At 37.3% G+C, this 1,153,433-nt stretch overlaps 6 protein-coding genes, 1 long non-coding RNA gene, 1 other non-coding gene and 3 pseudogenes across 38 annotated transcripts; 6 read left to right on the plus strand and 5 right to left on the minus strand.

Annotated features, from left to right (window-relative positions):
- Positions 1–109,808: 109,808 nt before the first annotated feature.
- Positions 109,809–115,543, minus strand: LOC138413905 (uncharacterized). Its single transcript, XR_011246288.1, has 3 exons — positions 115,407–115,543; positions 114,940–115,227; positions 109,809–110,872 (listed from the first exon to the last, which is right to left on the minus strand). It is a non-coding gene; the product is annotated as an uncharacterized lncRNA (long non-coding RNA).
- A 15,430-nt stretch (positions 115,544–130,973) lies between these two features.
- On the minus strand, positions 130,974–545,215 carry KCNT2 (potassium sodium-activated channel subfamily T member 2). 30 transcript variants are annotated; one of them, XM_059998592.1, is made up of 30 exons: positions 539,734–545,215; positions 476,763–476,820; positions 456,347–456,425; positions 396,859–396,938; positions 394,521–394,620; positions 370,827–370,875; positions 368,354–368,413; positions 358,755–358,829; positions 357,444–357,527; positions 354,560–354,654; positions 313,598–313,778; positions 312,019–312,183; positions 310,069–310,205; positions 306,299–306,362; positions 285,900–286,008; positions 259,762–259,870; positions 241,056–241,205; positions 239,448–239,677; positions 232,038–232,251; positions 229,539–229,644; positions 225,473–225,645; positions 213,832–213,966; positions 202,417–202,528; positions 187,640–187,741; positions 183,143–183,226; positions 182,117–182,245; positions 174,085–174,105; positions 157,373–157,673; positions 138,560–138,644; positions 130,976–133,955 (listed from the first exon to the last, which is right to left on the minus strand). In XM_059998592.1, exons 4-30 carry the CDS (start codon positions 396,917–396,919, stop codon positions 133,844–133,846), a joined length of 3,243 nt encoding a protein of 1,080 aa, XP_059854575.1. In that variant the 5' UTR covers positions 396,920–396,938; positions 456,347–456,425; positions 476,763–476,820; positions 539,734–545,215; the 3' UTR covers positions 130,976–133,843. The 30 variants fall into 30 exon arrangements, 22 of the variants coding, with proteins under 22 accessions (XP_059854750.1, XP_059854575.1, XP_059854557.1 ...); XM_059998574.1 differs by lacking the exons at positions 456,347–456,425; positions 476,763–476,820 and adding exons at positions 507,762–507,898; positions 510,107–510,163; XM_059998627.1 differs by lacking the exon at positions 456,347–456,425.
- On the plus strand, positions 433,778–433,882 carry LOC132416282 (U6 spliceosomal RNA). Its single transcript, XR_009517532.1, has one exon. It is a non-coding gene; the product is annotated as a U6 spliceosomal RNA (small nuclear RNA).
- On the plus strand, positions 459,940–487,324 carry LOC132425743 (large ribosomal subunit protein uL11m pseudogene; annotated as a pseudogene).
- LOC132415270 (complement factor H-like) lies at positions 537,134–629,877 on the plus strand. The gene is made up of 23 exons (XM_059998535.1): positions 537,134–537,250; positions 537,338–537,565; positions 545,239–545,424; positions 545,862–545,967; positions 549,508–549,584; positions 551,114–551,305; positions 553,555–553,725; positions 559,319–559,492; positions 563,012–563,191; positions 563,631–563,807; positions 593,546–593,728; positions 595,570–595,746; positions 599,685–599,861; positions 600,869–601,051; positions 601,159–601,338; positions 603,699–603,878; positions 608,534–608,716; positions 622,520–622,729; positions 623,454–623,627; positions 624,329–624,505; positions 625,560–625,733; positions 628,818–629,000; positions 629,460–629,877. Exons 2-23 carry the CDS (start codon positions 537,508–537,510, stop codon positions 629,666–629,668), a joined length of 3,711 nt encoding a protein of 1,236 aa, XP_059854518.1. The 5' UTR covers positions 537,134–537,250; positions 537,338–537,507; the 3' UTR covers positions 629,669–629,877.
- Positions 629,878–644,816: 14,939 nt separating this feature from the next.
- On the plus strand, positions 644,817–650,361 carry LOC132432784 (abnormal spindle-like microcephaly-associated protein homolog; annotated as a pseudogene).
- A 7,564-nt stretch (positions 650,362–657,925) lies between these two features.
- Positions 657,926–696,772, plus strand: F13B (coagulation factor XIII B chain). The gene is made up of 12 exons (XM_059998784.1): positions 657,926–658,032; positions 664,989–665,189; positions 673,363–673,548; positions 674,671–674,847; positions 675,217–675,393; positions 678,069–678,248; positions 678,341–678,526; positions 679,631–679,813; positions 683,302–683,502; positions 684,232–684,414; positions 695,082–695,292; positions 696,463–696,772. Exons 1-12 carry the CDS (start codon positions 657,969–657,971, stop codon positions 696,494–696,496), a joined length of 1,983 nt encoding a protein of 660 aa, XP_059854767.1. The 5' UTR covers positions 657,926–657,968; the 3' UTR covers positions 696,497–696,772.
- Positions 696,773–703,298: 6,526 nt separating this feature from the next.
- Positions 703,299–770,498, minus strand: ASPM (assembly factor for spindle microtubules). Its single transcript, XM_059998785.1, is given in 28 exon segments — positions 703,299–703,517; positions 706,101–706,267; positions 707,522–707,698; positions 709,543–709,697; positions 709,828–710,020; positions 710,655–710,843; positions 711,683–711,835; positions 713,141–713,350; positions 714,643–714,739; positions 716,228–716,394; positions 719,750–724,459; positions 732,453–732,647; positions 737,652–737,780; positions 737,900–738,042; positions 738,147–738,354; positions 739,400–739,621; positions 740,063–740,148; positions 740,238–740,383; positions 742,426–742,601; positions 743,114–743,244; positions 743,796–743,937; positions 746,261–746,328; positions 746,607–746,852; positions 748,554–748,700; positions 749,103–749,198; positions 757,978–759,481; positions 759,636–759,779; positions 770,179–770,498. Coding segments are annotated over 28 exon segments (10,389 nt in total). The 5' UTR covers positions 770,464–770,498; the 3' UTR covers positions 703,299–703,414.
- A 9,000-nt stretch (positions 770,499–779,498) lies between these two features.
- On the minus strand, positions 779,499–826,693 carry ZBTB41 (zinc finger and BTB domain containing 41). Of its 2 annotated transcripts, XM_059998786.1 has the most exons (12): positions 826,598–826,693; positions 824,746–825,985; positions 816,519–816,551; positions 815,545–815,614; positions 805,432–805,642; positions 804,554–804,701; positions 802,331–802,460; positions 798,607–798,702; positions 797,091–797,197; positions 795,319–795,424; positions 790,173–790,261; positions 779,499–781,852 (listed from the first exon to the last, which is right to left on the minus strand). In XM_059998786.1, exons 2-12 carry the CDS (start codon positions 825,866–825,868, stop codon positions 781,197–781,199), a joined length of 2,769 nt encoding a protein of 922 aa, XP_059854769.1. In that variant the 5' UTR covers positions 825,869–825,985; positions 826,598–826,693; the 3' UTR covers positions 779,499–781,196. The 2 variants fall into 2 exon arrangements, with proteins under 2 accessions (XP_059854769.1, XP_069396246.1); XM_069540145.1 differs by lacking the exon at positions 805,432–805,642 and having other exon boundaries at positions 816,344–816,551.
- Positions 826,694–827,008: 315 nt separating this feature from the next.
- CRB1 (crumbs cell polarity complex component 1) lies at positions 827,009–1,089,237 on the plus strand. Its single transcript, XM_059998788.1, has 13 exons — positions 827,009–827,514; positions 867,541–867,678; positions 943,648–944,229; positions 966,668–966,863; positions 969,472–969,611; positions 974,988–975,170; positions 1,036,489–1,037,445; positions 1,042,663–1,043,210; positions 1,044,596–1,044,761; positions 1,050,486–1,051,392; positions 1,054,205–1,054,333; positions 1,057,780–1,057,906; positions 1,088,469–1,089,237. Exons 1-13 carry the CDS (start codon positions 827,430–827,432, stop codon positions 1,088,682–1,088,684), a joined length of 4,374 nt encoding a protein of 1,457 aa, XP_059854771.1. The 5' UTR covers positions 827,009–827,429; the 3' UTR covers positions 1,088,685–1,089,237.
- Positions 882,259–882,377, minus strand: LOC132415989 (5S ribosomal RNA; annotated as a pseudogene).
- Positions 1,089,238–1,153,433: the final 64,196 nt, after the last annotated feature.

Raw genomic sequence — 1,153,433 nt, forward strand, 5'->3', positions numbered from 1 at the left:
TGGGAGTTCACACCAGGACAAAAAAATGACTCTTTTTCACTTTGCAAACAGTTTCTATTTTTTTTAGTAACCTTTATTTACAAAATTTGCAGATGCTTTATACCCAAAAGATGGTTATTTTAAAACTACTTTTGTGGAACTATGTACAATGAAAGCTATAGAAGTTATTTTATATAGGAAAAGAAAGCCAGAAAAGACTGTAGCCAATAATGATTGTGTGATCAGTTTCATCCACTCTCAAAGGAAGAGTGGATAAAATGACTATGAAGATGATCAAGATGGTAAAATGTGCTATAAAAAGTGATAGAGGGCTTCCCTGGTGGCACAGTGGTTGAGAGTCCGCCTGCAGATGCACGGGACACGGGTTCGTGCGCGGGTCTGGGAAGATCCCACATGCCGCGGAGCGGCTGCGCCTGTGAGCCATGGCCGCTGAGCCTGCGCGTCCGGAGCCTGTGCTCCGCAGCGGGAGAGGCCACAACAGTGAGAGGCCCGCGTACCGCAAAAAAAAAAAAAAAAAAAAAAAAAAAGTGATAGAATATACTTTTATCATTATTAAATTTTATCAAATTTAGGACCCTACAGTCACATATCCAATGCTTAGAAATGTCAGGTTTAATTATATGATATTATTTGCTCTTTTTAAAAAATAATTCTAGTCCTTATTAAGAAAATATAATTTGCTGAGCACCTATGTTTCAATGACAGAGCAAAAGAGACTATGTGGACACATTTTTGCACTTCGACTCTATGATTCTTATAAATTAAACCCAAGTCTGTCTTACTAAAGGAATAACAGTCTCAAACGGATTCCAAAACTGTCCACACTTACATATTGTTGCAGGCTATCTAGAAACACTTTCCAGGCCCCAAAGATAAAAGGCAAAGACATAGAACAACAGTGAGGGAAGAAAAGAGGTTCCCCTTGGTTTTCCTTCCTCCCAGAAGAGAAGGGAAAACTTAGCAGATGTAGTGGAAGCTGACTGAGATCAGGAAAACCAGGCAAGTAGGAGACTCTCAGATCCCTCTCTGCCTAAATACATGGTGTGTTATTTCCATTTCATAGCCACTAGGACTGCTTCCAGGTTGACATTGGCGAGAGTCCCAACCAGAAGTTCAGCACAGGCATCACTGCTCTGGAAATCCCAGACAAATCTAAGGGGCTTTATCTCTCTCTAAGAAGGGTTTTGACCCCAGGAGAGGGCAAGATGCAGACAGGAATCATCTGAGCACCCAGCCACGACTACACACAAGTCCTACTAAATGCACCAAGCCTTCCACCTGCCATTTGCAATCTGAGATGGATTGTGTGACAAAGAACCTTTGGGTCTACTCTACCATTTGTAGTCTGAGTCCTCTGAGTTGTCAACTTTGAGCTTAACAAATATTTTTATTTTCCAAAAGGCAGACTTCTGCATAAAGCAGTAGCTCTCAAGACTAACTTTTCCCAATGGGCCTGGAAAAGTCTCATTTGAAATTCAAAACTGATCTGTGACATTTTTTTCCTATGCTATATGTGTTTCCCCTGAGGCAACATTTGCTACTGACTTTGTAAATCAAGGGATAGTAAGTATATAAAGAAATCCAGAAAGAAGCATGTCTGTTAAACATTTTCACATGCTATTTGGTTCCAGTAGTCTCTGCATTTGTAAATAACAAAGGCAAGATATACACGGTATCCTTAAATAATTTTTAGTACAAAGTAAAAATATTGACAGACATCAACAAAAGTTTAGCTCAATAATTTTGTGACCTTAGTATAAAACAATTTCAGTATTTTATTTCATATATACGTTGTACAGATTTAAAACAAAAACCTGGAATTCGACCTCCAGAACTAGAATCTTAATTCAGTTCTATTTCTAGAATTTAAATTTAAGATTTTTATTACTTTCAAACAAATACATTACTATAAGAAAGATACTGTGCCAGGCACTATATGTCTAGAGAGATGACACTCTTTGAAGATAAATAAGCATGTGAATATATATAATTCAACATACAAAATGATTTAGAAATTAATTTTTTTAAAAATCTATATCACTGTAGACAAAGCAACATTTGGTATAGTGGGTCTCTTTCTAAACCAGACCCTAATACAGGAGATGCCATTTTCACAGGCTGGTGTACTGTGACTTAACCGTCCCTGGACTGACGTGCCTTTGAAATCCGAAGGAGTCCTTGAGCATTTTTTGTAAGACCAAGATCTTCCCTAGTTCCTTTCTAAGATGGTGGGGTGGCAGTGCAGTTTTCCCAGTTCTTCTGGGGCCTTTCCAATACTGCACAAAAACAAATCTCACTAAGAGAATGTTAAGGAAACCCATGCTTTAAAATGTCTCGGCAGAATACAATAATTTTTAATCAAAGAATACGTCAAACATACAAAGTTAGCACTAGCACGGGGCATATTCCATATCTCTAAAATTATTATGCATTTCTACTATTAAGGTGAATCATTAAATCCTGATTCATTCTCTGTGCTGCTAAACCATGGTCTTCTCAATGAAAAGAACCATCCTTTACTTTAACCTCTCTGTCTAACAGCCCTTAACATTATCTCCATCATGTAGACTTCCCCTATGGTAAAAATCCCAAAGAACCTATAAAAACCTATTTAACTTATAAATATAAAAAAACTAGGCATTCTCAGGTAAAATATAAAAAGTAATGCAGCAAAAGCAAGAAATAAAACAAGAAACAAAGGGAAAAAGGAATTTTAAAGTAAATTTGTATTAATTTGCTAGTATTTGATTATCTGCATATTTATTAAAAATGACATAGTTCTGATTGGCATTTTCATTTTCTACAAGACTATTATTAATGCTACTGCCTTTATAGCATTTAAGCTTATTTTAAAGCTTAGTGTTTTCCTTTTATTTTTTTCCTGGCTATTGGTATATCATTGACAATATTAAACCGTATAGATTATGATTAAGATAATACTGTGCCTTTACTTTGAGAATACAGAGAAAAGAGTAAGGGTTAAAGGGATCTTCAGGTATAATTAAGGAATGATATACCTATTAGTCTTCTAAATCATTTTAAGGGGACTGAAGCAACTTAAAAGAAAAAAAGAAATATTTAGACTACACATTTCCTTAGGCCCGCGGTCCTCCAGTTTTCACTGCTAACGGAAATCATCGTAGATATTTACCAGAGTAAGACACAGACAGGGAGGATGACAGAGCAGCGGAGATTACCCAGTTGGCTAGGAACATTCCTGATAACATGGCACCTAGAGAAAGTGACTTTTCCATATATGACCCACCAAACATTTTGTATATCTGACACTTTTTAGTTTCAGTATTTTAAAAGTAACAAAGTGTATCTTAAAAATTTTGAATAACTTATACATGTTCTATGTTCTATTTAACACCTTTCACTTAAATTTCAATGTCATTGCATGAGTTAAATGCACTGATGATAAGAACTAAGTTCCATGAAGACAGAAACATTTTTGCCTTGATCAGCAGAGTACATCCAGTACCCACACATGGTTTATAGCACATAACAATCCATAGTCCCCCAATGAATATTTTTTTTAATATTAGGGACTATTAAGACATGAGTAAGTTAAGATTCCTAAAGGCTTTGAAAAATATTGGATCAACATTCTTGTAAAAATATAGTTTATAATTTTTGCACTAAGTAAATAAAATGGGGCTTCCCTGGTGGCACAGTGGTTGAGAGTCTGCCTACTGATGCAGGGGACACGGGTTCGTGCCCCGGTTCGGGAAGATCCCACATGCCGCGGAGCGGCTGGGCCCGTGAGCCATGGCCGCTGAGCCTGCGTGTCCGGAGGCTGTGCTCTGCAACGGGAGAGGCCACAACAGTGAAAGGCCCGCGTACCGCAAAAAAAAAAAAAAAAAAAAAAAAAGGCCCGCAAAAATAAATAAAAATAAATAAAATAAATAAATAAAATGCCTTAAAATATGATAAAATAATGTATCCTAATATCCTAATCAATATAAATTTCCTTATGGTATATATCCTATTACTAACAATGAATGTCTTAATGATTATGTATTTCTTCCAGCAATTTGTTCTAAATTGTATTCTGAATAAAAATCCAGCTTCAAAGAATGGTGGTTAGTTAACTAACTTCTGAAATTCTTAAAGATCTCAATTAGCATATTCCCTTATTCCAAAGTAAATACATAGAGATAGGCATTTAAAACCTAATGTAGAAAAAAATAATTTCTTGACATATATAAAATCAGGGAATGCATCCAAAGCAGTCTATTTCATTCTGCTACAAATTGATGAAAAGCAAACTGGCATAAACAGTAATTACATTTCAGGCACTGTTCTGCAAGGCATGTTCAGCTTCTGAAGAATAGAGCAGCTGCTTGTAAAATGTGACAATCTCTTCCTCTTAAGAGAGGAGCAGAAAAGTCTCATAAAAGCAGAAAATCACATGAATGGAATAAGTGTTTTTTTCTTTTAAATCTACGGATGGGTAATAAACTATAACTTGAACAAGCAGGAAAAAAAATGTAATACTGGTTTCTACATGAATATTATAGAATGTTAGTATTTTCATTATTTCTTACAAATTTTCAGATATAGCACAAATCATTCAAATATTTTAAAAACTGTAAACTCTATGTTTTATGCTATCTGTCACAAAATGTAATCTCAGAGTAGATAATATTCAACATAAAACCTGAAACCATTCCTGATACAGCTCCGTAGGTAATGCTCACAAGTCGTTAAACTGATTTTCAGATTAAATCTGCTGCAACAGTTTCAAAATTAAGTACCATATCTGAAATCTTAGCACATCTTTTATTTGAACTCAAACTACTTCAAACTGAGTCACTTTTCTCTGATTAAAGCCTTGGCAACCACCACTGAGAGCTTGCTTTTAACATGTCAATTCACAGACTTCAAGAATTCTACTTTTTCTAAAGTTCACTCAGGATTTAGCAAATAATTTTCAGATTTCAATTCAGGGGAGAAATGGTACCAAGAGGACCTATTTAAGGATGACAACTTTTCCCCCTATTCACTACTGTCTGTTGAAAAACTTGTAAATATAAAAATTACAAACAAGTATGATCCAGAGGAGTTTATCAAACTGGATTTGACTAACCCATCTAGTCTTCTGATGCCAAGATAAAGTAAGGATGCCACCACCAAAATAAAGTAGCCTAGCATAAGTTTCTCATATTTTCTGGTATTTTCCCTTTTTGCAGAAACAACAGTAATTTCCAACACCATTTTAAAGTGCAGCTAACAGAGTGAGGAAACTTGCTTAAAATTCAGCATCGGAATCTAAACACTTGACTCTAAGGAGGATTCCCCATGGTGGTTATTCAGAATTTATTTCCTTTTTACTTATAAAGCATGAATAACTTCTTTCTTGTAAGGCAGAAAACACAAAAAACAAATTTAAATAGGAAGTTTTGTAAAATCAGAGAAAACTACAAGGATGGAAATGGGCAAGTACAGTTTTTCAGTATAACAATGTCAGGTCAAAACGATAGCCTCATTTATCAAAAGGGTGCCACTTCTACATTTTATTTAAGAAAACAAGGAGGCACGCACTAAATGATTTAGAAATATTTCAAAAATTGCTAATTTTTAGATTGTTATCAGTGGGAAATAGGCAGAAGTATTTACAAAAGCAACAAACATAAAAGAACAAGCAATCCTTATGGTTGCTTTTTAAATGAGCAGTGATTCCCTGTGGGAGATATCTTATTGGAAAAGGTTGTTTTCTTAAGTAACCTATGGGATATTTAGGTCATAAAGAGCATTGCTCTAGTGCATTTGAACCAGACTAATAATAAGAAATAATATCAATAGCATATTACCCCCTTAGATCATTAATTTAGTCACTAGTCAACTGTAAATTGGGTTGATTTCTCCCACTGTGTAGAAGTACTTGAACCAAGAGATGAATAATTTCCTGGAATGGATTAAGTTTATGAAAATATCTCTTTTGGGGGACTTCCCTGGTGGTCCAGTGGTTAAGAATCCACCTTCCAATGCAGGGCACTCGGGTTCAATCCCTGGTCTGGGAAATAAGATCCCACATGCCGCGGGGCAATTAAGCTTGCACGGCGCAACTACTGAGCCCATGCACCACAACTAGAAAGAAGCCTGCGCACCGCAACGAAGAGCCCACGTGCCGCAACTAATACCTGATGCAGCCAAATAAATAAATAAATATTTTAAAAAATCTCTTTTTGGTAATTTGGCATTTAAAATATAAAGCAGTGAAATTCAAACAAGTAGAACTCAAATTGTGAGTAAGATACCCAATATATTTTCCAGTTTAAATAGGTTTAGTCATAGTAGAAAGAGAAAAAAAATGTCCTTTTTCCTACTTCCTTTCTCTACCTGCCATTACAACTGCTGGTCCCCAGTTTGGATCCAAAATAAGCTGCCAGTTCACAGTGGCAAGTTAAACAAGGCAATTTGATGAATATATAAACACAGAACACAAGTGTACCTTTGTACCACTAGCCAGTGCTTTAACTTTTAAGCACCTTGTGGATAAATTTAAGAATGCCTGATTTTCAAAACTTAGAACCCAGGAAGGCAGAATCAGTGACTCAACACTTTAGTAGCATTCATCACCCCATATAGTTACAAAAGTTTTTTTTCTTATGATGAGAACTTATTTATTTATAAAATTATGATCTCCTGATATCTCAAAACAGAGGAGTCATAATATCAAGATTAATAACTGTCTCAGGGTATATTCTGTGTTCATCAAAAGAAGAATATTTGTAGCTACATGTTCTTCTTTTGGAAGCAAATGTTCCAAGTGAGATTCTTTTTTTAAATTAATTTTTACTGGCGTATAGTTGATTTACAATGTTGTGTTAGTTTCTACTGTACAGCAAAGTGAATCAGTTATACATATACATATATCCACTCTTTTAGTCTATTCCCATATAGGTCATTACAGAGTATTGAGTAGAGTGAGATTCATGCTTTGTACATACTGAAGAAAAGAAGATTCTGCATTGCTTTAAAAATTCAGTGAAACCTAAGTAACAATAACTTTAAGAAATACACATTCTAAAGTGAAAATAGTTTTTGACCTTCTACAACGTTGTCAGATTTTCTGTATCAGGAAGAGATCATTCTTCTTAGGGTACCGTATGTATTGCAAAGTGCAGTGTCCAAAGAATTTTTTAGAAAACACTTTTGTCAAATTATGTGCTTAGCCCTCAAATTAGCCCTTTGAGATGGAAAAAACTTTGGCTTATGAGTTAACTCTTGGTTCACTTGGATTCTAAATCAAAACTGAATGTGGAAAAGAGTGAGAATAATGTAACTTCATAAAATTCTGAGGAGCCAAATGAATTTCTTCAGTGTGGAAAGTATCTTGAAAAGAACAAAGCACTACAAAATAGCTTCACTTTGTGACGATGATCACTAATAATGATAACAAAAGTGTTTTCTTCATGATTTTTACTATTGCAAGACATGGCAAATTTTCAGAAATTTAACAGTTACAAGACTATCTGAAAATATCAAGATGTTTAAAAGGAACAACTCACTTCACTACAGCCATCACGTAATGATCAGACTCCCAAGAATCGGCATTGTGAATTAAATAATATTTAACACAAAATAAAGGTAACAAGAGATACATCAAGTAAGATAAAAAAAAACTTTCAAGATTTTTTTTTTCATATTGCAGTAACATAAGCAATTAAAAATTTTAGGAACTATATATAAATTTACATATGCAATAACAAAATGATTCATTGCAATGTTGTATTTAAACTCTGATGGTATTAAGAACATAATATCCCAATTTATCTAGACTTATAGAGGCTTTTAAGAAAAAATGTTTTCTTTCATCCATGATGTCCCAGAATTCATACTCTCTTTGACCTAGTAGACATTCTTATATTTTATTAAGTGTATATTACTTAAGCAGTCATCAGTTTTCTTTTGAATGTGTTTAACTTAATGTACATATTTATGTGGCAGGCAGCCTCTAAGTTGATCCCTGATGATCCCAGGCACCTGGTATGGTATGGGTTGGTTGTACTGACTTGCTTCTAAAGAACAGAAAAGAATAGAATATGGTGCAAGCGATGGGGTGTCACTTCTGAGATTATGTTACAAAAAGACTGTAGTTTCTCAATCCTGTGTTTCTCTTATTTTGCCTTCTTGTGGGTTACTTAAACATTTTTTAATAAGTCCATTTTAACTTAATTCATTTATAATCATTTGTGTATACTGTTTGTATAGTTTTCTTAGTGGTTGCTTTTGGCATTACAGTATACATATGTAACTTATCATAGCCTACTGGAATCAGTGTTTTATTACTTCAAGTGTAGTTTCAAAATTTTACTTCCATTTAGTTCTCTTAATATTCCCCAGTTTTAAAGTATGATTTTCTGTAGTATTTCCTTTCTCTACATTGAGAACCCCATCAGATGGTGTCATCATTTTTGCTTTGACCATCATGTAGAATTTAAGAAACTCACGAGGCTAATGATAGTCTCTTATATTTACCCCATTTGTTTTCACCCATTCCATTGTACCCCTTTTCTTTCTGAAGTTCCCAGTCTTCTGTTATTGTTTTTTTATGTTTTCATAACAGTAGGTGATATCTGGGCTTTCCAGTGCCATTGGATATGAGTTTCAGGAAACACTGAGCCTGGCTCACTTAATGCTACTGAGTTGGAGGGTTTGTATATGTTGGGCCTGTTGGCACAGCAGATGCTAGCAGATTAGACTAATGTTGATGGGACTAGTGCCACAGGAGGATGGGTTCCCATTCAGGCTATGCTGCTGCTACAGTAGATCAAGTCCCCCTCTACCCCACGTGTGGGGCAGTGACCTGCTGCTGTCACTGCTTTGTATTAGGCTGCTTTTGCCTCAGGTGTGTGGTGGGATCCCTTGGAAGCTGCTGCTGCTGCTGCTGTCAATCACAAGGTTAAATTCATTTCAGAAATACTTAAGTATAAATATATAGCCTGGCCCTTGTAGGACCTCTGTATTTTTTTTTATTGCTTTCATACAAATTATCCCAAATTTAGTGACTCCAAACAACGTAAATTTATTACCTTACAAGTCTGACATTGGTCTCAATTGAGTAAAGTAAAAGTGTTGGCAGGATCGGCAGATGAATGGATAAAGATGTGGCACATATATACAATGGAATATTACTCAGCCATAAAAAGAAATGAAATTGAGTTATTTGTAGTGAGGTGGATTGACCTAGAGACTGTCATACAGAGTGAAGTAAGTCAGAAAGAGAAAAACAAATACCACATGCTAACACATATATATGGAATCTAAAAAAAAAGAAAAAATGGTTATGAAGAACCTAGTGGCAGGGCAGGAATAAAGACACAGCCATAGAGAGCGGACTTGAGGACACAGGGAGGGGGAAGAGTAATCTGGGATGAAGTGAGAGAGTGGCATGGACATATACACACTACCAAATGTAAAATAGATAGCTAGTGGGAAGAAGCCGCATAGCACAGGGAGATCAGCTCGGTGCTTTGTGTCCACCTAGAGGGGTGGGATAGGGAAGGGAGGGTGGTAGGGAGACGCAAGAGGGAGGAGATATGGGGATATATGTATATGTATAGCTGATTCATTTTGTTATGAAGCAGAAACTAACACACCATTGTAAAGCAATTATACTCCAATAAAGATGGTTAAAAAAGAAAAAAAAAAAAGACTGTAGCTTCTGCCTTGGGTGATCTCTCTTACTCTCTTCCTTGCTCTGAAGGAAGTCAGCTGCCATGCTGTGAGTTGCCCTGCTGAGTAGCTGCCCCGGCTGAGTACAGGGTTGGAGTGCTGATCAAAGACAAGACAGTCAAACACTTGACTAGTATGCTCCCAAAGGTACTTCATCAAGGTCGTGGAAAGCAAGAAAAGACTTAGAAATCATCACCGAGGAGCCTGAGAAGACATGGTGACTAAATGCCATGTGATATCCTGGATCTGATACTAGAACAGAAAAAGGGCTTTAGCGGAAAAACTGCTGAAATCCAAAGAAAGTGTACAGCGTAGTTTAGAGTAATAGGCCAATGTTCCCACTTGAGTTTGGACAAAGGTACCATGGTTAGGGAAAACAATAGCATTTAGGGAAATTTGGTAAAGTGTAAATAGGAACACTGTACATATTGTCTTTGCTACTTCCCTGTAAATCTGAGTATATATTATGTGTTATACATATAATACATATTGCATATAACATAAAATTAGAAAGAGAGAACACTTGGACAATTAAGGTTTATTAAACGTCAGCTACTTATCAATTTTAATAGAATGCTATAACTGTCCTTAATAAAATGTACTTTATGTCTCTTAAAGATTAATTCGTGAAATATTCTTCCATGGGGATTTCTCCATTTTAATTTGAAGTATGATAACTGATTTTAGTCCTGGGATAAATCTGCTTCAACTCTCTATATTTTTAAACAGTTTTTATATGTAGAAACTCATTTTATCTTAAAAGCACCTTGTTATATCAACAGTAGATGTTTTAATAGGTCCATTTTAAATATAATAAAACTGAGGCCAAGAGATTTATCAGAAACCTTTATGTGCATCCTCCGATTTCAGTATTCTGTCCTCTATGGCAGTGACTTAGGAGTTCTGTTCTTTAAAGCCTAGGGCTATACATGGGGTACAGAGACACTGATAAGCATGTTTTGTGTCTCTGATTACCCCTGATTATAATGTAGATGTATCATGAAACTTTGCTTTTAGATGATTGATGCATTTCAAGATGACTAGGATTAAAAGAGTTTGTTTAGTATTTTACTGAAATTTAAAATAAATACACGTTTAATTAACTTCTGTCAGCTACAGGATTGGAACTGTAAGTATATTTTGTGTAAGTATTCATAAAGATTTTTGACAGAGGACTATCCCTTTGAGTCCTACCCTACCTAACTTTCAGCACAGACTTAAATGATGATATTGTTTATTCAAGTTTCATTCATTCTTTGTACTTCACTGCCTTTAAATATGCAGGGGATCACAGAGTTGAATTGTCTTGATAGACTTATACTAATCGCCCTATTGCAGATTAGTTGAGTATGGATACGTATACAAATAGGATGCTTTTGGGGAGTTTAACTATAATTAACAGTGGGTTATTATACTATATGGCATATAAATAGAGAAAATACGTGAAATATTATGTTATAATATATTAAATAATCCTTATATGCATATATATATATCTGAAATGCAAATATATCCATATATATTATACATAGTGTATATGAAATTGATAATTGATACTGATAAATATCAATTGATATAGCTTGCTGTAGATTTGTATAGTAAAATATAAATTTCCATAAAATGTGTGCTCTTATACTCATTACTTTGGAATAAATTTCACATTTTCTTTTATGCTCAGAGGTAAAGGAAAAATATTGATACAAAAATCTAAAGATATTTCATTTTGTTTGAAATCATATTATCTTACTCAAGAAAATATCATAGATAAAAGATAAGCAAATTTTTACGGTCCTTAGTATTCTAACAAAAAGAAAGGTAAGTAAGGCTCCTTGATACTCAATAGTGAATAGATTCAGAAGAATGAAAATACTGAACAGGTCATGAGGCGTGACTTGGGATCTAACCTATACATAGTACTGACTCCTAACTACAGTATCCATGAAAGATTTTGTATATGTCATGATCAGGTTCAGACAGAGACCCCTTTGTCACTCATAATTCAAGGATTATTTAGGATTGTGTTGGGAGAGCCCTGGGACAGAAGACTTTTGATATGCATGGTGGTTAAAGTAGTTTTGAAAAAGGTGTGTGGGAAAGGAAATAACAAAGAAGTTAAAGAATATTTTTTATAAAAAATTTTAAGCATACCACTTCATTTCAGATTTCAGAATTAGAGAATATAATTAGAATAAAACTGAAATCCCAAACAACTAAAAGCAGTATAAAAAGGTCATAAAAAGAATGTTTTGATCAATAAATCAAAAGTTTTTAGTGTATATGAGAGAATAACTTTGAAGCATAATTGGTCAAATTGCAATAGGCAAGTTTTTTTGGTCTGTTTTCAAGCTCAGATACAAAGTTCTGAATAATTCCAAATGAATTAACCAGTTAGTTAGGAACTATAAGAATCAGCATGAATGCTTCACATGTTTCCTGTACAAATATAGTTCAGAAGCTTGGATGAGAGAGATTCAGAGAGAAATAAAATAATTACCTTTCTTTATGATACTACTGACAAGGATATAAAGCTTTATGTACTTATAAATAATTTGCCCAAAGCCCAAAACATTATAATTGCTAAAGTCACTTCAAGAAAAATAAGGTACTCTAAATCATTTAACTTTCAAAAAATATAGGTCATCTAAGTAAGAGTAAAAGGCAGTGTGATATAATAAAACAAATGTGAGAGAGTCGGTGGGGTGGGGAGGGGTGTGAATTTCAGACTGAAATTTGATTTTTAGAGTTTGATTTTTAGTTTCTGTACTTATTTATGTGGCACTAGGAAAATTATTTAATTTCTTTGGGACACAGCTTTTTCCTCTCTAAAATAGTATTGAGAATACTACCTTGTAATATTGCTGTAGGCATTCACTTTAGATGTAAAGTCCCTTGCTCAGTGCTTTCTCACATAGAAAGACTTGATAAATGCTATCAATTATTTTGAACATAGAAAACTACTGGAAAAAAACTAAATAGTAAACTTAGGAGATTTTCAATTCTTAAACACTCAATTATGTAATCATTTGCACTTAGGAAAATCTTGCTTATGATTGACTCATCTCCTCAGTGATCAGGGAGGTAATCTAGAAAGCCATAAATAATATTCTTTTGTCAAATATTTTCTGAATGTTTCATACCCATAGGAAATATAAATACTAAGGCAAGATAACGTACAAGACGTGTCACATAGCAAAACTGCATATGGTTACTATCTACCCTTAGGTACTCATAAATTCCATAGTAATTTAGAATTTTTAAAGATGGTTTCACTATATGTGTAGAATGATCACATAATACAGTTCTGATATGCTTCTATTCCTTCCTTTTGCTTCCCTCACCCACATATACTCTATTCCAGTCTTATAAATAATGCTTTACTCTGAACACCCCAAGTTATTTCACAACTTGTGCCTTTAATTATGCTCTTCCCTCGGCCAGGAATGCCTGTCTTTACTATAGACTGTAAGCTACAAATGCACCAGAATTGTCCTCTCCTTTGTAGGGCTCTATGTTCACTAAATGTCTAATAGTTGTAGCAAAAAATGAATGTCCCTCCAGAGAATCCCTCCTTATTTCTCAAGACTCGTCTCAAGACAAATTTAAACTTCTTCACTGCCAAATCCTTCTCTCCTACATTTTTACAGCTCACTGTAGAATTATATACCTCATCCTTTGAGCTTTTAAAACATCCCATGTTTGCAACTAGTATAAAATTTAAGATCAACAGAATATATTCAGAAGTGAGGATAGAAAGGGAGAAACATCATTAACCTCTTAGAACTCTTTCTCAAATAATTTTTAATGATACACACAGCAGTTCTCAGATTCATAATTCTGTAGCCCTGAAGATGTAGTACTGTGTTGTTGACCTATCTTTAATAAATCATGACCCTCCTTGAATTAAAGCCCATGTAAGGTAAATTATAAAAATATATGTTTCTACATAGCTTTTGATGAAACCACACTTTTTTAATAAATTGTAATAATTTAAATAGACCAGTTACTGTAGAATCCAAACAATAAAAACAGAATTATTACCCATGGATTTTGACCACTGCCATCTCCAGGTATCACAGATTTTCATGATTTTTTTAAAAAAGAAAATACAACCTAAGTGTCCATCAACAGATGAATGGATAAAGAAGATGTGGCACATATATGCAATATTACTCAGCCATAAAAAGAAATGAAATTGAGTTATTTGCAGTGAGGTGGATGGACCTAGAGTCTGTCATACAGAGTGAAGTAAGTCAGAAAGAGAAAAACAAATACTGTATGCTAACACATATATATGGAATCCAAAAAACAAACAAAAAAAACTGGTCATGAAGAACCTAGGGGCAAGACAGGAATAAAGACGCAGACCTACTAGAAAATAGACTTGAGGATACGGGGAGGGGGAAGGGTAAGCTGGGACAAAGTGAGAGAGTGGCATGGACATATATACACTACCAAATGTAAAATAGATAGCTAGTGGGAAGCAGTCGCATAGCACAGGGAGATCAGCTTGGTGCTTTGTGACCCCCTAGAGGGGTGGGATAGGGAGGGTAGGAGGGAGGGAGATGCCAGAGGGAAGAGATACACGGATATGTGTATATGTATAACTGATTCACTTTGTTATAAAGCAGAAACTAACTCACCATTGTAAAGCAATTATACTCCAATAAAGATGTTAAAAAAAATTAAAAAGAAAAAGAAAAGAAAATACATAGCCAGTTAATGATTGCAAGTTGAGTTATTAGTAGGAAAAAGAAAATCCAGAGATTATAGAAATTCAACTAGTGAAAGGAAAATAGCAAAATAACGAAATTAACTAAATTACTATGTAATAGCAAACTGCTTAAAGTTTATTTTAAGCAGAATTTAAAACAAAACAACAAATCTCAATGTTTCCTGTTTTTCTAGAAGTGTCATAAAAAAATAATGCTTTTCTAGGTATTGAAAATGGGTCAAAAGTAGTTCTTTTGAAATTTATGGGCATCACACATTTTGCAAATAGACCTACTATTCCCCACTTGAGAGTAGAAAAGGGAAGTAAAAATTCCTGGCTCTTGAAATCCTCTCATTCATTCTCTTTGGTTTTGTTCTTGACTGCATTAGCAACACGTCCCAGTTTATTATCGTCAGCTTCTGTTTTTAAGATCATGTTGGTCAGAGTTTGTCATCGTTGGTCTCAGGGTTTTCTAAAGTGGTTTACATCATGTTTGCTTCCCTCCTCTGACTTTTATGGTTGTCTCACTCTCTCACTGTGACTTTTCCAGACTGTGTAGGAAACAGTCTCAAAATAGTTTGAGAAGTTGTACTTCTAGAGGATTAGCATAGCCATGTTTTCTTTCTTTGCCTGAAATTATATTTTTGACGGTAAACCTGTGGACATGGTGATAGGGATGACAGGAGAGAAGAGCCAATATTTATCAAAAACTGTCTGTGACAGACACGACTTTTCCTTGGAGCCTCTCCTGATTTTCCATGTGAAAACAGCTTTTCTTTTATGGAAGTGAATATTATAGTTTGAAAATTGTAGCAAATCCCAGATCTGTTCAATTCAATAGGGTCCTAAGCTTGGCTCTTCCTGAATAATTTTTTATTTAGTCCACTAGTGCACAAACTTTACACCATTCACAGCAATTTCCCTTACTGTTTAACACACTAAAGTTTAACTATCAGCTACTGTCCTATACCTTATATATTTTCTATAATTGATGCTATATGCTGTAAGTATTAAAATATAGAGTTAGCTAATTGGATAACAGTATTACATTAGTTTAGTATTTCTTTTTTTACTTCAGTTTTGATTTTTTTTGTTTTTGCTTTTTCTTTCCATCTCAAAATTTCTGTTTGTTTTTTTTTTTTGTTTTGTTTGTGATGGGTATCATGGCTTTGAAGCTAATAGATAAACTGGAATGGACTTGATATTGATAACTGCAAATGATTTTATGCTTGCCATGAGCTAAATTTAGCCAAGCTGATTGATCATGGATATTAACTAATTACAAGAAGACAACAATTGGTAAACACAAATAACTTTTAAATCAAGTCCTAAATTATTATACCACTGTCATCGTTAGCAAAAGACTATGTTCCCCAAGTCAATCATTCATTCATTTATTCATTCATTTTTTCATTGAATAAACATGCTTTGAGTGATTTTACCAGTCACTGTGTCTTTGAGTAATGGCCTGAAAAGAATTTTATTTCACTCATTTATCTCTACCCTAAATTTAGTATTTTAATATGTGCAAAGTTTAGAATAGCAATTTCTTATTTTTATATGAAATGCTTAAATACTTAGGGTTGCATTAAGTAAGGGTTTATTACAATACATGATAGGCATTCCTAGTTTACATCACTTTTTTTTTTTTTTAAAGAAGTTGTTGGGGGTAGGAGTTTATTAATTAATTTATTTATTTTTGCTGTGTTGGGTCTTCGTTTCTGTGTGAGGGCTTTCTTTAGTTGTGGCAAGCGGGGGCCACTCTTCATCGCGGTGCGTGGGCCTCTCACTATCGCGGCCTCTCGTTGCGGAGCACAGGCTCCAGACACGCAGGCTCAGTAGTTGTGGCTCACGGGCCTAGTTGCTCCACGGCATGTGGGATCCTCCCAGACCAGGGCTCGAACCCGTGTCCCCTGCATTAGCAGGCAGATTCTCAACTACTGCGCCACCAGGGAAGCCCGTTTACATCACTTTTGTGTTGCCATAGTATTAACCTAATAATCTAGAAGTTTTTAAACTCATTATACTTAAATTAAGTCCCCAAAACTAATCAGCTATTTATTTGTACTCATAGCTTATATTCAGGCGGTCTTTCACTTTATATCCATTAATCTAATTTTTCTTTAATGATATTTTTATTCTTGATTTTTAACTCTGAAATTTTCTTATAAATACAGAAGTTTTGACAGAAAACCAGAAGAAAATTTAAATATCTGCAATCTCACATACTAGACATAAAACACATATGTATAGATGCCCAGCACATGTTAGTATTTTGCTTACTCATAAAAATTTATTCTGCCAGGCAAAACAGTAAACATTTAGATGCATCCCTTTATGAGACTTTCACTACCCATAAATAAGCATATATATATATATAAAATTAAAAATTGGCATCCTCTTACATGTAGATAATCTGATGTCTACATCTTAGTATTAACATAATAATATAATTAATATATATAATGTTATTATAATATATAGTATATATAATATAATAATATAATGATTGTGAGCACTTTCCAATATCACTAAACAGTCTTTGAAAAGATTTCATTGTCACCATAATACTAGTGTCCTGTACTCTAAGTGCATCTGTCCAAATTTTATTACAATTTTTATATAAAAACCTTTGTACCTACCTTTGTCCACAGTTCTGATTATTTCCTAGTTTTGTCTAAGATAATATATTGGGTTAAAAGTGTAACTTTAAAGGCTTTGGTAGGTATTGTAAGAATAATTTCAAGTTATTCCTATTGTTTGTGCCGCACTGAACACTGTTTCCTTTCTCACATTTCATGATACAACAGTAAAAGGCTTATAAGTTTCCCATATGTCTTGCTATGTTTTTTCTTTGGATTTTTCCCTCCTTTAATTTTATTCAATAATCAAAATTTGATTCAAGAGTTACTCCAGAAAACTTTACTTAACTTCCCCAGGCTGGGTGAGATGGCCTTTATTGACTCTCATAATAGTCTGTGCATATCCCAAAGTAAGACTTGTGTATCTGTGCGTATTTGTGTCTCACTCACGAATGATGATTATATCTCTCTTTGTAACGCCTGTGACCAGCACAATGCCTGGCCCATGGTTGACATCAAATAATTTTTTTAATTAAGTAATCATCCGACTGATATACTATTCAATCAGTAAATTTGATTCTCACAACAAACTCTTCATGTGGGCAAGTACTATTTTCCACTTCATACTGAGCAAAGAAATATAAAATGGATTACTTTCCTGGAGTCAGACAGCTAGAAAATGTATGCAGTGTGTTTCTGGAGCCAGAAACAGACCTTATGAACCCTATTATACTATTATATTAATTTTCTCAAACTTGACACAGGAAATCTATGATGGAAATAGCCAAAAGAACTGGAAAATCAGCTTGGCAGTTAGGAAGTGTTAGGTTACAATAAATATCATTATTTTTGCCCATATGATATTAATAGTGGATTTATATTACCTTTTCCATCGTTTTTTATTTCCACATTTTTAATTTCTTTGTAATCAAAAAATAATATGAACTGACTGTCATTAAATAATGTATGACATGATAAATCATTCTTAGTAATTATTCATAGAGGAATCTATTTAAAGACAGAGGATGTGAGACTTACAGTGTGATTGATAAATGTGCATCATTAAAATACTTGAAATATGTTTTTTCAGAAACATCTGGTAAGCATTTTATGTAAAATTGTCCTTTTTCTTTTAACTTGGCCTCAGCTAGAGGAGTATATCTAGGGAGTCCATTTTTTCCCACCACAATAACTTACATTGCTTTAAAATGGCATTCTTTATCGGTAAAATGGCAGAGTAGAAATAGCATGAGCTTTGGAATCAAACAGACCATATGTTTGAGCCCCAGGTCACCCCACTTCAGGATGTATGATGTTAGGAAACTTATTACATTTTCTGATCCTCATTGTAAAATGGAGATAGAAATAAATGCCCTGATAATAAACACCAGAGTCTTATATACTGTGAATATTCAGTAAATGAAAGTTTCACTTTGTTTCCATCTCTCTAGGAGGAAAGATGGTGTTGCTGGACAAAAGGCTGGGGAAATAAATGTTGGGTCTTTTATACCCCATATAATGAGTTTTCCTTCAGATGGTTATCAGATTTACAATAGAAGATTCTAGGGCCTTAATTTTGCTATGAATATGTAAGGTTGGTTTGACCTTTGAATAAGTGTGATTGATTGGTTGTGATATAAAGCAGTGAATTAGCTTGGCCTGTTTAGTAGCAGTTGATAAAATCCACAGCTTTACCGAGTTCGCCTCACAAAGTTGCATGTCTTCAAAACTGGCCACTGGCCGAAAAGTTCTCTCTCTTCTGACTAGGGAAAGAGTAGTTCTTGGCACCTGAAGTGAGCTGCAGGCTGCTAAAATGAGTTCCAATTATTCTATAGTTTGTTGAGATTTCATGGGGCCAAAAAATAATATCATATAGGCTTACCGAAGCCCAAACCCACTGAGATAAACACAACAGTAAACTAAATATCAGTGTTATTACTCAAAAACAGGATTGGAGGATGTGGTGAAGATAAGGCATCCCAATGGGCTTCTGCATCCTTCTCTCAGAATTAGCAGACTTCCTCACGGAGTCACTGGCAGTCCTGGGAAATCACTGACCACTTCTCACAGAGGCAAACCCCTGACTGCAAGGCCATGAGCAGACCAGAATGTTCCCAGTCTGCAGGCTGGCAGAGCCACAGGAATGAGAGCAGAGAAGGGCCTTAGAAAGGCCAATTCCTTCTACCAATTTCCGTAACCAGATAAGTTATTTTTCTTTCTTTAGGAAGGAATTTCCAAGAGGTGTGAACTGAGGCAAAGAGTATTACAGTAAAGCAATAGTTCTCGAAATGTGGTCCCCAGATCAGTATCATCAACATCACTGGGAACTGAATGGAAAGGGAATTTCTCAGGTCCTGCCTCAAACTTATGGAATTAGAGACTCAGGATACAGAACCCAGCAATCTGTTTTTTAACAAGCTAGACAGGTGATTCTGAGATGTTAAAATTTGAGAACCATTGAACAGAGGAAATCTCCTGTGCTAATTTCCTATTTATTTCTCTATAACAAATTACCACCAATTTAACAGCTTATAACAACACCTATTCAATATCTGATGCTCCACAGGTCAGAAGTCTAGGTGGACTTAACTGTTTTCTTTTCTATGGGATTCAAAAGGCCAAAATGAAGGTGTTAACCAGGCCGGCATCTTATGTGGAGGATCTGGGGGTTGGGGGCAGGTATCTGATTCCAAATTCAGTTGGGTTTTTAACAAAATCCAATTCCTTGAGGTCCTCATTCTGTTGCAGGCTGTTGGCTGAGGGTTCCTCTATGCTCATAGGACCAGCTCTCAGGTCCTTCCCATCTTGCCTCTTCCATCTTAAAAGCCGACAATGGAATATCCTCTCATGCCAAAATTTTCTCACACTTCCAATCTCTTTGATTTCTCCTTCTGTTACCAGCCAAAGGAAACTCCTTGCTTTTAAAGAGCCCATGTGATTAGATTACATCAACCTGGATATCTGGTACCTTTTATTTCTGCATTTTAAAATAATTTTCTATATTTCTCAAACTTTCTATAATCGACATATTTATCTTATAATAAAAAAACCCACAAATTCTTGTTTTGGAACAGTTTGGTCTTACCTTGTATAATTTTTAATTGGGCATTTAAGTGAACAAAACCTTATTATTCCTGTGTAGCAGGAGAAAATTGATAATTTTGTAGACGCCCAGCATATGAACTACTACTTAGATGCATGAAAATGTCCCACTATCCAGGGCTTGTTGAGAGACAAATATTTCAGATACTTAATTTCTTAGCACCCACCTGGAGGTAGACAGTTGCACCAAACTTAGGCTCACCTTATCAGATGCCCTGCCCTAGATATTATATCCAAATATCTAACATTTTTAGAGCTAATTATGCAGAGATAGAATAGATATTTCACTCTGGCAACACAGTATTAACAGCAACATCTAGTCTCCAAATAATCAGGTGTAACAGCAACTCCCCAATTTTCTCCCCAAATTGTGACAGTTTTAGAAAAGTAATATCAAAGAATTTCTGTAGAACCAGTTCAACGAACAGGGATTTTACTACCATTATGACTATGTGAAAATCATTTCTCCAAATATAACACCTAAAAACTCTTCACAAGATTTTAAAAAATTGCCTGAAAACACTTTACAGTAACCATAGCCATTCTAGTGAAGAGTGGAAATTCTGGAAAACAGAAAGGACAAGATGGTGAAACCCAAAATACATCAAACTCTGATGATACTAACATCCATATTAGCAAATCAGTCCCTATAGAGTAATTTCAGATGCTTATTAAAGAACGGAGTTTATTTAATATCACAATTTTTATTTAAAATAGGATATTAAAGATTAGAATTATTCAAATGAGCCTGTAATTATTGAATTAAAGTCTAACTTCAAAAGTCACAAGCAATCAGAGTATTTCTATAGCTAGTTCTCACATTTTTTCTTTTTTCCCTGTTAATGGTAACTTTTATGTTTTATTTTTCACTGAACTCTCTGTCTCCCCAGTTGGAAGCCACTGACTCTGTCCTATCTCTTCTCCTGCAAGTACAATTTGGTCTAAAAATGCCTTGAGTATTTGTTGATGTAAAGTCAACTTTACTGAAAGTTCCTCTTAATATGAAGTAAATGAAATTTGGAAAAAAATATCCTGGATTTAGGTTTTCTTTGTCTTCACAATGAGCAGTGTAACATTAATTAGGGTGCCTTACCTGTCAAATTTTACTCCGTCATAAAATGGGAATTAAACTAGCCATTCCACAAGCTCACTGTGAGTAATATTAAATGTATATGTCAAATGTTTTTGTACAATAAAACAATTTTTGCCTACAACAGACTCTTATTTGCCATTGTGTTATTTGATTTTAAATGACTTTGACTAACCAAGTGGACAGCAATTGCTTATTTAAACCTGGGTAATAATCCTAAGGCTTAAATATTGTGCTGTCCTATATAGGAGTGAATGATGGAGAACCACACTAGTTTATCAGGATTCAACTCACAGGGTTCATTTACCTTACAGTTTTAAAATTGCAGTCTTTTCGCCATACTGAACACCAAATAGGAAATGTTCTTAAATAAATTATTTAGATCTCTAAAGAAGTTTCATGTCAATTCTTAGAATATTTGTAAAAGAAAAGAACCGATTATCTGAACTGAATTGTTCACTTCCTGATATGTCTTTATGAATAGGTTAAATCTTCATTTTTAACCTTCTTAGAGATATCTTTACCTCTGTTTAATATTAAATAGATGTAAGATGTATTATTCCTACAATTTTCGCATGGTTACAGTTTTTAAAGCAAAACTATAATTCTCTGATCTGGAAACATGAATAAATTGTGAAAACACTTCTTTAACATGACCATAGTTACATTCAAGAAGTTAGCTTTATATATATATTTTTAAAATTTTTGCTTCATTCATCATAATTGTTTTAACAAGTAATATTATTTGACAAATATATATTTCCTATGAGGTGACTACAGGTTGCAGTATTAGCTGACCTAATAGCATTTTGAACTCAGAGAGTTATCCCATATTATTCTAGATCAAGTGAAATCATATTTCTAAGTATCCACACACCACTCCTAGACGAAAAGCACATTACCACAGTTCTATCTACGAGTGAACAGGATTCTGTTCCTACTGTTTGGAATAGACTTCCTGCAGTTAATGATTCTACACAGGCATTAATCACATCCTCTATCAAGTAGCCTAATGTTGCTGAGGAGGTGGAATCATTATGATGCTAAATTATATTTTGCCTGACAGGGAATGAAAGTTCTCTTTTAGTAATTATTAAAGAGATAGGTAAAAAGAACAAGAAAATGACATGTCAGAAGTATTATTTTAATTTTTCTTTAGAGAAAAAGAAATTATTTGCAAAAAGCGAGCTGTCCTTTTTGTCACTTTTCCCTTATTTCTTGTCAAGTTATTACATTGTCTACGTTACCAAAGTTACCTGTCCTGTTTGGAATATGTTGGAGTATTATACTTTTCTTACACTAAGCATCACTTGTAAAACTTAACTGGATCATATCCTGGTAACAAAGGAATATTTTACTGTTTTATATATGTGAAAAGGCTTTCAGAGCTACAAAGCCCTGTATAAATGGTCTGGAACTCACTGCCAATTTAAAATTTTACCTCACAAGTAACTGAAGCCTGGTTATAAAAAAATAACAACCAAGAGAAATAAATTAACTAAAATAGACTTCAGAAGAATGCTATTCAGAAGAGGATGAATACTGCAGATTAAGAGTTCTGGGAGATAATTATAAGTGGGAATTAGCAGTAGGTTGTCTTTGCTTTAAGGTGAAAGAATATTAATGCTTCTATTTTAAAATCCAATTAATTATGTGAGGATGGTAGAGTTTTACGTCTTCCTTTTCTCCCCCTACATCCAATATACAATCATTTACCAACCCTTGTTAATCTCTGCTTCGAAAACCACCCACATAATCCTCTCCATCAAAACAAGAACAACCCAGTTTATCTTTATCATCTCTGATCTTTATTCATGCATCATCCTCCTAGTGACATGTCCACCTTCATCCGTGCTCTCTTCCCGATGTCCTTCCATTCCCCAAAGTTATCTTCTGAAACACAGGACTCATCTTGCCACTCTCCTGATTAGAAATTCAACATCACGGTTAATTTTATATGTGAGCCTTCTAGGCTATAGTGCTCAACTCTTTAGTCAAACAATAATCTAGATCTTGCTGTGAATGCCTTCTTAAAGATGTGGTTAACATCCAAATCAGGAGACTTTGAGTAAAGCAGTTTATCCTCCACAGCCTGTGTGGGATTCATCCCATCAGTTGAAGGCAAAGACAGATTTCCTGAAAAAATGCAATTCTCAAGACTTTAATATAGAAAACTTGCCTGCCTGAGGGTCGAGCTTTCTCTCTCTTTATATGTATATGTGTGTGTGTGTGTGTGTGTGTATGTGTGTATATATATGTATTTCTATTTATGTATATATAATGTATATGTGGATCTATATATATATTTTTTTTCTGTTTCTCTGGAGAATTCTGACTAATATATCTACACATAACCTTCAGTTAAAGTGTAAACTGAATACCAGATGCTCTGTGGCCACCTTCCATATTCAGCTTCATCTCTTGAATCACCTAGCACAGCACTCTGGTCCTGTTGAATTTTCTGTATCTCTTTCTCATCTTCTGTCTGCATACTTGGCCTTGGTACGTTTTGCCCTGTTCAATACCTGGTTACTGTCCTTCAGAACTCAGCCACCCATCATCTGCTTTTGATCCTCCATCCTCCATTCCTGCAAAAACTGGACTAAGAAGTTGCTGCCCTTAGAGCATCCTTTGTGCACCATTACAATACCATTTATCACACAATAATCATGGATTTATTGTCTAGCTCACCACTGTAATTTTCCCAAGGGCAAAGCCAACATTGTATTTTTCTTTGCGTCCCCAGACTCTTTTGCTATTCTAGGCACATATTAATTGTTGAATAAATCAATTTGTAATCAATTCATTGGACCATGTCATTCTACCAAGTAAAGCCTACCAGATAGGTGACTCCTTTCTCTTTTCTGTTTACTTTATTCATTTGAAAATATACTTAAAATAGCTGTAACATTTTATTCTTTGAAAGGAATCTGAAGCTACTATAGACTTATTAAGAATAGAGGAGAAAGGAGTGACATCAAAGTGTTTTATTCTGTAAATCAAAGGAAACTCTGTGTCGAATGCACAAAATAAAGAAGAAAATATACTCTAATGATAAGAGTGTTTACTGTGTGTCAAGCACTGGTCTAAATACGTTATGAACTCAGAGATATGAGAACCTTATGAGGTACACATCTGCATCGTGCATTGTATAGGCAAAAACCAAGATACAGAGAGTTTGAGCAGTTTGCCAAAGGTCACAAAGATAGAAAATGACATAGGTGGAAAGATGAACCCATAAAGTTTAGACCTAGCATGTATGTGCTTAGCCACTTTATAATGTCCATTAGAGACACACATTTGGGGAAACATAAATATGTGTAACTAACTAGCCTTCTGTTACTTCTAGTTCAGCCTTAGATTATTTGTGCAATAGCTTCCTGTTAAATTTAGCCAATTTAAGTGAAGAAACAAATAATGGTAATTTTTAATTAATGACCATAAACTACTTGTTATTCTTTCATATGTTTATTTGCTTTCAATATGTACTTCCCCAGACTTCTAAAGTCACTCCAAATACATTGTAACCAGAGGCAGGTTTTAAAAACCAAACCAAACAAAGAAAAACAAAAACAAACAGGTAAACAAAAACCTTTATCATGGCGGTACCTTACTGAATATGACGGTCTCATCTGGGTGTTAATTGCCAGAAAGGAAGATGTGCTATTTTAAAAAAAAAAAAAGTTTCTTATACATTTTGGAATTTGTATTTAATAATGGTGATACAATATGGTTTTCTAGCTTCACTTTAGAAATAGAAAGAACATGTTTCTTAGTTATTTTAACACTGAGTTCAAGCAGATAAGAATCTATGTTTAACATTAGCAATAATCTGTGTGGAGTAACTTTAGCATTTGCTTCTTTAAGAATCCATTTCCAATTACCATGTGTACTCAGATTGCTGAAAATTGACAATCTTAGTGTTATAACAGTTGTGATTATTGAATTCTATCCCTGTGTCATAGACAGAGAAAAGAATTAAAAAAAGGGGTCTAAATTCTTTTTTGTCATGTTCTTTAAAGATCAATCTGACATCTTTTATTTATTAAAGAAAATAGACAATTGAATTGTTTCACTTATACTGTACTACTAAGTTACAATATTTTCCTAAAATAAAATATGTATTTTTGATCATTATAAAAACAATATAGGATACAGACCAGAACCAAGTTTCAAGACTCAGCAGTGCCCTTTGATAGCTGTTTGATCTTGGCCCCATATCACTTGTCCTAGTGTATCTACCTATCTGGTCTTTATAAAAATTAACCAATACATGGTACAGAGAGGAACATTCAGTTTTTGTTTGTTGTTTCTACTTTTGCTAGAATAACCGTTTCTAGGCTGGTATATTTTTTTTTAACATTGATTAACAAAGAGAACGCACTTTGTTCTCAAGCTGTGTAATCACAAGCAGTAGAAATAATAAAGAAGTTAACAGTTACATAGATATTTGTCGTTGTCTGTCTGGCTTACTTCACGTAGTATGATAATCTCTAGGTCCATCCATGTTGCTACAAATGGCATTATTTCATTTGTTTATGGCTAATATTCCATTGTATATACATATACCACATCTTCTTTATCCATTCATCTGCTGATGGGCATTTAGGTTGCTTCCATGTCTTGACTATTGTAAATAGTGCTGCTATGAACATTGGGGTGCATGTATCTTTCTGAATTATGGTTTTCTCCAGATATAGGCCCAGGAGTAGGATTGTAGGATCATATGGTAGCTCTATTTTTAGTTTTCTAAGGTGCCTCCATAGTGGCTGCACCAATTTATATTCCCACCAACCCACAGACATAGAAAACAAACTTATGGTTACCAAAGGGGAAAGGGGGGGAGGGATAAATTAGGAGTTTGGGTAACATATACACACTACTATATATAAAATAGATAAACAACTAGGACCTACCATTTAACAAAGTATTTTGTAATAACCTATAAGGGAAAAAAGTCTGAAAAATAATATATATGTATAACTGAATCATTTTGCTGTAGACCTGAAACTAACACAACATTGTAAATCAACTATATTTCAATTAAAAAATAAGGTTAGCCATTTTAGCTTCCTAAAATTTCCATTTTCTCCCTACAGATCTTCTTCCTGGAGAGATTATTTCTTGATCTTCATGGTGAGTGTTTCTGTATTTCAGGTCATTCCTCTCCCCACTAATGAAGAGCCAGTTTCACCTGTGTCCTAAGTGACCAGTTTTCCAATTCCAGGTGGCTGAACAACTTGAGCCCAGTAAGCTTAAGGAAGGTTCACGCCCTGAACAATTATTTATTGTTTCCCTTTTAAATATTTCAAAAACTTTGAGTCAGGGGTCAGAAATCAAAGGTGATCACAGAGAAGCAATCATAGGATTAAAAAGAACAACTTCTCTTTAAAAAAGAACTTTTACAATTTCTTAAATCTATGTTTTAAATGACAAAGGAACCACATGTTCATTGTAATAAGTCTGAAAATGTAGACTATATATATATATGTAAAATACAAATAGCATCCCCGTCTCCTGCAACAAAGTTATACATGTTAGTAGTGTGTTCTGCAGGGTTCCATACCTTTCCTCTAGTACATTTTCAATGTTGCAGTTTGTAATTAGATTTGTGATTGTCCAGATTGTGACTGGTAGATCATTTCCAGATCATATGCTACATTTTTACAGCAATCAATACTCGCAGAATTAGTACTTGTACAGTAGTATTCATGATAGTCAAAATATTTCTAAGATGATAATTTTCTAAGAGGATGGTGTTCATAAGTAGTAGCAATGATCACAGGTCCATAGGTCCTATTGAGCAGAAATTTTCTGCTGCCAACAACAATCGTCCAAGACTGTGGCTAAGTATGTCATGTGGTGCCTTTGTGCAACTAGAAACTGAACCGGCAGATGATCCAGAAGAATACTTGGAATCTTTCCTATATAATAAATGATAACTTCTTGAAAAAGCCCTGTCATTCTCTTCTGAAATGGAGTAATATAATTTTTAAAAATTATTAACTCAAGAAAATACTTTGGACACTCAATAAATTATCCATTTAGCCAAGTGATTTTTGAAACTCTATCACAAATGAGAAGGTTTGGACTACTAGAGAAATCAAAGATGAGATTTAGAATAAAATATATATTAGATGCTCAGTAAATGAATTTTGATGTCATGAGTAAATGTATATGGACCAGAATAATGAGTAAAGATTTTAGCTATCATGTCATCAAAATCATAACTTTTATTTTGAAGGTATAAGCAAGAAACAAATACTTGCTAGCTTAAAAAAAATCAGAGATGGAGGCAAAATGGGAAACGCATTAGTTAGGGTTTAGTTTCGTGATTTATATCAAAATAAAAATGACTGTTGGGTTGAATTTTTACCAAGTATATTAATTTCTAGGGTGGCTGTAACAAAATGCCACAAATGACAGAAATTTTATTCCCTCATGATCTGGAGCCTAGGAGTCTGAAATCAAGGTGTCAGCAGGGCCATGCTTCTTCTGAAGGCTCTAGGGACAATCTGTTCTATGCCTCTCTTCCAGCTTCTGGTTGTTGCTGACAATTCTTGGCATTTCTATCTGTATCGCTCCAGTCACTGCCTCTGACATCACATGGCCTATTTGCCTCTGTTTGTGTCTGTATCTCTGGGTTCAAATTTCCCTCTTCTTATAAAGACACCAGCCATTAGACTTAGGGCCCATGCTAATTCAGTCTGACCTCATCTTAACTAATCACATCTGCGAAGACCCTTCCAAACAAGGTCACATTCACAGATCCTGCACGGACATGAATTTTGGGGGCACACTGTTCAGTGCAGCACCCCAAGTCTACCTTGTAAATAGACAGTGGTTTTCAACTGGACTCTGTCACCAAAGTTCCTCTTAGGAGCATTTTGTTGTCAATAGCGTTTCTTTACAATATAAACTAGGTATATTTTAAAACTGTTGAAACTCTTTTTCTGTTTCTTATGTTTAAATGCTTTCCTCTGTTAATTCAAGTGAGGTTTATTCATCACAAGTAAATTGAAGACATATTATTTTTTAATTTTAAGTTACTAGTTATATAAGGATTATGTGTGTGTGTGTGTGTGTGTGTGTGTATATTTTTTCTTTTTAGTGTCTTTATGGTAACTCTTAGACAATAACTAATGTCCTCCTTTCTTTGTAAGTGGATAGTTTTGTTCAAATTGCAGCCTCATTTTCCCCCAAAGCTTTTTAATACTACATCATCTTCAGATGATTTGAGTACTTTTCTTCTTTTATATTGATTCATCTCTAAAATAATGCGCTCTTCAGAGTGCTGGACACCATGACTTCTACCGCAGCCCTGCATTTTCTATGGCTGATAATGGATGTGCAATTGGGAATAACTTTTTTAAAAAGATTTGAAGCTACTGTCTCTTATTATTATTGCTCTTTTTCTCATTCTATTTCTAGAGAGAGGAAGCTGAAATGTGTTAACACTAACTTATTTTTACTGATGTTAGTAAGATGATAGAAGTAGTACTTAGAGAGTCTCATAGTCTTGTCTGTGGCATTTTTAACAAAATGTTCCATAGTAATACATTAATTTCTTTGGGAAAATGTAAAGGCTTTTAAATGTATAAATGATCTTAAACTAAAATTCTTATTTCATTATTACTGTATGAAAATAAAAGACCCTTTTTCATTTTAGGTATTTTTCTGTATACCCAGTAGTTATTTTAATTTTTTTAAATGTCTTAAAATGCATGTCTTTTTATGGCTTGATAGCTTATTTCCCTTTAGTACTGAACAATATTCCATTGTTTAGATATACCACAGTTTATTTATCTAGTCACATACTGAAGGACATCTTGGCTGCTTTCAAATTTTAGCTATTATGAAGAAAGTTACTATAAATATCTGTGTGCAGGTTTTTGTGTGGACATACATTTTCATCTCCTTTGGATAAATACCAAGTAGTGCAATTGCAGGATTTAATGGTAAGAATATGTTTAGTGTTGTCAGAAAAAACAATTTTGCAAAAGTTTTAATTTTAATGAAGTCCATGGATTGTGCCTTTGGTGCTATATCTAAAAGGTCATCACCATACCCAAGGTCATCTAAGTTTTCTCCTATTCATATTCTAGAAGTTTAATGGTTTTGCATTTCATATTTAGGTCTATGATCTACTTTGGGTTGTTTTGTGAAGGGTGTAAGCTTTGTGTCTATATTCATTTTCTTGCATGAGAATGTCCAGTTGCTGCAACATCATTTGTTGAAAAGATACACTACTGTTTTAAGTGGAGAAAAATTATTTTAGTTATAAATATAATTGTAAGCATTCAATGTTTATTTGTGATTCGGTAAAAATATTTCTCTTAACTAGTTCACAGGTTCTAACTATGCTGCTTACAGTGAAACCTTTCTACTTACCCTATTTTCCACCTCTGTGTTTATAATGAATTAGATAATCTCCAAGCTCCTGAGGATTTTTGTCTCTAAAATTCTTTGAACATGAAGTATCAGATTTGAATTGATTCATACAAGTACTTGGGAAGAGTCAATTATTGGAACCTTAAAATATCTTTTAGCATAGTGTAGACACAATCTTAGAATCAGTGGGACGTATTTTAGGGAAAAGTGAAGAAGCCCTCAGTGAAAAGACGGTTCATTTAGTTCTACTTCTGCCTTTTTCCTGCATTTTCCTATTGTATTTCAGTTTATTCCCCTCTGTCAATATTCTAATTTGAAAATTATCTTAGCAATGGTGAAATACAAATCACCACAGTTTTTATTACTTACAAGGACTATTTGACACATCTATGTAAAATATTCAGGTAATTAACATAGAATTTTGAGGCTCATAAAAAAATCACTACACTCAACAGAACTTCCTGACACCATATAATAGATTGATTTTTAATGTAGCGTAATGTTTAGTCTCAGTGAGTAGAGATTTCTGACTATAATTAGATTTGATGACTTAGAAAAAATATTATCTATGGTGATTGATGATACTCTAGCTATGTATGTGAGAGTCAATAATTAAATTACATTCAGAGCATAGAGGTATTTATGTCATTTTATTTGTGCATCATGAATTTACTGTCCTTATCTCAGAATTCTTCAGTAATGTTTTGGCCACTCCGATTTTATTTCCATGGATTTATATAAAATTTTTACTTGCTATTAATTATTTGGAAAATTTCAAGTGTGAGGTGCAGTGCTGCTTTACATATACATTTTTGCTAGAATATTTCCAAATGATTATTCTGATAAAGGGCTATTTTACAAAACATTTTCAATTGCAAACAATCTTGTGGGTTTTTTTTCTCTGAGACTGTGATAATGTCAGTGCTAATTGAATAAACTAGTAACTTGATCCGTCTAATTTCCTTGATTTATGCTGTAGAACCTCTGCCAAATAGAGAAAATCATACAATTTGTTATCTAAGGATCTTAGATGCATGTGTGTGAAGATGAGTCTCCATCAGCCTAGATCCTAAGTGTCTACAACGGGCAGAGCTTCTGCGTCAGTCAGGCTTCTGGCAGGAAAGAGAATTCCACTCCCTTGGTTCAAAGAGGATAATGTAATGAAGGTATGACTTGGAGAAGTGGGGCCAGGGTTAAGGGGAATCACCATAAATGTCAAAGCCCCCAGAGGTAAGGGGGAGAAAAGAACATTCCAAGTAGAGGAGGTAGCAGGTACAAATGAAGGGGGCACTGAGCGTGGGTTTTCAGCACTAAAATTAAAAAACTACAGAGATTGAGAGTGAGATAATCATGAAATGAGAAAGAAAGGTAATACTAATACTATGATAAATTCATGTCTAATTGAGTGAAAGCCACTGCTCAAAGTACTTTACCTGTGTTAGCTTATTCGAGTTTTTAAATGATTATATGAAGTAGTTCTCAGTTTTCTGAGAACTGAGGCTCAGAGAAGGAAACGTCTTGTATAGTTCATCCAGTTAAAGTGTGAAGGTGTTTAGGTTTGAACCCAGGCAGTGTAGCTCCCCAACTTTTGTCTATAACAACTACACTAAACCCGCTCACACAGCTGGGTGAAAAATCGTGCAAGACTTGTGTGGCAAATGAAGGATTTCTTTTTCTCTTCCTCCTAAGCGAAATAAGAATCCACTGAAGGGTTTTAAAGGATAACCTGAACATATGTGATTTCTAAAATGGTTCTTCTTTTTGTAGTGTGGAGAACTGGATGGAGAGCAAAAGGTACAGGTTAGCGAAACTAATTCGATAGAATCAGTATTAGTCTAAGCGAGAAATGGTGGTATTTGGCTTAGAGTGAAAGTGGTACTGATGTTGAAAAATATGAATGACTTTGAGACAGATTTAGAAAGTAAACTTGAAAAATCTCAATGTGAATTATATAGAGAAGAGAGGATTAAGGAGCATTAAGGACAATGCCTATGTTACTGTCTTATTCAACTGGATTTACTAGGGGGTTGTTCATTAAAATGAAAATAGTGGAGGGAAAAAACAGCAAAAGAGAGAGATGAGTTTGGTTTAGGACTGGCTGACTTTGAGTTGACTTTTATTTATCCATATGTAGATACTGATTAAGCAACTTTTGGTGATGTCTGATTCTCACTAGAGCTACTAATTTGGAGCCTATTTTCTAGAGATGACATTTACAACAATAAACATGGATCAGATTACCAGGACAGAGAATGCAGAATGAAAAAAATGGGGTCTCAGACCAGGTCTTAATTGCTTCGACATTTAACAGCTCAGGAGAAGAGGTAGGATTTTAGCAAAGAAGAGGTAGATCCCCAGCAAAGAAGAATATGAGAAAACACTATAAATAGTGCTAAGAAGAGTACAAAGATAAACATAACCAGATACTTAGAATAGAAAGCAGAATGAAGAGCTGTCAGTGAAACCAAGAAGAGTTTGAAAAGAAAGGCCACAGTGTTGAAAGCTGCTAACAGTTCAAGCAGTTAGAAAAATAAACGAACGGCTCTTGGTGTCAGATATGACCTTAAAAACCAGTTATTCCAAATTTATTATTGTTAGTATATGAAACTGAGATCCAAAGAAATTGAGGAATATGAAATATGTATTTTATACCATGTTATACATAGCGTCCATCATTATTTTCTCATTTAATTATCTAAAACAGTCAAAGTGCTCTACATAATCACATCAGGAGGCATATATTGTCATTTATTAGGAAAAGTTATCCAAAATTTGCAAGTAAGACAAAGGGAATGTGGTATGTCCTTTCAATGTCATGCAGGGACATTGCTTAAAAGAATCACCCAAAGATTCTGTAATTCTCCAGGAAAATGTACCTGAGTTAGATTTGGCTTTTTACTATTTGATTAGTGCCCAGACACCACTGTAAAGTCACATCTTAGTTTACAGGTTTCTCACCAGTAAAAAAGAAAAGAAAAAGAACAACATAAACCCAAATTTATGATTTTATTGTCCCAGAGAATTTTAATTAGTGTCATGTCTTTCATGGTATTATTTTTATTATTTCTTATTCTACTATTTATAAATGCCTTAAAATGTTCTTTGAACCAGCTTTACTATCTCTCTGCCCCCTCTCAATAATGAAATAATTTTAGTTACATTTTTATTTGTATAAGATAATTTTTAAGTTATACTTTCGCATAATCAATCGGTTTACTAGATTAAATCACTGTTTTACCATAGCAAATAGCCCAGTGGTAGCCTGAAAATTATTGGTTCACTACAGATTATGTGATGAAATATCAAAAAAGGCTTACCTGAAAGTATTTTTCTAGAAGTTACATTTTATCATACATAGTAGGATAACAAAATTGAACCATTTCCTTCTCAGACTGAGATGGTAGCACAATAAATGCCAACTGTTCCCACATCCCAAGTTGAATTGTGATTCGATATTTGAAATGCAGTAAAAAGCAAGCTTGCTTTTTTTTTTTTTTTTAATTTAAAGCTTCTCAACTACGTAGAGACAACAAAAGTGTCAGGATTTAGAGATTAAGAGAAGATTTTAAGGGAGAGTTCTTGAAGTGCTGTGAGTCCCAATCGCAGTCCCGAAGGAAACAAAGTGGAAGGTACTTCCCTCTTCATATCATGTGAAAAAATAACAAGTTTAAGAAGACCACTCAGATAGCTTACTATGGCCCCCCCTTCAGCTTGAGGCGCACAGTGTATTCTCATCTGACTCATATCCTCCTAAGGAACAAAAGACTGGATAGCTAGGTGGTATTAGGTCAGATCAAGGACAGAGGCGTCTGAGTTGAAATCAGCCTTCTGACAGTTTCTTCACACGGCCACTCGGGAGGCTAGAGGCTTCCAACGATTAGAGGAACGTGAACGCTGTAAATATCCTCTCTCAGAATCCCACAGCCAGGTGAGATGTTACAGTGAAAGCAAGGCTTAGACCAAATTCTATCACTCATAGAAAAATGAATTGACAAACAGATCCCAGACAGTCCTGAGTTGTACTGTTGCAGCCATATTCAGTCCTATGTCCCATAAGTTCATCGGTATTCAGTTCTACATTTAGTACCTTTTCCTCTAGTACGATGACAGATTCTTCCATATCACGGTGGCACCGAAGGAATAAACACCTGGGCCAAACCCCCCACTTGGGAAAATGTAACACCTTGAGTTCTCTAGAACTTGTCCAAAGGCCAAGTATCTGTAAAAATTTGCTAGTCAATAAACATATCTCAACCACTACCCGTTTAGCAAATACATACATATTTGTAAATTCCCTTAGGCTGTTTAACAAATCCTCTATTGCAGATTGAGATAATGATAGTTCAATCGTTTTTAGTTGAAATCTACCTCTTTATGATTTTTCCAGGGGTTCCTTATTTCTCTCAGCAGAAATCGAAAGTTCCTAATTTTCAAATGCTGACTCACTACCCCTAGGGTGAATATTCCTGATTAAAATATTTCAGGTGTCAACCAAATACCTAGAGGGTATAATACGAATACATATTCCATACATGTCACACATGTGATGATGAGTTATTTTTAAATAAATTACTGACAATATAAGACCTAAAGTTCTATAGGGTTTCCTGGCAATGGATTGGGTAGGTTGTTTGCATAGGAAAAGATATAGGCAATAGCTGGGCTTCCCTGGTGGTGCAGTGGTTGAGGGTCTGCCTGCCGATGCAGGGTTCGTGCCCCGGTCCGGGAGGATCCCACGTGCCACAGAGCGGCTGGGCCCGTGAGCCATGGCCGCTGAGCCTGCGCGTCCGGAGCCTGTGCTCCGCAACGGGAGAGGCCACAGCAGTGAGAGGCCCGCGTACCGAAAAAAAAAAAAAAAAAGATATAGGCAATGGCTAAAACTAACCATCCAGAATAGAGTTGCTCTTGGTAACCCTAAAGGGAACCACGTGTGAGAGATTCCCAGTGATGGGGCAGTGGGCTCCGAAGAATCCACACACCATGAGAGAAAGTGTCAGCTTTAAGCATCTACCAGGCACACACAACATTATTAATATAGTAAGAGTTTTCATGCCACACTCCAAGAACTAGTGTGGATTGAAAACTTCTCCCTTGATGGGGGGTTGGTGGAATTTCAACTTTAAATGAAATTCATAATGTTGAAATTAATACAGTGGATTGAACAAAATAATTATTGAACTGCGACTGTGTGTGGAACTGGAAGTTACTGGTGGATTCTTGTTATCTGAAAGTGACCATGGCAGGTACGGGATGTGCACTGCTTTTCACCCAAGGAAGCAAAGGCAAAACAAGTCTCACAGCACAGGGGGAATGGACAGTGGAGGATAAAAATAAGGCTCCTTTATATATGCTCTCAGTGGGTCCCATTCTTCAGTATAGTGATTCATGTCATTCAGATGATTCAGAGTGAGGCACCTTTGAAATAAACTTATTTTTTTTATCACTCAGTCTTTTATAGCATAACTATAATGAGTTAAAGGGAGATTCTCTTCCTGTAAGAGTGAGAAAAGGAAAGAAAGATAAAGTAAGTGAGGGAAACTGAAGACACCATCCTGCTTCATATGTTTTAGGACATTTTATCTGCAGTTGTTCAAAATTTCAGATTTAAGATGATGTATCAACTTGTTGGCTAAATAATGTCATTCAATAAGCCTGCCCCTAGCTACCTGTTACATATAGGTTTTCTCTGGGCTATAATTCCTCTCTAATAATCTCTAAAATGACCATTCTAAGTGCTTTTGGCTTAAAAGACTATATTCCAGAAAAAGTATAATTTCTATATATTTAATTACCTTTTCTTTTTGCATCAGCTCCAATCTTCCACTATTTAACTTAATTATGTTCACTTATCATGTACATTTCTGTGCAAATTATCAAATGTGCCAATAAAATTATGGAAAAAAATTGTCAACTAATTTTAGAGTAAAATAAATGATTTATAAAATATTATACTTAACATATGATCCTTGATAAATTAAAATTAGTTTTTACCATCCTCAGTGATTGTTTTGTTCACATAACATAGAACTACCTAGAGTGACCTGATTCTGCCATGGAACTAAGAGCATCATTAGATTTTAGAGGAAGAATGATGGCTGTAGGGAGACACAGTTGATTGGCTATGTTTCTCAGATGATCACACTACCTCCCAATAGCTGAATAATTGTGCCCTGGAGTTATCACGTCAGAGCTGCCGAATGCCATCCTGACGTTATCATAAACCAGTGTCATCAATGATCAAGTTTCCCTCAGTTAAGTATAAAACCCCCAGCTCCCCTCCATAAGCTAACTGAGTCTCACTGTACTCTCTCACTTTGATATCTGTGATGAATTTAAAACCTTATAATCAGTAGAAAAGTGTGGTTTTGGTTGGGTAAAACAAGTTATAACTAGAGCTGAGTATAAATGCTGTTATACTCAGGATAGCTATCAGTAATACATGAACTATAAATGCACACCTGTTTCCTTTGAGATCAACTCAAGGAAGAAATGAAAAATGTAAATAACCAGACGATATAGTCTCCAAACAGTGCATCCTCAATTAAAATGAATATAGCACATAGCTTACCTTCAGTATAAAAGAATAATCAAGTTTCCTTAAGGAGGACTGCATGTCAACAAAAGCAAAAATTAAAATTGCAAACAGAATGAGCTTTCTCGTGAATTTGTAAGATATAAAGGGAATGTGTGTGTGAGCGTGTGGTTGAGAAATATTAAAGGAAAAAGAAGAATCTGTGACCTCCCTGTTTTCCTTTCTAAAAAGAATATATTCAGAAAGTTCTGAAGGTTCTGCACTTTAAATATATATTGATAGAAAGAACTAGTAATACTCCCAGTTATAGGAAATGTAATTTTTAGGAACTGCCCAGCAGGAACATAATAAGTAGGTGAAAACTTGCAAAAAATACAGAGAGTCAATCTTGAGGATTAGTAATCCTCAAGTGATTTTTCCATGAAGACTTTGAGCTGCTGAAATGAGAAGGTTGGTATTTGTTGTAAATAAAACAAGTAAGTGCTTATATTAAAACTTGAGAGAAAAATCACTTTTTCTTACAGCCTAGTAAGTTGCAGTCAATAGTGTCTGCTTGCCTAGTTGAAATATTTTTATTAATTTATCTGCAATTACCAAAGAAATATCATGTAGAGGTAATTATGTGCTGTTCTCACTTTTTGAAAAATAGTGTTTTATCAGATAGTGTTTGTATGTATCTATTGACCCTGCACAAATTCAAAGGGAATCTGGAGAAACTACTGAGGGAAATGCACTGTACTTTGCAGCTCCATTTCAAAGTTATAGAGAGTTAAGGATCCAACTGCTAGTTATAAAACAGTTATGTGCATCTATTGGTCTGACATTTATTATTTTAGCAATATTTCTGTGTAGAAGCAATATCTCTATATTTAAAAGATACATTATTTTACTTTTATTAACTAAGGTCTTTACTCCTTTTTTTTTTTTTTTTTTTGGTTAATTATAAGCCTTGTCCTTTAGATCCATATAGTTTCATAGTTCATTAGCAAGCACAGAAGACAATATTATTATGGATAATATCTATTGAGCACTTACCATTTGCCAGGTGCTATGTGAAGGACTTTACATGAACTAGCTTATTTAATCTACGGAACAAATCTTGGAAGTAGATATTTTGTTATCATCTTAGTTTTTCCAATGAAAAGAAATAAAGCACAGAGAGGTTAAGGCATGCTGTTGGATGCAGAGCAGGCTGGGAGCAGAGCTAGACTTTGAAGTTAGTAGTTATCTCTGAAGCCTGATGCCTGACCACAGTGCCATGTTTCCTCTGTTACAAAATACTCAGCCAAATAATAGGAGAAGAATGTTTCTTATAAACAGTCAGCCTTTCAGGCAAAATCACCAGTGGCTTACAAAAGGTGATATTGTTTAACATAAATAAGTAAAAATTACTACAAAGCAGAATGATTCAAGTACCTTAGGGAAAAAAAAAAAGGACAAGTATAAATAAAAAATTTCTGTAGATGTACCATATACTGAGATAATGCCGAAAGCTCACTAATGATGTGCTCATAAAGCATTGTTTTAAAACACAATGCATGGAGAACTTAACACATTATTGTTCCTTTGACATGATGGCTGAGGGTAGAGGGAGAGGGTGACTTTATCCACAGGCAAACCATTGTTTTCCAAAGACTACAGAATTATTTGTTTCCATGTTATGGCATATAATTATTTTTAAACAAAAATACTCTATTTTTAATCCTGTGTTTGAAAAATGTTGGCACATTTTAGGACTTGAATGCTTTGCAAATGTTGGAGAAGTAAGCGTGAGAGCACCTCTCTGTGGTGGGAAGTTGTTACTGTTTTAAAAAGAGAAAAACGTTTTTAAAAAAGACTTTTTCAGGAGCTAACAATTATTTTGTGTCTTTTCCAAGCCATTTGTCTTTCTCCTGACTGCAAAGTTTTTCCTCTTTTTTTCTGTTAAGTATTGCTAGCAAATAAGTAATGTTTAGGGTGTTATGTTACTCCTGACTTTCAAAGAAAAAGGCACAGTGTAATTCCAGATCTTTAGGAAAGTTAAGGATAAGTTAATGACGTCATATTTCTTTCCTCTATATTTCTAAGAAAGAATGTATTAATATTCATTTCCAGAATACAAAGGGAATATTTCAGTATACGTTCCACAAAAGAAGCAGAACTACTAAGAAATGATGCCCATCTGTCCATCTTCTCTCCCTGACTTCACGTCCTGTGGACTCCAAGCTCCAGTATCAGACACAAGGCAACAGTCTGACCTAGACAACTGTGTAAGGTCGAATTCTTAGGACTGTGTCTGATGCTGGAGCTTGGGGGTCACAAAGTAGGCTGTGAGGGAGAGAATATGGATGTAAAGTAAAGTAGCAACAATCCAGAACCCATACACCAAAAAAAAAAAAGCTAGAGACCACGAAAACAGAATGAAACCTATGTGAGCCCTTATTGCCCCTGACCTTGACCGTGTAGTTTTCCTGAAGAAGTCAAGCCCCTTCCTCATGGAACTAAATACCCACACTGGTCCCAGAGTAGAAGAATCTGAAGGAAGGCCCAGTGGAAGGTGGGCAATGGCAGACCTGGCCACTGTCTCTCACCAATGAGATGAGCCAGCAGATCAGTGAGGACATAAAATGACTGCTTCTTCATTTCCCCTCCAGTCCCCTGTAAGAAACTCTGCTATACTCCACCCTAACCAGAAACACACAGAAAAGAAATACTGGAAAGTGTGGTAAGTCCTAGCCAAGTGACCACATCACAAGGCCACCGTAGCTCACCCCTTGTCAACCCATGCAAATCTCCTTAAACTGTATTGATCTCCAAATATTGAAAACAGCCAAGTCATGCTTCCAACTAACATGGTACAACTATCCCAGGTCCAACTGAAAACAGATGAATCTCTTCCTCGGCAGGGATACAAAGTCCCTTTTTTGTCTTTGCGTGATAGTCATTTTCTATTAGTTCATTCATACTCTCTCATTGATATCCTGCAGCTTAAATATGGAGATATACAGTTAGATTTTTTTTTTTTTTTTTTGCGGAACGCGGGCCTCTCACTGTTGTGGCGTCTCCCGTTGCGGAGCACAGGCTCCGGACGCGCAGGCTCAGCGGCCATGGCTCCCGGGCCCAGCTGCTCCGCGGCATGTGGGATCCTCCCAGACCGGGGCACGAACCCGTGTGCCCTCCATCGGCAGGCGGGCTCTCAACCACTGCGCCACCGGGGAAGCCCCAGTTAGATATTATTAACGTATCTTATTTTACATGGTTAGAGTATGAGAAAGAGGAGAACAAAAAGAAAAAAATTCTGTGATGTGATGTGTGTATGTGGGGTGGGGAGATTTATCACACACACATACACACAAACATATTCATATCAAAATAAGGAAGAAGTACTCATAACTATTACAGTCTGTGTTTCTCCTGTTGATCACATGATCATAGCTGGTATGTATAACAAGCTTCTTCCACTACCATCCCGTACACCCTATACCCTCAGCAAGCACTCCTGTTGGTCATAGATTCTTGCCTGCTAAACTTACCCAAACCTTTATTCCTGAAGAAACTGGACCATAGCAGCCCAACTTGAATTGAGTTATGTTAGTTTTCCACTGACTTTAATCATAGGAAATGAAAGTATTAAAAGGCACCCTGGAGGATCTCCTGCATTCCATACAGACCCTCCTTTACCCACATTATTTGGTAGCAATCCAATTTCACCTTGATAGAAGAATCTCTCCAACTAGTGCAGAAACCCCATTCTTTGCCTGTTAATTCAGAAGTCCCATCTGGCTAGGTCAAACTCTCAACTTCTACTTCAATGAAATTATTGTCAGGTTCCCTGGCAGAAGCATTATTTTCTTTGGTACTAAGATCTCACAGGACTTAACGTCATGGAGATGAGAAGCAAATATTTTGCTAGTGGCTCACTTGCAGTGATAGTGGAGGAGCCTCTTCCATTTTCCTCCCTTGATTCCCTGACCCAGGAACTCTGACTATGGGAGATATAGCACTATATGTGAAGGAATGGTGATCATACAGAACACCCTGGAGATATTACCTCAGCCCTGAAAGGTATTGCCATCTAGCTGGCACCGTAACTGAGTCTCCCTTAGACCATTCCACCATTACATCTGTGGTTCTGTAAGGAAAACCAAGGTTGGACTAATTAATTCCATGAGAATGGACCCATTGCCACATTTCATTTGCTGTGAAATAAATCCTTTGGTCAATGATGGCACATTCGGCGCATTGGGGAAGAGCATGATGATGAATAAGGCATTCTGTACATACATAAGGTAGTCTTGTGGGCAGACTGGGCACTTGGCAGTGCCTGTAGCCAGTAAACCTTCACTTGGGACACAAATATGTTCAAACTGTGTGTCCATTTGGAGGATTTTTGTCACCAGTTGACCATCCAAGCAAACAGCTGGCCATAGACCATGTATCACTATAGACCTGAACCTCTGGTTATTTCTCATTCTAAGCAAAATGAACAACAGGGTGCACTTTTCCCATTCTGCCCATTGGGAAGGTTTCTTTTCATCACTGTCCTTCAGGGCTATCCCATAGTGGAGCTGGAGAGCTGCCACTGTCCTCTTTGAGAGGTACCTAAATATTGTGCAAGACCACAGATAACAGACCTGAGGGTTTTTCTTCCCCTCATTCAATTGATTGTAGGGAGCTTTCCATGACACCATAGACGTGGACTGGGAGAGAGATGTCTATATAACAGGAGTCCATGGGCAGTGGGACCATCTCCTTGAGCAACTCACTTGTGTCTTCAGGGCTAGCCCAGCTCCATCTCATATATACCACTGCCATCTGATGGTGGAGCACTGCTGTGACTGCCCCGTTTTATGACTTGGTGGGTCAGACACACCCAGTTTATGATGGGCAGTTCCCTGTTGCATGGTAACTTGGTGGTCCATGCTCAAGTTTTCAGTCTCTACTTAAGCCCAGTAGCAAGCCAAAAGCTGTTTCTCTAAGAGTGTAGTCATCCACAGGGCTTTGTTCCAAAATCCTAATAGTCTGTGTAGTGATTTACCTATGACAGGCTTCCCAAGCCTTCAACAGCATCACCATCAAATGTGCTGAGCCATGTGGCCCAGGGTTCAGAGCAGACTGTTATACAGCAGCCTGAACCTGTGGCAAAGGCTCCTTTTATTCCACGCCTGACTCAAAACTGCCGTTTTTTACTCATTTGGTAAATGGCTTGGAGTAGCACACCAAAATATGAAATTCCATTAATTCCTAAAGTCTGTGGAGTAATCGAAACAATTTCTTGGAGACATTCAAATTTAACATCATATAAGTATACTCTGATTCCCAAACCATAAACAGAAGTTCAAATCAGATTTGGAGACATTTATAAAGATACATAATCGGGGAATTTCAAAATGTCCCTCTGTCACTATTTAAAGATTTGATTGTTTCCCAATCAAAAATAAAGTGTATTTCAATCAATGTGTCCATTTGTGGTCCATGGGGTAATGTGTGCCTATGATTCCATTTATGTGATAATTTCTTTGGTTCAAATGCTGGAAATATTGATGTAGTAGCTCATTAGTTTCAGTAAACTCAGTTCATGCTGTTTTCTAGAGGTGAGATATTAAGGTAGAACACAAAGAGCTATAAATGAGAATCCATAAAAATTAGCATTATATTGGCAAATATAAATGATGAAGAAAATTGAATGTTGACGATTTAGCCTATAAAAGAGAAAGCTAAAGGAACTATGTTTTGAAGAAGATGTAAAATTTCTTCTAAAGTGAATTTAAAAGAAAAAAAAAGAAATAGAAAGGAAGTATGGGAAGGAGGAAGGAAGGAAGGAAGGAAGGAAGGGAAAAAGGAAGGGGGAAAAGTATAGATTCTCTGCACTGGAAGTGTACTACATAGAACCAAAAATGACACAAGAGAGAGATGTGTTTAGACTTCCTCTAGTTTCATTTTTCTAACTCATGTTTACAATCTAGAAATTATAAACATTTATACTCAACCCTAATATTTAATAGAAAGGTGAAGCCTGAATTTTGAGTAAACAGATGGCATCTACTACAGAAAAACGTGCTCGGCCCCACTTCTTGTTTGCCTACATCTGCTTCCAACTTGGATCATTTGTTTGGCTTCCTTCTGCGCTGCATGTACACAGATTAAACAGGTTTATTCAATATGCTGTTTATTCAATATCTTATTGAGATAGAGTAATTCACTAATTTGCTATATTTAAGACTAATACCTTACTGTACGGCAGGTTTTAGTCCATGTTTTCAAAAGAGGTGCTGATGCAAACACGGAGCTACCAAGGTAACTGTCAATAAACCCTTCCATCTTTTGTTGAAGGGCCAGTTCCCATTTCTTCTGCTGTGACTTTTTTTTTTTTAAATCTTTATTGGAGTATAATTGCTTTACAATGGTGTGTTAGTTTCTGCTTTATAACAAAGTGAATCAGTTATACATATACATATGTTCCCATATCTCTTCCCTCTTGCGTCTCCCTTCCTCCCACCCTCCTTATCCCACCCCTCTAGGTGATCACAAATCACCGAGCTGAGCTCCCTGTGCTATGCGGCTGCTTCCCACTAGCTATCTATTTTATATTTGGTAGTGTATATATGTCCATGCCACTCTCTCACTTCGTCCCAGCTTACCTGTGTTTTCCATAGAGACGGCATGGCGTATTACCCTTCAGGAAGCCCTCCTTAGTAACTCAGGTTGGTGAGCCGGGCTCCTTGCAGGAGAGCAGAGGATTAAATGCAGACTCTCCTGCTGTTCTCAAGCAGCAACCAGGTAGATCACTGGTTCAAACAGATGTTTCTCTTGTAGATCTTTAAGAACTATAATTGGGTGGAAAAATAGCATGTTTCACTTAATTCAATTTACTAGTTGCATTCATTTGTTGGAAACTCATTTAAAATCCACATAAATATGTTGTTTTGAATAAATGAAGGTAGTCTGAGGTGTATGATTCTGTCCAGACGTCAATAAAATATATTACACAATGGTTGACACTAATAAATGGCAGCTTAACTCTGAGAGAATTCTCTGTGAACATATGCCTAACTCACTTGATAACAAGGGTCTTGACGTAGTGTCTAAAGTTCTCTAGGTCTAGCAACTTCGCTATCTGGGTTACTGCAATATATTTATCTTCTGGCCTTGACAATTAAATACCCAGTAAAACTTAAGTTAATATCATATTTAAATATAGGGTATACATTTATACATATTAAATACATATTGTACTATTATATTTATTTAGCTATATGATGTGATATACAAGAGAATAATTAAAGGAAAAAGATAAAAATATAATTGCATGATTATGTCGTATGTATACAATACCTTTGTTATTTGCAAATATCAGTAAGTTCTTTTAATTTACTTTGTATTTTATTAGACACTAAAACCAATGGAAATGGAAATATAGGGAAAACCCAACATATTTTATTTATTTATTTAAATCAATTTTTATTGGAGTATAGTTGATTTACAATGTTGCATTAGTTTCTGCTGTAGAGCAAAGTGAATCAGTTATACATATACATATATCCGCTCCTTTTTAGATTCTTTTCCCATATAGGTCATTACAGAGTATTGAGTTTCCTGTGCTATACAGTATGTTCATATTAGTTATCTATTTTATATATAGTAGTGTGTAATGTCAATCCCAGTCTCCCAATTTATCCCTCCCCCATTTCCCCTTTGGTATCCATAAGTTTGTTTCCTACATCTGTGACTCTATTTCTGTTTTGAAAATAGGTTCATTTGTACCATTTTTTTAGATCCCACATATTTTAAATAGTTATTAATTTATGGGAAAGAATCTAAAGAAATTATAAGCTTGAGAGATGGAGTATTTTTTAAATGTGATCTGTAATTTTGAAATTTTTATTGACAGATGAGAGTGGAGGAACCAATGTAGCAAAGTGCCCAGCTGATCACACAGAATTTTATATTTTTTTGCTGTGTTACATAATTTTTTAACATTCATCTCAATTTGAAGCAATATGGCACATTAATTCATCAGAATACTGCATAATTATATTTATGGGTTAGTTGGCCATTTTGAACAGTAGGACTCAATAAGAATTTTCTTCTGGATTTTTTTTTTTTTTCATTAGACCCATATTCAAGATCATTCACTGTGGTTTACATATTTTTAATATGAAGTGGAAGACTTCAACTTAGATTTTGTTTTAGGACACATTAGGAAATTCTGTGGAGCCATAGTTTTGGAGGTGGCCCTGGAGTTAACATCCAATGTTTAAATAGTTTAATAATTTAATATTAGGGTTTTACTTCATGCAACTGTGGTGTTTCTAAACATTTTCTCTGTATTATTTCTGGGATAACTTACACTCAAGTTAGTTCTTAAGAAGCTCATTTTGAGAGTTAACTATGAATTCAGGGGCTCACTCAATTTTAATTTGTTTCACCATTGCATGGGAGATATCAACAAAGTTATCTTTCTTACTGAATGAAGGATAGCTTTATATAAGGCATGTGATTTTTTTGTTTAGTAAACACCTTGTCATATAAACAAGTTTGTAGGACATACTAACAAGTTCAGAACACCTGAGAAAGCTATTTTCTATCTCTTAATAAAGCCATAAAAAATCTTTCACTGGACCAATGGAAGTCACATAGCGACAACCTAAATAATTATAAATATTAATCTTTATTGAAGTCATACCATCTTTCAAATTCAGCAGGCAATTCAAGTCATATCATCTTTCAAAGTCAGCATTCCTAAAATACTTAATCAGAAATGTGGCACACAAAATTTTTCATAGCAAAGCATCATACAATCCACCAACAAAATACTAAGAAAAACATTAATTATAAATCTAAAAAAATTCATTCATCAGAATCATAATCTGTGCCATAGGTGTGATCCTCTAAAGAGTATAGTCATCATTTTGTCAAGTCTATTTCAGCTAAACTCCTCAGTCTAGTCCCCTAATCCTCCAAAACATGCCCAGTTCGGCTATGAATACGTTTTCTTCCATTCATATCTTCCTTTCGATCTCTCACCCTATCTTCCATTTCACAAATTTATTATAGAGTCTTGGGCCATCTACCTACACCCTTCCATATACTCTCAACATTATCAGAGAATTCTGACAATTTTGAAAGTCAAACGCTATTAAAATCTTCTTTCTCATTAATAAGGATGGTCACTTTGAGACAATTATATCTCTCTTCCCCTTTTCTCACCACAGCACTTAACGCCATATGTATTCAGGTTAAAGAATAAAATAAAGTCTTTAAGGAAAAGAAAAAGCACAGTATAACAACCTAAAAGCCAGCCAACTTACGGAGAAGAAAGTTGAATAATAGAAACCTAGATTCTTAATATGAGAAAGAGTCCTTTCCCTTAATGCAGAAAGCTCCTGTGTAATAACCAGAAAAAAAGATTAATAGTCTTTGCTTGAACAATTATAGCATTGGGAAATTCACTACTTTATTGGGGAGTTCATTGTATTGCTGGACAGCTTTAAAATTGGAAAGTTCCACCTGATATTTGTTCGTTTTTCCATATAGATCGTGAGCAAAGTGTAAAGCTAATGCAGCTGACCTCATCCAGACTCTGAACAGGGATGACCTCCCTGGATTTGTGTGCTTTGTACTGCAGATAATTTGACAGTAAAGGGCCACGTAGTGTTCACCGTTCAAAATGTTCACGTGTAAAAATATCTACACAGATTCTTTTATTTAAAATTTTGTACAGATGATAAAATACTTTCTTGATAACTGAACTCACACTCTGAAATGAGAGCCTGACCACACAATGAGTTACCAATCTCCTTTTCCTGCTCACCGAGGATATGGTGAAACTCTTCACCCATGTGCCTGAAATAATAATTCTGGTTTGGTCTGGATCTTACACAGTGTGCCCTTTATAGTTTTTGCCCTATTCAACGTGATCTAAAAATACAGTTGCTTCTTTTAAACCAAGTCTGCTAGTCTATTGATTTTGCCCTTGTTTAAAGCATAATCTTTTATACTAAGCATTGTGTGTTTAAGAAATAGCTTTGCCTCCGTCCAGTGTACCTGGCTGGATGCCAGCTGGGAATGTGTAGGGCTTCCCACCTGTCTGAGCTTTAGAGGCTCTGAAGATGGAGGGAGATTAGCATTGAAGACTGTGGGCATTAAAACCTTTTTATAAGGCAAATCCAAACCTGCTTAGTGTTTGAACTCAAAAAAGTGTAGCACATCTCTTCAACATTGGGTCAGTGTAGCAATAACGATCCCCAAGTATGATTAGCTTAGGACATGACGGTGTTTGAGTTTTACAAAGAAGTTTTAATTTTAAACATTTTCATATACACACCATCCTGTATACCTTCCAACCAGGACACCAACTACCAACTTGAAGTATAAACTAAGTGTCTAAAACGAAAAAGCCTACCCCTAATTTTAAGTGACAAAGGCTCAGGCATTTATCTAAAATATCACAGTGGTATCAGTACTGGTTCTTTGTTTACATTTATGCTTGGACGCCCTTACTAGTTTTTAGCTACAGATAATACAAACTAATACTTCTCTATATATCCAGATAATCAGAAGCAAGACATCAAACTACTATAAAGATACAATATTTCTAAAGATGTGTTTTAATTAATTTGCTCAGAAAGACTGCAATACAATAAAAATAGAATACATGAACTGATGTTTGACACAAAACTAAGTTGAATTGATATTTGACACTAAGTTGTGTTAGTTTTGACACAAAACTAAGTTTGACACAAAACTAAATTGAATCTTGAAAAGTTACATTCAGGGAAGTATTTAGATGTTTTATTTAGAGAACATTCTTAAAATGGTTTCAAATGCTTGAGAACAACTAAATGAGTCACTTTTCTTTCCCAGTGATGTTTCACTTATTTGTTATTTGAGAAATCTTTCCAGACAATTATGCAAAAAAGTGTGAAAAATAAGGACAGGATTTTCTGAAAATGATAAAAAGAGATTATTTTTACTAGCTATGTCTTTGTAAAAGAGAAGCCACGTATTAAAGATTTAAAAAGTAGAAAAATTAACATTCATGAACTGTATTAAATTCAGACAGAAGTTTCACTAAGGTGAAATAATAAACATATGGAGCATGTCACCAAGGAGACCAATTAAAAATGTCATCAATCAAAAGTACTGACGGGCTTCCCTGGTGGCGCAGTGGTTGAGAGTCCGCCTGCCGATGCAGGGGATGCGGGTTCGTGCCCCGGTCCGGGAAGATCCCGCATGCCGCGGAGCGGCTGGGCCCGTGAGCCATGGCCGCTGAGCCTGCGCATCCGGAGCCTGTGCTCCGCAACGGGAGAGGCCACAACAGTGAGAGGCCCGCGTACCGCAAAAAAAAAAAAAAAAGTACTGTCATCATCCTGGTGGAACAGAAGTAAAGGGAAAAACACAAGAGAAAACAACTAAATGTTTTCTATATTGACAAAGGTCAGCCATTATTATTTTTTATCTTAATATATATACAAAGTAGACTCTCAGTTGGTATAAATTCCTAACAGAAATCTCACCCCTGCATATAAAATTTTTAAATTAACATTTTTCCCATCAGAATTCTATTCTAAAATACCCAGTCTTGTATTTTTATTCTCCCATTATCTTAATTATTCATTTTAGAATGACTACATAAAATTCTGAATTTTGTTAAAGCACACTGAGATTTACTTTTTCATATTTAGGATTATTATAATTGATCAAGATACAGCCACATCTATATACTGAGATAATCTTTCATACATAGTAGATACACATATCATTCTTCATTTTCTAAATGTCTTTACCATTTCTCCAAATATTGTTTAAACAACTAAACATTTAATATTTCTGGTTAAGTCATCCTGCTCTTTCTGTTAAGATGCAAATTCCTCTACATAGATTCCCCAGTCATAATCAGGTGTATCCTCTAATAGGGTCCATTTATTGAACATCACTATTCCAACATCACCATTGACTGAGAGAAACTGTAACCTGGGTTAAAGTAACGTCATTGTGTAGAGAGCGTCGAGGATGCTGCAAAGTGCAGAGTTTTGCTCATCTCTAGGCAAATACAGTCTCCAGGCAAGTAAGGAACCAGAAAGGAAAGACATAGACCTCTGGGAACAGAAAATGGTTGGAAGAAAAAGTTGGGACAGCAGAAGCAAAATGCAGACAATTTAAAAAACAAAAAAAACAAACCTATTTCACAATGTAACCTCTACATTTGGATTAGCCAATGTGTTTTCTTACTTTAGTTCTATGTATCATTAATGTCTATACATCATTACGAAAATAAAAAGTGTAAATCAGCTTATCAAAATTAGGGTGTCAAAGTTTTAAAATTAATGTTTATAAAACATTTTAGTAGAAAACGATGAGATAGACCTGATATCTGTTCATTTACTCTGCAAATAATTCTCAAACTGACTACTCACAATGAACTGTGCTTACACATAACTTACAATGAGGCAGAGGGTATGAATGACATTTCTTTAGTGCTACAATTGGCTCTTGCATATATTTTCATACTTTAACTTGTTTAATCTTATGAGCTTTAAAATTTTGAGCGGGACTCAGGGATTACACTATTAGAAGGTAAGTTTATTTATAAGAACCATTCAGAAGGAGAGAAACGATATTGCATCAGAATGATTTAGAGAGTTACATTTTTAAAAATTATGATTGTACTTAATTGAGAGAAGATTTAGAGCACGTATTCTTGGAAAAACTATGTGTCCATGATATTTTCAATTTTTGTTTATAACCCTGGAAAGGAAAATATTATTATCCATAATTATGGATTGATACGTCTGGGTATCAAGCTTCTTTGGAAAGAAATGATGGCTTGTTGATATGTTCTCTAAATCATTTCACAGTCTAAGATAAAATTTTACTGGTTGATGAAATCTTCGAGAGTTACCCTTTAGGTAAATTATTTTACATTTCATTTAGTTTTCTATTTAACTTTATATAAAATTGGAGCTGGATACTTCTGGAAAATAATTTTAATGCTAACATGTTATCAAAATGCATAACAGTATGGCACACTATAAATTATAATAAAATTATAGTATTTTCTAATTTAATATTATGATTAAAATAAGTTATAATCATATAATAAAAGATAACCAGCTTACTAAATATTGGAATACAAGCTTCTCCTTGTGTGTGTGTGTGTGTGTGTGTGTGTGTGTATATATATATATATATATATATATATATATATATATACACACAGTACACAAAATAGTGCCAATCACATAGTAAGGAACTTAATGAATATTTGTTAAGTGAATAAATGAATTTAAGTTTAAGTGGACAAAGTGACTGCTGACTTGAGTCAGTCATGTTGTACTCAAATCAATGCATTTCTTGAAAACACTGTGTTCAAAGTTCTATGTTAAGCAAACAAGTAAATCCTAGTTGAGACAAAAAAAAATGGAAATAAAGAAAGAGAAGGGCGGGCTTCCCTGGTGGCACAGTGGTTGAGAGTCCGCCTGCCGATGCAGGGGACACGGGTTCGTGCCCCGGTCCGGGAAGATCCCACATGCCGCGGAGTGGCTGGGCCCGTGAGCCACGGCCGCTGAGCCTGCGCGTCCGGAGCCCGTGCTCCGCAGCGGGAGAGGCCACAACAGTGAGAGGGCCGCGTACCGCAAAAAAAAAATAAATAAATAAATAAAATAAAGACAAGGAGGATTTAGGTCAGGAAGAGGAGGAGGGAGAAGAGGAGAAGACAAAGGAGAGCATTTACCAGTTACCTTTACCTCTGGCATCCTTCCCCCCCTCTTAGCAGCTTTTATCCCCACCTTGTGCATCCTTCCCCAATTCCTACTAAGGGACTCAGAGCTACGGCAGTATCTCTGGGATGTCTTTGAAGCTGCAGCGGCCCATCAGTGGCTTGTCCTGGGAATCATCAATGCCATGAATCTCCCTCAAAATACTTACAAAATGTTCTCTTCACACATATTCTTCAACAGCATTCTATATTGCAAATTACCTAATAAGATCATGGATAACTTTCTAGTTGGTAATTAAGGGCAATTGCGTCATGAGATATTCCTTGATGACCAAAACAAACAAACAAAAAAGCAACCACAAAAAGGCCCTAAACAAAACATGCAAACCAACAAAAGATCATGTCTCTTATCCTACATCTAAGGCGCCCAGCACTGCCAGGGAAAATTACACACCCTGCATATCTATACTTCGATAACTTAATGTCTTAATTTCTCCTCAGGACATTTGACTCTGCTTCTTAGTCTGTCTCCTCAACTGCTCATTGAAACTTTACCTCAAATCCCCATCTGGTAATCATCCCCTGGGTAATTTTCAAATGATTATTCCTAATTCATAAATTTTCTCAACTTTTTATACCCACAGAGAAATGCCCTCACCTTTCCCTCCAGTCTCAGAAATAATAAAAACATAATAACACCCTGGGCTAATGTACACGAAGAATAGTGTTTAACAGAGTCATGATCAATAATTGTTTTTCAATAATGACAACAATGCTCTGAAATAAATACTAAAATTGTTACCATTTTTTTTAATAATAAAACTGAAGTTTAGAGAAGTTAGGTAATATTACCATTTTCATGTAGTTAGTAAGTAGCAGATCCAGTATTTTAACCCTCCTGTTTGGAGATCTCCTTCTCACCTTCACTTAAATTGAAAGAGAATAAGCATTCTCCTCTGGATCCAATTTAATCCTCAGTCTACCACGAATAATCCCTCCAAAATTATCCTTTGGGGATGTAAACAGAAAAGAGTTGAAGAAGAGAAGATGGTCAATAGTTTTGTTCCTTAAGTTCCCAGCCTCTTTTCTTACCTCTACTAATGATCCTTGTTCTATGGGTATCTAGAATATCTGCTGGAATGGATGTGTGTGGTTGATACTCAATAAAGATACACTGAATGGATAAATCTCAGTTTCTCCTCATAGCCAAGAAAAGACATCATCTTCAGGGTATTTGCTAAACTCTGTGCTAATTCCTCTGGTCCTTAAAGACGGGTGAAACCCAGAATTTTATCCTTACTCATCTTATTTCACCCTATCCCCTTTCTTTGGGAAATTTATTCAACATCCAACGCTCAGTTTCCACTTGTAATATGCTAATTTATTTCAAATCAATCCATATCTTATGCTCAGGGCTCTTATTTTCTTTGTCTCACACACTCAACTTCTATTTATACGTGAATGCCCAGTATGCATCATGAATAAAAATAAACTTACTTCCCCCCATAATGAGTGTGTCCTGCATTCTCTGCCCATACAAGTCAGCAACAATTACCTAATTCCTTAGGTGAAAAGCCTGGGAGGTATAAAAGATAGCTCTTCTTTCTTGCTCATGTATAACTTTTCCACATTAAAATAGAATTTATTTTCCCCTTTTGGCCATCTCCACTGCAACAGGTTATACTCTATCATTTTCTTTGTGTAATAATTTCTAACTGAGAATTATCCATATTTCACAATGCATCAAAAGTGAATTTTCAAAAATACAATTCCAGTGCTGTAATACTCTTATTTAAAATTCTTTACTGGTTCCTATTATCTTCAGAATGAAAATCCAACCTCCTCTATGTGGCATATCTTCTCTCTATATCTATCCTTCATGTTCTGGATATATATATAGCACTTTCTTTACCAAATTCTTCTTCCACGAAGTCTATACCCTTACTCTAGGTTCTAACCATTCTGAATGAATTGATTTTCTGAAAATGAGATGTATTTTATTTTGCTCATGGCTAACAATCTGGGTCTCAAGATGCATTCCAAGTAGCAACTCCTCTGAGACATTTTTCCCATGACCTCAAGAAAATGTCCCCAGGTTGTGACAACGTAGCATTATTTACAAAATTCTATCATAATGGATTTTCCATCTCCCTCTTTAGTCCCAAAGTATCATGTTCACATTAATGTAATTGCATATATTTTATTATCTTTAAAATAAAGGTCATTATTAGACAGGACTTGGGGAATAGAGACAGCTGTAATATTACAGGCCCCCCATACCAAAATGCATCACTAATTTATACATTTGCTTTAAAAAGTGGGATTGCCTCTCCATTATTTTTTGCATAGATAGACATACAAGTTTTCCACTTTATTCATAGCCAAAAATATGTGTAAAATATTTGTTAACCAAATTGAACAGCTGCTTTTTTTATGCAGTTGAGTGTTAGCTATAACAAAGGCAAAATATAGGCCATTTCTTTTTCTCTCAACTGGTACATTTATTCAATTCAGATATATAGCTGGGAATTTTTTCAGTGTTTTTCCTATTCTGTTAGTCAAAACAGCACATCTAAGATTGCAAATGAACAGATCAATTTCAGAAATATTGTGAGTGTCATTTAGACAGCAGGTTCTGTCCTAGGGACTCTGTTAGAATTCCTTTCCCTGAAGACACAGTTCTTTATTATATTCTCTCTATCACACAACAAATTGTTAGTGTCCTGCAGACACAAAGTCTGAAGTCAGGTTTAAACCTCATGTTAAATATATTCACTGTCTTAAGCAGAAACACATAGAAATAAGGAAATTAAAAATCATATTATCTCCTGCTATGATGTTTTCTATTTCCTCCCACAGGAAAAAAAAAAAAGAAATCTTGAAGGATACTAGTATAGGACTATTCAATCCTGTGACGTTGAATTTTTCACCCTTGTTGTTTAATTTTAGCTCTAATTTATTACTTGAATTTAGAGCATAAACTTTGTCTGTAGGCTCCAGCAGCATTATTTTTATTTCCGACTTGTATTCTTTTTTGATATTAAAGCTTTATACTTCTAAAAATTAAATATAGATCACATTTTAACAAAAAGCCCATTTTCAATGAAAATTTAGTTTCTAATCTTCTGATTAGCCAACCTGAAAGTGTACAACTTGCTTTTTGTAAATGGTCTTTGCCCTAAAATACCTGACATCTCTTGCTGGTATTCTTCTGTATTCTGTGTGTTCTTCCTACACATTTTTGGGTTGTTTTTCCAGCAATTATTTCAAACCCTGATTATTTTGATTCACCGTTGAATTCAGGTGACATTTATTGAAATTCTGCCCCCAAAAATCTTAGTTTTAAAGGATACAAATATGAAGCAAGCACAAACCCTATCCTTTAGCTTTCAGAAAAAATTGAGAAATCTGACATTTATTGTACATCTAATATGCACCAGATTGCCTCTGATACATATTATTAGCTCAACTGCTGATTCACAAACAACTACCCCACAAAGATATTAATATTGATTATTTATTAATATGAAGGGCTCAGAAACATTAGATAAAAATGTCTTAAATATTAGGGCCAAGATTTGATGTAAGAGCATATAATGCCAAGCACATATATATACTACCATGTGTAAAACGGATAGCTATTGGGAACCTGCTGTATAGCATAGGGAGCTAAGCTCAGAGCCCTGTGATGACCTACATGGGTGGGATGGGGAGGAGGGAGGTCCAAGAGGGAGAGGATATATGTATACATATAGCTGATTCACTTCGTTGTACAACAGAACCTAACACAACATTGTAAAGCAACCAAACTCCAATAAAAAAATAATAAAAATTTTAAAAAACCATGCTCTTACCATATGACCCAGAAAAAAAATACAACATGCAGTTTAAAATATTTTTTTTGGTATCAGTGTATGTTCGACATTATATTCCTTGATGAGAATTTTAAATTCACTTCTCATTCAGTATCATAGGACTCCAGGTATTTTCTTAAAGTTGTTCTTCCTAACATGACCCAATCAATGTTCTCTGGTATTTTTTATTTACGGGTTTATTTGGCATACAATAAATGGATATATTTTTTCTCAGGACACTAATACCACGCACTCCAGTTTACTGGCCTTGGGCTGTCTTTCAAAGATAGTATTAATCCTCCAACTCTCTTCTTTTACAAAGTTATTTTCATTGTTCTATGTCTTTTGCATTTCCACGTGTATTTTTAGAATCAGTTTGTCAGTCTTTACTAAAAATCCTCCTGGGTTTTTTTTTTTTTATTATTTTTTTGCGGTATGCGGGCCTCTCACTGTTGTGGCCTCTCCCATTGCGGAGCACAGGCTCCGGACGCGCAGGCTCAGCGGCCATGGCTCACGGGCCCAGCCGCTCCGCGGCATGTGGGATCTTCCCGTACCGGCGCACGAACCCGTGTCCCCTGCATCGGCAGGCGGACTCTCAACCACTGCGCCACCAGGGAAGCCCCCCTCTTGGGATTTGGATTTGGCTATGTTGAATCCATAGATAAATTTGGGGAGAACTGATGTTTTAATAATATAGTGTCTTTCTTTCTTTTTTTTTTTTTTTTTGTTTTAATTTTTTGGCCATGTCACGCAGCTTGTGGGACCTTAATTCCCTGACCAGGCATCGAACCCAGGTTCCCCGGCATGGGAAGCTCAGAGTCCTAACCACAGGACCACCAGGGAATTCCCAATACTGTGTCTTCTGATCCATGCATATGGTATATCTCTCTATGTATTTAAGTTTCTTCAATTATTTCTAGTCATAATTTGGAGTTTTCAGTATGAGACTTCTGTACTTCTGTCAGATCTGTCCCTGTATTTTGTATTATTTGTTACTGTCATGGCATAAGACCGTCTAGAGCCTATGACATGGAAGGAGAGGAGGGGCAGGGAAAGAGGGGGCTAGAGAGGGGTGTACATGTCCAGGTGAGCACAGCCAGGGACCTCTGGGTCAGAAAACACCCAGGGCTGTGGCAGCTTGGGCTCTGTTTGTAGCCGCAGGGCTTATTTTATCTATGGCTAGCACAAGGTGCAGATTTGCAGGGTACAGAAAGCCCCTAAATGGCTAAAAATCTGCTTATATTTTAAGACAACCGGATGTGCAAAAATTTTGAGTTTGGTGCCAGTGGGCTTTTGAGCTAATGGGCCCCAGCTTTCTATGAAGAAGTAAACAACATAGGCTCACTATACAGAGGCCACCTTTAGCTCATTTATATAACAATCCATCCCTTGGCCCCATGGTGCTTTACAATCGAAGTTGCACATTATAACACTTGAATCTGAAGAAAGGGATAAAGCATCTTCAAGACTCAGAATCCTTAAGGGTCATAATCTTGGATTTCAAAGTCCTTTTGCAGCTAATCTGACCACATAGTGGAGGAAAACCCTGGGGAATAGATGAGAAAGGAGATTCTGACTTGGTCAATCTGTTTAGTTAGTAAAGTGATATTATGGCCCCTTGGCAGTGTGTCCCTGGCTACCTGTAAAGCAGACTTGGCCAGTGTCATCTACCCACAAGCAGCAAGATGCTCATCAGGTGTACAGACCCCTCCTTCAGTAGCCAATAAATAATCTAGGATCATGTGATTATCTACCACCATGACCGGTAAAGCTTGGTGAGAGCTCCAGCCCTCGGGCCGTTTGTTTAATTTGTGTGAATGACTCCTTAGATATGGCTCTCTATGTTGTGTGCTGTCCTGTACATGGGAAGTCCCTATTGCCTCCAAAATTAGCGACCTGAGGGTGATGAGTTCCAGGTGGACTCTTCTCAAAGTTCATTTGCAGTGTTGGAAAGTTGCAGCAGTGTAGTTTGTAGGAACAAGAACTTTCATGGGGGAGGATGTTCATCTACTGAGTAAAAATCTACTGGAATTTTGAGCCAAACCCACGTGCAGGGAAATATTGGCCAGGGTTGGATGAGAAGCTTAGGGGAAGCTGTTTGATTCCCTCACTGGTCCACGAGGCTCCCTCTGCTACCTGTATTCTCTGTGTTCTATGAAATAAGTTTGCATTAACAAACTTTAAGTTTGCATTAACACCATTCCAGCTGGTGTTACTGGGAGCATAGAAAGGTATCATGAAATAAGCTTGCATGTCATCTGTCTTGCATTCAGCACACGGGTCAGTTAAATTGGTTATGGGTTCAGCCTATTATTGTCCACATATCAGCAAAACAAAACACACAATTAACTGGTGCCCTCAGGCAAACAGAGCAACGGGGCCACCACCTATGAAGTCTCATTTCTGTAATTCCTAGAGATTGTATTCAGCCACTGTTACTACCAGAATTCTCGTGATCGGTGCAATCCAATTAAAGCTGCTGTAACCCATAGGCAATGCTGTCAGATTCTACAGCATTACAGAGATAAACTTACAGCTCTTGCTATAATCCTCATCTTACCCTGGGATGATGATAAATGTAACCCCTGCCAACAATGTACACCCCTACAACTACTGGCTTCTCTTCCTATTAATTGTGATAATCTCTCCCCCCCTCCCGTACAAGCCCTATTTATCGGTGTGGAAAGAAATTGCACTAGCCCAGTGGCTAAGGGCACCTTAACACAGGTCTCCTCCTCAGCTGCTAGGCACTAAAACAAGGGAGACAAAGTATACAAAATAATATGTATACAAAAAAGGCACGTTTTACATAACACTCCATGACAGCCGGCTCTCCAATAATTGCTGAATCAGGTGCCTACAGTACATAGTCATAGCTCTTGGTAAGTTAACCTCAGAACTTAGATGTTAGCCACGTCTAAGACGCCAAACCATTTACCCATGTTATTGCGAATGTCACCTGTGGAGGTAACTATACCTGGTAGAGGGAACAGCCTTGCTTAATTCTCTATAGTCTCTACTTAGCCTCTAGGCATTAGCAGCTGGCTTTAAGCACAGACCATGCCTGGGAACTGAAAGGTGAACTAGTAGGAATTAGCACCCCTTCTTTAAGCGAAGACACTGCAACCCTTCAGTGCTTTGCCTTGGGGGCACTGTGGCATGTCACCACGCACATCAGTAGGGGAATGTTTCCTGGTTCCCACTGGGCAGCCCTCAGCAGCAGCATAAAAGCTCAGGCTTGTTCTGTGAGTAACCTGCTGACAGAGGACATACCTTCCAATAATGAGAAAAAAGACAGCCTGGGGCAGAGGGATGCGGTGAGGAACAACCGGGACAGAAGCATCTTTCAGCAAACCTGGGCCAATTTTAACAGTAGGCTGTGTAATGACCCCTCTATTTAGTCCTCCCAGGAAGCCAGCACTTCCTGAAGCCAGGTCAGGGGAGAGCAGGATCTCATAAAGCATGAGGTCTTCCTGGGATGTGAGATTTGGGCACCAGGATCCCAGAGAGCCAGCCAGTGTTGTTTATTTTTTGGAGCGCAAACTACAGTTAATGTGGTAAAGGGGAGATTGTCTAGAATCTCACAGGAGGGGACTGCTGGATCGCTCTGTGGGGCAGGTTTCTACCACTCCCTGAGATGCGGGCAGGAATGGAAGTGTAGGGGAGCAAACCTTGTCACCCTGAAATGTTTCTTTGGCATGGGGATTATTTCCAGATGAAAAAAAATCAGGGCTCAAAAGACTCAGGAAGAAATTTTGACCACCCCCCCAACTATGAATTCTTCATCCACACCACCTTCCCAGCCCAATTCCAAGTCCTACTGTACACTTCCCCTACACTAGCCTTTTTTCAAATTCCTACTCTTGTTTCAAATCTCAGATAGCTAACGATTTTTCAGGGAACCTTCTCTTGAAAAAGATACATAAGCCCCGCACCACTTTCTACCATGTGTTTTCATAGAAACACATATCTCTCTCTGTACAACTCATCCCAGTAACATGTATTCAAGTGAATATATTTTTCATCCATATGTGTCCCACAGTTGACTCTAAGCTTATTGAATTCTAAACACTAAGTTCACTTCCTGGCACATGCAGTGAGCCAATGCATATTTGGTGAGAGGAAATAAATGAATTAAAACATGTATTGGGCTTCCCTCGTGGCGCAGTGGTTGAGAATCTGCCTGTTAATGCAGGGGACACGGGTTCGAGCCCTGGTCTGGCAGCGTCCCACATGCCGCGGAGCAACTAGGCCTGTGAGCCACAACTACTGAGCCTGTGTGTCCGGAGCCTGTGCTCCGCAACAAGAGAGGCCGTGATAGTGAGAGGCCCGCGCACTGCGATGAAGAGTGGCCCCCACTTGCCACAACTAGAGAAAGCCCTCGCACAGAAACGAAGACTCAACACAGCAAAAATAAATAAATAAATAAATAAACTCCTACCCCCAACATCAAAAAAAAACCCAAACAAACAAACAAAAAAAAAACATGTATTGATTACTTCTTCTGGGCCAGATAGAGTACCTTATATAGAAACAGCCACATTTGTAGGGGTCTTAACCTAAATTTGTAACTTTAATGCTTAATTGCCAATTATCAGAATTTAGAGTTTAAGGTATTAATGTAATTGTTCTGATCCTTAATTTTCTGGCACACACGAGTTCAATTACTGACTACTGTGCATTTCAAATGCTTCTTACCAACAAGGTAGAGAACTGAAAAATAGGTTAAAAAATAATAAAATGAGATTCTACTCAGGGAGTGATATGTACCACCATATATCTATGGAAAAAATAATAATCTAAAATACAAATTGAAAGGGCAAGAGTTACCTGGAAGTGTGTAAAGCCATACAAAGCATTGCATGAGGGTAGATAGCAAATTGTATACAGTAAGTCCCCTACATACAAATGAGTTCCATTCCGAGAGTGAGTTCGTAAGTCCAACTATTCGTTAAGTCCAACAAAGTTAGCCTAGGTGCCCAACTAACACAAGTAACTATATATTACTGTACTGTAATAGTTTTATAATATTTTCACACAAATTATACATAAAAAACAAACAAACACAACAAATAAAGAAAATATTTTCAATCTTCTAGTGTAGTACCTTGAAAAGTACAGTAGTACAGCACAACAGCTGGCACACAGGGGCTGGCATCGGGTGAACAGGCAAGAAGAGTTACTGACTGGAGGAGGGAGAGGAGGTGGGAGATGGTAGAGCTGAAGGATCGACAGCAATAGGAGACAGAGGGCAAGCTGCTGTTTCACTCTCACCTGACCCTGGGCATGCGCATTCGCATCTTTGAAAGTTCGCAACTTTCAAAATGTTCGTATGTTGGGGACTTACAGTATTAAAAATAAATAGACATCCAAAGGTCAGTTATTCCCTGTGCTTCATATCAAACTGCTGTCAGCAATGAGATTATGGTCTCCAGGTATTAAAATAAAAACAGCACATGATAATCCACCTGCTTCTGTTGGGCAATATGTCATGGGATATATAGGAAACTGGTGAGTAAAAATGAATTTAGCACCTGTTTCAGATGTTGGTAACACATGATCAGAGCTATTGCAAGGATGGAAGAGTAGGTGATGATGCTAAACTATTTACCATCAAACTGTAGTCCTGCCATGAACTGACGACAAATAGATTTCAAATCTTTTCTCAGAAATTCTCCTTTGCTCTTCATTTTCTTCTTTACAGAACCCCTGTTGCATCTGTACCATTTCGTCTTTTCTTCATCAACAGCCCTGATCCATACATACATCCTAATGGACAGTTTCTCAAGTTCCATTTTCTTTTCATTGTAGAGATATTGATTAATCCTGAATTTATGATTATAACTTTATTCTCATTTATAGTTCCTTAACTTCAGGAAAGCATAATAAGGATGGAAAAGCCATACACACTCTTTGGAGCCTTAAAAAATCCCTGTTTAATCTTGTTCAATCATTTGTTACCACTTTGATTTGGGAAAACCATTTAAACCATGAGAGATTTCTTATCTAAAATGGAGAAAATAAAAAAGTCTGGAAACAAGTGTTTATAAAAACTACTGGAAACTCTTTAAATGTTAGTTCTCTTCTTCCCCTTAAAATAAATGATATTTAGTAAAAAAGAAAAAAAAGTGTGGGAATGAGCACCATGAACTTCATCTGGCATTTTCTCCTCCATCATCTTTGTGCACTTGGAGTCAAAAGTGTTCTCCTATTTTCTGAAATACAGTTTTATTAATTAAAGCAATATCTTATAGTGCACATCATGATCTCTAAAATTAATCAGATTAAAATTTTCATTTCATATCTAATATTTACCATTATGCTAACAATAAGATTGGATTCATAATGTTTCATCACTTGGCTCACAACTAAAATGTGAGACTTAAAATGATGCGCATGGCTTCGCATATGAATCATCTTGGAAAGACATTAACGTTAACATCAATATGAGGTTGAAGGCAGATGAAAGTCCACAAATCATTGAATCAACAACCTCATTACTATCCTACATTGTTATACTGTAAATAATATGAGACATATCACAAAGCAATCTCTAACTTCAAGGGCCTTTTTTTTTTTTTTTGGCGGTACGCCGGCCTCTCACTGTTGTGGCCTCTCCCGTTGCGGAGCACAGGCTCCGGACGTGCAGGCTCAGCAGTCATGGCTAACGGACCCAGCCGCTCCGCGGCATGTGGGATCTTCCCAGGCTGGGGCACGAACCCGTGTCCCCTGCATCGGCAGGCGGACTCTCAACAATTGTGCCACCAGGGAAGCCCGAGGGCTTTTTCTTCTTAAAGTAACTATTTATCTTCTAAAAACTGGCTTATTTTTGTCATTTATGAAAAACATAAGAATGGAAAAAGAAAGATTAATGGATTAATTTTTAAAGAAAAGATAAAACACATATTCACTGAAATTAACAAAGTCTGTTTTGGGTACAAGATGTCAACTACTCTGTGATGGTCACTGGGAATCAAACATGAACTCCCTTTTTATATTTAAGGATAAATATCATTTCAAAAAGAGGTTTGGCAAAGTTTTGTTTTGTTTTAAAAATCAAGTGTCAATCTGATTTCATTCGGTAATTTCAATGTAGGAGTTAAATGTTAACCTAAACTCTATTGTGCAGAAAACTGAAAGTGATTCTTTTATATTACATTCCATTGTTATAAAAGGGAAACAAAAGTTTCTCTACAAAGAGCCATCAAAGAAAAGAAAAGAAATGTAGTGAAACATCATATTCAGAAAACAAGCATCTTGTACACACACAACCCTTTCAGGCAAGCCCTTGAGCAGGGTCATTTCAAGATGAATCTCACCCAGCTTGAGTTCACTGTACCCCCTGACCATGCATTGATATGGATGGAAAAGCAACTTGCTTTCACTCCCACCCAGGGTATCAGGGCAACCTCAGTTATTTTTTTAATCTTGACATCTTTATGCACATTGGACACCAGATTTTTACCTTTCAAACTCTAAGGGATACTCATCAATACTTCTAAGGTTTCTCATTCTCAGGTGATCCATGATGGCACTGACCCTCCACTGGTCTTGGGTTTGACATGTGGACATTAACATCCTTCTCCCCTCTCCTATGGCTAAGGGAAGAAAAGTGTTCCCCACCACACAAACAGCTGTTTGCAAGGAAATCCAGACTTTGATCAAGCTCCTTTACAGCCCTCCAGGTTTCTCCTATCCAGAGGCTGGAAGGAGGCGATGGGTTGGGGAGTCCAGAAGATACTTTGGGCCACTTTTTAGAGAGTCCTGCCAGGATGTGTCCAGCATCTTTCTTTTGAATGTGTGGGTCTTTCACACCCATTGTCATCAACATGGGGGCACCAGTTAAAACTCTGGAAGAGAATGGAAAAGTCAGTTTAACATCCTTCTAAACGAATACCATTAAATCCCCACAACCTGTCTACACAAGCATTATTTTATTTTACAGGACAATACGCTAAGCAGATTAAGTAATTGGCCTGATAACACACAGCTAGAAGGAAGAATGGCAGGAATTCCAATGCAAATAGCTTGAACCCACTATAGTTCTACAAGGTGGAATCTTAGTAGGCACTTGAGTTTACTGACCTGTGTTTGCCAAGGACCCTCCTCAAGTTTAGGGCAGCAAGTCTGATTTCCAGCTTCACTCACTGGAGAAAATGGGGCCACTAGTATACTGTCAGGCTTCTTAATGACTGGTTCTAACAGAGAACAGAGGCAAGTCCACATGGTGAAGGACTCCAGGTCTTGTATTAATTAAATGAAAGTAAGACAGTGTAGGGCAAATGGCCAATGAGGCAGTGCATAATGGGGAAAAAAAGAAACTTATTACTCTCAGATTATTTTAAGCGGGTAGACCATTATGTTTCATGTATCTTTTTAAGAACAGGAGTACTTTACAGATTACTTTGCCATTCCCTAGAGTATCCTCATCATTGTCAAGGCCAAAGCTAGGCTGATACGTGCAGATTCTAGACAGAGAGAAGGGAAAAGTGTTTGTGAGGCATAATTACCATCCAAAGGCACCATAAGGGACGTGCACATTTCCACCAAGTCCATGGGTGAGGACTTACTCATGTAGTCACACCTAACTACAAAGGAGGTTGGGTAATCAAGTTGATAAATCGAATATTTCCTGCCTTATCAGTTAACAAAGGATGTCACAGTCATCAGCGACTGAGCTGGTGAGCTCTGAGGGAACTCAGAAAGGAAGAGAATACCTGCCATCTGACAGCCATCAGACTGCAGCCACTCCCCACGATGAGCCCTGAAGAGACTCAGGAGGAGAAAACACAGGATGCTGGCCCCAGCGAGCTGAGGTTCATATCAAAGGAATGATTTCGGTGAGCCCAGACTCTTGCATCTTCCCATACATAGAAAAAACCTATATTCCTTAACTTGAGGTTTCTAGTTTTCTTGAATTAACAGTAATCTTTTGTTCCTACTACCTGCTCTTTGTGGCAAAACTCTCTCATGGTCACTTGAGATGCTGCCTCCCGGGCTTGAAGTCCTAAAACTTCCCACTGAATAAAACATAACTCTTAACTTTTAGGTTGTGAATAATTTTTTAGTCGACAAAGTACAGCGGGGTAACCAAGTACCTGACTACAATTCCAGCATTAGGTAAGAAGGGAAGAAAAAATTACTGTGGGAGACTAGTAATATCTGGCATTGGCCTCCAGTAAGACACAATTGCAGAATGAAAAACTGAGTAGATGGAGAGAAAAGACAATGGAGTTTGGAGAAGAGATACAACACAGAAAAGCAACAGGTGTCCACAAAATATGATTGCCACACCATGTGAGAACCATGGTTGGCAATGACATTTACAACACACACATGACAGAGCTGAATGCCTGAGAGCAAAGATCAGTAATGCTGGGTGGATACGAAAGAGCCAGATTTGCAGAGGAATTGTGGGAGGGCAAGAAGAAGCTGTAATGGAAACTATGTGGTTTAGTAAAAAAAAAAAAAAAACCACACAATCGAAAACAAAACTTGAACAAAAAGCCAGACACCTGGATTCCAAGAAGGCATTTACCATTGATTTTCTGGGCAACATAAGGTAAGTCAGTCTTTCTACACCTCAAACTTCTAGAACTACACTCTGTAATTCAGTAGCCACTAGCGACATGTGGCTATATTTTCTTTTATTATAAGATCTTTATTGAGGTATAATTGACATACAGTAAACTGCATATGTTTAAAGTACACAAATTCATAAGTTTTGTCACCACAATCAAGGTAATACACATCACCCCTAAAGTTCCCCTGGGTCCCTTTGTAAACCCTTCCTGCCAACCTCATCTTTCCCTTCCATTCCCAGGAACCAATGAACTGTTCTCTGTCAGTAAAGGTAAATTTGCATTATTAAGAATTTTATATGAATGAACCCCACAATATGTTTTATTTTAAACCAAGCTTCTGTTACTTGACACAATTATTTTGAGATTCATCCATGTTGTTTACATTAATAATTCATTCCTTCATGTCGCTGAGTAGCATTACATGGTGTGAATGTACCACAGTCTGTTTATTCACTTGTTGGACTTCTAGGTTGTTTCTAGTTTGGGGCTATTTACAACTAAAGTTGTTATCAACATTTTTGCGCAAGTCTTGCTTTTGTTTCCTTTGGGTAAAAACTTAGTTGCAGAATAGCTGGATCATGTAGTAAGTAAATGTTTACCTCTTTTAGAAACTACTAGGCTGTCTTTTAAAGTGATTACACCATTTTACATTTCCAGCAAACATGTGCAGGAGTTCCAGTTAATCCACACTTTGGTCAACACGTGTCAGTCTTTTTAATCTTAGCTTTTCCAATAGGTTTGTAGTGGTATCTTGTGATTTTAATTTACATTTTCCCCATAAATACTGATGTTGAATATCTTTCCATGTTTTTTATTTGCCATCAGTATATCTTCCTTAAAGTAGCTTTTCAAATACTTTGCCTATTTCTTAAACTAGATTGTGTGTTCTCTTATTAAGTTTTGAGATTTCATAAGATATCCTGAATCCATGTCTTTCATCAGGGACGTCACTAGCAAATAATTTTTCCCAGTTTGTGACTTCCTTTTCCATCCTCTTAACACTGACTCTGATAGAGTCAAATTAGTTAATGTGTTATTTTATGGATTTATGTTATTTTTATTTTGTTGTCATGTCTAAGAAGTCAGTGGCTAATCCAAAGCCACAACAAATTTCTCCTGTTTTCTTCTGAAGATTTGACTGCCTTAGGTTTTATATTTAGGTCTGCAATCCTTTTTGAAATTTAATTTTTGCATATAGTGGATGGTATGAACCAAAGTTCATTAGTTTGCAGATGGATAAATAATTGTTCCAGATCCATTTGTTAAAAAGACTATAATCCTCCAATACATTGCCTTTGCAACTTTCTCATAAACCATTTGACTCAATATGTGTCTATATATGTGTCTTCCATATTCTTTCTTCTGAATTTGTCTATCTTAAGGCCAATACCACACAGCCTTGATTACTATAGCTTTATAAAAGGTCTTGTATTCAGGTAATATAACTTTTCCAAATTTACATCTCCATATAAATTTTAGAATCAGCTTACCACCTTTTACAAAGCAACAACAAAACACCACTAGCTATATAATGGAAAATAAGCACTTGACAGTATTGAGTCTTACAATCCATGAACACAGGTCTCTCTCCATTTATTTATATCTCTTTAATTTCTCTCAACAATGTCTTGTAGTTTTAAGTGTATAGGTCTTGCACGTCTTTTTCCAGATTTATCCCTTAATATCTCATAGATTTGATGCTACTGTATGGAGACATGATAAGTGGATGTTTTTCTAAGCAGAAGGTATATTGCAGTACTAACCATATGAAACATACATGATGCAACGTTTTGTCAATTTAGTCTTCTCAGAGGTCTCTTCCATTTTGTTAAAAGTATATGTTTTAAAATATTGAAAGTGTTTCTTGTATGAATAGTCAAGATGCCTTGTCATCATTCTCAAGCCACTGAGAGTTATGATTAATAAGAAAATGGCTCTAAATACATCAATCCCTTATTTAATGATTCTGAAAATTTTTCACATCATGGCTGCCATAGACTGAATGTGTCCACCCAAATTCATACGTTGAAACCTAGTCTCCAGTGTGAAACCTAGTCCCCAGTAATTAGAAATGAGACCTTTGGGAGGTGATTAGGTCATGAGAGTAGAGTCCTCATGAATGGGATTAATGGCCTTGTAAAAGAGACGTCAGAGGGCTTCCATGGTGGCGCAGTGGTTGAGGGTCCGCCTGCTGATGCAGGGGACGCGGGTTCGTGCCCCGGTCTGGGAAGATCCCACATGCCGCGGAGCGGCTGGGCCCGTGAGCCATGGCCGCTGAGCCTGCGCGTCCGGAGCCTGTGCTCCACAACGGGAGAGGCCACAACAGTGAGAAGCCCGCGTACCGCAAAAAAAAAAAAAAAAAAAAAATTGTATGGTTAATTAGAACTTTAGGAAAAATCACATTGAAAAACTGCCTAGTTGCCTAAAAGCATTGATGTTAGAAACAAATTAGCCGGGGAGGGAATCGTATGGCATGTTGCGTTAGACATGGAGTGCCGGGGGCATTCTAAACATCAACAAGTACAATTTTTGTCACGCTTGCGTTCCCTTTCACTGTAGTTGAGACATCTGACAAGCAGTCTCCACGCTACAACAGACAACCTCCCCAGACACCAGGAGCTTTCAACAATCTTAATCCAGCTGGTTGCATTTCAAAAGAGTTTCAGTAAGTCTGAAAAACCAAGGGGCTTCTCTTCTCCATACGCACTGCACAAACAAGAACCATATTATTGCAAAGTTGAAGAGGATTAGTGATTATGCCACCTGGCTTCATTTTATTATTGTTATCATTATTATTATTTGAACACCATTTTTATTCTCAAGTGTAATAAATTTGGCGATTCTTAATTCAGTATGAAAGTTGGATTATATCACAACAGAAACAAATCAGCTTTTCATTTGTTTTGATGTAATGCACATGACAATAGCCTAGAAAAAGTGTGACTTGGTTACATTAGAGGTTAAAGCCTATACTTTTCCTCTGATACAATTTAGGAAGCAATAGAACTTTGAATAATATTTTTTACAACAATTCTCCCTCATCTCTCAGTGGGCACATTGTTACCAATACCCTCATCCAGGTTAGCATCACCTTTTGCTTGGACTAACAAAGTAGCCACATCATCGGTCTTCCCACAAATCTCCTCTAATCAATATTCCATCCATAGGTGTCATTGGAAAATCCAAATGTGATCAAGTTCCTCCCCTCCTTGAAACCTACAATAGTTTCCCTTTGCTTTTCCACCGGGATCATTTAAATCCTTACAATCTCTATACCAACAGCTTCAAAGCCCTCTTTTTGTTGTTAGAATGCCCACACTTAGTTCCAACATGAATCTTCATGTAGCAAATACTACTATTCTCTTTGCTTGAACAAGGCTCTGCTCTCATTCACCCAACACCACTTTCGACTCATTCCTTACCTTAGTTCCTTACCTCAAAAGTCCCATGTTCAAGGAGGTCTTTCCTAACCTCTGAGACTCTACAATTTCCCCATTTAATGATCTCACAGGAACCTATATTTCTCTTTTGCAACAACTGTAAACAAATAACTAATTGTGTATTTAGTCAGTTGATGTCTGCATTCCTTGCTAGAATTTAATTTTCATGAGGGCAGTTCTAGGGAACTATCATCACCCTGCATAGTAGAAGACCATTAAATATTTATTGAATATGCAAATTAGTATTGTTCATTGACAGAAAATAAAATACTAAACTAATTTGTAATTATCATTATAATGTACCCAAAGAGAAGTATGTTAGAGAAGTTGTCATAGAGAAGTTAGGTGGCCCACAAACAATCAAATCCTTAATACTCAAAGTAGATTGGTGTCTATAATACTATTGGTATTACTCCAACATTACTAAATACAACTTAAAATAAAATTTCAGTCAGTTTAAAGCAAATAGAAAACACTGGTAATTTTACACCCTTTGTGTGTATATATATATATATATATATATATATATATATATATGTTATAATGCTGAACCACTTAATTTTTCTAAACATTTTTTCATAGCTGACACAAAAATAAAGCTTATTACATAAAAAAGATTTCAACTTAGAATGATAAAATAAATTGTCAGTTCCAGACTAACAGACAGGCTACAGAACTAGAATTTCTTTTCTTGGAAAAGTAAAGCCAGAATGAAATTTAAAATATGGCATAAATATTAACTAAAATGAGTTATAGACAAATAAAAAAGCTCTGTATTATAAGTATTATTTAAAATATTATAATATTTATATATGTAATTTAAATTGAAAATAACATTGAACTCTGTAAGAATGTTTATTAAAAAGTTTAAGAAAGAAAAGATAAACAATAAAACTAGAAAATAGTCCTAATTTTTTCACTTAACAGGTATTTATTAACATAAACAATGTTCCAGACATTATGTATTTTGAGCACTGGGAGATAAAAGGTGGGCAAAAGTTGATATTGTCCCTATCTTCACTGAACTTTATATTCGTCAGAGATCCAGGCATTAATCAAATTATCACAAAATTAATGGAAAAAGTTAATTGTTATGAATACATTAAGGCGGGGACGTGATGGGGTGAGGCATATTACAAAGACACGACCTTTTCTGTGGATTTTGGAATGGCTTATAGTATTTGAGGATGAATATTTAACTAAGAGCTGACTCGGGGAAGGTTTAGGGGAACAGAAAATGGATACCTGGCAAAGGAAATAATGATGGATTCAACAACCAAAAAATTTCAAAAGCCAGTTTAACAGTATTACAAATTATTTTTCTGTCCTTCTCTGTGTGATACAGAGTCACTCAGTTGGAGAATGGAGGGTGTTTAGACACACACACTCACAATACACACATATAGATAGTAATACACGCATACACACTTATATATGAATGACAGAGCAAAGGGAATAATTCAAGAACTTAGGAGGAAAAATTTTAAAAAGGCATAAACGAGCTCTGCAGCCTTAGTAGGGAATAATGGCCCTGACTAGTGGCCAAGAAAGATTTTAGCCTTTGTTATATTTTCTTTTCTTTTTGGTTTGTTTTCATTTTCCTCTCTTTGTCACTTTTCAGAAATAATCTATTAATCAATTAGCTGTGTAGTTTAAAGTTAATGTTATTAACTTTGCAATCCCCAAAATGCATTCATGGCTAAATATTTTTAAATCCATTTTAGTGAAAACATTATTGAATTATACTTAGAGTAATACATTTGGTTACTTATTAAATATTGATTACTTAATGTTTTAATGACATTTTATGGTGCATATAAAGTAATAAACAAAGTTTCACCTTGTTAATATCAAATTAGTAATTATTACATTAATATTTTATATGTTCCTATAAATGTCTATCCATCCCCCAAGTATGTGACTGGCTCTGCTCACAAACCAGGTTTAATTTAAAAATTCCAGACTTGCTTACAGGGTCATGCAATTTCTAATTTTATAGGATTCTAACTCTCTAATGAGCACTCTACTACAGAAAACTAGTACAATATAGCATCTGCAACCCAAGACACATACAGATTTCTGACCACCACTAATTGCATGAGTAAATCATTTTACTTATCCCAGCTACAGGTTTGCATCTGAAAAACAGACATTCTAAAATTAAACTTCAGAATTGTTTTAAGGATGAAGATAATGGTTTTAAATTACCTGCCACCCTTGGTGCTCTTCCAAACTATGACACAACAAATGCAATATGGTGGAAATAAAATTAGACTGGGGACAATATGATTTGGTTTTTTGTCCTGGCAAAAACAATTAACTATCTGATTCTTGCATGTGACACAACTCCTGAGCATCTGTTTTCTTATAGATGTAAGATAGAAAGAATAAAAGCTGACCTGCCGTTCTATGAACGTACAATGAGATAACATACGACGAAAGGCAGCAGAACTGAACTGATGCCACCAATGCTTTTGAAATAGACCTCTGAGAGTTCTTCCCACGGTGTTTGTCTAGGTGGCATTTCTTTGACCAAGGAAAGAGCCAAAAAGAAATAGGTAAGCTGGGGCCACTCAATGCACTCCAAATAACTAGGGAAAAATAAACTTTCACTGCTTCCTATTCCATCATCCACCCCCTCGTCATCCTTGCTTAAAATAAGACCCCTGTAGGAAAAAGAAAGCAAGTAACGTCCAAAGAGATCTAGGCTGGATTTTGCATCAGAGCCAATTTTTACTAGTTATTCTACTGATGTGAGAGTGCTGTATTCATGAGCTATGATTTTTTTCTTACAGGTCCAATTGCTGTACGTTAAAAAACAAAAAAAACAAGAGAAGTTCTATCCTAACACCGTGACAATGTGATGGTAATTTTACTTGAATCTTTATCTTTTAATCTAATTTTAAAGACATAGGATGAATGTAAATGTGTTTTATTTTTTAAAACAAAAGACTTTAGCACAGTAGACATATTACACAAAAGAGTAAAGTCTTACGTTTATGTTATTTGGAGCTATGTAACTTTTTCGATGATATTTGAGATCTGTATGAAAAGCTCAGGGGAAAACTGATGAAAGTAAATGAAAATAACCCCATTGTTCTAAATTTTTGCCTTTTAAATTCACATAATTCCCCTGATTATTTTCATTTCTTATATACCCGTACGATGGAGAATATATTTAAATGATAATAGAATACCTCTTTGTCCCATCTTATGTAACACCACTGTTTCAATACATACACACTTGTGTGTCTATGTACATATCACAATATACACACAATATCAAATATTCTCATAGGCATTATATATAATGAAACTTACTGGCAACACTGCTTTATTGAAGACTGCATTTTTAAAGAAAGCATATAACCTTTATTTTTCTTTCTCTGAGAATTAATATGTGGCTTGAACTATGCCAGAAATTTCAATTTTATGTAAAACTATATTTTTGTAAAGAAAAAGTGGAAAAGATAGAAATTCGGAAGGCAAGGGATTTAACTGGAAAAGAAATGGTGAATTTCTCTCTGACTCCATCATATGTGCTAAAAATCCTGTTGTGCATACTTTAGACACTGAGGTTTATTAATATTCAGGAAGCCTAAATGAAAGTAGATATGCATATTCAAATTTAAAAATAGGAGATTTATGAAAGGAAAATCCTCCAGTGACCAGACACAGGCTCACATTTTTCCTTTGACCAAATGAATGAACATCATTTTGCCTGAGCATTAAAATCGATTAATCCTGGATCAATTGCAGCAAGATGCATTTCAGATGGTATAAGGATAATTATTAGGAAAGTGTCCTTTCAGATAAATGGTTTATGATATCCATTATCCTATGTTTTGCTAGGATGAGTTTTTAAAATAGTATTTTATTGAAGATTAGGAGAGAACAAAAGACTGAAAAATTGAACTATCTCAACGATTTAAAATAAATTTCATATCTGTCAGAGCTCATACGTGAGAAATCAAGTAATACATGTTTACACTGCAGTAGAATCCCAAACAAATTATATTAGCCATCTGCTTTGTATTATTCATATATACCCTTGTGAATTTGATTTCTTTCCAGGAAATTTCCCTCATTTTTAAAGCTGCAGCTAAAATGCAATGCCTGGTTTCTGCTGGATGTTTTTATATATATATATATATATATATATATATATATATATATATATATATATATATATATATATATATCTCCCTCTCTAATAATATTTTATGGATCGCTGTGGAATTATTTTTTAATTTAATTAGATAAAAAGATAAATACTGTTATATTATAACAATAAATTTCAAATCTTCATAAATTATCTATTAAAACAAGAATCATAACATTTGAGGATTCCATAAATATTTCCTGTGAATTTCTCTGTGACTTTTTGGGATTTTTGGCCCTGAGTATAACAAAAACAAAAACATAATGGCCTCCATGATTTCATAATCTATTAAAAGAATTACACACTCCTATAAGCAATTATCCAAGAGATCGGAACTATTAATTCAGCATTATGAACTATGAAGAACATTCTCAGCAGAGATGAAGAAGCAATAAAGTGTATTGTTTATGGAAAGTGAGATGAGGCTGTTACAGAGGGAAATATTGAGGAAAAGTTTGGATGGGAACCCAAACATTCTAGGGAAATAAGAATAGGCTATGGTGTCAGAAATACCTGTAAACTGGCTAAGACATTGTGACTTGGGGTTTAATTCACCCATTCTTATATACTTCATGCACTCATGAAGGCAAGAATGCATTTTTTACAGAAATAATGTATCAGATGTGGAATTGTATGCATACTGCCTGACACATACAGAAAGCCAGTAATTTCTAAGTATTAATTTTAATTACAAAGAAAGTAATATTTTTTAATTATTTATTTATTTATTGGCCACGTTGGGTCTTTGTTTCTGTGCACGGGCTTTCTCTAGTTGCTGAGAGCAGGGGCTAATCTTCGTTGCGGTGCACGGGTTTCTCATTGCAGTGGCTTCTCTTGTTGCAGAGCATGGACTCTAGGAACGCAGGCTTCAGTAGCTGTGGCTTGCGGGCTCTAGGGCACAGGCTCAGTAGTTGTGGCGCATAGGCTTAGTTGCTCTGCAGCATGTGGGATCTTCCCTGATCAGGGATCGAACCTGTGTCCCCTGCACTGGCAGGAGGATTCTTAACCACTGCACCACCAGGGAAGTCCAACAAAGAAAGTAATATTTGAACTCACCCTAGAAAATGACAACTACTTCTTCAGATAGAGCATGAAGAATGTTAGTTTCAATTTGAAAGAAAACATAAACAATAGATGGAAATGTAGCACATGTAAGGGAAACATTAAATATTCTCTTTTGAGTAGAAGTTGTACAGAGATAGTGGTGGGAGATGATGCTGGGGAAGGAGACTGGATTCTGATAATAAAAATTTAAATACCTTACTCATAAGTGTGGACTCCATATTGTAGACAATGGGAACCAGGAATAAGTGATAGAGAGCTCAAGTGGGTAGTGGTATATTATCTGTAGATAAAACTTATTTTTGATTAACTGATAATATGAGCAATACTATCACATTATGATCTATTTGCCTATATTATATAGAAATAGAAAACAATCCTAAAATTACTTTGGAACCACAAAAGACCCCAAAGAGCCAAAAACACTTTGAGCAAAAGAACAAAACACCTGGAGATATCATACTTCCTGCTTTCAAAATATTTTACAAAGCTGCAATAAGCAAAACAGTATTGTACTGACATAAAAACAGACATATAGACCAATGGAACAAAATAGAGAGGTTGTAAATAAATTCACCCATATATGGTCTCCTAATCTTCAACAACGGTGTCAAGAATACACAATGGGGAAAATATGGTCTCTTCCACAAATGGCGGTAGGAAAACTAGATATCCACAAGCACAAGAATATAAGTGGACCCTTATCTCTCCCCATAGAAAAAAATCAACTCAAAGTAGATTAAAGAGTTGAGCATTAAGACCTGAAACCATAGAATGCATAGAAAAAAACATAGGGATAAATAAACAAGTGGGACTACATCAAACTAAAAAGTTTCTGCACAGTGAAGAAAACAATCAATGAAATCAACCTATGGAATGGGAGAAAATATTTATATACCATACATCTGATAAGGGGGTAATAAAAAAATATATAAGGAACTCCCATAACTCAGTAGCAAAAAGAACAAATAATCTGATTTCAAAATGGGCAAAGGACCTGAATATTTTTCCAAAGAAAGATATACGAATGGCCCACGAGTATGTGAAAAGATGTTCAACATTGTTATTCATCGGGGAAATGCAAGTCTATGAAAACAGTGTTTAGGTTCCTCAAAAGTTTTAAATAGAATTACCATTTGATCCAGCAATTCCGAAGGAATCAAAGTCAGGATTTCGCAGAGATATCTGTATTCCCACATTCCCCGTAGTACTGTTCACAATAGCCAAGGTATAGAAACAACCAAAATGTCCATCGCTGGAGTAATGCATAAAGAAAATGTGGTATATACATATAGCAGAATAGCATTCAGCCTTCAGAAAAAAAGGAATCATTGTTATTTTTGACAAAATGAAAGCACTTGGAGGCTTTTATGCCAAATGAAATAAGCCAGACACAATAAGACAGACATGGTTTGACCCCTGCATTATAAGGAATCCAAAATAGTCAGATACATAGAACCTAAAAGTAGAAGAGTGGTTACCAGGGGTCGCGGTAGGGGTGGGCGGGAGGTATTGGTCAAAGGACGCAAAATTTCAGTAATGTACATACTACTCTAGATATCTGCTTAACACTTATGTTAAGTGTTCTTACCACAAAAGAAAAAACAATATAAAAAAGGCAGAGAAGGGGAATGGGAGAAAACTTCTGGAGATGAATGATACATTTGTGGCCTCATCATAATGACGGTTTCCTGGATGTATCCTTATCTCCAAATTCATCAGTTGTATGCATTAAATATCCATAGCTTTTCATGTGTCAATTATAACCCAATAAAGTGAGTTTTTTGCAAAGGGATATGTCTCATTTATTTGTAAAGCACACAGGGGAAAGGAGGAATGGATTACAAAGTTACAACAGGAAGTTTTTAGGTGTGGTGGTTACATTCATTATCTTGCTTGTGATGATGTTTCCATAGGTGTATACATATGTCAAATCTAATCAGATTTTAAATTTGATACATTTTATATGTCAAGCACATCTCAATAAAGCTGTTTTTTAAAGAAAGAAAAAAATACCTTGAAAATCAATATCCGAAACACCTAAAGAAAATATACGCTACACAAGTCTGTTGCTTCTAAAACAACATTAGGGAAGAAAATTGATAATTGAAAAATAAATTTATTCCATGCCCTATCTTGTAGACCAAATTGTTGCCAGAGCTGTGACCTTTGAAATCTTCAATTACTTATTAGTAACTGAATCTTACCTCTGAGTTTCTTTACAGAGCTTGCCCAAGAACTCATATCAGTCTCTGAGCAAAAGGTCAGAATGTTTTGCCATGTAATATGAGCTTTCATTATTTCCTTATAAACTATGACATTTTCAAAATGTCTGCAGCAGAGAAAACTTTAGGGTTTTTCATTCTTTCTTCTTGATATGTACTACGAAACATATTACATGGAATTCATATGAAATACGTTTATATTGTGACGAGTAATAATTGGTGATACATAATAGTAATATAGAGGGCTTTTAAACAACTTTTCTTAAAGAATTTAAAGGCAAGTTGAGGTGTGTTTCTAAGTCACCTAAGAATACGGAGGACGTGTGTTAACAACCACACTTTCCACTTAAAATCTCTCACACTTAATTTTCTTGTGGAGTCTGAAGTCACATAACAAATCAGTGAAACTCAAATGTGGCCTTCAAGTGAAGCAAATCGAAATCAGTAAGATGTGCTGTGTAAATTTGGACTAATTAAATAAGCATAAATAATTTTCCCATCAAAGTGAAAATGATTTTAAATAGATCCTTTAAAAAATGAAAATTTTATTAATTTAGTAGTTAAAGTTCTTAATATACTCTATTTTAAAGTATGTTATTCTAATCTCTGCTCAGTATAATACTTAAAAGGCAATTTCTTTGAATCAATTGCATATACACTCCAAAAACAACTAGTACAAATATACCACATACTTTTTCATTTAAACTGGCATTAACATTTTCTAAGACCTCTGAGTTCCGGTAGGCTCCCATAATTTAATATTTGCTACATTATATCCTATTTGGTTTAATTTGTTCATTATTAACTCTGGATTTTTGGAAGTATAGAGTGAAAATCAAAATCATGCTCTGTTATTTTCAACAGCTTTTTCAGGCTACTAGAGGAGGAGATTGTGTGTGAATTTGAGAAGGCGCTGCTCCCCAGTCGTCATTTATTTCCCACCGGATCTGACCTATGGAAGGTACTGTGTGAAAATACACTTCTGAAGGACACATGTTATTTTCAGAAAAAGAAAGGTCTGACTAGGTTTTCACTAAGTTGTAGTCCTCATTTTATTGTTTTTTTTTTCTTTTTTAATAACTAACTGAAGCAGTTGCTGTGGTTAAGTGTCTACTGAAGAAGTAGCATCTGGAAGATGAATTAGTATTGTGTGTTGAATTTTATTCTTCTAAAAGTGAGATGGGGAGATTCCCATCAATATATTAATCATAGGCTGGAGAATACATAGAAAATTAGCAGCCATGGCCCTGCATTGTATCCATACACTAATATTACATGAACTATATACAATGTTAAAAAATATTACAAAACATGAATATGAGGGGAAACAAACTTTGGTATCTATTAACCATGGATCACCAGAGTTGATTCTGCTGGAATTTCTCTTTCTGAATGGAGAGATGGCTACAGGACATGCCTCCATCTGGAAACTATGAAGCTGGAAAATTTCAAGGCAACAAAAATTCCAATGAAAGAATGTAACCATTAAAAGAAGGAAAACACAGAATTGTAGACCCATGTTCGGACTGGATTCCTGCCTAAGGGCACTTTTCACTGCCCGGTGGAGGGAGGTTGAGCCCAAACAAAACCCAACAGTCTCACTACATCAAGGATGCAAAGGTCAAGCCTGGAGAAGAGGCAGGACTCTCAGAAACAAGTGGGGACAGAGCAGCACAGAAGAAGGGCATCCGATATTTGCATGGGGATCCTCTGTGGTGTCTTAGGTAAGGGCTGGGCTAAAATGTACAAGGCAAGACTCCGTGAGGACGGACCACCTGTGCGTTTGAAAGCCAAACAAGTACCAGAGATCACTCAACACAGGGATGGGTTAGAGCTGCAGTCCAGCCAGAGTTGAGAGATTCTTGTGAACCTGAAAGAACAAAGTCCATTCCTTATTACTACAGACAAAACTAAAATAGATTTGCCCTAACAAAGAAATGAAAATAAGGCTTGCAGAATCAGTCAAGAGAATTCTCCAGTAGCCGAACTGCCTGCCATAACAAAACACAAATATGAAATAGCAGCAAGTACCCAGATCTGAACACCAATTGAGCAAATTGACATTTACCAATTTTATCCCCAACGACATAAAAGGTAACTGAATAGTTTCATAGCTGTTTTTTAAAAATTAATTAATTAATTTATTTTTGGCTGTGTTGGGTCTTCGTTGCTGCGTGTGGGAGCTACTCTTCGTTGCGGTGCGCAGGCTTCTCATTGCGGTGGCTTCTCTTGTTGCGGAGCATGGGCTCTAGGCGCACGGGCTTCAGTAGTTGTGGCGCACGGGCTTAGGTGCTCCGCGGCATGTGGGATCTTCCCGGACCAGGGCTCGAACCCGTGTCCCCCGCATTGGCAGGCAGATTCTTAACCACTGCACCCGCAGGGAAGTCCCTCATAGCTGTTTTTAAAAAACTAAGTTTGTCTGTAGAAACTTTAAAAAAGTACTCAAGGTCCGGATGGTTTCACTGGTAATTTATATCAAATTATATCAAAGTTATAGAATTACATTAAACCCCTTATCTGCATTTTGCTTTCAGTGGTTTCAGTTACCTAAAGTCAATTGCAGTCTGAAAATATTAAATAGAAAATTCCAGCAATAAACAATTCATAATTTTTAAACTGGGCACCATTCTGTGCAAAGTGATGAAATCTCTCACCTTCCTGCTCTTTCCCGCCCAGAACAGGAATCATATCTTTGTCCAGCATCTATGCTGGACATGCTACCCACCGGTTAGTATAGGAATAAACATACTATAAACAGGATTCGCTATTATTGGTAAGTGTCCCAGTTTCAGGCATTCACTGGGGGTCTTGGAAAGTATCCCCTACAGATAAGAGGAAACTACTGTTTCCAGATTCAAGAGGGTGGAGAAAAGCACTGCAACTCTTGGATGAGGAATAGCCAACGTGACGGTGCAAAGAGCACATGTAGTGGCAGTTAGTGCTGCAGATATCCTTGGAAAACATAATCTGTCACATAAACATTTATTGAATTTCCAGCATGTGAAATTGTCGGATGCTTTAGGGTACGTAGTCCTGGAATCGGCTAGCCATCAGGAGTGGAGCTCGGCAACAAAACTTCAGATAACAGAATACAAGGTAGAAGGTGCCAAAGCAAAGAACAGAGTGCTGTGGAACTTCCAAGGAAATAATCGACGTTCTAGCGGGGAGAAATTGAAAGAATAATGCACACAAGAGTTGGAGTGCAAGGTGGCCCTTGAAGGAAAGATAAGCTTTTTTACAGATGAGGAAATGGGAAGCAACATATAATTAGTGAATATTCTATTTGTGGAAACAAAGAAGAAGAGGAAGGAAAATGGGGCAAAGCTTCTGGAATCTTTGTAGGAAATAAGAAAGAACAGTGTGTATAAAAGAAACACTAGAAGTTTTTTTTAAAAAAACCAAAAAACAGGCAGGTATGTGGATATTATAAGGCAGAGAGAAGGACCATGATTTGAGTGTCAGCAATGCAACAGGAAGGATCCTGGGTATGTTATGTAATTTAACTCATGTTATCTTCATAGCCATCTTGTAGGTTTTAGTATCGTTAAAGGAAGTGAGGCTTTCAGAGTTTCAAAAACTTGCTCAAAGCAGAATAGAGAGTCACTTCATGTTCTGTTCTGGAGCCCATATGTTATACACTTCACCAAGTGCCTCCCCTTGAATGAAACTGATTTGGTATTTAGAAGAGATTCATAGAAGGGTGTGGACAATTTTAACTGTGTTTTAGAAAGATTCTGGTGGCTTGAAAAGAGAACTAAAAGAACTTAGGGAGAGCATTCAACAGGCCACAACAAATTTCCATTACAAAAGATGTGAGACCTTAAGTTATGACCAGGCAGGGGCATATGTCCAGACAAACCTATAATTCAAAAAGATACAGGCACCCCTATGTTCACAGCAGGACTATGAACTATTGTCAAATAGCCAAGACATGGAAACAACCTAAATGCCCACTGACAGATGAATGGATAAAGAAGACGTGGTACATATATACAGTGAAATACTACTCAGCCATAAAAAAGAATGAAATAATGCCATTTGCAGCAACTTGGATGGACCTAGAGATTATCATACTAAGTGAAGTTAAGTCAGACAGAGAAAGACAAATGCCATATGATATCACTTACATGTGGACTCTAAAATATGACACAAATGAACCTATCTATGAAACAGAAACAGAATCACTGACATAGAGAACAGACTGGGGGTTTCCAAGGGGGAAGGGGGAGGGGGAGAGATGGAGGGGGGGTTTGAGGTCAGCAGATGTAAGCTTTCATATATACAATGGATAAACAGCAAGGTCCTACTGTATAGCACAGAGAACTATATTCAATATCCTATGATAAAAACTATAATGGAAAAGAATATTTTAAAAAAGAATGTATATATATGTATAACTGAATCACTTTGCCATACAGTAGAAATTAACACAACATTGTAAATCAACTATACTTCAATAATAAATAAAATAAATGTCAGGCAGAAAAAAATAGAAAACAGATTTAAAGGAACTTGCAGACTTAGCCTAGGACTTGACAATCAATTGTACATGTACATCTGAGACATTTGGGCAGCAATGGGTCAACAGTGAAGCCAAAGTAAGAGATTGATTGGTACAGATTTAGTCAGAGAAGATGCTTGAAGGTATATTTGGTCTTTGATGAGATACTGATGATTTTTTTAAAAAGATAAAGTGTAAAAATAGTAACTGACATTATCAAAAGAGAGATGTAATGGCATCACAGAAAAGGCATTAACAATGGCCTTGAATATTAATGGAAGGATAAAAATTCTCTGAAATCTCTGTGAGCTTAGCTACCAAAAATATATGACAGGCAGGTGGAGTTTACAACCAACCTGGCATGCAGTTTTATTACGTGCAGAGTTTTGAGTATTTAGAAATGAGCCAGCTATAAAACCTGCAGCAATATCTTACTGTTTGTTATCCAGGCAGAGGTCTGAAATATTGAATATATATTCAAGTGAGAAATATTGAAAATAACTGAAATATTAAAAAGTGAATGTGTCACAATTCCAAAGTTTTACTTGTCTATTTCTCTCAAAGAATGATCCAATATTTTTATGGTAGGCAGATGGTCTTTTTTCGGTGAAACACTCACCTCTACTTACTGAGAAACCAAATGAATGGGGGTCACATTTCTTCCAGATTTATCGGCATGGTCTCTTCCCTTGTAAACTATTGATTCATAAAGTAATACTGTGTTTCTATAGTAATTTTAATTAAAGTCCATATTATATATTAGCTTAATTTTATCCATACAGCTCCCCAAGGGGAAGAAAATTATGATATTGTAGTCTCTGGTCTCCATTAAATAATGGTGGAAAGTGTTACGTAGAAGAATTAATTAACTTACCCAAAGTCTTAGAGTAATTGTAAACTTGGCACAGATATTAGAACCCAAGGAGCCCAACACCCAAAAATGATACTATTTCTCCTAAATTGAAATATTTTTTTGTCCATAATGAAAAAAAAAAAAGATCACATTTACCTAAATAATATTCTATTCCATGCCTATGCTCAACATACTTACAGGCCTTAAAATTGTCCACTTCTATGAAATACACATACTCAAAAATTATATATATATATATATATATATATATATATATATATATACACACACATATATACACACACATATTTATACAATTGCAAATGTGTGTATTTACAATTCACATATGTGTATATATTCACCATGTGTATATATTAATTTACAATTCACATATGTGTATATATTCACCATGTGTATATATTAATACACATTAACCATATATTTATATACTATATGTACGGTATTATATGTAGTATTTATATACAGTGAATTAAAACAGTGTATATATACAAAAATACTGATTATTTCCAAATATGATCTTTAGGAAACCAAATGAAAGAAGTTCAATGTTAAATCAAAACTAAAATTATGCCAATATTGGACTTCCTGATTCATACGACTCTAATTTATCGTCCACTTTTTGTGGGAAGGGGGCATGCTGCTCCCTCTGGAATACCAGTAAGACACCTTGAGCCCTGACTGACATCCTGCCCTTCCTGATATGATTGATTCCCTGAGGGGAAAGCAGGGTGCCGCTGTGACAGTCCCGTCAAACTGCATCCGTTGTTGATCGAATCATGAGGAAACACCGCACAAATGCAAATAAAAAGACTTTTTACAAAATGGCCTGGGATCTTCCAAAAAGTCAAGTCATGAAAGCCCAGGAAACAATAAGGACCGGATTTGGAGTAAGGAGACTACGGAGAATCGCAGTTAAATGTATTAGATCCTGATTCAGTGAATTTTTTTCTCTTTCTAAAGAAATTAATGGAACGATTACAACATTTGAATGTCTATAGATAGGTAATAATATTGTATCAGTATTACTTTTCTGATTTTGAAAATTGAACTGAAATGATATAATAGAATTCCTTGCTTTTAGGAAATACATATGAAATTACTTTTGAGATAAGGCATCAGGTTTGCAACTTACTGTCAAATGTTACAGAGAAAAGCACACATACATGAATACACATGGAGAGGAGAGAAAGAAAGATGTAAAGCAAATTAGATGACATCTTAACTTTGGGGTCATCTCAGCAATTATATGGGAATTCTTTGTATTATTTTTGCAACTTTTCAGTGTCTGAAATTTTTCAAAATAAAATGTTAAGAAAGATTATAAATTCTCTTTCATTCTTATTTTGCTCGTTTGAATTTTCTGAAGCCAAGACAAGTGAAATTACACACATTTTAAAAAGAGAGAACTATACCAAACAAACAAGATAAGAGCAATTGCTATGTAAGATTATAAATTACAAAACTATACCCCAGAAAATGGAATGCTGAGTGGTTTGCATTTAGTTTCTAAATATCACTTTGAAAGTTTTTGTTAATGTTGATGAATATATGAGGATGGATATTAAGTTACAATCAGAAGATTTCAAGTTAGATATACTCCAAGCACCACGCACCTGTTAACACTATAAAATTTTGTTGAATCCTATTTCTCGTCCCTTCAGGGACAAAGCCATATTGCAATATTTAGTATCTTTTTGTGTATCTGTTTCTTATAGATAGGAATACATAATTCCTTCTTTGAACTTCTTAATCAAAAAAATGATCCATAAATGAATATTATTCTTGTGAGTAGTATATATAATAACACAGTTGGGGAAGGGTCCTCAGCAGTTCTGCCCCAGAACTACTTTACTTCCTGAAAACCCTATACTCTCTCATCCCTAGAATAATCTTTCCCCCTCAACTTCAACTCTGAATTATCCCTTTCTTTATTACTCCATAGTTGTTTATACTTCTTGTAGAGACTATCACATCTCAGTATAAATAATCACTCTCTTTTCTGCATTGTAATGTCTTAAAAGACAGGTACTAGCTCATACTTTTCTTCGAATTTGGCAGTTAGCCCATTCCTGTCACATAGTAGACACTCATTAGTGACGCGGAAGCGCTGAAAAACAATGGGGACTTTGGTGTCAGGCATGCCTGTGTGAACTCCAGCAAATGACTTAACCTCTTTTGGATTCAGTGTCCTCATATGTCAAGTGAGAAGACTAATTTTATCTCACAGAGTAATATTCAAGCTAGTCAGCTAACGTCTTTAAAAACTAACCTGTTCTCAACATGCAATGAATGTTAAAAAAAAAAAAAAAAAGACTTCCTAAAGGTAACACTGAATTCAATGAATCTTTAAAAAGTTAATAGGGCTTCCCTGGTGGCGCAGTGGTTGAGAGTCCACACGGATTTGTGCCCTGATCCGGGAAGATCCCACATGCCACGGAGCGGCTGGGCCCGTGAGCCATGGCCGCTGAGCCTGCGCGTCCGGAGCCTGTGCTCTGCAACGGGAGAGGCCACAACAGTGAGAGGCCCGCGTACCGCAAAAAAAAAAAAAAAAAAAAAAAAGTCAACAGAACACATAATATGAAAAGTACAGTGAAAAGATGAGCCTATCTTCACTTACCACGAATAATCTGTACTTTGAAATATTAAGTGATTATACCGAAATTGCTCCACATTCCTTTCAGAAGGGTGTTTATTACTGTCGTGTAGGAAGTAGAAGGGTATTAAAAACAGCATTGTCTTATAGTTCCTACTTCAAAAAAGAACATGCCCAGCTCCTAACACAATGCCAGGCATATCCAGGCACTAAAAAACCAGGTACTGAATGGATTATTGAGTGAATACATACCCACTAGTGAATAAATGAGTAAATACCCATTCTCTCTTTCAATTGTAATCTCATCAATTGTTACCTGGGCATAAATTGCCACCCAGAATTGAGACCACCTTTCTCAGCCTCAGGTGGACCTCATAGGACTTCACAGAAAAAAATCCCAAGGGACATGAACTCATAAATATATACTTTTACACTCCGAAACATGGAAACAAGGCAACATGGGCAAAGGCAAAAATCATGAACAATTGAATCAAATCACAAAGGCACCACACATTGTAATCAAATTGTATATTTATTAAATGTTTATGATAGACTCAAACAGAATTTTGGAAATATAAACAAGAAACAAGAAATTATCTTAAAATAATAAGGCATATTTTAAAAAGGACCAAACAGAACTTCCCAATATTGAAAATATAATGGTTGAAACAAATAATTAAAATGTGGTACCTATTTCAAACAGAAATTCTGAGCGCTATGGAATCTTCAATAGAGAGGGATGCAGTAATGTGTATGTTATCTTACTGGCTTTTCTATTTGCAGTAACAGCATTGGAAACAAGATCAATTTTAAACATTAAATCAGCACGATACCTTAACAGAATGTTTTGCTATAGTTAGCATGTTTTCAAGTGCATTTTTTGAAGTTAAAGTACAATATAATGTCAACTGACTTAGTACATTTGACATTCAGAGTGAATTATTTATTAGCGCTGCCTCAACAACAAAATCATTTCCAATAATAATCATGCAATAATCAGTAATAATCATTTCTCAATTTGTTTTAAAACAAAATGTCAACAATCAATATCAAATTTAAATGCATTATTCAAAATCATTTTCAAAAAAATGCGTTATTCAAAATGAGTAAAATATTTCATGTGCATATTATTTAATATTATTTATTAATTTATTTTTAAAAATGTTTGCTGCATTGGGTCTTCGTTGCTGCACGCAGGCCTTTCTCTAGTTGCAGTGCACGGGCTTGTCATTGCAGTGGCTTCTTTTGTTGCAGAGCACGGGCTCTAGGCACACGGGCTTCAGTAGCTGTGGCTTGCAGGCTTAGTTGCTCCATGGCATATGGGATCTTTCTGGACCAGGGCTTGAACCCATGTCCCCTGCATTGGCAGGCGGATTCCTAACCACTGCGCCACCAGGGAAGTGCTCATGTGCATATTTAAATATGCACATACTAAGCAAAAACACTATATCTCTTTATCTCACTTTGTTTCACTCTTTTAATTTTAAACACATACCAAAATAAACTGCAAGTGCGCATATAGAAAAATGGAAATGAAAGAAATCAAGTTCTGTTTCTTTCCCTTTATAATCATTATGAAATCATCTTTAAACATCAACAAGTAGGGTTTCTCAACCAGGGTTCCGTGGAATGCTAGTTTTTGGCAAGAGGCCACTAGGGTCTCTGAGCGACTATGGTTAAACAAGAGCAGTTATTTCCACTTTACGTGCCACGTGACATGAGTGCTCCCAGAGATAGAGAGCAGCCCCTTTACCAACTGCACTGAGGGATGTTCTGGCCCACTTGGCACCATACAGAAGAACGGTCCCTTTGGCTGAGTCCAGTCTGCGTTTCCGATGTGCAGGGACAGAGGCTATTGATGATTGGAGGGTGTCCAATGGCTTAGAGGGGCCTGAAGCTGATGATGTCATTCTCTCACTCTTCAGTCGGCTCTCTTCCCAGCTCCCCTCGCTGGAGCTGACATACCTGATAGTGAGAACATGCTTTACTCTTAGGATTAAAAATCACAGGGGAATCTCCATCCTAAAGAAGGAATTTATTGTGACCCAGCTACCCCAGTCATCTTGCTATTATGTTAAGGGCTACGAAATGTGGATTATGCAGATTAGAAGTAAATTGTTGTGTGAAGTTTTCATGTTTTTCATCTTGTCACTCATCTATTAAGCTCTTCCGTTTTATCTTTTATTAGTGTTTACATTTTGCAAACTTGTCTGATAGTGTTGCTGAAACTCAGCCTCTGTTCACTGGTGCCAAACAGAAAGGTGGAGACAGAGTTTTGGATGAAATAAAAATCAATAGCTTTATTGTTTGCCAGGCAAAGGGGGCCACAGTGGGCTGCTGCCCTCAAGACTGTGTGTCCCGCCCTGGAGGGGGTGGTGGAGAGTCTTTATAGTATTCAAGGAGCAGGGTGTGATCAGCTCGTGGACACTCTTCTGATTGGTTGGTGGTGAGGTCAACAGGAGTTGGCATCATCAACCTTCTGATTCCAACCAGTCTGGGGTCTCCGTGCTTGTGGGCAGCAGACCTTTAACTTCTCCCACTGGTAGGGGTCTCAGTATCTGCAAAACAGCTCAAAGGACATGGCTCAGAATATTATCTATAGTCCTCGAGGAGGAACCAAACGTCCTTGACTTTGTTTACTGGCTAAAGTATTATTATTTTGTCTTGCTTGACTCTTTTCCTTTCTGCATTTTCTCACTTCTCCGATTAAATTTATTCTTTGGCTAAAGTTTTTCTACAGACAAAAGGCAGGTGGAGGACATGGGTGGTGTCTATTCTGGGAAGGCCTTGTAGGGTCCTGCTTGGTTACAATAGTCTAATGTGATTATTTTTGAAGATGATGTATGGGATGGAAGAAAAGGATTCTGGGTCTACAATGATGAATAAATTGGTAACGGTGGTGATAAAGGATGAAAATCTCCACTGCACTAGTGCAACAGAGGACACAAAATAAATCCTTTGTTGCAAGGAAAACTACTTATCCCTGGGTCTTACACAGGCTGCTGGTCCAAGCTGTCCTATTGCACTGTGCATCGTCTGTGGCAAATGAGTCAGATATGCTGCAATGGCTCTGGCCAAGTTGTAAAGCTGCTTCACTAAATATCAAGGCATTTGAGAAGTAAAGGTGCTGATTATTTAAGACAAGTATTGGAATCTCAAAACAGAGTATGACTTTAAAAAAAAACAGTTAGTGAAAAGGTTCAAGAAGAAGTTATTGCCCCGAGAAGAAAAATTACACAGATGGTGAAAATCTATAAGACATTTATGGAAGTAAATGGTAGGTCAAGGTGTAGTATGAAAAGTTGGAAAGATTCCACTCTCATAAAGTATAATGAGTTGACATACTGATAATATGTCACATGATGCTGAAGAGGCTTTGTGTAATAAACCGATAAACAATAGCTTCTATGCCCAGGTGGCTGAGTCAGCAAATTTTACCACAGTGTAGCTGTTTTAGATTTGTAAATGATAAAGAAACTTAAGAAAACTTTTCTGCTGCAAAGAGTAACCTAAAACAAGCAAAGGTCAAGATCAATTTAATGTTTTGTCTTCATAACAGGAAGCAAAAGCTGTGTCTTGGAGAAACTATGTTGATACCTTTACTGATGGTTTTCCATGGTTAAATCTACCTCCAGCCTATAGATCATCAAAACTGATGAAATATGCATATTCTTCATAATATGCTGTGAAATAATTGACTACCTTTTATAAGAAAGACTCCAAACAAAGTATTTGAATGTCAATTTAGACATAGTATGTGGCCTCAGTGAGCTGAAAAATCTATCGAGGGAGCAGCCCACACACATTAAGGCCTTTTAAACAATGGTATAAAGTTTGGGGGAAACAATAAGCAGCAGAATTCCTGTGATGATCAATGTCTACGAAGACAGTCAGGAAGTGAAATATAAGTTGACTTTCATCTCTAACAATAGACCTTAACCAAGGGGAAAGTATAGAAGCTTCAGCAACTGTTAGCCAACATGCATACACATTAAAGGAAAAAGGTTGAGCGTTTTGTTTGCATTTTCTCATAAATCCAGACATTATTATTTGAGTCAGACTCACACTCAAGAATACTAATGAAACACTCATTGACTGTTTTCGTTACCCAGGACTAACGGCCACGGCGGATGGAAAATATTATAACTGGTTCATAATCTCTGAATGTTCATATTATATCTTGAATCTAGTTTTAAAAGGAGAATAGAACATTTTGTCCATATTGTGGATTGGTTTATAAAGAACAAGTTCAGGTACATTTTGATCATACACAGTTAACTTCAGGGTTATTTATAGCAAACTTTTACCATCATTTCCTTAATACTTAATAGTGTCATACAAACTAATATATTTTGTATTTTCTTAAAAATGAAATATCTGGATGTCCCCGTAGAGCGGAAAAGTGTGAGAAAATGGACAACAGTTGAAAGTGTCAATTCTGTTTCTCATTACCTAGAAAGATAACTTATGTTGTAACAAATGCCCAAATATTACACACATATACTCATGTTTAAATATATGCTGAAATATTTATTTTGAGCTCAATAATGTCTAAATATCACTATTTTATACTATATAAATATAATCCATCGTTACTCGTGTATCATGAAATTGACTACATTCTTATATATGCATGCAAAGTTTTCAATTAAAATCACAATAAAAAAACATCACTTTGTACAATGAAAAATAGACCTCTAATGAGTTGTTTGACAGGCATCGGATTTCTAGAATCATACTATTATTTCTTCTCTCCGCATCATTGCATGGGACCTGCCATGTGGCCACAGTTGATTGTTCCAGGGGTAGACATGGATCCAGGTTGTACAAATAGGTTCTTTTACTGAGAACTTTAGATCAGCACGTTAGGGAGAGAAACAATTTTCTCCACAGTGTTGGATGTCCTTTAAAGTTTTACTAGGGGATTATCAGAAGAAATTTTTCTTGCTATATTGAGAAAGCTAAAAAAGAATAAAGCTACAAAGAATAAAGCAGGTGAGTGAGAATAAACAGAATAAAGCAGATGTAAGAGTGCAGAGAGGACAAGAGCTCACTGGCCAGTGCCCAGGGCTTCTGCAACCATTGCCCACCCAGCTTCACCCTTGCTCAGGATCCACAGACGTTTCCTCACGTAACCCTCACAAATTTATGAAATAGCATTAAAAATACCAAGTTAAAAACTCGGGACAGGGGCTTCCCTGGTGGCGCAGTGGTTGAGAGTCCGCCTGCCGATGCAGGGGACACGGGTTCGTGCCCCGGTCTGGGAAGATCCCACATGACGCGGAGCGGCTAGGCACGTGAGCCATGGCCGCTGAGCCTGCGCGTCCGGAGCCTGTGCTCCGCAACGGGAGAAGCCACAACAGTGACAGGCCCGCGTACCGCAAAAAAAAAAAAAGAAAAAAAAGAAAAAGAAAAAAGAAACAATACTGTCTGTAGCCTTACATATTAGTAAACTAGGCATTTTACACCTGAAAGACTTTATCTATAGAATAGGTCTCTAGCAATTGAATAACTTAGCAAAATGAGTGTGTGCATTTGTAGTTTTTATAGATATTGCAAAAATGTTACCATAAAGGTTGTACCAATTTATACTCCCAGCAGAAATGTGTGAACATACTTGTTACCCATATTTTTGGTCCGCAAAATTTAATCTAACTTTCTGAACATTTTCAGTATGATAAATAAAAAGTAATGTTTCAATGTGCTTTAAATAAATAAATGTGGCTAAACATCTCTTCCTGTATTTAAGAACTATGTACTTTCATTCACAGCCTTTGGGTATTCCTTGGTTTTTTGTTAGCTAGTGCCAGTGACTGAATATGAATTTTTATAAATACAAATGCTTGTAGTCTTCATAGCTGTTTGGAAATTCCTATGAAGGTGTTCATCCTGATTCTTGCATATGTGCTCAAAATAGCCTAACTTATATACTTAATTTGATCATTCTTCATGTTTTGCATTTTTATTAACATATATCAGTCTTTTTATTGGCCCCTGGACACTGGAGGTATACATTTGAATAAGACTCTTACTCATAAAGATATTATATTATAGTTTTGAGGAAAGACAATTAAAACAGAATGATAAATCCTACAAAGTTATACCCAACCATATATAGGAATATGGGGAAATTGCCTAATCCAAAATTGGGGAAACAGGAAAGTTTTACTAAGGGTCCATCCTGACTGTTAAATAAAACATAACTAGTAAAATAACGGAGGGAGGGCATTCATTAAAGTAGGAGGAACATTTTTTGTTCCTCAAAGTCAAGAAAACACACCTTTAATGTGAAACAAAAATACTCTTTTAATTCAGAAGTTGAAGTCATCTTGGAGCTAGATTTCCACATCGATTGTGAAGGTAGGTTTTGTGACATATGAGGCTGGAGAGATAAATGAAAGTTTAGGGGCTGAAGTTTACACTGAGAGCCCCTAAAGGATTGTGAGCATCCAGGTGACACGGAGTCACGCACTTTAGGAAGAAAATATTAACTCAGCAAAGACTGAAGAATGAATTGGAGCAGTGATAACGGTGGCAGAAATAGTGCAGGAAAGACATCGTGCAAGAATCAATGTGGGAAGTCAATGAGAGGTCTTTGGAAGACCTTGCAAGCTAGACAGGGTTCACCTGCAGTGCATGATTTTGAAAGTCTGGAGTTGTCTGGAAGTAGCTTTTAGAAACAAGGAAAATATAAAACTGTCCCAAACTTGAAGGTGCATAAGATACGCAGTTATGTATAACAGTATATAGGAGTGCATGGGAAGTTAGCTAATCTAGAACTGGGGACACAGGGAAGCATCTCAACACGGACGACCCCTCCCCAGTTTAGAGATCTGTATGAAGTGGCATCGTTAGGGATAGCACTGATTTTTTTTTAAAGGCAAGAAGGTAGAGTGGGCATTTTGTAAACAGATTAAAGATATATTTTGCTTATCATACAGTGAAATTTGCAGAGGTCACAATCCAAAGATGATGGAGAGTAGTGTACAGTGAGAGATTGGATCCTGGGAAAAGAATCACAGAGTATTTTAAGAAAGAGAATTAAGGGAAACAAAGTAATAGATGACCTGAAGGGGACAGTATAAGAGCAAAGAGCCCAAGGAGGTAAATGATGGAAGTAGAACTAGCCTCAAACATTTAGAAAAATTTTGAGGCAAAATTGCCAAGGGAGGGGCTTCCCTGGGGGTGCAGTGATTGAGAACCTGCCTGCTAATGCAGAGGACACGGGTTCGAGCCCTGGTCTGGGAGGATCCCGCATGCCGCGGAGCAACTAGGCCTGTGAGCCACAACTATTGAGCCTGCGCGTCTGGAGCCTGTGCTCCGCAACAAGAGAGGCCGCCATAGTGAGAGGCCCGCGCTCCGCGATGAAGAGTGGCCCCCGCTTGCCACAACTAGAGAAAGCCCTCGCACAGAAACGAAGACGCAACACAGCAAAAATAAATTAATTAATTAATAAACTCCTACCCCCAACATCTAAAAAAACATCCTCCCATTCTACAAATTGTTAAAAAAAAAAAAATGCCAAGGGAGGTGTCAGTAGAGGACTCATTTGGAGGTTAGAGGTTTGGCAATGCCATCAGGAAGTCTGGACTTGTGTATGTTCATTTTAAAGGAGTGCTTGGGGATTAATGCAGACCACCCTCACCTGGAAACCTTTGTTTCATTGATAATACCTTTTCTATCTTTATTAATAAAATAGCTAGATCATCTCAGATAACGGTTGAGCTTTCAGAAAGTTTCATTTTCTGTATATGCACCAACGGAACTGCATTTTCCAACCTTCGATTGAAGTAATAATGCTATGAAATTTCTGAGTTTTCCACATAATACCTGTATCAGAGTCCAGTCAGGAGAGAGAAATGATATTGGTTTATTTTAACAGAGAGAAAATATTCTTTAATGTTTTAGCTCGGTGTAAGCTTATTAACTTGGCGACTGAAAAAGGAAAATGAAATTATCTTGGAAGGAGCAAATGCAGGAAGCAGCTATGACATCTACGTCTGGACGAGAAGATGTAGAGGCTGGAGTTACTGAGCCTAGAAGCCTGGGGAGAGGGCCGTGGGCTGCTGAGACGCAGACCCCAGGGAAGGGCATGGTGCTTGGCTCCGCTGGCATCTCTGAGTTTGGGGAAGGAAACCTGGGGAGGGGGACTCAGACCTCTGAGCGGATGTACGAAGAGAGCTTGCATTGAGATTGGTCCTGCTGTGTTAGAAAAGCCGCAAGCTGGACTTAGATGCTGCCAGGAGAGGGCGCTGTTGATGCAGTGGCTGCAGGTGCCGCTGCTCTGAAGAGGGGATTCCCCCAGGAGCCTGAGCCCCAGGAAAGAAGGTGGAAGGAAGGAATCCCGAGCCTCCCAGTCTCCCTCTAGCAGCTTCTTTTGGTGAAGTTTATCAGGGAAAGAGCTGGTAAAGCAGAAACGTGGTTTGCCGAGTTCCAGCCCCAGTATCACAAAGCCGAGTGTAGAAGGATGGAGTTAGACCCAGAGCCCAGAGTGAAAACTCAGCAACCGTATTCATGACTCACAGTGTATAAATTATACCTGAATATCTGACCCAGAAAAAGTGCTTACCTCTAATTATATGTGTATGCACGTGTGTATGTGTGTTTGGTGTGTAATGTATATATAATATACACCTGAATATATATATTATTAGTATATATCTTTATATCATTTATATGTATATAGATGATTATATTTATATATATATATATATATATATATATATATATATATATATATATATATTTGTAAAATGTATCTACTACAAAGCTTCCCCCCAGGGTGTAATTGAAAAGTTTCCATCCTTAGTGGGTAAACAAGGTCTTACAGTATAGCGTAGGGAACTGTATTCAATATCCTGTGATAAACCATAATGGAAAAGAACATAAAAAAGGATGTATATATATATAAAACGGAATCACTTTGCTGTATAGCAGAAATTAACACAACATTGTAAATCGACTATACTTCAATAAAGAAAGAAAAGCCTTCATCCTTTAACTAGTTTTGACATGCACTTTCTCTAAATGTTGTACTGTGAATTTATTTTCATTCTGTTTTTCTTGAACTGTTTCTTTACCTTTAGTAATTTCATTTAATATTTGAGTAAATTGTCTGCTGTCTTACAGCAGCTAGAAACATTACCCATTGCAGCCATAAAATCTTATGGGCCTTAGTAAGTGAAAAATGCATTAGTGTCTGGCTTGCAGCTCCTGCTTCATTATGAGAGAAAGGAATATGCAGGTCTGCCAAATGTCAGCAGTTTCCCTGGTACAGACTCTTCTTTCCCCTGCTACTTGACCTGTGAGCTAATACTCATAAACATAGCTTTCCAGGATGGTGGTATTATGCTCGGCGTCTCTGGCACCAGAGTTTGGAAATCCATTTGTCTGACTCCCTTAAATCATGCAGATTTTTAAAATGTCTTCTACTGTGCACTGGTCATCAAGCCTAAATAAGCATCTGTTTTTTTTTTTACATTATATTTTCATTCACTGAAATAGAAATAAAATACAAATATTTATGTGCATACAATAAAGCCATGAGTAGAGTTCCAGAGGAAAATGAATATTCATTTAAGTAATTTGAGCGCTATTACTTCACAGAAGCTTAAGCCTTTATAGGGAAAACACTGTTTGAATTCTCATAAAAGTTTACTCAAGGAAAGGAGAAAACAAAAAATGCCTTAATATAAGTAAATCATTAGAAAGAATAATATATTTTTTCAATTTATATTTTTATGAACTAAAACACTTGTAGAACATAGATTACTCATTAGGTCTTTTTATGAGAAAACTGACCAACTACAAAAGGTAAAATTAAAATATACGTACTTCATATTTCATTGTTTCACTAAAATATTTAGTAAATATTTCTCATAACATTTCAGAAACTCAAACATACATTAGTTCACATCACTTTATTTTTTAAAAATATTGGGGGTATTATAAGATTGGGGGTTCATGTTCTCATAACCTGAATAGTCTGTATTATTCTTTAACAAGTCCCGTAATAAGGCTGTGAAGCTGTATAGAAAATTTTAAATCATATGAATAAGGATTAGTTCTGTGATAGAAGGATCATGCATTCAAAGTATTTGAAGCACAAATTTAAATGATAATATTGAATGATAATATTCATTCAATATTATCATTCAATTATAATATTCATTCTCAGTAAGAGAATGTGCTTACTGTATTATTTAAAGTAGAAGATGATAATTTGGTTTTTCACTTGGAAAAGAAGACCGAGTTGTTGGGGAGAGAGACTAATTTGTCTAAACTGAAGTCTAATAATAACCATTTTTAGAATGTTTATTCCGAGTACGATTTGAGAAATGCGAGACTGTGCTAACACGACAATAAAGACAACCAATTAAAGTTGGAAAATCAAACCTTTTAATTTGGTAAATTTCAGTTATATCACAAATAGTATAAATTGGCCTTACTTTTCCTCCAAGTAATTCAGGCATACTGTAATATTATTGATCGACAGATATATTCTTTAAATTTTTTCCCCAGTATTTTAGTGAGAATCTTTAAAGGACTCTAAGCCCTTGTATATGTGTGGTAGCCACCCCTCAAAAGGGCCCCCGATGATTCTTGTGTCTTGGCACTCAGGCCTCCTGTAATCCCTTCCCCTATTGAATAGGTCTGACCTGTGTAAGCAATAGGATATTGAAGAAATGATGGGTGTCACTTCTGAGGGTAGATCATAAAAAACCGGGTGTTTCACATTTGCAAGCTCTTAAATCACTGCTCTGTGGAAGCAGGTTGCCAAGTCATGACACTTGAGAAGACTGATGGAGGGGTCCAAGTGGTAGGAACTGAGGTCTTCCATCAATAGCTGGGAAGAAACTAAGGCCTCCGACCAAATGCCCCGTAAGAAGCCATCTTGGAAGTGGTACCCACAGCCCCAGTCAAGCCTGGAGTTGACAGAAGCAGTATCTTGACTGCCATCTCATTAGACACTCTGAGCCTGGACCACCCACCTAAACTGCTCCTAGAATCCTAATCCCAGTCTACAGAATAAGATAATAAATGTTTACTCTTGTTTTAAATCACTATATTTAAATTTGTTGGGCATCGGTAGGTAACTAATAAAAATGTGTTTAATATTAAACTTGAATTCTTTGTTAGGGTGACTTTTTAGACATCAATAGGTAGTTAATAAATTTATGTTCAATGCTAACCTGAAATCTCATGAGAGAAGAAACTCAGAATTCTACTTAAGATTACTCTAAATCAGTCATAAAAGTTCCTTATGTCTTTGAAGACTAGCTTGGAGATTGTTATAAGGCTGTTCAGTAATTAAACATTGACAAATGGGCCTGAACTTGGAAAGCTTTCTTTTTAACCACAGGGCCCACGCACACAGAATATTGAAGGAAAGAGGGGTAATTGCATAGACACAAAATGATGACAGGAGTCATAGGTAATCATTAAAGATAGAAGATGTAGCAGCAAGATCACTCTGGCTCCAATAGCCAATGTGAATAAAATCTAAAGATTCAAGGACGGTCTTGACACAAATTTGAAAATGAAACTTTCCTTGAGAGGTAATCTGGTAAAATATCATGGACTCTGGGTGTGATTAATCACTTGAGCAGCTAACCTAAAGGCTGAGTCTACACTAATGACTGAAGATTTGGGGGTAACATGCAATTTAAATCAAGGTGACTTGAGTATTATCTCAAAGAAAAAATAACTGTAATGTGGTTGTATTGCATACAGAAACCTAGGCTGTTTATTTTGTCCCTGTTTGTAGGAAAAATAATAAACTTAATGTAATGCCAATTAAAAAAAAAGTCATACAACTTTTTTAGAGAACTTGAAAAGTTGATGCAAAGTTTCATATGGAAAAATAAAAGGCAAAAATTGGCAGAAAAGTATGAAGAATGAGTATGGGGGATGAATTCATCCTACCGAATATCTTTCTAAATTCGGTGGGAATATACAAAACAATAGAGAGCTGATAAAAAAGATATGTTGATATATGACAGAAGGGTATTACAGATAAGTAAGGAAGAGATAGGCTAGTCAAATAGACATATATAAATGTATTATTATATATATTTCAGTTATCCATATGAAAAAAAATGAAATTGTATCCCTACTTCAAATCATACACAAAATCAAAATGCAGATGGATAAATGTCAGTTGTGAAAACTCAAACCATAAGAGTAAGCATGGAGTCTATCTTTAAGACATCAGGATCAAACAAGGCTTCTTAAACTAGTCACAAAACGCATGGACTGTAAATGAAAAGATAGACAAATAGGCCACATCAACATGTATTTTAAAATTCTTTGAGTACAAACACAACACAAAAACATAGGAGATTGGAGAGGATCTTTGCAATGCATATTATTAGCAAAGGATTCATTTCTGGAATGTATAAATCATTCCTACATTAACAAAATATAAAAATAATAATAACCCAATAGAAAATAATTGCAAAGGAATAATAACATATCTGAAGTGCCAGTAAATATATGGAAAGATTTGCAGACTTATTAGTAATCAGTAATGCATTGAAACATTAAAATACTACTTTTTCACCAAGATTGACAAAATATAATTAATCTACTAATATTAAATGTTGTCAAGGATGTAAAAAAATAAGAACTCTTGTGCATTGCTGCTAGAAGGGTAAATTGGTTTAACCATTACAGAGGGTAATTTGACAAATTTCATTATATTAGAATATGTATTCACCCTAACACACAAAATGCTATTTATAAAGATCTACCCTAAAAATTTTTATCTTCTGCACAAGGATGTTTGTTGTAACATGGTTCCTAATGACAAAGCTGGAAACAACTAAACTGTCCCTCATTATGGGAAAAGTAAATAAATAAAACCTGTTAATTTATACAAAAGAATAGTATACTTAATATGAGTGAGTGAAATCTCAGTGTGGCACCATAGATAAATCACATAACTCAAACCAAGGAAAGAAGCAAGTTGAAAACATATACACAGAGTAAGAGATTTACGTAAAAAACGTAAAAACATATAAGAGATTTACGTAAAAAACATATACACAGAGTAAGAGATTTACGTAAAAATTCAAAGCACCTATAGTTAGATACTGTATGCACAGAAATGAAATAAACCAAATTTCTATGAGGAGGGAGGAATAAGTGGGAAAATGGGACAGGACCAGTGAAATAATTAAATCTGCATCTGGCTTATTAAAATCGGCAAAATATTGACACCTTTTTAATTGTGGGGTAGGTATATAAAATTGTATTCAGTGATGAATTTCAAGAAATTACTTAAAGGAGAAGAAGACTGCTGCTGGAATATTCTAAAATAAAATAAACATGGATAGTCAAAAGAAAAAAGGAGCCCCAGGCCTTAGTGTTTGCTTTGTCACTAATTTCTGCTGTGATCAGGAAACTTATGCATTCCCTCTGCACCTCAAATTATCACTGACTGCCAGCCAGCTTTGACATCCTGGGAATCCCGGGTCTGTGGCTGTGAAACACCGAGGAATATCCTCACAACAGTGGAGGAAAGTAAAAAAAAACACATGTTATTTAGCAGAAGAATATCATTGTAAACTTTGAATTTAGTCTCCTTCAATCCGGAGTTTGGTTTTCAAAGTCTTAGTTGAAATGTTACATCTTGGGGTCTTGAGGGAACCCCTTCTAACAGCCCTTTAAACGATCTGCTAAAAACAGATATGACGAACTATGACGTCATAGTGGGCTGGAATGAAAAAGATGGAACTTCATCCTGGAGAAATAGGGCAACTGGAGAATACTTCTGTGTTCTATAAATGCTCTCCCAATCTGTGTCCCAGTTCACAGGTATAAAAATATATATGTGAATTCGGACTAAAGCAGAATCAGAGGAAGCATTTATTTTGCCAACATGTGACTCCTCTTAGAAAACAGGGTTCTCCTTACTAACGTCAAAGCTGGACTTACCTTAAGTTCACACTTCCCCAGCCCTCCAGGTTTAGTATGAACCTAGATTTCATAAAGAATTTACAAGCAGCTCATGCAGCTCAATAACAAAAAAACAAACAACCCAATCCAAAAATGGGCAGAAGACCTAAATAGACATTTCTCCAAAGAAGATATACAGACTGCCAACAAACACATGAAAGAATGTTCAACATCATTAATCATTAGAGAAATGCAAATCAAAACTACAATGAGATATCATCTCACACCGGTCAGAATGGCCATCATCAAAATATCTAGAAACAATAAATGCTGGAGAGAGTGTGGAGAAAAGGGAAACCTCTTGCACTGTTGGTGGGAATGTAAATTGATAGTCACTATGGAGAACAGTATGGAGGTTCCTTAAAAAACTACAAATAGAACTACCATACGACCCAGCAATCCCACTACTGGACATATACCCTGAGAAAACCATAATTCAAAAAGAGTCATGTACCAAAATGTTCATTGCAGCTCTATTTACAATAGCCAGGACATGGAAGCAACCTAAGTGTCCATCAACAGATGAATGGATAAGGAAGCTGTGACACATATATACAATGGAATATTACTCAGCCATAAAAAGAAATGAAATTGAGTTATTTGTAGTGAGGTGGATGGACCTAGAGTCTGTCATACGGAGTGAAGTAAGTCAGAAAGAGAAAGACAAATACCGTATGCTAACACATATATATGGAATCTAAGAAAAAAAAAATGTCATGAAGAACCTAGGGGTAAGACGGGAATAAAGACACAGACCTCCTAGAGAATGGACTTGAGGATATGGGGAGGGGAAAAGGGAAGCTGGGACGAAGTGAGAGAGTGGCATGGACATATATGCACTACCAAACATAAAATAGATAACTAGTGGGAAGCAGCTGCATAGCACAGGGAGATCAGCTCGGTGCTTTGTGACCACCTAGAGGGGTGGGATAGGGAGGGTGGGAGGGAGGGAGACGCAAGAGGGAAGAGATATGGGAACATATGTATATGTATAGCTGATTCACTTTGTTATAAAGCAGAAACTAACACACCATTGTAAAGCCATTATACTCCAATAAAGATGTAAAAAAAAAAGAATTACAAAATTAGACTGATAAAATTGGATGTGTATTACATTTTAATATAGAATCAGATGAGAAGCATAAATAGGCATTTAGGGGTCACAGAGATGGCACCAAACACACCTGGTTCCCTCTACAACTTTGTTTCAGTTCACGCACATATCCGTGTTTTGTGTACCTAATACACAGCAGGCACTGAGATGGTATATATGGTAAGAAAACAGATATGTCTACTCCAGATGAGTACACATATTAATGGGAAAGGTGGGTAACAAATAAAGTTACAGGTATAGCAGGATGCTCAATGAAACCATTTTTATCTCATTTTCAGCCGAGGCACCAACACAAATGAAGCAAGCCACAGTCAAAGTAAGGTGAGACCCTGCCATGAATGACTTCCTTGGAGGATGCAATACAATCTGCTCTGTCCAGAAAAGACAGATGCTGAATGATCACTAGGGTACCAATTGATTAGGACTTTTCCAGTCCTTTGTCCCCTCTCCTATCCTGCAGCTCAGTCCCTAGAAGGAGACAAGAGCTTCTGGGTAATAAGTTAGGAGAGAAATGGCAAAAACACTAGATGGGAAAGAGAGGAGAAATTGACTGTGGTCCCTCCTTCTCCAGGGACCCAAACAGGGTCAGAGAAAAGTCTTAGCTCTAAATGAAATTTGATTTTTTAAAATTACCATTAAACTAGAGTAGATATAGTAATTGCTAAACTGAGAGTTTTATGACTAGAAGTAACCAAAGAGATTTTACTATTTAAAGATGATTCAGACTATCACAAATTATAAATCAACTATACTCCAATATAAAATTAAAAATTTTTTAAAGAGATACAAATTGCTATGTATAAAATAGATATGCAACAAGGATATACTCTATAGCATGGGCAATTACAGCCATTATGTTGTAATAACTTTTAATGAAGCATAATCTGTTAACATACTGAATTACTATGCTGTATACCTAAAACTAATATAATATTTTAAATCAACTACACTTCAATTTAAAAATTATGATGAAAAATATAAAAAATAAATCTCTTACTAAAAAAAAAATTAAAATGATGAAGAAAGTCCTGGGAGTTACCCTGAAATTCATCAAAGTTTCAAAGGGAAAACCCCATGGAGTGATTATGAAAACACAGAGAGGGAAACAAAAAATGTTTAAAAAAAATTAAATGTTGCTCACTCAATGTAATATGATGAGCTATAAGAAGAGAAGTAGAGTGTGCTATGAAATTCTATAAAAAGAAGGATCTAAACTTTTCTGGAGATCAGCAAAACCTTTCCAGGAGACAGAATTTAAGCTCATACCAGAGGGATGAGTAGAAATTAGTTAACTAACATGTATTGTGTGCATCGTCTATATCAGACACTGCATGATTTAAGCATGTAGATACTATTATTATTTCTATTTCACAGACAAGGAATTTGAATGGCAGAAAGTTTGAAAAACTTGCCTGAATGATTTAACAAGCGATTGGTGGTACCAGGATTCAAACTGATACCTGTGGGGTTTGAGAGCATTAAATCTTAACCAGATGCAAAATTGACACACAAAGTTTGGTTCAGTCTAGACTCAATAGGCAATTTAAGCAGACAGAATGCTGGTCCTAAGAGATATTAGATACTTCTGGAGAATCAACACCGCTACACATAAAGGAGAAATACAGCTTCTACTACAGGAAGGGGATTGGTGTCAGGATGGTCCTGAGGTGGGTAACGTAGGCAGTTATCTACACATCATGTTTCAAAGGGCATTAAAAAGACCCCTGACTCCAGTATATTTCCGTCAGTAGCCTCAGCTTTACACCTGAAATTCTAATAGACGCTCTCACGATTTAATGTGTTGCAATGCCTAATCAAACATATATTTATTTTCTCCACCCAGGCAGATGCTACTGCCTTAGGGGGAAAAGATAGATAGATAGATAGATAGATAGATAGATAGATAGATAGATAGATAGATAAATAGATAGATAGACAGATAGATCAGGTTAATTTCTGAATAATAGAGCCTAAAGGAATAAGTGAAAGAGTGTTATGTTCTGAAGAAAGAATAAAGTTTCAGAGTGCAGTATCTCTTCTGGAGACATATAACTAGAATTTCATCAGAACTGGAAATGTTATGAAATAATCCTAAGACAGAATTAGAGAGGGGTAGTAAAAACTATGGCAGTAAAAATGCAGAAAATATATGTGTAAAAGACAGAAATGAACCAGTTGAGACATTACCTTGACAGGCTAGTCCCAAGGCTAAAACTAGGTTAAGCCTAGATGTAAACGTGATACCATTACATGATGGCATTTATGGGTTTTGACGTATGGTGTGATTAGGAACCTTACTAGAGTAAACTGTGGCAATTTAAACTTGTCTGCACCATTTGTCAAAGAAAATGAGTTTTTGTAGATGTAACTAGTGTAAAATACATTATATTGTAATGAAGTGTAAGCAGGTAGGAAATAAAATTTAAAAACTGATGCTGCGACACGACACAGAATTTCCACGGGATGGAAAGAATTTCCCCAGGATGGTCCTGAGGTAGTGCCATAGCCCGTTACCTACATGCTGTGTCTTAAAGGGCATTAAAAGGACCCCTGACTCTAGTATATTTCACTCACTAGCCTGTCTTTATACTGAAATTCTAATATCATCCAACATCATTCTAATATTGAATGCTGGTAAGAACATCAGCCCTATTAATAGGTATTTACTGAGAAGACTATAATATGTAAGTAGTATAAGGTAATCCACCAAATGAAGCTGCTTCTTTCATTGACAGGAGGATTATTTTTCATAAGGAGGGGTAAAAGGGAAATTGACAATTTAAAATCTTGTATATAATTTAAACCTAGAATGGCAATTAAAGGACCCATAATGTAAGGAGAGTCATCCTTTTCATCTCATTCTTTTCTGGAAGGCTAGAAAATAGAAATTTCTGCCTTCTTGGAAGAATTAAACAAGTGGATTCTACCCTTCTCTGTCTCACGCGCTCTTCACCAGGAATGAGTTGTCCAATTGTCTGATTGGAGAGATTGTCGAAAGTTTGAAGGACACATGCGTCACCAAGTCTGAGGTCTTTTTTGTAAGGGAGAGCCCTTCCACTGCTTCAGTTTGACTCCCTGTGTTTCGTCACTAAGGAAGGCTTCATCCCTGGGACTTTGCATTTCCAAGCTACACTTCCTGGCACCATGAGAGTCAGTGCAAACCTTATTCCCCCCTTGGTTAGATCCTAAGGTCTGGACTTGGAAAAAGCAGAGAATCCCAAATTCTGAATTCCAAGTCCAGTCTCAATCTATGTCCCCCAGTGCAGCTCTACTGGAAATAAATCTTATTTTTTTATCTCCTTCTGGTCCCAGGTCTATTTCTACTAAATCCAGAGTGCTAAGATTAGCTAATTCGATACGTTTGATTATGATCTTCAGAAACTAAATATATAAGAATTTTTTAATACTTCCATTCATTTACATCCAAAAGTTTGGACTGTCTTGACCTCTATTACTTTGAATGAATAAACTATGTAACACTGTGTGACACACTAACTTTGTAATAATTTGTTTAAATATTTGTCTGCCTCTGGTAAACTGTAAGCTGAGTGAGGGCAGCAATCCTGTCTGTTTAGTTCACTCTCACAACCAGGGTCTAATGCTGTGTCTGGTACATCGATGGTTCTCAGAAAACACTTTAGTAAGTGAATTCAGCAATTATTTATTGAATTCACATCATCCTAGCTCCCCAGAATCCTATACTAAACACTATAGCTATGATTTCAGCCTTCAAAGAACTTTACTTTTTCTATCCTCTCTCTTAAAATCTCTCTCATGGTGACCCGAATGGTAGCACCTCTCACGAATAAAATGTTCACAGAATAAAAATTGAGAAGGTGCTTGTGATGTTATCAGAACCATCTAGGGGCTGAGGAAGTAAAAGCTTGGAAAATTTAACTTGCAAAATTTTTACTTTTCTTCCTTTTATCACAGCACCAATACGCTCACATACTTCCAAGTTACTCTTGCTTGTTTATTCTCTATTTTTATTCTACCGGGAAATGAGTTGGTAACATCCACACTTCAGCCTGGCCTTTTGGACTTCAAAGCAGAGATTTTTCATAAGACAAACTTTTCGACTAAGATGCTTTCCTCCCATGAATAATTCATTCTGTGCCCACAGTGCTCTTATTTCTAGAAATAATTCATTCCTTAGATGTAGTAATGGATGTTGTTGGGGGAAAAAAAGCTGAGAAAGGGGGTGAAATGGCTGATGGGGTGGGGGGTGTGGTTTGATATATGAAGTACGTCTCTGATTGGGTGATATGTGAGCAGGACTCTGGAATAAAGGAGGGATAAAGTTATGCCAAACTACAGATGGAAAATATTCCCAGCACAAAAAACAAACGGTGTAACGAATAACCAAGGGCCAGTGTGGAACGTGTCATACTGGCTGTTGAAATAAAATACAGCCCATCTCTCTCTGCCTTCTCTCTCTCTCTTTCTCTATGACCTTAGTTCCCCCCGGGTTTTGCCGAGACCCTCCTATAACTTTTTCTTTTCCTCTCCTTTTTTTTTTTTGATGGTTGTAATGCATTTTTAAAAATTGAAGTATAATTGACCCACACTCTTCCTTTTCTTAACAAAAGCCTCAGATGCTGTTATCAGGCCATAGTAGGATTTAATCCACTTTTCAAGCTGTGACTGTTCATTGTTTTGCAGAAAACTACAGGGCAGGCTTATATTCAATACAAAAGAAATCCTCCCACTCCGAAGGCAAGTTGATTGTCTCAAACAACTCAGATATGTTATGTCTAGTTCCCCCCTTTTTGCTAGTCATATTCAAGAATTTACAAATTTAAATTCAAAACAGACTAAAACACATCCTGAGTCTTTATATTGAAACGAAGTAGAAAGCTTAAATCCTCTCCATCAACAGTCCAGCCAATCAGCCAATCTGAAATATTTACCTTCCTAAATATCTCCCTTATTTAGCCTCTTGGCAAATGATCCAGACACTATGGTAGCTTCTGGGAGAATTAAGACAAGAGGCCCAGACATCATCAAGAGATGCCTATGCTATTACAAGCATATTCTTTTTCCCCAGCCTCATACCATTCTCTATTTTTTTTCTGAAAACACTGATTTGATCACATTGTGATCTTGCATAAAACCTTCTTTCACCTTACCTGGTTTGGAAGATAAAGTCCCAACTCCTCAGTACAGGCTGAAAGCTCTTTAACTCTGGCCTTGACCTGTGGCCTCCAGACTTGTTATCAAGCTCATCCTCCCTAACCTTGCTTAGGTTCTAGCACGATGGTTCTCAACTCTTGCTACCCATTGGACTCAAAATGGGGAGCAAAAATGCCAATGTCCAGGTACCACCCCAGAAAAATTAAACCAGACTCACTGTGAATGCAGGCTGGGCGGCATATCTATTAGAAGTTCTCTGTATGGATCTAAGATGCATGTGCTGAAAATGGTTGAAAAGTACTCCCACGGCATGTTGCTGTTTCTGTTAGCAATTTAGCCTAATTTCCAGATGTACTAATTCAAAATCCAAGAAAGGGGTGATGTAAAATAACCACACTGAGCTTATTTCTCAAACATCCATAGGTTTCTATGTTCACAAATGCTTTCAGTCAACTTAGAACAATCTTATGCACCTTCTCAATCTGGCAGCCTCCTATTTATATTTCAAAAGGTAGTTTAAGCACAGATATGGAGAACAGATCTGTGCTTGTCAAGGGGGAGGGGTTTGGGAGAGGGATGGATCGGGAGTTCGGGGTTAACAGATGCAAACTGGTATGCAAACTAGAAAATGGGTAGACAACAATGTCCTACGGTATAGCACAGGGAACTGTATTCAATATCCTGTAATAAACCATAATGGAAAAGAATCTGAAAAATTATATATATAACTGAATCATTGTGCTGTACACTAGAAACTAACACAACATTGTAAATCAACTATACTTCAGTTTTTTTTAAATGTAGCTTGAGTACCACTCCTTGAAAATGCTCACAGCTCCACAGGACAGTTAGTAACTTCTGGTTCTAAACACCACAGAACTTTGAATTTATCTCTCTTAGGATGTTGTAGAAAGATTACTGGCTCACCAGCTTACCTCCTGCATAACGAAATATCACAGCCTTAAGGACAAGGAACCAGACATGTTTTATGTGTTTATCTGCCTTATTCCTCTTGAAAACTGTAACCAATGAGGTAGAAGGAAAATCAGGGGGATGTGGAGTCCCAAAGCCAATGGAAGACAGATTTTTGAAAAGGAAGAAATAATCAACTTGTTAAATGCTGCTGATAGGTTAGAGACGACTAGGACCAATACTTGATAATTATATTTAGAATATGGTGATTACTGGTGAGTGAGAGAAGTGATAGAATGTAGATGGACCTCAGAGGTGTCTGCCTGGATTTTAATCCCACCTCCACTTCTTACCAGCTACCTCGCAGGCTGCTCTGAGGATTAGATAAACAACTAAACAGTCTTATAAAGCACTTGGAATGTAGTAAGTAGTATATTGGCATGAGCTGTTATTAGCAATATTTTTACATAAGCAGTTTCACTAGAGCAGAGAGGATAAAACAGTACTTGGAATACGTTTAAGAGAGATTTGGAGGAGAGAAACGAGTATGTGTATTTTTTTGAGGAATATTACCATTAAACACAGAGGAGAAGTGAGTTAATAGCTGGAGGGCAATATTAAAACAAGAGAGAGCTTTTATTTTTAAGAGAAGAGAAATAACACTGTGCTTGTTTGCTAATGGGAATGGTTCAGTGCTGGAGAAAATTTAGCAGAATTACTGAAATGATATCCTTTAGGAGATGAAAAAAAAAAAAAACCTGGGTATCGGTGCATACGTGGGAAGATTAGACTTGCAAGTGCTAACAGTTTATCATCGGTAAAAGAAGGCAAAGAAGAGATCATGATTCCTGAAACTTTGGGGCACAAGAATGGTAAGTGGCTAGATGTGGGGGAAGACGGTAGAAGTTCTTTTCCAGTTCTTTTGATTTTCATAGTGAGGTAGAAGGTAGAATTATTAGCTGATGAAGGACGAGTTGGTGGGGATTTGTGGAGAGTGCTGGAGATGCGAAATTCTGGCCCAGAAGAGTGGAAGAGTAATTGGATGATGGGACTATCTTAGAATTGCCAGGTGGCATTACGATTATCCATCACACTTTTCATAACAGTCTTGACTCTAAGCTACCGGAGGGCAAAATCTGTGCTTACCGCATGGCACAGTAGCTGGTAGGAAGTCAGTATTCAAAAAATGTTTTGGTAGGCTACGAAAATATCTATAACACAGTCAATAATCAAGCCCCTTGTGGCAGACAGAGTAATAGCCTCCAAAGATGTACAAATTCTAATCCCCAGAATTAGTGATTATGTTACCTTACATGGCAAAAGGGACATTGCACATTTGATTAAATTTGAGATAGTGAGGTTATCCTGAATTATCTGGAAGGTTCCATACACAGATCTTCCTGGATTCATGATGGCGTGATGTCCTGATACACCCATTGTAAGTTGCAAATATTGTAGGTCAAAAATGCAGGTAAGGGGCTTCCCTGGTGGCGCAGTGGGTCCATGAGCCGTGGCCGCTGAGCCTGCGCGTCTGCGGCTTGTGCTCCGCAACGGGAGAGGCCACAGCAGTGAGAGGCCTGCGTGCCGCAAAAAAAAAAAAAAAATGCAGGTAAAACACCTAATCAATTGAACATCTCAGCTTAGCCTCGTCTACCTAAACGTTCCAAGAACACTTCCATTAACCTACAGTTGGGCAAAATCATCTAACACAAAGCCTATTTTATTTATAATGAAGTGTTGACTATCTCATTGAATTCATTAACTACTGTATCAAAAATGAGAAGAATTGGGAGATTAGGATTGATTCGTATTACACTAACATGTGTAGAATAGATAGCTAGTGGGAACCTGCTGTATAGCACAGGGAGCTCAGTTCAGCACGCTGTGAAGACCTAGATGGGTGGGATGGGGTGGGGGTGGGGTCCAAGAGGGAGGGGATATGCACACATATAGCTGATTCACTTCATTGTACAGCAGAAACTAACACAACATTGTAAAGCAACTATACTCCAATAAGAAAAAAATTTTTTAATTAAAAAAAAAAAACATGAAGAACAGAATGGTTGAGTGGGTACAGAATGGGTTGTTCACCCTCATGATCGTGTGGCTAATTGCTGCGGCCCAGCATCACAAGGGAGTATATTAATTCATATCCCTAGCTCAGGAAAAGATCTAAATTCACAATTCAAAGTATGGTTTCTATCGCATGCCTATTGCTTCAGCACCATCGTAAAGCTGAGAAGTTCTAAGCAGAACCATCGTAAGTTGGGGAACGTCTGTAACCATGAGGGTCCTCACCAGAGGGAGGCAGAGGTGCTGGGGGATGGGAGCAGAGGTTGGATGATACACTTGACAATGGAGGATAAATGCCAGGAGTCAAGAAGTGCGCGCAGGGCTTCCCTGGTGGCACAGTGGTTGAGAGTCCGTCTGCCGATGCAGGGGACACGGGTTCGTGCCCCGGTCCGGGAAGGTCCCACATGCCGCAGAGTGGCTGGGCCCGTGAGCCATGGCTGCCAAGCCTGCGCGTCCGGAGCCTGTGCTCCGCAACGGGAGAGGCCACAACAGTGAGAGGCCCGCGTACCGCAAAAAAAAAAAAAAAAAAAAAAAAAAAAAGAAGTGCGGGCAGCTCCCCGCAACTAGGAAAGGCAAGGGAACGGATTCTCCTCCGGAGCCTAGCAAAGGGACACACACCGTGATGTTAGCCTCTGAAGACTCTGTTTGAACCTCTGGCTTCCAGAACTACCAGGTAATAAATTTGTGCTGCTTTAAGCCAATAAGCTTGTGGTAATGTGTTGTAGCACCAGTAGGAAACTAACAGACATGGTAATTAAACTGATTATTTCCTTGGACTGTAAACGGAACACTCCCTACCTCTGTAAAGGGGCTGATACAATCCCTAGTAGATATCCTAGTCCTGAGGGCTGAATTTCTATCTCACTTCCACATAAACACTGAGATAGCTTCCCTCTGCCTTCTATTAACCCATCCTTTGACCTTCAAGATGGAGAATAAATACTATATTTAAAATGGATAACCAACAAGAACCTACTGGATAGCACAGGGAACTCTGCTCCATATTCTGTAACAACTTAATTGGGAAAAGAAATGAAAAAGAATAGACACACACAAAATAAAGAAATACATAAATTCCCTTTTCGCTCAAAAAAAAAGATGGAAAATAAATGAATTTCATTATGATGATAGGTAAGTGTGACACAGTTATATCTCCATGCCGTGTGTGGCTATAATATGATAACAAAAGCCCCAGCACTATGGGCCTATTTCATTTTAGTTGTAAATAACATTAGATGTATTTTCATTTTTATATACATTATAGCAATTCCTTACGTGATTTAGGCTCAGAAATTTTCTGGCAAATGCCGTACAGGTGGATTCAAATTTGAGAAAATATTGGCAACCAGCTAATAACTTCTTGCACAGTCAGTTGTGAAAGTGACTTACAGTGACAAAATATATTATACACACTAAAATATTTAAGTTTTCTGGACATATCATGAATCATAAGGCAATGGTATTTTATTTTTGATGCAGCTAAATGCAACTGCAGCTTGATGGCCCTCATAAGTAATAATCTGAATTGCCTATCAGAAGAGAGTGCTGGAGTTATTTACAAAGAAAAAACCAACCCAATAACCCAAGGTGTCACCATTTTATGCAGAAATAAAGTGAATCTGGCAGCAAGAATAATGAAATGAGATAAGCTACACACTTGAAATGTTATGTTTCACATTAAAAAAGTCATGAAAACTATTTATAGACATCTATAGGTTTACTGAAATAGAATTCATAGAAAATGCATGGAAGATCAGCTAAAGAGATGACTCTGAAATTCCTTGTAATGACTCCAATCACTGCTCCCCCAAATGTCTGCACAATTCAGGTCTTCTAGGAGTCATGCCTCAGGCTGATTACCTCTGGGTTTCTCCTTTCCCTCAATTCTCCCAAGACAGCCTATTTATTCCACAGACTGTGTCCACGTCTGCCATTTCTCTGTTACTAATGCAACCACCCAGCCCAGAAGATGCTCTCCATAATAAGCCTTAATTTTATTCAGTAGATCCCAGCATTTTGGTTATAATTATTGTCATGCAGATTAAACAAAAATCTGTTTTCCTTACGTTTGGCCTATGACATCTGTTCGTTTGTAACCTCCTCACAAACTAACTTTTTTCAAGTCCTTTTATTTTTTTTAATTTGTACTATGTTCACAACTGACCTTCATTTTCCCATGATTCCTAATTATCACTGTATTTTATAATTATCAGTTAAGGGGAGAGAATGAATGTTATGGGAAGAACATATAGCCTTGGGAAACAACCTCTGCTATTACTTAGTTGTGCAGGACAAGTAAAGTTATTTATAGTTCTGAACTTCAGTATCCTCCTTTGTGAAAATTTCTGTTAGGAAGAAGAATTCAGAATGCTGAGAGGAAATAAATAAGCTGAAATACATGAAAGTCTCTAATACGAAAGTTGGCCCATTTGGTGTACGATGTGTTTTCTCTTCTTTCAGTGTTTAAAGATATTGGTATCCAGACAGGGAAAGCCCTCGCCCAGAGAGTGAGGGACGCCATATTTACCTCTGGAAACATGCCATCCAGCAGCAAGAGAAGCAGCAGAAGATACAACCATCCTTCCCAAACATCTGATTCCTTAGCCCTGCAGCTCTCAAACTGTGGTTCGGGGACCATGGAGGTCCTTTACAGAGGATCCATGAGGTCAAAAATATTTTCAGAATAACCCTGAGACAGTACTTGCCTTTTTCTCTCTCGTTCTCTTTCAAGTGTTCATTGGAGTTTTCCAGAGGCTGTGTGATGCCTTTATTGCAACAGAGTAAAGGGAGAAGCAAACATAAGAATCTGGCTGTCTTCTGTTAAGACTTTATCCAAGAGATTTGCAAAAATGTAAAGCAAGGCTATTCTTCTCATTATGATTTTGAAAAATGCAGTTATTTGCCATAAAATATATTATTTATGTTAAAACCTAGTGGGTGTGTTAATTTTAACTAAATTATTTAATATTCTTAAATGTCTCAGCTTTAATTTCTAATTACATTTAATTAGATTAATTTCTAATTGAAGTAACCGAGATAATCTGCAAACACAAAAACTTCTCAGGGTTGGTCCTGAATAATTATCACTAGTGTAAGGAGGCCCTGAGAGGAAGGCTTTGGAGCTGCTACTCTAGATTTTCTTCTCCTGGTGGATCATACACTGTCACCCTCATTCCAATTGAGTCACTTTACTACCCCACTGTTTTCTATTGTAACATGTCCCGCTATAGTTCCCTGTGAGTATTAATTCATAATACTGCCCTTTGGGCTTGAATGTGCTCAACCACAGCAGATGTATGCAAAGTCGTGTCTTACTGGAAGAGACCCAGTGCTCCAATCTACATTTGTTAATTCCATGGAGGACAACTGCTCAGAACAGGGTCTATGGTGTCTTCTTAGTTTCACTGGATATGAAGGCACTCTTCCCTAATATCCAGTCTGAATCCTGGAACATTCATCTCCCTGCATGTCCTTGGATCCCATCTCAAAGTCTGTCCCTCCAACCAAGAGGAGCTCTAGACAATGAAGCCTGCTTTTCTGCTCAGATGTTGCATCTTCCTTCTTCCCTACAATTTTGACAAGGACTCTGTAGCATCTTACTCGAAAGAATCCTGGCATATGCTAATTCCTTCATGTCAATTAACAAGTCCGTAGGGGAAGGCTTATTGTCTTATGCTGATGGACTGATAGAGTCTCTGGAAGAAAATTGGTTGTAAAAATAGCTGTGCCTAACCTTGTTAATGAAGCCGGAAGTGATCTAAATTTTTAGATTATCATACTCTTAACAGAGAGTTTGGTTTTTGTGATTGCTCATTGTTTGTCTGGGAAAGTGGTGTTTCTAGAGCGTATCAAGTCCCATATTCTAGAACCATGCAGTCCAGTGTGGCTGTTGAGCTCTTGAATTGAGATGTGTTGCAAAATACACACCAGGTTTTGAAGACTTAGTACAAGCGGAGACTGTCTATCCCTGTACTTCCAATCACATTGCTCTGCTCTTCCCACTTTCACCCTTCTGTTCCTATAATCCATTCTCCAGGTACTAACCAGAATGAAAACAATAAGTCATTCCTCAAGACTGTCAAGGTCACGAAAAACAAAGAAAGTAACAGACCAGAGGAGTCTAAAGACACCTGACCATTAGACAGAGGAGACAAAGGAGCATGACAGCTAAATGCAGTGGAAAATTCATTAAAATCCAAATAAAATCTGGAGTTTAGTTAATAATAATGTACTGATGCTACTTAGTTTCTCCAAAGTACCATGGTAACATACGACATCAACAATGAGAGAAACTGGGTGAGAGGCACACAGGGACTTTCTGTAGCATCTTTGCAACTTTTCTGTAAATCTAAAATTATGCCCCCAAAACGGGCATCAACATTAAATCAGATTATGTTATCCCTTTCCTTTGATTCTTCAATGTCTTTCTACTTGTCATACAGTGAAACCTAAGCTCCCCGCATAGTTCACGAGACCCCTGGCCACATCTCTATTCCCATCTCAAATGCTACCCCCTTAAATATGTCGACGTAATTCCTATCTAAGGTTCTTTATATTTACTGTTCCTTCTGTCTAGAACCTTCAGGATATTACATGGTTGGCTACTTTCATCATTCATATCTCAGTTATTTTTTTCAGAAATTTTTGTCACGATCTTCCTACCTTAAATTACCACCTCCCCTTGAGGCACTGAATATCACATGAACTTATGATACACATTACCTTTGTTTATGTACGTATGCATGTGTGTATTATTTTATAGAACTCATCACGATATGAAACTAAAATTTTCTCGTTACTACTACGCTTTTAATTTTTCTGTTTCTCCTAACTCAAATGTGGGCAGAATGATGTTTATTTTATTTACTGTTGTATATGCAACACCAAGAAAATTACTGGTAGATAATAGGAATGTCCTGGCTATTTATTGCTGCATGACATTCCAAAAGTTAGTGACAAGCCCATAGTTTTGTAGTTCAACAATTCAAATAGAGCCTAGGAGGGATGTTTGGAGCTTCTGTTGGAACAGAGCAAACGGCTGGGCTGGAATACTCAGTATGTCTCCATCAGTCACATGGTGGTCCAGCAACATCACTTTTTCTGCATGTGGTCTTATCCAAGTTCTCCTCACAGCATAGAGTGGGTTCCAAGAGAAAGCAAGCAGAGACGGCCAGTCCAGTAGACTTCTTCTACTTTATTTCATTGGTCCAAGCTCTCATGGACCAGAATCAAGGAGGTAGAAAGAAAAAGACTTCACCTCTTGATGAAGCAGTGGCAGGATCACAATGTAGAGTGGCATGTGGGATGGGAGATAGCGTTGGCCACCACGATTCACATGCAAAACGTACTGACACCCTACCTGATATCCTGATATTCCCAAAGTATCATCCAATCATGGCACCATGAACATCTGCCACATGCTATCTGGGGCCTCAGCTGAGATAACTCAAACAACCAGGGTTGAAGGATGAAAAATGGTTTTTTTACAGACATGTTGAGCAAGTTGGTACCGATGCGAGCTCAGCTGGATGGACGGCTGGGAACTGTGGCTCCTATCTGCTTGGGTCTTTCCAGGGTTCTCTCAAAGCTGGCTTCCTAGAGGAATGGAAAGAAGCACCCAACCAAATAAGGCCTATGGTTGTATTTAATCAAAGCACTCATAGGGCCAACCCAAATCAAAGGGGTGGAGAAATAGTGTACAATCAAGAGATGCTGGGAAAGCAAGGATCCAGTATTTTCAGCATCGATGGACAATTTCTTCCACCCAGATATATAGGTTGTGAGATCCCCTAAATACAGAGACAAGATTCAGATTCAAAGTACAAAAAAAGAAAAAGAAAAATGCCCATGACAGAAACTTTTATGATTATTCCAAAATTCAGTGGAAAATAATAGTATAAGTTAACTATAAATTCATTGTACAGTTTTAAAATATGCACTGATTGCCCTGGTATAGTGCAGGATCTGTTTTTAAGGTCAGAGAAATGTTTTTCACTTTTCTAATTATAAATAAAATATGTCTTTAGGGATATGGTGAGGTAATACTAGAAATTCCATTTTGGTTCCATGTGTGGGGTTGAAAATGAAAATTTCTGTCATATTATTGTTAATAGATTACAATTTATCTAAATTAGCTACTAGGGTGGTAAAAATAAACTAAGACTAAGTTCTCAGCATCTTACCTTCAAAATCTGTGTATGTGTGTATGTCTCTGTTTCAAACTTTGTTGTTTAAATCAGTGGTCTAGGGCTTCCCTGGTGGCGCAGTGGTTGAGAATCTGCCTGCCAAAGCAGGGGACACGGGTTTGAGCCATGGTCTGGTAAGGTCCCACATGCCGCGGAGCAACTAGGCCCATGAGCCACAACTACTGAGCCTGCGCGTCTGGAGCCTGTGCTCCGTGACCAGAGGCTGCGACAGTGAGAGGCCCGCGCACCGTGATAAAGAGTGGACCCCGCTCGCCGCAACTAGAGAAAGCCCTCGCATAAAAACAAAGACCCAACACAGCCATAAATAAATAAATAAATAAATAAATAAATAAATAAATAAGCTTTCATTTAAAAAAAAAAAAAAACAGTGGTCTATCCTGAGTTTGGACATAGACTGAAATCAAAGGGTAGCTTCTAATAATATGTTCTAGTTGCTCATTGCAGTCCAATGTAAAATGCATCTTGTTTCATCTCCCATCCAGCTTATAAAACACACATGAAATTAAAAAAATAAAATGTTAAAAAAGAAACTAATGAGGTGTGGATTCAAGCTTAATACAATAAAAACAACACGTTGGAAAAGGATAAAATATTCTGTTCATGATGTGCACATTTCGAATTTGAATCTCTATAAAACTGTTTTAGGAGGAAGCCTTAAGGAAAAATCTCTATTTCTTTCCACTCATCTCTATTTTATTTCTTTATAAAACACTGACTATATGGCATTACTGAAATGGATCTTAAATTATGGTAAAAAAAAATTTACAAAGAGGAAGAAGAAAAAATGAGCATGAATTTTAAGAAATGGTGATGAACAGTGCACACCTGACATTAAATTATGAAACTATTTGGCTGGGGAAGAAATGTGTTCTGCCCTGCAAGTTCCTTCAGGGTCCCCTGAGGGAAGTTTATGCACAGAGAATGAAGCAAGGAAAATAACACTTTGTCATTAACAGGGACTTTAGTATCACATTCCCAGAGCTGAAATCCAGTGAGTTAATCAGCCCCCAAGTATTTTATATATTTCTAAGCACCGTATTCATTGCTAGGGCAACAAAATAAGCAATCAACACAGTACCTGCCCTCTTGGAGCTTATAGTTTAGTGGGAAACATACAAATCAGACACATAATCTCAATTAATTGAATAATTCGGCCAGTGCCAAGTGCTGCAAACAAGGCATATGAGAGTGTCTGATAATGGTAACTAATTCATTGTGGAGAGCTGAGAAGGGCTTGAGGCTGAGTTTAGGCTGAGATTTGGAGGGTAAAGAAGAGGTAGGAAGACGGAGAGAAGAAAAAAGAGGAGCGGCATATTTGACGTCCTGGAGGTGAAAAAAAAAAAAACATGAGAAATTTGAATTTACAGAAATCCAGCATACCGAATGAAAGCGGGAGGGCATAGGATAAGTCTTCAGAGGGAGGCAAGGGTGAAATCTCTCTGACCTTGTAAAGCCCTTTATGGTTTTTAACTTTGTCTAAATTTTTTAACTTTGTCTAAATTCCCTATTGCTCTAGGGAATTATATGGTATAATTTGCATTTTACAAATGGTTTTCTATATCTAATGAGGAGAAAGTGTTGGTTGAAAAAAATGCATGGAAGAGGGGTGAGTGGTTAGGCAGCTCCTATGGTGGTTTGAGCCAAAGGCTGGATCCAGTGAAATTCCTCCTCTAAACCAGATTGGCCGGAAGCAAAGAAGCTCACATTGTCAACCTTCCCTATTTCCCTAAAGCCTAAACTCAGAGCAAGTTCACGTGGAAGCATTTAGTGGCAAGTCGTAAGAGTGTACTTGCCTGTATTGTTGAAATTGTCTGGGTTTTGTGTTCTGTGAAATATGTGTAGCCAGATGCAAGAAGGACTTTAAGTTGGCATCACTGGAAATGCAAGCAGCCCATCACAGACTGAAAACCCAACTCTAACATCTGGCTCTGATATCAGGATAGACTGGCACTAAGTCTGCCCTCTAAAATTACAGAACTTTGGGGTTTTCACAAAAACAATTAGCCTATTTTGTAAAGCTTTCCCATTTTCAACAACAATGAGGAGGACATTACTCAGTCAAATTAAATGAATTCCAAATTCTGTGATTCTGTTTCCGTTCAGATGAAATGTGTGTGCGTGTGTGTGTGTGTGTGTGTGTATCTGTGTAAATGTGTTGGAATCAAAAGATTGGGGATAGTTGATTATCAGGCTTAGGGCCTGATAATCAACTAACAAATGCCAGATTATGAACACATTGGCTGAATTTCATGTTCTTTTTTCTCTTTTTTCTTTTTTTGCAATACGCGGGCCTCTCACTGCTGTGGCCTCTCCCACTGCGGAGCACAGGCTCCCGACGCGCAGGCTCAGTGGCCATGGCTCACGGGCCCAGCTGCTCCGCAGCATGTGGGATCTTCCTGGACTGGGGCACGAACCCGCGTCCCCTGCATCGGCAGGCGGACTCTCAACCACTGCGCCACCAGGGAAGCCCCATGTTCTTTTAATATCTGTATGTCTGCGTGTGTGCTACCCTGTACCTTAGCAATCACACTGAATAGTGAATAATGGAGATTAATGAGATTCACCTGAGTGGTCACACGACGAGCCGAACTAACCAAGCTTTGGTAACAAAATACCGCGACTGGGGGAGTTCTGAAACGGCCCTCCACTCAGGTGGCATCCTCTGAAACTTTGAAATCTCTGAGCAGAATTGTGGGATCGAAAACTTGCAATCCTGAGTGATTTGACAGCGTTGCTAATCACTCTGCCCTAAGCGCCACGGGCACCGACTTCCTTCTATATCCCTTAAACAGTCCCCCTTGCTTGATTTACTGAAGTGTGTCTGAGGCTGCTCGTTTCATCAGTCTGAACAAACTGTTGACAAGATAGCTGTGCACTTTCCTGCCAGAGGTCTGACTATCTGGATTCGGAAAGCATCAGAGCCTCCTTGGGGATGCACACTTGGGGTCTCTACACCAGCGAGCACATTCAAAAGTGTGTTTTCAAACAAACAGAAGAGCCGCAGCAGGCCCTGACTGAGAGATTCAAAATGACTGAAGCCCAGTCCTTTTCCCTGGGGCCTTGAGAGAACCCTGGTCCTCTGATGTTGCAAAGGGGGATGCAGAGACCCATGCCAAGCGGAGCCTGGGGCAGAGTCAGGGGGTCCTACAGCATCAGTCACGGGCCTTTCGGACTAGACATCTGTCCAATGCAGCTGCTTAGTACCCACCCTTTAAAAGACACTTATGAGCCTCCTCCTGGGCACTGCTTTTTGCTATATGTGCTGCTGAAGACCGCAAGTAACTCTGAGACCAGATATGATGAAGACTACATATTTTGCAAAGAAAACGTTTTAAATAGGGAAGGAGCAGATTTTTGAAAATTCACTCATTTAATGATAAAAGCAACTAACCCCATCTCTCTGGAGAGAGACAGCACCTACAGGCACCTAGAAACGACCCCCAAGCATTTGCTTACCTGGGACAGATGCCAGAATGTCACGCGGAAGTTGGTTGGCAGGTGGAGCTAGAACGTTTGATTGACAGTTTGGGGCCGCGTGAGAGTGTGACCCCCTGGGCTGCAGACACTGGGGGGTTCCTTCTCTTTTGTAGGCTTTTCCTCCATGTCCATCGCCCGGCATCCGAGGGGAAGCTTGGGGGGGTCCTGGAAAATGTTTACCTGTTTTGCCACCTGGGGAATGCAAATAGCCGCCTCCTGCAAGAACGGACGCTACTCGAATCCATCTCCTCCAAGGGAAGCTTTCATCTGTACGGAAAAGGACCACACACATTTTCCCCTGAAGGCATGCAGGGGAAAATGCAGCTCTTGGGGTATGAGAATAGAGGAAAACCTCTATCCCTGGAGAAGGAGCAGGGAGGCGTATTAGGCTCAAAGTTATATCTACAGGGGAGGCAGGAAGCCCCGTGAAAGCCTCATCCCCAAACCTGGGTTCCCAGTGGTGCCTAAGATCGAGGCCAAATCAGAACACCAGAGAAGATCCCATTCTCCACTCCGCCCCTGGCACTGACAGACACGAAATGAAAGTAAAAGTGGGTACACGGGGACAGCTGCCCTAGGCAGATTTTCTTGAGGCACAGCACAAAGCGGGGGCCCAGAGACAAGCAGGGAAAAGACATTCAAGGATAAAAACACCAGTGATTAACTCACAACAAACACAAGGTGTCAGTAATTTGACATCTCCTGTGCTGTGAGAGCCACCATAGCACAAAACAACTATAAACTCAGTCCAGCTCCTGAAGAGATGAACACAAATCCCCACTCTAAAGCCTGAAGGAAGGAAAGGTGGACTCACCTCCAAGCAAAAAAGATATTTACCTTAGTATCAACTGTCTTATATGACATGTCATACACGCACACACGTACATATGAGGCAGAGAAAAGTGATTAGTATGTGAAAGGTACCAAAGGAAAATGTAAAGACAAAGTGACTCAAAGGATGGGAAGGAGAAATTGGGAATATACTATATATTATCCAGGATCAGATAGGTATTTTCGTCAGAGAGACAGACACTGTAGAAACCCAATGGAAATTGGTGACCCACAAGATAGATTGATAAAAGCTATGAAAAACTGAAATGAAAAGAGAGAGGGGGGTGGGTAAAAGAAAACAAAATGACCAGAGCATCCAAGAGCTATGAAACAACATCAGTGGTCTCATATATAATTGGAATTCCAGATGAAGAAGACAGAGAGAAGGGGGTAGAAAAATATCTGAATAAGTAATGGTGGAGAAATAGACAAGAAACTACAGATCCAAAGCTCAGAGAACTACAAACAGTATGAATAATAAATTTTTAAAACCTTAGCATATTATATTCAAACTGGTAAAACAAACATAAAAAAGAAAAGAGGATATCTTGAAGGCAAAGAAAAAAGACACGTGAGCTACAGTAGGGAAAGAATAAGAATTTTAGCAGATTTGTCACAATCCATGCAAGCAAGAAGAAATGGAGTAACATCCTTAAAGTGACAAAACAAAGAAACAAACTACCAGAATTCTATACACAGAGAAAATATTCTACAAAAGAAATGGAAAATTAAGATTTTTCTCAGTAAAACAGGAGCTGAAAGAATTTCTTGCTAGCAATCCTGCTTTATAAGAAGTATTAAAGAAAGTCTTTGGTAAGAAAGAACATGATATGGGTCAGAAATCTGGATGTACAGAAAAAATAAGTTTTCAGAAATCAAATAATTTAAAGTAAAATATATTTTTATCTTTAAAAAGATAACTGTTTAAATGAAAACTAGTTATAATATACTGTGTGTTTGTAGCACAGGTAATAGAGAAATGTACAACAAAGTGACTCAAAGGATAGGAAGGAGAAATTGGGAATATGCTATATATTATATAAGGTCCTCATGCTACATAAGAAGTGGTTTACTATTCTATGAACATAGACTCAGATTACTTAAAAGTGAATATTGCAAAGCTTATGAAACTATTGAATTAGTAAAAAGAGACATAAATAATGTCAGCAGAAGAGATAAAATAGAATCATAATGAAGACACAAACTCAGAGAAAGCAGGAAATGAGGGGAAAATAAAAGCAAAGAAAAACAAGTGGAAAAAAACGTCTAGCAGACTTAGATTAATAAAACCATATTAACAGCCACTTTCCACGTGAATGGTTTAAACACATCAGTTCAATGAGAGAGATTGTTAAATTGGGATTTAAAAGCTAGACCCGATCCTATGCTATCTACAAGAAAAAGTGCTTTGGAAGGAGTGTTTCACTTTCGGGGTATGAATTTCCTCCTTGGCAAACAGAAGGGTTTGCACTTGTGACACCTACATTGCCCTTCAGATTAAAGACTCTGCGTTCTCTTTCTTGTCATCAATACTTTGCACCTATAAGCAGACAGATGGGATATGATCCTTCCTGGAATAATCTCACAATCTAAATTAAATGGTCACGGGAAATACATCCTAGGGGAGAAGACCGAAATGGGGCCATACTCCTTACAATGAGCTACAGTCGATAATTAGAAATTGTGCATTATGAAGAAAAATTAACATTAGATTTATAGTGTTGGCAATGGTTTGGAATAAAACACGGTGAGATGGTTCCCAAGAAAAACGAAATTGGTTGAAATGGCCCCTCATTCCAGCATAAGGAGTGGAAGGCAGGCAATCTAAACCTGGAGTCGTTTGGTTACACTCACTATTAACACCTAATATGAATAACACAAATTTTGATGGCCTTTTCTCTATTACACTTTTCATACTTACGACACATTTCCTATGGATTAGAGACTGTTATCTTTATCTTGTCGAGCCCTTAGATTCTAAAATATTTTAAAGCTTAATGATAATAGAATTTCTTCAACTTTTTTCTAGAATGTTTAACAAGTAAGTTCATAACTGGAAATATTTCTGATTTTAAATGAATTCCTCTATATAATGTATGGTAGACAGGATTTTTCTTTGTTCAAATATAACCTTGGTTTTAAAAAGTATTAAATACTTTTTGGAGTATTAAATTCGCCTTAAAGATTACAATAAGATCTTTCTCAATAATTCACATGATGATAACCTTTTTGAATCTTAGATAACACAAAACCAGGTCTTAAAATTACAGTAAAATCACTAAAAAAAAAAGACAGTGTTGTATAAGTTTAATACCATAGAATATTCATAGGCAGCTTTATATTGGAATAAACCCAGCCTTGATTAGTTTGCAATGAAAACTATTTTAAGTTTGGCCACGAGATGGTGCTATCACAAAACAATTCCAAAGAAGCCAAATCATATTCCAAAGTATTTGTACTTTACTTGTGCTTATTTCCAAGGTAAGTCTTTAAATATAAAAATTCTCATCAGCCAGTGTCTTCTCCCAACTTATTTTGTATTTCTTGATCTGTTCCATGTCTGCATTTTGGGTTGTTTTTTTTTTTTGGTGCCTCATATCTATTGCCTCAAAGGAGATCAACTAAGTCTATTGTTTTGAAATCTATACGCAATGTTAGCAATATAATATTTCAAAAATATAAAATAATATACTTCTATTTGTATTCATGATTGTTGTTTATTTGTTTCTTGTTATTTAACAGAAAAGAGATTTCCTGCTCCTGGACCAGTGTCAACGTAATGATGACAGAGCAAGCACTTGGGAAAATAATAAACTCAATAACAGGCTGAAAGAATATTTTCGTTAAGTTGGCCAGGTGGTCCCTCTTTTTCCTCACCATCTGGATCTCCATGTGTTGAAAGTTTTGCCTAGCCAGCAGAGAAAACAAACAATTAAGAAACTTCTCCAAGATACACAGAAATTGAGAGCAAACCTTAACAAAGCATCATTCCCAGATGATTTGACATCCTTCACACTGCATTCGATGGTCTTGTGTCCAAAGGGTGCGGTTACTAATTATTACTGCTTCATGAGGCTCAGAAAAATTTCAGGACTGTAATGCTGCAACTTGTTTAGAACCTAAGTGTAACATCGAAGGTCCTGAAGACCCTCAGTGTGTCAGAGGATAGTGATTTTAGGGTTTGTTGAAGCAGAGAATGAATTGTACTAGAAATTGCAGAAGCTAATGGTCCAAAGTTGAAAAATGAGACAGTCTACGCATGGTAGGTATAGATTTTTGGAACTTTCTTGGACCATCTCAGAGTTAGCACCACGTTGGCACTTTGTGCGTGTACATATTTGGTAACTGCCCTTCATTAACTGAGTGATTTTCTCACACCCCGATTGAATAATAGATGTTGAAACTGATCGTGTGTATACAAGATCTCACAAACGACGCTAGATCCCCCCTTCGTTATAACCGAGTACCTCATTTTATTGTGTTTTGCTTGCTTGTGTTTTTTACAAATTGAAAGTTTGTGGCAACCCTGTGTCAAACATTTCCAATAGCATTTGCTCACTTCGTGTCTTTGTGTCCCATTTTGGTAATTCTCCCAATATTTCAAACTTTTTCATTATTATTATATTTGTTATGGTGATATATGCTCAGTGATCTTCGATGTGACTATTGCAAAGAGATTATGACTCGCCAAAGGCTCAGATGATGGTTAGCAATTTTTAGCAATAAAGTATTTTTAAAATTAAGGTCTATACATTTTTTAGACATAACGCTTTTGCACGCAACAGACTACAGTATAGTGTAAACATAACTTGCACTGGGAAACTAAAAAACTCGTGTGACTTGCTTTATTGCGATATTCCCTTTACTGTAGTGGTCTGGAACTGATCCTGCAATATCTCTGTGTAAAAATCGGTCATTTCTACAAAATAACAATAATTAATATTTATTGAGTGATTATTAAATATATTAGCACATGTAAATCCCATAACAACCATATGAAGTACAGAGACTTATACCCATGTCTTACCATGACAATACCCATATTGAAGAAACTGAAACACCAAGTTAAGTAACTTGTCTGATGGTCTGTAAATACTGAATTGGGGGCCTGGAGACTGACCCAGCATCTCTGATTTCAGAGACAACACTCTTAATCACTTTGCCACGATGCCAGCTTAGGTCCCGCTAAACAAAATCAATCTTAATACATCAAAGCAAAATACATTCCTGGCACCTGCATAGAGTTGCAGTTCCATTGGAGCTGATTCTTGGCTACTGAGAACAATCCTGACAGAAATTACATACTTTTATCAATGGGAGAATTGAACTTTTCCACTGGAATTAGATTTCTGTTCTTTTTCACTATGTTGCAGATTGTGTAACTTCTCAAGGGCTGTTTCTTAGTTTGAAAGGCAGGTAATAAAACCTACCTCATATGATTGACCCTTAGGAATGTAAACTGATGGAACCAATGCAAAAGTGCCTGGTATAGAACTCGACAGTTTACATCTGCCAAGAATGCTGTGTCACAGATTGTCTCAAAATACAGCGGCCTGAAATTAAAAGCATTTATTATTAATTTCTGTGGGCCACCTGGGGGTCAGCTGAGCCAGGGTGAACATGGCTGGGCTGGACTCCACGCTGCAGGTTGGTCCAAGTCTGCCTTGATGCCTCTTATCTTCCCCAGACCTGCGGGCTGATTAGGGCACATTCTTCTTATTGTAGTGATACAAGAACAAAAGAGCAAGTCCAACCCCACCAGCTCATCTCAAGATTCTGCTTGCATTGTGTATGCTTACGTGCCATTGACCAAAGTCAAGTGGGAGAACATGAAGTCAGGGGATAGAAGAGCACCCTGTCTCTGGGGGAAGGAACTGCAAGTTCCCAAGGCAAAGAGTATGTAGGGAACATAGAGCAAAACTTCAACCCTGACTCCTAAGTCTTTGCACACATCAAATCAAGCAAACCATCATCTAGAGAAGCCAAAATGAGAGAAGCTCTTTTCCCAATATCCATAGTAATAAGTTAAGTGATGATTTTAAAACACTAAATAAATGATCTATAATTTCACCCATCAAAATGTCATAGTAAAATAATAATAATATTTAGTTTAGTCAGGGTGCTGTGGAGATTTAAAGCTGGCGTTACCTTGCTTGACAATATATTCTAAAGCCCTGACGTTATTCAGAAACTCTGATAGAGAATTCCTGTAAACAGCCACCTTTTTCTCTGCCCAAGAACTCAACAGCTGATAGAGGTTAAGAGAACATGGCTTAGTTTTGTGGCAACATGATGCTTCTAATACTGAAGCCCAAAGTCAAAGACTTGCCCATATGATCTCAGTCTGCCCTGAAGGCCCGCAGGCCCCCTGCCAGGACAGAGCCCTTATCGATAAACCTTAGGCACAAACGCCCACCAGGCTCTCTGCCGGCTTATAGGGCCCCAAATGAGGCGGGGGACAGGGGACTGGGCTCTGAATGGTCTTAGCTCTTGTTACTAACTTGTCATTCCGAGAGGCTTAGAATGCTGCTCTAATGACTGTTTCCACCTTTCAGGAAACATCAAGAATAAATTAGGAAAGCATTAACGTGTCTGAAGATGAATCTTTGGCTATAATCCAAGGTACAAACATATAGAACCCATGTGTCAAATAAGAAAAAGGACCTAAATATATATATTTATTTATATAAATATTATGATGTAAATATCCATTATATAATATATCAGTCAGGAGTCGTGAAGCAGAAGAAAAGGGTGGGTTTGGAGCTGGGGACAATAGCTTAATAACCATATGAAAATGGTTACATTTGGGTGTATATAAATGATGGGACAGTATACAGTCATAAAGATGTTTTCAAGAATGCTTCAAACTTTGAAAAGTCCCACAGTAGAATATTAAGTTCAAAAATCAAGATATAGGGCTTCCCTGATGGCACAGTGGTTAAGAATCCGCCTGCCAATGCAGGGGACACAGGTTCAATCCCCTGTCCGGGACGATCCCACATGCCGTGGAGCAACTAAGCCCACATGCCACAACTACTGAGCCTGTGCTCTAGAGTCCTTGAGCCACAACTACTGAGCCCACGTACCACAACTACTGAAGCCTGGGCGCCTAGAGCCCATGCTCCGCAACAAAGAGAAGCCACCACAATGAGAAGCCCAAGCACCGCAACAAAGTGTAGCCCCTGCTCGCCACAACTGGAGAAAGCCCGCATGCAGCAACAAAGACCCAATGCAGCGAAAAATAAATAAATAAATTAATTTTTAGAAATAGAGAAAAGAATCAAAATTAAATTAAATTAAAATTTAAAAAAATCAAGATATAATACTGCAGATGCATCTAATACAATATTCGATATACATACTACATTGAGAAAGTTATGTAGAAAGAAGAAAAACACAAATATATTAATAGAAAATATGTTTGGGAGCCGGTATTGTAAATTATAATGATTGTCTTTTTCATATTTTATGTATATTCCAAAATCTCTATAAGCATATATATAACTAATTAATAATAGCACAAATTATTTAGATACATTGTATATATTTACCTTATTCAAGCAAAAGCATTGTTGAGATAAGCCTTAGTTACAAACAGAGTGCTTTTTTTTTTAATGTCCCTTCATTGTGGATATAAAGTCATTGATGTTGGGCAATTTCTCTTCACAGATTGGACTAAATTATGCATTTATAACTTTATATTCTGAAAAATCGAGTACTACACTTGTGGAAAAGCTTTTATTGATCATTCTTACTGTAGGGAATCCCAAGTTTTCATACCCTTGGTGAAAGCTACAGAGTACTTCCTTCTCAGGTTAAAGTAAATTCTTGACCATACTTAAGATCATAAAATCGAACTATGATAAACTAAGTATATTTTTCTTACACTGGCACACAGTACATACAGTTTGCAAATCTATTCCATAAACCAAAACCACTGAAGACAGGTAGAACAGAACAATTCTTATTGGTTTCAAAACTATGTACTTTTTTTAAAACATCTTTATTGGAGTATAATTGCTTTACAATGGTGTGTTAGTTTCTGCTTTATAACAAAGTGAATCAGCTATATATGTATTTAGATATACACACATAAACATTTTCAATAATGTTCTAGGCAGTGCATTATAATACACAATAATTGCTGCCTAATCTAATGGAAAAAAGATATTAAGCAAATAATAACAACACAACTAGTATGTAACACAAATGGCAAACGTTGAAAAATGATGCAGTGAGTAAGTATAATAGGGGAGGGAGGCATTGTGGGTTGGGAGATTCTGAATAATAGACATTGATGCTGTGACCTGATATATTTAAATTTGGGGAGTCATCTGCGTGAAGATTGCATATATTCATTAGTTTATTGCAGAAGTAAATTAAATTACCTTGAGAAAGAATGTAGGTTGTGAAGAGGATTAGAACTCGGTGATATGAAAACCCTCAGAACTATTTATTGATGTCCTTTGCTTCTAGTAGAATCGTTACATTTTCTTTATTTTTATATCCTATTTATCTAGAGGCTTTTTGGTTTATTTTTCCTTGAACTATTTCCCTTTGATTTTAGTCCAACCCTGACACTAGCCTGAATGGCAACTTTGGGCAAAGTACCTCTTCTTTAAGATATTTACTTCCATCTGACTTAAAATCATTTGTTATATGGATTTTCCAGGTGCAAGGCATTTTACTGCTATCTGGAGAAAATTGTCCTCAGAAATCTAAAAATCTTCAATGTGCACATTAGGAAAGTCACCCCCTTTAGATTTAGAACCATACAGGGTAGCTCCATCTTGGTTTATTTATTTATCATAAGATTGATTTTATTGGGCCCATGGAGCTCCCCATCCACTTTCTACAATATGGTAAATAGTTTCCCTCTAATCCTGCATCCCATCCTTCATTGTTCTTTCCTTTTGCTTGTGTCTATTGACAAAAAAACCTCATGAAGAAATAAAAAAGATGAATGGGAGATAGATTATCTGAGTCCTTCCATATCTCAAAAATAACTTTTTTTCTACCCTCAGAAGACACTGATAATTTTATTTGGTACAGAATCAAAATGGAAAACAATTTCCTTGAAACTTTAAAAGTGTAGCTCCATTATGTGCTAGACAGAGCATGTTAAAGAGAAATCAGTTGCAGATCTGAAATTCATTTATTTCTAGATGGCTTGTTTTATTTGTGTGTCTGTTTGTTTTTCTTTGTTTCTCTAGGAGCTTTCACGTTGTTATTTCTATCACTCATGTCCTAAATCTCATGGTGTGCCTAGGTGTATGTGGCAGCCATTGGTTATGCTCTAAATATTGCCAGCTCTCTCTTCTGAGCCCTTGAGATAGGTTGGACCATGTGACCAGCTATGCACAGTAAGGGTGAGTGAAAGTGTTCTCAGTCTCTCTCTATCTCCACAGACGTGGAAAGAGACAATCTAAGGAGAGTAAGATAGTCAGGTTTAAGGGCTATATTCAAATTTCAGATCTCACTACTTGACCAGAGAATGGATGAAAGATGAACTGAAATCAGGTTATCACTTCATAATTATGAATGCAAGAAAGTAAAAAAAGAAGGGTACATATATGCAAGATAGCTTAAACAAACTACTCCTGTCATTAGTAAAAATGGACCAAACAGTGTCCTGGACTTTGGAAAAGTAGATTAGATTTTCTACTACTTGAAATGAAGTAGAAAGATGAAAAGAGTAGATTACTCACCACAGAAATCATTATTATATCCTCATTTAAGGAAATGTGGTTTGGTTTTCTGCCAAATGTGGTTTGGATTTCAGCATTTGGTTTTCTGTTGATATACATGATATTAGTGTCTACTATGCTGTCAGCTATGTATTGTTTCTGCTCCTGCGGTCAGAATATTCTTGTTCAAAATCAAAATGAGCTGACAACATTAAAATATTTTTTGCTTGTTATACATTTTCAGCATCATTTGTATCAACTATATGAAACCAAAGGTATAACATTATTTTCAGATCCAAATTTCACTTCATTTTACCTATAATGTCAAAGGATCAAGATAAATGAGAAAAGAAAGACACATATTTACTAAATAGGGAAGATCAGCACTTTAGAGCTGGATATACTTTCTCTATTGCAATATATCAGCTCCCGAAAACACTTGAAAAAGTTACAAAACATGAGTCACATAAAAACAGCAATTATCTGTTCTCTGCATTTCATAAAATTGCCTTTCTTAATCTGTACCATCTACTTACAAATGAGCTACTTACTTTTTCATACCTTCTGGTGCCCAAACCCAATACTCTTTTAGCTCCAATTGTAACAGGAAGATAATCTGATTTTAATTTTCAAAATTTTTCTGAAAGCAGAAACTTTATCCCTTAAGGAAATCAAAGCAACAAAAACCCTCACAATGAAATGCTTCTACCAGAAATCTGTTCACTATGAAAAAAAAAGTTTAATGGCAATAGATGAACTTTTAAAACTAATGAGAAAAACATGTATTCATAGGCATACGAATTTTTTTAGTCAATGAAATACACAAGTGTAAAGACTAAACATCATTTTTGGTATTTTTTAATCTATTCCTAACCATATAAGAAGTCAGATGGAGACAGTATCAGGAAAACCTGGGGAAATGAAACTGTGGTACAGGGTTATCCTGTGGTTCCCGTATTTAAGCGAAGTGTTGGGAAAGACAATTCCACTGAAGATGTAAGGAAAGAAAGTAGAAAAGGTCATGATATTATTCAACAGAACTTTTAGGATACATAAGAAAACTTGACCCATAAAGTTCTAATGGGTATAAAATGGGTTACTATTTATGACTCCAGTGTCCATTTTTTCATGAAAACAGACTCTGACGTGTGTGTTAGAAGAGAGATCCTGATACAAAAACTATTAGCAACAATTTCACCATCAAAGCTTTATTTCAGTGGCTTCCTATGAGAAGAATTTTGCTTATATGAGATTCTGCTAAAAGATGGTACATGCTAATGGGTGTTGATCTTCAAGTACAATACTCAGATTTTCTTTCTGGAACTGGATATGTGCTTTTAGTATCTTTGGCCTCAAAAAATCTACACTGCACCTTTCAGCATTAGCTATACACATTTAGAAGTTGTGCACATAGGTTTAGGTTTTTAGAGTTTAGGATTCTCGATAAAATTGCCACCCAGAATATCGTTCTTTAATTTATATAAACTTAAGTTTTCTTTCTGTCTTTATAATAACCTTATTACTGCACATCATTTTTTTTCTACTGAAATGATTATACTCTGGAGACTTTTTCAAACAGGTAAACTTCCTTGTTCTGAATAAAGAAGAATTGATTCTATCACAATCTGGGCTTTTGTGACCTTTTGTGTTCGCTCTATGAAATTCAAGCTATACCACAATTATGAGATTCAAATTTGACTCCATCATAATTTGAATATCAAAAGAAAAACATACAACTAAAAATTTAAAGATGATTTGATTATCTGAAGTTATTGATTCCCTACTGATATTTATTATGTGTGTAACTTTGAGAATTAGTTGGGTGAAAATGCAGTAAATTCAAATCAAGAAGTTTTAAATGATTATAGAGAGCATAAGAGTTACTCTGTGGGAATGCAATAATGAATAATAAATGATTTGTTATGGTTTTGCACATGTACAATTTTCTCCTACCAAAGTCATTTCCAATTTCATCACCCAGGTACCAAGGCCGGTGGTTTACATTCCTCAGAGCCTCAGACAGAGATTACCAGGTTGGTAAGAAATATCATAGAAACAACAGCCATGTTACAATATTGGGGAGTTGATACTGGGTGACAAAGCACCTTTCCACACAGCCAAAATTTCCCACTATTGAGCTTCTGCACACCCAGCACTAAGTAGCTGCCTCTGTAAGTTGGTGCGGTAAACCATACCAGGATGCAAGATGTAGCAATTGCAACACAGGTAAGTCCAGAGACATGACCAATATTGTATACACAAAACAAATTACTTACCCTTGATCATCACCTGTATCCTGTAGTTTATCCTGTGAAGATATGAAGATATTGGAAGAGTTACAAAGAAACAATTGATTTTGGACTCAGATGAAAATTGTCTTCTATCCATGATACAAAAAGACATTAAGTTACTTCACTAAGTTACTTCAAGGTTACATGAATTTAGTAATTGCTTTGGTAGCTATTTTATATCAAAAGGTAGACAAAAGGAAGGTGTTGAGGAATATTGAAATATATCAGGGAAGTCTGATTCTTTTAATACAGAAAAATGGCTCTGTAAGTCCAAATAATTATGAGGCAGCACAGATCTTGTCAATATTTTAAAATAGTTTCTATTTAAGAAAACATTTACAAATATTACAGGAACTCTTGTGAAATGCTAAGCTTTTGTTCTTGCAGATTCTTTTTTTTTTTTTTTTTTTTTTTTGGCTGCATTACAGAGCATGAGGGATCTTAGTTCCTGGACCAGGGATCGAACCCGAGCCCCCTGAAGTGGAAGCGTGGAGTCTTAACCACTGGACCACCAGGGAGGTCCCCTTGCAGATTCTTAATAATACACGTTTAATAGTTTATTTACAGGATGTAGTTTTGTTGATCCAAATGAAAATGTAAAATGAGGCAAGCTCAAAATTGTCAAAAAGATGAGTTTATTCAGGAATAGCAGAGGAATTGCTATTTGGGACGTGCAAACAGTAGTAAACTACAGTACAGGCAAGTCTGTTGAGGGTTTGGGGTCGGCTGTATTTATGGGCAGGAATGTAAAGAGGGGAGAGTTCAGTTAGAGTCTTTTAAAATAAAAAAAAAAACGGAGACCACCTTTGAAAATTCCCCATGCAGACAAAACCAGCATTGCCATACAAACAAAGCTCAATTCAATTTATTTTGTGAGACCAACCTGACCTGGATCAATTTTTGTTCATCCCTCTAGAAACCATGAAAAAATTTCCTCAGGTTGATATGAGGTAACACCAGACCAACCCCCTATCATTTAAGAAATTCTAATACTATCAGTTTTCTATAAATCAGGCATTTATAGGAAGTCAGTTTCTCAGTCTTTAAGTTTTTGTCTTCCTGAAGGCACATGTGTGAGATTTTTCCATTTTATATCCCCTGATCCATTTTAGATGAAATTCTTTCACAATATCAATATTTCAGCAAATAAGAAAAAAAAATGATAGCATGCCCCCAAAATGACAAAATAAAATTATTTTATTAAGTGATTTTTAATGTATAGGACCATCTAATAAATATCACAGCCATGTTGTTAAATAGAAATTTTTCAACAGATTTTTTTAAATGTGCCCTGAATTATTTATATTCCAGAGTGATCAAGGAACTATCTTCACTCCTGCTAACACAGGTTCTTGAGTTTGTAACAGTGACTTGGAAGTAACTGATTACTCTCCATTTTGCTTCAAATTGGATTTCAATTTGTTTCCTAGTGGAAGGATAAATTTTAATTTCACTCGAGTGAAAAATGAGGATTGCCCACACTAACTTGGAGGCCGTTGAGTACTTCAAAATAAATGATTTTTCTCCTTTAGTTAGAGATAACAAATCAAGCACAGCTACTTAATTATTTTTAGTAACGTTTTCCACTGAAAATGTTCGTCATTTTATAGTCATTTCACAGCATGCTTTTTGCCATAAACATTAAAAATCAATTAGTTTTTATTAAAAGGCAATCATAAGATAGTCTCTTTTCAAAATCAAATCATTTGCAGCTTAGTTGGCCCAAAATATCTAAAATTGAAGTATTTTTCAAGTAGTTAGTGTTTTCTCAACATTTTCCATCTAAGTTTGAATTCTAAGATAGTAAATAATTCCATTATATTTATACTACTCCAATGATTTGAATATTTATATTATTCTAGTAATTGTGTTTACAAACATCAAGTTCAGTACTTACCTCAGGCATAGTAATAAGAGTATCTCATAGGTCCTATCTTTTGTAAGTTGAGAATATTCCAAGACCTACATAAGCTTTCTTATTCTATATAAATATTAATAACACACAGATCGGGGAAAGACAGTCTGTAAATTCAGGAATGTTTCCTTTTGGAATTGTATTTAACTTTCAAGTGCAAAGTTATCTAGCCTGGTAGCACATGAAATGAAACATATTTTGTATGTGATAGATGGAAAACATAAACCTCTGTGTAGAACTATATATTTCTTTGGAGTGTGACTAAATAATAGTGCAGTTTCTTATATTTCTGCTATGACTTATACTTAGGAAGACAGACTATTATTTTATCTCTATTGAAACATTTTAGATATAAGCAATAGAATAAAATTCTGTTGAATACTATGATAGCACATAAGTTTCAATTATAAGCCAAGTAACTGCTTCTTTAGAACCAGTTGCTATAATCTTAGATTGATCTACCATAGTTAAAACTGACCTGTCCCTCCAAATTATATAGACTAGAGAGAAGTCCTATAAAAAATCAGGGAAGATCAAAATGAAATAGAAGTTGTCTTATGCTCCCAGGAATAAGCATTGTCTGTCTTAAAAATTTCCCAGCAGACACTATTTAATTTGCTGAATTTTCCCAATATCTGTCCTTCAGATTCCAGTCCTTGGAATTTGATATCACCATTATCTCAGATTTATTCAGATGGAGAACTCATTTATGCATCCAGTCTCAGCCAGCATTCAATCTGGAGAAATAAACTACACAGTGATTTGGACAGAGAAAGTTTAAGGTAGATAATTATAAACTGTAGCAGAGCTTTGGAGTAATGACAGATTGGTTAGTAACAAGTAGTAAGAACTTGAAAATAATATAGCAATAGCAGATACAAGGAGCATGCATTGTCTTCAGACCTGAGATACAGCATCCCATGAAGAGACCCCAGGGCTGAAACCCAGACTCTGCTGGCACTGCTGTGGCCCAAAGGCTTGCAGAAAAGTCACTGGGGTTCTCCCTTGTTGTAAATCGCTGGAGCGTCTTCATGGGGAAGGGTCTCACTGGAGGCACTTGACTACACCACCAACCGAGGGGATGCTGAGGGAAGCTCCTAGCCACTGGGTGTGTTGACCACCATATATTTTAGGAGACATTCTCTGAACAAGCCAATCACACTGCAGGATCATCAGAAGGCTGGTGCTATGACAGTTGCATATGCTGTAAAGTCAGCCCCTTGGAAGTACAGAGCATGTTTTTCTTGGTAATTTTGTCTGTGTTCATTAGTATTTCCCTATATCCAGAGCAAGCTCCACAGAACGCAAAAAGAAAACCCAGAGAACTCACCACCATGCTGCTCCTCAAGCTCCAGTTTCCTACTCCATCTTCCTTCTCTTTACCTTTCAGTCTTCTTATGCTGGATTGATGTATAATATCTGTTACTCAACCAAACTTGGGTCTTCTTGCCCAACGTGCAGCAAAGCCAATTTTCTGACACTTGGTTGTGGTGAAGGAAAGTACAGCATTTACTGCAGGGTGCCAAGCAAGGAGAACAGTCAGCTACTGGTCAAAAGACCCAAACTCTCCAGTGGCTTTCGAAGAAGGGATTTTAAAGGCAAGGTGAGGGAGAGGGTCCTGTGTAATCAGTTCATGTACATCCTTATGATTGGTTGGTGATGAGGTAACAGGATGTTATTTCAGGAATCTCAATTTTCAATTTTCTGGTTCCACCTGGTGTGGGATCTATGTGCTGGTGGGCAGCACACAGTCAGCTTCTTCCCTCTTGCAGGGGTTTCAGTATCTGTAAAACAGCTCCAGGATATGGCTCAGAATTTATAGCTCTTGAGGAACTAAGGGTCCTTGACTGTTTTATGGCTGAACTATTATTATTTTGTCTTGCTTCACTGCTTTCCTGAGACACGGTGCAGGAGGTGTCTGTCCCTGGGAAGGCCCCACAAGGTCCTGCTCAGTTTCATATCTAGGGTTTTTACCTGTATTTAGGAGAAGGAATGGGGAGAAAAGTTTCTATTCCATTTTCCTTAGATCAAAAGTCTAGTTTTGCATTTAAACTTATTTTTATTTTCTCTAACCAGTGCTTTTCTGGCCTTTAAATGACTGTATTGAGACATTATCTTCCATTTTGTTAAAAAAAAAATTCTCTTCTGGCACCTACATTGTTTTCATTTTGCCTTCTTTTTCTTCCCTCTTCTTCCCTTTCCTTTTCCCTCCCTCCCTTTGTTCACTTCCTCTTCTCTCGTTCCACCCTCCCTGTCCTTCCTTCCTTCCTTCCTTCCCTTTTCCTGTGACATAGTTATTCAGGAGCTATTATGTTAAGAAGTAATTCAACGAGTTTATTTATGGCTATCTTTTCCAACGAGATCACCTTCATGTTTATATTGGTTTTGAAAAATTAAAGTGACAAGTGAAAATATAATTGTGACAATTCAAAATATAATTTGTCTAAATATCTCAAGTTTTGGCAAAAAAAATCAAGGGTTTTCATCATCAGAAATAATTTTATTATTTATTTTAAAGCAATTCAGTGTAACTGGTAGCAAAATGGTACACAGACAATAAACAGAACCAAATCCCATAGGGTTACAAGGACTAATGTTGACTTCATTTTTTATTTTCATATGCAAGTGTAAGTATTTAAAAAGGCAACTGTTTGTTAAAAGGCTTTTATAAGTATGTTTTTATTCTTTAAATAACAGAAAGGCTAATAAACTATCATTATTATAGCAAGCTAATATGAATTGTGTCAAATATTAAATTTGGACTAATGTTCATAATCAAAAATAATTATTGTAAAATTTATGAAACAAATTTTATAGTGTTATAGGAAATATAGTCAGGTCCTAGCTTAAAATCCTAGTCTTGACAACTGTCATAATGCAAAAATACTCAACTTGAGATCTTGTGGGGAAATAGAAGATTCATAAAATCTTACATTTATTCCTAAACATAACTGTAATGGAGTAAAGAAAAGGCAACTCAAAGAAACATCATACTTAAATATCAATGTGCAAATATAAAACAAGTTCATTAAATTTATTATTGTGCTCCATTACATGTATTTGTTCAATTCCACCTTTAGTTTGAAATTTTACATGTGAATATGTATTTGTCTGATATATTTCAGCTGTGTTTATAACATATACACATACATATGCATACAATCTTTGTTTTAAGATATGTTTCCAATTTTAAGTAACCTGCTATAAATTCTACTTCCCTGTATAGTTAAAGAAAATTAAATACAGGCTCTCCCTATTTTAGGGGAAATTCTTGATGTTCTTGTCATTCTAAAATGAGAGTAATGTAAAATACTAAACAAATAGGCATTTCATATTCTCAAAGCCAAATATACAATGGCTATATAATCTATAATTTCACATTTTATGTTTTATATTTTATATCCATAGAATTATTGGGGAAATATTAGGCTTTCTTTATTTTTCTTTATTTTCTTTCTTTATTTTTTTGCGGTACACGGGCCTCTCACTGTTGTGGCCTCTCCCATTGCGGAGCACCGGCTTCGGACGCTCAGGCTCAACGGCCATGGCTCACGGGCCCAGCCGCTCCGCGGCATGTGGGATCTTCCCGGACCAGGGCACGAACCCGTGTCCCCTTCATCGGCAGGCGGACTCTCAACCACCGTGCCACCAGGGAAGCCTTCTTTATTATTTTGAATGCTTCTATTTTCCTTTCAATTTATCTGCTTCTTTGTGAAAAGAAATGATAACATGTCTCTTTCTAGTCTTATGTGTCCTATTTTCTGTTGAATTAAAATTTAATGTCAAATTCAGAAATAAAAACATACAAAATTGGAAGAAAAATATCTTTTTAAATTTGTCAATGTCTCTTTCATGGGAATGACAGTGCATTTCAACTACCTGGCAAACTGTGCTCTGTGCTTTTCAACCTGTTTCTGAAAGGGAATAATGCAATGTAGGTAAAAGCACTGGTGTTGCCAAAAGTCAGCGTTTCTCTATTTATAACTGTCAAATTATGTATGGTTTACCTTACATTTAAACAGCAAAACCTACTTATTTTTATTTTATGCTTTTTCCTCACAATGTTAAAACATAGCTCCTATAGATAACTTTCCAAAATTAGATCAAAATTTTTGATATACCAATTTTTGGTGTATTATTATTTCAATACTAAAGGTATAAAGGAGGACTTTTAATGTTTGAAATTTCTTTGTATTCTATAAAAAGTATAATTTTGCTTCTTTTAATTTTAAACTATCTTTCTAATGAAATATACTGTATAGATATATAAAAAATGTTAAAGCTCAAGAGTCTAATGAAAATCATTACTGAATATTTCAATTAATGCTTCAATTCTTAGATTAGATTTAAGTCAACAAATGTGTTTTAAGTATTCTCTATGTTAGGATTCTTTTAGGAAAACAATAAATATTTGCTTTCACATACTGTTCTTGGCATACAACGTGTGTTAAACATAAAGTTAGGGAAAAGTTCATGTAGTTGATATTTCTTTTTGTTTGTTTTGGTTTCTTCAGAGTAATAAAACATACTATGAACAGCTCAAATTCTAAAATGAATATATCATGTGAAAAGTCAACAAAAAGGGTAAAATGACTTAAAGATTCATATTCTAAAGCAAACTATGATTCTTACACAAAAGTCAGCCACACAAGTTTGTCTGTTAATCTGTGTAGAGAAGGCCGGACACTTGTGATGAGCTCATTTTTATAAAATGGCAAGTTTAAAGAATATAATAGGACACATTTAATTTTAAGTGGAGCAACAATCTTCTATGTCCATTGGGATGCACCAGATATAACTGGACTTCTAGTTTACTTTCATAAACCTTAATACTTTTTAAAAATTGGCTTCATACAGTTTGTATTATTGTCAAACAATGAAACATCAGGTTCAAATTTTTGCGTTTCAATTTAGGTGTTCAAAATCATTCCATTGATGTCTTTCAAATATTAATGGGAGGAGTACCAACAAAGCAGTACTTTAAATTTCAAAATTATCTAAACTTCTAGGAGAATAGATTTTTTTTTAATATGAGAGAATTGGATATACTCCAATCTAGTTTATTTCATGCCAGCAACACTCTTGTTTTTCTAAGATTTAGAGTTGTTTCAAGCAAGATCCTTGTAGGAGAAAAAAGTCTCTTATTTTCTTTTTTATCAAAGCTGAGTTTCCTCCCGAGAATCTTGGCCTGTGGTGTTGCAGATGCTGTTTTTTCGACTGGGTTCACCATTTGGTAGGTAGGCCAGTGGATCGGGTCGGATTAAGTATCTAAGAAAAGAAAACAAGGCAAATAACTGTAATCAAAAAAACTAGTTCACATTGACACTTTAGATTGTTACTTTAAATTTATTTGTTCAGTGTTTAAAGTTATCGAAACTTGTCTCTATATAACGTTGGTAGAAGGACTTGCTGTTTATTTGGCAAGGGCTTGTAATAATTCTACACCTAAGAAAATTATCAAGATGAATGTGGATGAATGAAGAATCATTATCTTTCAGTTAGGATACATTTCACCACCTCCATCTTTTCAAAAGTTTATGTTTTATTTTAGTATTTTGTTGATTTATTATTCTTTTCTTTGGCTATTTTTCTATCAAGGATACCTAAATCCTAGCCATGATTATATTAATCAACTGCTCTTAGTGTTATTTTTATCATTCATAAATAAATTTGACCTACATTATTCTATAGGCTTTTTAATTTAAATATTCTATGATTCTATAAAATTAATGATTTCATAAACGCTCTGGAGGATATTATACCTAGATAATATTTTAATTATTGGGAAATTTATTAACCTAAAATTCAGGTTATGCTATAGTAAGAAATTGGACAAAGAAAATAATTCTCAATTCATTCTAATAGTAAATAGGAAAATGTTCACCTGCCAAACTCACACATTTCAATAATGTTAGAATTTGTTTCAAGAGAGATGTTTTACTTCAGACCGTCAAGTGACATGAGCGTCCGTTTCTTGAACGTGTCTGGACTACTGGGCTAGGTCCTGGGAATACAAAAAACCATACACTTCTGACCCCTGCAGAGGATTAACAGAGCATAATTTATGAAACAGATAGAAAGATTAAAAAGAAATTCCAAACATCACAGAAAGACAAAAAGAGCAACAGTGAATGAGGGAATAGTTTATTGAGGAGGTTGGATTGATGGCTTTCCAGGCTTAAGTGGAGACAAATGGAGAGGAAATGGGACACAGAAAAGGATGCTCCCAACACGTTTAGAAAGTGAGTTTGACTTTAGAGGACCGGTTAGACCAGGAGATGATGGTAGGTAAATTCAGGAAGAAACATAGAAAGCAGCTAATAAAGGACTTTAAGTTTCAGGATAAGTAGTTTCTATTTCTGTTCCAAAGGCTTCCCACTGGAAGCCACTGAGGTTTTGGAAGGGAGAGAAGGAAAGTAAATATATGTAATACAGCGTTCTAAAAGTCTTGTTCAGGTGCAAATGCAATTAGTATTTCATAGTTTTATAATAATGTTCGGAGTTACAAAATAAATGGAGAAACTATTTTAAAAGTGGGGACTCTAATGAAGATTTGTACTTCTCCTCTTAAAAACCAAAGGAAAAATATTCATAAAATATGTCCCTTAAAAGAGCAATTTCAAGCACTACAGTCTATTTTCTTGGATCAAATGAAAGTTGAGATTAGCGTCCTTGGATCTATTTATTAACTAGATTTTGTTATCCAACCACCTGCTTTATAATTACTCTGAATATCAATAGCATAGTAGATCAATGAAGAAAACTAATAGTGTACATTAAGCTTTTTAACCCCATATCACCTAGTGATTTATTGTTCTTCAAATCAAATTATTGTTACACCTTCATTTAAAATGAACTTTTGAAAGTGATATTTTAGAAAAACATAAAAGGTATGAGTATAATCCATTATCCCCTAAATTCATTGATGTAGCTGCAAAATTTCCTTTCCCTATTATAATCACTACTAAAAGTATGAGTCTAATAAAATAAGTTTCTTAAATGCATTTTTTGTACTGCTTGTCATGGTAGCATATTTTCTTGCTCCAGTTATACTAAAATTTAATTATCTCGATGCAAAAAAACAGATCATGGAAAAAAAGAGTTCTTTTTTTTTTTTTAATAGCAGTCAAGTTGATGTTTTAGCTTAAAACTAATAAAAAATAATAGCACCCAAAGGCAGAATATTCCATGCTTATTTTACCTGTATATATTGTAACATCATATATTTTATTTTTATGTTTCAGTTTTTAAAAGTTTCAGGAATTATTTTGAATTATAAAATCTATCTGATGGAAGGATTTGTATTGATACATAGACTCAAAAGGTTAACACTATCTTCCCATGCCATCAAAAATAATCATGGCAAAGAATTATATTAGGCTCAAGAAATTTACGATTTGTTATGAAATAAAAATAAGGTAATCCCAACTTTTTTAAAAAAAACATATATAGTTGATAATTTGAAAAAGAGACATATGAAAGTTGGGACTACAAGGGCAGATTTTTTAAAAATTGCCTGATTTTATGGGTTAAAGGAAGAAAGACATGTGTAAATATGGACACAAGAAAAATGGAGCAGTTTTGTTGTATTACAGTCATATGCTAAGTAAAGTCTCCAGAATGGGCAGTTGAAAGCCAGGTGCATCACAAATAAGATATTTTCATCTAGCTTAAAGTGCTCCAAAAATTCAGCATCCCCACTGGATATAAAGTTTGACAGCCGCCTTAAGAACTCTAGCAGCTGGAATCACCATTCATCAGATTCCCCCAAGTTCCTATACTCTAACCAGTATCATCAGATGGCAAAATAAAGCATTATTAAACTTGCTAGTTGTATCTTAGGTGACTTACAAAAATCTTTTCACACCGATCTTGGGTCAAAGTTACCCCTGCTGATGTATTTTCCTAAGAAGCTTTTGAAGCACATTCATCTTTTTGCCCTAAAACTGAGCAGTACTCAGCAGGCCAATATTCATTCTTCTACTTTTACTTCTTTATGTATCGCTTTTTTTCAAAAAATCATTCTCTTCTCGGTTTTATTCATTTAGAAGGTGAAAAGTAACTAGTTTCTATATAGAACTAGCTTCTTTCCAAAGCTTGGTACTTTATCTCTATATGCTTTCTAGACATTTCCACTTAGCACACTGAACAAGGTACCTAAACTCCAGCTCATCATCTCTCATTTCTCCATACCCAACGACTGCTCTTTCCTGCTTGAAAAAGTGCCTCCCTCTACTGACTTGTTTCAGTGAGGCAGTAATTTCTTTTGCAATCACATAGATTTGAAATCTGAAAGCCATGTGAGAGCCCTTATTTTCCAATTCCCAGACCAATGAACAAGTCTCACTCTTTGTCTCCATAAATTTACCTCCATAGGATCTTGTCTTTACAATCCATCACCCAGATGTTATGAGTGATTCTTATCTCCATCCTGCCAATCAGTTCTATTGCTTTTTACAGAGCTCTTCTTTAAAAAATTGAACCCTCCAACCCCAGCCAAAATCTCCTACGAAACTGACAGCATCTAATTGCTGGCATATTACTAGCTTTAGTTCTAAATCACTTGCATGGATCCACTTCATGCTCTGCATCACATAATGTTCTCACTCTTCTTAGTCACTGACCTTATTATTTCCAGGTTATAGATACAAACACATCCTGTGGACCTAACACCCACCAAGACTTTTGAATCTTTGGCATTTGTTTTATGTCACCAATACAACCTGGAGTTAACTACCCTGTGTAAGCAGGCCTTGGTGCAGCTCAGCCTTAGGACCATGAACCTCAAGCTCAGACTCATGAGGAATTTCTCACCTAGGCTTACACCTACAACTGTCAAAATGCCTTTGCTAAAATCCTGCTACTTTCTCGCTCATATATCCAAGTGCTGCCCATTGTCTATAAGGTTGAATATCAATTCCTTATTTTGTCATCTAAGGTCCTTCCAAAGCCAGGTTTAATATGTTGCCAATATTATGTTTAACTAATTAACAACAGAGATGTTAATACAAAGCTTTTACTCTGGTCAAACTAGGCTCTGTAGTATTGCCAGCCGGCACACGTTATGCGATGCCCAGGCAGTGCATTTTCTCAAGCCATCTTCCTGTTCTGGAACAAATGTTCTGCATTTGTCCCCTCCTTTCTCTCCACCTGCACAAATTCCATCTACCCTGAGTGTCTAGTTCAAGTCCGTCGTCCTTCGTAATCCCTGTAGCTCACAATAATGGCTTCTCTCCTGAATTTTGAAAACCACCATCTCACTTAATCAATGCTTAAGTCATGTGACAAACTCATATATATACTGCTATTAAAAGTTTCTGTTTAAATTGTAGTTTTGTTAATTAGAATGTAAACACTTTGAAATCAGGGAAAATGCCTTATTTGTTTCTATAGAGCACATTTTTAAGGCAACACTAGTACAACTAAACATGCATAATACATAGTTTTTGATGAATCAAATTACTACCATAGATCCTTTCCTAATAAGGGTTTTGACCAATTTTACCTTGGCTTTGAGAAACTCTCAGGTATTTCAAACTAGCTAGTGTGGGATATTTTAGGTTTTCCTTTGAGCTGATCTCTTCTTGTTCCACATATTTTCTATTATTTGTCCAAATGTATATTTGCTCACAAAATACAAAATTCATACTGCTTTTTCCTTCTTTTTTAGCTCTACCATCCTACAATGCTTTTATATAGTATTACACACAGCAATATACAAAATGCATTTGTTTATTGAACACAAAAATTAGACTTTGATTTCCTAAGCATTTGTATCACAAGAAAGATAAGGGGCTATTATGGTGGAAATAAAAATATAAAATAAATCAGTGGTTTTCTGAAAATACATGCCTTATGTGAGATCAACTTACACAACATCATTCAGCTCTAGTCTGGTATCTGGAGATGGGTTTATCAGGATGTAGGAGAGGGTACTTTGATGATCGTTCATTTCATCTAGAAGATAAATAAATGCCAAGTGTGTTATACCACTTACAGAAAATTACAGGAATTATTGTAGAGTGTCTTATCTTCAAACCATAGAGCTATCAACAATAACTTGCTACAGCTTTGTCCACAGCAGGATTGTGTATATAACTTTGGCTATTTTCAAATTACTGCCACTGGAAATATCTGACAGGTGCTCACTTTTTGTTCCAATAGATGTTAAAAACAAAGTATCTAATTCTGTTCAGAACAACCACAGTTATAATCTACCTTGTAAGCTATTACACTGAAAAAGTATTCCTGTTAATGAAATAGCTAGACAGGATGTTCACTTAATTTATTATGCTTTAATAATTATTAAAAAAAATTGTGGTTATAAATGGCCATCCCAGATAGGAACATTCATATGGGAATTCTGCAAAAAATCATCTAATGTCATCGTGTCTAAAAAACACAACAGAAATGTACCTAAAAAGCATGAAGGCCCTAAATACTTTTGACTTCCTTCCATGATATATCTGATATAAGACATGGTAATGTTCTTGCCAAATGCAAAGAATCCTGTGGAACAGAATTTAATTGTAAGTTTTAAGGGAAGTGTACCACGGGATCCTTTATTTTTCTCTAAAACAATACATATTTTAAAAATAAAAAGCTGTGCCCTTTAAGTTTGTCAGTTCACTCTGAAAACATCATCAGACTTCAAGTATGGAGAACTGAACTGGCACTGAAAATGAAAATAGCTTTAGGATTGAGATTTTTTAGCTGCTAAGGCTATGAGAAGGTGTAAATATAAAGCCATGTGGACACATACTCAATAAATATTAATCTTCCCAAGGGTAAAGTTTTTAGGCTGGGAGGGCACTGTTTCAAATCCTGCTCTAGAGCCATAGTACTCATCTAGCCACTTCAGTTGCAGACAAGCTTGGTTCCTAAAAGTAGTACTAAATTTTGCAGTTTGATCCAAAATCTAAGAATATATTTCATACTAATAGAGATATATCAATATATATCAAGGATATATCAAGATATATACTCAAGTAACTGCCTAAAATTAAAGATCTTTTTTAGGCCAACATAGCTGATCCTGATAATTTCCTACACTGGAAAATATATATTATTTTTATAAAATAACATCCACCACTAGGTTTGACTAGAAACCTGTCACTTGACTGTGAAAGACAGTAATTTCGGTTATGATCTTTCAAGTTGATATCCAGATGTGCCTTATTCTTAAGTCTATAAATGAACATCCTTATCTTACAAGGCAGATAAACTGCAGTATAATCGAACCCACCATAAGTTTGCCAGTAAAGCTATTATAATCATAAGATTGTCAAATTAATACTCAAATAAAGGAATATATTCGGTTGCATATCCCAGGGGCAGACACAAGGAATTGTATCCTGTCGTGGGGATAAGATTGCCAGGCAAAATAGAGAATGCCCTGTGAAATCTGAATTTCAAATTAAAAATTAACAATTTTTAGCATATATATATATATATATATATATATATATATATACACACCCCAACTATTATAGGTAACACGCTTATACTAAAAATCATTTGTTGTTTATCTGAAATTTAAATTTAACTGGGAATCCTGTATTTTTACTAGCTAAATCTGCCAATCATACCTGGGGGAGGGGGTGGACGGCTAATTCAATCAGCTGGAGCTTGGAATTCCAATGAATATATAGCGATGAGCTTACTCCAAATAAGGTGCAATTTCAACTCAATGCATATTGTACTGGCAGAAGATGACCAGAATCATCTTTCTACATAAAAAGCAATTTTGACTTATGTATTCTTTCTGAGAAATTTCCCCCTTGTGTGAATTTCCACAATAGCTAAACAAAAGAACAGAGGTTAATGGTGCATTCTGGAGACTAAAGCAGGATGCCCTGAAATGTGATAGGTCATTAGAAAATCTCCACCTATTTGGCTACGTATAACTCAATTTCTCATGTAAACCATGGCACTGTTGAAGTCTCTTATGTAAAGCAGTGAACATTATTGAACAGTGGCACTAGAGGGAAAACAATTTTAACAGATACCTTCTCAGTTAATATTGATATTCAACCCTTTTCCTTGATTATTAACATGATGTTGTACTCATTTTTGGTTCTGGGATGAGGTCAAAATCTTATTGGTGACTTGGTATGCCTGTTACAAATGTAAAAACTGTCTAGATAACTGAGAACTTTACAGAACTAGGTATAACTATCGTGTCTGTTCAAGTAGATAGTTGGATTTTATCTTTCTGAAGATTTTTGTTTTTCCATGGACTCCAGGAATTGGAGCAAACATTTTGCTGATGTGCTCAATTCAATGATCCCATAAGGTTTATATGGAAACACGGGTAACATCGCAGTCAGAACTCATCACTCCTGGTCTTTCCTCACCCACCCCTCACTGACCTCCTCAGTGTTAAATTAACAGAATTAAAATAAATTGCTGAGCTCAAAGCTGTTCTCTCTTTCCTTCTGATGCCTGCCTTGCTGTAGGGTTCACCTTGTCTGCTTGTTCTCTGCCGTGCTGCTCTGTCTGGAAGTCCTACAGTTCACTCTTTCACTTTGTGACTTTAAGAATTAGACAGTGAGCTTTTAAAAGCCCATTGTAGTCATCTATCAAAATCACATTCAACAATTTAGTTGTATCAGCCCTAAGTCTGGTATTTTTGTCTCTACCAGTTATTCCCTACATATTTTTTAGTTATTTCTGAATTCTGGAGGGGGAAATATGGTAGGTTTCCTGTATTTTTAAGACCCTATCATAGTAATCACCATTGGTGGTGGCAAAAACATGAATGGATTAAATCTCTTGGGACTTCCCTGGCGGTCCAGTGGTTAAGACTCCACGCTTCCAAAGCAGGGGGCGCAGGTTCGATCCCTGGTCGGGGAACTAAGATCCCACATGCTGTTCAGGCAGCCAAAAAAAAAAAAAAAATTGCAGATTGACCTTCCATATCTGTGGGCTCCATATCTGCAGATTCAACCAACTGAAGATCAAAAGGCTCTTTACCACAAATATAATAACATATTTAGCGAAGAAAATAAATTTACTTAGGAAAATTTGGCTCATGAATTTATCTCCTACCCAGCAAAAATATCTACTAAGGAAATCTATTGTGAGGACATTCAATGTGTTCTTAATAAGCAATCTCTGACCTTGGTAAAATAAAAAGCACTATATCATTTAAAGTGTCTTATAGAAATTATTGTTCATCATTGACATACTTATCTTAATAAAACTATTCTTCTTTGAAAAGTTGAAATAAATGAAGTAGAATACTGAAAACTTTAAAAGAAATTTGAGTCAAGTTAAACAACTACTAGTAGTGTTTACCAAGAAACTTCTTTTGTTGTATTAATTAGCATATGTAATTATTCAATCGAAATCTTCATATAGGAAATACTCTGCATAGAGTGCTTCAGGTAAATAGATCATAACAGAAAGGATATAGATGTATATTCCTATTGTTCTTACATAATAATTGATTGAGTCCCATTCCACACACATGAGTTTCATATTTTTGTTTTGTTTCAGTTTCTAAAATGTCCCTTTTGAAGTATTTTAAAAGCAGTTTTAAAAGAGGAGAATAAAATTTGATAAAATAAATTTAAATCTTACATGTATTTGTGTAGGTTTTGTTAAATAAGACTGCCAAAAACACACATCCATTGTGTATTGTTATCAGAGAAGCATTTCAAAGAATACAAAGGTATCAATGAAAAGCTCTGTTAAGAACAAAGACCCTGAAACCAGAGGGCTTGCATTGAAATCCTGGTTTCCCAATTATGCCGAGACCTTAGGCACATTACTTAATTTCTTAATCTTTCTCTGTTCAGTTTCCTCACCTGTAAAATGGGGTAGCAATAGTTTTTTGTCTTAAAGCTTATTATTAGAATTAAATGATAAATGAATAATAAGTATAATTTAACGTTAATATATCAGAATAAATATACAGTTCTTAGAATCAATTCTGATCCAGAATATCAAGTGCTGTATAAAGGTTTCCTATTATCAGAGCAGGCAAATTCAATCCATAACTTGTAAATAATAATTGTACCTATATTGTGATATGAAGGTGTTGGCATGCAAAGATGGGGAAGAAAAGTTTACAAAGAACCCCAAATGGGAAAGGCTGAAATGATTGAGTTTAAGTTGCAGAAAACAGGTCCTTGAGAATGGACTAAACAAGAAGGAGTTAGTTGGAGACAATGTCAAAAGGGCAAGCTGGGTCCAGACCCTGGAGAGCTTTAGAGACCTTGATCAGAAGTTTGAATTTTAGTCTAAAGGCACAGGGAAGCCATTGAAAAGTTGTAAGGATGAGAGGTTTGGCGGCATGATCTGATTTCGTGTGGAGTATAACACTTTGGCTGCTCTGTGGGAAATGGACTTTGTGGGGGCTCAAATTTGCCCTCAGGGATAGTAGGCGAATAGTACAGAAGCCCAGGGGAGAGACGATGGTGGCTTGGGAGCAATGGAAATGCAGGAAATTTGGGAGGAGGGAGGGAAAGATAGACGGAGAGCTTGAGAGAGCAAGAGAGCCATATAGAGAGAAAGGGGGGGAGGGGAGAGCAGAGTGAAGGAGGGAGGAAGGGAGGGAAGAAGAGATGGAGATGTTTTAGGATGGACACCACAGCACATCTGAATGCTGATGGAAAAGGCAAGTAATTAAAAAGGAAGAAATTGGTCTGTACCAGCGTGAGAGCATATTTTTTCTTCAGTGACACAAGAAATACCAGAGAAAATACTCTCCATTGCACAGTGCTTATCTCCCCAACAGGGTACAGTCCAAATAACTGGTAATAGCACAACCTAGAGATGATTTCCCTTTCCCCTCACCTGAATTTCCATCTACATTATGTGTTATCCACCTATGAAACGGGTTAGTTTTTTAGTGCTGATTTAACTGGCTCATGTATTCCAGTTTAGTATCAAACTGTGTTTATGAGTACAACTATTTTGTTCATTTTACTGAACTTGCCAGTGTATTTTCAGGGAAGAAAAGGTGGCTAGAGGTATGGATAAAAGAATAAATATATTTAACCACCTCTACTTAAAATGATTTTCATTACCTTTCGATAATTTGGAACTACTTTATGATACACAAGATAAAAGCAAGAAATATACTCTCTTAACCTCCCTTCATATAAACATCCAGAAATCAAGATGAGATGAAACAATTAGCCAAACAAGAAGAATGATATAAAGCAAAGCTTCAGAAATCACTCATTTTCAACTGTCATGAGCCTCCCCATCACTTACTAGCTTCATACACAAAACTAGTTACTTTAGACTCAATTTTCCTTTAAAATGGAGTATTTGATATTTCTTAACATTTAAAAATCTGTATTACTACGTTGTATAAATGGTAAAAGACCAAAACCCCCTTGCCATTTTTTAATGTGATAGAGAATTCAAAAAAAGTGAATAATGTGTCTAAAAACGTACTATTTCTTCAATGGTTCAGGTTCAGTTTTGTTTTTTTAAAATGCTTTCTCCACTGCCCACCCTCCCCTAAACAAGTATTGACCTTTAGAGCTATTATGTGTCCCTAGTGAATGGAAACTGCTCAATAAATGCTAGTTTCTTTGAAAATACTATTACAATACTTTACATTAAGTGATGTGGGCTGAAACAGTACAGATTGTCTGCAAAGTAACAAACACAGGTACACTTTAAAAAATAGAACATTAATTATATTCGCAAATAACGGGTTCAATATATTTTCAGGTGAATATTTCTAAATTTAAAACTATGATCTACCTGATAATCTGAAAAAGTAAAATAAATACACTTCTACACAGAAAGTCCAAAAGGTTTTGGAAAGACCTTATTTATTTTCATTTTAGTAGTTGGATACACTACTTTAAACTTAAAGGTACTTCACCTGAAATAGTATCTGAGATTGAAGAAAAATGTATTGAACATATTATCTGAACAATTTAAAAATAAGTATATAGCATGTTTTTCAGTTTTGCAGCTAACCTGTAGTGCCACCGTATGTCTTACCAGAGGCATTTTTATGATTAGTTGATAATCATAATTTATCACATGATATTCATTATTTTATTCTCCAATTTAGTCATTTAATATGTTAACTGGGCATGATTATAGTCACAAATAATTCTAAATCTGGGGACAGCAATGAACAAGATAGGCAAAGTCTATAGGTTTACCTTTAACAAGTTAACTGTAAACTTCCTATATGATTTTAAGCATATAATTTAAGTTATCTTTGGATAATCATCATTGTTCTGTTTATCTCATAGACTTATTGGTAAACAAAATAAGAAATTTACTAATTCAAAATGCACATTCAATGAGTTTTGATATATGCATAGAATAGTGCAACCTCTACCATAATTACAACATAGAACATTTCTATAATGACAAAAAGATCCCTCTTACCCTTTTGCAGTCAATTCCCATCTTTCACCTCCAACCCTTAGAATCACTAATTTCTAGGAACAATAACTCTGCTAAGATCTTACAGTGTGTTTCTGTGTGGCTTTTTTTTCCCTTTGTGTAATGTTTTTGTCAGGCATCCAAGTTATTGTATGGACCTACTTTAATATTAATATAGCCACTCCAGTTTTCTATGGATTTGTGATTATATGAAATATAATTGTATGCTTTTTCTTTTGATCTATTTCTTTGTTCACATTTTAAGTGGGCTTCTTTTAGGCAACACAGAGCTGGATATTGCTTCTTTTAATCCCATCTGATGCCTTCTGCCTTTAATCAAAATGTTTAGTCCATTTATATTTAATATAAATATAGTTGAGTTTAAATCTACCATCTTGCTAGCTGTGTTTCACTTGTCCCAGATGTTCTTTGCTCCTCTTTTCTTCTTTCCCTGCCTTCTTTGGATTTAATGAGTTTTTAAAAAGCTCCTCATATGATCATTCCATTTTATTTGCACTATTAGTTTTTAGTTATATCTCTTTGATTTAGTTGTGTTGTAGTTTCTCTAGATCATGGGTTGGCAAATGTTTTTTTTTTCTGTAAAGAATGAAATAATAAACATTTCAGACTTTTCAGACCATATGAGCTCTGTTTTACTTATTAAACTTTTTAAACTGTAAAGTGAAAGCAGCCATAAAAAATACAAAAACTAGCAAGAATGTTTGCTTTTCTCCAAAAACTGGTGTGCCGCAGTTTGCTGTCCCCTGCTCTAGGGTCTGAAATATACAGCTTTAACTTTTCGGTATCTACTCTTAAATAATACACCACTTCACATGTAATATAACAAGCTTACTACATTATACTTCTATTTCTTCCTTATTATCTGAGTTATTACTGCCATACTTCTTTGCTTCTATATATGCTATAAACCTTACAATGTTTGTTATAAACAGTAAATTATCTTTGAACAAAATTTTAAAAATAGAAATGTATATTTTACATGTGCCCACATACTTACTTATTTTGTTTAGATCTAACTTTCCACCTGGCATCATTTTCCTTCTATCTTAAGAACTTCTTTGAACATTTTTTTTAGACAGTAGAGCTGCTGTTGACAAATTTTCTCAGTTTTTTTTCCTAAAACTGTCCTTACTTGCTTTTAGTTTAGAAAGATATTTTTATAGAGTATTAGGTAGACTATTTTTTCCAGTACTCTAAAGAAGTTTCCCAACTGTGATTTGGTTTGAGAAGTTTCTGACAAGAAGTTCGCTATTGTCCTTTTATTTGTCTCTCATTCAAGAAAAAAAAAATGACTTCTTCCTCCGGCTTCTTTTTTTTTGTTGTTGTTGTTTTTGTTTCCAAAATGCTCTTCTGCCTACATGGAAACACAATAAGAGGTAAGTATACTGTGTTGTCCAGCTTCTTTTGAGGCATTTTATCATTGGCTTTTGGCAACTTTTTATATTGTGTCTTGGCATTATTTTATTTGTTATATTTATATTGCTTGAGTTTCACTGAGCTTCTTAGATCTTGAATAGAGTCCCCATCAAATTTAGAAAAAAAATGTTAGTCATTATTTCTTCAAATATCCATTCTCTTCCTCCTTCTGGTACCAATTACATGATTATCTGATACTGTCCCACAAGTAACTAACACTATTTTTTCAAGGTGTTTTTCTTTTCTTCTCTATTTTGCATTTTGGATAGTCTATTGCTATGGATTTATGTTCATTGATATTTTCTTCTGTGGTAGCTATTCTTATGTACATCCCATCCAGTACACATTTTATTTTGAATACTGCATTACAAATTCTAAACTCTAATAAGAGTTTCATATCTTCAATTCCTCTCCTTATTCTCCTGTTTCCCTCTACCACCTTAAACATATAGATAGTATTGTAATAACTATGTAATATTTGTGTTTTTTGAGTCTGTTTCTGTTGATTGATCTTTTTCTACTGGTACAGGTCATATTTTCTAATTTGGGGTCCACTTACATGACTTCCAGCCTGTAAAAAGCTTAACTCATTTGTTAACCTTTTCTCGGGTAAAAAAGTTATATGCTAATTTTTTCCAACATCTGCACACACTGATTTATATTTTTCTAGTTATTTAAATTGAGAGCATAAACAGTCATCATAATTGGAAATTTCTTCTTACTGTTTTAATGTATTTAGAAAGCTCATTCTTTTCTCTCATTGACTATTTATACTCAACTCATAATAAAATGTTGGAAGTAAAAAGTTCACTCAACCAATTAAATTTTTTTCTCAATGACAAAAAAAAAAATTTATTTTATTCAAATGGCCACATTTTTCTTACACTTATGCCAAAACACAATACTTGAATTTCCAGTTGTAAAAATAAAATATATGTATATTTAAGTGCAATTAAGTTAACCATGGTGTTAAATTATGTAAAAATGTTGATATCATTGAGAAATTAATGTTCTGGGAAGGATATGATACAACTCCATGAAACAAAACTTTATAGTTTTACTTTAGGGATATATGGAAAATTCATTGCAGAAATAATTTCATTTACCATAAATCATTATCAGCTCAGCAATTACCTCCTTTGAAAGCTTCATTACTTTATCTATTAAGAAAACCATTGAGTTTGTTTCTTTCTAGTAACATTCTATATACAAAATGAGATTAACATAAAAACCATGGATTTATCCTTCTGTGTCTGCCTGCCACCTTGTGAGAATGGGTCAGTTCTGGAAACATTAAATCGTCCATTTTCTAGAAATCTATACTGGCAGTATATACTGATTGTACATGTCAACACTATTGTACTAATTTATATTGGGAGATGGAAAATGATATATTTCAAAAATCAATAAAAATCCAGTGTCAATTTCTTTTGAAATAATAAATTGTTATTGAAGTCATTACAGTGATCTCAGATACTTATATTATTCCTCCTAAATACTAAATGTTGTAAAACACGCTAGAAAAATACCTAGCTTTGATGCCTTTTCCCTCTTTGGTAATTTGTTTTAGGATAAATTTGTAAGTAATCTTTTACTAGAAAAAGGTACCTAACCTATTGTTTAGAATTTGGAGGAATTTTTTATTAAAAGCCTATATGAAAATGGTCAATGATTTATAAAAGAGTCTAAAAATAGAAGTTGATGGTTTTACTATTACTATTACTGCTACTATTACTACTACTGCCATCACCATATATATCATACATTTGGGTGGGAATAACAATCCTTTCTTGTTATTTTTGCTTGCTTCTATCCCATAAGAAAGAGGATGATTAAGAATTAAGTCACCATATTAACTATAAAAAAAGCTCTTGGTTAAGCCATCCGTTATTTCAGGCAAATTATGAATTTGACAAATTTTAACAAATTTGAATTTTAACAAAGAAACTAAGGCTTCCTGGTGGATGTAATGAAAGCCATGTCTAACTGGAAGTTACTCTTTGTCACTTAAAAGGATTTCATTTTTTCCCCCCATGGCATTCCCTCATTTACTAACAGTATGAAACGTAAAATAAACCATGTCAAAATCAGCTAGAATCTGTAGCAGCGGTCACACCAGGAACACTTACTTGCCGATTTATAATATGAAAATATATTCTATTTTATATAATACAAAATCTTATAATATAAATATTGAATATTAAAAATATGCATCATTCTAAGTGCTAATCATTAACAGTCTGTTAACAGTGTTTAAGAATAGTTCTTAGTGACTATGAAAGCCAAATAGATTGTTGAAGAATAATGCCAGTTATTAACAGAAAGAAAATAATAACTATATATTTGCAGCACAGTTTATAGACTGAAAAATCTTTTGTCACATGCATTCTATTATTTCATATCTCACCCTTTCGGAAGACCTGATTACCCTTATTTGATGGTTGAAGAACATGAAATTCAGGGACACAGTGACTTTCCAAAGGACACATGGCCAGTTAGTATATAATGCCATGATCTTTGAAGTCAGTAAATTTTTAAAGTTATATCGAAGATGTTTTCAAACAAATTTCAATGAAAAGCAGGCAGAATTTGTAGATTCTCATGTTATTTAATTTCCCAAGACAGGCAGGTCCTCAAATTCTGTCTCCCAAACCCCTGGGGCCAGATGTGTACCAGAACTGAATATTTTAGATTTAGAAAGTAATATTGGGCACATAATGTAGTTCATGTAATACACTCAGTTGGGCCTGAAGCAACAGACAATTTCATATTTCTGTAGCAAACATATGAATATTCACAATAAATCTGATAAAGGATACAAAGAGTTTCAAGAAGTTTGGATAAGGTTCAGCATTTATACAAGTTTTAGTGTCAAACCTGCTTAAAAATTCAGTCTTCAGAAATTTTGGATTTTAAAATTGCAAGTGAGGGATTATATACCTGTTATCTCATTAATGTCTTTTGGGGGATAGGTATATGTTCATCTTAGTTAATACATGCACAAGCATTTATAGTATTTCAACCTAATCTGTAGAGATAGGCATGTCAGGAAATATTAAAAATGTTATCCCCTGGTTTTTAAGAATTACCTTTCTTTTGGAATTGAATACTATAAAAAACAAGTGAGAGGTAATCCATGCCTTCAGCAAGCATGGTTAATTATCAAATATTGTTAGTGACTTTTTAGATTTTAAGCATTTTTTTCAGTGTTTCTTTATGATTTCCTACTATTTGAGATATAATTAAGTTTTTCTTTAAATAGTATAAAAATAACTTTTCTAATCTATCACTTATAAAGCAGCATTGTTCTACAAGTTTGATCATTTGAAGTGATTTTCATGCAAACACTTAGTTGAAAGCTAAATTCAGAAAGAGGACAGAGAAAGAGGATCCAGGAAAGGATATTGCCGTAGATAGAGCAGGGAAAATAAGAATCCTTTGTATGTGACAGTGTTCTCAGAAAAGGGGTAGAGAAGGAGAAATGTGTGGAGAGTAAATGTGAGGTAATAATGCACAGACATGGAATGTAATTAGTAGATAAAAGAAAACACAAGAGAAAAGGTGAAGACTAAAGGGTGTATGTGTGTGCACGTGTGTGTGCATGCACGTGTGTGTGCATGTGTGTTTCTGTTGGGATTATGGGAAGGAGACCTGATTTCCTTGGAAGAGGAACTAAGAGAAAGGAAAGGGAGAAACATGAAAGATTAGGAAAGAGTGGGATTAGATGACAGAATCTGGATATGAAGGAGCCAGGAAGAAGTAGGATTAAAAGCATGGGAAAAGAATCCTTTCTTTTCATCTGAAGCAAACAAGTTAATTATAAAATTAATTCAGAAGAAGCAGCATCCAAATATAGCTAGGCAAATATTGAAAAAGAAGAGTGCAGTGCTCCTAGCCCTACCAGATATCAAAGACTCCAATTAAAACAGTAGGTGTTTTTGTCAGAAGAGGCAGACAGACCATTGTAACATGACAGAAAGTATAGAAATAGACCCAATAACAAGTACAAATTTAGGATCTGCTAAAACAGGATCTAAAAAACAATAGAATGGGGTGTGCATTTTAATAAGTGGTATTGTATAACTAAATATGAAAAAATATCTTAGATAATACAAAACTGTGTTCCCTTGCTCACCATATATACCAGGATAAATTCCAAACAGATGGGATATTTAGATGCAAAATGTGAAACCAAATAAGTAATGAAAAAAAAAATAGAAGAATTTCTCTCTAAACTGGAAGAGAGAAATATGTTCCTATTACTTAAAATTGATCAGTAATCATGCAAATAATTTAAAAATTGGATGAAAATATAAAATAATAAAAGTAAAGGAAAAAGACTAAGATGAGAAAGGAATATTTGCCATTAATATCCATAGTTCTAATTTACCTAATACATAAGCACCTCTAAAAATATTAAGAACAAAAAATAAATCTATAAAAATTGGCTAGATATGAATAATTCCCTAAAAATGACTCTTAACCACATGAAAGGATGTTTGACCTCATCAGAATAAGAAGGCATGCTGAGAAACCACTTAAAAAAAATCTATTAGATTGGCAAAACATGCAAAAGTCTAACAACACATTCTGTTGGCAAGGTTTTGAGAAAATGGTCTCTCATACTTTTCTGGCAGAAACGCAAAATCATACATATTTAAGGAGGAAAATTTTTCCAATAGCAAAATTTTATATATATATATACACATTTAATCTTTAATCCAGTAATCTCACTTTTAGATATCCATCCCAAAGACACACTGAGAAAAAACACAGAAAGATGTAGGCATATGCCTATTAATTGCAAGACTTTGTAATTAGAAAAGACAGAAAGGACTAGCTTAATAGACTAAGATACATTTATACAATGGAGCATTAGGCAGCTATAAAAAGAAATAACTATTTCTATATTCTACTAAATCAGTGATCTCCAGGATGTACTGTTAAGTGAAAGAAGTAATGTGGGGAAAAAAAGAAAGGAACATATCATGCTACCATATATATTTTTAAATTTATAATTAAAAATGGAAGGATAAACCATAAAGTTAAAAAAGGTTACTCACGGAGGAGAAGGAGATTGTGTGGCAGTGACAGGGACAGATGTTAAATTTCTTTGAATATAACTTGTATTAAATATTTCTCTTTGGACTGTGTACATAGTTTACATAACTAAAAAACAAAATTAAATTTTAGAAAAAGCAATTCTTAAACACTGAAAACAGAAATGAGTCTAAATTTATATCCAATTGATAGTATAACCACATCAAGAAGAACTTTTCCAAGACTTAGAATAGTTTTACTAAACATCGCTATTGGGCTAGTCTATAAAGTAAAGAATGCATAAAAATGCATTTTTAGCAATTATAGTGTTAATATTCACATTATATTATATTCTGAGACTGTTTTATATATACTGTGAAAATATACCATATGATTTTTTATAATTCAATCATTTCTATTGTTATTGACAAGCAGTAATCTAGGTGTAGGAAAAAGAAAGTACAGATATAGGACAGGAAAAGTTAAATAAAATCCCTATAGCCTGCATTTTAATTGTAAGTATCCATATGAACTGGTGAAATAGTTTACCTATCTATCTATCATCTATCTATCTATCAACTGTCTATCTATCATCTATCTATCTATCTATCATCTATCTACCTAATCTTTTAGCTCTTGACTGAAAAACTCAGATAAAGTGACAAACACAGTAAAAATGAACATCTCTGAAACTTGGTTATAATCTTGAAATACCATTTCCCACTAAAAGAGACAGGATCCTTGGAGGGATGGCTTATTTTAGGTGGGGAGCATTTAGTCCTACAGAGAGCAAGGGAAGTCGATCACAGACAGTTGATGTCATGACAAAAGGACCCAGGAGGCTATCTGAAGAAGCTCCCACTGGCCATATTTAGAACAACATGATGAATAATCTAATAACATACGGATTAAAACATATAAAATACATTTAAATCTAGGAGTTCATAGTAATAACAAAAAATGGTTAAAAAAAGAAAAGGCAGGATATAGAATAGGCCAACTTAGAGTGGAAATTCAGAGTCTAGGAAACTGCAGGACAGAGAGTGAGTTTCTTCAAGAAATAGATTGCAGTAGGAAAAATACAAAATGAGGGAAATTAAAAATGATTTAACAAACTTGTCACCCATCTCCATGCACAGACCTTCATTAATCCTAATTTAAATAAAGTCTAAAAAATTTATGACATTTGTGAGGTCACTGGAAATTTGAACAAGTGAACACTCGATGATATTAAAATTATTTTTAAGTGTGAAAATTGTAGGTGGCTATATTTTTTAAACTAGTACTTAAATGATAGATCTACTATCTATATATTTCAGTATCTACTGAAATATATGAGGTCTGAAATTTACCTGAAATCAATATGAGACATGAAGGAAATTGGTGGGCATATACATGGAAGAAAATAGGCCATGAGTTGATAATTGTTGAAGCAGTAAAATGAGTATACGTGGGTTCATTATACTTTTCTTTCTACATTTATTCATGCTTGAAATTTTCTATATTAAAATTTTTTTTAATCAAGAATAAGACAGAAAGGTTAGTCTCAGGCAGAAAGGACACCTTTTCCTCTGAAGCTGCAAACATTCTGGCTTATTTTTAAAACACTCACCCTTCCACTCTTGCCATCATTCTCAACAGATGATTATACCTCTTAACTATCACATGAAATATTACTCAACTTCCTGTCAAAATACCTACCTGTTTATGCATTTTAAAATAGTCATCTTTTCCTCACTTCCAAATATCTAAGCAAGGGCTCCGACTGTGATATCTTTCCTATATTTTCTTTCAACTTCTCCACTGGTGGCTTAATGTTATTTAAACATGCTCTTACCTCTCTGACCTTAAAAAAAAAAATAAAAGAAAAATAGTCCCTCTTCCCTCTCTACTTTCTCATCCAGATTCTTCCAGATTTTTCACCTCTCCTTCACAATGACATTTCTTAAAAAACATCCACTGAGTCAGAGAATAGTTGTCTTTCAAAAGACATTTGCCTTGTCTTCCTAAATATTAGATTCAGGCCACTGAAAATGAAACACACTTGCTTGCCAACGGGACATAGTGGAAATGGTGTACACAACTACTTAGTAACATCTTTTAATTGAGGAGACAACACTTTCTTCTCTGGTCTCTGCCTCCTTCCTCCTGGATGGAATTTCAACATACGTCTTGTACCGTGATATGACTTTGGCAATGGAAACAATAGATCATGGAGCAATAAGACAGAAGACTAAATTTTCAATATCTTGAGGTCCCTAATATATGAAATCCACTATATCTAGATCTTAATTCATCCTAACGCTACTCAAATCTGGCTTTCACACATGCTATCCAACTGATACTATCCTCACCAAGGTCAGCAATGACATATCACTATACTTTCTGCACTATTAATCATTCCCTCCCATTCTCTACTGCAAAATTTCAACATTTTTTTCATACCATAAAACACATAGGACATACAACTTTATATTACATTGGGGTAGCAGACAAACCTGCTTATGACTAGAAGTGACCAGCTTCTGACCAACCCAGGCCCCACCTGGCCTTTGAAAGGTATAAAGAATCAATGTAACAATAAAACATGTAACCGACTGATAGCATATTATTGTGCTATGACACATCTTTTGGGTAATTCAGTTCTAGACACTTCAGCCTCTTGTTTTATAAAGAAAATAATTCTTCCCTTAACATTCCAGGAATGTATTTTCTAGAGTTCTCTTGTAGTCCTTCACCTGGGGTTATTCCATCTACTTCTATGACCTTACTCAAAATCGATAGGCTGGTGACTCCCAAGTCTATATACACATCTCATTTGCTCTTCTTGAGCACCGGACAGCAGAAATCTAGCCTCTTATGGATCATTATCCATTTGAAGTCTTCCAGGCACTCAAATTAAATGTATTATCTTCACCCCAAAGTATTCCTCTTCTTCTAAGCTCAGTGAATGTCACCACCATGCACTTACTTGCTCCAGCTAGAACCCTCAAAAGTCATCTTTTGATTCCCTTTTCTCTCCTTTCTGTCTCATATCCAATAGGTCAAAAGAAATCTATTCATTCTCTTGAATCAGGCGACACCTACTCAAGAAAAATCAGATTATGACTCGTGGTTAAATCAATCATCATGCATTGTGTATAAAGCACTTAAAAATATTTCAAATCTGTAAAGTGCTACAAAATATTGACACTAATGTAGGAAAAATAAGTGGTCCAGTGGACACACAAAAATATATGGAGTCAAAGGTCACAAGTTAAAGGACTGACTTGAGTGTATACTAGGTTGGGAGATCCAAGTAAGTCGTTTATATTTGAGACCCAGTTTTCTCATCTGTAATCACTCCATTTGTTCATGCAATCAACATGCAGCTACTGGGTTCCTATGTGTCAGGAAATGTGTAATTGGTTTAGGGATACAAAGATTAAAGAATGAGTAAGACATTTCCTTTTTCCCCAAAAAAGAAAGGCAAACATGTAAAACAATAATTGTCTCATAGCATGTATTCTGCTTGAAGACAACATTGCTCCCAAGGGTGCAAAATGTGTTTGTTTATTTGTTTTTTGAGGTGGGCAAAAAAAAATTACTTTTTTTATGTATAAAGCACAGACAGACACACAGTACTTAGACAGATACATGGTAGATCTGTGGGATTAGCTGAATGCCAGTTCTGGGCTAAGCACATTATTATTCATTATCCCATTTGTCCTTCACAACAAAACCTACAACATAGGTATTATTATTTCTATTTCAGAAATCAGAAAATGGCCTTGAGAAGTTAAATAATACAACAAATCTACCAGCTGACACTAGAATATAAATTCCATAAATGCAGAGGTCTTGTCTGAATAGGTCATTGGTCTATTCCGAGTACCTGGAACAGTGCCTGACACTAAGAAGGCAACCTAATAATATCTGTTGAATGGATGAATTATTGTGAGTTAGGAATAAATGGAGAAGTTCAGAGGCCCATGATGCATTAGATTCCAAATCCTGTTTTCATAATCGCTATGTTGTTGGAGGGTCCCAATACAGGACTTAGAACGGATTGATGGATCTATGGGTAGATAGATGGATAGAATGGATGGAGAGAGAAAGAAGGAAAGAAAAGAGAAAAAACGGTGGACAGTGTCTGTTCTTCCTTCCTGTAAGAATTAGCATGAGAATTAAATTAATAAATTTACATTAAAAAAAGAGAATGGCTAAATGTAAGGTAACTGATAGAAATTTTATTAGCAATAACATAATATGCTTTCCTGATGATTCTCCCATGCAGTCAGTTCACGCATCTTGTGTCTCTCAGAGTCAAACTATTATTTGCCACACTGCCTTCAGGACCAGCCTGGGGTTATAATGGTCATGAAACACAGCTGGAACTTGGATGGATAATCACATACTAGAACTTTAAAAAAAAAAAATACCTGAATAACTAGAAAAAGTACATGTAATTATAGGACTAAGAAGTACAATCATACTTCACGTCATTAAATTGGCAAAGAGCTCCTAACATAATTTTTAAATTAAGACTTTTTTCTCTTAATTTGCCTCAATATAAGACCTTTTGTGCTTATATTAAAATTACTCGTCATGAATGAGTCTGTACTACATTTTAAGTAAGTGAAATATAATTATGAATTTCAAGTACCTATGGAATCCTGACTTCAACATATTTCAAGTTTATGTCCTCGAGCAAGATCTTTACCTCTCAAACTTCAACTTCTTGAAGGGCAAAATGGGACACACATCTAATCAGTGTTTATAAGGAGTAATAAGAAAATATACATAAAGCATCTAACACAATTCCTGGCATAGATTAGGTACTCAGTAAATATGCTTCGTCTTCTTGTTCAAAGAAACACAGATAACTTCTTTTAAACTCCATCCAGTTCAATGATTAAAATTTCTCCCTATGTACACTGTTTCAAGTTGAGACTTTAATAATAAAGATGAGATGGGGGCAAATACGGCATTTATTCTATGTTACCCTTAAAACCTACATGATACTGACATCTTAGCTCCTGATTTACCCAAGTTATGTATATATATATACATATATATGTATATATATATAACAAACTAAAACGCCTTATTTATTATTTGATTTTCTCATATGTTGACTAAATTTCCTTTAAATAAAATTCTTATAGTGATAAATGACATTTTAAAATTGTCTTTGCATTATTTATTTAAGCTGTGCTATATGCAATATATATATATTACGATCATATATCAACATAAGAGCATAACAATCATTGGGACATATCTGCACTGTATGAGGTTAAGCACTATTTGAGCTTCAGATGAAAGCTTTTGAAGATTCTTTGTTTCTGGATCACAACAAACTGAACAAATTTTATAGAAACATTTTGGTTCATCTGTGGCTCATCCATTTAGTTACTTGCCAATGCCACAAATTTATTTTATCCCAGGCCCTAAAATAAAATGTGGTGTGTGTGTGTGTGTGTGTAAAACAGACTTTGGAGCCAGACAGAACTGGATACAAATCTCAGTCAGGCTATTAACAAGCTAATTAGCAAGTTACTTGACTTAGTTTCCTTATCTCTAAAATGGAAGATTTTTTGTGAAAATTAAAATTAAGATAATTCTTGTAATGGGTTCAACACAGTATCTAGAGACCTGAGCAAATACTTAAAAATTTCAGCGCTCTCTTTTTAACATTATAATTGTCTCTAGGAGATTAGACATGTGTTACTAGTCCCTTCAAACTGACCTGTGAAACAAAAATGTGATTCTTAAGTTACTAAATTAGAGCCAACTCTGTTACAACTAACGGCAAGAAATCACAAGTCCACATCATACAATACTTGTAAAGAGCATACCATATCCCACTGTAGAAAGACCCAAGTGTTTCATTCTATTTTTCACAAGTTCAGCAAGCTCTTGTCTTTCTGACCTCCTGTAGAGGTTCAGGCGCTGCTGGGTTATTTTCTCAGCTGTTTTACCGGAGTGTTTGGGACCTTTTCTGCTCAGTCTTCGGGCCCACTGCATGCTCTTCCTCCTTAGCAGGGGATGGTCGGACTGGTCACTGGATGTTGAGTTGCGGTGGTTACTTCGGTGGTGACCTTGCTCTTTGGCATCTTTGGTGTCTTCCCACTCTTCCACACTGATGGATATTTGAGACTTTAAAAGAAATGCATATTGGTAATTAGATATTTTAGGAATCATGTAGCCTGGAGTTATATTCTTATTTTTTGCTAATATCTTAATATAATTATATATCTCATGAGAGTTTTTACAGAAAGAGCAAAATCATAATCATTGATACTAATTTTCTGCTACTAAAAAATTAGAAAATATGTTTTTTGAACTTATATTTGAACCAGATAAAATATCCTTGCATCCTCCAATATAAGTTTCTTTATAAAAATAATTTAATTTTTTATGTATCAGAGTTATCTTATCAAATGACTACTAGCATAGAGTTGTTTGAAACCACAAGCAAAAGAACTAGATATTTTATAACTTTATTCAAATAAAGTCAATGTAATGGACTTTTCTCAATTTGCTCCTAGTATTTCACATGAAATTTAAATAAGGATTATAAAAGTTGTTTTATTTTCGGAATTAATAATATTTTTTAAGGTTTTAAATTTACTGCTCTTTCTAAAGAAGGCATTGGCCTGAACTTTATAAAATGTGAAATTTTTTATTTGCTCATATGACCCAGAGGAAAACAAAAAGTACATTTTATTTAATTCATGCATTAATTATTCACCACATAAAATGTTTTCTGATGGAAATATTACAATATATTTCAGGAAATGTTCTCAGTTCTAAGTGAAACTGTGTTGTAAATATTAGTATTTCACAAATGTATTCTAGAATCACAAAGAAAACTTAAATCAGGCTATTCTCCATAGGAGGGAAAAACAATGAACATATTCATAAAGTCTATTTTGATCTGCTCTTTTACTACTAAATCTGATTTTAAAGTAAGAAGCTTTCCTTTGATTATAGGTCCTTAGGAGCCCAAAGTTTCCTGTTTCAAAATTGTTGCTTTTCATACCAGGAAATCATATGAACTGAAACACGGTTCAAAGCAGAAAGCCTTACTTTCTAAAGCATGCACATGCAAAGGGACAGTTTCCTGCATTTTATTCTGCATAAGAGCCATGTTTAGGAATCCTGCTGTGTTTCCTGTCTGTGAATGGAAGTTTGAGCTTCAGCTACAACATGCATGTGTCGCTGGCTTCCAAACTAATAGAATTTAAATTACCAAGTTAAGTAAGGTCAGGAGTCAGATCCAACAAGATCCTTTAAAAGTGAATATAAATTATGGAGGCGCAGTCAATGCCTTACACACAATTCTGAGTGCCAAGCTATGCAATCATCTCACACTTAAATTCAATAAAAAATGTAAATATTCATTCAACATTTGTTCCAAAACAGTACTGTAGAAGAGTGATATCAAAACAATTTGTTTAACCTTCATAGCTTCATGATAAGAGACTATTTCTCTCTTGTTTAGATTGAATTATTTATATATGTATATAACTAAATCACTGTGCTGTACACCTGAAACTATTGATAACACGACATTGTAAATTAACTATACTCTAATTTTTTTTAAAAAAAGAAATAATTCAATCTAAACAAGAGAGAAATAGTCTCTTATCATGAAGCTATGAAGGTTAACAAATTATATATATTATACATATAATTTTTCAGGTTCTTTTCCCTTATAGGTTATTACAAGATATTGAATATAGTTCCCTGTGCTATACAGCAGGCCCTTGTTGGGTATCTATTTTATATATAGTAGTGGGTATATGTTAATCCCATTGGGATAAGAGAACATTTCACCCAAAATATAGAAACCTCATTTTAGCTATAGAAATTTAGGTTGGAAGTATTAAAAATTTTAATACAATGGTTTTGCAGTAATGGATACCTTTATAAGTCTTAACTTATTCTAGTTTTATCTGGTTGATAATATACTGAAAATCCTCTTCTCTGAAAGTAAAATACATAAACCCTTGAGTAATATCTACCATCAGTAAAGAATATCAGTCTTTGTTCAGTAATTTCAGTTTATGTGTACTTTGTGGCAAAAATGAAAACATGTTAGTTCATTCATATTTAGATACTTGGCTTGTAGAGATTCACGAATCACAATATTAAGTTTATTTGAAGTAATCTTTCTAGGCATAAGTCCCTGTAATAGTTTGATTCCTACAAATATGTGGAAATAGTAATCTTGCCAGACCAAATACTCAAGATATGCCCATATAATGTCACTGACAATTAAAGTCATGGAACCGTAAGTTAATAAATATTTTAAGGGAGAGACTGGAGATTCGCTTCTCTTCCAGGTAGACGATACAACAATATTTGTCTTTGTGAATGCTTCCTCTTAGTTATGTGTACCAGGAATTATATCAAGTATATATTAGCTAAATAATACTGGATCTCTTATTCACCATTATTTTGAATTCCCTAGGGAAATGATATCATGATTTATACAAAAAATCCATAGGACTCACAAGGCATTTTTATCATTATTTCAATAAAAGTAACATCTCTTTTTATATACCAGTTTAACTAAAGAGAAAAGAATTAGAAGGATTAGGGGATCAATTTTAAGAAATCTAAACTGACAATACATAGATTGTTCTCTACATGTTTGGAATTTGTATGCCTTTCTCCCAGCCTTCCAGTATGACATAATAAAAAGTACTTTGAATTTTTCTGCATTACGATACACAAACTTGATTGATATTTTGGATATTTCCTAGCTCTGTGCCTATAATAAACTGTGTAACCATTATGTAACATGAGAATAATGATACCCATCTTCTACCTCATAGAAATGTGCAAATTCATATAACACATTAATATATAAAGAAAACATGTCACCTGTATCCTTCCACACATAATAATAATATTAATATATCCTAGAAGAATGATGATCCATAATATCAGTTACTTTGGTAATAAACTGAGTTATTCTATTGCTGGGTACTGAACGTGTGTAGGCACACATGTGTGTGCCTCTGTGTTTTAAAAGAAGGTCAACTTATAAATACATTTTCCTGGTGCCATTTCATCACCTGGTTGTAACTCTACTGTGTTCCTAACATGACATCATGACCTACTGGAAATAGAGTAGTGCTAGGATACACGAACGTGCCTTCATCGTAGGACCTTTTCCTGAACGTAGAGTCAGGGTTATAGAGTGGTTAAAAGCAAGTATTCTGGCATCAGATAGAGCTCGGTTTAAATACAAGTTCTACCCCTTACCGGTTCTGTATTCCTGGTTATGTAACTTAAAAGATTATCCCCAGTTCCCTATCTGAAAAATGATAATTATATTATTACTTTGCTCAAAGTGTTTTTCCAAGCAAATCTAAAAGATGACTCATGAAGAGTGCATAATATAGTGACTGTCTCAGCAAGTGCTAAGTAAATATTAGTAAATATTATGGTTCATAATCTTATATGAAAATACCATAAAAGGGAGAAAAGAAAAATAAATAATTATGAGGTGCTATATAAAAGTAAAGCATAAGTATGAAAAAGGAATGACTCATATTTTGGTGCAGTTCCTCTACCAGTGACTATATTTCATAAGAAATCAAGGTGCTATAATCAAATTCTTGGAGGTGAAGTTTCCTCGGTTAAAGTTTTGTGAAATCTGAAAAACAAAATAGGTATTTAAGCCAAAGGGGAGATTTATTATTCTGTACTGCTTCTATGAATTATTTTTCACTATTTCTATGAATAATGGGAGAACTCTGGCTTGACTTTTGGTACTTTTATTGTCAGAAGCCTAACATAATTATTAACCTAAAAAACCAAAGTTTAACGCTAATGTTTGTGAGAATGAAAAAATATATTTACATATTGCCATGGTCTGATCTGAATGTTTGTGTCCCCTCAAAATTCATATGTTGAAATCCTAATTCCCAAGGGTATTTGTAGGTGGGGCCTTTGGGACGTGATTAGGTCATGAGGGTGGAGCCCTCATCAGTGGGATTAGTGCCCTTATAAAGGAGATCCCACACTGCTTCCTGGCCCCTTCTACCATGTGAGGATGCAAGGAGAAGTGTGTGACCAGAACAGGACCCTCACTGGACAGTGCTGCTACCCTGATCTTAGGCTTCTAGCCTCCACAGCTATGAGAGATAGGTTTTGGTTGTTTATAAATTACCCAGCCTGTGGTGTTTTGTTACAGAAGCTTAAATGGACCAAGACACATATTGTACATGAAATGATTCTAGAAACATATTTATATAGTTCAGTAAGGAAATGAAAAATTCATATGGCTACTCCAACAATTTTCATATACATTTAAAACTTCATCTTTTTAAAATTTATATTAATATAAGTTATATATATAATATATTAATTATATATTATATATTAATTAATTAATATATTATTAATTAATTATAATAATAATTATATATTATAATATAATATATAATATATATATTATATATAATTATATATATATTTATATATAAATATTATATATAATTATATATATAAAAATATAAATATAAATATAAATATAAATATAATATATAATATTATATATATAATATATATTATAATATTATATATATTATAATATATTATATATTATATATATTATATATATATTATATATATTATATATATTATAATATAATATATATAATATAAAATATAATATATATATTATAATTATAATATATATTATATATTAATTATATATTACATATTAATTAATTAATATATTATTAATTAATTATAATAATAATTATATAATTATATATATTATAATATATATATTATATATATATTATATATAATTATAATATATTTATATATATATAAATATAATATATATAAATATAAATATAAATATAAATATAATATATAATATTATATATATAATATATATATAATATTATATATATTATAATATATTATATATTATATATTATATATATATTATATATATATTATATATATATTATAATAATATAATATATAATATAATATAATATATATTATAATTATATAATTAATTAATTAATATATTATATATTAATTAAATATTAATATAAGTTATATTAATATAAGTTATATATATTATATATAATATATATATTAATATAAGTTATATATATATTATATATAATATAACTTTTTTAAAGTTATATTATTTTCCAAATATTTATCAAACAATATGGTTGAAAAAAGCTAAAAGTGTATCTTCATAATAGTAAGACTGGAAAACTTTATAAAGAAGAAAATGTATCTTATGCTTAAAACAGCGTAAGTACCTTAATTTTCAGAAAGGTAGAAAGTGTCAGATTGATAAGATATATGAGACATTCTTTTCCATACTTCACATGCACACAGACACACACACACAGCTGACTCTATTCAACTTCTCTCAATTTTTTATTGAACAGTTATTCATGTCATAGGTTATTGAGCATCTGTGGAACAAAGTGGTATTTTAAAATAAATCAATTCACCCAGCAGTTTGAAAGTGTTTGTAATCTGGATTAGTGGCTCCCTTAAGAATAGTTTTACAGCCTTAATAATAGACTTAAACTGTGCTAGCTGATTTATGTCTGAAGACATTCTGGACTGTTGCTAAAGAAAACAGAGGAAAATGAAATCACTGGAGATGTGTTAGTTGAATCTTATAGGAAAGAATTCCTATAAAATGTTTTCCATTAAAATAGGTTAAATTATAATAATATTTGAAAGATCATCTAAATTTAAATCTAGAAGCAACATGGCTAGTAACTCTGGGTCCCCTGGAAATTTCTTTTTATCGGTACAAATTCACAGAAAGACGTTTCTCCATTTTCAATAAAGACTCAGTTTAATAAGTTCATTTAGTCTGTGGTCTAAGAAGAGATATAAAATAACTAGTTACATTGTATTTAGATGTATTTTCAGAATCACAGAGATAATTAAAGAACAAACAATATTATGGTCTAAAAAATGCTGGATTTGGAATCAAATGCTAAGTTGTATTTTTAATCACATCAGGTAAATGCTTCATGACTTTGAGCAAATCAACTGAGCTTCTTGAAAAATAGTGATCATAATGCTTATCCTGGTTTTCATAGCAAAAATAAACAAAACTTACAAGAAAATAGTAGTAAAAATCTCACCAAAATTCTAAAACCAAATAATTTCACAAGAATTCAGGCTCAAATAATCGATTTTCTAAAGCTAATAATTTGATAGAATAATTAACATTATTCCAATCTCTTGGCTTCATCCATATCTAAAAATAAGATAATTCATCTACATGTTCTCTTAGGCACCTTTCAATTTTACCGTTATTCTATGAATATAAGGTTTACTAGTAGTAGGTAGAATCTCCATTAACTATTAACTCACCATTTCAATCCAATAACTTCAAAAGTCAATGTGTAATTTTATGTCCAAGCGAAAAAAAAATTTCAGATTCTCTAAAGATAATGTTGAATAATCTACAAATTTATGTTACTTATTTTCCACTATGGTCAGACCACATCTTTTCCTCCTCCTTCCCCTCCCCCCCTTCTTTTCTTTCTCCCTCTGTCATATGTAAGACCTATCTTTCTGTTGTTATCTGTAAGAGAAAATCAAACCTAGTCAGTTACTTTTCTATTTATGAGTTAAATCTCATTTTTGATTATTTGTTCTAAATGTACAATTAAGTTATATATTCACACATCTTTGGTTTTCCGTGTGTGTGTGTGTGTGTGTGTTGTATGTGTGTTTAATTAAATCTCTGCTTTCTTTGCTGTCTGTGAAATTTGAAACTTGGCTAATTTATTATCTCGATATTATTTCTCACATTGGTCATTAATTTTTTTCCTTTGAGCCTTCAAAACTGTCATTCAGAAACAACAAATGTACAAGGGTTTCAATTATCTAATGCCTTTCCTAGTGCTTTAAGCCCAGAAAATCTTACTTTTTTCTTCTTTGTTTAGGATCTTGAATACTATTATCATGAACTTGCTAACTACATGGTGGATGTTTTCCCTTAAAATTTAATTAATTCATCTTGGTTCATAAGAAAAAATTGAGAAATAATTTTGACCTAATTTTAGTTGTTTGTTTGTGTTCTTTTACTAGGAGTCTTGTAAAGTGTTTATAAATATGTAGGTGTTAGTTGGCATATATGTTACTCATTTTGTTTTTTATCACATGCTTAGGAAGTTACACTCCAAAAGAACTAGCTCAGTTTTTAACAGACCAAAGTCTGAGAAGCATGTTTGGAAATGGATATTAAGGGTACGGGGTAATGGTGGAAGAAACATAAAGTTGGATCGGGCAAGATTTATTGGGCTCACTAAGTGTTTAACGTTACAGCCTGGGGAGTCAGAAAGAGTTCTTAAAGTTGTAACAATTGGTACAGGAAGCAGGGTATCTAGGCCACGACTGCCAGCTACACAGTTTTATGTTGCATTTATTCAGTCCTCCCACGCTTCTGTTTGGATTTAACCAACCTAAGTTAGATGTTTCAATAATTGGCATTTAAGGACAAGAGTATGGAATTGGGGCTCTTGTTAAAGTGGTCCTGTGTCATATGTCTCAGACTTATCTGAGTGTTTCATATTGAATTGTGTGCCTAGATTCCAGTAAGGAGCACGACTGACATTAAGCTCAGAGAATCATCCTTATCCTGTGACCAGCGTTTGTGTGTCTAAAGCAGGCATCAATCCCCATTGCATAGAGCGTTCAGGGAAAATGCTGATACCTTGAGCATCCTACAGCTGGATTACGTGGTTGCTTGTGTGAAGGAAGAGTAGTTGCCATGCTGAGATCCACAATTCTGAACACAGCTCATTGGGACCCTACAAAATGCTTCTGCTGCTGTCGCCTATGCTTCTGGAACAATAGAGTTGCTGATCCCCATAGCAATAAGGAGAAGTACCCACAGGTCCCTGTGGCACTGCCTGGGGGTGAATTCAAAACTGAGTTAAGCCTCAGGTCCTTAAAATCTGACAAAGCAATGACAGACCCATAACTCTGAAGATACTGACTTCAGATTCCCTGGAGCAGGCCGACTTATACATATGAACAGGGTAGAAAAGAGCTCCCAGAGTGTCTGCCAACCAAAGACAACAGCAGCAACAAAACTGGAGGAAATAAACAACTGCAACAGAAGTCCACAATTAGTCCAACTAGAAAATTCTTAATTCACCAACAGAGTTTATTAAGACCAAGAAAAATACAATAAAAAGGGAGCTGATTGGCTTTGTGCCTCTACAACATAGGTCCCAAATTAACTTTAACATCTCCTGAGATGTACCGATTGGCAAACCTTTAGGGCCTTCTTTTCTGTTTGAGTTGGAGCTCAAATTATAGTTACGACTGAAGATCTCACTACTTTTAAACAAAGACCCTAAATATGGAGATTGCTCTAAAATTAAGGTAATTTCTATACTCTTAGCAGAGTTATCAAATATAAAATAGAGGACAAAGAGGTATGCCTCATCTTAACCATTAGAGCTATTTATCGCCTTGCCTAAATTTCCCATGGTCATAACACCCATGGCCCCAAAACATCCCCTAGTAGACATGAACACTCTTCCAATGAGTAATACATTAAAATTAAATGAAATAAAACCTTTGGTGCTTACAATCAGTTGGACAAAATGGGACCCTATGAACCTTCTGTCTGCCCAATATAGTTAATAAAATCTCTAAGGATTGTACAGAGCTTTCAAGGATTGAAACCCATTATAAGAACTATTTAGAGAACAGATGATAATCACCGCTGCTTCTCCGTTTAACAGCCAAACTGACCTGTTCTTAAACCTGTTCTTAAACCTGGGAAGAATGAATGGTGCCCCACAGTAGACGGTCCCAACCTTACTGCCCCACTCCCACATATTAAGGCACCATGCCCAATATTGTTGAAATTACTGAATCTATTCAGTTGGCAACTGATAAATACTTTGCAGTCATAAATTTCACTAATATGATTTGTTTGGTGCCTGTTTTGACGGACTCAGCCAGTTTCCCTTCACCTTCGAAGGGACACAGTACTCCACTTAACTATACATGGGGCACCTCAACAGCCCTGCAATCACACACAGCCTTCGCAGGCAAGATCAACACTGCATCCAACTTTCTCTGCAATACAGGTATGTCATGACATTGATGACTTATCATTCAAGGAGAGTCATTTGACACCCTCATTCAGGACACAGAAACATTCACAAAGGAGCTCACGAACAGGGATGGGCCACTGTCTCACACAAAATACAAGATCCCCTCAACTTAGGAATATTTCTAGACATTATTTGCTCAGTCAAGGGGTTCTCTATCCCTGTCACTGTCGAGAAATAATTATTGATCTGTGAGTACCGACAATACTAAGACAAATCTAATACTTTTAGGCCTTTGGGTTCTGGAGACAACGTATTTCTCATTTACAATTTTTTTAAAGCTCATTTATGCTGCTACTCACAAATTGGCCTACACTGAATGAGGTCCATTACAAGAAAAGACTCTAAATTCTCTCCAAATTGCAATACAACAGACAACTGCATTAGTTTCACCTTTCCCTCTTCTGCCTCTACCCCCAGATTCCTTCACTGCAGAGGCCTCCTCTAGGACCTCCTGGAGACTCACAACAGCTCACAACAGCTAAGTTGTCCACAGGCTTCCAGTGCAAGAAACTGTCCTCCTTGGTCTCATGCTCACACCATCGGAGCAGCAATTACAAGGCATGTATCCATAAATATTTACATAAAATTAAGGGTAATATGATAATTAAGGCCCAAAATTTATGACAGATGTGGTACAAAGAAAATTATATAAATTTGAGTAGATTTGAAAGGATGACTCCATGTTGAGAAGGAGATCTGTGTCTGATTTCAAGAAACATATACTGAACACTTGTGCAAGGCACCGTCCAAGGCACGTGGGATACAATAACGAAAAGATAGATGTGGTTTAGCGATAATTCCCTAATTTCAAATTTTATACCTCAATATCCTCAGTTGGAGAGTATGACGTAGAAGAGAAGTGAGAAATTAAGAATATGAGAGAAGGTAGAAAAATGGATTATCTTGGAGTCCAGGAAGATGTATTTTTCATGGAATGGAAGGGGTGATGAATATTGTCAAATAGTTCCTACTGTAGCTTTTCTTCCCTCTAACACAGGGGTCCCCAACCCCCGCACTGTGGACTGGTACTGGTCTAAGGAACCGGGCCGCACAGCAGGAGGTGAGCGGCGGGTAAGCCTGAAGCTTCATTTGCCACCCCCATTGCGCACATTACCGCCTGACCCATCTCCCCACCACGACCCGTCCATGGAAAAATTGTCTTCTACGAAACCGGTCCCTGGTGCCCAAAAGGTTGGGGACCGCTGCTCTAACATACATGTCATAAATAATATCTATCATTACAGAGATATGAGGAAGAGGAAGAAAAGTTATAAAAGGTCATTACTTTATCTAGAACCATAGCATTGCCCAATGATGGAAGTTTGTTTGTTTGTTTCTTTTAATAAAGGTTAGGCATCTTCCACTCATATAAATATGTTACAGAAATTATTGGTGATCTTGAGAAGTGAATTTTCTAAATAGCAAGTTGAAATATTTACTAGTTAATATGTCTAACATAATGTTTTTTTGAGTTGTGGTGTTCAGAAATACATTTTAAGTGTTCCATGAAATTGCCTTAATTATGTCATGTTTCTATATCATATAGCTCTATCAATGCGGCAGCACTACTTTCTTTCATTGTTTTTCTTATGAACTCAGGTGACCTTTCACTGTGCAACAGTGGAATGTTTTTATCTTTTCTGAAGCTATAACATTTATTTTCTCCTCAAAATAATGTATTTTTAAGGTGAAGTAATAATATTATCAGCATCAAAATTATCATTACTGTACATTTTGTAACTACGTTTTTTGTAGGTCTCAAGGCATCTCTTCACTCTTCTAATGGTTATTTAATATTGACTGTTGTATTTCATGTTGATATGTGTCTGGTAGGTTAGAATCAAAGTCTGGCTCAAATCTAGACTAATTTCATCCTCATTAACCTTTAGTTCATTAAGGAAACTAAAAAGCAGTTTTCTTTAACCAAATGACTCATTTTATATCTAGAAATAACCAAATGTGTCAACATATTTTCTTTGTACATAAAATGTCCTTTTGGGGTACATATGATTTGGTTTTTATGTATTGTACATACTTATATATGTGTGTATAGAGAATTTTCTTATACACCCGAATAGTTTTAAACTCCAAATTTGACTTATAAACAAAAAATCAATAAATGGAAGAGTACTTATTAAGCACACAGGTTCAACACAGCAAGAAAGGAAGGCATTCAGTTAGTTTACATGATCAGAATCATAGTTTCATTGCCAGTTCTGTCATCTTCACAGTACAATTCTCACTCATCATTTTCTAGAATTTTCTAGAATTACAGGAATACATAGGCTAAAGCAATGGTTTCAACCACATGTATATGTGTGTGTGTAGACCCTACTTACTGTAGGGTAGGTGAAGGGGGCTATCATTCTATCACCTCCAGAATCTTACAGTACAGAAGAAAACACCTAAGCATATAAAGTTATGAAAAACTATTATAGTCAGTTCAATATGAGTACAGCATCAATTCCACCATACCCAAACATTTTACACACACACACACACACACACACAGACGCACACACACACACAGAATCCTCTTCTCTTTTTCAGCATTTGAGAACCACCACCCTAAAGCATATAACAGTTATGAATAAATGAGACTGTGGAAAGAAAATTTCTATGATATATGTAATGTCTTAACTAAGGAAGAGATTCAATGGTATAAGACTTGGTAGATATGAATATTTATATTCTTATGTAAAGAATCTATATAAAATGGTATTATTGATCCAAGTATACTGTTGCTGAGCGATCATCACTCCCTTATTAAGACCTAGATGGCTTAGATCAACCTTATAACTTTCTATTCAGTTCTGATTTTGTAGACTCCAGCACCCATGCAACAAGAAGTTGTGACTAAAGGCTTACTTTACTTCCTGTGGCAGGGTAAAGTGAAAGAATGATGTCATGCAGTTTAAGATATTAAGTGAACAGAAAGCCATGACTATGTAGTTAAAATAAAACAAACAGATTGGATGCATTTAAATAGCTTCTTGCTAATAAGTGTGCCAGTGAGACTGTTTTTTCTCTTTCTCCCTCCCCCAAGCCACACAGCATGCAGGATCTTAGTTCCCCAACCAGGGGTGGAACCCACACCACCCCGTGCAGTGCAAGCTCGGAGTCTTAACCTCTGGACCGCCAGAGAAGTCCCGTGCCAGTAAGAGTCTTAAGTTAAGGTACATAAATAATGCAAGTAAGAAATGCTTTCCTGACATTGAAAATAAGATAAGAATTAGTAGAGCTAGGAAATATTATAAAAAAGAATAATAAAATGGACTAAAAATATTCGAGTCAAATTTTTATAAGAGAAAAGTGAAAGAAAATTACAGGTGAGCTGAGACCCATGGTGTGTGTGTATGTGTGTGTGCCTGTGTGCGTATGAATTAGAATGCACTTGAGGTTTGTGAATATATTTACTTTTTATAATATTACAAGGTATTTATCCAAATCACAGGAATACTTCCTATTATTTCATTTATAAATTTAACTGTATTGACACAGACATTTTCTGAAGCAGTGTTATCCACTCAAAAACGAAGAAGCAGTGAAAACTGATGAGATGAGATCTATATTACTCTATGTACGTTGGCACAGAATTGTTTGCCATTAACTATGAACGATTTGCTTAACACATTTCTGCCTTTTTTCTAACTGATGAAGTGATAATAATAAACCTCCCTACTTAACCTCCACTCTGCTATGTGTTGAGAATTGCCCAAGTTCACACACAGCTAGTAAAAGTAGGAGCCAACTTTTAAACATAGATTATCTGGCTCCATGTCTAGTGCTTTTACCGTCAGACAAAATAATTGAATAAATGAATCTTCCCAGGAACAGGGACAGAGGAGAATAAAGAATGGCTAGAATATAGGAACTTAAAATTAGGTCACAAGCAATTGACTTGGTATGACAGGCATCAAACATCCATGATTAGGCATTGTTAATCTGTGTGTATTACACAAGACACTGAAGGGGAGAGAATTTGGATATCGTAAATCCACCCAGAAGTAATTAAATCCAAGAATAGGCATGAAATGTTCATGTCCACTTTCTGGTATGTTTACTGACTCATTCCAAGCACCTAGATGAGAACATCTGGACCTTGGTGGTGCTCAGTAAATATCTGTAATTCTGGAAGGTTATAAGACAGAAAGTATCTGGCAGATAATGAGTTTGTTATTCACGTTTAGGAATTAGAACAGGGAGGGCAGAGAACAAAAATTTGCCATCCCTCAACCCCGAAGTAATCATTGAAACCACAAGATACATTGAGTGCTACAAAGCTATGTGTTGAAAAGAGGAAAAGTCTTTTCCAAATCCCCAGTTTTGGTTCAAGTGGCAATTCCCACATTGATTCCCAAACAAAGCACTTTGGGATCTCAAAGCAGATGGTGGAAAAGAGAGAGGTGGCCAGAAATTGGTAGAAGCTCCTACAGCGAAACCTAGTGATTAAGAAAAACAGGCTCTGATGTCAGAAAGTGATAAAGTTCAAATCCAGGTCTGCTACTTCCTAAGTTTTTATTTTATCAAGTTAATGTGTCTAAGTCTCTGCTCATTTACAAGTGGGAATAATATCATGCGCCGTATTACCCTGCTGGGCAGATTAAATAAAACAAGAAAGCGCTTAGCATTGTTCAGGGATCGAGAGTAATGCTCTGGGAGAGATGACCTGCAGTGAACTTTAGCCCACCCTCAGGTAGATAATGAAGTACTTTCTGGAATCTAAAGATGAAGCCCCATCCTAGGGGAGGAGGTGAAGGTGATCGCTGCCTCTCCTTGGGGTCCTGCGTTCTAGAGCCAATCCCGAGACAGGAGATTAAACGAACCTTCAGATGGAAGATCAAAGTAGCAGCATCTAAAATGAGCTGTTATAGGCAGAAACTGAACAGCAAAAAAGGGGAAAAAGAAATAAACCAGTGCAAACAGGGAAAATAGGAGTAATTCATGATATGAAAACTAAGGATAAGAGAATTTTAAGATGTAAGAGATAATGAACCCTGTTGAAGGTTCTACAGTGCTTAAACAAATTACAACTAATTTAAAAGGCCAATGATTTTGGCTAAAAGAGATTTTTAATAATTGAAGAACAGTACTGATAAAGTAGTGGGGGAAAAACTGGGAGATAAGGAATAGAATGGACAGCATGTATGAAGTCTTCTGAGAGTTTAACAGCAAGAGTAAAATAAGAAAAAAACAGAAAAAAAGGAGAAAAATTTCTTGAGATTTGGGGAAACCTGAACATATTTGAAGGGAGAGAGAAAAAACCAAAACAAAACAAAACTAGAGGTGGAAAGGACGGAAATTGTATCAGAAAAAACTGGAATTACAAGGATAAGCATATTTTAATATCTAAAGTACAATTAGAGCTTTTTCTTCATAAAAAGGATTGTGAGAAGGATACTGATATTGGAAGACTCAAACTTCCCAGCAAATTAAAGGGAAGACACTTTATTTATATAGGGAATTGACTGGAGGATTTTGAGACCTCGAATAGTAACTATGAGAAAGAAAGCAATCAGAGGAAAAAAGTTATGAGTCAACTTGTAATTGGCTACGAAAAGTCAGAAATGAGCAAACCTTTGATTTTCTGCATCTGAAATGGTAAGTTAGAGAAAAGAGGAGATAGTGAAGCTTGACATCTGAGTAAAAAGTGAAGAACAACACTCTGAATCAACATGGAAAACTACAATAGAGCCAAAACCTACATTTAAAAATTAACTTTACTTTCAAACATGAAGCTATAAAGTTTTTTCACAGATGAAAACTTTGTTCTTACTGGGACATGGTGTGACCACTAACTAGTGTTTCTACCACTGTGAAGCAGATCTGGACTCACACCCTAGAAAGCCTTCAGTAGAGGCAAAGTGAAGCAACTTGGCTTGTGACATGTTCCTAAAATACTTCCTAAAATAATGTCTGCCAGTTCATTATAAATAAAATTAAATTTTATTTGTGAATCAGGTCAGGTCAAATGCTGGTATAAATTTAAAATTTTAGAAATATATGTTTGATCTCATTTGAGCTCAAAGAACTACAAAACATATTCTAATAAAGCAACTGTAAGAACCCTAAGACGAGCTCCCCAAACCTTGCATGTGCCAGAGCTGTGTTCTGCATTGAACTAGAACTTTAATTTGCACCACCTCTGGTGGTAGCTGGAAGCCCTGAGCAGCTTCATGCTAAACAAACGTTCCTATTTTCTATGTACCATCATGTGAAAAAGGTCGGAAAGCATCTAAAACATTTTTCTTACATCCCAAAGTGAAGCCTCCTTAGTAAATATTTAGTAAATTCCAAAGGAATACATATATGGGAAAACAAAATTAGAATATTTAAAAATATAATAAAGCTAGAGATTATTAAACCTTAAATAATTTAGGATGCTCAAAATAATTTAATAAACAGAATTTGCATTTATTACATGGATTCAAATCTATGATGTAGAGAAAACAACAGTCACTCTGTCAAAATGTTGGGTATTATGATAATATAGAACTTCTCTCCAAAATTCAACAAGCTCAAAAGTAGACTCGTACCTTTGGTTGGTAATTTTGGCACACAACTTTTACACTTGTGACTGTGTTCTCCCAGTGGGCTGAATGGTACCACTGCTTTGACATTCAAAATGCAATTTTTAAAGTTGAAAATGTTTATATTTGTAATAGTTTCTTTAATTCTACTTAATGCTTGGGAGTTTGTGTTAAGTACTAAGGCCATAATGACAATTATTTATCGTGATTTAGATGAAGCAAATGGAAAATAAAATTAAAAAATGCAAATCACATGAAGATAACATCAAGGGTTCAGGAATATAAGAAGTGTATGTAAACATACATAATGTGTTATTAAGAATTTTTTTATTGTAGTAAATCAATGATTATCACAGGTTAATATTATCAAACATTAAAGTGATGGCTTCTTCATGACAATAAATTAAAGCTATTAAAGAAAAAATTCAGCATTAAAAAGTGTTCCAGAGGAATCCATCACAGGTCCTATTGTTCCCATAACCATTTCTAGGGGGTCCAGCCTACATAAGAAGCAAACTAAAGGTATGTTTTATATCAAGACCCCCATTCCCTTTCAGTACCAGCTGACTGCATTGAAGGTGGCACCTCCCTTGAGGACAATCTACAGCCAGTAAGTGACTAGCTGGTAATGACACCACACAGTAAAATATGTGATTGGATTAATACATAAACATAATTTGAAGACAAACAGGTAAGATTTGGAATATTAGGGAAATATAAATACACTAACTTGAAAATAGAGCATTTAAAAGCATTTCACCTTACTTGTTTTCTTTTAAAATCTGAAATATTGAATTCAATCTTTAATATTCTTTTCATTTAATAACTGAATTAAAACATTAGACAATTTGAGGAAAGGGAAACAAACAAAATACTTACTTGTGATGCTATTTCTCGACACTGACACAAAGCGAGGGAAAAAGAAACACACAAAATACAGTTTAAACAATGACTAAACAATACATACACAAACCAATCAGTAACAGGACAATATATGACAGATACCACAGAACACATCATCTAATTATGTGTTTGATTATTATCATAGCACTTTTGAATACAATTAGGTAAATAATAAGCTAATATTTTAAAAATTTGCTAGAAAGTTGTTCTTGTTAGATTTTTTTTTCTAAAATCGTCTAAGATTTGACAGAAAGTTAATGAGGTGCTAATAGAAAATAAAACAATTGATAAGAGCTTATGAAAGTACTATATTCATGAGAGGATATTGACATAATCATTGATATTCAATAATCACTATTGGTATTACTAGCTGTACTATTTAAAAAACTTTAGACCTTATAATAAGATTGTTTTTTCACCTCTATGTATACATTTAAGTAACTTTATAGAAATAGATTTAGTCACCACATAGGTTATAGAGGATAAAAATTGATCTGCCCAGTCAACATATAAACCCTAAATATTTAGGGGTTATACAAATCATGCTATCTTTTTCTTAGGAATACTATTTTCATTCCTCAAGGTAGAAGTGAAATTTTCAATTATATTCTTTGGTGTAATATAACTGAAGTCTAACCCATTATCTAGCATTCTCACTATTGTTACAAATATAAAAAATGCATAATAAATATATGAATATAGGCTCCTTGAAATTATTTGTCTGCAGATTCTTAACAATTGGCCCAATGAGTGAGTGAATAAATGCAGAGAATGGGCAGTTCGAGTTTCAAAACTATTTTATCTAAATCCTTACTAAAATCATTGTATTAATGTAATTTTATAAAATGAAGACTTTGGTTTTTGGGGTTTTTTTTGCGATATGCGGACCTCTCACTGTTGTGGCCTCTCCCGTTGCGGAGCACAGGCTCCGGACGCGCAGGCTCAGCGGCCATGGCTCACGGGCCCAGCCGCTCCGCAGCATGTGGGATCTTCCCGGACCGGGGCACGAACCCGTGTCCCCTGCATCGGCAGGCGGACTCTCAACCACTGCGCCACCAGGGAAGCCCGAAAACTTTAATCTTAATAATATATTTAAAATATTACTTTCCAACTTAAGGGAACCCTCCCTTACTGTTGGTGGGAATGTAAATTGGTGCAGCCACTATGGAGAACAGTATGGAGATTCCTTAAAAACTAAAAATAGAGCTACCATATGACCCAGCAATCCCACTCCTGGGGATACATCTGGAGAAAACCATAATTCAAAGATACGTGCATCCAATTTAATTGTAAAAAGTTAACGGTTGGTAGATGGTTAACTATTACCTATGCACATTTTTTAAAAATATAGGATTTATTGATGATGAAAGTGAACAACAGAGTAACATATTCCACAAATTTATTGGTTATACTGTAAAGCTGTTGGTATTTTAATATGCTTTAAAATGACCTCTTTCTAATTTCTAGTAAAATCTTCACTGGTTATGGTTCACTTCAAGAAAATGTGATTTTCACTACACTGGAAAACTGAAGGCAAATACAATTTCACATTTTCTTACCAAAAAATGAGAATAAATATTTTTATTAATTCAGAAGTTTTCAGATTTTGGAAAGTATCATATACTGAATAGTAGGTAATACCTTCAGAGGGTCTTGGGTAGCATTTTATAATAAAAACACTTCTGTAATGAAAAACATGAATATTCATTTTAAGGGGAATAAGTAAGTATTATGAAAAATCTCAGAACAGTTAAAGTGAGGTTTTGCCACCAAATCAGTTTAGTAAGCTTTCTGAATTTGAGAATTATGGAGAAAATACTGTGGACAGAAATACTGTTCTCCTTTGTCCCCAAGAGAAGCACGAGTCCTTGTTGATTCTCTATTTAGTTTTTGAACCAGAAAAGTATGGTATTTGTAAAACTTCCCTGAAATAGACATGTAGAGAGTGGTCTATTCTAGCTTGGTGTTGTACAATTAGGTGAAAAGGGGCTGACCCAGCTGTACCCTACTCTCCATGGACTGATTTTCCAGTCCCTGTACGCACTCCCACTGTATGTTTGTATGAATCCTCCTTCCACCAATTTATAGCCCACAAGGAAAAAACTGAGTAAGTGTGCCAGGGCTTTTATAAATTTCATGATTTTAACTATGTGTATTTTTTTATCATCACGTGTCTTTGAAAAGACATCTGCAAAGGGATTTAGTGCTTCCCCTCCTCCCACAGCCAAAGCAGTGACATAATTTAACTTTTTTCTCTATACACCAAATATGGGAAGATATTGAAGTCAGATTAGGAAACAATGTGGCATGAAAACCTGCATCTGCCTTTAAAATGTATTTTTTTCAACTCCATGAAAAAACAAGGAAGCAAGACCTAGATTTTTTATGTTAGCTTATCCTTCCTACATTCTTATATGAAATGTTGGCATTAAATTTAAAATATTTCATATATTTTGAATAGAATTGAATAGAATAGAATTGGATATTTAAAAGCATAAATTGAAGAAAGGATCGATGAGTGAGTCTGAAAATGAAAGTTTACAGCTGGAAATGTATTAGTTGTTTTTATTAGTTATACATACATAGTTTAAATAGTCAGAAAATGTTACGGTTTGTTTTGAAAAACAGCAGCTCCCACCATGATCTCTTCTATTTTCCTCTGGTAGGACCCAGCTACTTTTACTCTTTTAGCTAGACATGTAGGTCCTTATCTTTGTGTCTCTATATAGCATGCTTGACTGTCATTTCTTAATTTTTTTGTCAGTTTCTACTTTTATCTATTGACTTCTCACTCTGGAAGAAGAGAGAGTAACTATCTTTTCCACCCACCATTGCCATATCCCGTCATTTCAAAATGGTTGAAGTATAATTTTGGTTAGATCAAAATTCAGGGCATATTATGACTACAATTTACAGGTGAAATACATGGGAAATGTGGTTACTATTCATTGCCTGCATACTTTTTTGATGTTGGTGGCGGTGATATTGTATTCCTAGAGTTAATTAATTAATTTCATTAATTGCTTCATTAGATTTGTACTTGGTAATCCACCCTGAACTCTTTGGCAATTGTCTAATCTTTCTTTAAGACAGTGAGATGCATCATGTATCCTACGGCTTCCATTTTCCAGAAGAAAAATTTTCGGAAGCTTTCTGACCTGCTCCAGGTTTCACTTCTTGCCTGGTGGTCCTTTCATCACCTTCTTGACTTTTGCCTTGGCCTCATACTTGTTGCCAGGTTTCCATAAAATGTCTGGTTTCTTTGCATTACTTCCTCAGTTTACTCATTACTTCCTCAGTTTACTCATTCATTTTGGTGGAAGTAATTTCCTTAGAAAGCAGGCATGGGAGCATATGTTTGGAGAAAATTTTGAAATGTGATTAATTCTACCCTAACACAAGTTTGGTAGTTTTGTCTGAATATGGAATTCTAGTTTGGAAATAATATTCCCTCAAAATCTCGAGGGCATTGCTCCATTGTCTTTTGGCTTGTAGTGTTGCTGGTTGAGAAATCCAAAGAAATACTTTGAATGTGACCTACCCTTTGGTTTTCTCTCCCATCTCTTTTAAGATCTTCTCTTTTCCTTCAGTGTTCTGAAATTTTATGATGCTGTGCCTTAGTGTGAGCCTATTTTATTCACTGTGGTGGGCCTCTGGTGACCCTTCCCGTTTGGAACATGTTCTGTTCTAGGATTATTATTAAATTATTAAACTGATATTTCTTCAATTTGCTTTCATTTCCTCTTTAGGGAAGTCTTAAAATTCAGATCTTAGACTCTTAGACCCCCTGGACTAGTTCTCTAATTTTATCTTATCTTTACTATTTTCCATGTTTGAATTTTTGCTCTAGTTTCTCGGTGGTTTCCTCAGCTTTATGGTACAAACTTTTTCACTTCTGCTCACGTACTATCAATCCCCAAGAGTTCTTTTTTATTCTAAATGTTCCTTTAAAAATACAGCTTCCTATTCATCTTTTATCCTTATAATATCTTATCTTTCTAATAATATTAATTACAGCTTTTCAATATAGAACTTCCCTAATACATATTTGACATATCCTATAATTCACCCACTTCAAGTGTAAAATTCAAGGATATTTTAGTAAATTTACCAAGTTGTACAACAAACACCATAAAAAGATTTTAGAATATTTCCATCACCCCAGTAAGTCCCATCATGTTCATTAACTGTTACTCTCCATTCCCTCCACCTCACCCTGTCTTAGGCAATCACTAACCTACTATCTGTCTGCATACATTCACCTTTTTTGACATTTCACATACTTGGAATTATACAATATGTGGTCTCGAGTCTATTCTCTCACTTGACATAATGTTTTTGAGGTTTATCCAAGTCACAACACATATAAGCATTTTGTTTCTTTTTATTGCTAAATGGTACTCCATTGTATGGCTGTACCGCATTTTGACTATCTGTTCGCTAGCTGAAGGACTTTTAGGTTGTTTCTAATTTTTGGCTATTATGAATAATGCTGCTGAGAACATTCATGTGCAAGTCTTTGTATGGATATATTTTCATTTCTCTTGGGTAAACAGGAGTAGAAGTCTTTATTATATTTTATGTTTTATATTTCCTTTTCCCTCAGTGATCTGTCTTTCTTACAAGTTCAGTTTTTTCTTTCTGTTTGTTTATTTTGGTATCTCTATTTCATTCTATTCCCTGAAATAGGGAATTTTGAGTTGTCTTCTTATATTAAGAGTATAGGGCTAATAAATTGATTGAAAGCTCTGGGTGGGGTGTTTTTAGTGTGAGTTTCAGGGTCCCCTGACTAGATCATTGACCTGGAGACTCTCCTGTGTCTGTATCATTAGGCTGTTCACGTGGCTTGGTCAGATTCCCTGGGGAAGACTCTTCAATCTGCTGTTGAAGGGTAAAGTACACAGAATGTACCTTTGCACTTAGCTCTGTGAATTCACTGTGGTACTACTGCCTGCAAACGTGCCGTGTCTCCCAGTCCACAGACCATCTGTGTACCCTCTTCATAGAGTCACCTTTCAAACTGCTCCTGCAGGGTGAGGGACAGTAACACAGCTCTGTGAGCTGTTAGGGAGAATGAGGACCTGTGAACTATCTAAGAAAGAAGATGCCAGATGTTTCAATTCTAAGTTGTTGCTGTTGTTGTTGTTTTTGCTGTACGTGGGCCTCTCACTGTTGTGGCCTCTCCCCTTGCGGAGCACAGGCTCCGGATGCACAGGCTCAGTGGCCATGGCTCATGGTCCCAGCTGCTCCGTGGCATGTGGGATCTTCCCGGACCGGCCCGTGTCCCCTGCATCGGCAGGCGGACTCTCAACCACTGCGCCACCAGGGAAGCCCCCAATTCTAATTATTGAATGGAGTTTCTACCTCCTGAAATCTGGTGTCCTCTTTTCTTTTCTTATTTGTTTTCTTTTTATTTATTTATTTTTGGCTGCGTTGGGTCTTCGCCACTGCACGCAGGCTTCTTCTAGTTGCGGCGAGCGAGGGCTACTCTTCTCTGCAGTGCGCGGGCTTCTCATTGCGGTGCCTTCTCGTGTTGCAGAGCACGGGCTCTAGGCACGCGGGCTTCAGTGGTTGTGGCACGCGGGCTTCAGTAGTTGTGGCACACGGGCTTAGTTGCTCCGCGGCATGTGGGAACTTCCCGGACCAGGGCTTAAACCCATGTACCCTGCATTGGCAGGCGGACTCTCAACCACTGTGCCACCAGGGAAGCCCTGGTGTCCTTCTTTAATTAAAGTAAGAGAAAAATTGGCATTTTGGACAACGATAAATTATTTGAATTCTAACACTTGAGTATTCTCGAACCATTTGAAATCTGAGAGAGATGGTGGAATGTATGAGCCACTCTTTCATTTCCTTAGATCCACTAAGCTCTTATTCTGTGTTTTTATATAATCAGGAAAAAGAGAATGTTTTCCCCTTTGCACAAAACCCGATGTCTTTACTGAGTTAATACTGAATTGATGTTCCCCTCTTTAAAAAAAAAAAAATAGAACATCGACTTAAGGGATATTCACCTTATTGGTACTTTTGCATCTTGCAAAACTATAATTAAAGATAGATAATGTTCATCATGTTATCTCTCTCTTAAATATCTCTAAATATTCAATGTCTTAAATAAGGAAGCACATAATATACTCATTCTTTTAACAGTGATCAGGAAAAACAAATCTTTCTCTAGATGAACTTACATCCTTTTGTGTATCAAACTACAATTATTATAAAACTCAACAGTTCTATTTTTGATTATTTGCCAGGAAAATAAACGTAGAACTCCTTTTCAACTGTAGCAGTCACTTCATTTTAAATGTAAAGTAGCATTAATTTCTCTGCCTCTATTAATATATTTTGCTGTAAAAGTGCTTGAAGGTCCTATTTTTATCTTTAATTATTTAAATTGCCTTTTTTTCTATAATAGGCAGAATATAAAATCTAAATAAAAATATGTGTTCCAGAAGATGAACTGAATTCAGTATAGGAAGACAACAGGTATTATCCTCATTTAACCCAGTATCCTTTTATTTTTCCAAGGATGTGTGCTTTTAATATAAGCTAAAGGGTTGGGGGTTTATAAACATTTTGCTGGTTTGTGATAGGAAGAAATGACCAAAATGTAACATTAAATACTCCTTGATGACAGTACAAATACTCAATTACTCTTTCCCTATCTGTACTGTAAACAACATACAACAACATCCCTTAATAATACATAATGACTGAACATGGATACGAACTTGACCAAGGGCAGAATTTACCATGTTCAAATTCACAAAGTACATATTGTAAGATAAAAACAGGATAGTATTCTGCTGTGTGAAAATATTCTTTGTTCTTATGAAGTTCAAATAAGAAATGGTTAATTGCTTAGGTGTGAAAGCACTTTTTTTCTCTTAACCTTTCATCAAATAATAATTTTTTGGATGCAATGTTCTTTAAATTTTAGGTGTATCTGGCTAAGCTGTCTTACACATTTAACTTTCTGGTATGTTTCTCCCATCAATCATTCCTGATTTTCTCTGATTTTGTCTTGCTCTTTGTGGTGTGAACCACGGAGACCACAGCCAATGACAAACTCAGATTCAGTAGCAGAGCTGGCAATAAAGCTTCTTTTAGCACCTCTGAAGCTGCAGTGAAACCACTAAAGAGCATCTCAGAAAAACTGAACTATTTTCTTCTGGCCTCAATATCACTTACTTAAATGTCAAACTATAAATTATATCAAGAAAATAAAAATCTACTCCATTACTCTTATGCTTCTTATAAAGCTCTTCTTTTCTACACATGGATACACTGATTTTAATCACAAGCTGGTATAATGATTACATGACTATTAAAATGCATGTAATTAATCTGAGCCTCATAGTTGAGGTTCTATTTTGCACAAGACCAAAGAAAGAAATGGTTAACCAAAATTTTGAATAACTTTGAGGTACCTGAAGAAGTAAAAATCTTTCAAGAATATAAACCGTAAGTTGGAACCACATAGTGTGACCAAATTAAAATGTGAATATGTTTTTGGTCACACGCAGGCATCAGAAATTCTGTTCCATTTTCATAGGCTCTAGTTTGTTTTTATAATTACTGAGCTTTCCTCTGGGAGGGTCTGGCACTGATCCTAGAGTTTTTTCTTAGCTTCAAAGTAGTCCTCAACCTAGAGCTTGAAAAATGTGAGTTTCATGCTTCCTAACTTATCTTTGTTTTCCCTCTTTCCAAATGCTAATATGTGGAGTTGAAGATTATATTAGAAAACTAGTTTGCTTGCCCTGAGAACTTTTCTTATGTATCCAAAGGTTACTTAGAATTAACTTACTTCCTGAAAACCTACAAAAGACATTCAGAGCCCAAAGTCCACAAACTCTAAAACAGTCCTTTAGCCAACATTATTTTATGAAATTCCTGACACAATTTACATAATTTAATGACATATTTCAGAAATAAGTTTATAGGCTTAGGAATGGCAGTATTCAATAAGATTAAACATTAAGACAGGAATATTTTGATATTTCCAAACCTCAGATGTAGTAAGTTTTTGAGATTCAGTCCTGTAGATTCCAATGGGAACATCTCCAGTAGAAGAACATAACTTCTGATACAGTCTGGCATAAGTCCTGATCCATAAGTCATCCTCAGTGATTTTCATCTACAATCATATGAATTATTTACATATCAAGTTTTTAAGAAATAACCCAGTGGTAATTTTTCACTCTTTAAAGGTAGATTTTATTGATATTTTGAAATCTCAAAGTGACATTCATAAGTGCTTATACATGTATTAAAGCTTTTTATTACATTCCATCTCAGCCTTATCCCTGGGTTCACCCAAACTTAAGAAACCAACTGCTCCATTTGTGGCAGCATGGCACTGTATTAGTCCCATATACTTGCAATATCACTGGTAATTGATTGGGAATTGTTGGAAAACCTGTAAAGGCTTGTTTGAATGTTGCAATAACCTTAGTGGACAGGGTCTGCTGATGTTACAAATCTTGAAGTGCAAAGGACACTCCAGCACAAAAACGAATTGTCCATCCAAAGTTCTACTAGTACCCATACTGAGGAAGATGTGTAAAAGTATGGAGCACAGGACTCACAGACAGGAGGCATAAGTGCTGGTCTCTCTTTGCTAAACATGAATTTGAATTTGTTAGCAAGATACTTCATTAAATACACTTAGGCATAGTATACTTATTTATAAAACAGAGAGGTTAAATGTCATGATCGCTGTTTACCTTGGCAGTGTAGCATCCTGTGTCAGAAACTCAGTCTCAAATACCTGCTAGAATTTTGTACAGAACGGCTACCTTCAGGATCATTTTTGTTCTGAATTTTGTACAGAATGGCTATCTTCGGGATTATTAGTTTAAATAATGTTTTCCCTAAACATTGTTTAAGGGATTAAAAAAAACTAGGATGCTATTCTTTGAGCACATATTAGAAAAAAATAAATAAATGACATAGAAGAGTTAGCCTAAGTACATTATAGATGGCTTTCAGAATTGCCTGTCAGAATAATCTACACCAGAGATTAGTAACTTACAGAGCAAAGAAACCCCGATCCTGGTGTAGTGTCCAATCCCAACAGAAGTCTGGTGATAGAAATCATGTAGTCCTTCACAAATGACTGCAATATAAACAAAATACGTATTTATTGTGTGTAGGAAATACATAGAATAGCTTAGAGCATGAACATCTTATCACATCTTAAAGGTTATTTCTTGTAACACATCATTAAGCCCCCATAAAAAAGGAAATAAAAATCTATCTTGCCAGTGTCCTCAATACACATGTACAGTTAAGCTGTCCTTAAAGAAATATGGGAAATGATTATTTTCTAGAATATCCGGATATGCTTAAATTTTATGGATGTTATTGGATGTGATGAAAACATTTTTAGATTTTTAATAACAAAAACTATAAGCTGAAATATAATAGAGAATGTTTTAAAAAATCTAAAATGACTAAAATTTACAATGAAATATTTCAACCAGTATTTGGTTTTTTGTTAGGATTAAACTTGATGCTAGTAGAATACATTTCTATATAATATTTAAGTAAATCTAAATATTAGTGAATTAATAGGTTAGTATTTTTTTTTTAAATAAATTTATTTATTTATTTATTTTTGGCTGTGTAGGGTCTTCGTTTCTGTGCAAGGGCTTTCTCTAGTTGCGGCGAGCGGGGGCCACTCTTCATCGTGGTGCGCAGGCCTCTCACTATCGTGGCCTCTCGTTGTGGAGCACAGGCTCCAGACGCACAGGCTCAGTAGTTGTGGCTCACGGGCCCAGTTGCTCCACGGCATGTGGCATCTTCCCAGACCAGGGCTCGAACCCGTGTCCCCTGCATTGGCAGGCAGATTCTCAACCACTGCGCCACCAGGGAAGCCCAATAGGTTAGTATTAAATACCATCATGAGACTATTTTGTTTGCTAACATATATTTTGACACGTTGTTAGAACACTACTCAATAGTTCAAATATTAACTGAAAAATGCTTCTAGTTTCTTCAGTTTATTTTTTGGTCTGAGTGAAAAGATAGACTTTCAACCCATACAAGCAAATTTCACCATGATATGTAACAATTACTTCATAAATCGTATGAAATTATTGCCTTGAGTTTGATCGTCAGGTGTTAACAAGTGAAACATTTAAATAATCATCTAGGTATTTTGCACCCTTGTTGCTGCAAATGGCATTATTTTGTGTTTTTTTTATGGCTGAGTAGTATTCCATTGTATATATGTACCACATCTTCTTTATCCATTCATATAGAGATTATCATACTAAGTGAAGTAAGTCAGAAAGAGAAAGACAAATACCATATGACATTGCTTATATGTGGAATCTAAAATATGGCACAAATGAACCTATCTACAAAACAGAAACAGACTCTTAGACATAGAGAACAGACTTGTGGTTGCCAAGGGGGAGGGATGGGCTAGTAGATGCAAACTATTACATTTAAAATGAATAAACAACAAGGTCCTACTGTATAGCACAGGGAACTATACCCAATCTCCTGGGATAAACCATAATGGAAAAGAATATTAGAAAAAAGAATGTATATATGTTTATAACTGAGTCACTTTGCTATACAGCAGACATTAGCCCAACATTGTAAATCAACTATACTTCAATAAAAAATAATAACAATAAATCATCTAGTTATTTTGTATAGCAAAGACTTTAAAAGTTATAACACCTTTTTTTTTTTTTTGCGGTATGCGGGCCTCCCACCGCTGTGGCCTCTCCCGTTGCAGAGTACAGGCTCCGGACGCGCAGGCTCAGCGGCCATGGCTCACGGGCCCAGCCGCTCCGCGGCATGTGGGATCCCCCCGGACCGGAGGACGAACCCGTGTCCCCTGCATCGGCAGGCGGACTCAAACACTGCGCCACCAGGGAAGCCCTATAACACCTTTTAAACAAATCATCTAGACTTTGTCGATTGCTAATTTACCAAGAGCTAGTTTCAAAAAAATAAACCCATCTAAAAAAGAACATAAGGAAACACATCTATTCCATTTTTTTCAGGCCATTTATTTAAATGGCTCTTTGGTTTTCAAGGCGTATTAACCTCCTAGTAATTAGGACATGAACATATTGGGGCCACCAAGAGGAGCTGTGACACACACCCCTGTTAGCATCATTCAATTTCATTTGTAACTCAGTGTGTGCTAAAGAAAAATTTTAAACAAATTCTTGGGCACTTAAAACTATTATTTCCAAAATAAAAAACAGAAAGCACTCATGGAAGAGAAATTAAACTGAAGATTTGGCAAATGATTATTTGAAATTATTTTAGAGCCAGATGTGGTAATATAGCTAATGTTTACTGTATTCTTCATCAACACATTCTTTGTCCAGAGGTCATCTGTCCTGTAACTTCATCAGGGCATAGACTAGAGTTAGATGTGAGCCAAAAATGTGGATAGCCCCATTTAATATCACCAAATCCATGCATTATGTCTTATGTGATACAATCATAAAACATTTTTCATAGAAGATTTTTTTAATATCTATTTAATGTTATTTTAGGTAATAACTTTTTTAATAATTGGTTTTCCTGATCTACACAGATGAGAATTAATAAAAATGATTAAAAATATGAAAGCGATCTGTGTTTCAAGTGGGATATAATAAAAACCAACGAAACAAGCAAACAAACTCAAGCATTATACAAATGCAGAGTCATTTACCACAGGAAAAGGGTCGGGATTAATCTAATGAGGTATGCATGGCTTGAAGATGAGTATTCCCACTAAACACTGGACAGTTGACCTTCCTGAGCCCTTGTCTCATCCATATATTATGATTGATAATACTGCTTATATTATAGTTTTCCTTGGGGAAGCAAATAAAATGAGGTCTAGAATAGAATTACATTAATAGTAAATCACTATAAAATTGTAGTCATCTATAATAGTTCTTGAATATATAAGCATTTATCTTTAAGAAGATGGGTTTAAATCATTAACCAAAAGAATTAGATTGTATATTTTAAGAATAGAAGAATGCATGTTATATAATTTTAGAGAATAAAATATTTTAAATTTCTAATCTCTTTTTAACCTGTAAATAAATACTCTTTACCTGTCTGAAAAACCTACCATTAAAATATCTCATTTGACATCAGAAGGTAAATGGGCAATTACTACTTTGAAAATTATTGTTCTAGTTCATTCTTTCTGCAGCTGCTAGCTTTGGAAAAAACACAATTTCCTGTATTTCTATGTGTAACAAAAAAAGTGAAACAAAAATGAAAGGAAAGTAATAACTACTGCACTCCAATTCTACAGAGTGGTTTTCCTTCTACTTAGCTTATATATCAAAGACTTTCTCATGAGATTTCGTTTAAACATAAGGTACTGTGGCTAAAATATCTGCAAATCACTGGTGCATAATGACAGCAAGCATTTGACTGCTATGGATATAAATCCCCTCAGAGGCAACACTGCTCTTCAAACAATCCCTCCCTTGAACCCCCTCTTTGAGAGATCAGAATTACGTGTGCCTGGCAATGGGGTCTGGGGTAGAAGCCTGGCTTCCGGAGTACCCAGATAATGTGTCTGGAAACTTTCGGGAGAACAGGAGTGTTTATGGTTCTTTGCTGTATTGTTCCCGCACTCATCTGGCATAAGCAGATGGTTTGAAACACGTCCAGAGACATAGTCATAGGCATAATTAGCCCAGAGGCCAGTAGAAAAGCCTTAACCCTCTTTGGATTAGTTTATTCCTTCAAGCATGGAGGATGAGGGTACATAAAATACATGATCAAAAAAGACAACACAATGCTTGAATGCTTAATTTGAGATTAAAGTTATCAAATAACTTAAAGCCTTATGAATATCTTTTTTCTCTTAATGGATATATTTTAAAAGTATCTGATTACTTGATTCAGAGAATACGAAATATTGCTTTTGTTCAGTTTCTGACAGAGTTAAAAAAAGATTAAAATATATTAGTGTAAAATAAAATCTCTATGAACTTCTTAGCTAAAGTTAAGAATGATAAAATGACAATGTAAAACTGGCATTCAGGAACAAACCGAATGGTTCTTAGTGGTTGTAAAATCTTCCTTACGTTTTTCTGAAGTAGGCAATAATTAGCAGATGTTTAAAATGTCCTTGGTTTATCAGTTTATTGACATCATTTGCTATTACTTACTAAAAAAATATGTATTAGAAAGAAAGTTGTCTTTTTTTTAACCTAGTAATTCTTTCTTAGCTTTTATTGTCTAGTAATGTGCTTAGAGGAATATGCAAAATGTATTAAAATGTCACATTAAACATTGTAGGACACTGGTGTCATAGAATGCCTGATATCACTTCATAGATTATTCTGAGAAATAATTTTTTCTTACAGTGTGTTTCATAGGCACATTTATGTCATTAAATACATGAAGTAAAATATTGGATTACTTCCAGAGCCAATTTTAAGTTAACGGCTCCAAGAGAAACACTAGTTGTATTATGCGTTTGATAGAATCTAAAGAAAATAGAAAATAAACATTTTAGAGAGAAACAAGAAACGCTGCATACCTGGTAAAGAAGCGTGTCCAACATGCTGATACTGAACACCCTCCCGGCAGCAAAAGGCAGTCGGAACATAAAGGCCAAATTAGAACCTCGCTCTCTTTCTTTCTGTTCAGAAATTTGAAAAAGAAAAATTTGTGAGCATTCTCTATTTTATGCTTTTCTATTTACTTAAATTTTCCTAACATATGTGAAGAAAGCCATTTTTATCACGTGGTTCTTAGCTATGAATGTGTCATGACTTCACTTTTAATTGTATTTTTAATGTCCCTTTACTTTTCATAACCAAGTTTTCCTGGTTAAAATACCCAGTAGTAAAGAAAGCTTAATCCTTTCATACATTAAACATTTATTTACTCTTAGTACCTATTTCTGAACAGGATTTGAAGTGACATTAATAAAAGGAACACACATAATAACATTATTTCATCAAATATAAAAAAACCTAAAGCCACATAATGTATCCTAACATCTAGAATATCTGCTTTTGAATATTCTCATATGTGAGGACAAAAAACATAGGCAAGTAAGGGCGATCACAACCAGTGGTTCCTAGCTTTCTGTCATTCGAGTTTTAATTTACCCATCTGCCTTTAAAGTTGTGCCAACCATACCAATCTGCAGCTAAGCTTCTGTAAGTGACAAAAAAGGTGTGTGTGTTTGCGTGTGTATTACGGTGGATGAGGGTTTCTTTTGAAAAATTCTGTTGCTATTAGTGCCTGCTAATAAATGAAGGCCTATGACCAGATGTTTGTGTAAGATTGGAAGGAATTTCTTAACCTTGTACTTAAGTGGTAACCCCAAAAATGTTCGTTTCTTTTGCTGCCAACTTCCATTTAACAAGAAATACAAGACACAGCCAAGCCAATAAAAAAATCACCCCTCGCTCTCAGAGGCAATGGGAGGAAGCCCCTGTTTCTAATGTAGCAGATTTGGGAGATCTCAAGGGACGGGACGTCTCTGGGTCCCCCTTTTTAAGAATGGAGGGGAGGGAGCATTGCTGAAGGAAGGGGTCTTGGAGAGGACGGGGGCCACTGCTGCTGCTTGCTGTCATGATGGTACTAGAGAGACTTGACCCCTGGGCTTCCCCTGGACAGACAGATGAGGCTGGTGCTCAGAATCAAACCTTTCAGGGAGAAACAGGAGTTATTCCATCACATCTAGGCCCATCCAGACTATAAGGACATCCTCACTTGAGATGTAGACAGAAGGAGGGATGCGCAAGTGGTGCCCCCTTGGTGTCCGTGTCCATTACATCACAACGCGGTCTCTGATTTACTAGGCTTGGTGTCAAAAATGCTTCATTTAACCGCCTCGGTGGTTAGGAGATGCCTGGAATGAGCTGTCTTCTTGCAGGGATAGGCAGGCTTTCCTGTGAATTGGGGGCCACATCTGGTTCTTAAGGTGTACTGCCAAAACCACAGATCTTCAGCCCATGTTAAAGCAAGTAGCCAAAATAAAGTGCCGAGACCCTAAGAATCTGAAGTCCAGCATCTGTCACGAGGTCAGGTGGGAAACAGCAAGACTGCTGGGCTCTGCACACGGCTCATTCAGGGTCTTCTTTCCCAGAACTTGGCGATGGATCTCTGTTACCTGCCTGGGATCTTCTAAGCCAAGGACCATCATCTCTGTTCATTGTTCACTCCTCTAGCTAACAAGGGGCTTGGGACACATGGCAAAGCACGATTTTATGCTTTTGCATGTTTTCTCATCCCTTAAAATTTTTAAATCAAGTTTTGTTCTTTTTTTTTTTTTTTTTTTCTTTGATGCAGACTTAGCTGCAGTAGAACTAGACAGGGAATTAATTTGTTCATGGTTAGACTCAGAGAGTCGTGGTGGTCGGGTGGTGGCGATGGAGAGGCACAGGAGAATGTTCCCAAGGTGATCATACGTGGGGCTGGGGTGGGTGGGAGGCAGGGAGTGCGCAGTGGCTGCACAGACGGAGATCCGAGGAGCCGGACACACTGAGCACGTTCCAGCTGTAGAGGAAGATGTGGTCTCAAATACTGTTCAAAAATCAAGTCGGAGGAAGACTGAGAAAAGCCATAATTTAGTGACTAGAACATGATTCCAACTCCGGCCTCTCCTCTGCTCTCAGTGTGAAACCGTCTAGTTTTTGGCTTTAAATATCTCATCTTAGGACTTCTAAACCCATACATTAGCGTTCACATCTTTCCCAAAGTTCAGTTACAGCTATCAGCCTGAATAGTTTTTTTTTTTCCAATTAGACAACTTTTACTAAATGAGAAAACTACATTTAAAATGTGTTTTAAAACAAAATGGAATTAGAAAAAAAGACATATGCATTTGAAAGAAGGTTGCACTGTGCTGAAAATCAAATCTCTTGCAGTAATACAATATGCCAATTCTTAAAACGTAAGTTAACGAATTCTCAATTTAACATTTTCAAAGACGTTATTAAGGTCAAGAATTTCACATCTATGGTAGCACTCATAGAAGGGCATTTATAAATATGCTGTCCATCCCTGTGAAGCTTACACATTTGACAACGCTCAGTAAAAGCTTTTAGAATCACATCCAAAAGTGCTGCATTCAAAGCATCACAAATCTGTGTCCTGTAAGTTCTCCTTCTAACATCTGTATGTTGACTTTTCTACTCCTGTCATTGGTTAATACTACCCTTAAAAAAAAGAGAGCAGGAAAAGAAATGCTGCAATAAACCCTTGGTCATGTACAGAAATTACTGCTACTATAGTTCACTACAAAGCATGTCTATACAATACCATATGAACTTTGATCATGAATATCTTTCTGTAAACATAATCTCATGCTTTACTAAAATGAATTTCTCATCATGCTGAATAATCGCCTAACTAGTTAATCAAAGGTACTGACTAGTCAATCAGAGAATCTCTGACCACCATCTCCGCATCCCTCTCCCCAGTCCATCCATTAAATTTCCAAACTCCAGCATTTATCCTTAGAATTATCTTAGAATTATTCCCTCTCTGCATCCTACTGCTACAGTACTTGCTGGGGCTTAAACTGACTATTAATTTGCCAACCTCTAGTCTTTTGTAACACCCAGTCATCCAACACGATGCTGCCAATTCGTATACAAACAATTGCAATAGTGTAAATTTTTGTTCATAAATCTAAAATCAGTTTACTCTAAGATTCAGACTTTCTTGCGGAATACATGCCTGGAGAACTCAAAGGCAAGATTTCTGTGAAAAAGCAACATATCCTCATGAAAAGAGCTTGTCCTAAGAATTTCCTGACAAAAACTTGAGTCTGTGGTAAGCTCAGTGGATCAGAGGCAGGGTGATCCTTGGCATATAGCGGTTCCTTTCACTCACATTATCCCTGCTCAATGATTTACTGATGGAGAAGATACATTGCCTAAATCCAGTGGGTTGTTCTCTAATTTTAATAAAGGTTTAACCAATATTTCAAATGTTCTCTTTTATTATATACCTACATTTACATAGATGCTTCAGTTAAATTACATTACATAGCACATTTAATGAAAAAAAATTTGGTTCAGTTACATTTTCCAGTTCATACACTGTATTTTCCAAATACAGAAATATTCTTTTACCTTCAGGGCTTACACTGAAGGAAAGGTACTCACTTCCTTTTTCCACACATCTGAATCCTATCGATAAGTATCATTTTATAAATCATTCATTATTAAAGGTTCCAATCAAACACTAACTCATTCATTTATTTACTAAATTAGTCAGTTAACAAATAACAAATACGTGTTGACAAGTCTACTCTACATAGGGCATTATCCTTAGTGCTAGGCATACAGAATTCCTGTTAGAACTCATAAATTCTGTTAATATAGAATTATTATGCATTGAATATGGACCAGGCACTAGTAAACAAATATAGATACCTTCCTTGCCTACAAGAACTCACAAACTGTGAGTGATACCAAAAACAAACAGGGAAGACACCAGGGTGAGAACATGCAGCAAAACAGGGGTAGATGCTTGGGTAGCACGTAGGAAGGGCGTCTACCGTAGTCTTCTGGTGGAAAAGTCGAGAGACTGAATTAGAAGTGATGTCTAAGTGGAGACGCAAATATGAGTAGAAATTAGCCAGTAAATTTGGGAAGGGCAGGTGTTAAGCAGAAAGTTATAAACAAAAGGTTCAGCATATGCTAGAAGCTGGATGGGAATAAAGCTTAAAAGACTTGAGGAGCTATAAGCAATTGTTTGAATACAGCATTGAGTGTGAGTGTACGGGCTAGATGGAGAGGTCAGAGGTGAGACTGGAACAGAAGCCAGGAATTAGATGTTAAAGTTCCAGGACACTTGAGAGGAAAAAGGATGTTATCAAGAATTACACTGAAAAACAAGGGTGAAAATTGGGACAGTTCCAGGAAAAACAGGACATACGATGAACCCATTTTGAAATTATGTTAACAATTTTGAATTGTATCTTAAGTGTAATGAGAAAAAACTTACATATTTTTTAAGAGAAGGAGTGATATGGCCACATTTCTAGAATGGTCATTCTGGTGACAATATGGAAAATGGACTGGAAATGGGGAGGTGGCATGGGGAGACCAAGCAAGTTAAACGAGGGTGTTAAGGCAGCAATTCTAGTGAGAAATGAAGGTTTACAGAAACAGATCTTCTTCAAATATATTTAGACATCAGACATTAAATTTGAGGGGATTTTTGACTGAATTGGGTAGTAGAGAGAAGATGAGGATGATATCCCACTTTCTGGATAACTGGGTGGATAAGTGTGCCCTTCTGTAAAAAAAGGAAAGGTGGAAGAAGAGAAGACTATAAGTTAATTTGGACTTGAGTTTCAAGGTTAGTAGAGAAGTCCAATTGCTAAAAATATGGATCCAACAGACAGTATAACACACAGTGGTTTGGAGCTTGGATTCTACAGACAGACAAGGTGACCAGTCAAGTATTGCCACTTCTGGTTGGACGATCTCGTACAAGTTACTTAAGCTCCTTCTTCCTCTGTTTCATCACCTGTGAAATGGGGTTCATATTGGTGATGACATTGCATTGTCATTCTAATAAATAAACAAGATAAAACATCTAAAAGTATTATGTATAGTAAGCACTTACTGTCTTCTATTACTAGTAATTCTTCAAACACATCAAGTGATGCATCACATTGTGGACTTGATATTGCTTGCTTTCTTCCTGTACTGATACTTCCAAGTTTTGACTGGACTAGTCTGGCGTTATCATTATAGCTCAAATATCACCTCCCCAAAGAGACCTTACTTTATCACCTTATTTAAAGTAGGCGTTCCCCAGTTACTTTTGAATATAACCCTGTTATGACTTTCAGAGCTCTTCTGAAATCTATAATTCCTTGTTTATTTTTTTATTAGTTTTCTGTTGGTCTGAGGTAGCTCAGTGAGTCCCAGGACAATGCCTAACACAATGCCTGGCATACAGTCAATGAAATTTTATTGAACAAATGAATAAATCCTTTCCACTTATAGTAGTTGCCTACATCTAGGGAAAGTTTGTTGCATAAAGTTTATAACATTTATATTAAGAGGGAGGAAGGAAACCCTTTGCGGTTTACTCAATACCCTTTCTTTTCACTTTGGTTCTTTAGGTTTGAAGATGGAAAAACTGCAATGTTTGTGTTATATAAATTTCTCTGACTTTAGTATTTCTTTTGACTATTGTGTTTTATAAAATACAATAGTAAATATTTCTATGATTGCTTCTAGTATAAATATATAATACCTTTTTATCAGACATATCGTATTTGCTTCCTTAGTAGAATTCTAGATTCAACTGAAGCTTCCATGATGATTTTGTGTTTTCCTAACAACCACTTATCTAAAAATACCTAAAAGAAATCTGAGAAATCCAAATCAGTATTAAAAGACCCCAGACACTTTAATACCCTTGGTCTTACCTATTTCTTTCATTTGGTTTGTTATCATGAACATATGCTTTTGTTGGAAGAAGGGATCTGTTTCTGGCAGAAACTGTGTTTTTTTTAAACTGTGTCCATCCAGTACCATATGGAATAGATGATAAAATTGTTGGACTTAGCAGAACGGTGTGGGAGGTGAAGAAAAGTCAAGAATTTTATTGGCATAAATTAATGGTTTCTATCCGTATTTTCTCAGCGATTGGCTTTTCTCACCATTCATCCTACTTGACCTTCTTTACACTGTTTGACATAACGTCTTCTTTTTTTTCCCTCTTTTCCTCCCTCTTTCTCCCTGTCCCTACCCTAGTTCACCAACAACCCTCAAATCCTATTTCCAAATTCTCAGGTCCTGGGCAAACTAACTGTGCCTTTCCTCTCACAAAACTGCTTGCCCAGGGAGTGGCCTTTCGAATGCAAATACAGAAAATCCTTATATTAAAATACCAAAGCCTTCAATGAGTTGCTAGGGTTTTATGTATCCTGTTTACAGAGCCTTCCCCAGAAAGAGGCTCGTCTCTACAGAAGGTACCCCATCACAGGGGCTCTGCACAGCAGCTCTGAGATGCGCTGGCTCTTCCAGAACAGGTTTCCTATCAGAGCCTCTCACTGGAGTGTGTGCTTGGGAACTGAGGAACTGAGGAGAGAGAGGACCCTGGGCCATCGGTGGCTTTAAATCAATCTCTCTTTCTCTTTCTTTCATTTTTCCTCTCTTTATATTGCCAACAGAAAGAGGAGGCGATTCTAGTAATAAAGAGCATTTCTCTCTGCATGTCCACTTTTCTTCTTACTGGAAAGAGTAGGTTCCCACTACACCCATGCACACATGCACATACACAAACACACACACACACACACACACGCACACGCACATCTGTTCCAGTCTAAGTGGCAGCTTAGAGGGGGTGCATTTGATGGACACTCAGGGAGTCCACCTTGTTTATGAGGACTCAAGGCTAACTCAGACTCACGTCCCAAAAAACCCTTGAGTCAACCCAAGGCAAGTTCATGCTGAAGGAGTTTGGGGTGTGCGGGACCCTCTTCCTTATCTTAGAGAGGAATGCAGGGTCTTCTAAGCAATGTTATTATCCTCCTACACTAAAATACAAGTGGTCCTTGCCTTATAAATAGGGTGATTATGTAGTTAACCATCCAAATCAGGACATCTTGACAGGAGCTCCTAGTAATTATACTGAGACAATAGCCATACACTAGGAGTGATGGGCAAAACTGGACTTCAACCACGCCACTTATATGTTAGAAATATGTGTTTTACAAACAATACACACAAATGGCTTCCTGCACCCTGTTCTCCCGTGAAGGCCCTGATGCTCCTGAGAATTGAGAAATTTGGAAAAGTGGAAGCTTCTGAAAGACTTGTGGGTTCAGAAATAAAGAAAGAAAGGATGTTGAAGGATTAAACATGTGAATTTTGGTGTGTGTGGGGGGCATAAACATTCAGCCTGTGACAACTTTGAAACTATTGTGTGAAATCATAATACTATGCACACTCTTCTTTTTTTCTTTTTCTTTTTTTTTTTTGGCTGTGCTGCGCAGCTTGCAGGATCTTACTTCCTGGGCCAGGTACTGAACCCAGGCCCCATCAGTGAAAGTGCCGAGTGCTAACCACTGGACTTCACTATGCACATTCTTAATAGATACATTTGTACATTAAAATAGTTATCCATATATAAATTACATATCATCACTCCTCTAGAGTAGATCAGGCTGTGCTTTACTACATTTAAAAGCAATAGAAACTAATTAGCATTCTCAAATTCTTCCTGGACCCATATGGGGGAAGGTAAATATTTTCTTAAAAATTGGATAAGAAATTTTCCTAATGAATCTGGAAGATAGCACCAAACCCTCCCTCAGCCACGATAGCACTTAGATTATGAATAAAAAGTAGTCCAAGTTGTTTGGACAGAAAAAAAAAGAATACGGCAATGTGTTTTTGTTTGTTCCGATATATCTGTCTCCCGTCAAATTACAAATTCTATGTGTTTTATTCAATTTCATAACTTCTAGCATTAAGGAAGGCATATGGCTCACAGTAGGTGCTCAGAGAATATTTAGTGGCTTGAATTTAAATTGAGAATATGTAAAATTTTGCCTTCTGGCTTTAAGACGGTGAATATGTTAAAAAGTAAATGATATTCTTGCCTATTTCTCCCAGAATATATCTCCAATGTGTATTATTTTGCTCTACCGCTGACTACATAGCAATATATGATTTATAGACATGACTGTTTCTATTCTGACACTCATTCTCTAACACCAACAGGGTGTCCTATAATTCAATCCTGACGCTCACTACTCAGAGTTGGCTCAGACCCCCAAGACTGCTCTCATTTCAGCCACCATCTCCAAGTCCTTGGTGTCTCCAAACCAACAGCACTTCTTCTCCATCCAGCTACAAATCTGGGGCTTCCCATAACAGCCTCAGTTTCAATAATTTTCCAGAATGGTCACAGAACATGTGAAAGTGCTATACTTAATGATTATCATCTTAATATAAAGAATGCAAATGAACAACAGATGAAAAGGCACACAGGGCAAGTCTGGGAGGGTCCTGAGCACAGCAGCTTCTGTCTCCATGGAGTCTGAGGGCACCACCCTCCTGGTACATCAATATGTTCACCAATCAGGAAGCTCTCAAGCCTCATTCTTCAGAGTTGTATCAAAGTTTCATGATGTAGGCATGATTAATTAACTCATTAACCACATGATTAAACCCAATCTCCAGCCCCTTTCCCCTCCCTGGAAGCAGGGAGGTGAGGAGGTACTGAAAGTTTCAATCTTCAAGGCCCCTCCATGAGTTGCCTTGTTAACATAAAATCAGGCATGGTTGAAAGGTATGAATAACAGAAGACACTCCTATCACTTAGAAAATTCCAAGAGTTTTTGAAGTGCTGTGTCAGGAACTACAGACAGAGACCAATTATTATTTTTTTATTATACCCTATTATTCATCTCACTTTTTCATTACCTTGCTTCTTACATCAATGTGTAATTACCATATGATTGCTAAAGTGTAATTATAATCATCACAGGAGAAGGTTCGAAAGCAATTTTTAAAAAGCAGTCTTGAAGCAAATTGTAGCATAAGCATGAATAAAATTCATTTTTATGAAATGCATCAAAATAAGAGAAATGAAATAAATCTTTAGAGGGAGAGGAGACAAAAAATTTCTCTTTTTTTTCTATTGTTGTTTTCCTCTCTTCGGGTTCCTTGTTACCCGTCACATTTCCCATCTCTGCTTAGCTCTCATACTGCGTTTCAGCTGCCCGCTACATCAGATTTTTAGGAGGAGTGTCAATGACCCAATGACCAATGACTGAACATGGGAAGTACAGTTGGTCCTCTGTATCTGCAGGTTCCACACCTGCCAATTCCACCAACCACAGACTGAAAATACTGGAGAAAAAAAATTCCAGAAAGTTCCTAAAAGCAAAACCTGAATTTGCCCCCTACTGGCAACTATTTACATAGAACTTACATTGTATTAGGTATTATAAGTAATCTAGAGATGATTGAAAGTACACAGTAGGATGTGCGTAAGTGATACGCAGACACTACACCACCCTTTTATATAAGGGACTTGAGCATCCTCAGATTTTGGTCCCTGCTGGGGTGGGGGGGGGTGAGAAGGGAGGGGTCCTAAAACCAATCCCCCATGGATACCGAGGGACGACTCTACTTTTGAGTAAACAGTAGCAGTAAGGTAATGTCAATATCCAAGACAAGAAAGATAATGTAATAGAAAATAAAACGACTCAGCAACGATGAAAGAATGATCAGATGAAAAAAATACAAACTAAAGCATGATGGTCTGGTCCATTAGGAAGTTATTATTGTGGATATTCTTCAGTGAGTTGTCGCTTCCAGAGAAACCTTGAAGAGTATTCCTTCTATTAGCAATGGCAACGACATATCTACGAGAATGCAAGGTCTACCAAGAACACATCAGCTACCAGGATGAATGCAGGCTAACCTTCCATACTCATTCTTGCAAATCCTATCACTTCTTCAATTTGAATGACAACCACTTCATGACAAAAAAAAGTGTCTTAAGCAGCCAAGCTGGTGTCTGTTTTAAATTCAAAACCTTGATTGTGTTTCTAAAGGTGAAGGCCCCATCCGTGAAGGTGCAGGTGCATCTAATTATAGGTAGAATAAAACGATATTCATAATTGTGTTCAAAAGAATAAAAATCCACCACTTCCTCAGCCAACAGTAACTCTAGAAAATATTATTGGGAATGTATTTGAATATTGGAAACAAAGATCAGTTTCCTAATACTAAAACTACCTCCCTGTGCTTAGAATACAAATATAGGAAGATAATTACTTTAAACAGTAAACTAGCTGTATACGTATAAGTGATAAGAAGCACTGATTAGAAATGAACAGTTATCATTATCACTGATGGCATGTGTGTGAGATTGCCAGGGCTGCCATAAGGAAGTATCATAAACTGAGTGGCTTAAACAACAGAAATTTATTGCCTCTCGGTTCTGCATGCTCAAAGTCTGAAATCAAGGTGTTGGTATTTTTTGGTTCCTTCTGAGGACGGTAAGTGAAGGGTCTCTTCCAGGCCTCTCTCCTTGGCTTGTGGATGGCTGTCTTCCCTTTAAGTGTGTGTGTCTCTGTGTCCAACTTTACCCTTTTTATAAGGATGCCAGTCATTTTGGATTGGGGTCCACCCCAATGGCTTTCTTTAACTTGCTTATCTCTGTAAAAACTCTATCTTCAAATAATGTCACCTTCTGAGGTAGTGGAGGTTAGGACACTAACACATCTTTTTTGGTGGGGAGAGGGACATAATTCAACCCACAATAGCACAACAGTCTAAAACATTTCTATGTGACGATCCTATTTCAATGGCTAAAAATGATAATAAGTAAATTAAAAAAGGATTTTCCATGGTTTTACAGCATTCAAACCATTGGTTTCAATTCCACTTCTCCTAACTCCTCTGTTCCTAATAATTAGGTAATGTATTGATTTTTTTGTATTCTTCTTGGGAAATATCTAGAAGATGCAAGGGTAAATATAAGTCTAAAAAAAATGAATTTCCCTGATGCCAAAAAAGGAAGAAAACTCCCCTCTCCCACTTCTTTTTCCTAGAGAGTTTCCTTAAAAATAACTTGGAATTGTAAATCCTTTCCATGTCTCTTTGAGATGGATACAAAGTCTGAATAACTTCTAGCTAGCTTTGTATCCCGGGAATGCCTTTCTTGCGGGGGGGGGGGGGGGGGGGGGGGGGGGGCTTGGAACTATCTTTTTGAAATGTGGAAGTAATGTATCCTGTCTCTCTCTTTGGGAGCTTAGGCTAGGTGCCTGGCTCCAAGTTGTAACTTTTTGCTTGCTGCAAAGTTAGAAGACATTTTATTTTTCCTTGGGATCAAGACAGTTATCATGTATGTAAATGACTGTATCTGCCTGGCTATATAAAAGGATAAGATGCCTTTCTGTCTTCGCAATGTCTTTAGTGGATTGCTGAGATGCGTATCACAGTCTGGTTTAATGCTTATTCAAACAAAACTTTTCTACATTTCTGAAGAGGACTTCTAGGTTGGATGAAGATTTTATTTTTATTTATTTATTTTTATTTATTTTTTTTTTGCGGTACGCGGGCCTCTCACTGCTGTGGCCTCTCCCATTGCGGAGCACAGGCTCCGGACGCGCAGGCTCAGCGGCCATGGCTCACGGGCCCAGCCGCTCCGCGGCATGAGGGATCTTCCCGGACCGGGGCACGAACCCATGTCCCCTGCATCGGCAGGCGGACTCTCAACCACTGCGCCACCAGAGAAGCCCTGAAGATTTTATTTTTAATTAATTCCCCCAAAGAGATAAAAATCTCATTTTGTTCTTCTTTTTCCCTCATGCAGTAGATACACAATAATATAGACACACACATTTACCAATATGAAAATCTCTTCCACAATTATGACCTTACTACATCAACTGATCTGGAATAAAACTGAATACACACAATAGAATATTTATTAGTGATGATGTCGACAATAGTAATTTATAATTATGAGTTTAGGGCTAGTTATTTGAGTACTGATTATATGCCAAAACTGGGCTAAATATTGTGACTAGACTGTGTGGTGTGATCTTGGCAATGACCCTATCATTTGGCTATTACCACTATTTTCCAGAGACAAATCCCAAGGCTACAAACGTGTCATAGATTTATCCAGGCTCCAATCCTACAAAGTAGTAGAGCCTGTCTTCTTCATCATGGGCTGAGCCTCCCTCACTTGTCATGGAGGAGACTGTACCACACCAGGCCAGCATGGGTTCCACTGGATTCCCATCCGTGGGTTTGCCTTTGGATTCTGAGCCATTCAGCTGTGATTCCCACCCTTTCCATGCTGTTAAAGCAGTTTGACATAAGGGATGCTTTCTAAACAAGAATGGCTTTAAGTTTCTCTTACTGCACTCACTCAATGAAACTGAGCAGGATACTGCCTTTTGTTTTTCAGTCTCCTAGACCTTCCCTGAGTTCCAAAGGGCAGATTCACTTACTAATTAGGGGAGTGAGGGAATGCAGAAAGAAGCAATTGTGCTCCATTTATAGCTATTATAAAATACTGGCTATATTCCCCCTGATATCCATATATCTTTATAGCTTATTTTATACCTATAGTTTCTCTTAATCCCCTAACCCTATATAGCCCCTCCCTCCTTCCCTCTCCCCACTGGCAACCACTAGCTTGTTCTCTATATCTGTAAGTCTGCTTCTTTTTATGTTATATTCACTAGTTTGTATAACCTTTAAAAATTGTGAATCACTGTATTGTATATCAAGTATACTTCAAAAGAAAGGAAAAGAAAAGAAAAAAGGCAAGGAAAGAAAAGAAAAGGATAGTACAGCAATGGGGCCTGGTCGTGGTTCCTCCTTGGGGGACGTACAAAATATTTACATACATATCTCTGAGTTCTGTGGGAACTAAGGCTCCCACCCTGGTGGAGGATGGTAACTTCAGACACAGCATAAACTCGTGGACCCAGACAGGTTGGAACGAGAAGGTTGATGATTGAGATTCCTGGAATACCACCTCCAACCAATCAGAGGAGGGTAACACACCCTGCAGCCCCCTCCCCAAATTTTGCCTATAAAATATCTTCCCCCAAAACCATCAGAGAGTTCAGGTCTTTAGAGCACTTGTTGCCCCGTTCTCCTTGCTTGGCCCTTCAATAAACCTTTCTCTGCTCCAAACTCTGACCTTTCAGTGTATTTGGCCTCACTGTGTGTTGGGCACAACAGTTATTTAATCTGTCTTAAACTCTGTTTCCTCATCTGGAAGCAGTGCCTAGCAACAAGGTAACTATGCCTATAAAGGGGCAGTGGCAAGGCTCTACCAACACAATGTATGTGACCAGCGTTGAAGATGGAAACCAACAGACAAGAGTACCTCACTCTGTGAGTACCTCACAGACAAGAAGTGACCTCACTCAACAGTACGTCACCCAGGAATCAGGACAGTGCCCGACATAACAGGTAATCAAAATAAAATGAAGTGAAAGAAAAAAACTAAGCAAAAAAAAAAAAAGTAAGCCATCCTTATCTCTATTTTATAAATATTATTACAAACAATAAAGATGGCATAGATTTAACACATTTTCTCACATATAAGATTGGATCTTATTTTTTTCTCTTACATCGAACTCTCCCAGTACACTAGTATCAAGTACACCTGGAATGCAAAATCCATTTATCCCCACACTCAGCCTGGATACTGAGAAGAAAACCACACCTTTCTGTGCCCATAACATGACTTTGCGATAACGCCACTGTCTTCCTTAGCGTTATTCTCATCTCTTCCTAATCCTAGTAAGTCCCCACATGAAAAGAGCCTCATTAAATACAATTCCCAACTCTTGATAAACTTTGACCTTCCTTTCCCCACTCCAAGACATTGACAAAGCTCTCTTGAGTCTTAATTAGCTCTATCTGATTGCAGGCATCTTTGGCTGCATCTTTGGCTATTATATTCATCTTTGGCTATTATAAAACCACTCTTATTTCTTAGGTGGACTTGAGTCTTTGACATGTCCAGGCCAACTTTTTTTGGATCCCAGGTATATGTTTTTATTCATGGATGGCTCACTTGGTGTACAAATTTTGGAGAACTTTTATATAAAGTTGTGAAGAGCGGTGTTGGCTAGGAAGGCAAGGAACAAGGAGTTTTAAGCAAAGGCAGATGTTCTGTTATCCTGAAGATTCCAAAGGCATTTATGACAGCAGTCATGCATCTTAACAGGTGACAGGCAGGTGGATGGATGCTCATGGGATAGAAGAGCAAACAACTTTCAATTTTAATAAATATTTATAAACCAAAAAAAAAAAAAGCTCTCTTGAGGTGACAGCCTCCCTTACATAAGCAATAAACTTGGCTTTGTCTCAGATTGTGAGCTTGTGTCTCATATTATCTCCTTTGGGAACTGACTTTCAACAAAGCCTACAAGTTTTCTAGGACTTTAAGGATTTATGAAAACTGCAAATTCCTATGTAAATGTAGATGTCTTGACATAGTACTCGTGATATTATCAATAATGGACATTATAAGTGAGTATATATACTCCTGTTGAGTTTAACTCTTTCATATATCATGCTTTCAATTTATGATTACCGATGATGGAACGAGATACCTCCATCATGTTCACTTGTGATATAAATGGTTCAAATCCATCAATCCATACTTTTAAAAAATTATAAATTAAGATTTTAGCCCCCATATAGGAATTCAAAACAGCATTTTTATTTTTACTATTTCATGGCATTTCTCTCTACATGTAGAAATTTTAGAGTTCGTCTTTCAACCCAAAAGGTTAAATGCAACTTACTTCATGATGTGAATTCTTACCTTTTCGAGCTTGGAAAGAGCAAGGGAGTAACAGTCTTTGGCTCTGAATTGCATGAATCTCATGTTGGCTGGGTGGGTGAGCTCTGTGATAATACTGAGACTGGAAAACAACCTGCATTTCAAAGAAACATTTGCATTACGCTAACAATCCAATATGGTATTTTTTAGAACAACATATTTATGAGTGAGTAATACCTAGCTGTAGGCATAAAACTACATGCCATTATAAGAGCAGGCCATGCCACATCACCTGTTCTGTGCAGTGCAAGAAAAATGAAACCCTCTTTCCCAAAGAATATTTTAACCAACATTTTAGCACCATAAGAAAAATAAATTCAGTAATTTGGCTTTTATTAGGCATTTTCTCGCCACACATTCATAAAGCTGATGGAAGAAGTTACCTCATGGATAATATTGAAATAGAAATTTGTAAGATGAATATCCGGATTGGCAAAATTTTCCTATGATGAGCTTATTGTTCATAATTGAGTTCTTTGATCTTCTATGGTTCCCTGTCCTCATAGTATGTGCCTTTAAATGCCAAATCCTGCTACAATGAACTTCTGAGAAGAGCAACTATTTTAACTGAAATAACAACTCATTGTAATGAATTGAGGCCATGGCTCAATTGATGGCGTTGTTCTAGAAGGATCCTGAGACTGCCCACTTGCCCAGAGTTTTGCATTAGCGTTCTTTCCATTTACCTCCTCTCCCTCAAAAACACACACGTGTGCAAGTGCACACATACCCATGCACACGCATGATTTCTCCCCCCCCCCCCGAAAAACCGGGCAAAATAAAACCACAGCAAACACCTTCTTATTGTCGCTGTGCTTGATGATCTGATCTCTGATCTGATGATCTGATGTCCGTGATCACTGGTAGCTGTCCTGGCTCAAATATTTTGAGATTCGCTGTGGCGGCCACATCATGGGATAATCAGCTTTGCTCTCCATACAATATGTCTTCAAACCCAGTTATGGCCACTTCAAATTCCTACCAGTAGCTGAACCCATGCCTTGAACTCAGGCACTAGAACTGACTGAAATATGCTGGCCAGAAACATCTGACTCGTGGCTCAGAAACAAATCAGCATCTCCAGCTGATCTCGCATTATCTGCGGGGTCCAGGAGTGAGGGCACTGTTACTCCATCTGCCTGAGCGCTTGGCTTGGTGTCTTAGAGAGGAAGCTGGGAGCCCTGACTCTGAACTCCAGAATGACGGATGTGATTACCCCTTTCCTCGGCTCTAACTCCCTAAAGCTGATGGATGGTTTGCTAGACCCTCTCCCTCCTCCCAGGGAGTGAGGGTCTGCCTGCAGGCTTGCTGGGCCTTCCCTGAGGGGCCCTCAGGTCAATTTCCAGGGGGCTTAGTCACCCTATCAGTTAAGACCTAAAAAATGCTTAAAAATGCTATATTTCAGAGTTATCTGTGAAAACTACATGTGCCCTCTTGGTTACATTGCTGGACCGGTATCGAGGCTTACCTAATCAAAGCCTTTGCAAACTACAGTATCATCAGGTGTTTCATGAGATCTACTCTTCGGAGGAACAGATATAGCCACACGGCCTCATCTCCATTTTGAGAGCAAATATTATTGTACTTTAAGTACAACAGGTAACTTGTAATAAGTTGGACTGAAATAATATCAGCAAAAGAACAATCAGAACATAATTTCTTTTGTCGACTTTTAATGTTAAAAGTATAATTTTATTGGGCTTCCCTGGTGGCGCAGTGGTTGAGAGTCCGCCTGCCGATGCAGGGGACACGGGTTCATGCCCCGGTCCGGGAGGATCCCACATGCCGCTGAGCGGCTGGGCCCGTAAGCCATGGCTGCTGAGCCTGCGCGTCCGGAGCCTGTGCTCCGCAGCGGGAGAGGCCACAACAGTGAAAAGCCCGCATACCACAAAAAAAAAAAAAAAAAAAAGAAATATCTTAAAAGAACAATGTCTCTAAAGATATTTACCATGATATAGTGTGTCAATTGGCTGTCAAAATAGAAACTAAAATGAATAAATAAGAGCAACATGGACGAATGAAGATAAAGCATGTAGTCTCATTTAGAGAATAAATGCCATATTCATGATCTGAGCTTCTAAAAAGGAAAATTAACTGACCTGAGGTTTTTCTCTTTGTCTTTTCACTTTTTTTTTTTTTTTTTTATCTTTTGGAAGGTTAAAGGTCCAAAACCCGATAATATCTAAAATTTACAGAGCATTATTCTTAGAGCTTTCCATGTATTGATTCATGTAATCTTCAGAACATCAGGTTAAGGACCTCCTTCTTTGGGGCTTCCATCTGCACCCCCTGTTCCCTGGGAGGAGTTGGGGACATATGGCTCACTTCTGACTCTGCCTTTTCAGTATCTCTGGGTGTGTGCTGGTCTGAGCCAGGCCATGAAGTGAGCCCAGCCCTACAGGGCAGGCCCAGTGGTTGTCTAGCAGGGCTCCTGATCAGGGTTCTCCACTACTGCCAGGCACCAACGCTACACAGTTCTGCCTAGCATGGGATCCCCAACTGCCTGACTTCTTTGGGTCTCGATAGTTTCCAACTTGTTTAGGAAATCGAGAGAGTCACTTACCATTTCTTCAAATTCCAAAAACTACTCTATGATTTACTTACAATTATGTTTACAGTCGAAGAAACTGAGGCCCAGAAAAACCAAATAAAACGTTCAAGGTAACATTCTAGTAGGTAGCAGAGCCTGGTTCACACACAAACAGTCAGGGTCTAGAACACGAACCTGCCCCCCTCCCTATTTTAATAAATAGGTAGGTAGGAAAGGAAACTCAGATGACCCAAATAAAATAGTAAGTTATTAAGAATATCTAGTAACATGTTGGAGTTTCAGATATTACAAGTCAACTCTATTTTAAACTTTTGTAATCTCTACTTCTGTATCTATCCGGAAATAGGAGCTGTTAGATCATAACTTCATTATAGTTGTTTCAATTTACTGAGCACAATATTTAGTATCTAATTTAGCAAATAAATATCAAGTGTTTGCTGTTAGAGAGCTCTGGTCTCCAGGAGATAAAAAAGAAGTGGAACATGAAATTCCTGCCTTTATATTAGACTCTTATGATCTAATAAAGGAAACTACAAAAAATTCATAAATTATAAGGTTGTACATATTTTTCTAAGGATGATAAATGTGGATGACTGAAATCTGTGGTTCAAAATTAAATAGCTTTAAGATGCTAGTGAATGGATAGCTTGTGAGGAACATCTTGGAAGGTACTGAGATATATGGCCAGAGAAGGAATTTCTGAGGAAACAAAGAGTAAACAAATGAAAAATGTATCTCAACTTTTGGAAATTTTTATTTTCTTTGAGAAATATGGCTTTTATCTTTCACACATATTATTTTTCTAACTTTAGACAAATTTGTGACCACTTGAAATCTTTTGTTTATAATCCTTTTCTAACACATTACATCAAACAGAAATATATATATATGTAGCCAGATGTATTTGAGGTCTTAGTAAGAGTCAGTAATAAAATGACTGAGTGATCTAGTCATTGTATTTACGTGACTTCTAGAGTTGAAATTAGATAGGACAACAAAATTTACGTGATGTGTCATTTCTGTTCTATATAATTGAACCTACACCATTTATGTTAGTTTAAACTGCACCATTTATGTTAGTTTAAACTGAGAAACTGCACTAAGTCTGCCACCTAGTGAAAATCTAGAACTGAATAATACTTAAATAATGAAACATTTTATTGTAGTGCCCTTCGTATCTATAAAATATTACTTGTATTCAATTATAATACTTTATATTTGCAAATTTGGTTGTCTAATAGATTTAATTATATATCTTTAAAATACTAATATTGTAATCCATTTCTGAGCCTTAATATGACCTAAATACATTTTGAATATATAACATTTTAGAATTAAATGACCTCATAAGTCTCTTTTCCCTAGGTACTAGGATCATCATAAAGCAATATAGTAATTGAAAATAATGTAGTTTGTTCTATTTTAAATTGTTCTACAATTACTTCTCTAGTTTAAGTTTTAAATGACTTGTTTAATACTTTCCTTGTACATTGGAGCAAAACTTGCTATCCCAAAATGTCTTTGGCAGTTGAAATGGTTGTTTTTTATTCAAGACACATTTTGATGGGCCAATTTACTCGGTGACGTAAGTATAATTGTGTAAAATATCTATGGAATTGTCATCTGCTTGAATTAATTCATTTAATAAATAATTTTGACATGCCCAGGTACGTTAACCAACACAAAGATGAAAACCATACCATATACTTCATTTCACAGACTGGGAGAACTCTGAGACTAGCTGCCTGTATATATTAAAGCAAAACAAACAAACATCAGAACATACAAATCTGAAAATTATCTACAATATTTTAATAAAAATATTACTTAGTGAGCTAGTGTGTTACACTATAAATTTTGATCTGTGGTGGCTGGGAATGATGTTTCTGAATAACAAAGGGTATATATTATTATGAAAGGTATAGAAACACACTTAGATGCATGAGCCCCCAGTTTTAGACTATGGTTGAATATTGGCACTAAAACAAACATGAACATATTTTTTCACAAATGTTTTTAAAACACTTTAGATCTGAGTCTGGGGTAGTAGTAATAAATGACAGTATAATAAATATCAGATATCTCCTGCATTTAAAATTTTAATCCATGTAAACCGAACAAAATATTAAAATTTTTGCACTGTATAAAAAAAATCACTCTTGCATTGATATGTATTCGGTATCAATGTTTTGAATTACATCATTTCCCAAGTGCCTATGTGTGTTATTTCTTCAGGAAGATTATGACTATTTTGCCAAGCTAGAGACGATATTCCTTTTTTATTTTTAACTTGACATTTATGCTCTTATAGTCCTTGCAATTCAAAAGTCTTCTAACTGGTCGGTTTTCACCCACTCTCACTTTTCCCCAAACCATTCTTCACACTGTAGCTAAAATAATATTTTAAACTTTCCTATCTTTCAATGATTTCCTGTTATTCTTAAAATAAAGGGCAACTTACTAAAGTGTTCTTCAAAGCCATGAATAGTCTGGCTTCTGGTTTCCATCTCAGCCTCTGGCGTACCTTCCTCTGGCTCTGCTCCAAGTCCTTGGACGTTTAGTACCTAGCGCCTTGGTATTTGCTGCCCCCCTGTGGAATGCTCTGTTCAGCTTTTAAGCCCACTTACTGCCTTTATCTTTTTAGTAAAAGACCAGCTCCTCACGGAGAGGCATTCCTTCACCCACTGGACTAGATCACATATATTCTTCTATTTTCTTTCAGTAGTTGCCAAATTTATAATCCTCTAGCTAAGTCCTTAAATGACTTGCTTAATACTTTCCTTGGATAGTACAGCAAAACTTCCTACCCCAAAATGTCTTGGGCATTTGAAGTGGTTGCTTTTCATTCAAAGCACATTTTGATGTGCTTATTTAAATTTAATTTAGATACTAATACTCGTTCATAAAAATGTGAAAACGTTCAATATTTTCCGAATGTATCGAGCGCCTTGTTAGGTAAAACTTTAGCAAGAGAAACTTAAATTTGAAAGTGAGGACCTGCTTTTCTTATTTTATTTTATTATTATTATTTTTTTTTTCGGTACGCGGGCCTCTCACTGTTGTGGCCTCTCCCGTTGCGGAGCACAGGCTCCGGACGTGCAGGCTCAGCGGCCATGGCTCACGGGCCCAGCGGCTCCGCGGCATGTGGGATCTTCCCGGACCGGGGCACGAACCCGTGTCCCCTGCATCGGCAGGTGGACTCTCAACCACTGCACCACCAGGGAAGCCCCCTGCTTTTCTTTTAATTTGGAAATCAGACAGGGGATCTTTGTGCTAGGGAGACTCACTTGAGTGTTTCTCTTAGAAATGTAAGGAAAGGTGCTTAGACAGGTAGGAGAGAAAGTTTAACAGGCTCTAACCTGACAAAGACCTTATCTGCCAATGTCTTCTGTGCTCTGAAATGCTCTCTGGGGGAGGCGGTGGGCCAGCTGCAAAGGATTCACAGTCTCTTCTGAGCAAAGTAGTGGAGCCATTCCCTTCCTCAGGGGGTCTGGAACCTCTGGGCTAGAGGTCATCCCAGAGGAAGTTTGCTGCTTTATGGGGCCACTAAGAACCCATAAAGGAAAACTCACCTTGCGAGAAAGAACACATCTGGGTAAGGACCCACTTAGGTCCTTCTGGAGAGGCAGCTCAAGCTGGCACAAAGCACGGCTGGATGTTCCTCTTGGTCCAGCCATCCTAGCACACACTTCAGAGTGCTCACTAAATGAGCATTAAAGCTCTGGACACCATGCTCTGGGCTTTGGATGTTAAAGATGAATCACTTCCTGGGTAGTTCTCTGGGGCCAAACCAGCAAACAGGTAATTGCCACACAAGGTGGATGAAGACACATTAAACTGTGTTTTCCAGCTTTCAATCACAAAACTATGTCACAGATGCAATTGCAGACGGAAAGGAATTCTCCCCATGCCCCCAAGGCTCCCCTAACTTCTCCTCCCCTTTCCACCTCCCATGCACATAAACACTGCCAGTGAATTAAGGAGCTTCTGTTTGCCTTTGGTCTTTGGGGACTAACTTTTAAGGTCCTTGAACAATCCGGGGAGAAGAGAGCCCTGTTGAGTAAAGCTGTGAGTCCTAGTACGCTGGGCAGGTAGGGGCTTAAACGATCAATCTGAGCTTCTGAATAACAAATTTAACCTTATTTCAGACTGGTCATACCAGTTACATCAATAGGTTGTGAAGGAGAGCACTCTTACTTTCATTTCATACTTGAATTCCATCTCATTCTTGTCTCCTGGGCTCTAATATAAGCACAGATTGAAGACTTCTCTAACACATTCCTTCACAGTTTCAGAAGCAAAAAATGTAAAAGTCAAAAAACCCCACGTCCAAACAGAATGTCAAAATAATCAAGTTAAAATGGCATGGCCCAAACAGCTAAACAGTCAGAAATGCTAGCATAAAATGTAGCATCACCCCATATAAAGTAACAGTATACAGTACTCTTTATTTGCCTAGTACCATCCAGATACTATGGAGATCACAAGATTTGATTGTCTCCTAGAAATAAATAAGCCAAAGAAAATATTGCATCTAAATTCTTACCCCAATTTTCTAACTAGTAAAGTAACCATGATGTCTGCTTACACACTTTCATGACCACGATATTTTAGAAACTGCAACTTGAGGACACTGCCAATTATTATCTGCCTATTATGTGCCTGGCGCTGCTGAGTGCTTCTCAGAAATCATCTCACTTAGTCCTTTCAGCAACCTTGCTTGGCAGGATGATGCAATAGTGTGGGCACATTCAGGCTGCCTAGATTAAAATGAACTTAATGTTAGACTTTGGGACACTTCTGATTTAAATCCTAAGCTCCATCAATACCAGCTGCATGACTCTTAAGATAGTTCTCACTTTACGTTAAAATGCTTCAGCATAAACAGTGTGATAGGTTCAAGGTTTGGTTTAAGAGAAACTCCAGGTGCAGCTAAGCATTCTATTTCACCACCCAGGGTGGCACAGTTTGTTTTTGTAATCAGAGTACACATCCCAGAATTGAAATGGCTTCTGTTAGCCAGACTTCTATCAACACCCCAGCCTTACTAGTTAGCCAGTAAGAAATTGGCTCTCGTTTGAGGAATGAATGATGGTCATAAAGATGCAAGGATTGGCTGAGATCTTTTAGACCTACTATTGTTGAAATAATTTCTAGGCCCAAGATGGAGTGGCTCCTGCCCTGGGTGCCACATCAGCAAACCAAAACCTAAACCTTCCTGTTCCTGTAAATGTCCCACTTGACCAGATATAGATTATAGTCAAGTCAGCCAACCCCCAAATGCCAAGCCAACTCTGGGCTCTGTACTTATATCCTTGTTCCTTATTCATTTCCTATTTTTTTTCTCTTCCTTGTTTCTTATTCTTTAAGTTATAAAAACTTTCTGCCTCTCACCCCAGTTTGGAGTTCTCTGTACCCTTGGGAATGCAGACTGTCCACTTCATGAAGTGTTAAAGTTTGTTTGTATTACCTAAGTTGTGTTCTTTAATCATGTTTAACACTATTTACTCTTGCATACTCGATGTGTAAGAATCTAGTTGCCTTGGAGATGGGGCCCTAGGCTTTTCTCCTGAATAAATAGTCTGCTATCCACCCACTGTGACTGGACTTCTGGGTGCCTGACGCTTACTTATAAGAGTAACTGGATCCTCTCTCTGGAGTGCTGTCATCTGCCTCTAGGAAATTTCATGCAAGCTGGTGGGTAGAAAATCTGAAAGGACAGAAAACTGGGAGTAGGAGGAAGACAGAAAAAGGAAACAGAGTTGAGATCTGTGTTAGCCCATAGTAGATAATCAGTAATTGGCTGTTTAGGGTTTCAGCACAGGACTGTTTGTCATGACTGATCTTGGAGTTTAATCCAGGTAAAGAGGGAAGAGAGCCCTCAGGTGACTAAGGACAGTAGAATCAGTGGACAGTAGATTCCAGCAGAAAAGGACTGTTCGGAGTGGGGGATATGGGAAGCAATGAGGTGGAAAATAAGTAGTAGTGCTCAGAGAGTTGAATGAAATTCAGAATATGGCGGGGAGGAATTATTGGTATTCTAATGACCACGAGAATAGGTGGCTACGGTCAGACATCGAAAGGACCATCTAGGTAGGATTTTTGAAAACATCAAGAATTATGGTAGAAGCAGGGTTGTCAAGAGTCACAGTGAATCAAGAAATGAAACCTTCAAGAAATGTGGCAGAGTGACCTCAAGGGTGATATCTGACTGACTGCACCGATAAAATGAAACTACCAAGTCTGTACGATTTGGGTCATTTATCTACATAAATGGTATTCCATATACCATAGGGACCCACTTGTATCTGACTCTTTTATTATGTAAGACTAGCCTAGTTTAGCATGCCTAGATTAACGGCTGATGAATTACTCCATAAAAAAGTTTCATAGATTTTTTTAAAGTTTATTTTAAATATTACCATATTTTTAAAAATAGAAGTATAGTTGATTCACAATGTTGTGTTAGTTTCAGGTGTACAGCACAGTGATTCAGTTACACATACATATATATATATATATATATATATTCTTTTTCAGACTCTTTTCCCTTATAGGTTATTACGAAATATTGAGTAGAGTTCCCTGTGCTATACAGTAAGTCCTTGTTGGTTATCTATTTTATATATAGTTGTGTGTATATGTTAATCCCAATCTCATAGTTTATCCCTCCCCTCCTTTTCCCCTTTGGTAACCATAAGTTTGTTTTCTGTGTCTGTGGGTCTATCATAATTTTTTTTTCCTGAAAAATATTGTTATATACTTAGAAAAATGATAATGCCTTTACAGACACAGGAAAAGAGAGAACAAAATCTGGGTATTTCATAGTTCTTCTCAAATTTCTGCTTGAAACTATTCAGTCTAGATGTTTTTATGAGCCATACAAATTGCATAATTTCTAAAATGTTCTGCTGAAGATAGGTAACCTTAATAGTGAAAAGATCCCAAATCACTCATTCACTCATCCAGTCATTCTTTCAATATGTGATGCCTCCTCCACCAGGTACTCAGGGAAGGCGGCCTTCCCACCACCAGCAACCACATGTGCAGCTGCCCTTAGTTATTCTGGTCATCTAGTTCATTGAAAAAGATTAATTAGAGCCTTTGCACCTCTCAGTAAGATGGGAGTTTATTATTCTCTTGAAATAAAAATAATTCATTCAGAGAATATGTCAAACCAATAGAACTGTCACCATAAGAGAAATAAACTCACAATAAGCTGAAAATTAAAATGGCACGTTTAATCAAAAAGACCAGGATCCTCTCCTGTTAAAACTATAATTAGCTTTTGCCAAGCATGGAATCAAAAAGTATGATTTTACTTTATTCATTGGCTATAAATCTCATCTATCTGAATTCATTTTCCACCCTGTGGTTTCCTTTTTCATTCTCTAGAGAAAAAAGAATGCTTATATATATGTCATATTTTCAACATGTGCTATGCTACCTTTAAATGTACTATTTACATAGCTCAATGACTAGTTAGCTATATTCTAAATGAACTGCCCATTACAGTAACTTTAGAGGGTGTATTACTCCTTCTGGAACAGGAGGAGATTCTAATGCAAGTTAGGGTAGATTTTTCCAATTGCTGTGACAGATTCTTTACATACCTGATTTCCTGTCCTCACACTGATACTGTAAGAAGGGTTAATTATTCTCCACATGCATTTTATAGATGAGGGAAACTGAATTTCAATGAGGTTAAGAAACATACTCAAAGTCACAGTAATTTTCTGCGGGAACCTCTGGGATAGAGATCATGTCAGATGAAGTTTGTTGCTATATTGTTCCAAGGTCTGTAGCTTTTCCACTCTGCCCCACGTAAGTGATGAGTCTATGGCTAATAATTATAGTAGCTAACATTTATTGAGAAATTGAAAATGACCAGGCAGTTACTAAGGCATTATATGTCCTTAAATCTCCAACAACCTTGTGATTAAGACATCAAGGTTTAGAGAAGGAAAGTAATTTGCCTAAGATCATATAATAAACAGTCAACTTAAGTGAGACACACAACTTGGCTCTCTCTCCTGAATTCTGACCTCAAACTATTAACAGGTAACTATCCTCAATATATGGTTTACTACAATACAAAGGTATGAAGTGAGGGGAGATAAAGATAGAGTTCAGATTGCTTTATTCACTTTCATAATTTGGTAGCTCAGATATTTCCTTTAGACTTCTGCAAAATTCATAAAACTGAAATAATGATCTTCTAGTTATTTAAATTTTAAGATGATTTTAGGAAGAATCATTCCAAGTGACACCGATGTCTTGATTTATTGGCAATTTTGACTTTGCTCACAGCATGAACTTTTCTCTGGTCAGTATTGCTCATTCTTACGCAAAGATGACCCTAACGGGAATTCCTACCAGGATGGGTTTAATTATTGAAAGACAGGAAGTGTCTTTCATGAGGAAGTGAAGATAACATTGTGATTTGGCTCCTAACATGGGTATGTTAGCCTTGCGATCTTTTCTTCCTGGTTATTCAGTATGTAAATGCATACCTTTGGCTACTGCTGGGCATACAACCAAAATTAAACATGCGTGGTTTGGCAAAAATCATGACTGCTACTGCACACAGCTTTTTAGGATTTCTTAAACTATACGAAAAAAAAATGCATTATTCTTTTTATTTTTAAAAGAACTGCTGACCTGATGTTAAAAATTAAACTTCACACAGTACCAGCCATACATTAGGTCCTAAATAAGTATTTGTTTTATGATGAAAGGAATAAACATAACTGCAGTATAAATGTCTCATGTTCATTCTTTATACACAGAGTCACAGAGTCATATATCTCACAGATGTTTAAGGGCTGGGTTATCCAGACACTTACCTGAAAAGGGTCTGCACGTTTACAATCGTTTTGGCGTCTGCCATGTAGTCTTCCTCGGCACTCATGGTGCTTTCTTTGTCCACAACCACCATGTTGGCAGCGAAAGTCACTCCACACCTGAGTAAATCGTCTAGACTTTGATAAAAACCAACAGAGAAAAATGAACTTTCAATAAATCTCAGTACTAGGATGGTGCTAAAACTTGCTTACACCCCTGCGCTTATAGGCGTATAGGTTGCCCTTATACGTGGCTTTCACAGAGTGGACACTGGTAGATGTTATGGGAACTAATATAAGACAATATTCTCTACTGATATGAAGTAAATTGTATTTGGGGTTTCTTTATGTTTCATTAGATCTCAACCATTTCAAAGCACGCGTTAAGGATCTTTATTTAATAATACTTATTAATTTTGTAAATAAAACATGGGAACACCCATTTTACAATCAAATAGAATTAGAACATGTTAGAACCTTGTTTTTACAATTAGCACATTATTTCAAAGACACGACATTCACACTTTTTATCCCTGAGGCACTTTTGGTAAGAATAGAAATGAACACATATTAATTTAGATGGTCAAGCCTAATAAAGAAATATATTTATTAAAAATACTTATTTTTAAATGTCTATTATTTATTTGTGTAAAGCTATGTGTTATAGATTGGTCTACACAGCCAAGAGCACGTAAAATATATAAATATCGGATGCATTCAAGCCTACCTTCTAGCCACTTTTGAGCAAGTGATTGAAAGAAGTAATTTTGTTGGTTGCAGGAAATAATTGCTAAACTAGGACACAAGTTCCTATGAGTTACCACAGAGTCAGTCTTCTCCCCTATCACTGATAAAAATTTTACCTAACACTGAATTTAAAAACAATGTTACCATAAAAGCTGAATTAAGAAAACCATTATCTCATTGCCTTTGCTTCATACAAACTATAAAAATAGGACTGAACTGGATAAGGGAGATTGTATCAAAACTTGAATGAGTGCAAGAGTATTCTAGGTTCAGAACTGATTGAAGATAGATAAGAAGAATTGGGCTAATTGATTTCTACATCTTTTGATTTAAAATGAGAAGTGTAAAACTTAAAGAACAGTAGCTCTTTTTAGCTTCTTAAATGGAAGAATCAGTTCCCCAAGGATCTTCTCCAAGTGCATGATCACTTGAATTAGTCATCTCACTAATTCACTAGAAGGAATTTTCCTTTTATGGGAAGGCAAGAGGCAGGATTTCTTACTCTTTTATATGGCGAGAGAGTATTACCAAAGCTTTGAGTCAAAGATCCCCAGGAGTAGTCCAGAAAAAAATATTTCGCTTGAATCAGGCACAGGGTTCTGTGGCAGGGATTTTATGGCTAAAACTGTGGAAACAGAATGTTACTCCAAATAAATTTCCTATGGTGAGAGGGGCCAGGACCATAACATCCAATCAATATGATGACCAAGTTTAAATCTCTAGGAACACTTTACTAGGGTATTCCTTTTAGCTAGGAAATTCATAATTATTCTTACATCTATTAAAATACATTTTTTAAAAAGAAAAAAGTAGGTGGAAAATGAATGTGATATGGTCCCTTATGTATCATAAAAATGATGCCTAAATCTTATGTCTTCACCAACCTTATTTTAGTGGTAATGCACTTTCTCATATTTCATTTCTTACAATCTTTACTTCCCTGATTAAAAAATTATAATTTTCTATATAGGAAAAGGGAAAGATAAGGTGGTAGAAGGTAAGCTTGACTGAAAAAAGATACACAAATAGAAGTGATAATAAAATATGAATATTTCATCAGCAATAAATCAATGAAGTTGAGACTTAACAAAAAACTTAGCTATGAGAATTCCTTTACTAATTAGTCACTAACTACCTAAACCTGTATATATCAGTTAATTCCATACTCAAAATATTGGTCGTTGTAGTTGACACATAACTTTGGCAAATGATTTTAGTAATTATTATTAAATATGAGTTTAAATCTAAAGAAATCTATAGAATCTATAGAAAATATATAAAATTGGAATGGCATTTCTGAACCACGTAGAAACTTTTTTGTTCTTCATGTTTTAACTTTAAATTATTTATATTCATTTAATATTGTATTGTATTCTTTCTTTCCTTTTTTTATTTGGCTACCGATTTATTCTTATAATTCTGTGTCTACCATAATTTCTCCCCACTATCTTATCTACAAAGCCACTGCCCATTTTTTCTTTAGCACTATTGCTTTACGCAGTTTGGTCACCAGATGGTGGCCCAAGAAAAAAGTCAACATGGATGAAAAACAGTTACAGATAATCTAACTGACATTGCCCCTCTTTCTACCTTTCTCTGACTTCCTTTTCGAAGAGAACTAGAATGTAAAGGAATGAATATAGGTGAATGTTTGTGAGTGTGTTCTAATTCATTCATGGTTTTCTTTGCTTATTTATGTTTAAGGAAAATTTCAAACATAAGCAGAAGAGAATACTATATACTGAACCTCCTGTACCAATCACCCAGCTTCAATAATTAGCAACTTGTAGCCAATCCTGTTTCATCTCTAATCCTAGGGATTTGATCCTTTCCATTCTTCTTTTCCTCCCTGTAAATACTTTTATAGACGGAGAATTCATTATATACTTTACATCAAAAAAGACAGAAGAGAGGTTTATTTTATATCTTTTAAATATAATGTTCTAATGAATTTTAATAGAATACTCTCACAACAAAGAAACATTACTATTGATAAAATATGGATTGATTTCATTTTCATGGATTTAAATAATAGTTTTAGTACATCTACACTTTAGTTAGTTGGTTAGTATTATGCAACTGATAACATAAATTATATTAATGTAGAATGGAAGCTAAATATATGTTAATCTGTTTGGCCTTTAATGTGTCCACAGCCAATAAACACTGTCAAAGTTACAAAGCTTTGTTTTTCAGCATCTACAAGATGAAATGTAAGCATGAAAGTTCTCAGTGGATAACTTTTAGCATTTTATTTGGAATGTTTTGGGCTGATTTTTTTTAGAATGGAAAATTAACACATTTTATAAGCATACTAGTTTTCTGATCTTTTAGTTTTTGTATTTGTTATAATGTCATCTTTATGCATATAACAATTTGTATTTTAAAACTGAAGCATTGCACACATTTGACCTTTAATTAACAAATTTGGAAGGCTCTGATATGTTACCAGAATAGACTGTCAAGGAAATGCTCCAATTAATAAATCTGATTTAAAATGAGCATTTCCAAATTATTTTGAAGGTTTCCAGAAGTTATGATAATGATACCAATGCATCACAATGTTGAAATTCTAGGTTTTCTCTACAAAGATGTTAACAGTAATAAAGTTACTGCTATAGATGACACAAAACTGGAATAGCTTTAGAAAGGGAACAAAATTGACATGCAACAAGATTTGTTTTAATTCAACAACAGATTACTGCTTAGGAAGTTTGAATGCAAGATGTATAACACGAGAACATAAGCTCCACATGCAATAAACATATTTTCAACACTGAAATGGCAAATTACACTCATCATGCAACACAGGGGTGCAGCACATGACAAACCACAGGACACCACACTAGTTAGTGTGCCAAAGATTTTGTCACCTACTTGTCAATAGAGCCCACCATGTAGTAAACCATTGGAAACCAACAGATTGCATCCAGAAAATGCATATCTGGCCTAAGTAGCAGATGGGTTACAAAATGAAACACAATGTCACAACAGTGGCAGCACTTCTAGGGAAAGGAAGTAAGTTGACTTAGTTTTCATTTCCAAAACTAAACATTGTTGACAAGATTAATTTTAAGTGCCTTTTCTCTTAACATTAATTTTAAAATGTCATTTGCACTTGTTATGAATAATACAATGCGCTCAACAATGATAAAAACAAGTTGTATTTCTGCTTTCTAAATCAGAAACATTATGGCATTATTCTACAAAAACACTGAATTGATACTCTTAATTTATAACTAAAAAGTCTTGTCAGTGAGTTTAAAATTATTCATGATGAGAGAGTCTTATAAAATGGGGAACTGATGATTTTATTAAAACATAAGGAACTAAATTATCATGCCTATTAAGAGTAATTTTCTCTAAGGGATATACAGAATCACAACATGTCCCTTAATATATCAACATATCAATAAATAAATATGTACCCATCAATATATATATATATTATATAAAATTAAAATTAAAGTAATTCACCTTTTACATTACTGATTTCCTCAATATATATTGTTAAGCAAATGTGTATTGCAACTGAAATCTTTACTCTTTTTGCATATTTGGGGAAAGAATCATGAACCTGGAAGCTTCCTTAGAAATTACCTAATCTACTTATTCATTTTGTAATTCTTTGAATTTGTATTCATTTTGAATTATTAATTCTTTCATGCATCTATTCCCTCAGCATATATGTATCCAAAAAGTTTTATCTAACAGACATTTTGGTATATGCAGGTGTATGCAAAAAGAATATGTTGTTAACTTGTATTGTAAGAAATAGAGCTTTTGGAACACATAAGTAAAAGCACAAAATTACAATACATTGTAATCTGAAAAAATAAGGAATAGGTTGCACTCAAGAGACAGAGTTCAGGATCATTTCACAGAGGAAATACTTAATTTGGATTTGAAGAACGAGTAGGATTTGGCTCAGTAAAGGAGAGGCAAAGGGAACCTCTAGGCAAAGGGAAGTACAGCCCCTGCAATATCCCAGGTGCTTCGCCTAGCCTGAAGAAGTCTTGTCCTCCCTGATTTATTTTCTTCCTGTTGATCTTACTCATCTTTTTCCACTCTAAAGAAAAATAATGCTCAGTGCAGTGAAGCATTAAAAGAAAACTTCCAAAGACTATCCCTGTTGATCACATTCCTACCATCAATAAATTACTTCCTAACCATTTTAAGTGGCCCCATATTACTACATATTATAAATGTACCACAATTCATTTTAAAAATCCTCAATTATTTCATTTATGTTATTTTCACTTTCATGCTATTAATTACTGGAGTTTCAAGCTATTTCCAATATCCTGCTATTATAAATGTTACTCGTCTGGACATTTTTGGATGACTCTTTTTCTAGCATTTGTTTTTATCACTGACCCCAAAACATTCATAAAACTTTTCACATTAGTGAATCACAGGTTACAAATATTTTTAAAGCTCATGCTGTAGGTTGTTTTCAACAAACATAATCATATACAGTCCCAGTAGTGGTCATGGCTAGTGCCTGCCAGTTCTTCTCTTTCTGGGTACTGCTCAGAGGGGGTATTCTCACTGCTGACTCAAGACCCTCCATGTCTCTTACCCACCTCGTGATTATAGAATAATACGTCAGGATACAAGTGGCACAAGACAGGGACAGCACTGAGATTCTGCGGTGCTTTCAAAGATCCTTTTGACTGTGTCATTTGGGGGGTTATTATTTTGTTTTATCTCTCTTTGCTCCAACATAGTTCCAGTCAGATAAAGTGAGTAGCTCAATAACTTGTGCAGCAGAGTTGGGTTCATAATTCCTCATTATTAATTGCAGAGCTATACCCTGTCTGGAATAACCTCCTCATTTTTCTAAAATTCAGATTATTTCAATTATTTACACTATCTTCGCTGACCATCTGTCCACTGTAACATATCTGTCTTCCAAAGTCTTGCAACAGTAGTTAATGTTATTGAATAATTCAACTTAATAAAGATACCAAAAATTTTCCATGTGATAAGAAGTACCGGGGTCACTAGTCCTTACGTTATGCCAACTCTTCTGTTAGAGCTAAAACTGAAGATGTGGCCTTTGTATTTTTTTGTTTTGTCCAGTAGAAATCATTCAAAGTACGTAGACATCAAAATTATTGCCTTATATATTCCTAAAACTCATGAATCTTACTGACATGAAATTCTGCCACAAACATGTATTTACAATGCACAAACAATCTTTCAAATCCTTAGAAATTAATGTCTGTATTGTGGTAGCACAATTCATCCTTACATGAATCTAGCTATGTTACAAGGCAAGGCAAGTCACCTGAAACCTGGTAGACATATAATCCTGATGAAGCATATCTAATACCCTGCAAAATTTAACTTGTAGAACAAACAGATCCATCCACTACTTTTACTGATAAAGGCGGTTTAAAAGGAAACCTGAAATATAAAGAATATATCAACTATACGTTCATATGCATTATGTTGGCTCATTTAAGTAAATCGGTAAAGGTTCTGATGGCACTAAACTGCTTAGGAAAAAAAAAATGAGCACATCATTCATCAGAGTCCTAACTGTAATTCTATTAAGAAACATGACTAGTTATGAGTCTAAATATCTTCATTATATTTAAAATAGCTTCATTATTATATAAAAATTTTCATTATATGCAAATATGAATTAGCTAGCTATTGATAGGAAGTTAAAAGTTCTGGGAAATTGCACGGATTTGCAAGTTGAAGATCATTTTTTCCCATTTAAGTAATAACTATAATGAACTTAATTTTTTTGTTTCAAATTCGAGAAAAGAATGCAGTGAGAGTTTATTTTGCTAGCATTTCATAATTCCACTTTTAAGAAGTTTATCTCTCCCTTAAAAATACAGTAGTAGCTTAATTTCAACAACTTGAAATAAATTTCCCTTTTTTTGTTAATTGGGTTTTCACAGAAATTCTCCCATCAGTTTAAATAGTGACAATGTCCTTCTCTTGATTGGTAGAAGGGGGGAAACTGACATTTCCTCACTGCCTTTTATGAGTCAGATATGGTACTAGTCCTTCATATACATTATTTTATAGACTTGCAAAATAACTTAAGATAAATGTTCTACTCATTTTATAAATGAGAAAATTGAGGCTTACAGAAATTCCGTAATACGCAACAGGCCTATCAAGAGGGTAAACTTAGATCTTATTTCAGATCCGTGTGGGTCTAAGGTCTGAACGTCTTTAATAAGGACCCTGACATATCAGACAGTTTATCTTTATTCTTGAAATAAGCTGAACTGGAGCTTACTTTTAGCTCTATGTGGAAAGAAGATTGATTTAGTAAAGGGACAGTTTAAACAAGATGTTGTAAAAATTAAGAAGATAAGCCTGGATCTTGTACTTTAACCTTGTGTAGCTTTGGGTAATGTATTCCAAAGTGTTTGACTCTCTTTTCCATGTCCCATATGAAATGGTATCAGGAGATGACTAGACGATCTTTAAGGGTGAGATGGTAATCAAAATATTTAAAATCAGTGTGGCCCAACAACAGGCCAAAGAGAACAGATGGCCAATCAATCAGAACTGAGACCAGCTCTAATGAACCAGTACCAAGTGTAAGATGTTTTCCAATGTACCCAGGTTTTATGTAGTTACCATATAAAATGGAGAAGCCTTTCTATCTGGAAACATTGTGAAGACTTATTTTGACATATTATGTATGTGAATATCATAAATTTAATTTACATTTTTAAATCCCATATTTGTGGCATCTGTTATTTGTTTCTGGTATATTGAATAAATTGGTCTTCAACTAAATTTCCTAAGTAGCCATGTATTGATATTATTTTCAGCAATGCTCATGTGCATTTAAAATAAAGTCAAACCCCACTAAGCTAATAATTGTAGAAGTGTGTACAATTATTAGTGTGCAAATTCTTATAACCCAGAAATATTTTAAAGAAAACATCATATTTCTTTGTAATACTATAGGATAGACTGAAAAATACTAGCCACAGCAGAGAAACAAGTATCTCATTGTTTAAAAAAAAAAGAGGAGGATTGCATAAAATTTCCTGGAACGTTATTTACTGGTGTTTAGTTTTTGCTTCCTCATTCTCAATCAAAGGAACAGAGAACAACAAATAAAAATGTTAGATACTGCTTTCGGGAAATGCACAGGAAGCTGATAAATTTTATAGCCCGAGCTTTCATCTCAACGCTTTGAAAAAAAGTCAAACCCCATTAAAATCATTTAACAAACAACATCATGTGAATAGCTAGATTCCAAACTGTAAGTCCTTAGGAAAGCAAAGAAAAAATTTAATGCAAAATATTCTAAAGTTAAAATATTCTTGTTTCTAAAAACAATTGACAAACAACGTATTTCTAAAAACAATTGACAAACAACAATTGATTAAAAACAATTGCATATATCAAAAACCTGTAAGTAAAGTAAGGTCACATAGTTGAAAGATCAATGAACTATGAATTGCAGAGAAGGTTCTAATTCTAGAATTGACCTTGGAAAAAATCATTTAACTTCTTTGGCCTGTTTTTTCCTTTCTATGAAATAAGAGGCAGTGGTGTAATCAAGTCACACAGACTGAATTCTTTAAATGTAATCATTGTAATTTGCAAGCTTTGAGATCTTAAGCTGCTTGGTACATCTTTCTGAGGATAACTCATCACTATATGACATGGATATATTTTTTATGGAAATACAATGTGAAATAAAGGTTAGGTATCTACTATGATGATTGCCATGTAGTAAATGCTCAACAATTATTACTATAATAAGCAGAGGGTGGTGGCAAAGAATATTAATTTTATTAAATAGTCACTATGGTATTATTCAGATAAAATATTCTCTGATAAAAGCTACATCTATATTTATATTGAAATACTGACCAGTTTGCCAGTAACTAAGAGAAACAGAGTCTTCAGATTTTTCTGTGATTGATCAGATTCAGGAATTAAGACTCTAGAAATAACCACTTGATTTTTTATAATTCTAATATACAAACCAATCAATCAATCATTCAGTAACTGGGCAGTTTGGTAACCTGTTAATTCAAAACCAAACAGAAAGAGGCTGATTTAGTTATGGCAATTCCAAAGTCTACACCAGGTACACAGGTTAAGAAATCCTAGCTCCTGCCACCTGTTTATTGGAATAATAAGGGGGAGAAAGGGGGATTAGTGACTCTGAGATAAGATTACTTAGCAAGACTGGATATGGAAAAGGAGTGGAGCCCATCTCCACTTCATGGAGTAAACTCCACTCCCAAATTTGGCAAGACTGAATCTTTTATTGTGTTTTATAAGGAATGTATATTTGGTATTCACATTCAGATTTCTCACATATATTTGGTCTTCACCACATTTTCTAGCTCACAGCTCCCAAAACCCTTGCAATTTCCTGAGTGATAACAGCAATGGGAGCATCTTTTGTCATAATATTTGGTCTCTAATCCTAGTTCCTGAAATCACTTCAGAGCCAAAAAAGGTGAAATGGGTTTCTTGTTCTTCATAACAAGCCCCTTTCCAGGAACACTGGGTTTAAATTAATGAGGTGCCGTTTGGAAAGTACCTAAGGATGAGGCTGTTTGCCAGGGAAACTGAAGTTCCAACCTGAATAGAAGGTTGGAACTTCAGTCCCACCCCGTGATTTTTGAGGAAGGGGGAGGGGCAGGAGATTGAGTTCAATCACCAATGGCCAATGATTTAATCAATCGTGCCTATGTAATGAAGCCTCTATTAAAAACCCAAAAGGATGGAGTCTGGAGAACTTCTGTGCTGGTGAACAGGTAGAGATTTGGTGATAGTGGTGGCCACATAGAGGGCATGGAAGCTCCATGCTCTTTCCCCATACCTTGCCCTGTGCATCTCTTCCATCCAGTTGTTCCCAAGTTATATGCTTTTATAATAAGGTGGCAATCTCGTAAGTAAAATGTTTCTCTGAATTCTGTGAGCTGCTCTAGCAAATAACTTGACCTTGAGTAGGTGGTTGTAGGAACCCCCGATCTACAGCCATTCAGTCAGAAGTACAGGTAACAATCTAGACATGCAACTGGCATCTGAAGTCCAAGGAGGGGGTCACTGAAATTTCCAATCTATAGCTGATCAGTTATGGGGTGATAACCTGGCTTGTGATTGGCTTCTGAAGTGGGAGTAGGACAGTTTTGTAAGACTGAACTTTCAACCTGTGGAATCCAATGCTATTTCTGGGTACACGGTGTCAGAAGTGAGTTGAATTCCCCCAGAACTGAGCTGGTGTCCTGCGCATTGCTTGCTGGAGGTGTGGAGAAACCCTCTGACACACACATACACATTGAAATCGGGTCCAAGAACCCAATTAGGAGATTTACACATCAGGACAAGAAATTATACCTTGAAATAATATAAATAAGGTGAAAGGATAGTTTTTCCCCTTTGCTTTATCACAGGGCTGCTGTAGGCACAGTGCCACTTCTTTCTTTCTAAGCCTCTTCCTATCTGCTTCTCTGTATTCTGGGGCCTGAGTTGATCCACTTTGATCCAAGCCAGCCGAGATGGAAATGCTCTAAGTCAATCAACTTGTAAATACCCCTGTCTTAAATTTATCTTTAAGGCAGTGGACACATTACACCATAAGCAAAAAGAGCCAAAATTGGACACTTCTGAATTCACATAGTTGATGAGCATCTCTTATGTGCCAGATCTTCGCCAGTTTCTTAGAGCCTCCTACCAGAAAACTTCCAGAATAAGAGATATATCCCAAGGCCTTGGAGGTGCTTTGCCACCATACTCTATCACCCTAGCCATCCAGTAGTTCAATTTTTATTCTCCTAAGGTTTGTTTTATTAAGCTTTTATTTCTTCTGAGATTGGGTCCAAGTTTTTGTTCCCCTACACCTGCCCTAAATTTATCTCACCTTTCCTTGGATGCTAAAGTGGTATCAAAGAAGTCATTGAGTCATCAGACCTGAAAATTCTTCAACTGAAACCTCCGGAGGTGTGCTCAAGTTTTAGAGTTGATTACCATTGAGATACTGACTCTAAAACAAGATGCATCAATCAGTATCTTGATATTCATATATTCAGAATAAATAATGTCATGAAGTTACAATATATTGGGGAGATACCTCTGTTTTGAAAAAATTCTTTTGATAAATTTTAAAAGCAGAGACAAGGCAGAAGATTTTGGCCTCATTTGGTTTACCCTGAAATCTGCATCACTTTAGAGTTTAAGAGGAGAGTTGGAGGATTCTAAAACATGGTATTGATTTAAGGACCATCTGCTACTAATCTGAGTCAGAGAGAGAAATATTGCAATTTTAGTATACAATGGATTTGACCACAGCATTTAGTGATGTATATTTACATTCATATAAGGATTTTGAAATGTTTAAGTAGTCTTATTTCACAAGAGTATATCAATCAAACATTTTCAAAAGAAATGAACATTGTAAAGCACAAACTATTTATGTTATGTTACAGAATATATGTTTTAACAGTGGAAGAATCGTAGGAACTTATGATGATGTGTAATGGTATGATATAAAATAGATCATTAATATGCTCCTCTGATAATTAATGGTTCTTCACAAAGACAATGAAATTGTCCAGTTTTGGCAGAGATTTTCTAGGCTCGTTGATTAATTTAATGAAAATAACTATAATTATTTCAGTGGCATGTTTCCCACTGGTAGAGAGCAATGACCACTTGCAAAAATAGTTTTAAATAAAAGGCTCAGAGTACTCCAGTGACGTTTTAAGTTGTACTTGTGAAACACAATCATATACAATGATTGTTTTCTACCACAGCACAGAATATATCTCTCAATGAATCATGTGCCATAATGTATCTGATTTAAAATATTCTAAGTAAATTAAATTATTTTTGATAAAATATTAACAAATTTTTGTCTTGTTTGTGCATTTAAAAATATACTTACGGGTTATCCAATAGCAGTATTACGGGATTAAGTTCTTTCTTTGGTCTATAATATGCCCTGAGAGGAACAATAAAATTATACAATCCATTTCCAGCTGTTTCAGCTGCAACTATAATTAGCTTATTTTTGAATCCATAGGCTTTTGCGTCCTCATAGTAGTTATGCTGGCAACTCTAGAGAAGAAAAATTATACAAAGAAAGGCCATTTTTATACTCCACTAATATTGGGTAAAAATATTTAGAAGATCTGGAAATGTGAAATTAATCTAACCTAGTAAATCCTTTGTTTTCTAACAAATTTGAAAATAGTTACATTTTTCTATGCCAAGTTCTCCAGCCTGAAGGTGTGCATGGACGAGACAAATGAACTGCAGGTATGCAGCTTGATCTGGGGAAGGAAAAGGCAGCAACACGGTGTACACATGTTCCACTGCAAACTGAAACTTGCTGCCAGATGACGTCTGGGTATCAATATTAAGGAATCGTCACAAGGTGTATGTATATCAAAGCATCATGTTATATACCTCAAATATAGACAATTTGTATTTCTCAATCATACCTCAATAAAGCTGGAAAAAAATAAATCATCTGCCTCTGACTTTATTTCCAGAAATAGAGTAATATTAAAATTAAATAACCTTGGAACATTCCAAGTATGGAATACCAAAAGGATGGATATCAATATCGAAAGGGATTTTTTTTTTTTGGTTAAAAAACAAAAATTAAAAGAAAAAAACCCTAATTGTCTAAATGTATACCTGAGCTGGCAAGATAACGATGCAAATACTGAAATGTAAAATACTAATGTTAACAATAATAACAACAAATTACCAAAATGTGTTTCCTGAGGATATTTTGCTACCTCCTAGGGAGCTAGAATTTACTGGACTTAGCATTATTAAATCAAGATGCTTTTACACAAAATTATCTGCCTGGATAATTGCTTTAGTGTTCTGGGTTTTTAATCTTTATACGTCTTTATGAGGGTTTCTTTTTATTTGGGTTGAGATTTGTTGATTCTCTGTGGATTCATCATCAACTCTGGAATGTTCTCTGCCTTCATTCTTTAATAAAAAGTTACAGAACATTGTTGGGAACAAGGTACTTTGAGTCAGCAGAAGCAATAAACACCAGAATTAGAATCACAAAGATTACAGATTTCACTGTTATAAGATTCAGAATAGAAAATGAGCGTGTTTACTATGTTTAAAGAAATAAAAGAGAACATTCAAAGCAAGAGCAAAGAACAAGAGGGTATTTAAAATATTCACTTAGATGTTTAAAGAAATTGCATATACTCTATTCTGGAACTAAAAATATAACAATTAAAAACAGAAGCTCAAAAGATGATTTAAATTGCCCATTTGATGCATCTGAAGGGATCAACTGCATGATTGAGTTGAAGTAATTACTCAGAATACAGAAAGAAAAGAGAAAGTAGTATGGAAAAATTAAGATACTTGGAAGATAGTGTGAGAATGTCTAATACACATTTAAAAAGAATACCTGAAAAAGAGATGCAAGAATCAGCAAGAAGCACTATTCACATAAATATTGACTGAGGATTTTCTAGAATTAATGAAATATCCAAATCCTCAGGTTCTGGAAACCCAATGAATCCTAATCCAAATAAATAAAGAGAAATCCAGTGTCATACACATTGTCATAGTGCAGAACAGCCAAGACAAGAAGAAGATCTTAAAAGCAGCCAGAGAGAAAAGAGAGCTTTAACTACCAGAAACACAAATTAGAACGATGGCCGACCTCTCATCAGCAGTGTGGAGCACAGAAAGTAGTAAATAGAATCCTAACAGGCTAAAAGAAAAAGAAAATTCAGAGCCTGGAATTGGACACCCAGCAAAACTATTCTTCAAGAAGGAGGACAAAATAAGGACACATCTAGGGAAAGTGAAATTGAAAGAGTTTACCACTAACAGGACCTCATTAGTAGAATTTCTAAAAGTAGATTTCTAATCATGGAAGTAGGAAGATCAATCCAGCAGGAAGGATTAAGGCATAAGAAAGAATGGAGAAATGGGGAGTGGTAAAGAAGAAGGACAGGCAGTCTTCACTGGAAGTATGATTGGAGAATTACTACTATAGACAGGATCTGAAGCCACATGAAATTAGGTCACTTACAAAGAGATTGTGGAAGGAGAGGATGACAGGCTGAGGCTGAGATTATTAAGAACTTCATTTTTATGAGATCAAATGAGGTAAAAGAACTAATTTAGAAGATTTAGAAGTAGCTCAACTAGTAAGAAAAAAAAAGAAATAGAACAAGGACAAAACAGGGAATTTAGTATTGATAAACCTTGACCAAAAGGAGCCTGCTGATACTAATGCAAAACGGACTGGGCAACAAAATACCTGCTCACAGACTTCATGGACACAGTAGGATTGGCTGCATAACCCCATCTGCTAATCGCAAAATGGGCACTCATTTACAGAGCAGACCACCACCTCCAGCCAGACTAATGCCACCTAAAGAATGGATAACCCCAGATGTTATCGGCCAATCAACAATACTCGGAAACATCGCTTTTTTACTTTGGTGAAGAGACAACTTGTCTTTTGGCTTTAAAAGACTGTTTCTCCTCCAGCAAGCCTCATCTCTGAAAGCTTAACTTTTCCTGTATCAGGTTCCCTTCTTGGGAATCTGTGGAATCATTTTGACTCTTTGGTTTCCCAACATTACTTTCATCTTTGTGTGTTAAAAAGTAAAATGCCACCAGATGTGGCATTTTAAATAAAAGGCTCAGAGAACATGATATTATTTTGGAAATCCTCTTTAAGGAAAAAAACACAAAAGTCATACATAAAAAATCAGTCACAGGTTCTTGGAAGGGGCCAATACAGGAGAAGGGCTCTGAAGCTTAAGATGCATCAAGGTTACCAAAGATGCAGAGCGAGCCAGTGCTAGAAATGCTGTGAAGCAGGAAAGCAAAACAAGGACTGACAAAAAATAAGGCATCGAGAGACGGAACTGTCCACCTTAATGGACCCAGATGAACATCTGGGAGCAGGGGTAAGGGTTCACAAAAAATCTTTAGGAAGATAGAGGCAGAAATTTTCTAATGATCTGCTAATCTTCCTCAAGAGTGACAGCTACAGCCAAGATTCATAATGTTTATCACATGGAAAAACTAATAGTAGTAAAAATATTAACAAAATGTATTAAGTGCCTATACATTTATTACGTTCCTGGCACTGTGAAAAGCTTTCTCCATGCACGAATTTATATCATCTTCACAAGAACCCTATAAGGTTCATATTAAAATTACAAGCATTTTGGAGATATGGAAACTGAAGTTTAATGATAATGTTATTTGCCCAACTGGCTGAGCCTGGAAGCAGAGAGCTGGGATTTTAACTCCAGCTAACTCCAAAATATAGAATAAAAGAAGAAATTCCTGGTTAGAATTAGTGGCACGTTTTAATTTCTGAGAGATTGGGGGTTTGAGAGTCTTCTCTTTATCTGCTCTCTGACTCATCATGAAAACAAATTCTTACCCAGGTCATGTCCAATGGCCATACTGTGAAAGAGAAAGATTCCTGTTTTCTTGGAATCTTTCTGTTTCGGATGGTTTCTCCTGAATATCAAGGCAGGAACCAAGAACTACTATAAAATCTTTAAGAAAGGGGACATTAAGCAAGACACTTCCAGTCTAATAATTCAATAATGAATTATGACTAGCTAATTTCACCATGTCAAGCGATTCCACTTTGAGATTTGAGGCAAAAATGTCTAGTAAAATAAATAGAGCGCATCTGGCCAAAATGATCTGGGGAGACTCTGGTTTGAGGCTCTGGCATCTTTGTTTTTCTCTTTGAAACAATGACTGACCAACTCATTGGCTACATTAGTAGAGGGTAAAGCACTTGGGTAACCTTTAGTGCAGTTAAGAAAGTAAAATTCACCACTTTATGTATTACATTTACATTTGAAAGATAATATTCTTTTAACATATTTCAGTCAAATGACTATACAAAATTATTTAAATACATGTAATTACACAATGCCATCATTTTAGTTTTACAGAAAATAACAGCAGTAAGTGCTTACCTTGTCTAGTCTTAAGCAGCAAAATGGCACTTTTTCATGAAGGAGATGACAAAAAGTGGGTGAACTTCCTATATATGGAGAGTAAGGTGGGTAGCCTTTAGCATATCTGTAAAACAATAGGAAATACTGAATTGCCTTGAATTAAGGCAGGCAAAGTCAGACAATCAAGTTATAGCCATGTTCCTCTACTTTGATAAAGTTAGATGCAGTAATTCTTTATTTTGATATGGACATAGTTTAGAACAGGGCCCATGGACCTAATCTGGCTCATCACATGGTTTTGTGAACTAAAGTAGTTTTAATATTTTTAAATGGTTGGAAAAACAAGTCAAAAGAAGAATAATATTTCAGCTCGTGAAATTATATGAAATTTAAACTTCAGTGTCCAGAAGTGAGTTTTGTCAGAACACTGTCATGCTCACTCATTTTATGAAGCTTTCACGCTTCAGAAACAGAGTTGAGTAGTTGGGGCAAAGACCACATGGTCCATAAAGCTGGAAATATTTACTAGCTGGTTCTTTCCAGAAAAAGTTTGCCAATCCTCAGTTTAAAAGATTTAGACACATTTTAGAAAATAGTAATGTTAATCTTTACAAAATACATTAAAGCAAAATGCATTATTATGATTCACTCTATCACTATTCATCAGTCATGGATGCATAACCAAAAAAGAGTAAATCATTTTAGACTGAGTAAATTATTCCATCAGACCCACACAAAAGCCAGAGTTTTTGCTGGAATCACGCTTACATATTATCAAAGATGCTCAGTTTATTTGCTGACTTTATAAATATAGTCACATTATGGTTGTAAAATTTTCAAAATGAAACTATCAAAAAGTAGCAGCACAAATGAAAATTAAGAAATAAAAGAGAATTTAGTAGAGGCAAAGTTATTTTATCCAATATGAAAGCTCTTTTTTGATAAAGAAAATTTATCTTTCAAACCAAGAAATTTCAAATCTAGTTATTCCAGACATCATTAGCTAGGACGGTAAAATGGAGAACACTTTGCAAATTTAGAAGTTGATAGTCTCCCACTATTACTTCGACATCTTTTTCATTTTTCTAGATATAAAAAAAAATTCCACCTCAGTTTTTTCAGTACATGTAAAGAAAGAATTTGTATCACACCACACAACACCATTTCTAGAAATATACTGGTGGTCCAATCTCTTCTTCTTCCTGTCAAATATTTCATAAATCTATTTGAGTATTATTAATTTCTTGGAGAGTGGACTTGTCTTCTGTGGGTATGTGTAAGTTTCTTGTAATAAATATTTAAAAGTGTGAAGGAATAACAGAAGGATTTTTCTAAGTTTCAATTATATTTCAGTTCATTTTAGTTCAGTTCAACATTGATTGAACTTCTATTATATGAAAAATATTAGAAGTGTTTGAATGATGTTACCTTTGCCACTACGACCAATACTACACCAAATAGTATTTAATACTCATTGAATGCTTACTCTGCACAAACCATTGTCCTAAGCACATTACTCTATTACCTCAATTAATCTTCATATGAACACTATTTACAGATAAAGCATCGTGGGTCAGAAGATTTAATCAAAGTCACTGGCACACAACCAGTATAAGGTAGAACTGCCATGGGACACAAATTCCTTCAGACTCCACTGTCAAGACTGTTGAACACTGTGCTTTCCTCATGACATGCCAACAGGGCTTCACTGGTGGCTCAGTGGTTGAGAGTCCACCTGCCGATGCAGGGGACACGGGTTCGTGCCCCCGTCCGGGAAGATCCCACATGCCGCGGAGCGGCTGGGCCCGTGAGCCATGGCCGCTGAGCCTGCGCGTCCGGAGCCTGTGCTCCGCAACGGGGGAGGCCACAACAGTGAGAGGCCCGTGTACCGCAAAAAAAAAAAAGAAATGCCAACATAATATACGACAAGTAAACAAACTCTACTGTAGGCTAAAATGTGATTAATAGCTTAAACATTGATAATATCTGTTATGGAATCTTAGTAAAGAGAACTAGTACTTCCTTTATTCATTCATTCAAAATATTATTGATGTGTCCTGAATAAAAATGATTGCTGAATGCTGAAATAAGAGAAGCTTAATGGAAGAAGCTGCATTACATGTCATTGAATAATTGATTGAACTTCAATATGGAAGTGAAAAAATAAATTAGAGGTAGAAGGTACATTATAATTCAACAAAATCATATAATTATGAAAATACAAACTGTATCCTTAAAGAAAAATATGTAAAATATGATATAGGTTATATCATGGAAATGCTGATTTACCTATTTTTTTCTTTAAGGATAAAGGATAATATAGAGAAAAATGAGGCTGTCAATAGCTGTTGAAGCCAGAAATTTGAGGACTTAGGTTACTTTATCATCAAGAGAGATACTGGCTAATAGGAAGGGTGTTTTGGTAGAAGCATGTAGGATTGATTCTAGGATGTCCAGAAGGGAAGGATATTAGTTTTTCATGGCAAGCACAAATCCCAGTAAATCTTACAAACATACTCCACATTTGAGGACATTTCTTCATCTGGTGTAGTTTCATCTTCTGATTGATCACTTAGAAGATCGCATGTTTGAAGTGATGACGTATCTGCAACCTCTAAAACGGGAGCAATGCTGGGTCTTCTGACTTCTTTGTTTCCTTCTGAAGGAAGAGACAGGGTAGGGCCACTTGCTGACCTACAGCTTGTGTCTTGCAAGTCTATGGCCACAGTACCTGGAACAATGAGACATGAAAATCCATCAAAGCATTTGCCACCTAACCTATAGGACCTGTCAATCATTTAATGATCAAAGTGAGATGAAATACAGCCAGAATAACCAGGAAATATATGATATACTGTTTATCCTTTAATCTCAAAGGTTATTTATTTCTTTTTAATATGGGTATTTTTGCCCACATGGATAAAAAAATTTCTGTATTTGTGCAAAAGTGTATTTGCTGCAACCAGCTCTATAGTATGAAACATAAGATTTGTGAAATCCTGAAATACTTAGAAATTTCAGTTAAAAAAATACCTTGTTTCCATTTATATTTATTTAAAATTAATGAAAAAAATTTAGGCCATTTGCATTTTGTGGGTTTCTCATTATATCTTTTTCCCCCATTTTTTTATCTTTCTCTTACTGATTTATAACCGCTTTTTTACATTAGAACCATTAATGTTTATGTTTATTCAGCAAATATTTATTAAGTACTCTGTGTGGCAAGCACTAGTCTAGGCACTTGAGATATGCAAGGAACAAGGCAGACAAGGTTTCTACACATACGGATTTATCTTTAAGATAATCAAGTGGACAGAGAAGTGAAAAAAGTAATTCCTGATAACGCTAAATACCATGCAGAAAATAAAACAGAATTATGTGATACGGAATAGTGGGGATGGGAAGCGGGAGGAGGGATGAGCTTTTCACTAGGCGATGACAAGGGCTACTCTGAAATCATGACATTTGATTTTTTTGACCTAAAAGAAAATCATGAGCACAGGAGCCACGGAAATACCTTGGGGCAATAAGAAGAGCGAATCCAAATAGCTTAAGGCTTTTGAATTCTTGGGATACTCAAGGAATAGTAAGCGGAAGAAACGACTTCCTTTGAGATTTTAAATTAACATTTAAAAAATAGTCTAAACATCAGTATATGGAAAGTGGATGTCTCTCCCCTTCTGGTAGAAATAATCCAATCTAACGGATGACTGCCTCCATATTTTACGATAACTCACTTCATGTATGCTTTTATGGATAGCCGGTCATCCTTCTGAAAGCCCTTAGTCCTCATTTCGTCTCATTCTTCGAAGCAACTATTAAAACACTCTCCACTTCCTTCAGACTTCTGTCTGACCTTGCCACCTTCTTCACTATAACAGCCTGAGTTTGTAAAGGGGGGGAAAAACTCATGGGTTTTGGCATCTCAATGTTTCTGAGTGTGAAAGTTGATAGAAACAAGAGACTGGGGAGAATATCTGGGTATTCCTCAACATTGAAATGTGGGAGGTCAGGTTTTAGAGGCTAGTACCTCTTCATATACTATACACAACACTCAGATTAGAGGGAGGGGTGGGCTGGTGTGTCTACAGTCAACAGGGAAGACTCCTGCGAGGGGCCTGTAAGAATATGTCTAGAGCTGCTGTGCCCGAGGAAAGGACGTGATGACCAGCAGTCAGCAATTCCAGTATCTGAGCAGAGACAAAGGCGGTTGGCATCAGAAGCTGTACACTTGGCCACTGTTTTAGCACCATAAATAAGGATTAATTTATAATTCAATCTATCTTAGAGGTGAGATGGGGATCTTAGAAAAACTGAGATTGACTTTTCCACTAATCAGGTGACTGGATCTGATCAAACATGAAATTTTATAAGGTTGATTTATCGAAATAAAGCCATATGATATGATTTGCATCTTAATACTATTAATCCAAATCCGTATTTATGACGTTTATCCCCTGCAGATGACCACGTCGTCTAATTCAGAGAGAAAAAAGAAGTTACGGCAGAAGAAATCCTTCAACTTCTTCAAGCAAATGAACATGAGAGTTTCACCAGACATTTTTTTTCCCCCTCATTTACGTTTGGAATGAAACAGACATACCTCCATTTATGTAAAACTAAGCCCTACTCTTGCGGTGGGGATAAGTCCCCACCTGCTTCCTAAGGAACCATGTTCTCTGAATTCCACCCCCTCCCAAATATGTCTCCACATCACCTCCAGTTACCTCTTCACCATCTTCCTGACCAACACAGGAAATGTGGTCTCTCCCTGACAATTCTGCCAACACTGATATCTGGCACTAAGCTGGGCTTGGGGGATATGACCAAGAGAAAGTCAGAATTTAGCAGAGGGAAGACACAATTTTAGAAAGCAGTCACAGTTACAGAAACAAGCTCTTCTTTGAATCCTTCCTTCCCCTAACAAAACCTGGCTCTTCTCCGATATCTTTCCCTGCAGTTCTGAAGGCTGCAACACCTAAAGAGATGTCTGTGTTTTAGAAGTGGGGAGATACCCTCAATGTTCTCACTGCCTCTTTCAGACCATTTTCCTTTCATCCCCTATAATACACCAGCTCTGTACCCAGTATCTTTCACTATTTTCTTTGTTCAGTCCTGTGTCTGTCATCCCACATAGTGTTGTTTTTTTTTTAATTGAAGTACTGCTAACAACATTATATTAGTTTTATATTAGTTTCAGGTGTACACATAGTGATTCCATGTTTTTTTTATAGATTATACTCCACTAATGGCCTTTTCTCCCATCATTCCTTAGCCATTCACTTTCACGGTCATACCCTAGATTTTATAATTACTATTGATTACACATAAGCTCTATTTCTGGCATCTCATTCTTTGATACTTATTGTCACCTCTTCTCTTGCCAGCTCCCTCCTTTTTGATTCCCACTGGAACTATAATCTATTCAATTCACTAGATTTTCAGTCTCCTTCAACCAACAGATGTCTTTTCACTTCCTTACCTAAGTTAAGTTCCATGGTCCATCACTGTACTCATTCTCTTACCTATACTCCTGATTAACTTGCCCTTCTCACTTTCTTGCACATCTACCATTGCCACCAAGTCTTTTCTTTGCACTCTTTTTCAGCACAACTTTTTCAGAGTCATCTAGACCTAGTTTCTCTACATTGTCTTCTGCCATTCTGTCATAAACCCCTCTGACCTGGCATTCTCCACTACCACGTCATTGAAAGGGCTGTTATCGAGGCAAAGAACACTGTTTTGCTAAATTCAATGGCCAGTTCTCAGTTCTCATGTTATTTGACCTACTAGCAGCATCAGACATGGCTGGTGACTCCACCCTCTGCATACACTTGATTCATTTGGGACCCAGGACAGGACACTCATCTGGTTTCCCTGCTACCTTGTAGTAGCTCCTTCTTCGTCTCCTTTGCTGGTTTCTTCCCATCATCCTGATATTAATATTGACGTGCTGCAGGATTTGGTCCTTTGTCTTTATCCCTTTTCTGTCCACAATCGTTTTCTCAATGATCTTGTTCAGTCTCATGGCTTTAAATATAATACATAAGCTCAGGAATCCAAAATTTACTTTTTCAGCATACACCTCTCTCCTGAACTCTAGACTCTTACCTCTTTTTTTTTTTTTTTTTTTTTTTTTTTTTTTGCGGTACGTGGGCCTGTCACTGTTGTGGCCTCTCCCGTTGCGGAGCACAGGCTCCGGATGCGCAGGCTCAGCGGCCATGGCTCACGGGCCCAGCCGCTCCGCGGCACATGGGATCCTCCCGGACCGGGGCACGAACCCGCGTCCCCTGCACTGGCAGGCGGACTCTCAACCACTGCGCCACCAGGGAAGCCCCTAATCTCTTGTTTGACATCTTCCTCTCAATGTCTAACAGATATTTGAAATTCACTGTGTCCCAAACTGAACTCTGTATCTCCCCTGGCTCCCACTAAACCTTTACTCCCCCACCCTCATTGATGGCCATTCCCTTTTTCCTGCTGCTTATATGAAAAACCTTGAGTTCTTTACACTTCTCTTTTTCTTACAGTTCACTTCCCATTCAGCAGCAAATCCTGGCTCCTCTACCTTCACAGTATACACAGAATTTTTTTTTCTTTTTTACCAATGCCGCTTGAAAATACACTGGATCCTTGACCTAAAGCATTTATTCTCAACAGCAGCCAAAGTGATTGTGTTAAAACGGAGTTCAGCACAGGTGAGATCACGCTGTTCCTCTGCTTAGAACTTTATCGTGACTCCCACTTCACTGAGTAGAAGCTACAACTCTTACATTGACTTAAAAAGCCCAACATGATCTGACCTCTTTTTACCTTTTCCCTCTCATCTCCTGTACTCTTACCATCAAATCATCATGTTTGAGTCACGAAGGCCTCTTCTATGTTTTCAAATTAATTTTTATTGGTGTATAGTTGCTTTACAATGTGTGTTAGTTTCTGCTGTACAGCAAAGTGAATCAGCTGTACGTATACATATATCTCCTAGTTTTTAGACTTCCTTCCCACTTAGGTCACCACAGAGCACTGAACAGAGTTCCCTGTGCTATACAGTAGGTTCTCATTAGTTATCTGTTTTATACATAGTATCAATAGTGTATATATGTCAATCCCAATCTCCCAATTCTTCCCACCCACCCCCCTTCCCCCTTGGTATCCATATGTTTGTTCTCTACGTCTGTGTCTCTGTTTCTGCTTTGCAAATAAGATCATCTGCATCATTTTTCTAGATTCCACATGTATGCGATAATATACGACATCTGTTTTTCTCTTTCTGACTTACTTCACTCTGTATGACACTCTCTAGGTCCATCCACGTCTCTACATATGACCCAATTTTGTTCCATTTTATGGCTGAGTAATATTCCATTGTATACGAGGGCCTCCTTACTGTTCCTGGAGCACATCGGTCAGGCTCCTACTCCTACTTTAGGGCCTTTGTACTGGCTATTATCCCTGAAGGAATGTTCTTCTTTCAGACAATCACAGGGATAATTCCCTCATTTTCTTCAAGTATTTTCTCAAATGTCACCTTTTCCATGAGGCCTACAATCCACTCAAAAATCCAGTTCTCCCAAAATTCATACGCACTTTTACTAGCTCTGTTTTCTTCTCTCTTTTATCTTATTACTCATCACCTTCTAACATACTAAATAATTTACTTTTTGTTTTTTTATATATGTTATTTATTGCAAGTCTTCCCCATGATAGAATGTTAGCTCTGGGAGCTAGGGATCTCTGTCTGCTTGTTCTCTAATCACAAATACTTATAAGAGTTCCTCGCACACACTAGGTACTCAATAAGTAATTCTTGAATACGTGAAAGAAATGAATAGAACTGCTATGGAAGAGAAATAATCATGTTATATCAATGACAATCAGATTTACTTAACAAAGTCCAAGCAGGGCCAGGAAATATGCCTCAGAGGGGGTGATATTGGGCCTGAGATGCAAAGGATTAGAAGTAGTTACATAGGCAAAGTTGGGGGCTGAGGAGTAAATGCCGTCCGAAGAAACAAAGCATTAAGGTCCACTGGTGAAAAACCATTAGGGAAGATTGAAATGAATTAATATGATGGGGGCTTGAAGAGATGATGAAAAACCATTAGTGAAGACTGAAAGAAATTTAGTATGATTGGGACTTAAGAAAGCAATTGAAGGGATGGTAAAATGTGGGACTAAAAATATAAGAAAGAATCATTAAAGAAAAAAACTTTAAGTGACAGTGTAATTTATCTTCTAAATTAAGATATTCCTGAGAGTCAAAGTAGAGTTCTGTTAATAACGACACCAGGAAAATGTATATAAAGCGGTACTGTCCTGGGAAAACTGGGATTACCTCATGTAAAAAAGAGGTTTTGATCATCCAATTATAAGCCATGTTATAAAATTTAGACTTTTTTTCCAATGGCTCATAGGAAGCAATTAAAAAGATTAATGCAGGAGAATGACTATAACATTATGTAAACATTATTACTCTGGTTGCAAGGTGGAGGACAGTGTAGGGCAGCAAGGCCGGAGGCGTGCAGAAAAGATTGGGGGGATGATGCTGCAGTGGAGAGAAAGGATGAGAGAGGTTCAGACTGACCACACTGATAGCACTGAGAATGGACACAGAAATGAATGACATTAGGGGCTACTCAATGATCAGATTTCGTAGAATTCAGTGAATTATGAAGTATAAGAGGAGAGGAATCGTAAAAGTCAGACTTGTGGCATTACCAATCAGAGGATGATGATGTCCCATTTGTTTTTAGCAAAAAAAAAAAGGAGGTGGAAATGGTTTTGAATGAGGGGGGAAAGATTAGTTCAATTTGAATATGCCGCGTCGGTTTTTCCTGTAGGCACTCAGATAGAAATAACCCACGGACAGTTGAATATATTGTTGTGAAGAGAGGTTTAAGGTAATGATTTAGGTAAGGGAAGCATCAATTTATGGAGGACAGTTGAATCTCTGAGATCAGATGTGACTATTTAGGGAAAATGAATGTACAGGATGCAGAGGAAAAGCACTAGAGCATTTTAAGAACTGTCACACGCTGCGAAGATGTCCACTGGATTTAGCGACAAAGAGGAGAGTGGTGGCCTTGCCAGAGGAGTTGCAGTAATATAATGATTGCAGATTTCAGACTAAACTGGTAGAGACGTGAGGGAACGATAAGATTTCAAGCTGTCAACCGCAGACAGCTCTTTAGAGGAATTTACATGTGAAAATGATGTCGTAACATGAGGTCCAGAAGTGTGTGTGTGTGTGTGTGTGTGTGTGTGTGTGTAGAGAGGTGAAGTCAGAGAGAGAGACAGAGGGAGGGAGGAGAGAATGAACCAGGGATTTTGAAAAAAAAAAAAAAAATTAGGTAATGAGTTTGAATAAAAGACTGAAGTCCCTAAGGGGGAAATGGAGAAGGGTCCATGGCATAAGTGAATGCATTTATACTAAAATATTAGAAGTTAAAAGAAGAAACTCATTTTCCTTGTGATAGAAACTAAATGCTTATAGGTGTGTAGGTGGTTTGGTGGCAAAATTTAAAGGAAATTCTTATTTGTCTGAATTTTTTTTTTTTTAATTTCTGTGTCACAGAAGCCAAGTTCTATGATGAGAATTAGACGGATAGGAGAGTTTTGAGAAAAATGGAGAGTATTTGAAAGAACCACTACTGATAACTGAATAGAGAACTGACAAATATAGAAGTGTCAGGTGCTTATATACTAATCAGATATATGAAATCATCGTTAGAAGTTTTGAATTAGCTTAATTTCTTACCAATTTAACAGATTAGAAATTTTGTTCTGTAATACTTAGCTATACCAAGTTTGTAATACACACAAGTATGTTTTAAATTTGGCTTTGGAATTTTAAGAAAAATTAAAGTATATTTATTATTCTTTTCAAAGAAAGAGACTAATGATGTTTCCAAATGTATTTATACTTACCCATGCTGGCAATTATGCTATGTACAGGTAATCTAGATGGTCCATGATAAAATGACCTTGATACATTGCTTTTTTTCTGATGGTCGTGGTTTTTAAATGCTGAATTCTCTTCTTTGGTAATATTAATATAGAAACATATATCTGTAGCACTCATAATATATCGAGGACCTGGATTCAGCAAAATGTTTTTATTATCCTCCCTCCTAATACCAATCAAGCAGACACCAAACCTTAATTTAAAAAAGAAAATAAAAGAGTTTAAGGGTTAAATTCAGCAATTAGTTGTTTTTTTTTAAAGTTCACATATGTAAGAAAATAATTAAACTATTATAAGGCAGAGAAAAATTAAAACCTCAAATAAGAACATCTGAAAGCTTGAAAAGATCCTAAAAGTTCAAGGCTCTTGTTTTTAAAGGAAAAAAAAAAAACAACTATGTCCTTAGTGTGTTGTGAAATCAATTTAGTTAATTAAGACTATATATGTTTTTTAATAAAAAAGAATGGAATAAAAGATAATAGAAATATCAGAGTACATATCATTTAGTAAGGGTAAGAGTTTTATTGTAAATTTTGTGTGTGTGTACTGGGTCTTACCATAAAATGTATACCTTAATTTGGTCAAAAAAGATAAAACAGTATTTCTTACTTTGGTCAAAAAGGTTTGACAGCCATTGGCTTAGGGGAGAGGAAGAAACTTACTCAAGGTCACAAGAGAAAGAATTAGGGTCCCTAAATTTATTTTTGTTCTGTCATGAATTTTAGAAAAAAATTTAGAAAAAAAAAATTAAATAGCATTGAATAGATACACAACTTAATTAGGAGAAATAATAACCACTAAATGTAACAGGTGTTACTTAAAATTTCTTATATACTTTTTCAGGTTATGTTCCAAACACAAAACCTTCTGAATATTTTTATCTCAATATGTCTTACAGTGTTACAAATAAATCAAACTTAAAAATATTTTTTAAATATAAAAAAGTATATAAACAGAATCATGTTGGGAATTAAAGTAGAATACTTTAGATATTAGATTACTGGAATATACTAGATTATTACAAATCTTAAAAATGTTATATTAATATTTTATAATACTAATAATATATTATTTTCATGTTACACATACTTTTTATTTCTTAAGTAAAGAATTTCTCTCAAAAAGAACAAAAATAATAATGTTCTATGTTTGAATTGGAAGGTACTATCATTTATTTTTTAACTTATTTTTCTGGACAAAGCAAGTTTTAAAAAAATGTCTAGCTTTTATAAACGTCATTTTTACTTTGTTTAAATTTTTCATCGCCACTTTAAAATTTAGATTTATAAAGGAGATTCATTTTCATGTGAATTTTTACAGGATTAAAATATTTTTAAAGATAAATTAAAAGATACTAAAGTCAATGTTCTTACTAAGTTATATGATACACCCAAGAATCTTAACTCGTAGAGACCATACCAAAGGCCAGAATTCAAATGTCTCAATAATTATGTCAAAAATTCAAGAATAATTGCAACTTATGAGCACCAATATGGGTTATATTATGGAAAACTGTGTTTAAAGGTATGACTGATTAATATTTTAATTCCACTCTGGAAGCAGAAACATACTTTTTGTGTGCATGGAAAGAAGCATAGGTGAAGCTCTTTCCTTCATATTCAGCAAAAAATGTACTTTCTTCCAAAACGATGTGGTACACTTCATTCCCAGAGCATCTGCCGTACATCTTCTGCCATTGTTCTGGTGATTGCTGGCCTTCTCTGCAACAAAAGCATACACACATACACACAGAGAGAGACAAACAGTGAATGTGGTTCAAAAAACAGTCCTTGTCATACATAATCTGGAGTTTTCCAACTGTAAGAATGGACAAGCACAGTTCAAAGAAGTTATCTGTGTGGTGCTCAAAATGATGACACGATTTACAAAGAGTTGCTATAAAAATTTCGAAACTAACACAACATAGAAGCTTGAGAGATGGCAAATATTTAAAAAGTAGAAGGTTTCCACAATCCAGTTAATAAAAGCATTTATTGCGATCATGAACCAGTGAGCTATAGCATCTGATTTTTAGTCTTTGTTTATGTATATCATGTCATGCACGACCTATATATAATACTTGTCTTATAGTCTCAGTAATACAGCCCACTTCATCCCCTTTATGATACCTGCTTGGCTCCTGTATGTAACTGATTTCGCTTTGTATTTAAAATTATGAATACATGCATCTCAAATTATCAGTTTGATTTTATAGAAAACATACTCTTAATTTCTATCCATATCATAGCAATGGATTTCTTCCAATTGTGTATCAGTTAAGAAAAGATACTTCTTTGTGATAAAAGTAAGAATCTCCAAAAGAGATTACCAGAAGTATTTTTTAAAAGAATATAAGTTTATCACAGAAAGTGCAGTTTCCTTTTTATTCTAGAATATTCTGCTCAGTGAGTTTGGAAATTTATTAAAAACTCAACTTATGACAAAATTTATTGTGAATATACAATAATGATTTTTCCCATTTTGTACAATAAATTCCATTTACTTTTGGTGAATAAAGTTTATGAACTCTGTAAGTACAACAAATGAACCTTCTAGAAGAAAAGAGATGAATTTATAAAAATCAAAATATTTCATCATAACCTCTGTAGCTTCTGGATGGATTAAAGCAGACAAGTCATATTTATCATATTTTAAACTCTGAGTTTTGTCTGAAAACATTATAAAACATTTATAAACATTTTCAAAGTGTCAATAAATTTTTAAAAACCCATATATTTTCCAGGTATGTTTCACTTGCACTTCATTCCTTCTTAAGGATGTTTAAGGGTTAAGAGTCTGAGCCTTGGAGTCTGACTGCCTGATGTGAACCCTAACTCTGCAATCTTGGGTGAGTTATTTAACTTCTCTGTGATACTTTACTTCTGTAAAAAACATTATCAGTCTCACTGGGTTGGAGAAAATGCTGTAAATCAAGTAAATCATTTAGCAGATGTTGGGAACACAGTAATCTTCAGTAAATGTTAGCATCCATTATTATTTTGCTGTTATATCTTCCTCATTGCTGATTCGGGAGCCACTTTCAACATTCCTAGTCACAATATGAACAATATTGCTCTTAAAATCTTCACCCTTTCTTCTGTAACGTTAACATATTTTTGAAACTAGGAAAATAAAACAAAACACATTTGACTATTGACTATATATGGCTACACCTAACTACTACTTCCTAAGAATGATTGTTCTTGGTGGAGAAAACTCTTCCTTTGGCCAACAGAAATAAAACTATTTTTGGTAGGTAACATATTGCTACTTGGCAAGATAGTACCTGGCAAAGATAGAATTCATTTAAAGGGCTGAAAATGTAAGAGAAGGTGCCAGTAATTCATCAGGGTTTGTTTGTCATCCAAAAGGCCTCATGGGGTCAAATAATTGTCACATAAGGGCACTAAATGCTATTCAAGAGAATCACAAATCTAATTCCAGCAGCTGAAATGGAAACACAATATGGTAACTTGGAAGGAAACAGAGAAGGACGGGGTCAGACAAGGACAGCTCTGATGACTTTCCTTAAATCACTTGCTGGTTCCATGCTATTTTATACTGGCACCTTTTTACCAAACATCTTTAATGAATCTCTAAATTCAGCTAATTGTAAATATATAATCCTTTTTGCTTTCACTTCATGTTAATTACTTGAGAAATGTTGGAAATGAGCAACTCCATCTACTACTAATGGGTATGTCCAAGTCTCACTTATTAATTCCTACATGAAATATTTATTGAGCACGTGGGAGGCGGCAAGAAAAGTTCTAGATTTCTAGGCGATGACAGTTGACAAAAAGGGCAGACGTACTTTCTTTCTTGAATCCTTTAGTGGAGGAAAACTGACAATACAGCAAATTATGTGTTGGAAGTGATAAGTGGTGGGGGGAAAAATAAAGCAGAGAGGGAAATCGTTTTCAGGGGTGGATTGGAGTATAAATAGTATGACTGAGGAAGACCTCGCTGAGAGAATGACATTTAAGTAAAAATCTTGAAATGGATGAGAGAGGTAGTCACCGGGGAGAAGACTGTTTCTGGCAGAAGCAGCAGCAAGTGCTTCCCTGAGGCAGGGGGATGCCTGGTATGGCTGAGGAGAAGCAAGGAAGCCAGTTTGGCTGAGGTTGAGGAAGGAGGAGAAAATGAGGCCAGAGAAGTAACTGGCAGGGAGACAGGTCATGAAGGGATTTCTAAAATCTTACTACTTTGACCTTTATAGGGAAAATCTGCAAAAGATTCTGACTTATACTTCGCAAAAATCCCTCTGGTCATTGTCCTGAGAATAGACTGAAGCAGCAGCAATGAGCAGTGAGGACTTTATTGCAATGATTTAGCAAGAAGATGATGGCTTGGACCAGGTGAGATCCTGGGTGTGTTCTGCAAGTGGACCTGAAAGTATCTGCTGATGGAAGAGAAAAATAAAAATAAACACCTTAAGTGCCCATGGCCATCAGAAATATGAAAATTAAATGAATAAATATCCATACAGATAAAAGTGAAAATGTAAGTACTAATGCTTATAAAGCACCATGGGGAAATCGCAAATACGAAATGTTAAAAGGATTAAGCAGCGCTAGGTGGCTCATTTAGTTAACCAGGTCCTAGGGAAGAAGACACATAAATCAGAGATAGTATATGTGGGCTTCACAAACATGTGGAATGTTTATTTTTTCTAAATTTGGAATGCTAGGTTCATGGATGCTCATAATAATATTCTTATACCTTTGAATAGCTGAAATATTTTCTAACAAATAAAAAATAAAATGCATCACCAAAGTGAAAACACAAACCAGGGCCAGTAGTAAGGATTTTAAGCTTTTTGTTGTTATATTTTTCACTGCTACCTTTCAAGGCAGCATTACAGGCTGCCCTATACAAGGCCTCCCTGCTTACCAACATTTTGAGACTAACTTTTATTTAGGCAGAAAGTAATATTTTCCCCTCTTACTATGAGGAATGTATCAACAATTTTTTTTCCAAAAAGCTACCCAGTTATTCAATTTATTGAATAGTCCATCTTTTCACACCCTGGTTTAAAATAACTCCCCTATCAAACACCAAATTCCTGTTGCCTATGGGCCTCGATCTCAACTTTCTAGTCGGTCAAATTGATTTGCCTCTACCCATTACCTAACACTACCTATGTCGACTATTGTAGCTATAAAATTGTTTCAAAATACATCAGGATAATCCCTCTCGTTATTATTCTCCTTCAAAAATTTTCTTGCTATTCTTGTCTCTTCATTTTTCCATACGAACTTAAAATCAGCTGGTTTACTTCAAAAAGAATACCTTTGATATGATTATTGGGATGATTAATAAATTTGGATGAAATTGACAGCCTTGTGATATTGACAATCTTCATTTGTATGTTTATTACTTGTCTATTTCTGCCACCATCTCTCACTCATCCTGCAGCAGAATGTAAGCACCAGAACTTCTCAGTCCATTGTCTATCCTGATCTCTGTGGGATCTCCAGTAAATAGAACATCTTCTAGAATACAGTGAATGTTCAAAAAATGTTTGTTTAATGACAGCATTTAATTCTTCTGACAATCTGTGAGATGCATGCTAGTATTATGCCCATCACACAGATAAAGAAACTGAGGCTCAATGGTTTCAAGTCTTTGGTCTTGCCAGCATGGACAGACCAAAGAATTCAACCCAGGCAGTCTGGCTACAAACACTGCCCCTTACTCCGAAGCTTCAGTTCTGAGTAACTCCAATATTTAGTGTGAATGTGTAGCTGTTCTATTTCTTTTCTTCAGGATACTAGAATGTGAGAGCCAAATTTTCCTTTTACCCTTATTAATAATACAAGGCATTTTATAGCCTGTAGATTTGTAAAAAACAAAATAAAAAACTTCTGATTTGTCTTCAACTTACCATTCTACCCGAATTTTCCTTTGTCTTTTCCCACTTTATGTATCTGGGGAGACTTAATTCAAGATTATTTTTGAATGAGAGGAAATGTATCATATAAATAATATATTTCCAAATATTTTATACAAGCGAATTCTTTAATTCTACCACTTAAGTAGCTCTTAAGTGGCACTTACTTATTTCTCCACCATCCACTCTTCCACTCCTAAAAACTGTGCTAACCCATCTCCTAGCTTCCTTGCTTCCTGTGTTGATTGGTGCTACATTAGGAGTGAATTTCAAAATCTCAAACCACTTCATGTCACTCTCCTGCTGAAAATAGTTAAAGGGCTTCCTCCTTCCATTTGAAAAAGGTGAACTTTCTTACCATCATTACAAAGCCCTCCTGACCTATGCCATGCCTGTCTTCCAAATTTCAAATATCATTCCTGTGTCGTTTCTCTTGAGTTCTCCAGCCATGAGCAGTCTTTAATTTCCCCTGAAGAAGAGACTCTCTTATCTTGGTCTTCTCACAATGCTGTTCTTTCTTCCTCCTACGCCTTCCTCGTTCCTGGACCCACAGCTCAGGCATTACTCTCTCAGCTGTGCGGTGGTGTACTTCCTTCATGATATTATAACACTAAATTGTATTAACTAATCCTTAATGTCTTGCTTCCCTGTGAAATAGGCCCCGTGAGGAAAGGGATCATGTCCTGTTTACCACTGTATCTCTGAGACAAGACATCTGTTCTGACACAGAGTAACTGCTTAATAAATGTTTTAAGTGAACAAAGAATAACCTAACAATGTTCTTCATGCTCAGTTACTAAATGTTCTGCTTTTCTAATCATATAATTCCTTTCTCCTTCACCAGAATCATGTTTTAGGTCTCACCAATTACCTTCCCCATGATGAATTTGCTGTTAGAATGTGAGGAGGACCTTCACTGAGTTTCATAATCATAAATGGATATGAAATGAACTTAACCTCAGCAGCAGTAAACAACACAAAAGATATTAAGGCTAAAAAAGCAAAGAATGGAAAGCTCCGTGAAAAGCCCTTTTAAAAAGACTTACTATGTGTTTATACTAATCAAATGAACATTTAGGGAAAATAGTTGGCTTGTGCATTTAATTCCTGTTAACCTCGAAGTAAACCCCAACCTGTAAAGTAGGATAGCCCGTAGTCTATTTCATACACTTTCGAGGCTGCTCTACCATATTGACTGGTAATTAAATAGTAATCAATTCTTCCTAGGCAGGTTTAGGTACACCTTTATTTTCAAAATAATGGCTGCTCCAGCTGTTTGTAAAGGTGTTAGTAGAAAAAGAAAGAAGGAAGAAGAGGAATATGAAAAGAAAATATTCTACTAAGAAAGTAAAGGAAGTACAGAACGAACGTGTATGCTCAGTACTTGAATCTCTTTAGATCTCTATTTGCCCTGAATAAAGGGTAATGCTGTGAAATCCATGCATCCAATACCATAGTCATGAGAGCCTTAGAAAAATGTCAGTGGGCAGCTTAGAAGGAAAAGAAGCTTGTGCCTGCTCTTGTCTGCATTTTAAACCCTTAACAAAGGTCTTAGTGAGAAAAATATTTGGGAAAAAAAAAAAGGAAAGTGTAAGGACAGGTGATAGAGAATTGTTTATGAGAAAACAAACAAACAAACAAATGTCCGTTGAAGTAAATTACAACTTCCATGTTAAAATCTTCACGACCTTGTAGCCTTCAGCCATGCTCTGTCAAATTTCCATCCCTGTCCTATAATAATAATGTCTTGGGCAGATTCCACTTCTTTCAAATCATGTTCAGTTATTAAAAAACCCAATCCCATCTGATTTGAAACTCCAATCTTCCCAGGTCAGGCTAATTCTCCCTGGAATGCTGATGCTTAGAAGTGACTCTAACTGGTCAGCAATGGCCTCTGTGAAGGTGTCTTGTAGAGACATGTGAACATACTTTGTGGGGTATGAGGGGTGGGCCTCTGGGCACCATCACTGGGAAGCAAGAAACTCTCTTTCACTCTATCTCACCTACTTCCCAGCAACACATCCCATCCACCCTATGGCTGCTTGGGTTTCCTCACCTTGTAGGCAGAACCCTTAGATGGGGTACCACAGAGAGAGAGTGCAAATCTTTTTAAGCCATCAGCTGTGCTGCTGGAAACCCAAGCATGGGAGGGAAGGTTCTGCCATCTCTCTCTCTCAAATTCTTTTTTCTTCATGTTCAAATAATCACAGAAAACTACATAGGCAGATGTCCAACTAGGGAACGAATTGCTAGTTCCCACTTCCTGCAGATACTCCAAGAGTATTAGGTCATTTTTTGGACTTCACTTCATGAGGCAGGGGGTAGGTGCAAAAACACTGCGCTGCACTACTGTTCCCTCTCTGATCTTCTCTTTCTACAGAAAGGTGGGGAGATTAGAAAATGGGACACTTGACTCTTTTTCCTCCTTGGTTTTAGGTTATGGTCACCAATCCTGGGACAACATGAAAAGTCCCTCTCATGACCATAAAAGGCCAAACAGTGGGTAGTGACCCAATTCCTGGAAATCTCTGCCCCTTCCCCAAAATAGCTGTAATAATTCTCCCACTAATGAGCCTATGAAATTACCCAGCCCATAAAGAACCAACCACCCCATATTTCAGGGCCTCTTTTACTCTCTGAGATGGACCACATTCTGTCTATGGAATTCTGTCTCTAAATAAACCTGCTTTCACTTTTAAAAAAATAAATAAATAAAAATAAAATAAAAATTTAAGAAAAGGTATGTTCGTTCTATCCTGTTTATTGTTCCCAAGTTAGAAATATCATTTGCTCCAGTTAACTTTTCAATGGTGCATAAATTAAATTTGACAACTGATTTTATTTTTCTTTCAAATGCAAGTTGCACATCCCTTGTTAACCCACGATAACACTTTCAAGGCAAATGGGTTTTATTGCCGGAGAGCAAATTAACTCCCATACAGTCTCCTGTGCTTCAACACGACCAACTAGTTGGAACAGGACTGTCAGCTAATAAGTGCTTGGGTCTGCAATTTGCAGAAACGTGCTTCATACAGGCCTCTGAATGCAGTAAAAGAATCTGACATGTTTGTGGTTTTCAAAATTTCCCTACATCAGGGCTTCCCTGGTGGCGCGGTGGTTGAGAGTCCCCCTGCCGATGCAGGGGACACGGGTTCGTGCCCTGGTCCGGGAAGATCCCACATGCCACGGAGCGGCTGGACCCGTGAGCCATGGCCGCTGAGCCTGCGCGTCCTGAGCCTGTGCTCCGCAACGGGAGAGGCCACAACAGTGAGAGGCCCGCGTACCGCAAAAAAAAAAAAAAAAAATTCCCCCACATCAAATTTTCCCAAAAGGAGAAAATAAGAATCTAACTGGAATTTCCTGTTCCAGATACAATACCTTGAAGTCTTATTATACTGCACTCTCTGTTCCTATTTCAGGAATGTACTGAATGACCCTGCTCAGTAATGTGGTTTGCATTTTTTTAAAAACAGCATACAACCTTATTTGATGGACAATGCCCTATTTTTATGAAGATGTATGTTTTTGTAAAACTCAAACTAATAACTTTTAGAAAGTAAAATTTGAATTTTACTTTCATATTTTCTTTGTGTATTTAAAGATGCCACCAAACTAAAGGTAAACTCAAGAAGTGTAGGCAGGCATTACTGCCTTCAAGATTGTACAATGAAATTATTAGTGCAAATCCATCTCTTCTCCAATATTATATCTGTCATTTTAAACACCTCTGCATCGTAATTATTGGATTTAGTTTTGCTAGTACATTTTGTTCTCTTCAATCCTAAATAAGGCATTTAAATATACAAAAAATGGTTAGTTTCAGATTCACCAAAATTGACACAGATTGCCAAATTAGTTGCTTTTATATACTTATTTTTATTACCAAACTAAATTATTTTCACATCAATGGGAATAAAGAACATATTGTCACAAGGTATCTTTGGTATAAAATCCATTCTTCAAAATGTAATAAAAGGCTTTACATATAACTGGAGGAAATCTTTGCCTTAGGAAAAGGTGTCATTTAAATTTATACTTGCAGAGTTACATAAGATAAAATTTCCTTATGATGTTTTATTTTAAACACAAGAAAATCTATTTATTACCTCATTATACTAGATTGAAAGTAGATGTAAAAAGTCTAAAACAAGTGACCCAAAGGTTTTAATATAACTGAAATTAACATATTTTATTTAATTCCATACTCTAGTAGTTCACCAATTTAATGTCAGCTTGGTTCCAGATAATTGTTTATATTCTTTACAGGATCCTCTCTGAAAACATACATGAATTACATTAATTCACAATTGTCCCAAGCTTTTACTTTATTTAAAAATTAAGATATTTAAATGGTATTCCAATTCCCTTTACTATTAATGTCAGGAATCTACAGTGAACACTGCAAGTAAAAGAAATGATTTTAACAAATTGTAGCCTGTGTCATTGAAAACATAATTGTAATTTATGGAATGGAAAGGGCATATTAGAGTAGACGGAAACTTCCACTACAGGTGAGGCTACAAAAGAGAGAGCTAACACAGAACTTTGGATGAATGTTTATTCTTGCTGGTCTGGGGATCGATCTGACACACAAATTGGATTATCTTACCTAGAAAGAAAAGTAGTCAAGAACTCTAAGTAGAGGAGGTAATAAAACTCAAGATTAAGTAATAAAACTCAAGATTAAGCTGAACTTCCCCAGCTTTTTATGGTATCAGACATCAAAATAAAAACCTGAGTCCTAACATTAAAACCATGTAGAGGATGATAATCAATTTTCAGCCACTAGATGGAACCAGAAAGCTGTTTGCCATTCTCAGGATAAGAAAAATTGCTGTGAAAGTGAGGAGAGTAGAGAAATGCTATACAACTTTCAAGCATTCTTAATAGTGAACATAAACAGTGAACACCCTTTTGAAAGAGATTTCAAAGAGAAATGAAATAAAGCTCCACCGTTAAATTTGAAAGGCTGATTGCACATGAAAGTGGCCCAAACTCACTACCCTTAAAGTTTGTTCTTCAAAAATTCTAGTGTGGTTTTCTGAAGTGCTCACTTAACTCAAGAAGCCACCTAATTATCACACACACAAATACTAAAATTCTGTGAAGACTTTTCACCTGCTTCTTAAACTGTCAGGTGAAAAATAAATTCATCTCTCATAATGACACTGAATTCTCAGCTCTTTAATTCCATTATTAAATAAGTCATATCTCACTGATTTTAAACTGTTCTCCTTTAGCATTAATAAAAATCCATAGCGAAGGTGTACCTTCCCCCTCTCTCTCTCAGAACACAGCCTGCTTGCTTATGAATAAGTACCATACACTTAGCTTATGGTCGAGTGCTCCGTGCTCTTGTGCATTTGCATTGCTCTGCTGTATCTGTCACTTTAGTTGAGAACATCATAGTGAAGTCTTTGGGAAAGTTGTATTCTATAAATATTAATATTTAGGGATATAGCAGTTTCATAAGCTCCTATTGTTGTTATTCACATTTTATCATTTTGAGTATGTTTTCTGCTCTTTTAAAATTATGTGTAACTGGCAAGTTTCTTCACTGGCTGTCCATGTTGTCATTTGGTTTATTCTCAAGGTATGCAAACTAATCTTACCATAGCTAAAAGGAACTACATTAATAAAATAAATCTACTAGGGAAAACTTATAATACATTGCAAACATACATAAGCCATGTTTACATTGTGTTCTGCCTTGTGGTTTTATTAGTTTTTGTGACCAGAATGGAACGTTTTCATTTTTGTATTTCCCGAACTCCTAACACAGTGCCTTACACTGTATGAATGCATGTGATTGTTATCGTGGGATGAATGAATGAATGACCAAAGCATAACAATATTTTAACTCTATTCAGTGCTATTTTTAGCATGGGACTTCATTCATAACTTAAATTGACCAAAAAAAAAAAAATGCTTCCAGATTCTGGGCTTCATTTAAAGAATTTTGAGGTATCTCAATAAAAATGTGTTATCAAATTTTATTACTATGTCATTGTAGGCATTTTCTATTGACCACCATCTCTGAGGTGTGAGAGAAAATAATTATCTCACAATAGATTCCCCATAGGGCTGTAAGTATAGAGTAGCGTGACTATAGATACAGGTCTCTTGATTTTCCATTTTGTAGGCTGAGGATATTAGCTACTCTCCCTTCTACATCTCCTCCCTACTTTTCTCTAAAATATCATTTGCTGCACCTTTTTACATTGTTGAAAATGCAAATATCTGTATTTTGTTCCCTGGCTATAAATAAATCAATGGTTTCAGATAAAAGTGGAGAACCCGTTGTACATCTCAAACTTATACGTTACATGTCAGTTATAATAAAGCTGGAAAAAAAAAGTACAGAGAACCTGAGTTCTCTGCAACATAGTTGCAACATAGTTTTTATTGCAACATAGTTCATTTTTGCAACATAGTTCATTTAAGATTATTGCAACATAGTTCATTTAAGAGTTCAGTGGAATGCTATAATTATATAAACTTCTCTGTATTCCCTGAGCAATTCAAGAGAGAATACAAAAAAAAAAAAAAAATTCCTTACTGACAACCTATTGTTCAGTATTATGGCACATTTTAATTTGATTTATTATAGTTTCTTTTTCATTTTCTTGGAGTTTATGACCATCTTTTTTTTTTTCCAGTTGGGAGAGAAAACAGAAACTTCCTTTGCCACATCCCATTGTATATGTTGCTTTTAATCTAGTCCAGTCTCTTGTTGAAACTTGTCTGGCTTTTCCTATCTTGACCATAGCTTTTAGAAATCTTTGGTTTTAGCTATGGTACAGACATGTGACCTAGGTTCTACCAATTGGACACAAATGCGAGAGTTTATTCTGGAAGTGAGCTAAATGAGGAAACAGGCAGGCGAGGGGGCATCTATATTGTTGAGATGTCTGGCTGCAGAGGTAGCTGGCTCCCAGGATGTTCAGAGGTCAAAGTTCCTTATTGGGTTAGCTGTGAGGTGGGGTAGTGGGAACTGTTCGTGCATGTTGAGCCTAAATAAAGGCTAACTTTCCTGTTCTATGAGTTATCTATATTCCTCCATACACCTCTTTATAATCAGACTAGCTCAATGAATATCCTTGCCTAAAGTTAAGAATCCTAGTCAATATTGAGATTTCTCTTCCTTTCTACAACTTTAAGAGAATTCTTCTTCATCATTACTGCTTTATAATTTGGCAGTGTTATGTCTCTAGGTGTGGTTCTCTTTCATTCATTGTCATTCACAAGCAAGAAACCCGGTCTATTTAAAGATTTAAATCTCCCTTCTTCTGTTATAATTTCTTGCATTCTATTCTCTCCATCCTTTCTGGAATTCCCACCAAATCAGATATTACCTCTTTAAGATTGATCTCGTGTACTGTGAATTATTTTTCCTACATATTCTATCTCTTTCTCTTTTTTTAAATCTGAAATCCTCAAGATTTCTATGATGTTATCTTTCAAGGTTTTTATAATCACTCTGTTAATTTCAAAAGGTCTTTACTTTCTATTTCTCTACTATAACTCCTTTTCGTATCTTCCTGGGAGTAATAATTACAATTATTTTTAGCTATTCTGGATTTGTGTATTTATGTATTATGGCTTTTCCCATTATTATTGAAGAGAAAATCATATACTCCAGAATCATAATCAACAAATTTAAGTTAAATATTCTGAAAATTTTAAACTCTACAAATAAAGAAATTCCTCAGCATTTTATTCCTTTGAACAATCATTATTACCCTTTCATAATCCTTCAGTATTCTTGTGAACTATTATTTATACTTCTTTACTGTTCAAAAATACATTTGAATTTCTTTTTAATGTATTTTTGTTCTCATTTACTGTGACTCTCCTTGCTTCCAAACATTTGACTCTCCTTTCAAATGTTATAGTTTTTTGACCTTAGAAAAAATTGTTTCCTAGTGAGTAGAAGACCCAACATCCCTATTACACCAAAACAATTCCAGTGTGAATACAGATATTGTTCTCTTCTAGCTGGATTTGTTCCCTTCATTTCAACCTGCATGCTGGCTGTCAGCAAATGACAGGAGCCATATTTCAAAGTTCTGAGTATAATATATAGGGATATTAAATAGATTTCCTTGTCTGTGAATATGATTTGTTAATTCATATTACACAGGTTACATCTTATATTAAGCAAGAAGGGCTCAAACTATCTAGTCTGGGGTCTCTAAATGCCAGATTAAGAGGGTTGAACCCCAACCCCAAACTATATGCTGGCTTATAACTCAGACTAATTCATTCAGGAAAAATCTGATTTTTCCCAGTGGTAAATGTCTGACTAAACTTAATTATAGAGAAATGGTACTGTGGTGGATGAAATAGGGGTAACTTGTTCTGTATACAGAAATTCAATCAAAATGTGTCCTCTTCTTTCTAGGTATCTTGCACCCCAGAGCCTCACTGGGGGCTGGGATTTTGTCCTGCTGTATCACCTTCTAAACATATGCTGGGATGGAGGTTTCATCAAGTTTATTTATCCACTTTCCATCTTCTAGAAATTCACTGAAATCTCTTCTTTTTCACTGATAAAAGTTTATGACTTTCATTTATTTGGTATCATTTCAATGGAGCAGATGAGGAAGAGCAGATGAAGACAGTGGATCATAAACTACTTTGAACCAGGGGCCTCAATGAATCATCTTTAGTATATCCTTTACTTCATTTACTTAACTAGTGTTTTTTGAGCATTCATGCTGTGAAACACTATAGAAGGTATAAGAATGAGTAAGACATGTTCTCCACCTTAAACGAAATTATACCCTATTATGTAGGAAAAAATAAAAGGACCATAACACATGCTCTGGCAGAACGTCATAAAATTCTATGTGAGTTTGTAGAAGGGAAAGATCACATTAAATTGGGGAGTTTAAAAATATTCTTGAGGAGATAGAATTTTCGAATTCTAGCAAAACCCTCTAGGAAGGCAGAAAAAATTCAAGGCAGAGGGAACAACGTTAAAAAAAGATGTAGAAGGCGGAAACCGCAAAGTATATTTAGGATCATGTTATTTGGAGAACACGATACATATGAGTATCATGAGAAATAAGGATATAAAAATAAATTAGTACTAGAGCATACAGGGCTTTAAATAAATAAAATGGATATACTTAAATCTAATTTGATAATGAAAGATGAGCTATTAAAGCCTTTCCAAGCAGAGGACTGTCAGACTGAGCAGGACCTGTATTTCTCAAGATATGTTTAATAGAATAATGTTCCAGTTAATCTTTTTTTTTTTTTGCGGTACGCGGGCCTCTCACCGTTGTGGCCCCTCCAGTTGCGGAGCACAGGCTCTGGACGTGCAGGCTCAGCGGCCATGGCTCACGGGCCCAGCCGCTCCACAGCATGTGGGATCTTCCCAGACCGGGGCACGAACCCGTGTCCCCTGCATCGGCAGGCGGACTCTCAACCACTGCGCCACCAGGGAAGCCCTCTAGTTAATCTTTTAATAGGCGTGATTAGGAAAAACATTTCTCGGGTAATCAAACAGATTTTGGATACACCTAATAAAATGTAGTTCTGTGGAGATTTTCAGCCCATGTTAGTTTATATAAAAGAAAAATGAGTAACCTTCAGAGGTATATCGTTTCCCTTTCTTGCAATTACCCCATTCAGACCTCCAGTCTTGAAGTGTGTGTGTGTGTGCGTGTGTGTGCGTGTGTGTGCGTGTGTGTGTGTGTGTGTGTGTGATGGGAGAAATGGAGACAGGACCACCAGGGATATACAGACAATCTTTCTTAATTACCCTGATCAAAGAAGCAGCTTTCTGTGGAACCAGCAGAACTATCTGCTGTGCAATAGAGCTTTCATTATTTTTCTTTCTTATCTTCCTGGACAAACTTAATGAAGTGGCGGCCTTCGACCAGGCTTCACTTTCTTATCATCTCCTTATTTGTTCACACTATCTCAAAATGAGAAAGTCTCCATCGTCCAAAATTGTTTTCTCAGAACTTCCCAGAGACCAGTGACCTACTAATTCTGTTTGTCTTCTCCATCTTAAATCGTCTGTATTGTCAACCATCCAGTTCTTTCTAGAAATCCTTGCTCCTTTTTGTTCTGTTAGGCTATACTATAGTTGCTGTCCTTTTCTTCCATCTGTTTCCTAAGGAAAAGCCTTAAGTGGTCATTTTCCCCAAATCCCCACCATTTCTGCTTTCACCTCTGTGGCCCTGAATAACCCTGATCTCTCCTCCGGAACCAAGAGTAGCAGTAATTTCCACGAGCAATGATACCCGCATCAGAAAGCAAATAGATCCAATACCAAACTCCTTTCTCCTGCACAAACCACACATTTTATAGTTCTCTACTGTCAAACCTCAGTGTGTAAAGGGATTTTTTTCTTTTTTTCTCTTTTCTACATCCATAACTCATCAGTGGCCAAGTTGTGTAAATTCTAACTTTGTAATATTTTTCTTATCAATTCTCTCTTTCCTTCCCATTGAGGATCACTAAGAGCAAAAATATTACCTCTTGGATGGGATTAATGAAATAAATAAATATTTTCATGGAAGTAAATGGAAAGGAAAAGAAAAAATTAAATTTTGATAGAGACAAAATGTCATCAAGATGGGCCAATTGAAGGTCTACTAACTGTTCTGATAATTTGGCATCTCCTTGCTAAAATCATCACCTGTTTGACAGCCTACAGTGATATCGATCCAAAGAATAAACTTCTGTTCCTCTTTCTAATGCATTTGCCAAATAATTCAAAATGTTAATTTAATTGACAATAAGAAATACCTCTGCCAAGAGCACTGAGTCCTCAAATGTAAATGAAGTGAGTGAGAGGGGAAAACTATGAAGGGCTAAAATACAGAGTAAACTTGAATGAACAAAAGGAGCACAGTTATTCAAAGTCACCTAAAGTTAGCATCATCTAGTTGACTCACAGATCAAATAGAACAAGATGAGTCCATTAACATCTAGGAAAAGAAAATGTAAGATCATGACAGCATTAATGAGCCTTGGGAGATATTGTTCAGGGTCCCAGCTAAGTTGCTCCAGAGACTCCAAAATATTTTTAAAATTAATATTCCCCATAGAAAAGTACAGAGGTAGGCAATTCGTACTTAATATATGGTTTCCATCTTTCTCCCCATTATCACGGGCTAGAGGAAGAGAACTAAGAAAAGGACGAAGGTGTTTTTTAAGTGAGCAAATCTAATTCTAAGGCTGAATTAGGAACTCCATTCTCAGACCTAAGGCAGGTCTGTCACTAAAAGAGCTGACCTTTCTATCTCTAACTCCTGTTTCCTTTGTCTATTTTATTTGTTCCAGAACTCATATTTATTATTTTCCTTAAATACCCATAATCTACAGAGCACTTAATTTTAAAATATATTTTTAAGTTAGACTATTTTAGGTTTTGTATTATATTTATGTCTGTGTTTGTTGGGTCTTAATGTGTTTAGCTTGTCAATATCAACTATTTTTAGTCAAAAATCACCATTAAAAGTTCATTTATGATATGATGAACTTCTAATAATATTATTCTCTCTCCTTTTTTAATGGGGAAATTTGAGTATTATCGTAAGCTTTTTTTTCAACTAGTGGTTTGATAATCTTTGCATAAAGCATTTCCTAGACTATTCAACATTTTCCCCATTATACTACTTAATTCAGCTCCCGAGTTTGTTCTCTTATTATTAAATCAATATGTTTGAGCTCTCTGATTTCTGCTGATGCTCAAAGGCAAAATTTCAAACATATTCTGTTAATAAGTGAATCTTCACTACACCTTCATTTAACTCATAATACAGAAGACAATACAAATTACGTTAGTCATACAATATTCTTAATAAAATATATTAGATATTTTAAATTAAGTGATCTGTTTGGATGACTATTTATATTCAAGTGATGGTATTTATCTGTTTAAAGATCTGAATAGGTTTTTCTTCAAAGGTGATATGAAAGTGGTCAATAAACACATGAACTAATGCTCACCATTATTAGTAATCAGCAAAATGCAAATCAAAACCACGAGACAGCACTTTACATGCACTAGGACAGTTATGATGCAAAAGGCAGATGATAACAAGCATTGATGAGGACATGAAGAAATTGGAACCATGATACACTGCTGGTGTCAATGTAAGATGCTATAATCCCTTCAGAAAACATTCTGACAGTTCCTAAAAAAGGCTAAATCGAGTTACCCGATGACCTGGCAATTCCACTCCTAGATATAGACTCAAAGAAATTAAAGCACATGTCCACACAAGAATCTTTACATTAATATTAAGACCTGCCTTATTCACAATGTCGTAAACAGCCCAAATATCCATCCGCTGATGAATAGGAAAGTAAAATGAAATACACCCATACAATGGAAAATTATTCAGTTATAAAAAGGAATGAAGTAGTGATGCATATTACAATATGGATGAACTTTAAAAACATTATGCCAAGTGAAAGAAGCCAGTCCAAAAAACAAAAAAGCACATATTGTATGATTCCATTTATATGCAATATGCATTGTCCAGAATAGGAAAATCTATAGAGACAGGGTAAGATTAGCCTATGGTTGAAAGAGTTTGGATACAATGTGGGCGGTTGCAAAAAGGTAAAGAATTTCTTTATGGGATGATGAAAATATTAGGAGTTAGCAGCGATAGTTGCACAGTTCTATGAATATACTAAAAATATTACATTGTATACTTTAATGTGTTAATTATATGGTATGTGAACTATATCTCAATAAAGCTGCTATAAAGAGGGTTATTTTGGTAGACTAAGGCATTTATTGTATCACTTAACTGGAAAATAATTTTGCAGGTCAATCTTACTTACGGGAAATCCTTAATTATGTGGTAACAATGTATTCAACAACATCACTTTCATTTTTAATATGACAAAATTCATTAGAGTATATCAGGAAAAGTCCTATTTTAAGTGTCGCTGAAATTCTTTTTAAATTTATGTTAAGTGCAATTTGTTCACCAGGCAATATTGTGTGCCAATAAATAATATTTACTAGGAGTTGGAAAATGTAATTTAACCGATCTATAAATACTAATGTGTGTTAGTGGTGATGGGCCTCATTTTATCATTTGTGCAAGAGAGACGCTGGGCTAGATATTCAGCTCTAAAGCTGTATGATTCTATGACAAAGATGGATGACAAAATAATGAAGCCATATGATAAGTTCTATGAACATTCAATTAGTTGGTGACAAAACAGCTTTCAGTATTTTATTTAATTCCATCAAAATGCTAAGTATGTCCATCAAAGAAAATCAATTTCATCCATGATCCTGTTACATCCTTTCCACTGCAAATCTTAAAGGCTTATAAATTTATAGAATAGAAACATTTATATTCAGAACTTTGAGAAAATTGCTCCTGGGAAAATCTTTCTGTCTCAATAGAACAGAGACGTAACTAGAGGTAAGAGAGTAAAATCCACTTAAAATACCAGAGGGCATTTACTATTTTTCAATTAGCACTTTCCTCCGTCCAGTACTAAATCCCAGGAAAGAATTTTCCTTTTCCTTGACTTATCTGATTTGGCACTTCACTTAAATAACTATTAATTAACTCACTAAATTTAAATTTTCATAACTACAAGCACCATGGTGGAATTTACTTAGAAAATCAACATTTTGTCTAAAATATCAAGTAAGGAATATGAAAAGTACGAAATTCAGTGCAACATTTGTCTTTAAATAAGGGCAGTGACTATGTTTGCTGATTGTATTTTACTCGATTATGCAAGTCAAAAACAACCTCTATATTTTATGAAACTCTATCAAAATAAACAAATAGGAAAAAATGTTTTGATGATATTTCCCTCAATACCCTGAAATTCATATTAAACATTATTTCTTTTATACTACATTAGCTGATTTTATCAACTACTTTGTTATCATTCCATAATAATTATAAAATTTTAATTTTGAGCTCATTTGTGCACATGTAGCTTTCAGATAAAAACTTACCTCAGAAACAGAAAAAAACCAGCTTTAAGGCCATACAGTAATGACTGCTGTCATCCTGTTTTTACAAGTTTTATTTGAGAATTACTAATCTTGAAAATAGAAACAATGCCCTAATGCTAGGCCTGACAAGTGATGAAGACATAAAATTTAGGATGAAACAAACTATATCAAGATTAGTTAGAAAAGACAGCAAATCACTGTCAATTTCCTATATGGCTTGGACCCTATAACAGTTTTGTATCTGTCTGTCTGTCTCTCTACCTATCTATCTGTCAGATGATGATAACTCACACAAATACAAGTATAGGTACATATCTAGCTGTATACCTAGGCTTACTACTGTATTTCTAAATCACATAACTGCACTTATATGTTTTATAATTTAAAATGCATTATCTTAAAGAAAAAATATACTTACTGCCCTCTAGAGGTATGAACCAGTAGTGTAATAAGTGTAGATGTTGCTGGGCATATACAGTTTAAAGCTAACATGGCGTATTTAAACTCTTCTTCACAAACAACATGATCTGTTTGAAATAAAATAGGTAAATTAGAATAATTTACCTTGGGATAGTAGTATTTTAAAATAATATGAAAAATAAAACAATGAATAAAATTACAAAACTTTCCATATAAACACACTTGTTTTAGAGAGGTTTTTACATGTGCAAATTTATCCCCAGGAGAAATGATTCATAAGAGAGAGTACTAGACTATGAGGTAAGTTATTGAGGTATGGAGGATCTGGCCCCAGACCTGTCTTTACTAAAATTGACAGCCTTTGGCAAAATGCTTATTTTTCCTGTGCCTCATCTGTACAAGGAGGTAACATGTAGGTAGGTTAGAGGTACAGTCTGGAAAATAAACCAAAGACTATATAAAGTCTCCTTTACTTCTGATAATTCTATGGTATGAAATACAATAGTACTGATTTATAGCATAATTGATTTATCAACTTCATAGTCAACATAAAGACTCAGAAAGTGATTATTAAAAAATGTGGCAGATAATATTTGCACAACATACAAGTAATAGATTTTTATAATCAAAACAACCATAATTGCCAATCAATAAAAATTAATCCTGAAATAAATATAAATTTAAATTATACTTTAACCTCAGGACCTAGGTCAAAAATTCAAAAGATGATAGAGTCCAGTCAGAAAAGATAATAAATGGCATAAAAAGAAATCCAATGACATAAAAACAATAAAGAGTGTTACAAAAGATGGCACGTAAGGGGGCGCAGTCATATTAAAGGGGGGTGATGCTACTCAGCCCAAGTATATTATTTTCATGCAAGAATGAGGGCCCGGATGCCATACACTTAATTTTCCACAGAAATCATATTTTAGAGAAGCAATTAAAGTTTGTTTGGGAAAAAAGCTGTTTGTTTTGGGGAAAAAAACTTCCCTTACAAGTAAACTATTATAGCTGGTATTGGAAATAAAGACTGTTTTAAAGTTCTAATTAAATAAATATTCTTAGGCAGAAAATAGCAGTTTTAGCTAAATTAAGAAATAGAAGGTTGAATAGGTGAGTCGGATCTATAAAATGAATACATATACCATACAATTTATGAAGAAACAAGATTACTTGGGAAATTGTTCATCAAATGCTCCAGACAGATAAATAATAACATTACTCCAATTTGTATAACATGAGTTAGCATATGAAAGAGCCCATTATTTTTTTCTTTTTCCTTCATTTCTTTATTCATTTTTTTTCTTTCACCTTTTATGGAAGAAATTCTATGCTATGGTTACATATCAGGATTTACTCTTAAAAAAATCAAGAATCTGCTAACAATGTCTCTTTCTTTGTTTCTCTTTCCTCTTTTTTTGCTTGTCAAATATATTATAATGATAATTTTTAAGGAAAATCTCAAAAATACATAACCATGATACTTAATATATTGCAGGAAGGCAGGTAGATTCAAAATCCAATTTTGAATGTGGAAAAGTATACAAAAATATTTGCAAAATAACAGTGACTTAAACCACTATTTCGATATTTCTCAAAATAATTTTTGAGTGTGTATGACCTATCTATGAAAATAAAGTAACAAAACTGCTAAATGAAGAGTGTTATTACTTTAGAATCATATGATAGCCATACATATGGGGTCCATAAATCTTAAACCAAAAATTGAACATATGATTTAAGAAAAATGTTTACACGTATTATGACATGAGATAGACTACCAGAAAATTTAGAAGGTAAGTTTACCATATATGCAAAACCACATGCAATTATTAACTTTCCCTTGGTTTAATGTACAAACCGTATTTCTTCTAGTAGGGGACCATGAGAAAATGTGATAGCTCTGTGATAGCTGAAAAATATTCCATCTTATTTCCCTTCAGTGGTTAAAAAGTAAAAAATTGGGTCCCCTTCCTTTCCTTTTCCTCACTTAATGTGTTCATCTGTGTTTGGTTGGGAATGGTTGATGGAAGATCATGTTGCACTCGCTAATTTTTCAAAAACTATACTAATCTGTGGGAAGTGGAAAGAAGGGAAAGATTAGTAAGTTTTAGGTACTAATTTTTATTTCTGTATATGCTTTTTTCTACAAGTAAGTAAAGTTTTTACAGTGTCTATTAGCCTATCCAGCACTGTACATATTACTGGAGGCTACTTTACACATAAATACAAAGTAGGTTCTGCACTATTTTAGTAAATACTGAATTATTTAGAAAGACAACCACTGTATGAATTAAGAGAAAGTTTATTTTGTTTAGTATTGTATGTGAGTCATTAATACAAATTTAAGATATGATCATTAATAATAAGTACGTGCCCACTACTGTCAGTGTCAGTAGTGGGCACGTACTAATGGGTGCAAGCAATTGTCTCTCTTGCGTTGTCCCTCTTTGGTTATTCATACCTGGGCATTTACATATTGAAATATACACTTCCTTACTATTATTTCCCTCTCTTTCTCCTTCATATTACAATTAGGACATTATATTAACTATTTAAAATGTATTCATATAGATGTTTACATTTACTCTGAATTTCACTCCAGGATAGTAAAGGAAGTGTTACAAAATATTTATCATAAAAAAGAGGTATTGGATCAGATACGTTGAAAACAATCGTCTTAGATTAATGAGTTAATTGTATATAATGTTGGGATTCCTTGTTAGATAATAAGAAAAATCAGTACTCTTTTTATAAAGAAAACATCTATGTAATCAATAAGGATGATTGTATAATCTCCAAAATATACAAACAGCTCAGGCAGCTCAATATCAAAAAAATAAACAACCCAATCAAAAAATGGGTGGAAGACCTAAATAGACATTTCTCCAAAGAAGACATACAGATGGCCAGCAAACACATGAAAAGATGTTCAACATCACTAATTATTAGAGAAATGCAAATCAAAACTACAATAAGGTATCACCTCACACCGGTCAGAATTGCCATCATCAAAAAATCTACAAAAAATAATTTCTGGAGAGGGTGTTGAGAAAAGGGAACCCTCATGAATTTTTGGTGGGAATGTAAATTGATACAGCCACTATGGAGATTCCTTAAAAAACTTAAAATAGAACTACCATATGACCCAGCAATCCCACTACTGGGCATATACCCAGAGAAAACCATAATTCAAAAAGACACATGCACCTCAATGTTCACTGCAGCACTGTTTACAATAAGCAGGACATGGAAGCAACCTAAGTGCCCATCAACAGATGAATGGATAAAGAAGATGTGGCACATATATACAATGGAATATTACTCAGCCATAAAAAGAAACGAAATTGAGTTACTTGTAGTGAGATGCATGGACCTAGAGTCTGTCATACAGAGTGAAGTAAGTCAGAAAGAGAAAAAAATACTGTAGGCCAACACATATATATGGAATCTAAAAAAAAAAAAAAAAAGGTTCTGAAGAACCTAGGGTCAGGACAGGAATAAAGACGCAGACATAGAGAATGGACTTGAGGACATGGGGAGGGGGAAGGGTAAGCTGGGATGAAGTGAGAGAGTGGCATGGACATATATACACTACCAAATGTAAAATAGATAGCTAGTGGGAAGCAGCCTCATAGCACAGGGAGGTCAGCTCAGTGCTTTGCGACCACCTAGAGGGGTGGGATAGGGAGAATGGGAGGGAGATGCAAGAGGAAGGAGATATGGGGATATATGTATATGTATAGCTGATTCACTTTGTTATAAAGCAGAAACTAACACACCATTGTAAAGCAATTATACTCCAATAAAGATGTTAAAAAATAAATAATTAAAATTAAAAAAAAAGAAAATGTGGTACATATATACAATGGAATCCATAAAAAGGAACAAAACTGGGTCATTTGTAGAGACATGGCTGGACCCAGAGGCTGTCATACAGAGGTAAGTAAGTCAGAAACAGAAAAATGAATATCGTATATTAATGCATATATGTGGAATCTGAAAAAATTGGTATAGACAATCTTGTTTACAAAGCAGACATAGAGACACAGACGTAGAGAACAAATGTATGGATACCAAGGGGGAAAGGGGGGAGTGGGATGAATTGTGAGATTGGGATTGACATATATACACTATTGATACTATGTATATAATAGATAACTAATGAGAACCTACTGTATAGCACAAGGAACTCTATTCAGTTCTCTGTGGTGACCTAAATAAGAAGGAAATCCAAAAAAGAGGGGATATATGTATACATACAGCTGATTCACTTTGCTGTACAGTATAAACTAACACAATATTGTAAAGCAACTATACCCCAATAAAAATTTTAAAAAAAATTAAGTTCAGTGCGGGGATTGCTACCAAATAATTCAGGTCAGGTCAGATTTTAACACCAACACAAATACTAAAATGTTTTCTTTTTTCAGAATTTTCTGGATTGGGGATTACAGCTAAGGGATGCTGGACCTTTATTCAAACTCTGATAATCTCTCACCGGGGGTAACAAAACAGCTTCTGAATTGCTCTTCCTGTTCTCCAATTCTTCAGCATCCCACCTATCACCCTTCTAAAACTGTGTTGGCCAATACAGTTGCCTCAGCCATAGAAAGGAATGAAATAATGCCATTTACAGCAACATGGATAGACCCAGAGATTACCATACTAATAAGAATGACACAAATGAACTTACATACAAAACTGAAGTAGACCCACAGACATAAAAAACAAACATGATAATCCAAGGGGAAAGCAGGGGGAGGGATAAATTAGGAGTTTAGGGATTAACCTATACACACTACTATATATAAAACAGATAACCAACAAGGACCCACTGTATAGCACAGGGAACTCTACTCAATATTTTCCAGTAACCTATAAGAGAAAAGAATCTGAGAAAAAATAGATATATATGTATGAATAACTGAATCACTTTGCTGTACACCTGAAATGAACACATTGCAAATCAACTATACTTCGATAAAATAATTAATTAACTAATTAATTACATAAAATAAAAATGAAACTGTGCTGGCCAATACAGTTGCCTCTGCTACATGTGGCTATTTACATTTAAATAAACTAAAATTAAACAGAAATAAAAGTTCAATAACAATTAAGTTCTCAATAATACTTGTGACTACTGGCTAGGTATTAGACAAGGCAAATACAGAACATTTCCATTATCAACAATAACTAGAGAGTGCTGTTTGATCTGCCAAATGGATTAATGACCTTTCATAAATCCTAAAGCTTATAGACTATATTTCGAATTCCTTAAAATGTCATTCCTAGATTGTCAGAATTTGGGTAATCTTACTAACATATCACTCTTTTCATGCCTCTTCCCAGCCATATTGCTACTAAAATTGTTCATCTATAATAACAGGAAAAAAGGTAGAATATATGGGCATTCTACCTTCAGATTGGTGGGTAGATGTGTAGACAGACGTTTACGAAAATTTTGTTCTTCTTCCAATTGTTCTACTTTCTTAGTAAAATAGGTGGAAATGATGATTGGGGAAGAGGTTGGAGGTGAGAGAGAAAATATGGTATCACTGTTTAAGAGCGTGGGAGAAGAAACAGAATTGAGGGACAGAATGATCGTTTGGCAGCTTCTAGACCCCGAAAAATTAGTGATCATGAATTTAATGGAGGAATAGCCTGCAGGTCGTCTTTTGTTTGGTTTCCTCTGGCCACAGTCAAATGCATGGAAGTAAACACCTAGAAGACAGAGAGTTGTTCACTAGAGTTGGTTTCTGACAAACAAGTCTAACTAATGGAAGGTCAACGAACTAGGCTGAATTGAAATTATGGGTTCTAAAGGTGTGCTATGGGGTACAAACAGGTTAAGAAGGGAAGACAGGACCAACAGGTGAAAACTTGGTCGAATCAACAAATTGCAAGTCCCAGTGTAGTCAAAAGATTGTTGGAGTTCTGTATTAGAGGACATGAACTAGAAAGATAGGGGGTGGTGGTCACAGAGGAGGGGGCTAGGAATAGCCATGATAGAAGGCTCACATTTACATGATCTAGGGAATATGTCTCTGGAAGTGGGTGCAGAGATAAGACGTGGGCAAAAACACTGAAAGAAGGGAAATCACCGAAACACAAGCCTAGGGCACTGAAAGAAGCATTTTCCTGGCTATCCATACCATTAACTATTATGACCAAGCAGTGTGGAAAAGAGGGACAGTGAGTTAGGAGATTGGGCAGTTTTTCAGCTCATTTTTTTTCATCAGCTACTTACATTTCCTTTTGGGGACATTTCAAGCCACAAACTGCCAATTTTTATCAAGTGATTTTCTAATTAAAAACTGGCCATCATCAAAAAATCTACAAACAATAAATGCTGGAGAGAGTGTGGAGAAAAGGGAACCTTCCTACACTACTGATGGGAATTTAAATTGGTGCAGCCACTGTGAAGAATAGTATGGAGATTCCTTAAAAAACTAAAAATAGAGCTACCATATGATTGATCCAGCAAACCCACTCCTGGGCATATATCCGGAGCAAACCGTAATTCAAAAAGATACATGCAACCCAATGTTCATTGCAGCACTATTTACAATAGCCAGGTCATGGAAGCAACTTAAGTGTCCATTGATGGAGGAATGGATAAAGAAGATGTGGCACATATATACAATGGAATATTACTCAGCCATAAAAAAGAACAAAAATGGGTCATTTGTAGAGACATGGATGGACCTAGAGACTGTCATACTGAGTGAAGTAAGTCAGACACAGGAAGACAAATATCATATATCACTTGTATGTGGAATCTAAAAAAAAAAGGGTACAAGTGAACTTATTTACAAAACAGAAGTAGAGGCACAGATGCAGAAAACAAACTTATAGTTACCACAGGATAAGGAGGGGGGGATAAACTGGGAGATTGGGATTGACATATACACACTACTATATATAAAATAGATAACTAATAAGAACCTGCTGTATAGCACAGGGAACTCTACTCAATACTCTGTAGTGACCTATATGGGAAAAGAATCTAAAAAAAAAAAAAAACAAGAGTGGATATATGTATAACTGATTCACTTTGCTGTACACCTGAAACTAACAACCCTGTAAATCAACTACACTCCAATAAAATTTTTTTAAAAAGAAGATTAAGTTATATAAAATTTAAGTACTATAGAGATGCATAATGTAGAATTATATCTGTGACAGAAATTGCTATCTTTCCCTATTACCCATTTTCCCTTCTGAATGCAGAAACTACCTGTCGATGGAGACACGTATGGGAGAGGTATCAGAAAGGGCAAGAATACTAACGTGGGTGACAGCACCTTGCTGATTTTAGTAAGGTGACAGATGATCTGGGGCAAAAATCGATCACTCTGCAAGCGGAGAGAAAAGGGAAAATTGCTTGAAGCCAGAAACCTAGGAGTCCAGGAATCCGGACAGTTGCAGAACCAAAACAGTGAACTGTACCCTAAATCATGGGAGATGACACTGTCTTTCAGAATCTTTATCAGTGACCTCCTTTTAAGACTTTTCATCTAGATCAATAAAGCTGGACCTAATGTGGGGATCAGATAAAGGTGCTGTGCTGCCTTCCCACCCAATAAACCTATTGTTTCAGATGGTGCCGAGGTAGTTGCCATGACAACCAAGAGGGTGATACAGACACGGCAACAAAAGCCAGTAAATATGGCAAGTGCAAGAAAGTTCTTAGAAAAGAATTTTGAGCACAATTATTGACACATAGAAAGGACTGGAGGAAATCTGTTCTAATTTCAACGTTCTCTGTAGCCACAGAAGATAGTGACCAAGGATCTATGCTTATGAATAGACAAAGGAGTTATTTTCTAAGAGCAGGATGGGTGTCTAATCAAAAAAATTACTGCAAGGTCTCTGCAATTCATGTCCCACAGGATTTCACCATTCCTATGGAACAATGTCTGCTGTGTGTCTCCCTTTCTTTTTCCAAAACCCACTATTTTATCACAGCTATCTTGCTCTGCTATTACATATGCATATGGGGTGGGGGAGAGGTAACTAACTCACTTATTGGTGTGTTCATTGCCAGACTATCAGGATCCACAGCTAGCAATGACTTTGTATTATCGAGATATCCTGCACTTTGAGTTGGATTCAGCAATTGAGGCAACTTTGGGGTATTTTTCGTAATAATGAATGAGTATCTTAATGTATAAGGGAAAAACACTGTACATGGATACTTGGGTGGACAAAAAGATTTGAACTGTGGCTGAAACTACTCTCACCCCATATTCATTCTCTCCTTCTTCCTTTTAGTAAGAGGCTTCATTTTCCCTCACCCATCCCCAAGGTTTAGCTGGGTGCGTGCCTGTCCAGGGAGAAATGACATGTCTCAACTCCTCTTTTAGTTAAATATGGTTACTAGACTAGGTTTTGTAAACTTCTGGATTAATATTTTGTAGACACATCCACTTCCCCTACACACTGTCCCTCTTTGCTGGTGAGACCACATAAGTGGCAAAAGTCCAGTTTTGATTATGCAGACAGAGATGACTCCTTAGCAATGATCAAATCTGTCCATGTTTTCTTTCTAATTTCCTTCCCTTGTTGAAGAAAGCATTTCCTCTTTCAAAATCTTGTATTTTCTTCTCGTCCCTGTAAAGTTGCTGTTTTGACTCAGCTCTTTCTCTTGGGTTGCTTGCCATCAGAGCATAAGCACACGAGAGCAAATGGTGTCGCCCCCAAGTGTGCCAGGTCACCGGCAAGGTCCTGATCCCTCAGAGCCTAACTTGCCTTATCTTTAAAACTGTAAATCATAATAATATTTACCTCATAGGGTTTTCTGCGGAGAAAAGTAGATAATGAATATAAAATGCTCATCAGAATTCTAAACAGGTACTATTTATCACCACAATCCTACATTATTAAAAATAAAAAGATAGATTTCAATAAACCATCTTGAAAGAACGTCAATAATAGTTTTAAAATTTAAGTAGCAAAACGATACAATATAACTCCATTGATAAAAAAGCTGACTTCTGCATATATGTTCATGTGTGCATACGTATGTCTGAATAAGCATGAAAAATTGTAAGAATGGGAATCAAAATGTTAATAGTAACTCTCTTAAGGAATGGGAAACAGTTTTCAAGGGCTACGACTTTTAAAATAGCAGGATTATGTGAGATTTGTGGTTTCTGTTTTATGGCTATTTTTATTATTTTTGATTTAAAAGCTCTTCAGATAAGCAATTGCAATTAAAGCTACAAATTTATAGATAGATACGATCAAATCTATTTTCAAGGCCCTTTTGCTTTATGGAAAATCAATTTGTTAATTACATTTTAACAAGTCAGAATATTTTTTTAAAAGTCTGCCTCACAGTATTTTTTGAGCTTGTCTATGATTTAAAGTACTGGAAGCTTCTTCCATGCAGTTGCTAGGTAACAGCTCTTCAGAAAGCAGTAAGCAACAGTGGACAGTGCATGAAACCAATCTAGTCCTGGATTTTGATTTACAGAAATCAAATATCCTTTGGAGAAAGAGCTTTTAAAGAGAAACACGAAACAGGGTAAATTTTAAAAATTGAATGTTATTTGTTTTTATTTTATAGGGAAAGAGTTTATTACATAGACCGACTGAACAAATTGCATTATAAACCTCTCACATAGCCTTCGCTTATTAGACTCTGTTTATAAGCATGAGTGGGTTGATTGCCATGAAAATTGCTTCTTTTTCTTCAAGGAGAGTAATCTCTAACAATCGAGTTTTATTTTGATCCTGTTGCTTTAATCAATAAAATACCAGTCGGAGTGTGTGTGTTTGTGTGTGTACATGAGCAGACATCATACTTCTGCCAATTCTAGGACTGTGAACCATTCAATGGCTAAGAATAGGTTTAAGTAAAGCTTTAAAAGTCATTTAGTTTCACAAGATCTAAATACAAGATGCTTATTAAATATACAGAATTCAACCCAGTTTGACGCTGGCAACGTTCTATAAACAGACGTATTTCACTTCAGTAATATTGAGTATAAAACACATTTTTGTGTGTTTCTAATTGCTTGAATCCTTATGTTAATGCTGTAATTTTTTTAATGTATCATACTAATTAAGTGCTCAAAGGGGAATCATTTCCTGTATCCTAGAGCAAAACAGTTTAAATTTTAATAACCTCCTTTATTTTAAAACATGTCACAGAAACAGCAGTCTTAATATTTTTTGAAAAATTGCTGACCTCAAAACTCCATTTATTTAGGTACTAACCGAAAGTATTCATTTCTCACTAGCTCATGATAGTAATTGATGTCATGAGAGTTAAGGATATAGTTATTGAATTGCCTTAACATATTATAATAATACTAATCCCAAATAGGATTTCAAGTTTTATGCTAAATGGTACATATATATGTATGTATGCATGTGTGTTATTAAACCTCACAAAAGTTTTATGATATATATTGTGTTAAACAGTTTTCAGATAAGCAATTAGATGTTCAGAGAGGTCAAGTTACTTGCCTAAATCCATTATTAACTTAAATTCACACAGCCTATAAAGAACTCTACAAAAGCTATACAAGTCTAAAATTGATTAAGGAAGCACATTACAATAAGTGAATCTTCTAGTGGTTTTTCTCTCCCCTGAACTTACTTTAAAGCTTACTACTTGCTACCAGACGGACAAGTGGTTCAAACAACCTCTTAATTGAACTGAAAAAATACAAACACCACGTTTCCCAAAACCCCATCACTTAATGAGGGAGTTTGGAAGGAATGTGGCCAAATCTGACCTTGAAATCAATTCCATTGCTTTTCAATCACACACACCCCAAAATCATAGCTGGACTAAAATGATTTGAGTCACTGATTCAAAGGGATTTTGAAAGATCTCTAGAAAATTTATTAGTAGCAAATATACTGCGATAAATTTTATAAAGGACATAAATGCAAGTGCTCTAAGAAGATACAAAAGGATACCTTTCCTGCTCTGCAGGAATCAGAAATAGTATCCCCAAAGAAGTGATGTTTAAACTAAGATTTTTAAGGATAATTAACAGTAGTTAGTTGAAAGGTGAAGAAAGCATGCAGAGGTGATTTTCTTAAAAGTAAATCAGAGAGGCAGGAGGATATTTAAATTTTTATGGAGATAAATTAACAAAGAAAGAGGTTTGAAGATTAAGGAGAGAAAACTATCACAAGGTTGCTGACAAGGTACAACGTGATGGGGTCCAGCCTGGAGATAAGGAAATCCTATTGTAACAGGAGAAAAGCAGGAAATGGTAAGTGAAAAGGAAGTAACACTAGGAAAATTCGGTAGCAAAAATCTGAGGAAATTTTCACTCATTGGCTTCCCCTACCTAAGAATTAAGAGGTGAACTAAAGATTGAAATGGTAACTGCAAGAGTAAGAGTGTGTTTTGATAAGGAAAAAAAAATCCACACTGTTAAGGGCCTGTGAGCTGCCAGAACATGAGTTCACAGTGATACAAGTCTGATCCACGGTGTGATTTTTTTTTTTCCTAGCAAGGCTCAGTCAAGGAGCAGGAAAAAAGAATCCATCTGATAAGAATTTTGTTTGTTTGTATGTTTGTTATTGTCAATCAGGAGGCATAAAAAGTTAAAACAAAGGAAAGCAGTATATACAGATATGAGGTTGGCTGAATGACAGACCACAGAGTTCAGGTGGTTTAAAGAGGACAGGACAGAAAAAAGGAAGGTGAGGCACAGAAGACTCTAGACCGATAAGGCATCAGAGCTATGCTTCTCAGCTGTTCGTGATGAAGGACAGATGTTTCTTTTCTTTTTAATTTCCAATGCATTGCAGACACATATGCAGTTCTAACGTGCATGCCTGTATAGAACTCAAGCCATACGTGACTCACCTATGAATATGATATGATCCAAACCAGTCTACTCGCTTATCAAAGAGACAACACACTGTGGTGCACTAGGGTGTCACAGCAATGGCAGATTGCTATCAAAGTTTCTAAATGCTCACTGTCAATTTGGTATTTAGTTTATAGCCTAGTAAAAGTCTGTAGACTGAAACTGGTTTTTGGCCCACACTTTGAGTAGCACTGCGTTAAAAGCTAATTGATTTACAATGTTGGGCCAATCTCTGCTGTACAGCAAAGTGAAAAAATAAAATAAAATAAATTAAATAGGTCTCACATCAAAAAAAATAAAAAAAGCTAATTGAAAAGCATTGCATCAATGAAGTGGAGGGGAAGGCTTTAGATAGCACTAGATGGTTGAATTAGCAAAACGGAAGATTGAGTTTGGGTATTGTGAGGTCTGAATAGTGTAAATAGGCCTGAAATCACTTGGGAGGACGTCAGGGGACAGGTATACACTCCACTACATATCTTTTTCACTCTAAATCTCTGGAAATCATTGTCAATTAAACTGGAAAACAAACTTTCTGAACCACACATTCTATGAAGACTAAAATATAATCCCAGCATTTGTAGAAATACATTATAAAGTAGGAAAATGTTGCAAAGGTGCTCCTGTACTTGACTGAAAGAATCACTACATTTGGAGCCACAAGGCATAAGTTCGAATTCCACGTCTTTAAGCACGTTAAGGCTTTGAGCAACTATGCCTAGTATCATATTAGACAAGTTGGTATAGTTATTTATCTCTGTCTTACACAAATGTAAACTTCAGATTGAAATAACACAGAAGAGCATACAGCAAACTACAGCAAACTCCCATGATAAGTAAAGTTTTTTCTTTCATAAAAATAGACAATAAGTGGAAATATGCACTTCTGTGAGTACACACCTTTTCCTTACCAAAGACAGAAGATGCTACGATCTGCCTGATCTACCCACGCAAACGACAACCTATAGCCATATTTATAGTTGTCACGTATAACCTGAGACAGCTGTTTTCAGCCATGTCATTACTCTGGACAAAACTGCAAAGGAAACTCTCACCTCATCTCTTCTATTGGGTATTTAGGATACACTCATTGGCCACTGCCAATGAGTGTATCCTAAATACTGTTTTTCAGCAGTCTCCCATAATAATCAAATCTTTTCCTTTCCCTCCAAAATGTCCATGCTTACAGAAATAAACAGGTAGATAGACGCTACTATCAATTAGATATTCATCTAACAATCTTAATAAAGAGACGTACAAAAGATGATTGAAATTTCAATTTTACCAGGAGGCATATTCAATTTAAAAGGAGTTTCTTAATGCAAAGTGAGGTTGACTTAATGGGATAATTGAGGCATGTGTCTTGTCTTGCTGAGTCCTTGCCTACTATGGACTATTCTTCCACCAACCAGCCCCTACAATTTTTCAACATGATGTTCACATCAACAGATTCCAAAAAAATGAAGTAAGTTAGGCATTTCAGTCCTTCACGATCCACACATTCTTTTTGATCTTAGGAGATAATTCTAGGGGTTGCCAAAAACTCTGTCTTAAGAAAAGTAACTATTGGAAAAATAAACTGATTTGAACTATTACATGATGGATCCTTGGATAATCCAGAGGCAAAAATCATAAAGAAAACATTGATGATTGTGCAAGAAGGAGACAAAAATTCTGTTAGTTAAAAACACCATGAACACAACCGAAAGACAATTGGCAAACTGAAAAAAAAAAATGCAACTTTCAAAAAGTCAAAATGTTAGTAATTTTAGAATACAAAAAATCTCTACAATTCACTAAGAGAAAAATAGTCACCTCTGTAGAAAATAACGGTAAAGCGATGTTTTATACACAAATGCACACACAAATTAAATGTACAATAGATACATGGAAATGTGCAACTGTTAGTAATCAAAACTTTAAAATTAAAACAAACTATTAGTGGCAACACCACATGTCTCTTAACAGCACACATTCTGGAGACAGAAAACGTGCATTTAAGGTCCAGCTGTACCACTAAGTTATGGTACCATCAGCATTTTACTTAACATCTTCCTGTCTCAGTTTTCTCATCTGTAAAAGGGGAATAATACTGGAATCTACCTGTGGCAGCTAGCCTTCCAGACAGCCTCTATGACAGGCTTTAGATCCTGTGTCATTCCCACCTACACAGAATAGGACTGATCTTGTGACCAGTAAGATATTGTGGAAATGACAGAGTGTGATGGCCAAGGCAAGGACATTCTGGCTTCTGCCTTAAGGAAAAGTCTAAGAGGTAAGGAACTGAGGCCTCCTGCCAACAGCCAGCACTAACTTGCCAACCATGTCAGTGAAAAGGGGACCACCCTGGATGCAGATCTTCCAGCCCAAGTCAAGCCTTCAGATAACGTAGCCCCAACTGACATCTTTACTGCAACATCACACATAACCTGATTATTACTCCTCCCAAATTCCTGACCCACAGAAACTGTGAGACAATGAGTGTTTACTGGTTATACTGTGAAGATGTGAAGTCATTAACTCAGTATCAGCAATAGATAACTAATCTACTATCTTAACAAGGTTGTGATGAAAATTCATTGAGCTACAATACTCTGTAATGACCTATATGGGAAAAGAATCTAAAAAAGAATGGATATATGTATGTGTAGAACTGATTCCCTTTGCTGTACAGCAGAAACTAACACAACATTGTAAATCCACTATACTCCAATAAAAAGTTAATTAAAAAAAGAAAATTCATTGAGTTAATCTATAAAAAGTAGTCATTGCATATAGTAAGCATTAAATAAATGTCAACTGCCACAATAATAATAATATAGTTCTTATATTATTTTTCATTCAGCCAAGGGGCAAAAGTTAAAAGGAATATTGCTCACTCCTGTAATGATAAGTTATTCATTTCTGGAGAGCAAATTGGCATTGTGTATTAAAAACCATAAAAGTACACATACCATTTAACCTAGGAATTAAACTAGATAATCATCTTAAGGCTATGATAACACAAGTTCACAAAAACCTCTTTTATGATAATCGAGCTTTTATTTTACTTTTTTTAGTTCCAGACAAAACTGAATCTTAAGAAGCTGAAAACCTAATAATGAATAACAAATCGAAAAACAAACTGATTTTGTCAAAATTACTAATTTACAATTTCAACATATTACAGATTTCTTTTTCTTATTTTTAAACATGTAAACTTCCAAAATTTTTTGGAAATAACTTATCTCAGCTAATTACATTCACCTTGGTGGTTTTAAAAATAGCTACCCCTTTTTAAATTGACTTATTTTTCATTCCTTATTGGAAGGTGAATTTAACATTCTCAAGGAGGAACTAGGTATTGGCTAATTCATCAGATTTAGTCCTTATGATTTACTACACAGAATAGCTTGATGGTTTAAATGAGAACTGGGCACCAATGAAAGTTGTCATTATATCAATATATTAAATGAGAGTTGGTTGTGGGTTATATAACAATATGCTAATTGCACAGATCTGTAAGTTCACATACATTATCTTTTACCCACATAATAGTGATATTTCAGGTCTATACAAACATATTATAGCCTATACAAACATAACCCCTTGTTGTAATTAAGTTAACATCTTCCCTGCTTAGATATAACTATTTGCAAAGTTTTTCATGGCATTAATTACACTTGATAATTTGGATCTCGTGGGAAAAATGTGAAAATGTAAACTCCATAAATAAATTAAAAACAACCATCTTCAACAAACTTACCTTCTAGCTAGTATTACATTTCCATATAAAATACAATTTAATGTACATAAATAGTATTAATAAAATTGTTACCCTACTTTAAGGAATTTCCTATCTTGCTTATTTCATCTGTACTACTCTTCATTTTAATATAATTTCTAACAATGGCTTATAGGTGCATAATTTATATACACACCACATCTTGTATATCTTATGTATGTGTTCTCATATGAGACACTTTACTTCTTTCTACGTCTATTCTTACAATAAAAACTGTAATGGATGTCTTTTTATTTAAATGTTGTGTGCAGGTCATATTATTTCCTCATGAAAGCTTCACGTAATTGTATAAACCGATACTAGCTGATGTATCCATCCTTTTTGGATTTCTGCACGTGCATCCTTTTACTACTTTATACAGTACTCTCATACCAAGCATTTCCCAATACTTCCAGAGTAGCATTCTACGGACACATATTTTAATGACACTGCTAGAAAAAACGAATGATGCAGAAAAAGTTACGGGGTCTGTACCTAGATTTCTGGTGTTCTTTTCCTGTGTCACTCCTTCTCCTGTAGAATTCCTTGTTACCACATCATGGTGGAAGATTACTTACTTATTTGAAAGCTTTTTGTGAGATAATAGAAAGGATATATATTGATTTCTATCCCCAGTTTTCCTGACACAGAACTCCTGAAACCATTGTAATATCCTGGTTGATAAGAGCACTCAGAACATCTCTTGTTATTATATTTGGCTTCAACCCAGTCGCTGACACAGAGCTCTTAAAACTGTTGTAAATTCCTAAGTGATAAGAGTACTCGGAGCATGTTTTGTCCTAATGAGGTGGCTCTGGGTGGGCTTCTGGATGGCTCCAGGATGGGACTGGTCACCAGAAAGACCAAGTTGTGATTAGAAGCTTGGAATTTTCAGTTCCAACCCCATCTTCCAGAGAGGGTAGAGGGGCTGGAAGTGGAGTTAATAAATGGTCATGCTTATGTGAGGAAATCTCCATAAAATACCAGTAGTCAGGGGTCTGGAGGGCTTCCAGGTTGGTGAACACATCTACCCTGGGAGGCTGATGCACCCCAAATCCACAGGGACAGAGGCTCCTGTGCTCAGGACCCTCCCAGGCCTTGCTCTATTTACCTCATCATCTGGGGGAGTTTTGCAGGCCTGGTCCCTTAACCTGTGGGATCTGATGCTATCTTTGAATAGACAGTGTCAGAATTGAGTTGAATTGTAGGACACCCAGCTGGTGTTGCACAGAATTGCTTGGTGTGGGGAAAAAAAAAAAAACCACACATTTGGTGACCAGAAGTGTCAGAAGCGAAGTGCTTGGTGTGAGAAGTAAAGGTCACAGCAGAGAAACAGGAGGAAAGACCTGGGGTTTCCCCGACACAGGTGGAAAACTGTACTTTTTTTTTTTTTCCTTTTCACTATTTCATACATTTTTGCATATTTTCCTTTTCACTATTTCATACATTTTTGCATTCTCCTGAGTTACAGTATTACTTTTCAACATTCTTAACAGATCATTTAAGTTTTTAAATCATATGAGTTAAATGAACATCTAAGCAACTACAAATAGATTCGTTAACTGTTATAGTATAATTCATATTAAATATGAGAATACACAAACAAGAGATGGAAAGTTGCAAAGATAAAATTATTTCTCACTCTTCTGTGGCCCTCACAGTCAACTTATTATGAAGTCTAGAGAAAATCTGAAATGATTCGTGAATCCGTTCTCACCCTGAACGACCATTAGCTTCAATCTCTCAGTATCGCTCACCTGAACAAATATAATAACTTCCTAAATAATCACCCCATGAGGTCCTTTTTGTCCTCTTCCCTGCGCTCCATATTTCCCCTGGAGTCACTCTGTTAACTAGTTAAAAATTTACACCTTTACCTAAAACCTTCATTAGCCTCTCATTGCTTCTCCAACAACATTCCAATTCTTTAGTAAAGCCTAATTCACAATCGCACACACACACACAACACCCACACATGCGTATGTTTACAATATGTCCTTACGCAGTATGATTTGAGGCAATGTTAGATTAAATAAACATCCCATTATAATATTTGCTCTCTCCACTTGTTGGCTGTCCTAGTATTAGGATCTCATTCTTTTGGGGTTAAAAATTGTGTTTTAAGAGACTCTTTTCAATACAGAAGTAACTATTCCAGGAACAGGGATATTATATCAAATCATGAAAACTTTACTAAATTAGAACATAATTGGGATCATGAGTTTTGATATAAAGGAGGGTGGCAAGGGTTGAGGAGGAGAATTCTAAGGTTACAAATGAAGTTCTCTGTAGAAAGAAAAAGCTCAGTTGAAATGCTATTCTTGGGATGAACGTAAAGGTGCACTCCCTGGTTATTAAAGGGTTAGAGGTAAAGAAAATTAGAAAATCTGCCATTGGAATAGATAGCTACTCCATCTTCATCTTCATTATACCACTAGTGCCTAGGACAATTTATTGCTCACAGTAGGACTCAATAAAAATGTCTTGAATGAGTAAGCAAGAATAAAAGAGGATATACCGGTTTTCTTTATGAAACATTCATATCAAGAAACTACTTTACAGACTGAAAATCATAGGCCTGGGTTGTGATAGAATATGTCTGGCACTTTCCTAAGACAGAAGAAGAAACACGCTTCTCTGGTTTCCAGAATCATGAAAATGAATCTTTGAGAAATATACAACCATAAGAAAATTAATGGAGAAAAACATAAAGATGCTTTGAGTTAATTAAATTATAAGCGGTCCTCAAGAAAATGGCTTTAAAAACCTAATGGTCAGCAGCAATTAATCAAGTGTCAAAGAGAAAAGGCAGGAAATATGGTTTGGCCCATATTTTAAACTTGTAAAAGTCACAGAAAGGAAAAACAAATACAAGATTGATATTTTATTAGGAGGAGCAAAATACAGGAATGCATTTAACTTAAAAATAATCCACAGCAATGTTAATTTTTAAATTTTTGATTAAATGGGCCATGGCTATATAAGAAGTTAACATTCCAGGAAGGGTGTTATGTGAAAGGCTACATAGAAGCACTCTGTTCTATATATACCATTCTTCTGTTGATCTAAAATTACTTCTACAAAAAAACTTAAAAAGCAAATGCAATTAAAAATAAAATGTTGATTTTCATCTCTTAGGGGTGAAAATGTTATCTTGGCTATGTAGCAGAATGTCATTCTTAGGAAAAACATGCTTATGTAAAAATGTGTGTGTTTGTGTGTGTGTGTGTCTGTGTGTGTGTAATACACAGAAGATGAAACAAATGTGGAAATGTTCACTGTTGAATGTAAATGGGGGTAATACACATTTTCATTGTATAATTTTAAAACTGTATGTTTGATTTTTTTGCAAAGTGAAAAATAGTGGGAAAAAAAAGTAAAAACTCCAAATTGTGCTGGGTCTAAAGATGGCCTTATGTTAAGTGGTTTCTGATAATCTTCACAATAAGACAAAAATCAAAAAGAAAATATTTCCATCTAAAAATGGAGAATTTTCAAAGTTTTGGTAATTTATCTTTGAAAATATAAGAATTCAAAGCATTATGTTTTTAAGTAGGTTGAAAGAATGAAGTTTAACATGGTGTCTATGTGGGTGTATATGGGAAATGAAGAAATTATTCAGCATGAAGAACTCACACATCACCATTTGGTAAAAGCCAAACCTTGTGCATACATATGTTATCTAGAAACAGCTAAGATAATTTCCAATATTTATATTGCTTAGAAATATTTTTCCACTCTCTTTTTGGGGAGGAAAAATTGAGGCATTGGAGTGTCTGGTGCGCCAGTAAAAACCGATGGCTAAACTTTTAGTCAAATCATTTCTCCAATATGTGCGTATGTGTGTGTGTGTGTGTGTGATTTTAAACAATATTGTTTTTATAACGGTAGCCATCCATGACTATATACTATAAGAAAAACATATGTTTATAGAGTATTGTCAATGATATTGTTAGAAAGTATTTCCTTTTGCCCATTTTAACTTTTTTTGCAATTAAGATCTTTTTTTGTTTCTTTTTTTAAGTTGCCAGAACTCACTCCTATAGTTCTAGTATCATGAATCATTCTTCTCGGCACACTTTAGTGGTGAAGGAGAAAGAATTTTATTCATTCAGCACTTTACTATTGTGGTCTGATTCTTCCATTCATTCATGAACTTTAATTCAAATCTGTTACTTAGGAAATATCATCATCGAAGCATGGGAAATAAAATTCATAGAAAATTCACAAATCACTTACAAATTGATTTTATGTTCCTCACTCCTACAAATTTATTTACAGACATATGTTTACATTCTTTACTCTTACTTGTGGGTGAAAATTTATCAATTTGATTTTTATGCCTTCCTATATTTGTTAAAATGAAGTGGGAAATTTCCAGAGAACGCAGTAGTTGAAAGAAAATTAGTCGATAAAGAAAAGGGAATTGAATAGTCACAGATGACCTAACACTTTATTTGGCAGGGGGAGTATAGAGTGGGAACCTAAATTTAGCAATTAATTTACTCAGATAATAGGGGTTCACCCTCTCACAGATTTTCTGAGTAATTTCATCTGATTAGGAGACAAACAGCAAAGATTTTCCATTCAAGTGACAAACTGGAGAGTACAGTTCATTCTTTAAGTTCATTCAAGGCTTTGCAGTAAAGGAGTTCTTTTCCTAGTCAGGTACATATTTTTCTTGTCCATTTGTTTTGTTTTGTTTTGTGTATTTTTTTTAAAGAATTTCGGAATGTACAGTGAAGAAAAAGATATGGGTTTGGTTTTATTCTGATTAAAACGTGGGTTACAGAAACACATCTAAAAACTGAACTACTATAATGTTTTGCCTTTTTCATCACAGTTTTGTCACTAAGGAGAGACAATTTATGAACAGTTCAGCAATGTGGAGGCGAATCTTTTTTCCAGGTAATTTCAGGTCAAATATTTGACCTGGAGAGGCTTTACTGGAATTGCTAGTCCCACAAGAGGCTGACAAAGAGTACAAGATGTTATAAAACCACATTTTTCTATTAGTCATAGCTAGGGAACACTGCCATTACCTCTTCCTATGTTCAGTACCAATTCCCACTTCTAAAAAAGAAGTGCATTGACAAAATTATTTCTCACAGGAAAAAAGATTTAACATAACCAAAGCTATATTACCATTCAATTTTTCATCTACAGAGGTTGACAAAAAATAATCCACTAGAGTCATTTAAAAATAATGATGTTGGGACTTCCCTGATGAAGCAGTGGTTAAGAATCCACCTGCCAATGCAGGGGACACGGGTTCGAGCCCTTGTCCGGGAAGGTCCCACATGCTGTGGGGCAACTAAGCCCATGCGCCACAACTGCTGAGACCACGCGCCTAGAGCCCGTGCTCCGTAAGAAGAGAAGCCACCGCAATGAGAGGCCCACGCAGCACAACAAAGAGTAGCCCCCACTCGCCGCAACTACAGAAAGCCCACGCGCAGCAACGAAGACCCAACACAGCCAAAAATAAATTTAAAAAAACATATAAAAAAATAAAAACAAAGCTGTGAAAGAATGCTGGCATCCATATACTGAAAGGAGGAAACAGTGAGTTTAGGCTGACATCGATGGTATGAAGATGTAACTGTCTCCTACAATACACAAATGACATTCATTATTGAAAATATGATGGGAATATGAGAGCAGCAATAAGTTTATAGATACAATTTGTAAATACTCAGGAGAAAAAGGAAAGGGAGTGTTTTGAAACAGCCTAAGTAAAACCTGATTATGGCATGGACAAGGGTTGTGTCTGTGGATAAGCCTGAGATATTCAGGGAGTGGAACCATATACCACTTGATGGACTGGATACAAACAATGGAATAATGAAAGACTCATGGGTTTTGGGCTTGAGTTCTAAGTATTAATAGATGCTGCTGGGAAGAATGGGGGTGAAACAGATTTTAGGTCAGGGAAAATCAGTAACTATCTCTAGATATCTTAATTTTGAGACAGCTATTAGAAACCTAACAGGAGACACTGACTATTTATTTAGAGGAACAAGACAGGAGTTCATAGTGGATATTTGAGGGAGAGACTCAATTTTGGAAATCAAATAAATGGATGAGCTCCCATAAGGAAAAGGTATTCTAGGAAAAAAAGAAAATTCTTTTGAATTTTCTTCGTAGAATATCTTATGATATGTGGATAATGGCAATTTTATTTCTCTTTTTCCAATACTTATTCCTTTTATTTATTTTTGTAGTCTTAACGCATGCCTTAGGATTTCCAGGACAATGCTGAGTAAAAGTGGTTTTAGTAGGCATCCTTGTTTGTACATAATCTTAAAGACAGACTCTCAATATGTGACCACTAAATATTTGTTTTCCTCTAGGTTATTCTGTAGATAACCTGCCTTAGGTTAAGAAGTTCCTTACTTGTAGCTTCCTAGCATTTTATATTTTTCTGTTTTTAAAATTTTGAAGGGATGTTGAATTCTCTCTCAAATGCTTTTTTGTATCCATTGAAATAATAATAATATTTTCTTCTTTGAAATGATGATCTACTTCTAGAATAATTCCAACTTGGTGATGATACATTATTTTTTAAATACATTACTTTGCTAATATATTTTCTATAATTTTTCAACCATGTTAATCAACTAAATTGGTCTCTAATTATCATTTCCCATACTATGCTTAATGAGTTTTGTATCAAGGCCATAATCCCATACAATGAGTTAGGGAGACATCTTTCTTTTTCTGTTCTCTGGAAAACATGTGCAAACTGAAAATTATGTGCTCTTTGAATGTCTATAATAAGCTCTTTGTAAAGCTTCATGGGAAACCCTCAGTTACTTTTCCTGGAGACAAAGATAATACAGACTATTAGGAGGGTGAGACATAGGTATTCAAGATTCATGACAATCATCAATTTGATAGGTACTAATTACTAGTGGCTGATGTTCTTTTGAGTAACTTTTTTAATCATAACAACCCTATGGGATAGTTTCTCTTATTACCCTCACTGTACATATTGAAGAACTCAACCTTGAGAGATCAAGAAGCCTGAGATCATGCAGTCATTACATAATAGAACAAAGATTTGACTGAGGTCAGCCTCATTCCAGAATTTGCAATATATATCTATTCACTTTGACAAATTTATTATAAAAAAGGGCAAACTGCTGAAAATAAATACTGTTTTTCTATGAACCAATTTGTGTTTATTTTCTTCTTGAAAATTGTGATTAAAATAATCAAATTATCTGTGAAGGATATTTTTATTTTACTTGAATCATTACAATTTATACTTGGGCTCATATTCAGAAATCTTTTATTGTAACTATTATTTTCCTGAGGATTTTGTTCTTTCTAACTCTAGGCTCACTATGTTAACTTTCTCTCTTGTTGACATGAGTAAGAGCATATCTTTTCTATTGCTGAAATCATGTCCATATGGACTTTTCTTCTGTGAATCTGATCAAAATGTAGAAAATAATTGTATTTATAATTAATACTATAATAATTCATATAATAATTGTTTTTATAATTAATACTATAATAATTCATTCAAATAATAGTGTAACAATTCCATAATTTACTTTAATGAATGCCTACAGTCTTTTTGTTCAGGAGAAAATGATCCATAAATTATATAAATGGTATATCTGCATAAAGTAATAGTTACTAGGTTGCTACATATGTTTTTGCTTTCTAATATTTTCCATACATATCAGTTGACTTTTGAAGTTCTCCCTTTCATATTTTAAAAACGTGGATTTACTTTAAAAAAATACATCAATGATAGTCATGCTAGGAATTCTATAATTTAGGGGATGTGAAGAAAGTAATTAAATAAATGGAAATAAAAATATATTTTATATCTTGTGATAATTGGAATCATGCTGTTTAATACTCATGAGACTACAAGGACAAAAATATAATATTACCAAGTAAATATGATTTAAGATTAAAGCAATTATTATTTTATTACAAACAGTATTCATTATCTATTGCTGTATAACAAATGACTCCAAAATTTAGTGGCTTAAAATAATCATTTCATTTCTCAACATTCTGTGGGTCAGCATGGATTTTTGGGTTGGTTGATGGGTGAGTTGGGAGCTAGGGAGGTGGGGTGCCAGGGATGGATGAGCCTCACTTTCCATGTGATTTTTCATCCTTGGAAAGACTAAATCGGGATTCTTCACAAGCAGTCTCTGGGTGGTGTTCCTATGAAAGGCAAGCAAAGGCTGGATGGCCTTTTAAGGCTTAGTTTCTAAAGTCACACAATGCCGCTTTTGTCACAGTGCATTGGTCAAAGCCAAGTGACAGGACAACCCATACTCAAAGGGTGGAGAAATAGATTACACCTCCTCATGGAAGAAGCCGCAACGTGGAATCACAACAGGACACAGACACAGGGAGCATGGCTCATTGAAAGCCATTATTTTAACAACCTACCACACCAACGAAATGACAGCTTGATATACTGCCTTTTGAAAGGTTAAGTCCATAATCTTTTTAACCTCATGCTGAGATATAAAGCACATTATATTGGTTTGAGAGTCTCATACATCACCCCAAACTGTTTCTTATGACATTTTAATGAAACCAGGGTGCTTTCATCTTTTCATATTATAAAAAGAGTTCCTCTGAGATGTTTTAATCTCAGCCATAAAAGAATACAGACATTATTAAAACGAATTTCAGCAGATGCCATAAATGAGAAATAATGAGATAAACTATCGGGATAGAATTTTAAAACTGTTCATTTTGATGGATTTATCGAAATAACAGCAAAATAAGAATGTGAAAGAATCAATTCAAATCATTTTGTAAAATGATTTGTTTGTAAAATAGACAATTCCAGTGAGTTTGGTCTGTTGTGAGCACATCAATGGCTTGCTAAAGGGAGAAAAACTAAAATCTGCTCTGAATTTTAGTTATAGCACATTCAAAAGTAAAAATTGTTTTCCCAAACGACATATTGTTTTAAGATCCACATTCAATATTCATTTATTGAAGACCTAATATGTTTCAGATATTATTTATTTAATCCTTACTGCTAATTCTAAACAATGGAATAGAGACATTATATTATTATGGTCATTTAACAAGAGAAAAATATAGGAGCAAAAATACTAATATGCTGAGCTAAATCTTAAATGTTGGCACTCAAAGTTAAATATATTTTTAAGAACTTTAGTGCTGTGCCATTACTATCTTCCTAAAAATTTTATCATAGCAAGTCATTATGAGGTATGAAGATTTCGCAAAAATATTCCTTTTCCTAAATAATATTAAAAATAAGGCAGCTTAGTTACAAACTTTTTTTAGATAAATAATTGGCACTTCTTGAATGTTAATAACAAATGTAACTGTCCAAGAATGGAATACTTTACATGTATTTTTCCATTCAATTTCAAAAGATTGTCTACAAAGGAGGTACTGTTACTTTTAATTTTCGGTTTAGGAAACAGGCTTAAAGAAACCCTGGCACCATCTAAACCATTTAAATTCACAGAGACCATTTAAATTCTCAGAATCTTTGGTTAGTACTTTAAAAAAATCTTCAAAACAGATTGTAAAATGCTGCCAAAGTTGAGAGTCATTGCTTTAAGTTGTTTCCTATACTTTTTTAGAAAAAAGTGATGTCATTAGCAGCAAGGTTAAAAGATAAGAGTCAGAGAAAATTGAATAGCAATAATTTCATGATTCTCATCATTATTTTAAAATTTCTTAGTGTTTATAATGTTTCTTTTAAATATCATATGCTAATAGGTAAGCATTTTAAGGTATGTGAATACATCTTCTGAAGGACATACATTTTGCAAATGCATACTTAAAATGATTTACATTTTAACGATTTTTGAAGGTTTAGACCATTAAGGTGAAATTTTATAAAAATGGTTCTTATATTTGAAAAAAATGTATATAAATTACTGCCTGGATCAAAATCAATTCCTACAGAAGCACTTAAGAAAAAAATAAAGTGCCATTTTACTGTTCAATTTTCTAACAGTTTAAAGTATAATGTCTTGTGGATAATTATTTTAAAAGCAGCGCCTGAATGAAAAATTCACATGTACCTTGTTCTTGAATTGTTTTCAAAATCCACCCCCAAATTAAGTCTATTTAAAATCCTTGAATATATTATATTATTCTATTCCGTGGTAAGTTTATATATTTATAAAATGATCTATAGCAAAGTATTGTCTATCTATATGTAAACATAAGTATAAATTAGTACGTATAACATTTGAAACCTGTGTCTATATTATGTACTCAACTAATCACGGCTAATCTATTCAAGCTTACTAACGTATCCAGCAAGTTCGGTTACTAAAATCACCAAATTATATAAAAAAGTAAAAATTCACCACAAAAATTCACATTTTAAAGTGAATAAATCCTCATAACAAGTAGATGATAAAAAGGAAATTCTTCTGTTCTACAGAAACATGAATGTAATAAGTTACCACTAACTACAGAGACATAACACTTACAATCAAAATGGGAATTTGAGGCAATTCAAAGGATCTCATTCAAGGCCAAACTTACCAGCAAATTTGATATGGAATTTATTTTCAGGCTTTAAGATCTGGACATACAAAGGGCAATTTGGAGCAAAATCTTTTACAGCCCATGCTCTCAAAATTGTTTGGTGGTCCTGAAATGATAAAAATCAAAATATCATGAGATAAATTGAAAATTTTATAATATATTAAGTAAAAATCATCAGTCAGTGTGTGAAATGGTCATATCTACAGTTTAAAATTAAGCATATGAAATCATTCTTTGTGAGGTCTTACTATTAAAGATAGTTATTATTTCTATAAAAGAGATCAACAATACCTAATTCAATCAGCAGTAATTATCAACACTTAGGAAATTAGCAGAGATTAAGAGGGAAGTCTCTTGACAAGCTTAAAAGTAATTTTCCCAGAAAATACTGGAGGGGCAGAAACCTTCAGAAATGCAGCACAACTGTTAGTTTGTAATAACAGTTTCCATGGAAAAAAATATGGACATAGAATAATTTTAACATAGTTAGAAAGATTGGTAAAAGGGGAATGACTGCAGTGACTATTTGTGAGGAGAACACATTAGTTTACTTTTTATATGACAGTAAAGATAAAAGGATTTTGACTGTGTGTGTGTGTTGGAAGACCAATAACGTTCAGATATTAAAAAAATAACAGAAAAAAGATCTTTTAAAAAAGATGCTAAGACTGAGAACGACAGTGAAAATCATGCTTACCATGAAATTTTACACATAGTGTCACGCTATAAATTATTACTTAATTAACTGAATAAATCAAAGCAAATTACAGCTGTCCCTCAGTTTCCTGGACTCTCCGTGGACAATAAAATACAAGGATGCTCAAGTCCCTCATATAAAATGGCATAGTACTGGGGGCTTCCCTGACGGCACAGTGCTTAAGAATCTGCCTGCCAATGCAGGGGACACAGGTTCAATCCCTGTTCTGGGAAGATCCCACAGGCTGCGGAGCAACTAAGCCTGCGAGCCACAACTACTGAGCCCATGTGCCACAACTACTGAAGCCCATTTGCCTAGAGCCCGTGCTCTGCAACAAGAGAAGGCACCACAATGAGAAGCCCGCGCACCGCAATGAAGAGTAACCCCTGCTCACCGCAACTAGAGACAGCCTGCAGGCAGCAACAGACCCAACGCAGCCAAAAATAAATAAATACAATAAATAAATTTATTAAAAAAATAAAATGGCATAGTATTTGCATATAACCTATGTACCTCCTCCCATATACTTTGAATCATCTCTAGATTATTATAATATTTAATACAATGTAAATATGATGTTAATAGTTGCTGGCAGGCAGTAAATTCAAGTTTTACTGTTTGAAAATTTCTGGCATTTTTTTTCAAATATTTTTGATCCACAGTTGGTTGAATCTGAGGATGCAAAACCCTCAGATACAAAGGGACAACTGTATTGGAGAAATTTGCTACTCAGCTACATTTATTTTATTTATTTACTTTTTTATCAAAGTATAGTTGATATACAACATTATATAAGTTACAAGCGTGCAATATAGTGATTCACAATTTTTAAAGGTTATACTCCATCTATAGTTATTATAAAACATTGGCTATATTCCCTGTGTTGTACAGCTTATCTGTACATAATAGTTTGTACCTCTTAATCCCCTACCCCAATATTGCCCTCCCTCTCCCCCTCTCCCCACTGGTAACCACTAGGTTTGTTCTCAATAAATGGTAGTCTGTTTCTTTTTTGTTATATTCACTAGTTTGTTGTATTATTTAGATTCCACATATAATGATACCATACAGCATTTGTCTTTGTCTGACTTATTTCACTGAGTATAATACCCTCCAAGTCCATCCATGTTGCTGCAAATGGCAAATTTTCATTATTTTTTATGGCTGAGTAATATTCCATCGTATATATGTACCACATCTTCTTTATCTTTTCATCTGTTGATGGACACTTAGGTTGCTTCTATATCTTTGCAATTGTAAATAATGCTCCTATGAACAGTGGGGTGCATGTATCATTTTGAATTAGTGTTTTAGGTTTTTTTTCAGATACATAAGCAGGAGTGGAACTGCTGGGTCATACGGTAGTTCTATTTTTAGTTTTTTGAGAAACTTCCATACTGTTTTCCACAGTGGCTGCACCAATTTACTTTCCCACCAAGAGTGTACGAGCATTCCCTTTTTTCCACATCCTCACCAACATTTATTATTTTTGTTCTCTTTGATAACAGCTATTCTGACAGGTGTGGGTGATATCTCATTGTGGTTTTGATTTGCATTTCCCTGATGATTAGTGATACTGAGCATATTTTCATGTTCCTGATGGCTATCTGCATGTCCTCTAGCCACAAAAATCAGAGAAGAAAACAAAATAAAAGAACTCCAGATTGCAAAGGAAGAAGTAAAACTGTCACTGTTTGCAGATAACATGATACTATACATAGAAAATCCTAAAGATGCCACCAGAAAACTACTAGCGTTCATTGGTGAATTTGGTAAAATTGCAGGATACAAAATTAATATACAGAAATCTGTTGCTTTTCTATACACTAACAACAAAATTTCAGGGAGAGAAATTAAGGAAATAATCCCATTTACCATCGCATCAAAAGGAATAAAATATCTAGGGATGAGGAGGTAAAAGACCTGTACTCTGAAAACTATAAGACATTGATGAAAGAAACTGAAGACCACACAAACGGATGGAAAGATATATTGTGTTCTTGGACTGGAAGAATTAATATTGTTAAAATGACCATACTCACCAAAGTAATCTACAGATTCACTGCAATCCTTATCAAAATACCAATGGCATTTTTAACATATCTAGAATAAATAACCTTAATATTTGTATGGAAACACAAATGACCCCAAATGTCCAAAACTGTCTTGAGAAAGAAGAATAGAACTGGAGGAATCACACTCCCTGACTTCAGACTATACTACAAAGCTAATCAAAACAGTATGGTACTGGCACAAAAACAGACACATAGATCAATGGAACAGAATAGAGAGCCCAGAAATAAACTCACATATGTATGGTCAATTAATCTACAACAGAGGAGACAAGAATATACAATGGATAAAAGACAGTCTCTTCAATAAGTGGTGCTGGGAAAACTGGACAGTTACATGTAAAAGAATGAAATTAGAACACTCCCTAACACCATACACAAAAATAAGCTCAAAATGGATTAAAGACCTAACTGTAAGACCAGAAACCATAACACTCCTAGAGGAAAACATAGGCAGAGTACTCTTTGACATAAATTGTAGCAATATTTTTTTGGATCCATCTCCTAAAGCAAAGGAAATAAAAGCAAAGATAAACAAATGGGACCTAGTTAAACTTAAAAGATTTTGCACAGCAAAGGAAACCATCAGCAAAGCGAAAAGACAATATACAGAAAGGGAGAAAATATTTGCAAATGATATGACCCAAAAGGGTTAATATCCAAAATATATAAGCAGTTCACTCAACATCAAAACCAAACAACCTGAATAAAAAATGGACAGAAGACCTGAATAGGTATTTTTCCAAAGAGGACATGCAGATAACTAATACATTTCAACAAAGAAAGCAAAAATATGTTCTACTGTAGCACTGTCCATGCAATAGCCACTAGCCAGATGTGACTGTTAATCTTAAATTTAATAAAATTAATTAAAATTAAGAATTCAATTCTTTATCACACTAGCTACATGTCAAGAGTTCAAAGCAACATGCAGCAAATTCAAAACTGTATTGGATAGTGGAGATATAGAATATAGAGCATTTTCATCATCACAGAAAGTTTTATCTGACAATACTATTAAGGAAAAGGAGGATTAAAAATATAGGTAGATCTGAGGGACTACAGTGCAGAAAGAAGAAACTGTTGTCAATGGTTTGTAACTTTAAGTTGCATGAAAGTTAATGAAGAGTAAACCAGAATTCTTTACGTGAACAGTGTGTGTCTTCCAAAACATAACAACGAGCCTAATATGGTGTGATAGTTAATTTTATGTATCAACTTGACCAGGTCACAGGGCGCCCAGGTATTTGCTTAAACATTGCTCTGGCTGACTGGGAAATACCAGAACATGGAGAGGTAGAGAAGAGAAACCACAGACTGTGTGTAAAAATTTACACAACATTGGCTGACCCCTGAACCGTACATGCATGGGGCTGAATAAAAGCAATCTGAACTAAGACTTGAATCACTGCCAACTGCAAGGGTGATACTGAGTTGGATCAAATTAACTGCTTTCTAAAACAAGAACATCAATACTCTTGGAGGAATACAAGAGAATCCAAGGCTTCGCCACAAAGCACTATAAACAGAAAACAAAGCAAAATTACTGAATATATGAAGTGGCAGAAAAATGTGACCTATTTTCATTGGAAACAAACAAATAAAACAATACCCAATAGCTGCTAGCCTCTAGCTGATCTAGATGTTAAAATTATCAGACAAGGATTAAAGCAGCTCCTATAACTAAGATCAGCGAGGTAAAGGAAAATAATGTTTGTAATAAACAGAGAAAAAAAAATCAGTAGAGTACTAGAAAATACTTTAAAAATTAAATAGAAAACTAAAATATCTGAAAAATATTCACTGGATGGACTTTGAGATAGAATGGAAATGACAGAGGAAAGAGTCAGTGAACTTGATCACAGATCAATAGAATTTATCCAATTTGAAAAACAAAGAAAATAGGAATGGAAAAAGGAACAGAGTTCAGGGACTTTTGGAGCAAATGTGAAAACATCTTAAGTAATGTAATTGGACTCCCAGGAAAGAAACAAAAGATAAATTAAAGCAGAAAATTATCTGAAGAAATAATGGTCAGAAACCTCCCAGTTTTATGAAAGACACAAATTTACAAGTTTAAGGAGTTCAGCAAATCCCAACTTATGTACACAAAATGATAACCACACCTAAGCACATTGTAGTCAAACTGTTGAAAACCGAAGATAAAGATACTATCTCAAAAGCAGCCAAAGAAAAACAGTCATAAGACCAAGGACTCTCATCGAAATCATGGAAACCGGGTAACAATGAAACAATAGCCTGAAGTTCAGAATGATGAGGAAACAAAACAAAAACTTGTGAAACCAGCATTTTATATATAGAGAAAAATCCTTCAAAGAGGTGAAATAAAGGACTTTTTCAATAATAAAATCTAACAAAATGTGCTGCCATCAAAATCATACTACAAGAAAAGTGTAAGAAACTCCTTCAACAGGGAAAGTTAGAACTTCAGAAACCAAAGAAGAGTATTAGAAATGGTTACCATTAGAATGAATAGAAAAGACTATTTTCCTCTTAATTTCTTAAAAATATATGTCTGTCTAAAGCAAAATTTATAGAATTGTCTGTGGGGTTTCAAATTTATAAAGATAACTGACATCTGACAATTACAGCATAAAGGAGAGCAGAAGAGGAATAAAAGCAAAGTATCTCATTTTAAAAAGTGGTATAATATTAACATGAATTAGACTATAAAAAGTTAGTGAAGTGTATTGTAGTCCCTAGAACAGTCACTAAAAAATATTCAAAAGGTATTTCTAAAAAGCCAATAAGTATATTAAACTCAAATTTCAAAAAAAATTCAAATAATTTTTAAAAAGTAGAAAAGAGGAAACAGAGGAACAAAAATCAGTGGGAAAAAATAGAAAACAATTTAGAGTTACAACCAACCACAAGAATGATTATATTAAACGTTAATGGACTAAACATACTGAAACATAAAGATATCAAAAGGACAAAAGAAGTAAGACCCAACTATGAGCTATTAAGAAGAGATGCATTTTAAATATAAAGTTACTGATAGGATAAATGAAGTAGATAATAACAAGAAAACAAACGACACAATTTAAAAATGGGCAAAAGATCTGAACAGACATCTCATCAAAAGCATGCACAGATGACACACAAGCATATGGAAAGATGCTCAACATATTATGTTGTTAGGAATTGCAAGTTAAAACAACAATGAAATACCACAACACACCTACTAGAATGACTAAAATCTAGAACAGTGACAACACCAAATACTGGTGAGGCTGTGGAGCAGTAGAAGTCTCATTCATTGCTGGTGGGAATGCAAGATGGCACAGGCACTCTGGAAGAGAGTCTGTAGTTCGCAGCAGCACTATTTACAAAAGCCAAGGTGTGGAAGCAACCTAAATGTCCACTGACAGATGAATGTATAAGGAAGATAGGGCATTTTTTATATATAACCACAAGTCTATTCTCTATGTCATCAAGTCTGTATACGTATATGTATATATATATATATATATATATATATATATATATATAAGTTCCCACTATATATAGTGGGAATTTGGGGTTAGCAGATGCAAACTACTATATATAGAATGGATAAACAAAGCAATATATAGCACAGGGAACTATATTCTATATCCTGTGATAAACCATAATGGAAAAGAATATAAAAAAGAATGTATATATATATATGTGTAACTGAATCACTTTGCTGTACAGCAGAAATTAACACAACATTGTGAATCAATAAATACCTCAATAAAAAAAGATGTGGTATATATATACACAATACAGTATTACTCAGCCATAAAAATGAATGAAATAATGCCATTTGAAGCAACATGGATGGGCCTAGATATTATCAGACTAAGTGAAGTAAGTCAGACAGAGAAAGACAAATATCATATGACGTCACTTATAGGTGCAATCTAAAAGTATCATACAAATGAACTTATTTACAAAACAGAAATAGACTCACAGACATAGGAAACAAACTTATGGTTAACAAAGGGCATAGCAGGGGGAGGGGAGAGAGAAATTAGGAGTTTGGGATTAACATATACACACTATTATATATAAGCTAGATAAACAGCAAGGACCTACTGCATAGCACAGAGAACTATATTCATTATCTTGTAATAACCTACAATGAAAAAGAATCTGAAAAAGAATATATATATGTATATGTGTATATACATATATGTGCATATATATGTATGTATGTATAACTGAATCACTTTGCTGTATGCCTGAAACATTGGCTTTCATTACTCTCAGCATCAAGTCCAAACTTCTTAACAAGACGTGCAAGACCGTTTACTCAACTGTCCCCAAACTACTTCCCCAGCCTTTGGACTCTTTATTCCAGTGAGAAGGCATTCTCCCCTCCTGAGACTCCAGGATTTCCCACATGGAACAATTTACCTGGAACCATTTGTCATTCACTCTAGGAAGTCCTTTCTTCGGACTGAAGTCCACGGTACTTGTTCCCACTGTATTCCGTCTCTGCCTGATCATACCATTAACCCCACATATTTTTTTTCGAGTTTATCCCCACTAAACTATGAGTGCCATGAAGTCAAGGGCCATGTCTATATTTTACTCACCCTAAGCACAACCCTAGCACCTAGCTTTCATTTGTATTTCACAGATGAATAAGAAAAACAATATTTATTTCATAGGGATATTGTGAGCATTCAGTGAAATAATATAAAGACCAGCAGACACATAGAAAGCATTTAGCAAATATTTCAGTTCAGCAGATAGATGGGATGAAGTACCTATCGTAAAGGCCCAGAAGCCTTCTTTATTTTATTCATGCACAGTGCCCTACCAAGATATAAGCAACATCTATGATCCTGTGAGCGATGCATTAAGTGAGAAAAAGATCAGTACACTACGGCAGAAATTTCACATAAGGAACAGAAAATAAATATTTTCCTACTACAGGTAATAAAATTGGAACAGAAACAAGATTTTTAATTCATTCTTCTAAAAGAAGAGGATGATATTAATTTTTTTTAACTTTCCTTGCTGACAAACTAATCTTCAGAAAAGATACTCTATTTAATTTTAACCAAAAAGTAAAAGTGCCAACTGTACCAACTTTGGAGTAAGCAACCTATGATAATAAAGGAAGGTAGCATAGGGTATGTTTAGGGCACCCTAGTGTCCATTGCTACTGTGAAAACAGAACATTTCACCTATATTCAGTTCACCTAAAAATCAAATTGACTAAAATGTCTTCATAAAATTCAACTTTAATAATTTGAAGCATGTAAAAATTATCATTGGTATGTTAAGGACCTAAAACAAATCACTATATATACTGCAGGTATTTTTTTTTAATGGAACTCCAAATGACCATCAAGGAATTGAGACATTTCAAGTGAAATTTTATACATGGATTGTTTCCCTCTCCTCCATAAGAATTTGTAATTTTCATTACAGTCTCAAACAGAGTCTGTGACCCAGAGAATGGTAAGACATTGGTCTGCTCAAAGGTCAAAGGTCACTTTCAACCCAATTTTCAATTTATAAAATACATCTGTAGCCCTTAGAAATGATAGACTTATTTTTTTACATTCTGAGTATGTTTTGCTAATTTATCTATTGGATACTTTGGTAAGATGACACTAATTTATAAATTAAAACTGAATTATGAAACTTAATATTTGAAAATAAATATTTATAGACAACTGAACAAAGACAAAACATTTATACAAGAGAGAGTAAAAAGTCTTGCCACAGACTGGATAACAAATCTTTCCTAGAAACACTCAAATGTGTTGTTTTATAAAAAATTCTGGTTAAATATAATCCTTGCCCAGAGAACAATTTACACACAGAAAAGCTTGTAAAGAGTTTGCATTAGATTAGACTCAAAAGCACCTGAGTACATAGATCTGTTTTATTCACATTTAGGTTGTCATAAATTATAAGGTTAGATTACATATATAGATATCTATAATGTAAGGGATGAAATGCAATTCTGATACAAAGTACCTATAACATGTATCATCTATAATTAGTTGGTCTAACTTTATGACTGAATTTAAAAACTACAAGATTTCATTGTAGTTAATTATAATTTATATCTTTGGAGAAGCAGGCTTCAAATTTGATATATACTTATTATAAATACAAAAGTAATTCAGAATGTTCTGAAATAAAATACTTGAAAACAGAACATATAACCAAAACCCTTAAGATACAAAAACATTAAAATACATTGCTGCCTTTTAGACTAAGAAACTATTAGAAAGCAAATGATCAGGCCATCTAGTTTTAGTCAAACACCTGTAGGCTCAGCAGTAACTCGGTCTTCAAAAATCATCTGCACCACAGGCAAGAATAATTAAAGAAGCTTTAGTCTTGCATTCTGGACCTTGGTATCAAAAGTCATAGAGCTGTTAGCATAATTTTATCTCCCTGCCATGTTTAAACAGAACAGTTTTTACATTATGTCTGGGACCTGCTAAAGAGAAAAACCCCAGGCCCAAAATGGCATCACTTGTGCTAAAGGCCATGATACCAACCTTAGATTTAATACCTAACCTGCACTTTTGACCTTTACCAGAAGTGTAATCTTAATCAGTTTGGAAATTTCTGGTCAGCACCAGTGAGGTAAGATGTCATGTGGGCCCTTCTCCAACCCCACCAGAGGAAGAAGAGGTAATCTGCAAGGTAAGCCCCTTGCTGATCTCCTGGCCCCAAATATCCCTTTCTTTCTTTTGTAATGACTTCCTGGATCCATCCTCCTTTCTATAAAATCCTTCCATTTTCTACCACTCCTCAGAGCTCCCTTCTACTTGTTAGATGGGATGCTGCCTGATTCATGGATCACCTATTAAAGCCAATTAGATCTTCAAATGTACTGGGTTGTATTTTGCTTTTTGACAGACTGAAAAATTATCTTGGATTCCAGTTTTAAGATTACTTGTACTCCCTTGCTCTTGACAATGACTTCTCAGGGATTGTAATCCTACCTTTGATTTCTGAGAGTATACTAATTCTCACAGATATGTACTGGCAAAAACCTGACTACCTGTCTGAATTTCTAGATATAACATATTCTTAGAATGTTACTGGACATTTTGGGACTGAGAAGCAAGTCAACTATAGTCAGTTCACATGATTACTTTCTCTTTCCTATACAGAATCTATTTTGGACTGTGCTTCTCAGAGCTGAAATCCTATACTGTTTTCTAGTGCTTGTTGGTCTGAGTTCCAGCCACTTATTCAAAGCCCTACATAGTGCCTCTGGCTTATTTAAATCATCTCCCAGGTTCTGGAGGAATCCACCCTGAACACCAAATCCAACTCCAGACTGTAACTGAAGTCCAGTGATGATCTGTCAAGAATTTACCAAAAGGTATTTCTGGACAGATTAAAACACAAATAGCCACAGTTTAAAACTCTGTGCTTTTATGAATTGGTAAGAAAGGTCTTTTTGAGAACAGGTTAACCATTAGATTGAATAAAAAGCAAAATAAAATTGCAAAACCTCTCTAAAGAATTTAAGGTACGTTTAAATAGGGAATAAAATAATAGAATGATTACGTACTACAGTGTTGTTTTGTTTTGTTTTTTTGCGGTATGCGGGCCTCTCACTGTTGTGGCCCCTCCCGTTGCGGAGCACAGGCTCCGGACACGCAGGCTCAGCGGCCATGGCTCACCGGCCCCAGCCGCTCCGCGGCATGTGGGATCTTCCTGGACCGGGGCACGAACCCGTGTCCCCTGCATCGGCAGGTGGACTCTCAACCACTGCGCCACCAGGGAAACCCCTATTACAGTGTTTTAATGCCCCAAATGGATCTGCTTAAAACAAAACAAACTTAAAAAAAAAAAAGTTTAAATTGTGAACGGTAGCAGAATATGCTAACCAAAATACGCCTCTTTAGCATAAGGATTATTTTGAGCTGATTATTTTTGAGAAAAAGCAGACACAGGAGGAGTTCTTAAATCAGAGTAGAATTTATCCTTTTGTAAGGACAATTTATATTCAAAAGGGAAATCTCCATTTTTAAGGATATCTCTCTCTTTGTACCAGGAAGGATGACTATAAATCACAAGAAACTCTATATCAGTAAGGAAGGCAACAGACTTAAATCTGCATGACAACCTTATGGTACCTTTCCTGATAACCTCCCATAACTAGCCTCCCCTCTCCCAGCTCCTTTCTTTTGTCTTTAGTTGAAGATAGTATTTGAGGTGGTGGCTTGGACCCTTTGGGGGAGTTTTACTCAGTCTTCCTAGGTATCGCCCAGGTACACGTGAGTTATACATGTTACTAAGCTTCGGTTTGTTTTGCTCTCCTTAAGCAGTCTTCTATTACAGGGGTTCTCAGCCACGGAAGGTATTGAGAGAATGTTAAGGGAAGATTATTTTTCTTCCCCTGCAATTGCACACATTTTATTTCAGTTCTTTTCTCGTGCTCTCTGAAAGGGTCATCCAGGGAAATTACTGTCTGAGCGCTCAATGATTGTTTGCATTCTACTCTAAGATCCCATATATTCCAAAATGCATGTAATAATCAGAAAAAAAAAAATCTTTGACATTTAAGAGGTAAGCTAGGGCTTCCCTGGTGGCGCAGTGGTTAAGAATCTGCCTGCCAATGCAGGGGACATGGGCTCAAGCCCTGGTCCCGGAAGATCCCACATGCTGTGGAGCAACTAAGCCCATGAGCCACAACTACTGAGCCTGCGCTCTAGAGCCCGTGAGCCACAACTACTGAAGCCCGCGCGCCTAGAGCCCGTGCTCCGCAACAAGAGAAGCCACCGCAATGAGAAGCCCGCGCACCGCAGCGAAGGGTAGCCCCTGCTCACTGCAACGAGAGAAAGCCCGCGCCCAGCAATGAAGACCCAACACGGCAAAAAAAATATTTTTAATAAAATTAATTATTTTTTTTTAAAAAAGAGGAAAGCTAACCATATGGTCTTAGATACAACTTTTTCTGAGACTTAGAATACCAAGTCTTTGGAGTTGGATGACCAAGCTGGCCTTAAAGTTCCTCAGGCTTGACTTTCTGACAGGTTTCTTCAAAACCATAGGCCCCTTGCCTCCCTTTTCTTAGAGCATTTACTTTAGAAAACTTTCAATTATAAATTCTTTCTCTGTGCCTTTGAGATGTAAATCTTCTCCTAGCCTCTCAGCAGATTTACAAGAGAGAAAAGTCTTTCTCAAGGGCCTGGAGGTCATCTCTTTGAAATGTGACCTTCAGAGGTGAAATCTTCCTGATCTCCAGTCTCTGTGGCCAGAAGACAGCTGGACTTTCATACACAGCAGTCAGCAAATGATGGCCTAATCACACTGACCAAGCTCCCCAACCCAGGACTTTTCCACTAGCTCACCCCAGAGGGTAAAAATCCTCCAGCCTTTTGCTTCAGAAGAGTTGAGTTCAATCTCTCTCCCCGAGGCAACAGCCTTTAGTAGTCTTTCCTGCCTGTTTAACTCTGTCTGGTACGGCTTTTCTTTGACACAGAGTAGGGTATAAATATAAGGTCTGTGAGCTACTAACCCTATATCCCTAGAAGATTAAATAAAATAGCTAACCTGAGCCTTGGTTTGTTAATATACCAATTGGAGCTAGTAAGAACTTCCTTGCAGGATTGTCGTGAGAAATACATCACATGCATAATATGTATAAATATATATAAGTAGTCTCTAGCCTGTAACTGATATTTAGTGATGGCTAATAAATGAGGGTGTTATTGTGTATTTCTTGTCTCTCTTTTTTTTTTTTTTTTTTGCGGTATGCGGGCCTCTCACTGTTGTGGCCTCTCCTGTTGTGGAGAACAGGCTCTGGACGCGCAGGCTCAGCGGCCATGGCTCACGGGTCCAGCTGCTCCGCGACATGTGGGATCTTCCTGGACCGGGGTACGAACCCACGTCCCCTGCATCGGCAGGCAGACTCTCAACCATTGCACCACCAGGGAAGCCCTCTTGTCTCTTTTTATTCCCAAGAAGCAAGAAGTCTAAAAATCAGTAGTGCCAAAAAAGCTAAAAGAGAAAAGCAGACGCTATTGGTTTTTTCAGAACCAGATCACTTTAAGTAAAAATTCATATGCCTAGTTCAGCTAAGAAAATCAAATTCTTTCACCACTGCCAAGAAAGGCTATTTAGAAGGTAAATCAGTTATGCTTCCTGCATTATAATGACTCAGAGAAGAGACTTAGCTTTGAACAAATCTTTAAATTGAGCACATCTACTGATAGATTGAGTGAACAAGATGTTCAAAAGTAAAGTGTCTGAACCTTGGAAAACATATCACAATATAAGACACCCTCCTTCCGTCCTCTCACTGTCCCTTACTTCCCAGCTCACTGTCTAGGACGGTGATTCCAATGAGTGTCTGACATCATAAACAAATTCAATCTATTGACACTACCAATTTTCATTCCCTGTTACCTCTATACCCTCATCTTCGTTTTGCTTCTTATCAGCTTACATTAAACGTTTCACCAAAATAACCAAACCCTTGTATAAACAGTCCGTTTGCTTGCCTCCCTCACCCAGGCCTACTCTATAGGCAAAATTACAACCTTGATGAATCCAACGATCCATCTACTGCAAAGAACAAAGAACGGTTGGTTGGGCGTAAACACAAATAGATGATAAATAGGTCCTTCTTTAAATTCATAGTCCATAATATCATCCAGGAGGTGAGTATTGTCCAGGAATTCCACATCTGTCCAGTCCATCCCCTCTCCCACTGTTTTAGAGAACTATTTCATATCTTCTTCTCTCACCTCAAACCTCTACCATCTGACGATTTCAACTGCTATAAAAATAATAATAATAATAAAAACCGGGCTTCCCTGGTGGCGCAGTGGTTGAGAGTTTGCCTGCCGATGCAGGGGACACGGGTTCATGCCCTGGTCCGGGAAGATCCCACATGCCGCGAAGCGACTGGGCCCGTGAGCCATGGCTGCTGAGCCTGCGTGTCCGTAGCCTGTGCTCCGCAACGGGAGAGGCCACAACAGTGAGAGGCCAGCATACCACCAAAATAAATAAATAAATAAATAATAATAATAACCAACATAGAAACGGTAAGAGAAGGACTTCCATAGCTCTCTCATATCATATTTGACCATATACTTGTCTCTGGATCTATATAGCTTGTCTTCCCAGTTTTCAAAATACATGAGCATTTTACTCATTTATTTATCAAAGGAAAATCTTCCAATTTTCCTTCTCCTGCATCATTCATTTTACTCTCTCTGGTAGGTCACTTCCTTTAGCATATAAGACTGGCTAAAAATTTTCCCACTTAGGAATAAAAAATATGACACAAATGAATCTGTCTGTGAAACAGAAACAGAATCAGGGACGTAGAGAATAGATTGGTGGTTGCCAAGGGGAAGGGGGTGGGAGAGGGAAGGATTGGGAGTTTGGGATTAGCAGATGCAAACTATTATGTATAGGATGGATAAACCACAAGGTCCTACTGTAGAGCACAGGGAACTGTATTCAATATCCTGTGATAAACCATAATGGAAAAGAATATGAAAAACAATCTATATATATATGTATAACTGAATCACTTTGCTGTACAGCAGTAATGAACACAACATTGTAATTCAACTATACGTCGATAAAAAATAAATTAAAAAAAAAAAGAAATGGAAAAAAATTTTCCCACTTAAACAAATGGGCAAATATTACCCATCAGTTGCTGCCTTATTTCTCTGCTCCCACTTACAGAAAGCACTTCTAAAGACTGTAATTGTCTCCACTTCCTCTTTGCTATTCAATTTTTAAACTTCTTTTCTAATACAAGAATTTAAAACTATGAATCCCTCTTTAGGCACTACTTGAGCTGCATCCTACAAATTTTGAAATGTTGCATTTTTCATCACAATTCAATTAAAATATTTCTAATTCTCCTTGTTATTTCATATTTTACCCATGGGTTAAAAATGTATAATCTAATTTTTTAATATGTGGGTATTTTCCTGCTATAGTTTTAGTATTGGTTTCTTATTAAATTCTATTATGATCCGAGAACATACTCTGCATGTTTTTTAATTCTTTTATCTTTTCTGTCATTGCTTTTATGGCCCAGCACATGGTCCATCTTTGTGAATGTTCCATATGCACTAGAAAAGAACGTGTATTCTGCAGTTGAGTGTAATGTTCCATATGTCAGTTGATCTAATTGATGAAAATGAGTTCAAGTTTTTAATAACCTGAATGATTTTCTTTCTATTTGTTCTATTGACTGAGAAATACTGAAATTTCTAACAATAATTGCACCTTTTTATGTTTCCTTTCTGTTCTGTTGTTTCATACTTCATAAATTTTGAGATTTTATTATAAGGTGCATACACACTTAGGAGAGTTATGTCTTCTTCATGAATTAATCCTTTAATAAATATAAAATATTTCTCTTTATCTCTGTTAAAAGTTCCTGCCTTTGAGGTCTTCTTTATCTATTTCATATGGCCATTCCAGCTTTTGTATGACTAGTGTGCACACAGTATATCTTTTTCCATCCTCTTACTTTTAACCTAATTGTACGTTTTCCTTTTGAGTGAAATTTCTGTGGATAGTACTTCATTTGGTCTTTCTTTTACTTATCCAGTATGAAGACCCCTACCATTCAATACTGAATTTAGTCAATTCATATAATTCACAGAGTCATTGATATGGTTTAAGTTTAAGTTTACTATCTTGTTGTTTTCTACTTGTCTTATTTGTTTTTTGTTCTTTTTCTGTCTTTTTTCAGATTAAGTAAATATTTTTAGTATACCATTTTGTCTTCTGTTTTATCTTAGATATCATGGTCATTCTGTTTTATAACATAAATCTCTATCAAACTCTTCATTCAAATAATATGTAAAGCGCAAGAATCTTATTACAGTGTATTTCCACCGTCCCTTTCCAATCTTTGTCATATTATTACCATTAATTTCACTTCTACATTTCTTACAAGTTCCACGACTATTATTTTTTTTGCCTTAAACAATAATTTATATTTTAAAAATTAAGGTCATTTATATTTACCTACATATTTACCATTTTTGCTCTCTTTATTTCTTCATATAAATCTAAGTTCTCAGAAGACATCATTTCTTTTTGTTGAAGAACTTTAACTTTTTAAAAAATGTAGTCTGCTGGCAATAAATGCTCATAGGTTTTGTTTGTATAAAAATGTTTTTATCATGGCTTCCTTTTTGTGAGATATTTTTACAAGAAATGAAATAGTATATTGACAATTGTTCAAAGCACTCTAAAACAGTTGTCCCATTGTCTTCTGATTAAAATTGTTTTTTCCTCTGTATGTAATGCATCTTATAGCTACATAAGTTTATCTTATTGATTTTCAGAAATTTGATTATTACAAGTTCCAGTGCAGTCTTTTAAGTAATCATACTTCAGATTTGTTTTATGAATCCGTGGTTTTATAATTTTTGTCATAGTTGCAATAATTTCAGCCATTATTTCTTTATTTGTTTTCTGCCCAGAAGCGGAAACTTCCTCTCCATATATTCAACCACATCAGGGAACGTTGATTTCATCTTTTTCCAGAGGCAGACCTCCCTTCTTGCACTCCCTTCTTGCTTTTGTCCCAGAATCTGCTTTGACCGTAACCTTGGGAATTCCCATTCCCTCCCCTGAGTTGTATTCTGTCTTCACTCGCTCCCTAGTTTTGGTAAAACACATCTCCCAGCAGCCTCCTGAAAACTGTGCATTTTTGCAACTTTTTAATATCTGTAAATATCTTTCTATCTTCTTACTTGTGGAGCCCTACATCAAGGACACAGGACAAAAATTCTGGAATTAACCAAGCCCCCATAGCAACTGTTGCCATGCGCTCTCCTAATCTAAACTGGACAGCCCCCCAACTCCATATTAGGTAAAATAATCACCATGTAGTAACCTTGTAGCATCCTGACCAATCACCTAATGCCATCCTGCCAGCAGGAATTTTCTTTATCTTGAGGCTATAAAAGTTGGCCACTAGCCCATAAAGGAGGTCGGCTCTCCCTGGTCTATCAGGAAGTTGGCCCACTGTATTTGCAGCGTCCCTCACTAACTCTGCTCTTTCTTCTCAATAAACTCTCTTTTCTAAAATACTTCCGGCCTGGAAAGTCTTCTTCCAACCCATGCTCGGACCACAACATTACTGAAGTTTTGCCAGGATACAGAATTCCAAGTGGAAAAGTACTTTCCCTCAGAATTCTGAAAGCCTTGACCCACTGTCTTCTGGCTTCTGGTATTACTGCTAAGTCTGAAAACATTCTAATTCTCCATCCTTGGTTTTGAGTGTTTTCTTCTACTTTACCTTCTCTTCGTTTTCATTCTTTTCTTCCTCTTGGTCCTTCTCGTATCTCAATTTCTCTGGCAAGCATAACATTTTTTAGTCATTAATCTCTAATAAGTGGCCCCTCTCGATCTGACAACTTCAGTCTGAGAAATTTGTTTTAATTTCTGGGGTTTTTTAAATTTTTTATTTTGTTTTATATTTTTGCTAATAATTTCCCCCATTTTCTAGACCTTGTTCCTTAAATTCTTACGATATGGATATTGTTTCTTCCTGACTACTCCTTTCATTTTCTCTTGTTTTGACTCCCCTTTTCCATTATTTGGTTTTATTGTTCATTTTATTACTCTTCATTCTTTCAATGTCCTTAGATTTATCTTCTAAATATTTTATTTAATTTTTCATTTGTTACCTATATTTAATTTCCAGAAGCTCTTTTTGGTTCACTGAATGTTCTTGTTTTGTTTTGATTTGTCTTGTTCTATAGCCTACTATTCTTGTTTTATATATGTATACTCTTCTCATCTTCTCAATTACTAAATGACTAAAAATAGGATATTTATTACATATTTTGAAATTTATTTATTCTCCCAGAATTCTATGGTGGTATTTGTGTTTTCCTTTAATTCCTCTTTTCTATATGCTTTTTGTATGTCCGTTACTTGGTTCCTTCTTTTTCTTGTTAGGAAATTCCTTAAATGTCTAGTGATCACTGTTGTTTGAACATATGTAAGAGTGAAGTACTCAAAAGCTGTTTGGGGCCTGAGTGAATGCAGGAAGCTTATTTTCACATCCTATGTACACACACACACACACACACACACGCTTGACCAAGAATGCTTCCAGTCCTAATGTGTGTCTACCAACCAGTCTTGCACCAACCAGCCCAATACCAGGGGAGCCCTTCTGGGTGTTCCTGGAGGGTCCCCACCCCACCATCTGGATCACGCAGTAGCCTGAGCTGTCTCCACCATAAGTAGGCAGAGGAAACAGTCTCCTGCGTCTCCTGTCCCCCAACTGCTTCAGTAACTCACACTGACCTTCTCTGAAACTGCACAGAATCAGAGGATTTCGCTTCCAATGCTTCATTCCCAGGGGGCATCAGTGGGTCAGGAGTCTCTGCCACAGGCTAATTTCCCACTCTTTCTTCCTGGGCAGCCAGAAAGTGTTTATTTTGGCCAAATTCGCCAAACAGTAAACCTATTTTCCAAGGATGGGGAGAGGGACCAGCCATGGATGTGTGGAGGGGTTCAGGGAATCTAACTGCTTCTCCTCCAGACTTTTAATCACTGTTCATATATTTAGTACCACGTAAAACCCTACTTGCAGAGGCATCTGGTGCCTCTATTTCCTGCAACTTTTGAGGCTCCATTGCAGAAAAGAGCCTGCTTCTGATTTGTTTCCTCTCTCAACTTAAATGTTACCTTCCTTCTGTCTGTTAAGTCAGTTACCACCCAGCCATCTGCTTTCTAGCTTCCAAACTTGTATTAATGTCTCCTCATCTACCATCTCCTTTGTCTTGATGAGTGAAGTCTTTTTATGCATTTCTTATAAATTTTCTAGAGCATCAGAAGGAAATGGAATGCATTTGTTTAATGGAAAGCTTCCGAATTCACCTTGTAAAGGGTACTCTAAAAGACATTAGGTAATTATTTCCTAATGTTTACATAGATATTATTTCCCCTTGTTACATAGATACTGGAAGACTGGAAGTCTTCTGAAACTAAGCTGCCACTGGAGAGGCCCAAGATTCACAATTACATAAGTTAAATAATTATAGAAACATAAGGTAGAGGATGTTCAATTCCAGTTCACTTATTCAATAAATATGTTTGGAGCATCTAATGTGTGGAAACAATTAAGAAACCATTGCAATAGTGCGTAAGTGGACCGAGGAGAATCTGGTCTGAATTAAGACAGTAACTGTGGAGAAGGAGGGGAGCAAGTGAATTTTAAAATATATAGTTTTTAAAAAGAAATATTTTACAAAGTTTGCAATCATTTGTTTGGTCTATGGCCTTACATTAGTTTGCTAGGGCTGCAATAACAAAATACCACAAACTGGGTGGCTTAACGAAAATTTATTGTCTCATCGTCCTGGAGGCCAGAGTCCAAAATCAAGGTGTTGGTAAGGTTGGTTCCTCCTGAGGGCTGTGAGGGGAGTATGTGTCCCAGGCCTCTCTCCTGGCTTAGAGAAGACTGTCTTAATGTGCATGTGGCATTCTCCCTGTTATCTGTCGGTCACCACATTTCCCTTTTTTACAAGGACACGGCTCATATGGGACTAAGACCCACTCTAATAAACTCATTATAAGTTGATTATCTCTATTAGGACCTTATCGCCAAGTAAGTTCACATTATGAGGTACTGGAGGTTTGGAACACACGAGTTTTTGAGGGACACAATTCAACACATAATAGTCCTCTTCAAATGAAGGATGAGTAAGTTGGTTTAAAAATGAGTAAAAATTTCAGTTAAATTAGAGTGAGAACAACACAAAGCCTGTCACATTCAGGACTTGCAATTCTAAAGTAATGTACCAGAGCACGCCTATTAGATGCTCCAGAAAAGTGCAAATCATGTCCCTAAAAGACCCAGACATATTTTGCCTTTTCCCCAATCACTACAGAAGCCAACAAGGTTCTCATCTGTCTGTGTACCACAGGTATGACTACCGATGAACTTACTGGCTTAGAAACACAGGAGTTAACAGTACATCCTCAACATAGAATAATAAAGCACTTTTTAAAAGTAATAAAATTAAAATGTATTTAAAAAATAGAAGTTATAATTTGGTAAATTGTAAGATTTAATTTAATTGTGAGTTTATAGAACTTTAGACCTAAAAAATGTATCATGGAGATCATATAAGCCAGAGATTTCCAAATTGGGAGGTGCTTCAAAATCACCTGGAGATCTTTTAAAAATACACAGCTTCCCAATTCCCACCCTGCATATCCTGAATAGAACTTTCACAAATGCATATTTTTTTAGAAACTCTCCAACTGATTTTATGCAGAGTGCCTGATCCATCTGCCTTGTTTTTAAGTTGAGGAAATTGAGATCTTTTGAACAAAATCACATCGCATAGGATATATTTAATTAAAAATGATCTAGTTCTGTTTATATATGACTCATTTCATTTTGATCAACTGAAAACCCAAGGATTAGTGATAACTACTTCAAGAATACTTTCGTTGATACAGTCAATGATGCAACTATTCTTATATTTTGGCAAGATAGTTTAGAGATATTCACTTCCATGTAGCAAAATTTTTAAGGTCATCAGTATTTAATGTTGGCAGATTAAAAAATAAATAAATTAAAAATCTTCTAAGTAAAAAAGAACAATTTACAAAAAGAGATTTTAGAAACTTACAGAGGATGTCCTATCTACTTCACAACGGCTGCTCAGAATAAAACAGGCCTCAGCATCATCCATCCTAAATGCAGATGGAAAAATAAGATAATCACACACTGACATATCTGTGTATATCTATGCATTATCTGCAAAATAGAATTCCAGTGCATATAAAGTACGTGTAAACTACGGACATCCTTAGGTTTAAATGAAAGTAGGATTTCTAGGATCGTGACTATATTTGACTGTAAACAAAATAATTGTTGTAGATTGGCTATATAACTCAAGAGCTTATAATGACAGAAGTTAAAAAAAGTCAACTTTTATTTTCTCTTTTATCATTGTATATTTTTTTCATATATATACTTTGTGTAAATTGAGGGAGTTGTATTAGCCTTTAGTTTAGATGGATTACATTTTGGCTTCAGTATGTCAACAAAACTAAGAGAGAGGAAACAAAGCTGCTTAGTATTTGTAAGCCAAACTCTACCGTACATTTATATTTCCTGGAGATGAATCATCAACTGTTCGAAAACCTTTCCTTTCATGCTAAAGTTCTATATTTCTTAAATGTAGTGATAAACAGTAATTACGCTTCAGTGCTTGATAAGTAATGTTCTAAAAACATAAAACTGTGTATTTTCAAAATAAGGAATTATTTATCTTTCTGGTTCATTATGATAAAAGAAATTTTCTCCAAAATATTTTCTATGAAAAATCCATGGAATTAGACCAAACCAAACAGTTTTGGAAAAATGTGAAGTAGTCATGGTTATTAAGACACTATGAGCATTGTATAACATTTTCTAAATGTCATCTTCAACAGAGCAATTCAAAACTCATACAACTGACCTTTGGAACTGGTTTGGAGAATCCTACTCCTTGTTTCTTGCATGGGGAATTGTACTGAAGAATGTATTAGTTAACATTAAATCCCAAATCTTCATGTGACATAGGATAAGAAATGAACATAGAAATGGTGCCTTCTTTCTTAATTCAGCTTTTTGAGAATTACCACCCTGCTACCTCTCACTCATCCACACTTTTCTTTTTTATTCTTATGGAGGAATGCTTCTTGCAAATGTGACTGATTTTGCTAAGAAACCATTATTAACACTATTAATACTAAATGAGTGTGTTAATCCTAGGTAGTATCGAGCTAAGATACTAACAGCCAATCTTAATGGCTTAGATTAATTTATTAGGTAGTCAAAAGACTTCATTTATCACAGAAATTCATACTGACCATAATATGTGCATGACTCATTCTTACCATATGAAGAACTTAACTCATTATAATAAATTAAGCATATTGATTACCTATGCAGATGAATATAAAGATCCAAGTTATATTACTGTCTAAGCAACTATTTCTTTACGGTTCCCAAATAATGAGTATAGATAGCAAATAGCAAACACCTGTGTTTTACTTGAGGTAATGGGAGAATCTGACTTATTCTAGAACTGTCATGTATAGTGACAACATATATGAAGTATGTAATCCACAACAAATACTAATATTGGGTGGGCCAAAAGTTTCGTTCAGTCTTTTGGGTAAGATGGCTCTAGTATGGAGAAGGTGCTGCGACTGATTGAACGTGGCAAAAGTTTGCGAAGTTTCGTGCTGGAGATTTCTTGCTGGACGATGCTCCACAGTCGGGTAGACCAGTTGAAGTTGATAAGGATCAAATTGAAACAATAACTGAGAACAATCAACATTATACCACGCGGGAGATAGCCGACATAACCAAATCAAGCGTTGAAAATCATCTGCACCAGCTTAGTTATGCGAATCGCTTTGATGTTTGGGTTCCACATAAGTTCAGCGAAAAAAACCTTCTTGACCATGTTTCCACGTGCGATTCTCTACTGAGACGTAATGAAAATGTTCCATTTTTAAAACAAATTGTGATGGGCAAAGAAAAGTGGATACTGTACAACAATGTGGAATGGAAGAGATCATGGGGTAAGTGAAATGAAGCACCACCAACCACACCAAAGGCTGGTCTTCATCCAAAGAAGGTGATGCTGTGTATATGGTGTGATTGGAAGGGAATCTTCTATGATGAGCTCCTTCCAGAAAACCAAACAATTAATTCCAACAAGTACTGCTCCCAATTAGACCAACTGAAAGTAGCACTCGATGAAAAGCGTCCAGAATTAGTTAATATAAAACGTATAACCTTCCATCAGGATAACATAAGACCTCATCTTTCTTTGATGACCAGGCAAAAACTGTTACAGGTTGGCTGGGAAGTTATGATTCATCCACCGTATTCCAGACATTGCCCCTTCGGATTTCCATTTATTTCAGTCTTTAAAAATTCTCTTAATGGAAAAAATTTGAGTTTCCTGGAAGACTGTAAAAGGCACCTGGAACAGTTCTTTGCTCAAAAAGATAAAAAGTTTTGGGAAGATGGAATTACGAAGTTGCCTGAAAAATGGCAGAAGGTAGTGGAACAAAAAGGTGAATACGTTGTTCAATAAAGTTCTTGGTGAAAATGAAAAATGTGTCTTTTATTTTTACTTAAAAAACTGAAGACACTTTTTGGCTCATCCAATATATTCTCAAAGAAGCTTAGTTTTACAATTATGTACCATTCATTATATCCTGACAGTTTCTACTGACTTTTTTGTTTCAGAAGTTATTAAATCTTTGGAAAAATCTCAGTTAAACTGACCTATTATATATAAATCAAAACTAATGTCAGAGTTCCTGTTATGAGCTATCTAGTCATCTTTTGCAGGAGTAAGCAGCAAAAATGAGTTTGGAAATTTTCTTCTGTTCTTTTCCATCACCCACACACCCCCTCCCCCATACACACACAAACACACAGAAAACATGCATAAAGAAACACAGAACATACACAAACACATGGAGAACATGCACCAGTACACACACACTAACACACATACTCAAGCGATCTGGAAAAAAACCAAAACAACAACAAAGAAAAAAACAGTTATGTTATGAAATTGAGGGAAGATACTTTTAAACCTAAAAGAGTTTGTAGGACAACTCAAGGATAAACATGAAGATATGTTTAAAACTTGTAAAACAAGAGAAAACATTGAGCAAAGCTACTTGTGCTAAGGATCTCTTCTGGCTTCTGAAACTAAGGATGCTGTTTTGCAGATGCCCAGATTCCCCAGTGTCTACAGCCTAACCAACCGTCCTCTCACTCTGCCCCCATGAAATGACCCTCATGACCTGTGACAAATGTGTAAGACTATGTCACCTTTAAGCTTGGTGGGCTGGCACCTACACAACAAGAAGAGAGAAACTAAGACCCCTGTCACCTTTCTGATTCTTCCAGTTCCCAAGGACTCTTTCATCTCAGACACCACCGGGCAACACAAGTGTTACCCGACCCGTATATGATACAAGCTCCTTAAATTTAAACCCTGACACGAACTGCTTTGGCATCTCACACAATGTTTAGCCCAAGATTTTTATCTGGGAATAAAAACAGTATCCAGGGATTTGGAGATGACTCTCCTTGAGTCTGGATAACTCAGCTCACCTCCCAGAAGCCTGAGATAATTATGTGACACCACACTTCTCACCGTGTTGTGTGGACACCGTCTGCCAAACATCCCTGCCCTGAGAAAGAGGAGCAAATACGCGGATTTTATATTTTTAACCTTCCAATTTGACCAGCAGTGGGATGAAAGCAAAAGCCTGTATTCAAAAACACACCTTGCAACACTGAAAACTGCTAAAATTTGGAGGAGAGAAAAGATATTAAAACAGTACAAGATGGAAAATATTGAAGAGATATACTCACTTTGCTCGCAACAGATCCTGATCTTTAAGGGCTGAACCTTGAAGGTAGATGACTCTTTGTGACCACATCGGAATCTGTAGGACCCTTCGGACCTGCACATCCATTTCAGTAGGACACAAAATCACCACATAATAATCCTACTCAAAACAAAGGGGGCCATGGGTTAGAGACAATAATGCTTTGTTTTATACTACATAGGTAAATAGAATATCTAAGAACATTTCGAAATATGATAAAGTAGAAATTAACTCTTATAACAAATAAAAGTTTGCATTTAAAACCTAGCGTTAAATAAAATGATTCAGTAATAAACATAACAGACATATAAAAATCTCATAAATCAATATATTCATCCTGATCTTTTTCAATTTTATTAGTACCAGGAAGGGAAGGTAATCGGTGCTTATACTCAGCACACATTTCCAGTCTACGAAGTTTTCAGTTTTCAGTTTTCAGTTACGAAATCAGGCTGATTACGAAATCAGTTTTCAGTTATGAAATCAGGCTGATTCTAAAAGATAAATTGCATACCAGCCAGAAGTCCTAAGGATCAATTCATACTTCGAATTGTTACTTTTAGAATAAAAACTGTGATGGTGATTTGTATTATTTGGTAATATTATTATGAACTGATAATATTGAAAATATTCTGATGAATATCTGAATGGAAAAAGATTCACAAAAATATTGATAATACTGACAAAGTAACTTAAATTTAAAAGTTTGAGATCAAAATATTTCAAAATAATGGTCTTTTGGAGAAAATAAAAAACAATCTGTAAGAATTTAAAATCTATAAGAATTTAAAATAATTTATAAGAATTCAAATTCTCTGGTAAACACTCACCATTTTATCACTTTATAATATATCTAGTAGGAATTTTTGGAGTTCTAAGAATTCTCCATATTGATATTAGACAAAATAAATTACTAGGGATCAAAATTTGGAAGGATCGAATTTTCTCCCAAATAGATTTTCTTTGTGGGTTATAATAAGCATCTGAAATTATTTAATATGAATAATAAAAAACCTAACCATTAAATTTGGAATTCCTGCAAAAAAGGAAAAATAATTTATGCAAAAACAGAAGAATATATTATATAAGTATCACTTCTAAATTAGATTTTTTTTAATCCAAAAAAATAGTATTTTAAAAGTTCTCTAAAATATTCAAGAAAAAAGCTCTTTATTTAAGGGAGAGATAATTGATGTACTCAGCACTGTCTTGACCTCAGGATTATCCAAACTCTTGCCACTAATTTATTGGGGAAACACAAGAAATTCAAGTAGCTCTTTGCTGTTTGGACTAGATTAAGTGCCTTGAGCAGCAAAGGAGATGACCTAAGTCTACAATGACCCAGAACCATGGCAAGTGGAAGAAGTATCTGAGGAGTTCGTCTGCATAGACAGAAGAAGAGATTTTTCTGAATTTATGATCTCAATCAGCAAGTTATTTCCCAAATTTTGGTCACTTATTGTTACTATAAATAAGACCTAGTTTCACTCCAGGAAACAAAAGGAAAAATGGAACTTCCAGACTTCCACATTTCTATCAGCAACACTTGATAAAATTCTGAAATATTCAAGTGAGCAGATGATATTGCAATGATTCTTTCATTGTTTTATTATATTTTATGTTAAATTTCACTGTTTCATAAAAATATCATTTATGCATTACCCAAGGGAGAAAAAAGCAATCATTTTAATCAGAGGAAACCTTTCTTTGTAGCAGTAACATAATTCCATCTGTCTTTCAGTATAGATACAGAAGGAAACTTAACATACTGTGTATTCCTCCAGCATTTTTTTCTATGTTCCTGGTTATATTTGTAGTTCTTCATTTTCTCATTCTAAATTTGAGTGTATAAATAAAAATCCTCCAGAACACAGGCTGTACTATGATTAACTGACCTTGACAATGTTAGTAGGTATGATCTGTTTAAAGGTACCTGGAGTCTTGGATGAGCATAGAATTCATTCAAAAAGTCCATGAGTAAGTCAATCTTCAGTGAGCTGACACACAGAACAACGTGCTTTTCAGTTTGAGCTCTGTGTCGACTGTAGTTTCCACCTGACTTTTGTCTCTCCATCCACAAATAGGCCAGCTGTTCAAACTGTAATGCATTTTCCACATGTGAATGAAAGACACGGGACATAAAAATAAAAATAAATGCAATACATCTGTTGTTTATTAAGTATACTCAATTTCTTAGATGAAAGTCTTTGAGATTCAAATGATCAGTGTTCCCTTCAATAAGAGGCTCTTCACAGGATGGCTGCAGAGCTTGCTAATGCCTCCCAGGGCCTTCAGGTCTTCAGGAAACACAGTAATATGATTTTCCTATTAAGAGGTCAGGGCACTAAGAGGTCCGTGCCTCTGCTCTGTCCAGTAGGGTATGCAGCTATATATGTCATGCACTGAGTCAAAGAGAAAAGCCTCACTTTTTTCTCCCACATTCTTATATCAACTTCAGCCCACATCTCCTGCAAGGGGAGATACCCTTACCACCAACAAAAGGCCACATTCTAGTTATTTAGTAGCTGGTATCTAACGGTTGTGGAGTGTATAGGGGAGGGGTGTCATTAAGGATGACATGTATGATTGGATAGGAACGGGAAGATCTTTTTTTTTTTTTTTTGCGGTACGCGGGCCTCTCACTGTTGTGGCCTCTCCCGTTGCGGAGCACAGGCTCTGGACGCGCAGGCTCAGCGGCCATGGCTCACGGGACCAGCCACTCCCCGGCATGCGGGATCTTCCCGGATCGGGGCACGAACCCGTGTCCCCTGCATCAGCAGGCGGCCTCTCAACCACTGCGCCACCAGGGAAGCCCGAAGATCATTTTTATACCTATGTAAAGTATATTTCAATACACTGTGTCCAATGGTTCTGTAACGGAACATGCAAGATTTATTTGTATTGGCCACATCCTGTTTCTGACCTGCCCACCCATGGACACCCAGAGTTCACTGCAGGAAAAAGTTGAAGATTGCCTCTACGTACCTTTAGTCTCATTTTATATCTCTGTCCCTTTGCTATCTCCTTATCCATTCTCCAAAATGCTGCATGATAGCTATGTATCATCTTCAGATTTTTAGTTGACCATCATATGGAAACAATTTTTATTCATTACAACATATGGCTTTTACATGTATTTTCAAGACTCAAGAGAAATCAACCCTTCACAAGTATATTTCCTTGAGCTATCATTCTATAATTTAAAAATATACTATCCTACAATCCTAAAATTAACATAAGTACTCTACATTTGAAAGAAAGCACCTTGAAGAATTGAAATGAAATGTGAGCTATCAATTGTGACTGGAGGGAAAAAAAAACTCAGTGTTTCTAATACAATGCAAAAAGGCATTTCTGATACAATTGTAATTAATTGACTGGATGGAACAATAGCAGGTGTTAATATATTATTGTTAGATTAACAAGCCACCCTGCAATTTTTATTAAATGTGGAAGATTTGATTTCATAAGATTTTGCAGGTTCCTATAAAATTTAACATGGTTGTGTTTACCTGTATGGGGAGAACCACGAGAGCAACACAGATCATGGCAACAACGAAAAGCTTGGACGACCATGTTTCTGGAGTGACATCCCCAAAGCCCACAGTAGAAAACGTCACAATGCAGAAATAAAGGGAGTCAAAGAGATTCAGCTTCTTTCCTATTCGTTCCAGATGTTGGATTCCACAAATGCTAAAGAAACACATGTGTATTACAATTAAAACTTTCAAATTAGGCACACTGTTTCTCACGACTCTCTTGAAAACCAAAGTGCATTTCATAAATCCACTTAGTAGTTAGGAACTTATATGGAACAGTATTTTGATTGAGGAAATATAATTTTTAAGCTTTTTTTCCTACGTCAAACAGATATAGTCTTATTTTCATTAGTAGCCAAAAATTGTAGCCAAAGTATCACAAAGTATACTTGAATAGCATGTAAAATAAATAGACTGAATTTCATGGGTGACTTACACAAACATTTTGAATGTGTGTCAAGGAAACACAGACACCAGAATTCACTAGATTTCTTCCCCATCAAAATAGCAATTGTCAGGGGGTGGTGGTGGGATGAATTGGGAGATTGGGATTGACATGTATACACTAACATGTTTAAAATAGATAACTAATAAGAACCTGCTGTATAAAAAAAGTAAATAAAATAAAATTCAAAAGAAAATAGCAATAGTCGGTAGTCTTTTTTTTTTTTAACAGAGAGACATTTTTCAGTATATACATGTGGTATAGATATACGTGTATATATTCCATGTGTGTGTGTTCCATACACAGTCATCCTTCAGTATCCCCTGGGGTCTCGTTCCAGGATCCCCACAGATACCAAAATCCACAGATGCTCAAGTTCCTTATATAAAATGGCATAGTATTGATATTTGCGTATAACCTATACACATCCTTCTGTATATTTTAAATCATCTCTAGATTACTTATAGTACCTAATACAATGTAAATGCTATAAAAATAGCTATAAATAAGTTGCAAAGTCTATGTAAATAGTTGCTTGTGTGCGGCAAATTCAAGTTTTGTTCTTTGGAACTTTCCGGAAATTTTTTCCCAAATATTTTCAATCTGTGATTGGTTGAATCCACAAATGTGGAACTTGTGGATACAGAGGGACAACTGTATACAGGAAAGGCTTGAGGAGTTAACCATTGCAAGGTGCCCCTAAAAATGAGTCTCTAAGTAGATCGATTATCTGTACAAAGCTTTCGATGATATGAAAGTAAGGGAACAGCATAGAAATTGTTATAAGATGTTCCCAAAGTAGAATTCCTAAAATAGCATTAGAAATAGCACTGCTACTAGCTAAAAAAAAAAAAAAAGGCTATGAAACATGCATATATGTGCAATGTTGGAGGGAAATGAGATTTGCAACATAAAAAATCAGCAATAAAAAGGAATCTAGTACTGATGCATGTTAAAATATGAACAAGCCAAAAAAAGAGTGAAAGAAGCCCGATGTAAAGGACTACATATTGTATGATTCTGTTTACATGAAATGTCCAGAAAAGACACAGAAAGCATATTAAGGGTTGCTTGGGACTGATGGTAGGAATGGGGTGATGAAAATGTTCTAAAACTGGACTGTGGTGATGATTGCAGAGCCTTGTAAATATATTAAAAATGGTTGATTTTTACACTTAACATGAGTGAATTTTATGGTATGTAAATTACACCTTTATAAAGCTGTCAAAAAAAATCCCTGTATGCTTCTGGATACTCCTTGTAACTTCTATACAGAAGCAGACACAGCTTGATTATGATGACCAAGAAGATGTGCTATTCAATGTTTAAACCACAGAAATTCCTTTTCCAGCCTTTTAAGATATCTATGTATTTGTCTAAGTTACATATCATAAATATTCAATTATCTTAAATCTTTTTAAGGCAGAGTATATAAGCCACTGGATAGTTAGGAAGACGGGTAGGCACACAGGTAGATAAACCAAGGGATAGAAGAGAAACAGTAGGGTACGTGTCATCATTTTGCTTCTGAGGCAGGAACTGTTCTGTTCTTTTTCTGTTTTCTTAACTCCAGGTCTCCAGAACATTTCAACAAAATTTCACTTGTTCTATGTTCAGAAATTTTGTGTAAGCTGCCAGGTCATAATAGTTGACTCATGTCAGTTTATTTTCTCAGCTCTATGCAATATACCAGCCAAGTTAATTCTAAGACTATTCAGATGGAGCCTTCGTACAACCAAAGAGAACAACTGTTTGATAACAATAGACCTTTCTGTGGAATATGTTTTTTACTTTATTTAAAATAATTTATATTTGAGAAGGTAAACAACTTCGCATCACTTTTACACTTCAGTAGGAAATAGAATGAGGAAAAATATAATTTATATACTTTTAAGAATTCAAATGTTACTGAAGGGCTTACTATATTTTGCATCACTACACATTAAAAGCAAATCTTTGTTTATAGATAAAATGTACATTTCCTAATTCAGACAGGTGTTACCGTGACCAGAACTACCAGAAAAAAATCTCCTGCTCTGCTTCCTGGTCTTCAGTTTGTCCTTCTTTTAATGCGACCCACTCATAAAGGCCATATTCATATTCTTTAAACACAGCTTGGATATATCAATCTCAGGTTCAAAAAAGCAACTAGATTCTCACTGTTGAAGAACACTTTCTTTTTTTTTGTTTGTTTGTTTGTTTGTTTTTTTCGGTACGCGGGCCTCTCACTGCTGTGGCCTCTCCCGTTGCGGAGCACAGGCTCTGGATGCACAGGTTCAGTGGCCATGGCTCACGGGCCCAGCCGCTCCGCGGCATGTGGGATCTTCCTGGACCAGGGCACAAACCCGCGTCCCCTCCATCAGCAGGCGGACTCTCAACCACTGCGCCACCAGGGAAGCCCGAGAACACTTTCTAATTTGTGGTGTGACATACTATTATAATAGCTGCCAATAAATCAATTCTTATGTTCATTCTCCTTTGCAACATGATATTGCTGTACTTCCCACTAAGGCGTACAGTGTGTCTCTCCTTGACCTTGAATTTAAGCTGGCCTATTGACTTGTTTTGACCAATAGAGTATTGTGGAAGTGATGCTGTGTGAGTTGCATAAGCCTAGACCTTAGGGGACACTGAAGTTCTTGTTCTCACTTTCTTGGAAGTCTAAGACCAAGACTTCCAAGTCTTGGAAGTTCTGAAGACACTGAAGTTCTTGTTCTCACTCATGGTGCTGTGCAGCAGCCCCATATAGTCAACTGGAGGATGAGGGGCCATGCGGAGAAAAAACAGCATGTCCCAGCTGCCAGCCAGCACAAACAGCTGCACAGCAGAAAGACGCCGTCTTAGACTCACCAGCACCTGTGAGGCCGTCACGTGACTGAAGCCAAAAGAGTAATCACAGGTGAGAACAGCAGAAAAACTGCCCCAGTCACCCATCACACAACTGTGAGAAACTACAAAGTTTGGGGTTTGGCAGTGGCTTGTTATTCAGCAATAGATACGTGGTGCATATAGAATTAACTAGAATCCAAGGGCTTCCCTGGTGGCGCAGTGGTTAAGAATCTGCCTGCCAATGCAGGAGACATGGGTTCAAGCCCTGGTCTGGGAAGATCCCACATGCCGCAGAGCAATTAAGCCCGCGAGCCACTACTTCTGAGCCCACGTGCCACAACTACTGAAGCCCGCGCGCCTAGAGCCCATGCTCCGCAACAAAAGAAGCCACCGCAATGAGGAGCCCGCCCACGGCAACACAGAGTGGCCCTGCTCACCGCAATGAGAGAAAGCCCACACGCAGCAATGAAGAGCCAACCCAGCCAAAAATAAAGAAAGAAAATAAATGAAAATGAAATAAAATAAGGTGTCTCTAATAAAGAGAAATAAGGTGGAAAATAAGGTGAAAAAGTAGCAGATAATTAATAATCATTTGATAAATCTTTGCAAAGCTTTGTAAGAAAAAAGAATTAACTAGAATCCAAAACCTGGATCTAACCTGTTTTTTCTTCGTTTGTCTCACTTATCTCCCTTTTACATGTTATTTGGACTGTTTGCTTATCATAATATATATAACCTATGGCCCAATGTATACCTTTTGCCCAATCTGTTTCTTTCAATTGAAAATCCTCTTTCTCCAATACCTACAAGAATTCCCATTTTTTGAAACCCTAGCTCAGATATGACCTCCCTCATGAAGACTTCTTTGTATCCCAAGCTACAGTGTTTCTGATGAATTTCTAAAGTATATATGAGTTCATGTCTTAGATAGCTATACTTTTACAAATATGTATATATATATATAATTAGTGTTAAATATTTATCAATGCTACTCAACTATTATCAACCTCAATGACAGTATTTATACTTTATAATTTTCCTACAACACTTAGAACAAAGTGCATAGCAGCTATCCAGTAGCTAACTGCTAAATGAACAAAATAACATTTAATTAAACCCTGCTCAAATAATATATACAAACAAACTCCAAAAAATAGTTCATGCATGTTTCAGTTTTTTATTACTGCATAACAAACTCCCCCAAACTTATTGGTTTAAAAAAGTAACAATTTATCATCTCACATAGTTCGGTGGGAAGCTCCTTTGGTTTTCTTGGGCTCACACTTGCAGCTGTGTTCAGCTAGAAGTCTGGCTGAATGGAAGGCTCAGGATGGTCCCACCACTGGGGTCTATGGTCAGGTTTCATTGTTGGCTGTGGCGCCTAGTTTCTCTCCATGAGACCTCTCAGCCTCCAATCAATCAACCAGCTTCCTTTTTGGCATGGCAGCTGCAAGCCCTCTGAAGACCTAGCTTTGATCTGCCCATTCTATTTGCCAAAGAAAGTCACAAGATCATCCCAGATTGAAGGAGTGTGGAAACAGACTCCATTTCTTCATGAGAGGAGCCACAAAATATTATGGCTATGCTTTTCAATCTACCAAACTGTATACATGATAATACCTATCACAACCTATGTAAATCTTAATAAATTTTGCTGAATAAACCATATTGCAAGGTATTTAATTTCCTTGATATGGTTGTAGTTAAATCTATACTTACAAGCATTTTTTAATAATCCTTATGCAACATTCCATTTACTTGACCTGGGAAAATCATGTGAGCCTTTCACTTATTTGTTAATATTACACTTACACTTGAAGGACTTGGTATACCTTAATGCTCTCTAAATTTATATGAAAATGAAGACCCCTAAAATGATAAGAAAATGAAACAGTTGTTGCATATTTGGTATAATTATACAAAAGCAAAGTCAACTTTTTAAAAGAAGACTAATAAAGATGAATACACTGAATTACTTTTAGAGTTTTCCTCTGATTTTGAATAGGCTCGTCTGCTGGTTTCTCTTAGGGGCTCATTAAATGGGCCACTGCTTAGGTTCATGAGTAACAATGTCCCTACAGTTTTTAAAACATTGATGTCAACATATGATCTTCTAAGTCAATAAATATTTTTGTAATAAATAAATGACTTTTGTTCCTTCTCCCCAAGAGAAAATGATGCAGAGGATACTTAAATATCTAGCCCGAGAACACAATAATCCTTTTAAATTATAGGTCAAATCTTGTTCCCTCTCTGTTTCTAACTCTCAGTGCCACATTCAGAATAAAATCCCAAACACCTGGCTCTTCTCTGACCTCATCTTCCGAGAACACCCCGAATTCACTGTCCTCTAGTCCCTCAGCCTCACTGCAGTCAAGCATCAACCAGCTTCTCTCAATGCCTTCCCTTTATTTCCAATAGACATCTCAAAGTTAACATGTCCAAATGGAATCCTAAACTTCCTCTCAAACTCTTCATCATTGGATGGTGGCAAAGAGAGCTTTCTTGAACCAAAATCCTGGAATCATCCTGGACTTTTTTTTTTCTTTTTTTATAACAACCCATATCCAATCTTTTAGCAAACTCCACTGCTTCTAACTTCAAAATATAACCAGACTCCACAATCACTACTCACCATTTATACTGCCACCACAATGATCCCTGCCATCAGGTTTTTTTCCCTCCACTGCAGTAAACATCCCCACCCTTTTTCCAACAGCTTATAGTCGACCCGTCTGCCAGAGCTGCCCTATGACAACATGAGTCAAGCCATGCTATTCCTCTACTTAAAGCCCTGAGAGGGCTCCCTCTTTCGCTTAGACTAAAAAGCTAACAATCTTTCACTTGTCTCCAGCATGCTCCTCTATCCGACCCTTCCCTATGCCTTTTGGATTAATTTTCTACTTTCCTCCCTGTGGTTTGCTCTGCCCCAGCTACACTGGCATTCTTGCTTTCTGACCAACATGACAGGCATGGTCCGGACTCAGGGTCCTGTCATGGACTGCTCTCTCTGGCTGGACCCTATTGCCGAGATATTGCCATGGCTATCTCCTCACATCCTTCAAGTCTTTACTTCTATCCTGACCATCATATATACTCCAAGTCTTTCTTATACTGCTTAATTAAAAAAATATATAATAGTTTTAGTCATTTGCTGGGTTTGATGCCCATTATCCATAAACCTCTATAAGAATGGAGGCTATTAGGACAGAGTCACATGGTGTCTTCATCTATGTTGCCTGAGCACCTATATTACTGCCAAGAACATAATGATGTGCATTAATATTTCCTGAATGAATGAGGGTCTGAATGTAAAATACACAGATCTCTGTTGCCCACATTTAAATCACCTAGCTATTTAGCCTGTTTAGATAGATATAAACTAAATACATTTCATTAAAGAAAGAGCACACAAAAATGTTTATCTCACCACTGTCTTAATGGTGGAATCTAATACAACTAAGAGGCAAGGCTAAATACTTCTTTGTCAAAACAGGCAAATGACTTTCCCACCACCTTTTGAAATATTCGAGTACTTATAAACAAGTAAATTAGGTTTTATTTTCCTTAGTAATTCGCTTTTGTAACCCCATCATTTGTTTAGTTAGCATTACTTAATATGATAAATACAAAATTTGGAAATTTAAAATGCATTGACTTACTTATTGAAACCCATTCTGCTTGGGTAATAGGCGAGCAAATTGTATAACTAAAACTTTGTCTTTTTATAAAATCAAATTTAATATTCAAATATAAAACTTGTATTTATTTAGTCTTGTTAACATTCTAAACTTTCTGTCACTAACATATTTAAAAACGGTTTGAATTACTGAATTAAACTGATTATATTTCACGATTTACTAATCAAAAGTTTTACCCAAAATCCCATTCATGTTAGTGAGTGAATCTTGCATACATTAATACTAAGTTCAGTCAATCAGGTTAGTTACATAGCTATCATAATAACAAAAGTATCCAGCTTATGTTTTATGGAAGAAACAAATTACTCTCCAACATTAGAGAGAGATTTGCCTACAATAACTTTACGATCTTGACTTCGTTGTTGGGATTCACTTTCACATGAACTTCTGCAACTATTTCCCTTATGTTCTATTGTAAAGAATCACATTATTCGAAGGGTAGAAACACTTTAGAAGGGAATTCTGCAGAATTTGCACTAACATCAAATTCTAAGATAGGATCTTCACATTATTTAAACAAAAAAGTCTTTCAAACCTCCTCTAGAATTATAAAAATTAGATTTTAAAAGTATTTTGAAAATTACTTGTTGCATGTTTTTATTTTACAAAAGTAAATACTAACACATGGGGAAGCTTAATAAAAAGGCAGAGACCAGACTACTCTGATCACATTATATGGACACAGCATCACTTTCTGATACTAGTTATAGAGCATCTACATGCAACACGTGGAGAATGTTAAGAATATCTGCCAACTTATTACATACCATTTTGGTTATAGGTGACACAACTAGGAATGTTTTAAAGAAATATGAAAACTTGTATTACTCTTCTATGTCAATCATTCAAATAAAAATACTTTAATATTGTTCATATAAATTATCTTTCTAAACAATAATTCAGCTACTTTTATGAAGGAACGTAAAAAGTGCACTTTCAGGAGAGATAGATACACAGATAGTTTACTGTTACTTTATTATATAATTCTTGAGGCTAAGACAGTTTTAGCATTGAAATACCATTTTATTTTACTATGCATAAACATTAATATTTCATTTATACGTTAGCTATTTTTCCTTGCACTGTGAATGCTACAATGTGCTGCATAAGGATTTGAAGCTATTCAGTGATTATAATCCATTTTAATATAGATTGTTATCTTATTTCATTCACAGATGTCTTTCGAGCCATTATTAAATGAAAACTGCCGCTTCTCCCTGATCATAATTGATGAAGTTCAGTTAATTATTATTTTGTCTCTGTACCCAGAAGTGATTTTAATGATGGCACAGATTTTCTGATAAACTAAATCCAAGAATGTGCTCAAATACAGCACATTCATAATCAAAATATCCTATTTTGCCTTCTTATAAAAGAGATACATCTGTTCAGTCAGTCAAAGCCCAAGGTAAACTATTCAAGTTATATCCTGAAATGAAAGTAGCAGTAGGATTTAATAATATAGAATTAAAAAATAAATAATCATAGCTGGTGGATATTAGTAAACACTCTGTTACCTTCAAATTTCCTAGTAATCAAATTTAATGTTGTTTTGTGACTGGGCCATGATATTTAAGAAAAAAAGCTCACTTAAATGCTTAATTTTAACGGATACCTAATTGTAACCAAATTTTTGTTTATTATCACGTATCCCCTGCCTAAACATTTGAAATTAAATAATTTACTACAATCTAAGATATAAAAATAGACCAATATCACACCATGTTCTATTTGCCTTTTTGTTTCTTTAATTTGCATACAAGTTACTCAGATTCATTTGTAGTGAGTGACTTTGAAATGAAAAGTTGCAAATGAATATATTTTTCTTATAATTTCTCTACTGTAAAAATACCTATCAATTTTAAATTTAAAAATGATTTCTATAAAACCAGTAAGTGCTATAATATTTTAATCAAATGTTTAAAATGGAAAAAGGGTGAACTAGTATCATAAAGGTAAGTCATGTTTATTCATACAAATACACTTATTGATGGCTTACTAGTGCCAGGCACTGCACTGTATGTTAGAGATGCAGATACATGACATCTTAGTCTACACAAAAACAGTTTCTAAAATCTAAAGTGAATGATTCTGACCTCAACTTTATAACACTAATTACTACTAGCAATAACACCATAAATTAATAATCAAACATTTAATTCATAACTTGATTAATACTAACTTAGGGAAACTACTTAAGCTTTTTAAACATCATGCTCCTCAACTGAAAAGTAAACGTAATCATGTTAACTTCTTCATTTGGTTATTATGAGAATTAAGCGGCCTAATGCTCAGTGAAATGCCTGACACCTAAGAACCTTCAATGAATTCATTAGTAATTTTGTTATTTATATGACAGCCCCAGCATAAAAGAAAAAGAAACACAAAAATGAGTCAAATATAAGGATCCAATATCTCCACATAAGTGTTAAAAAGCCCTCTCCACTTGACAAAAAGCTAAATGCAAGAGAGTCAGGGACTGTGGAGGAAGAAACTGGCAATGAGAAAATAGCCTGTCTGTTCTCTTTGCTGTGGATTAGCTAACAGAGTTGTTAGCAGCAGAAAACCACTCATGGATTAATGAATATCTGTAATCGTGTCCAATCTTTTCTCCGCCCTGTAACTCTTAACTGCTAGGGGAAGTGGAAACATGGGCAAGTGTGGAAGGCTCTAAAAAGAAAAGTTAGGCGCTTCCCTGGTGGCACAGTGGTTGAGAGTCCGTCTGCCGATGCAGGGGACATGGGTTCGTGCCCTGGTCCTGGAGGATCCCACATGCCGCTGAGCGGCTGGGCCCGTGAGCCATGGCCGCTGAGCCTGCGCGTCCAGAGCCTGTGCTCCGCAACGGGAGAGGCCACAACAGTGAGAGGCCCCCGTACCGCAAAAAAAACAAAACAAACAAAAAAAAAAAAACAAGAGTTAGGCAATTTGCAAGGTAAACCTATAATCTTTAACTATTTAGAAAGATGGTCATGCTGATATTAGTTGACCTTTGGAGGGTTCACTGTCGTCATTTACAGAAAGGGACAACTAATTCTTGGTAATGCAGTAAGGGAAAAAAAAAAAAAAGTTAGGTGTTATTTCTGGGCCAAAATGTCAATATCAGGCTAGTGACTTGTTCTAAAAAGGAATACTTATTTTAAAAAAAGGACTACTTATCCCTGAGATTGCTTAAATGAAAGAATTCCTATTGTGATTATATAAAAGACTGTACATATGTATATTATATATGTATCTATTTTTAAAATTCACTGACAGGTAGCTACTAAGCATATCATTATATGGTAATATTTTAAGATTTAAATGTTAAAATCATAATATTTTGAAAAAAACAGTACAATTTTCTCTTTTTATATTATTTAACATATTAACTCATGCTCAAGGGTATCATTTAAATATGTATTTAATTTTATATAACTTATGAATTTTCTATCTTATGAAGATTAAATATACCTAGTTTTTGAAATTCTATGCATTTTGAGAAGCAGAGTATTCCTGCCATAGAGTATTCCTGCCATTCACATATTTATATTTTTTTCATAATTGTAGTCAGTATTCACAATACTGGGCTTAAACTGGAATTTCAAAAATCTTTCACATAGCCATTTCTGCCTTAATGCAATTTAGTTTTATATGAATACTCACTTGTGACAATGTCTATTTTAAAGACCATTGTCACAGAATAAAAAACCATTGAGGAATTTTATAGCAAGCACTTTGGAAAGTTTTTTGTTTTTTTTTTAAATCAAGTGGACATGCATTTAAACTATGCAGATTGGAGGATGAAATGCCAACTAGTCAAATATGTCTTTAAATACCAACTCAGAACTTGATTACCACCAACATGCACCAAAAACAGAGAAATGCCCTCGAGATTTCATATCATCCAATACTTCCACGATCAATAAGGACAAAGACTGACTATATGACTAGAACCATATGAACAAACACAGCTCATGAACGATACAATGTTTTGCTTGGTTTTCAACCAATATTTGTTGTTTTTCAATATGACCTATAGATATCAAGGAATAAAGGCAACAGATAATATCAGCATAAGAAAAGAAACAGTAGGAAAAATTCTGCAGATGGAGAGGGATATAAATTATTTAATTTTGGGATATGTTGAATTTATCATTCCTGTAAAATATTATGTCCAATTCATTGCAATAAAGTAGTTTATTAATATATACCTATAAGAAGCCATACCTACACTCCTTGGGTAAATCTTACCTGATGGTAATTTTTTTACAGTTCTAATATTTTCAATTCCAAAAAACAGTAATATGCACTTGTTATTACAAGACAAATAACAAAGATATAAATAAGAATTAATATCATTCCACCTCTTTCTATCCATGAGGTAATAATATTTAGTATATACCCTTTTGCTTGTTTGGCATTTTGTTTTGTTTGCTTTTGTCCTTAATGTAAATGCACTTTTGATCTGAGTTTGGCAATTTATTACTATAGGATTTTTATATCTATCTTTTTAAAGTGATCTTGGGTTACAGTTTTATATCCCAACCCATGTTCCCTGAAAAGCCAGTTTGCTGACCAGACATAGGGGTCTACAGTCAAATACATCTGGCAACTCTGAGTTAAGTATATTTTATTTAGCAAAGGATTTTTCAGATCCCTTTAATGAGTTAATGTTGATCATGAATCTCTGAGAATAGAATACTTTTCATAGGATTAACCAAACATATCTGCCAAAGTTCTTACTTTTGATAGAGTATCTTGAAGTAGGAGCATTTTATGAACTAAAATATGAGAACATCAGCCCATAATTTGTGCTCTGAGTATTTTAGAATAACTGTTTAGCTTAATCATTAAATGATTTGGGTAACTTTGTACCTTTGTCCATGTCCTGAATTACACCACCCTGGATTTACTGTTCCTTGAAGAAGTTTAACAATGAAACATTCAGTCCCTGGAGTTTTTTGCTTTGTTTTGTTTTTTGTCTTTTTAATTGAGATCAAAAGATATTATTTTTAAATGCAACATTTTAAAGGTGTTCCATCTCTACCCTTAATCTCAATTTATTTAATACTACTTAAAAATCCATAAATATGCATTTTGGAATGACCTACCATTCCTTCCATAGATCCACAAAAATCAATATGCCTCGCTCATAATTCCTTGGTCTTTACCGACTTCCTACAAAACTGAACTTTGAGCACATATGACAAAGGACAGTTTATAAATACAGGCCCACAGCAGCTGTACTGAGTGCTGGATATACATAGAAGAGTCCTCTCTTTCTTCCTGCTCACAAAGAAGTTAAGAGAATAGGACAAATTTTTTCATAAGCACTGTAATTATTTAGATGTGGATCGCCAAATTGAGCATGTTATATGAAAAAGAAGACTCCAAATTTTATCTCATTAAAAAATTTATAAATTCTCCTTTTTTGTTAACTGAAATAGTGTTAAATCTTAGGATAATTTTTTCAAAAGTATTCAAACACATACAAAAATCATAATCACATTAATTAAAAAAGGATTAGGCTCCATTTTACACTAAATATATAAAGCGATGATATATAGTATACCACACATTTAATTTCTAGTTAAACTTAGGAAAAAATAAGGCTAATGTAAAGTATTTATTTCTTAAGTCTCACTTTCACTAAATACTCCTCCATTTAGAAACGCTAACATCTTAATTTATATATTTTAAAATCTACTTTGTTTCTCTTTCACTCACTTAGTGAAAGAAGGAAATTATGTAAGGCTATACGCTACACTAACCATAACAAAATGGTAAGTGTTCTTTCTTATATTACATATTTCAATTAAAGAGATTCCACATTGTCCCTTGCCAGTCCTACAGAATACATTTATTTTCACAAAATTACATTAAATTTCAGTTTATGACATTTCCTCTCTTTTCATCAATAATGACCTAAACAAAATAAAAGCATCTACTCGATAGTCTATGTAAATTACTCATAGGCTCATCAGCCTATAGGCCATTACTAGTGTATTGCACACAGATGGAAGTAGGATTTTTTGCTCATGGTAGGAAAGACGGAATTTATAATCATGTAGTGTTTTTTTTCTATGTTCCTCAGGTTATATGTTGAGCATGTATTCATATTCATCCATAATTATTTATTAAAAGAATGGGTACTGTGTGTCGATGTAAAATGTATTTTCTACTATAAACTGTGAAGGAAGTAGGCAAATAAAGAAACAAGGCAGTGGGATAAGAAAGATGATTAAACAGATTAAACTAGGTGAAAACAAGGAGACAAAATCATCATGGTTAAAGGTAATAAATAACATGGTATAGGCAAGAATCAAGTAAAATCAGGATGATGTTCTTGAAAATCTCACTTTAGGAGACTCCAAAATTCAGAGATTAAGCCCTTACTGGAAAAAATGGGGAAATGTATCACTAGCAGAAAGCTATTAAAATTATGTTCATCTTTTTAAAACAAAATAACATGGATAAGACAGTAAATAAAGATGTGATACTTATCTTATATTCTTGTTAATAAGTGAAAGCATTTTTTACTTACTACTCCTTGCTTTCTGGAAAACTTTTAGGATTTTTCTCTCCTGAAGCTTCAATAAAGGGCTTGTAATTTCATTTCCACTGTGTTGTAGATCATAAGCATTTGAAAAGTTTTTACACTTATTTGTTCTCCTATTTAGTGAGTGTTACTAAGTGTTTGTCTCAGTACCAGGTCCTGGGGGAGAAAATGGTATAGAAAAACTTGCAAGACTACTTCCTCAATGGGAGTTAGAGTGCAGTGGAAGAGATAGAAAATGATGACTAATGTAAATATATACAAATAACAAAGGAGAGCCCTCTAGTGCTATGATTTCCTGTAATAATGGAATCCAACCTACTCAGGAGAGTCAGGATTCAATAAAAAAGTGATGTTTACATAAAAAGGTGAGTCTGACCTTAGTCTGCAGAGAAGACAGAGCATTTTAGGAAGGAGGGGGGGGTTAATCTGAAAGAGGAATCAGGGAAAAAAAAAGAAAGGCAGAGTTTCTGCTTGAGAAAGAAAAGATGGGGGGGAAATCCCGATGGTCCAGGAAATTTAGAACTTATTAAGGAGTTTTGTATTCATCCCACAACACATGGAAAATCTTTAACAAGCATTAAGCAAGTGGTGACACAATTGTATTTACATTTCCCAGTGCTCACTGTGGTGGACACGAGATGAATGGTTTGGAAGGGAACCAGAGTGGACAACAGGAAAACCAGTTATAGGGCTGTTGCCATAAAAAGGTTATGACAGTTTAGATGAGTGAGGTGAGACTGAGAGGGACAGAAGTGGGAAGATTTCCAGGATATATTGGAGGTAAAGTGTATGGGATTTGTTTTATCATGTACTGTGTAACAGAACAGGAGGTGTGAGGAATGACTCCATTCTTTGGGATTGTCCAAAAATGGACAGTAGCTGCTATTTCAGAGTTACGGACAATTTGGGGGAAGAAATAGCATAAGTTTGCTTTTGAACATATTTTGTTTGAGGAATCTAAGAGGAAATGGCACAGAAACGGCTAACTATAAAGGACATAATTAAAACCATAGAAACTGGCCCAAGACAATTTGGTCACAATTATTGGGTTCTTTCTGTCGCACACTTGTAACCTCCAATGAAAAGAGGAAAAGTTGTGGTGTCAGAATCTCTCCCTAACAACCTTGCTGCCAATCATGACACGATGAGAGCAAGTCATAGACTGAATTCTGCCACATAAAACACTCACGAATCCCTGTTCTGCAAGATCCAAGAGCTTCCTGTTCTCTTGTCTTTCTGTGCATAACAACAAATACATTGAAAGAAATGATCATACCAAAGAAAACCTGAAAACGTACTGAGAGCAGTTTCTGCTAATGGTCTGTGGGATCAGATGACAAAATGCTCTAAGTAGGAACAGGTTTGAAAGGGTCTCTAGACCTAAGGCACAACTTCCTTAAAGGGTTAGGCTGCTGTGCTCACCAAATTCTTATAGTCCAGTTATGCAGGGGCAGAAATAACCAAACCACACTTTCTTGACAACTATATGTCTAGAAAACTATTTTTAATTCCCTTTATGTTAATTTGTAAAAATTCTGACACAGATATTGATGCTTTAATCTGTTGATACCTGATAATGAGTCCCTGATGAGACTCCTTCACACACTTATTAACCATCCTTAGATTTTAACTTGTCTGGACACACGTATACCATGCTGTCCTGTGGTATGTATGTGATATTTACGGGATTACAGAAAATATAACTAAAATATATGATACATTCCTAGAAGAAAAATAAAAATAAAAAGGCTGAGCACTGACTGCTGAGAAAACACATCATTTAATGAAATGTTATAGAAGAGAATGAAGACATAAAAAGAGTGTGAATGCACATATGGGGTGTGTGTATGTGTGTCTCACATGCCCAATGCATTCTCATAATCCCCATGTACATGTAAATTATTCTTCATGTAAATTTTTCTGACTTTAATACTGGGAAATATTAAATAATATTTAATATTAAAATATTGGAAATATTAAAGTCAGTGACTTACGCTGGCTTTCTGAGTCCTACTGTGATATCAGAGATTCCTTCAAATATATTTTTGCTCCATTTCTAGTAATAGAATAACAGAATAAAGTCAATAGCTCTAAGGATCATATTTCATTTTTTCCTCATTTTTAAGGCTTAAATTTCAAAAACAAAAAGTATGATACCTATTCTTCTTTCCTCTTGATTTACACTTTTTATTTCTAACCATAAGTTTACTTTAAAAGAGAAAATAAAAGGTATTCTTGATAGGAAAAGCTTCACAATCAAGTCACGAACAGTTCAAAGTAACTTCTACTGGTTGCAAAGAAGATAAAATGGAATCTTGCATAAAAACCTCAACTGTGAAAAGCATTGCTATAGTGCAATTGCCTACAGTATAGCCTTCAGACTAAGACAAATAAGGGAAGATAAAGCCGGTGATGTAAGACAGGAAAAATTGTAAATTGCTTTCTATACAACACCAAAGAATTTATACTATACTGAAGACTCCAAAGACACGAATGAAGAATTTTAAGCAAGAGAATGAATGATGTGACCAAATCAAATAGTGTCGAGCTCATTAATAAAGTCTGCTGATACTCTGAGTGGTTACTACTGCTCCAAGCAGTAACATTTACACTAGACTCTCAGTCTCCAGGCTGACAAATCACCTTTAAGACACTGCCCATGCAAATCACCCAAGTGAAGTTCCATCTGTGAGCAGAGGAAATAATGGCTACTACATTCAGTCCTAAAGTTTCTTCTAGGTTTGAGCTCTTGCCTCTCTGCAATATACTTTTTTTTTTTTTGCTTGATTTTTTAAAAATTAGCTTATTCAGTTCTCAAAAGTGAAGTATATAACCAATAAAATATTAGTTTTACACACCATTAATTCTCATTATATATGTAAGATAGGTTTATAAAAATATGTATACATCCAGAATCTTTTCAGAAAATATTTGATTTACAATGCATTTCTATTTTACTATCAGGAAGCTAGTAAGATAAACACTAATTCGTATGTTTCTGTACATATGAAATATGTAACAGTGCCAAATAAATATCAGCTAATTTAGGCTGATTTATACTCATTTAACGTGTTCCCACAGGAATGTCTTGCTAGTTACTGTCACATAACAAGACCAATCCCAAATATTTAGTCACTAGTCAACAGTTTCTGGAAATCAACTAAGGCACAAAACAAGGCTTATTTTATTCTACCTGAAATGATCCAAATTTAATTAGCCATTAGAAATAAAAGAAAACATAGACCCTCACATGTTACTTTATATTGTAAGGAGTGGGAATTACTCCCATAGAGAAAGTGACTCTTACTTTTATGTAATAATTTACTTGAATCCAATTTTTAAAATGTAATATTGTTATCATGTTCATTGACAGAAAAGCTCTGTCATACTGATAACACTTTTACATTCATAACACTTAATCTCTGCTTAAAAGCAATTGAAAACTCTCCCCTAACAGACAGTGAGGTGAACCTATAACCATTTCATAGACTCTATGAAAGCTAATATTTCAGAAAACTCTGTAATATAAAATATTTCTATATGTGAGTCAGAATACTCGTGAGAAGTATCTGACTGGCTCATTTGAGCATTCGACTAATTGATGGTGTATTTACTGCTTCTAAGTTAATGCCAAATATATCAGTATCTACGTAGAATTGTCTCCTAGGTAAATAATTATTTTTCGTTTTCACTGGAAATTACAACTGTTTTCCTGATAGATAATATCTGTTCAAAGAGCAGTTTCAGGAGGTCAATCACACATTCTAAACTAAAGAAATTTACTGGAAACGTGGTTTGCATTAACATTTACCTAAAGCACATTTTGCTCCAATGGCTTCAATTTTTTAAAAATTTGTACCAGTTTTCCCATATCAGATTATATGTACTCAAAGAGATTAAGCTAGGGATTAATATTGCAATTAAGGTACTACCATTCAAAAAAATCTTTGATTTTTTATTTTTTGGCATCCAAAAGAAATTCACTAAGCAAAACAATAGCATTTTTAGGGTCAAACCTATACAATAAATATGGCATTTCCTTTACTTTTTACTCATCATGAGACTCATTCAGTTCAAAATTTCATTTAACATACATCATCCTAATAGAATTTATCCTCATTCTTAGCAATTATGAATGTCATAGAATGATATAACTTCAATAACCCTGCTGGGAAAGTTCTGGGACACCCAGGGTACTATAGCACACTGGATTGAGAACAACTGATCTAGTCCAACTCCTTTCTCTTCCGAGGCAGCATCTCAGGGAGAAAAGAGTCCAACACTTGACCAAGGCTATCTATACTCTTAAGAGGGAACACCAGGAATATAACAAAGTTTCTTTTCCCCTACCCACAACTGTGTAGAGATTAAATAACACAAGCTTTCTTTAATAAAACTGTGAAATTAGACATGTTTTTGTTTGAGAGAATAATTAGAAAGGAAACCAATTGCCTCAAAGCAATTTGTTAATTTAAGCTGTAGGTTCTAAATCCTTCCTGTACCAAAATGACTAATGATTTATTTAGTTACTGATTAACTAGGGTGAATGTCCCAAATAAGATGAAATTTGACTGAGCTATGTTGTCTTTCTTGAGTGACAAATTTGTGTACAATATCTTCCACGTAGGTAAGGAGAAGAGGAAAAGACTCGTGTAACATCAATCCTTTTACTACATTCTGTCTTTAACCATCTGAAATGTAAACCTATAAAACATTGTGATACATGTTTTAGTACTTGTGTCAAAGTGTAAAATAGGGCTAAGATAAGAGGGAATAATAAACTATAAAGTGATCTTTAGTATTAGCATCTTTAGATATGACTGAACTTAAAATCAGTTTTATATTTTACATCTTCAATCAAGTATTTTATCCCAGACTTACAGTACAAACTCAGTATCATTCCATAACCTATTTTATATAAGAAAAAGAAAATAAGTCTAATTTCTGATAAAGACAGATGATTAAGATAACAGAAGGCTAGTGCACTGCAGAACCACTGTTTGTGGATGATACAGCAGAGCTGTCAGGACCCTTGACTGAGTTGTTAAGAAAGGTTCCATTAAGGCTTTAACATATGAGCTGAGACCTTAAGGACGACAAAAGCTAAGTGGAGATTATACAAAGCAAAGAGAACACTGTTAAGAAAACCCGGAGGGACCTTCAAGATGGTGGAGAAGTAAGACATGGAGATCACCTTCCTCCCCACAAATACATCAGAAATACATCTACATGTGGCACAACAACAATATGTGGAACAACTCCTACAAAACAACTGTCTACTGAACGCTGGCAGAAGACCTCAGACTTCATAAAAGGCAAGAAACTCCCCACGTACCTGGGAAGGGCAAAAGAGAAAAGAAAAAACAAGGAAAAAAGAATAGGGACGGGACCTGCACCAGTGGGAGGGAGCTGTGAAGGAGGAAAGGTTTCCACACACTAGGAAGCCCCTTCGGGGGCGGAGACTGTGGGTGGCCGAGGGGGAAAGCTTCGGATCCGCAGAGGAGAGCGCAGCAACAGGGGTGCGGAGGGCAAAGCGGAGAGATTCCTGCACAGAGGATCGGTGCCGACCGGCACTCACCAGCCCGAGAGGCTTGTCTGCTCACCCGCCGGGGTGGGCGGGGGCTGGGAGCTGAGGCTAGGGCTTCGGTGGGATCCCGGGAAGAGGACTGGGGTTGGCTGCGTGAACACAGCCTGAAGGGGCTAGTGTGCCACGGCTGGCCGGGAGGGAGTCCAGGAAAAGGTCTGGACCTGCCGAAGAGGCAAGAGACTTTTGCTTGCCTCTTTGTTTCCTGGTGCGCGAGGAGAGGGGATTAAGAGTGCTGCTTAAAGGAGCTCCAGAGATGGTTGCGAGCTGCAGCTAACAGCGCGGACCCCAGAGACGGGCATGAGACGCTAAGGCTGCTGCTGCCGCCACCAAGGAGCCTGTGTGTGAGCACAGGTCACTATCCACACCTCCCTTCCCGGGAGCCTGTGCGGCCCACCACTGCCAGGGTCCCGTGATCCAGGGACAACTTCCCTGGGAGAACGCACGGTGTGCCTCAGGCTGGTGCAACGTCACACTGGCCTCTGCCACCGCAGGCTCGCCCTGCACCCTGCATCCGTACCCCTCCTCCTCCCCGCCTGAGTGACCCAGAGCCCCCGAATCAGCTGCTCCTTTAATCCCATCCTGTCTGAGCTAAGAACAGACACCCTCAGGTGACCTACACACAGAGGCGGGCCAAATCCAAAGCTGAACCCCAGGAGCTGTGTGAACAAAGAAGAGAAAGGGAAATCTCTCCCAGCAGCCTCAGGAGCAGTGGATTAAATCTCCACAATCAACTTCATGTACCCTGCATCTGTGGAATACCTGAATAGACAACAAGTCATCCCAAAAATGAGGCGGTGAACTTTGGGAGCAACTGTAGACTTGGGGTTTGCTTTCTGAATCTGTTTCTGGTTTTATGTTTATCTTAGTTTTATTATCATTGGTAGATTTCTTTATTGATTTGGTTGCTCTCTTCCTTTGTATTTTGATTTTTATAATACATATATATTTTTCCTTTTTCTCTTTTTGGAAGTGTGTATGTGCATTATTCTTTGTGTGATCTGACTGTATAGCTTTGCTTTTACCATTGGTCCTAGGGTTCTATCTGTTTTTTGTTTTGTTTATTTTGTTTTTAGTATAGTTTTTAGCACTTGTTATCACTGGTGGATTTGTTTTTTGGTTTGGTTGCTCTCTTCTTTCTTTCATTACCTTTTTATTTTTTTATTATGAATAATTTTCTTAAATGCTTTATTTTAATAATTTCATTTAAAATTTTTATTTTATATATTTTTTATTTATTTCATTTTTTTTCTCTTTTTTTCTGAGGCGTGTGGCTGACAGGGTCTTTGTGCTCTGACCGGGTGTCAGGTATGAGCATCTGAGGTGGAAGAGCTGAGTTCAGGATACTTGTCCAACAGAGACCTCCCAGCTCCATGTAATATCAATTGGTGAGAGCTCTCCCAGAGATCTCCATGTCAACACTAAGACCCAGTTCCACTCAATGACCATGAAGCTACAGTGCTGGAAACCTTATGCCAAACAACTAGCAAGACAGGAACACAACCCCACCCATTATCAGAGAGGCTGCCTAAAATCATAATAAGTTCACAGACACCCCAAAACACACCACTAGACATTGTCCTGCCCAGCAGAAAGACAAGATCCAGCCTAATCCACCAGAACACAGGCGCCAGTCCCCTCCACGAGAAAGCATATGCAGCCCATTGAACCAATCTTAGCTACTGGGGGCAGACACCAAAAAACACTGGGAACTATGAACCTGCAGCCTGAAAAAGGAGACCCCAAACACAGTAAGTTAAGCAAAATGGGAAGACTGAGAAATATACAGCAGATGAAGGAGCAAGGTAAAAACCCACCAGACCTAACAAATGAAGAAGAAATAGGCAGTCTACCTGAAAAAGAATTCAGGGTAATGATAGTAAAGGTGATCCAAAATCTTGGAAATAGAATGGAGAAAATAAAAGAAATGTCTAACAAGGACCTAGAAGAAGTAAAGAGCAAACAAACAATGATGAACAACACAATAAAAGAAATTAAAAATACTCTAGAAGGGGTCAATAACAAAATAACTAAGGCAGAAGAACGGATACATGACCTGGAAGATAAAATAGTGGAAATAACTACTGCAGAGCAGAATAAAGAGAAAAGAATGAAAAGAACTGAGGACACTCTCAGAGACCTCTGGGACAATATTAAATGCACCAACATTCGAATTATAGGGGTCCCAGAAGAAGAAGAGAAAAGGAAAGGGACTGAGAATATATTTGAAGAGATTATAGTTGAAAACTTCCCTAATATGGGAAAGGAAATAGTTAATCAAGTCCAGGAAGCACAGAGAGTCCCATACAGGATAAATGCAAGGAGAAGCACGCCAAGACACATATTAATCAAACTATCAAAAATTAAATACAAAGAAAACGTATTAAAAGCACCAAGGGAAAAACAACAACTAACACAAAGGGAATCCCCATAAGGTTAACAGCTGATCTTTCAGCAGAAACTCTGCAAGCCAGAAGGGAGTGGCAGGACATATTTAAAGGGATGAAGGAGAAAAACCTACAACAAAGATTACTCTACCCAGCAAGGATCTCATTCAGATATGATTGAGAAAATAAAATCTTCACAGACAAGCAAAAGTTGAGAGAGTTCAGCACCACCAAACCAGCTTTACAACAAATGCTAAAGGAACTTCTCTAGACAGGACACACAAGAGAAGGAAAAGACCTACAATAACAAACCCAAAACAATTAAGAAAATGGGAATAGGAACATGCATATCGATAATTACCTTAAATGTAAATCAATTAAATGCTCCCACCAAAAGACACAGACTGGCCAAATGGATACAAAAACAAGACCCATATATATGCTGTCTACAAGAGACCCATTTCAGACCTAGGGACACATACAGACTGAAAGTGAGGGGATGGAAAAAGATATTCCATGCAAATGGAAATCAAAAGAAAGCTGCAGTAGCAATTCTCATATCAGACAAAATAGACTTTAAAATAACGACTAGGGCTTCCCTGGTGGCGCAGTGGTTGAGAGTCTGCCTGCCGATGCAGGGGACACGGGTTTGTGCCCTGGTCCGGGATGAGCCCACATGCCACGGAGAGGCTGGGCCCGTGAGCCATGGCCACTGAGCCTGCGCGTCCGGAGCCTGTGCTCCACAACGAGAGAGGCCATAACAGTGAGAGGCCCGAATACCGCAAAAAATAAATAAATAAATAAATAAAATAAAATAACGACTATTACAAGAGACAAAGAAGGACACTGCATAATGATCAAGGGATCGATCCAAGAAGAAGATATAACAATTGTAAATATTTATGCACCCAACATAGGAGCACCTTGATACATAAGGCAAATACTAACAGCCATAAAAGGGGAAATCGACAGTAACACAATCATAGTAGGGGACTTTAACACCCCACTTTCACCAATGGACAGATCATCCAAAATGAAAATAATAAGGAAACAAAAGCTTTATATGATACATTAAAAAAGATGGACTTAATTGACATTTATAGGACATTCCATCCAAAAACAACAGAATACACTTTCTTCTCAAGTGCTCATGGAACATTCCCCAGGCTACATCATTTCACAAGTCACAAATCAAGCCTTGGTAAATTTAAGAAAATTGAAATTGTATCAAGTATCTTTTCTGACCACAATGCTATGAGACTAGATACCAATTACAAGAAAAAATATGTAAAAAATACAAACACATGGAGACTAAACAATACACTACTAAATAACAAAGAGATCACTGAAGAAATCAAAGAGGAAATCAAAAAATACCTGCAAGCAAATGACAAGGATAACACAATGACCCAAAATCTATGGGATGCAGCAAAAGCAGTTCTAAGAGGGAAGTTTATAGCAATACAATCCTACCTCAAGAAACAAGAAACATCTCAAATGAACAAACTAAAGTTACATTTAAAGCAATTAGAAAAAGAAAAGCAAAAAAACCCCAAAGTTAGCAGAAGGAAAGAAATCATAAAGATCAGATCAGAAATAAATGAAAAAGAAATGAAGCAAATGATAGCAAAGATCAATAAAACTAAAACCTGTTTCTTTAGAAGATAAACAAAATTGATAAACCATTAGCCTGACTCAGCAAGAAAAAGGAGAAAACTCAAATCAACAGAATTAGAAATGAAAAAGGAGGAGTAACAACTGGCACTGCACAAATACAAAGGATGATGAGAGATTACTACAAGCAGAAATATGCCAATAAAATGGACAACCTGGAAGAAATGGACAAATTCTTAGAAAAACATAACCTTCTGAGACTGAACCAGGAAGAAATCGAAAATATGAACAGATCAACCACAAGCCCTGAAATTGAAACTGTGATTAAAAATCTTCCAACAAACAAAAGCCCAGGACCAGATAGCTTCACAGGCAAATTCTATCAAACATTTAGAGAAGAGCTAACACCTATTCTTCTCAAACTCTTGCAAAATATAGCAGAGGGAGGAACACTCCCAAACTCATTCTACGAGGCCACCATCACCCTGATACCAAAACCGGACAAATAGGTCACAAAAAAAGAAAACTACAGGCCAATAACTCTGATGAATATAGATGCAAAAATTCTCAAGAAATTACTAGCAAACAGAATGCAACAGCACATTAAAAGTCTCATACACCATGATCAAGTAGGGTTTACCCCAGGAATGCAAGGATTCTTCAATATATGCAAGTCAATCAATGTGATAAACCATATTAACAAACTGAAGGAGAAAAACCACATGATCATCTCAATAGATGCAGAAAAAACTTTCGACAAAATCAACACACATTTATGATAAAAACCCTCCAGAAAGTAGGCACAGAGGGAATTTGCCTCAACATAATAAGGGCCATATATGACAAACCCACAGCCAACATCATTCTCAATGGTGAAAAACTGAAAGCATTTCCACTAAGATCAGGAACAAGACAAGGTTGCCCACTCTCACCACTATTATTCAACATAGTTTTGGAAGTTTTAGCCACAGAAATCAGGGAAGAAAAATAAATAAAAGGAATCCAAATCAGAAAACAAGTAACACTGTCACTGTTTGCAGATAACATGATACTAATCATAGAGAATCCTAAAGATGCCACCAGAAAACTACTAGAGCTAATCAATGGATTTGGTAAAGTAGCAGGATACAAAATTAATGCACAGAAATCTCTTGCATTCCTACACACTAATGATTAAAAATCTGAAAGAGAAATTTAGGAAACACTCCCATTTACCACTTCAACAAAAAGAAAAAAATACCTAAGAATAAACCTACTTAAGGAGACAAAAGAACTGTATGCAGAAAATGATAAGACACTGATGAAAGAAATTAAAGATGATACAAATAGATGGAGAGATAGACCATGTTCTTGGATTGGAAGAATCAACATTGTGAAAATGACTATAATATACAAAGCCATCTACAGATTCAATGCAATCCCTATCAACCTACCAATGGTATTTTTTACAGAACTAGAACAAAATATTTCACAATTTGTATGGAAACACAAAAGATCCCAAATAGCCAAAGCAATCTTGAGAAAGAAAAATGGAGCTCGAGAAATAAGGCTCCCTGACTTCAGACTGTACTACAAAGCTACAGTAATCAAGACAGTAAGGTACTGGCACAAAAACAGAAATATAGATCAATGGAACAGGATAGAAAGCCCATTGGCTTTCTATGGTCACCTGATGTTTGATAAAGGAGGCAAGAATATACAATGGAGAAAAGACAGCCTCTTCAATAACTGGTGCTGGGAAAACTGGACAGGTACATGTAAAAGAATGGAATTAGAACACTCCCTAACACCATACACAAAGATAAACTCAAAACGGATTAAAGACCTAAATGTAAGGCCAGACAGTATAAAACTCTTAGAGGAAAACATAGGCAGAACACTCTTTGACATAAATCACAGCAAGATCCTTTTTGACCCACCTCCTAGAGAAATAGAAATAAAAACAAAAATAAACAAATGGGATCTAATGAAACTTAAAAGCTTTTGCACAGCAAAGGAAACTATAAACAAGATGAAAAGACAACCCTCAGAATGGGAGAAAATATTTGCAAACGAAGCTACTGACAAAGGATTAATCTCCAAAATAAACAAGCAGCTCATGCAGCTCAATATCAAAAGAACAAACAGCCCAATCCAAAAATGGGCAGAAGACCTAAATAGACATTTCTCCAAAGAAGATATACAGATTGCCAACAAACACATGATAGGATGCTCAATATCACTAATCATTAGAGAAATGCAAATCAAAACTACAATGAGGTATCACCTCACACCAGTCAGAATGGCCAACATCAAAAAATCTACAAACAGTAAATGCTGGAGAGGGTGTGGATAAAAGTGAACCCTCTTGCAATGTTGCTGGGAATGTAAATTGATACAGCCACTATGGAGAACTGTATAGAGGTTCCTTAGAAAACTAGAAATCGAACTACCATATGACCCAACAATCCCACTACTGGGCATATACCCTGAGAAAACCATAATTCAAAAAGAGTCATGTACCACATTGTTCATTGCAGCTCTATGTACAATAGCCAGGACATGGAAGCAACCTAAGTGTCCATCAACAGACGAATGGATAAAGAAGATGTGGCACATACATACAATGGAATATTACTCAGCCATAAAAAGGAACAAAACTGAGTTATTTGTATTGAGGTGGATGGACCTAGAATCTGTCATACAGAGTGAAGTAAGTCAGAAAGAGAAAAACAAATACTGTATGCTAACACATATATATGGAATCTAAAAAAAAAAATTGGTTCTGAAGAACCTAGGAGCAGGGGAGGAGTAAAGATGCGGACACAGAGAATGGACTTGAGGATATGCGGAGGGGGAAGGGTAAGCTGGGACGAAGTGAGAGTTTGGCATGAACATATATACACTACAACTGTAAAATAGCTAGCTAGTGTGAAACAGCTGCATCGCACAGGGATATCAGCTCGGTGCTTTGTGTCCAGCTAGAGGGGTGGGTTAGGGAGTGTGGGAGGGTGACGCAAGAGGGAGGGGATATGGGGATATATGCATACGTATAGCTCATTCACTTTGTTATACAGCAGAAACTAACACAGCATTGTAAGGCAATTATACTCCAATAAAGATGTTAAAAAAAAGAAAGAAAAGAAAACCCAAGTCAGGAATCGTCATAATATCATCAAGGAACAGAAAGAAACCAGTCGTGTGGCAGCCCAGTGGTTCAGAGGAAATACAATATAAGTTGAGGTCAAAGAGGTAAGCATGGGCCAGACCGTGGACAGCCTCATAATTATTTTTGGTGTTTTGATCCAAGTGCATTGCAGGGGAAGATGGAGGTTCTTAAACTTGTAAGAATATTCTTACTGCTCTGTGGAAATAGATTGTAAGAAAGCAAGGGTGTCAGCAGACAGACCAGATATCCAAGCAAGAGACAATGGCTGTTTGAGGGGTAGAGACAGTGCAGATAGAGGGGGATGGTGCCTGGAGGGATCTTGGCCCTTAAGCCAGTAGGCTTGCTGATAGATTGGTTGTTCTGCCTGAGAAAAAAGGAGCGGGCCAGATGACTCCAGGTACTTTGCTTTTTTTTAAGGGATGGATCAACAGTGGGATAATTGAGAACACATAGGTGAAAACTGCCTGGAAACAGAGAAGAATTAAAAATGTTTTGGGCTGCTGAAGCTGTCCGCTTACAGATGGTTTTGGAAGCCATAGGCATCAATGAGCTCACCTAGGCAGATAGAGTAGCCAGGTCGTGGAAATCAAGAAAAGCCTTGATAACTTTCTCTGCCAATTCTTAGCAAACGTCTGGAAAAAAAAATTTATGTTGGAGAAAGTTAGGTGAAAGTACAAATGATCTTTCCACTCTCTATGTGTTCTAATTGATCTCCTAGAATAAAGTTGAACCCTGCCAAGCACCATAATTTGTACCACCACACATTGTCTCCTGAAAGAATTGCTTTCACGCACCTGTTAAGGCCTCATATGCATAGAAAAGATGACAGGTCATGATCAAACAAATCTGAGCTCACTCCTGGAGCCCCACTTACTTCCAAAACTCCTTAACTCTTTCCTCTGCCCTTATTGGTCTCCTCTCCAAACTAGGGATATAATGCATACCTCAGAGTGTCATAAGGCTGTCATGGGGGCTTAGTAGAACACTAAGCCAATAAGCAGAAAACCAATGCTATCTTTCCATTATGTAAATTTTTGTAAAAATAATATACATTGTGCATCTATCCTTATATATTGTCTCTGTATCATTCTGCCTACAGAATGAGTTCCTGAGTTCTGCAGGAAACAGGGAAAGAGGACATTAATTACATTGAGGGATGTGTGTGCTTTCTTTTTTCTGATAATGAGAGCTCAGTATAATTCATTTCTCTCCCCACCTCAGCTGTCTTAAAACTTAATATCAGGTTTATACTTCATCCCTACTATGTTGATTTGTTGTTTCTTCTACTTCTGTTATAATGACCCAATTTCATGTCTGTTTTGAAAACTGCCTCCAACTTTTGTTGAAGATTATACAGTGTTTTTCTGTCTCCATTTGACAAATGAATAAATCAAGCCTCAGAGAAGCTATAATTTAACTGAAGTCACAGCAAAAAAGTGACACAACCAAGAAACCTTCAAATCCAAAGAATTTGTTTTTACCTAAAGCCCCTCCAGAGAGCTGCATATGTCCCTGTGAGAAATAAAGCCTAAGAAGAACGATTTCTTTGTTAAACTAAAAATCTGTCCCCTAAATTATGGCAATGAAAATTACTACTTTACATTTACATGTACTTTACAAAACGCTTTTATATAAATGATCTTGATCTTTGTGTTTATTCAGCACTGGGTCTTGCTTGACTTTATAATTAGAAAATAGAGAAGATTTAGTGAAAGGCAAACGAACAAACCAAAAAAGTCCTGTAGAGAAAAATTAAAGCACTTGGGGGATATTTGACTTGAAGAAAAGAAGACTGTGCTTCAATTGTCAATATAAAAGCTAATTATAAAGCAGGGGATTGAAAGTGGTTTTTCACCTTCCCAGCTGGCACACTAGAGGGAAGAAGCTCATATGAAATTCAAATGAGGTATTTAGAACATCCTAAAATCAATTTGCTAGCAAATGAGAAGCCTAAAAATAAATACCAGAAACTTAAATATAAAGGTAGAACAAGGGCCTATAATAAATATAATTCAGTGGGCTAATAGACAGGAATGAGAAAGAATTTTAAGTAGTTGAATCAGCCTGAATTATTAGGGATAATCAGAAATATTCTGTATACCATTTGCATAGCAAAATGTTGGTGAAAGTTATTATAACCTTGGGGCAGGAGATACCACCAGAATAAGCAATGGGTCTAGAGAAAGGAGACAGTGCTGAAATGAGGCTCTCAACACTGAATCAAAATACTCAAAAGCACAGAAAGAGGGTAAATTACAATACCCTCTATCTATTTAAATAAAATATAAATGTAAAATATTATATATTTTATAACATGAAATAATTTAGAGAATTTACTAACAGGAAATTGTGAGAAGAACAGCAATGATACATGACCCTGCTAAAAGTCAGTTGAAACACACAAGTGTCTAAGCAATTTAAGGAGTTCAGTAACTGAAAAGGAATTAATGAGAAGGGAAAGAGAAGATGAAAAAATGAGGAGGAACTTTGAAAGAGAAAAAAAAAGATTTTATGGTGTTTTAAAAAGATGTATGAATTTTGCATAGGCTTTGTTGCTTGATGGTAAGAAATGCTTTTATTATAATGAAAATGTACTATAAAAGCTCTGACATTGACTATGGTTTGAAATAGGCAGCCATCTGGTTGGATGGTATAGAGAGGGCTATGTTTGGAGAAGTGAAAAATAAGAAGTATTCTGGGATCCACTTGAGTATGATTCTTTATTAAAGTCGTCTGCTGCTATTATATTTTTATCAAGTTCTCCTAGCATTTTCACTAGTTTTTACTTTATATATTTAACTGCCACTTCTTTTGGATACAGAGGTAAATGAAGATCCCGTCTCCTTGTAAATTGTGCCATTTATCCTCTCTTCCTACTCTGTTAAGGTTTTTGTTTTGCTTTGTTTTTAATCAGAATTTCTACTGTGTTCTTCCCTAGGTGCTCTTTTTTTTTTTTTCGGTACCTAGGTGCTCTTTTCTAATCCATTGCCTTTAATGCTGATCCATATGTTGACGGTTACCAAATTCACCACCTGGTCCCCACCCTTCTCCTAAACTCTGAGCTCCTACAGACACATGGCTACTCGACACCTTACCTTAGGTTTCTAAAATGTGTCTCAACTAGAATGGACTCTTTTTCTTCCTCTTCATGTTCCTTTCCAGATTTCCTTATCCTCACATATGGCATGACATTCAGTCAGTTTCCCAAAATGTAAATCTCAAAGCCATCTTCAATTTTCCTTTCTCTCTCACCTTACGTCCAATTTGTCATCAAAACTGTGTTACTTCTGTTAAAAAAAGAAACCATGGGCTCCAAATGGAGTCACTTGTGCTGAGCCCCACATCAGCAAACCAAAACTTAACTGCAATTTTAGTCTCTCCCAAGAATGTACTCTTTAACCAGTCAGTCTGGAATCACCTGGTCAGCACTAGTGAGGTCATCTGCTGGATAGACCCCTGCCTTCCCCCATGGGAAAGTGACCTTGCCTGAAACAATCTACTCTTTGCTAATAAACTTCCTTTCCCCACCCTCTTTCTGCCTTTGAAAACCTTTCCTTTTCTACAGCTCTTCAGAGCTCCTTTCTATTTGCTAGATGGGCTGGCGCCCGATTCATGAACTGTTGAAGAAAGCCAATTTGATCTTCAGATTTACTCAGTTGGATTTCAGTTTTTAACCCTTCTAAATATTGGAGTAAAACACTTAACATGAGATCTACCCTCTTAACAAATCTATAAGTGTACAATAAATGATCTAAAGGTATAGTCATGGAATTAATCAATGGAAAAGGCATAACATGAACCCAGGATTGTATTGCTCCAATTTATGATTTTTACCATTATACCAAAGAGCAAGCACACCTCAGAGCTCACCAAAAAAAAGCAACTCTGTAGTCACTCTGGTATGACAACAGCTGTCATTAAGATAGAAATTAAAGAAGTTCTTAATAAGTGACGGAAAATAACTGTGTTTAAGACCAACCTGAGCGAAAGGCACACAGAAAATGAAAAAGTTTCAGCACAGATTGAACCAGAATGGAGCATTTCTTAATTGTTGTAACGCTCTCTATTTTGGCCAAGGTCTCACACACCATTCTTACGGAGGAGCCAGCAGGTAACATAAATCAGTATGTGGCTTGTCCTGACCTTGAGGGGAATGCACTCACAGTTTGAGAATACAGGTAAGACAGTACAGGTGAGTCATGGCCTCAAATTGCACCATTCACAGCAGTGATGGACCTGGGCTCTTAACAATGATAAGAACTAGAATTAGAAGACAAGGCCCTGGGCACTTGGAAGGCTTATGCAGCAGTTCAAGACAAAGCTCCCAGTGCACATATGGTTGGAGCTACAGAGATGCAGCATCAGACTTACCAAGTATCTCAGCCCCAACCTGCAAGGAGGTCAACCTACCTTATTAAAATGACATATATAGAGTTTTGTTAATATGTGGCTGCTTCATTAAAAAACCAATACTGAAAAATAGTATAGGCACTGAAAACTTATACTTCATTTACATTCACATGAATTAAATACATTTTTTAAGTTTCACTGTTAGCTTATTATTATTTGCCTTTTAGAAAAATGTTTATTTTTGAAATGATTCATGAAGAGTGCTGGATTTAAGAGTCTACTGTGAGCTTTGCTTCTTTACAAAACATTCTTATGTGCTGTCTTTGACACAGATCCATGCAAAATAAGTTTAGTGTTATACAATTCTAAAACAAAATGTGAACAACATTTATTTAGGATTTAAAATACAGACTCTCATGCTACCCTCTTTAAAACGACTGAAAAATCGTAATTGATTTGCTTACTTAAATAGGTTATAAATATAATAACAAAAGCACCTTAATTTCTAATCACTTGTAATTGGTGCTTTTTAAAATGTGCTTCTTTTAATATGTTACCTATACATTGAGTTATACAAGCTTTTTAAGCTTTGGCAAGGTTTATAAGGAAAACATTAATTTGAATGAAAGGAAATATTGAGACTGTAAACTTTTTCACCACAAATTTCACCTGGTAAATGTCAATTTGTACAACGAAATGTTTTCAGAGGGAAAAAAAATTCACATAGCAGAAATAAATAAATATCAACACACTCCCTATGAATCCCATTGCTGTGCAGAGTTAACTGGAAAAATTTAATTATCAATGGCATTCTGTGCTGAAAGCATCTAACACTTTGATTTCATGCTTGTAATTCAGACATTAGCATTCAGATCAACCCACAACTTGCAATTTGGTATTTACTGAATGAATACCAATTAAATTGTTCCAAATAATCATTTTCATTTCCTGTAGCATGTCTGCCTAAAACCTAAGATTCCCATTGGATTTAAGATCATTTGAGATGTTAGGATTTTACATTTTCTAGAGAGAATTGTTGCTTTTGAAGTAATAATAAATCTCATTTTTCTATTGTTAAAAGCAAGTTCTCACTCTGCTGGTCATTGTCTTCATGTCTATACAAAAAAAGGTTAGTAACTGATACCACAGGCCACAGATCTGAAGTCAACATACACTGCAATTTAGTAGTTCGTGAAAAGTGACCACACCCCACCCTATGCCCTGATGCACAAACATGCATTTTCTTTATTTCAAAATAATAGATAAACAGACTTTTCAGGAAAGGATTGGGATTTAGATCAGACGGGAGAAACAAAAGTGAGATTTCAGGAACCAAAGAAATCAAGGAAAGAAGTAGAAGAAAAAACAAACAAACAAAAATCCTAAGAGATGATGGGAAGAGAAAAGCATGATAGATAGTACATGTATCCCAATGCTCTCTAGTATCACATAGGAGGTGATAATTTCAGTAATTTTATTACATTGTTCTTCTCTCTCAAATTTTAACATTAAAAGAAAAATTCTCAAGATGTAAATTCTGAAGTTATATGGAGACAAAATTAACAGCCAAAATTTGACTTATCTGGAAGCTCCTATTTATGAGGTATGTGTATGCAATTTATAAAAATTATTTCAGAGAGCATCTCTTTTTAACTAAAAAAGTTGTAGAAGTTTTACTATCCAGTTATATCTCTTTGACAAGTGAACAGGTCTAGAATGTCTTCATAAAACCATAGTGGCATAGAAGGTTAAATTATAAAGATTCTTTCCATCACCTGACACCAAAAATGAAAAGAAGGCATTTAAAAGAACATTCTCAGAATATATGGTTTGAATATGCTTAGCTTACAATATATTTAAGTATCTTCAGTTGATAAGGATATTGTCCTGGGATTTTTAACCCCGGAATGTTATTTTCTATCAATCACAAACATTTGTTAAGCATCTTATATTTTCCAACCACAAGAGATACTGGACATAAAATGGTAAGAAAGGAAAATTGAAACTTTGTTATATACGATAAAAATTTGGCAGGAAACACTGATAATTAAAGAAGCATTATATATTTTATAATTTTTTCCATCACTGAGAAACATAAAGCTTGGGCATCTCCCATTAATTCAGATAAACTTCAAGAAAACGTCATAAAAGAGCTTCAATCTAAAAGTCGAGACTCAAAGGATAAGCAGGAGAGAAAGGTGAGGAATTTAGATTAAAAAAAAACTTAACATGAGAATCATTTTACAAATGTAAAGAAATTAATCATACAAGTCATATTGAATGTGATCCTTACATTTTGCATTTTGTGTTAAATTTTTTTGCCTCTTTTTAAATTCCTTAATTTTTGTGACTTTCGTTTTAAAAACTTACACACATTCATTTTGAAAATTTAAACCATAGCAGAAAGTATAAGAAAGTTAAAAGAAAAATCCTATATCCTTATAGAATCACTTGATGTATTCTTATCTATATCTCTATAGAAACATAGAAGTATAGAAAGACAGATGAACAGGTAAGTGGAAATAATCTGAACAGATTTTAATCATGTATATATGTGGTAATTTTATCTAAATGTATCATATTTGTTGTTGATAAAACTAAAAAAATAAAGATTAGAAACTTGCTAAATTTAAAGTAACCATTCACACAAAAGAGAAAGTAATGGCTAAAATATTTTTCTATAGTTAATCCAAAATATCTTTACAAATGAAGAAAGTGTCATCTTAATGTCTTATTAAACTATTATCCTACTTCAAACAGTAATTTAAAATTCACAATAGAAATGAGCAAATTATCATAATTCTATTTGAGTTTTTAGTTTGATTACAATTTTTATATATCTAGGTTAATGACTTCTAGAACTTCATACAAATAATATTACAAAGGTTAAGGATGTGGGCTCTGGAACCAACCAATTTGCCTAGGTCCAGATCTGAGCTCTGCTTCTTACTAATCGTAGACTTTGGATAAACTAAGGCTTATCTTTCCATCTAACCTTTCTGTGCCTCAGTTTCTTTTAACATTAAAAGAATGTTATATTTATTCTCTGTAAAATGAGAATAATACCTACCATAGAAGGTTGTTGTGCAAAATTAAACAATTTATTACACATAAAGCAATAAAAAAATTGGCTGGCAAAGAAGGTAAACATTAAATAAGTATTAACTGTAATTACTATTATGATGACATTTTAGGATCTCTTTGGGAACAGAGCATTCATGTCTGCTGCCACAAGTAAACTGATTTATCTCTTACCTCAAATCTTTTATCAAGACTTCTTTATTTTCCTTAATTTTATTTCTTAATTTTGTAGATTTTGTCCTAAGGTAATTTTTTCAAGGAGACCTCACATGTGTCACACTCCCTATGTGTATTCATTTTTGAGGTTATCAGTTGATGGCTTTCATACATAACTGACCATCTTGAGTGGTATAAAACCAATGTCACAGAGCCTTTCCTGCAGAACTATTATTGTCCTAAAGACCATCAGAAGTCGTTGATTCTCAATTAGTGCAGTATGACAACTGGCTTTCTCTCACACCTTTACCCCAGCTTCTAAGTGGAAACCTCCCTTGGCTAGGTGTCTTCACCACGAACAATAAAAATGAGGTCTCTGCCTCTGCTTGGATAAATCTTCAACTACACTTCTGATAAAATGAAGTGTGAGATGGGGTTTCCCAGAGCCAGATCCAATGAGAAGCTGTTGCATATACCACTGCTTCTCATAACGTATTTTTTTTTCCTTTACCTTTTTTTTTCTTATTTTTGTAATACATGTTTAATACTACATAGGTAGCATACTTTCTAAGTTCTTGTATATCTGAAAATAACTACATTATCCTCATAATTCAGTGAGGGCTTAAATTCTATTAAAGTTTAGGTTCTAAATCAATTTTTCTTGGAAACTTGTGAACTGTGTTTTAGAAACTTTTAACTCAGATGAGAACATGGATATCAGATTGATTCTTATTCATTTGTAGGTAATGCCTTTATTTTTTCCTGAAGTTTTAGCACAGCTTACAGTAGATAAGTGGATATTTAAGATAGATATACTTAGCTGTTTTACTTTTTTTGCAAATTCCTTAACTACTTTGTGCCTCAAAGTTTCTTCATCTATAAAATAAGGACAATAGAACTTATCTTATAAGCTGTTAAAGGTTAAATTAGTTAATACATGTGCTCAGAAAAGTGCCTAACACATAGGAAACCCTTGAAATGTTAGCCATTATTCTCAGTATTTGATGTTTGAAAATAACTGTACATTATTGTCATATTTCAAAAATTGCTTATTTGTTGCAGAATTTTAATTCAAAACCATGTTTCTTAGATTTTTATATTAATAATAATTACATAATTATTATTTATATATATTCAATAACCATATTCTGCTTTTCCTCAATTTGAATTCAGCTTACTTGGTTAATTAACTGCCTAAAACTTGGCTGCTCACGTATGCAAAATTGAGTTGGGACAAATAGTTTTCTATTTGTTCTAGTGTGAAACAAGCCTGGGGACTGTTAGTCAGTTGCCAGATCTTTAGACAAATGCACTTTCTGTCGTTCATTTGTAATATAAGCAAAACAAATGTGACCAAACAAAATTAGTAATCAAATATCATGATGGTGCTATACTGTTAGACCATATGTTATAATACTTTCTCCAAACTACAGTACTTAGCTTCTCACTGTCCACTTCCCAAGTAGTTCTTTGCCTTAAGAGTCAATTCAGTAAATTGAGTTCAAGAACTTAAGCATCCAGTATTCAATAAGTATTAATCAAAGATGCACAAGAAAATCCCAAGTACTTTTGAATTAAGCATGCTAATAATGTTTAACTAGATCATATTTTAAACAATAAATAAATAGGTTCGTTTTCTCCTTAAATAAGACTGAGGAGGTAAAATAAATTTTTTTACACTGGACTAAAACACAAAATATCCACTAACCTAATATAGCTCTTTGCTTTACAACTCTACAAAATAATATGAAAATACGTAATACATATTCAAATAAAAAATTTGAATCAAAGTAGGTGCAAAAAAAATCTACTAGTGTAAAATTAGAAACACCAAATGCATTATAAATTAGAGTACTTACTATTGGTTAGAATATGCTGATAATTAAGCTAAAGTCATGCACTTAATTACCAGATGGACCAGTTGTCTCTGCTTTGTTCCAGAGACACAGGCTGAATCACAATTTCCAGCTGTCTTGGAACTGTGCACTACTGAGCTGGAGGGGCACACAGCCGACATGTGGGAAGATTAGTCCAATTCCATTACAATGACAGGAAAAGCAATTCTGAGCACATTCCCTACAGGAAGGGGTCAGTAGCCTCATTTTTATTTCAGTTTGGCACTGAGCACGGTGTCTTTTATAGACGAATGCTTAATGACAGTCCTTTTTAATATTCATAATGTTGAAGACAAGATACATTTTAAAACCATACAACAGCTTTCCAAACAGGTAATATTAAGATTGTGAGATCCATGAACAACAGAGCCATTTCATCAAATATTAGTTCCTGAATCATTTGGGGCTTAAAATTTAATGTATGTATTAAAAGTTCTGATTTGGTAAAGCAATGATAGACTTGCTCTATGAAACAACTTAACAGCAATTAATTATGACTAATTTCACCACAATGGAATATATATATATGTGTGTATATATACATATATACCATTATACATACATAGATACAAATATATACACATATTTACAAATATACATATAAAAATATGTACATATATACACACACATATATATACATACATATATATACATATATATATATAATGGAATATCACTCAGTCATAAAAAAGAATGAAATCTTGCCATTTGTGGCAACATGGCTGAACCCAGAGGGTACTAAGTTAAGTGCGACAGAGAAAGACAAATAATGTATGATTTCACTTATATGTGGAATCGAAAAAAACAAAACAAATATATGAAAACAAACAGGTGGTTGCCAGAGGGGAGGGGATCTGGGGACTGTACGAAATAGATGAGGAGAATTAAGAGGTACAAACTTACAGTTGCAAAATAAATGAGTCATGGGAATGAAATGTACAGCATGGGGAATATAGTCAATAATAATGCAGTATCTTTGTAGGATGATGATGGCGGTCAAAAGGTACAAACTTGCAGTTATAAGATGAATAAGTACCACGGATGTAATGTAAATCAGGATTAATATCAATATAATTAACACTGCTCTGTTATATATGAAAACTGTTAAGAGAATAAACCCTGAGTTCCCATCACAAGGAAATTTTTTCTTTTATTTTATATTTATATGAGATGATAGTCACTAAACTTATCATGGCAATTATTTCATGATGTATATAAGCAAATCATTATCCTATACACCTTACATTTGTATAATGCTGTATGTCAATTATTCCCCAATAAAACTGGAAGGAAAAAAAAAAGTAGTCAGTCCCCTGTCTGCTGCCTAGAATCATTTTTAGGCATCCTGATTCAGTTTCATAGTATTATTAACAAATTACTATGCTTAAACATTTTAGAGTAAATCTCTTTTTGCAGGTTCACGTGATAATTCAATCATCTTGTATAAAGAGGACTTCTGAAATTAAAATTTTTGGAGTGTTCACACCATATGCCATGCCCTCTGCTAGATAGACATTTTATAAACATATCCAATTTAATCCTCATTTGAAAAAACACAAACAACAAAAATCTTATAGGGTGATTAATATTGTACTCATTTAATGATGTGGAAAACAAGGCTAGATAAATAAGTAATTTGCCCAAGGCCTCCAAATTAGTATAGCCTTGAGTTTTAAACAAACAGTGTACATGTAAACGTTCATGACTTATCATTGCCAGAGACTGCTTATTGTTCCACAGCATCGCATTTTTCTTTTTCTTGATAGTATAATATTCAACTGGGTATTTGTTGCCCTGACAGACTACATTTTTTGCAGATTCCCTGCAGCTATTGTGTGGGTATATGACCAAATCTAGCCTAAGTTATGCACACAATTTCTGGGTTGTGCCTTATATTCTTCTTTCCTAAGGATGGAGTTAGGATGTAATGGCAAGAGCAAAGCAGCCATACTAAACCACAGAAACCCTGTTTTGAGAATGGCTGAAAACAAGATATAAGCAAACTTTGTCTCCAACAGTATTAAGCTGATGGAACAATCTTGGAACAATCTTGAACAATCTTGGGGCTTAAAATTTAATGTATGTATTAAAAGTTCTGATTTGGTAAAGCAATGATAGACTTGCTCTATGAAACAACTTAACAGCAATTAATTATGACTAATTTCACCACAATGGAATATATATGTGTTTCTATTTGTGTAAGTTCTTGTATCTTTGTGTATATTTGTCTTTTATAATATGTGTAGTGTAACTCTTTGGTAAAATAGCCTGATGATACAGCATAAGTAATGTATCATTGTTCATATTTTTCTTGTAGGTAACCCAACCATCAATGGTGAATTTGAATAAGACTTATTCTACCTTACTATGATTATCATGATTTATGAAGACATTTTGCTTGTAATGCTAGAGAAGAATACACAAAGAAATCAAACTTCAGTTTTTCCATCCTTGATATTATAATTTTAAAACATATTAATGTAAATGTATTGAGTACGTGTGATTAAAAACAATAACATTTTATGTACCTAAACTAACTCTATATTATAATTGCACGTTAAAAGGTAGACTCATATCCACGTATTGGTGACAGTTTTAACATTAGATAGTATCTGTCAAAACTACCACTCAAATGTCTAAAGTTTAAACATACATACACACAACAACAACAAAGTAACTATAATTGCAAATAAAACAAAAAGTGAAACACAAATGATTAAAGTGACAAATAAACTGCATAATAGAAATTACATATAGATCATGAAAGCCCTTTATCTAGCACAGCACTGTGGCATAAGAAAGTGGCAAAATTTGTGTAGTTGTTTCCTTTGAAAATAAAAATTACTCAAGAAATAGATGTATAGGCAGAAAGTAATAGCAAATAGAGAGCCCATTGTGGGTAGTTCACTGTGATGAGGATGCCTCCAGAACCAAAGTACTGGACTAAGTGTTATCATACAAAAATAATCTGTCCTTACTTTTGCATTAAAATTTCGATTACCTCTTTAGCAAATTTACTTTAACAGACTCCCATATTATTTAGACTCATTTATTTTACTTTTTGTAATTTTCCAGTAATTGAGAAAGTAGCATGTGCATAGGTATATAAAAATTTTAATTTTAAATAATACTTTTCCTTAAGTAAAATGAGAAAATTCCTAAATTATCTAAATTATGTATCTTAAAATTAAGAACTTTTTGTGACATTAGAAGAGAAGGCATTACTGTTAGTATTTCAAATTTATGCAGTTAGATATTTACTAGGTAAATAATAAAAACAATTTGTGAAGAGTAAAAAAAAATTAAATGATAAGATGGCATTGTGTCCATTTTAAAGGGGTATTTTATGTTTAAAGGCATGGAATATCCTAAAATGTTTGCTTTTTAAATATAAAAGTATGGAATAAAACATATTTCAAATCCATTTAAAAGAGGTATTAATTGCATACTACTTAGGTGTAATAGTTGTTATATTGCTGTACCTACAACTATATTTACATACATATATCTATAGCTATACTTTAATCTAAAAATAGTATTGTACTAGTGATGAAGGCATTCTTCCTATTGCAGTACTTCCTAATTAGCTTTTTCTCTTTCTCAGTAGGTCGAATCCAGGTCAGAGCACAAATACACATAATTAAGTTGAAAAACAGACATATCATTCTACATCATTTTTTGATTTTCACATTTTTTTTTTCTCTAGTAAGGCTCTGCATGAATCCATATGGGCAGTGCATCATTTCTCATTCCAAAAGAAGAAATACTGCTCAACATCACTAATCATTAGACAAATGCAAATCAAAACTACAATGAGGTATCACCTCACACCAGTCAGAATGGCCACCATCAAAAAATCTACAAACGATAAACGCTGGAGAGGGTGTGGAGAAAAGGGAACCCTCTTGCACTCTTGGTGGGAATGTAAATTGATACAGCCACTATGGAGAACAGTATGGAGGTTCCTTAAAAAACTAAAAATAGAACTACCATACGACCCAGCAATCCCACTACTGGGCATATACCCTGAGAAAACCATAATTCCAAAAGAGTCATGTACCACAATGTTCATTGCAGCTCTATTTACAAAATAGTCAGGACATGGAAGCAACCTAAGTGTTCATCGACAGAGGAATGGATAAAGAAGATGTGGCACATATATACAATGGAATATTACTCAGCCATAAAAAGAAATGAAATTGAGTTACTTGTAGTGAGATGGATGGACCTAGAGTCTGTCATACAGAGTGAAGTCAGAAAGAGAAAAACAAATACCGTATGCTAACACATATATATGGTATCTAAAAAAAAAAAATGGTTATGAAGAACCCAGGGGCAGGACAGGAATAAAGACGCAGATGTAGAGAATGGACTTGAGGACACGGGGAGGGGGAAGGGTAAGCTGTGACAAAGTGAGAGAGTGGCATGGACATATATACACTACCAAATGTAAAATAGCTAGCTAGTGGGAAGCAGCTGCATGGCACAGGGAGATCAGCTCGGTGTTTTGTGACCACCTACAATGGTAGGATAGGGAGGGTGGGAGGGAGATGGGAGAGGGAGGAGATATGGGAACATATGTATATGTATAGCTGATTCACTTTGTTATACAGCAGAAACTAACACACCATTGTAAAGCAATTATACTCCAATAAAGATGTCTAAAAGAAATAAAAAACTAGTTCATAAAAAAAAAAAAACTGTTTTCTATAATAAAGCAACGTACCAGTTGCCTCCCACTGTCCTGTCTGCCCTCGCTTTCTGCCTGGATGCCTGAGAGAACATCGGGGGAGGAGGGGCAGGCAGACAGGGACGGGCAGGGACAGTGTTCTCAACAGCAGTTCTGCTTTGAAGATTATGGAAAGATGAGGGCACCCCCATGCCAGCAGTTTGAAGGAAAAATTATTGTTTGACAACTGTGGCCTGCAGTACAAATTCTTGTGATCTGGTTGTTTACAGCATTTAGGAAAACCTCAGAGCTGCAGTAAATATCAATACCAAATGGTTGACGTGCTTTCTTGTTTTTTTCCTTAAGACTGAAGTAAGGATTTTACTTCTATTTCTATAGGTGACCATTACTTTTTATAGTGAATATTTATCTATTCATTTACTGTAGCCAAATCTTAATTAAAGTGGTTTATTATATGTTTTTGTAGAACTATAATTAAAACAAAACATAATAAAACTGCTGATATGTATGATCTTACCAGGTGAAGATAAGGCATAGTAATGTAGATATTAAAATCAAAACTTGATTAAACATTGCAGACTGTGTACGCTGAATGGCTCTGTGTAGATCATTCTGAAATAATACAGAACAAGCATATTTTAAATTTTGATAGATACTACATATTCATGAGTTTTGTTACATTTATTACTATGTATTACATTTCAACTATCTTGTGCATACTCAACACACATACTTTAAATGGATATAGCAGCATATTTTCGTTTTTGCCTTGGTCTATATAACCTTACTGTAACATTCATATTACCAAGATAATACTATGGGAGACCACCAAAGCACCAAATTTTAGTTTACTCGCCTTACAAACATCTGTAGAGTTGTTACACTGACTCCCCAAAAGCCCTCCACGGTGAGTATGCTCTCTTGTGGAAAATTCTAATTTTAAAAGATCAGAAAATAATATGTTCAATTAAGGGGAAAGTAATAGATGGATCAAACTACAACCATATCTCATTCTCTGAATCAGGAAAAATAACATGAATTATGCCAGGTGATTTATCATAAAAATAAAAAATTATATAGCCAATGAACATTTTTAGATTAATTTCATTCATATTAAGAGAAATGTGAATTCAAGATATAATTTTATTTTCCAATTGAAAAACATTGAAAATAATAATACCCACTGCTATTTAATATGCAAAAAACAAGCACTCATATATAATACTGCTCATGTAATTTGTTATAAATTTCTTGAAAGTAATTTGGTAATACAAGTCAAAATTCACAAAGGTATGCCCTTTCTACTTCATGGTTTCATTCATTTAATTAGTATTTACCCCATAACATAATTTCTAAAAGCTAACCACATGAAAATTATGAGATGGAAATCAAATACTTATGTATGTTCATCTTTATTACAAAATTATAAGATTTATTACGTGAAATAATGAATGTCCATTACTATTAAAGTAACTAAAAATGCAATAGAAAAATGGTTAAATAAATTGATCAAAACTAGATAGCAGATTTAATGCATCCATTAAAAATGGTTTGAACAGGAATATTTAATGACATAGGAACCTGTCCACCACATACTATTATATGACAAAAAATTTAAATTATAAAATTAAACATACTATTTTGTGTGTGTGTGTTTTCATAGAAAATATTAGAAGAATATAAGTTATTACTAGTGCTTAGTCTGTGTGGAAGGTTTGTAGTTTTGCATAATGTTTTATTTTATGGTTTCCTGTTGTATAAATTTTTTATAGTAACATTTTAACAGTCTGCATATCAGGACTGCGTGAGATAGATAACTTCATCAATACAAGCAAAGTCTCAATGAGTCATAGTTTATCTTTCTCTACCACACATTTAACCAAAACTGTAACAAAAACAAACTAAGTTGACTAGAATTTCACCTCGCATCTCTTACTTTCTTCTAACAGAGGTGTTAATGAACAGAAAAATAAATTAAAATTTAGCAACCAGGAAGAGGAGAAGTAAAATATAGAGCTATGATGGAAAATGAATCCTAAATTAACAATGCAAGCACTACTTCTACTCTCAACGATTGACTAATAATTCCTCTCTTGGTTAGGTTACTTTTTCCAACAGCTAATAAATGCAAATTAGCAAAGACGTTTATTTTTTTTTCCTGGGGTATTTTTTTTTCATTAGGAATTTAGGCAATCTATATTTAGTGAAATAGTATTTTTTTGGACAGTTAAGACAGACTGATGTTTCCACAAACCATCCACAGGCTACAGTCTCCCCTTCTTAGTCATGAACTTTCATGAGGCTCCAGTGGTTACTTAACACAGATGTTTAGAAATATTCATCTGGTTGTGAATATTCAAATGTTATCCAGATATTCCTTTTGGCCACAACTGGTGTCATAATTTCTGTTAAAAAGCTATTTACATTGTAAAGCAATTATACTCTAATAAAGATGTTAAAAAAAAAAAGCTATTTAAGAGAAAAGCAAGTTTGCCTCCAAACAAATTTAATTTCTGTGTGATAAAATTAATAATATTGAGCCCTTACTATGTTTATGCCAGATACAAGATTTTACACATACATATATATGCATGTATATATAATTTCATTTAATTCTCACAGCAAGCCTGTATGTAGGTACTTTTATTCTCTTGTGAAGATGAAGACATTAGCAAAGAAGTTGAATCATTTGCTTATCTTATCAGAGCACTTAACATAGAGTGGACTCCTATTAACACCTGTAGAATAAATGACCAAGCAGCAAGCTCACTCATAAGTGTCCAAGTCTATTATAGCAAAGAGATTTTGGTCATAGTTATAAATCAGTCCTTCTGAACAGGGTCAGCCTTGGGCAAAATGCAACTGTGGCACATCTCTTCTTTCCTGCTTCCCCTTCTCCCTCCTAATATCCTACTCCCAACCCAACCCAGCCTAAAAAGGTGACTTTACATGAGGGCCTTCTGGCTGCAATATAGGGTCTTACAAAAGCCTATAGATTTTTATGGACTGTGAGACTACCTACAGTTAAGAACAGTTTAACAATGTTACCTCCTGAAGCCTTAAAACCAGGGGTCCCGTTATACATCAAGAGATTGCCTTAGAAGGGAAGGCTGTTTGTCTTCAGGAAATTGGCTAACTAGTTGGACCAGTCCGAACAGCAGTTAGCTTTGGTTTGGTGATATTTGGAATATCTGAACTATTTTTGTTTACCAGCTCATAGGGCCTTATGAAGGAAGGGACTTGGCAATATGGGCATTTTATGACTTTTCATTCTCATTAGGGTATAAGCAGACTTGGGATCTATTAGCTTAGACAGTTATGCAACACATCACTTTAATGAGGTAAGAAATAATGGAGTGTTGAAAAATATTTTTGTCTTTACACTTGTCTTTTATACTTACAATCATATTTTCCAAGGCATGTTTGGCAAGCCAACAGTTTAGAAAGACTGGGACAAATAGATTTCTTAAGGAAGGCCAGAATATCTGGAAAACAAATCAAAACTAAACTTTTATCTCAAAGCAAGAAATCGATATGATTGAGAAGAAATGTGAAACAGAAATAAGTTATTAAAAACAATAGAATGATCTAAAACATGTGGCAAATACTTTAAACTCATATGACTATTGAAATGCAAGGAGCAGACAGGATCTTTTCATTCATTCTCTAAGTCTTACTTAAGGAAAAATTCTTCGGAAAATTATTGTAGAAGCAGAATGAAAATAATCAGCCCTCACTGGATGTCAGCTATAATGTGCTAATTAGATCACTAAATCTTTTAGTGTGACAGTTTATAATAGACATCACCTCTTTCTTTCCTGCAGCTGGAAGTAAAAAGTAGATGTAAGGAGACAGAGCTTTAGTTTTTCATAGCATTACCACTTAGTCTCTGCAGATGCAAACATTCTTACTGACTTTGGGGAACTGTACTCCACTGGAATTATGTTGAATTAGCCATTCAATCTGGGGCCAGTTGTTCCTCTAGATAAATCACTCAAATTAAAATAATTGTCAGAACTGAGCAACAGCCTCAGATCATATTGACTTCTTTTCATAATTTTCCAAATAAAATTCAAACAAATAAGGTTTAGAAAGCCTATTACCAACAGATATTACTGTAACTTTATCAAATAGAGATTAAGACCTAATTTTGCAATGGGAAAGTGCTAGTTACATACTTTGTAGTTAAAACAGGATCACTGTGGAATTGGTCCTCCACAGACTTTGATAAAGAAGCAAATTACTAGTTGTCTGGCTGACGGCAACTTTCTTAGTAAAAAGAGAACTGGACTTAGGAAATCCTATGGTTAAGCTCGAGATAAACATATTCTTAGCATGAGAAATCTTTATAAATACTTGGTTTTACTTGGTTTCTATTTTTTTTTTAATTCCACAATATACACAAGAAATGGAATGATTAATTCCTGGTCTGTTTAGACAATATTGACACTTGTTAAAATGGCACCTCTAGAGCATATATTTCTAAAAGCATTTCATTTTGCAATTGTACTAAATCTCATTAATTTTCACTTAATTTCACAATCCAGTTACCCAACTGATTTTACTATTTATTTTTTAATACCATGATTTAAAACAATAACAAAGTCTAAATTCATCCATCTGAGCTAATATGTTATCTATTACTATTTAGATTTAAAGACTTTATGTCTAATTAAAAACTTATTTCTTTTAAAGATTCTTTTAGGACTTACTGAGATAATGAAGGGAACCGCATTAATTACTTCCAAGATGAAGGGTATTCGTAAAATCTGTTCCCAGATGTTTCCCTTCCAAGAAAGAATGAGTAAAAATGAAAGTCAATTATAACTGAATCCCATTAAAGGGGGAAAAAGACAGCATCAGAATTTCTCTAGCAATAAGGATGTTTATATTAATAGAATACCAAATTATTATTTAGAAATGTAGCAATGACTTTTAGAGATTATTTTGCTGAATGTAATTGTGCCCTCTCAATTTTGTAGTCAGTGTAAGAAGTAAAACAAATGTTTGTAGTAATCCTTGAATATTGCATATAACACATTTTAATCATAACATATTTCATGGAAGAAAAGTTACTAGTAAAAATAAAACACATTAAAAAACCTTACAGAATCAATGAAAAAGCGACTCAATCTTAATTTTTTTACTATAATAATTACATTCACAAACTTTAAAGCATATCAAATAGTTCGCAAACACAAACATATAACAATGTTCCTTGGAATTAACATTGTTTTTAGATTAATAAAATTTAAAGGGAGGATTTTCTCAATCTTCTGGATTCTAATTTTCCAACCCACATAGTGCAACAATATTAATCAGGCCTGGCTACCTAATTTGTGGGGCTAAGGGCAAAATGAAAATGCAGGGCCTCTTAGCAGGGCCTCTTATTAACAAATTATGAAGAATTTCAAGAAGGTGACATCAGAGCATTAAAACAAGCACAGGCCCTTCTAATTGTGCAGCTCTGGGCAACTGCACTGGCTAACAGGTCATTCCTGAAACTTTCTTGAACGGTGTCTAGCAAAAAAGAACTCAGAACTTCCTAAAGCAGTTTATTCGTCTATGAAAACAAGAACTACCCATTAGTAAGGCAATTTGAAATCTGACTCCCTGTAATGTCTAATTATTTTGTGACACCGGCTATAATATTGGGATTCTTTATTTTTCTTGAGGTCCCAAAGCCTTAAAACATTACAATGATATAAAACACCTCCACTTCACAAGGCAAGTTCTAGATCAGCAATCATCTGTGTGCTAAAGAGGTTTTGTTATCATTAGTTCATCACCCGTCTGCAAGCTGTATAAAGAGTGGAGGAGGGAGCAGGTGGAAGAAACAGAAGCAATGAGACCTCCTCTGTGTAGAGATACAAGGGTGCTGTGTTACTTCCCTCACCACATCCAGCTCAGTGAGGAGAGCTCGGGTGAACGACCCAGACAGCTGTGCTCAGACATGGGGGCTGCATTTGGCCAATGCTTAAAACATCATCAAAAAACAGCAGAGCAAAGACAAAGAGAGTTGAGATGAGAACAGGCCATACTTATGCCAATCCTAAGAGGTACTTATTTTCTGCGGATGAGATATAGACCCTAAAGAATGAAACTTATGGCCATTCTAAGTTCACACTCAGGAGGGCTGTGTTCCTAAGGGGACATGGAACCGTGACAGACGGTGGCCCTCAGGACCCCAGGGCCTGGGTCAGAGCCCTAATGGCCAGCCTGAGGCTTGAGGCATCAAGGAGCTTTGGCCAAAGGCCTCAGGAGAACTACAAAAGCCCCGTTTGGACCTGCCATCAGAGCAACCCAACCGCAGACTGTTCTTGTGCCAGTAAGGCAACTTTGTCCCAGAAGCTGACCTCACTCCTCCCCATGCCTCCTCAGCCCTGAGGGACCAAAATCAGCTGGTGTCAAATAAGGGAGGAGGGGAAAAGAGGAGATGGCCCCCAAGATGATCCCCTGCCCCATGTGGTTCCAGGCCAAGAAAAAGTTAAAACTGGATAAGAATTTTAAATTTTTACATACTGATCATAATTTCTTAAGTACTAAACTGAGATTTGCATTGCGATTGAAAAGTCTAAAAAAGCTAAGATACCTGCCCAAGACTTCATCTGATGAGCATGGCTCATAAGGAAAATGACTGGATTTGAAGGAGAAATGCAGGAAGACTAAAGCCTTTTCCTACTTGCACTGAGTCAGGCCTACCTATTCAACAAACCATTTATAATTGATTTTAATTATGTGAAGCTCCTATTTTTTATTGTGCAGGTTAACATTACCATTTCTTTCATCAGTTTTTTATATGACTCAGTTTCCAGAATGTTTAACACTTGGCTTACTCTTTCCCTACTGTGTTTTTACTTGTCATTGTACATCGTTCCTTGATGTCAATGATTCTGCACAGGAAAAGAGACCGATGTGACCAGAAGAAGACGGCAGGGTGGAGTGGGGAGGGGTATGAGTACAGTTACCACTGGTCATACGGCAGGATCTTTCTACGAATACACAGCAAGATTAGTTGGTTTTCTTAGCTGTGGCACACTGGAAAGTTTAGCTCGTAGTAAACCAAAAGTCTTTCTATCTCTAATGTCCCTCTTCATTTCCATTTATAACACACCAATTTGATTTTTATGATTTTTTCTCAAACCAGTAAAAGAGTCTCATGACTGGTATGTGACTTGGTTGGGTTCCCTTCCGATTTACCTTCCATATTAAAGCCAGAGAATTCTTTCTAAAATGCCAAATTTCCATTGCCATCATATTAACATCCAAACTCCTCATTACATCATATGAAGCTTCATAACTTGGACTCTGGCTACTGGTTTGGTTTGTACCTACTACATTCCTAGCCCACCTTGAATTCAGCTACAGATACATCACATGTAAAACTGATTTTGAGGCAGTTCTCTGAACACACTACGCTATTTCATACTTTTACAACTTTGCTCACATACTTCTCCCTCTGCTTGGAATGTCTCAGTCCCCATACCTTCACCACTAACTACCTGGATATATCTTTGTAACATTTTATAAAACTTATTTGTTTATATGACATTTGGACTCAATAAGCATGTGAATGAATAGATGAAACTTTCAAATATCTTATACATATTCTTCCCTTCTTGGTATAATTAATTTTTGACCTTAAACATTTATATTTCTTTCTATTGGATCCAAATGGAAACCCCTGAAAGAACATTATTGTTTAAACCCTTCCTGGTGCAATTATAAATAAGTTGTTAAACTTATGGCCACAAAGCTCAACAGGTTTTCTGGAAGAAAGCATTTCAAGAGTACTTGGCTATATACCCATCTTAGGTAATCTCATCTATGTGTCAACTTCAACATATCGTCAATAATAAACCAATGACTTCCAATGTTGTATCTCTAGCTGAGATCAATATTCTATCTGAGAATCTCTTTCAGATCTCCACTGCCTAATCCACTGCTTCACACAGATGCCTCAAAGGCACCCTGTGGGTAATATGTCTAAAAGTAAAATTTAAACGACAATGAAAACAAGACAATCCGAAACCTATGGGATGCAGAAAAAGCACTTCTAAGAGGGAAGTTTATAGCAATACAATCCTACCTCAAGAAACAAGAAAAATCTCAAAAAACAACCTATCCTTATACCTAAAGCAACCAGAGAAAGAACAAACAAAACCCAAAGATAGTAGAAGGAAAGAAATCATAAAGATCGAAATAAATGAAATAGAGACGACTCATCTTGATGACTCAGATTCATCAAGAAAAAAAGGGAGAGGATTCAAATCAATAAAATTAGAAATGAAAAAAGAGAAGTTACAACAGACACCACAGAAATACAAAGGATCATAAGAGACTAACAAGCAACTCTATGCCAATAAAATAGACTACCTAAAAGTAAAATTTATGATGTTTGCCCTGACTGGTTCTCCAGTAACAGAAACCAAAAGTTCTGGAGAAACTCTTTACACCTTCCTTTCACATGCTAAACAAGAATAATTTGACAATAAGACTTCCTGATTCATATATGGACCTTGAGTCCTCTGGTTCTCATTCTAATGCTAATCCCACTCCAGCCTCCTAACCGGTCTCCTCCCCTTCCTTCTTGCCCCATTCCCATCCACCTCCCACAATGTTACCAGGAATATGTTTCTAAGGCACATCTCATGTGCCAATCCCTACCCCTCACCCCACGCCACCCCCACTCACTTTGTAACTCTTGAACAATTCAGACACTTGCACAGCGAAACACAGATTCTATTACAACCTACAAAAGGCAACAAATCGTTTAGCTCTCCTTGTCCTCTCCCCGTGAATTTTAAAGATCATTCTTTCCTAAGACCTTCCACTTCTTATATATGCCAGGGCCTTGGCACGTGCTTTTTAAGAGACTTGGAAAATCTCCACCTTCCTTTCCAATTTCCCTTTGTCTAGTTAATTCACACACATCTTTCAGCTCTTAACTCAAAATCTTTTGAGTGTTTTGAGGCTTTCCTTGCCCCCTCATTGCACACACACCAGACAAGATCAGATTCCCACACTAGGTTTTTCTATCTTCATCAACATCCTTCTCATTCCTTTTTTTGTTTGTTTTTATATATCTAATCAACACTTGATTTTAATGTCATGAGGTCCAGGTGAGAGCATCTGTTTAGTTCGGGATTCTTTGCTCTGTTCCTAGCACAGTCCTTGACAGCCTGAAGCTCCTCAATAAAAACTAGAACTGCATTATGTCAAACACGCTCCTGTGGATTCATAGCTAATGTGTGTGTATTTGTGTGTTGTAGCAAAAAAGGAATTTCCCCCTGAGGACTAATTTTCACAATATAAAATTATACAGGGAGGCAATGTACTCATTGCTAAAAATAAGCGAATAACTTTTCGATTATATTCATTAGGTTTAATTCTAAGATCTCAGGTTGTCTTCTGAACATTCATAAATTATCTCCCCTAAGATAAGCTGACGAAAAATAGATAGAAAAATTATCCAAAAGTTGCATTGGCTATTAGAGAGTCCCCATCGGCCTGCATCATATAAATCCACATGATAAACGTAATTATAGTGGAAAAAGAAAGCCTAAATCTGGAGAATGCGGCTACATAGAGAAGCATGAAATAAGATCCAAAAGGCAGGCACATGCCTTTCAAAATTAAGTTAAATACCTGTTTCACTTAATCTTATTTCCCTGAACGAGATGAAAGGCATTAGTCTCCTTCCAAATGGTAACCTAAAGAAAAAAAGTTTCTAAAAAGTAGATTTTTCTGTTCTAAGCGTGTAGAGCTCTCTGTGTTCCTCTCCTTATTGACAGAATTCAGTAAAATATAAATAAAACCTAATCTAACCATTCTACAACATTTGGTATGGATGTAACCTTCCTTAACCAATAAAAATGCAGGACAACAGGTGATTTTCTAAGATGTACCAGGCTTTTATTTTTATCATAAAAGAAAGTGCAAGTTTGGAACTATTATCTAGGTAACTCTAAAAAGCACTTTAAAAATTATAAGATTTATGGTAATTTAGTTGTTAGCCCAGGATGGAACATGGGACTTTTAAAAAGCATTTTCTTCTATAATATTAAGAATACCTATATTTAAAATATTTAACCAAAAAGACTAATAACTTACTTTCCTTCAATGAGTTTAAATTATGGAGTAACCCTATGGCAGTCTTTTGTATTTCTGAATGTAAACTCAACAACATTTAGATTTACCATTTCCATGGCATGGTAAGCAGAATCACCAGGATCTAGGCGTCCTAGTCCAAATCCTTTGTTCTTTCCAGAAATAAGCCCATCATGATGTTAACATTTCAAAACTGTTGCTTTTTCATAAAGCGATTACTGTATAGAAAAAAGAATTGTAGATTTAACCAAAGCCTTCTAGGTGTGCTGAACTTTTGTTTTCAGAGATTTGGAAATTATGCCAGGGTGTGTTTTTGTTTCCTTTTGAGTTAATGAATGTATGTGTATAAATAGAGTTCTATTTTGAAAGCAGCTGATAAAGACATAGAGGGTATCTATCTGACAGAAGGATAAGAACTTCCCTGTTGGGCAATCCCTGTGACTATTTTGACAAACAGCGATAAATAAACATGAATTGAATGATGATTTAACTTCAGACCTGCAATTCTGTATGACAGAGGACAAAATAAGTGGATGTCAGGGATTTGTAAGTTATTATCTGCTAACCTCAACATACACTTTTAAGAGTTTTTGCTCATTTTGCTTTTACTCATTAGTCTTTTGATTTAAAAAAAACTATAGTCTCCATGATAGTTAAAACTTTTTTAATTGTTAAGGATTAAGTCATGCTTATTTTAGAAAGTCTAATTTTAAGAACTATAAAGTACTTACAAATAAAGTATTAAATTTATTTTAAAATATCACATATATACATATATGTTGTATATGTAAATATATACATTATCTGTATATATATATGCAGATGTAAACAAATATGAGAAAATTGTATGTTGATTTGCTATTGATATTTCAGAACTAGAAATATCAAAGAGCAATATTAGAAATGGATTTCATTACTAATACAATATCCATTTCTGCATACCTATCTATAATTTTTCTTAAAAGTCTAATTTGAGAGAAGGACCTCATTTGAAGTTCTGCTGTATGGATTTGCATTATATATATGCCATAAATAGTTATCAATTATTTAATTTTTTCATTCCAAAAAATGTATCCAACAGTTTATTGAAAGGGTCAGAAGAGTTCATGAATTTGACTGAATATATGAAAGGAAAGAAGGTAATTAACAGCAACCTGTCCTTCCAATGTCACATAACTCCTTTTTATCTTTTGTGTTGTAACACACAGGACTCTCACCATGAACCTCTCCTCCATCTAGACATTAATGTTTATGAAGGTCAGAATGAAAATATTATATGTCATCTAGCTCTACCTGCTAGGTCTTTGCTCTCATTTTATAAATGGCAGGAATTAATTGATTACGAATGTCAGCACCACGTAATTACAATGGAAAATTATAATTCCACCTTGAATCTCTTCGTGCTTTTTAAATGACTACTATTAGCAAAGCACCAAAGTTAATTTCATATTACTTTTTAGTTTGAATTTGGAGCACATACATTCACCAATGCAGATTAATATTTTGGCCAGTTTATGCATTTGTACATACTCTTGTACTAGCGGAAGAGATTTCATTAAATTACAAAAAAACACCCACATGCCTAATTTTTTAGTATGTCACTTTTTGCGTATCATATTCAACATTTATCACATACTTGAATACTAAAGACCTTAGAAGATAACATCTTGGATGTTAATTTACTTGATTTTTATTTTATTCTTTTAGGTATCCAAAATCCAGATTTGTCAGTCAGAACATATTTATAGAGCACCTATTCTGACAAGAAGATATACTAATAAGCCATTAAAAGATGCCTCCTCAACATCTTATTCTATAGTGTCCATCACTACGCTAGTATTTTCTAAGTAATTTAGGATTAAGTGACCAGCTATGTGCAAGATCTTTGAGCTTCGTCCTCTAACTTCAAAATATTCTTTCAGGCACCGTTTTCCATCTCCTGTGCTCTCAGAAAAGAACAGAATGTATCCAAAGCTACTTAGTAGTTCTCAACTTCCTGTTCTAGCTTATTCTTACTTTTTATAAACCTTGCTTCATCCATCATTTTTTCCTGTCCCCTCTACTTGCTCTCTTTAAAAGATGCATATTTTTATCATCGTGAGGCAATCTTCCACCTCATTATATTGCCTCTAGGGAGCTCCTGTACCAGTCAATCAACATTCTTCATTTGACAGTTTTACTCTCAACTGTATTCCATTGAAATTGGGCTCTTAAGGATGAATAACAAATGATCTCCCAAATTGTAAACCCAAAAGCCTTTCTCAAGCTTCTTACTAAACTTTCCAAGGTTCCCATGCTTCCATTTAACACTTTCCTTCCCTAGACATTTCTAACATCCTATTTTTCTCATAAATATTAAATCAATCCATCTGTATTATTTTTGGAAGGCACTCACTCTTTTCTTTCTACACTTTCTAATTCATCAATCTCACCTTATTAGACACTGGCCTTATGTTCTTTAGGCAGAGTTAATGAGAGTTTTAAAAAGGAAGCCAGCGGAAAAGGTGAAAGAGTTTGTAAAGACTTCTTGCCCTGAATTTTGGATTAAAAAGTAGTCTAGGGAATGTTATCTTCAAAACCTTACGTTATGAAGTGAGAAAGAAATTTATATGGTAGATAAGAATTCCCCCAAAACAGAACCTTGAGTGCACTTGTTGACGTCGTACATGCAGAAACTGCGAACTGGAAATCCGTGATGACTATGACAACCATTCTGATGACTTTCCACGCTTCTATTCCTCTGTCTGTCCTCATTGCTTGGTTCTTCCTATGGACACACTATAAGCATCTTCATTAACGTGGGCCTTCTCTTCTCCATTGGCTACTATCCCATCCTTAATGGACTTGCATGCTTCCTTCATCATCTCTATGGAAATGACTGTCAATTCTTAATAAATCTCTCCTGCAAGTCCCAGATCCTCCTTTTCAATTGCCTGCATGTCACAGCTATTTGTCCAAAAATACCTCAGATTCATCATTTCCAAAACCATTTCCATTATTCCACCTATCTCGACCCCGGTCTGATTTTTTTCTTGATGTAACTTTTCTTGGTTTTACTGCCTTGTTCCCAGTCATTTGGATTTAGGAAATCTTAAAATGATTTTTGACATTTTCTTCTCCTCATCTATTTCAACTAATCAGTTGATGATTTCTTTAGTTTCTACCTTCATGACTTATCTTGCATTGAATGTATTCCTTTCACCCAGCCAAAGCTTCACTCGAAGTTTTCCTTTCATACTGCAAATGCATCTTAACTGAGCATGTAGTTTTCAGTGTCATGTCTCTTTGACCTGTGCTGCACAGATGTTCTGAACTAATACTCCTAAAACTTAGTTACAATTATAGAACTCTCGTGTTCAACATCCTGCATCAACTTCCCACTGTAAGTTGCCGTACAAGGCCCTCACTATATTGTCCCATCTTTTTCCACCAATATTTTCCTACATATGCCATACTCTGCCCAAACCTAAGTAGTTATTCATTCTTCCAATTTTATATGCACATTCCTTCTTTTATGCCTTTGCTGATTCTATAAATCCCTGATGTTCTGCCTTTTCATCTTTCTTTAGTGAAGTTACTGATTCAAGGATTCTGCTTAAATCAGTCTTTTCACCTCTCTCTATGAAGCCCCACAGGACTTTATTTGCACCTCATAGGAAGTACCTATTATTCAGCCTTGTATTATTATTGTCTATATAATTTTCTCCTGCCCACCCCCCTTTCTAGATTGTAAATTCACTGAGAAAAAAACAATGCACAGTGTGGTGCTCTTCATCAAATAAGAACTTAATAAACATTTGTTAAATTGGGTTAGCCAAGCAAACCTTCGCCAAAAATGAAGGGAATTCATTAAAATAATTCCTAACAGACATGTTTTTCTCCCTCAGTGTTTCCTGTACAGATCAGGAGAAGAGATGGAGAACAATAAAAAGCCAAACCATTCCATCTGCTTGTCTCATATGAGCATGCACGTAATGGGTAAATTAGCCCATGGGAATTAGCGAAGTATGTTTAAGCCACCAAGGAAAACATTACTATGTTACCACAGCTTTTTATCACATACTGGAGAGGTTCAAAATAGTTAAAGGGGTTTAAGAAGAGCTTGCTTTATCCCCAGAGTATGAATTATAAATAGAGGAATACTGGGTCAATGCTAGTAATGTGTTCTACCAGCAGAAAACTTCTAATTAAAATAACTTACCTTATAACTGAGATAACCAAGTAGTATTGTTTCAAAGAGACTTATCAATGCCACTGAAACCTAAAATATAAATTATACCTTAATGAGAAAATCCAACAAAATCAAAATATATATTCTGATTACAATACTTTTAACTTTATAAATATGTGCATATATGTGTGTATATGCATATATACTTATATATATATATCATATATGATATGTATATATATATATATATATATATATATATATATATATATGTATGATATAGGAGGTGCTATGTGGCACTTTAATTTCTATATACAGGTGGTAGGCAGCAGGCTGTTCCAGGCACTACAGCTTAGTTTTTATAATTTCTAATACTCCTCAATAAATCTTTTTAAGTTTATTACCACAAATGTAAATGTGGGATTGGAACAGTCAGATGGCTGGAATCTTCACCATATGTAAAGAATAGGTTTTGTTTGTGTGTGTATTCTTAATACACACAATCACACACAACTGTCCCATCACAAATAATGCTCTCCCCCAGCCACACCACCACCATCTCAGTACACCCACCAAAAATGGCAGTTCCCTTCAGAAAATAAAAGAATACAAGCTTGGAGTTAAAGGATACTTTCCATCCTATCACCCACTTCAAACAAAATGAAACATCCTCAAACACTAAACAAAATAGTCCATGTCAGCACTTCAAGATACTTTCAGATTTTATTTGAATGGACTTCGCAGCCAATTCCCCTTCTGCCGCTGGACATGGGCATCCTGCAGCCCCCTAGACAAGCTTCCACTTTTCTCTCTATTCTCTACTCTTTATACAGTTTCCTCTGCTCAGCTACCAAAGAGCTATGATTGCAACAGAAAAAGTAACCAGTAAAGACATCCAAATTATTTTGTGTTAAAGACCCTAAGCACTTCAGGAGACAGGAATATAATCAAAATAAGCAAGCATCAACATGAAATAACTGAGGTAACAAATGTATTTGTTCATAGATTTGTGAGAGTACAGTCAATCTGCATGGGAAGGGCAGATACCATAGAGTTTTAGATTCTGACTCCTGTTGGAATGAAAACTTTGATTTAGGTAAAATATAAGGAGAATTTTAAAACATATGAATGCATGACAATCTAAGTAAAAAATCTAAGTAAAATAAGTCCAGAAGTACATACAGTAGACAGACAGTAAAATAGAAATTTTTCACTTTTTCAATTTTCTCCACAAATTCTCTAAATCATAATCTCTTACTTTTTCTAGAGGTACACATTGTTAGATGATCTTGAGACCACTTTTAGCATGAATTGCCCAAAATCCTATGTGAAAATGAGTGTTTTTATTATTTTAGAATATCACTATCAGATAAAAAGCAATTTGAACAGATCAAAATATATTTCAAGGTCATATATAACTATTCATAAAAATATTAACTTACTTTACAAGTGTGTACGGCACTGAAATGAAAGTCAGTAAAAAAAAAAACATAAAACACAACTTGACTTCAATAAAATACAAAATATGCAGACATAGTAAAGACTTGATTCATAGTTATAATCACAATGCATACACAATTAAAATAATTCATTGTCACATATAAAATGTACAGACCTCACAATCAACCTGACTTTAAAAGACAACCCAAACATTTGATTTTAAAGTATTTCAAAGGTTGTTTATACACAGTGAAACTTGAGTCCTTCCATTTCTTCCAGACTCAACTGTTTTTAATCTTAGAGACTCTACTCTTTGAATGATTTTTGCTTTTGAAAAACAATAGAAACTAAAAAGTATCTGCAGGAAAGAGACACGAGTAGAGGAGATGGGAAGTTGTAAAAAGTTTGCCTGGCATGAAATTCAACAAAAAAAGGAACAAAGATAGATCCAGAGGACTCCAGGGAACACCCCAACAATGTAGGTCAGACACACTGTGCTCCACAGGTTCCCTTACTCCTTCTTCAAGACTCCTTTTATGCCAGGGCACACTTTTTGTTTCATTTACAAAATTATCTGCTTAGGGACCAAGCTCTTCCTATTGGTAATGCGAACTGTTTGTTCATTTGTTTATTCATTTAACAATTATTTATTGAGATTCTACCATGTTCCCAACATTGAGCACAAAAGGTAAAAAATGCAAACATGGTTATGGGCTTTTGATTAATTTTTCAAAGATGATATAACCTAAGACTTTAGGAATGCCTAAAGTAGTTTGAGGAACTTGTTGTGCCTTCAAACAAGGTTGGGTTTACTTTAGTTTCCTTCAGATCCTCAAAAGCTTTCTGAAGTCTAAACCTGATCATGAGGAAATTCTCAAAAGGTAGAATGGAGGGCTCACGTAGACATGAAGAAAGGAATAAAAATTTTAAGATGTGCATCAAGATTAATTAAACAATAAACGAAAACTCATTTTTAATGTCAAAACTTTTCTCCCCAGTAGTATTGCTCAGTAAAATATAAATAAATCCAGAAATATAGGAATACAACAAAATTGTACATAACCTGTAAGCCCCATAAAGGTAGACTTCTGTTCACCCAAAAGATATGAGACCTATGAAAAGAATAATAAGACATTAGTTTTTTTTTAATGAAAAAAGCATTCATTTTTACATTTTCACTAAAGTTGGAAATATTTAAATGTTGTTACCATAAAAAAACAATAAAATACCATAACTAAAATTAGAAAAAAGATCTTACATTGCTTCAATTTTCTTTTTGGTAATACTCGTCTCTGTTCCAGGAAAAAAAAAACCCTTTTTAATTTTGTTTTCGGTCTCATGTTAATCATGTAAGAAAAGACAATGGGCCCTTATTTAAGGAGTGAGGATGGCCAGGGTAGAAAAACTCAAACCACCTGCTAATCAACTCTCTATTGAAAAGCCACTTAAGACTCTTCCATAAACTCTAGGACTTTGTTATTATTTTTTTTTTTTAAATATTTACCAATCCCATTTTATTTTTTATTTATTTATTTTTTGCGGTACATGGGCCTCTCACTGTTGTGCCCTCTCCCGTTGCGGAGCACAGGCTCCGGATGCGCAGGCTCAGCGGCCATGACTCACGGGCCCAGCCGCTCCGCGGCATGTGGGATCTTCCCGGACCGGGGCACGAACCCGTGTCCCCTGCATCAGCAGGCGGACTCTCAACCACTGCACCACCAGGGAAGCCCCGGACTTTGTTATTTTTAACACAATGTATCGGCAACACACATTCAACAGTTGAAATAATCAGAAGAAAGTCAGTGACTCAGATTGCAGAGCACATTTATATTCAGATTTGAATCTTTATAAAATATTTAATATATCACCCAAAAACCTGTGACTGAGGTTAGCATAAAACATTATGCAGGGGCTTCCCTGGTGGCGCAGTGGTTGAGGGTCCGCCTGCCGATGCAGGGGACATGGGTTCGTGCCCCGGTCCGGGAAGATCCCACATGCCGCGGAGCGGCTGGGCCCGTGAGCCATGGCCGCTGAGCCTGCGCGTCCGGAGCCTGTGCTCCTCAACGAGAGAGGCCACAACAGTGAGAGGCCCGCGTACCGCAAAAAAAAAAAAACAAAAAACGAAAAAAAAAAAACCATTATGCAGGACAAGGAGTAATTGTCCTTAAATGTCTCTTAAAAATCCTATTATCTCTGACGTTAAAAATTGTTTATAGTCTGCAAAGAACACCATACATTCTAATGTCCTAGTAGTTATAATTTCTCACTGTTTATACCTCACCCTTACCTACATCATTTGGTGTACAGTTGATTTAAATACTAGTCATTCACAGCAATACACTCTACTTAGGAAAAGATGGAAATAGCTGTATTACACTGCCCAAAATATGCAAATAAAAAACATACAAAGCAGAACAAAGCCTACTCACTAGAGTTAGGAAGTATTCGAGGAATCCCATAAAAGACTGTGTATTTTTAAATCTTTGAATCATTTTCTTTTTCATAATATGTTAAACAAAAATAAAGGGCAAGAAACTCTTTAAAATTCTTGTTTTAAAGAGAATTGCAAACTTTAGAAAACTATTCAAAGAAATTACCAAGCATATTAGACTAAAGTACTCTTTGTGATTCTAGAATGTAACATCTACCTGGGTGATTAACATCTTCAGTTGCTCCAAAACAAACCCGTAACCTTTCTCACCAAAACAGGTCCTCTCAGGTTTTCGCATCTCAGTAAATGGACCCAAATTCCATTGTGTTTGGTTAGCCGAAGACTTAGGCATCGTCTTAGATGCTTTCCTCTCCTCTATTTGTAAACACTTAATACATGAGTCACCAAACCTTTTCAATTCTTCCCACCAAATATCTGTAGAATGTATCTACCTCTCTTCATCTCCACTACCACAGCCACCTTAACCTAAATTAATCATTTTTTGCAACTGGACTCTTGCAAAAGCCTGCAACTGGAACCCTAAACCTCCTTTTGCCTTCTACAGTTTTTCTCCAAATTACAACTACAGAGATTCTTTCTAAATGCACATCATCACATCACTCCACTGTGTATTTTTTTAAAGCATTTCCTTTTTTAAAAAAAATAGTTATGTATTTGTTTTTGGCTGCTTTGGGTCTTAGTTGCAGCATGCGGGATTGAACCCACATCCCCTGCATTGGAAGGCAGATTCTTAACCACTGGACCACCAGGGAAGTCCCTCCACTGTGTACTGACACTTCACTTTTGTCAAGATAAGGACCAAAACCCTTGACCTGGCATTCTGAGACTTTGTCAACTGTGACATGGTCCTTCCTATCACAGCCCTTTTCACATGTTCTTCCCTTATCCGAGAGCTCTCAGCTCAACCCTCTCTCAGGGAAACCTTCCTGAAGGCTTCCCCTTGATCAATGTAGCCAATGAATCTCCATGTGTAGCCATGTCACTCACCATACCTCCCCTGCCACTCATCTAGGTTGTAACCTTGTATTTGTTTGTAAATGTATTTCTTGAATAGTTGGCGCCTCACTAAACTGCAAGTTCCACAGGATGAAATAGTATGTCTATTTCACCCACCATTATGGTCCTAATGTCTTCCCAAGTACGTGCCTATACTAGGCTAGGCATTCAAAACAAACAAATGGATGGTGCCAGTAAAAGCAAATTGTGAGTGATGAACTCAGCAACACTGTCATTTCCAGAACACATCTCACATATGTTCTCAGTAACATTTGAGAAATCAGGCCAAAATACAGTATGCAGGAGCAAAGAGGGATAATACATATGTTTTTTTGCAGATAGAAATGGTATGCTACAAAAACTATGAAATAATTAAGGAGATAGCAATCTCTGTAAAATCATAAAATAAATTGCAAATAAGATGTTTGAGAACATTTTCAAAAAGAGATTGGTAATTAGCATAGATTTACTAAAAGCTAGTTATCAAACTAATGGCCTTTTCTTTGATCTGACATTGTTTTAATAGGTCTTGAAAGATCAGATACTTAAATTTAAATAAGACTTTGAAAAAAAGATTTTTTTGGACAAGACTGTGCCATGTGGAATACGTTTCATGATCCTTAAAAAAAGTTTCTACAAGACTGTAATATGTAAAGTTTGATAAAAAGTAAGCTCTCCGATGGAAAGTCATCTTTTACATCCATTTACCAGGGACTAAACTGAATAAATGCATAGAAGGAAAATGTACACATTCTAATAAAAAGCTAGTGCCCAAACTCTCCTGCATAAAATAAATTTATCAAGAAAAAAGAATGTGGGATCTGATCTGCACAGTCCTAGAGAACCATCAAAACAAACAAGAGTTGAAACTGAAACTAGCAGACAGACTAATTCCAAACGAGGCTTCAATCCCATTGACAAAAAAGCACTTGGAGGAAAGAAATCCTGTACAGAAATATTTATTGCAATATTATTTAGAGCAGGAAAGTAACTGGAGTCTACCCGACCAACAAAAAGAGAATAGTAGTAAGTAGGCTCCTCATCATTAACAACAGCAAAAATACCATCCCTGAGAAAAAACTCACTGAAAAAAATGATGTAGATAATATTGTCATAATTGTATCCGTGTGAGTGTGTTACGCGTATACGTGTATAGATAGAATTTACAAAAGATTGGTGGTCAAAATACTAAAAATACTTATTTCTAGGTATTGAGATTTTAGGTAACTTTTACTTCCTTTTCCCTGCCCTATGTATTTATATGGCAATAATCATGAACCATTTATAAAGTCATAAAAATAAATTTCACTTTTTAAAATTATAACAATAAAATAACAAAAGCAAACATAAAAATGAAATTTATATCACTCAGTTATTCTAAATTAAAGTAGGCCTATAAAAAAAAAAAGTAGGCCTATAGATAAAATCATGTTGAAGCATCATTATGAAAACTGGAAGAACCATATCAAACAATGGAAATAATGAAGTTAAATATGGAAAATTAATAATATGCAGCCCCAGCCACTCTTCACAGCGCGCTTATTTATGGTGAATAAATACCTCTCCTAAAGGTAAGAAAAGAGCTGCTGAAAATGTCAGAACTGCTTTGGCCACAGAGGTGGAGGTCAGGCGGTGAATATGTTAACCGGAAGAATCAAGCACCTGGTAAACATGCGAAAGTAACAGGGTCACCACACGGGGCAGAATTCATATGAAAGACTTGTGGGTCACAGCTCAAGGTGAACTCGGGTTGCCAGAGCTCCAAACACAGAAGGCAAGCTAGTAGTGTATTAACAAAAGTGTAAGATCCTAAACCAGGGAGGAAAATTATGACACTCGCCTAACCATAACAAACACTAAGCAATGAGTACTACCTGTGGTTCTGGGTCCACGTTTTGAAAGACAGACAAAATTTAGCATGTGACCAGGATACTGAAGCATAGGAGAGTCTTGACAATATATTAGGAACATTTTCCAATAGCCAAATCCTTTCAAAACTCAGGTATACTTTACACTAACTGTCGGGGTGTGGACGAGAGAACTAAATGTTGAGCCTTTGAGAGAATGGAAGTTAAGAGCCTTTCCATCTGACACACACGGGCTGAGGCAGAAGTGGCTTTCCGTCTATCAACATTCGTTCTCCCCTTCCACGGTACAGAGCTGGGTGCAAAAAGCGACTCTTCATCAAAAGGCCACATTTCTCAGGCTTTGTGTCAAGGTATGACATGTGACCGATTCTCAAATGAGATCTGAGTATGAAATACAAGTAAGAGTGACGCTCCTCATTTGTCGGCCAATAATTTTAACAACTGTATGTGCCTTCTCCAATGCTCTCTTCATCTTTCTGAAAGCTGACTGCGAAGGATTCTAGGGTCTTAGGACAGCACATAGCCACAGAATGAAAGTGGCTTGCATATATAATATTGAACTTACCATGTTATAGTGTGTGTGTGTGTGTGTGTGTGTGTGTGTGTGAGTGTGTGTGTCACCATATGGAGAAGTATACTGACTAAGAGCACCAGCATTAGACTCTAGTAAACAAAGAAATTCTTTTGAATTTTTGGGTTTACATGTTACAATACTTGGAGATGCTTTAATCTATACTATAACCAATGTATATGAGAGAAGAAAAGGTCTACATTATGATATTCAATCTTATTGGTCATCAGATATTTAAAAATACTGTGAAAATTATATTCCTTCTTTGAATAGTTGTTACCCTAAAGAAGAAATACCCTTTAAAATTGGAATGTCATCTCAACACACTTGTTGCTCTATTAGGCACTGATTTTAAATGTAAATCCAAGTACCATAAAATATAAGACATTTACATGCTTCTTACTTTTGTCTTTATCATTTGATGTTGAAAATTAATAATCACTTCAACAACTTTTAAAGTGGGAAAGGATGCGTGAGTTTTGACCCATTGAAGAGCCACCATAAGCACCAGCAGGCAATGAGTCAATGCTGATGATTCAGCTCTCAATGAAATTCATGAACTACATGCTGGATGTGTTTCCTTTGCTAATGCCTTTAAATCATTTACTACAAACTGGGTGTACATGAGAGCTTGTCATTTGCACAATTCCATATATTAAGAGTAAAATTCTTTTCATATCCTTCAGTTTGTCCACACCTGCAACATTTTCATATCAGTTTGGACTCCTAGGGCTTAAAAATAAAGCAAAGCGGCACAAAATATCTTCAGCTTTATTATGTCAGAAGCTCTAATTAAATAAATCTCTTTGCTGAATTAGCCTGATTATTTTAAAATAGAGCCTGTGCTCATAAGGGCCACTGCTGTTTTTCATTAACCAATATTACATTGACAATGGGAACCAAACAGAACATTGTATTCAAAATAGAGCCCTGAGTTTTTTTGTTATATTTTTTCATTGCGGTAATCTGATTTTTCAAGTGTATATCCTCTGTAATTACAGTTGAATATTCTTGCTAATATGGCATAGAAGTTAATTATGGGAAACTTTGTTCCTCTTAATGTTTTCAAATAATATTATCTCACTTTTTATCACCTGCCAATGCCCTTTTACTCTTAGAAGGATTCTATCATGCCTCATTTTATGATTCCCAGGTCTCTCTAAAGTACATTTTATTTATAAATCACCAAGTTTTAAAAACAATGCTGGAGGGTTTCTGGAAGGGTTTGAAATGTGATCCATTTTTAATAACACATAGACAGAAAATGTAATAAATGTAATACTGACTGACATCTCTAGGCAGTGATCTTCAATCATCTGGATTGTGCAACATTATCAGTAAAACCATTGAGCATAATTCCATTAATTCAGCAACATTCACTGACCCACCAAGTCCTATGCTAAATATGAAAGCTACAAAGGCAAATACAACATGGCCCTTGACCTCGGTGAATGTATAGAGAGAAGAGAAGTAAACGGTGAAATCAAGGGCAACATGTTAACTGTGGTGACAGAAATATGTGGGGGACACTCGCAGAATCCCCAGAAACCACTCCTAACCCAGAGTGGCACTGGGTTATAGGGCATGATGTCAAGTGAGAGTGTCAGATTAAGTTTTATCCAATAAATTGTGGTCCTGAAGGTCCAAAGGTCCTGAGGTATGTTGAAAAAGAGTGAATGAGGAGGGACAGGAGTGGAAATCATGGGCCCAAGAACTGGGAGCAAATGTTCAAAGGCCCAGAGACAGTGGAGAGCAGAGTATAGGTAAGTAGCTTCAAGTAGGTCAGCATGGCCAGACTAAGAGGCTGGTGAGGTGAAGTAAACAAAGGATCTTCATTTATTCATGCTCACCCATTACTCAATCAGTACTCACTTGTTTAATAACTACTAGTGCCATATGGTGCCAGCCTCTTTGGATTCAGACAACAATCTGTGCCCTTGTGAAATTTCTATTGCAATCTACATGGAACACACAGAAAACAAAATAAACAAGTAACAGACATACCCTATGTGAAAGAGATAAAGGCAATGGAGAAAAATGTAAAAAGAAAGGAAAAAAGAGTATTCAAGAGAGTCTTGTGAGGTGAATACAATTTTAAAAAGGATGTTTGGGTAAGGCTTCACTAAAAATTTGATTTTGAGTAAATATCTGAGGAAATGTGCCAGAGTTACCTGATGCAACTCCAGACAGAGGGAACAGCAGGTATGAAGGCCCTGAGCTGGCAGGGTGTCTGGTGTGACCCAGGACCAGAGAAGAGGCCAACGTGACTGGAGCAAAGTGGGTGGGTGGGGGGTTGAGTAACAAGGAGGGAGATGCAGGGAAAATGGGGGTTCTTATAGCCATGGCAGGTACTTTGGCATTCAGAGCACAGCTGTGCCAAGATCTGACTTATACTTTAAAGGAATACTGGCTGCTTCACTAAGAATAAACCAAAAGGGAGAAAAGGCAGAATTAGCAGGACTAATTAGGAAGGGTCCTGAAGTGATCCAGAGGAGAGAAGATGGCTTGGCCAGGATGGTAGCATTGAGAAGTGATCGTATGCTGAACTATCTTGAAGGTAGAAATGATGGAACTTTCTGCGCATTTTGCACATGCTGCAGAATGTGAGGAAAAAAGAGAAGTGAAGACTTACTGACTCCAAAACATTTGGCCTGAACAGCTGTTCGGATGAAGTTGCTATCAACCGAAATGTAGGAGGCTGTGGGTTGAGCAGGGTTTGGGGAAGGATGGGGTTGCCATTCACTGAGATGTAGAAAAGCACAAAAGTCGACTGGAACATGGCAAGTTTGCAATGCCTATTTGACCTCCAAGTAGAGAAGGTGAACGTGTAGTTAGAATTTGGGGAGTGGCAGGGAGGTGCTGGCTTCCTGCAGACAACAAGTTAATCAGGGATAAAAAAAATTACTGCTGAGGTTCTCAAAGTGGAGGTCAAATAGGAGAGAACTTCTGCTTCTTTATATGTAAGGTAGGAATAATAACATTAAGTGTGTATTGAAGGAAATAACATATATAAAACAACTAGCCCAGAGCCAGAAAATACAAGAACTCTAAAATATAAAACCTTTTAAAGGGCTGAAAATTTCCTGAGGGTAGTTAATGTTCCTTTTCGTACCTATGTCTTCATTTACAGCAATATGAATACATACTAAGTATTCAAAACAGATATAGTGAAATATCCATAATTATATTCATTGAATAAATTATATCATAAAGGATCATCATGTAAATTATTACACAATGAAATTTCACTTTTTAATCTTTATCTCCAAACCCTTTAACACATATGAAATCATTTTCACTATCTAAACAAGCTGAAGAGTAACCAATTCATTTAAATGCATATTATGACTTCATTTTCCACTTAACTTTGATCTTTTTTTTTCTTTACTTTTCTTAGGGCGAGCCTCCACATGAAAAAATAATTGTACAGAAGTTAGTCATCAAATTCGTTTTCTGCTTTGAAAATTATTTTCAATTTTGTAGGCTGGACAGAGACCCACAGTAGTTTTGAGATAATAATTATTTAGGCCATTACACACCCAGTCCCCCTCCCTACTGCTTCTAGCAAAAGACAGAAACTAAAAGGAAAACCCATAAATGAATAGAAATGCAATTTAATAAAAGCAACATGATAACGAAGGGAAAAGTAAGTTAAAATAAATCAATGTCATTTAACTCAAATTAGATAAAGAACTACACAAGCTAAATCTGCGACTTGAATCAGGCATCCCAATAAATGCTGATATGTTTCTATTCAAGAATAAATAACCAGTTTTGTTTTTGTTTTGTTTTGTTTTGTTTTAAGATTCCACATGTGAGATCATACAGTATTTATCTTTTTCTGTCTGACTTATTTCACTTAGAATAATGCCCTCAAGGAACCTTAAAAAAAAGTAATGTCTAGACTATAACTGAAAATACTTACATAACTGGTATACAGTAGAGTAAACCTTTTTGGAGTATATGTGAATCAAGAACAGAAAAGTATTTGGGTCTTTAAAGAGACTGATTCATTTCAAACAATTAAATAGAGTACTTTGACTAGCAATAAAAATTGTATGGGTAGGTGTCAAGTATTAGCATTAGACAAATAGATAAACGAAATAAGAGATGTTTTCAAAGAAACTACAAATACTACATTGATGTATTAACTGAAAACCAGATCAATTTAATTGTGACAAACACCTAAAATGTCCTTGAAGAAATAAATTCTATACAACATTCTTTAAAATTATACTACAATTCAGGAGGTGATTCAAAATGGCAGTGTAGAAAGATCCTGAACACATCTCCTCCCACGGACACACCAAATCTATTGCTACATATGGATCAATTCCCTCTGAAAAAGACCTGAAAACTAGCAGAAGTGTTCCTCCACAACAAGGGATAAAAGGGCCACAATGAGACACGTAGGAGAGGCAGAGATGCAGTCTCATCAAAAACCCCACCTCTGACGCAGTGACCCATGGATGGGAGGAATCTCACAATACAGCACTTCTCCCTGAGAAACGGGGAGTCTGTGCCCCACACAGACATCCAACCCTTGAGACCTGGAGAAATGAGCCCAGAAAACCACCAGCTTTGAACACCAGTAGGACTTAGGTTCAGGAGACCCAAAAGGCTGTGGGGTACTAGAAGTCTGCTCTTAAAGGTCTCACATGCAGACTAACTCACCCTAAGACTCAGAGAAAAGGCAGCAGTTTAAAAAGCACCTAGACCACATATGTAGGAGATTCATTAGCCAATCTTAAAGCAACTGCCAAGGGCACAGGGCTCTCTTTGGACATCATCAGGAAATAGAGGCACTGGTGGGTGCCATTTTTGTGTTTCCTCTCCTTGCTAGCATCACCCACACTATCTTGTGGCCCCAATGAAGCCCGCGGGTGCAGAGCGTCAATACAGGTGATGCCCCTTGAGTACCTGGCCCTGGTGGCCAGGGAGGCCTGCATTTCTGGGCCTCAGGAGATTGAAATAATTAGGCATCACAGCTACCACCCCAATGACATAGCAGACTGAAACACACCCCCAGTTTTCTACTAAAAAAGGCCCATTTTCTTGTCCTAGAGCCTCAGTGCAAGGAGTAGCTTCAGGCTTTCCACACATCTAGGGGTTACAGAGGAGCTCTCAGGGAACCTAGGCTAGGGGAATGCCATCTTTGCACCCTCCCAGGCCTTGCTACAGCTCACCAGTACCTCCCAGAAAAGAGCATATACACTCGTCTACAGCCCTGACTTTTGCAACTGTCACCTCCAAATTACCTCGTTTGAAGGTCAGTAAAGATAACAACAGTGGTCCCACCAGACTATATATATTTGCATATTTTAAAGCTGCTGCCTGAGAGTCTGGCTTCAAATCAGTCTGAAACTAGGGGCTGACTGAGATCCCTACCTTTGAACACTGATAGGGCTTAGCACAACCTCAAAATCTGGAACTTATCAAGAATAAACCACACTGCTTAAACAATCACAAAGATCTGAGAGACCACCAAGAGCTAGGGCAAGGTCAAACAATAATGTTCACTGCTTACACAATAGAACTCCTTCGAGACTGGGTGAGGTATCCTCTTTTGCCTAATACATAGAAACACAGAGAGGCAAGCAAAATGAGGAAACCAAGGAATATGTTTCAAAAGAAAGCAAGATTAAAAAAAAAATCCTTAATGAAATGGAGATAAGTAATTTACCTGATACAGAGTTCAAAATAATAGTCATGAAAATGCTCACCAAACTTGAGAGAAGAACAGATGAATACAGTGAGGACTTCAACAAAGAGATAGAAAATATAAGAAAGTACCAAAACAAAAGTCATAGAGCTGAAGAATACAATAACTGAACTGAAAAAATGCAGTAAAGGGGTTCACTAGATCAAGCAGAAGAAAAAAAAAAAACCAAACTCAAAGATAGGATAATGGAATTCATTCAGTAAGAGCAGCAAAAAGAAAAAAAGTGACTAAGAGTGAAGCCAGCTTAAGAGATTTACAGTACACCATCAAACAGACTAATATACACATGATAGGGATGACAAAAAAGGAAGGGAGAAAGAAAAGGGGCAGAAAGTTTATGCCAGGAAATAATGGCTGAAATTTTTCCTAAGCTAGGGAAGGAAACAGACATCTAGGTCCAGGAAGACAAGAGAGTTACAAATAAGACAAACCCAGAGAGAGACACATTACAATAAAAATGTCAAAAGTTAAAGAGAGAATATTAAAAGCAGCAAGAGGAAAACAACTTTTTATGTACAAGGGAACCTCCACAAGACTACCAGCTTATTTTCAAGAGGAAGCTTTGCAGAGCAGAAGAGAGTGGCATGATAGATTCAAATTGCTGAAAAGAAAAATCTTCCAACCAAGAATACTCTGCTTGGCAAGGTTGTCATTCAGAATCCAAGGGGAGATAAAGAATTTTCCAGACAAGCAAAAGCTAAAGGATTTTATCATCCCTAAACCACCCTTAAAAGAAAAATAAAGGGACTTCTTTAAGCTGAAAAGAAAAGGCACTAACAAGTAACAAGAAAACAAAAGAAAGTAAAAATTTCACTGGTAAAGGTAAATACACAATAAAACTAGTGGACTGACCATTTATTAAGCTATTATTAAGGTTAAAAGAAAAAAGTAGTAAAAGTAACTGTAACTACAATAATTAGTTATGACATACATAAAATTTTTTAAATGAAAAATATGCTATCAAAAACATAAAACGTGGATGGCAGTGATAAAAATGTAGAGTTTTTAGAATATGTTCAAACCTAACTTGCTCTCAATTTAAAAGAGACTGCTATATGTATATGCTGTTATATGTGAACATCATGTTAATCACAAAGCAAAAACCTTCAGTAGGTATACAAAAACAATAAAGAAGAAATCTAAACATAACAAAAAAGAAAGTCATCAAAGCACAAGGGAAAGGAGCAAGAGAAGAAGAAAGGAACAGAGACAAACTACAAAAATAGCCAGAAAATAAGTAATGAAATGGTAATAAGTACACACCTATCAATAATTACTTTAAATGTAAATAGAATAACTTCTCTAATCAAAATACATACAGTGGTTGAATGGATTTAAAAAAAACTCATCTATATGTTGCCTCAAGAGACTTACTTCAGATGTAAGGACACATACAGACAAAGTAAAGGAGTGGAAAAATATATTCCATGAAAATTAAAATAAAAAGGAAGCTGGTGTAGCTATATTTATATCAAACAAGATAGACTTTAAAACAAAGACTGTAGTAAAAGACAAAGAAGGGTATTAGATAATGATAAAAAGGTCAACCCAGCAGGATGATATAACATTTGTAAATATATATACACCCAACTTAGGAGCATCTAAATATATAAAGCAAATATCAAGACACCTAAAGGGAGAAATTGACTGCAACACCATACTTCCATCAATGGATTGATCATTCAGAGAGAAAATAAAGAAACATTAGTCTTAAATGACACATTAGATCAGATGTATTTAATACACACATACAGGACATTCCATCCAAATTCAGCAGAACATACATGTTCAAATGCACATGAACATTCTCCAAGATAGGACACATGTTAGATCACAAAACATATCAGAAGACTGAAACTATACCAAGTACCTTTTCTGACCACATGGTATGAAACTAAAAATCAATTTTAGGAAGAAAACTGGATAAATCACGAATACATCAAAATAAAAAAACATGCTACCAAATAACCAATGGGTCAAAAAAGAAATCAAAGAGGAAATAAAAAATTATTGTGAGACGAAAATGTCAACACAGCATTCCAAAACCTATGGAATGCAGCAAAAGCTGTTCTAAGAGGGAAGTTCATACAGATACAGGGCTACCTCAAGGAACAAGAAAAAATCCAAATACACAATCTAACTTTATACCTAAAAGAACCAGAAAAAAAGAACAAATGAAGGGAAACAGTAAAAAAAAAAAAAAGGGAAATGATAAAGATCAGAGTAGAAATAAATGAAATAAAGACTTAGAAAACATTAGGAAAGATGAATAAAACCAACAGCTGGTGCTTTGAAAAGATAAAAAAAAATGACAAACCTTTCACTAGACTTACCAAGAAAAAAAGGGAGCAGGCTCAAATAAATAAAACCTAAAATGAGAGAGGTATTACAAATGATACCACAGAAATACAAAAGATCGTAAGAGATTATTATGAACAATTATGTGCCAAACTGGACAACTTAGAAGAAATGAAAAAATTCTTTGAAATATGCAAGCTTCTAAGACTGAATCATATAGAAATAAAAAATCTGAATAGACTGACTACTAGTAAGGAGATCTAATTAGTAATTTAAAAATTCCTAACAAACAAAAGTCTACCACCAGCTGGCTATACTGATGAATTCTTCCAAATATTCAAAGAAGGTTTGAAACCTAGCTGCCTAAAATTCTTCCAAAAATTGAAGAGGAGGGAATGTTTCCAAACTCAATTTTAGAGGCCTGAAACCCGGATAATGAAACCAGACAAGAAAACCACACAAAAAGAAAATTACAGGTCAATAACCCTGATAAATATTGATGCAAAAACCCTCAACAAAATATTAGAAAACGAAATTCGACAATACATTAAAAAGGATCACACATCATGATCAAGTGGGATTTATTCCAGAGATGCAGAGTGGATCAACATCTCATTAACATTAACCACATCAGGAGAGACCTTCAAGATGGCGGAGGAGTAAGATGTGGAGATCACCTTCCTCCCCACAGATACATCAGAAATATATCTACATGTGGAACAACTCCTACAGAATACCTATTGAACGCTGGCAGAAGACCTCAGACTTCCCAAAATGCAGGAAACTCCCCACGTACCTGGGTAGGGCATAAGAAAAAAGAAAAAACACAGACAAAAGAATAGGGACAGGACCTGCACTTCTGGGAGGGAGATGTGAAGGAGGAAAAGTTTCCACACACTAGGAAGCCCCTTCACTGGCGGAGACGAGGGGTGGCAGAGGGGAAGCTTCGGAGCCACGGAGGAGAGCACAGCTACAGGGGTGCAAAGGGCAAGGGGGAGAGATTTCCACACAGAGGATCTGTGCCGACCAGCACTCACCAGCCTGAGAGGCTTGTCTGCTCACCCGCCGGGATGGGCAGGGGCTGGGAGCTGAGGCTCGGGCTTCGGAGGTCGGATCCCAGGGAGAGGACTGGGGTTGGCGGTGTGAACACAGCCTGAAGGGGGCTAGTGTGCCACAGCTAGCTGGGAGGGAGTCCGGGAAAAATTCTGAAACTGCCTAAGAGGCAAGAGACCATTGTTCCAGGTTGTGCGAGGAGAGGAGATTCAGAGCACTGCCTAAAGGAGTTCCAGAGACAGTCACAAGCTGCGGCTATCAGCTCAGACACCAGAGATGGGCATGAGATGCTAAGGCTGCTACTGCAGCCACCAAAAAACCTGTGTGCAAGCACAGGTCACTATCCACACCTCCCCTCCCCGGAGCCTGTGCAGCCCACCACTGCCAGGATCCCGTGATCCAGGGACAAATTCTCCTGGAGAACACACAGTGTGCCTCAGGCTGTTGCAACGTCACGCCAGCCTCTGTCGCCACAGGCTTGCCCCGCATTCCGTACCCCTCCCTCCCCCAGCCTGAGTGAGCCAGAGCCCCCAAATCACCCGCTCCTTTAACCCCATCCTGTCTGAGCGAAGAAGAGACGCCCTCCGGCGACCTACATGCAGAGGCGGGGCCAAATCCAAAGCTGAACCCCACGAGCTGTGCGAACAAAGAAGAGAAAGGGAAATCTCTCCCAGCAGCCTCAGGAGCAGTGGATTAAATTTCCACAATCAACTTGATGTACCCTGCATCTCTGGAATACCTGAATAGACAACAAATCATTCCAAAATTGAGACGGTGGAATTTGGGAGCAACTGTAGACTTGGGGTTTGCTTTCTGCATCTAATTTCTTTCGGGTTTTATGTTTATCTTAGTTTAGTTTTTAGAGTTTATTATCATTGGTAGATTTGCTTAATAATTTGGTTGCTCTCTTCCTTTTTTTGTTTATATATATATATATGTATATATATTTTTTTCCTTTTTCTCTTTTGGTGAGGGCGTATGTGTATGCTTCTTTGTGTGATTGTGCCTGTATAGCTTTGTTTTACCATTTATCCTAGGTTTCTATCTGTCCATTTTTTTGTTTGTTGGTTGGTTTTACTATAGTTTTTAGTGTTCTTATCATTGGTGAATTTGTTTTTTAGTTTCGTGGCTCTCTTCTTTTTTCTTTCTTTTCCTTTTTTAATACTTTTTAATTTTTTAATTTTTAATTTTTTTTTGCTTTTTTATTTTAATAACATTATTTTATTTTATTCTATTTTATTTTTTACTTTCTTTATTATTTTCTCACTTTTCTTCTGAGGCATGTGGCTGACAGGGTCTGATGCTCCGGCCAGGTGTCAGGCCTGTGCCTCGAAGGTGGGAGAGCAGAGTTCAGGACATTGATCCACCAGAGACCTCCACATAATCTCAAACAGCAAAAGCTCTCCCACAGAACTCCATCTCAACACTAAGACCAAGAAACACTCAACCACCAGCAATCTACAGTGTTGGACACGCTAGGTCAAACAATTAGCAGTAAAGGAACACAACCTCACCCATTAGCAGAGAGGCTGCCTAAAATCATAATAAGGTCACAGAAACCTCAAAACACTCTAGCGGAAGTGGTCCTGCCCACAGGAAAGACAAGATCCAGCCTCATCCACCAGAACACAGGCACCAGTCCCCTCCACCAGAAAGCCTACACAACACAATGAACCAACCTTAGCCACTGGGGGCACACACCAAAAACAAGGGGAACTACGAACCTGCAGCCTGCAAAAAGGAGACCCCAAACACAGTAAGTTAAGCAAAATGAGAAAAAACAGAAACACACAGCAGACGAAGGAGCAAGGTTAAAAACCCACCAGACCTAATAAATGAAGAGGAAATAGGCAGTCTACCTCAAAAAGAATTCAGAGTTATGATAATAAAGATGATCCAAAGTCTTGGAAATAGAATGGAGAAAATACAAGAAACGTTTAACAAGGACCTAGAAGAACTAAAGAGCAAACAAACAATGATGAACAACACAATAAATGAAATTAAAAATTCTCTAGAAGAAGTCAACAGCAGAAGAATGGATAAGGGACCTGGAAGATAAAATAGTAGAAATAACTACTGCAGAGCAGAATAAAGAAAAAAGAATGAAAAGAATTGAGGACAATCTCAAAGACCTCTGGGACAACATTAAATGTACCAACATTCGAATTATAGGCATCACAGAAGAAGAGAAAAAGACAGGAACTGAGAAAATATTTGAAGGGATTATAGTTGAAAACTTCCCTAATATGAGAAAGGAAATAGTCAATCAAGTCCACGAACCACAGACTCCCATACAGGATAAATCCAAGGAGAAACACGCCAAGACACATATTAATCCAACTATCAAATATTAAACACAAAGAAAACATATTAAAAGCAGCAAGGTGAAAACAACAAATAACATACAAGAGAATCCCCATAAGGTTAACAGCTGATCTTTCAGCAGAAACTCTGCAAGCCAGAAGGGAGTGGCAGGACATATTTAAAGTGATGAAGGAGAAAAACCTACAACCAAGATTACTCTACCCAGCAAGGATCTCATTCAGATTTGATGGAGAAAATAAAACCTTCACAGACAAGCAAAATCTGAGAGAGTTCAGCACCACCAAACCAGCTTTACAACAAATGCTAAAGGAACTTCTCTAGGCAAGAAACACAAGAGAAGGAAAAGACCTACAATGACGAACCCAAAACAATTAAGAAAATGGGAATAGGAATATACATATCGATAATTACCTTAAATGTAAAAGGATTAAATGCTCCCACCAAAAGACACACACTGTCTGAATGGATACAAAAACAAGACCCGTATATATGCTGTCTACAAGAGACCCACTTCAGACCTACAGACCCATACAGACTGAGTGCGAGGGGATGGAAAATGATATTCAATGCAAATGGAAATCAAAAGAAAGCTGGAGTAGCAATTGTCATATTAGACAAAATAGACTTTAAAATAAACGCTATTGCAAGAGACAAATAAGGACACTACATAATGATCAAGGGATTATTCCAAGAAGATATAACAATTTTAAATATTTATGCACCCAACATAGCAGCACCTCAATACATAAGGCAAATACTAACAGCCATAAAAGGGGAAATCGACAGTAACACAGTCATAGTAGGGGACTTTAACACCCCACTTTCACCAATGGACAGATCATCCAAAATGAAAATAAATAAGGAAAAACAAGCTTTAAATGATACATTAAACAACAGGACTTAATTGACATTTATAGGACATTCCATCCAAAAACAACAGAATACACATTCTTCTCAAGTGCTCATGGAACATTCTCCAGGATAGATCATATCTTGGGTCACAAATCAAGCCTTGGTAAATTTAAGAAAACTGAAATCATATCAAGTATCTTTTCTGACCACAATGCTGTGAGACTGGATATAAATTACAGGAAAAAATATGTAAAAAATACAAGCACATGGAGGCTAAACAATACACTACTTAATAACCAAAATATCACTGAAGAAATCACAGAGGAAATCAAAAAATACCTAGAAACAAATGACAATAAAAACACAATGACCCAAAACCTATGGGATGCAGCAAAAGCAGTTCTAATAGGGAAGTTTATAGCAATACAATCCTACCTTAAGAAACAAGAAATATCTCAAATAAACAACCTAACCTTACACCTAAAGCAATTAGAGAAAGAACAAAAAAAACACAAAGTTAGCAGAAGGAAAGAAATCATAAAGATCAGATCAGAAATAAACGAAAAAGAAATGAAGGAAATGATAGCAAAGATCAATAAAACTAAAAGCTGGTTCTACGAGAAGATAAACTAAATTGATAAAGCATTACCCAGACTCACCAAGAAAAAAAGGGAGAAGACTCAAATCCACAGAATAAGAAATGAAAAAGTAGAAGTAACAACTGACCCTGCAGAAATACAAAGGCTCATGAGCGATTAATACAAGCAACTACATGCCAATAAAATGGACAACCTGGAAGAAATGGACAAATTCTTAGAAGAGTACAACCTTCCAAGACTGAATCAGGAAGAAATAGAAAATATAATCAGACCAATCACAAGCACTGAATTTGAAACTATAATTAAAACTCTTCCAACAAACAAAAGCCCAGGATCAGATGGCTTCACAGGTGATTTCTATCAAATATTTAGAGAATACCTAACGTCTATCCTTCTCAAACTCTTCCAAAATATAGCAGAGGAGGAACACTCCAAAATTAATTCTACGAGGCCACCATTACCCTAATACCAAAACCAGACAAAGATGTCACAAAGAAAGAAAACTACAGGCCGATATCACTGATGAACATAGATGCAAAAATCCTCAACAAAATACTAACAAACAGAATCCAACAGCACATTAAAAGGATCATACACCATGATCAAGTGGGGTTTACCCCAGGAATGCAAGGATTCTTCAATATATGCAAATCAACCAATGTGATAAACCATAGCAACAAATTGAAGGAGAAAAACCATAAGATCATCTCAATAGATGCAGAAAAATCTTTTGACAAAATTCAACACCTATTTATGATAAAAAAAACCCTAAAGAAAGTAGGCATAGAGGGAACTTACCTCAACATAACAAAGGCCATATATGACAAACCAATAACCAACATCATTCTCCATGGTGAAAAACTGAAAGCATTTCCTCTAAGATCAGGAACAAGACAAGGTTGTCCACTCTCACCACTATTGTTCAACATAGATTTGGAAGTTTTAGCCACAGCAATCGGAGCAGAAAAAGAAATAAAAGGAATCGAAATGGAAAATAAAAAGGAAAGCAGTCACTGTTTGCAGATAATATGATACTATATAGAGAGAATCCTAAAGATGCTACCAGAAAACTACTAGAACTAATCAATGAATTTGGTAAAGTAGCAGGATAGAAAATTAATGCACAAAATTTCTTGCATTCCTATACACTAATGACGAAAAATCTGAAAGAGAAATAAAGGAAACACTCGCATTTACCATTGCAACAAAAACAATAAAATACCCAGGAATAAAACTACCTAAGGCGACAAAAGACCTGTATGCAGAAAACTACAGGACACTGATGAAAGAAATTAAAGATGATACAAACAGATGGAGAGATATACCATGTTCTTGGATTGGAAGAATCAACATTTTGTAAATGACTACACTACACAAAGTAATCTATAGATTCAATGCAATCCATATCAAACTACCAATGGCATTTTTCACAGAACGAGAACAGAAAATATCACAATTTATATGGAAACACAAAAGACCCTGAATAACCAAAGGAATCTTGAGAAAGAAAAACGGAGCTGGAAGAATCGGGCTCCTTGGCTTCAGACTATACTACAAAGCGACAACAATCAAGACAGTATGGTACTGGCACAAAAACAGAAATATAGATCAATGGAACAGGATACAAAGCCCAGAGATAAACCCACACACATATGGTCACCTTATTTTTGATAAAGGAGGCAATAATATACAATGGAGAAAAGACAGCCACTTCAATAAGTGGTGCTGGGAAAACTGGACAGCTACATGTAAAGAATGAAATTACAACACTCTCTAACACCATACACAAAAATAAACTCAAAATGGATTAACGACCTAATTGTAAGGCCAGACACTATAAAAATCTTAGAGGTAAACATAGGAAGAACACTGTATGACATAAATCACAGCAAGCTCCTTTTTGACCCACCTCCTAGAGAATTGGAAATAAAAACAAACAAATGGGACCTAATGAAACTTAAAAGCTTTTGCACAGCAAAGGAAACCATAAAGAAGACGAAAAGGCAACCCTCAGGATGGGAGATAATATTTGCAGACGAAACAACTGACAAAGGATTAATCTCCAAAATATACCGGCAGCTCATGCATCTCAATGTCAATAAAACAAACAACACAATCCAAAAATGGGCAGAAGACCTAAACAGATATTTCTCCAAAGAAGATATACAGATTGCCAACAAACACATGAAAGAATGCTCAACATCACTGACATTAGAGAAATGCAAATCAAAACTACCATGAGGTATCACCTCACAGCAGTCAGAATGGCCATCATCAAAAAATCTACAAACAGTAAATGCTGGAGAGGGTGTGGAGAAAAGGGAACACTCTTGCACTGTTCGTGGGAACGTAAACTGATACAGCCAATGTGGAGAACAGTATGAAGGTTCCTCAAAAAACTAAAAATAGAACTACCATACGACCCAGTAATCCCACTACTGGGCATATACCCTGAGAAAACTATAATTCAAAAAGACTCATGTACCTCAATGTTCATTGCAGCTCTATTTACAATAGCCAGGACATGGAAGCAACCTAAGTATCCATTGACAGATGAATGGATAAAGAAGATGTGGCACATATATACAATGGAATATTACTCAGCCATAAAAGGAAACAAAATTGAGTTATTTGTAGTGAGGTGCATGAACCTAGAGTCTGTCATACAGAGTGAAGTAAGTCGGAAAGAGAAAAAGCAAATACCTTAAGCTAACACATGTATATATGGAATCTAAAAAAAAAAAAAAGGTTATGAAGAACATAGGGGCAGGACAGGAATAAAGATGCAGATGTAGAGAATGGACTTGAGGACACGGGGAGGGGGAAGGGTAAGCTGGGACGAAGTGAGAGAGTGGCATGGACATATATACACTACTAAATGTAAAATAGCTAGCTAGTGGGAAGCAGCTGCATCGCAGAGGGAGATCAGCTCGGTGCTTTGTATCCATCTCGAGGGGTGGGATAGGAAGGGTGGGAGGGAGATGCAAGTTGAGGGGATTTGGAGATATATGTATACGTATAGCTGATTCACTTTGTTATACAGCAGAAACTAACACACCATTGTAAAGCAATTACACTTCAATAAAGATGTTTAAAAAAAAACATTAACCGCATTAACAAAATAGATGAAAATTATATAATCATCTCAATAGATGCAAAAAAGGCATTGTTTAATTTTGATTCAACATCCACTTATGATTAAAAACTCTCAACTAAGTAGGTATAGAAGGAATGTACCTCAACATCATGAAGGTCATATACACCAACCTACAGCTAACAACATACTCAATGAAAATTTGAAAGCTTTCCCTCTAAGATCAGGAACAAGACAAGGATGCCTACTCTTGCCTCTTTTATAAACATAGTATTGGAAGTCCTAGGCACAGCAGTTAGGCAAGGAAAAGAAACAAAATCATCCAAATTGGAAAGAAAGAAGTAAAACTGGAATTATTTGCAGATGACATAAGACTACATATAGCAAACCCTAAAAACTACACAAAAAAAATATTAGAACTAATAAATGAATTCAGCAAAGTTGCAGGATAGAAAATCAATGTACAGTCAACCCTCCTTATCCATGGGTTTTACATCTGTTGATTCAATCAACCATGGATCAAAAGTATTTGAGGGGCTTCCCTGGTGGTGCAGTGGTTGAGAGTCCGCCTGTCGATGCAGGGGACGCGGGTTCATGCCCCGGTCTGGGAAGATCCCACATGCCGTGGAGCAGCTGGGCCCGTGAGCCATGGCTGCTGAGCCTGTGCGTCCGGAGCCTGTGCTCTGCAATGGGAGAGGCCACAACAGTGAGAGGCCCACATACCGCAAAAAAATAAATAAATAAATAAAAAGTATTTGAAAAAAATTCCAGAAATTTCCAAAAATCAAAACTTGAATTTGCCACATGCTGGCAGCTATTTACATAGCATTTATACTATATTCAGTATTGTAAGCAATTTAGAGATGATATAAAGTATATGGAAGGATGTTCATGGGTTATACGCAAATACTATGCCATTTCCTAAAAGGGACTTGAGCATCCATGGATTTTGGTATCTGTGCAGGGGTCCTGGCAGCAACTCCCTTTGGATACCTAGAATGACTGTACAGAAATCTGTGCATTTCTATAAATTATAATGAAATATCAAAAAGAGAAATTAAGAAAACAACCCCATTTACAATTGCATCAGAAAGAGTAAAATACTTAGAAGTAAATTTAGCCAAGGAAGTGAAAGACCTGTACACTGAAAGCTCTAAGACATTGATAAAAGGTATTGAATAAGACACAAAGAAATGGAAAGCTATTCTGTACTCATGGAGTGGAAGAATTAATATTGTTTAAATGTCCATACTACCCAAAGTGATCTACAGATTCAATTCAATCTCTATCAAAATTCCAATGACATTTTTCACAGTACTAAAACAACCAATTTACACATTTCTATGGAACTACAAAAGACTCTGAATAGCCGAGCATCTTGAGAAAGAAGAACAAACCTGGAGGAATCATGCTCCTTGATTTCAAACTATACTACAAAGCTATAGTAACCAAAATAGCATGGTATTGGCATAAAAAAGATACACAGATCAATGAAACAGAATATAGAGCCCAGAAATAAATGCACACATATATGGTCAATTAATTAATGACAAAGGAGCCATGAATATACAATGGGTAAAAGACAATCTCTTCAATAAACTGTGTTCAGGAAACAGGACACACATAAAAAATGAAAGTAGACCACTCTCTTACACAATACATAAAAATTAATCCAAAATGGATTAAAGACTTGAATGTAAGACCTGAAACCTTAAGACTCCTAGCAGAAAACATAGGTGGTAAGTCCCTTGACCTAGGCCTTGGTGATGATTTTTTGAATCTGACACCAAAAGCAAAGGCAACAAAAGCAAAAATTAAAAAGTGGGACTATTTCAAACTAAAAAGCTTCTGCACAGGAAAGGATACCATCAATAAAATGAAAAGGCAACCTAAAATCGGAAAAATATTTGCAAATCATATATCTGATAAGGAGTTAATACCCCAAATATTAAAGAACTCATTCAACTCAACAGCAAAAAAAAAAAAAAAAAAAAAAATTGGAATAAAAATGGTCATAGGATCCAGATAGACATTTTTCCAAAGAAGACATACAGATGTCCAACTGGTACATGAAAATGTTCTCAACATTACTAATTATTAGGAAAATGCAAATCAAAATCACAATGAGATATCACCTCCCACCTGTTAGAATGGCCATTATTAAAAAGAAAAGAAATAAAAAATGTTGAAGAGGTTTCAGAGAAAAGGAAATCCTCTTACACTATTGGTGAGAAAGTAAGTTGGTGCAACCACTATGGAAAACAGTATGGTGGTTCCTCAAAAAATTAAAAATAAAACTACCATATAATCCAGCTATTCTACTTCTGGGTATTTATCCCCTAAAAATCCCCCAAAACACTAATTCAAAAAGATAACCACACACCCCTATGTTCATTGCAGTAGTGTTTACAATAGCTAAGATATGGAAACAACCTAAGTGTTTATTGATGGATATATGAATAAAGAAGATGTGGTGTGTATGTATATATACACACCCACAATGAAATGTGTTATTCAGCCATAAAAAGAAGGAAATCTTGACATTTGTGACAACATGGTTGGACCTAGAGGGCATTATGCTAAGTAAAATAAGTCAGATAGAGAAAGACAAATACCATATGATTTCACTTATATGTAGAACATAAAAAAAACAAAACATGCTAACAAAACAAAACTCATTGATTGCTGGTTATCAGAGGAAAAGGAAGAGAATGGGGTAAAATGGGTAAAGGGGATGGATTGTATGGTGACGTATGGTAACTAGACTTATGGTGGTGATCGCTTTCTCATGTACACAAAGATCAAATTATTACGTTGTACACCTGAAACTAATATAATGTTATTTTTACCAGTTTTACCTCAAAACTTATAATACAATTTAAACTAATCAAAAGAATATTGTAGAAAATCAGACAAAGATACCTTACCATTCATTTCCTTGTGAAGGGTTTTCTAGTAGCACTCGGATTATGTACAAAAAGCAGCTTAATAATTTGAGAGAAAAATTGAACAGACGTATTCTTAGACCTTTAAACAAACAACAAAAATTGGATTTTCATTTGAACTCAGTCCACAAAAGATTAAAAAGAATTGTCAAAAATATCAGCTTTAAGTACAGCACTCAAATTGTGTTTAGAATCTACAATACCATAATTGCTTACCCACTCTGAAGTTCTAGGTGGCTAAATATTGAAACAAAAAATGAGAATGACAGAATGTATGAACCGCAAATGACAGTGAATATTATACACTAAGAGTAAATCTACATTTGAGCATTCAGAAGCCACAAAAATCATGTCCGATCAAGATTGGTTCAAGTATGCTTAGAAGTTTAAGCATTTTATAGATCCATGAATTTTGGAATAAATTTTAACTAGCCAGAAAATCTAGCTGTTTACAAATTCACAGGGTAAGTTATAAATCTTGTATCTTCTGAGCACCTTGTAGGTTTGATTGTAGAGAAATTATAATCATGTAAAGAATTATGTATTATACATTTAATTAGTAATTATATAATTATAGAGAAATCCTAATAGCATATGCTGGGAAATACACAAGCACACACACACACACACACACACACACGCACACACACACACACACACGCAGACACATTTTTGAGACTCCACCAACTTTTTACTTTAGGTTTAAATACCAATGAAATCTTAAAAAAAAATTTGTGGGAATTAAGACTGCCATGTATGTATCTTTAAAACTGTGTCGCTCACAGTTATGCAGCCTATAATACTTGATGATGAAGAAGAGTAATTAATATTAAGCAAAACATGTTTAAAGTCTGATTAATAGAAGCATTACCTTTCCTGCAATTATCAGGTGGTAACTGATTCACAGACTGTGAATAAAATTTTGAGGTCTTCCTATAATTAATTCTCAATAAAATCTGGAAATAAAATGCCATTTTGTTTTTACTCTGCTATAAGTGAGTGTACCTGAGGTAATATTTCTTAACAGTAAAAGGTTAATGCTTATTAATTGTGCAATTTTTCCTGGGTTTTCCTACTAAAATGCTAGGTACTTATGGTTTAGCTTCTTTATAAAGTCTTCTAAACTGTTAATGAAATTGCCCTGGTTTTATAGAACTGATCTCTTCAAATGACAGCTTAGTCAAAGCTGGCTGTTGTTAAAGTATTCAAATAATACATCTATTCCTTCTGGCCTGGAGAAAGAAAATTTTTAGTAAAATTTTTAAAATAAAGGAAACCTTCTATGCAAATGATGTGGCCTCTCCAGGTAACATCTATTGGTGGGATTCCACCTTGGGAATTCAAAACAACTGGATTAGAGAAGCATTAGTTATTATTAGCCTAATCCTAAAATTAACCAGCCATTAAGATTCTCTAACCTGTGTGCCTTACAGACTGAAATATTCCCTGTAGTCAGTATTTGGGTAACTGCTCACAACTCAAGTTTCTCTCTATGAACTCTAAAGAAGCACAACTTACTTTAGACCACCCCAGGAGGTCAAAATTCAAAAAGAGCAAAGTCTACACCAGTCTAATGTAGACCTCTCAATGCTTCTTGACATCTTAAGCAACAATCACATGAAAAAACTGCATATTGGTTCATTGTTTATGGCTTTTTCAAAGTACATGGTACTAGGGGGAGGCAAGTATGACTGGCACTTCAAGCCTGAACAGGCTTAGGAGGTCAGTGACTATGCTGATTTCATGCCTCCTTGAAGTTCCAACGTTTCCCAAGGTTTTTTGATGATAAGGATCACTGAGATGTTATATGCTGAGCTTAGCTCTATACTTTCTGATTTTAAATCTCCAGGGGAGGATGCTAGTAATCTGTACCTTTCGGAACAGCCTACATGTTTCTTGTTATTAGGTGTGATGGGGAAACTCTTCCCTACTAAATCACTAAACCAGAAAATTATTCCCCGTTATGGTCACTTGGAATCACCAGAGTCTTCTCAAAACAAGTTTTGGTATCCCTCACAGTTAAAATATGGGGAACCCTCACTTAAATGATTTTCCTCAATGTTCCTAGCAATCCAAATGGTCCACTCAGAAGTCTACTTACTGATGTGGGATTTCGAGAAGTAAAATAGTCAAGAAACCTTGACTTGACACCACCAGATGTAACATCTATTGTTTTCTAAACTTTAATGCCCGGCAGATAAGACTATCAATTTTACTTCTCTCTATAAAAGATATTTTGCAAAAGGATTGCAAAGCTGGAATTTTTTAAGGCAAACATATATACAAATATATACACAGGGGAATAAAATTAAAGACTTACTTGATCTCTGGTTTTTGATAAAAAATAACTTTAGTCTCTCTTTAAATGTGTTTTCATTCATATAAAATTCAACTTGCACCCTGCAAACAAAAAATAAAAACATAATTAATCTAAAGACTAATATATAAGAAAATAAAAATAAATTATTTGATGTGATACATTGTATACTTTGAGTGAATCCCCACCACAGAAAAGGAGAATTGAGTAAAATGCTAATTTTTTATTTTTGAGAGAAGCAGTTACTTTCCAATTTTAAAGATATAGTCAGTTCAAATATCATATGTAGTTGATTTGATTATTTGTATCAGTGGATATGATGAGTGGTATGGGTGATTCCAAACAGCAATAATGCAAAAGTCTTTCATATGTGTTTTTGGAATAATTTTTCATGAGCGTTTTCCTAATTCTTTTCCCTGTCATCAGAATCAACTGCATGCTTAAAAAATTCAGGTTGAACTAACCACTCCAGATCTACTGTATCTGAAACTTAAGGGACTGGGCCTGAAAATCTATTTCTAGCAAGTCTTCACTTTATCTTGAGACTATTTGGGACACCACGTATGGAACACTTTACCTTTTTATTTATCTAGCTCATATTAAAATATATATGGATCAACAAAGGAGTGGTAGTGCAAGTGGCATGTTAAAGTCACCATAGAGAAGTTACAAACCAGACAAATCAGTTAAGGGACTGAATATTCTACATTTAATCTACTATAAACTGATACCAACACTCTAAAACATAATAGCGTTCTAATAAATGCATTTGCTTTCTCCCTAAATTCTAGCAAACTTCTCTTATGTGATAGGGCTTAAATAATATTTTCAAAATACTGAGTGAAAAGAAACATTGTGTTCAGTGCATGGTAACTTGTGAATAATCATCTGAAATTTTCTTAGTTAAATAGTCTCAAACATATTTATTATAGGCTAGGATTCTAAAAAAATTAAGAAAATATTTTAATGCTTACACAAACAACAAAGACATAATTTCATTTTTCCTTATGTGACAGAATTTTGATAAGGTAATCTATATAAACGAGATAGTTTTTTGTTTGTTTTTTGTTTTGCAGGAGTACACAAAAGAGATAAAACTGGAGAAAAAATAATTGACATGTACTACAGAAATATTTCATTCCTAAATTCTAAGCTGCATGTTCAAGAAGATCTATGAATGTTTTAAAAGCAATATCTCTTAGGCCATAAAAACAAAAGGGCTTTTGTTATCAATTGCAAAACAAGTTTTATCTGTTACACCTTCCAGAAGACTTGAATTGCTCTTTTTCTCTTATTCCTAAAGAAAATATCCTCACCCATACACATTTTTTCTCTTCTTTGCATCATTTTGTCATTTACTGTCCTCTTTTTTACTTTATATGTAAAATCACAAAAATCAACACATAAATCATGATTCTCTTTACTTGTTAATTTCTTTAGCAAGAAGCCATGAAAAAACAATATCTTCTAGCAGAACACCTCTATATGCATGCCTGTGTGCACGCACATACCACTTCACATATATGCAAACCTTCACACTCACATGCTATAAAAGTACATGTACACACATGCAGTCCCACAACTCCACTAGTATCTTGGAAAGCCATGATTGGCTCTATTTCCCTTGTTTATCAAATGAAAAGGACTTTATTTTAAATAAAGCAACTGTAACACTGATATCAATCTAAATTAGTTCATATTTGCTATGGATACAAAAGCAAATTTGAGAGGACATATGGCTAATACACAAGTAATAAAGCAAAGGTCATGTAGATTTGCTTCCTAGAATTATCCAATTTATAAAAATATGAGTCCATTCTTCAGTTAATATCAGGAGTGCAGTACTGGGTATATAATAGAGGTGCATTTTTCAACTAAAATGAGATCATCTAAAGCCTGAAGCAAAAAATGAGGGATCTGGAAAGTATTTCATTGGATGACAAGTTTAAGGAACTGGAAGTGTTTAACCTAAATATGAAGAATATGCACTAACAAAATGGCTGTCTTTAAATACTGAAGTGACCATCACTACTAAAATGAGATGATTCATAATATGATGCTCTATTGTATAGGATTAATTATACAAAAATATGAGATTATGAATGATATTACCCGATTTTGAAATGGCCATCATTATAAAGTGGAGAGCTCGCCAATCCATATAAATGTGCCAAAGACTAGATAAGAGCTTGCAAGTGACTGGATTTTTTTCCTGAGGTAAAAACAATTTTGCATGGTGTGAGGTCTCTCATTAAATGACTTCGAAATTCCATTTTAAGTATAATATCGTGTGAAGTAAAATTCCTTCTTTTTTTAATTAATTTATGTTATTTTATTTTATATTTTTGGCTGTGTTGGATCTTTGTTGCTGCATGCTGGCTTTCTCTACTTGCGGCGAGCAGGGGCTAATCTTCATTGTGGTGCATGGGCTTCTCATTGTGGCGGCTTCTCTTTTTGCGGAGCACGGGCTCTAGGCACGTGGGCTCAGTAGTTGTGGCACATGGGCTCAGCAGTTGTGACTTACGGTCTCTAGAGCACAGGTTCGGTAGTTGTGGTGCACGGGCTTAGTTGCCCCACTGCATGTGGGATCTTCCCGGACTAGGGCTCGAACCCTTGTCCCCTGTATTGGCAGGCGGATTCTTAACCACTGGGCCACCAGGGAAGCCCAAAACTCTTAATTAATCTAGCGATCTCTCCAAGTCAATATCACTGAGGACCATGGATGATATTAAAGCATAAATTTATACAAATGCTTTTCAAAGCTAAAATGAAAAAAAACAAACAAAAAACAAACAAAATGCTTTTTGACCCATGTCTTCTAACAGGTACAAAAAAATGTCCTTTGGGTTTACTATTTATAATATGGAGTGGATTTTTCTTTTATTTGATCCAACGGCAACTCTTTGGGAATCAACGCCACTTAGTGTACTGTACACTTTCAGGAACTCTCCAGCACCATAAAGTTCTCTAGTACTCAGAGATTTAGGACAGAGTTTACTTTTTATCTTTCCCCATTTTTTTCATGATTTTAGTTGATTTTCAACATCCTCCTAGTATTTCCCTTTCCAGATTTAAATGTGCTTTTCCTTCCTTCCTTCCTCCTTTTCTTCCCTCCTTCCTTCCTTCCTCTCTTCTGCTCTCCCTCTGTCCTTCTTCTCTTCCTTCCTTCCTTCCTCTTTTATGGCCTGCCTCCTCCCATCTAACTTTATCTGAACTTACCTCCATCCAGGAGGTCATTTTAGTGGACTCAAACTATATGGTTTTGAACAATACACCAGGGCAAATCTGCCTTCATCAATCCTTAAAATGTGATTTTTCCACATGTTTATACTCAAAATAAAATTAAGATCATTTTGTCACATTTATCCTAATATAATAGTGGAAATGGGTGTATTTAATAAAAAATAAAGTGGAGTTGCAATCCTTATTAGGCCATATCTGTTCTTACTGACATATGTTACCATTGGTTAATAACATTATTTTTATGTTGGTCAACAATGTTTTATTTGGGCAGATCCTATTATATTGTTTGCTATTCTAAAAGTGTTTTGTTCCAACCTTTAACTTTTGTTTTTGATATTGTAACTGACTACCATGTTGAACTCTCTCATAGGTAGTGATATTTTTCAGGTTTATTTTCTGAGTTTTCTAGGCAATCATGTCATCTGGAAATCTCCAATATTTGTATTCCCATTTTATTGTTCTTGTCTTATTACGTTGACTAGAACCTTTTGATGAAAAAAAAATAATCAAATAACCATGGTGTGCATTCTTCGAAGGCTTCTAGTGCTATAGCAGTAATTATATTGTTGACTATGAGATTGCAATAAATACTTATGTTTTACTAAAACTCATAACAGGAATGAATGAATGTTGATGTTAAAAAAAACCTGTCTTGAATCTATTAGTTGATGGTACATTTTTGTTTTTCTCTTGATTTATTGATTTGGTAAACTATTTTAATAGTTTTTCTATTAGGCAATTATTTTTTTCAGTTGTGGAATAAGTTGTTTTTGTAATAGTGAACTATTCATGTAATTTACTGCTGGATTCATTTTCCTATATTTTAGGAGATTTTCTTCTATGCTCATAACTAAGATTGATGTGCTATTACCTTTAGATTATTCTAATATCTTCAAATACAGACTGAAAAACTCTCCAGATATTTTATTCTCTGGAACAATTTTAAGTATATAGAGATTTTTTTGTATAACCATCATCAATTTGTCTTAACAATATCAACTGCCTTAATACTGATTTAAATGTTTTATTTTTTTCCCATTTTCCATTGCTCTGGTTACTTGAATTTAGCATAAAAATTATGCAGGATCTTGTTAAAAGGCAATTTCCTTGTTTCAGTCTTAAAATTCTTGTTTACTTTCTTTAAAATACCAAAAATAATTCTGACCCAGGTTGTCAGTGCACCATTCTTTCAGAAACACTTTTTTTTTTTTGCTCTAATAATGCCTTGGACTCTGTTTAGGATGCCAAAGTTTTGCAGATATTCTCTTTTGGAAATTATGCTACATACAGATCATTACCAAAGGAAAATTCTTCCTCTGTGTCCACTTGGTGCTTTTCCCTTCCTGCTTTCCTCTGATGCTGTGATATTGGTCATGGAGTCCAGGTACCAGTTTTTCTATTACTACACTCATTCAAACAAGGCAATATCTACCTGGACTTTCTGGTCTAACTGTTGTTCTTCCCTTCCAATCATTCTCTATGATGGTGACGGTAGCACTTCTTAGTCATATGAAGTAAGTCCATTAGATTGTAAGCTCCATGAGGGTGGGGACCATATTGTTCATGTTTATGTCTTAAGTATCTCTTAAGTTACTTGAGACCTATTAGGGACCTATTCCTGTTCAATGCCTGAATGAAGGTCCCCAGTTCTTTCTTTGGTACAAACCTTAAGGACTCTGAGTCGATAGTGTAGTGGAATAGATAAAGTCATCTTCCTTTCCTTAGGTTATAACTATTTTGAGGATGCAAAACTTGGGTTTGTGGTGAGCTGAATCCTCGTAAGCTCTTATTCCAACTTGGTCTACCTTGTAATTAATGATCATTCCCTGCAGCGTTTTTTTTTTTTTTTTCAGTTTTATTAATTTGGATGTGTTTGTTTATTTGCACCATCTCCCCATGATTTAATGAACATTTAGAAAAAAATCCACTACTGTTGATTGATTTAATTTTTACAGTGTTGCTATGACTTGGGTAAGGCCACCATCAACTTTATTTTATAGAGAAAAAACTTCAATTCAAATAATTTTAGCGACTTGCCCAAATTTATAGCTAGTACTGAGACAGAATTGGGACACTGGTCCTTCTGTTACTACTTCTTGCTTCCTGCCTCCTCATCAAGTTAGTTCTTCATTATTAGGAGAGTTCTAGGTCACCTGCAAAGTCTTACAAAAGAGGACTGCAAACACCAAACCCACACAGGGGCACTGAGAAGTGTTTGTTTAATACTGCCCTTTGATTATTGACTCTAAACCAGGTTCCTGTCCATTTCCAAATATTCACTCTTAACTTCAGGTAACTAAATTATTTAACAGAGCTACCATTCAAGTGGAACCTTGTAAAACAATAAATTAAAAAATAAGCCTACCATTAATTTCTCATTTAAAAAAATTAGTTTCACCAGTTCATGCTCAAGTGCTTCCAAAGGCCTTCTACCTGGCTTCCAATCTTTACTACATGCACAAAAAATAACCTCACTTTAAATACTTTGGAGTCCTTCCTAAAGCATTTCCCAACATCTTTTTGCCCATCTTATTCTTTTCATAATTATGCAAGCCTAACTTTCCCACCTCTTTTAGTTGGTAACATCTTATAAGGAGGCAGAGATTAATTCTGGAAACTTTCAATAGCATTCTCTGCATCTTAAAAATAAAATTTTAAATAATGTCATTTTCAGAAAGGGAAACCAGCTACTATTATATGCATATGTATATATATATACATATATATATATACACATATATGTGTTTAAATAGATATATGTTTATATATAGTACATGTACATATATATATGTTTAAATAGATATATATTTTTATATAGTGATGATAGATAAATAGATAGACAGATAGATGTAATGGTAATGAGGAAAGAACCTGGGGTGCTAATCACTCATCAATTTTCTTTCATTCTGGATAATGCTGATACCCCTCAATAATAGCATTTATGCTTTTGTCACTCCTTGGTAATCACAGCTTGCTGGTAGCTGGAAATACACAGATTTGTGGTTTCCATGGGAAAACAATTTACAAGTCCACCCAGGAGTACTTTTTTATTCAAGTCTCTCTTCAGTTTGAAAACTCATGTCCTCATGTCAATGTTCATTTTCAGGACCTACTCTCTGTACTTCCCCATTTTTCTAAAAATAATTAAATTTAAGCAATCCCAATTTAACTTAAACCTATGCACAGGAAGCAAAACATAAAGAAAGCTAGAAGAAGTATTTAGCTTTATTTAGGTATAAAGATACACTTTTTTCACCCTTAAATTGCAAAACGATTTTGCTTCTTCATACCTTGGCCCAACTGCATGGTGGCGGGCAGGTCTGGATCAAGTAGGTATATATACATACTCATACAGGGTATAAAGATATATATATACACAAATATATGAACATGCATAAATGTAAACATACGTTCGTAAAGTATAAAGCTGTTAGCCACAGGAAGGCGGATAAACTTACATAATAACGACTACAGGTAGCATGGCCTCACCACAAGCCTAACGGCCTCCCAATCAAAACTCATAACAACTACAACATGTAAACCCTCTTTGCTTTTTCTGTATGCATATAAGATAAGAAGAGGATAGAAGACATCATGTAATTTCTAACTCAGATTGGACTCTTGCACCAGTCATTTTAAAGCCTTGAAGGAAAAACATAACAATGCTCCCACAGCCCAGGATTGCTAGGAATGGGCGGCATGATTAAATAGCAAAGTCCAGTTTGGGAAGAAATGTGTGTGTTTTGGGGGAGGAAGCTATTGGGTCTCAAATAGTCAGGGCATGATCAACAGATGCTAGTTGTTAGTATGAAACTGGAAATTACACAAAGACTTCCATATGCAATGAAAGAAGCACCTTTTAGTTTTATTGAATTCTTTGCACCAATGTCATAAGATTTTAAATCAGTTCTGCAAGCCCTCTCCCATTCTGCACCTCAAAAGTCATAGATCAGTAATAGGCACAGCTCACTGGGGACACACATTTCTTTAGGATTTATTTTATTACTTAATATTCTTACTTAAGTAACATATATGATTTTAATAGATAAATCATATTGGGTTGAATACAGTTAAAGACATGGTCCCACAATTTGGAGAAACAGGGGGAAACAGTCACAAATAGAATTTCACTCAATAAATATTACAATAAATCTAATGGGTTTTCTAGAGAAACTGAATTTTTTTCCACAATAGTTTGTTGGTATGTTCATTTATTTGTTTATTTTGTAGTGAAGTATAACAGCTAAGAGGGATAAGAGCACAGACTTTGGAATCAGATGATATGCATCTGATTATCAGATTTCCTAACATTTATTCTCTGTAAAATGTGGATATTATTTCCATTAACAGGTTATGAAAATTAAAGAAGATACTTTCTACGTGAGACAAACAACTGGACAATGGCAAATAACTTTTTTCTGGTATGTTGGTAGCTTAAAAATATTCCTAGAATAAACACTTATAAAGGGAAAAACAAAAACTGTGGATCACTGATGCCAATTTGATGTAGTTGATTCCTCCAAGATATTTGCTTAGGAAAAATGAGGATATAAGGCAATAAATAACTTCACTGTTTACCCCAGAAAACTCCTACAGATCAGTTTATTGGGGACAACAGTCCATTTACCTAGGCAAACACATCACTTATTTATAAGACATTAAGACTTGCATTGTCTTTTTACTTATTACTCATTAAGAGTTCAAAACCCTCACTTTGCTGTGTCCGCCAATGCTAAGTGACATCCTTTTTCACCATGAAAGATCCCTCTTACACCACTTGAGCCCTTATTCCAAAGCCTAATAAATATCTCACTTCTAACATCATCTTCTGAAGCATTGCTAATGCTTACTCACTAACTTCAGGGAGTTTAAATAAACTTAGTTTTGCTTCATTTACAAGCATCTGGTGACATGTCAATTATTTAAACAACAGTATAAAGGAAATTATCCTACATCTGCTGATTTATAACGTAATTATTTTTACTCAATCATAGAAGATGCAGGCCTAGATTGTCATTTTTAACACTGCATGGTATTCTTCTATATATTCCTCTATGTTAACAATGCACCATTTTTTCACAATTCTCTTACATACATAAATGGATTTTTAGGTTTTGTTGGTTTATTATGAAAAAATAAGAAAAAAATCATACACTTTTCTAATAAATAATAAATATATTGTCTATATTTTTACTAAATAACATAAAATCTAAATGTCAAATCAATTTAAACCTATGTATATGACAAACAACATAGCAGTAATCTAAAAATCTGGTTATTATCTTATTTTAACAGTCAAATAAGTTTCTCTCAGAGTACTTTCCCAATACTTTTTTCCCAAACTGTCCAAGAAGGTAGAAAATGATACAGTTAAAACATGAAACTGTTACACTACAGAAATATTTGCTGTCAGTTTTGTCAGGAAAATTATCCAAAAGTTGGAAGTAAGCAAAAGAGATTACTAGATGTTCTTTTAATAAAATGCTGACTTTGTATTTTCTGTGCATTTTTACCACCATGGAGGAACAGACCTTAGTAAGCAAAGTTGTGTCAAGTAGACATGCAAAGAATCTCCACCCAACAAAAGAGAAAGCTCCAAAGGTTAATGCACATGGACCCGTAGGACTTCTGGAGGTGGGGCTGCTAACCCAACCACCTTATTTTGACATTGCCTGGAAATACCTAGCTTCTTCAATACTCTACCAGTTTTAAATTAGTACTGTTTCCCTCCTTAATCAATGAGTTGAATATAAGTTTTGACAAGTTTTCATTTCGTATTTGGATGAGGGACATGATCTTTTAACCTTTTGAAAATTGTACTCTAACAGTTCCTCCTCTAATAAGGGCTTCTTATTAATTATCAGCATAATTTAAGTTGTCCCAAATGCTTTGGAAAACAATTTGGTATTTATATTATAAAATAAACCAAAGGTTCTATAAAATTCCAATCAAAATCACATGGGCAATGTTGTGGAACTTGATAAGCTGATTCTATAGAGGGTGAAAGATTAAACTAAATAAGACATTTGTGAAGAAGAATAAAGAGTAGATATTTTCCCTACCTGATATCAAGACTTATGATCCTACAGTAATTAAAAGATTATAAGTATAGCACCGAGAAAGAAAAATTGATTCGTGGAATAAAACAGTCAAGAAATTGACTCATGCATATATTGAATATTATTATGTAACAAAAAGAGTATGACAGGTCAATAGTAAAAAGAGGAACTTTCAATAAATTGATTTTTTAAACAGTTATCCAAATAGGAAAAAAAAGTGAAATTGGACCCCTATCTCACACCATATGGATTAAATCACCTTTACATAGATTAAGGAAACTTTTAAACTCTTATTAAAAAATAATGGTGAGGGCTCCCCTGGTGGTGCAGTGGTTGAGAGTCCGCCTGCCGATGCAGGGGACACGGGTTCGTGCCCCCATCTGGGAAGATCCCACATGCCGCGGAGCGGCTGCACCCGTGAGCCATGGCCGCTGAGCCTGCGCGTCCGGAGCCTGTGCTCCGCAATGGGAGAGGCCACAACAGTGAGAGGCCCGTGTACCGCAAAAAAAAAAAAAAAAAAAAAAGTAGAAGAAATGGCAGGTACAAAGGGAAAAAAAATGTGAGAAAAAGTATAGTACACTTATGGAATTAAAAGAAGTTAAAATGGCTAGAGCACAGGAAGTGTATCAGGTAATAGCAATATGGGAAAGCAGAGAGGTAGAGAAGAAGCCAGATAATTAAAAGAACTTGAATAGAAGCCAAGAAATGTGTTAATAAACAGTGACAGTACCATGGAGGAGCTACTTATTGAAAATACACAAGCACTCCACTGAACATACAGATGTATTACCTCATTTAATTCTGAAGACATACCCTTAATGGTACTATTACTATTTCCATTTTACAGATTAGGAGACAGAAGCATTTGCCCAAAATCACACAAATCCTACATGGTGGACCTAGCATTCACAACCAGGCAGTCTAACTCCCATACGCCTAAGCCTGATGATATATGAGCTTTAACCAAGAAAGAAACATCATGGTATATAAATCAAATTTACTTTTCTTTTTGCTATTTTTTACTGAGATAAAGGATGGATTTTAAGGACAGAAGGGAATGAATGAGCTAAGGATACCCAGGAGGAGTAAACTGTGATGAGAAATTTTAAGATCTACTATCTTAGCAACTTTTTTTAAGATCTACTGTCTTAGCAACTTTCAAATATGCTATACAGTATTTTAAACTACAGTTACCATGTTGTACATTACATGCCCAGGACATTTATTTTATAGCTGGAGGTCTGTACTTTGACCATCTCCACCCCAAATTTACTTTTTATTTTTTAAGTTATTGTATTTTTTTTCTGATTACAAAATATAGTAAAACGGATTATAAAATATACAACCATAGCTGATAGACATTTTTGGAATTTATTGGATTAAATTTTATTTACACAAGAAATACTGCCTAACAATTTCACCTTCAACTATTTTAGTTTAGTAAATAAATATTATTCCTAAGACTGTACCATGATTAAGTACCATATAACTGAATTTGGTAGACATGGAATTTTGGCACCCAGACTGCTCTCCTTCAATGATAGCTGGATAATTGCTAGCTCTAAGCTGCTACAGGCTCTGCCTCGGTTGCAATGAGCCAGCCTACCTGAGATCACACCTTTCACAACCCAAACTCTTATCAAGAGTTTGTTCTTATCAAACTCTTACCAAACTCTTATCTTCTCTGCTTCCAGAGAATCCGATAAGAGACACTGGAAATTACTTTAGATAGATTGTCTATGAGTTTAACGGTAACTCAACTTGATCAAAAAGCAAGGAACTGATTGTGATTACATTGGCAACGTATAGATAACAGCAAACTGCTTTATCACAAAAAAAAGACTTCAAAGTAACTCAGGATTTTGCTTCTGACAATATGGTAAAACATATTCCATAAACTCTTCCCAAATGAAATACCTTGAGAAGCTAAATAAATTATTAAACGCACACGCACACACACACCACACCACTTTTTTAATGTGTATATCTTAGTTAGTAGGAAAGTAAGGGAAATCCTTAGAAGCCAGAAAAGACAAGAAATTAAGAAACCAGAGATATAAGTTAGCATTAAATCTGCTGTTCACCCTGGTGCTTTCTGCCAATTTTTGATGATATGGAGTTTCTATTTTGACAGACAGGAGACCTGGCAAAGAAATCTCCCACAGAAATCCCCTAGAAAGAACCAGGGTTATTGAAAAGGCAATGTACATCATCAGTGCATGAACTAAGGAAAATCTCTTATAGCAGAAGAGGATGTGAATGCACTTAGCCGTCTTGGCCATGCATTGATCCGTACTGAAAGAAATAAAGAGACACTGAGACTTGCTGTATTCATTTTCTAGAGCTGCCATTACAAAATACTTGGGTGACTTAAACAACAGAAATTTATTTTCTCATAGTTCTGGAGGCTGGAAGTCTAAGATCAAGGTGCCAGCAGGTTGATTTCTCCTGAGGCCTTTCTCCTTGGCTGGCAGAGGGCACCTTCTGACTGTGTCCTCACGGGATCTTCCCTCTGAGTTCAAGCATCCGTGCTGCCTCTGTGTGAGCAAATTTCCCCTTTTTACAAGGACACCAGTCAGACTGGATTAGGGCCCATCCTGATGGCCTCATTTTAACTTAATTACCCCTTTAAAGGCCCTGTCTCCAAATACAGTCACGTTCTGAAGTACTGAGGATTAGGGCTTCAACATAACGAATGTTGTAGGGCACAATTCAGCCCATAACACTTACAAACAATAAACCTAAAATCATTGGCTTCAATTCCTCACCTCTTCTTCTTTCTTAAGCCTATTCCACTTCTCCACCAAATCTGCAATCATCAAGGTCACCAGTGACCTCTACGTGGCACGATGCAGAAATCAGGTCATCTAACCTATTCTATCAGCATTGGGCATAGTCGATCACTTCCTCATCCTTGAATCCCTTTCTTCACTCTATTCTCTTGGTTTTCTTCCACCTTACAGTTTACTCCTCCTGGGTATCCTTGGCTCATTCATTCCCTTCTGTCCTTAAAATCCATCCTTTTGCAGCTATACTCAAAGAGTAATGAATCTCTATGCCCAAGTTTGCCAAATTTATATATCCCACCCACTCCTCTCTCCTAAACTCATACATTCAAATTCAACTGCCTACTCAACTTTTCTACCGGGATCTCTAGTGGATGTCTCCAACTTGGCATAACCAAGACCTAAATTTCTGATTTTTTCCCCTGGAATCTTCTCCCAATCTGAGCTGATGTTAAATCCATGCTTCTGGTGGTACACACACAAGTCATGTAGTTATACCCGAATCCTCTTTTCACTTGAGCATATATTAATATTATTCTCCAGAGTTCTTCGAGCAGTACAAATCTTTTAGCAGAATAAGAAAGAAGAAACTTTTAAAAAAAAATGCTTATAATCAACATGTTTGGTCAACACCAGCTTGCAAGAATGACCTAAAGATATTTAAACCTGCCTGCAGGTTAAAATTGATTTTCAAGGCAAGGTATGGAAAAACAAAGTGAAACAAAACTTCAAGTGATAAATATAAATATTGAACCCAACTGGAAACTTCATCCATGTATCAATCTAGAAAAATAGGTGCAAAATATTTCACATCACTGAAAGAACTGTGATGTGCAAAGTCTTCTATCCTGAGCCATGACCTTTAATTAGATACCACTGCAAATACTGCCAGATTAGATACCTAGGGATGTATAGTGAGACAGAGGGAAGTATTGGAAAGGAAATAACCACCCACTTTCTTCTTCCCATCACCTTATTGTGTCTGAGAAAGGAGATACTCTGATCTACCTGCTAATTTTCCCTATGCTATCCCCTCGCTCCCCCCAATTAATTCCAATTCTATCATCCAGAGTTCTACAAAAATTCAGGATTGGTTTGAGGATAAAATTTGTCATCGCACAGTTTCTTAAAGCCTCACTAAATCGCAAGCTCCACTAGAGCGATACTTATCAGCTTTTGCTTATAACTGTTTGCCCAGGGCCTAGAATAGAGTGGATGTTCACTAATATATATGGAGTGAAAAATTATTTGGCAGTAGTTGCTGCTGACACCACGTTAGCATCCAAAGTTGACAACTATCAGCATGCAGTGGCTGGCAATCTGTGGCTACTGCCATCTGGCATCTATGCTGGGCAACAAGAACTCCCAAGTTACCTTGCTCCAAAAGGAAGAACACATTTGTCAGTTTGCAAATGCATGCTTCTGATTTGCTGTGGATAATATGGATACTCTAGCATGCCATAGTCCCTCTTTACTTTCTCAACCAGACTTAATTATCATACGAGTTACTGGGCTTTTAAATTTGTGGGTCCACTACTTTTCAATAAAAAATATTCAGCTGGATCTTAAGAAAAATGAACAGCTCAAACTAATTAAGCTTTCTTTTGCCTTCCTTCTCCACCTTGCTCTGCTTCCTTCAGGTCTCATTTCAGATGCCACCCCAACCTCCTTTCTCACCAAAGTCTTTAAGTGACACACATGTATTTTTGCTTAGCGCACTCGATTCCTTTGACCATAGTGCTTATTATAATGTATCAGAATGATCTTTTGAAAGGTGTCTATCCATCAAATAAACCTTACAGAGCACAAACCTAGTTCTATGGCATAGAACACAGAAATGTAAAAGAAGGAAAAAGTTAACTTTTAAACAATATTTACATAATTAGAAATTGGGTCCATTTACATTTTGAAAATGTATACCCTCCTTGAGCAAAGCAGAAACCGCTTAGCTTAGTGCTTTGCAAGAATAAAGAACAAAAATAGACTGAAATAGACAGGAAGCTACCAAGTACCAGATGGAATGCATCATTAATAACATCGAACTATAAGCCTCATCAAGAGTTGATTTGAGGGCATGTTTCTTGCTGTGTGTCCCTCCAAAGCTGCTAGTAATGGCTTTGCTTGGCTCTAAAATTGTGAGCGCAGGAACTATGTCTATTTTGCTCATTTTGATTGTGTTCTCAGAAGCTAACACAGTGCCAGGTATACATAATAGGTACTCAATATATTTGCTGAGTGTTGAATGAATTTTGCTATAAAAGTTTGCTTTTTGCTCATTATTATTTACATTCTTATCTGCCAAATCATATTGTCAATTTAAAATCTCTTCTGAAGATGTTTCTAATTTTCCATCTTCCTTCCTTTACACATTCTGATGTGGAGGCATATTTGAAATTTCCACCCAGTATTTCCTTCAACCTTCACTCCTCAACATTTTCTTCTCTGTGGGAGAAGTACTATTGAAAATACATATATTTTTCTTTCTGATACTTTCAGAATAACTATTGCACTTCACAAAAATTACTGATAAAATGTGGCTAAAAATGTGTACCATGTGAATATTGACTTATATATTTACTTAAATATTTAAATAAGTACATGTACAGTATTTGAATAGTAATTTACATATTTAACTAATCAGTGGCATCTCTATATTTATATAAAAATATAAGATAGTCGATTTCCATTTATTCATTTCTGTTGGATATTTTTCTTTTACATATTAATAAATCATTAAATTCCAAAAGTATCACTTTGGTAATTCTGCCAAAACATGGCTTTTAGAATCGTGAAACTATTTGCCCCTGAAATGAAACATGTAAGATATCTCTCAGATCAAATAAGTCTGAATTACAATCATCAGTTTTTAAGAGGGAAACAAAAATGAATAGAGCTCATCTCAAAGAACAAATGAAACAAAGCCACAATAGATGACAGAATCCATCCCAGATGGATGGATTGAACCTCTTGTCAGAACCCAAGTCTCTGGTCCAGGGAAATTGAAAAATATGTTTTAAAGTACTAAAAAAAAAAAAATTGGGGAAAATTCTGGGTCCTGGCTCACCATCATTGACAATATTCATGGAAAGGAACTATGAGGATGGTTGTAAAGCATTTGTAGCATTTTTTAGATGAAAGCAATTTTACTAGCAACCACAGCTATGGGTATAACTACAGCATGACCCTTTCAAGGATCCTGAGGTTTGTCACCAAAACTCAGAAAGCTGCCACCTCACATTCTAATCCCTATTAAGAAGGCTTCCAACTCTAAATATCAATACAAGGCTTTCAGTTTTCTGTTAAAAGATAGTCATTCTACACTATAAAATAGATGATAAGCTCAAGAATACTAATACCATGCAAACTTGCTTACCACTCTAGTATTTATGAAAATATGAATATTTCATTTTTACATTTATAAAAGTTGAGCAAGCACTGGTTCGCCATTAGCAAGGAAGGTGTTCCTTAGAATTAGAAAAAAGTTGAAGTGAAATTAAAGCCTGATTATAGATACATCTTGTGAAAATAACTGAGATTCAATTGTAATGGAATTTTTCTTCTTAATGATGAAATCATATTTTCCCTCATTTAAAGAAAAAATGGAAATGCCAAGAATATGTGTAGTTTTATCTAACAACCAAAGAATATAAAGATCTCTATAATTATATTTAACAATATGTTTATGCAGAAAGAATCTCTACTTGGCAATTCCATTTCAAACCAGCTTTCACTTTCTCCATGCATATCCAACAATTCTACCCTTTTTTTCTTATTAAACTTGTTTGTAAATGTACTTGGTATTAATTCATGTTAACAAAAGTTAAAATTAAAGTGAAAAAATTAATTTTGTTGTCCATAAATGTTATAGGTCTCTTATATACAAATGCTGAGAGATACTACATATGCAAAAAGTATTATTAATAGAGATGCCAGCAGTTTCTGATGAAGAACAGATTTACATATACCAAAAGAATGTTATAATTTATACAAAGAGTCAGTAAAATCTGCAGTAATGAAGTTACTAAATCTTACATATTTATGCTTTGACTAAAAAAACTTGCAGATGCCTGAATTGACTATATTATTTGATATGTGTTATATCACTTAAGACTTCAGTTTGCAATTGAGGAAACAAACCTATTCAAACTATCTTAAATTAAAAAGGAATTTAAACTCATTCATAATTGAAAAGTGCCAGCCTGGGATTGACTGACGGAATGGCTTGAAGCAGGAGCTCATCAATTTCACTGACTTTATTTTTCTCCATCTCCCAGGCTTCATTTCCCTTACTTTATCCTGAAACGGATTTTCCTTTATGGTAATTAGATCTCTACAACTGCTTCAGAAATTGCATCTGTTCATGTGAAGTGCAGAGAAGAAGAAGCAAGTCTTTACCAGAATCTCATTGACCACAGGGTGTCAATGGATCTGATTGTGCCATATATCCATCCCTAAATTAAACACTGAGTTCAGGGGATGAAGTTCTCTGATTGGCTTAGCCTTGGCCATATTATTCGGTCTCAAATCTGGAGCTTAATTAGGGGTGGGGTGGAGGGAGGAAGGCACTAAAGCCCATGGACTGAGATGGAGGAATAGGTGGTTTTCCAGAGAGCAATCAAGAATCAAGATCAAAAATGAGCAACTGGGGCTTCCCTGATGGCGCAGTGGTTGAGAGTCCTCCTGCCGATGCAGGGGACACGGGTTCGTGCCCCGGTCTGGGAGGATCCCACACGCCGCGGAGCGGCTGGGCCCGTGGGCCATGGCCGCTGAGCCTGCGCGTCCGGAGCCTGTGCTCTGCAACGGGAGAGGCCACAACAGTGAGAGGCCCGCGTACCGCAAAAAAGAAAAAAAAAAGGGCAACTGGATGCCAGTGGCAATACGATGTATGATATGATGCAAATTATACGATGTAAAACAATACAGTTCACATTAAAATCACACATAATCAGATTTATTTTCAGTGCTAAGCAAGATCTTCATGTTCCTATATCTTAAATATCGTTATCATAAATAATATTGAAAAATGACATTAGAAGTGCATTAGGACATTTCTATCTTGATTTAATATTTGGGGTGTCAGCTTATTACGGCAGTTCCTAGCTATCAAAATTTCATTTTGCATACATCTCTAGCTACAAATAGGAAAATCAAATTAGATATAATTTTGTGTTAAACTGTCCCCTAGCTTAGAGAAAATTAAGTTAAATAAAATGCCAGGTTTCAACTTTTATAAATACAGGGAGTGTTTTGTTATATAATCTTCAGTTTTTACATCTATTTTATATTGTTATGACTGGAGTAGAGAAAGCAAAGGAAGGTGATCATGGAAAGGTGTCAGCGTTTCATAAGCCACATTAAGGAGTTTGAAATTGGACTTTAAAGGTAACGGGGAGCCATTTACATAGAGATTATTTGTTATGTCTGTGGTTTTTGATAGTTCTAATCAGTATAGACATTGCATTTAAAGGGTCAAGGTTAAATATGAGGAAACTCCAGTAGTCCAGGAAAAAGGTGATGTTAAGTAAATTTAAAAACGAACACTTATTTAGGGCTAGAAATAAGACAATTTGGTGATTTATTGTATATCAAGGTCCCTGTGGAGAAAAGAAGTCAAATTTGACTCCCAGATTTCTAGCTCAAGCATCTGATTAGATGTGGGTGTCATTTAACAGGAAATCAAATATCAGAAAAGTGATATTTCAGTGATTTTTAGTTGTTGGAGAATAGCTAGTGAAGAGATAGAAAATGACAAAACCAACATTCTCAGTAGTTTCACGGTCATTTGTGGATTTTCACAAAGCAGCAAAAAAATATGAGTCTTTAGGGCGAGTTTTCAGCTGAGGTTGAACAAGATGCTCTAACTTCTTTTATATATATATATTTTAATATTTTATATATATATATATATATATATATATATATATATATATAAAACTTCTCATACTTTGAACAAGTGCCTTTTCTATGGTCTATTTAGTGTCACGTTTTTTGCATTTTGTGTGCTTTTTGTTGGTGATTTCGCTGTTCAAAATAACCCTCAAGCCACAATGCTGAAGTACTGTCTGGGTTCCTAGATGCCAGGCTGGGATGTACCTTATGGAGAAAATATGCTTGTTAGATAAGCTTCATTCAGGAATAAATTAGTGTTATTGGCTGTGAGTTCAATGTTCCTTCAGAAAAAGGAGTTCACTGATCTGTATGTGAGCCTGCTCTGGAAAATGTCTAATTGAGATCTATAGTGTATGATGAAGCTATGGAAAAGTTGGAAAACTGGCTAAATGTGTGGATTCATGAGATGTGAACAACGAGATGTTCACACATGCATACCTGTATACAAATCATATATACAGTCAACCCTTAAACAATGCAGGGGTTAGAGATCGGTCAAAAATTCACTGGTAACTTTACAGTCGGCCCTCTGTATCCTCGAACTTAACCAACCACAGACCACGTACTACTGTAATTTTTACCATTTAAAAAAATCCACATACAAGTGGACCCACGCAGTTCAATCCTGTGTTGTTCAAGGGTCAACTGTATATATATTATATAAACATAGTTATAATATGAAGTTATCACTTGTACTAATCCTTGATCAGGACCTATCTTGTAGTTATACTTGGATAGTATAATGTATTCTTGTCTGTTCTTTAAATGTTACCAACACAAAGGCACTAACAGCCTTATACATTTTTACATTCCCCACAGTGTGTTGGTTCTACAGTATACCCCTCAAAATTTCCTGTTGAAGAAACAAAGGGTTTTTTGAAATGGCAAATTATCTTTTATTCATTTTAATGGGAATGGAAAAGGTAGACCTCAGAGCATTTATGAGCCATTTATTAGCTTCAGTAATTTGTCTTTTGTTATCAAAGTATAAGGTTTTACTACCACAAAGGCTGAAAGTACACACATAGAAATCTATCACACGAAAATAAAGTTGGTTAAAATTAACTGAAATGTGTTCCAAATTATTCACACATAATGACACTTTACTAGCAAAAGAGGGTGACCTAAAATCAATGGTATTAATAATCTAACAAATTTCCCCAAAATGAGGCCGTTATCTTTACAGTTTCAAGTACTTTAAAAGCTGCTTGAATTTCTTTCACAGGGAAGAATATTAATAGGAAACCATTATTCCGCTTATAAATCACCATGTGTCCTTTGAAAGCAGCATATATTTCTAGCATATGAAGGATGTATGCTTAATAACGCAGAATCTTTCATTTAAATAAAAAAATAAAGTTGCAATTTGAAAAGTTTCCATTACTTTAAATAATTGAATGTGAAACAAAGTTCCTGATGCACATGAAGGAACATAATTCATATAAAGAAATACATGAAGCTTCAAGTTGAATTCATTTCTCACTGTAATCTGCAGATGTTCAAATGATTTTTTAATTTGTTTAGTTCAGCAGTTGCCATGAAAAGATCCAATCTGTAGGTCAAGAAACTATTCAAGAAACCTGTTTTTACACTTATGCATCTTCAACAATTACATAGCTCAAGCACTTTGTCCTAAGTATGTGCAAGGCAAGTTGACAAATATGGGTAAAAGGAAACAGAAGGAAAAAACAATCCCAAATGACTAATAGGAAAAAATTTTCATCACCAATAAAAATTTTCATCTCCAAAATGTACTTGTATTAGATTAGTCATAAATACCATCTTAATATATGTCTGCTATATGCTAAGAATGTATTTTTTATTTTTTTATTGTTGTATACAACTAATGTACAACATTAAGCTAGTTCAGGTGTACTACATAATGATTTGACATTTGCATACATTAAGAAATGATCACCAGGATAGGTATAGGAACCATCTTTCACCGCACAATGTTATTACAATATATGACCATATTCCTTATGCTATATATTATATCCCTGTGACTTACTTATTATAAAACTGGAGGTTTGTACCTTCTAACCCCTTCACCTATTTTGCCCACCACTCTCCATTCTGGCACCCACTGGTTTCTTCTCTGCATCTATGAGTCTGTTTTCACTTTGTTTTGCTTATTCCTTTTGGTTTTTAGATTCCACATATAAGCGAGTTTGTGTGTTGTCTTTCACTGTCTGACTTATCTCATTCAGCATAATACCCTAGTCACAAAAAGATTTCTCCTTTTTTATGGCTGAGTTACATTTTATTGTGTGTGTATATATATATGTATATATATATATACATACACACACACACACACACACACACACACACACACATATATATACACACACATACATTTAGGGCTAGAAATAAGACAATTTGGTGATTTGTTGTATATCAAGGTCCTTGATTTGTTGTATTTCAATCACCTCTTCTTTATCCATTCATCTATCAATGGACACTTAGGTTGCTTCCATATCTTGCCCATTGTGAATAATGCTGCAATGAACATTAGAGTGTATACATCTTTTTAAATTAGTTTTTTATTTTCTTCAGGTAAATACCCAGAATTGAAAGTGCTGGATCATAGGGCATTTCTATTTTTAATTTTTTGAGGACTCTCCGTACTTCTTTCCATAGTGGCTTCACAAATTCACATGCTCACCAATAGTACACTAGTGTTCCCTTTTCTCCACATTTTCATCAACATTTGTTATTGGTAGTCTTTTTGACGATAGCCATTCTGTCAGATGTGAGGTGGTATCTCATTGTGGTTTTGATTTGTATTTCCCCGATTAGTGATGTTGAGCATCTTTTCAGTTACCTGTTGGCCATTTGTAAGTCTTCTTTGAAAAAATGTCTATTTAGGTCTTCTGCCCATTTTTTAATCAGGTTATTTGCATTTTTGTATGAGTTCTTTGTATATTTTAGATATTAACCCCTTTACTGGATATATGGTTTGCAAATATCTTCTATTCAGCAGGCAGCCTTTCTGTCTTGTTGATAGTTTCCTTCCCTGTCCCAAAGCTTTTCAGTTTGATGTAGTCTCATTTGTTTATTTTTGTTTCCTTTGCCTGAGGAGACAGATCCAAAAAATATTCCTAAGACTGAGGTCAGAGTGCACTGCCTGTGTTTTCTTCTAGAAGCTTTATGATTTCAAGTCTTACATTTAAGTATTTAATCGGTTTTGAATTAATTTTTTATATAGTGTGAGAAAGTATTGTGTTGGCCAAAAAGTTTGTTCGGGTTTTCTGTAACATCTTATGGAAAACCCAAACAAACTTTTTGGCCAACCCAATAGTTCAGCTTGATTCTTCACTGTAGCTGTCTAGTTTTCTCAACACCATTTACTGAAGAGGCTCTCTTTTTCTCATTGTATATTCTTGCCTCCTTTGTTATGGGTCAATTGAACACATAAGTGTGGTTTTATTTCTGGGCTCTCCACTCTGTTCTACAGATTTATGTGTCTGTTTTTGTGACAGCACCACACTACTTTGATTACTGTAGCTTTGTAGTACAGTTTAAAATCAGGGAGTGTGATACCTCCAGCTTTGTTCTTTTCTCTCAAGATCGTTTTGGATATTCAGGGTCTTGTGTATTTCTATACAAACTTTAGAATTATTTGTTCAAGTTCTGTGAAAAACACCGTTGGTATTTTGATAGGGAATGCACTGAATATGTCTTGGGTAGTATAGTCATATTAACAATACTAATTCTTCCAATCCATGAGTATGTATATCCGTTTGTATTGTCTTCAATGTCTTTCAATAGCATCTCACAGTTTTGCAAGTACAGATGTTTTACCTCCTTGGTTAGATTTAGTTCTAGGCATTTTATTCTTTCTGGTGCAACTGTAGATGGGATTTTCTTAATTTTTTTCTGATAGTTTGTCATTAGCATATAGAAACTCAACAGATTTCTGTATACTAACTTTGTATCCTGCAAATTTACTGAATTCATCAATGAGCTCTAATAATTTTGCGTGGAGTCTTTAGCTCTTTAGGAATTTCTACATATAGAATCAAGTCATCTGCAAAGACAGTTTTACTTCTTCCGTTCCAATTTGGATTCCTTTTATTTCTTTTTTTCTTGACTGATTGCTGTGGTTAGGACTTCTAAAACTATATTGAGTAAAAGTGGTGAGAGTGGGCATCCATGTCTTGTTCCTGATCTTAGAGAAAATGCTTTCAGCTTTTCACCATTAAGTATGATGTTAACTGTGGGTTTGTCATATATGGCCCTTATTATGTTGAAGCCTATTCTCTCTGTACCCTCTATACTTTGTTGAGAATTTTTATCATAAATAGACATTGAATGTTATCAAAAGCTTTTCTTCATCTATAAAGATGATCATATAATTTTTATACTTCAGTTTGTTAGTGTAGTGTATTAGGTTGATTGACTTGCAGATATTGAAACATTCTTACATCAAGAGAGGAAATCTCACGTGGTGAGAGTTTATGATCCTTTTAATGTATTGTTGAATTTGGTTTGCTAATATTGGTTGAGGATTTTTGCATCTATGTCTATCAGAGACATTGGGCTATAATTTTCTCTTTTTGTGGTGTCTTTTCTGGTTTTGGTATCAGGGTGGAGCTGACCTTGTAAAATGAGCTTGGAAGTCCTCTTTCCACTTCAATTTTTTGGAACAGTTTGAGAAGGATAGGTGTTAACTCTTGTTTAAATGTTTGGTAGAATTCACCTGTGAAGCCATCTGGTCCTGGACTTATGTTTGTTGGGAGTTTTTAAATTACTGACTCAATTCCATTCCTGGTAATATCTGTTCAAATTTTCTATCTGTTCATGACTCAGTTTTGGAAGATTGTATGTTTCTAGGAATTTATCCATTTCTTCTAAATTGTCCATTTTATTAGTATATAATTGTTCATAGTAATTTCTTAGGATCCTCTGTATTTCTGTGGTGTCAGTCATAACTTGTCTTCTTTCATTTATGATTTTATAAATTTGGACCATGTCTCCTTTTTTCTTGATGAGTCTGGCTAAAAGTTTATCAAGTTTATCTCTTCAAAGACTAAGTTTTCTACTTTTTTTTTTTTAACTCTCTATTTCATTTACTTCTGCTCTGATCTTTAGTCTGCCTTTCTACTAACTCTGGGTTTAGTTTGTTCTTCTATTTCCAGTTTGTTTAAGGTTGGATTATTTATTTGAGGTTTTTCTTGTTTCCTGAGGTAGGCTTGTATCACTATAAACTTCCCTCTTAGAACTGCTTTTGCTTCATGCCATAGATTTTGAACCAGTGTATTTCTGTTTCTGTTTGTCTCCAGGTATTTTTTAAATTTCCTCTTTGATTTCTTCGGTGAACCACAGGTTGTTTAGTAGCATATTGCTGACCCTCTATGTGTTTGTATTTTTTCCAGTTTTTCTAGTAGTTGATTTCTAGTCTTAGACTATTGTGGTTGCCAAAGATATTTGATATGATTTCAATCTTAATAATTTTATCAATACTTGTTTTGTGTCCCAGTATGTGATCTATCCTAGAGAATGTTCCATGTGTACTTGAAAAGAGTGTGTATTCTGCTGCTTTTGGATAGAATGTTCTATAAAAACCTATTAAGTCCAACTGGTCTAACATGTCATTTACTGCCAGTGTTTCCTTATTAATTCTGTCTGGATAATCTGTCCATTGATGTAAGTAGGGTGTTAAAGTTCCCTACTATTATTGTGTCACTGTAAATTTCTCCCTTCATGTTTGGTCCCAGAGGTCTCGTAAATTATCCTCATTTTTAAAAATTCTATTTTCTTTTTTCTGTTCAGCATAGGTGATTTCCATTACTCTTTTAATTCTCTGATCCATTCCTCTGTATCATCTAATCTACCATTGATCCCCTCTAATGTATTTTTTATTTCAATTGTTTATTTTTCAGCTCTGTTTAGCTATTCTTTATATTCTCTAACTCTTTGTTAAAATTCTCACTGTGCTCATCTATTCTTCTGCAGAGTTCATTGAGCACCTTTATGATCATTACTTTAAATTCTTTATTGGATAGATTGCTTTCCTCCACCTCATTTAGTTATTTTTCTGAAGTTTAATTTTGTCCCCTCATTTGGAACATATTCCTCTATCTCTTTGTTTTGCCAAATTATCTGTATTTATTTCTATGCATTAGGTAGGTTGGTTACATTTCCTGATCTTGGAGAAATGGCCTTATGTAGGAGATGTCCTATGAGGCCCAGCAACACTCTCCCATCTGGTCACCAGAGCTGTAAGATCTAGGGGTGCCCCCTATGTGGACTGTGTGGGCCCACCCATTGCAGCAGGTCCAACTTCTCTGGGTGCACTGTAGGCAGGGCTGGCCCCTGGCCTGGTTGGCTGCCAGGTTCTGCCCTTTACTGTGGTCACAGGCCAGCTGGTGGGCAGGACCAGTTCCTAGTGCAGCTGGCTGTGGGGCCCAGGAGATCTTGGGGCTGTGTTGGCCCATTATTTGGTGTGGCCAGGTCTGAGGGCAGCTGGCTATGGGGGCCAGGGACCCCCTGGCTGGTGCTGGCCCACCGATGAGCAGGGTTGGGTCCTGGTCACTGGCTGTAGGGCCCAGGTTGAGCCTGGGGCTGGTGCTGACCTGCTGGTGAGGGGGTAAGCCCCCAGCACTAATAAGATAGAGGGAGAATTCCCAAAATGGTGCTTGCCAGCCCCAGTGTCCTTGTGGTAGAATGAGCTCCACAAAATGACTGCTGCCAGTATCTACATCCCCAAGGGGAGTTCAAGTTGCTTCCTGCATCTCTGGGAGGACTGCCAAGATGAGCAAGCGGTCTGACCCAGGCTTCTTTCAAATACTGCCTGTGCACTGAAACTCTGAGCATGTGAGATTTTGTGCATGCAAAGAGCAAAGTCTGTTTCCTACAGCCCTCTGGCTCTCCCATAGGTAAGCCCTGCTGGCCTCAAAGCCAGACATTCTGGGGACTTGTCTCCTAAGTGCAGGATTTCCAGGCTGGAGAGCCCAATGTGAGGCTCAGATCCCTTGCTCCTTGAACCTCTGCAATTGTGATTATCCCCTCACTCATGGGTTGCCTACTGTGGGGTGTGGGTGTTAACTATAGCACGTCTCATTATGGTTGGTTCCTTCTTTATAACTTTAATTGTGGAAAATGTTTTCTGCTCGTCTTCAGGTCTTTCTCATCAATATTTGCACTATAAATACTTGTAATTTTGGTGTGTCTCTGGGAGGGGGTGAGCTCAGGGTCTTCCTGCTCCACCATTTTAGCCACACACTTGGTATTTTTTTTCTAATATTACAAAATAACTAAGAATTATTATTCTTATTATACAAATGAGGCAGATGGGGCTCAGGAAGTTCAGTATTTACCCAAGGTCACACTGCTAGTAAGTCATGAAGCTGGAATCTAAAAGAAGTGCAACTTTGCAATGAAAATAAAATGAATCTTGAAGACTTACCCCCATATTCCTTACAATTTATCTCATAAAATCACTACATGTAAAGGGCCATAAGTCCTTCTGCACAAAAGTTCTTCGGAATTAGACTTATAGTTAGAAACTGAAGCCCAGAATAGATAAGCAATGTGACTAAGGTGCATCCCTTTCACACATAGTGTCAGAGCAAAAACCGAACACAAGTCTGATTCTCAGATCACGGCTCTCGCTGATGTATTAGATTTCTTCTGCCATATCTCCCCTACTTTTAACTTACCAACTTTCTCAGCTTCAAATCAATTTTGATTAACTACCTCTAATAAACATTTTTAAAGAAAAAATAACACGATAATGATCAATAATGGATTGACAGCCATCCTGTCACTAGTCTTATACTCTCGGTAATCATCTCTATGGGAAAATGACCACTTGCAGGTAAAAAATTAAAAGGTTATGCTTTGTCAGTCAAAATAGCCTGTCTCATTTTTAAACAATGCTTTAATTTCTTTAGTACGTCAGTGCTGTGATCATTGTAAACACATGATCATTGAAAACAAGTCCTTTTGATTTTGCATAAGATAATACCTTCTGGAAAGTGAATAAGATGTGGAATTACTCTGAACAAACATTTTACCCCCAATATTACAACCCTGGGTGGCCCCAAGCATTTACAAATGCTGAAAAATATCTTCAGATACAACTAATTTTATTATTCTTTGTTTTCCTCTGAGCGCAACAGGAAATTCTTAAGCTGCCATTTCAATTGCAAAAACAAATTATGTGTGATCCTTTCCTCACTTCTCTCAGAGTGACTCTTTTTGTTCAAGCAAGGATCAAATAGAAATGGCATATATTAACTTCTAATTTTCTAATGATATCCAAGCCAAAGAAGGTATTATTGACCTAAGAGCCAATAATAAATGCAATAAATCTTTATTCACTATGGGTTATCGCCCAAACTTTTACTTGACTACAGTCCATTTAAGGAAGAAGCATTTTAGTTTTAAGTGTTGATCATAAAATACATAATCATTAATGGAGTAGAGATATATCTTTTATGGGAGTTTCCTTTTTACTGCCTCAGACTGCTCGTCAGTAATAAAAATTGGTTAGAATTTCGCTTTCCCATTAGGTAGAATTATTCCCTTGACTGGTGACATCAGTGTATCTGAAACAACCCATCTGCAAGGCTGACAGCCTGGCCTAAAATGCACCAATAAAAGGAGCAGAAGCAGGAGTTGGCATTTGAGAGAAAGCTATTGTAGTCAGTCAAAAGCAGGAAAAGTCAGGCAAGACGTATCTATGCATTAGATTGCCCCATACCTGTCATACTTACAGTTATGCTATACATAAATATTTAACTCTTGAATATGTATCTTAAAATAAATAATGTGATTGAATGATTTTTTTTAGAACAAACGTTGGGCTTAACATATTCAAAATACCTTCCATTTAAATAAAAATGTTAGAAACAGAATATTATGTTGAATCAGAGCAATTTGATAATGATTTAAAGTGGGAGCATATGTTATATACTCAATTATGCTACGGTATCTCAAAAATAAATTACTAAATTAAATATTACTAAATGCTAAAAGAATTTTCTTAAATGTATCTCTCTTTTTGATCATTAAAATAAATATATTAAAACATGCAATATAAGTTCACTGAAATCACGAATTATTAAAAGTACTCTGGGATATTAGTAAATTAGTAAAGAACAAATACTGATAGCTCTATCCATGTCAACAAAAGCACTTGAACATTGTTTTCATTTTTTCAGCCCCTTGATGTTGTAGCTTACCCTACAGTACCTTTCTCGTGAGTCAGATATTGATGGCTGAAGTCATGGAAAAGGCACAAAAGTGGAGCCACAAGGAACTAGCTGTGGAGACATTATGATCTTCTGCTCAGATATTTGTTCAAGAGAAAGAAATGTGTTTACAGCCACAAACTCCTTTCATCCAGTTGCAAGATCAAAGGAATTAAGACTTCTGTTTTTACCATGACTTTAGAAAGATTTGATAGGGTGTCAACATTTCAGCTCCAGCAGCTAATTCTAATTTCTTTAATGCTATCTGTAATTCTGCGTTGCTTGACAGACGATTAAGGAAATGTCAATGATGCAGGAAGACCAGTGTACGTTAACATAATTATTCCACAGAACACTGCATAGTGAATAAGTTGTCACACATTCCTCTCTATTTCTTTCTAAGAATCTTCTATTTATCTGTATTTAGTCTTGGGATGTTTGATGTTCAAAATATAGAAATATCACTTGTTTCAGAAAATACATAAACTTTTCTCTGGTAAATTACGAAGAATTTCAAAAAAATAGATTTGTAAAAGAAAAGAATCTGAAAGGAATAGATACGTATATGTATAACTGAATCACTTTGCTGTACAACTGAAATGAACACAACATTGTAAATCAACTATACTTCAATAATAAAAAAAAAAAGAAAGTATCACACTATCCTCAAGAAAAAGGTCTTTGTTATAAATTCAGACTTTTCATGCTGAAAACAAAACAAATTCAGATGCTAATTTTCAGAAAAGTCCATGGTACTGAGACCATGCTACCAAACACACAAGCCTTACAACTCAGAACAATATGAGTGATCATATTTCAAACAGCAAGGGCTTTCTGCAACTAAAAAATATACACACACTAAATGTTAAATTCCAAGAGGACATTATTGTTTAGCATGGCCCTTTAAAATGCCTGACATATTGAGGGACACAGTAAATGAGGAGAAGGTTCTTCTAGGCATAACTGGAATGGCAGAGTATATGAAAGAAAAAAAAATATATATGTATGAATTAATAAAAATACAGACATACATAAAATGTACAAGTCTCATTAAAAGGCAGTGATAATGTTAGGAAGATATTAGCAATTTATATGATAACAATGGTGCACAGAAGTATATAAACTTTTTTCTTTTGTAGCCTCACTCATTATAATCTTGCTTGGATTGTGAAAAATCAAAGCAATGTAACTGCCCAATAATAGAAAATCAGATAAAAATATTTTTGGTACATCAATAATATGGAATAGTAAGCCATCACAAATAATGATGGAAAGCTAATCATAATATATTATTAAGTGGAAAACCAATAAATAAACAAACAAAAATAGGTTACCAAATACCATTGTCGTTTGATTCTGTTTAGATAAAGCCCATACATTTCAAAATAGAAAAAAAAAAAATCTGGATTATTATACACCAAGTTATTAGCATTGATGAAATTATGCTTTTGTGGGTTTTTTGAAGTTTCTGGTGGTTGTTGTTAATCAATTATTTTCCACCTTTCCCGTAGTGACCACGTACTACTTATGTAATAAAAATAAAGCACTGGGCTTCCCTGGTGGCGCAGTGGTTGAGAGTCCGCCTGCCAATGCAGGGGACACGGGTTCGTGCCCCGGTCCGAGAAGATCCCACATGCCGCGGAGCGGCTGGGCCCGTGAGCCATGGCCGCTAAGCCTGCGCGTCCAGAGCGTGTGCTCCGCAACGGGAGAGGCCACGGCAGTGAAAGGCCCGTGTACCGCAAAAAATTTAAAAAAAATAAATTAATAAATAAATAAAGCACTAACTAAAGAAAATGAACCAGTTGTACCAAGTGACATCACTATCACAAAGTTTGACCACGATTTTACTTCCTAAAATGTGTATCCCTTCAAAATCATTTTCTGGATGTCATTTACAAAGATCCAAATAATTGCTCTCTGGTGACATGAGGTCATTTTAAAGTACGTCACGCTGGAAATCACATGACATCCAGAGTCAGAATTGAGAGCTCCTCATCCTAAATGCTACTTACTAGTTAGTTCAGCTAATTAGACTTCAGGCCCTACCAGCTTCCCAGGGTTATTTGCTAAGCTCAGAAAAGAAGTTTAGAAGAATAAATCAAAGGCCAAATATTTACTGTAGATAGCAATTTTACAAAACGTAAGTTCTTGACCTTATCACTATAGATCAAGCACTGTATTACCTAATATCCTTATTTACCTTATTAATACCCTTATTACCTAATATCCTTATTAAGTTATCCTATAACTTATATCCTTCTGCAGAGTCTCTGGAGGTTGCTTCTGTCATTCCTTCTAGTACAATGTATGCGCTTTGCTGTTCAGAGCTTAGGAGGCATTTTCTTCAACTCAACGGAGCTGGACCCATACTTTTCCACCAGTCCCATCAGGGAGTCCCACAGTTCTCAGAGCAGAATCCCCAAGCAGACTTCCTAGAGAACAGGTTACCATCTGAGGATTATAATGTTGAGGGAAATGGACAAAATTCAGAGCCACAGGACTTGCATAGACTGGCTAGTCCCATAGGACTTTGAACAAACCAAGGTTACCTAACTGTTCTGAGACTCACAGTTTCCTCGAAGTGGTGAAATGGGGGTAGTAATTCTTACTTCCTAATGTTAACGAGAACGAAATGAGAATGCGTGTGCAATACCTAATATAGAAACTGACCTAGTAGCCTCTCGATTTTCTTTCTCATATCCTTATTAGCCTGGTATTCTTAAGATAACCGTCATTATCACACAAGGCTAATAAAATTTTACCCCACAGCAAATAGACATTTTAGTAAGGCGTCCCAGTATTATCACTAAGAAATGTAGATTTGTGGTAAGTTTATTGAAACAACAAAAATAACTCAAGGGTTCCGAGATGATTATAGCAGCATCTCTAGTCAGGCTGTACTACAGTCTCTCTCCATGAAGTAATCAGAGATGCCTTTATTCCAGCAATTTAATGTAATTAGACCATATGGCTGCTGGTGGAAGTGCAGAAGCACAGCTGAAGCAGTATTTCCTAGCATTTAGAAGTTTTATAAAGTGATGGCAGAGAGTACCTAGGTAGGCTTATCTGTGAACTAACTTTTTTGCTCTGCCCATGCATAAGCCATCAAAATCCTCAAACTGGTGATTTAGCTTCCTTTGCTCAATACTACAGTAAAGTGGGTTTTCTTAGTAAACAAAGCCTTCATTAGTCTTTTCTCCCTCTTAGGAAAGAAATGCCTTATCACATGCTCACATTCATTTATTTCACAGTGACTGCAAATGAGGATTAACAGAAATAATATTCTGACTTAAACCTTTAGTCCATGAAATATCTTTTCAAAACATCAGAGTTTGGGCTAACAGTGCACGCTGCCAGGAACAACTCATTCTGACTCTGAATAGTATCATCAACACCAACAGTAGCCAAGCAAGAAGCAGGGAAAAGTAGGTGATTTGTACCATTTCCATGTAATGTATTTGGACATCATTTGAGTTTCCAGAACTAAATCAACAGAGCCATTCAACAGCTAAGTTCATTTTTAAACTTCATATGCTGGAGCCCTTTAACATTTCTGAGCTCAAACTTGGAACATGAGTCTTACTAACCAGAAAGGAAGGAAAATGTGGAGATAAACAAACGAGAAGACAGACAGAATCCTTGAGACCACCATATGTTTCTTATTTCATACTAGAATGTTCAGTATACCTAGCAGGATTCTGTGTGCATAATATTTATTAAATGAAATAAAAAGAAAAAGTCAAAAAATTGTAACTATATTGCAACCTCCAATAATTTATCAGAACACACTTTTCAATATATTTAACGATTCCCTGCGGCTGAGCCAAAATCAATTACCTCTGCTTTCTATTTGAACTTTTGCATGTAAAAAGGGATGTTTATAGGATAATATCCCGCTCTATTAATATGCTTTGATAAATAATCAAGTTGATGAGCTCTTCTTATGGAGAAAAGGAAACCCTCCTACACTGTTGGTGAGAATGCAAATTGGTACAGCCACTACAGAGAACAGTATGGAGATTCCTTAAAAATGAGTTGCCATATGGTCTAGCAATCCCACTTCTATGCATATATCTGGAGAACACTATAATTTGAAAAGATACATGCACCTCAATGTTCATAGAAGCACTATTCACAATAGCCAAGGCATGGAAGCAACCTAAGTATCCATCGACAGATGAATGGATAAAGAAGATGTGGTATATATACACAAAGAAATCTTAGCCATAGAAAAGAATGAAATAATGCCATTTGCAGCAACATAAATGGACCTAGAGATTATCATACTAATATGTGTAATCTAAAAACAAAAAATGATACACATGAACTTATTTACAAAACGGAAACAGACTCACAGATTTAGAGAACAAACTTACGGTTACCAAAGGGAAAAGGTGGGGGGAGGGATAAATTAGGAGTTTGGGATTAACAGATGCACACTACTATATATAAAATAGATAAGCAACAAGGACCAACTGTATGGCACAGGGAACAATATTCAATATCTTGTAATAATCTATAATGGAAAAGAATCTGAAAAAGAATGTGTGTGTGTGTGTGTATAAATATATATACATGTACATATGTATATATATATCTCACTTTGCTGTACACCTGACACTAACACAACATTGTAAATCAACTATACTTCAATTAAAAAAAATAATAAAGGCAGTATCAGTAGCATATAGGAAGTGGGAAATCCAAACCACCTGAATCAGTTAATGACAACTCCAATGAAAAAAGACAACTGAAAACAACTCTAATAAGTATTTCAGAAAATGTAGTAAAATTGGGCTCTTTAAAAACAGTCCAAAAAATGTTTTTGAGTCATGCTCATTTTCTTCGTACATTTTTATAACCTTGGTTTTGTAGCATCATGACCTGATAGGAGAAGGATATTATATGTAACACAAGTTATAGGTAATTATGTTCATAGGGAACCCTAATCTGAAGTATCTACAACTGTATATAATGTCAAACCATATTAAAATGAGATTTTACTAAATTGTAAGACTCTGTTTTCAATATACCATTTGACTATCTTGATTCATTAGTCTCAAAATTTTCTAACTTCTGCTTACTATCCTAGCACCACCCAGCTGAAAAATTAACTTTAAAATGTATTCAGAGGATTAGAGCTTCAGAAATGAAATATGCACTTCCATGAAATGTATCTCTATTTGAATGAAAAATAAATAAATGGCTTTAACTCCCTCTTCATGTTTTATTATGTTACAGTTTTATATTTTGTTGAAGTGAGGGCATTTCATGTATTTCCTGCAAAGTGTTGTTAAATAACTTCCTGAAGACAGAAATGAGAAATGAATACAAAGAATAATTTTAAATAACTAATATATTTCAAGAAATTATCCATTATAAACTAACGGAGCTTCTTCAGTTATTAAAAAAAATAATAGGACTGTTTACTGAGGATTGACAAAAGGATATGAGAAAAAAAGATTGGGGGGGGATAAAACAAAGTAGATAGAGTATCAGTGCCATTAATTCATTCATCCAATAAACATTTGAGTACTCCATATGTACTGGGCACTGTATGGCCTGCTGAGAATACTATGCCCTCCCTCACAGGGCTTTCCGAAATCATTATTATGCATACATAAAGTATAATCATTGGTATATTTAATAATTTTCAACATGCTTATCATGTTTTAACTATAAATTTCTGACTTCTGTGAATAAATATCAAAATATTAATATCTTACACTCTGTAAAAAAGTTTAAAAATAAGAACAGCTAATGTTTTTAAGGGTATTAGTGTCTCTTACATAGAACAGCATTATTCCACATTCTTGACAAATATTTTCAATTTCATCACACACAATATTTAGTTTTTATTTTAAATAAACTACTCTTCTTACAAAGAGGGGATTTTCCTCCTCCTTTATAGTCATTAAGTAATGACTGCAACTCTTATCAATAGAATAAAAGGCAATGGCATGATCTTAGTAGTAGTTTCTGCTTTAAATTGTGGAAGCAGATATGAAATAAATTTTTTCTCTGACATCTACAGGTCAGTAAGTGAACCTTCTAATTATTAGCCTTTAAATGATCATTAAAATTAAAGAAATTGTCTGATCTCTAAAGCCCTATGATTTGGAATCAATAATTTAATTATTTAATTACAGAATGCTCTGGTACACCGGAGATAAACCCACAAATCTCTAAAAGGATTTTAAAATGTATATTTGCCAGGGCTAAAGAGAGAATGTCTTAACAGCATGGCAGATGACTGTTGAAGGTCATAATCATCCAATTGGTTAGCATATTTCAAGCTATTAGTGCAAGATTTTAACGCAAAATGAAAATTTAACCTTTTCCAAACAAGTGATAATATTAATTATAATGGCGTGCTACTAGTTTTTGCTTTTACTGAAACAATCCTGTTTAAATAATTTAATAAACTCGTAAAATACTCTGAAATAATCTCTATGCAATAAATCAGTATCTATTCAACAAAGGTTTGTTTAAATTTAAATAGTAATAAAGTAAAATGCATTTCCTATGTTGAAGTCCCTTTTTAAGGGTAGCTGAATTTTACTCTCAACATTATAGCTATAATTCAATGCTGTTGTTGGGATGAAAGGATCACACTCTTAATTATCTTAAGTCCCAGAGAAAGAGCGCATGCTTTAACAAATGTTATAATCCCTCCAGAAAAACACTTCATTCTCCCTCTAACCACTGCGAAAAACAATCCCCTGATATCGGGTGTCATCCAATGTTCTGAACATCTGAGGATGCAAGAGGAAACAGACTGAAATTGCAGAAAGAAAAATTAAATTATACATATAACTGCAAGTCAGGGACCATATTTGGGAAAAAAAAAAAAACCTCTATTTTAAACTCCATTTGCCAATTTTCCAATCCAATTCCCCTTAAAAGGGAAGCTAGATAAAGTAAAATCACTCAAGTGAAAATTACGTAATGAAAGTCACTATGAATTCAATTTTCCTGTTTATATGTTTGTGAAAATAGCAGCACTGAACATCAACCTACCAACAGACAGCAACAAAACTTTGAACACCTAAGTTCCATGAGCATAGAATGGTGCCAAGTGGAAGCAGCATATTTATGTGACTGAATAGTAGTTGTTGTTGTTCAGTTCTATAACCATGGAGTATGATCACCTCTGTTAAAAATTACAGTCCAGGGATTCCCTGGTGGCGCAGTGGTTGAGAGTCCGCCTGCCGACGCAGGGGACGTGGGTTCGTGCCCCGGTCCGGGAGGATCCCACATGCCGCGGAGCGGCTGGGCCCGTGGGCCGTGGCCGCTGGGCCTGCGTGTCCAGAGCCTGTGCTCCGCAACGGGAGAGGCCACAGCAGTGAGAGGCCCACATGCCACAAAAGAAAAAACAAAACACTACAGTCCATCCCCTAGCTAGTACATAGGGGAAATGTTGCTAATCCTCTTCTTCATTACTTCGTCTATAAAATAGAAATAATATCTACTTCATAGTGTTGGTAACTGGATTAAGTGAGATAAAGTACCAAGTGTCTAGCATCTAATCATCACTCGAAAGTGTTATGTCTTCTTCCCTAAGTAATATATTGAATTGAACATATAAGACAAAAAAAAATTAAGATATTTAATAATCAGTATTTTGAATACACTAAAGCAAAAAACATCAGTTAAAAATGAAATGAATTGTGTTCAGAACCCAACAACATATTCTGCTGTACTTCAGGGGTCAGCAAACAATAGCTCAGAAGCCAAATCTCGCCCACTGCCTGTTTTTTTTTATAACCTGTGAACAAAGCATGTTTTTTATATTTTTAAATGTCTGGAATAAATTCAAAGAAGAAGAATATTTCATGGCATATGAAACTCAAATTTCAATGTCCATAAATAAAGTTTTATTTCAGCTCAAACATGTTCATTCATCTACATATTGTGTACAGATGCTCTTTAAGTTACAACAGCAGAGTTGACTACTTGTAAAAGAGTCCTTACGGCCTACAGGGCCTAGACTAATTACGGTAATATCTGGTCCTTTCCATAGGAAAAATTTGCTGATTCCTGTTCTAGCAAGCAGAATATCCTATCTTCTGCCATAACCTATTTTGTTACATTTTAGCAAGACCTTTAAGAGACTCACTTTTTGATTATAGAGGATTTGTTTTAATTATCTGATAATACACCCTGGACTTTTAACTAATCCATATCCTATGAGATGAGATGATGTCAGGACACTAAAAAAAATGATTATTGAGGGCTTCCCTGGTGGCGCTATGGTTGAGAGTCCACCTGCCGATGCAGGGGACACGGGTTCGTGCCCCGTTCCGGGGGGATCCCACACGCCGCGGAGCGGCTGGGCCTGTGAGCCATGGCCGCTGAGCCTGCGCGTCTGGAGCCTGTGCTCCGCAACAGGAGAGGCCGCAACAGTGAGAGGCCCGCGTACCGCAAAAAAAGAAAAAAATGCTCATTGAATGGAGATAAGGATGAAAATTGGGTAGAGGACAAAGCCCGGAGAAAGACTTTTCACAACATTCTTGTACAGTCATTGATTATTAATATATGTAAATATGTTACCTATTCAAAGTATATGCTTATTTTTTAAGAGAGGAGATGATCAAACCCTTTAAGCACAATGATTTCCTCTGTCAAATTAAGAAAAAATTGTGTATAGTTTTTATAAAAGGAAGAAATATAACATTTATAATTTTAAAAATCAAGATTTAAAAGGCTTAAATAACTAACTCACTTACACTGAGTTAAAATCTACCTAACGTATTCTATTAAAAAAATATAGTTTCTAAGGTGCACTTTTTAATCTAATTAGAATTTCTTAATTACCATCTATGAATTGAACCAAATATGCATTACCCTTCCAAAGACATAGCCACAAAGTGATATTGTCTTTTCAAGACAAGGAAAAGGAGCAACTTCCATTTGATTTTGTATATAAAACTTCATAACATCTGATTTATGTATGTAAAACTTCAGAGATCATTGATTTGGAGTAAACATGTAGGCATTTTCATAGAACTCTGCCTAACATATAGAATACTGGATACAGGAGTCAGAGGTCTAACATAAGTCTGGAATATCTGGAAGTGGTTGGAGGAGACTAAATTCCAGGCAACTTTCTAGGGTTCTCCCTTCTTCTTACATAATCTTCCTTCTGAGTTATCAACCTGCTCAGCCTCAAAGAAATGGGAATTAGGAACAAATAACTTAGTTGAGAAAGAATCATGAACATGTCCATGGAACTTAGAAGTTGGGAGGTATTTTCAAGTCCGTTATTTCATTCCCTCAACCATTCAACGAAAATACATAAATTTATTGAGTGCCTACGATGGGTAAGGCACCCAGCTTGAGAGTGGAGAGAAAACAATGAACAAGAGAGACATGGTCCTCCTCCTGAAGACAATGAACAAGAGGTTCTGTTAAAGGATGATGGATACTGGGCTTCCCTGGTGGCGCAGTGGTTGAGAGTCCGCCTGCCGATGCAGGGGACACGGGTTCGTGCCCTGGTCCGGGAAGATCCCACATGCCCCAGAGCGGCTGGGCCCGTGAGCCATGGCTGTCGGGCCGGCGAGTCCGGAGCCTGTGCTCCGCAACGGGAGAGGCCACAGCAGTGAGAGGCCCGCGTACCGCAAAAAAAAAAAAAAAAAAGAAAAAGGATGATGGATACTGAAGATGCTGGCATATGTGTTATAAGAGGAGAGTTAAGGAAACATATAGAAGGAGGATTTAACCTGGTCCAGAGTTCAGAATGCTCACTTAGGCATCAGATCTACCAGAATTGGAACCATGCAGAGAAGATAAGCATGGTCCCTGTGCAAAGATGACAGAGTTCCACAAAGCCGAGAAAATAACCAAGGAATAGAGATCCGAAGGGTCAGAAAGAAAAAAGCTGGTAGAACACCAAGGAACAAAGTGAAAACAGAAATAAATACTGTGAGATATTTTGTATTGTTATAAATTGATAATATAACTATTTAGCTAACATGTAAGCAAACCATTCATTTAAAATATAGTGGTAGTGGTCTTGAAAGCTATTGACTTACAATTCTTCAAGGGAATTCACTAGAGTTAAGCTTCATGCATAAGAAATTTGGTTCATGATTTAATTTGTAACTTCCAAACAATTATATTTGATATGTAGATAATTATCCCATCTGTCTCTCAGCAATATCTTAGAGAATTAACATTTTAACATACTGCAATTGTGAGGATTCTGAAATCAGAAGACTAAAGTTTAATCTCAGCAAAATGTCTTGTGTACATCTCACAAGGGATTATCAATCAGAAGTTTCTTCTGGTATAACCACAGAAAGATAAATTTTGTCAGATTGAATAGCAATTAAAACATCACACTACCATCTTAATACTCTCAAAGGTAAATCTGTGAAAGTAAGAATATAATGAAAAAGAAAATATTGCGAGACAAAAGGAGTCCAGACAAAAACGAAACTTAATTTTTAAAAACTGTAAAGTACATTTAACTTACGTTTTTTTAATCTTTTTTTTTTGCGGTACGCGGGCCTCTCACTGTTGTGGCTTCCCCCGCTGCGGAGCACAGGCTCCGGACGCGCAGGCCCAGCGGCCATGGCCCACGGGCCCAGACGCTCCATGGCATGTGAGATCCTCCCGGACCGGGGCACGAACCCGTGTCCCCTGCATCGGCAGGCAGACTCTCAACCACTGTGCCACCAGGGAAGCCCTGTTTTTTTAATCTTTAAGGAACCATTCCATAGTGGAAAAATGGACATCTCCAAGACTTCGTATAAAGTGAGAAAAAGAAATGTACAAAATAGACTATATAATCACTAGCATTTGTATAAAGATGAAAAAAAGAAATATGTATATATATATATCCTTCCAAATTTGTAGAATGTTTCTTGAACCATATACCAGAAACAAAGGACCAGCTAAACTGCTTGTCTTTGGAAATGCAAACTGGGAGGGGGTGGGGGGGAGGAGGGAGAATTTTCATTCTATTTCTTCTATTCCTGTTTGCACAGTTTTAAAATGTTAAACCATGTGAATGTATTACATATTAAAAATTATTTTTGAAAAATTATATAAATTTTTATAATTATATATAATATATATTATATAATTTTAATTATAACATATAATATATATTATACAACTTTAATTATGTACAAATATTTATACATATATATTTCAAGTTCTAATAACCCTCTTCCCAAACTAACAGAAGTGTTTTAATTATAAATGGGGTTACAATTATAAACGTAAAAGGGCATCTTGGGGAATTTTAGATTTAGAATTTTAGATTTCCAAATTTATTTGGAAATAAATTTGCCTAATACATCTCTAGTCTGGAAGTGAACTGCTGGATGTCAGAAACTCTCTGATGGTTTGAACACTTTTTTGATATGATTCCATATTCTCACTGAGTAGTCTTTTCTTCCTAATTTGTTTTCAGACATAAAATTCACTGGAAAAAGAATGCCCTAAGCAGTGTTAAAACACATCAGCAGGCCTGGCACTTTTATGTCTCATTATACATGATCAAATTTGTTTTGTAATACAAATAATGTCTCCTGTGAGATTAAACAGTGAAATTTTTCTCAGGATGTGAGCAGTTGAGGAAAAAACTTTGGAATAAAAACTGACCACAAAATAAGAAGAGTGGGTTTAACTCTGAAATTTATGAAATGTTTTCCTGGACAAGAGGAAGAGAAAAAAATCAATCCTCATTTCATTCTTAGCAAAAGATTAAAAAAAAAAAAAGCCCAGTGGACTTCTCAAAGAAGCCTAGCAGGCTTGGAAAACATGATTTGGTTCAAATATATTTCTGTTTTCTCCAAACATGCCAAAAGTTACTAGCAGGAATTACAATTCCTGTGAATTATGAGATATTTCCCACAATCCTAATCCCAAAAACAACCATTAAAAAAATTGTCTAGGTTTGGATTTTTACTTTCACCAGAGGTTTTTGGAAAGCAAAAAAGGCGGCTTTGGGAGACAAGCAGGGTATAATGATGCAGTGACTGTAATATTAAAAAGAAAGCAAGGGAAGAATAAAGCCACCTCCATATGTTAGCTCTGATCTTCACCAGGACCATGAGAGGAACCACCTGGACTGAGGGGAAGAGGGACAGAAAAGTGGTACCAGAGTATAAGCAGAGCCATGACCTTGGGGAAACAGTCTGACTGGGAAGCTGCTAATATCATGAGGGACCAAAGAGAAACCTGGGAGCAAGACTGCACTCCACTTGGCTTTTTTCTTTTAGTGATTGTATTGTGATATAATTCTCATAGCACAAAATTTACCTACTTAAAGTATACAATTCAGTGGTTTCTAGTATATTAGCAGAGTTCTGCAATCATCACCAAACCTAATTTTAGAATATTTTCAGCCCCCCGAAGAAACCCTATACCCATCCACCATGAGCAATGTCTCTACATCCCACTCCCAACCCACCCCAGACCCTGGCAAAGACTAATCTATCGATACTTTGTGTTTTTATAGATTTGCCTATTCTGAATATTTCATATGAATGGGCCACACAATATGCAATCTTTTGTGACTGGCTCCTTTCATTTAGCATAATATTTTCAAGGTTCATCCATGTTGTACCTTGTACAAGTACTTAATACCTTCATATTGCTGAACAGTATTCTTTGGGTAGATATATCACATTGCACTTACCCATTCATCTATTAATGGGCACATAGCTTGTTTCTATTTGGGGGCTATTATGAATAAAGCTACTATAAACACCCACGTACAAGTTTTTGCATGAACGCATGTTCCCATTTCTCTTGAGTGTACACCTAGGATTCCTGGGTCATACGGTAAATCTGTGTTTCACCTTTTCAGAAATTGCCAGACTGCTTTCCAACGCAGCTGCACAAGTTTACACGCCCACCAGCAATATATGAGGGCACTGATGTAGGTGGAAAGGAGGTTCTCACTGTGGTTTTGATTTCCATGCCCATGATGGCTGTAATGCTATCTTTTCTTATGCTTCTTGGCCAATTTGTATACATTCTTTGCAGAAATGCCTATTCAGATCCTTTGCCCATTTTTAAAAACTGGGTTATTTGTCCTTTGATTATTGAGTTGTAAAAGTTGTGCATATATTGTAGATTATAAATATCTAGAATATCTGATATATGTTTTGGGAATATTTTCTTCTATTCCATGGATTATCTTTTCACTTTATCGATGGTGACCTTTGAAACACACAATTATTTAATTTACTAAGGTAAATTTATTTTTTTTTCTTTTGTCGCTTGTACTCCTGATATCATACCATGTGTCGTTATTATAGAGGAAACTATATATCTTCTGAGAGGGGAGCCTAATGAGCTACTTGCCATCTCTGGGCCATATGGGCCTTCCAGTGATAGCAGCCAACAATGTGACATTTATATTATCAACAGATGGACATCTTCCCATAACTCTGAGTGTTTTCCAAGTCACCTCTGCTTGTACCCTGTGGCCACAGTTCAGAACATTCATCAGTCTCTGAAATAGAACATTGGTGATAATTCCTAAGGGTCATGACATAGTACAGAAGGAAAACTCTATACATCAGGGTCGAGTGAGTGATGAAATCTCCCATTCGTAACAAAGCTGGTTATTACTATGTTGAAACAGAAGAAAAACAAACAAATCTGAACACACAGATAGAGTTCCCAAGAAACGGAACAAGTAAAATGGAGAAAAAAATTTTAAACTTTATCAAAGAAAACTGTACTGAAGTAAAGGAAACTCAAATCTATGGCAACTTACGGCACACTGTGCACCACAAAAATATTGATAGTAAAGCTAAGATATTCTGGTAAAGTTACTAAACTTCATAGAAAAAGAGTTGTATATATACTCCCTAAGTACAAGAAGGGGGAGATAGGTGTATTAAACTGTTCTGAGATTTCTTCCAGAAAATAATCTCTGAAAGCACAGCAGTATCACCAGTATTAAGCATCAAAGAATAACAAAGTATATATCCACGCACTTTGGCCTTCCAGGAGAAGGACAACATGCCTTCTCAAGCATGCAAGAAGCTAAAGAAAACAATACTCGTTGGACTGTCTTGGGAAGAGAATAGTAATATTTAATGAAATCTTTGCATTTAAGAGATGAATCAAAATAAAAATTCAGGATGGGAGATGCTGTAAGTACTACTGATAAGATAATTGTACCCCTAAATAAAGTAGTAAGCTTAAACAATTATTAAAATCATGATGGTAGAATGGAACGTGAATATTAGAAACCTTGACATTGCAAAAAAAATTGTTTTGAAGAAACAAAATCGGGAGGTGAAAGTGCAAAGCAGTGCAATGATATTTATTTCCTCATCCTTCATTGGACAGACAACAGATGTGCAAACTTGAAACACAATGTTATTACATTTTAGAAGACATTTAAAATCTAATACCTCTTCTTGTAAAGAAAGGTTTGCTTCAAGTTCAGCAATACCTTCAATTTCACTTAAATTTCTTCGTATTTATAAATTCTCAATAATTCTGATTTCAGAAAAAAATAACTTAGTATCTTTCATTTTAAAATGTTTTATAGATAGCATGATTTCACTTCAGTAAAATTTTCTCTCGTCCTTTCCCCATCCATCCATCCATCCATCTTTCTACCTATAGCTACATCTATATCTGTATATAGAAATGTCTAAAATTATCATATGATAATGTTATTTCTGAGTGGTTGAGTGAGTTTCCTTATTTCCATTTCTCTGTATTATCTTTATATCTTAAATAAACATGTATAATTTATACAAAAACAATACAGCTATTTTTTTAAAACATTATTATTAAAAATTTGTCATTTCATAATGTAACATATTAAAAGTAAACTCCAGTCTGGTAGAGCCCAAGGAAAAGTATTTTAAGGTAGCACTTCTCAAATTTTAAAACAGATACAAATCAACTAGGAATCTCATAAAATGCAGGTTCTAATTCAGTAGGTCTGGACTGGGTCCAAATTTTCAGCATTTCTAGTAACGGCCCAAGGCCATCCACTGAGCAATAGATTTTAAGGAATTTCATGGAGTTGCTCATTAAATAAGCAGAACTTTTATATGCCATGAAAATGAGTATATGAGGGGAATTAGAGAAAACAATAGTAACTAATAAATAAAAATACTAAAAACCTATTCTTGGCATTGAACTTCTACAGTAAGTCACTTAAGGAAGATCTGTTTTCATAGTTTTTTAAAATATTATTTTACCCAATCAAATGAGCAGAAGATCTAAATAGACATTTCTCCAAAGAAGACATACAGATGGCTAAAAAGGACATAAAAAGATGCTCAACATCACTAATTGTTAATGAAATGTAAATCAAAACTGCAGTGAGGTACCACCTCACACATGTCAGAATAGCCATCATCAAAAAATCTACAAACAATAAATGCTGGAGAGGGTGTGGAGAAAGGGAACCCTTTTGCACTGTTGGTGGGAATGTAAATTGGTACAGCCACTATGGAGAACAGTATGGAGGTTCCTTAAAAACCTAGAAATAGAACTACCATATGATCCAGCAATTCCACTCCTGGGCATATACCCAGAGAAAACCATAATTCTAAAGGATACATGTACCCCAATGTTCATTGCGGCACTATTTACAATAGCCAGGTCATGGAAGCAACCTAAATGTCCATCAACAGATGAATGAATAAAGAAGATGTGGTACATATATACAATGGAATATTACCCATAAAAAAGAACAAAATAATGCCATTTGCAGCAACATGGATGGACCTGGAGACTGTCATGCTGAGTGAAGTCGGACACAGAAAGACAAATATCATATGATATCGCTGCTATGTGGAACCTACAAAAGGGGACAAATGAACTTATCTACAAAACAGAAACAGAGTTACGGATGTAGAAGGCAAGCTTGTGGTTGCCAGGGGGTGGGTGAGGGGAGGGATAAATTGTTACTACTATATATAGAATAGATGACTAATTTGTAATTTTGAAAGTTCATTTTCTTCCATTTTTCTCAATTGTGACTCCATTTTTTTACACATGAACTCTAGGTGAAATACTATATGGGAAAATTCATTGGAGAAAAGAAATAATTATTCTGCAGGAAATAGGCCCCATGCCAGAGAGTGAGAACTGTCTAAGGAGTAAAACCTATAAAAATTATACACAATTTTATTATGTGACTTGAAGCATCATGTCACAAACCCCAAATATTCTATCTATAATTTGAAATAAATCCTTCTAAATCTCTGGCAATATACAAAAATCCTAGACCTATGTTTCCCAAATAGCCTCCAAATCTGTTAGGGAATTTGTTTAAAATGGACATTCAGGGGCTGGGGCACCAGGCACCAAATATGGGCTTTCAACAAGTGATGCATACTAAAAACTGAGAACATGAACATGTAAGTCTACTACTTAGATTCATTCGAGTATTTATTTTTTATTGCTAGCTGAAAGCAGAGTTTAATTGGATAAGGCCTGGGTATTCTGGTAGAGGTTAAGCTAAACAGCAAGTTATAAAAGTCATCATAGGGCTTCCCTGGTGGCGCAGTGTTTGAGAGTCTGCCTGCCGATGCAGGGGACACGGGTTCGTGCCCTGGTCCGGGAAGATCCCACATGCCGCGGAGCTGCTGGGTCTGTGATCCATGGCCGCTAAGCCTGCGCGTCCGGAGCCTGTGCTCCGCAACAGGAGAGGCCACAACAGTGAGAGGCCCACGTACCACAAAAAAAAAAAAAAAAAAATAGTCATCATAAACCTTTGCAAGAAGGAAGAAGTTCAGTAGGAAACCTCGTGGGCCCTGACACCTGAATATTCTTAGCAGAAAGCAGATGAGCCAGAAAGAGGACAAAGTGGCAAAGAAATATAGATGAGAAGGCCCCAAAGACAGACCTCATGTTCTCACAGATGTTCTAAGACTAGCCTGGTTCTTTCTTTAGTCAAACAAACTAGAGCTAGAAATGGTCTTCCGTTCCGTCCCACTGGTTTACAAATGAAGAGACTGAGAACCCACAAAGTTAAATGGTTGTGCTAATCTAGTGTCATAAAGATGTAAACAAAACCCAGGTCTCCATCTCCTTTTAGCTATACCTCTAAGATATACCACTTGATTTCTCAGAAGTCTATTTTCTCAATAGATACAGAAGAAAATATATTTATAAGTATATCCTTTAAAATCAGTTAATGCCTCTAGTGTATATTCTCTATCTGTTCAAAATCTTTCTTAGGAGTATAGGACTATATATATATTATAATATATTATACTGTCATATAATATATGTTTATATATGTTATATATATATTATGACATATATATACTATCATATAACATACATGTTATTTTATAATTATATAATAGAACATATTATATATATGTATGTTATTTCTAAATACATGGTTCCGAAAATAAGAGATAACAAAAGAATGGTGATAGGATAGGCATAATAATAATAATATTCTTGCTGCCGCTATGTGAATTTCAGTATCCCTCTCTGCTCCTTAATTCTCTTCCTTGAAAACCATAACTTTATAACTCTAAGGACTAAGCAAAATAATCACAACCCCAATTATGAAATATACTCCAACCATATGTTTCTTCCTATAAGCTCCACATCAGGATGATTTTTTACTGAACTTTTAATACATTTTAGCCTATCACTGGATAGTTATAAAAAAATTTTGATACCTTACATTTTTTGAGTATTCAATAGAAATCAACAGCTTGTCTCAAATTCAATCCCACTCCCATATGCTTATTATCATCTTAAAGGGGAATAAAAGCATTGCTCAAATAGACTAAATTTCAAAATGTATGTACTTTCTCAGCAGGAGTGAGAGAAAAAAAATTTTAACTCAAAGATTCTGGCAAAATCATTTGGAAAATCAAACATTTGGATTGTCTAGATTCCTCTTAAGTGTTTTGCTTCCAGTACCATGTGTAAGAAAAAACACAAAATGAAGATTGGTTATTTTAAACATCACACATTTTGTGATCACTCTGTCAGAAAAATGTGGATTTTTATATTATATATAATTTCTGTTAGATATACTATTATACTAAAAGATTCAAAATCAAGGAAATAACTTCAGCCTTGTAGTCTTTCGACATCACCACTTATGTTAACATATAGGACCTCATTTAGGATTTTGAATGTAGACCACATTTATATTTTATCCAAGTACACAGGCTTAAAAACAAACACAAGATCACGTGTACAAGTTCTAAAATAAATCAGCCAGCAGACACCAGATCTGCTCTGTTTCTCACTTCTATTCCCTTTCCCCTTAGTTATCATGGAAACCTCTGTTTGCTTCAGGTAGATACTTCTGTTCTCAGAACCAGAGGCTTGGGGACAGTAAAAGGAAAAACAACCAAAACCAAAACCAAAAAACATGTTAGGAAGAAGAGGGATTGTTGAGAGTAAATTCAAGTTGACCTCATGGGACAACTATGTTCCTAATGAAATTTTTTTTTCCTACATACAAACAACTGTTCACATTCACATATTTATCATTCGTGAGTTCAGATACTTGCAGAAGTTATGCCAGACCATGCTCTCTCAGTTCAAGGTGTGTGTTTTTACAGCACTGCCCCTTGGGGCGGGAGTCACTGAAAAAAGTGGGTGGGCTCATCAGGGCCTCCAGGAGACATGTCGAGCTTAGAAGTTCCCTGTTCTTACCTCTTCCAGGACTGAACACTTAGATATTGATGGGGATGTACTCATGCTTAAACACCCTCTGAGATCATTCCATTTATTTTAAATCCATAACTTCTGTTGAATTATTTTCACCAGATTGTAACACAAAAGCACTGAGCAATAAGGGCTGTTTTTGTTTGGATTTGAGGGACAGAACAGATGTTCAATTGTTTGCATAAACAGTGGAACTAGAGGGAACAGGAGAGCTGGTACATGACAGGTACACGTGGGGCTTTGGAGATTTTGAAGATGGGAGAACAATTTTAAAAGGAGAGGGATTCTGAAGTGCAGAGAGAGAATTACAGAATTGAACTCTGACTACTTTGCTATTTCAGTTAGATCGTGGTGACTGCAGTATTTTGTAAGCTAAGGACATGAAAGTTAGAATCATGTAAAATTAAAATGCAGGCGTTCTTTAAAAGGTACTTTCTTCTATGCCCCAGAGAGATATCTTCTAAATCATCCATGAAAGATGAACACCAGCATTGGAAGTCAGACTTAGTGTTAGGGAACCCAATTCCTTCATAAGGATGAAGTCCATTCCTAAATACGAGATAATTCTTCCTCTATGTGTTTTCCTGCAACTTTTTACTCTCTTAGTGTTGCCCTGAATCATGACCAAAAAAAAAAAGTTTCCTGGGCTTCTCTGGTGGCGCAGTGGTTGAGAGTCTGCCTGCCGATGCAGGGGACACGGGTTCGTGCCCTGGTCCGGGAAGATCCCACATGCCCCAGAGCGGCTGGGCCCGTGAGCCATGGCCGCTAAGCCCGCGCGTCCAGAGCCTGTTGCTCCGCAATGGGAGAGGCCACAACAGTGAGAGGCCCGCGCACCGCAAAAAAAAAAAAAAAACAAAACAGAAATAAGTTTCCTTCTTCAATTACATTCATTTAAAGAACATCCACTGTAAGCTACATTTAGTGCTAGGTAAAAAGGCTACCACATCAAGTTAAATAAACATGGTGGTCACTTCCCTGAGAAGCTTAAATATCTCCAGGCATCTGAACATAGATAGATCTCATACACACTCTCCACCCTTGCATTTTAATTCAGAGAGTGTCACCCTTCTACCTGCCCTGGTTGGTATCCTTTGTGAATTGGTGCACCTATAACTAACCACAACATGTGAGACGAATTTTGAGGAGTCCATAATGCAGTAGGAATCCAGGCACTATTACTAGATTAAAAGTCATGTGATTTGGGATTCAGAAGTATTTATAAACACGATGAACCTCAAACTCTTGCCAATTCTTCTGTTCTTCCTATCCTTGTCTATCAAGTCACCACAGTACTTGCCTACCCAATTCCAACCCCACCCTAGAATCAGAATAAAATAGGTTAAAAAAAAAAAAGAGAAAGCAAGATAGATATTTTTATGCCAATGAGAAACAAAGATACCATACACTAATTCTAAAACAACACTCCCCAATTCTCTCCACAGCTGTGCCCACCCCTACATTATATTTGTTCCTAAAAACAGGAATTACTGACTGTTCTATCATTAAAATCATGAGTTTTTTCACTTTCTGGGTGTCTCTGTATTAGATCATAAATACTTCATAGTACTGTTTTAGAAAGACAAATAAAGATGACATAAAAAATCTTTTTTCTACAAAATTCTAACAGTATTTGCATCATAATTTTGATTATGATTTAACCAAAACATAGCAAATATCACCCTACACCATTTCTTACGGAATATAATGATCTCGGTGTACATTCCCACCAAACTTTATCACCTGTAGCAGGCAGCTTGGTGTTAATTAACAGTCATGACGTAATTTTTCATGGTCCCTGTGGATATTCTCCTCTCACAAAGTTTATGATTCAACATTATCTCTGTGTAGAAAAAAAAAATGGTAGGCTGATAAGAAAAATGACAATCTGACCCAGTACATACAGGGAATGTATTAATTAAAAGCAAAGTAATTCCATTCTGCTTAGCAGAGCCCCACCTAATCACATCAAAGTGATGAGAAATACACAAAAAGAAAAAAAAACTTTTTAAAAATTATAAAATCACTCAAAAGTGAGGAGTGGGTAAAAAAAAGTTCTTATTTGTGAACAAGAGCAGGTAATTTACTTAAGAAAATCAGTTTTCTGGTTATCTACCTTCTTTTAAATGAAAACATACATCATTCACTATTTTAAAGCACATCTTTTGTTCCCTAGGAAATCAAACTTCTTTATCAAAGAATACGTTTCAGGACTGGTTCAAGATGGTGGAGTAGAAGGACATGCTCTCACTCCCTCTTTAGAGAACACCAGAATCACAACTAACTGCTGAATAATCATCAATAGGAAGACACTGGAATTCACCAAAAAAGATACCCCACATGCAAAGACAAAGGAGAAGCTGCAATGAGATGGTAGGAGGGGCACAATCACAATAAAATCAAATCCCATAACTGCTGGGTGGGTGACACACAAACTGGAGAAGTTCATCCACTGGAGTGAAGGTTCTGAGCCCCAGGTCAGGCTTCTCAACCTGGGGGTCTGGCAACGGGAGGAGGAATTCCTAGAGAATCAGACTATGAAGGTTAGCAGGATTTGATTGCAGGACTTCGACAGGACTGAAGGAAACAGAGACTCCACTCTTGGAGGGCACACACAAAGTAGTGTGCACATTGGGACCCAGAGGAAGGAGCAATGACCCCACAGGAGACTGAACCAGACCTACCTGCTAGTGTTAGAGGGTTTCCAGCAGAGGTGGGGGGCAGCTGTGCCTCACCGTGAGAACAAGGACACTGGCAGCAGAAGTTCTGAGAAGTACTCCTTGGCGTCAGCCCTCCCAGAGGCCACCATTAGCCCCACCAAAGAGCCCAGGTAGGCTCCTGTGTCGGGTCACCTCAAGCCAAACAACCAAAAGGGAGGGAACCCAGCCCCACCCATCAGTAGACAAGTGTATTAAAGTTTTACTGAGCTCTGCCCACCAGATCAAAAGCCAGCCCTACACACCACCAGTCCCTCCGATCAGGAAACTTCCACAAACCTCTTAGATAGCCTCATCCACCAGAGGGCAGACAGCAGAAGCAAGAACTACAATCCTGCAGCCTGTGGAGCAAAAACCACATTCACAGAAAGACAGACAAGATGAAAAGGTAGAGAGCTATGTACCAGATGAAGGAACAAGATAAAACCCAAGAAAAAAAACTAAATGAAATGGAGATAGGCAACCTTCCAGAAAAAGAATTCAGAATAATGATAGTGAAGATGATCCAGGACGTCGGAAAAAGAATGGAGGCAAAGATCAAGAAGATGCAAGAAATATTTAACAAAGATCTAGAAGATTTAAAGAACAAACAGAGATGAACAATACAATAACTGAAATGAAAAATACACTAGAAGGAATCAATAGCAGAATAACTGAGGCAGAAGAACGGATAAGTGATCTGGAAGACAGAATGGTGGAATTCACTGCTGTGGAACAGAATAAAGAAAAATGAATGAAAAGAAATGAAGACAGCCTAAGAGACCTCTGGAACAATATTAAACTCAACAACATTCGTATAATAGGGGACCCAGAAGGAGAAGAGAGAGAGAAAGGACCCAAGAAAATAGTTGATGAGATTATAGTCGAAAACTTCCCTAACATGGGAAAGGAAATAGCCACCCAAATCCAGGAAGCTCAGAGAGTCTCATACAGGATAAACCCAAGGAGAAACACACCAAGACACATAGTAATCAAATTGGCAAAAATTAAAGACAAATAAAAATTATTGAAAGCAGCAAGGGAAAAACGACAGATTACATACAAGGGAACTCCCATAAGGTTAACAGCTGATTTCTCAGCAGAAACTACAAGCCAGAAGGGAATGGCATGATATACTTAAAGTGATGAAAGGTTAGAAGCTACAATCAAGATTACTCTACCAGGCAAGGATCTCATTCAGATTCGACAGAGAAATAAAAAGCTTTACAGACAAGCAAAAGCTAAGAGAATTTAGCACCAACAAATCAGCTCTACAACAAATACTAAAGTAACTTCTCTAAATGGGAAACACAAGAAAAGAAAAGGACCTACAAAAACAAACCCAAAACAATTAAGAAAACGGTAATAGGAACACACGTATTGATAATTGCCTTAAATGTGAATGGAGTAAATGCTCCAAGCAAAAGACACAGGCTTGCTGAATGGATACAAAAACAAGACCCATATATATGCTGTCTACAAGAGACCCACTTCACACCTAGGGACACATACAGACTGAAAGTGAGCAGATGGAAAAAGATATTCCATGCAAATGGAAATCAAAAGAAAGCTGGAGTAGCAATACTCATATCAGATAAAATAGACTTTAAAATAAAGAATGTTACAAGAGACAAGGAAGGACACTACATAATCCAAGAAGAAGACATAACAATTATAAATATATATGCAACCAACATAGGAGCACCTCAATACATAAGGCAACTGCTAACAGCTCAAAAAGAGGAAATCGACAGTAACACAACAATAGTGGGGGACTTCACAACTCACTTACACCAATGAACAGATCATCGAAACAGAAAATTAATAAGGAAACACAAGCTTTAAACGACACAACAGACCAGATAGATTTGATTGATATTTATAGGACATTCCATCCAAAAACAGCAGATTACACTTTCTTCTCAAGTGCGCATGGAATATTCTCCAGGATACATCACATCTTGGATCACAAAACAAGTCTCAGTCAATTTAAGAAAATTGAAATCATATCAAGCATCTTTTCTTATCACAATGTTATGAGAGTAAAAATCAATTACAGGAAAAAAAACATAAGAAACACAAACACATGGAGGCTAAACAATATGTTACTAAATAACCAAGAGAACACTGAAGAAATCAAAGAGCATATCAAAGAATACCTAGAGACAAATGACAATGGAAACACGATGATCCAAAACCTATGGGATGCAGCAAAAGCAGTTCTAAGAAGGAAGTTTATAGCTATACAAGCCTACCTCAGGAAACAAGAAAAATCTCAAATAAACAATCTAACCTTACACCTAAAGGAACTAGAGAAAGAAGAACAAACAAAACCCAAAGTTAGCAGAAGGAAAGAAATCATAAAGATCAGAGCAGAAATAAATGAAATAGAAACAAAGAAAACAATAGCACAGATCAATAAAACTAAAAGCTGGTTCTTTGAGAAGATAAACAAAATTGATAAACCATTAGCCGGACTCATCAAGAAAAAGAGGGAGAGGACTCAAATCAATAAAATTAGAAATGAAAAAGGAGAAGTTACAACAGACAGCACAGAAATATAAAGCATCCTAAGAGACTACTACACACAACTCTATGCAATAAAATGGACAACCTGGAAGAAATGGACAAATTCTTAGAAAGGTATAACCTTCCAAGACTGAACCAGGAAGAAATAGAAAATATGAACAGACCAATCACAAGTAATGAAATTGAAACTGTGACTGAAAATCTTCCAACAAACAAAAGTCCAGGACCAGATGGCTTCACAGGTGAATTCTATCAAACATTTAAAGAAGAGCTAACACCCATCCTTCTCAAACTCTTCCAAACAATTGCAGGGGAAGGAAAACTCCCAAACTCATTCTATGAGGCCACCATCAACCTGATACCAAAACCAGACAAAGATACTACAAAAAAAAGAAAATTACAAGCCAGTATCACTGATGAATATAGATGCAAAATTCCTCAACAAAAGACTAGCAAACAGAATTCAACAACACATTAAAAGGATCATACACCATGATCCAGTGGGATTTATCCCAGGGATGCAAGGATTCTTCAGTATATGCAAATTAACCAATGTGATACACCATATTAACAAATTAAAGAATAAAAACCATATGATCATCTCACTAGATGCAGAAAAGGCTTCTGACAAAATTCAACACCGATTTATGATAAAAACTCTCCAGAAAGTGGGAAAAGAGGGAACCTACTTCAACATAATAAAGGCCATATACAAAAAACCCACAGCAAACACCATTCTCAATGGTGAAAAACTGAGAGCATTTCCTCTAAGATCAGGAACAATACAAGGATGTCCACACTCACCACTATTATTCAACATAGTTTTGGAAGTCCTAGCCACAGCAATCAGAGAAGAAAAAGGAATACAATTTGGAAAAGAAGAAGTAAAACTGTCACTGTTTGCAGATGACATGATACTATACATAGAGAATCCTAAAGATGCCACCAGAATACTAGAGCTAATCAATGAATTTGGTAAAGTTGCAGGATACAAAATTAATGCACAGAAATCTCTTGCATTCCTATACACTAGTAAACAAATGGGACCTAATGAAACTTCAAAGCTTTTGCACAGAAAAGGAAACCAAAAACAAGACGAAAAGACAGCCTTCAGAATGGGAGAAAATATTTGCAAACATATCATCAGACAAAGAATTAATCTCCAAAATATATAAACAGCTCATGCAGCTCAATATTAAAGAAACAAACAATCCAATCAAAAATGGGCAGAAGACATAAATAGACAATTCTCCAAAGAAGACATACAGATGGCCAAGAAGCACATGAAAAGCTGCTCAACATCACGAATTACTAAAGAAATGCAAATCAAAACTACAATGAGGTATCACCTCACACCAGTTAGAATGGGCATCATTAAGAAATCTACAGGGCTTCCCTGGTGGCACAGTGGTTGAGAGTCCGCCTGCCGATGCAGAGGACATGGGTTTGTGCCCCAGTCCAGGAGCATCCCACATACCATGGAGCGGCTAGGCCCGTGAGCCATGGACGCTGAGCCTGTGCATCCGGAGCCTGTGCTCCACAACAGGAGAGGCCACAACAGCAAGAGGCCAGTGTAAAAAAGGGAACCCTCTTGCACTGTTGGTAGGAATGTAAATTGATACAGCCACTATGGAGAACAGTATGGAGGTTCCTTAAAAAACTAAAAACAGAATTACCATATGACCCAGCAATCCCACTGCTGGGCATATAGCCAGAGAAAACTATAATTCAAAAAGACACATGCACCCCAATGTTCACTGCAGCACTATTTACAATAGCCAGGTCATGGAAGCAACTTAAATGCCCATCAACAGATGAATGGATAAAGAAGATATGGTACATATATACAATGGACTATTACTCAGCCATAAAAAGGAACAAAATTGTGTCATTTGTAGAGATGTGGATGCATCTAGAGACTGTCATACAGAGTGAAGTAAGTCAGAAAGAGAAAAACAAATATCGCATATTAACGCATATATGTGGAACCTAGAAAATGGTACAGATGAACCAGTTTGCAGAGTAGAAATTGAGACACTGAAGTAGAGAAAAAACCTATGGACACCAAGGGGGGAAAGCGTCGGGGGGAGTGGTGGTGTGATTAATTGGGAGATTGTGATTGACATGTATACATTGATGTGTATAAAATGGATGACTAATAAGAACCTGCTGTATAAAAAAATAAATAAAATTAAATGAAAAAAAAAAAGAATACCTTTCAGAATTATTAAGAAAAAGCAATGAGATCTAATTATTCTTACCTGGAGAGATGTGAGAGATTGCACACTCTGACAGGGAATGCTCTATAATATGTTACCTCACTGTTTTCAGCAAAATGTTACAAATTAGCATCCTGGTAAAGTGGGGGATGTCTAATACTTTCCACAAAGCACTCTTTAACCGCAAGCTGATATTGTAATAGAGTGAGTGATTAACTTTTATTTCTAATTAGAAAATAACATGATACAATGAAACCGAAGACATTTCTTCAGTAACTGTAGTCTCCTATGCATTGCCAAAGAAATTATATATGCAACTCTCATATACCATAGGAAAATGTGCATAAAGGTCAAATTGAATCAAATGGTGAAATCTATTAAAAATCGACCTCCAATTTAACAAGGAAGATCATAAAGTAAGGATATTATATCTGTATTATTATTTTATAATTTTTAAATTTGCCTTAACTTGTGTGGGGTTTTTTTCTTTCTTTTTTTCTCCTTCTTCTCCCTTCCTTTTTTTTTTTTTTTTTGGTTTTTGTTTTGCCCTGCAGCTGTTGCAGGAAAATGGGAGCAATTCTATTCCCACAACCAGTGCAACAAGCCAAGTAATATGTACTTACCAGAATCTCTAATGTCTTTGGGGACCTGGTCAATGATTTTCCAGGAAATAGAACGAAAACAAATAGGCTATGAACTAAGAGGAAGAAGACAAAATGCTGAATTAAATAAGCTCACAACCAATCTCTTATCCTTGCCTTTTGTTCAAGTATTTTTCTCATGGTTTTCTATTTGCTTCTCTTTTTACACAGTCAAAATGTGTTTTCTTTCAGAGTCGAAATTTATTTTTAATTATTTTGTGAAAATCCAGTAAAACTGAAATATATTCACCGAATCAAATGTACCAGCTTCTGAATTTCTTTTTAGTATGCATAGAAAATTTAGTTATAAATCTCTAATTCTAACACACAGGTTTATATACAGTTTTATGAAAAGGTGATAATACATGGTTATTCTTCTTAATGCAAATAATATCTTCAGAGGGACATTTATTTGAAATACACATAAAGAAAAGCCATGCCTAAATAAAAACTAAAGATGTAAACAATAGTTGTTTTACTTGGGGAAAAAAATTCACTGAATATTCTCCTTAAATTGATCACATCTAAAGAAGAGCTTTTTAAGATCACCTGAAGGTGAAGTGTCTTTTCAACAATTCTTATTTACATATAAAATCTAATTTTAATATAGGTCATAGTAAATAAGTGGAATGTTTTTGTGATTTAATATTATTATATATGTGTGTGCGTGTGTGTATATATATTTGTTAAACTTGGCAATAAATACAAAAGGACATATTTCCATGCTGTTAAAAACTACCTGAAAACATCATATTTTGTGCCTGCACAGAAATTCATCCCATAAATATACATATTCTATAAATTAGTAAACCATTCCTCCAATTTTGAATAGTTAGCTTGTTTCCAGTATCACACTATTAAAACAAACTGTGAATAATAAGCATCTTTATGTGCTAGGTTCTTGCTGCATTCCAGAGGACATTCCCAGAAGTGGATTTACTTGTTCAAAAAGTATCAACATTTCAAGGCTCTTCATAAATATTACCAAGTCATTTTGCAAAGAGTTGTACAAATCTACATTCCCACTAGGAATGTAAGAAAGTTTTACTACATCCTCTTCCATATTAAATAGTATAATTGTAAAAAGCACTGCTAAACATGACATCTAACTTTAATGTGCATTTCTCAGCTTAGTGGTGATGTATTTTTTTCTGTGGTTGGTATTTATTTAGATATCATCTTTTCTGGATTTTATTACCTAATTCTTTGTAAAATATCCTCCCCCGAAAATTATAATACAGTACTTAATTCATTGCTGTATTTTTCCAGTGTATTATTTGCCTTTTGATTTGTGTGCGTGTGTGTGTGTGTGTGTGTGTGTGTGTGTGTGTGTGTGTGTGTGTGTGTGTTTACACATGGGACACTTTAAATCAAATTTATCATTTTTTTTCTTAAAGAAACTGGTTCTACCGTCTTTTTTTAACCATTAAGAAGCTTTCCTCCATTCAAATATTTGGTAAGTATTTAATCAATTTCTCTTTTACTTTTTTTACTAACTTTTTAATGTTACTCTTTTTTATTAATTCCTTTAAAAATATTAGGTGCTGGACTTCCCTGATGGCTCAGTGGTTGAGAGTCCGCCTGCCGATTCAGGGGACACGGGTTCGTGCCCCGGTCCGGGAAAATCCCACATGCCGTGGAGCGGCTAGGCCCGTGAGCCATGGCCGCTGGGCCTGTGCATCTGGAGCCTGTGCTCCGCAACGGGAGAGGCCACGACAGTGAGAGGCCCGCATACCGCAAAAAAAAAAAAAAAAAAAAAAAAATATATATATATATATATATATATATATATATATATATATATATATATATATATATATAAATAGCTGCTTACTATGCATAAAGAAAACACAGTTTCAACTTGGCATAAAGCAATACTGAACAAAATCTGATACAGCCCCTGGGCTCATGCAGCTTAAAATCTCACTCAAGAGGCAGCTATTACTGAAAGGAAGGCTCGAGCTGAGATGTAAAAGATCTGACCATGGCTAAATTTGTTGAGGGGATGGTGAAGCAGAAAAATTATCTTATGCTAAAGCAATGTGGTGTGAATTCTGATACAATAAAATAAGAACAATGTAGCTGAACATGGGTGTGAGGAGAGAATGGAGTCAGAGATAAAGCTGGAGAGAGAGGTAAGGCAGCATTACAAGCCTGTTAAGATTTCTGGTCTTTATCCTAAGAAGAATGGAAAGAATGGAAACATTTTTAGTGTTGTAAAGACAAATACAAATTAAAAATAAGAGGCTTAATTCTCCCTGTTGAAAATAAAGAGATTTCCCCAACCTCCTTTTCCTTTGAGCATTTCCTTAAAAAAATCTGTACTTGTAAATACTTTGCTCTTCTGAAGTGATAGAAATCCTTTCGAAAACTAGGTCAGCCTCTTGTGGGCTTTACAGACCTCGGACTGTCATTCTTTCTCAAGGACCTGGGAGCAATCTCTCTGAGATGTGAACATCAAGGGAGATAGCCCCTGTCTCTCAGTTTCTGTAGTAGGACAGCAGTCTATCTTCAGGACTTCAAGTTGCAAAACAACTTCCTGTAATAAAGACCTGGGAAGTTAGTTTGGCTGTCCTCTGGGTAAAGCCATTTAGTTAACACAGATGGTCACTCCAATTACCAAGTAAAGTTAAGATGAACTGTGTGTGACAAATGGTGCTGTCAAGTCCTTTTACTTGAGGATGAGTTATTGTTTATCTTGAGAACATGTAAGTGATGGGTTGTATCTGCTTGGCTATATCAGAGGATGAGGTTTCTCTTTTTTCTGTCACCTAGTGGGGTGCCTGTGATGTGTCTCAAGTTCCAGTCTCAGGCTTACTCAATGATAAAAGTGTTTTCTTTCTCTCCTCCCTTCATGGAGAAATTTTCTGAACTGGAAGAAGACTGTGTTTTTAATCATTTTCCCCCAACAGTATGAAGGGAGGGAAAATACACTTAGTTTTTATATTTCAAAATGATCTCTTTGGCTGTAAAGAAGAAAATGGGATAGAGGAAAGGAAGTCTAACCCAAATAATAAACATTGTGGAGGAGAAATGGGAGAAGCTTGGAATAAGATGGGGATGGTAAAGGAGAGAAGTGGATGTATTCACAGATATCTCACATACAAGAGCAATAGGATCTGATAATGAATATGATATAATGGTTAGAGGAGTAAAGATAACTCCTAAATTATTTTATAACAATATAGATAGTGCAAGAAATATGGCCACAGATACATGGGCATTTCCCTTGGTTGGGGAAATACTGAATTTGAGGTGACTAAAAAAATGTCAAATGAAAATATAAAGTTAACCATTGCATAATTTATTTTGAATTATATTTTAGTGAGTGAAGTAAGGTTCTAATTACTTTTTATTCCTTTTTTCTTTTTTTCTGAATAGCTAATTACCTCCAGGGCAAGTTCTATTTTAGCTTGGTCCCATGCACAAAGTCCTCTCTTGACAAATGCAAACAAATAAAACAAAACCAAGAACCTGAGAACCCAAGAAGAATATTATTTCCTTCACACCAGGTATTCTTCCTTTCAATTTAACTAGACTCCACCACCTAAATCTAATGCAGAATCTTTGCTTCAAACTCATTCATGCTCTCCACCTACCATCAGTGTAGAGAATTAATATAAAAGGGTAGGCATTTGATTCTTTAAGACACCGTCCCAGTATTTGAGCTTTCCAACCTCTAGGACTTAGGCTTCAAACCATGATTATTCTTTGCCTTCAGCGTTGGGCCCTTCCCAACAGTTGACAAGAATCTAAGGACTTTAACCTATATCCTATTCATCAGCCTCCCAATTGCCCAGGAAATTAAGGCGGCGTTAGGAATATGAGGAAAAGAGAAAGCATTTTTTGTTAGCATTATTCTTTCTGAGGGAACAATTTTCCTCCCAGTGCCCCCCAACCTGGCCCCCACCATTCCTTTTCTAATCACAGCCAGTGAAGGAAAAGATAATTTGGGTCAAGAGATCACTAAAGACCCTTACCGCCAAGGGGAGTGGGACGGCTGCCTGTGGGTCCAATTTCATTGGGTTCAAACAAAGGAAGAAATGACCTTCCAGAAAGAGAAAATTAATCAAATAGCAAAGGACACATTTACCTGAATAGAGCAGCTTGAATGATTTCATAGGTAATCTGGTATCAAAATTGGTGGCCTTTAAATGTTAAATTGCAGAGTTTAGACTGTGTCCTTTGGACTATAAAAAAGTCATGGGGGTGAACAATAAAAGTTGTCTTGATGAGACATGACACGATCCAAGAAATTTTTATGAGCAGGAGTATGGCAACAGTGTGCAAGATTAATCAAATGGGATGGAGCAGGAAACCAATGTCTTAAGAGGCTTATTTCAAGACCAGATGTGAAGTCGTAAAGAGGCAGGTTAACATGGTGAAAGTAGGAATGGAAAAAAGAAAAATTGTACAAAATCTACATGGAAACTCACCTACAGTTTCACAGTGAAAAAGCTATTTTTATGGTTTCATCCTCTTCTAGTCCCAAAGGACAAATAGCTATCTACAGGACATTTCCTTAAAGATAAGAAGTAAATCTTATACCGTTACCATAGCTAAATGTGGTCGGTGAATGCCACACAGAGAAGTCAACTTAATAGGGTACCTCTTACAGGAAAAGTAGAAGATGTACGTAAATAATCAGATTTAGCACTTTGTTCTATTAAAAGATATATTTTAAAGTGAGAAAAATTTTATAGGTTTTGAATATATATTTAAAATGTATGAGACAATACTTTGCAACATGAATAAATATACGTAAGGTCTACAGGCAAAAATACACACTAAAATGTATAAATAAACACATAAATAAGTAGTACATAAAAATAGCCTCGGGGTTCATATAACATCTAATTAAGAAAGGTAGTGATTAATCAATACACTTAAGCAAAAACTTACTGGCTGAATATTAACTGCAAAATTAAATATGAATTCCTCAATTTAGAGTAAATCAATCATAAAACAGTTCAGTCTACTCATTCATATCTCTCACTCCTCCTCTCCATGAACATCAGTGTTTTAATTAAGCTACTCTAGACTAAGCACCATTTCTGGAACATAACTCACTTTTGCATGCCCTCTTCCATCCACCTGGAATGCCTTCTTTTCTTTAATTTTCTTTTTTAAATTTTTATTTTATACTGCAGTATAGTTGATTTACAACGCTGTGTCAGTTTCAGGTGTACAGCAAAGTGATTTAGTTATACGTATACATATATCCACTCTTTTTCAGGTTCTTTTCCCATATAGGTTATTACAGAATACTGAGTAGAGTTCCCTGTGCCTTCTTGACAGTGTAACCTCCTGGAAATCCCCTTATCTGTCAAAAGCAAAACTCAAATGTCCCCTCTCCCCTGACATCTTATCTTGTGATGACATAGTTTGTAAGTCTCTGCGTGATGAGATCGAATCTTTAATGCTACTGGCATAAACCTAGGACTTTCCACGTTTTTCTACAATCTTTACAAAGAGGATTGATGATGCTTGAGATTCACCGGGAAGGGAGAGCAGACGGGTCCAGGGAAGGTAGACTGCACACCCCTGGAAAGATATGTCTTCTTGTGTCATGAGGTGTACTCACCAGGGCCAGGTCTAAGAACCTGAGGAACTCTCTTGTGTGATGGCTTCTACCTTATCCCTGAAGTGGGAAGCTAGGCCTTCTGTCAAGAAAAAAAAGAATGTAGTGAAGAAGCACTCCTGAGCAGAGTGGAGAGCATCTCACTGAGCCTGCATGGGAACGGGACATCAGGGAACAGCACAGGAACCGCAGGGCAGCACAAATCTCCGACTCTCCCCCAGTACTTGAGCCTTCCTCCCCCCAGAACTTTGATCTCATTTAGGAAAACTCGATGCCTTGAGCCTTGGGTTCCAGTTTATCGGATCATGGTTTTCTTCACAATCCTCAGCAGTTCTGATATTCGAGCATTGAAGGCATCGCCTCTCAAAACAAAAACAACCACCTTGAAACTTGCTCCCTCCTTAGACTAGGTTAAGAAGTCCTTCTCTGTTCTCTCTTAATACCCAGGACTAATTTCGATCTGCATTTACCACAAATTAAAATGCCTGCTTTATGTTGTAGCATGACGGGCTTCTTTTCTTTCCTCTCCAGAGTCTGACACAACTGAAGCAAGTAGTAAATGTTGGTTGAATGCAGGCCAGAAAGACCCTATGCTAGGAATGTAAAGACAGAGTTCTGGGCTCAAAGAGCTCATAGCATGTAGAGTCAAATCTATGGATGTGTTCCCTTGTGATAATTTTCTATCCATTTAAAGAAATGATAATCCAGGGCAAAGGGGCAGAAATCACTGAGTAGATTAAGAAGCTAAGTATAAAACAAAAGTCCAGCTTCCCTGGTGCCGCAGTGGTTGAGGGTCCGCCTGCTGATGCAGGGGACGCGGGTTCGTGCCCGGTCCGGAAGGATCCCACAGGCCGCGGAGCGGCTGGGCCCGTGAGCCATGGCCGCTGAGCCTGCGCGTCCGGAGCCTGGGCTCCGCAACGGGAGAGGCCACAGCGGTGAGAGGCCCGCGTACCACAAAAAAAAAAAAAAAAAAAAAAAAAGTCCTTTCATTAATGTAGAAATTAATTTGAGGATATCAATGAAAGGATGGAAACTTATTAGGAGTAAGTCAGTGTTATTATAATTTTATTCCTAATAAGTTTCCATGCCTTCATTTAAATCCTAAAATTAATTTCTACTTTCTCTTAGTTTGTCTAGCACTTTTGTTTTATGCTTAGCTTCTTAATCTACTGAAATATTTGTAAACTGGTTTGATTTTTATAGGCAACTACATCTCTAAATTTCTTTAATTTTTTTATTTTTTTAAATCAATTTTTGGCTGCGTTGGGTCTTTGTTGCTGCGCGTGGGCACTGCGCGTGGGCTTTTCTCTAGGTGCAGCGAGTGGGGAGCTACTCTTCGTTGCGGTGCGCGGGCTTCTCATTGCAGTGCATGGGCTTCTCATTGTGGTGGCTTCTTTTGTTGGGGAGCATGGGCTCTAGGCACGCGGGCTTCAGTATTTGTGGCACATGGGCTCAGTACTTGTGGCTCGCGGGCTCTAGAGCGCAGGCTCACTAGTTGTAGCGCACAGGCTTAATTGCTCCACAGTATGTGGGATCCTCCCGGACCAGGGATTGAACCCGAGTCCCCTGCACTGGCAGGTGGATTCTTAACCACTGCACCACCAGGGAAGTCCCAAATTTTTTCTTTAAAAGTTAATTGATGACTTTCTATCATGTCAGGACTATCAAAACTGTTTCATTGATCTCTACAACTATTGTGAATGAATATTCGGTAGTATCTGTCTCTATTTTTTCAAAATGACCTCTTGTATTCTCAACATTTATTTTTAAGATTATTTTGATGGTGATATGTTGATTTTTCAATAAAGGATATATTTTAAAACTTTTATTGGAATTGTAATAAAGCTATAAATGTATCTGATATTTGGTGACCTCCTTAGGATAAAGCTACAGCCTTACATTTGTAAGTCTCTATTTATATATCCCAATTAAATTTTATAGTTTTCTTCAGGATCATCTGGAAGAATTTACTGCTCTGCTATTTATGGAGAAACATGAATGAAGGAGTTCAGACTTCTGGAGAGACCCAAAGAGCCCCTGAATTCTTAATTCAAAAGGATAACAACAGGGAAGTAATACTGGCTGCCCACAGGGAAGGAAAAGAATAGCAGACATGGGGCTACAGATCCCTATTCAGATCTGAGCGACTGGGGTTCATGTTCATCCAAATTGGCCAGACTGGGGAGAAAAGTAAAAGACTGCTATTCACTACACCGTGAGAAATTTCTATTAAAAATAAAGTCATGCTTTTGTTTTGATTACAGGGCCAATGGACAATCTGGGGGGAGGGGTGATGGGCAGAGGTAGAACGAAATCTATAGCCAACTTGGTCATCTCCAAAGTCACTCAAGGATTACAGGGTCTTCTGCTCATGCAGGAGAAGTTCTGACCAACAAGTCTCCAGGGTCCAAGAAGTCTGAGCCAGAATAGAAAAAGCCCTTTTAGTAAAAGGATTTCGTGTAATGGTAGGCTATGAAGTTCAAAACAACACCTCATTCTGCTAAAAAGAGAAAAGAGAGAGAGAACCTGTTCTTAGGGTAAAATTTAGTGACTGTGAAAGGAAGAGTCTCATTTTGAGGAACTGCTGGAATATGATAATTCTTATTGATAAAAGCCTATTAAGTGTTTGTGTTGGCAGATTTTTACAAGGTGTTTGTATTATATAATTTTGATGGGGCCTAAATAAACCTGACTTTAAAACAATCAGATAAACTTTTCTGCACTATAAAGAAAGGAATCTGAAGCTTTGCTGACTTGGAGAGTTCCTATTTGTGGGCACCTCCTCTCAACACTTTCATATACCATGCTGGTGTCACACTCTTCCTCAATACCAAGCCAACTGAAAAGTTTTGAGTTTTGAGTAGAGAATACCACTTGCAGTAGTGTTCTCAAGGCAAGAACATACTTTACACATCTTATAAGCCGGCAGATGCAATGGTACACAAGTTGTCTGCGGCAGATTAGGGTGCTATAAAGAATGTGTGTCAAGCTCTCACAGGAAGAACCAAACAGGGATGTCTAGGATTCTGAAGCAAAAATAAATCTTCCTTGAATGAGTAACTACCGTCCTTTTTTCAGAAACAGCAAGATTCTGGCTTGCTTCTAGATCTTGGTGAGGACAAAATGTCTAACCATTAAACATCAGAGAATTCATCTTGAAGGTGCCCCATAAATAACTGGTTGCATCCCATCCATTCGGCCAAAAAATCAAGCATTCATCCTTTCCTCTAAAGGAAGTGCCTGGAAGGCAAAAGTCAGTTACAGGAGCAGACAGCTCACTCCCCTAGCCTACTCCTGCCACACTGCTCTGATCTGGTCCCATACAACCAACCTCCTATATTAATTTGTCTTCCCCTCCCCTTTCATTGTCCCATGAGGGCAGAAATGTTTGCCTATTTTATTCACCTGCACAACCTCAATACTTTGAATAATGACTGTTACCTAGGAGATGCTCAACACATATTGGTTGAAATAATAAATGCTTTAAGATTAGATATTTTTGCAGAGATGGACAGGATGTTGCTATTAAACAGAAAAGGTAGAAATAAGTTCAATATAGATCCATTTACAGTATCTGTTGGAAGAACTTGGGCAACATGGGAAAAGACACGAAAAACTCCCCCGACTCGCCCCTGCTCAAGCTATTAATTTTGGAGGAGAAAGAACGAGAGATGACATGGCTATTTTGGAGGAACATCCCAGAATACAGTAGCACTGGGACTCAGTTCAGACAGACAGCTGAAAGAAATGTAGAAATGAATAAAATAAGCCCCTTGACGTAGAATTTTTGGTACTCGAGGGACTGGAGTTAAGGTAGTTTTTCAACACAAGACAAAAGTGTCCTCAAAAGAGATCCCAGTTCCTCGTTATTAACCATGCTGATGAGTTTGCCTCCACCGTAGAATTCTTGTCTATAAACAAGATACTTATGATCAATAGGTCAATCAGGCCCTGATACCTAGCAAATAAGAGTCCCAGGGGTACAAATCCAGAAGGCATAGGACGGCAGAGACACGTATTTCCAGACATGCAGTAAATTTCATTATTGCCCCAGAGATGCAGAAATCTCTTTCCATGGAAAGGGTCCGGAATGGCTTGGAATGAGGGCTGAAGTGTGTTTTGGGGATGTCACAAAGCAGAGATATCAATTCTTTTGTTTTAGTAATGGATATAATGTGTATTTGGGGGAATGTATATCCATGCTAAAAGTCTGACGCTGATTGTGTGATTATGCAGATGCTAAAACTTGCCTAAAGGAGATTTTAAAACTGAGAAGCAGGACCTGAGAGGTAATGTATTCCAACACCATGAATGAAACAATCCAACTGACTCCATAAGGCTCAGATCCTGTAGAAAGGGGCTAATGAGCTTTAAAAAGTGCTCACCTTTTAATCTCTTTCTCTGGTGGATTGGCAAATGACAACAAAACTTGACTGTAAAAGAAGAGAATATGGTAGTGACATATTTTGAGAGTTTACTCGTCCTCTTGCAAAAATTAAACCCTGCAAATTGAAGTTTTAGATCTGATACAAAGATCCACTAGGGGCTTGGGATTTCTCCCAATGCAGGGAAAACTCTGCCTGACACAGGATCCTCCAGATGCAGAGAAGCCTAAGCTTGGGTGGTAGAAGTTGGTATGATGACCTAGTGACTGGGCAAGTGAATGAGGGTGTCTCCCAGCATCTAAAAAGGAAGGCAGATCTAGATATCAACAAACAAAAGGGATCTTAGGGGGATTAATCTTGGCCTTCTAGAAGTAAAGAGAGTGAGAGAGTGCCATGAAGTGAATTAGAGAAGGCTGAGGAAGAAGTATCCAACTGACAAAAATAAATATGCTTCGTCACCTTGTTAGCAAATCAGAGCCGCCATCACCGCGTTTGGTGGGATCATCAGTAAGGCACCATCGCTATGGCATCCAGATGCTTTCTAATGAGTGTAGCTATTATCATTAAAAAGCTGTTTTATTTTATTGAGCACCATGATGCATTTGGATAGGTGAACGTAGGCTTTCAAGAAAAGCTGATGACAAAGGAAAAGAGAAATTTCCTGAGATGCTGGAAGGCCAGACACTTTGTAAAATGAAGTAACACATGGGAACCACCAACAAAAGAGTTGCTGCAAAGGCTTTAGGAGTAAGAAGGTCTAGCATATGATTTTCAATTGTTTCTGGATGCATGCTGACTCTTTAGTGCTTCTCAGAAAACGTTAGGCATAAGTTCTACTCCATATAAATGGGGCTATAAATGGAAAGGGGCTCTAGTGCCTCACGTTTAGATGGATGCTAGGATGAAATAAAAGAACCCATGTACATCAGAAAGGAAAGAATCTCCAGGATTTTTTAACCACAGCAGGCCTTGTCTTTTCAGAATTTTGAAAAAGTTGAGTGTAGGTTTTTAACTTCCGCAAGGCACACAGTGGATATTTGACCAAATCTTCTAATTCGAAGATTAGGAAACAACTGTCACAAAGACTTCGTCCACTGCATTTAACTTCAAAGATATACCTTAACTGTCTTCATGGAAAATGTGAGAGTTATGACTAATGTGAAGTTTTAAGAATAAAATAAAGCTGACAGAGAGAGAGAAAGAGAGAGAGAGCAAGAGAGAGAGAATTCTGAGAGGTATATTTAAAATTCTATGAACGTAGAGAATATAATTCCTGAACATACATGTGTGTGTTTAATCACTTCATGGCTTACTCAGATCCAAAATCAATTGCACTTTTTGTGGTTGGAATGAGTAGACACAGTGCTTTGGATTCGGTTATACATACAGCATTACATTTCATCGCTTAATTATCTTTTTTAAAAAGTTACTCAGGGACAGTCTTTTTTTTTTAACATCTTTATTGGAGTATAATTGCTTTACAATGGTGTGTTAGCTTTCTGCTTTATAACAAAGTGAATCAGTTATATATATACATATGTTCCCATATCCCCTCCCTCTTGCGTCTCCCTCCTCGCACCCTCCCTATCCCACAGCTCTAGGTGGTCACAAACCACCGAGCTGATCTCCCTGTGCTACGTGGCTACTTCCTGCTAGCTATCTATTTTACGTTTGGTAGTGTATATATGTCCATGCCACTCTCTCGCTTTGTCACAGCTTACCCTTCCCCCTCCGTATATCCTCAAGCCCATTCTCTTAGTAGGTCTGTCTCTTTATTCCTGTCTTACCCTTAGATTCTTCATGACATTTTTTTTTCTTAAATTCCATATATATGTGTTAGCATACGGTATTTGTCTTTCTCTTTCTGACTTACTTCACTCTGTATGACAGACTCTAGGTCCATCCGCTTCATTACAAATAGCTCAATTTCGTTTCTTTTTATGGCTGAGTAATATTCCATTGTATATATGTGCCACATCTTCTTTATCTATTCATCCAATCATGGACACTTAGGTTGTTTCCATCTCCTGGCTATCGTAAATAGAGCTGCAATGGACATTTTGGTACATGACTCTCTTTGAATTATGGTTTTCTCAGGGTATATGCCCAGCAGTGGGATTGCTGGGTCATATGGTAGCTCCATTTGTAGATTTTTAAGGAACCTCCATACTGTTCTCCATAGTGGCTGTACCAATTCACATTCCCACAAGCAGTGCAAGAGGGTTCCCTTTTCTCCAGACCCTCTCCAGCATTTATTGTTTGTAGATTTTTTGATGATGGCCATTCTGACTGGTGTGAGATGATATCTCATTGTAGTTTTGATTTGCATTTCCCTAATGATTAATGATGTTGAGCATTCTTTCATGTTTTTGTTGTCATTCCGTATATCTTCTTTGGAGAAATGTCTATTTAGGTCTTCTGCCCATTTTTGGATTGGGTTGTTTGTTTTTTTTGTTATTGAGCTGCATGAGCTGCATGTAAATTTTGTAGATTAATCCTTCATCAGTTGCTTCATTTGCAAATATTTTCTCCCATTCTGAGGGTTGTCTTTTGGTCTTGTTTATGGTTTCCTTTGCTGTGCAAAAGCTTTGCAGTTTCATTAGGTCCCATTTGTTTATTTTTGTTTTTATTTCCATTTCTCTAGGAGGTGGGTCAAAAAGGATCTTGCTGTGATTTATGTCATAGAGTGTTCTGCCTATGTTTTCCTCTAAGAGTTTGATAGTTTCTGGCCTTACATTTAGGTCTTTAATCCATTTTGAGCTTATTTTTGTGTATGGTGTTAGGGAGTGATCTAATCTCATACTTTTACATGTACCTGTCCAGTTTTCCCAGCACCACTTATTGAAGAGGCTGTCCTTTCTCCACTGTACAGTCCTGCCTCCTTTATCAAAGATAAGGTGACCAAATGTGCATGGGTTTATCTCTGGGCTTTCTATCCTGTTCCATTGATCTACCTTTCTGTTTTTGTGCCAGTACCATACTGTCTTAATTACTGTAGCTTTGTAGTATAGTCTGAAGTCAGGGAGCCTGATTCCTCCAGATCCATTTTTCATTCTCAAGATTGCTTTGGCTATTCGGGGTCTTTGGTATTTCCATACAAATTGTGAAATTTTTTGTTCTAATTCTGTGAAATATGCCAGTGGTAGTTTGATAGGGATTGCATTGAATCTGTAGATTGCTTTGGGTAGTAGAGTCATTTTCACAATGTTGATTCTTCCAATCCAAGAACATGGTATATCTCTCCATCTATTTGTATCATCTTTAATTTCTTTCATCAGTGTCTTATAATTTTCTGCATACAGGTCTTTTGTCTCCTTAGGTAGGTTTATTCCTAGATATTTTATTCTTTGTGTTGCAATGGTAAATGGGAGTGTTTTCTTGATGTCACTTTCAGATTTTTCATCATTAGTGTATAGGAATGCCAGAGATTTCTGTGCATTAATTTTGTATCCTGCTAGTTTACCAAATTCATTGCTTAGCTCTAGTAGTTTTCTGGTAGCACCTTTAGGATTCTCTATGTATAGTATCATGTCATCTGCAAACAGTGACAGCTTTACTTCTTCTTTTCCGATTTGGATTCCTTTTATTTCCTTTTCTTCTCTGATTGCTGTGGCTAAAACTTCCAAAACTATGTTGAGTAAGAGTGGTGAGAATGGGCAACCTTTTCTTCTTCCTGATCTTAGTGGAAATGCTTTCAGTTTTTCACCATTGAGGACGATGTTGGCTGTGGGTTTGTCATATATGGCCTTTATTATGTTGAGGAAAGTTCCCTCTGTGCCTACTTTCTGGAGGGTTTTTGTCATAAATGGGTGTTGAATTTTGTCGAAAGCTTTCTCTGCATCTATTGAGATGACCATACGGTTTTTCTCTTTCAATTTGTTAATATGGTGTATCACATTGATTGATTTGTGTATATTGAAGAATCCTTGCATTCCTGGAATAAACCTCACTTGATCATGGTGTATGATCCTTTTAATGTGCTGTTGGATTCTGTTTGCTAGTATTTTGTTGAGGATTTTTGCATCTATGTTCATCAGTGATATTGGCCTGTAGTTTTCTTTCTTTGTGACATCCTTGTCTGGTTTTGGTATCAGGGTGATGGTGGCCTCGTAGAATGAGTTTGGGAGTCTTCTTCCCTCTGCTATATTTTGGAAGAGTTTGAGAAGGATAGGTGTTAGCTGTTCCCTAAATGTTTTACAGAATTTGCCTGTGAAGCCATCTGGTCCTGAGTTTTTGTTTGTTGGAAGATTTTTCATCACAGTTTCAATTTCAGTGCTTGTGATTGGTCTGTTCTTATTTTCTATTTCTTCCTGATTCAGTCTTGGCAGGTTGTGCATTTCTAAGAATTTGTCCATTTCTTCCAGGTTGTCCATTTTATTCGCATAGAGTTGCTTGTAGTAATCTCTCATGATCTTTTGTATTTCTCCAGTGTCAGTTGTTATTTCTCCTTTTTCATTTCTAATTCTATTGATTTGAGTATTCTCCTTTTTTTTCTTGATGAGTCCGGCTAATGGTTTATCAATTTTGTTTATCTTCTCATAGAATCAGCTTTTAGTTTTACTGATCAGGGACAGTCTTGCTTTCTAATCAGACCAGGTGAAAATGATCTTAACTTAAGTTGATGAGTCACTCTGTAGAACTCAGTTAGACTGAAGATTTGATACATGATATTCATATTTCCTTCTACATGTTTATGCAGTATCCTTCAAGGTGTTTTGAGCACTAAATAACTGATGACTAAAAGAAAAAAAGGGAGGGAGGCACAGAGAGGAGAAGAAGAGGGAGGGTGGAGCGTCTGAATGTGCTAATACATAGAAAACTGGCTAAAATATTCATAAGATTTGGTCATTTTATTTCTAACAATTTTCAGTGCTAATGGAGGAGACATGAAAACTGTTCTCCCCCAGGAGGCATTTATTTTATTTATGTTTATCACTTGCTTTTTTTTTTTAAGTCTTTTATCTTGAGATGATATAAATTCACAGAAGGGCAAAGATGTTCAGAGATGTTCTGTGCACCCTTCACCCAGGCTCCCTCGATGTTAACATATGACATAACTATAGCACAATAGTAACACCAGAAAAATTGAAATTGGTGCAATTCAAAAAGCTTATTCAGATTTCACCAGTTGTAAATGCACTCACTGGTATGTGTGTGTTGTATGTGTAGCCCTGCAAAGCTTTATCATCCATGTAGCTGCCTGTAACTACCACACAATCAAGATATTTAATTGTATCATCACAAGACTCCCGCCTGCCATCTGCTTAGAGTCTCTCCACCAACCGGCATCACTTATACCTCACTACCACTAATCTGCTCTCCATTCCTATAATCACATTATTTCATGAATGTTAAATACATGTAATCATGTCATATATATTCTTTTGAGGTTGGCTTTTTTTTCTTCAGCATAATTTCTTTGAGTTTCATCCAAGTTGTCGAATTTATAAATCAGTTTTCCTTTTTACTGCTGACTAGTATTCCATCGTATGGATGTACCACTGTTTATATAACTAGGGACTGGCTGCTGTGAATATCTGTGTACAAGTTTCTGTATGAAAATCTAAGACTGCCTTAGATTGAAATTGCTGGGTCATATGGTAAATCTATTTTCAGTTTTAAAAGGAACTACCAAACTATTTTCCAGTGTGGCTGTACCATTTTACATTTCCACCAGCAATGCATGAGTGCTCCAGTTTTTCCACAACCATACCAGCATTTGATGGCAAGGATCACTTTTTTTTTTTTCCCATTCTGAGAGGTATGTAATGATAGCTCCTTGTGGTCTTAATATGCATTTCTCTAATGGCTAACAATATTGAACATCTTTTTATACACTTACCTGCCATCTGTATATATTCTTTGGTGAAATGTCTGTGCGTATCTTTTGCTCATTTCCTAGCTGGATTGTTTTTGCTTCTTTTTCAATGCTGAGTTTTGAGAGTTCTCCATATATTCCAGAAACACGTCCTTTATTGAAATGTGGATTGCAAATATCTTCTCCCAGTTTGTAATTTGTCACTTCATCCTCCCGACAAAAGCTTTGAATTTTGATGAAGCACAATTTGGGCAGGGGGGCAGGGGGTTGTTTTTAGTGTTGGTCTGAGGACCATTTGCCTATTCTTGGTCCCAAAGATTTTCTCCTATGTCTTCTCCTAGAAATGTTAGTTTATGTTTTACGTGTAATTCCATGAACCATTTTGAGTTGTTTTGTGTTAAGTGTGAGACTTAGGTCCAGGTTCATTTTTTTAGCTACGGAGGTCCAATTGCTCCAGCAGTGTTTTTTGAAAAGGTTATTCTTCCTCCATTGAACTGCTTGTGCTCCTTTGTTAAAAATTAATTGGACGTATTTGTATGGGTGCACTTCTGGGTTCTCTATCCAGTTCTGTCCAGCTCTGTGCGTCCTTCCTCTAGGACCACAGCATCTTGAATACTGTGCCTATACAGTAAGCCTTAACATTGAGAAGACCGATTATTTCCACATTATTATTCCTCCCACAAAACTGTTTTGGCTATTCTAGAGACTTTACCGTTCCATAAAAATTTTGGAATTCATCTATGTCTACAAAAAAACCTTGCTGAAATGATGATAGAAATTGTCTTAACCCAACAGATAAATTTAGGGAGAAATGACATCTTTACTATATTGAGTCTTCTGATCCATGAACGTGTAAACTGTTTCTTGAACCTCACTATTTCCAAATTCATTTTTTACAGGACACTGACACCTCTGTGAGGCACTAAGGTGGAGGTGTCATGTTTGAGTATTACATAATTAAGCCAGTGCTTTTGGTAATTTCTATTATCTACACCAATTTGATACTTTGACAAGCTTATCCCGGTCTGAATAACTTCCTTTATATACAAATTTTATCACAACATTTATCATAATTACAGCTGCTGAAATACATGTTAATCCCACTTGAGAGGGCTAGGGACTATATCATTCATCACTGTATCCACAGTCCTGACTTGAGTGCCTGCCACATCGTGAAGACTCAACAATGTTCACTGAATGAGTGAAACCATTCTTTAATCAATGAGGGAATATCTATATGTACTTATGTCAGATTTTTAAAGATCTGGGGTGTCTGAATCTTCAACACAAACTAGGAATGCTCTCCCCTAGGAAGCTCCTCTCTTTTGCTTTGTTTTGCCATACATCATACTTCTAATGATAACATATATAATACAGCATAAAACCATATACATAAATACACGTGTATGTGCACACACATCCACCTACATACACACTCTTACCAGGGCAAAAAATTACCCATTAAAATCTCAAAATGTAATGACACAGTTAGGCAATGTGCTTTTATCTCTAAGAAATAATTCGTTGACTGTAAAGAACTTTCCCAACAGAAATTTGAACCAGAAACTATATCCATTTTGCATATATCTTGTGTCACCGCCAGACTTAATCATCCAAATCTTCGCTAAAGCAAAGCTAACCTTTAGTACACGCAGAGGAGAAAGATCCAAAACTGGATTCCCAGCAGGTCACTTCGTGGTTTAAAATTATTCAGTAGTCTCCCTCCTCCATCAGTCAAAAAACTCTAGAAATTTGAGAGAGGCATGGAGTGCTTTCATGATCAGAAAGCTCCCTACCTTCACAATGTTATCTCCTGGCATTCTCCAGCCCCTGGCTCGCCAGTTCCTTATGTTCTCCATGCTCTCTCGTGGTTCTGCACCTTTGCACATTTTATTCCTTCTGCAGGTTCCTACCACACTGACCTGTTGGACTCACTCAAGCAACTGGTCCACTTCAGATCCTCCCCTGGTCCTTCCTTTCCTTGTGCTCTCACGACACCTGCAAGTTGATCACACCATGCTACATGGAACTCTTATTTACTTTCCCAGCTACTGTAAATGCCTTTATAGCATGGTTTCCTTTATAATAGTACCTGACAGGCAGGTACTTGAAATTTCTTGAGATAAAGAGAGAAAGAAATAGACTGACATTTCTAAGATAAAGAAAACTCGACTAAGTACACAAAATTGGGTAGCGATAGAATAGTACGGTAGAGTGGGCCTGGGTTTGAATCCCAGCTCTATCATAGTTACATGGTCCTGAGAAAATCATTTAGTTTTGCTGAGAATCAGTTATTAATAGTTTTGTTATCTAATCTGGAGAAAAGAGAAAATAATACCTAATTTTTATTTTATGAAATACAGCAGGGCTTCCCTGGTGGTGCAGTGGTTGAGAGTCCGCCTGCCGATGCAGGGGATGCAGGTTCGTGCCCCGGTGCGGGAAGATCCCACATGCTGCGGAGCGGCTGGGCCCGTGAGCCATGGCCGTTGAGCCTGCGCGTCCGGAGCCTGTGCTCCGTGACGGGAGAGGTCACAACAGTGAGAGGCCCGCGTACCGCAAAAAAAAAAAAACAAAAACAACAAAAAAAACAACATCTATCCTGTAGCTTCTACTGGCCTAGATATAGTAACAGACACCAGATCCACACACACACACCCCAGAAACAACAAAAAGACTGACCACACACACACACACACACACGCAAAATTTCAAGGCAATGAACCTCAGGCAACAGAGGATGGTATTCCCGGAAAGATGAGAAACAAACGAGGTGAGCCCTACAGTTGCTTCGGTTTACTGTAACTGCTTTGAGAAAGTTGCTCACAGACAGTAAGATCCAGATGGAGCCTGGCAGCCTCTGAACTGAGAAGACAGAGCTAAGTGTCTGGAAAAACCAAGGCAGCGAGAAATCACAGGATTCAGTACCAGAGAGGAGAGGGCTGCACAGGGAAAAAACTCTGGAGATAAGCAGACATTCTCCAGTACTCAGCTGACTGCTGATTATCACATGCATGCCAGGAAACTAAGGCTGGGAAAGAACCAGCAGTAACAGTGCCTGGCAAAGAACACAGGCTCAGGAACTGTACCCAGGCTTACACCAAATAGCCTGCAGAAACTCAGGATGCCCAGGGCTAGAGGACTCAAAGGGTCTTGCCTCAGTAGTGGGAAATAATAAACCTTAGTCTGAGCACTGCTCTGGGGCTGCCTGACAAATTTCAAAAGCAAGACCTGAAAGGATCAAACAGTTTCCAAATAACAACATTCCAAAATAAAGCTCGGAATATTTACAGAAATATAAAATATCTGTCTCAAAGGACAGAATTCACAATGTTTGGAATACAATACAAAATCACTAGGTGGGCTTCCCTGGTGGCGCAGTGGTTGAGAGTCCCCCTGCCGATGCAGGGGACATGGGTTCGTGCCCCGGTCCGGGAGGATCCCACATGCCGCGGAGCGGCTGGGCCCGTGAGCCATGGCCGCTGAGCCTGCGCGTCCAGAGCCTGTGCTCCGCAACGGGAGAGGCCACAACAGTGAGAGGCCCGCGTACCGCAAAAAAAATGCAAAGAAACCAGAAAATACAATCCTTTGAAATTCAAGTTCTTTGTTTCCTTCTCACATGTGCTATTTTACCGTTTGTGGATACTTTTCTCACTAGGAAAAAAGGACAACAAGCCATGAGGAATGTAATCTGCAGTGCTTTCAGGATGTTGTAAGATTTTACTTAATGCTATATATTACTTATTTGCTGTCCTAGATCACTGATGGAAGAGAACCGAGCTCAAGGCACAGAGATTGATATTAGAAAAAGTTTTCATTTGTAAGCAAAATTTAGAAATGAGTAGTCATTACAGACTCCATCATTAGCAGAAAAACGAGTAAACTGAAACTGCTCCAGAATTGACACAGATGTTAGATAACACAGAAGGACAAGAAGCACCTTTGTACCTGGAAAGACCAAGTTATTGGGAAGTGGGAACCTTGGGAGTAGAGGAAGGGCTGGTGAGAAAACAGAGTGGATAAAAGGTCTATTAGTACCAACATCCCCTGTTCCATCACACACAATTAGGCAAATATCATTCCCTGACCCCCAGAACACCGGACGATGAAAGAGGTTACACCAGGGTGGACCAGGGTAGACCAGGGAGAACAGAAAGTGGGGAGGGAGGTGGCACTGTCCAAGACAGGGGGCTTATGCTAAAGGCTGCTATTGTAAGTTAATGTATAAATGACTTCTTTTCCAAGATTTAGAGGATTCAAATCTGGACAAACTAGCCCAAGAGGTAAGAACTACAGATGGGGGCAGGGGGTGGGGGCGGGGGAAGGGGAAAATGACAAAGAAACAGTCAGCTCCTCTTCGTATCATCCCCAGTAAAGTCCACAGGCAACAAATCCCATCCATTCATAGAGCTTCCAGTTAATTTTTGGTCATTCACTACTAAATTAATGAAATGTAATAATAAAAAGACCTGCACCGAGGTACATCATCATGAACTATCAGAAGAATGGAGATGAAAGTTTTCAATACCTAGAAGCGAGTCACTCAAATGATCATGGGGTTCTCAGCAGCAGCACAGGAAAATAACAGACAGTGGAACAGTTCCTTCCAAATTCTAAAAGGAAATAATTTTCCAAAATAAATTTTGTATTTAGTCACATGTAATGGTAGAATAGCAATATTTTTAGACATGTCCCAGCTCAAAAATCTTTCCTTTTAAAAACCCTTTCTCAGGAAGCTTCTGGAAGATGTATTCCACCAACAGAAAGGAGTAAACAAACTTAGAAAATAGGAGACTCCAATATGAGAAAATGAGGACAATCCCCAAGATGATGGAGTAATGATGAACTGAGGTCCCAGATCAACAGAGAGAAAAGAAGCCGAAAGAGTTGAGTCCAGAATGAAGCATGAAGATGGTTCAGTGGGAGGGCAAGGGGTACCTGAGTAGCTCCACAGAGAACAAGTGAGGATTTGAGGCTGTTTCTGACCTTAGCACAACCTGAACCATCCTGACTGATACAATCTCTGATGTGTCTGACCACACTGAGAAAGCCTTTATATATAGTTCTGTTAGAGTATTGCGGGAAAGCTAGGCAAACAAACCAACAAACCCAAAAAATGAAACTGATTAAATTCCTAAAGAGCAAAAAATCTGAATAAGAAAAAGTTAATCGTAATACATTACTACATTACTCAGCTCTGAGCAATATTTCAGTAGTCGTAAAATATACATCCTTGGCATCCCCTAAGCAAGCAGGACTATAGTGGGGAGATGGGGAACGGAAGGTGTGTGTGGTGGTGGTGTAATCGGACTTCTAACTCCTCATCTTCTACAGAAGGAAGTCAACAAATACTGCCAGAGACTAAAAAACTAAGAAATATACTACAGTGAGTTAAAAACTCTATAGAAGAAACAGGTAAAAGACTGAAAAGTGTTTCTGTCTGAAAGGTAAACCATGTTGTTTTAACATGTTGATAACATGTTGGCAGGAGCCAAATGTTTGGTTTTAATAAATTTATTTATTTATTTATGGCTGCGTTGGGCCTTTGTTGCTTCCCGCGGGCTTTCTCTAGTTGCGGCCAGTGGGGGCTACTCTTCATTGTGGTGCGCAGGTTCTAGGCGCGCGGGCTTCTCATTGTGGTGGCGTCTCTTGCTGCGGACAGAGCATGGGTTCTGGGTGCGCAGGCTCAGTAGTTGTGGCTCGTGGGCTCTAGAACGCAGGCTCAGTAGCTGTGGCGCACGGGCTTAGTTGCTCCGTGGCATGTGGGATCTTCCTGGACCAGGACTCGAACCCGTGTCCCCTGCATTGGCAAGCGGATTCTTAACCACTGCGCCACCAGGGAAGTCTCGGGCCAACTGTTTCTGTTGGTCTTGTTTTCTTATTCTAAGCCTTAGGATAACTGCTGACTTTTTGAACAATGTACATGTATTTTGATAAAAACACTTTTTCAAAACCAGGTCATTTATTCTCAAGGAATTACAGCAACTACAGCTATTTACAAAACAAGCAAGATTTTACAACAAATTAAACTTTAAACATCAGTCTATATGGAATACAATCTTTTTAGCATTTTTAGCTATTAATATCACAAAGGCTTAGTATAAGATCACATAAATGGGGCTTCCCTGGTGGCGCAGTGGTTGAGAGTCTGCCTGACGATGCAGGGGGCACGGGTTCGTGCCCCGGTCCAGGAAGATCCCACATGCCGCGGAGCGGCTGGGCCCATGAGCCATGGCCGCTGAGCCTGCGCGTCCGGAGCCTGTGCTCCACAACGGGAGAGGCCACAACAGTGAGAGGCCCGCGTACCGAAAAAAAAAAAAAAAAGATCACATAAATGCTAATCTGTGGCAAGAAAATATAGATTAGGTTGCAGTGCTTCACTTTTTTATATAATAGAAAAATTGTTTTTACATATTTAGGGAGTGGGAAGCAGGAGATATTTTTCCTAAGTATTTCATTTTTGTAACTTCCCAAATCCATATGCTCACAAAGGCACTACATTCTTTTATCTATTTATTACTTTAAATTTGTATGTTACCTTAAACTTTTAAAAATGTGAGGGAGGAAATCTGGTGGGAAAACGCAAGGAAAAGGCACATCACCCTATCTGACATTTTAAGCTCTCTCTTTAGACTCAATATGGTAAGGAATAAATTATAACTTCTGATAATGTATAATTATTGTCATGGGTTAAAAATGCAAGGTCTTACACCCCAATGTTCATAGCAGCACTATATACAATAGCCAAGACAGAAACAACCCAAGTGACCATCAACAGACAACTGGTTTAAGAAGATGTGGCATATATACAATGGAATATTATTGAGTCATAAAAAGGAACAAAATAATGCTATTTGCAGCTACATGAATGGACCTAGAGATTGCCATACTGAGTGAAGTAAGTCAGACAAGGAGAGACAAATATTACATGATATCACTTATATGTGGAATCTAAAAAAGAATACAAATGAATCTATTTACAAAACAAACAGACTCACAGACATAGAAAACAAATTTATGGTTACCAAAGGGGAGAGGGAGAGAGGCAGAGACACATTAGGAGTATGGGATTAACAGACACTACTATAACATAAAATAGGTAAGTAACAAGGATCTACAATATAGTACAGGGAGCTACATTCAATATTTTGTAATGACCTGAAAATTATAACTAAGTCACTTTAATGTACACCTGAAACTAGCACAAAATTGTAAATCAACTATACTTCACTTTAATAAAAACCACCAACAACAACAAAAATGCAATCGCTAATGTGGGCACCTTCGGTATTAAACAAAAAGAGTTCCTTTCCTTTTTATGCAAACAGGCAAAGTGAATTTGCAAAAGTGAAGCTGAGATTTGAGAGGATTTGGGGAATTAGGTAGAAGGACAGAGGGCAAACTGTGCAAGCTGCCTTACCAAAAAAGGTTTAGTTAGAATTTCATGCTCCTGGTTTGGGCAACTGGTTGTGTGTTGCTACCATTCCCCTAAAACAAAATACCAGAGAAGAGATAGTTGTAAAGAGATAAAATTAATTTTGTACATTCTACACTGAGGCATCTCTTGAACGTCAGCTATGCAAAGATGCTCAGTGGGAAAAGGTAAATATAATTTTAGGTATATATAAATTTACATAGAGGAGCAAGACAAATATAGAGATTTGGAAATCATCAATACATCATTACAGTTACTAAAATTTGAGTGAAATGGACTAGAAAGAGGTAAGAAGTGAAGAGAGCAAAACACCAAGAAAGGGCCCTTGGTAAACCATAATTTTTAGGAGTAAGTAAAAGAAAGGAAAACCTATAAAGGAGAACTAAGAAGGAACGTACAGGACATAAACTAAAGGAGAATGATGTTGTAGAAATCAAGAGAAGGAGGTTTTGGGAATTCCCTGGCGGTCCAGTGGTTAGGATACTGTGCTTTCACTGCCAGGGCCCAGGTTCAATCCCTGGTCAGGGAACTAAGATCCCACAAGTCGCGGCGTGGTGCTGCCCCCAAAAAAAAATTTAAAAAAAAAAGAGAGAGAGAGAGAGAGAAAGAGGTATCAAGAAAGAAGAAGAGGAGAATCAGAGAAAACTGTTCATTGGATCTGGCATAATAAAGATGATCAGAAACTCTAACAGAAGTGTCAGTGGAGCAGTAAGACAACAAGAAGTACAGGAAGTGGAGGGTAAATAAGAGGCAGAAAAGAAAACCAGAGGCTAGAAATGAATGGCGAGAATCCTGGAAGTAAAGTGGAAAGGGACTGAAGCTCTTGCTGACAGGTGAAAGTGAATCAGTTTGGTGCCAGTGAAGACATGAGGGCTGCAAGGTCAAGAAGTCATACAGTGGGAGGTTGCAGGGTATGTTCTCAGAAGTAAAGCAATTCTGGTCACAGGAGGGTCCAGACTTATAAGAGGATGCTGAAGAAAGCTGGACGTGAAAGTCATCAAAATAAAGGAACCATAGAGGCAAGATCCAGAAAGGGTCGTTCACTAAGGTAAGGAACCTGAAAAGGGGAATAGCAGAATCTGGGATGAGAAGAAAATATGGAAGCTGTACCCATACCCTCCATCACTATGAAAGAACCACTAAAAAGTTGGGAGAACACAGCGACAAGGAAAAAACAAAGGTCATAATAAAAAAAATGCACCTCAAAGATATGGAGATGTAACGGTCTATAATTTATAAGGTCAGCAACACACCCCCAGACCTGTGGTATGTGGAGAACAGCGTGAAAATGGGCAGTTTTCATGGAAAAGATGTTCACATTACAGCTTGGTTCCTATTAAAATAAGCAGATGCAGTGGACTCTCTTCCCTGGTGGCACAGTGGTTAAGAATCCGCCTGCCAATGCAAGGGGACACAGGTTCGAGCCCTGGTCTGGGAAGATCCCACATGCCGGGAAGCAAGTAAGCCTGTACACCACAGCTACTGAGCCCGTGCTCTAGAGCCCGCAAGTCACAACTACTGAGCCCACGTGCCACAACTACTGAAGCCCGCGAGCCTAAAGCCCGTGCTCTGCAACAAGAGAAGCCATCGCAATGAGAAGCCTGCGCACCGCAATGAAGCAGCCCCCACTTGCTGCAACTAGAGAAAGCCCGCATGCAACAACGAAGACCCAACGCAGCCAATAAATAAATAAATTTATTTTTTTAGAAAAAGATTTAAAATAAGCAGATGCAGCATCATGGATGGACCTAGATATTGAGTGAAGTAAGACACAAAAAGACAAATATCATATGATATCGATTATATGTAGAATCTAAAACAAAGGGTACAAATGAATTACTTACAAAACAGAAGTAGAGTCACGGATGTAGAAAACAAACTTATGGTTACCAGGGGATAAGAGGGGGGAGGGATAAACTGGGAGACTGGGATTGACATATACACACTACTATATATAAAATGGATAACTAATAAGAAGCTGCTGTATAGCACAGGGAACTCTTCTCAATACTCTGTAATGGCCTATTTGGGAAAAGAACCTAAGAAAGAGTGGATATATGTATACGTATAACTGATTCACTTTGCTGTACATGGGAAACTAACAAAACGTTGTAAATCAACTGCACTCCAATAAAAATTTTTAAAAATAAAATAAAATAAGCAGATGCAGTGGACTCTCTTTGAAAAGTACTGAGTGTGTAAGAAAATGTATTTATGATGGTGCAGGAATTCCAGAAGATTCCAAAGAAAGTAGGGTTAGCAGAGAGGACAGTGTCTGCACAGTTAAATCAGCAGAGTGTGGGGATAAGATAAAGAGAATACAGATGAATGAACATATTCCCAGGAAAGGATATCACCAAACATTGCCGTGACTAGAAATACTGTTGTCAAAAGGAAAATCCTGCCTTTTTTCCCTAACTGAATTTTTTGTTAATAGTAAATTGATAGGCTTTGCTAGAATAGGAACCTTGGGACTTAGGGTGAAATTACTTGGCTTCAAGATTCTATAATGGAATTCTGCTTAAGTTTCTAGGAAGACAAGTGGAGAGAAATATACAGCCAGAGGAAAATAGTCAAGACAGCTACTAAAATAAAAATTGAGAAAAAAAAATTTTTAACCAGTAAGTAGTACAGTTTACAATTTCTTCCACTATATCTCACCATAACAAACGATATAGTTTTCACAGGTCCTTCCCTTGATCTCTTAACTGCAATATTTAATAAGTGCTCATGGAAGAACAAAAGTCTCGTCGTCTGTGACTAATGAAAGAAAGAATTCCTCACCTTGGAGCTTGACTCTCCAAAGCACAATCACCATATTTTGTTAAAATAGACTCAAAACCTAGGAAACAAAAAACAGCAATAAACTTTCACTATCAAGATTCAACTTTTTTCAAAGCTACTTTATCTCACTCCCAAAGGCAGTAAGATTACTACCCTCATTTTATAGTTGAGGACTCTAAGACTACAGAGATTAAATAATTGCCCAAGACCACACAGTTACTAAGTACTATTTCAAGACTGAGTGGCTTTTTTGTTCTTTTCTTGGCCATGCCACGAGGCATGCGGGATCTTAGATCCCCAACCAGGGATTGAACCAGGGCCACTGGCAGTGGAAGCATGGAGTCCTAACCACTGGACCGCCAGGGAATTCCCAAGAGTGAGTGGCTTTTGAATATCTCAGCTTTTATAGTTCAATGTGAATGTGAATTAAATAGTATTTGAATGGGGATGAAATATGCAGGAAAACAAAAAACAGGAAAAAAAATAAAACATTTAAAACAAAAAGCTGCTGCCCTATTGTCTTGGGAGTAGTATGCCATAAATGTGATGATTTACTTGAAATAATAAAAACCTGACTATTATTCATTTACCTCATTAGCTTTTCCTAGCAGTCAAGGTCTATGTGTGATTTGTTCATCTTTTTCCTTTCTTTTTGTTGCTACCAGCACAGAGCAAAATAGAGATTTTACTAGCAAGCAAAAGCATTATCTTATTGTAAGCATTCTGAAATTTCATAAAAGCAGTAGCTTTTATTGTTATTGCTAAAACATGCACTGACGTGTCAATTTCCTTGCTTTTTCTTCTTTGCTTTTGTTTTGCCAATGATATGCATGTATAATGATATAAGGAAAATACATAAGGAAAGTAAATATATATGATGAGACAAGGATGATACCCAAGGAATGTAGAAAAGACTAATATAGCACTCCCTAGGCAACCATGTTATAAACTTCTTTTTTACAATGATCTAAAATCTGCATAGTTATGGGCACCAATTAATAATTACTGTATCTAGAAACTGAAACATATTTCTAGAGTACAGTATGGAAATACACGTTAAAAGCTTTAAAATTGACATGGTAATACCACATTTAGGAATTTATTTTAGGAAAATCATCAGCAAGGCCTTAGAAATGCTTACAAATATTTAGAGACAAGAATGTGAAATAGCATGAAAGCAACCTACAGCCTAATAACAATATGAATTAGATAAATATGATCACTCATATCATGGAATATTACACAATCATAAATAATCTCATTTCAGGAATCTACTTAAAGATACACTTCACTTAACAGATTTAATTAGATCTACTTAACAATATGTTAAGTGAAAATAGCAGTTGACAAAACTGTTTCTTTGAGAGGACAGACGGCAGAAGTAAGAAGAACTACAATCCTGCAGCCTGTGGAACAAAAACCACATTCACAGAAAGACAGACAAGATGAAAAGGCAGGGGCTATGTACCAGATGAAGGAACAAGATAAAACCCCAGAAAAAAAAACTAAATGAAGTGGAGATAGGCAACCTTCAAGAAAAGGAATGCAGAATAATGATAGTGAAGATGATCCAGGACCTCAGAAAAAGAATGGAGGCAAAGATCAAAAAGATGCAAGAAATGTTTAATAAAGACCTAGAAGAATTAAAGAACAAACAGAGATGAACAATACAAAAACAGAGATGAACAATACAATATCTGAAATGAAAAATACACTAGAAAAATCAATAGCAGAATAACTGAGGCAGAAGAACGTATAAGTGATGTGGAAGACAGAATGGTGGAATTCACTGCTGCGGAACAGAATAAAGAAAAAAGAATGAAAAGAAAAGAAGACAGCCTAAGAGACCTCTGGGAAAACATTAAATGCAACAACATTTGCATTATAGGGGTCACAGAAGGAGAAGAGAGGGAGAAAGGAACCAAGAAAATACTTGAAGAGATAATAGTCGAAAACTTCCCTAACATGGGAAGGGAAATAGCCACCCAAGTCCAGGAAGTGCAGAGTCCCAGGCAGGATAAACCCAAGGAGAAACACACCAAGACACATAGTAATCAAATTGACAAAAAATAAGGACAAAGAAAACTTATTGAAAGCAACAAGGAAAAAACAACAAATAATATAGAAGGGAACTCCCATAAGGTTAACAGCTGATTTCTCAGCAGAAACTCTAAAGCCAGAAGGGAGTGGCATGATATATTTAAAGTGATGAAAGGGAAAAACCTACAACCAATATTACTCTACCCAGCAAGGGTCTCATTCAGATTTGACGGAGAAACCAAACGCTCTACAGACAAGCAAAAGCTAAGAGAATTCAGCACCACCAAACCACTCTACAACAAACGCTAAAGGGACTTCTCTAAGTGGGAAACACAAGAGAAGAAAAGGACCTACAAAAACAAACCCAAAACAATTAAGAAAATGGTAATAGGAACATACGTATCAATAATTACCTTAAACATGAATGGATTAAATGCTCCAACCAAAAGACACAGGCTTGCTGAATGGATACAAAAACAAGACCCATCTATATGCTGTCTACAAGAGACCCACTTCACACCTAGGGACACATACAGACTGAAAGTGAAGGGATGGAAAAAGATATTCCATGTAAATGGAAATCAAAAGAAAGCTGGAGTAGCAATACTCATATCAGATAAAATAGACTTTAAAATAAAGAATGTTACAAGAGACAAGGAAGGACACTACATAATGAAAATGAATCAATTCAAGAAGAAGATATAACAATTATAAATATATATGCACCCAACATAGGAGCACATCAATACATAAGGCAACTGCTAACAGCTATAAAAGTGGAAATCGACAGTAACACACTAATAGTGGGGGAATTTAACACCTCACTTACACCAATGGACAGATCACCCAAACAGAAAATTACTAAGGAAACACAAGCTTTAAATGACACAACAGACTAGATAGATTTAATTGATATTTATAGGACATTCCATCCAAAAACAGCAGATTACACTTTCTTCTCAAGTGCGCACGGAACATTCTCCAGGATAGATCACATCGTGGGACACAAATCAAGCCTCAGTGAATTTAAGAAAATTGAAATCATATCAAGCATCTTTTCTGATCACAACTCAATGAGATTAAAAATCAATTACAGGAAAAAAAACATAAAAACACAAACACATGGAGGCTAAACAATACGTTACGAAATAACCAAGAGAACACTGAAGAAATCAAAGAGGAAACCAAAGAATACCTAGAGACAAATGACAATGGAAACACGATGATCCAAAACCTATGGGATGCAGCAAAAGCAGTTCTAAGAAGGAAGTTTATAGCTATACAAGTCTACCTCAAGAAACAAGAAAAATCTCAAATAAACAACCTAAACTTACACCTAAAGGAACTAGAGAAAGAAGAACAAACAAAACCCAAAGTTAGCAGAAGGAAAGAAATCATAAAGATCAGAGCAGAAATAAATGAAATAGAAACAAAGAAAACAATAGCACAGATCAATAAAACTAAAAGCTGGTTCTTTGAGAAGATAAACAAAATTGATAAACCATTAGCCAGACTCATCAAGAAAAAGAGGGAGAGGACTCAAATCAATAAAATTAGAAATGAAAAAGGAGAAGTTAAATCAGACAGCACAGAAATACAAAGCATCCTAAGAGACTACTACAAGCAACTCTATGCCAATAAAATGGACAACCTGGAAGAAATGGACAAATTCTTAGAAAGGTATAACCTTCCAAGACTGAACCAGGAAGAAATAGAAAATATGAACAGACCAATCACAAGTAATGAAATTGAAACTGTGATTAAAAATCTTCCAACAAACAAAAGTCCAGGACCAGATGGCTTCACAGGTGAATTCTACCAAACATTTAAAGAAGAGCTAACACCCATCCTTCTCAAACTCTTCCAAAAAGTTGCAGGGGAAGGAAAACTCCCAAACTCATTCTATGAGGCCACCATCACCCTGATACCAAAAGCAGACAAAGATACTACAAAAAACAGAAAATTACAGCCCAATATCACTGATGAATATAGATGCGAAATTCCTCAACAAAAGACTAGCAAGCAGAATCCAACAACACATCAAAAGGATCATACACCATGATCAAGTGGGATTTACCCCAGGGATGCAAGGATTCTTCAATATACGCAAAGCAATGTGATACACCGTATTAACAAATTAAAGAATAAAAACCATATGGTCATCTTAATAGATGCAGAAAAAGCTTTTGACAAAATTCAACACCGATTTATGATGAAAACTCTCCAGAAAGTGGAATAGAGGGAATCTTCTTCAACATAATAGAGGCCATATACAACAAACCCACAGCAAACATCATTCTCAATGGTGAATAACTGAAAGCATTTCCTCTAAGATCAGGAACAAGACAAGGATTTCCACTCTCACCACTATTGTTCAAAATAGTTTTGGAAGTCCAGGCCATGACAATCAGAGAAGAAAAAGAAATAAAAGGAATATAAATTGGAAAAGAAGAAGTAAAACTGTCACTCTTTGCAAATGATATGATACTATACATAGAGCATCCTAAAGATGCTACCAGAAAACTACTAGAGCTAATAAATGAATTTGGTAAAGCTGCAGGATACAAAATTAATGCACAGAAATCCCGTGCATTCCTGTATACTAATGATGAAAAATCTGAGAGAGAAATTAAGGAAATGCTCCCATATACCATTGCAACAAAATAATAAAATACCTAGGAATAAATCTTCCTAAGGAGACAAAAGACCTGTCTGCAGAGAACTATAAGACACTGATGAAAGAAATTAATGATGATACCAACAGATGGAGAGACATACCATGTTCTTCAACTGGAAGAATCAATATTGTGAAAATGACTATAGTACCCAAAGCAATCTACAGATTCAATGCACTCCCTATCAAATTACCAGTGGCATTTTTTACAGAACTAGAACAAAAAAATCTTAAAATTTGTATGGAGACACAAAAGACCCTGAACAGCCAAAGCAGTTTTGAGGAAAAAAACAGAGCTGGATGAATCAGACTCCCCGACTTCAGAGTATACTATAAAGTTACAGTAATCAAGACAATATGGTACTGGCACAAAAAGAGAAATATAGATAAATGAAACAGGATAGAAAGCCCAGAGATAAACCCATGCACCTATGGTCAACTAATCTATGACAAAGGAGGCAAGTATATACAATGGAGACAAGACACTCTATTCAATAAGTGGTGCTGGGAAAACTGGACAGCTACATGTAAAAGAATGAAATTAGAACACCATACACAAAAATAAACTCAAAATGAGTTAAAGACCTAAATGTAAGGCCAGAAACTATCAAACTCTTAGAGGACAACATACGCAGAACACTTTATGACATAAATCACAGCAAGATCCTTTTTGACCCACCTCCTAGAGAAATGGAAATAAAAAAAAAATAAACAAATGGGACCTAATGAAACTTCAAAGCTTTTGCACAGCAAAGGAAACCATAAACAAGACTAAAAGACAACCCTCAGAATGTGAGAAAATATTTGCAAATGAAGCAACTGACAAAGGATTAATCTCCAAAATTTACAAGCGGCTCATTCAGCTCAATATCAAAAAAACAAACAACCGAATCCAAAAATGGGCAGAAGACCTAAATAGACATTTCTCCAAAGAAGATATACAGACTGCCAACAACCAAGGGAAAGAATGCTCAACATCACTAATCATTAGAGAAATGCAAATCAAAACTACAATGAGATATCATCTCACACCAGTCAGAATGGCCATTATCTACAAACAAATCTACAAACAATAAATGCTGGAGAGAGTGTGGAGAAAAGGGAACCCCCTTGCACTGTTGGTGGGAATGTACATTGATACAGCCACTATGGAGAACAGTATGGAAGTTACTTAAAAAACTAAAAATAGAACTACCATATGACCCAGCAATCCCACTACTGGGCATACACCCTGAGAAAACCATAATTCAAAAAGAGGCATGTACCAAAATGTTTATTGCAGCTCTATTTACAATAGTCAGGACATGGAAGCCACCTACGTGTCCATCGACAGATGAATGGATAAAGAAGATGTGGCACATATATACAGTGGAATATTACTCAGCCATAAAAAGAAACAAAACTGAGTTATTTGTAGTGAGGTGGATGGACCTAGAGTCTGTCATACAGAGTGAAGTATGTCAGAAAGAGAAAAACAAATACCTTATGCTAACACATATATATGGAATCTAAAAAAAAAAAAAAAATGGTCATGAAGAACCTCGGGGCAAGACGGGAATAAACACACAGACCTACTAGAGAATGGACTTGAGGATATGGGGAGGGGGAAGGGTAAGCTGGGACAAAGTGAGAGAGTGGCATGGACATATATACACTACCAATTGTAAAATAGATAGCTAGTGGGAAGCAGCCGCATAGCCCAGGGAGATCAGCTCGGTGCTCTGTGACCACCTAGAGGTGTGGGATAGGGAGGGTGGGAGGGAGGGAGATGCAAGAGGGAAGAGATATGGGGACATATGTATATGTATAACCGATTCACTTCGTTATAAAGCAGAAACTGACACGCCATTGTAAAGCAATTATACTCCAATAAAGATGTTAAAAAAAAAAAGATTGAAATTAGAACACTCCCTAACACCATACACAAAAATAAACTCAAAATGGGTTAGAGACCTGAATGTAAGACTGCACACTATAAAACTCTTAGAGGAAAACATAGGAAGAACACTCTTTGACATAAATCACAGCAAGATGTTTTTTGATCCACCTCCCAGAGTGATGGAAATTAAAACAAAAATAAACAAATGGGACCTAATGAAACTTAAGAGCTTTTGCAAAGCAAAGGAAACTACAAACAAGACGAAAAGACAACCCTCAGAATGGGAGAAAATATTTGCAAACGAATCAGCGGACAAAGAATTAATCTCCAAAATACATAAACAGCTCATGCAGCTCAATATCAAGAAAACAAACAACCCAATCCAAAAATGGTCCAAAGACCTAAATAGACATTTCTCCAAAGAAGATATACAGATGGCCAAGAAGCACATGAAAAGCTGCTCAGCATCATTAATTATTAAAGAAATGCAAATCAAAACTACAATGAGGTATCACCTAACACAAGTTAGAATGGGCATCATCAGAAAATCTACAAACAACAAATGCTGGATAGGGTGTGGAGAAAAGGGAACCTCCTTGCACTGATGGTGTGAATGTAAACTGATACAGCCACTATGCAGAACAATATGGAGGTTCCTTAAAAAACTAAAACTAGAATTACCATATGACCCAGCAATCGCACTACTGGGCATATACCCAGAGAAAACCGTAATTCATAAAGGCACATGCACCCCAAAGTTCATTGCAGCACTGTTTACAATAGCCAGTTCATGGAAGCAACCTAAATGCCCATCAACAGATGAATGGATAAAGAAGTGGTACATATATACAATGGAATATTACTCAGCCATAAAAAGGAACGAAATTGGATCACTGTAGAGATGTGATGGATCTAGAGACTGTCATACAGAGTGAAGTAAGTCAGAAAGGGAAAAACAAATATCGTATATTAACGCATCTATGTGGAACCTAGAAAAATGGTATAGATGAACCACTTTGCAGGACAGAAATAGAGACACAGATGTAGAGAACTAATGTATGGACACCAAGGGGGGAAAGTGGCGGGGTAGGGGTGGTGGTGTGATGAATTGGGAGGTTGGGATAGACATATATACACTAATACGTATAAAAGGGATAACTAATAAGAACCTGCTGTATAAAAAATAAATTAAATTAAAAAAACAAAAAAAACTATCTTCTCTGGTAAAACTCCATTCATGTAGACAACATCCATTAAAGTCACTACAAATAAAATAAACAATATGTATACATAGATATGCAAATAGTCAAAGTATTTTATGTATTCCTTGAACAATTTTACACATTAAAATGTACCAACTATATTAAAAAATGTTATAAAAAATACTATTTAGCATAGTATTTGTAGTCCAGAAATTATTGGGACTAAAGACCAAAGTTTGATTTTTTAAATAAAAGAATAAAATTATTTGAATGATCTATTATCAACTGAGTTTTCTAATAAGTTTAAACATAATAGTTTGCCTCATTTTTCTGTTCTAAAACTAAAACTAGCTATCACTGGGGTGTCTACACAATCCAAAGACAACCTCTCTGAAAACAGCCACATCTTCTCAATCTAAGAAGTTGCCCCTCCCTTATAAAAGTATGAATAGGTATGTTTGTGACATTTATTATATTCATTGACACATTATATTTCGCTATCACTGCATATCCCTGATATTCTTGGATCTCTATGGGTGTTTTGAAAATATCTAACTTTCCCTTTCATTGTGTCAGTTATTGAATTGATAGCGTATCATATTCATGTCATTTCATTAAAAGAAGGCTTTAGGCATATAAATAGTTAAATCAATTTTTACTAAGCATTACCTAGGATGTGCTCCTACAAACCTTCTAAAAGACATTTTTTAAATAAAAGAAATGGCTTTCCTCTGGCTTTCCTCATTCCTATACCAGAGAAAACATTTTTGTAGCCACTGTTGTTTTAAAAACAGCATGGCCCGCTAGACTTTGGGAAATCACCAAAATGTTAAAGAAGATATTAAAAGGAATAAGGCTAAGTGCACTACTACTTTTCAAGCATTACCTGATCAGTTATGGTCCCTCCTTCTCATAATTCATCTTAAATATGCCAGATCAGCAAAATTATAAAAGGAACTATATAAAAATTCCACACCTGTCATACGTGATCAAGAGATGCCTGCTACTGCCAGACCCCAGATTTATTAATGAGCAGAACATATTATAATTGTCAGATGACTTGTTACAAGAAAGAGATAAAGTGCTGTAGTCACTGGGATGCAGGCCAGGTTTTAGAAGATGTCCCTGTCCCCCTCCTCCCCCCATCTCCTTGCTGTAGACCTGAAATGAACTAAGGCCGGGAACTCCTCATCATGTCAAGGCTAAGCCAGGCCACTCAGGCCCTCAGGCCCTCAGGAAGCCCGAGGTCAGCGGCATGATCCGGACCATCGGCCCGGGTCCCCGCCAGGCCCCGTCCTGGGTCAGCAAGGCATTTCTGTCAACCAGTTCTGTAAGGAGTTCAACGAGAAGACCAAGGACAACAAAGAAGGCGTTTCTCTGCCTACCAAGATTTTTGTGAAGCCTGACAGGGCATTTGAAATCAAAACTGGCCAACCCACTGTTTCCTACTTCCTGAAGGCAGCTTCTGGGATTGAGAAGGGGGCCCCACACACAGAGAAAGAAGTGGCAGGCCTGGTGCCACTGAAGCACGTGTAGGAGATCGCCGGCGTCAAAGCTCAGGATAACACCTTTGCCCTGCAGGACGTGCCCCATCCTCTGTTGTCCACTCTGTCATTGGATCTGCCGGTTCCCTGGGCATTTATGTGGTGAAGGACCTCCGTTCTGAAGAGCTGGCAGCTTTCCAGAAGGAGCGAGCCCTGTTCCTGGCTGCTCAGAAAGAGGCAGATTTGGCAGCCCAGGCAGAAGCTGTCAAGAAGTGACCCCTGTCCCCCACCCTCCAGGATTTTGAAGGGGGCCAGTTGGGAAGGTGGGGCCAGTGGGGAGGAAGGGAGGTCACATCAACCTGACCTCTCCCTGGCAGAGTTCAGCCCACCTGTTTCCCCATAACCTGGCAGGACCTTCAGTCTCTCCACTGCTCTTCCAGATAATGTAGGATGTGCTTTTTCAGGTAAAGAATGACTTTTCAGTGAGGGGGGTTGGTGTGGCTGGTCTACATTAAAATTTTAGATAAAACAAACTTCCTGCTTCTAAATTGATATTTTGAGTAATAACACCTGGCAGTAAGGAAGCATTCACCTCAGCTACACCTCATTTATCTATATTATAGATATAGATATAGATCTATCCATATATCTGTATGCCCTTCCTTATTATCTACTATCAGCACCAAAAATACCAAAACTTCCTCAACACCTATATGATTAAATGTTGATTCTGTGAAAAGAAGCTTTGCACTCTCAAGACCTGTTAACTACCATAACATAGGGATGATTTACAGTGGCTCGGAATTTTCCAAAGGGTCCAGTTACAAGTTAGTGCAGTGTTTATAACATTATAATTGTTTTGTTTGTTTTGTTTTGTTCTTTTGGCCGCACTGCGCAGCGTGCAGTATCTTAATTCGGGACCAGGGATCGAACCCGTACCCCCTGTAGTGGAAGTGCAGAGTCTTAACCCTGGACCGCCAGGGAAGTGCTTATAACGTTATAATTTTCATAAGGGAATTTAAGAACCTTCCCATATTGGACCTTTCTGTTTATTAAGAGAAGACTTAGGATACCTGCTGAGATTACGATTTCCTCTGAGAACTGCTCAGAAATGAAGGCAAACAATCAAACAGTTAAAGAATTACACTTAGGGCTTCCCTGGTGGCGCAGTGGTTGAGAGTCTGCCTGACGATGCAGGGGACGCGGGTTCGTGCCCCGGTCCGGGAAGGTCCCACATGCCGCAGAGCGGCTGGGCCTGTGAGCCATGGCTGCTGAGCCTGCGTGTCCGGAGCCTGTGCTCCGCAACGGGAGAGGCCACAACAGTGAGAGGCCCGCGTACCGCAAAAAAAAAAAAAAAAAAAGAATTAGAGTTAGAATTACACTTAGAATTGGAATTATGGGTTCCCTACCCCAATAGCCATATCACTTGCCTAACCTCCATCCCTCCTCACCCACCCACCAACACACACATAGATTTTTTTTTTTCCCCATAAACAAACCTGATTTTTGCACACCTTGAAGTGGCAAAGTTCTTCAGAGGAGGCTGGGTCCGCCTCCAGCCCCCGAGGTCTCATTGCTCTGGCCATGGTTTGGTTTGGGCACAGCACAAAGCAACTCCAGCCAACAGCACATGAGAGCATATCTGTCAGGATGCCTCTGGCAACGCTTTTCTCACTTTAAAGAAGGGCTTAATACAAGGACAATTCTTTTCTCTACCTCTTGACTTTGTCACTGGAACCAGAGGAGCCATTCAGGGACCAAGGGGACAAGCTCCAGGACACAGAGATAAGAGTAACACATGTCAATGGAAGCCATGGAGAAAACAGATATATCCTGGAGTCTAAAGTCAACCCTGAAACTATAGTAGTTCCAGACATCTTGTTTTATTGAGTGTATCTTAGCTGGGATTTTTAGGATTTGCCACAGAGAGAATAGAGACTTTCTGCTATTGTGTCAGGCATTTAAATTCTCTTTAGTTGAAGAAACAGACTCACAGACATAGAAAACAAACCTATGGTTCCCAAAGGGGAGAGTGGGGTGGGGGAGGGATAAATTAAGAGGTTGGGATTAACATATACACACTACTATATATAAAATATGTAACCAACAAGGACCTACTATAGCACAGGGAACTCTACTTAATATCTTGTAATAACCTATAATGGAAGAGAATCTGAAGAAGAATAGATATATACATATGTATAACTGAATTGCTATGCTGTACACATGAAACTAACATGATAGAGTAAATGAAATATACTTCAATAAAAAAATAGAAGAAAAAAATAAAAAAATAAATTATCTTTAGTTGAGTTTCTGCCTATAAAATGCAACATGAGATTGGTTTACCTTTCCATACATGTTGTGAAGAATACAAAACCAATAAATTTTAAAAGGATTAAATACAATATAATAGCTGTTATGTATTAATGCACATAATATTGTCACATAATTCTTTTTCCCCTGTGCTAGCTCCACAATTTGCTCACACTTATTTTTATGTAGTATGATATATAATAATTGCTTGTTTATTTGTCCTTCTCTCCTTTCTAAGACATATGAAGGTGGGAACACCTTATTCTTTGTTTTCAGAGGCTTAGCACAGACCACAATTCACGGTCAGGCCTTAACTATCCCTTGTTGAATTGAATTCAATTTTATCAATAATGAAAATGAATATGTTAAAGAGTACCTTCCTTGGATGTTCTGCAAGGCATAGTTAGATACTAGAGATTTTGCTACCTAGAATTTATAACCCCAGTGAATAATATCAAGTTGCATTGCACAAACATGACAAAGTATTTTATTGAATTTTTTTTTTTTGGCCATTTTCACTATCACTGCTCTACCTCTTTTATCCCATTAAACTAGCTTAATGAATTTCCTACTCTTCCAGTAGTTTCTAAAGCTACAATTTTAATCACACAACTTCCTTATTCAAAACCTTTCAACAATTCCCCACAGTCTACAGAAAAAAAAAAAAAAATCACACTCTTCAACTTGGCAATATAAGTTCTCCTACAGTCTTCCCCCAAACTACTGATATCCATTATTGATCCACAAGTATCTTATACTATGTCCCATCTAGTCTACTTACTGCATCTTTTCCTAGAACATGCCCCATGGAAGACCCACCATACCTTTGGGCTAGCCATTACTACTTTATGTCTAATACATGAATCCTAATATATAAAATTTACTTTCTAAAACTCTCCAAGAAGCTCTTTCTAATACTCCCATAATACTGTCCCTTGTACCATGTTCTACTTTATGGGAGTTATTTTGCATGTCTTATATCTCCCACATAATATAAGCTCAAGGATGGTATGAGCGTGGGATTGTATCATTCAAGTACCTCATATACATCATCCTAACTCATATGGTAGCAGGCATAAGTTTAATGTGAACACAATTTGAGATGCACAGAGGAACTTCCCCTCACTTTATTATACGGGTTTACTAAAAGGAGATATTTCTTGGAATATGTAGTAGAAGTTACAGAATCAGCAAGTCAGAGCAACTTTATAATGAACATTTTAACTAGTCTTTTTTCTAAAAACACATTTAATTATATATTTCTGTAAGTGACTAGAGTATGTTTCTCTCCTACCTGCCATGTGGTAAAGAGATGTATTATAAGCTTCTTTCTGATACTGAAGAGGAGAATGAAGTGAAATCAAAAGTGTTCATTCCATTGGACAAAAACAGCAGGTAAAGATCTGACTCGGTAAATAGAATAATAATTGGAATATACACGTTTTGGAAGAATGCGCCTCCTTCTATTCAAAGACTTGGAACATGTTTAGATAACTGTCACTGATATATTTCACATAGTTTTTATTCCTCTAGAAAATCATTCTATTCACACTAACACTGCAAAATTTAACATACTCAACTATTATAAGCACCGTTCCTCAATTAAAAAAAAAACCCTGTTTTTTACAGTATTTAAGACCAAAAGAATTCCTTCTGTTCATCCCAATTATATAAGTATTACTACCACCACTACCTATCTGATCTTTTCAACACCTCCACAAGTCTCTTGGACAAAGGCACTGCTGGCTGTCAAGCAGACTGATGGCTTTCACTGAGCAGCCCTATATGTAAAATTCAGAATTCACTTTAACAGTCATTTGAACTGTCACTGTATGAATTATGGACTGAAGCACATTCTGCTTTGCCATTTCAAAAGGAAAGCTTCTTGTGAATATTAAACTAGAAGTGGGAACGGCAATTTCAAGTCAAATGATTTAAACTACATACCTGGGTTTAGAAGGAGCTTTAAAAAACTATTTTGTTTCCATGGAGAAAAACATCTCAAATTCAAATGATCTTGTACTTTTATTATAATAATGTATATATGTATGTATGTGGTGCACATATATATTCATAGCTGTGACTTTTTTTCTTTTAAAAATATCTTCCTTATATTACAGAATTAAAATTCTTGGAACCTTTGTGTAAACCACGTGTGTTAAATAATATAGGAAGATCCAAAATGAATTGAAGACATGACTTTTTCCCTAGAAAGTTATATGTTATACCTGAAATAACATGTCAGTAATTATAAAACAACATCATGATATGTAAAATATATTGAATAGCCTGAGTGATTTCAAAGATTTCATTAGTAACTCTGGCTCTGTGTTTGATTTTGGGTCCAATCATGAAGCAGGGGGATGACGTGAACAGGAAGAGATGCCAGGAAGCCTCAGAACGTGGTGTGATACCAGCAAAGGCAATGAAGTGGATATCAGCATGGGAGGTGGGGAGTGATTTCTGTAACTACAATGACTAAATTTCAAAAAGCAGTTTAGGAAAAATTAATGAAGATATTATGTGCTCATAGACTGGAAGAATTAATATTGTTAAAATGTCCATACTACCCAAGGTAATCTAGAGATTCAATGCAATCCCTATCAAGATTCCAATGGTTTTTTTTCACAGAAATAGAACAAACAACCCTAAAATGTATATGGAATCATAAAAGACCCCAAATAGGCAAAGCAATCTTGAGAAATAAGAACAAAGCTGGAGGCAACATGCTTTCTGATGCCAAACTATATTACAAAGCTATAGTAATCAAAGCAGTAAGGTATTAGTATAAAAACAGACACTAGATCGATGGAACAGAATAGGGAACCCAAAAATAAATCCATGCATATATGTTCGATTAGTTTACAACAAAGGAGGCAAGAATATACAATTAGGGCAAGGACAGTCTCTTCAATAAATGGTGTTGGGAAAATTAGGCAGCCACGTTGAAAAGAATGAAACTGGACAACGATATTACACCACGCAAAAAATTAACTCAAAGTGGATTAAAGACTTAAACATAAGACCTGAAACTCCTAGAAGAAACCATAGGCAGTAAGGTCTTGACATAGGCCTTGGTGATCATTTTGAATCTGACACCAAAAGCAAAAGCAACAAAAGCAAAACTAAACAAGTGGGACTACTTCAAACTAAAAAGCTACACAGGAAAGGAAACCATCAACAAAAAGGCTGCCTACCAAATAGGAGAAAATATTTGCAACTGATAAATCTGATAAGGGGCTGATATCCAAAATATATAAAGAATTCATACAACTCAATAGCAAAAAAGCAAGCAATCTGATTTTAAAAATGGGCAGAAAATCTGAATAGACTTTTTTTTTTTTTTTTTGCGGTACGCGGGCCTCTCACTGTTGTGGCCTCTCCCGTTGTAGAGCACAGGCTCCGGACGCGCAGGCTCAGCGGCCATGGCTCATGGGCCCAGCCGCTCCGCAGCATGTGGGATCTTCCCGGACCAGGGCACAAACCCATGTCCCCTGCATCGGCAGGCGGACTCTCAACCACTGCGCCACCAGGGAAGCCCTGAATAGACATTTTTTTCAAAAAGACATACAGACGGCCAAAAGGCCAAGGAAAAATGCTTAGCATCATTAATCATTAGGAAAAAGTTAAACAAAACCACAGTGAGTGGGGTGGTGGTGGTGGTGGTGGGATGAATTGGGAGATGGGATTGACATGTATATACTAATATGTATAAAATAGATAACTAATAAGGACCTGCTGTATAAAAAATAAAATAAAATAAAATTCAAAAAAAAATCAAACCACAGTGAGATATCACTTCACACCTGTCAGAATGGCTATTATCAAAATAACAAATAACAACTGTTGGAGAGGTTTTGAAGAAAAGGGAACCCTCGTGCACTGCTGATGGGAATGTAAATTGGTGCAGTCCCATGGAAAACACTATAAAATTCTTCAAAAAATTAAAAATAGAACTATGATATGATCCAGCATTTCCACTTGTGGGTATTTATCTGAAAACAAGAAAACACTAACTCAAAGGATATATGCCACCCTATGTTCATAGCAATATTATTTATAATAGCCAAGATATAGAAACAACCTAGGAGTCCCCTGATGGATGAATGAATAAAGAAAGTGCAATAAATATATATGTGTGTGTGTGTGTATATACATATATATTTCAGCTAAAAAAAAAAAATGAAATCTTGCCATTTGTTACAAATGGTGTTGGGAAAATTGGGGAGCCACACTGAAAAGAATGAAAATGGACAACGATATTACACCATGCAAAAAGTTAACTCAAAGTGGATTAAAGACTTAAACATAAGACCTAAAACTATAAAACTCCTAGAAGAAAACATAGGCGGTAAGGTCCTTGACATAGGTGTTGGTGATCATTTTGAATCTGACACCAAAATGGTGTCAGATGGACCTTGAGGGCATTCTGCTAAGTGAAATAAGTCAGACAGAGAAAGACAAATAAAATATGATCTCTCTTTCATGTGAAATCTAAAAAAATAATAAGTTTTTTAAAAAAGAAAAAGCTCATAGATACAAAGAATAGATTGGTGGTTGCAGAGGGTGGGAGAGGGAGTAGGAGAAATGGGTGAATTGTTTGTTTTAGTTTAAATAAATTGATTTATTTAAAAGAAAAAACTGGGCCTGCAGTTTGAAGACATTGAAAATGTGTTTCCAGGAAAAAAAAAATTAATGGAGGAGTCAGTTAATGAAGAACATTGAATACTGGGCTGAGCATTTTAAATTTTACATAATAAGCATCAGTGACATGAATATTATGTTAAAATTATGTTAAGGAGATTCTGATGAGAATGCTTAAGTTGAATGAGACTTGAGCTGGCCATGGAGATTATTGGAGGTGGGGTGCAAAGAACAGGCTTAGAACAATGAAGCATGCTAGCAAGAGCTATATTAATTTAAATAAGAAGGAATGAAATGCTACCGATAAAGAATAGATGGAGATCAAGAACTAACTAAAAAAAAAAAAAAGAACTAACTAAAAAAGCAAGCTGAAAAATAATACAAAACTATGGTGAGTTTTGAAATGCAGAATTCTGGAGGATTATAATGATATTGGTGATGGTGGATAAACTGAAAAAATATTCTAGTTTGAGGTTATTTGTATCAATTAATTAGCAACCAGAAGTCTGCTATAAAAACTATGTGCTTAATATATATTTCTATGTATATGAAGATATATAGGGCTATATAAATAACTAAATTCAGGATATTTACAAAGTCTTTATATAATGTTAAATTGTATGATATTTACTTTAGGTATTTGTGGGAAAATAAATGAATTAATCTAACCTTCGTGAGGAGGTGAGAATAACTACAATTCAGTCTTGTGTTTTGGTTAGAATCTTCGTAGATTCTCCATGAAGTGAGTCATCCTACCTACTATTGAGTACATTTATACTTCCGGTTCACAACGAAGAATATAACCCTAAACTCTTTGCATTCTTAATTACTAATCAAAACCATCTATATAAAAAACATTTTTAAGGAAGATTACATGACAGACTCAGTAACCTCAGGAGTTTCTCTTTTTTTTTTGTCCTAAAATATGTATCTGAAATACATGTATGTGTGTCCTGTAGATCTACTTTAAGTGAATAATTCTTTCTAGTTATATCAGCACCTGACAGTGAGATGTCACAAAAGTCTTATGAAATTTGCTCTTCTTTTATGACAGGAAAGTGGGTGAGGATATTGTACACTAACCAAGATCTACGGGACCAATGTCCTTTCAATTTGAACACCAAGAAAAGCTGTATTTCTCCTGAACTGCTGGTTTATTTCTCATCTTATGTGACCAATCATGTCTTTGCTCTAACTCTGTGGTCCATCTCTGGTAACTACATAGGAACTCATGGAATTCATATCGTGTACCAACTCTACACCTGATTCATTTTCACCCCCTTATTATATTTTTCTTCAGCTGTTTTTTTTCTATTTATGCTATTGCACATAGTTATGTGAACCACTGCAAATCTTTTTTGGAACAGGTGAAACATACTAATAGGTACACCTAAATGTTAAGGCCTCCATCAAGTAATTTGACATTACCACATTTAGATGTCATAACATCTCTGCAAGAGGATTTTCATGATCACCAACACAATTACTGAGAAAAATGAATTTCAGGTGGGTACAAATACCTTAAGGAGTAGAAGTATAAGTAGAAAATCCCAAAGTTCTACTGAGAAACATAAAAAAAAAAACCTAGCCATATCAAAAGAAAGGTAATTGTTGTGAATTGTTGTGACTCCTGGGATATCGATTACCTTTAGCCTATTTCTACTATAAATAAATAAATATTTAAATAAACAAAATCTCTGCTTTGTTTGTTTCACTAATTTCCTATTTCAATCCACTTTATTTAGACTGTCAAAAGAACAATGCTCTATACGGAGAGAGGAAAAATTACTTTCTCCCAGAAAATATTACCAACTTCAAAAATTCCATAACTTTTCTCGAGTTACTCATTGTGATGCTAGCTTAAAGGGATGCAGATGCTATGTGATTCTTTTACCCTTCCAAAGCATTCACATTTCTTTGTGTTTTGTTCCTTCTGTTATTTCACAGCATTAAATCACATCTGTTTAGTTGTAAACATAGGGGGTAGGCATAATAATTAGATTCTGGTTCTAGCTCTTAGGATTATGTAATTTGGAACAAGTCATGAATTTCTGTACCTCAGGACATTCATCCTGTAAGAAGGGGAGGATACCAGATTCCTCAGAGCTGGTGTGAAGACTCAGTGAAATAATACATGGGACATGCATAGAACAATGTGTGACGTTCTATACCTTCTTCAATATCATCACCTATTTTCACTTCATCTTCTGTATTTTCAGTAAAGAGGTGGAAGAGCACAGGAACTCTTGTGGAGAGATAGGCAAGAAATAGAAACATCATACAAAAGCTTCCATCTACAATTTGCCAGTGTCATCATCCCATGGTGTGGTCGTGACTAAAGTCATTGCCATCACTCCTGACTGGAACTTGTGCAGCTTACTAATCACCAGATCCAATTCCTAGCGGATGGAGTGGTATTTCAATTTTTGACAGACCTGACACAGCAGGCTGTCCATTATTAAACCACACATCTGGTCCCTCTTGTTAATAACTGGTTGTTTGCAAAATGTGGACAATCTGCAAGTCTTCCCACAGGGAGTTAAATGAGGTTGAAATGTGTTAACCCACTTTTATCCCTATTCACACAGTGATTTACAAGATGGGCTAAGTGTGCCCCCATAATAATTCATCATTCTGTTTCTGTGCAAGGTCCACTGCAAGACAGCCAAGAACAAGCTGTCCTTTAGTCCTTAGATTCACTGGTTTTTGGCTTTGTGTGCAAAGTCCATTTCTTGCACATACACAGTGTGAAAAGTAGAAATAATACAACTCTGAGTTTAAGAAAGGCGCACACAGAGGGAAATGATTCTCACTCTTTAAAGCCGTGGCGTAATTGCAGCAGTGCTGAGAAGACTAAAGCACAGTCCAAAGAGAGGCCCGGTTACGAGTCTGAACAGGAAAGGGGTCCAAGAGTTGAGACTTGCTGTCAGGCAACAGTGCCCTACAGACCAGCCAAGCTTCGCAGCCTGGGTTTCTGTTTCTACTTCCCTTCACTGCTTCTATTTGTCGAAAAAAGACAAAGATAAATATGATCAATCCAAGACAAAATCGGGGAGAGAAATCTCACTGCCCCCAGTCACCCTTTTCCGCGGATCCTCTTCTCAGTTTCCGCAGGAGTATTTCCCCCCCTACTCCTTTCAGGTGACTAGGACTTTCCAGCCTCTACCGAATCCCTTTCCCAACTCCAAACCCATCCCCACTTCCCAGCCAAAGAGGACAGGTAAATCTAATACCACGGGAGCACTCAGCTTACACAAATGATTTACTCTTCTGAGTATGTGCAGTGGTTCTTCCTTCCCTTGAAATTATACTACATCTCAGATTCTCCTTAAGAGAATCTAGTTCTGATTATTGAGGAATCAAGGTCAGATATTTTGAATTCACTCTTCTGCTTCCAGATGATCAGATATGAAGGACCCAATGCCATTCTTACAGCGCTTTCTTGACTTCACAACACCTGGGTTTTTATTTATCTTCTGCAAGCACGTACATGGTCACTCTTGCACATGAGAGATATGCAATCAAATATCACAGTGGCTCAGGGTCATGCAATACCCAGACACTGTAACAAATTATGAGGCCAAACATACATGAACAAAGATTTGGGTTGGAGCAATGGAGGGACCTAAGGAACCACAGCCTATGCTCTGTAATACATGAGTGTATAACAAAACAACAGTGACATAATACAGAATATTAGAAAAGTTATCAATATTAATGATTGTTTTAGGCAAAAGAAAACTAATAATGTGATTTGGCTGGCAAAGTAAAGCTCATGATTGCAAAATGTGGCAAATTTAGTGCTCGCTTCCGCAGCACATATACTAAAATGTGGCAAATTTCTTCGTTTCTACGTTAATTAGAATCGAAGTACAATAATCATTATAAATGTGTATTAGGTATAAATATTTAATATGGATTATATTAAATGTTTGACAGATTAACAATGTTCTATATTTTATTGAATTGCAAGGGTAAAATATCTATGCTCAGTCTTTATAATTTGTTCATAAAGTTTGGTCATTTGCTTACAGCTTTAAAAACCTTACATACCACCACCATGACTACCAGAAAGAAGTTTCTGGCTCAGCTTAACTTTATCCACTCTACTTGGGCGGTACACTCAGTATGAAAGGGGACTCCCGCCCACCACCCGCTTCACTCACATCCTAGTTTTTACTACTCCACACAGCCAGTTTGAATTTGTACTGAGGTTGAGATTTTCTCAGTGCTACAGATGCACCTTTTTCTTTTTACTCTGTTCTCCAAGTAGTTTTCTCTTAAATTGCAACTTGATTGCTGTCTAATGATTAAGATACTTGTGAAAAAAAAAAATCATGACCTATTAAAAAAAAATCCCATATCCAGTCAAAAATTGTCAAAGAGTAAAAGTAATTGTCCTTCTGGATTATTACCTATTGTTTTGATTACTTTTACAGAGAAATTTTAAATTAGCAACTTAAGACTCAGGAAAAGCATTAGTTTAAAGACATCTTGATTGAAGGTATTAAATACAGCTCAGAAAAGGCCACCCTTATTAAATTTCAAACTATAAATATACAAAGCTACTGGTTAAATTTCACTGTAAAAAGTATTTCTTCTTGTTTCATTTTCTAAAGGCAACTTAGACAAGCATGGCACATAAGTAAGACAACGTTGGCAACACATAAATACACTAATAAAAACAGATGAACCATCAATGACAAAATGATATATAAACATATAAACGATAAACAAGAGCATGATTTTTTTTGCTTTTTTGGGGGGGGTATAGTTCTTTTACAATGTTGTGTTAGTTTCTACTGTCCAGCAAAGTGAAGTAGAGTTCCCTGTGTTATACAGCAGGTTCTCATTATTTACCTATTTTATACATATTAGTGCATACATGTATAATCTCCCGATTCATCCCCCCCCCCACTTTCCCCCCTTGGTGTCCATACGTTTGTTCTCTACATCTGTGTCTCTATTTCTGCCTTGCAAACCGGTTCATCTGTACCATTTTTCTAGATTCCACATATATGGGTTAATATACGATATTTGTTTTTCTCTTTTTGACTTACTTCACTTTGTATGACAGTCTCTAGGTCCACCCACATCTCTACAAGAGCATGATTTGAAAAAGCCAATAAAAGTATCGCATTCACTATTAACCTAGCTACAGGTACACGTGATGACTAAAGATATTGTTAATTTTTATTTGGTACCAATAATGAAGACCAAAATAAGCTTTCATTTGTATTACTTCTCTTACTACCTTTCAAATCTATTTTTGCAGAAGTTGAGTTACATTACTAACAGAGAAGGAAAAAAGTATGCTAATTCTGATAAAACAATAAGTTAGCTGAAATCATTTTCTTGGTCATCCATCTGGATTTATGTCTTTCTACCCATCCTCTAGACTAACTTGAAGCTGTAGTGGAGAAGCTGTTTAGTAGCAAGTTTAATCTCCTTAAAATGTCACATACCTTATGTGGAAAATGAAATTGCTACATTCCAACTTCCTTCACCCAAGATTTATTATACATAGAGGTATCTTGAGAAAAGTGTAATACTCACAGAAGAGGTATTACAAATAAGTAACCATATACAAAAAGTGGATATATAAGAGTGGTTAAATGGAATCAAACTTTAAATTCCAATAAATTTGAAACGCCGTATTTCAATTTTATTAATAAGAGTAGGTAAAAAGAAAAAATCACATGTTTTTATATAAAATATGAATGTCTGAATTATTGGTAACTATTGAAAAATAATAATTATTACACTATCTTTTTCTCTGCATTTTATATATTTTATATATATATATATATATATATATATATGTATGTAAAGTCAATTTTTGCACCATTACCTACTTCACCAGTAGGTAATTTTTTATTGCCTTATTCAAGGAGATTTCTCTTAATATAATAGTGCTAAAAGACACCGAATAGTCTGGGTTTTCTGATAATAAGTGCTTAAATCATTTTTATAGATATTGCATATGCATGGTTGGTTCCACTATATAATTAAACAGTAAAAATAACATTTCGTTCTTTTTAATAACAATTAAAATATTTTAAAAGTATATTTACTGACCTGAACATAAAAACTTAGAATAAGAACTTTATATTAAATGGCTACTTTTCAAGATAATATATAATTTAATAAGAAAGATAAAATTGGTAACACATAAATGTGCCAGATGCCAATCCAAAACCCATTTTCCCAATTCAATTTGATTATATAAAGTCATATTACATATTTTCATTGTATGATATCTAAACTTACACATACTCCAAAAGCTATCCAACATCCTCCCCATTTTATAAATACTTCTTAAACTATTAATTGATTGAACTGTACCCTTTGTTCAATCTCTTTTATGTTTTCAATTACTACAATGCACTAGGTGACTTGCTTGCATTACTTTTAAATTCCACCTACAAAATATGAAAGATATACTTAAAATTACTGGAGTTGCAACACCTGACCAAATATCTGAAAACTAGAATAATGTTAATTTAATAAATGGCCTGCTCCGATATGACTGCAACTGAGAATTGTCCATTAACAGTAATTTATCCACAGCTGTGATAATTTATCCACATCAAGTGCATTGTGTTCCAAACTTTAAAATTACTGAGTCATGATGAAGGATGAGAAGGGCTTGTCCTAACTGCCTAAAGGCATTTAAAACCTGAAATTTACCAATCTTTAACTGTAAGAGGATATTCTAAATTTTTATTGCTTTATGAATCTTAGAAACATTAAAATAGAAAAAAAAAAGTATTTTAACACTACAACAATTTTACATATTACAGAATGGCTCCCATATAAGATCAGTTAAATTCTGTCTCTACTCATATTGGTTTCAATCATAGAGTAACTTTGATGATATTAAGTATTCTAAATATTAAATTCAAAGTATATTAAGATTTTGAGCCATCTCTAATATATTGATTTTAGCTACTGTATTTTCAAGCCAACACTGAATATCCTATCTACAAATGCTGGATGCTCTTCTTGACAGTCTTAAAACAGAAATTCTGCAAGGATATCATCATAACATAAGCAATACTTTCAACATTCTGGGGGAAAATTCACCTCTAATTATATCTGTGAACACCTCCTGATCAAGCCCTGTTTCATTTTCTTTCTTATATTCTTCCCAAAGCCTAACTTAGTGAGTCCCTCAGATGTAGCATGTATTCAAATATTAGCTGATTGGATAAATGACCATTAAAGAAATATTATACAAACCATTTAAATTAGATTTTTGTGTTCTATTCAGGAGGCCAAAAAAGTAAACACGCATTATATATACAACAGACATCCCTAAGGCATAAGCAGTGTTGTCATTTAGCAACTCTCAAACTTATTCATGGCCTCCCAGAACTAACGTTATTCCTGTGCTAAATTATCTTCACTGCTCTAACTCTTTTCCCTTCCGTGCTACTTAGAACAGGATACCAAAATGCAAATAAGGGAGAGGTAATTATGTAAGGACGCACTGACCTATACGTTACATAGTCATTCCATATATTTCACATAGAATACAGATCTATCACATATACATTATACATATACATACATATTGCATGTATTTTAAGTGTGTGTCTGTTTCCCTACCAAAAGGTGATACAACATAAACACAAGTGAATTATCCAAGGCTAGTTCACAGACAATCTACGGTGTGGAGTACACACTTCCTGTATCCTGATAGACCCACCAATATTCCCTCTGTAACAATACCCCTTCACACATCAGTGATATGCCTCACTAATTTTCACATGCCAGTCCAACATATCCTACTAAGATTGAATTTAAAATTCTTAAAATGAAGGGCAGGGTAGAAAGTGTCTACTTTCCTATCATCTAATTCCCCCGTCATTTCTAGGATGTGACTCTAGATGGGGAAGGTACCCAGCCTGATCCAGATTCCACCAGAAGAAGATCTTGAGTTAAGGATCAAAGCCTAAATAGTGTATTTGGGAAATGATACAGAAAATACCAGTTAGGGAGAGGGGGAAGGAAGCCAATAAACTCGCAATACCGAGCCAGTTATCACCGTGAGCCAACTAGAGCTGAGTCCCATTGGACACAGTGTAGAGAACATGCTCCAGAATGGTCCCAACCAAGGAACTAGGAGGCTAAGGTATTTGTCTAACAAATCCGTATTTACTCAGTGGCCTTGCTCTCCAAGAGACCCTGGTGTGCACCTGAGGCCAGGAGAAAACAAACAAAAAACCTCAGACAGGCAGAGAGTGTTCATAGAAAATATCCAGAGAACATGGGCAGAGCGCTAGATGCATCTGTTGTTAGAAACTGTCTACTTATTCCTGTATGAAAGACTGCTTCCTCCTCGACTCTGCAGGAATTGAGTCCACAAGATAACTGAGCAGAATAAAATTGCTATTCAGCCTTAATCGCAAAGAGGAATTTGTGACAATACTAAAGACAAAAGAGATGACTTTACTTATTGCATATTAATTTAAGATTCTGAAGAAAATTTTAAAAGTTGCAAACTTCAAGTCGTAGGTGAAGAAGGGAACTAACATTAAGAGCACCTCACCTATGCTAGATGCTATAAAATTATTCTTATAAGTTCAAATTTAATTAAGTGGAGGGAACTTCAGAGCTTCTTGAGTAATTTCAGTCCAAAGTCATCTTTACAGTTGTAAGATATATCACCAACACAAGTATTTAATTTCTCAGAAACTGAGTTTCCTAGTCCTTAAAATAATTACCTACAATTCAGGGACTATGTGAGGATCGACTGAGATAACACATATCATAAGTTAACATATACATGTGTTTATATATATATAGAGAGAGAGAGAAATAGATAGATATATAGATATAGATATGTTACCCACACACATACATATAGGCATATAACATATAGCATAGTTAACATATAGCACTCGCCAAGTACTTAGTACCAACTAAGTGTTAGTTTTACAGAAATATCTTACAGAAATAAGATTACTGAATTTCATAATGGCTGAATGACTTGCCCAAGGCCACTCAGGTAGTGAAGAAATAAGCATAGGATTGAAACCTGGGTCCCTATTAATCAAAGGCTCTTGTCTTCGAAGATGGACAACTAATAGAACCAAAACAAAGTTTTCACGGAGCCACAAAATTACCTTTAAAGTGGACCCACGTTTGGTTCAGTAACAATACCTCATTTTAACAGTACGTATGGCCTAATTTTAAAGCTAAAGTTGGTCTAGCATAAACTTTCATTATAATACGTATTTTAAATAAACGTGCAAAACTTTTTTTAACATAGCAACGACTCATTTAGGAAGCAGTCAACTAACCAAAATTCTTAATTCCTGAAATATAACTGCAGCACCCCTAGAAAAGTGAAGGCAACCACATGGACAATTAGCATCTTGGATACGATGCTAAAAAAACAAACAAACAGTGTTACCACCACCAAGTCCAAAATGTGTACTTCATGTGCTCAGCCCAACTCACACTTTTCCAATTAGGATTTCTATTCTACACGATGATCCTGACCTCCTGAAGTAACAAATACAGATCCAATTACTATGAACACTTCACTGTACTTGATGAGCCACTGAGCTAAGTTAATATAGTTTATCTAAATGTCAATTAGCATTGAAATTTGTTTAAATATTCTTTTCTTCATCTTCAGTCAACCAGAACACCTTACATTCCAAGCATACTCGTAAACTGGTATTTGTTCTTTAATTTTTTTACCAATATATATGTTTTTGCCTAAAAAGAAGAGATTGAACTGAAATATTATCCTCTACAAAACATCCATACCCCTTTAAATTACTAACATGAGACCAAAGAAGAAGTCCACAATTGATGCTCAAGATAAAATCCCCTGTGTGTAGGGTAGGGGTTGGTATTGAGAGCTGAGATGGGAAGGAAAAGAAGGAAGGTATTTCCCAGTGGTTGAACAAGGAGATTCTGAATGGGACCAATAATGGATATTTTATGCAATTAAAATAGAACATCAATACCAAACTGAACTTTAAGGAAACATTTCAGTTGAGTTGAAAGACTACTTAGTATACACATATTATTTTTAAACAAGGAAATGTGGCATGTGATACCTAAATGATTATTCTGGAAAATACTAAATTCAATGAAACATAAACTGTGCTTTTTAAATAATAATAAGACATAGCAAGAGGAATTCCAGAAGTTTAACTAGGCAAAACAGTGATGCTATAGATAAAACACATGAGCAACATTTTGCTAATAATAATATTTTAGTTTTGAGACTTAGTTTTAATTTTGTGACATATACACTATTTAGGTTAAGTACGTTATTTATGAAAAGGTTGGATCATACTATACGAACACCATTATTAGTAATAGTCATAGTTACCCGTTCAAAGTGAGTATTTTCCACTGCCAACGCTGTCATTTTCACTAACTACCTGTTACATATTTAAACCAATTGTCTACCTGCGTCTTCAAATGTTTAAAAAGCATAAAATTCCCAGTGGCAGGAGTCTTGACACCTAATCAAGACAAGACTGACACGGAGTAAGTAAACAGGTGGGTGCAGGTGATTTTAAGTTTCTAACGTGCTTTTTCAATCAACTTGGATGCATTTTCGAATTTGGTTAACAACACCTAAGAAAAAAAAATGAAAATTGACTGGCACTGATATTGCGTGCCATTTGGATGTAATTGTACCTCTCACGCCAGCCTCATACACACCCTAAGAAAGCACAGATAGACAAAAGAATAAGCACAAATAAATGCAACAAATACATTGCAGGGATCAGAAAGTGAAAAGGCAAAGAGTTCCTTGCCTACAGCAATTGCTCTAGAGAGTCAAAATGGAGAGACACGTCAAAGAGTCCCTTTTCCTCCCTCCCCCAGCCTCTGGCTCCTTTCCCTCCTCTCCCTCCTTTTCCCCTTCCAGCCTTCCCATCCCTCCCTTTTCCAGCTGCATCTACGGAACCACACTGCAGCACACCACTCACCTGTCGTCGTTCTGCCATCCTTGGTCCCCTAGCAGCAAATCCCGAAACCTGTACCTGGGAGGCAGAGGGGGCACTTCGCTCTCCAAATCAACCATCCTTTCTCAAAGAGTGGGAAACGTAAAACAACGAATGGAGGCGAGGAGGACAAGAGAAAGAAAATATTGCGGAGTAGAGGGCGAGGACTAACGAAATGCGGGAGATGGGCTGGAGCAGGGGAAGGGGCTTGGGATGGGGGAGGGGGGTCTGCTCCCAGCCGGAAGCTGAGGCTGAAAGGGGCCGGCTCCTCTCTCCTGAGGGTGTGATGGGGATGATGCAAACCCAGCCCAAGAGCAAAAGTCTGGCTCTGACAAGAACCAGCGCTGCCAAGGAACCGCCCCCAGGATCGGCGCCGCCTCTGGTCCCCAGGACTCGGGGGAGGCGGGAATGCAAAAGTTACTTCGCCCGAAAGAAAAAAGAGAAAAAACGCGCGGTGCCTAGAAAGAGGGGAGAGGGGTGGGCGTGCGCTCAGCGTTAGGGTGAAGCACTTTCCCTCACGGCGGGCGGCGAGAGCCTCCTCAGAGGACAGCTCCGGGTAGCAGGTTTCCTCAGGCGGACGCCCCGCACGGCCGCGCAGGCGCCGGGGGTCCCGGGGTTGGAGTCCCCGCGCGGCGGACGGGCTCTCCCCGTGGGCGGGGCCGCCGCGGAGGCCCCGCCAATGAGACGCCCCTCATTAGCATGACGGTGACGGCGGTGCCTGGGGAAGACCAATGGGGGCGAGCCTAATTAGCGGCTTCCAGGGCTCCAACCCCCTCTCTGGAGGAGGAAGAGGACACGCGCGCGTGGAGTGTCCCCAGGTCCCCCAGCTCCTTCTCCTTGGCCGTCTCCAGCCAGGTAGGCGGGGTAGAAATGGCACGTTCCGGGAGAGGGAATTCCCGCTCCCAGCCCCAGGAAAGTCTTAGTCTTTTTTCTCACTGACTGAAAGCAAGGGAGGTGTTTCCCTGATTCTGGAAGAGAATGAAGGGCCACTTTAGGCCGCTGCAGAGAAACGATTAATGCAAGGAGGATGACATACTAGGAAATGAGCGCTGCTGCTACTCGTGGTGCTGTGGGCTTCCAAGTGGCCTTCACCTTGCCAGGTGTGCTCTTGTTAGTGGCCCACGCGGTCAGAGGAAGGATGAAACACACAGCCTGTTTTTGAGTATGGACCGCAGCTTATGGGAACCTGCTGTGTATACAAGCCCTAGTCCTATTTGCCTATAGTGTTTTTCCACCAAGAACCGATTCCATCAGGGTACGTACAGACACCAAATATTTCCCCCTCTGAGAGACTCGGGCCTGAGGATACAAGACTGTATCACGGCCCGTGCCCTCAGGATCTCATCGTTTGCTTGCAGGAACAAGCTTATAAATGAAGTGATACAATATGAGACACAGTAATCAAGCAACATATAAAGAGTTTTGGAAATACCTGTGAGATAACACACTTTTTCATGCAGGGAAGGGTCAAGACATAGAAAGTGAACTAAGACTTCTATGCTAGTTTGCAACTTACTCAAGGGAAGGGAAGAAAGCAATGGAGTGAGGAAAGAGAAGCCTATGAGTAGAGGCAAAGGGATATTTTTAAATGTTTGGTTTATTCGGGAGACAGTGATTAATCTGGTATGATTAAATTCTCAGTGACGTCATGTAGTGGAGGGCTTAATACAGAACGTTAGAAATTCAAGAAGAAATCAGCAAAAAGGTAATAGCAGATAAAATAGAATGAGTACCTACCTAAATCTGAAGAATCAGTGGAAATAGATGTCTCTGTCGTCCAGATCCAACCCATTCTTCCAGACCCATCTCAAATGACATCTCCTCTATTAGATTTCCTGATGCGTCCAGCTGGTTAAAATGCCTTCTTCCTTTGAACCCTTCATACCCTCTGTGAGTATTTTGCTTGTAGTGCTTATTATATTATGGCCTGCTGTGCATTTTTCTACATCTTATCCCCCTTCCTGTGGCTTATCTCTCCAGGACAGTGCATTCAAAATGAGTAAAATCTTAACAATGTTGAGATGCATTAAAAGCTTTTAAAGATAGTAAATTAATCTTTTTTCACATTTGCTTTAGCTCGAAAGTTGTGTATTTATGTTTTTTTGCATAAACTTTTGTCATCCCTTTGCCAAATGAGAAAGTTATATCACTACATTGCTAGTTGGGGGGAGATGGGGCCAGAAGAGAGAGAGAGAATATCTGTTTTATATTTTGGACCTTATCATCTGCTATAAAGATAGCTCTATGAAGTTTGCTTTTTTTTAATGTTCCAGGCTAATATTTATATTTTTATTTATATTATTATAGTCTGCCTTTATATATTTGGCAGAAATCTGAAATATTTATGTATCAGTAACAGACTCAGAAGCAAGGCGCTAAAAACAGGAAAAAAATAGCTGTTGAGTGTTAGACTCCTGCAATGCTAGAGATTAGAGAGTAAAGCAATAGCATTTGACTTAAAAGAAAGTTGTGCTATGCAGCAGCTTCCCACTAGCTATTTTACATTCGGTAGTGTATATATGTCGATGCTACTCACACTTTGCCCCAGCTTACCCCTCCCCCCACATCCTCAAGTCTATGTCTACCTCATTCTATGTCTACCTCATTATTCCTGTCCTGCCCCTAAGTTCATCAGTACCTTTTTTTTTTTTAGATTCTATATATATGTGTTAGCATACAATATTTGTTTTTCTCTTTCTGACTTACTTCACTCTGTATGACAGACTCTAGGTCCATCCACCTCACTACAAATAACTCAATTTCATTTCTTTTTCTGGCTGAGTAATATTCCATTGTATATCTGTGCCACATCTTTATCCATTCATCTGTCGATGGACACTTAGGTTGCTTCCATGTCCTGGCTATTGTAAATAGTGCTGCAATGAACACTGGGGTACATGACTCTTTTTGAACTAGGGTTTTCTCAGGCTATATGCCGCTAGTGCAGTATTGTGAAGCAGTTATACTCCAATAAAGATATATTTAAAAAAGAAAAGAAAGCTGTACACCTTATTTTGGTGTCACTTTTATGGCAGTCTTAATTATTTGGCTTCCAAGTGCCCAGAAAACATTTTAAGAGGGAGCAAGTACCTCAGAAAGAAAGAAAAAAAATATAGAATAAGTAAAAACTTGCTCAGCTAGTAGTGTCATAGCCCAGCTGTTAAGGATACAAAGGGTACAAAGGACCGTACTGTGTCAAAGCAGGTGGAGACCACTATGTGCCTTAAAATTGTCACAGTGAAGAATCTTATCTTTCTAAGTTTAAGAAAATAAAAAGAATAATGCAATCTAACAAATACTATCCTGACTTCTTAAAATATAGCAATATTTGGACATTGAAACTTAAATTTAGAATTGGAAGATCCTTTGCTCTCCATTCTATTTTTTTGTCAGTTTTCTGAAGGCAGACTTTTCATTTTTTGTCATTAATTTTGACTTTTAGCTCTCCCACCTGTCTTTCTATACTTTTTTCTCTTTTTTGTCATGTCAGTTCCTGCTGTTAAAATATATTTTACTCTTTCACTCTTTTTATCTTGGTTTCCTTTTTTCATTGTGCTCTTTTAGTGTTCCATTTCATAGACTCTTTTTCTCTGTGTGTGTGTGTGAAAGCTTTCATCCTACTATAACATGAAATTCGATTTTTAGAAACATTTTTAAACTTGGTTCTGTACATTACAATTTTGCACCTTACTCACTGGTGTTCTTAAGCACCCTAATCAACATCTAGTGTAGATTAGAGCAATAGACTAATTTGGTCCCATACTACTAAGAGAGTACTCACCAAAAATCTTCTGAATTACAATGGTGATGGAGTAGAGCATGTTAAGAATGAGAATTAGGGAGAAGATTCATTCCCTAGTTTAAGAATTTTTCTTTCCAGAAAACACATTTGAGAATATCTTCTAATTTCTTCCTTTTCTTTAAAAGAAAAAAAATTGTTTTTTTTAAATTTTTGATTTCCAGTACACTGATTGATTATATTAATATTTAAATATAAAAAGAAATGAGTCATTCCCATGATTGAAGAATGATTTTACTTACAAAAAAACAGTTTCTTGATCATTATCTTGTGAATAATGAACATAGTTGTGAGTATAGAATATGATGGATTTTTTTACCCAAAAAATATGTGCATATTACATGTTATTTTTATGACAACATTTTCAAAACTGTCAATGATTATGTCTACCTAGACCTGTAAAAGCTATTTGAAAATGAATTTTAAATAGAAAAAAGTAACTTTCTATGTGTTAGACTACCTACTTCATAGATGCTTCATCTGTGTAGGCAGAAAAAGACAGGATAATCCACATCTATTCAGCATCATTAAGCTACATAGCAACATCTCAGTGTAATGGAGAGAGATGTGTTCAATTAATTTTTTTAAACAAAGATTCATGGAGTAGTTACTATGAATTGAACCTCTCATAGTCTTAATGGGGGAGAGGAAGACCATACAATAGTTACACTAGAATGTGGCAGATCACACTCATTAGCACTGGCAGCCCTGTTGCTGAGGAGCTCAGAGGGACATATTCTGGTTTTGGAAAATCAGGGAAGGCTTTGTGGAGGAGCTCACATCTATACTGAGGGATGAAAAAAGTGAGTGAGTAAGAGAAGAATCAGCAAGTATACAGGTACAGATAATGGATATAAGAAAGCAATGGTAATTTGAGCTCAGGGTCTGTATTTAGATGGGGAGGGGGCAGAGAGGAGGGAGGAAAATTGGCAGGAAGGTTAGTAGCCAGGAGCTGCCTTCATTTATCATCTGGAGAGGCCAGGCAGGTCATGCCAACAAGTTTGGGTTTCAACTTGTAGACAGTGATGAATCTCTTGAGGATTTTTAAGTAAGTAAGTGACAAAGCCCAGTTTATGTTTGGAAAGACCGCCACGGTTAGCAGTGCAGATGATTGATTGGTGGGGAGGACAGGAAGGGAAGAAAGGGGACCATTTATGAGCCATACAGTATGTCAGGAGAGATATGCCAGTTGTCTGAAATGAGGCAGTGGTTACAATGCAGATGTAAAGGAGAGGACAGATTTGTAGGAAATTAGGAAGATGGTACTGGCAGGACTGGATAAGTGAGAGAGAGACTATGAAATTTAATGGGGAGTGAAGAATCGATGATACTTTCTAGGCTTCTGGGATGAGTAAGCACGTGAAGAGTTTACTGTTGGGTGAGATAGGAATATAGAAATAGGTTTGAGTGAGAAAATGAGTTCACTGTGAGCCATCTGCAAAAGGGAGAGGTCAAGAAGGTTTGAATCTGTGGGTCTGAATATAAGAAGCAAATTCTTATCCAGACAGAAAAAATCAGGAAGCATCATATAGAGGGGTAAATGCACCTGACTCGAGGCACTGGGAGAGCACAGCAGGGCAGACACTGAGCCTGTAAAGGTTCCCGGGAAAGGGGATGGGCTGGAGAGGTGGGAGGGATGACAGAAGGGAATTCAGCTTCTACCCGCAGCGTAGAGACGGGCATTTCTCTATTTTCTTAATTAGTTTTATTCTGTGACCCTTGATTCAAGCTAAAATAGATTCTATCTGCAGGAAGAAAAATGTAACAAACCCTGCCCTATATTCTAAGCATGTCCAGCCACATGAGCAGAATAATTTTTATTTCAGCAACACTGAAAAGAGGAAGCAGTAGAGAGAAAAGGAAAAGGCAGACCATCACAACTGATTCACCAATTCCACCTGAAAAGCACAGGTAAGTAGTTTAGAGGAAGGCCATCTGGAGATTTATGAAGATATTGTGGTAAGTAGCATGATTTACCCAACACTTCTAGTGGTTTTTGTCATTCTAAAATTAAGACTTGCCCGAGAGGCAAATCTGTGTGTGTGCTTTACGGTGGAAGCTTGTCAGGAGTTATATTAATTTAATATATTAATATAGTCTTTTATTATGAATATATTAAGAGCAATGTCCTCTGTGAGCTTCCTCCTTGCTTCCTTCCCTTTTCTCAAAGCTCTCCCTCAACACACATCTTATTCAGCATCACTCTTAATGATAACACACATCATCTCCCTTTACCTGCTTCTAAACTCTCTTCCTTTGACTGATTTTTTGGAGGAAAAACACAGAGCCAAAGGGGGAATTATTTAGTATCAAATGTGATTCAATACCTTCGAAGCATTTTATCCGACAGTAATCCAGGAATCACACCCACATGAGTCTTCTACCTACAAAACAAATATATTTTCTGCAGGGAAAAAAATCTCCAGCATGTTTGGAAAACTCCAGTTCTCATCTTTGATCTACCCATCCTTATGTTGCTAGGGTCCCAAATCCAGCTCACGGGTAGATCAGACAAAGCACCCTGTTCATGTTCGTTCCTCCACCTTCACCCTTGTCATCTCCAAACCTTCTAAAACAAGTAATGGCAGCTACGACTTGGCCTTTTTCACAAGGGTTGTCAATTAGCGGGTGATCAACAACTGTCTAGTGAGTGGGTGAGAAGCTACATATGTGAATGGGTTAGGTTGTATCCTTCCTTGTCATTCTTCAAGCACAATAACGCACAAATGCTAAAAAATTAATAGCTGCAGTGTAACTGTTATGTGCCAGATATTATGTAGGAGATTCACAACAATTATGAAAACCAAATAATTTTGTCCAGTTTTGAAAGGTAGGAAAACTTAGGCTCAGATAATGTTACCCAGATAGAAGGTGCTAGGCCAAGATTCAGAACCTTGATTTTCTGACTCCAAAGTGCATGTTCTTCCCAATAGAGCTGAGAAAGAAGGTTTATGGTCAATAACTAGTAGATATCTGTGTTTCCCGATTGGTCATCTAAATTAAAATTATGATTGCCCAGTCAAAGTCCTACTGATCCACCATCATTTGCCTCCTTTTCCCCCTGAGGGACTTCCCATCACTTGTTTGTTTTCCCTGAACTGTAATTCCCCCTTCTTGCCACGGATGCCTCATAACTTCCTTGTCACGTCATCAGAGCAGACTCTTCTAATCATCCAACATGGGGATGCTCTGTGTGTTTGTGTTTCCCTAGTCCTTCACTCCCACTGTGATCAATATAAGCTCTATGAGGGCAGGGGCCTTGTTGATCTTGTCAGCATGCAGAACAGTGCCTGGTATATAGTATGGACCCCAGAACAGAGTTTGCTCAATGATAGAAAGGAAAGTAAGGCGGAGTAAAGGAAGAGAAAATGATTCAATAATCTTGTTGAATAATTGCCTAGATTTTTCAATTCCAATATGGGAAAATTGCATTGCCCATATAGATATTATTTTTCTGTGTGTGTGTACACATGCATGTGCATGTGCCATGCTTAACTAAGTAAGGCATGCCAATTTAAAAAGTGTTTCATCACAGCCTTTTATTAGGTGTAATAGGGCCTCTCTCATGAGGGTGTGATTTGAGAAATAGAGTAATGCTTGCTTGCAAGAAAGAAAAAGTATATGGGGTATGATTTTTGCAATTAAAATGGTTTTACTTGTATTGAAACATTGTCATTAATTTTTTTATTGATTCCTCCTATTAGAAATTTAATTTACAAGGAGGAAAACTTTTGGTGATTTCTGTGTTATTTCTAGAATATATTAACAACTTACACAGTTACTGCATGTCCATTCCAGTGTTAAAAATGACCCCAGACTCATTTGTTTAAAATTTATAATAATTTGACAATATTTTATATTAAGAGAATAGATATTCTTCTCATTCTGAAGATGATTAGATAGAGGAAATGGAAAGCTAAAATAAATCACTCAATACCCATTTCACTATAAATGATATGGAAGTCCAATTTTCCTGATTATTATGCAGTGTTCCTAGGCTATGAGCTAATAGTAGTAATTTTCATTGCAAATAACATGATGGTGTAAACACAGCACATAATAAAGAAATCAAAGAAATTAGAAAAATCTCACACTTTTTTTCCACAAATAATAGTGTTAGATACATTGAGGTTACTGGTGTTTATGAATACATAAGACTCTGGACACTCATGTATTTTCTTTAGCTATAAAGTTATGTTGTAAATATTAATTATATTGCTTTCATACACCAAATTTTGATCTTATTTTCAGATAGCTCTCCACTTTAAGGTATTAAATGGTAGCTCTGCGTCCATTGCCATCTTGATTTGTACCATTTGAGTATACAAATTATAAAATGTGTATTTACTGTACATTTTTCTATTGTCATAAAAATAAGAATGAAACAAAACTACATATACTGATACTAATGACAAGATGTTGAATACTCGTTCTAGGGATTGAGAAAAGAGAGGGAATCATTAGGCATGGCCATTAGCAGCAACTTCTCAGCCTCAATTGAGCCTTCTATATTCAGTCTTCAGGAAAAGAACAAAATTATAGAAAATTAGACATATCTTTGAAGAGGTTGCCGTTTAAAAGGTGATATATTATTAGTGATTTCACACTTGGTAGGTATCTGAAAAGCTATTATTTGAAAGTAGTGAGTCAGTATGTATCTCATTTTCAATGTAAATGCTACCTTTTTTACTCCTAGGTCACTCCAACCCGAGGGGTACAAAAGTTGTGTCCTATCTTTTACACAGACACACACACACACAAATAAAATCTTAGTAAATCCTTTCCTGCAGTTCCATCATTTAGGCTCTGAATTCCAGAAGTGGGCATAGTTTGGCACAAAATCTACCCTTTCGCTTGACCTCCCCGCGTACCTGGTCCCATTGCCCACCAGCCCATCCACCCAACTACCTGAAAAGCAATATTCTTTGGTGATCATGTATACATGTTCTGAGTCTGGACTGCTTGGATTTACACCCTGACACTGGCATTTATCAGTTGCTTGACCTTGGGCAACTTAACCACTGTGCTTCAGTTTCCCCATCTATGAAATGGAATAATTAGAGCACTTATTTTTTGAGGATCAAATACATTAACACATCTAAATATTTTAGAAGGGTGTTCACCACATACTATGCCATTCTTATTACAAGTGTTTTTCAAAATGTAGGCATCCACATTTTTAGGAGTCTTTTCCTTAATATAAACTCGTCTTTGCTGTTTAGCAACTAATGAATTTAATTACGCGTTTCCAATTTCACACAACTGGTTGAACAGCTTTGATTACCTTTTAAGAGATAAGCTATGTACCCTCAGAGCAATTGAAGCAATGTAAAAATATACTAAAATTAAAAAGAAAAAAATATCCGGCTGCTCAGTGATTCTTCTGAACTCCCATGGAAATAATAAATATGGATAATCAGAAAGTACCTTAAATATTCTCTAGTTAGAAGCCAGATCATGGAGGCTTTTAAAATTAAAACAAGCATCTTGAATTATTTTCACATGCAAAGCAGAAAAAAATACACACCATACTGAGTTCAGATGCAATAAGCTGTACATGTGCTACAGAGCTCCATGAGAAATGCAGTTTTTACGCTGGCTTCACGCAAACTTTACAGTTGCAGAAAATAAGGATATGGCAAAAAGCAATCTGGAGATGTCACAGCCAAATCAATAATTAGGAGGAAAGGTGACCACCTCCTACTCAAATATCAATACAAAATATATTGAAATACTGATTAGTGTGAAGAAATGCAATATGTATTTCAGAATATTACAATGAACATTTTTAACAAGGCATTCACCCAGATTTAGGAAACATGAATAAGAAACAACTTTAGGGCTTCCCTGGTGGCGCAGTGGTTGAGAGTCCGCCTGCCGATGCAGGGGACACGGGTTCGTGCCCCGCTCCGGGAAGATCCCACATGCTGCGGAGCGGCTAGGCCCGTGAGCCATGGCCGCTGAGCCTGCACATCCGGAGCCTGTGCTCCGCAACGGGAGAGGCCACAGCAGTGAGAGGCCCGCGTACCGCAAAAAAAAAAAAATTAAAAAAAAAAAAAAAGAAACAACTTTAATTTGCACTTCTATTTCTTTTTGTTTTGCCTATAAGCCTATACACTCACTTGGATTTAAGCCCTGAGAAAATCACCATGTTGCACAGGGTAGTACAGAAAACCTGAATGCTATTATACGTTAATGACCTGACAGCCAAAGTGAGTTTTCAACTAATTTCTTGAAACATTAGTAGATAATTTTCCTAGGAGTTGACTACCAAATTCTCTAAGATCATGATTTCTCCGTGACTTACCTGTTTTACTCAGATAGTCTTTCCAAAACAATTTATCCAGTTTAATTATACTAGAACATGGTTCAGATAGGACCAAGACTATAAAAATAATAAATCAAATAGCTTTGTTTTGAAATTTCCCACCTTCTCATTTTCTTTCAATGCTTTTTTGCTTTGCTAAGCCTCAGCTCCCTGATCACAGATGGAAGACCGATTCCAAATTCCTAGGTGAAATTCAGTTGTTAGAAAGAGCAAACTAGAAGCTAGGTCTTTTATGCTAGAGTCATGTGAGAGCTAGTGAGTAGGAATGAATCAAAGAGGAAAGAAAATAAAGTTGCCAAAATCGTAACTTAGTAGTAATAAAGAGACCATGTTAGAGATTCTGCAAAAGCTGAATTGGATTCTAAAGAAGATCCAAGTCAGTAGATCAAGTCAAAAGTGAAATGAGGATGCTCAATACAGAGGAAATATTCTAGGTACTGGGTCTAGTTAGATAGAGCAAGAGGAGTTGTTATAGGAAGAGGGACATCAGAGAACATTAAGGTGAATATGACATATCCAGATTAGCAGATTATTAATTCTCATGAAAGGAGATTCTGACACTTAGTCAAGGCTAAGGGCCAAAATAAGCTGGAGTATCACTTAGGATGTTTTGATTATTCGTAACAGAATACCTGATCTACTACACCATAAAACATTAAAGAAGTGTATTGTCTCATATATGGAAAAATCGAGAAGTAGAACGTCTTTAGCCAACGCTTGATGTGGTGACCTAATGGTATCACAGAAGACTTAGTTCCTCTGCATTTACTTGTCCTGCCTTCTATATTCCTTCCTATGATTTCAAGATGCTGGAAGAAATTCAGAGGACTAGTTCATTCACTTCCGACAGAAACAAGAGAACATCTTGAAACCTAGGATTCCAAGCAAAACTTGAAACTGCCAGAGTAAATATCCTGGTGTTTGGTTTTCCAATCTGCAGCTAAAGAATAAAGATCACTGAAATAGCCTAGTCTTGTGGTTTGTTCTTTCCTCCAGTCCTCTTCAAAACAAAACAGAAGAGGCTTCAGGGACTCTGCACATACTTAAAGCAGAGATGCAAATCCTTTCCCAAGATTATATCGCAATCAGGATATTGAAAGAGTACAGCCCAGCTAATTATATTGGACTTAAGTTTTGCTCTACCAACATCCTGTTGTTGTACATAAAAGTTCTACTCTTCTCATTTGATCACAGTGGAATTCAACACACATTCTTACATAGCTGCATGATCCAGGTTGGGTCAAAGAGTATGGACGATGGGAAAGGGGAATCTTTCATGTATGGGTATTGTGAGTGAGCAATTCTCTTTCTGCTGGGGTTTCTAAGAAGTTATGTGTGTCCTTCTTGTAAATAACTTGGAACTGACCGGACTTTTGCAGCAATACAAGATATTTTTTAAGCTTCTGGGGCTGGCCATGACTAAAGTAAACATCATTCTTAGAACACTCAGTCATAGGAATCAATAAGCTCTCCTTTTTTCCTTAAGATGGTTTGAATTTCTATCATTTGCACCTGAAAAAAAAGTCCTAACCAATAAATAAACTTATGTCACATATGACAATCTCCTCAATAGTGCTATGAATAATTACCAGTCCTTTTTTGGTCCCATACCAGAATCATTTCCTAATAAAACTAAGTAGTACAACAACTTTACATTTTCTTTCTCAGCAAATTTCACTGCTGTTTGGATGCTAATTTTCACATCATTGGCATGGACCAGCATTCCATAGGCGAGTCCCAAATTTTACATTCTGCAGTATTCACATAACCACCACAAAGCAGCAGACCACCTGATCCTACAGAGAAATGTAAAATTGCATAATAATAACAGACTTTAAAAGATGAGCAAATTAGAAAATATTTTTACTGACCGAAGTTTTACCCAATTTCAGAGAATTAAACATTGTTCCCTTCTGTAATTTTATCTATTTTATATTGTAATGCCAACTGAAAGAACAACCAAATGTAAAAAATAGGGGCTGCTGTATCTTCCACGGGAACAGGAGATAGTCACAGTCCAAATCACAACCTCCAAAAAGAAATTAAAGAAAAATATTATTGGGACCAAAATGGCAAAAGGTGACAAGAACAAATGCAAACTCCTAGAGACACTTTAAATAATTCAGAGGTCCTTCAAAGTAGGGAGAACAGCTCTAAAAGGATCAAAGATACCTGGAATGGAGGTGTGAGCAGAGTACAGGTGTCTAAAGCAAGCCTGAGCAGTGAGGGAAGGCTAAATAAGAAGATTCATACATACATCATCTTTTCAGGAAGCAAACAAGAAGACAGAGAATACACCACAGTCATTGTGGTGACAGCTAATCAAAGTCCATGAAAATAAATTAATAATGGTGAGATATATCATAGACACCTGAAACATAGGGCTTTACTGTGAAAACTCAAGATTTTCTGCTTACCAGACGTGGGAAAGGTAATAATGAGTGGAAACATTTACGAAGGAGACGACAAAACAGAGGTGATGAAGATGTGTCCTAAGCTTCCACTGCTTTAGTTTATACCTCTCAGCTTTAATATATTTCAGCAGATACTTCAACCAGATATATGTGCCCCATTCAAACTTAGTAAAAGTCACAAAGAAATAAGCGTGGATGACATACTCATAGGTAAAAAAAATTAAACATGTAGGAAAAGAGCAATGTAAGAAGGGCGAGAAAACCATCAACAAAGTGAAAAGGCAACCCATTGAGTGGGAAGAACCTATTTGCAAATGATATGTCTGTTAAAGGTTTAATATCCAAAATATACAAAGAACTCATACAGCACAATAGCAAAGAAAAACAAGTTGAGTTAAAAATGGGCAGAAGACCTGAATAGGCATTTTTTCAAAGAAGTCATACAGATGGCCAACAGGCACATGAAAAGATCTCAACATCACTAATCATCAGGGAAATGAAAATCACCTGGTCAAAGTTAATAGACCAATGACAGAATGGGAATCTGACATTTACAATACCTAAAATCAATGAGGGGTAACTTTAGAATATATTAGAAATATATGATACAAGAAATTTCTGCATATTTACAATGAAATGTATGATTTCTCATTAAAAACATAAAAAGGATATGAACAGGAATTTTGTTGGAAGGGAAAGGAAAAAAGCTAATAAGTATATGAAGTATAGAAAGAGATGTTTACACACATTAATAACTAGAGCAATGCAAATTAAAACAATAGTGAGATATGAGGATACAGGGAACTACATGTGCTGTCTGGGAAGAGAGACGGGTATAGCCATTCTGGAGAGCAGGTAAAGTGACTTTGGACTAGAGAGTAAGACTGTCTCCACTGCTTCTGGACTTCAATTTTAAAAAATACATAATAAGCTTAAAGTAATGATTACATAGCAAAAAAAAGCGCAAACCAATGTTTTTGAAAATATTGATTTTCAAAGATGGATAAGGAATTTTACAAAGATAATGTTCTATTTCTTAAGCAAGGGTAGGTTTTTTTCATAGTTATTCTTCATTATATGTTATAAATAACAATGCATATGTTTTAAATGTTGAATACAAATTTTAGGGGGAAATGGGAAAATCTGCATATCTTTGTATAGCAGTATAGAAAAAAAAACTGTTGAGTAGTATAAAACTGTTAAATAAGTTACCTTAAAGTAACTTAAACAGTGCATTATCATTACAAACCCACAGAAAATCACTAAAATGAAAAATTCACACAACATTGAGAAGGATTTAGAGAAACCAGAACTCTCATTTTTTGCTGACAGAAATGGACATTGATGCAACTACTTTAGACAACCCTTTGGCATAATTGACTAAATCTGAACACATGTATATCCCACAATCTAACCGTTCCATTCCTAGGTATATATTTTTATGGGAAATGTACAAAAATGCCCAAGGCAACACTATTTATAATGGTCAAAAAATACCCAAATGCCTATTAACAGCTGAATGGATAAATAAATTGTTGTTTAGTCACCAATTGAATATGATACAGCACTGAGAAAGAACAAAGTACAACTACCCAGAACAAGGAAAAGGAATCTCACAAACATAAAGTTGAGGGAAAGAAGCTACAAAAGAGTGTATGGTATATGATACCGTTTATATAATGTACAAAAACACTAGTTTTAGAAGTCAGGATATTGAAGAGGGACTTCTAGAATGTTGGTGGTTTTCTGTTTAACGATCTTGTGTCATGTACAGTTATGACCCATGATCATTTATATATAATTCTTCAATAAGACATTTTATCAAAAAGACCTTGCTAAATAGACTTATAATCACTAACTTAAGATTTTTTTAAGAAGCATCATTAAACACACGGCAATGAGTCAAAACTCTACCATCCTTCCCACATAAGTACAATCATTGACACCTGAAGGTATGGAAATTTAGTCTTCTTTCAAACTGCTCACAAAATGTAGTTCAGATATGATTATTCAAACTATGCATGCCTCTTTTCATTTGATATGGCACTCTGTAAGCAAATGCTTTTATTAATAAAAAGTATAAACTTCGTGTCACGTTCCATCTGTCTTTGTTCCTATGTGAAATTTCATTTACCAAAGAACTTCTTTGTTTTCAGTCCTTTAAAGAATAAGCAAAACTATTTTAGCTGTTAGAATAGTGGTTACTTCTTGGGGAAGGAATGGAGCATGAGGGGGCTCCTAGAATGCTGGTGTGGTACTGTTTTCTTATCTATATGCTGCTCACATTGGTGTATTCACATTTATAAACTTTATTTGCTTTATATATATATGATTTGCACATTTTCTGTATCTGTGTTATAATTTAATAAATATTTATATTTTTAGAAAAACAAGCTTAGGAGAGGAGATTGGTGGAGGATATAAAGGCTATTGACATTTTCTCTGTCTCTGTGCTATATGAATGATTAAAATACCACATCTTATTTTGTAACTTAAAAAGGTAAATAAAATTACATTTAAGTTAGTTAAAAAATAAAAAGCATCCTATGGGCATCCTGGGGACAAATCATGCAAATGAGAAAATAAGAATAATATTAAAGTCTTGCACATAATCATGCGTTTAAAATGAGTGAAATAATGTTTATGAAGTCCTTATGAAAAAGAAGTGCAATTCAAGACTTTTTTAAGACTTTTTATATTCAGTCAAGTTGACATTTTAGTATAAAAGAAATAAATTTATGAATATGCAAGAAATCAAGGAATAGAGTCCAAAAGCCTGTTTTTAAAATTTGATTATGAACTTCAACGAAAAAAATCAAAATTAAGATCTCGATAACAGAGAAGCCACAGTTGGAAAGTACCAGTGATTAAAAAAAAATACACTCAGATATAAAACTAAGATTTGCAGAAAATAGAAAAATTAGTTATGAAATTGAGCATAAATGTTAGAACCACAGAATACATGTTAAACCGCAGACAACCAGGAAGTGATGAAAGGAGGGTGTTGGCACAGCAGAACTGACACAGTTTTTATATTAAAAACATGCCTGGAACCTGACTTGGATGATGAAACGAGAGCTGAGGTGACTTGTGTGATCTCAAGGCAGAAGCTTTAAGAAATTGTATGCAATTTGCATCTCTTTCCATCTGTCCTAGTGACTGGTAGTCCCACATGGCCTGGACCCTGGGGCTAGAACAACATGTACTGTCAATCCATGGGTTGCCCATTAAAAACAAGTAGCATGAATGAGAGATAATACAAACAAGTGTAAACTATTGTTACAGAAACATGTTTATAAAACATAATATTCATTTAAATGTTTTGCACTTTGTATATGGTATGCACAATTACAGTATTTTGTATATGTTTGCATTTTTACATATAAAAACAAATAGAAATATCATCTTCAGCCATTGAGATTCTAGGATTATCTATTGCTGCCACTTTATCTAGCTGCTTGGGGCTCTAAAATGTTCCAAGGCACAGTGCTGACTTCTGGAACCTGGCAGAAAAATAGGCCTTCAGTATTCCTGCATATCAAGAAAATATTAGTTGACAATCAAAAATCATCAAACATACACAGATTCTTGCCTTCAAGAGTGAGAATGATCAAAAACCGAAACCAAAATATTGACAATCACGTGGACTTTAGATACTGAAATTATCAATCAAAGAATATAAAATGTGTAACTGTGAATAACGCAAAATGCATGTGAAAGAGAAATAGAGGAAATAAAGAGAAGGCATAATGTATCTCTAATCTGAGTCTGAAAAAGAATATATAAAAGGAAAAAGAGAGAGCTCTTGAAGAGATCATGGCTGAGAATTTTTCAGAACAAATGAAGATAGGAAGCCAGGAACACAGAAGGCATGTAAATGACTAAATATACATCTACACCTTGGCATATATTCATAAAACTTAAGGACACCGAAGACAAAGAGAAAATTTTAAAGCAGGCAAAGATAAATGACAAATCACCAGCAAAATGAAGACGACTAGACTTAAGGTGCCTTTTAAGCAAAGATGGAAACTGTTAAGGTGGTGGAATGCTCTCCTTATATAGCTAAGAGTAAATAAAATCAGCCTCTAATTGAGAACGTAGAAATACTATGTTTGAAGAAAAAATATTAAAAAATTATTTTTAGATAAAAAACTAAGAATTTACTAAAAATAACCAATTCAAGTAATAAGCTCACCCAGATATAAAGGTGTCAAACTGTGTCAGTCACCGTCACTGACACACCCAGATATAAAGTCTAGCTAAATATTTGTGTTCCTGTGACCCTGTCAATAAATAAATATAATTAACAATGAATGTTTCTATAAAATAACAACAGAAGGATAGCCTAAGGTGCTGTTAAGTTGGTAAATCTATAGATATATTTAAATAAATATTGCTTTTTTAAATTTATATAATTTTTAAATAGCAGTGTTGAAGGAAAGTTGTTCAATTATTGAACAATAATAGCATGTAAATTGGGAAAGGCATAAACAGATATATTAAGTATTAAAATGCTCCCTTGTTGAAAGGTGAGTAAAATATGGATTAACTTTATAAAATTTAAAGGTAATCATTTAAATAATAAAAATAGAGGTAGAAAATTGAATAAGAAAAGGAAACTGAAAAATGAAATCTTGCTATTTGCGACAACATGGATGGATCTAGAGAATATTATGCTAAGTGAAATAAGCCAGACAGAAAGACAAATACCTCATGAACTCATTTATATGTGGAATCTAAAAAACAAAACAAAAGGAAAACAGACTCATATATACAAAAAACAAATGGGTGGTTGCCAGAAGGGATGGTGGAGGGAAGGGTGAGCAAAATAGGTGAAGAGGATTTACAGGTACAATCCTCCAGTTAGATAACAAATAAGCATAAGGAATATGGTCAATAATATTGTAATAACTTTGTATGGAGACAGATGGTTACTAGACTTGTCATGGTGATCATTTCATAATGTATGCAAATGTCAAAGCATTATTTAGTACACCTGAAACTCACATAATATTATACGTCAACTATATTTCAATTAAAAAAAAAAAAGTAGTTTCCAACCACCCTTGCCCTTCTCCTGTGAACTGTTGTTAGTGACAACCATCATGTTGTACTGCCCTATATAAGTTGAGTTCCACACCAGACACTCTTTTTAGACTTTAGTACTTGGATAAATTTTCTCTCAAAAAAAAAAAAAATCAATGTACTTCCATTTCTTAGAAAAGGCATTTTCATCTATTTTCACACTGAATTTGCAGTTGTTAAGGAGAAATATGTGAACCAATGTTTCCCTTTGTGTCCTGGTTGTTAGGAAGCTCAGTGCCAAATTTAATATTAAATTATTGTACTATGGTAATAAAGTTTTTGCTTCCTATAAAAAGAAAGAAAAGAACACTGAAAAATTCAGAAAATGAGAGAAATAGAAAATTATAGAAATAGGGAATAATTATTATAAGATGGCAGGAAAAAAAATAGAGACAATTGAAAATCACAATTACACTAATTGGGCTGAACTCAGCAGTGAAAAGCCAGAGTTGTTGAATTGAACAGAAAAAACTCCATTACACTGCAAAACATTAGCAGAGGTAAAGAGGATCAGCACGTAATGGCAAAATGTGTATTTAACAATTTATAAAAACTTTTAAATTTTATCTAACAACATACGAGGGAGGAAGAAAGGGAGGGAAAAAAAGAGAGAGGAAGAGAGATTGAGAGGGAGAGAAGAGAGAGCAAGTAAAATTGACAAAAGTATCATCATTCATGTTACTTTATTATATCTATTTTAAAAATAAGCAATTTGAAGGCTCTGATCACACCATTGCCAAATTAGAACTAATAATATATACAGAATATTGTACCTTCACACTTGAAAAATATACATTTTTTCACGCACATATAGAATATTTATGAAAAGTGATGGTGTGCCATGTCATAAAAGTAGTTTTTAAAACTTTCAAATATTTGCTAATATTGGAACTTGTCTGATGACGTTGCAATTAAGGAAGATAATGATAACAAAGGATGACTAGAATAAAACTACATTTGGAAATATAAAAATTAACACATGCAACTCGTGGTTTATAGAAGAAATCACTGTGGAACTTAGGCAATTTTTAGACATTTAAAATAGAGGAAATACTAGGTATCATAACTTGGAGTGTTGGGTAAATGGACAGACTAAAATTCTTGCATTAGGAAAGAAGTGTAAAAATTAATGAGCTAAATATCTATCTTATGATATTAAAAATAAAAAAACAGACTAAAAAACAGACTAAATAAAAGGAAAATAATAAAGATAAGAACAGGTCATAATGAAGTTGGAAAAACAGATGACAAATAAAGTCAAAAATTAATTTCTGGGCTTCCCTGGTGGCGCGGTGGTTGGGAGTCCACCTGCCGATGCAGAGGACACGGGTTCGTGCCCCGGTCTGGGAAGATCCCACATGCTGCAGAGCGGCTGGGCCCGTGAGCCATGGCCGCTGAGCCTGCGCGTCCGGAGCCTGTGCGCCACAGCGGGAGAGGCCACAGCAGTGAGAGGCCCGCGTACCCCAAAAAATAAAAAAATTAATTTCTTTGAAATGACTAGTAAAGTAAATAAACCTTTGATAAGATTAAGATTAATCAGAACTGAAAGGAGAATGGGTAGAATTAAACACTATTAAGAATGAAGTATTGTACATAAATAATGCTACAGAGGTTAAACAAATAATGAGGCTATTATGAACAAATGTATGCCAATATATTTGAAAATACGTGAAATAAATTCCTAGAGTTCCTAGAATTATTATTTAAGTAGAAGTTGATAAAAACTGATTTAAAAAGAAAGAGAAAATCTGAACAGTCATAAAACCATTAAAGACATTCAGTCTTCATTTGAAATTCACGTGCTGACTGTAAGCAGTCCCGAGAATTCTCATTATTTCACAGCATGGACGAGGCATGCATGGACTCTGTGGACCACAGCCAGGAGCCTGGGCAAGACGAGAGTCTCCAGAAGGGAGAATAAGCCCTGTCTCCACTTCATGTCACATATATTTGAGTTAGTTTAAGGGATGCTTGCGAATGCATAACGTAATTAACAAAAAATGTTTCAAGAAATCCCCAAAAGAACAGTACAGGGAGGTCATTCTAAGACCAAAATCTGCAAACCAAGTGCTATAGGGAAAACCTTGAACGCCAGGAATGCTGTCATCAGTCAATGGTTTTGTTCCACTTAAGCTAGTCAGATCTTTGCTTTGCTATCAAAAGGGGCACGGACATGAGCCTCCAAACCATCCTGATGTGTCTCTCATACCCTGGGGAGACTCAGTAATTGTAAGTCATTCTATTGGTTCTGATTGACACAAGCTCCTAGTGGGTTTCACGGTGTGTCTGGGAGTTGAGATGTTTGCCCACTATTTTCTGAGAGTGGAGCATCAGTGAGAAGCCATGCAGCTGGATCAAGTGGGATGTGGCATAGCCACACTTAGGAGGGATTCAGATTTATAAGGCATTGCCTAAAAGCTTTGTAGAAAGATATTTCAGGCTGTTTGTATATGTCTGTAATAGAAAGAGGAAATATTTTATTTACTTTCTTCCCCCTACTCATCTCCCAGGGTCAGGGATTTTTATATCCAACCAGCTAAAGTCTGAATGCCCTCTTGGGAATGAGACAGACTGATTGTCCTGTGTCCAGAATAATGAATGGAGTAGGGACATAAAGCCATCATGTGGTTCTCATAAGCAATCTATGGGGCTGAGTAGGGGGTCCATAAAACCACTTGAGGCAAACTCAGTGTCCAAGGTCATGTCTGCTCAGGTGTCCTTGTCTGAGCAATACAATCTTTGCCTCCACCTACTGAGGTTAAAGCAAGCATTTAAAAATTTTTCCTTGTATCTTCAGAGATCAGAAAAAGCACACACACGCACACACACGCAGTAGATGTTACACATGTTTAACAACACTGCTATGAAAAGGAGGAAGACGTACTGTTTCTTCTCAAAATTTTTTTCATTCTCCACTTCCTGATTCATGGGTTTCTAGGAGTACTGCCAAGGCAGAAGGGGTATGGCCATGTGAAACTTACAAGAATTTGAAGACAATCAGATCATTTGTCCTTGCTTGTATAATCACAAATAATAAAGGCTTTGAAAATAACACTGGCATTCTTATCTGGTTTCATTTTCTTGGTACCTTTGAGTGTACTATGTGGGCTACACCAGAAGTAATAGCTCTATGTTCTTGATTGGGCTTTGTTGGAAAATACTTTGACTGAAACATAGTCCCTTTACTTGGACATACATGTGTGTGATGTCAAGATTTAAGTTCATGAACAAGTTATTATATCCGGTTTCATATAGATGTATTTTTAGTATTATAGCCCTAAGTTCATATCCAATAGCCTGACAATTTTTAGGCTTTTAGTGTTGGCCCACGAGTCTGTGTAAAGATGAATTTCAGTTAGTGTTGAGATGATGTGCTCTGTGTCTAGAACACTTTTGACGTTCAGCCCACTTTGCAGAGCCTCACTGCTGTGGGCTATTGGGGGGTCCATCATTATGTTGGAAGGCTGCATTAGTCCACTAAATGCATCCTCTTTGTGTCTAAAGGTGGATTTGTTAGGGAGGCCAAGGATGCAAGGCCCTGTTTGGCTCTTATTTGGAGGTTCCATTAGAGAGTCATGACTTGTAGTGAGACAATCTCTGAATCTACTGGGCAAGCTATAGGCCCTTTCATGCAGAATCCTGGAGGCTGAGGGGTACTGATGGTCTATTGCCAAAGGTTCCAATCAAAAAGCTGTGAGGCCATACACAGATATGTGTAATATCGTGGATTCCGAAGGAGGTATGGGCTTCAGGACAGCACTTGAGGTATTAATGTTTGGATTGATTTCAAGGCCTCTACCTCAAGAGATTAGGCTTTCTGTCTATTGGCATGGTGCAGAGGCCGCAGCAAAATTTCCACTTGTGTTATATGCTATCTGCAACATCCAAAGAAATCGGTCAGGTGTTGGACCTAACTTCTTTATACCTGCTGGCTGAAGAACCAACAGTTCATCTCTACCAGTTGTATGAGTCACTTAGGGCTGCCATAGCAAGATACATAAACTGGGTAACTTAAACAACATGCATCATCTTCTCACAGTTCTGGAGGCTGGGAGTCCAACATCAAGGTGCCAGGGTTGGCTTCTAGTGACACCCCTCCTCCTGGCTGGCAGATGGTGGCCTTTCCTCTGTGCATGTGTGGAGGGAAGAGGATCTCTGCTGCCTCTTCCTTTTCTTACGAGGACACCAGTCCTATCGGATTAGGATCCACTCTTATGACCTCACTCAATCTTAATTACTTTCTATAAGACCCTATCTCCAAATACAGTCACATTTTGGGTAAGGGTTTTGAGGTCTGAATTTGGGGAGGTACAATTCAGTCTATAACATAACTATAAATTACAGTCCAGAAAGTTCCCAGGATGGTAACTTGGTGGTACCGTGGACTTTGGCTTCATTCAAGGTTGATCCATTTTGTCACTTGTGCTAGGATGGCGCATGATGTGATGTAAGGAGTTTTCTCAGAATTGTTACATTCAAAAATCATCATTATAAGAAAATCTGAACATACACTGAGTCAGTATTGTTTTACTATTTGTCCAACTTATTAATGATTTGTCATTCACATGACTTAGTTTCTTTCTTCAGAGTCACTGTTATTTCAGTGTGGAAACGATAACCACTATAGGCCTCTACAGTGTGGAGTGGCTCCATTGTCTGGTCAGGGCTGTTAAAATCAGATATAACTTGAGACAGTGTTTCCACTTCCACTAATCCCTCTGTGAAAAGACCAAATACTGTTTCTTCTAGTCTGAGACATTGTCTCAATTGTTCAAGCTAGGCAAGCATCCCAGTGACCATTCTCAGTCATGCATTACTCTGACAGAGGTCACCAATAACTATATCCAATCAAGATATTTTTGCATTTAAGCAGCTGGAACATTTGTATCAACAATATAGAGAACCTTTTGGAAATTCCCTGGCAGTCCAGTGGTTAGGAATCTGTGCTTCCATTGCAGGGGGCATGGGTTCAATCCCTGGTTGGGGAACTAAGATCCCTCAAGCTGTGTGGCAGGGCCAAAAGCAAAACAAAACAAAAAAGAACAACAACAAAAAAAACCCAAAACAAACAAAAACCAAAAACAATATAGAGAACTTTTAGTTCCAGCAAGTCTTCACTGCTGTCCTTACAAGAAGAAAATCTGGATAAATTGAAAATCAACAATTTTTCTTGAACCCGAAAAAGAATTGAGTTTGCAGACAAACCACTACCCTGAAATCTGGAAAGAGAGGTAAATCCAGAGAATCACAACCAAGATCTGCTTATCTGGAGCACAAGTCACTTGAACCATGAACTGGTAAGATTTAATTGATAATGTTGACAATTGTTGGAGACTAAGTATGGACTAGAGTAAGATGAGAAGCTCCTGGGGGCTTTAGCCTTGTAGGAGACCCCCACACTTTTGTGGGCTTTACTTCCCGGAACCCCATCAGGTTCTCAAAATGAAGATCTGAGAATTATTCCCCTCCTGAATCTGCAGGGACAGAGGGAGAGTAATCCTTGCAAAATATGCCCAGACCTTCTCCATAACAAAGCCCTTCCCTCCAAGAGCAAAAACTTGACCTGAGCCTTATCCCAGAATCATAGGAAGGACATTCCTCTCACTCCAGCCCCCTCTGTCCTTCCTGTCTTACATTGAGAGGAGGGATTTTTCTAAAGGCTATACAAGAAAAAAAAAAAAAAAATCACTTGTGAAAGTCACCAGCCAAAGATTAAGGCTCACTATAAGAATGAGACTTAAATGGAAAATTACAGAACATTCACCCCCCACACACACACTTTGCCACCACACCAACAGGGTTCCTGTTGATCACAGATGAAACTGCTATAAGACACATTCTTTCCGTAGACGGGTATGTAGGAAAGCCTGAAGTCCAGAAGGGAGACAAAACCAAGGATGCTAGAGAAATTTGAAATCCCTGGCACCTATAGCTTGATTAAATATGAAACAAAGCTCAGATCCTGATAAGATCATAAATTCTCATGGTAGAGGCCTGTTTACCTCAATTCTTATTACCTGATATAACATGTCTAGAATTCAACAAAAAAATTACTAGCTGCACCAAAAGGCAACAACAACAAAAAGTCTGAAAAGACAAAGCAAACATTAGAACCACACTCAGATGTTGGTATTATCAGGCAGAATATCTTAAATAACAGTGATTAATATGCTAAGAGCTCTAATGGGATAAAATAGACATGCAAAAACAGAGGGGTAATGTAAACAGAGATAGAAATTCTGAGAAAGAATCAGAAGGAAATGCTAGAAATCAAAAACACTGTAACAAATTTAGAAATGCCTTTGGTGGGCTCATCAGTAGACTGAATAAGGCCAAGGAGAGAATTGGTGAGCTTGTAGATTGGTCAATAAAAACTTTCCAAACAAAAATTCAAAGATAAAAAAATGAATAATTTGAAAAAACCACAGAACTACTAAGAACTCTGGGACAAAACAAAAAGGAATAACGTATGTATAATTAGAATACCAGAAGGAGAAGAAACATAGACGAGAGCAGAAAAAATAATTGAAGAAACACTGGTCAAGAATTTTCAAAAATGAATGACAAACTCCAAACCACAGATAAAGGAAGCTTAGACAATAGCAAGCAGAATAAATACCAAAAACTACTCCTAAGCATACCACATTCAAACTTAAAAAAAAAAAGACAAAGTAAAGAGAAAATTTTAGAGTCTAGGGAAAAACAAAACAAAACTGATTTCTCATCAGAAAACACAGAAGAAGAGAGTGGAGTGAAATATTTAAAGTGTTGAAAGAACAATCTACCAACCTAGAATTTTATACCCAGCAAACTTAGCCTTCAAAAACGAAGAAGTAAAGACATTGTCAGACAAACAAAAGCTGAGGGATTTTATAATTGATAGACCTGCCCTATGAGAAATGTTAAAAGATTTTCCTTAGGCAGAGGAAAATAATATAGGCCAAAAGCTTGGGTCTATATAAACAAAGAAGAGCATCAGAGAAGAAAGAAATGAAGGTGAGATAAGATCTGTTTTTCTTTTTTTTTTTTTTTAACATCTTTATTGGGGTATAATTGCTTTACAATGGTGTGTTAGTTTCTGCTTTATAACAACGTGAATCAGTCATACATAAACATATGTTCCCATATGTCTTCCCTCTTGCAGATCTGTTTTTCTTATTTTTAATTGATCAGCTATGTAGCATGGCCGAAGAACTGCAAGTACAGTCCAGACACAAAATACAAAATAAAAGCCATATAAAATCTGGTCTCTGGCAAGTTCAAGAATGTTTGAAGTCTTCCACCTGCGAGGCAAGTGGGGGACCAGATCATATACCTAATCTTTATTCCTGATCCCATCTCTGTAATTTTTTTGAAGTTCAGTCCAGGTTTTTGTATCGACATGCTGAGGATAAAGTAGACTTTCTTGGGATGGAGTTGGTGAATCAAGAACTTTGTTTTATACATGTTAGGCTTAAGATGTCTATTAAGTAGTCATTGGTGCTTCAATTCAGGGAGTCTCTTGACATAACTATATTAATAAAGCAAAATTCAAGACACCACTGATAGTGCCATAGATCATAACAGATATTTGGCAAACTTCAGTTATTTGGTTTTTTAATGAAACAATTAAATAAGAATAGATGGAAATTTGATGTTTAATGATGAAACACTGCAAGAATATATATTAATGTCAGGATATGACACTATAGCCACAATTATGACAAGCTTTAGCAAACAAATTAAGGTAAATAATGTGTATAAAATATGGATATGGTGAAAAATTCATTAAATCTTGTTGTAGCCAGATTTGGTTCATTGAATAGCTCCATTGATGCATTAAGAAATATAACTCAAAAGAAAGTAGTTTTTCAGAGCTGGAATTCCTTATATGTTAGCAAAGTGAATGTTTCAATATTATACTCCCGTTCTCTCCCAGCCTTCATTATAATAATTCAGAGGAGAGACAATTTAAGACTTTAGCCAAGACAATAAGAGATTTACTGGAGAACAAGGGAGCCAGATAATAAAAATTAGTAAGTTAAAAATTCACAATTTGATTAGGTGAAACACAGGGGATTTTTTAGGGCAGTGAAACTATTATGTATGGTACTGTAGTGATAGATGATGACATGCATTTGTCAAAAGCTCATAAAACTTTATATCACAAGGAGTAAACATTAATATATCCAAATTCAAAAAAATTACAAGGTTGAGGGAGCTCAGAATGAAATGCAGAATGTAAAAGTTATTAAGTATATTACAAATGTGTGACCGAACCTCACTGTGGGGGGGGGTGGCAGGGAAGAAAAGCTGCTGACCTAAGTAACTTTAGAAATTATTGGACCTGTAAGACTAAAGGCAAAGGAACTGTGTGTAAGCTCTACTCTAGTTGGTAAAATTATTTCTCATGTGGACATGGGTTAATAATTCTGAAAATGCTATGCATGTATACTGGAATTAAATAAAACTAAACAGATGTTAGATGTGGGAACCAGGCTTCTCACCATTGGAAAGGGAGATTATAGATAAGCAAGAAGGAAGGCTAGAATAAACCTTGTAGAACAGGGTTATAGTCAGAGCCATTAGCCTGAATTCATGTTTGGCTTAATACATAGATGGGTAGATTTAGAAGTTATTATAGGTATATGTATAAACATAGACTGGGATACACACGTATATTTCCTAGCTCTGCCGGCTGAAAGATCCTAGAAGAAATAACACTCCAGTAAAACAAGCACAGTTAGTATCCAGATCTTTGTTTCTAATACTATTTTCCAATAAAAGGAACCAGGGCTCCTCAGAGAAATCACTGATTCTAGGGCTGGGGCAGAAATCTACAAGATGATCCTGAGTTCAAGATCGTCTTTTAGTACTAGAAAGTAAGGAAGTGCTCAAAAACCAAGATGATGGGGGCATGCCAAAAGTACACTGGAGTCAACCTAAAAGAACTCTCGATGGCCAAAGTTGGAACAATTTGAGAAAATATATAAATATGTAGTACTGGATTATCACCTAAAGAATAAACTAAATATCCACAAATCCATGCTGATGTATGTAAATGATCGAATAAATAAATAAAGGGGAGTGAAGAACACATTTTCAGTATGGACGAATTCCAAATAATTTATGTAAAGACTCTCCCATCAAGAGGTGGGGCTTCATTCCCCACCTCTTGAACATGAGCTGTGCTTAGTAACTAGTTTCCAATGAATACAATATAGGAAGGGGGGAAAATAGCTTTGTGTGGAAACCTTACAAACATCACTTCAGCTTAATTGAAGTTAGCATCATCAATGATGTCATGATGATAGCATGTACCTTTGATATGATGTAATGAGAATGACACTTCCTTTTTTAATCTTCCTCCCCAAACCCATAACCTCCATACAGTCATGAGAAAAACAGCAGACAAACTCCAACTGTGGGACATTCTTCAAAACAGCTGATCATTCCCCCTCAAAATTGTCAAGGAAATACGTCTAAAAATCTGTCAGTCCAGATGAGCCTAAAAAGACATGATGACTAAATATAATGTGATATTTATATTTAATATAATTTGGATGGGATTCTGGAAAAGAAAGAGGACATTAGGTAACAACTAAGGAAATCCGAATAAAGCATGGAGGTTAGTTAAATACAATGTATCCATATTGGTTCATTAGTTGTAACAAAAGTACCATGGTAATGTAAGATGCTAACAATGGGGGAAACAATAGAAGTATACAGGGGTTCTTGGCACTGTCTTTGCAATATTTCTATGAATTTAAAACTATTCTATAAAAAGTTATTAAAAAGTTAACACAAAGAGAAATAGTAATATGAACATTCCTATATCTATTAAAGAAATATTCTACATCATTAAAACCTGTCCATCAAGAAATAGTGTAATAGAAATTCATGAAAATTAGCCTGGTAAACACTTTTTCATTTTTTTCAAAATTCAGTTTCAGTGTCTTCTCAATTCTGTAGGCTTTCTTAATGTATTATTTATGTCCCTTTTCTATTCAGTTTTATACTTATTGATATATCTACCTATGTCCCAGTTTTACTGTAAGTTCCCAAGCAGGGACTATGATTAATTTTCTCTACATAGCCAGTGTCCAGCAAACATAAGTACGTGTAGTTACCGGTATGTGCTTATTAAATGTATGGAGATTCAGATTATGGAAGAAAAAGAACTAAAGCCAAAGTTACTGGAATAGAGGAAACAAGAAGATAAAACAAGAAGACAGAGCCAAACAAGGTTAGAGAAGATTAAGAACAGAAAACTCAGTATCACAGAAAACAAGAAGGGGGAGTTTCAAGAGAAAAGGTCAGTAGTTTCAAATGCATCAAAGAGAAGATGGGGAATTTTTATTAAGATTGAGTGTTGTGGTTGAACCATGTCACCCAAAATAGTACGATCAAGTCCTAACCCCATACCAGTGAATGTAACCTCATTTGGAAATAGGGACTTTGCAGATGTAATCAAGTTAAGATTAGGTTAAACTAGAGTAGGGTCCCTAATCCAGTGCTTTGTGTTATAAGAGAAAGAAGAGGAAGGTTTATTCACGTAAACACAGAGACAGCACACAGGGAAGACAGCCACATGGTGATGGAAGTAGAGATTGGGGTGATACCACTGCAAACCAGGGAATCACAAGGATTGACGGCAACTACCAGAAGCTAGAAAAAATCACTGAAGGATTCTTCCCCAGTGGCTCTGGTGGTGGTCTGGCTCTGCTGACACCTTGACTTCAGATTTTTGACCTCCAGAATTGTGAGAAAATAAATTTCTGTTGTTTTAAACTACCCAGTTTGTGATCATTTATTATAGTAGCCCCAGGAAACCAATACCTTGAAAGGGACTAAATGATTAGAGAGTACTAGGAGTGTTCCAGATAATTGTTTTTGAGGGAAGACAAAAGCCAAAATTATGAATAGCTGGGAAATGTATGACAGGTAAAGAAAATAATTACGTGATCATAAACCAGTACTGCAAAAATTTTTAAGTGGTCAATCCAAAAATAATTTATGTTAACTACACATCATAGGCAAGACTCACTTTATTTTCCCCAAGAAATTATTATTTCCATCTTGAAGTACATAACTTATTAGATATTTTTAGGATAACTTTCAATAAAATTACAGTCTACCAAAATGCAGCTTAATATCATTATACAAAATACTGTGTTGAATCTCTATGAGTCCTCATTAGAGACTGGAAAAAGACCGATTCTAAGAGTTTCCTCTGTCCAGAGGAAAAATTGATGATGAAGCTTTTGGAATAATACACACTTGGAGTCAAAAAGGTGGTGAGTCCAGTGTTTAAATATTCAACTGTGGGATCAGACAGTTTGGGTTCTAATATAATTAAATAAGTTGCTTAACCCTCTCTGAAATTCAGCCACCCTATGTGTAAAAAGGGAATGATAGAACTATCTCATAAGGTTTCTGAGGGAGTTAAAGTACGTAATACAGTACACACAAAATACACACAAAAATTAATCATTATTAATTATTAACAGATTAATAGTGTCTGGAAGGTTGAAGCAGTGTTAGTGCAGGGGCAATCAAGTGACTTTGCTCACAGATTTCTAGAAAAGCCTCATAAATGTGCAACTACGTTGTGTGTTGTACCCTATGGTGAATGCCTGGAAAAAGGACATTAGGGAAGGGACAACCAGTTTTCTCTGAAGGCTTTTGGAGCTTTCTGCACGTGCTCCATATGCTTGAATAAGTTGCCAAGGAGACAGCAACTTGTTTTTTCTTCTTCCTCTAAAGGGTTGAAACATTTGGAAGAGCTTGCAATCTAGTTTTAGAAATGCACCTAATAAAATAAATGCAATAATTAGGAATTGAGGCCATATGTGTTTTCACTTCCTTACAACTAGAATTAAACAAATCCAGAGTCACTGTTCTTCACTTCTATGCAAATTATTAAATTGGATTATGCTGGCGGTGTCCCCATAGGAAGAAGTAAAGGTACTAGCCTCCTAAGGAGTGGGAAAGGGAACTCTGGAATGTTTAGGGCTTCTCCATGCAAGTGAGGAGATATTCTAAAATAAATCTGAAGGATGATCTTTATCTAAGGCCGTGCTTGTATAGTGCAACTTGTACATTGTTTTTCAGGATATCAAGGAGGAAAGATGACAAGGAAATGTGTCAGGATGTTTTAAGCTCTTTCCTAAAGGAGATCATTACACACCTGAGTAGGTAAGGGGAGGAAAAGTTAACCTCACATCAGGAACAGTGATAGAAAATGACAAGCTGTTCCTGGTTTAAATTAATTAGAGAAAGGATAATGAACTCTTCACAATTTCTTTTCCTATTTTTTGCAACTCTAATTTGTATTTGCAATAGTAGTGGTGCTCTCAAAATGGTTGTATGAAAAAGAAGGCAACATTTTCTATAGGCTGACATTGATATATACTCAAAAGAGGAAGACGTGAGACAACAATTACCAAATTATATACAATTGTGAATGCAGAATATACCTCACTCATCTCCAACTACATGTATTCTCTCCTTGACTTCTTGGTTGAGTCCTCCAAAGCCTGTAATGCCAACTAACTCAGTGGAAATATGATGAAGGGGGAAATTAGAGTAGAAAAAGACAATAGTTTATTCTCTTGCAATTAAGACATCTTTCCAATTTTTACAAAAATATACGACCTCGAAACAACATCACTAGGGTCCCTCTCAGGTCCTTGATGGTGTCTGTGCAAACGATAAGCTCTGAAGTGTAAACTCCACCAGCCTCAAAGGAAATCAAGCTCTTAACTGTTTCCATCAGTTTTTCCCTTTTTCCATCCATTGAGCTTCTGTATAATTGTTGCATGTTGAATTCATCCAGTTATCTGCTTAATTTGTTCTCCTACGTCCTTTTCTCTCCGTCCATCCTAACACAACGGCCAAAGCAATGCTACTTAAACTGCATTTCCTACATTCCTTTTCCTTAATTAGATCTATCAATGATTACATGTTGCTTATAAAATAATTTACAAATGTTTTATCTGGAATTCAAACCTTTCCTCATTCAAAGCCCCTCTTACTTCTTCCACAGCTTCCTTGTGCAAAACCACTGCTCTGCTGTCGATAATCTCATTAATTCTAGAATACTCTCTACACTTTTCCATACCTCAGAGTCTTTGCTTGGATGTCCTCTTCCCCTAAATTAGAATTTAATAAGTAAATATTCTTGAGACCCTCCCAAATCAAGTCTTTGGAAGAAATTTCTCTTTCCTTCAACTCCTGTGGTACATATTGACCATAATAGTCATTTGTTACTTAGTACGGATATTACTTACTTATAATTTTAAAATAGGAGAATTTTTAAAGTCTCTTAAGTCTTATAAATTTTTCCTAACTTTCTGCCCTACAAATACATAGAACACATTTGTTGAGAATGTGGCAACATGGATATTGAGAATAAATACAAGTGTTTGGGGCTTAAATTTAGTACTAACGGTTAACTATTTGCAGTCTGTTCTTGCTAATGGTAATCTAATATGGTTAAGTTCCCTACATAGGAACCTTCAAGTTGCGAACTTTCAAAGATGCGAACGTGCCCCTGTATGCCAGCTGTTGTACTGCACTACTGTACTTTTCAAGGTACTGTACTGTAAGATTAAAAATGTTTTCTTTACTTTTGTGTTTGTTTGTCTTTTATGTATTATTTGTGTGAAAAGTGTTATAAACCTATTACAGTACAGTACAGTACTATATAGCTGATTGTGTTGGGTACCTAGAATAACTTTGTTGGACTTACGAACAAGTTGGACTTACAAATGCGCTCTCGAAATGGAACTCGTTAGGGGACTTACTGTACCATATAACAACTTTGTGTTATGAAATAATAACATGTTGGTAATTTTCTTATGTTCTTCTAAATATCTTTGAAATAAATACTTGGTTTTAAAAATATTGATGAAAATAAAAAGGAAACAAAAGCACTCAACTGATGACTTGGCCATCAGTCTTTGAAATCAAATAGAAGAGAAAAAACAGTAAAAATAACACATCTAAAAGATATTGTTGAAATTAATTTGAAGCCATTATTTTCACTTGAACAGTGGAGTGGCATCTTAAATGTTCAACAACTGCAAATAAAGTGAAAATCTGTAAAGTAAAATCACTTCTGAAAATACTTTAAATTCTCCATAAACATATATGTGTTTGTGTACGTACATTAAAAGCCTGTATGGTAATATGTTTACATAATTATAAAATAAACACATAAATGTAAAGGTATTTACTAAAATACATTTGCAAATATTTATAGCATTTTAAATTATATAAAGGAGTTATTGACAATTTAATTTATATGCATTTAATAGTATGGGAAGCAAATCATTTGAAAGGCAGATCTGTATGGGTTAAAAGTAAGATTCAGGGAATCTGATGGCTGGGTTCCATTGTGGTTGTAGCACAATGTCTTTTGACTTTGAGGAAGTTGCTTAAATGGCCTGCGGCTCAGCTAAATGACCGATTGTGGCATGAAAGTCACTCAACTTCATTCCTTATCAGTAAATGCATATTAAAACCTCAGAGAATTACTGCTCCCTGCTCACCAGAATGTCTAAAACTACAAAGATGGAAAACATCAGTGTGTTGAGGGTGTGGAGCAACTTACACACTTGCTAATGGGAATGTCAATCGATATAGACCTTTTGGAAAAGTGTCTGATGGTCCCTATCACACCTAGAGATATGCATACATTATGTCCTAATATTCCACTCCTAGGTATGTACTCATCAGAAATGAGAACACGTGTTTCCCCAAAACCTCATAATTTGATGTTCACAGCAGAACTATGTGCATTGTCTCCAAACTAGAAGCTACCCAGATGCCCACTGACAGACACACAGATAAATAAAATGTGGCATATTCGAAGAATTGAATATCATACAGCAATAAGGGTTAATAATCTACAGCAACACCCAACAGTGTGCTGGAATAATCTAAACATAGTTTTTAATGGAAGGCTCCAAGCACAAAAGAATAAATGTCTTATTCTCTGATGTATACAAAGTACAAAACCAGGCAAATCTGTCCCCTGTTCACAGAGATCAGGAGAGTGTGTCATGGGGCAGGGGGGAGGGGGGACTGAAGTGGAGGCTGGGCCTTTCCTCAGAGACTGCTGTTCTTCAACCTCTGTGCTCTTAGCACGTGTGTCTTCACTTTCTCCGTATTCAGCAAACCATTTGCTTACATTCTCTTTACGCATATTATATTTCAGTACAAAGTTTAAAAAATTCAGCATTTCAGTTTCTTGATTTTTGAATTATTAAACTCATTCATACCTAAGGAGAGTGAGCCTGTTGCTTTATACACACATTTATAACAAGTCCTTAAAAGACTAATTTCATGGACTGCAGGTGAAGCAGTCTCCCCAAATCAACCAGCACTGCCTTCCTGCCAAAGTTTAGTTCTGTTGTCTGGGTCTTGATTGTGAAAGCATTGCCTAACCTCAAGTTCTGTAAATGATTTCCGAAAGAGCTTTTATTTATTTATTTATTTAAATCTTCTGAGGTCTACCAACGGTAGATCTGAATGGGGTCTAAATAATTGGAGGGTTTATGAAATGCAGAGAATATCACCAGTTATGCACATTCCAAGAACCTGAACGTTTCCAGTGAAGAACATGCCTGGGTTTTATAAAAACAAAGCAAGGGCAGGTCAGGACATTAGCTTTCAGTGGGAGTGCAGGCTCAAACTCTGGCACTGCTGGGGCTCCTGGCTGATTGTTTTCTTTTACTTTGCAGAAGTTTCTGATGGGCGGGACATCTAGCAATGGCTTTAATCCCTAAGCTGGGTTTGGACTTCCTTTTGGAGCAAGTAGTTTCCTGCACTTTCCATAGTTTTTAACAGAGGAGAGCCTGACACAGTGTTAAGCACTGTCAACTACTAGATGTGCCCCTGAAGGGTCCCCAACATGAGATTTCCAGCAACAGTTGTGTGGTTTATGTTATGGACTGTTTGTGTCGCAAAAGGTAAGATTAAAAAAGGAAGGCTTTTTTTTTTCTATATTGCAAAACATTTGCTTACCTGCTTTTTACGGTGGTAATGAAAATTTGGTCTAGAAAATGTGTTTAATTACTGTGCTGTAGCCTAGTATGTGAGATGCTTTTGACACTGTTCAGTTTAAAAAATATAAGCAGCTTATTTGAATGGCACATCTAATTATTCATCATAATTTTATTTAATGTAGAAGTTCAGAAAATGTTTTAATAATTATCTTCAAAAAATGTGACATGTCATGATCATTTCCCTTGTGATTATCATAAAATGTAATTTAATTTTTTTGCCTAGAATTTTCACCAAAATGCCTATGTGAATGTATTAAGAAGTAGGTGAACATAGAACAAGAAAATGAATTAGACAATAAAAGCCTTCAAGCTGCAATGATTGGACTTATTTCAGATAGAGATGTGAACTCTTGCTAAAGAAAAATTGATTTATCATTTACAATTGATATTGCCATGGCTTTAAAAGTCTTGGAGACAGCCATCACTTGTATCGTTTGAATGAAAATGTATAAATTTGAAAAAAAATTGAATATGCAACCTTTGTAAAAGTTACTCAATAGGATTTTCTTCCCCTATGGTTGATATAAGATATGCTAGTAGGAAAGCCTTTAGGAGTAGTGAATCTGAGTGCAGGAGTTTTTTGCTGATACCAGTAAGAATTTATGGATAATTAAATTTACTTCTATCACTTTTCCTTGATAGATGAAAAAGTTTCTTCTTGGAGCAAATTTGGTTTCCTAGTTCATGATAGGTAACCAATAATGTGATACATGTTTGACTGACATTTTTTAAAGTTATTCATAAATTCCCAACATTCTTCACTAGGTCAACAAATTTCAATTGAATGCTTATTTCAAGTCAACCTCTAGGCAGTGAGGAATATTAGCAAATAAAACAAAACCCCTGTCCTTGAGGGTCTTTCAATCTAGAAAATAAATCTTTTGTAAGTTGTATCCTTTAGTAATTTTTTTCAGGCTTTTCTCAAATGTGTTTAAGCGTTTTTGAAAGATAGTCTTTTTCTCAGTTATACACACTAATATGCTATTGCTTGATTTTTAGCTTGTAAACCTTATATCCAGCCACTTTTTAAACTAGGTGTACAATCATTTCCCTGTCCATAAGAACATCACAACTAATAATAACTAATATTACAACACAATATACCCAAATATGATTATATTGGCAAAGAGTTCTGGAGCAATGTTAATGTTACCAATAGCAAACATCTTTTTCTTTACACAAGTGTTTTTGTCTTTTCTTTAATAGGAATACTCTTAGTGCTTCACAATTTCCATATTGTTTACTGAGGTTTTACGTAGATTGCATTTGTCATGCACGGAAGACTTGTTTGGTTCCTAGCTCAGGTTTAAAGCTAAGAACCCATGCTAAATTTAATGAAACTGTTTCAGTGATGACAAAGTGGAATTTGAAATATTATTAAAATTGGGTGCTACAAAGTGTAAGTGATAAAAAGTAAATAATAGTGATTTTAAAACTCCCTGCGTCCCTAATTGATTCCAGCTGATTCATTTCACTTGTATTTTATATTTCATGAACGTATGTTGGAATGTGACAGCAGTTTCTGCTGGTGAATTGAGCTTTAGCACTACACGCATTACAGTGAGAGTGGCTGTAAATCTGGCCACTTCCCAGATAAAGTACAGCTTTGGTATTTAAAGTAACACTTACATTAGCCTCATGGCTTTCCCAAAAGCACACACAACGCACAACCAATTCCATCAGTCTAGCCCTAACAGAAGTTTTACTCAACAGAGTGGCCTTGATCATTAAAACTATCCACATCTCCTTCAACATTTGCCTCTGTTTTTGTCTCCCACGTAGAAATGACGATGGAATACAAATTGAGAAACTGAGAAATACTAAACTGAATACTGAATGCTAAGTTGAGAAAGTGAGAAAAGACGGTTGTGTATACTCTCACGATCTGCTTTACTCAACTAGAAACTACATTTCAGCCTTTCCTAAGTGGTCTCCATCCTGTTAAGAGTGAACATTCCTCAAAAATACTGATCACTACTAAAGAGGAGTAGTAACCAACAGCAAGAATTTATAAGCTCAACTTTCTATTTTTTCCCCCTTTTTAGAAAAGGATATTGGAGACCAAGCAGTACCTTTTTAACGCAATGGGTGGTCTGCGTCTTCATCCCTAGCTGTACAGGAACGTCCGCTGCTTGCGGGGTAGTTCACCCCAGGCTACTAAGAGCCGGGTCAGATTTAGAGTTCAGAGTAACCGTTCCTGAGTTATACCACATTGTTTCTGCCTTCTGGAATATCTTGTGACCAAGCTTTTCAAGAACTTTTAGATTTAAGATCCAAAAAGCGTATACTCTTTGAAATTAGCCACGGCTCCAAAATTCCAGGCTGCTTAAAGTAAATAAATCAAAACACAATTGAAATATGTCCAAGTGCATGCTGGCTATGTTGTTTGGAGAGATGTGTTTCCTAATTCTGGAGGTTTAAAGGGCAAAAATGTTCTTTCAGGACCTGAAATATGTTACATATCAGAGAGCTTCTATTCCAACAGAGAGAGGAGAATTTATTTCTTTTTACTATATTGTTTCAAGTACAAGATGGTTTTGAATTTGAATTAACTAATACAAAAAATCAATATTATGATCATAAGAATTAATTATAAATTCATAAAAGTTACTCTTTTTTAAGGATAGATGTGAATATTATGTATATTCATCTAATCCAGAAAACTTGTGATAGCCGTTTATAATCCTAAATTCTATGTTTCAGTTCCAGTGTGATAAATAAGAATTCCCCGTCTCCAAAAAAATCCCACATTTTCAGAGGTAGTAGTGTGGGTATTTACCTATACGGTGGGATCTAAAGTGGAGCAATGGCCCAATTGTCTTCAACATCTTCCCTTCTCCTAAAATGTTTTGCCTATTAATAATACCATAAACTCAACCAGTCTGAAACTTATGTGGAGTGACAATACTCTGAGTAAGAGTTGGGACAGTTAAATTTAGTATTATGCACCACAATTATGTGAATTATTATCCACAGTAAGTTTTCTGCCTGATAATTTTTCTGCAACAATTTTAATGGGCAGAGGTAGAAATGAATGAGGATGAGGTAAGAACAGGACCCAGCAATCCTGGAAGATGAGGTTTTCTCAGGAAGGAAGATCTGATAGGGGAAGCAGTCTCGTGGGTACTTTGACCAGGGGTAGAGGAAACACCCCCAGGAATGTCACGAGAGCGAGAGCCTTGCTGACTTTAAGTTTAGGCACAGCCTGGGGATGCACTTGCTACTCTTCTGCCTGCACGTAATTTCAAATTAGAACTAAATTATTTAAGTATTGCTAACAGTATTCTTAGCTAGAAGTAAGTTTTCAAATATACATGGAAGCACAGTTTAGGGAGCATTCTTTATTTGGGGCCTTTGGGTGCTAGGGCTGGAGCCTCGGTCCGAGTTGGCCCACTTGTTTATCCCCTCCATCCCTGACGGTTTCACAGCCTTGGGCATGTTTCCTTCTTCCCAGCTCTGTTTCCTTCTCCTCACCCCACACACCATCCCCACCTGCCTGCCTGTGAGAGTCTGCCAACCAGCCTACCCCGTGCTCACTTAACTAATATGCACTTTGCCCACTTCTTAACAGCTTTAACCAGTCTCAGAACACAGTGTACAAAACGGACGCGATGCCCCTGAAAAACTAAAGTGTTACGTTCTAGCTTAAGGTTATAAGGAAACACTATAAAAAATGGTTCAGAGGGAGTAAAGTAATGGGACAGAGAAAAAAATCACAAAACTAATAAAAAGAAAGGGAAAGAAAAAGAAGTGACAGAGCACTTTTATTTGTTTTGACATTTTGACCGAGAGAGCCAAGTTTCTCCTAACCCTTGTTAAACAGAACTGTAATAGATAGAAAAGTGATTATAGAAATGCTCCTTCAAAGGTTCCCCGAAGTTTTTTGAGCTAAATTAAAATGATTCCTGACTTCAAAAAGTATAACATACATTCAAACATAGGACACATAGGATGTAGAATGGAATTTTACAGATGTTAGATTTCTTGGGTTCATGCAACAGAGGTTTAAGTGCACTAAACATTTGTTCCCTTATCTTATCTTTTGTGTTTGTTGCCGTCTACAATGCCTTTTCCCCAGGTTATCCATAATCTACAGATAAAATTGAAAGTCTTCGGGATAGCTTCACATTCACTCATCCATTCATTCATCTATTTATTTGCTCATTCAATGATGATCTTTTTTCTTTTGAGTGACTGCTAAGTAAGTACCAGGCACCGTGACAAGCACTTTCCGACAGGAGGTCACTTAGGAGGCAAAACAGAAGGGACGATTATTGTATTTTATCATATAAAGTATTTTGATGGAGATAACTGAAAACACTGTAGGGTCACGTAGGGAAGGCAAGATGCTCAAATTGGAATGAAAGGATGGAGTAGGGTGGTGCTAAGAAGTTGGTTTGTAAGAGGTGCAATAAAGAGAGAGAAATATATCAGGGTTGTGATGACATCATGGGTAGGTTTTGACAGATTGTGGTGATGGTCCTTATTCTTGGGGAAGTTACATTCTGATGCAAGGATAGATACATAAACATAACTATGAACCATGAATTATGTTGTGAAGGAAGTAAAGTAGGGGCTGAGGGGAAATAACAGAGATGGGGTAGTGGGGTGTCTTGCCTACCTTGCCTAGAGGTAAGTGGACCACTTGGAGGAAGTGGCTGAAAGCTCCGTGAGCTGTTTGTATATTTGGAGATTAATCCTTTGTCCATTGCTTCATTATACAGCAGAAGCTAACACAACATTGTAAAGCAATTTTACTCCAATAAAAAAATAAAGAAAAATACACCAAAATAAATAAATAAATAAAGTTTGTGGAAAAAGCACCAGAGTTTTAAAATATCATTTGAAGTAAAAAATGTAATGAATATGAGAGCTCTTTATATGTAGTAAATATGTATACACAGAGTAAATATTGTGAGAATCTGGTAGAAAGACGGTATGAAAGAGGTGTATCCGTGTCTTTTATGTCTGAGTGTTAAAAGCAAGTAACACACATGATTACTCTTTGGGTAAATGCATTGCTTTAATAAAAATCATTTAAATTGAGTAAGTTAATTGATAAGAAAATTTTATTACTTTTTTCCTTGCATGAGCTTAATAAAAGGATAGGAACTAAGTTTATCAAAATGTTAATATATTAGTGAAAAGTGGTTCAACTCCACTCACAATGTTGGCATCTACATTTGAAATTTAACTAATTAATTTTTCCAGTAACCTAAACGCCGTGAAATGGATCTGAATTTAGAAAGTGGAAAACACACATATTATCCTGTAGTTAAACACAAAATTTCCATGTAAAAACATGATCCTTAAGTTGAAAAAACAAACCCAAAAACTCGGGCTTTTTTGGGGAAAGACAGCTGCTGGTAGGAAGAGGCGCAGGCGGTTTGTGTTGTTTTATGGTAGGGTGTTAGCACCATCTAGTGGAGTAAAAGTATGTTTACTTAAATTTTAGAAATCAAAACTAATGTGGAATCATCGATTACAAAGTTTCCTAACAAATGTGCTAAACATTTGCAAAAAAGTCAGAGAACAATTAGTGCATATGAAAGCCCACACAAGTGTTATTTATTACACAAAAATGAAGTTTCATATGGAGTTTCTGTTCTACGAAATGTAGAATGTGTTTGTAATGGGATCCAGCTCCGTTGATTATTTTTTCCCCTTGCCTTTACAAAAAGAAATTCTAGAATAGAATGTTAAACCATTCTTATAAAACCAAGTAAGAAAAGGAGTTTAACAATGAAAATTATATCAATAAATATATATATGGTGAGAAGTATCTGAATTTGCCAATTTAAAAGTAATATGTTAAAAGTCAACTAATGAAATCACCCTAATATCAAGGGTAGTTGTATCTAAACTAACCAGCAAGAAGTATTAAAAAGATTAGCAATTATAATCAGTAGGCATGAGCTTCATTACTAATTTTATGTATTCCCTTCTTTATATGTCATTTTGTTAAGGAATTACTTTTTTGGAAAAAAAGAATCATACTGTACATGCAGATTCTATTACTTTAGTATCTTTATTGTGAAGTATATGAGTGAATAAAATATGAATGTACTGTAGTTTAAAATAGTTATAATTACCCATGTCAAGAAGTAGAGCATTCCCAGCATCCCCCAAATACCCTTGCATTTCTTCTAGATTAATACCCCTTCCTTTCTTCTAGAAGAAAACATTACCTTAATATTTATGGTAATTATATTTTTGCTCTTCTTTAATACTTTTTAACCGTCTGTATACACGTACCTATTATATATGTCTGTTCATAACTACAATTTTCTGAAAAAAGTAAGGATTCAATTTTATTCCATTTCACCTCCACTGGTTTCTAATTGCTAACCTGCCAGAGTGGGTTTCAATTTGAGATTGTCAATCACATTTACACAATACACTTGACCTCTCCAGTTCCAAGGTTACTGAGCTCAAAGAGATAATACAGAATAGGAGTATAGCAGCCGGTACAAGAGCTTGATGAAGATTTCGGAAACCCGGACACATTATCTCTTTGAATTTGTAGTTAATAACTAACCTCCTTACTAGAGTGAAAACACTTTGAGAGCAGATATTTTCTCTCTTTATCCATTTTTTTTTTCCTTCAGAGCTTATATTAGTGCCCAATATTTCCTGAATTTAAGAAAGAATAGTATTAGAGAATGTGGTGCAGCAGTTAAGAATAATATAGTAAAGTATAATTATTTATCTGGAAAGTTATTCTTACAAATCTATGTAGATTTAATTTCTGTACAGTAAAATATATATCTTATATATATTAAGACTTACATTTGCAGATAAATGAAGGCTAACAGTGATATTATGATTAATAATAAGAAATATACATTTTGGCCTTAATCCATGGTTCCTGGCACACAGCTCCAAAACTCTTATAATTTCCTAATGAATACAGAGCAAAGGAAGTATCTTTTGTTGATAATTTTTGGTCTTTTGTTCTCAGTCCTGAAATAGCTCCAGAGGATCAGAGGTGAAAGTAGTGTCTTTTGTTATTCACAACAAGCCTCTTTCAACCACACCTAAGTTTATGTTAATGAGGTGATTTTTGGAAAGGCCCTAGAGAACCAAATGATGGGGGCTGGTTGCCAGGAGGAACCAACCACTTGATTAGAAGGTTGGAACTTTTAGCCCCACCCTCCCCACCCTCCCCCAGTCCCCAGTCTCAGGGGTTCTGGGAAGGGAGGCAGAGCTGGAGGTTTAGTCAGTCACCAAGGGCCAGTGATTTGATCAATCGTGGCTATGTAATGAAGCCTCCATAAAAATCTCTAAAGAATGGCATTTGGAAGCTTCCAGGTTGGTGAACACAGAGAGGTGCTGGGAGAGTGACACACCTGGCCCTCCACACCCCTTCCTCCAAGTCTTGCCCTATGCATCTCTTCTCTCTGGCTGTTCCTGAGTTGTATCCTTTCATAACAAACTAGTAAACTAGTAAATTAAAAAAAAGAAAAGACTTACATTTGGATGGACCTGTATAGTTTCTTTTTTAATAAAAAATAACCTAAACCTACTGCATTTTTAATAGTTATTTAAACACCTATTGTGTTTTAATTTTTTTGTAGATTGTCAAGAACCCCCTCCAAGAAGAGAAAGAGAAATTCTGTCAGGTTCTTGGACTGAACAAACATATCCAGAGGGCACTCAGGCTACGTATAAATGCCGCCCTGGATACAGAACTCTTGGGAGTATTGTAATGGTATGCAAGGATGGAAAGTGGCAATCTCTTCATCCTTCGAGGATATGTCAGAGTAAGTCGTTCCTACATTTGTGAAATCTGTGAAAACTTTTAGTTGTGAAAATACTGGGTGCTACTATGGAAACGCTGGCTGAATTCTATCACTATTGTCATTTAAATACAAAATGATGCATCCTCATTATTTTCTTTTTAACTTTTCATTTTATATTGGAGTATAGTTTATTCACAATGTTGTGTTAGTTTCAGGTGTACAGCAAAGTGATTCATTTATACATACACAAGTATCCATTCTTTTTCAAATTCTTGTCATTATTCTTAACAAGGTGTTGTCATCTTCCAAAAGGTACAGATAACTTTGCCATTTTTCACTTTTCCATATTTTCAATTCTGTCCTCTAATACAATATCAAATATCCCTGTCCTCGAACTCATGTAAATTGTTACTCCCCGTGCTGCATACTAACATTACATCCTTTTTTTTTAATTTTAGAAAAGCCCTGCGGACACCCTGGAGACACTCCATTTGGTTCTTTCCATCTTGCAGTAGGAACTCGGTTTGAATATGGTGCAAAGATTGTTTATACCTGTGATGAGGGGTATGTAGCCAATAGAAAAAGAGGCTTCTAATTCAGATAATTCATAATGGAAATAGTAAATAGAAACTGTACTAATTTATGTGTTTAAGGTTACTATATTTTTCTATGAACATATTTATAAGTAACATACAAGCAACCTGAAAATTTAAACTATAATGGAAATGATTATATATTGATACAATTATCATCTCCTCAACACTGAAAAATTAAAATGAATTATGATTACTCTGGGAGAGTGTAGTTATAGGAGAGTGGGAAAATAGCATGCATATAAATAAAAATTCACTGCAGTGAGTCCTCACTACATTCTATTATGTGCAGAGTATTATAGGAGTTTGATATGTCAGGGGGATCAAGAAATTACACATGGAATCATTATTCTCTTTCCATTTATTTCTTGAATTGAGGCAGTAAAATAAAATATTTTAAAGCTTAGGCTTTGGAGTAAGCCTATATTCCAAAACTCTACCACTTAATAACTATATGTATATTTTAAAAATATCTCTTTACTCCCATGTCCTCACTTATAAAAGCAGAAACATATCAAGTGCATCACAGGATTGGTGGGAGAAATAAATACGACACACGCTTGTGGCCCTTAGAAGAGTTCCTGGGATATTGTAAACACCCAATAAGTATTAGTTCTTATAACTTAGTCTCTCCTTGGTCACTACCAGAGGGAGATTCTTCAAAGAGTTTTTGCCCCAATCTCTGAAATATCCCTTTCCAATCCAGGCTAATCTTGTCCCTTTAAGTTCCACCCTTGACCTAGCAAAAGGGGTCAAAACTCATAAACTTCTCCTACTAGATTCCCTGAATCTCAGTAATAAATAATATTTATAAAATCTCAGTAATAAATATATTTATAATTATAATATCTATAATAAAGAGGTTAGTGACATACATGCTTTGACTCTGGCTCTGTTCAACTCATCTTTGCCACGTCCGTCTTGTATTAACTATGGATAAACTGTCACAGACCCTGTAAGAGCAACTCTTTCCACCACCCAGCTTGGGCTTTCAACAGGACTATATAATTGTCAGTGAAATAAAAGTCCTTGGACTGTTGTAAGGTCAGCATCAGAGGGGATATAAGTCTTCTGACCCAATAGTGGAATCTGAACATAGACTGGGTTTACAGTACCCACGGTTTCTGCCAGCAAACCCACCCTGTGTGTCCCCTTGTCCCATCCCCCTTTTGTCTGCTGTGTACCCATTTAGCTGAATACTAGCCACTTACCAGAATACTCAATATGGAAGACCAGTTTGATCCTCCTACAGGGAGGGAGTCTTATAAGAGGCCCTCTGCACAGTGTTTCTTGTATTTTGCCAGCTTGGGGTTGCAGAAACACAAGCCCTTACTTTTCTCCAAACCAACATTTGGACAATCTCTCTATCTTTCTCTCTCCCTCGATGTACATGGGCCCTAGCATTACTGACCTTTTCGAGTCGTCTGAACAAGGGTCCTTCTGCCCGGTGTTCTTTCAGCCAATAGAATGAGACTGAGTTGGGTTCAGAAGCAAAGGAAAGCTTCATTTTTAAAAAAATTATTTTTTATTGGAGTATAGTTGATTTACAATGTTGTGTTAGTTTCTGCTGTACAGCAAAGTGAATCAGTTATACATATACATATATCCCCTCTTTTAGATTCTATTCACATATAGGTCAGATTGTCATACTGAGTGAAGTAAGTCAGACAGAGAAGGAAAAACATCATATGATATTGTTTTTATATGGAATCTTAAAAAAGGGTATCAAATGAACCTATTTACAAAACAGAAATAGAGTCACAGATGTAGAAAACAATCTTATGGTTACTCGGGGCGGGGGGGGGGGGAAGGGGAGTGGGGAGGGATAAATTGGGAGATTGGGATTGACATATGCACACTACTATATATAAAATAGATAATTAATAAGGACCTACTGTATAGCACAGGAATGCTTCATTCTCCCAACAGGTTGCAAGTGAGCAGGGCTGCTTTATAGGGTCTTGTCAGCTGGGAGGGGGCAGGGCAGCCGCTCTGCTCAGGATCCAGACCACAGTGCTGGGTGCAGCATCTCTGCACACGGCCTGATGCCGCCATCTCGGATGGAGTGTCGTGTGCAGGGTCTGCACATGGCCCTAAGCTGAAGTTTAGGGGCAGCCATTTTGAAGGAGGAACTCTAGTTTGAAGAGCCAGGTGCAATTCCTCTGCAGGTGCGACCCTGTGAGCCAGTGAAACTAGACTAAGCACAGCGGGGGTGGGGGAGGGGGAAAGGTTAGATTTATTCCCCAGATTCTAGTTTTATTCCCCAGGAATTGTGAATGGGCTTTGCTGGTGACGCTAGGCGGTTTTGTGTAGAATTTTGCAGAACTCCTGAGAGAGATTTGGGCGAGTGGATGAGTCCCTGGTGTAGATGGAAAATATTCACCAGGAAATCATCTTTCTCCGTTATAAGGTAGAGCCAAGAGAGGAACCAGAGAAGAACCTTTAATAACCAATTATTTTGTTCCTTCGTGTGACAGAGGCACAGAGTAAAAGTTTGACTTCAAGTTCTGTGACTCCCATTTACTCTGTTGAAATGTTTTCTTCCTGTAGAGAATTAGGAACAAATCAATCCCAATCCAAGAAAGACACAGTGTTTTTTGAAGGAGAAAATTTCTTTTACTTGTGTAATTTGCAGAACAACTCTTATTTGCAGACAAAGGAAACATTTGTCCACGTAGAATTCTTTAGAAGTTCATGAAAGACCATTTTTCAAAATTCTCTTTTGTGGTTATCAAAATGCCTTCCATTATTTATTTTTTGAGAAAGAGGTTTTGTTTGTTTTGTTTTTTGCCTCCAACCGTCCAATGTAATAAATATTGAGAAGGATGTTTTGCCTTCATCTGAAGCATCTGGGGATGACTGGACACTGTACACCTGCCCAAGGACCTTGCGTTAAAGTACAGCATCTTTGGTTTTAAGATCAGACTTGATGAGTTACTATAATTCGACATTGAATGACTTCTGTAAGCCAACTTGACTCAGTGACTGCACTCTGGAAAGCATCTCGGATCTCGGGGATGGAGATAGGGAGATGGAGACCAGTGCTGAAAATAAGCCACACTAAGACATTTTTGTTAGCACTATCCTTGATCATGTAAAAAGCCCAAAGCATCCAGAAAATATCACAATCATGGAGGGTAGGAGTATGGATAGAAATATGGAAAAAGAGTGGACGGGGGTGACATACAGTGACCTGCTGTTTACTATCATGTTTTTATCTTCTGTTTTTGGTGATTGTTCGTGGAGCTTATTACATTGTTAAATGTACCTCATTAGTGAAAAAATAAATTAATGAAGGAATAAAAGTGCATTGTGCATGAAACAGTAATGAGTTTGTGTCATGAACCAAGGGTTATGATTATTCCAAGTCCGTACACCTGAGGGTTTGAGGGCCTTTCTTAAGAAAGGAAGGAGGGAAGTATATGCTGTTAATTTTCCATGAAATGGTATCAAACTTAAAACTGGGCATAAACACGCATTAGCTCACAACTCCGTTATTGTTGGTTTTCAGGTATCAGATGCTGGGCGAGGTGAATTTCCGTGAATGTGAATCAAATGGATGGACCAATAATATTCCCATATGTGAAGGTAGATGTAAAACTGATTTACAAGTATATTAAAACATATACTTAAAATATTAGGATTTTTTGAAATGTCTTACATCAAATATTCATAAAGTCTATAATTAAATATTTCTTACTCAAATTATTTTTGTGGATTCTGCTGTAGTACAGAGTGGATATCTAGTCCTTTTATTGCTACAGTATTATGTGTTTCAATAACCAAATATAAATACAGGCTCATCTGATCTAATGGTTAATGTATTACAGATTAGAAAAATCTATTTTTTTTTCCTTTTGGATTCTAACCACTAGAAATAACACAAGTATCACATCAAAATGAAGCTGAGAATTTCAACTTTATTCATGAAGAGGCACTCCCCCAAATAACGACCCCAGTGCAGGGATCTCTGGTAGCGGCTGAAGTGGAGAACATTATTTAGCCACCTCCTCCCTCTTGCCTGGCAAGGGGAGTTTTCCTCTGGTCTTAGTTGTACTGAAAAGAGGCAGGAACTAAGGAAGACCTCTGTCCTTTCTTACTGATCCATAAAGCAAACAATGAGAATGAGAAAATGTATATCCTGTTCCCAAATTTTGAACTAGTAATTCCAGTCTCTAGTCATCATGAAAATAAGAGATCAATCAGAATTGTTTTTCAAAGTTCCATGGTGAGGAGTAAGGAGAGAGGGAGAAGAAGAGAGAAGGAAAGGGAGACAGAGAAAGAGAGAGAAAAACAAGGAGGAAGCGGAAGAGGGAGAAGGGGAGGGGGGAGGGGGAGGAGAAAAAACATGATGACTCAAAAATCCCTTGTGTGAAAAAGAGAGTGGATTTTTCATCTGCGGAAATGAGGGGGAGGACATCAATGTTCTAAGGAACATCCACATTGGAATCACCTGGGGTGCTTCTTAGAAACTGAAGTTTTTGGTTAGTAAAGATGTATGGAATCAGTATCCCTGGGGTGATAGGGCAGCCATAGAATTTCCATTTAACAAGCATCCTGGGTGATCATTGTAAAATAAAGATTGAATATCATAAGCTAAGGGATACTGGAAAATATTAAGGAAAATCAAAAAAGTGCTCAAGTTATTTTGATATGGAAAAAGGAAAATTAAAGACTATTTATTTATTGAGATAAACATAATCAGAAAGTTTGCTTTTACACCTTTTAGGGATACAGTTTTGTATTATTGTGGGACGTAAATGGAAATTTTGTATTTAATTATCCCAAACTTTATATTTCTCAATTATTTAAGAAACACTTGTTTGCTACTACAAAATATATAAACTGTCATTCAAAAATTCAAAGTAGTAATTTCTTTGTTCACTCTCATAGAAAAGAATCAGAGATAAACTTACAGTTTTCTTTTGTTTGTTTTTTGGGGTTTTTTTTACTTAGTAGAATTTATTTCTGGCTAACAGGTATATCAAATACATCTTTAAAAAATTTAATTTTCTCCAATCTTGCTATTGGTTATATATATGTTATATTTCTATATACTCATTTTCCATAATAAAATTTTCCAATTCTGTTAGAAAAATTTGTATTTATTTTTCCAGTTGTTAAGTGTTTACCAGTAACAGAACCAGAGAATGGGAAAATTTTCAGTGGTGCCCTGGACCCAGACCAAGTATATGTTTTTGGACAAGCAATACAGTTTGAATGTAATTCAGGCTACATGCTTGATGGACCTAAACAAATACATTGCTCAACAGATGGTATTTGGAGTGAAGAAAAACCGAAATGTGTAGGTACGATACACTTACTGTTTGATTATTTGAATGAGTTTAGTTTTTTTCATGAAAATATGCCTTTCAAAACACTGTGCATCCTACAGAATCTGAGAAATACTAACTCACTAGCATTTATTCAGCACTTACTATTTCCCAGTAAGTGATCTAAGTTCTTTACACGTGTCATCTATTTTACCTTCCAAATGACTATGTGATTCATGTACTGTTTTCACCACTATTTTATAATTGAGGAATTCATGGTGCAAAGAAATTAAATCACATGTACAAAATTATCATGGCATATATGGTAGAGGTTAAGATTTAAACGTAGGTTATCTGACACTAAAGTCCATGCTCTTAACTATAATTAAATTGTAATTGACTCTTATGACTAACATAAAATCTTAAGCATTTCTTCTACAAGTTTAATATTAAAACTCCAGAATAGGTCGTTTTTTTATTTGAAAAACTATCATTATTTATTTCTATTGATGTGTCATGATAACATTGTGTTTTTGAATAACACTTCTAGGAAGTGCCCCTGTTTTATACTTGCACTGGGAGTTTAGCATAAATATTGCTGAACTGAATTGAATCCACTAAATAAATCTTTGTCTTTAAAAAAAAGTTCCATAGTTAGCTAGAAGTTAGCATTTCTAGAAGTTAGCATTTCTTTAGTTTCAATACTACTGACCTGTGCCTGATGGCCAATATGATGATTCTGGCTTTTGTAATAATATATTTTGGTCAATTTATTTAAAAGTACCATACTTCGTTTGACCAGTATTTCTTTGGCAGAAATTTCTGCCGTATTTGTTTTTTAACATTATCTAAAATCCCCAAATTATTTACACTTTCTTAGTCTAGTCTGTCCTACAGTGAGATGAAGAGAGAAGCGTCCCTCTTCCTAGGAAGTCTTTTTTACAAAACTAGTTCTTCGAGTTAATAATGGCAAACGTATTTATATTCAGTGTAGCAATTACTGTATACTGTAGAGGTTCATGGATGGGACTTATTTCTTGCAACTAAATTTCTGTGGTTAGTTAAACCTTTCTGGAATGACTGATGCAGAAGATAAGTCTTAAAGGAAGAATGAGAATCTTTCAGATGAAGTTGAGGAGGGCAAAAGCAAACCAGTCAGAAGAAGTTAGTGGAGAGGAAGGGACAATGGCCTTGAGGCCTCTTTGAGCATGAAGCTCCCCTATTCCCACTGTTCTCAGGGGCCTTAACTTAGAATGCAGGAAGGGAAGAAGTTAGTGATGGAGTGAAGATTGGCAGTCCAAGGTTCTGCGGGGCTACATACACCATGCTGAAGAATTAGGCTTTTATACAGACTGAATTGGGAATCAATGAAGCATTTTAAATGGAACAATAAAGTGACAAGAAGAAAAGATCATTAAGTTACAAACAGGAAAAAAAGATTAAGATGAAGGGAGAATAAGATCTGGGAAATTAGTCACTGTTGCTGGAGTCCCAGAGAAAAATTTTGGAGTGACGATAGTGTGAAAGATGATGGCCAGCTCTTTATTTTTTTTTTTGGACGGAAAACTTGGATGGATAGCAAAACCACACAAGCTGATCAGTTGCTTTTTGGAGATGTAATAACGATGAGATATCTTAATTTCTTTGACAAAGTGTTTTGTCAATAATTACTCTATTATCAATAACTAAAAAAATATGTAATTTTTACAGGTCACTCAGTGAAAATACATATCACATTAAACCTATTTCATTTTTTCTTTTTTTTTTTTTTTTTTTGCGGTACTCGGGCCTCTCACTGCTGTGGTCTCTCCCATTGCGGAGCACAGGCTCCGGACGCGCAGGCTCAGCGGCCATGGCTCACGGGCCCAGCCGCTCCGTGGCACGTGGGATCTTCCCAGACCGGGGCACGCACCCGTGTCCCCTGCATTGGAAGGCGGACTCTCAACCACTGCGCCACCAGGGAAGCCCTAAACCTATTTCTGTATTCAATTTTATATATACAGTTGATGAATGTTACTGGCCACTATTTATTTCAAGAGGACTAATTTATCCCCAAACTAAATAAATTAGCAACATGATTTAAATCAGAATTTTTACTTACTTCAAAAATGAATGTTAAGAACAACCGATAAATTATTCACCAAGCATTCAAGTCAAAACAGGACTTTTGTTTAGTTGTCTGATTTACCTAATGGAAACAAGAGTTGTATCTTTATATAATTATGTTTGGGACACAGTCCTTTAATATATAACAAACCTGTTGGAATTTAATCCCTTTTCTTTAGAAACTTCCTGCAAACAACCAACCATTTTAAATGGCTATCCTATATCTCAGAAGGAAATTTATAAGGTAAATGAACGAGTTCAATATAAATGTGCAAGAGGTTTCGGATATGGGGAAAGAGGAGATGCCGTATGCACTGAATTTGGATGGACCCCAGTTCCTTCATGTAAAGGTAATGCTAAGTTTCTCTTCTATATCTTTTGCTGTATATTTTTACCAGTTGTTTTAATTCATATACTCCTGGTTAAGCAGTTTATTTTTTCTCACAATGGAGTATTAATGTTTATAGGAATCAACTATTACAGAGACATAACATTTTATGTGTGCAAGGCCTGTTTTGAGATCAATTGGTGTGATTCTCTCACTCTGAAGATACACATAAACAGGACCAGAAAAGTTCAATAGCTCATTCAATCTTTGGTCTATGGTCACAAAGCAAATCTAGAGCAGAGCCAGGACTGTAACAGGTTTTCCAATCCCCAGGTATATATACCTCTCAAATAATTAGAGTCCTCTCATAAAGCCCAACATTTCACTTTAAAAAGTAAATTCTATTAATACCAGATGAGGTAATCCTCCATGGATAATGGAGTTAAGTAGAAGAAACTGGAGATTTCCTTAAGCACAGGCTTCATATGAATCAACTGTGGTGATGGCGCTGAAAACAGCTCCTCTTTTCGGCTTCGTAAGGGAAGGATGTTACCCAGACTCAAAGAGTTCATTTCAACTGTGCTCTTTGCCCACCAGAAATTATGTCTGCTTTTTTGTCTTCTGCTTAGCCTACCTCATTTAGAAAGGGATAGTTTCAACTATCATGGCTTAGAAGAGAAAAATATATCAATAAATAGTTGAGGAATGTAAGAAGTCATAAGAAGAGCAGGCAGATACAGCTATAGCATGGTAATAACAGTGTTGAGTTACTTGCAAACACTTGTGAAAAGGAAGGAGTTAGCTTTTGATGAGGGCTGCTTCACCGAGTAAAACAAGTAACAGTATCGTCACACATGACATCCGAGACAAGTGACTTCCTAAGAGGGTGACTTTTACAGGTATTGCCACACTGTGATCTTCACCTCTTAAGAGCCCTCTGAACTTTAAATCATGCTATTCGTAATAACATATATAAACCTTGCTTTGGTGATCCTCTTTTACAAAAACTACAGATAGCTTTTGAGCTGATTTTATTCTTAAAAAAATTTAGTTGAGCCCACAAGCAGCTCCTTGGAAAATACATCCTCCTGAATGACCTTCACTTTCAAGCATTGTTAAGAAAATATTTAGAAAGAAGTTAATGAACACAAGACAGCGATAACTGTTACCGAACCAAAACTTGGGTCTGCTCCCCTGCACACAGTAGAGCTAATCTACTGACACCAGGCTGTGATGAAGGGAAGTGCAGCATTTATTGTAAGGCACCCAGCAAGGGTTCCAGGGCAGCTAGTGCTCAAAAAGCCCAGCCTCCCCGATGGGTTTCAGCAAAGCATTTTTAAAGGCCGGGTGAGGGAGAGGTGTCTCAGGGTATGTGATCAGCTCCTACTGATCAATCAGCAGAATTGCTGATCATAACCAATCAGTTATCTGATTGGTTGATGGTGAGGTAACAGGGCAGTGTCACAGGGGTTAACATCATCAGTCCTCAGACTCCAGTAGGTCTGGGGACTACATGCTCATGGTCATCAAATAGTTAACATCTTCCATTTGGTGGGGTTTTCAAATGTGGAAAACAACTCAGGAAATGTGCATCAGATACTATTATCTAGGAAGTTCAGAGAGGAACTACAGCAGAGGATATGGGGGAGGGCTCTGTCCCAGGAAGGCCCCACAGGGTCCTGCTCGGTTACACAACCATATGAGATCTGTGTGAGGCTGATGCTGTGTGGAGTCCAGCTGTTTATCTCCATGGCATTCGTGGCTCCTGAGCAAAGAAGGTGGATGCACAAGTTCTCTGGTGTCAAACTCTGCCATATATGCTACTTCCAGAGCCCCTCTTCTATCCATCCAATCACCAAAATAGAGCTTATAAACCACTTATTTTATATCAGGACTCTTGTCCTGTATTGAGGATAAACATTAGAATAAAGTTTCAATGAATTCCAGGTTTCGATGAATTCAAAGTAAAGCTTCAGGAATTCAATTTTACTTGGACATAGGACTCAGGATAACATGACGTAGAAGTTATTGAATTATTCCTTTTTCTTGGTCACTTACCTACCTACTTAAAACTCCTCCTTAGAACAGATCCGTTTTAGTAGTGGGAAATCTCTTTTTTTTCCCACAGTGTTACTACAATTTCTAGGCTTACTTCTCTTAAAACTAGACTCCTTTACACACACACATTAAAGAATCCACATTTATAAGACATTTTCCTTTTAAAAGTTCATTTTCCCAGTCACAAGTCGTAACCTAAAAATTCAAGACTGTATGCTTTAAGGTCCTGCTTTCTTTAGCGAGAGAGATACCAGGATTAGGATTGGTACTCTCTCTTTTACAAGATAATTTGCTAAAGATCAATATAAGTAAAGAGTGGTTCACCCCAAATTAGATAAGCATGCTCTGTCTCTTAAAGATGCTTCATTTTATTAAAATGCAGTTTACATTAACTAGATATAGAGAAGTCTTTTATTAAAAGAAACTCCACTCTCTTACCTCAGCTAATGACACAAATACCTCTCCCTATTTTCATGGTACATTGGAAGGATCTACCTGCTGATAACGATAAATTCCAGATCTACATATCTTATTTTGTAGAACTCTACAAGAAATTTGGAATTAAGTCATAAAAGTAAATTTAAATAAAATAGTCTAGGATAAAACACTTAAATTGTCTTCTATCTGGTCTATGATTTGTACGTGTCAGGGGTTTTATTTGAGGGTGATTTGTCCAAACTTTGGTCTCTGTATCCAATAAGGGATAGTCTCTGACAACAAGTCACTCACAGGAATAAATAAAAGTACCAAGACCTGTTAAATAAAAGCCACCTTTGATGCAAATCTCTCTGTTCCCTGTACAGACTGGATTTTTTACGATTCACAACAGAGTGTTAACCTTGAATTAATTATTCTTATTTCAAGTGCTTAATGGTTGCTTCTAAAAGTAGAAAAAATTTGGCCTTACATATTCAGACAGCCTCAAATATTATTATTATTATTATTTTAATAGAAGCACCTACCTAGGCTAACTTCTCTTAAACATTGCCCTGGCAATGTTTTAATAACATTATTTATTTTAATGGAGATCATGATTATTTTAATGGAGATCCCTAGAAGTTCTTCTACTCTTAATTAATTTAACAAAATCTCCCAATATTATTTAGTAGGTATCTTAGTGAAACACGTTTATTTATATATTGTGACTTTTGAGTTCAAACTTTGGTACTAAGTTCAGCTGTAGCATGAAGTAAAAACTAAGACATGGGGCTTCCCTGGTGGCGCAGTGGTTGAGAGTCTGCCTGCCGATGCAGGGGACACGGGTTCGTGCCCCGGTCCGGGAGGATCCCACATGCCGCGGAGCGGCTGGGCCCGTGAGCCATGGCCACTGAGCCTGCGCGTCCGGAGCCTGTGCTCCGCAACAGGAGAGGTCACAACAGTGAGAGGCCCACGTACCGCAAAAAAAAGAAAACAAACAAAACTAAGACATGTAAACTGGACTTCACTGCGTATATGAAAATATGATAGATATAGCAGAATGAAGTGAAAGAGAAAAAACAGAAAAGAATAAATGAACACATTTAAGGTTCATTTGAAGTTAGTGTTAATTAGTGAAGATCTGTTTCACATAAAACTTGTGTTTAGGTGATCACATGTAATTTCTATTATTTCTAATATAATTGTTGCTAATAAATATATTATCATGTTAGCAACAGAGGCATACTGAAGCTTATCTGGCAGAATGGAATATAAATTTAAGACCAATTAGGAGACTACTGTACTACCTCTAAGAGCTGACCATACACAGTGGAGGTGTCTTATGAAAGGGAGGAGATATATAAGCAATAATACCAACTTTATAGAATATGGTGTTTGACTGAATTTTGAAGTGATGTGGAGGAAGGAATAAAGGGGTAAATTTCCAGGCTTCTGTCATGAGGCTCTTGTGTCACAAATTCCAATGTTATATACAGGAAGAAAAGCATATACTGAAAGAAGGATGATGATTAAGTTTGATATATGATAAGCTGAGTATGCTTTTGAGTTTTACATATGGACCTGTCCAATGTGAGCTGCAACTGGATATATAGACTGAAGAATTTATTAGCATAACAGGGAAGCTTTTTGTCATGGACAAGTCTTGAATTACACAGAGAATATGTTGAGGAAAACAACAAAATCAAGGACAAATACTCATGTAGATCCAAGTACAAGGCATCTCTCTTCATTCATACAACACTTACAGGGTCTTCAGGGAAGATGTTTCTGGCGTGGTGATAAGCATCGCTATGAAGATTTAGAGGAGAATCGTTCAAGACACAAGGAGCAGAAAGTGCAAATGATAGGCATAAGCTTGGCATGTGTGAAAACCAGACCGAAGGCTAGTGTGGTGGTAGCACAGAAAATAAGTAGGAAAGTGGTAGGGGATGCGATTGGAAAAGTAGGCTGGGCCTAAGAATTAAGTGGAGTGGTGGAAGAAGAGGAGTAACTATAAGTAAACTAAACAAAATTAAATCGTGTTGTTCAGACAAAGGTAAGGAGAAGTAGGACATACAAAGGTAATGCACTGGGGAACTTCAAGAAGTCGGTGATCAGCAGTGTCAAATATTACAGAGTTTAGCTAATAATATACACCAGACACTGTAATATGTGGAATACAAAGATTTTTGAATTTGGAAATTGGAGGATATTGGTGACTTCTGTCAGAGCAATGTCAGCACAATGGTGGTGTGAGAAGCCAGATGGAAACAGGTTGAAGAATAAATGGGAGGAGGAATAGAATACCTTAGTGTAGTGTAAGTGTCTGCGACATTAAACTTTTGATTGCCAAGGCATACTTTTTTTTTTTTTTTTTTTTTGCGGTACGCGGGCCTCTCACTATTGTGGCCTCTCCTGTTGGGAGCACAGGCTCCGGACGTGCAGGCTCAGCGGCCATGGCTCACGGGCCCAGCTGCTCCGCGGCATGTGGGATCTTCCCGGACCGGGGCACGAACCCGTGTCCCCTGCATCGGCAGGCGGACTCTCAACCACTGCGCCACCAGGGAAGCCCTCTATGTTCTTCCTTTAATCACTGCAGCTGTGGGGAAGAGAACATAAAAATTCACACAATGACTGTTACAGTCACAATGACTGTTCCTCCCTAAAGGAAAACATATTACTTCCATATTCATTTCGTTGTCCTATGCAAGCCATGTGTTTATGTCTACTTCAAAGGGGCAGGGGTATACTATCCAACCAAGCGTCTGGAGGGAGGAGACTCAGAATATTTGTAAATAGTACTTGTGAGAATGACAGAAGCTGAGGAACTTGCAGAAAGTAGAAAGAATAGCTGAAGTGATATACCAAGAATCCATTGCCAGGTATGGAATATCATGAAGCATGTGTTGGCTTTGGAGAAAGAGGATTCAAGAATCCAGGGGGCACAGATACATTAGATGAGAAATACAATGGAGGGAAATATGAGTGATACAGCAGGAAGGGTATGAGGCTGTGCTCATTTTAATGACATTTTGTGCTGTACTAAGAACAAATAACATCCACTTTTACATTTTTATATGCTTGATTATTCTTAATGGATAGTTATTTCTATATTGTACACATATCTTTTTTCTTTTCAGAAATAACATGTGATCCTCCTTATATTCCAAATGGTATTTACACACCTCAATTAGCCAAATACAGAGGTGAATATAAAATCACTTATGAGTGTAAAAGTGGCTTTGCTCCTGCGATCCAGGGAAATGTTGCAACATGCACCAGCCAGGGCTGGTCACCTGCTCCAAGATGTTCCTGTAAGTTTCACTCACATCTTGACCTACTTCTTAATTCTGAAGTTTCTTTCTCTTAAACACACAAAAATGGGGACAGAATAAATCCAAGTATTTGCCCTACTTTGTTTGCAAAGTAGAGGTTTTAGAGGCATTCTTCGGTTTTCAAAGTAGACAGTTCTAAGGAGGAATAAAAACATTTTTGTAAACTAAAAACTCTTTAAATTTTTTGCTACTCAAAGTTAAATATATGTCTGTGTGTATGAATATATAATTCTCGAATATAATTCTAATATCTGAACTAAAACATTGAGTAAGACTTACATCACCTAACACCTAGTATATTAGTTATCTAGTGCTGTGTAAAAATATTCTCCCAAAACATATGGGCTTAAAACAACACACCTTTATATTCTTAGAGCTCCTATGGGTCAGGAATTAGGAAGTGGCTTAGTTGGCTAGCTCTGAATCACACTTCTTGGGTTGCAGTCGGGGTGCTGGCCTGGGCTGCAAGTCACCTGATGGCTCATTTGCTTCCTAGGCTCTCTCACGTGGCTTTGGGCGGGAAGCCTCAATACCTTACCACATGGGCATCTCCGCAGATTGCTTGAGAGGAAGCTATCTTTCCCCAGAGCTAGTGATCCCAGAGAGAGCAGGAAGTTTCCATACCATTTATGACCTGGTCACACACTGTCACCGTCACTTCAGCCATATGTATTCTTTAGAAGTGAGTCACTAAGTCCAGCACATTCAAGTGTGGGGAATTAGGCTCTAATTTTGGGAGGGAGGAATGTACAAGACATTGTGGAATTTTCTAAAACTATCACATTTAGAAAAATGTCACTCAACTGAACAGAGTATTTTATTTCTAGGGATGCTTCCTTTACCTTTTTTCAAGTGTTTTCTGTCTCTACAATCATATTCTTTTTCTTTATACATCACAGTTTATTGTAAAGATGCACTACAGTTAAACTCGATCTTGCATGAAAGAAAAATGTAATGATACAAATAATAGATCAGTGACCTCAATATTAATTCCAGGCATAAGTCCAAAATGATTTTTCAAAGTATGAGTCCCTTAAAAAGGAAGCTATTATCAGTATGAAACAGATTTCAATGTGCATAAGAAATATAAGAGAAATATTTAATCATGTTAAAGTTTGGTTTATGAATATGGCAGATGAGCCTGACTGTACCTCAACAAGTTTATCCCACAAGGGAACTTCCGAAGTTCTTGCGGACAAGATGGGGAAATTGACCAATTAGATGGTTTATCAGATATTCATAATTTCATTAAATAAGCCTATCTGATTATCAGATTCAGGACTGTGTTCTCAGGCCTGCTCCATTCCTCTAGTTTAATGGTGTAGAGGAGATGCAGTACAAGTTCACCGCTGGAATGATACAGGGGTGCTGAAAGAGAATCTGCATTAGGACAGATTCATCACTCAGAAAGACTCCCATGTGTGAGGTTGGATCTAATAACATGAAATTTAACAGTGATAACTGTAAGATCCTGGGTTTGGGCCATAGGAGTCAGCTGCACAAGTACAGAAAGACTAGAAACACTTTTAAAAATTAAAAGTGAATATTAAATATTAAATTAAATTAATATTAAAAAAGTGAATATTTTAATCAGTTTTGAGATCAGTCTGAGCCAACACTGTGATGGCACAGCCAAAGCTGCTCATGAGACCAGAGCTCGTGTTGGTAGAAGTGTGAGAGGGTAGTGAGGCTGTTGTAAGTCCTGCCAATGTTAGTGCTGATTTGAGCACAGTGGAATAGTACACGTGCTTCAGGAAATGATCTGGTTAGAGAGATACAAACACATTCACCTGTGACCGAATGAAAGACAAGAATAGGAACAGGGCTCGGGCCAGTGATAGTAATAATACTTACTTTCAATTATGCCCTCTGTGTGTACCTTTTGGAAACGAATCTCAATGGATTATTTAACTGTATTCCTATTGTATGAAGAAACATAATGAAGTGGATAAACATACTAGTTCTGAAATCAGATCATCAGGATTCAAATCTCTGCTCTACAATTTAATGGCAAAGTTAATTGAGTTCTTTAAGATTTGGTTCTTGCAAATACAAAGACCCAAGCTTGCCCAATGTAGAATTATTGTTAAATATACATATCTTGACATAACATGATGGAATTTGTAAAATCCATGGATGAGGGGGAAATCTTCTGAATCTCCAAAAAGTAGTGTGAAAAAAACTAGTCTGTTACTTAAAAAGAATGAGAGTAAATAAGCATTTCAATCTTAAAAGAGTGGGAAGCTTCACACAAGTGGGGGAAATCTATCAATGATGAGAGATACAGACTACAGGACAAGAATCTATACCAAGAGAAGGTACTATTCACAAGTCTTTGTAAAGAAAGACATTAGGATATGCAAAGATTCAAAGTTTTTAATTCACATAGCAAGTCTGTAAAAACAGCTTGAGAGATTTCTGTAATCATACAAAAAAGAAAACGGATCATTGATCTTAAGGAAGATATAAATGGTAATGAATATTGTGTGTGCATGTTGTACATTTCTTCAATGTGTTGCATATGTGTTCTTTTAATATCATATTTCATGATGTAAAATAAATACTAGTGTAGTATTAAAAGTATTAGATTATCTCCAAACCATCCAATAAAAAGGGTAAATTTTTCTGAAAAATATTATATATAAAACTGTTATAAACAACATAACACTTAAGAATACATGTGAAAATCACTCAATATATAAGAATAACAATAAATGTAATTATATTATACCTCATTTAAAATATTTATAAGAAACAGTGAAAAAACATCATTCTCCAATTAAAATTAGAAATAAGCATTCAAGTGTTTCCCTTAATCGTAACCATTTGGATATTAAGAATTATTCATTCATTGTTCATTTCTCTGATTAGATAAAGAAGGGAAAATATGCCTTAATGTCTAGCTTGAGAGTTAAGTAAGAATGTTTTTTTTCTGTGTAATGTGATCAATGGATCAATGGATCAACTGTTGTGCTTCTCTACACTTATCATACATTTCCAATAAATAGAAAAGTAAACTAATGAGTGTTAATCTAAAAACAAAAACTGTTTTCCTACATTGACTTGGTCTGAGAATAAAAGCCAGGATCCTGATTTTTGATGAGAATGAAAGAGAAAGAAAAAGAAGACAGATGAGCTGCATGATAAAATTTGTACTTTCATCTCTCGATTAAGATGCTAATTTAGTCAACCAAGGCTAGGACTTATGTACTTAAGGATAATTAAATCAATAGCTCTGTATAGTTTTCTACCAAGAGAGCTCACATATAAATTTTATGTAATATGACCCACAAGACATAATTTAATCTTCATTAGCAAGGACCTCCTTACATACCTCAGTCATCTGAGTTTTCTATAACTTTTCTTTTCCTAGAAACTCTAATGCAATGAGGGTAATTAAGCTAATAGGAATATAATTCATAGATGAAACATCTGATCTCTAATTTGATTGCTTACTAAGGTAAAACATTATTCATACCGTTTTTTTTTTATTCCAAGTTAAACCTTGCGATTTTCCAGTAATAAAACATGGAAGCATTTATGGACATAGGGGATACTTTCCAGTAAGGTTAGGTGATTGGATCAACTTTGACTGTGATCAGTATTTTGTGCCACAAGATCGCCGGCCTTACCTTACATGCACACGAAATGGATGGTCTCCAGAAGTACCGTGCCTCAGTAAGTAAACCTCTTAATTTTATGTGTATAAATCTTCCAAAGAGTGGAGAAACAATAGTACATAAGTGAGTACAATTAAGTCTTACACGACAAAAATAAGGCCAAGGGTCAAGTTCTGTGAGCAAAAAGACCCAAATAAGCCTTCTTTTTATGAGGAGCTCTCCATGGAAATCACATGAGAAATATAGAGACTTTATAAGAATATCTGCATCATTTACACATATTGTAATTATAAAAACTAAAGATAAATAACATGGTATATTGATTTTTTTCTCTTTTTTAACAAACACTTGGTAGTAGCTTTCATTTTCATTAAGTTATTTGTTCTTTTTGAATACTAATGCATTGTCAGGTAAATACCATAAAGTTAATTTTTAATGTGCTATTTTACCAAATATATGTTATTTTTTTTCTTTTCTCTTGTCTTTATGATCCTTAGGACAATGTATTTTCAATTACTTGCAAAATGGACATTACCCATATCACGAAGAAAAAGTGTTACAAGGTGAAACTGTGAGAGTTCGCTGCTATGATGGCTACAGTCTTCAGAATAACCAGAACACAATGACCTGTACAGAGAATGGCTGGTCTCCTCCTCCCAGATGCATCCGTGTCAGTGAGTAAACTGGTCCAAGATCCCAGTATATTTATAATTTTCTAAGACTCCGCTATATTATCCACTGCAAAGTGTTTTTATCAACTTTTTCTTGTTTTGCCAAAGGACTTATTTAGTTTTATTTTTTACAAGTGTGTGTGAGTGTATGTACAGACTTCTTGATAAGTATATAACAAAATAAATGTGCCTATTGATAGACATCAGTCAAGAATACAGGGGGAAAAAAAAAAACACAAAGAAGAAACCTATAATAACAGAGAGATGTCAGCAAGGTGGCCGAATAGGAGTTTTACTGTCTCTCCTGATACAAACTTTGACAATCATGAATCGATAAGAATATCTTTGTGGGATTCTAGGAGTCTAGCAGAGAAATTATAGCACACTGTTGGAGCACAGAGATTCAAGACTGAATGCATCAAAGAAGGTTAGAGGAACAGTTTCACTTTACCTGTGTCACCTCTCCCCTAAAGTAGCACAGCTTAGTGCCCAGAGAGACCCCCTCAGCACAGGATTTCACCTGTGGGGGAAAACAAGAGCATGTGAGTAAGGGCCAGCTTCCTCAACTTGCAATACTGATCAAAAGGCCCACTTCTCTTTCACCCCGTCCGGAATAATGAGGTAATCTGCATGACTGAGGGGTGGGGAGAGGCCAGGAGTACAGCATCCAGGGCTAGAATTCATCAAGAGACAAGGATCCTACTGACCATTTTGTAGACACCACCAGCTGGCTGAGGTAGAGGTGAAGAAGTTCAAGAAGATGACAGAGGGCCTGGGGCCCAGCATCATCAGGGACCTCGCTGTGGCAGGACTGGAGATGCAGGTAAAACTGCTCCAGAGCCTGGGCCTAAAATCAACCCTCATCACCGATGGCTCCACTCCCATCAACCTCTTCAACAAAGCTTTGGGTCTTCTGGGGCTCAGGTCTGAGGCCCAGCCCCCAGACAAGAAGGCAGCCTCGGGGCCCAGAGCCCAAGAGGGCTTGCTTCTCCCCTCCACTGCTGGCTCTCTAACTCTTAGAAGCAACATGTCATGCCTTAGCCCCCTACTGCACTGACAAATAAAATTGACACTTCTGGGCATTTAAAAAAAAAGGAAGCCCACCCTCTAACCATTGCAGACACCTAGTTTGTGAATCCTTCTCACCCATGGGCACCCTCAACACATCCACATCCCCCTGCCCCATGGCCAGCTCCCTGTGTATGTCCCCAAGGTGGCGATGCAAACTTTTGCAGATGACTAGTGAGACATCTAGAAGCCAGCCTGACCCTGTGGGATTGTGAGAAAATACACAAACATGAGCATTTGTCATTGCCCCAGGGAAAGCAACCAGGAAGCTGTCAGCACACAGACTGGCTTTGCCAGATAGAGGGAAGCATACAATCTTCAAAATTCTCTCCCACAGGGATCAAGATGTGTGGAACTGGTGTGTCCTTAAAAAAGGTCTGGAAAAGCCTGTAGCAGTGTGACAGAATGTATTTTCCTCCCCGGTCAGTCTGTAAAGACTGGAGGAAGCAATTGCTTCTTTAAGTGTGAAGACAGCAACAGGCGACTTCAAGAAACAAAAAAATCAAAGGACTACAATACAGACAAAGGAGCATATTAGTTTTCTGTTAACTGACCTCAAATAATGGATATGTACAATTTATCTGATAGATGCTTCAATATAGTTACTTTAAAGAACTTCACTGAGATGCAAGAAAACACAGGCAATTCAAAGAAGTCAGATAAACAATAATTGAACAAAACAAGAAGTTTAACAGCGAGATAGAAAACATAAAAAAACAAAACAGTAATTCTGAAAGTGAAGAATACAATGAATGAAGTGATAAATACAATGGAGAGCATCAACCACAAACTATCAAGCAGAAAAAAAAACTCATTTGAAAGTATCCTGTCAGAGTGAAGAAAGCCTACAGGAATGATTGGAGACCATCAAGAGAAACATTGTAGAGATTATGGGTGTCCCAGGAGAAGAATGGGAGAAAGAGCAGAATGTTTATCTAAAGAAATAATGGCTGGGAAGACATGGACATTCAAGATCATGCATTTCATAAGTCGCCAAACAGATTCAAACAAGAGGTATTCTATATACAAGACACATTGTAAAAAACTGTCTAAAATCAAAGGCAAAGAGAATTTTTGAAGCTGAGAGAAAAACCTCCACAAACAAAAGGGATTCCCCATAAAGATATAAGCAGGTTAATAAAACTGCAGAAACACTGCACACCAGGAGAGAGAGGGATGAAATATTCAAATTACTGAAAGAAAAAGACCTGCAACTGAAGAATTATTTGCCTGGAAAAGCAGTCTTGTAGCAATGAACAGAATATAAAGACTTTCCCAGACGAATAAAAACTGAAGGAATTCATTAGTACTAGATCTGTCTTACAAGAAATGCTGAAAGGAGTTCTTCAAGCTGAAAGAAAAGGATATTAATTAGTAATGTGAACCCATGAAAATATACAACACATACAAAATAATGTAAATTGTGATATCAAAAACAAAATAGGTGGGGAGGAAAGTGAAAGGGTAAAGTGTGTATGCAATCAAAGTGAATTTGTTGTCAGTTACAAATAGACTGTTAAACCTATAAGCTATTTTGTGTAAGCCTTGTGGTAACCACAAAACAAAACCTATTTTAGATACACTAAAGATAAAGGAATCAAAGTGTACCACTACAGAAAATCATGAATTCTCATGAATTCTCTAAGAAAGGGTGCAAGAGAAAGACCAAGGAACAATATTTACTATATAGTGGCCAGAAAACAGTTAATGAGATTGTATTAGTAAGTCCTTACCTATCAATAATAACATTAAAAGTAAATGCATTCTATTCTCCAATCAAAAGGCATAGAGAGTGCATTAAAAAAAAAAGGGAGAACAAACAGAAGATCCAACTATAAACTACCTAGAGGTAAAACTAAACTGAAACTCACTTCAGCATTTAGGACACCCAAAGGCTAAAGTGAATGAAAAGACAATATTCCATGCAAATGGACATCAAAAAAGAGCAGGGATAGCAATAGTTATTTCAGAAAAATAGACTTTTAGTCAAAACTGTAAACAAGAGACAAGGAGGGATCAAATCAAGAGGATTTAACAACTGTAAATATATATGTATCCAGCATGGGAGCACCTAAGTACATTAAGCAAATTCTAACAGATCTAAACAGAGAAATAGCAGTATAATAATAGTAGGGGAGTTCAATACTCTACTTTCAAAAATGGGTAGATCGTTCACCCAGAAAATCAATAAAGAGCAATTCGACTGGAACCAAACTTAAACAAATGTACCTAACAGACATATCAGAACATTCCATTCAACAGCAGAATATATATTCATCCTAAGCATACAAAGAACATTCTCCAGGAGAGATAACATGCTAGGTCACAAAACAAGCCTTAAAAACCTTAAGATGATTGAAAGTATACCAAACATTTTTTGGACCACAATTGTATGAAACTAAACAATCAGTAACAGGAAGAAAAGTAGAAAACTGACAGTATGTGGAAACAAAACATTTCTCAACAATGGGTCAAAATAGATATCAGGGAGAAATAAAAATAAATTCTAAAGGAAATGAAAATTTAAGCACAACAAAAGCAGTCCTATGAGGAGAATTTATAGTGATAAAATCATACATTAAGAAAAAAGGAAGATCTGCAAAAAACAAGCCAATTTTATACTCAAAGAAAAAGAACAAACTAAGCATGAAGTTAGCAGAAAGAAGGAAATAACAAAGATCAGAACAGAAATATATGAAATAGAGGCCAGAAAATACAACAGAAAAGATCACAACATACCTGCTTTTGCAAAAAGATAAACAAAATGAACAAACCTAAAGCTAGATTAAGGGAAAAAAAGAGATAAAACTCATATAAGTTAAATCAGAAATGAAAGATGAGACATTACAATTGATGCCACAGCAATGCCAAGGATCATAAAAGACAACTATGAACTATCATATGCCAACAAATTGGATAACCTAGAAGAAATGGATAAGTTCCTAGAAACTTATAATTCAACAATACTAACTCATTTAACAATAGAAAATCTGAACAGAATAAAATTAGAAATAAAATTGAATCAGAAATTTAAAATCTTCCAATGAAGTAAAGCTCAGGACCAGATGATCTTATTGGTAAATTATACCAAGGATTTAAATAAATGCCAAACCTTCTCAAACCATTCAACAAAACCCAATGGCATATTTTACATAAGTAAAATAAATAATCCTAAAATTCATATGGAAACACAAAATACCCCCTTTTCTTGAGAAAGAACAACAAAGCTGGAGGCATTACACTTCCTGATTTCAAACTATAGTTTGAGAGCAATAGTAATCAAAATAGTATGATTCTGGCATAAATAATAGACACATAGCCAATGGAATAGAATTGAAACCCAGAAATAAGCCCATGTGTCACCTAATATTTAACAAGGCAATCAAAAATACACAATGGGGGCTTCCCTGGTGGCGCAGTGGTTGAGAGTCCGCCTGCCGATGCAGGGGACACGGGTTCGTGCCCCATTCCGGGAAGATCCCACATGCCGCGGAGCGGCTGGGCTTGTGAGCCATGGCCACTGAGCCTGCGCGTCCGGAGCCTGTGCTCCACAATGGGAGCAACGGGAGAGGCCACAACAGTGAGAGGCCCGCGTACCGTAAAAAACAAAAACAAAAAACAAACAAACAAACAAAAAAATACACAATGGGGAAATGATGGTGACTTTAGTAAATGGTGCTGGGAAAACTGGATATGTACAAATAAGAATGAAATTGGACCCCTATATGGAAACACCAACAAAAATTAACTCTAAATGAATTAGAGACTTAAATATAAGCCCTGAAACCATAAATGTCATAAAAGAAAACTTGGGGAACTAGTTTCTTGATATTGGTTTGGGCAATGATATTTTTTGATATGTCACCAAAAGCACAAGTAACAAAAACAAAATTTAAGTGGGACTGTATTAAACTAAAATTTCTGTTCAGCAAATCAACAAATGAAAAGGTAAACTATGGAATTGAAAACCATATATCTAATAAGAGGGTAATATTTTAAAAAAAGGACTTTTACAACTCAATAGCAGAAAAATCAAATAATCTGATTTAAAAATGAGCAAAGGATCTGAGTGGACATTTTTCTGAAGAATACACGCAAATGGCCAACAAATACATGAGTAGATAGTAAAACAATTACTAATCTTCAGGGAAATACAAATCAAAACCACAATGAGTTATTACCTCACACCTTTTAGAATGTCTTTTATCAAAAAATATAAGTGTTGGGCTTCCCTGGTGGCACAGTGGTTGAGAGTCTGCCTGGTGATGCAGGGGACGCGAGTTCGTGACCCGGTCCAGGAAGATCCCACATGCCTCAGAGCAGCTGGGCCCGTGAGCCATGGCCGCTGAGCCTGCGTGTCCGGAGCCTGTGCTCTGCGACGGGAGAGGCCACAACACTGAGAGGGCCGCGTACCACAAAAAAAAAAAAAAAAGTATATATATATATATATATATATATATATATATATATATATATATATAAGTGTTGGCAAGGATGTGGAGAAAAGGGAATCCTTGTACACTTCGGTTGGAATTTAATTTGTTACAACTCTATGGAAATCAGTGTGGAATTTCCTCAAAAAAATTAATAGAACTTTCACATGACCCAGCAATCTCATTCCTAGGTATGTATCCAACAGAAATAAAATCAATATCTCAAAGACATATCTGCAGTCCCATGTTCATTTTAGCATTATTCACAGAATCCAAGCTTTGGAAACAACTTAGGGGTCAGCAAATAAATAAATAAATAAAAGAATAAATAAAGATGTGATCTATATATGTAAAATGGAATATTACTCAGCCACAAGAAAGAAAAGAAGTCCTGCCATTTGATACAACATGGACGAACATAGAGGACATTATGCTAAGTGAAATAAGAAAGAAAGAAAGAAGGAAGGAAGGAAGGAAGGGGGGAAAGAGAGAGAGAGAAAGAAAGGGAAAGAAAAGATTGAATTCATAGAAACAAAGAGAAGGAAGGAAGAAAAGGAAGGGAGAAAGGAAGGAAGGAAGGGAGAAAGAAAGAGAGAAAGAAGAAAGAAAGAGAGAAAGAGAAAGAAGAAAGAAAGAAAGAAAGAAAGAAAAAGAAAGAAAGGAAGGAAAGAAAGAAAGAAAGAAAAGAAAGAAAGGGTGGAATGGTAGTTACAAGGACATGAAGGTGAGGGAAATGGGGAGATGCTGGTCCAAAGGTGTAAGGTTTCATTTATAATATGAATAATTCTGGGGATGTACAGCTTGGTGATATAGTTAATAATACTATACTGTATGCTTGAAATTTGCTAAGAGAGTAGATTTACAGCATTCCAAGCACACATACAAAGAAAAGGTAATATGTGAGGTGATAGATGTATTAATTAACCCTATTGTGATAAATGTATATGTATATCAAATCATCTCATTGTATACACTATACATATAAAGTTTTAATTGTTAACTATACATCAATTAAGCTAGGGGGATACCTACAACATACACAAAAGATAAAAAGAAAGTAAAAAATTACAAAACAATCAAATAACAATGAAAGGTAGAAAGACATTGAAAAAGCAATTGCAGAGTAAGCTAGTTAACAAAATATCAATAGTAAGTGCTCACTTATAATGATTAATTTAAATTTAAATGGACTACACTCACCTATCAAAAGGAATAGAACACCTGAATGGTTAAAAAAACAAGACTTAATAATTTGCTGTCTATAAAAGGCTTATTTTAGAATTAAAGACACAGATGGGCTAAACATGAACATACGGAAAATGATATTCATGCAAATAAAAGCCAAAAGACAGCAGGAGGGGCTGTCAGAAAAAATTGACTTTTTGTCTAAACTGTTTCTTGCAACAAAGAAGGTTGTTATATAATAATAAAAGTGTCAAATCAACAGGAAAATGGATTATAAACATATAAACACCCACCATTAGAACTCCTAAATATATAAACCCAATATTCACAGGTCTGATTAGAAGAAATTGAGAGCAATACAATAATAGTAGGAGATTTTAATACTCCATTTTCAATATTGGATAGAATGTCCAGACAGAATTTTAATAAAGAAAAAGCAGACTTGAACAACACTGTAAACTAAATGAACCTAACAGATATGTACAAAACTTTCCACTCAACAACAGAAGAATACACATTCTTCCCAAGTCCACATGGAATAATCTCTGGAAGGATATGACCTGTTTGGTCACAAAACAAGTCCTGACAAATTTTAGAAGAGAGAAATCGTGCCAAGTATCTTTTTTAACCACATTGAAATAAAACAAGAATACAGTAACAGAAAAAAAGAAGAAAAGAGAAAATCTACAGATATGTGCAAACTAAACAACAAACTCTTCAACAACAGTTTGATCAGAGAGGAAATCATAAGGAATTTTTTAAAAATCTTAAGACAAATGAGAACAAAATAGGACATACCAACAATAACGAGATACTGTAAAAGCAGTACTGAGGGAAGTTTTTATTATAAATGCATACATTAAAACAAAAGAAAGATCTTATGTAAACAACCTAAATTTATACTTTAAAGCACTAGAAAAAGAACAAACTAAGACCAAAGTTAGAGAAAGGAGGAAATAATGAAGATAAGAACAGAAATAAATCAAATGAAGAATAATAAAAAAAAATCAACGAAATGAAAGGTTGGATTTTTGAAAAAATAAACAAAATTGATAAAAGCTTAGCTAGACTAAAAAAGATAGACCACTCAAATTTATGACAAGTAAAATGAGAAATGAAAGAGGAGACATTATACAGGATGACTCAAGAATAAAGATAACCATAGGGACTAATGAACAAAAATATGCCAACAAATTTTATAACCTAGAAGAAATGGACAAATTCTGAGATACATATAACCTACCAAAACTGAGTCAAGAAAAATTTATATAAAGTCTAAAATGTCCAACAACAAATAAGGAGATTGAAGCAAGTCTCCACCAAAAAAAAAACCTCCCGAAAGAGAAAATACTGGGAACAGATGGCTTCATGGGTGAATTCTTTGAAGCATTTAATAAGAATTGGTAACAATCCTACTAAAAACTCCTTAAAAATCAAAGAAAATTTACATTCCCACCAACAGTGTTCCCTTTTCTCCACACCCTCTCCAGCATTTATTGTTTGTAGATTTTTTGATGATGGCCATTCTGACTGGTGTGAGATGATATCTCATTGTAGTTTTGATTTGTATTTCTCTAATGATTAATGATGTTGAGCATTCTTTCATGTGTTTGTTGGCAATCTGTATATCTTCTTTGGAGAATGTCTATTTAGGTCTTCTGCCCATTTTTGGACTGGGTTGTTTGTTTTTTTGTTATTGAGCTGCATGAGCCGCTTGTAAATTTTGGAGATTAATCCTTTGTCAGTTGCTTCATTTGCAAATATTTCCCCCCATTCTGAGGGTTGTCTTTTGGTCTTGTTTATGGTTTCCTTTGCTGTGCAAAAGCTTTGCAGTTTCATTAGGTCCCATTTGTTTATTTTTGATTTTATTTCCATTTCTCTAGGAGGTGGGTCAAAAAGGATCTTGCTGTGATTTATGTCATAGAGTGTTCTGCCTATGTTTTCCTCTAAGAGTTTGATCGTTTCTGGCCTTACATTTAGGTCTTTAATCCATTTTGAGCTTATTTTTGTGTATGGTGTTAGGGAGTGTTCTAATCTCATACTTTACAATGGAATATTACTCAGCCCTAAAAAGAAACGAAATTGAGTTATTTGTAGTGAGGTGGATGGACCTAGAGTCTGTCATACAGAGTGAAGTTAAGTCAGAAAGAGAAAAACAAATACCGTATGCTAAAACATATATATGGAATCTAAGAAAAAAAAAAAAAAGGTCATGAAGAACCTAGGGGTAAGACAGGAATAAAGACACAGACCTACTAGAGAATGGACTTGAGGATATGGGGAGGGGGAAGGGTAAGCTGTGACAAAGTGAGAGAGTGGCATGGACATTATACACTACCAAATGTAAGGTAGATAGCTAGTGGGAAGCAGCCGCATAGCACAGGGAGATCAGCTCAGTGCTTTGTGACCACCTAGAGGGGTGGGATAGGGAGGGTGGGAGGGAGGGAGATGCAAGAGGGAAGAGATATGGGAACATATGTATATGTATAACTGATTCACTTTGTTATAAAGCAGAAACTAACACACCATTGTAAAGCAGTTATACTCCAATAAAGATGTTAAAAAAATAAACTTGGTTAGACTATGACTGTCCCAGATTAAAACAAAAAAAAAATCAAAGAAAAGAGAATACTTCCAAACTCATTTTATGAGCTCAGCATCAGTCTGATAGCAAAGCTAAAGATACCATAAGCAGAGAAAACTATAGGCTTATAGAAAACTACAAGCAGAGAAAACTATAGATTAAAAAAAAAAATCAAAGAAAAGAGAATACTTCCAAACTCATTTTGTGAGCCCAGCATCAGTCTGATAGCAAAGCTAAAGATACCATAAGCAGAGAAAACTATAGCTAAAGATACCATAAGCAGAGAAAACTATCTGAACACAGATGCAAAAAATTGTACTACAATGATAAAAGAAATTAGACATAGATAAATGGAAACATATCCAGTGCTAGTGCATCAGAAGCTTGAGTGTTGTTAAAATATCCCTACTACCCAAAGTGATGGACAGATGCAATTCAGTCCCTACCAAAATCCCACTGGTGTTCTTTATAGAAATGGAAAAAAATCATAAAATTTGTATGGAACCACCAAAGGCCTGAATAGCCAAAGCAATCTTGAGCAAGAAAAAAAAGCTGAGGACATCATGCTTCCAGATTTCAAATATATTACAAAAATTACTGTAATCAAAATAGTATGCTACTGGCATAAAAACAAATATACAGTCCAATGGAAGAGAATACAAAGCCCAGAAATAAATCCATGCATTTATTAATAATACATAATTGAGACACAATCAACTTATCTATGACAAGGGTGCCTAGAATACACGACTGGGAAAGGATAGTCTCTTCAAATAGTTTTACTGAAACTGGATATCCACAGGCATAAGAAAAAAACTGGGACCTTATTTCACACCACATACAAAAATCGACTCAAAATATATTAAAGATTATATGTAAAGTCCCTTTATCATTATATAATGCCCTTCTTTGTCTTTTTGTTATAGACTTTGACTCTGGCTACCCCACCTTTCTTGGCATTTCCATTTGCAGGAAATATCTTTTTTCATCACCTCAATTTTAGTCTGTGTGTATCTTTTTTTTTTGCGGTACACGGGCCTCTCACTGTTGTGGCCTCTCCCGTTGCGGAGCACAGGCTCCGGACACACAGGCTCAGCGGCCATGGCTCACGGGCCCAGCTGCTCTGAGGCATGTGGGATCTTCCCGGACCGGGGCACAAACCTGTGTCCCCTGCATCGGCAGGCGAACTCTCAACCACTGCGCCACCAGGGAAGCCCTAGTCTGTGTGTATCTTTAGCAGGCAGCATATAATTGGGTCTTGTTTTTCTATCCAATCAGCCACCCTATGTCTTTTGATTGGAGCATTTAGTACATTGACATTTAGAGTGATTATTGTTAGGTACGTACATATTGCCATTTTCTTACATGTTTTTTCGTTGTTTTTGTAGTACTCTCTGTTTTGTTTTTTGTTTTTTTTTTTTATTTTTATTGGAGTATAGTGGATTTACAATGCTGTGTTAGTTTCAGGTGTACAGCAAAGTGAATCGATTATATATATACATATATATGTATGTATGTATATATATATCCATTCTTTTTCATATTCTTTTCCGTATATGTTATTACAGAATATTGAGTAGAGTTCCCTGGGCCATACAGTAGGTCCTTATTAGTTGTCTATTTTTATATATACTAGTGTGTATGTGTATACATTAACCCCAATCTCCTAATTTATCACTTCTCCCTGTATTTCCCCTTTGGTAACCATAAGTTTGATTTTGAGATCTGTGAGTCTGTTTCTGTTTTGTGAATAAGTTCATTTGTATCATTTTTTTAGATTCCGCATATAAGTGATATCATACAATATTTCTCTTTCTCTGTCTGACTTACTTCACTCAGTATAACAATCTCTAGGTCCATCCATGTTGCTGCAAATAGCATTATTTCATTCTTTTTTATAGCTGAGTAATATTCATATATATATATAAAATACCATTATATATATATGGTGTGTGTATATATATATATGGTGTGTGTGTATATATATATATAATATATATGTATTATATATATATACCACATCTTTATCCATTCATCTGTCAACAGATATTTAGGTTGCTTCCATGTCTTGGCTGATGTAAATAGTGCTTTAATGAGCATTGGGGGTGCATTCGAATTATACTTTTCTCCAGATATATGCCCTGGAGTGGGATTGCTGCATCATATGGTAGCTCATATTCAGTTTTTTAAGGAACCACCATACTGTTGTCCATAATGGTTGTACCAGTTTACATTCACACCAACAGTGTAGGAGGGTACCCTTTTCTCCGCACCCTCTCCAGCATTTATACTTTGTAGATTTTTTGATGATGGCCATTTTGACTGGTGTGATGTGTTACCTCATTGCAGTTTTGATTTGCTTTTCTCTAATAATTGGTGATGTTGAGCATCTTTTCATGTGCCTCTTGGCCATCTGTATGTCTTCTTTGAAGAAATGTCTATTTAGATCTCTTGCTGATTTTTTTTATTGGGTTGGGTTTTTTTTTTTTGATATTAAGCTGCATGAGCTGGTTCTATATTTTGGAGCTTAATCCCTTGTCGGTCACTTTGTTTGCAAATATTTTCTCCCATTCTGTGTGTTGTCTTTTCATTTTGTTTATGGTTTCCTTTGCTGTGCAAAAGCTTTTAAGTTTAATTAGGTCCCATTTCTTTATTTTTGTTTTTATTTTCATTACTCTAGGAGGTGGGTCAAAAAAGATATTGCTGTGATTTATGTGAGAGAATGTTCTGCCTGTGTTTTTCTTCAAGAGTTTTATAGTATCTGATCTTACATTTAAGTCTTTTATCCATTTTGAGTTTATTTTTCCGTAAGGTGTTAGGGAGTGTTCTAATTTCATTAGTTTACATGTAGCCATCCAGTTTTCCCAGCACCACTTATTGAAGAGACTGTCTTTTCTCCATTGTATATTCTTGCCTCCTTTGTTATAGATTAGTTGAACATATGTGCATGGTTCTTTCTCTGGACTTCTTATCCTGTTCCATTGATCTATATTTCTGTTTTTGTGCCAGTACCATACTGTCTTGATTACTGTGGCTTTGTAGTATATTCTAAAGTCCAGGAGCCTGATTCCTCCAGCTCCATTTTTCTTTCTCAAGATTGCTTTAGCTATGCATGGTCTTTTGTGTTTCCATACAAATTGTAAAATTTTTTATTCTAATTCTGTGAAAAATGCCATTGGTAATTTGATAAGGATTGCATTGAATCTGTAGATTGCTTTGGGTAGTATAGTCATTTTCACAATATTCATTCTTCCAATGCAAGAACATCATATATCTCTCCATCTCTTTTTGTCATCTTTGATTTCTTTCATCAGTGTCTTATAGTTTTCTGCATACAGGTCTTTTGTTTCCTTAGGTAGGCTTATTCCTAGGTATTTTATTCTTTTGCTTACAGTGGTAAATGGGATTGCTTCCTTAATTTATCTTTCTGATCTTTCATTGTTAGTGTATAGGAATGCCACAGATTTCTGTTCTTTAATTTTGTATCCTGCAAATTCACCATATTCATTGATTAGTTCTAGTAGTTTTCTGGTGGCATCCTTAGGATTTTCTGTGTATAGTATCATGTCTTCTGTGAACACTGACAGTTTTACTTCTTTTCAAAAGTGTATTCCTTTTATTTCTTTTTCTTCTCTGATTGCCATGGCTAGGACTTCCAATACTATGTTGAATAATAGTGGTGAGAGTGAACATCCTTGTCTTGTTCCTGATCTTAGAGGAAATGCTTTCAGTTTTTCACCATTGAGAATGATGTTTTCTGTGGGTTTGTTGTATATGGCCTTTATTATGTTGAAGCACGATCCCTTTATGCCCACTTTCTGGAGATTTTTTATCATAAATAGGTGTTGAATTTTGTCAAAAGCTTTTCCTGCATCTATTGAGATGATCAAATGGTTTTTCTTTTTCAATTTGTTAATATCGTGTATCACATTGATTGATTTTCATATATTGAAGAATCCTTGCATCCCTGGTATAAATCCCACTTGATCTTGGTGTATGATCCTTTTAATGTGCTGTTGGATTCTGTTTGCTAGTATTCTGTTGAGGATTTTTGCATCTATGTTCATCAGTGATATTGGCCTGTAACTTTCTTTTTCTGTGATATCTTTGTCTGGTTTTGTTATCAGGGCGATGGTGGCTTCATAGAATGAGCTTGGGTGTGTACCTTTCTCTGCAACTTTTTGGGAGCGTTTGAGAAGGATGGGTGTTAGCTCTTCCCTAAAAGTTTGATAGAATTTTCCCATGAAGCCAGCTGCCCTGGACTTTTGTTTGTTGGAAGATTTTTAATTACAATTTCAATTCCATTACTTGTGGTTGTTCTGTTTATATTTTCTATTTCTTCCTGGTTCAGTCTTGGAAGGTTGCACCTTTCCAAGAATTTGTCCATTTCTTCGTGTTTGTCCATTTTATCGGCATATAGTTGTTTGTAGTAGTCTCTTATAATCCTTTGTATTTCTGCAGTGTCAGTTTTGATTTCTCCTCTTTCATTTCTAATTTTATTGATTTGAGTCTTCTCCCTTTTTTTCTTGATAAGTATGGCTAAAGGTTTATCAATTTTGTTTATCTTCTCAAAGAACTAGCTTTTAGTTTCATTGATTTTTGCTATTGGTTTCTTCATTTCTATATCATTTATTTCTGCTTTGATTTCTTTCTTCATACTAACTTTGGATTTTGTTTGTTCTTTTTTCTCTAGTTGCTTGAGGTGTAAGGTTAGATTGTTTATTTGAAATTTTTCTTGTTTCCCAAGGTAGGATTGAATTGCTATAAAATTCCCTGCTAGAACTGTTTTTTGCTGCATCTGATAGGTTTTGGGTCGTCATGTTTTTGTTGTCATTTGTTTCTATTTAATATTTTGATTTCCTCTTTTATTTCTTCAGTGATTTCTTGGTTATTTAGTTGTGTATTGTTTAGCCTCCATGTGTTTGTATTTTTTAGTTTTTTCCTGTAATTGATTTCTAATTTCATAGCATTGTTTTTGGAAAAGATGCTTGAAAGGATTTCAATTTTCTTGAATTTACTGAGACTTGATTTGTGACTCCAGATGTGATCTATCCTGGAATTTTCTGTGTGCACTTGAGAACAAAGTGTATTCTGCTGCTTTTGGGTGGAATGTCTTAGAAATATCAGTTAAGTCTGTTTGGTCTATTGTGTCATTTAAAGCTTGTGTTTCCTTATTTATTTTCTGTCTGGATGATCTGTCCATTGGTGTAAGTGGGGTGTTAAGCCCCCCACTATTATTGTGTTACTGTCGACTTCCCCTTTTATGGCTGTTAGCATTTGCCTTATGTATTGAAGTGCTCCTATGTTGGGTGCACAAATATTTATAATTGTTAAATCTTCTTCTTGGATTGACCCCCTGATCATTAGGTAGTGTCCTTTAATGTCTCTTGCAACAGTCTTTATTTTAAAGTCTATTTTATCTGATATGAATATTGCTACTCCAGGTTTCTTTTGATTTTCATTTGCATGGAATAACTTTTTCTCTCCCCTCACTTTCAGTCTGTATGTGTCCCTAGATCTGAAGTGGGTGTCTTTTAGGCAGCATATATATGGGTCTCGTTTTTGTATCCATTCGGCCAGTTTGTGACTTTTGGTGGGCATTTAATTCATTTACATTCAACGTTATTATCAATATGTATTTTCCTACTACCATTTTCTTAATTTTTTGGGTTTGTTTTTGTGGGCCTTTTTCTTCTCTTGTGTTTCCCACCTAGAGAATTTCCTTCAGCATTTGTTGTAAAGCTGGTTTGGTGGTGCCGAATTCTCTTAGCTTTTGCTTGTCTGACAAGCTTTTGATTTCCATGTTGAATCTGAATGAGATCCTTGCTTGGTATTATAGTCTTGGTTGTAGGTTTTTCCCTTTCATCATTTTAAATATATCCTGTCAATTCCTTCTGGCCTGCAGAGTTTCTGATGAAAAATCAGCTGATAACCTTATGGGGATTCCCTTGAACATTATTTGTTGCTTTTCCCTTGCTGCTTTTTGTATTTTTTTCTTTGAATTTAATTTTTGTTAGTTTGATTAATGTGTGTCTTGGCATGTTTCTCTATGGGTTTATCCTGTATGGGACTCTCTGTGCTTCCTGGACTTGTAGTTTAGTTTTATAAACTAAAACTAAAACTTACAGTTTTTGCCTATGATCTCTTCAAATATTTTCTCAGACCCTTTCTGTTTCTCTTATTCTTCTGAGACCCCTACAGTTTGAATGTTGGTTTCTTTAATGTTGTCCCAGAAGTCTCTGAGACTGTCCTCATTTCTTTTCATTCTTTATTCTGCTCCTTGACAGTTATTTCCACCATTCTATCTTCAAGCTCACTTATTTTTTCTTTTGCCTCAGTTACTTTGCTATTGATTCCTTATAGTGTATTTTCCATTTTCCATTATTTTGTTTTTCACCACTGTTTGTTTATTCTTTAGTTCTTCTAGGTCCTTATTAAACATTTCTTGTATTTTCTTAATCCATTCTTCCATTCTATTTCTGAGATTTTGGATCATCTTTACTATCATTACTCTGAATTGATTTTCAGGTAGGTTGCCTTTTTTCCTCTTCATTTATTTGGTCTTTTAGGTTTTTACCTTGCTCCTTCATCTGTGACATATTTTTTGTCATCTCATTTTTTATTTTGATGGGTAGGGCTGTGTTCATGTCTTGCTGGTTGTTTGGCCTGCTGTGTCCAGCACTGGAGTTTGTAGGCAGTTGGGTGGAGCCAGATCTTGGTGCCGAGATGAGGACCTCTGCGAGATCTCATACCGATTAATATTCCCTGGGTCCTGAAATTCACCGTTAGTCCAGTGGTTTGGACTTGTCACTCTCACCACAGGAGCTCAGACCCAATCCCTGGCCTGGGAATGAAGACCCCACAAGCCATGCAGCATGGCAAAAAAAAAAAAAAGAGAAAAGAAAAAAAGGCCAGAAAAGGCCTTGGGGGTGGCGGGGATTAGGCTCAGGGCCTGTGCTGCCAGAGGGGGCCCAGGAGTGCAGAGTTTCAGGCCCAGGCCTCCAGCAGGTTTGCGGGGTCAGAGTGGGCAGGGGAGACACTGGCCATGTTCCCTTCTTATCTCCTGATCCCCTGAAGGTCTCTCCCCATTCCCACTGATTCCCTCACTGTGAGTTGGCCCCTCCAAGCATGGTAATGCCTCCCCTCCCCCAGCTGCCCCTCAGGCATGCCTGTCCCATCCCGCCTCCACTTTTCCTCTCCTCCTCCTCACCCCCTCCACGTCCTACCTTGTCACATAGGGGTTCCTCCCTTCCCCTTAGGTGTCCAAAGTTCCCCACCAGCGCCTCCTAGGTGCCCTAGTTATGAGGAGACACGAACTCTGCGTCCTCCTACTCCTCCATCTTATCCATCCTATGCCTTTTTATTGAAGAATGTAATCCATTTTTATTTAGAGTAATTATTGATAGGTAATGACTTACTAATACCATCTCTTTTTTTAAGACTCTTTTGTAGTTTCCTAATTCCTTTCTTCCTCTCTGACTGCCTTCCTTTGTGAATTAATGATTTTTATAGTGGTATGCTTTTAATAAACTTCTCTTTACCTTTTGTGAACCTAGTGTGGTTTCTTGCTTTGTGTTTACCATGAGACTGAAATAAAACATCTTACAGAGTCAGCGGTCTATTTTATACTGATGAAACATGAGCATCAACCACATACAAAAACTCTTTCCTTTTACCCTCCACCCTTTTGTATATATATATATTTAAAATATATTTATTTATTTGGCTGCACCGGCTCTTAGTGGTGGCATGTGGGATCTTAAGTTTCAGTGTGCAGACTTCTTGCGGCCTGCATGTGGGATCCAGTTCCCTGACCAGGAATCGAACCCGGGCCCCCTATATTGGGAGCACGGAGCCTTACCCACTGGACCACCAGGGAAGTCCCACCCTTTTATATTTTTGATGTCATGATTTGCCTCTTTTTATAGTGGGTACTTATTAGCCAATAGTTGTTGCTATCATTTTTATATTCTTGTCCTTTAACTTTAATATGTTAAGTGTTTAACATTCCATATCAAAGTACTATAGTATTCTGAATGTGACTGTATACATAAATTTACCAGTGTATTGTGTATTTTCATGTTATTAATTAGCATTGTTTTACTTTACCTTGAATAACTCCTTTCAGTGTTTCTAGTAAGACAGGACTACTGGTGTTCAATTCCCTCAGTATTTGTTGGTCTGGGGAAGTCTTTATCTTCCATTCATTTCCAAATGACATTTTCCAAATAAAGTATCCTTGGTTGGCAATTTTCTCTTTCAGCACTTGGCTTTCTCCTGGCCCACTAGGTTTCTGCTGGGAAATCTACTTAGAGCCATATGAGGGTTCTGTTGTAAGTTCCAAGGTCTCTTTCTCATGATACCTTTAAGACTTCTCTTTTTTCTTTGATTTTTTCTGTTTTATTATAACATGTGTTGTAGAGGACCTTTTTATGTTGAATTTTATTTGGTCACCTAAAAATGTCATGAACTTAGATATTCAAATCTCACCCTTGATTTGGGAAGTTTTCAGCCATTATTTCTTTAAATAAGCTTTCTGCCCCCATCTCCACCTTTTCTCCTCTGGAACTTCAATAATTCACAGATTGGTTCTGTTGATGACATACCATATATCATGTAGCCTTTCTTAATTCTTTTTCATGCTTTTTTCTTTGTTCTCCTCTGACTGGATAACTTCATTATATCTGTCATCTATCTTACAGATTCCTTCTTCTGCTTGTTTCATTCTGTTGTTGATGCTACTCTATTGCATTTTCATTTCATCATTGGAATTTTCAGCACCAGAATTTCTCTTTGGTTCTTTTTTTGGATTTCTATCTTTTTGGTAAACTGCTCATTTTGTTCATGTATTGTTTTCCTGATGTTTTTCAGTTGTCTTCCTGTATTTTCTGGTAGCACATTGAGTTATTTAAAACAGCTATTTTGAATTCTCCATTGGGTAAATCACAGATCTCCAATCTTTGAGTTTGAATACTGAAGATTGTTGTGATACTTTGTTGATGCCATATTACTTGATTTCACGCTCCTTGAAGTTTAGTGTTGTTGTGTTTGCTTTGGAAGTACCAGTCTCCTTTGGGGGTGAGAAAACTTCCTTCAGCCCTGCTACAGACTTTTAGACTATCTCAGATCTTCTATGGGAACACCAGCTCACACTTCTTCTCCCTCTAGTGGCAGAACTTCTGTGCTTGTGTGCCTTGTCTAGATCCTACAATGCACCAGGATGGGTGCTGACAGCCTGTCTTTTGTTTCCCCAAAGATGGCACTACATCTTAATCTTGTATTCTCTCCCTGGCCCACAGATTTGAGCCAGATTTCTGTGTGTGCTCACTAGCTGTCTATCAAAGCTTGCTTTTACCTCCAATGTCAGTTGTGCCCACAGGGGCTGGCCACAAGATGGGAGGGTGTGTGAGTGAGGCAGACAGAGCCCTGAAGGGGCCAGTGGGCCAGTTGAGTGAATAAGAAGGTGAGGCATTCCCAGCAGCTTTTGAGTGAGTTCTTCGATGGAGTTTGCAATGCAGTTAGTAGGATCAGCCTCCCTTTAATGCTCTGTAAGTGTCCTGTCTTCTGCTTTCATAGCCTCTTCCTGACTCCCAGACATATAGCTCATTATTAGTACTCTGGACGGAATGAAAGAGAAATGAGCCTTTTGGCAGATCCCATACAGATGAGGAAGCTGCAAAATCATACACACACTCCCCCTTTCCCCTGTGGGAGAAATCAGGGGCCCAGGAAGTTTTCTATTAGCCTTAATCTGTGCCTCCTTTGGGGGAGGGGTGATGAAGGTAAAGTTGAGCTGTTCCTCTTACCCAGTCCAATGAATCCAAACTTATATATTTTTTTCTCCAGTGTGTGCTGCAGCTCCTCCTGTGAAAACCTGGACTTTCACATAAGTACTCTCCTCCATGTGTGACTGTTTAAGGTAGTGTTTCCAGTGACTACTGGACTGAGGCTGAGAGAGGATAGAGCTGGTTCATGGGCCACTGCAGACACCACAGTCAGGACAGAGATCTTTCTGCCTTTTATTTCATGCGTATGTGGGTGAGACACCTCCTGGGTCCCTTGGAATATTGTGTTGAGTCCCACACCTCCCTCAAAGACAGGTTTGTTTGTGGATGGATGTCAAATTTCTGTTGTCAGATCAGGAACAAAAACAATGAATGTCTTGTGCCACCATGATCCCATGTTTTCTGGTAAGGGTTTAAAGTCTATTTTATCTAACACAAATATCACTTACCCTGCTTTCTTTTGGTTACCATTTTCATGGAATATCATTTTTCATCCTTATATTTTCAGCCTGTGTTTTTCCTTAAAGTTAGTTTCTTATAGAAAACATAAAGGTGGATCTTGTATTTTTATCCATGCATCCAGTTTATGTCTTTTAGTGTTGCATTTAATATATTTACATTTAAAATATTTTTGTTGATAATTTTTTTCTTTTTTTTTTTTTTTTTTTTTGTGGTACGTGGGCCTCTCACTGTTGTGGCCTCTCCCATTGTGGAGCACAGGCTCAGCAGCCATGATTCATGGGCCCAGCCGCTCCGCGGCACGTGGGATCTTCCCGGACTGGGGCACGAACCCATGTCCCCTGCATTGGCAGGCGGACTCTCAACCACTGCGCCACCAGGGAAGCCCAATAATTTTTTACTTTTATCATTTTATTACTTATTTTCTGTTTGTCTTGTAGTTCTTTTGTCTCTCTTTTGCTTTCTTGCTATCTTCCTTTGTTTCATTGGGTTTGTTTCCTTATTTGTTTGTTTGTCAGTTTAAGTAGGCTTTGATTCCTTTCTCTTTTCCTTGATGTAATGTATAGGTATACTCTTGTTGGAGCTTACATAAAATATCTAATTTTTACAGTTGTAAACTTTTATCGCTCTCCCCTTCCATGTTAAGTTGTTGACACCACAATTTACATCCAATTTTGTTTGCAACCATTTATATAATTTTTTATATTTATTCATAATACTTTTGCCTTTTAACTTTTATACTAGCATTAAAAGTGATGTGGGGGGCAGTGTCAAGGTGGTGTTGTGTGGAGACGTGGAAATAGCATCTCCCCACCACTAGGGTGCCTGCTGGCTGCTGGTGGGGGACTCTGACCCCCCAGGAGACAGGAGGAACCCCCAAGTGAACGTTTAGGATGTGGGGGGATGGAAGGGGGAGGAGAAGTTGAGGCCAGACAGGATTGGCACTCCAGAGGTCAGGGAGATCAGGAGAGGCAGGTGGGAGGGACACTTGCGAGGAGCAGGAGAGGAGCAGAGGACAATGACCCCACCCACTCGAGCCCAGGAAGCCTGCTGGGCTCCCAGGTGAGGTCCCCTGCCCTCTGAGACCAGGGATGGGGGGCACGCCTGTGCCCCTTCTGTTCCTTGAGCCTAAGCACCACCCCCCACAGCTCCCAGGGCCTTTTCTAGCCCTGTGGGTCCTAAGCATAGGCCCTGCCCACCACCCAAACTTCGCCCTTGCTTAGGCCCCACCCTCCACAGCCAAGGCTTTCCTCCTCCTTTTTTTTTCCTCTCTCTTTTCTTTTTCTTCTTTTCCCTCCTCTGCTTTTGTACTATTGTGGTACTGAGGTACCTCCCGGTTGTTGATTCATCTGTATTTTTATTTTTATATTCTTTCTAATATATCTGTTAGTTTCCTAGTCTAATTTTATTTTTTACTTTGTTAATGTTCTCTTTTTATTTACCACCCCACGTGGCTTGGGGGATCTTGGATGCCCCATGAGGCAGGGGTTGGGCAAATCTTCTTCCGTGGGAGCTCCAAGTCCAAACCATGGGACTAAAAGAGAACCTAAGACCGCAGGGAATATTCATCAGAGTGAGGTCTCAGGGAGGTCCTCATCTCAGCATCAAGACCCAGGTCTACCCAACATCCTATAAACTCCAGTATTGGAAGCCTCAGGCCAAACAACAGTAAGATAGGAACACAGTCCCACTCATTAAAAAAATTAAAAAAACAGACAGCAAAAAAATATGTCACAGATGAAGGAGCAAGGTAAAAAAGTACAAGACCAAATAAATGAAGAGGAAATAGGCAATCTACCTGAAAAATAATACAGAGTAACGATAGTAAAGATGATCTAGAATCTCGGGAATAGAATGGAGGCACAGATTGAGACGATACAAGAAATGTTTAACAAAGATCTAGAAGAACTAAAGAACAAACAAAAAGAGATGAACAACACAAAAACTGAAATGAAAAATACACAAGAAGGAATCAGTAACAAAACAAATGAGGCAGAAGAAGAAATAAGTGAGCTGAAAGACAAAATGGTGCAAATAACTGCTGAGGAGCAGAATAAAGAAAAAAGAATGAAAACAATGAAGACAATCTCAGAGACCTCTGGGACAATGCTAAACACACCACATTCGAATTATAGGAGTCCCAGAAGAGGAATAGAAAAAGAAAGGGTCTGAGAAAATATTTGAAGAGATTATAGTGGAAAACTTCCCTAACATGGGAAAGAAAATAGTCACTCAATCCCAGGAAGCACAGAGAGTCCCATACAGGATAAACCCATGGAGAAACACACTAAGACATATATTAATCAAAGTATCAAAAATTAAATTCAAAGAAAAACACTAAAAGCAGAAAGGGAAAAGCAACAAATAACGTTCAACGGAATCCCCATAAGGGTATCAGCTGATTTTTTCAGCAGAAACTCTACAGGCCACAAGGGATTGGCAGGATATACTTAAAGTGATGAAAGAGAAAAACCTACAACCAAGATTACTCTACCTGCAAAGATCTCATTCAGATTCGATGGAGAAATCAAAAGCTTTTTCTGACAAGCAAAAGCTAAGAAAATTCAGCACCACCAAACCAGCTTTACAACAAATGCTAAAGAAACTTCTCTAGGTGGGAAACACAAGTGAAGAAAAAGACCCACAAAAACAAACCCAAAATAATTGAGAAAATGGTAATAGGAGCATACATATCAATAATAACCTTGAATGTAAATGGGTTAAGTGCCCCAATCAAAAGACACAGACAGGCTGAATGGATACAAAAACAAGACTCATATATATGCTGTCTACAAGAGACCCACTTCAGACCTAGGGACACATACAGATTGAAAGTGAACAGATGGAAAAAGATATTCCATGAAAATGGAAATCAGAAGAAAGCTGGAGTAGCGTTACTTGTATCAGATAAAATAGACTTTAAAATAAAGCCTTATAAGAGATAAGGAGGGACACTGCATAATGATCAAAGGATCAATCCAAGAAGAAGATATAACAATTATAAATGTTTATGCACTCAACATAGGAGCACTTCAATACATAAGGCAAATGTTAACCACCATAAAAAGAGAAATTGACAGTAACAAAATAATAGTAGGGGACTTTAACACCCCACTTACACCAATGGACAGATCATCCAGACAGAAAATAAATAAGGAAACACAAACTTTAAATGACACAATAGGCCAGATAGATTTAATTGATATTTATAGAACATTCCACCCAAAAGTGGCAGAATACACTTTCTTCTCAAGTGCACACAGAACATTCTCCAGGATAGATCACATCTGGGGTCACAAATCAAGCCCTGGAAAATTTAAGAAAATTGAAATTGTATCAAGCATCTTTTCTGACCACAACGCTATAGGATTGGAAATAAATTACAGGAAAAAAACTGTAAAAAACACAAATACATGGAGGCTAAACAGTGCACTACTAAATAACCAAGAGATCACTGAAGAAATCAAAAAATACCTAGAAACAAATGACAACAAAAACATGATGACCCAAAACCTATGGGACACAGCAAAAGCCATCTAAGAGGAAGGAAAGTTTATAGCAATTCAATCTCACCTCAAGAAACAAGAAAAATCTCAAGTAAACAATCTAACCCTACACTTAAAACAACTAGAGAAAGAAGAACAAAGAAAACCCAAACTCAGTAGAAGGAAAGAAATAAAGATCAGAGCAGAAATAAATGAAATAGAAACAAAGAAAACAATAGCAAAAATCAATAAAACTAAAAGCTTGTTCTTTGAGAAGATAAACAAAATTGATAAACCTTTAGCCAAACTTATCAAGAAAAAAAGGGAGAAGACTCAAATCAATAAAATTAGAAATGAAAAAGAAATCAAAACTGACACTGCAGAAATACAAAGGATTATAAGAGACTACTACAAACAACTATATGCCGATAAAATGGACAAACACAAAGAAATGGACAAATTCTTAGAAAGATACAACCTTCCAAGACTGAACCAGGAAGAAATAGAAAATATAAACAGAACAATCACAAATAATGGAATTGAAATTGTAATTAAAAATCTTCCAACAAACAAAAGTCCAGGGCAGTTGGCTTCATGGGAAAATTCTATCAAACTTTTAGGGAAGAGCTAACACCCATCCTTCTCAAATGCTCCCAAAAAATTGAAGAGAAAGATACACACCCAAGCTCATTCTGTGAAGTCACCATTGCCCTGATACCAAAACCAGCCAAAGATATCACAGAGAAAGAAAGTTACAGGCCAATATCACTGATGAACATAGATGCAAAAATCCTCAACAGAATACTAGCAAACAGAATCCAACAGCACATTTAAAGGATCATACACCATGATCAAGTGGGATTTATCCCAGGGATGAAAGTATTCTTCAATATACGCAGATCAAGCAGTGTGATACACCACATTCACAAATTAAGGAATAAAAACCATTTGATCATCTCAATAGATGCAGAAAACTCTTTTGACAAAATTCAACAGCAATTTATGATAAAAACTCTCCAGAAAATGGGCATAGAAGGAACTTACTTCAATATAATAAAGGCCATATATGACAAACCCACAGCAAGCATCATAATTATGAAAAACTGAAAGCATTTCCACTAAGATCAGGAGCAAGACAAGGATGTTCACTCTTGCCACTCTTCTTCAACATAGTTTTGGAAGTCCTAGCCATGGCAATCAGAGAAGAAAAAGAAATAAAAGGAATATACATTGGAAAAGAAGAAGTAAAACTGTCAGTTTTCACAAATGACATGGTACTATACATAGAAAATCCTAAAGATGACACCAGAAAACTACTAGAACTAATAAAGGAATTTGGTAAACTTGCAGGATACAAAGTTAATGCACAGAAATCTCTGGCATTCCTATACACCAACAATGAAAAATCTGAAAGAGAAGTTAAGGAAACACTCCCATTTACCATTGCAACAAAAAGAATAAAATATCTAGGAATAAACCTGCCTAAGGAGGCAAAAGACTTGTACTCAGAAAACTATAAAACACTAATGAAAGAAATCAAAGATGACATAAACAGATGGAGAAATATATCATGTTCTTGGATTGGAAGAATCAATATTGTGATAATGACTACATTACCCAAAGCAATCTACAGATTCAATGCAATCCCTATCAAACTACCAATGGCATTCTTCACAGAATTAGAACAAAAAATTTTACAATTTGTAGGGAAACACAAAAGACCCCAAATAGCCAAAACAATCTTGAGAAAGAAAAACGGAGTTGGAGGAATCAGGCTCCCCGACTTCAAACTATACCACAAAGCTACAGTAATCAAGACAGTATGGTACTGGCATAAAAACAGAAATATAGATCAATGCCACAGCACAGAATGCCCAGAGATAAACCCACACACATATGGGCAACTAAGTTATGACAAAGGAGGCAAGAACATTCAATAGAGAAAAGACAGCCTCTTTAATAAATGGTGCTGGGAAAACGGTACAGCTACATGTAAAAGAATGAAATTAGAACACACCTTAGCACCATACACAAAAATAAACTCGAAATGGATTAAAGACTTAAATGTAAGACCAGACACTATAAACTCTTAGAGGAAAAACACTCTTTGATATAAACCACAACAAGATCTTTTTTCACCCACCTATTAGAGTAACAGAAATAAAAACAAAAATAAACAAATGGTACATAATTAAACTTAAAAGCTTTTGCACAGCAAAGGAAACCATAAACAGGACAAAAAGACAACCCTCAGAATGGGAGAAAATATTTGCAAAGAAACAACAGAGAAAGGATTAATCTCCAAAATATACAAACAGCTCATGGAGCTCAATATCAAAACAACAAAAAATCCAGTTAAAAAATGAGCAGAAGACCTAAATAGACATTTCAACAACGAAAACATACAGATGGCCAAGAGGCACATAAAAAGATGCTCAACATCACTAATTATTAGAGAAATGCAAATCAAAACTGCAATGAGGTATCACCTCACACCAGTCAGAATGGCCATTATCAAAAAGTCTAGAAACAATAAATGCTGGAAAAGGTGTGGTGAAAAGGGAACCCTCTTGCACTGTTGGTGGGAATGTAAATTGATACAACCACTATGGAAAATAGTAAGGAGGTTCCTTCAAAAACTAAAAATAGAACTACCATATGACCCAGAAATCCCACTACTAGGCATATACCCTGAGAAAACCATAATTCTAAAAGAGACATGTACCACACAATGTTCATTGCAACACTATTTACAATAGCCAGGAGATGGAAGCAACCTCAATGTCCATCGACAGATGAATGGATAAAGAAGATGTGGCACATATATACAATGGAATATTACTCAACCATAAAAAGAAACGAAATTGAGTTATTTTTAGTGAGGTGGATGGACCTAAGAGTCTGTCATACAGAGTGAAATAAGTCAGAAAGAGAAAAAACAATACTGTATGCTAACACATATATATGGAATCTATATTAAAAAAAAGGGTACTGATGAACCTAGTTGCAGGGCAGGAATAAAGATGTAGACATAGAGAATGGACTTTGAGGACACGGGGTGGGAGGGGGAGCTAGGCCAAAGTAAGGGTAGCATCGACATATATACACTACCAAATGTAAAATAGCTAGTGGGAAGCAGCAGCATAGCACAGGGAGATCAGCTCGGTGCTTTGCAGTGACCTAGAGGGGTGGGATAGAGATGGTGGGAGGGAGGCTCAGGAGGGAGGGGATATGGGGTCATATGTATGCATATGGCTGATTCACTTTGTTGTACAACAGAAACTAACACAGTATTGTGAAGCAATTATACTCCAATAAAGACCTATTTTTAAAAAAACTTATTTACCCATCACTGTATTCTATATTTGTCTCTATATTTACCATTACCAGTGAGTGTCATACTTTCTTATGCTATTGTGCTGGTGTTTAGCACCCTTCTTTTTCGACTTGAAGAACTGCCTTTAACATTTCTTGGTATGCACATCTAGTGGCGATAAACTCCCTAAGCATTTGTGTGTCTGGTCATATTTGTACCTCCCCTTTATTTGTGATGGTCCAATTTGCTGGTATAGTATTCTTAGCAGTTTTTTCTTTTAGCACTTTGAGTGTATCATCCCACTCCCTTCTGGCCTTCAGTGTTTCTGCTGTAAAGTCACCTGGTGGTTTTACGGTTCCCTTCTTTGTGATGTTTCCTATTGCTGATTCAATATTTTACTTTGTCTTTGACTCTAGACAATCTGATTATGTGTATCAGTCGGGGTGGGGGGTTGTATTTTTTTGCAGTTCATCTCACTTCATTCGGGCTTAGTGGATCTGAATGTCTGTTTCCTTTCCCAGATTTAGTGCATTTTCAGTTGTTTTAATATGTTTGATTCAGTTTTCTGCCCCTTTCCCTCTCTATTGTCCTTCTCAGTCTTCTGTAACATATATAGTGATCATTTTGGCAGTGTCCCATAAGTGCCGTAACCTATGATCACTTTTTTACTGTTTTTTTCTTTTTGCTTTTCTGAGTCAATTACTTTTAGTGACCTCTGCGTCCACTGATCCTTTTTTCTGCTTGTTCTAGTCCGTTGTTGAACCCCTTTATTTAATTTTTCAGTTTATTTATCACATTTAAATAGAATTGGTAGAACATTTCCCAGTTCTACCATTTCTCTTTTGGTAATTTTTATATTTTCTATCTCTCTGTTGAAATTCTTACTTTGTACATGTATTGCTCTCCTGTCCTTGGTAAGCATGTTTATGATGGCTATTTTGTGGGGTTTGGGGTTTCTGTTTGTTTTGGGGGTTTTTTGCCACTGAAAAATGTATTTTATTTCTAAATATTCCCTAGTAATAAACCCACAAGCTTTAGTTACAAGAGGGCGAACATCAGAAGCAAGGGAAGAAGCTGAGTACTTAGGCTTGGACATGGGAGCTGCCCGTGACACTCACCTGGGACATATGTCAGGCCCAAACCACCTCTGCTTTACTCTTTTGTCAAATTTTTTGCTCTCTGACTGCTATTTTGAATTTCTGTTGGGGAAATCACTGTAAATGTAAATCACCTGTCAGGTGATTTACATTTAGTTAGTGTTGGTTTATAGATACTTATCTTGTTCTTCTGACTGGAACGTATTTCTCTATTATTATTTTTCTCGAATCTCTGTGTTGATATCTGTGCATTAGATGAAACACCCACACCTCCTAGTCTTCACAGACTGGACTCATAAGTAGAAAGCCTTCATCAGTCAGCCTGGCCAGAGATTCTGGATGCCTCTCTAACCTCTATGCTCATCCAAACTGCTGTCTTTGTACCTAGCATCTTCCAGGGGTCTGGAGTATGCCAACTCCCATCTATGTCCTGAGACAGGTGACCTAGAAGCCAGAAAAGCTGCTGAAGCTGGGAGCTGGACTTTATCCCCTCACTCACTCTGCACTGAGCTGGGGAGAAGGGCTGTGGAAATGCCTGCATGCTCCTTCAAACCCTGTGCTCTTCCAAACCATGCTTTTGCTCTCTGTAGTCCCCAGGCATCAACAAATTCTGGGCTTCATCAGCTCTCAGAGAGAGGTTAGTTAGGAGCCAGTTCCTTAGGCAGCAGCCAGAAAAGACGAGGGTCTAGGGCTTCCCTGGTGGCGCAGTGGTTGAGAGTCTGCCTGCCGATGCAGGGGACACGGGTTCGTGCCCCGGTCCGGGAGGATCCCACATGCCGCGGAGCGGCTGGGCCCGTGAGCCATGGCCGCTGAGCCTGCGCGTCTGGAGCCTGTGCTCCGCAACGGGAGAGGCCACAACAGTGAGAGGCCTGCGTACCGCCAAAAAAAAAAAAAAGGATGAGGGTCTAGATGTGTAGTCTAACTCCTTCCATGGAGAAACTGGGAGCTGCTCCCTTTGCACTAAGGTAGGGGATGGCCTGTGAGCAGTGCTGGCACAGCCATTCCACTTTGTCCTCAGTAGTCCCAGGAGACTGGAAATGCTGGGCCCTCCCAGAGGCAGGTGAGTTAGAAGCCAGACCCTGGACTAGCAGTTGGAAAACTGGAGCCCTAGATTGTGGTTCAAACTCTTTGCTCCTCCAGGAGAAGCTGGGAGTTGAGGGTTCCCTCCCAATTATATGGTGCTGTGCCTAGGTGGGATTTATTGTGAGAGTGTGTCTCAGTTTTTCCTAACAGTTAGGATTTTAGCATTTTCTCACTTGCCTTGAACGCAGGAGCCTCTCAATCAGTGTTTTGAATAAGGGGAGCTGATACGTGCATAGCTGTTAATTCAGTGTGTCTGTGGGGAGAGGTCGAGGCATCCTATTCCACCATCTTACTAATGTCACTCTATTCTTTCAAATTTATATATGTTGTGTTTGTTTGCTTTTCTTTTTATAGTTTTTAAGTAAAAAGAATTATTGATTTTCAATCATTGTTTTCTATTACAGATTTTCAATCTTTATTATTTTCTATTATTGCTATTTAATGTTAAAATTCCCCTCTCAGCACACTTTCGTGTCATTTCATAAATCTCATAAAATTTTACTTATCATGTTTTTATTTTCATTCAATTCAAAATATTCAAAGTTTTCTCTTTTGATTTCTTCTTTATCCACGAGTTATTTAATAAATGAAGCTGAGCTCTGTGAAGAGACCTAGTAAGTGACAGAAATGTACTTTACTATTTCAAGTTTAGTTATACATAGTTTGACGAAGCATCATTTAGTCCTTTGTAGACTGAATACATGTGTTGATCATTGTCATCTCCATTGAACTCCATATATTGACATGGCTTTAAGCACCCAGTTTTGATGACAAACATTTCAAATTCTCAGATACAAAGGCTATGGTAACTGTGGTGGAAGATTCCGAGATCATCACCTGATCTGAGATACCCCAATTTGTTAACTGTGTTCTGGGTTGCTTAAGAGATCCAGACTAAGCAATGTTTTGAACAAGTCCCAGGAAAGGAAACCCATTGTTACTAGAGTTCTGACATGCTGTAGGATTCCAGATCCATTAGACAAACAGATTACTAATAATTTCCTAGTAAGGATTCTGAGTACTTTAAATCTTGCTTTGTTCTAAAAACATGAATAAAGTGTCTTGATTTAATATCTTTGGAAACTCGTAGATTTTTTTCTCTCACACAAGAACTTAAATGATTAGAATTTTTCTAGGTTTACATTTATAAATGACTCCCCATTTTTCTATAGTTATATTATTTGCATCCTTATAAAATGTTTATCAAATATATGCTTATCTTTTCTTTATGCTTTCTCCCTTTTAGAAACATGTTCAAAATCAGATATACAAATTAAGAACGGATTTTTTTCTGAAGCTGCCTTTACATATCCTTTAAATAAACAAACAAAGTATACGTGTAAACCAGGATATGTAACAGCAGATGGTAATACATCAGGATTAATTACATGTCTGCAAAGTGGATGGTCAGTGCAACCTGTATGCATTAGTAAGTAATTGATTATTTTGTATTCATTATCCTAATGATCACTCTAGAGAAGTTTTCTTTAACTTCATTCTTTTTACCCTTTTTTTTTTTTTTTGCTGGGGTGGGGTGGTATGAGGTGTTGATGTGGTCCCATGGCTGTATTTGAAAAGATAAATTTTAAAATGTGTATCATTTTTTACCTTTTATGATTAATTACTAGTAGGGTAGAATATCATTGCATCCTTCACTTCAAGGTTTTTTCACTTTAACACATCCCGTGATTATAAACTAATTTAGCTAGGAGACATACCTATATTCTGGTATAAACTCATTTATTTTAACCTGAATCCTTTATGCCGATTGCATCTGATTTTATTTTTTGAGACTTTTATGTCAGAATCTTTCCTCCTAAGCCTAAAGGTTATGTTTTTAAGTGAAGATATGAGTCCATAGTGCATAATCTTCAAATAATATAACTTGTAAAATTTATATGTTTGAAACTGTAGGGTAGATCCACTTGAGAAAAATTCTCTCTGTTAGGAAATCTTTATAAACATCTAGTAAGTGGAGACACAGAAACACTTCTAGATAGGACCAAATTCTGCTGTGCTGAGAGGTTTTTCTGTCCCACCACACAGATGTTTACGACGATTTTCTAAGGAAAATTTGCTGAGTTTATCTTATTCACCCCAAAGCTGCACAATGATATTTTTGAAGTGATATTTTACATAGTCACTTCAAGTGAAGTGGATATTCAAAATATCGCTTTCTACTGTTTACATTTTATTTCTTTTTCTTTCCAATGTCTATGCTTAATATGGGCACTAGCCAAAGAGAAAATGATAAAACTTGCCCCCATATCAAACTCACTTCATACTAATATGCGACCAATTTTCCATTCTAACACTCTTTTCATGGAAGAGAAAACTTCTCTATTACTTTTGTTTTTACTAGTATAGTTTTGCTTTAATTTTTTAAAGTTTTAAGCTGGCTGGCTACATAACACATTATGAAATTTGAGATTAATTATTTAAACCTTTATTAACATCACTCTATTACAGTGTTAGTGAAAATTGATACTGTTCAATTTTACTTTCTTGTAAAGAAACATTTTACTTTCTTGTAAATTGTTATAAATAATAGAACTACTTCTGCATTCAACCTTGATAAACATAAAAGAATACACAACCATTAGAAATATATTTGGGAAAGCAAAATCAGCATGTGACTTTAAATATTAGTGTGTTTTAAAGTAGAATTCTATAGAATGTTTAAAAATTTACTTACCTTGTTGAAAATTACTCTTTTTTTCAATTAATCGATTTTTCTCTGGCATATATATCACAACTGCTAATAAGTTCAGCATATTAATTCAGAAAATGCTGTTACAAAAATAGTACAATACATCTGTAATGGCTTATTTTATTACTAGCCTGGGAAAAATGCATAAGTATAATTAAATTGAGAAAAATGTTCATAAAAGAAATATTTCAGAGACATTAAGTGTTGAGAAAAATGTTGTGTAGAAACATATTTTTTCAGGAATTCCCTGGCTATCCAGTGGTTAGGGCTCTGCACTCCCACTACAGGGGGCACAGTTTCGATCCCTGGTCAGGGAATTAAGATCCCGCAAGCCGTGTGTTGCAGACAAAAAAAAAACAATAACAGAAACATACTTTTTTCATTTTGAGTAACTATTCCAGGACAGTGATCTATCACTGGTATTCTTGGATTATTTTTGCATCATAATTTATTAGCACATACTAATTGGTAAAGCCCCCTTTCCCCTTGAGATGAAACTTAATCAGATTGCCCACTAAATAATATTAGAAATGAAATCTTTTTATTCCATTATCCCTTAGAATCCTGTGATATGCCAGTATTTGAGAATGCCAGAGCCAGAAGTGATGGCACATGGTTTAAGCTCAATGATAGCCTGGACTACGAATGCCTTGATGGGCATGAGAGCCGAGATGGACACACCACAGGCTCCATAGTGTGTGGTGAAAATGGCTGGTCTGATAGACCTGCATGTTATGGTAAGAACTCCTTTACAGCTGTTATTCTTTTCAAGATGAACATAATTAACAATAATCATCAAAAATGTTTTATTTTTACCAAATTTGACTGATCTAGAGTCATTATTAAGGCATGATGATTAAAATCAAGATGTCTCCTTCTGCTTTAATGTAAACTGGGTGGAGGGGAAATTTTGAAGTCCAAAGACTCACTCATTACCAAAGTGACAGTGTCTTACAACCTCTTCAACTGTTTTGCTCCTGAGTTTCTGCTCTATACCTCCTAGCTTGAGTATTAATTTCTGCAGGTACTGAGAGGAGCTCTTTATTTTCCCACCGTGACAAGTTCTGAGGACAGTGACATGAATCTCTTTTATGTTTGCCAATCAGCGGTCTTTTCTCCAGGGCTAGAAACAGGGCTTCAATCTCTGGCCAACTGAATGGATGTTGAATGTTCCAAGCCAAAGGAACAGTATATGCAAAGCTTTGGCAACAAAACAATATTTGGGAAATACCGAGGTTAATGGATTCTACTCAAGGTGTGGGAGAATTTTATGAGCTGAGGCTGGATAGGAGGCAAAGGAAAGATTATCCAGGTTACTTCAGGGCATGTTCACATTTGGATTAATTTTATGATTAATGAAAAGTCATAAGGAATTTTAAGGAAAGGAATGATATAATTTTATTTGGATTCTTGAAAGTTTTTTTTTTTCAGGAAGCCATGTAGGGTGAGAAAGAGTGGGGATTAGATAAGGTTATGGCTGAAGAGATGCACAGCAGAGGGTAGATTTGAGATATATTTCGTTGGCAGAAAACACAGATAATGTCACTAAATGGTGGATGTCAAAAAGAGCAAAAAGTCAAGGGACTCGCGTGCTTGCTCTCCATTGCTTCATAAGCAAGCAGGTAAATGGGAATGACTTTGTCAGGTGCTACTGGCAGGAGAGAGAACACTTTGGGAAGAACATGGCAACTTTTGACTTGAACACATTGTGATTGGGCTGCCCATGGACCATAAGAATTGGATATATCCACTACAGAGTTGAATACACGGATCTAACCAGGAGACACACCTGTGAGATCATCACCCTATAAATAATGATATCACATTGGGAAAGAATGTAGAATGAAAACAGAAGAGAGATCAAGACTGAGCCCTGAAGCATTCCAGCATTTAGGTGTCAGACAAAGAGGAATAGATGGCAAAGTAGATAGGAAAAAGGAGAACCCAGAGAATTTAGGGGAAAAACTTAGAAATGAATGTTTCATAGATGTGGAGAGAAGAAAATGTGTAAAGGTAAAGCAAGTATAATAGATCAACTAATGGTGAATCCTGTGGAGTCAGCCTGGATGGGTTCTAACTCCAGTTCTACAGTTTGCTAGGCATGTATCTTAGGGCAACAACCAAGCCTATTTGAAGCTTTGTTCACACTTCCTAATCTGGAAAATGGATTAGTAATTACAAATGTTCTAATATTTCAAAGGATTTTGGACTAAATTATTCATATAAAGTTCTTGCCATAATGCCTGCCATACAATAAAATCAAGGAAATTGTCATCTAATTACATTATTATGATTGTTAGAGTGGTGAATATTTCTAATTCAGTAGATATGTCCCGTTAGAAGACTGTAAAAATGTGGTGGATTTGGCTACATAGAGGGCAACAAAAACTGCAACAGAGATGGTTTTGGATGGAGTAGACAGGGAAAAACCTACATAGAACCTGCTGAAAAAATGATTAATAAGAAACTTATCACAGCATGTGGACATAATTCTTTCAAAAGATTTGCTTGTGGCAGAGAAGAGGAGGTTCAGGATATATTGCTAGGGAAATTACGCACTGAATAAAGAATTGTTTTAATGGGAAAGATGAGAGTGTGTTGAACGCTGAAGAGGATATGCTAGAGAGGGGAGCAGGCAGAGACTGAACACAGGAAGTTCCCTGTGAAGGAGAAGGGAAAGGAGCCCGCGCTGCTGAGAAAATCCTGGGCTTTGGTGGCAACAGCTCTACTTCCAACTTCCTATCAGGAGGAAGGAAGGAAAATGGATGTGTAAATCTAATGCTGAAAAGAAGCAGTCGCTGATGGTTTCTATTTTCCTTTGAGGTAGGAGACAGAGTCATGTGAGATTAAGTGGTGCACAGGGGAAGGAGGAGAAAGAACACTAGGCAGAGTAGAAAAGATTAAAAATAGAGATTTCAGACAGACACACAGAGTGAATTTATAACGGAAAAGAGACAGGCTTGTTCAACAGTGTTCTGGGCACAAATTTTCACTTTTCAGGCTGTCAACAAACACCTAATATGTCCTAGAAGTAGGCTAAGAGAAAAATGGTGAAAGATACAAACAGGGGACCTGCCTTTCAAGAGCTTTCATTCCACTATGAAAAAACAACAAATGATTAAGGTAAATAATGAACCAAAAGGTAAAATATTTCTAGTATATTTTCCAAGTAATTGTATTCGAAGAACAAAAGAATCCAAGCGCTTAGAAAATAGGAGGGGACTGAAGGCTCTAGTTCCTACAGGAAGACATCTATGCAAAGAAAAGTTGGAAACCATTCATTCAGCATAGAGATAAGGGTCTGTGCAACAGCCGAGGCAGCAAAGAAATTGACCTATTTTAAAAATTCTGTATTGACTCCAACTCCAGGGGCAGATAGATGACATTGGAAGTGTAGGCAAGGAATGGATTGTAAAGTGTTTGGAGCTTACTCTAAGTAAAAGGGGAGGCTCTTAACACGATCATGGCATTCTTAAAGTCACTGTCTTTATGTGAAGACAGCAGTTGGAAAATAGCCTACAACCGATGTTATTGTTAATGCAGCATTTTTCACAATATGATAAAATAGGAATTGTATATACGCACAACATATATAAACAGACACATACCAATAAAAGTATTGCTATGTGGAAATTTGGAGTAGAATTTTCGGAAAGGAATCTCAATTGTTCTCATCAAGCATGACCTTCTCAACTAAGCTACAAAACTCAATATTAACACAAAACGAAAACTATTTTTTGAGTTATTTTTTGTGACATTACTTTTAAAAATAGTTAACTTACATCTAACTTTATGACTGTGTGTTAAGACTTGACTTTCAGATGGTTTGAATTTTCATTTTGGTGAAATTCTAATTTTCAAATTCCAGTTTTGAATTTTATAAATTAATTAACAAGATAGGAAGACTCCAAATAAGAAAAATGCAATTTTTCATAATTTGTAGCAATGTCACAAATTTCATACATTTTATAAATTTTGGGGTATAATTTTACACATTTCTAAATTGAGTCAGAATAATTATAAATATATTAATAGTAAGATCATTTACAGGTACAACAAGAATAGATACTTGTATATCCTATACATAATCGTGACACCTAGAATATGCCTATCTCTATGGCCTTGAACATGTTCCTCATTTTGTTTCATGTTTCAATTTGATCATGTTTCAGTTTGATTTCCACACTTGTAAAATTAAGGGATTTTTAATGTTCCTGTAACTCAGATACATGAGAAATGTCTCCCTTGTGTGTTCTGGTTTCCCAATTATATTTTTAAAAATACCATTTTTCATTTGTGTGCAATTTAAAAATTGTAGCATTCGTTTTCTTTAACATGAGAGAATCATTTTACGTTTTGAGCCAGAAAAAGTAACATTAAATTTTATAAATGTCAGTGATAAAATCATATCCAGTTCAAACAAGCTGACTTAACAAATAAATTATCAGGACACATACGTTGCTGTTCAATACCTTAAATTTCTCAAAGAGCCCCATATGAATGGAGAGGGTGTATAAAACCTAATATGTAATGTTTTTCAAGGAAGAGCATTTATGTGCTGCCCCTCTGTATATGCATGCAGTACCCAGCACCTCATTTTTACATGACACATATAATATTTATTTGGCAATGATTAGTTGTATATTCTCACTAAATTATTTGTCTCTTTCTATAGAAAGAGAATGCAGTATTCCACAAATGGAAAACAATTTAGATGCTAATCCCAAGAAAGACAGATATAGATGTGGAGATGTGTTGAAATTCTCCTGCATACAAGGCCTTATTATGGTTGGAGCAGTTTCAATTCAGTGCTACCACTTTGGATGGTCCCCTAATCTTCCAACATGTAAAGGTAAATATTTATCTTGCAGCTGCTGAACAAGAGTTAAAACCTTAGACATCAACCATTTCTTTCCTCTCTTAATTTTCTGTCTGCTTCCAGTGCATCTATAATCTAATGCATTAAGCCAGAGGTGTACCCACCATGGACAAGTGTTGGGTTGTAGATAAAACAGTTTTCCTTATTTAAGAAATTAATCTCCAGTTGCTTCTTGAAGTGTGTGGTGGAAGTATCCACAGATATGTATAAGGAACCTGACACTGGCAGGATTTCTTGTTAGGTTTCCTTTTGCCTACAATTCCACCATTAATATTGGACATTTTATATAATGTGGGACTTACCTTAAGTGTCATCAAGTGTGTCTAAACAATGTTCAAGTAGCTTATAGTCAATTCAATCATATGTATGGCTGGAATAAAAGTTAAAACTTGATCAAGGGGCTTCCCTGGTGGCGCAGTGGTTGAGGGTCCGCCTGCCGATGCAGGGAATGCGGGTTCGTGCCCCGGTCCGGGAAGATCCCGCATGCCGCGGAGCGGCTGGGCCCGTGAGCCATGGCCGCTGAGCCTGCGCGTCCGGAGTCTGTGCTCCGCAACGGGAGAGGCCGCGACGGTGAGAGGCCCGCGTACTGAAAAAAAAAAAAAAAAAAACTTGATCAAATGCTTGTTTCAAAGGATAATATTTTTTCCAAAAGTTTTGATACAATGTTTCCATGGAATAAGAATATTGTTATAATTTTACACACCCACATTTATGAATTGGTTTGCATACCTGTTTAGGGTATCTGGATTATTGAACATGTTTTCTGGGCTTACATAGACTTCCAGTATGTTAGCTCAGGATGAGTAATAGAACTAGGAAACAGAGTCTGGTGTAAACACCATTGTTTTTTCATTGTTTAAGAATGCTAAAATAAATTATGTAATAAATAATAAACTAACAAAAAAATCTCTGCATTAGCTGGATTTTTAAGCTGTAAAATAGACCATGTGACCATTATTTACACAGCATGTCTACTGTAGGGCAAGTAAAATCGTGTGCTCCACCTCCTCAACTGCTCAGTGGGGAAGTTAAAGACACACAGAGAGAAGAATATAGACACAGTGAGGTGGTGGAATATGTCTGCAATCCTGGATTTCTGATGAAGGGCTCTCATAAAATTCAGTGTGTTGATGGACAATGGACAGCTTTGCCCGTGTGTATTGGTAAAGTATTAAAAATAGTAATATTTAAAGGTAAGTCAACACTTTTATTTGTATTCTTATACAAACTTAAATGATAAAGACGAACATATTTTTGTGAAATTTTCCAGAGGAGAAGAGTACCTGTGGAGATATACCGGAACTTGATCACGGCTATGTCAAGCATTCTGCCCCTCTCTATCACCATGGAGACTTGGTAGAGTTCAGTTGCAGAGAAGCATTTACAATGATTGGACCCAGATCAGTCACATGTATTAGTGGAAAGTGGACCCAACCTCCTCAGTGCATTGGTGAGAATGCACTTCTCAAATTGACATTTAACATTTGCAGCCATATTGTTGAAATTTAGAGTTATCCTTGAAAATGTCAGCTTAAATTATAATGATTCCCAACATTTGTTGTTTATAATTCAATATATGTCTGAAGAGGAAAAGTATAAACTAGAAGAGAATTTTATGAATCTTTCTGTCCTGATATTAACATTGTTTATCTCTACAAGTGTGAAGCTAAATCTTACTGATATTCACATGATTAAAATATGAGTACTAGTTACCAGGAAAATACAACTATCTCTGCAGAAATACCAGTTTTGTTTTTATATGATACTCTTTCTTTTAGGACCTTTAAAACAAGGAAATATAGCTAAGAAAATACCCATTTCATGCATTTCTTTAGGAATCTTGCCTCTCTCAAAACTTCTAACAATGATGATTTCTCAGTCAGTTTCAAATGCAGCAAGAAGAAGTTAATGTGCTGGAGGGAAGGTGGGCTCAGGCCCTCCCAGTCAGTAGGTAACTCAGTCACAGGAGGCCCTTGGGCTGGGGCCAGGAACCTGCCCTGACTGATGCATTTCACTGTAAGTGAATCATCCTGACCTTTGGATGACCAAGTCTTTGATGACTGACCGGGAGAATCTTAGCTATCTTCCTTCATTTTTCCCTTAGATGACTTCTTTCCTGGAGTTTTCCTGGGCCCTCAAAGAGAGCCCTGGTTGCCCGGTCTTATTTATTCATCAGATTTCTAGTCATTAATTATTCCAAGAAGAAGGTAGAGCTTAGGCTCAGGCTCCATGAGAGCAGGGATTCATACCTGTTTTGTTCACTGATATATTGCCAATACCAAAAGACTGGCTGACAGATGGGAGATATTCAATAGGAGCTTATTAAGTTAATCAGTAAATTTCATTGTTTATTACTCCCTACATTTTTACTAAACACAGTCTGGTCCAAGGTATTGCCAGTTCTTCACCAAACCTCATCTTTATCCTCTTCCATCTCCACAAATGACCTCGCCTCATTAACTTTTCATTCTACCTTACACCAAAACGTGTGCTTCAATTATTACTCCCCTGATCTCAGAGCTTTCCTTGCAAAGGTTAATCCTCTACCTGTATTCAGTTTAACATAATCCCTCTCAGCTATAATAGACCTTATTCCAATTTTCTCCTCTCAGTGTTTATTTTGTAACTCTGTCTAGTCTAGCTTTTCATTCTTCTTACTATATTTATTTTCTCCTAATAAATAAGTTTGCTTTCCTTTCAGAAACCAGTCAATCATAGGATGATGACAGCAGCCACCACTGCTCCTTTTGAGTATACATCTTCCTTCGGTTACCATTCCCTGAAGAATACTATCGGCTTTGTCTCCCTCAACACTCTGAACAAATCCTAAAAATAGGGCTGATTCTCAAGCCTCTAGTGTGTTTTGAATTCGTCTCCTTATTTCATGTTATTTTTTCAGGGTTGCATTTTCAAATCATTACTTTTCGATAGCCAACTACTTGACTTTTATTTATTCTGTTATCCTCACTTGACTCTTATCACTAACAAATCATAACAAATACTACCAAAGACCTATACTGATATTTTGTCATATTCAAAAAGGACTTCCACCTGCATTGATTTTTTGAAATAGGTAGCTATATAAAAAGCTTTTTTAGTCCATATTTAACTTTTTTTATGGAGCCAGAAAAAAAATTGTTATTATGGCATTATATTGGATCATAGAATGACCTGGTGTATAATATAGCTTCTCAAAGACTCTACGTGTATATACAGAAAACAAGTTTTAACTTTAAGTACCCACTTTCTTATTCCAAGTATTTGTTATTTTTTGGTGATCATTCAAAAGATCTTAAAAATTAAGATTCTATTAAAAAACCCTTAAATGTACTTTTCTTATTATGTTTCATTACTTTTCTTGAAAAAATATATATAAACTAGCAACTTGATATTCTATATCCACACATAATTGTTTTTATTTTAATGTTTTAAGATTGTGAATTAAAAGCAATGCAGAGATGCTTGAGATCTAAAAACAAATGAATATGAACATTTGCACATGTTTCAAGTTTGGGACCAGATTATTCATGCAATGACTATTCACTATGTAGATCATGCAAAAATGTTCCAATCCAAAATGCAGAATGTCTTTAGGATGGATATTTTCTCTGAAATTTCAAAAACTGGATGCAGGACTCAGGTTCATATATAATAGTCCATTTCATGCAATTTGATCAGTAATAACTTTGTTGGTGGAACTTGTAGGCATAAATTGTAAGTTCATTATATTACTGACTTCATAGCTATTTATTGTATTTGTTATTTGGTTCTTAGAATTAGTCTTTTCAAGGGAATATTTTCATTTTATAGCGACAGAGGAACTTAAGAAGTGTAAATGGTCAAAAGTATTTCCATCTGAGGGAAATCCATCGAATAAGATTGAATTTGACCATAACGCCAACATAAGTTACAGATGTCGAGGAAAATCAGAATACAAACACTCAATCTGTATAAATGGAAGATGGGATCCTGAAGCAACCTGCAAAGAAGGTAAACTCTTCTTTATAATGTTTTCAAAAATGTATTCTATTTCTTTCTAACTTGTAAAAGTAGTATCTTTGTGTCTTTCAAGGAAATTTAGTTATTTATCATTACAAATAATTTTCAATCTGAAAGGTAATTTAGAAACAAACCAAAACACTGTTTCTAAATATTAATTGTATCGTGTGCATTAGTCAGCTATATGACACAACACCCAGAGCCTTGGTGGCTTTAAATTAACATCTGGGCAGTAGGTGTGCTCATTAGCATGGGAAAACCATTGCTTTTGATTTCTTACATTACACATAAATGTGTTTATGTCTATGCTGAACTATTATGTATTTATTCATGTATCTATTTATGTATCAATCTATGTATCTATTTATATATATTTATGTATCTATCAAGTCATCTATTTATCTGTTTGTGTATCTATAGCTATCTTAAAAAGTCTTGAATCATATTGACACCACCAATTCCAATTGAATAGGGTCATTTCAGTTTTTTACTTTCACATCTGTTATCTCTCTTCTCTAACTGTAGGACACCTTGACTCACTATCCTCAATATTTTTACCAATTTCTACAAGCCTATAATATACAGAAAGTAGCTTCAAACCAATATAAAAACAAATCTACTATCTAGTGTTCAACATCTTGTAGTTCTTTCTTATATGAAGTTCTCTATGTAAAAATCATACCACACTAAAGCTGTTAAAGGAGAATAAATTATTTAGAAAAACATAAATATTGGGAATTAAACAACAAACTTCTAAACAACTGCCATGGCAATATACAATGTGTACTGTATATTATACATGATAGATTTATGATTGCTTAGTCCTTGTGAATTAACTCTTTTATAATTATAAAATATTTATTTATAGTTTTTGTAACACATTTTGTCTGCAAGTCTATATTAGCTTATTTAAATATAGTTAATTTATTTAAAACAATTTATTACTTTATATGATAAAGGAATGCCCAACAAATTTCAAGTAATCAATGTCCTCAAAGCAAATATAAAATTAAAAGAGAACTTGCTACACAACTGCATCTTTAAGGAAACAAATAATATTTAGAGGCAGTGAAGTACATGTGTTCTTCTACATTTTCTCTAGAAGCTTTATAGTTTTAGTATGTATATTTAAGTATATTATCCATCTTATATTAACATTTAAGTATTGCATAAAATAGGAGTTGATTTTTTTATGTATGGATAGCCAATTGTTTTAGCAATATGTGTGGAAAAGACTTTGAAATGAAAATCAATTGACTATGGAAGTGTTGATTTATTTCTGGACTTGCTATTCAGTACATTTATCTATTTATCTGTCTTTATTCCTGCCAAATTGCCTTTGTAACTAGGTTTTTAGTAGACTTGAAGTCTGTGAAGTCTGATATGTAGTCTCCAAGTATGTTCCTCCTACTCAAAATTGTTTTAGTTATTCTGGTCTTTACATTAACATAGAAATTTCAGGGAAAGCTTATTAATTGTTATAAAATATTTTTTTGTATATGGAAAGGGATGGCTTTATAATGAGAGATAAATTAGGGAGAATTGACGTCTTTACCATATTGAATATTCACATCATAAACATGGTATGTCTCTTTGTTTATTTATGCTTCTATTTTTCCAGTAATGTCTTAAGTGTAAAACACTTATAGTTCTAAAAAATTTTGAATTTACATGTGAAGTCATCTGATATGTAGTTTTCTTTTTTGGAAGTTTCCCTTGATGAAGAATTCAATTTCAATAGGAAGTGTGCTATTCACATTTTCGATATTGTCTTTTGTCAAGGTGTGAAAGTTGTATTTTTCAAGAAATGTCTCCATTTTACCCAATTTATGAAATTGATTGATGTAAAATTCTTTCTAATAGTCACTTAACATTCTATTTTTCTTAACTCTACAGTATATTTGGTGATATCACTTCTTTCGTTCTTGGTATTGATAGTTGTTTCTCTCCTTTATTTTGATCTTCTCCCAAGAGTTTTGTTTTTCAATATTATTATTTTCAAATAACCAATTTTAACACTCTTAATTTTCTCCATTTCCTCTCTTCTCTAATTTTTAGCTCTGTTAATTTTCTCTGTTTTCTCTTTTCTATTCATCTTTCTCAATTTTCTCTCTTTTGTGGACTTAATTCTCCTTCCTTATACTTTCTTGATTTTAATTTTACTCTCTCATTTCTTAAGATAGAAAATTAAAACATTGATTTAAGCCATCCTACTTTCTAAATGTAAACCTGTAAAACTACCTTTTTCCCTTCTAAGTGCTGCTTTAGCTGTGTCTCAAAAAATTATAAATACATCCAATTTACTTTCATTTAGTTCTATGTGGAATATTTTCTAATATTCCTAATGACTTCTTCTTTGACATGGCAATTGTTTAGAAGTTTGTTGTTTAATTCCCAAATATTTATGTTTTTCTAAATAATTTATTCTCCATTTAAGAGCTTTATTGTGGTATAATTTTTATATAGAGAGCTGAATATATTTAATGTATACAGTTTGATGAGTATCATGGGTGTTTGCATAGAAAATTTATTCTTATTGATTTCTAATCTAATTCAATTGTCACAGAACACACTGTGTAATTTTTCAGTATTTTGAAATTTGTTGTTTCTTTATTGCACAGCATATTGCCTATCATTGTGGTATTTCCTTTTTCATATAAAGCATATGTATAATCTAGTTGCTAGATCAGGTTAAAGTGGTTCCTAGTGTTCTAAAAATTTATCTATGTCTTAAAATGTTTTTTTTCTAGTTGTTCTATCAGTCAGAGTAAGAAGGCTATCAGTATTGTTAACTAGGATTATGGATTTGTCTATTTCTTCTTTTAGCTCTGTCCATCTTTGCTTCATTTATTTGATATATTTTTAGATACATTATACATTTATGATTGCTTAGTCCTTGTGAATTAACTTTTTTATAATTATAAACTGTTTCTTTATAGCTCTTGAATACACCTTGCCTGGAAATCTATATTAGCTTATTTAAATATAGTTAATTAATTTAAAACAATATATTACTTTCATACAATAAAGGAATTCCCAACAAATTTCAAGTAATCAATGTCCTCAAGTTATTCTCTCTAAAGTAAAAGCAAATATAAAATTAAAAGAGAGCTAGCTACACATCTTATTCACACATGTCAAAAATCCCTAAACTAAAAAACCCCATTTTCGGTGGTTTACTAACAGAAAATACGTTAAATTAAGTAAAATGAAAAGGAAAACAGTATACTTTGAAATCTATGGGATACAGCAAAAACAAAGATATTTGTAGTTTAAAGCATGCATTACAAAACAAGGAACAAACTTAAAGTAATAGGAAGTACAATCTAGAATCTAGAAAAGAACATACACCCAAAGAACATAGAAGGAAAGAATAATTAAAATTAAAATACCAATTATTATAATAAGCTAAAAAATCATAAATTGCTGATTTACAGAATATTAATTCAGTTTATAGGGAAATGTAGTGGATAGACCAACTTCTGCAAGACTTATTAAGAAGTACAGATTAATATTATTAGGACAAAAGTGGTTAAACATCAGACACAAAAGAAAATAAATTCTTGAAAATACATTGAAAAAAATGTCAAGATAGTTAAAACAGAAATAAGAAAAATATTTTGGATGAAATATAAAATACTTCTGTTGATGTAGAGCAAAATAGAAAATCTGATGATATTAGTTAGCATGAATGAAGTGTATTCAGTCAAATATTTCCCTGAATTTAATACAAAATATTGAACGATTGAAAAGATTTACAAGACTTTCCAGTATATACTTGCATATGGCTTCTAATGAAATAAAAATGCAGTATGGCAGGAGAAAACAAAATCAAGAAGTCACAGAGAGGTCCAAAATCTTCCAGGTATAGTCATGCAGAGTCTTCCCTCAGTTAAGCAGGACAGGCTTTGTCTTCAAATTATGAACTGCCAATATATATCTGAGGTATCTCAATTTTATGGGACTCAGACACAGTTTACAGAGGGGTCTTTTATACCCTGCTGGTCACGTAACTAAAGCCAGGTTGGCTAATCCGTTAAACCAGGTGTATTTCATCAATCTGTATATCTCTTAACAGCACAGGAAAGCTAGTAAATTGTACCTCCAGAAGAGTTCTGAACTGTAAACAGTATACTATAAATCCCAGTGAACATATCTAATTCTTACCTTGGCCAAGACTCTGCAACAAATTAATCGATCATTAACTAAGTGTAATTTTTCCTCTGGCTAATCTGCTTCCACTGGGAGAAAATCTTGTGGGGATTTTAAGCTGATTCCAATACATCTGATCACCAATATGTGTAAAAAAAAAATACCCTGATGTCAGTTTTTACTTAGTGCCTGTAATTGAGTGAGCAATTCACTTAGAACATTCTAAAGGTTAGAAGTAATTAAAATCGATTTTTTGTAAATTATGCAAGATTGACCACAGAAATAACAGAAGGAAGAACCTGCAAGGAAGACCATGACACTGTAAACCAAGTGTGATATATTAAAGTGCTTAACAAGCTTAAGAGTATAATTGAGTCTAATATTGTTTAATCAGTTATGATATATTATTAGAGCTTTCTATTTATTGAAAATTATTTCTTTAATATTTTTAACTTATGGTTTTTAATCAAGAAATCTAATTTTAATATTTTCAGAAGCACAAATACAATCATGCCCACCCCCACCTCAGATTCCCAATTCTCGAAATATGACAACTACAGTGACATATCAGGATGGAGAAAAAATATCTATTCTCTGTCAAGAAAATTATCTAATTGAAGATGAAGAAGAACTTGTGTGCAAGGATGGGAGATGGCAGTCAATCCCACGCTGTATTGGTCAGTAGTGCATAACGTGCTTTATAAGATTCTTTTAAATAAGAATAATACTCCTCTAAGCTTTGTATGGATCAGCAAGGTCAAGATCTCTCTATTCCACTTTATCTTGAAACGGTAAATCACAATTAAGAATATAAATTCTTTCACTTCAAGTGAGAAGTAAATACAGACAAAATCTTTGGCCTACTATGTAAATACAAGATAAAATTTATGTTTATGCATATTTTATTTCTAATGATCAAAAGGACAAGAATGAAGGGGCAGTTGGGCTGCCCAGCCTGGGAGTCACAGACTTGGAAGATAATTCCCCCAGCATGTCTGACTTAGAAGTCCAGTGTAGCTTGTGTACAGGAAAGCCAGAGGGCTGTAGGAAACAGAGATTCTGTTCTTAAAAGGCACACAAAAATTCTCACTTGCTCCATGTCCCAGTGCAGAGGCAGCAATTAGAAAGAAGTCTGGGTTAGACTGACTTGCTGATCTTTGTGAACCTCTCAGAGAGGCAGGAGGCAACTGGGGACATGGATACTGGTGCCAGCCATTATAAGAGACAAGTGCCACTTTGGAGTTCTCCCTATAGCTTATTAGCACCAGAAGCTTACCAACCCACGACAGCACCAACCCCAGGCCCCACCAGGCCCCACAGCTCCTACAATGGGACCTGGCCCTGTTCCTGGGTGGGACAGCACCAGCGCAGGTACCCTTGGGCCCTGCAGCCAGCTGCCCCAGGACTTGGTCCTGCCCACCAGTGGCTGACAGCCTCTGCATGAGGCAGAGTCTGGTAGCCAACCAGGTGGGGGGCCAGCCCCACCTACCAGTGCACCCACAGTAATTGGCCTTGCTACAACAGATGGGCACCCTTATAGCATAAAGATCTGGTGTATAAATCCTACAGAGGGGAGCATGCTGCTGGGTCCCATAGACTTTTCCTACATAAGGTCACTCCTCCAAGATCAGGAACATGCCTCACACATATTAATAAACACAGAGAATTAGGCAAAATGAGGAGACAGAGAAATACATTCCAAATGAAGGAGCAAGACAAAATCTCAGAAAAAACTCTAAACAAAGTGAAGATAAGCAGTATGCCCAATAGAGTTCAAGGTAATGACCATAACAATGCTCAGTGAACTCTGGAGAAGAATGTATGAAAACAGTGAGAATTTTAAGAAAAAGGTAGAAAATATAAGGAAGAACTAAACAGAACTGAAGAATACAGCAGCTGAAATGAAAAATTACACCAGAGGAAGTCAACAGCAGATTAGAGGATTTAGAAGAATGGATCAGTGATCTGCAAGACAGGGTAGTGGAAACCACCCAATAGCACAGGAAAGAGAAAAAAAAAATTAAAAAAACATGAGGATAGCCTAAGGGACATCTGCAACAACATCAACTATAGTAACATTCTCATTATAGGGATCCCAAATAAAGAGAGACAGAGAGAAACAGAGAACGTATTTGAAGAAATAATAGCTGAAACATTCTAACAAGAAATATACAGATTTCCAGGTCTGGAAATCAGAAAGTCCCAAACATTTACCCAAAGAGGGCCACACCAAGACACATTATCATTTAAATGGCAAAAATTAAAAATAAAGAGAGAATCTTAAAAGTAGTAGGAAAAAGCCATTAGGTACATACAAGAGGACTCCTCTAAGACTATTAGCATATTTTTCTGCAGAAACTTTGCGTGCCACAAGGGAGTGGCACAACATATACAACGTGATGAAAGGAAAAAACTTACAACCAAGATGACTGTATCCAGCAAGGCTATCAAAGGATGGATCAACAGCTTTACAGATAAGCAGATGATAAAAGAGTTCAGCAGCAATAAAATGACTTTACAAGAAATGCTAAAGGGACTTTAAGAGGAAAAGTAAAGACCACAACTAGAAATAAGAAAATTACAAAAGAAAAAAATCTTAATGGTAAAAGCAAACATACAGTAAAGGTAGTAGGTGCTAGTAGGAAGGTTAAAAGACAAAAATAGTAAAATCCTCTGTATACACAATAAGTAGTTAATATAGAAACACAAAACAAAAGGATGTAAAATATGAGGTGGGGAATAGAAATGCAGAGTTGTTAGAATGTGTTTGAACTTAAGAGACTATCAACTTATAACCCATATGAATATATGTTGTTATATATGAATTTAATAGTAACAACAAAACAAAAAATCTATAATAGATCCATACACACAAAAGAAAGTAATCCAAACATAACACTAAATATAGTCAGTAAATCACAAAGGAAGAGAGAACAAAAGGAACAAAAATGAATTACAAACACAACCAAAAAACAATTAACGAAATGGCAAAAGGTACTTACCTATCTATAATTACTTTAAATATAAATGAACCAAAATGCTCCAATCAAAAGACATAGAGTGGCCGAATTGATTTAAAAAAACCAAAAAGATGCATATATATGCTGCCTATAATCACTCACTTCAGATCTAAAGAAACACTCAGACTGAAAGTGAGGGAATGGAAAAAAGCATTTCATGAAAATAGAAATAAACACAAATCTGAGGTAGCAAAATTTATATCAGACAAAATAGACTTTAAAACAGAGACTGAAACAAGAGACAAAGAAGACATTATATAGTGAGAAAGGGACCAATCCAACAAGATTATGCAACAATTTAAAATATATATGCACCCAAACTAGAAGCACCTAAGTACATAAAGAAAATACTAACAAACACATACAGAGAAATAGACAGTAACAAAACAATAGTAGAGGACTTTAACTTCCCACTTACATTAAAGGACAGGTCATCCAGACAGAAAATCAAGTTTAAATCCAGTGAAGAACATTGGACTTAAACTATAAGTCAGATGGACTTACTAAACATATATAGAACATTCCATCCAAAATCATCAGATACACATTCTTTTCAAGTGCACATAGAACATTCTCCAGGATAGATTATGTCTTGGCCACAAAAGAAAGTTGAGAACATTGAAATCATAGCCAGCATCTTTTCTGACCACAAATGTATGAGACTAGACTTCAACTACAGGAAAAAAAAAACCCAAAACTGCCAAAAGTGCAAACAGTTAGAGGTTAAACAATATGCTACAAAACAACCAAGGGGTCACTGAAGAAATCAAAGAGGATATTAAGAAAAATACTTGAAGACAAATGAAAATGGAAAAACAATGGTCCAACATCTATGGGACTCAGCAAAAGCAATTCTAAGAGGGAAGTTTATAGTGATACAGGCCTACCTCAGGAAAGAAGAAAAATCCCAAGTAAATAGTCTAACCTTAGACCTAAAGAAACTAGAAAACGAAGAGTAAACAGAACCCAAAGTTAGTAGAAGGAAAGAAATAATAAATACAGAGGAGAAATGAATGGAATAGAGACTTAAAAAAAAACAATAGAAAATATCAATGAGACTAAGAGCTAGTCATTTGAAAAGATAAGCACAAGTGATAAACCTTTAGAAAGACTCATCAAGAAAAAGAGATGAGGGTCTGACTCAATAAAATCAGGAATGAAAGAGGAGAAGCTACAACTGATACCACAGAAATATAAAGAACCATAAGAGATTACTATGAAAAATTACACACCAATAAAATGCACAACCAAGAAGAAATTGATAAATTCCATGTAATGCACAATTTCTCAAATATAAATCAGGAGAAATATAGAAAATATGAACAGACTGATTACCAATATTAAAATTGAATCGGTAATTTTAAAACCCAAGAAACAAAAATCCAGGACCAGACAGATTCACAGGTGAATTCTACCATTTACAAAAGAGTTAACACCTATTCTTCTCAAAATATTCCCAAAAAATTGAAGAGGAAGAACACTTCTGAACTTATTCTGCAAGTTCAGCATCACCCTGAGGCCAAAAACAAAGAGGGTGCAAAAAAAGAAAATTACAGGCCAATATCATTGATGAACGTAGGTGTAAAAATCTTCAATCAAATATTAGCAAACCAAATTCAACAATACGTTAAAAGGATCATGCATCATGATCAAGTGGGACTTTTCAGAGGGATTCAAGTATGTTTCAATATCTGCAAATCAATGTGATATACATCCACAAATTGAAGAATAAAAATGATATGATTATCTCAATAGATGCAGAAAAAGCTCTTGACAAAACAATATCTATTTATGTTAAATCTCTCAGTGAAGTGGGTAGAGGGGAAACATACCTAAACATAATAAAGGCCATATATGACAAACGTCCAGCCAATGTCATACTCAACGGTGAAAAGCTGAAATCATTTCCTCTGAACCAGGAACAAGACAAGGATGCCCACTCTCTCCACTTTTACTCAACATAGTATTGGAAGTCCTAGACACAGCAATCAAACAAGAAAAGAAATAAAAGAAATTCAAATTGGAAAGGAAGAAGTAAAGCTATCACTATCTGTAGATAACATGATACTATACATAGAAAAACACCACCAAAAACTATTAGAACTAATAAATGAATTCATTAAAGTTGCAGGATATAAAATTAATATATAGAAATATGTTGCATTTCTGTGCCTGAACAACAAAGTTTTAGAGGGAGAAATCAAGAAAGCAATCCCATTTACAATTGCATCAAAAAGAATAAAATAGCTAGGAATAAATCTAACCAAGGAGGTAAAAGACTTGTACTCTGAAAACTGTAAGAAATTGATGAAATAAATTGAAGATGACAAAACAAATGGAAAGATATCATGTTCACAAATTGGAAGAATTTATATTGTTAAAATGACCATGCTACTGAAAGCAATCTACAGATTCAATGCAATCCTTATTAAATTACCAATGGCATTTTTCACAGAATTAGAACAATTTTTTTTTTATTTGTAAGGAAACACAAAAGACCACAAATAGCCAAAGCAATCTTGAGAAAGAAAAGTGGAGCTGGAGGAATCAGGCTCCCTGACTTCAGACTATACTACAAAGTTAGAGTAATCAAAATAGAATGGCACTGGCACAAAAACAGACACATAGATCTAGGGAACAGATTAGAGAGCCCAGTAGTATACCCACATTTATGTGGTCAATTAATCTATGACAAAGGAGGCAAGAACATCATGGGGAAATGATTGCCTCTGTAAATGGTGTTGGGGAAACAGGAAAGTTACATGCAAAAGAAGCAAGCTGGACTACTTTCTCACACAATATACAAAAATAAAATGAAAATGAATTAAAGACTTAATTGTAACTCTTGAATCCATAAAACTTCTAGAAGAAAACAAAGGCAGTATGCTCTTTGACATCAGTTTTAGCAGTATTTTGGGTTTTTGGGCGTTTTTTGGATATGTCTCCTCAGGCAAGGGAAACAAAAGCAAAAATAAGCAAATGGGACTCAAAAATGAGAAAGCTTTTCCACAGCAAAGAAAACGATCAATAAAATGAAAAAGGTAGCCTACTGAATGTGGGAAGATATTTGCAAAGGATATATCTATTAAGGGGTTAATATTCAAACTATACAAAGAATTAATGCAACCAACATCAGAAAAACAAATAACTAGAAAATAGGCAGAGGACCTGAATAGACATTTTTTCCAAAGAAGACATACAGATGGCCAAAAGACACACGAAGAGAAGCTCAACATCATTAAAAGGCAGGCAAATGCATGTCACAACCACAGTGAAATGTCCCTTCACACCTGTCTTAATGGCTGTCATCAAAAAGACAACATCCAGTGTTGGCGAGGATGTGGAGAAAAGGAAATCTTTGTGCACTGTTGGTGCAACTGTAGATTGGTGCAGCCACTATGGAAAAGAGTATGGAGTTTCCTTAAAAACTAAAAATAGAACTGCCATATGATCTGGCAATTCCACTGCTGGGTATTTATTCAAAGGAACCAGAAACATTTGAAAAGATATATGCACTCCAATGTTCATTGCAGCATCACTTACAATAGCCAAGGTTTGGAATCAACCTAAGTGTCCATTGATAGAGGAGTGGATTAAGAAGATGTTTTATATATACACACAAAATGAACTATTACTGAGCCATAAAAATTACACATTTCCATTTGCAAAAACATGGATGGATCTAGGGTGTATTATGGTTAAGTAAAATAAGTTAGATAGAAAAAGACAAATGCCACATGATCTCACATATACGTAGACTCTAAAGAAGCCAGGGGGATGTGTATTCAGCATAAGGAATATGGTCAATGATATTATAATAACTTTGTATAGGGACAGATTGCTATTAGACATCCTGCTGGTCATTTCATAATATATGTAAAAGTCGAATCATTATGTAGTAGACCTGAAACTAACACAATATTTTTTTTATTTATTTTTTTCACACCTTTATTGGAGTATAAATGCTTTACAATGTTGTGCTAGTTTCTGCCATACAACAAAGTGAACCAGCCACATGTATACACGCATCCCCATATCCCCTACCTCCCAAGCCTTCCTCCCATCTTCCCTATCCCACCCCTCTAGGTTGTCACAAAACACCAAGCTGATCTCCCTGTGCTATGCAGCTGCTTCCCACTAGCAATCTATTTTACATTTGGTAGTGTATATATGTCCATGCCACTCTCTCACTTCATCTCAACCTCCCCCCACCCCCATGCTCTCAAGTCCATTCTCTACTTGTGCATCCTTGTTCCTGCCCTGCCACTAGGTTCATCAGTACCGCTTCTTTAAATTCCATATATATACATTAACATACGGTATTTGTTTTTCTCTTTCTGACTTACTTCACTCTGTATGACAGATTCTAGGGCCATCCACCTCACTACAAATAACTCAATTTGTGTCACATCTTTCTCCATTCATCTGTTGATGGATATTTAGGTTGGTTCCGTGTCCTGGCTTTTGTAAATAGTGCTGCAGTGAACATTGTGGTAAACGTATCTCTTTGAATTATGGTTTTCTCGGGATATGTGCCCAGTAGTGGGTCATATGGTAGTTCTATTTTTAGTTTTCTAAGGAACCTCCATACTCTTTTCCATAGTGGCTGTATCAATTTACATTCCCACCAACAGTGCAGAAGTGTTCCCTTTTCTCCACACACTCTCCAGCATTTATTGTTTTTTTGTTTTGTTTTAAATTTATTTATTTATTTTTGGCTGCATTGGGTCTTCGTTGCTGTGTGCAGGCTTTCACTAGTTGCGGCGAGTGGGGGCTACTCTTCATTGCAGTGTGCAGGCTTCTCATTGCAGTGGCTTCTCTTGTTGTGGAACATGGGCTCTAGGCATGCGGACTTCAGTAGTGTGGCTCATGGGCTCTAGAGCACAGGCTCAGTAGTTATGGCACACAGACTTAGTTGCTCCGCGGCATGTGGGATCCTCCGGGACCAGAGATTGAACCTGTGTCCCCTGCATTGGCAGGCAGATTCCTAGCCACTGTGCCACCAGGGAAGCCCCTTATGTTTCTAGAGTTTTTGATGATGGTCATTCTGACTGGTGTGAGGTGACACCTCACCATGGTTTTGATTTGCATCTCTCCAACAATTAGTAATATTGAGTATCTTTTCATGTATTTGTTGGCCATCTGCATGTCTTCTATAGAGAAATGTCTATTTAGGTCTTCTGCCCATTTTTGGACTGGGTGGTTTGTTTTTGTGATACTGAGCTGCATGAGCTGCTTGTATATTTTGGAGATCAATCCCTTGTCAGTTGCTTCACTTGCAAATATCTTCTCCCATTCTGAGGATTGTCTTCTTGTCTTGTTTATGGTTTCCTTTGCCATGCAAAAGTTTCTAAGTTTCATTAGGTCCCATTTGTTTATTTTTGCTTTTATTTCCCTTACTCTAGGAGGTGGCTCAAAAAGGACCTTGCTGTGATTTATGTCATAGGGTGCTCTGCCTATGTCTTCCTCTAAGAGTTTTATAGTGTCTGGCTTTACATTTAGGTCCTTAAAACATTTTGAGTTTATTTTTGTGTATGGTGTTAGGATGTGTTCTAATTTAATTATTTTACATGCAGCTGTCCATTTTCCCCAGCACCACTTATTGAAGAGGCCATCTTTTCTCCATTGTTTATTCTTGTCTCCTTTGTCAAAGATAAGGTGACCATATGTGCGTGGGTTTATCTCTGGACTTTCTCTCCTGTTCCATTGATCTATATTTATGTTTTTGTGCCACTACCATACCATCTTGATTACTGTAGCTTTGTAGTATAGTCTGAAGTCAGGGAGCCTGATGCCTCCAGCTCCGTTTCTCTTTCCTAAGACTGCTTTGGCCACTCAGGGTCTTTTGTGTTTCTGTACAAATTGTAAAATTTCTTTCTTTAGTTCTATGAAAAATGCCATTGGTAATTTGATAGGGATTGCACTGAACCTGCAGATTGCTTTGAGTAATATAGTCGTTTTCACAATATTGATTCTTCCAATCCAGGAGCATGGTATATCTCTCTATCTGTTTATGTTATCTTTGATTTATTTCATCAGTGTTTTATAGTTTTCTGAGTACAGGTCTTTTGACTCCTTAGGTAGGTTTATTCCTAGATATATTATTCTTTTTGTTGCAATGGTAAATAGGATTGTTTCCTTAATTTCACTTTCTGATCTTTCGTTGATAGCGTATAGGAAGGTCAGAGATTTCTGTGCATTAATTTCATATCCTGAAACCTTACCAAATTCATTGATTAGTTCTAGTTGTTTTCTGGTGGCATCTTTAGTATTTTCTATGTACAGTATCCTGTCATCTGCAAACAGTGACAGTTTTAGTTCTTCTTTTCCAATTTGTATTCCTTTTATTTCTTTTTCTTCTCTGATTGCTGTGGCTAGGACTTCCAATACTATGTTGAATAATAGTGGCAAGAGTGGACATCCTTGTCTTGTTCCTGATCTTAGAGGAAATGCTTTCATTTTTTCACCGTTGAGAGTGATGTTTGCTATAGGTTTTCTTACATGGCCTTCACTATGTTGAGGTAGGTTCCCTCTATGTCCACTCTCTGTACAGTTTTTATCATAAATTGGTGTTGTATTTTGTCAAAACTCTGTCTGCATCTATTGAGATGATCATATGGTTTTTATTCTTTAGCTTGTTAATATGGTGTATCACATTGATTGTTTTGCATATATTGAAGAATCTTTGCATCCCTGGGATAAATCCCAGTTGATCATGGTGTATGATCCTTTTAATGTGTTGTTGGATTCTGTTTGCTAGTATTTTGTTGAGGATTTTTGCATCCATGTTCATCAGTGATATTGGTCTATAATTTTTGTGTGTGTGATATCTTTGTCTGGTTTTGGTATCAGGGTGCTGCTGGCCTTGTAGAACGAGTTTGGGATTGTTCCTCCCTCTACAATTTTTTGGAAGAGTTTGAGAAGGATAGGTGTTAACTCTTCTCCAAATGTTTGATGGAATTTGCCTGTGAAACCATCTGGTCCTGGGCTTTTGTTTGTTGGAAATTATCAGTGTCAGTTTCAATTTCATTACCTGTGATTGGTGTGTTTATATTTTCTAATTCTTTCTGGTTCAGTCTTGGAGGGTTTTACTTTTCCAAGAAATTTGTCCACTTCTTCCAGGTTGTCCATTTTATTGGCATAGTGTTGCTTGTAGTAGTCTCTTAGGATACTTTGTATTTCTGCAGTGTCTGTTGTAACTTCCCCTTTTTCATTTCTAATTTTATTGATTTGAGTCCTCTCCCTTTTTTTCGTGATAAGTCTGGCTAACGGTTTATCAATTTTGTTTATCTTCTCAAAGAACCAGCTTTTAGTTTTATTCATCTTTGCCATTATTTTCTTTGTTTCTATTTCATTTATTTCTGCTCTGATCTTTATGATTTCTTTCCTTCTACTATCTTTGGGTTTTCTTTGTTCTTTTTCTAGTTGCTTTAGGTGTAAGGTTAGATTTTTCATTTGAGATTTTTCTTGTTTCTTGAGGTGAGCTTGAATTGTTATGATCTTCCCTCTTAAAACTGCTTTTGCTGAGTCCCATAGGTTTTGGATCCTCGTGTTTTCATTGTCATTTGTTTCTAGGTAATTTTTGATTTCCTCTTTGATTTCTTCAGTGATCTTTTGATTATTTAGCAGTGCATTGTTTAGCCTCCATGTATTTGTGTTTTTTACTGTTTTTTTTCCTGTAATTGATTTCTAATCTCATGGCATTGTGGTCGTAAAAGATGCTTGATATAATTTCAATTTTCTTAAATTTTCCAAGGCTTGATTTGTGACCCAAGATGTGAACTATTCTGGAGAATGTTCCATATGCACTTGAGAAGAAAGTGTATTCTTCTGCTTTCAGGTGGAATGTACTAAAAGTATTAATTCTGCCTGATCTATTGTGTCATTTAAAGCTTGTGTTTCCTTATTTATTTTCTGTCTGGATGATCTGTCCATTGGTGTAAGTGGGGTGTTAAGTCCCCCACTATTATTGTGTTACTGTCAATTTCTCCTTTTATGGCTGTTAGTGTTTGCCTTATGTATTGAGGTGCTCCTATGTTGGGTGCATAAATATTTATAATTGTTATGTTTTCTTCTTGGATTGATCCCTTGATCATTAGGCAGTGTCCTTTAATGTCTCTTGCAACAGTCTTTATTTTAAAGTCTATTTTATCTGTTATGAATATTGCTACTCCAGCTTTCTTTTGATTTCTATTTGCATGGAATATCTTTTTCCATCCCCTCACTTTCACTCTGTATGTGTCTCTAGGTCTGAAGTGGGTTTCTTGTGGACAGCATATATGCAGGTCTTGTTTTTGTATCCATTCTGTGTTTTTTGGTTGGAGCATTTAATCCATTTATATTCAAGATGACTATTGATATATATGTTCCTATTACCATTTTCTTAATTGATTTGGGTTTGTTTCTGTGGGTCTTTTTCTTCTCTTGTGTTTCCTGCTTAAAGAAGTTCCTTTAGCATTTGTTGTAAAGCTGGTTGTAAAGCTGGTGGTGCTGAATTCTCTTAGCGTTTGCTTGTCTGTAAAGCTTTTTATTTCTCCATTGAATCTGAATGAGATCCCTGACAGGTAATCTTGGTTGTAGGTTTTTCCCTTTCATCATTTTAAATATGTCCTGCCACTCCCTTCTGGCTTGAAGAGTTTCTGCTGAAAGATCAGCTGTTAACCTTATGGGGATTCCCTTGTACGTTATTTGTTGTTTTTCCCTTGCTGCTTTTAATGTTTTTTTCTTTGTATTTAATTTTTGACAGTTTGATTAATATGTGTCTCAGTGTGTTTCTCTTTGGGTTTATACTGTATGGGATTCTCTGTGCTTCCTGGACTTGATTGACTATTCCCTTTTCCATGTTAGGGAATTTTTTGACTATAGTCTCTTCAAATATTTTCTCGGACCCTTTCTTTTTCTCTTCTTCTTCTGGGATCCCTATAATTCAAATATTGGTGTGTTTAATGCTGCCCCAGAGATCTCTGAGACTATCCACAATTCTTTTCATTCTTTTGTCTTTATTCTGCTCTGCTGTAGTTATTTCCACCATTTTATCTTTCCAGGTCCCTTATCTGTTCTTCTGCTTCAGTTGTTCTGCTATTGCTTCCTTCTAGAATATTTTTAATTTCAGTTATTGTGTTGTTCATCATTGTTTGTTTGCTCTTTAGTTCCTCTAGATCCTTGTTAAATGTTTCTTATATTTTCTCCATTCTGTGTCCGAGATTTTGGATCATCTTTACTATCATTACTCTGAACTCTTTTTCAGGTAGGTTGCCTCTTTCGTCTTCATTTATTTGGTCTTGTGGGTTTTTACCTTCTCCTTCATCTGTAACATAACTTTTTGTCGTTTCTTTTTTTTTTTTTTTGATGGGTGGGGCTGTATTCCTGTCTAACTGGCTATTTGACCTGAGGCATCCAGCACTGGAGTTTGCAGGTAGTTGGATAGAGCCAGGTCTTGGTGCCAAGATGAGGACCTCTGGGAGGCTTCATTCCTATTAATATTCCCTGGGGTCTGAGGTTCTCTGTTATCCAGAGTTTTGGACTTGGAGCTCCCACCACAGGAGCTTGGGCCCGACCTCTGGCCTGGGAACCAAGATCCTGCAAGCCACATGGTAAGGCAAAAAAAATAAAAAAAATAAAAAAAATAAAAGATAAAAGAAAGGAGCTGTACAATAACAAAGACTAAAAGACAAAATAAAATTAGAAAGATAAAAACTATATTAGGAAAAATAAAAATATAATTGAAACAACTGCAATAAAGTAGAACAAAACCACAACAGAAAAAAAGGGGGTGGGGGAACAAGCCAGAAGGAGCAGAACAATGACAAAGTATAAGGAATAAAATAAAATTAGAAAAGTAAAAGATTTATTAGAAAAAATAAAAATATAAATGGATCAACAACAAGGTAAAACAGAACCCCAATCTAAAAGAAGAAAAAAGAAAAAAAGATAAAAAAAGAAAGGAAGAAAAAAAGAAAAAACCTTGGCTATGGGGAGTAGGTGTTTAGGCAGAGATGGAACTTAGGCAGAGGCGGAGTTTAAGGTGGAGTGGGACCTAGGCAGGGAGGCTGACATTTGAGCATGAGGCAGAGCCTAGGCCCAGGACCCACGCAGCCAGAAAAGGCCTTGGGGGTGGGGTCTAGGTGGGGCATCATTCAAGTGGAAGCAGAGAGACAGCAAGTCTAAAGGACTGCCTATGGAGTGTGGAGTTCCAGAGTTTGGAGGTAAGGCCCTGGTTGAGGGTGTGTGGGTGGGATTTAGGCCCAGCGTGGTTAGAGTGGGTCTCAGAGGGGGTCTCCAATTATAGAGGTAGGGCCCTTGATGGGGTGTAGGGGTGGGGCTTGGGCTCTGAGCCGCAGGAGGGAGGCTCCAAGGGCAGTGGATTAGGCCCAGGAGCCCAACAGGCTCCTCAGTGCCTAAGTGGACAGGGAAAGTTCTGGCTGCATTCCCTTCCATTCCTCTGTGTTCCCCCACGTCTCCCCCAGGGTCTCCCCCATTCCTGCTGGACCCCTGACTGTTGGTGGGTCTTGCTGGGTGTAGGAACTCCTCCTCTCCCCCAGCCGCCCTTCAAGGGTGCCAGTCCCAGAGGTCCAGGCTTTACTTTTGCTCTCCCTTCCCACCCTCCCACTCGCTCAGGACCTCCGCAGCTGGAGGGGGCCTAGGTTGCCAGAGGATCAGTCCCGGGATCTCAGTAGCCTCCTGGAGGCCCAAGAGGGCAGGAGAAACCTGGCCACGCTCTCTTTTGATCCTCTGCCCTCCCAATGGTTCCCCAATTTCCCCCTTTGGGCAAGGGATCCCTTCCCCTCCCCCAGCCACCCCTCAGGGGCGCCAGTCCCATCCCACCTCCACTTCTCCTCCCCCCTCATTCCCCCCATGACCCACGTCCTACCTGGTTGCTGGGGGTTCCTCCTGTCCCGTTAGGTGTCCGTGGTCCCCCAATGGTGCCTGGTAGGTGCCCTAATTGTGCGGAGACATGAATTCCACGTCCTCCTAGTCCACCATATTGACTCCTCTCCCTAACATACTGTTATACATCAAATATATTTCAATAAAGATAAATTTAAAAAAAGGATGAAGGGGTATACTGAACAAGTGGATAGCAGCATAGTGTTTATGGAGACAAATACCTTCAAGTTTCAAATATTTTTCAGCTTTAAAATTCTTTAACTTGTTCAGATTATTTTTTATTTATTTATTTTTTTTTTTTGCGGTACGCGGGCCTCTCACTGCTGTGGCCTCTCCCGTTGCGGAGCACAGGCTCCGGACGCGCAGGCTCAGCAGCCATGGCTCACGGGCCCAGCCAGTCCACGGCATGTGGGATCTTCCCAGACCGGGGCACAAACCCGCGTCTCCTGCATCGGCAGGCGGACTCTCAACCACTGCGCCACCAGGGAAGCCACAAATTATTCTTATTTTAATGTATTTTTAATTTAAACATTACACTTATACTTTACCCTTTGATCTCTGTTCTTCATGTAGAAAAACTTCCATGTTCTCAACCACCTCAAATAGACCATGGAACGATTAATTCATCTAGCTCTGCAAAAGAAAGGAGAGAAACATTTGAGCCCAAGCTTTATGCACATGGCACCAAGTTAAGTTATACCTGTGAAGATGGTTTCAGTATATCTGAAGAAAATGTGATAACATGCCACATGGGAAAGTGGAGTTCTCCACCTCGTTGTGTAGGTGAGGACAGCATGCAAACCAAAATTCTATTTTCAGTACCATTCTTTACTAATCAATTATCATCAAAGTCATGGAACAGAATCCTTTAGATTCCTAAATATATCAATTAGTTATATATTTATAGGTCATTTATGTATTAATATATAATTTATATTTTTATACATTTAATCGATTTTTGTATATTCATTTTCTGTTAATTTCATCAGTTCAGTATAGAATCACTTTTAAATCTGGCACTTTCTTTTGTATTAACGCTGTATGTGTAAAAAAAGTAAACCTACCTATTCATATACTTAAACCTATTTATATTCCTATTTATTCATATAAGTTGCAATGTATGCGTTGCCACCAAGTTTTTTCAAAAAAAACTTACGTTCTTCCTACAATGTCTCTTTTAATGTCTTACAATATATAGTACTTTTCTTAAGGTGATGAAGTCTCAGTGTGTTCTCTTTTATTAATCATAATTGCTTAGAGATGCACTGACAGTCTCATTCATAAATATATTGGTATTTTTAGTTTCAAGTTCTTGTTCAAGTGGACAGCTGGAAACACACCAGAATGGTGATTTTTGGGTGCATTTGTGTATTTCTCTGCAATGTGATGGAAGTTCCTGTAAAATCATTTATTATTTTCAAGTAAAACTATCAAATATGGCAAGCAGTACATCAAATTAAATTTCAGAGTTAGTGAAACATGAAATCGTTCTTTCATTTATTCCTAGGACTTCCTTGTGGACTTCCACCTTTGATTCAGAATGGTGTTGTACCTAATGAGAAAGGCAGTTACCAAGATGGAGAAGAAGTTACATACGACTGTGATGAAGGTTTTGGGATCGATGGACCTGCATCTATAAGATGTTTAGGAGGAAAATGGTCCCTTCCACCGGAATGCATAAGTATAATATATTTTATTTTATTCTGAGGCTGATAAATATCTTTAATTCAGGACATAAATGGCACAAGTATGAAACTAAGCTGTAATTCTAGAATTAAACAAGGTGTCTTTGGAAAGTTCTGGATTCTGGTAGAGAATTAATAACCCTAGTAATAATAAAAGTTTGATTCATGAACTAAATTATCTCACTATCACATCATCTTGTGTACACTTTGGACATCCTCTGATACACATTCTCAGACTTCTGGTCTCTGTTCCTATAACACAGCTGACCCCTGCTCATCAGTTTTATCAGCACTCAGTTTACTGTTAATTTATCAGTTATTTCTTTATGATATACAATTTTCTAAGATATTTGACATAATTCAAGGGAACAGACTTTGACAGAAGCAAAAAAAAGAAACACATCCATAATGTAGGTGACCTGTGATGGGGAAAAATAATTTAAATGTGAGAAGTGTGGTCTCAAACATCAAAGGCATCCCTGTCTCTTTGAGTATCACCATTCCCATGTTATAGTTTTGATGAATATAGACACAATCAATGTAACTAAGTCAAGATATCTAACATTTTAAGTTGTAAGAGAAATATTGTACAGTATTCATTGGTTTGATATGTGTATATCTATTTTTCTAGAATATAATTATTGGCCACTATTATTTTTAAAGATGTACTAAAGAAATACTTTTTTCTTTTTTTCAGGCACAGATTGTTTTAACGTACCCAGCTTTGATGATGCTATACTCATAGACCGGAAGAAGAAATCGTATAGGTCAGGAGAACAGGTGGTTTTTAAATGTCTACCATCTTATCGATTGGAAGGAGCCAATACCATACAGTGTATTAAGAGCAAATGGATAGGAAGGCCAGCATGCAGAGGTACTTTGGTAAATTTTAAAACTTTACTTATTAAAGTATCTTAAGTAACATAATACAGAAAAGTGCCTCTACCATCATAAAATGGACACAGATTATTTTCAGGTCAAGTCAAAGAAGGTTTATGCCTGAACATAAAAAGGGATGGAATTGTGTACTCAGTGCTCAGTCTTGTAGCCCAATAATTCTCAAAGCACAGCCCCTGACACAGCAGTCTTAGCATATTCTGGAAGATTATTAGACATGCAAGCACAGATTCACAGGCTCACTCACACCTGTTGTATCAAAAACTCTGGAGATGGAACCCTGAAACTGTTTTAAAGATTCCCAAGGGATTCTATGCACATTTCAGTTTAGGAACCATAGCTACAGTGTATTGTACTTTATATCCACCTGAATCTCATTGATGAATTACACATTACTCATTGTTGTATACTGAAGCATTTGCAAAAGTATATTATTAAAGAGCATTTTAATAAATACATACATTTATTTTTCTGTTAGTTTTCCAGATCTTTGTTTGTATCTTTTAATTAATCATCTTCTTTCAATTACGGTATTCTTAAAAGTATGCTAACTCTTGATCAAGTCTTTAAAGAATTACCTAATGTGTTTATTTTTCTAAGGGCCTAAAGTTACAGTTCATAAACAGGATGACTATAAACCGAATCCTGATGTCAAATGATCTTTTATTATGATTTTCTTATGGTTCATAAATTCATTTTGAATTTATATAATTTATAACACTTAATTTACTAAACTCAGAAAGAGATGTCCAGAAAAGCTTTCATTTTCACTGGCCTAAAAAATGTGTATCAACCTTCTAGTGAAGGATGGGGGAGAGATTTAAGATACAGAAGCTTAATTTGTACTAAAAAATATTGCTTTATCTCCTTATCCTCAAACTTACATGTGAGTTTATTAAAATTAGCAGTCTTTCATGACAGATTAACTCTTGATTTTAAATGACCATATGGAATATATGTGACATCCCACTTGGTAGCTTGCTGTTCATAATGATCATTATATTAGAGATACTATTTTTCTTTCTATCTAGATGCTTCCTGTGTGAATCCACCCCAAGTGGAAAATGCTATTATACAAAATAGGAAGTCTAGATATCAAAATGGTGAGAGAGTATATTATGAATGCATCCGGCCTTACTACCCTTTTGGGGAGGTAGATGTGATATGTTTAAATGGAACTTGGACAAAAGCACCTCAGTGCAAAGGTAGAGTATCTTACACCGCCACCCCCCCCCCAATTTTAGAGAATATATTAGGGACAAAATATGTTGATATAAATGTATAATGAAGTAGTTCTTATGGAATTCTTTTTTGATGCAAATAAAATGAAGGTGCTTAAAATCCAGTTCTTTTGTGGACTGAATAAGTGATCTGACATACTTATTGTTTGAAAGAGTTGACCAGATTTGAACAGTTGGAATCTTGGAACACTTCTTATCTTAAATATTAAGACATTCAGTTACTTCCTGGTGAATAAATGTGTTAACGATACCATAAGTACATTTGACAGCCCAAGAAATTCCACTTTGAGACATGGAATATAGGCAGCCAGGGCCTGATCACAGAATGTGACTTAAATTTGGGCATCTTCAGCATATGGGTGATATTTAAAGGTATGTTACTAACTGAACTCATTCAGGGAATTAGTATACACATAAAAAAAGTAAGTCTGAGAACTTGGTCCTGGGACACTTCAGTGTTTAGAGTTCAGGAAGTAAGGGAATCCAAACCAAGAAATATATTAGCCACTTCTAGTTTTTCAAGTTAACTTTTTCCTGGTATGTATTTTTTGCAGTCTTCCACTTGAACATGTTTTCATGTTTAGAGTGATTTTCTTGTAGACAGCATAAAGATGAATCTTGTTTATGTGTCCACCCTGCCATTTTCAGTCTTTCCACTGATATATTAAGGCTATTTACATTGAAAATATCTATTAACATAATAGGGACAATGTCAGCAATTTTATTCTTTGTTTTCTGTGTGTTTCCTCGGTTTCTCATACCCATTTCCTTTTCTTGTCTTCCCTGTGGGTTTTTGAACATTATAAATAACTTAATTTTTATACATCTGCATTGCTTTGGAGTATATGTCTTGTCATGTTTTTATTAGCGGTTGCTCCAAGTATTAAGATCCACATAAGCGGCTTATCACTCCCTACTTGTATTGACATTTTACCACTTCAGGTGAAATGTGGAAACCTTACTTCCATTTAGATTCTTTTTATCTCCCCACATTTCAACATAAGTGTCTTTAGTATTCTCTCTATATACATTGAGCAACATTTCAAATGACATAATTTTACACCTAATTTAACAAAATCATTAGGGAAAAGATATTCTTATTATATTTACCCTTATTTTAAAAAATCAATTCCATTGTTTTTTCTTCCTTCCTAAAGTCTCAATCCCTTTTCTAGTTTCCTTTATATTTGAAGAATTGCTTTAGCAATTCTTTAGGTATAGATCTGCTAGAGACAAGTTCTCTCAGTTTTCCTTTGTCTGGAAAGATTTTTCTTTCTCCCTTTAATCCTAAAATATATTTCACTCAATATAGAATTTGGGGTTGACAATTCTTTTCTTCCAGCACTGAAAAAATGATGTCACTTCTTTCTGGTTCTATGTTCATGGATGAAAATCCTACCAGTTTTTGAATCCCTTTTCCATATAAGTATTGCATAATATCTATCTAGCTCTTTTAAGATTTTTTTCTTTTTCTTTAATTTCCAGCAATTTGATTTTGATGTATCTTGACATTGATTTCTTTGGATTTATCCTGTTTGGAATTCACTTAGCTGTTTTATTATGTAGATTTGTGCCTTATGCCCTATTTCAGAAATTTTCAGCCATTATTTTTACATTTTTTTTTTCATCTCATCCCCTTCCTTTTCATTTTCTGGGTCTCCAATCTTTTTCTATTTTCCCATGGGTTCCTGAAGCTCTGTCCATTTTCTTTTCAGTCTATTTTCAAAGTTAGTCTATAGTCAAGTTTATTTATCCTTCTGCCATCTGCAATGTATTATTGAGCCCATCCAGTGTGTTTTTTTAAAAAGTTATATTACTCTATTTTCCAGTTCTATCAATTTGACTGGATTTTTAAAAACCATTGCCCAATAATTTCAATATGTATGTCATCTCAGTGTTGTCTTCTTTTGATTGTTTTTTCTCTTTTGAGGTTTTCCTCATCCTTGGTATGATGAGTGATGATCAACTGTATTCTGGACATTTTGGGTATTATGTATTGAGATTAAGGACGTTATTGAAATCTTTTATTTATCAGACCTCCCTAACTGCCATGCAGGGTGCAAGTCCAGGGTTCCCACCTGGCCTCCACTGGCTCCTGGAGAAAGGGGAGAGGTGTCTTCTTCCCTCTCCATGTGGGTGGAAGTCTGGACTCCTCACTTGGCCCCTGCTGATCAAGGTGGGGATGGGTTGGTCTTAGGTTCTATGGTGTATTTCTAGAGAAAGTCAAGATTGTAAAAACTGTTTCTGTCTTACTATGCTGATCCTTTCCTGGGACTTTGCTTAAAGAGACCAAGTGCTTCTTGGGACTGTTTTTTTTTTAAATTTTCTTTCTGAACTTGCTATCATTTCTGGGTTGCAGTCTCAGTGGTCCATCCAGGATACAAAGAAGGGAAAAGGAAAACCCAAACAAGTCTCTGGAGTGTAATTCCTTGAATCCCAATGTCTCTAACCAGATATCTTCTCTACATCTTTCACAGTCTCCTGAGTTGGTTTATTATAATATGTCCAGGATTTTTAGGTAGCAGAAATAATACAGAGCAGATGCAATAAGCAGAAATATTTCTACCTCATCTTGTCCAGAAAAGGAAGAAAGCATTCCCTCTCCCACTATTGAGATCTGTAATTCTTTGACTTTTATAAAAGCAGCTGTTGGGGCTGATGTTCATTTTGTAATAAAACTGAAAATCAATAAATATGACTAGAGATTCAATAGACACTGCTGTATGTTGTATACAAGGATATTTTTTTATCTTAGTTATCCATCTGTCCAGCATATATTCACTAAGAAAACATGTTTTAATACCAGAACACTGCAAAGCAGACATATTTGTTAATGTATTATGTGTACTTTCTTGTGGGGTAAAAGTAGGGACTTAAAAATGTGCCTTTTCGTTTAAGTGTTTCAAATTTCTTCAATAAATCATTTCTGTCATCAGAAATCAAAAGCCTGATTATTACATACTAGGCTACATTTTTATCTTTTTATTTTAAACTGTGGGGTTTCCTTTTCTGTTTTTTCTCTTTCAATAAATCAAACATATTTTTTAGACTCTCAAGGAAAATGTGGGCCTCCCCCACCAATAGACAATGGAGACATTACCTCATTCCCGGCACCAGTATATCCTCCAGGATCGAGAATTGAGTACCAATGCCAGTCCTACTATAAACTTCAGGGAGAAGAACACATAGTATGTCAGAATGGAGAGTGGTCAGAACCACCAAAGTGCTTAGGTAAATATTTCAATCTTCCTGTGGATCCTGGGAAAATAGGTGTACTGAGTATGATGTTTAGCTGTTTATAATAGAATTTTCATGGATTAACTACCAACCATTCTGTTGCATGCTTGACTACCAACTAATAATATGTGTGGAAATAAATTTTGAAAATTTCCTGTTCAAGCAACAATAGCAACAAAAGATTCCTTAATGAAAGCTCTTCATATGATAACTGACATTATGAATCTTTGATTATAACATTTAATTATTACACTAAAAATAGTACCTCATTCTTACAACATTAACTGTTTAAAATGATGGAAACTACATACTGGATTTTCAATGAATTGGTTTGTAAAAGGTTTTGAGAAGGAATTTTTGGACCAGAGCAAGAGATTCTACTTGAAAGCCTGAAATTCTGTGGAAAATATTTGTATACTACTTAACAGTTTATGTTTATTTTTTTAACTTCAGATGCATGTGTAATTTCAGAAGAAATGATGGAAAAACATAACATAGAATTAAAATGGAGAACAGATAAAAAACTTTATTCTAAAACAAATGACACTGTTGAATTTAGGTGTAAAAGAGGATATTGTACAAAGGCACCTAGCTCTGCACTTCGAAGAACCTGTCGGGAGGGAAAACTGGCATATCCTACTTGTCACCGAAACTGTCGTTAAAGTGCAGTTGTAAAACTGAAATATGTACATGTATTCAGAATTTTTCATTATTATTCCAGTTCTCAGTTTCTTTTTATCAAGTATTGTTTAACTCATCTCTATTCATAAATCAGCTTCATGTTAAACATTATAGGGATGATGTAATTATAATCTTGGAGACCAACTAATCACTTCTTAAAAGCACCTCATTAAAACTTGGCAAACCAAAATGCTACGTGTCCTGTTGATAAAACATCTACGGCAAGAAATTAGATGCAATCACTTCAGTACCTCCTTTCATCCATCAGTTTCCTAACTTTCTAAAGATTTCTCCATAACTTCTGAGGTTTCCTAAGATTCTGTTTCAGAAGAAATGGGAAGAAATACTTGTCTCCATTTTCAAAATAACATCACTTTACAAACATGTAAAATGCAAACTATGTAATACCTATATTAGTAATTACATGTAAGTAGTTATTTCTTACTTTTGCTCATCCGTCAATAGATAAATATACCAAACAATAATGAAATACATGATCTTTTACAAGACGCCTATCTAGCACACATAAAGAGGAATTAGAGGACTTCCCTGGTGGCACAGTGGTTAAGAATCTGCCTGCCAATGCAGGGGACATGGATTCATGACCTGGTCCAGGAAGATCCCACATGCCGCGGAGCAACTAAGCCCGTGCGCCACAACTAGTGAGCCTGCGCTCTAGGGCCCACCAGCCACAACTACTGAGCCCACGTGCCACAACTACTGAAGCCCGTAAGCCTAGAGCCCGTGCTCCGCAACAAGAAAAGCCACCGCCATGAGAAGCCCGTGCACCACGACGAAGAGCAGGCCCCGTTCGCCGCAACTAGAGAAATCCCGCACGCAGCAACGAAGACCAAACACAGCCAAAAATAATAACTAAATATATTTAAAGATACTACACTAAAATCAATAAAATAATAATATATTAAAAAAAGATGAATTAGAATCAAATTGGTTGCATAACTATCGTTATGATAGTTATGCAACCAATCACATGACATATAAGTGATTTAAAAAATCCAACATCAAGTATAAACACACATACACATATAAACACACTATGCCTTGAACACTGAATACATTTTTATAGAACAAATATTGGCAACAAGTACAATAGAATATTAGAATATTTAGAATATTCTACAATAGAATATTTAGAATAACTATAGTTGAATTTAGAGACAATAGGGGTAAAACGTGGTGTTTAAGTCCGTTTTACTTACCACTATTGTAAAATTTTCATTGTATATCACCTTTGAACCATAGCGTGTTATTTTAAAATAAAGATGTATACAAGGTAAGACAACATATAGTACATACAGTGTTGAGAACTGTAGAGACCTCTTTGGTAAAGATCTGCAGATCTAATAACATTTTCATGATTTTGCTGGTATAGAGAGTTTTGGAAACTTTCAACCACAAGAGTCTGAAGTGTGATCTTTAGGTTCATACATTTCAAACAGCATAGTTAGTTTAAATCAGTTGACTAGAAACATTATAAATTTCTAAAAATCATGAAAATTTTCACATGAAAATAGGGATATAAATAATTGAGCTAAAATATTTTAAGGTGATATCTTGTTACTCCATGTTGCGTCAAATCAAGTGGCCTTCTTAGAATAAGAAGCATGGCTGTCACCATTGGAGCTAATTGATCTAAATCTGAATCACTGGTGACAGCTGCTTTTCTCATCCTTAAATTAAATTGTTACAATTGGAAAGTTATCTTTGCTGTTAATGTTAACATTTGTGTATATACTATTTCTCCAAAATCTTCACCTCATGGTTGTAGAATCTATTTATGACACATGGCTACAATCGGTTATTTCACTGTTGATAAGAAAATCGTGATTTTAATGATAAATCTTCTCATTTTTCTGCATTCATTCATTGTCATTCTGTATACAGATGAGTGTTAATTTACAGACTCTGTTCACATTCAACTTTTACCTAAAAAGTTTTGGAAATCTTTATTTTTGCCCATTAATTTCCAATTTTTGGAGGAAGGACTTGATGTAATTGTAACCTTCCATGGTGGCTTTAAGACTTTTTGCCTCTAAAAAAAATTGTTGTTTGTATCAGCATGGATTCCTACATTTTTATTTATTCAATTTATCACAATCAATTATACTCATTCTTTGAAGATAAAATGATCCAAATTTTGGCTAGTGAGTGCCTCTTGAAACTGGTTCTGATTGCTCCTGATCTAGCCCCGTTGGTCTTTGAGCATTTCTCTTCTTTTTAGCCCAACACCGATAATCCAGTCTCACTATATACCTCCCATGCCCAACACCAGTAATCATCTATATTTCCAAAACGTCTGATTCTTTTTATTGAAGAGTTGTTTTAAGAACCCAAGAATTGTGTTACTCGTGCTAGATGGGAGTTTTCAATACTGCTGAAATGTCTTTTCTTCCAGGGTCTCTTGGTTGTCAGACCTTTGAAACAGAAATGAAATTTTTTCCCATAGTTGGATTTTTAAATATTTTTTGATTGAGGTATAATTGATTTACAGTAGTTTCAGGTGCACAACATAGTGATTCACAATTTTTAACTGTACTCTATTTATAGTTATCATAAAATATTGGCTATACTCCCTGTGTTGTACGATATGTCCTTGTAGCTTATATATTTTGTAGCTTATATATTTTATACATAATAGCTTAGCTTATATATTTTACACATACTTAACTTATATAGTTTATACATAATATATTTTATACATAATACTTTGTACCTCTTGATCCCCTACCCCTATCTTGTCCCTCCCCCTTTCCCTCTCCCCGCTGGTAACCACTTGTTTGTTCTCTATACCTGTGAATCTCTTTCTGCTATGTTACTATTCACTAGTTTGCTATATTTTTTAGATTCCACACATAAGTGATATCATACTTTGTCTTTCTCTGTACGACAAATTTCACTCAGAATAGTACCCCCCCAAGTCCATCCATGTTGTTGCAAATGGCAAAATTTTATACTTTTTTATGGCTGACTTGTTCCAATGTGTGTGTGTGTTTATATGTGTCTATATATACACATATATACATATGCAGTGTGGTGGGTTTGGGTAAACCTAGTTGGGTATAAAGATAAGAAAACAATCATACTGGGTTTTTCTTTCAGTGTCATCCTGGTTATTGCAGGTAAGCTAGGGAAGAGAAGATTTAACTTTGGGTCACATTCATCTAATTCATCTGTTTACATTGAGGGAGGAGTATTCATTTCCAAGCTGAGATGGCTTTTGAATAATCTTATTTGAAGGATGTATTTCTAAAGAAGTAGAAGAAGAGCTGTGCAGTATAACTTGTTTCCCATGTATCTAGTGTGCAGGGGTGGGAGGTATAAAAGTGGAATTGTTTTACAATTGCACCAATATTTCAGAAAGAACAAGAACAATAAGAACACAAAGTATTTTTTTTAATTTCAGTGAAATGTCATAATTTTCTAAGGTAAATATTAACTAGAGACTTTACAGTTACAAATAAAAGTCACTAAAAATTTCTTTAGTCTTTTCCCAATTGTACTGAGATGTCTAGCACTTTTGGAAAACACATATTTAATAATATATGTATCTATAGATACGTAGTTCTAGAAGATGAAAACGATAAAAAGAAAATATTATTAGTTGAGGTACTAGAGAATAGACTGTGTATCTGGCAAGTTAAATAAGTGAGAGAGGAGAATCTAGTTATATTTCGTGAGTCTGCAATGTGAAACACCCCGGGAAAAATGACTCCATGGAAGATGGCAAATCTGGAACAAAGAGTAAAGAAAGAATGTAAGGAAGGAACCAGAACAATAAGAACACAAAGTATTTTTTTTTAAGTTTCAGTGAAAGGTCATAATTTTCTAAGCTGAATATTAACTAGGGACTTACCTGGTGGTCCACTGGTTAAGACTCAGCACTTCCACTGCAGGGGGTGCCAGTTGGAGCCCTGGTCTGGGAACTAATATCCTACATGTTGGGTGGCCAAAACAAAAATACAAAAATTTTAAAAATTAAAAATAAAGAAAGCATTTTCTGCTAAGGTATATTATAAAAAAACTAGACTAATTTATAGATTAATCTCATTCCATGCAAATGTGACAATCTTTCTCAACAAACCTCAGACTGGATAATGAACACATCCTACAGAAATTCAATTCTCTTGGGGGAAAAGTCCCCTTATCCTTATATAAAAATGTGAATGATGAATGATATATCCCAAGTCTAACAGCTATAAATCAATTTAGATATATACTAATGCTTTATGAGATATCAAACTATATTAAAACTATTAAATCAAACTATATTAAAATTAATATAGGGTCATTTATTAATTATGAAGACCTATAGAATAAAAATAAAATGGTTTCACAATCACTCTTAAAAATAAATTTTAATTGAGTAATTCACAAACATGAAATTAGAAAACAAAACTCAGAATACCATATTTTAAGAGGTTGATATAAAATTTGTATAAAAAATGTAGTACACAGATTGACAGAAGAAACTCCAAGTGCAGGTTTTTAAATTTTGAGGTTTGGTATATGTAGTTTTTCTATAATAAAAATAGATTACTTTAAGGGTTACATAATTATTTTAATTTAAATAGAAATCATAGCGCTAAGAGGTATATATTCAACATCTGAAAAAACAAATCTGATACTACTCAGGTATAATTTACATACAATGAAGCTTACACTTTTCTTTTTTTAACATCTTTATTGGAGTATAATTGCTTTACAATGGTGGGTTAGTTTCTGCTTTATAACAAAGTGAATCAGCTATACATACACATATATCCCGAAATCTCTTCCCTCTTGCGTCTCCCTCCCTCCCACCCTCCCTATCCCACCTCTCTAGGTGGTCACAAAGCACCAAGTTGATCTCCCTGTGCTATGAGGCTGCTTCCCACTAGCTATCTATTTTACATTTGGCAGTGTATAAATGTCCATGCCACTCTCTCACTTTGTCCCAGCTTACCCTTCCCCCTCCCCATGTCCTCAAGTCCATTCTCTAGTAGGTCTGCGCCTTTATTCCTGTCTTGCCCCTAGGTTCTTCATGACCATTTTTTTCTTTTTTTTTTTAGATTTCATATATATGTGTTAGCACACAGTATTTTTCTCCTTCTGACTTACTTCACTCTGTATGACAGACTCTAGATCCATCCACCTCACTACAAATAATTCAATTTCTTTTCTTTTTATGGCTGAGGAATATTCCATTGTATATATGTGCCACATCTTCCTTATCCATTCATCTGTTGATGGACACTTAGGTTGCTTCCATGTCCTAGCTATTGTAAATAGAGCTGCAATGAACATTGTGGTACATGACTCTTTTTGAATTATGGTTTTCTCAGGGTATATACCCAGTAGTGGGATTGCTGGGTCTTATGGTAGTTCTATTTTTAGTTTTTTAAGGAACCTCCATACCGTTCTCCATAGTGGCTGTATCCATTTACATTCCCACCAACAGTGCAAGAGAGTTCCCTTTTCTCCACACCCTCTCCAGCATTTATTGTTTGTAGATTTTTTGATGATGGCCATTCTGACTGGTGTGAGATGATATCTCATTGTAGTTTTTATTTGCATTTCTCTAATGATTAATGATGTTGAGCATCCTATCATTTGTTTGTTGGCAATCTGTATATCTTCTTTGGAGAAATGTCTATTTATGTCTTCTGCTCATTTTTGGATTGGGTTGTTTATTGATATTGAGCTGCATGTGCTGCTTGTAAATTTTGGAGATTAATCCTTTGTCAGTTGCTTCATTTGCGAATTTTTTCTCCCATTTAGAGTGTTGTCTTTTCATATTCTTTACGGTTTCCTTTGCTGTGCAAAAGCTTTGAAGTTTCATTAGGTCCCATTTGTTTATTTTTGTTTTTATTTCCATTTCTCGGGGAGGTGGGTAAAAAAGATCTTGCTGTGATTTATGTCAAAGAGTGTTCTGCCTATGTTTTCCTCTAAGAGTTTGATAGTATCTGATCTTACATTTAGGTCTTTAATCCATTTTGAGTTTATTTTTGTGTATGGTGTTAGGATGTGTTCTAATTTCATTCCTTTACATGTAGCTTTCCAGTTTTCCCAGCACCACTTATTGAAGAGGCTGTCTTTTCTCCATTGTATACTCTTGCCTCCTTTAAAAAATTAAGGTGACCATATGTGCATGGATTTATCTCTGGGCTTTCTATCCTGTTCCATTGATCTATATTTCTGTTTTTGTGCCAGTACCATACTGTCTTGATTACTGTAGCTTTGTAGTATCATCTGAACTCAGTGAGCCTGATTCCTCCAGCTCCATTTTTCATTCTCAAGATTGCTTTGGCTATTCGGGGTCTTTTCTGTTTCCATACAAATTGTGAAATTTTTTGTCCTAGTTCTGTGAAAAATAACAGTGGGAGTTTTTTTGTTTGTTTGTTTCTTGTTTTGTTTTGTTTTTTGCGGTATGTGGGCCTCTCACTCTTGTGGCCTCCCCATTGCGGAGCACAGGCTCCGGATGCCCAGGCTCAGCGGCCATGGCTCACAGGCCCAGCCTCTCCACGGCATGTGGGATCTTCCGGGACCAGGGCATGAACCCATGTCCCCTGCCTCGGCAGGCGGACTCTCAACCACTGCACCACCAGGGAAGCCTGCCAGTGGTAGTTTGATAGGGATTGCATTGAATCTGTAGATTGCTTTGGGTAGTAGAGTCATTTTCACAATGTTGATTCTTCCAATCCAAGGACATGGTCTATCTCTCCACTGTTTGTATCATTTTTAATTTCTTTCATCAGTGTCTTATAGTTTTCTGCCTACACATCTTTTGTCTCCTTAGATAGGTTTATTCCTAGGTATTTTATTCTTTTTGTTGCAATGGTAAATTGGAGTGCTTTCTTAATTTCACTTTCAGATTTTTCGTCATTAGTGTGTAGGAATGAAAGAGATTTCTGCGCATTCATTTTGTATCCTGCTACCTTACCAAATTCATTGATTAGCTCTGGTAGCTTTTTGGTGGCATCTTTAGGATTGTCTATATATAGTACCATGTCACTTGCAAACCATGACAGTTTTACTTCTTCTTTTCCGATTTGGATTCCTTTTATTTCTTTTCCTTCTCTGATTGCTGTGGCTAAAACTTCCAAAACAATGTTGAATAATAGTGGTGAGAGTTGGCAACCTTGTGTTGTTCCTGATTTTATTTGAAATGGTTTCAGTTTTTCAACATTGAGGACGATATTGGCTGTGGGTTTGTCATAATGTCCTTTATTTTGTTGAGGTAAGTTCCCTCTATGCCTACTTTCTGTAGGGTTTTTATCATAAGTGTGTGTTGAATTTTGTCGAAAGCTTTTTTCTGCATCTATTGTGATGATCATATGGTTTTTCTCCTTCAATTTGTTAATATGGTGTATCACATTGATTGATTAGCGTATACTGAAGAATCCTTGCATTCCTCGGATAAACCCCACTTGATCATGGTGTGTGATCCTTTTAATGTGCTGTTGCATTCTGTTTGCTAGTATTTTGTTGAGGATTTTTGCATCTATGTTCATCAGTGATATTGGCCTGTAGTTTTCTTTCTTTGTGACATTTTTGTCTGGTTTTGGTATCAGGGTGATGGTGGCCTCGTAGAATGAGTTTGGGAGTGTTCCTCCCTCTGCTATATTATAGAAAAGTTTGAGAAGGGTAGGTGTTAGCTCTTCTCTAAATGTTGGATAGAATTCTCCTCTGAAGCCATCTGGTCCTGGGCTTTTGTTTGTTGGAAGATTTTTAATCACAGTTTCAATTTCATTGCTTGTGATTGGTCTGTTTGTATTTTCATTTCTTCCTGGTTCAGTCTCAGAAGGCTGTGCTTTTCTAAGAATTTGTGCATTTCTTCCAGGTTGTCCATTTTATTGGCATATGGTTGCTTGTAGTAATCTCTCAGGATCCTTTGTATTTCTGCAGTGTCAGTTGTTATTTCTCCTTTTTCATTTCTACTTCTGTTGATTTGTGTCTTCCTTTTTTTCTTGATGAGTCTGGTTAATGGTTTATCAATTTTGTTTATCTTCTCACAGAACCAGGTTTTAGTTTAATCAATCTTTGCTATCACTTGCTTAATTTCTTTTTCATTTATTTCCACTCTGATATTTATGATTTCTTTCCTTCTGCTAACTTAGGGGTTTTTGTTCTTCTTTCTCTAATTGCTATAGGTGTAAGGTTAGGTTGTTTATTTGAGATGTTTCTTGATTCTTAAGGTACGATCGTATTGCCATAACCTTCCCTCTTAGGACTGCTCTTGCTGGATCACATAGGTTTTGGGTCGTCATGCTTTCATTGTCATTTGTTTCTAGGTATTTTTTGATATCCTCTTTGATTTCTTCAATGATCTCTTGGTTATGAAATAGTGTATTGTTTAGCCCCCATGTGTTTGTATTTTTTACAGATTTTTTCCTGTAATTGATATCTAGTCTCATAGCATTCTGGTTGGAAAAGATACTTGATATGATTTCAATTTTCTTAAATGTACCAAGGCTTGATATGTGACCCAGGATATGATCTATCCTGGAGAATGTTCCATGAGCACTTGAGAAGAAAGTGTATTGTATTGTTTTTGCATGGAATGTCCTATAAATATCAATTAAGTCCATCTTGTTTAATGTATCATTTAAAGCTTGTGTTTCCTTATTTATTTTCATTTTGGATGATCTGTCCATTGGTGAAAGTGGGTTGTTAAAGTACCCTACTATGATTCTGTTACTGTCGATTTCCCCTTTTATGGCTGTTAGTATTTGCCTTATGTATTGAGGTGCTCCTATGTTAGGTGTGTAAATATTTACAATTGCTGTATCTTCTTCTTGGATTGATCCCTTGATCATTATGTAGTGTTCTTCTTTGTCTCTTGTAATTGTCTTTGTTTTAAAGTCTATTTTGTCTGATATGAGAATTGCTACTCCAGCTTTCTTTTGATTTCAATTTGCATGGAATATCTTTTTCCATCCCCTCACTTTCAGTCTATATGTGTCCCTAGGTATGAAGTGGGTCTCTTGTAGACAGCATATATATGGGTCTTGTTTTTGTATCCATTCAGCAAGCCTGTGTCTTTTGTTTGGATCATTTAATCCATTCACGTTTAAGGTAATTATCGATATGTATGTTCTTATTACCATTTTCTTAATTGGTTTGGGTTTGTTATTGTAGGTTTTTTCCTTCTCTTGTGTTTCCTGCCTAGAGAAGTTCCTTTAGCATTTGTTGTAAAGCTGGTTTGGTGGTGCTGAATTCTCTTAGCTTTTGCTTGTCTGTAAAGGTTTTAATTTCTCCGTCAATTCTGAATGAGATCTTTGCTGGGTAGAGTAATCTTGGTTGTAGGTTTTTCCCCTTTCCTCACTTTAAATATATCCTGCCATTCCCTTCTGTCTTGCAGAGTGTCTGCTGAAAGATTAGCTGTTAACTTTATGGGGATTCCCTTCTATGTTATTTGTTGTTTTTCCCTTGCTGCTTTTAGTATGTTTTCTTTGTACTGAATTTTTGATAGTTTTAGTAATATGCCTTAGCATGTTTCTCCTTGGATTTATCCTGTATGGGACACTCTGTGCTTCCTGGACTTGATTAACTATTTCCTTTCCCATATTAGGGAAGTTTTCAACTATAATCTCTTCAAATATTTTCTCAGTCCCTTTCTTTTTCTCTTCATCTTCTGGGATCCCTACAATTCGAATGTTGGTGCATTTAATGTTGTCCCAGAGGTCTCTGAGACTGTCCTCAATTCTTTTCATTCTTTTTTCTTTACTCTGCCCTGCAGTTGTTATTTCAACTATTTTATCTTCCAGGACACTTATCTGTTCTTCTGCCTCAGTTATTGTGCTATTGATTCCTTCTAGAGAATTTATAATTTCATTTATTTTGTTGTTCATCATTTTTTGTTTGCTCTTTAGTTCTTCTAGATCCTTCTTAAACGTTTCTTGTATTTTCTCCTTTGTATTTCCCAGATTTTTGTTCATCTTTACTGTCATTATTCTGAATTCTTTTTCAGGTAGACTCCCTTTTTCCTCTTCATTTGTTAGGTCTGGTGGGTTTTTACCTTGCTCCTTCATCTGTTGTGTGCTTCTCTGTCTTCTCATTTTGCTTAACTTACTGTGTTCAGGGTCTCCTTTTCGCAGGCTGCAGGTTTGTAGCTCCCTTTGTTTTTGGTGTCTGTTCCCAGTGGGTAAGGTTGGTTCAGTGGGTTGTGTAGCCTTCCTGGTGGAGGGGACTGGTGCCTGTGTTCTGGTGGATGAGGCTGGATTTTTTCTTTCTGGTGGGCAGGTCTGCGTCTGGTGGTGTTTGGGGTGTCTGTGACCTTATGCTTTTAGGCAGCCTCCCTGCTAATGGGTGGGGTTGTGCTCCTGTCTTGCTAGTTGTTTGGCATAGGGTGTCCAGCACTGTAGCTTCCTGGTCATTTAGTGAAGCTTGGTCTTAGCGTTGAGATGCAGATCTCTGGGAGATTTTCACCATTTTATATTACGTGGAGCTGGGAGGTCTCTGGTGGACCAATGTCCTGAATTTGGCTCTCCCACCTCATAGGCACAGCCCTGACACCAGCCAGAGCACCAAGAGCCTGTCATAGCTGCAATATTTTATAACCTAATCTAGGAAGTGATATCACATCACGTCTGCCACTGCGAGTCCCTAAGTCCACACCACTCAAGGGACACAAATTAAGATTCCCCTCTTGAAGGGAGAAGTGACCAAGAATTTTTAGACACACTTTGAAAACCTCCACAGATTCATTGGTTCTAGAGAAAGCATTCTGTATGTCTGTGCATGGATAGTGGGGGCAGGTACAGCAATCTATACTCAGCAAATGCATCTACTCCAGAGAGGAAATACCACCTCTTCTGTGGTAGAAAGGGTTTAATGTAACCCACATGCCACAGGTAACTGGTTGGTCCCTGGGGAGTGGAGTCACATTGGGGGTTCTGCTTGGCCTCTGTTCGCAGGTCAGGCTCTCAGCGGTGGGATATCCGATCAGCCTTGGAAAGAGGGAGACTGTTTAAGCTCTTTCATAGCCCGCATATCTGCGGCCATGGCCAGTGTATACATGGGTTCACCAAATAAGAATGGGGTCTCTGAGGAAAGAGGTTCTGACACCTAAGCAGGACAGGTTGTCTTGTTTGCCTGATTTTTGAGCTCTTCCTTTGCCTTGGATATTCTCTGATGGCATTTACTAGGGACACAAATTTCTTAATTTCCTGTCCCTATTTTTCTTTTAAATTAATTAATTTATTTTTGGCTGCGTTGGGTCTTTGTTGTGGTGCGCGGGCTCCTTACTGTGGTGGCTTCTCTTGTTGCATAGCACGGGCTCTAGGCGTGCAGGCTTCAGTAGTTGGGGCACATGGGCTCAGTACTTGTGGCTCACGGGCTCCAGAGCACAGGCTCAGCAGTTGTGGCACACGGACTTAGTTGCTCCGCAGCATGTGGGATCTTCCCCGACTAGGGCTCAAACCCATGTCCCCTGCATTGGCAGGCGGATTCCTAACCATTGTGCCACCAGGGAAGTCCCCCTGTCCCTATCTTGAGATGTCATTTTACATACCTCTCCTCCCCAGACTTAACTTGTCACCAAGTTTTCATTTTGCTTTTTCCAAACCCTTGACCTGCTGCCCAATCTGTTGACTGTGCCCTTGAGTCAGCAGAGAGCAGAGACGTGTCTTCTCCCCTTGGAAGTGGATTAGATGCACCATCCAAACTTCTGCTCCCTGAGTGTTCTCATCTACCCTGAGGGGAGGCTATAGCGCAGCTCTGCTCACATCTGGCCTACCATACACAACCGTCCATAAACCAGGCTTTGTCTTCCTTTATGAAATGGTCAAGGAGATCCCCGATTTCCCCGAGGTACAGCCTGAGAGAGACAGTGTAGGAGGAGGAGATATTACAGGACCCGTGTCGTCTGTGCAGCTTGTGAACTTGGGGCCTGCTCAGCCCTGGGCTGGTGTTCACAACTTTGACTTGATAATGGAATGTTGCTTGTCACATCCAGTTGTTTGGTTCCTTGGATTAGATCCCAGGTCAGCAAACTTCTTTGTAAAGGGCCAGATACTAAGTAGTACAGGCTTTGCAGGCAATATGATTTCTCCTGGAACTATTCGACTCCACCTTTGTAGTGTGAAAGCGGCCATAGATAACATGTAAAGGAATGGGTGTCTCTGTGTTCCAGTAAAGCTTCAGCGGGGTAAGTCTCAGACCCTCCCAGCTCCTGACAGCTGTTTCTTGCTCATCAGATTTAATTAGCAAATGTCATCAATATAAAGGACCGGTGGAGGGGCTGCCTCTGCTGGTGAGGGAGGTTTGTGGGAATAGGGAGAAATACAAGCTCTCAGCCTTTAAAATTTTGCCCAAATACCGTACTCCTTCCCAGGGTCCCCCTCCCTCCCCTTAGCTAGGAGGGCTGGTAGGGTCGAGCATTTCATCAGTGCTGCCACATTTACCAGCAGCCTCGGGATTAGTCCTCGGCCATGTGTTCCCTGAGACCACAGGAAGTGAGGGGCTTCTTCAGGCCTTCCGTCCACACATTCTTGTTCTCAAGGTATGTTCTTAGTGGTACCCTTGGATGTTCAACAGAGTTTCATTTTCTTTTTCCCTATGTATGCTCTCCAGGGTGGTCAGGTGAAACCAGGTGACACTCTAAGCTTTATAATCATTTATAAAGTGTTGGCATAGCCACTGTGTGCCCCGGCCACCTGATCTTTGAATAAATTGCCCTTCGTATGCACTTCATCTCATGCTGCCGCCACAGATAGATGATTTGAGGACTCAGGATGCTACCGCATCCCGTGGATTATCATGATGTTTCTCGCTAGCAGGAGTTTATCCCTGTGCTCCTCAGATAGGAGCAACTCAATTCAGAATTCGATCTTAAGAGGCAATTTCCTAAGGCCACTATTGCATCAGCCAGGGACACTAAGGAAATAGTTGGCCCTCTCCAATGTAGTGGAATTCAAGGAAGTTTAATAAAGGGACCATTTGCAAAGATGTGACAGGGATGCAGGGAAACAAGCAATAGTGCCATATCCTGGGACTAGTAACACCATGGTATCCCCACACCCAGATCCCCAGAGACCCATGAGGAGAGGGCACCTCTCCAGCTACTTGTGATTTTAATGTTGAGATGGAGCCAGCCCAAGGGGGGCAGGAAAGGGGGAAGTACCCTTACCTCTCTCTTTGAGTAAAACAGAAGCTACAGAGTAAAAAAACTATGGATGTAGCAAATACAGAACACAGGCCAGCATCCCACAGCAAAGAGCAGGCTGGAAAAGGGTGGAGGATGGAAGTGGAGGGCAAATAAAAAATAATCCATACAGTTCATTCTGGATTTTCTAAAATTGTGCGTCAACAGCTTTGCTTTATGAAGAGAAGCTGTGAGGGGAGAGCATAGATAAACAAGATGTGTTACTATCATGTTAAAAAGGGTTGAAACAAACATTTCAGTGACTTAAGCTTAAGGGCTTATATGCGTAATGTTAATTTGATGAACAACATTCACAGTATGAAATAATAAATATAAATTAAGTGTATATGAAGGTTATTGTCGTTCACATTAACATTTTGCTAAAAAATTATGGAGTAGTGGTCTCATTGTGCATCAATCCTAAATTAGGATTTTAAGAAACCTCCATGAACACTTTTGATTCAGTATCGTTAAGATAACCGGGTTTAACATCAGGTCAAAATGGGTGTCAGTGAATATAATTTCAGATCCCACCTTCCTCATTTTGGTTTTCCACCCAGGGAGATTTCTTTTGATATATTTCGTGCACGCGTACACACATCTACAATTTATTTTTTAAAGTCTCCTCCTGATATATTTCATGCACGCGTACACACATCCACACCTTATTTTTTAAAGTCTTCTCCTGTCTTTAGAGGCAGTAGGTGCAGGGGTGAGAGCAAGACCAGCCGAGCTGCCTGTGTCCGTCTCTTGGCTTTGCCACTTCCTGGCTGGCTGGACGCCGGCCTCACTCATCTGTGAAGCACGAATCATGGCACCTCCCTCACAGGGTTGAAATGAAGGTTGAGATAAATATGTGCAGGGCTTAAAACAATGCCTGGCAAAGAGTAACATATAAGCGATAACCATTATTATCAGATGTCTACAATTAAAATGAAAACCGGAAGTTATTTGTCAAGGGCAATGCCAGTCAAGACCATCGCTTATGAATTTCTGGGAATCTCAGGTTTTGTTTGTTTACCTAGTTTTGCTCCCAGTATCACTGAGGCCCTGCTGGGGTCAGGCACTGACATCAGCACGTTCACACTAACTATTGTAAGGTCGGATCTTAACAAATGGCACCACGAAACAGAGGAAAGCTTCAAGTGAGCTTTATTAAGGAGCGCTCCCGGGCGAGGTTCACTGGTCCGAGAGAAAGGGGCCAGAGAAGTCACACCCAGGCGAGGATTGGGCAAAACTTTATAGGGGAAGAAGGGAAAGGGGTGTGGTGAATCTGGGAGGGCGCAGGGTATTCCTTATTTGGTGGTCTTTTCGGGTATCCTGGGGGACCGTTAGTCCCGCCCCTCGAAAGGCGGGAAGGCTGGGCTGGTTTCAAAGTCCCCAGGTCAGTTCCTGGAACTGGGTGGTCCGGAATGTCTCCAGGACAGTTTCTGGAACTGGGTGGTCCGGAGAATTTCGTTCTGATGCAACCTGTGAATCTGATTGTGTTCCCCTGCCTCGGGCCAGTTGGCCTTACAACTATACATTTAATTTTCCTCATTTTCTCCCATTTGGGCCCAGGAAGCCTCTGCGGGGAGCTCAGGGTTGTGACCCTGGGCGGGGATACTGGGGGAGGGAAATCACTGTCCCAGCAAGGCAATGACTGCTGCATTTACGGTGGAAGTGCTGTGAACCTCTTTCTTTCAAGCAACCTGTTCACAAAACCGAAAGGCGAATTCCGAGTCTGAGCCCCGGGCCTCGGGGCCCACTGAGACCCCGACGCCACTGCCGCCTCCGCGCGCAGAGCGACGGGCCGCCGCCGATACGTTTAAATAAGGCGCCTTCTTCTCATTGGCCGGGGCTGCTGCCGGGAAAGGTGATTGGCCCCGCATGGAGGCGGGCGGGGCCTGGGGATCCCATTAGTGGAGGCGGGAAGTTTAAACAGCAAAGAATCTGCGCTGTTTGCTCCTGTTTCTAGTTTGCGAGTCTGTGCCACGCTTATTTGCCGGGTCCCGGCGATTGCACGAGAAGGGGGGCGAATTCGCTCCAATTCCCGCAGCTTCCCGAGAGGACACGTTGGGCGTTCCTCCACGGGCGGCTCGGAGCAGCCTGTTGGGCCCAGAGGCCGCCATGGCGACCAGGCGTCGGGGGCGCGACTGCTGTGAGCGGAGCCCCCGGAACCGAGGCCGCGGGCGGGGCCGCGGGGCCCCCGGGCCGAGGAGGAGGCGGCCTCCCCGCCGGTCCTGTCCCTTAGCCACTTCTGCAGGTCGTCCTTCCTCTGCTTCGGCGAAGTGCTCCTGGGAGCCTCGCGGACGCTGCCCCTGGCCCTGGACAACCCCAACGAGGAGGCGACCGCCGTGAGGTTGTCCCGTGGCCCGGCCGCCGAGTGCGGCTTCACCGTCTGGCCGAGCGCCTTCGTGCTGCAGGTAGGAGGGGAGTGGGCCCTCCGCGGTCACCCCGCCGCGCTCCGGGAGGGGCCTCGGAACGAGCAGCAGCGGACCTGAGGCCTGGAGATAAAGCCAGGTCCTTCCCTCTAACTCTGAGTGAGCCCTGGTCCCCGGGGCAGAGGAGCCGGGTCGGCGGGGACTCGGCGGTGACAGCGCGTCCACGCGCCTGCGCGGAGCATCCTTAGGAGCACTTTCCTAGCTTTCTGTTACAGAGAAGCGTTTTTCATAGGCTTCGGCCCTCGAGAAGACTTGCGGTTCTAGAGTAATGGATGGCACTTTTAAAATTAATATTCTTTCATCTGTCTCTCTATCCATCCATCTATCCATCCATCCATCTGTCTGTATTTAAAACTGCCAGGAGTACTTTGGTTAGAGCAGGGTTTTTTAATTGCTTTTCATCAGTCATCTTAAATATCCACTTTAGTTTCCATAGGGAAACTGATTCCACAGAGTGAGGGTAACTCTAATACTTATCATAGAGAAAGAGTGAGCTCCTTTTTAGCTGAATGTCTATAGCAACAAAGCCAAAAACACCTCTTCAGGGTTGTTTTCAACAAGTATGAACACTTCAGTGTTTTACTCTTTTGTTTCCTTTGCTGTAGTGTAGTTTTTTTGTTTTTGTTTTTTTTTTTCTAAAGAAATGGGGAAATAAAGATATATGTATCAACAGAATAATTTTCATTGCAGTGCTTTTGTGATAATAGTAATCTGTAATAATGCAATAGTTAAATAATACATCCATTAATTGTATCTATCAAAATTATTTTAAAGAGTTCTTTATGCTGCAGTGTACTTTTTATTTTTTAATTTTTGGCTGCATTGGGGTCTTCGTTGCTGCGTGCGGGCTTCCTCTAGTTGCGGCGAGCGGGGCCTACTCTTCGTTGTGGTGCGCGGGCTTCTCATTGCAGTGGCTTCTATTGTGGCAGAGGACGGGCTCTAGGCCTGCGGGCTTCAGTAGTTGTGGCACTTGGGCTCAGTAGTCGTGGCTCGCAGGCTCTAGAGCTCAGGCTCCGTAGTTGTGCCGCACGGGCTTAGTTGCTCCGCGGCATGTGGGATCTTCCTGGACCAGGGCTTGAACCAGTGTGCCATGCACTGGCAGGCGGATTCTTAACCACTGCGCCACCAGGGAAGCCCTGCAGTGTAATTTTAATGGCGATTCAAATTTTGTGACTTTTGTTTCAGAACTTCCTGGGTAGCTTTTCTGCATTGCATTGACCAGAGCAATGCTCCCATTCCTGTCACCAAAATCCAAAGAATTTACATCCTTATTTTGACTGCTCTGGTCTTTCCATTGATTAGAACCTCTGAAAGTGTGAAAAGGAAAAAAAAAAAAAAAAAAAAGCTGAGGGAGTCTTACTCCTTGTCTAAATAACAGCTTCCTAAGGCAGTGAGAAGAGGCTCTAATCTGAGGTCCATGGGCTTGTATCTAAGCAGTGGTTCAGCTACACTTAAGAACCTGCCCTTCCCCTTTAGTTTATAAATGCTTGCTTTACATGGAAAGGTATATATTTTTTCTATCTACGTAATACTTTTTTACTTATTCTTTTTTGTTATGTGGAACTAAAGGTTTGCTGTGTTATTTTTTTTTGGTTTTGTTCTTTTGTTTTAGAATTTACTCTTTTATAGTGTAAAAGCTCACTGTTCTTTTTAAAAACCAATTGTTTATGATGTGTTATGGTTTCTGCTTTAAAACAAAACTTGTCTTTTATTAGCTGTTGATTTCCCTCAGCTTCAGGTCTGAGTGTGCTGATTCCACTTAACCCACCAAGCCACTAAGATAATACATACAAACATAATGTTCACCGTTTACAAATTCTTTTAAACTCTGTTGCCTTATTTAATCCTTACATCAAACTCATGGAGTCCTTATCCACATTTGTAGATAAGGCAACACTGTCAAAGGGTTTGTGTCCAGTGGATCAGGGTAGGCAGCTCAGTTCACTCTTCTGAGTCTTCCGTGTCTATTTTCTCATCCATTGGTTGGAAGTAATGCCAGCTGCAGTTGTGCATGGTGCTCAAATGAGAGAAAGCTTCAAGCAAAAGTCTGGACTCTGTGTCCTGAATAAATGTTCTCTTCCTGATTTTTAATGAGGAAATATGCTCAGCGGGTGGAAATATTTATGCATGGTTTTATTCATAGCAATTGACAGAGCTGGGATTCCCATCCAGGTCTTATAATTTTAAATCCCATGCGCTTTCCCTTATATTGATTTATAGACGTGAGACATGGTTCCTCCCTAAAGACATATGTTAGGAGGTTGAGGGAAAAATTCTAAGAACAAGAAGAAGCTACATCAAACAGCTATCAAGGAGGTTGGGATGTTTTGAGGAGACCGGTGGTTCTCACATTTAAGAATGCATCAGAATCACCTGGAGGGCTGGTTAAAGTACTTTTGGGTCCCCACCTTCAGAGTTTCTGATTCCATATGTGTAGAATAGGACTAGAACTTGCATTTCTAAGAAGTTCCCAGGTGATGCCTCTGCTACTGGTCCAGGGACCACATTTTGGAAAGCACTGTAGTAGAAAATAAATATTAGAACATCCCTTAACTACAACACACCCCACACCTTCAGTGAATTAGCGTGTCACGGTATGACTAAGCAGCGTTTCTCTGAGATGCCTCAACCACGTGCGTCAGATTTGTCTGGATTGCTTGTTAAATGAGGGAGATTTCTACTCACCACTCCACACTCACTAATGTGAATTTCTGGGGGTAAATGCAGAAAACTCGATGTACGCAGATGGCATCTAACGAACCACTAGGTAAAGTGTTATACTTGCCAAATAGTGACAGAAATTCACAATTAGTATAAAAATAGGTCTACAGTACAATGTATCTAGGCCTAATAAGGAGTGAGGACCAGAAGACTGTCATTTGGGATATTTTTGTAGAGCAGATTTACTGGGGCCAATCCAAGGAAAACTTTTTTAAATGATCTTTTGGGTTTCTTTTAATCTCCTAGTCATTCTTTTTAAAACTTCAATAATACTGGTGTGTTAGAATCTGCATAGGACTGCTGTAATGTAGGGGGTTTGTCATTTGGGTCTGAGTCTTCAAAATAACATTCAGTTAAAATCACCAGCCATCCTATTGAATGGGATTAAGCTACGTGGTGTTTCCATCCTGACTGCACGGTACCTCAGTGGTGAGCTTTAAAAAAACCACCGGTACCAGGACCCCGCTTCAGCATCACTCCTGGGGAGGACATAGAGGAGGGTCGGGGCATTTTTACTTTTTACAAACCCCTCAAATGATCTCTGTATCCAGGGTTATGAACAACTCAACTGGATGGTTTAACAGACTCATTGGTGCCAGTTCTGGAAATAGGAGCTTTTGCTCTGCAAACGAGTAGAGGCCAACATGAGGCAGCTCGCACTTCTTCAAGAAAATAAGCCACCCGTCTATTGTGCAATGAGTTTGATTCTAATTTGATGTGACTGGGAGACTTGGATGAACTGACTGGCAAGGCAGCCCCAAACCTGACTCTTCCCTCCTTCACAGGCAGGCTTCTCAAACAGTCATGGTCATTGCACTTATGGCCACAAGGGGGCGGGCCAGATCCATTTAATAACAAGGCAGCTTCAGTTGTCACTGGCTGCAACTACCATTTTCTGATTTGTCACTAATAAAAAGTTTGTAAACAAAGACCACAGAATCTTAGAACTAGATGGAATTATGAGAGATCATCTTGTTTATTGATTGACAATATTTTTTTAATCTTTTCCCAAAGGAGGGAGATGCAGCCCACTTTTTTAATTGTAATTCTGACTTTCTGCTGTCTTTCAGAATCTAGATAAAATAGTAAGATTCTTATCTCAGACACATGGCAATGCTTCTGTTCAAAAAATTAACAGTGATGCATATCCAAGAATGCCATTACTGAAGGTAATAGAGGCATATTTAAAAGAAAGTAGTATAATAGATCTGTTCCCTCATTTGTTTGGTTACCTAAGAAATTTTTTTAAAGGGTGGAGTTGGGGGGTGGGGGAGACCAAATAAAGATTTACAAAAGGGAAAAGGTAAAATGCTTTATGTTTTATTTCTGTTTTTAGACCTCTGAGGGTATTTGTCTCCATAAAAGCTGAAGTTTTATAGCTAGACTATCACTGCAGTCTGAAAAGCAGGTATCAGTCATAAATCCGTTTGTGTCTCTCAGAACTGACTCGCTCTCTGTGCCTTAGTCTATATAGATTGTTACAAATGATGGAAGGGCTTCCTCATGGGAAGTTGGATGGAAGCGGAGAAGGCAGAGAAAAGAAAGATGGAGTGAACACTTTGAGCATCTTTTTTGCTCATGTGCTCTCCTCCTGGATTAGCCGATTAACCTTTCAATTAAGGATAAAAAGACTAGCACTTCATTTTGTTATGCCTTAAGAAAGGCCTTAAGAAAGAAGGCCTTTCTTTCTTATGCCTTAAGAAAGAAAATAGACAAACTAAAAATCAAAAGCCTTTGCAGCCACAAAACATACACCTAAGTAATGTTTATAATTCAAATCTACTAAATAAATTACATATATACAACCATCCCCAACATTTTGAAAGATATAATTTTAATGAGAAAGTCATAACTGAAACTTCCTTTGACCCCATAGATAATGTTAATGGCCAAAGCGAAGAGAATAGTAAACTTATTCTTACCCCCAAACTGTTTTTCAACTTTGAACATCACACAAAGCCAAGGAAATTTTCTAAGTCCAGATTTTTTTGTGAATAATAGCTGTGTAGCTAATAATGAACCAGAATTAGTGGAATGTCTTTCACCAGATATGTTTGTAAAGATTATTCAAAGCCTATGCATTTGGAATCAAAACGTGTGCATGAGATTTTCTGCACAATTTTAAGTCCAGATTCTTTCATAAATGATAATTACAGACTAAATTAGGATCTAGAATCGGAGTCAATTAGTCCAATTCTACCCCCAAGTCAATGTGTAAAAGATAACATGGCGTATATATCTCAGCATATATGTGAATTATCACCATCATCAAATGAAAATTCTCACAACCTCCTCAAGATGAGAGAAGAAATGAAGTTTTACCTTGATTCCTGAATGTCAGGGTTCAAAATCTCCAAAAGCTATTTTTGAAAAATCCAAGCTTTAGAAATGAAGTCAAATTATTACACTTTTAAGAAACCATAACCAGCCTAAATTTTCTGCAGTTCAGGATATTTCTAATCACAGCCATAATAAACAACTTAAGTGATGACTGCATGAGGTAACCTAAATTACAAGACTCTGATAGTGCCTGGCACAAAGTATTCGACTGTTAGCTGTCACTGTTATTTTTCATAGTATTGAATTCTTTTCTACCTCTTCCAACCTCTTTTTTGTCTTGTTTTTCTTATCTGTGTTCTTGGCTCCGGGCACTTGGCAGTTCAGTGGAAGGCCCCGTTCCTGGTGTGTCACGTCCACTGCAGGGTCAGCTCAGGGTCACCCCTGCCAGGAGGCTGGCCTGCCGTTTAGGTGACTTAGCTCTCCCTCCCCTTGTCCCATGACTCCTCATGTGTACTTCTCCTTATGCAGTGTATTGTGATTCTTTCTACACTTCTGTGCTAGACCGAGAACTTCCTAAGGGAAGAAAATGTTTTATAAAAATTCAAATTGCATTTCAGAATTTAATTTTAACAAATCAAATTCTTTAAGGGCTTAGCTTTCTAATTTATAAAGGGGGTGGAAGCAGAGAAACCAGTTAGGAGGCTCTCCCATTAGTCTGGGTTAGAGGTGATCATGTTGGAACCTGGACAATAGAGGTTGTGAGGAGTGGTTCGACTTGGGATACAGTTTGCAGGTGTAAGTGTCCTGAGAGCTCCTACCAAGGATGAAGTGTCTCTCAGAGCTTACAAGTTAAATAGATTACGTTGTGCTGCATGTCATTTATTTACTTCTGAAAAAATGGTTAAAGCTATGAAAAATCTTGAAATTGACATTGAAGTTAAGCGGTTAATTCTTGGAAGAAAGATGTGGGTAAGAACATTACAGAAATCTTGAGATTAATTCTTTAAACTTTAAATTCTTCAAATATACTCTAGAAATGTTGTATTTCACAGTTTGGCTTTGCTGTCTAAAAATCTCACAAACTTAAATGTGGTCATGTATGTTAAAGAGTGGAAGTATACTTTATTTAAATTATTTCATGTATGCGACTTTCCTTTTTTGCCACTGAATTCTCCATGAAATTTTATTTACTGTCTCTATTTGATTAGTGATCTGAGCTTACTTGCTTTTCACTTGCATTTCAGGAGAATGACAGAAAGTCCTGAACTGGCTGTTGTCATATAATCCTTTGTGGCTACAAATCAGCCTAAAGGTAAGTCACCATTTGATTTTTGAAAAAAAAGATAATTTTTTTAGTATATACTTTTAATAGATTCTTTAATAAAATATGGTTTCACTTATAAAGACATTTGGTTAGCTTAATTGACCTCTCAGTATGAAATTTAAAGTCCTTTAATAAATGCTCATTAGGTTAATAGACCCTGTCATTATATATTATTGCCATTTTGTTATACAGCAATTTTCCTGTTAGTTTCTTGAATATATAAGATGTGGTACTAGATGTAACAACAAGTATAATAAACTCCTTTCTCAGCATTTACAAATGACAATACTAGGATGTTTTAAATACATTTTCTAGTTTAAATTTTTATAAAACCCAGTGAGGTATGTATTATTATTTCTACTTCACTGACGAAACAGAAGCTCAGATGTTAAGTGACTCGCTGAATGACAATGACTGGTTGGGACTGGAATCTACAGCAATCTGATGCCATTGGAACCATTTTGATGGAACATTGCTCATAAAAAGTTCATCGGAATTTGAGTTTTTCACATGGTGCATGGTTCAATAATATTTAGAATGTTAAAACGAACTGAATTAGAAAACCACTCGGGGGACTTCCCTGGTGGTTCAGTGGTAAGGAGTCCTCCCTGCAATGCAGGGGACATGGATTCCATCCCTGGTCAGGCCACTAAGATCCCACATGCCACAAGGCAACTAAGCATGCGTGCCACAACTACTGAGCTCACGCGCCTCAACAAGAGAGCCTGCGTGCTGCAAACTACAGAGCCCACATGCCCTGGAGGCTGCGCACCACAACTAGAGAAGAGAAAACCCGCACGCCACAACTAGAGAGAAGCCCGCGCACCGCAATGAAGAGATCCCGCGTGCCGCAACTAAGACCCAAAGCAGCCAAAAATAAATAAGTAATAAATGAATAAAAATATATTTCAAAAAAGAAAACCGGGGACTTCCCTGGTGGCACAGTGGTTGGCAGTCTGCCTGCCGATGCAGGGGACACGGGTTGGTGCCCCGGTCCGGGAGGATCCCACATGCCGCAAAGCGGCTGAGCCTGCGCGTCTGGAGCCTGTGCTCCGCAGTGAGAGACCCGCGTACAGCAAAAAAAAAAAAAAAAAAAAAAAAAAGAAAACCACTAGGAGTTGACTGTTTTAAAAAATTAATCTTTTATTAAAATCCTCAATGTTTTCATTTCCTTTAGTCTTTAACTGGTGCATTCTTCTATTTTCTTTAGTTTTTTTTTTTTACCATTATCATGTCGGAAAATCTGATGGTCCTCAGAGAGATGCATGCCCTCAGGATTCTGCAGCAGGATGGGCACAAAACCCAGGGTGTACCTGTGGTAGCCAAGTCTGTATATCAAAGAATACTGCTTGTTGGTTTTTCCTTTAAATAGTTGCTATGCTTAACTTGTATGGTTTGTTTGTTGGTGTATTCTCCATTACTGAACTTCAGCTGTGACTTTACATTTTGTTCAGGCAGTTAAATTTTATTTAAAAATGATTAATTGATTTTAGCTTATTAACAAAAAGATTTAATTGATTTTGATGAACTAGATTAACTCATGATGTTAATTTTCTTCCTTCCCTCTCCCTCCCTCCCTCCCTCCCTCTCTCTCCCTCTTTCCCTACTTCCTTTCTACAACTCATCAGTTCTCTACTTAGTGCAAATCCAACAGTGTTGACAGTGACCTATTTCTTGGCCTGGGTTATATAGCAGTTAGCTTTATAATTACTCATAATTATAAACTGTATAATAGTTGTAAATTGGTTTTGTGCCTGCATGTTTCACAGTATAAGGTAAAAATAGTCTACTTGCATGAAATTTATTAGTGGGAACCATCACTACATATGATTTTTATTTAAGGACCGGGTACATTTTAATACTAATTATCTTGTAAAAACTATTAACATATGAATGAATAGGTTCTTTTTTTTTTTCTTTTGACATAAGCAAGTTTTCTGAGGTAAAACTCCCAACAGTATAAATGTACCCTTTATTTAGGTATGCAATTCAATGAGTTTTGACAAACGTATACAGTTGTGAAACCACTACCACTGAGATAAAATATTTCTGTCACAACAAAGTTCCCTTGTGCCCCCTTGCAGTCAGTTCTCTCCCATTTAACCCCTAGGTTCTGGAACCTGCTGATGTGAGTTCAGTACCTTTAGTTTTGCCTTTTCTGCTTTGTCCCATAAATGGAATCACACAGAGGTAGCTCCTTGTGACGGGACTCTTTTACTTAGCGTAATGCTCTTGAGGTTCATCCATGTCGATGCATGGCTTAGATTGCATCTCTTTCTCCACAGACTGCTGTTCCACGGTAGGGGGATATATACCCGCTCTGTTTGACCACCCCCCAATTCATAGATGTTCGGAATTTTCACTGGAAAGAACAGGAAGATGGAAGTGCATATAGTGGTAGGGATTCATGTGAGGAAGGTGGCTGTGATGCCATTTCCTCAGTGAAGAAGGAGATCATAAACATTAGCTCAGAAGCAGATGGGGGACGGTGTGGAGGGGACATTTGGAAAGAAGAAAACAGTCACCTTGGGGAAAGAGAAAGGAAGCAATTTCTAGGTAATTTCAATCATTGGCATAAAATCAGCCAGCCTGGTTGTGCAGGTTTTCTTTAGCAACGTCCAGCTGTGCAGGAATGGAGAAGGCAGATACCTGGATTCAACTTGGAATCCACATAGAGCTTTCCAGTTGCATTCAATAGGGAAGAGCAACAATGGCGTTAACGGCATTTGCAATGGAGATTATACTGAGGGACCCAAGCTAGACGGGAGGGAAAGGAGACCAGCATTGTGCTGGGTGACAGGCACGGGCTGAGGTCCCCTGAAGTGGACACCACAGTGGGAGGAAGCTGTGAGCCGTGGAAGTATTAAGTCAAAGGGCGTGGATGAACCCCAAGGGGTGGTTCGGGCTGGAAGGCTCAGGCTGAGCAGTCGGTGGCCGGGCACTTTCTGAGGGTGACAGCGGCTGTCTTGTGATTGTGTGACGGGGGGTGTGCTGAGTGGACCCAAAGGAAAGGGGGCAGAAACGGAGAGGTGAGGGGTCGGCTCTTTAGCTACAAGGCTGCTGAAGTTCTGAGATGGGGCAGGAGTTGAGGGAAGACCAGGAACCAGGTTTACAGACAAAACGCTGGGGTTTGGTAGCTGAATAGCCTGAGCTTCAAAGGATCCAGGCAGGATCATCCTTCAGGGAAGATGGAGAGAAATAGTCTAAAGTCATAAACGGCCATAACATGAAGCCTCCCACCTGTGTGAGGGCCTGTGAGGGAGGTGATGTGTCTAGGAGGGACCACATTTCAGTTAAGACAAAGCGATGGATGTGAGTCTTCTAAGAGAGGAACTGGGTTAATGCAAGGTTTCTATTCTTCTCACAGACTTAAACCGGATTGGGTGTTGAGAAGAGATAACTTGGATGAAATCGTGAATCCTCTGAAAGCTATTCAAATGGTGATGGACACACTTGGCATTCCTTATTAGCAAAGGCAAACGTCTCAGTATGTACAGGAAAAGAAATAGGAAAGCTGATCACATGTATGGAAAGTGCTTTTTGCTTTCCTTGTACAATTTTTAAAATCTGACTTTGTGTTAAAGTTAAAAAGGTATAGGTAACAAACAAACTTTTTCTATTCTTCGTTTCTTTTATCTAAAATTTAAAATTCTTTTTAAAATTCATTTAAAAATCTTTGCTGATTAAGAAAATACTGTCTTTTGGATTGCTTGTTGCTAGTAGCTAGGCTTCCTAACAGGCTTCCTTTTAATTTTTATATTGTTCACTCAGTCCAGAAAGAGTGATAATTAATCTACTATAGTTCTACTTTCACCAAAAAGAGAGAATTCCGGGCTTCCCTGGTGGCGCAGTGGTTGAGAGTCCGACTGCCGATGCAGGGGACATGGGTTCGTGCCCCGGTCAGGGAAGATCCCACATGCCGCAGAGCGGCTGGGCCCATGAGCCATGGCCGCTGAGCCTGCGCGTCCGGAGCCTGTGCTCTGCAACGGGAGAGGCCACAACAGTGAAAGGCCCGCGTACCGCAAAAAAAAAAAAAAAAAAAAAAGGAGAATTCCGATGGAAATATTTATAGCTTCTTTATCAGAGGTAAATATAATGCAGATAAATATTTACTTACAATTTTCATTTGAGGGCGTGTGTATTTGTTGGTATGTGTAAAAAATTCCAACCTATATAGAGGAAGAAGGAAATAGTCCAAAAACCTGCTTATTTCTAGGAATACTTAAGGGGGGTCTACATAAAGCAGTGCTTCTGCATCTTGCATAAATTATGGACCCTTTTTTTCTCCAATTATACAGAAGCCTATTTCAGAAACCAGTCTTAGAGAGTAGAGTTTTATTCTATGAATAATATTCCATTATTACTGCAGATAACTTTTGTATTTGGAATAGTGATGGTTTATTTTGAATTATCTAAATGAGACCAAAATGAAACTTGATCTAAACTTTGCCCTTGCTTTGCCAAAGCATCATTAATTTTCATACCTGCTGAACATTGTTGGAGTATTAGAAACAGGCTCTTCCTGCCATCAGTAATTGTGATGGATCTTTATTGAGGTACATTTGAAGAACATTCCGGTGACATTTATATTCACCTTAACAACGTTATTAAAGACATAGGTTACTCAGTGTCTTCCTTCTACTGTTACTGTCTGTCTGAGGCTGTCTGGGTTCCATGGCCACTTTCCTACAAGATCTTTCAATTCCATGTGTGTTCCTATCTGCTCTAAAATAAGTGCTGACCTACTGGACAGGTAGCAGTGATCTGCTTCCATCACACCCAGGCAGTTTTCGAGTGAAAATCCATCCTGATTTGTAGCCTCGCTGTCAGCGTGCAGGTGTTTGCTCTTCAGCAACTTCTGTGCTCCACGTTTAGAGATGCTGTTTACGTCAGCGGTTTGAAGTATCCCGTTGTATGCCTTGCTCAAGGCTCAGAATGTACACTTAAAAATTCTGCATTTCTTTGTAAATTTCATGGCAAAAGAATCTTTAAAATTACTGGGTTAAGGATATATTTGCTTTAGTTTTTAGAGGAGCACACACAAATACCTACCACTTACTTTGAAATGCGTCAAAAAAGGACAGATGGATAGATGAATAAGTACATGATTTTAAAAAGTATAATAAAATGTGAACAGTAGAATCCAGGGAGAGGTTATGTTTGAAAATTTTCAAATTAAAAAATAATCTTTGAAAATAAGCAGAGGCCACCTTATATTCCTTAACTGGAAGTCACCCAAATGTCCACGAAGAGTAGAATGGGTGGGTAATTCGCGCCATATTAGCAGAGTGGAAAACTGCAGGGAAGGAGTTACCTTCTACAGCCCAAGACCAGAACGAATCTCACAAGCAAAATTTTAAACAAAAGAAGCCAGATATTTTAAAAAAAACCAAAAAACTCTAGGATTTCATTTATGTAGAATAAAACCAGGCAAAATTGACCTATGCTGTCAGAAGCCAAGATTGTATTTATACTGGGAGTAGACCTTGCCAATGACCCGGAGCGGGGACTCTGGGAACTAGTGTATCCTCTTGTTCTGGGTGCTGGTTCACAGATGTGTTCAGTTAGTGAGAATCCATTGATCTGTGCACTAATTGTACATGCACTTTTCTCTTAATATGTTGCATTTTAATAAAAAGTTCCTGAACTGAAATAATAATAGTTCCCACCTCACAGTATTATTTTGTAGTTTAAACTAAAACCCATTAGAATGTAAACTCCATGAGGACAGTCATTGGAATCTATTTTTTCACTGCCATAAACCCAAGACTAGAGCATGTCCTGATATAAATATGAATATGAATGATCATTCAAATATGAATGATAATTCAGCACAGTGCTTCTCTAATCACCTGCCACAGCATACAACCTCTCTCAACATTAGACTTTACAATCAATAACATTATTCTATCACTGCTCGAGACAATTAAGGCCACTTTTCCCTTTAGCAGTGCAGTCTAGACAACACTGTTTTCATATCAGGGATCCATTAATTCATGTACCTAAGTTCATCCCTTCATTTGATCTACAGTGGTAAAGAAATCAATGGCCACCAATGAACTTTACTCCATGGACTTACATTGGGAAATTAACATTGAAAATTTACCCTGTTTTTTATGCAGCCTGAGTTAATTATTTTGCTGCTGTTATCGTTGACCTCATCGGTGGTCATGTTCTTATTGGACTGTGGCGTGAAAAGTACTGTCAATTAATGTAGTTGTGTATTTTTAGTGTTTTTCTAAACTGTTTTAAATCAAATATAAGGCTTGTTACAAAGGGACTTAGATGTTGTAAATAATTAACTTTTTTCAGGAGACGTATTGTGTACTTAATGAGGAGTCCCTAGTACTTTAGAATGGTTAAACCCTTTATTAAGCACACCATAGAAGATGAGGTCGAAAGGCTTGGCTCTGATTATCATATTAATCATCTCAGGAGAACTCAGTGCAGAAGGTAAAGTTAACTTTAAATATTCTTTATTCTTTAATAATTATAAAGGGAAATTCTAACATTATTTCTCTTGAGCTTTTAATATAGTCTTTCATTTTTATGTACCAATTTTATAAAAAAGATACTTATAAATATAATTTGTTATAATATTTAGACAGACTTTTTCCTTTGAGAAAAACTACTAAACTATTCTTAGAGTAACATAGCTTAGAAAACCAAAACAAGACAAAAAAAAAAAAACCTTTTACATCTTTAGTTTTGAGGGTATAGGAAACCAGGATCTAAAGACTTCAAAGTGTTTTCAGGCTAACAGGCTAACGGTACCACCATTTGAAGCTGTAAGTTAACCTTAATTCTAATTTCAGACCAGAATTCATTCCTAACACTGCACAGCTTGTACAATTTTAATTCTTTGCTCTTAAAGAGAGAGCTTTCATGTGGGAAATTTTAAAAAGAACCATAAATCATCAGCAAGATCTTTGACTGTTGACACCTTGATTTTTATCCTAATTTTTATTCTTTGGTTGAAGACGGTAAGTAATGATTAGTAGGAGGACCATATGATTCTTTATGTAAATGAGGACATGCCTCAGGGTGAAAGCAGGTTTTATTAATACTCAAATGGGACAGCAGGGGTAAATCAGTACTGTCCAGACAAGCAATACCTGTGGACTCCCTAACTGTTAGAAATCTTTCTACCCAGACTGCCTCATGTGTGAGGTGAATGTGAGTGTGCAAGTGTGGGTTATTTAGGAAGAGTTAACGATGTTCTTGGGCTGTAGGGATAAGAAGCCAGCCAAGTCATTAAGTATCAGTAAGAGTAGTAGACAAAGTAGGAAACCACAGCCATAAGCCTCTTTTAAAACACCTTAGGAAATTTCTTGAAATAAAATATCCGACAGATTATATATAATTGCCTTAGTTGAATAGTTTACTACAAATTTTCTGCCAGAAGAGGCTCTGCAATTAAAATTATGAAAGTGAAATTAATAGAATTCATCTTACACATTTAATTCTACAATAAGATAATTTTTGCATGAAGTTTCCTTTTATTTTTCTGTCTAAGTAGGGAAAAAACAGCTGATATAATTGTCTATTATCTATACCATGAAAACACTGCAATATTCTAGCTAATTTTCTAATTATTGTGTAATTATAATCTTCTTTCACACAAACAAAGAAATGTCAGCTGCCTGAAGACAGGGACCATGACCTCATATTCCCATGCTTCCCCCACCCCCATCCGGAATCTTGGGGGCAAGATCAAGTTAACTATGCTCCTCATTTCATGTGACCATCACTGGCCTATGAGAAGTGTCACTTTTGTTTTATTTATACATTTTCCCTCTTCATTCCTGACCCTGAATTACATTTCCCATTCAACCAAACTGTTGAAAACCCAACTGTTGAAAACCCAACTGTTGGTACGCACTATAATGTTTGATATATCCTTAAATATGCAAATATCTTTGTAAACTATGTCTGGTTTTGTGTGTTTTATATTCATATAAATGTAAGCTTGCCATAGATTTTATCTCCTTATTGTTTCATTTTACTTGCTACTGTTTAAACGTATTTCCTTGTTGCTGAATCTAGTTTGTTGCCCTTTAGTGCTACCTACCTTCATATATTTACTTATCCACTCTCCTAAGGATGGACACATAGTTTCCTCCTAACCTCAAGTAACTCTGAAATGAGTGCTTTCATGTAATCACCTTATTTCTCTGTGACGATTTCTCTTGCCTGTATATATCCCCCATGTGGGGCTATGGGCTCAATTCCTTTTCTTTGTTTCCTGATTTATAACAGATTAGCATTTCCCTCTGCTTTCTGCCTTTTAAAGAGCTGATTTGTGGGAGCTCTTTGCAGACGATACATTTTAACTTCTTGTCACTTTTAGACATTGCAAATTCCTTCTTCCAAAATGTGATGTGTGTGTTTTGTCAACAATACTTTTCATGGAAAGACATTCTCAATTTTCATATAATCAGATTCATGAAATTTTGCCTATAGTTTCTGCTAGTTCTAAAGAGTCTTCTTTGTAAATCCCTGGTGGTATGGGTGTGGAAAATTATGAGAATCCTCAGGGGACGGGACCTCCCCTGCGCATGTTTTTATCTGCTCCTTCCTCCCATCAGACTCTGGAAAGTTTCTTTTACTCATAATTCCTTGCCCACTTCCCTCAGCCCTGGGAGGGCACTGCTATTATTTTATGTCTCAGGGTAGCAAGAGGGTTGACTGTCGTCCCCAAGGCATTGAAGGCAAAATAATCCCATCCGCCTGGGTCTTCTACACACCTGCCACTTCCTCCCAACACAAACCCTAGGGGCTGCTCAATAACTGCTTTCTTTTAAGTGTATTTATGATTTTAAAGTCTCCAACATAAGGACAGATTTTTAAAAATAAATGTTTTCTTTGGAGTATAATGTATGCAGAAAAATGCAAAAAATCATAGGATGCCCCTCTATAAATGTTTACTAAATTTTACTGCACCCGGATCAACATATAGAACATTGATCAGCACTCAGAAGCCTCCTAAATGTCCCTTTTTTTTGCGGTACACGGGCCTCTCACTGTTGTGGCCTCTCCCATTGCGGAGCACAGGCTCCGGACGCGCAGGCTCAGCGGCCATGGCTCACGGGCCCAGCTGCTCCGCGGCATGTGGGATCTTCCCGGACTGGGGCACGAACCCGCGTCCCCTGCCTCGGCAGGCGGACTCTCAACCACTGCGCCACCAGGGGAGCCCCCTAAATGTCCCTTTTTAAAGGACTAAACCTCAGGTAACCATCCTGACTTCTCTGACCATGGTTTATCTGGCATGAGGGTGACGTGCCAGAGGTGGGTGGAAGAGGCTTCCAAAGGGATGCTCTCCAGAGCCATCCTGGAACAGGAGCCAGTGCTGCCAAGCTCCAACTCCCCAGAGACAAAGGAGGAGCCTTCACCCACCCCCTGAGCTTGAACACATCCCCAGAAAAAGCACAGGAGCCCCAGTAGAGCTGTGGGACTGGCCTGGGCCACCAGCTTCCCTGTGGCACCCTCTTCTCCATCCTTCTCTCCCCCGTGGCACCCTCCTCCCATCCTCCTCTCCCCTGTGGCACCTTCCTCTCCATCCTCCTCTCCCCCGTGGCACCTTCCTCTCCATCCTCCTCTCCCCCGTGGCACCTTCCTCTCCATCCTCCTCTCCCCCGTGGCACCCTCCTCCCATCCTCCTCTCCCCTGTGGCACCTTCCTCTCCATCCTCTCCCCCATGGCACCCTCCTCCCATCCTCCTCTCCCCCGTGGCACCCTCCTCCCATCCTCCTCTCCCCCGTGGCACCCTCCTCCCATCCTCCTCTCCCCCGTGGCACCCTCCTCCCATCCTCCTCTCCCCTGTGGCACCTTCCTCTCCATCCTCCTCTCCCCCGTGGCACCTTCCTCTCCATCCTCCTCTCCCCCGTGGCACCCTCCTCCCATCCTCCTCTCCCCCGTGGCACCCTCCTCCCATCGTCCTCTCCCCCGTGGCACCCTCCTCCCCTCCTCCTCTCCCCCGTGGCACTCTCCTCCCATCCTCACCACAGGGAAGCAGGAGAGGACCATCTGCAGAGGTTGAAAACTGCCAATCATGCGGCAACAGCATTGCCGAAGATGAGAGCCAGGGTCTGGGCCTCCCAACATGCATCTCCGGAGGTGGCACTCTCCCCTGAACGACTGACATGGTCCCAGACTGTAGAGTTCTTTGGGTTTGGCCTCAGTTCTGGTCCTTGCCTCAGGTCCAAGGAGGGCATGTGAAGCCCAGGCTGTTGCCAGCCCCACCCTCTCCAGAAGCCATCCAAAGGTAAATAATGTTAGTTATTTGGTGGGAGGCTTGGTGAAGGGGCATGAGAACTGCTGAGGCAGAGGATCAAGCAGAGGCTGGTGGATGGGGGTGAACTGCCCCCAGCCCAGCCATAGACCCTGGGACAGAACCACACATCAAAGCGACAAGCACCCAAAAGAAGAATCTGGGGGGACCCTCTTATATCCAGGGGGCCTCCTGCCTTCCCACCACAAAAAGAAAAAGTCCTTCAGACATCGGAACTGCTCCTGCGGCTGAGGGCCGTCATCTTTGGCTCTTTCCCTCTGACCTCTGCCACTTGCTCCCAAAGCCTGACTCTCCCCTTGTGGGAGCGAGGGCTGGAGATGAAAGAACAGGGAGGCCCTGCGGTGTAGACCGTTTCTCACTCTGCGAGCACCCATCCTTCCTGGCCCAGGACTGCTTCTCCCATCACGGCCCCCTGGGCTGTCCAGACGGGAGGCCCTGGGATCAGGAGCAAGGGACCAACCTCGGAGGCTGCCTCCAGGCCTCCCTCTCCGGGTCTCACAGCGGGGTGTGTGCACCTTGTCTGACGGCTCCCGGCGAGGCCGGCTCTGGGTGAAGCCCAGTCCTGGTGGGAGAGGTTCCTTTCCCTGCACGGATGCCCTCGGCTGCCTGACTTGACCTCCTGCACGATGAGCCAGGGACCCGGGTGCGCAGCCTGGCCTCCTCGCCTCGCGCGCTGTGTCTTTGGAAGCTCCGGGCAGGCTCTTCTCCTCACGGTCACACTGCTCTCTGGACCTCAAGACTGTCCTCTGGCCTTTCTCAGGTTGGCAGGTGGCCTGAGAAACCGAGTTACCATTCAAGCTCTGCAAACTGATGGAGATGCAGACGGCCCCCACCTGTGGCCGCTGGTGGAGCCGAGGCAAGAGCGGTGCAGTCCGCCCAGCACTGCCGGAGGACCCACCCGGCCTCGTGCGAAGAAAGGATGCTCAGGGCACCTGGGTGCTCACCAAGCAGGAGCGCAGCACGACCATCCAGGCACTGGCTCTCCTGAATGTCCACGAGTCAACCTTCCGCCCCCACACACCTGGCACCGCCAACGGGTCTCAGGTTCTCCACGTGCTCCGTCCCCGCGGCATCTCACCCACGGCAGCTGGGTGGTGGCGCCTTTCAGAAGACGGGAAGGCAGGTGGGAGGAGGTGGTGCCTGTGATGATAGTGGCCTCTGCTCTGGGAAGGCGCCTCTGGCCTGCGTGTCCGAGCTTGATGCCACCAGGATCTCTGAGCCTAGGGGTAGTGGCCTGGGTCAGGACCCACGGACGCCAGGCTGCCATTGGCTACAACCACCGCTTTGGGTAAAGGTCTGTGTTTCATCAGTGCCTGTTGGGATTGAGGGCAGAACGCCTGGGCCTGATTTTTCTCGGCCATCTCTGCTGAGTTCCTGGTTGACCCTCGCCCCTCACCCTGATGGTCGGAGGTCTGATGGGACAGGAGGCGGACGCTGGGCTCATCCTCTGAGCTGCCACCACACGATACTCTTGAGAAGATAAAGCGCCAACCACCCTAGGACCTCAAGTCTGAGTGTAGGGTCGCTTGATGTGTCTGCAACAGCACCTCCCATCATGCAGTCTGAGAACCTGAGAACAACCATCCATCCCTCACATTCTGCCACCGGCACCGATCCCTGCCTTCAACCTTTTGTTGCAGTGGGGCCAGTTCTTCACTTCCCGTTTTACTACATTTCTCCTGGCTCTCTCTGCCTGACAGCCGTGGCAACTTCCAGAACGGACTGGTCCTCCTGAGGGGTAAGAACCCAGCTGGCACCTGATGGAGGGGTTCCAGGCACGTGTACCCACAGGCAGCCTGCATATCTGATGAGAGATGGGCATTGGACCTGGAGCAGGTCCATGACTGAGCTCTCCAGTGAGGTGACAAGGGCCCAGGCGGAGTGGCTGGGGGCTTGGTTGAATGAGTGGGGGAGGGGCTCCTTCTTCCAGGAGTGGCACAAGTGGGGAAGGTGGGAGGTGGTGAGGTTGGCAGAAAGAAAAAGGAGGGGACTCAGTAGGAAATTAGGTGGCACGGCGGAGACAATCATAGGTCTGTGAGGTTCACCATGAGCATCAACACTCATGTTGCTGTGTAATATCCCTTGTGTGGATAGTCAGGCGTGTGTTTGTCTTTTCTGCTGTCAGTGGGCACTTGGTTGCTTCCAGTTGGTACCACATGCAGAGACTTGCCAGGAACACTCTCTTACACATGTGGCTGCACAGAGATGTGCTTTCAACGTGGTTTGTACACATTCTGTCGTACTGTTTTCTCAGGAGAGGTCGTACCTGTTTACACTCTTACTTGCAGTGGTCTTGAGCTCCCTTTTCTCCATGTCCGCCCCAACCACTGGGGTAGTCAGTCTCTTCCAGGTCAGTCATTCCTCTGGATGTATGGTTCTATCTCACAGTGATTTAAATTTGCCTTTCCCTGGTGACTGATGAAGCTGAGTCCTCTTTGCTAGACCTCGCACCGTTTAATGTAAGGTTCTCACTCAAGTCTTTTATTTTTTCAGTTGGTTGTCTGTCTTTTTCTTAAAAAACAAAACAAGACAAAAGCCATTCATATGAAAACTTGTAACTGCGTATCTTAAGGAGAACCTCATCTATTCTAGAACTTTCCCATCCAATAATACAGTGGCCAGTAATCGCATGTGGCTTTTGAAATGAGACTAGTCCATATTGGGGTGTGGCATGAGTGTAGATACACACTGGAGTTCAGACTTAGTAGGAAAAAATAATAATGCTTTTAGTATATTGGGTTAAATAAAATCTGTTATTAAAATTAACTTCAACTGTTCCTTTTATTAATGTGCCTGCTAGAAATTTAAATATACATATATGGCTTGTGTTCCTATTAGAACGTACTGTTTGACAAAGTTAGGAAAGGCTTCTCTGAGGAACTGGCCTGCCCAGATTTGTTCTGACTCTTGGGTGTTGTTGCTAGCAGATTACTTCCTGATTGAAAAGGATTGGCAAAAAATACCCTAAAATGTTAAGTAATAAAAATAAGTACTGGGTACTTATGGGTACAAAGTGTCTGCAAACACTTTGAATTTAAAAAGCTATTGTCACTTCATCACAAATTGTATGGTTTTAAATATATTTTTCAGTGTTCAGCTTGATATTTTCTCATTTCAGAGAAACCCTGTGGTCTTCCAAGTGTGGAAAATGGAAGGATTGCCCAATATTACTATACTTTTGAAAGTTATTACTTTCCAATGAGCATAAACCAAAATCTGTCATTTTCCTGCTTGGCTGGTTATACAACTGAAACTGGGAAACAAGAGGCCCAGACCACGTGTACGGCAGCAGGATGGTCCCCAGAACCACGGTGCTTCAGTAAGTCAGTGGTGGGGTCAACATCACGTGATAACACGGAAATAAATGAGCTTGTAAAACTAGCATCCCCTAAAATATGGCAGGTGTCTAAACCTTTTGGTAGATAAGAACAAAATTGCTGGCCAACTGTCTTTTTTACAAAATGAAAGCATATACTGTAATTCTGTAAATCACGTCTTTCATTAAAATGTTATCTTCTTTATCTGTTTGTAATATTACCCTGTGAAGAGAATACTGATAGTTATTGAAATTGTTATTATCACATTGCAAAGAAGAGAGGCACCACTGCATGAACACAACCTGAAGGGGCTAGTGCGCCACAGCTGGCTGGGAGGGATTCTGGGAAAAGGTCTGGAGCTGCCGAAGAGGCAAGAGACCTCCAAGAAGCCTGTGTGTGAGCACAGGTCACAATCCACACCTCCTCTCCCGGGAGCCTGTGCAGCCCGCCACCGCCGGGTCCCAGGATCCAGGGACAACTTCCCCGGGAGAACGCACGGCGCGCCTCAGGCTGCTGCAACGTCACACTGGCCTCTGCCACCGCAGGCTCGCCCCACACTCCATGCCCCTCCCACCCCCCGGCCTGAGTGAGCCAGAGCCCCCGAATCAGCGGCTTCTTTAACCCCATCCTGTCTGAGCGAACAAAAGACGCCCTCAGGCGACCTACACGCAGAGGCGGGGCCAAATCCAAAGCTGAACCCCAGGAGCTGTGCGAACAAATAAGAGAAAGGGAAATCTCTCCCCGCAGCCTCAGGAGCAGCGAATTAAATCTCCACAATCAACTTGATGTACCCTGCATCTGTGGAATACCTGAATATACAACGAATCATCCCAAATTGAGGAGGTGGACTTTGGGAGCAATGATATGTATATATATTTTTTCCCTTTTTTCTCTTTTTCTGACTGGGTATGTCATGCTTCTGTGTGAGATGTTCTCTGTATAGTTTTGCTTTTACCATTTGTCCTAGGGTTCTGTCTGTCCTTTTTTTGTTTGTTTGTTTGTTTGTTTTTTAGTATAGTTTTTAGCGCTTGTTACCATTGGTGGATTTGTTTTTTGCATTGGTTACTCTCTTCTTTCTTTCTTTTTTTATTACTTTTAAGTAACTTTTTTAAATAATTATTTTTTATTTTAATAACTATTTTATTTTATCTTCTTTCGTTCTTTCTTTCTTTCTTTCTTTTCTCCCTTTTATTCTGAGCTGTGTGGATGACAGGCTATTGGTGCTCCAGCCAGGCATCAGGGCTGTGCCTCTGAGGTGGGAGAGCCAAGTTCAGGACATTGGACCACCAGAGACCTCCTGGCCTCACATAATATCAATCGGTGAGAGCTCTCACAGAGATCTCCATCTCAATGCTAAGACCCAGCTCCACTCAACGACCAGCAACCTACAGTGCGGGATACCCTATGCCAAACAGCTAGCAAGACAGGAACACAACCCCACCCATTAGCAGAGAGGCTGCCTAAAAGCATAATAAGGTCACAGACACCCCAAACCACACCACCAGACGTGGACCTGCCCACCAGAAAGACAAGATCAAGCCTCACCCACTAGTATACAGGCACTAGTCCCCTAGCCAGGAAGGCTACACAACGCACTGAACCAACCTTACCCACTGGGGACAGACACGAAAAACAACAGGAACTATGAACCAGCAGCCTGCAAAAAGGAGACCCTGAACACAGTAAGTTAAGCAAAATGAGAGGACAAAGAAACACACAGCAGATGAAGGAGCAAGGTAAAAACCCAGCAGACCTAAAAAATTAAGAGGAAATAGACTGTCTACCTGAAAGAGAATTCAGAATAATGATAGTAAAGATGAACAAAAATCTGGGAAATAGAATGGAGAAAATACAAGAAACATTTAACAAGGACATAGAAGAACTAAAGAGTAAACAAACAATGAGGAATAACACAGTAAATGAAATTAAAAATTCTCTAGAAGGAATCAATAGCAGAATAACTGAGGCAGAGGAACGGATAAGTGACCTGGAAGATAAAATAGGGGAACTAACTACTGCAGGGCAGAATAAAGAAAAAAGAATGAAAAGAACTGAGGACAGTCTCAGACACCTCTGGGACAACATTAAAGGCACCAACATTCTAATTATAGGGATCCCAAAAGAAGAAGAGAAAAGGAAAGGGACTGAGAAAATATTTGAAGAGATTATAGTTGAAAACTTCCTTAATATGGGAAAGGAAATAGTTAATCAAGTCCAGGAAGCACAGAGAGTCCAATACAAGATAAATGCAAGGAGAACCATGGCAAGACACATATTAATCAAACTGTCAAAAATTAAATACAAAGAAAAAATATTCAAAGCAGCAAGGGAAAAACAACAAATAACATACAAAGGAATCCCCATAAGGTTAACAGCTGATTGTTCAGCAAAAACTCTGTAAGCCAGAAGGGAGTGGCAGGATATATTTAAAGTGATGAAAGGGAAAAACCTACAACCAAGATTACTCTACCCAGCAAGGTTCTCATTCAGAATTGACGGATAAGTTAAAACATTTACAGACAAGCAAAAGCTAAGAGAATTCAGCACAACCAAAAGAGCTTTACAACAAATGCTAAAGGAACTTCTCTAGGCGGGAAACACAAGAGAAGGAAAAGACCTACAATAACAAACCCCAAACAGTTAAGAAAATGGTAATAGGAATATACATATCGATAATTACCTTAAGTGTAAATGGATTAAATGCTCCAAACAAAACATAGAGACTGGATGAATGGATACAAAAACAAGACCCATATATATGCTGTCTACAAGATGCCCACTTCTGACCTAGGGACACATACAGACTGAAAATGAGGGGATGGAAGAAGATATTCCATGCAAATGGAAATCAAAAGAAAGCTGAAGTAGCAATTCTCATATCACAAAATATAGACCTTAAAACAAAGACTATTACAAGAGAAAAGGAAGGACACTACATAATGATCAAGGGATCAATCAAAGAAGGGGATATAACAATTGTAAATATTTATGCACCCAACATAGGAGCACCTCAATATATAAGGCAAATACTAACAGCCATAAAAAGGGAAATTGACAGTAACACAATCATAGTAGGGGACTTTAACACCCCACTTTCACCAATGGACAGATCATCCAAAATTAAAATAAATAAGGAAACACAAGCTTTAAATGATACATTAAATAAGATGGACTTAATTGGCATTTATAGGACATTCCATCCAAAGACAACAGAATACACTTTCTTCTCAAGTGCTCATGGAACGTTCTCCAGGATAAATCGTATCTTGGGTAACAAATCAAGCCTTGGTAAATTTAAGAAAATTGAAGTCGTATCAAATATCTTTTCCGACCACAATGTTATGAGATTAGATGTCAATTACAGGAAAAAAATCTGTAAAAAATACAAACACATGGAGGCTAAACAATACACTATTTAATAACCAAGAGATCACTGAAAATATCAAAGAGGAAATCAAAAATACCTAGAAACAAATGACAATGAAAACACAACGGCCCAAAACCTGTGGGATGCAGCAAAAGCAGTTCTAAGAGAGAAGTTTATAGCAATACAATCCTGCCTTAAGAAACAAGAAACATCTGAAATGTAAAACCTAACCTGACACCTAAAACAATTAGAGAAAGAAGAACAAAAAAAACCCAAAGTTAGCAGAAGGAAAGAAATCATAAAGATCAAATCAGAAATAAATGAAAAAGAAATGAAGGAAACAATAGCAAAGATCAATAAATTTAAAAGCTGGTTCTTTAAGAAGATAAACAAAATTGATAAACCATTAGGCAGACTCATCAAGAGAAAAAGGGAGAAGACTCAAATCAATAGAATTAGAAATGAAAAAGGAGAAGTAACAACTGACACTGCAGAAATACAAAGGATCTTGAGAGATTACTACAAGCAACTATATGCCAATAAAATGGACAACCTGGAATAAATAGACAAATTCTTAGAAATGCACAACCTTCCGAGACTGAACCAGGAAGAAATAGAAACTATAAACAGACCAATCACAAGCAAAGAATTTGAAACTATGATTAAAAATCTTCCAACAAACAAAAGCCCAGGACCAGATGGCTTCACAGGAGAATTCTATCAAGCATTTAGAGAAGAGCTAATACCTACCCTTCTCAAACTCTTCCAAAATATAGCAGAGGGTGGAAAACTCCCAAGCTCATTCCACACGGCCACCATCACCCTGATACCAAAACCAGACAAAGATGTCACAAAGAAAACTACAGGCCAATATCACTGATGAACATAGATGCAAAAATCCTCAATAAAATACCAACAAACAGAATCCAGCAGCACACTAAAAGGGTCATACACCATGATCAAGGGGGGTTTATCCCAGGAATGCAAGGATTCTTCAATATACGCAAGCCAATCAACGTGATACACCATATTAACAAATTGAATGAGAAAAACCATATGATCATCTCCATAGACGCAGAGAAAGCTTTTGACAAAATTCAACACCCATTTATGATAAAAAAAACCCTCCAGAAAGTAGGCATAGAGGGAACTTACCTCAACATAATAAAGGCCATATATGACAAACCCACAGCCAACATCGTCCTTAATGGTGAAAAACTGAAACCATTTCCACTAAGATCAGGAATAAGACAAGGTTGCCCACCCTCACCACTGTTATTCAACATACTTTTGTAGGTTTTAGCCACAGCAATCAGAGAAGAAAAAGAAATAAAAGGAATCCAAATCAGAAAAGAAGAAGTAAAGCTGTCACTGTTTGCAGATGACATGATACTATACATAGAGAATCCTAAAGATGCTACCAGAAAACTACTAGAGCTAATCAATCAATTTGGTAAAGTAGCAGGATAGAAAATGAATGCACAGAACTCTCTTGCATTCCTATACACTAAAGATGAAAAACCTGAAAGTGAAATTAAGAAAACACTCCCATTACCATTGCAACAAACAGAAAGAAATATCTAGGAATAAACCTACGTAAGGAGACAAAAGACCTGTATGCAGAAAATTATATGACACTTGAAAGAAATTAATGATGATACAAATAGATGGAGAGATATACCATGTTCTTGGATTGGAAGAATCAACATTGTGAAAATGACTCTACTACCCAAAGCAATCTGCAGATTCAATGCAATCCCTATCAAACTACCACTGGCATTTTTCACAGAACTAGAACAAAATAATTCCACAATTTGTATGGAAACACAAAAGACCCCGAATAGCCAAAGCAGTCTTGAGAAAGAAAAACAGAGCTGGAGCAGTCAGGCTCCCTGACTTCAGACTATACTACAAAGCTACTGTAATCAAAACAGGGTGGTACTGGCACAAAAACAGAAATATAGATCAGTGGAACAGGATGGAAAGCCCAGAGATAAACCCACGCACATATGGTCACCTTATCTTTGATAAAGGAGGCAAGAATATACAGTGGAGAAAAGACAGCCTCTTCAGTAAGTGGTGCTGGGAAAACTGGACAGCTACATGTAAAAGAATGAAATCACTACAGTCCCTAACACCATACACAAAAATAAACTCAAAATGGATTAAAGACCTAAATGTAAGGCCAGACACTATTAAACTCTTAGAGGAAAATATAGGCAGAACACTCTATGACATAAATCACAGGAAGATTCTTTTTGACTCACCTCCTAGAGAAATGGAATTAAAAACAGAAACAAATGGGACCTAATGAAACTTCAAAGCTTTTGCACAGCAAAGGAAACCATAAAAAAGACAAAAAGACAACCCTCTGAATGGGAGATTTGCAAATGAAGCAACTGACAAAGGATTAATCTCTTAAAATTTGCAAGCAGCTCGTGCAGCTCAATATCAAAAGAACAAACAGCCCAATCCAAAAATGGGCAGAAGAACTAAATAGACATTTCTCCAAAGAAGATGTACAGATTGCCAACAAACACATGAAAGGATGCTCAACATCATTAATCATTAGAGAAATGCAAATCAAAACTATAATGAGATATCATCTCACACCAGTCAGAATGGCCATGATCAATAAATCTACAAACCATACATGCTGGAGAGGGTGTGGAGAAAAGGGAACCCTCTTGCACTGTTGGTGGTAATGTAAATGGATACAGCCACTATGGAGAACAGTATGGAGGTTCCTTAAAAAACTACACATAGAACTACCATATGACCCAGCAATCCCACTACTGGGCATATACCCTGAAAAAACCACAATTCAAAAGAGTCGTGTACCACAATATTCATTGCAGCTCTATTTACAATAGCCAGGACATGGAAACAACCTAAGTGTCCATCAACAGATGAATGGATAAAGAAGATGTGGCACATATGTAAAATGGAATATTCCTCAGCCATAAAAAGAAATGAAACTGAGTTATTTGTAGTGAGGTGGATGGACCTAGAGTCTGTCATACAGAGTGAAGTAAGTCTGAAAGAGAAAAATAACATATGCTAACACATATATATGGAATCTAAAAGAAAAAGAAAAAAGGTCATGAAGAACATAGGGGCAAGACGGGAATAAAGACGCAGACCTACTAGGGAATGGACTTGAGGATACAGGGAGGGGGAAGCGTAAGCTGGGACAAAGTGAGAGAGTGGCATGGACACATATAGACTACCAAATGTAAAATAGATAGCTAGTGGGAAGCAGCCGCATAGCACAGGGAGATCAACTCGTGCTCTGTGACCACCTAGAGAGGTTGGATAGGGAGGGTGGGAGGGAGGGAGACGCAAGAGGGAAGAGATTTGGGGATATATGTATATGTATAACTGATTCACTTTGTTATAAAGCAGAAAGTAATCCACCATTGTAGAGCAATTATACTCCAATAAAGGTGTTAAAAAAAAAAAAAGAATGAGGGGCTTTTACAGAGAGTTCTGCAGGAGACCGAAAAATGCTTGACATTGGCCTTAGGAAGCATATATAGGGTTGTTACTCTAGTATTTTATCATTTGAAAGACTCTCCTTTGTATGACAACTTTTTCTCACATAATATCCATTGAAAAATGTGTTTTTTTGAGTTCAAATTTGTGAAAAGGAAATCTGATCGGCTCATCTCAATATTTCATGTGAGGCTACACTAGAGTCAAACTATCAGCTGGCTTCCATGGAGTCAGGTTACCTCTCTTGATTGACACATTCCCCAGGCTCTGTTTTGCAGAGTAAGGCGCTTTGGTTGAGTCAGTTTCATTCAGAAGAAGTGGGTATGTTGCTTATGGTGGTCGATATGTCCAGTGAATATATCTATTTGGGATAATTATCCACTCCATGACTTGTGGACGGAGCATCAATTTAAGCATTGCACTTTTAGTATTAACATGGACCACAGATTAACTGTAATAAATACATCTCACTCATAACTAGAGCATAAAAGTAAATTAAACATCTTAGATGAGATGATGTGAGAGCAGTGAAGTAGGACCCAGAAAAGGATGTTGCAGGGTTAGCATTGCAGTGTCAGGATTGAGACACCCTCTGTGGCCAGACTGCCGCCTGTGAATACTGCTCCAACACTGAAAAGTGGCTTAAACATTCCGAGCTGGACTTTCTCACCTATAAAATGCAAATCATACAGCTTCGATGAGATCATCTTTATAAAGGGCTCGCCACACAGCAAGTACAACATATATTTAAACTAATATTAACCTTGGACAAGTCTCTTCGCCTTTCTGAATTGGTTTGTTATGAGGGTCCGTTAATGAGGCTTAAAAAATGATTAAACTCCATACAATGCTAAGGTAAATGTACTGTCCAACACATCACAGTTCCAAGTATTTAGTAAAAATTAGCTCTGTGAACTCCAAGGTTTTGAGTAGCCTGTCTGTGACTCAGTCACAGTTTACATGGACTGACTATGGAGTCTTACTGTGCAGGTAGGTGATCAGAGGCTTAAAAAATAAATGAACACAGTTTTCACATTAAATTGTCTGCATGATTCTTTAAGGATGCATAGAGTAGGTATATGTGCTTTAGTTACATCATGTTAAAAATTATCAAATGCAGTGGCCTCAAAAGTATTAGGAAGTAAACCCAAAAGAAATTCTTTCTATTTTCCATTAATGACAATTAGTTAGAAGAAGATCCCTGGATATATTTTCTAACGTAAATGAGGTAGGGGTGGGATGACTGTGAGAACCGAAGTTAGTACATCCAAGAATTTTATTGTCAAATTGAATCAACTATTTTTTCCCCACAGAAAAATGCCCTAAGCCTGACCTGAGGAACGGTTACGTCTTTGACACAAAATTATTTTACAAAATTCAAGAGAACATGCGTTATCGTTGTGCATCAGGGTACAAAACCACAACAGGGCAGGATGAAGGAGTGGTTCAATGCCTCCCTGTTGGATGGTCTTCTCAGCCAACCTGTAGGAAGGAACATGGTATGTGTTTAAGAATTATCTCCTAAATCTGAAGGTAAGAGCTTGTGAGTTCAATGCTTTCTTATATGGGTAGGCATTCTTGTTTAAATATAATTGTTATTTTATTATGTCTCTCGATGCAGGAAGTTATTATATTGTTTCCCTCTAATGCTGGGTGTTTCCTTAATCCAAGGATTCCCAACCTCTACCACACACCTACTCCAGCAGTTCCTATTTTTTACTAGTAAACAAAGAATTGGAGTGGAATAAAAGGAAAGACCCTTAATGAAACTTTCTGTCACAACATACATAAATTAGTATTTCCTTCATTAGAGAAGAGTTTGAAATAATGCACATTATTTTATACCTCAAACCAATATCAGATAAACTTAAAAATAACCCAATCAGGGACTTCCCTGGTGGCGCAGTGGTTGCGAATCCACCTGCCAATGCAGGGGACATGGGTTCGAGCCCTGGTCCGGGAAGATTCCACATGCTGCGGAGCAACTAAGCCTGTGCGCCACAGCTACTGAGCCTGCGCTCTAGAGCCTGCAAGCCACAACTACTGAGCCCGCATGCCACAGCTACGGAAGCCCACGCTCCTAGAGCCTATGCTCTGCAGCAAGACAAGTCACCACAATGAGAAGCCTGTGCACAGCAACGAAGAGTAGCCCCAGCTCACCACAACTAGAGAAAGCCCACGTGCAGCAGCAAAGACCCAACGCAGCCAAAAATAAATAAATAATAAATTTATTTTAAAAATAACCCACTTATTTGTATATATATATATGTATATATATAGTTAGTGTGGTGTTTATCTATTTAAATTATACAAATCCACAGATGGGACATCATCAAAAAATCGCTACTGCACAAGTTTTCTATTGAATTGTGACCTTTGGCCAAATACACTAGAGTAGAATTTTAAAGACTGAAGACAGGTAGAGTTAGGATTCAGGGTGCATGAAGAAAGGGAATCCAGAGACAAAGGCAAACTTTGATTATTTTTCAATTTTGCCAAGAGCTGATTCTGTCATATATTGTTAAAATTCATAGAAAATACTTTTTGAGATTTCCTTTTAATATTCTAGGTTTAGGGATGGAGTTCATAAAACAAATGACTTTAATTTCTTTTTTTTTTAGAAACATGTTTGGCCCCTGAATTACATCACGGAAATTATTCCACAACACAGAAGATGTTCAAAGTGAAGGACAAAATACGATATGAGTGTGCCTCTGGGTACCACACAGCTTCCGGGAAGAGGACAGAGGAGGTGGAGTGTCACCCGTATGGATGGGCCCTCACCCCACGATGTGCCAGTAGGTTCTCACTTTGAAGACGACTACTTTCACTTTGAAAACTCCCTCTCAGAAATGGGTACAAGTTGTTATGCGAATTATGTTCCTTTTTTCATATTTTTTTGCTTCTGGTTTTAATGATGTTGACAGTAGGCTTTCATCATTTCAAGCTCTCAAAGAGGGAAAAATCCTTTTAGCTCAGATACTTAAATTAAAATAAGTTTAATGATATTCAATAAATATATAAATTGGCAAGCTTTTACTAGGAATAACAAAATTTGGCAAAGTTGCTGATTTCTAATTCAGATATGGCAGGTAAGTAGTGGGTGAATTTTGTTCTAGCAGGAAAAATAACACTTCTTTGTTTTTTATTTGTTCTTTCATTTTTAGAATTAATATGTTCTTCTTTAAGATCAATAGAAAATGGTTATTTTCATCCTGTGAAGCAAACCTATGAAGAAGGAGACGTAGTTCAGTTTTTCTGTCATAAAAATTATTATCTAAGTGGATCTGATTTAATTCAGTGCTATAACTTTGGTTGGTACCCAGAATCTCCTGTCTGTGAAGGTAATTTTTAAAATTTCATACTCACACAAATAAAATATCATGTCTGAATCAGCTTTAATTTCTATGGAAAAAAGTCTCTGATGATATCTAATTCTTCTCCAGAGTGCTATTTTTTTAAATAAATATTGTCTTTTAAATCAGTGCTATTTTCAAGAGTCTTTAATACATTTAATCTGAAGAAATCTTAATTTTTACGTTAGTTTGTAGAGTGGATATATCTTTTAAATATATTTTTAAAAATCTATTATAAATTGTAAATCTCTCATTATAATGAATAATTGTTGTTGTTGGGAATTAACTAGATCCAGTTGTCCCAAGTTGGCAGCTTTGTGGAGGTACTTTCTTATTACTTAGCCACATATTCCCTGATGTGAAAATACAGTCTTCAGAACAGTGGGGTAAAGAGCAGGAAAAGCAGCAGAATGTTACCCAGATTGAAAATGAAAACTGAGGTCATCCAGTAAGAGCCACTGTCAAATGGGACGTCTGTGGTTCCATTTATATCACTGGCTGTGTTCAAGCAGGTGGTATGATTATCTGTTAAGAGACATCAATTCAATAGTCATATAATCACACCTGCAGTGTTATATGAAGGAGGTCCTGGTCTAGCAGAGGAAACAGATACAAATCATTGGTACAATGTGACAACTGGTGTAATAAAGTCAGGTATAAGGTGTTTGAACAAACACTGAAGGTTCTGATTGATATGGTGTGGGACAGTGTTTACAGAGGTGATGGATAATGTCTGAACTGGGCCTTAAAAGATAAATAGGACTTGGAGGATTGGGAAGGATGGGGAGAGGTAAAGGGCTTGATAGCCTCTATTGTCTCTGTAATGTAGGAAATAGTGTCATTATTAACAGGCAGGAGAAAGACAGGAAAGGAAAACTTGGAAGAGAGTAGTGAAGATTTGAAACAGTTGCTGGGAGGAACGAAAGAGAGGTCACCAGGGTTATGCAGTGGGGTTTCCCAGAACTGCCATCATTCTCTAAATGCTGCCATCATTCTCTAAATGCTCATCCTCTAAATTCTCTAAACAATGACTTTAATTTTTTTTGTTAGAAATATTCTTTTTAAAACTTTCCAGTGGTGCCCAACAGCCTTGCTCTAACAGCAGAGAGGAAGATTGTTAGCAAATTACCTGTAGCATATTATTTCAAAATGAAATGGCAGACCCCTACCTACTTATCACCTGTTCGCCCCACTCCCACCAAATTAAGTCAGGTGCCAACATTCCTGCTATCGTTTTCTAGCAAACAGTCCTTAGATGTAGGATGGGCAGTGTAGTCGTCTGAGTAATGCCTCCCTCCCTCCCAAAAGAAAATATTCATATTCAAGTCCCTGGAACCAGTGAATGTTACCCTATAGGGCAAAAGGGACTTTGCAGATGTGATGAAATTAAGGATCTGGAGAGAGGAATAATATCTGGGATTATCCATGTGGGCCCCAAATGTAATCATAAGCATCATAATTATATAAGAGGGAGGCAGAGGGAGATTTGACTACAGAAGATCAAGTATGAGATGTGATGATGGAAGCAAAGGTTGGAGTGAAAAAGGAAGGGGTCATAAGCCAAGGAGGGCACGCAGCCCCCAGAAGCTTGCAGAGGCAAAGAAGCTGCTTGTCTCCTAAAGGCTCCAGAAGGAACACAGCTCTCCTGATACCTTGATTTCAGCCCAGTGAAACCGATTCTGGACTTTGGCTTCCAGAAATGTAAGAGAATAAAGGTGTGCTATTTTTTAAGCCTCTCCATTGTGGTAATTGGTCACGGCAGCCATGGGAAATTAATATAGTCAGTATTTTAGAATAGTTAAGAGCAGGAGATTTTAATTCAGATAGACACGGGTTTAGGAACAGATCCACCACTTACTAATAATTTATTTACTTCATAAGTTTTAGTTTCTTTGTCTGTAATATGGGAGATGTAATAGTCCCCACTTAAAGTTATTTTAAGATTAAAGGAGATAATGAATGTAACGTGCTGGCTCTTTTAGTTTTCTATTGGCACGAACTTAACAGCTTGAAACCACACACCTGTGTCTCACAGTTTCTGTGGGTCAGGATTCTGGGTGGAGCTGACCTGGCTCTGTGTCCATGTCTAACAAAGCTGCAGTCAAGGTGTCAGGTGGGACTGCGGTGTCATCTGGGGCTGGGCTCGGGAAGAACCTGCTTTCAAGTTCACTGTGGTTTGTGGCAGCATTTGGAGCTTGGCAGGCTGCGGAGCAGAGGGCTTCAGTCTCCTCCTGGATGCCCCTGCAAGCAGCCCTGTGCCCCCTGCCCTCTGACCCACCCCATTCGGAAGCTCGCGATGAAGCAGCTTGCTTCTCTTCCAGATCAGCTGCGAAAGAGCTCGGCAAGAACGGCCTTACCATACTGTGCTGCGAGAGTATGTGTGCATGGTCACACGCATCCATCCTTGTGGCTGTGTTTAAACAGGTCACATGCATCCCATCATCTTGGCTGTGTTCATTGCTTAGAAGCAAGTCCCAGTTCCTGTTCTTGGGGAGGGGCATGACTCAAGGAAGTCAGCCTCAGGATGTGGGGATCCAGGGGGTGGCCCCAGTCTGTCTGCCATACTTCTTAGGGTCCTTGGCACAATGAATGTGCTTATGAAATCTTAACTATTATTTTTTGGTAATTATATGACTAAATATACTGATGTTTCTCCATAAAAGGAAGAAGAAATCGATGTCCTCCTCCCCCTGTGCCTCTGACCTCCAGAATCCAAAAGTACTCAACCACTTATCGTCACGGAGAAACAGTGCGTATAGAGTGTGGACTTAACTTTGAGAGGCAGGGATCAGAAGAGATACGCTGTGAAAATGGAAAATGGACAGAACCTCCCAAATGCATTGGTTAGCAGCACCTCAAATGAGCTTTCCCTAAAATGAAACCTGCGTGCATGTGGAGCTAAATGGTCTCTTCTGTTTCAATTTTCCCTTTTCAGAAGAAAAGCAGAGGATGGGCTGTGAGGAGCCGCCCTTGGTTGAGAATGCTGCAGCAAACCTATCCTCCAAGGTCTATTATAATGGGGATAAAGTGACATATATGTGTGAAAGAGGGTATCACCTCCGGGGACCAGAAGAAATAACTTGTAAACGTGGAAAATGGACCCTTCCCCCTGAGTGTGTTGGTATGTGTGCTGCGTTTCACATCCAGAGCTAAGCCTAGTGTGTAACATTTTCCTTTGTTTAATTCACACACTTACAGCAACGGTCCATTGCTTAGAAGAGTTTGAAACACACAGAGAGAGCACTTACTCTGCTATTTTTCCTGAGCATATGGAGCTCTCTGTAGAATTTAACTGGATATAAAGAATTGGGAAACAAGTTTTTAACATCTTGATGATAGTACTTTTGCATCTGGCCATTCTGAGCCCTCCACCCTCTGAGCCATATACCTGCTGTTTCATCTCACTGAAGGGCACAACCAGGGTACCACTCCTTGGTGCTACCCATCCTGCCATCCTTCTCATTTCTTTTTTTTCTTTTTTTTTTTTTTTTTTGTGGTACGCGGGCCTCTCAGTGTTGTGGCCTCTCCTGTTGCGGAGCGCAGGCTCAGCGGCCATGGCTCACGGGCCCAGCCGCTCCGCGGCATGTGGGATCTTCCCGGACTGGGGCACGAACCCGCGTCCCCTGCATCGGCAGGGGGACTCTCAACCACTGCGCCACCAGGGAAGCCCTCTCCTCATTTCTTGATCAGGTCCTGGAGAGACCTCCACAGACATGTTTACCGAGGATATCTGTTGTGTAAGAGAAAAGCTATTAAAGATGCTAGAGAAATTAGCCGAGTAGGAGAAAGACTCTGAAGACAGAGAGAAAAATGGAAATTTTCATCCATGTGTTGATTGAGATCTGAGATGAAGAGAGATGAGAAGGAAAAAATAAAAATGGATGATAACAAAGGTCAGTTTTTAAATGGACCATAATCGTTAGGTTAAAGAACACTGTTTATCTTTCTGTACATTTTAAGAATATCTATAGCAAGAGTCCTTCAGAAGCAAGAAAAGTGAAAAATCCGCTGCATACTTGTCCTTCAGCAAAACATTTGCTCTTTAGTTTGGCTTAGTAAATTTTAACAATACTTAGCTGAATAAAGTTTCTCTGATTCTGGTACACTGAGAGATCAATTGTCCTAAATTACATAGTGAAATATTAAAGTACTATTGTATGCGCAACTGTATTATATCATTATGTTGTTATGTTTGTATTAATTTAAAAATAACTTCTTTTCTTAGGAAATACTGAGAATTGTAATTCTCCACCTGATATAATAAATGGAGCTGTTATTGGTGGATTATTAGCAAGCTACCCAACAGGATCCTCAGTGGAATATAGATGCAATGAATATTACTTATTGAGAGGAGCAAAAATATCTCATTGTGAACAAGGAAAATGGTCATCCCCACCTGTTTGCTTAGGTAAGATAGAGAACACATTGAATTAAAAAAATTTTTCCCAGCCTTATTGAGATACAATTGACATATAACCTTGTGTATGTTTAAGGTGTATAATGTGATGATTTGATACACAAATACATTGTGAAATTATTACCACAATAAGGTTAGTTTATTTATCCTTCACCTCATGTAATTTTGGGGGTTGTTGTTATGATGAGAGCATTCAAGATCCACCTTAGCAACTTTTAAGTGCACAACATTGGGGTGGTTTTTTTTTAATTTTTTACTTTTATCTTATTTATTTTTTTATATATTGTTTTGTACATTAGGTCCCTGGAACTTATTCTGCTTATAGCAGGACACAATGAATTTGTTTTACCCTTATGTTTGTATTCTTACGTGATTTTCATATAATGTTTTATAGCATGGAAAAGAGAATTTTGTATATATCTTTCATTCTTCAAGTTTTTTACCTTATCGTTTCTGTCAGCAGAAAAACATCCCTAGTATCTTAGGGTTTAGGCTATACTCGTTCTTACCCCACTGCATTTTTTTTTTAATGTGGTAACATAAGAACAACAAAACCTTACCATTTTAACCATGTTTAAGTGTCCACTTCAGTGGCATTAAACATAATCACATTTGTGTGTCTGATTACATTTGTGTTGTCTTTCTCCTAACTGGAATTTCCCCTGGTTGTTTATATTCCTCGTTGTCTCTCTTATTGTCCTCAGAATGTCATTTGGACAGAAGAATAATCAATCCAATTCTTTCCTTGGTAGAGCATGTCATTTATAGCTTTCTTTGCCACTGCTTCCTCACTTTTGTTTTATCTTGTTGAGCAGATAAAAACGTTTGTAGTTACTCTATATTTTGGATTAAGGCATGGATTAATTAATGTTAATGTCTTCAAGTAGAAAACTGAGGCAGCTATCTAAATAATTACCTAAATTGAAATTACTTTGGGAAAACAATATTCACCTCTCATTTCAAGCCTATAGATTTGCCTCATTTTTTAACTTTGCTAGTCAGAGTTACATTTAAAAGTAACGTACCTGGTCACTACAGTTGCAAAGAACTTCTTACATTGTGACTTCTACAAGTAGAAAATTGCATGATAAACTCCCTATAAGTTAAAAAAGACGTTTAGTTAAAAATATTAGCTCTTTAAACTACAAAAGCAAATCATTGTTATCTACAAGAAAATTAATAAACATACAGAATAAACTAGAAGAAAACAGAAAATATCAGTAACCTTGCCGGAAACGTCAGTGACTTAGATAATGGTCTTTTACACCTTTTTCTACACCAGCTTCCAACATACATATTCACAAAACTGTATGATATCATGAAGAGGCTATGAATCTTGTTTCTTTCACTTAAACTATATTATGAACATGGTTTGATATATTTCTACATTATATTTTAATGGCTATACAGTTTTCCTTAATGCAGATATGCCATAATTTAATTATTTTTTGATGGACATTTAGTGTGTTTTCAACATTTTTATATTCCACACAGTACATCTTGTACTAAATATTTGTACATGTAAATAATCTTTATTTTTTAATAAAATAAAATTAATTCTATTTATTTCACATGTTTTGTTTTTGTTTTCAGATTATCTGAAGAGGAATTTCTGGATCAAAGAGATCTGGAATTTTAATTAAATTTCTGATAATTGCCAAACTGCCCTTCATAAAGTTTATTCTGATTTATGATCCTAGCATCAGTGAATTAATGAAGTAGTTTCTTAATCTTTGTGAACTTGAATATCTTAATCTTTACATATTGTTAATTAAGCAATTAAAATTACTTTAATTGGATTTATTTGGGTATTAAACAGTTGACATTTTTCAATTTTCTAATGGCCATAGGTGGTTTTTCAATGAACTGATTGTTCATAGTTTAGCGATTTTTCCATACCCATAAGAGCTTTATCTATATAAATTACATTATCCATTTGACAGTCATGTATATTGCAGCTATTTTTTGTTTTCCTCTTCCTTTTATTTATAGTGTTTTTAATATACATAAATTTAAGTTTTAAGTCAGCTCTTTCAGCATCTCCTTTGTGGTTTCTCTCCTTCAAGTCATTCTTAGTTTGCTGTTCACATTCACATTCAGATATATCTTCACCTGTAGTTTTTCTATTGCTCTCATATTTTCATAAATGATTTTGATGTTAAGCTTTTGATGATGTGATTGATATTGCATTGAATGGAAGTACAGTCATCTCTGAGGATAGAGACTGGACCGAAATTGTAAAGGAAAAGCTAGTAATGGAACAATCCCATAGGGAACAATAAGGTTTAAGGAAACCTATCATTTTCTGTCTGGAGCAATTGCCTCATGACATTTAGGCTTGGTGCCCACAGCCTAAAGCAAATACTGAGTGAAGATCATTTATTGTCATCAGGGCAAGAGGAGAGAGCTTTGTGCATCTTACTTGTCCTGTGGGACTGAAAATACTCTCACTACGAATGGGAAAGATGGTGCTATAATTCCCATCTGTGAATTATTCCAGATGTTATGAACTTCTCAACCTCCCCCCTGCTGGTCTTCCCTGCCCTTATCCTACTTCAGCCAGTCTAGTCTCATTACTCCTCCCCAAGTAAGCCAGGTGTGCTCTCACCTCAAGGTAGTTCCCTGTGCCTGGAATGCCCTTCCCTCAAAAAATGACTTGGTTCAGGGGCTTCCCTGGTGGCGCAGTGGTTGAGAGTCCGCCTGCCGATGCAGGGGACATGGGTTCGTGCCCTGGCCCGGGAAGATCCCACATGCCGCGGAGCGGCTGGGCCCGTGAGCCATGACCGCTGAGCCTGCACGTCCGGAGCCTGTGCTCCGCAACGGGAGAGGCCACAACAATGAGAGGAAATGACTTGGTTCACTCCTTAGCCTTCTGCAAGTCTGTTCAAAGATTACTTATTTAAGCCTGTCCCAACCACCTTACCTAGAAGCACAGCCCCCCTTCCCCCACGCCTCCACTATTAATTTTCCTATCGCACTTATTATATGTAGTTTAAAGATGGCCCCAAATTATAAGATCCATATATTTATTACATTTATTGTTGATTGTGTGTGTGTGTCTCCCAGTTAGAAGGTAATCTCCATGAGGGCAGGGATCTTTGTTTTATTCACCGACGAATATCAAGTGGTAAGTGTCCCACAAATATTACACAGTTAATACATTTTCTATTTGAAGATTTTATTTTATAGGAAGGAAATCAGGATGAACCTAAGTGGTTGTTGCCTTAAACAATATTTTTAATGTTTCAAATTAAGTGGTTTTAATTTATGATATATTGAAGATAATACAAAATATATAAATTCATTTGACAGCAATAAAGTGTATCCTTTATCATGTATATGTGTGAAGAGCTTTAATAATGATAAATGGTAAATATAAAATACTGCTTTTGATGCCTGTCATAATTTTCTTTGTAAAAATATATCACTTTCATACTTGTGAGATGAGTAAAGAATTGAAAAGACCCTTTGTTTTACAGAGCCGTGTACAGTTAACATGGATGACATGAGAAGAAATAACCTAGAGATGAAATGGAATTATGAAGGAAAGATCCTACATGGAGATTTAATAGATTTTGTATGTAAACAGGGGTATGACTTGTCTCCATCAACTGCACCCTCTGAATTATCGGTGCAGTGCAACAGAGGTGAAGTGAAATATCCTTCATGTATTAGAAAAGGTAAAACAGTAGTGCTTCCTGACAATTTCTTGGGTGACCAGTATCACAGGTGATCAGTATGAGTTCAAAGGATAAGACCCTAAGCAATCCACCACCCTCATCATCTAATCTATAAAATTGGGAATGACCTGATCAATTTCCAATCAGCACATACCCTTAAATAGGATCTATGCTGACATCTTTTAATTCTGTAAGTCAGTTTTATAAAGAGAGAAATCATGAGATTTTGTACATATCACCAGACTTTCAGAGGATGGATCACCCTCTTGTGAGCAGTCAACAACCCTGTAAAGCATTGCTCTCCTCAGGGTTTGCAGGGGAGCATTGTCTCAGAAGAGGGCTTAAGGTAGAGTGAGAGACTTTGTGTACTCCTTGGGCATGGGACTGTCACTTTTAATAAGGAAACAGGAAGAGAATGCATACAGAAAGCATGGCCTCAAGACGGATCTTATATGCTTTCACTTTTGGCAAAGAGAAAGGGGAAAAGTAAAATCACAATAATTAATACTTCGCTAGTTTTAAACCTGTATTTAATATTATGATATTCTAATTGCAATCATAAATTTTATGTATGAAGTTATTGCAGAAATGCTTTTGATATTTAAAAATTACTTGAGAGATGTCTTAAAAATGCTTTTACATGAAATATATTGTTTTATTTCTGTAGAAATTATAAAAACACTGGCTGCCTATTGTAGCAATTCATTGCAGACTTTATTATTTTTGCAGAATCTAAAAGAACATGTGCATCTCCCCCATTTATTAAAAATGGAGTTATTAAGAGTTCAACAGTCAGGACCTATGAAAATGGTTCCTCAGTGGAATACAGATGTTTCGAGCACCATTTCCTACAAGGGTCTAAGGAGTCCTATTGTTTAGAGGGAGTGTGGACTACACCACCATTGTGTTTGGGTAAGTACTGCCACATATGTCTCTATTTATTAAAATAAAACCATATTTTTCACTTCCTCTTCTCTTCGAGTTGATATAGCACTAATGTAAAATTTAAATTTTGCATTTTTGTTATTTTATTAGTGTGCTTGTTGAATTACTGGTTTCTACTCTTTCCTCTAGATCATAAATAACTAGAATCCAGCTCATTCTAACAAGTACTTTTTAAGTACAAACCATACATGAGGTACTGGGTTGGTAGGACCTATAGGATGGTTAAGCTGTGTGCTGTGGGTAACCAGTCTAACAGTGGTCATTCAGTGTTATTGGTGCTGTGCTAGAAAACACGAGGACAGCGGGAAACAGATACAGGAATGGTCCCCTCAATCTGAAAGATGATAATGCCTTGTTGATGAGGCATCCTAATAAAAGTAACACTATCTCCCAAAATTCTCAGGAGTCATAAAATAGCATATTTTTAAATAAAAAGAAAATATTTCTTTGTGTTTATATCTGACTTTCATTTATTTTCTTATTTCACTGTCTTGGACTTCAGTATAATGCTGAGTATAAGTGGTGGGTATCTGTGTTCTGATCTCATAACTAAATCTTTCAGTAATTCATCTTTAAATATGGTGTTACAAATACGTTAAAAAAAATCAAAATAAAGATATAGAAACCACCTATTTCTATTTTGCTAAGAGTTTAAGAAAACCTTCAGTGAGTTTAATTTTAGCAATATCTGTTGAAACAATCATATGATTATTACATTTATTTTTTTTTCCCTGGAATTACATTGCTTCTTTTTTGAATGTTAAAGCAGGATTGTATTTCTGTAATAAATCCCACATGGTTGTGATGAATTATGCTTTTTATGTATTGTTGAATTTTATTTGCTAATACTCTACGTAGGATTTTTGCAACTATTTTCTTGAGGGAGATTGGTTTGTTATTTTCCTTTTGGGTTTTGTATCAAGTTTCTGCTAACTTCATACAATGGGTTGGGAAGTATTCCCTTTTTATCAATTCTCTAGATTTTGTCTAAGACTGGTACTATTTCTTCTTTAATAATTGTAAGAAATCACAGAGATGCCACCTGGGCCTTGAGGTTTTTTTTGAGGAAAGGTTTTAATGACAACTTCAATTTGTTTAATAGATATTAGGTTATTATTCTCTTCTCTCCGTTTCAGTAGGAAGTGGTTTGTAAGAATGTGTCCATTATATCTAAATTGTCAAGTTTGTTGACATAATGTTCATGACATCCTCTTAATGGTCTTTTTAATGCCTTTAGTGATGTGTCTTTTGTTATACTACTGTGAAGAAGTATGTCTTTCTGATATATCTTGCTGAGGGTCTGTAAATTTTATTGGTCCTTATAAGCAATCAGTATCTGCATTTTTTGATCCTTTCATCAAATGTTGCTATTTCATTAATTTATATTCTTGTCTTTATTATTTCCTCTCTTCTACTTTATTGGATTTATTTTATTATACTTTTCCTAGCTTGTTTAGATGTATACTTAGAGTACTAATTTTCATCCTTTATGTTTTTCCCTAAAAATGAATTTAAGGATATAAATTTCCCACTGAGCATAACTTCAGCTTCATCCCACACATTTTTATATTTTTGATTTTTACTATCATTCAGCTAAAACTTTATAATACCCATTTTGATATCTTCTATGCACTCTGAGTTATGTAGAAGTTTATTTTTTAAATTCTAAACATTGGAGGATTTTCTAGTTTTCTTTTGGTTGTTGATTTCTAGTCTAAATCCATTGAGACATACTTTGAATTATATCTGTTCTTTGAAATTCACTGATACTTAGTCTATTACAAGCATATACTTGTTTCAGGTAAACCTTTTTACTGGAAATAAATTAATTTTGTCCTTGTTGGGTTCACTGTTGTTACATACATATCAATTGAATTGAATTTTGTTTCTCATGTTACTAAGTTCATTCTTATCTGTCCAGATTTATGTTTGTTTGTTTATTTTTCTACCAATTATCAAAAGAAGTGTGTTAAATTCTCTCACATGGTACATTTAAAAATATTTATCATTTTAGTTCTGTCAAATTTTGGTTATGTATTTTGATGCTATTTTATTAGGTGCACACAGATTGAAACATGTTGAATCTGTATAATTTGAGTCTTTCTTTACCTATAGTAATGCTTTGTTTTTGTTTGGTTTTGCCGTAAAATCTACTTTAGCTGTACCAACTGGCGTTTGCCAAGTATTTACAAGGTGTACAATTTTTCATCCTTTAACTTTCAACTTTCTGGATTCTTACTTGTAATGTGTATGTCTTACAAGCAATATATAGTTAGTGTATGTAAAATTATACTTATTCAGTCTGACAATCATTTCCTTTACAATGGATTATTTAGTCCATTTACACATTAATGTGATTACTGATATGTTTGGGTTTATAGCTACTACCTTACTATACTAGATATATATCCTATCTGTTCTATGTTCTGTTTTCTCTCTCTTTTTTTTTTTATTGTTTTCTCATGGGCAAATCAAATTTTTTGTTATACCATTTTACTCTCTCATAGCTTGTGGATTATACGTTCCTCCAGACTTCCTTTAGCTGTTATCATAGAGATTTCATAATGTAAAATTGCCTTATTACAATTGAGTACAAATTCGTAGTTTTACCATTTCTCTAGGACACAGAACACTTTATTTACTCTTCCCACTTTTTGTATTATTATGTCATGCATTTTCATTGTACATATATTAATATTATGTTGTCCAACAATATTCTTTTAGATTTACCCATATATTTATCAGTAATTTGTTCCTCATCTTTTTTTTTTAATTTATTATTTTTTTAAATTTATTTTTAATTTATTTTTTGATACAGCAGGTTCTTATTAGTCATCCATTTTATACACATTAGTGTATACATGTCAATCCCAATCTCCCAATTCATCCCATCACTACCCCCCCCAACCGCTTTTCCCTCTTTGTGTCCATACGTTTGCTCTCTACATCTGTGTCTCAATTTCTGCCCTGCAAACTGGTTCATCTGTACCATTTTTCTAGGTTCCACATATAGGCATTAATATGCAGTATTTGTTTTTCTCTTTCTGACTTACTTCACTCAGTATGACAGTCTCTAGATTCATCCACGTCTCTACAAGTGACCAATTTTCCTTTTTATGGATGAGTAATATTCCATTGTATATATGTACCACATCTTCTTTACCCATTCGTCTGTCGATGGGCATTTAGGTTGCTTCCATGACCTTGCTATTGTAAATAGTGCTGCAATGAACATTGGGGGTGCATGTGTCTTTTTCAATTATGGTTTTCTCTAGGTATATGCCCAGGAGTGGGATTGCTGACTCATATTGTAATTCTACTTTTAGTTGTTTAAGGAACCTCCATATTATTCTCCATAGTGGCTGTATCAATTTACATTCCTACCAATGGTGCAAGAGGGTTCCCTTTTCTCCACACCCTCTCCAGCATTTGTTGTTTGTAGATTTTCTGATGATGCCCATTCTAAATGGTGTGAGGTGATACCTCATTGTAGTTTTGATTTGCATTTCTCTAATAATTAGTGATGTTGAGCAGCATTTTATATGCTTCTCGGCCATCTGTATGTCCTCTTTGGAGAAATGTCTGTTTAGGTCTTCTGCCCATTTTTTGAATGGGTTGTTTGTTTTTTTTAATATTGAGCTGCATACGCTGTTTATATATTTTGGAGATTAATCCTTTGTCTGTTGATTCGTTTGCAAATACTTTTTTCCCATTCTGAGGGTTGTATTTTCATCTTGTTTTTAGTTTCCTTTGCTTTGCAAAAGCTTTTAAATTTCATTAGGTGCCATTTGTTTATTTTTGTTTTTATTTCCATTACTCTAGGAGGTAGATCAAAAAAGATCTTGCTGTGATTTATGTCAAAGACTGTTCTTCCTATGTTTCCCTCTAAGAGTTTTATGGTGTCCGGTCTTACATTTAGGTGTCTAATCCATTTTGAGTTTATTTTTGTGTATAGTGTTAGGGAGTGTTCTAATTTCATTCTTTTACATGTAGTTGTCCAGTTTTCCCAGCACCACTTATTGAAGAGACTGTCTTTTCTACATTGTATATGCTTGCCTCCTTTCTCATAAATTAGTTGACCATAGGTACGTGGGTTCATCTCTGGACTTTCTATCCTGTTCCATTGATCTATATTTCTGTTTTTGTGCCGGTACCATATTGTCTTGATTACTGTAGCTTTGTAGTATAGTCTGAAGTCAGGGAGTCTGATTCCTCCAGCTCCATTTTTTCCCTCATGAGTGCTTTGGCTATTTGGGGTCTTTTGTGTCTCCATACAAATTTTAAGACTTTTTGTTCTAGTTCTGTAAAAAATGCCATTGGTAATTTGATAGAGATTACATTGAATCTGTAGATTGCTTTGGGTAGTATAGTCATTTTCACAATGTTGATTCTTCCAATCCAAGAACATGGTATATCTCTTCATCTGTTGGTATCATCTTTAATTTCTTTCAACAGTGTCTTATAGTTTTCTGCATACAGGTCTTTTGTCTCCCTAGGTAGGTTTATTCTTAGGTATTTTATTCTTTTTGTTGCAATGGTAAATGGGAGTGTTTCCTTAATTTCTCTTTCAGATTTTTCAGCATTAGTGTATAGGAATGCAAGAGATTTCTGTTCACAAATTTTGTACCCTGCAACTTTATCAAATTCATTGATTAGCTCTAGTAGTTTTCTGGTGGCATCTTTAGGATTCTGTATGTATAGTATCATGTAATCTGCAAACAGTGACAGTTTTACTTCTTTTCCAATATGTATTCCTTTTTCTCATTTTCTTCTGTGATTGCCGTGGCTAGGACTTCCAAAACTATGTTGAATAATAGTGGCGAGAGTGGACATCCTTGTCTTGTTCCTGATCTTAGAGGAAATGCTTTCAGTTTTTCACCATTGAGAATGATGTTTGCTGTGGGTTTATCGTATATGGCCTTTATTTTGTTGAGGTAGTTTCCCTCTATGCCCACTTTCTGGAGCGTTTTTATCATAAATGGGTGTTGGGTTTTGTCAAAACCTTTTTCTGCATCTATTGAGATGGTCATATGGTTTTTCTTCTTCAATTTTTTAATATCGTGTATCACACTGATTGATTTTCATATATTGAAGAATCCTTGCCTCCCTGGTATGAATCCCACTTGATCATGGTGTGTGATCCTTTTAATGTGTTGTTGGATTCTGTTTGCTAGTATTTTGTTGAGGATTTTTGCATCTATATTCATCAGTGATATTGGGCTGTAATTTTCTTTTTTCGTAGTATCTTTGTCTGGTTTTGGTATCAGGGTGATGGTGGCCTCATAGAATGAGTTTGGGAGTGTTCCTCCCTCTGCTATATTTTGGAAGAGTTTGAGAAGGATAGGTCTTAACTCTTCTCTAAATGTTTGATAGAATTCACCTGTGAAACTTTATTATAACAGAATATCTTTATTCTGTTCCACAGCCGTGAATTCCATCATTCTGTCTTCCAGGTCACTTATCCGTTCATCTGGTCCTGGACTTTTATTTGTTGGAAGATTTTTAATCACAGTTTCAATTTCATTACTTGTGATTGGTCTATTCATATTTTCTATTTCTTCCTAGTTCAGTCTTGGAAGGTTATACCTTTCTAATAATTTGTCCATTTCTTCCAGGTTGTCCATTTTATTGGCACAGAATTGCTTTTCGTAGTCTCTTAGGATGCTTTGTATTTCTGCGCTGCCTGTTGTAACTTCTCCTTTTTCATTTCTAGTTTTATTGATTTGAGCCCTCGCCCTCTTTTTCTTGATGAGTCTGGTTAATGGTTATCAATTTCGTTGATCTTCTCAAAGAACAAGCTTATAGTTTTATTGATCTGTGCTATTGTTTTCTTTGTTTCTATTTCATTTATTTCTGCTCTGATCTTTATGATTTCTTTCCTTCTGCTAACTTTGGGTTTTGTTTGCTCTTCTTTCTCTAGTTCCTTTAGGTGAATGGTTAGATTGTTTATTTGAGATTTTTCTTATTTCTTGAGGTAGGCGTTTATAGCTATAAACTTCCCTCTTAGAACTGCTTTTGCTGCATCCCATAGGTTTTGGATTGTCGTGTTTTCATTATTATTTGTCTCTAGGTATTTTTTGCTTTCCTCTTTGATTTCTTCAGTGATCTCTTGGTTATTTAGTAACATATTGCTTAGCCTCCATGTGTTTGTGTTTTTTTTTTTGCTTTTTTCCCTGTAATTGATTTCTAACCTCATAGTGTTGTGGTCAGAAAAGATGCTTGATGTGATTTTAATTTTCTTAAATTTACTGAGGCTTGATTTGTGACCCAAGATGTGATCTATCCTGGAGAATGTTCCGTGCGCACTTGAGAAGAAAGTGTAATCTTCTGTTTTTGGGTGGAATGTCCTATAAATATCAATTAAATCTGCCTGGTCTATTGTGTCATTTAAAGCTTGTGTTTCCTTGTTAATTTTCTGTTTGGATGATCTTTCCATTGGTGTAAGTGAGGTGTTAAAGTCCCCACTATTATTCTGTTACTGTTGATTTCCTCTTTTATAGCTGTTAGCCATTGCCTTATGTATTGAGGTGCTCCTATGTTGGGTGCATATATATTTATAATTGTTATATCTTCTTCTTGGATTGATCCCTTGATCATTATGTAGTGTCCTTCCTTGTCTCTTGTAACATTCTTTATTTTAAAGTCTATTTTATCTGATATGAGTATTGCTACTCCAGCTTTCTTTTGATTTCCATTTGCATGGAATATATTTTTCCATCCCCTCACTTTTAGTCTGAATGTGTCCCTAGGTCTGAAGTGGGTCTCTTGTAGACAGCATATAGATGAGTCTTGTATTTGTATCCATTCAGCAAGCCTGTGTCTTTTGGTTGGAGCATTTAATCCATTCACGTTTAAGGTAATTATCGATATGTATGTTTCTATGACCATTTTCTTAATTGTTTTGGGTTTGTTTTTGTAGGTCCTTTTCTTCTCTTGTGTTTCCCACTTAGAGAAGTTCCTTTAGCATTTGTTGTAGAGCTGGTTTGGTGGTGCTGAGTTCTCTTAGCTTTTGCTTGTCTGTAAAGCTTTTGATTTCTCCATCAAATCTGAATGAGATCCTTGCCAGGAAGATTAATCTTGGTTGTAGGTTCTTCCCTTTCATCACTTTAAGTATATCATGTCACTCCCTTCTGGCTTGTAGAGTTTCTGCTGAGTAATCAGCTGTTAACCTTATGGGGGTTCCCTTGTATGTTATTTGTTGTTTTTCCCTTGCTGCTTTCAATAATTTTTCTTTTTTTTTAATTTTTGCCAATTTGATTACTATGTGTCTCGGCATGTTTCTCCTTGGGTTTATCCTGTATGGGACTCTCTGACCTTCCTGGATTTGGTTGACTATTCCTTTCCCATGTTAGGGAAGTCTTCGACTATAATCTCTTCAAATATTTTCTCAGGTCCTTTCTCTTTCTCTTCTCCTTCTGGGACCCCTGTAATGTGGATGTTGTTGTGTTTAATGTTGTCCCAGAGGTCTCATAGGCTGTCTTTATTTCTTTTCATTCTTTTTTCTTTATTCTGTTCCACAGCCGTGAATTCCATCATTCTGTCTTCCAGGTCATTTATTCGTTCTTCTGCCTCAGTTATTCTGCTATTGATTCCTTCTAGTGTAGTTTTCATTTCAGTTATTGTATTGTTCATCTCTGTTTATTTGTTCTTTAATTCTTGTAGATCTTTGTTAAACATTTCTTTCGTCTTCTAGATCTTTGCCTCCATTCTTTTTCCGACGTCCTGGATCATCTTCACTATCATTATTCTGAATTCTTTTTCTGGAAAGTTGCCTATCTCCACTTCATTTAGTTGTTTTTCTGGGGTTTTATCTTGCTCCTTCATCTGGTACATAGCCCTCTGCCTTTTCATCTTGTCTGTCTTTCTGTGAATGTGGTTTTTGTTCCAGACTGCAGGATTGTAGTTCTTCTTGCGTCTGCTGTCTGCCCTCTGGTGGATGAGGCTATCTACCTCATCTTTTCTTGTTTTTCTCTGTTTCTCATTTTTTGTATGCCTGAAAAAATTAGTTCTTTATTATTTTCTCAGTTTGTGTTTGTCTGCAAATCTCTTTATTTTTTTTCTCCTTTGAGGAATATTTTTGCCTGATATAGAATTCTAGCTTGTCCATTATTTTCTTTCAATGCTTTAAGGATGTCATTTCATCCTTTTCTGTTTTTGTACTTTTTGTTAAATAGTCAAAGATCATTTTAATAGTACTTTTTTGAAAGTAAGCATCTTTTACTCTGCTGCCTTTGAGATTCTCTTTGCCTTCTCAGTAGGTTATTTTGGTTCGACATAGATGTTGGTTTCTTTGTGCACTTTATTCTCCTAGTTGGTAGGACTTCTTGAATCTGTGACTTGATATCTTTCATAGGTTTTGGAAATGTTTGGCTAATGTCTTTTCAAATATTTTTAACATTTTCTCTTTTCACTCTTTCTGTGATTCCATAAAACACATGTTACATCTTTTTCCAGTGTCCCCTGTCTCTTAAAATCAATCTTTTCTTTCCTTTTATCTTCTCATTGTTTCAGTTTGGTAATTCTCTGCTGATATATTTTCCAGTTCATGAATCCTCTCTTTAGATGTGTACAGTCTGCTTTAAACTTGTATACTGAGTTCTCAATTTCAACTATTATCTTTGCATTTGTAGAATATCCATTTCATATTTTTTTGTAGATTTGAGTTGTCTGATGAAAGACTTCATCTTAACATCTATTTCTTGACCATATTAGTCGCAATTATTTATTTTTAACTCCTTGTCTGCAAATTCCAATATCTGGATCATCTGTAAGCTATATCTATTTTCTAGATCCATTTCTTGCTATTTCTGTTAATGGTTGATTGAATATCAAATATTTATGTGTGGATAAAATTTTAGGATCTTGAGACAATGATGTCATCTTATTCCAGACAATACTCATCCCATCTTCTGGCTGATAGTGTAGGGAAATTTATTCTCTATTCAGTGAGAGACAAAGCTTTCTCTAAGCTTTTTTTCAGAACTTTGTTTGCTCCTGCTCATAGAATGTACCCTGCAGGGTTCTTCACTAGAGTTTGGTGTGTATACCAAGGTCCCCCTTCCTGCCTGGCTCTGATATTCCTGGGAGATGGCCACTGCTCACTGTAGCTTTCCGTTCACTTCAAGTTGAGCTCCTCATTCTCTCTCTGCACGATCAAGAATAGGCAGATGCCCCCCTGGCAAAGCCAGGGCAGAGTATCAAGCTCATTTCATCACACCTCCCATCTCTCTGGGCTCTGACACGTCAAGTCCTGGCTGTCTTGGCTGACCCACTTTTCTATCCTCAACCCCGTGGGATTTCCAGCAGCTCTTCTGGCTCTGTGTTTGTCGCTGGCCCATCTGTATCTAGTCTCTCAGCTTGCGCTGAAAATCAACAAAGCCCCAAGAGAAAAATGGCACAGAGTGTGGAACTCATCTGAATGGGCTTTTACCAGACCCTTAGCCTCTGGAGTACTGCCTGCCTTGAAAATTCTCTGATCCCTTGAAATACTTGCTTTGGGTCTGTTTTCAGAGTTTCTAGTTCTTAGTAGAAGTGCTGGTCTGATATAGGTTACTCTGTCATGGTTGAGAGCAGAAGTTCCGTGAAAAAATTTTGAACTCGTTTTAATTTAAATTGCATGTTTTGTAGAACATTCTAAACAATAGTACCATTTGACCTCATTTTCAAAAGTATTTTTCAGTGACTATAAAGATCCTGTTAGACTCTTTCTAATCATTCCTGTCATTTGTTTTCTATCTATAGCGTTTCTAGGATGACATCTGACACACAGGCCTTCACTTGAGAACGACTGAATAAAGAAGTATTTTAGCGTGTCAGTTGTATGATTCATTTGCTCTGTTAGCAACTCTGGACCTTTTTATTTATCTCAGAAGCAACTGCTTGGTGCTCAGTCATCCAGGAGGCAAATATGAACACAAGCAGCCCTATTTTCTGACCCGATTTGACATTTGGTATTTTAAAAATACCAATGTTTTTATCAAGGAAAAGAAACCAGAGGAGTTTGTTGGGTATCCTAGTTCTTATCTTAAGTTTTTATTTTGTTTTGTTTTAATGCATAAGGAGAAGGACACAATAATACTGTCAATGCTTAAAATTTAAAGCATCTCAATCCAATCTTAATAATCCTTAATAACTGAAATTTAAAAGAGAAGAAAATTACTTTGGACATACTTTATACATCAGGTCATAAATTCTGAGTCAGTGTCGAGACTCTAGCTTGTTTCTACATTTCCATAAAATATTATCTATCCAACCATCAATGGTTTGTCTCATGGGTGTTTTATCTGCACTTTCTGAAGAAGAAAAAAGAAAAAGAACACTATTTCAATGACTATTATTGACTATCAATGTTTTTTAAAAAACACCTTTTTTGCCTTCTGTCTTTGCAAATCTTAATGGCAAAAAGCTCAGTAACTGGCAGGACATACCCTTTTTCCAAATTCAGGGCAACAGAGATAAATGGCAGGCTGTTTTCTGTGAGCTTTGAACATATTTTCTGACTTGAATATGAATTCTAACTTACTTGCTGCTCTAATGCCTGGGAATTTTAAGGTTATTATGAGAAAGCAACACAATGGTTCCTGTTAATACTGAGAGGTATCAAGATAGTTTTCTTTGTTTTTTATTTTTTTCAGAGCCTTGCACATTATCTTTTGATACAATGGAAAGTAATAATTTGCTCCTGAAATGGAGTTTTGACAATAGGCCATATATTTTGCACGGCGAGTATATTGAGTTTCTTTGTAAGAGAGATACTTACATTGAGTTTCCTATTATCGGATCGGAATTGAGAGTGCAATGTGACAGAGGGCAGTTAAAATATCCAAGATGTATTCAAAGAGAAAGGTAAGGAGAGGCTTGTACCTGCAACTATTTTTTTTTCTGTTCAGGTTGTTATTCATGAGATTCATTGTGTTATAATCTCAGAAACATTAGGTTCTACAACAGTCCTACTTTATGGTCATTATAAAGGGAAAAAAACCACGTTGTCTTTATTTTTTTAAACCAAGCCAACTCCTAGACGTATTAACTAATTCAACAAGCTTTCTGAGTGGTCTAAAGTCAAAGCACTGTTTGCTATTTGATATTTGTGACTCTGGCAATTGGGTAAATAAATCAATTTGAGCAATATTTAAATGTGGAAAAATTAACCTACATGTTCTGAGATAAGAGAAAATCACATTTTCTCCCATTTCTCATTAGAGGTTCGTAATAATGATGGGAAACACAGTTTTACAAACTTGATACTGAGGGAAGAGCATATCAATAACAAAGATTAAAATTATGATATTTGTTTTCAGGAACATGGTTCTATATAAGAATTTGGAAGTTATTTCTGAAGTGTTTTCTCATATATATAGCAATTTTTAAAATATATTTTCTACTACTTGATCAATGGAAAACAATCCTGTTCTTTTCTTAGAGAAATGTTAAAAGAATGCAATAAAATAATGTAATTCATTTTATTGGGTCAGAGTTTTGCCCCCTTTGAAGATACATTATAAAATGGGAATTATACTCTAGGTTCAACTAAGAACATTTTTAAATGACTTAAAAGTGCATGTGGTACTCTTCTAATGGTTATAAAGAATGAGCTGTATGAACTACATAAGGACAGTTTTTTAGATACTTGGAACATCCTAGAAAAAAAATTCATAAGACACACACAAGTGGAAAACTTTTTTATTTTTAATTGCAGTGAAAATCAGAGTAGAAAAATGTATGTGCTATTTAAATTTTTTATTATATCTTGCATTTCCTATTTCTAAGAGAAAAAGGAATAAGTAACTTAGGAAAAAAAAATGTAGAAAATGGTGTTAGTGTAGTTACCGACATTGAGTTTTTAAAAAGAAATTGGTGGTATAATTTACCAGGGATGGTTACTTGCTTTTATCAGTACCTCATTAAAACAAGGACCAGTTATATGAAATATTGAAGGGCTAAGACTGTAATAAATACTTGACCAGAAATGATGCTTATTTCAACCCCCACCTTCTCTCTTTTTTTCTTATCAAGGATGTTGTCTTATCAAGAACGCTTAAGAACATGAAAATGAATGGCAAAAAGAAGAATAACATTTTGACACATCATAAAATCCTTTATAAAACATAATTGTTAGAAGAAAAATGTTGAATTAAAAACCTCTGATTTTTTACTTGCATGAAGATTTGAATCTAAACTGTTTATGCTGGACATTTTCTTTATTTATAAATAAAAGCTACACATGCTATTGTTTCACTTCTGGTTTGGATGACTTGACATGTGACCTCATCTTTGCTGCATGTCTTTCATCTATTAAAACATCAATCTGCACATCAAAATATTTCTGGTTCCTAATGCCAGTTCACTGGACTATATTGTCTTCAATATATGTGCAAAAATTCACACGTCTTTAATCGTCTTTGTTAATATCAGGGTTTTCTGTTACTTTGAGTTCAATATTTATTCAAAAGAACCAGCCACACTAGAGCTGAGAAACTATACATCATGTTAGAGGATTTACTTTATTAAATGAGCCGAGACTGCCCTTCAGACTTCCTAAGTGTAAAGAACTTTTAAAATTAACTGTACTGTTAGCTACCATTTGTTAATAATCAAATGGTTTGTGAATTAGTGAACCTTCCACATGTTTAAATGTTGCCCAAAGAACACAGCTATAAAAAAGAACAACCCTTACTATTTTTATATTATACACCGTCAATTTTTTTCTTAGATCGGGTAATTAATGGAATCATGCAGATTCTGAAAAATAAAACCTGAAGTCAGAGAGACCTTCAAGCACCAAAAAAAGGGTGTGTCAATAATACTAGGGCCTGTCAGAGGCCTGAAATACTGCGTTGTCACTTTTCAGTGTGAAAGAGTTACTCACCCAGTTGTTATTACGGCTCATTCATAAGCACTACCTGGTTCTAGTACCCTTGTTAGGACCGGTTGTTGTTCCCAGAACAGCACATTTTTCCTCCCTAGAAGGTCTTCAGTTCTTCTAACTCAAGACCTTATTTTCCCAGTATGATGGCATTCTTCAAACCCCAACGTACAATTCCTGCTCCTGGGCTATGAGAGTTTCTCTGGAAATGAAGCCACACCTGGACTTAGCTCTGTGGATTAAACATGAATTCATTTAATGTTCAAGCATGTATGTTTTAGAACTGTCCTTCCTTGAGTTCATATGCATTATTTCAATTAATCTCCAAGAGTAGTTTTTCACAGTGGCTCTCATAAAATTGAAATTTGACTGAAATATCAATAGGAAAGTATTAATCCTTTCCAATTAATTCGACCAATCCATTAAGAAATGATACTGATCAGGTGTGGTGTCCCAGGAAACATGTTAGGTAATGCAGGATTCAGAGATGAATAAAATTCAGCTCATTATTTCAAGGAACTCACAATAATGAACTACTCAGTTTAGGAAAAGAGTTAAACTTGTATTATTGGTCATAAACTCTGATGCCTGGGGACAGGCACAACACGTGGATGGGTGAAGCAGGTCTAGTGGTATTTCTGGGGAACTGCTCACGGCATGCTCTCTTTAACCTGGGTAGCTTGCTAGCTTCCTGATTTTAGTTTTTAAATGTGGGTTTCTGCATTTTAAAAGTAATTTAGCAATGGTATGTAAAGTTTTGTAAGTTGAAAAAAGGTATTAATCTTTTTCCATTAATTCATCAATGAATCCACTTATAAATGATGTTGAGTACCTGCTTTATCCCAGGAAACAGAGAAGTTTCGCTCAGGGAGGATAACTGTCATGTGGGAATGTTGTATCCAGCATTGCCGTATCTTCTGGTTTGTTAATTGTGAAATCTACTGATTTTTATATGGGGAGGGGGTGCATAAAAAATCTGTGACTCATCGTGGCTCATTAGCAGCCAATTTTTAAACTCCAAATGCTAAAGCAATAAAAGTGTGAAAAGTGCAGCGATGGAGCATGTAAAAGGAGTGGCATTGAGGAAGCAGTAATTAACTTTTTTGGTATTAACTGGGCTGTAGGAAGATTCCTGGAAAAAGTTAAGTTTACAAGACTAGGGAAGACATTCCAAGTAGAAGGAATGGCACACACAGAATCAAATACTGAGCACACGCTATGTGCCAGGCCTGAGGCTCCACACTGGAGGTAAAGCACTGAATAGGACACGTTATTTCTGCTGTTAGGAGCTTGTGCTCCAGGTAGATAAAAAAGATATTAAACAAATCATTACAAGATGCGGTGTGTCAGGAAAGATCCTGTCTTAGGCAGCAAGGACCAGGAGGGACAACCTAGCCCTGGATGCCCAAGAAAGGCTCCTCTGAGGAGGTAATACGGAGGCTGAGATTTGAAGGGAGAAAAGAAAGCATTTCAGGTAGAGGAAAGAACACGTAGAAAACAGCAAAGAGCATGGTGTTTCCAAGAAGCTAATAAAAATGCATACTGGATTGAGCGGAAAGGAGGGAAGGCGAGAGTAGAGGAAGGCCTTTGTCCGCCAAATTAAAGATGTCGGAAGTCAGTGACTGAAATGAGATGTTTACAGTGTTTTTTTTTTTTTAAAAAAGAAAAAAAATGGTTCTGAGAAACCTAGGGGCAGGACAGGAGTAAAGACGCAGACGTACAGAATGGACTTGAGGACACGGGGAGGGGGAAGGGAAAGCTGGGACAAAGTGAGAGAGTGGCATGGACATATATACACTACCAAATGTAAAATAGATAGCTAGTGGGAAGCAGCCGCATAGCACAGGGAGATCAGCTCGGTGCTTTGTGACCACTTAGAGGAGTGGGATAGGGAGGGTGGGAGGGAGACGCAAGAGGGAGGAGATATGGGGATATATGTGTATGTATAACTGATTCTCTTTGTTATAAAGCAGAAACTAACAACACATCACTGTAAAGCAATTATGCTCCAATAAAGATGTAAAAAAAAAAAAGAAGAATAAGATGAGCAGAGCTATCAACAGACCCTGGGGTTTAGAAAACCAAACAGTGGTTTTCAGAGTCTGTAAGAGAACAGGAAACTCTAGGGCCTTGAAAAATAAGAGTAGGTGAGAAGTAGACATAGACTAGCCTGCCTAGGGACCGAAATCCATCTCGAAACTGTCTCAACCTAAATTGGATAAAGGTGATGTGAGGTAGCTGGTGTTTCTAGCCTAGTTGTCAGCTGGGAGCACAATAAACTCTCTGGAGAAGATGACATCATTCACAACCTTGCATTGTACCTGAGTTTTCACATTTAATGTCCTCAATTAATTTTTTAAAAGTAAAATTGTATTTTTTTTGAAGGAGAATACAACAGATGATAAACAACCTCTTCAACTTCTGCTATGAATACGCACAAGTAAAATTCTAAGAGATAACAACTATAAGCTCTGAACAAAAGCCAAACTAACCCCCAACCCCAAACAGAAGACCAAATACATGGATGCACAGCAGAATGGAAAATAGCAGATTGTGGACGGGAGGATTCAGCTGAAAGAAGGTAATGGAGCTAGTTCTCTCAGGCAGTAACCCATTTTTACAGGTTACTGCCTGAGAGAGCTCTGCAATCAACACGTTTGCAATGGAGTTAAACCTTGGACTAAAAGAAAAAGCCCACAGCATTCTAGCCAGAGGTACCAGTGAAGTGGGTGTGGGGCAGTCACATCCACTGAGAAAGGAGGCGGACGGGTAGATCAGACTAGTGAGAGCAAAGAGAGGGCCCCAAATTTCGTGTGTAAATTCTACATAAATCTCCAAATGACTCTTGGATATCTATATATTGGGCAAATTCAAAGTAACTCAGATAAGAATAAAAAACAATTGAAATAAGATTTGAGCTGCCACCCCAAAATCAGTGTTCAGCTTGAGCCGACCAAGTTGTTAAAAACATTATTTTTTGGAGGACTAGAAGAGAATCCAGAGTCTCCACAATATAACATTCAATATGTCTAGGATACAAGACAAAATTATGTGATATACGAATAGAAGAATATGGTCCAGACACACCTCACGGAGGTTGTTGAAGAGCAAACACCTACATGCTGAGAGCGAGGCTACAAATCAGGATGGATTTTCACTTGAAAGCTGACTGGGTGTGAGGGAAGCAGATCACTGCTACCTGTCCAGTAGGTCAGCACTTATTTTAGAGCAGATAGAAACATACATGGAATTGAATGGTCTTGTAGGAAAGTGGCCATGGAACCCAGACAGCCTCAGAGAGAGAGTAACAATAGAAGGAAGACACTGAGTAACCTATGTCTTTAATAACGTTGTTAAGGTGAATACAAATGTCACCGGACTGTTCTTCAAATGTACCTCAGTGAAGATCCATCACAATTACTGACGGCAGGAAGAGCCTGTTTCTAATACTCCAACAATGTTCAGCAGGTATGAAAATTAATGATGCTTTGGCAAAGCAAGGGCAAAGTTCAGATCAAGTTTCATTTTGGTCTCATTTAGATAATTCAAAATAAACCATCACTGTTCCAAATACAAAAGTTATCTGCAGTAATAATGGAATATTATTCATAGAATAAAACTCTACTCTCTAAGACTGGTTTCTGAAATAGGCTTCTGTGTAATTGGAGAAAAAAAGAGTCCATAATTTATGCAAAATGCAGAAGGACTGCTTTATGTAGACCCCCCTTAAGTATTCCTAGAAATAAGCAGGTTTTTGGACTATTTCCTTCTTCCTTTACATAGGTTGGAATTTTTTACACACACTCACAAATACACACGCCCTCAAATGTAAATTGTAAATAAATGTTCATCTGCATTACTCTTACCGCTTGTGAAGAGGTTATAAGCAAAGTATTTTCATTGGACTTCTTCCTTTGTTGAAAGCAGAACTACAATAGTTTATCACTCTTTCTTTATACCAAGAAACAGTGGCAGCTGAACAATATTAAAATTAAAAGCAAGCCTGTTAGCAAGCTTAGCTACTAGCAAAAAGTAATCCAAAAGACAGTATTTTCTTAATCCGCAAAGATTTTTAAATGTACTAGGCTTTCATTGCTACAATGAAAAATTAGAAGTTATAAAGATAATAAAACCTGGAAAAAAATCACCTATTGAGAAAAATTCAACAATTTTGCATAACAGATTGCACAGTGTGAATTTCTTCCTCTCAAGCATTAAGCCAAAATACGGTATGGGTAAGAAGCTATATTAGGGATAGATAAATTTTCCAAGGTTGTAAAAGTATGGATTTTTTTTTTTTTTTCTGCGAAAATCATAACTATGTAACTTTATATATGTATACATTTAAAACTAAATTAGGTACTTTCCTGGTGGTCCAGTGGTTAAGACTCTGCGCTTCCACTGCAGGGGGCACAGGTTCGATCCCACGTGGCTTGCAACACGGCCAAAAAAACCAAAACCAAAACAAAACAACCAAAAAACCCCACTAAATTAAAAATGACACTCTATGGTTATAATGACATCTACTGGAAATCTGGGTTAATTACAGACAAGAAGGTGAATAAAATTCACCTAACTTCACCAGTAATAAACTCACCTAACACAGAACTAGATTGGAGTTAACGTATTTATATTCCTTCTTTAATACAATGTAATCTCTCTGTAGGAAACAGCAACTTCTAAAGAAAAAGGCTTAATTACCCCTCAACCATTCCTTCCAACCACACACACACACACACAAGCCTTCCAGCCTTCAGGAAGCCTTGGAATCCTGATATGGATTTATCACATACATTTAAGAGGAATATCCTTCACATGAAAATAGAATATTATGTAAAATTTAAAAACTTTTAGTCTGAGTTCCAACAATAGAAAAACTGGACATCTAGAACTCACCTTTCACGTATAACTTCATAGAAATATTTCTTGTGCAAATACTAATTGGTTATAACCATCTTAGAGGAAATTAACACCAATAACATTTTATGTTGATTATATCCTAGTGGTATAATTTACCAAGTAAATAAATTGCTTACACTAAAATTCTGTTAAATGAAAGAGAAAAACAAACCATTTGGGAGAGTCAACAAAAACTATAGTATTTGGCATATTCTAAGTAACAAGAGTTCTCCAAACTCCAAACACTTCATTGGAAGAAAAAAAAAATTCTAAAAATTTCTAGTTACTTTCAATATATTCTTTAATATGTCAATATGGTCTTTATTCTAACCAAATCTCAACAGTCTCTGACTAGGTTTAATCCTCATTCCAACAAAATAATAAAGTTAAGTAGTTAAATGGTCTCTCCATTTCTAGCTACTACTGATTTATTTCAAGCACTTTAAAACTGTCCTGGCCCCCATAGCTAGACAGTCTTTGGGACCCGATCAGACTGCAGACAGCCACTGGAATTAGCCTTCTGTGGCTCTGGAATCACACTGGCTCAGTATTGGTAACAGTGACCCAAAGCTACTGAAAATAACAAGTGAATCATCTTCAGGTCTGTGCTCAGTGACTAGACAATGAGTTTCTACTACAAGCAATACCTTGCTCTTCCCAGGTCAAATTACAGCCCCACTCAGTTCAAAGTCAGGAGTTTTTAATATATGAAGGGGTAGGCTGAATTTGTCTAATTTCCTCAGAGCGGCTCATTTGCCCATCTTGATGGTCCCGTCAGTCAGGAAACAGGGGTGCTGTCTATGGCATTTGTGGGATTATTTTATCCTCACTTCTACGTGAGTTGGCAGAATCTTAAATTTTCAACATTTGTTTTAGATAAATGCCTCAATTTACCTATAAAACAGGAATAATAAGCTAATCTTTTCCCTTTAGGAATATGATTATATTCAAACTAATATAATATTTTAAGACAACAGACATAGATAACAGTGTTGGAATCATGTTATGACATTAGTTTGTTATCTGCATAAAGCTATTAAATAAAAGAAATGAAGAATATAAAAAGTTTATTTGTTACATACCTCTTTTGAACTTTAATACAAAGTCAGATTTTAAAAGTACAAGGAAAGCAAAAAGCACTTTCCATACATGTGATCAGCTTTCCTATTTCTTTTCCTGTACATACTGAGACGTTTGCCTTTGCTAATAAGGAATGCCAAGTGTGTCCATCACCATTTGAATAGCTTTCAGAGGATTCATGATTTCTTCCAAGTTATCTCTTCTCAACACCCAATCCGGTTTAAGTCTGTGAGAAGAATAAAAACCTTGCATTAACCCAGTTCCTCTCTTAGAAGACTCACATCCATCGCTTTGTCTTAACTGAAATGTGGTCCCTCCTGGACGCATCACCTCCCTCACAGGCCCTCACGCAGGTGGGAGGCTTCATGTTATGGCCGTTTACGACTTTAGACTATTTCTCCCCATCTTCCCTGAAGGATGATCCTGGCTCCTTTGAAGCTCAGGCTATTCAGCTACCAAACCCCAGCGTTTTGTCTGTAAACCTGGTTCCTGGTCTTCCCTCAACTCCTGCCCCATCTCAGAACTTCAGCAGCCTTGTAGCTAAAGAGCCGACCCCTCACCTCTCCGTTTCTGCCCCCTTTCCTTTGGGTCCACTCAGCACACCCCCCGTCACACAATCACAAGACAGCCGCTGTCACCCTCAGAAAGTGCCCGGCCACCGACTGCTCAGCCTGAGCCTTCCAGCCCGAACCACCCCTTGGGGTTCATCCACGCCCTTTGACTTAATACTTCCACGGCTCACAGCTTCCTCCCACTGTGGTGTCCACTTCAGGGGACCTCAGCACGTGCCTGTCACCCAGCACAATGCTGGTCTCCTTTCCCTCCCGTCTAGCTTGGGTCCCTCAGTATAATCTCCATTGCAAATGCCGTTAACGCCATTGGTGCTCTTCCCTATTGAATGCAACTGGAAAGCTCTATGTGGATTCCAAGTTGAATCCAGGTATCTGCCTTCTCCATTCCTGCACAGCTGGACGTTGCTAAAGAAAACCTGCACAACCAGGCTGGCTGATTTTATGCCCATGATTGAAATTACCTAGAAATTGCTTCCTTTCTCTTTCCCCAAGGTGACTGTTTTCTTCTTTCCAAATGTCCCCTCCACACCGTCCCCCATCTGCTTCTGAGCTAATGTTTATGATCTCCTTCTTCACTGAGGAAACGATATCACAGCCACCTTCCTCACATGAATCCCTACCACTATATGCACTTCCATCTTCCTGTTCTTTCCAGTGAAAATTCCGAACATCTATGAATTGGGGGGTGGTCAAACAGAGCGGGTATATATCCCCCTACCGTGGAACAGCAGTCTGTGGAGAAAGAGATGCAATCTAAGCCATGCATCGATATGGATGAACCTCAAGAGCATTACGCTAAGTAAAAGAGTCCCGTCACAAGGAGCTACCTCTGTGTGATTCCATTTATGGGACAAAGCAGAAAAGGCAAAACTAAAGGTACTGAACTCACATCAGCAGGTTCCAGAACCTAGGGGTTAATGGGAGAGAACTGACTGCAAGGGGGCACAAGGGAACTTTGTTGTGACAGAAATATTTTATCTCAGTGGTAGTGGTTTCACAACTGTATACGTTTGTCAAAACTCATTGAATTGCATACCTAAATAAAGGGTACATTTATACTGTTGGGAGTTTTACCTCAGAAAACCCCCGACAGTGTCAAAAGGGGAGAAAAAAAAAAAAAAGAATCTACTCATTCATATGTTAATAGTTTTACAATGTAATTCATATTATAATATGCCAAGTCCTTAAATAAAAACCGTATGTAGAAATCGTTCCCATTAATAAATTTTAAGCAGACTATTTTTATGTTATACTGTAAAACATGCAAGAATAAAACCAATTTACAACTATTATACAGTTTATAATTATGAGTAATTATAAAGCTAACTGCTGTATAACCCAGGTCAAGAAATAGTGCATTGTCAGTGGTGCAGGATTTACACCTAGTAGACAATTGTCCAGTCATAGAAAGGAAGGAGAGAGAGGGAGAGAGAGGGAGGGGTTCTAATGATTCCTGCATCTAATTTATATCTCTAGACCATTTCCCTAATTTATATCTCTAGACTGTTTCTTCTGCCCAGAACCAGAGAGCAACAACAAATGTCCTTACAAGAAACACAGAGGAGGGAGAGGGAGAAGAAGCCCTGTGAAGACTTAGGCGGAGGACAGAGCTATCGAGCAACAAGCCAAGGACACTTAGCCACCAGAAACTGGACGAGCCAGGGAAGGATTACACCCCAGAGCCTCAGACCAGGTGAGGCCCTGCTGACAACCTTCATTTCAAACTTCCAGTTTCAAGAACTGTGAGAGAATAAGTTACTGGTGTTTAAGGCCACTAAGTTTGTGCTAGGTAACTAATACAAGGTCAAAAAGAACTTCTCTAGGAGGAGAAATTTCAGGCATCGGGGTGATTATGCAAGGAGTTGGAGGTTGATGTTTTGGCCATCAGAGACCTTTGCCACCTCCCCAGTAGTGCAGCTTGTCCTACATGGAAGGGAAAAAATGATACGGCAAAGCTTATTGAGAGCTAATTATCAGCCTTAGCACGTACCTTGTTAGAACCAGGAATTTACCCAATAACTACTAAATACTCTTGGCTGCAGTGTTATTACTTCATTAACTGCTGAGATCGTCTCCTTTAGATTTACCAAAGATTTTCTTCTTGTTCACATGCTGTTTCGCCATTGTCAAGCACAGTCTCTTGCTCATAGTAGGTGCTCAATAAATGTTTGCTAAGTGGATGAATGAATGAATGAATGAATGGTGACACAAAACTATAGGGTACATTTACTGCTCACCTTGAAACCATTCTGGTTCTTACAGGTGTTTCTGGAATAAAGGAAATGCTCATAGATTTCTTCTTTTGTTTACAAAGGATTCTTTCAGTATTCACTTTATGTTTATGAGCTGTAAGTTTATAGAGACTATAAATACGGTCAACAACTTTGGACCTACTTCGAACATCCTACAAAAGAAAATGTGCATTTATTAAACTAATAAGAATTCTATATCCCTTCTATGCTAGCAAAATCAATCACAGTATACAAACACTATGCAGTAAATTAAGAGCTTTTAACAATAAAAAAGCCGAGCTCTCCAAGTTCAGCAGTTAGATTGGTTTAAATTATGAATTTATAAGACAATTATGAAGAAGGCAAATATTCAAAAATTGTACACTTAACTCCATACTAAATAAAAAAGCAAACATTTAAGTAAATATACCTATTATACATGGTTACCAAGTCCTGTGAATTTTACCTTCTTTTTTTTTTTTTTTTTTAAGATGTTGGGGGGTAGGAGTTTATTAATTAATTAATTTATTTTTGGCTGTGTTGGGTCTTCGTTTCTGTGCGAGGGCTTCCTCTAGTTGTGGCAAGCGGGGGCCACTCTTCATCGCAGTGCGTGGGCCTCTCACTATCGCGGCCTCTCTTGTTGCAGAGCACAGGCTCCAGACATGCAGGCTCAGTAGTTGTGGTTCACGGGCCTAGCTGCTCCGCGGCATGTGGGGTCCTCCCAGACCAGGGCTCGAACCCGTGTCCCCTGCATTGGCAGGCAGATTCTCAACCAGTGCGCCACCAGGGAAGCCCCGAATTTTACCTTCTTAAAGTTTCCAGCGTTACCCACTTACCTCTGCCTGATGCGACCCCAGGTCAAGTACAGTCTCTTGCCCAGACCACTGTGTGTCTACACTTGCCTCTTTCCTTAATGGTCTCCCTATACCCACACGATCTCCCAAATCCATTCTTCGACCAGCAGCCAAAGTGATGTTAAAACTTAAACTGGAACATATCTCCTTGCTTAAAATCCTCCAGTGGTTTCCCACTGTTCTCAGGATAAAGGCCACAGTACTATCATGGCCTGCAGTCACCCCTGCTGACTGTAACTCCTGGAGAGGATGCTCAGAGGCCTCACCGGAGAAATGCTTGTCACGTCTTTATGTCACAGCAGGGGGTGAGGAGTTGTGCACATCTGGATTTCTACCTTGCTGGGACAGCTGTTGCTTCTCTCAAGTACATGGGAGCTGGTTGCTCCTAGGGCTGTGACAAATTCTACTTCTAGAATTCAGCTTCTCTGACACATAAGAAACAACTCATATCAGCACAAAGAGCAGGTGTGAACACACGCAAAGCCCTATTTAAGTTGTGATAACTGCTTAAAAGTCTTGGACTTAAGAACATGTAAAGATAACCTCAAAGGAAAAAAACTGATGAATACTTACAGAAGCTCGATTTGTCCTCTTCAGTAAAACAGCTAACAAACAACAAGTTTTTGTGAAAATGCTTCTACTCTTGTCTGCAACTTTGTCACCGGGCTTTTCTTGGTACATTTGCAGAAGCTCCAGCAGTGTATCTACACAGTTTTCTACATCGTAAACTGCTGAAGTCGTTTTCTCATACTGGAAGAGAACAGAACCAAGTTACAAATTATAATAAACACAGATACTGGGCTGGCCAAAAGGTTCGTTCGGTTTTTTCCGTAAGATGGATCTAGTAGCATCAGTTTTCTTTAACTTCATTCAAAACAATTTTGTTAGATTGTATATGGCAGCTGTCATATCAGCGTGCATTTAAAAAAAGACTAATCAAAATTGATGAAGTTTTGTGTAGTTATTTTAATACTGAAGATGGAAGGAAAAAAGCAACATTTTCAGCATATTCTGCTTTATTATTTCAAGAAAGGTAAAAATGTAACCGAAATGCAAAAAAAAGATTTGTGCAGTGCATGGAGAAGGTGCTGTGACTGATCAAACGTGTCAAAAGTAGTTTGTGAAGTTTCGTGCTGGAGATTTCTTGCTGGACGATGCTCCACGGTCGGGTAGACCAGTAGAAGTTGAGAGCGATCAAATCGAGACATTAACTGAGAACAATCAGTGTTACAACACGTGGGAGATAGCTGACATACTCAAAATATCCAAATGAAGCGCTGAAAATCATTTGCACCAGCTTGGTTATGTTCATCACTTTAGGTCTACGTTAAGTTAAGCGAAGAAAACCTTCTTGACCCTATTTCCGCATGCAATTCTCTACTTAAATGTAATGAAAACGTTCCACTTTTAAAACAAATTGTGATGGGTGATGAAAAGTGGATACTGTACAATAATGTGGAATGGGAGAGATCGTGGGGCAAGTGAAATGAACCACCACCAACCACACCAAAGGCCAGTCTTCATCCAAAGAAGACAATGTTGTGTATAGGATGGGATTGGAAGGGAGTCCTCTATTATGAGCTCCTTCCAGAAAAGCAAACGATTAATTCCAAGAAGTACTGCTCCCAATTAGACCAACTGAAAGCAGCACTTGACGAAAAGCATCTAGAATTAGTCAACAGAAAACACATAATCTTCCATGAAGATAACACAAGACCACATGTTTCTTTGGTGACCAGGCAAAAACTGTCAGAGCTTGGCTGGGAAGTTCTGATTCATCCGCCGTGTTCACCAGACGTTGCACCTTCGGATTTCCATTTATTTCTGTCTTTACAAAATTCTCTTAATGGAAAAAATTTCAATTCCCTGGAAGACTGTAAAAGGCACCCGGAACAGTCCTTTGCTCAAAAGGATAAAAAGTTTTGGGAAGATAGAATTATGAAGTTGCCTGAAAAATGGCAGAAGGTAGTGGAACAAAAGGGTGAATACGTTGTTCGATAAAGCTCTTGGTGAAAATGAAAAATGTGTCTTTTATTTTCACTTAAAAACCAAAGGCACATTTTGGCCAACCCAGTACTTTAGAAACACCAACCAAAAAGGAAGCCAGACGTGATCAGAAGAGGTTCTGCTGTTCTGATATAGCGCAGTGTACAGGCTGTCAGCTCCGGAGGGAGATGGACATGAACCCTCCACCACTGACCACACGCTGGTCCTCGGGCGAGGACCTTACCTCCTGTAAAAATGATTATCCCTTCACTACAAAATGGGAAAGATAATACCATAAGAACCATCTTAGAGGATGAATGGGAGCACTAAATTAAATGATGCATGAAAAGAACTAGCACATAGTTAGCAAGGCCTTAACTAACTTGCTGTTATTAATATTATAAAAACAGGAGAAATAAATCATAAATAATTATAGTTTCTATGTACAGTTATGTTAACAGAGTAAACATTCCCCCCCGAAGACTCTGGCACATAGTAAATGAACTTTAACCCGGGGATCTGAGTTCTAGTGATGAGCAAGCATAAACCCAACTTGCTAGGGGAGGTTTCTTGACCAAGGAACTCTTCATTATCAAGACGGAAACTACCTTGGCGACGTTAAGCAAGACCTGCACAGCGTATCCGATGACCTCCATACAAGGGACACTACGGTTACAGCTTCGGATCAAGACAAATATTTTAGAAATTGCTCCACTCTGGGCCATATTCTCACAGCAAAGTGAAGACAGTCCAGTAACTACCTCTGAAAGGGGGAAAAAAAAGAGATACATTCACAGCAACAAAATCAGTATCGTATTATTATATTCTTTGTACGACTCAAGGGTAAAAACGCATTTCTAACCTTATACAAGATATTGTTAAAACAAACTAACCCAGGTGCTTTAGAGCCTCAAGAATAGCGGAAAGGTACTTGTATGTCAGGAGATAGTGCAGGGCAAGTGCGGTTCTGTGGTAGAGCTTGTTTTCTTCTCGAATCTCCCGGTTAACACACTGAAGTCTCTGTCGAATGGCTTTAATTTTTGAACAATCATTTTTCTTCCTCCAAGAATATCCTCTCCATAACGCCTTAAAGAGACAAACCAGTAACTTTAAGATTACAACCTCTGATGTTGTGGACTTAACATCTACATCTACTTCCACAAAGTAAATGTTTTCAGTAAAATTATATGATGTGATCTTTGCAACTTTGCAACTACAACTTCAATTCAGGTTCTAATAAATAGCAAAAGCAATTTTTCTAGGAAGAAATACATACAATATTCCTGTATATAAGCTAAAGCATCATTCACTGGCCAAAGACGGCTAAATCGATTCAAAAGGCAAAAATGCTTTTGCATCTTTCAGTCATCAACTTCCTCTCTGGAATGTGAAAATAAAGGGCTTAACAATGAAATTATGGTAGCATAGTGCATATGAATTATTCTATTGGCCAATCACAGCTTTTTAAAATGAGTATGACTGTGCTTTTTAAAATGTTAGATGTTGGGGATTCCCTGGCGGTCCAGTGGTTGGGACTCGCCGCTTTCACTGCCGTGGCCCGGGTTCAATCCCTGGTTGGGGAACTAAGATCCCGCAAGCAGTGAGGCGCAGCCAAGAAATAAAATACATAAATAAAAATAAAATTCAATAAAATGTTGTATATCGTGTAGATGAATTGCAAACCAAAGTCTTGAACTAAAATCATAATATTTTCAGTTACCTGGATTTTAGTGACTCTATTATCAAGCTTTTCCTGCTTTTTACGGAGGAGGAAACGGCGTACGGCTTTCTGTATTACTGATGCAGCCCTATTTTGCTGGCTTATACGTTCTTGAGCTTCATTCTGAATTTTCATGAAGCGATGTTTCTGAAGAAACCTCTTATGCTGTAATCTTGCTCGAAACCATCTCTGTTTAAAACATATGAATAGTTTTTTTACTTCAGGTTTCTTAATGAAATAAATAGAACATTTATTGAAATATCTTTCAACCCTCCCCAGTGGCATTACACTTCCACTCTAGTTGGTGCAGAAAATTCCAGGCCACAGTGGGTTTAAGTGTGTGTGTGTGTGTGTGTGTGTGTGTGTGTGTGTGTCTGAGAATTTAACCCTGCACAACATGTTCCTCATTTCATAATTGATATAAATCTTATCAAGCTGTATATTATTCTTCAATTTCTTTACTCAATATTTTATATGTAAGTATATTAACATATACTGTACAAACAGGATTCTTATCCAGAATACATAAAGAACTCCTATAATCATTAAGAAAAATAAAACACTCAACAGAAAAATGAGCAAAGTATGTGGAAAAAAAAAATTTAAAAAGCATACCGTACACAGATAAAAATTTGAATAACCAACACAGAGGAAAGATTTTTTAGAATTGCTAGCAATCATAGGAAATCCAAACCAAATATGAGATGTAATTTGCCATTCATCAAAATGACAAAATCACAAAGTCTTGTAATGTCACGGGTTGGCAAGGAGGTCGAGAGAGAGACAGGAGCCCTGGGTGTCGCTACATGAGGGGTGAATGTGTACAATGCGCCAGAGGATAACCCACAGCCTTAGTCCTGAGCCATAAAACGCAACTCACCTCTAAGCCAGCCAACCACCCTGATGGCCACATGGCAAAAGCTAAATACTACATAACTTTAGCAGGGGTATTTGGAAATTGTTTACGAAATATTAAAAAGTTTCAAACAAAAATTAGGTCATAGTTTTACTGCAAAGGAAAAGCTAACCTGAATACGGATGGCTGAGTTAACCTGTTTATCATCAGCATTCTTCAGAGCCCTGTGAAGTCTGTAGGCTCTTTGAATTCTAAGAGCAGACAGGTGATAAAAGGCAGCTGCTGTGAAGTGAAGAAGCCTAATTTTGGCTCTCTGTTCTAAAATCTAAAGGAGAAAAAAAGATTAACAACCAAATAGTTGACTCTTAAGACAATCAACCAATGTTTATTTTTGTATATCCTTAATACCAAATTATATAAATTAGCAACAATAAACTAACTTGTAACTATTAAAATTATCTACATTGTAACCTGAAGTAATTATACTCCTTTACTATACAACACTTTCAATGGTGTAACCCCTAACTGAGGATATAGAAAGCACAATTATATTTGGGCACTTCACTCCAGAATTTAACTAGACTACCCAAGGGCAGCTAGATAAGGCTTTGAAGGTACTAATTATAATGGGAGAAGTCTAGGAATAGTAAACTGAGAAAGGGTTAGAGAGCTCCAAGCAGAACCGTTGAAGATGGTGACGTTAAATCGGGCAAACATTTGACCTGACTTCTCCAGTAGTGGTCTCGCCACATCCAGCACAAGACTTCTGCAGCAGAAGCTCCCTCCAGGGAGGGGCCTTTGGCCTTCAGAGTTTCAATTTATACTCAGTGAACAAAACACAAAAGATTTCTCCTTTAATTTAATTATTTTCTGTTTACCACTGCTTCATGTACTGGATGCTCAGAACGTCAAGAATTCCCTAGGGAGGATTCTCTCCTGCTGAAGGTGTGGAAGTTATCAACGGAATGGTCCTACAACCCCTGAGAGAGTTGCTTGGTGGTAGCAAAAGGTGACTTGAATAACAACCTCCTTCACGTGTGGGGAGGGGGAAGGGGAAGCTGGGACAAAGTGAGAGAGTGGCATGGACTTATATACACTACCAAAAGTAAAACAGATAGCTAGTGGGAAGAAGCAGCATAGCACAGGGAGATCAGCTGGGTGCTTTGTGACCCCCTAGAGGGGTGGGATAGGGAGGGTGGGAGGGAGACGCAAGAGGGAGGAGATATGGGGATGTATGTATGTGTATAGCTGATTCACTTTGTTATAAAGCAGAAACTAACACACCATTGTAAAGCAATTATACTCCAATAAAGATGTTAAAAACTTAAAAAAAAAAAACTCCTTCACATGTGGAGCCCTCCTCATACTTCAGTTCCTTTGTTAAGATTTATTACACGAGAAAAGTTATTTTGCATTTTTGGTGAGCATCTATGGGAAATAGGATCACAGAACAAAAATCTATGGCAACCAGTGATCTTGTTACATGGGGCTCTTCAGAAGCTGAATAAATTCTAGTTAATGGCTATATCAGTTCTGAAATTATTCTCCAAAATCTCAAATTTCTTAACACAATTTAACATCAGGTATTTCCACTTCATAAGACTGAGATATCCTACTTAAAAATACTTACCCTTTTTCTTACTAACCAACCACGCACCAGTGCTTGTAGAACAACTGTAGATTTTTTTAATTCAACATATTTTCTCCTTTCAGACTTCTCAGTCTTCCTGGCTCGTATGTATCTTTGTATGGTCAAAGCAGCTGATTTCTGCTGGAGAAAGACCTGCCTTCCTTTATATCCTCTGAAATTTGCTTGGATCAAACAAGCAGCTTGAAATCTCTATAAGGAAAAATTTGCAAGTGACACTAATAGATAGAAATAATAGTTCAACCCACTGGAGGTTCTGGAATTTCTCAATGAAAAATAAGATGGTATAATTATGATTTTTTTTTTTTTTACATTTTTAAGAATGTCATATTTCACAGATTTTGAAACCCACAGAGGGCTACAGCTGAAAATGAAGCTTTTATGAAGGCGCAAACCAGGGACCATAGATACCTGGTGTTTTTTCCCTCCCTTCCTCTTGATACTTTTCATTGTGAATGAGCAAAGAACTAGTATTACTACAGGACAAATGCATTTAATACAAAAGCTAGCTACACTCTAGAGAACAGAATGGGCATTGTAAGCAGCTGTGAGGGAAGCTGTCTGCTGCTTCGAGAACCAGTGTACTCCCAGCACATCTTAGATTCCTCAATTCTAGAACATCCTGATAATCAAATTCCAAGACACATAAAGCATCTGGATTGAAACGAAAACTAGGTTTGTTTTACAACATAGACCCCCCCACCTACTAGCTGAGTGACTTTGAGCAAACCCCTTTATCTCTCCAGACCTCAGTTTACTCATTTGTAAAATGGGAATGCTGATAATAGCTACCTCACAGAGTTATCATGAGGATCTGATTAGTTAGTAAATATATAATAGAAGGTGTAATAATAATAGTGTGTATATAATCATACATAGTGAATATGAACATCAAAATTTACAAGTAAAATTTTGATTTCCTTAATAAAAGACCATAGGTACCACCATTGTTCTAGAACCGATGTTAAATATTTTAAATAGATTACCAAATGTGGCTTAAAGAGTATGTGTTGACTCATACAGACAGGATATGCTACATCTATTACGATTTTCTTCAAATAAATCACTTCAAATTGGGTTTGAGAATATGTTATAAAAACAGATACACAAACAAAAATACAAATAGTATGTTTATGAGTGAATAAAATTTTTTTTTTTTTGCGGTATGCGGGCCTCTCACTGTTGTGGCCTCTTCCATTGTGGAGCACAGGCTCCTGACGCGCAGGCTCAGCGGCCATGGCTCACGGGCCCAGCCGCTCCGCGGCATGTGGGATCCTCCCAGACCGGGGCACGAACCCGTGTCCCCTGCATCGGCAGGCGGACTCTCAACCACTGTGCCACCAGGGAAGCCCGAGTGAATATAATTTTTAATTGACTGCAATGATCTGTTTAAAGCAAATGTATAGCTAGATCTTTATATCATTTTTTGTTTTCTGTTTTTTAAAGTAGTTCTTTACATATGAACTGTTTTTTTTAACACCTACTTTTGTCGTTAAGAATTGCTCATGAGCTGTTCTTCCAGAAAGTACAGCTCTCCATTTTCTCTGAATGATGATTGTTGATGCTCTCACGTTCAAAAACCTAAAAAGTGATTATTGGAAAGCAATTTCAAATTAACTCATTTAGTAAGTATTCATTGCCCACCCCCTATAAATACTAGAGGAGAAAGAAAATATAAGAAAGGCAATGAGAGAATAAAAAAAAGTAGAAAAGGATAATTCATACTTAGGTTCTAGCAATCAGAACTTTACAAACACAAACACACACACACACACACACACGGTAACACAATGCAAAACAAGTTTTACAATTGGCAATATTTCAGTGGTCAAGAAATATTAAGTTCTAGAATGACAAAAAATTCTGAACGGGATCAGAAGAAAGTAGGATTAGCCAGATCTAGACAAAGCCTAGATAAAGGGGAGGTGGTAGAAAAAATGGTAGAGAATAAAGTCTGAGTCCACACTGTGAGTGAGTCTTTGAGCAGACAGGTGTGGCTGAGAAGACAGCCTGGGAGGGTGGAGTGGCATCAGGCAAATGAGAAACAAACACTTGTTTGAAAGGAAAGATGGCATCATCAAAAGATTTAAAAAGGAATATTCTGTAAACAGAACTGGAGAAAAATTCTAAATGTGAGGGCTAGAGATTAAACTTCAGGCGTCAACATAGCAGTGACAACAATCGAGAATCGGCAGGCTCTTTCATCTGTTCATGGTCCTGTGGAAAAGGGAGAGAGATTAACCTATGTCATGTGGCCACCTTTCCTAGAAAGTAAGGCTGAATATCAATGGGAAAAACTGGACACTGGTCCTTAATAGCTGAGAGCAGCAATTATATTTTTATTTGTTAAGCCCTGACTCTGCCCATGGAATTGATCAAGAAACGCCTGTAACACTAGTGTGCTCTCCCAAAATGATCTTTAAAACCATCACTGATATAATAACTCATCAATTCTGGGAACTGATGAAAAAATTCTTACACTATGAAATAAAAAAATAATATAGACTATCTGGTAAGAGCTTCTGAAAATGTGTTTAAAAGAAATGAACTAGGAATAGGGAAATACGAGTAACATAGATAAGTTGGTAATTAGGTCTTCGTCATTAAGGATAAAGAGTACAGGGGTTAATACAAAGAAAAAAAAAAAGCATAAGAAAACAAATGTTGCCAGTAGCTAAATCAACAGACAAAATGGACCCGTGCACTAACAAGGAAAACAAGACTTACTAGATCATTTTATTAACTTCCCATCCTCAGTCCCTACTGAGTCCCTCAGTCCCTTATCCTTATGAACCTGAGTTAATCAAGTTTAATATTTTCTCCTGGATTATACCATCAAGGCTGTATCTCAAAAAATAAGACAGTCTCAGAGATAATTTTGTTACATTATTGCAGGAAACACCAGCAAACCATACAAATTAAGCATAGCAACTATTTAAAAGAAAACCCAACAAGCAGTATTACTTGACACACAGACTTGGTTACGGCACATGCGCGCGTGCATGCACAACCCCGCTCCCCCCCCCCCCCCCACACACACGCTCTCGCCCACGCAGCTGACACATTTACCGTCTTCTCTGCAGTTTGGTACGGAAGCAACCCTGAATGATTCTAACAGCTCTTAACACAGCCAGATACTCTTTACGTGCTTTCCAACACCTGTACCAGGCTTGAATCTTGCAGGCAGCTTTCACTTCACGTAAATATTTCCTGGCTTTATGTCTCCTCCACGCAGTCTATTAAACATATAAACATAACAAATATGCAATGAGATGTCTAATTATTTTTTTGTAAACTGGAAGACTCAGTATTGATAACAGTTAATATAAGGTCAAGCAGACAGGATCAACTGCAGAAATGCAGTCACACCCCAGCTCCACTGTGGGACTCGCTCACTCCGGACACATGAGCCCCCTGAGAACAGCGGGCTGACCTGTGACCTCCTACTACCTGCTTCAGCACATACCCTGCGGCTGGCTGCTGGCTAAGCCCAATACAACCCTGGAAAGTATTTAAATTGTAAGCTGCACGCAAAGCCTGGGAAGCCAGGTGTGTGCACTGCCCTCACCTTCTCAGTCCATGTGAAGGAATGAAAGGAAATGAACACACTGATGCCTCCAATTCCAGGGAAGGGACGGGAATTCTTCCCACTGCCCTCCCCACACACTGCAGACACATCCTGGGTTCTGGGTCCATCCTGCTGCAGAATCCTGAGGGCATCCATCTATCTGAGGACCACCAGATTTTCCGACTTTGGCAACCTTGTGGCTGACTAAAAGCTTAAGTAACAGCTACAACTTCTTAAGTGCTTAGCGCTATACTAAGCACTATAATTCTTTACAGTAACATAGGTAGGTAATACTATTATCTCTAATTTAGAGATGAAAACAATGAAGGCCCAGAGGAACTGACACCAGTAAAATTACTTGTTGATGTCACAGGTAATAAGTGACAGACATATCTTATTTAATCCTTATAAATATCTTGTGAGATGATTATTAAGATCTCTATACAAAACAGAAATTAACGTCAAGAGACTTGTTACCACATAGCCAGTAAGTGATAGAGTCAAGATTTGAACCTGAGTCTATCTGACTTCAAAACACCTACAGCAAATACAATAGCTCCACCTAACATGGGGATCAGGCTCTAAATTCAGTTGACAGGCGAGAATGATATGTATGGTCAAACTGAACTCTTGTGATGTCCTTAACTCAGAGTATTTCTATATGGTTTTTATGTAAACAAAACCGAATACCAACATAGTAGTATTCATAGTGGAAGCCAGGTATCAGTACTTTTAAAGATTCCAAAGTGATTCCAATGTGTGCTAAAGTTTAAGACCACTGGTTGGTATGTGTTAAAAACTAGATGTGCAACATGCACTTTTATAATTTAGTTATATAAAAGAAAAAACAGGGCTTCCCTGGTGGCGCAGTGGTTAAGAATCCGCCTGCCAATGCAGGGGACATGGGTTCGAGCCCTGGTCCGGGAAGATCCCACATGCCACGGAGCAACTAAGCCCGTGTGCCACAGCTACTGAGCCTGCGCTCTAGAGCCCACAAGCCACAACTACTGAGCCCGCGAGCCACCGTTACTGAAGCCCGCACGCCTAGAGCCCGTGCTCTGCAACAAGAGAAGCCAGCGCAATGAGAAGCCCGCGCACCGCAACGAAGAGTGGCCCCTGCTCGCAGCAACTAGAGAAAGCCCCTGTGCAACAACAAAGACCCAATGTAGCCAAAAATAAATAATTTTTAAAAACCCCCCAAAAAACAACAACTAATTACTAAAAAGAAAAAAAAAAAAGAAAGAAATAACAGTTGAATTTCCCTAAGATTGTTATTTTGGCTTTTCTAACATAACCCCATCTAACACACGCGCTTGACACCCACCAGTCCTTGACTCCTGGCAGCGTCTGGAACTTGGGCACTCCTTTCTTCCTCCCTCAACCCTTGGTTTCTTCATACCACAATCTTTAGCTTTCTTCATTCCCTCTTAATACCATATGTTGGCTTCTCCTCTCAGCACCCCTGAATTTTGATGCTCTTTAGGGCTCCAGTCCTGGGCCCTCTTCTTTTGCCCACTTCATGCATTCTCCCTAAGTGATCCCCTATCTCCCACAAGTTCAGTTATCACTGTATGCCAACAATGTAGAAGTCAAATTCCAAAATCCGTACTGCTGTCCGAATTACAGCAAACATAGCAGCTGGACGCGTGGTGGTCACGTCAGCTTCACGTACCCCAGGCCGAGCTCATCGGGCTCCAGACCGTCTCCTCCCGTTGTTCCCACGTCAGTGAAGGGTACAATCTACTGAGTCACCTCAGCCATAAAGATGGCTTGGCTCCTTGTTTACGCTCTATACAAGGCCAATCCCATCCTCCACTCACACTGACCCTGACAACCCTGCTGTCAAACGGTGGTTCACTTTCCCTGACCTACTGCCTGCAGTCTCCTGGCTAGCCGCCCAGCATTCAGTTCAGTCCATCTTCCACATCCCTGCCTGAGTAATTTTTTTTTTTTTTTTCGGTTGCACCACATGGCTTGGGGGATCTTAGTTCTGTGACCGGGGATTAAACCCGGGCCATGGCAATGAAAGGGCTGAGTCCTAACCACTGGCCTGCCAGGGAAATCCCATCTGAGTAATTTTTAAAAAAATAAACTATGATTCTGCTCTTCTCCTACTTAAACTCCTCTAGAACTTCTTTTAGTCCAGAGGATAAAGACTAAACTTTTTTTCTCTTACACAGCTGCCCACATCTCACTCCTTGGATCGCATCCTGGTCGCCGGTCACCCTTTATTGCACACCTGTTCTCTCTCATTTTTGAACTCCGTGTTACCTCCTACAGCTGGAATACTCCTTGCATACATTTTACTTGGCTGTTTCCAGTTCATCCTTCAGCTTAACATCTCAACTTAAATCACTGTGACTAGCTTAGGTTTCTCTTCTCTGCATTCCCAGCAACATACATTTCTCGTTCTGTATTATCATGAAGAAATTTCCATACACTGAGGTTATGGGCAAGTCATTCTGGCTAATACAGGATTTAATTTGAACTTTATGTTAACTAGAACAGCCTCTTTTGTGGCCTATTAAACATATACTGTGTATCTGCTTTAACCATTAAAGAAAAGAATGCATTTAAAAATCAAAATGGATTAACTGTGGTTCAGGCATCCACAGTGGAGCCGGGTGGCCATTGTGGATGTGGTTTCAGACATGCTCCTACATCACTGAGAACGTGAAGTGTATCAGACTCAAGGACACCACCAGCTGTTCTCAAAAACAATATCTGCTCACAGCTGCCAGCTGCAACCTGATGGTCTCAAGGTCTCTGCTTTTAACTGTGCAACCATAGTTGCAACAAGCTTAGGGTGTCACACTCAGAACAATCCCAGTTCTGTGCCGTCTTCGGTGAATTATTTTTGGTATCCTTTGCCCAACCTCAAAAATGTTCCATTTTGGAAGGTAAATGAAAAGGCCACGTAAACTAAGTATTAATCTTTACAACCTGCTTAAGCTCATTTTATAAATTCTAAGAAATACTGGTCAAAGAAAGAATGAAAGCTTTATATTTCAATATATAAATACCTGGATTTTTATGGTGCTATCTTTAATTTTCTGAAACTTCCGTGTCTGTATAAATCCTTCCATTCTAGCCTGAATAACGATAACACTGCTTCTTATTTGTAAATAAACTTCTCTTTGATGTTTTGCAGACAAAAAGGCTCTGTGGTGATTTTGTAAAACGACTGCTGCTTCTCCATACAATAAAAACTGTTTTCTGGTTTGCCTTTTCCTGAAATACCGCTGTAAAGTGATAGCTGCCCTTTTCTGCTGAATGAATCTTCTTCGATACACAGCCATCTGAAGGAAGGACTGAATTCGCACAGCAGCACGCTTGTGCTTTTCCAATCTTCTTGTGACCATTTTACGAAAAGCTTTTTGAATTGTTACTGCAGCCTTTCTTTCAGAATGATACTCTGCTTCCTGTAAGGGACCAACCAGAGAAGCTTTACACCGCCTTTGAACCGTAAGTGCTGGGCTTTGGCCAGCTTCATACTGAGTTTCAGTTCTGTGACAGCAGAATGCAGTTTGGGCAGCAGGGACTGCCATTTCTTCTTCGGGCATGTTTTTAAATTTCTGTCTAAGTTTCATGCCGCTAAGCGCGGCCTGAATAGGTCTTACAGATTTGTGAATGGCTAAAAATTTTTTTCTTTCCATTTTTACTCTGGCGTATGACCTGTAATAATTCTGTATAACAACAATTGCCATTCTCTTTGCCTGATAATCCACTCTGGCCCTGTACATTCGGTAGAATGACTGAATTCGGGTGGCAGCCAGGTGCATGAGTTGGATACCCCTTCGTGCCTTAAAGCCTCTGTAGTAAGACTGTATACAAATGACTGCCTGGGTTTGCACTGCAACTAGTGTTCTGTACCTTCTTTGAACAAAATCTACCTTTGCTCTAAAGTGGAGATGGTGCCTCCTTGTTTTAAAGGCTCTAAAATGCTTCTGAAGAGTAATGGCAGCCTGATGCTGCTTTTCCTGAATCTCTCTCCTTATAATCATATCCTGAAAGTCTGCTTGGACACAGGGTGCTGCTTTCTTGAGTGCATTGTGTTGAAGAGCTTTCTTTTTATTGGCTCTATATCTTTCTTGTATTACTTTTGTAGCCCACTGAAGCTTTTGGTAGAAAAAATACTGCCTGTACATTCTGTATGTGCTTTGTATTATGACAGCAGCTCTGTGCTTTTCCCTTAAAAGCTGTCTTGCTTTCATCCCCTTATAGGCAGCCTGAATGACCACTGCAGAATGCCTTTGTTGGACATAATGCTCTCTTTGCAATTTTGCAGCTCTGTATGCTCGGTAATGTTGCTGAATGAGAATCGAGGCGTGTTTCCAGGTCTGAAAGGTAAGGTGTGTTCTGTGCATTCTGAAAGTTGCCTGGATGAGGGCTGCGGCCCTGTGCATCTCCTGTAACTTCTTCTTTGCCACCAGCCTTCGGTAAGATGGTTGGATTGTAATGACTGCCTTCTGTAACTCCAAGAATTGGTGCAAGTGATGTTTGGCACAAATGGTGGCTCGATATTTCCTCTGAACAAAAATAGCTGCTTTCTTGAGGGAAAGGAACCTTTTCCTCATCACTAAAGATCTAAACCTGCTCTGAATCAGGGTTGCAGAGGCATGCATCCTTTTCAATTGTCTTCTGGTTTGCATACCCCTGAATGCAGCCTGGAGGACCACAGCAGAGTGTCTTTGCTGGAGGTAGAGCTGCCTCTGCAGCAGTTTGGCCCTGCTTGCCCGGTATTGCTGCTGGATGACCCGCGAGGCGTGCCTCCAGGCCTGGTATCTCACACGTGCACGGTGCCTTCTGAAAGCCGCCTGGAGAACGGTAGCAGCCCGGTGCATCTCTTGCACCTTCTTCCTCACCACCCACCCTCTGTACCAGGACTGGATTTTGAGGGCTGCCTTTTGTAACCGTAGTAACTGTTGTAAGCGATGCTTTGCGCAAACATTTGCACGATATTTTCTCTGAATCCACACAGCGGTATTCCTGAGAGACAGGAATCTCCTTCTCATCATCAGAGTCCTAAATCTCCTCTGAATCATAGCCGCGGCTGAGTGCATGACTTTTAAGTGTCTTCTAGCTTCCATCCCCCTAAAAGCAGCCTGAATGCAGATTACGGAATGTCTCAGTTTGTTATACCTTTGTAATTGTATGTTCCTTTCCCTCACTGCCCGGTACTTTTGCTGCACCATTCTTGTCACCTTCTTCAACTTATTAAAATAAGCTTGTTGTCTGTGTCTTCTGTAGTGGGACTGGATGAGTGTTGCTGCGGTCTGCATCCTTCTCAGGGTCTGTCTAACTCGTCCTCCTCTGAAACTGGCCTGGAGAATGGTAACAGCTTTCAAAGTTGTCAGGTACTTTGCACGTTGAGTTCTACCCTGATGATATGCTCTGTACCTTACCTGAATTATGACGGCTGCTGTTCTCATTTGATGATATCGCCTCCTTGATTGCTGCATTTTAAACACGGCTTTAATAAGAGTGGCTGCTGCGTGCAGGTGCTGAGTCTGTCTTCTTACTGTAACACCTCTATAAACAGCTTGGATTTTCACAGCCGCCTTCTTTAACGTAAGATATTCCTTACGCTGACGGTCTGCAATTTTAATATCTCGATACCACCTCTGAATTATAACAGCTGACGCTCTGTAGGTGGCATACTTCTTTTTGGTTTGGTAAGCTCTGTAACTAGATTGTATAGTGGCTGCCGCCTTGTGGTGCTCCTTTATTTTTTTCCTCACTCTCATACCTCGGTAAGCTGACTGTAGGATTACTACTGCTGCTTTGGTTTTCAAATACAAATGATGCTGTTTTCTCCCAGTACTGTAAGCCCGATAGTACATTTGAATCAGACAAGCCGCTTTTTTCATGATTTTCCACTTCTTTCGCTGCACGTACATTCGGTAGCACGACTGTATGAGGACAGCACATTTGTGTTGCTTCTGAACCTGTCTTCTCGCTGCTCTGCCCCTCCACGTGGACTGGAGCATCACTGCTGCAAGGCGGAGCACAGTGTACTCCATCCGTTCCCTCCTCCCTGCAGCCCGCGCTCTCAGATGTTGCTGGATGACGGATGCTGCCGTTTTTACCAACCCGAACTCTTTCTGGGCCTTGGCCATTCTGAAAGCAGACTGAATCTTCACTGCAGCTTGATGTTCCCTTCTGATCTGCTTCCGAACTTTCCAGCCACGGTAAGCGGACTGTAGAGAAATCACAGCTGCCCTTGTCTTTAAAAATTGTGTCCTTATGTCAGAAGCAGTCTTGTGTGTCCTGTACCATCTCTGAATCTTGAGAGTAGACTGAAGCACAGATCGATATTTCATCCTCTTACTGTAGCCTCTAAAAGCAGTTTGAATTTTAAGAGCAGCTGTAGATTGTTGTTTGATTAGCTGGCGTACCTTATAACCTCTGTAAGTGGCCTGCAAGCAGATAACTGCTCTTTTGACTTGCAAGAAGTTCTTCCTCTGATTGACCTGCGCTTTGTATGCACGATAGTAACTCTGAATGACAACAGTTGCTTTATAGATTTTCAGGTAGTACAGGCGCATCTTTCTCATCCTGAAATGAGACTGTAGTGAAACAGCAGCTTTTCTCTGCAACCTCACTTGCTTTCGAACCAGGTACCCTCTGACAAAAGCTTGCAGTTTGATGCAAGATGCCCGCATGTGTTCTTCTCTCTTTAGTGCAGCTGCTCTTAAATGTAAATATTGTTTACGAGTTTGCTTCATCTTGACGATGGATTGTAACTTCACTGCAGCATTTTTTAGCCTCAGAAATTTTTTTCTGGAAACATAAGCCCTGTAATATGATTGAATCCTTATAACAGATGTGAGGATGTGAATAAACTTTTTCCTGGCCTGCATCCCTCTAAATGCAGACTGCAGAACAATGACAGCAGATCGTGTCTTCTGGTAAGAAGCTAGAACTTTCTTGGCTGAAATGTAAGCTCGAAAATGAATCTGAATTACAAGGGCAGCTTTCTTCATCTTCTTATATTTCTGTAGTTGTTGATGCTTCCTTATGTGTGCCTGCAATCTGATAATATTTTTCTTAAGGTTTAGAAATCGAAGTCTGTCCTGTCTCATTCTCCAGTATGACTGAAAGACACAAGCAGCGGTGATCTGTTTGCGTAAATTACGAGCTTTCATTCCCCTGAAAGCGGCCTGTAGTCGGATGGCTGCAGCCCGTTTCTGCAAATAGCTGGTGCGCTCAACCTTTCCTTTCAGATATGCTTTGTAGTACTTCTGGAGAGAGAGGATAGACTCTTTTTTCCTTTTATATAACTTTTGGGCTTGAAAGCACCGAAATCTTGTCTGAATGATGACAACACAAGATCTAATATGAATGTATTTCCGTAATTCTCTCTGCATCCTGTACCAGGATTGTATGACCATGGCAGCTTTCTCTTCTTTAACCTGTTTCCTGACACACCGTTCTCTAAAAGCTCTTTGCAGTGTTATTGCAGCTTCTGTTTGTAGCTGCATTTTACGTTGCCTCCATCTTCTGAACGCAGACTGGATTATAAGGGCTGATGATCTTAGCATTTCATATCTCTGTTGATCCTGCTTTCTTCTTAAACAAGCACGCCAATGCCTCTGAATTGTAACTGCAGCCCAAAGGTATCGTTTGTAAGAAGCAACAGCAATGATCATTCTTATCCTAGATTGCAGGATGATTGAATAATATTTCAGCTTCAGAAACTGTTTTCTAGTGGAATATCTTCTCCAATATCTCTGAAAAAGGTAAGAAAGGACACAAAGTAAAATAGACACATCTTTCTATACTTAACACCCTTGAAAGTATTAACGTTTCTAACATTTTGCTTAAAAACAAAGACATTAATTTTAAAAGCAATATATTTTTAAAGAAGATACTTATCTCTTTTGTTTATAGTTTAGTTTCTGTGTTGATACAACTGTAGCCAATCCAAACTAATGATATTTATATGGCATTTGTATTCAGGAGACATAAGAAATATAAACAAGTTTATGCTGTATTAGAATAATATATTAGAAGATTTAAAATGAAACTATAGTAATATTCTGCTATCTATTGATTCTAAGTAATTTCCTATGAATGTATCTCTGGATCTTATATTTTCCCCTTTTATCAAGGTTGCTAAGCTATCTTATAATGATTGAAAACTGTTTATAGGAGGGACCCTGTGTTACAGGCCTGGTAACATCAACACAGGATTTTGAGAAATATCACTGAGTCACAGCACTCTCTGAGTCAGTATTTTCATTAAGAATAAAATTTAGGAATTATAGATACATGGTTAAAAAGTAGGATTCTGGAAAGACTTGAGAAGTAATAAAGCTTTTTCCTCTTGCTTCCTTCCCAACCACCCCACATTCCCTAACTCCTTAGTTATCCCAGCAACATGCGAGCTACAAAGTCTCAAGCGGATCCTGGCTACTGGTTATCAAGCTCTGGACGTTCTTCTCGCAATAAGACCATTCCTTTGTCCAAAACACTCCAAATATTGCTGAGATGTGGCAGGGACTAATGGAAGGATTAAAAGTCTCAGAAAAAACCCATCAAAGATACAACTAAGAACCAAATGGGAATATTAGAACTGAAAACACAATAACCAAGACAACAGCAACAAAAAACCTCACTGGCATGGCTCAGTAGCAGAATGGAGATGACAGAAGAATCAATGAACTTGGAGATCAATACAAATTCTCTAGGCTGAACAAGAAAGAAAAAAAATGACTGGGGAAAAAAAGAGAAAGAAATGTCTCAACAAACTAAGAGTAGAGGGGTATAATAAGAACATTTACACAAACCTACAGCTATCATCAGATTTAACGGTGAGAAACTAAATGCTTTCCCTCTTAGACCAGGAATAATACAAGGATGTATCCTCTCACCAAGCCTATTTAGCATCTACTAGAGGTCCTGCCTAATGCAATAAGAAAAGGACATAAAAGCTATGCAGACAGAGAAGAAATAAACCTTTTTTTTGTTCATAGATGACATGATCATTTATGTAGAAAATTCAAAGAAATGACAAAAAAACCTCCTGGAATAAGCAATTATAGCAAATTTGTAGAATATGGAAACATTAACATTATTAGCAAAAAAAAAGAGAAATACTTAAGAATATATCTAACAAAATATGCACAAGATCTGTCAGAGCTACAAAACTGTGCTGAAAGATAACACAGAATATCTAAATAAATAGAGATATATCATATTCATAGATAGGAAGGCTGGATTTTGTTAAGATGCCAGTTCTTCCCACCTGGATCTATCAATTCAATGTCGTCTCAATCAAAATCTCATCCAGTTACTTTGTGAACACTGGCAGACTGCTTCTAAAGTACATAAGGTGACGCAAAATACCCAGAATAGCAAATACAATAGTGAGGAAAAACAAAGTTGGAGGACTAACATCATACAACTTCAAAAGTTATTATAAAGCCACAGTAACTGAGACAGTGTGATACTGGCAAAATAATAGAAAAATAGATCAATGGAACAGAATAAGGAGCCCAGAAATAGACCCATGCAACATAGTCAACTGATGTTTGATAAACAAACAACACAACTGAATGGATAAAAGATAGTTTTGTCAGGCTTCCCTGGTGGTGCAGTGGTTGAGATTCTGCCTGCCAGTGCAGGGGACACGGGTTCGTGCCCCGGTCCGGGAGGATCCCACATGCCGCGGAGCGGCTGGGCCCGTGAGCCATGGCCGCTGAGCCTGCACGTCCGGAGCCTGTGCTCCGCAATGGGAGAGGCCACAGCAGTGAGAGGCCCACGTACTGTAAAAAAAAAAAAAAAAAAAAAGATAGTTTTGTCAACAAGTGGTACTGGAAGAAGTAGACATCCATATGAAAGAAAAGTGAGTCAAGCACTAACTCTTAACCTTTCACAAAAATTAACTCAAATAGATCATAGATCTGAATGTAAAATGCAAAACTATAGAACTTCTGAGAGATAACAATAGAATATCTAAGTAACTTTGGGTTTGGCAATGGCTTTTTAGATATAATGTCAAAAGTATAATCCATGAAAGAAAAAAAATTGATGTCAGAGTTTATTAAAATCAAAAAAAAAAGTCTGCCCTGTGAAAGACTGTTAACAGAACAAAAAGATAAGCCATAAACTAGGAGGAAATATTTATAAAATATAAATCTGATAAAGGGTTTGTATCCAGTTATACAGAGAACCCTTAAAACTCAACAATAAAGAATTCAAAAATGGGCAATAAGAATTTTAAAATGGGGAAAATATCTGAATGCTTCACCAAAGAAGATATACAGATTGTAAATGGCATATGAAAAGATGCTTAACATCAAATGCACTAGAGAATTGCAAATTGAAACAGCAATGTGATGCCTATACACATCTATTTTTAATGGTAAAGTCTAAAACAGTGACAACACCAAATGTTGGCCAGGAAGTGGAGCAACAGGAACTCTCACTCATTGCTGGTGGGAATGCAAAATGGTACAGCCACTTTGGAAGACAGTTTGGCAGTTTCTCACAAACCTAAATATAGTTTTGTCATATGATCAAGCAATCCCATTCCTAGGTACCTACCCAAAGAAGTTGAAAACCAAGTCCACAGAAAAACCTGCACACAGGTGTTTATAGCACCTTTATTCATAATGGCCCCAAATTAGAAGCAACCAATACGTCCTTCAATAGGTAGGATAAAAACGACTGTGGTACATCAATATGATAGAATGTTATTCAGCAATAAAAAGAAGCAAACTATCAAGGCAGGAAAAGACATAAAAGAAACTTAAATGCATATTGTGAAGTGAGAGAACCTATCTGAAAAGGCTACATATTGATGAGTTCAAATTATAGGACATCCTGGAAAAAGCAAAAGTATAGAGACAGTAAAAAGATCAATGGCTGCCCAGGATTTTGCAGAGGGATAAGAGATGAATACGTAAAGCAGAAAGGATTTTTAGGGCAGGATTTTTGTCAAAGCACAACTATACCACATAAAGAGTGAAACCTATGGAAACTAAGGACTTTAGTTAATTAAAATGTTCATAAATTGCAAAAAGTGTACTATAAAAAAAGAAAGCAAAGCTACAGAAATGAAAAGTATCTGCATTAACAGGATATTATCCTCATGTACTCTTTAAAATATTTATTATGATTGAAAGCAAAACTTATAACATTACCTGATGTGATTTTATTTGTATGTAGGTTTAATAAATAAGACCGCTAAAACATAAAAGTGGGAGGAGCAAAGGGACCTAGATAGTGGTAAGTTTTCTACATTCCATTTAAAGGGATAAAATATTGATTCTAAGTAGATTAAAAGTTTTGTATACTGAAATGCCTATAGCAACCAAAAAAAGGCAAAAAACCAACCAACCAACCAAACAAACAAACCCCAAATAACCAAACCCCTGTACAAGGGGATAAAATAATAACTAAAAAGAAAAATGATAAACTAAAATGTAACACTAAAATGTATTCAAATAATTGAAAAGACAGGAAAGGGGAAAGAGAAGAATGAAAGAAAGTGAACATTCAGAAAACGAAACAATAAAATGATAGACCCAAATCCAAGCATATTGATAAATATCTGAAATATAAATCGTATAAATCATCAATTAAAAGATAGAGATTTTCAAAACATAAAAACTATATGTCAAGACTTTAAGCCATATATAATGATGTAAGCAAATAATAAGTAAAAGAAAGGAAAAAAATATACCCTGCGAATGATAATCAAGTGAAAGCTAGAGTGGTTATAGTAAGAGCATGCAAGGTTGACTTCAGAGCAAAGAAAATTTTGAAGGATAAAAAAGGAACATTACACAATGATAAAAAATGATTTAAAAAAATTCAACTCACCAATGATAAAAAATGATGATAAAAAACAAAACTCAACTCACCAAGAGGACATAAAAATTCCAAATGTGTATGCACCTAACAAAACATCTTCAAAATACAGGTGGATAAAACCAAAGGGAGAAAGATATATCCACAATTATAGTTAGAGACTTAAATACTGCTCTCTTGGTGTAAGACTAAATAAACAGAACACCAGTCAGGATATAAAAGAACTGTTAAATATCGTCACCCAAGTAGATCTAATTGACATTTATAGAACACTCCACCCAACAACAGAATACACATTCTTTTCAAGTACACAGAACATTCACCAAGATCAAAGGCCAGCAAACTCTGTCTGTAAAAGGCCTATTAAGAGAAAATAGTTGCAAATCACTGACAAACAACTTGTACCCAGAATATAGAAAAAGTCTCAAAACTCAATAAGATAAGCTCTCAATTATAAAAATGGGCAAAAGATTTCAAGAGACACTTCATAAAGAAGATAATCTAAAGGCAATTAAGGATTTGAAGACATATACATAGCCATTAGGAAAATAGAAACTAAAACCAAGACACCACTACACATCCATCAGAACGACTGAAAAACATGGAAATCCGTGTTGCTAAGGATATGGAGCAATTAGCATCCTTACACTTTGGGGGTGGGCAGCAAAGTGGGTTAAGCCACTCTAGATACAGTTTGGTGATATCTTATGGAGCTAAACATACACTTACCAAATGACCCAGCAATCTCATTCCCAGCTGTTTACCCTAATGGAATGAAATCACCTAAAACTGGAAACAATGCAAATACCTCTCAACAGATTAATGTATAATCAAATTGTGGTACATCCATACAATGGAATACTATTCAGCAATGAAGGAGAATAAACCACTGATACATGCAACAACTTGGATGAGACTCAAAGGCACCCTGCAGAGAGGGAAAAAAAACAGTCTCAAAACTTACCTACCGCATGGCTCCCTTATGCGACATTCTCAAAAAGGCAAAACTATGGGAATAGAGAGCAGAGCTTGGGTGCCTGGGGCTGGGTGAGGAGGGAGAAAGGACCGCAAAGAAATAGAATGCAACAGTTCTTCTGGGAGATGGAACTGTTCTGTATCCTGATTGAGGTGATGATTTCACAACTGCGTTTAAACACATGTGTATGTGTGTTTAAATCTGTGGAACCACACACCAAAAAAAGAAAAGCACATTTTACTGAGGGTTAATTTAAAAATTTTAATTTTAATCAACGTAAAGTTAAAATTTATTAAATTTAAATTTAAAAAAATTTATAATATACCTAGGAACAAATGAAGATATTTAAGACCTCTTGCATCAGATCATAAAACCATTTTAGGAGACTTTTAAAGAAGGCCTAAATAAATAGGAAATAAATACCACGTTTAGTAGCTAAAGATATCAATTCTAACTAAACTGACCTATTCAATTAAATCTCAATCAAATTCCAATATTTTTTAAACTTCAGATTCAAAACGTGTGAACATGCAGAGGACTTTAGAATAGCCAAAAACTTCTTAAAGAAAACAAAGAAAGTTTTATCTACCAGACATCCAGATTTCTTGTAAAACTAGAGTACATGGCTCACTGGTAGACAAAAAGAACAATGAAATAGAAAAAACTCTAGAAACAGAACCACACATATAAGAATATTTTATGTATGCTAAAGATAGCACAGCAGGGCTTCCCTGGTGGGGCAGTGGTTAAGAATCCGCCTGCCAATGCAGGGGACACAGGTTCGAGTCCTGGTCCGGGAAGATCCCACATGCCGCGGAGCAACTAAGCCTGTGAGCCACAACTACTGAGCCCACGCGCCTAGAGCCTGTGCTCCACAACAAGAGAAGCCAACGCAATGAGAAGCCTGCGCACCACAACAAAGAGTAGCCCCCGATCACTGCAACAAGAGAAAGCTCGCACGCAGCAACGAAGACCCAACACAGCCAAAAATAAAAAAAAAATAAAAAATAATTAAAGATAGCACAGCAATGAGGCAAGTGTGGTCATTTCAGTAAATTGTAACTGAAACAATGGCTATCCATATATACAAAAAGAAAAATGGTCCCTAACACAAATCATATGCAAAAATTAATTTCAAGAGAGATCTAAATGTGAAAGACAACACATTAAAGGATTCAGAATATAATACAGGAGAATATCTTCAAGGCCTTAGGTTGAAAAAACACTCCTTAAATGGTTCAAAAAAAAAAAAAAACAAAACCCACTAACCATAAAAGAAAATTAAGATCTTTCACTGAAGACATAAAACTATAAACCACGGTCTGGGAGAAGACATTTAAAACCCACATATCCAACAAAGGTCTGATAACCAGAATGGATAAAGATCTCTTACAAATCCACAAGAAAGCAAACAATCAAAATAAGAAACGGAAAAAAAGATCCTTGAAGAAACACTTCATGAAAGAAGACTTTCAATATGAAAATGTGTTCAATGTCATTCATTATCAAGGGAATGCAAATTAAATCTATTCTAAGATACCACCACACAACGACCAGAATGGTGACCAGGATGGCTAAAATTAAAGAGATAACTTCCAAGTATTATAAACAGCTGGTGGTGCTATAACCACCTTAGAAAAGTCCTTGGCAGTATGTACTAAAACTGAAATATATATACTCTAAGACAAACAGTTGTACTCGTAGGTATATGCCAAACAGAGGGAATATATTTCACACCAAAAGGCACGTTCATAAAAGCTTTAGTCATAACAACTCAAAACCAGAAAGCCAGATGTCCATCAACAACAGAACAGACAAATAAATTGCAGGATATTATAAAATAAAAGTTAAATCACAGTTACACTCAACAACACTGATAAATCTCCACAAATTTCATGTTCAATAAAAGAATTCGCACTGTCTGAACCCCTCTATGTAAAATTCAAAAAACAGGCAAGACAATATTAGAGCATTTAAGAAAGATGTATAGGAAAAAGGCATGATTAGCATACATTAGAATAATGGTTACCTTCGGCTGGGCTGGGGGATTAACTGATTGAGAAATGCCTTCTGAGAGGCTAGCAATATTCTATTTCTTGACCTAGGGTGTGGTTACGTAAGTATTCACTTAGTGAAAAACCATTAGGCTCTACATTTGTGTTTTGTGCAATTTTTTATGTGTAATATTCCACATTAAAAAAAAGGTTCAGAGAAAGAGAATTTATTAAATCAGAATCTCTCACTTTCAGTAGTAGTAGCCAGAAACAAATCTCCAAGTTTATAAAATAGATAAAATTCAATGGCATTTACATAGGGTAAATTTAAATAGTACACCTCTCTGATGTTATTAAAATAGAATGTAATATCAAAGACTAACATTTGGATGTAAGGAATATGTCCATTAAGTAAAGTAGATAAGTTAATTTTTTTTTTTTTTACTCAGTAGAAAAATTACATAGGCATTCTATAAACTGATGATAAGTAGTATTTCCAGCACTTGCCAACTAAGTGGGTTGGAGAGGAAGATGTACACTGTTATCCCCAAAGAAAAATTTCCAGGACTCATAGTAAAGATGCAAAAGAGAGTGTGGCTGGGTTTATGGATATACAAGGTAGAAGGATACAGTGTGCCAGCATGACCCACAGTGGAAGATTGCAAACTTCTAATGTAAAGCAAAGAAGACAGCACGGGGTACAGAATTAGACTGTTCCCTCCTTCAGAGCAAAGGAGGTGTTTCGATTTGTTTGACCTTTATGCTGAACACAGCCAAGAGTTTTACATGTAGCAGGGAGGTATCAAATATTTGTTAAGCTTAAGTACTACATAAAATATAGAAGCCTAAAATATAATAATTTAAAACTTTATCATATTTTACTTTCTTAAAAATGTCATTAAACCCTTTTAAATTCAAAAATTCAGAATACTATACCTGAATAACAGATGCTGATTTATTTTGAACTTTTTCTAGTTTTTCCTTTTTTAACATTAATAATTTTCTCTTCGCTAAGAGTCTTCGCCAATATTTCTGAATGACCAATGCTGCGTTGACCTCCTTTTTGAATTGTCGTTTAGTTAGAAAATTGATTACAGCTGACTGAATAATTCTTGCAGCTTTGTCTCTCTTCTAGAAAAAAAAAAAAAAGCACTTACTCACTTAAGACCCTAAACCATTATTTGTAAGAAAATCACCTGTTAAATATTAATCAAATCGATCCTGGAAATAAAATGTCCCCCAGACTTATTGTAAAATATGCTCATCACTTCTGGGCATGTTGAAATAGCTGATATATTGTTGAACATATTGAATAGACGTGCAGATATATTTATATGATAAAACAAAGATTCCTAGGAAATATCATCCTAAAATAATGATCACAGACATGTTTGATTTATCACAGATCATCGGTAGTCAATATAAAGTCAATTTAAATGTGGTATGTGTCTCATTATGGTGCAGTGAATTCATGTTTGATTTGAGAAAGGGATGGATTGTAGGAGAAAAAAAGAGACTCTAAAACAAATGCTTTACAGTATAAGGTGGTACTGTTCTGCTACAATTTGAAGAAAGGAATTCACAAAAAATGAAAGGCAAAATACCCTCCTTTATCCCCAGAATACATGGTGGCTTTAAGCCATACAGGCTGAAGAGAACAGAGTACTGGGTTGTGATAACTGATGCCAGCATTGCCCTGCAGCATCGGTGGCCAGAGAGGAGCTGGCTGCCCCGGGAGCGCTAGAGGCCAGTGCCCTGCACATCTCTACTTCTTACTTCTAATCATGAATTAGTATGAATAATAAAAGATTAAATACCAGGTGTCAGGCACCATTCTAAACACTGCAGGAATGATTCACCCAACCTCACAACAACCATTAAGAACAGATGAACAGGCACTACTCTCATGGCCATGAGGAAACTGGGGCTGAGCGCTCAGGTAGATAGTCAGTCCACCAGGAGGATGGCCAGGATTGGACATAGGTAGTCTGGCTTCAGAGTTCGTGCTCTTAATCATTTTGCTATACTCTTCAAGGCTAGATCTATCACTTCAGTTCACCTGAATTAGAAACTGGAATATAAATTATTCATCTAGTGAAAAGGAACAACTTAGAGATCGTCTGATAACCCTTTGAATTGCTGTCTGGGACCATGCACTACACAAGAGTGGGCTCTACACAGAGATTAGCAGTTTCCTAGGGAAGGGATCAAACTGCTATTCTGACAGAGGAAAAAGGGAACTAATGGACTGAAACATATACTAAGGAATGGCGGGGGCCATATATTGGATCACACCCTTGAGTGAGGAAAGACTAGAAAGTTCTAAAATTAGGCTGAGGAATTATGTCCAACAAGTGGATTAAGCCATCTAACGTCATTGTCAGTGCCCTGTGAAGCCTGTGGCCTTTAAGGCTACAAAGATCCAAGTTAAAAGCACACCCCCCTTCACCAACACCCACAATTTCAAAACATATCACAAAGCTACAATAATCAAACAGTGTGGAACCAGCATAAAGACAGATATATAGAACAATGTAATAGAATAGACTGCCCAGAAATAAACCCCCATGTAACTGGGTAATTGATCTTTAACAAGGGTGCCGAGACCACTCAATGGGAAAGGGACAGTCTCTTCAATGAATGGTGTTGTGAAAACTGGTGTTTGGATACCAACATATCAGAGAGTGAAGCTGGACCCTTATCTCACACACTATGCATTTATTAACACAAACTGGATGAAAGTCCTAAACATTCAACCCAAAGGTATAAAACTCTTAGTAGAAAACATAGGGTAAAATTTCATAACATTGGATTTAGCAATGATTTATAAGATATGACACCAAAAGCACAGGCACAAAAGCAAAAATTAGACAAAATGGGATTACATCAAACAAAAAATTTTGTTCATCAAAGGGCACAATCAACAGAGTGAAAAGGAAACCTACATACTGAAAAAAAATTTTGCAAATCATATATCTAATAAGGAACTTGTATCTAGAGTATATAAGGAATTGTTACAACTCAACAATAAAAAATCAAATAACCCAATTAAAATATGGGCAAACGAAGATATTTCACCAAAGATGACATACAAATGGGCAACAAGCATATGAAAAGATGCTCAACAACACTAATCATCAGAGAAATGCATATCAAAATCACAATGAGATATCTCTAAACTACTACAAACAAACAACCAGAAAACAACAACTGCTGGCAGGGATCATGGAGTAGCTGGAATCTTTGTTCACTATTGGTGGGATTGTAAAATGCAACCCACAGTGACTACTATTGGAAAACAGTATAGTGGTTCTTCAAAAAAATTCAAAAATAGAATTACCATATGATCCAGCAATACCACTTGTAGGTAGATCTCCAAAAGAACTGAAAACGGGGTCGAAAAGAGGGATTTGTACACTCCTGTTCATAGCAGCATTATTCACAATAGCCCAGAGGTGGAAGTAACCCAAATGCCCATTGAATGGATAAACAAAATGTGGTATATACACACAATGGAGTACTATGCAGCCTTTAAAATGAAGGAAATTCTGCTGCAGGCTACAACATGGGTGAACCTTGAGGGCATATGTTAAGTGAAAGAAGCCAGTCACACAGGGATGAATATACTGTATGATTCCACTTATATTAGGTGTCTAAAGTAGTCAAAATAGGAAGTAGAAAGGTAGTTACCAGGGATAAGTGGGGGAGGAAATGGGGAATGGTTAATGAGTACAAAGTTGCAGTTCTCCAAATTGAAAAACTTCTGGAGATCTGTTTCACAACAATGAAAATATACTTAACACTACAAATGGTAGTGATCTGTAAACTTTAAAACTAGGAATAACCTAAAACACAGTTAAGATGGTATATTTTATGATATGTGTTCTTTACCACAGTTTAAAAGAAAAATATTTCAGGGGAATAAAAAGCACCCAACTATTAGCTTAATAAAGAATACAATGCAGTTCAAAAGTAGCTTTTGAGTCAAAAGCTCTAAGGACCAGGGGCATTTTTGGATGCAATAAGTTGATGTAAAATGAAACTGAATTCAGCTTGTAGATCATCTCAATCTCAAGCAAACTAATGTGGAACAATTGTATGTGACATTAGAAAAGCTACAGAAGGAAAGTAGATAAGTTCAAAGAGCCAAATATATTACAAAAACTAGCAACTATTTGAAAACTTACATAAACCAATGGCAAAAGTTCCCATACCCGCAGTCACTGACCACATGTCATCATTTTTAATTCTACCGTGTGGCTGAGCCAACGTGTTACCAGTTTATTTTTATTTTGCTTTGTATATGTAAAGAATTTACTTTGCTTTGGAACTGGTGCCTATTCACTCAGGAAGAACTAAGAGGTAGAATGTGTCGGGGACCCTTGGATAACCCTGCTTCATTCGTCAGGGAATTTGGGCTGTTTAGCCAACGCTTCTCCATCACAACAAGAGCTTGAACCATTCTATTCTCAATAAATAGTTTATCTAAATTATAATAATGACTAAAGGAAAATATAGAACCTGGAAAATAGCTACCTCAAGGTAATGTTTATGTGCTTACTACCTTGTGATATTCCTACAGGAATATGAAGGGAACCTGCTGCTTAATGTTCCCAATAGCAAATGAAGAGGTATACTTGGATCTCAGTGTAATTGTATAAGAAAAGGAGTATTGTCACCTGGAGAAAGGAGAGAAGCAGTGGTTTTCAAAAAAAAAAAAAGGGAAATTTCCAATACTTGGACAAAGGAAATAAATCAAGAAAAGGAATCTTGTGAGGAAAAAGCTAAGAAATTTCTGCAATTGATATGTGTGATTAATACAAGACTACCTTGAGCAGAAAACTAAGATTTCATTACCAAAAAAAAAAAAAAAAAAACTAATTGATACCTGTTTCTTAAAATCTTAACTGTCTCATTTATTGCCATATAAAAAGAATTAATGAACTAATTTGAGGACTGGCCAGGAGGGTGCCCTCCCTGAAAACTTTGCTAAAACAATTCTCCGATAAGCCTCCAGAAGTGCAAGTTATCCTCCAAGGATATGTGGGCAAGGAGGCGGACCCTGGGAAGATAAGGGGTGAAAGAAGGCACAGAGAATACGTGGCAACAGAGAACACCCCTTGCGAGTGTAAGCCACTGCCTACTTCCCAAAAGTTACTACCAAGACTTAGTGGGGCCAGAGCAGATTATTTCAATTAGTGTTATTTCCAGGTCTGATATGGTGTGAGAGAAAACATGGTATGTTTATGATTCACCAAAATTTAGCTACTTTACAGCTACTAAGAACTTTATTGTAAGTGCATTGTAATTCAAAACCGAGGCGCAATCCTGGGTGAAATGTATTTCTGAAACAGATCTGATAAAATTTCTTAAGCATGGCTGCTTCTTTGATTTCTCCAAATAAATACAGCATCATTAGTGGAAAGAGTACTGAGATAAAAGGATTAAAATAGTTTTTTCAATTTGATCAAGGAGACCATTTCTCAGATTGTTAAAAATGATATTTTTCTCAGAACTCAAGAAAACTCTTATTTTATGTTAATGCAAAATTCATACTACTGGGGTTGCAAAGGAAAACAGTAAATAACATCCTTCTCCCTGTGCTCAGGTCCTAAACATTTTGAGAAATAAAACGATGGAAACCAAAATGCTGCTTTTAAACTAACAAAGGATAACCTAGAAGACAGTTCCATGGCAGACAAAATGAGCTGGCTAATTGAACTGCAGAATCAGGCAGGCGACACCCAGGCCCGAATGGCACTGGTTGGGGTCAAGCCTTCCAGAGCACAGCATGAAAAATTAAAGGAAAACTCCTGTTTCCCGGAGGCAAGTCAGAGTCCAGGAGGAAGGAGGGAAGAGCTGAGTCAGACCTCCCCAGTTAACTTTTCACCAATTTACAACGTGGTTAAGGTACTCCATGTCCCTTGGGGCAGAGGCTGGAAGAAATATTGAATGAAGGAAACATGAGGAGTTAGGGGAAAATGTTCATCCCCAACTCGAAACACACACAATTATGAAAATTACCTCAGTAATTTCCTACCTCGGTAAAACGTAAGAACAGTATCAAGAATCAATCAGCTGACATCTTATGAACTACAGTTTAGGTTATAGTGTTTTTTCATTTTTGAGGAGTACCTGATGGCGTTTTAGATCCTTTTTTAGCTTATATTTTCTCCAAGTTGTTTGTATAAGTCGAGCGGCTCTCGTTTCTTTACGAAGATCCAAAAGCCTCGCACAAAGAAATGACAAATAGGTAATAACCACCTAAGAGATAACATAAAAGATGAAAACAGAAGTTTCCATGAGACAGAGAATATAAAACTTCCTGTCGTCTGAGACTCTGATTATTAAGAGGTATTATTGGTTAAGAAACTTTTACTTACCTTCTCGTCGGGAATTGTATTTGACATATCTGAGTGATGGATCATAGCAGGTATTCCACCGAGGTCTCTAGCTGCAGACCTGACCAACTGAAAATTCTTCTTTTCATTTTCTAGGAGTTCTTTGTATAGTTCCGAAGTATTTTCTGCAATGCAAGTAAAAGAGAGAGATCAGATTAGACTGCTCTTGCCAGAAATCAGACAGGCCAATGAAAAAACTGGAAAAGTTAATCAACCAAAAGGGACTAACCCTGATCAAATGCTTTAAGAGACAAATCCAGGGAACTTTCATCAGATTCAGATGATGAGTTTAACACCACAGAACCAGTTTGCGTACACTCTACGGTTTGGGTGGTACGCTGACATATGGCAGCAAAAGGCACATAGCAAGGATGGTAGTGGTGGATCAGGTAACATAACACCCGGCCATCTGAGAAAGACACTGTAAAATTCTCCACCTGATTGGAAATATCAGAAAAAGAATGAACTGTATTTAGATAGGAATATAGATTCTAATGGTTTTGTAGTCCGTATTTCCTTTGAATAGCTGACTATCACGTTAATTTCTAGTAGCGCCTAGTATAATACCACATGCACGGCCAAATCCTCACCTATAAAATATCAGTCATATTGTTGTTCTGGGTTGGACAGTGTTCATCAAAAATTCATGTCCTTCCCAGAATCTCCGGATGTGACCTTATTTGGATACAGGGTCACTGCAGGTTTAACTAGTTAAGGTGAGATCACACTGGAGTAAGACGAGTTCTTAATCAGACGTGACTGGTGTCTTTATAAGAAAAGGAGAGACGCAGAGACAGACACACAGGGAAAATGCCGTGTGAAGATGGGCAGTGATGGGAGTGATGTGTCTACACAGCAAGGAAGGCCAAGGGTTGCCAGCAGGACTGGAAGTTAAGAGAAAGGCATGGGACACATTCTCCCCTAGAGCCTCAGCACTAGGGTCTTCAGGGCTCTCTAGTGCTTAATTAAAACATAGACGATTACCCATATATTTGATGGTTTTTCTGTTTTATATTCCTTACCAGATATTTTATTCATGTGTGTCAGGACCATTTATTTTCATGTATTTATACTTAAACGTACATTTCATACAGAAATACAGGATCGATCTAACAAATGATTATAAAAGACACAGCTTAGACTCATCTCCTCCTCTCTAACGTCCCTCTGTGGTTTATTTGCATTCCCTCTTGTAATGAGGGTGTGATCCTTTGGCCCACAGTTCAATGCAAGCATCTCCTATTAAGACTCCCAACTAGGACATTTTTTTTTCTTGGTGATACATAAAATAATCGTGCATTATACAATTGGTGACAGATTAGAAGACACTAGGTATGTGACAGTACCCTTACTCATTAGAGGAAAAGTTTGCTTATACATATCAACTAAATTATTTAAGAAATTAAAGAAAATATTTCACATGCTAAGTTTGACTTTAACCAAAATTTACTTAAAGAAACTGGGCTAAAACAAAGAACTTACTTTTTTATTATAGAAGTCACAGACAGCATTTACCCAATCCATCAGTAGCTTTACGCTTTCACTATATTGTTCAAAGTGACCACTATGCCTTTTGTCTTTTTTCTTACTGATAACAGCATCAGAATGGCATGACAGTGCAGACATTGTTCTCTTCATACTCTGTGTGTGCTTTAAAAAGTCAATTTCTTCCTTTAACTGATCTAAATTAAGGGAAATATCCACCTGAAATACGAAAAGAGGATACATATCTTTATATTTTTCATATATTATTTTTGACCCACAGAAGCTAAAGTCTTCTATTATCATGATTTTTTTTTTTAAGGCAAATACAATCTACGTGGAAGTGATGGAATGTGTAAGTGGTTAAGTGCATGGGATCTGCGGCCACGCAAGCCTGGGTTCTAATCTCTCTGCTTCTGTTCAATGCTGAACCCTAACTCCAGTCTCCTCCTTTCCCTATGAAGTAATGACAATTAGCTACCTTATAGGGGCATTGAGAAGATTAGACTGGAATATACTTAAAGCAGTTACCACAGTTCCTGGGACAGAAGAAAGTCTAGTTAGTAATAACTACTACTGTTAGTCTTTATTTGATGAAAAATGCTTTTATAAATCAATATTGAAAATTGATAAAAAGTACAAAATGTACCAAATGTACAATACCTGAAAAGCCAATACTATCTTCCAAAGCAAAGCCAGAGTTTTTTCTTTGTGCCTATCCACAATATCCTTAGAGAGGATTGTATTTCCTGCAAATGGAAAGATAGTCCGTTAGCACAATATGTGTACACATCAATTTTTAGTGAGAAGAAAAGTTTTATAGTTACTCAATTTTTACCATGCTCATCATTCAACTGAATTCCTCGTGATTTAAGAACTTCAACAACAATGTCAACATTGTGCATCTTTTGAAGACGACTTATTGCAGGAATCCTGAGTTTCTTTGAGAGATTCCAGTTTCGTGTGAGAAGTTCCATGGTTCGCCTAACAATAGAGGAATTTTCAGATGAAATTGTTAGATAAAAACATACATGAAAAATGAACTTCATTTAAATAAAGTAATCACCCACATCAATCTTCCCGATTTAAAGGGTTTTAGGTTAGAAAGACCCCAAAATACTATCTCAAAACTCTGGTTGCTCCACAGTTAGCAAATAGAGTTATTTCTCATTTAAGTCGGGGGGTTAAGGTCTGTGAACAGAATGTAAGAATGAAAAATAAGATGCACACACACAAATGCACACAGGAACAGAACAACAAGGTTCTATAGGGAAAGGAAAGGAAAATGGACATTTATTGAGGGGCTACTGTATTCTACACATCAAGTAAGTGCTTTCTTTTATTTTAGTCCCCATGGCAAATCCCGCAATCAGGCATTATTATCCCATTTTTGGCAGATGAAGAAACCAAAGCCCAGAAAAGTAAAGTAAATTGCCTGTGATCATACAGCTAGTAATGACAGGACTAGCTGTATCAGAGCTAACACCCAGTTTTACAGTTTCCAAAGCCATGCTCTTATACCTATACCAGATAAGATAAAAATGCTTGAGTGCCTACCTTAAGAAGTCATTTATACCACAGTTTAAATCAAACTCTTAGTATCATGTAGTGTTTTACACTAGACAAAGATCCCTGTTTCCACAGAAAAATCAAGCCCCAACTGATTACCATATATAGTTAAAATTTCGCAGAATTGTTTACAGAACCGTATTTCTAAAGGTTAGGAAGCAATGTACGATCATTGTAGGCCAACCACTCAGTCAATGTCTGAAGCGTTTCTGCAACACTAGACTGACTGCCACCTACAGCATCAGTGGATTAACCGTTCCCAAGTATCCTCAAATGACCTTGAAGACCTATGGCCATTTTGCTGACACTGAAGAAAACAGAAACTTGGTATGCAAGATCGAGTCTCTTAACTAGCAAGAGTTCCTGACCAATGACAAAGCATCAACACCCAACACTGGGAAATCCTCAGTAACTCCTATAAAAGCACAAAAATGTCCTTCATTGTCAAAAATAGCACTGAACATAAAGCCAATCACTGCTCCTCCTGGACAGTGGAAAAAGTCTAAAATCATGAATTCCTACTGGCCAGAAAACAGATGTGGTGGCTTGGATTTATGAAATGAAAAATTAAATATAAAAATAATATGGAAAACATTATCAGCAAACGCTCTGGCCTATATGGAAATTACTCAAGTGAGAGGAAGCTACAATAAAGTTCAAAAGACTGTTACCTTGCCATGAGAATATATGATCAGAAAAGAAAAGAAAGTTCATGGAGACTTAATTTAGAAGGCAACAAGGGACATGCATGCTGTTTTTGAAGAACTGGGGATTCACAGAGATATAGGGATCCCTTCCTCACAAATGTCAAACGTAATATAAATTAGAGAGTTTCCTAGAAACAAGACGGATGTCTTCAATCCACCTGTCCTAAAGAAGCCAACCAAGGCACAGTGTAAAGGCCACTCCTTCCAGAGCAGGCCCTGGTAACTGTTGTCACACCAAAGCCAATGTTGAGGATTCCAGTTTGTTACTGAGGAAACAGCGTGGGATCTGAAGCCAGACATCCGGAGCTGATTTCCACCACCACTGTATAAAACCTGGGCAAGCCACTTTATGTCTTCATCTCACATGTCCTCACGTGTAAAACAAGGTTAACACGACTAAAACTGGTCTCAAACGATGCACTCATGAACCCACTGCAGACGTAAAGCATCATTTAAATGTCTGCTAATTTAATTAGTTCCATGCTTTCCCCAACTCCTATTCTGGGGTATCAGTGGTTCCTACTCAGACACTGTCACATGCCAGCAGGGAGAAAAAAATGTGGATAGGAGACAAGGTTTCTGGGCCTAAAATTGACAACATTTTCCCAAACTTATCCCAACTTTTTTAAACCCTAGATTTATCCCATTACGTAAAGGAGCAAGAAAGATTGTGTATGTACAGAAAAAAGTGTTTTCCAGAAAATTTTAGTCTATTCTAGTGAGCAAAATAATTCCATTTCTTATACTTACACAAGACGCACCCCACACTGCAAGTCTACAGCAAGATTTGTAACAGCAAAATCAAATTCATCGAAAGGTGTTTGAACATGGTTCACAGGTAACCCCAGGAAGCTCAGGTGACGGGAAAGGTCACCTTCACCACCTAGGAAGTTTCGTGAAAAAGCCAGAAGAATTTCTTTACTAGCCTATGGAAAAACAAGTGGCAGCTATTATATTCTAGAATTATAATTTTATTTACAATGAAAACAAATTCTTCAAATCATTCTGTGCATATAGAAATAAAATTAATAGTAGTATAAAAAGACGGTCAGTTTCATATCCCGTAGTAACAATGCGAAACTCATATATTTCCAATTTAAGACCTTTAAAGAAAGTGCTCATAATTAATAATACACTCTAAAAATTAGCATTAATTTGATAACATACTAAATTAGGAAAGAAATTTTCTCCCAAATTAATTCCTCAGAAGCATAGTGACATTCATTCTCAAATCAAAGTTAAGAACAGGGTGATATGCTGGTGAAATGTCAACCAATAAAAAGTTAGGCAGGGTTAGAACTACTGGGTAGGCATTCTTATTCTACTCCAGAGTCCTGTTCTTTGGGAAACTCACTTTTTCTAAGGAGGAAATATATAATAAAAACAGGCAAAAGTCTTAACTGTGAAATATAAACCAAATATAAACTGAAAACTATACCTTGAACTCAGCATCTTTACAGAAGAGACAAGGATCGTGATCAATAAGTCTGGAGATTTTAGCATAATCAAGGAAACAAACCAGCAGCAATAGCTTTTTCAATGTAAACTTAGACAAAGCTTCTTCATGACCTGAAATAAAATACAAAAAAGCCTAGCAAGTTAACCTGTACCCAAGTTGTTTTTTTTTTTTTTTTTTGGTTCTGAATCTAGTTTTCTATATTTATTTATTCTGTCGTGCTTTTAGTCTATATATCCCTACTAAGGATTCTTGAGATGTGTTTTATATTTTAAAGTCAAATTATCTTGGAATTCTTTATAACATTATAAAACTTCTTATATTTAGCTTTTTTTCTGGCTGGGTTGGTTGCTTTGTTTTGGCAGGGGGAACGTAAATTGGTGCAGCCTCTATGGAAAACAGCATGGAGGTGCCTCAAAAAACTAAGACTAGAACTACATGTGATCCAGCAACCCCACTGCTGGGTATACATCCAAAGAAAACAAAAATGCTAATTCAAAAAAATACATGCACCCCAATGTTCATAGCAGCATCATTTACAATAGCCAAGAGATGGAAGCAACAACCTAAGAGTCCATCAACAGACGAATGGATAAAGAAGATGTGGTATGTACATAACATATAGACATATAGATATATCTGCAGTTGAGGCAGAACCACTTACCATCTCCATATAGATGAGGAACGGTTGGGTGCCGGTACTCGGCTGCAATATCAGGATTCCAAAGCAAGCGATTCAGAATAAACATTGCCAACCCTGTGACGTCACTGTTGTCTTCCAAAGGGATGAGTTCTCCATATATTGTCTAAAAAGAAATTCATGCTAGAGTTGGGACTGTGTCAGCTCTAAGGGGCAGTGGGATGCAAAAGGGGAAAGACAGACAATGACGGTCTAAGGAACTGGCGCTGTTCTACGTCCTAGATAGCATGGGAATAATAGGAATATTTGCTACAACTCTTTGGACTGAACATATAAGTTTTGTGCAATTTTTAGTGCATATAGTATATTTCACAATGAAAAAGAGATGAAAGCTCATGACTAAGACAAATTCTTAAAAATCATGTGACAAGTAATATTTACATTTTAATTTTTTCCTTTAAGAACTATCAAATGTAGGCCTGTTGCTCAAATTTAATTATAACTGTCCCACAGAGTATATCATGAAGGTACAACAGACACGTAAATAATTCTAAACTTTCGAATAGTTAACAAATGGAAAACCATCTGTAAACCATGGTTCTAAACTATCTGGGACGCTCAGATCTGTATATAATCAATGACTAAAATATGTCATTAATTTAACATCAATATGATTAGTATTAACGATTTTTAAAGCAATTAGAAAAAACTAAAAATATATCAAATTATATTTTATAATCTTACACTGACAAAACTAGACAAAAGCATGGGAAAGTATTAATATCTGCCAAAATACAGAAATTTTATCTTTATTTACTTTTTTTTTTTTTTTTTTGGCCTGTGATGCTTTTTTAAGATCCTCAAAGGTCACACCCACTAGCAGAACCCTAAGGTGTGGTGTAAAGTAGAATGTTTTGTCCACAATTATTCATCCCTTCCTTCCCTTTAAAAGGTCTTATTCCCGAGCTTCCCTGGTGGCGCAGTGGTTGAGAATCCGCCTGCCAACGCAGGGGACACAGGTTCGAGCCCTGGTTTGGGAAGATCCCACATGCCGTGGAGCAACTAGGCCCATGAGCCACAACTACTGAGCCTGCGGGTTTGGAGCCTGTGCTCTGCAACAAGAGAGGCCGCGATAGTGAGAGGCCCGCGCACCGTGATGAAGAGTGGCCCCCACTCGCCGCAACTAGAGAAAGCCCTGGCACGGAAACAAAGACCCAACATAGCCAAAAATAAATAAATAAATTAAAAAAAAAAAAAAAAAGGTCTTATTCCCAATAAATGGCATAGACTTGCTGTGTCTCTTGCAAGAGAACAAATATTTCTGCCTCATTTGTGTCTGGATAGATAATGCACTTTGGCCAGAAATACGGTTGGTAGTGATGCACACTACATGTAAGCAGAAGTTTTCAAAGGCATTGCATGTTTCCACCGAACTCTCCTATGTTTTACTTCTGCCACAAAAAAGCTATGCCCCAAATAGACAGGTTCTACTTTAATTGAGGTTCTGGAACTATTTGACATGTGAAAGCACAGCCAGGTGATATATAATTTTCTAATTAATCTTTCACTGAAAGAAATAAGAAATTGAATTGAATTTCAAATCAATTGAAATAAGAATTAAAGTAAGAAGTCTTAGCAAGGACACTATCGAGCTGAGTGACCAGAGTAGGCTTCTTATTCATTGCCTCAATTCCTTGATAAATAGCCAGATTATTGTAAAGATTCCTTTCAGTACCAAAGTTTTTTAATTCAAAAGCCTAGAAGTAATTGAAGCAAGAATGAGATATCCCACATGACAAAAGTAAAAAGCCTGAACAAAATATGAGTACACCAGTAAAAGACTGAAGGAAATGGAAACACTGAGGATTGTAATAAAAGAATATTTTTAAGAGTCAACTCCTAGTGTCTTTCAAATTCAGTTAGTTTTAACATTCTAAATATTATTGAACCATGCCCCACGTAAAAAACTCAAATTCCGATGACGTTTCCATGAGAGGTGTTCCATCAAAATGGTTCCAAAGGCATCAGACTGGTGTAGATTCCAGTCCCGACCAGTCATTGGCATTCAGCGAGTCACTTAACATCTGAGCTTCTGTTTTGTCAGTGAAGTTGAAATAATAATACATACCTCACTGGGTTTTATAGAGATTTAAATATGGAAATGTATTTACAACACCCTGGCATTGTCATTGGTAAATGCTCAGAAAGGAGCTAACTATACTTGTTATTACATCTGGTACCAAATTATATATTGTATATATTTAAGAAACTAACAGGAAAATTGCTGTATAACAAAATGGCAATAATATATAATGATGGGGTCTATTAACCTAATGAGCATTTATTAAGGGACCTTAAATTTCATACTGAAAGATCAATTAAGCTAACCAAATGACTTTATAAGTGAAACCATCATTTTATTCAAGAGTCTGTTAAAAGTATATAATAAAAAGATGTTCCTTTTTTCAAAAACTGAAAGGTGTACTTACCTCTAGGCCGATTCGTAGCCACAAAGGATTATATGACAACAGCCAATTCAAGACTTTCTGTCGTTCTCCTGGAATACATGTGAAAAGCAAGTAAGCTTAGATCACTAATCAAATAGAGACAGTAAATAAAATTTCATGGAGAGAAATCAGTGGCCAAAATGGCAAATCACATATATGAAATAAGTTAAAGTATACTTCCACTCTTTAATATACGTACATGATCACATTTAAGTTTGTGAAAGTTTAGGCCACAAAGTGAAACCATGTACATATATTTGACTCTGAAATAAAAAATTTCTAGAGTATTTTTAAACAATTAATGTCAAGATTTCTATAATCTTCTTACCCACATCTTTCCAGAGGTGTCTGTCTTTTCGAACAATTAACCGTCTAGCTTCAATTTCAATTTCAAGCTTTTTCATAGCTTTAACCATTTTTTCAGAAGTAAATAAGCAACACGCAGCACGACGTAATCTATTCAAACTGCAGCGAGCGGTATAAGCTCTGAGAGACACTTCATCCTTGGTAGGAGCTCTCGGGACACTTATTTTATGTTGACTCTCCAGTCCCAAAAGAAGAGTGGAAGCATTTACTGGGTAAAAACGAAAGAAAGAATGTTTTTGGTTAAACAATATTTATATACATTTTAAAACCCTGCAATAAATGCAATTGAAGATGGCCAAGACAGAACCTATTCCCCGCCCCTTCCAGCCTGCTTCTTCTCTTTCCCACCTCAAAATAAAGGTGTCGCCATTCACTCAGAACCTTAGGCCATGCTATCATTGCAACATCTTGGCTCTTGCCTTCAAACTGTACCCCAAGTCTAACCATTTCTCACAACCACTATTGTCCAGGTTCCAACATGATCACCTCTAACCCAGACTAATGGGAGAGCCTCCCTGACTGGTTTCGCTGCTTCCACCCTCTTTATAAATTAGAAAGCTAAGCTGCTAAAGAATGTGATTTGTTAAAATCAGTTAAATTTTGAAATGTAATTTGAATTTTTATAAAACACATTTTCTCTCAAAAAGAGAACTAAAAATCATGCTTTGTTTACTTTTGGAAAATAAAGAAAAGTACCTCAGAGATCATCTAATCAAAGGGCCTTTTAATGTAAAATTCCCATACACACTTCTCTGACACTTACAGACCAGTGTCTGCTGGAACACTGCAGCAATGGAGAAAGCATCTCCCTAAAGTCAGCCTGGGTGTTGCTTTGGCAAGTTAAATATTTTAAAGGGTTTTTCCTTAACTTGAGTAGAACTGATCCCTATACCAACTTCCATGGGAGAGCAGCCCAAGTGAAGCTTCCTTCTCTCAGGAGAAAACTCTTTAAATATTTGAAGGATATCATGTTTCCATCCTGTTCTATACTTGAGTTTCTCTCTTTTCCAGAACAAACACTGAAATATTTTTAAAATTCCCCATATCAACTGGTTTTCAGAGCCCTCATAATTATATACTTGTCTACAAACTTCTTAAACTAAGGTACAGTGGAGACAACATCCCTAATCAGGCCACATAAGACTTAAATTGATTCACCAGGACATTACACTTTATTAATGCAGCTAAGACTGAACTGGATTTCTAGGCAGCCATGTCTCACTGTTAGTGCAGATTGAATCTATACTAAAGTAAAACCCATTCACTGCAAAGGCTAGAAATTGAACTGGCTGAGGAGCAGGAAGATAAAGCAAAAAGAAAAAGTAAAGTTCGGAACTTTCAGCACAAAATTCTCACCCGCACGATCTTGAGTATTTGTGTTAATGATCTAGCGAGCCATGCCATTAACTACAATATAATGTATAACTAAAGAATGAAGAATCACGTTAAAAAACTACCTGTTAAGGGACTTCCCTGGTGGCGCGGTGGTTAAGAATCCACCTGCCAGTGCAGGGCACACGGGTTCGAGCCCTGGTCCGGGAAGATCCCACATGCTGCAGAGCAACTAAGCCCGTGGGCCACAACTACTGAGCCTGCACTCTAGAGCCCATGAGCCACAACTACTGAGCCCACGTGCTGCAACTACTGAAGCCTGCATGCCTAGAGCCAGTGCTCCGCAACAAGAAAAGCCACCACAATGAGAAGCCCACGCACTGCAATGAAGAGTAGCCCCCGCTCGCCACAACTAGAGAAAGCCCACATGTGGCAACAAAGACCCAACACGGCCAAAAATAAATATAAAATAAATAAATTAATTAAAAAATATATATTAAAATAAAAATAAGTATTTTTAAAAACTACCTGTTAAAACAAAAGTATTATTTAATTTAAACATTAACTAAATGTTTACCTTCAGAAATATTTGTTTTTACAGTGAAGTCATCAGGAGTTAATATAAAATTTAGCCACCAAGTAAAGCCCTGTTCCTGCTTTTCCTTCCAGCGTTCATCATAAAACATGTTTTTTGCAGCAAACGGCATTGGGTGTCTAGGAATACCTAAGAATACAATTAGGTTATGGCATAAGAAATTTTCCTTTAAATTATTATACAATCTATAGCAAAAGACCATTTTTACCAGCAAAACCACCTTTAAAACACTGAACAATGTTTGCTTTTTCACTACTTCCTAGAAATAGTTGAAAGCATTTTGAGTATAAAATGTAGCCAAAGTAAAAGAGAAAAGGTATGGCCATACCTCCTGGTTTTTTAAAAATCCCAAGTAAAGTGGGTCAATTTCATTGAACTCTGAGAAAATATCCTGTTATTTGAATACACACTTTAACAATTTTTCAAAGCCTTTATTTGACAAAAAAGTATCAATTCATTTCCATTTGAAATGCAATTAATGCTTCATTCCATGTCAGTTTTTCATAGACTTTAAAGATATTAAACACTTGCCTGTTTTTAGTGGTTTTATGAAGGTCAAATTAGATTGTGCCACAGGAACAATGGGTTTTGTCTTTTTGTTTTTTTTAAAATTAGGAGTTCTGTGTCCTAAAGACTCTAAAATATATGAGAAAACAGAACAATAGCATTAAAAAAATGAAATAAATTCTGTGAATGAACTGCTGTCAAGTTAAGGTTTGGGCTCTCCAAAATCATATCCGTTTAGAAAATGCTGAATAAACACTATGTGCCAGGGTATGAACTCGGGTAATAAAACTTATGTCTGAAGTTACAGACCAGAAACTACAGTATATTTTGTGTCTACAGAAGCTAGGGTTCAGATTCAACCAGTTCACTGTGTGTGTGTATACAGCAGACTCCGTGCCAGGTGCTGAGAACGCAGAATGGAAAGATGTGGTCCCGGCCCTCAGGAAGCTCTCGGTCTAGCACAGAAGTGTAGAAAGAATCACAATACACTGCATAAGGAGAAGTACACATGAGGAGTCATGGGACAAGGGGAGGGAGAGCTAAGTCACCTAAACGGCAGGCCAGCCTCCTGGCAGGGGTGACCCTGAGCTGACCCTGCAGTGGACGTGACACACCAGGAACGGGGCCTTCCACTGAACTGCCAAGTGCCCGGAGCCAAGAACACAGATAAGAAAAACAAGACAAAAAAGAGGTTGGAAGAGGTAGAAAAGAATTCAATACTATGAAAAATAACAGTGACAGCTAACAGTCGAATACTTTGTGCCAGGCACTATCAGAGTCTTGTAATTTAGGTTACCTCATGCAGTCATCACCAGAAACCTATGAGAAGCGCGCTTTTATTCTCTACATTTTATGGAATCAGGATACTGGAGCTTAGAGCAACTAAGCCACTTGGTCAAAGTCACGCATGCTAGTAGGTGGCAGAGCTGGACAGTATAGCTCCAGAGCCTGCACTATTATTCAGTTAGAAGTACCTGGTGGGCCAGTGAAGGATTAAAGTCCAAGCAGTAACACCATCATATATATTTCAGAAGACAGAATGGACAATGGACTGAAAGGAGTCAAGAGTAGAGATGGAAGCCAAAAGGAAGCTATCCCAGGGGCCTAAGTTAGCTATGAGGAGAACTTAAAGGAACACGGAAGCAGTGGAGACAGATTAGAGAAGAGTTGTTTTCACAGCAGAACTAACAAGGCTTAATGTCAACTGACTAGGCAAGTGATGGAGAATGAGAGCCCTGATGGGTCCCCGTGCCTCACCCCGGTGATGAGGGAGACAGTGGGTGGTCCCTACAAGTAACCTGTCCGAACGCAGTTCACTCCCTCAAAGGCAGGTTTCACACCAGCTCGTGCTGCTGCTCAGTACAAACAAGAAGCCAATAAAGACAGAGGAGGGAAAGCTAAGGCCCAGGGCAGAATCCAGCCCATGGCTGTTTGTGTACAGTCTGCAAGCTAAGAAGAATTTTCACATTTATAAATACTAGTTGGAAAAAAAAAAAAACCCTCCAAACAATTATATTTCATGACACATGAAGATGGTATGAAACAGTCACACCTGTTCATTTACACATTGTCCATGGCTGTTTTCCCTTCCACAATGGCAGAGCTCAGCAGCTGTAACAGAGATCGTATGTCCTGCAAAACCTAAATATTTACTATCTGGACCTTTAGAGAAAAAGTTTGCTCAGCTTTGATTTAGAAGAGTTGGAAATCTACTCCAATTGTCAAAATAAGGAGTATGACCAAATTGTTACACAATAGTTATTAGGTTATAAGGGTCTTTGCACTGTAACATATTTAAAAATAAAAATATGAGGAAAAGTTCCTCATTCTGAAGGCTTGCAAAAGCTGGCCCCTCCGCCTAGAACCATTTTATTCTGTGGGAACCTTCTTTGGACAGGTCTCACAGCTTCTTGTCAGTCACGTAAAGCCAAGTAAAGTGCCCCCACTTCTGTGCTTTCGTGATTCCCTGTGCATAACTCAAAGGACTGGGAACAACTTGAGGACAGGAATGATACCTTTTCTCCTTGTAGCCACAGAGCCTAGAACAATGCACAGGACATAGTAGGTACCTTATCAAGGTTGAATAAATGCATCTTGAAAAACTGACTTCTTTTTCTGCTCTCCTGGGTTTGTCAGAATAGAAAGAAGGCAGACACTCTTAGTGAGTTACCATGCTCATAAATCAGATATCCAGTGTGTGCAATTCTCTTTAAACCTTGCAAAGAGGCTCAGCTCAGCTAGGCGGCCACCTCAAACAAACTGCAGGTTCAAGTGTCAACACATCAGTGGTTTATTTGCTCATTCATTCATTTACTGTGTCATTCATTCATCATTTAGTGTACACCTTGTAGGAGGTCAAAACAGATATGTTCCTTACATTCAAAGAATTTGTTATCTGGTCAGAATATTTCCATAGGAAATAAAATGATGCGAGCAAAGAAATGGAGTTAACAGGTAGATACGAGATGTCTCGTATGCTGCATTCAAATTTGCTAAGGGAATATACATAGAGGAAAAAGTCATCAGGGAATAAAGTACTAGAAATCAGTGAAAGATTTGAGTTAGTGAGAAAACAACATATATGAAAGTTAATAAGAGGATACATGGTCAGGAACAAGATAAGGATGCCCACTCTCATTACTTTTATTCAACATAATCTTGAAAATCTTAGCCACAACAATTAGGCAAGAAAAAGAAAGAAAAGCCATCTAAATTGGAAAGTAAGAAGTAAAAACTGTCACTATTTGCAGATGACATGATGCTATATATATAGAAAACCCTAAAGACACCACCAAAGTACTGTTAGAACAATAAACAAATTCAATGAAGTTGCAGGATATAAAATCAATGTCCAAAAGTCTGCTGCATTTCTGTACACTAATAACAAACTATCGGAAAGATTCTTACCACATCAAAAAGACTAAAATACCTAGGAATAAATTTAACCAAGGAGGTGACAGGCTTGTACACTGAAAACTATAAAACATTGTTGAAAGAAATTGAAGAAGACACAAATAAATGGAAAGATATTCCTATGTTCATGGATTTGAAGAATTAACACTGTTCAAATGACTATACTATCCGAAATCTACAGATTCAATGCAATCCCTATCAAAATTCCAATGGCATTTTTCACAGAATGAAAACAAACAATCCTAAAATTTGTACGGAACCATCAAGAAAGACCTCAAATAGCCAGAGCAATCTTGAGAAAGAACAAAGCTGGAGGCATCATGCTCCCTGATTTCAAACTAGACTCAAAAGCTACAGTAATCAAAACAGTATGATATTGGCATAAAAACAGACACACAGATCAGTGGAACAGCATAGAGCCCAGAAAAAAACCCATGCACATATAGCGAATTAATTAATGACAAAGGAGCCAAGAATATACAATGGGGAAAGAAGAGACTCTTCAATAAATGGTGTTGGGAAAATTGAACAGCCACATGCAAAAATATGAAACTAGACCACTATCTTATACCATACATACAAAAAATAACTCAAAATGGATTAAAGACTTAAATGCAAGATGTGAAGCCATAAAACTCTTAGAAGAAAACATAGGGGGTAAGATCCTTGACATCAGTCTTGGCAATGATTTTTTTGATCCCACACCCAAAGAAAAGGCAACAACAGTAAAAATAAACAAGTGGGACTACATCAAAATAAAAAGCTTCTGCACAGCAAAGGACATCACCAACCAAATGAAATGGCAGCCTACTGAATGGGAGAAAATATTTGTAAATCATATATCTGATAAGGGGTTAATATCCAAACTATATAAAGAACCCATACAATTCAATAGCAAAAAGCAAACCATCTAATTAAAAAATGGACAGAAGAGCTGAATAGACATTTTTCCAAAGAAAACATACAGATGACTAACAGATACATGAAACCATGCTTACATCACTAACCATCAGGGAAAGGCAAATCAAAAGCACATTGAGCAAATCACCTCACACCTGTCAGACGGCTGTTATTAAAAAGACAACAAATAACAAGTCTGGAAGGGTGTGGAGAAAAGGGAACCCTTGTTGGTGCAGCCACTATGGAAAACATTATGGAGATTTATCAAAAAATTTAAAACAGAACTACCAAATGATCCAGTACTTCCACTCCTGGGTACTTTCTGAAGAAATGAAAACACTACCTTGGAAAGACACATGTTCACAGCAGCATCATTTACAACAGCCAAGGTGAAAACAACCTAAGTGGTCATTGATGTTGTATACATATGCCATGAAATATTAATTAGCCATAAGAAAGAAAGAAATCTTGCCATTTTCAACAACATGGATGGATCCTGAGGGCATTATGCTGACTGAAATAAGTCAGAGAAAGACAAATACCATATGATCTCACTTACATGTGGCATCTGATGGAAACACAAAAACAAACTCACAGGGCTTCCCTGGTGGTGCAGTGGTTGAGAATCTGCCTGCCAATGCAGGGGACAAGGGTTCGAGCCCTGGTCTGGGAAGGTTCCACATGCCGCGGAGCAACTAGGCCCGTGAGCCACACTACTGAGCCTGCGTGTCTGGAGCCTGTGCTCCGCAAGAAGAGAGGCCGCAACAATGAGAGGCCCGTGCACGGCGATGAAGAGTGGCCCCCGCTCACCGCAACTAGAGAAAGCCCTCGCACAGAAACGAAGACCCAACACAGCCAAAAATAAATAAAATTTAAAAAAAAGAAAATAAACTTGTTTAAAAAAAAAAACAAATAGATACAGAGAACAGATTGGTGGTTGCCAGAGATGGGGCTGGGGGTGGTGGTGAAATGGGTGAGGGGGGTCAAAAGTTACAAACTTCCAGTTATAAAGTAAGTCCTGGGGGTGTGATGTCCAGTGGGGCGGCTGGATAAGACTGCGCTGTGTATTTGAAAGTTGTCGTGAGAGCAAATCTGAAAAGCTCCCACATAATAAGAAACAATTTTTTATTATAATTATGTATGCTGAGAGATGTTAAGAACAACAACAAAAGAGGATACCTGGACGGAATGGCAAGAGTAGCATGGCGAGAATGTTGTTGAATAATAAGACAGCAGGCTGGATAAGGGGAGGTCACATGAAGAGAATCTTAAATGACAGAATAAGGAGCTTGGAAATCATCTGGTGACAGCAGAGGGCCGCTGAAGGTTCTGAGGAAGGAAGCAGGTAAAGCCACGTCCTGGACACCAAGTGCCTCGAGCTAACTGGCACATCACAAGTTTGAGGTTGGTGGATCTCCAAAACTGTCATCCTTGGTCAGTGCCCAAAATAAAAACCTCATGTCTACCCGCTCTCTCTCTTTCTCAAATCACAGTAGGATAGAAAGATGTGGTAGAACATGCACGTTGCAGACAGGGAGACCTGAGTTTAAACCGTGGCTCTGTTTTAGGAGATTTTGTGACCTTGGGCAAGTTACTGGCCCTTTTGAGGCTGATATAAGGGACTTAGAGAAGGAAGTCATTCTATACAGAGGGGACAATTAACAGCAAATACCCTGAGGGAAGAGAATGTTGAAGGGTCAAGGATAACAAGGAAGCCAGGGTGACAGAAGCAAGAAGGACAGAGAGGAACGACGGAGGTTGGGAGGAGATTGGGGCAACACAGACCTTACAGGGCCTTGTGCATCATCATTGTAAGAACTTGGTTTCCAGTGAGACGAAAGGTCATCAGGGGCATAGTAACGGACAATGTTAGCATCCACTTAACAAATATTTGAAAAGTATGGCCCTGGTTGCTACGTGGAAAATAGACTCCAGAGAAGGCAAGGGTGAAAGCAAGATCTGTTAGGGGGCTTGCAGAGTCACAGACAGGCTCAGATGGTGCCATCAGAAATGGTGAGAAGTGATCCAATCCTGAATGTATTGATACTTGGAAGGAACAGAAGATAGGATTTGTCAATGGACTGAATTTGGAATCAGGCAGACCGTGTGCATTTATAGAGAAAGGGTAGGAGAGAAACACACTTAGGGACAATCCCAAGCTTTGGGGCCTGAAATGAGAGGAGGTCATAACAGAAGTGCTGTGTCGGGAGTGATACACCAGGGTACACGTGTCACGGGAGTGGGGATAGCAAAGGGCTGGTTTTGGACAAATTAAAGATGCTCACTTGGCAGTCAAGTAGAAATATTAGATGTTGGATAAATGAGTCTACAGATTAGCGGTCCATCCCAAAGATATAAAATTGTGAGGCCTCCATGTACAGATAGTATTGAAAGCTGTGAGATGGCCTGAGATCGTTAAGGGAATGAGTGAAACTATAAACAAGGTTCAGTGACTAAGTCTTCGTGTACTCCAAGGTTGGGAGGCTGGAGAGACACAGTGCTCCAAAGAGAAACCTGAGAAGCAGCCAGTGCCGCGGGAAAAGAACCAGGAGGAAGTGCAGCTGGCAGGATAAAGCATTTCGAGAAGAAGGAGATTCAAAGCATCAGTCTGCCTAAGAGTTCAAGATGAAGACTGAGAAATAACCACTGGACTCAAAGTGTGGATGTGTTCATGACCTTGACAGGAAAAGTTTTAGTAGAGTCGTCAAAATCTGGTTGAAGCGGTTTCAGCCAATAGGTGAGGAATTGGAAACAGCTAACATAAGCAACCTTCAAAGTGATTTTTTTTTTACACTAGAAAGCACCTTTTAATTCAAGCACGATGTTTACCTGGAAAAGTATACAGAACTCAGTGAACTATCACAAAGTGGATACCTAGGTTCTTTCAAAGAGTTTTGCTTAAAAGAAATCAGAAGAAAGGAGCAGGGCCTGAACGGGTAAGTGGTATCAGCAAAAAGTCTTTGTTTCTTTAGGAGCTGGAGGTAAGAACGGCACATCTGTGTGTCAATCAGAAATGACCCAGTAGGGAGTAAAACACTGGAGATGTGGGAGAGAGAAGGCAGCTGCTAAAGCAACGTCCGTGTAGAGGGCGTCGGGCTTTTGGTGCCGGTAGAGCCCGGCCTCACTGGGCGTGCAGACCTTTCAGGCTGTAATAGGAGGGAAGGGAGCCGTGCATGAAAACACAGCGGGGTGGTGGATGCTGCGGAAGTTTCCCTCAGTGAGGCAGGAAGCAGGTTGGGGAAGGAGCAGAGCGCCAGCTCCGGAGCCCTCCTGACCAGGTGGTACCCCAGCCCAACCACTTACCACCCGTGACCTTAGGCAAATTACTCAGCGTCTGGATGCGTACATTCCCTCATCTTCAACATGTATTCATGACAACATCTACTCGGTATGATTGCTGCAGGTAGGTATGAGAGGAGGAAATAGCAAAGCACTTACAACCGGGGCCGCGGAGAACGCAGTCAGTAAATGTTCACTGCTGTTATCCATCCTGAGCGGAGGGAGGGGGTGCTCGAGAAGAAGGGAGGGATGAGATAGGCTGCAGCAAAGTGATAAAGTCAATAAGCCAGGAGGATAGAGCCAAGAGGAGCTACGGTTAGTGGTCAGGAATTTGAAGACCAACCAGCAAGGTCCAGGCACAGAGCAGGCAGACTTGGGCTGGGATTGGAATTTGCCGGACAAGCACAATGAACGTAAGAGAGGTGAACAAAGGGATTATGAGGAACTGTGGAATCCAAGCTGAATAAGTAAGAAAGTGAGGATATAATGAGGTGAGGGCTGGGGAAATGGGGCTGGATTAGCTGGGTTCTAGAGAAAATGCTGAGATCATAGCGAGGGAGACGCCTTTAGGACAGTGTGGCCTAAGTACGCTGGAGCTAACACGCCAGGATATTGGAAGGCTCTCCTACAAGAATCTTGAGATCATAAAGAATCATCGTAAAGTAGTAGTTTTGGAGAAGCTCTCGTGAGCCAAATGTAAAAATCTCGAGTTATCTCTCACTGTAACAAGGAGAACTCTGGGTGGGATAGTATGAAAAACGAACTTCAAGCTGTTTGTTGCAGTTTGCTTTCTTTTCGTTTGTTTTTAAGGAAGAAAGGAGAAGCAATAGTCTGGAAGCAGATATGAGACGGCGGGCGGTCCATTGTCCCGCCGAGATACTCAAGGCCAGAGGAGCGGGAGAGAAGACAGCCAGTGCTGGAGAGGGTTGCATGAGGGTAGTGTTCTCGGGGGAGGGCCAGGCTCAGCGTGGGAACAGGAGGGAGTATCCAGAAGACAGGTGCTAAGGAAGGGCAGTGAGTCCACAGGGCACAGACCCTGTAAAGAGCTGCGGAGAAGGAGTGGAAGATGGTCCCAGTTAGGCGGTGTGCAAAGAAAAATGAGATAAAATACAGAGGGGGATATTTCCTAGGAGTCCTAGAACTCTTTTAAAATTACCTGTTAAATAACCTGTGTGGTTTGTTTTCCTGTGGGGACCTTGATTGGCGTCTGAGGGAACTGGGGTTAAAAGGTCATGATGGGATTGGCCCTAACAGTTTTCAAGGCAGACAGCGGTAGTACGGCTGTGAGCGCTAGGGAAGGAATGGTGAAGTTTTCCCCAAAGGAATGAGGAGCTCAGGTGCCCTGTCTTCATTCCTAAATAACGGCCAAGTGAAGGCTGAGCAGAATGATGTCCCCGGAGCACGGGGAGTGTAAAGGCCTCCTCTGCATCCCCCCAGGTGGTGTGATGGGGCCAGGCATTCACTGGGTCCTCCCATCAGGGCCTGGACTAAGGTGAGGCACGTAAAGTACAACACTAGAGGCGGGGGCCAAAAAACTCAGTCATCAAGTATTTTAATGCAAAATTTTTTAAAAATCAAAGTTAATGCAGAAAAATCACGATGAACAAAACGTTAAAAGTTTAAAAAAGAACAAGATCACAGTGACTGCAGAATTCAGCCCTGCGCTACGTTTGCTCCATCTTCCACTAAGCAAATTGGTAAATGAAAAGTACACGTAAATTCAAGCTTATCGATAGTAATTTACTAAACCAAAAGAAACAGAAAATATGCCCTGCATAGCTATACTTTCATTAAAGATTTTATTAACAAGACTCACCAGTTTTCTTCTTCAGCTTTAATTTCTGTCTGTTGCTAATACGATTCGAGGTGGAGGTTATCACTTTCTTTGTGTTTTTAACAGTTGATGTTTTGGACTCCACAGGAGAATAATGGATCCTTTTGATTTCTTGTACTTCTGTGTATTCTGTAACTGTAACCTTCAAATTTGCATCTTCTGTGTTTCCCTCACTCTTTCTTTTACGAGCAACTAAAGCTACCTTTGAGGGAGGAGTTATCACATTTTTACAACTCTTAGGTCTACTCAGTATTAAATCTCTAGCTGGAAGAAAAGAATGAAAATCACCTTTCTCTTTGTGATCATCTGTTTCTTTTTCACACTCACCCACTACAATACTGAGACATCTTTTTGCCTTCGGTTTATCAGCCTCCGTTTGGTTTTCTCTGGCACAGGTGGGCTTTCTTTTAGTAACAGTGGCAGAAAGTATTGGGCGTCTCTTAAGAGGTTTATCGTGGCTGTGACTAGAAATATCCTGAACTGCAGAAAATTTAGGCTGGTTCCGTTTCTTAAAAGTATAACAATTTGACTTCATTTCTAAAGCTTTGGATTCTTCAAAAGTAGCTTTTGGAGATTTTGAACCCTGACATTCAGGAATACAAGGTAAAACTTCATTTTTTCTCTCATCCTGAGAAGGTTGTGAGGCCTGAGAATTTACATTTGATAATGGTGACAATTTACATGTTTGCTGAGATACACATATGTATGCCATATTATCTTTTAAAAATTGATTTGGGGATAGAATTGGATTAATTGACTCTGATTCTAGATCCTGATTTAGTCCATAATTATCATTTATGAAAGAATCTGGACTTAAAATTGTCCGATAAATTTCACATACACTTTTTGACTCCAAAATCACAGGCCTTGAATTACCTTTCACACACATGCCTGGTGAAAGACACATCACTAATTCTCGTTCATTATTAGCTGCACGGCTGTTATTCACAAAGGACTCCGGACTTAGAAAATTTCCTTGGCTTTGTGTGATGTTCAACGTTGAAGAATAGTTTGGGGTAAGAGTAAGTTTACTGTTCTCTTCAATTTGGCCACTAAGATTATTTATGGAGTCAAAGGAAGTTTCAGTTATGACTGTCTCATTAAAATGAAAATCGTTTACAATGTTGGCACCTTCTACTTTTAATACTTCCCCATTTTCAGATGCAGGAAGGGATGTGTAGGTAGTAGACTGATGGACAGAAACTGGCAAGCAGGTCTCCCCATGGCACTCTTGGAAAGTGGGACTGATAGGTGATATGGGTATTTTATTTTCTTCAAGGATTAAAGAATTGTTTTCTGTTGGGGAACAGCTTTCGTTCGTAGCCAGATTCTCACATGCTTGTAGTGGGCTCCTAACTCTGTCAAATTTTGAGGAAACATTAAATGTTTTATTTACATTTTGAATATTTGAAATATTCTGGTTATGACCTGAAGAGGCTGATACTTTCTTTTTATTAATGGTACCCCAAAGACTCCTCTGCAAAAATAAGAAAACATACAGATTAAGTTGATAACTATTGAATAGTACCTTTAAGCAAAATTATGTATGCTACCTCAAGACTGTTAACAAAATAATTTTTACATATTATTATTTTCCTAGAGTAAATTACAGAATGATGAAAACTTAGTACCTTTTTCTTTTTCGGCTCTTCTGCATTTCCTAGTAATATAGCTTGGTGTTTCAGAACATCATTTACAAGAAATGTCACGATCTCTCTTACTCGGCCTCCTTTTAACGGTGTCCAGGTAATAGAAATAACAATTTTTTCTTTAGGCTATAATCAAAAGAATACATTTTAAATGACTATAACAGTAGTGATGTATAATAACCAAAATATATTATATGCAACTTAGAATACAGTAGATGATTAATAATTGTTACTCACCAATACTCTATACCCTAACAACATTTAGAAATCAAATATATTTTCCTACCCTATCTCATTTCATTATAAGGAAAAAAGTTACTAGCAATAACAAGCGTAACAACAAAATAAAATTATAATAATCACTCAGTGGTTTTTAAAAATTTAATCACATATTTCCACTTCTTTAGAATATGTACAGAACCTCTATTTCAAATATAATGACCTTACATTAGAAAGAATTTTTCAAAAAGCAATGTAAAGATGATCAGCTAAATTCCTTGCTCTCCACTTCTCTAAAGTCCATATTATCATTATTGATATTTGTTAAATACTTACTTTGTTCCAGGCATAGTTTCAGGTATCTAATATAACTAGTCAAATCCTCACATCCCTAGGAAGCAGATACTGTGATGATGCACGTTTTACAGATGAAGTAATCAAGGTCCAGAATGCTTTAAGTATTTTGCCAAAGTCATACCGCTAGTAATTAGAACCCAGGCAGTCTGAGTCCAGAGTTTAAACCTTAACCGCTACACCCTACAGCCTGGCAGGAATTTGCAAAATGCAAAACTCTCACATGACAAAACAAACTCTGTCTTTGTTGTTTTTCAGGGGAAAAAAAAGACAAGTTTTGTTTGTTTGTATGTATGTATGCATGTATTTAGACAAATTAAAATAGAAGTTTTACTGCAGAAGTTGTATTACGGTAATGCCGGAAGGGAGGAGAGATGGTAGACCAACTACCAACATTAGGACCCACGATCACACAACCCGAAAGACAAGAAATGGTAGAGCTGAACTGGTATCAGCCTCACAGAGGAGGTCAGACCTTTACAGCTTTTCCCCTGGACAGAAAAAGCAATTCTCCTGTCCTCTTCACAGTACCTGGGCTTCTCAGAACTCATACTCCTAGAGTTTAGTTATACAGGTGCCTGTTTTTAGTACCAAGCTTGCCTGCCATATAATAAAAGTCCTTACTTTGATATCTGTCTTTTATTCCCTTCCCTATGCTTGGCCATGGGCCCAATAGAAGCATACTCCAGTTTCATGATACTGAATGAATATCTTTGGATCTTTCTTGTTGAATTATGCTAACTCAGTTAAGTGACCAGCTACAGCAAAAACAACAAGAATAAAATCATAAGAAAAACTCTGGTGAAGGCTAGCCTCCCCCTCGTCTGGCCTTGCAGAATTCCTGAGCTTCTCAACAACTTAGTATCCATAATTAGGTGAGTGTCCGAGACTCACTTTCAGAGCTCTGAAGGCCTCAGTAGATGGATAAACTGGAAAAATCTCAGTCCCAGAGACCACACACACCATCTTCAACCCACCTGTTGTTATCCTAGGTCAGATCAGACTCACACAACTCTAATAAAAGGAAGGGGGATTATAAGCAAAGGTTAGGGTTGGAAGATCCCCCGAATTTAGAGCTTAAATGGGCTTTGTCTCATTTCACTAAATATCAACTCATCACTTTGTTAAATTAATGTTTAACAGCACATCTGTGGTAGGCTAGATCATTTTGGTTCCAGGCTAGGATGTTTCTGGTTCTGTGATGTGTGCTCCCCATATAGAAATCATTAGGTCAGTGAATGTTCTTCCTTTTTTTGTCATATACAGACATACCTTGTTTTATTTTTCTTTATTTCGCTTCATAGATACTGCATTTTTTTTTTTTTTAATAAATTGAAGGTTTGTGGCAACCCTTCATTGAGCAAGTCTACTGGTGCCATTTTTCCCACAGCATTTGCTCACTTTGTATCTCTGTGTCACATTTTGGTAATTCTTGCAATATTTCAAACTTTTTCATTATAATATTTGTTCTGGTGCTCTGTGATCTTTGATGTTAGTATTGTAATCATTTGGGGTCCAGGAACTGAGCCCATAGAAGACAGCAGCCTTCACTGAGAAATGCTGTGTGTGTTCTGACTGCTCCACTGACCAGCTGTTCCCCCGCGTCTCTCCCTCTTCCTCGGCCTCCCTGTTCCCTGGTTCCCTGAGACACAACAACATTGAAATTAGGCCAATGAACAACCCTGCGACAGTCTCTAAGTGTTCCAGTGAAAGAAAGAGTCGCATGTTTCTCACTTTGAATCAAAAGCTAGAAATGATTAAGCTGAGAGAGGAAGGCACGTCGGAAGCGTTGACAGGAGGAAAGGTGGGCCTCCTGCGTCCAGCTGTGAAGGAAAAGGAAACGTTCTTAAAGGTGATGACCTATTTAAGATCATTTAAAACTCAAAATGGAGCAACTGTTGTTCAGGCATCCAAAATGGAACCTGGTGGTCATCGTGGATGTGGTTTTAGACACATTCCTGCATCAGTAAGAACCTGAATTTTCTGAACGGTATCAGACTCAAGGATACTGAGGTAGGAGATAGACGGGCCCTTGGGCTGGACAGCTGGTGTTTGTAAGCGGAGGAAAATCTGTTCTCCCTGGACACTCCAAGGACAAAGTTAATGGCAGGAGCTGAGCTCTGCTGGAGTAACAAGATAAGATGACCACTCCTGACTCCTTGGGGGTCAAAAAGGAGGGGGCACCACCCCATAATAGGTGATGCCAAGCCTCTCACAGCCCCTGTGATGGAACCCATCTTGGAAAAAAGATGCACGCACATGTTGGGGAGGGTCCTAGAACAGGTCATTTGTGGGAAAAGAAGTGAGATAATTGGCCAAAGGTGAACAAAGACCCGGAAGGACTGTCCTATATAAAGGGTTTAAATCGCCTCTTCACTGCACTCCTCTTCGTTAGGAAGGACACCCACACCCTTTCTCCCCAGGTGTGTATTGCTTCAGTCTTAAATAAACAAACTGCTTCTCTGTGTGCTCTCCCACTTGTTGTGCTGTGTCTCTAATAATAAACTTTGTACCTGTTTTTACAGTTTTTGCCTCCTTGAAACATTCTCGCTTTCAAACGGGGGTAAGAGCCAGGGCCACTCTGCTTCTAGTCTCTGGCCCCTGGTGGTCTGGCAGCTAGGATTCCTGGTTTTCATCCAGGTGACCCAGGTTCAATTCCTGGGCAGGGAACTAAGATCTCGCTTCAAGCCACGGCTCACTTCTGTCTCTCTGAAATCACTACTACCAGCCGTTCTCAAAACAGTATCTGCTAGAACTGCCAGCTGTAACATTATGGTCTCAAGGCCTCCCCTTGTAACTCTGCAACCCTTTTGGACCCCAAAAAATCCTGGCTTAACAAGCACCCTTACTTCTTGCCAGCTCCAATCCTAATCCTTGATGAACAACTTACGTCACCTTCCTGTTTTTTGCCTTAATAAGCTTTCCTCATTTTGTAGTCTGATGGAACACAATTCAAGTACTTTTTGGATCTGTGTCTCCTGGGCTGGAGTCCTAACAAACCCAAATAAACACCTCTTTATTTCAATCAGTTCTTGGAATTCTTGGTTAACAAAGGAAATTAAAAGTGCTACTCCAGTGAACACAAGAATGATAAGAAAGCAAAACAGCCTTATTGCTGACATGGAGAAAGTATTAACGGTCCGGATAGAAGACCAAACCAGCCACAACATTCGCTTAAGCCAAAGCCTCATCCAGAGTTAAGATCCTAACTCTCTGCAATTCTATGAAGGCTGAGAGAATTAAAGAAACTGTAGACGAGTTTGAAGCTGGCAGAGCTTGGTTCATGAGGTTTAAGGAAAGAAGTCATCTTCACAACATTAAAAGTGCAAGGTGAAGCACTAAGTGCTGATGTAGAAGCTGCAGCAAGTTATCCAGGAGATCTCCTAAGATAATTAATGAAGGTGATTGCACTAAACAAGAGGTTTTCAGTGTAGAGGAAACAGCCTTCTACAGGATGAAGATGCAATCTAGGACTTTCATAGCTGGAGAGGAAAAGTCAATGCCTGGCTTCAAAGCTTCAAATGACAGGCTGACTCTCTCCTTAGGGACTAATGCAACTGGTGACTTCAAGTTGAAGTTAATGCTCGCTTACTATTCTGAAAGTCCTACGGCCCTTAAGAATTATGCTGAATCTACTCTGCCTGTGTTCTGTAAATGGAACAACTAAATCTGGACGATGGCACATGTCTTTACAACATGGTTTACCAATATTTCAAGCCCACTGTTGAGACATACTGCTCAGAAAAAAAGACTAAATTCCTTTCAAAATATTATTGCTCACTGACAATGCACCTGGTCACCCAAGAGCTCTGATGTAGCAGTGAGATTAATGTTATTTTCATGCCTGCTAGAACAACATCTATTCTGCAGCCCATAGATCAAGGAGTAATTTCGACTTTCAAATCTTATTAAGAAATACATTTCATAAGGCTATAGTTGCCATAGATAGTGATTCCTCGGATGGATCTGGGAAAAGTAAATTGAAAACCTTCTGAAAGGGATTCAGCATTCTGGATGCCATTAAGAACATTCATGATTCATGGGAAGAGGTCAAAATATCAACATTAACAGGAGTCTGGAAGAAGTTGATTCTAGTCCTCATGAATGACTTTGAGGGTTTCAGTTACTTCCTGGAAGTAACTGAAGATATGGTAGAAATAGCAAGAGAACTAGAATTGTAATAGGGAAGAACAAATCTGACTCCATATTAGATCTGTTTCTTTTACTTTAAACTTTGTACTCCATTGCTTTTGCTACAAGTTAAGAATGTTGCCTATAGCCTGAAATATACAGGATAGCCCATTCTCAAGGCTCTGACCTTTAAAGGCATAACACTTTTCCATTCATATAGAGATTCAAAAGCTGCAGAACAGAGAATAACATTTGTCTTGTTGGAGGTTTATAGGAACATCATGACCTGACCTACAGGGACAGCTGCGAGAGCAAAGGATTCTGACACCAAGAAGTTTGCAACAACTAACAAGAGACCCTCCCCTTTTAATATAAAAGAAGCCTGAATTCTAACTCAGGTAAGATGGTTCTTTGGAACACTAGTCCGCCATCTTCTTGGTCAGCTGGCTTTCCAAATAAAGTCACTATTCCTTGCCCTAACGACTTGTCTCTAGATTTATTGTCCCGTTGTGTGGTGAGTAGTACGAGCTTGGACTCAGACAACAGATTTAAAAGTGGTGCTTGCAGATGTGACTGAATTGCTGCAATTTCATGATAAAACTTGAATGGATGAGAAGTTGCTTCTTATGGATGAACAAAGAGAATGGTTTCTTGAGATGGAATCTACTCCTGGTGAAGATGCTGTGAAGATTACCGAAATGACAACAAAGGATTTAGAATATTACATAAACTTAGTTGATAAAAAAAGGCAGGGTTTGAGAGGATTGACTTTAATTTTGAAAGACGTTCTACTGTGGTTAAAATGCTATCAAACAGCACCGCAGGCTACAGAGAAATTGTTCATGAAAGGAAGAGTCAATCAATGCAGCAAACTTCACTGTTGTCTTGTTTGAAGAAATTGCCACGGCAACTCCACCCTTCAGCAGCTACCACCCTGATCAGTCAGCAGCATCAACATCGAGGCAAACCCTCCAATGAGCAAAAAGATTACAGTTTACTGAAGGCTCAGATTGTTCGCATCTTTTAGTAGTAGTCTTTTTAACTTAAGATATGTATATTGTCTTTTTAGACATGATGCTATTGTACACTTAATAATTACAGTATAGTGTAAACATAACTTTTATATGCACTGGGAAACCAAAACATTCTTATGACTCGCTTTACTGTGATTTTCACTCTATTGCAGTGGTCTGAAACTGAACCCACAATATCTCCAAGGTCTGCCTGTACAACTGACTTAATGGGCATATCTATCAAATTTTGTTCTTATTGAGATTCAAATGAAATTATCTGTTTAGGATAAATTCAAGAGTGTGAACTCTTACTACTTGCTTCTCAATTTATATATAGAAAATTTTAAAAGGGGGTGTCCCTTCTAAAGAGTTAGTTATTTAACAAACAGTTATTGAATGCCTAATGGCATACATAGTGCCTGACACAGGGTAGGCATACATTAAATATTTAACTGACAAAATTATTGAATGAATGAAAAGTAGACATGGTCTCTGGCCTCATGGACACTATATTCTTCTCAATAAAAGAAATTACAAAATCTAAGTGAAAAGATAAATACAAAAATACAAGTCCCCAATACTGTTATCAATAAAACAAAAAAAAAGGTTTGAGAGAGCCAGAGTGAAGGGACCTATAATCTCTAACTGGGTGATCAGAGAGTATACTACTAATTTTTAAGCTAAGACAAAGTATATGAATGAGCTGGACAGACAGAGCTAAGGGAGGAGCAATTCAGCAGAACGTGCCAGCATGTACACAGCCCTGAAACAAGAAACTGCTTAGTGTATCCCTAGAAACAAATACAGGACCAGTGTGGCTTCATGTCAGCGGGAAGGCAAATGACCTGCGATACATGAGGTTGGAGAGAGAAGCAGAGGACTATGGTATATACGTAATCTCTTTAACAGATTTGGATATTATAAACAGCATTACTTAGGTGTACATTTTGTGGCTGCAGAGGCTTTGTTTTGTTTTGTTTTGTTTGCCTATTTTCTTTAAGGCATACCAAAATGAAGTGCTAGTCTTTTTATCCTTAACTGAAAGGTTAATCAGCTAACTCAGGAGGAGAGCACATTGGGAAGATGCTCAGAGCGCTCATCCCCTTTTCCTTTTCCATGCCCCCTCCTCCATCCACCTTCCCATGAGGAAGCCCTTCGTTAATCTGTAACAATCCATAGACTGAGACAGTGAGAGCGACTCAGTTCTGAAAAATATGTCAAGGGATTTATAACTGATACATGCTTTTTGGACTGCAGTGATAGTCTAGCTACAAAACTTCACCTTTTATGGAGACAAATACCCTCAGAGGTGTAAAAACAGAAATAAAACATAAATCATTTTACTTTTTCCCTTTTGTAAATCTTTATTTGGTCTCCCCTGCCCCCCAACTCCACCCTTTAAAAAAATTTCTTAGGTAACTCAAACAAATGAAGGAACAGATCTGTTATACTACTTTCTTTTAAATATGCCTCTATTACCTTCAGTAATGGCATTCTTGGATATGCATCACTGTTAATTTTTTGAACAGAAGCATTGTCATGTGTCTGAGATAAGAATCTTACTATTTTATCTAGATTCTGAAAGACAGCATAAAGTCAGAATTACAATAAAAAAAGTGGGCTGCATCTCCCTCCATTGGGAGAAGATTAAAAAAATGTTATCAATAAACAAGATGATCTCTCATAATTCCATCTGGTCCTAAGATTCTGTGGTCTTTGTTTACAAACTTTTTATTAGTGACAAATCAGAAAATGGTAGTTGCAGCCAGTGACAACTGAAGCTGTCTTGTTATTAAATGGATCTGGCCCGCCCCCTTGTGGCCATAAGTGCAATGACCATAACTGTCTGAGAAGCCTGGCTGTGAAGGAGGAGGGAAGAGTCAGGTTTGGGGCTGCCCTGCCAGTCAGTTCATCCAAGTCTCCCAGTCACATCAAATTAGCATCAAACTCATTGCACAATAGACGGGTGGCTTATTTTCTTGAAGAAGTAAGAGCTGCCTCATGTTAGCCTCTACTCGTTTGCAGAGCAAAAGCTCCTATTTCCAAAACTGGCACCAATGAGTCTGTTAAACCATCCAGTTGAGTTGTTCATAACCCTGGTTACAGAGATCATTTGAGGGGTTTGTAAAAAGTAAAAATGCCCCGACCCTCCTCTATGTCCTCCCCAGGAGTGATGCTGTAGCGGGGTCTTGGTACCGGTGGTTTTTTTAAAGCTCACCACTGAGGTAACGTGCAGTCAGGATGGAAACACCACGTAGCTTAATCCCATTCAGTAGGATGGCTGGTGATTTTAACTGAATGTCATTATGAAGACTCAGACCCAAATGACAAACTCCCTACATTAGAGCAGTCCTATGCAGATTCTAACACAGCAGTATTATTGAAGTTTTAAAAAGAATGACTAGGAGATTAAAAGAAACTGAAAATAACATTTAAAAATGTTCCTTGGATTGGCCCCAGTAAATCTGCTCTACAAAAATATCCCAAATGACGGTCTTCTGGTCCTCACTCCTTATTAGGCCTAGATACATTGTACTGTAGACCTATTTTTATACTAATTGTGAATTTCTGTCACTATTTGGCAAGTATAACACTTTACCTAGTGGTTCGTTAGATGCCATCTGCGTACATCTAGTTTTCTGTATTTACCCCCAGAAATTCACATTAGTGAGTGTGGAGTGGTGAGTAGAAATCTCCCTCACTTAACAAGCAATCCAGACAAATCTGACGCACGTGGTTGAGGCATCTCAGAGAAACGCTGTTTAGTCATACCGTGACACGCTAATTCACTGAAGGTGTGTTGTAGTTAAGGGATGTTCTAATATTTATTTTCTACTACAGTGCTTTCTAAAATGTGGTCCCTGGACCAGTAGCAGAGGCATCACCTGGGAACTTCTTAGAAATGCAAGTTCTAGTCCTATTCTACACATATGGAATCAGAAACTCTGAAGGTGGGGACCCAAAAGTATTTTAACCAGCCCTCCAGGTGATTCTGATGCATTCTTAAATGTGAGAACCACGGGTCTCCTCAAAACATCCCAACCTCCTTGATAGCTGTTTGATGTAGCTTCTTCTTGTTCTTAGAATTTTCCCTCAAACTCCTAACATATGTCTTTAGGGAGGAACCATGTCTCACGTCTATAAATCAATATAAGGGACAGTGCATGGGATTTAAAATTATAAGACCTGGATGGGAATCCCAGCTCTGTCAATTGCTATGAATAAAACCATGCATAAATATTTCCACCCGCTGAGCATATTTCCTCATTAAAAATTAGGAAGAGAACATTTATTCAGGACACAGAGTCCAGACTTTTGCTTGAAGCTTTCTCTCATTTGAGCACCATGCACAACTGCAGCTGGCATTACTTCCAACCGATGGATGAGAAAATAGACACGGAAGACTCAGAAGAGTGAACTGAGCTGCCTACCCTGATCCACTGGACACAAACCCTTTGACAGTGTTGCCTTATCTACAAATGTGGATAAGGACTCCATGAGTTTGATGTAAGGATTAAATAAGGCAACAGAGTTTAAAAGAATTTGTAAACGGTGAACATTATGTTTGTATGTATTATCTTAGTGGCTTGGTGGGTTAAGTGGAATCAGCACACTCAGACCTGAAGCTGAGGGAAATCAACAGCTAATAAAAGACAAGTTTTGTTTTAAAGCAGAAACCATAAAACATCATAAAACAGATGGTTTAAAATATAAGAACAGTTAACTTTTACAGTATAAAAAGTATAATTCTAAAAAAACAAAACCCAAAAACTTTAGTTCCACAAAACAAAAAAGAACAAGTAGAAGCATTATGTAGATAGAAAAATGTATATATCTTTTCACGAAAAGAAAAGCAAACATTTATAAACTAGAGAGAAGGGGCAGGTTCTTAAGTGTAGCTGAACCACTGCTTAGCACAAGTCAACAGACCTCAGATTAAAGCTTCTTCTCACTGCCTTAGGAAGCGGTTATTTACATAAGGAGTGAGACTCCCTAGCTAATTTTTGTTTTCTTTTCACCCTTTCAGAGATTCTAATCAATGGAAAGACCACAGAAATCAAAATAAGAAAGTAAATTCTCTAGATTTTGGTGACAGGAATGGGAGCAGTACTCTGGCCAATGCAATGAAGAAAAGCTACCCACGAAGTTCTTGAAACAACATAAAATTAAATTTCAATCACCGTTAAAACTACACTACAGCAAACAAACAAAAATAAGATTAAAATAATAAGGTGTTCATACTGGTTGAAAACAACACTGAGAAAGTGTTTTTGGTTTTGTTGCTATAGACGTTTGGCCAAAACAAAGCTCACCGGAATAGTAGTTACCCTGACCCTGTGGAATCAGTTTCCCTATGGAAACTGAAGTGGATATTTAAGGTGACTGATGGAAAGCAATTAAAAAACCCTGCTCTAACCAAAGTACTCCTGGCAGTTTTAAATACAGACAGATGGATGGATGGATGGATGGATGGAGAGACAGATGAAAGATAAGAATATTGATTTTAAAAGTGCCATCCATTACTCTAGAACCGCAAGTCTTCTCGAGGCCTGAAGTCTATGAAAAACGCTTCTCTGCAACAGAAAACTAGGAAAGGGCTTCTAAGGATGCTCCGCGCAGGCGCGTGGACGCGATGTCACCGCCCGAGTCCCCGATGACCAGGCTCCTCTGCCCCGGGGACCAAGGCTCACCCAGCGTTAGAGGGAAGGACCTGGCTTTATCTCCAGGCCTCAGGTCCGCTGCTGCTCGTTCCGAGGCCCCTCCCGGAGCGCGGCGGGGAGACCGCGGAGGGCCCACTCCCCTCCTACCTGCAGCACGAAGGCGCTCGGCCAGACGGTGAAGCCGCACTCGGCGGCCGGGCCACGGGACAGCCTCACGGTGGTCGCCTCCTCGTTGGGGTTGTCCAGGGCCAGGGGCAGCGTCCGCGAGGCTCCCAGGCGCACGTCGCCGAAGCAGAGGAAGGGCGACCTGCAGAAGTGGCTGAGGGACAGGACCGGCGGGGAGGCCGCCTCCTCCTCGGCCCGGGAGCCCCGCGGCCTCGGTTCCGGGGGGCTCCGTTCCCAGCGGTCGCGCCCCCGACGCCTGGTCGCCATGGCGGCCTCTGGGCCGAACGGGCTGCTCCGAGCCGCCGTGCAGGAACGCCCACCGTGGCCTCTCGGGAAGCTGGCGGAATTGGAGCGAATTCGCCCCCCTTCTCGTGCGATCGCCGGGACCCGGTAAATAAGCCGGACACACAGACTCGCAAACTGGAAACAGGAGCAAACAGCGCAGGTTCTTTGCTCTGTTTAAACTTCCCGCCGCCACCAATGGGGGAGCCCGGACCCGCCCACCTCCCCGCGGGGCCAATCATCGGGCAGCAGTCCCGGCCAATGAGAAGAGGGCGCCTTATTTAAACGTGATGACGGGAGCGCCTGGCTCTGCGCGCGGAGGCGACAGTGGCTTCGAGGTCTCTGTGGCCCCTGAGGCCCGGGGCTCAGACTCGGAATTCGCCTTTCGGTTTTGTGAACAGGCTGCTTGAAAGAGAGTCACAGCACTTCCACCGTAAATGCAGCAGTCATTGCCTTGCTGGGACAGTGATTTCCCTCCCCCAGTATACCCGCGCAGGGTCACAACCCTGAGCTCCGCGCAGAGGCTTCCTGGGCCCAAATGGGAGAAAATGAGGAAAATTAAATGTATAGTTAGTGTGAACGTGCTGATGTCAGTGCCTGACCCCAGCAGGGGCTCAGTGATACAGGGAGCAAAACTAGGTAAACAAACAAAACCTGAGAGTCCCAGAAATTCATAAGTGATGGTCTTGACTGGCATTGCCCTTGACAAATAACTTCTCGGTTTTCATTTTAATTGTAGACATCTGATAATAATGGTTATCGCTTACATGTTACTCTTTGCCAGGCATTGTTTTAAGCCCTGCTCATCTCAACCTTCACTTCAACCCTGTGAGGGAGGTGCCATGATTCGTGCTTCACAGATGAGCGAGGCCGGCGTCCAGCCAGCCAGGAAGTGGCAAAGCCAGGAGACGGACACAGGCAGCTCGGCTGGTCTTGCTGTCACCCCTGCACCTACTGCCTCTAAAGACAGGAGGAGACTTTAAAAAATAACGTGTGGATGTGTGTACGAGTGCACGAAATATATCAGGAGGAGACTTTAAAAAATAAATTGTGGATGTGTGTACGCGTGCACGAAATATATCAAAAGAAAACTCCCTGGGTGGAAAACCAAAATGAGGAAGGTGGGATCTGAAATTATATATTCACTGACACCCATTTTGACCTGATGTTAAACCCGGTTATCTTAACGATACTGAATCAAAAGTGTTCATGGAGGTTTCTTAAAATCCTAATTTAGGATTGATGCACAATGAGACCACTACTCCATAATTTTTTAGCAAAATGTTAATGTGAACGACAATAACCTTCATATACACTTAATTTATATTTATTATTTCATACTGTGAATGTTGTTCATCAAATTAACATTACGCATATAAGCCCTTAAGCTTAAGTCACTGAAATGTTTGTTTCAACCCTTTTTAACATGATAGTAACACATCTTGTTTATCTATGCTCTCCCCTCACAGCTTCTCTTCATAAAGCAAAGCTGTTGACGCACAATTTTAGAAAATCCAGAATGAACTGTATGGATTATTTTTTATTTGCCCTCCACTTCCATCCTCCACCCTTTTCCAGCCTGCTCTTTGCTGTGGGATGCTGGCCTGTGTTCTGTATTTGCTACATCCATAGTTTTTTTACTCTGTAGCTTCTGTTTTACTCAAAGAGAGAGGTAAGGGTACTTCCCCCATTCCTGCCCCCCTTGGGCTGGCTCCATCTCAACATTAAAATCACAAGTAGCTGGAGAGGTGCCCTCTCCTCATGGGTCTCTGGGGATCTGGGTGTGGGGATACCATGGTGTTACTAGTCCCAGGATATGGCACTATTGCTTGTTTCCCTGCATCCCTGTCACATCTTTGCAAATGGTCCCTTTATTAAACTTCCTTGAATTCCACTAAATTGGAGAGGGCCAACTATTTCCTTAGTGTCCCTGGCTGATGCAATAGTGGCCTTAGGAAATTGCCTCTTAAGATCGAATTCTGAATTGAGTTGCTCCTATCTGAGGAGCACAGGGATAAACTCCTGCTAGCGAGAAACATCATGATAATCCACGGGATGCGGTAGCATCCTGAGTCCTCAAATCATCTATCTGTGGCGGCAGCATGAGATGAAGTGCATACGAAGGGCAATTTATTCAAAGATCAGGTGGCCGGGGCACACAGTGGCTATGCCAACACTTTATAAATGATTATAAAGCTTAGAGTGTCACCTGGTTTCACCTGACCACCCTGGAGAGCATACATAGGGAAAAAGAAAATGAAACTCTGTTGAACATCCAAGGGTACCACTAAGAACATACCTTGAGAACAAGAATGTGTGGACGGAAGGCCTGAAGAAGCCCCTCACTTCCTGTGGTCTCAGGGAACACATGGCCGAGGACTAATCCCGAGGCTGCTGGTAAATGTGGCAGCACTGATGAAATGCTCGACCCTACCAGCCCTCCTAGCTAAGGGGAGGGAGGGGGACCCTGGGAAGGAGTACGGTATTTGGGCAAAATTTTAAAGGCTGAGAGCTTGTATTTCTCCCTATTCCCACAAACCTCCCTCACCAGCAGAGGCAGCCCCTCCACCGGTCCTTTATATTGATGACATTTGCTAATTAAATCTGATGAGCAAGAAACAGCTGTCAGGAGCTGGGAGGGTCTGAGACTTACCCCGCTGAAGCTTTACTGGAACACAGAGACACCCATTCCTTTACATGTTATCTATGGCCGCTTTCACACTACAAAGGTGGAGTCAAATAGTTCCAGGAGAAATCATATTGCCTGCAAAGCCTGTACTACTTAGTATCTGGCCCTTTACAAAGAAGTTTGCTGACCTGGGATCTAATCCAAGGAACCAAACAACTGGATGTGACAAGCAACATTCCATTATCAAGTCAAAGTGGTGAACACCAGCCCAGGGCTGAGCAGGCCCCAAGTTCACAAGCTGCACAGACGACACGGGTCCTGTAATATCTCCTCCTCCTACACTGTCTCTCTCAGGCTGTACCTCGGGGAAATCGGGGATCTCCTTGACCATTTCATAAAGGAAGACAAAGCCTGGTTTATGGACGGTTGTGTATGGTAGGCCAGATGTGAGCAGAGCTGCGCTATAGCCTCCCCTCAGGGTAGATGAGAACACTCAGGGAGCAGAAGTTTGGATGGTGCATCTAATCCACTTCCAAGGGGAGAAGACACGTCTCTGCTCTCTGCTGACTCAAGGGCACAGTCAACAGATTGGGCAGCAGGTCAAGGGTTTGGAAAAAGCAAAATGAAAACTTGGTGACAAGTTAAGTCTGGGGAGGAGAGGTATGTAAAATGACATCTCAAGATAGGGACAGGGGGACTTCCCTGGTGGCACAATGGTTAGGAATCCGCCTGCCAATGCAGGGGACATGGGTTTGAGCCCTAGTCGGGGAAGATCCCACATGCTGCGGAGCAACTAAGTCCGTGTGCCACAACTGCTGAGCCTGTGCTCTGGAGCCCGTGAGCCACAACTACTGAGCCCATGTGTCACAACTACTGAAGCCTGCACGCCTAGAGCCCGTGCTATGCAACAAGAGAAGCCACCGCAGTAAGAAGCCCGTGCACCACAACAAAGACCCAATGCAGCCAAAAATAAATTAATTAATTTAAAAGAAAAATAGGGACAGGAAATTAAGAAATTTGTGTCCCTAGTAAATGCCATCAGAGAATATCCAAGGTAAAGGAAGAGCTCAAAAATCAGGCACACAAGACAACGTGTCCTGCTTAGGTGTTAGAACCTCTTTCCTCAGAGACCCCATTCCTCCTTGGTGAACCCATGTATACAATGGCCATAGCCGCAGATATGGGGGCTATGAAAGAGCTTAAACAGTCTCCGTCCTTCCAAGGCTGATTGGATGTGCCACCGCTGAGAGCCTGACCTGTGAACAGAGGCCAAGCAGAACCCCCAGTGTGACTCCACTCCCCAGGGACCAACCAGTTACCTGTGGCATGTCGGTTACATTAAACCCTTTCTACCACAGAAGAGGTGGTATTTTCCTCTCTGGAGTAGATGCATTTTCTGAGTATAGATTGCTGTACCTGCCCCCACTATCCATGCACAGACGTACAGAATGCTTTCTCTAGAACCAATGAATCTGTGGAGGTTTTCAAAATGTGTCTAAAAATTCTTGGTCATTTCTCCCTTCAAGAGGGGAATCTTAATTTGTGTCCCTTGAGTGGTGTGGACTTAGGGACTCACAGTGGCAGATGTGATGTGCTATCACTTCCTAGATTAGGTTATAAAAGACTGCAACTTAAATCCTGCCTGTGTTCTCTTTCATTTTTTCAGCTGGGGGCAGCCAGCTGTGTATCTATCACCAGGCAGCCCTGTAGAGAGAGGCTGTGTTGGGAGGAACTATGGCCAGAAGTGGGCTTGGAGGTGAAGTCTGCTCCAGGATGGCCTCTAGAGACTGCAGGTCCCATGAAGTTTGACTTCAACCTCTGGCCCTGAGCCAGAGCCACCTAGCTCAGCCAGTCGATTCCTGACCCACAGGACCTGTGAGATAATGTCTGTTGTTTCAAGCCACTACATTTGGTCTAATGTGTTACACAGCAATAGAGAATTAGGTGTCCCACACAACACCACCTCCAGTGGGAAGGCTTGGAATTCACTAGTCTTCTACCAGCTGCCTGTGGAGGCTCAGTTATGGTGCCAGATGCAGATGACAGCTGGCCAGGTCGGGTGTGTCCTGTCACTCAGCTCTTGCCTTAGACCAGCAGTGGTCCCTCCTGTGGCCAGAGTGTACAGTTCTGGGAATGAGAGGTAGTGGCGAGAGTGTCCCCTCTCACTGTCGCAGGCAACAGCCCTTTCATGGGATTTTCTACACTTCAGACTCCTTGGGGAAAAACAGCACATGACTACTTCAAGCATAATAGTCCACTATTAATATTTAAACATATTAATTAGCCACTTAAAAACCATTAAATAATGATTTATACATTTAACATATAAAATATTTCATAATGATACCTAGCTTATGAAAAATAAAGAAAATTTTAATAACTGTGCCCCAAGACACTGGTTTTCTATGTGTTCATGATCTTTTTATTCAATTTTTCAGGAGGCAGGCAGAGCACTGCATTGTCATGTTGTGAAAATGTGTTCAATAAAACCTAGATATGCTTTATTAGGACCAAAGAACTTTATTTTAAATATCAAAACAACACAAAGAACTAGTTCAATATACAATACACTTCCTAGTCTTCACAGAGAACTGAATTTTTCTATAAAGACATTGGTACTCAGGATACACGAGACAGTCAAAATATCTATAAAACTCACAAGATACTTTACACACAGTTGACAAAATAATGAATCTTGATATTTTAGATTTTTCTTTGCAATCGTTTTTTAAAAGAGTTCTCATGATTAAAAAGAAAACTTAGGATTGGAGACTGAAAACTAGGTTCATAGGCATTTCCACTTTAGTGTACATCATAAATCCCGTAATCAGAACACTTCCTACACAACACGGAGCAGCCAAGTGCCCACCTCTGTGCTCATGTTTTGGCAGCCGCACGCATCGGTTGTAAAACAGTTTTGTCCACAGGGATAAGAAAAGTCCGATTGTTACAAGGAATAAAAATTTTGTAATTACAAAGCAGGAATACCAAGCAACGAGGCGAAATAACAATGAGAAGTGTGCATGCTCTTCTTTCAAGAAATGTTTTAAAATCGCCAGCAGTAATGCAAGCACCGAAATTACTTCTTTACCTAAGAATTTGGAAAAAAGCAGAACAAAAGACGTATATCCATCTTTGTATAACCTCTAGTCTCTGAATATAATTCTTATTTTCTCTCTATATAAATGGCTACAGAGGCTAAATTTAAATTGGGGATTTTTCAACACAGACTCAAGATCAATGCACAGCAAGTTGAAAAGTGAAGAGTAAACACAGTACAGACGCTCTCTCTACCAGACCTTTCCCTCATCCTCCACATGACCTAATGCTGTAACTTCTACCTTATTAAGGCCACTTCCAAAGAGGAAGCTCAGAAAACATGCAACTATTGCAGGAAAAAAGTACCTTGAAGTAGAAATAATTTTAGAGGAAATAAGGGAACGATCCCCCCTTCCTAAACCACTACAGACTTTACTGAGAGGAATGTGCAAAAGAAAGGGGGGGACCTAAAAAGAACTGTCTATGGTTCCTAGAAATTATCAAAAAATTATTCTCACATTATCCATTATTCAATCTAATAGTAACATTTACTGTAACACTATTAGAAGTTTTAGAAATGCTACTTTTGTTTCTTATTAAAAAATACATTTCGAGTCATTTTAAATTTGGCAATGAATCTTAGAATAATCCAACATGACTTTAAAAGTCCCAATTTTTCCTGAGTTCATCAACTCAATTTGTTTGTTGGTTGGGATCTTGCTGCTTTTTATGAGACCCATCTCAAACCATCACCTCTGGCTCAGTTTTAGGCAAACTGAAAAAAGAAGTGGTTCAGTGTAGAGCTGGGTGGTTTGGTAACTGATTATTAACAAGAAAAGGTGGGGGATGGGAGGAGGAGAGGCAGACACACTGCTCTTTTTACTTTATTTGTCAGATTCCTCTAATGAGCATCTAGAGACAGGCCCAGGAGTGGCTTCACAGTAACTAGAAAGGCCACAGTAGTAGAGATTAAAAAAAAAAAAAAAAAAAAAAAATCACACTAGTACTTGGTGCCAATTTTCCTACAAAAACATAAAGCAACCTAAAAACAACTGTTGCCTGACCAGCAGGCAACACACACATAAGACCCATAACAACAACAAAACCACAATCATTTTTTAACCAAAACAATCTAGCCAGCAGAGTCAACTCCAAGCAAGTATAGCGCACTGAAAAGGCACAAAGCATTCAATCCAGAGAAGACTGGGCATATATAAAAGGACACTGTCAAAGAGCTGATGCTCCCCGTCTGACTTTCCACCAATGATACAGCAGAGTGATCTGCTAGGAAGAGAACGCAAACAAACTTACACACACACACCAGTTAATGGTGTTTTTAATTCGTTTGCAATTATAGAGTGAAAAGCAATGAATGACATTTAAATACTTGTTAGCCCTTAACTAATAGCTTATAGTCACTCCTCAAAGATGTTTTGACAATTTTAAGGTTGACAGAAAATTATTTATGTACCTACTTCATGATCTACCATCACTTTAAAGAAAGTCACTTAATAAAGCACCAGTTTAAAACCCTATTTTTGCTACTCCTCTTCAACAGATGACTAAGTTACTTACTTAAAAGTATGCAAAGATCACTGCCTTCACAGTCGTTGGTGAAATCTTGCTGGCATGAAGAACAAACCCTAATCTTAAATAGCATTTTAGGCTGCAAAAAATAGGTGGGGTTTCTTACAAAAAAATCTTCAGCTTGTCTTAAAAAAAATTCTAAGGCAAAATTAATTAATAGTGTAGTGTAAAAAGTAAGCTTATTTTTAGCATTTAATAGTGTCCACTTAAAAGATAACATTCAATTAATTAAACTGAGGAAAACTGAGTATTTTTATTTGTAACTGGTTTGTCAGTATGACTATTCCCAGAGTATTTTCTTCTGTTCTCATTTTTATACATATAAACACAAACATTTAATCTTAGTATTCAAACGATTTTTTAAAAAAATCCATAATCCTAGGACTTCAACTGTGCTTCTTTGGACACATATTTATTCAAACAACAAAGAATTTAAATTCTTTTAAACTATTTTAATACCTACTAAAAATCTTTGGTACATTTAAGTAAAAATGGATTAGGTTAACAAATTCCTACATTTGATAAATTATTCAATTTACATAATAAGTGCTAACTGCTATCAACTACAAAATTAATTTAAAACAATAAATTATGCTCATAAAATAAAAAATTCTGCATGAGGCTAAACTTAGTTGCAAGATTCAAAATTTTAAGTATAAAATTTACAGAATTAATGGGTTTTAGAGTTAATGGAGCATTTGTTCAAAATGCTCCAAATCACAATGTGACAAAAGGTTAACTGAAAAGAGCAGGCCTCATTTCATATTTTTTTGTGCCAACTTCAAAAACTTATATACATTCAGTTTGCTCAAATCCATGAGGTTTTCACAATTGTAAAATTTCGTATATTCTAATTTGGAAATTAGAGGCAGATTTGTTTGTCTGTTCACCCGCTGAGGTTATTTCTTCATAAGAATTATACTACCTACCTCCCAGACTGTTTTCAAGATTACATGAGAAAACGCAGTGCCCGGCACCTTGTAAGCATTCATTAATGCTCCATTTCTTTCCCTATTAGTAGCTCTGCCACTTATTAATGATGTAGGCTTAACCTCAGATTCTTTATCTCTAACATGGGAATACAGTATGTCATTTCTATTTCAGAGCTGGTTATGAGGTTTAAATGAGATAACTGTGAAAGCATTGTATAAAACAGTAAACTATTCAAGTTTGTTATCTACAATAATAACTAAATATAATTATGTTTCACTTTATATAAGAGATGTATTCCAGAAAAGTTCTATACTGTAAACCAATTCCTACAATCAAATCATATATTTAAAGCATTAGGAGATTATTATTAAAAGAACCCTAAAGTCAATACCTTCAAAAAGCAAGGTATTCTTTTGAATGTTGAAAATGCAACACCGCAACACCCTCTTTTTCTGCTACCAAACATATAATATACCACACACATATACATATATACCATTTGCCTTTCTGTAAGTCCAAACTTTTCTACATTGGTTTATATGCAAGGCAGGGTACACTTTTAGATATGATTTCTTTTCATCATACTAAGTTTTTTAGTTAAGTCTTGCAGGTCTTTATGATAAAAATCATAAAGATATGTATTTTTTAAAGTCATTTTGAAAGACAGAATAATAGTACCTCATATAGTCAAGTTCTATCATGTAAGTACTCCAGACATAACATTTCCACACGAAAGTAAGAATGCTTTATAAAGAATTAATACATAAGTAGTATCTATCGGTCCTAGGATAATTATAACCAAACTTTAATAAATGAGGCAAAACTCAGGTTGGTTTTATTACTTATATGCGCTACTTTGGTTAACTGCCCTAATTCTCAACTTTTTTTTTCTTGTGTTTTATTTCCATTAGTGTGGTGAGTATTCCTGTAAAGTACCTTCATTTCTTAAGTGCTTCAGGAAACAAGTTTCCACATTATTAAGTGGTTAAATTTTATTCACTAAAACTTCATTATTTTATTTGTGATTTTTTTCACAAGGGCTGGGCCAGACTTTACACAAAAAAAGTGCTTAAAGCAATTAGGAGTGTAAACAAAACTGAAGTAGAAAACTCTTAAAATTGCTATTTTCCAGTAGTTTACATACAAATGACATGCTAATAATAAATCAACCCTGCCTATTCTCTAACTCTTTAAGCAGCTCTACTAGGAAACATCCTAGTTTAAGTTTAAACTGACGTGAAAATATGGAAAGTGCACATCTTTAAAGGTTATTTTACAATTCTGACTGACTTTTTCCTCATTTAATTTTAATCAGTGAGGCTTTGCTCCAACTGCTATTTACTTTTACCAAGTCCTCAACTTTTGTCTCATACAAAAATAAAAATCAAGGATAATTACAGACATTAGGCTTATTGTAAAGCAAAAATAAAGATCTAGATTACATGTAAATCTGTATACAAATAATGGTTCCCTTTAATTAAAAAACATTAAGTTCAATTAGACACAAATTTTATGTTTGTTTGGCACCTTTTCTAACAATCATATATGAAATCTGTAGGTTCTATTTCCCAGAGTTTCAGTTAGCAAAGGTAAATGAGACCAAAAGTAGCTTGTTAAATTTTCACTAATTAGTTATAACTGCCCTTCCCATAGTAAGATGAAGATATATGTTGTGATATATTATTGTTTCTGAAATAAATGGCAAAATACATAAGGTGAACTTACCTTGAAAAATATCAGTTAAAACTGTCATATTTTGCTTTTAACACATTTTCAACTTGTGTAATTTAATGCCTAGACCTGTATTTGCATTTCTTATTCACAATAATTGAAGCACAGGCAAAAACCTACCATCTGGGTAATTATTTCAATTCTACATTTCCTTCAATGAGCTAATCCTGCATTAGTTAGCTTTCTGGCTTTGAGTTTGTCAAAAGACCAAAGGATAGTCATAAACTGAAATTATGGCCGGATGAAAAAAGAACACCCAACTATCCAAGACTTTCTTATAAATTCAAATTCCTGATTTCAATTTTTAAAAATCTGGAAGAAATAATCATGACACTTAAGTTAGGATAAGGAACAGTTGCAATTATCAGTTCTATATATACTCTTGTATTCTTTCTTAAAAGCTACATCATCCTTAACACTTGTTTGGAAGATGGGGAAGGGAGAAATGAGGAATGAGACTAAAGAAGAATAAAAATGTCCATTGATGACTAAAAACAAATACCCTCATAATGTTAACAGCTAATAGTTTTGAAAAGTTAAAGAAACCATTAAAAATTAGCATTAGCCTTTAAAAAAATCATAAAAATGTCCATTTCAAATATTATACCTCAAAATATGTCCAAATATTCATATGTTCAGTAAACAGAGATACATATTTTTCTTGATTTGAAATGGTTCTGAGGACTTGAGAAACTAGAGAAAATGAAAAAATAGCAGCCCCACTAAGTTAAAAGCTGTCAGCTCTAGGCTACCATTAACACGTAACCACAGAAAAAGTCTGTGGAATGCTTAGATTTACTCATGAATGATGCTCACGATTAGAAATATTTTGTACAGCAGTGGCATTATCAAGGCCCAATAACGTTCCAAGATAAGACTGTTCTCTAGGATCTAGCATTTGTTCAGGTCGGACTGGATGAACTATATTTGCAGGCTGAGGAGTAAGAGTGTATTTCTCCAGGAAAGCTAAGTCAGCTGCTCGTGGGTAATCAGTGGATGGCTGCTGTGGCGACAAGATCTCGTGAGAAGGTGGAGGGAGAGTAGTGGTGTGACGCACCAGGTCACTCTGAGTGTCAGGCATCTGGACTGGAACCAGCGTTACAGGGACACACACTTCAGCAGACACACTCTGCAACATAGTCTTGGCTTCTGACGGGTAAACTTTGGGCTGGTCCATATATTGTTTTGTTTCTGTTTGAAAGATTTTATCATCGGACGAGTACTCTACTGGCAAGGATACAAGCTTCTCCTCAGAAGCACTGAGAGGATCGTCAGGTGACTTTATGCCATGAACGTGGTCAATGTGGTATTTCAGCTTGTCTTTCCGCTTAAATGTTGCATTACAGTGCTGACAGTTGAAAGGCCGGGCATCAGAATGAATGACCAAGTGTTTTGTTAAAGTTTTCTTAATTCTAAAAGATTGATTGCAAATTTGACACTTGTATGGTTTTTCACCTGTATGAACACAAATGAAATTAACTGTAAAACGCAGTCACTTGGTAAGACAATGATTTTAATTAAGTAGCAAATTTTCCATGGGAATTCTTACACGCAGTTAATAAAAGCAGTAATGCATGCTATCACAAAGTGGAGACAGTATAGTAACTGGTAAAGAGAATGAACTCAAACATCCAAAAGATCTTAGTTTGAATTCTAGCTACACCATTTACCAGGCAAACCTGGAGCAAGCTCCCCAACTTCTAAGCACAGTTTCCTCACCTGTTATAGGGAATAATAACAGTACCTACCTCACAGACTTGGTGAAAGGACTGAATGAGAAAATGAAATAATAGTGCTTAGCATTACACTGGCACGTGGTAAGTACTTGATAAACCTAGGCTGCTTGCTTGCTATTATTCCCACTATAGCCCCTAAAAGAGTTGTAAACTAGAGCATTTGATTTCCTCCCACCCAAGAAGGATAAAAGCTAAAACAGCAACTCGATTAACCTGGTTCTTTGGATCTGAATGAGAAGTAGTAACACCAATGTCTAGCCTGATGTTAGAATAAGGAGAGTTGATGAGGATCAAGAATAAGGAAGCTTGGGCTTCCCTGGTGGCGCAGTGGTTGAGAGTCCACCTGCCGATGCAGGGGACACGGGTTCGTGCCCCGGTCCGGGAAGATCCCATATGCTGCGGAGCAGCTGGGCCCGTGAGCCATGGCCGCTGAGCCTGCGCGTCCAGAGCCTGTGCTCCGCAACAGGAGAGGCCACAACAGTGAGAGGCCCGCATACCGCAAAAAAAAAAAAAAAAAAAAAAAAAAGAATAAGGAAGCTTGGCCAGTTTTCAATCCTTCCTGAGTCAGGTTCTCACACAGCAGTTTTTGGTTTTTGTTTTTTTCCCATGAAACATAAATTCCTACAGTAGCCAGGGTGGTTGGCTAATCCCCGAAAGTTATCATTTTGTTACCTTACATGGTGAAACGGTCTCTGCAGATATGATTAAGGTTAAAGACCCTGAAGTGGGGAGATTAACCAGGTAGGCCCAATGTAATCACGTGGGTCTTTAAAAGCAGTGATAACTGAAGATGAAAAGGTCAGAGAGCTGTGACAAGAGAACTCAATCCCGAACTGCTCGTTCTGAAAATGGAAGGAGGAGGCTAGGACCCACGGAATGTGGCAGCCTCTAGAAGCTGAGAAAGCTCTCAGCTTACAACCAGTTAAAAAACTAGAACCTGGGCCCTGGTCCTGCAACTCAAAGAATCGATTCTACCAATAACCCAAATAAGCAGGAAACAGATTCTCCTCTAGAGCCTCCAGAAAGAAATGAAGCCCTACCAACACCGAGGTTTTAGCTTGGGTCACACTTCTCACCTACAGATTTGTTACATCATAAACTTGTATTGTAAGCCATTTGCAAGAGAGGGGTACATAAGACAAAGTGATCAGTCTAACATACATATAATTGGAGTCCCAGAAAGAAAATAAGAGTATAGGTCAAAAACAGTATTTGAAAGAAAAATTGACTGAGAATCTTCCTAAATGAAAGACAAGTCATAGATGCAATAAGTTCTACACATCTTACAAAATACAAAAAGAAAGAAAAAAAAAAAAACAACCCCCAAAACACATCTGGGCACACTATAATAAAACTACTGAAAATCAAAGACAGAAAAATCTTAAAAAGCAGTGAATTAAAGAGAGATTTCTTTTAAATGAGCAACAATAAGACTGCCAGTATGTTTTTCAACAAACACTAGAGAAGGTCAAAGAGGAAAAAAATGACACATTTAAAATATTGAAAGAAAAATAACTGCTAATGTAAATTCTATAGTCAGCCAAATAGTCTCCATAAAGTAAAATAACATTTTCAGACAATCAAAACCTAAGAGAATTTGGTGCCAGCAGATATGCACAAAAGGGAATCCTACATGAAGAAGGAAAATGGTCATGAAGGAAGGAGTGGAGAGTAAAGGGTAAATATGGTTAAAAATAAATGAGTTATTTAAAGCAAACAAACAAAATAATAATGTTTTACATGGTTTAAAGTATATGTAAAATTAAAATACATATAACACGTAAAGGCTGAGAGAGATGAGGTGTCGTAAGGTCTTCGAATTGTCTAGAAAAGAGATCAAGAACTAATTTAAGATAGACTCTAATAATTTAAGAAGAACACATGTTGTGATCTTCAAGGTGACCACTAAAAGAATACTGAAAGAACATACAATTAACAAGTAAACTGAGGGAAAATGGGTTATAAAAATACTTCATAATTACAAGGAAATGAAGACAAGAAAAAGAAAGCATCAAGAAACAGACGGGACAAATAGCATGATGACAGATTTGAACCCAAATAAATGAGAAATCATGTGACATTTAAATGAACTAAACATCCTGATTAAAAGAGGTTACCATAATAAAATAATACTCCAAAGACACACATCTTAAATACAGGCCCATATAAGGACTGAAAGTAAAAAGAAAAAAATACCACATAAATATTATCCAAAAGAGAGCTGGTCCTTTATACCAGCATAAAAAGGGACATTTTACAATGATATAAAGGACCATCAACAGTAAGATATAACCATCTGTACATAGCTAATAACACAGCCTCAAAATATATAAGGCAAAAAACTGAAGAACTCAAAATGAAAAATAGATAATTTATAATCAACAGTTAGGTTAGAGATTTTAACATATAGCTCTCAGTAACTTATAGAATAAGTAGACAAAAATATCATATTAGAATGCAGAATATTTGAATAAAATACATTCTCTGACAAAAGTGGAATTAAGCTAGACATTAGTAACATAAAAATACTTAGAAATCCCCAAATATTTAGGAATTGGGCAATACAGTACAATTTAAAATAAAGCACAAATGAGAGAATAAATCAGAAGACATTAAAAACTATTTTTAACTGAATTCTAATGAAAACATAAAATATAAAATGAGTTGTGAACTGTAACTAAAGCAGTATTTAAAGTGTTTAGAACTTTAAAATATGTATAATAAAAAATAAGAAATGCCAAATTTAATGAAGTTAGGCATCTATATAAAGAAGATAGGGAAAGACAGAAATTAAATCCAAATAAAATAGAAAGAATAAAAAAGAGAAAAGCAGAAAAGAAATATACAACAAATATAAAAGAGAAAAAAAAATCAACAAAATCTAGTAGTTTTTTGAAAGATTAATAAAATCAACAAATTTCTAGAAAGAAAAAACAAATTACCAATAGGAATAAAATAAGGTTATCACTAAAGATCCTATAATCATTAAAAGATAAATAATACTCTGAATTTTGCCAATAGATTTTATATTTTAGATTAAATAAAATTCCTTAAAAATGAAACAAGAATTGAAAATCTGACAGCTCTGAAACTATTAAGGAATCTTTAATTGAAACCTTTCTCCAAAGAAAACAAGTTCAGTGGAATTTATCAGTGAATTCTTCCAAATAGTAATGAGGAAATAATGCCAATATTATATAAACTCCTCCAGTTAACTGAAAAAAGATGTATTATTTCCCAAATTTATTTTTTGATGCCAGCATAGTCATAATAAAACCTGTTAGGGACATAACAAGGAAAAAAAATAGACAGTATGTCTCATGACCATAGACCAAAAAAAAAAAAAAAAAAAACCCCAAACAAAAATCAATGTATTTTATCACAATAATAAAGAACAAATATATAATCACCTCAATAAAAGCAGGGAAAAATCTGATAAAATTCAACACCTATTCATGACAAATACTCTAACTAAACTAGGAACAGATGATAATTTCTTTATCTGAAAAACAGTATCTACAAAAATCTATAAAAACCATACTCAGTAATGAAATATTGAAAGCTTTTCCCTGGAGACAAGTATTTCCACTATCAATATACCACTGATGATATGAACCAAAGCAATAAGGTAGAGAGAGAGAGAGAGAGAGAGAGAGAGAGAGATGCAAGGACTTAAAAAGGGAGAAATAAACTGTGATTATTCACTGATGGCCAGTTTGTATGCTTTAGAAAATCCAAAAGTAGCTAGAAGGTATTTGTGTTTGGAAATTTATAAGCTGTTTCTAAATTCAGATGAAAACATAGAGGAAAAAGAATAAGAAAGACAATGAAAAAGAACAAAGTTGGAGTATTTACACTACAAGATATCGAAAGCCACAGTACTTTATATGGTATAGTAATGGTGAAAGAATATACACATAGTCCAATGAACAGAAGAGAGTCCAGAAACAAACCACACATATATGATCACTTAACTTAAAACAAATAGGCCATTGAAATGCTCTGAGGCAAGGATGGTCTTTCCAATAAACGGTGCTAGGGCCACTAGATAACCACATGTCAAAAAAACAAAGAACTTTGACCTTACCTAATAATAAACACAAAAATAAGATAAAGTTCATAATCTAAATATGTAAATCAAAATAAATCGTCAGAAGGCAAAAGAAAAAATATTAATGACCCTGGGGTAGGCAAAAGTTTCTTAAAGGGGATACAATAAACCTAACTAGAAAGAAGAAACCTGATACAAGACTTCTTTAAAATTTGGGACCTTCAGTCATTGAAAGATATCATTACTAGAGTGGAAAAGCCAGCCACAGACTAGAAGACACCTGTAATTTAGATATCCAACAATGAACTCATACCCAGAATATAGAAGGAATTCCCATAAATCAATTTGAAAAAGATGGACAATCCAATTTAAGAAAATCAGCAGAAGAATGAATCATGTGTTCCATAAAAGTGAATATCCAATGACCAATAAGTGTATGGAAAGGTGCTCAATATCATTACTCATCACAGATATGCAAATTAAATCCACTTTGAGACAGTGCAACATATCCAACAGAATGGCTAAAAAAAGAGACACTATCAAGTATTGGTGAAAATGTGGAGCAACTGGAATTCTCATACACCATACACTACTGGTAGGAGGTAAATTGTCACAATTACCTTGGAAAACTGGTTAGTAGTGTCTACCAAAGTAAAACATATGCATATCCTATAAGCCAGCAATCCCAGGGCTAGGCATGTACACAAGAGAAATGAATTCAGTGTGTATGAAAAATCATAGACAAGAATATTTAGAGCAGCTTTATTTATAATAGACCCAAGTAAACACAAACCAAGTGTCTATCAAAGTAAAACGGATAAATAAATTTTGATATATTCATATGAAAATGAAACAAACTACTTTCATGGATGAATCTCATAGACATATGACTGAAAGAAACCAGACAAAAGAGCGCATACTGTATGATTCCATTTATATGAAGTTCAAACAGACAGACTAATTAATGGTGATATAAGTCAAAATAATGATTATTTTGCAAGGAGGTTACTGATTGGGAGGGGCCAGGGAGGGTGCTTCTGGAGTTCTGAATGTCCTACATCCTGATCTGAATGGTGGTTACATAGAAGCACTCATTTATAAAAATTCATTTGTGTACTTTATGTGTTATACTTCAATAAAAAACAGCTTAAAAATTCTGCCAAGTCTAAAATCAAGCCCTAAATTTATCAGCTTTATACCCATTTTAACTGAATGTATTACATCTCAACAAGACTACTGCTGAATAGACATAATTACTACTCTGAGGATTACACAAGCAAAGCACATAAGAGATGAGAATAAGACATTTGTAGAAAAAAATCTTATATCCATTTTCCAATGAATTTCTCTAACTGTGTGGTTTGAAAACATACATGAGTTTAGAGGGTAGTTGTAGGAAAACATGATAAATTCATTCCTTGAATAAATATTTATTAAGCACCTACTATTTACAAGTCCTGGGCTAGGCGCTGATCATATCTATTCATTTGAAGCACTTAAGGGTACTGACCTGGCCAAAACTAAAACCGATCACTTATTTGTACCTCTTCTAAAGAAGGAACAATGGAAGAGAAGAAGTTTGTAGGGACTCCGGCAAGGGTATTCCAAAAAACAAGAATCTAACAGTACAGACAATGCAGTAAGGGTACCTGCACTAGAGAAAAGGAATCTGGGGAACACAATTATTCTCATCACCAGAGAGGTGCACTGTTACAACAGGAAAGATGGCTCAGCATCCTTCACCATTTCCTCAGTAAATGATTCCATACAATTATTACCTAATTTTATTCTATAACTACATTTAGCAATTCTCCTTCTGATGAATAAATTTAGCAACTCTACTTCCTTGATAAGAGAAAAGGACACCTTGGCCAGCACACATTAATATCTCATTCTCTAGAAGGTTAATAGTAAGCTGACACTCTGGTGATTCTACTTCCAGTGGTTATTGAAGAACTCCTTAGAATACTTATAACTATTAGTGCACAGATATAAAATTGAGTTTCTGGACCTGTAAATCTCAGGAGTGGACTTGGGAGCATAGCACCCAGTTCTTGGAACAGCTGCTCTGTGAAGTCCTGTCTGGGTAGCCTGCTGATCACTTTAGATCAAGAGGTGGCAAACTATAGCCTGAAAGCCAAATACAGTCTCTTGCCAGTTTTGGTACATAACATTTTCTTGGAATGTGGTCACATTCATTTATTTATACCCTTCTATGGCTGCTTTCATGTTACCACAGAAAGTTGAGTGGTTGAGACGGAGACTGTCTGGCCCACAAAAACTTAAATATTTACTATCCAGCCCTTTACCAAAAAAGTGGGCTGACCCCTGCTTCAAATGATTTCTCCCTCTCATTTCATAACAGCCATAAACTTTATCTTATTCTGTAACAGAGCTCATTTCCTTAATTTTCAATGGACAGAGGGACTTGCCCCTAGTTTCAACTAACTTTGAGATATCCAGAATTGAGAATTCCACGGTCATTGGTCATCAACGAATTACTACAAATCAGTGTTTTCAAAAAACTTAATGCAGTTAGAAAGCCAGCTCTTATTAACTTTCTCCTCTAGATAATTCCTGTAGTTTTACAATTCTTAAATCATCAGTGGTTTCAAATTAACTTTTCGTAAGTTCACCAACTTTTTCAAATCATGAGTTTATTAGGCATATTACTTACAACTAGTGTGGAGACTAGCATTAATATAGTTTCCTCATTTTTTACATTTTTATATATTTATATACCCCCCAAATTATGACTTTCTCATTTTGAGAGAGGTGTAATTTTATTTTTAACAGCAGTACTATATCAGTAATAAATTCTTTACTGAAATTCTTTGCTATTGAAATTGCCCAAATCCAGTTATTTCCAATTTTGATATTTATGAAATCAATTATTTTTCCCTACCAGAACAGCAGCTTGACAAAATCCAAAGTAAATATAAAGCAAGGCAGCCATAAATGCATTAATGGGTTTCTTTCTTAAAAAGAAGGAAAGAAAGCTTTAAAAATTGTTAATTTACATGAGAAGTCAAACAAGAACTATGACAACATATATGAAAAAATCCAAAAATCTATGTTTCAATATATGGTAGCACTGCCAAGGGAAAAAAGGAAAGATTAAAAAAAAATAACTTCCGGAAACCAGCTGAAGCAAATCATTCTACTAAAACTACCTATAAATCACAACAAATCATTCTACTATAAATCACAACTGACTATGTAAAAAGGAAAGCTACCCAACAGTAACTTGGGGGCTTTCCTGGTGGCACAGTGGTTAAGAATCCACCTGCCAATGCAGGGGACACAGGTTCAAGCCCTGGTCTGGGAGGATCCCACATGCCACGGAGCAACTAAGACCGTGTACCACAACTACTGAGCCTGTACTCTAGAGCCTGCGAGCCACAACTGCTGAGCCCATGTGCCACAACTACTGAAGCATGCGCACCTAGAGCCCGTGCTCTGCAACAAGAAAAGCCACGACGAGAAGCCTGTGCACTGCAACGAAGAGTAGCCCCTGCTTGCCGCAACTAGAGAAAGCCTTCACACAGCAACGAAGACCCAATGCAGCCAAAAATAAATAAATAAATAAATATAAAACAGTAATTGGTAAACAGGACAATGAGGTCATATTTTAATTACTCTTTTAAAAGAGAAGAAAATAAAAGAAATGTCTTCAGAGCATCTCATAGATATAGAGGAACCAAAAACAACCAGAAAAGGGGACGATGAGAACTAAAAGTTGAATAAATTCCCTAAGGAAAAAAATTTTCCCAAATTCTACAAAATGATATTCAAAAGTATTGAAGCTTACATAATAATGGAATAGTAGATCAGAATATTGTCTGTTCATGACATCAATTCTAATAAGTAAAAATCTTACTGGGGGAAAAACAAAACAATTTCACCAAGAACAACAAAGTATAAATGTCCATATTTCACTTCTGAATAATTACACAAAAATATATACAAAATACCCATTAGGTTTTACCTGAATGTGTCCGAAAATGCATTTCCAGACTTGATTTGCCTTTAAAAATTTTCTTACAAACATCACACTGATGAAAGGTTGCTTTATATCTAAGAAAATAAAATGGTTTGAGCTTTTCAATATAATTTTAATAAATAACATAATGAAAATACGTTACAACTCATTTACAACTTCATATATAATTCTCACATTAGTAAAGCATAGAACTCCAAATGAACATGGAAATACTTTTTAAGTATCAACCTTATCTCTGATTCTTCCTTCTCCAGTTATATTCAACAAATAAATCTATAAAAGATGTCCTTAGATTTTCAACTTTAAACTGCTTAATTTTAAGCTTTAAATCAGCAAACTTTTGTATTATTATTTTCTGTTAAAAAATACCAAAGGAAAAATTGTAGGGACAGAAAAAAAAAAATCAATGAGAGGGGTAAAAGGGGGTTGACTACAAAGGTACAAAGGTGGACATTTCAGGGGTGATATAGATCTATTCTGTGTCTCAACTTACGGTAATGATTACATGACTGCATGCATTTGTCAAAACCTGCAGAACTACACACTAAAAAGAGTGAATTTCTCCGTATATAAATTGTACCTTAGTTAAAATAGATGCAAAAATGAAACTGCAGCAGTCTCAAAATCTGCATTCATCAAAAGGGGACACTTTTCCTCGGTAGGTACGCTTTATAACAAATAAATATTATAAACTTAAAATAAATTTTACACCTAAGTAAAAAAGAATGAGATACCAGTCTTTTATTTTTATTGTAGATTAATAGACATAAAAAGCTATAAATTACTCAGAAGTTAACTTAGAAGCAAAGTGTAGTGCCTAAGAGTATGTACTTGTGAGTTAAACAATCCTAAACTCAAAATTTAGTTGTTAGGATTAATATATTTGTAAAATGATTAGCATTTAAGTGATAGTTACTAGGAAAGCCATATCATCTCACCTTGGAAGCAATTCACTTCTAATGAGTACATGGAAAAACAAATCAAACACAGGCTACCATAATGTTCTAGAAGACAGCTGGCCTTAACATATCCACTGAGTGTTACTGGAATGTTTAGCATGTTGTTACTAATATTAAATAGCAATAGTATGCCTAGGGTTTCAAATGCCATTCTCACTTTTCAATTCATCCAACTCTACATTTACAAAGTAGCTACAGAGACACCAGGCAAGGCCCTGTCTTCTAGGAACTTACTTCTACTTGATGAAATGGACATTTAAAAAGATAATGTGGATTTAGTGAACTGGGAGTGTCATTGATAAACTTAGCAAAAGACTTGCAACCTGTATGCCTGGCTTATCTTATTCCATGTATATCCATGTTAAATACAGAGATACAAACAGGGTTCCCACGGGCACATAGAGAAAGCAGCAGTGGTAACTCAACTAGGGGCAGTTTTGACCCCCCTGGGACATGTGGCAATGCCTGAAGACATTTTTGGTTCTCACAACTAGGGGTAGGTAGGTGCTATTGGCCACTGCCATCTAGTGGGTGGAGGCCAGGGATGCTGATAAACATCCCACAATGCACAGGACGACCCCACAACAAAGAATGACCAGGCCCCAATGTCAGTAGTATTGTGGCTAAGAAATCTTGGTCTGTACTATGGACAGAGTGACATTTTAAACACGGATATGCTCAAAACACAAACTGTCTCACAGTGTATGTAGGAAAAAGATAAAATCTACAAGGACCTGCATGGGTCAGGCTCTATGTATATATCTCTCCATTCTCACACAGATGCTGAAGAGCAGAGATTTTCAGGGCAGGAGTGATACACAGTTCCACATGGAGCAGAGATGCCTAGTATGAAAGGGATTTAAACAGGTCTACTGGATTTGGCAATAAGAGACTCCTACTGATAGCAACTGGAGAGGGATAGTAAGGTCAGAGGTCACATCCCAACAGCTTACAACAGTGAACAGAAAGTGAAGGAGAGGATAGTGAAGGAGTCACCATTTAAAAACATTCAGAAGAAGAGACATTTGAAAATGACTGGTTGGGGAGCGGGTGCTAGTCTTCATCACTCTCCACGTTCTCTCCTTGAATAATCTGCACATAAAGTGCTCACATGTAATTCTTTATACACAGCCCAGACTTCACTTCTGAGAGGTAGACTACTATCCACCTATCGGATTTTATGTTTCAGTGTGCACTGAGCATCTCAAAGTCAATATACACCAAACTCATCATCTCCCTATGTTATATTCTCTAACTCAGTGGCTGGTATCAATCAACCACTCACTTGGAAACAGGAATTCCTCGGAAAGAGGAATCACCTGTGACTGCTCCCATTCCCTCAATAAAGGCCTAAATATTGGTCAAATAAGTACCTTCCACTGTTCATTATTAAGGCTACTGCCTAGTTTAGGTCCTCACCATCTTTTTCCTAGATTATAACAGCCTTCTAACTGGTTGATCTACTTGCCTCCAGATTTATCCACCACTAATCCAGCTTCCATACATCAATAAGAGTGATGTACCTAAAATACAAATCCAATTATGTCATCCTCTTGTTTAAAATCTTCAGTGGCTTTTTATCTCTTAGAAGTAAGTGTTGGTTCCACGAAATGATCGTAAGGCTCCATATTCTAGATCCACCCTTAGCAGCCCTTGCAGAGCATGGAGAATACAGATTCTGGTTCCACAAGTATCTAGGCCAGCAGATAGGTCACAGGCCCTGCTGGCGGGGAGAGGATCCCAAAGGTCTTTCATGGGGTCTACGAGATCAAAATTATTTTCAAAATCATACTTTAAACATGACTTGCTTTTCTCACGATGTTGACATTTACACTAAAGAGCAAAAGGAACAGTGGGTAAAAGTGGTGGTGCCTCAGCTCTAAACAAGGTAGTGATACCAAAATGTACTAATGGTCACTGTACATTTTCATCACGATGTACTCACAGAAAGAAAAACAACTGTGATAAAGCAGTAAAATTACTAACTTTATTAAAGTTCACCCTTTGCACTGTGGCCTTTCCGCTAACCTCGTGATGAGGTGGGAAGCATGAAGCTCTACTGCACGCTGGGTACTCTGTGTGCTCGAGGCGCCTGCGAGACCCGCTGTGAGCCCAGGGATCCCTCCCCTCACGGAGCACCATTCCACTTGAGGAAACGGAAGTCAGAGTACAGCTGGACTTGAGTAGGTGGCAGACATTTTCTTGAAAATTCAATGAAGTAAGCCTGTCACTTCAAGGGAAAAAGCTGACAGTATTTGTTATCAGTGATAAAATTTGAGCTTTCAAGCTAATTAAGAATTTTGGAAAACTTGCATCTGCCCCTGTGATCTTGACAGCTTCCCAGTTCTCCTTCTGAGAGACTGGAAGCAATGTTAACAAGTGTGATTTGTTGTTCCTGTACTGTGAAATGTGGTAACATTGGGAAAATCTGCATAACTCAGTGAACCCTTATTTTCCAAATGACAAATGCATATTACAGTAGGTTAAAAATCCACTTCAGAGCACAAGATAGACCAATGGACTGAATGGAAGAGTATGAAAGCTTCATGAATCTTGTTTCAGATTCCTCTTTGCAACTACCTTGAAGAAACTACCACTGGTTTAGTTTTGGTGTGGCAGCAAAGGGTAACAACCACAATTTTCTAAGAAGGCTTAATATTCCTCTACTCCTAGTTTTACCAACTATGTATCTGAGTGAGCTAGATTTTCTTCATTTACTTCAAACAAAATAACACATAAGAGCACATGTGACAATCCAACTGTCTTCTATGAAGCCATTAAAGAGACTTACAAAAATGTGAAACAATGCCACTCTTGGGACTTCCCTGGTGGTCCAGCGGGTAAGAGTCCGCACTCCCAATGCAGGGAGCCGGGTTCGATCCCTGCTCAGGGAACAAGATCCGCATGCATGTCGCAACTAAGAAGTCCACATGCCACAACTAAGACTCGGCACGGCCAAAAATAAATAAATATTTTAAAAATGCCACTCTTTAGTATTTGTTTTTGTTCTGTAAAGTAGTTATTTTCCATAAAATGGCTATTCATGTTAGCATGATGGGTATATTATTACTTTAAATGAATTAATAAGTACTTAATTTTTAATCATTTTAATTTCTAATATGATTATATAATTTATTTAGACAATAATGTTATTTTTATATTATATAATTTCTATAAACAAAAGCCCCCGAAGTACTAAATAATTTTTAAGGGTATAAAGGAGTTGAGAAAAACAGTTATAGAATCTGTGGAGCAAGTGAGTTTCCAGTTCTATTTTCCACCCACTCATACGATATGTTGAAGTTTTTATTTTCTACTCCAGACAGCATCATGTATATCTTTATATCCCAACACTTAGCAGCATTCCTTGTATCTAGTGAATACAAGAGTTCAATGACTACAGTGAATACATTGATTCAATGAGTGTATCACTGAACAAAATCAATGAAAGAAACAATAAACCAATACATGAAAATGGAAAAAAGAAATACAAATCAACACTCCTTACTCTTCTTCAAATTGGCCTATCATTTACTACATTTACATATACTATGTGTATTTTGTTGATCATATCATTACACTAAGTTTCTTGACACCCTAGACCAAGTCTATTACTTACCATTTGCTCCAAGTACCTAGTCCAAGAACAGAACTTCTTTGAACATTTTAAACTCAACAACTAATCTCAGTTAAGCCTGGATATCTAAACTGTGCTAAAAAGTTGATGTTCAAAGACAGTACATACCTCCTTCAAATAAAATACCATTTTAAATGTTTAGTGTGAATAAAAAGAGGTTTAAATTCTGACAACAAATATTTTCCAGTAACTGCTGTCACATTAATGACAATATATGTAGGCAGTATGTTTATTTATATTTAGTTCTCCAAGAGCCCCTGAAACCAAACATAAATGAAATCCCCAAAGAAAGCCAAGATTTTATACTAGTCATTCACTTCAATGTCTAGCTCCTCCTAGCCATTGAATCAACCGAAAACAAGTATGAAAAATATGCTACATTCAATTCCTTTAGGTCTGCAGAAAAGCTATAGAAGCTAGAGAAAAATCACTGATTAACCCAACATCAATTACATAAAATGAACTATGAGACAACTTTCCTCCAACCCAGACTTATCAAGGTAATGATGATGAGAAACTCTGCCTTTTCACTTACTTTTGCCACACTTTCTCTCCAAGGTGTACACTTTTGTAATGGACAGTGAGATGATCCCTACGACCAAAGCATTTTCCACATTCTTCACACTGATGAGCCTTCTCACCTTAAAGACCCAAATATTTTCGTTATAAGGTGCATTTCAATTTTTTTTTTATCCCCAGAAACAAATTATCCAACAGTAAGATAACACGGTAGAAAACATATACCAGGAAGGTAAAGCCACCCTTTATCTGGGCTGTTTGCCTTATATTCTTACTCAAATATCTTCCTTCAATGACTCTGTACTTATTTTTATGGGTGTGAAGCCTCCTCCCCACTTGGAGAAGGAATCAGTAGCCTTTTGCCGTACACTTCAAACCCTGACGTTCAGTGTAACAGAGTAAGATAAATGAAAGGACCTCAAAACTCAGGATGTGTTTTAGGAATATGTAAGTCTGGATATCAAACACCTCAAATGAATGTACACTTAAGATGAGGCTGTCTTATGTTTATAAAAAGGACCTGAACATTTTCAGATCTTTGTGCTTTACTTTTAAAAGATTTTTCATCTGTGGGGATTTCTTACATTTGCAATGAGCCAAAATACAAATATAAAGGAAAATTCTAGATGAGTCCAATTTGTCATCTCTATTCTTTTTTTTTTTTTTTTTTTTTTTGCGGTATGCGGGCCTCTCACTGTTGTGGCCTCTCCCACCGCGGAGCACAGGCTCCGGAGGCGCAGGCCCAGCGGCCATGGCTCACCGGCCCAGCCGCTCTGCGGCACGTGGGATCCTCCCGGACCGGGGCACGAACCCGTGTCCCCTGCATCGGCAGGCGGACTCTCAACCACTGCACCACCAGGGAAGCCCCATGTCATCTCTATTCTTATATCCAGTTACAAAGGCTTGGCCTTTAAAAACCAGCCTCAACTTAACACCCGTGTGCAATTAAACCATGTGACCTCTAGGATTAGGAATTTAGAATTCTCCTGAAAATGGAAATGCGCAATTCCAGTGAGAAAGTCATCAGACCTTCAACATCTCTTAAAAGTGGCTATAACAACCGCAACCTGCCTCATTGGGGTCATTTAAGAAAATGTTATATCTGTTGCATACTTTATATTTTAATTATGTTTAAAATAATAATAATAATCACCTGTTCTACTGGGCTCATAGAGATGGCTCTTTCCCATTATTGTGCTCATATAGGTGGCTCTTTTAGCACTTCCTGAACATCAATCTGAGAGGAAAATACGAAATGAATCCCCAGAGTATAAAAATTATAAATACAGAATAAAGATCTGAAATTGATCAGGATTATTAAGGTACTCTTCCAAAGATAGGGCTTCAAAAATTCACTAGTACTCAACTTTAACACCCCAATTATAATAACTCTCTTCAAGCATCCAAGTTTTGCTAACTTCTTTCAAATCCAATCAAAATGAGAACTATTATCTTGGCTTCTTCCTTCAAAGAAGTGCCAATAGTAATTACTGCACATATCTACATAATATGCAAAATGCAAACCTTGAGAATTTGATTAAAACAAATTTCAAAATACGGTTTGTGGTCATAAAGGGTAACCAAATGATTAAAATTACAGTGACCAAAAAACATGTCACAAAATTATGTCTCTTTCAGATGCTTTTTAAAAAAGGTTTTTACAACCAGCGTTACAAAGAGGTGACCAAATATACCAAATCACTTAAATTACAGCCAAAATAAACATGATGTGGTTTTCAGGTGTTTTTGAAAAGGATCTTGGAAACATCATTACAAAACGCGCCTCACCTGAATGTATTTTCTTGTGCTTTGTAAGGTGATCGTGACGGATGAACGTTTTCCCACATTCATCGCACTCATATCTTTTATCGTCGTGATGTACTCGTAAGTGAAGTCTATAAAGAAAAAAAATTGAAGCCCATTGACACTAGTGACACAGAAGGAAAAAAAAAATTGAAGCCCATTGACACTAGTGACACAGAAGGAAAAAACTTGGTTAACTCTAAATAACAAGAGCTGGCTGCTTACTCAACCACGCTCACCCACTATTTGCTCCATTTCTGACTTTCAGGGTCCTTCCCACTTTCACCACCTGACTCCAGGGCTCCCACTCACCAGTTTCAAAGCAGCACTTCAACATCTGCACAGGCTCCCACGACCTCTGGATGATACTCCTTCCTGCCTTTAAGATCCTAAATCTGCTTCTGGGAACCTACCAAATGTCTAGGGGCGTCAGCCGATGTTGCAGAGGGAGCAAAAGGAGGACTGAATCAGATGGAATTAGAATCGGACACAGGGGGTAAGTGCACAAGTGACTTAAACATATGATGATAGCAAATTACTAAGGATTAATCCTATTCTGGACAACTGACACCACTTATACACTGACAGTTGAGAACTTAGCAAATTTAATAAGTAATCAACTTTCTGACAATCACATTTTACTACTTTTCTTCACACTAAACAAATAAAGTGTGGCTCATTTCATAGTCACCCAAAAACAGATTATAAAAGGTTATTATAATAGGTTATTAAAATTCATTTAATTTGAATTACTTTTATCCCCACAATCCTCCAACTATATATCAATACATGCTAGTGAAATGAACAGCCTTCCCATTCAAGTTGTCCAAACAGGTATTGATTCCCCTATGACTAAAACCAGTAAATGGACTGGACTACATCTAAAGGGGAAACATTCTGTTTAAACTTAAAAAGAGGTAAGTAAGAAATGATAGTGTAAAAACTAGATTCTTAAGAATATTAACAAAATTTGAAATTGTATACATATCTCACAGTAAGTAATCTATTATTTATTCATTAAAAAACTTTTCATAAATTGCAAATGTAGTCAGCACTCAGCTATACAAGTATTACGTAAGTTACAACTATTACTCAGAAGACATTCTAAAACTGAGAATCCTGGAGTTTTCAATTTTGTCATATTTTCACATCAAAATATTCTTTGATAATTAGTACTGAAAAAACACACCAACTTTAGAACACCAGAGTTTTCACGAATTTTGATTCAAAGAAAAATAATGAAATATTTAAATGACAATGACTTAGTAAAGCATTCACCAAACTTAGTGATGAGGAAATATTTTAAAATATTTTATACTACAAAATGAATATTAAAAGGTAGGGGCAAAAGTCTACAGTTTTCTGCACAACTTTGCTTATCACAAGCGCTAAAACATGTTTTAATTCATCAAACGACTAACGCAATGATAAGAAAAGAGAGTTAAAGTGGAGATATAATTTTATTGTACCTAATATTGGGGAAAAAAATGGCTTGACCTACCTGTATGAGCTTCCATGACGAAAACTTTGCCCACAAATACTACAAAGATGAGGCTTTTCTCCACTATGGATTCTCAAATGTTCTTTCAAAGTAGTTCTGCATTAAAAAAAAAATATATATATATTTAGCTACGGATTTTTTAATGCCAATGTATGTATTAAACACAGATTTCTAGAAAGCTTACTAGAACAGTGTTCAAGCTAACAGATAACGATGTCAATTATTCCCTTTTTCATACAATATGTTTGCTCTTTATTGGATTAGTAGCACCAGCACAATAAACATGTTTATTATGTCTCTCTCCTTAAAAAAAGCAAATAATTTAACTTTGGACTCCTTTGCCATTGGTTTGCTCTAAGATTTAATATATAGCTTATGTAAACTTCCAAGAAATACAAATGAAAAATGCTCAATTGTCACTACTGATTAGGTAAAACTGACGTTAGTTTTAGTGGACAGTGTTTAATAATATGTAAGAAATCCAGTTTATCAGTACTATTCCTTTCCAATATGTGCTCAAAACTTGTTAGAAGAATGTTTTAAGGCAAAGAAAACTTTACAGGCACTTGTAATTTCCAGATGCCAACGTTATAAAGGGAAACCAAATAAAGGACGCAACTCTTGCTAGTCCTACCGACCCTGGATGGGCCACTGTGTAACCACTGCTGCATTTCCGACAGTTCTAACATTCGGAGATTTCCCTCGTACATACACTGCTGAGTAAGGATGGACAAAGTTATTCTGGGGGGGGAAGAAAGGAAAACACATGGAAAGGTTTTCTTTTTTGGTTTGTTTGCTTTTTGTTTTTATAGGAAGACCTTTAAGGGAAAAAAATTTATAATGTATAAGATAAACTATAATTTACCAATCTGTAAATACAAGTTTTCATATAAATATAGCACATTGATTTTCCTGCCATCATACCCATTTGTTTTCTTTTTAGGAAAGTGGCATTTCTAATCTTTTTAAAATAATGAACTTCTATATACTGAAGAATATAAATATACACATATTGTTTAAAGAATAGTACCAAACGCTGATATGCAGGATAAGACAGAGAACACTCCCATCCCTTACAACTCCCCACATGCTCCTCCCTGGTCCTATCCCCCACCACATCCCTCTCTCAGAAATAACCATTTATGTAAGTATGCCCTTTCTTTGCTTTACTACCTATATAGTACAAATCACTAAACTATGTATCATATGTTTTTGAAAAACTGAGTAGCAAGCACAAACCTAACAATATGGCCACTACTGGATAAAGGGCCCACAAGGTAATAGCAGCAGGGTCTCCATGTCGGCTTGGCTGCTCAGCTTCCCTGAGCATTGGCACCAGCCCTTTCCAGCCTGTCAGCAGTAAAGTCACGACCAAATACTGCAAAGCACAGGGTTCATCCCAACCAGAGCATCTGGCTGGCTGGAGGGGACCTGGTACTGTAATCTGGCAGAGACACGGACAAAGTGAGTAGGCTGCTGTGTATATCTGGCTCCTAGGCGTACCATGACCTACATCTAGTTCTCATGGACAGGTCACAAAAGAACATTTCTGTGAAATGAAATGAGTATCCTCAGTTAAATCAAGCAGCCAGGCAAACAGACAACAGCAGGAGCCTCTTAAGCATACAGGTACTATACAGCCAGCAGAATACAGATGAAAATTTGGGTCAGCGAGGGGGACATGGGGAGTTGCTGTTCATGGGTATGAGGTTTCAGTTACACAAGATGAGTAAGTTCTAGAGACCCAGTGTACAGCATTGTGCCTGTGGTTATCAACACCACATTGTACACCCAAACATGTGCTAAGAGGGTAGATCTCGTGTTAAATGTTCTTAACACAGTAAAACAATAAAGCCTTGGGGTCAGACCTACTCCAGCGTTCTGTCCACTAGTTAACAGAGGAAACATGTCAGCAGGGATCTTAGCACTGACTACCCTCAACATGTCATGGGTCACAGCCACTATGAGTGTGGACTCAGTACCCATCACATAATCACATGTGACATCCTGGGATCTTCATTCACCATCCTGCACATGTGACATCCTGGGATCTTCATTCACCATCCTGCACATGTGACACCCTGGGATCTTCATTCACCATCCTCCCGTGAACTCCCTTTGCCTCTTTACCATATTAAAAGTCCGGTTTCCTGGTCTTCCTCTTCATCAGTTTACTTTCTCATTCTGGTGAAGCACACCTTCTAGGGGCTTCATGAGAAAGATTACAGTGAAAGCTAATTTTTTGACATCATGAAGAGTATCCTTATTATCCTCAGACTTGTTGACAGTTTAAGAACAGAATTCTAGGTTGGAATTTCTTTTTTTTCCAAATTTTGAAGGTACAACTGGACCACCTTACTTCCAGGGCTGCTGCTCAGAGGGAAGTCCGAGTAACTCTCATTCTTAATTCCATGTGTGTGACTTTCTCCCTAGAAAAAACAGAAGCACAGACAGGCTTCTCCTTGTCCCCAGTGTTCTGAAACATCATAGTGCTGCACCTTGGAGTAGGTTTATTTTCACCTAATGTCCTAAGCATTTAATGTGTCATTTCTGTCTGGCAACTCATATCTTTCAGTTCTGGGAAATCATCTTGAACTATTTCAGTGCTGATTTTATTCCCTTCCATCTTCTCTGTTCTTTCCTTCTGGACCTCTTGCCTGGTTTCCAAATGTTCTAATCTTTACTTTTCAGTTCTGTATTTTTTTGCTCTACTTTTTTGGAGATCCCTTAACTTTGTCCTGCAATCCATCTGTTAAGGTCTTTACTTTGTGGATCATGCTTTGAATTTCTGGGAGTTCTGATTTGTCATGTCAGTGACTCATTTGTATAACATCCTGTTCTTGTTTAATGGATTCTATATCTTCAACTGAGGATATTAGTAATTGTTTACTTCTTTTTTTGCAAGTTTTCTTCTTCCTGCATAATGTTTCCTTCAAGTTTTTGTTTCGTTTTCTGTTGGAATAAATCTCCCATGTTAAAGGTTCTCCTTCTGCGTCTTGTAATTCTTCACTGTTTGCTCATGATTAAGTGTGATAGGCTAAACACAAATGGGAGGATCAGGGAGCATGGGTAGGCCTTGATGACTCTGTGTTTCACTGTAGGTGGTCTGGGTGTATTATTTACCAGGGAATATATTTGTCCTTTGGTTGCTCATGTTTTCAGGGAATTGTTTTCTAATCTACTGTCTGAAGGGTAAAATCTAAAAGCCAAGATGTCCAGCAGCAACGGCCTGTGTGGGTGACAGAAGAGAAGCCAATGATCTAACTTAACTTCTAGAGCAGTTCTGACTCTAGTGCTCCTTACTCCGCCTGTCCTTCACCCTAGTTCCAGAGGCATCTGAGACTGCCAGTTCCCATACCTTTCGTGGCTTCTGGGATGTAAGCTAGGTTCTCAATTTCTCCATTGCCACTTTGGGATCTGTCTTCCTCAGATCTGCTAAGTCAGTTACCACTGATACATCTGCTTTCTAGCTTCCAAACCTGTGTTGCTCTTGTCATTTTTCTGTCTCACTGTCTTTGTAGCTTATGTCTTTAAAATAAATAAATGAATGAATAAACAACCTTCTACAACATATTACATAATTTCTTTTATCCTTAAATTTCAAATTAAAGCATAATTCAGGTATCTTGTGTCTTGTGTTACCCTAATCCTTATAAAATACATTCATTAATTATTTCTACATAACAGTACCAGGATGTTTCTGGGTATTTAGATAATTCCTCACCTTTCTCGTACTGATTTCCCACAGATAAAGCAAGTCCATTTTCTCTTTCCACCATGGGTACACTCTATATGGCGTTTCAAATTTCCAGTGTCGTTAAACTGGCGACCGCATATATCACATGGAAAAGGACCTAAAAAGGAAAAAATAGTGTGCATCTAAACTTTAAGAATAGATACTATGTTAAATTTAATACGTATGTTATAAATTCATGCCTACCACTACTAACGTATATATCATAACACAATCTATTATTATTTTTTACACAATTATTATTATTTTACACAATCAATTATTTATTTATAGTTTTCTCTTCCCTTCTAGAGTGTTTATTTTATTCCCAGCAGACAGGATACAATCATCTCTATATTCCCAAAGCTGAGTATGGCACCAGGCATCTAATATAACAAAAGCTGAATAAACTAATGAGTTTATTATAAACTGAAACAGCCAGTTCCTAGTTTGAAATCAGACCGGGTCAAACTAAAAAATGTTACATACCAAATTTCTGGGGAAAGGAGGTAATGAGAAGCCTTAAAGAACCAACAGAACACTAAGAGAGCTCATGGTTTGGAAAGGCACTGCTGCTCCTTAGAGCCAAAAGATCTTAGTGACACTGCCTCTACCGAAAAGACTGTGGCACATTTCTGTTTAGTCGTACAAAATTAAATACACATTTCTTACAGTAATATTGACCTTAGCTGGATTCAAAATTTCACCATGATTTTACCAAATCACTGGAGAGAAGACAGAGTTCTACCGAAGGGCAAACTGAAAAGATGACAAAGGATGTGTGAAAAAGAAGTATAACTCAGCTTGCTTCACCCTCCCCACCCCGATATCTGTGGATTCAACCAACTCCAGATAGAAAATATTTGAAAAAAATTCCAGAAAGTTCCAAAAAGCAAAACTTGAATTTGCCAGGCACTGGCAACCATTTACATAGCATTTATATTGTATTTACAACTATTGAAATAGTATTTACATTGTATTAGGTATTATAAGTAATCTAAAGATGATTTAAAGTATACAGGAGGATGTGCACAGGTCATATGCAAATGCTACACCATTTTATACAAGGGACTGGGGCATCCTTGGATTTGGGTATCTGGAGAGGTCCTGGAACCAACCTCCATGGATACTGAGGGGCAACTGTATTCCTCATTGTGCAATACAGCCTTGAAAATATCTGAAGATGGCTGTCCTGTCTCCCTTTCCCAAACAAAATATTTCAAGGTCCTTCAAAAGTTTTTCAGATGACATGATTTTAAAGCCCTATGTTGCCATAATTACCCACCTCTAGAATATATGTCAGTATCCATTTTGAATGTGTTATCCATAAATGAATGCAATATTCCAGATCAATTTAAAATCAGCCAGATGATTACCTTCCTAATTCTGAACATTTTTATTAATGTAGTTTAAAACTACAGTTGTTTTTGTCAGTCATATGACGTTACTGGTTCAGACTGTGCCTCTGCTATTAATAAGCCCATCTGAAAAGTGAGGCATTTGGATTCTGTACTATTTTAAAGCTCTGCAACTCCTAATGATTAAAAAAAGTCAGATCATTCCCATGTGTACAACTTTGTATTTATTCTTAATTAATTTTAACTTTTTTTTTAAAGCAGAGAGTTTTTTTTTTTTACTTCTTTATTTTCTGCTGTATCAACTACCCCTGCCAGCTTTATGTCATGTAGCATATGGATAAATCATGAAATATATTATTTTTATCCAAGTTGTCAATAAAAACATTGAATAGGATAGGGAAAAGGCTACTTGAAAGATAATAATTCATTATTGGGAGTAACTGTCATAAATGTACCTAACTGTACTACCATCTGGAACACAAGTCTCCACCTTGGCCATAAGCATGAGGGAGAGAATTCATCAAATACAATATTGAATTTCAAATATACTAAGTTTACTACACTCTCTGAAAAATGAGTTTTTTCCAAGACAAAAATGCCTACCCCCAGGCACTCACAAACCTATCCAACAATCAACAATAAATAAATGCAGTTATGACCATGAACACATCTGCCACCAGAAAACAAAACAAAACAAACCCCATATTTACTCATCTCCAAGAACAGCAGCAAATCCAGTACCCCTCCCCACATACATGACCTCCTTCTCCTAGTGATTCAACAGCAGCGGCCTCCTCCAGCACGACGTGACCACCAACAGTTGCTATGCTGCTCCTAGGAAAATTAATCTACTTACCCAGATGGAACTTCTCTTGATGCTTTAACCGTGCAAATCGTGATTTAAAATGTTCTTCACAATAGGTACACTTAAAAGGTTTATCTTGAGAATGGAGAATCATATGTTCCTCCAAGTGTGGTCTTCGAGTAAAAGATTTCTTACAAATCTAAAAGAAAATGCACATAAAATGTAAGGGAACCTGAATTTAAAATAAAAATACAAAGCTCATGATGAGAAATAAACACATATATTCAGGTAGCTAAAGAGAAATTTCTCCTAAAAGAAAAAACTTACCAGAAGTATAATCAACTATTGTGCAGAAAAAATACCTTGGAGGAATTACAGTAAGAATTTATTTTAAATTAGTACTAAAGTTAGCTAAATTTCAACACCTTACATTTCTAATAGGCTAATTCCTAAGATCATACAGTAATCACACTATCTTAATCCTGGTCAACATTTCTAAATACATTAAATTTATATTTTAAATCGAGGGCTTCCGGGAAGATGGCGGAGGAGTACGATGCGGAGATTGCCTTCCTCCCCATAGATACACCAGAAATACATCTACACGTGGAGCAACTCCGGCAGAGCACCTACTGAACGCTGGCAGAACACCTCAGACCTCTCTAAAGGCAAGAAACCCCTCACGTACCTGGGTAGTGCAAAAGAAAAAAGAATAAACAGAGACAAAAGGATAGAGACAGGACCTGCACCAGTGGGAGGGAGCTGTGAAGGAGGAAAGGTTTCCACACACTAGAAGCCCCATCGCGGGCGGAGACTGCAGGTGGCGGAGGGTGCAGCTTCGAAGCCGCGGAGGAGAGCACAGCAACAGGGGTGCGGGGGGCAAAGCGGGGAGATTCCCGCACAGTGGATCAGGGCCGACTGGCACTCACCAGCCCTAGAGGCTTGTCTGCTCGCCCGCTGGGGCGGGCGGGGCTGCAAGCTGAGGCTCGGGCTTTGGTCGGAGCGCCGGGAGAGGACTGGGGTTGGCGGTATGAGCACAGTCTGCAGGGGGTTGGTGCACCACGGCTGGCCGGGAGGGAGTCCGGGGAAGAGTCTGGACCTGCCGAAGAGGCAAGAGACTTCTTCTTGCCTCTTTGTTTCCTGGTGTGCGAGGAGAGGGGATTAAGAACGCTGATTAAATGAGCTCCAGAGACGGGCGCGAGCCGCGGCTGACAGCGCGGACCCCAGAGACGGGCATGAGACGCTAAGGCTGCTGCTGCCGCCACCAAGAAGCCTGTGTGCGAGCACAGGTCACTCTCCACACCCCCCTTCCAGGGAGTCTGTGCAGCCCACCACTGCCAGGGTCCCGTGATCCAGGGACAACTTCCCCGGGAAAACGCACGGAGCGCCTCAGGCTGGTGCATCGTCATGCCGGCCTCTGCCGCCACAGGCCCGCCCCGCACTCCGTACCTCTCCCTCCCCCCTGCCTGAGTGAGCCAAAGCCCCCGAATCAGCGGCTCCTTTAAGCCCGTCCTGTCTGAGCGGAAAAACAGACGCCCTCCAGCGACCTACACGCAGAGGCGGGGCCAAATCCAAAGGTGAGCCCCGGGAGCTGTGCGAACAAAGAAGAGAAAGGGAAATCTCTCCCAGCAGCCTCAGAAGCAGCGGATTAAAGCTCCACAATCAACTTGATGTACCCTGCATGTGTGGAATACATGAATAGACAGCAAATCATCCCAAATTGAGGAGATGGACTTTGAGAGCAAGATTTATGGTTTTTTCTCCTCTTCCTCTTTTTGTGTGTATGTATATGCTTCTGTGTGCGATTTTGTCTGTATAGCTTTGCTTCCACCATTTGTCCGAGGGTTCTATCCGTCCGTTTTTTTAAAAAATTGTTTTCTTAATAATTACTTTTCATTTTAATAACTTTATTTAATTTTACTTTATCTTCGTTCTTTCCTTCCTTCCTTCCCTCCTTTAGACAATGAATCATCCCAAATTGAGGAGGTGGACTTTGAGAGCAAGATTTATGATTTTTTTCCCCTTTTCCTCTTTTTGTGAGTGTGTATGTGTATGCTTCTGTGTGAGATTTTGTCTGTGTAGCTTTGCTTCCACCATTTGTCCGAGGGTTCTATCCGTCCATTTTTTTTTCTTTTTTTCCTTAATACTTTTCATTTTAATAACTTTATTTTATTTTACTTTATCTTCGTTCTTTGCTTTGCTTCCACCATTTGTCTGAGGGTTCTATCCATCCGTTTGTTTCTCTTAATAATTATTTTTTTATTTTAATAACTTTATTATATTTTATCTTATTTTATTTTACTTTATCTTCTTTCTTTTTTCCTTCCTTCCTTCCTCTCTCCCTCCCTCCCTCCCTTCTTTCTTTCTTTCTACTTCTACTAATTCTTTCTTTCTACTTTTTCTCCCTTTTATTCTGAGCCGTGTGGATGAAAGGCTCTTGGTGCTGCAGCCAGGAGTCAGTGCTGTGCCTCTGAGATGGGAGAGCCAACTTCAGGACACTGGTCCACTAGAGACCTCCCAGCTCCACATGATATCAAATGGTGAAAATCTCCAAGAGATCTCCATCTCAACACCAGTACCCAGCTTCACTCAACGACCAGAAAGCTACAGTGCTGGACACCCTATGCCAAACAACTAGCAAGACAGGAACACAACCCCACCCAGGAGCAGACAGGCTGCCTAAAATCATAATAAGTCCACAGACACCCCAAAACACACCACCATATGTGGACCTGCCCACCAGAAAGACAAGATCGAGCCTCATCCACCTGAACACAGGCACTAGTCCCCTGCACCAGGAAGCCTACAGAACCCACTGAACCAATCTTAGCCACTGGGGACAGATAGCAAAAACAACGGGAACTACGAACCTGCGGCCTGCAAAAAGGAGACCCCAAACACAGTAAGATAAGCAAAATGAGAAGATAGAAACACAGCAGATGAAGGAGCAAGATAAAAACCCACCAGACCTAATGAATGAAGAGGAAATAGGCAGTCTACCTGAAATAGAATCCAGAATAATGATAGTAAAGATGATCCAAAATCTTGGAAATAGAGTAGACAAAATGCAAGAAACATTTAACAAAGACCTAGAAGAACTAAAGATGAAAGAAACAATGATTATCAACACAATAAATAAAATGAAAAATACTCTAGATGGGGTCAATAGCAGAGGTAGAGGAACGGATAAGTGACCTGGAAGATAAAACAGTGGAAATAACTACTGCAGAGCAGAATAAAGAAAAAAGAATCAAAAGAACTGAGGACAGTCTCAGAGACCTCTGGGACAACATTAAACGCACCAACATTCGAATTGTAGGGATCCCAGAAGATGAAGAGAAAAAGAAAGGGACTGAGAAAATATTTGAAGAGATTATAGTTGAAAACTTCCCTAATATGGGAAAGGAAATAGTCAAGTTCAGGAAGCACAGAGAGTCCCATACAGGATAAATCCAAGGTGAAATACGCCAAGACACATATTAGTCAAACTGTCAAAAATTAAATACAAGAAAACATATTAAAAGCAGCAAGGGAAAAACAACAAATAACACAGAAGGGAATCCCCATAAGGTTAACAGCTGATCTTTCAGCAGAAACTCTGCAAGCCAGAAGGGACTGGCAGGACATATTTAAAGTGATGAATGAGAAAAACCTGCAACCAAGATTACTCTACCCAGCAAGGATCTCATTCAGATTTGACGGAGAAATTAAAACCTTCACAGACAAGCAAAAGCTGAGAGAGTTCAACACCACCAAACCAGCTCTAAAACAACTGCTAAAGGAACTTCTCTAGGCAAGAAAGACAAGAGAAGGAAAAGACCTACAATAACGAACCAAAACAATTAAGAAAATGGGAATAGGAACATACATATCGATAATTACCTTAAATGTAAATGGACTAAATGCTCCCACCAAAAGACACAGATTGGCTGAATGGATACAAAAACAAGACCCATGTATTTGCTGTCTACAAGAGACCCACTTCAGACCTAGAGACACATACAGACTGAAAGTAAGGGGATAGAAAAAGATATTTCATGCAAATGGAAACCAAAAGAAAGCTGAAGTAGCAATTCTCATATCAGACAAAATAGACTTTAAAATAAAGACTATTAGAAGAGACAAAGAAGGACACTACATAATGACCAAGGGGTTGATCCAAGAAGAAGATATAACAATTGTAAATATTTATGCACCCAACATAGAAGCACCTCAATACATAAGGCAAATACTAAGAGCCATAAAAGGGGAAATCGACAGTAACATATTAATAGTAGGGGACTTTAAAACCCCACTTTCACCAATGGACAGATCATCCAAAATGAAAATAAATAAGGAAACACAAGCTTTAAATGATACATTAAACAAGATGGACTTAATTGATATTTATAGGACATTCCATCCAAAAACAACAGAATACACATTTTTCTCAAGTGCTCATGGAACATTCTCCAGGATAGATCACATCTTGGGTCACAAATCAAGCCTTGGTAAATTTAAGAATATTGAAATTGTACCAAGTATCTTTTCCGACCACAACGCTATGGGACTAGATATCAATTACAGGAAAAGATCTGTAAAAAATACAAACACACAGAGGCTAAACAATACACTACTTAATAACGAAGTGATCACTGAAGAAATCAAAGAGGAAATAAAAAAATACCTAGAAACAGATGACAATGGAGACACAACGACCCAAAATCTATGGGATGCAGCAAAAGCAGTTCTATGACGGAAGTTTATAGCAATACAATCCTACCTTAAGAAACAGTAAACATCTCGAATAAACAACCTAACCTTGCACCTAAAGCAATTAGAGAAAGAAGAACAAAAAAAACCCAAAGTTAGCAGAAGGAAAGAAATCATAAAGATCAGATCAGAAGTAAATGAAAAAGAAATGAAGGAAACGATAGCAAAGATCAATAAAACTAAAAGCTGGTTCTTTGAGAAGATAAACAAAATTGATAAACCATTAGCCAGACTCATCAAGAAAAAAAGGGAGAAGAGTCAAATCAATAGAATTAGAAATGAAAAAGGAGAAGTAACAACTGATACTGCAGAAATGCAAGAGATCATGAGAGATTACTACAAGCAACTCTATGTGAATAAAATGGACAACCTGGAAGAAATGGACAAATTCTTAGAAATGCACAACCTGCCAAGACTGAATCAGGAAGAAATAGAAAATATGAACAGATCAATCACAAGCACTGAAATTGAAACTGTGATTAAAAATCTTCCAACAAACAAAAGCCCAGGACCAGATGGCTTCACAGGCGAATTCTGTCAAACATTTAGAGAAGAGCTAACACCTATCCTTCTCAAACTCTTCCAAAATATAGTAGAGGGAGGAACACTCCAAAACTCATTCTACGAGGCCACCATCACCCTGATACCAAAACCAGACAAGGATGTCACAAAGAAAGAAAACTACAGGCCAATATCACTGATGAACATAGATGCAAAAATCCTCAACAAAATACTAGCAAACAGAATCCAACAGCACATTAAAAGAATCATACACCATGATTAAGTGGGGTTTATTCCAGGAATGCAAGGATCCTTCAATATATGCAAATCAATCAACATGATACACCATATTAACAAATTGAAGGAGAAAAACCATATGGTCATCTCAATAGATGCAGAGAAAGCTTTCGACAAAATTCAACACCCATTTATGATAAAAACCCTGCAGAAAGTAGGCACAGAGGGAACTTTCCTCAACATAATAAAGGCCATATATGACAAACTCACAGCCAACATTGTCCTCAATGGTGAAAAACTGAAACCATTTCCACTAAGATCAGGAACAAGACAAGGTTGCCCTCTCACCACTCTTATTCAACATAGTTTTGGAAATTTTAGCCACAGCAATCAGAGAAGAAAAGGAAATAAAAGGAATCCAAATCAGAAAAGAAGAAGTAAAGCTGTCACTGTTTGCAGATGACATGATAGTATACATAGAGAATCAAAAAGATGCTACCAGAAAACTACTAGAGCTAATCAATGAATTGGTAAAGTAGCAGGATAAAAAATTAATGCACAGAAATCTCTGACATTCCTATACACTAATGATGAAAAAATCTGAAAGTGAAATCAAGAAAACACTCCCGTTTACCACTGCAACAAAAAGAATGAAATATCTAGGAATAAACCTACCTAAGGAGACAAAAGACCTATATGCAAAAAATTATAAGACACTGATGAAAGAAATTAAAGATGATAAAAATAGATGGGGAGACATACCATGTTCTTGGATTGAAAGAATCAACATTGTCAAAATGACTCTACTACCCAAAGCAATCTACAGATTCAATGCAATCCCTATCAAACTACCACTGGTATTTTTCACAGAATTAGAACAAAAAATTTCCCAATTTGTATGGAAACACAAAAGACCCTGAATAGCCAAAGCAATCTTGAGAACGAAAAATGGAGCTGGAGGAATCAGGCTTCCTGACTTCAGACTATACTACAAAGCTACAATAATCAAGACAGTATGGTACTGGCACAAAAACAGAAAGATAGATCAATGGAACAGGATAGAAAGCCCGGAGATAAACTCACGCACATATGGTCACCTTATCTTTGATAAAGGAGGCAGGAATGTACAGTGGAGAAAGGACAGCCTCTTCAATAAGTGGTGCTGGGAAAACTGGGCAGGTACATGTAAAAGTATGAGATTAGATCACTCCCTAACACCATACACAAAAATAAACTCAAAATGGATTAAAGACCTAAACTCAAAATGGATTAAAGTAAGGCCAGAAACTATCAAACTCTTAGAGGAAAACATAGGCAGGACACTCTATGACATAAATCACAGCAAGATCCTTTTTGACCCACCTCCTAGAGAAATGGAAATAAAAACAAAAATAAACAAATGGGACCTAATGAAACTGCAAAGCTTTTGCACAGCAAAGGAGACCATAAAGAAGACAAAAAGACAACCCTCAGAATGGGAGAAAATATTTGCAAATGAAGCAACTGACAAAGGATTAATCTCCAAAATTTACAAGCAGCTCATGCAGCTTAATAACAAAAAAAACAAACAACCCAATCCAGAAGTGGGCAGAAGACCTAAATAGACATTTCTCCAAAGAAGATATACAGACTGCCAACAAACACATGAAAGAATGCTCAACATCACTAAGAATTAGAGAAATGCAAATCAAAACTACAATGAGATATCATCTCACACCAGTCAGAATGGCCATCATCAAGAAATCCAGAAACAATAAATGCTGGAGAGGGTGTGGAAAAAAGGGAACCCTCTTGCACTGTTGGTGGGAATGTAAACTGATACAGCCACTGTGGAGAACAGTATGGAGGTTCCTTAAAAAACTACACATAGAACTACTATATGACCCAGCAATCCCACTACTGGGCATATACCCTGAGAAAACCATAATTCAAAAAGTGTCATGTACCAAAATGTTCATTGCAGCTCTATTTACAACAGCCCGGAGATGGAAACAACCTAAGTGTCCATCATTGGATGAATGGATAAAGAAGATGTGGCGCATATATACAATGGACTATTACTCAGCCATAAAAAGAAACGAAATTGAGCTATTTGTAATGAGGTGGATAGACCTAGAGTCTGTCATACAGAGTGAAGTAAGTCAGAAAGAGAGAGACAAATACCGTATGCTAACACATATGTATGGAATTTAAGAAAAAAAAACTGTCATGAAGAACCTAGGGGTAAGACAGGAATAAAGACTGTGTCCTACTAGACCTACTAGAGAATGGACTTCAGGATATGGGGAGGGGGAAGGGTAAGGTGTGACAAAGTGAGAGAGTGGCATGGACATATATACACTACCAAACGTAAGGTAGATAGCTAGTGGGAAGCAGCCGCATAGCACAGGGAGATCAGCTCGGTGCTTTGTGGCCGCCTGGAGGGGTGGGAGGGAGGGAGACACAAGAGGGAAGAGATATGGGAACATATGTATATGTATAACTGATTCACTTTGTTATAAAGCAGAAACTAACACACCATTGTAAAGCAATTATACTCCAATAAAGATGTTAAAAAAATTTATATTTTAAATCAATGATATGAATAAAGGTTTTATCATGCTTGCCATATATTTGATTAGGAATAGGAGTAAGAAACTTCAGAAAAATTACTTTAAAAAGTTTATCTCTTGAGGTGGTCAGAAAGAATAGACACAACATTTTAAATAAATTTGGCAGACATCAGATTTAGAAAAGGGGAAGAGGAACTGCTGTACCAATATAACATGTCCTAAACACCAAGCATAACAACCACCACAATACAGCATGTACTATACACCAGGTATAACAACACAGCATCTACTGTACGCCACGTATGTAACAACATAGCATGTACTATACACCAGGTATAACAACACAGCATGTACTATACACCATGTATAACACAGCGTGTACTATACACCAGGTATAACATAGCATGTACTATAAACCAGGTATAACACAGCGTGTACTATACACCAGGTATAACACAGCGTGTACTATACACCAGGTATAACAACATAGCATGTATTATACTCCAGGTACAACAACAGCACAGCATGTACTATATAACAGGCACAATGCTAAGTAATTCATGGATTATTTTACTTAATTCTCACAATAAACCTAAGAGGTAGATATAATTGTTATCATTTTGCAGCTGAGGATGATGAAACTTAGTAAGGAGAAGAAACCATCTTATAAAGATCCAAATAATTAATAATTAACTTCAATTCCTAGAAGCTGAAATCAGAGAAATGGTGAGAATCTTGTCATGTATTGGGTTGGCCAAAAGGTTCGTTTGGTTTTTTGCGTCAGATGGCTCTAGTAGCACTTAGTTGTCTTTAACTTCATTCAAAATAATTTTGTTAACCGCAAAAAAACAAAACAAAACAAAAAATTTTGTTAGATTGTATTGTGACAGCTGTCATATCAGTGTGCATTTTTTTTAAAAAGTATCAAAGTTGGTGAATTTTTGTGTGGCCATTTTAATATTGAAGATGGAAGAAAAAAGCAACATTTTTGGCATATTACGCTTTATTATTTCAAGAAAGGTAAAAACACAGCTGAAACGCAAAGATTTGTGCAGTGTGTGGAGAAGGTGTTGTGACTGATCAAACGTGTCAAAAGTAGTTTGTGAAGTTTCGTGCTGGAGATTTCTCGCTGGACGATGCTGCACGTTGGGGTAGACCAGTTGAAGTTGATAGCGATCAAATCGAGACATTCACTAGAACAATCAATGTTATACCACGTGGGAGATAGCCGACATACTCAAAATATCCAAATCAAAGGCTGAAAATCATTTGCACCAGCTTGGTTACGCTAATTGCTTTGATGTTTGGGTTCCACATAAGTTAAGCAAAAAAAACCTTCGACCCTATTTCTGCATGCGATTCTCTACTTAAACATAACAAAAACGTTCTGTTTTTAAAACAAGTTGTGGTGGGTGATGAATAGTGGATACTGTACAATAATGCGGAACAGAAGAGATCATGGGGCAAGTGAAATGAACCACCACCAACCACACCAAAGGCCAGTCTTCATACAAAGAAGGTGATGTTGTGTATATGGTGGGTTTAGAAGCGAGTCCTCTATTATGAGCTCCTTCTGGAAAACCAAACAATTCCAAGTAGTGCTCCCAATTAGACCAACTAAAAGCAGCACTTGATGAAAAGTGTCCAGAATTAGTCAACAGAAAACACATAATCTTCCATCAGGATACCACAAGACCGCATGTTTCTTTGGTGACCAGGCAAAAAACTGTTAGAGCTTGGCTGCGAAGTTCTGATTCATCTGCTGTATTCACCAGACATTGCACCTTCGGATTTCCATTTATTTTGGTCTTTACAAAACTCTTCTAATTGAAAAAATTTCAATTCCCTGGAAGACTGTAAAAGGCACCTGGTACAGTTCTTTGCTTAAAAAGATAAAAAGTTTTGGGAAGATGGAATTATGAAGTTGCCAGAAAAATGGCTGAAGGTAGTGGAACAAAACAATGGATACATTGTTCAATAAAGTTCTTGGTGAAAATGAAAAATGCGTCTTTTATTTTTATTTAAAAACTGAAGGAACTTTTTGGCCAACCCAATATATAAGTTGAAGCCTAGGAGTAAACAAAATGATATCTGATTACTCCTTTAAACAATATTTACCTAAATAATGAAAAAGTACTTTAGGAGTTGCGGTAGAATAAAAATACGTACAAATTCTTTGCTACTCCTATCATTGTAAAATGGAGATTAATTCCACTCCCCTTATATCTTCCTAGGCTGTAGTGCCTTGTGTGACCAACAGAACATGTTAGAAGTGGTGCTCTGAGACTTCCGAGGTGAGGCCATAAGAAGCCTGAGAGCATTTACCTCGGCTTCCTGGAACAAACACACACTCACTCCTGGAGCCCAGCTGCCATGCCAGAAGGCAGTTCAAGTAGCCCCAGGAAAAGCCAGCTGTCCTTGCTGAGCTTCTAGCTGTTGACCAACACCAGGTTTCCAGCCATGTGAGTGAGGCACTTTGGAAGCAGCCCCAAACCAGACCAGATCATACAGACCATCCATCAGCTGAAAACAACTGAGTGACTTCAGCTGACACCATGTAGAACAGAAGAATTGCCTAGCAAAATCCTGCCCCCATTTACATTACTGACCCCCAAAATGATGAGATACAATGAAATGGTAATTCAAGGCCACTAAGTTTTGAGGTGGTTTGATATATAGCAACAGACAACCAGAAATGGAAGGAAAATTCTAACATTTTATATTCTGTGCAACAGTAACATCACAGTTTCAGACAACTGTAAAAACATGGTATAGTGATTACAATAAAAATAAAAACTAGGATTTCTATTTTTCAGGTCCATCATTCAAAAACTAACTCATACCAGGCTTAATTTACAAAAATATTAGGATAACACTGTATAAAAGAGAGATTCTAAAAGTGATATAAGCTAAGTTTATATTACTTTAAAATTTAATTACTTTCCCAAAAGGTCACAATACATTTAATTTGGTTTTCTACAACAAATTAAAATCTCTTACATCACATTTCCAACTTTCACTCTTAGTCTTCTTAATGGAAGTAAATTCTTGTGCATTTTCAGGATGAAATCTATAAGAAAAAAATTAAAAGGCTGTCAGGAAAAGATTATATTAGTTAAGTCAATATTCTATCTAATATGTTGACAGTGATTACAAGAATCAGGCACTGATTCCTTTCTTAAAGAGACAGGCACATTTGAGTACTTCAAGAATACAGGTATCGCTATTATTTTAATATATGAATATGTGTGCTTAAAGTTATGCAGAAATAGTCAAAGTGAAGCATAATCATACTTTACATATATTCAGGAACCTATCTATTCACAGATAATCTTCAATGCCATTCACTTGACTTGTTTTAGTCTGTATTTCAGTAAATTTAATTTCTCAAAGTTAAATATGCAATACTATACTAAATATTCTTTCTCCCACAAATTTGCATACACTAAAGACAAAGTTGAGCATGCAGAATAAGTTTCCTACAGTTCTAAAATCATATAGGTTGAAAACATACTTGCCAAAACCCAAGACAGAAAACCCAGGATAACAAAAATTCTGTATCTTAAACTTCTATAGCATAGACTATAGTTTTTGTTTCAGTATCAAAAAACTTCATCTCAATAGCAATAGTAAAAAATATGAACTAACATTTGCTGTTCTTTTCTTAATAAATTTGTAGTCTAGAAAATGTAAGCAATGAAAAAATTGGAGACAAGCACCCCATAGATGTTTTTAGCTCACTACGTATTTAAATTAGAAGGCACACTAAAGTATATTACGGAAGCAAGATAATACTTGCCTCTTAACATGCTTGGCTAAAGTCTTCTTGCTTGCATGAAGTTTATTACAATAAGGGCACTTGTGCTCCTTCTTATGAAATTCTGTTTCATTACTGTGCTTCTTTCTGTGAACAGTTAGGTTAGACTTTGTCGAATAGCGCTGGTGACAAATATCACACTCAAAGGGCTTCTCACCTGTGTGAACACGTGTGTGGCTCTCATATTTTCCTATAAAAAGACAGAAATTAAAATTAAATTCAGTACATTTACTACATAGTGACTGAAATTTGACAGTGGAATAAAATCTCCTGATTAACAGTTTATTTAGAAGCCATGAATTGAAAGGAATTTTCAGATTTGGCAGACCTTTTAAAAATATTGTAAAAGGAAATATAATATGTTATGTATCTTATATATTTTCATCTCTCTTCACAAAGAAGGTAATCTGGAAAGGGCACTACAAATCTAGTATACTCAGGAAAATTTATACTTCACTACAGTCCATTCCTACAAGACCTCTCCAACTTATAAGACATTAAGACACAAGTAAATCACCTGTACTTGACTGCATGCTTAACACTAAGCTACTAAGGCCAATATATATGGGCAGTATCAAGGGAAGTAAGAAAAGGAAAAAATGAACAGGTATGATGTACAGACATATTAATGTGAGATTTGTATTATATTCTGAATGCATATCTGAGTTCCAAACAAATGTTACAGGTATTTGCAATAGAAAGAATCAAAAAATTTTAACCCTCCTACACTGTTGGGAATGTAAATTGGTGCAGCCACTATGGAAAACAGTATGGAGGTTCCTTAAAAAAAGTAAAAATAGAGTTACCATATGATCCAGAAATCTCACTCCTGGGCATATATCCAGAAAAGACAAAAACTAATTCAAAAAGTTTCATGCACACCAATGTTCACAGCAGCACTATTTACAATAGCCAAGACCTGGAAGCAACCTAAATGTCCACTGACAGATGAATGGATAAAGAAGATGTGGTATATATATATATATATATATATATATATATATATATATATACACACACACAATGAAATATTACCCACTCATAAAAATAATGAAATATTGACATTTGCAGCAACATGGATGGACCTAGAGATTATCATAACAAGTGAAGTAAGCCAAAGACTAATATTATTCTCATTTATATGTGGAATCTAAAAAAATACAAATGAACTTATTTACAAACACAAACAGACTCACAGATATAACAAATCTATCATGGAAGAGAATCTAAAAAAAAAAAATATATATATATATATATATATCTGAATAACTTTGCTGCACACTTGAAACTAATGCAATATTATATATCAACTATAGTTCAATAAAAAGATAAAATAAAAAAAATAGAAATTTTAACACAACCTGTCCAAAGAGAAAAGTGACAATAAAAAATGAAATACAAGGATACATTTTGGCTTAAATCTTACCTATATTCCTACTTATACTAAAATTCTTTTACATCATTATTTAGAATATAAATTTCCACATTACAGAGGCAGAACAGCATCATAGGTAGGGGCACAGACCCTGGATCCAGCCACCTGGAAATGAATCCCAATTCTTTAAATTGCAGGCTATGTGACCTTGGACAAGTAACCTTTCTAAGCCTCAAATCTTTCTCATCTGAAAAAATAATAATGGAATAATAGATTTACCTCAGAGGACTGTTGTAATAATACATAAATACACATAAAACATTTATAACTGTGTCAACCCATTATAAGCTATCAATTAATGTTGGCCATTATTATTAACCTGTAATCAAGTTGTGAATGTGCACATCTACTAGCTTAAAATAGAAATCTCAATTAAGGATACCTCTGAGTGAAAGGCAACAAAAATAAGAAAAAAATACTATCAATATGAAGAGTAATTTTCAATGAAAAGCTTAGCTTTGCTTTGTCCTAAAAAAAAAAAAAGTATAAATTTTTCTTCAGGCTAAAGCTAACATGAAAGTACAGCATTTCATCCATATACTTTTAAAAAATATATAAAACATAAATATATCATGGAGATTACATAAAACCCAAAATATTCAAAGGCCACTAAGGACAAAAGATAATCATAATTATTCGTCTACTTAGTAAATACATTCATCAATTTATTACATGTATCTAAATATGATTATATTTAATAAACACAGTATATTATCTAAAAGTTAACTGCACTGCACTTACATAAGCATATTGAGGAAAGGGAACCAAGGTATTTTTTTTAAGGTGGGGGGAAGGATGACAATCATAAGCAAAGTAAAACAAAAGTATGATAAAAATCCAGTAGGTATTTAGGTACTGACCATATGATGATGATCTATGCATCTTTTACATGCATGTAGTCAGGAAACTCAGCCAATGTTTGGGCACCTACTAAATTAGCTGTGTGATCTTAATCAAGCCAGTAATTTAACCTCTGTCTACTTGCGTTATTAACACTTCATGGGGCTGTGGGAAGTAAACAAATTAATATATACGCGACACTTAAAACATCCTAGCACATAGTAAGCATTAGTAACTATTAGTCATCATCATCATTATTATTATTATTATTAGGATTACTGGCCACAGGACGGGCACATAGATCTATCTCAAGTATAAATATGCATACACCTGGTTTATGAATATGTTATAACAGATCAAACTGGAGTTTCAGCTCTCTGAAAATACTGTAAGAACTTGACTTTGTCCCCTGGCCATTGCTAAAAACGCCTAGTATCTCCTCAGTTCTCCCTCTGCCACTGCCGGGGCATGACCGCATTGATACATGTATACACACCGGAGCACCACCGGTTCCCCTGCTGTGGTCAAGGGATCAGAGCTAATATGGGGCTTGCCTGGGGGAGAGGCGTGCTTGTGTGTCCCAAGGCGAAATCTTTCCACAGACATCACAAATAACAGGTAGGTTCTCAAAAACAAGAGTTGAGCTACATTATGGCTTAGATCAGTGTTTCACAAACTAAAAATCATGTGTCAATAAAATCAATTCTGTGGGTTATGATGATTAGCACTGGGGGGAAAAAAGGAACAGAACAAAGCAGAAAATATCAGAGTGCATTCACTCTAGATTCAAGCAATTATTTTGCTTCAGTGCATGTATGAGCACATATATATATATATACATATATATGTATTAGCATAATAATATATGTATTTCTGATCTTGAACCATCCCCCCCAAAAAAGTTGGAAAAGCACTGATTTTTATTACTTTTTGCAGGGTATAACCAGACCAATACTGCTATAACATAACTTCTTTGGGGAAATGTTTTCTGAGTTGATTTTAATCTTTCTCTATTATAATATGGCATGCTTGTATTGGATTCCTTAATATTTGTTACACATCTACTGGATATGAGAAAAGGTACAGAATCCAAACATCAGTATGTACTAATAACCCACAATTCTAATTTGGCAAAGGTAGGGGTCATTTTATGGAATTAAAAAAAAATGTTTTCCTTGATTGTGAAAGTGTTCACATTTTTCATAAACTTGCTTTTTAAATTATGGAAATGAATCAAGAGTACACAGTATGAGTTTAAGTGACTAAGTTACAAGTGATTTTTGGAACAGGACCATTCTTACCTGGGGATTGACTGCTTGCTTAGCACTGACTCTCAGGACTGAAGGCTAACTTATCAACCCCCTACCACTCAAGTCTCCTGATTTTTTACACCCAAGTGAACAGGAAGAGCAACTTAATAAAAATCTTAAATTATAAGAAAACTCTTAACCAAAACTTTTATTTTCTATGAAAATGCCTTTGCTGGAAAGATCAATTAGTAGAATTTTCCGTTTATTTGTAGTCAAGAAATTCTTGCTTGCAAATAAAAATTAAGTTATATGTAGTTGAATATTAAAGAAATCAAGTGGCAGTTAAATTAAAAATCAAAACCACTTTTGATTGTTAAACTTCCATTTGCCTACAGACCAGTAGACTTAACCAAAACACAAAAAGAAACAAATAAAATCATTTAAAAATAAATTCAGCAAAGTCCAAAGAGACCAACAAAAATACATAAATTTGAATAATTCATTATAACATTTAGAACCTCTAAAGTAAAAACACATTTTTGTTATGTTATTAATTCAAATTTAATGCACAGAGGCATTGCAGGACCTGTTATCTGCATGGATTTGAATTTCTGACCAACAGAAGAGACAGAACTTCTGAGGGAACGCTGAACTCCAAAGTCAGATAAATGTTCAAAGAAATCCCATGCTTAAATCAATTGGTAGGGATGTGTGGGGGTTCTCCTCAGCATAAACACAATCTACACATATATCTGTTTATTTTCTTATGGGGTGGGGGGAATTCAATAATAATGTATAAATCAAATGTTCACTTCAAAGTTATCAAATAAAAAAAAAACCCTCAGTATTCTTTCACAGAACACTAAACTATGCCCCACCATTCTTAATCACCAACAGAAAACAAATAATATTAAGAAATTTCATCCACAGCATTTTTCTGACTGAATCCCAGTATGAATTGTGTCCCAAATCAGGACACACAAAATAAAGATATTTTCACATAACAAAACCTGACCCTGTGCTTCACTCCATATGGGTCATGCAAAATTATTATCAGATTTCGTATGGAGGTTTTACAAAGAGAAACATCACCAAATTAGCTCATTATATCTCATATGCCAAATCTTAAATTAACCTTGAATTTATTCATTTGGCATACCCTAAAAAATATTTAACTAAAATATTTAACATTAAGGTAGAGAATTATGCTACTGTCATTACTCTTTTCTATTCAGAACCAAGCAGAATCTGTCAGGATGGTCTACACAGTCACATTTTTTTTTTTTAAGTTTTTAAACATTTTCTACCTCTAGAAAAGATTAAATTTAATCTAAGGAAAGATTTTAGTTCCCAGTAGGAACGACAAAAAAGATAAATTATCCAAATTTTTTCTCTCACCCCCATCTGTCATCTTCTCACCATTTTTGCCTTTTCACCAGCTAGGTTTTCGGTACAAGGGGAAAGGTCAAAGGACTCTTATTTTGCATGAGAATAGGCTGAAAGGAGGACAGCTGGGAGCCTAAGGAAAAAATACAACTGGATCAGTCTGAGCAACTATTAAGCACGTCAAAAAAGATAAAAGATCCAAAGTGCTGGAATCAAATTACTAAACTACATACTGTGGAGCTAACGGTTCCAGCAGAACATCTCAGAGCTTATTAATTCTCTCTCCTAAACCCACTCTGAGACAGCAAGTTAAAGACTTCTTACAAGTCCAAAGTCAGAGTCAACCTTTCACCTTAGTTCCATTAAACAAGAGCTTACTGAAAACTTATTATCTGAAATAACCTGGGGTATCATGAAGGATACTAATCAAAAGTAACATACAAAACCTTCACGCTCACAATCTAATGATATAGGGAAATAACAATCAAAATTCTAGGTGGAATCCTATGAAAGGATTAAAATCCTATGAAAGGAATGTGGGTGATATGAGGATTACTGGAAAGTAGCCCTTGAACTGTTTTATTTTAAGAATAAAGAGGACTTCTGATAGGGATGATAAAGGAGGACATTTAAGAAACACAGGTCTTCTCCATCTGCATATTCTTTTCACTCTATCCATCACCAGTCCACTGAAGCCTATATTCAGGGCACCTCTGATCTACTCCTGTCCCACATCCAGTTCCCAATGCTGCTCATCTGCCTGGTCCAAGCCTGCAACACCTCCAACTTCCTTCTCATCACTGAAGCCAGAGTATCTTTCTAAAACTCCTATGGCCGTCATTTCCTTTGTCAAAGTTTTCTCAACTTTCTATCACTTATTGGATAAAAACTCCTCTGTACTGCATACAAACCACTCAAAACTTGACCTCTGCTTACTTGCCAATCCTCACCTCTTGTCATTTTCATTATGCCTCCTTGCCCACCCCGAAATCACCCTGCCTTTAGCAATTTCCAGAAACAGCTACCTCCATGTCTTTGCAGCTGTGGTCCTTCTGCCTTGTAAGTTCCTCCCTATTCTTTAGGTCTGAGCTCAAATGCTACCTGCTCCGTGAAATCTTTCCTAATTCCTATAAGCCTCTGTATTTGTCCTGATAAGATGATCTTATTGTAATATAATTGTATTTGTGCATGTACTCATTAACCTCTAAGATTCTTAAGGACAGAGAATATATCATTTCATATTTATTTGGCATAGTAGAGACACTCAAAAACTGCATTAATGATCAATAAGAGAAGCTAGCATTCCCTCCACACCTAAATTTCACACGATATTTTAAGTGATTCACAAGGACTATCCCATTTAATCCTCATAGTAACCCCCATGAGAAGGTACCATTAGCATCAGCCCACTCTATCTGTGAGGAAACAAAAGTACACACACAGGTTAAGCAACTCACATAAGACCTGGATTCAAAAATGCAGGCAGTCTGACATCACCACAGCTCATACTTTGTAACCAATATGATAAAATCACAATCTCAATCTCTTGCTTGCTCTCTTTCTCTGTACTGGGGAAAAGCCAGCAAGCCCCAACGAAGCTAAGCAAGAGAGGGGCTCAATAAGAGGGGTATAATGTAAAATACATCCAGGAAGGAGGCTGGAAATAAGCTGACAATGTGCCTTACTGATTCCCACAATTATCTGATTATCTGAACTGAATTTGGTTAAAAAAGCTGCAAAACGCCTTCTTCTTAGTACATTAGGACCTTGACCTTGAGCACTCTTTCCCCAAATAGTGTGCACAGAACTCTACTTTCCTGGGAGTTTCCAAGGAAAACTCCAAAAGTGTCTAGTGGTAAAATTATTTGAGGAAATGCCAGGTTAAGTAAAATGAACGGGTTTCTTTACTAAAGAATTTGAGAGCATTAATACAGATAGATGAGTATAGTTATCCCCGTCTTACCTGAACACAGAACCCCTTGCTCATAACATATCTCACGGGCCTAGTTAGTGTTCGATAGGACAGTTTGAGGTCTACAATGCCATTTGCAAACTGACCCCTGCCCACACACCTCAAGTCAAATTAGGTCAAATTAAGGTGTAATACAGGAAGCATGTGCTAAGAATACAAAGTCTAAAAAAGAGACTCAACTGGAAAGATGAAATGTTGTCAGGTATCTCAATCCAAAAATGTTGTTCTCGTCTCTATACCCCTCACAGCATCTGTTCACAGCTCTTCAAGAGCATTTACCAACCTGAGTTTAACACGCTACTTGTATCCGCACACTTTTCCAACTGACCTACTCAAAAAAAGTTGTTTTATTCATTTGTATAGAAACTTAAACACAGTAAAAATAACAATAAATAATTATTAAATTGGATTGTCAAAAGCATTCTGATTTAGAAAAAAATATTCAAAGGCATAAGAAAAAGCAAAAAGAGGTTACCACTGCTATGCCATAGTTTATACTATCGAATATTTTGAGAGCAAATAATTACCAATGCCTATGTAAATGCAAATGTAACCAATTTTCACCTATGCCAATAACAAGTAACTCAACACTCCAAGACACATTGGGATATATTAAACTGTATAAGTAATTTTACAAGGTCAAATTACGCTTATCTCTTCTTTTTATCATTCTATGCAGTTGAACATATTTCCCAATTTCATAACTTTGATTTATATGTAAATAGCTGAACTGCTGCAATTTAAAATTTCACATTAGAAAGTCCATATAAGACACCTCCAAAAATTATTTTACTAGCAAATATTAGATCTCTTGAAAGTAAATATTCACTGATAAAATTTTAACTTAAGGTTAGAGACATTTCCTATATAGGCTTTTTTAATAAAGAAAAAGTTGATATATTCATTATTATAATAACCCAAGAATACTATTAGGATACTTCCTGAAGTCTCTGTCTACAGAATGAAATTACATTTAGCACAGTTTTATTCCTAACTATGTATTAGAATAATCTGAAACATCCCAATTCTAAACAGTACTGGATACTGGAAAAGTGACTGTATTTATGACTCACATTATTACCATGCTCAAGGGGAAATAGTATACAAATTATTAAATTACATCTAACATAACCTAACTCAATTTTCTATAATGACTCAAAAATATCAGTTACCTATGAAATTAAATTAGCATATAAATCAAAGCTCTACATTCGTAATTATTGATACTCTGGAATTTTTCACACTAAATACAGGAACTAATGATCTGTCACCTACTGCCACGACATGAGGAAGAGAAAATAAAGGGTAATATAAATACTTAATTCCTGAATCACAACAAACCCATAATAACAGGATAAAATATGTATCAAAAATCAAATATCCTCCCTACTTAAGTTTTCTTTTTAAAAGTTACTTTCAAAGTTTAGCTTCCAACTATCACCTTTAAAATACCCATGAAAAGTAAGTTATGAGAGACAGGAAACAAGCTTTCTTTTCTTACCTATGCGGTCAAATGTCTTATCGCATTTGGGACATTGCAATATTTTTTTGTTACTGTTCTGAATGACTACAGGGGTTAATCCCTCATGAATGCTTCCGACAGAATCACCAGCCTCAGCCTCCTCTTCTGCATCATTGGGATCCTTTTCACTGTGCTCTTCAATGTCAGAGTATTCATCTGACATTTCCTCCTCTAGCTCATCCTCTTCAGCATTACATTCACTGCCGGGATCCTCAGAATCATTTCTATCTGACTTTTCCTTATCAAAACTGTCTTGATTCAAATTGTCTGACCCATCACCACTTTCTTGTTCATCATCACTAGTGTCATCAAACTTAACAGGGCACTTCCGATTCCGTTTTGATCTCCTTGTGGAAAAACTTCTCTCCAGCATTTTTAACCCATGCTTTTTCCCTAATAAAAGGGATCTATGGGTTTTCGCCAAATGATTCTCTAAAGACTTCTTATAACAAAAATGTCTGCTACAGAATTTACACTGATGATTACTCGACAGTCTTCCAGTTAACTCACTTAGTGTTTCTTCTGGTGACGATTTTTCAGTTAGCTCAGACTGAAAAGTGGCAACATTTTCGTTATTTAGCAGCTTAACTGCATCTATAATATCCAGGAATTTTGCAGCCTCTAAAACAAGTGGGATTTCATATTTGTACACAAAAAATTCTGATGTGTAAAGAAATTCAAGCAAATGCTGAAAAACGGAGTGAGTTACGTGATCCAGGGTGACAACATCCGTGCTTGGATTTTTGCTCAAACACGCATGAAAATAACTACTGCCAACAGCAACGACGACTTTGTGCGCGCTAAATTCTTTTCCTTCTACTATGATAAGTAAGTCACAGAAAGATGGCTGCTTCTGCCTATCATCATTTAAATACTTCAGCAAGTTCTTATTGTACTGCAAAGAACTCAGAAGTTTTCTCTGATCCGGAGAGGGAGGAAGTTCCTGGTAACAGCGAAGAGCTTCGGGAGCTGGTCTTTCCGTGGAATGAGTGTAGGTTACTTGCTCACACTCCACTGCAACATTTCCTTCCGAAGAATCTTTACGGTAGCCTAGATGGATCTTCTCGTCAAGATGTGAAGTAACCTTTCTCCTTTTCTTCATTGCAGTACAACGGTATCAGAACAAGAAACTTCATAAGTGTCTTGAGGGATTTATAAAGGAAAACTAGATTGTCTTGGATCACAGCTTCTGGAGGGGCGTGCCCGAGGGTTGCATGGTCTGCGAAAAGAGTTATGAACCATGAAAAATAACTGCATGGCCAAGCGATCCTAAATCCTTCGCGGCATTGTAAACAAATCCTTCCTAAACGAAAACTAAATTATGATAAAGTCACCGCTTCCACTCATTTGTGGCTGAGATTTTAGGGCGGAGAACAAGGAGGGCCGGGTTAGAAAACACAGCCAACAAAAGAATTTTAAAGGAGGCAGAGCACACCTTGCAGGCCCGATTCCCGAACCGGGTAGGGGAAAGTGGGGCAGAAGGGGAGGCTCCGCGGAGCGCGCCGTGGGTGCAGGTCGAGGCGGCCACCTTCGCGGTGCAGGGGCGCCGGGACAGTGACAACCAGGCCGTCGCGGCCGCGGAACCCACGTCCCCCATTAATACGCTTCCCAGGGGCGGCTAGGCGCACCTCCTCGGGGCCGGCGAGCGTCCAAATGCTGGAGGCGCCCGGCGGGACGGCCCCGGGAGGCGCGGAGAGGAGAGCGGGTCACCCGGGGGACGGCCGCCGGAGCAGAGCCTCCTCAGGCCCCGCCGGGTGGAGATCGCGCCGCCGAGGGCGCCCCCGCCGCCCGCCAACCCGCTCCCCGCGCAGACGCCCCGCGCGTCCATTACCGGGAACCCAGGGCTACCCGTTGGCTCCCGGCCGCTGAGCTCCACTCCGGGCGCGCTCGCTCTGGCGCCGACCCACTTCCGGGTTCAGCCCCCGGCCCCGCCCGCCCTTCCCCTCTTGACGCCCTGCCGCCGCCGCCGCAGCCACCGAGCACGTCAACCGCGCGCGCAGCCTCTCGGCCGCCAGACACCCCAGCGCGCGACCCTGCGCCGGCAATGCGCATGTGCGCGCACCCTCCCTACGCATGCTCCGTGAGGCCCCCAGCCACCCTCGCGGCGACCCCAGCGACTTCAGGAGTCCGTTAGTCCGGGTTTTCGCGGCAGTCCGGTGGCCGCTGTGACTGAGCCAGTCGGGGTCTCGCCGGCAGCCAGGCGGGGACCGGCGGAGGGGAAGATGAGGCGGAGTTTCGTAGGGGTGGGCGGAGGCAGCATGCCGCGAGCGGACCGCGTCCTCATGGCTTGTGGCCGGTTGCGGCAGCCCCTCAGCGGAGGGCGAAGCCGTCTCCACAAACGCTGCCCTGCGTCTGAAGAACCCAGCCGGACGCAGCTAACGCAGTTGCACCTAGAATTCATTTTTAACTTTTTATTGTCCACAGAAAACACTGAAAAATGTACATACAAGTATACAGCTGGCAGGACAGGAAAGAAAGCCGAAACAAAAAGAAAAGAAAAAGGTCCACAAGGATAACTTTTGGAGCCAAGATTGTGCGTTTCTAACACAGTCGCAGGTGGTGCTGGTATTGCTGCTCTGAGGACCACATGTTTAGTAGCGAGGTCCTAGGCTTGTGACTTTACAGACACGAGGAAAATAAGGCAGAGGCTGAAGCCAAATAGGATGGGTGACCAGGTTGGTGAACCCATGTCCGAGTCCCCTGTGGATGGAAGAGTTACAGAAAAGTTATCGCTGACACTTGTTAACGGTAAGGCAAACTTTATTCAGGGCGTCTACTACAGTGGGGTTTTGTACTAGGTCAGAGAGATTGGGCGCAATTCCAGACAAGGGAAGGTGGGAATTTGTAGCCCAGGAGCCGGCTGGGCGTGGCTGGCATGTCCGTGAACAGAAAACGGCTAAGAGAAAACAAGAGGGGTAAGGGGGGCGGAGTGGGGGCCGGATTCTGGCTAAACTGACCTGACAAGGGTTCTTGCGGGAGGCAGGTGGGATGATCAGACAGGGCTCGAGGAGGAGGAGGAACCAGATGTCAGATATTAAGGGTGGGAGATTCTGGCTAAACTGAGGAATGCAGGAACCTTGCTAAAACTGAGGAATGCATAGACAAATAACAGAAGTTCAAAAGTCAGAGGAGCCTAATTGAGAAAGGAGTTTAGGGCCACCTGATTAAAATTTGGTGAAGGAGAGAATCTTTGTTAGACCTAATCCAATCAGTTGAACGTCTTTACCGAGGAAGCTATTCGCCTCGAGAGCATAGAAACTCAGCCTGATTCCCTGAAGTATTTGGACTCAAGGCTGGAACAGCAATTCTTACCCGAGTTTCCAGCCTGCAGTCCTGCCCTATGGATTTTAGACTTATAAGCCCTCAGAATCAATCATGCAAGCCAGTTCCTTAGAATATCTGTCTATCCTCTATCTATCTATCCAGATAGATAGAACCAAACAAATGTTGGTTCTGTTTCTCTGGAGAACCCTCGCTCATACACCAGCAATGAACAGGAAGAAAATAAAATTGAAAAAATCATGCCTTTATGTTTTCCTCGATCGTATAGCACCAACATCCATGCCCCTAAGGTGTCAGAGGTCTTTGTCAGAGGAAGTAGCAGTGGGGCGGGGGGGGCCGAAAAGGAAAGCGCAGGGGCAGAAAGCCAAGACAGAAAGGAAATCTACACTCTTCAGAATCTCTTTCCTGTGTCTTCCTTTTGCTGATCTGTCATGGTCTTAATTCAGCATCCTTTAGCAGGCTGTTTCACAAATTTATTTCTGAAAATGAAAATGTTTTTCTTCATTTATTTGTTGAATATCCATTAAACAACCACTCTGTACCAGGCATGTAACATTTTAAATAAACTTAGTCATAAAAGATGTTACTTGATGGCATCAGAGGTATAAAATACCTGGGAATGAATCTAATGAGTTATGTTCAAGACCTCTACACACAATTCTCTACAACAGGGCTGACAAAATTTTCTGTAAAGGACCAGATATGAAATATTTTAGGTTTGTGAGCTACGGGTAGTATCTTTTCCATTTTATTCTTCATTTTTATGACAACCCTTTAAAATGTAAAAATTATTCTTATCTCATGGACCATACAAAAAACAAGCCATGAGCTGATTTTGGCCTGTGGGCCATTGTTTTCTGAGAACTCCCCCTAAAACCCAACTCAGGGAAATTAAAGAAAACATTGAAGAAATATGTCATATTCATAGATTGGAAGAATCAATATTGTAAAGATGTCAGTTGTCCTCAAATTGATCTGTAGATTTAAAGACATCAATGTATTGGACTTAATCAGTATTGAAAACTTCTGTTTTTCAAAACCAATTAGGAAAATCAAAAGGCAAGCCAAAGATTAGGAGAAGATATTTGAGAAACATATGCCCCCAAAATAAAACGGACTCTTGCAACTAATGAGAAGGAAAAAAATATGTAAAATGAGCAAAATATTAGAACAGACATTTCATGAAAGAAGTACATGAAAGATCTTATCTTTAAATTGCATCTTAAAGGAGATGCTAATTAAAACCACACTGAGATACATCCCTGAGCATAACTAAACTTATAAAGACTGACAGTGTCAAGTGTTGATAAAGATGCAGATCAACTGGAAATCTCATTCACTTCTTTTTTTTTTTTAATTTTTATTTATTTATTTATTATTGGCTGCTTTGGGTCTTTGTTGCTGCACGCGCGCTTTCTCTAGTTGCGGCGAGCGGGGGCTACTCTTCGTTGCGGTGTGCCAGCTTCTAATTGCGGTGGCTTCTCTTGTTGTGGAGCATGGACTCTAGGTGCTCAAGCTCCAGTAATTGTGGCACACGGGCTTCAGGAGTTGTGGCATGCAGGCTCAGTAGTTGTGGCTCGCAGGCTCTAGAGCGCAGGCTCAGTAGGTGTGGTGCACGGGCTTAGTTGCTCCGCGGCATGTGAGATGTTCCCGGACCAGGGATCGAACCTGTGTCCTCTGCATTGGCAGGCGGATTCTTAACCATCACGCCACCAGGGAAGTCCCTCATTCACTTCTTATTGGAATACAAGCACTTTAGAAAATAGTTGAGCAATTTCATAAAATTACACATATACAAGCTAGCCATTCCATTTTTTTAATAATAAATTATTTATTTATTTTTGGCTGTGTTGGGTCTTCGTTGCTGTGCGCAGCTTTCGCTAGTTGCGGCGAGCGGGGGCTACTCTTTGTTGTGGTGCGTGGGCTTCTTATTGCATTGGCTTGTTGCAGAGCACGGGCTCTAGGCATGTGGGCTTCAGTAGTTGTGGCATGCGGGCTCGGTAGCTGTGGCTCGTGGACTCTAGAGCGCAGGCTCAGTAGCTGTGGCGCTCAGGCTTAGTTGCTCCGTGGCATGTGGGATCTTCCCGGACAAGAGCACAAACCCGTGTCCCCTGCATTGGCAGGCAGATTCTTAACCACTGCACCACCAGGGAAGCCGTAGCCATTCCGTCATTATTCAAGAGAAACCAAAGCATTATATCCACACAGTCTTATATACAAAATTTTATAGCAGCTTTCCTTGTGATAGCCCAAAATTGGGATCAACCTAAATGTCCAACAACAGGTGAATGGAAAAACAAATATATAGAATACTATTACTTAACAATAAGAAGGAACAAACTAATGCCAAAGGCAACAACATAGATGAGTCTCAAAATAACTTGAATAAAAAACAAAATGAGTATATTCTACATGATTCCATTTATCAAATGTCTAGAAACTGCAGATTAAAATGACAGTTTGTTGCTTAGTCACAATGGGTGGCATCAGAGTTTGTGATAAATTAAAAAAGGGCACAAGAAAATTTTAATTATTTTGATTGTAGTGATGGTTTCACTAGTGTATACATACATCATAACTGATCAAATTATTTACTTGAAATGCATGCAGAATATTGCATGACAGTCAATCTTAAAGTCATAAAAAAAAGAATGTCACACAGACACTTGAACAGGTACATACAATGAAACAATAGAAAAATCGAAATTCCAGAGCTTCAAATTCACAGGTTAATTTACTATATAAAAAGGTAAAATTTCAAGTCTGTGACATAAAGATATAATATCCAATAAATGAAGATAGATAAAGAGGTGGCATCAGAAATAAAAGTAAGTTGTATATAACCTCAGTGAATCAAGATAAATCCCAAATGGATCAAAAATTTAAATGTAAAAACTGAAACCATAAAAGAACTATAACAAAACACAAACTTCTAAATAACAGTAAAATGGTGAAGGTCTCTCTCACCACGAATCAAAATTCAGAAGCAATTAGGGAAACAAATTGTTAAATCAACCATATAAACTTAAAAATTTTTTTGCATGGAGGAATTCCAGTATCAGCAATGGTGAATTAAGTAGCTGGAACCAATTCTGCTGTGAACAGCTAGGACAAAATGTTTTTTTAACAAAAGCTACTGTTTTGGATGCATGGCATAGCTACCAGGGTTATGTGTGAGGAATTGTGAGGGCCTGGTCTGCAAGAAAAAGAGGCTCAAAGAGGTGATCTGGCTTTGGGAGGCGGGGGCTTCTCCCTAAAGGCAGTTACTGACTGGAAAGAAGCAACTGAGAGGCTGATAAAATGATTAGATCCTTGACAGACTCATGAGGCAGGGAGACAAACATTGAAATTTAAGGACCCGGAGAAAGGAAGGGCCCTAATAAACACCCTGTGTTTTCAGCTGGGACTCTGAAAGGCCTAACCTATGAGTAAGAACGTACTAGAAATAGACCACCCATCACAGCGCTGAAGCCCTTACATTTTTACTCCTTTGAGAAAGACAATCAGGAATTGCTTCTTCTCTTAGTCTCTCTGCCTGCCAGGAGCAAAACCAAATGCTGTCTTGATTAAGGTGATGTCATCCAGACTCTTAACTTGTTAATTTTTAATATAAAATAGCCAGCATTGAATCAAACACCCACACACACAGAGGATATTTCCAAAAAAGTAAAAGACAGACAAAACAGATCCAGAGGAGATCAAGAAAATGAAGTTATTGGACCAATACAACAACAAATAAACTATGAGTAATATGTTCAAGGAATTGACAGAATATTGAAAATGGAAATGAAATAGAAATTCTAGAACAGGAAAATATGATAGGTGAAATTAAAAAGAATGGATGTGTGTAAACTAAGATTAGAAAGAGCTGAAGAGAAACTATTGAACTAAAAGATAAATCAGAAGAAATATCCAAAATAAAACACAGAAAGCAGGTATGGGTAATACAGAAAAGAGGAAAAAGAAATATGTAGAACACATAAAACACCAAGCACAAATCTTAATAGAACTGCAGCAGCAGGAGAGGAGAATGACAATGAGGAAGAGGCAGTATTTTAAAAGACAATAGCTGAGAATTTCCCATCGATGAGAGACATCAAGCCAGAGATTCAAGAAATACTAGGAACTCCAAAAGCAGGATGAGTTCAAAGAAAAGTAAAATTGGGCATGTCATAGTAAAACTGCTGAAAATTGGAGATAGGAAAAAATTTTTAAAAGCATGCATAGGGAAAAAAAGTATTGGCATTAGAGGAGCAAAATTAGACCAAGAGCTGACTACCCAATGGAAGCCTAGGAGGCCAAAAGACATCTTAATGATATCTTAATGACGCTCAAAAAAGGTAACTGCTGAGCTAGAACAAATCCTTCAAATGAGAGCAAGATAAAAAGTAGTTGAAATAAGCCAATCTTGAGAGAATTCACTAACTACAGACTCAGAGTTCCAGAAATACCAAATGGAGACTTTTAGGCAAAGGGAAAAATCACAGATGGAAGCAGTGTAGTGAAGGAAAGAGTAAAGAATAACATGAATAAATGCAAATTGACTGTGAAAATAATAATAAAATGACTGTGGGATTAACAAAATAATAACATAAAACACAAGATATATTGAATTAAGAATTTCTAAGGTCCTGTGCTGTCCAGCATGTGTTAAAAGTTCTAATTTATATATAACTTTATTAACTCAAGGATGTTTGTTACAACCTCTGGAGTAACTACTAAAATCAAAATTAAACAAATGTTTAATAAATAGGCTCATAGAGGTGGGGAAATTGAACACTGAAGAATCAAGATGAAGAAAAGAAAGTAGAGAAAAAGAAACAGCATTTGAAACAAATAGAAAAATATAATAAGATGGTAGATTTAAAACCAAATGTAATAATTAATTACTTAACTGTAAATTGACCAAACTATTCCATTAAAAGGACAGTCATTGATAGACTGAATGAAAAAAAAGACAAAAACTTGCTACTACAGACTTGATTACTACAAAAACTTGATTATTACAGACAAAACAAAGTTAAAAGGACATGTTTGGAAAATGATACACTATGCAAATACTAACCAAAGGTAGGTTGATGTATGTATATTAATATCAGACAAAGTAGACTTTAACATAAATGAGTTATTTGAGATAGGACATATCATAATAATATAATTTGCAATCCATGCAGAAGATATAACAATTTCAAACATGTATGCCTGTACTAAATTATCTACATATTTTATAATATATACTTATGAATTTCTATCTATCCATGTGTATACATATTATGTACTATTTTATTTACTTATATAAAAAGATAAGTATACTATTCCATAATATTTTATATACTAATTATATATATAACATTATTATATATACATATTAGTACAAAAAAAGATAACTTGAAAACCCCAAATGTTTGGAAATTCATTAATACATGGGTAGCCCATAGGTAAATAGCCCAAAGAAAAAGAAAATAATCTCAATAAAATTTAGAAAATATTTTGAACTGAATAATAATAAAAATATATCAAAACAAATGTGACAGCTAAAATCATGTTTAGAGGGCAATTTTAACTTTAAATGCTCACACTAGAAGAAAAAGTGAAAATCCTTGACCTATGCATTCATTTTAAGAAATCAGCACACACACACACACACACACACACACACACACACACACACACACACACACACACACACACACACACACACACACACACACCAAATTCCAAAGAGGTTATAAGGCTGGAAACAACAAAGAACAGATATCAATGAAATGGAAACAGTCACTTAAAAGAGAGGGTCAACAGTATCAAAGTTTTCTTTTGTTGTAAAAAAAAAAAAAACAATTTATAATTGATAAGGAACTCTTACCTTCCTGTGTGCCATTTATTAAGTTATTGTCTTAACTTCAAGTCCACCCTTCAAAATTCTGCATTGTGATGCTGGGCTGGAATTCAGTTTTGCAGGCTGGCTACTTGTTAGTTTCTGCAAGGAACAATAGAGATTTTTAAAAAGTAAGAAAAACATGGTTGCAAAGTGACATTCAAGCAAGTGACATTTTCACTCAGGAAAGTGAAAAGACAACCTGAAAATGGGAGAAAGTATTTGCATATAATAAATTTGATGAGGTTCTAGTATCCAGAATATATTTTAAAATCTTATGAGTAAAAAAAAATAAAACAAAATAACCCAGTTTTTAAAATGGACATTGGATTTGAATAGACATTTCTCCCGAGAAGATATATGAAGGCCAATAAACACATGAAAAGTTGCTCAACATCATAGTCAGTATAGAAATGCAAATCAAAACCACAAGTACATACCTACCACTTCACACCAACTAGGATGGTCATAATTAAAAAGATAACAAGCATTGGCAAGGCTGTGGAAGTTGGAATCCTCATACACTGCTGGTGGAAACATAAAATGGGGCACCCACTTTGGAAAATATTTTGTCAGTTTCTCAAAAAGTTAAGCACACGGGTTACCATATGACCCAGCAGTTCCACTTCTAGGTATATACCCAAGAGAACTGAAAACATATGTTCACACAAAAACTTGTAAACAGATGTTTATGGCAGTATTATTCATTTTAACCAAAAGGTGGAAAAAACCCAAATGTCCATCAGCTGATGAACAAATAAACAAAATCTGGTATATTCATACAATTTAATATTATTCTGCCATGAAAGGGATTAAAGTACTGATACATACTACAACATGGATGAATCTTGAAAAACTGTGCTAAGTGAAAGATGTGAAACATAAATGACCACATATTGTGTGATTCCAGTTATATAAAATGGATAGCGAAATTCACAAAGACATAAAGTAGATTAGTAGTTGTAAGGGTCTATAGAAAAAGGGAGTAGGGGAATGAGTGCTGACGGGTACAGGTTTCTTTTGGGGTAATGAAACTGTTCTAAAATTAGATTGTGGTAATAGTTGTACAACTTTGTGGATACACTAAAAACCACTGAATTGTATCCTTTAAAAGGGTAAACTTTGGGACTTCCCTGGTGGTGCAGTGGTTAAGAATCTGCCTGCTGATGCAGGGGACACGGGTTCGAGCCCTAGTCTGGGAAGATCCCACATGCCGCGGAGCAACTAAGCCTGTGCACCACAACTACTGAGCCTGCGCTCTAGAGCCCGCGAGCCACAACTACTGAGCCCGCGTGCCACAGCTACTGAGCCAGCATGCCCTAGAGCCCGTGCTCCACAACAAGAGAAGCCACAACTAGAGAAAGCCCGCACGCAGCAACAGAGACCAAAGCAGCCAAAAGTAAAATTAAATAAAAAAAAAAACCTAAAAAACAAAATTAAACAAAGGGTAGACTTTATATTATATGAATTATATATATATATATATATGTGTGTAGTGACTGCCCCATTGTGTGTACCCAACAGCAATGTATGAGGATTGTGAATTCCAGTTTCTCCACATCCTTGCCTTATTGTCTTGTCTTTTTTTTAATCACAGCCATCTTAATGGAAGTGAAGTGGTGGCTCAATGTAGTTTTTTTTTTTTTTTTAACATCTTTATTGGAGTATAATTGCTTTACAATGGTGTGTTAGTTTCTGCTTTATAACAAAGTGAATCAGCTATACATATACATATATCCCCATATCGCTTCCTTCTGCGTCTCCCTCCCTCCCACCCTCCCTATCCCATTCCTCTAGGTGGTCACAAAGCACTGAGCTGATCACTCAATAAAAATGATATATTCATTTTTGTAACTGTAATAGCATAGAAGATGCTTACATAATAATTTTTATGTGTAAAAGAGTACTTTTTGTTCATATGGTATGGTCACATGTATAAAAAAGTTATACTGAGTAAAGATTGGAAAACGTTGCACCAAAATATTAATAGGAAGTCTCTCTAGGTTGTGGGGTGACATAAGATTTTCTTTTCTTCAATTTTTTAAAAAAAATTTCAACTTTTCTATTATAAACATGTATTTTTATAATGAGAAAAAAATATATATTTTTAAAGTACCATAAAGAAAAGATGTCAGGGGCTTCCCTGGTGGCGCAGTGGTTGAGAGTCCGCCTGCCGATGCAGGGGACACGGGTTTGTGCCCCGGTCCGGGAAGATCGCACGTGCCGCGGAGTGGCTAGGCCCGTGAGCCGTGGCCGCTGAGCCTGCGCGTCCGGAGCGGAGCCTGTGCTCCGCAACGGGAGAGACTACAACAGTGAGAGGCCCGCGTACCGCAAAAAAAAAAAAAAGTGGAGTAAATAAAGAACTTTGAAGAAGTAGAAATTAAACCTAAAACCAGCAACATTAAAACATTGAATTAGGTTGAGGAAGGTATTCAAGAAGGGTGAGAACAAATCTTAACTTGACAGCTCAATGCCTAGGCTGGTTCCAGAAGGGTTTCTGATAAGAGACAAGACCAAAGGAGCAGAGGGGAAACAGAGGGTGTCAGAATTTGACCCTGGGCTGTCAGAGCTTCAGGTAACAAAGATAAAAATTGTGTTTGCTTTCTTTTGTGAGAAAGCTTTAAGTTGATTTGTCAAGTACAGCAGATGTTTGTTTGGCAAAGGGGCAGCATGGAGAGAAAATTGTATTTCTTAGTATGACCATCTGCAAGGAAGAGGTTTGGAAATCCTCTAATGAGCGTGCTAGGATAGAAGGCACTCAAGTTGGATTATCAGGCTTTCATTTTGCCTGGTGTGTATGGTGTGTAAGGCAAGGCTAGAGAAGAATTGGGAAAATAGAGGGGATTTTTGAGGTCAGATTGAGCGGAGAGAGGAAAGCAAAGAAGGGAGGAATTTCAAGGAGAGATGACAGCTAAGAAAAGAACCTCAGTTTTAGGTGGTACCTGCTCCTGATTTTGATAGTGTGGTGTTGATTCATGAGAAGCAGAAGAAGATTGAGCAAGGGTTCAGTAACCATAGGATTAGCATAGAATATTGTGGAATGAGTTCAGTTTTGGAGTCAAACTGATCTGTGTTCAAAACATACCTCTTACATCCTGTTGGTGGCAGCTTGTACGCTTCTCAGACTATAGTGAAAAACATAGAGACGTGCTTAGCCTTTCAGTTCTTTCTGAAAAATAATAATTTGACAAGCAGTAATTCATATTTTTCCAATTGAAAAAATCATATACATTTTAAAGAAGAATGAAACACTTGCCTGATGATGTGGTATAATATATCTAAACTATTTCTACATGAAATACAGAGTAAAGGATATTCTTTTAGAAAATATTCAATTTATGCCTGTGCATGTCCAATTTTATCTTTTACTTTTTCTTTTTAATTTTTTCATTTAAAGCTCTTTTACTTTCCCAGCATTTAATGGCCTGTTTACACAGTAGATTCTGAAACTCAGAGCAACTCTCTGGAGACCCAGAGGAAATGAATAGTGGTAGATATACATTAGTGCAGGTTATAAAACATAATTACATTAAAATTTTTAGGTGAAAGCACATTTTAATGCATTAAGCCTGCATTGCAGAAGCATACTAAGTTTTTATGGATAAATTTTTTTCCCACTGGAGGGTGCAATTCATCAGTGTATCAAGATTTCTACAGTTCCTTTAATGAATATACTTTATAAATAATATCAAAGAACTGATTATTTCCAAGACACTAATGTAGAATGCTGAGTAGATTTTATAAAACTTTAAATAGATAGAATTTCACTAATAGGAATCTGGGCTTTATTCTACAATATACTTGTGACTTAATTAGGATCAAATGATTTTTAAGCCAAGTGTATTCTTTTATTCTCTCTTTTGGATACTATGTATGACTTTCTTGGTTATTAATACTGCAAAAATGTATGCTAAAAATTCATAATAAAGAGAAATACAGTCCTAGTTATTATGAAGTTTTTGCAGTTGTTTTCTTTAGCAGTCTATGTATTTAATTAAAATTCTCTGTGAAATATAGATTATTAGACTCTACACACAGTAATAATGTGTGGTCTAAAATTAAATGTAAATTTATTAAGCATAAAACTAATATATACATTTAATTGAATTTTTTGTTTTCATTATATATCTTTATGTAGTATGAAGGCTTTTAGATAATGTGTGCCTTCAGTATAACACTAATAAAATATAAATTTTAATAACAGCCAATATTTATTGAACACCAACCAACTGGGTCTCAGCAGAGTTCTGTACTGATTAACTTTACATTTTTAACTTATTTAATTCTCACAACAACCTCAACAAATAAGTAACATTTTCCTCACTTCACAGATGAGGAATCTCAGGTGTCACGTGACTTACCCAAGTGCATACAGTTGGTATGAACTGCTGCTCAACCTGGGTGACCTGACTTCATGGCCCAGACTTAATCACTGTTTAATAGCTATGTTAGATGTGTTGGTGCCAACCCTGCTACCCAAACAGTAATGTGTTGATTTTTATTTTAGACACCTGAAGACGGGCACTTTGCATTGTGGTTAATGTCTCAAAGATCTCCATCAAATATTGTGGCTTTTGCTTGCCTGGAACTGATAGAACTGCTTTAATTATGACTTAGATGAATGGTGGCTCAGACTCTTCTTTTAAATCGTCTGCCCCAGCAGCTCTCCTCTCCTTCCCTACCCATAGCAGAACACCAAGACTGCCACTCAGAGGAAAAGACTGCATTGTCCCATCTCATGCCGTCTCAGAGATGCACAGTTACATAACCAAGTGGGCAGTGAAATGTTAAGTGTAAGTGTTGGGTGGGACTTCCAGGAAGTCTCCTTAAGAAATAAGGTCTGTGGCCTGTGACATTACTCCAACTTACCCTCTCCCACTGCCCACAGTGCCGGCATGAAGAGCAGCTGGGGCTCAAGCAGCCAGGATGACAGAACACGAGAGGGAAGGAACATCTATCTCCTGTAAGCCTCTATTTTGAGTTTTTCTGATATAGGCAGCTCTTTAATCATATTAACAGTTAAGGAGTTTTCTAAGGTTTAAAAACCCATGTTGTCTATCTTTTGATCCTCAGTCAACACCAGACTACAGCCTTTCTCAACAGATGTGACCCTACCATGAGGCCACCAAATATCCTTTCTATATTAATTTTGAATATGTTATTGGGCTAGTGATATGTGTTTGCTTAATTCTACAACATCATTTCTTTAAAGATCATTTCTATCCATAGTTTAAAATTAATTGCAAAACTTGTTCTACTCAGGGTAAAAACTTGCAGCTTGCTTTTACTGTTGTCAATGATTTAAAATATTTTAATTCATGCCAGGTGTTATTTCCCTTTTTGTAACCAGGAGGAGTACTATGGTGTATTCTTCTTGAGGTCAAATAAGTTATAAAGTATTTTTATGAGATTAGTAACATGATTTGGCAGTAAAGAATATGCATGACACATTTTGTATAAAAAAACTGACAAACTTCCTGGATTCCCAGCATTTCCTCTTTGCTCAGACATAAACCTAGATTATGCTGACCTCTCTTTAAACTTGCCACCTACGTCTAAGGAAAAGAATAAAGAAGTTTGCTTTAAAGCCCTTTCCTTGAAGTTTAATCAATATTTGAGAAAAAAAAAATTCATGAAATGTCTTAGATTAGAAGATGACCAAAGGTGTATGAGAGGTAGAATATCATAGAGGTTTTAAGGTTTTTGCCAGATGTAATAGTAACAGTAGCAACATAACATGGTTATTAATAGTACTGTCTTTCACTTATGCAGCACTCATGGTGTACTTGGCACAGTACTTAATGATTTGTATGTATTAAGCCATTTAAGTCATTCAGTTCTCTCCATTCTAACAGAGGTACTGTTTTACAGCTCAGGGAACTGAACCATAACAACGTTAAACAATTTGCTCAAGGTCACTCAGCTAAAATGGAGAAATCAGGACTTGAACCCATGCTTTTTGACCTTGCAATAGTACAATATTACACAATAGTCCTCCATTCAGAGAATTGTTATAATTATTGTATTAAATTAGCTGAATGAAAGATATAATTAGAGAACTATTTAGAAAGCTATACTGAATATAGCTTCTTTCCTTTTTTTTTTTTTTTTTTTTTGTGCCGTGGGTCATGTGGGATCGTAGTTCCTCAACCAGGGATCGAACCCATGCCCCCTGCATTGGGAGCATGGAGTCTTAACCACTGGACTGTGAGGGAAGTCCTGAATGTAGTTTCTTGCTCTATGCTTCTCAGACCCTCTTTCTTGGGATTGAAATGTAAATTTGTACAAACCACTGTCTGAATACTTAATAGTTGAATATTTAGTAATTTTTTTTTATCTCCTACCCCTATCTTGCCCCTTCCCCCTTCCCTCTTCCCACTGGTAACCACTAGAATCTCTATATCTGTGAGTCTGCTACTCTTTTGTTATATTTACTAGTTTGTTGTAATTTTTAGATTCCGCATATAAGTGATATCATATGATATTTGTCTTTCTCTTTCTGACTTACTTCACTTAGTATGATCATCTCTAGGTCCGTCCATGTTGCTGCAAATGGCAAAATTTCATTCTTTTTTGTGGCTGAGTAGTATTCCATTGTGTATATACATATATCACATCTTCTTTATCCATTCATCTGTTGATGGACACAGGTTACTTCCATATCTTGGCAATTGTGAATAGTGCTGCTATGAACATAGGGGTGCATTCTGAATTAGTGTTAGAATAATTTAATATTGAATAAGATTTTTAATTCATTTTTCACCAAGTTAATTTCCAAAGGAAACATTCATGATAGTTATCCAAATTTTTCTTTTTATTTCTATTTTTCTATGGCCTCACCAGATATAGGTATTAGGATAGACATTGTAATCAGGTTTAGATTAAGTCTTGGGAAAGAATCACCATGTGGCAAATTAACTCTATCTGATAAGGGGTTGATTATATCTAGTTCCCTTATGGTTGGTCCTGTAGGTAGAAAAATAAAATAAATTATCCACTTTCATGTCTGCCAAGAGTATGCAAAAGAAAATGATATATAGGGCTGAAAATATCCTTTATAATCTATTAAATACTGCCTGTATTTTGCAGAGAAAGATAAAGTCCATATTGATCAAAACACTTGACCAAGATAATTTACGCAAGCAAAAGGTAGCAGTAAAATATACAGAGCATGTACTCTAGTGTCAGAAGATGTAGGTCGAATCGTGGTTCTGTAATTGATTAATCAAGAAAACTTGGAGTGTTACTTAACCTCTGGGAGGATAAAGATTTTGACTAGTAAAATTAGCTAATGATACAATAATATTGCCTATAAAATTGTCTTGAGGATCAAATGAGAAGATATATGTGGCAGTGTTTTGCAAACTATTAAGTGTTATATAAATGTTAGCTACTATTAATTAGATTTTGTTTTCCATTATAGAGAGGAGGTACTATAAAATCTACATATCATCAACAACTTAGAAATTGTTCCCATACCAAGGCAAAGGCAGGAGATACTATAGCTTCTTTATAAAATATTTTTATAAAAAGTTTCAGATGTTATTGAAAGTACTGAATAATTAGATTACAATTCCTAGCTTATCATTTTAAAATCATACATTTATAAACTCATAAAATAGCCTTCAGTTTTGTTTTAGTCTGTTACAAAAAATTACAAAGGATTTTGCAAGATCTGCAAGAGAATAAATCTGTGTAGTTTTAAGCCACTGCTTTTGGTAATGTGTTACAACAGCTATAGGGAAAGACTTCACTTTTAAAGAACTGGACTAACTAATGGGGATGACCCCCTAAAACAGTGGAGACCAAATGGCCATGCTTCACAGTTAGGAGTCAGGTGGGTGCACTTATGGTAAAGAGGAGAAAGGTCTGAGTGGCATTCAGCAGAGCTGACTAATGGAGAGGCTGTGGCTCCCAGAACATAGTGCCCCAAAGAGGCAAGACAGATGGGCAGCCCACACAGACACTACTCAGTCTACACAGTGAGAAGAGATCAAGGATGGATGACCAGGAGGCTGTAGCCAGTTGCTTCAAAAAAACTCATGATTCCTTTTCCAATTTTAGGATTTGAATCACTTTTCAAACCCACTGAGTGAAGAAGAGGTCAGGTATCCAATGGCAAGCACTCTTGAAAAGTGTATATGGCAATAATTTACCTAATGCTACCACAATAGAACCTGTGACCAATTCTTTGGGTAACAGGACAAAGGTGAATACCCAGACACTTTAAGGACTGCTTAAAGTCAGAATCTGAGTTGACTTTGTTACTCAGAAACCCCAAATCTCATCACAGCCCTCCTATTAGACTGAAGTCATATGAGGCCAAGTAATAGAATCCTGGCCCAGATCCAGTTCACAGGGGGTCCACTGGTTCCACAAGTATACCCATTGTTTATTTCCCTTCCTTGAAAGTATAATTGAAGAGGACATACTTGATAGTTGACACAACCCTCACTTTGATTCTTTGGCCTGAGGGTGGGTGGGTGAGGAAGGTCAAGTGGAAGTTTTTGAAATTACTTGCCATTGTGGCCAAGACAGTGAATACAAAACACTATTCAGTGTCAAGGAGGAATGGCAGAAATTACTACCACTCTTAAAGGATGCAGAGATGGTGGTCCCCCCTGTATTTCTATTTGATCCACCAGTTTGTTTTCTACAAAAGGCGATGGTCCTTGGAAAATTACAGTAGATACCATAAATTCTGTCAAGTACTAGCCCCAATTGCAGTTGCCATGACATAAAAGAATACCTTAAAAAAGAATGCTAATCATACTGGATGAGCAAGAAATGATAAGTATCAAGGATGCATTGATAAGATACATTTACTTGAGAGGGAAGGAGATTAATGCTATGAGATTTCAGGGACCTGCTACATCAGTAATATTTTAGAGGTCCAGTCGTCTGAAGCATGTTAGGCTATCCTCTTCACAGTGAAGGAGAAATTCTTGCATCTTGTAACTTCCATCATGAAGAATGAAGCAAAAGGCTTGGGAGGCCTCCTTGGGCTCTGGAGACAGACTATTCCACACTTGGAAATACTGCTCCAGCCCAAATATTAAGTGATATGAAAGGCTGACAGTTTTGAGTGAGGCCTGGGGCAGAAAGGGGTTCTGATGCAAGACCAGCAGATGATGCAACCTCCGCTTGGACAATACAACTCAACAGACCGTATTATTTTAGATGTATCTGTGAGATAAGATGCAGTGTGGAATCTATGGTCAAATTCCAGAATCTCATTGCAAGCCTTTGGAGTTGTGAAGCAAGGCCATGCCATCTGCAGTGGAGAACTATCTAGCTTTTGGAAAACAAATCCAGATGGGCTACTAGGCCCTGGTAGAGATGGAATGCCTGGCTATGAATCATGAGATGGCCCTGCTGCCAGGGCTGCTCAGCATGAGAAAGATTCCATCGAACACACCAAGTCATAACGTCAGGGTCCCAGCAGCAACCCAGTTTGAAATGGAAATGTTACACTGTGGATTAGATGTAAGTGGGGACAGAGGGCACAGATACTTCAAAAGCCCCATGGCATCTACGTTCCACCCTTCATGGGACCTGGATCCACTTCTGCATATTCATTCCAGGAGCCATTCCTTCAGGATTCTAGAGGGCCTCTTTTCCTGGGAGAATCTTTAAGGAGAACATAAGTGGCACTAACCACAGCACCCTCCATTGCAACTAATCAAAGGGGTATAACTGGTCTTCTGAATCTTTCTTCTCTACTAAGAATTCTAGATGACGCTCACCCTCAGCTGTTCTAGGTGGATTAATGGTGGTTTGACCTAGACCCCAATATGTGATGGGTCTGAGCCCTTGGCTCTCCAGGCCTTTCTTAGGGCATAGCTGTTACACTTGCCCATTAGCCATCAAGATTGGTCAAGGGTGTATCAAGGGCCACCTAGTTGGGAGCCAAACATATTTCTCCTGATGCAACTAGGGTATGGTTGGCTAACAATCTGTAGCTGTTTTCTTATTCGATATCTACCTAACGTTTGAGCCAAGGTCATGGTCTTCTCAGGGAAGCCAGTGAATAAGATGGCAGTACATGGGCCTAGCCATTTCTGCCCAGTGTGAGATCCCTCTTATGGACTCTTCTAATGAGTTCTTTGCTCCAGAACTCCCCACTGAGCTGGCAGACAACTTGTCCATCCTGCATCATGATTTGATTGATCCCCTGCCAAATTGTTTCCTCCTTTTGTCTTTCATGGGTGTTACCTCCCCTCCTCCAACAGATTAATTTCTTCTCCTAACTCCATCTCTGTGTCTGCTTCTCAGAGAACCTGAATGACCTTCACAAAGAAGTAGGGTAGGGTAGAGACATGTGGATGACCTTTGGGAGTGGGCACACAGTCTGAAGATCTTTGTACCATTTGTGGTAGTGGTTTTAAGTGTCCCCACATTCTTTGATACTCCTCTCTTCAAGAGGTGGAGCGTAGTTTCCCTCCCCTCAACTTTGGGCTAGACTTTCTTCTAATGAAGAAAGTTTACAAAGTTTACACTAGTTTACAAAGTTTACACTAGTTTACAAAGGGCACTGTAGCTTCCTGCTCCTTCTCTCATATCACTTCCTATGGAGGAAGCCAGCTGCCATATCATGAGGAACCCAGGGGACACAGGAGAGCCCCATGTGATGAGCAACAGAGGCTTTCTGCCAACAGCCATGTGAGTGGCCTTGGAAATGGACCCTTTAGTTCCCAGGCTGCAACCCTAGGCAGCAGCTTGACTGCAACCTCCTGAGGGACCCTGAACCAGAACCAGCTGCTTCTGGATTCCTGAGTGGAAGTCGATGCAGATAAATGTTTGTTGTTTCAAACTGCCAAGTGTCAGAGGATTTTGTCACACAGCAGTGGATGACCATATACTTGTAAATGACCATCTGAAAGTATCCACTATTGAAGAAGCACTAAACAGACAAAGTGACTCACCCAGTTGTCATCAGCCAGCCTCTGTCATCAGCCCCTCCTGTGCTGGTAAAATGGTTGCAAGAATAGAGAAACCATGGGGACAGGGATGAAAGCTATTCGTGGTCCCAACAACTTGGGCTCCCATTCACCAAGGCTTATCTGTCTAGTTCTGCAGCTCCTGGAAGCCTGAACTGGCGGCAATGGAGGCCAGCACTGAAACATTCTACGAGGAAACTCACCTGCCAGTTGGTGGCAACATAGCTGCATTGGACCCTTCTGTGAGGCAGGAGTGGGCGTGTGCCCTTGGAATCCACAGGTTGTGTCAGTTATATCCCATGTCACTGAACAGCTGCTGGCCTGACAGAATGATGGAAAAGTCTGTCAAAAGCACAATTAAGAAGTCAGCTCACATCATCCTCCAGGACGTAATGTATGTTCCAAATCAGTGACAATGTGTGGCTCTGTGTCCTGTGGGCAAATATGTGGGAACCAAGGGTGGAAGCAGGAGTGGCCCAACCTGTCCTCCTTTTGGGGGCCCAGTTGGGGAGCTTGTACTTTCTGTCCCTGCAACTCTGAGACACTGAAGTGTGTTTTGAGGACCTGATTTCATAGGGGAAATAATTTCATTTGGGTCCCACTAACTCTAAGCTACAGTTGCTAGCTGGGCACTTTGGGTTCCTCATGCTAACGGGCAAGCAGGCAGGGAGAGTCGTCAGCATCCTGATGGGGATAATTCGACCTGATCATCAAGCAAAGGCAGGACTTCAGAGATTTGACATATGCAGAGCTCTGTGGCTGGCTCCCCTGCTGCTCCTGGAATCCTGTGAGCACCATGTGGTACAGCCTGTGTTAAACTGCTGTGATGACAGACATGTGGCCCAGGTACCCATGCTGCCAAATATCCATCATGTGAGTGAGACCATCTTAGTCACCTACACACCAGCCAAACCACCAGCCGAGTGTGCTGGAGGCATGAGCAAGCCAGAAGAGACAGCTGGGTGGTTCAGACCACAGACTCACAATTAAATAAATGATCAGATTTCTAAGTACCTAAATGCTAGAGTAGTTTGTTATAGAGCCAGAGTATAGACAAATAACTCACAAGGAGAAGGGTTGTAGGAACCAGGTTACTGGGCCATCTTTCTTCTCAAACACTGTGTGATCCAAAGGTCTTTCCAAGAAAAATGGACATTTACTAATGACTAGAGTTTCTGAATTAAATCCTTTTCTCATCTATCCTTCTGGTGACTTGATTGAAGCCATGCGTGAATCTTGGGGCTGTTCTTTCCTATTTTGTGTTAGGCTTATCCTGAAGCCATGCTCTTGTGGCCTATCCCCTGGTTCTAGCTTTGGTTCAGGTTGGAATTCTCAACCTTATCACATAGTTGTGCTCTTATGAGCTCTAGTACAAACACATTATGGACAGAAGTAAGGCTGTGTGATTGTAGCCTTATGTATTATGGAGTGAACTTGAGAAGTAGCCCCGTACACACTGTGTAAGTATGACCTGTAAGGCTTTTATTTTCTTTTTTTGCCTTATTGCACTGGCTAGAACTTTCAGCACTATGTTGAATAAGAGAAGCTAAGAATGGACATCCTCGACTTGTTCCTGATCTTAGGGTGAAAGCATTCCATCCTTCACTATTTAGCTGTGGAGTTTTTGGTAGAAGCTCTTTATCAAGTTGAAGAAGTTTCCCTCCATTCCTATTTTTCTAAGCGTTTCTGTCATGCATGGGAGTTAAATTTTGTCAAAGGCTTTTTCTGCTTCTAATTATATGCTCATATGATTTTTTTTCTTTAAAGCTTTTAATGTGGTTGATTACATTGATTTTCAAATGTTGAACCAGCCTTGCCTATGAGGAATCAATCCCTTTTGGGCATAGTGTATAATTCTTTTCATATATTTTTTGGATTCAATTCACTAGTATTTTACTGAGGTTTTTTTGCATCTATGTTCATGAGATATACAGACCTGAAGTTTTCCTTTCTTCTAATGTCTTTACCTGTTTTAGGCATTAGTGTAATGTTGGCCTCGTAGAATGAATTAGGAAGTAGTCTCTCTTCTACTTTCTGGCAGAGACTGTAGAGAGTTGGTCTCATTTCTTCATTGAATGTTTGGTAGAATTTACCAGTAAAACAGTCTGGGCATAGTGCTTTTATTTTTTGAAGATTATTATTTGAAGATTATTGACTCAATTTCTTCAATAGATATAGGCCTCTTCAGATTATTTATTATTTCTTGTATGGATTTTGTATTTTCTGTCTCTAAAGAAAATGGTCCATTTTATCTAAGTTACCAGATTGGTGGGCACAGAGTTGTTCATAGTACTTCCTTTTATTGTCCATCTGATCAGTAGTGACATGTCTGTCTTGCTAGGTTCCCTATTTTCTGGTCCTTTGGCTAAAGAGTGCAGGCTTTTGCTCGACGTTTATTTGTCTACATCTGTTGGCATTTTTGAATTTCTAGCTTCTTCAGATCCAAGTGTGGGATACACAAGGCCAAAAAACCCCAAAAAAGAGCTTATCATCATATCATTTCTTGAGCCTCGAGTCCACTAGCCAGTCTGCTTTACTCTATCTTTTAGAGTCTCTCATGTTTGCTTTACATGTATAATGTATAGGGTTTTTAGTTGTAATTAGCAGAAGGAATAGGAAAAAAATATGTATATTGCATTTTCCTGGAAGAGGTCCCAAGAATATTTTTAGATTGTTAAGTGCTTGAAAAAAGAGCAAAAGAAGAATAAAATTTCATGACACATGAGAACTATATGAAATTCAAAATTCAGTGTCTATAAGTAAAGTTTTAATTGTCCATGGCTGCTTTTGTGCTACAATGGCTGAGGATGAGCAGTTGCATCAGAGACTGTATGGTTCAAAACACTAAAATACTTACTATCTGATCCTTTATAAAAATTTGCTGACCCCTGGATCACATGACAGAATGAATTACTAGAACTTTATTAGCAGAGCTGAGTAGAGTACCTCCTCAATCAAAATTAAAAGAATAAAGAATGTGTAAATTCAGATAGACTCTATTTAGGTTTAGGCCCTGGTGAATACAGATTTGGTTGAAATGTTGGTTAGGAAAGGTGATACTTCTACAGAAGGTTTCCTGCACTCCTACCCCTAGTATCCATATTTTTTACATATTAGTTTACAATACTTATTTCATCAATTCTAAGAAGTATCTTTCCCTATATTTTAACATCTCTGATGTGACTTGCAATCAATACCTTGTCATAGTTTAATTGGCAGCATTTTTTCCTTCTTAGTAATATAAAAAATAATGATGCATCTTATAGTTGATGACATCCTCGATTAGATGAGATATGCAATTGATCTGAAGCCGTCACAAACACATCCTTGAGCAGTTAAGAATGTATACATTTTTGAGTTTAGGCCAGAAGCTACTCAGGTTATATTAACTTTTCCTTAAACATTGACCTCAAGGTCACCCTTTTAAAAAATAAATTCTTTTTAGTGCAAAACCTTTTTCACTTATAATTTTTTCAATTAAATGTTTTTCTAGCAAAGTCCGGTACGGATACTCTTAAATATTTTTTCTACTCTCAAAATGTTCCCCTCAAAACGTGAATGTTTCCAAAAAATTTTCTCATTTTGATTATACATAATTGTTGTGTGTTTGTAACTTTCATTTGCATATTGGAATTGTATAACCAAGGTTGTCACTGTCATAATGTCGACCAATTCTAATTATGAGTCCTAAAAGCAAAGCACCAAACTAACTTTGAAAGGCATATTGCAAGAAAAAAAAAAAACCAAACCAAACCAATGGTACTATTTTCCACTTATCTAACCTTTCAAGGGCACTTAGCAGTTAGAAGATTATGATAAGTACAGACAGGTTTCATGATTAGAAGGTTCATTAGTAAGAAGGTACAGAATACTAATCACAAGACTTTCATTTGCACTGACAAGGTCTGACCTAGCTAGCATTCATCAGTGACAATGGAATTGCTCCCTGGTGGTATCAACCCCAGGCAAGGCGGAGAAAACATGTTCTTCATGGAGGAATTCATCAAAAGTAAGCAGCGCTGTACCACACACCACTGCTTTCAGGTGCTCCCCAGAGGGTAGCCAGCATCTTCTCCGAACTGGTTTGTTTGGTCTGTAAAATGCAAAATGCTTAGGGGAAGTTTGCATGTTAAAGAAACAGAGCTTAAACTTTGGAACTTGGGAAAAACAATCATCACACAAATTTGCACCTTAAATAATCTAGGTGACCATGAGTAGGTGCTTTGGTAAATGTTAAACCTATAAGCCCAAGAGAATATTATTAACTATGAATATTATTAACTATTAACTATGTAGTAGTTATACATGTTATAAATTCTTGTAAATATTGCCATTTTAAAATATTGTGACACCGAAAGATTACTACATTAATATCACTCAAAATTGCATATTTGAAGCCTGGAAAGATATTTGTACATTTTAATTATTCATGTATATTAAATGGCTCTTTTTACAAACATCACAATTTTCAACAAAATATACCCTCATCATGTAAAAGCATTTTAGGAAGAATAATTAAGTTCCCAGAGTTTGGTCTGTGAAGGACAAAACTGAGCACTGCCAATCTGCAGAAATTTTCCCATCTGCAGAAATCTTACTGCTAATTTGTTACAGAATTAGCAAATGAAATAATTAGAAATTATACAAAACAAAATATGCCTGAGTGGGAAGCATCCAGTCTCTGGAGTCAGACAAACCTGATTTTGAATTATTTTGATTACTTAAGGACTCTGGGCCTCAGTTTTCTTATCTGTAAAGTAGGACAATACTACCTAAAATACAGGGTGGGGGATAAGTGTTAGATAAATGGTGATTATTGTAGCCAACTCTAAATTGTGTAGTAAATATTTTAAATACAAAAAAACTCCAAAAGAGAAAAAGGAGCTCAGTGAAACAGGTGAGAGTCTCCTGGAGGTGAGACTTGGGCTAAGCCTTAAAAATTCTCTATTTCTTACAATAATAACATTATTATTATCTTACATTTTAATGTTTCTGAAATTGATGTTAAGTGGTAAAAAAAAAAGCAGGTAAGGATTAAATTATGATACAGTTAGCATTGCCTACATATTTGCCAATTCATGAGATCCCCACAGATGGGTAAATTTTAGTTTTAATTTGGATCTTTATTATTGATTGCAGTGTCTTCACAATAATTAAACTCTGGTACAGCATTAAAACAAAATGTTACTTTTTTTTTTTTTTGCGGTTCGCGGGCCTCTCCCTGTTGTGGCCTCTCCCGTTGCGGAGCACAGGCTCCGGACGCGCAGGCTCAGCGGCCATGGCTCACGGGCCCAGCCAATCCGCGGCATGTGGGGTCTTCTCGGACCGGGGCACGAACCCGTGTCCCCTGCATTGGCAGGCGGACTCTCAACCACTGGGCCACCAGGGAAGCCCCAAAATGTTATTTTTTTAAACAAGGTGTGATTAAAGGCCACAGACAAAACTGGTTTCTCAGAATGAATCATGAAAGTTTTTGTTAATCTAATTTTTAAATAAGTACTATAATTATAAATTTCAAAATTAAGAAAGATAAGTATAAGCAGGCATGCTATGAAAAATCTCCAACTCACTTGTGTCTCCGACCATCCAGGTGTCTTATCCAAAGTGAAATAAAGTTACTGGTTTTTCTTTTTAATTCTTCTACTGATATTTTATGCATATATAAGCGGACACAGGTAATTATAATCCCTTCTTTTTGTAACACAAATGTTACATACTTACTATACACACCATTTTTCACATTGCTTTTTTACAATGTCTTTTGGAATACTTTATTATCATGTTCATAAATAACTTTTATTTTTTTTAAAACAGCTGTTTAGTATTTCATTAAATACTCAGATCATACATTTTAACCAGTCCCCTCCCTATATGTCCCTTTTGGTAAGAGGGAAATTTCTCAATATTTTATAGTTACAATGAAGCCATGAATAATCTTGTACATAGAACATGAAATTTTCAAATTAGGAAAGGCTGATACAAAGCTATTTATTTTGTGAATGGTGTGTGTACAGATTTCTGAACATTTCTGAATGGAGAGGAGGAAATATGATTAGATAGCAGAGGGCTGTAAACTACAGATTCTCTGAATGCAGTGGATGATAATTAATGATGTGATAGAAAGTAGTATGGAACTATTGAAAGTAATGAGTAGTGTTTAAGGAAGATGAATGTTCTGAGTGTGAGGTCTTATTTCCTGCGTTCTGGAGTGTTGGGAGCGTTCAGAAAGGGCGTTAGGAGATTTTCCAGATAGAATAAAACTAGCGGTCTGATAGGTGTAGGCAGTCAAAATGGCGAGGTCAGAGAAGACAAATGTTGCAGGAGGGAACAGGAAGGAAGCCAGAATCTAAATTCTGGGAGGTCAACTCAGGTGAGAGAAGCAAGTTAACACTGACATTCTAAATAGCAGGCAAAGTCCAGAGTGGAAAAATCCATCAAGAGTGGAGTTAGTAAAAAAAGTATTGACACTTAGATTGCTTCCATGTCCTGGCTATTGTAAATAGAGCTGCAATGAACATTGTGGTACATGACTCTTTTTGAATTATGGTTTTCTCAGGGTATATGCCCAGTAGTGGGAGTGCTGGGTCATATGGTAGTTCTATTTTTAGTTTTTTAAGGAACCTCCATAGTGGCTATATCAATTTACATTCCCACCAACAGTATATGAGGGTTCCCTTTTCTCCACACCCTCTACAGCATTTATTGTTTGTAGATTTTTTGATGATGGCCATTCTGACTGGTGTGAGATGATATCTCATTGTAGTTTTGATTTCATTTCTCTAATGATTAATGATGTTGAGCATTCTTTCATGTGTTTGTTGGCAATCTGTATATCTTTGGAGAAATGTCTGTTTAGGTCTTCTGCCCATTTTTGGATTGAGTTGTTTGTTTTATTGATATTGAGCTGCATGAGCTGCTTGTAAATTTTGGAGATTAATCCTTTGTCAGTTGCTTCCTTTGCAAATATTTTCTCCCATTCTGAGGGTTGTCTTTTGGTCTTGTTTATGGTTTCCTTTGCTGTGCAAAAGCTTTGAAGTTTCATTAGGTCCCATTTGTTTATTTTTGTTTTAATTTCCATTTCTCTAGGAGGTGGGTCAAAAAGGATCTTGCTGTGATTTATGTTATAGGGTGTTCTGACTTGCATGCTGCTGTATACTTGACACCTTGCCCAGGGCATTCATTGCACAGAGAAACTATCCGTTGAGTGGACAAATGAATGATGTTCCATTTGTCATTGAAGTAATTTCAGCTTTGATTGTGCTTACAGTTTTGTGGAGAATATTGATATTAATAAAATAATAACACAAACAATTGTAAAAGTATATCTCTAATTCATGGGACAAAGGAAAGGAATATTTTCCTGGTATTTGAAGAATGAATATAAAAAGGAGGCTTGGATTTAGGTAGGTGTTCTGGGTTGAACTGTGTTCTCCCAAATTCATATGTTGATGTTCTAACCCCCAGTACCTCAGAACTTGACCTTACTTGGAAATAGGGTCATTGTGGATGTAATTATTTAAAATGAGGACATACTGGAGTAGATCGGGCCCCTAATCGAATACAACTTGGTATCCTGATAAAGAGGGGAAATTTGGAGCCAGACATGCACCCAGGGAGAAAGCTGTGTAGAGATGAAGGTGGAAATTTGGGGTAGAGCAGCAGGGCCCAAGGAGTGTCAACTATTGCCAGCAAAACACCAGAGGCTGGAGAGAGGCCTGGAACAGATCCCTCCCTCACAGCCCTCAGAAGGAACTAACCCTGCCAGCACCATCATCCCATACTTGTAGCCTCCAGAGCTGTGAGGAAACACAGCCCTGTTGTTTAGCCCCCCAGTTATAATACCTTGTTATGTCAGCCCCAGGAAATGAGCACACTAGGCCATGAATGCCTGCCTGAGGAAATGACAGTTAGTGATGACACCAGGCACTGAAGGATGAATTAGGGGAGCATTTACACAAAGAGAGAATAGCATGTGCAGAGGCCCTGTGATGGGAGGAAGCCCACCTGGAATTATCTTGCCATTGTTTTTCTCAGTTTTTCATCTGCTTTGCAACCAGATCAAATATATTAATAATTTTTCCTTAAAGGGCTTGTTTTGGTATTAAAAACAGTTTTCCCCATCCCAAAATTACATAGTTGCATCTATATTATGCATTATTTATTGTCTTATATTTTTCATTTAAATCATTCATCCATCAGAAATTTATCTTGATGAATAGCATTAGGCAAAGAAAAATCTTTTGAAAATGATTTTCAATTCTTCTTCCCATCCTTTGTGGGACCACAGCTTTTCGCATCAGGGAAGAGCCCCACCTTAGTTACAAGTGCCTCCTCGCCATGTTGTTTTCTGTGTGATAGGTTTTTCTTTCCCTTGATTTTCCTGGTGAGCGTCTCTCAATGCCCTTGATATAAAGGTTTTCAAGCAAAGTGATTTCCATCTATCCTCCATTCTGTCCACTTGGTAGCCTTCACTTCTGTATCAGTGATTAAAGCAATTCCATAAAATATGGAAATAACCACCATTTACTAAACAATCAAAACATAGACATTGTGCAGCTTTTCATATTTTATTTGATTTGAAGAAATAGTGCAGCGCAGTGGTTGAGAACATGGGCCCTGTACGCAGACCATCTGATTTCCAATCACGGTTCTGCTTGCATAGCTGTGAAACCTCGTGTAATTTACATAACTTCGTTTACTACCGTTTCCTTATGTATAAAATGGTGTCGTAAGGATTTAAATAAATGAACACATAAGGTGCTTAGAATAATGCTGAGCACATAGGAAGCTCTATAGAAGTGTTTGTAGTTGTCCTTGTTGTAGAATGTTGGAGGTGGCTGTTATTTGATTTTCAGAGCAGACCTATAAGGTGCCTTTTAAGAAACAGGTTCAGCGATGTTAAGCTTGTGCAATATCATGTAATTGCCTGGTATGCAGTCAATACTCATTAAATACACATTTAGTGAATGAAGTTATAGACAGGACTGGCTGACATTGAGTCTTGTGCTTTTAATCACTGTTCCTCAAAATATCTCTTTTACTTATTTCCTGCCAAATAAGATCACTTTCTCCAGAATGGAAGCTGTGTGCTTGACTCTCCCTGGCTTCTTTAGTCTTGTCTTAAAAACATTCTGTTAGAAATTCCTTGAAATTTGTCCCATAGAGCTAGCTTCCTCCCCAAGTCTTCAGTGCAATATGGGGTTTTCCAATATTTTAATGTTTTAAAAAAATCATTTCAGTTGGTATTGTGGTGTTAGGAAGAAGGAGAGTTAGATTATCTGCTTAGTGCCAGCTTACCCAATATTCTCTTGTAGTGATATTTTTCTGTATTCAGGATTTTTATCAGTTACCAGAACTTGAACTAGGTTAATATCTAGAACGATGAATAGTTTTCGGTGATGCTGTTACTTTACTACTGGTGGTAGAATCTTTCTGAATATAACTCATTTTGGACCTAGCTATCCAGTTTGTTTATACCCTAGATCAGACATTAGCAAACTTTTTCGGTAAAAAGCTAGGTCATAAATAGTTTCGGTTTTGTAGACCACGTGGTCTTTGTTGTAATGCTTAGCTCTGCTGCTGTATTGTGAGTGCAGCCAGCTGTAGACAACATGGATGTGAATACATGGCTGTGCTCAAATACAACTTTATTTATGGACACAGAAATTTGAATGTTATATAATTTTTACATTTTATGTGTTAGATATTATTCTATTAAAAACCTGAAACTGTTTAAAAATGTAAAATCCCATTCTTAGCTTGCAGGTAATATAAAAATAGGCAGCTGTTTAGAGTTGTTCCACAGACCGTAGCTTGTACCCCCCCCTTTTCCTGCATCAAATGGCCACAGTCCCTATCATCCAGATGATTCCACTTTATTCATCACACTGCAGCTGGGATTATCATCCTTAACTTTAAACCACTCATCTAATTATATTACTCCCTTCCTTATGACCCTTTGTTGACCCTCCAAACTCCTTGGCATGACATTCCAGGTCACAAAACCTGCTGAGTCCACCTCGTCCAGACATCTTTCAATACTTCCCTCTGAGCATCCCCTGGTCAAGCTAATCCCAGTTATTTGCTGATTCCATAAATACATTCATATATTCTGCTGTCTCCTGGGTCTTGAATACTTTTATCACACATTATTTCTTGGCATAGTTTTACTTATTCTTAAAAAGTCCATTTAAAATGACATCTCTTCCAGGAAATTGTCTCTGAATTTTCAGGCAGAATTAATCACTTTTGCATTCATGCTTTCATAGCACTTTGAACATGTTTTAAAACATTTATCTTATTATGTTACAATTCATTGTATTCGTGGTTGTCTACACTGATTTTAATATGAGCTCTTAATGTAAATAACTGGGTTAATTTATGTGTGTTTTCTCCAAACCTGTATATATTTGGGACTTAACAAATGATTTTGAATGTTGCAACAATAGAATTAGATTTGAGTGCTCATATCTGCCATACTGCACACAAAATGTGTTTTATAAAGAAGGAAAAAACCCCAACACTTTTGGAAGGAAAATAGTGTATGGGTTTATCCTTTACAAAGCAAAGATTCACTTGGTAAACTAACAAAACTCTTAAATTTGTTTGTTTTGAATTTTTAAGGCTATAGTTTCATTTGCTAAAACTATCAAGGTTTTAAAGAATTAACAGCTCTTTGTGCTGATACCTTCCTCTGCCACTGCCAGTGAGGTCGAAATTATAAATCTGAGATTTGGGGAGTTTTTTCAGTACTGAGCACTTGGGTGCTGAAATAGTCTCAGAGTTCATCCCAAATGTCCTGGGGATGGAAATGGTGATAAAGCTTCGGGTAGCTATGCATCCAGACTCTGAGCTTCCACTCTGTTCTCTTCAGCCTCCCAATTCATACATCTTTTCTCCTCCTCCACAGAGAGGTAGATACATTTATTTACAGATATAAGAATAATAATTGGGAAGAAATCCACAGCCCTAGTATTTGATAAAAAGCTTCCTGGAGATTCTGCAGGCTCGTGGACCTTACAGTTTTTCACCTGGTGTAGTACCCGGGCCCCCTGAAGACCAGGGTCAGCACATGAATCCCTCTGTACTCCTTTGCCCTCCCTTGTCCTGAGTGATGCACAAAAAATTCTATGTAATCATTATTTATAGCAAAATAGAAGAAAAAAGTACTATAGGGTGCTGAAAGTTTTAGTCCACTAAGGATTTTAGAAATTAATATTGATGTCAGTGGTGACAACTTGTCAGAATTGTTCATGTTTTTTCTTAGTAGTGTCACAATGATTTATGATATGAATAGAATGTATTTTTTTATATTGTCTCTCCTACTCAAATCCCAGCTCTGTTGCTATTTCTGCTTTTCTGTGGTGGTGATAATTGAATGAGGAGAAGGAGCAAAAGAGCCTCATCTGTTTTAATTTCTGAGTAGGGACATAGATTAACTAGAATCAGGACTGCCCCCTGAACTCAGGAAGTCAGTTTTTACAAAGACACTTGTGTGTGTGTGTGTATATATATATATATATATATATATATATATGTATATATATATATTAAGATATATTCATATATATATATATATCTGAATCACTTTGCTGTACACCAGAAACTAACACAACATTGTAAATCAACTATACTTCAATAAAAAGGTGTCTATATATATCTTTATGAAAGATAATAATTTCAAAGGCAATTGTAGGGTTTGAATAAAGTAAGTTCATATATGCCAATAAATTAATTGAATCATTGCCTTTATCTTATTATATGACTTCACAAATTTATATTTGTGTTCTCTCTACAATTCTAGAAAATATCTCTCAGTTAAACTTTTGCAGAACTCTGTAACACAAATAAGTACATTTTAATATATCTAGTAATTTTGTGGTGGGCATTCTCTTCAATGGGGAGTAATTTTTATGTGACAATGTACAGTGATTTATTCATTGGATTTTGTCGTTGTTTAAATTTAAAAACCTCTTAAGGATACTCAGCCTTGTCATGGATTCTTCATTAATTTTTTTTTTTGCGGTATGGGGGCCTCTCACTGTTGTGGCCTCTCCCGTTGCGGAGCACAGGCTCCGGACGCGTAGGCTCAGCGGCCATGGCTCACGGGCCTAGCATCTCCGCAGCATGTAGTATCTTCCCGGACCAGGGTACGAACCTGTGTCCTCTGCATGGCAGGCGTACTCTCAACCACTGCGCCACCAGGGAAGCCCCTCTCTTTAGGTTTATAATGGGCATTCGCTCCTTTTGGTTGCCAGCATCCATTTCCCCGTCATTTGACAGCAGCATCCTAAATTCCTTTGGGGGAGTTCTTGCTTTTTCATTTGGTGTAGCTTGGTAGCACTGCATGGCAAATCAAGGTGCACAGCCCTGCCTTACTTAGGTAGGCCACTCTGGTTCCCTCTTCCTCGACTTTGACAGAATGGGGGAGATTATTCAAATTCATTCATGTGAGTGGTATTATCCTCACAGAATTATGCGATTCTTATTGTCCTGACTCAGCACCACCATGGTTTCGCTCTATTCAAACTTGTTCTCCTAAATTCTCATCTTCCTGTGAGGCATTGAGTATTCTGCCAATAAATTCTTTATTTTCTTAAGGTTACCTGTTACTTATAATCTAAGTATTCTAAGCTCTTAGATGTGGGTCTAGCCAAGAAAAATATTTATCAAGAATCAATACCTGTTGGGACTTCCCTGGCGGTCCAGTGGTTAAAACTTCACCTTCCAATGCAAGGGGGTGTGGGTTCGATCCCTGGTCAGGGAGCTAAGATCCCACATGCCTTGTGGCCAAAAAACCAAAACATAAAGCAGAAGCAATATTGTAACAAATTCAATAAAGAATAAAAATGGTCCACATCCAAAAAAAAAAAGTCTTAAAAAGAATCAATACCTGTCATGGTTCAGATCCTGGTTGGAAATGAGCATTAATAATTGTAAGAAGGCACCCACATCCAGTGCATCTGGATTACTGGCACCTATGCCGATTTTGGAGAAACAAGGACTCTTCCACCTGTCGGTCGATTGCTTTGGTCTGGCTGTCTCATCTATTCGCTAGGGAACTTCAAAGTGCAGACTTAGCCCCTTAGAGCCGCAGACATTTTTGCCAAAGCAGTACAAGTTGGGAACCAGAGTTAGTCCTATTGTCCTTAGCATGTTTTCTCACATGACTATCAGGCTTATTCTTTCACCTTAATTCCTCTCACACTTTTTCAGCACATTGAGCTTCTGCCTGGACTTGCTGATTTGTCTCCCTTTCTCACTCTGGGCCTAAGTCCCTGTTTTGAACCCAGTCCATGGTCTTGGAACACTGAATATCCTAAGTATATCATGTCAGAACTCTCCCCGTTGTGGTCTAGCCCAGTGCCTCATGGCATGACCACTGGCTGAGTTTCTGTTCTGAATGGACCAACTTGGAACCTCCTGAGGTTCTGAATCTGCTCTGAGTCCTTTTGTGGTTGCCAAAACTATAAACATGAAAACACACACACACACAATGTAAGAGCTGTGAGCTTAGTTTATTCAGTGTCTTATGAGGACTATAGCCTGGGAGAAGCCTCTCATACAGCTCTGAGAAACTGCTTCAAAGAGGTAGGGGAAGAGGCTGGTATATATGTGATTTTAGAAAAGGGGTACATGTAATCAGCATATATCTTGGTAGAAGGTTACTGCTAATCACAAGGAACAGATATCTCTGTTAATGATCTTAGTACTTTTCTTAATATGAGGAGATACAAGAGTCCAGTTTCATTAAAAAAATTTTCCTGAAGTATTTCTAACTATCTGAGGGCCTATTCGGCCTATTTCCCCAGAGCACAGAGTGCCTCATTCCTGATCTTCACCCTGAATTTCTTTCAGGGTGTTCCGTAGGTCAGTAAATGCAGTGGCTAATGAGTCAATCCTTGTAGACCAGATGGTGAGTGACAATTTGCACTATCTATCATCTATCTATCATGTTTCTATTTATTGTCTATCTAACTGTAACTACTATATAACTACATAGTTATATATTCTACAGAAAATATATCCTTCACAAACTTTCTACACAGAACTTGGAGATTTCAACTTCATCCACTGTTTTGGATGTTACTGAGTGTCTGAACTCACCATACCTTTTCATTTTCTGTATTTTCAATGCTTTGACATCTTTTTCTGACCTTGGAGAGACTGAGAAAGTGCCCCTCCTAGGACTAGCCAATTCCTAGAAATAGTAAGTCTCCTCTGCAAGCATGCCTTTCAGATGCAAACTAACCAATTCAGAGCCCACACCCCACCACTTCCTTTATCAGACTCATACTCCAGACCACTATTCTCCTGCCCAGATCACTCCAGAATCAGGGACCAGACCACTAAAGACAACCTCTACACCCCAGAGCCTGCTGCAATTATCCAGCTAGCCTGCTTACCCTGCCTCACCCATTCCTTTTATATCTTCTAAACGAAACCTGCTTACCCTGCCTCACCTGTTCCTTCCTGCAGAAACAGGAAGGAACACATTTTCCTACTGTTCCTTCTGCCTCCTGGATGACCATGGTGCTTCCTGTGTGGCCCTGCCTAGCATGAGGTGTCCCCTCCTCTTGGGAACTGTGAATAACAAACAAACCATCTTTTCAGTGGCAATCATCTTCTGATCTGCTGGCCTCAATATACCTGAATAATAATAAAACCTACATTTTAAAACAGAGTCTCTTTAACAGGTTATCAGGTTGTGTGCCTTTGCTTGGATTTCCTGGAATGAAGCAAGGCTTAAGTGCTAATGTTTTATTGAGAGGTTTAATTCCAGAGCAGGAGTGTGGGAATTGGTGAATGAGAGAGAGAGGAGTATGGGAGAAAATATAAAGTGGTACTTTCCTTAACTGGTCCTTGCTTGATAAATCACACACACACAAAAACATTATTTAGTTCTGTCTCTAAGGGATTCAGTTTTGGTAATATGTATTTTTCTAAGAAATTATGCACTGAATCTAGATTTCCATATTTATTTACATAGAATTGTAAAAAGTGATCTCTTAGAGTTTAAAAAACGTCCTCTGAGTTAAATCACTGTATCTCCCTTGTCATGTATAATTTTGTCATTTTTCATTTTTTTCTTAATTTATATATATATATTTATATCTGTAGTATGTTGGACACTCTAAAATATGGGACTCAGCATCCACCCCAGAGGAGATTAGATGAAGGTCATCTGATCTGGAGGCGTAGAGAGAGGGTAATAGGGCTTGGAACTGGAGAGGCAGTGACAGGAGACAAAAGGGCAAGTTAGACCTGGTTGAGGGTGGGAGGCATGGGAATCGATTAGAAAGAGATGAGAGAGTCAGCTTAACTATGAGAGAGCCATGGGGATGTTAAACCAACGTCTAAAACCATGCCTGTCCATCCCTGTGTGCATATATTATCCATTACTTATGTGAAAGAGTTGGTCAGCTATTCTCCAGGCTATTCTAGAAGACTTTCCTTTGAAAACTGTCTGTGGCCTGTTGATTATGTAACAGAAAATTCTGTTTCATGCCCAGTGACTCTGGTCTATACTTGGCCCCAACTGTCCCATGTGTCCTTAACTCCTTGTTGTTAAAAAACCAGGACACTTGGAAGGTTCCATGAAACAGAGGGTGGAGTCCTTGACTCCTTGTGGGGCTATGGTGTTGTGAAAGAGAAAGCCTTAGTGTTGGTATTGGGTACACTCTGTTGTAGTAATCAATAGAGTGTTTTCTCTCCTTTTATATCATTTCTCTTGTACTTGTAAGGAAGCCGAGACCTACTTATCTATAAATCTGTAGAGTCTGTATTATCTATACAGACTATAGATAATGCTCATATTAAATTAATGTTTATTTTATTTAGTTGAATAAGAGATTGTACCAGCAACTAAAATCCATTCATGAAATCTAGCTTTCTTTTTTGTTTTTATAGTCTATAATTTTTCAAAATCTAAAACAAAGCAATCACAAATGGAAAGCTCTCTAACTCAGTAAATGCTACTGGAAAATGGATAACATTATAAACATCAGTGATATATAATCAGAAAACAAAAAGATGAATAAAAAAGAATAAAGGTTAAAAGACTTTTCAGGATTCAAAAATAGCTCTTACTCTTTGAATAAATAGATTTTAAACTTGATATGAAATTTATTTTTGGATATAATTTACAAATAACCTTTACTTATGAAAATAATCAGAGTTTGGGAGGAAGATTACTGAAATCATCATTAATAATAGAGATCATTTGCATAAACAAAAATAATGCCAAATGGAAATATTAGATTGTAGGAATCCAAAATAGAATAATAACCACAGGGTCAAAATGAATTAAATACAAGAATCTCCTGACAGTATTTTATCAAAACCCAGTGTTAAGATGATCCTTAAGCTTTATTTATATCTTGTTACAATTTATGATATTGAAATTATTTAGAGGATTACATCTAAAATTGCCCTATGAAATTTGCCATATTTATCAGCCCTCTGTAAGAAATATTGACCACTTAAATTTATATTAGTAAAGATAATTTTTGACATTCATTTCTTTTCTTTTTTTTTTTTTGATGTGAACCATTCTTAAAGTCTTTATTGAATTTTTTACAATATTGCTTCTGTTCTGTGCCTTGGCCTTTTGGCCACGAGGCATGTGGGACCCTAGTTCCCCGACCAGGGATCAAATCCCCACCCCCTGCACTGGAAGGCGACGTCCCAACCACTGTACTGCGAGGGAAGTCCCTGACATTATTTTCAAAAGACAAGATCTTATCAGATCCAGCAAAAGGGAATTCATATAAAGTAGAAATTTGTGTGTTAGGAAATACCTAGACATACTCTAAAACCTAAAATTACTGCTTTTATGCATTTGCCCTAGAGAAACTCTTGTGCATTTGCACAAGAGAGGTGTATAAAATGATTATTGTTAAATTATTGTTTGCATAGAGAAAATTGGAAACAACACTGACACCCAGAAAAAGAAATAGTTAAACTATGGTACATCCATCCTGTGGAATGCCATGTGGCGTTAAAAAGTGTGAGCTGGAGGGCTGCCTTGGTGGCGCAGTGGTTGAGAGTCCATCTGCTGATGCACGAGACACGGGTACGTGCCCCGGTCCAGGAAGATCCCACATGCCGCGGAGCAGCTAGGCCCGTGAGCCATGGCCGCTGGGCCTTACGTCCGGAGCCTGTGCTCCTCAACGGGAGAGGCCACAGTGGTGAGAGGCCCGCGTACTGCAAAAAAAAAAAAAAAGTGTGAGCTGGAGAGCTGGACACCACCTACTTCTCGGCCCCTGCCCTCCCTGGCCAGGTCCTGGTCCTTTGTGACCCTTGGCCGCTGTGGTCTGGAGATGGAGCCACTGCTCCTGGTCTGGAGCTATTTTAGGCGCAGGAGTTTCCAGCTCTGCGCAGATCTGTGCAGACAGATGCTGGAGAAGTCCCTTATGACCAGGTACCGGCTGGACCCTGTCAGCCCTGTGGATCCTGGAGATAAGGCTGAGGGCCCTGGGGGGGGCGGTCTCTAGGTCCCTGGGAAGTGGGTCCAGGGAGGAGGGCCCGGGGTGGGGAGGAGGTTGACTGTGTGGTCAGCATAGACACCTGGAGCGGGACCCCCTGGAGACACACACACAAAAAAGTGTGAGCTAGGTAGATTTAATAATGTGCGGAAATACCCAAGACATATTGCTGAGTGAGAAAAGAAAGTTGCATAATAATACACATACTATAATATTATTTAAAAAGAAAAAAATGAAAAGAAGCCAAATAATTTGTCTGTCAGTCTATCAATCAGTCATCTATATATCTGTCAACCTGTAGTCTAGAATGGTATAAAACAATCTTCACAAACAATAACAATGGTTATTTCTGAGGAGGAGTGTGAGATTGGTATTCATCAAAGATTCTTTAGAGTACTTTTACAAGAATACATTTATAATTTACTTATATAATTAAAAATAAGTACCATCATGACAAGAATTAAGAACAATAGATTAGTAGAACTGAGTTTGAATCTGAACTCTATCATTTATTATATGTTTGACCTGGCTGGCTCAGCCTCTCTTTTGTCGAATCGAGATAACTTCATATACTTTATGGAGATTCGATTCTGTGGGTATTAAACGAGAGAGCGTCCAGGAAAGAATCTGCAGTCCAGAGCAGGTAATCAGCTGAAGATAACCAGCGCTCTTTGCACTCTATTAAGTCAATTTTAAACCTCAAGTAACTGAATGATGAAGTATTTTTTCTCACTAGGTTGCATCTGCTCACTAGAGTGTAGATCCATAAGGGCAATGAGCCTGTCTTAACATATATATATGAATTACTGATGTTTACTCTGGTGTCTGGTATACAACAGGCACTCAGCAAATGTTTGTACATTAATATGATACCTATCTATTCCACCAAGAAGAACTGCTGTCCTGAATTCTGGAGTTGTATTTCCAGATCCTATCACATATCCTCATCTTGCTTTTGAACAGGCACTCAAACTGAACATATTTTATAACTGTACTTATCATTTATATCTACACACCTTCATCTCCTCCTATATTCTTTGTTTTATGACATCTAGCTTATTGATGAAAAGTCTTCAGTACTTTTTACTGTCATTCCACCGTAGACTTTTTAACTTTAAAGACAAATATTGACCTTTAAGATTTTATTTTGTTCACTTTGTCTTATTTCACTTATTTTTGATGCACTTTAAATATGGTATCTTCTAGGGACTCAGTGGGCTTTTTTAAATTCAAGAAGTCATATTTTTTTACTCATATTTAAAAAATATATACCATTAGGAATTACATCCTCCCCATTTTCTTCCTTCGTTCTTCTGGAATAGAGCTTTCTACCTCTCTTCGTTGTTCATTCTTTTGGACCATCTCCTTATCTCATACCGCTCTATTCTGGATGAATTCTTCGGAACCATCCGCTAGTTAGCTGAGTGTAGTGTTGTCTACCATTTAAGCCATCAGTTGAGTTTTTTTATTTCACTGACTACTTCTCATTTTTAGAATTTATATTTGGTTCACTTTCTAATAGGCCTAATTGTTTTTCATGCATTCTTTTATCTCTTTAAAAATTTTAAACAGACATTTTATAGTGTTATTTTAAAGTCTCTTCTGATAGCTCCATTTTCTTTGAGTCTTTTGAGTGTGAATGTTTCCGTTTGTCATGTCTTCTGTCTCTTATGGCAGCGGGTTTCTAGTTTGATCCATAGTTTTAGACTGTGAGCTTATCTTCAGTAGAGGCTGCCTTCCACAGGAACCCTGTGTGAACAGTGGGTTACAGCATTCCCACACAATGGTTCCTATCAGGCTCCTCTCACTGGACCATTGATTTTCCTATTTCCAAACAAGTACTTCTTTCTTTCCTTTTTATATTTAATAAGATTTTTGGCTTAGAATTTTGCACCCCATGTTCAGTGCAAGTTGAGACCTCCACATGGTGTAGGTTCACACATGGGGCAGGTCTGGGTTCCTGTTTCTCACAGGGAGCCATCTATCCACGTTCAAGAGTAGGAGTCCTGCTTCCAATCTGCATTCCAAAGCCAATGGGAAGAATTGGAATTCGTCCCCTGCATGAAGCCAAAAGGCAAGCGATTTCTGTCCCAATTGGATATTCCCCTCCCCCCCTTTTTAGAGCTAACCTATGTATTTTTACAAAAGTTATAGTTTGTCCAAATGCATGTATTTCAGTGTGTTTGACTTGCAGGAGAGTGCTTGCTCCTTCTTGTTTGGAAGCCCTTGTCTATATTATTTATTTCTGTGAGTGCATTACTATTATCCCAAGTGCCCAAGCTGGAAAAATTATAGCTTTTCTGCAGCCTTATTCTCTACCTCAGTCCTTTCGATCTATCTAGTTTACTTTTACTCTTTTTTTTTCATTTGCTCTGCCCACTGTCTGATTTAGTTTGGGCCCCATCGCTCTCTTGTGGGCTATGACAACATCCTTTTCACTGGTTTCCATGCTTCTCATCTGCCCTCTGCCAGTCATTGCCACGTGACCAAGGGAGTTATCTTTCCAAATGCAAATCTAATTAAATTATGCCAATCCACTGTTTAAAACCTGTTGATTGTTTCCTTTCTTCATATTAGAAGTTAAACTACCTTGATTTTGTGGTTTACTGAGTTTTATGTGCTGACATTGCCCTGTTCATACTTGTATTTCTGCAATATCAGAATATGTTCAGTTCCTTGATCTGCCCATACACTGTATGCCTCTATTCCTATACACGTGCCCTTTTCCTGAAAAGCCATTAAACACCACTTTCCCTCTATTTATTTGTTTCACCCACACTTGAAAATTCAGCTTAAATATTACTTCTTTTGTAAAGATTTCCTAACTTGCCCCAAATCTGACGCATAGTAGCCATTCACTCTTTTGTTTAATAGCTATATCTGATTATTTTCCTATATTCAAGCTCAACGTATACAATTTCTTCACACATTCTTTGTGTAATATGTTTCCCCAACCACTTATTATCTTTGATAATTTTGTCTTTTGAAAAACCCAAATTTTCTTTGCCTCTTTAATTGTGACACTCATAACACAACTTTACAGAAAGTTTTCTAGTACCGTCAGATTCTATGCCTGGAGCCCTTCATTTCCTCTCCAGTCTATCAAGTGGTCTTGTACATTGTCACTCGCTTAGCCTTGAGGTCCATGAGGTCCATGGTGGAACCCAGTTTTATTTTTTTATTTATTTTAAAAAATTTTTATTTATTTACTTATTTTTGGCTGCATTGGGTCTTCGTTGCTGTGCGCGGGCTTTCTCTAGTTGTGGTGAGCGGGGGCTGCTCTTTGCTGTGGTGCGCGGGCTTCTCATTGCTGTGCCTTCTCTTGTTGCGCAGCACGGGCTCTAGGTGCGCGGGCTTCAGTAGTTGCAGCACTTGGGCTCAGTAGTTGTGGCTCATGGGCTTAGTTGCTCCGCGGCATGTGAGATCTTCCCGGACCAGGGCTCGAACCCGTGTCCCCTGCATTGGCAGGCAGATTCTTAACCACTGTGCCAGCAGGGTTTCCAATAAAATTGAGAGTTAGGTATAGAGATTTCCCATATACGCCCTGCCCCGACACATGGAGAGTCTTCCCCATTGTCAGCATCACCTACCAGATGGTACATTTTTTATTAAATAAACTTACATTGACAAATCATAATCACCCAAAGTCCATTACCTTAGGGCTTGCTCTTGGTGTTATACAGTCTGTGGGTTTGGACAAAAGTATAATGACATGTATCCATCATTATAATATAATACAGAGCATTTTTCACTGCCCTAAAAATGCTCTGTGCTCTGCCTATTCATCTCTCCCTGGAGGCCTTTTTAGGACAGATGGAAGATTTGATTGTTCTAGTATGTGGATTTCCCAGAGTCCACATTGCAAAAAGCATAAAGGGATATGTAAGAATAAAGATGAAAATGGAAACCATAGGGTTTATTGAAGGCATAATGTTCTAGAAATCAATGGGGAGACTCTAGTCCTAACTCTGCCATATCTTTCTAGATGACTCTGGGCAGACAGTATAATTGCTCTGCATTTTCATTCTCTAACTGATAAAATACAGGGATTAGAATAGAGGATTAATACTGCCTCTATAATCTGTAATTATTTTACTCTAATTGTTAAATTGCTCAAGCTAAATTATTTGTATTATAGGGAAAGATCTTTAAAAACAATAACTATCATGAACTCTGTAAGAAATAAAAAACTAAAATGGATAAGCCCCACTATAGCAAGTAAAATCCTCTGGGAGTGGGTCAGCATATAACATTAGTAGGAAACATTAAGCCATCAAAATATTATTCCCTATTTAGATACACAAGCAGGAAATATAGAGACTTTAAAATACATAAACTTCTGACAGAGCTCTCAAGTTTTACACAAAATTTGAAATGTAAATTGCGTTTTGAGTGTAACAAGTAGCCAGTTTTAACAAGGGAGCAAGGCCATGTACTAGCACTAACCTTAGAGAATAAGACATCTGACTTTAACTATAGATGTTTCTGTGAAGTGTCCAAGGAAAATACAGTCTTAAGGACTTGAACAATTTAATCTGAAGAAAAATACCACAGTACTTAGCATAAGTATATATAAAAAATAAGCAAATATATTTGCATTCAACAATTATGGTAAAGCAAAAATTCAAGAAACCCCAGAGGTTATAAATATCATGAACAGGATTAGGAATGGGCTCTAGGTTTATGGAAGAAAAACTGCTTCTAAATAGTCTCCAGAACTCTGTCCATTTTATCAACAACCGTAATCTGACTGAGTTGTGAGAGTATGTTTATGAAAAGGTGACGTGTCTGTGAATTGTGTTCTGAAGATGAAGGTAAATATACAGAAATACAGGGTGTTCCTTTAATAGTTGTCAGATCATAATGATTGTGTGCCAAGACGGTCATCAAAAATTAATTCCTCTTTTAAGAATGATTCAGGACACTCACCTAAAGCAGGCCCTTTTCAGGCAGCATTGTTAAAGGAAGGAAAGTAGTACACAAGGTCTGAGGGGGGATGACTCCAGTCCAGCTTGAGGAAAGTCTGCACCAGGTTTGAAAAATCACCCCATCCTCCTGTGTAAGTAAGATGCTAAGAATCACAACTGCTTTCCAAATCTAAGTCCCCAGTCTTCTGTGAGGGAGCTGTAGGAGGGGAAGGGGCAGAGGTGGCACCCAGGGGCTCTGAGACTCTGGCTTCTTTCTGAGTCAGGCAGAGCTCGGGAGCTGGACAGGGACCAGACCACCACCAGCACGTCGGAGCATGTCCTCCACGAGACCATGGCGCTTCAGACAGTTACCCACCTTCTCATCTTCTGCCTCAGTCTCTCACTGCTCATATCCATAAAAAGTAAGCCTCTTCCATTTGTTGAATTTCTGACATTTCCTGACTTTTAAGTATTTCATGGGAAAAGTGTGTAGTGTTGCATGTTCTACAAAATGAAAGGCTTTAAAAAAAAGTAAAAAGAATTTGGTGTGAGCAAGCGTCCTGTGTTAAACAAATCAGTGGGACCAGTCAGTGTGAACAATTTTCTGATTCTATGATTTCCAGTAAGTATTCTAATAGAAAATGTTCTTTTTCAGTCTTTTGAGTGGTGAGCAGGAGGTTGAAATGGCCACATAGAGAAGGTTTTTTGATGTATTTATACTTTTATGGAATAGATCTGGCACTTTGTAATTGATATCCTTTAAAAGGAAATTAATCATAAGCTATAAAGCATTTTATTCCAATACTGTGTATGTATCTTCACTTTTAAAGAACTTGGTGTCCCAACATTTGCTCTCACAATCAAGGAGATAGAGTCTCAATTTTCCCCAAAGGATGATGGTTCAAAGCATTTCTTTTGCCAGAGAGAAATGGGCTTCCTTTCTATTGTATGTGCTTCTGTTTTATAAATGGAGTTGTCATATTCCACAAACTTCCCCAAATTGAAACAAGAATAATGTTTCTGAGATAATCTTGTTGGATGTTCGGCAGTGTGGAAAATCAGAGGAGACCAACAGCCTCAGCTGTGTGTTTATGAAGGACAGTAGCTATTGAACATGCTTAAAACAAAGACAGGCAGAGTGTGTGCTTGTCAAAGGGGCCATGTGATTTGTGTCTGTCGAATCTGAATATCAATAAGGCAAGGCATAGATCAGCTGCTGTTGAACAAGACTCCTTGGTGTTAGAACACAGAGTTGTGTAATCTGGGTCACCTGCTGTGGCTGCACCAGCGAGAGCGTTACTTGTATGGTTTATAGCTGAGCGTATATCAGAGGTTAGGTGAAAACAGGAATAGATGCTATAGCTAAGGCAGCTGAAGGCAAGTGGAGAAAGACCAAGTCAAACTAAAAGAAGGAACAGTAAATTCACAACACATACCACATACTCAGGACTTTTTTCAGAGTGGTACTTATTGAAAAGAGTTGTCATTTAAATAGTATTCATCCCCCTTGAAACTTAAAGTGGGCCCCATGCAATCGGAAGTGAGGCATAGAAGTGATATGTTGAGACGTGGGGGGAGAAATGGAGCAAAAGAAATGACAAGACACGGAAAACGCAAGATGAAGTCAGGTTACAGTACATTTTATGGCAAAGACCTTTGTAATTCCAATGCAGGGTATACTCTAATTCCTAGTGTTTGCTGCACTTAGCTTTTAAGGAGATGAATATGTAACCTCTAGAGTACCATCTCTTTTTTTAGGGGCTCAACTGTGCAAATGAAATTACATACAAATAATTTGTCTTCTTTCTCTTTGAGTGGGGGATTATTTATTGATAGTCTTTAAATAAATACTTTGTAATTACTTGATATATTCTCTAGCACAATATTTTTATTAGTTAAAAAAAATTGAAGCTTCATTTTGTTTAATTTTTAGGCAGGCAGACTCTTATCTGTGTTAATATATTTGCCGGCAAGTTGTGATGATATTGCCTTCCTCGTCAAAACACTTAGTTTAGACTCTTATTTTTAACTGACTTGAAAACTTTCACAACCTCAGCCTTCTTTTCCACCCTTGCCTCTTAGTACTCATGACACAGATCCTATATTCCAGCCATATTAATAAAATAATAGCTAATAGTAAAAGTTGCTGACATTGCTAAGCATTTTATATATGTTATATTTCATTTAATCCTTACAACTCCACCATAAGATAGATATGATAATGATCATCCGTATTGTATAGAATCAGATGGCTATCCCAGGTATCTCAGCCTTTGGTACATAGCAGAGAGCTGGTATGTTTAAGACGCAGCCTCTCAAGTCCAGCCCCAGATATTTCATATGTCTGGGTAGGTCCCATGAGTATGTCGTTCAACAAGCTCTCTGTTTCAAATGCAGGTGATCACAAGTTCTACACTACCCAATATATCTTTCTTGAGAACTTTAGTCATCAGAGTTGTAAGATATAAACATCTCTCTCTCTCCTCGGAAGGATTATTTAGGAGAGAAAATAAGCAGTATGAGCTTTACAAGCATTATTTCCATTTAACTTGCATGACAAGTAGAACTTGTCATTAATTCCATTTTATAGCTGAAGAAACAGTGGCACAGCGAGGTTATTTACTTTCCCGAGGCCACGCTGCAGGGAACGGTGGACCTGGGACTAGGACCCAGAGGTCCGACTCTGGATTCTGTGCTCTTAGCTTACATGTACAGACTCTGTTGAAGGGATAGTGTGGAGGGATTAGCGTGCTGCTCAGAACACAATAAAAGCACACAGAAAATTTTAGTTCTTTGGATCATATGCGTTCAATGAATCAATGATTTTTCTTTGAACTTTGAAATACATTCTTTTAAAATTAAGAGAAAAGAGTCACCCTTGACTCCATACTATACTTTTTCATGAAAGTGGTGCCTTGCTGTCCTTCAAGGGGCATGCTGTGACCTTGATGCATGAATCTGTGGTGAAAGGCTTTAAAGAAACTACCTTATTAGAGCTACCATGCATTAGGAAAGTGATTGACAGCGGTATTTCATGAGTCCTTTATGCATCTGGAGGTAAATTGAATATTTGTCAATGTAAATTCCACATCTAGTTTAATTTAAAATTAATTGTTTTAACCCATATTCAAAGTGTGGTCATAGTATACAAGTGAAATGTGGTTTGATAAAATTATTATTTAAGTTATTTGAATAATTTCAAAGACTTTGGGATAGCTGAATTTGAATAGCTGAATTTGAATAGAGTTATTTTAAAGAATGCTTTCTTTTCAATCTACCTAAAGTATAAAGAAATAGAATCTATAAAGACAAAATATGGTCGTATTTATTCAGTCTTAATGCCGCTATCAAGAAATAATTGAGTTTGCTCAATAGGTCAGAGAAGGTTGATGTTATTCATTAGGGAGTAATCGTCTAATTTTCTTTAAAATGTTACTTATGTAGAAACATTTGAAACTTTTATATTCACCATTCCAGTTAACATCTTTGCATGTTGTAAAGCGCTTACAGAATTATCAGAGTGAGAAAAAGGTATCTTTGCTTCTTCATAAATTAAACAATTATCTCATCAGTTTACAGTAGAAGTCTCTACTTCATGAAGGTTACTCACTGTTCCCTGAATCATGCAGCAGAATTAATTTTAGCTTGTAATTTTTGATGCTTATTTTATGTGAATCAGATTTTTCAGGAGAACTGCATTATTTTTCACCTTTGGTGATTTTCAAAAATTACCATTAATGGTATTACAATATAAAATTTTGAAATTCGAGAGGACAACAACAATCAGGGTTTTTAGTTCTCTTTTATATTTTACTGCTGGTTTATTGGAAATCCCTGAGAAGCCCAAATTTCTCCTTTTAGAAAATGAAAATGAGAGTATCCATCTTCCCCATTCACACCATCCCTGTTCACATTAGATTAAACTTCACTATACATACTTTCATTACAATTTGCATTTCTTTTCATAGTATGTGCCAAAATTTGAAAATATTACTTTTGCGTTGACTTATGTTTTACCTATGAGGTTGTAAGACATGGGTGTTTTGCTAACTGATATATCCTTAGTCAGTGGGTAGCTACTGTCCAGCTCAGGGTAGTCACTCAAGGAATAGTTATTAAATGAGTAAATGAATGATGGAACTTTTATAGCATTTGCTATAAGAATTGAATATCTTCTTTACTCATGACATTTTGGCATTATTTTTTAACTCTTACATTGTTTTACTTTTTATAAAAGACTTTATTATTTTAGAATAATTTTACGTTTACAGAAAAATTGAGAGGATGGTACAGGAGGGCCACCTATATCTCATACTCAGTTTCCTCTATTATTAACATCTTACCTCAGTATGGTAGATTTGTTACAATTAATGAACCAATATTGATACGTTATTATTAACTAAAGTTAATAGTTTATTCAGATTTCCTTAGATTTTTTTACCTGATATTTTTTTTCCTATTCCGGAATTCCATTCAGAATACCATGTTATATTTGGTTCTCAAGTATCCTTAGGTTCTTTTTGGCTGTGGCAGTTCCTCTGGCATTGTTTTTGATGACCTTGACAATTCTGAGGAGTACTGTTTAGGTATTTTATAGGATCCTCTAGTGGAATTTGTGGGATGCTTTTCTCATGGTAAGACTGGAGTTATGGGTTATTGGGAGGAAGACCACAGAGGTAAAATGTCATTCTCAAGATATCACATCAAGGATCTGTGCAATCAACATGATTTATGACTTCTCTCTCCTTTTTTCTTTTTTTTTTGATTTATGACTTCTGATGTTGACCTTAATCACTTGGGACGTGGTATTTGTCAGGATTCTCCACTGTAAACTTCTTTTTGTTCCCTTTCTGTACTTTCTTCTTAGGAAGGAAGTCACTATGCACTGCCCACACCTAAGGAGAGGAGAATTATGCCCACCTCTGGGAGAGCAGAGCATCTACATAAATTACCTGGGATTCTTCCGCATGGGAGATTTGGCTTTTCTCCATTGTTTATTAATTTATTCGAGTATTTATGTCACTATGGAGTCATGGATATTTATTTTGTACTCTGGTTTATACTACTAATACTGCTACTACTTTACTGTTTAATACTTACTGTCTAATACTACTTTACTGTTTTGTTTCTCAAGTTGTTCTAGCTTTGGCCACTGGGAGTTCCTTCACTCGGTCCTGTTCTCTTTTATCCTACTCCCTATCAACGTGAGGTGCTTTACTTCCTGACTTTCTGGCTCTGCAAGATGTTCCAGACTTGTCTTGTGTATTTCCTGCCCCAGTCCTACCATAAGCCATTGCTCCCGTGAGCCCTGGTTCCTTTTCACTAGAGAATGGCAATAGAAACCAATTATCTGAATGTAAGGTGTGCTTGGTGCCACTGGGGTATCATTTCTTTCAGGCCATCTCAGCTGATAGAGCACAGAAATATATGTGTGTATATACACATTTCCTTACATATATCTATAGGTACCTTGGTACATATATTAAGCTAAACATGAGTTTATGTTGATGCCTCTAACTTCATTACCACATGGACCATTCTAGCTTCTTCCCCTTCCTGGTCTGTAAATTCCCACTCTAACAGTGAGAAACCTGCCATCTGCCATTCATTTACTTAATTGTTTAAATTCAGTAAATATAATTTAAAAAGTATGTAAAGTATATAGGAGTGTCAAATTCTTAACCCATAATCCTGTAGAAATACCTTTATCAATTTGAGTACACTACTTATGTGCATTTCCTTTTGTCTTTAGTCTTAACACTTTGCTTGTTTCCTTAGGACAGCACCTTTTTCCCCACCCCCTTCTGTGTGATTGTATTATACATTTTTTTGTGTGTCACAATCAACATTCTTTCCTGGGATCTTTGCATACAAAAAAATTCACTCTTTGTGCTCTAAGGTTCTATAGGTTTTGACAAATGCTCCACTACAATAGTATACAAAATAGTTTTACTACCCTAAAAGCCCCCTGTGATATACCTTTTTCACCCTCCTTTCTTGTCCCCAACCCCTGGGCAATCACCGATCATTTTATTGTCTCTATGGTTTTGTCTTTTACAGGATGGCATATAATTGGAATGATAAAATATGTAGCATTTTCAGACTAGCTTCTTTCAAGTAGCAATATTCATTTAAGTGTTCTTCATGACATTTTGTGACTTGACAGCTCATTTCTTTTTATCACTGGATAATATTCCATTGTATAGATGTACCACAGTTTGTTTATTCAACTATTGGACGTCATCTTGGTTGCTTCCAATTTGGGGCTATGGTATTAGTTTCCTAAGGCAGCTGTAACCAAGTGCCATAAACTGTGTAGCTTAAACAGAAATTCATTCTCTCATAGTTCTGGAGGCTAGAAGTCTGAAATCAAGGTGTCAGCAGGGCCCTGCTCCCTCTAAAATCCTTCCTTGCCTCTTCCCAGCATCTGGTGGTGGTCTTCAATCCCTGGCATTCCTTGCCTTGCAGCTGCATCACTCCAAGCTCTGCCTATATAATTACATGGTGTTCTCCCTTCATCTGTCTATAGCTCTTCTCTTCTTTTTACAAAGACATCAGTCATATTGGGTTAGGACCCATCCTAATAACCACATCTGAACTTGATTACATTTACAAAGACCGTGTTTACAAATAAAGTAAACAGGGCACAGGTACCAGGGTTTAGGACTTCAACATATCTTCTTGGGAGACACAGTTCAACCCATGATATCTATTATAATAAACCTCTGATTTATGATGAAACTGCTTAATTAATACCACTTTTATTGGGCAAAATTAACTTTACATGCAAATGAATTATAAAAGGATTTTTTAAAACTTGATAAGTGCTCAGTGTCATATGTCCATATTTTTCTGTTATTTTTCCTCATTCTTTACACTATCCCCACCTTCCACACATTAAACCTTTGGTTTTGAATTGAGGGCTCAGACATTTCCTCCCACATAGATTTTCCTCATGACATTAGAGTCTGGTTAATATAGAGAGTGGCACCAGAATTGGGCATAAATGTGTTTTCACATTTTCTTGGGACAAATAGCTTAGCACTCTTCCCCTACATGAATGTTCAATACTTTAACCTACTTTTCTTTCACAAACTGTGTTTGTTACTTGGGGCACCAAAAGATTACTATCTTTCATTATCAATTCAAAACAATGGTTATAAATTACTTTGTTGTAAATGTATTATTTGTTGTGTTTATTAATATAATATCATTCTTTATTTTCTTCTTATGATTTTGCCATAACAGTGAAATTGGAGGCAGGAATGTACTTAGTCACCTAGAACTAGGTTGTTGATATTAACACCCTTTATCAGTCTTCTAGGGTTTCCTTCCCAATTTAATAAAAAGCAGTGACTCCTCTGAAGTTTTCCAGCAATATGTTAGGTAAGTTGTCATATATTCCCATGCCTTCTTTTTGTTCTCAGAAAAGTTCTACTACAAGGGAAACTGAAGCCAGTGTACTTAGAATAATAACAGTATGGGACCAAAAAATAAGAAAAAGCATGGTAGTAGGTATGGGCATGACTATTCAGAGCCAAAATGTTTTGGCTGGAGCAGAAAGTTTATTGGTTCTAGAGGGAAATCAAGTAAGATTAGTTGTCCCTAGCCTCAAGATAGGATAATTAATACATATTTAAAAGTTTACTGTTTACTCACTCATTTCTTCATTGACTCCTTTATTCAACTATTAAGTCTACATGCTTGCCACTGCTCAGAGGATACAGTAGTAAACAAAGAGACCACAATCCTTGCTATTGTGAAGTTTATATTTTAATGGGGTGAGACCAGATAAGTCTCAAAAACCAAATAAGTACAGTATGTAATTATAAGCTGGCAGTAAGTGCTTTGGAGAAAAGCAAAGGATGAGAGACAGAGAGCAGTTGAGCCATGAGGATATCTGGGTGAATACCATTTTGGCAAAGAAAATAGGGGCAACTAGTCCTGAGGGAGGAGTGTGCCCAGAGTGTCTGAGATATTGCAAGGTGTCCAACGTTGCTGGACTGGATTAAACAAAAAAAGAGCAAAGTAGGAGAGGTCTCAGGGGTTTTGTTATCCATATCTCAAGTCCTACAAAGTAGCTATTATTAAGCCAATTAAGACACCTGAGACCATGGTAGCTTACGTGATATACCTAAAACACAGCTACAAGGTGATACAACTGAGATTTAATCCCAGACCTGTCAGGTTCTAAGCCTCATACCAGCTCACAAAAGCCAAGACATGTTAAAACATTCAGGAATTTTGCAAGCCAGTTATTAAACTGCTGGTGGCTTCAATGAGCAACAGTGGAAGTAACTGCATCACAGAAATTGGCAAACACTACAAATCAGGGTGCTATTTTTTTCTTTTTGAAAAAAATTAGTGCTAGATAACTGAGTGTCCACTTCATCTTTAAAACTTTTCCAAATTAAAAATGTTTACAGTTTCAACTGCTCTTCCACTCCTTTGACTAATATCTGCAGAGGCAAAACTTGCTCCTATGTAACCTAGATTAAACTTTCTGTGGTCTTTTTCGTTCTTCACATAATTGTGCTGATAATTCCCAAATGAATGATTCTTTTCTCTGAATCCAAAATTCTTTTATCCTTAAAATAAGTCCACTGTAGGCAAATTAGTGAGAGCAGAGTGCTAATGAGGCTGGGTTTATTGTTCAATCTCAGTATGGTTCTGTTTGCTTCGCACAGAGACCAAGTGTATACAACGAGTACTGGTCAGTCTGATCTGCTGGTCTCAAATTTGTCGCGTTGAACAGAAGGAGAGAGAATGGAAATAGCTCTTAGCAAATCAAGCATCACTACTGGAAAAATCAGTTGTGAGTTAGCAGCAATAACTTTTTCATACAGGGAATTCATTATTTTGATTTCATATCTGTCTATAATTTTAGTGATCCTTCCTTTTAATATAAAGAACAAATATTTATATTCAGCATTAATTTTTAAATAAGTAGAGTCAGGACATTCAGATTTGGGCCCTGGCCCATCATTAGTTAATTGCATATCCATGAATGCATCTTTTACGCTAATTTCTCACTTGTAGAATGAGGGGGGTAGATTATATAATTTCCAGGTTCCTGTGAGATCCACGTTTTTTGATTCCATGATTATTCTAAGTAATGGAATCATAGGCTTGGATAAGTAAAGAGTGTTTCTTTTTAAATTAATTTTTTTATTGGAGTATAGTTGATTTACAATGTTGTGTTAGTTTCTGCTATACAGAAAAGTGAGTAAGTTATACCATATACATATATACATCCACTCTTTTTCAGATTCTATTTCCATATAGGTCATTACAGAGTACTGAATAAGAGTTCCCTATGCTATACAGTAGGTTCTTATTAGTTATCTATTTTATATATAGTAGTGTATATATGTCAATCCCAATCTCCCAGTTTATCACCCCCTCCTTTTCCCCTTTGGTAACCATAAGTTTGTTTTCTATATCTGTGATTCAATTTCTGTTTTATAAATAGGTTTATTGGTACCATTTTTTAGATTCCACATAAAAGTGATATTGTATGATATTTGTCTTTCTCTGTTTGACTTACTTCACTCAGTATGACAATCTCGAAGGTCAATTCCTTTAGCTGCAAATAGCATCATTTTGTTCTTTTTTATGGCTGAGTAATATTCCACTGTATATATGCACCACATCTCCTTTATCCATTCCTCCATCAATGGACATTTAGGTTGCTTCCTTGACCTGGCGATTGTAAATAGTGCTGCAATGAATATTGGGGTGATTGTATCCTTTCGAATTATGGTTGCCTCCAGATACTTGCCCAGGAATGGGATTGCTGGATCATATGGTAGTTCTATTTTTATTAGTTTTTAAAGAAATCTCCATACTGTTCTCCACAGTGGCTGTACCAATTTACATTCCCACCAACAGTGTAGGAGGGTTCCCTTTTCTCCACACTCTCTCCAGCATTTATTGTTGTAGATTTTTTTTTAAAATTATTTATTTATTTATTTATTATTTTTGGCTGTGTTGGGTCTTCGTTTCTGTGCGAGGGCTTTCTCTAGTTGTGGCAAGCGGGGGCCACTCTTCATCACGGTGCGTGGGCCTCTCACTATCGCGGCCTCTCTTGTTGTGGAGCACAGGCTCCAGAGGCGCAGGCTCAGTAGTAGTGGCTCATGGGCCTAGTTGCTCCATGGCATGTGGGATCTTCCCAGACCAGGGTTCGAACCCGTGTCCCCTGCATTGGCAGGCAGATTCTCAACCACTGCGCCACCAGGGAAGCCCCTGTTGTAGATTTTTTCATAATGGCCATTCTGACCGGTGTGAAGTGATACCTCATTGTAGTTTTGATTTGCATTTCTCTAATAATTAGAGTTGTTGAGCATCTTTTAATGTACCTCTTGGCCATCTGTATGTCTTCTTTGAGAAATGTCTATTTAGATCTTCCACCCATGTTTTGATTCAGTTGTTTGTTGTTGTTTTTTTTTTATATTGAGCTGCATGAACTGTTTGTATATTTTGGAGATTAATCCCTTATAAGTTGCTTTGTTTGCAAATATTTACTCCCATTCTGTGGGTTTTCTTTTCATTTTGTTGATGGTTTCCTTTGCTGTGCAAAAGCATTTAAGTTTAATGAGGCTCCATTTGTTTATTTTAGTTTTTATTTTCATTACTCTCAGAGATGGATGAAAAAAGATATTGCTGCAATTTATGTCAGAAATTGTTCTGCTGATGTTTTCCTCTGAGAGTTTTATAGTATCCCGTCTTATATTTAGGTCTTTAATCCATTTTGAGTTTGTTTCTGTGTATGGTGTTAGAGAATGTTCTAATTTCATTCTTTTACATGTAGCTGTCCAGTTTTCCCAGCACCACTTATTGAAGAGACTGTCTTTTCCCCATTGTATATTCTTGCCTCCTTTGTCATAGATTAGTTGACTATTGGTGTGTGGGTTTATCTCTGGACTTTCTATCCTGTTCCATATCATTTTTCACAGAATTAGAACAAAAAATTTTATAATTTGTATGGAAACACAAAAGACCCTGAATAGCCAAGGCAATCTTGAGAAAGAAAAATAGCTGGAGGAATGAGGCTCCCTGACTTCAGACTATAGTACAAAGCTACAGTAATCCAAACAGTATGGTACTGGCACAAAAACAGGAATAAAGATGAAGAGTGTTTTTGTAATTCACCCTGTATTACGCAGCTTTCATTAGATTATGCTGCAACAATCAAACTCAACATCTTAGCAGTTTACAACAACAAAGGTTTATATTTTGTTCCCACCGCATATTGCGGGCAGGTTGACTGTAACTCTACTTCATGTATCTTCATCCGGAGACACAGGTTGAAGAGGTAATCCCTTTTTAGAACTGGTGTTTTCACAGCAGAGGGAAAGTGCATTGGTAGAACCATGTCATGGCTTCAGTGCGTATGTGACCTATGTCAGTCTGGCTCACATTTAATTCATCAAAGCAGGTTATGTGGCTAAGCCTGATGTCTTTGAACCAGGTATATATTAAGGCAGAAAATATTTGAAACAAATAGTATGGTCTGCTTAACTTTTCCCTTGTTTCCAACTTCCAGAGGGCAATTTCTATACAAATTTATTTAAATAAACATTAAGGATGAATATTAAAAATGTACTGACATTGACAAACATTTCAACAAATATTTATTAAGTAGTTAATATGAGCAAGGTAATGACTATAGAAAATACCATTGTTCTCCAGGCAAATTTACATTGTAGTGGGCTGGACAGATGTATAAAGGCTGTTCACACATTGTTGTCAAAGAGAATAATCACGCTTTAAAGTATTGTCAGAGATCTGTGCATGTATCTAGGCATTCTTTTCCGATGTAGATAGAGAAAATTTAGTCCAAAAAATCAAACTAGTCTTGTGATACGAAGAAATGTTTTCTGAAAATAAATATAATCAAGCTTGCTTTGAAATCATTAACCCTACTAAAATTAATTATATTTTGAGGTTAAGTTCAACTCAGAATTTAGGCAATAGCATATCCGGTTTGTATATTATAAATTCCTAGTTATCTCCATCCTCATTTCATTTACTGATATCATTAGAAACTTGAAAGGAAAAACTGTTTCTCCCTCTATTCACCAGTCTTCTCACACCCAACACAGTCAACACTCTGGTCACCAACTGTGGGGTAGTTTTGCCCTCACCAAGCAATTCTCCAATTCTCTGTGCACACCAACTGGGTGTCCTACATTTCAGCTAAATTCTGACGCTGTCTACCTGGGGCTAGCTCAGACCTCACAGGTTAAGGGCTCTGTCCCACTCCCATCTCCCCCACTTCAGACACCAATTGCAAGTCTAGGTTGTCACCTGTGCTTCTGACTCGCTGGCTATAAATAAGAGGTTCCCACAACCACTTCCTCAGGTTTGATAATTTGCTAGAGTGGCTAACAGAACTCAGTGCGAAAACAAGTTTACTTACTAGTTTACTGGTTTATTATAAAAGGATACAACTCTGGAACAGCCAGATGGAAGAGATGCCCAGGGTAAGGTGTGGAGGCAGGAGGGACGGACTCGGAGCTTCCACGCCCTCTCCAGGCGAGCCACCCTCCCAGCCCCTCCATGGGTTCATCAACCCAGAAGGTCTCCAAATCCCCACAGTTGGGTGTTTTTATGGATGCTTCATTACGTAGGCATGGTGATCAAATCATTGATCACAGGTGATTACCTCAACTTCCTGTCCCTGTCTCCTCCCCAGAGGTCAGAGGATGGGGACGAAAGTTCCAACCCTCTAATCCCTTGGTTGGTTACCCTGGCAACTAGGTCCCATCAGGTGTTTATCTAGGGGTTTTCCAAAATCACCTCGTTAACATAAACACTGGTGTGCTTGAAAGGGCTGTTGTGAATGACAAGGCACTGCTTTCACCTTTATCACAGGAACTATTGATATTTCAGGAACCAAGGACAAAGACCAAATAATATAAAAATGATGCTCCCAGGGCTCTTAAGAAATTACAAGAATTTGAAGAGCTATGTGCCAGGAACCATGGATGAAAACTTAAAAAAAATATTTCTTATTATATCACAATGTCACACACCTCTGTGAGAGGCTGGGTAAGGAAAGAGAAGAGAAATAAAATGCAAAGCTTTACATTTTAAGTATCAATGCCTGAGAATTGCATCAAACTCACTATTATAAGAAGCTATTATTAAAAGATAAACTGAGCCATATTAAAATTTTAAGAGTTTATCTGAGTAAAAATAGATTTGAATGCCAAATTGCACAGTCAGAATTTGGAAATACTGATTGCACTATTTATGAGACCTTCTAAATTTTGGTACACTGGACAGTTTAAAACTTTTGGTGCCCTGAATTATATAGCCTTTGGGTAGAAACAGCATCAGAGTCTGCCTCCAGACTTTGGGCTTGATGAAGAAAAACATTAATGCAAATATAATGGGCAATGAGAAATCAAAAAGTATAATCAAAGGAGAGAGATGCAGTGGGAACCTCATCAATCCAGCCTGTGAATAGGTTCCACCTGTGAATAATGACCTATTGCTTAAACCATAAGAAATAAAGGTATTAAAGACTGTGTATCACCAGTGCATGTGCTACAAGTATAATTTCAAATATCAACATACTGTATATTCTCAAAGGGAATTTGTTGTGAGACGGGTGAATTTCAAAGAGCCATGAACTTTGGGAATAAACTGACTTCCAAAAAATCTAAATATCATACTGACCATGTATGCTATTAAGCACATTTCTCTAAGGCTTTTTTTTCCCTCAATAGGTAATCATGAACACTGGAATTGTTTAGAGTGAAGATTGTCACAAAGATATATCTCATTAATTCTTAGGGTCAATTGTGTGCCTACCATCAATATAATTGTTTATTTTTTAGGTGAAGGGTAGTTTTTATTATGTCCTTTTCCTGGGAAATATTTCACTGTTTATTGATCAAAGCTGATGAATTCATATTTATGAAGGCAACATTTTCTTATGTAACTCTATTTTCTTTTGCTATTTTATGGAATATATGTAACCATATTTTGCAAACTAAATTGGTCAGTGAGATTGTGTGTACAGCAATGGTTTACACAATTTAAAGTGTAAAATAAAGACATGGGGGGTCATTTAAATAATGGGTTTTTTGTATGGGTTCTAAATCCAGATGTTGTGATTCAGTTATTCCTGGTGGGACCCAGGAATCAGGTTTTTTCTTTTCCTTAAAAACAAACCCCACATGACTGTGATGCATGTCTTTTACAGATTAGACTTTGAGACACTAATCCATAGTTTAACAAAGTAGGAGTTGGTAAATGATTGATTCTTAAAGTGTGGTGAAAACTGGCATGAGGGAAGAAGCAGGGAGAGTAGGGGAGTAACAGGGGTAAGAAAAAGGCGAGAAGCAGCCAAGGGCACAGCGCATTTGGGACCTATTAATAGAAAAAGGGAACGGGGGAGTGACGTGAGATGAGGGGCTGCGGGCAGGGTGCACATGAGAAAAGGCTTTAAGTGCCGCAATGGACAGTGATTAGATAGTCACAGGTGCCCAAATGTTTTCACACCGTGGTCCAAAGAGAAAGGATAATATATGCACACCACACTTACCACGTAGTCAGGACTGTTGGCAGCAAGGGTGACCACCTGGTGGCCTGCGGCTCTGGCACCCCTGTAACCTACTCTGGGCACACGTTTGGGAAGTGCCAGGAAGGACATGGGAAGCCACTGAGGGACTTGAAACAGGAACACTGACATGGCCACAATGAGGAGGTTCTGGAGGGCAAGGCTGTTAGGTAGGAGACCTCGAATGAAATGATGGGGACCTGAACGGTGTGGTTATAGTAAGGAGGAAGAAACAAGGGTGGCTTAAAATATTTCGGGGGGAAATCAGCTTCATGTTTGATGAGAAATGAGAGAGGGAAAGGGAGTATTGTGAAGGATGACTTCCAGGCCTCCAGCATGCCCACCTTAAATAATGCTATGATGTCATCGACTGAAATCATAAAGGCAAAGAAGAAAGTAGGGTGCATACTTACACTTTTTTTTTTTTTAATGCCTACAGCACCAGGTATTCCCAGACGGTCTCCCACCCAAGTACTAACCAGGCCCGACCCTGCTTAGCTTCCAATATCAGACGAGATCCCGCGCGTTCAGAGTAGTATGGCCATAGTTGCATACTTACACTTTAAACCTGTCTATTTTGAAACGTAATTGAGACATTCAGGTGAAGATGTCCATCAGGCAGTTAGAGACGCCCCTCCAAAGTTTAAGGGAGAAACTCAATTACGGATAAAGAGTCGAATCCTCACTTGCTAATTCAGTAACTACCATTGAGCCCACACTGGACTATTTTCCATGACAGGAACAGGGCACACAAATATCTGAGAGAAGTTCTATAAAATATTTTCACATTGTGTATCAAAAGCCTTAAATAAGAATGTTCATACCTAACAACCTAGAAACTCTTTGAGAAAAATAATAATTGAAAATTAGGGCAAAGATTAACATGCCAAGGTAGCCATAACATTTGCATATAGTGGGAAATTAGAAATAACTTTAATGAAATCAATCAAGCACATTTGTACTAAGAAAATGTTTGAAATATAAATTGTGTTGCTTTATGCTCTGGTATCTAGAGATGCTTTCAAAGACAAACAAAATCCAGTAACCAAAATGAAATTAAAATAATTCAAATGTTTCCTGGGCTCTCTTAAGAAAAAAAAAAAACAGAATATAATACACAGAAAAACTGCAAAAAATACTTTCTCCATTTTTATGTTCTCAATATCTCTGACTACTTCCCAAAGTCCAGTCTCTCAGCCTCCCCAAAGCTCCTTTCTTTTGAAGTCCTCATAGACCCCCCTTTCTTGCCTCTTGGAAATAAATCTCTATCTCATAAAAATTCCCTGTCCTAGATTTTCAAGTTCCATTTCTCTCTTTTTCCATTATATTAATTTTGCATCACAAAAACCCAGGAACAAAGCTGGCGAGGATCAAATGTTTCATAGTGGTTAGGAGAGGGGTAAGGAGGATGAGCAAACAAAGCCAAATTTCCTCTAGTGAATAAGGAAAGAGGGAAAGAATGTCAACACTTATTCAGAAATTAACTTTTGCCTCTCAAAAAATTGTAAGTGATAAAAAACCCATGCGGGATGTCAAATTGTATAGCATGTACAACACACAGTATGTGATGTAAAAAATAGGCAAAATTTTTAATCACCATAGAATAGTATTTGTACTAAAATAAATCTTATTTCAAAATAGTATAGGTATTCCAACAATTGTGGGCTTAAATTTTAAGTCACAGAGCTTCTGCTAACAGAAGGAGCTATATAGGGAAAAAAATATTAAGTAAATATTTGCTGTTTTTAAGATGCTAAAAATATATACTTACTAGAGAGAAATCAGTTTCAAAAATATGTAAGAAATGAGAAATAGTTTATTTCAATTGTAAGGTGAGTGACCTTGAACCATTTTACTTAAACTCTGCATTTTCCATCCCTGCAAAATGGAAATGGTGATTATGTCCAACTGCATTGCAGTATTGCGAGGACTGAATAAATTCATGTATGCGCGACATCCACTCTGCTCTACCAGTAGCTGAGGTCTTAACTTCAGATTGACAATCAAACTCAAAATTCACCATAGGCTTCAGCAAGCACCAGTTTTGGTTATCTTTAAGAAGGTTTGCAGAACAAGCATCATGGCACACAAAACAACTTGGCAGTAGTCCCATATTTCCTAGGTACAGCTCTCAATGTCCTGGCCATCCTGCACACTGGGTGTGTGGCATCACCAGGGGCAAAGTTGACTAGACACAGCTTCAGCCCAGGGTAGCCATCGGCTCTGAGGTCCTTTCAGCTTTTATAATGAGTCCTGTGCCTATACCCTCTGTGGGTCACATCTCCCCAGGTTGATGTGAATAGCCCCCGTGCTCCAGGACAGCTCCATTCCATTAGTTCCCAGTTACTCATAGACAGCCTTAACGATGATTACAAGTGCTTAGTCTGGGACATGGGATTCTCACTTATCTTGCATCTGATTTAGATGCAACTATTCCTCATTTGCTGCTGCAAGACTAAAGGTCGAATCTTCAGGCCTGCTTTACACAGACACATAGTAAGCACATAAAAATCTTACAATCATTGCATTTGTCTTTCAAAAATGGATAAATCAAGTGTTCATTATAATACTATAATTATTTTAAAAAGAGAACAAGGAAATCCACTGCTTGGTTGACATATCTTTTCTTCCTTGATTTTTTTTTTTAAATGATCATTGCTGAAATTAGGTGTTCACCCTATGCTCTGTCACAATCCTTTCATTTCTAGTAAAATTTAAACCTACTCTGTCCTTGAAAGCAGTTTGTGTTGCAGGTCAATAATTATCATATCATGTAACAATTCAGTGTAGCGGGAGTGAGGGATTTTGACAAGTTGTGGTCTTGAGTGTAAGTGGCTGAAATAGGTCGGGAGTGAAGGCTACTGTAGTGTGAGATTGGTCGTTAACCTGTGAAGGATGATTCTGATCAACACTGAAGTCCCTCTGGCTGGGAAGTGACCTGGATGGTAGTTGGGATAATTGGTTGGAGGGAGTGGAAAGGCGAGGCTCCATGTGCTCCAAGGGCATGGCTTCTAAGAAGATTGTGCAAGGAAATGATGGCTAAACTACTTTGAATGATAAGTGACCATGGATTTGGGGGTCAGAGAGTAAAAAGAGAGAATTTGGAAAGAAATGGAGGAGTGGGGAGAGCTTGGTCAACTTGGCAGAGGCCACAGCTTCCGGAGAAAAATAGCCAGTGAAACGTTCCTCTCTGTGGGGTGTACAAAGGGTGAGGAATGAGAATGTTAGAGTCTCAATTTTAACTCCTCTGTATTACCGCATTTTAAAGCCTCTCTGTCCCTCCAAACTTTCGGTAAGATTTTATTACCTTTCTAGCCTTGGGGAGTGGAATTGTGAAGAATGGTAATAATGGTGGAACTGAGCTATGAACAGTATATTGTGACTCCCATTTGCCTCCCTGCTGAGGCCAAAGTGATGGGAACAAGGGTTTTTGAGAGATCACAGTCCAGAAGTTTTGAGAGGTGATGCTGGCTCAGGAGGCAACCTCTTCCCATTTTCACCAGAGGACGAGCCTGCCAGGGAAACACACATGCTGATTAAATAGTGAAGAGAATCATCTACATAGAATTAAAGCTGTCTCAATAAATCTTACTTTTAAGGAATTACTAATTTATTTATTCTCTGAATTAGAAAAGAATCTACTTTTTATAAAGTTTTCCTGGCCTGTGTGAGTGTCTAGGACTTCTTAGCCAGCACAGTAAAGTCACAGTGTTTTTCTAGAATTAATCTTCAGGTTCTCAGTACCGAAGGACCCCTGGGTGCCGTGGATGCCCTCTTAATGCACCACCCAGCCCTGTGATTTTATAAAGAAATCACTAACACAGGTATCATTTTTTGCATTATAATTTTATAAAAATTTTGTTTATATCTGTAATTTAAAGGAAAACCTTATGGTCATCAGAGATAATGAATATTTGATTTGATTATTTAACTGAGTCATTTTGTCTCTGGTTCACGGGTAAAAGGAAAACTGTTTTGAATTCTATTAATTTTTTACTTCATTGAGTATTGGACATTTATGAATAAAAGTTCATAAAGATCAGAGAATTCTCAAATTAAACTTAGGTTGATAGATTCATTTATTGTGTAATATTTATATGCTTTTGAAATTCCAAAAATTCACATTGTATCATATATTCAGAGGTCACAGGACAGGTAAAAAGAATTTCTGGAATATAAACTGAATAAATAGGAGTCAATTAAGAAAGAAATGTCCATCGACAGATGAATGGATAAAGAAGATGTGGCACATATATACAATGGAATATTACTCAGCCATAAAAAGAAATGAAATTGAGTTATTTGTAGTGAGGTGGATGGACCTAGAGACTGTCATGCAGAGTGAAGTAAGTCAGAAAGAGAAAAACAAATACCATATGCTAACACATATATATGGAATCTAAAAAAATAAATAAATGGTACTGATGAACCTAGTTGCGGGGCAGGAATAAAGAGGTAGACATAGAAAATGGACTTGATGACATGGGGTGGGAGGGCGAAGCTGGGGCAAAGTGAGAGTAGTAGCATCGACATATATAAACTATGGAATGTAAAATAGTTGTCTGGTGGGAAGCAGCAGTGTAGCACAGGGAAATCAGCTTGGTGCTTTGCGATGACCTAGAGGGGTGGGATAGGGAGGGTGGGAGGGAGGCTCAAGAGGGAGGGGATATGGGGGCAGGTGTATGCATATGGCTGATTCGCTTTGTTGTGCAACAGAAACTAACACAGTATTGTGAAGCAATTATACTCCAATAAAAACCTATTAAAAAAAAAAAGAAAGAAAGGTAGAACTTGATGATAAAGAGACTGACTTTGGTAAACACTAAGTTGGGAAGATATAATAAAGTTGGTCCTAGCCCTTTGAACAGTAGAGTAACTTTAACCTACTGTAACCAACCTGGTATCTTCTCCAAATCTCCTGATGCAATACCTGACATTTCTCCTCATTGTTTGTTGCTTTTGCTAGTTCAAACTCTCCAGAAGGTTCATTTATGAAAAGACAATTCCACGTTAATTCATCAATCCATCAACATAGATTTACTTTCAGTTTCTTAACTTAGAGACTTGAAACAACAAGACCTAAAGTAGATTACCTGTGGAGAGCTTGGAAAAGATTGTAAGCATAAGAAACTGGTTATCGTGACCCCTATAGTGGGGACCCTGACTGACCCCAGTGCAGCATGGGGATACTGACTTCTCATTGTGAGAAAGACAGATGCTAAAGAAAGATGCTGGAGGCAGTAATAAGGCAAAATTCACTCATGCTTAATTTATCTAAGTCTTGTCTGAAAATTCTAATTTTCACTCTACTCGTGAAGGAAAAAGAAATACAACTAATCAAATGATCCACCAGGAATTGCCTTCCTTCTTAGTTATACAAACTTGGGTAAAAACAAAAAAAGGGGATTAAGAGGTACAAACTTCCAGTTATAAAATAAATAAGCCATGGGGATGTAATGTACAGCAGAGGGAATATAGTCAATAATATAGTAATAACATTGTATGGTGATGGATGGTAACTAGGTTTATTATGGTAATCATTTCATAACGTATGAAAATATTGAATCGCTATGTTGTACAACTGAAACTAATATAAAATTCTAAATCAGTTAAACTTCAGTAAGAAAACCAAGTGCAAAAAAATAGAAATTCGTTACATTTAAAGATTATGTTGCATTTAAAGGTTATATTCTATTCTTAATTTTTTGAGGAATCTCCAAACTGTTCTTCATAGTGGCTGCACCAGTTTACATTCTCATCAACAGTGCAGTAGGGGTCCCTTTTCTCCACATGCTCTCCAGCACTTGTTATTTTTTACCCTTTTGATAATAGCCATTGTAATGGGCGTGAGGTGGTATCTCATTATGGTTTCAATTTGCATTTCCCTGATGATTAGTGATATTGAGCATCTTATCACGTGTCTGTTGGCCACTGTATGTCTTCTTTGGAAAAGTGTCTATTTAGGTCCTCTGCTCATTTTTTAATTGGGTGGTTTGTTTTTCTGATGTTGAAATGGATGAGTTCTTTGTATATTTTTAGATATTAACCCCTTATCAGATATATTACCATATGAGCTAGCTATTCCACTTCTGGGTATTTACTTGAAGAATACAAAAGCACTAATTCAAAAAGGTATATGCACCCCTATGTTCACCACAGTATTATTTTCAATAGCCAAGATATGGAAACAACCCAAGTGCCTAGTGATGGATGAATGGATAAAGAAGATGTGGTATATATACATATGATGGAATATTACTCAACTATAAAAAGAAATACAGTCTTGCCATTTGTGACAATGTGGATGGAACTTGATGGTATTATACTAAGTGAAATAAGTTAGATGGAGAAAGACAAATACCATATGATTTCATGCATTTGAGGAATAAATAAAACACATAAATACAGAGAAAAGAATAGTGGTTACCAGAGAGGAAGGGGATAGAGGGAGAGCAAAATGGGTAAAGGGGGTCAACTGTATGGCGATGGATGGAAACTAGACTTTTGTTGATGGGCACACTGTGGTGTATACAGAAGTCAAAATATTGTTGTTCACGTGAAACTTATATACTGTTATAAACCAACGTTACGTCAGTATAAATAAATAAATAAATAAACATTTTTAAAAATTAAAAAAATAAATAACGGTCATATTCTGAAGGGCACTTCCACTTCTGAGCAAGATGGAATAACAGGGACTGGAATTACCCTCTTGTCTGAAGCAATTAAAAACTTGACAATATATATAAAATAATGGTTTTTAAGACATGGCTATCAGGTAATAAGGGACAGTCATCTCCAAGTAATGAGAAACAAACAAGAGAGCCCTAATTTCTTGAGCTAACGACCTTGAGAGAGTTTCCAGGAAACAGCATTGGGTGGGGGGACCCAAGCTGAGCTCAGCAAATCACTGAACTGAGGGGGCAAAGCTGAATGTTTGAGGAGACTCTGCCAGAAAGTATTCTCAGTATAAAGTTCTTGAGAGGAGATTGCTGCCCAGAGACAGAGGACCAGAGACATATGCAGAGGCTTCCTCTTGCATATTCAGCTGAGTTCGGATCAGCTCATGCATGTGAGGAAACTACCCAAGACCCAGAAAAGAATATGACCTGAAATGATGGAAGATAATAGCACCCAGCACTCACAGAGGACTGAGAAGAGTACCTGTCCCCACCTGCCGGACTAGATAACTTCATGATTGATGGGACATTGGGTAAACAGAGGAACCTGCCTCAGTAGTGGTATAATTAGCTCTGGACTCCGCCTACTCTTGTCCTACTCAACAAATCTTAAAAGCAAACCTGAAAGGATTAAACTACTTCCAAATAACTGCATCACAGGACAAAGTTCAAGAATATATACAGGAGGACAAAAATAACCAGTACCTAACAGGGGTAAAGTTCACAAATAAAAGAGGCATGCAAAGAAACAAGAAAGTAAGACCCAAATGAAGAGAAAAATCAATTGAAACTGATCATAAACTGACACAGATGTTAGAATTAGCAGATAAGGACATTAAAACAGTTACCACTGTATTCCAGATGTTCAAAAAGTTAAGTAGAAATGTGGACAGTATGAGAAAAGATTTAAGTCAAACTTAAAGAGATTAAAACAACAATGTATGAGATGAACAGTACCCTGGATGGGGTTAGTGGCAAATTAGACATTGAAGGAAAGATTAGTGACACAGAAATAGAAACTATCCAAAATTAAACAGAGAGAAAGAGCATTTAAAAAGAAAGCAAAGCAAAACAAACAGAAAACAGAGCATCAGTGAGCTGTTCTACAACTTCAAGAGGTCTAATATATGTATAATTTGAGTCCCTGCAGAAGGGGATGAGGAAAAAAAATACTTGAAGAAATAATGGCCAAAGTTCTCCATGGGCCAAACTTTTCTAGTGGATGAAAACTGTAAACCTACAGATCAAACAACAACCATCCCCCCCCAAAAAACAAAAAAAAACCACCCAACAAACTCAAAATTCCCAAGCACAAGAAACATAAAGAAAACTATACAAAGGCACATCATAATCTCTTTGCTCAAATAAGTGATAAAGAGAAAAATCTTAAAAGTAGCCAGAGGAAAAAAAGACATGTCATACAGAGGAACAAAGACAAGACTGTCAGCAGATTCCCCCTGGGTGAATAGGTAACTAGTGAGGTACTGATGGCAGGTTGATTATATTTTACCACTTCTGAGGTGGAGGGGCGGTAATTTACTCCCACTGACATGACATTATTCTGTTCTTGGGTTTTGTTCCTCCTACCCACCATATCTATCAAAGCAACACAGTCTCCATAGTCACCATCATGCTATTCTATCCAAAACTGTATCCTTCTTTCCTCATTTCTATTCTATTTTGTATCGGGAATGTTGTTTAGGGTTAATATAGTTTAGATCATGGGTTACAAAAGGTCAGGATAGAATTTTCACTGGATGAGGAGAGAAATGGCCATCAACCAGTATGGTAGGCAACCCTAAGATGGCCCACAGTGACCCCCCGGCAATATTCATCATTGTGAAATCCCTTCTTATTGAAGGGACTGAACCTGTCTCCTAAGGAATAAAACAACACAAAAACAATGGATGTCACTTTTGAGATTAGATTACAAAGAACTGTGGCTTCTACCTTGGGTGCTTTCTCCCTTTCTCTTGCCTGCTTGCTCTCAGGGAAGCCAGCTGTCATACTGTGAGCTCTTCTGTGGAGGGGATCACATGGCAGAGAATTGAGGCCCCAGGATAAAAGCCAGTGAGGAACTGAGGCCCCAGGATAAAAGCCAGTGAGGAACTGAGGCCCTCAATCCAATAGCATGCAAGGGACTAAATAAACTCTGACAAAACCACACAAGTGAGTTTGGAAATGGATCCTCCCCTCATTAAGCGTTCAGATGAGACTGCAGCCCCAACCTAATGAAAGACCTTGAGTCAGAGGTTTCCAGCTAAGCTTTGCCTAGAGTCCTGACACAAAGAAACTGTAAATTAAAAAATGTTTGTTGTTTTGGAGGTGATTTGTTATGCAAAAAAGGATAACCACTACACTCATAGATCCTGGAAATGGAGGATGCTGTGAATGACGAGAATATGAGGAGAGAGCATTCTGGTGTTTTCTTTTATAGGAGAAATAACTTCATTCTGTTAGGTGGGAGTATATTGTTTTTTATTTTATTTTTTGAAGTTTAGGCATGGAACAGTGATGCGTGTTGATGGCCAATAGGCATGCATATTATTACACGAGTTTTGCTGAACAACAGTATTTGAAAACCCTTTTTCTATGTAGGCAATTTCCCACTTTATAAGTTATCTCTTCCCAAGATAAGAGTCAGACTGCTTGGTGGCTAGAACACAAGGCAGGAAATCTAGACTCTGCCAATCAGACATAATATATGCATGAAACTTGGATTTGGAAGTGAACAGATGAAATGGCAGCTCTGCCCAATGGAATTGGTGTAACATATTCAGGCAAGCATGATGTGATGATGATGGAGCTGTTTGTTTTTTCTTCAAACACAAGTGGGCGGAATTCTGGCATCCAATACTGAAAGTTACCAAGACGCAGAGAAAATGGAGTTTCCCTTAAAGCATTCCTTGTGGGATGGCTGCACACTTCAGAGCCAAGACCTCTGACTTTCAAGAGAGGCCCCAGGCTACCCAATATTCTTTAATAAAATTCTTTTCTGCTTAAAGTAGTCAGAGAAGACTCTGTGGTAGGCAACTAAAATCCTTTTCCTGGTACATTATAACTTATGGAATGGTCCATTATTTTCCCACTGACTTGTCATTATACCTCTGTATATACGCATGGTTCTAAATGAACCTGTACTACTACCATATCATATTAATTCTTAGAAAGTTTGGTATGCTCTACCTATCTGTTTCTGAAATTACTGAGCTAAAAATCTTTCACATGGTTGGCAAAAGGACGTGGAAAATTATCTTTGTCATTTCATCTATTTTTGATCTTTTTAAGCTTTGTTTTGTGTGCTACTAGTTCATAATTTTATCTTTCTGGTGAATTATTTTATTTATAATTATTCTCTTATTCCTAATAATGCTTTTTTTTAATTTATTTATTTGATTTATTTTTATTTTTGGCTGTGTTGGGTCTTCATTGCTGTGTGCAGGCTTTCTCTAGTTGCAGTGAGCGGGGGCTACTCTTCGTTGCGGTGTGTGGGCTTCTCATTGCAGTGGCTTCTCTTGTTGTGGAGCACGGGCTCTAGGCATGCGGGCTTCAGTGGTTGCAGCACTTGGGCTCAGTAGTTGTGACTCGCAAACTCTAGAGCTCAGGCTTAGTAGTTGTGGCACACAGGCTTAGTTGCTCCGTGGCATATGGGATCTTCCTGGACCAGGGCTCAAATCCCTGTCCCCTGCATTGACAGGCGGCTTCTTAACCACTGCGCCACGAGGGAAGCCCCCTAATAATGCTTTTTATACAAAATCTGTTTGGTATTAATTTAGGTACACCAATTTTATTTTAGTTCATAATTTTCTGAGATAACTTTTTTATTCTTTCATTTCAACCTTTCTGTATCACCATGTTTTTAGGTTAATTTCTTGCACAGAAACTACAGTTAAATTTTGATTTCATATTTAATTTGAAACTTCCTATCATCTAACTGATGATCTGAGCTCATTTATATGTACTGTGATTATTAATATATTTGGGTTTGTTTATGTCATCCTATTTTGTGCTTTCTGTTTACCATGTTTTTTCAGAGTCTCATTTTCCTTCCCCTCCTTTTATGCACTATTTTGGGTTGATGCAGTTTCTTTTATTCCTTCCCCACCCCCACCTTCTGATTTGACAATATTATTTTGTTTCTATTCTTTTAGTGTTGTCCTTACAATTTAAAAGGCACAATCTGATTTTTTTAAGTCTGAAGTTAATAAATATCCCTGCACTCCTATTGAATAATATGAGCATCTTATTTTCTTTACCTCTGACCACAATGCTAATATATTGTATGTTACTGTGTATTTTCCTTGCATCTCCTTCATCTACACCCATCAATTTACTATTTTGTTATTATTTTTAATCCAGTTAGTATTTATGTATTAACAATTTCTTTGCTTATCGAAGCTTTTGACATATTACCTCTTCCATCTGATTTCAGTTTTCTTCTTCCTTCTGTAGTTGGGCCAATAAATGGGAAACATCCTTCTGAAATGTCATTATTTTCTCCTTAACTCTTGAATGGTATTTTATCTTTGACGCTATCATGTCTCTGTCTTCAGGTCACAGTTTTTTTCTGTGGAGAGTTTTGCTCTCACCCTGATTTTGGTTCCTTTGGAGGTTCTTTTTTCTTTTTCTGGTTGCTTAACACATTCTGTTCATCTTTGGTATATTATGATGTTCCTTGGTTGGGCATTTTCTTTAAATATTTATTTTATTTGTCATGCTCAAGACTTTTTGGGCTTCTTGAATCTGAATTTTTACACCTCTTATGGGTTTTGAGGAAATCTGAGCCTTTTATCACTTTAAATACTATCTCGCATTCTCTCTTCTCTCTCTGTACCCCTTTTAAATGAATACTGGAGCTTTTTCTTCTATCTTTGGAACCTGCTAACCTCACTAATATATTTTTTCTTTTTCTTTTCAGCTCTGTTTAATTTATTGATTTAAATGTTAGTGGCTACATTTTCCTGCCCAAGAGATCTATTTGCCTTTTAAAAATGTACCTATTTTTTAACACAATATATGATTTTTTTTGTATTGCAATTTCAATTTCTTTTAAGATATATAATATATATTATATACAACTGTATATGTGTATGTATAAAATACATGTACAAATGAAAAGACAAATAAAATACAAATATGTATGTATTTATACATACATGTATAGTTATTTTTATCGAGTTATGTGAAAGTTATATATGTTGGTCTGTTATCTCAAGAGTTGGGAATTTAGTCTCCTGTTTATTGCTTCTGTAAACTCATTGCTTTTTTTTTTAAATAACTCATGATTGTTTTTGTGTGTGAGACTCTTTGAGAGGTTTTTAAAATTTCTTTTATTCAGTTTTATGTATTTGATGAGAACATTTTGTGACCTGAGTTAGGGGAACTTCACTCTGAATACTCTTTTATTTGCTTTTGCCAAGTGGCCAAGTGTACCACTGGCTTAGAACCAGTTTTTTTTGCTCTCTTTCTTGTCTGTGTGTGTGTGTGTGTGTGTGTGTGTGTGTGTGTGTGTGTGTGTGTGTATTGGGGGGAAGGGGATTGAAGATCATATGGCTACTGTAACTGGGCCAGGTGCACAGTCCTGGGGTTTGATTTCTTGGAGAGCAAGTGTGCAAGGACCCTGACATCCTTAGCTTCAGTGTTGCCCCCCAACACCCACAAACCAACAGTGGGGAAGATTATTTGCTAGGCCTTCTTTTCACAGAACACCTTGGTTCCAAATCCCCAGCTGCTTTCCTTGGACATTAAAAACCAAGCTCCTGATGTGCAGGATCCACTTTCCCTCTTCCTCGCTCCCTCCTGTCATCCACCAGGACAGACACAGTGTCAGTGTACATAATACTCCTGCTGGTTTGCAGCTCCTCCTGCCTTTGTGTCACCTGGTGATCCCCCTTTCCTTCACTTACACATTTAAATAACTTTTGTTTGATTGGATTCAGTGTTTCTGAGTATTTATAATGGAGGGGGGATTTTAAGTTTATTTACATTTGACACGTGCAGAAAGTAGGAGTTAATTATCCATTTATTGAAGTAAAATTATCTGTTAAAATGACATGCTATCACAGGAAACTGTGTTTCTTGTGCCTGGCTCCCTGGCAGTAAATGTAAGTACATTTTTAATTGTAATGGACTCTAATGAAGAAAGAATCCTTCTTTAAAATAAATACTTTTCAAAATAAGGGATGAAACTAAATACACTGTAAACATTAATCATCTTTTTTTATATATATGCCAGTCTCACAGGCAATTCAAAATTGGCAACTTCTGTAAGTTCGCATTTAATAGGTCCTAAGTAAAAGCAATAATTTCAAGAACCAGAATGACAATATCTTAAACCTTAATCAGTAATATTTAAATACCCATGTAAGATAATACATTTCTTGAACAATATACTCTTTAAAAACTCCATTTGAATGCAGATATTAATAATGAAAAAGTTGAAATATGTACGAGAGTAGACATATATGTCTTTTTCTTCGATTCTAATGATTGAGTTTTACTTTCCTTATCACTGTGGGCTAACAAACAGAAGACATTTTTTTTTTTTAACATCTTTATTGGGGTATAATTGCTTTAAATGGTGTGTTAGTTTCTGCTTTATAACAAAGTGAATCCGTTATACATATACATATGTTCCCATATCTCTTCCCTCTTGCGTCTCCCTCCCTCCCACCCTCCCTATCCCACCCATCCAAGCAGTCACAAAGCACAGAGCTGATATCCCTGTGCTATGTGGCTGCTTCCCACTAGCTATCTACCTTATGTTTGGTAGTGTATATATGTCTATGCCTCTCTCTCGCTTTGTCACAGCTCACCCTTCCCCCTCCCCATATCCTCAAGTCCATTCTCCAGTAGGTCTGTATCTTTATTCCTGTCTTACCCCTAGGTTCTTCATGACATTTTTTCCCCCTAAATTCCATATATATGTGTTAGCATACGGTATTTGTCTTTCTCTTTCTGACTTACTTCACTCTGTATGACAGACTCTAGGTCTATCTACCTCATTACAAATAGCTCAATTTCGTTTCTTTTTATGGCTGACTAATATTCCATTGTATATATGTGCCACATCTTCTTTATCCATTCGTCTGATGATGGGCACTTAGGTTGTTTCCATCTCCGGGCTGTTGTAAATAGAGCTGCAATGAACATTTTGGTACATGACTCTTTTTGAATTATGGTTTTCTCAGGGTATATGCCCAGTAGTGGGATTGCTGGGTCGTATGGTAGTTCTATGTGTAGTTTTTTAAGGAACCTCCATACTGTTCTCCACAGTGGCTGTACCAATTCACATTCCCAACAGCAGTGCAGGAGTGTTCCCTTTTCTCCACACCCTCTCCAGCATTTATTGTTTCTAGATTTTTTGATGATGGCCATTCTGACTGGTGTGAGATGATATCTCATTGTAGTTTTGATTTGCATTTCCCTAATGATTAATGATGTTGAGCATTCTTTCATGTGTTTGTTGGCAGTCTGTATATCTTCTTTGGAGAAATGTCTAGTTAGGTCCAGAAGACATTTCTGAGTAGTTTATTCTAGCTTGTAATTACATTAGGGAATTTAATATCTCAATATTTCCTTAATTTTCCAATATTATTTGGTTATCTGTCTTTTCAAATTAATGTTCTTGATTATTGAAAATATCTCACATTCAAAATAGCCTCAAATTACATGATAAAATTCCATTCAATTGACTTTTGTATCAATTCAGTCATCAAAAATTTATGACTTTGTTGGATATTAGTTCATGCTATTATCTTTCTATAGTAAGAGCAGAATTAGTCAGAGAGTTCATATCTATTTATATTGGTCTTTTCTGTTCCCAGAGTTTTTGGTTAACATGGTTAGTGCTAACTAGAGCACATTCCCAGACAATTTGTCTTTATTTATTTAACTTTTAGATTACATATATATGTATAATGCATAATATTATATATGCAACCATGTTTTATTACATACCAGTCTTTCCTATCCTATCTTCTCCTGGGAAGTCTGTGTGAGATCAAGACCTAAGACTGTTTTACTTGACTGTTTGGGTGGGGAGAGTAACTTTTCCCTAAATGGTATGAGTGATATACTCCAAATTCTTACAAAACCACAAACTTCTTTCAACCTATTGGCAGGATGTAGGAGTCTTGATTCCAGTCCTTTTTTCAGTGTCTGTAGATGCTGTTCAGCTGCCCCCTGGCCTCCAGCCAGTCCAAGACCTGAGTGAGGGTGGCACTGGGTGGTGTCATCCGGGTTCTGAATGTCTGACTCCCACAGGACTGAAGTTGGAAGCCAAGGAAATGTGTTAAGTCCCATTAGGCAGACAAGAGCAAGGGTCAGACAGAGAGTAGGGAAGACTGAGAGCAATTGGGATAGCCAGAAGGTGAGAGCAGCTGAACCTGGGGTCACAGGGGGCAGGGGGGAGGATCTTGCCATAGGATAGAATGTCGTAGGATGCAGAATCTTTGAGGCGAATCATGGGACCAGACACTCAAGGACTTTACAGTCTCACTGAGTTTGTGCCTCATCATGTTAAGTGCTGTCGGTTGTATTTTACTGCTAATGGCCCAATTCCAAGCCTCCATACCTGTGGCAGTGCGCCATGTAATAACTGTTATGTATTTCAGCAACTTTGTTTTAGTCACCTTCCCTTCTTCCACCTCCATGATTAAGACTTGTTAATGGAAATATCTGTTGGATAGAACAAGATTGTGAATTAGATTTTCTTTTTTTTTTTTTTTTTTGCTGCACGTGGGCCTCTCATTGTTGTGGCCTCTTCCGTTGCAGAGCACAGGCTCCGGACACACAGGCTCAGCGGCCATGGCTCACGGGCCTAGCCGCTCTGCCGCATGTGGGATCTTCCCGGACCGGGGCACGAACCCATGTCCCCGCATCAGCAGGCAGACTCTCAACCACTGCGCCACCAGGGAAGCCCTAGATTTTCTTTTAAGTGCAACATATGTCTGAGATCTAATCTTAGTTCTGCTTGAGACCAGATGTACCTAGGATGCTCCTAGTAAATACTGTGTCTTCATAAAGCAAAGCCAGCCTTACTGTGAAGCAAGGCATTGCATAGCTGGAAAGGGGTTTCTTTTGTCTCTGCCGCTGGCTCTAAGAAAGATGGCATCTGAACTCTTTTGAGATTTTTGGTTTTCTCCTCAGACAAGATAAGATATAGACCTTCATTAATGCATGGAAGAATGGGGCTTTAAGAGTATGAACACCCGACTGGGGAATCTGAGTCCCAGAACTGCTTAAGTTATAAAACGGGTCCCCAACCCCCGGGCCACAGACCAGTACCAGGCCACACAGCAGGAGGTGATCAGTGGGCCAGCAAGTGAAGCTTCATCTGCCGCTCCCCACCGCTCCCCATCACTCGCATTACCGCCTGAACCATCCCCCACGACCCTGGTCCGTGGAAAAATTGTCTTCCATGAAACCGGTCCCTGGTGCCAAAAAGGTTGGGGACCGCTGCTATAAAATACAAATTGCTTCATCTTCTTGGATTGTTTTTTCACATGCAAAATGGAGGCATGAATAACGTTCTTAGGAGTAGTAACAAGAAACACTTTTCATAGAAGGTAAGAGCAGAGGGTTTTCAGCCAGGCTGCTGGGGCTGAAGCTTGTCTCCACCACTTACCAGATGTTTAGCTTGAGAAAATTACCTTTCCAAGCCTCAATTTCCTCATCTGTAAAATGAGACTAATAATGATACTTACATTAAATTGTTTATTGTTTTTATGAAGTTTAACTGACATAAGAGTAAATGATTTAGGACAGTGCCAAACAATGCCTGGCACATATTAACCAGTAAATTTTAATTTCTGCTTTTATTATCCAATGAGATCACTGAATTTCTTTTATATTTTATTCTGTCGAAACTGCATTGCCACAGATTCTGAAGTCTCCAGGTAAGAGGAGAGTGGTAGACCTCGGGAACACAGCAAAGTGGTTTAATTTTGAGACCCCGCTTATCTGAGCTTGAAACGCAGGGTTCAAGGACCGACTTCTCCCAGTAAACAAGTCTCTTCCTTAATTGACTTCCCTTCTTTGCTCTCCATTCCTAATAGGTGAATTTGGTTCTGTCTGACCTGGTAGCCTCAGTATTTGGATTTTCTAATCCTGTAACATCGAGTTTCTCCATGATTGGGTCACTGAATCCTGTGGCTTGATTCTCTACTGTGAACACTTGGGCACATGAAACCTCACTGATTACTTTCCATGATCTCAGCTCTGTCCTCTGTCCTCTCTTTGGACCTTGTCTAACAGTCCTGATATTCAAGCGGTATGATTTCCTTAAAGTTGATAACCTGATCCTAACTATCCCTTTCCGGACCAAGAGAATACCAGGTGTGCTTTTACATAGGTATGAATTAGAGTCTACAAGGTCTGATGAATCACTGAGTGTGTTGAATAACAGAGAGGAAAGAGCCAGGGATGACAGTCAGGATTCTGTTTTGGTCAGTTGTATGGCCAGCGCTTCCATCAACTTTCTAGCTGAGCTATGGAATATGGCAGGAGGAGAAGTGTTGGGTGGGGAGTGCAGGGGTAGGTGATGACTAGAGGAGTCTCATGCTTGTAAGTTGAGTTAGAATGGAGCTGTCAGATAGGGAGTTAGACTCATAAGCCTCAAGTGGAGGAAAGAGAGGTGCCCTGGAAATTCAGATTTGAGAGACATCAGCCTACAGGTGGCAAGTGAAGATGTGATGGTTAAAGATTGCCTAGGGCGACAGTTTACAGGGAGAAGAGAAATGGGCCCCTGAGGAATACTCATTTAAGTGACAGGTTGAGAAAAAAAGAATCCACAAAAGAGCCTGAAGAGCTTAAAGGGGATAAGAGAGAAGTCAGAAAAGTGTGGAATTATGAAATACTTGAGAGGGTAATTTGCAAGAGGGAGAGACCAGAGAATTTGAGTAAAAAGATTTCAAGTCAGAAAATGACTCCACGAGTTTTACCAGTGTCCTTGGCTTGGGTAGGTTCTTGGGGTGGTGAAGCAGTAATCAGATGACAGCTGACTGGGTACTAAGTAGAAGCTGAGTAAGAGTCAATGGTCAGCATGGACAAGTGTTTCGAGAGGCTTGGTTGTTAGGAGGGGAAGACAGATGCTGCAGTGGCAACAGGGAAATGGGTAGAAAAGAGGGCTATCCTATGGATTTTACTTCTTTGGTTGTGTTTTATTTTTAACAAAGATTTGAACATGCTTCATGCTTATAGAGAGAAGTTGTAGACAGAGAGGCAAAACTCAGGTTCTTTAACCTGATTCTGAGCACTGTAGTGTTTTCTCCTTGGACAAGGAGAGGAGAGCTGATAAACTGGTAACAGGAAGGAAAGGGGAGTACAGGGACATGGATGTAGATTACTTTGTGCAGTTGGTGCGGAGAAGTTGAAGAAGGTCTCTCACAGGTTCTCTTTTCTCTGCAAAGAAGGACACTAGGCAATTCCTGAGGGTGAAAAAAGAGGGATGAGGAGATTAAATGCTTCGGGAGACAGGAAGCTTAAAATATTAGTTGGGTTTCTCCACAAAATGATCTATAAATGCAACGTGAGTCTAATAATTTTCCTGATTGAGTGTTTTGGATGAACTTAATGAGTTGATTCTAAAATGTAGTGGAATAACAAAGGCCTAAGACTAGCTAAAACACCCCCAAGGAAGAATAATGAGGTGGTAGGAATATGTCCTACCAGATAATATAGCAAATCTTATAACACTACAACTGAGAAAGTGTGAAATTGGCTCAGGGGTGAATAAATAAAGCAGAGGCTCAGAAAGACCCATATGGAGATGGAAAATGGTACATGACAGAAGTGGTCTTGCCAATTACTGGGAATAGAATAAACTGTATTTAAATGATGTTGCCCAATTATTTGTTCATATAGAAAATTTAGATTTGGTTTCTGTCTTATTCATACACAAAAGACAGTTTCAAATAAATTAAATAATTAAACATGAAAGCAAAATTTTTAAGCTTTTTTAAAAAAACAAAAGAACATCTTCTTACCTCAGTGTAGGAATACATTTGTTAAAGACACAAAAGTTCTAATTATGAAGCAAATTAGGGATTAGATTCAACTATGTTAAATTAAAAACTGTAATTATCAAAAATACCACAATGGATGTGAGAAAAACAATCAACAAACTAGAAGAAATTTGCAGCGTATATAGTCAACAAAAAATTACTATGTAAAGCACTTCTATTAATTAATAAGAAAATGACAATCAACCCAATAACAAAATGGGTCAAAGACGTGAAGAGTTGTTTCACAGAAGAGGAACCATGGGTGGCTAAAAATATAAGAAAATACGGTCTATCTCACTAGTACTCAGGGAAATGCAAGTTAATGTCACAAAAATACCATTTTGCTTCCAGATGGGTAAAAATTAGTAAGTTTTACAAAGCCAACTAGATGGGACTGTGGGACCACATGAGGGCAACTCTTGCATATTATTAAAGGAAGTATCAGTTGGCACAAGCATTCTGGAAAGCAGTTTGACATTATTTTACAAATTGACCATAAATATGCTCTAAGACCTAGTAATTCCACCCAGTACATGCTAGAGGAGAAATCTTCAGTGTGTATGTGCAATAGGAAATGTGTACAAAAATGTTCATACAGTGTTCCTAATAGCAAAAATCTAGGAAAAAAAATCTGCCTTGACCAGAAAACGAATAAATAAACTATGATATATTTATACAACAGATTATTAGAGAATGTTGAAAATGAATGAACTACTGTTAATGCAACTACATGCATGAATCCTGAAAACCTATACTGAATAAAAGAAGTGGGACTCCATAGACTGCAACCATGATCTAGTTATAAAGCTCATAATTAACCAAAAACTAAGAAATATAAAGGCCTAAAAAGGGTCTAAAACACACAAGATGAGGGTAAAATGTGGCCAAGTGTGAGCTAAGTGTCAGGAGTGAAGGTGGAGTCTGCTGGTCTGCCTCAGACTGACGAATGGACAGTAGTAGGAAGTAGAAAATCCAAGGTGGGGTCGGAGGCCAGGGTAAAAGAACACCAGACAAGATCTCAGGACAGATGTAGGGCACTATCAACACAGGGCACAAGAGCCTCTTTAGGCCAGCTTGAGCTAAAATCTGTCAGTGTTAGAAATCACATCAAATTAAAATCAGAAGAACCGAACACACTCTTGAAATTAAACACCCCTTTAGGCTACAGGAGCCAAGTGGGAAGGGATGTCAAGTTCTTCCTGATAATTAAAGATCCATCCTCAAGGCTTACCTAAAACACACACATTTCCAAATTTCTCACCTCTCATGAAGCTACACTAAATACAAGCATTCTGTGTGTCTTGGTCTCTAGCATCCTACTTTCTCATTATCAGGTTTTTTGTTAAAATGAAGCCTAAATCCAAATGAGTTATTCCTAATGAAGAGGAGATCTTGGTCATTTTTTTCTGTTTATTTTTACTCTGAAGCAAAAGACTTATTACTCCTAACAGGGAAAAGTAAAATAACACATAATAGTACCATGTTGTATTTACATATAGCTTTGGACATTGTTTATAAGTATTTATTATCTAGCTTTACTCTCTCCAACACCTCTGTTGTGGCCAGTCGGATAGGTGTTATCATCTCGAGGTTAAATATGATGAAATTCAGACCTTGAGAAAATAAGTCACTTGCCCTAGCTAGGTTAATGATAGAACCCAAACTAAAATTCAGCTATTTTGATTCATGCTATCCATGGATAAATTCTAAATAAGTCTCTTTAGATTTCCCATATCTATTTACCTTTTTCTAATAGCTCAACTTATTGTAACATTAAAAGAGATTATCATATACTTGGGAAAAACACTGTTCAAAAAATATTATTTAAACTTAGATGTGTTTCAGAAGAATAAAAAGGCAATACTCTAACGATCTTTCAACAAATCTTCAGCATGCCTTTACTAAGTAGAAGAAAATACATGTTGACGTGTGATAGTCCTGTTGGTGGATAAGGACATATCAGGTAATTCTAGGTCATTATGATACTAAGACCATCCTTTCCTAAAACCTTCCCAATACAGATCTCAAAAATTGAATTTAATATACCCTTTTGAATTGAATTATATTGAATATAATATACCCTTTAATAATTTTATCTAATTTTTAAAAAGTAATTCAAATGCAATTTGATACCTGCTTTTCTAATGACCACATTTAAAAATATATTGATGTTAATTTTAAATGACATTAAATGTTTAACCGCGTTTGGGAGAGATTGATCTGTGAATGGCAGTGGGGTGTAGTAAGAAAGAACGTTGGATTTAGTCAATAAAGGCGATTTATGTTTCGGCCCCATGTTCTGGCTTAACCTCTATGATCCTCATATTCACCTTCTGTGAGTTAGAGGCGTTTATCCAGGTGACCTCTGTGTAGGTACTGTGGCCTGACTTGCTCATCCTTCATCCCACCCTCCTCCTCTGTGCTTTTCTGCATTGTGGAAGCTGGAAAGTTAAAATCTGCCTTTTCTGTTTCCTTGCAGGTAGGGTTCTATATGTAAATTAGGTTCCACCAATTAAAAGCACTTGGAAGGCAGAAGTGAACCCTCTTCCTCTTTCGGGCTGTGTGTACAGGCTTGCCCAGCTGTGATGATAGAAGGATTTGGGCAACAGCATTCTGTTGCCCACTACCTAGGTGTCAAGAGGCATTTGTGGCATAGACTGTGACGATGGTGGCAGTGACAGCCAGGCAGTCCTAATCCCTGGATCATTGCTCTGGCTCTGTGTTTGGCACTTAGCAATTCCAGTGGCAGAGTCAAGGATAGTTCTGTAGAGTTCTGGAAGTCATTTGAAGCCCAGTTGGAGCCCACTCTTGATCCCCTCCAGTGGTGTTGCTTGCATCTCATTCCCTGTTACTAAGTCTGTCTGTACTGAAAATATTTAGTGTTTTTTAATGTTCTATACTGAACCCTAATGCGGTATCTACATTTGCTTTGGGCTCTAATGTTCTTTAAGTCTGTTATCTTCACAGGGGCACTTTCCTCATGTGGTTTCTAATACACAGTGTCTAATTTTTACGGTTATTTTCTTAAATAATTTTAGTTTCTCTCTATGTGGAGTCTGTATATGGTGTAATTTTAATACCATCCAATAATTATCTTCATTTGTTTTGAGTATATGGGAGTCAAGTGTATAAACATGTTTGTTAATGAATCAGTAGCTTTGGGGTGTTAATAAAAATGAAGAGTGTGTATATGTGTTTAAAATTTTTTGTGTAATAATACAGCAAATTAAAATGTCTGAAGTGATTTAAAAATATGTAATTGTGTTTTCTAAAAGGATTTTTGGAGGTTAGGATGATGACAAGATATTTTATATATGTATATAATATGTATATAAAATATATATAATGTGAGAGGGAGAGAGGAATAGTAATTACATGGATGACTGCTAATAATCTACACGTTTTCACCAGGGTCCTTTTATAAGTTTTATTTTGGATAAACTATTATACCACCTGAAGAATTATCTGACTTTTATAATCAGCTTCTTGGTGTCTTTGATAATCAGTATTAACTGCACCTGAACACTTTAGTCTTGAACTTAAAAACATTCAAACACCTTCAATCATTGTAAATATTTCCCCCAAATTGCAATTTTTTGTATTTTAAAGAATATGATATAGAAAAATCTATCTAATGCAGGTGATGAATTATTCATTTTACAAACTGATATTTGGGATCTAATTAAAAAACTAAAATAAGAACTGACCAAGCCTCCACATTTTCAGGCTCAATTCTGGGAAGAGCTCTGTTACTGAACTATAGCGAGTGAAACCAAAGAGGATTAGAGGCAAAACAAGCAGTACAGGATTCAGCCTCAGCCTCAGTAAAGAGTGTCTGATAACGCGCAGCCTCAGGGAGCTGAGCAGAGGAACCGCTCTGACCCAGGAAAGTGACCGAGACGGGCACACACAAGGTCATCAGGCTTCAGAGGAGGCACCTGGCCCCGAGCCTCTGTACAGTGCTAGACACGGAGATTCAAACTGGTGTAAAGTCCAAGATATAGGAGAATAATAGGTCCCAGGGGGTCGGAGGGAAATTAAATGGTCAAAGAAGGAAAGCTGTGAAAAAATTCCGACCTATAATCAGGAGAAACTAGGAGAAAACACAGCATATTTGAACTATCAAGAATGGGAATCATCGCGATAACTGTGGCAGAGATTTCTTGTCTGAGATGTAGGGTTTTTCTAAACCCTAGGGGAGAACTTATCCCATGGTGGACGGTCCAGGCTGGCCAGGAAATCGAAAATACTGCCCTGAGAGACAGAGGCAAAGAGGCTGGCACATGCGGTGAGTGGCAGGGTAGGTTTGGGTGGGTGTTGGGTGGAACAGTGAGACAGTGGGAAGAGAATTCTTTGCTGAGGGCGGGACTTGGGCACAGATGTCTCAAGAGCCAAGGATCAAAGAAGAAAGAGAAATCGGTCCATTGCTGACAATTTAGTTGCAGCAAAAGGAAAATGGCACAGAAAATAATGATGTAAACCCCCAAAGTCAAGTACACGGAGGGCTCACTGTGTGCTTCCTTGTCATCCAGTCATTTTCACTGCTAATGAAAGCTCACAGGTGCTCTTTTCTAAAGCAGGGCGAACGGAAATAGCCATTACAACAGAACATTCCCTATTCTACTCATGTCATGTTGTCAGTTGTGCTCTTAGCAACACACTGAAAAAGAAACTTGATTTGTGTAGCCTGACAATTTTCCCCCCATAACTGTGAAAATAACCCTTAGGTGTAAAATGGAGGCCCATTTACTTTTATTTGTTCCGTTTGAATTTCTTTTGAATACATGTGCTACCTGGAGGCCAGTACAACAATAACTAACATTTATTAACCACGTTTTATTTGCCTTGCACTTTACCTACAATATTTTACACAAGTCTTCAGAGAACTTAGTAAGTGCTTGTGGAGCTGAGAAGTAGTGAAAGCTTTAGACCCACTGTCAGGATTGCCCGGTTCAAGTTTCAGACCTATTTCTAAGTGGCAGAAACCTTCAGCAGATTATTTCCCCAGTCATCAGTTTTCACAACTGTGAATGAGAATGATAAAAACTGTTTTGCAAATGGAAAGGATTAAAGGGCTTTACATGTGCAACTCAGTCCGTTTAATGGATGTTTATTAACAAAATAATGTGTGCCAAACAGCAGGCAAGGCCCTGGGGATGCAAAGGAAAGAAGCTATGGTTTCTGCCATTTAGGTCTTGAGTCTAAAAGAGGAGAGAGAAATACACACAAAAGGAAAAAAATGGCAGGAACTACGAAGGCAGAGAGAAGCCTGGCAGGAGGGTGACTAAATCATAGTCACACGCAGACCACAGTTGGTGGTGCTCAATAAATGCTGATTTTTTGTTTAATTATTTTAAAATTTAAAAACGATGAGCAGAAATGTCCAAAAACTGTCACTGATGTGTAGATGACCTACACTAGTGGATGGCGGGTTGCTCATTAATCTAATGGTACTAGAGCTTGAAGGTGCAGTGGGCAAGAGCCCCAAGGCTGTGTCAGGCTCTGGCCCGTCCTAGCTTAACCTGATGACCCTGGCAATATTCCTGACTCTCCCTCTACCTGGCCCTTCTGCTTACTAGCTACGTAATCTTTTGCAAATTACTTAAATGCTGTCCTATTATGGGAATAACAATCACTTCTACATCATAAAATTACTGTGAAGCTAATCTAATTAGCTAATGAGCTAATCTATATAAAGTGCTTAGAAAACTAGCAAACAGTTTGGACTCAATCAAAGTTATCTATTGTTGCTCATGTTATTTTTAGTATGATGCCAGTGATAGCGCTTGATGTATTTCTTTGTAAAATAGGGAGAAGAATGAGATTTATCTCTTAACTGTGTTATGAGGGTTAAATTTTAAAATGCCTTATTTAACAAATTCTCAATAAATGTTAACTATTGTGATGATAGAGATTTTTAAGAGAAATAATTCCTTACATATGTTTAACATTTCACAATATATCAGATGCTTTTTATAAATATATAAAATATAAAAATAAAAAATGTAAACATATAAATCCAAAAATGTATGAATATATAAATGTATAAAAAATATATGTATGTAGATGTGTGTGTGTGCAATGTGCAAATGTATATCCACTGATGCTCAAAGAGAGAAATAGGACAGATTTTTCTGTTCCCAGTATTACTCACATTTTGTAGTTCACTATTAGGGTAGTTTGGACTTCTGTGAAGATCTTTGAACGTCCTGTTGTGTCTTTCTGACACACACACAAGATTTCCTAGTTGGTACCTAGGCTGGCATAGGTTTTCTGTTTAGTGGATTTTTCCTTCTGCTACTTCTATTGCTTCCTACCTCCAAAAGAATATTTGGAGTCAAGTATTTAGAGAAATTTACTTCTTGACTGTAGTGGTTCAAAGTGAGGGTTCAGGAAGCTTAGAACACAGAGCACGATAGTATAAGCATACTTGCATTAATATAGGCTCTTGAATGTAGTATACAGCACTTCTAGCAAGTGGACATCTGCTGGTCTAACAACATATTTAAAAAAGGAAACTGAAAAAAACCCACACTTGCCCACTGGCTGATAAAATTAAAATAGGTTCAATGAGTGATTTTCGCTGCATAGCTTTCTTCTTTTAACTTTTTCATTTGGGATGAGCAGCGTCAGTTAGATGGCATGGTGTTTATATGTATGTGATTGATACAGTTCCCTGTCCACAGAGGTTACCCTGCAGGGTGGGATTACAAGAAGTCACCATACTGTTGAAAACAAAATAATTAAAATTTCTAGGTCAAACTTCAAGGAAGGTCCTTCTCTTGAGACTCTCCTTGTTGCCTCAAGGAATGACCGAAGCCCAGCTGGTTTGGCAATTTTCAGAATAGAAAAATATAAAAGAAAATCTGAGCATTTGGGGACAAAGAAGAAAACATTCTCTTCCCCTTGCCTTCCCCATTATCAGGCCTTAGTAGGAGGTTGTGGTATCTAAATCCTTCTTCCTTTACTAAGTTGGAAACTGGGAGCATCTCCTCCTGGAAGTTGTTGGACCCCTGGATGTGCAGACTGCTGCTTTGGTGCAAGACTACAGGCTATAGGGAAAAGCAATTCCCAAGATGACGTGAAGGGAAATCTCAGAGTAACAGCCATGTAATTAGCTTGTTGAGCAGATAGTCTAAAAGGGAATGGACTTATAAATTTTTTAAATGTGTTTTTACCATATTGAGAGTAACTTTAGAATTTTGTCACAAACCTCCTAGATCAATGAGAACTAGTTATACAGAAAACTCTGTAAATAAAAATGAAAGAATATACTAATGGATATATAATTAGAGTGTTCTCTGTGAACCATAGAATTACTAGAGTATTCACCTGAAAACCATGTTTGCATAATTATACTAATTATGTAATGACTTTTATTTTAACAAAAAATCAATACATAAGGCAATGTGGGGTGGTAGGAAACACTATGTGCTTTTGTTTGCATTATATCTATTGATGCCCCTTTGGTCAAAGCAAGTCACACAGCCAAACCCAACATCCAAGTAGTGGGGAAGTGTATTCTACTATGGAGGTGAGGAAAGGAACGAATACTTTGCTGAACAATAATTTCATCCACAGCGCCTGCCTTCCATCGAGCCTAGAAATAAATTTCAATTTCAGAAGATTAAAGATCTAAACCTGAAAAGCTAAGCTACAAAATAATTTTTTCACCTTAATATTTTTATTTTGACATAATTTCAGATTTCTAAGGTAATAGCAAGAATGGTAAAAACTATAAAATATTTGAATGACATATAACAGAACTTTTTTTATAATCTTGGAAAAAAAAAGATTTTCTTAAGCAAGACAAAAACCTCTGAACGAAACGGGTTACATACTCATTTGGTTTCTATGGTGTTTTGTGGTGTGTTTTGTTTAATAGCAACTAATGAATAGTTAGTATGTAGTTATCCTTCCATCCTACAGTTTATTTTCATATTTTTATTTTCTAGTTTCAGGGATGTTAAAATTTTTTTTTCATCTTATCCAATATGGAGCAGCATGCCTAAGTTATATAATTTATGGGAAATCGAGGACATGATAATTGAGCTGTCATTTACAGAAAAGAAAGCAGAAAATATGAGAAAACCCTTATCTTTTACTCAGACATGCACAGAACACAGCTACAGAAATGATTTTTAACTGAAGAAGATTTCATTGGGAAAGAACCTTCTATCTCTGGCAGAATTAACAACAAAATCTCTTTAAAGTTTCCAGTAATTAAAGCAAATTGAAAACAACCCCAAGTATTTAAAGATTTATTCTTTTTCTAAACAACTATTTGTACTTATTTTTATATGATATCATAATCTGTCACTGAAACTGGTGTGAGAGATTAAAGATACTTTGGTAATCCAGTTAAAGTGTTGAAAAACAAAGGTTGACATCTTACTTACAACTAACTGTACATCCTAAACAATACAACTAAGGCTTCCCACTTAAGGAGAACCAAAAACTACCTGAATAATATTTGTTTCATAACTGTTTGAAAAGAAGGAAATTTGCTCCTTGCCTGAAATTTGTTCCTTGTCTGAAATTAGTCAAGGCACGCCACTGGGTATCATTTGAGTCATTTCATAGGTGTTTACTAAGTTGAATAGCCAATACTGTAATCAAATGCTGGATAGTGTAGGGATTTTAAGACAAATCTGCATTTGAACCCTTGCCTCTGTAAATGACAGTTAAATTACCATTCATAAAACCACATTAGGGCAGGAAAAACAGCGTATGGCTACAAAATAGGGGCCATTATCCATTCAAATAAAAGAGAGTGCTTTTATACTGTTTCTCCAGAAATTACACATAACAACATTTAATATTATCCTTGTATTTTTCACTTTCTTTAATATATTAAGTACATGAATGCTTTTCCACAATATTTTGTCTGGTTCCATTTCAAGAAGGTAATAGATTCATTAAATAGCACAGCCAAAATTAGTGAAAGAACAGAAAATGTAATTTGAAGAAATATTATACATATATATACCAATGTAAAATCAGGATCCAGTATGTTTATAAATTCAGATCAAATTTCAAAAACTATTAAAAATCTCAGAAAAGAGGCTCTTTGTAAAACAGATGAATTATGTCTATAAGAACAACTATTTTTTGTGCTTTTATCTTGTAGTATGAAGCCAAATAAATTGTTTACTGACAAAATATTGACGTAAATTGATGCAGATTCTGGAAGGCTTCTCCTGAAGGAATTATTATATTATGCTATCCATAATTTCAGAATAATAAGCAATGTAAATGTTCCAGGGTTAGAGCAGAAACAACTCTGGGGAGGTAGCTGTAATACATTATGTAACTCCAATAACAGGCCTAGACTTGTCTTCCCTCATCAAACATATTTAAGCCCCTTTATACGCCAGGTTCTACGACAGGTAGGGCAACCACACAAAAGACTAAGGCACTTTCTCTACTCTGTTGGGGCACATATCCTAGTAGAGAAAGTAGGGTAAGGGGAGGAAAGAAGCTATATACTATTAATTGAATTTCTAGGAAGTGTCACGTTTTACGATAAGAGTGTTTTACCAATTTTTCATTTAATTTAGAGGACAACTCTGCAAGGTTTTTATTACTCTCACTTGATATATGAAGAGATTAAAATAAAAGGGGATTAAGCAACTTGTCCTATAGGTATACAGCTAGTAATAGAAAGCGAGCCTGATATTGAGGAAAGAGGATGGAACTTGGAGTCAGAAAGACCAGGGGAATAATAGAAAAGATTCATGATGGTGTTAAATTTAGAATTTTTCTGTAACAATTACCTAAGAAAATAAAAATACACCACCTGTAATTATCACAATAAATACAGATACCACAATAAATGGTGGTTGGAAAAACCACAGTGCTTAGTACATTCCTAACTCAGAGTAAATAAACAAACAAACAAAAATCTTTCTGGCAAGTGTATTAATTTTTTTGGCTATTCTTCTACCTACTATGGAAATAGTGAAAGAAAGAATGAATGAATTCAAATCACATTAGATTCCTGGAAAGCTACCGTTTTATTTCTTTCTTTCCAGCTTTATTAAGATATAATCGATATATAATACTGTGTAAGTTTAAGGTGTCCAATGTGCTGATTTGACATGCAAATGTATTGCAAAATGATTACAGCCATAGTGTTAGCTAACACCTGCATCACATCAAATAATTACCATTTATTTTTGTGGTAAGGACATTTAAGATCTACACTCTTAGCAACATTCAGGTATATAATATAGTATTATTAACTATAATCACCATGCAGTACATTAGATCCCCACACCTTATTCACCTTACAACTGGAAATTTGTACTCTTTGACCAACATCTCCTGTCCTCCCTCACCCCCCAGTCCCTGGTAACAATTCTTTTCTCTGTTTCTACACGTTTGACTTTTCTAGATTACACATATGAGTGACATCATACAATATTTGTCTTTCTCTGACTTATTTCACATAGCATATGCCCTCAAGTTCCATTCATAGAGTCACACATCGCAAGATTTCCTTCTTTCTTATGGCTGAAATTTAATATTCCATTGTATATATTTACCCCATTTTCTATATCCATTCATCCATTAACAAACTCTTAGATTGTTTCCATATCTTGGCTATTGTGAATAATGCTGCAATGAACATGGAAGTAGAGATATGTCCTAGAGATACTATTTTCATTTCCGTTAGAAATATACCCAGAAGTGGGATTGCTGGATTGTACGATAGCTCTATTTTTAAATTTTTGAGGAACCTCTGTACTGTTTTCCATAGAGGCTGTACCAGTTTACATTCCCAGCAACAGTACACTAGGATTCCCTTTCCTCCACATTCCCCTCCCCCGCCAAACTTGCTCTGTTTCATCTTTTACATGATAGCCATTCTGCCTGGTATGGGGTAATCTTATTGTGGTTTTGATTCCCCTGTTTAGTGGTGTTCAGTACCTTTTAATAGACTTGCTGACCATTTGTATGTCTTATTTGGAAAGATGTCTGTTCAGTTCCTCTGCCCATTTGTAAATCAAATTGTTTGCTTGTTTTCATTACTGAGTTGTACGAGTTCTTTTTTTTAATAGGCAGGTTTTTTAAATTTTTATTTATTTATTTTTGGCTGTGTTGGGTCTTCCTTGCTGTGTGCAGGCTTTCTCTAGTTGCAGCAAGCGGGGTCTACTCTTCCTTGCGGTGCACATGCTTCTCATTGTGGTGGCTTCTCTTGTTGCAGAGCATGGGCTGTAGGCCCACGGGCTTCAGTAGTTGCAGCACGTGGGCTCAGTATTTGTGGCTCGCGGGCTCTAGAGCACAGTCTCAGTAGTTGTGGTGCAGGGGCTTAGTTGCTCTGCGGCATGTGGAATCTTCCTGGACCAGGACTCGACCTGTGTCCCCTGCATTGGCCGGCAGATTCTTAACCACTGCGCCATCAGGGAAGCCCACCAGTTCTTTATATAATATATATTTTGGATATTAACCCTCTATCAGATATATGATTTGCAAATATTTTCTGCCATTCTGTAGGTTCATTTTTCATTTTGCTAATGATTTCCTTTGCTCTGAAGAAGCATTTTAGTTTGATGTAGTCCCACTTGTTTGATTTTGTTTTTGTTGCCTTTGCTTTTGGTGTCAAATCCAAGAAATCATTGCCAAGACCACTGTCAAGGAGCTTACTCTCTATGGAGTTTTATGGTTTCAGGTCTTACATTTAAGACTTTAATCCATTTTGTGTTAATTTTTGTACATGATATAAGATAGTGGTCCAATTCATTGTTTTGCACATGACTACCCAGTTTTCCCACCACAATGTATTGAAGAGACTGTCCTCTATTCATTGTATATTCTTGGCCCCTTTGTCATAAATTAATTGACCATACATGCATGTGTTTCCATGTGTCTTTTCTGTTACATTCATTTATGTATCTGTTTTTATTCTAATATCATACTTCTTTGATTACTATAGCTTTGGAATATAGTTTGAAATCAAGAAGTGAAATGCCTCCTGCTTTGTTCTTTTCTCTTAAGATTGCTTTGACTATTCAGGGTCTTTCATGATTCCATACAAATTTTAAGGTTGTTTTTCCTATTCTGGTGAAAAATGCCCTTGGAAATTTGATAGAGATTGCATTGAATCTATAGATCACTTTGGGTAGCATGGACATTTAAAAAATATTAATTTTTCTAATCATAGACACAGAATTTCTTTCCATTTATTTCTGTCTTCTTCAATTTATTTTATCAATAATCTTTTTGTTACCGGTATACAGATCTACTTGGTTAAATTTACTCCTAAGTGTTCTATCCTTTTTGATGCAATTGTAAATGAGATTGTTTTCTTATTTTATCTTTTTGATACTTCATTGTTAATATATAGAAATGCAAGACTTTTGTATATTGATTTTGTATCCTGAAACTTTACTGATTTTTTTATTAGCTCTAACACTTTTTTTTGATGGAGTTTTGTGGGTTTCCTATATATAATATCATGTCATCTACAAATAGAGATAATTTTAATTCTTTTTAATTTTGGGTGCCTTTATTTCTTCTTTTTTCCCCCCTAATTGCTGTGGCTAAGACTTCAGTACCACACTGAATTAAAGTGGTTAAAATGGGCATCCTTGTCTTGTTCCTAATCTTAAAGGAAAAGATTTCAGCTTTTCACCACTGAGTATGATGTTAGCTATGGGCTTGTCACATATAGCCTGTATCATGTTGAAGTATCTTCCCTGGAAACCCAACTTGTTGAGAGTTATCATGAATGGATATTGAATTTCATTAAATGCTTTTTCTGCATCTATTGAGATGATCATATGATTTTTTATCCTTCATTTTGTTAATCACATTTATTTGTTGACAGCTGTTGAACCATCCTTGCATCCCTACATAAATCAGCTTGATCATGGTGTGTGATCATTTAATGTACTCTTGAATTGTTAATATTTTGTTGAGGATTTTTGCATCTACGTTCATCAGGGTTATTGGCCTGTCGTTTTCTTTTCTTGTAGTATCTTTGTATGGCTCTAATGTCAGGGTAATCCTGGCCTTGTGAAATAAGTTTGGAAGTGTTTCCTCCACTTCTAGTTTTTGGAAGCATTTGAGAAGGGTTGGTTATTATTCAATATTTAAATGTTTGATAGAATTCACCAGTGAAGTCATCCAGTCCTGTACTTTTCTTTATTGGAAGATTTTTGATTACTGAATTAATCACCTTACTAGTAATTGATCTGCTCAGATTTTCTATTTCTTCATAATTCATTCTTGGTAGGTTGTATGTTTCTAGAAATTCATTCATTTCTTCTAAGTAGTTCAATTTGTTGGTGTATAATTGTTCATAGTAGTCTCTTATGACCTTTTGTATTTGTGTGGTATCAGTTGTAATATATTTTCTTTCATATATATTTTTATTTCTTTGAGTCCTTTTTCTTTTTTTTCCTGGTTAGTCTAGCTAAAGATTTCTCTATTTTGTTTATCATTTTGCAAAAAATAGCTTCTAGTTTCACTGGTCTTTTCTGTTGTCTTTTTGTTCTCTATTTCATTTATTTCCATTCTGATCTTTTAAACTTCCATCCTTCCACTAACTTTGGGCTTACTTTGTTCTCCTTTTTCTAGTTCCTTGAGATGTAAAGTTAGGTTGTTTATTTGAGATCTTTCTTTTTTCTTAATGTAGATGTTTATCACTATAAACTTCTGCCTTAGAACTGCTATTGCTGCATCCCATAAATTTTAGTATGCTCTGTTTCCATTTTAATTTGTCTCAAGATATTTTTTGATTTCTTTTTTGATTTCTTCTTTGACTCATTGGTTGTTCAAGAGCTTGTTGTTTAACCTACATGCACAATATTTATGGATTTTTTTAGTTTTCTGCTTATAATTCAGTTCTAGTTTTATATCATTGTGGTCAGAAAAGTTGCTGGATATGATTTCAGTCATCTTAAATTAAGACTTGTTTTGTGGTCTAACATATGCTCTATCCTGGAGAACGTCCCATGTGCACTTGAGAAGAATGTGAATTCTACTGCTGTTGGATGGAATGTTCTGTAAATGGCTGGTTTGTGTGGTCTAAAGTATAGGTCAAGTCCAACATTTCCTTCTTGATTTTGGCTGGATGATCTATCCATTGATGAAAGTAGGGTATTGAAGTCCTCTAGTATTATTTTATTGCTGTTTATTTCTCCTTTCATTTCCATTCATATTTCCTTTATGAATTTAGGTGCTCCTTGTGGGATGCATAAATATTTACAAATGTTATATCCTCTTGATGAATTGTACCCTTTATCATTATATACTAACCTTCTTTGACTCTTGTTTATAGTCTTTGGCTCAAAGTCTATTTCTCTGATATGAGTATAGCTGCCCTTGCTTTCTTTTGGCTTCCGTTTACATGGAATATTTTTCTTCCATCCCTTCACTTTCAGTGTGTGTGTCCTTAAAGCTGAAGTGAGTCTCTTATAGGTAGCATATAGTTGGGTCTTGTTTTTGTTTGTTTGTTTGTTTTTAATCCATTCAGCCTCTCTGTCTTTTGATTGGAGAATTTAGTACACTTATATTTAATGAGTAATGATTGATAGGTATGGACTAATTATTGCCATTTTGTTAATTGTTTTCTGGTTCTTTAGATTCCTTTGTCCCTCTTTCTCGCTTGTTCTCATCCTTTGTGATTTGACCTGCATCTGTATCCACAGGGCATGGGGAGTTCTCCTTCGACCGTTAAGAGCTGCTTGTTTGTTTGCTCCAATCTGTGGAACTGATTAATGCAAGCCTCATTGGCTATCAGAGCCAGGCAATCCAGAGCCCCATGCCTTGGGCAGTGGCCACAAAAGCTGGAGTGCCAGATATTTGTATAAGCTCCCCCCAGAGAGATACTGACAACCTGGAGCAGGCTAGAGAGAGAGGGGAGGGAAGATGTCCATAGGCTTGCTTCCTTGGTTTCCAGGGAAGAGCTCAGTCATCCCATAGATGCTTGCTAAATTAGAAGCCTGACTTGCAGGCAGCAGCTTTTAGTGTATAAAAATAGATGCTTCTCAGGGAAAGAAAGGGAGGTGGGTATTTTTTTGTCTGTTCCCTTCATACTGAATCCTGGGGGGATATCCATGGTGAGTTTTTTGGAGCTCATTAAGAACTGTTTCTTTGTTTCCTATAGTTTTGTGAGTCTCATGAATGCAAGTCCCATTGGTTTTCAGGGCTAGGTGTCTGGAGGCAGCCCATCCCTCAGATGGGGGTCTTAAATGTTGGGTGCTAGATGTAGGGTCCAAACACTTTGCTCCTCAGAAAGAAGCCGAGAATTTAGAGTTCCCTCCTGATTGTATGGTGCTGTGCTGGCAGTGAGGTTTATGGTGAGAGTGTGTCTCAGTCTTTCCTATCTGTTTTAATGTGGATATTTTCTCATTCACCCAATTTGTAGGAATCACTCAACTATTTTCTGGATTTCTCTCAGAGGGAATTGCTCCATGTGTATCTATACACTCAGTATGTCCATGGGAGAAGGGGGAGTTCAGGAGCCACCTATGTCATCATCTTGGACCAGAACTCTTATCTGTCAAATTGAATGTAGAATCACAAAAATTTTTGAGTACTATATTTACATATTCTGAACATGTATTATTATTTGCATATATCAAATATTATATAAAAATTAAATACTAAATTTTATATTAATTTTATCTTAAATACTGTAAAATGTTTGTTTAAAAAGTAAAAAAATCAATATTGTATGAAAAAGGCCTTGAAGAGAGATCTAATTTGACTCTAAAACACTAAGCAGTTTTAAGAAAATGCTCATTAATATTAATACCACTTCTTTTATAAACTCTAGAAGTCATTTGTCATCTATGGCTTAAACTGAGAAAATTAAATTATTTAGAGAAGAAAATATTGTATTTCAACTTAATATTGACTATCAAATAGAAATATAGTAAATTAATAGCATTTCTTCAAATGACTCATGTCTTCCTTGGTCTATTTTTAGATGTATTATATTTTTCATTTTTTTTTAATGAGTTAAATGCACTTTCAGTGAAGTACACAGATATTAACTGTATCATTAGATAAATTTTTATAAACATATACCTTCGTATAAGCAGCACCACAATAGAGATAATAAATCTTCTATCACTCCAAAAATATACCACATACCACGTTCCAGTCATTTCCTACATCCCATAGGTAATCATTGTTATGATTAGTTTTGTCTGCATGTAAATTTTTAGGACAAATAACACTGCAGGGTGAAAAGAAAAATAATGTGTTAATTATAGTATGAAAATAACTTTTACCTCACGAATTCCATATAAAAGGTCTCCCTACCCCAGAGGTCCATGTACCACACTTTGAGAATTTCAGCTCTTACCACAACAGTATGTATCCTTAACTTACCGTTGTCAACTTAGAGTTAGTATTTTTCCACTTCACATAAAGTGTGATAACCTTACAACAGTAAAAAAAAACTCTTTACCATCTCTGTCCTTTGTGCTATTCTTGACATATATTTTACCTTTATGTATGAATAAACCCCACAATGTAATGATTATTTTTGGTTCAAACCATAAGTTTTCTTTCAAGAAATTAGGAAAAAAGCATCTGAAGCCTTTTGTATATGCTGAAATATGTACTAATTCCAGTGCTCTTCATTCCTTCCTATAGATACAAGTTTCTTCTGATGTCATTCAGTCCCTTCAGCCTGAAGAATCAGATATGCTTGTGACTTTCAGCTTTTGTTATCTGAATATACTTTTATTTAACCTGAAAATTTTAAAGGACGTTTTCACCAGTATACAACTCTAGCTTGACAGTTGTTTTTCTTTAAACACTTTAAAGATTCCATTCCATTGTTTACTTTTGACCTCCATATTTTTCTAATGAGAGATTAGTCGTCAATCCCTTCATCTGTAGGCAGTGTGTTTTTGATTCTTTTCCTATACTCAATCCTTAGGCATCTTATAGATTTTTCACTATATATTTATTCTAAGTAGTTTTATTATAATGTGCGTAGGTATGATTTTCCTTGTATTAAGCTTGATTAGGGTTTGCTAAGATTCTTGGATTCTTGGCTTTCTTTTTTTTTTGTTTGTTTAACATCTTTATTGGAGTATAATTGCTTTACGATGTTGTGTTAGTTTCTGCTGTATAACAAAGTGAATCAGCTATATGCATACATATATCCCCATATCCCCTTCCTCTTGTGTCTCCCTCCCACCCTCCTTATCTCACCCCTCTAGGTGGTCACAAAGCACCCAGCTGATCTCCTTGTGCTATGCAGCTGCTTCCCACTAGCTATCTATTTTACATTTGGTAGTGTATATCCGTCAGTGTTACTCTCTCACTTTGTCCCACCTTACCCTTCCCCCTCCCAGTGTCCTCAAATCCATTCTCTGCATCTGTGTCTTTATTCCTGTCCTGCCCCTAGGTTCATCAGAACCATTTTTTCTTTTTTAGATTCCATATATATGTGTTACCATACGGTATTTGTTTTTCTCTTTCTGACTTACTTCACTCTGTATGAGAGACTCTAGGTCCATCACCTCACTACAAATAACTCAATTTCATTTCTTTTTATGTCTGAGTAATATTCCATTGTATATATGTGCCACATCTTCTTTATCCATTCATCTGTCGTTGGACACTTAGGTTGCTTCCATGTCCTGGCTATTGTAAATAGTGCTGCCATGAATATTGTGGTACATATCTCTTTTTGAATTATGGTTTTCTCAGGGTATATGCCCAGTAGTGGGATTGCTGGGTCATATGGTAGTTCTATTTTTGGTTTTTTAAAGAACCTCCATACTGTTCTCCATAGTGGCTGTATCAATTTACATTCCCACCAACAGTGCACTAACCTTACACCTAAAGCAATTAGAGAAAGAAGAACAAAAACCCCCAAAAGTTAGCAGAAGGAAAGAAGTCATAAAGATCAGATCAGAAATAAATGAAAAAGAAATGAAGGAAACAATAGCAAAGATCAATAAAACTAAAAGGTGGTTCTTTGAGAAGATAAACAAAGTTGATAAACCATTAGCCAGACTCATCAAGAAAAAAAGGGAGAAGACTCAAATCAACAGAATTAGAAATGAAAAGGGAGAAGTAACAACTGACACTGCAGAAATACAAAGGATCATGAGAGATGACTACAAGCAACTCTATGCCAATAAAATGGACAACCTGGAAGAAATGGGCAAATTCTTAGAAAAGCACAATCTTCCGAGACTGAATCAGGAAGAAATAGAAAATATGAACAGACTAATCACAAGCACTGAAATTGAAACTGTGATTAAAAATCTTCCAACAAACAAAAGCCCAGGACCAGATGCCTTCACAGGAGAATTCTGTCAAACGTTTAGAGAAGAGCTAACACCTGTCCTTCTCAAATTCTTCCAAAATATAGCAGAGGGAGGAACACTCCCAAACTCATTCTACGAAGCCACCACTACCCTGATACCAAAACCAGACAAAGGTGTCGCAAAAAAAGGATTCTTGGCCTTCTAAATTGCTGTTTTCCACCAATTTGGGGGAAATTTTGGTCATTATTTAATCAAATACTTTTTCCCTCTGCCTCTGGAACTGCAGTTACACATATGAGAGCCTGTCTGGAATCATCCCACGGTTCATTGCAGCTCTGTTCATTTTAAAAAATACTTTTTTCTCTCCATTTTTCAGATTGTATAATTTCTGTTAATTGTCTTCAGATTCAGGGATCCTTCCTTCTCTGGCTCCAGTATGCTGTCAAGTCCATTAAGAATATTCTTCATTTCAGATATTTGACTTTTCACTTCTAGAACTTCCACTTGGCTCTTTTTATAGTTTTCATATCTTGGCTGAGATTTCTCATTCGTTTACTCATGTTCATCCTTTTCTCTGTTTTTTGGTAAAATGTATTTTTAATGGATTTTGTTTCAGTTTACACATTTCTGTATACTTTTTTGTGTATTCATTAACTTGTTTTTTAAATACACTTTAATTGTGAGGTAATTGTAGTCTCACATGAAATTGTAAGAAATGATACAGGGAGATCCCTTGTACCCCTTACTCGGTTTCCCCAGTGATAACATCTTACAGACTATAGTACAATATCACAATAAAGATACTGACATTGATACAATCCACCAATCTTATTCCTTTTTCCTCCTTTTTACTTGTACTTACTTGGATGTGAAATGTGTGTGTGTTTAGTTCTATCATATGCAATTTTATCGTATGTGTAGTTTTTTGTACCCACCACTACAGTTCAGATATAGAACAGTTCTATCACCACACATATCCCTCATGCTGCTCTTTTACATCCATACCCACCTCCCTCCCACAGCCTTCTTTCCCCACCATCCCCAACTCCTGTCAACCACTGATCTGTTCTCCGGTTATAAAATATTTTGAGAATGTCACATAAATGGAATCCTATAATATGTAATATTTGGGAACTAGATTTTATAAGTAAACATTATTCACTTGAGATTCATCCAGGTGGTTGCATGTGTCAATAGTTTGTTCCTTTTTTTTCCTGAGTAGTGTTACATGATATGGATGTACCACAGTTTGTCTAGGCATTCACTCATTGAAGGACATTTGTGTTATTTCCAGTCTGGGGCTATTATGAATAGAGATGATATGAACGATTGTGTACAACTTTCCATGTGGATGTGAATTTTTATTTCTCTGGGATAAATGAACAAGAGCACAGTTGCTGGGTGTATGATACTTGCATGCTTAGTTTTTATAAAAAACTGCCTAACTATTTTCTAGCATGGCTGTACCATTTTACATTCCTACCAGCAATGTATATATAAGTGATTCAGGTTCTCCACACTTTCACCAGCATTTGCTGTTGTCACTATTTTAATTTTAGCTATTCTGATAGGCATGTAGTGATAACTCACTGAGATTTTAATTTGCATTTTTATAATGATGAAAGATGTTGAAGGTACTTGCATGATCCTATTTGCTATCTATATATCCCTTCTTTAAGTCCTTAAAAATATTAAGTTATTGTCTACTAATTTCAACAATTGTGTCATCTCAATATCTATTTCTGTTGACCAGTTTTTCATTGGTTATAAGTCACACTTTTCTACTTCTCACACGTCTACTAATTTTTTATTATATGCTGGATGGTCAGATGATAATTCTAGGGGTTCCTGATTGTGTGAGCTTCCTTTAAAGGAGCTGGAATTTTGTTCTGTCAGGCAGTTAAAGTTTTTTCCTTATAAATCTTGGTTTTATTTTTTCTTTGAGATGTTATGTTTTGGCTTTGAACTTATAGCATCTTCCTTTTTCAATGGTGTGGTCTTTACTCCCAAACCGAGGCTTTTCTGGCTTCTCAATGCTTGAGATGTCCAGTGAAGTCTCTCTACTCTGGCTGGGCTAGAACTCCAACTGTCTATTTTTCTGGTATTTTAATTTATCTCAGTCTCTCAGCAGATGATATCTGGTAAGCTTCCCAACAACCCGTGATGAATAATGAATCTTTTGGGCCCTCGTAAGAGTGTCTCTTTGTTCTCTGGTGCTCTGACCTGCAAACTGTAATTGCTTCTGCAGCCCTATGACTTGGTCTTATCCTCCTGAGCTCAGAAACACTGCTGATTCTCTGATTGTACTCCTCTCAGCATTAAAGTCATTCCATGCCCAGAAAGCCCTAGGTGTCTTTATTTGATTTCTAACACAAATCATAGTTCTGCACTATGTTCAATGCCTGAAAATAGTTACCTCATATATTCTTACTTTTTTTAGTTGTTTACGTTGGCAGGACAAATGTGCCAAGATTGTGCCAGCTCTTCTGTCGTGGGCAGAAGTGAACATTGAGAAAAGGCAGCTGTCCCTTAAAATTGTTAGACACTCAGTGGGAGCTTAATAATCAGAAAAAACAAGTTGATTTAATTATGTGTTCAGCTGTAAGAAGAATGTGATTCAAGACTAGATAAGAAAGATAAATGCACTGTCTATGATCAGTGAGTATGGTCTTTCCAGCTGGTTTGAGTAATCACAGAAAAGCATTTTGTACCTAATTGGCTCAATCAAAATAACCAAACTAGTCACACATACAAAGTGGTATTAAGTATTTCCTGTGTGTCTGTGTGTCATGCACTATTTGACACATTAGAGAAGTTCATTCTCTAAATCTGTTTCCATTTTGTAAGTAAGTTCATTCATATTATTTTTTTTTAGATTTTGCATATAAGCATATAAGCAATATCATATGATATTTGTCTTTCTCTGTCTGACTTACTTCACTTAGTATGATAATCTTCAGGTCCATTCATGTTGCTGCAACTGGCATTATTTCATTCTTTTTAATGGCTGAGTAATATTCCATTGTTTATGTGTACCACATCTTCTTTATCCATTCATCTGTAGGTGGACATTTAGGTTGATTCCATGTCTTTGGCTATTGTAAACAGTGCTGCAATGAACATTGGGGTGCATGTATCCTTTTGAACCATGTTTTTCTCCAGATATCACCCAGGAGTGGGATTGCTGGACATATGAAAGTTCTATTTTTATTTTTTTAAGGAACCTCCATACTGTTCTCCACAGTGGCTGCACCAATTTACATTCCCACCAACAATGTAGGATGGTTCCCTTTTCTCAACACCTTATCCAGCATTTATTGTTTATAGATTTTTTTTGGTGATGGCCATTCTGGCCAGTGTGAGGTGATATCTCATTGTAGTTTTGATTTGCATTTCTCTAATAATTGATGATGTTGAGCATCTTTTCATGTTCATCTCGGCCATCTGTATATCTTCTTGGGAGAAATGTCTGCTTAGATCTTCTGCCCATTTGTTGATTGGGTTATTTGTTTTCTTGATATTGAGCTGCATGAGCAGTTTGTAAATTTTGGAGACTGATCCCTTGTGGGTCGCATCGTTTGCAAATATTTTCTCCAATTCTTTGGGTTGTCTTTATGTTTTCTTTATGGTTTCCTTGGCTGTTGCAAAAGTTTTTGAGTTTAATTAGGTCTGATTTATTTTTGTTTTTATTTCCATTACTCTAGGAAACAGCTCAAAAAAGACCTTGCTGTGATTTATGTCAGAGAGTGTTCTGCCTACGTTTTCTTCTATGAGTTTTATAGTATCCAGTCATACATTTAGGTCTTTAATCCATTTTGATCTTTTTTTTAATGTGTGTGTATATGGTGTTAAAGAATGTTCTAATTTCATTTTTTTCACATGTAGCTGTCCAGCTTTCCCAGCACCATTTATTGAAGAGACTGTCTTTCCTCCATTGTATAGTTTTGCCTCTTGTCATAGGTTACTTGACCATAGGTGTGTGGGTTTATTTCTGGGCTTTCTATGCTGTTCCATTGATCTATATTTCTGTCTTTGGGCCAGTACCATACTGTTTTGATGACTGTAGCTTTGTCGTATAGTCTGAAGTCAGGGAGCCTGATTCCTCCAGCTCAGTTTTTCTTTCTCAAGATTGCTTTGGCTATTTGGGATCTTTTGTGTTCCCATACAAATTGTAAAATTTTTTGTTCTAAGTCTGTGAAAAATGCCAATGGTAATTTGATAGGGATTGCACTGAATCTGTAGATTGCCTTGGGTAGTGTAGTCATTTTGACGGTATTGATTCTTCCAATCCACGAACATGGTATACCTTTTCATCTGTCTGTGTCGTCTTTGATTTCTTTCATCAGTATCTTATGGTTTTCAGAGTACGGGTCTTTTGTCTCCCTAGGTAGGTTTATTCCTAGGTAATTTATTATTTTTGATGTGATGGTAGATAGGTTTGTTTCTTTAATTTCTCTTTCTTATATTTCATTGTTAGTGTATAGAAGTGCAACTGATCTGTGTATTAATTTTGTAACTTTACTGAATTCATTGATGAGCTCTAGTAGTTTTCTGGTAGCATCTTTAGGATTTTCTATGTATAGTATCATGTCTTCTGCAATGACTATTTTACTTCTTTTCCAATTTGGATTCCTTTTATTTCTTTTTCTTCTCTTGTTGCCGTGGCTAGGACTTCCAAAGCTATGTTGTATAAAAGTGGTGAGAGTGGACATCCTTGTCTTGTTCCTGCTCTGAGAGGAAATGCTTTCAGCTTTTCACCATTGAGTATGATGTTATCTGTAGATTTGTCATATATGGCCTTTATTATGTTGAGGTAGATTCCCTCTATGCTCAAATTCTGGAGAGTTTTTTTTATCATAAATGGGTGTTGAATTTTGTGAAAAGCTTTTTCTGCATCTATTGAAATGATCATGTTTTTTTATTATTCAGTTTGTTGATGTGGTGTATCACACTGAATGATTTGAAGATATTGAAAAATGCTTGCATCTCTGGGATAAATCCCAGTTGATCATGGTGCATGATCCTTTTAATGTATTGTTGGATTCAGATTGCTAGTATTTTGTTGAAGATTTTTGCATCCATGTTCATCAGTGATATTGGCCTGTTATTTTCTTTTATTGTGATATCTTTGTCTGATTTTGGTAGCAGGGTGATGGTGGCCTCATAGAATGAGTTTGGGAATATTCCTTCCTCTGCAATTTTTTGGAATAGTTTCAGAAGGATAGGTGTTAATTCTTCTTTAAATGATTGATAGAATTCACCTCTGAAGCCATCTGGTCTGAGCTTTTTGTTTGTTGGGAATTTTTTTATCACAGTTTCAATTTCAGTACTTGTGATTGGTCTGTTCATATTTCCTATTTCTTCCTGGTTCAGTGTTGGGAGATTCTAAGAATTTTTCTAAGATTCTAAAATTTTTCTAATTTTTCTAAAATTTTCTAATTTTTCTTTCTAAGAATTTGTCCATTTCTTTTAGGTTGTCCATTTCATTGGCATATAGTTGCTTGTAGTAAACTCTTATGATCCTTTGTATTTCTGTGGTGTCAGCTGTAACTTCTTTTTCATTTGTAATTTTATTGATCTGAGTCCTCTCCCTTTTTTTCTTGATGAGTCTGGCTAAAGGTTTTATCAATTTTGTTTATCCTTTCAAAGAACCAGCTTTTAGTTTCACTGATGTTTGTATTGTTTTCTTCATTTCTATTTCATTTATTTCTGCTCTGATCTTTAAGATTTTTCTCCTTCTACTAACTTTGGGTTTTGTTTGTTCTTCTTTCTTTAGTTGCTTTAGATGTAAGGTTAGGTTGTTTATTTGTGGTTTTTCTTGTTTCCTGATGTAAGATTGTATTGCTATAAAATTCCCTCTTAGAACTGCTTTTGCTAAGCCCCATAAGTTCTGTATCATTGTATTTTCATTTTCATTTATCTCTATGTATTTTTGGATTCCCTCTTTGATTTCATCAGTGATCCATTGGTTATTTAGTAGAATATTGTTTAGCCTCCATGTGTTTGTGTTTTTTACAGTTTTTTTCTTGTAGTTAATTTCTAATCTCACAGCGTTGTGGTCAGAAAAGATGCTTGATATGATTTCAATCTTCTTAAATTTACTGAAGCTCACTTTGTGGCTCAGGATGTGATCTGGAGAATGTTCCATGTGCACTTGAGAAGAATGTGTATTCTGCTGCTTTTGGATGGAATGCTCTATAAATATCAATTAAGTCTATCTGGCCTAATGTGTCATTTAAAGCCTGTGTTTCCTTATTGATTTTCTGTCTGGATGATCAGTCTATTGATGAAAGCAGAGTGTAACACTAATAACACTATTATTGTGTTACTGTTGATTTCTCCTTTTATGGCTGTTAGTATTTGCTTTATATATTGCAGTGCTCATATGTTGGGTGCATATATATTTACAGTTGTTATATCTTCTTGGATTGTTCCCTTGATCATTATATAGTGTCCTTCCTTGTCTCTTGCAAAACTCTTTACTTTAAAGTCTATTTTGTCGGGTATGAGTATTGCTACTCTAGCTTTCTTTTGATTTCCACTTGGATGGAATACCTTTCTCTATCCCCTCACTTTCAGTCTGTACATGTCCATAGATCTGAAGTGGGTCTCTTGTAGACAGCATATATACGGGTCTTGTTTTTGTATCCATTCAGCCAGTCTATGTCTTTTTTTTGGAGCATTTAATCCTTTTACATTTAAGGTAATTATCGATATGTATGCTCCTATTAACATTTTCTTAATTGTTTTGGATTTGTTTTTGTAGGTCTTTGTTCTTCACTTTCTGTTGTGTTCTCTTCTCTTGTGAACTGATGACTAACTGTAGTGTTGTGCTTGGATTCCTTTTGTGTGTGTGTGTATCTACTGTAGATTTTCAGTTTGTGGTTACCGTGAGGTTTTGATATAGCAATCTATAGATAAACAGGATTGTTTTAAGTTGCTGGTCTTTTAATTTCAAATGCATTTCCAATAGACTGCTTTCATGCTCTCCTTTTCTCACAATTGCTGGTTTTGATATATTTATGTGCAGATGATTTCTACCTTTACTTTATGTTTGCCTTTACCAGTAAGCTATTCCACTCATAATTTTCTTGTATCTAGTAGTGGCCTTTTCTTTTTGACTTGGAGAAGTTCCTTTAGCATTTGTTGCAAAGGTGGTCTGGTGGTGCTGCATTCTCTTAGCTTTTGCTTGTCTGTAAAGCTTTTGATTTCTCTGTCAAATCTGAATGACAGCCTTGCTGGGTAGAGTATTCTTGGTTGTAAGTTCTTCCTTTTCTTCTCTTTAAATATATTGTGCCACTCCCTTCTGGCCTGCAGAGTTTTGTTTTTTTTTTTTACGGTACACGGACCTCTCACTGTTGTGGCCTCTCCCCTTGCGGAGCACAGGCTCCGGACGCGCAGGCTCAGCGGCCATGGCTCACGGGCCCAGCCGCTCCGCGGCACGTGGGATCCTCCCGGACCGGGGCATGAACCCGCATCCCCTGCGTCGGCAGGCGGACTCTTAACCACTGCGCCACCAGGGAAGCCCAGGCCTGCAGAGTTTTTGCTGAGAAATCAGCTGATAACCTCATGGGAGTCCCCTTGTACATTTTTTGTTGCTTTTCCCTTGTTGCATTTAATAATTTTTCTTTGTTTTTAACTTTTGTCAATTTGATTACTATGTGTCTCGGTGTGTTCCTCCTTGGGTTTATCCTGCCTGGGACTCTCTGTGCTCCCTGGACTTGGTTGACTGTTTCGTTTTCCATGTTAGGGAAGTTTTCAGCTATTATCTCTTCAAATATTTTCTCAGTTTCTTTCTCTCTCTCTTCTCCCTCTGAGACCCCTATTATGTGAATGTTGGTGTCTTTAAAGTTGTCCCAGAGGTCTCTTAGACTGCCTTCAGTTCTTTGCATTCTTTTATCTTTATTCTGTTCTGCAGCATTGATTTCCACCATTTTGTCTTCCAGCTTACTTATCCATTATTCTTCCTCAGTTACTCTGCTACTGATTCCTTCTAGTGTATTTTTCATTTCAGTTATTGTATTGTTCATCTCGGTTCTTCAATTCTTCTAGGTCTTTGTTAAATATTTCTCATATCTTCTCCGTATGTTCCTCCATTCTTTTTCTGAGATCTTGGATCATTTTCACTATTATTACTCTGAATTCTTTTCCCAGTAGATTGTCTATCTCCAGTTCACTTGGTTGTTCTTCTGGGGTTTTATCTTGTTCCTTCATCTGGAACATATTCCTCTGCCGTCTCATTTTCTCTTACTTTCTGTGATTGTGGCTTCCGTTCTGCAGGCTGCTGGATTTTATTTCTTCTTGCTTTGGCTGTCTGCCCTCTGGTGGATGAGGCTGCCTAAGAGGCTTATGCAGGCTTCCCAGTTCAAGGGACTGCTTCCTGCTGGCTGGTGGGTGGAGCTGGGTCTTATTCCTCTGGTGAGCAGGGCCATCCTCAAGAAGACTTTAAGCAGCCTGTCTGCTGATGGGCAGGTGGGTGTTCCGCCCTGTTGGTTGTTTGGCCTGAGGCAACCCAGCACTGGAGCCTACAGGCTGTAGGGTGGGGCTAATGGCAGCCTCCGGGAGGGCTGATGTCAGTGAGTACTCCCAGAACTGTTGCTGCTAGCGTCTTTGTCCCTGCAGTGAGCCATAGCCACTCCCCACCTCCACAGGAGACCCTCCAATAATATCAGGTAGGTGTGGCCCAGGCTCTTACGATGTCATTGCTTTTTTCCCTGGATCCTGGTGTGCATGAGACCTTGTGTGCACCCTCCGTGACTGGAGTTTCCATTTCCCCCAGTCCTGTGGACTTCCTGTGATCAAACCCCACTGGCCTTCAGAGCCAGATTCTCTGGGGGCTCCTCCTCCCATTGCCAGACCCCCAGGCTGGGAAGCCTGACATGGGCCTCAGGACTTTCACTCCCATGGGAGAACTTCTGTGGTATAATTATTTTCCAGTCTGTGGGTCGCCCATCTGGCAGGTATGGGATTTGATTTTATTGTGACTGTGCCCCTCCTGTCATCTCGCCGTGGCTTCTTCTTTGTCTTTATCTTTTTTGGTAGGTTCCAGCATTTTTTTGTCAATGGTTGTTCAGCAGTTAGTTGTGATTTTGGTGTTTTTGTACGAAGGTGTGAGCTCACGTCCTTCTACTCCACCATCTTGCTGGCAAGTCCCTCCAACCCTTGATATTTCTAAGATCTTCATGGGGGTGACAGAGGTTCTAAACATTTTTGCCATCATCATCCTTGTGTCAAAAAAATCTGATTTTGAGTTATTTCCAAGTCAGTTTTATGTATGTGTCTGCTAGCATTCTAAAACTAAAAACCATAAAATCCAATGAACTAATTACTTTATTTATTAACAGACAATAATTACTTTATTTATTAACAGACAAGGCAATTCAACATGAAAAAATAAAGTCTGAGGTATGATAAAGAAAGTAAAGAAATAAGTCTGTTTGGTTTAATTTATGTAAGCCATTTTTACACAAAAACAGTGCCAAATTCAATATCATATGAGAATTTTAAAAATGATTACAACCTTGTAGGGAAGGAGATGAATTAGATTATGGTTATCAAAACATGACTTCTTCAGTATGACACCATATTAGGACTTAATATCTTATAAGAAACTATTATAAGAAAATTACCTTTTATTTATTTATTTATTTTATTTTTAATTTTTAAAATTTTTTGGTTGTGGCACGTGGCTTGCAGGATCTTAGTTCCCTGACCAGGGATTGAACCTGGGCCATGGCAGTGAAAATGCCAAGTCCTAACCACTGGACCTCCAGGGAACTCCCAGAAAATTACCTTTTATATTTAATTTGATTTAAACTAGGAGAGACAACACCAGGCAAAGGCATATATTCTATTGGGAAATTCTCTAAAATGTCCAATGGTGGCTTTAAAAATATGAGAATAGCAATATTTTACATCTACTTTTTTATTACTCACTTTGAGTCTGAACAGATGGTAATGAAGAGATTTGGTCACCAGTTTAAAAGCTTGTCTGTTTGTTTAATTATATTTCTTTTCCCTACAAAGTAAAACTGAAATACGTTGGATCTCTTTATTGCTTGTAATGTGCCCTCCCTCATTCTTCTCTCTCTCTCTGTGTCTTCTTTTCTTTCCCATTAAATTTGTTTACCCTTTTTTTTCCTCCTTTGTTTCCAGGATTTAGGAGCATTTAGAAGCAAAACTGTCTTGGAGAGGGGTGGGGGGGGGTAATGGCAAATGGATCAAAAACTAGCTTCTGGTCATTTGGTGGTTACTATAGCAATAATCATGATGGGAGATTTTCAGCCACAAGTAGTTTCTATAACAACATGATAGGGTGCTTTAGAAATAGACCTGAGGTAAATAGATTCTTTAAGCGTCTCTTAACCCCTTTTATACCACAGGATTAGCATCTTCTTGGAGGATAAATATTAGTTGGCTTATTTGATGGAAGCCTTTAAAATATTGCTTTTATGTTGTAAAGATTAAACATTTTATTTTTCTATAGAGACCTGGCTTTAGCTGATAGGATCTTAGGTTCCTTCATTTCAGAAAATAATTGATAGCATCCTTATTCTGTTTCTGCATTGTGAAATTGAAGTAGTCTTTAAAGCTGATTCTTTCATTGTATTGCCCCAAAATGTGGAAAGCGATAAATACTCCTCACTATAGCATCTATCAATTCTCTCATAGGTCAGATGTGCTTCAAATTAGGCATGGTTTCTATTTGACTTATAATTTACTAGGTATTATAAAAGGACGTTTATTGGAATTGTTTTGAATTTATGGTTTTATCTTGGTAAAAAATGACATAAGAAGAAAATGAAGGCTCCCATTTCATACATAAGTATCATTCAAGAGCCCCTTCTAAGTGAAAGATTAATGGGAGTGTACACCAGGTATATGATGCAAGAATAGATGATGGTGGGCTGGGGACAGTTTTTCAAGAGAAAAACACACGGAAAGCTTAAATTTAGTGACACAGTCAGTTACATTTCGGGAGACAGGGATTAAGCTTGCTTGGTTCAGTTCCATTATGAATTACTGATTATTGACTCTATGCTGGATATGGGAGGTATATACAATGATAACTAATACATGGGATTTACTTTGAAAACAATTACCATATCAAGTGAAAATATTTTCTATTATTAAGCAAAATATCAGTTTACTTAAGTTTATTGATTAAAAAGTAATTAATTATTTGCTCAAGTTCATCCTTCTTCTTTCCCCATCTACCCCCTCCCTCCACAATATTTTAAGTGCAAAGACACAGCCATGCCTTCCTAAAAGAGGTGATTATGGGCATATTTAAGCCCAGGTGATTCATCCAAGGTACAGTGTCTCATGTCTGCACATGTAGCTCACTTCTATGCATTTTCCACAATAGAACTATCCTTATACTTTTATTATTTTCTATTCAGTTAAGCTGCCAATTCCCAATATGAGACACTGTCTTTCAACTCTCAGGAGGATGTCAACAATCACGCGTCTCCCTCTGAGTTTTCTCTCGTTCCCCTGGTGTTCTGTGCTCGGTAATGAAGGCTCAGCCTTCATTCCGTGTGCGCTTGCCACAGCCTTCTGGGGTAGCGTTTGCCAAATGGGCCCCTGGGAGATGGAAACCCATCCTCCATGTGTGTCACGGGGTGTGCAGCGGAGCTAAGGCGTGCCTGTGCACCCCAGGGCCTGCTCAGAAGGCAGGGCACACGGGCAGGGGGACATCCACACTCCAGAATCTTCCCCAGACCAAAGGCGCAAGAGCATTGTACTTGCTGCACTCAGTGTCACGGGGCTTTTAGCTGAATAAAAAGAAAATGAAATGTATTCACGATGGTTTCCAGGTTATCTAGTAACCACAGTAACCTGGGCTTTCCCCAAGTCTGGCTCACAACCTACAGTGACCAGACCAGCAAATCATTCTCTTTCTGTTACAGTGTGGTGAGCCTTAAAGTGGAAAGAGCAAATTGCCCCCGGGGGAAAACCAATCAATCAGCAAAGCAAACAGTCAGCGTGGACTTACTGCACTATTCAGGAGCTAGTGTTCCGAGTGTGGTGGGAACTGAATACGCAGAGCATATGTACAGACAGACTGAAAAATTGAATGTTCTAGTTCCTGAACTTAAAGTGTTTGTTTGCTAATTATGAAGACAAGTCTCCATAACGTGAAACAGAACAATTCAGGAAATTCATAAATAAGTGTGATGTTGTCTTAACAATGATAAGTTCTGTGTCTGCTCGGGCCAGGAGATGAACAAGAATGCAAAGATCTGGGACGACTCATGGGAACGTAGGCTTCTAAGGATGTGCACGATTTGAATGTACATCATAATTAATAGACTGTTAGAAAGTACCTTGACACCTCTTTATTCATGCCTACTGCTATAATCATATCATAAAAGAAGATAATTTAAATCCTAGAGGACTAATGACTTACTCATAATTATAACCAAAAGTTATTTTTCTAGACATTAGTTCCCTGTACAAAATAATGAGAAAACTGTTGAGATCTGCATTGTCCCACATAGTAGCCACTAGTCACATGTGGCTCTGAGCACTTAAACTGTGGCTAGCTAGGGCTGAGGTGCACTGTCAGTGTAAAATGCACATAGGATTTCAAAGACTTAGTATGAAAAAAGATGTAAATATCTCATTAATTTTTAACTCTACATATTAGAATGATACTGTTTTAGTTATATTTGGTTAAATAAAATATATTATTTTTTTAAATTTAATTAATTAATTAATTAATTAATTTTTGACTCTGTTGGGTCTTCGTTGCTGCTCAGAGCAGGGGCTACACTTTGTTTCAGTGCTAGGGCTTCTTCCTGTGGTGGCTTCTCTTGTTGCGGAGCATGGGCTCTAGGTGTGCGGGCTTCAGTAGTTGTGGTACACGAGTTCAGTAGTTGTGGCATGTGGGCTCAGTAGTTGTGGCACGTGGGCTCAGTAGTTGTGGTGCATGGGCTTAGTTGCTCCGTGGCATGTAGGATCTTCCCAAACCAGGGATCAAACCCTTGTCCCCTGCATTGGCAGGTGGATTCTTAACCACTGCACCACCAGGGAAGTCCCTAAAATACATATTATTAAAGTTAATTTACCTGCTTACTTTTACTTCTTAATTTAATTGTAATTTTTTTTAGCATCTTTATTGGAGTGTAATTGCTTTACAGTGTTGTGTTAGTTACTGCTGTATAACAAAGTGAATCAGCTATATGCATACGTATATCCCCATTTCCCCTCCCTCTTACCTCCCTCCCACCCCTCTAGGTGGTCACAAAGCACGGAGCTGATCTCCCATGCAGCTGCTTCCCACTAGCTGTTTTACATTTAGTAGTGTATATATGTCAATGCTACTCTCTCACTTCGTCCTAGCTTACCCTTCCCCCTCCCCATGTCCTTAAGTCCATTCTCTACGTCTGTGTCTTTAAATTATACTTTTCACTAGAAGACTTAACATTACATATGTGGCTCACATTGTACCTCTGTTAGACAAGGTAGAGATGCTTGCTATTTAAATTGCAGTCTCTGGACCCTCAACATCAGCACCCCTGGGGGATTATTAGACATGCTGACTTTCGGGCCTCACCCTGAAAGAACTGGTGAGTCAGAATATTGGCAGTGTTCATGAGATCCTCGTGGTTCATATGAATGGGGAAGTGTGAGAAGTGCTTATCTACATACTTCTTAGGTGCTTCCTTTTAATGATTCTATATTCATGTTTTGGATTTTTTCAAATAAATGTTTTAAAGTCTTTTTGGCATCCTAATCTACCACATATTAGCTGCATAACTTTGGGGAATTTATTTAACATCCCTGAATCTCAGTTCCTTACTTACAAACTGGCTGTATTCCCTCCAACCTCTATAAGAACTAAATGTGACATTTATCCCCAGAAACCAATAAATTGGAGGCATTTTTGTAATATCAATAATAAAATTGAAACAGATTATTCTAATTTTTTCATTCTTATATCGTCCATACTATTTTGGTGTACAGTGGAACAAGCTAAAATTTGAAGGGCTGTTTTCACTTATTTTACCAATTTTCTTTATTTTTTTTCTTTAGCCTTAGTTACGTATAATATAATTACTTAAAAATCTGATAAAAATCTAATGGAAGCTATTTAAACTTTCAGGTGCCTTTTTAGAACAAAAGTGCCATGTAGCTAAATTATTCTTCATGATGGTTTTATAATTAATATTGAAATTATGTCTGTTGATCATTGATTGGTTAAATAAATGTGGCTTTATGGAGTGAGAAAAAAAAACTTTTATTTTTCTCCTCATTTAGAACATTTTTAGCTTTACTGTGGGAATTTCAATTCGCTAGAGGCAAAGGAGCTAGTAAAATGTAAGTATTCCGTTAAATAAAAGGGGTTATTTAAAAGCCTGTCCTTATTAAAGTGTACATGGATTATAATAAGGTCAGTGTTTCTAGGCCTGATTAGCTTTAAATGAATTTAATGTCAAAGGAACATATTAGACCCTCATTAAAACTTTCAGTGATTGACATTTAGTAAAAATGACCTTCACAGTTTGCATTATTTAGTCATGTTCTAAGGATGACACAGGGCAGGGCACCTTCTCTGGGGTTAGTGTGTGTGTGATTGCAGCCACAGGCAGGATGTACTTGGTCCATCACCCTGACCCTATTGACAGAGACCTGATCCCATCCAGACCTGTGATCAGGCATATTCTGTGTAGATGAGGACCCCGAGGCTTCTATTCTCATGGGGAGGATTTGAGAGCAAAAGAAAGCTTTGGAGAAGCAGGCCCCTGATTTCATCTGTGACAATGTTAATGATCAGAAATTGTACATAAAAGCACCTAGCAAGATGGCAACCATATGTAGGGGATTTAAAATACCTCTGTGGAAAAATTTCTTGGTGAGTCTATGGACACTCTATAGAGGAGGTGAGATGCAGATGACACCAGTGAGCTTTGGCACAATCTTCTCAACTGGAGCAGCAAAATGGTGCTTCAGAGTTTGCATGTGAGTTAACTGTGCTAAATTTGCAGTTGGCCATGCTGGGCTCCTACATGGACCCTGAGGACAGATTCTCAAGAATGTGTGATGACAGTAAATTTATACTTCCCAGAACTCAAAAACTAATAACTCTTTCCAATATCATATAGTCTCATTTTCCTTGGATTCATTCTTTTATTAAACATGCATTTATTTACCAAGCACCCACTATGTCAAGGTACTGTGCTTGTCAGTAGAAGGGGACCAAGGCAACTATGCTTTGGACTCTGCATTGAAAGGAAAGACAAATAATACTGATAAATCATTACTTATTATACATTTTTATAAAGAACTTTATGTATGTTATCCTTTTTATCCCTCATGATAATAACAATAATAACTATAATACAAATTGGCTGACAACGCTCTCTCTGTTACAAGCACTGCTGGGAATTTTATTTACGTTAAATAATTTAATCTCCACAATAAAATTATGGGGTAGGCATCGCTTTTATAGAAATGAGAACAAGGCACAGAGGTGTTAATTATCTTAATAAAACTCATGGCCTCTGTAAGTGGCAGAGTCAGGATATAAACCCAGGCTCCAAAGTCCATGCTCTGAAGCACTGTGCATATGGCTACATAGTATCTCCCTTAGAAACGAGGAAACAAGCTCCATGACACTGATTCTGCTAAGACCACAGGTATGGGTAACAGCAGAACTAAAATTTAAACCTCTGTCTGTCTTACCACAAAATTATACTCATGCTGTTACATTAAATTGGCCTCAATTTAGAATTTAAAACCATGTCTATAGAAATAGCTATGTATGAGAGAGTGAATGCCTAGTTTTTTAGAGGCCACAGGAATGCAGAGGAAAGGAATGGTCTTAAAGGGCCCATCTACTTCTTTAACTGTCCCGTGAGAGCCTATCATTCTGTGCATTAAAGTAAGTGATTTACCCGATGATTTGCTCTGCTTGATTTTATCAAAAGAGGTGAGAATAGGAACTTCACAGCGAGGCTTAAATGATAATTCAGGTTTTCTTGCTCATTCATCCATTATTCAACAAATTTCTATTGATTACCTACCATGTGCAAGCTATTTGACTACTTCCCGAATAAAGATTGGCCCCTCCTGCCACATTCATCCTCCCCCGGCCGGTCCCGACCCTGGAGTTATATTTCAGTCTCTGCAGAATGCTAGGCTCAAGAAAATTCAACCAGACACTATATTAGGTTGACATTCTTCAATCTGGAAATTTCTCCTCTATCTCCAGTAGCATTGTTTAAAACTTCTATTTCATTCTAAAGGCAACTCATCATGGATGATTTGAAACCTGAACATCCCAAATATTTGCTGTTTGAAATCCAAACTGTGATTGAAATTGTTAGGTGGTTCACCAAAATGACAAGGGCCATCCGATTTACCAAATTTCTGAAGGAAGAGACAATAAATCTTGAATAAAAATTTTTTTCTTTGACAGCTGAATTAAATCCTCTTTATTAAGTCAATGGCTATTCCAATTATAGAAATCAGTAGTGGCTTTTGAGATGTGGTTTAATGAAATATAGAAATCTATATTAACTTCTAAAATATCAAGGATGTAAACATAATATCTATATAAAGACAGTAGATTTTGTTGTTTCTTAATAAAAACAAAAGTACAAATAAAATAAAAACAACTCACTAGCAAATGTTTACTTATTCTTCTATAGGAAAAGATCTTTTATATGAAAGAATATCAGAAACGATTCAGTAGATGTTGCTGGGAATATCAAATTTATGGTCACAGTTCCTCAATTCATCTTCCATTTTTACTTAGGTAAAATTAGGTTAAATGTATATTAAGAATGGAATTAACATTAAAAAAAAAAACCTGTGCCATAGTATGTCAAAAAAATTACTTTATCCTGCAATGGGCATGTCCTGCTCCCGTCCCAGGCAGCAGCTTTCCCCAGTCCCTGCCCACGTCTCAGTAGTTTGAGGAAACAACACAGTAAAATACCTGCCCCAGAGCAATGAGCTCAGAACACTTTATTTGTAATAGTGGGAGTACAGGTGAGTGTTTGATCTACTTAAATGTGAGGCGTATTTAAAACTGCTAATTTAACCCAGGTATGCACAATAACAGTAGTTCCACCTACAGCCCTTCCTTCTTCTGCTAACAGATTTGATTCTTAGAATTAATATCAATAAAAATGAGGACTAGAGAGTGATATGGGGAGAATTCGGTTAATAAATCCTAGGAAAAGACTAATAAGAGTTGTATACGAGGGCATTTAAATTAAAAAAAAAACAAGGGTCAGTAGTTAGCCCTACAAATACATACACGTGTACACATACACATGCAAAGTGTATACGTATATACACTTTATACAGCAAGGGACATCTTTAAGGTAAGGATCATGGCTTTGACTATTAATATCCACAAAATATTCACTGAGCATTTGCTGGGCATGAATAGGCACTAGGAACACAAAGATATAGCAGATCCTCTGAACAGTAAAACCCTTATCACAACTCTCAGTTCATGTGGTATTTCTCTGAGCCCCAAACTTAAATGATACTCAAAATATAGTGAGATGGTAAGATACTCTTGGGTGAGAGCAGATTTTTTCCTACGTCTAAACTGCATTTACCTGGGTTTGATCCTCAGCAACTCCAGGTACTTTACGGGAAAAGTGTCTGGTCTGTTGAATGAGCCCATCGGTAGGCTCTCCGTGTAAGCGTATACTTGGGTCTGTGTTTTGTTTCCTAAAATAAAATTCCTGCAGTGACAATGTGTTAGTAAATGGCACTTTTTATGTTATTATTGTTATTGCTATATTTTGTATTAATCTCATAACTTCTCTATTAGGAACCCCAAACGATCTCTAAGCATCTTATAACAATAAGACCTAACATTTATTGAGCGTTTACCATATGTCTGCCAAGAGTTTAAATCTAGTGACTTAATCATCACAAAACCCCTAAGAAGTGGGATCTACTGTTCTCTCCTTCCTTGAGGCTGCGCGTGGCAGAGCCAGGACTGATAGGGCGTGTTTCACTTCATAGACTTTGCTCCTCCGTCACTCTCCCTCTCTGGCAAGTCTCTGATGGTTAGCCAGTCCAGACGTTGCCAAAAATGTTGGTAATAAAAAGAAAGTTGATAAAATTTTCAGATTCTTGACTGATGATTATTAAATCAGAGAATTACCTATTTCATAGATAAGTACATTAAAACCATCAAGGACAAAGGAATGAGTAGTCTTCATAGATAGTAATCTCGGAGATATTAAAATGCTTTTCCCTGAAATCACCTTGCAGTGTTTCATTGCTCTGAATAAATATATTCTACCTTATAACTAAGCTAAATTACCAAAATGGCCATTTTCCAAGTAAATCAAATTATTAGAAAATACCCACACACACATAAATAAATACTAAAATTTGAGTGCTCATCTTCTTTAAAACTGGTCAAGTTACGTTTTACTTCTCAGCAAATATATATATATATATATTTGTATATGTATTTGTATGTAATGTATATATAATGTATAAATATTTTATTTTGTCCTGAACAGAGAGTTCAAATTGCTCTTCAACCTCTAAGGGCTCCCTGCAGGCATCTCCAGAAATTGTGGGAGGCTGAGTGACTGGACTGCAAGGTCTCCTCCCCTTCTTCAGCCTGAGCTGGTCCACATTCCAATTTTGTGTGTTGGGATTACTCATGGCGTTTTCCTTGGAGGAGTTCTGCTGTAATTAAGAAAAACGAAAAAGCCTGAAACCCATTATTCTAGAACTTCTTATAATATCCAGTAGATGGCAGACTTTACTACAAGAAAATAGTTTGGCATACTGTATAAATTGGTCTGAGAATATCAGTTACACTTCACACCCAGTAAAGTTTTTACCCTGTGTCTAAGGCTCATATGAAAGCTGGAAACAAAATTCTCTTCCTATAAGGTTTTTGTGTGTATGTCCATTTAAGTCTTGTTCTTTAGGTATTATCATTATGAGAATTATTTTGTTGTTCACTGAACGTACACACAGTGTACATGGTATAATGTAATAGTATATATGATAGATTGTTTTTCAACTTAGGTGCACAAAACTGAAATAATCATAACCCTTCATGACACTGCCATCATTGGTCTGTGCATATTCTGCTTTTATTTCCTTAGTTGGCTATTTAATTAGTTGTTTTTAATAAGGCAGTAAATTGCAGTTCCTTTTTATATTTGAAAAATATTATTTTCTTTTTGATAGGCAATTGTCTTTGCTTGTTTAGTAGCTGAAGCATCAGTTAACAATGCCTAGGTCACAGACCGCATTTCTAAGAGGGCCTGTTGGCATCTCAACTAGGGACACACCCGTAAACCCAGACAGCAAATGGTGCCAATAACAACATCACCCCCAGAGAAGACTGAGTAAAAGGATGTGTTTGGTGGATCATCTTGTCCAGTACCAGCACTGAAAACATAATTCGAAGTGCACATGTAAGCAAAGCGATGGGTGTGTGTGCATGTGTGTGTGTGACTATATTATAAATCTACCTATTTTGCTTTAAAGGATATTTTTTATTACATTTATTCAGTAATACTTTAAAAGTTACTGAGAGTTATAAGGAAACAATAGTACAGTTCTTACCACCCCCATGCCTGCTTCTCATTCCCAGCCTGCACTCCCCAGAGGCAACTACTTGAAACTCTTCCTGCTCTTTCTTATAGTTCTTCTTTATATATTTTTAAATAATAGGCTAGGCTTTACTTTTCACTTTTAGCTACTGACATAATCTCTTGGAATTCTACTATGATAAAAGTGGATTGAACCTTCCTGCAGGTCTCAAACACACACACACACACACACACACACACACAGAGTCACTCCCCCAGCTCTACTTGATATCATTACATTATTACCATTATTGTTATTATAAAGAATTCTCTTCAGTTACATGGTATATTATGACTTCATTTCCTTTCTTATACAACATTCAATTTTCCTAGAATTAATACTGGTAAGAGGTTTTTTTCAATTGTTTTGTTTAATTTTCTAACATATGGTACTCTGTGCATTTTTCTTCCTGGAATCCTTCCTGGAGCTCCACTTTTTCTGCTCTCAGGGCTGGTTAATCTCTAAGCCAGCAGCACACCTGCCATCTGGGAGCGATTTTCAGTAACATTTTTTGCTCCTTTCCTTTGTTAGATCCCTTGTACCCTAGATTCCATTCTCTTTCTTGGCTTACACCCTCATTTCCATGGCCCATATATCTTCAAGAAGCTCCCTGAAAAGTGAAAATTTGAATCCCTGAAAATGTTTCTCTTATCCCTTCGAATGTGATTGATAGTTTAGCTGGGCGTAGAATTCTAATTTAGAAGTTATTTCCTTTCAAGATTTTTAAGGCATTGTCTTAACGTCCTCTAGTTTCCAGTGTTTCTGTTGATCAATCAAATGCTATTCCGATTTCTGATACTTTGTGAATGAACTGTTTCCTGTCTCAGGGAAATGATGTGCCTTGCTGTGGATTTATTTTTTATTCATTTTCTAGGGCACGTCGTAGAAACTTTAAATCTGTAAACTTGCTTGTTTTTAATGATAGGAACATTCTTTATATTCTGTCATAACTTTAAGTTTCTTCCCCCTTCTCTCCTTGTCCCCCTCACCTCCTCCCCATTTTCTTTGGTGTCTCATATCGAAAGTCCTCCTTGACTGATCTTCTAGTTCCCTGTTTTTTCTACCTCCTATTTCCAATCTCTTGGTAATTCTTTTGTGGGGGTGAGGTGGGGGAGATTTTTCTCAGCATTAACTTTCAATCACTCAACTGAATTTTTAAATTTCTGCTACTTGTATTTTTAATCTCAAAGATCTCTTGTTTTCTACAAGTTTATCTTTATAACCCTTCTACTCATTTCATTGCTGCTGTATCTTTTCTTGACTCTTTAAAAATAATAATTCTCAAACTTACATAAGTTTTGGTCCTCTCCCTACACTGTCTTTGCCTCTTCCAAGTTACTTTTTTTTTTTTTTTTTTAAATGTGTGTTTTGGTCTTTGTGTTTGATCTTAGTTAGAGGTTTTCCTCAAATGTCTGGAAATCTCATACAATCTGTTCATATATAATAAGGAAGTACTATTGTTTCTTAAGTTGATTAGTGAATACAAAAATGTTCATTTATCATTATTTTTTAGAGTATAATTTAAAGTATAATTAAAGGATAACTATGCCCTATATGCTTATGTACATTTCATATATAGCTCTTATTAAAGAGCTATTTGAAAGCTCTTTCTTTATGTTCTAGGATCTGCCAGCTTATTAGGATTTATTCTAGAGTGATCAGGCTGGGTCATTTCAATGGATGACATCCCATATCAGTATCTGAAAGTATTTTCACTCAGGCTGGCCAAGAGAAATAACTCTGTTTCCTGCTTGGAGTATAAACTTGGTTTCTAGCATTTTTAGAAATGAATTGGAAATGAGCTTGCGGAGTGCCTCACAATTCTGTATAGACATCCACTTAATTCCGTCTTCAGCCCGGACCCAGCCACTCCTGCATCACCAGTGTCTCTGAATCTGCCTTCATGGGAGAAACGGACTTGCAGTTTCCTAGTGTGAGAGTTAGAATATGAGCATCTAACTGCTTTCAGTGAGTTTTCCAAACAACCTTCCTTTTTTCAGCCCCACTTCCACGATCATTTCAGAAGTACCTGGAACGCCTAATTCCTGAACCTGTCTGGGGTTCTGTGGCATAAACTGGCCTGGTTCTGGGATTCTCCCACTGCTGGCATGGTGTCTGCTCTTTCTGGCTTCCTAAGACTAGTACTACTCGCCCACTTCCAGTGTGTATGTGTATGTGTATTTATGGCTGTCTACCTCCTCAACCTCTGTCCTGGCTCTTGTAAGTTTATGATGACTTATTCCTTTCTGTATTATTTTAGGATTTGTAGGGGGGTCTGATTTATTGAGGTATAATTTACATACAATAAAATCCACCACTTTTAAGTGGCAAATGCATACGATCAGTGACTGCCAGCACAATCACCATACAGAATGTTTCCATGAAAACTCCTTTATGCCCCTTTGCATTAAGTCCCTTCAACCACTTCCATTCCCTGGTGACCACTGAACTGCTTGCAGTGTTATAATTGTGCCTTCTCTGGAATGTCATAAAAATGGAATAATACAGCAGGTCTGGCTTTTTCATTTAGCATAATACTTCAGAGATTCCTTCATGTTATTCTGTGGATCCATAATTTGTTTCTTTATATTCCTCTGTAGTAGTCCAGCATATGATATATTAAAATTTATTTACCAGTTGATGAACATTTGGGTTTTTTCCAGTGTTGGACATTATGAATAAGGTTGTTAAGAATTTTGCAAGCAATTTTTTGTATGGGCATTATGTTTTCATTTCTCTTGGGGGAAATACCTAGGTGTGGGATTGCTGGGTTACACGGTAAATGTATGTTTAAATTTATAAGACACTTCAAAACTCTTTTCCAAAGTGGCTACACCATTTTGAATTTCCCCCAGCAATGTATGTAACTGATACAGCAATAATAATAATGATAAAAGTAGTCTTTTAAGGTATGATGTATTATTAAAGACAAAAAATGATATTTTATGAATATACTGGGGTCAAATCAGCAAGATGATGTAACCATTCGGAATTTCTATGAACATAAAAACATTGCTTCAGAATATAAAAGTGAAAATTGTCAGAACTAAAAAGAGAAATAGAAAATTTATAATCACTATGGGAGATTATAATGCATCAATCTCAACAGAGAGAAAAAGTAGAAAAAAATGAGTACTGCTATAGAAGCTCTAAATAACACAATTAACAAACTTGATCTAATTGATTCTTGTAGATTTTCCATGGGGCAAAGAAGAACTCACAATGGAAATTAGAAAACATTTTGAATATAATGAAAAGAAATTTTAAGAAACACAGTAAAGCTGCATTTTTAGAGAAAATAATTTTAGTCTTAACTTAATAAATTAGAAAAAATCTGAAAAAGTAAACAGCAAGTTAAATCCAAAGAAAGAAAAACTAAGAAAATAAGGCAAAAGCGGAAATGTATAGGGCAGAAAAGATAGTATAAACAAACTCTACAAAGTCGAAGTCCATTATTTGAAAGACTAATACAATTATTAATACATAGACAAGAAAGATCCGTTATAATAAAGAGGGCATGAAGGAGAGTTCCATTTTCTCCACATTCCCAGCACTTGGTATTGTCAATCTTTGTCATTTAGCCGTTCAAATGGGTGTGTAGTCATACTGTTTTAAATTTCTGTTTCCCCAATGATGTTGAGCATTTTTCATTGTGCTTATTTGCCATTCCTTTAGGTCTTTCATGGGGTTTGGAAGGCAGCAGAAGTAACAGTTATGTGAATATCACCATGGTTAAGTAGGAAACTCTATTCAAATTATCCTAACTTCTAAAATAATGCAGTAAAAAGAAATGGACTTTGGAATCAGACACACGAGAGGTTCAAATCCCACCTCTCTATGACACTGTGCAAATGACTTATTCCTTATAAAACTTAGTTTTACATCTGTAAAATGTTTTACACAAATGTTGTTAGAAATTCAATTTTTAAATTGCACTGTAAGGGCCTTGGATATAAATGCTAATTTCTTTGCTGTGTGTTTTTCCACACAAATGCTTCAATTCATGGCTTAAATGAAGATACTTGATTTCTGAAGGAAGGGAGGGGATATGGGGACATATGTGTACGTATAGCTGATTCACTTTGTTATGCAGCAGAATCTAACACAAAATTGTAAAGCAATTATACTCCAATAAAGATGTTAAAAAAAAAAAACTTCTCTTTCTGCAGGAAGAGAGGGAAGAAATTTATCATTATACATATTTACCAAAGTTTACATGCTATTTTCTTCTGACAGTAGTTGATTTATATCTCATAAGAGCAAACTATTCATTTTGTAATTTTTAAAATTATAAGCCTGTACGCTTACCCACTATTACATTAGTGAGTAATATTGTGAGACAGGAAGTAAAAATAAGAGAATGATGTATTAGATAAATCCACATGCAAAAGACAGTGTTTTGTGAGCTGATGCAATTGAGTTGCCAAATCATAAAGATTCTCTGTGATCATAATGTGTGTAGATTCAGGGAATCTTTGTACACATGCATATAGCCAGTGAATTTGGAAAAGAATCATAGAATTTTTGCTTTCTTGCAGGTTATCATTCCAATTAGAATTTTAAAAATGTATCTCTAGAACAGAGAAGCTTTCAGAAAATTGAAAGTCCATAAACTTTACAACATCTGCTTCCTTGCGGTGGGACTTAATCTGTCATCTGTTAAGATGTACACAATATTGTGTTGCTGTGAGGATTATAAATAATATCTGTGAAACACCTGACATGCTTGGTACAGAGAGTAGACCTTCCACAAATAGTTGGTATTTTCTTTTATTTTTATATTTTCACTTTTCTATGCTTTTCTTTTTAGAGCATAAATGGTGATTGTGATAAACAGTCATAAGCCAAAGTATAGTATTTATTCAAATATTAGTTTCAGTTCGTATATTCAGAGACAATTTTGTATCTCATCTCCCAGTATACCCCCAAAATTCTCCATGAGAGAATGTGAATTTCAAAATTTGGGATTTATGGGACAATTTAACAATTCACCCCATTGCTCAACAGCACTTATACCTGAGAAAGGAAAATGCAGGAGAAGCAAAGAATCTGAAACCAGCCATTTTTGTTTCTTATTAGAAATATATGAAAAAAAAAAGACAAATCATCATTAGTGACAAAAGTCATTATTAGACAAATTTGACAAATTCATCACCAGAATGCAGTCAATTTTGTATTTCATTGAGTTTCTTTGAGATGCATGAAGAGCAGAAAGAAGGAACTTCTTTAATTTATTGTCCACCATTTATTTGTAAGCTTCATCCTGATGTTTTTTATTTCCTTGTAGATTCCTTGTGCAATAAAAATGACACCAAGTGCCTCTCAGATTCTTGCCAAAACAATTCTACATGCAAGAATTTTTCAAAAGACGGCAGTTGCCATTGTTCAGGCACAGCCATTAATTTGGACAAAGACTGTGACCATGAGGAAGACGCTTGCTTCTCCAGTCCCTGTCCAGGAAATGCCACTTGTGTGAGCATCCCAGGAGAGAGGAGGTTTCTGTGCAGATGTCCTCCTGGGTACAGTGGGACCACCTGTGACACGGCCATTGCTCCCTGTGGCACCAACTCCTGCCAACACGGAGGCTTTTGCCATCAGGACCCTGTGCACCCTGTGTGCATCTGCCCTGCTGGATATGCCGGAAGATTCTGTGAGCTGGAGCACGATGAGTGTGCGTCCAGCCCCTGCCACAACGGTGCTGTGTGCCAGGACGGAATCAATGGATACTCCTGCTTCTGTGTCCCAGGCTATCAAGGCAGGCACTGCGACTTGGAAGTGGACGAGTGTGTGTCAGACCCCTGCAAGAACGAGGCCACGTGCCTCAACGAGATAGGACAGTACACTTGCATCTGTCCCCACGATTACTCCGGTAAGTGTGATTCCACTCAAATCCCAGATGATGTAATTAGCATTCCCTTTAATGTGACAGAAGCAGAAGTGGCCTATTATGTCCCATCCAACTGCTTATGAAAATGGCCTTGACAGGAACTCATCAACAGATAGAAAGCTTCCTAAACTACTAAAAATCCACTGAGCTTAAGCATTTGTGTACTGTCACTGTCGTTGTTTTAAATGGAGTCCTACATTGTTTAAAACATAGATTTAGCCTAGAATTAGTGGGCTCTGCAGGACCTAGCGTTCCGGGTCAGGGCAATACAGGCTCCCCGGCAGGGCAGATGCCCTTCGTCCTAGCTAACCTAACATGTGCCCTCTCCTGCCACCGCAGCCTGGTGGGGGCAGGCCACAGGATGGACATGGGTAGATGGGTTTCTAGTGTTGGAGTGTGATAAACACACCAAGGATAGCAAGGCTGACAGAGCATGGCAGATGAGATAAGTCACGAGTTTACTCCTAAAGAAGTCGCTTCTTGTTGAATCTCTTGGAAATAGCAAGTAATAGTGCCTCATACCTATTCACAAAGTTTTTGCTGATGTTGATTTAGTAATAGAGTAACAAGCAGCTCATTCATTACAAGGCTACGTGCTGTTCATCATCCTCGCGCTCAGTCTCCATTCCTCCCCCCTCCCGCCATTCTCCTGAGTCAGCTGCCCATTTAGGTCAGTTTTTCATGCCAACAATCTTCCTTACACCGTTTTACTCTGTGGATTTTCCGTCTACTGTAAGGGGTCTTTGCTTTCTCACGTTCGTTCTAACTTCTGCTCACCCCTTTCCCGGGCTTCCTAACTACTAGCTCTGTGACATCATTCTCCTGTTATGCCTCTTTTTCCCTTAGTTCGTGCCACTTTTGTAGCCTCCTGGGGTATTTGGCTTCCAACTTGCCTTTTCCCAACCCTTTGACACTTACTTCTTGGTCTTGTCATTCTTTTTCCAAGTATGCTAAGCAATATAATTATTTAACAAATATTCCCCTTCAAAATTTGTACCAGAACCCTCCAGGATCATTTTGCTAATATTACAGATTCTAGAAATGTCTATTTTACAAAGTAGACATATCCCTAGTGGCTCTGATATAAAATTTGCTCCCTCTCCCTTGACCTTCACCTACAGCTAATCCTCAAATTCTGTTGTTTTGACATCCAGGAGGTCTCCCAAATTGAGCTCATCCACTCTGTTGCCAGTGCCTTGCCTCATGCCGTCAGATCTCTTGTGTGAAGCACAGTACATTCTCCAGACCCTTATCTTCCCCAACTGGTTCTAAACAATGCCTCCAAAATAATCCTTCTAAAATAGACCTGGCTGTGCTGTTCCCTTCTGAAGGGCCTTGAGAGCTCCCCACTACAAAGAGACCAATTTTAATGTCTCACTAAAAACCCTCCATAATTTGTCCCTTACTTATGGGTCATATCTCCACCCACCATTCCACCACAGCATTCTATTTCCTCAAGGCATCTTCACTCTTTATTCTAGTGGCTTCCATCCTTCTGGAAGGCCCTTCCTCGATTCACAATATCTACTCTGTGAAGTTCTTCTTTACTTTAAATCCTCAGTTCACCACCCAGCTCAAGAAGTATTTCTGACTTACTAGTAGCTATGTAGTAATTATGATTATTTATTACTTCCATAGTAGTTTGCACCTCTATTAAAGAACTCCCTGTATTCTGTCCTCTTCTTCAGATATATGTGTTTTTGTCTCCTCCCACTAAAGTGTTAGTTTTGAAAGAAGTCATGTCTTATATTTGTTCTTTAATTCATCAATACTTTGGGGGTATTTATTATATTAAGTTAGTGAATTAAAAAGAGTAGTACTCAGCACAGTGAATAATGGTGGCTTAATAAACTGTTAGTGAATTGTTCTAATTAATTCTTCCTTAACTTTCTGGGCACCCTTCCTAGTAATGAAACTGATGTATAATAAATAGATATTAAACTAGATTTTACTTTCTCTTTATGCATACTTCATGACGGTAGAATGCTTGTGTCAAGTGGAAAATTATTTTGTTGAGTGCCTTTGAATTACCAATACTATGCTAAAAGTTATGGGGTGTACTAAAGGAGCTTATAAAACAGTACTTCTACATGAAAAAACCCCTTGTTCATATGCCATACTATCATATCCATTCTCTTAATTGAGTTATAGCAATTGATTTCAATTATTAAGTTTTAAATTTCTTTTTATTGAGGTGCTGTTGATTTGTAACATTATGTTTCATACAAACAGCATTATATTTCTACTTTTGTATACACTACAGTGTGCTCACCACCAAAATCAATTTTATTAATTTTTGAATAAAAATGAGAAGTAAATTTTTGTAGGGCTGGTTTGGGATTGCTTCTGTTTATGAAGGTCACATTTAAAAACCACTATAGTTTACTAAGATAATATCTTCGGTTTCCTGCTCTTAATACAATATCCTGAATGGTGACTAAAAGGAATCGATGTGAGATCACATGTTTCAGCCATTTTAACTACAGTTTTCTGAAACAGTCTTATAATTGCAGAAACACAGCTTGAAAAATTATGTTTTACAGTCTGCGTGTTTTTACATTTACATTTTAATTTAATTGGATTGTAATGAATCTTTTAAGTGGTTTAAATTTAGGCATAAAAGATGTCAAAGGTGTGTCCCAAATGTGAAATGTAGTAAAACTCCATCATAAGGCATTTCACTGTGCAATAAATTAATGTATCCTGTGGCTGCATCATATCCCTGCTGGGCCTAATAAGAATCAATGCCTTTTCCTCACTAAAATACGCAAAGTCCACAATGAGGACACTTCCCTTGCCCAAACCCTGGTATAAAAGTGTTGTTCCCTATTTAAATATGTTCTCCTTTTGTTTTCCAAGAAATCAGCTACATTTTAATATTTCAGCTTTTCAAGGGACGTATATACAACTTACCCACAAACAGCATTTCAGTGAACGACTCAGAAGGCATTAAGAACAAGGTCTATTATTAGCTGGGTAGGCTTGTTCGGAGAGAAATGTGTGGTTTAGGCTTGATCACCAGTCTCCTCCCACAGTGAGGTAGCCGGCGTCTGGGATCTCCTCCGTGGTTCTCAGGCCTGACTGCACAGGAGCAACTCCCCACGGAGCTCTGAGCCAGAGGTGCTCGTTTCTGCCTCCCGAGAACCACATTTAGCTGACGGTTCTAATGCACAGCCAGGCTGGAAGCCAGAAATTAAGTTTATGTGAACCTAATTGGAAAATTTTCTTGCACAGCCCCAACCTTTAGACCCTCAAGGAAGCTTGTTTTTTTGGCGCTGCCCTGTGGTTGCCAGTGTTCATGGCAACTCAGGCCAATTAATGAGAAACCCAAAGAAGTTCTATAGAATCAGGGAAAAAGCTGGAGCTGAAAAGGACAGAAGAAAGCTCTCGGCCCTCAGCACCGGTTCGCGGAGGCTCCGGCTCGCCCCGGCCCTCCAGGCGCATCCCGGAAACTATATCGCAGGCCCGAGCTGTCGCGGGCCATGTCCAAATTTAGAGTGATCATAAAGAACCCGGCTTACAGGAAAAAGCCCGCGTTCCTCTGAGCAGCACAGCCAGAAAACGCAATAAATTTCCAAAGACAGGGAGGCAGGAGAGGAGAGAGTGGTAGCACTTGGAGAGAGGGTTCACCCTAAGGGGCTTCTCCGCTCTGCGCCCTCCTGCCGGGGGATTCACGAGCTATACAGCAGCGGGCTCCGGCTCCAGAGGCGCTCAAGGTGCTGGCGGGAATCTGCGCTGCATAAGCAAAAACTCCGTTTCAGCTGAAAGCGAACAGCGGCCAACTTTTTTTTAATGAAAAGAATATTAGCTTTGAGTATGTGACTGCTTTTAGTTCAAGGGCTTGCAATGGATCATTCTGTAATTGAAGTCTTCGTTAGAATTAGCCCGATTGACTAATGAACATTTTTCACGTTAAAATGTCTGCAGCATGAGAAAAATAGAGCTACAGGAGGGCAGGAGGAAGGCCAGTTGGATGCACGGTGAAGCAAAACAGTGTAGGAAAAGATCTTAGTTCCTCAACTGTAAAACAGATCTTTGGTATAAAAATAATCTTTAGGGGGCTTCCCTGGTGGCGCAGTGGTTGAGAGTCCGCCTGCCGATGCAAGGGACATGGGTTCGTGCCCCGGTCTGGGAAGATCCCACATGCCGCGGAGCAGCTGGGCCCGTGAGCTGTGACCGCTGAGGCTGTGCGTCCGGAGCCTGTGCTCCGCAACGGGAGAGGCCACAGCAGTGAGAGGCCCGCGTACCGCAAAAAAAAAAAAAATCTTTTGGGAAATAAGAAAAAACACTATATTAAATGTACTTATCGACTGTAAGATCCATCTCTATTTGAGAAACAAAAATATGTGAAGAAATTCACTTTATATTCAAGAAAATGTCTTAGTATACGGAGACAAGTTAGCACATGGAGACTAGTTAGAAAGCCATTGCAAGACCAGGTGTAAGACGTTAGGACCAGGCCTGGAAGAGGGGTATAGGCGTGTAAGGGAAGAGTAGGTGTACCATCCCTAGGAAGAAGACTCGCTGACATTTATCAAAGCCGGAATATTTCCAAACTTATTTTACCAACAAAAAACTTGAAATCCCTAATACGAAAATGAGAATGCATTAAAAGTTCAATTGCCATTTCCAGCTTAATGAATTTATAATCTCTACCAGTGGTTCTCAAACTTTAGCATGCAACAGACTCACTATTAAAGTACAGTTTCCGATTCAATAGATCTGAGGTGGGGTCCAAGAACTGCATTTATAGCAAGTTCCCAGGCGGTGCTGATGCTGCTAGTTTGGGCACCACACTTTGAGAACCACCGATGTAGACAATTATGTGGATTCTCATGCGGCATCCTTGATTCTTATTTCACCAACTTTATGAGACGAGGAAAAAGAGTCAACACAAAGTAGTTATATGTATATTTTAATATATTTTATTTTATATACTTATATATTTATTTTATATATGTATATATATATGTATATATACTATTTATTACTGGAAACAGTTCCAGATAAATGATATGGGTAAAAATAAATGTTGAGTTCATTCAGTCATTAATTTAGTGAACAAGCACATATGTATATATTGAGTCCCTGCAATGTGTCAGGCATTGTTTTGTTTCTGTAAATATAATAAGAAAAGTGATGAAAAAGTCCCCTTACATTCAAGAAGGAAGAGATAGACATGTATAAAATAAGTAATAGGTAGATAAAAATATGTAGTAGGGTAGGTGGCGATAAACTCAGTGGAAAAATGTAAAACAAAAAAAGAGGGAATTAGGGATTAAGCTTTAGGTAGAATGACCGGGGAAGGCCTCACTGAGAAGTTGACAGGAGAATAAAGTTCTAGGGAGGTGAGAAAGGGAGTCGGGCAAATGCCTTGTGGAATAGCACCCCTGGAAGAGGAACAGCATGTGCAAAGTCCCTGAGGCAGAGTCCATGGAATGTTGGAGAAGCAGCAATGAGATGTATGTGATTGGAGTGAAGTGGACAAGGAGGAGACATAATAGGATCAGATTACTGAGACTTATAGGTCACGGTAATGACTTTGGCTCTTCCTCTATGTGAGATGGGAAGTTGTTGGAGAGTTGTTTTTTTTTTTTTTTAATGTTTGTTGAAGTATAGTTGATTTACAATGTTGTGTTAGGTTCAGGTGTACAAGAAAGTGAATTGGTTTCTTTTCCATTATAGATTATTATAAGATATTGAATATAGTTCCCTGTGCTATACAATAGGTCCTTGTTGTTTATCTATTTTATACATAGTAGTGAGTATCTGTTAATCACAAACTTGTTGAAGAGTTTTGAGCAGAAGACTGAAATGGTTTGACTCGCATTTTATTTATTTATTTAATTTATTTTTGGCTGCGTTGGGTCTTAGTTGCAGCACGTAGGATCTTCGTTGAGGCATGTGGGATCTTTCGTTGTGGTGCACGGGCTTCTCTCTAGGTGTGGTGCATGGGATTCTCTCTAGTTCTGGCACGTAGGCTCCAGGGCGTGTGGGCTCTGTAGTTGTGGTGCACGGGTTCCAGAGTGCGTGGGCCCTGTAGTTTGCGGCTCACGAGCTCTAGTTGAGGCACACAGGCTCAGTAGTTGTGGCAGGTGGGCTTAGTTGCCCCATAGCATATGGTGTCTTAGTTCCCCAAGATCCTAGTTCACCGACCAGGGATCGAACCCCCGTCCTCTGCATTGTAAGGCGGCGTCTTTACCACTGGACCACCAGGGAAGTCCCTTGACTTGCATTTTAACAAAATGTCTTTGCTTATTATGTTGAGGATATGCTGAAGGGAGAGGTTAAGGTAGAATTAGGGTGCCCAATGGAGAGTAATACAATAATCCAAGTAAATGGACTATTATTTGAGAGGAAAGAGTGAAAGAGAAGTATCACAATAGCACCTTTTTTCCTTTAAAATTTAGTACAGAAATGAACACTGAAGGATCACGGATCACGCAAACGAAATGAGAGCACACTTTCCCCGGCCTGCTCTCTTCTGCCCTCTGGCGGGATGTCCAGATTATTCAGCACAGGTCTATCCTTCACAATATTTCTAGCAACCATGCAGGCTTCCTTAGAAGTTCAGATCGACCATATCGTCATGCAGCGTCTTTCACATCCACACCTGAGACTTACCCTACTTCTCTGCATCTTTTTACTCATTTAAAATTTCCTATCAGAGCTTTTTTTTTTTTTGATAATTCTTCATGTGCTTCTCTGAGCTTTCTCCAGTAGTCCTCATCCATTCTGATTGTAAGAGGTAGTGAACTCTGACACTGCAATTACAGTGGCATTTATTAAAGGCATATTTTGAATTTCAGTCATTGTGGAGATTAGAACCTATTCTTGATGTTCCATTATGCCTAAATGTATTTTTGATCAACTAAAGCACTTTGAAGCATCTATGATGAATCAAGTGGGTAATTTAATGGTCATGAAAATAATCTGGGAAAAATAAAAGTATTATATATTATAAAATATAAGCTTATTTCATGAGAAATAATATTATTATCGTTACTATTGAAAGTTTTTTTTACTGAAAGTATAATCCTGATTATAAAATTAAGACATAAAACTTGATGAACTTACATCAATTTACCGGGAATAATTTTTAATAAATAGTCCATATTTATATAAACATACTCAATATATGATACCAGTTTAAATAACACTTAAATATTGATTCTATGAGCACCTACCTAGATATCTCAAATTTTACTCACCATGTAATATACCCATAACAATTATCTTTCAGACCTCAAAGGAAAATAATGTATAACAGCCTAAAGAGAAATTCTGAATTTCACAGGCTATATCTTTATTTTATCAAAGGAAAATGGTTGTTTTTCTATATGCTCTTAATTATTAAATTGACCAACTTTTGGTGGTGTCATGTAAAGGCAATTAAACACTGTTCAGGCCTTTGCTCAGGACTAGAGCCATTTGAAGTAGTTTTTATGATGAAATGTAGTTTCTGGCTTTTGACAAATGTGTGTTGAATGAGTGCATAAAATAACAAATGCTATTTGCTCAGCAAATATTTATCACAGCCTTGAAAGGCACTGGACACTGTGCCGGACCGTGGAAATATAAAGATGACTAAGGCAAAATTTATTCAGGGAGGAGGAGTGTAAACAAAAATTACAGTCTCTCTCTGAACAGAGTGCAGAGGAAGCACAAAGGAAGATGCCGCTCAGGGTCAGGAAACGCTCCAGAGAGAAAGCGGACCATAGCAGAGCAGGGATGCACCACTTCCAGGATGCAGAGCTGAGACTTCTGTCCTCTGGCTACATTTATTATTATTTTGGAATGAATAACAATGAGCTGAATGCAAGGGGGAAGGACTGCAGACATGTTTTAGAAAGGGGTGATGTCTCTCCCGTCGTGTTTGCTCTGATGATTGGCTTGTGGTTTAGGCAGTAGTTACGGATGACGTGCTCCATCCTAAACTCTGTATCTCTCTGACTCCTCCTCTTAGTGCCTTCCCAGCTATGAGCAGAGTGCGCGGGCTGAGTGAGGAGGAGATATGGTCATACATGGTACTAGCCTGTAATATGAGGAATTAGCAGGAGACAGGGATTCCAGGCCCAGCTTTGATGTTCTCTAGTGGTTTGGTATTGATAAATAACAAGAGTTCTGAGCTTCTGTTTCCTCATTTTAACATATAGGCATAATAATATCACCTAACTTCAGGGTCCTGGTGAGAATGACATGACTTAATGAAAGTTTTTTCATAAACTATTTAAGTCTATGCATATGCTGGTTGTCACTATTTTAACATGTTCAATATTGCTACTAATACCATTGCTGTTTGTATTTCTCTAATAATTAGTGATGTTGAGCATCTTTTCATGTGCCTCTTGGCCATCTGTATGTCTTCTTTGGAGAAATGTCTATTTAGGTCCTCTGCCCATTTTTTGATTGGGTTGTTTGTATTTTTGATAATTCAGCTGATTGAGCTGTTTGTATATTTTGGAGATTATTCTCTTGTCAGTTGTTTCATTTGCAAATATTTTCTCCCATTCTGAGGGTTGTCTTTTCATCTTTTTTATGTTTTCCTTTGCTGTGCAAAAGCATTTAAGTTTAATTAGGTCCCATTTCTTTATTTTTGTTTTTATTTTCATTCCTTTAGGGGTTGTGTCAAAAAAGATCTTGCTGCGATTTATGTCATAGAGTGTTCTGCCTATGTTTTCCTCTAAGTGTTTCAGAATGTCTGGCCTTACATTTAGGTCTTTAATCCATTTTGAGTTTATTTTTGTGTATGGTGTTAGGGAGCATTCTAATTTCATTCTTTTGCATATAGCTGTCCAGTTTTCCCAGCACCATGTATTGAAGAGACTGTCTTTTCTCCATTGTATAGTCTTGCCTCCTTTGTCATAGATTAGGTGACCATAGCTTCATGGGTTTCTCTCTGGGCTTTCTGTCCTGTTCCATTGACCTATATTTCTGTTTTTGTGCCAATACCATACTGTCTTGATTACTGTAGCTTTGTAGTTTAGTCTGAAGTCAGGGAGCTCGATTCCTCCAGTTCTGTTTTTCTTTCTCAAGATTGCTTTGGCTATTTGGGGTCTTTTGTGTTCCCATACAAATTGTAAAATTTTTTGTTCTAAGTCTGTGAAAAATGCCAATGGTAATTTGATAGGGATTGCATTGAATCTGTACATTGCTTTGGGTAGTATAGTCATTTTCACAATGTTGATTCTTCCAATCCAAGAACATGGTATATCTCTCCATCTGTTTGTGTCGTCTTTGATTTCTTTCATCAGTATCTTATAGTTTTCTGAGTACAGGTCTTTTGCCTCCCTAGGTAGGTTTATTCCCAGGTATTTTATTCTTTTTGTTGCAATGGTAAATGGGAGTGTTCTTTAATTTCTCTTTCTGATCTTTTGTTGTTAGTGTATAGGAATGCAAGAGATTTCTGTGCATTAATTTTGTATCTTGCAACTTTACCAAATTCATTGATTAGCTCTAGAACTTTCCTGGTGTTATCTTTAGGATTTTCTATGTATAGTATTGTATCTGCAAACAGTGACAGTTTTACTTCTCCTTTTCCAATTTGGATTCTTTGTATTTCCTTTTCTTCTCTGGTTGCCGTGGCTAGGACTTCCAAAACTATGTTGAATAATAGTGGCGAGAGTGGACATCATTGTCTTGTTCCTGATCTTAGAGGAAATGCTTTCAGTTTTTCACCATTGAGAATGATGTTTGCTGTGGGTTTGCCATATACAGCCTTAATTATGTTGGGGCAGTTTCCCTGTATGCCCAATTTCTGGAGAGTTTTTATCATAAATTGGTGTTGAACTTTGTCAAAAGCTTTTGCTGCATCTACTGAGATGATCATTTGGTTTTTATTCTTCAGTTTCTTAATATGGTGTATCATATTGATTGATTTTCATATATTGAAGAATCCTTGCATCCCTGGGATAAATCCCACTTGATCATGGTGTATGATCCTTTTAATGTGTTGTTGGATTCTGTTTGCTCGTATTTTGTTGAGGATTTTTACATCTATGTTCATCAGTTATACTGGCCTGTAATTTTCTCATATTGTGGTATCTTTGTCTGGTTTTGGTGTCAGGGTGACGGTGGCCTCATAGAATGAGCTTGGGTGTGTTCCTCCCTCTGCAATTTTTTGGAAGAGTTTAAGAAGGATAGGTGTTAGCTCTTCTTTAAATGTTTGATAGAATTCACCTGTGAAGCCCTCTGGTCGTGGACTTTTGCTTGCTGGAAGATTTTAATCACAGTTTCAATTTCAGTGCTTGTGATTTGTCTGTTCATATTTTCTATTTCTTCCTGGTTCAGTCTTGGAAGGTTGTGCCTTTCTAAGAATTTGTCTATTTCTTCCAGGTTTTCCATTTTATTGGCATATAGTTGCTTGTAGTAGTCTGTTATGATCCTTTGTTTTTGTGTGTTGTCAGTTGTAACCTTTCCTTTTTCATTTCTAACTTTATTGATTTGAGTCCTCTCCCTTTTTTGCTTGATGAGTCTGGCTAAAGGTTTATCAATTTTGTTTATCTTCTCAAAGTAACAGCTTTTAGTTTCATTAATCTTTGCTATCGTTTTCTTCTTTTCTTTCTATTTCATTTATTTCTGCTCTGATCTTTATGATTTCTTTCCTTCTACTAACTTTAGGTTGTGTTTGTTCTTCTTTCTGTAGTTGCTTTAGGTGTAAGGTTAGGTTGTTTATTTGAGATGTTTCTTGATTCTTGACGTAGGATTGTATTGCTATAAACTTCCCTCTTAGAACTGCTTTTGCCACATCCCATAGGTTTTGGGTCATTGTGTTTTCACCGTCATTTTTTTCTAGGTATTTTTTGATTTCTTCAGTGATCCACTGGTTATTTAGTAGCATATTGTTTGGCCTCCATGTGTTTGTGTTTTTTACAGTTTTTTTCCTGTAATTGATTTCTAATCTCATAGTGTTGTGGTCAGAAAAGGTGCTTGATATGATTTCAATTTTCTTAAATTTACTGAGGCTTGATTTGTGATCCAAGATATGATCTATCCTGGAGAATATTCCATGTGCACTTGAAAGTGTATTCTGCTGCTTTCAGATGGAATGTCCTATAAATATCAATGAAGTCTATCTGTTCTAATGTGTCATTTGAGGCTTGTGTTTCCTTATTAATTTTCTGTCTGGATGATCCGTCCATTGGTGTAAGTGGAATGTTAAAGTCCCCCACTATTATCGTTGTTTACACCATGTTGACCAATAATTTTTACAGGTATCATTTTCTTATACCTGAACTGCTTTCTTTTTGAATATATTAGACTCATAGGAATGGGTTAACTGAGGTCATAACCTCTACACTCTGTTTATGAGTTAAAACTGGAATATTCTGATATGTCTAGGCAAGAATTTAATTTCTGAAACTGCCATATCATAAAATAAAGGATTTAAGAAATTGTTAATATTGTAACTTTTCAAATACTCAGGAATAACAATTATCCTAATGAAGAGAAACATAAGAAAGATGTTTATGATGAAAAGATTGTAATTACCGAAGGGTGAAATGTATAATATTGGCATATTTAACATAAAATGTGAACTTCATAATTTTCCTATAATCTTCCCAAGAAACTTAAAAAATTAAGCAAGCTATAAGCCACTCAGAAAAGTAGTGTGTTTTTCAAACATAGCATCTTGGAGACCCTGAAATGGGTTACTCCAATTTAAACTTGGTATAGATTTTCTCACTTTTACACATTAAAAATGTATATCTACACACATATAAAATATGGGCAGTAGATTAAGGAAGTCATGCCTATTGACTTAGGAAAGTAAGATTTTAAAATCAAGTAACATCTTTGTACATGTTATGACATTTCAGATGGGATGAAGTTTGGAGGTATAGCACAGAGACGGGTTGAGAGAAAAATGGCTGGAGAAGAGGAATGAAGGGCGAGCTGGTTAGAGTAGGGGAGGCGGAAGAGCATTTCCACAGTAGACCAGCACTCTAGGAAGGGTCACAAACAAGGCAGAACAGGAAGGCACTGCCGCTCTCCGCCTGCTCTTAGGGCTGACGAGAAAAGAGCTGTTCTTTCCTCTCCTGGAACGAGGTCTAGCCTCCATGAATATTCTGGAAAGATGGGGATGAAATAGAGTCAAGAACATTCTTAAACTTTCACGAATGATAAGAGGAGGAGGGAATAGGGCAAAATATGAAAGGGGTTAACAAAATGAGCAAAAGGCATGCTTAATATTAAAGAGGTTATTCCAGTTATGACTCTTGCTAAAAGCATACCTTGCAGAAACAAAGAAGATTTAGATAGCTATAATAACAATGATATAATTAGTTAAATAAATAAAATAGTGCCTATTGCCCAAGAGTATCTCTCGTGGTTAAGGGTAGCCAATGGCCTGGAAGAGTTCAAGGGTCATGAAGACACAAGGCATCTGCCTAATTCCAAGCCTAACCTACCCAAAGGAGCTTATTCCACCTGGTGGCAGATGTGATGGGCCCTCCTAAGCCCCCCAGAGATGTGCGGGTCAGGCAGCAGGCATCCTCTGTGAGAGACCCTGGAGGCCTGGGAGCCAGCTCTGCGTGTGCTCCACACATTGCTCTCTGGAACAGGGGGAATCCGGGCCAGAACCCGGCTCAGGAGAGGCCAGTTCCGTATCTTGTGCTCCTGGGGGAAACCAGACATCTGCCAATTACAAGCCCTAATCCACCTAATGATGCCCGTTCCCCCCGAAGGCACAGCTGGCAGGAACTCACTGCCTTGCCTTGGCCAGCCAGGTGGTCTGCCTGGGGACCCTCCACTTGGGGCGCCTGGGAGCCCTAGTTTTTGGGTAGGGAGAGGCTGGGTCCCTGGAGTAGATTCTGGTGGGAATAATAAAGTATTAATAATACTTTAATATATATTATAATATGTAATAAATATTATTAGAAATAATAAAAGAATACATCTATTTTCATATTTTATCAGGGTTAAATTCATCATTGATAATTGATAATTGATCATTGATAATTACATTGACTAAAATATAGCACAACACCAAGGCACTGTTGATTGTAAAGTCCATGGTGGTTTCTAGGAGTTAAAAATATGAGGGTGGGGCTTCCCTGGTGGCGCAGTGGTTGAGAGTCCGCCTGCCGATGCAGGGGACACAGATTCGTGCCCGGTCCGGGAAGATCCCACATGCTGCAGAGCGGCTGGGCCCGTGAGCCATGGCCGCTGAGCCTGCGCATCCAGAGCCTGTGCTCCGCAACAGGAGAGGCCACAGCAGTGAACGGCCCGCGTACCACCAAAAAAAAAAATATATATATATATATATATATATATATATATATATATATATATATATATATGGGGGTGAAACATAGCAATCTTGGAATTGGTGAAACTTACTTGTCCTTCAGAGATGAATCCTAGGCTTGTAAAGTCTACTTTAAGTGAATGCTTTTTAAAAGGTGTGTTAATAACTTTTTGGTATCTTTAGGAAAGGTGTGTCTAAATGCACAAGCCAGAGATCCTTTTGGGTAAAAATCCAAAGATGTTCCCACTGAAAATAAAAATCCCGACTCTAATCTCTCATAGCATCTTGCTAATCATTATTTTACTAGCTTGACACTATTAATCAGAGCAGGAAGTGGCACAGCCTCTTTTCATTGTTCCAGGATGTTAAAAGATTATACCTGATATATAGAAATCCAGACCTCTACTGTAAACCCATAGCTATAATGGAAACGTGTGCTATGTACCTCTGCACTGATACTGGGTCCAGATTTGCACTGACAAGTGTTGTAACTGATGTACCGTATATCATTCCTTAAAGACCCCAGAAATAGCATATATAATTCTTATTCAAAAGGAAAATGTTGTGCATAGAGAGGCCTGTTAGATATTAATTATATTGGGTGGACTCTGAAATTTAGGATGATAACTTAAAGCTAAAGTGGAATTATTTCCAAAGTGTGGGCTCTGCAGATAATGAGAAAGGTGATCAGAGTGGTTGGTCAATGCCACACGGTGTGTGTGGCTCCCTCTATCCCCACTATGATGAGTGATGACAGCGTCGGTGACCAGACCTGCTCCTGGCTGATAACCTGTGATGTGCATTATCTTGCAGTAGAGTTAACCTTGATCTCTAATTGCTGAAAGATGCATATTGAGCTGAAAAATCTCTAAATGCTGATCAGAAGTTTAGGGCACAATTGTTCAGAAACAATGCTTTGTTTAGACATTTGCCAAAGCCACAGATTTGACTTTATGGCTTTGATTTTGACTGGGCCCAGGCTTGTGGAAGCGTTGAGAAGCTGCATCCTGGCATGCCGATCGCTTCCAGGAGAGAAGGTGAGTCACTCCATAGCTATGACATGATCATTCAGTCACAATTCATTGAACATTTGCTATGTCCCAGAATATGTGCTAAATGCTACAGATCTCAGTGTTAAAAGACAAAGGCTTTGACCTCAAAAATCTAGCAATTTTGTAGATAAAATTGACAAATAAAGCGATTGCTGTACAATATAATATATACTTTTATATTACAGTGAAGTGGTGCTTAAGGCAGGTCTAAGTGGTTCACTACAGTTTCCAGGATCATGTGGTACTGGACCTCAATCTTGGAGAACTAACTGGAATCAGCCAGGGCAGAAGGGAGGGAGGAGTGGGCTTTACAAGTAAGGAGAACAGCTCTGTGCAGTCTAGGGGCATGAGACACGGTGGGCTGCAAGACCATCCTTGTAGGTGGCCCCAACAGAGTCCACATCTTTTAGAAGCTTCTACAGCACTCCAAGACACTGTACTATTTCCTAGACAAGGAGAAAGTATTTTAAAAATTTACACACACAATAGTAAAATCAGATTTATATCATATAAAGATCACTGTCAGAAATGTAGAGAGTGATTAGGAAGAGAGAAGCCAGTAGTAGTCAGACCGGATGAGAGATGGTGAGGGTCTGGATAGGTTTACAGCAATGGGGATGGCACCTTAGATCCATTTCTAAGGGAGAAATGACAGGATTTGATGACTAATTAGGATGTGGGAAATAACAAGTGAGATGACGATAGTTGCTAGAAATCTGGCTTGGGTGACCTGGATGATAATCCCATTTCCTGACAGGGATGGGGGTGTAGAGGGTCAGAGAGGGTGGACGGAAGAGAGAGAGTCTGTATTTGGAATTGTTGAATGATGCCTGTGAGATAGTTGGCGGAGATATCCTGTAGATAGCTGGATTCAGAAGGGCGATCTAACCTCGAGTTACACACTGCTAATGTACAGTTTCTATGGAAGTGTCATGGGAAAAACTGCTTCCTGATTTCCAGAATAATGGTCACCTGCTTCCCCCCACTCCACCCCCATAGTCTTTTCTCAAATGCAAGTAAATAAACAAAACATTTTTATTTTTTTCCAATGCACCTTTAATTCCTTGGCCTTTGCTGGAACTTGGTATTTTTCTGATGAAACCACTTTGCACACAACACTTATTAAAGGGTTCCTCTCCCCTTGATTCTCAGGGCCAGGAGGAAAGTTGGCTTTCTCACTCAGCCCACTGCTCCTGAAAGACCATCGTTTGGTTCTTGACTCTCTTCTCTTCCTTGTAAGCTGTTACTTACTTAATCCTGACTCTACCCCCTTTCTAACTTTTTGATCAGCTTCAAATTTCTTAACTTCTCTGGGCTTCAGTTTCATCCTTAATAAAATGGGCATCATAGTAGTGCCTCATGGATAATTTTTTGACAATTAAGCAAAATAAAATCATTCACATAAAATGCTTATTAGCACAGTATCTGGTGTGAAATAAACTCTCAGTGAATGTCAGCTGTTACCATTAATAATAGGCAAGGATCTTTGTCTTCAAAGCAGTTGTGGGAGATAAGCAAGTAACAAATAAGTAAAATATAATGGTGTAAGGGCTGTCAAACACAGAGAATGAAACCAGTAAGGAAATAGGGGAAGACTTCACTGAGGATGGGACATTTAACAGAAGCCTTAAAGGAGGACTTCATCAGGTGGACAGGTGGGAAAGAATTTTCCAGAGAGAGAGGGAGAGAGAGCAGTGTGTCCAAACTCGTAGGAGGGTAGAAGTACGTGGTGGGTTTGAGAAAAAGCAAATGGTCTGATAGGACTGGCGTGTAAAGGGATGATAGGATTGTCATGGGAAATGAACTTGAAAATATTACAAAGGTTTTTAGGTACCAAAATAAGTTTTCGGTTTATCTAAATCCAATTAGGAGCTATTGCAGAATTTTATGGACCAAGCTTTTGGAACTTCTTGAGCTTCTTAATTTCGGTGACCTCCATCTCTACTCCACTATAGCCGTACAACGCCACAACTTCAGGTTAGACCCTGCCATTGCTTTACCACCAAAATTCTCACCACAACCCGAGCTTCTCACTTTCTTGCTTCTGTTGAAATCTTACTTCATCTTTAGCAGAATCTCAGTCACCTGGCCTCTCCACACTCATGCTATCCATCACTCCTTCCATATCTTGATGTCTCCTTAACAAGCCTGAACTCCATGGGGAGCTGTTTTACTGATGTGCCTCTGTCATCTCTATTGTTAACTTTCTTGCCCTTGACCTTCAATTAATATTTTGCAACTTTCCAGTCCTGGAAAGCCCCATTGCCTACTTTCTTTTCCCCTGATTTAAAGTCTATTGACCCACCTCAGATATTATCCAATTGTAGTTATGTATTTACTATTGTTCAGCAGGTATTTATATGTCGTGGTAGATTTTTAAAACCATAGTTAATATAGTGGCTGCTCCAAATTTTTCCAGTTTCTAGCTCCTATACTCTTAGCATCACATCTGTGTTTAACTGAGTTTGAAGCGATTCCAGATTCCCTTGCAGAGTTGTCTTTGCTTCCATTACTTTTCAAAATTTTTAAAGATTCTATTCTCTACTTGGAAAAATTGAGGAAGGAATACAGGCAAGAACAAATGACTGCAGATAATACCTACCATTCACTGAGCACTAACTACATCCAGCCTCGCTAGTAGCAGTGGAGAGCAGAGCGTGGGTCTGGGCGGTCTCCCCACAAAACCCGCGTCCCTCTGCTCTTCTGTGATGAATGGCAGAGGAGAGGGGGAAGAAGGAAAGCAATAGTAGCAGGTACAATGTTTAAAATTCTCTAACTCAGCATTATAAAAAAGTAATTACTTCACTTATTTTGAAAGCACTTGGTGGCTTTAATGTTTCCACAAGCATTCTCTATAAAACGATTTCACTTACTCAGGTCCTGTGTAGTTTTCTCTCTTCGACCATTTTGTGCTACGGTGGCTTGGCAATTATGGTGGCCTCATGTGTTTCCAGAGTTCTAGAAGGAAAATGGGACACTAACAACCTTTTTCCCGGGATTGCAGCACATATCTGCGGTTCTGTCAAATCCCCAGCCCACCTAGGTTGGGGGTGAAGAGTACGGGGCTTCTACTCCAACTGCATTTGTGCTGTATCTGTGACCCTCAGCTTCTCTCCTTTAATCTGAAGACTGGACCGAAACCCGAACAGTTCTGCTTGTTTGAGTATGCTACTCCAGTCTTTTCTATCTTAGGTCTGTGTATCAATCAGGATTTGGTCAGGAAAAAATTCATTCTATATATTTCAGATATGAAGAGTTTAATGTAGGAATTAAGGGCTTATACACAGAACAGCCTATGTAATTTGTAAGCCCTTAATTCCTATTTGAGGACAGAGGACAGAGATTCTGGTGATGCTTCTATAAGCCAGAGGATGTCAAAGATTGCCAGTCGACCACCAGAAACGAGGGAGAGGCCTGCAATAGATTCTTCCTCACAGCCCTCTGAAGGAACCAGTCCTGATGACACCTCGATCACAGACTTGGAAACAGTGAGGCAATGCATTTCTGTTGTTTAAGCCACTTGGTTTCTGTAGTTTGTTATGGAAGCTCTAGGAAACTCATACAGGACCCTTCTAGGCGCAGGGCCCTGAGTGAGAGCGAAGGTCACGTGCCATCAAATCCAAGAGGCTGGCACTGCTTGTATGATGGCCAAAGGAAGTCAAAGAAGTTTCCAGGAAAGATCTTTGTCCAAAGCACCAAAGTGGGGGTTCTTGAAAGCTCCTAGGAAAGCGCTGAAGTTCTGAAGAATCTCGGGGAAGTTTCCAGCCATCCCATCCTGCAGCAGTGGAATGAGTGGTCTCCAGACTCCCTAGGAAGCTGTTATGAGGCACATCTGTGCATGTGTGGGACCAGTCTAGGAAATGTCCAGAGAATCCTGGCTTCTCTCCCACCTTCCAAACCCATAAGTGCCCCTCATTGGCAAGCTCAAGGCACGAGGCACTGGGAGAAGGAGACTTGAGAAGGTGTATTTTCTGGCATCTCTGTGATGCAGGGGAGGCCGTCTTAGGAAGGGGTGACAGCAGTGCTGTGCCGGCAGTAGACTTTCCGGCATACTTGGGCTGACACTCTGCACTCAAAGTTTGGATGTCACTTTTCTAACACGACAGCCTTCCGCCTCAGGCAATGGGGTGTTCTGACTGGATATCTGGAGGAGGGGGAGGCAGGAGGGCAGGAGTGGCCCTGGCCCTTCTCTTACCCTTAAGGGCATGAAGTGAAGATTCACACTGAAGTGGAGTCTCCTCCCACCAGTGAAGCAGATCTTTCCATATAAGGAAAAGGGAAAAAGAATGACGTAGCAAGTAACCAAGAAGGGGAAAGAAAGGAGGGTCAAGGAGAGAGGGGGGCGTGGGAAGGGAAGGAAGAATCAAGCCAAGAAGCGTTTGAAGAGACAAAAGGAGGACCCACTGAAAGCGCCGTCCTGAAAACCAAGATGAGGTGGAATGGCTTTTTGCTTTAAATTAATTATATACGAAGAAGGGGAGCATTCTTAGATTATTTTCCAGGAATGCTGCTTCTCTACCAAAGCCAGCGCGTCAACTTGGGAATCTCTCATCGTTTTACCTTTCTACTTAATACTTAAGGGAAATGCGTGTAATTCCAATCCCTCTTTGAAACTGATACCTTTTTTTTTTTTTTTTTTTTTTTTTTTTTTTGCGGTACGCGGGCCTCTCACTGTTGTGGCCTCTCCCGTTGCGGAGCACAGGCTCCGGACGCACAGGCTCAGCGGCCATGGCTCACGGGCACAGCCGCTGCGCGTCATGTGGGATCTTCCCAGACCGGGGCACGAACCCGTGTCCCCTGCATCGGCAGGTGGACTCTCAACCACTGCGCCACCAGGGAAGCCCTGAAACTGATATCTTTAAAAATATTTGGGTGTGAGGGAATTTCTGAACTTATTTTGACAGCTAATGAAAATTGCATAGCTCAGAGTGGAACTATCCCTGACCGCCAGGAATTCATGATCTCACATCTTAGTCACCTGTATTGATGTAGAGATGCCACTGTGCATGTTAGCACAGCATTAGTCATAGTGAGTCGCCAAAGCTGATAAAGTCAGAGGATTTTTTTTTCCTGCCCTGTACATTTTTCTTTTGGTGAAGAGTTCCCCTTATTTGTGTTTTCTTCCCCCCAACTCTTTTTATTTTCTTTTGTTTCATACAGAATTATAAACCAATTCCAACAGATTGGTTGGGTTCCTGGATGAACTTTGTGAAAGAATTTTGCAGATATGAATTTTCCATTTATTAGACAATCAGCCACAGAAGTGCTACTCAGTATAACTGCATTCAATTTCTATTGCTACCTAGAGTTATAATGACATGGCGCCATACATAGTAACACTAGTCATAAAAAGAATGTTTCCAGATAGACTGGACCACGCTGTGTAGGTATGTTTTTGAAGGTCAATTAACTGTCTATACTTAATGGCTGCATGCATGTAACAGTAAACATCCAAATGAAAACTGAAAGTCATAGTTAGTTTTCCAGATGTTTTACCTATGAAGCCAAGCATCTGGAAATACAAAAACATCTGGATGACTGACTGTACTTATCACTTTTCACCCAGCCATTTTGGCATCATGCAGACGTAGACCAAATCACTTTTTTTTCCCATATCAGTAGCAGTGAAAAGCTGCAGTAAGAATCACATTGCTAAGTAATATTAAGAGTAATACAGGGCTTCCCTGGTGGCGCAGTGGTTGAGAGTCCGCCTGCCGATGCAGGGGACACGGGTTCGTGCCCCGGTCCGGGAAGATCCCACATGCCGCGGAGCGGCTGTGCCCGTGAGCCATGGCCGCTGAGCCTGCGCGTACGGAGCCTGTTGCTCCGCAACGGGAGAGGCCACAACAGTGAGAGGCCCGCGTACCGGAAAAAAAAAAAAAAGAGTAATACAAACAAATCAAATAAATCTAAAGTAAATAGTTGTTTGAACTGAAATTGTATTTAAGTTATTGAAACACGTTCTTATACATGCATCAGGATCACTTTAAAGCTAAAGCATTTGAGCGACATTGTTATAAATGGAGCTGCAGTATTTAAAATAATGGTTTATAATGTATTTCTTAAGGATTAGGAAATAACCTAGGTGTATAACAGATGAATATATGAATTTTATTTGAATTATGAAATAAAATTTAGGAAAGTGTTAACAAGTTTTAAACCACTGATCTGGCTTTATATGTTAATAGTTTTCAACAAATACAGATGACTAAAATACCAAAGGACATAATCCGAAGGTGTTATGGAGAGGTGGGTTGACCAGGAGGAGACAGGAATGGCAGAGACACTGTCATTTACTAACTATGGGACACAGGCAAGTCAGTGCACCTTAAATGTGTTGGGATGGAATAAAAGAACACATGTGACATCACCTCACCTGCATGTGCACATTGTAGCTGTGTGATAAGTGCCAGTTGCCGTCTGCGCAGAGAGCGCCACAGGAGCCCACAGGGATGGATCATTTTGGGGTGAGCAGAGTTCTCTCTTAGTCCTGATCGATCAGTGTCATTTTAACGGAGTGCTAACACATTATAGTTTCAGTTGCTACATGTGTTTAAAAATAATTATATAAAACTTTAAAAAAAATGTATCATTTTTATCTTTCATATATTCTTAGAAAGTATTTAAAAAAGAGGTTTCTGTTATTGTATTATTTTACATGGCAGAAAAAAAGATACGAAAACATTGCTGAAAAGCTGTTTCAGAGACAGAATGAGAACACAGGTCTCCACCGGACGGTTCAGTGCTCTTTCTCTTGACCTTTCTGATACCAATGAAAACAGGTACGGAAAATCTCATTCACAGACTGGGTGAGAAATAACCTCAAATGGCAGGCCATTTACCTGCAACAAATACTATTCCACAACTTTCCATCTTTAGTGACATAAAATTTAAGTTCTTTTTCCTCTCAGAAAACAATCAAATTTACTATGCTGGCGTCTCTTTTCACTTCCGCATTTGTAGAATCTAGTCACAGTTGTAAATGGCAGGTGGTGTTAGAATATCCTATTGTATTTTCTATCAGGAAAGAGGGCACAGTATCAATCAAACTAATAAAAACCTCTGAGTTATTTGAAAACTCCTCAATATCATTTTAATAATTTATTACCCTGGGTCATAGGCACAGGAATAAAGATTGACAAATATAGGTAACCCCCCTTCTGTGTCTTTTAAAACCTATGGGAAAATTTGATTGTGTATCTGATACTGTTTTGGCAGATTCAGTAGTTTGCTATCTCAGTGTGACCATTTTTGTAAATCTTAAACTTGGTTTGCTTAGAAAATAATCTTCACCTACTATTTGGGCAAGGGGGTAAATACAGATTTTTTTAAAATGTAATGTTACCTTAAAATGAAGTAGCTTCTAATAATACCACTAATTACAACGAGTTTAAGTCAAATTGATTTTCTATTTAAAAGCAGCATTTTACAGCACTATAGAAAATGTAAATATTTCTGTGCAAAAGGGGCACTTAAGGAAAGAATTGCACATCATATTTGTACAATAAATTTTGTGGAAAGAACAAGTACTTTTTTTTTTTCTCTAGCAAACAGTATACACCAGGTACTATCATAAACATTTTAGAACACACTGTAATTGTAATAATTATCCTATGGGGTAATTACAACTATTGGTCCCATTTTTCAGGTGAAGAAACTGAGGTAAGGAAAGGTTAAGGAACTTTCCCAAGGTCACACAGCTAAAAAAGGCTGTGCCAAGATCCCAACCCAGGCCATTTGGCTTTGGAGTCTGAGCTTTTACCCACTGTTCAATATGACTCCTATTAAAAATAATCTAAAGACATTGACCGGTCCCCTTCAGGCTTCCAACAGAAGTACAGTAAACAATTACTTTGTCCTAAGAATGATTTGTGTCCTCCGACCAAAAAGCCACGAGCTGTTGTATGCAATAATTCTTTGTAAGTGACAGCTGCTCTGCTTTGTGAACGTCCCACGAGCATGCCAGAAAGTTAATATCAATTACAATTAAGGAGGAAAATTATTTGGTGCAACACCACGTTTCACAAGAGCCTTGCTAAATAAAGCATTGCCAAAGAGCGAAAATATTAACGCTTTGCTAAAACTTTGCCTTTCTTTTCTGTGCCGACTTTTTTAAAAGGTGTAAACTGTGAATTGGAAGTTGATGAATGTCGGTCCCAGCCCTGCCTCAGTGGTGCAACCTGTCAGGATGCTGTGGAGGCCCATTTCTGTGACTGTGCCCCTGGCTTCCTGGGTGCTGGCTGTGAGCTCAGCACTGATGAGTGTGCCAGTGGGCCGTGTCTCCATGGAGGGCTGTGCGTGGATGGAGCCAACAGGTACATTTTCTCCTACATTTGGGTCATTGGCTTGGAGCGAACTCACTGACCAGAAGCTATTGCACCAGTCATTCTGGTGAATTTGGAGATCTCACATCCTTGGCTTAAAATGTGCAGATTGCTTTTTATACTTTAAATATAAAAAACTTGTGACATTCACATTTTATTAAAATAATGCAACCTTTGGACGCCATCTGTCTCAAGAGGGAGCATTTTCTAAGTCATTCTTGTAATAGTTTTGAACTGATTCTGTTACAGAAAAGCGCCAGCCTTCCAAATCCATGAAACAAATGGAATCTACCTTCCGTATCTTTTGTAGATGCAAAAACAAAGCTAGAGATTATTCTATATGTGAATATAAGATTGTATTTATAAAATAACAAGCATATAAATCAAGTGGTGAAAAATAAATCCTTTAGGAATTTTATATAAACAGTGTTGGAAAGGGTGTTGATATTAAATTAATTATATCTTGAATTTCTAGGTGTTTGGAGAATTGAGTGAATACTTTGAAGACAGCAGAATGATGAGAAGTAGCCATGTAATTCTGTTCCAAATTAGAGTCTATCATTGGCTTTTCAGTAAAAACAAAAATAAAACAATAAATTACACCTTAATATGATGCATATAAGAAATTTGGGTAATGGTAGTTGAATTCATATAAATATTTTTGAAAGAACTTTCTAATACTTATTTAAACCACAAGCATCGAGTTATTAAACACTTAAGTTTTAACAACATTAAAATTTAATATTGCCTTGACACATCCTTCAGCGGCTCAGTGGACAGCAAGATGGGCACTAAAGCTCCCCCTTTACAATAAGGAGTCTAAAGTTCAGGGAAGTTAGGTGACCCCCCCATCCCCCCACAAATTCACACAGTTAATTCTTTGAAAAAGGAGGCCTAGAATTGAACTTTCCTTTATTTAATAAATAAGATAATATATCCCAAATCTGAATTTTAAAGTGAATCAGACTCAAAAGGGCAGCAATAAAAGGCACGTGTGCTTCATATACACCCAGGAAAATAATGTGATTTTAAAAAGAGCAAAGTGGTAGAACATTTTTTTTTTTGTAAATTATAACCATTCTCCACGTCTTGCCTGTGACTTTCAGTTACACCTTACACCCAAATGATTCTCCAGTGGCATGAATCTTCAGGCCTGGAGACAGGTAACTGGGCAACACATAGATCAGAAAGGCAGTTTCCACACAAGCGCTCCAGACAAAAGGAGGATGCTCTCCCAGCCATGCTTCACTGTTTCCAGAAAGCATCAGAACAGAAGGCACACAACGCTTGTAATGTCTATGGAAATGCAAACAGGGCAAGGCTGAACCTGCCAGCTTTCCTCTCTTCACCTGAATGCGTGCCATGAATAATTTTTCTATTGTATCCACATCTCTCTTATGACCTAATTTTTGAGATCATCGCAAGGTCAGCAATTACAGCCTGACTTTATTTTCCCACAGCAAAAAATTAACACATTTGCTATGAGGAGCGTGGGAAAGTCAGAAACTGTACCCCATGAAAGGTTCTTGCAGACAAAGGAAGATTCAAATGGAGACTGATTCCATGACTTGAGGTCCACTAGCCAGCCGTGACCACAGGGCTCTTGTCTCCAATGTCTTACACATAGTAGATTTGTAGTAGGTATTTTTAATCAAGTAAATGGAATAGTGAATAGAGGATTTCTGGCTAGCAAAATTATGTGTAAAAATTATAGTCACTTATATTTGCTAATATTTAAGTTTCCTTAGTGAAATCTTAATATCTGTGTTGGTGGTAAATAGACACACAGCCGTGGTGAACAGGACTGTTACTCTTTATACAATACTAGGTATCCCTCCCCCCAGACACTCATTTTATCTAAGCTGAGTGTGCAAGCCCATGTTTTTGTGATACTAGATCCTCGAGGAGAGACCGTCTAAATTGAAAGCCTATTATGATAAAGTGAACAGTTCTCCCCAAGAGATTTGTATTTTAGGTCTGTCAGATAATCCCACTTAATCAGTGAATGATTACAAATAGCAAGACTAAAATATTCTTGTACTCTGAAAATAAGAAAACATAAGTCAAAATTTATATAATGAGAATTTTTCCTATTTTTTTCATAATTTATTGTTTCATTTTTCATAAGGGACTTCTTTTCTGGGCTCTCTATATAAAAAAGTGCCTTGATGATATAAATCAGTTTCTACTGCTTCACAATATTAACAACTTTATTTGGTACTATTCAGTAGTTTTATTCAGTATTTTCTGCCCTTTGGCATGCCGTGTCCATTCTTTATATGCACATTTAATTACGCCAACAACTCTGTCACAAAGGTACCATTACCTTCAATTTACGGGTGAGGAAATTGAAGTATACAATCATGGTTTCCAAATAATTTTGATTGAAAACTGTACTGTAAAATTTTAAAGATAAAAAGCTATTAATATGGAAGCACATAATGCTTTCAGGCTTATAGAGATGATTCCTCAAGGTTTTTGATAAGTATTAAAACCATGCCATGGGTCTGGGGTTGATGGACAAGTGAAGAGACAGGATAACAATATTTGATCTTAATATGACCAAGAGTTGATGTGACAATTTCATTTTACTCTCCAGGTACAGCTGTAACTGCATGGGTAGTGGATTCACAGGGACACATTGTGAGACCTTGATGCCTCCATGTTGGTCAAAACCCTGTCACAATAATGCTACATGTGAGGACAGTGCTGACAATTACACTTGTCACTGCTGGCCTGGTAAGTGACAAAATATCTTCCACCATTTTTTTTTTTTTTGCTTAGAATAGAAACAAATCGCTTATAGCAAATAGAAACTAAAAATTCTTCTTTCTAAAGGTTTAAAACCAACTCTTTCTTCTAGTTATCATTGTTTAATTTAATTGTATTCTTCAGTGCTCAAACATATCTACTGCTACACTATACATTGTCTGAAGTAGGTTACCAAGCTGCCCAATCATCAGAATCTTCTGGAAGAAACACAGAGGAAAAAAAGTCAGTGGAAGGGTCGATTTCAGCATGGTCTTTGTGGAGTAAACTTCACTGGAAGATGCTTCCTTTTCCTCCAAGATGTTTTCCTTGACACCTAGAATATATTAAAACCCATGAAACACTATTAAAATCCTAAGTGCTTGTATTATAATTCATGGAGTCAGTGTGATCATAATGGTCCCCATAAAGGGTGTAGGATGGTATTCCAGAAATGGGTGTATTCTCCTAGCCTTTTATAATGTAAAAGACAATACAAGTTACACAACACATAAACCATAACTAAAAATTACACTTAAAAGGTAATTAGACTTGAGTGTAGAGGTGATAGCAGAATCAGGAGGAAACAGTATGTAATACTTGAATCAACAGGCCACCCATAAATATTGATGTTAATTTTGGCAATGAACCTGCTTGACATATTTTAACCTAATTCTTACTAGGATTTTATTGCTAGAAATGAAAGAGCATTTTATCTCTCTTCTTTCTTTCTTTCTTTCTTTTTTTTTTTTTTTTTGCGGTAAGCGGGCCTCTCACTGTTGTGGCCTCTCCCGTTGCGGAGCACAGGCTCCGGACGTGCAGGCTCAGCGGCCATGGCTCACGGGCCCAGCCGCTCCGCGGCATGTGGGATCCTCCCAGACCGGGGCACGAACCCACGTCCCCTGCATCGGCAGGCGGACTCTCAACCACTGCGCCACCAGGGAAGCCCCTCTCTTCTTTCTTGATCCATTGGAAAACACTGATAAATTTATGATTATTTAAAATCTAGCTGTTGCAAGCTTGCTGGTCATCTGCCCCCTCCTCCCCACTCACATTACTGTCTGAGGAAAGGATGACCCTGTGGCCGGGGAGGAGGCATGGAGACCAGGGTCAGTCCTGTCAGTAGCAGCTTCTGATGGAAAGACATCTCATTGCCTGAGGCACGTGTAACACGCTTTGGTTAAATGCATTTTGTAGGTAAAAACAACGCAAACATAAAAGTATAAAAGGAAGTTTGGAATTCTTCTGTGGCTCAGAAATCTATGTATCTCATGTGTCTCCCCACTTCCAGATAATGAATAGGGTATATTTTTATCCTTTGGTCATTGGCTCTGGTCAGTAGGAAACAGTATGTAACACTTGAATCAACAGGCCCCCTGTAATACTGAATTTTTTCCAAAACATGTTATTCCACATTCTTGTCATCAACCGACACTCAACACTCAATCAACACTCTGGGCAGGACCTCAGTCCCTAAGCAGGGCATGGAGCAGACAGCTTGGGAGCAGGACAAGTCCACCATTTGTTAACCAAGTAAACTAGGGTGAGTTACTTCTTAATTCTTAAATTTCTCATCCGCAAATGAAGGATAAACAAAAAAACTACTTGTAGTGGTGTTGTGAGGGGTAAAATTATAAAAATAGAGCCTGGCACATATTAGGTACTCAAAGAAAAGGCAACTATGTATTACTACACACCAAGCTCTACACCAGGAGGTGGAAATTGTGTATGAGAGGTGGTTTCTGTGCCTTAAAGGCTTTGTAATGGAGCCAGGCAGTTAAGAGGAGCTGCCTAAAAAAAGACCAGTATGTTGCACAGCAAAGCCAGTCCTGGTCTTTTTGTAGGCAGCTCCTCTTAACTGCCTGGGTCCAATACAAAGCCTTTAGGGCACAGAAACTAACATGGTATTGTGAAGCAATTATACTCCAATAACAATTTATTTAAAAAAAAAAGACCAGCATGTGTTCCATACATTCAATCCACATGGATTTCAGTGCCATGATTCCTCATATGAGGAATCTGGCAATCAGAAAGACATGGCTCCTCCTTCCAAGGAGCTTAAATTCCATCTGGGATACAGTGTGAAAAAAATGTGTACAGTACAATTTTGTGTACAATAAGAAGCTCTAATAAATTCTGTAAAAGGGATTAAGGAGAGAAGAAGTTCAGGGGTGGCTTGACCAAGGAGGCACCATTTTAGAAAACTTGAAAGATCACTAAGCATATCCCAGAATTGTACCCACCAGCTGTGTGACTTTGGCCATGTTACCACCCTGAGCCTCAGTGCCCTCATCGATAGAGAAAGCAGAGATGATGATGATAATATCCACCTCATAGTGTTGTTGTGGAGACAATTCCAGCAATATAGAAGGAGCTCCCAGCTCAGCCTAGACCATAGGGAGCACTCGATAAATGTCAACTAGATACTAAGATTAGGAGATTGGCCATTCTAGACCCTATGGCCAGCTCGTAGCAGCTCATTACTTATTTAAGGATAGAAGAGAGGAAGAGAAAGAAGAGGGAAAGAAGAAAGGGCAGCAGGCACACGTGGAAGAGAGCATGTCTAATTGTGGAACTTGGAGTGGTTGCTTAAAATGCTGGACTACACAGGGCTGAGGGTGGAGAGATGGGGCTGGGGAGCAAGATGTGACTGAAGCTGGGTCATAATGCTGTTTGTGTGCCCTGCAAACTACAGGGCAGAGAAGTGACAGAATCTGACCTGTTAATTTAAAAAGAGCTCTCTGGCACTTTAGTGGAAGGTGATTGAGAGAGAGAAGGCTAAAGGCAGGGAATCTGGTGTGAGTTCTGCAATAGTTTAAATAAGAGATAAGCCAAATGGCCGGAACAAAGACCATAGTGGTGAGGGTGGAGATGAGGGGATTGATGGCCATGAGAGCACTTTAGGAGGTAGAGATGATGTGGGGATTGAGAAAGGGACACCGATTTAGGACAGTTCTACTTCTGAGTTTCTTGGGTCGCTGGATGGACGGTGATTTTGCCTAAAGAGAAAACTCAGAATGTCTTTGTACCCAATTCTCACAGTTATATAGAAAGAGAAGATTTAATGCTACAAGCTACTCCATATCTAAGAAAAGGAGACCATTCCTTTGGATCACGAGACCACTGCCACTGAGCACGATGGCAAGAATCCACTGCTGGAATTGCCCAGGGTCCTCATTTCAAGAGTAATTAATTACAAGAAGGGTTAGTCACTTTAAATGCCTATCTTGAAAGTTTTCCTGTTACCCAGAAAAGATTGGGTTTGTTTTTTTAAAAAAAAACATAATTTAAGAACCCTGGGGTCTTGACTCAGCATCATATTGTTTCTTTGTACAGAGTTTTACAGGAAAACTTGTTAAATCTATTCAATGTAGCCTTGATTGGAGGAATCTATTTATATACATGGTTAAAGGGTACAGCACAGCCCCACAGGGCCCCAGTGGTGGGGACAGGACTGGTAAGACTATAAATCAGAACCTTCCTAATGTTCAGGATAAGAATAAGACAATGCATGAGCCGGAAAGCCAGAAAGGACTTATGAAGGTTCTAAATTACTTCCTAACCTGGCCTGTGTGTGAGTCTTCAAACTTAGAATGAGAAGAAAATTGAAAATAGTCATAACTTTCGTTAGTAAATCGACTATAGCACAAGTTTTTATAATGGCTTTGTGACAACCATTATTTAGTGAATATTTGTAGATCCGTAAGTATGAAATAGAAGCACTTAAAAAGTAGACATTCAGGCATAAAAGACTGAGGGTTCTGGGGGAGGGTCACTACCAAGGATTGTGGGACCTTGATCTGACATGTGCTTTTAGTTTCCTTTTTGACTCTTAAGTTTCTTCTTCAGACCGATGACAAAGACCCCAGGGGTCAAATGTGACAAAAGTATTATATTGTTGAGCAACAGAATTTATGTTGTGCTTACGATCTGACATAGGTCCCCATTCAGGTTTTTATTAAAATTACAAAATAAGCGATTACATCATATTCTCATTATTTGCTTATTACGAGTTCATCAATTCTCTAGTTTATCTGCTAAGCTAGGATTATCATCTAAATTGTTGATTAGAACTATCTGAATCTCATTCAGACATTGATTGAAGGCCTACTACTCAGGTGTTGCTCTGTCCTGGAGTGGAGAATAAAAAAACAGTCCCTGCTTTTGTGAAGCTTACAGTCTGTTGAGGGAGAAAGCTATCAAATACATCAACAAATGAAAGCTATATATGTAAATAAATTTTAAAAGATAACTATAAAAGTAAGTACATAATATCAATCATTGTAAGACAATGAAAGGAAAGAATTGGGTATATGAGAGAAAAAAGGATCTTACTTAGATCTGACCATGAGGAAAAGAGAACGTAATAAGAGATGGAGCCTGAAAGCTTAGAGTTATCCAAGCACAGTCTTGGAGAAGGGTTTTCTGGAGAGGGAACAATGTTATGAAGGCCCTGGGGTAGAAAACATTCTAGGGACAGGAATGCAGAGATGGGATTAGGGCCAGATAATAAAGGGCCGGTCAGCTTAAGGATTTTAAATTTTATTCTGTGTGAAGAGGGAAGCCATTGAATGGTTTTAAAGTAAAGAAATACCATGATTTGATTTATAACTTTTACAACTCTGGATTGTAAATTTAACGTGGATAGACGGTGCAAGGGAGTTCAAAAAGCAAGTTGCAGAAGGATGCGTGCAGTACAATTCCAGTTATGTTAACACACACACAATAAATATATACATATATAGTTTTAACAGGGCATATGTATGTAAAACCAGAGGAATAGTTCTGATAGGGACTTTTTTTATATTTAATATTAAAATGTTTTATAAACTACTAAATCATTCATGTTTTATTGTTTTTATTCTTGTCCCTAACAAAATGACCCAGCTAAATCCATTCAAATACAAATCACTATTTTATTGTCTCACTGAGTGTTAAGAAGCAACCATTTACCTTTACTTTGAGTTTTAAGAGAAGAATTTAGGGTTGGCTATGTAGATCCTGCTGACTTTACAGCTATTCTCTGGAAAAATATATCATTTTTTTTCCTTGCTTAACATTCAAACAATTGGAATATTTGAGGAATTGGAGTCTAGTTAAAATGTCCAGGTTAGATCAAGGTTATCCAGAAGTTCCTTGTTCATCCAATCTTTATTAAAAGCATTGATCGATATTATAGGAGTGACTCCATTGTTACTATTACTCATGTTCGTGGAAGCCTCCCTTACCAGATCCCTTGCCAGCTCCTTGAGGGAGGGCCAGCACCTTGTTAACTGGTGCCAGCACAGTGGCCAGCCTCCGGTCAGGCACATACTCTATGGTTGAGGGGCTTTGACTCAGCAGCTTCTCTGAACGTTTATCCTGCAGGATACACGGGGGCCCAGTGTGAGACCGACATCGATGAATGCAGTAGTAGCCCCTGCCAGTCTGATGGGGAATGCGTGGAGCTGTCTTCAGGGGAAGGGCATGGGCGTCTTGCCCAGCTGCTGTCTCTATCCGGCCACCCCGAAGCCTCAGGTTACATCTGCATCTGTCCACCTGGACTCACAGGTGAGGCCCAGGGCTGGGGAGATGCCTTGACTTTCTAGCGTTCGATGGCAGATCACGCATTCAACCAAATTGTGGATGAGCAGTGAGATCTGTGCCATATAACCTCTGTTGCTGTGGTGCAAAGGGTCCCCCTTGTGGGCCTGAAAAATACCTCATGTCACATATCCTAATTCCTCAGATCATGAGGAAAATGTTAAAAATAGGGATAGAAGAGGTGTACGAAAGGGGAAATACCTGTATACATTATCCTGGGAATTAGAAGCTGACTCAAATTCTTCACCTTATAAACAGAAAATGTTGGAATTTTTATGTCATTATATTTTATAATGATGTTACATTTTATTTATTCAAATTTGCTTAAATAAGTTAACGTACTTATATTTACACAGAAAAATTATCTAGTCTCAAGTAATCAACTATTCTATAGCTAAAGTTTTTCCCTATATCAAGTTTAAATGACTCTAACTTGTTCTACAGCATTCTTACTCTAAAACGCAGAGGAAATGTGCACGTTTGTTTTCCATTGAACAGTTGTGTTTGTGTCTGCTCCCATTTCTGAAAATTTTCAGAAGTTTGAAGACAGTCCCGTATTTGGTAATGAGTAGCAACTTACCTGCAATTGCATGGATACCACTGAGAAAACTAATTACAACCTAGATTTCTATCTTATTCTTTTCTCAATAGATCCAGTGATATCTGAGGAAAATATTTCAGCTGCTATCGGGGATTTCTGAGAAAAGAAAATAAGGAATAAGAAAAATGGGGGAGGGGATCTATTTATTTGATGGCAGTGTTTGCTGTAAGGTTGCTGTAAAAGATTTCCTTATTCACTGTCCCCTCTACGAAAAACACACAGGGGAAAAGCCTCTCCAGTGTCAACATCAGTATAAGTATTGTTTTTCCTGAATAGCTTCTAGCTTGCATGCTTTTTCCCTTAGTAAATGTGTGCAAACAAATCTTGATAAATGAAAAAAAGCATGAAATAAATCTTGTAGTACATCACATTTCCCAACAATGTAAGATACCAGAAATCTTATAGGTAAAAGTGGGTTCTACAAGCATATATGTTTTTCTGGAATATATTTCTGTATTTACCCTACCTCTGAGATTACTTAAATTTCCTGTTTCTGTTTCTTACATTTGCCTTTTTTTTTTTCTTATTTTTTCTGAATTGTTTGATCCTGGTATAGTGTAAGTATTTTTGTCAGCTACTTTAAATCCCTCTTGGAACAAGGTAAGGGAGTTCTAAAATTTTTTATTGGGTTTAGGGTTATAAAGAAGAGATTCTATCAAAGTCAGAGGCCATTGCTAACGTTGCCTTATCAGATAAAAGAATATGGTTGACCAAAGAATCTGCAGATCCAAACAGGAGAGGCAGTGAAATGTTCCAGGGAAGTGTGTTGGCCTTAATTTCTGAAGAGCAGCCAAGAATGACTATATGAGTTAAGAAGTCCTGGGCTGCCCCAAGTATGGCTTAATGAAATTGCTTATTTTCCACTCGTGTGAATTCCAAAAATGGGTTCTCATAATCAATTGTCCTTCAAATAGTGATTCAGGGTCACAGGTTCCTCTCTTTTTTTTCCATCTTCAAAACGTGGTTTCCAAGTTTACCATGCTCTATTGCAACAAGCAACTGGTGAAGGAAAGACAATGGAGTGTGGCATCTAGAAAGTTTTTTATGGCCCTAAAAGTGGTGACTATGTCTTCTACTCACATACCATTGGTCAAATTTAGTTTTAGGACCACATTTAACTGCAGCAGAGACTGGGAAATCTAGTTTTGTGGTGTACCTAAAATAAAAAGAAAATGGGCTTCATGAAGAGTTATCCACTTTGTCTTCTCATTCTTTTGACATTTTCTTTGGCAAAGCAGAAGTTTTAAATTTTAGTGATGTTTATCAATTATTCCTTTCATGGATCATGCCTTCAGTGCTGTATCTAAAAAGTCAACTTACCCAAGGTTACCTATCAAGAGGTTTTCTCCCATGTTATCTTCTAGGTGTTTTGTAGGTGTTTCTTTTTGTATTTAGGTCTGTGACCCCTTTTGTGTTAATTTTTGTGAAGGGAGTAAGGTCTGTTTCTAGTTTCATTTTTCTGCTTGTGGCCACCACCGTTTATTGAAAAGACTGTCTTTGTTCCATTGAATTGCCTCTGCTCCTTTGTCAATGATCAGTTGTCTATATTTACATGAATCTGTTTCTGGGTTCTCTGTTCTGTTCTATTTATCTATTTGTCTGTTCTTTTGCCTGTACCACACTGTCTTGATTACTGTCTTGAAGTCTTGAAGTTGGGTAGTGTCAGTCCTCCAACTGTGTTCTCCTTCAATATTGTGTTGGCTATTCTGGGCCTTCTGCCTCTCCATATAAACTTTAGGATCAGTTTGTTGATATCTATGTAACAACTTGCTGGGATTTTGGTTGAGATCTCATTGGGAAAAACTGACACCTTGACAATATTGAGTCTTCCTATCCATGAACGTGGGATATCTCTCCATTTATTTAGTTCTTTGATATCTTTCACCAGGGCTTTGTACTTTTACTCATATCAATCTTATACATATTTTGTTAGATTTATACCTAAGTATTTCATTTTGGGGGTGCCAATGTAAATGGTGTTGTGTTGTTAATTTCAAATTCTACTTGTTCATTGCTGTTATGTAGAAAAGCAATTGACTTTTGTATATTATACTAATCTTGTACTCTGCAACCTTGCTATAATCATTTATTAGTTCCAGGAGATTTTTTGTCAATTCTCTCATATTTTCTACATAAATAATCATGTTCCTGCCTTTTAAAAAAATTAACATTTGCATGGTATGCCTTTTTCCATCCTTATACTTTCAACTTACTTATTGAACTTGAAGTGAGTTGCTTCTAAATGGCATATTAAAAAGCATATTATTGGGTTATGCTTTTTCAAAATTATGCTGTCAATCTCTGCCTTTTAATTGATATATTTAGACCATTTACCTTGAAGTAATTATTGATTTATTAGGGATGAACTCTGCCATTTTATTATGTTTTCTGTTTGATTTCTTTGTTTCTCTTTTCTTATCTTTCTGTGGGTTACTTGATCATTTTTTTAGGATTTCATCTTGATTTATTTATAGTATTTTCAGCTGTATTGTGTAGTTTTCATAGTGGTTGTTCTGGGTATTACAATATACACATGTAATTTATCATAGCCTATTGGTATTAACATGTTACAATTTTGGGTGAAGTGGAGGAAAACTTTATTTCCACTTAGGTCCCTTTGTCTTCCCCACTTTAAAATATCATTGTTTTGAGGATAAGATGGTATTATAATTCCTATTTTAATCATTACATATGATTTAGAAAACTCATGCAGAGAAGAGTGTTCTATTATATTTACCTGCCCTCTCCATTGTTCTTCCTTTCTGCCTTTTGCCTCAAGATTCTTATTCTACTGTTTACATTCTGTTTAAAGAACTTCCTTTAGCCTTTCTTTAAGAGTAGGTATGCTGGGACTTCCCTGGCAATCCAATGGTTAAGACTTCACCTTCCAATGCAGGGGGTGCAGTTTCAATCCCTGGTTGGGAGCTAAGATCCCACATGCCTCAGGGCCAAAAAACCAAGATATACAGCAGAAGCAACATTGTAACAAATTCAATAAAGACTTTAAAAATAGTCTACATCAAAAAAAAAAATCTTAAAAAAAAAAAAAGAATAGATGTGCTAGTGACAATTCTTTTGGTTTTCCTTTATCTGAGAAAGTCTTTATTGCCCATTTGTTCCTGAAGTGTAGTTTGTTGAATATAGAATTCATGGTTGACAATTCTTTTCTTTCAGCATTTGAAAAATTCTACATCACTTCCTTCTGCACTCCATGGTTTCAAATGAGAAATCTGCTATCATTGAAATTGGCAGCTTTTCTCTGGCTACTTGTAAAGAAAAAGTGTGGTAGTGATAACACCTTCAACTCTGTCTTTAGTTTTCGGAATTTTATTTATGATGTGTCTTGGTGTCAATTTATTTGGGTTTTTCCTATTTGGAATTCACTCAGCTTTTCAAATCTGTGGATTTATGTCTTTTGCCAAATTTAGGATCTCTTTAGCCAAGTTTTTCTTTGAATGCTCTTTCAGCCCTACTCTTTTTCTTCTCCTGCAACTCTGATAATATAAGTTTTGTGTCTTTTGCTATTTTCCCACAGATTCCTGAGGTTCTGTTCATTTGTTTTTCTCTCCTTTGTTTAGAACGGGTAAATTCTATTGATCTGTCTTCAAATTCACTAATTTTATTCTCTTTCTCTTTCATCTCCTCTCTACTATTGTACCCATCCAGAGAATTGATTATTTCTCCTATTTTATTTTCCAGTTTTATAATTTCCATTTTTTGTAGCATCTAATTCCTTGCTGATAATTTCTATTTTTCCTTTCATTTCTATTTTTCCTTTTATCTACCCTTCCTTTTTATCTCAAGAGAATTTGTAATTGCTTATTAAATCATTTTATGATGGTTACTTTAAATCTTTGTCAGATAATTCTAAAATCTGATCCCACTCAGGTTGAGTTGATGACATCAGTTCATTTTCTTTTCTCACTCAAGTTGTGGTTTTCCTGATTCTTGGTATGATGGGTGACTTTTCAGTCATATTCAGGACATTTTGGATATTATGCTAGGAAACTGTTAGTCTTATTTGAATTTTTAAAATTTTAGCAGGCAGTCACCTTTTTATTTTGGGCAAACAGGTCATAGCCCACTTTTGCGGGCTATATAGGTCCAATAATCAGGTAGATTTCAGAATTGTGGCAGTGTTAGTTTAGTCTGCTTGGTATATCTGGTGCCACCAGGGCTCTCACTGATCTCTGCTGAGGATATAAATGACACAGTTTACTTTTTTGCAAGCTATACATATGTGCAGTTCTATCACTTGTTATATTAAAATAAATTTCCATCATGATGAAAAATATAATTGTGAATAATACATTTAATGACAGAGCTCCATTCAAAGAAACCATTAGAGTTGTTAAATATAGCTACAAACATTTCCATTTTTTAAATTATAATTAAGGATGTATTTGTTGCCCTTTACTACATGTACAGTTATGTTCCAAATTAAAAATGGTTTTGGTTGGATATTGAATGCAATTTTTTAGCTTTTTTATAATGTAAAAGTGAAATATACCAGAGTAGAAATTAACTGAGGGTCCCTCAAGACAGTACTCAGAGAGAGAGAGAAATAAAGAGAGCTTAAAGCCATGGAAAATGGGAAATAGTGAAAACATGGGTAAAAGGGGGCAGAGAATCCTAATGAGAGAAACCAAGCCCCTCTGAAGGGGGACCAGCTTTTACCAGGGTTTCTTCTGGGACTTTCAACAGGTAAGGCAAGTTGAGCCCACAGAAACCAGAAGTATTATTTGATAAGATGATTGAGAAAAGTCTGAAGATCCATTTAGGTATTTTAATGATCAGAACTGAAACTTGGAAACTCATGAGCCTAGATGCAATAATGGTTACTCTTCTCTAATAATCTCAAAATCATTAAAAAATATTCTTTGGCAAAATATCCTTACATACTGCCATAGCCAGTTTGTGCCTATAGCTGCAATGCTCAGCTTGAAATGAGAATGGCGCATAAACACTTGATTTAAAGTCTGTGCATTTACTTAAAACCCACATATTCACATAATTTTAATGGCAAACTAAATAATTCTATAATTGGAGAAGGCCTGTAGTTGAAAAACACTGTGCAGTCCAGTCCAAAGCTGTAAATTATCTTTATTTTGTATGACCATCCTTGACCGCTACTAGAAGGAATGTTGGCTGCTTCTTTCTATCATGTTTTAACTTTTCACTTTGGGGTACTGGACTCAGTTCTAGGGATATAATGATGAAAATACATGGTCTCTTCCCAAAGGAAAGTGAAAGAGCGGGAGGAAAAAGATGCACAAGAATACAAGACGGTATGATAACTGTCACAGTGAAGCCATAAAAAGGTACAGTCAGAGAAATCAGGAAAGAGGACCTATTGCTATTTTTGCCAGATAGAATTTAGTGGAAATTATGAGAATCCAAATGACTTGGTAGTTTTTTAATACAAATGATCATGTTGCTTCTAAAAATTAAGAAAGGATCTCATGACCTGTGTGCTTACCCTTGAAGCATCGTGTTCTAACCAAGTTAAATTGGAAACAATTGACTCATGTTTTTAATGTGAACATTTTGTTTCTGTTTATCAAAATGTGATAGTGATAATACCTTTAACAAGTTTCCCAACTGCTCGTAAGCCAAGTCCAATTTTCAGCTCTAACTTTCACTCACCAACTCCAATTAGCATTTACTCCAGCAAAGAGCAACACCATTGCTGGTCTCTGGAGTGCTTCCTTGTTGCCTCTGAGGTGGAGATTTTATTCTGCTTCACCCCTCTGCTCTGTGCATGGGAAGAACTGAGTGGTGCAGCAGGGGATCCTGTGATGTCCTGGCTTCAAACCTTAGGCAGAAATAGAGGGGTTCTCAACAGTAAACACCCTGATGAGTGCCACCTGGCAAAGTGACTGTTCATGGGATCTCTCGTTCTCAGGTTCATCTGCCTCAAGCACAATGTTGTTAAAAATGAAGTGTTCACTTTTCCTTAAAAGTTAAATCCTGTCATTCTACCTAAATCCAACTAAAATGGGCACATAGGGCCGAACATGTGACATTGAAAGCTTCCTGTATTCGTGAAGCAATGAAGCAAGCATATGGGGCAGTCAGCATCTCCTGCCTACAGAGAAATCTTCCATAGAATTTGTTCATTTGTTGTTTTTGGCTCGCTGTTCTTAGAGATGCACTTTTTTCCTTACTTACAATTTCAAGTTTGAGAGTGTAGATCTTAAATAACTTGAACAGATATTAGATACACATATAAAGCTGTAACCCTAGAAGAGCCAACTTTGCTTCCATCCTTATTTACTTAATAGGGCATTTATTAATATTAATATTTTCAATAGATTAATCCAATTCATTTACCTTTGCTTTTACGATGAATATTAACATCTATAAACGAAACTCTTTTTAGTACATATGAGCACATTCCTGCTTGTACTACTTTTGATTCTGCTCTCTTAGCTACAACAATTAAGAAAGGTGTGTCACCTCCTTATACATAGATTGATTTTGAAAATCATGTTCATTATGCTTACTACCTACTATCAAAAAAGATATTATATCTAATAGGGAAATTTAACAGTCAAGATTTGGAAGATCAAATGCAGATCAGATCCAGAGATGGACATGTCTGTGAGACCATCAGGACGGAGACAGGGAACAGCGGCTTCACGGGCTGTGGCTGCTTTATTAGGTTAGCATTATTTTGTTGACTTACCATCAAACAAGCTAAGGCAAAGCTCTCAAATGGATAATCAACAGACAGATGTCAGTTCTCCACATCAAGGATTCTGGCCAACGTGTATTTGAAAGAGAAAACAGTTTTCTAAAGCTAAAGAATAAAACCACTGCAAATCCTTCACCAGGAAATTCATAATTAAATTCTCAATAATCCACATCGTCATGCCACAGGCGCTGTCCTTGCAACTTGGATTCTGTTTTTGTGTGAGAGATGTGGGCCTCCACCATTTCTTAGACCTGTAAGGGAAGTACCATTCTCTAGTAATAGCCAGGGATTGTTAGAACAAGGACTTGAAACATGTTCAGAGAAGAGGTTGAAGATACTAGGAATTGTGCTTACAGGAGCCCACACGGCAAGCCTGCATATAACCAGGCCAGCTGCGTGTTTGCTGCTTGTGAGGATGGCCATCTGGAAACCCCATTCTGCTTCTTGCTGTTCAAGATCCCCCAGAGTTTCTTTAAGCATGCTAATCTTTAGAAAGAGCAACATTAGTGACCGCCAGCTGACCAAATCAAAGATTATGGCATTTACCAAAGTCCGCTGCTGGGATTGTTTATTCAGAACATTGTCTTCTGACATTAACACGGAAGACTCTTCAGAAACACCCTTCTCCCCCCGCCCCATCCGCCTCCCTGACCACCTCCACGTACACATTTGTCTGGAGCTTTACTCCAGCCCTGAGCAGCTCAGGTCCCAGGCCTCAGGAAAGCATCCAAAACCTTAGATCAACCAAATCTCTGACTAAAGGGTTGCATCTCTTTTTCCCATGAAAGGTTTTGTTATACCTGCTCTTGGTAAAAACCACCCCTCCTTCCTCAGTGGTCCTCTTCACCTCTTCCTAGTCAGCTCTCAAGCAGCTATTCTTGAAAAGGCTGAAATCAGAGCTGACTGTAACTTCCTCTGAAGTCCGTCAGGAATGGTCTCACCGTGACTTACCAGTCAGCTTACCTCCATCACTCACAGATGTCCCAGCACCCCAGGTCTCTTCATTCCGGCCCATCAGGCCCTAGTCTCTGATGCCAAAATGCTCTGGCCATTGCCTAATTTCACCTGATTTCCCATCCTTTTCTGAACGTCCCACTCTATGCTAAAGATCTCAAAATTTATTATAAACTCAATTGTCACTCTCCTCAACCTCTTTTTCAAACATTTCTTTCACCTACGTGCTTTAGCTACAATCTAGCTATATTCTCAGGGTACTATTCTTCTGCAGCCCTCTCAAATGGCAGTTGTTTTTTATTCTTCTCCCAAATCCCATGTTCAACTGGTCCCCAAAGTCAACTCAATGTCCTTTTCACTTTATTTCTACCTCTAAGCAACTGCTCCTCCCTCTTCATTCAAATCCCCAACTCATTTGGAAGCATATGTCTTCATATACGATGGCACCTACTGCTCCTCCTTATTACAATCCTCCTCCCACCCCCTGACACCTTCACTTTAGTCATTGAAGATTTTAGTATCTTACTTTCTTATCATTCTTGGAGACACCCATATGGAATATCCCTGCAAACCTTATTTCCCAGTCATTTGACCTCGTTATTTCCAAATGACTCTGACTGCCACCCGGCAACTTCTACCCACTTCTGTGGTCACAGTGTAGACCTTATTGTCACCAATAACTCACTAAAAACCTCATTTTCCATCGTTCTATTCTCTGACCATAACCTCCATTTCTCCAGTTCACTTACATGCCAACACTTTTTCATTGCACCTAGTCAGTTGTTCCAACCAATTTTTTATTCATTGCCTCACCCTCTGTCTCAGCTAAGACTTCAGTCTAATACTGCAACTATTTCCTTGCGTATAACCTCAGCTCCCCAGATCCTGTCTCTCTCCATTGTACTTACCTGGTAAAAGTACACATAAGATTAAACCTCACACTTCATCTTCTGCACACCTACAGATAATTTGAGTGCGGCTGGAGAAAAACTCACAACTCACACACTTAACTGATGAATATCACTTGATATTTATGACCACAAATTTCCAGGAGACTCCTAGCCCTTAGAGAACACTTCTTTTCGAGGTCTACTTCCCAAGATGACCTTTTTATACTTTCTCTTTCTTCAAACTTCCATTACCTCCTCCCTCTTTGTTACCCTCAGTTATCATCAGGTTTCTAATTTCACTCAGAGAAGAACCACCTCATATTCCGTCCACTAAATCTATTGGATCTGAGATTTGATTTTATCCTACTTACAAGTTCATAACTTAGTATGTTACTGCTTCATGGATGCTGGCAGAAGACATAAGGCTTTTGAGTAAGGAAAAAAAATCAAATATACTTCAATGAAATTTTTTAAAAGTCTGTGCCACCTCTTAGTGGTGCCAGCAGCCTTATCAGAGAATAAAGGCGTGTGGAATGTCCTTTGTTTATCTTGACTATCCGTCCATTGTTGGGGGCCTTTATAAGAAAAAAAAATGCTACTGTCAGATTGCAGAAGGCCTGGAAAGCTGAAAACTAGAGTCAGCTGATCAGAATGGAACAGCAACAACATAACCTGAAAATGTATCTCTAGTGACAAGGTGCCAATGGCAGTCCCCAGGGAGAGTCAGAGATCCACTAGTCGATTTTCTAAGAGGAGACAGGAAAATGCTTCTCTGTGGAATGTGACCTCCTTCACTGCTGGACTATTGGACCAACTGTGGCAGGAGTCAGAGCCTGGCACACAGTGGTCCTTCTAGATCACAGTCATGTCTTCCCTGATGGTTGACCTATTGTTTTGTCTGGTACAAGAATGGATCCAGGCAGTGATAGCAGTGATCTGGGTGGTTCAGGCTTGATGGACATCTTGATTTAGCCTCATGAGACAATGGGCCCTTCCCCTGGTGATCCGTGTGACTGGACCAGACTGTCCGATGGGCATTTGAAATTTGCTTCCACAATTGAAGGCCCTGAAGAGGAGGATCTTTAACCGGCCAGCCTGTGGTCTTCCAAGTGGCAGATCATTAACTGTAGCCCAAGAACTAGTAAAAACATAAAATGCCTGGTCCATAGGACTGTTGTCTAAGGCAAGGAGGACCAGCTTTCCATTCAGGCCATTGTGCTGACCAGACCTTATCTCAATCAGCTTTCTGGAGTTGTTGGGGCATGGATGACCAATGCTTTCCCATGAACACCATCAGCCTTTAACTTGGTCTGATCAGGCCCAGGCATAAGAGGATCCTAATCTCTGTGGATGGAGGGCCCCATTGAGTAAGTGGTTATATTCAAGGTAGTTGAATGGGGAATAGTTTTTTTTTCCCCAAAGGAATGGCTGCCACATTTTCATGTAAAACCAAAATGCTGCCAAGACCAAATCAGCCGTGATCTTGAATATATCATTCACGTTTGACCAACAAGGCCTGAAGGTCCTCTCCATATTTGCACTGAAGTCCAGGTTGACCATTCGAAAACGGGTCTGTCATGTCCGGGAGTCGCAGGTTGCCATGAATCAGGTGCAGTCAGTTGCAACAGAGATTAGTAGCTGCCTTTGTGTGTGTCTGTTTTCAGAGGGGTGTAATTGGATTAAACCAGGTATATTATACAGAGAAACAGCCTCTATCAATTCCCCAGCATCTAAAGCTCTGATACTCCTTTCTCCTCCTCAGATTCTACATTGTTTCTATTGCACCAGCCTGGAGGGGACAATACATGTGGCAAACCCTAAATGGGAGAAACCCCTCTGACACTTCTGGATTGGGGAAGTGCAGGCATAGAACCCATTATTTCCATTATATGTATGGATGTGGAAGCCACAGCTGTGCATCGATTCAGCCCAGGGTTCCCACCCATAAGGTCACTTTATCCTTTTCCTCTACCAGCCCCATCCAAACTCCATGCATTGAATTTGGATGCCATTTTTATCTCAGGAACACAGACTAAGGACTGTAACCCATGGTGACTTAGGAGATAAAGCAACAACCACCAAAAAACCCACACAGTCTCCCAGCTGGGAGTGCAGGAGTGCTAGGTGGGGGGAGGTTTGCCCTTGAGGAAGAGGGTGGAGGGTTGCCGGAAAGCTGTTCACCCAGTTTGGTCCTTACTCCAGGAATGGAGTCCAAGCGCCAGAGCTACTCCCTCCCCAGGGTCTCCTGATGTCTGGTGAGCCCCTGGGCTGGGAGACCCCTTCGTTTCTGCCCTTTGCACGCCCTGCCCTCTGCCCTGTCAAAGGAGGCTCACCAGGCAAGAGCAGCTCCACCTCTTGGTGAGACAGTGACTCAAGGTCCTGTGTGGACAGGGATATTTGTCCTTAAAGCAGCTGAAGTCATGTTACAGGGAGAGGGAGGTACCAAGGGTCATGCAGGGAGACAGCAGGTCCACACCACACAGTACGTTTTTGCATCATTCAGTTTCAGTTTCATGTGACTGCTTGTGACTCATCCAAACCAATCTATAACATTTTGGTCTATCTGAGGCTCTGTACTGAATAGCAAGGTCCTCATTGTTGACAGAATCTATTTCAGCTTCCAATTCTCCTTGACTCAGCAGCACACACCTGCTGCCACTCAGCTGGAGCTGTGGGGCTTGCTGCCTGTTGCCAGGACAGCATCCTTTCCTCCACCTGCCCAGGGAGATCTGGCAACCACCAGGGCATCATTTGGGGCTGCTTATTTTAATGCTACCCCCTGTTGCTCAATCTTAGGTAGGATGGTGCAGGTCCCCTGCTTTCCTGTCTCACCCATCACTTGGGGGAGAGGCCAGAGAGTCCTGCTCTGTCCCTGAACCCATCCTGAAAGGCCCTTGACATTCTTCTTCCAGAAAGCTGTGTCTCTGTCAGCATCTCATCTTTGTTGCCATAACTGTTGGGTCTGAGATTTAATTTTATCTTCCTTATAGCCAGTGAGTTAGCCTGTTGTTTCATCGATTCTGGCAGAAGACATAAACCTTGGGTTAGAGACAAAGGACTTTATTACTCACAGCACAGCAGGCAGCTTGAGCATTGAGTTCACATAGACTTTGCCAGCATGCAAGTCTTACACGGATGTGAGATGGGCTCAAATGGACGGGGTGCATGCAGTGAATGTGCATCACACAGGGGAGCAGTCACTTGGGGAATCCACTGCTTTTATAGCAAGCAGCAAGCCAGTCTGACTTTTATCCCAAAGGGAGATGTAACCTCATCCCTCAAAGTTCCTTGCTGCAAAAACCAATGCTAAGTATTGGCCCAGGTAAAGAATGGTTAGGGTCTTGCATTCTTGGTACACCCATCAAGAATCTGCAGGGATGCTGAGTGCCAGGGGCAGACTGAGTCTCTACCACCTACTTATTTACCTGGGTCCTTGCGGGCACAGGAGGGAGGCCAGGGAGATCAGGAGAAGCAGGTGGGAGGGGCCCTCTAGGAGGAGCAGGAGAGGAGCGGAGGGTGATTGCCCCACCCACTCAGGCCCAGGGATCCGGCTGAGCTCCCAGGACAGTCCCCTGCCCTCCAAGGCCCCCCCTTCCTCTCCACTCCCCCCGGCCGCATTGGTCCTGGGGGCATAGGAGGGAGGCTGGGGAGATCAGGAGAGGCAGATGGGAGGGGCCCTCCCAGGCCCCAGACTGGAGGAGCAGGAGAGGAGAGGAGGGCGTTTACCCTGCCCACTCGAGCCCAGGAAGCCTGCTGGGCTCCCAGGTGAGGTACCCTGCCCTCTGAGACCAGGGGTGGGGGGCACACCTGGGCCCCTTCTGTTCCTTGAGCCTAATCCCCACCCCCCCACAGCCCCCAGGGCCTTTTCCAGCCCTGTGGGTCCTGAGCATTGGCCCCGCCCACCACCCAAACCTCACCCTTGCTTAGGCCCCACTCTCTACAGCCAAGGCCTTTCCCACCTCACTTTTTTTTTCTCTTTTCCCTCCTCCTCTTTTTTACTATTGTGGTACTGATGTACCTTCTGCTTGTTGATTCATCTATATTTTATTTTTACATTCTTTCTAACATATCTGTTAGTTTCCTAGTCTAATTTTATTTTTTACTTTGTTATTGTTCTCTCTCTCTTTTTTTTTTTTGCCACCCCATGCGGCTTGCAGGATTTTGATTCATGAGCCCGGGGTCGGGCAGAGGGTCCTGCAGTGGGAGCTCTGAGTCCAAACCACTGGACTAACAGAGAACCTCAGACCCCAGGGAATATTCATTAGAGTGAGGTCTCACAGAGTTCCTCATCTCAGCACCAAGACCCAGCTCTACCCAATAGCCTACAAACTCCAGTGTTGGAAGCCTCAGGCCAAACAACCAGTAAAACAGGAACACAATCCCACTCATAAAAAAAAAAAAAAATGAGGTGGCAAAAAAATATGTCACAGAAGAAGGAACAAGGTAAAAACCTATAAGACCAAATCATTGAAGAAGAAATAGGCAATCTACCTGAAAAAGAATTCACAGTAATGATAGTAAAGATGATCCAGAGTCTTGGAAATAGAATGGAAGCACAGATTGAGAAAATACAAGAAATGTTTAACAAAGATCTAGAAGAACTAAAGAACAAACAAACAGAGATGAACAACACAATAACTGAAATGAAAAATAACTAGAAGGAATCAATAACAGAATAACTGAGGCAGAAGAACGAATAAGTGAGCTGGAAGACAAAATGGTGGAAATAACTGCCGAGGAGCAGAATAAAGATAAAAGAATGAAAAGAATTGAAGACAATCTCAGAGACCTCTGGGACAACACTAAACACACCAACATTCGAATTAAAGGTTCCCAGAAGAAGAAGAGAAAAAGAAACAGTCTGAGAAAATATTTGAAGAGATTATAGTGGAAAACTTCCCTAACATGGGAAAGGAAATAGTCACCCAAGTCCAGGAAGAACAGAGAGTCCCATACAGGATAAACTCTAGGAAAAACACACCAAGACACATATTAATAAAACTAACAAAAATTAAATTCAAAGAAAAAATATGAAAAGCAGCAAGGGAAAAACAAAAAATAACATACAAAGGAATCCCCATAAGATTATCAGCTGATTTTTCAGTGGAAGCTCTGCAGGCCAGAAGGGAGTGGCAGGATATACTTAAAGTGATGAAAGAGAAAAACCTACAACCAAAACTACTCTACCAAGCAAGGATCTCACTCAGATTCGATGGAGAAGTTAAAAGCTTTTCAGACAAGCAAAGGCTAAGAGAATTCAGCACCCCCAAACCAGCTTTACAACAAATGCTAAAGAAACTTCTCTAAGCGGGAAACACAAGACAAGAAAAACACCCACAAAAACAAACCCAAAACAATTTTGAAAATGGTAATAGGAACATACATATCAATAATAACTTTGAATGTAAATGGATTAAATGCCCCAACCAAAAGACACAGACTGGCTGAATGGATACAAAAACAAGACCCGTATACATGCTCTCTACAAGAGACCCACTTCAGACCTAGGGACACATACAGACTGAAAATGAGGGGATGGAAAGAGATATCCCATGCAAATGGAAATCAAAAGAAAGCTGGAGTAGCACTACTCGTATCAGATAAAATAGACTTCAAAATAAAGACTGTTATAAGAGATAAGGAGGGATACTACATAATGATCAAAGGATCAATCCAAGAAGATCTAACAATTATAAATGTTTATGTACCCAACATAGGAACACCTCAATACATAAGGCAAATGATAACAACCATGAAAGGAGAAATTGAAAGTAACACAATAATAATAGTAGGGGACTTTAACACCTCACTTACACCAATGGAAAAATCATCTAAACAGAAAATAAATGAGGAAACACAAGCTTTAAATGACACAATAGACCAGATAGATCTAATTGATATTTATAGAACATTCCACCCGAAAGTGGCAGAATACACTTTCTTCTCAAGTGCACATGGAACATTCACCAGGATAGATCACACCTTGAGTCACAAATCAAGCCTTGGAAAATTTAAGAAAATTGAAATCGTATCAAGCATCTTTTCTGAACACAATGCTATGGGATTGGAAATCAATTACAGGAAAAAAAACTGTAAAAAACACAAATACATGGAGGCTAAACAGTGTGCTACTGAATAACCAAGAGATCACTGAAGAAATCAAAGAAGAAATTAAAAAATACAGAGAAACAAATGAAAACATGACAACCCAAAACCTATGGGACACAGCAAAAGCAGTTCTAAGAGGGAAGTTTATTGCAGTTCAATCTCACCTCAAGAAACAAGAAAAATCTCAAATGAACAATCTAACCGTACACTTAAAACAACTAGAGAAAGAAGAACAAAGAAAACTGAAAGTCAGTAGAAGGAAAGAAATCATAAAGATCAGAGCAGAAATAAATGAAATAGAAACGAAGAAAACAATATCAAAGATCAATAAAACTGAAATCTGGTTCTTTGAGAAGATAAACAAAATTGATAAACCCTCAGCTAGGCTCATCAAGAAAAAAAGGGAGAGGACGCAAATCAATAAAATCAGAAATGAAAAAGGAGAAATCACAGCTGACACTGCAGAAATACAAAGGATTATAAGAGACTGCTACAAACCTATATGCCAATAAAATGGACAACCATGAAGAAATGGACAAATCCTTGGAAAGGTACAATTTTCCAATGCTGAACTGGGAAGAATTAGAAAATATAAACAGTCCTATCACAAGTAATGAAATTGAAACTGTAATTAAAAGTCTTCCAACAAACAAAAGTCCAGGACCAGATGGCTTCACAGGCGAATTCTATCAAACATTTAGAGAAGCGCTAACACCAATCCTTCTCAAATTCTTCCAAAAGATTGCAGAGGGAGAAACACTCCCAAATTTATTCTAAGAAGCCACCATCACCCTGATACCAAAACCAGAAGAAGATATCACAAAAAAAGAAAATTACAGACCAATATCACTGATGAACATAGATGCAAAAATCCTGAACAAAATACTAGCAAACAGAATCCAACAGCACATTAAAAGGATCATACACCATGATCAAGTGGGATTTATCCCAGGGATGCAAGGATTCTTCAGTACACTCAAATCAATCAATGTGATACACTACATTAACAAATTAAGGAATAAAAACCATATGATCATCTCAATAGATGCAGGAAAAGCTTTTGACAAAATTCAACACCCATTTATGATAAAATGGGCATAGAGGGCACCTACCTCAATATAATAAAGGCCATATATGACAAACCCACAGCAAGCGTCATACTCAATGGTGAAAACTGAAGGCATTTCCACTAAGATCAGGAACAAGACAAGGATGTCCACTCTCGCCACTGTTATTCAACATAGTTTTGGAAGTCCTGGCCACAGCAATCAAAGAAGAAAAAGAAATAAAAGGAATACAAATTGGAAAAGAAGAAGTAAAACTGTCAACTATTTGCCGATGACATGACACTATACATAGAAAATCCTAAAGATGCCACCAGAAAACTACTAGAACTAATCAATGAATTTGGTAAGGTTGCAGGATACAAAATAAATGCACAGAAATCTCTGGCATTCCTATACACCAGTAATGAAAAATCAGAAAGAGAAATTAAAGAAACACTCCCATTTAACACTACAACAAAAAGAATAAAATACCTAGAAATAAACTTGCCTAAGGAGGCAAAAAACTTGTACTCTGAATACTATAAAACACTGTTGAAAGAAATCAAAGATGACATAAACAGATGGAGAAATATACCATGTTCTTGGATTGGAAGAATGAATATTGTGAAAATAGCTATACTACCCAAAGCAATCTACAGATTCAATGAAATCCCTATCAAACTACCAATGGCATTCTTCACAGGATTAGAACAAAAAATCTCACAATTCACATGGAAACACAAAAAACCACGAATAGCCAAAGCCATCTTGAGAAAGAAAAATGGAGTTGCAGGAATCAGGCTCCCCGACTTCAAACTCTACCACAAAGCTACAGTAGTCAAGACAGTGTGGTACTGGCACAAAAACAGAAATGTAGATCAATGGTACAGGATAGAAAGCCCAGAGAGAAACCCACGCACATATGGGCAACTAGTTTATGACAAAGGAAGCAAGAACATACAATGGAGAATAGACAGCCTCTTCAATAAGTGGTGCTGGGAAAACTGGACAGCTTCATGTAAAAGAATGAAATTAGAACACTCTTTAATACCATACACAAAAATAAACTCCAAGTAGATTAAAGACTTAAATGTAAGACCAGGCACTATAAAACTTAAGGAAAACATAGGAAAAACACTCTTTGACATAAACCACAGCAAGGTCTTTTTTGACCTACCTCCTAGAGTAACATAAACAAGATGAAAAGACAACCCTCAGAATGGGAGAAAATATTTGCAAATGAAACAACAGATGAAGGATTAATCTCCAAAATATACAAACAGCTCATGGAGCTCAATGTCAAAAAACCAAACAATCCAGTTAAAAAATGGGCAGAAGACCTAAATAGACATTTCACCAAGGAAGACATACAGATGGCCAAGAGGTAAATGAAAAGATGCTCAACATCACTAATTATTAGAGAAATGCAAACCAAAACTACAATGAGATATCACCTCATGCCAGTCAGAATGACCATTGTCAAAGAAGCTGGAAACAATAAGTGCTGGAAAGGGTGTGGTGAAAAGGGAAACCTCTTACACTGTTGGTGGGAATGTAAGTTGATACAACCACTATGGAAAACAGTATGAAGATTCCTTAAAACACTAAAACTAGGACTACCATATGATGCAGCAGTCCCACTACTGGGCATATACCATGAGAAAACCATAACTCAAAAAGAGACATGCACCATAGTATTCACAGCAGTAGTATTTACAATAGCCAGGACGCAGAACCAACCTAAATGTCCATCGACAGATGAGTGGATAAAGATGGTGTGGCACATATATACAATGGAATATTACTCAGCCATAAAAAGAAAGGAAATTGAGTTATTTGTAGTGAGGTGGGTGGACCTAGAGTCTATCATACAGAGTAAAGTAAGTCAGAAAGAGAAAAACAAATACCATATGCTAACACATATATATATTGAACCTAAAAAAAAATGGTACTGATGAACCTAGTTGCAGGACAGGAATAAAGAGGTAGACATAGAGAATGGACATGGGGTGGGAGGGCGAAGCTGGGGTGAAGAGAGAGTAGCATCAACATATACACACTACGGAATGTAAAATAGTTGGCTGGTGGGAAGCAGCAGCATAGCATAGGGAGTTCGGTTTGGTGCTCTGCGATGACCTAGAGGGGTGGGATAGGGAGGATGGGAGGGAGGCTCAAGAGGGAGGGGATATGGGGACATGTGCATACATATGGCTGATTCTCTTTGTTGTGCAATAGAAACTAACACCGTATTGTGAGGCCATTATACTCCAGTAAAGATCTATTTTAAAAAAACCCTGAAATCCTTTAAAATTTGGTTGAGTCCTTTTTTATGATTTCATGATTTCTTTTTAACGGATAATGTCAAATCTGTAGGAGTTATTATTGGGAATGTGATTACAATCACTTGTACAATGAAGCACTTTGCCACTTAAGGCAAGGTTGCCCCAGCTCTGTGCCTGCTGTTACCCTTTGGCGTTAAATCTTTAAGTATTTTTAGTTCATTGGTTTGTGACAAAAGTAGCTTTACCAGTGAGATGTTTTAGTAGTGCTGTCCTTGCTGAGTTGGCTTCTTACATACAACAATGTTTTGTGGTTGTTTTTTCCAGTTTGACTTTCCTGGTTTATCTCCCAAAGTGTGTTTGGGGTAGGGGAGAAAGGAGATAGGATAAAGCTATGTATGGGTAGGCCCTGTTTGATACGTAAAACTTTCAATACTTCCCAAGTATCATACAATCATGCAGATGTTAGCCATTGTTTAAAACTTTTTAAACCCATCCAAGCAAGATTGCTAGCTCTCCACAAAGAAGTTGATTTTTATTTAAATTGGATTCACAGTTTAGATCAATATGTGTTTATTATTTGAATTTTTCCAGGTAGTTACATACCTGTTGTTTTAAATTATACCACCACTTTTATTGAAATATAGTTGATGTACAATATTATGTTAGTTTCAGGGGTACTGCATAATGATTTGACATTTACATGTATTATGAGATGATCACCAGGGTAAGTCTAGTAACCATCTAGCCCCATACAAAGTAATTACAATATTATTGACCATATTCCTTTTGCTGCATTTACATTCCTGTGACTTATTTATTACATAACTGGAGGTGTGTACCTCTTAATCCCCTCAACCTATTTTGCCCAGCTACCCCTCACCATCCCCTCCCTTCTGGGAGTCACCCTTTTGTTCTCTATATCTATGAGTCTGTTTTCATTTTGTTTTGTTTGTTTGCTTTGTTTTTTAGATTCCACATATAAGTGTGATCATGCAGTATTGGTCTTTCTCTGTCTTACTTATTTCATTTAGCATAATATCCTCTGGATTCATCCATGTTGTCACAAATGGCAGGATTTTATTTTTTCATGGCTGAGTAATATTTCTTTGCATATTACAAATCTTCTTTATCCATCCCTCTGTCAATGGACACTGAGGTTGCTTCCATTTCTTGGCTGTTGTAAATAGTGTTGCTATGAATATATGGGTGCCTGTATCTGTTCGAATTAGTGTTTTTGGTGGGTTTTCTTTTCTTTTGTGGGGGTGGGCACTAAATACCCAGAACTGGAATTGCTAGATCGTATGGTGGTCCTATGTTTAATTTTTTGAGGAACCTCCACACTGTTTTCCACAGTGGCTGCACCAATTTCCATTCCCACCAACAGCGCAGCAGGGCTCCCTTTTCTCCATATCCTCACCAACACTGTTATTTGTTGTCTTTTTAATAATAGCCATTCTGACAGGTGTGAGGTGGTGTCTCATTTTGGTTTCGATTTGTATTTCCCTGATGATTAGTGATGTTGAGCATCTTTTGTGTGCCTGTTGGCCATCTGCGTCTCTTTAGAAAAATGTCTATTCAGGTCCTCTGCCCATTTTTTTTTTTTTTTTTTTTTTTTGGTGTTGAGTTGTGTGAGTTCTTTGTATATTTTGGATATTAACCCCTTATCATATATATTATTTGCAAATATATTCTCCCATTCAGCCGTTGCCTTTTCATTTTGTTGTTGGTTTCTTTGCTGTGAAAAGCTTTTTAGTTTGACGTAGTCTCACTTGTGTATTTTTGTTTCTGTTTCCTTTGCTTTAGGAGACATATCCAAAAAAATATTGCTAAGGCTGATGTCAGAGAGCTTACTGCCAATGTTTTCTTCTAGGAATTGTATGGTTTCAGGTCTTACATTTAAGTTTTTAATCCATTTTTAGTTTATTCTTGTATATGGTATGCGAAAGTGGTCCAGTTTGATTCTTTTACATGTAGCTGCTCAGTTTTCCCAATACCATTTATGGAAGAGGCTGTCTTCCATTGTATATTCTTACCTCCTTTGTCATAGATTAATTGAACATAAATGTGTGCATTTAAGTGTATTCTGGGATCTGTATTCTGTTCCATCCATTTATGTGTCTGTTTTTGTGCCAATACCACTCATTTTGATGACTGTAGCTTTGTAGTATAGTTTGAAATCAGGGAGTGTGATACCTCCAGCTCTGTTCTTCTTTCTCAAGAGTGTTCATAGCTGTTCTATAGATATAGATTAGCCTGGTTTACTCCCATCTTTCTTCATTCTCAATCTCTCTCTCTCTTGCTTTGCTCACATCTCTCTTTTTCTATTTTAATGGTTCTTAATAAATACATTAAAATTTTATACGATAGATTCCCTAATCCAAAACTCTGTCAACCCTTCTTGATGGAAGAGGAAATAGACTCACTTTTAATGCCTCTGAGATGAAGCTATGTAATGAAGCTATTTCAGGCTCATTTTCAACTCCTCTCATCATGGTCTGACTCTGACAAGGAAGGTCTTTATGAAACATTTCATAAGTATCACAGATACTCTGCTGCTAAAGCCATATGTATATAGTACAGTCTGCTTAATGGGTTTTCTTTAGAAGCCTCCCTCCTGAAATTGTAGTTTACTTTCTCCTGAAAAACCTCACTAATCCAGATATGGTGATTCCTCTTCCTTTTTTTGTTTTTGTTTCTTGTAAACATTTTATCGAGGTATAACATATGTGCAGAAAAGTGCACACGTCATACATTTATAGCTTCATAAATTTGTTGTAAAGGGAGCACACTCATGTATCAAGAATCCAGATCAAGATAATGATTAAACATATGCTACTCTCTTTTGAAGGAGACAACTAGAATCAGCATAGGTAGTTACAAAAGCAAAACTCAGTTCAAAGGAATGACTTTTAGACAATTAAAGCTGTCTTACAAATGGTACAAGCATCCTCATGAAGAAACAGGGTTCTGTGGGATTGGAATTGCTCATGGGTAGGAAAGATGAGATCCTGGATTGAGTGGTTGGTTGAACTGGATGACTTCTTTGATTCTTTCCAACTCTAAAAATGTATGTAAAAAGCAAACTAAAGATCAATGTCCTTGTGGTAGCACAAGGCAATTATAAATGTGCACAATGAAATTCTATTTTCTAATTATCATTGAAGATGATATTTAGAAGACCCTTTAAAATGACTTTTCAATTTCAGGAAGCACATTAAGAATAGTAGGATGGGTTTTTTGTTTTCCATATTTATAAAATATTTTATTATAAATTTAGAATACTATCAGTGACATCTTGGTAGGAGGTTAGAATAAGTTTCATAAGATGGAAAATTTATACCTACCCTCATTCTTTGGGTCAGTTTTGGCAAATAGTGAAATTTTTATGCCTCTTCTTATTGAAACTAACATAATCTTATTTTAACGCAAAGATGCTGCCTAGGTAATGACTATAAAACTTTTTTTGGAACTCTGCACCCAATATTCAACAATAGAGTTAAGATTTCATTTTTTGTGCACCTTTTCATGATGGGGAACTTTGTTTCTTTAATATTCTTCCATATGTGACCATTTCATTTTGTGATTTAAATGTTTTAATATGTTACTTTGTTTCAATGATTTAATAAGTAGGAAGAAAGAGGCAAATAAAGATAAAAGCTGTCTAATTTTCTACTTAACACCTGGGTTCTGCAGAGCCTAAGGTGATTAAATTGAAGGCAGCATTCCTTCTGCGTCACCTATTAAACAAATATTCTGGAATATCATCAAAAGTTTTGACAAAGGAGAATCATTTCTTGTATGGGAGGTTAAACAAAGGCCAGGGCCTCAAATTTATCTATTTCTTTGAGTGAGCTTTAACACCATTGACCTGGCCAAACTCCAATACCATTCATTATATCTTGCCTGTCTCAATCGCCCTTGAAATTTTAATAAGGCCCTATATTTCTTCTCTTAACCCACTTTCCTACTATTGCTTGGAGCAGCCATCCAGCTGTGGTCTTTCACTTAAGTAGCTAGATTTATCTAGCAGTTAAGGGAATCCCTGTATCTCTCATTCCCCCCACAGAAGCGGGCAGAAGCTCAGAGAATTTGTTCCAGTGAAAAGATTTGAACAGCTTAGACAAATAGGTAAGGAAATTCAAGTAAGATAATCCAATTTCTCGTAGTGCATTCATTAGGAAAAATGATAGAAGCAAGCACCCAGCTGAGCACTTAACTTCAACCACAGTTAAATTCTGCAAAGCTCCAAAGGTAAAATGCTACAAGAAATTAAAACACCGGGAAGCTTTGCACCAAGATAACTTCCAGATCATCTGAAGCCTTTTTTGCCTTTGAATTCTCACAGTTGGCTCTTGGGCGCTTTGATCCATCCAGTCTGAACACATCACCACGCCAAGTTACACAAAGCAGCCCAGCAGGACTGAGAGGGCCCAGGAGCCAGCACCGTGTGTGTCTGGCGCATCTCTCCTCGTTGAACTGTCCTCGTTGGTAAGAATTTTTAGCACGCAAATCATGCCTCTCAAAGCAGTAGAAAAAGGAAGAGATTCCTCAGCGCCTCGCTGTTTCCAGTGAAGGATATGTTTCTTTTCATGACCCTAGTATCTCATCTGACAACCATTCCCTTTTGAATTATTCCTCTTAGATCCTGACAAATCATTAATTACTATCAGCTTTATGACTCTTCATTTAAGCAATACCTCACCAGCACCTTCAGGCAACTTCTGTTAAATGGGTCCCTCATTCTGGTTTACTCTCATCCCTCCCCCATTTTAATATTGTAGCTTGTTCAGGCAGTGAACATTGGAGTAATAGGAGAATTTTGCAGTGATTTTAAAGAATATATTATAATAGAGAGATAAGATGAGAATAGATTATGACTATAATTGGCTCACTCAGATTGTCTGCCTAATCCCCATTTACTACATATTTCACCAACAAATTTAGATCATAGCAAGCATGCTGAGAAAATAAACACTTATATTCTTTCAGATGCACAGAATAAGTAATTATTTTCTCTAGGGCCTTACAGTGATATCTTTGAAAGGTTTTCTCCATGGAGAATTAGGACATCAATTTAATTTGTATACGTGTAACTAAAAGGGCTTCCTCGATAAACATAATTAATTTTTGTCCTTTGTAATAAATTCTCTGGCTGTAATGTATATAATTGATTTGGTCAAACCACGAATCTATAGAAAATGATTAAAGACACAAGAGGTTATGCCTATAGCCTTCAGTTTGTCAGATGACAGCATAACTCATTGCAATAGCAATAACGAACATTATTCCTGCCTCAAATTAATATGAAAACTTAACACGACCACTTAACTCACATGAAAAATTTTGGAAATTTACATGCTGATTGGCAAAGTCAAGTACATACCAACCAGTGAGATAGCTGAGCTCCTTAAAAGTGTTCTGCACTCTTTATTGTGAGGGAGCTGAATAATTTATGGGCTTTACGGAGTAAACTCTTCCCCACAGATGGGTTTGATGCTTTCCAAATGGCCTCTCCTCCTTTAGGCTGTAAGAATTTGGCTAAATATGCAATTTTCAAATACATATGGTGTGCCTAGCACTGTGCTAGGCATTCCTTTATTAAGCCAAGTGAAGAGAAACTGATGGTGATTGGGAGCATGGACCATGGGGCCAGACTTCCTTGGTGTAAAGGCAAATTAGTCTATGTGTCTGTCTAGCTCCTCACTTACAAAATATAGATAAAACATTACCCTCATTTACACAGTGCTTGTAAGGAATAAATGAGTTAATATGTGCAAGATGCCTAGAACAGTTCCTGGTGCAGAGAAAGCCCAATATAAGTATTTTCTATCATCATGTGTCCTCCTTGAGGGCAGTGATAGTGAGGCTCACCATTTCCTTTCTAATACCTGGCACCATGCCTGATGCAGACTTGATAACTGGTAAAGTATGTGATAAAGGAATGATGAATGAATGAATTCAGTGAAAATGTCTCACCTCTTTTAATGATATATAGACATTTCAAATTTGTTAATTCATTTAATAATTTACTTATTTATTGGCATAAGAAAGCAAATCTCAGAGAAGATGCTACAGTGGTCCTTCTAAGATGGTAAGATATTTTCCAAAGGACCATCTGTGTTATAAAGCAGCCTGTTTTAAGTGTCAAGTGAACCTGCTTATCAATTGCATCCAGCCGAAGCTGCAAAATTAAAAAATATGCCCAAACCAAAATTATCATTGAATAAAAAATCACACATGTATGTATCTGGATGTATAATAACAGTTATGATCATGCACTCAACAAATAGTAAGAGCAGACTCTGTGCCAGCCACTGTTGCATGTCCTGAAAATATGAAACAGACATTAATCTCTGCCTTTGTGCGATTTACATTCTAGGGAAGGAGGAAGAAAATAAAGGTATATACATAAGAACTCATTTCAGGGTACGTTTTGCTGCTTTTTTAAACTTCCCTGACCTCCCAGGATGCATTTCTTTCTACAGGAGTTAGATTTAAATTCTTCTATAGCAGAAATAGAAAACTGATGACTTCCCTGAAAAATCTCCTAGGCTAAGGTTATTTGCCCACTATTTTTGGTGCAGAATTCTGGAGCTCTGTTCTAGAGTCATTCAAGGACTTGAATGGGCCCAAAGTTACATTTTGAGAGTTCTTGGCCCCCACCCCTATGTTCTTCTCCCCTCTCACTTGCAAACCCCTCCCTCCACCCCACACACCTCTTTGGTTTGTGCAGTAAACGGATCTTCTTTCAGTCAACCCATAAGATAACTGTATCACTATGGAGTTTCAATATGAACCCCAATTAAAACTGTTGATATTTGGGAAAGCTAAAATAGGGATCATACTCACAATTCTTTCCTTGAGATTTTCTAAGATGCATCTGAAACTGCTACCCTCTCCACTTACCTGCTTCTTGCAAATACCTTTACATGACTAGGTGCCTAGGGTTGGTCCTGAGGGCCGAATTAAGGATCTGACGCATATAGAAATGCTTTACTTTTTCCATAGAACTGCTACTTAAGTTAGTTACTCTTTGTTAAATGTTGAATGTCTTTGTCAAATGTCCCTTATACAAAGACCCTTCTAAGAAATTTTAGAGTTCAAAATTGAAAGAAATTTCTTTCAACAATGTGATATGCTGCTTCTCTCTGTGGGACAGTGTGACCTCAGAAAAGTCAAGGCATTTCTCTTTTTGTCTCGGTTGCCATGAAACTCAGAGTTCATTTTTTTCTCTTCTCAAAACTCCTCTGAAGTACTATCATTGTCATCATTCGAATTTCACAAATGAGGAAATTAAGGCATAGAGAGATTCAGTAACTAATCTTCCAGGGTCACACAGATAGCACAGGGCACAGCGGGGACCTGGACCCAGACCACTGGGCTCCGAGCACTCCCAGGTGGGCCATGCTGTGCCCTGAAAAGAGAAATCCAGAGGCCTGGGCCCATGTCCCTCCTTGACAACCTGGCACCAGTAGCTGGTCCTGGAAACAGCCCTGCCTCTTCAGATGGTCACCTGGTGTGTGTGGGCATCTCAGTTTACGACCCTTGCCTTAATTCTAACTTCAGAGCATATTGTCTTGAGATGGAATTGCATCTTAAATATATCTTCCACATTCTGTAGGTGTAGGCTCTCCTTGAAGTCAGTTAACATTCATGAGTCCCCCAGGCCTCCATAGCTCCCTGTGAAGCCCTCAACAGTGACAATAAAATGGGCACATGAGCACAGAAATACCTTTCACTGTGACGCTTGCAGAGCATAAAGGCAGTTTTACCTAAATTTTTCCCCAAAGCATTTCACACTTAATTGTTCAGCATTTACGGATAATGAGGACGTGAATGACCCCCTTTGCTATTTACATTGCTCCTTTGCCCGCATGCGGTAGTCACTGCCTTAGAGAGAGATTTGGGTACCACCTGTTCTCAGTCAGTTATCTTTTCTCTCCAGTAAAGATTTTGGATAGAAAAAAGTACAAGTAAAAACTAATCTCCTTCATTAAAGGTGGAGAGACGTGTAATAAAAACGGGACTTGCTCTGCACTTCAGAGGATCAGCAGAAACCTTTGAAGGATTTTCTATCTGAGGAGTTTCCAGGGAGGAAGGGATGTGATTTAGTCAGCTAGCCAGCTAAGCTCATTAATTCACGCAACTTGTTTCTAAAACGGGAATCTTCCTTGGAAATTTTGCTATTGCAAACCTTTTTTTTTTTCCCATATCACAAATTCTAGCCTCTGAGACGAACTGCTGTTGTTAATTTGTTAAATTAGTTGTACAATTGTGCATTGTCATTTGTTAAAATTGTTTTACTGATTCCCAAATTGTAATTTAAATTAAAAAGCAATGGAGGATTTGCTTTTTCCAAAACAATGTCTTTTTTTAATGTAAATAGATAAATGAGGCATTTTTAGAAAATGCTCTCTGTAATTCTCTTTGATATTCTACCCGAAAAGCATGCTATATAATGTAAGATGTAAAATTATGAAATAGGAAGTAAGTTTTCAGGTTTCTCTTCTTTCTTGAGTCTTTTTCCAACTCTTCAGGGTACTGGTTTCAACAGGTTATTTATAATAGTAATAATAATAATATATTAGAATATATTATACTCTAACAATACATATTCTATATATAACATTAATGTTAATAGAATATATTAATATATTGACATCAATATAGATACATTCATTAATATTAATTCTAATATAATATATACTATTATAAATACACCATTATTATTAATAGTATTATTCTTACTCTTATAATTTTTAGGCAACCTTTACTTGTCCTGGATTGGGGGAAGGTGGTCAAAGGGTACAAACTTGCAGCTATAAGATAAATAAGTTCTGGGGATCTAATGTACAGCACAGTGACTAGAGTCCTCAGTACCATTTTATATAATGTAAAGTTGCTCAGAGAGTAGATCTTAAAAGTTTTCACCACACACAAACATACACAAGAGTATGTGAGGTGCTGGAGGCGTTGATTAACCTTCTTGTGGCGCCCGTTCCTCAATATATTCAATATATGTATATCAGATTATCATGTTGTACACCTTAAACTTATACAAGCTTGTAGATCATTTATATCTCAATAAAGCGGAAAAAAGAAAAAAACATAGCCTAATTAAAATATTTAAATCCCCTTCCTTTCTCATAAAAATTACAACCCCAGAGTTTCTCCTTGATTCTTGGTGATCAAATGTCTTTTTAAATAGAGACACTTCCTATTAAAATTATCATTTTTCTAGTCTGAGGCCTTTAAGAATATGCTGTGATAGGACTTAACAATAAGGTCATGCAAGCATAGTTACTTATCCATTGCAGGTTCATATATTTTGGAGCAAAAACATTTTTTTTAATTCCTAGAACTTGTCTCAATACTTTCCAAAGAAACTGTTTCCCCGGGCAAGAGTTGAAGGCAGAGCCAGTTTCCTAACAGACAGCAGGAGCGATTGCATGCCAATTGCAATTAGAACAAGCAAGAGAATTCACCTAGAGACCAGAAACACAATTCCTGTTATGGCTCATTCGAAACTCGCCAATTTCTCTCGGTAGTGGTATTCATCAAACAGCTAATGTTCTGAAACTCCCCTAGAGGTTGTTGGAGGGAAGACAGATTTGTTTTTAGGGCGGCACCCTCAGGAAAGAAGGCTTATAAAGTCGCTTGCCTTGTTGACCTGTCCACCTGCTGTAGTAACTGTTGCTCCCACGGGCTAATTTCAACCCACTTCGATAGAGGGGCAAAGGGTCTATAGCCACACAGAGTCTCACAAATTTCTTGTGACTTCTGATTCCCTTCAGAGGAGTTGTTTAACGGTATCATTTCGAAGAGTATAGATATAGAAATGCAAACCAAGTGTCTGCTGTGAAGTTGTGACTGTAATGGATGATGATCACATCAGAAGTTCAAATGGAAAAGGATGTTTGTAGTTGCTTGTAGTTTTACTGTTAACAAGCAAAGTGAGCACCATAAATAAGTCCACAGACCAGCAGGCATCTCTGCTTCTGAGAGCTGCATCCTGAAACTTTATAATTAATTCCACTCTTGGGTTTTGCACATCCAAGGCGCTGAGTTCTTGTTTATTGCGGTTAAACTTAACCAGTTCCCCGAAGTGTATTGCCATGACGGAAAGGCTCTCCAAGAGGTGCTGGTGAGTCAGCCTGTGGGTGCAACAAACAAGAATTAAGAAAAATGTCAGGAAGGATGGGCTAGACCCTCCCATAGTAATAGACATCAGGGTGACAAGTCAAGTTCAAGTCTTAGAGAGAGTCAGTACCTGAGAGGGTCCAGGTCTGAGTGTGATGGGGGATCTATCTGCTTATAGAGTTTGCAGCTGAAACTTGGGGCATCTTCCTGCAGAGGCACCCAAAGGCACATTTTGTTGCAGTGGATGTACTCAAGAGGAAATTAGGGGTGAGGCCAGGGAGGGCTTTGAAGGCTGGTACAGGATACAGCATCCTGTGGTGCCCACATCCTAGAGAGATGTGGGCACCACCTAGAGAGAGCTACCAGGAATCCTGGTAGCTGTGGAAGGTACCAGGATGGTGTGGCCAACACCTGAGGGCCACCTTCTACTCTTATTCCACAGCTGAAGTTCTAATTTTTCTCTCTGATGACAAGGCAAAAAAAACCCAAAATCACTTACATGCAATTATATATATATGTATAAATTTTAATAGAAAATATATATGTATATCAGTTTTGCCACTTGCAAGTGAGGAAAATAGCTCCTAATATCTTACTCTAGCTAAGACCTCAGAGATTGCGTAGCTGGATGAGAAAACCTGCAGGATAAGTGGATCATAATTACAGACTGTTAGGCACTGGTGCTATGATGAAACACAAATAATTTACTTCCATAATTTCCATATTTCAACCTGTTGTACTTGAACACACTCTGAACAGGAAAGAAATAGATTGCATTAAAAATACACAGAATTATGTGCTTAAGCACAATGTAAAAATAAGACCAACTTGGGAGCTGGCTAGATTGGAAAAAGTATATATTAAATCTTTTTGGAAAATAGTCCAAATGGAAACAAATACATTTCACACCGATACTTGGAATGTTAACTCTTCTTAGTAAGGTATAATAATTATTTCTCCTGGTGCTACTACTGGATACCCATTTTCCAATCTCTGCTGCCATATTGTTGAATGCCAAGGACCACAAAAAGGAGAAAGGATAAGGGGATGAATTGTTTTCGTGAAAGTAGTTTCATAAAACGTGGACCGTAGAACAACGAAGCCCTAAAGCCTCACTTAAATGAGTCAATATGACCACAGAGAAATTGTAATAAAACATAACTTTAAAAAATACCCTTGATCAAATATAAGATGTGCAACTAGATAAAACTGTGACAGATCTGCAGTGGACCAGGGAGGTTGCCCTCGCGAGGAAATTAAGTCCTATTGGAAATGAGAAAGTGCAGCTGCAGAGCTGGGAATGTCATTTTCTGGAGCTGCCACCACGGTGGCCAAGTAGCGAATCAGGTTACAAATGCAGGCCGCCTTTCAACTTGGCACCTGGAGAGAAAGTCCTTACATGGTGCCCTGGGGAATGTACAAATACATATACTCTGTAGTCATATCCAAACATATACTGGATAATTACATTGAGTATCTCTATTACAACATAAGTCATATCCAAACATATACTGGATAATTACATTGAGTATCTCTATTACAACATAAGTATAATTAGGACTATAAATCAAATCAAACTTTTTTTCCATAGAGTTTATGGTACAGATTTAAAATAGATTAAAATTTAAAAGTACATGCAAAAGAGGCACAGGAATGAACACAGACAAAAAATAGAATTGCTTGCTCAATGTTTTATCTTCCTTTCTAGAAGCAGTCATGGGAACTAATATAACTACTGTTTCTTAAAGCTATGTTTGCTGCTGCTAAATTAATACCTTCAGAATCCCAACCTCCACGATGTGGTTGGGAGAAAATCCACAGGTAAAGACCCAGCAATAGTGTAGCAGAAGAAGGGGAGCTACAGCGGCTCAGTAGCTGATATTTGCAGTTAAATAGCTGAGCTGTTTTCAGTTTTCCTTTGCAAATCTAGATGAATACACCAGGTATCGTCAGCACTACTAATTGCTTAAAAAGTGGTCATTTTTTCAAAGGATAAAAATTCATTGTTTAAGAGGTGAAACCAATGGGAAAAAAAATACTATTATTTTTACTAGAAAAGGTCTAAAGGTTTAACAGATTTAAATAATCGAACTTTTACAAAAAAAAGTAATTACCAGTGCTTCAAACAATTACTACAAAAAAAAAAAAAACAATTACTACAGATCATGTTTCAGCCAATGAAATTTCAGATGTTTGGGTTATGATATATTATTACAATCCTAGGCCTTTATAAACTCTGCTTCTGTTAGTAAGAATGGAATTTTTATGAAGATTAAGTCACTTTGGTCTCTTCTTTTACTTTATTTTTTTCCAAAATGCTTACCTCTACAAAGTGCATTTAAATAAGCATTAGAAAAACAGAATAAAGAGAGGTGAATATCTAGTAACAAAAGGTGCTTCTGTTGAAATATTTTTTTTCATTCAAAACTACAGTGATGGTCTCAAGACCAGTTTTTAAATCTCACTATATATAAACAGTGTATAGGCAGCCTTTTAAAAAAGTCACACAAAATTTATGAAGTTTTGGGTGGTATTATATATATCTAGAATTTCTATATATATAGATATTATAAGAGTACTTATTTTATATCAATTAACCACCTAGAGGGGTGGGATAGGGAGGGTGGGAGGGAGACACAAGAGGGAGGGGATATGGGGCTATATGTATACCTATAGCTGATGAGCTTTGTTATACAGTAGCAACTAACATAACATTGTAAAGCAATTATACTCCAGTAAAGATGTTAAACATATATAGAGAGAGTACAGTCTCATCCAGTTTTCCCAGTATGTCATATGTTATTTTCATAATCATCTTTATAAAATCTTTATTAGATATCAGATGAAAAATGTTCATTTCATTCATAACACATACTTATTAAGCCATGTGGCGAAGTAATAACAATATTTTAAATTTTAAAAATCCAGTATACTTTGAGTTATATTCTATAACCAAATTGTAGTTTACCTATTAAACCACTTGAAAATTTAAAAAAACAAATTATAATTATATATATTAATTTCTATAATTATAAATTATAATTTAGTTTCTTAAAAATAATCCTAATGACTGTAATCTTCAATTTGCTTTTTGCTGTTCCCTTTCAAGGAATCTTGTTGATTTCAGTTTCATTAAAGTCAGTTTCAACACAAAGATACCATTTCTGGTCAATGACAGGATTAGCTGTCAGTCCCTATTTCTCCAAAGGTGGTGATAACATTTTAATTCAGTAGGTTGTCTAAACCATTCACAGAAATCACATTTTATACCAGAAATCCCATTTATGTATTAGGCTGTGCTCTAATGAGACAGGTATCTCCAAGTCATATCTGTGTGTTTCATAACTTGCTTAGTTCCTAAGGCAACCAGAGGAATAAATAATTCTGACTTATGAGGCAGTCGAGGAGCATGGTTTACACCATTTAGTTTTCATACCAACTCTGGGGTGTAGTTATTATTATCAGCCTTGTAGAGAGAAGGAAGGTGGGGCCTCATACCTTAAGTAACTTGCCTGAAGTTACAGTTTCCACATAAAGCAGCAAACCTGGTCCTTCCAGGGCCAGGGCACAGGAAAGAGTAGAAGAAGAAAACCTTATCCTGTAGGAGAGGCAGGAGAGAACCCTGTGTCCAGCCAGAACCTTATACCAATACCACTGGAGGTCTCCCACCATTGGAGAGAGATTGAAGCTCTGTCCTGCACAAGATCAGCTGCACGCACAAGGCAGGATTTGGCTGCCATGGGCAGGAGGGACGGGAGTCCTAAAAAGCCCCAACTCCAAGATCTAAACCTCAAACCCTACCCAAGACTGAAGCTCCCCCAGGACAACGGAGAGCACCCCTGCCCCTACCACCAGCCTAGCCAGCACCCAACAACAAGCAACAGTTCACCACCAGGGAGACAAGAACACAGAGAGATGACTTCTGTGCTTCAGGCACATGGCAACCACTGAAAGAGCAAGAGGCCCAAATATGGCCCAGATGCCGGGAGTAGCAGGTAGGACCTTTAAGATAACGCTAATCAGTATGTTAAAAGATCTAGTGGAAAAGACAGACAATATACAGATTGCTAATTTCAGCAATGAGATGGAAATTCCAATAAGCATCAAATACAACTGGACTACATTAAAAAAAAATACAGTATCAGAAAGGGTTACTTCTACAACCTCATGAGTAAACTCAGCACAGCTGAGGAAGGAGTCAGTGAACTTGAAGACAAATAAATAGAAATTATCCAAACTGAACATAAACAGAAAATAAAAAGAGTGAAAATTGAAAGAAAAAAAAAGACAGTACATCCAGGAGCTTTGGGACAATATCAGTTTAACATACCTATAATTGATGCAAAAGCAAGAAAGGAGATGAAACAAACAAAATATTTAAAAAGAAAGTGGCTAAGAATTCTCTGAAAATAATGATAATGAAAGACATTAAATCCCAAGATAAAGAATATCAGAGAAAACTAGAAAGAAACCACACACACACACACACACACACACACACACACCCCCTACATACATCATTTTCAAACTGCTGAAAACTATAGAGAAAGGGAAAATCTTGAAGTCAGCCAGAGGAAAGAGATATTACATACAGAGAAGAAAAGATAGGAATTTTAGTAGACTTTCAGCCCTTATGTCTTATATGACATCTTTAAAATACTAAAAAATATAGCCTGATCTCAGAAATTTATAGCAGGGTTGGCAAACTATAGTGCACTGGCTAAATTCATACCAATGCCTGTTTTTGTAAAGAAAGTTTTCTTGTAAAACTTCCATTCATTTATTTTCTACAGCTGCTTTTCGCAACAATATAGAGTTGAGTGGTTGTAAGAGGGCATATGGACCACAAAGCCTAAATGTTTACTAAGAGGCCCTTTACAGAAAGAGTTTACCCATCCCTAATTTATACAATTAATTGCTTGTATTAGGAAAGTTTGAAAAATTTCAAATAAATAATCTAAGCTTTTACTGTAAGACACCAGAAAAAGAAGCAAATTAAATCCAAAGCAAGCAGAAAGAACATAATAAAGGTAACATATAATCCAGCAGAAATCAATTGGGATGTAATCTGCTTCCAAACCTTTTCATGTGTTTGCTGACAGGATTCAATTCCTTGAGGGTGGTTGGACTGAGGGCCTTCTAACAATGGCAGTTTGATCAAAGTCACCAACAGAGAGTCACCTGGCGAGGTGGAAGTCCCAATCTTTTTAACATAATCACGCAAGTGAATCCCATCCCCTTTGCCATACCCTATTGTTTAGAAGCAAGTCAGTCCCAGCTCAGACTCAAGGGGAAGGGATTACAGGAGTGTGTGGATACCACGAATGGGGATCTTGGGAGCCATGTAAGAAGTCTGCCTACCATGTGTGAGGATCAAATCAATGAAAGCAAAAGGTTTAGCAAAACATCTCACACTACTCAGCCATTTTTATCCCAGGAGTAAATGAACTAATGAATGAATCAGTGGTTCTGCAGTTAGCCTGAGTTACCACTAGATGGTGGCTGCATCCTTCATAGCTTCTATCATTAAAAGTGGGTCAGAGACTTTGAACACAGGAGCCACCAACAGAAACCAGAAGTAAAAGAACATTCAAAAATGATAAAATAAACAAGGATACACCTTAAAAACAGGAGCATTAAGCACCTTTTCAGAACTCTTGGATCTCTAGTGCTCTTACAAAACCTGTTTGGCTTTTTTCTTCCAGAGTAAACCATAAACCATGCAAACAAAAATAAAAACTCCATTCAGCCTCACTGATGATCAAGATTTCTCACTCAGATATTTAGCCAGCCCTAATTTAAGTTGTCTTTTGTTTTAATTTGGCTCCCGGAGGCTTGGATGCTTTTGTATTTGCTTTTTGAAATATAATGACTGTTATATTTTCTAAATCAAAGCAATGTAAAATATGCTCATTGTAGAAAATTTGGAAACTGCTGAAAAGAATGAGGAAAGCTGAAAACAATCCTAATCCCTCACTCAGAAATATTGTGGTATATTTCTTCTGCTTTTTCCTCTTCTCTCTCTCCTCTCAAGTGTTTTCTGAAAACATAATTCGGGTGGACTAAATCTCTGCTTTGGTAAATCAGAGATGCTGCAGTTTACATGAAACTGCATGATGAATGAAACAAAGTAACATTTAGGATTCTATGGGCAGAGATTCCAGTGAGAACTCTGTCACTTGCCAGCTGTGTGAACTTCACCTTTCTGAGACTCAGTTTCCTGATACCTAAATACGTCTGTATTTCAGAGATACTAAAAGGATACAATGAGCTAATGTTCAGGGCCCAGGAGAGTGACTCAATTTTAAATGCTGCATAAAAAAGGATTACGTTTTGTTTGCAAATAACTCTTCTTTCCAATAGCTACAATTTTTTTCATCTCTTATTATAATGACCAAATCTTCTGACAAATCTCAAAAGGTATATTTACATGTAATTATGTATTAAGAGCAACTAATGTGTAATTAATTACAATTAAGTATAATCGAGTGTTAACTCATGTTGGGTTCCAGATTTTACCGTAGTCTGCTACCATCTGTGCATATTTGGTAAAAGATAGATGGACTTATCATGTTGATCTTGCATGCTTCCACCTCACTATTCTAACAGAATGTTATTTCTAGAAATGAGGTTGGATTTTTTTGAACTGATTTTTATCACCTACTAAAAGAATCATGTTTTTACTGTTATACATATTGAATGTAAACTATTGACAGATTTTCTAGTATTAAATCATCTGAATTTTTGGAAAGATCAGAATTTTGAGTTGCTTCCTTTAATAATTTTTTAAAAAGATTTCCTCATTCTGATTTTTTTATTATTTTTGTTTTTAATTGTGATAAAGTACACATAACAAAAACATATCTTCTTAGCCATTTTTAAGTGTAGCGTTCAGTAATGTTAAGTACATTCACATTATTGTGTAGCCAATCTTCAGAACTCTTTTCATCTTGCAAAATTAAAATTCTACACCATTAAACAATTCCCCAGGGCCCCCCTCCCCAGGCCCTGGCAACCAGCATTCTACTTTCTGTCTCTATGCATTTGACTAGTCTAGGTACCTCACATAATTCAAGTTTTTCAGTATTTCTCTTTTGACTGGCTTATTTCACTTAGCATAATGTCATCAAGGTTCAGACATCAGTAGCATGTGTCATAATTTTCCCCATTTAAAGGCAAAATAGTATTCCTTTGTGTGTATATATTACATTTTGTCTATCCAGTTACCCATTGACAGACACTCAAGCTGCTACCACATTTTGGCTATTATAAATAATGCTCCTATGAATATGGATGTACAGAGATTTCTTTGAAACCCTCCTGACAATTCTTTTGGGTGTTTACCCAAACTGGGACTGTTGGATTGTATGGTGATTCTATTTTTGTTTTTGAGGAACAGCCATGCTGTTTTCCACAGTGGCTGCACTATTTTACATTCTCACCAACAATGTACAAGGGTTCCGATTTCTCCACATCTTTGCCAACACTTGCTACTTTCTGTTTTTGGTAGTAGCTATCCTAATGGGTCAGGTGGTATCTCATTGTGGTTTTAATTTGCATTTCCTCTAATGCATTATAATATACTTTTTATTTTAGAACCATGTCACACATACCGAATTATTTCAAAGATATTACAGAGTTCCCTTACACTCCACACCCAGTTTCCTCTGTTATTGACCTCTTACATTGTATGGTACATTTTTCACAATTAATGAACCAATATTGATACACTATTATTAACTAACGTCCATACTTTATTCATATTTCCTTAGTTTTCCCCTAATGTCATTTTTTTTCTGTGTCAGGACCCCATCCCAGATACCACACTACATTTAATTATCATGTCTCCTTAGGCTCCTCTCGACTGGGACAGTTTCTCAGACTTTCCTTATTTTCGATGACCTTCCTGGTTTTGTGGCGTACTGGTCAGGTGTTTTGTGGAAGGTCCCTCAGCTGGGACTTGTCTGTTGTTTTTCTCATGATAAAAGCAGGGTAAAATGTTTTTGGAAGGAAGACCACAGAGATAGAGTCCCTTCTCATCATATCATATCAAGGGTACATACTCTCAATATGACTTCCTATGGTGTTGTTAACTTTGATCACATCTTAAAAATAGTGTTTGGCAGAAATTTAAAAAAAATTTTTTTTTTAGTATCTTATTTACAATAGTATTATTGTATCAATATACATAAATAAGATTAGCTTATACTCTATTTTGGATAATCTCACATTTAGAAGCTGATTTTATGATAGCTAAATATAGTGATTTGAATACTTTTCCATCTTTTTCTGGAAGATATTATCTAACATGGGGATTATTATTAATTTATAAAAACTGTTTAGCACCTGAGCCTTTTGTTGGTAAACACCTCTTGAAATATTTCTCCTAGCTGTTATCTCATTCTATTCCACCTTTAGTCAAGTTTGATCATTTTTATTTCCCAGAAAATTATACATTGTTTTCAGGTTTTTGAATGTATTACTATAAATTATAAATGGTATTCTTTTATATATTTTATTTTTTGTATCTGTTTTTACAGTATATTTTTTATTTGTTCTTAATTTAACATTTTTTCTTGAGTAAATTTATTATGTTATTTACTTATCTTTTTCCCTCCATGGAAATAAACTTTTATAGCTCTTGAACCTTTCACTTCTACTGTGTATTAAGCTTTCTCCTTCAATAATCTCTGCCTTTATCTGTTTTATTTACCACTTCTGATGCTTTATTATTTTCTACTTCCAAAATTTAAAATTTGAACAGTATTTATTTTTACTGCATTTTTTATTATTTTCTTTTTTTATAAGATCTTATTTTTATTTTTTAGTTATGAATTAAATCAGGAATAAATCATTATGTTCAATGACTTGCTTCTGAAAACAGTTTTAGCCGTTTAAAATGTTTTCACATATTTACTATTTACATTTTTATTGTGGTAAGAATATTTAACATGAGATCTAGCCTCTTAAATTTTTAAAAAATTTTGCTACAACATTGAACATAAGACCTACCCCATTAGCAAATTTTAAGCATAAAATACAGTATTACTGACTGTAGTCACTATGCTTTACAGTAGATTTCTAGAACTTATTCATTTTGCATAAGTGAAACTTTGTACTAATAACTCTCCATCTCCCCCTCATTCCTGTCCTCTGGCAGCCACCATTCTCCACTCCCTGCTTCCATGAATTTGACTATTTTAGGTTCCACATGTAAGTGAGATCATGCAGTATTTGTCTTTCTGCTTCTGGCTTATTTCACTTAGCATAATGTCCTCCAGGTTCATCCAAGTTGTCATATGTGCAGGATTTCATTCTTTTTTAAGGCTGTGGTATCAGTTGTAATGACTTCTCTTTCATTTCTGATTTTATTTATTTGAGTCTTCTCTTGTTTTGCCTTGGTTAGTTTAGCTAGGAGTTCATCGATTTTGTTTATCTTTTCAAAAAACCAACTCTTAGTTTCATCAATTTTTTTCCCTTGCTTTTATTCTCTATTTTATTTATTTCTGCTCCAATCTTCCTTTCCTTCCTTCTGCTAACTTTGGGCTTAGTTTGTTCTTCTTTTCCTAGTTTCCTGCAGTGTAAAGTTAGGTTGTATATTTGATATCTTCTTTTTTAATTTAATGTAAGCTTTATCACTATAAACTACCTTCTTGGTACTGTTTTTGCTGATCCCATAAATTTTGGTACGTTGTGTTTTCATTTTTGCTTATTATAAAGGACACAACTCAGGAACAGCAAAATGGAAGAGAAGCATTGGGCGAGGGAGTGGTGGTGACTGGCGCTCAGTCCCCTCTCCGACAGGCCACCCTCCCAGCACCTTGAGGTGGTCACCAACCTGGATGTTCTCCGACCCCTGTCGTTTAGGAATTTTTTATGGAGGCTTGATCACGTAGGTATGATCCCTGGAGAATATGGGGTGGGGTTGAAAGTTCCAAGCTTCTGATCTCGGCTTGGTCTTACTGGTGACCAACCCCCCATCCTGAAGCTATCCAGGAGCCCACCAGAAGTTGCCTCACTAGAACAAAAGCCAGTGTTATCATCCAGGAAATTCCAATGAATTTAGGACTTCTGTGTAGGACACTCCTAACATCCCATCACTCAGGAAATTATAAGAGTCTTAGGAGTTCTATGTAGGAACCAGGGGTAGAGGCCATATGTATTTCTTATTATGTCATACATAGAAACCAGGTTTTCCTGCATATTATCATGAACATAGTGCAGTCTCCTAAAATCTTCTGCATCTTCCTTTATACATCAAAATTTGGTCCTTTGTCCTAGGAATCTGCATTTTTAAACACATACCCCCCACTAAGTGATACTTATGATATTAAATTTTAAAGAGTCACTGCTATGAATGTTCTCCCCAGAAAATGCAATAATAACAAATCACAAAATATTTCATATATTTTCAAGAGGTTGACAGACCTCAGATGTCCGTTCATGGGTGCTTTAGACATCTGTGAATGCCAGGTCCAGAGCCCCTGCGTAAAGACTAGAGTCATCTTCCAATACATTAGACTTTTCTTTTATGTATGAAAAAGACTGAATGCATGTTTGCTTTAATTCTGGAAACATAGGACAGTACTGCATTCATTTCATCAGAAATACACACATTATACTGTACCATTGTGCAGAACTGTTTACAGTATCAGTACTGTTGTATAATGCAGTGAACTAGAAAGTAAAGATAGAGGTGTTCATACTTACAAACCTTACAATGCAGTTGGAGGAAAGCAAGTCACAAATATTAAACAATAAATAGCACTACAACGTAGTCAATTCTGGGTTCCATGGAGACAAGCCTGGGATTGTTGAGGGCAGAGCGTCACTGAGACTTTCCACGGAAGGCATTCCATAGGCCTGAACACCCGCTAGGCTGAGCCCGGAAAGAAAGTTGGGATTTTGAACAAGTGGAGAGAGGGAGAACGCTTTGAATGTGCTTCAATTTTCATTCTACTAAAAGTGTTTTAATACAGACCCTTTATGTAGCGGGCAGTGGAAAGTAATGCCGGGGATGGGGGCAGGGGCGGTGTCGTAAATAAAAGCCAGATTGTAGACGGCCTTGAATGTCAGGCCTCACCAGGTCAGTAATTTCCTCAGCCTTGGACGTTATTTTGTGGCTGTGCAGAACAAAATATTAGTAAACGTGTGAGAGAACGATTGTCACTACCAAAGAATGGAAATGCACTTCTTACCATGGCAGAGAGAAAGCAAACATTACGTGGAATAGCAACGCATCCAACCCAGCACAAAGCAGATTTTTGTAATTCATCATAACCTGAGTGTTTTATCATTCACTTTTGACAAGAAGAGGGGGAAAAGGACTAAGCAAGAGCAGAGCCATTTCTGATGATTTACTGATCAAAGCCAATTAGGATAGTTCTGGTTGAACTGGGTTGACTTTCTCTGAAATTACTTTTCAAAGTAAAGAAAACAAGAGTGAGTATGTGCAATGCTGTATTTTCTACTTGTTAGTCCATAAAATAACTAAAAATCACCCCCTCATCTCCGCTGGGCTTCAAAGTGGGACTTTTGAAGTGTAAAAATCAAATGAATCGTAGACCTGAAATGCAAAGCTTTTTTGCAGCTCTTTTGTCTTTCGTTTGAAGATCCCAGCATACTTTTCACACAATAGACTGAATCAAATCTTCCTCTGGGCTCGGTATTTTTATCTGAGCTGCTGTATGGCTCTGAACAAATGTCAGGTCTAGAGAGTGTGTGTATGTGTCTCTTGAATCAAAACTTTAAAATAGTGTAATAATGAAAGAGATCAAAGGAATGGATGCTGAAGAAACAGCCCCATGCACTATGCTGTACACATACACGTCTTAATAAACAAAATAATCACCAGTGGTAGAACCATGTTCATCTGATGTCATTAAGGTTGGGGGGGTGGCCAACGTAAAAGACATAACACATTTTTATAATTCTTGTGGGAAAGTGTTTTCTTTTAACCATTTTGCATTAAAATATTTCAGAAATATATTACACATTTTCTTGCATTTCTGGGTGGAAAAGTTTGCATGCACTTACGTATTTTATTGATGACTTTTGTTATTGATTTATGTTATGTCATTGTCCTATGCGATGAGGCCTTAAGATACATATTGATTTTGTTCCTATTTTCAATGTCTCCCAAGTGCTATACTGTCCTATATTATTTTATGCCAGCTCATTGTATTATTTTCCTTGGAGGCAGCATGACTTAGAAGAAAAGAAAAAGGCTCATCTCAGGAGTTAGGCAGATTGGGGCACCAGTCACACCTTGGCTCAGTTTCATCATCTGTGAAATGAAGGTAGCAACACACTCTGTCGTTAACTGAAATAATTAAATGTCCACATAGCTGAGACCCTTCACACAGTGCCTGCAACAGATCTTGGGCTCCACCTACTCACATGCACTGTCCAGCTCTCAACTGTCATATCTCTTGTTGCTAAAAATATACATGGTAGCTTCCCCTTTTCTTTTCCTGGATACTGGATAATCAAGCTTATTTTAATTGTGTCTAAAATAATAATAAATGGTGAACAAGAGCTTGAGGACATAGTTAATAAATTTGCAATCTCTGTTTTTAAACATAGACGCTTTTAGAATGTATCTTCATGATTATGTTCTGGATGGTTGAGATCACTTCCAGTGACCTCTGGAAACGTGGAATTTAACTGTAATCAACTGAGAGTAAATGATGGATACCAAAAAACCTAACTACCTTCTTGAGCAAATAAAAATGGAGGTAGGAGATTTTGGCAAGACAAGCAGTGCCGGATAAGCCCCTAGCAGGACCTGGACCTACAAGCTTAGAACAACTGTCTCATGGATTCCTTGTAGCAGCCTTCTAAGGAACATACTGCTCTCTCTTTTGTACAGATTTTAAAAGCTGTGACAAGGTTATGAAGATGTTGGAGCTTATTATATTCAGCATGTTCTCTGCCATTATTATTTCCTTAGCAGTGATGCATACAGCACGTCTTTTACTTAGAAATGATGAAAGAATCTCAGGGCTAAAAAAATCATTAGAGGCCATTGAACTCTATAGCCCATCTTTTCTTTAATTTCCTGTATAACATCCATGCTGAATGGCAATCCTTTCTAAATGTGCACGTCTTCAAGGTCAGGAAACTTCCTGTCTTTCAAGACAGCTGATTCTATGCTTTGCAGCATCTATTACTAGGAGATTCTGTGTAGTGAGCATGAATATAACATCCTATGGCATCTTACCATTGGTGCCACTTTTCCCTAGTAGGACCAAACAAAAAATATCATGGGATGGACTTTCAGCTCCATGCAGACCCTTCTGATGTGCCCTAGTACCTGCTTTTCTCTGGGTTAAATATCCTCATTTTCTTCAAGAATTTCTCTAGTGACATGATTTCAATTGTAATATATTACAATTATAATAGCTTTCCTTACTGGATTTGTGCATGTTTTAACTTTTCCCATTAAAGGATTCGAAACAACAAAAATATTTTGAGATCAAATCTGGAATTTGAGAGGGATGATCATTTTCTTTCCCTAGATACTATCATTCCCTGTGAAAGCCCCAAAACCACATAAAATTTTGGAAGCTACATCACCATGGATCCATACTTCAAAGATAAATTGGGATAATATATATGACAGTAAACCATAAACTATAATACACTCTATAAATGTTAATAATAATTACTACTGGTTGTTATAAAGTTTATTATCAGTTGAAGCTCCTATGTCTTCAACTGATAAACTATGTCTCCTCCAATTTTGTGGCTGCTTAATCTCAAGTGAAAAGAGTTAACTCTTCTCCTCAGCTCATAGGAAACTGTCTTGTCTGGTTTGCATGGGAATCTTTATTTCTATTCTCTTCTATTCCTTCCTCTATCCGCTGTTCATTTTTTTCTTCCCTCCGTTTGGAAATCTCAGTAATATATTAGACATATAGACATTAATTTGCATGTATTCACGTAATGTTTTCTAAATCTGCATGTATTGTGTTAAAATCCTCATTTTCTTTCTCTCTCTCTCTTTTTTTTTGTCAAGTGCCATGTTATTTAGCTCTATCTGTGTTGCTGGGTTTACATCTGTTTCTAACTGTAATACACATTTTCAGGCTATACATCCCACTGTTTTCTTTAATCCTCATTCTCATGTCCTATCCAGTTTTTTATGCACTCTTCTCAGGCTTGTTTAAATTTTAATAAAATTTAAGGTAAGGAGAAAATGTACAAGTTTACATTTTTCTTTGATAAAGTTTCTTTTAGAGTACATTATTCTTGCCTATACAGATCTTTCTTGATCCTGGTAAGTGTAACATCTTCAGTTAGGATGCTTTTGGATAAAAAGAAAATACACACCTGATAATGAATTATAAATTTAGGAAAGTCTGTTATTTTTAGGAAAATTTAGGATTCACATTCTCAGTATCCTGCCATGTGTTTTGAACGTATCTCCTATGGCTGTAGCATGTTTAATGCAGTTCCAGGAACACATCTGTACAAGACGATGTCAGATTAAAGGGGCATGTCTTTTCATATTAGCAAGGAAAGCCCTTCCCAGAGTCCCCCTAGCAGAGCTCCCTCAGGTCCTGTTGCCCAGGACTGGGTCACATGCCCATGACCCAGCTGTAAAGGAGGATGTGAAAGAATATATTTGTCATTTGCATCATTTATGGTTGTGTTACTGAACCCAGGTTCTGCTGCTGGCCACTCATAAGCCAATAATTCGAGAGGCAAGTGTCAGTAGAAAGGAAAGTTGCTTAAATCAGAAAAGCCAGCAATCTGGGGAGAAGGTGGACTCGTGTCTAGAGACCAACTCTGAAGATTCTGCTCAGCCATGATGGTTTTTTTTTTAATTAGTTTTCATAGGAACATAGTTGATTTACAATGCTGTGTTAGTTTCAGGTGTGCAGCAAAGTGAATCAGTTATACATATACATACATCCACTCTTTAGATTCTAATCCCATATAGGTCATTACAAGAGTATTGAGTAGAGCTCCCTGTGCTATAAAGTAGGTCCTGATTAGTTATCTATTTTACATATAGTAGTATGTGTATGTCAATCCCAATCTACCAATGTATCCCTCCCATCTTCTTTCCCCCTTGGTAACCATAAGTTTGTTTTCTACATCTGTGACTCTATTTCTGTTTTGTAAATAGGTTCATTTGTACCATTTTTTTAAGATTCCACATATAAGCAATATCATATGATATTTGTCTTTCTCCATCTGACTTACTTCACTCAGTATGACAATCTTTAGGCCCATCCATGTTGCTGCAAATGGCATTATTTTGTTCTTTTTTATGGTTGAGTAATATTCCATTGTATATATGTATCACATCTTCTTTATCCATTCCTCTGTTGTAGACATTTAGGTTGCTTCCCTGTCCTAGCTATTGTAAATAGTGCTGCAATGAACATTGCGGTACATGTATCTTTTCAAATTATGGTTTTCTCCAGATATATGCCCAGGAGTGGGATTGCTGGATTATACAGTAGCTCTATTTTTAGTTTTTTAAGGAAACTCCGTACTGTTCTCCATAGTGGCTGTATAAATGTACATTCCCACCACAGTGTAGGAAGGTTCCATTTTCTCCACACCTTCTCCAGCATTTATTGTTTGTAGATTTTTTGATCATGGCCATTTTGACTGGTGTGAGGTGATACCTCATTGTAGTTTTGATTTGCATTTCTCTAACAATTAGTGATGTTGAGCATCTTTTCATGTTCATCTCGGCTACCTGTATGTCTTCTTTGGAGAAATGTCTATTTAGATCTTCTGCCCATTTTTCAATTAGGTTGTTTGTTTTTTCGATACTGAGCTGCATGAGCTGTTCGTATATTTTGGAGATTAATCCCTTGTTGGTTGCTTCATTTGCAAATATTTTCTCCCATTTTGTGGGTTGTCTTTTCGTTTTGTTTATGGTTTCCTTTGCTGTGCAAAAGCTTTTAAGGTTAATTAGGTCCCATTTTTTATTTTTGTTTTTATTTTCATTACTCTAGGAGGTAGATCAAAAAAGATATTGCTGCGATTTATGTCAGAGAGTGTTCTGCCTATGTTTTCCTCTAAGAGTTTTATAGTGTCTGGCCTTACATTTAGGTCTTTAATCCATTTTGAGTTTATTTTTTGTGTATGGTGTTGGAGAATGTTCTAATTTCATTCCTTTACATGTAGCTGTCCAGCTTTCCCAGCACCACTTATTGAAGAGACTGTCTTTTTCTCCACTGTATATTCTTGCCTCATTTGTCATAGATTAGGTGACCACAGGTGCATGGGTTTATCTTTCTATCCAGGAACTTTATATCCTGTTCTCTTGATCTATATTTCTGTTTTTGTGCCAGTACAAAAACAGATGACTGTAGCTTTGTAGTATAGTCTGAAGTCAGCGAGCCAGATTCCTCCAGCTCCAGTTTTCTTTCTCAAGATTGCTTTGGCTATTTGGGGTCTTTTGTGTTCTCATACAAATTGTAAAATTTTTTGTTCCAATTCTGTGAAAAATGCCACTGGTAATTTGATAGGGATTGCATTGAATCTGTAGATTGCTTTGTGTAGTATAGTCATTTCCACAATGTTGATTCTTCCAGTCCAAGAACCTGGTCTATCTATCTGTTTGTGTCATCCTCGATTTCTTTCATTAGCATCTTACAGTTTTCTGAGTACAGGTCTTTTGCCTCCTTAGGTAGGTTTATTCCTAGGTATTTTATTCTTTTTGATGTGATGGTAAATGGAATTGTTTCCTTAATTTCTCTTTCTGATCTTTCATTGTTAATGTATAGGAATGCAAGTGATTTCTGTGCATTAATTTTGTATCCTACAACTTTACCAAATTCATTGATAAGCTCTAGTAGTTTTCTGGTAGCACCTTAGGATTTTCTATGTATAGTATCATGTCATCTGCAAACAGTGACAATTTTACTTCTTCTTTTCCTATTTGGATTCCTGTTATTTATTTTTCTTCTCTGATCGCCATGGCTAGGACTTCCAAAACTATGTTGAATAAAAGTGGTGAGAGTGGACATCCTTGTCTTGTTCCTGATCTTAGTGGAAATACTTTCAGCTTTTCGCCATTGAGAATGATGTTGGCTGTGGGTTTGTCATATATTGCCTTTATTATGTTGAGTTATGTTCCCTCTTTGCTCACTTTCTGGAGCGTTTTTATCATGAATGGATGTTGAATTTTCTCAAAAGCTTTTTCTGTATCTACTGAGATGATCATATGGTTTTTATTCTTCAGTTTGTTAATGTAGTGTATCACATTGATTGATTTGCATATATTGAATAATCATTGCATCCCTGGGATAAATCCCACTTGGTCATGGTGTATGATCCTTTTCATGTGTTGTTGGATTCATTTTGCTAGTATTTTGTTGAGGATTTTTGTGTCTATGTTCATCAGTGATATCAGCCTGTAATTTTCTTTTTTTGTGATATCTCTACCTGGTTTTGGTATCAGGGTGATGGTGGCCTCCTGGAATGAGCTTGGGAGTGTTCCTGCCTCTGCAATTTTTTGGAAGAGTTTGAGAAGGATAGGTGTTAGCTCTTCTCTAAATGTTTGATAGAATTCACTTGTGACACAATCTGGTCCTGGACTTTTGTCTGCTGGAAGCTTTTTAATCACATTTTCAATTTCAGTACTAGTGATTGGTCTGTTCATATTTTCTATTTCTTCCTTATTCAGTCTTGGAAAGTTGTACCTTTCTAGGAATTTGCCCACTTCTTCTAGGTTGTCCATTTTATTGGCATATAGTTGCTTGTAGTAGTCTCTTATGAACCTTTGTATTTCTGTGGTGTCAGTTGTAACTTCTTTTTTATTTCTAACTTTATTTATTTGAGTCTTCTCCCTCTTTTTCTTGTTGAGTCTGACTAAAGGTTTATCAATTTTGTTTATCTTCTCAAAGAACCAGCTTTTAGTTTCATTGATCTTTGCTCTTGTTTTCTTCATGTCTATTTCATTTATTTCTTCTCTGAGCCCTGATGGTTTGTAAAAGGAAAAATGGCGAGGGGGAGTGAAGAATCTCAGTGAATCATCAAGGCAGGAGTTTGGGTTTTGCATCATTCTCCATCAAGTGACGGCTGGGTGACTCTCTCTTCAGATGTTATCTTGCCCATGTGACCAGCCTGCAGGAGTCATTAGGGGCTCTTGGGGGTAGAGAGCTAATCATTCTTTAACTATTTAATTCTTCATTCTTACTTCTTCTTATCTGGGAAAAGAATCAACAAGTTAGACAAGGCATGGTGTGCAGTCAGGAGAGTATAAGTCAAAAGTTAGTTTCAATTGCTTAGTAATCTCATTCCTATAGTTAGATTTTTAAGGTTAGAGGGGGACAGAAATTGGTAAACAGGAAAGGGGGAAAAGATCTGCTTTCAGTGGAGGCATGTTCTCCCCATAGGAAGGTGGGTGGGATGAGTTGGGGAAGTGACTGCTGGGTTGAACCATCATTTCTGCTTCAGAGCAGTCATTGTCTTTAACAAGTTCATGTTGCCTGCAAATTTGGTAAGCCTTCTACATTTTTATCCAAGTCATTTATGCTCAAGTTCACCTATTCATTACACACACACACACACACACACTCACACTACTGAAACTGTTTTAAAATACTACTATGCCCCAAGCAATTATAGTTCCCATTTTGTTCACACAAAATAACTGTTTAATAGGCTTTATTATGTCCACTTTATAGATAAACTTCAACTTAAAAAAAAAATAGCTACTCGCCTGGGTTCTCCTAGCCTAGTATCAAAGTTGGCATTTGAAAATCAATTTTCAAGGCTCCTGTTCCCTGTTTATTCTACTTCATTATCCTGGCTCCCTGATGATTGCTGGAAACGTCTCTCTGAGCTGATCCATTGATCGGAACTCTGAATATGTTGCTTGTCTTCCCCACCCCATTCTCACCTCTAGCCCCCATGGCCTAGCTTTGTCCTGCAGTCCCCAAGGCCCCCGTCTGCCCAGCTCTCCCTAGGGCTGTAAACTTGGCCAACCTGTGTACCCCGTGAAGCAGAACCCAGGCTTCTTTTACCCACCATCCTATTTCCAGCACTGCTAAGATGTTGAATGAATAATAGATGAATGGAGCACATTCGTCCAGCACAGGTCACAGGTAAAAGGTGAACCAATGACAAACAAGTGAAGAAGTACACTACTGCAAGGACGCCGGCTTTGTCTCTTTCCTGCCTCCCTCACCACCTGGTTTCCACCACAGCTTACCAGGCTTAGATCCATGGCAGACTTTTAAGGCTTGGTGATGTCTCACCCTGTACTGCCCGAGTAAAACCTCTGCACATCCTCAGGTCTGCCTCTCAGAAAATGTTAAAAAACAAATGTCAAGCACCAATTACCCTAAGTACATCCCAAACACCTTGCCTACTCAAATTGTTCTGTTATACAAAATCAAATACCATTGTATTTAAGACGAGTAGAGCATGGTTATTTTTTCATAGAGAGTGGAATTTAAGCCTGAGAGCATTGCACAAATAACTGTTTTGCCACAGTCTGTTAAGTCTAATGAAAACCCCTGCTGTTTTCTTGATTTCTCTTTTCCAATTTCATGCATAGATATTCAATGAATTTGAAGTTGCCATGAATTTCTTAACTGCTATTCAAAAGCAAAACAGAATAAAAAAGAGTTAAAACAAAACCAAAAAACAGCATTTCTGTTGTGAAGAAAAGTATAAAACCAAGCTCTAATTTTCCATGATAGAAGTTACCAAAAATGGCAATCTGTCCGTAGAGTCCCCCAAAACTCATTTTTCTGTGGTAAAAGTGTCAATGTTCACTCTTGTGACTTAAAAAGGGGAGGCCCCAGGTGTAAGTAGGGACTAAGAATGTCACAAGTCTGCTTGGTAAGCAGCACAAACGGGTCTTACACTAAGCCCCACGGATCTGGCACCCAAACTAAGTCCTCACAACTCTCTGCCTAAAGGAAGAAGGTGACACACTTTTGGAAATGGAAGAAAATCATCAGAAACTGGTCCTGTCAACCTAGTAGGTGTTTGGATGGATATCTCTTTTTCTACAGAAAAATGTTTGGAGCCAGGACACAAGGTTTTCACATTTTAATGGTGGTGCTCATAGGTAACTCACTCTTTTCTTATTACTTGTATAAGGTAATTGGTACCATTGTTAGAGTTTTTAAGATGTTTATTTAGCAACTACTATTAATGCTATATTAGATATTATTATCAACTGAAAATTAGAAGTTTTGAGGAACAGAAAGTAATGAATAAAGGAAATACTTATGCAAGGAGTCCTTGGGCTTTAATTTTTTCTTGATTTCAATTTATTAAAATAAAAAAAACACCTAAGTCAATTAAAATAGAGAAAGATGAAACATATGTGTATATAAGTTTTTTCAGAAATAATATTCTGATAACTTCATTAACCATGACTTTCAATAAAGTGGGAATATAGCAAAGTCATTTTAATAGTCCGTGATATTTATATTAAACATAAAGTCTATGTCCTTTTTATCCATTAATATAATTTATTCTGATGTAAATATGGGATATTCCAGGTATAGGACTTTTCCCTATCCTGATTATTTTTTGAAATACAATCTTATCATAGAATCATATATGAATATAAAAGAATTTTAGAAAAATAAAAGGAGTGACCCTTTTGAATTAAATGAATTGACTTCACATAAACAAAATAACAGTCAGCTTCAAGCAGTTCACCTCGTACTATAAATACATGGACATAAATAACCAATTCATTGTCAACTAAAATACCCAGTTAAGAAGACTGAATGACACAGGTAATCCCACAAATATTACCTAATCCTTTTAACTTGATTGACAGCAGATCTTCTTTGCTGAGCCAGTCAAATAGCCAATAAAAGAAGTTTCAATCTTTCTTCCTACTTTAGTTTTCCGGGTCCATCAAATAAATATGTCTAACCTTATTTTATGTTGGAGATATCAATAGAACAGATTTTAAACAAAGTAAAAGCATAAATTACTGTGTATCATTCTACTTTTAATATCTAATTCTTCTTATTTTCTTCAGACTGTTGACCTAAATTCGGGCTTTCTCTCCTTACTTTTTTTTTCCTCCATGAAGGTAAAATTTAAAACTAGTTTCTCTGTTTATATTTAAAGAAAATACATAATCAAGTGATTGATAGTTATGTTGTGAAAGATTAAATATATAAATTTTAGGAATTACAAGATAAAATACAGTAAGCAAACGTAAAGAAAGTATCACCCTCTGTACTTACTTGCTGACCAATGATAAATGAAAGAGTACTGTAAATTATAAAGGAATAAATGTCTGATACTAGGCCCTCATAATCTTAGGTGTGGACAGTTTTAACAACTGTCTAGCATGTTCCTGTCTCTGGTTTCTTCCCACTTCACTCTGTTACAGATCCCTGTGGGACTGGTCTTTACAAGAAACCACTTTGGTCTTCCATCCAACAACTACCAGTTTATTCCCCACTGCCTTCCAAAAATAAATAAGTAAACAAATTAATTTTTAAAAAATAATTAAAAACTCCCTAAATTCCAGACCTTCTTCACTCTGGCTACATTTAATCTTTCTGACTTGCTTTTCCTATGTAAATCCTCCATCCCAGCTAGATTGCCAAATGCACTGTCACCTCAAAATGGCGTATGCTTTTCCATGAAAGAGTTTTTGTGTATTCAGTTACTTCTGCCGATCTTTGTCATACTTGAAAACCTATCTAAAATCCTATCACTACAAAATCTTCCCAGCCCAGCCCAGCCTGAAGAGCTCTCTCTCCAGAGCAGCTGTTGTTCATACAATTCACTTGGAATTCATTATACACTGTTCAGTGTTCTCTTCAGTGTTGTCTTGATTTACACTATCATTTAACATTTGACAAATTTGTCTTGCTTTTCCATTAAACTCACTGAGGGCAAGGACCAGTTTTTATTCCATGTTATCCGCAGTATTCTATACATGGTAGATATGTAATCAACATTTGTTTATTGATGTAATTTAAAATTTTGAGTTTTCTTAAGATTTGTGATGATCTCTCATTCAGTGCTTTTTCTTTAAAACTTGGCTAAATCTTCTCTAATGTTCCCTGAGTTTGATCCTCACATATTTTCCATACACTCATTGAGAACCTGCCGTATGCAGTGCATTTTCCGTATTTTCAATGTATTTCTGTATTTCCGTTATGCTGTAAGCATATTGAGGTCAGGTCTGTCTCTTCTGCTTTGCGTATCTTACAATCCTCAGTGAGGGTCGTGTACAGAGTAGGGGTTTTGTAAATTTAAGAAAACAGTAAATTAAAGTTTCAACTAAGAGGTCAAAATATGGTTGCTGTCAGGAACCAAAGTGAATTATGAGAGACTATAGTGCAGAATGTCAAAATCAAGACAGATGACAGACTTCAGGCTTTTGAAATGTTTGCTCATTTCAAGTGTATGTGAAAACTCTTGAGAGGCAGTTTTGTGTTTTTTTTTTAATAGTTAATTTTTTAATTTATTTTTGGTTGTGTTGGGTCTTCGTTGCTGTGAGCGGGCTTTCTCTAGTTGTGGCGAGCGGGGGCTACTCTTCGTTGCAGTGCACAGGCCTCTCCTCACGGTGGCTTCTCTTGTTGTGGAGCACGGGCTCGAGGCGCGCGGCCTTAGTAGTTGTGGCATGTGGGCTCAGCAGTCATGGCTTGCGGGCTCTAGGGTACAGGCTCAGTAGCTGTGGCGCACGGGCTTAGTTGATCCGCGGCATGTGAGATCTTCCCGGACCAGGGATCAAACCCGTGTCCCCTGCATTGGCAGGCGGATTCCTATCTCCTGCACCACAAGGGAAGCCCTTGAGAGGCAGTTTGAAGGAGTGAGTCTGTGCAGTTTTCTCTGGAGACTTGCTGCTGTGCCAAGCTGTAGCCCAGCCCTCAAGTGTAGGGTTGGGAACTACATTGTAACCCCAATGAGTGGGAACAGCTTCAGTGAGACTCCAGTCTCACCCAAATTGGGGGAGAGAGGGGAAGGGCAACTTAGACTAGATTCTCCACCGACCTGAGGAATATAAAAGGTTTTTAAGGAAGTTTATTGTACTTAAGAGTCTGTACCATTTGTGTGAGAGGAACCCAAAGAGGGTTCACATTTGTTTTAAAGCTTATACCCCTTAACCATTCACAACTCTGCTACTTTTATTTTATCTTAGAAAGAGATGTCAATATAGACATATTTCAGGGTTAATAAAATTAACTTATCACAAAGATTTTTTTACAAATGGAGCTGTAAGGTTATATTTGAAAATAACCCTCTTAAAACCAGCCAACATCCTTACAACAAACTTTTACTGCTGTAACTGCTAGAATTACCAAAAAAACATAGTTTCATCTTTGTACATCTGTGGGGATATGACCTGAGACCATAATTCCTCTCCCCCACTCCCACCCTTTAAAGAAATATGTGTTTTTCTCTAGAATGATTCTAAAATAGTGTCTGCACTTTTTGTAACATCTTTATTGGAGAATGATTACTTTACAATGTTGTGTTAGTTTCTGCTGTATAACAAAGTGAATCAGTTATACATATACATATATCCCCATATCTCCTACCTCTTGTGTCTCCCTCCCACCCTCCCTATCCCACTCCTCTAGGTGGTCACAAAGCACCGAGCTGATCACCCTGTGCTATGTGGCTGCTTCCCACTAGCTATCTGTTTTACATTTGGCAGTGTATATATGTCCATGCCACTCTCTCACTTTGTCCCAGCTTACCCTTCCCCCTCCCCATGTCCTCAAGTCCATTCTCTACATCTGCGTCTTTATTCCTGTCCCGCCCCTAGGTCTTCAGAACAATCTTTTTTTTAGCATGCTTTTTTTTTTTTTCTCTCTTTCTGACTTACTTCACTCTGTATGTCAGACTCTAGGTCCATTAACCTCACTACAAATAACTCAATTCCGTTTCATTTTATGGCTGAGTAATATTCCATCTTCTTTATCCATTCATCTGTTGATGGACACTTAGGTTGCTTCCATGTCCTGGCTATTGTAAATAGTGCTGCAGTGAACATTGTAGTACATAACTCTTGGAATTATGATTTTCTCAGGGTATATGCCCAGTAATGGGATTGCTTGGTCATATGATAGTTCTATTTATAGTTTTTTAAGGAACCTCCATACCGTTCTCTATAGTGGCTGTATCAACTTACATTCCCACCAACAGTGCAAGAGGGTTCCCCTTTTCTCCACACCCTCTCCAACATTTACTGTTTGTAGATTTTTTGATGATGGCCATTCTGACTGGTGTGAGGTGATACCTCATTGTAGTTTTGATTTGCATTTCTCTAATGATTAGTGATTTTGAGCATCCTTTCATGTGTTTGTTGGCAATCTGTATATCTTCTTTGGAGAAATGTCTGTTTAGGTCTTCTACCCATTTTTGGATTGGGTTGTTTGTTTTTTTGATATTGAGCTACATGAGCTGCTTGTATATTTTGGAGATTAATCCTTTGTCAGTTGCTTTGCTTGCAAATATTTTCTCCCCTTCTGAGTGTTGTCTTTTCATTTTGTTAATGGTTTCCTTTGCTGTGCAAAAACTTTCAAGTTTCATTAGGTCCCATTTGTTTATTTTTGTTTTTATTTCCTTTTCTCTAGGAGGTGGGTCAAAAAGGATCTTGCTGTGATTTATGTCATAGAGTGTTCTGCCTATGTTTTCCTCTAAGAGTTTGATAGTTTCTGGCCTTACATTTAGGTCTTTAACCATTTTGAGTTTGTGTATGGTGTTGGAGAATGTTCTAATTTCATTCTTTCACATGTAGCTGTCCAGTTTTCCCAGCACCACTTATTGAAGAGACTGTCTTTTTGTCCATTGTATATTCTTGCCTCGTTTATCAAAGATACGATGACCATATGTGCGTGGGTTTATACTGGGCTTTCTATCCTGTCCCATTGATATATATTTCTGTTTTTGTGCCAGTACTATACTGTCTTGATTACTGTAGCTTTGTAGTATAGTCTGAAGTCAGGGAGCCTTATTCCTCCAGCTCCGTTTTTCTTTCTCAAGATTGCTTTGGCTATTCGGGGTCTTTTGTGTTCCCATACATATTGTGACATTTTTTGTTCTAGTTCTGTGAAAAATGCCATTGGTGGTTTGATAGGGATTGCACTGAATCTGTAGATTGCTATGGGTAATATAGTCATTTTCACAATGTTGATTCTTCCATCCAAGAACATGGTATATCTCTCCATCTGTTTGTATCATCTTTAATTTCTTTCATCAGCGTCTTATAGTTTTCTGCATACAGGTCTTTTGTCTCCTTAGGTAGGTTTATTCCTAGGTATATTATTCTTTTTGTTGCAATGGCAAATGGGAGTGTTTCCTTAATTTTTCTTTCAGATTCTTCATCATTAGGGTATAGGAGTGGAAGAGATTTCTGTGCATTAATTTTGTATCCTGCTACTTTACCAAATTCATTGATTAGCTCTAGTGGTTTTCTGGTAGCATCTTTAGGATTCTCTACGTATAGTATCATGTCATCTGCAAACAGTGACAGCTTTACTTCTTCTTTTCCAATTTGGATTCCTTTTATTTCTTTTACTTCTCTGACTGCTGTGTCTAAAACTTCCAAAACTATGTTGAATAATAGTAGTGAGAGTGGGCAACCTTGTCTTGTTCCTGATCTTAGTGGAAATGGTTTCAGTTTTTCACCATTGGGAACGTTGTTGGCTGTGGGTTTGTCATATATGGCCTTTATTATGTTGAGGAAAGTTCCCTCTGTGCCTACTTTCTGGAGAGTTTTTGTCATAAATGGGTGTGGAATTTTATCAAAAGCTTTTTCTGCATCTATGGAGATGATTATATGGTTTTTCTCCTTCAGTTTGTTAATATCGTGTGTCACATTGATTGATTTGCGTATATTGAAGAATCCTTGCATTCCTGGGATCAACCCCACTTGATCATGGTGTATGATCCTTTTAAGGTGCTGCTGGTTTCTGTTTGCTAGTATTTTGTTGAGGATTTTTGCATCTATATTCATCAATGATATTGGCCTGTAGTTTTCTTTTTTTGTAACATCTTTCTCTGGTTTTGGTATCAGGGTGATGGTGGCCTTATAGAATGAGTTTGGGAGTGTTCCTCCCTCTCCTATATTTTGAAAGAGTTTGAGAAGGGTAGGTGTTTGCTCTTCTCTAAATGTTTGATAGAATTCGCCTGTGAAGCCATCTGGTCCTGGGCTTTTGTTTGTTGGAAGATTTTTAATCACAGTCTCAATTTCAGTGCTTGTGATTCATCTTTATATTTTCTGTTTCTTCCTGGTTCAGTCTCGGAAGGTTTTGCTTTTCTAAGAATGTGTCCATTTCTTCCAGGTCGTCCACTTTATTGGCATAGAGTTGCTTGTAGTAATGTCTCATGATCCTATGTATTTCTGCAGTGTCAGTTGTTACTTCTCCTTTTACATTTCTAATTCTGTTGATTTGAGTCTTCTCCCTCTTTTTCTTGATGAGTCTGGCTAATGGTTTATCAATTTTGTTTATCTTCTCAAAGAACCAGCTTTTAGTTTCATTGATCTTTTCTATTGTTTCCTTCATTTCTTTTTCACTTATTTCTGATCTGATCTTTATGATTTCTTTCCTTCTGCTAACGTTGGTGGTCTTCTTGTTCTTCTTTTCTAATTGCTTTAGGTGTAAGGTTAGGTTGTTTATTTGAGATTTTTCTTGTTTCTTGAGGTAGGATTGTATTGCTATAGACTTCCCTCTTAGAACTGCTTTTGCTTCATCCCATAGGTTTTGGGCTGTTGTGTTTTCATTGTCCTTTGTTTCTAAGTATTTTTTGATTTCCTCTTTGATTTCTTCAGTGATCTCTTGGTTATTTAGTAGCGTATTGTTTAGCCTCCATGTGTTTGTATTTTTTACAGTTTTTTTCTTGTAATTGATATCTAGTCTCACAGCATTGTGGTCAGAAAAGATACTTGGTACGACTTAAATTTTCTTAAATTTACCAAGGCCTGATTTGTGACCTAAGGTTTGATCTATCCTGGAGAATGTTCCATGAGCACTTGAGAAGAAAGTGTAATCTACTGTTTTTGGATGGAATGTCCTATAAATATCAATTAAGTCCATCTCATTTAATGTATCATTTAAAGCTGTGTTTCCTTATTTGTTTTCATTTTGGTTGACCTGTCCATTGGTGAAAGTGGGGTGTTAAAGTCCCCTACTACTACTGTGTTGCCATCCATTTCCCCTTTTATGGCTGTTAGCATTTGCCTTATGTATTGAGATGCTCCTATGTTGGGTGCATAAATATTTACAATTGTTATATCTTCTTGCCTTGATCCCTTGATCATTATGTTGTATCCTTCTTTTTGTCTTCTAATAGTCTTTATTTTAAAGTCTATTTTTTCTGATATGAGAATTGCTATTCCAGCTTTCTTTTGATTTCCATTTGTATGGAATATCTTTTTCCATCCCCTCACTTTCAGTCTGTATGTGTCCCTAGGTCTGAAGTGGGTCTCTTATAGACAGCATGTATATGGGTCTTGTTTTTGTATCTATTCAGCCAGTTTATGTCTTTTGGTTGGAGCATTTAATCCATTTACATTTAAGGTAATTATCAGTGTGTATGTTCCTATTACCATTTTCTTAATTATTTTGGGTTTGTTATTGTAGGTCTTCTCCTTCTCTTTTTTTCCCACTAGAGAATTCCTTTAGCATTTGTTGTAAAGCTGGTTTGGTGGTGCTGAATTCTCTTAGCTTTTGCTTGTCTGTAAAGGTTTTAATTTCTCCAGTGAATCTGAAGAAGATCCTTGCTGGGTAGAGTAATCTTGGTTGTAGGTTTTTCCCTGTCATTGCTTTAAATATGTCCTGCCACTCCCTTCTGGCTTGCAGAGTTTCTGCTGCAAAGTCAGCTGTTACCCTTATGATGAGGACTTCCTTGTATGTTATTTGTTGCTTTTCCCTTGCTGCTTTTAATATTTTTTCTTTGTGTTTAATTTTTGATAGTTTGATTAATATGTGTCTTGGTGTGTTTCTCCTTGGATTTATCCTGTATGGGACTCTCTGCACTTCCTGGACTTGATTGACTATTTCCTTTCCCATATTAGGGAAGTTTTCAACTATAATCTCTTCAAATATTTTCTCAGTCCCTTTCTTTTTCTCTTCTTCTTCTGGGATCCCTATGATTTGAATGTTGATAGGTTTAATGTTGTCCCAGAGGTCTCTGAGACTGTCCTCATTTCTTTTCATTCTTTTTTCTTTATTCTGCACTGCAGTAGTTATATCCATTATTTTATCTTCCAGGTCACATATCCTTTCTTCTGCCTCAGTTATTCTGCTATTGAGTCCTTCTAGAGAATTTTTAATTTAATTTATTGTGTTGTTCATCATTGTTTTTTTGCTCTTTAGTTCTTCTAGGTCCTTGTTAAATGTTTCTTGTGTTTTCTCCATTCTATTTACAAGATTTTGGATCATCTTTACTATCATTACTCTGAATTCTTTTTCAGGTAGACTGCCTGTTTCCTCTCACTTGTTTGGTCTGGTGGGTTTTTACCTTGCTCCTTCATCTGCTGCATATTTCTCTGTCTTCTCGTTTTGCTTAACTTACTGTGTTTGGGGTGTTCTTTTCACAGACTGCAGGTTCGTAGTTCCCTTTTTTTTTGGTGTCTGTCCTCAGTGTGTAATTTTGGTTCAGTGGGTTGCGTAGGCATCCTGGTGGAGGGAACTGGTGCCTGTGTTCTGGTAGATGAGGCTGGATCTTGTCTTTCTGGTGGGCAGGACCACGTCCGGTGGTGTGTTTTGGGGTGTCTGTGATCTTGGCAGGGTTTTAGGCAGCCTCTCTGCTAATGGGTGGGGTTGTGTTCCTGTCTTACTATTTGTTTGGCATCAGGTGTCCAGCACTGGAGCTTGCTGGTCGTTGAGTGGAGCTGGGTTTTAGTGTTGAGATGGAGATCTCTGGAAGAGCTCTCGCTGATTGATATTACATGGGGCCAGGAGGTCTCTAGTGGACCAATGTCCTGAACTCAGCTCTCCCACCTCAGAGGCTCAGGCCTGACACCCAGCTGGAGCACCAAGACCCTGTCAGCCACACAGCTTTTGGGAAATCTGAGGTCTTCTGCCAGCATTCAGTAGGTGTTCTGTAGGAGTTGTTCCACATGTAGGTGTATTTTTGATGTATTTGTGGGGAGGAAGGTGATCTCCACGTCTTACTCCTCTGCCATCTTAAAGGTCCTCTATCTGTCTGCATATTTTAAGAAAATGCTAGAGACATTATATGTATGCCATTACAAAAGTATTAGGAGGCCTATGTATTCTACTGTTTACCATTGCATTAAGCTGCACAAAGTTTATGCATTTTTAATGCATTTTTCTCTTCTTTCTAAGCTCAGTATTCTTGTGAGCTAACATTTCCTGAATGGTTTCTGCTCCCTCCCTCCCCCCTTTTCTTCTCCTTTTTTTTTTTTTCCTTTCATCTTTCCTTCTCTTTCTTTCTTTTTCAGAAACCACCTTATCTATTTTTAGGTGTTTCAAATTCTTAAAATGTGAACTGTTGGGTGGTCTGAAATTTGGCCCTCTAATGACTCTGGGCTTTCATGGCCTGCACATGATTTTATTTCATCAGAACTTCATGTATTTGGACAGTAATAAACAATACATAGTCTAAGCAGATCTGAAAACTCTTTTAAAAAAAAATAAAAGATGAAAGGTTGTGACTGCTCACCTGGGGCAGCAGGAAAGAGAGAGAAAGAAGGGGAATTGCTGCTGGGCTGTGCTGGGCTGGGCTGTGCTGGGCTGGTCAACAACCATGCTCCCCTCCACCTGCAGGGCAGAGGCCCGTGGACCTGGGGTCCTTGGGGAGTCACGGGAGGAGTGTCAGTCAGTGGTCAGTGTAAAACGGGTCCTGGTCCCCCTCAGAAGGCACAGGAAGAACAACAGACAGAGTTGGTGGTGTCAAGTAAACCTTAGGAAGCCAATGAGGAAGGGGCTGGGAGAGGGACATCGTGAGAACAAGGCCTTGTGGCTGGAGTCTCAGCTGGAGCGATGGACCAGGGGGCTCCAAGGACCCCACAAAGAGCCCCAGGATAAAAGTCACCTTGAAACACCTGCCAGTCTCAGAGAGAGTGGAGCCATCTAACGCCGGCACCAGTCAGGGGAAACTTTCTGAACCCTTCTGACACTCAGGCAGAAGTCTGGAGGTGGGGAGGGGAGGGAAAAAAGAAGGGGGCACCCTTCCTGGTCCTTTTTCAAGACAGCCTGAAGTCGACCTAACAGACAAAGAAAAAAGATTCAATTCCAAAGTGCACTGAAACTTACATTTCTTTTGACTGGCCATCCTTCTTATTGTAGGTCTTTAAAATGTGATCTTAAGACTTATTAATCAAGGCTGAACAGAAAAGGCTTGGGGTCTGTAGGAGATTTTATCCCCCATTAAATATGTTTAAAGGCACAATGGGTGGGAAAAAAGAGTTTTTCTTCAATTATAACTCATGAGCTGTTCAGCATTCCTCTTAATTAAATGCTTACGGTTTGATTTTTTTGTGTTTTCAAAATCCTGTGAAAATCAAATTTAAGTAAACTATCTTCTAATAACAAAAGTTTGAACTTTTCGTAAGTTCAGTTAAATGAAACTTGCATTCTAACATTCCTTTAAAATATAGCCTGTAATTTCTGTGTCAGTTCTGTTACCTATGAGGATGATTATAGATCACATAAATCAGTTTGATTTAGTTTTATTTTTTCTACTCATCCAGCTTTTTATAACACACATATGCACAGCACTGTGCAGGGACTGTGGGAGACTCTAAGATTGTAACACGTTCCGTCCTTTCACAGAGCTTGAAATACTTTTGGATTAACAAAGATTGTATGAAAGTAATCCAAGTAAAGTAAAATATAAGTACAGGAGGGTCCAATCAAGGGTCTAAATATATGGTACATAAATGGCTGTGGGCAAAAATTTAACCACTGTGCCACCAGGTAAATTTATCTCAAAATAGACACAAAAAGAGCACTTTGGGCTCTGGAGTAGATGAGGTTAAATGCAGTATAAAAATTTTAATCACCTTACAAAGGTCATCATTAATCAATTCATACAAAAATTAATTACCTAGTGCCAAACGTGAGCCAGGCATCGTGCTGTGCTTTAGACATACGTTGGTAAATCAAACAGCTTCCCTTCCCTCGTGAAGAGCATGATCTAATGAGATTCCAGCCTAATATGCTGTCCAAGTCAATCTCTCATTATGTAAAGTTATGCAATTTGTGGGTCATTCCGTGTGCCCACACTTTCTAAATAGTCTCTCTCAATGATGACAGTGCTATTTGATTTTGTCATGCGAGGGTAATTTCTTTGGTTATTACTTTTTAATTACAGCCAACACTTACTGAGAAGTCACTTATATATCAAGCAATGTTATGAGCATCTTATGTGTCTTTACTCACTTAACCTTTAAAAAGCCCTGTGATACAGATACTATTTTTAACCCCATTTTATAGATCAGAAGACCTAGACACAAAAAATAAATGTAAGCTGCTCACTGCCTACCTGGGATTCAGATCCAACATTATCAATATAGGAGCCTTTGATTAAATTTAAGAAGCACACACTTAGGCGTGGAGTTAAATGGGAAAATAGGACAGACATGTTAGTAATAACAAAAAACAAGAATGCACTAAGTTATCAATTAAAAAACAGAAAGTGTCAGATTGGATTTTAAAAACCAGATTGTAGAAGTGCTTTGGAGTTTAGACGTCAATCTTTCTAAGCTGCAGTGTTGTCTGTGAAAGAGAGCTAAGTCTATCTGCCTTGAAAACCTCAGGAGATTGCTGTAAACACAAACACATAACGTGGATGATGGTGCTGTCGAAGCCACAGAGTCCTATACATGTGTCAGTTTTTGTTAACACTATTTGTTCATTTGAACTTCGTTAAGAAGCAATAGCCATCACTCTTAAAAAGTGTTATAGTTCTTTTTGTTACCTGGATTAAATGAATTCTAACAATTCTCTAATTAGATACCTTTTTTTGACTTAGAACCAGGAAAAAGAGTAAAAGAATGTAAAGAAACTAGAAATCGGAACTTGTTATTGGATAGATTTCATGGTTTATACTAGACTTGTGGAGAGGAGGTTATGGGACCTTCCATTCTCCTCAGAAGCCCTCCACAGAGAGAGTTGTCTGGACTGTCTGTGTGTCTAGGGATTACGGGGAGGTACAAAAAATGGAGAAGGCAGATCGCTGTTTCCAAGTAGAATAGAGTGAAATTAGCAGCCCAGGGCAAGATAAACAATATCTGGGAACTAAGTCCCCAAGTAAGTAATTTGTGTCTAGCATTGTTCCCAATAGCAATCTAACTCTCTCTCTTTTAAAAAAAATTTTTATGATATTCAGTGTCACATATATATCTGACAATGATAGTTTGAGTCAACCACTCTTTTTGGCAAATAACCTATTTCTAGAGGGAGAATTCAAGGTTCACCATGACTGCACTTCTGTGCACCATACGTGCAGAATGATGGAATTGGTATCAGCTCCTCAGTCTCTAGTCACATTTCGCTCTGTTACACTCCTACACCTGAGCTGGTTCTGCACCTCCAAAAGATTATACATGAAGATTATGTGAAAGTTCTATTTTTGATCTGAATATATGTAATTTCAATCTATTCTTTATCACTGAACAGGGGTCCACTGTGAAGAGGACGTCGATGAGTGCTCTTCAAGCCCTTGCCAAAACGGTGGTACCTGTGAGAACTTGCCTGGGACTTACACTTGCCGTTGCCCATTTGATAACCATTCTGGAGCATTTTACGGAGGAAGGAACTGTTCTGATTTGCTCCTCAGCTGTACTGATCACCCATGTCTAAATAATGGAACATGCGTCCCTCACCTCCGCAATGGCCAACATGGATTCGGCTGCCTGTGTCCCTCTGGCTATACTGGGTCACGGTGTGAAACGGTCACCACACTTTCTTTTGAGGGTGATGGCTTCCTGTGGGTCCCAAGTGGTTCAGTGACAGCCAAGGACTCCGGTTGTACAATAGCCCTCAGGTTTCAGACTGTCCAGCCAGTGGCACTTCTACTCTTCCGAGGTGACAGGGACGTGTTTGTGGTACTGGAGCTGCTCAGTGGCTACGTCCACTTATCAGTTCAAGTCAGGGATCAGCCAAAGGTGGTCCTGTTCATCTCCCACAGCACCAGCGATGGGGAGTGGCATGCGGTGGAGGTGACGTTTGCAGAGGCTGTGACCCTTGCCTTACTTGACGAGTCTTGCCTGGGAACATGCATCACGAGAGCTCCTTCTCCATTTGGAAGCGATGGGTCAACATGTGCTTTACAAAACTCCTTTTTGGGGGGTTTACCAGAGGGAACAGCCCACAGTGGTGTTGCTCTGCTTAACGTCTATAATAGACCATCCATACCTTCGCTTGTGGGCTGCCTCCAAGATGTTCAATTTGACTCGAATCCCATCACCCTGGAGAACATCTCGTCCGGCTGGTCATTAAATGTCAAGGCAGGCTGCACGAGAAAGGACTGGTGTGAGAGCCAACCCTGTCACAACAGAGGACGCTGCCTCAACTTGTGGCTTAGTTACCAGTGTGATTGCTACCGGCCCTACCGAGGCCGGAGCTGTCACAGAGGTGAGAGGGGCAGGGCGCCAGGAAGGCTGTGCCTCAGAGCAGAGCTGGGACAAAACAGCCAGGCCGTTCCTGCTGGTTATGAATCATCAGGAGCCCTCAGGACTCTGCGGCTGGCTGCCCACTGACAGGAAAAGGAAGAGGCTGATGATGTACCTTAATTAAATCTGAGTGGATTCATAGGACGCCAGGGTTTCACTCATGCAGAGAAGTGAAAACTAAGCCCATAGCTCCCATCCAAATGGGTTTACATCTTGGTGTTTACAAAATGCTATTACAATTTTACCATTTGTTGTGTATCAGAAATTTATTGCAAATCTTATTTGAAAGAGGAGTAATCTTTTTGGAAAAACAGGACCGTTAGACATGAAACTAGTCAATGCCGAATTCTAGAACAATGCTGCGTGCATAGTAGACTCTCAGTACGTAGTTACTTCCTTGCCCTCCTCTCTATGCAGTTCACACTAGCTCCAAAATCATGCTTAAGTTTAGCACGTTTACAAACCACCAATTTTATGCAAAGGTGTATTTTCCAGAGTTGCATTGGAGAAAACAGGTATTTTACCTATGTGTCCTAAGAAAAAAAAGAAAGAAAAAAGTTTAAAAAAAGTAACAACACTGAAACTTGGTAGATGCCGTAAACTAATTGATCTAATTTCTCTAGCAAATCAGTTTGAAATGCATTTCAAAATCCTTACTTCCGACATTGTTGCAAAGACTGCTGTTGATAGTGATCAATACATACCTGTTTCTTTTTATTATTCTCTTGCATTGCAAATGTTGGAAAGGTAATTGCAACAGACTGCTTTGAAGTGCAGCTGTAATTTACCCCAAGATTTGAGAGTAACGTGAAATAGGACAACATCTGGTAAATAGTCTTCTTTGCTTTATATGAAGTAAAATTGAAACCAGTCTTGGTCTATACCCTACTCCATGTATGAAGGGCTAAGAATTATTAGAAGCTATTCACGGGTCTCCCCTGACCACAATATTCATTACAAATCACGGACCTGCTTGACTATGAGGCCTGGCGTCTACTAGCTCTATGTAATATTTTAAAGGGAATGGCAAGTTGTTTTGTGATATTTTTAAAGGAGAAAAGGGGAGATTATGCTGAAGCAATGTTCACTTTTTGAAGAAAAATTTAATTGACCTAAGGCAATATTTTTACTACATATACAAAATAACAAACAGATGCTGACTCATTTTGACCAGCTTCCAAGTGCAGTGACCCATGAGGTTAATACTTGACTGTGGGGATGCTAACTGTCCTGGTAAATAGATTCAAGGGATGCCAATCCAGTGGGTTCTGGTTTTCTTTAATTTATTTTTTCCAACTTGGAAAATCACAGAGTCTTTAAGCCCAGTTCCTGAATTGGTTAGCTGTCCCCTCTCTTCCTCCAGTTTCCTTTTCGCCCGGCCGCCCCCCACCCCTCCACTATTTTGAAACTGTATAATCCTCATGAAAATGCTTAGCTTCAGAAGATATCTTTTTAGGGAGTAAGTTCTGTAAAATCGTCCCTTTCTGAAAATTCTTGGTATAATGTTAAGAAAAGTTATATTTCTCATATCACCTCTTAGTCATAAATTTAAAGTATTTTGTATTTGCTATCATCTTTGAGGAATATTTGCTGGGGAGTTTATTCCCATCACAAAAGATGCTTACAAGCTGTAAGGACAACCTGGAATCTTCCTGTCATTGTACATAGATGTTCAGGAGGAGATGGGCTAAAAAGTACAAGGCAAAAACTTCACCCAATTCATGATCCTGGCTCAGCGTTTCCCAAACATGGTACCCATTGCAAGGAACAAGCAGACTGGATGGAGGATTTGGCTGGCTGACGAAACATGACAGACAGACAGGCTTCCTATATTTTAAAGTTGATTTTTTAAAAATGATCCAAGTGTCTCAATAAGAAGAGTTCAGAAAAGAGTTTCTCAAAGCTTAGTTCCCAGAGCTGTCTGCAGGGTCGTCGCGGTGTATCTTATCGCCCTGGCTGTGTCCAGGAACGTGGAGCTTCCAGGATACTGTTCAGGATAAAGGTATCACCGACCTCGTCCCTTCTAGAGAATATTTGATTAAGAGAGGCAATTGACATATGTTTTATCTTCAGTCGTACATCTAAACTTTGACACTCTTATCTGCTTGGAATTAGAGTTTCTTAGATATAGAAGGAGCTTCACTCCATGACTGAATTTTTTACACTGTTGTGCACCCAAGTGTAGTGGCCCAAACCTCTGCTTACACACCTTCAGGAATGGGAAACTCACTCACACTCCATCTTCCCAGAAATCCCCTAGAAGTTGTCTTTTTTGTACTAAAATAATATATGATGACCTATAGCTTCCATTCATTGGCAGCATTGTAACTCTTGAAGCCAATGTCAACCTTACTTACATGTCTTCTTGAGAACACAAATATTTGAAGAAAAGTGTCTTGTACCATCCAAGCCATCACTCCTATCATGCTAAACACACCCAGTTTCTTCTAATGTTTTCCACCTGACATCGTTTTCAGACACTCCATCCGCTGCTTGCTTGCTCTGGAATAAATCTGCTTATCTGGCTCCTAGATGTGCCTGACAGTGCAGAGTGACACAGGACTGTAACCTTCTCATTCCAGAGAATGTTCTTCTATTCTGCAGCCTAATGTCCCATTGACCTTTGGGCAGCCACATTCTATGACTGGTTCACTTTGAGCTGTTCTCCCTCTTGGTGCCACAGATTTCTGCTTTTTCCACCCTAAACCAATGAAGGACACTTAGACCCAAGTGGCTTTTATTTATTCTAAATAAATTTCTTCTTGTTGTAGTCCATCAGTCCTTAAAACTTGGTTATTTCTTATCCCTATTTGTCGTCCCTCTTCATGACACATCAACAACACATATGAGAATCATTCTTTCCGTGTCCATAGACAAGTCATATATGGCGTCAGGTGTTTCTAAAATCATGTAGTAAATCATGTGCTCTGACTACTTGCTTGTGATTTCTGAAGAATAGGACTGCTGGAGAGTCAAGCTTCTGAGAAAAAGAAACAGCTCTGTGTTCTGTCTGTCTTTTCATCTGGATCCACAAAGTGATGCTGCAGGCGTCCCAGGATGACCAGCGGGGACCACCCCTGAGGCAGAGCAATTCTGTGCGTATTCCCAAACCTCGGGAACTTCAAGAGCCACATTTTCTTATTGAGCATTTTATCTGATATGAAAGTGCTGCCGTGCATTCAGAGATGTTAGCCTCTTCAAACGGATTGTTACATCTAACAATGCACTTTGAAAGCTACCTGTAGTTGCCTGGAGCAGGTGGTCTCCAAATGCAGATTCAAAATGTAACATTCCTGTCGAAAATCAAGGCAGAATTCTGAAAATGCAGACTTTTATGCAGAAGGTCTTCAAACACAGATGGTTACCTAAGCAAGCTTCACTATAATTCAGCTAAAATAAAATATGTCCCACCTTTGCTCAAACTTCAGTGGAACCATATGACAACATTTAAACATGCTGGAATGTGCTTTTTTTCTGGTTAGGATTGGGATGTGAAGACTTGAAGATAGCAATATGTTTAAGACAATGCTCTTGTCAAGTTCATCAGTGATTTCCAGATTGCAAGATTCAGTGGTCATTTTTCAGTCCTCATCTGCCTTGACCTCTCAGCAACAGTTACCACAGTTGAATACGCCCTCTTCCTGAAAACTCTTTCCTCACTAGGCTTATGGGGTGTCACTCTCCCTTCGTTCTCTTTCTGTCTTACTCTTTTATCATCTCCTTTACCTCCACATGTCTGATGCTTAAGGGTTCAGTTCTTGGACCTCTTCTTCTCTCTCTAGATTCACTCTCTTGGTGATCTCTTCCAATCTTAGGGCTTTAAATGCCACATTTACACTGACAAATCCAAAATTACTGTGACTAGCCTAGAATGTCTCCCCTGAACCTCTATATCTAACTGCTGACTAGAAATTTCCACCTGGATATCTAATAGGGCATCTCAAATTTAATATGGAATCTCATTTCTCCCCCAAATCTGTTCCTCCTGTTTTCTTCCCCATCTCTGCAAATGGAAACTCAATGCTTCTAGTTACTTGGACCAAAAGCCTTGGAGAGCAACTTGCCCCAGAAAATCCTGGTTTTGGTTCTGCCAAAACATTTCCAAAATCTGACCACTTCTCCCCATCTGCACCATGACCACTGATCCAAGCCACCATCATTTATCTCCTGAATTTCTGCAGTAATATCTCTACTTTCTTCGGGGTTCTGCTCAAATATTACCTTCTCAGAGAGTTCTTCCCTGATGACTCCATTTAAAATGACAGCTCCACTCCCTCCTGCAGGTCTTCCTAGTCCCTTTCTCTGCCTGAGTTTTTGTATATCAAAGAACCTATCGCCACCTGACATACTATATAACCTCCACCCAAATGGAATGTCAGCTTTAGGAGTACAAGAACTTGTGTTCCTACTATATCATCAATGATTTTGAAGGTCAACATTTATTTTTATACTTCTCAAAGAGTTTTCTTGTGGTGATGCACATCGATAGCATTGCCACGTCAATGCATTAGAAATCTCTCTGTCCACAGGAAATGTTGGGTGAGTTCAGAACTCAGCTTTGCCCTAGTACTTTGTGCCCCATGCCTCTCCTTCACCCACCCAGGACCAAAGAAGGAAGAGTCCTCCTCTTCCTTTGTTCAGCTGCCTTGCCTCTTAATATTATTAGGGGTATCTTCCCAAAAGAGGATTTGCAAATCTAATTCTTGGTTTCTGTCCTTTACAAGGAACAGTTAGGTTTGATGCCATTTGTTTGAGCATGGCCCCAAATAGCAGCGATGACGATTGCTCAGTCTGCTTACATGTGTTGCAGGAAGAGCTCGTGCTTCCCAAATTTCTCCAAATCAAGTTGGAGTGCAGTAGTATCTGATATTCCATGTTTAAGCCCCACCTTTTTAGGGCAGTGAGGAAGAGGTTCAAAAGTTTATCGGTGCAGAAATCTTCTCTTTCTCTTTGTGATCAGTGAACTTCAACTATAAACTATAAACCAAAATCTAGTTATTTTCAGAATAAAGTAAACTCAGAAGTTCAGAAAGTCAGGGATGACTTTTCAAATTGTCATTCTATTGAATAAGCCTGTCTTGAACTTTTAAAAATATGAATGTGCATATATGTATATATATATATGCATTACTTGTGTGTCTTCAGATGTTTCCTCTTTGTCTCTCCTCCTCTATTAAAGCGTATGTGGCAGGCAGATTTGGCCAAGATGACTCCACTGGATATGCGGCTTTCCATCTTGACAAGAGCTACGGAGAGGCCTTCACGCTCTCCATGTTTGTTCGAACACATCGTCCATCGGGCTTGCTCCTAGCTCTGGAAAATGGCACTTGCCAATACATCCGTGTTTGGCTAGAGCATGGCAGACTAGCAATGCTAACTCCAGGTTCTCCCAAATCATTAGTAAAATTTGTTCTCAGCGATGGAAATGTCCACTTGATATCTTTGAAAATCAAGCCAAATAGAATCGAACTGTATCAGTCGTCACAAAACCTAGGATTTATTTCTGCTCCTACGTGGAGACTCCAAAGAGGAGATGTCCTCTACATTGGTGGACTGCCTGACAGACAGGAGACTGAAGTTAATGGTGGATTCTTCAAAGGCTGTATTCAAGATATAAGGTTAAACAACGAAAATCTGGAATTCTTTCCAAATTCAACGAGCAACGCAGCCCAAGATGCAGTTCTTGTCAATGTGACCCAAGGCTGTCCCGGAGACAACCTGTGTGAGGTAGGATTATTCATACCAACTATGTCCATATTGTGTGCTAAAAGTTTCATTTTATTAAATAGATAATTTATTATAACTGTTCTTTGTATGTGAATATGGTGTTACTGACCCACTAGCTGTAGAATAATGCTTCATCCATACTTTCCCAGCAGGACTCGGGGATTTATGTTGAGCCATGAAAGTGTGGCCTTGATCTTATTGCCATTATGGTCCATTTAACCAACCAAAATAACTACGTCTTCTACAACCAAATGACTTAAGAATAATTGTATTTTAATTCCCAAATTCTTAATGGCATCCCAGAGGTTTAACTGAATTAATTCATTTTGAAGATACCATTAACTTTATCTTAAATGCCCACCTACCATTGTTTTGAACATCTACTAAGTCAATAAGGAAAAAAAATCTGAGAGGTAACTTCCTTCTGGGAGTTGGATTTGAAATTTTCTGTAATATAATTACTCAGAGCCCATGCTTTACTTTGTATATTTTGTATGCTCTTCTGAAAGCTACTTCAATACGTGAATTTGTCAGCTCTTCATGAGCTTTCAGAGGAAAAGAAGGAAAGGCATTTTATCTGTTGAACATTTATTGAGCTCCAACTATTGCCATGTACTGGGCTTGCTTCTAAATACACAAAAATGAATCATTGTAGCATTACTATAGGGGCACCTCCAATGTGCCAGGTGCGATTTTCCATGGATCAATCCATTTCATTCTGTGGAAGGACTACCGTGCAAAGCAGGCATTTTTATTCTCTCCATTGATGTTATTTACAGAAAAGGAAATTGACATTTAACAAGGTTGGGTCACTAGCCTAGATCACATGTTAACACTGGAATGGGCATAAATAAAGACGGAGCTCTCAGAAATTCCTTTATCAATACTTCTGTTTTGAACACTTTGTGAGAAACCTTGTGAGAACTCAAATTATGATACGCTTCTGATTCAGAGGCAGAGCTGGAGGGGAGATGGTGTCACTCCTCTGGGGACCCAAGTACCAACTTCCCTGTTTGACTGTTGATAGAATCTTGGACAACGAAAGGGACCTCGGTTTCCTCACCAGTAAAAACAGGGGGAAAAGTCTCTAACTCAAACTATCATTAGTGACAGTGAAAGTGCCTGGTAATTTATAAATTACAGAGAATATAATTACACCTTTGAAAATCCTCCTTGTGCTACAGGAGATCAGTATTGTATATTTTTCTTTATTTCCCTTTTCCTCTCTCTCGATGGTAGCAGTAAGTTTTATTCTATTTATCAGCCAATGGATATAAAAAGTTCGAAATGTAAATATGTAGGAAATTAGCATTCACAGATTAACAGGGTCTTTTCCATATTTAGTTGCCGGCGCTTCTAATGCCTTTGACTTATTGTCTGCTCAGCCCAACCCCTGTCACAACGGAGGCATCTGCTACTCCCTGTGGGACGACTTCTCCTGCTCCTGCCCTGCGAACACAGCCGGGAAAGCTTGCCAGGAGGTTCGCTGGTGTGAACTCAGTCCGTGCCCTCCCCGGGCCCAATGCCAGGGGCTGCCTCGAGGATTTGAATGTAAGTGCACTTCAAACTTATCACCATCCAGTTCAGCTGGGCATTTCAGTTGTTCCATGAGTCAACCCAGAAAAAGAATACAGACAACTCCAGCTCAGCAGAGAAATGTGTAGCTGCTTCTCCCTGCGCGAGTAGTGGTATAACAAACCTAATGGGAGTGTAATAAGCCAGAGTAGCCTCGTCCTGCCCCTGGGTTTCTGAGTGGGAAACGGCGGTCATAGCAGCACCAAGCCTAGATCCTTGATCATTTAAGACTAATTTCTAGAGAAAGAATTAACCGGGTGATGTTTGGCTTTTCTTTTCTTGTTACTGGCAATACAGAGTGAAAGTGCCAGTGTGAGCACATTGTCATTGGTTAACTATGAGGCTTCTGGCAATTCATACGTCTCCGTAATCTAAAGCTTCCTCTGTAAGAAAAGGATAAAACGTCTACTTGATAAGTAGGTAACTATGGGTGTGTGTGTGATGATTATATGACCTCGTGTGTAGAGAGCCAAGCGCAGTAGGCACTCGATTGGTGTTGGCCATGAGTATTTCCCTCAATCTGAATGGTTTTCCTGCCCAAATTCAGTACTACTGAACACAATTTCCCAAATGTTAGCAATTTGAATACTATCTTTACAATTTTGACAGGTCTACGTGGTAGCCACACTATTATTTATAGTATGTCTTTTCTTCTAGTTCAAATAATGCACAGTTCAGCCTATAGCCAACCGTCTATGTTCGCACTCAATTCTAATCTCTTCCCCTTGTTCAAAGATTTTGCTTCTGAAATTTTTCTCTCACCCGTCAGCATCATCAGTTTTCCCCTCAGTATATAAACATACTGTCAAATTTACTCATTACAAACTATTTCCCTTGATATCCCTCCCATCCCCACCAGCTACCATCCCATGTTCCTGCTTCCTTTCTTAGTGGGAGAAACCCTCTAAGAGTTGTCCTCAATGTGCATCCGATGTCTTTCTGTCCAGTGTTCTTTCACCCCGGCAGTTAGCTCCCATGCACCATCACCATCTCTACCCTGAACTCTCTCAGCCCAGAGCTTCACAAGGGCCTCATCCCTCCATTCCCTTTTCTACCCAAGTGCCCTCTTCCCTGGCTTTACTTTTCTTCATGGCTCTAATCATCCTTGGATGTTTTGTTACACAGGTATTTGTTCACTTGTTCATCATCTTTTCCTTGATGGAATATAAGTTTCAAAAGGGAAGGAGATTTTCTGTCTGGTTTCCCACGTTACTCTTAGCACTTAGAATAGTGCCAAACATGTAGGAGGTTGTCAGTAAATATTGGTTAAATAAATATATATTTTTCTTCAATTTAGCTCAGTATTTTCACTTAACTGCTCTAGACTTAAATTACATTATCTGCATACAATTAAAAAAATACATAAAATACCTTGGAAAACACTGCACTAAAATAATGGTCTGGAGCTAGGCGTTGACTGACCTGAGGCCCAAATCAACAACCAAGCCCCAAAGTGACTGAGAATGAGAATACAGTTACTTTTATGTTTCTGTATTTTAAAATCATATATCAAAATGGTATGTGAAATGTATTGCACAGTGTATATACTTGGGGGGCAGTTTCTAAAAGAATACACATACTCTTATGTTTCATATTTAAGAAATAATATGCTACACACATGAATAAAGCTTGATGAATTTGCGTAAAGAATGAGATCAGGCCTCTAATATGACACAGAACTTTAATGGCACCTTTTCCATTTTTCTGCCCTCTGAATTGCTTGTTTAAAATAGTTTACTACTTATTAATTTTACTGTTAATCTTTGGACAGAAATACTAAAGTTCTCAGTCCCAGTTATATTCTACAATGGGGTTTAAATCATTTTGAAAATTTTCACGGGGAAAAAAAGAATAGGGTTTCTAAAAACAGTGGTGGTCCAAGAAGCATACCCTGGGTGCGTATTGCCCTCCGTCTCCACATAAAGGATTTGGATGCCCCACGTCAGAAAGGCGTGAATGATCTTCACTGCTACTGCATGGCCACTACAGAAAGTGGAAAAATCTTGCCTCGACCTTTCAAAAAGTCTCAGTAACATTTTTTTAATTATGACTTATCTTAAGGGAGAAAATGTAAATTAGTAGGAGGGGTGAAATTTTCCTAACCGGTAGGTATAAACCCTAGCGTTCACTTTTGCTATTTTGTATAATTTTCATTTGATGTGACCTCATGACACTATTGTATTTATTTCTAGGGAGATGTGTTGGGAAGATAGTTCTGCTAGAATAACATACTCTTGAGAGTATAGCTCGTGCATTACCCCGAGTTTGCCCTTAGTACTTAATCATTTCTATCTCTGTATCCTATCCGAAAACAGACAATTAAAAACTACAACCCACCTTAGACACAGGTGTGTTTATTATGATAAAGTTCCCTGAAGAAAAGGCAAAGTATAAGTGTTAACGTGCACTGCGGTTTTTACTCAGATCACAAGAAGTGATTTCCATGTGCTCAGTCGGTCAATGAAACTAGTTTATACAGCATGACAGACAGTATTCTTCCTTCAGGAGTTGGAGGGCTAATGAGATTTGTCATGTTAACATTTATTCAGAAACATGTAATGAGACACTTCTTGCTCTTTTCCTGCCTAATCCCAACCCCAAATTTGCTGGGAAAGAACACCACAGTCAAAAGCAATAAAATCAAGTGAAATGTTAATCCAGTCAAATGATACACTTGAATGATACCCTTGAGTTTACTCCTGCTGTGGTTTCTAATCATTATCTCACTTTTCAGAATTAAGGATTGAGTTATTTTTATAGATTATTCATTTAGTAATATTTACTGAGCACCTGTTTTCTGCCAGGCAATGTTCCCTGCATCGGGTTTAGTGAGAACCTAGACAGAGAAGTTCCGTGATCTCGTAAAAGCTCATGTTCTAGTGAGGAGAGACAGACAAGGAACAAGTAGGAAAGTTAACAGTATAATTTCAAATAGCTACAAGATGCTATGAAGAAAATAAAGCTGAGTAATTAAAAGGAGAGTGGGTTGCGGGGGGCAGGGAAACATTTTCACTTGGATAGCTGGGGAAAGCATCTCGGAGGAGGTGACATCTGAGCGCATATTTTGTTGAGAAAGAGTCCGGTATGGGAAGATCGGGGGCCAATATCGTGTCTAAGTAACCGCAAATGTAAAAGGCCTGGTTTGGGAACAAGCTTGGCGTCTTCAAAAAATAGCAAGAAGTTTTTGTGGCTGTAGTACGTGCATGAGGAAGGGTGGCAGGAAATGGGATTGGAGAGTTAGGGGTCGGGTCACATAAACTCTGTCCGCCATGTTTAGGATTTAGGAATCCTTTCTAGATGTGATGGTAACCGTGGAGGTGTTGAGCTAAGGCATGGTTGGTACATTGCTCTGCAGCGCAATAGAAGCCAGGACACTGAGAAGTGGTTGGAATAGGCTGTATAATAAAGTGTTCGAGGTTGGGTGTGGTGACCCACACATGAGGTAAAGACAGTGTCTTAAGGTCAATTTCTACTGAAAGCCGGAAGATAATGAGAATAGAGAATTGACTGCTGGATCAGTAACACAGAGGTCACCATGACCTTGACAAGAGCGGTTTCAGTGATGTGATGGGGAACAAGGCTGAAGGTATTAAAAAGAAAATGGGGGATGAGAAAGTTGAGACAAGGTGAATCTAAAACTATGTGGAGAAGTTTTGCTGGAAAGGGAACTAGAGAAATAAGAAAGCAGCAGGGTAGAGGGAGGTCAGGGTAGTGCTCTTGGGTCTTGCCTGTGTTTTTATTTTTTAAGATTGGAGCAATTACAGCATATTCTTATGCTGATGGGAAGCAACAGAAAGGGAGGGAAAATGATGATGCAGAACAGAAAGAGATTACGTCTAGAAGTAATATCTAAAAAAGGTGAGAATGAAAGGGACCCAAGACGTGACTGGGAGAGTTGCCCTTGGATGTGTGCTGGAGCACCTACAGTTTCCCACCTGAGTAGGGAAAACCCACAGTAGGAATACACGCACAGCACTGCTGACACCTGATATGCGGGGGTCCCCCCACCAAGCAATTCTGCTGCAGTAGCTGGGTGTCCTACGGGTCATCTCAATTTAATTCAACTCTGACACTATCCGCCCAGACATAGTGTCAGATCTCACAGGCTAAGGGCTCAGTCCCACTAGAAGACCCCCCACTGCACTTCAGATGCCAATCGCAAGCCCAGGTTGTCACCTGTGCTCCTGACCGATCAGCTATAAATCTGAGGCTCCCACGACCCCCGCCTCGGTTCAATGAATTTGCTAGAGCAGCTCACAGAACTCGGGGAAACCCTTAATTGTTTACCATTTTATTAAAGGATATGATAAAGGTCCCAGATGAACAGCCAGATGAAGAGATACATAGGGCGAGGTCTGGGAGGGTCCCCAGTGTAGGAGATTATTTCCCGAGGAGTTGGGGTGCATGACCGTTCCAGTGTGGGTATGTTTAACAAGTTGGAAGCTCTCTGAACCCCATGCTTTTGGGATTTTATGGAGGCTTCCTTATGTAAGCATGACCAATTATTAACTCCATTTTCTGCACTCTTCCTTCTCTAGAGGATGGGCTGGGGCTGACAATTTCAAGCTTCTAATCATGACTTAGTCTTCCTGATGACCAGCCTGCATCCAGGCTCCACCTAGGAGCCCACCCAGAGTCGCTGTCTCATTAGAACAAAGATGCTCCCAGTGCAGTGCTCTTATCACTTAGGAATTTACCAGGGTTTTAGAAGCCCTGTGTCAGGAACCAGGGGCAGAGAACAGGAGATCTTTTTTCTATTATTGTACAGATAAGAATAAGGACAATGCATCCATTATAACAAATGGAAAGCAGAGTGGATCCAGATTTGTTAGGTTTACAGGTTCGGTGGGAAACTGAAGCAGTTCTTCTTTCTCCTGTTTTCTCAGGAACGTAACAAAGGAGATCATAAACAGAAAGGGTTCGATATTTTAAGAGATAAAGCAAGCTGTGAACGAGTGATCTTGTGGAATTGGAAAAACAGTCTAATAGAAAAATGCAATAAGATTGCCCAAAAGTGCTGTGGTCCCATGTGGTCACATGTATGCGGGCGTATATTAGAGCAGAGGGTACGGTTGTATAATTTTGCCCAACCACAGGATGCTACTTGGAGTTAGGCACAGATTGGTGACTCAGCACATGACTGGAGTTTGCCAGGTAGTAAATCAGTCATTTAGAAGGCTACTTTTAAGTGCCTCCCGGTCAGCTTACTCAGAAGCCAGACTCCACTGTTAATTAACTGTGTCACTTGAGGCCCAGCTTATAGCTAGACTTGTGAGTTCTTTGTGCTCGATTTCTTTATGTGCAAAACGGGTAACCAATGCTTTATTTGTGGGAGCAGCTGTAAAATAACATTAGAAGGTACTGCATTTCAGTGGAAAAGAAATAAATGATTTGGGTTTTGGCATCTGACCACCCAAGTTTGACATTCTGGCTTAATTATCTATTAGCCACTTGACCGTGAGAAAATTACTTAACCTCTGTGAGTCTCACTTTCTTCTTCTGTAAAATAGAGATGATAATAACAATGAACCTACATTCGAGAACTTCATATTAAAAATAATATAAAAGCGACTAACAGAGTGCCTAGCCTGTATCATACAATCCATACATGACGGTAGTAACGTGATGATCATTAAAGGTACTTAGGCAAACATTACAGATTTAGTAAAGTTGCTGATTGGCGTTGCCTTCTCTCTTTAGGTATCGCAAATGCTGTTTTTAATGGACAAAGCAGTGAGATATTATTCAGGAGCAATGGGAATATTACCAGAGAACTCACCAATATCACATTTGGTTTCAGAACAAGGGACGCAAATGCGATCATATTGCACGCAGAGAAGGAGCCTGAATTCCTTAATATTAGCATTCGGGATTCCCAGTTATTATTTCAGCTGCAAAGTGGCAACAGTTTTTACATGCTGAGTCTGACAAGTCTGCAGTCAGTGAATGATGGCGCGTGGCACCAAGTGACTCTCTCCATGACAGACCCACGGGCCCAGGCTTCCAGGTGGCAAATGGAAGTGGACCAGCAAACACCTCTTGTGACCAGCGCAGTGGCTACTGGGAGTCTCAGCTTCCTGAAGGATGATATAAACATTTATGTGGGTGAGCGAGCTAGTGACAACACGCAGGGCCTGCGAGGGTGTCTAAGTACAATAGAAATCAGTGGCATTTATCTCTCTTACTTTGAAAATGTTCATGGTTTCATTAATAAACCTCAGGAGGAGCAGTTTCTCAAAATCTCTATACATCCAGTGGTTACTGGCTGTTTGCAGTTAAACGCCTGCAATTCCAACCCCTGCTTGCATGGAGGACATTGTGAAGACACGTACAGTTCTCATCACTGCACCTGTCCCGTGGGATGGTCAGGGGCACACTGTGAACTCGACATTGATGAATGCCTTTCAAACCCCTGTATCCATGGCAACTGCTCCGACAGGGTTGCAGGCTATCGCTGCAGGTGTGAGCCTGGCTACACCGGTGTGAACTGTGAATCAGATGTAGACAATTGCCAGAGTCACCTGTGTGCAAACGGGGCCACCTGCGTCAGTGACACCAGTGGCTATTCTTGCCGCTGTCCTGGAAATTTCACAGGAAAATTCTGCAGGTGAGCATAATACCCACATAAAGTGTGTTTCGAGCTGTGTTCTACATCTTCAAACTGGAAGCTCTCCACCCAGGTATGAACATACAGGCTGTGCTGAGCAGGGGGTGACAGTCAACGGCCATCACAGTTTGGTCTTGCGAAGACAGGATCTCACCTGCTGGCATGTTCTACAAAGAGGAAGGGCAGGGTTTGGACCAGACTTTGAGCAAAATGTTTTCTCAGTCATCTCTGTTAGAATGTCTCAGGAACTACAGCCCCAGAGTCTGACAGCTTTAAGGCCTCAGGAAACAAATACATTTACAACAAATGCAAGAGCTCAATTTTAGTATTGTTGGAGGAAGCATGACTCCTACCCCTAAGAGAATACTCTGGGGTATTTCAGGCAGGTAAACTCATATAATTCTGAAAAGACTATGTTAAAGTATAATTTCAAAAGGGTGAAATCATGACTCTCAGAATGAATGTTTTGATGACTTTGTCATTAATTAATGAGGGAACCAGTAAGACAAAAATCAAAATGTCAAAGGATAATCTAATCATATACATAAATATGTCCATATAATATATATACACACTTGTAAATAGGGATGAGGAAATGAATTTACCAATAAATGCAAAGTTTTTTAATAGCCTATAGGGCAACAAAATTAGTACTTGAACCACACTATTTCTACAGTGTGACAATGGACTGTATCGCTTCAAATTCATTTGCACTTCAATGAACAAGATCCATTAGTATTACTATAATTTTCTACAACTTACAGAGTTGTGAACTAGCTTGGTAAAGAAAACCTGAGTCATACACATTAGAAAAATCAGATAATCTTAGAGGGTCTTTTATATAACACCCAGCATTCCACTGAAAGAATACCCAGTGATCTCTTTTGCCCATTTCAAAGCATTTCACAGTTTTTTCTAAAACTATAAAGCTTAGTTCTGGCAGTCACATCCGTTTCATGTAATATAAATAGAAACAGGAATGAATATTTTCCTGCCAAGTCACACTGCTTTAGTATTTCTATGTAAGTAGAATTCATTATTGTTTTTATAACTTATACTTGTTTTGAATTCACTAAACAATTGAGTTGTTATAGGCACGTGAGACGGTTATTTCTAGCAAGCAGTAGATTCCAGAATGTGGACAGGAAGGCCTGGAGTTGGCTGGCAGCCTGCAGACATTACACTAATTCAGAAGTGGCACCTTAACTGGATGAATCTCCTAGTAGACAGAATAGGTAGCCACACCTGTAAGAAGATGTATTTGTCTCCATAACATTTATTGCTGTTCAGAGTCTGTGAAGGCATGACACAGGGTTAGGTGCTGAGTGTTGACATTCCAATAAAATGTCACTTCTCATGAGTTAACCAACTCATTGGCCAACAGGTAATCTGAATGCTTAAAAGCAAAAGACATTCAGGATCAAAATTAATAGTACTGCCATGGTGACTTTGGATAAGTAAAATAAACAAATATGCCCCAGTAACCAGTGCTCCAGTATCTTTTCTGCCTAATTCATCAAAGTCACGTTTTCAAAGATTAAAGTTTTGATTCAAAAGTACTTTGTAATGAGGTTCAAAATTGTTTATTAACATATGATGTATACAAAGCTTCATATTTGCATTGCTAATTGACCTCTTTCAACGCTGGTTGACGCTTTTGGCTCCTTTGAAAAGTCCTTAGGGTATTTTCTTTTTTTTTTTTTTTTTACATCTTTATTGGAGTATAATTGCTTTACAATGGTGTGTTAGTTTCTGCTTTATAACAGAGTGAATCAGTTATACATATACATATGTTCCCATATCTCTTCCCTCTTGCATCTCCCTCCCTCCCCCACTCCCTATCCCACCCCTCCAGGCGGTCACAAAGCACTGAGCTGATTTCCCTGTGCTATGTGGCTGCTTCCCACTAGCTATCTACCTTACGTTTGGTTTAAAGTCGAATTGATTAGCTCTTGTGGGAAGAGACACATATAGACCGGTTTCTCCATATAGACACATATAGACCGGTTTCTCCATATTAGCTGCAGCACGCACAGCAGGACAAATTAAATTCATCTGATATTTCCTGAATATTAACTATGTATCCAGTTCCATGCATAACATGCACAGTGGGTCGAAGGACCTGAACACCATAAAATCTTTTTAACCAGTCCCTTCACACCACTGGATTTTATCACACAGTAAAGTTCTGCTTAGCTTCTAACAATTTGTTCTGCCCCTTATAAGGATTCCTTAATATATACAGCTCTGTTGATAAACGAAAGAGCCAAGCTCAGAATTCACACGTGGTCACCACTGAGTTCCGTGTACAAACCTCCTGGACAGCACATGGCTTGCATTCTGCTGAGCTGTGAGTTATTAGATGGGGGCAGCAAGTGTTGGCAGGGCAACTGGAGTTCAGCTGTGAAAGGCAATGGAGAAATCACATGAGGGCTTGGGTACCAGAGTCCTGTCCTTTCTTTCCTGGCCTTTATAGAGATGCAATTTTCCTCTGGCCCTAGCTATAGCAAGTTTCTTTCCAGCGCTAAATTTATTGCCACCCCCCACCCCCCAGCATAGATCTTATCTCACGAATGAACACTGGGTAGCAGTGGAAGATGGATAGCCATGCTCCGAAACAGCGCAGCCCTCCAGCAGGAGCTGTGGACTGAGAAGGTGATTCTGGAACAAAACAGCACAGTTAAGCATTCGTGGCTCAGCCAGACTGAGTACCTAGTTAGTTTGGCATTGACTATATACATGAACTTTTCTAAAACGTTTTCATAAATGAAATGAGCAAGGTGAACAGTGTGGCTGTTACTTTTCTCTCTAGATACACCAGATTACCCTCAGCGGTCTGTGGGAATGAGAAGACCAACCTCACGTGCTATAACGGCGGCAACTGCACAGAGTTCCAGGGTGAAGTAAAGTGTGTGTGCTGGCCAGGTTTCACTGGGGAATGGTGAGTCGCAGCAGAGCTTTATAGGAGAAAAGCCTGGGCTGAACAACAGCGAGATTATGCAAAGTTTATTTCTCCTCTAAATTTTCATCTCAGTTCCCATAGGAAAATCTGTGCTGAAATATAGGTCCGGACAGAGACAAATAATAAAAAAGAAGAAAAATTACAGTTTAGGTCAAAGTCAAGAACACTTTTTTAGCCGAGACTTAACTAAGGAAATATGTCTTCGAAAACAGTAAAATGTGATATTGTTTTTTTAGAGGTACTTCTGGATGCGTGTTTCTGTCCCACTAACTCTAGTACGTGATGTAGACACGGTTGTTGGTGAAGGTAGAATGTAATAAACCTTAAAGATTGCCCCTAGAATTACCTTCAACCCTAAAAGTATACACACTTTATCCAGATGAATCTACCTTTCCCAGAGAAACCCTTCAGCTCTGCTGTACCCAATGGTATGGGGTTGATCGCTGGCTGGTTTCGGTCTGTGACTTGCTGAACATGCAGGCAAATTTGCATATGCATTTGACTGGCCGAGGTGAGGGCAAGTGCAAGAAGGTGCGTATTCCGTAGCTTTTATCGGATTCCCAAGGGGATCAATGTTCCCAGAATGGTAACAAACTGGGGCTCTACGAGGTAGAGATACTATAACAGCAGGTAACAGATACGTAGCCATTTTTTTCTAGTGCTATGCCAGGCACTGGACAAATTGTTATTATTGTTAGTGTTATTATTGTCTCTAATTGTTATTATTTCCATTTTGCATTTGTGTAAATGGAAGCCAAGAGGTTAAGTGACAGGTCAGGTGCCAATCCAGACACGAGCTGCTGCAAGGTCGCACTGCCTTCAAAGCCTCTGCTCACCTGTAGATGTGCTAGCATAAATGTATGACTAAATCTTTACTTGCAACACTTAAAAGAAAAGGGAAAGAGTTCTCCTCCATCTCATATATCATGCAGGGTAAGATAATACTGATCTCTGATCAAACTCCCTCCGAACAAATTAGATCAATTCAAGTCCAACACATTGGACAAAGAGATCTTGACTGAATTAATTTTCCCCAAAAGAGTAGTTAATAAAACAATGGGTATATTTTTGCTCCACAACAATTAGAGTTTGGATTAATTTGAATTTTCTTTTTTTCAACCAGTTCTTTGGGCACCACAGAGATACAGCTCTTTTGTCACGTTTACAAAACAGCAGGCAATCTTGGCCACACCTGCATTTTTCCCTTCCGACATTCAATGATAAGGCTAGCTAGCTCTTGCCTTCACGGCTTGCTTTCAGTGGCTGGCTCTAAGCGGCACAGGCAGTCCGAGTATCCATGTGCACACGGAGTTGTAGCCTAGAGTCATGTTCCACTTTTCATTGCACCATATTATTAACCCAGAGACCATTCGGTTGGCCTCCAATCCCACATATATCAAAAACACTGCAAAGATTTTCTTATCCTAAAGTTTGAACAACACTTCAACTATATATTTAAGTGCTGGTTACTTCCAGCCTTCAATGTCACCATTTAATGCTTAATGGCACATTAATGTTTAATGGCCAATGCACAGAACTCATTCAAAGCCTTGGCTTATTTTTCTCCACTACTCACACCTTATTCCTATTTACAACAAACATTTCCCTTTCCTCCAACGTTTATTTGTTTTTTAAAAAAAGAAAGGTATCTGGCATTTAAATTCAAATTGTTGACTTGAAATGTGGTAAGAAAAGGAAGCTCAGCATTTCTGTTCCTCTCCCAGGAGTCTTTTCATCCGGATAAACTTCTCTACTGAAAATGGATTTCTAAAATAGTGAACACATGTTCCATAGATTCTGTGCTTTCACAGTCCTTCTCCATCATTAGTTAATTCACTGGATGCCAATGGATTTATTTGTTTTGATTTTCTACCTATTAATAACCGCTAATGAAAGCTCCAATAATGTTTATAATGATTGTGTGTGTATTGTGCACTGTTCAGCTCAAAAGAGAAGTAGATAAGAAACAGAGAAAGAATAGCTGGAGGAAAGCTAGAAAATACTGGGCAGTCTCCCAAGGCCTGGGGGGATGTGACTTCCATAAAGTCCAAAGATATTGAAAAGCTGTCCTCTAACAAATTGCCTTCTCTTCTGTCGGGTTAGACCTCCAGCTCTGTGCTGTCACCCTGGCAGGTTGTACATGATGGATGCTGTGAACACTCTGGCCCACCCAGGGCAGGGAGTACTTGGCAGGCTCCCTCGAGCTGCCGAGTTATGCTCCGGTCTAATCAGAGGAGTCTCCTTCCAGCCCAGAAGCCTAAGCCAAAAAAGGAAAACAAAATGTCTCAGCTATGCTTGGTATCTAAGGGGATAAGGAGCTGTTTTTCTGGGAAGAAATCTTTTTCCCTTTATGCCTTGGGTTGACCCTGCCCAACCTACCACCTCATCCCTTCAGTTTGAGCCTAGGGATTAGTGGATGACCCAGGCACGCACGCTTACCTCTTAGGAGGTGGGGAATGAAAAATTGTTTACAGTGGACTTCAACCTTGTGAGCTGCTCTATAGAGATTCCCAAAGCTGAGGTTTTGTATGAATTTCCCAAAGTAAGAAAGACGCCTCAGTTACCCGTCTATCCCAAGGCCTAGCAGGGGGTTTGGCACATGGTTAAGTGCTAAATAAATATCTACTCAATGAGTGATTGGGGAGTGATTGAATAAAACACGTAGTAGTTCATGGAAAATTAGGGGGGAAATGACAGTGTCCCGGGGAAGAGGAAAGTTTCTGTTTACCTTAGAATTGATATCACTTGTTTTTGGAAAATTTGGCTTTTGAAAATCATTCTCCCTGAGCATGCACATATTACACTTAGCTATGAAACTGATTTATTAGCAAGTGCAAGCTTCTATTATCTATTTTGGCTTTTTGTTAAAAATGGGTTTCCCAAGGATAATAATCCCAAATCTCTCAGAATAAACCAAATACATTTTTCTGTTTCTGAGGGGCTTTACCCCTTCGCCTGGAGGCACTGATGCATCAGAACCCTCACAGCTGCAGTGGAGGTCTGCTCTGTAGATGCTAGGTCGAAAAACTACAGCTCACTCTCCTGGTCCTCGTGTACCCCAATAAACTGAACTTTTATAAGGTGGCAACAACACTAACACTCTTGAGGGAGAAGTTGACTTATGCATGGCCCCATTTTGTCTTGGTTTCTAGATATTTGCACCTGTTTTCTCTTTCTAATTAACTGTGTATGCGTCTGTGTGTGTGTGTGTGTGTGTACAAATTATTTTCATTAAAAGAAAAATTTGTGAAAGGAATTTTGAAGATTATCTCCCACATTATCGAGCATATACAACAAAGGGCATGGGGATTGGTCAATTACACCGCGCTGGTCTAGGTGAATCAGGCCAGAGTTCTCCCTCCCCATTCATTTCACAGCCAATTTATTGAACTGGGGCCCGGGTTTCTGCTGTTTCCGTTTTCAAGGTGTGAAAAGGACATTGATGAGTGTGCCTCCGATCCCTGCCTCAATGGAGGCCAATGCCACGACTTGCTGAACAAGTTCCAGTGCGTCTGTGATTTGGCCTTCGCCGGCGCGCGCTGTGAGCTGGACGTAAGCGGCCTCTCCTTCTATGTCTCCCTCCTGCTCTGGCAGAACCTCTTTCAGCTTCTTTCTTACCTCATTCTGCGCATGAATGATGAGCCCGTGGTCGAGTGGGGTGAACAGGATGATTATTGACGTACCTGTGAACATTCCCAAACTTTAAAGCCATGAATTTCAAGAGATGCCTTGAAATAAAAACCATCTTGAAAATCAAAATAAATTCAAGGACTATTTTAAGCATATTGCAAGCACTTTATGAGTATGTCAAATATTTACTATTCCGGCTCTAAATGCAAAAAAGAATTGTTGTTCTTAATATGAGCAGAAACATCTCACTGTTGCGAGTATTTAGTACAAATGTGCCATCATTCTTAGCGCTTCTGTATTTGAATGACCACTGCAGTAAGAAACAACTTTCTCCCACACCCCATTCTTGTGTGTGCTTTTACAATATAAGTTGCCCTCATTCGCCCTCATCCTCAGTCATTTATGTTCTTTCATTCCTATCTATTATTCATGACATGACAATTTGAAAATTACTGATTAAACTTTTTGTATCCATCTATGCTCTTATACAAGCTGTTCAGATGAAGTGTTGCCAGTTCTCTGGTAAGTTAAAAATATATATAAAGAGAAAGTGGGAAATTCCATGAAATCCCTCAAAATCTAGAAAGAAAATTTTCTAATACAATTGGTATCAATTCTCAAGTTATATACCTCACCAGTATAATTTACAATTCCATAAAAACCTTCCTTCCTCAGAAAAAATGACAGATAAAACCTTTCTCCATTTCTTTTTCCTGCAATATTTTCTATACAAGTAATAACTTTTTGTTAATTGCTTACAGATTTATGAGCTTATCGACATTTCTATCAAATGGACTAATCTCAATTGCTTTTCAATGCATATTCAATAAAGAAATAAGCATTATTGTATATGCATACACTAAAAATGTAAATTATAAAGCTTGAATTTCTTGGAGGCATATTTTTCTAAAATTTGCAAGTAAATTTATCCTCTTCAACTATCTGAGAAAAAAAGCATAGTACCTATTATAATCAAAGTATATTTGGCATTATGACTTTTTTAAGAAATAAATACCTGAAATGACAGATCTACAAAGTAGATTAATAAGGTATGCAAAGATTAATATATTCTTGCTTAGAGTATATAAAATAGTAATTAGAAAATAACTTTATTTGCTAATATTTTTATTGCTTCCACACTGCATGTTATCATTTATGCTAAATATCTTTGTGTGGATATACCTTCCAAAGGAGCCATTATTTGTGTTCATTTAAAGGGAAACTAATTTGATCCTATGAATTAATTTAGAAAGCAACTATAATAACAATGGCCCACCAAATATCATTTTGTAAATGTGTTTGTGTCTTTAGGAGCTGCCCTGGTTTGAAAATATGAGGGTAATTTATCCATTGGGTGATACCCAATACTCACTTAGTCCCAATTGTTTTAAGAAACTTGCTTTTCTTTGGAAATAACCAAGGTAAACTTAACTATACCATGAAATCAAAATTACAAAGTAGTATACTATAAAAGAAAAGGAAATATCTTCAGTTTTATTTTTCAACAATAATAGAAGATTTTATGCAGCAAATTTATCCTGTGGAGTGCTAGCAGGCACTTAACTGGGAGAGACTCATGATGAAGTCTTTCCTTTCTACTCCCTGCTCCCCTCGCCTCCACACAGTATGTGCCAACCTGCCATCTCAGCTGATCTGTTCCAAAGCTAGATTTCATGGCAAGAGATGTGGGGAAAACCCTCCCATCAATATTTGCATTCCCATATTATCTGAAGTAAGCATAAAATTGATACAGCCAAAGACCACATGTACAGTTTTCACATTTGCTCCCATTGGGCATATCCATAATTATATACTTACAGGTCATTCCAAGTGTAACATGTTTCCTTCCAAATATATTTAAGAATCACTCACCATCTCTTTCTCTGTACAATTCTGATGGCTCTGTTGTCACTGTAATTGTCAGTAGTTGCTTTTCTGTTTTCCGATGTCTTGTCATAGCTGACTTAAAAACACTCCCTTTTCTCTGTCTTCTTATTTTCAATTGCATTGTGTGTGACTATGGCTTTTGCACATTTGCACAGAAAAATAAAACCATTGTTTCTGTATCTCTACTCCTCATCCTCTGATAACTGTCTTCATTTGGCTTGACTGTGTCTTGCACGCTAAGATGTCCACAAGCCAGGCGCGCGCACACACACACACCCACACACACCCCCCCCCACATAATGAACACAGAAGTACCTGTGCTGATCACCCTGAATTGTGGTCTCTTTCCCCAGATGTGTTACTGCAGGTAAACACCTGCGGCAGTCAAGGTCAAAGTTCCGTGTATTCATACTTTCCCTCTGTGGCAGGTATTCCTCTAGTTGTAATTCTAGTATTGATGACATCCTCAATTATTCTTACTATTGTTTGCATCGTCCCTACCAGAGCTAGCCATAGTTAACTTGGCTCTGAGGAGGGGCCATCTCACCTGAGTGACAGAAATTCACACAAACTCCTCTGGACCCCATTTCTGAAGCATAACCTATAGTAGGTGAATTTAAAATTTTTTTATTTTGTTCTTTTTTAAGGTTCAACATTTGAACTAAACAAGGCTATATCTCTGTCTTTGGCCATGCCTCTTCCTTCTGTGTGTGTGTACATGAGGAGTGGTTTTTATCACCCTCCTTTTTGGAGAACAGGGAAGCTGAGAAAACAGGGAGGTTGGGAGAAATTAGTGTTTTGACAGCACAGAAAGACAAATTCACTTAACACTCTCAAGAACCTTCTCTGTGCCAGGGACTGTGATAAACCTTTTATAAATACATATTTTTTTCAATATAAGGGCAACCAATATCTCTCACCTTCCAAATTCTTCACTAAATTGTATTTAAAGATCCTTTTGCCACGTCTGAGTTTTAAAACAGAAGTTATTCAGCTTTAATTTTGCAAAATTTAAATGGAGCCTCTTCTAGAAATGGTTATACATAAAATTTGAGTTTAGTGATTTAGGAAGAAAACCAGTGAAAGAAATAGGAAAATTATTCTCAACTACCAAAATTATTACTGATGTGGACTAATTTCATTTCTCTACTTTACTCTTTTGATTTATTCAAAAATATCTGATGAATACCTACTATGTGCTGTGCCCTGGACTAGGTACTGAGAATACAAGTGTAGATTAGACACAGCACTTGCCCGCAAGTTGAGGGTCTTGTAGAGCAGGGGTCCCCAACCCTGGTACCAGTCCACAGCCCGTTTGGAAGCCGGCTGCCCAGCAGGAGGTGAGCGGTGGACAGGTGAGCTGAAGCTTCACCTGCCGCTCCGCATCGCTCACATTACTGCCTGAGCCATCCCCCCGTCGCTGGCATTACTGCCTGAGCCATCCCCCTGCATGCCCCCACCTCCGGGGTCTGTGGAAAAATTGTCTTCCACAAAATGGGTCCCTGGTGCCAGAAAGGTTGGGGACCGCTGTTATAGAGGATGTAGGTCAACAGAGGAGGAGAGTTCCTGGGTCCGTGTTAGGATGGAACTTAGTGCCAGCTCTAGAGGAGCACAGAGGAGGGGCATTTTTGCCCAGTCTTAAAGGCAGAAGGTCAAAGAAAGTCCCAAAGCCTAAGGGGAGATTCAAAGGCGAACAGACATGAGGTTGTGTCAGGAGGGCTGGAATAGCAGGGGGCATGTCAGCAGAAGGGGCTGCAGAGGTGTGCAGTGTGGCCATGTGAAGTTGGCGAGGGTGGGGGCTGGGGAGGGCGGAGTAAGCCTGAGGCTGCAGAGTCAGCGGAAGTGAGTCCTTGGAAGCCGTGTCAGGGACCTAGGCTTTTCTTCCTAAGAGCAATGGAGAGTCTTTGATAGGGTTCAAACAGAGAGGTGACATGATTACGCTTGCACTTTAGAAGATTACTTGGGCTTCTAAGGAGAAAATGGATTCAAAGCAGGGCAAGACTGGACCCATAAAGACACATTTAGGAGGCTGTTGCAGCGATACAGACAAAAGGGCAGGGCACTTTGAGCTACCTTCTATAGTGAAACGGGATGTAGAGAAAGGGCTTCATTTAACAAAGTTTCAAGCAGTAAGATCTTATGATTGTTTGGGAGAAGCTGTAGAGCTAAGTACGTGAAAAGTTAAATTTGGTGAATCTTATTTTTTAAATTTTTGTTAGTTGAATAAATGAATACATGTAAGTTCAATGGATTATCCAAGTACAATTATTAGTTAGTGTGAATATTCCAGTCTGAAGTTCAAGAAACATGGCAAGCTGGGAGTATACATTTCGGAGCCTTATTATAGATCTATTGAACTTTTGTATTTTATTCTCCATATCTGTATTATTTTTTGTATTTTTGAATTTTGTTCACTTGTATTTTTTTAGTATTTTTCCAGCTTTGTTGAGATATAATTAACATATAACATCCTGTGAGTTTAGGGTGTCCAGTGTGTTGGTTTGAAACACTTGTGTTTTGCAAAATAATGACCACCTTAGCATTAGCTAACACCTCCATCACATCACATGATTACTATTTCTTTTTTGTGGTGAGAACATTTAAGATCCTTTCTCTTAGCAACTTTCAAGAATACAGTATTATTAACTATATATGGTCACCGTGGTGTACATTCGATCCCTGGAACTTATTCATCTTACAACTGAAAGTTTGTACCCTTTGACCAGCATCTCTCCATTTTCCCCACTCCTCAGCCCCTGGCAGCCACCATTCTGCTCTCTGCTTCTTTGAGTTCAACATTTTTAGAGTCCATATATGAGTGAGATCGTACAGTGTTTGTCTTTCTCTGTCTGACTTGCCTCACTTGGCATAATGCCCTCCGGGAGAGGCCACCGCAGTGAGAAGCCCGCGCACAGCAACGAAGACCCAACGCAGCCATAAATAAATAAATTAAATTAATTAATTTTTAAAAAAAGAATATATTTTTTGATACAATAATCTACTATGCTGCTTCCTTTGAAACTGAAAGACTAACACCATCAGTTCTTCCTCGTTCACCCTCTGAAAGGCATCTTTATCATCCATAGCAAGAACGGACTGGGCCTGGATGCTTGTCCTGTTCTTCACATGCTTTTGAGAGCAAACTTTGCGGTTGGCATTGCTCTGCAGTCAATCAGTTTCAGGCAAGATCTGTAATCGAATCAAGGCAATAACCGGGGGAAAAATAGAGCATCTGGGAAAGTTTATTTGGGTGGTGTTTTTCTTTTTTAACTCTTATGGTAAAATCATGATGTTAGAAAAATATTCCATTGTAAGTGTAGGGTGTCCTCTAAAGGAATATTAAGATAATTCTCTTTCAGTCATTACACGGAAGTACATGACACTGAAATATTAGACAGAACCACGTGAAATTGCATATTTTGCAAACATGGCAACTTCATATTGTTTTACCTATTACATGAGAAGGGCCTGATAAGTGCCAGGATGCTTCTCCTAAATTTGGAATTATTAATGCAGAACAGAGAATCAAAGAGTTAAAAAGTTCTCATAAACCATCTAGTCCAACTTCTTTCTATAAAAGATGAAGAATCTAAGGCTCTGAGAGGGTATGCCTCTCAGAAGGTATGTCCTTCCCTCCTTTTTTAATTAGCTTTTTTTTTTTTACTACTGAGTTGTAGGAGTGCCTTACATATTCTGAATATTAATCCCTTATTAGAAAGAGAGTTGGCAAGTATTTTCTTGGAAATTTCATAGGTTGTCTTTTCACTCTGTTGTTTGTCTCCTTTGCTGTGCAGAAGTTTTTAAGTTTGATGTCGCTCTACTTGTCTATTTTTGCTTTTGTTGCCTGTGCTTTGGGCATTGTGTTCATGAAATCATCGCCGAATCCTATGTCAGGGGTTTTCTCCCCTATGTTTTATTCTAAGAGTTTTACAGTTTCAGGTCTTATGTTTAGGTCTTTAATCCACTTTGAGTTCGATTTTTGTGTTTGGTGTAAGATAGAGTCTAATATCAGTTTTCTGCACATGGATTTCTGGTTTTCCCAGCACCATTTGTTGAGAAGAGACCATCCTTTCCCTGTAATGTATTCTTGGCACCTTTGTCAAAGATCAGCTGACTATAGATCCAAGGGTGTATTTCTGGGCCCTCCATTCTGTTCCATTGGTCTATATGCCTGTCTTTATTCTAGTACCATACTATTTTGATTACTTTGTAGTATATTTTGAAATCAAACTTGTGAGGCCTCCAGGTTTCTTTTTTCTCAAAATTGTTTTGGCTACTCAGGGCACTTTGAGATTCTGTATAAATGTTAGCTTTTTTTTTTTTTTTGAAAAAAATGTCATTGGGAATTTAATAGGAATAATATTGAATATGTAGATAGCTTTAAGTGATATGGACATTTAAACAATATTCTTCCAATCCATGAACACAGGATGTCTTCTCATTAACTTGTGTCCTCTTTCATTTATTTCATTAATATTTTATAATTTTCAGTGTACAAGTCTTTCAGCTCCTCAATTAATTTTATTCCTAAGTGAATTATACTTTTGGTGCTATTATACATAGGGTTGTTTTAATAATTTCCTTTTCTAATTAGTTGTTCATTGTTAGTGTATGGAAATTCAACTGATTTTTGTGTGTTGATTTTGTATCCTCCAACTTTGCTCATTTTGTTTATTAGTTTTACAAGTTATTTGTGGAGTTTTTACAGTTTTCTACATATAAGATGTCATCTACAAACAGACAAATTTTAGTTATTTCCAATTTGGAAGACTTTTATATCTTTTTCTTGTCTAATTGCTCTAGCTCAGACTTCCATTACTATGCTGAATAGAAGTGGCGAGAGTGGGAATTCTTGCCTTTTTCCAGATTTTAGAGGGAAAGCTTTCAGTTTTTCACCATTGAGTATGTGGTCTTTTCATTTATGGACTTTATTGTGTTGAGGTAATTTTCTTCTATTCCTAGTTTTTTGAGTGTTTTTATCATAAAATGGTATTGAGATTTGTCAAATGCTTTTTCTGCATGAGTTGAGATGATCATGTGATTTTTCTCCCTTTATTCTGTTAATGTGGTGTATGACACTGATTAATTTCATATGTCAAACCATCCTTGCATCCCTGGGATAAATCTAACTTGATCATGGTGTACAATCCTTTTCATATGTTGTTGGATTTGGTTTATTAGTATTTTGTTGTGGTTTTTGCACTGACGTTTAGCAAGGATATTGGCCTGTAGTTTTCTTTTCTTGTGGTGTCTTTGTTTGGCTTTGGTATGGGGTCATGTTGCTCTTATAAAATGATTTTGGATATGTTCCCTCCTCTCCACTTTTTTGGAAAAGTTTGAGAAGAAATGGAGTCAATTCTTTTCTTTATTTTTATATTTTAAATTTTTAAATAATAATAATTATTTTTTTTGGCCACAGTGCACAGCATGTGGGATATTTGTTCCCTGACCAGGGATCGAACCCGCACCCCCTGCACTGCATGCATGGAGTCTTAACCATTGGGGGGTCTGGAGTTAATTCTTTTTTAAATGTTTGGTAGAATTTACTAGTGAAACCATCTGGTCCTGTGGTCTTCTTTGGTGGGAGGTTAAAAATTGTCACATTTTCGGGCTTCGCTGGTGGCGCAGTGGTTGAGAGTCCACCTGCCGATGCAGGGGACCCGGGTTCGTGCCCCAGTCTGGGAAGATCCCACATGCTGCAGAGCGGCTAGGCCCGTGAGCCATGGCCACTGAGCCTGTGCGTCCGGAGCCTGTGCTCCGCAATGGGAGAGGCCACAACAGTGAGAGGCCCGCGTACCGCAAAAAAAAAAAAAAAAAATTGTCACATTTTCTACTACTTACATTAATAACTCCAGTTTCTCCCCCTCATAATCACGCTAAGAGGCATTATTATCTTTATTTAAAGATAAATAGAGACTTAAAGAGGTTACCTGAATTGCTCAAGGCCAAATATATAGGAAACATCAGAGCTTGGGTTCATCAGAGTCTTCCATTTCTCATGCTAAAGAAAGGTTTGAGATTACCAATTAGGAAGGGGATGTAGTGATAATTAGCAGGAGTTCCTTTGTTATTGTGGTCCAAATTGGCAAAAATAAAAAATGTTAGCCATCATCAAGAATGGTTTTGGAAACCAAACAGGAACTTCTTTCCAATTCAACCCTGAAACTTTGGTGCCTATGACTGTTTGCGACACCTCTAGAAAGAAAAGGGAGGTGACTGTGTAATAGAAGACAGGGGATTTGAGGAGTGGGCAGATGGGTCTAACAACAAAATTCCTCTTTATTCTGGCTAAATGAAGAGTCTGAACATTCATGTAAATGAATAGATGGCCTGATTGAGGGAACCTGTTCAGAAAGTCCCAGATTTTCAGGGTGGGAACCATTCATTGAAACACAGTAAATCTAGCAAGTGATAGGAAATTCTTCTTTATACTAATAAACTTAAACAAAATTCATTAACTTAAGAGAGCAAAACAGAAAAGAAAAATAAACTCGGCAGGGACTTGGGGTTGTTTGTGGATGACAGAGTCATGCACGGTTTCTGAGAGGATTAGGGTTGTGTTTGATCCAGAAGGCTGATGTCAAGGGTGACGCCAACCGGCCCACATCCTCGGGCTCCTGATGGGAACAGAGCACTGGCCAAGGGCACAGCATCTTTCTCTGAACAGCAGTCTCTCTGGGCTCTCCATTTGACTTTCAGGAAAGAGGCACCCAGAATGACATTCTCTTCAAATCACAGTTTTAAAAAGCCCCGTCACTTTTCACTGAGTTTCCGCTAATTAGCATTCAGGAAGGAGTAAATATAGCACTAACACAGGAAAAGGTTCTTAAATGTTATTTTGATGTATCTCAATCACTGAAATCAGGTCTGATTCAGTTCACTAATCTGTTTTCCTTTCATCTTTTCACACATTATTAAGATTTCTGCTTCACCAACTATAATTAATGCTCTTCATTTCTTAATGTGAGTTCATCGCCACCGGCTTCACAGAAATCATGTAACATAGAGTTTCACCTTCAGAACACATTTCTTCATGTCAGAACACATTTCTTCATGTGTCCAAAGTAGAACGGAAACCAGCGATAGGGAGCAGGGCTCCTGGATTGCAGGCGTAAGTGAATTAATTGGTTGGTGTTAAACCACAGACAGCAGAGGGAAATAAGCAGGTTGAAGTCTGCCGCTGAGTTGACTAGCTAACCAAATCATACAGCTTTTTGGCTACCTGTCAAATCAGTTCTCATCATTAAAAAAAAAAAAAAAAAAAAAAACTCCCTGAAGTGATCCTTGCCTTTTGCTACAATATTGGACTTTGTGGAAACTGATTTCTAAAATCAGCTATTTACCCATTCATCCACCATTATCAAGGGTCTGCTATAAACAAGGCTCTGAGCCAAGCTTGGTGAGAAACTAAAATAGACGCAAAAGACACGCTCCTGCTCTGAAGAGCTTGGACTAAGGGAACTGGGTGACTTCCACGTATAGCTCCACCCACACAGTTCTCCAATTCTGTAAACCATGGAGATATTTGAAGTGAACGTAATGTCGTGTGTTGGTTATGACACGGATGAGTGTACTACTTATTGTTCAACTGGGATACTTTGAGAGGGAAAGGAAGCACTATTCATAATTACATTGGCACAACAGCCTGAACTGACATTGTTCTAGGAAAACCGAGACACATCCTAGTTATTCCCCCCGGAGAAGCATCATCTCTACCTGACACACTTCCGTTCTCTTCAGAATGTCACTGAAGTCGATCACAGATCATTTTAGAAATCAGATGACCACGTTACAAACCAATTAACTTCCCAGAATGACTCAAAGTGAATAATGAAGTTGATTGCATCTTGTTATCGTTTTCTTGAGTTATTCCGCTTGCTTTTTACTCAAGAAAAACTTTTGGCATTGGTTCCATCTATTAAAAACAGAGTTGTGATCAACAAAACTGAAGACTACTATTATGCAAGTGAATATCATGATGTCGTCTAGTTCAACATAACATGAATTTAGTTTCTCCTAATTTTTCTTTTCAAAAATGGAGTGTGTAAATTCTCATACAGTATGGATTTTCTTCTCGACTGACTTATACTGGCTTTAGGAAAGGAGGCTGCAGCTCACTGAATCCATTGCTAATCTTTTTTGGGAGAGCCAAAAACTAGGCACACTCTAGGAGATTTCATATGTGAACAAATTTAAATATCAAGATACCTGACTTGAAATTCGTACTTGTTTTAACTTTATTTTTCCTTGACACTTTTGTGACTCATAATGTATATTTATGGGTTATATGTATATTATTTTCCCAACCTTGATAAAAATAGAAAAATTCTTTCCTTCTAAAAAGGCATAAGGATCATGGCTATTATCTTCTTCTCACATTGTAATGACTGGACCACAGATTATTTCACGTGGGATGGTAATCTATTGGAGACTAACTGTATAGAGGAAGAAAGCACTGTATTAAATATAACTCCTCCAAAAACAAACAGGCTATTTGCAAAGAAATATATTTGATCATTTGGAAAGCATATTCATGATTGTTTCATTGTCTACCTGACTTTAATTTAGTTGCACATCAATCTCTGAATAATATTACTCCCACCCACTTCCCCTAACATTTTTTGATAATCCTATGCTGATAGCAAGACTATGTTATAAAGGAAATTTGAGGTACCCGTATATTTGTTATTCAAAGTGGCAAAGCACATATTAATTTCTGATGAATGAATGAAATCACTCTGGTTGATACCTAAAACTCAGGAAAACATCTGTTTTAAAGCGAGTATGTTCCCTCAAATTTTTCAATAGCCAACTTGATGTCGTGTATAGTAGATAATAAATATTAACTAACCAATATAATGAATGAAGTGTTTTTGAGGTGAGTTCAAAGTGGCAGTTTCTAACTTTGAGAACCGTTTGTGTGTATGTGTGTGTATTCAGCCTGTCCCATAGTTATTAAAATTAAGATGAAACTGATAGTGCATATATTAAGTACAGAAAGTTGGCCCATTTTCCCCGCCAAATTCTCAGAACGAAAAAGGCAAGGCTTGGTCTTTAGTAACCCCTTTGGTGATGGTAGTGTCTTGAGGATAAGTGATCTACATTCTCCGTTAGGGGAACGTTACTTCCATCCAAGAAACAAATGCACAGAAACCCTATTATTCATGTTGAAGTGAAATTTGATATAAATTGGCTCTTTCCTGAACCATTTCCCAGAGGAAGCTTAGATTCATAAAGATGTGGGCTCTCACCTCTAACATAGTCACGTGGACACCCAAGGACGCTCTCAGAGCAGCCCTCCGGGATATATTTAATTTGACTTCCTCTTTGCTTTTAGGAAAGCATTCCATTATAGCAGAATGGATAGGGCCCCTAAAAATCTTAGTAATTCAGGAGAGGAGTGTAAGTTTTCTTCTCTTCAAAGATGAATATGTTGAATTGTTAAAATCCATGTCCTTTTAATTCACCTCCTCTAAAACCAGTAGGAACTGACCGCTGTTGCAACTTGGAAAAAAGGCATTTTAAAGAATCTGTTGCTCTTTGCTCTGTGAGCTTTGAATTCTCATTTCATCCTTCTTTGCCTGGTCAAGTATGTATGTGCTCAGAACTTGCCAGTGAAGGCTTCCTTTCTCTTCTCCCTCCCCGTCAGGGCTGGGAGTGCCTTCACGCTCCCACACTATCCCAAACACACCTCCATCGTAACATTTAATGGTAACAAGGCTAATAAAGTTTAATAACTGTAGAGCTTACTCTGAGCCAGCCACTGTGCTAAGGGCATCTCACACATTATCTTAATTATTTGTCACAAAAATGCCGAGACTTAGGTGGTATTATCTTCCCATTTTACTGATGAGAACACAGAGTCAGAGGTTAAGCACACCTTTCACAAGCAGATCCAGTTCAGAAGGTGTCGCACCGAGCATCCAGGCTCTGGGTCGTGTGCCCCACTTACCCAGGAGCAATGGTGCAGATGCTCCTCGAGGCTGTGAGCATCAGGAAGGCTGTTTAACTTTGAAACCTCAGTGCCTGGCAATCCTGCCTGGCAGAGCAGGTGCTTCAGTACTTACTGAAGGGATAAATAGATGGACGAACGAATGATTTGTGGTATGGGGTTTACACAGAGGTGGGGAGGGCAGGGAGAGTTACGCATGGAAGATAATTGGCCCAGGTCTTAGAATGAGCAGGAATTTTCTTAACAAAACAAAAACTCATGTTTTCCTGACATGATTTTTGGTTTTGTTTGATTGTTTGTTACCCAAGGGCTAATTAAATTGGTTTTCACAGAAGAAATTAAGTCACAAATAAAGTTGTGTGCCTGCTAGCAAAGAGAGCTCAGGATCCCAAGTTCTCGTTCGTGTGTAAGGGCCATGCTGCGTTTATGATTACCCACTGCCTAGATGATCATGAATTCTTCTTTGTATAACTGCATCTGCCTCTCAAGGGTTTGAGAAAGGAAAGCTGGAGAAGAGCCATCAGAGCCATAAACTTCCTTCGGGATCAACGGAAAGAGGCTTTAAAGACCTAAGACAGGGAGGGAGATTTATGGCACTGATCCCAAAAGACGATAAACATCGGACTGACTGTTGAAGAGCCCTACGCAACGAGAGAGGGAAAGATGCCGAAGAAATTCAGGTGGTGCCAGGAGAAAAGGAGGACCTGGGAAGGAGCTAGAGTTCTTCCCAAGTAGAAAGGGCCCTACGGCTGCCACACATGCCCGGGGACGTGGATGAAATGCCCATATTTGCCCCGAGAACACCATTAGCAAGACCAAAGCTTATCATTTTTCACAATTTGTCTGGTCAGACAAGCCTCACAAAGAAATGCCCAAATGTTCTACCCTTTTCGAATTCAGCTGCACCTGCGGGTTTGAGCCGTCCACTCCCTCCTCCTCATTGCCAACTTATCCTCCCTCTGAGCCACCTTCTTCTGCAGTAACTGCTCCCGTGGGATGAGCTGACATTCTGGGCCTCTCAGCAGGAAATCCAAAGTTTTGTCCTTGCACACGTCCCGCGACGACGCAGGGAACTGCCGAGTCAGTGCCGTCGCCTGCCCCCGAGAGTCAAAGAAGTAACCACCGCATCCACGCATGCATTTCTACAACCTGTCTGACAGTGGGCTGGACACAGGGCGCGAGGAAGGAGGGCAGGGAATCAGGGAAATAGAATCTATAATCCCTGCTCTAAGAATTTCAAGAAAACAACAATCTATTTTCAGAGGAAAAAGAGAAACTACAAGACATATTGAAAACAGCCCCTGATTTATGTTACTGAGTAAAAGCACAGTATGAATTCACAGAAGTCTGGTCACTATGAGCTATTCCAAGAGGGGGAGTTTTCATGGAGGTTATGGGAATTAAAAGAGGCCATAAAATACGAGAAAGATTATTTGGAGGACAGAAAACGGGAGAGCATTCAAGAGAGAAGGAAGGTCACAAGAAAAGATGCGATTGTGGGAACAAAGTTTGGATGATGTGAAGTACACAGAGTGACCAGGCCTGACTAGGACAGATGAAGGATGCTGGGAAGTGATGGGATGTAAAATCAGATAAATTCAAGCTAGGGCAAGATTATGGATCCAAGCTCCTGTTGAAATCCAGCCCGAGAAGCAAGAGTCATTTCCTAATAACATGATTTAGGCCTCTCCATGCTTTCCTCTAAATTATTACCAATAGGTTGTGATTATCTGTGGGCTGCCACTCACTTTGATTAGAAGGATTACCTTCCACCAAAAATGGTAGCACCTTTCTTTAATGATGGTTTTATTTGACTGATGAAAACACCTCAATGATATTCTCAGTCTTATTCTTTCCTATTAGAACTCAAACTAATACAAACTGTTCCTTGTTTCAGATATTCTATTTTTTTTTTAATAATGCTGTTCAGGCAGGAAGTTTTGTTGAATAGATTTGGTGGGGTGGGGGGCTGTTTTTTCACTAGCTTATTAAAGGCACATATTCTTTAACTTAATTTTTGATTTCTACCAATTAAAATTTCCTCTAGGCATCATTTTGTTAACTACGATTGGCTTTAAGCATCTTTTTTAAACTTCATTTGTATCTTTCTAAAGTTCTTATTCATTAATTGAGGATTTTCAGGCCCATGATGCTCTCCCTTTTCTTCTCAAAGGACCAAAGGCATGTTTTGGTCTGAGGAGATTCAGATTGTCTCCCTTCCCTAAAAATTGAGCAAATTCCCTGGATCAGCACCATGAAGAAAAGATTCTTTGAGGCTATAGACTAATGCTGCTGTCATTCATCATCTTAAAGTACGTAAAATTAATAAATACATTTAGTCACTTTTTAAAAATATCCCAATTGTGCAAATCCTTATAAAATGTACCCTAGACCAAGCAGGAGGTGGTTGAAGCATTTCTGTGGTTAGTGCCGTCTATTTTCAGAGCTAAGGACGCCAGAAGTTTCTGAAAGTGGACCATCAACTGCCCAAGAAGAGTCACCAGCCCAGGAAACCCCACTGGCTCAGGGACCAGGTGACCAGGGCCCCATGGTGTCTCTTCCTACGGGAGCTGGGCCTTCTCTGATGTCGAGCTGTCCTGATGATCAAAAGTGCCCAACGTGTAGTATCTCATTTAATCTTAACATCAGTAGGAATGTTGTTGCCACTTTACAGATGCCAAAACTAAGGCCCAAACAAGTTAAGTGATTTACTCAGACTCAACACTGATTTTCCTCCAAAATACAATCGTGGGTTTCTGTTTCCTAAATTATAAAACACAACACTTGGAGATTGTTTTTAAGCAGACTGCCCTACCCAAATATTTCAGAAATGTTAGCATTTCTTAATTATAAAATGGGTGTTTGAAATAGGTACCATTATATATAGTTTAAAGAAATGCAAGTTCTTCATGAGACAAACTGCATCCAGGGAACTCTGGAATGTTTTGAAGAACATTTCCAGGGAGAAAATGAAAAAATGGAAATGGAAAATGATTGTAAAATCTCCTCTGTGGCTCTCATGGAATCCAGTACCTATTTATTTTTACCAGTTAAGTCCTGTGAATGCTAAAGATATTCACAGCTGGCAGTATGTACGTTATCCTAATTTGCAGCTTCTTGAGGGTAAAGGTCATGTGTGTTTGAACTGGGATAACTCCATTGCCACTTAAATTACCAAAATAAATGCTCTTGAATTACAGAAACCAATATAAGCATCTCAGTTTAATATTGTATTTGCAGAACCCTAAGTGATGACTTTGAGCTTCCCACTCACCTTGTGGGGTGAGCTCAAGAGGTACAGGTTCTGAGTAATTGCATATAATTTGTCTTCTGCCCTGAGACAGAAATGGTGGCGTGCTTGGCAGGATTCCCACCACGGCAGTGGAGGCGGGTTGGGACTATAACGTGCACCTTTGTACAGAGGCATTCTGGGATGTAAAGAGCCTGGGAGGCATTGTGAGAGTCACGAAGGTGATGTGCATTTACAAAGGGCAAAGCATTTGAGTGGCTCCCTGATCAACTAAAATATTCTGGGAGGGAGGAGTAGGCTGTGTCCCGCTTATTAACTCACATGGCACTGTTAGCTAGAGCAGATTTGACGAGGACACCATCCTTGGCCCAATTCCCTTTTAAGGTATTTGTTCACTGATTTACTCATTCCAGTGGTCACAGATTGCAGTTACAATGACAGGCTCCTGCTGAGTTCTCTGAGTTCAAAGTGAGGCCCAGGTGGGCCTTGACACGCAGATCTACCAGGTCTTCCTCTCTATCTGACAAGTAAACCAAGTATCACCTGGATAGATCAGGAGCTGCTCGTCATCTATGTCAAGTTTGCTTTTGCATTTGTTTTACAATGCTATCTAATTTGTCAATTCAGTCAAAAATAACTCGAGCACCTACAATGTGTCATGAACTCTGAAGTTGACAGGAGAGAAGAAGATGCTATATTCTGTTTGAGTGCAGCTTTCTAAATATAGGAAAGTTTGGATCTTGAAATCACACAATAAGACAGACACATGGCATGTAATGAACTGTAGGAGTCCACGGCCGAGAATACGCCAATTAGAATTTTTGCTACACAATTCAAAGCGTGTTCTTTTTTTTGGGGGGGTGGGGGGGCTATACGCGGGCCTCTCACTGTGTGGCCTCTTCCATTGCGGAGCACAGGCTCCGGACGCACAGGCTTAGCAGCCATGGCTCACAGGCCCAGCCGTTCCGCGGCATGTGGGATCCTCCCGGACCGGGGCACGAACCCGTGTCCCCTGCATCGGCAGGCGGACTCTCAACCACTGCGCCACCAGGGAAGCCCCAAAGCATGTTCTTATAAATAAAAGTAGGTAGACTTTATAACATTTTGTACACAGGTAATGCTGCCTTCCCTGATTTTGTACGTGGTAGTGTAGGATAACATTTTTGCGCCAGACTTTATGGGTAGTCATGTGCCATTGCAGTGGGACAGCTTAAGTGCATTTTAGGGACTCCTGTATCACCATCCTCATCAACCGGCATTTACTGAGCACAGGAACTATAAATCATACTTATATACTTTATATAGAGTAAAATATGCATGCGTGTTTTCACATAAACAACGTTGAGTCCACTTTTTTAAATCTACAAGAAAATAGGAGCTCCTATATAACGGTTTTGAAATTAGTGTCTCAAAAGGAGTATAAAAACAACCCTGTCATTCTTCCAAGCTCATGGAAACCTTAAATCCTTTGGCAGTGGGTGAAATGTAAAAGGCCTTCTTAGTTTGCCCCTGAGTGTTCCCCAGTGTCCTAAAAGCATTATAGACTTCTTCATCCAGGAGGAAGCAAAAGAACTTTGGGGAACCAGGTATAAATGGTGCTTTGGGGAACCAGGTATAAATGCTATAGCTTCCAGAAGGATTAGCTCCTTTTACTTGGAAATTAGCAAATGGATGTACAATTTTTAATTATAAATTTTAAACTTTCCATCAAAGTCAAATTGTGCTGATGTTAGTCAAACCTAATCTAGGCATTGATTCAAGAACCTGCTGATGGAGTAAAAAATACATGGAAACTTGTTAACAAGAAGTTCAATTTTCTACATCTCAGCAAATCATGCCAGAGTGTCATGTAATCTGCTGAGCTCAGGCAGCCCAGAGCCAGGGAAGATCTCTTTCTTTCCTTCACCATTAATATTTACAGTTGGAAGCACTATGTGGCTGCAATCTCAGTGCTGCACCTACAAAGGGAGTTGTTGGCTTGATACCTTGTTTTCTGACACTGAGAAGCGAGGAAACAGCTACCTTCTTAATCATCGCCTGATAACATTGTGTTGAAACTGGAGGGTAGCACAGGGCTGTTTTATACAAGCAACAACCCTGGGAGATTTTCTGCATTGTTTCCTTGTTTTATTTCTTGATAGACATGCTGGGGTGTTAAAAGCATGGGACTGAAAGTTGTGAATTCTGGGTCCTTTTCTTTGTTCTCCCCCTGAATTTTTCAGGGTCTATGCAGGCACAGTATATAGAGACAGCTTACCTCCCAGACAGCCACTGTGTGCTGGGCACCTTCCTAGAACTCACAAACAAAATCCTTCCACCTCTCAGCCTACTTTGTTGGAGTTTATTCTGACATACAAAGTCCCAAAAAATTAAACCAACACCGACAAGCAGGGAAACGCAGCTGGTTATATAAGTGCTGTCCATAGCAAGAGACCTGAAGTGTAAAATAACTATTATTACTCATCTCTCAGTGTGTAAATATGTCGAATAAGGGTAACTTAGTTGAAATTCAGGGTAGATTTGGGGTTACAGCTATATAGTGCTCTACCTAGGATGCATCTGTGCATAACTGAACAAGCCTTGACCGTTTGGGTACCGGATCTGCTGCTTAAGTAATTTGTTACTTGGGACAAATTGCTTAAAAGATCTTTTAATTAAGGGCAATGATCTCTGTATCATTAGACTAGTGTGAAGATTAAAATGAGGTGACTTGTCAGATGCCAGGGAAAGATTAAGTCCTCAGGTTTTAATTACTTTTCCTTTTTCCCCTATGTACCACCTTTTAGTTCCAAAGTGTTTTACAGCTGATCTCATTGTAGAATATCGAAAAGATGAATGGCCTGGGTAGAATGTACAAATAATCAAAGATCTAGTTGCCACCTTGTAGTAGAAACACTAGATTTATTCTAGGTTCCTGAGACCAGGGGAAGAGGCCTAAAAAACGGTAGCAAAGACATTTTAATAAAAGAGAACAATGAAACCATTGGGTAGAGGGCCAACCTCTAAGAACCTCTAAGGATAAAAATGCCTCTTAATATGGAGGCGATTCCTCCCCAGGTCCGCCGCGCAGAGGAGTGGTTGGCTGAGGTGAGCCACGTTGTAACTCTCTTTCTCTTCTCAGAGCCGTAGCTATCCCTTGTGTCGTTAAATCAGAGCAGATGGCTTCCTTTGACACCCCGCGCTGTCAGTGGAATGTAAATGCTTCTCCTCACAACACTGAGAGTCCTGAGGCTGTGTGTTTAATCTGTGCTGTGCGAGCAGAGTGACCCTGAAAAGAACATGAGTGCAGAGCACGTTTGGAGAATTGGCAGCCATCCTCGTAAACAGAATCGGGGAGGATTCTGCAAGCCTGGTGACTAATCTTGGTTTTCTTCCCGAGGCTCTTAGCACAGCCATATCCCTGAGGACAAGTCATCTAAATGGTGGTGGAATAGAAAAGTTATAGACCCAAGGGAAATACTTTATAAAGGTGGGAGAGAAGTGTTATTCTGGGGTCTGGGAAAAGAAGCAACAAAACTGAAGAGGCTTAGTTTATAGCTTGAATTCTCAGTTCTCAGTCTCTTTGGGAGTTTAGAAAACAAAATTTCCACATGTTTCAAATTATTTAAGTTAGTAAGGGGAATATTCTTTAGGCAATTACTCCAAACTTCAGGAAAAAAAAAGAATGTAAATAATTAAAATTTCAGTATGACACAGAATATGAGAAAATGCAGCAATCAGCAAAGTTTATCTGGAGAAAAGCCTTATATTTTGGAATATTAATGACAAATTATAGAACTAAAACACAATTTAACATGTTAGCTAGGTTATCTCATTCCTTCTTAAAAAGGTCTCTGAACTGGATAGGAAACAGAATCTGATCTTCTTCTTATTAAAACAGTCACTAGAAATTAGTCAGTGGCAAAAGGAGAAGATTCGTCCTTTGAGCCCTTTGTAGGGAAGGAAGAGAACTTCTCAGGCAAGAATCTCCTAAACCGTTATTTCAAAAGGCAATGCAGACACGTTGTATATCATAATTACTGTGTACATACACCTAGAGCTCCAAAAGTGTAAAATAACCAGCACAGCTATATTGTCTGGTCTCATTTTATAATAGGCTGTCAAAGTCTATGCTACTTGAATACATAGAGATAGGGCAACTGTAGTTCAGCAGGATTTTTAGACTGAGTTAAATGCTGTTAGACTTTATTTTTGTCCCCCCAAGAAGGAAGGCTGTACATCCTCAATACCACTGTAAATAGATCTTTACCCCCAGTTGCATTTTGGAACATTTAGGTGGACTATTATCAAAATCAGACATAAGGTTTTTGTGTTGTGTTTTGTTTTGTTTTAATCCTGCCATAGACTTTTACCAAATGGCTTATTTGGAATTTGAAAGCCTGACTTCTGAAAGAACTCCTTAGTTCTAAAACTAAATACTACTTTAATCAATCTTCCCAATATGAAGGTTTCTATCTTTGCTGGTGGTAAGGTACCCTGGTGTTCTAAGTGGTGACAAGTTCATAGATTTTTAGGAATGTTCACTTTGGATCCGACCAACCTCAGCACGGCAGGCTCCTTCCCCGTTTAGACGTAGCAAGTCTCAAAACGATTCGGAAGGGAGAGAGCTGCACTGTGAAAGGATTCCAGTTAAAGCACGCAATGCTGCTTTCATCTTCCACGAGGCAGACTTTGAAACTGAAAATCTGATAATTTGATGTAAACCAACAATGACAATAGAAATAGCTACTTCTGAGATTTTTTTAAGAGAAGGTACAGGGCATAGACATTCATCCATGAAACACTGGAAGCAAGGGTTTTCATTTCTATTGTTGCTTTGTAAAATAAGAATAGAGTAAATGGCACAATAGATTATATAAACAACGACTTCAATGACAAGCTGTCAAAGTTAAGGTAATATATTTCACATGGGTGACTTGATGCCACACTTTATCACCTGCACGAGGGGAAACCAATTTGAGTCTGGTCAATAAAATACAACCTCCAGAGCTGGGCCTGGGGCACAGCTGACATCATGCGGCAGAGCCTGGTGACTTGGCACTCACTTCTGCTGGGACCCAGCAGGCGCTGGCACGGCTGCCATGTGGGGGAGGTCAGACATTTAAGCTCGATTTGGTTAATAAACATGGACGCAGGTATGTCAGGAGAGAGGATGCCGTTGATCTTCATGCTCTGCTAATTTAATGCAGGTCTGAGGTATCAGTGGAACTAGTTATTCAAAAGCTGGATTTACTGCAGTCTCACAACTGTTGAAAATTAAACTACATGTGCTGCACGTTAGGGGTTACTGGAGTATCTCATTATAGAGGCTGTTTTTTTCAGAGGCTGGAATCTTTGCTGAATTACTGAGGGACCTATTTGAATGTAGACTTGGACCAAATAATTTTCTGATAAGTTGGCCATAAATCCTCAGTAAAACAAGCTTGGTGTTCTCAGCATATCTGTTAGCGTTTTTGATCATTTTTATGGCTTTCCTTTTGCTGGTCAAATTATCCTTATATGCCCCTAAAGCCCCCCTGATTTGGATTAAGCCAACACAAACCAATAGACCTTCATTACTCTGGCAACTGGTTCTGATTTGGGGGCAATAAATACAATGACACAGGCTAGATTACCTTTGCCAAAAGGACATGTGATAAGCCATAAGGATGTTGGGGATTTGGCATTCTTTCTCCTGCTTAATGTGAGAATGAATTAATAGCAGCTTTTCACCGACTGAAGAAAGTTGGTAAGAAGAAAGAATTCCAAGTGAGGAAAGGGCCAAGGTACAGCCTTTAGGTCAGGAAGGACAATGCCAGGAGATGGTGAGGAAGTCCACGGATGCCCACTGTGTGCCTGGCACTGCGTTAGGCTCCAGCAGGAGGGTTAGGGCCAAATGTGTGAGGAAACTGGCATGTGATGTGATCCATGAATGTCTCAGTGTCTAGATGGGAGATAAAACCGTCGATGGGAACAAGATTTACTAGGCAATAAAAGTATAGCAGGGAGAGAAATCAGCAAGACCCAGAGTAGCAGAAGAACAAACAGATAGTGAAGAAGCAAGATCCACAAATTGGGGGCTTAGAGGAATTATTTTCACGGTAACATCATTTTTAAAAGTATTACTTTTCTAACTTTTTTGGAAAAAAAAATGAAAGCTAAAGAAAATCAGAAAAAAAAATAGTGCAGTGAACACATATCCTTCATCCAGTTTCAACAGTTTTTTAATATTTTGCTCCCTTTCTTACCTCTATATACATACTTTTTTTGCTCTAGCTTTAGAAAGTAGGTTGCAGACGTTGTAACACTTTACCACTAAATATTTCAGCGTCTCCGAAGAAAGAGGACTCCCTTCTACAACCATATACCAGTATGGCATTTAAGAAATTTACCATCTCATATACTATCCATGTTCAGATTTCTCTAATTGTCCCAAAATTGTCCTTTAGATTTTTGTTTTTGATCAAGGATACAATCAATTGCATTTAGTTGTTAGTTGTCATGTCATTTTAGTATGATTTAATCTCAAAAGTCCCCCTGCCTTTTTAACTTGTTTGCTGGATATTCTCTTGCTTTTGAAATGTTGTATAAAATCAATTGATATACTTATCAATCACCTTCTGAAATCTATAGACCATGTCAGAGAATGGGTATAAAGAAATTTAAATCTTTCTGTGTCCTCCAAAACCCAGGTTAGTAGAGGACTCCTGGCCTATGAGGCTGATAGGTTTCTTATAAGAGGTGTAGGTCAGATGTGCTAGGAAAGAACCTGCAGAGAATATCTATGAAACTGCGCGTGCGATTCTGTCCTCTGCTTCGCTGAGGGAGAGGAGAGAAGCTTCCTGGAAGGGAACCTGTTGTGGTTACTGCCCAGGTTGGGTGAACGCTTTCCTGACACGTGGGCTGCTGCTTCTCCGCGTGGGTCTCTGCAGAAGCAAGAAGTACTTCCCTCCACCGGCCTCCCAGGCAAGCAGGAAAGGCCCAGGCACGCTTCTCCTCTCTCCCGCTGGATCGTGGTGTTTCCTTCTGCCTTCAACACGCTTCCTCACCTCCTTCTTCCAGCAGCTCCCTTTAAGAAAACTGGAGCATGTCATGAAGTCCACCTTCTCGCCTTTCTTTCCTTCATACTCGCCTCTAACCCGTCGCCTGAACTGTGGCGGTTTGCATAGCCGCCCGGCCCGGGACTATCACTCCACGGTGAACTCTCTGAAGGCGATGCCTATGCCTTTGGATCGCGTGTGTCCAGGACCCAGGGAGCTGCCTGCCACGGTGACGGTGTTCACTGACGATGCGTGAGTGAATGAGCGCATGAACAAATGGGTGGACCATGTCCCCACCAATAAACTCCCGGCAGTAGAGAAGTCTCCCGACGACTGAAAAAAGAATCGAATCAAGGCGTTCAACAGAGCCACGAGCACTACCAGTGGGTGAGTCAATAACAAGTGATCGGCCACTCTGTGCAAAGCACTGCACTTGGTCGTGTCGGAAAGTTCCAGAGGAAACAGATACTCATCCGTACAATCCTGAGGGGCGGGGTGGAGGGTGGCCTAACCCCTGATGAACAGGGCGGCACGTTCAACTGCACGGGACAGTTCACGCCGGACAGGCCGGGCCGCAGCTCTTCTAAACGGGGCTGAGCCCTGGGCTTCCGGGAATGAGATGCAGGGAGGAGAGCCCGCGGGGTGCCCGGGGGGACTGCAAAGGGCAGCTAAGCCCCAGGGTGCTCTGAGCAGAGGAGAGGTCTCCTGAAAGGGCGTGTTCAACCTGGAGGAGCGGCATGGGCGGGGGAGGGGCGGAGGAGGCTGGTTCCTGCTCGAGAAGGGCGGGTAAGGACAGTCGCTTTGCAGACGTGCAGGGCGTAGCTGATGCTGACCTTCACAGGGAAATGGGGGCAAAGTCAAGACGAGCCTTGACTTAAAACTCAGCAGGTTAGGCTTGACACGGTTAGGACTGATGCGGATAGCATCCGTGGGCTTCCCAGCCAGGTAAGCAAGCTCTTTTTTTTTTTCTGTAGGGCTGGCTGGCTGGGGTAGATCCTGGGGCAAGAAAGGATGGCTAGAGGACCGTTTAACCAGCCACGTAAGAGACAGTTACTGTCTTAACCAGGTTGCGACCCTGAGAATGAACAAGAGAGCAACCCGAGCGGAAGGGCAGGGGACTGCGTTCTGAGTGGATCCCAGTGTAAAATAATGAAGATGGAAAGGGCGTCCGATTGACAAACACAAGTGTGTGCAGCTCACAGTGTGGTGCGCACTACACAGCCCGAGTCTTCAGCTGGCGACCACTGTTTTCTGGAATGCAGAGAGAAAGAGAAGGAAAGGAAGTATGACTGTCTACCCAGGTTTTCTGAGACCAAAATGGGCCATGATAATGTCCAGGGGGTCACCTAGCAGAGACAAAAAGAATGTTTCACACATAGAAAATGGTATTAAAAAAAAAAAAGATCTCTCGCATCTCCTGCTTGTGTCACCTGATGACATTCCCATCTGGGCTCTGGTGCAGGAGAAGGTGAAAGCAGACTGTTTGTGGCGGATTCCACAGAAAGGAATAGTAGCCAAGTTATATAATAATAGTAGCCCCCTTCACTCTTTGATCACGTGGTTTCTGATCTGCCGCACCCCCCGCTCCCCCCCCCCCCCCCCCCCCGCCCAGTGTCTGCCCGCAGCCCCTCCGAGGCGCCCTGACCCTTCAGCGGAGTTAGAGAGCGGCTGTCTCTCCTCTTGTGGGTCACAGGCTGAGGGTGTCCTCCTGCAGGAATCCCTGGGGAGAAGCTCTGTGCATGAAGTTGAGAGCTCGCCATGTGCTGCTGGGCAAGCCTTCTGCCCAGTGGCGATCACCGCGGGGTCCCTGGGGCACGGATGCCGGTCCAGGGGCTGGGAGGCAGAGGATGGAGCTGCACCTTGATGGAACTTCTGCCTTGGGAGGGGAGGGACTTCCCCCGTGAACTGTTAGGTGTCCCGGGGCGTGACGTGCTGGAGAGAGATGAAGCTGATTACAGTTAAAGAGGACAATCAGGCAAGGCCTCCCTGAGAAGGTGACAGGATGTGATAATCCCTACCTGGAATTTAAACGTTTCTGTGCGTACAACATCTGGTAACCCCCCTGACCCAGGGTCAGCAGAAAGGGCAGCAATTATCTTCAAACAATGAATTTACCAAAACATAATGAAATCTGAGTTTGGGCTGCTGGGATTTGGTTCTTGTATGAGGCAAAGAGTGAATTTTTATTCATAAGACCTGGTCTTCCAAGGAGAACAATTATATCACTTACACCACCTGCTTAAGGAGAGAGAATAGGAAAGCCGTGTCTCCAAACTTCTAGCTACATCTATGCTTCTGCTGAAAATGTGGCATCCTGAGTAGGAAAGAGCTTGTGAGACATCGGGGCAAGAATTCCAGACCCAACACTAGATGGGTGGGGTTGGGAACTGCTGGGCTCACCACTGTATTCTAGCTCCCACTGTGCTCACACAGAGGGCGTGTTCAAGAACCACTTGCTGAATGCAGGAATAACTGTGTCCCTTCATGACCAGTGTCACAGCACCCCTCAAATCTCAGAATAATGGTGCTCTTCCCCTAAAAGCCCACACACGTCATGCGTGGGCTGGTGGTCAGTTGTGAAAGAAGCGATGCTTTCAACTAGGGCTGCAACCCCAAACGTGCAGCCTTGTACTGGACCAGCTCCTTTTCTGATTTGTCTCCTGTGTACCAAATTTCCAGTAGCGATTCCAACGTCTTCGGTGGGGCCTGATGTGGAAATCGCATTAGAAGGTTCCCAGGACAGCACCCCTCCGGGAGTGGGGGTGGTGCCCAGAACCACCTCGTGTCGCCGGGTTTCTCCATCACCAGGCTGTCAAGATGGTCCCCAATTAGTAGAGTTGTAAGGAACTGTAATTACTTGGTGAGAGTTGGTTGAAAGACTATGTCGGCTTCCTTTGAGAGCCTGTGTGTCTTCTGGGAGAGGCAGAGCAGCGGATGAAGAGATGGGAGCACCAAGGAGAAAATGCTACTGGGCTTGCAGTTCAGACGCCCCCCTGGTCCCTGCAGCCGTCAGCTGCCTGGAGAGGGCTCCGTGGCTGCCATGCTTCCCAGTCCTGAGCATTTTACAAGGTGGCAGGAGCATCTGCTGGGTGGTCCCCTCCCTGTGCCAGGATGCTGCCCAAGGCCCCGCTTTCAGCTTCTCAGTACCCTGTTTCCCCCCTTATAACTGTAAAGGGGACAGTGTATTTATGGTTGAAAATTGGCTGCTGCAGCAATATTCATTTTAAAAACAGAGTTCTGGCACATATTCAATATTACTATGGAAACGGCTGTTCCTAGCAATTCACTAATAAGAGATAGTTCAAGGACCCAGGTCTGTGTGGGAGTTTTCTACCATCCACCAAATTGAAGACCTACTTGTTACAATAGTGATTCACAAGAACTGCTTGCTCTCTCTCTCTCTCTCTCTCTTTCTCATCTATCTCTTCTTTATTTTTAATTTGAAGGATGAGAGTCAAAGAGATGTCCTCATTTCACTTTAGATACACAGATGGAAGGTAAATATTATAACCAGCTTTGTAAAAACACAACATCTTTAAAGTATTTTTCCCATTAATCACTAACGCTCATAATAGTACATAACGTACTATTATGTACTTGTGTAACACTACACACACACACACACATTTCAGAAACTCACATATTGAAGCTGGAATATAACCTGTAATCAACTAGCACATCCAAACATTCTAACTTCTTGTCTTCAACTGTCTCCACATATTTCCACACAACGGACATATAAACTGAATTCTAAGAAGGATTTGGGGAATTCACTCCACCCTAGTGTTTTTCAGGAGCCAGTTTTTAACTCCCAACATTTCTGCTTTTTTCAACTACAAACGTACTTCTGCTGATTTTACAAAATCCGACGTGAGAAAAATATGCCCCTAAGGGGGAAACCATGGCCTCAGTCCTAGAATTTCCTCACCTCAAGTCAAAGCTTTAACGTCTTCACCTCCTTTCACCTGGAAATAGGAGGTCAAGTTTCCTAAGATATCCTGTTTTTCCAGGCTCCTTCCAATGTGCTTATTATTTTCACGTTTTTCCGAATTGGCCCTAAATATTATGACAGGCGGATCCTCGTGCTGAGGACAGAGATAGTCTCATTACTTTTCCTTTCCAGACAAGCCAGCTCGTTCTGTGTTTTCAAAATCAGATGAACTGACCAGCAGTCAGCTAGTGAGGGGCTGTGGGCCCTGACAGCCAGATGGCCCAGGCCCCTGCCAGCTCCAGGTCAGTGGCTGCCGCTCTCGGCTCCCAGGCTGGGCTCTGAGTCCCGACTTGTTGCCAGAGTGGGTGGCATCTGGTGGGTGTCCTGACGCCCAAGCAGGACCGGGGAAATCAGCCGGGGAAGGGTCATCCCTCTGAAGAGTGCTAAACAGGAGTGGCCACAAGGACTGACTTCCCTTCTGAGCCTGCCCCTCAGAGAAGCTCCACACACCTGGATACTCCACGTCTCAGAGCAAGCCTAGGACGCAGGAACTGTCACTCCCGCTTTACAGGTGGGCAAACAGCAGAGATAAGTGTAGGACACCAGTGGCAAAACTGGATTCAAACCCATTTCCGTCTGTTTCCAGTCTCCCCCAGGGGAATCACAGCATAGAATTCCTCTTCTGGAGTTTAAGGGAAAAAAGCTAATGTGCATTTCCAGCGTGTTCTAGCCTAGGCTCAGGTGAGAAGGTTCAAAATAAGTTTTGGCAGTTTCCCCTGAGAATGCCAGCGTGCATCCTTGCCTTGGGTCACATTTGGCCACAACCAGTCAATGTTTCAGAATGAATCTTCCATGGAGGAAAAAAAATGAAGCACCTATTTATTTCATTCTGCAGATGGGGAGTTCCAAGTCACCACAGTTTAATGTGATCATGTATAAAATGTACATTTAAACGGGATGTTAACGATACGGATTGCAGCATAAGCCATCTGAACAGTAATTTTACATGAAATTTTAATGAATTTGGGGTCTATCTTTTCTGGAAAAGGTTATTCAAAAGTGCAGCATTAGCAGCACAACCCATCCATACAGGCCTGGCCTTAAACTCACGCTGTTTTTCAGGACGGTCCACACCTGGCGGCCTTGTCAGTTCCTGTGTCCCAGCAGTTTCAGTTATCAAAGGATCCATTCCAGGGCTGTGTATTTTAAGCCCAGTTGAAGAATAGCAGAGCAAAAAAGGCCTTTCAGCCAGGGGAATTCAAAAGCAAAGGGCCCTCCAGAGGCGATTTCAAACTGACTCCCTCAGCTCCCCACCAAAGCCGAGTGACGCGCCCTATCTGATATCGCTAGGCCAGCCATTTCATCCAAAACTTTATCTGAAGCTCGGAATTGCCGTGTTAGGTTTGTAGGTTGGCTCCCGGGTTGTATCCCGAGGCACTGAGGGAGTTCTACGTCATCTTTCAGAATTGAATGAAGTCAGCGAGGTGATACATCACATCTTCACGGTTGCTCACATTCTCCCGTGCTGGGAACTTACTCTGGGACATTCTCTTTGGCTTTTGCATGTGTTGTGTCTCCTGACTCCCATCCCTGGGAGTAGATGCTAGGATCTGGTGTTACAGGTGATCAAACCCAGTGTCTTGCAGGGACTGGCTGAGGCCCGCCACTCAGCACACAGCCGGTAGAGGCAGGGGGTTTCTCTCAGGTCTGGAGCTGGCCCTTCCATTCTCTCCACATTGCTGAGAGCAGTGGAGCCTCTACAGACAAGAGCCTTGGTTCCCCGCAGGTCCCGAGATAAGTGAAGCGGATCAGTCCTCTGGTTCTGCCAGAACTGGGGTCCCAACAAGAACTCAGCACCTACACCTGCCATGTCCCCTCCCTCTCCAGCTGCAGGGTGGCAGGGGCGAGGGTCTGGGCGGCATTAGCTTTCCCCGTGCAATCATTCTCAGCCCAAATGAGAAGACGCCGGAGAAGTTTAGAAAACAGAGGCAAACCAAGTGATCCGTCTCCTCTCTGTGTGGGTGTGGACCCTCCCAACTCACCCACCCAGCAGAACAACCATTGACTCCCAAAGATGACACAGTTTACTGGACAGATTAAGGAGAATTCAGCATCTAGGAACAAGAGGGTTAGACAATCTAGAGGTCCCCAGATAACACCAAGGGGTCCATCTGCCTGCTGAGACCCAGGCTCTTGAGCTTTCAAGGCCAGGTCTATGGCTGTATTCATCTGTCCCAGCCCACAGTTATTCCTACAGATAAAGGATGTCATTGCCACACAGTGTGGCCGGAGAACCTGCCCTCTAGTTGAGGTAAACAATTTTTCTCAAGAATGAGTGAATTCTATGAAACTCTATATGCTTTTTCTCCAATAACTGGAAAAGTTGCTGTGACCCAGAATTTTAGACAATAATGTGGAGAGTAGCAGCGCACACCTGAATGTTGCCCAGGAACCTGACGCTAGCTTTTCCCAGCCTAAAGGCAGTCTTCCCATGCACGCCTGTTTCTGCTCCTGTGTATCTTATCCCAGCTAATGAGACCCCAGCCAACAGGGTCATCTCCTGTGGTGACCATTCTTGTCTTCCCTCCGCTCCCCCCAGCCTCGCTCACACAGTCTGCCGTGGACTGGCTCCGCCTCCCAAGTCTCTCTCCACCTTTTCCTCTTCGAGTCTCAGTCCACTGGCAAACTTAGACCGAGGTCATCTCACCACGACTAATACAATAAACTCCTATTTCCTCCACCTCCAGCCCCACCTTCACTTTCCACCCACCCTCCATCCTGTTACCAGAGCCAAGTTTTAATGAAACACAGACTTGATCATATCATGCTCTCACTTAAACACCTTCACTGGCTCCCACTGACCTCAGGACCAAGTCTGAATTTTAGTGTGGCCTTCAAATTTCTTGTCCAGATTCATCTACCTTGTAGTTCTGTCTCTCACCAACTTTTAAAATCCTTTTCCCACTCAAATGTACACATTTATGGACAATACATTTCGTCACGCCGGATTTCCTACTGTTTCCCCAAACTCTAAGGACTTTTATATACTCTTGCCCTTTTGATTTCAAATTGTTTCATCCAAGTAGAATTTCCCGCTCAAACTATTTGAATGTTCATTTATCCTTCAAAAGGTAATCACATGCCACATTCCAATATTACTCTACCTACACCCCTGTGCAGTTCATTTATGACATTATCATAACGTGTTTATAATGTATGATTATCTGTGTATATGTGTGTGCGTGTCTGAGCTCCAGATTTCAGACTTTGACTTACCTTCTATTTTTATCTCCTAGTTCAGTTCAGTGTTTATAGCAGATAGTCAATAAGCATTGTTGAATGAATGAGGAAACTAATGAAGCACATTCAAACAAGGCTCATAGTGAGTATACCCAAGACAATATTATGAAGAGATACAGTATTAAAGGATTATATTAATTATATAATGGCTAAATCAAAGCACAGTGAACAACAGCAAAGTAAAAACACAAAGGAAAACAAAGGTGTTTAAAATTCCCTAGGATGTTAAACTAACAAAGATTACATTTATAACAGTAGCTTGGTTAGGTAACAGGGAATGGGTCCTAGAGAAAGCTAAATGAGAAGGTAAACTAATTTACTTCTGCTTTTACTTACCCTGACAGAAATATTTCTTTGAAAACCTGTTAAAAATTCAAATAGCAACTGTGTCCTGTCTTTAATATTTCTATGCAACTAAATCAGTTTCATTTTACCCATTGCTAAAAAAGTGCTTGGCAAACACATTGGAATCAACATTAGGCAAACCACTCTGTCCAAGGCACACCCCTGAGAGTCCAGGACCGAGCTACTCCATGTGGGGCTCTGCCTGCAGTTTTCTGTTCCCAGGTTTGGTTCCATGTGGCGCACGTGTGTTTTCACAACCATTCAATTGTCACATCGAATCCAAGTCAGAGTGATGACTGTGGAAAGCAGCTCATTGCAGCCCAGCCTATGTCTCAAGATCTTTCCCATGAGACCCAACTAATTTAATTTTCTTCCTTTCCCGAGAAAGGCTGTAAAACAACAATTTTTTTTCAGTGCAAAATCAGAACTTTTTGCAAGGGAGTCGAAAGACTGTGAGCCATACATCTCTATAGATGCAGAACTATTTTACAAATAAACGTGCGGGTTCATCCTTTGGCCTTGATGTCGCACAAATGACCTCAGTCACTGAAATTAAGACACAGAGTAGACACAGTAGGTGTCTCCTGCCTCACTTTCTGACTCTAGACCTTGGACTCTAGAGACAGTCACATTCTCATGATCTTGGAATAAGGACACCTGACTTTCCTTCCACACCTTGATCTTTCTCCAGCACTGAGTGGCACCTGCGCTCTGCTTGGTTTCCATTCCAGGGTAGTTCCTTGACCTGGACGTTCTCCTTTGCTCTGTAACTCACATCACAATTATTTCTATCCTTGCAGTTGGCAGACGACTTGCTCTCAGACGTCTTCGCCGCCATCGGTTCAGTGACTTTAGCCTTGTTGTTGATCCTCTTCCTGGCAGTGGTGGCCTCCGTCGTTGCCTCCAACAAGAGGGCAACCCAGGGGTCCTACAGCCCGAGCCGTCAGGAAAAGGATGGCTCTCGCGTGGAGATGTGGAGCATGACGGCTCCCCCTGCAATGGAAAGGCTGATTTAGGGCCATCCTGTCTCTAGAGGAAGAGATCCACACACTGCGAATGGGACACTTGTACCTGAGTGTTTTTCTGACAAACCTGGAGACATCAGGTTACAACTGGGACCACACTGAAACTGTGGGAAGGACTCCTTTGACCACTGTATGGATGTTCATAGTGGTTCAACTTGACACCATTGTTTTATTGTATTATGTTAGCCAATCACGGAACAGTGTTTCTTGTGCCAATAATTTCAGCCTCATAATTAGGAAAAATACCTTCCTGAGGATGCGACTTCTGGGAAAAGCTCCAGTGCCTGACATTTACACTCTGTACTCTTTGCAACTTGGGGACACGTTTTTAGTTTGCCCATCAGCTGGCAACTGCATTTTTTTCACACAGAAACTACAGAAAAAAAAAAAAAAAAAATAGACACATCTCTCACTCTTCCTGTAGCAAAAGGTTTTAGTTTGTACCTATGAGGAGATGCACATTTTTTTGTCCTTCAGTCATGGATTCGAGAAAGTTATGGGAAAGACCTATGGTTAAAAAGCGACTCACCATCCACAAATAAAAATTGAAATGTGCTTGTTCCTCTTTCTGAGTATTTTTTTGCATTTTGTGACACTACATGTGACAAAAGTAACCTCTAGGAGCATTTGAAGAACGTTTTAACTAAATCACCCCGAGCGCTATGTTTAAAGTCCTTGCCCTTTGTAAGGTGTTGCTTAAGGTCGAAACACTTTCCGAGGCAGAAAACAGAATAAAAGGAAACCTCGTGTTCTCAAACCTGAAGGACCAAGCTTTTTCCTTCCAACTGCTTTTTGACAAGTCAGTGTCAGACAGTGACCTTGTCTAAAGGTAAGAACCCCAAAGTACAGTGCACGCACCTCAACGAGCATGTGTGTAGGACTATCTGTGTGGTTTGGAGGGAAAATACTGGGCCTTCTGTTTATGTATTTTTTCCTCCAAAGATTTAATTAGATTTTTATATGTGTTTTGAAATGCATATAGCATGCTATTAAAGTAGCATATAAATAAAAAAATTTAAATGTATGCATATATTGGTTTGGCCAAAAAGTTCGCTTGGATTTTTCTGTACCAACTTATGGAAAAACCCGAACGAACTTTTTGGCCAACCCGATATACTTTGGATATATGCTTAAAAATTAATAACATGAATTTTTATATATGTTCTATAGCAAGCCATGCTCCTCAACTACTCAAGGACACCACTCCAGAAATCGCCCCTCTACCTTCCACATCATCAACATTCCCACCGTACTAGATCATTTCCAATAGCACCAAACATGCTGCCATATTTTCTACCGTATAAAATTACCTTCTGTGGCCCCATCTCCCTCCAATTACCATCCCGTTCCTCACTATGCCCGTCAGCAAAACGTCCATAAGAGAGTTTTATATTCTCTGTCTCCCCTTCCTCTCCTCCCATTCTCTCTTGAAATCAAACTAATTTGGCTTTTCTCTGCACCACCCCACGAAAGAGCTCGTGTCAGGGTCACCAATGGACACGTTGCCAAACACAACAGCCCATCCTCAGACTTCAGCAGCCTTTGAAACAGCGGTCATTCCATTCTTGAAATACTTGCCACCCAATGGGACACCATTTCTTCCTGATTTTCCTTTTACCCCACCGTCCAGCCCCTCTCAGACTCTTCGCTGGTTTTCCCTCATCTTCCTCTGCTTTATTTTTTTTCCATACTGTTTATCACTACCTGACAAATCACACAATTTTTGCTGTCTGTTTCTCCTGACTAAAGTTTAAGTTACATGGGGACAAGAACTTTGTTTTTCTGCTTTCACTGCAAAATCCCTCATTTAAAAGAGGCCTAATGTACAATAAAAACAGAATGAATATTTTCTGCATAAATGTACAAATAATAAATGAATGTTATTTGTGCCTGCCACCAGCAAAATCCCAAAGTGCCCAAGATTTGTGTGACTTGTCATTGGATGTTCCTGCTACTAAACTCTAATAGCTTTGTAGCTATTAATGGCTTAATCTTTGGCTTTCCTCAATTTTTCATATTGTTTTAAGTGTTTGTCGAAGAAAATGGATGTCTCTGGGTGTCTGCATGTGGAGTATGCCATAAGACATTTTCTTTACATTTACATCCCATTAGAGTTACAGCTTCTTAATAGAGGCTTATATGGACAGGACAAAAAGAGCTCTTGCTTAAAGAAAAAAAAAAAGTAGCTGACTAAAAAACTACAAACTAAAAAGAATCACAGAGGAGAAGTTGGTCCTGTTGGGATCAGCAAGGGTAAGAAGAAAAAGATAACTGTCAATGGTAATACTTTAAGTGTAGAAAAGATGTCTAACTAATCTGGCTACTCACCCTCCTCCAGTGCCTAGTTCAGGGCTTCACATAGGAATGCATGTTCAAATATATATATGAATGAATGCATGCAGGCATTAATAAATGAATGATTCCATGTGGACGTGCCAAACATATAGGAGGTTACTTACTGACTAGCCCAGCAAGTCAAATCTGCATCTTTGAACAAGCTAGATATACAATATCTTATGTCAGAATGCTTCCAAGTTAGCCCTATGGAGTATTTGTACTGAATCATCTTTAACAAGATAAATCTCACCTTAAGTAGAAAAGTCTAGTAATTGCATCACCAATGTTGGTGCGACTTTTTTTAATTAACTTTTTTTTTATAGTAGTATTGTTAATTTACAATGTTGTGTTAGTTTCAGGTGACAGCACAGTGATTCAGATATATATATAATATGTATTATAGTATATATATATATATATATATATATATATTCTTTTTCAGATTCTTTTCCATTATAGATTATTACAAGATATTGAACATAGTTCCCTACGCTATACAGTAAGTCCTTGTTATTTACCTATTTTATATATAGTAGTGTGTATGTGCTGCTCCCAAACTCCTAATTTACCGCCCCCCCCCCCACTATCCACTTTGGTGACCATAAGTTTGTTTTCTATATTTCTATATTTGTGAGTCTATTTCTGTCTTGTAAATAAGTTTATTTGTATCATTTTTTAGATACAAATAAAGTGATATCATATATTTTTCTTTCTCTTTCTGACTTACTTCACTTAGAATGATAGTCTCTAGGCCCATCCATCTTGCTTCAAATGGCATTATTTCCTTCTTTTATTATGGCTTAGTAATATTCCATTGTATATATATACCACATCTTCTTTATCCATTCATCTGTTGACAGACATTTAGGTTGCTTCCATGCCTTGGCTATTGTAAATAGTGCTACTATGAACATTGGGGTGCATGTATCTTTTAGTTTACTCCTGATGTATATATCCAGGAGTGGGATTGCAGGATCATATTGTAACTCTATTTTCAGTTTTTGAAGGAACCTCCATACTGTTCTCCACAGTGGCTGTATCAATTTACATTCCCACCAACAGTGTATGAGGGTTTCCTTTTCTCCACACCCTCTCCAGCATTTATTACTTGTAGATATTTTAATGATGGCCATTCTGACTGGTGTGAGATGATACCTCATTGTAGCTTTGACTTGCATTTCTCTAATAATTAGTGATTTTGAGCATCTTTTCATGTGCCTGTTGGCCATCTGTATGTCTTCTTTGGAGACATGTCTATTTAGGTCTTTTGCCCATTTTTGATTGGGTTGTTTTTTGTTTTTTGTTTTTTAAGGTGTATGAGCTCTATGTATATTTTTGAAATTAATCCCAAAACTGGAACAAAATTTTTTTTTAATTTTTATGGAAACACAAAAGACCCCAAATAGCCAAAACAATCTTGAGAAAGAAGAACAGAGCTGGAGGAATCATACTCCCTGGCTTCAGACTACCCTACAAAGATACAGTAATCAAAACAGTATGGTGCTGGCACAAAAACAAACATATAGATCAATGGAGCAGGATAGAAAGCCCAGAAATAAACCCACACACCTATGGTCAATTAATCTATGACAAAGGAGGCAAGAATACACAGTGGAGAAAAGACAGTCTCTTCAATAAGTGGTGCTGGGTAAACTGGACAGCTACATGTAAAAGAATGAAATTAGAACACTCCCTAACACCATACACAAAAATAAACTCAAAATGGATTAAAGACCTCTGACGTAAATCACAGCGATATTTTTTTGGATCCATCTCCTAGAGCAATGGAAATAAAACCAAAAATAAACAAATGGGACCTAATTAAACTTAAAAGCTTTTGCACAGCAAAGGAAACCTTAAACAAAACAAAAAGACAACCTACAGAAGGGGAGAAAATATTTGCAAATGATGCAACATTCACATCATGTGTATTTTTGCAATTTGTGTTAGCTTGGTTTCAGAGATGGTGGAAACAATTCCTCTCGTGCTTGTTTGTACTGTGCTTGCCACTGCTCCTCTCAAGAGGTGGGTCTGTTTGCCATCCCCTGAGTCAGGGCTGGCTTTGTGACTTACTTTGACCAACAGCATGTCATGGAAATGATGCTAGGTGCAAGAGACTTGCAGGGTTTTTTTCTTCCCTTAGATGGTTGTCCTGAGACTTCCATGCTGTGAAGTCTGGAGTGAATGTACCAACTGGAGAGAGGCTCAGCTCTGCCAGGCTCCCAGCCACCCTTCCTGCTGGATGCAGCCACATGGTGACCCCTGTGAAACCAGCAGAGGAACAACCCCATCAAGCCGCGGAATCAAAGAGAAATCATAAATCATTGTTTGACATCACTAAGGTTTAGGTTGATTTGTTACATGGTGGTTGGTGACTGAGACACACCTGTCCACACCAAAAAGGCAAACCAAAGAACACAGCAGGATGCAGGACTCATCTGCTTCTAATTCCTTTGCTTGCAAAACTGCTGCTCTGGGAACCAGTGGGCCATGCAGTATTCATCTTCAGAGTAAGGATAATTAGCCTAATATTAATAAAGGATAAGAAACGCATGCTGATTTCTCTCAGAGCGGGAAATATGGTGAGAATCCATTCACTCCAAGCCCTGGTCTGGGTGGTTGAGGGTCCCCTGTCCTTCCAGCACAGCCATCTACAGGCTTGGGGGCTGGGGTGTAAAGGGGACAGAACTGTCCCGCTTCCTGCCCTGGGCGAACCCTGGCCGGGCAGCCAATGCAAAAGGCACATCTGGTGTGTGTTTATAAGGAGGGACAGGAAGGCTCCTTCAAGGGGCCTTCTCCTCTCACACGGCTCCTGTAGGCGCAGTGAGTGCAAAGGGCAGCAGGAAATGACAAACGACTGTAACTTAAACCAGCCGTCAAACCTGCCCTATTTTACTTCCTTAAATGATCACTGTTTAACAGGCCTTCATCTCAGACAGAGGAAGGTGTGGTCCCAGAGTTTGGCCCTGGGTAGCACAATTATTATCATTATCAATCAGTATTAGCTGCAGTTATTGAAGAGTAACTGGTATCGTACCTAGAGGCGGAACTAGAAGGGGTCAATGTAATGAACGCTTCCATTATTACAAGGACAGTGAGGGATCCTTTGGGGAGCTCTGGCTAAGGGCCAGGACTATATTTAGCTACTCTGCATGCATCCCGGCTCATTTAAACCTTATGACAGCTCTCTGAAAGAGGAACTTTTATCTTCACTTTAAGAGCCTTTGGAGACAAACATAGGTTTAAGTCTCTGCTCTGCCCCATCCAGGTGACATGAACTTAGCCTGAAAAAACAGGCTCCCACCTCCTACTCATCGGTCTGCCAAACCAATGCCATGGGTAACTGCTCCTCAAACCCCCTTCCCATCCATCTTATGACGTATTTGTAAAATAAGCAGATTTCGTGCAAAGAAAGGTTACTTCTTCATGTCGTTCTCATGTCTCAGATTGCCCCTGTGATGGCAGCCCCATCCGACTGGAGAAATCACTTCATCTGTAAGACTGGCATGAACTGTATAGACCACCTGTATGTCCTCAATAAAATGGTCAGAAAATAAATCAAAGGGCGCAGGTCTCTCAGTCCCCCAAACAACTGACGATAAGAATGAAAGAAAACAAAACCAAGTTTTCTTTACAGAGAGTACTTTTTTTTACCCAGCCTTTTAGCATTACTCCTTAAACCTCTTGTGTTAAGGAATCACAGTCATCTACAATCATCACCAGCAAGAAAGACTGAGTTTAAATCTTTCTCGGTTTAAATCGTCCTTTTGATGATGATTAGCTAGCCAACTTTACCTGGTTTTATGCTCGACAGGGATATGGTTCAAATCATGAAACTTCCCTTAATTCTGGAGTGAATATGACCTTTCACATTTTAACCGGCTTCCAGCAACTTTTACTGCTGTGCATTGCATTGAAAAGCGATGTCAAAAATGCAAGTCTCCCATTTAAGCCCATTCTTCTGTAATTTTGGTGCCCAGGCTTTGCTTTATGTGGTCCCAGAAACCTGGGAACGACATCCATCAAATATATTTGGCAGTACCTGCCTGAGGACAGCCGCTTTAAGAACCAGCCATGGGGTTGGGTGACAAACTATCCTTGAAAACTGCTCCCGAATCCACCTCTCCCGGCTCTAAGAAGCACCTCCTGGAGGTGTTCATGGTTTGCAGCTCGAGGCTCCAAAACTGAAGTTTATTCAGGCTGAAATAAAGTAAACACCAAATGGAAACAAGTATGTGTGTTGGTAAAAGTCCCCAAAGCATAGGTGCTCCTGAACCCTGTTGTGACTCAGCCCTTCATGTCATGGATTTGGAGATGTCATAGGTCAACTCATTCAGTGACACAATCAACATCCAAAAGCCTTTTACTGCCGGGGACAGGTATCCACAGATACCTTCTAGGTGAGCTTCCCCAGAGGTCATTCAGAAACCTTATTTTGCCAGGCCAGTCCTGTTTCCAGAAAACAAACACAAAAATTGCTCTCCATTTGAATAATTTTGGGATGTTTAATTGTGCAAAAAGGTAAATAACTAAATACTAACCACCAAGAGGAGGTTTAATTTGAAAATACTTTGTCATATGAAAACGGTCAGTTAAGCCTAACTCTTAAGGTTGCTTTTATGAGGTTCCCAAAATTATTAAATCTCTGAGATCTGGAATATAGGTATCCCCACATGAACTCAAGCTCAATTTTTTTCTAAAAGTCTTTGCTGTTTTTCGAATGAATTGGTATTTAATTCTCTGATAGACAGAAGAGAAGCCAAAATGTCCTCTTGCCTGGTGATCTGAACAGTACATGGATTTCAATTCAATATCCCTGCACTACTAAGTACTAATGTAGTTCAATTATTGAACCTGCAGTAATAGGACTTAAATATTCCAGACTTGAAGAGGAGCAAGGATGATCAATTTAACAGTTATTAAGTATCTGAAGCATCTAATGACCAGAATCACTGATTAGAGGAGATTCCAATTATGTCGGCTTATTTAGCATTTGGTAGAATATTATTACTTTGGTAGAATGGGAGGCCTTGTCATGGGAAAAAAAGAATAAAGAAAATATTGTTTTCAATTAGAAAGTAAAATATGATATTGTCATCTGAATTGGTAGAAGCCACTTTAAATCATTTGAAACGAAATACAAATTAATTCCAGCACCTCTCTCTTGAAGAAACTAGCCAAATACGTCCATGTGATAAAATTACATTTATTTAGATTTAATGGAGTTCCAGTAACTTACATGAATATTGTTTTGACCTTCTGAATGCATTTCAGTAGATCTAACATCTGCCCTCAAGGGTTACTAGTCCAGAGATGAGACAATTGTAAAAGACTCAGAAGGGCTATAAAAATAAACACGCTGTTGCCATGAATAGTTAGTTAATCTTAAAACCTGTGTAATAAATATTCTCAGTTTGTTTTAAAGAGGATGATTGGACCTCTTCTCAGAGGGTGTTTCTTTCTGTGTTCTCTGACCCAGAAATTAAAACTAGAAAAAATGAAGCTAGGTGGGAAATGCTTCAAGATGGTAGATCAATTCTTAGCTCAGCATTCAAGGTAGATCCCAGTAGTATTCAGGAATAAACTTGATCAAAAATAGTCACCTTGCATGAAAGCCATTGCTGACAATAGACTAAGCAAACAGACTTCACGTTATTTAATCAATTATACAGACAAAATAAAAACAGATTATTGGGTTGCTGTGGTATTTTTCATCACTGTTACAAGTTATATATCCAAAATTCAGTTCTTAAAGTCGGTTTACTATCTTCTCCTTAAGACTATAACAATTTCTCTTTACTGCTATCAGATGCTGGTCAGGGTGTGTGGAGGAATTATCAAGTCTCTGTCCTCAGCTGTGGAGTAAGATTTATAATCCAGTAAGTATCATTTCTCTCCAGAAACAGCTCTCTTTATTTAAAAAAAACAAAAACAGGTATTTGTGACCATTAATTATTTGAAGAAATAATTGAAGAAATGGGGCACTGGACATAAATATGAACTTTCTGACCAACTGTGTTTAATCCAACTGTGTGTTGTAACTTCTGTTTCCCACTAAACTTTTTTTTAATTGGGATATAGCTGCTTTACAATGTTGTGTTAGTTTCTGCTGTACAGTGAAGTGAATCAGCTATATGTATGCATATATCCCCTCATTTTTGGATTTCCTTCCCATTTAGGTCACCACAGAGCACTGAGTAGAGTTCCCTGTGCTATACAGTAGGTTCTCATTAGTTATCTATTTTATACATAGTAGTGTGTATGTGTCAATCCCAATTTCCCAATTCATCCCACCCCCCTTCTCCCCTAGGTGTCCATACATGGACATGGAAGCAACCTAAGTGTCCATTGACAGATGAATGGATAAAGAAGATGTGGAACATATAGACAATGGGATATTAGCCATAAAAAGGAACAAAATTGGGTCATTTGTAGAGATGTGGATGGACCTAGAGACTGTCATACAGAGTGAAGTAAGTCAGAGAAAAACAAATATCACATATTAACGCATATATGTGGAATCTAGAAAAAATGGTACAGATGAACCTATTTGCAAAGCAGAAATAGAGTCACAGACATAGAGAACAAATGTATGTTTCCCACTAAATTTCTGAGTGTAACCCTCTTTTGCGGACCATATTCTTCTGGTGTTTATTAGTAAAAACTCATTAACTCAAAGCCCCCTCTAGAACCTCTGAAACTCCAATCCCCATAATGTTCTTGGGGCAAAGTTGCTTTTTCTTATTTTGATAAGAGATATCAATTAGTCATCTCCACTTTCCTTTTTATGACAAGATAATAAAGGGCACCCCCCCTCCCTGGAAGGTGACCTATTAGGGGTAGAGGAGGGTGGGTCTCTCTAGGCTGTGCTGACTTTACAGGTGTCTCCTCCTTGTCAGGAGTGGTGGTGCTGGAGCCCCACCCAGGCTGCAGCGCCTCCTGCAGGGCCGCTGCTGGAGGAGGGTGGTGGCATGTTCTTTTGCATCCTCTAAAGGTCCCTAGGTCAGCAGCTGCCTCACCCAGCAGCACTGTCCCCTTACCCCGACCTGGATCCCACAGGTGACTCTGCCACCCTCACTAGCAGTGACAGTAACTCAGCTCCCGCCGTGCTCAGCACTTCCCAGAAGTTTCAGTCTCCTCAAGCGCACTAGGAGGTTAGGCTCTCCTACTGCCCCCCCTCACGTCTTCAGAGTCCTCTCTTCTGTCCAGACCACCTTCGCAAGCACGTGCACCAACTCCCTCCAAGAGTTCAAGCGATGCTCTCCACCTGCCCCAGAGGGCTGCCCAGGCTCAGGACAGAGACGGGGGCCTGGCTGCCCCAGGATCCTCCAAGACAGACACGCACACAGGACTCTAACTGGTGACCTGCAGAGGCATGTGGATGGTGAAACTCTGTCTAGCAAGAAACTGGCAGGATAAGGTAAACATCCTTACGCAGACGTAGCCATTTTCCCCCACGAACTGTTGTGTCCCAGTCCTCCTATATCAGCATGATCGCCCTTTGTAACCTGTGAGAGGACACTTCATCTGACTTTTTCTTGCCTGGTACTATTTACTTTTCAACATAAATTCTTCTGTTCTGAGTTTAAAATCCACTCCTTGATCATTTTCTTCCTTCTTCTTCCACCCAAAACAAGGAAGCAAACTGAGTTAGCTGGTGGCTCCTGGATCTCTGGTAAATTCCCCGACTCTCACATTCTACGTATTGATTCACTGAAGTTAAGTTAAATACACTGATTTGATGCTGTCTAAAGGGTCTCCTCCTCCCCTTACACCCCAACTCATTCTTTTGTTGACAATTTCATGAATGTCCAGACCTCCAAGGCTTTTAGCACTCCCCAACCCAAAATGTGTTCAAAATGCACATTTTCTGAATCATTCAAACATATCTGGAACATACAAGTCTGACTTTAAAACCAGTACCTATAATAATACTTCCCTCACATTCGTTCTAAACAGCAGAATTATTCACTTTGCTCATTTAATGAAAAAAAGTCACCAAATGGCTTGCATTTGCTGCTAAGTACAACATAATTAATTGAAATCAAACATAACATCTGAAATCTTACCTAGGAGGAGAAATGGTGGGGTAGAGAATATTGCACAAAACACAGAACACAGAAATTTCTGAAAGGAGTCGATTATCCTGAAAGGAGATTGTTTTACTGTCCAGGGAGGCATGATGTCCTCTCATGTGGAGGGAGGTATAATGGATGGAAAGGGTGGGAAGGGAGAATTATATAAATTATATACAGTGATATATATAATTATACAATCTATATATACAATTATATAAATACTGGCCTGGTGACATTTAAAATGTGACAGGAGGGGCTTCCCTGGTGGCGCAGTGGTTGAGAGTCCGCCTGCTGATGCAGGGGACGCGGGTTCGTGCCCCGGTCCGGGAAGATCCCACGTGCCGCGGAGCGGCTGGGCCCATGAGCCATGGCCGCTGAGCCTGAGCGTTCGGAGCCTGTGCTCTGCAACAGGAGAGGCCGCAACAGGGAGGGGCCCGCATACCGAAAATAAATAAATAAATAAAGCCTCTAATTAAAAAAAAAAAAAAAAGTGACAGGAGGAGAAGGATTACAAAAAAGATTCATCCCGCAATCAAGGGCACCCAAGACAAATCACAGAAAAAGATGCAACGAATTATGTTGAAATTCTAATGTTGCTGAGCATGTCATTTAAAGTATTCACGATTTCAAAAAATGAGAACATGACTTACTTTACAATGTGCCAAAGCTCAAGTATGGCCTTGATTCTATCAAATAATTGAAGCACAAATAAGCTTTAAACTTCTAAATTTTTCCCATTATGCTAACGTTTTCAAAATCATTAAAGAAATGTGTAGAGCAATTATCGGAACAAATGAAATGCCAGTTGCTTGTATATATTGTTCAGTTTAAATCTTAAAATACACAATAATCTCTACTGTTAACACTATTAATGGACAAAAATATGTAAAGGAAGAAATTATGCTTAATAAAAAGTTTCACATTTACATTCATTTCCAAAGAACATGTAATAATACCTTCCTGTACTGTAATTTGAGAACCTTTACCCATAATTCATGCAGAAATGACTACAGGATTAACCTCCTCCTGGGATTTGAGTTTTAGAAACAAGTTCCTGACTGCTTGCTTCTTTCCATCCCACTTCCGTCATAACTTCAGAGTTAGTTTCAGACTTTTAGTTTTACTGCTACTAAGCTCAACACCATTCCTTCTATTTTCAGTTTTGCATGCCTGGTGTGAATATTTAGTGGACAGCCATCTCCAAATGAAGGGATAGTTAACAGAGAAGTATAAGACCTTTCCAAGGTTCTTCCATCTTGACTAATGATATTCTATTCAGTTTCATTCAACACAAAGCTACTAAGTATCAACTGTAAGACAGATGTTGTGCTAAGAACTGGAGATTCAAAGATGAACAAAACAAGAGGTAACTACGATGGTGGAGCAGGAAGCCCCTGAGCTCACTTTCTCCCACAGACACACCAAAACTACAACTATTTACACAGCAACTATTGATGAGAACAACCTGAAGACCAGCAGAAAAGATCTCCTACAACTAAAGATATAAAGAAGGAAACACAACAAGATGGGTAGGAGGGGCAGAGATGCTGTATAGTCAAAACCCACACTCCCAGGTGGGCTACCCACAAATAGCAGGATAATCAAAATTGCAGAGCTTCCGCCAAAGGAGTGAGGGGTCTGAGTCCCACATCAGCCTCCTCAGCTGGGAATGCTACACTGGGAAGACAAGCCCCAGAATGTCTGGCTTTGAAGGCAGGCAGGCTTGCATTCAGGAGAGGTGGAGAGCTATGGACACTACATAATGATCAAGGGATCAATCCAAGATGAAGATATAACAATTGTAAATATATATGTACCCAACATAGAAGCACCTCAATGCACAGGCAAATATTAACAGCTATGAAAGGAGAAATGAACAGTAACACAATAATAGTGGGAGACTTTAACACCCCACTTACATCAATGGACAGATCATCCAGACAGAAAATCAATAAGGATATGTAGTACTTAAATAATGCATTAGACCAAATGAACTTAACTGATATTTATAGAGCATTCCACCCAAAAGCCACAGAATACACATTCTTTGCAAAGGCACATGGCACATTCTCCAGGATTGATCACATGCTAGGCCACAAGACAAGCCTCAGCAAATTTAAGAAAATTGAAATCATATCAAGCATCTTTTCCAACCAAAATGCTGAGACTAGAAATCAACTACAAGAAAAAAAACTGCAAAAAACGCAAACACATGGAGACTAAACAATATGCTACTAAACAACTAATGGGTCACTGAAGAAATCAAAGAGGAAATCAAAAAATACCTAGAGACAAATGACAATGAAAACACGATAAACCAAAGCCTATGAGACACAGCAAAAGCTGTTCTAAGATGGGAGTTTATAGCAGTACAGTCTTACCTCAGGAAACAAGAAAAATCTCAAATAAACAACCTAAACTTACAGCTAAAGCAACTAGAGAAAGAATAACAATCAAAATCCAAAGTTAGTACAAGGAAAAATATTATAAAGTTTAGAGCAGAAATAAATGAAATACAGACTAAAAAAAAATAGAAAAGATCAATGAAATTAAAAACTGGGTCTTTGAAAAGATAAACAAAATTGATAAACCTTTAGCCAGACTTATCAGGAAAAAAAAGAGAGAGGGCCCAAATCAATAGAATCAGAAATGAAAAAGGAAAAGTTACAATGGGCACCACAGAAATACAAAGGATCATAAGAGACAACTACAAGCAACTACATGCCAATAAAATGGACAACCTGGAAGAAATAGACAAATCTCAGAAAGTCACAATCTCCCAAGACTGGAACCAGGAAGAAATAGGAAATATGAACAGACCAGTTACCATTCCTGCAATTGAATCATTAATTTAAAAACTCCCAACAAACAAAAGTCCAGGACCAGGTGGCTTCACAGGCAAATTCTATCAAGCATTTAGAGAAGAGTTAACACCTATCCTTCTGAAACTATTCCAAAAAAAATTGTAGAGGAAGGAACACTTTTGAACTCATTCTACGAGGCCACTATCCCTCTGAAACCAAAACCACACAAAGATACCACCAAAAAGAAAATTACAGGCCAATATCACTGATGAACATAGATGCAAAAATCCTCAACAAAATAGTAGCAAACCAACTCCAGCAAAACATTAAAAGGCTCGTACACCATGATTAAGAGGGATTTATCCCAGGGACGCAAGGATTTTTCAATATCCTCAATCAGAGTGACACACCACATCAACAAATTGAAGACTAAAAACCATATGATCATCTCAGTAGATGCAAAAACAGCTTTCGATAAAATTCAACGTCCAAATTAGGCATATTTTTAAAAAGCATTTCTCTTTTTGTCACTTCCCTTTACTTTTGACAAGGATGAACTAGCTATAAAAAGAATGTGGTAGATAAACAGTACATTTTAATCCTGTATTAATGAATTAGAACAAACAGAAGAATTTCCATTTTTACATATTGTTATATGCCTACTTATAAGTCAAAGATAATGGCCAAAGACAGATAGGTCTTTATTCTTAATTGAAGCATGAAAATTATAAATTAAGAAATGTATAACTCTTCAAGAAATAGAATATTACTTATCATCAGCATTATGGACTGAATTGTATCCCCCCCTCAAATCCATTTATTGAAGCCCTACTCTTTTCTCCCCCAATACCTCAAAATGTGCCTGAATTTGGAGACAGCCCTTAAAGAGGTTATTAGGTTAAAATGAAGCCCTTAGGGTGAGCCCTAATCCAATCTCACTGATGTCCTTATAAGAAGAGGAGATTAGGATATACAAAGAGATACCAAGGATGCAATCACACATGGAAAAGGCCCTGTAAAGAGGCTGCAAGAGGGCAGCCATCTGCAAGCCAAGGGCAGGCTTCAGAGGAAACTAACCCTGCAGGCACCTTGATTGTGGACTTCCAGCCTCCATAGCTGTGTTTAAGCCTTCCGGTTTATAATAATTTATTATGGCAGCCCTAGAAAAGTAATATGATCATCAAGCCAGAAAGAAGAAAATTAGCCTTGAAAAGGAAAAATGAGGCAAAGAAAAGTAAGTGAAAGAAAAATCTAAAGAGAATTATTTTATCTTGGCAATTAGTTGGCCATATGCCTTTCCAACTCTTTCATATTGTTGGTCATTCAAAAACAGTGGAGAGAGTAGAAATGGACCACAAAGGCTTGCCTCACCTGTTAAGTTCTTCTAACAAATCTCTCTTACATTCACAGTGTAATGAGGCAAGTTAGAAGTGAGAGTGAGTGAAAGAGTCAGAACCGGTGTTTCTCAATACTTGTTGGGCTAATTTTTATCACCTTGAGGCAGGGCTGTAGATGGAGTGAAAGCACACATCTGATGCCTCTTCTTGCCTTGCGAACCTTATCAGACTTCACCAAACCCCTGCCAGGTGTGAGACAAAATATATTCATCAACAGTAGAGAAACCACACTGAATTTGCTAATGTTCCTTTAATAAGCTCATCACATCCAATGTTAAATACTCCCTACAATTTAAAGCTGTGCTGTCCAATGTGGTAGCCACTTGCCAGATTTGATTATATAAATTTAAATTTAATTAAAATGTCAGTTCCTCAGTCACATTAGCCAGATTTCAAGTGAGCCACACGTGGCCAGTGGCTACCATATCTGACAGCAGTGATATGGAACATTCCCACTGTCATGGGAAGCTCTGCTAGCACTGCTTTAGAATATAAAATTTGGCCAACTTTATAGCTATAGCAGCCATCGCCATTTAAATTATTTAAATCCCTATATGACCTGTATCTTCCTTTCAGTATTTCCTCTGTTTCAGGGAACGCATGATTTCCCTGTGCTTGGGTTTAAAACAGAAACACAAGTTTTAATCTGTACAAAAAAAAAAAAAAATGATACGGTTGGCAACTTCTGAGTGAAAGCAAATGTGGTCAGGGCACAGGGGGTTTCCCGCCCCTTTCTCCCCAGAAAGATGGTCTTTCACACAGTGTTAAAAATCGTTCCAGTTGGTTGAGTCCAGACTTTTCACTTACAGACACCTGCTGTCCACTCAGAGCCATCAGAGGGGCTCGTGGGGTGGGTGTTTCCGGTGGTCTCAGCTTGTCCACCAGCACCTTTGGAGAAACAGAGGGTGCAGTGCCGTGCCCTACGGCACCTGCATCGGAGCATCAAAGTAAAGCCCACATTCCTCACCACACATTTAACTCTGCAATCCTACACCGGGAAGTGTTCTCCCTGACCCAGACTGGTAATCAGCTTCTGCCCTAAAGCATGAGAAAAAGGCCATTAATTCTACAGGGAACTGGGTTTTACAAGGATCACTTCAGCATGAAAAACAGAATACAAACAGCCTTTAACTCGTGTTTCTTTGTCCCTCCCCTTAAAGTGGAACATGGGAGGGTTTATACTACTTATTTTAGAAAGAAGGGAATATTGGCCCCCAATTAAGAATATTGCTGGAGGCTGTGTAGAGAAATGGAAATGTGAGAGATTCAAGTGGAAAGTATCTAAGTGTCTTGTTAGGGGCGCACTATTCTTTCTTCTCTTTTAACTGCAAAATGTATAAAAGGTGTTAGGGCTTACAGAACCTTTTTATTGTTTTGTTTTACAGCTCAAAGAATGGCCCACGGAGATTTAACCCCCTTTACGTCTAAGAAAAATGTGAACCTTCCCATCTGAAGGAGGGGGGAGGGGAAGAGTCGGGAAGAGAAAGATCGCTTTCTAGTCCTTGGCATGAACTGCCCCAAAGCTGGCGTGGGTGGCCGCCACCCAGATGGCTGTTCCCTTTGCAGCCTCACTGGAGAGCAGACGCCTAGGGCTGCTGTGAGAGGGGAGAGCTCCCGTCCCACCCGGGGCAGGTCAAAGTGCGCTGATGTCAACAGTCTTAGAATCTATAGAGAAGCTGGGCCAGGCCTGGCATCCGGGGGAGATACGGGGGGGCCTGCTGTCTTTGGCAAAGCTCTATCTGAGAAGCTACCACCACGTCTAACACCCTCCCCGTGGACATAGTGCGACTTAAGGGGAAACACGGGACTGAACACCGCAGGCATGGGGCCCGCACGCTGCCTGCTGTAATTAGCCGGAGATCATCTAGGCTCCCTGATTTTCTCTAGTTCTTCAGCTGCAAGGCAGGGATAATAAGATCCATCCCATCACATCGCTCGGAGGAAAACTAAAATACGTAAAGCTCCCGGGCACGTAGTAGGTTTCCAATCCGTGGTGGCTCTGAGGGTAGTCACGACTCTGTGGGTGCTTTTCCTGGACCCACAGAGACTCTGCCCTAGATTCTCAGTGTCGCCTGCACCCAAATACTTAGGGCTGTGTTCAGCTTTCGAAAGTGACAACTGTGCTGGGGCAAATATTATTTTTTGTCCAAAACGTCAAATGTTTAGAGTGTCCTTCTCAGAGCCCTCCCCTTCTGCACCCTCGCAGGAAAGGCGTGCCGGCTCCACACCAGCTCTCTCGGCTTGGGCTCCCGTGACAGGATGTCATCATGAAGCGACTGCGCGTGGTGGTGAAGCAGGAGAAAGGGGTCTCTGTGCAAAGGCAGGAGTCATGGCCGGAACTGGGAGAATTTTGCCGCCAAAGGCAAGGAGCAGCTGTGGGTGCAAAAGGAAGAGACGCAAGAGGAAAGGGGGCTTGTGAGAAACGTTGCAGGGGGTTCAGAGATGTAAGGTGGGGGGACTTACTACTTTGAACGTCCTGCTCTATTGGCCAGGGTGTGTTTTGACTACATCACCACACCAGTATTAAGCCCCGCCCTCACCTTTTCAGTTGGGTTTACACCTGGGTGCGTCCTGCTGACCGCTCTGCGCAGACGCGTCTGAGGGGGTGGAGCCCTCTCTGCTCACCTCCCACGCAGGCCTCTTCGTGTGGACGCGGGGCTCTGTGGGCTGATGCGCCCCGTCTCCCCTAACCTCAGCGGAGGCTACTTCAGACCAGGAGAAAGGTACGAAGGGGGTCTTTGCACACTCTGGGTACCCCTGGTGCACCTCAAATCCGTGCTCTTGTGCGTGGCATGGGGGAGAAGGGAAGGCTGGGGCCCAGGCCCCTTTCAAATGTGGGACGTTTTATTAGGCGACGGGAACCGCCCAGCGGGCGGAAAGCTGCTGCATGCTGATGCCGGCGCCCACAGGAGTGGCCTCAGGTTTGCAAATATCCTTTCCTGTCCGTCCAGCACCATGTGTCCGCCTTCGGTGTCCAGGGCAGAGACGCTCAGAGAATGTGGCGTCCACTCTTCCCTCGGTTTACAATGTCCCGCTGCCTCTCCTGGCGTTTAGAACCGCAGGAAACTGTGAACGCTCTTTGAAATTCCCGGTTGGGGCAATTGAAGACCTTTCGGGAGCTTTAAACACCGAAACTTTTGTGGTACCTCTCCCACATGTCTTAAAAATGAAAACAATTCTTAATTCATAAATGAAGACTACGATAATGCAACGGAGTTTTTGTTTTAATGTTTAACTTCGATGCTTCTAATTGAAATAGCAAGTATCATCCTTCAAAAGTAGTTTTGGGGTCTCTAATTTGTTGGCACCCTGAGTCTGGGTTTAGGTAGCTCTTGGGTAAGTTTTTGCTTGGCGGCTGACACGTGGGTGGAGAAAACAGATGAAGGATGAAGCCGCCTTGTAGAAACACGGGAGCATGGCTGGACCCTGAAATCCCATCGCGTTAACACCAGGTGGAGGTCATTGTAATTTCTAAACTAGATGAGATAATCTAGCCTATTTGTTATTTTGTCTCCCTGGTAGCACAAAAGGACTTTTCTTTATGACAGAGTTTTCCCTGATAAACCTTTTTGGAAGTATCCACTTTGACATAACATAACAATATTTCAGAACCATTTGTGTTTTTCGATTTTCTCCAAGTTATGTTTCCAGGGTCCAGAGAACTGATAAAATAATCCTTATTACAGTAGGAATGGTATTACCATGACAATAGTGATAGGATCACAAATATCTAACAGCTGCGTTGTACTTTACAATTGACAAAGAATGTGATTCCCCAAATATCGTATCATTTGAACCTCATATCAGTTGTGTGATGTAACAGGAGAGTTATTAAAAGTCCTATAAGTGAGTTAATGAGCCAACCTCCTTCACATTTTAACAGGGACTTTCTGGAGATGGAATTTCTTGACACCCAAGATCAAAGCATTGTTACTAGCTTACAATCATGATTTTATTTTATTTTATTGTTTTGCAGTGGGCAAGGGAGAGGCCCCATTGGCACAATAAAGAACACACTATAAAAGGTACCAATACTCCTTTTCACAGAATCCTCGTTCTTTAAGGCCTAGGGTAAGTGTTACCTCCTCTGGGAAGCCTGCCTTGCTGCCCAAGGAGTATTCTTTGTTCTTTCCCTTGCTGCCAGAGGTACTTGATCAAAGCTTCTATGTTTGTATCCTCCATGGATTGTGAGTTCTTTCAGGATTGTTTTATCCTCTTGTACATGAGCGGCATGTAAGCCAGTACTTACAGCACAAAATAGATGCTCAGTAAATAATATTGACTGGCCCATGATGTAAATGAGGAAATGAATTAATAAATGATTCATAAGTGGAACCACTTCTGTGTGTTGAAGATGGTTCACCAAGTCAAGGCTTCTAAATTTAGCAAGGATTTATAAACTGGAGGATCTGGAGGGGCTCTGAAGTTGTAACTCAGAACCCCGCTTGTCAGGGTCAAGTGTAGCTTGACATCAGCACCCGGAAACCTGCATCTTTTGAAATGCTTCAAAATATGATAACAGTCTTAAGAGATATGCAGATATACAGAAATTGATTAGAATATTAGATGTGTCTAATGGTCCTTAGGAGGACACCTTATAATTCCTTCCTTCCCATAAACTAAGAAATTCATAAGGAATGGAATGCATTCTGGTTACTCTTTTAAAGGCTTGCAAACATCCTCAAAGGCAGCATCTTGCAGGCAAGGCTCCTGGCAACAGTCTACTGATTTGTTAAGTATTCAGTTCTGAAAAAGAGAAGGCAAATGTGGAGAGCGTCTTCTGATCCTGGCTGCTGAAACACAGCGGTTATCACTAACGCTGATAAGCTGCTTGTCAGCACTCTGACTCCACGTTATACGAAGCTGCAGGCTCTCCTCGCTGATTAGCACGAGAGCTAGTAAAAGGCTTCAATAGCGACATTTGAGTCAGATCTTCTGTAGCTTCAAACACGGAGTCAACAGAGTTCTTTACGGAAACCCAGCTGAAGTTCATACTTCACACCTTGGTACATTAAAAACATTAATTTCACTCAGCCTTTATAATCAGAGAGTCCCACCTACAGACATTTATTTGAAGATGTCTGAGGGCCCGCACAAGTAGGGAAGTAGTAATACTCCTAAAGAAAACTGCTTCATGGAAAAGGTAGAGATTAGGAAGAGTAATAATTATACCTGAAATGTTAATAACTGGATATCTTTTTCTGAACTCTTACAAGTATTTACATTTAAAAAGATTAAATTGCTAAAAAAAATTAGAATGAGCAGTTTTAGTGAAAACTGGGCAATTTTCACAATTTTCCTTAGTGATTTTTCTAGGTGAGCCAGAAAACCTGAAGGAGACCATTATTATGCAAAGCATTCTGGTACAGATGACTTCATGTATCTCATGTGATAGGGGATTTCTTGGGGAAAAAGAAGAAGAACGAAAAGAAAAATGAAGCATTCAGTGTTTGGGGTTTTCAGTGAAAATTCATTGCTGTGCTTGCCAATACTATCCTGCAGCTGGATGTATGCTACTGCTACATCCCGTTTCATCCCCAGGAGGGGAGAAACTAGAAATTCAAACAACTTCATATTAAGCTCTTAAATTCAAGTTAGGGGACAATAGAATATAACTTTTAATAAATTTTAACATTTCTCCCTTCACAAAGATTATGTAAGAAATATTATTCAGAGATTGGAGAGTATAGGTAGAAAACATCAAATGTCTTTAAAATTTTTGTGAGATAATATTAGAGAAAATGAGAAAAGCAAGCACTGTAGGTTTTTAAATTCAATATAAAGGAAACAAATGATGTAGTCCCATTAACAAAGCAATGAACTCAGCTACTAAGAACTCTAAATCTGTAATATTTGCAACATCTATCTGTAGCTTCCCTCTTGGCCCAAATGAGGGTTGGGTTTTCTTAATGTAAAAGGAAAATCAGTCATGTCTATTTCAAATTTAGATTCAAGGCTAACCTGTCTCAGAAGAGAAATTCCTGGAGGGCTGCTGGGTTATGACAGCTCTTCCCTTTGACCCGCCGCCAAGGCTAAACTAATCCTGTCTCAGTCCTTTGTTCCCATCTTCCTCATCCATAATCGTCAGTCTGGAAGGGGTGGAGGAAACATAGTTAAGAGGGAAATTTTCATATATTCGGATCTCCAATTCCATATACATTATATTCCAAACTACTTAGAGATCTTAAAATGCTTCGTGATGTTATTCAATAACACTTATAGTAATCTTGAAGAATGAAATAATTATCAGAAGGTTAGAGAAATGCAAATACTATTTGGATTTTTTTTAGATATTTTTACTGTTGATAATTTCAAGCATATTTGAAAATAGAATAATATAACAAAATCACTTAAACTTATTACACAGCTTCAGCGTTTATCCCCTCTTGTACTATACCCCATTGCCTACAATGTATCTACTTTCTTCAGCCTGTAAACTTTTGAAGTAAGTCCCAAACATCCTATTATTTCATCTCTCCATTTCAGTATGTGTCTCTAAAAGAACTCATTTTTTTTAACATCTTTATTGGAGTATAATTGCTTTACAATGTTGTGTTAGTTTCTGCTATATAACAAAGTGAATCAGCTATACATATATCCCCATATCTCCTCCCTCTTGCGTCTCCCTCCCACCCTCCCTATCCCACCCCTCTAGGTGGTCACAAAGCACCGAGCTGATCTCCCTGTGCTATGCAGCTGCTTCCCACTAGCTAGCTATTTTACATTTGGTAGTGTATATATGTCCATGCTACTCTCTCACTTCATCTCAGTTTACCCTTCCCCCTCCCCCGTGTCCTCAAGTCTATTCTCTGTGTCTGCGCCTTTACTCCTATCCTGCCCCTAGGTTCTTCAGAACCTTTTTTTTTTTTTGATTGCATGTATATGTGTTAGCATACAGTATTTGTTTTTCTCTTTCTGACTTATTCACTCTGTATGACAGTCTCTAGGTCCATCCACCTCACTACAAATAACTCAATTTCTTTTCTTTTTATGGCTGAATAATATTCCATTGTGTATATGTGTCACATTTTCTTTATCCATTCGTCTCTCGTTAGACACTTAGGCTGCTTCCATGTCCTGGCTATTGTAAATAGAGCTGCAGTGAACATCGTGGTACATGACTTTTATTTTGCAGTATGCGGGCCTCTCACTGTTGTGGCCTCTCCCGTTGCGGAGCACAGGCTCCGGACGCACAGGTTCAGCAGCCATGGCTCACGGGCCTAGCCACTCTGTGGCATGTGGGATCTTCCTGGACCGGGGCACGAGCCCATGTCCCCTGCATCGGCAGGCGGACTCTCAACCACTGTGCCACCAGGTAAGCCCCCATGACTCATTTTGAATTATGGTTTTCTCAGGGTATATGCCCAGTAGTAGGATTGCTGGGTCATATGGTAGTTCTATTTTTAATTTTTTGAGAACCTCCATACTGTTCTCCATAGTGTCTGTATCAATTTACATTCCCACCAACAGTGCAAGAGGGTTACCTATTCTCCACACCCTCTCCAGCATTTATTGTTTGTAGATATTTTGATGATGGCCATTCTGACCGATATGAGGTGATACCTCATTGTAGTTTTGATTTGCATTTCTCTAATGATTAGTGATGTTGAGAATACTTTCATGTGTTTGTTGACAATCTGTATATCTTCTTTAGAGAAATGTCTGTTTATGTCTTCTGCCCAATTTTTGATTGGGTTGTTTGTTTTTCTTGATATCGAACTGCATGAACTGCTTGTATATTTTGGAGATTAATCCTTTGTCAGTTGCTTGATTTGCAAATATTTTCTCCTATTCTGAGGGTTGTCTTTTCATCTTCTTTATGGTTTCCTTTGCTGTGCAAAAGCTTTTAAGTTTCGTTAGGTCCCATTTGTTTATTTTTGTTTTTATTTCCATTTCTGTAGGAGGTGGGTCAAAAAGCATCTTGTTATGATTTATGTTATGGAGTGTTCTGCCTATGTATTCCTCTAAGAGTTTTAGAGCATCGACTTACATTTAAGTCTTTAATCCATTTTGAGTTTATTTTTGTGTATGGGGTTAGGGAGTGCTCTAATTTCACCCTTTTACATGTAGCTGTCCAGTTTTCCCAGCACCACTTACTGAAGAGGCTGTCTTTTCTCCATTGTATATTCTTGCCTCGTTTATCAAAGATAAGGTGACCATATGTGTGTGGGTTTTTCTCTGGGCTTTCTATCCTGTTCCATTGATATATATTTCTGTTTTTGTGCCAGTACCATACTGTCTTGATTACTGTAGCTTTGTAGTATAGTCTGAAGTCAGAGAGCCTCATTCCTCCAGCTAATTTTTCTTTCTCAAGATTCCTTTGGCTATTCGGGGTCTTTTGTGTTTCCATACAAATCGTGAAATTTTTTGTGCTAGCTCTGTGAATAATGCCATTGGTAGTTTGACAGCAATTGAATTGAATATGTAGATTGCTTTGGGTAGTATAGTCATTTTCACAATGTTGATTCTTCCAATCCAAGAACATGGTATAGCTCTCCATCTGTTTGTATCATCTTTAATTTCTTTCATCAGTGTCATATAGTTTTCTGCATACAGGTCTTTTGTCTCCTTAGGCAGGTTGATTCCTAGGTATTTTATTCTCTTTGTTTCAGTGGTAAATGAGAGTGTTTCCTTGATTTCTCTTTCAGATTTTCCATCATTAGTGGAAAGGAAAGGAATGCAAGAGATTTCTGTGCATTAATTTTGTATCTTGTTACTTTACCAAATTCATTGATTAGCTCTAGTAGTTTTCTGGTAGCATCTTTAGGATTCTTTACATATAGTATCATGTCACCTGCAAACATTGACGGTTTTACTTATTCTTTTCCAATTTGTATTCCTTTTATTTCTTGTTCTTCTCTGATTGCTGTGTCTAAAGCTCCCAGAACTATGATGAATAAGAATGGTGAGAGTGGGCAACCTTGTCTTGCTCCTGATCTTAGTGGAAATGGTTTCAGTTTTTCACCATTGAGAATGATGTTGGTTGTGGGTTTGTCATATATGGCCTTTGCTATGTTGAGGGAAATTCCCTCTATGCCAGCTTTCTGGAGGGTTTTTATCATAAATGAGTGTTGAATTTTGTCAAAAGCTTTTTCTGCATCTATTGAGATGATCATATGGTTTTTCTCCTTCAGTTTGTTAATGTGTATCACGTTGATTGATTTTCATATATTGAAGAATCCTTGCATTCCTGGGATAAACCCCACTTGATCATGGTGTATGATCCTTTTAATGTGCTGTTGGATTCTGTTTGCTAGTATTTTGTTGAGGTTTTTGGCATCTATGTTCATCAGAGATATTGGCCTGTAGTTTTCTTTCTCTCTGACATCGTTGTCTTGTTTTGGTATTGGGGTGGTGGTGGCCTCGTAGAATGAGTTTGGGAGTGTGCCTCCCTCTGCTATATTTTATAAGAGTTTGAGAAGGATAGGTGTTAGTTTTTCTCTAAATGTTTGATAGACTTCGCCTGTGAAGCCATCTGGTCCTGGGCTTTTGTTTGTTGGAAGATTTTTAATCACAGTTTCAATTTCAGTGCTTGTGATTGGTCTGTTATATTTTCTGTTTCTTCCTCGTTCAGTCTCGGAAGGGTGTGCTTTTCTAAGAATTTGTCCATTTTTTCCAGGTTGTCCATTTTATTGGCATATAGTTGCTTGTAGTAATCTCTCATGATCCTTTGTATTTCTTTTTTTTTTTTTTTTTTTGCAGTATGCGGGCCTTTCACTGCTATGGCCTCTCCCATTGCAGAGCACAGGCTCTGGACGCACAGGCTCAGCAGCCATGGCTCACGGGCCCAGCCGCTCCGCGGCATGTGGGATCTTCCCGGACCAGGGCACGAACCCGTGTCCCCTGCATCGGCAGGAGGACTCCCAACCACTGCGCCACCAGGGAAGCCTGATCCTTTATATTTATGCAGTGTCAGTTGTTACTTCTCCCTTTTCATTTCTAATTCTATTGATTTGACATTTCTCCCTTTTTTTTCTTCATGAGTCTGGCTAATGGTTTATCAATTTTGTTTATCTTCTCAAAGAACCAGGTTTTAGTTTTATTGATCTTTACTGCCGCTTCCTTCATTTCTTTTTCATTTATTTCTGATCTGATCTTTATGATTTCTTTCCTTCTGTAACTCTGGCATTTTTTTGTTCTTCTTTCTCTAATTGCTTTAGGTTTAAGGTTTGGTTGTTTATTTGACATGTTTCCTGTTTCTTGAGGTAGGATTGTATTGCTATAAACTCCCCTCTTAGAACTGCTTCTGCTGCATCCCATAGGTTTTGGGTTGTCATGTTTTCATTGTCATTTGTTTCTAGGTATTTTTTGATTTCCTCTTTGATTTCTTCACTGATCTCTTGGTTATTTAGTAGTGTATAGTTTCGCCTCCATGTGTTTATATTTTTTACAGATATTTTCCTGTAATTGATATCGAGTCTCATAGCATTGTGGTCAGAAAAGACACTTGATACAATTTCAGTTTTCTTAAATTTACCAAGGCTTGATTTGTGACCCAAGATATGATCTATCCTGGAGAATGTTCCATTAATACTTGAAGAAAGTGTAGTCTGCTGTTTTTGGATGGAATGTCCTATAAATATTAATGAAGTCCTTTTTATTTAATGTATCATTTAAAGCTTGTGTTTCCTTAATAATTTCATTTTGGATGATCTGTCCATTGGTGAAAGTGGGGTGTTAAAGTCCCCTACTATGATTGTGTCACTGTCGATTTCCCCTTTTATGGCTGTTAGTATTTGCCTTATGTATTGAGGTGCTCCTATGTTGGGTGCATAAGTGTTTACAATTGTTATATCTTCCTCTTGGATTGATCCCTTGATCATTATGTAGTGTCCTTCTTTGTCTCTTGTAATCGTCTTTATTTTAAAGTCTATTTTGTCTGCTACGAGAATTGCTACTACAGCTTTCTTTTGATTTCCTTTTTTATGGAATATCTTTTTCCATCTCCTCACTTTCAGTCTGTATGTGTCCCTAGGTCTGTAGTGGGTCTCTTGCAGATAGCATATATATGGGTCATTCAGCCAGTCTATGTCTTTTGGTTGGAGCATTTAATCCATTTACATTTAAGGTAGTTATCAATATGTATGTTCCTATTACCATTTTCTTAATTGTTTTGTGTTTGTTATTGTAAGTCTTTTCCTTCTCTTGTGTTTCTTGTCGAGAGAAGTTCCTTTAGCATTTGTTGTAGAGCTGGATTGGTGGTGTTGAACTCTCTTAGCTTTTGCTTGTCTGTAAAGTTTTTAATTTCTCTGTCCAATCTGAATGAGATCTTTGCTGTGTAGAGTAATCTTGGTTGTAGGTTTTTCCCTTTCGTCACTTTAAATATGTCCTGGCACTCACTTCTGGCTTGCTGAATTTCTGCTGAAAGATCAGCTGTTAACCTTATGGGGATTCTGTTGTATGTTAATTGTTGCTTTTCCCTTGCTGTTTTTAATATTTTTTTCTTTGTATTTAATTTTTGATAGTTTGATTAATATGTGTCTTGGCATGTTTCTCCTTGGATTTATCCTGTATGGGACTCTCTGCGCTTCCTGGACTTGACTGACTCTTTCCTTTCCCATAATAGAGAAGTTTTCAACTATAGTCTCTTCAAATATTTTCTCAGTCCCTTTTTTTTTCTCTTCTTCTGGGACCCCTATAATTTGGATGTTGGTGCATTTAATGTTGTCCTAGAAGTCTTTGAGATTGTCCTCAATTCTTTTCATTCTTATTTCTTTATTCTTCTCTGAGGTAGTTATTTCCACTATTTTATCTTCCAGATCACTTATCCATTCTTCTGCCTCAGTTATTCTGCTATTGATTGCTTCTAGAGAATTTTTAATTTCATTTATTGTGTTGTTCATCATTGTTTGTTTGCTCTTTAGTTCTTTTAGTTCCTTGTTAAACATTTTTTTATTTTCTCCATTCTAGTTCCAAGATTTTGAATCAACTTTACTAACATTACTCTGAATTCTTTTTCATGTAGACTGCCTATTTCATCTTCATTTGTTTGGTCTGGTGGGTTTTTACCTTGCTCCTTCATTTACTGTGTATTTCTCCATCTTCTCATTTTGCTTAACTTACTGTGTTTGGAGTCTCCTTTTCTCAGGCTGCAGGTTCGTTTTTTCCCTTGTTTTTCATGTCTGTACCCAGTGGGTAAGGTTGGTTCAGTGGGTTGTGTAGGCTTCCTGGTGGAGGGGACTGTGTTCTGGTGGGTGAGGCTGGATCTTGTCTTTCTCGTGGGCAGGACCACGTCTGGTGGTGTGTTTTGGGGTGTCTGTGACCTTATTATGATTTTAGGCAGCCTCTCTGTTAATGGTGGGGTTGTGTTCCTGTCTTGCTAGTTGTTTGACATAGGGTGTCTAGCACTGTAGCTTGCTGGGTCGTTGAGTCAAACTGGTTGTTAGCATTAAGATGGAGATCTCTGGGAGAGCTTTTGCCATTTGATATTACATGGGGCCAGGAGGTCCCTGGTGGACCAATGTCCTGAACTAGGATCTCCCATCTCAGAGGCTCAGGCCTGACACCCAGCCAGAGCACCAAGACCCTGTCAGCCCCACAGCTGCTCCTGGCAGATGGTCTGTGAAGGTCACTGCTGAGCCATCCTTTGTTCCTGCCCTATAGACCCCTTCAGGTCCAAGACTATTGTTGCTGTTCTTTCAGCACCACTGGAACATGCACAGGGATAGTGATGTGCAGTCATGGGTATGTTGTTGACTTCTCTCTGCCTTCTTCAGTTCTGCTAAGTTCTTCATTTCTGCCATGAGTGATGCTTCTGGGAGAACTAAGAAGTGGCACGTGAGAGGGGTCAGAATATTGTCCCAGTACTGAGGCTAATCAAGTCAACCTTAAACGGCACATAACACCCTTTGCCCTGGATTCGAGTCAGTTTTATTTGCTGGGATACAAAGTCCAAAGCCGCGGACTCCCCCAGAAAGCTGGTGGGGGGACACTCCTGCAACCTGTGACTTCTCCCCGACAGGATGACGGGATCAAACTCAGTAATATAATAAAAATTTCAATATCCTATCTAAAAAAACTGAACAACACTTTTTAAAATACTATCACATATCCAGTATGCATGCAAATCTCCCATTATCTCATAAATGCTATAAATGTATTTATTTCATAGTTTTTTGAATCAGAACACAAGGCCATATGTGAAAGTTGATTTTTTTAAGTTTTTTTTTTACATACATTCTTTTTCATATTCTTTTCCCTTATAGCTTATTACAAAATATTGAGTGTAGTTCCCTGTGCTATATAGTAGGTCCTTATTGGTTATCTATTTTATATATATGGTAAGTCCCCCACATACGAACCTTCAAGTTGTGAAGTTTCAAAGATGCAAACATGCCCCCGTATGCCAGCTGTTGTACTGTACTACTGTACTTTTCAAGATACTGTACTGTAAGATTAAAAATGATTTCTTTATTTTTTGTGTTTGTTTTTTTTATGTATTATTTGTGTGAAAAATATTATAAACCTATTACAATATAGTGCTGTATGGCCGATTGTGTTAGTTGGTACCAAGGCTAACTTTGTTGAACTTATGTACAAATTGGACTTACAAACATGCTCTTGGAATGTAACTCATTTGTATGTAAGGGACTTACTTTAGTAGGGTGTTTATTTTAATCCCAAACTCCTAATTTATCATTCCCCCTGCCCCCTGTTTTCCCCTTTGGTAATCATAAGTTTGCTTTCTATGTCTGGGTCTATTTCTGTTTTGTAAATAAGTTCATTAGAATCATTTTTTAGTATTCCACATATAAGTGATATCATGATATTTGTCTTTCTCTGGCTTACTTCATTTAGAATGATAATCTCTAGATCCATCCATGTTGCTGCAAATGACATTATTTCCTCCTTTTTTATGACTGATTAATATTATATGTACCACATCTTTTTGATCCATTCATCTGCTGATGGACATTTAGGTTGCTTCCATGTCTTGGCTATTGTAAATAATGCTGCAGTGAACATTGGGGTGAATGTATCTTTTTGAATTAAGAGTTTTCTCTGTGTATATACCCAGGAGTGGGATTGCAGGGTCATATAGCAGCTCTATTTTTAATTTTTAAAGGAACCTCCATACTGTTCTTCATATTTCCTGCACCAATTTACATTCCCACCAACAGCTGAGTTTCTTTTAATTGTTGGCTTTCTTCTCTGTCTCTACTTCTCTCTCCCTCTTTTATTTCTTGCTTTTGTTGTGTTGCCGTTAAAGTAATACAGTTTGTTTTCATGTACTTGAACAGCTTCCTCTGTCTTCTATATATCCTGAACATTGGTAGTTGATATAGAGGTTTGATCAGATTTGGATTAGATATGTTTCCAAGAAAATTTCATGGGTAGTGGGGTGTTCTATCAGAAGGCAAAAATTATCTGATTTTCTACCTTTTGTGATGTTAGCAGACATTGATGCTCAATGCTTAGATCAAGTAGTTCATGAGGGAAGAAAATGGTGATATTCTAGCTCTATTCTTCCCTCTTCATTTATTAGCTGGAATACTATTATAAAGTGAAACTTCGCTGATCTACTCTTAGATTATCCAATGGTATATTAGTATGGGAAAGGCAGGATAGATGTTTGATTCTTTCTCATTATGTACCCATTTCCAAAATAATGAGTTCAGTTCCTAGTATACTCTGATGATGACCAGTTAGCTCTTTTTTTTGGTATTATAATAAATTCATGGAAGTGAACGTTTAATATACTTCAGTACATTGCATCTACTGTTTTCATTGGTGTTCAAATTAAATCATTTTAGCCCATGGGAGGCTCTTCAATTTGGCTCTTGAGATCTTTTGAAACGAATAGTTTTTGATAGATTCATGGCTATATTGTATTACAAGATATTTCAGGTATCTTGCATGTTTCCTGTCCCAGACCTGGACAACATTTTTTTCTAAAGATCCTCAGGTTCTTTTCAGTAGGAAATGGTCCAGTCTGTGGAGAACAGCTTGGATTTTTAGGAACTAGTTTCACATGCCACACTTGGGTTGGTCATTGTTTCCTTTTCAGTAGACAGAACTAGGTAACAGTTCTTGTTTTTTAAGGAGAAAATATTTCATGCCTTGTATCATATTTTCTTCTAATATTCAGGTTTTACATTTGCATTTTCTTTCTCATATGCTATCAATCTTAGTTTTATGGACATATAGTTTTTATGTCGATGTCTCCCTAGTCATTTTTATTCTCTGAAGCTCATTTTCTGGAATATTCCTCAGGAAAGGTTTAAGGGTATTCAGGATGAACTTGTATGTTGTTAACAATTTGTTGGTAACTGGATATAATTTCCTGTCTCACACTTTGTTCTTTGGGCATCTTAAAGAAGTTACTCCGTTATCGCCTGTGATTGCTGCTCTTCAAGAGCATTGCCATTGTAAAGTCTAATTGCAATCTGAATTTCTTTCTTGCTTGGAATTTTTATCTTTAAAGTCCAGTGGTTTTATTAAATATTTTTGGTGCATTATTAGATTTTTATTATTGCTGTAATAAAATACCACAAAGTTAACAACTTAAAGCAACACAAATTTATCATCTTACAGTTCTCTAAGTCAGATATACAAAATTGGTCTCACTGGGCTAAAGTCAACATATCAGCAAAGAAGCATTCCTTTCTGGAGGCTCTATGGGACAGTCTGTTTCCTTGTCTTTTCCAGCTTCTAGAGGCCACCCACGTTCCTTGAGTCATAGACCCCTTCCTTCCTCTTCAAAGCCAGCGCCATGATATCTCCCTCGATTCTTTTTCAATAGTCACATCGCTCTCCCACCACAGGCAAGAAAAGTTCTCCTCCATTCAGGATTCGTGCGATTAGATAGGGCCCACTCAGATAGCACAGGATAATCTCATCTCAAGGTCCTAAAACTTTCTTTTGACTTTTTAAATTTAATTTTTATTTTATATTGGGGTATAGTTGATTTACAACGTTGTGTTTCAGGTGTACAGCAAAGTGATTCAGTTATACATATACATATATCCATTCTTTTACAGATTCATTTCCAATATAGGTTATTACAGAGTATTGAGTTCCCTCTGCTCTACAGTAGGTACTTATGGGTTATCTATTTTATACATAGTAGTGGGTAAATGTTAATCCCAAACTCCTAATCTGTCCCTCCCCACTGCATGTTTCCTCTTTGATAACCATAAGTTTGTTTTCGAAGTCTGTGAGTCTGCTTCTGTTTTATAAATAAGTTCATTTGTATCATTTTTTTAAGATTCCACATGTACGTGATATCATATGATACTTGTCTTTGACTTACTTCACTTAGTATGATAATCTCTAGGTCCATCCATGTTGCTGCAAATGGCATTCTTTTATTCTTTTTATGGCTGAGTAATATTCCATTGTACATATGTACCACATCTTCTATACCCATTCCTCTGTCAGTGGACATTTAGGTCGCTTCCATGTCTTGGCTATTGTAGTGAACTGCAATGAACTGCAATGTAATGCTGCAATGAACATTGGGGTGCATATATTTTTTGAATTATGGTTTTCTCCAGATATATGCCCAGGAGTAGGATTGCTGGATCATATGGTAGCTCTAATTTTAGTTTTTTAAGGAAGCTCCATACTATTCTCCATAGTGGTTGTACCAATTTACATTCCCACCAACAGTGTAAGAGGGTTCCCTTTTCTCCACACCCTCTCCTTCATTTATTGTTTGTAGACTTTTTGACAATGGCCATTCTGACCAGTGTGAGGTGATATCTCATTGTAGTTTTGATTTGCATTTCTCTAAAAATTAGTGATGTTGAGCATATTTTCATGTGCTTTCTGGCTATCTGTGTATCTTTTTGGAGAAATGTCTGTTTGACTCTTCTGCCCATTTTTTGATTAGGCTGTTGTCTTTTGATATAGAGCTGCTTAAGCTGTTTGTATATTGTGGAAATTAATCCCTTGTCAGTCACTTCATTACCAAATATTTTCTACCATTCTGTGGGTTGTCTTTTCATTTTGTTTATGGTTTCCTTTGCTGTGCAAAAGCTTTTAAGTTTCATTAGATCCCACTTATTTTTGTTTTTATTTTCATTAATTTGGAATTGGGTCCAAAAGGATATTGCTGCAGTTTATGTGAAAGAGTGTTCTGCCTGTGTTTTCCTCAAAGAGTTTTATAGTATCTGGTCTTACATTTAGGTCTTTAATCCATTTTGAGTTTATTTTTGTGTATGGTATTAGAGAATGTTCTCATTTCATTCTTTTACATGTAGCTGTCCAGTTTCCCCAGCACCATTTAGTGAAGATACTGTCCTTACCCCACTGTATATTCTTGTCTCCTTTGTCATAGATAAATTGACCATAGGTACCTGGGTTTTTTCCTGAGCTTTCTATCCTGTTCCATTAATCTATATTTCTGTCTTTCTGCCAGCACCATACTGTTTTGATGACTGTAGCTTTGTGGTATAGTCTGAAATCAGGGAGCCTGATTCCTCCAGCTCCACTTTTCATCCTCAGAATTGCTTTGAATATTCGGGTTCCTTTGTGTTTCCATACAAATTGTAAAATTTTTTGTTCTAGTTCTGTGGAAAATGCCACTGGTAATTTGATAGGAATTGCCTTGAATCTGTAGATTGTTTTGGGTAGTATAGTCATTTTGACAATATTGATTCTTCCAATCCAAGAATATGGTATACCTTTCCATCTGTGTCATCTTCAGTTTCTTTCATCAGTGAATTATAGTTTTCAGAGTACAGGTCTTTTGCCTCCTTAGGTAGGTTTACTCCTAGGTATTTTATTATTTTTGTTGCAATGGTAAATGGGATTGTTTCCTTAATTTCTCTTTCTGATTTTTGTTGTTAGTGTATAGGAATGCAAGAGATTTCTGTGTATTAATTTTGTATCCTGCAACTTTACTGAATTCATCGATGAGGTCTAGTAGTTTTTTGGTAGCATTTTTAGGATATTCTATGTACAGTATCATACATGTCACTGTCATCTGTAAACAGTGAGAGTTTTATTTCTTCTTTTCCAATTTGATTCCTTTTATTTCCTTTTCTTCTGACTGCCATGGCTAGGACTTCCAAAACTATATCAAATAAAAGTGGTGAGAGTGGATATCCTTGTTTTGTTCCTGATCTTAGAGGAGATGCATTCAGCTTTTCACCATTGAGTATGATGTTAACTGTGGGTTTGTCATATAGGGCCTTTATCATGTTGAGGTAGGTTACCAGTATGCCCACTTTCTGGAGTTTTTATCATAAATGGGTGTTGAATTTTGTCAAAAGCTTTTCCCACATCTATTTAGATGATCATATGGTTTTTATTCTTCAGTTTATTAATGTGGTGTATCACACTGATTGGTTTGTGGATATTGAAGAATCCTTACGTCCTTGGAATAAATCCCACTTGATCATGGTGTGTAACCCTTTAAATGTGTTGTTGGATTTAGTTTGGTTTTAGTATTTTGTTGAGGATTTTTGCATCTATGTTCATCAGTGATATTGGCCTGTTATTTTCTTTTTTTGTGTGGTATTTTTGTCTGGTTTTGGTATCAAGGTGATGGTGGCCTCATAGAATGAGTTTGGGAGTTTTCCTTCCTCTGCAAGTTTTTGGAATAGTTTCAGAAGGATAGGTGTTAACTCTTCTCTAAATGCTTGATAGAATTTGCCTGTGAAGACATCTGGTCCTGGACTTTTGTTTATTGGAAGTTTTAAAATCACAGTTTCACTTTCAGTACTTGTAATTAGTCTGCTCATATTTTCTATTACTTCCTTTTCAGTCTTGGAAGGTTGTACCTTTCTAAGAATTTGTCCACTTCTTCTAGGTTGTCCATTTTATTGGCATATAGTTGCTAGTAGTAGTCTCTTATGATCCTTTGTATTTCCAGTGTGTCAGTTGTGACTTCTCCTTTTTCACTTGTAATTTAATTGATTCAATCCCTCTCTCTTTTTTTCTTAATGAGTCCAGCTAAAGGTTGATCAATTTTGTTTATCTTTTCAAAGAACCAGTTTTAGTTTCATTGATCTTTCTATTGTTTTCTTCTCTATTTCATTTATTTCTGCTCTTTATGGTTTTTTTCTTTCTACTAACTTTGGGTTTTGTTTGTTCTTCTTTCTCTAGTTGCTTTGGGTGTAGGTTAGGTTGTTTATTTTAGATTTTTCTTGTTTCCTGAGGTAAGACTGCATTGCTATAAACTTCCCTCTTTCTAAGTTCTGCTTTTGCTGCATCCCATAGGATTTGGATTATTGTGTTTTTGTTTTCCTTTGTCTCTGGGTATTTTTTGATGTCCTCTTTGATGTCGTCAGTGGTCTATTGATTGTTTAGCCTCCACGTGTTTGTGTTTTTTACAGTTTTTTTCTTGTAGTTGATTTCTAATCTCATAGTGTTTCAGTCAGAAAAGATGCTTGATATGATTTCAGTTTTCCTAAATTTGTCAAGGCTTCATTTGTGGCCCAGCGTGTGATCTATACTGGAGAATGTTCCATGTGCACTTGAGAAGAGTGTGTATTCTGTTGCTATCTAATGGAATGTTCTATAAACATCAGTTAAGTTCATCTGGTCTAATGAGTCTTTTAAGGCCTGTGTTTTCTTATTGATTTTCTGCCTGGATGATCTGTCCATTGATGTAAATGGGGTGTTAAAGTCCCCCATTATTATTGTGTTACTGTTGATTTCTCTCCCTTTATGTCTGTTAACATTTGCCTTATATATTGAGGTGCTCCTATGTTGGATTCAAATATGTTTAAAATTATTATATCTTCTTCTTGGATTGATCCCTTGATCATTATGTAGTGTCTTTCATTGTCTTTTGTAGCAGTCTTTACTATAAAGTCTGTTTTGTCTGATATGAGTATTGCTACTCCAGCTTTCTTTTGATTTCCATTTGCATGGAATACCTTTTTCCACCCCCTCACTTTCAGTCTGTATGTGTCCCTAGATTTGAAGTGGATTTCTTATAGACAGCATATATATGGGTCTTGTTTTTGTATCCATTCAGCCAGTCTATATCTTTTGGTTGGAGCATTTAATCCATTTACATTTAAGGTAATTATCGATATATATCTTCTTTTTGCCATTTATTTAATTGTTTTGGATTTGCTTTTGTACATGTTTTTTCTTCCCTTCCTCTTTTTTTCTCTTCTCTTGTGATCTGATGACTATACTTAGTGTTGTCTTTGGATTCCTTTTTCTTATTTATATTAGATTTTTTGTTTGCAGTTCCCATGAGGTTTTGATATAGCAGTCAATATATATACAAGATTATACTAAGTTGCTGGTCTCTTAATTTCAAATGAATTTCCAGTATCCTGCATTTGTACTCTTCTTTTCTCACAATTGCTTGTTTTGATATCATATTTGTGTGTGGATGATTTTCTACCTTTACTGTACATTTGCCTTTACCGGTGAGCTTTCCCATTTGTAATGTTCTTGTTTCTAGGTATGGCCTTTTCTTTTCCACCTAGAGAAGTTCCTATAGCATTTGTTGTAAAGCTGGTTTGATGGTGGTGAATTCTCTTAGATTTTGCTTGTCTGTAAAGCTTTTGATTTCCCCATCAAATCTGAATGAGAACCTTGCTGGGTAGAGTATTCTTGGTTGTAGGTTTTCCCCTTTCATCACTTTAAATATACCATGCCACTTCCTTCTGGCCTACAGTATTTCTGCTGAAAAATCAGCTGATGACCTTATGTGAATTCCCTTGTATGTTTTTGTTGCTTTCCCCTTGTTGCTTTTAGTATTTTTTCTTTGTCTTTAATTTTTGTCAGTTTGATTTATACGTGTATCCTCATGTTTCTTCTTGTGTTTATCCTATATAGGACTCTCTCTCCTGCATGCACTTCCTGGACTTGAGTGAGTGTTTCCCTTACTATGTTAGTGAAGTATTCGGCTATAATCTTTTCAAATATTTTCTCAGGCCCTTTCTCTCTCTCTTCTCCTTCTGGGAGCCTGACAATGTGAATGTTGGTGTGTTTAATGGTATCCCACAGGTCTCTGAGACTATCCTCATTTCTTTTCATTCTTTTTCTTTATTCTGTTCTGCAGCAGTGATTTTCACCAGTCTGTCTCCAGTTTACTTACTCTTTTAGGTGGTGTTCTGTTGCCTGAGAGCATGCATGTAGGGAAAGGAGCTCCTATGGCAGTGCTGCCCCTCTCTCTCATGCCCCCAAACAATGGTGCCTTGACTCTCTGGTGAGCCCAGGCTTCTTCCTAGTGCACCATCACTTGCCACACTCCAGCCTCTTCAGGCTAGCTCTGTGCAGCCAACCCAGATCCTCTCCCTGAATCTGACCTCTGAAGCCCAGGCTTCAGCACTGAGCCCCTGCAGACACCTGCAGATGAGTGTCTCAGGCTGGGGAGCCCAGGGTGGTGGTACTGACCACCTGTGAAAGTTTCCATTTTGCTCTCCATTTTGCCTTCTGAAGATTGGTTGCTGCCCTCTCCTCTGTGGCTCCAAATCTCCCCTTACATCCAGGCTGGTCTCCCCACAGTGAGAGGACTTCCCAGGGTGTGAGAACGTTTCTGCCTTCATAGCTCCTCCCCTGGGGCACAGGTCCCACCTGAATTCCTTTCTCGCTCTCTTTTTTTTTCTTTTGTACTACCTGGTTACATGGAGGTTTTCTTGCTATTTCGGAAGTCTGAGGTCTTCTGCCAGCATTCAGTAGATGTTCTGTGTGCATCAATCCACTTCTAGATGTATTTTTGATGTATTTGTGGAAGGAAGTGAGCTCCAGGTCCTCTACCATCTTGATTCCTTCAAGGTCCTTAACCTTAATTACACCTGTAAAGTCCCTTTGTCAGGCAGCTAACACACAGTTCTGGGGATTAGGGTGCAGACATCTTTGGGGGGCCATTATTCTGCTACCACACTTGATATTATTTGTTCTGGGTCAATTTCCCAGGAACGTGGTGGATCATTTCAATATGGGGTTTCAAATCTTAACCTTATGTTTGAAACATTTTCTTGAATTACAGCTTTTTGTTGCTGCTCTTGTTCTATTCCATTGCATTGCTTTACTTTTCCAGGGACTTCTATTATATATGTTGGAGCTCCTTTACTAGCTCCTAATTTATCAATTTCACTCTAATACTTTTTATTTCTTTCTATATTTCTCTTTTATTTTGTTTTTTTCTTTTCACCTATTCCTCTTAAGTTACTATATATTGACTTTTTTTACTCTTGTGTTTCTTTTGGCTTAATCTTTATTTCTGAATGCTTTTTTCTTTTATTTTAATTCTCTTTTGGCTTCTATCACTTTATTTACAATACACTTTTTTTTAGAACAGTATCAGACTAACAGAAAAACAGAGGAGATAATACAGAGAGTCCCCATAATCTCCCCTCCCCCAAAAGAGTTTCTCTGTTTATTAGCATCAAACATTAGTGTGGTATACCTATTATAATAATTAACCAATATTTATATATTATGACTAACATCAATAATTTAAATTAAGGTTCATTCTTTGTGTTGTACAGGGCTTTGGGTTTTAATAAATGCATAATGTCACATAATACCCTACAGAATAGATTCTCTGCCCTAAAAATCCCCTATAAATGGGTGTTACACCTATTCACCCCTCATTTCTTCCTCTAAGCCCCTGGAAACCATTCATCTTTTACTTTCTCTGTAGTTTTGCTCTTTCCAGGATGGTCATATAGTTGGAATTGAAGAGTATTTAGCTTTTCAGATGACTTTGTTCATGTAGTAATATGCATTTAAAGTTCCTCCATGTGTCTTCATGACTTTGTAGCTCATTGCTTTTTATTGTTCAGTAATATTCCATCATATAAATGTACCACAGTTTGTATATCCAGTCACTTACTTCTTGGTTGCTTCCAGTTTCTTACAATTATGAATAAAACTGCTATAAACATTCATGTGTAGGCTTTTGTGTGGACATAAGATTTCAATTCCACTGGATAAATATGTAGGAGTAAATTGTTAGGTAGTAAAACTATGTTTCGCTTTCTAAAAAATTGTCAAATGGTCTTTCAAAGTGGTGGTACCATTGTGCGTTTGCAGCAGCAAAGATGACAGTGCCTGTTGTTCCACATCAGAGCCAATGTTGTCAGGTTTTTGGGATTTAGCCATTCCAATAAGTGTGTAGTAGTATTTCATTGTTGTTTTAATTTGAAATTAGTATATGCTGTTGAGCATCTTTTTTTTTTCGGTATACGGGCCTCTCACTGTTGTGGCCTCTCTTGTTGTGGAGCACAGGCTCTGGACACACAGGCTCAGCGGCCATGGCTCACGGGCCCAGCTGCTCCGCGGCATGTGGGATCTTCCCAGACCAGGGCATGAACCCGTGTCCCCTGCATTGGCAGGCGGACTCTCAACCACTGTGCCACCAGGGAAGCCCAAGCATCTTTTTTTTTTAAATGCATATTTGTGAGCCATACATCTTCTTTGCTGAAGTGTTTGTTCAATTCTTTTTTCCATTTTTTCAATTGGATTGTTTTTTATTTGTTTTTTATTATTGAAGTTTATGAGCTTGTTGTATATTTTGGATGCAAGTTCTTTATCATATGTATGTTTTGCAAGTATTTTCATCCATTATGTGGCTTGTCTTTCTCTTCTCTTAAGAGTGTCTTTAAGTAGAGCAGAAGTTTTTAGTTTTAATAAAGTATAAATTATTAATTTTTTTTCAAGGAAAGCTCTTTTGATGTTATATGTAAAAATTTATTGCCAAATAAATTCAAGGTCATGTAAATTTTCTCCTGTATTATTTTCTAGAAGTTTTATATCATTGTGCTTTACATTTAAGTCTATGATATATGTTGAGTTAATTTTTGCGAAAGGTATAAGTTCTGTGTCTAGATTCAACTTTTCTTTGTGTACGGATGTCCAGTTGTTTTAGCATCATTTCTGGAAAGGACGATCCTTTATCCATTGAATGACCTTTTCTCCTTTGTCAAAGATGAGTTGACTACACTTGTGTGGGTTTATTTATGGGCTCTCTATACTGTTCCACTGATCTATTTGTCTAGTCTTTAGTGAATACTGTCTTGATTAATTTAACTTTATGGTAAGTCTTGGAATTAATTCTCTAATTTTTTTCAACATTGTTTTGGCTCTTCTGGTAATTTTGCATTTCCATATAAACTTTAAAATCAGTTTTTCACATCCACAAAATGAGATGTTAATTGGCATTGCTTTAGATCTAGTTGGGAAGAATTGACATCCTAACCATATTGAGTCTTTCTGCCAATGAACATGGAATATCTCTCCATTTGTTTCAAATTTCTTTGATTTTTTATAAGAGTTTTATAGTTTTCTTCACATAGCTCCTGTATAGTTTTGTTAAATTTATGCCTAAGTAGTTCATTATTTTGATGCTAATGTTACTAATATTCTAACTTTAGTTTCAAATTACAATTGTTTATTGCTGGTATATAAGAAAGAAATTTACTTTCATATATTGACCATATATCCTGAAACCTTTATACAGTTGCTTATTAGTTCCAGTAGGTTTTGTTTTGTTTTTCTATTCTTTGGATTTTTCTTCATAGGACACTCATGTCATCTGCAAAGGCAGCTTTATAACTTCCTTCCCAATGTATATACCTTTTATTTTTTAAGTCATATTGTATTAGCTAGAAATTTTCATACAGTATTGAATAGGAATGGTGAAAGGGGTCATACTTGCCTTGTTCTCACATTTAGGGGAAAGGCATCCAATTTCTCACCACTAAGTATGATGTTAGCTATAGGTTGTTCACAGATGCTGTTTATCAAGTTGAGGAAGTTCTCCTCTGTTCCTAGCTTATTGAGAGTTTTTATAATGACTGGGTGTCTAATTTTGTCAAATGCTTTTTCTGTATCTATTGATAAGTTTATGATTCTTCTTTAGCCTGTTGTTGTGATTGATTACATTGACTGATTTTTGAATTTTGAACCAGCTTTGCATACCTGAAGTAAGTCCTGCTTGGTCATGCTGTGTAGTTCCTTTTGTACATTGCTTAATTTGATTTGTTAAAATTTTGTTGAGGATTTTCACATCTACATTCATGGGAGATTGGCCCTTTCTTTTCCTTTCTTGTAATGTCTTGATCTGGTTTTGGTGTTTTCATAATGCTGCCTCATAAAATAAGTTAGAAAGTAATCCCTCTGCTTCTGTCTTCTAGAAGAGATTATAGAGAATTGATTTCCTTTCTTCCTTAAATATTTAGTCTAATCACCAGTGAAATCATCTGGGGCTGGTGCTTTCTTTTTGGAAGATTATTATTTATTGATACTTTCTTTTAACCATATAGGTGTATTCTATCTCTCCTGTGTGAGTTTGAGTAGTTTGTGTCTCTCAATGATAGGTCCATTTCATCAAAATTATCAAATTTGTGATCACAGAATTGTTCATAATATTCCTTCAGTGTCCATGGGACCAATAGTGATCTCCTCTCATTTCTGATTTTAGTAATTTATGTCTTCCCACTTTTATCTTAGTTTATGAATTTTATTGATCTTTTCAAAGTATCAGCTTTTGATTTAGTTGATTTTCTCCAGTTGCTGTTTTAAATTTTATGATTTTTGCTCTAAACATGTTGCTTCTTTTCTTCTACTTGCTTACATTTATATTGCTCTTCTTGCTCTATTTTCTTATGGTGGAAATTTATGTTATTGATTTTAGATTTCTTTTGTAATGTATGCATTCAATGCCATAAATTTGTCTCTAAGCCCTGATTCCACTGCATGTAACAATTTTAGATACATTTTATTTTCATTTTAATTTAGTTAAAATATTATAAAAATTTATGAAACTTCTCTTCCCACCCATGCGATGTTTAGAAGTAAGTTGTTTAATCTCCAGATATTGTGGGATTTTACAACTATGTTTCTGTTATTGTTTTCTACTTTAATTCCATTGAGGTCTGAAGGCATCCATTGCATTATTTCTATTCTTTTTAATGTCTTAAGGTGTGTTTTAAGGCCCAGAATGTGGTCTAACTTGGTGAATGTTTCATGTGATCTTGAGAAGAATGTATGTTCCATTGTTGTTGAATCCAACTGATTGGTGGTGTTGTTAAGATCAACTATATCCTTAAAGATTTTTTGCTTACTGGATCTATAAAAATGAAAGAAGGGTATTGATGACTCCAACTATATTTGGTAAATTTACCTATTTCTCTTTGTGTTTCTATCAGTTTTATCCAAATGTATTTTAGTGCTGTGTTGTTAGGTATATGTATGTTCAGTATTTTACTCTTGGGGAATTGACTCCCTTAACATTATGCGACACTTTTCTCTATCCCTGTTATTTTTCCTTGTTCTCAAGTCTGCTCTATCTGAATTTAACATAGCTATTCCAGCTTTCTTTTGATTAGTGTTAGCATTGTTTATCTTTCTCCATCCTTTTACTTTTAAGCTATCCCTGTCTTTATATTTAAAGTGGGTTTCTTTTAGACAATATACACATTTTTTAATCCACTCTGTCTCTCTCTCTTAATTGGTATATTTAGGCCATTCACATTTAAAGTTATTGGTATAGTTGGGTTGATATCTACCATAATTATAATGATCTTGTATTTATTATCCTTACCCTTTTTTTTCTCTGCGTCTTTCCCTTATTGTCTGCTTCTCTGGCGTTATTTGAATGCTTAATATAATTCCATTTTCTCTATTGTCTTAGCATTGCAATTATGCTTCTTTTAAAATTTTTGTTAGTCCTGTTCTAGAGTTTGCAATATACATTTACAATAATTTAAGTTCACTTTCAAAAAACACTAGTGTTTCGCAAGAAAAGTAGATACTTTATAACTGAGTTTTCACAGTTCTCCCTATTCCATATAATATTGCTGTCATTACTTATCCATATAACATAATCACCCAATACATCGTTCTTATTACTCCAAACAACTCATTATCTGTTAGATCAATTAAGAATCCAAAAAAGAAAATATTGTATTTACCTTTATTTATTCCTTCTCTAATGTGCTCTCTTTCTTTTTGGAGATATGAATTTTTTACCTGTATCCTTTTCTTTCTCTCTGAAGGACTTTTTATTTTTTATCATTTCTTGCAAGGCAAGTCTACTGATGACAAATAGTCTCAATTTTTACTTCTCTGAGAACTCTGTATTTCTACTTCACTTTTTAAGGATACATTTGCTGGATTCAGAATTCCAGGTTAGTTTTTATTCTCTTTCAATGATTTAAACACTTCACTCTTCTCTCCTGTTGCTTGCCTAGTTTATGATGAGAAATCTGATGTAATTATTATCTTTTTCCTCTATAAGTGTATTAGTCTACTAAAGTTGCCATGACAAAATACCACAGGCTCGGTGGCTTTCACAATAGAAAATTATTTTCTCACAGTTCTGGAAGCTAATAGTCCAAGATCAAAGTGTTGGCTGGTTTGATTTCTCCTGAAGCCTCTCTCTTTGGCTTGCAGATGGCCATCTTCTCACTACGTCCTCACATGGCCTTTTCTCTCTGCATGTCCATCCTTGGTGTCTGTCTCTCTTCTTATAAAGGCACTAGTCATATTGAATGAAATCTACCCTTATAACCTCATTTAACTTTAATTACCTGCTTAAAGGCAGTCACATTGGGTGTTAGGACTTTATCATATGAATTTTGGAGGGGACAAAATTCAGCCCATAACCACAGGTAAGATGTTTTATCCTCTGGCTTTTTCAGGATTTTCTCTTTGGATTTGTGCTTTTGAATATCATAACTCTATATTTGGATATTTTGGTTTTTATCCTCTTTGGTGTTGTCAGTTTGCCAAATCTGTGGCTTTGTGTCTGTCATTAATTTTTGAAAATGTTCACCATTATTACTTTAAATATTTCTCTCTTTTTTTCTTTCCTTCCTCCTTCCCTGCCTCTTTCTTTCTCCCTCCCTCCCTCCTTCCCTCCCTCCCCATCTCCCTCCCTCCCTCCCTTCCTTCCTTTTTTCTTTTTGCCTTTTCTCTCTCTTCCTTATGGTATTACAATTACATGTATATCTTTTATAATTGTCAAGAATTCTTGGATATTATGTTCCATTTCTAAAAGTTCTACTTTCTCTTTGCATTTTACATTAGGTAGTTTCTATTGACATATCTTCAAGTTCAGTGATTCTGTCCACAGCTATGTATGTTCAGTCTATGATGAGCCCAGAAAAGGCATTCTTCATTTGTTACAATGTTTCTGATTTGTAGCACTTCCTTTTGATTCTTTTTTTAAAGTTTCTACCTCTCTGCTCACATTACCCATGTGTTCTTGCATGTTGTCTACTTTCTCTGTCAGAGCCCTTATTGAATTAATCATCGTTATTTTAAATTCCCTGTCTGATAATTCTGATATCTATATCAAATCTAAGTCTGGTTCTGATGCTTGCTTTGTCTGTTCAGACTGAGTGTTTTATGCCTTTTAGCATGCCTTGTATGATTTTTTTTTGTTGTTGTTGAAAGCTGGAAACAATATATTGTGTAATAGAAACTGAGATAATTAGGCTTTCAGTGTGAGGTTTTATGTTAATTTGGCTAGGAGTTGAGCTGTGTTTACTGTTTGCTGTAACTGTAGATGCCAGAGGAGTCAGTATTCTCTAGTTTTCTTATTTTGTTTTCTCCCCTGCTGTCTTTGGATTTGCCTGAGAACTTCTTGAAGAGTCTGTTTCCTGCAGCTCTTTCCATTGTAACTAGCTGTCATTATCCTGGAGCCCTATCAAATGGTGGAAAGGTGGTGGGAAGGAGAAATCATGACATTTAATCTTATGATTAAATTTCTGTTATTTAGTGGGCCTGGCCTTCAGAAGTGCTTCTTAGCCTTTTTTAATGTGTGTCCCCCCCACTTATTTGAGATAGCAAAGCTGGAGGAGATTAGAGCTGACCAGGTGGCCCTCCTGCATGTAGATAAGGCTCTGGTAATACAGTTTTCCTTCTGGGTATATTTAAAAATGGTTGCTTTTCCCTTCTTTGGCCAGAAACAGGAGAGGATTTTTCTCTAATTGTAACCATGAGAACCTAGTTGGGTTTTTGGACATTAAACTCACTCAAGTATGAGAGTCCAGTAGCCCCAGGAGTTTTTAATCTCTCATGCTAGCCTACTCTCACCATCCAGAAATTCATCAAAATTACCATTTAACTGTTTCTGCTGGTTGCTGGCTCCAAAAGCTTCTGCTTCAGATTTGCTGGTCTCCACTTGATTTTCTGTGTTCATATGTCTCTTCAGATTTTGGCTAGGCAGCCCAGTAACCTCAGTTCTCTGATGAATCTAAGAAATATCACTGATTTTTAGTTTGTTCAGCAATTTTGTTTTTGTGATGGAGTGATAACTTCTAAGATCTTTTTGTGTTGGAACTAAATCCAGAAGTCTTCCTTATTTATATTTAATTCTGATTTATGTTTTTATTTTCCTATCTTCTATAATATTCTAATTTTTTAAGCTGAGTTTGAAATACAAGGTTGCAATTTTTACCCTATTTTGCTAGCATGCCTTTCTAGCATTTTTTTCTTCTTGTAAGGGTATTATCTTATTTCTTATTATTCTTTTGCCTATAGTGAAATCACTTAGGATTCAACCACAATTATTTGCTGCTTTTTATTCTTGCTTCCTAAAGTTTTTTTTTTTTTTTTGCGGTACGCAGGCTTCTCACTGCTGTGCTCCCCCCGCCCCCCCATTGCGGAGCACAGGCTCTGGACGCGCAGGCCCAGCAGCCATGGCTCATGGGCCCAGCTGCTCCGCGGCATGTGGGATCCTCCCAGACTGGGGCACGAACCCGCGTCCCCTACATCGGGAGGTGGACTCCCAACCACTGTGCCACTAGGGAAGCCCATTGCTTCCTAAAGTTTTAAAAAACAGAGTGGGTCAGGATAGTCATTTTAACTTTATTACACTAAAGTTCTATGTTCTATTATTTTCATGAAGTGTTAAATTTCATATAATATAAATGTATGGTCCCAGACTTCTTGAGATTTCTTGTCTTTGTTCTTCTTCTGAAGTGTTTTCTAAGACTTCTTTTTTTTAATTTAATTTTTATTTTATATTGGGGTATAGTTGATTTATAATGTTGTGTTAGTTTCAGGTATACAGCAAAGAGGTTCAGAGATATATATATATATATATATATATATATATATAGTGGGCTTCTTTCTGGGCTTTCTATCCTGTTCCATTGAGCTATATTTCTGTTTTTGTGCCAGTATCTTTTGATGACTGTAGCTTTGGAGTATAGTCTGACGTCAGGGAGCCTGATTCCTCCAGCTCTGTTTTTCTTTCTCAGAATTGATTTGGCTATTTGTGTTCTTCTGTGTTTGCATACAGATTTTTAAAGTTTTTGTTCTAACTCTGTGAAAAAGGCCATTGGTAACTTGATAGGGATTACATTGATCTGTAGATTGCTTTGGGTAGTATGATCATTTTCACAATATTGATTCTTTCAATCCAAGAACATGATATATCTCTCCATCTGCTTGTGTCATTTTTATTTCACCAGAGTCTTATAGTTTTCACAGTACAGGTCTTTTGTCTCCTTAGGTAGGTTTATTACTAGGTATTTTATTCTTTTTGATGTGATGGTAAATGAAATTTTTTCCTTGATTTCTCTTTCCAAACTTTTGTTGTTAGTGTATAGGAATGCAAGAGGTTCCTGTATATTAATTTTGCATCCTGCAACTTTACTAAATTTATTGATGAGCTCTAGTAATTTTCTGGTAGCATCTTTAGGATTCTCTGTGTATAGTATAATGTCATCTTCAAACAGTGACAGTGTTACTTCTTCTTTTGCTATTTGGATTCCTTTTATTTCTTTTTCTTCTCTGATTGCCATGGCTAGAACTTCCAAAACTATGTTGAATAATAGTGGCAAGAATGGACATCCTTGTCATCTTCCTGATCTTAGAGGAAATGCTTTTCAGCTTTTCACCATTGAGTATGATGTTAGCTGTGTGTTTGTCATATATGACCTTTATTACATTGAGGTAGGTTACCACTATACCCACTTTCTGGAGAGTTTTATCATAAATGGGTATTGAATTTTGTCAAAAGTTTTTTCTGCATCTATTGAGATGATCATATGGTTTTTATTCTTCTGGTTGTTAATGTGGTATATCACACTGACTGATTTGCAGATACTGAGAAATCCTTGCATCCCTGGAATAAGTCCCACTTGATCATAGTGTATGATCCTTTTAATGTATTGTTGGATTTGGTTTGCTAGTATTTTGTTGAGGATTTTTGCATCTATGTTCATCAGTGATATTGGCCTGTAATTTTCTATTTTTGTGTGTGTGTGTGGTAGCTTTGGCTTTTTGTGTCAGGGTGATGGTGGCCTCTTAGAATGAGTTTGGGAGTGTTCCTTCCTCTGCAAATTTTTGGAATAGTTTCAGAATGGTAGGTGTTTACTCTTCTCTAAATATTTGTTAGAATTCGACTGTGAAGGCTTCTGGTCCTGGACATTTATTTGTCAGAAGTTTTTTTTTTTTTTTTTCTTCAGTACACGGGCCTCTCACTGTTGTGGCCTCTCCTGTTGCGGAGCACAGGCTACGGACGCACAGGCTCAGTGGCCATGGCTCACAGGCCCAGCCGCTCCGTGGCATGTGGGATCTTCCCCAGACCGGGGCACGAACCTGTGTCCCCTGCATTGGCAGGCAGACTCTCAACCACTGCGCCACCAGGGAAGCCCTGTCAGAAGTTTTAAAATCACATTTTCAATTTCAGTACTTGTGATTGGTCTCTTCATATTTTATATTTCTTCCTGGTTCAGACTTGGAAGATTGTACCTTAATAAGAATTCTGGGTGGTCCATTACATGGGCATATAATTGCTTGTAGTAGTCTCTTCTGATCCTTTGTATTTCTGTGTTGTCAGTTGTAACTTCTTTTTCATTTCTAATTTCATTGATTTGAGGCCTTTCCCTTTTTATCTTAATGTCTGACTAAAGTTTTATCAATTTTATCTTTTCAAAGAACCAGCTTTTAGTTTCTTTGATCTTTTCTATTTTTTTCTTCTTCTCTATTTCATTTATTTATGTTCAGATCTTTGTGATTTCTTTCCTTCTACTAACATTGGGTTTTGTTTGTTCTTCTTTCTCTAGTTGCTTTAGGTGTAAGGTTATGTTGTATATTTGAAATTTTTCTTCTTTCCTGAGGTAAGATTTTTCCTGTAATCTTCCCTCTTAGAACTGCTTTTGCTGTGTCCCACAGGATTTGGATTGTCCTGTTTTCATTGTCATTTTGATCTAGTTATTTTTTACTTTCCTCTTTGAGTTCTTCAACAATCCATTGGTTGTTTAGTAACATATTGTTTAGCCTCCACGTGAATGTGTTTTTTACAGTTTTTTTTTCTTGTAATTGATTTCTAATCGCATAGCATTGTGATCAGAAAAGATACTTGATATGATTTCAGTTTTCTTAAGTTTACCGAGGCTTGCTTTTTGGCCCAGCATGTGATCTATACTGGAGAATGTTCTATGTGCACTTGAGAAGAATGTGTATTCTGCTGCTTTTGGATGGAATGTTCTATAAATATCAATTCAGTCCATTTGTTCTAATGTGTCATTTAAGGTCTGTGTTTCCTTATTGATTTTCTGTCTGGGTGATCTGTCCATTGATGTAAGTGGGGTATTAAAGTCTCCCACTATTATTGTGTTACTGTCAATTTCCCCTTTTTTGGCTGTTAGCATTTGCCTTATATATTGAGGTGCTCCTATGTTGGGTGCATATATATTTAAAATTGTTATATCTTCTTCTTGGATTGGTCCCTTGATCATTATGTCATGTCCTTCTTTGTCTCTTCTGACAGTCTTTATTATAAAGTCTATTTTGTCTGATATGAGTCTTCCTACTCCAGCTTTCTTTTGATTTCCATTTGTATATAATAACTTTTTCCATCCCATCACTTTCAGTCTGTATGTGTCCCTAGATCTGAAGTGGGTCTCTTGTAGATAGCATATATATGGGTCTTGTTTTTATATCCATTCACCCAGTCTATACCTTTTGGTTGGAGCATTTAATCCATTTACATTTAAGGTAATTATTGATATGTATATTCTATTGCCATTTTGTTAATTGTTTAGGATTTGTTTTGTAGGTCTTTTTTCTTTCCTTCCTCTTTTTTTTTTTGTGTGTGAGAAAATTACGTTTTATTTATTTATTTATTTATTTATTTATTTATTTATTTTAACATCTTTATTGAGGTATAATTGCTTTACAATGGTGTGTTAGTTTCTGCTTTATAACAAAGTGAATCAGTTATACATATACATATGTTCCCATATCTCTTCCCTCTTGCGTCTCCCTCCCTCCCACCCTCCCTATCCCACCCCTCCAGGCTGTCACAAGGCACCAAGCCAATATCCCTGTGCCATGCGGCTGCTTCCAACTAGCTATCTACCTTACTACGTTTGTTAGTGGGTATATGTCCATGACTCTCTCTCGCCCTGTCACAGCTCACCCTTCCCCCTCCCCATAACCTCAAGTCCGTTCTCTAGGAGGTCTGCATCTTTATTCCTGCCTTACCCCTAGGTTCTTCATGACATTTTTTTTTCTTAAATTCCATATATATGTGTTAGCATACGGTATTTGTCTTTTTCTTTCTGACTTACTTCACTCTGTATGACAGACTCTAGGTCTATCCACCTCATTACAAATAGCTCAATTTCGTTTCTTTTTATGGCTGAGTAATATTCCATTGTATATATGTGCCACATCTTCTTTATCCATTCATCCGATGATGGGCACTTAGGTTGTTTCCATCTCCAGACTATTGTAAATAGAGCTGCAATGAACATTTTGGTACATGACTCTTTTTGAATTTTGGTTTTCTCAGGGTATATGCCCAGTAGTGGGATTGCTGGGTCATATGGTAGTTCTATTTGTAGCTTGTTAAGGAACCTCCATACTGTTCTCCATAGTGGCTGAACCAATTCACATTCCCCCCAGCAGTGCAAGAGTGTTCCCTTTTCTCCACACCCTCTCCAGCATTTATTGTTTCTAGATTTTTTGATGATGGCCATTCTGACTGGTGTGAGATGATATCTCATTGTAGTTTTGATTTGCATTTCTCTAATGATTAATGATGTTGAGCATTCTTTCATGTGTTTGTTGGCAGTCTGTATATCTTCTTTGGAGAAATGTCTATTTAGGTCTTCTGCCCATTTTTGGATTGGGTTGTTTGTTTTTTTGTTATTGAGCTGCATGAGCTGCTTGTAAATTTTGGAGATTAATCCTTTGTCGGTTACTTCCTTTGCAAATATTTTCTCCCATTCTGAGGGTTGTCTTTTGGTCTTGTTTATGGTTTCCTTTGCTGTGCAAAAGCTTTTAAGTTTCGTTAGGTCCCATTTGTTTATTTTTGTTTTTATTTCCATTACTCTAGGAGGTGGGTCAGAAAGGATCTTGCTGTGATTTATGTCATAGAGTTCTGCCTATGTTTTCCTCTAAGAGTTTGATAGTTTCTGGCCTTATATTTAGGTCTTTAATCCATTTTGAGCTTATTTTTGTGTGTGGTGTTAGGGAGTGATCTAATCTCATACTTTTACATGTAGCTGTCCAGTTTTCCCGGCACCACTAATTGAAGAGGCTGTCCTTTCTCCACTGTACATTCCTGCCACCTTTATCAAAGATAAGGTGTCCATATGTGCATGGGTTTATCTCTGGGCTTTCTATCCTATTCCATTGATCTATCTTTCTGTTTTTGTGCCAGTACCATGCCGTCTTGATAACTGTAGCTTTGTAGTATAGTCTGAAGTCAGGGAGCCTGATTCCTCCAGTTCCTTTTTTCGTTCTCAAGATTGCTTTGGCTATTCGGGGTCTTTTGTGTTTCCATACAAATTGCAAAATTTTTTGTTCTAGTTCTGTGAAAAATGCCAGTGGTAGTTTGATAGGGATTGCATTGAATCTATAGATTGCTTTGGGTAGTAGAGTCATTTTCACAATGTTGATTCTTCCAATCCAAGAACATGGTATATCTCTCCATCTATTTGTATCATCTTTAATTTCTTTCATCAGTGTCTTATAATTTTCTGCATACAGGTCTTTTGTCTCCTTAGGTAGGTTTATTCCTAGATATTGTATTCTTTTTGTTGCAATGGTAAATGGGAGTGTTTTCTTGATTTCACTTTCAGATTTTTCATCATTAGTATATAGGAATGCCAGAGATTTCTGTGCATTAATTTTGTATCCTGCCACTTTATCAAATTCATTGATTAGCTCTAGTAGTTTTCTGGTAGCATCTTTAGGATTCTCTATGTATAGGATCATGTCATCTGCAAACAGTGACAGCTTTACTTCTTCTTTTCCGATTTGGATTCCTTTTATTTCCTTTTCTTCTCTGATTGCTGTGGCTAAAACTTCCAAAACTATGTTGAATAAGAGTGGTGAGAGTGGGCAACCTTGTCTTGCTCCTGATCTTAGTGGAAATGCTTTCAGTTTTTCACTATTGAGGATGATGTTTGCTATGGGCTTGTCATATATGGCCTTTATTATGTTGAGGAAAGTTCCCTCTATGCCTACTTTCTGCAGGGTTTTTATCATAAATTGGTGTTGAATTTTGTCAAAAGCTTTCTCTGCATCTATTGAGATGATCATGTGGTTTTTCTTCTTCAATTTGTTAATATGGTTTATCACATTGATAGATTTGTGTATATTGAAGAATCCTTGCATTCCTGGAATAAACCCCACTTGATCATGGTGTATGATCCTTTTAATGTGCTGTTGGATTCTGTTTGCTAGTATTTTGTTGAGGATTTTTGCATCTATGTTCATCAGTGATATTGGCCTGTAGTTTTCTTTCTTTGTGACATCCTTGTCTGGTTTTGGTATCAAGGTGATGGTGGCCTCATAGAAGGAGTTTGGGAGTGTTCCTCCCTCTGCTATATTTTGGAAGAGTTTGAGAAGGATAGGTGTTAGCTCTTCTCTAAATGTTTGATAGAATTCGCCTGTGAAGCCATCTGGTCCTGGGCTTTTCTTTGTTGGAAGATTTTTAATCACAGTTTCAATTTCAGTGCTTGTGATTGGTCTGTTCATATTTTCTATTTCTTCCTGATTCAGTCTTGGCAGGTTGTGCATTTCTAAGAATTTGTCCATTTCTTCCAGATTGTCCATTTTATTGGCATAGAGTTGCTTGTAGTAATCTCTCATGATCTCTTTTATTTCTGCAGTGTCAGTTATTACCTCTCCTTTTTCATTTCTAATTCTATTGATTTGAGTCTTCTCCCTTTTTTTCTTGATGAGTCTGGCTAGTGGTTTATCTATTTTGTTTATCTTCTCAAAGAACCAGCTTTTAGTTTTATTGATCTTTGCTATTGTTTCCTTCATTTCTTTTTCATTTATTTCTGATCTGATTTTTATGATTTCTTTCCTTCTGCTAGCTTTGGGGTTTTTTTGTTCTTCTTTCTCTAATTGCTTGAGGTGCAAGGTTAGGTTGTTTATTCTAGATGTTTCCTGCTTCTTAAGGTGGGCTTGTATTGCTATAAACTTCCCCCTTAGAACTGCTTTTGCTGCATCCCACAAGTTTTGGGTCGTTGTGTCTCCATTGTCATTTGTTTCTAGGTATTTTTTGATTTCCTCTTTGATTTCTTCAGTGATCACTTCATTATTAAGTAGTGTATTGTTTAGCCTTCATGTGTTTGTATTTTTTACAGATCTTTTCCTGTAATTGATATCTAGTCTCATGGCATGGTGGTCAGAAAAGATACTTGATACAATTTCAATTTTCTTAAATTTACCAAGGCTTGATTTGTGACCCAAGATATGATCTATCCTGGAGAATGTTCCATGAGCACTTGAGAAAAATGTGTATTCTGTTGTTTTTGGATGGAGTGTCCTATAAATATCAATTAAGTCCATCTTGTTTAATGTATCATTTAAAGCTTGTGTTTCCTTATTTATTTTCATTTTGGATGATCTGTCCATAGGTGAAAGTGGAGTGTTTAAGTCCCCTACTATGAATGTGTTACTGTCGATTTCCCCTTTTATGGCTGTTAGTATTTGCCTTATGTATTGAGGTGCTCCTATGTTGGGTGCATAAATATTTACAATTGTTATATCTTCTTCTTGGATCGATCCCTTGATCATTATGTAGTGTCCTTCTTTGTCTCTTTTAATAGTCCTTATTTTAAAGTCTATTTTGTCTGATATGAGAATTGCTACTCCAGCTTTCTTTTGGTTTCCATTTGCATGGAATATCTTTTTCCATCCCCTTACTTTCAGTCTGTATGTGTCTCTAGGTCTGAAGTGGGTCTCTTGTAGACAGCATATATATGGGTCTTGTTTTTGTATCCATTCAGCCAATCTGTGTCTTTTGGTGGGAGCATTTAGTCCATTTACATTTAAGGTAATTATCGATATGTATGTTCCTATTCCCATTTTCTAAATTGTTTTGGGTTCGTTATTATAGGTCTTTTCCTTCTTTTCCTTCCTCTTTTATTCTCTTGTGACTTTATGACTATCTTTCGAGTTGTGTTTGGGCTGCTTTTTCTTTTGTGTGTGTGCATCTATTGTAGATGTTTGGTTTGTGGCTACCATGAGTTTGTGATATAGCTGTCTATATACAGGCAAGGTTATTTAAGTTGCTTTTGTCCTAAATTCAAATGTATTTCCAATATCCTGCATTTATACTCTGCTCTTCTCATGATTATTGGTTTAGATATATGTGTGTGAATGATTTCGTAACTTTACAGTATGTTTGCCTTTTCTGGTGGCTTTTCCATTCATAATTTTCTTGTTTCCAGGTGTGGCCTTTTCTGCCTAGAGAAGCTGGTTTTGTGATGCTGAATTATCTTAGCTTTTGCTTGTCTATAAAGCTTTTGATTTCTCCATTGAATCTGAACAAGAGTCTTACTGGGTAGAGTGTGCTTGGTTGTAGGTTTTTCCCTTTCATTACTTTAATTTTTTTTGTAAAGTGTGTTAGTTTCTGCTCTATAACAAAGTGAATCAGGTTTGTTATAAAGTGATCTTGCTGATCATCACTTTAAATATATTGTGCCACTCCCTTCTGACCTGCAGTGTTTCTGCTGAAAAATCAGCTGATAACCTCATGCAGATTCCCTTGTATGTTATCTGTTGCCTTTCCCTTGTTGCTTTTTTATTTATTTATTTTTTATTTTTTTAAACATCTTTATTGGGGTATAATTGCTTTACAATGGTGTGTTCGTTTCTGCTTTATAACAAAGTGAATCAGTTATACATATACATATGTTCCCATATGTCTTGCGTCTCCCTCCCTCCCACCCTTCCTATCCCACCCCTCCAGGCTGTCACAAAGCACCAAGCCAATATCCCTGTGCCATGCGGCTGCTTCCCACTAGCTATCTACCTTACGTTTGTTAGTGTTTATATGTCCATGACTCTCTCTCGCCCTGTCACAGCTCACCCTTCCCCCTCCCCATATCCTCAAGTCCGTTCTCCAGTAGGTCTGCGTCTTTATTCCTGTCTTACCCCTAGGTTCTTCATGACATTTTTTTTTCTTAAATTCCATATATGTGTGTTAGCATACGGTATTTGTCTTTTTCTTTCTGTATGACAGACTCTAGGTCTATCCACCTCATTACAAATAGCTCAATTTCGTTTCTTTTTATGGCTGAGTAATATTCCATTGTATATATGTGCTACATCTTCTTTATCCATTCATCCGATGATGGGCACTTAGGTTGTTTCCATCTCCGGACTATTGTAAATAGAGCTGCAATGAACATTTTGGTACATGACTCTTTTTGAATTTTGGTCTCAGGGTATATGCCCAGTAGTGGGATTGCTGCGTCATATGGTAGTTCTATTTGTAGTTATTTAAGGAACCTCCATACTGTTCTCCATAGTGGCTGAACCAATTCACATTCCCCCCAGCAGTGCAAGAGTGTTCCCTTTTCTCCACACCCTCTTCCCTTGTTGCTTTTAGTATTTTTTCTTTGTCTTTAATTTTGTCAATTTGATTAATATCTGTCTTGATGTATTCCTACTTGGGTTTATCCTGTATGGGACTCTCTGCACTTCTTGGATTTGAGTGAGTGTTTCTTTTCTCATGTTCAGGATGTTTTTGGCTATAATCTCTTCAGATATTTTCTCAGGCCCTTTCTCTCTCTCCTTTTTCTGGATCCCTATAACGTGGGTGTTGGTGCATTTAATGTTGTCCCAGAAGACTCTGAGACTGTCCTCATTCCTTTTCATTATTTCTTCTCTATCCTGTTCTGCAGCAGTGATTTTCACCAGTCTGTCTTCCAGCTCACTTATTCGTTCTTCTGCCTCATTTATTCTGGTATTGATTCCTTCTGTTGTATTTTTCATTTGTTATTGTATTATTCATCTCTCTGTTTGTTCTTTAAATCTTTTAGCTCTTTGTTAAACATTTCTTGTATATTCTCTGTGCCTCCAATCTTTTTCTGAGATCTTGGTTCATCTTTACTATCATTACTCTGATTTCTTTTTCAGGCAGATTTCCTGTCTCCACTTCACTTAGTTCTTCTGAGATTTGATCTTGTTCCTTTGTGTGGAATATATTTCTCTGCTGTCTCATTTTATCTAATTTACTGTGTTTGTTGTCTCTGTTTCTCAGGCTGCAGGTTTGTAGTTCTTCTTGCTTCTGGTGCCTGCCCACTGGTGGGTGGACCTGGGTCTTGTCCCTCTGGTTGGCAGCCCATATCAAGCTGTGTTTAGAGGGGGCTGTGCCCTCAGTACAACTTTAGGCAGCCTGTATGCTGATGGGTGTGTTCCCACCTTGTTGGGTGTTTGACCTGAAATGTCCCAGCACTGGAGTCTGCAGGTTGTTGGGTGGGGGAAGGTCTTTGTGCAAAAATGGCAACCTCCAGGAGAGATTGCACTGATCAATATTTCCTGCAGCCTCAGCCACCAGTGTCCCTGCCCCCACCATGAACCACAGCTGACCCACACCTCCCCAGGAGACCCTCCAAGACCTGCAGGTTGGTCTGGCCCAGGCTTCTATGGAGTCACTGCTTTGCCCTGAGTCCCATGCACGTGAAACCTTGTGTGTGCCCTCCAAGAGTTGAGTTTCTGTTTCCCCCAGTCCCGTGCAGCTCCCGCGCTCCAGCCCCACTGGCTTTCAAAGCCAAATGGTCTGGAGTCTTCTCCTTCTGATGCCAGACCCCCCTCAGGCAGGGTAGTCTGCTGTGGGACCCAGAACTCTCACTTCTGTGGGAGAACCTCTAAAACATAATTATTTTACAGTTTTTGGGCCACCCACCAGCATGTATAAGATTTTATTATACTGCAGAAACGCCCCTCCTACCATCTCATTGTGGCTTCTTCTTTGTCTCTGGATGTAGAATAACCTTTTTGTAGGTTCCAGTCCTTTTTGTTGAAGGTTGTTAAGCAGTTAGTTGTGATTTTCATGACAGGAGGTGAGCTCAAGTCCTTCTGCTCTGCCATCTTGTCTCCAGTTTACCATCTCTGCAACATTCAGAGTTATGACTGCTTCTTTTTAAAACATACCACAGTAACGAGAAGGTTTTATATGAAGCCACCTCCTCAGGTTGTTTGATGTAGTGCAGCCAGAGTGATGTTTCTAGACATGTGTTCTCTGTGTCAAGTTACAGCAGGGCACAATTGGTCAAACCAGGTCCATTTGCCCCACAAATGAGCCAAACACTGAGATGCCCACTGAAGTTTGTTTGTTATTTTTCCCTAGGACTTCTATTTCCTTTGACCAATGGATTGAATCATGTCCCCCACCCATATTCATCTCTTAAAGCCCTAACACACAAAATGAATGCACTTAAATGTAGGACCTATAAGAAGGTAATAATGGTTAAGTGAAGTCATAATTGGGGCCTTACTCCAATAGGACTGGTGTTCTCATACCAAATGAGAGAGACACAAAGGATCCATGTTTCTTCATGTGCACACAGAGTAAAGAAAGGTCACGTGAGGACACAACAAGCCAGAAAGAGAACTCTCATCAGAATTAAATTTTAGCATCTTGATCTTGGATTTCTATCCTCCAGAAAATAATTCCTGTTGTTAAGGCACCCCATCTGTAGTATTTTGTTATGGTAGCCCTACCTGACTAATACACCCCCTTATCCATGTCCTATTCAATTTATTTTCTGTTCCTGTGAGTTTCTCCTTAGTGTAGGACTTTGTCTTGGAGGGGAGTTTTGGATAGTTAGTTTGGGGACATTATAGGGCCTATACTGCTTTCATTTCTCCACATCTTACAAATATTGGCCCATCACACTTTACAGTGTGTAGCTTTGGCTATCTGGGGTTCTCCAGTTTTCATGTTTTTCAGATACCCCATTGCTTCCCTCTTCTTTTTTATGCACAGATACTATATGGATCCTGCCCCACCCCTACCCCTAGTCTAGTTAATATGTTTGTTTTGATGGTTAACTTGGAAACATTAAAAATGCTACTGCCACTCCTATTTTCCCAGAATTCTCAATTTTTAAAAATTGATACTGGAAATTAGTTATTACTGGACTTGATATTTATATACACTGATATTTTAGAAATGAATGTTAAATATATTATTTCCAAGCACAGAGAAAAAGAAGTAGAGATTAATAGGTTCCAGGAGCTGTCATACCAAGTTTATTTGTTTAATATGGTTATCAAACTATTAAAATACCTTCATCAAAGTGTTCTTGATTTTTTTCAGTAATATATCGAAAGAAGATATTTCATGATCTCAACAATAGTATCATGTACTAGTCCAGATTTGCTAAATAGCAGGGGACAGAAATTTAACTCAAGCTAGCATAATAGAAAGATTTCTTGGCTCAGGAACCAAGTTGCTTTTCCTTACAGTGAGCTAGGTCCCTGTAGGGTTCTTACAGAAGGAAGCCAGAGCCGCAAGGCAAAGAGGACTCTCCCTCTTTTATACATTTGCCTTTGCTTGACCTTGTACTCAGTATAAATTTTCCTGATATAATAAAAAAGAAGACTGCCAGCAGTCCCCAATGTATATGCATCTTTTCAGGAAGATACTCAAAAAAGAGAAAATCCCTTTCCCTCTAACTCTAAATAAAACAATCCTGGAGAAGCACTCTCTTGACCTAGATCGAGTCACCCGCCCATGCTGGAACAATCACTGGACAGAGAAATTAAATGCTTTTATTAGACCTGGATCAGTGGTTCGACTTTGTGTCTGTGGAGGAAAGGTATTGCAGCTCCATTTAGCACCACAGCTGTAGAGGGAGAGGAGCAGACTTTGGACAGAAACAACTTCCTAATAGAGCGAGGCATGACTGGGTTCTCAGCCAATAACTAACCATGACATATTTGAGATTAACATAGTAATTGTACACTAAAAGTGTTGATTAGGATTCATGACTGACCTGCTGGAGGTTAAATTCTAGTGGTGACCAGAATGTTGTAGTGCTTACCAAATCTGATTCCAAAACTTTACCAACTGCAATGGAATTAATAAGTGTAATTGAATAATTTGCAGAAGCCACAAACCTTGAGGAGCATAACTAGTGTGCTGGTAGATACTAGTCTTTATTTTTACATTCATCACTAGAGACTGATATTTATTTATTGAAGTATAAATACAGTGATAATGGACACATCTTAAATGTACAGGTTAATAAGTTTTGACAAATGTAATTCAAATTTCAATCAAAATATACAGCGCTTTCATGACCCAGAAATGTTCCCTTCTGCCTCTATCCATTCAATTCCAATACTGTGAGGCCGCTTCTCCTACAATTTCCATCACCATTGCCTGTTTCTGAACTGCACACAATGGAATTATATGTAAGCACTTTTTGTGTCTGATTCTTTCTCTCAACGTATGCTTTTGAGATTTATGCATATTATTCTGTGTATCAATTGTTCATTCATTTTTTGTCACAAAGTACATTCTTATGAATTTCATTTATCTATTTTCCTGTTGTTGGATGTAGAAGTTGTTTTTGTTACTCACCAGGGTTCTTGGCTTCCTTAATCAATAGAAATTGATAAGAGGCCAAACAAGAAATTCAGGCAAGGCTTTATTGGGACTCCTGCTGCAGCAGTGAGGAGTGGTAACAAGTAACAGATTCCCTTACTTGCTTGCTCACTCCCCGAGGAGGGGCGAGCTTGTTCCTTATGTGGGGTGAGGGTAGGGCTGTGTCCAGGGGTCTGGCTGGAGGGGTAGCTTAGGTGGTCTGCCCACCCCTTAGGTGGTGTTGAGTGCAGAGGGCATGGGCAGTGCCCTGCTTTTGCTTCTGGCTCTTCAGAAGTGGCAGTTGGTCTTTTTGTATCTTGTCATCCATAATTTGCCCCAGCTGCACATGCACACAGTTATTTTTAGTCCTGTATGGTTTCTTTTTATTTTGGTGCTCAAGAGACGTTTGCCCAAGTGCAAGCACTGCAACAAAAGGTCCCAGATCCCAGCCTGTCTCATCCCCCACTGAGGGATTCCACACCCCTTATTCTTAAGGGGTAAGGGGCTAAAGGTCTCTTCTGAAACTTCTTCCTGCTGGATAGGGGCTGCAAATCGTAGCCTACCCTAGAGGTATAGAAGTCCCTCACTGACTTTTCCAAGAACCTGTAGGGACCTGGGCCACTCTCCACTGGAATGGGTTGAATTCCTTGAGGTATCATGAGACTTACTTCAAACTGTTGGAGTCTAGAAGACACAAACTTAACCAGAAGATTAAATAAACAAGCACCAAAAGGGAGAAGAACAACAATAGTTAGTAAAGGACACAGAAGGGGAAGGAACCAGGTTAACTTTGGGAGGGCTTCCTTAACTGTTAACCCCTGCCAAAATTGAAGCCACTCTGCCGGGGCATATATTTCCTTGATATTAAATTCTACCTTCCCTGTTGCATTGATCCAGGTAGAGCTGGAAGTATTAATTATCGCACAAACTCCACCTTGTTCTGCCAAAATGTAATCAAGAGCTAGATGATTGTCAGGAACTACATTAGCGAAAGAAACAAGAGAGGTCTTAAGTCCCATTAAGGCTTGTCCCGTCTGTTCCATCCTATAACCAAGCTGTCTGAGGTTTCTCAGCATTGCTTCATGATAGGTAAAGCCTCCCCATGGAGCTGCCAGTCCTATGGGCAAGTCTGCCCCTGCTAAGATCATTCCTAGTGCTCTCTGGGTTTGGTGGTGAGCTGGGATGGTCCTTCTTATCTCTATAGTCCCTACAGTTCACTCTCCTATGAAGTGGACATGATGAATGCATTTATAGGCTATAGCTTGGTTGGAGAAGGACAGGGGTCTCGCCATAATTTCGTAACATATGATGGTTTAGGTGTCCACAGAAGAAAACAAACCTTGCACCCAGGGGTGCAGACCTGAATGTCTGTTTCATAGTTGTTAAGAGCGGACAGTCCTTGAAGGACGTAACTGTTGTCAGTACTTGAACAATTAGGGGACATCAGACCATTATGTTAATAATTAAGCATATAAAGCTCTACAACATTATTTTTTTTACAAGATGCTTATGTATGATCCCGCTGAGTACAATAGCAAGGATGGCAAATAGAAGTCCAACTCACTACATCACTTTACTTATCTGTTGATGATTCCTGTCTTTTGAATAGGTATCTCAGATTTTCCACTGACTCACAGATGGACTGCTCTTCTGTTGTGACCTGAGGGGTTTCTGGAGGGAAAAGCTTTAGTCTGGACAAATGTACCCAACTAGATATCCCTTGCAGTTTGAGAATAGTGGGGGTGACTAAAATTACTTTATAGAGGTCCTTCCATCTCATCAGTAATTGGTCTTGGGGAGACCCCTATTTCCAGGTTTTAAGAAAAACTTGGTCCCCAGGGCTTATTTGTGAAGGAACTGCGGCTTTCTCTGTATCTTTAGTGGGAGCTGGCAGTGCCTTGTGGGCATAGTCCTGGATTGCTTTCTGCACTTGCCCTAGATTAATAATATATCTCAGGGTCTGGTTCACTTCCTCATCCAGTGGAGCATCAGTAGTAAGAAATGGCCTCCCATAAGCCATTTCAAATGGACTAAGCCTCACACCACCCCAGGCACTACACAGACCCTAAGGAGTGCAATAGGAAGCAAGTTGGTCCAGGGTTCATGCGTTTCTTGGTAGAGCTTTGCTAAAGTTCCTTTAAAGTATGGTTAATTTTCTCTACCTTCCATAACGACTGGGAGTGCCAAGAGGTATGTGGCTTGTAGTCTATCCGTAGGGCTGTCACGAGCCCCTGTGTGATTTTGGCTATAAAAGAGGGCGCATTCTCACTCTGGAGGGGCTTTGGGAGTCCAAACCAAGGAATTATTTATTTTAAAAGGGACCTACAGGGTTTCCCTGGTGGCGCAGTGGTTGGGAGTCCGCCTGCCAATGCGGGGGACGTGGGTTCGTGCCCCGGTCCGGGAAGATCCCACATGCCGCGGAGTGGCTGGGCCCGTGAGCCATGGCCGTTGGGCCTGCGCGTCCGGAGCCTGTGCTCTGCAACGGGAGAGGCCGCAACAGTGAGAGGCCCGCGAACCCAAAAAAAAAGGACCTACAGATGTCCATAGCCTTTTCAGATCTGGTGGGGAAGGCTTCAAGCCATTCCATGAAAATATCAACAAACACCAGAAGATATTTATATCCTGATCATGAGGGCATTTGGGTGAAATCTAACTGCAAGTCTTCCCCTGGATATGTCCCTTGGCATTGAATTGGCCTGAGTAACAAAGGGGAGATTGGATGGGTCTGTGGGTTATTATGGGCACATAAATCACGAGCAAGCATTACTTGTTTTACTGTTCTTTTAAGCCCCTTCCCTGAAAACGCCTTTTGCATCAAATCCCAAAGTGTATCCCTCCCATAGTGGGTGGCATCATGTCAGCTCTTAGTGAGTTTCCATTGTTGGGACTCAAGGATTAGAACATTATCCTCCTTTTTCATACCAGCCTGGGCTTCCTTTCTCACAGCCACATTTCTCAGCATTTTCTTGTTCCTGTGGGGAACACTGGGGGAGGCTGGGGAGTTCAGGGGGGCCAATCACTAGGGCCATACCTTGCTCAGGCTCCTGCAGTTGAGCTGCCTGTTTTGCAATTTGATCAGCTCTGCTCTTCCCTTGACTCACAAAAGATCTGTCCCTCTGATGGCCCCTAGGGTGGATACTGCTACCTGGGTCAGGAGCTACCCTGCTTCTAAAAGAGCAAGAATCAAATCTTTATGTTTCATGTGGGAATTGCTAGTAGTTTACATTCCTCTTTCTTTCCCAATGGCAGCATGAGCATGTAGCATGTGGAACCCATATTTAGAATCAGTAAAAATATTTAATTTCTTATCCTTCCCTAATTGCAAAGCTCTCATTATTGCAATTAGTTTGGCCTTCTGGGCCAACAGCTAACAGGGATCAAAGGCCTGTGGACGACGTGAGTGAGCTTGGAAGTGGACCATCCCCAGCCCAGTCTTGTATTAGCCTCCTCTGAATAAAATCCATTTACCTAATTAAATTTAATGCAACCTTAGAAAGTCCTGACCACATACAAAATGCTTTTACCAATGTTCTTTTTCCACACACCTTTTGCAACTTTCTGTAGCCCTATTATTTTGTCCTTTATTCTTTTCCTATTCAGAAATAACCAGCTTTAGGACAAAAATCACCATTTTTCCTTTAACAAAATATATTTCCATTCCTCGTACTTTCTTTTTCTGAAAACACACATCCTACTTTCCTTAAGCAACTATGAACTGTCTTTTACATTAGCATTCCCTGACTGGAGTATCCCATAACCTCTAGAAATATGTATCTACCCAAAGCACAGTTTCTTTCTTTAATGTGGTACAAGATACGTGTCTAATAAACCCAAACATCTTTAGTTTCCCTCTCAAAAGAAAACAAAAGTGGGAAAATTTAGACCTAGTTAGCAATTCATGTTCTAATATTTCATCTTATTTTAAATGGCCTGGATACTCAATAGATATCTATCATTTACCTTTGTTTAGTTTCAAGTTACCAAAATTTGGAGGTACTATTTTAGATGGACATTTCCAAAACATAATTATTCCTATAGAGTTTACCAAAAAGCTCTTATCCCAGTTATATTTACTTAAAAGTTTAATCATATCAGGCTGTTTTCCTCGTTGACAGATTTTATAACAGAAACAATATACACTTATTGACTTCCAGTAACCTTAGGTACAATAAAAGTATTATACTTAATGTTGATGACTCTAAGGTCTGATGACTATACAGGTTGTATTAATGAAACCCACAAGCTTAAGCTGGCTTTAATACCAGATATTAATTATTACTGAATATTTCCCAGCTCACATGAACCTGAAGTGTATTCTGGTGAGTTTTCTTTTATATTTCTGAGAATGTATATAAGCGCTCAATTTCCTTTATGCCAATTAAATACAGCTCATTTATAGGCTAATTTTTACATAAAGAGAACCAGAGATCTCATAGTTTTCCCACTTGAATTTATAAAGGCCTTTTTTCTTCCCCTCAGTCTGGGGAACTACAGGTAGTTCCTGAGAGCCCAGGCAGAATAGTTACATTGCAAAGGCAGAGGAGGGAAATGCAAGCTCCTCTGTTTTTTTTTTTTTTTACTCTTTAAAATCTCACTAAATAACCCAAAGCTGGAGTCTCAGGGAACATGGGCTGTATTTGTATTTCAAGTCTTAAGTGTTCCGCCACGCCCACAATGTTGGCAGAGACTTGCAGGAGCAGTTGGACAGACAGACAAAACTACATAAGACAAAGATCCTTTTAAAAACATGCACCAATGGCAGAAACTTAAAGACACAAGCAAGCATTCTTCAGGATGAAGGGGACGAGAGTGCAGGGGTGAGGACCAAGGGAGAGGTAAAGGGAGGAGGGACAGAAAAGACTGAAAAAGAGAGACAAAAAGAGAGATTGCTGTTTCAACCTGCCCCCTGTGGGTGTCTATTCAGACATCAACCTGCGCACTTCCAGAAAGGGCCAGTGAAGGAGGGCAGTGGTGGACAGAAGCCAGAAACCAACCAGTTGTATGTCGTCTGTGGGACTCTGATCCACAGGTGTGACTCTCACCCATGCATACAATTTGTACATCATCTGTGGGTTCCCAACCCACATGTGGGACTTTCACCCACACATACACCAGTATGTAGAAATCAGCCACTTCAGCCCATTCCCAGTGGGACTTCTCTTGGTGGCAGGAAAATAAAGGTGAGAATATTGGGATGATTGGACTTCCAGCCACTACATGATAGGAGGTTTGAATCTTATCATTCTCATAAACCCCCCATCAGGGAGAGCCCACTGGACCAAGGTGTGCATGGTGTGAGGCGAGCCTCTTCCTCCTCTGCTTGTCACCCGTCAAGGTGACCAGCCAGAGGGAGCATGGTCCCATAAGCTGAAAGATGTGATGCTGTAGCCGCCCGACATCCGCTCTCTTGGAAGAATAGGACAGAAGTAGGAGAGGACAGAGAGAGGAGATGTAGAGAGATTTCAGAAGAGGGAAAAGGACCAAAGGGGAAAGGGAAAGTGGTGAGGGAAAAAGGACAAAGGGGAGAGGAAAAGTGTTGCCTGAATGAGAGTACCGAGGCCCCCAGGGGACAGGAAGGCAGACTTACCAAATGCGGTTATGCTGAAACAAAGGTGGTGGCCACTTGTCACCCACGGAGAAGCTGCATTCAGTGGTCCCAGAGGTGCCCAGATCCTCTCCCGGGAAGGGGACAGTTGTCCCTTCGTGGTTGCCACAAAGTATGTTACCAACCAGGGTTCTTGGCCTTGTTAATAAATAGAAGTTGATAAGAGGCCAGACAAGAAATTCAGACAAGGCTTTACTGGGGCTCCTGCTGGAGCAGTGGGGAGTGGGAACAAGTAACAGGTTCCCTTGCTTGCCTGCTCCCCGAGAGTGGGGGAGAGCTGGTTCCTTATATGGGGTGAGGGTAGGGGAGTGTCCAGGGGTCAGGCTAGCTGGGTGGCTTAGGTGGTCTGCCCACCCCTTTGGTGGTGGTGTGTGCAGGGGGCATGCACAGTACCCTGCTTTTGCTCCCAACCCCTTGCTTTTGCTCCTGGCTCTTCAGAAGTGACAGTTGGGATTTTTGGTCTTTTTTTATGTCATTGTCCATAATTTGCCCCAATTGTGCATGCACACAGTTATTTTTAGTCCCTTATAGTTTCTTTGTATTTTGTTGCTCAAGGAGACATTTGCCCAGGTGCAAGCACTGCAGCAAAGGGTCCCAGGTCCCAGCCTGTCTCATTTTCACTTTGGCTTTGAAGAATAAGATTTCTTGTACAAGTCTTTTTGCGGACATAGCAATTTTATTCCTGGAGAAGTAAAACTTAGGGCATGTGCATGTTTAACTTTATAAGAATTTACCCAATAGTTTTCCAAAGTGATTGCACTCTCACAAGCAATATAAGAAAAATCCAGTTACTTCACATCCTCACCAGTATCTCCTATTTTGTCAATTTTCCTAAATGTAGCCATTCTTGTGGGCATGAAGTATCTCATTTTGGTTTTAATTTATATTTACCTGATAACTAATGCTGTAATATACCTTATTGAGTATTTAGTAGAGATTTCATGTCTTTTTTAGAAAATAAGTGTTTAAGTGCTTTATTTGCTCAGGAGTTATTTATTTTTGATATAATTTCTTTATTAGATATTTGTAATATGCATATTCTTTTGGCAATAAATTCTTTAAGGTTTCATTGATTTTCAAAGGATATTTATGATAGATATGGAATTCTACATTAATATACTTTCTTCAACATTTTAAAGGTGATGTCTCATTGTCTTCTAGCTTGCTTTTTTTTTTTTTTGCTGTACGCGGGTCTCTCACTGTTGTGGCCTCTCCCGTTGCGGAGCACAGGCTCTGGACGCGCAGGCTCAGTGGCCATGGCTCACGGGCCCAGCCGCTCCGCGGCATGTGGGATCCTCCTGGACGGGGGCACGAATTCGTGTCCCCTGCATCGGCAGGCGGACTCTCAACCACTGCGCCACCAGGGAAGCCCTAGCTTGCATTTTTCTGATGAGAAGTTAACTATCATTTTTATCATTGTTCACCTGGAGGTGAAGTGTTTTTTCCTCTGAATTCTTTTAAGACTTACTCTTTATATCTTATTTTCAGAAACTTGATTATGATGTGCCTGGATGAGGCTTTCTTTGCATTAACCATAATTGAGCTTTATTACATTTCTTGAATTTCTGAGTTGACATTTTTAACTAAATTTGGAAAAGTTCTGGCCTACATTTCTTCAAGTCCTCTTTTCCTTCCTAGTCAGTCTCTTCTCTCCTTCTGGGACGGCAGTTACAAATAGGTTAGGTGGTGTGATATTATCTCACATGTCACTGAACCTCCCTTAGTTTTCTTCAATCTTTTCTTTTTATCTTTGCTTCAGTATGAATAATTTCTGTTGCCTGGTGGGTTTTCT

Source organism: Delphinus delphis, chromosome 1 (assembly GCF_949987515.2).
Source record: "Delphinus delphis chromosome 1, mDelDel1.2, whole genome shotgun sequence".
Classification (NCBI taxonomy): Eukaryota; Metazoa; Chordata; class Mammalia; order Artiodactyla; family Delphinidae; genus Delphinus; species Delphinus delphis.

What these genes read in the sequence shown, in the direction of transcription:
- KCNT2 (XM_059998767.1), bottom strand. Translation starts at nt 504,060, where the DNA reads ATGGTTGATTTGGAGAGCGAAGTGCCCCCTCTGCCTCCCAGGTACAGG. An exon ending in TTGGTTATCTCAGTTATAAG is followed by an intron (nt 358,830 to 368,353) that starts GTAAGTTATTTT and finishes CTTTCTTGGAAG; the next exon opens with GGAAACATCTGGGAACAGAT. An exon ending in TAGCATAATTGCCAGCATGG is followed by an intron (nt 232,252 to 239,447) that starts GTAAGTATAAAT and finishes TCATTGTTCCAG; the next exon opens with GTACTGTGGCCATAGACTTG.
- LOC132415270 (XM_059998535.1), top strand. Translation starts at nt 537,508, where the DNA reads ATGAGATTTCCAGCAACAGTTGTGTGGTTTATGTTATGGACTGTTTGT. An exon ending in TGATAGACCTGCATGTTATG is followed by an intron (nt 595,747 to 599,684) that starts GTAAGAACTCCT and finishes CTCTTTCTATAG; the next exon opens with AAAGAGAATGCAGTATTCCA. An exon ending in AGAACCACCAAAGTGCTTAG is followed by an intron (nt 629,001 to 629,459) that starts GTAAATATTTCA and finishes TTTTAACTTCAG; the next exon opens with ATGCATGTGTAATTTCAGAA.
- F13B (XM_059998784.1), top strand. Translation starts at nt 657,969, where the DNA reads ATGAGGTCGAAAGGCTTGGCTCTGATTATCATATTAATCATCTCAGGA. An exon ending in AGGAGAACTCAGTGCAGAAG is followed by an intron (nt 658,033 to 664,988) that starts GTAAAGTTAACT and finishes TTCTCATTTCAG; the next exon opens with AGAAACCCTGTGGTCTTCCA. An exon ending in AGAACCTCCCAAATGCATTG is followed by an intron (nt 678,249 to 678,340) that starts GTTAGCAGCACC and finishes TTCCCTTTTCAG; the next exon opens with AAGAAAAGCAGAGGATGGGC.
- ZBTB41 (XM_059998786.1), bottom strand. Translation starts at nt 825,868, where the DNA reads ATGAAGAAAAGGAGAAAGGTTACTTCACATCTTGACGAGAAGATCCAT. An exon ending in GCACAAGAAAATACATTCAG is followed by an intron (nt 795,425 to 797,090) that starts GTGAGGCGCGTT and finishes TGGGTCTTTAAG; the next exon opens with GTGAGAAGGCTCATCAGTGT. An exon ending in GCATTTTCGGACACATTCAG is followed by an intron (nt 781,853 to 790,172) that starts GTAAAACCTAAT and finishes GTGTTCATACAG; the next exon opens with GTGAAAAACCATACAAGTGT.
- CRB1 (XM_059998788.1), top strand. Translation starts at nt 827,430, where the DNA reads ATGGGTGACCAGGTTGGTGAACCCATGTCCGAGTCCCCTGTGGATGGA. An exon ending in CTGTCCACCTGGACTCACAG is followed by an intron (nt 975,171 to 1,036,488) that starts GTGAGGCCCAGG and finishes ATCACTGAACAG; the next exon opens with GGGTCCACTGTGAAGAGGAC. An exon ending in GCTGCCTCGAGGATTTGAAT is followed by an intron (nt 1,044,762 to 1,050,485) that starts GTAAGTGCACTT and finishes TTCTCTCTTTAG; the next exon opens with GTATCGCAAATGCTGTTTTT.